At 38.9% G+C, this 1,100,607-nt stretch overlaps 2 protein-coding genes and 1 non-coding gene across 3 annotated transcripts; all 3 read left to right on the forward strand.

Annotated features, from left to right (window-relative positions):
- Positions 1-93,548: 93,548 nt before the first annotated feature.
- Positions 93,549-93,652, forward strand: LOC129074770 (U6 spliceosomal RNA). The gene has a single exon (XR_008529575.1). It is a non-coding gene; the product is annotated as a U6 spliceosomal RNA (small nuclear RNA).
- A 50,111-nt stretch (positions 93,653-143,763) lies between these two features.
- CTNND2 (catenin delta 2) lies at positions 143,764-964,887 on the forward strand. The gene is made up of 23 exons (XM_054578328.1): positions 143,764-143,978; positions 269,004-269,140; positions 422,210-422,322; positions 553,767-553,801; positions 556,131-556,247; positions 570,076-570,248; positions 584,704-585,268; positions 610,633-610,827; positions 625,062-625,317; positions 723,258-723,390; positions 756,023-756,236; positions 798,889-799,072; positions 836,339-836,456; positions 841,562-841,747; positions 858,372-858,545; positions 868,963-869,037; positions 870,057-870,207; positions 918,682-918,892; positions 924,214-924,298; positions 947,852-947,978; positions 951,702-951,833; positions 957,162-957,235; positions 963,107-964,887. Exons 1-23 carry the CDS (start codon positions 143,942-143,944, stop codon positions 963,365-963,367), a joined length of 3,753 nt encoding a protein of 1,250 aa, XP_054434303.1. The 5' UTR covers positions 143,764-143,941; the 3' UTR covers positions 963,368-964,887.
- Positions 483,234-483,551, forward strand: LOC129074530 (60S ribosomal protein L36-like). The gene has a single exon (XM_054578327.1). The coding sequence runs from the start codon at positions 483,234-483,236 to the stop codon at positions 483,549-483,551; it is 318 nt and encodes a 105-aa protein (XP_054434302.1).
- Positions 964,888-1,100,607: the final 135,720 nt, after the last annotated feature.

Here is a 1,100,607-nt window from a genome sequence, read left to right on the forward strand (position 1 = left end):
GAAGTGGAAAAAAGTAGATGAGCTCACAAAGGTATGGCTTTCTATAAAATTTCTTTCCATGGTATTAAGGTAAGTAATTCATTTTAATGCATCAATACATTTCTTTGATCTTAAGATTCATCTTTTTTCTCCTTTTTGATGTCTTCAAAATTTTCATAAGATTTGTACACATACAAATAAATGCGTGTGTATATATACATATAGTTCATAGTATGTTTATCATTGTAAAATCAAGGAAATACAGCTGTACATTTTATATTTCACATTTATATAACTTGTAATCATCATTAAAACACATAGCTTCCCAAACTAAATATTAGGAGATAAATGTTTAACCTGGTAAAGGGCTTCCCACTATCTATATATTGTGACATGTAGAATTCAAATATTTCAAACAAAGGATGGGAGCTTTGCCAAAGGAGTGAAAAGACTGAGGCCCATAGCCTTGTTCTTTAGAGACTCAAAGCTATGGAGATGTGTCCTTAATTGAAATAGTTCCAGGCAAGATCAATAGGCTGGGAATTCATTACAAGTGGTTTTGTGAGAGTGATAATGCTGGAAGAAAAAAGAAAACTTTTTTTGCACTTAAGTTTCTAGTTTTGGTAACTGGGTGAATGACGCCATTAAATGATATAGAGAAAGACAAATAAGCCCAGTGAAAAATTGGAAGGAGAGGGTAAATCAGCCTGACATTTTAAAATTCAAATAGAAGATTAAAGTTGATATTTAAGTATTTATGAAGAAAGTATGCATTAAGAGTTCACAAATGCTTTTTGAACACATTTTAGAAATAGTTCTCTATATATCCTTCAGTTATAGAGCTATGAATAAATTTTTGTCAATGCAATCGTGTCTTAAAGTCTAGATCTGTGCTGTTCAATACTGTCACCTTTCTTATTCTTTGCATTCTAGATGTGTGCCTTCAATCTGATAAGTTACCCTGTAATTAGAGCATCTGGCCCATTTGTATTTAACTAATTTATTTTTTATTTTTTATTGTTGTTCAAGTACAATTGGCTCCATTTTACCCCCACCTCTTCCCCCTGCTCCACTCATCCCCACCTCCCACCCTTGAACCTATCACCTTTGGCTTTGTTCATGTGTTCATACATGTTCCTTGATGGTTATTTCCCTATTTTCCCCTGTTTTCACCCATTATCCCTCTCCTCCTTCTCTTCTGGTTACTGTCAGTGTGTTCTTTATTTTAATGTCTCTCGTTATATTTTGCTCATTTGTTTGCTTTGTTGATTAGGTTCTACTTATAGGTGAAATCATATGGTATTTGTCTTTCACCCCCTGGCTTATTTCACTTAGCATAATGCCCTCCAGTTCCATCCATGTTGTAGCAAAGGGTAGGAGCTCCTTCTTTCATCTGCTGCATAGTATTCCATTGTGTAAATGTGCCACAGTTTTTGATCTGTTCCTTTACTGATGGGCAGTTAGGCTGTTTCTAGCATTTGGCTATTATAAATTTTGCACTGCTATGAACAATGGGGTGCATAGGTTCTTTTGAATTGGTGTTTCAGGAATCTTAGGGTATACTCCCAGCAGTGGAATTTCCAGGTCAAAAGGCAGTTCCATTAACAATTTCTTATTTGAATGTGAATTCACCTCCTATTCTTAGTGTTGTCTTTCTCTCTTTTTCTCTGTTCTTTTTTAAAAATTCTTCTTGGTTTATTTTTTATTATTCTATTTAACTCTCCTATTAGCTTTGTATATTTACAAACTATGTATGGTTACAGAGTCTTTTACTGTGTTTTTTAGTGACTACCCAGAAATTATAATATGCATCCCTGACTTAGCCAAGGTTAGTATGTTAATACTTCCTGTAGCAGGCAATAATCTTCCACCATTTTAATTTCATTTGTTGTCCTACTGGCTTATATGCTACATTTGTTACATGTTTTAATTGTCTTTACCCCCACAAGTCATTACTAATATAGTTCTTAACAGACAATATTCATTCACAGTAACTGATGTATTTTACCATTTCCAATGTTCCTCTTTCAAACTTGCATCTTCAGCATTTCATCCAGGATCATTGCCCCTCCCCCTTTAAAAATGCAGTTCTTTAATATACTTCTGCCAGGGACAAACCCTCTGTGGTTATATTTTTCAAAAGTGTCATTTTTTTTCAATACTCACTTGTTGAACATTTCGTTGGGCTTGGAATTCTAAGCTGCAGATAACCACTTTTCTGCCCTGTGAAGGTGCCGCTCTGTTGTTTTCTTGCCTCCTCTGCGACTGCAGAGACCTTGGCTGCAGCTTCCTATTGTTCCTTCGAAGGCATTGTGTCTTTTGTCTGGCTTTAAAAAAAAATTTCTTAAAAAGCAAATGTGACTTACAAGTCTTGAGTGTATGCTTTCTAGTTAATAGTTAATTTGGAGAGAGTAATACAAAGCTTTTTAGTTAATTCTTGACAAGAATCTATCTTGTTTTCAATAAATTAGAGATTAACCCCAAAATTATGATACCCTGACAAATTTAAAAGACACTCTTGACCCACCAGGCTGATTCCTAACAACACCTTAATTCATTGTTGTTCTCTGGCCACCAGGTTATATATGTTTTCTATTCTCTTTATTGTATTTATGAAATGAGTTTAAGCAGAGCCTTGTATTATTCATACTGACAATTATTAGCCCTAGTCAATTCTTCTCACAAATGAAATGTATTAAAGATTTCCTCAAATAAAATCAACCAGATAAATGAAAATGAATGCTTTTCATTTCCATGTGTTTATTACATTCTGGTCATTTTTGATAATTAATTTATTTTAATTAAATATGAATTATTCTCATATGTCTTCTAGGTAACTATAGCAAAGTCTCTGATTACAAAACAATTAACATATGAAATATGCAAATTACTGAAGGGTACTTGTCACCAACCATTTGACGAGGAAGGAATGGGATGTGGAGTGTGTTGAGGCTGTGGGGTCCTCTGTGTCCTCAGCACACCTGAGTTGTGTCAGGGAGCACTTTGTGCATGTGGTTATGAGTTAGTTAGTTCCTCCTGAACATTTAAAAGTTTTTCTGAGAATTCTGCCATAAACTTTAGCTTCTCTGATACAAAAGACATGTGAGAGTCAGGTTATATTGTCACTGTATAGTGTAATTAACATATATTGCACTTAAATTCAGAGAGAAGATATTTATTAAAGGTAATTTATTAACACATTTATATAATTTACATATGTTGGTCAAATATAAAAAAATAATTATAGAGCACAAGACTATAGAATTTGCTCTAATGTAAGTTTTAAGGATACACCATTTACTACAGCTATACTCAACACTAGGCTTTCCTCCATAATAAATAATAGATCCAACAATTGAATATTAAACCAATGTATAATAATAATATCATCATATACTTAATAGCTACATAACCTATATCTAAAGTAGTTTTTTTTTCATTCTTAGCTTCTCTGAGCCTTTCGATGTCTCCCATTGTCAGCTTCATGACAGCTTCCAGAATTTCCCTAAGAGTGATTATTTTCTAAACCATTTATTTCACTGTTATAACTAGAATTATCATATTTGGCACATCAATCTCCAGCTGAGAGCTATCCACACTGATTTTCTTTAGTTTTCCTGTTCTACATGACTGTCTTTCTTATGATTTCTGTCATTTTAGGGTCATATTCTAAAATGATATAATTTAAATTGTTTTTCCAATCTATTCATCCTACTTTACCATTCATACTGTAGCTTTTCACAGATAATCAAGTTACCATTGGGTTTAAATAAAGTTCTACCAAATGTAGAGACACATGCTTAGTAGAGTGAAGATTTAGGGAAGACTCTTTGTTAAGGGCTTTTCTGTATAATAATTACAAAGTCAGAAAGGTTACTAGTAAACTCTGGGATCTAAAGAACAATTCCACTTAAAGAAAGAAAGATTTCACAGAATTCATAGATACCTCTAAAAGGGATTTCATCGAATTAAGGAAACAGTATCACCTTTAACCTCCACCCAGTAGATGCCAGTAACATCACTTCTGCAGTTGTGACAAACAAAATGTCTCCAGTCATTTGCAAATGCCTCCCAGGGAGCAACATTTTGGGGAAACAGTATTTCTAGATAAAAGTCAAGGAAAATTTCCTGAATTCCTAGCATGTGCTCCAGTTCCATTTGTTAACTTACCTAATAGTAAGATATTTGACATTGTATATTTTTAACCTGTGTCTACATCTGCATTTTAAAAAACGAAATTTATCTAGTATATTGAGTGTATAACAGTAAAATTCACCCAATCTTTTCTGCTTGTACCAATTCCTGCTCCAACAACTATCGCCTACCAGGAACATCAATCAATCTTTCTCCCTTGGCCCTCTGCTTGCCACCGTATCCGGGTTTTACTTATTCTGCACATTTCAGAAGCGCTATCCATTTAATACTATAACTCATCTCCTTGAACACTTTGTACCCCCTATGCCACCCTCAGGTATGTCTGTTATACTCAGAGTGCTTTCTCCCCACCGTACACTCCCCAAGCCCTCAATTTATAACCCCCAGAGAAGATCCATTCTAAACTGGGAACAAACGTACTGTTATCTTAGCTGCACCGTAATTTATTTGAGAACAGCTGCCATTCAGTATTCAATAATATGTCCTTTGATGCATATCACATATATTTGAAAATTATTTCTTTAATAAAGAAATGAAAGAAAAGCATTTTACAGAGTGTAATAAAACCCTTTAATGATTTTGTGCTTTCCATTACTTCATAAATTACAGTCCTAACCTCACGTCTCCTGCTCTAATACAAAAATGCTCACCCTCAATGCCACTCCTGCAATTTCACAAGGGAGTCCCTTCTTCCTGGCTGAGGCCCCCAGGGCTGGATCTCCTGGCTTGGTCTGCACATTGTGTGGCAGATTTCAGTTCCCACTGACCACATGGGCTTGCCAGGACCTTTGTGGAGGGTAGAAATAGAAGAGCCACAAACAGTCTTTTACATCCTTATATAATAGCAAAGGAGAATCATATCTTGCCATATTTATCTCCATTATCATCACTTCATGGAAATTCTGCTGTTTGAATGAGGTCATATACCATTTAAGTCCTTCTAAATATTGCACTTAAGGGAGATAAAGTCCCCAGTTATAAACATTACATAGCCTTAATGACTTAAAGGAGATTTTAATGTTGCATTAGTTATTGAGTGAAGTGTTTTCATTATCCTAAGAAGTATATGTGATAGTATATCAAAATATAGTTCATAATTAGGTTACGGAAGCATGTTAGGTCAAGATCAGGTCTGTAAGTAGATTCAAAACAATCTCAAACTTACTTCTTACCTTCACTTTATTTATTTCAGGATAAGCCAAAAGATACCAGAATCTTCTGAAAATTCTATTAGATTAGAAGAATAAATGCCTTTTCAGAGAACTTCCACACTGGGGAACCACCAGACTGCTTGCACATGCCACTGTTCCAGGACCCAAGCTCCATAAGGTCAGAAGCTTCTTGGTTCAGGACCTTGTCTTATGTATCTCTTCATCTGGCTGTTGATTAATATCTTTTAATATCCTTGTAATAATTCATTATTCTAGTGAAAAAAGAACAAATGTATAATATGCATAATGTATTATGCTCATATAGACTTAAAATCTATGTTTTAAGACAGAATTGAAAATCAAAATGACAGAAACTTTGAATAAATGACATCACTTCTATTTTTAGAAGTTGCAGTTAGCAAGTCAACTGACCTGACTATAACTGAATTTTATGATACTCAACACACAACACTCTCCTTGGTGTTAATATGTTCCTGTTGTGATACACCTCAGATGATCAGAATTATCAGCTCTAAAAATATCACTAGCTCAATTGTGAAAAGCAGTGCTCCAAATGAACACACATTGTGACCATGTTGTCTCTTTTAGTGTAGGTTTATATTTGCTTCAAATATAAAACATCTGCTGAAATCTGGTTCTTTCAAGTGGCCCTTCTGAACATTCACCAGTACCTGCTGACGCCCGCCCTGTGTGGCTACAGTAACAGCCCTTTAATGTGCAAGGGTTCCTCTGAGCAGAAAAAATGTTTGGGTGAGTTGATAATTTGAGAATTTATAATTTCCTACACTTGAACAATATAATACTTTAAAATGTTCACATCTAATTACCATGACTCGTCAAGTAACTGGCACTTCCCTTGAATTGGTGGCTATGATGAAGAATTCTTAGTTATACTCAGATACATCAGGGTATCAATAAAAAAGCAACACTACCAGCAGAGCCCTTATGTGGTCAGAGCTTCCAATTATAGGATGCAAGGGACACAGCATAGAAGTAGAGAAGAGGGTCACCAGAGGCCTTCAATGCCCTCCTCCAGGTGCATCTACATAAACCCTACATACCTCTCAAGAAAAGGTCTACTGTCTACTGCAATAATCACATCAGATTCTTAAGAATTTTATTTTGTCCATGAACTTCATCTAAATTCTTGATTTGTTCAGGGTAAAGTGAATGAAGAGAATTTCTTAAATTTCTTGGACAGCAAAAGAAAAGGACTCTTTAAAATGTATATACCACAATGCACTGGAATGTGCATGCATCAACAAGGATGGCTTAACTGTACTAGTCAGTGAGGGCAGTAGACACCATTGAGTGAGCATGTGTACTGTGTGGCTGTCACATTCAAAGTGACTAAATAAGTACAGCAATAAACCTGCATCAAATTCGTCATTAAGTTTGAATATTCCTCCAAGGAAACTATTTGGATGCTTCAGGAGGCTGCAGCTATGGGCAACTGGTGACTGGCAGCTTCATTACAATAATGTGTCTGCTCATGCATCTCACTGCATGCTGAGTTTTTGGCAAAACATCAAATCACCCAGGTGACTCAGACCCCTTATAGCCCAGATTTGGTGCCCTGTGACTTCTGGCTTTTCCCAAAACTAAAACCACCTTTGAAAGGGAAGAGATTTCAGACCATCTGTGAGATTCAGGAAAATACAATGGGTCAGCTGATGGTGACTGGGAGAACTGTGTGAGGTCCCCAGGTGCCTACTTTGAAGGGAACTGAGGTGTCATTGTCCTACATACAATGTTTTTTATATCTTGTATCTTCTCCAATAAATGTCACTATTTTTCATATAAAATGGCTGGAATCCTTCTGGACAGTCTATATATATAAAACTTTTCTACAGTTGGGCCAGTATTTTTTAATAGCTCAGCAATAATTTGTTATATGCGCTATATATCAAAGTTATGTATTCTTATTGTCTGTGAAGTAGTATTATCAGTTGCCATACATTAACTTGGACATGCTAAATGGTATTCCAGCCTGTTTAAAGAGGTTAAGAAAACACTCTAAATATACACATAAAACATTAAATTGCCTAAAATATAACTCTTTGAGAAAAAACAACTGCCCAAATACTCTGACCAAAATTAACTGTAATGTGCTAATCTAGCCTTGCATGTCTATGAAAATGCACTTAATGGGTTCATGATCAGAGATTTATATGTAGGAAAACACTATGTGACCAAATATTATATGTACTGTATTCACTTAAAAAGATGAACTGTACATTGTCATTTTAGATAGTAATGATTTGAAAAAATAATACTAAAACAAATAGAATTTTTAAATGATCATTATAACATGTATAACATTAAATTGTAGAGATATGCTAGATGTTTTGATTCCTAGTTAGATATTAAACTTTAATTTATTGAAAATCAAATTGCCGGTAGATAATAAGTAAGGACTAGAAGTAAGATCTTTAGAATTTTAAGTGATTGTATTTAATTTTATAGATGAGAACCTCATTTCTGGTAAAAATATTATAACAAAAGCACCAAACACTCTGTTAATAATTTATTGATGGTTACTAATACTCTTAGATTTTGAACAAGAGGATTAATTAAACTGGGGTTTAGAAAACCACATTATTTCTTCATGTCTGTTGGTCATGTGTGCATGAGTGAAAGACAGAATTACATATTCCCTGCTCATTTTAACTAATCAGCTAAAAAATTAATGGGGTGGTTATAGTTTTCTCTAAAAGCGATTATCCCACATAATGCATGTATGGATAACACACTGTAGGGAGGCAATATTGAGTGCTGGGACACCAATTAGGCATCTGCTATAGTTGTATGTAGACACACAGGTATGGCTTGGAAAGAATGCTGGAGGAGATACCAGTAAGTGAGTAGAAGTGGAACAGGTCTGAGAGAAAGAATCAAAAGAGACTGAAGATCAATGAGGGAGATAAAAGGGCCAAGAATGACCTCTACGATAGTTTTCTGGCTGGTACACCAGATGGACAATTGGATGGTGATATCATTCACTGAAATGAACACTGAAAGCCTGAATTACCAACTATTACATAAACAGTTCTTGATCTTCACTTGCAATAAGATAAACATAGATTAATAGTAAAAAGAGCTCCTCTTTCTCTACTAACATCCAACACCTAACTACTTGTTGGTGAGGGTGAAAATTTGGAGCCCTAATATTAATTGATGAAACCTCCTCCAGGAATGAGTAATCTGACAACACTTAGTAAAGCTGAAAATCTAAACATCATGAGACTAAGCAATTCAGTGGTGTTACTAGAGAAACGCTTGCACATTTGCCTAAGGAGACACATCCACACATTTCCACTGTAGCACTGTTTTTTATAGCAAAGCAGGGAACCTGCATAGTTTCTTCTCATGTTCTAAAGTGGCTATAATTTTTTGAACAATGAAATATTCTATAGCTGCAAAAATAAATAAATTGGACTTACATATACTAACATGGATAAAAAAACGAAAATGTGAAGTTCAAATGTTGCAAAAGGGTATGTCCATTATCACACTGCTTATGTAAGTTTTAAAAGCACAGAACAATACTACAAATTTTTAATAGTAACAGAAATTACAAAATAATGTCTAAGAATTACTAGCACCATTGTCTAGTAGTAATCACCACTAAGGAATAAAGGGAGGCATGAGCGCACTTTATGTATGCAATACAAAACATGCCAAAGAATTCACAGTAACAATTTCTTGTAGGGAAAACTATGAGTGAATTTTACTTCCTTCATTATGATTTCTGGAGTTTTCTTGGCATTTTAATGATAAATAATTTTAACAGTTAATAAATATTTACTAAAAGTCATTTAAATTATTTTATTAGATCATAAGTATAGCCATACCTTACTATACTCAAGTTATTTTATTATGGTGTTTTAAAAATGGAACATATATACATAGAAATATATATATGGGCACCAATATATGAAATGCCATGAATGTTTGCATTTGTCACTAAGTGTTCAGAAGCTATGTATTGGTGAGTTATTGTTATCACATACTCACATATTGTTTCTGGTCACCTCCACCAACTCTTCAGAAATAACCATGAAGAGTAGTTATCTCAGCATTAGGCAAATCTGAGCATCAAATCTGCAATATATCATTATAGTATAGTTTAGAAAATCAAAACAAGAATTTGAGATGTGCCCAAGGTCAGGTCAAGTTTTAATATCTTATGTGTTTAGAAAAGGGGGGCCAGGGTAGACACACCTGGCTACCTAGCATGGCCCTGACCCTCAGCCCCTGTGTGACTTTGCAAAGGCGGGTAGTCTTGTCAAGGTGCAGTTCCCTCCACTAAGGTTCAGGCTGCATCTCTGCACTGTCTACAGGTTTCACATAATTTTTTTCTCACTTAATTCCTTAGCAGCTCTGAGAGGCGATATTATTACCACCATTTGATACTCAAGGAAACATATGTTCACCAGGCGAAGGTCCCCAAGTTGCTAAGTGTCCCAGATAATACTTCCAAACATGTTTTCTGGCCTCCTGCTTTTCCATTTTTATAATCAAGACATTTAGTCTGTTGAATGCATTGGCATACATGGGTTTTGTGTAAAGACAATAAAAGGAGTTTTCAAAAATGAAAACTTTAAAGCATACGATAATTATAGCCTATCGATAGTAACAAGCTATTAATGCTAGTATAATCTAATAAGAGCCAGAGAAAATCAGCCAAATCCCAGGCAAAGCAGACAGCCTGAAGTTAGAGTGGAGTCTTCTTCACTCATCTCCCATAGGAGTCCTTAAAATGAAAGCGATGTCTTCATGCCTTAATCATTTATTTAGTACCACCTAATTTGTCTTTCCCACTTCCTCATCATTTTCCCTCTCTTTAGGTCCCCCCTCCCATAAATGTTTCTTTGGAGATGTGACTGGCAGAGGAATTATTCTTAGAGAATAAAAATGCTCCAAATAACTATAAATTGTTTTGTCCTATAATAAACCTGTTTCATAAAACTGGCTCTGGGTTATGCAAATAGAAGATTCAAAGTGTATACATGCACAAATACTGAGGCATGAGCATTGAGGTTGTATCAAGGACATGACCTATAACTACGCTGAATAGCAAATACTAGGGGAAAGCCCAAATGACTAAGTGTGTTATTTTTTTTAATGAATGAATGTAATTTTAAGGTTTTCTTTGTAGAAATATATGCCTTCGACAGTTGTAAAATTATACACCTACCGAAATCACCATAGTTCATTTCATGTCTGTATTTTAAGAAATTTTTACCTTGTCTTTTGTCTCCCAGAATCTTTTAATTTTTAAAAATGAAATCATATGTCTCTGTGGAATAGATCTTCATAACTTTATGTATTTTTTACCATTTCTGAGCAAACAAATTTCATTGTAGGGAAGACATAGTGAGGAATTTCATGTTCTGGAGAATATTGCTAATTTAAGCTCTCTGCACACTGCAGTTATTTATTGACTTTATTTAACCCTTAAGATCCAATTTAAAATGAAATCTTCAATCCCAATGTGGAAAGGGATTTGGAATAAAGGAAACGTGGTAGAACATATCCAAATATTATTTCATTTTCCATTTCTCATTTCTTTCTTAATTCTCTCATCTAGTACTTATTTTGTTTTGGGCAGGAATGGGGCCCACGTGCCATTTTAAGGATCTTGGAAAAATTAGAGTTAACTATTCCTGAATTTCAATCCTGATTTCTTTGAGACTGAAGTTATTTTAAGCACAGAAGGCAAGTCCTTATTGATTCCTGTTTATAATGAAATTTATTATTTGAATGTGGAATCAAAAATTGTTTCCACAATTCATTTTATTTATGCTGATTTTACAAGGACGGTATGGGCACAGTTCTAAGTGCTTTATGTATAAGAACAAGCTTGCTTGTCACTTTTTTGAGGTGGGAACTACTATATCCACATTTTACAGATTAAAAACAGGAAGAAAAGCAAGTTTGGTCTTTAGCTACCAGGTTATGTAGCTAGTGAGAACAAAATCCAGGCATTTCACACTTAGGACATGTGCCCATGACTACCTGTGGTGCTAAGACAGACACAGAATCTTACCTGAGATTTTGATGCACAATGTTGTCTACTATATTGAAATGATTGTTGGAATTTAAAAAGTAAAGGACTCTCTATGTTTTAACATTTTTAAAATTTTACTTAAACATTTTTAATTTTGTCCCATTTGTAGAAGGGATATCTTTTCATCTACTAAGTATATATGGTCATCTTTCCTCTTATAGTCTTTTTGAACTATAGCATTGTCAATTCTCCCATCCTTTGTCATGATCAGGGCTTGGGAAAAAATGATGTTTGCTCTTCTACAACATGCTCAAAATTATGGCTCACTTTGCATTTATTTCTGTTATCCAGTATTAGATGTATTCATTTTCTTTCTCTCTCTCTCTCTTTCTTCCTTTCTTTCTTTCTCTCTTTCTTTTTTCCTTTCTCTCTCTCTCGCTCCCTCCCTTCCTTCCTTCCTTCCTTCTCTCTCTCTTTCTTTCTTTTCCTTCCTTCCTTCCTTCTTTCCTTCCTTCCTTCTTTTCTTTCTTTCTTTCTTTCTTTCTTTCTTTCTTTCTTTCTTTCTTTCTTTCTTTCTTTCTCTTTCTTTCTTTCTTTCTTTCTTTCTTTCTTTCTTTCTTTCTTTCTTTCTTTCTTTCTTTCTTTCAACTTTCTCTCTCTCCAAGTCTCCCTCCATCTACCATGGCTCTCTCTTGCTTAAATACAACTTGAAATACCAATTCTTAGTTCTTTCTCACTTCAAAAATGATTGAGTTTTCCTTACAAAATCCTATAACCCATCTAGTCTCACCTTTTATTGCTATTCTTAGTGCCAATCCTGGTGGAGACAATAAACTGTACAATGAAGACTTATCTTTGAGACCCTTGAGCCTTACTTAAATCCCAGTTCCCCAGGAAACACAATACACTAAACATGGCCTTCTTTTGCTTGATCATCCCATCTTATCTGACCTTGTCCATACCACTCTTTTTTAAGCATGATCTCAAACTCATCCAAGAAACTAATTTCATGAGTGTATAAACAGTGGTAAAACTTAACACCCCTTTCAATCCAAGTAGAGCCTTCCTTCTTATCTCAGAATAATATCATAAATATCCAAAATTAGAGAATTCTGGCCCACTTCGAGGCACTAGCCCTATCTTTCGATGTATATTTAGTTATTAATCCATAAAAATGTACATTTAAAATCTCTTATTTCCAGATTTCATTATGTCTCTCCTACAATATTATAATGGTTTTTAATTGACTTGTCTCAATCCAGGCATTTAATAATTTAATGAATATTTTCAATACCTACTCATGCAAGTATCCAAACAAAGTTTGGAAAAAATAAAGTCAAATTACACATTGTTTCTTTCCTTTACAAAGCTCAATGGCCTATTACGTGAGTGTGCGCACGCGCGCTCATTCTTCAACACGGCAACCACATTAACCTTCCTGAAGCATAGGTTTGATTATTATATCCCCCGACTTAAAACGTTAACCCACACATATGCCATCAACTAATATTGGACAGCACTGCCAAGAATACACAGTAGGGAAAAGGATAGCCCATTCAATAAACAGTGTAGGAGAAACTGAACAGCCACATACAGAAGAATGAAATCAGAATGGTGGCTTACAGCTAACACAGCAACCAACTCAAAATGGATTAAAGACTTAAATGTAAGACCTGAAAATATAAAACTTCTTTAAGAAAACATAAGAGCAAAAAACTCTATGACACTGGACTTCGTAACGATTTTTTGGAGTTTGACACCAAAAGCACAGGTCACAATAAATAAATAAATAAATAAATAAATAAGGAGCACTACATTAAACTAAAATGTTTCTGCATAGTAAAGGAAATAATCAACAGAGAGAAAAGGCAATCTCCAAAATTGGAGACAACACTCACAAACTGTAGCCCTGATTATAGACTTATATCCAAAATATATAAGAAACTCATACAACTCAGTAGCAAAAATATCTGATTTAAATGATATGAATAGATATTTTTACAAAAAAAAATACAAGTAACCAATAGGTATATGAAAAAGTGCTCATAAGTGTTGTTGAGGTTGTAGAGAAAGGGAAATGCTTGTACGCCGTTCTGCAACACTTCACTTTTCAGGAGACCTGATTGCTCTAGGGACAGTGAAAATGCAGGGACAGCATTACTAACTGGCATAATGAAGGGCCCACTTTCAATTGCCCTTTGTTTAATGTTTTCATGTGATACTCTGTGGGAAAATTGTCAGTGGCCTACCTGTTCAGGTTTCCTTAGTTACTGAAACTGAATTCCCTACAAAGTATTTTCTCTCTTTCTTTTCATATTCCCTGGCCCTCTGCCAAACCCATCTTTTAAAATTCTGTGCAAAGGTTAATTTGCATTATGTGTATAAAATCCCAAGAAAAAAACTACTTTGACTTGAAATACTCATGTAATCAGAATTTAAATTTTAAAAAAAGAAAGAAAGAAAGAAAGAAAGAAGGAAGGAAAGAAAATCCAATATATCGCTCCATGAGAAAATGTAGGACAAAGTTCCTGTCATATATATGTGGATATGAGCCCAGTTTTCCACGCATCCTTTCATAGACAACCAGACCACCTGTACTTCCTATGCCTTGCATGCACTCACATCTGTGCACGCACACATAAATAAACATATGCACATATGTACACACAGGAAATTTACTTGAATTTTACTTAGGAGCTGAAAGCACTGACAACAACTTAGCACATGCTAGGTAACTTACCATGTGTCTTCCACTTTTGGATTGTCCATAGGTAAATCACAAGGATCTCTGTAACCGTACAAAGACACTCATGGGTCATTAAGAGTATGTGTGTTTTTCTTAACTATTATAATTGCAAGTCATTTATACAGACAATGCCATTTAGTAAGATATGCTTTTAATTTTTTGTAACTTTTAAAAATAATTAACTATCTTTTAGAATAACCAGGTATATTATAATTATAAATAAAAACATTATAATCCCATATTTCTGAGAAAAACAGATCAGCTATATTTTTTGGTTATGGAACCAAATGTTCCTTGTGGATTCAAACCAGCCTTAAATGGCTGCCTAGTTTGTCTCTAAACTAGGGTTTAGAGATAATCACAAAGAGAGATTTTTCTCTTTAGTTTGACAGAATCTTTGTAGCCAAGAGAGATAATACAGCCCAATCTTCCTACTTTATTGAGAAAAACAGGCTCAGAGACTGAGGTAACTCAATTCAACTGGAACTAAATCTAGGACACCTGATGTTCTTTCCCATGACTAGCCAGTAATGTTTCTAAAACAAGGTTAACTATACATTTAGACTGATTTATACATATTTCTAAGCTCTGCATAATTATTAAATAATTTTGTGAACATTTCTGATGTACATACACTGAGTTTTCTATAATGTGACCGGAGATTTACTATGATCTGCCACCAAAATGGTATATGATTTGTACTTTTTCCAACTTTGTAAAATTTATCCAATCAAAAATGGGTAGTGAAATGTCAATCAGATTCTAAAACAGATATATCTCCTCTCTGAATTTTTAAATATTATCTCTGCAAAGCAGGTGTTTTATTTTTAATATGTCTTAGTAATAAATACATTATTATGTCTTAGTAATAAATACATTACTAAAATAATTTTAACTTTACATACTTACTTTAAAAACAAATTGCTCTTAAAAGCCAATTGAGTCATTTGTCTTGAAGGTAGATAAAGTAATGTTGGTGATTGTTTTGTGAAAATTACAAAGGAAGTAAACACAAGTTTAAAAAATCTAAGTGTACTAAACAAAGAAGCACAAAACCAAAAATTAATTATCAAAATAAATGAAGTGTAGATATATGATTAGAGACAAGTGTTTCATACATGTGTGATCCAGTAGCATTTTTTTAGAGTGATTTATGTAAAATTTTAAAGAAGAAGAAGTTTAAAATGATATTATACTAGTTTCCTGTAGGTGCTTTAAGAGATTTCCACAAGCTTGGTGGTTTTAAACACACAAATTTATTTTGTTACACTTTCTGAGGCCTGAAGTCTGAAATCAGTTTCACTGAGTTAAAGTCAAGGTGTTACAAAGGCTTGTTCTGCCTAGAGGCTCAACACAAGAATCTGGAGCTTGTTTATTCCATTTCTAGAGGCTGCCCAGATTCCTTGGCTTACAGCTACATCCCAATAATCTCTACGTCTATGGGCCCATACATTGTCTTCTATTCTGATGTTTTCAAATCTTCCCCTGGTTCTCTCTTTAAAGCACACTTGTGATTGCATTTAAAGTTTACTTGGGCAGAATAATCTTCTCATCTCAAGATACTTCATCACATCTGTAAAGTTCCTTTTGTGGTATAGGGTAACAGGTTTCAGAAATTAGGATGTGAATATCTTTGGGGCTATTATTTAGTCTATCACAGAAATTTTGGGATTATTCTTGATAAACAAGTTAGGAAATGCAGTTAGAATTTCCTTAAACCTTTAGACTAGTAAAACATTAAACCTCTCTGTTACAGTCAGTCCTCAATAGAATTGGTAATATTGGAAAATCTTACCTTAGATTATGTTAGTAATTTATTGAACTGTAACATCACTAGAAACAAGTTTTACTCAGAAAATAGATTATTCATCTGTGAATCTTTTTCTAGACAAGCCCTTGAGAGGGAATTTAAACTACATTGATCCTTGAAGGTCCTCATTAGTGAATTCATTATTGGCATGTACCCATCCCCTTATTGAGAAAATAAGCCCTAAATTCTGGGCAAAGACTAACCAAATGATAACAAAGACTGAGAGATAAACTAGGCTTTGGATAAATAGATCAATGGCAGATGCCTGATTACTTTGCTTTGTTTTAATTAAAGCATCACCTAATTATGTTTCTTGCATATACTTATATGTATACTATAAAGTGAAGCAAGTAATTGAGTAGTTGGAAAGTTATGTATCAAATTAAGCTTTTTGATAAATATAAATGATTGTTTCAAGAGCAAAATAGTTGTTTTTTAATAATAGTGTTTTACTAAATTTGCTACCCTCATTTTCTCACGTAGGCACAGCTTTAGCAAGCCACATTAAACGTTCCCCAATTAGATAAGAGGTCCACACTTATAGATAAAAACACAGTATAAAGTACTTTTTGAAGCCATTTATGTAGTAGGGACCCTGTCGAAGCACCTGCAAAACAACTGTATGTGGTGGAACTGGGTGCTGATCAGCTAAACACTCATAGATGTTTGAAAGAAGAGGAAAAGCAGAAAGAAGAAGGAGGAGAAGAGGAAGAAGAAAAGAGTGGAGGAGGGAAGGGAAGGAAAAGGGAAAGGAAGAAAAAGAAGAGGAAGGGAAGGAAGGGGAAGGAATGCTCATGATTATGAAAATAATTAAATTGGAATCCTCCAAAAACACAATCATCTGACTCATTCAAAAAAAGAATGATGGCACCTTTAATGACTTTATGCAGCCAAATCCCCAGAGAAGAATGGCTTTTTCCTTTTTCTATGAGGAAGTAGAAAGGCATGATTCACATTTATCCATATGCCATGTTAATTTGGGGCATGAATCCATCCAAAATGTTCAGGTGAATCATTCCTGTTCATTTCCTATATGAAACATGTGGCTCTATCAACACTTATATAATAGACATAGCTCTCAATTATATAACCAAAGGTAAAAATAGAACACTTTCAATCTCTTAAAAGTAAAAAAGTTTTTAAAGAATAATAAACGCAATTTTTTGCAATTAACATTTTTGCCAAGTACATCACTTTATCAAAATTTGTAGGCATCACATTAATTTAGAGACAAACAAGGGTGAGTCATTTTCTTGCCTATATCTGTATTCTTAATGTTTGGTTTTAATTATTTGTAAATACACAAAGTGTTCCAAAATACAAGAGAAAAGTGTGAAATTTATATTATAGCAAAGATACCACATGGTCACAATGCTCAAAACAATCATTACCAAAAACTGTTAATGACGTAACAGGTTGTTCTTCAAAAGATTTCATTTTTCTCCAGTTTAGCAAGTGAAATATGGAAAAATCTTTAAATATGGAAAAATAAGACATAATTAAGAACTCCTCTAGTATTATAAGCAGATGTATACCCTGCTTCTGGCTTTCCTTCAGTGAATCACTACAAACAACTTAACTCTGCACTTTTTAAGTTTAATTTATTGTACCTTAAGTGAGGGAAAAAATAGGACATTTTTCCCTAGAAATCAACAACTGCACAATAAATATGAACTAAATTATATTTTCCCATTTTATTTCTCCCATTTATGTTGAATATTGCAAATGTTTATGAAGACATACTATGATCGAATTTCCTTCCCAAAGAACCTAGTACAACCTTTGTTTTATCCTACAGAAATAAGGGTCCCCATGGCTCTTGAGAGCATCAAACTAATTGCTGTTAAAGTACTCAGAAGATAAAAAGCACATAAGTGCTAACTACTAATTAGTATTTCTATTATAATTATGACCTTGAAAGATGAAAACCATAGTTCACTCAATTAAATGTGGCTATAGTTAGCAGCTAGAAATAGATCTAATGAAGAATCAGATTTTTGATTGAACAAAAATAAAATATGTTACCTAAACACATTTCATTCTTTTCTTGAGAGGAACAAACTATTCTATATGTATAATATATGTATGATATATATATACACACATACATATACACACATATATATATACACACACATATTTCAGCCATGATATTAATATTCTATAATATAATAATTGTCTAGGGACTGAAGCAAATTAGCCAAGATCTATCTAAACCAAATTGCAATAAAAATGGGGTAAAAGTCATAAACTGTAACAACTACAAATATTGGTTCACAAAATCACCTCTACAAAAGTACTACTTTATGACTTTCTGAAAAATGGGACTTAAGTTCTGCTATGATCTTTATCTCAGAGGGAAGAAGAGACATGATTTTAGTCAATTTATAGTCTTCCCATCCTATCAAAGTTCTGGAAGACCTAACTGAGAAGCAGCATGCTATGTGTGTAGTGGTGCATTTTTCCGTTTGTAGTCCTGCAGCATTGGCACAGTTTTTTATTCCCTGATCTATGAAGGTTACTTTTGGGCATGGCAGTTACTGCTGAATAGTTCTTATTCTGGAGAAGAGGACACAGAGAACTTCCTGTCCTGGAAATGTTAACACCCCTTTTGTCATTTATTATTTATAACACTCATATAAGATTTTCTTTTGAAAAAAATTAGGAAACATACTACAAGGCACAAAAAAAGAGAAGATCTTAAGTACTAACAATCCCAAATTTATATTTGTACACATTTTGTTACATCATAATTTTTTAATCCTCACTTGGATTAAAAATAAAAATATTGACTTGATAGAGAAAGGGGTAGAGAGAGAGAAAGGGGGAGAAAGGGGGGAGAGAGAGAAAGAGAGAGAGAGAAACGATGTGAAAGGAAAACATCAATCAGTTGCCTCCCATATGTGCCCCCACCGGGGATCAAACCGTCAACCTAGCTGTACACTCTGACTAGAAATTGAATCCAAAACCTTTTGGTGTCCAGGGCGATGCTCTAACTAACTAAGCCATTCAGCCAGGGCTGTCACATTATAATTTTTAAAGAAAAACACCTTTTTACAGTTTTTTATTGAAAACATTATAAAGTTGAAGTCATTTTCGCCTCGTTACCAGTTTCATTTTGCTTCCCACTTTGCAGATGCAAATTCCAGTCCAAGTTTATATGCTTACACTCAGAAATATAAATTTCTTTTTTACACTGTTCGTGGGAATACATACTGGTGCAGCTACTGTGGAAAACAGTTTGGAATTTCCTCACAAAGCTAAAAATGGAACTGCCTTTTGACCCAGTAATTCCACTGCTGGAATTATACCCTAAGAATCCCAAAACATCAATTCAAAAGAATCTATGCACCCTATGTCCATAGCAGCACAACTTACAATAGCCAAGTGCCAGAAGCAACCTAAGTGCCCATCAGTAAATAAGTGGATCAAAAACTATGGTACATTTACACCATGGAATACTATGCAGCAGAAAGAAAGAGCTATTACCCTTCACAACAGCATGGATGGAACTGGATAGCATTATGCTAAGTGAAATAAGCCAGGGGGCAAAAGACAAATACCATATGATCTCACCTATAAGTGGAACCTAACCAACAAAACAAACAAGCAAGGAAAATATAACCAGCAACATTGAAACAAAAAAGAAACCAACAGAATCAAGAGGGAAGGAGGGGGATGGAAAAGAGAAGGGAAGGGTAAAGTCAAGGAACATGTATAAAGGACCCATTGACAAAGCCAAAGTGGGGAAGGATTGGGGAGGGGGCAGGATAAAGTGGTGGCGGGAAAATGGAGATAAATGTATTTGAACAATAAAAAAATAAAATAAAATAAAATGTTAATACTTTGAAAAAATAAAAAATAAATCACATTGTTTCTGTTTCTACATTATATAAATGCTATCCTACTATTTGTGTCATGCAACTTACCTATTTTTTTACTAAATATATTTCTGCATTATGCCTTGGAATATATATATATTCATTTATGTTATTTATTGCACATCTTCCCACATATTAATATAGCACCGTTTACATATGTAAATGGTATCCATGTCCTTTTCCATAAAAATGGTCATTTAGTCTATTTCTACATTTTGTTGTTAATACAAAAAAATTTTTTGATTCATGCCGCACACAGAAGTTATGTTTGGTTTAGTTCAAAGATATCTAAATTTTTCTTTGAACTTTATGTTTTACATGCTGTGTTTAAGTTGTCTTTTTCAGCCTTGAGATTAAAATAGTATATTCTCTTGTGTTTTGTTTGAGATATTTCAAATGTTAGATATTGTTTCTATTCGAACTTTTGTTGTATACATGGGAAAGGCAGAAATCTGGTTTAATATATCTAATATTTTAATAACGTGTACAGAAAATTATTTCAATACCAGCTGTTGAACAACTGATCTTTCCCCACTGATTTGCAAAACTACCTCTGTCATATTTAAAGTTCATGTAAACACATGGATATGTGTATGGTTGATACCTTTGTCTATTTTTTTTAAAGAACTCAATTTCACCACTTACAGCGTTAAAATATGCCTTGAAATTTGAAATGACAACCTCCACTACCCCTAAACACCTATGTTCTTGACAATTTCCAAAGAATTTTAGAATCAGTTTTTGAAGTCCCACAAAAAGCCCTATTGTGATTTGGCTAAAAATGGCATTTAACTAATATAATCATCTATAAAGGATTTACATCTTTATAATGATGCATCTTCCCAGCTTGTTCAAAACCTTCAATAACATTATATATTTTAAGCACAAAGCACATTTCCAAATGTTCTACACATATTGGAAGAGACCACTCAGGTTTTTTTGGTCTTAAGAGGCTTAAAGAGCAATACATCATTGCACTTTATAATAGTTATTTCTGGAATAAAAATATTAATAATTTTGTTATCCTGTTTCCATATATTTATTGAAGTCACTTATTGATAGTATTTTGATTTTCTTGATTTTTATATCACTTATAATTCCATTTTAATACTTTACCTCTTATTTTTCTAACTTTATTATATTGCTAATATTTTAATAATGTTAAATAATAGCTTAATATTTAAAAATGTAAAAGTAAAATATTATTAAATATTAGATAAGCATAACCTCCTGTTTCTGACCTTAATGAAAATGTTTGTATTTTTCAGCACATTTATTAACAACTGTTTTTATGAAAATAAAGTAATTTATGATGCACAATTTTGTCCTATAGGACACAGTCATCTTGAGAATATAATGGCAATATTTTTTTAAAGTTATCAGAAACTTTACATTTTTATCCTTATTTTGAATATATATATGCTGTAATACAAAGTTTGTATCATACACTCCAAGTAACAAACTGCTTAATCAAAAATTCTAAGTATTTTACATTTTTCTATTTATTTTATAGATGTGATCTAAAATAAATGTTGATGCTACTTAGAAATGCATGTTTATATTCATTTAGTACATTTCATTGATTTAGTTCAATTGTACCTTTTCCTGTGTTATGCCTTAGATTTTGTTTCAAGTCATGTAAGTTTAATGTGCAAACAAATATAGTGCCTGTCTAATATTTTGTGCTAAAACGACATGCTTTTCCAGGTGGACTAATTATAGAACAACAGTGATAACCTAATAGATAAAAAGAGCCTTTTGGGTCATAAAAACTCTTGCTACCAAGCTTCTCATTTCAATGCTGCAAGAATGAAAATACGACACTCTTTGAATTCTGATTATTCTTTCCGTAAGTATAATATATAAGCAATTTATTTAAATATGCTAACATAAAATTGCAGTTTTAAAGCACAGTGTTTAAGAAGTTCATAACAGTGACACACATTTCAATGTTAACCAATGAATAACTAACCAAGATGTATTTTATTTTGTATTATAAAACATCAGTGTCTTAAATAAGCTAAATTGCTTTTGGGAGGCTTCAGTGGTCTTGGGGAAATCATCTACTGTGGTGAACCAATCGATCTCTAGGGCATAAAACTCTATTCACAGTTCTCCTCTGAATATATATATGATGCTATTGGCCAAAACAAAATTTCTATGGAAGTAAATTTAGATTTTAATTCAGTTCCAAGATTTTTAAATAGTGGTATTAAAATGGAAATGAATAGCATGCTAAAAAGGTTTTTCTGCTCCTACATGTGAAGCAATGTAAATTAATTGTGAGAACAAATTACATAATTATTTCCATTTATATTCAGCAAAAAATATTTATTCCTTAATTTATGTTGAAATAACAAAGTTTAAATTCCATTGGTTTGTCCAAATCTGTTTGGCCGTCTTTATCTCTTTTCCTTTTATGTATGCTAGCAAACCTACAATCAACTGAAATATTAATCAGTCTGGAACAATTCCCAGTAAATTTCTGTCTGCATTTATTTGTTCCCATTTTTCCCTCCACCAAAAATACTTTTCTCTTTCTCAATGTTTGCCAGACAGGCTTCACCCAAAATGTCATATCATCCTCTGTGAATGCATTGCATTTATGAATATTTACCCATCAATTTTACCACAGTTACTTACTTATAAACTACTGGAGGTCAACTTTTAGTAAATAGTATATATATTTTTATTTTATTTTAGAGAGTATTAATATGAATTAAGAGCTTTCCCCCCAAGATACTCATGCTTCTTTCACTTACATCTTTAGACCCTTTCTTCTCACTCTCTGTAGCCCCCCAGGATTTTCACTGACTCCAAACTGGTCCCCCACTAGTCATCCCTGACATTTGCCAGGAACCCCATATCCTTCTGTTTGCCTGGTTATTGCAGAATTTCACCCTAACATTCCACCGGCAACACTTATGTAATTAGCCTAAATCTGTGTTCACTACTCCTCTGCCGTATAATATCTGCTGTTGGTGGTACCACTATACTTCTGGTAACCAAAGCCAGAAACTTGGAACTCATTCTAAAGTCTTCACTTTCCTAACCTCCTTTGTTCACTGAACCACCAGAGCCTCTGCACTTTGCTTCTTGTCTAGTTTGCTCATATCTATTTTTAATTCATTAGCGTTATTGCCATCACTTAACTCCCAACAACAGAACGTGTTTTTTTTATGGGACCACAGTGGTATTTTATCTACATTTTAACTTCACTTTACACCAATTCATAAACAAACTGCTTTTAGTTCAGCTTATTTCTAAGCTGCCAATCTGTCAGTTGAGAAACCAGCTTCAAATTATTATTAACTTTCCATTGTCTTCAGAAAAGAGTTAACCTCTAACTATTAAGTATGGCTATTTATGCATGACTTCTCACTTTTGCTAAATGCTTTCACATATACTCACATATAACCAGTAATTTTTTTCAACATTTTAAAATACAAATTGATAATAGTTACAGTATATGGTGAAAATCATGTTCCCATTCAGGGGTATGAAGAAAAGACCATCAGTGTTGCTCATTAAAGACAATTCCTCATCCGTTAAATGTCACAAAGAAGCATAGCAATAAGGCTGGAGTTACTTCAACAACAATTAACAACTGTAACCATGTTTTTTGGATAAATAGATGATCCTTCACACTTCTTAAATAGTGGTATAGAGGGGTAACCTTCTACGAACTAAACAAATGGCTGAAATCCCAGTGGTTTCACACCTGCCACCATTACTCAGAGTATTTGAGCCTGGAAAACTTCCTAGCACGTGAACCCTGTCAAGAGACCTGGTACTAGAACAATCTCATTAATGATCCCATTTAAGTTCTGCTTTTGTTCAGGGTTCCTGGAAGAGTAAGTCACCAGTGTCATTTACTTGACAACTATAAAAATGTACTTAGACTGGATATGAAGTAAGAAATGTGGGGCAATTATTACAATGCTGTTCCTTTGGGGTTAATTAATTTTAATACACTCTTGCTGAAAACATTTAGATAAAGTAACTTATTGAGGTCAATTCTCTTTTATCAGTATACACAGTAGGATTTATATTTCTAATCTCTGTAATACTGAGATGTACAACCATGTAACTCCCAATCTACATGCCAAAAAGAATATAGAAAAGAGAAAAGGGTGTTGTTGCAACCTTAAGATAATAAAGAAAATGTATTTACACTCCTCCTGTCTAAAAACAATGAAAACTATGAGGAAATGAAAAAGAGGGAAACTTATATTCAAAATTACAATATCTATGCAGAGGAACTGCTAAGGATATTGAACATATGGGCAAGGGGTAGAGGACAAAAGAGGGGATCTTTGGCCTATAGAATCCAGTGAAACCTCGGAGAAGAAAGCTCCCCAGTAGGTGGTCTCATCCTCATCTTAATGACAAAAGCAAAGACCTATTGTTTGAAATAAGATCTGGGTAGAGAGAATGCTGTGTGAACTCCCCTGAACCATGTTGGATAGTGTGGCATATTTAGGGAGGTGCATGTGAGCCTAGAAATCGCTGGGCAAGCCAGTTTTGCAAAACACAAGACAAGGAAGCCCCCAGGTGGTGGTGCACAGCACTGCACCACTAATCTCGGTCAGCTAAAATTGATCAAAGCGCACTTCTTTGTTTACTCAATTCACACTTATTTGAATGTGCATTATGTGCCAAGCATTCGTCTTTCAGGTGACATGAATGGACACAGCAGAAAAATATCTCTGTGTCTATGATTCCTCCATCCCTGACTCTCCTACCTCCCCCCTCCTCCACACACAAGCACACACATGCACACCCACCCACATTATATTGGGTTTTAATTAAAGGCTAGCGATCTCTATCGCTATAGTAATGTGCAGGCATTCCTGTACATTATTATTTTTTAGAATAGAAAATATAAAAATCAAATCACTTTTTAAGGAAAAAGCATACTTTGTCATTGAGCCAAACAAACTCATTAATCAAATCCTCACAGAGTCAAAAAATAATAAAAATGGCCTCTGCAAATAGAGCTCAAAATAAAGACAAGTAGGAAATTAGAAAACCGCATAAAGAGATTTTAAAAATAAGTAGGCAGAGCTCATGAAAGAAGCCTAATTAAAATGTAAAAATCATCAGAAAGCTTCTAGCAGCATTGGAAGCACTGACAAGGAGAATGGGTACTTGATCTGAAAAAAGATGTAAAGGAGAAGAATAAGAAAGTATATGAAATGCACAGAAAGACACAAATAAAATAGATTCAATATATGCTTAACTGGTATCCTTAATGAGTAAAAAGAAATGAGATAAAAAGATATAACTCAAAGAAATTTGTTTAAAATAAGAGAAATCTCAACTCTACAAATTGAAAGATGCTCCAATCTCTCACACATCTGATGCACAGTTATCTACATTGAGTCATGTTTTATGATATTTACCAGATGTCAGAAGTAAAATAAAAATCATTATGAATCTCAAAGCAATAATATGGAAACAAAAAGTTAAATATTCTGCAAAGGGATAAAAATGAGACTGAATCTAAGCTCCTATGCACCATCATGCATCAGTTCAAAACAGTAGAATATTACTTACAAGACTTTAGTGAATATATGTTTCATGAATTTTCTCTAATTTTAAATTAGAGGTAGAAAACTATTTACTATTAAAGTATTTAAGAAAAGGCAAATATTTCCAGGTTTCAATGAACTCAGAAATTATGGCTACCATGAGCAATTTTATAAAAAAAAAACGATTAAGGACAGTATTTCCCCAAGCAAGGAATAAGTAGAAATGTGTTTTCATTAACTGATAGCAAATAAGATCTACCGAAGTGTAACACTGAAGTTATACTAAGAGACTTATGAATGTAAGATGGAAAACAGATGTTATAAACCACAACAATTTGAATATAATAACATAAGTCAAACAGTTTTAGAAGAAAAATGAATAAAGGAAAATGTGAGAAAGTGAGCAATCAAGATTGTGACTTTTTAGCATCAGAACAAAAGCAAAACCAAACAAACCAATTAAAAGGAACCTATGATGAGCTTGTGCAGCTAATTTAATGAAATCATTCTCCACCTTGAATCTTTATTCTACAAATGTTCAGAGATTTTGTTATTAATAAGAAAGCATGCAAAAACATACAATGGGCTAGAGATAGTTTCTTCAGTAAATGGTGTTGGGAAAATTGAACAGATGTGTGCAAAAAAATGAAACTAGACCACATTCTTATGTCACACACATGAAAATTTCAAACTACATTAAAGATTTAAATGTCAAACTCAAAACTAAAAAATCCTAGAAAAAAATAGACAGTAAAATCTGAAACATCGCTCGTAGCAATAGTTTTTCTGATGTACCTCTTCAGCCAAGAGAAATAAAAGAAAAAAAAATGGCACTACTTCTAACTAAAAAGTTTTGCATGGCAAAGGAATCCATCAACAAAATGAAAAGACAACTCACTGAATGGGAGAACATATTTACTGATATATCTGATAAAGGGTTAATATCCAAAATTTCAAAAAGAACTTATAAAACTCAACACCAAAAACAAAAGAAAACACCAAACAACCCAATTTTACAAAATGGGCAGAGGACCTGAATAGGCACTTCTCCAAAGAGGATATACAGATGACTCACAGACATGTGAAAAGATGCTCAACTTCACCAGTCATCAGAGAAATGCATCATAGATTAGTTTTGCCAGTTCTAGAACTGCAACCTGATCAAATATATCCTTTTGTGTAAGATTTCTGATTTCCAAAGAAATACTTCATAGATCCAGCTACATTGTAGTGTGTGTTAGAAATTCATTCTTTAGTATGGCAAAATAGTGTTCTGTTGTATGAACATACCACAGCTTATTTATCCGTTCTTCTGGAATGTTTCTAGTTTATAAAACAGTTTTTTATTTTTGTATAATAGCCTTGTATCCTGCAACTGAATAAATAAACTCACTAGTTCTAACAATTATTTTACAGGCCCCTTAGAAATTTCTACATAAATGATTGTCATATGCAAATAAACAATTTTACTTTTTCCTTTTCACACATTAACTTTTTTTACATATTGTAATGGCTAAAACACCAGTACGATATTGATGGTAAGAAGGAGGATTTACCTTGTTCCTGATCCTAAGAGCAAGTAGTAAATATTCCACTATTGTAAATCATGTTAGATATTAAGATTTTCTTAAAGATGCACTTTATCATATTGAGAAAGTATGCCTTTTTCCCTAGTTTACTGATAATTTTATTATTATTAATAGGTATGAGGCTTTTTTCAAAAGCTTTTATACATCTATGGAAATGATTTAATGGTTTCTCTCCTTTATTCTCTTAAGATAAATTGCATTGATTTCAAATGATCAATCAAATTTGTATTCCTGTGATAAACAATACTTATTTGATCATGCTATTAACTTGTTTTACATATGGCTGTGTTCAATTTGCTAATATTATGTTCAGTAATTTTGATCTATCATTTAGTTTCTCCTTTAACCCTTTCAATTTTGCTATACATTTCTGAAAGCTTTGTTATTAGATGTTCCCACATTTATGATTGCCAGTGACCATTGACCCTTGATCACCATCCATCCTTCTGTTTTGCTCATTTACATAAGCAGCCACCTTCTATGAGTCAGGCACTGTGTTTGTTGTAGAAATCTAAAACAAACAAAAAATATTAAGAGTCCGGCTTTCTCTTAAATAATTCACAGTGTAATTGTGGAGCAAAACAGCCAAAGCAATATCAAAACTTGGTGTAATAAGTCCTGTATCTTAAATTATACATTACGTAATATGTGAGCACAATGAAAAATGCACTTTTACAGAGGAGTTGGCACTTGAACAATCCCTAAGTTTCATCCAGGTGCAAGTGTGCACAGTAATGCTTTTGAGGATATATCAGTGTCGCTATTCCTGATGAGAATACCTACATAGATTTTGCGTAAAGATAGTATAATCCATTTCACTGATGTTAAAAGATTTCTGCATCATTTTAAATTCTTCTTTGGACACAATGCACTTACGTAACTACATCCTTCTTTAAAAAGATTTTTATGTGCCTCTAGCCCCATTATGTAGTTAATTAACACTATATGAAGTAATTCCAACCAGTTTCCCTTCTTTAGGCTAGGATCTTTCACTGAATTAATACTCATAGGTATTTGGCAGAAGAGAATTCTGATTTAGTTATTGGGCTGCAGGAATCTTGTGACTTTGCCAATGCAATGACTGCCTCCAGGACTTACACTTTGATTGGGTAGTAGAGATGTTTTCGCCAAGCAGCAGCAAGACCATCCTAGGCCCACAGATATCACTGTAACTTATAAAATAAATGAAATGTTGGATGAAAGAGTCTTTCTCACAATCAGTAAAAAAGAATGCAAGCTTATTTCCATACTGAAAATCAAAGAGAGATTGTGTTTACCTTCTCACGTGGGTTTCAGTTAATGCGTAACCAACTGTAGAGGTATATTGCAAGTTTCATTGCTTGCAAAAGAAGCTGATAAGTATCATGTTGAAAATTTGTGCCTGTCTACAGGCAGTGATAAACGACATAGTAATATAATGAGTCTGTCACCCAAAATTATCTATCACTTGTCTCATCATTAAGATAGCTTAATTTCCATAATTGTTAAATTGCATAATCACTACTCAATGCATAATTATTAAATTGAGGTAAGCATTGCATGGGTGGTGTCTGGATCATCAGTTTTGGGCATTTCAATGCCTTAAAGATGAAGCCAATGGCCATGTCACACAGGCAACTGCATGTTTCTGCAAAGAATCAGGAAACTGAACAGAGAGCTTGATGCCTATGCATCATTGAGTGCACAGTTTTCTGTGAGCGCCAACTTGGTACCTGTTGGTAATTTTATACATCACTTTCTCCCTCCATGACTATAAGGTCCACGGAAATAACCATTCTACAAATCCCTGGAAAACCACAGTTGTTGTCTGCATGAAAATTTACGTAAACTTATCTTTTGAAAGTTAAAAAGTAGAAATAAAATATGAAACCTGTATATCTTTGAAATTTTAGGAATTATATGAATATGATTATTTATATATGTTATAATACTATGCTCAAAATATATACTGTTATCATAAAATAAGTGATTTACTTAAAAGTTATGTGGCCCATTTCCTTTTATCATGAGATCACAGAAGGCCCAAGACTTTAAAAATATGTTAAGGCATGACAGTTTATAGACATTACTTTGCAGGACATCTCTAAGTTCTTACATTTCCAGCCTAGACTGTCATTTTTACTCACTTTTGATGTTTTCTTAGGAAGAAAAACTATTATTCTCTTGATTTATTCTGCCTAATATACAACGCTAACTGAATTTTTATGAGGCTTCTTTTGAACATCCATTGGTACACTGGATGATGAGCTGGTTTTTTGACTAATAAATTTTCTATTGGTTTATACAAAATGATTGGGTTCTAAAATTTTCCCATTGGTAAAATACTGAAACACAACATTCTATATAATAATTTGGTGGGGTTCAGAAGAGGTGGTTTAAATTAAAAGCATCAATTAAAGAATGCTGTAAAAATCATGTTCTTCTCCAAGATTGTGTGAAACTTCCTACATACCAGTATGTAACATCTGGATATACCAACCCTAATTAAGCAAACACAGCAGGAAAAGATCGAAAAGATCTCTTTATTGCTACCCATCTGACACCTGCATATTCTTCATTAAACTATACAAACCAATGAGAAGCATGTTATAGCACTACTAAAACCTACCTCTACCCTTTACTGCTAAACCTAAGACAAGTCAGTGAAATTAAAAATCAAACATGCACTTAAATGTAGACTCTTAATTATTTTGTTTTACTTTTAAAAGCTAGCACTGTTTTCTAGCTAATGCACAAAAAATACACCACATTTTGCATATTATTTTTATTATATAACTGTCAAATTCAGTATATAACTTCTCAACCTAAATGTACAGTATATATTTTAGGCTTTGAGTTTTAATAAAACCAGAAATAAGTCAAATTATTTTTCCCTTTACAGATGTGTTATCCTCTCCTCAAGAAAAATATCCAAACAGGGCCCACATAACTCTGTACTTGAGAAATATTTCTGGAAAAGTAAAAGATGTTATACTGCAAATAAGGTTTGGTAAACACTAAAATTCTTTTCTCTGTCTCTATGGTCACGTTTCATACAAATATAATACTGTCTCTGAGAATCGCTGCAGTAAAGACTCCTGTTTTCTTTGACAATAGAATTTGTTTCCCCACTGAAATACCTATTAGAATAAACTTTTGTGCAACTTGTCCTTGGATATACACTAATGTCAGTTTAATTTGGCATTTGCAAAGAAGAATCTCATGTCAGAAAGCTAAACAGCCCCTACTGGGATACCGGCACCTTGTCCACTTGACGGGTCGGCATGGCATGCCCAGCACAAGATGCCCCCATCAGGCAGCTGAAACTGGTATGAAAGGTCTGGATGAAATCAGGTCATGATTTCAACCCCTAACCCCTTTCCTCTCTCACCTAAAAAACAAAAATTAAAAGTTTGAAAGTGTCCATTATTTAAATGTGATGCTAAGTGTTCTTCTAAATAATCACAGGGCCAAGTAGAATGGCAAGTCTCGCAGAGCTACTAGAATTCATTATCATTCCATGGGTTGGTTGTGTCGGAAAACAGCAGACACCCCTCCCAGAGCCATGCACTTCATCCTACAGGAGAAGGATGAGTGTCCGTGTCACTCTTAACAGCTGCACTGTCCTTTGCGTGCTGTCCTCATAGCACTTCCTTTGATGGAGCATGCAATAAAAATTAACATCCAACATGACTTTGTTTCTTATTGATCACTTTCTCCACATGATAATCTTATTGAGTATAATACACAGATCTAAAGCGTGCCATTTAATCAGTTTTGACAAAATAATACACTCATATAAACCATGCTCCTATTATGGTAAGAAATGATTTGGACCCATTTCAGGGGTCCCCAAGACCAACCCTCCAGGTTAGTGATTTGCGTGAAGGTATCCCAGGACCCAGCATATAGTCACACTCACAGTTTTGACTTATTACAGCAAAAGGATATAAAGCGAAATCAGCAAAGGGAAAAGGCGCACAGAGCAATGTCTAGTGGAAACCAGGCACAAGCTTCCAAGAGTCCCCAGTGAGTGGAGTCTCTCACAGGGTGAGCATCCCCCGTGCCAAGCTGTGAGGGCACATGCAGAATGCTGCCTGCCAAGGAGGCTCCTGGGAGGCTCTGTACCCCAGGTTTATATATATTAGAGTTGTTCCCAGAAACACAATCTGCCCAGCAGGTATGAAATGCTTAGATTTTGAGAAAGAAAGTGGGTGTGCAGCATAAATCCATTATTCCCAAGAACATTTTGTGAACCATTCTTGTTAGAGAGTGGTAGGAACCCTTTGGAAACACAAATTTTCACCTGTCGTCGGTCAAGGACCAACACTGTGAGCAGTACTTCCTAAAGATCAGAAAATATCTAAAGAAATGAATAACTTCTCAATATTTCAATAACGAAAAAGTACTCAATTTAAATAAAATGTTTGGCAGGTTGTGAAAAGTATATGTGTTAAAAGGCAACATTTCCTACATGTGGCATATGTGGCCTGTATTTACCACCCCTGCAAAATTTCAATGTATATTTCAGGTTGTGTAGGCTTTCTTGGCTTCTGCTTTTTAAGAAGAATCATACATTTTGTGCTTTATGTTTGATCTTTATGTTTCACAGAAGACCACATTGAATCACAGGAAGTTTTGCCAAGATTGATAGTAATGGAGCTCAGATGTGGAATCAGGAGGTCTGCATCTAGAGTTCTCTTTCTACAAAGGATACCATTGAGGAAAACTCACTGTGAATTTTCATGAAGGTATATTTACACATCAATCTGTGAAGGCAGTTTGATACTTGACTCTCTGAGACTAGATCTGAAGGCAAATAAATATGAAATCACACCCATTAGGATACTTCAGAGGTGGTTAATTAGAAAGCATTCCAAGGAAGATCAGTTTATCAAGTTGTTGGAGTAGTTGGAGGAACAGCTGAAGGGTCAGCAGACAACATCTCCAAGAGCCCCCGCACAAGGGGAAACAATCAGCAGCAAAGCAGTCCAGTTGTGTGGGACCAGTCAGACTTGGCCCGGTACCCTTGAGCTCTCCTACTTCTACTTAGTTGTAGGATATATCTTAAAATGACATACAGATGAACCAGAAGGATCATTTGCATCGTATCTATTATTATAAAATATGTGGTATTGAGCAACAATAATGCAGATATTCTTACCTCCAATTGATGATGAAGAAACTGAGGTTCACTCACTTGCCAAGTTGATAAATTCCAAACACAGAGCTCAAACTCAGTTCTTTGAACTTCAGATGAAGTGTCTTTTTTTTCCCCTTTACCAAATTGCTCTTGTTTGATAAATTCTGGAAACACAGACAGCTAATCCTTAATGTAGAATTAATTCATTATTGAGATGTCTGTGCTGCCACATTTAATTAACTTCATGTGAGAGCAGGAAGGAATGGTAAAATCTTAGAGTGCTGATACTTTTAATTTTTAACATAGCTGATGCTTTTTAGGGCCTTAAATTGATTGCCCACAAAATGCACTATCTTGAAATCAAGGGTTAACATTGAGATTGTGATGAAATTAAAACAGTTTAGGCAACCCAAAATCTGAAATCTGGATTTTTTATGATGTTTTTGTTTTTCATTTTCTAGGAAATTCAACATAATCCCAGTAGTTTCTCTGTCAATTACACATATATACCTATTTGTTGTTAATCAAATGTACTCAACTGAATATGTATATTTTATATATGCGCTTATGCACACTGTGGCACCTACGGTGTCCCCAGCCGGGCTCACCAAGCCTGTTCAACCCCAGCCTTCAGCACCTCATCAAATGGAATTAGTCATGTTATTTCCCTAAAGTTAGTGGTGGCTGATAACAGCTGCCTTCTCTGAGGAGTTTTCTCTTTCTCACCTGAGTCACCTACACACTCATCGCATGCAGAACTTGGTCAATGATGACTGACACAGACTGCAAATACCTGTCCACCTTGCACCAACCAAGGCGGGATAAAGAACGCTTCAATCCAGTTGGTGCTTCAGAGCTCCGTGGGATCAGAGAGAAGCCAGTCCCCAGTTGAGACCACACTCTTGCCAAGCTCCCTCTCTGCCAAGTTCTTGTACTGACCTCCTCTCCCCTCTGAGAGTACTCACTCAACACAGCACTTAGAATAGAATCAGCATCTCAAGTTCTGTTTCCAGGGAAGCTGGAGTAGAACAGCATTTAATAAAGATCTTTTTGGTGGGGGGAAAAAGGTTCTTCCACAGGATCACAAAGAGAGCATTGTTCAGATCCACACGTGGGAGACTGTGGCATGGCAAGGTTTATTTGGGTAGAAATAGAAGCTGTCCCCTGGGTTTCTAATTTCCCATCTCCCTCCATCCCCTCTTGGAAAAAGTCCAACCATGTCCTCTGCAAGGCCAAAACAAAAGCCAGTGTCCAGTGTTTCAGCATTATCTTAAAGCTCAGTCTTTTGGAGCCCAACCATCTGATGCAGGCCCCAGTAGCTGCTAGGCCCACATGTCCACGTGCTCCTGGGAGAGAGAACCAAAAGGACACATGAGGCGAGTGTGATATCGGTGGGGGGGGGGGGGGGGGGGGGGGGGGAGAGAAAGGGGGAGAGAGAGAGGGAGGAAGAGGGAGAGGGAAAGAGGGAGAGGGAGGGAGGGAGGGAGGGAGGGAAAGAAACTTCTTCTTTCCTCTGGAATTATATTAGCTTGGGTTTGGGATAGACCAGGTGCTTTTTCAAAAGAACCAATCACCTTTCCCAGCTTTCACAGGCTTTGAATAGGCCCATCCCCTAGTTAGACTGACAGGCTTCTTTGGTTAAGCACCTCCCCTGCACCATTTTGACTTCTGTTGTGCATGTGCCTGCCTCTCCCTGATCCCCACCTCGGCAGCCTGGTACCAAATTGGGGATGGGAGGACCACTAACCCACTTAGTGGAGCAATGTTATAATCCCCAGGACGTGAAGCTGTAACTCTCTGGTGAAGCAAACAGTCTTATATGTCCCAGTTTATTAAACTCCATGTCTAATTCCCTTTGCTTCCTTTTTCTTATGAATAATTAGCTAACTACTGACAATAAAGCTGTGAGTGAACGACTATGGTGGTATTGCCAAGTGAGCCCTGTTAATGAAGGCAGAAGACTTGGAGCCTCAATGTGGTTCCTACAAAGCAGAGGAAAGTATGGAGCATGGAATAAATTTGTTTAATTCAACTTTTTTGAAAGTCTCAAAAAAGCAACATTTATTTTTTAAAAAGTAGAAAAGTTAAAAAAAAGGAGAGGAAGAAAAGAAACAGCTATCTTTGTTAAATATTCTTGGTAAACATTATACAATAAAATCCTCCCACAAAAATGCATAAGGATTATTACAGTGTATTAAAAGAGCAAAAATTTTAATGGCTACTATAGAAAAACATCCACACACTAATTCCTGGAGTTTGTGATGAGATTATATTAGACAGCAAAGGGAAATTGAAGTTGAAGATGGAATTAGATTTGCTAATCAGCTGATCACGAAATACAAAGGCTATGCTGGATTACCCAGTTGGGCTGAAAGTAATCACCAAGGTCCTTTAAAGTTGAAGAGAAAAACAGAAGAGGAGTTCAAAGTCAAAAAAAGATTCTCTCCCTGGCTTTGAAGTGGGAGGAAGGGACCACATGCCCTGGAATACAGGTGGGCTGCAAGGAAGCTGGAGATCACCGTGAGTTCTCCCCGGGAGCCTCAGGAAGGCATGCAGCCCTGCTGACACCTTGACTTTAGCCCCATGAGACCCGTGCCGGACCTATGACCTCCAGAAATGTAAGATAACAAACTCATACTGTTTTAAAACACTTTTGCAGTAATTTGTTCAGCAGTAATATATATGAAATTAATACATGCAGTAAATAATCCGGTTCACTTTTATTGAATTTGATATTCACCAAATATATGGCAAGAATCATATTTTCCTTAAATACCTATTAAAATCATTTGTTAGATGCATATTTAACAATTCTAAACATCATTATTGTTATACCAAAACTAAACCTGAATTCCTAAAATTCTGAAAAGTCACTTTTTACAAGATAATCTTTCCATTTATGTAAACTGTCCATAAATTATATCATGAGGGAGAGATAACATTATAATTAAATATTTAAAGGTCTGTGGAGCAAATCTTCATTTGATGTAAATAACGAAAATATGCTTTTGGATAATTTACGTAGCATGTGGATCTGAAATCACTCCTTTAGAATGAATACTTTTCAAAAAATGATAGAAAACAGTCTTGCCCTCCATGTAAAATACCCAGAGGACCTTGAAAAAAGCAGTGTCATTGTTATTTCCTTTTAAAGCTTATGATGTGAAGGAAAGTCTACATAGCCATCTTCCAAAACTTTCACTAGGTTGCCGCAAAAATTTCAAATTGGGTTAAATAAACTCGATTATATTCGCTGTGTTCTACAGTGTTTACCATTCCAGAAATTGTTTACAGCTATTCTCCAGCCTTGGAAATAAACATGAAAATAATTTTTTTGATCTCCAAACCACACCCTTTCTCTATCACCACTGACATTCTTGAAAAAGTGTTTTATATTCATTAACTAGCTTCCCTGCACCTTCCATCTATTGTAATCTGATTCTTATTCACCTTCCCCTTTTGACACTCCTGCCATTATTACCAGTGATTCAGGTTTCACATAATAGACACCCACGTAGCATTTGGCATTATCAACATAGCTTCAGGTGGATTTGGCAGATGTACTGTAGGTTGTGAAAAATAACCTAGGTGGAGCTATTTTAAAGTGGAGGGCAAGCAGCCATTCCTGAGGAAATGCCTTGCATGTCCCGTTCGTAAATCTATGAACTGGGTCAAAGCACCAACATTCCAAGGCATCAGCAAGAACAAAGATTTTCTATTGAAGGGACTGAAAAAAACTTAACTTTTATCTAGTGACCACTTCCTCTGATTAATTGTTGAAGAACAAATCTAGTTCTGCTTGTTGGCACCAATGAACTTGACAACCTACCTCATCTATCTCCTTTTCTCCCCATAAAAACTTTGATTTCCTCTCCTGTAATTGAGGCATTACTTGGGCTTCTAACTAAATACATACCCAGTATTGCAATTCTTTGATCCCAAATAAACACTTTTGCCTCTTGAACTGATTCTTGTTTTGTTTGATTTGTTTGTTCGTTTGTTTGTTTGTTTTTGAGGTTCACAAGGTGTAGCCCGTTGTGTGTGCAGAGGTTTTGAGTGGCATGAAGTATTGTGAAGACTAACATGTTCAAGAGGGTGGTTCCACGTGGTGGTGTTTCACTAGAACTAGAAAAAACCTAGATGGACTCTGTATCTAGAGGCTCAGAGAATGGTTGTGAACAGATGGCTAAACTTGGTGTTTTTTTCATGCAAACAATTTACATTAGATATCACATCTCATATGTTATTAAATGTTTGGAAAATTACTTTCATTTTTAAAAATTATGGGATTCTATAGTAATTATTTTGAATCTGTGCTTAAGTATATTTGGGTTTCAGTTTGTATTGAAAAATTATATAGTAAAATGCATAATTTCCAAATTCTTTACATAACTCAATACCACATATTATTGTGTCAGTTATTCCTTAAGACTATATCAAGTACTTAGGTACTAACTGAAATTATTCAGTCTGTGAAATAATACATTAAATAGAAAGGGGAGTTAATTCAAAAATGGAAATGCTATGGTTTGGTAAAATCCACTGATCCCTGGGTTTTACAATTGTATGTCCTCTAAATAAATAAGAAGTTGCAGAGTAGCCAATTAGAGCACATTATTACTTGCCCAATTTTTTAAAAATTTAAAATGAAGCTGTTTGTTTATTCCACCTATTATTCTTTTAATCATTTTTTCTTGGTTAAGTAGTCAAATAATGACTTGCATGAAATTTATACTTTAGAAAACTTTAAATATACTTCCAGTTTCATGAGTAAAGCCAAATGCTCAAAGGTATCAAAATTACTGATGTTATATTATGGATGCTCCTCCAAAAGACTAAGACACAGATGGCCTTGTAATTTGTCACTTTCTTGCCCAAAATTAAAAGCCACATCTTTGGCATATTATACCTTTTCCCACTGACATTTTCAAAAACAAGCTAGAAGTTAGAATGTCCAAGCAGTCACTCTCTATAGCTAACTGCTTTATTATTTTTTAAACCTGAGCTCTTATTTTTCAGGTAAGAAAGTCAGTTTAGTGTAAAATAACATTATTGATAAAAAGCATTATTGAATACATGTATTTATTCCCAGAAAAAAATAAATCAGCTTTCATTTTAGCATATAAAAGTTTTGAATTTTATAGACATTTTCATTTCATAAATGGACACATGAAATTAGATGTGTTTCAAACATATTGAAACATTTCCTTTTTGTCAAAATTTAATAAATTAAAACAGTAATTCCATCTTCTATGATTTGAATGATAAAACACCTAGTAGGGAAAGCTGAATGAAAATGTGAGATGCCTAAATCAATAAAAAGTTATTTAATAATAGTAAAGTTGTAAATATTAGTATATTTCTAAGTTACAGTTATGTTTTCTGATTACTTTTGTAAGTAGTGACTATTTGATTAAACATACTTCAACCTTGTAATGCTACTTATAAAAATTTACTTGACTTTTGTTTCCAAAACACAGTTTAAAGAAGAAATTGTAAAGCAGAAGCAATATTCAAGTCATACCAAAAGAAAATGAGATTCCAAACATAAGTTGGAAAGTATAAAAGTTTATAACTGAAGGATTCCTTTAAAAAAAATGTGAAAGTGTGCTTTTCTGCAAGTTACTGAACTTTGCAATTGTATTCTAGCTGAGCAGAAGGTAAATTGACCTAAATTTTATAGGCTCTCCAATTCTGTGTAGTAGAGGAAGACTTGGAAAAATAAAGTTAGAGAATTAGCATTCAGTTGCTTGGGGGAACATGCCTTCGATTTCTGTATTTGATTTATTAATATTGATTTTTATAACAACTTCACAAAACCACATATTTATTTTCAAAGTCAAAATAAATGATCCTTTTTTTGGGGGGGAGGGTGATTTTATTTTAACTTTTACAGATGAATCAGTATCAAGAAAATATTGAGCTAACAGTTTATGAAATCCACAAGGTTAGGCCCTAGAGAAAATAAAAGGATAATTTCCTATCAAGAAGCATATAAGTTAAAACTGTGAAGAGAGTGTGAAATAGCATAGAAAACAGTGTCCAGAGACAGAACCTGCTGGACTTTTCCAAGTATACGTGGATGCGTGGATCAGTATTGGGAAACCACACACGCCCGCACTTATTTCTACATCTCCTCCAGCTTTCTGCAGGTTTCTGGCTCTCCTTCTGTCAGGCTCCACATACTTTCCTCCAAAAACCTCATATGCAGAGTCTACAGTTCAAATGCACTTGTAATATCTACACCCCAGGACGATGTGTAAATTTAAAACGTGAGGAAAAAATGAAGAAAATAAAGAGCTTACCCCTTTCCATCTTCCTCCCAACAGCAAAGGAATCTTCCTTCCAGGTGACCAGATTTCTGGCTTTAAGTTGCAAACAGGTTGAAAATGCCTCAAGGTGACTTGTTATGTTACTGTGCATAAACATCGTCTCACCATCCTTTCAGCCGTAAGTGCAGATCCTGGCCTTCACTGCCTGAGGAGAGGTCACCTTGCGGACTTGCATAATCGACCAGCGCTACAGCCAAAGTTTCAATATATTGGGACTAGGACGACTACTGTAATTTATCAAGAAATACAATAAGAAGCAAAGAGAAGGAATGCAAAAGAAAAGGAAGTGTAGGAACGTGAAGGGAAGAGATGACGGGTGCGTGTTCTTGGTGCAGACTCTCGCAGCAGAAAGCTGGGGATCCAGGTTCTGCAATCCAGACTCGGAGCCGAGCAGGCCCTGTGCTGTGAGCCTCAGCGGCAAAACTTTTTCGTTCACCATGGCAGCAAACATCTGCTGCCTGTCAGAACACAGATGCCTGCGTGCTTGCCTGGGACAGAGTCGCCTCTCTTAGATGCCTCTAAGTATATATAATGACGTGGCAGGTTCTTGGTTCCCAGAAATCTTTTATTCTTTTAGAATTGATAAAATTTGCATTTGATATAAATCAGTTTAATAATTTTTTAAAGGAACTCAAAATGACAACCATTACTATTTGAATAATTGCAATTTAATATGATTCCATATGAGCTTATTAAACAGTGACGGCCTTAAAACGTCCTTTAGTATCTGCTGCACATTACTTCAACTTAATTGTACTTTATAATTTTATAGGCACGTTTTTGTTTAAGTATTGATAGTGAGCAACAAGTAGTTGGTGCTTTCAGATTTTCCTTTTCGCCGTCTGCAGTTTTGCCATCTGCAATAATGGCAGTCAGTGAAACTCCCATACTGAGGGTTTCGAAATCCTAGGATGCACTGAACAGAACATTGACATAGCAATAAAAACTCAGATGCTTATAGAAACGACTATACAACTCGCACTAACAAGAAGCTTAAATGATATAATTAAAATATTGGGATACATTCTTCATAATTTATATCTAGTAAATGTCGCCATGAACTGTGCAATTCATACCAGGTAGAGATATCTGCCACAAACAAGTGCCTACTAAGCTAATTAATGTTGAATTCTCACTATTGGTAAGGCAGTATGCTGTACCAGTAGTGATAATTATACTATTACACATAAGGTAATATATATCATTTGCTAATTGCTAGTCTAAATACTTGACATATGAATTCACAGTAATACTATGAAATAGGCAATATGAATGTACCCCCTCTTTTCAGATGATAACTAAAGTTTGGAAAGTTTAATTTGCTTGTCTGAAGTCCCATGGTTTTTATGGTATGTGGATTAGATTCCACAGCGTCGCTTCTGAGTCCAAGCTAGGAGATGAGGAGATGATGCTCTGGTCGGTAGTACCCTAACATACCACGTCTCATTGTGTCTTCACTGTTTATTTTTGTATTAAAAAATTAAATTAATTCTGCTATCCTTTATTCATATAAAAAATTAAAATACTAATTATAATTTTGGAAGAGATTGTTTTGATGGTATCTATTAATAATGATATTTCCCTTCTCAGAAGGATTGATGTAATTAATTGTAAGAGTTGTGGATGATAATTATTCACATAAATATAATTTAAAATTAGGGAACTAAATCTCATAGATTATAGGTTTATTCATGAGATCTTTTTGTTAATTCTGAATCAGTATTACTTTTTTTTTATAAATCAGCATATTATAAATCAGTTGTAGGTATTCACTTATTCAAGGATATTTCTGAATATTTCTTATATAATAAGATAATTTCTAGTAATATCCAGCTGGATGGGACAATGAATGTTTAAATATACAGATGGAGAGTCAAGGACTTTCTGAGAATTTAGGGAAAAAAGATAAATACATCAGTGCAGTACAATTCACTTACTGCTTGCCATAAAAATTAAACAAAATCTGAGCTTGTTTTCATGTTCATTTTTCAATGACAATAGAAAACCCTGTAATGAGAACTAAAAATGCAGGGGTTGAAAGCAGCATCTCCTTGACCTCTAATGGGTGATACTTTCCTATCTTCTGGCAACACAACAGTAGTTGTCTCAAATGCTGCTCCTCTTTCTGGTTATTTATAATGATCCTTGTAAGATTCCAGAATTCTGTCAAAAAGTAAAAAATGAATATTTTTATCAAATATTAACTGCAAAGTATATGAATCTCTAACATAAAATAACTACAATTCTATGATTTTCCTCGCGCCATTTTGTTCCTGTTTGTTGGTTGGTGGGTTGTTTTCTTCCTACTACTACGATGAGTTTGAACTAAAAGAGTAGACAAAAAAAAAAATCCAATGTGCAACTAAAGTATTTGTTGCAGCTAACTCTGCTGTTTAAAAATAAATAAGCTTTTAAAAACAAGCTTTTGTGCCTGTGAATTCTCATCATATGCCCTTACTACCCTCCCCCCTAAAAAACAGGTAGCATAGAGTGCAAGAACTGCTCTTGAACTGGACCAAATGACTTCCGAGTTACTTTTACTTGAATAATTTACTTTTCTTGTAAATTAAGTATAGCAAAATCAATGTTTCTTCATCTTCCCTTTGGAATATACAAGTTCCTAGAGCTCTCAAAAATATTTTTAAAAACAGAAATCAGGAAAAAAAAACAACACTGGAGAAAACTTATGTAAAACTATACTGCATATCTTCAATTTGATGGTGTTAACACAAGGTAAATCTCTCAGGGAGGCATTTCACACTCACAGATTTATGTTATAGGGAGTCAAAAAATATAGTAGAACAATTACCCAAGTGAATTAAAAATCACATGTTGTAACTACTAGGAAGGAAATGTGTCCAGGGTAGTAAATGTTCATAAAAATACCCTATTCTTGGGTATTTGGGAAGGATGCTCCTCTGAAAGGGATTTTAGATGGGAAAGTGGAAGGATCAGGTTATTTACTTATTTTTCTACCTTCTCACCAATAGTAACACTATAAACATGTTGTACACCTTTCCCTGGATATGGCAAACGATGTTTCAGGTAGTGTGCCAGTGGGTGTAATTTCAAGTTTTAAGGCAATGCATATTTTCACATTTACTAGGTTTTGTCAAATTATTTTTCCAGAGTGTATATTCACATTTACATTAACAATTCCACAATGCAATTTACATTTCCACAATGATTCCCATTGTTCCACATTCTCATAAATTATTGATATCTAATTTTGATTTGTTGCCAATATGATAAACATGCAATGATATTTCCTTATGGTTGCATCTCCCTGATTGCCTGTGCATTTAAGAATCTTTCATATATTTCTTGTCCATCTTATATTCTTTCCTTTAAATTACTTGTTCATTTTTGTCTCCTCTTTTCCTATTGAGTTATCTGCATATTTTTATTTACCACGTATTTAAATCTTTCTATGAATATTGTTTATTCCGTTGATGTTTTGCAGTGACAGCTCTCGCTCCCAAATGTTTATACAGTTACACAGTTAATTAATTCTACTCTAGATGTATTATTGTTTCAGAATTTCTATTTCCATGTCATTAAAAACAAAAATTTGACCAAGAAAATTCCAAAGTTTTCTGTTTTTTTTCTGTCTTTAGAGTATTTTACTCTGACAGTGTATATGACTGAAGCTATAGACTCCTCAAAAGTTAGATTCGTTCTGTATTTCTTTTTAAAACAGCTTTATTGAGAAACAATTTACATACCACAAATTTCTCCATTTTATATTTCCAACTCAGTAATTTTTGTTAAATTGCATTCTATCAGCACAATCCAATTCTGGAATATTTTCATCATTCTAAAAATAAACTTCATGAGTGTTTGCATCCATCTCCATTTCCGAGCCCAACTCTAACCCCAGAAAACCACAAATTTACTTTATCTTATATTCTTACTCTGAACTAGAACAGAGGTCAACTCTATAAAGACACATTTTAATCAATAATAGTATTTTAAATGCATGACATAAAAGTATGACATCAAAGAAAATTTATTATAAACACAATTATTAAATCATTAAGACATCATGACACAGTGAAGTACATATTTTATTATAATGTATTAAATAACAAAATTTAATATTAGCTATAATAACTGCTATAATTTTAAAGTAAAGATGAACATTAATGATGATTTAAGTATTACAACATGTATGATTTAAAAGAAAGATTATTTCTACTGGTAATAAAAATCTCATAATTCTTATGATGATTTTCTACTTGCAATAATAAATGAAGGAAATTTTAAATTTCAGAAAAAGACGTATGTATTTTCTACCAATATTTTATGTAGATCCCCCAAGTTATCTTCATGGCAACCGTGTGGACCTGAAACAAAGATTTCCTGTTTTAGAGAAATTGAAGACAGTCTGATATTGTTCAATCTTTGAATGTGACTCTGTGTGTGCCCACGTATCTGTGCACATGACATGCTATACACAATTGACACCAAAACTGAGGACACATGGAGACAAAACCCTGAAGGGTCAGATGCCTATAAGGGGAATTCAAGACTTCAAACAAAAGGTCATAGAAAACCATTATCAACTATTGGGTATGGGAATTTCATAATAGTTTCTTCATGTTTAGAAAGTTCTCTACTGGTAAGATAAGTGTTCAAAACTGTAGGAAGGATCAGTAGATAGTATTTTTTCCAAGTAAAAATTTGAAGCATTTTCATCACACCCCTACCAGTCACATGACTTTTAAAGAAACTCATCGATACATGTTCTGTCAAGATGGCAGCATAGGCAGATATGGCTCGCCTTTTCACATAACCACATAAAAATTACAACTAAATATAGAACAACCATCATTCAGAAATGTCAGAAGAGATGAACAGAAATCTGACAACTAGGAAATTGAGTTAAGTTGAAGTCTGACAATGACAGAATTAAAAAAAACTACATCTATCCAGACTGGTAGGAGGGGTGCAGATAAAGAATGGGCTGGCCCCTCACCCACATGTGATAGTCAGAATTCAGGAGGGATATATCAGGAGTGAGGAGTCCCAGCTCCATACCAGGTGCCCCAACCTGGGGTTCCAGTGCCAGAAAGATAAGTCCCCACAACTTCAAGCTACAAAATCCAGTGGTGATTGAGTCAGTGGAAGAAACTGCTGAAGCCCCAAGTAGTTTCTCTTAAAAAACCTACACATAAACTCACCTACTGGGGCTCACTCCCTTTGAGCTCCAGCAACAGGGTAACTGCTTGAAAGGCACCAGTGTTACACAGAGAGAGACTGATGTGTCTGGCATCATGGTGAACAGAGGCCATTGTCCCTTTTCTAAACCTTCCCCCTCACAGAGCCAGCAAGTTAGTACTATATGTGAGACCCTATCAACCTAACTAATACTGTTTGACCCACCTTAGAGATCCCTAGAGACTCTATCCCACCCAATTTATGGTCCCACCCAAACTGCTTTTCCATATGAATGGTTGGTCTTGGCTCCTGTTCACAACTTCTTAAATCCTGTCAAACAAGCAACAGCTGGCCTCAATGAGCCCCAGGGCTGCCCGGCATAAGCAGTAGCCATCTTTGATTCACAGCTTGGCTTTGCCTGGGAATCTCCAAACCCAGCACAAGTGGCAGCCAGGTCAGATTGCTTTATGGCTCAGGCAGGGTGGCCCTGAGCAAAACACAGGAGGGGTTTGACCTCGACCTACACCACCCAGGAAACTCCAGGGCCAGCACACCCAGTGGGCTATTACAGACCACATCAAAGCACCACCAACCTGCCCCTGCACAGCTTATCCTCCATGGAGGGTGGAGGTTTGTGGTCAGAAGTCACAGCCAGTCCTTGCGACTGATTGACCTAGGCAAATCCCTCCCATTGATCTGCAAATAGCAACCAAGGCTCAACTACAAGAGGAGGATGTACTCAGACTACACTAAGGGTACACCTCAAGTACTCAGCTTGAGTGATGGGGGGGTTGAGCCACTGGACCCAATAGGACATCTACTACAGTAAGCCACACTACCAAGACACATAGTCAAAGCAGCTCTACCTAATACATAGAAACAAACACAGGAAAGCTGCCAAAATGAGGAGACAAAGAAACACAGCCCAAATGAAACAATAGATCAAAACTCCAGAAAAGGAGCTAAACGAAACAGAGATAAGCAATCTGTCAGATGCAAAGTTCAAAACACTGGTTATAAGAGTGCTCAGGGAACTTAGTGAAGACCTCAACAGCATAAAAAAGACCCAGTCAAAAGTACAGGATACACAATTGAAACAAAGAACAATTTACAGGGAAACTGTGGAGTGAATGAAATTGAAAATCAAATGATGATTTGAAACTTAAGAAAGCAAAAAAACAGCCAATCAGGACAAAAAGAAAAAAGAATCCAAAAAAAATAATAATAACAAGGATAGTATAAGCAACCTCTGGGACAACTTCAAAAAATCCAACATTCACATCATAGGGGTGTCAGAAGGAGAAAAGAAGGAATGAAAAAATTGCAAATCTATTTGAAAAAATAATGAAAGGAAACTTCCCTAATTTTGTGAAGGAAATAGACATGCAAGTCCAGGAAGCACACAGTCTCAAGTAAGATGGATGAAAAGAGACCCACTCCAAGACACATAGTAATTAAAATTCCAAAAGTTAAAAATAAAGAGAGAATCTTAAAAGCAGCAAGAGAAAAGAAGTGAGTTACCTATGGGGGAGTTCCCATAAAATTGTCAGCTGATTTCTCAAAAGAAACTTTTAGACTAGAAGGGATTGGCAAGACGCATTCCAAGTCATAGAAAGCAGGGACCTACAGTCAAGGTTGCTCTACCCAGTAAAGCTATCACTTAGAATCGAAGGGCAGTTAAAGTGCTTCCCAGACAAGAAAAAACTGAAGGAGTTCATCATCACCAAACCAGTATTACATGAAATGTTAAAGGGACTTGTTTAAGAAAAAAAGGATCAAAACTGTGAACAATAAAATAACAAAAAAAATACATACCTATCAGCAATTGAATCTAAAAAATAAACTAAGCAAACAAGAACAGAGGGCAAATCATGGATATATAGAAAGTTTTAGTGGTTGTCAGATGGGAAGGTGAGGGAGAATGGGTGAAGAGGTAAAGGGATTAAGTACAAATAGGTAGTTACAAATAGCCATGGGGGTGTATAGAACAGTACATGAAATGGAATAACCAAAGCATTTATATGCATGACCCATGGACATGAACAATGGTGGGGGAATTGCCTGAGGGAGTTGGGTATGTTGGGTGGAGGAGGAACAAAGGGGGAAAGTCAGGACAACTGTAATAGCATTGTCAATAAAATATAATTAAAAAAGTAAAAAATAGAAACTGATATAATTATTAGTCCGATCTTTTTATAAGTATAATAAATATAGCTCTACTTATGATAGAACTTCATTGTATCGACCCATTTCAAAAAAAAAATTCTAGTAAAGTGTTGTTGGAGGGAAAAAATACACACTGAAAACCACCTATGAGCTTCCACTTTCAGGTTAGAGAATTTATTAATCAAAAAGAAAGTTAACAAAAACTATTTTCAGTGAAGAATCTTGACCGCGCTCTCAGGCACTGCTTTGCTCTTAGTTGCAGGACATCTATGTTGTATCCTCAGTTTTCACAAGAGGGTATTGATTCCATTTTAGTTCAACTAATTTGTAAAAACTTGTTCAGTATCTATCAAGTACCATAAAATATCATTACAGGTGCCTATAAGGATATATGTTATAGAACTGACTGACATTTGTATCTTCTAAAACTGTGACCAAAACAAACATATAAGAGGAGGGAACCAATAAGAAAAAAATGGAATTTATTTATAAAAAAGTGCATATTTATTCTTACATGTTTAAACTTCAGTCACCTTCAAAGCACTCTCCACCCTGTGGAGACATTTTTTTTACTGCTCAAAATAGTTTTTGAACTCATCGATTTTCATGGCTTTTAGTGCTTCTTCTGTTTTATACTTTACCTCTCCCACATTGGCAAAACGTTTCCCTTTGAGGTATTTTTTTCATCTGTGTAAACAAAAAACAAGTGACTGGGAGCAAGATTGGGTGAATAGGAAGGGTAAGGCATTAGAGTCATGATATTTTTGGTCAAAAACTGCTCAGTGAAGTTTTTCACTCAGTGAAAACTCAGTGAAGTGTGGGCAGGTGTACTCGTAAATCACCCATCATGTAATGGACAAACACATTGAATCAATCATCAAAAAAATTTACTAAAATCGAACACAGCCTCTCCCAACAACGCCAGTTGGTACACTGACACAGATGGGTTACTAGAGCAGTCACCTAGTGGGGGAAGCCTGTACTAGAAGGGGTCCACTCTCCAGAAGATAATTCCAGTTTTTTGGGTCCCCCTCATATTAATATGATAAGCAAGATGAATAAAGGCATGAACTTCATTAGATTTTTGGTCATGCAAGCTACACAGAAAAAATAATTTGAGTGTTATATGCCAATTTCCAATGTTTTGACATAAAATGCTGACCACATCTTCTCCCAGTTTGTTCCAAATCATTTTTTTAAATTTACTGATGAAACTAGTTATATATTTCAATAGTCAATATTACTTAAGAGTTTATATTTATGTGTACACTTATATTGATATTGAACATTTGTCTTTTAGATTAAAAGGTAATTAACCTAATCAGGTATGGTATTAATTTCTAAAACTTCTGCTCTACATTGAAACAGAATAAGCAGAAAAAGAGAAGAAATATACTTCACAGGCCCTCACTGATATATTACAGAAAGTATACTTGAAAGCAACCAATATTCTATCATTATCCACACATAAGTTGATCATAAATAGAACTAAAGTTATGAACAAAATAAAGTTATAAATAAATGACATTATTATTCACTCACTGCCTCCTGAGCACCAGCTCCAATAAAATTTCTTGAAATGAATGCCAAACTAGCTTTAATTTAATCATTGCTTCTGTAATTTATAATACAAGTTGCTAGTTATCTTTCTTGTGTATAAGCCCCAGAGGGATCTAAGGATCTCACATTCAAACCAACGAACATATTCCTTCAGAATGAGAATATAAAGAAGTAAAAATGTGTATACAAAGATGTCAATGATTCTCATATTTTCTCATATTATTATCATAATATTCCCCGGCTCCTTTTACTTAAAAAATGTTGAATTATTTTTTAATATATTTTCTACCAAGCTACTCTTTTAAGTAATTAGAAATCCATTAACATCAGATTTTTCTTTTCCCAGTAGAGGGCAGTGCTACATATGGAAAACAGTGTATTACTAAAGTTCTTCCAGAGTTTGTGAACGAATGGCCCCATTAACTCTTGTACCTGGAATAACTTCTTGAAACATAGAATTAAATACAAAGGAATTAAGTGGCAATAGTGAATGAAGAATTAAAATGTGCTTATAACTAAGCAATAACTACAGAACTGGGCAGCATTGATCTAATTGTTTAATATGAGTTATAGAGGTGTTTTCAAATAATGGGTCAAATTGATATGAACATGAGAGTCATAAATGGGACAATTTTTCAAACTTAATATTCAAGAGTACTATAAAATATGTAAATTACCTTTGTTTCCCTACTGCTTACTAAAATTAAGATGGACAAAGTCTTTGAAGGCTAATGTTCTGAATGACATCATAATTTGGTATGATATAAATTCTAACTATTGAAGTTTTTATTGCATTTGGATCTCTACAATGAGTGATTCATTTTTTCAAATCAAAAATCCCACATTTGTGATTCAGTTTTACTTCATTATATAGCTTATGATGACATCAGATCCTAACACCAAAAACTGAAGTAATATTTCCTAACAAGCTTCCTGCTCAAAGATATGGAAATGAAAAGAAAAACATCTTCTGGCACTTTAAAAATCCAGAAGTTGCAGTATGTGAGTCTGATCCTTAAGGGGAAAAGCTATTCTAGTTTCATTTGTGTTTGCTCAATATAAATTTAAAACCAACTCCTAAAAATTGCTATGCTGATTTGTCAATTATATAACTTTGATACATCTTGAGTATAATGTTTACCTTCTAACATTTTGACATTATTTCTTTATTTGAATCATTCTTTTAAATTTTATTTTATTGAATTTGTAAGCATTATTCTGGATGTTTAGTCCTTAGACTGACCTCTTTTCAGACCTCAAGAAGGAGGAATTTTATCTTCTTTATTTTTTAAAATGCTTAGAAATATGTTATGATTACAATGATGACCATGAAGTTTCCCTGGGATTTCTTCACTAGTCCATCATTTAAATCACAACTAAGAGGAATCCTTAAAAAATTATTTAAATAAACTTGTGTGTGAGTTAGACATTTCCAGCTAATTTATGTTGCAGCACCTAAGTCAACACTGCCATATGCTGATTCTTCTATTCAAATGCTCTGCAGTGAGAAGAAATTGGTAATTCTTAAAAAGATTATATTTATTTGTTTTTAGAGAGAGGGGGATGAGGGAGAAAGAGACAGAGAGAAACATTGATCGGTTGCCTCTCTCGCTCCTCCAACTGGGGACCTGGGCTGCAACCCAGGCATGTGTCCTGACTGGGAATCGAACCAGTTGCCTCTTGGTTTGTGGAAAGATGCCCAACCCATTGAACAACACCATGCTGGGAAAGAAATTAGTAATTTGACAGAAAATTCTTATTCAAAATAGCTACTTTAAAAAAAAGATACTATCTATGAAATTCTCCAGGAACCAACTATAAATTATTTTATATTTAACCATTTGACCTGAAAAATAAGAATGCAAATTCTTCTGCTATCATAAAAATTCACTGATATAACTATTAAATGAGGAGAAAAGAAGCTAATGTGACTGAGGGAAAACTATCTTATGACACAGTGAAATGCTCTTAGTTTAGTTCTAAGCTCTGCTACTTAGCTGAGTTAACTTTGGTTTTTATATCAGTTAATTGGTAGCAGTATTATTTGCCTTGGAAGACTGATGCTAGCATTGCAAGCAAAGGTATATAAAGCACTGTCTTACTAGCCACACTGTGTTTTTGCTTAGTAAATGCTTATAACTCTTATTAGCTCTGAAAATCAGTTTTTGTTTGATGTTGGCAAATTACTGATTTCCTTAAATCTCTTCTGCATCTCACAAATTGGAATTACAATATCTACCTATCTTACCAAAGAATGTTGTTGATTTGAAAATAGATAATAAATAAGTGTGAAAACACTTTGCAAGTGATAAAGTGCTGTGTAAATATTAGGATATATAATTAATTGGGAATATACACAGGAAGTAAACTGGCATAAGAAAAATCTCTTTTGCATACTCCATCATCTGGGGAAATTGTTTAGAAAGATTATTTTCAATGAAAAGCTTACACTGGCTTGTAGAAAGCAGGTCAGTATTTACAGCACCGTTATTATAATTTCTGTTTGTTTTGTGGCAATCATGTTTACATCTTTCAGACTTTTGCCTGAATACTGATGGATTGATTGAATGGATTGGAACTGTGTTGATGATATGCTTAAAATGCAAGACTTCCATGTTTCAGATTTTCCTAAATCCTCTCAAACAAGCAGCATACCTCTTTCTCAGTTGCCCCAGGTCTAGCACTGGCAGTGGTCTACCTTGGTTAATTGTTTGGCTTTTCCTGGGTTCCTCCAAGCCCAGCACAAGTAGCAGACCTTCTGCAGATGACTTTGTAGCTTATGCTGTGTGACCCCAGACAGAATCAGGCAGTGGCTGACCTTGGACACGCCAACAGCAATCAAGGCTCAACTACAACAGGAGGGTGTACACAGCCCACTGGGTGGGCACACCTTGAGTTCCCCCTTGGGTAATAGAGGAGTCTGTGCCACTGGGCCCAACAAGACACTTACTATATTAGGTGACTCTACCAAGCCAGGGAGTTGCAGCAGCTCTACCTAATACATAGAAACAAACACAGGGAGACGGCCAACATGAGGAGACAAAGAAACATGGCCCAAATGAAAGAATAGATCAAAACTTCAGAAAAAGAACTAAACAAAATGAACACAAATGATCTACTAGATGCATAGGTCAAAACACTGGTTATAAGGATGCTCAAGGAACTTAGTAAGGACCTCAACAGCATAAAAAAGATCCAGTCAGAAGGGAAGAATACACTAATTAAAATAAAGAACAATTTTCAGTGAAAAAGTTAAAGGGACTCACCGCCAAACCAGTATTATATGAAAGGTTAAAAGATCTTGAAGAAAGAAGAAAGAAGGAGGAGAAGGAAGAGGAGAGGAGAAGGAGAAGGAGAAAGGAGGAGGAGAATAAGAATAAGAATGAAGAAGAAGAGGAGGAGGAGAAGAAGGAGGTCAAAAATATGAACAATAAAATGTCAAGAAAATGTAGAGTGGATAAAGCTGAGAATCAAGTCAGTGACTTGGAACATAAGGAAAGAAAAACAACCATTGAAAACAGCAAGAAGAAAAAAATTAAAAAAATAAGAGAATAGGGTAAGGAGCCTCCGGACAACTTCAAACATTCCAACATTCACATCATGGTGGTACCAAAAAAAGAAGAGAAAAGCAAGAAACTGGAAATCTATTTGAGGAAATGACGACAGAAAACTTCCCTAACTTGGTGAAAGAAATAGATATACAAGTCCAGGAAGCACAGAAAGTCCCAAACAAGATGAACCCAAAGAGGCCCAAACCAACACACATCATAGTTAAAATGATGTTAAAAGGTTAAAGACAAAGGGAAAATCTTAAAAGCAACAAGAGAAAAGCAGTTAGTTACCTACAAGGGAGCTCCCATAAAACTGTCAGCCAATTTCTCAAAAGAAACTTTGCAGGGTAGAAGGGATTGGTAAGACGAATTCAAAGTCATGAAAAGCAGGGATCTGCAGCCAAGGTTGCTCTACCCAGCAAAGCTATCATTTAAAATCGAAGGACAGATAAAGAGCTTCCCAGACAAGAAAAATCTACAGTTCATCACCACCAAATAAGTATTATATGAAATGTTAAAGAGCCTTGACAGAGAAGGAGAAGGAGAAGGAGAAGGAGAAGAAGAAGAAGAACAACAACAACAACAACAACATGAACAATAAAATGTCTATAAATACATATAAACAATTGAATATAAAAAACAAAATAAACAGGAAAAACAGAAGCATAATCATAGATGCAGAAGACATTTTGATGGTTGCCTGGTGGGAGGGGGGTCAGAGGGATGAGTGAAAAAAGTTAAGGGATTAAGAAGTACATATTGGCAGTTACAGAATAGTCATGGGGATGTAAAGTACAGCATAAAGTATAGAGTAGCCAGAAAACATATAGCATGACCCATGGACATGTACAACAGTGTGGGGATTGCTTGAGGGAGTAGGGGGTATGCTGGGTGGAAGGGGACCAAGGGGAAAACTTGGGATCACTGTAATAACATAAATAATAAAATATATATTTTTTTAAAGATGCATTTACAAATACCCTTTTAAAATAAATTTTAGCAAGCACATACAAATGGGCAAGTTCCACATTTTAATCAAGAAAAGTTTTGTTACTGACATTTTACTGATAAGAGAACCCTGGTAAATATTACAAAGATTTGATATTCAGGATAACTATACATGTTATTTTTTAGTTCCTTATGAAACTAAAGGCACAGATCCCTTAGTATCTGCAGAAAGCCATGCAAATGGGAAAAAGTCTAATCTTAGTCACCTGTAGAGGGTCATTATATGACCATCGTCATCAAGAGCTAAGACCTTCTGAGGACCACCATAGAAAGAAGGCATTGAAGAGCCTTTAAGATGCTTTCACTACTTTAAGCTGCTTGATCAACCAGGTCAGGCTCCTTCCAGACGGGTTTTCATAAAACTGAGACTCTTCCCACAGGAGTACTCATCTGTAAATGGATATTGTCTGACTGCTATGTCTATCAATATGCCTTTTCCACTAGAATGGAAAAGACTAGAACTGTTTTGTACCACATGAAAAGCAGGACTGGTGTCTTTTCTCATTATTTTTCCTAGAGACCCTTGCACAGGGCCATACTCAGAGTAGATGCCTAGTAAATATTGCCAGATAAGTGAAGTTGAGAGCTGTAAGCAACTGAAGCAAAGAAGAAGGCATTCACTTTTACCAGTCTTGGATTATTGCATCTTACTTTAAATAGCAAAAGATATTATGGGACTGCTTTACAGTTAGAAGGTAGGAAAGAGAGAGATAAATTGCAAAATAATGAGGTACTTGAAAGCATTTCTTGGATGCTGTGTGTTGCATCATCAAATGCCACAAAGAAGTGGAAGAGTGTGGCAGCTGAGAAGGGCTAAGATGTAGTGAAAATAAAGTGCATTCTATGGAGAATTTTTAAAACAATATCTGGAACAGAAAGCACATGGACAGCTGCTCCTTGAAAAGTGAGAGGTAATTTTAGAGTATCAATGAGTTCATACATATTAGTGAAGATGGTAGCAGAGAGTGATTATTTTAAAAAGATGAGAATATGCCCTAGCCAGTGTGCCTTTGTTGGTTGGAGTGTCGTTTTGTAACCAAAAGTTTGGAGGTTTGATCCCCAGTCTGACACATATGATCCTCTGTCCTGGTGAACAGGAGAGGCAACAATCCATGTTTCTTCTCACATTGATGTTTCTCTCTCTCTTTAAAAGCAATGAAAAAAAAAAAGTCCTTGGGTGAAGATTAAAAAAAAAAAAAGATGATACTATAATGCATGTTAGAGGATCCTTGCGACTGTGAAATCATGGATATTTTCTTATACAGCTTATTCGGTGCTTGTTTAATGTTTGCTTAATCAATTGAAAATAATATCGTGATTATGCCTGAATAAGATAGAACAAAAAAATCATAGAATGGAAATCGTGGAAAGTCAGTTAGTTCAATGTTTACTTGTTATGATAAGGAAATGGTGAGGCAGAGAACTCAGTGTTTTCTTCCAGGTAATTAACTTGAAGGACAGAAATGGGACTAGACAAAAGTCAACTTTTCTTCACCAAATTTTACAACAGCTTATTAGCATTTGTGATATATTTTTCAGCATATGTTAAAGGAATGAAAAGTAAACCGCCCTTGTTCTACCAAAACTGCTTCTACTCATTAAATCCTAATTAGTTAAAACCATGCAATTCTATATCAATTGGATGATATGATATGCCTTTATTCTTCAGAAGCAGATAGAGTGTTTCTATAGTTATGCTTACATTTTTCATTTGGTAGGTATCCAAGTACAGCTCTTTGCAAGTTATGTATCCTATAAACTAAAAATAATGTCTGGGTATTTGTTCCAGAATAGAAGTGATTCTAGACTAATGTGACAAATGGCACTCCCCCAGCTGTACCCATGACAGTTCCATTTTGGTTATAGAGTCAGCTCCAAGACTAGATGCAGTCCAAAGTGTCTATATTAATGCACTTTACATTTGTGACATTCAGAATTTCAGGAATGGAAATACACTTGCTTCTGTGTGTTTTAATTCATAGGCATAATAGTAAAAGCTAATGCATTTCTTTTATTTTGTTTGAACAACCACTGAATGGTCAACAGCCAGGTGCAAAATACTAAGATAAGAGCTATGGGGAAAAGAGAAAAATTATAGATATAGATGATATAGATATAAATATACATGTACATATATAGATATATAGCTATAGATAGATAGATAGATAGATAGATAGATAGATAGATAGATAGATAGATGGCCCTGATGTCCAAATTGTCTTATAGTCCAGTAAGAGAGGATGTCATGGTATACATTTTTTCTCATTTAAAAAATTTATTTATACCCTCTTGAAACCCACATAGATATTGTTATTATGCCCCCATAAGAGTAGAAAATTATTATTACTCAGCTAAGAATTCAATAACAGTACAATTACATTATTAATGGTCATAATTAAATTATTTCTTTTCAATACTTCTACTATAATCATGTCTTCAATTAGAACCACAGAAATAATTTTTAAGTGATGAAAATTATATTCTAAAGAACATCAAAAAGGGCAATAAAAATGTTTCAAAATTCCATTCTCTGACATCCTTTTAAACATTGTTTTTTATCAAACATATATTTTCCACAATTTCAAATAAATCTTTCCGGCCAGCTCAGAACTATTTCATTATCTGCAAGAGGAATAAGGATTATTAAAGCACCCTGAACTGTACCATAGTACATGGCAAAGCTATAACCAAAATATTGTTACTTATATCTACCAAATCCATGGGGTAATAGTGAGAAATGGTGTTGATTAATTACTAGGAATGACAAAGAGCTCTACTGTCATTTGCTGATTGTGACAGATGCTTGTCCAAAAAAGAAGGATACTTTACTTTTGGTTAGAGATGAGTTGGCAAGAAACTAGCAGCCCCATGGGTATTCATTAATTTTAATTGAATGAATTAAATGTCCAGTCCAGACACAATTTTTCAAACCCAATTAATAAGGTACTTAAGGTGTTGGCAAAATTCACTGTAAGGCTTCTAGCTATAATTTTAAGAATTTGAAAGATGGGAAAGATGCCTAGGAATTATACTGGTGTCAATACAATAATAAAGTTGAGGGGTGGGGAGGTGATGTTGTATGTACTAGAAAGCTTAATGTATTTATAGACTTGTGCACAAGAAATTTAAATTAATATGTCAGTTTTAAGACACCTAGATGAGAGCAGGTACTAGGGAACAAACAACAGTACCTAAGAAAGAAGAACATGTCAGATTTATTTTATTTCTCACTATGAATAGGAACTAAAATTAACATCTTTTGCTGGGAACAACTCTTATCTTTTCAAATATTATCTGACTTGTTAGGAATATTCATTTTTTATTTGGGAAAATTTTAATATTTTATCACCTAAATTGACATTACTTATGTTTAATAATCACTTTACAGGCTACATTTGTCTGAAAGATAGATTTTATACATTGTGGCATGCATATTTATAACTTGTACCATCATACATGCCAACGTTACATGTTAATGCTATCCAAAATAAATACATTTGCATTGATCTTCACAATGTTCTTGAATGCAGAGCAGTGTTAGTTTTGCTAAACCCATTTTAAGGAAGAAAAGATTCTCTGAGTTGTAATGGTGCAACTAAGATGAAGCCTTAGGCTTCAGGGATTAGCTGAAGGCTGGGCAGAGGTAGTGGGGAAGAAAGAGCGGCAGGCAGCCACAGTTCCAGAAGAGTCAGAGCTAAGTGCTACAGGTGAGGTATTGATCCAGAGCAAGCAATGGGGGGTTGAGCAGAGAGAAGCTGGAAAGACAGAGAGAGCCAATGCATAATGAAGAGGTTCATGCACATGCACTGTGGCAAGTGCAATAGGCAACAAGAAACAACAAAGGGCAGGGCAAGTCCAGTTGCTGAGACTGGCAGCAGGTCCAGGCACTATGTGTATAATTAGTCAGAGTGGACATGCAGAACCCAAGTGGAGAGTGGTACGGGACAAAGGCTGAGACTCATGTGAGGGTACAAAATAGTTGTTTTGTGTTGTCCTAGCTCTAGGCATTAGGGATCTATGCCTCAGAGGACAGATAAAAATTGAGGCCAGCCAAAGTGGAAATGGCAATTATTAACTTATGAATTTATGTATATTACATTAATATATATTACTGTATGTTGGAATAATATATTTCATGTATTCCACATATGGATATATACAGATATAGAGACAGAGACGAAATCAGCTATGTACATAGTCATTCTGATTGCCTAAAATTAAAGCCTACATTTCAAATGTGTATATTTGAGAGTGAATCTAATTATGATCCCTTTAAAAATCAAAGTGAGGCAGTGTATAATGAGCTCAGTCCTCACACTTAACTAGCCTAACCAGAACCGGGGAGCATATTAGGAGGACATCAGTTGTCACCCAGACTCAGCAGGAAGGAGGAAGCCCAGCCTCTGAAAGGGAATGAACAAAGGGTCTGGAATCCTTTCTGACTTTCCTCCTTTCAACTCAGCTTGTCTTAGCTTCATTTATTTAATCTTGTTCATCAGGACTTGCTTCCCCAACCCCCTGCTCCCCCGCCACCCGGAGCGCGCCACCGGCTATATGGAATAGAGGACAAGCGCTTTCTCCATTGCCCAACTTGAAGATGCAGACAAAGTAAATGCCCAAGGAAAACCTTTTACTCAGCTGAGCTCAGTCCAGTCAGCTCCTCACAGAGCTGGGTTCAGCGCGTAGAACTCCTGCCTGTAGTCTCTGCTATGTTGGAGGAGGAGAGAACTTAATAAAGAACAAAAGGGTCAAGTTTTAAAAATTATGTTTTTATATAGATATCACATGTTATGAACTTAGCTCAGAAGCCTGATATATCTGGATTATGAAGTAACATATATAAATCAAGGGGCCAGATGCTGCTCAGAGGTTTGCGGGAACTGGGGTGGCAGGGACTTTGTCCACTGCCACGCTCACAGGGACACAGCTGCAAAGTTGCAGGATCACTGCAGCTATGAATGTCTCTCTCTGGAGGTACTTTTTTCCCTCTTTTTCCTGAGTATGGACATCTAATTTTTGGTGTTTGTGAAATGACTGTGAGCTAAACTTCTTTACTCCAATTTCTCCTCCAGGTACTCCTGTTATAACTGCCTCTTGTGTCTGGCAGGGGCCGGCCTTGAGCGTTTCGCGGTGCGAAGCGGGCCGCGCTGGTGTTAGCTCCAGCCCCACTCCGCGGCCGGCGTTGTCCGCCGCGCCTGGAAGTGACCGCTCACAGGCGCACCTTCCTCCTGCCCAAAGACGGGTCGCCTTGCTCTTCCGCGAATATTCCATCCCCTTGCCCTTTCTCATCATTGCGAGATGACACCTAATTTACACCTTGACTGTCATTTTAACAGCAGTTCAGGTGGAGCTGAGGGTTCCAGACACCAAACTCCACGGGGAGACTCGTTAGAGACACTCATAGGATTGCTGTGGCTGTGGTTTATTACTACAGGAATACATGACGTCATCAGTGAAGGGAAAAAAAATAAAACAAAAACCTGTTGAAAGAGGTCATCAAGAAGACAGCAGACCAGCGAGCCTGACCCCGGGCATCATAGGCTCCCCTCTCCCACCCCTGTTGTCGCGATGTGTGTAGGAGAGGTTTTCAAGGACACCGCCTCAAGAGAGCAATGTGTTTGGACACCATTTGGACAATATACGTGACTGAACCCAGCTAAAGCTTCTATATAAACTGTTAGGATTCTGGTTGTTGGATGCAGAGATCCACACGTCTCGCGGTTGCCCAAGATAAGCCTCATGAATAAGGCTTGTGCTGCTGCTCCTTAGGGACCTCGGGGCGAGGGTCGGGTCGTTTCTGGACGGCGTTGTGCTCTGGCCTTGGCCTCCGAAAGCAGTGCGGCAGGCAGCGAAGGGGACGGCATAGGTGCGGGTGGCACCCGGATCCTACCGGCATCCCCGCCTGCCGCAGAAGCCTAGTAAAGGAGCTTGATTAAACCTGCCCCTACCAATCCGGAGAGGTCTGCCTCTTTCTTCAGTCTCCTCTTGCCCTCCACATACAAAGGCAGTTTTAGATTTCACCCAGGAAGTTCCCCTGAGGTTTGCTCACCAACAGAAACGTCAGACAGAGGCTGCAAAAATGCAGGCGCAGCATCCCTATGGTCTCTCCCCTCCAGTGTGAAAAGTGCCACACCAAGTGTGTTTTCTCCAGCAGCGAAAATGCAGCAACGTATTTGCCTTGTTTCCGCCCAGAGAAGTCAGTTCAAGAATCGGAGTTCAGGGATTTTTAGAGGGAGCTGGTCACATAGGCACCCTCTGCCCAAGCGTCTACCATAAATCACATTGTTTGGACAAACAGACCAGGCAGAGCAAAGCAAACTTATCAGTTAGAAACGGTGAGACAGTTCTGAGAAACAAGTTCCCAGAGGCCAACCACAGGGCGGCCCTGCAAACAGGACCATTTAAAGTTCAATCCTGCTATGTTAACTCTTTCCCGCACAGGTGAAACAAGGAGATAAATCTATGTGCGAACACAACATTAGTAACGAGCTAAAAACCCTTTTGATCTAGGCAGCCACTCAAAAGAGAGGTTTACAGTACAATAAATTTATGCTAAGACCCATGATTCGGGTAATAAGTAATACTGGAAGTCAGAGAAGTCAGTAATTATTTTTACCTTGGCCAGCTGAGTTAAATCTCAGGGTTTTATTTGGATTTTGAAGCATGAGTGGAGGGTAAATGAATTTAGAAAAGCATAAAACAGCATGAACTGGCATGTGATTTTCAGCATAAATGTACAGTAGACGGCAAAAAGTAAAGTCATCCATTACTCTAGAAATGGAATCACATTAGGAACCATACGTAGGTAAGAATTTATAGGTACAATAGTGGACAATGTTGAGTAATAAATGTTGGCATTCTGCAATAAACCAAGAGAGGTATGAAGGCTTTTTATTCAGGAGAGGGGCATAATGCAACTGATACTATTACTAGAGAAACATCTGTGGCTGGACCCTCTGACAGTTCTCTTTGGTGGTTCTGGAGCCTTACATTGTGAACACGTGCAGCCACCGAGCTAAGACTGTTAAGAATTAAAAGTAAAACATTATTCTAACTTCAATGCTAGAATTAAATATGTTGGGGAGAGGGAAGAAAGTGGTTAAGGGCAAATAAGACAGTTTGAAGGGATGAATATCAGAGAAAGGTCCTGATTTTTGGTCTGCGCTTCCTGGCTGCACAGTGCGGATGGTTATTTAATTCTCACAGTCATTGAAGACAAAATATCTTCAAGCACCAAAACTCTTCCCATACTTACCTGTGAAATAATATTCTGACAGTGGGTTACATGGGAGGGTGATGATGTGCCAACACTCAGAACGTTCAATACATCCTCACACGCTGCTGTTTGCTACAGCAGCCCTTCATGAGAGTCCATGGAAAACTGCCCCAAAGCAGCTGCAATTCTGCAAGGATCCAGGACCAAGTGTTTCCCAGATACAATGTGCAGGTGATATGACTTAATTAATGAGGAAATATCAAGGGATGGGGAGTCCCTTCCCTTGGTCTTCTTCCATGATTACAACTTCTTCCAAATCATCCTATGATAATGCCTGAGAAAGACAGTCCCGGGTTGTGTTCTTTGGTGAAGAAGTAGACTGTGAGTCCCATCTACCAACTAATAGTTAAATTTATTTTATATAATTTTAAATGATTTTTATATTATGATATTTTTAAAAAATGTGTCCAAGATAGTGTGATTACTTCCCTTGAAAGTGGATCTATATTCTTTCTACCAAGGTTACCTATTATCCCTAACCCAATCTCTTCTAGGTGCACCTCCATCCTTGCTATGGGGCTCTAACCAAAGAGTAATCTCTGGCCAAGTCTCTAGATCTAACCACTAATCTCAGAGCAGAAAATACAGGGTACAGGAGAATTAGCTGCACAAAATCACAAGAAAACCCAGACTGTGGTAAAATTTAAAGCTCAAACAATCCGATTTATTCTAACCCAATAAACTTCAGGGTAAATAAAATTGAAAAGGTGAAGATTGGAATAGGTAAAATAAAACTGTTTTATTTGCAGATAAAATGACTTCCTGCATAGAAAATCCAAGAGAATCTATCTACCAAGTATTATGAATAATGGAAGCTAGATAGAATATCAATAGATGAATGGTATTTATCTACAACATAATAAACAGAGAACCTAATTTAAAAAATGCCCTCTTATCATAACAACAAAAAAATACAGTCTTCTTAGGAAGAAATCAAATGGAAGTTGGCCAGGGGTTCTTTATATTCTTTATGATAACTTTAAAAAGTCCAAAGAAAGAGAAGTTCTTTAGATCAGAGGTGAGATTCAAATTTTTAAAACAAAACTCAAAATGTATTAACCATTAGCTGTTCAGACCTGTAGACTGAAAATAACTTTGACTCAAGTCTGAAGTCAAATTGGACGAGAGCGTTCTAAAGTGAGTATGAATATTCAAAAGCTCACAAATGGCCTAGACACTTCTAAAGGATGAAGAATAGGTGGATTTGCCTCTCAGGTACTATAATACATTACAAATCTGTGGTCCAAGGATAAACAAATTGTAACATAAAAAACAGAAAGAAAACATGCAAAATGTAAACTAAGATCAAGCATTGCAAATACGTGTGGGTGTGAGAGGCTATACAAGGAACAGTGCTGAGATGATTTCTGCATGGAACCCTTTCCCATTCCACACATAAAAATTAAGATCTGTTGGATTAGACTTAAATTTTAGAAGCTAAAATGGAGGTTTTATAGGAGAGAATGTTGGAAGGTATTTTATATTCATGGGTTAGGTTAAGATATTTTTAAATGATACTGGAAAGCATTAACTACAAAGTAAAATAAGAATGTATTTTGACTTCATTAATCTTTAAAAAGTGTGTTTTCAACTGAGAACACTGTGAAAAATAAAAGTAAATAGTCAAGCTACACTGTAGGAAATGACATTTTCAACACAACTGATTAAGATTTGTGTCCAGAATGTATAAAAATCTTGCAAATCATCAAGAAAAACACAGACAAACATGGAAAAAATGGTAAAATGCATACACACACTACTCCCAGAAGCAAAAAATAGTTTACCCCCAATAAATATATTTTAAAAAAATAGAAATACTTTGCACACTGACCTACCGACTCAAAACAACTTTTATCAAAATCTTGGCTGGCTTTTTTCCCTAAACTGAGAAGTTGATCATAAAATTCACTGGAAATGACAGGGACTCAGAACAGCCAACACAATTTTGAAAAAGAACAGAGTTGAAGATCTCCCTACTCCTAATTTGAAGATTTACTAAATGCTACAGTAAATGAATAAGGTATAATATCAGCATAAGTGTAGGTATACAGATAAATAGAATAGAATTGAAAATCCAGAATTAAATTTTTACATATTTGATCAAGTGGTTTTTGACAGGGCAAGAATAGTTTTTTCAACAGATGGTTCTGGGGCAATTGCATATTCACCTGAAAAGGATGAAGCTGGACCCCTTCTAAAATAATCAAATGAACACAAAATGGATCATCCATCTATATATAAGAGCTAAAATGATAAAACTATTTTTAAATGATAAAACTTTTAAAAGAAACCATAACAGGCAATCCTTGTGACTATGGCTGAGTTAAGGTTTCTTAGGTACACAACCAACATATAAATTAGACTTCATCAAAATTAAAAACATTTTGTGTTCTAAACACATCATCAAGAAATTGAAAAGATAGCAATGCAATGGCAGAATATGTATAGAAGTGCTTTTCGACTTACAATGGCATAGTGTTCCAATGAACCCACTGTAATTTGAAAATACAAGTTGAATATCCTAGCTTAGCATTGCCTGCCTTAAACATGTTCAGAACACTTACATTAGCCTACATTTGGGCAAAGGCATCTCTTGGCCACTGCCCAGCATCATGAGAGAGTAACATCTGTCTTGAAAAAGAGAAAAATTTGAATATAATTAAAGGACAGACAATGATATGTGTTGACAGAATGAGAAGAAATTATATATTGACAATTTTACAAGGTATTTCTTTCCTTAAGGTCAGAGACTATCTATTTCTATAAATTATTTTTTTCAAGTACAAATTTTTTATTGTTTACTCTATTACAGTTATACCAATGTTTCCCCTTTTGCCCTTCTCCACCCAGCCTATGTCTCTTGCCCACAGTCAATCCCCTCTCCATTGTCCATGTCCATGAGGTCATTCATACGTGTTCTTTGACTAGTCCCTTCTCCTTCCTTCTACTACTCTACCCCACCCTGCTCCCTTCCTACAGTTATCAGCCTGTTCCATGTTTCCATGTCTCTGGTTCTATTTTTCTCATTAATTTATTTTGTTCACTATAGTCATTTATAAGTGAGGTCATATAGTTATTGTCTTTTGCTGACTGGCTTGTTTCACTAGCGTAATAGTCACCAATTCCGTCCATGCTGCTCTCAAAGGTAGGAATTCCTTCTTTCTTTCTGCCACAGAACATTGTCCCATACCATACACAAAAAGGATAAGGAAAAATTAAAATAATCATACATTGTTGATGGGAAGTAAAATGGTGAAGTTGTTTTGGGAAATATTTTGGTAGTTTCTCAAAATGTTAAAGATAGTGACATGACCCAACAATCTCATTCCCAGGTATACACTTATTATATATGTTGATGCAAAAACGTGCATACAATTGTTCATAGAAGCATTGTATAACACACAAAAACTAGAAAAACCCAAATGTCCATCAACTGATAAGTCAGTGAACAAAATATGGTATATCTACACATTGGAGTATTACTTGGCAATAACAAAATGTTGTACTTATATATATTATAACATAGATGAACATTAAACACATTGTGCTCTGTGAAAGAAGCCAGTCACGAAAGACCACATCTTGTATGATTCCTTTGATATGGCATGTTCACAGATGGCAAATTTTCAGGGACAGAATATACATTAGTGGTTCTGAGGGACTAGGGGTAGTGCAGAGGGAGAGTAGCTGCTACTAAGTATCAAATTGATTGGGGGTGTTGAAAATGTTCTGAAATCAGAGAGTAGTGATGATTGCACAAGTCTGTGCATATACAGCCCCCCACCCCACATAATTGTACATTTTAAAAAGCTGATTTTATGGTATGTGTGGTATATCCAAAAAAAAGCTATAATTTTATTTTAAATCAGTAAAATCTGCCGGTGGCATCAGGTTTATTTTTCATTTAAAATATTTTTTAAGAATAAATAAAAATGTTTAACGTTATATAAATGTTTCAAAGGCAATTTGAAGTTATATTAATTTCTCAGAAACTAGAATAAAAAGCATGTTAGCACTGCTGAATTTTTAGACCCAGAGTGGGGCTTCTGTATCTTTTCATTTATTGAATTGTCCATTTTAGAATTAGCACTGTTTGAACTGAGATAAATTGTCTATTTTTAACATGAATGAATCAAGGTTAAGTGAAAGAAACTGGAACTTTTAAAAAGATGTCCAAACTTTAAATTATAAAATGATGATATTACTCATTTTAAAGAAATGTCATTTTATTTTCCTTTCATGTTATTCCACTTTTAGATTACTGATAAGTCTAACAAATCAAGGACAAAATACTGACACTATATATCTCAACAGGAAGAAAAAGGAGACAGTATTCTGTGCCAATAATAAAATGCTAATTATAACACAGTCATCTTTTATAATCATGCAAATTCTAGTTTTTGTTTATTAAAATAGGACAGATTCTGCTCAGTTTGATTCATTACAATTTTTTACACATGGATGATTTGCTCACTGCACTTTTTTCTTTAGCTAGCATAAGGTAGAAGTTTAAAATAGAATTCCACTTCATCTTTTTAAGTTGTAAATAAAATTCAACACAATATAACTATACTGCTGGAACTAAACAAATGAAACACTAAATAGATTGGGATTGTCTTTGGGATTGGGATGATTTATCAATAAATTTAGAGATAACTGGGATGTATTCAACATGAGCACATTATATAAAAATCATGGAATATGTAGCTTTATAAAATGAAATCACTGTAAAGGTTTTCCAACTACAAATGCCCTTCTGAAACCATAATTTTCATAGTTGTTTAATTTTTTGTATTGAGCTAAATAAATTTAACAATGCTCCTTCCTATTTTTTACTAAATTTTTAAAAAAATAACTTTGAATTAGTGGACGTTACAATCACCAATTTTTTTTTTGTTATTGTGGTTAATGTTGCTTTCTACTTTTCTATATTTATTTGCTTCTCTTTGTTGTGCCATGGAAGGTCTATTGATAGTCTAAGTTCCATTATGTTTTAAAGCATTTACTTAATGCATACATTTGACTAGTATTTTGGCTTGGATAATAGAAAATATCCCCATCTTTATTTTGTCTTAGCTGAATAAAAAATTGAGGGATTATAATTTTTCCCCTGAGAATTTTTAAATATTACTCTATTATTTTCTTTCTTCACTCAAAACTGCATAAAATGAGTGGAAATCATTTTATGATGAAAAACAAAATATACCAAAAATAAAGATATTTTCTACAAACAAAGAAAATTTCTTACTAATGAAAAATATTACAGCAAATATTATACTTAATAATAGCAAAGAACACTAGGAGACTAACGACAAATTTAATAAAAGATGTGCTAGAACTCTACGAAGAAAATTATAAAACTTTATTAAATGAAATTAAAGAAACCTAAATAAACAGGCAGCTAATTCTTCAAAATCATTCCATTCTTTGGGTAAAACAAGGAGTGATTTGGAATCCCAAATTCTCAGGCTGATTGTTATTCTGGGACATTTTGCTCAGCTGGTGCTGAAAAGATGTTTATTCCAAGATGAAGGAGATTAACATAAGGAGTTTGAAAGAAGGTACAGACTCAGTCAAGTCTGCACAGTATGATTTTTAAAAATTAACTATAAAATTAATTGGCAAAACACAAACCTTACCCTACTCTAGATGACTTAAAGAACATCTAATTAGATTTGCATCTAATACCTCCATCTCCTTTATGCAGACTTGGCCAGCTTATAAACGTGTCAATTTCTGCAACAGCGACCAAGTCCTGTTATGCTCCACCAGGACAGGGTCCACTGAGAGGGCAAGAATGCTTTTGTATTTACTTAGCAAAAAATAGGTGCTAAAAAGATGAAAAAAAAGTCCAGGCTTTGATCCCTGTCTTAACAACTACATATTTGAGTTAATTACCAAATATTGCAAATTTAAATTTTCTCATTTATAACACAGGATCACTGATTTGGCTGTTCCTACACAGTAGTGTGGGTTAAACAGTGAACTGTAGACAGCAAGTCATTCCACACAGGCAGTGGTTGGGCATGATCAATTGTAATCTTTGTACTTTTTTGGTGTTGTTTTATAGTTATGAATAACAGATATTCCAGTGATTAAAGCTTACATAAGCATTTCACTAGTTTGCTTTACAAATGAATCTTTAAATGCAAATTACCTCTAAGCTTTTTTCTAGTATCATGTATGTTTGTTACCAAACGCAGGCGCCTGCCATAACAAAAGCCTGAGTCGTGAGACTGGCGCTGGTGAGAAGGAAAGAGGTTTATTCAAGTGCTGATCACCTGAGAAGATGGGGGACTCATATCCCAAAGACCATCTCCCCATCTCTGTGCAGGCAAAGGTTTTTATAAGGAGGAAGAGGGAAAGCAGAAGGAAAGAGGTTTATTCAAGTGCTGATCACCTGAGAAAATGGGGGACTCATATCCCAAAGACCATCTCCCCATCTCTGTGCAGGCAAAGGTTTTTATAAGGAGGAAGAGGGAAAGCAGAACTAAGAGATCATGGGAGGTTGTTGAGAGTTTGATGAGGGGACTATGTACAAGCCAACACAGTGTGTTTGGATAACAGGTTGAAAGTCATCAAATATCCTGGAGCTGGAATGTCTAAATGCTGGAGTCTGTATCTTCTGAAGTTAGTTCTTAGGATTCTTATGCCTACATTCTATTTATCTACAAGGTACATAGTAGTCATACCAACATCCTGTTTATCAACAAGCTACATATTATTCAGAATCAGCATTTACACAAACAATGTCAAAAGAATTATGGGGTGGGTTACAATTCCCCACTGTTATTTGTTCTGATTCCTTTATATTGTGATTTCTCAAGTGTGACACTTACATTTAAAAAGTTATGCAGTCAGTGACATGCCAGAAAATATCCTGAGATGCAGCTCTGGGGACAGACAATATTGAGACATGCTGGACAATATCATAACATGCCAGATACTTCAGTGACAGGCAGCTGCAGGCCAGACAATATCACCATATCCCCAACAATAGATAGAGGGCAAAGCACAACAGAGTACATAAGGAGAAGGAAATGTGGAATTCCAGTGCATGACACTAATACAACACAATTAGGGAACCAGGGAGAAGCAACCATTTCTCAAAGGATGGAATTAGGCATTTACACTCAATCAGGACTTTTTAAGTTTTAAAAGTCCAGCATAAGGAAGGGAATTGGGGAAAAAGAATGGGAAGAGAGGCTAAGCTTGTCTACATTCACTGTAAAAACACTAGAGGTTAAACCTGTCTACCTAGCCCAGCAAATATTAAGAACAAATACAAAGACAGTCTTGTATTTGTTCTTAGGTGTTGATGTTACAACAAGCTAAACAGTTTTTAAAAGGACCTTAATTCTACCAGGACCAGTTTCTCAAAGCCTGGGCTCATGACAGGCGGCTACAGAGCCAGACAATATCATGATATCTAACCACACAGCCATGCCTGTGAGAGATAATAATCATAAGGGGCAAAATACTTGAATATAGTATTGAATGAAATGAGTTTAGTTGGTTTTAAATTCAATATTTATTTACTTATGTTACATTTATTATACCAATGCATAGGAAAAAATGTTTGAAAGAAAACACTCAAAAACATTATGTAGTCATAAATTTAATAAAAATAAAAATAATTCAGAAAAGACAGAACAGCAGGAGTGTTAGATAATCTGAGTTTTGCCTTCTCTATTTAGTAATTCATAAATTATTATATAAAGAATCAGATTTTTTTGTGTTGGTTCCAAGTCTTGATATTTCACTGCTATAAAGGAACTTGGAGCACAGACTAGAAGAAAGTAACATCTTTATTTTCATTAATCAGTGAACTAAAATATGCCATTCCCTTCAATTACAAACATGGTCAACAAACTACTGTGGTATCAGTAGTACTTATGATTGTAACAAATAAAAATAGAAATCACAGTTATTTTTATGTCCTACTATGGACTGCAGACATCTCAAAAATATCATTATTTTGAAATTACAAAAGTTATTAAGCACAATTGCTAGGCCTTGATATTTCATATGTTAATAATGAAGCACACATATTACTAAACAGCAAACTGTTAAATAATAGTTTGATATTACTGGTATTTATAATGTTCATTTTGTAACCTCATTCATGTATTTTATGAATTTTATTACATTATTTTGACAAAACTCCAGAGGCGTCATGAACTTCTCAATGGAACTTATGAGACATATTTTTTTAAATGATTAAGAACCCCTGCCTTAGAGAACATCTAATTCTGTGCCTTATCCGCTATGGCCTTCCCACTCCAAGGGGTTGCCAGCAGCATCCATATCGTCTGGGAACTTGGAAATGCAGAACTTCAAGCCTCACACCAAAACTAATGAATCAGAATCTGTATTTCAAAAACATCCTTTGGTGATTTTTCAGTGTATTCTATATTGTCAACATATTTACTATAGTAGGATCCCTTTAGTACCTGCACACTTTGTGGTACTACCTAGACACTAGTCCATCTACCAGCATCAACATAAAACAAAGAAAGGAAGATGAAAGGAAGGGAGGGAGGGAAGGAACGGGGGAGGGAGGGAGGTAGGAAGGAAGAGAAAAGAAAGAATAAAGAAGGAATGAAGGAAGAGAGAACTCATTGTGTTGCCAATAAAATGAATTTTCTGAGTTTAATTAGAAATAGACACTATCTAAAATAATTATTATTTTGTGTGTGTGTGTATGTGTGTTTGTGTGTTCCTCTGTTACCTGTGTTCCTTCCAATCTTATGATAAAGTCTCTCAAATCATTTTGGTTGATTGTAGTTCAGTCTCCTGGGGATTTCTAGGGAGCCTCATGGGAAAATATTACTACATTAAGTGTATGGAGGAAATAATAGTTCCATATTTCAAAAGACATGACTCTAGAATTGTCAAAAAATGCACACATCTTTCTTCATTCTGGTTCCATTTTGGAATTTAATAATCTATGAAAAAGCGGCAAGGTATGTCTGGAAAAAGTCCAGCCATTGCTAACATAAGAACAGTTTGTGCAACATTAATGTAACCTGGCAGCTGAGGAGAGTGGACTGGAATGCACATGTGTGAACAATGATGACTTCACTGCACTAGTCAGTGGGGGCAGTAGATGCCACAGAGTGAGTGTGTGTACTGTGTGGGCATTGCATTCCAAATGACAGAATAGAGCAACAGGTCTGCATCAAATTTTGCATTAATCTTGAACATTCCTCCGCAAAAACTACTCGGATGACTCAAAAGCCTGCAGCTATGGGCCAACTGGTGATTGGCAGCTTCCACACAACATCACACCCACTCATGCATCACATCTTTTGCAGAGTTTTTTTTGGTAAAACATCAAATCACCCAGGTGACTCAGGTCCCTACAGCCCAGATTTGGCACCCTGTGACTTCTGGCTTTTCCCAAAACTAAAAATCACCTTTTAAAGAGAAGAAATTTCAGGCCATTGATGAGATTCAGGAAACTAGAACCGGGCAGCTGATGACAATTGGGAAGACGGTGTGAAGTCCCAAGGTGACTACTTTGAAGGGGACTGAGGCATCATTGTCCTATGTAGAATGTCTCGTGTATCTTTTATCTTCTTCAATAAATGTCTCTATTTTTTTTCCATAGTACCTACTGGATACCTTCTGGACAGACCTTGTGTATATTTATCTTGGAGACAAGGAAGAAGGAAAAAGAAGCAAGTCGCTAGGGAACACTGAGTGCATTTGATTAGAAATAGCATCTATAATGAGGAACAAGAAAGGAAAGCGATGATTAAGGAAAACACACACTGGCATATTACTGCACTTATTTACCATCCAGTTTTGACACTTACACAAATATTTTAATATATGTATTAACTTAAATTACCCTTAGATGCAGTGATAATACCAAATTGACTTTTCAAAGAACTCTAAAATGATGGTGGACTTTCAGAATTCCAAGTTTATAAAGTAAATGATGCAATATCTTTCTTTGAAATTTTTGACTCGGTAATATCCTGCCAAAACCTTCTTAGTAGTACTACCTTTCAAGTGTAAATAAAATGATTAAGCAGAGAATACCTTCAAAATATGAGATAAGGCAACAACATGCTTAAGTAATGACACTTTCTGCAATAAAATTAAATGTTCATTTTTATTATTCCCTTTCAGCAATATTTATTGACTACAATGTCAAAATTCTGAGCAGCTCATTAAGAAATGAGTGGGCGAGCAAACACTAATGCAACAACTTCCACTTTTTTAATCCCATTGGTTAAAGTTTATAAAGCTGTATTTAGCCAGCTATTTTTTAATAAAGCACACCCATACCCCCCTACAGTAGACTTAAGTGAAGATTTTTTTCTAACTGCAAATGTAGTGTAGGAAAGCATATACTTTAAAAAGAGCATTTTTCCTATGAGAGCCATAATTTATCATATCACAAACTAACACAAACATTTTCTTCATAAGAAAAAACTGAAAAAATACAGGTGAAAAGGATGAAAGATACTCATTTGCAAACAGAATGGAATGTTTATCTCCAACTTTACTATCAGAAGAACACCTGTATAAATAAACATAAACAATGAGTGAATTCAATTACAGTTTTTCCAGGGGACAGAATTCAAGATTCAGTGACTTGGGACATGCACTTGCATCAAACATGGGCCAGCTGGAAAATGGACATTGATACAAAAACCACTGATCTTGGAGAAGCACTAGTTACCCAGTTGTAAAGAGTGTCTACAGTCGTGTCTTCCCATCGCACAGCAGTACTGTATGCCATCGGGCCCAGAAAGGTTCTAATGGAATCTGTCCTCTTGAGCTTCTTTCTCAACCCCTGCTCCTATCTTCTAAGCATGCAGCTTTTTTTTAATGTATTCCCTTTAATAATCAACCATTTTTGCTATAATTTGCTGAATGTTTACTGTTTTCAAGATTTTGAACCTCGTAGGGACACAGGAGTAACATTTATGCTCTGGTGGGGCATGTTGATGTGTCATCCAGACTTCTTGTCAAGGAAGGACTTTGTCTTTTTTCTTACACATGTGTTTGACAAAGATGTGCTAAGAGCCGCTTCAAAGATTGCCTCAGCTACCTATTCCAAGATCCTGGCCTTGGCATATTGGTCTTTATTCAAAGACTTACGTGGCTGGGCTTAAAAGGCTTTACCATTACAGCCAACCTGGAAAATCTCTTCAGGCAATTTTAGCTCCAAAGCACCTGTGGGAGTGGCCAAGATTTTGTCAGTCTCCACTGCACCTTTACCTCTCCCTCTACCCAGCCCCACTTCCTTCCCCTGCCATGGGTGGTTTTGAGCTGATGGGAACTCCCTCATAAGCACCTTGCTGCTTTACCAACTACTTTGTCTCAGAACTTGCTTTCTGGGGAAACCCACCTGAGACCATGCTGCTTTAGAAAACCTATGAGGCAAGAATGGCCTTTGTTCTTTCTTTTTTTCATTTTCTCCAATTAAATTCTCTCTGTCTAGCAGTCTATTATTTTAGATATATTCCAGATAGCTGTCAATTTAGTTGATGATTAAGCACCTCCAAAAACTGCATTTTAATGAGGAGCTTTTTGAAGATGATATTGCCTTGACAACCCAAAGGAATGGAGCAAAATGTGATAGAAAGAGAGGTAGGAGTTAATATTTTAATCCTGTCAACTTCTTAGCATCAAGTCAATTATATGATTAAGGAACAATTGGCTTACATTCTAGAAAAATCCAATGCTCAGATCTCTGACCTCAAAATTAACTCCTACAGAACCATACAAAAGCACTGTAATGGAGCACAAAGCAATGCATCAAATGAATCATTGAGGATCATTTGGGAAACTACTTGTCTTACTCTTTAAGTGTTTCAGGGGAATTACACCCAAAACCAGTTATTCTAAAACATCTCGTATCACCCTTGCCTCTTCCTAAAACACACTTATCAAGATGTTCTATTGCCTGTTTGGAAATGTTAACAAATCACAGATGCTAGAATGCTCTCTGGCTTTCCACATTTGTCATGAGGAATGACCAGAAACCCAGACCAAGGAACAAATTACATAGTGCCTATACCAAATTCCATTTGGATACCTTATGTAAATCACATAAAAATTATTTACAGAAATGATTTTGGATTTGCTTAAAGGCTTTCCAATATTTCTCATATGTCTAAAATTTTCTTGAATTCATGAACACACTAACAGATCAGTTTAAAACCCAAGTCTGGGTATCAACTATAAAAAAAAACTGACCCTAAACGACAGTTTTGATTTGCTTTTTAATTTACAACCTCAAGGCAGTAGTAGTGGAGGGTAATCTGATTTACTTCCAACAAATCTATGAACTAGAACAACTTTCTCTTGAACGTGCTTCTTTTCTTTCATCCTTTTACTTTTCCTTTTATTTTATTTTCACTTTGTCCTGCACTTCCTATTAGGCAGAGGTGCCAGGGAATGTGAGTGAAAAAAGAGTAGTTCAGGCCTTTTTTTCATAACCCAATTTTATTTACTCATGTGTGAACAAAAGACATGCCTGTCTTTCTTTCATGCCCCCATTAACTACACATATGGTAAGTTCTTAATTCAATTAAGCAGTTCACAGGTGGATCCTAAGTACAATAACAATCCCCAAAGATATTCCCCTCTGAAATGAGCTACACAATCAAGGTCTCTTGCACATTACTTTAAAAAGACTATTGGAATACATAGAGAACTGTACCCAGTAAATATATTTGCAGTTATTTGTAAGCAATGTTATCACAATAGTGGAAAAGAAGAAATCAGTCTCCATTAAGAATAACTTACAGTGCACTGGGTTGTGTTTTTAGCCTATCTATAACCTGTTAGAAAATTCAAATACAGCAAATTCACAGAAACTTCTTGTGATACGATCTGTTACCAAAGTTATGCATATTATTTTTAAGGAACATAAGTAGTTTCATTTCTTGCTAATATAAAGAGAAAATAACAAAATTGTATTGTTATTTCTTGACAATTCATTAATAATATTTAGTAATGAATTTAAATAATTGTTGGCTATTTAATACTCTATGTAAAAGCAACAGTAGAATATTTTATACACTTATGCATGTACAGTTTATGTATCCATCTTAAGTAATAAAGTTTAAATACTATAGATGTTTAGAACTTGGTCTGTAACTTCAAACTGTTATCTATCTAGTTATTTTTACTAATAGTAAATCATTTACTTTAGTGTAGAGTCAGTCCCAGTGTGTTATAAAGTATTATTGGAATATGCCTCCTTTTCAATAAAAAATGTACTCTTGGGAATAATTAGTATGTCAGGCATTACTGAATATTATAATATAAAAAAGAGCTAGAAGGCCAAGTATTTTATACATAAACTCCTGATAGGACCTTAAAAGTGTCTCTTCTACTTCATCATTTTTTTCTTGCAGAATCAGATATTCTCATCAGTTCTAATGATCACTGAATCAGTACTGAATGAGTTCTAAGTTCCCTTGGTTGCTTCTAAAAATGTCATTATTCCAGTGAATTCATTTTAATCTTTTGGATTTTAAATATATATATTGTTTCTCAGACCTATAAATATGTAAAATTGAGCAGTTTGTATTCAGTATGTTACATGATAAATGCATATATTTAAACTCTTCAGTGAAAAGCACCCTAGTTAAAAGGAATAAAATGTGTTTCACATTGTAAAAACTAGTTATGTTTCTTTTATTTGTATATTGTAAAGAATGTATGATAAAACAATGCAAATTCATTCTATTTAACCATTTAACTTTTCCTTTGATGTTTGTTAAAGCTCTGAGTTTTTTATACTAACAAGTGAGTCAATAGATTTCTAATAGATGTCTAAGTCTTCTCCATAACTTTGGAAAAAATAACTTAACTTCCAAAAATATATCTGACCATTTCTAACCTACTGTATCAGTCATCGATTAGCATAATAAAGCTGTACAAACCACCAAAAACTCTAGACTTTAACAGCATCATGTTCTCCTTCATGGGTGCAAGCTGGACGCGGTTGTGGTGATTTGGGCCAAGCAGGTCCCATGTGTCTTTCATCGCCTCAGGGCCAGGGGAGAAGCTGGAGCATGATCTTGGTACGACATGGCAAAAGTGAAGGGCAGCAGCCCCGTGCACAAAGCACATTTCAAGTTTTTGCTGTTGTAATGTTTTTTAACATCCAATTGGCCAAAGAAAGTATTAAGTGGGGAATTACAGTCTAGCCACCTCTGATCAGAGGAACAGCAAAGGCATGCGGAAAAAGACAAAGGGAAGAATGAAGTATTGTGGACAGCAGTTCAACCTAGTAGTAGTCTCCGAGAGTTGTGATAAAGTCAGGAGACTCCAGTCAGCATTCAGGGTCCTTACAGTAATACTAATGGCTGCTGTCTTCAGAAAAGAAGATAAACGGGAGAGGGTGAGGTTTTCTATTACTGCCTTTATAGTTTGCCATGATACCATCATGAATGAAAATGAAAACAATTCCACTCTAGAAATTCCTCTGATATATTTTCATTTCAAATTCTATTTCTTCCCTGTCTCTTAAATTTTACTCTCTACAGGATATACTTAAGCTAGCATGTCCCTTAGATCTTGTGTTCAAATTTATAACAACTTCCTTTGTTAGTGTTTTATCTTGGAATGTAAGAACATAGTATCTATCAAATTGAAAATGTAATTAAAATATTGTTGCCTGTATGTAATTATTTTTGTCCTCTAACTACTCATTATATTTATTCAGGATACTATTTTTTTCCTAAATATCCTTTGTCTTTTCCTTCTATCTTTTACATATAACTTAATTAGGTACTATTTAAATCTTGGACTCATCATAATGTTATCACATTGCATAGTTTGGATTATTAATTTTTTCCATATCTCATTGCCTCTTCACATGCAAGTTATAAGTAAGAATTACAGATGTATATAGTGTGGAAAAACTATGCACTTGACACTCATTGAATAGGTATTTTTTTAAATATGTTTAGTTTTACTAACTTTTAACTTGAAGTAAATTTAGATGTACAAAAATTGCACAGATAGTATGGAAATTTTCCCACATACTCTTTACTCTTAGATTCCACTCATGTAACAACTTACATTCATGATTTTGTACAATTATTAAAATTAATAAATAAACATTGACACATTATTAACTAAACCATTGACCTTATTCAGATTCCCCTAGTATTTTCACAAATGTCCTTCTTCTGTTCCAGAATTCAAGGCTGGGTATCACATTTCATTGAGTTGTCTTTTTTTCTTGGTCTTCTCCAATGTGTGGCAGTTCCTGAGACAGTCCTTGATTTTATTAATTGCTTCTCATTGACTAGAACCTCAAACTAAACTCTATTATGTGATTTAGAAGTTGGTTATTGGATAAAAATTCCATATAGTCACTCAACAATTTCTTCTAACCTGTGAGAGTTACTTTTCATAGCTGACCTTTAATTTGGGTTGCATTGTTTACTCACTGGCTTGAGGATATGCAAAACTGGTCCCTTAGAATATCATTCTTGTTTTTTAACAGCCATCCTATTTCCATGTCCCAAGTCAATCCAGCAACTAAAAAATAAAAGAAAGAAAGAAAGAAATAGAAAAAGGAAAAAAACAGTATGTGTTCCCTATAGAACCTAGAATATATAGTCTTTTGATAAATCCCAGAACTTTTTTTTATTTCTTTTATCCCAGAAAGTTTTGTTTAATTGTTCGTCTTATGTTTTCTCCCTGTGTTCTGAGTTGGCAATGTCTTTACCTTCTTCTCCAAAGGACTCCTACTGCTTAAAACAACACATGAAATATGTAGCTAATGATCATTTTCTTTCAACAGTCCATTGGCCATTGTCCTTGTCTTATTAACAGTGGGAAAGATTTTCTCCATGAAAATATTTTCTTGGACATATATTATGAGTAAAAGTATTGTGATGATTAGATTTAGATAAAAATAAACTAGTAGAAATTGTGTTTGTAACTTATGAACCATTATGGAATTTTTATTACAGAGCATTATTCAGTTTCTAATTTGATTAAACTGGGAACCACATTCATCTTCAGTTTATTTAAAAACAATACCATTTATTATACCTTTACCTTAGAGTTTTCTTTTTAAGTTTTACTTTGGGTATTATTTTTCCATAAAGATAACTATGTTAAAAACTGGCATACACATCACTTTGATTTTACTTTTCCATACAAATAACAGAAGGTCTGAACCATGATGTACATATAATCATTCTCTCTGCTTGTCGCCTCTCTGCTATTTGCTAATTTCTAAGGCTAGGAGGAGCTGCCCTGTTATAGCTGCACTGTGCTTGCCATGTGCCATTTTCAGTTGCCTTTCACAATGTAGCACCATTTTCTGTATTAGCACTTAACTGTTAAGACATTATGCAATATAGACAGTTTCTTCCAACATAAAATTCTTGCTTCCACATCCAGTTTGAATCAGCAGTGTCAGGTGTCGGGGGACAGTGCTCGGTCTAGATAAGAAGAAAGAGGGAAATAAATGTAAAAATCAAACATTCTGTATTAAGCCATAGCTCAAAAGAGTCATAAGAATTATATTTTCATCCCAAAGGATCATCCTTTTCAGAGTCACTTTCTAGTAGAGCTCTGATTTATTTGCAAAATAGAAGATTTGGACCTATGATGTGACAGTAATTAAAAGATGTTATTTTGCTTCTTAGGGCTCTCAAAGCCTATATAATTTGTGCATGTAATTAAATAAGTCTATGATCATCATTAAGTTTTTTTCTTTTCAAAGTTTAAACATTTATATATTATCATGCTTGGGGGGGGATGGAAAGCCATTTGGAAAAGTATTTTAAGAAAGATAAAATAAATCAGTTTGCCTCTGTAACACCAGCATGTTGTCCTGGAAATTTCTACCCAAAATTCTTGTCATTTTCTATCATTTAATGATTCACTATAAGCATCACCATCTTCCCTGACATGTGGCACCAAATATTTTGGGTCATACCCATATCTAAAATCATCAGTCCTGATTAGTATCAATGTTTCATTGATCTTCTATGAAACCATGGGGAGAGTACAAGTACTGTGGTAAAATAAGAATATAGGGAAGAAGCCATCATACAGACATTAGATAAGGAAATATAAAATGATGTCCATCTCTAATGGTTTAAAATCCTAGGAATATGATAATTCTAAACATCTGAGACTAAGAAGGAACTCTCAGAACAATGTCACAGTATAATAAAACCATGTAATACTGACTGTTCTCAGAAACAGCATCAATCAGCAATCTCACTGTCCGGGAGACAATGATACAGAAGTGACCAATGATGGATGGTTTCCAGAGATTAGTAGAGTCCATTGGCAACATTTTAGCATGTATATCAAAATTTCATCTTACTCCTGATTGAAAAAAAGACAGAGCAGTACCATATACAAGAAAGAGAAGAAAAGTATAAAAATATAAAAAGGGACTTCTGGTCAAGATGTAGGCATAGGTAGACACGCATCACCTCTCTACATAACCACAAGAAGAATTACAAGTAACCTCAAAATAAATAACACCCAGAACTCCTGGAGAAAATAAAACTGTTTGGAAGTCTGACAACCAAGGATTTAAAGAAGCCACATTCAGCCAGGTGGGTAAGAAGGGTAGAGACATGGAGTCAGGGTGGAGAGGAGAGGAGATGCAGGATGGCACAGAGAGACAGTGGCAGCAGTGGAACAGGCAATCCCACATTCACGTCTGGTGGAAAAAAAGTTAGGAGGGATACTTTAGGAAGAGTGATCCTAGGCCAGACCTCACAGCCCAGAGTTCCAGTGCCAGGAGGATAAAACCCCACAACTTCTGGCTGTAACAACCAGTGAGGGTTGGAGCAGTGCAAGAAACTGCCTGTTTTTCAAAAGAGTCCCTTTAAAGGGCCTGCATTGACTTAGAATAAACGCAAGCCCACCCCATCTGGCATTTTCCACCAGGATAACAGCTGGAAGGGTGCCACTGGCATACTAGAAGTGGATGAAGTGGCTGGAAATGGAAGGAGTGCTGGGAAAACCTCCAGTAACCAAGCAGCTTCCCTGTCTCCTCTCCAAGCCTTCCCTACCCCACAGAGCCACATAGAGGTAAAGCGGGTTGCCCTACCCTGGCAAATACCACACACAATTTACAGGTGCCTTTTCTAAGACAGGGATTCAAAGTATCTCTACCTACTACACAGAAACAAACACAGGGAGGCTGCCAAATTGAGGAGACAAAGAAATATGGCCCAAATGGAAGAACAGAACAAAATCCCAGAAAAAGAACTAAACAAAATGGAGGTAACCAACCTATCAGATGCAGAGTTCAAAACACTTGTGATCATGATGCTCAAAGAACTCACTAAGTACAGCAACAAAATAAAAGAGACCCAGGAAGAAATTAAGGTTACACTAAGAGAAATAAAGGAAAATCTACAGGGAACCAACAGTGGAGGGGATGAAGCCAGGATTCAAATCGATGATTTGGAATATAAGGAAGAAATAAGCATTCAACAAGAACAGCAAGAAGAAAATAGAATTCAAAAAATGAGACTAGTATAAGGTGTCTCTGGGACATCTCCAAATGTACCAACATCTGAATCATAGGGATGCCAAAAGGAGAAGAGGAAGTGCAAAAAATTGAAAACTTATTTAAAAAAAAAAAACTTCTTATTTGAAAGAAAACTTCCTTCATTTGGCAAAGGAAATAGACATGCAAGTCCAGGAAGCACAGAGAATCCCAAACAAGTTGGACCTGAAGAGGGCCACACCAAGACACATCATAATTAAAATGCCAAATGTTCTCCAGTTCCATCCATGCTGTTGCGAAGTTTAGTACTTCTTTTTTTCTTTCTGCTACGTAGTATTCCATTGTGTATATGTACCATAATTTTTTTTGATCCAATCATCTACTGATGGGCATTTAGGTTGCTTCCAACACTTGGCTATTGTAAATTGTGCTGCTATGAACACTGGAGAGCATCATGCTAAGCGAAATAAGCCAGGGGGCGAAAGACAAATACCATATGATCTCACCTATAAGCGGAACCTAACCAACAATGCAAAGAAGCAAGGCAAATATGGCCAGCAACACTGAAAGGAAAAGAAATCAACAGAGACAAGAGGGAAGGGGGGGGCAGGGAAAGGGAAGGGAAGGGGAAAGTCAAGGAACATATAGCAAGGACTCATGGACAAAACCAAAGGGGAAGAGCTGAGGGAGGGAAGGTGGGAGGGGGCAAGGGAAAGGGGGGGGGGGAAGGCAGAGACAAATGTATTTAAAAAGTAAATAAATTAATTAAAAAAAAAATAAATAAAAAGTAAATTAAATGAGAAAAAAAAAATAAAATAAAATAAAATGCCAAATGTTAAAGATAAAGAAAGAATCTTAAAAGCAACAAGAGAAAAGCAGAGAGTTACTTACAAAGGAGTACCCATGAGACTATCAGCTGATTTTGCAAAAGAAACTTTGCAGACAAGAAGGAACTGGCAAGAAGTATTCAAAGTGATGAAAAGCAGGGACCTATAACCTAGATTACTCTATCCAGCAAGCTATCATTTAGAATGGGAGGGTAGGTAAGTGCTTCTCAGATAACGTAAAGCTAAAGAAGCTCATCATCACTAAGCCATTATTACATGAAATGTTATAGGGACTTATTTAAGAAAAAGAAGATCAAAACTGTGAAAATTAAGATGACAATAATCTCACAACTATCAACAACTGAATCTGAAAAACAAACAAACAAACAAAAACTAAGCAAAGAATAAGAACAGGAACAGAATCATAGATATGGAAATCATTCGGAGGGTTTATCTGCTGGGAAGGGGGAGGGAGAGAAAGGGAGAAAAGTGCAGGGATTAAGAAATATAATTGGTAGGTACAAAATAGACAGGGGGATGATAAGAATAGTATAAGAAATGGAGAAGCCAAAGAACTTATATGCGCCACCCATGGACATGAACTAAGGAGGAGATTGCTGGAGGGAAGGGGGTAAGAGGCAGAGAGGTGCAAAGGGGGAAATGTGGGAAAATTCTTAATAGTATAATCAATAAAATATACTTAAAAATAATAAAAAGTCAATTCAAAAACATAAAAAGGGAAGGGGGTGTTGTGGGGAGCTTGTAAAAAAATGAATACAGCAGTGAAGCTAAGCAATACCACAGAAAGATAGTAAATTTTGATATATCATATTTTGTCCAGCAAGAGAAGTTGGCTAACTGAAGAAGAGATGAAGATGGCCTTGGGGAGTGATAGAAGCAAAGAAGCAGGTAAAGAAAATATGCTGTGTATAGTATTGTAGTTTGGAATCTGAGTTTAATTTTTAAAAAGTCAGGTTTCATAGGACATAGATGGACAGAAGTAAATAAAGTTTTCTAACATATAATTGAGTATATCTGAAACTCTGCTACTCTGGTATTTTATTAAGTCTAATCTCAAGTTAGATGTTTAATTCTAGAGTTCATTACACAATACAAAGTTTTAAAGCAAAGCAAATTTAGGAAATGCATGTAAAGACACTGTGTAGTTATTCTTATTAATTTAATGCTGGTGAACCTGAAGAGAAATTCATGACTGAATCATCCACTCACTTTAGTTGAATATTGATAGGAAATAAAATTTCTAGGCTCTCTAAATAGAGAATCCATCTTTTATGTTCATATTGCCAATTGTCGTTCCCTAAAGTACAGTAGGTATATGTATCTCTGCTTTATGATTCCTACATCCCTACTACTTTCCTTGTCTCCAAGTTCCACATCCACACTAAATATAATAAAATATATTTCTTTAGCTTTTCTTCTGTTCTGACAACTACATTTCCACTCCAGTGACATTTCCTATTTCAGGCTTGGAGCATCAAGTTCTTTCTTGATGCTCTGCATTGACAATAATGGCCAGACGCTGTCTAAGTGACTACATAATAAAGATTTATTTCAGTTCAGATAGTGAAACAGGACCAGTATCCTTATACCATCTGTTACCATGTAAAGAAAATCTCCTGAAGAATAATTTTTAATGTTCATTGTTCATGTGAATTTTGAGTCATTATACAAATTCTTATTCACTGTTCCATAATAAGTTAAACATCACAAGCCACATTCATAAGATTCATAAGATACCTCATGAATCTTATTTCCTTTTGTAGTAATTTTGTTTTATCACCTATGTAACTTAACTATTGCTGCACAACAAATTACCATAAACTTTAGCAGCTGAAAGCAACAAGTATTTCCTATATCATGTGTTCTGTGAGTTAGGAATCTTGGCACAGATTATCTGAGCATCCCTGGCTCAGGTTCTTTCACAGGCTGCAATCAAGGTGTCAGCCAGGATTGCAGTCTCACCTGAAGGCTCAACTGGGGGAGGATCCACTTCTAAACTCAGGTACATAGTTGGGGGTAAGAGTCCATTTTGGGGGGGTTTTGGACTAACTGTCCTAGTTTGTCACTGGCTATTGATTGGAGGCCTTCTCCCTTGTCTGCGGTACACTGCATAGCAAAATTCACAACATGCCAACTGCCTACCATCACAGTGAGTAATTAAATGAACAAGGGAGTGTATGCAGGATATGTCTCTATAATCTAATCCCAGAAGAAACACTCTATCCATTTTTCCCATATTCTAATTGTTGGAAGTAAATCACCAGGTCCAGTTCACACTTGATGTAAGAAGATGAAAAGAGGGCATGAGAATTAGATGATGGAGACCTTGGAAGCCACCTCAGGGGCTACCTTCCACGTCATATTAAACCACCCATTTCCCAAAGCCGTGTGGCAGTGAAAAACTGAAATGACCCAATTACTCTGGCCTGCAGAACTTCCTCCCTTTTGAGTGTGGGTAGAACCTGTGAATGTGGTGAAATACCAATCCAGTGATTATGTTATTTTATATGAAAGAGTTGACCATAAGAAAGGGAGATTATCTCTATTACACAAGCCCTTTCACAGCAAAGCGTTTTCTGCGTTTGGTGGCTGAAGAGGAAGTCCAGGAGAGTAGATGTTTGACAGGGGTTCAAAGCAGAAGGGATTATTTATTATTGACTTTGAAGATGAAGGGGGCCACATGAAAAGAGACAGAGAGGAGCCCCTAAGACCTGGGAGGAACCCCAGGCTCACAGCCAGCAAGAGAGCAGGGATCACTGTCTTATAGCCACGAGGAAATGAATTCTTTCAACAGCAAGGAAGAGCTTTGAAGCAGATACTTCCCCAGAGGCTCCAGATGAAAACTTAACTCAGCCAACACTTTGATTTCAACCTTGAGATACCCGCAGCAGAGAACCAGCTCACATTGTGCCAGACTTCTGACTTACAGAATGGGAGATGATAAATGGGTGTTGCTTTAAGCCACTTAGTTTGTGGTAATTTACCACGCAGCAACAAAAAAGAATATATCCAGGTAACCAATGTTAAATTTCTGAGGCAAATTCAGCCTAGAGATTCTTTAGTGTTGAGACCATTTTATACAAACATAAGTATTTGTGTAGTAGTTTTGTCTTTTTGGATTTTTAAAGTTATATATTATAGACATGCATATATGAATATGTATGCATACAAGAATCAATGCATATGTATGCACATATACAATATATTAAATACTTTATATGAATAAATATATATTTAATTTTTAAATTAATCTCTGAGGATTTCTCCCTTATTTATTGTAGCCTGGCCATTCCCTCAAGTTTGTAGCTAATAATTTAAATCAGTACTTCTTTAGTTTCATGGGTGGTTGTCAGTAAGCTCAAACATATGTTTATATTAATACTAATACTTTAGTTACTTGCTTCACTCTCTTTCTGTCACAAGGACATAGTAGAGTTTTCCAGGAGCTATATAAGACCTGATATCATGACAGATTGGCTGTAGAAGCAACTATGACAATCCAGGTATCTTTTACAAATGAAGACATTAAAGAAGTTTTCAAAATGAAAACAAAGCCACTATTCTAGCTGTTATTTGTAATTCTGGAAATGGTATTTTTTTTAGTAAAGATATCATTTATCTTAATAGATAGTGGATTTACTATTATTGTAAAATGAATTAATACATAGTGATTTCATATTTTCTCAATATTAATTGCCTACATGGTAAATACTGACAGGTTTTATTTAAAACCTTTTTAAGTAAAAGCTCTTATGATTCTCAGTAATTTTTAAAAGTGTAAAGTAACCTGAGACAAAATACTTGAGAACTCCTCATCTAAACTTTTCCTTTTTGTAGTTGCTTTAATAGTTTACCGAGTGGATGAATATCACTTTATACTGGCATGTTTGTTGATTTAGTGGCTGTGAAGTCCTACCTTTTGTTTCAAAGAATTCTAGCAAAATGTAGAACCCAAAATATACATACCTTTGATGCACTGAATCAAAGTCTAAAAAAAACAAGCTGTGATAGAGAGGGGAAAATAATTAGTTACTGTTTAATCAGAGAAGGCTAGGCTGATCCTCTTATAACAAAATAAAACAAAACAAAAACAAAAACATCAGTACATTAACATATGAAAGGTGTAGGACTCATTCATACTGCATGTCCACAGTTGGGGGGAGGGAGGGTCTTTGTGTTCGTGGGGACAAAGGAAAAATTTTAAAATATTCAGAATATTAGACAATTTATTTAGAAATGTATGAGGTAAAGTGAGAAAAAAAGGCACTAACATTCGTATTTTAAGAATTTTTAAGAATTTAAGAATTCATATTTTAAAAATTGAGTATTTTAAGACAATACTCAAATATACCATATTAGTGTTGTGATAAAAACTAGATCACTTGATATGGAGAGAATCTGAAAGAATCATACAAAAGAATTTAGGGTGTTTTTTTAAGACAATTTAAGGTGGTAGTTTATATTATTATCAATTTCTTTCTCTTTGTATTTCTCCACATTTGTCTCTAATATCAGTTAAATTTTAAGAGACATGTATTTTAGACAGATTTTGGATGTTGTTCAAAAATAACATTTTTATAGAATTGCTTTGACAAATAATTAGATTTAAAATGTGCATTTAAGTTCCAAACTAGCAGTTGTTGCCTAGCAGACTTTTTAAGCCAATAAAGCACAAGAAAATTTTACAGATGACAAATCTAAAAGTTCTTAACTTTTTCATCTAACAGTCTACTACAGATGAAAGGGAAAGTGGATGACATATATGTGAACAGTGGCGAGCTTTTTAGAACGTGGGATTTTCAATTATTTTTAATCTCCAATTCTACTTCTAAGATGAAGAAAAATATCAACACAGTTTTTCCTGAGAATTTGAATATATGATGTATATGTTCAAATGTGAAAGTAGTACACTAGTAACATTTATATAAATCAAAAAAGATAATCCCCAAATAATTCTGGACTCCCAAAACTAAAGTAACAGATTAGTTAGAAGCATTGCATCACTGTTAATTTCCTGGTTTTATTAATTTTACTATGGTTAGGTAAGATTTTAACATTTGGGAAAGTTAGGTGAAAACTATAATGGGAAGACTTTGTATTACTTTTTAAACTTTTTTTATAATTCTGAAATTATTTCAAATGAATAGGTTACAATGTAATTTTATTGGGAACTAGGTAAGAAAAAGCAGAGAAAAAAATAAAATGAAAACAAACACGAATACAAATGAAATTTTAAAATATAATGAAATAGACTATTTAGATCAGTGGGAGAAATTAGTTCATGGGGTTTAAAAAATGTACTTGCTGTTTAGAAAGTGAAAAAGGATTAATTACTGCATGATTTAAACTTACAAAAATAACTTAATTACACGAAGTATTTAAAGTGAGAGGTAGACAAGATCTTTCTAAGCAAGAAATTTAAAATGAAAACAGAGACTATAGAAAACAAGTAAGAATTCCATTGAAAGACTATTAGGAAAAAAACAAAGTAGGACAATAGAAGATCAAAATAGGGCCAACGGTTATGAATAGGCATATCTAAAAGAATAAATATGGCAAGTAAATTTATGAAATGGTATCCAAATTCACTCCTAGTTAATAAATACAAAGTAAAATAACATTGACAGGCTAGTTTTAGGATTCAAATTGTCCATGATTTAAAAAGATGTATAATGAGACCATTCCTTATATGACTGATGGATTTGTCAACAAGAATGACCGTTTTGGGGGGCAATTTAGGAGACTCTAGCAGAATTTTAATGCACATAATCTATTTTATTTGCCTTTCAGGAAGTGTACAATATTTTCTATTCTTGCCAAGGCCCTAGGTATGTTTATTTCCTGATAGCAAAAACTCCATGAGCAAAAGATTATCTATGTATTCCCTGCCGAAGTCCTAGAACAAGTGTTCAATGTTTTTATGGAATCAATGAATCAATGAACAAATCAGTCAATCCACTGTAGCATGTTTCTTTAGCAAAAGCTCAAAACAAATGCCAATTAAATTACCTAGAGTACCTTATATAGTATGGTGTGTTGATTTGGGTGCTTTTTTAAGGAGAAAGATCTGCGCATCTTCAAGTTAAATGCAGAGCAATCTGTTAACTATTAAAAAGCTTCATTCAGCAGTGTGCCATCAATAACATGTTTTGTTTTCTTTGTCTTGTCCCTTCAACTAAAGAAGTTGGACTATTTCTTCCCCAATTTTTGAGTGAAAATTTGAGTAGATCTTTGCAACTTTCCAGTCACTCGCAAATAATAAGAAGGCTGCAGGTCATTTTCAGACAAGTGACACTGTTATTTCTGAATTAAAATCCCCAGTCTGAAGTCATACGGAGCTCACTCGACAGGCTTCCTGTTTGTAACTCCTCTGGCGCCCAGCCTCAGGAGTGTGTTGTGGGATGGGAGGCGAGAAGGAGAGGGAGCAAATGTGGTCATTCCTTTCCTCTCAAATCTTTTCTCTCCTCTTTACTTTCCTACCGTGCTTGGGACTGCCATGAGGAGGGCGTGCAAGGAGGGAGGGAGGAGAGGTGAAGGTCAGACGCAGACACAAACCGGGCTGTGCCCTCTGAACATGGCAGATGTTCCTGCTGAGTTCCTTCTCTCTTGTCTTCTTCCAGCTTCTCTTGTAGTCCAGATGGACATGGCCCGGGACCACCGTCCCCGCAGAAGACTGCCCCACTCCCACGCAGTTGGTCACCCCTGAGAAAGTACTTCTCCTATTCCTAACCCCATCTGAGTGTCCAAAAGGGTCAATACTCGTCCCTGTTCAGCAAAGAAAATGCTTCATAGAATTAAACTTTCATATCCAAAGTAAAGGGCAAGAATGAAGTTTATTTGGGGCATTTTAAAAATAACTGACATTAAAAGTGACATAAGACTTGATGTGTGCTACTGGAATATACGGAGTCCCATTTGGATAAATTCTTTTAAAGCTACTTTTCTTCTTTCAGGTTCAGTCCAGTTCAAACTCTCGTTAAATGTAATGTGTGTAGCAAGTGTTGCTAGTTGTAAAGGCATTTGGACAATAATCCATTTAATAATTTAAAAACCAAAGAAATGCTAGTAAAAATACTTGTAACTGTCAATTTATTATTAATTCTAAAAGACAGGCTTTTATTTTTCAAGTAATAATATGCATCATGCTCTGTATAACTTTACATTTTATGTATGGTATTTTGATAAGGGTTTATAAAAATAAACAGCACTTTTTATAATATTAAACAGTGAAATCTGGCAGTGTGCCCAGTGGATATTGCTACAGAAGGAAGTATAGGATGGTATATGTCTTAGAAAATCTATTTTTAGCATCACTGTAATAATAAACAAAAAAAAGGTGTCTGAAACTCTTCCTTCTTGTGGACAATCCCAGACTAGACATCACCTCTGCATTCAACAAGCTACAAGGGCATAGACTAAGTACTATTTTCATTTATAGACTATCCTAACAATGTAGGGGCACAGGTTCAATTAATTAATATAAATAAATGATTGATTTACCAGCATAAGCATGCATATACCTTGGTAAAATATTTAGTAAAAGGGTCAAGATATAAACAACATAAATTTAAATAATAAACAGATACTCTAGATTAATTTATAATTTTTCTGAAATTTTCAAAGTTTATGCAATGATTACCACAAAACTTTGTTCTATGAATAACACTTTCAAAGATTATCCCTTATATAAGGGATAATGAGGTGACCATAAAATATTACTAGATGAAAACAGTAAAGTCATTGCAAAATAGTTTTTGCATATCATGTCGCTATTGATTTAATAGAGTCTAGTGTCTTAATAGAACCTTAACAGATTCTAGTATCTTAAGGACAAAAATGCTTCTTACATGAACGTAATATAGAACTCCTATTTCTAGCAGTGTGGCTGGTGACATACTCAAAAAATCCTTTCCTAAAATGCTGGATGATATATTCAAACATGATGTTGACTGCAGAGGTAAAGAAGTAGAGTAACTATCATGTACTCAAAATTCATAAGAAACTGGAAACAAGATGTAGAAACCTGAGAGCAGTGTCACTGCCATCTCTCTACGACTTTAAAATCGAAGGGCTGACATTTGAATCTCCTGAGAAGGTAGGTGACGTGCAAAATGAGGGCTTGGAACTGCAACACCACACAAAGTTAATTTTCTTAGGGAATTCTATCTTCCCTGAAAGGATGGGTTTTAGGGAGAAAACAAAGTTACCTTTTCAGAAAGGGCGACAAGACATTTTTCTAGCTCTGGGTAGAAAAACAAACTAGTCTTCTCTGAGATCTCCTCCGCATATGGCACTCTCCCACGTCAACATGCGTACCCGACGCAGGTCGGCAATGCCCCCGAGTGCTGTGAACGCCAAGCAAGCCCTTCTTGGAGGGGCACCGTCAAGTCTGGTCACTCAGGACCCCCATAGCCAAGCCCCACTGAATTTAAGATCACAAAAAAATAAATTATAAACCAACTAAAATAAACCATTAAGAAGAACCCATGGAAATAATAAATAGGATTAGACATCCTCCTCCACCCAAACTTCAGATGATGAAATTTTCAGATGACAAACTGTAAATACGGAAATGTTTTCCAAAAATCAGAAAGAATGTGAAAAGAATAATATATTAGCGGAGTGGTGAAAATGGAGCAAATGTACGCTGTGGTAACTGAACCATTCCAGCCTGAAACCTGAAGTTCGATTTCATCCGAATATCATCTGAATCAGGTATAAGTGAGACTCAAGGTATGATTCATCCTTAAGCAAAATGTCTCGCCAGCTGTGAACCTGTAAAACCAGAACAAATTATGTGCTTCCGAAGATACAATGGTGTAACAGGCATAGGATAGATAGCCCCTCCCCCAAAGGGAGAAATATGAAAGAAGGAAAGTGCGATGGGCTGGAAGCAAGTCCAAAACCTAGCCAAGCGAATTCCATTCGATCTGAAAGGCTTCAAGACTAAACCTCTTCGGTTCAATGCTCTTCCCTCCAGGCCCACTGGGTGGCAGCATCCCTGCTCCCCGGCCCCCCCCCCCCCCGCCCCCCCGCCCCTCACCCCCCCGCCCCGGCCGCCCCGACCCCGCAGCTCTGGAGGGCTGCCCTGTCCCAAACAGTTTAAGGTGCCACCCCTGCGTCTCAGTGAGGGCCTTGCCCCTGAACACTGGGAGAGGACACACTGCCCCATCAAAACCGCATACCAGCGAGGCAGCCCCACACTTCGAAACTGAGAAGGAACCAGCCCCACCTCAGGGCCTCAGCTGGGGAAGGTCTGCTGATCTCTGGATCCACTTCGGCGTCACTTTTTAGTTTCCTTGAGGCAGTTGACAACCAAGAAGATCTATGGTTGTGTCTCCCAGAATCTGAGAAGTTCAACATCCCTATCCTCATTTTATCCCACATTTTCTGTTCACTTTCGTTCACACTGACAGTGTCTCTGTTGATATAAGCACATCTCTAATTCTTTAGCTGACAACATGAATATAAAAAAGGAATAATAAAAGAGTAGAAGAAATATTTTTAACATTTTAAAGTATCCATTACCACCATTCTTATTCATCACTGTTCTTAATATTTTAAAAAGTGATTTAAGAGGAAAAAAATGAAAGTGGAAAATAAATCTGAAGTAACAATTTACCATTATTTGCATATGCTGCACAGAAAATACAAGAATTTCTAATAACAATTTAAATTAATAAGATAATTAAACAAGGCTGTTGATTAAAACATAAATATATTAAAAGTAATAGAAGATTTATAACCTGGAAGAAAAATTAGAAAAGTATCAAAAAATATAATTTTAGAATGTGCTTAAAATAGCAATGGAACATAAAATACCCAGGGACAAACATACCAAAGGTTTGCATAAACTTTATAAAAATTAGTTACATTTTATTTTTGTATTTTTTGTATATTTTATTGATTATGTCATTTTAGTTGTCCCAATTTTTCTGTTTTTGGCCCCCTCCTCGTGGTACCCCCTTTCCTTCCAGCAATCCCTGTCCTTAGTGTCTGTCCATGGGTCGTGTGCTAAGTTCTTTGGCTTCTCCATTTCTTGTGCTATTCTTAACATCCCTCTATTTCATTCCTACCAATTATGCTTCTTAATTCCTGTATCTTTTCCCCTATTCTCCCCCTTCCTTTTCCCAGCTGATAACCCTCCAAATGATCTCCATACCTATAATCTGTTCCTGTTCTGGTTGTTGCTTAGTCTGTTTTGTTTTGTTTATTCTTTTTAGATTCAGTTGTTGATAGCTGTGAGTTTGTTGTCTTGTTAATGTTCATGGTTTTTTAAAAGAACTGAATGAATTGCAATATTGCCATATGCAAAGATTGGGTATTAACATTTGTTAAGATGTCAGTAAAGCACAAACTGATTTGTAACTATAGACAAACTTCTAAATAAATTAGAAAAACATGAAGAATATTTTTATGGCCTTGGGAAATAATTGTTTTAAAGAACACACAAGCAAAGCATGAACAGTAACAGTAAAATTAAAAACATTTTGTCTCAAAGACAGTTCTAAAAATGAGAAATGAAACCTTCAGACTAAAATATTCATAATATTTACTTCAACAAATAATTTACTTTTCAAAATAATAAAGAATTCATGAAAAAACAACTGACCAATCTAAAAGAAAAGCCAAAAGACAAAATATTCAGGCATGTCCTAGGAGAGGATATCCAAATAGCCAGCAAACATTTGAAAAGTTGTTCCACCCCTTAGTAACCAAAGGCCACCAAAATAAACTTAGAGAACAATTAATTTAATGTTAATTACAATTTAATGCTAAACAAATTAGTAAAAATTTAGTCTGAAAATACCATGTGGTAGTGAGGATATAGGCAATCAGGTTATTTGTACTGTTGGAAGTATTAATTGGTATATGATGTTTGAGAACCATTTTGGCAATATTTAGATATCTGAAAAAACCAAAACTCAGAAATTCCAGACATGGGTATATCTGATAGAATCGTTTAATCATGTGAACAAAGGATGTATACAAATGCTGAGAGTAATATTGGTTTCCTTTAAAAAAATATCAGAAACAATATTAGTGCTCTTCAGCAGGCAATTAGGTAATAAATTGTGATATATTCTTGCAAAATAATAATATACAGTGAAAATTACTATATTTCAGTCACATACACTCACAACACTGAATATAATTTGAGAATAATAAAAGATAGAATACAGAAACAAATCGTAAAGCTTTAAAATATGCAAAAATAAACATACTGTTTATATGAAAGAGTAACACCAAATATAAGAACTGGTTATCTGTGGCAAGAGAGAAGGGCTTCAACTGCACTTTAATGTTCAGTTCTCAAGTCGAGGCTAAATTATTTCAAACAGTAATGCAATATAAGTAAATATATTACAACTTACATAAAATTTAAATTTATTTCCCCCTTCCCTCAAAATATTTAAAATATATGCAAGAATTTAAAATTATTTTAAATAGGTAACCTTGAGTTGCTACTTTATCTTCGGATACAAAAAATGTTTTAGAAGTCACCATAATTTTCATTTCACTCATAATTTTCATTTTCATTAAATGAGTTTTCATTATTTTTTCTAAAAAAAAAATAACCTGTCCTTTTTCCATGGATACTTGGTCATTGAAAACAAATTATTTCACTGCAAACAGCATTAGACATTACAAAATCAAGCTCTACTCCATCTACCAGGAAAGCAAATAAAATAAACCATGATTTTGACAATTGTAAAAATAAGAGTTAATAATTATAGTGTTATTTTGTATTAAAGTAACATAGGAGAGAATAAAGCGAAAGCTATCAATTAAATGATATAATATTTGGTTGAACATTCACTCATGGTTTTTTAGCCAAACATGGTAATTTAAGCCTATTTTTCTAAAAATCAATAAAATAATGCACTATATTCTCAATTATTAGTAATTCAGCAATATAATTAAATGCAAATTGGTAAATTATTGACTTTTTTCTTAAATATGTATGTGAGATTTCCTTAGATTAGTATAGAAATAAGAATCAACTTACAGTGTAGGTTATTATAACTCTTATGGATTTACTGTTACATTCTATTTTATTATATTTATTCTCAATTTCAAATATTTTTAAAATACCTAAACAATTTTGATTCTATAAGTTCACTTTTATCTTCTGCCATAAAATATGTATCATTCCAAATTTATTCATGTAACATTTACCATATCCCATCTTAAAACAGTTTATTAATTGTTTTTTCAAATTATCTTTAAAACTTGGGGTAAAAAATATCCAAAAGGATATTTCCTCCCTCATCACTTAATATTTAATAAGCATGTTATATAATTTTTAATATGTAAAATATTTGTTTTGTAAACTACTCTTAGACTGTTAATTTTTTAAACCTACTTATCTCCAGCATAAAACTGTGACATCTTCAACAAATGTTAAGAACTTCCAATTAATTTTGTAAGTAAAGAAATGTTCACTCTTCTCTCTGAAACAAAGGAAAGCAGTAAAGAGCCTGCAGAAGAGACAAGGAAGAGGAAAGCCTGTAGTCAATGCAACTAGGAAACACTATTAATTTTTAATTTTGAAGAAGTCCTCCCAGCGCCCAGTGGGAATAGGGTAAGCGAGCACCTCAGAAGAACACAGTGCCCTCCTCACCTCTCAATTACTATGTCACTTCAAACTGACACAAAGCCTATGGACAGGTGGTCTCTGTAGTAGCTTACTGACTCTGCGCAGAAGTTGGAGAATGAGAGATTGAATGAGAAACAAACCAATATTGCTCTTTCCCCCATCCGGAAAAAAAGAAAGGCTATTGATGTAGTCATGTAAAAAGGGAAGCTGGGTTTCTGTGACTCCATCAACATACACACACACACACACACACACACACACACACACACACAGAAAGAGACTTAACATATTGCACAGTGAGTCAAAAATACCTCTTTTTATTCTGGACTACATTCATATCTGCTAATGCAATTCATCATACTAACATATTAAATAGGAAAAAAACTCATGAAAATAATAATAAAACCTTTAAAAGAAGTGGGAAAATGACTTGGAAATGTTCACACATTTATGATAAGTTGCATGTGAAGACACTAGAAAAGTTCCTGACAGTCAGTGTATTCATTAAAAATCTACAGTCAATGCCATACTAAATGGAAAATAGTAGAAGCATTTATGTTAAAATCAGGAACCAAAGGTGACCACTCTGGCCAATAGTAACAACTTAAAAACATGACAAAGAGTGTCCTGTACAACAAAAATAATGAAATATTTGAGATTGGAAGGAAAAATGAAACTATTATTGTTACAAAAATAAGTTTATTTAGAAGAGTATTAAATACAATCTGTATTAGGAGATTATTAGAGAAAAATTCACATGTTTCAACAATGTTGTTGGTAGCAAGATGAATATGTAAAAAAAGTAGCTTTTGATGAAACGACTGTAACAATTAGAACATATGTTCGCTAAAATGAAAATCTCATTTCGGTAGCAAAATACCGTACAACACACCTAAGTGTAAATCTTAACAAATGATATATAAAGACATCTATAACATCAAAATTTAGACTATTCTGGATACTGTCTACTGATGATAATATCTAAATAGTTTAAGATTGGAAATAATAGCCTCCTAAGGTAATAAATTAAATAATTTATATATTTATTTTAATGTATTACCTAATATATATTTAATACATGGATTTATATAAAATATATTATTTAATTTACAATTGGCATTGAAAAAGACCTTAAGACTCTACAAAATATTTTTTAACATTCAATCCCATTTTTGTTCCAGAGTCTCATTCCTGAATATTCCCAGATCAGACTGACAGCTCCTGTGATATTGGCTTTATTTCCAACATACAAGTGGAGCATCCACCATTCTGTGGTCCTCCTTCATTTTTACATTTTTTCTTTGCTATCAACTTCCCTCTTACTACCTCTTTTACTGCCTTCCCCAAATTTTGGTACATTGTATTTTCATTTGTTTCTATGCATCTTTTGATTTTTCTTTTTATTTTTTATTTGATCCAATAGTTGTTCAGTAGCCTATTTTTTAATTAATTATTTCATTCATTTATTTTTATTAAATTTATTGGGACGATACTGATTATTAAAATTATACAAATTTCAGGTGCACAATTCTACAACACATCATCCGTACACTGTATTTTGTGTTCACCACCCCACATCAAGTCTCTCCACCACCATTTATCCCCACAACACCCTCCACCAATTCTCTCTGCCTCCTTCCCCCCAGCAATCACCACACTGTTGTCCATTTCCATGAGTTCTTTCTTTTTTCCCCCAATACCTCCACCGCCTACCCAGCCCCTCTGGTCCCTGACAGCTGTCAGTCTCCTTTCTATGAGTCTGTCACTATTTTGCTTGTTAGCCCATTTTGTTCATTAGATTCCATATGAGTAAAATCATATGGTAGTTGTCTTTCTCTGACTGGCATATTTCACCAGGGTAAATTTCTTTCTTTTTTATAGCAAAGTAGTATTCCATTGTGTGAATGTACCACAACTCTTTTATCTACTCATCTACTGATGGATACTTGAGCTGCTTCCAAATCTTAGATATCGTAAATAATGCTGCAATGAACATAAGGATGCATGTATTCTTTCCAATTACTGTTTCAGGTTTCTTCAGATAAATTCCCAGAAGTGGAATCACTGGGTCATAACACAGTTCCCTTTCTAATTTTTTGAAGTACTCCACACTGCTTTCCACAGTGGCTGCACCAGTCTGCATTCCCACCAACAGCAGTGCATGATAGTTCCCCTTTCTCCATGTTTTCACCAACACTTGTTATATATGTATGTGCACGTGTTTTTGCAAAGATCCAAAGCCATTGATTACCCTCAGGGTATGTCATTTGGCAGGTTGGCTACTGCTCACAACCTCCTCTCTGAACTACTGTCTCCAAATTGAATTCTATCCCTAATCAACAAAACTTCCCAAGTCTGCTTCAAAGACCATTTGCAGGGAAAAGAGATAAAGGGAGATTTAACCATTGAATTAAAAGCACAGAGTTTTTAAATGGACAATTCTTTATGTGAGTAATGTGACTGTAAGTCAATAAACACTTTTGCAGTGTTTCCTATTGAAAGGATGGAAGAAATTCTACACCTCTGCCCAGCATAATCTTTGTAAATACATTGAAGGTCACCACTGAGTGCTCGCTTGGGCAGCACATGTACTAGAATTGGAACGATACAAAGGTTAACATGGCCACTCCACAAGGCTGACACACAAATTCATGACACGTTCCATTTTTTTTTTTTATTAAAAAAAGCTATGGTACATCTACACAATTGAATACTACACAGCAGAAAGAAAAGGAATTTCTACCTTTTGAGACAGCATGGATGGAACTGGAGACTATTAGGCTAAGTGAAATAGGCAAGTTGGTAAAAGACAAATACAAGAAGAATCTAATGAACAAAATAAACTAATGAGAAAAATAGAACCAAAGGCATAGAATCATGGAACAGACTGACAGGAGGTGTCGGGAAAGGTGGGGACAGATGGAAAGAAGGTGAAGGGATTAGTCAAATAACATATATGAAGAACCCATGGACATGGACAACAATGAAGGGACTGATTATTGGAAACAGGTGGCAGACTGCATAGAGGGGAGAAAAGGGGAAAAAAGTGCGACAACTGTAATAGAATAAACAAAAATATTTTTTTAAAAAGTCACCATTGATTTTTAAATTTAACTTCTTGTGTAAATATTAGTTTACATTTCATTAAATCAAGTGGTGCTTATTTGTAAAATAATATTTTACTGCAATAAAAACTCAAGCACCTGGATACAGAACTGTGATATTCTTAGGTCCAAATCAACTGGAACTAAAAAACATTATTATAAGATTAAAATATCTAAACTAAAGTCAATCTCAAGATTGCCATCCCTATTTATCTTGCCATCCAATCCATCGCCTCTTGATGACTGGGATATTTAAAGCACCGAGTTCAGCTAACAGAAGGCTTTGGAGGTGATGAAGGAAAGGAAAAATCCCATAAGGCTCCTTCACCAACAGAACTTGTTGAGATCTACTAACCATTCACCTAGGGTCTCTCTCTTTAAGAAAATTGTTCCTCAGCTGCTCTTTCTACAATGCTCTTTCTACAATCCCCCGTGAAATTTCTTATACAAATTAGCTAAAGAGAAATGGATACTCTAGTTAACTGGCTAATAACAAAGAATAAGGAACAATAAAAATGTAAATAAATGAACTATAAGGAAAAAAGTAATATGTATGTACTTTTAGACCAGTGGTGCCTCCAGTTTTTAATAATCCATTAAATGTTTTAATGAAAATCCAGGAACTTATTGGAAGTGGGTTTATACAGGTTTACATACTTGTAATTCTGTCAAAAACAAAATTAATGAGTTTAGACTAACATATAATGTAAACTAGAGTACACATATGAAGATGTACATGTGCATACATGTATTTACACACTTGAATACTAACACAGTTTTTTATATTAAGGGAGCATAGAAATTTAACATATGTCAGGGCAGAATATTTTCAAATTATCTCAAACAATCTTGAAAGCCTTGGAAAAGAATATTCATTTATACTTAAATTGTTTCTTGTTTCTGGAAGAGAATAAATTCATGCTGCACCATCACATTAATTTTTCTGAACAAATAGTTCTGTCAAGGAATAAGAGGGCTCTAAAAAAAACTCTTTCAAAAAGTGTTTTCAATGGTGAATATTCAGAAAAGAGATTCAATGATTGACTTTTACATTTACATGAATTACATTTCAAGACTCCTTTGTCATCTTCCATTGGTGGTGCCTTAATGTGTTTCCAGCTTAAGGGATACAATGGCAGAGTGTAAAGTTCATTAGTCTCCAATGTTCTTGCTCAAAATTTACAAATGATATAATGGCATTACTAATTTCATGTGTTTAACTTAATTACTCATGTGAATATTATTTTTGAAGCCCATGGAAATTAAAACTTCATTAATAATTTACTTCCTCTCTTTACAAATAACCTGAAATAATAGTGAGAGCTAAATGTGCATAAAATATTTATACTTTAGAAAATAATTCTGGTCCATTTACATTTACTCAGTTGGTTTATAGTCCTCTAATTTTTTTCTATTTATTTATTTATTTTTAAATTTATAAATCATGTTTATCCTATTACAGTTGTCTCAATTTTTTCCCCTTTACCCCCTCCACCCATCCCACCCTCACCCCCAGCTCCCACAGTCAATTCCCACTCTGTTGTCCACATCCATGGGTCATTCACACATGTTCTTTGTCTAGTCCCTTCCCCTTCTTTCCACCATTGTTCTCTCTCCCTATACCCTCTGGTCACTTTCAGTCTGCTCTATGTTTCCATGCCTGTGGCTTATTTTGTTCATTAGTTTATTTTGTTGAATACAGTCCACTTATAAGTGAGATCATATGGTAATTGTCTTTCATCAACTGGCTTATTTCATTTAGCTTAATATTCTCCAGTTCCATCCAGGTTGTCACAAAAGGTAGGAGTTCCATCTCTCTCTCTCTCTCTCTTTCTTTCTTAAGTGCAGATTGATTTTATTTATTTTTTTAAATGTCAAAGTTAATTATAAACTATTAAAAAAATTTAAAACAATTATAAAGTCTCAGCAATTAAACCAACATGACACCAGCACAGAAATGATCAAGCAGATCAATGAAATATAACGAGTATTCTAGAGACAAACGTATATATCTGTCTAACAATATATGATTAAGTTGCTATTTCAAATCAATAGGTAAAATAAGGCTTATTCAACAAATAAGGTGCATGGACCACTATCACTTGAAATAAAACAAATATAGAACCCTATTTCACACATTATACAAGAAATATTCAGGTGAGTTAAAAATCAATATGTAGAATCTAAGGAGTTTTAGAAGAAAATAGAACTAATATTTTTCATGACCTGAAGTAAAATATCCAAACCCAGAAGCTATAAAGTTAATATTAAAAATATGACTATATTAAACATTTAACTATATAGTAATATATATATAAAAAAGTCAAAGGACAAGGAACAGAATAGAAAAGTATTTGCAGCACATTTAAAACATGGTTAATAAGGTTTTTTTGTTTCATTTTGTTTTGTTTTGGATAAAAGTTCTATAAACCTTTAATCAATAAATGGATAAGACTACCAAAAAGTCATTTAAAGGTCTTTTTTTAATAATATAAATAGGCAAGAAATATACTAAAACAGGTTTTGTTTCAACAAATAGTAAAGGAGCAATTAAAATAACATCATTGTCACAGATTAATGAGTATTAAAAATATTGGTAATATCATGTATTGACAACTCAGAAAGGAACTGGGTATTCATAGAAACTTTTATTCATCTTAAAGCAGTCCCTTTAGCATATTTTGCAGTGCTGGTTTGGTAGAGGTGTATTCTTTCAGCCTTCTTTTGTCTGGGAAACTCCTTATTTTACCTTCCATTTTAATTGAGAGCCTTGCTGAGTAGAGCAGTCTTGGTTGCAGATCTTTGCTTTTCAATACTTGGAATATTTCTTGCCATTCCCTTCTGGCTTGCAGTGTTTCTGTTGAGAAGTCAGCTGCTAGCCATATTGGGGCTCCCTTATATGTTGCTACCTCCTTCTCCTTTGCTGCCTTTAGGATTCTCTGTCTTTGATATTTGCCATTTTAATGATGATGTATCTTGGATGATGGGCCTCATTGGGTTCCTCTTGAATGGAACCCTCTATGCTGCATGGACTTGTGTGTCTTTTTCTCTTCTCCAATTAGGGAAGTTTTCCATCATTACTTTTTTAAACAGGTTCTGTATCCCTTCCTCATCCTCTTCTCCTTCTGGTATCCCTATTATAGGGATATTATTACGTTTCAGGTTGTCCTGCATTTCCCTAAATGCCTCTTCGTTCTTTTTGAGTCTTTTTTCATTGCCTTGCTCTTTCTGGGAACTTTTTGCTACCTTGTCTTCCAGCTCGTTGATTCAGCCCTCAGCTTCATCTTGCCTGCTTTTGATTCCTTCTACTGTGTTCTTCAATTCAGAAATTGTATTCTTCATTTCCTCTTGTTGCTTATTGGTAGTTTCTATGTCCTTTTTCATGCTGATATAGTTTGCAGGAAGCTCCTCATAGCTTCCCTGTAGTTTTTTTGCAATTCTCTCTGAGCTCACTGAGCTCATTGAGCTTCCATAGAACTGTTGTTTGGAACTCAATACCTGATAGTTTACTTGCCTCTATTTCATTTAATTGTCTTTGTTGGGATTCCTCCTTTCCCTTCGAGTGGGGCGTATTTCTTTGTCTTTCCATTATTTGTGAGACTCTTCTCTTTTGCTTCTGCTTCTTAAGTTGATCTGTCTTGATTTCCTGACTTTGTGGTGTGAACTTCTATGGTTGGAGACCACTGTTTCTTTCTTTACTTTCTGGATCTGCCTCTGATGATGTCAGCCGTTGACCCAGTCTGACCTTAGGCAGTCTGTTCGAGACTTCTGGTAATCAACTGGTCTCCTCTGTAAGAGGACTGGGTCCTCTTACACTGGTGCATATGGGTGAGGAGTCAGCACTGGGATCCCGCTGGCTACTGTGTCCATTCTCACCACAAAGCCTCCATCCCCAGTCTCTCCTCTAGTGTCTCCAGACCTCTCTGCGCCCCCTTTAGCCAGGGATCTACTGTCTGTGGCTGCCTCTCTGCACTTAGCAGGCAGCTTAGACAGCACAGGGCGGGGTGAAATCCCACCTGGGGATGGGGCTATTGGGTCCTTTGATGCTGGTACCACTCAGGGGGAGTGGTCTCTTCCTGAGTAAGATGGCTGCTGCCACGTGGGGGACGAGTCAGCACCGAGATCTCGCCAACTACTCTCCCAGTTCTCTCCCCAAAGACTCCTTCCCTAGTCTCTCCTCAGGCATCTCTAGCCCACCTGCCCCTGATTTTGCCGGAGACCAAGGCAAGTGGCTGCAAATAAAAATTTATGCATTGGCCCTTTGAACAGTTCTTTGCGTCTCCAGCTGCCTGTCTCTGGCAGAGAGCACCCCGGCCACTTTTCGCAGCTGGCTGTTTTCCATGCACTTTTTGGGCTCTGGTGCTGTGGGCTAGAGATCCCCGCTTTTGGTTTAGACCCCACTCTTCTCAGGGGGATCCAACTGGCCATTTCAATATCCTTCTGGTGCTGCTGCCCGTGGGCACCCCACCCGCCTTCTCTGCTCTCTACCGCACTCCTTACCAATTAGATTGCTCTAAAGCCGATTCTTCTGTCTCCAAGGTTACAAGGCTCCTCTCTTGCTCTTGTTCAGTTGTTTATTCCAGGTTATTTCTCCACAATTTAGTTGTAATTCTATGCTGGTCCTGGGAGGAGGTCAGCGTGACTTCCACTCACTCTTCCGCCATCTTGATTCCCCCCTGAATTTTAATTTAGAGAAAATTTTAGGTTTCAAGAATAAGAAGAAATAAACAGGATTCTCTTGCGGTGAGGTGATACCCATGGTATATTCTAGTCTATTTGTTACATGTGACTTTTAAATGACAACAGAAGGAAAATATTTTAATGAATTATAAATGTTAAAATTTAAAACATTCATATCCCAGAATCTAATAATGGTAACCCTCAAATATAGTGCAACCAATCTCAAGGAGCTGGCCATGGTGTGCTAGCATCAAAATGATGTGAAATACATTCAAAGGAAAGTCTATGGGTTTCTGGAATATTAATTAGAAACAATTACAATCAGGCAGAAAATACATTAAGAAGTGATGGAAACTTACACCTATATGTGATTCTGAAGAAAATAAATCTTGAGGAGATGCTTTAATATCCAGTCTTAAAGAATATTTTGAAGATTCTTCAATGATTTTTCATTTGAAAAATGTGAAGGGAAACTTTGAGTCACACTGTCTTAAAAATGGGTTGGTTTGTCTTAATCACCTAATATATTATTTCATGGGTCATTTATTAATCCTTTCACTTGCAGAATGATATTAAAATAAGCCTAGAATTTAAAAAAATACTAAAGCTGTCACATTATTCCCAAAGACCTTAAAAATTCTAATTATTAAACATGGTATTCTGTTTTTGGCCAAATTAAAATGGTATCATAAACCTAAAGACATGTATTATTATTTTGCATAACAACAACTTAGAGACCAGTGCAGAAGTAAACAAATACATGACTCTGATGGATGAGCAGAGATGAAAATTGAGATTATAATGAGAAATTAAATTCCACAGAGAGAAGGTTATTCATATATTTTAAAATTTAGAGTAATGATATATTGTGTTTTGATGATGTTACAGAGAAAGATACTTTTAATAAGTTGACATCTTTACAGTATTAATGTTAAAAAATATGTTTGCTAAAGGAGAAGGGCCGGGGGATGGGAAATTAAAAAAGAAAAACTACATCAAAATACCACTTCTCATCTACCAGCAAATTTCCAAAAGTCTGACAAGTTCTATGGGCAATGCTCTAGGGAAGCAGCTATGTTCATATAGTGCTGGTGCAAGTAAAATATGTTACACATAAAAAACAATAATAAAATAAATTTTAAAACTCCACCTATAAAAATTATTAAGCAGAAGACCTATAAAACATGCCAAATGGATAACTAAAATTTTACTGTATCTAGCTACCTGGGACAAAGCGGAATGCTGCCCCAAGCCTAATTAGCACTGCTGGTGTTAAGGTTCCTGTGAGAACTCACCCTTGCCTGTGCTGCCTGATTGCTTTTAAGTAGGCAGTCTCTATGTGACAGGCTAGCATCTATGAAAATTTAGAGTTCCTTTTACAACTCAAAACCAGGAATCAATTTCTTGAAACACAGAAAGGAGTGCCTACTTTAGCCTCCCAAAACATGCTGCTTCAGTGATTACAAGTTAATTGATCTTTTCTTGTCTATGAAAAACCAGCCTAAATCCATGGTTTTTTCTTAGGAAGCTGTAAGGAAAAGTGGTCTTCTCTTTTCAGAAGTACATATTTTAAGACAGTCTTCTGAAAAATATTGTAAGTGTAAAAGTTCCCATCATTTCAAGTGTACAGTTAATTATCTCAGTAATTTTATTTAATTCAAAATCTTGGAAACATTCTTCTCACAAGGTACGTTTAAAGTGAATCTTCTAAGAAACATTTTTTGGGGGGGAGGTAGCTACTCACGAGAGTATACAACTTAAATTTTTAGCATTTTCTTTCATGTTCCTTTTGTGGAAAAAAATGAAATCGTGGGGGTAGAGAGTTGTTCTATTGAGAGTCTGGGTGTGAGATTTATGTATTTGTTTTTCTTGCTTTGAGCAGTGGAAATAGAGGAAAAGCTATCAAAAACTTCCTGTGCGTGGTTTCATGTGAGAGAATTTAATCTGAGTACCAGTAGCCTCAGGCTTGCAAGTGTCTCACACTTGTGCCCCAGGGCTGTTTTTAAGCAGTTTCCCCCTTTTCTTGTCAAATAAATTTGGCATATAGCTCTACATGCCCCCATAATAAAAAAGGGAGAGGGATGAATGGAAAACCATTCTCCCACCTAACTAAATGTCACAGGTGAAATCAACAAGACAAATCAAATTCTGACTTCTATGTAGGAAAAAAAATGCCATATTTCACACATAAATTTTGTGTTATTTGGATTCCTGTACTTCATCAAAGGTATATACATGACAAAACTCATGGATTAAGTTGTTTGAATTATCTAAATCTTGATATTTCCCATTATAAAAACATGTGAATATTATCAGTATTGGAACTTTTCCTGTAATAATATTGTGGGGAAAACAATTTTAATTCCATGATCTCTGTTAAGAGGAAATAACACAATGGAACTGCACCCAGAGACATGTGAAATCCATAAATAACTTTTCAGAAATGACATCAACTGAAATGTTTCTTGTAATTTAAATATGGTCCTTAAAAAGAAAATGTTCTGTATATCCGAAGACAAAAACTCTGATATTTGTTTAAAAATGTTTTTACTCTTTTATACCAATAGCAGACTGAGGGTTTCTAAGAAATGTCCTTTTAGCTAATGGTGTAACTTAGTTAAATTATTTGCTATTGGCTTTGCTTTTTTATTAAAGTACATGCATACCCAAACACCATACTTGAAGATTTGTGGGTGGAAATGCTGCCCTAAAACTATTATCTTATTGTTAGGAAAAGTGAAGCATACATACCTCAAATGGCCTGAATTTGTACTAACAGACTGAAATAATAATAAATTTCTAGTATAATGTGCACTTTATTGTTCGATGATAATGGCTATTACCACTGAAATACTTGCTATTTTGGTATGAGTTGATATGTATTAATGAGAATAATCATAATCATTTGTTTTATGCTATTTACTTTTTGTGTTTGTTTTGCTTCAAAGTACTTCACAAACATTCTCAAAATGAAAATGTAGATTGTCTAATGTCAGAGAGAGAAAAATATAACAGGAAGAAATTTCATGAAAGAGTCAACAATAAAGATTCAAGTAAGAATTACAACTTAGATCTCTTGAAAAGAAATTTAATTCCAAATTACTTATAAGGAAGTGTCATTGCCTATAAAGGTATTATTTTTTTGTTTAATATCTTCACTGTGCAAGAACTTCATTTACAGATTTGCTTTCAATGGATTGTGCCATTGTTTGTTAAGGTTGTATACAATAATAGATGCAAAGTCGATTAAGATAAACATTGTCTGTCTCATTAATTTATGTGATAATTCCTGTTATGCAAGCCAGACTATGTAACCTTTCTTTGAATTAAAATTTTAAGTTCACCAAACACACTAACCCCTTTCATTAATATTAGTATAACAGTAATAGAATTAATGGAATTTTTTCATGATATTATCAGAGCATTCATAGAGTAGCACATATAACAGGAGGTTACAAGAATTAAAAAATAATAATTGGCAATCAGTTCAAAACCATACTTAGCTCCCCAGATGTAATGCTGCAATATCCCTGTCTCCAGTTCCTGAAGGGATTAAGATACATTTACAGCAATTAAAAACACTCCCTGTTAGCTCATAAAAGGGTGAAAATCTATTTTCACAATCAGCTGCAATTATTGGTCCATTATCCATTTTCCCTCTGAGGATTGTATGTGACCTTGGACCTCCTTAAACACAGGCACTCCCAACACTTCAGCCTTAAGGGAATAGCCATCAAAATGTAAAGACTACTTCTTAATGGCCAATCATGACATAAAGATAGAGCATTCAAGACAGGTTGTCTCAGAATGTTCGAGTAAATATGTAAAACTGGTAAAAACAACTCTGAAAATACACACCATAAAATACATGAACAAACATTGTTAATATAACAAGAACAGTTTGCATGACACCCATGTAACCTGACAGCCAGAGAGAGTAGACTGGCATGTGCATGCATGAACAATGACAACTTCACTGTACTAGTCACTGGGGGCAGTAGATGCCCTCGAGTGAGCATGTGTACTGTGTGGCCATCACATTCAAAATAAGTAAATAGAGCAGTGAATCTACATCAAATTTTGCATTAAGCTTGAACATTCCTCCATGGAAACTCCAGAAGATTCAGAAGGCCAATTGGTGATTGGCAGCTTCCTCGCAAAATCACACCCACTCACGCATCACATCTCATGCAGAGTTTTTGGTGAAACTTCAAATCATCCCAGTGACTCAGCCCCCGCACAGCCCATTTTTGGCACCCTGTGACTTCTGGCTTTTCCCAAAACTAAAATCACCTTTGAAGGGGAAGAGATTTCAGCCTGTCGATGGTATTTAGGAAATTATAATGCAGCAGCTGATGGTGACTGGGAGAACTGTGTGAGGTCCCAAGGTGCCTACTGTGAAAGGGACCAAGGTGTCATTGTCCTTGTAGAATGTTTCTTGTATCTTGTGTCTTCTTCAAAAAATGTCTCTATTTTTCATAGTACACAGCTAGATACCTTCTGGCCAGAACTCATATACTTATTATACCGATAGTATTTGGAAAGTTTTGAGAAAAATCACAAGAATTAAGGTTTGGCATTTTAAGCGTGGGAAACATACAGAGTGCTTATCATGTGCAAAGCACTATTGGCTGATGGTGCTGTGGTGTTCTCAAAGTTAAAAACAGAATTCTACCTGCCAAGAGATTTAGTGAAGAGGTCCAACAGGTAATCACTTCAAGGTGAGATGTGTTTAATGTCCTATAAGTGGGGCAAACCATGCTGGAGAGTTATAGCCACTTATATCACTCTTGGCTGGAGTAGCCAGTGAACATTTAATAAAAAAAGGAACATTTCATCTGATTTTTATCCTTTCAGGGGAATCTCAAAGTTATCTGGATAAGTTAAATTTATACCAATACATTTTCTGATTGAGGGCAGGGTGGAAAGGCATCCCTAAGACCTGTACACCTCTCTGTTTCAGGCTGGTATGAAAAGTATGGAGACATTAATCTTAGGAAGCACGCATAGCTGCAATTCTCAATCCAACAGGTGGTAAACACATGGAATTTTTTAGTTTTGGCAAAGCCAAATGTTGTTCTGCACCCCCGATATGCTATACTATTTGACCTTCCCTGGGACAAAATGAGAATAATTTGAAGTACAATGGTTCCCCTCTAGGAAAAGGGACTACATCCTCATAAAAGAAATGGAGCCACCTGAGTAAATGCTTCCTGATTTCATGTGAGTCATAGCCATTTCCACATTTCCTGGAATGTGATTCCACTGGTTAAAAATTCCCAAGACGTGAAAACAATCTGAGATATCACAGCTATGCATTTTGTTTTTACCCAAGAACTTCCTCTCCAGATATTGATCCACTGGCTTCTCATCTCTCCCCTGAGCCAACTTAGTTAAAAATCATTACAAGGCACAGTAACAGTGGTTTCCAGCACACAAGAGAAAGCAAGTGTTTTTAGGAAGGCTAAAAATTCTTATTTTTGTGATAATATTAAGCTTACTCATTCATTTTATGAAGAAATATTCTGGTTAATCAAGGTTTAGTTAAAGAACCCTTTGGAATATTTCCTTCTTACTAAATTAAAGAAGAAACAAGACAGGGACAATCTTGCATATGTATTTTGTTTAAGCCAAAGTAAAACACAGATCTCATCAGAAAGACTCTAAAATGATCACTTAAAAGCTCTTCCTTACCAAACTTTCCACGGCAAACAAGTTTTTACTCTGTTCTGAACTCGGGTCAGGAAGAAACACATGTTTTACATCTGCTTTATTCTGTCTTCATCACTGCCAAGTTAAAGGTTTTTTTTACAACTTTAATTACTAATGTTTCTCACATTTAATGCAAAATATTTAAGTTTGAATCACATGTTCAAATTATTGCACCACTTAATTTATAACTTATTCAAACTATAAATACTCAAGATTCTCCATTATCTGACTAGATTAAGATGCTCAATGTAACTGATGTCAAATTTTTTTCTGAATGCTGTTTTTTTTATTCCTGTGTAGAAAATCCTGTCCATTCAAAATTTATCTAAAATCTAAATTCTGTTCAACACTTTTATTATAGAAATTAACCACTATGATATCAGAGCATGTAATTTTGCTGCAACTATAACATTTATCAGAGTTTGCATTTTGCTACTACCATTGCATTTTTTATGATTTCTACATAAATATTCATTTAGTGACTCAAGTATTCAAAGTCTATTGTTTAATAAATGCCATCAAGTATTCTAAATTTTGCAAAGAAGAAAAGATGAGTCCATTGAATATGCTACCCATAAATCTTTCTGTTCAGTATGAAAGATAGGACAGTTACATAGATATCTTTGATGTGGAACTGAGAATATAAGGCAACATGAGAGGCCCAGATTTCGAGTAATAGGAGCTCATAAATAGGAAAAGGGGAGCGTCAGAAGAGGATGATGAAGAGTGCAGTGTGCCACGTGGCTGAGAAGTTTGGGCTTTACACTGTAAAATAAAAAGAATAAGCCAAGTTTTTCAACAGGAGAGTTAAATGGTCAAGTATAGCTTTAAGGAAAATTAACCTGACAACAACGGTTATGTTGAATCAGTCTGAGAATGGCTGGGATGTAGAAGAGAACTAATGTGAAACTTAATGAGAACCTAAGTTAGAGACATGTCCCTGGAAGTAAAGAGGAAGAAACAGATTTGAGATGTATTTTAAAGGCAGATGTAGCCACACCCTGGTGCTGTCCGTTGAAGAGGTATTGAAAGTAGGGATAGGCATCCTGGGTGTCCCCAAGTTTTTGGAACTGAATGACTGAAATGTTTGTGGGAAAAAGAAATCAGGCAGACAAAAAAAAAGACACCTGTTTGAAAAAGATGACAATTTCAGATAGTTCACTCAAAGAATGAAGGTAAGTCATACCTATAAATTTTAGTAGAAATGCATACATTTACACCACAAAATATGAGAAGGAATTTAAAATCCATTTAGAGATATGTGAAATCACAATATAAAAGAACTTTCAGGGAAATGCACAGAAAGAAAGACAAAATGAGCTCAAAACACCTATCTTGTTTAGGGAGATTCTCAAAACAGAATTTATAGAAAGTTATGGTTACCCTGGGTTGAACTCCTGGATGGCAGGGACACACAGTATTGACTTATGAGAGACTTTTATAGGGAGACTCTCCAAACATATTTATGATATTCAGTCACTTCAAAATCTGTGCCAAGGATTTTAATTACAGGCTAATTAAGAGAAGTGGATTATGTGATCCAGAAGTTTCTACATCAATATTTTCTTGTTTCTTTGCAACAAAGCTTTTTTTTTGTCACAACATAATATCTTGTTAGTAACATTGTTCATAATAATTAAGAGACTATATATGCACAGTCTGTCCAGAAAATATCCAGCCATGTACCATGAAAAATAGAGACACTTATTGAAAAAGATACAAGTATAAGAAACATTTTACACAGGACAATGACACTGCAGTCCCCTTCAAAGTAGGCACCTTGGAACCTCACACAGTTCTTCCAATTGCCATCAGCTGCCCCATCATATATTCCTGAATGTCATCGGTGATCTGAAATCTCCTCTCTTTCAAAGGTGATTTTAGTTTTGGGAAAAGTCAGAAGTCATAGGGTGCCAAATATGGACTGTAGGGGGTCTGAGTCCCCTGAGTAATTTGATGTCTTGCCAAAAAAATCTGACGAAGACACGATGCATGAGCAGGTGCATTGTCGTGATGACGCTGCCAGTCACCAGCTGCACATAGCTGCGGCCCTCTGAATCATATGAATAGTGTCTTCAGAGAAATGTTCAAGTTAACACAAAATTCATTGCTCTACTTGCTCAGTAATTTTGAATGTGATTGCCACACAGTACACATGCTCACTCAACAGCATCTACCACCCCCACTGACTAGTACAGTAAAGTCATTATTGTTCACACACATGCATTCTAGTTCACTCTCTTTGGCTGCTAGTTTACATGGATGTCATGCAAACTGTTATTGTTATATTAACAATGGTTAGACTCCTGGACAGACCTCGTATACAAACAGACAATGGCCAGACCACATATGACAATAGAACTCTGAGTCACAATGTCTTCAGCAATGCTCTTAGTAAACCATTTACCAGCGTCAGCAGCAGAGATCCAGAAAGATGGGAACTTGGTCAATGCCTGCCAGCTTCCCTGATTTTTGCCCCTGATTCCTATTCAGGACCAATGAGACAAAGCCAAATACGTCCCCCACACCAATCATATGAAACGCCCCACTTCTAGTCAACCGGCCTCCCGCTCCCCCAGTCTAAGACCTTCCCTTTTTCACTGAAAACCTTTTCCACTCTCCTGCCTGCCTTTAAGTCACTGCCAAGTGCAAGTGATGGGAGCTGACTCCATTTACTTCAGCAAACTCTGAATAAATAGCTCTTGTTCTTCTCCCTTGGGTAGGCTTCATTTGTTTCCAGAGCTGTCCTCAAGAAAAAAATCTCCTCATCTTTGGATCCTCGTGTCTGAGCAGGTCAGGAACATGGAATCCTCCCATGCCTTGCCATTCATGGCTGTCGAGCCTTCTACCTGCTATGTCGGTACCAGGTTGGAAATCTCTCTTTGCATTGGGCAGCTCAACTAATCTCAGGGTACCTATAAATGCTGTAACAGGAGGGATACTGAAATAAAGATTTTTTCTGCCAGGAAAAACAACAAGACTGAAGATATTGATTTGTTCAATCAAGGCCATCAACTAACTTGTTATCCCTCAATTTCCAGTAGCGCCTAACTCAAATATCATCGTGCCATAAGTTCCTCCAGAGCCACTCACTTCCTTGTAGTAGAGTGTGTCTTCTCACTGCACCTATAGATCAGACAATCAAGACCTTTTTGCCTTCACTGCAGTGAGAACAACAATATACGTAGAAATTATGTCCCAGGGGTTCACTGAAGACCCTTCCTATTGTTTCTAGGTCCTCAGTTAAGACTTAAAAGATCTACATTTCCTTTGTAAGTCTGCTCTGATACAGTATGTGGCTGATCTCCTATTGTATTGAGAGAACAAGGAAGAATTCCATTTACTTGCTCTCAGCTTTAGAAGAAAAGAGACATAAGTTATAAACACTAAATTAGAATTTACCAAAACACAGTCCATTATTTACGCCACGACTTACATATGAAGAAAAATAATTCTCTCTTGACAGACTAACTCAGACGGACTCTTATAAAACAACTAAAAAAAATTTCTATATTTAACTAGGTTTGCAGACAGAGACTGCACTATCCCTTTATGAAGTAACAAAGTCCTCAGTAAGAGACCCTGTGCTTTGGGAATGCCATGACCAAGTCTTCTGGAATCTGAAGAAGTTTCTACAAAAGTTCTATTAACTACAAAATGCTTTTTTGTCTATTTGTGTATGAATGATTTGGACAAACCCTTTTCCCCTTTTGATGGTTTATGAGAACCATCAAAAACTCATCACTTTTGTATAATTCTAAAATACATCCAATGTCACCCCAATAAATTCAATATTTTTTTAAAAAATCTCTTCTATAGCCTCATGTTTGACGTACTTGCAAAGGTTTATCCCTCTTGTATTAGAGAATTAGCTACCATTGGAAAATATGCCAATACCTCTGCTGAACTAGTCCTAGGCTCCACACTTGATCTTCTGGTTTCCAGTCAGAACACACAACACTTCTCAGCAAATTACCTCTATGAGATTCTGTTACTTCACTCCTCTCACATTGCTATTCACAGCTACAACACCCTAGATCCTGCTACCCTCAAGCTCCTGTCTGAAGAAGGAAAACCTCAGGATTATCTTATGACTGTTAGAGAAATTTTAGTACTTTACTCAGATGTATTAAAGACCCCTCATTGAGAACTCTGACCTACTATTCTTGTTGATGAATCATACCTCAAAACAGAAACTGAAAGTTATTGAGGAGGTTATGTTGTCACTAATTTAGCTATTTAGAATACAGGCCTCGATCTTAAGTAAAATCAGTCCAGATGACTAAACTTACTGCACTTGCTAGAGGTTTTCAAGTGGCCAAAGTCCATCGAGTGCACACACATGCTGATAGCCTGTAGGCTTTTGGAGTAACACATGACTTTGGGATGCTTTGGAAACCAAGTAGTTTCTCAATAGCTAAAACCCCCATCAAAAATAAAAATGGATTGCAAGTTAAGGAACTTTTAGATGTACTTTTACTTCTAAACAGAAGAATTACTTCTAAACATAAAGGTTTAGGCCTCTGTAAAGAGATAATATAGCAACTAAAAGAAATTCTCTAGCAGATCATTATGCCAAACAAATAGTCTTACCCAAAGTTATGATCCTGTTTAAACATGTGAAGAATAAATCTCTGGAGGGATTGAAAGAAGCCACTGGAAAATACAGTCTTCATCCTCGATTTTAAAAAGGAAGAATTGGTACATTCTCGTTATACTTTTCACTTAGAAAATCTTTAGCGCTCCCAACATTGACTCTTGCTGGTACAAGGTGACTTCAAATGTATATTCGCTACCTCTGTCATCATGATACAGACAAATTGTTTACCATCTTAAATCAAAATCAGTGGAGAAACTTTAAAAAGACAGCCGAGGTTATTTTCATGGCCTGTGTCAACTGTCAATAACACAACTGTTGCCAAAAGTTTACACACAGCCAGGAACCAAATATTCAAGTTTTCTTTGATGCCTTCAGATCGGTTTTTACTCAGGTTTCATCCTCCCTGGGATTTGAAAATATTTTAGTAATTATGTATTTATTTTTAGGATAGATTGAAGTATTTCATTTCTGAGGATCTACCGCAATTACAGTTGCTATAAAGTTACTTGATTGGTTTCCAACCAGGGGACTACCAACTTTAATATCAAATTATTGAACCACAGTTTATGGGACTCACTATAAATGAACTTTGCAAGACAAAAGCTATGCTGTCCTTATGACCTACAATCTTCTGGAAAGGTTGAAAGCACCAGTGACATCCTTACATTAGAATTAGCAAAACATTCAGAAACCCCTAAGTTCCATTGTCCAAAGGAACTCCCAATTGTCTTTTTGGCCATGTGGTCCACTCCCTTGGAGCCATGCCAGTTATCTCTCTTTGAATTGGTAACTGAAAGACTTGTGACCTTAGGGATTTCACCCCCTTACTAGACACTTTCCTGCTGTATGAAGACATGACACAGTGTTGCAAGGGATTCGGAACTATACGCAGTCCTGTCACTAACAGGTGAAGGTCACCTTTCTATAACATTTCCTAAACAGTCTCTTTACAACCCTCAACCAGGAGATTTCATGTATTAAAAAAGACATCAGAGAAAAAAACTGCTATTGAACGTCATTGAAAGGGATCTTTGAACACCTTCAGGTGGATTTTATCACCATCCAGTCTCCTGGAGATTTGAATGTGTTTCAGTAATTGTCTCTTCTCCGATATAAACTGTTAACAGCAAATTCAACACTGAAGTTCCAGAGAGTCAGTCCCTAGGTTTGCATTTCACAAATAAAGAATCAATTGTGTAGTCTACACAATTTGTGGACTATTCCAGTTGGTGACCCCCACAAGATTCTCAGAGATCCACTGCCTTCAATCTTACTGACTGCTGATGACCAGCCCCAAAGATAAATTACCTCTGGGACATTCTGATCTCGTCAAATGAGACCACAGGTAATTATAGCTGATGGCAAATGTACTTGCACCTCCATGGGGGAAAAAGAAAAGACCTTAAACAAATTCATCTATAACCAGAAAAGGAGCTAATTTACAATCTATTTACTAGACCTTAGGTAATCCTAAATTTAAATTCAACAACCTTCATAGGAAAATGAGCTAATTACTTGCCATCTAGAAGACACTAATAGAGACCCAAATACGTAACCTAGCTAATGCAAGATGTTGGTTCTGACCGTGTGCCATAAACACCTTTTTCTTGGATCTTCATGTGCCCCTACCACATACTACTTCTGTTGGTTTCTGGATACCTAGACCAGTTTGTCTCAAACTAAAAGATCCTGCACTTGAGAATAATATTTTAAGATTTGCCTATACACAGAGACACTAATCCCGAAAATAACCAGAGTTTGGGATTCCAACTCAGACATGAGCTCCAAAACAAGGCTATTCTTGATTATTTAGGCACTCTTCCCAGGAAACACGTTGAGTCAGTAGTTACATGAACAATCAGAAGAGTGTTCCTGACGGGTGTATGTGGGAGGAGAAATGATACAAAAAAAAAAAAAAAAAACACTACAAGAAACTTATTACCACCTCTGGCAAAGGTTATTAATGAGAACACTTTTGCCTTGGATGGAATATAAATCAGTCTCAACTTGTTGACAAAAGTCATGATGGGCAATGATCTTTCTCCAGATTTCTTATTGGCTAGTCATAGTGGTGCCTGTGCCATTGTTAGTACTCATGTTGCATTTGGATCAATGAAACAGACAAGGTATAACAGGCTATACACTGCCTTAAGGAAAAAGCTCTTTGGCTCCCTGAGGTTGATCCCCATGCTTTTATGGGATTTGTTCTCTTGGTCTGGGTTGGGCAATTGTGGCTACTGGTTCCCAAGCTTCTTAAAGTGAATGTTATTTGTTCTTGCTTTTGTCAAAGTGATTATGATGTTGGTCTGTTGCATCTTTTCCTTAGAATCTTAAATTCTTCTGTGTAATTGCTTTCTCACCATATGATTACCAAGATACTACAACAACAAAAAAGCCAAAGAGATTTCAAAATAAAAGTTGACCAAGGAGACAAATGGAAAACCTCCAAGGAGTAAGGATCTCAATCCTTAGCCTCCCCTGAAGTGGTCAACTTCTCGCAAACAAGAGAGTAACAAAAGGGGGAGATTGAGACTTGAATGTACAAATGGATATTCAAATATACAAACGGACAATGTCTAGACCATATATAACAATAGAACACTGACCCGCAACCTCTGCAGCTACCAGCCCAGGAAACTAAACCACAGACTCCGAAGCAATCAGCTCAGGACAGTCAGGACTTGTTCAATAACCGCCAGCTTGCCTATATTCTGACTCCATTTCTAACTCAAGGCCAATTACTTCTAGTTAGCTCACCTCAAGCTTCACCAATTAGAGCACATCTGAAGGCTTCCCCTTTTTTTATTATAGCTTCCCCACTCCCCTTTCTGGCTTTAAATCTCTGCCAAATGCAGAGTATACACTGTGGGCCAGCCATTATTTTATGCTCTGAGTCAGTCCAGGCCCTCTGAGAAGCAGGTGCTAAAATGAGATTAGACATGAAAGGGATTTACTGGGGGAAACACCTATTCAGAAAAATGGGAAGAGAAATGGAGAGTGCTAGGAGGGCTCTCAAATAGTAATAATGGTCTGGTGCCTGGGAAGGAAGGAAGGGAGCAAGGGAGGGTGGGAGGGAAGGAAAGGGGAAAAGGAGGGAGGAAGGGAGGAAGAGAGGATTTGGACTGAGCAATGAGCATTCTAAGAAAACTTCCGTAAAGCCAAGGTGCGTCCTCAAGTCTTGAAGCAACGACCTCATCCCTCTCACACTCAGCCATTGGCCAGAAGGACCCTCACCTGTGGGAAGTGTGGCCTCAGAGTGAATGCATTGTGGATTTCAGAGTAGGCAGCTTGGGCCTTTAGCCAGTAACGCGCCACAAAGCAGAAAATCCAAGAGCTCTGTTGTCGGATGAATTGTGTCTCCCCACAATTCATGTTGCAACCCCAATCCCAGTACCTTAGAATATAACCTTCAGAGATAGGGCCTTTGAAGAGGCGATTAAATGAGGCCATTAGGAAGAGGCCCTAACCTTGTACACCTACATTCTAATAAAGGGAGACACTAAGGATGCACGTGCACAGAGAAATAGCCATGTCAGGACAGAGGGAGGAAGTAGACATTTGCAAGCTGAGGAGAGAAGCCTTAGAAGAAATGAAATTTCCTAGCACTGGGATCTTAGCATTCAATCTTCAAAACTGTGAGAAATAAATTTCTGATGTTTACCTCACAACCCCCAATCAGGAGAATATTGTTATGGCAGCTCTAGCAAACAAATTAATACAAGAAACATGTTCAGGATGGCCATAAACACTATAAAATGTGTGTGCTTGTGTGTGTGCCTTGATTCATTTCATCACTATGACACCCTATGAGATAGTTACTTAAGCTCCGTTTGCATTAGAACTCTATATCATAGCATGCTCCTTCCTTTTATTTTATGTTTCTATATAATTAACCAGGTATTTCTCCTTTAGCTGCAATTTTTTGAAAGGACTTAGGATATAGATAACGAATGATTTTTTTAAAAATATTTTCTAATTCTTTAGCAATGTGAAATACTTGTAGTTTTAAAACAAAATTATTTAGTTTAGCAATCCAGCTTAGTTTAATTCCATGCTAATCTGTAGGTATGGAATTAGAATATCAGAAAGATATCAATGTACACTGGTTCAATGCATCACTGTGCTTGCTACTGAAGTCTTTACTCAGCTTAGAATCCTAACATTTTTTAATAAAAAATATAAAAGTTATCATTTTATATACTATAGTAATAAATGTTTATTTTCATATTTCATTTAATTTATTAGATTAAATTTATGTGGTTTACATATAATGTCATATAATAAAAAATTAATCTCATATTAATTTCTTTTGCTTCAATGATGTTTTTTCTGTTAAGAAATGAAAAGAGCTAGTAGCTTAACCTCTATGTACTTCTCCAAAATTTACTCTAATCATAGACCTTGACTTTCATAAAATAATATGATATGTACAAAGAGCCATGCACTAGAGTTCAGGACACCAGTTATCTCTCACTAACCACCTTCTTGTCTTTGCACAAATTCCCTCTTTCCCTAAGCCTCCTTTTTTAAATTCCCAATCTGTAAAATGAAGGTCTTGTGGTAAATAGTTCTTAAGGCAGCACAAGTCATGGGCCTAAAACAAAAACCCCATTCCCATCCTATGCTACCAGCACATTTTCTTACACCCTTGCTGTCACGTGGTGACTTGTATTCCCACTGCTCATCTGTTACTTAGACTTCTGCAACTCACATAACCTTCTTGGTTTAAGCAGGAAAAGATGAAAGTCTACACCTAGGATTTCAAAAGATCCCCAGTCAGCACAGGGAGCTCATAAAAAATAAAAAAATAAAAAAATGACTCTCAGGAGAATAATTGCTAATTAGATATGAAAGGTACACTAGAATCAGACACATTTCTGCCCAATAAACCTAGCATAACAATATTTGAAAACTGTTGTATTTATACTAACAAATTAACTTTAAATATGGATTTACAACATAATTGGCATGTTAACATTGAAATTTTACTTATTAAAGTAAGCTTGAGTCTTGATAGTTATCTATCATGCATTATATTAATGTAAATTTTTTCCATTTATTCATTTATTGCTCACTGGCATTAAAGATTTGAAAAATCTCTTATGAAAGATACTGTGTCATTCAGTACAAATTTTCATTATTGTGAGTACTTTTACCAATTTATATTGGAAGAAAATTTCATGTGAAAAAATCAATTTAATAAGTATCATAGTTTTTTAAGTCCTGGTTTAGTGTTCATGTTAATAAGAAAAGTTTGTGTAAAGTATTTCCTTCGCTTTCAGTAATCACATTAGCTGTAGAATTGAGAGCAGAAGTATGACACTGACTCATTTATAATTTGTTCCAAGTGTTCCTTTTGATTATGTTGCTTTTTGTGGCAATTTATACTAATAAATCAACACTGAAACCCAACAGCTGTTTTGGGGTGTTTTTTTTTACTGGATGGAATTTTTTAATCTAGCCCAAAAGCACATTTCAGTCTATTTTAAAAGTATTCCCGCACTTCCCTCACTTAATTTTTAAATTACTAAATGTGATCTAACTCCATTTTCATTTAATGTCAAGTTCAAATATATGAATTTATCGACTTTAAAGAGGATCTTTCAGATTCCCACAAAGCTCTGAACACTTTGAAATCCTTACTCCCAAGACAATTGATATGGAAAAGCAATAGAAGCCAATAAGCACATTAGGACCTGATAAATAATTCCTTGTTAATGATGGTAATAACATGATTGATACTTTTTAAAACCACTTAAAGGGGACTTAACATAAAGCACAGTTCAAAACATCCCACTGTCACTAAATCCTCAGAGCATCATGCAATCGGGTCAGTCCCATTGTTACCCTTAGTGGGAAAAGGAGGAAACAGGTCCAGCAAGACTTTTGTTTACTAAGTTTTCTATGGTCATGCAGCTGGTCCACATATCTGAGCTGATTCCAGCCTGGAAATTAGAATTAAGGATAATACCTATATCTATTGTGAAGCCCAGTTATCTGTCTAATTCAATTTGAGACACATACACGCACACAAATTAGATAAGGCATTATAAACATTAGAAAGGTTGGAGTCGGTTTCAATAAATTTGTCGGCTATGGGTATTGAGAAGTTCATGCAAAATTAAACTGTCATCTTTTTGTAGACTAGTTCATTTTGGGTTTAAAAGACAATATCCTGATGAAATGGGATTGGGAAAATTGGTATTTGTACACTTTTTACCACTCACTTAGTTCAAATAGCCCTGGGGCTTTCACCTTTTTCTGGAATTCACTCAATTTTCTCATTATTAAAAAGAAACACTGAAATAAGTAATTTCTCTTTCTATTTGTGTTAAAAATCTGTAAAATATTTTTATGAACAGTAGTAAACTCACAAGATAATTTCTGATTATGCTACACCCAACGAGGACAATAATTTTATTCTTTAACTGTAGAGTATTAATGCATCTAATTTGTTTTACACAGAGTCTGCTGCATATAAAACACAAACTATAATTTAATTGTAATATTAACTTCCTATAAGTGCATTACAATGCTTTAGATTTCAACATAAAATCTCCCGATGTAGGAATGAAGTTTTGTTTTTGATTATAAATTGCCCGTTCGACCTCCCAATATCCAAGAGAACCATTAACCATAATGAAGAATATCTTATGGAAATAATTTTGAAATAGTAGTTGTGTATAAAGCCACAATCATTCCCAAGTTCATTACTCAACTTGTTTAGGGACCACCTCTCATATATCTCAGGGCCCTATGTTGAATATTCCCAGCTGCTTTGTACTCAGAATATGGCAAGCAAAGATCAAGGCTGCACTTGGTAGAATCTGGATCCCTATTTGTCAGTGTTCCCTGGGAAGAAGGTGCTCATTGGGGGAGGGAAAGGAAGGGGTAATTTATGAGAATCATTATTATCTGGGCCATAGAACCCATTTCTCTTTTAATACAGACCTGTTGAAATACTGTTGCAGCCCCGGTGTTAGAATTTTTTTTTAAGCAAACAGGTTTTGATGGGCAATTATGTTGCTTCCATATCTTGGCTATTGTAGACAATGCTGCAATAAATTTAGGGGTGACGTATTCTTTCAAATTAGTGTTTTGGGTTCCTTCAGATCTATACCCAGAAGTGAAATCACTAGGCCATAAAACAGTGGTGGTACATATATACAATGGAATACTACTTGGCCATAAAAAATGAAATCTTACCTTTTGTGACAGCATGGATAGACCCAGAGGGCATTATGCTAAGTGAAATAAGTGAGCGAGAGAAAGACAAATGTCATATGATTTTACTCATACGTGGAATCTAAAGGACAAAATAAACAAGCACAATTCAAACAGACTCACAGACACAGAGAACAGACTGATGGCTGCCACAAGGGAGAAGGTTTGGGGACCTGGGTGAAAAAGGTGAAGGGATTAAGAAGTACAGATTCGTAGTTACAAAACAGGTATGGAGGACAGCATAGGAAATAGAGTCAACACTATTGTAACAACTATGTATGGTGCCAGGTGGGTCCTGGAAATATTGGAGGGAACACTTTTTAAAGTACGTGATTGTCTAACCACTGGGCTGTACACCTGAAACTAATACAAAATAATATTGAATGTAAACTGTAAGTGAAAATAAAATTTTAAAAAAGAACAAAAAAGTTAAAATAAGAATATATCAAAGAGATTTATTGATATATAATTGACAAACCATAAAATATAATCATTGAACGTATATGCCTCAGAGGTTTTCAGTATATTCAGAGAATTTCATCACCTCAAAAAGAATCCCTTTACCATCACATCCTCTCACCCTTTCCTGCACCCAAGCTCCCAGCCTTAGGCAATCACTAATCTACTTACTGGCTCAATAGACTTGCCTGTTTGCCCCATTTCAAATAAGTGGAACTGTATATCATGTGGACTTTTGTGTCTGGCTTGTTAGCTTACTAGGTTTTCATAGTTCACCTTTGGTATAACACGTCAGTACCTTATTTCTTTTTATTGCTGGATAATATTCTATGGTGTATATATCTAGCACTTTGTCAGCTGATGGACTTTGGGTTGTTTCCACTTGGTAGCTATTATGAGTAATGCCACTATAAACATTTGTATACAGTTTTGGTTTTGGAGAGTCAAGATTTGGTCCTCTTATCTAGAGCGCTAGGCCTATGGGTTGAATTGCTAGATCATACGGTAACTCTGTTGCCACATATTGCACACAAGAAATGTTGAGTATGTGTGTGCATGTGGGTGTTCTGTTGGTTAGGGTGGTACCTGTGGATGTGATAGGTTGTTTTATGAGATAAAATGAAACGAAGAGAAATTACTCAATGGAAATTAAATATAATCTTATACTTTAACAACAATTGTGTTTATTTTGTGTTTCTTCGCCCACAAAATAGGCCTATAGACATGGCATTTATAGATTGTGGTATTTTTAAAAATATTGGTTAAAGCACAGTTCATAAGTTTACTCTTTTATCTAAAGAATATCCCAACCCCAAATTCTACTTATTACTTATTCTAATGAAAATAACAACTTTGTGACATTGAAATCTTCCTCATTCTCTTATAGTATATGAGCTTTGATACTAAACAACAATTATGCCATTGTTTTCTTCAGCCAGTTGGCAACCCATTCCTGCTTAAACCCTTCATTGGATGAGAAAGACCAGCCTGCCAACTGACTGCAGAATGAGCTGGAGTAACATCAGACTCCATTGGCTCCAGAGACGGCATGACGGAGCAGAGCCTGAGGGAAGGAGAACAGGTCTTAGTGTCAGTTTATCCATCACTGCTTGCCAAGCTGAGGAGGAGATAGGAGATGGAGCTGGAGAATGGAAAGCGGTTCGAAGGCCTGCAAAGAGTTAATAAGGTGGGTTAATATGTTAATAAATTCACCATATTAGATAGCAGGTCAATAAACAAATTGTATAACTCTGCCATTCAGTGTGAATTTCTAGCAGCAATAAGCAGACTTTCAAAAGATAAGCTTCTCTGTTAAATCCCTTCACCGACCTGTTACTTGAAAATGCAGATCCAAGTCACTGATGGGTTTAATTTTGCTTTCTCTCTCCTATGGTATGCTGCAAAATCCTGTTTCTGTTCACCATTCACTTGAAATCTATTTTTCTGTTTCAACCTCCGGTTCATATTTTTATAGCTGTTGTTGCATATATGTGAATGGAATTGGTGAATTCTAAGTATAAGAATATAATGCTTGGAAGAAAAACTGAATAGTCTGAAGACACCTGTATCAGTCACTTTGGGATGCCATAAGAATACCACAGTCTGGATGGCTTAAGCAAATATTCTTCTTTTTTTCACAGTTCTAGAGACTGGAAGTCTCGGATTAGGGTCCAGAAGAGTCTGTTTCTCATGAGAGTTCTATTCCTGACTTAAACTTCTTTCAGTGTGTTTGTATGGCCTTTTGTTCTGTTCCTATGCAGGTGTGTGTGCACACAGAAGGGAAAGAGGGAGAGAAAAAGAAAGAGAGAGGGAAGGAGAGAGAAAGGTCTCTAGTTTCTTTTTTTCATCTCATTTGGTCACCAATCCCATCAGATTAGAGCTATTCTTATGACTTTATTTAATTTTAACTCCATCAAGTCGCATGTACAAACAGCATCACATGGAGATACAGGCTTCAACATATGAATTAAGAGGGAATATAATTCCTTCCTAACAAAACCCAAGTTGAGGGTGATTATACATAATGAATTTTCAACTTTATTAATCACACAATATCAGGTCTATATACACTAGCCTCCACACATTCTAACAATGTGCTGGTTATCTAATTAATGAGATTTTCATGCATGCTGATATATTATTATTCATTAAGCAGCTTTAGTATTCCAGGATAATCGATTCCAATTTATAAAACCAAGATTTTGTTCATAGTCTAATCAAAATAAAATAAACTGACTTCTACCAGATCATAATATAGAATTGAAAAATAAATATTTTGTATATTTTACATCAGATATGCTTGAGTATGTTTAAGACGGAGAATATTGGGACTATATCAAACTGAAAAGCTTCTAAACCACAAAGAAACCTAGCCACAAAATGAAAAGGCAACCTAAAGAATGAGAGAAAATCTTTGTAAACCATACATCTGGTAAAAGGTTACTATCCAAAATATATAAATAATTAAAACAACTTAATAGAAAAAAATAACAATTCAATTGAAAGCCAAGCAAAGGAACTGAGTAGACATTTTTGAAAAGAAGACTTATAAATGGACAACAGGTATATGCAAAGATGCTCAACATCACTCATCATTAGGAAAAGGGAAAAGCAAAATCATCACAAGTTATTACCTCACATATGTTAAAACGGATATTTCCCAAAAGGCAAGCGATAACAAGTCTAGGCAGGGTAAGGAGAAAGGGGAACCCTTGTACATTTTAGGTGGGAGTACAGAAAAATGCATGGAGTTTCCCCCCAAAATTAAAAATAGACCTACAATGCAATCCAGCAATTCCATTTCTGGGTATGTATCCAAAGGAAATGAAATCAGGATGGGGAAGAGATACCTGAACCCCCATATTCATTGCAACATTATCCCAGTAATCAAGATATGGAAACAACCAGGTGTCTCCTGACAGATTTATGGATAAAGAAAACGAGAGATGTCTATAATAAGAAGATCTTGCCATTTGTGACAACACAGATGAACCTAGAGGACATTATGCTAAGTGAAATAAGCCAGGCACAGAAATGTAAACACAGAATTATCTCACTTACATGTGGAACCTTAAAAAGTTGAACTCCTGTAAAAGCAGAAACTAAAACAGTGTTCAGTAGCGGCTGAGGGGTAAGGCAAATAAGAAAGTTTTGGTCAAAGGGTATACATTTTCAGTGGTAAGATAAATAAGTTCTGGGGATATGTGTAGCACAGCGAGGGGAGTTAATATTACTGTATTGTATACTTGAAATTTGCTAAGAGAGTCTCTCTCAAGTATTCTCACTACACCCACAAAAAGGTGAATATATGAAGTGATGGATATGTTCTTTAAATTGATTGTGTTAATCATTTCACAATATAAGGGGGCTCCCCCAAAACTGGAATTATCTTTGGGAAAGTGGGCCCCTTGTAGTACAGACCTCCCCAACTAGGTGAGTGGTCTAGTAACACATCTGTACCAGTGTAACAGCTGGCATTGTTATGAGAGGCTGCGTTCAGCTTCAGTGAATTTTTTTTTAATTCTTTCAATGAGTTTGCCCATTTCATGATGAGTGATTTTCTAGTGCAGTGGCCCACATGACTCTGAGTGTTCAGTTTTAACCAACAACAGCATGACCCTCACCCCCACCCTCTGTATTCACCCAATCTTATGCAATCGTGCCTCAAGAGACTAGTTTTTTGTTTCCCCAATGAAGAAAGCCCTCAAAGGGAAATATTTGGCCATTGTGGAAGAGGTGAAACGTAAAATGGCAGAAGCACCAAAAGACATCAAAATTGACAAGTTCAAAAGCCATTCTGAGCGGTGGGAAAAAAGCTTCAATAGGTGTATTGCATCAAAAGGAGAGTGCTTTGAAGGTGACTGAAGTTTAAACATGTAGGAATAAATACACAATATTTTATGAGTAAATTCCAGGGTTTTTGGGTCCCACCTTGTATATGCATATATTAAATTATCATATTGTGTATCTTAAACACTCATATATGCCATTTTTATTAGTTATGCCTCAATAAAGATGTAATAAAAAGTAAAAGTATTTCCATAATTAATATTCATTTTGAATTTTAAAATAGCGAATAATATTTTAGCCTAGCAAGAATGCTAACTCATGAAGTTTTCAATAATGTCTTCCAGAGTCCAAAAAAATTTTCTTTGTGTGAAGTATATACATACTTGTTTGTTTTGTGTACTTCTTATTGTTCGAAACTGTAATCAATGTGTTCTTATTTTACTTTTTTGGTTTACCATGGGCAATAAAAATGACCACTATAAGTTGTATGTCTTGTAGAAAACATTACATTTGTAAAGGTAAGTCATGTCTGATACGGAGAAAACATCTACTCAATTGCTGCTTGATAAGCAAGAAAAACCGGCTCTGACGAAACTGTCGACAACATTCAGAAACAGCTGTGTAGTCATGTGACTACACAGCAAATTATCAGCAAATTTAGACCACTTACTATGAACAGAACATTAGTGGTATTCCGGTTTTTAAATATGATGTTGATGTATCAAATTTCAGGCTGCAATTTACCATATTATCAATAAATCATTAATATTTTATAGCGATCTGCTGTTACCACATGAGAAAATTTTGCATGTGCTTTTTGACTGGTGGCAGATAATATTATTCAACAAGTGCCCTCTATTATTCAGTGGTGGTTGTAGCAAATAATAGGCTGTATATCAGATCAGTACTGTATTTCTAAAGTATACTTGAATTCACCTAAATTTTTTTTACTTGGATATAAATTATAATTAAAACAAAAACTTGTGTCTGAGGGTTCATCCTAAATCACAGGAACTTGGACAAATAATTTATCCTCTTTAAGTTTCAGAGAGGAAGAAGAAAGTAAGTTCACTCAGTTGATTTATAATATCCTTTTTAAATAAAACATTCCATGACAATCAAGTGAATTTGAAAAAATATTTCTTTAGGCCACAAACACTTTAATTAGGCTCACTTTTTAAAAAAATCTCCTGTTAAATGGCATTGATGAAAAATATATTATTTTTAATTCAACCCTCTTCCCTTTCCAAAAAGAATGATAAGAACAATAACTCACCACATAATGCATATTTTGAATTTAATGAAAATAACAGGCTAACATAGAAAAGTAACGATCAATCAGAAACACACTTGCCATGTCTGCATCTTGCCTCCTTATGGTGTAAATGGGAACTGAATGGGGTGAGGCTCAGATGGCTCCCCAGTCATCAGCCTCGAGTGAGAAGCTTAGAGTGCAAAATATTTGGCAATTTCTGATATTTTTATGTATCTTTACACAGAATTTTGCCCAAATTCAGGGGCAGAAAAGGATGACTCGGTGTTTGTGTCCTGGAGGCGCTGTCAGGATTCATGAGAAATGAGGTTAAAACAGTCAGGCGCACAGCAAAGGCACACTGGTACGGGTTCCTTCATTCCTGTGGCACAGTGTGTTTTCCAAGATGGCCACACCAATACTTTATTCCATCCCTTACCTCTTCTTACTGTGGGACAGGCATTCCTCCCACAGACAGGTTGCATCCATTTCCTTCCACTGAAACTGAAGGGGCTTCTGACTCCCCAGACCAATGGGATACCGCCGAAGTGATGTCATTTACCTTTTGAGGCAAGGTCATTCATGGAGCCCAGGTTCCTGGCCCTGGCTGCTCAGCTGGTTAAAACGTCATCCCAATATGCCAAGGTTGCAGGATCGTTCCAGGTCAGGGCACACACAAGAAGCAACCAATGAATGCATAAACAAGTGAAATAACAAATTTGTGTTTGCCTTTCTCTTCTTTCTCTTTCCCCACTCTCTCTAAGAACCAATAAATAAAATTTTTTAATAAAATAAAATCAATAAATAATAAAAATGTTTAAAAGAGTACAGGTTCCAGCTCTCTCATGTGTGCGCACTTTCGCTGCCATTCCCTTGTGTTCTCACCCTCACTCTATCAGAGAAACAGCCACCTTCGTGTGAGGAAGCCCCATCTACACAGACAATTGGATGTACTCTAGCTGATAGTGCCAGCTAAGGTTTCAGCCAACAGCCAGCATCAAACCCGATGCATGGGTGAATGAACCTCCAATTGGCCAGCCCCAACCTCATGCCTGGAGCAGCGACAAGGTGTCCTCACTGAGTCCCCCTCAATTCCTCACCTGCTGACACTGTGACAGGTTATTAAAGGATTAGTGTTGTTTTAATCCAGGGAATATTGTGACAATTTGCCATATAGAAAAGGGTAGATAATCCAACTTATTTTATCTTCACTGCGAATTTTTTTTCATTTTTTTATTGTTGTTCAAGTGCATTTGTCTCCATTCCTCCCTCTCTTCCCCCGCCCCACTTATCCCCACCTCCCACCTTCGATCCTACCCCCTTTTAGCTTTGTCCATGTGTCCTTTATACATGTTCTTTGATGACCCTTCCCCTTTTTCCCCTCATTATCATCTCCCCCCTCCCTTCTGGTTACTGTCAGGTTTGTTCTTTATTTCAATGTCTGTGGTTATATTTTGCTTGCTTGTTTGTTTTATTGATTAGGTTCCACTTACAGGTGAAATCATATGGTATTTGTCTTTCATTGCCTGGCTTATTTCACTTAGCATAATACTCTCCAGACCCATCCATGCTGTCACAAATTTTAGGAGCTCCTTCACTGATAGAATTTTTTAGATGGACAATTCCCGGTCCTAAACACCACTGCTACCTGTGTTGGCTGCCTTGGATTAAAACCAGTTTCATTTCTCGGGCACATACTAGGGTATACCCCATACACTATGATCAGATCAAACTCTCAGGTGATGATTAATATAATAAGTATCATGATACTTCTAACAGTGGGCAAAAATAATCATGGGCACAACACAATAAGACAACTGTAGTCATAATACATGTCTCTTTTTTTTTAATTTAATTTAATTTTATTTTTTAATTTATTTACTTTTTAAATACATTTGTCTCTGCCTCCCCCCACCTCTTTCCCTTGCCCCCTCCCACCTTCCCTCCCACATGTCTCTTATTTGTTGTCAAATGCCAATGAAAATATACATTTTCTTCTAAAAGTCATAAGATTTAAGTGATATTGATACAAAATAATAAATCTAATTTAGTTATAAATGTAAATAAATTTAATGTTAATGCTTCACAGCTTGCGTTTTGTTGTCATTCTCACTGACCCTCTTCAGTCAATACCGTGGTAGCAGCCTGTGATCACACGTCACATAGTTTCCCACCAGGGGATCCACTTTACAGAAAAGGAGGTGCATAAATGGGCCCATTTTCATGGGATCAAGTAGTCTTATCACATTCCTCACCTTTCAGGGGTGGCAGGTCAGAGAGAGTGATGGAATGTCTTGGTTGAGGCACAGCTGGAGTGCCAGCTCAGAGGTGACATGCTCCCAAGACATGAGAATCTACACTTGGAGTCAAAGGCCTTTGTATATCCCTGTGACCCTGATAATAATACATGGGTCAGGAATCAACGGGGGAAAATGGAATAGTCTCATTTTACAAATTGTGCTCTCTGTCCCTGTAATGCTGGGCTCGGCAGGTTTAGAAGCCCTGATCCCCAAAAGAGGAATGCTTGTACCTGAGTACACCGCCAGTTGTCACTGTCTCCAGGCTTTTTGGGCAAGGAGAGAAGTGCATCTGTTTCCTAGGTTTGCTATAACAAATTACCACATAGGTGAGAGGGATGAAAAAGAGCAGAAGTAAATGTATCCTCTCACAGTCCTGGAATCTGGAAGTCTGAAATCAGAGTCCTGTCCACCAGTAGAGCTTTGCTCCTCGTGAGGTGCTAAGGAAGAACCTCTCCTGGCCTCTTCATAGCTTCTGGTGGCTCCATGCAAGATTTTGCTTGGAGCTGCCTTGCTCCAATCTCTGCCTCCACCTCCTCATGGCCATTTTCCTTGTCCTTGTCTGTGTATCATTTCCTCTTCTTTATAAGGGTGTCGATCATTGAATTTAGGGTCTACCCTAGCCCAGTATAACCTCATCTTATTTCCTGTTTCCATCTGCAAAGACTCTATTTCCAAATAAGATCACATTCTGAGGATCCAGGAGGGCATAAATATTATATTTGGGGACACTATTCAACCTACTATGGGCAGTCACTACCCTGGCAGGGGGTACTAACTTTGATCATTAGGAGATTAGTGAATATGTTACACAATGGGAATGGGGAGGAACATAAGAAATATTAAGAAATCTATAAATATATAAATTATGGTTTTATTAATACATTGTTTATATTTTCTCAGATATATTTAGCTCTTTTTTTCTATTGACATATAATTTACATTCAGTAAAATTAATTTGGGGCAGACAGGTATATGAGCTTTGACAAAATCATTGGGAAAATTTGTCAGCTCAAAGGAAAATTTAACTTCCATTATATAAAATTATGTAAGAGAAACACAACTTTGTCCTTCAAAATAATCTTTGCCAACCATATAGTGTTTACTCTAGCTACACATAGTATTTCAAGGCAGGAGACTCATATTTCATATTGGCAAAGCCTGCGAAAGCAATTCTCCAAATTACAGAGAATTGGTGCTAGAAACTGCATCCACAAATGGAGTCAAGATCATAGTTCCACAAGTGTTACTAGTTTATCCTCTTACTTTAGCACAGCTATGTGTTTTGTTGCCATAAATACATTCCCTTTGCTCTCAAATGGAAGCTTTATCAACAAGTTGTCTGACCCCAATATCTTCAAAATAATGTGAACATCCTCTCGCACTGGTCATATTAGTGATACGCTCATAGTCATCAATGTAACCTTAAAACCAACCCCTTCCAGTGCAAAGCCCAGGAACCAGTATACCTACAAGTTAGTGTTATAAGCTGTCAAAGTACTCTATAGCAGCATTATTGATCATTCATAGTATGATAAGTATTTTTAGGTTCAGGATATGAATAAGGTTTGAAGAACGATGTTTCTTTAAAAGAATTCTGTAGGGGAAAAAAAGTTTGAATAGAGTTAGTGGTTACTAGAGAATGTCTAAGGGTTTTTCCTGTTTTCTTGTGGTTGTGTTTTTCAACTCTGAAAACCCAGAGTTTAATTTTTCAAGTCCAAAAGAGAAATGAAAGCAGTAACAACAGACCATGTTTCAAAGTACCTCTCACCATGAAGCTGAAAGGCACATACCACCTATATGCCTGATTATCCTGAGTAGTGAACCCCTCACTCCCAGTGCGCGGTGCTGTACACACATTCCTTATGTTCGTTTCCTTCACTCAGCAAGTAAGGAAACACTTTTTAAGATTCTAGGAACACAAACTGAAATACGTGGAACTTAATATAAAAACCTTAAAAAATATATATATATAATACATGTAATTAGTTGAAATTTCTAATTTGTTAAAAATGCAGGATTTTACTGAAAGCAACAAGAAATGTTTTGCTAAAGGGAAAAAAATAGAACTTTAGTCTAGATCTGAAAGAAGTATAGGTGTTGGTTTAGGCAACCAAACTGGATGGAAGAGACTCTTAAGATGAGGAAATAAATTCTACACAAAGAGGAATGGTGAAAAAAGGACACAGAAAATTGTGACCCCATAATGCACAATCTGATAGGAAAATTTTATGCAGAACATCACATGTCATGGTAAAATTTTCAAAGTGTTAACATTCGTGCAATGAGATTTTTTAAAAGTATATAAGATTTCAAGAAAGAAGACACCAAACACCAATTATTTGTTCACAACATAATTGCCCACTTGGAGAATCAAAGAAAAACTCCACAAGCTGTTAGAAATACTGAGAGAGTTTAGCCAGCTTGCTGCCTTGTGCTGTTACTGTGTGATACTTGGTGTTGGGTAACATTCCCTCTCCTAAGTCTAATACTTCCTCTGTTCACTACTTCCTCTTCTCACTACATTATCTGGTTGCTGAAGCTTAATTTTCCCATATAGATTTTTATTTGCATATCACTATTACTCTAACTTTGTGTATATCAGGTAACCATTTGTAAGATTTATGGCTCCATTTTTCTCTCACATAGAAGTGAAATCATCATGCCCTAACCTACCTTATAAAGATATGTCTGTCATTTACTTGACTTTCCTAACAATTTCTACCTTGTCTCTTATGTCAGATACCTTTATTAGAGGTCCCCGTAGGGACTACAGCTCTGCAAATTCTACATTTCACTGCAGTTGGGGAAGGAAATAACCTAGTTAGATTCAGCTTGACAGAACTATAACAAGTATCCACTCCTCAGTGGGCAGTCCTGTACCACTTCCAACAGGATCTGCTCTAACCTCATGGGTTTATCAGAATGTCCCAACCAGGTGAATGGCAGCCTAGAACTTTTCAGTATTTAAGAATAATCAATAATCTTATATAGAACTCCATACTCAGTCCCCATCATCCAGTGATGCTTTGTCTTGTTTTAGGAGTCCCAAACTGCTTCCTGTGCATGAAGTTCAGAATCCTTGTCTGTTTCCTGAGGGTTTAGTGACCAACATCAGAGAAAACAATTATATTCATGTACAACATATTTTCACATGCACTGTCTTTGTTTACTGGGGCTGTCATAATGAAGTATGGGGGCCTAAACAACAGAAACTTATTTTCTCACAGTTCTGGAGGCTGGAAATCTGAGATCAAGGTGCCAGCAGCGTTGTATTCTTCTGAGACTTCTCTTCTTGGCTTGAGACAGCCATCTTCTCCCTCTGTCTTCTCATGGTCTTTCCCCTCTGTGTGTCTGTGTCTTAATCTCCGTATCTTGTGAGGACACTAGGCCTGTTGGATTGAGGCTCACCCAATTGACCTCAGTTTAATTTTAATTACCTCTCCAAAGATCCTATCTCCAAATACACTCACTGGGGGTTTGAACTTCAACATATGAATGATAACATACACCAAGTAAGCATCCCCCAGAAATATTGTATTATTTATGAACATATCATAGATTGCTTTCATTTTGACTGATTCCTAAACACTCTGCAGATTTCAAATTCTGGCCTAATGGATATTTCCCAGTATGTTTTGCTCTTAATCTCTGGAAAAGAACCAACCGTGATTATAGATTTTACTATGCCCAAGGTACAACTTATGCATGATAAGTATTTTACATTGAGGATGGTTCTCAATGACCCTTCAGCGCTCCCATCCACTTTGGTAAATTGAATTTGGCTTCAAGTTTCAAAGTTTGATGCTTTGGGGATGTTTTAATTCAGACGGATCACCATATGAATGCATTATGCATTTATATCTGTATGTATTTATCATGGCAAGAAACACAAGGTATGGGTGGTAAAACAGAGCAATCTTAGTGCTGGTTCCCCATGCCGCGGTTCTCCCCAGGGCAATGCAGTATTGGCTGATGTCTCCTGCACATGCAGGAGAGTAACCTCAAAGTTCTGCAACTCAGAACATTTTTGGGTAGCTATTCTATCATATCTCCTCTCCAGAAATTAAATTGAGAGAGAGAGAGAGAGAGAGAGAGGAGACACCTTGTCTCTAGGCTGAGAACAAATTGTCTCTACGGAGAGGAGCAGAAGGTCTATAATTTAGAATGCAAGCAGAGATCCAGGACAATACAGAATTTTTACCTCCTCAGAAATGTTTTTTATTCAACTGTCCTTTAACCCAGGTTGCCAGTAACTTTTGCTCAGAAAGCTGTTATTATGCTTAAACATGTAAGGCTTCATGGAGAATTCTTTCCCAGCAGAAATGCCTTTCCATCTTCCTGCCGACCACTGATCATGATTGAAAACATTTTCAGGTATTGAAGTAGCATGACCTTACTGAACCCAAGGATAATTCCAGCATCTTTGTCACCACTTTTTACTTTTGCCCACATTTAGTCAGTTTAGGTTATGTTGTTTCCTGACAAAAGGAAAAATTTGGGGCTCTAACTTAGTGCTACAATATAAGAAGCGGAACTAACATAGCTCCTGCCTCAGTCGGTTCAGGCTACTATCACAAATTACTATAGACTTGGTGGCTTAAGAAACAAACACTTATTTCTTACAGTTCTGAAGGCTGGAAGTTCAAGATCAGGGTGTCATCTTGGTTGTGTTCTTGGTGAATATCTTCTTTCTGCTTTATTCATGGCGGTCTTCCCACTGTATCCTCACAATGCAGAAAGAGGGATCAAGCTGTATGGCTTATTCTTATAAAGCTCTAATCCCACTCAGGAGGACTCCACCCTCATGACTTGATAACCTTGCAAAGGCCCCATTTCCTGGTACCATCCCCATTAAGATTAGGGTTTCAACATGATTTTTTTCTCCAGCCTCCCCTAGCTGTAGGCAAATACGTTCTAAGACCCCCCAGTGGATGCCTAAAACCACAGATAGTATTAAACTCTATATATAAATATATACTTTGTTTTCTCTTATACATATACTTTACAGCTTTTCTTTAACATATTCAAATCACCAGCATTGCTACTCTTTCCTTTGGGACTGTTATATAAAATAAGGGTTACTTGAACACAAACACAGTTGATCTGAAAACCAAGATAGCTTCTAAGTGACTAATGGGCAGAGAACATATAGAACATGGGGACAGGCTGGACAAAGGAATGATTCACATCCCAGGTCAGACAGCTTGAGATTTTATCGCACTACTCAGAACAACACACAATTCAAAAATGATGAATTGTTTATCTCCAGAATTTTCCATTTACTATTTTTCACCTCAGTTGACTGTGAGTACCTAAACCCACAGAAATTAAAACTGTAGATAAGGGTAGACTTCTGTACTTGACATATAACATTGTGAAAGTTTAAGTTTCAACATATGAATTTAGGGGAGACAAATATTTAGCCCATGGCAGCTGGTGTGCTGCCATTAATTCCTAGCACACTTTGAAGACTCCATCAAGCACAGTTCGTTTTTACTGGGGATGTCTGAATCTGACACTTCCAACGACCATTTCCTCCATCTGTAGCATTCTCATCCATATTGCCATCATCTCTGCCTTGGTCTGAAACAAGAGCACCCTGCTGCCATTCATGCCTCCCTAATACCAATTCTCCACAAAACAACCAGAATTCTGCATTTAACTTTTAAGTCAGGTCATGTCTTCTCCTGGTCCAGACTCTCCAATGGCTTCCCACCACACTTAAAACGCAAAGGGCTTCCATGACCTAAATGCTCTTCATGGCCTCACCTCTGGCCACCACAATGGCTTTCTTGCCATTCTCTACATTTGCTAAGAACTCTATTCCTTAAGGTTTTTACCAGTGCTGTATGCTTTGCCTCTAGGAAGACACACAGCTCCTAGATACTCATAAAGCTTTTTTTCTTGCTGCATGCAAATCTGCATTCAAATGTCACCTACTGAAATAGTGTCACCTGAATACTCAAAAGTGACACTCTATAATTATAGTACCAGTTCCTTTCCCTCAGAGACCTTATAATTTATAAAATGATGGCATAACTATAGAAGAATGAGATTTGGGGTTTACTGTCTTTGTTTCCCTCAAAAATATCAGTTCTATGAGGAAAGTAAAACTCCTTTCTTCTTAGTACCTAGAACATGGCCTGCCACTGACTTGGCTTTTAGTAAACATTTGATGAGCAGATGAGTGAATGAAGGAATGAATAAATTAGCAGGCCAAGAGACTGAAATTAAAGGGTGACTGGTTAAATGAACTAAACCCTATATTACCATTAAAAGTAAGTAGCTAATTTGGATAAGCTAAGAATTAATAGTAGCTAAACTTATTTGGAAATACAGAGTTAAATACAGTAGAAAGAAAAGTGAAGGAACTGGTGTTTGGTATATTAAGGAAATTCACTCAAATTTTAAAATCCAGACTGAGAGACATTTTAATAAATTGGAGAAATCAAATTTATGACAATATTTTATCTGTAAATACATGGTACATATGTTTCTAAGTAGAAGGTATTTAAATTCTCTCTCTCTCTCTCTCTTTTTTTTTTTTTTTTTTGCTGAGAATGAGAACAGATTTTAGCTTTAAATAAAGCCAATTGAGTTAATAACAATTTGGTTGCATATTCCTGAATTAGAGCAACAGCTACGGTAAATTTATTTACTGAAGTTGAAATTAAATTTTTGTAAGCCTTTAGTATATTGATATTTAGGCAGTGTAGACAAATGAGATTAATTTATGCTTAATGAGGAACAATGATAAATCATATGGAAAGAGAAATACGAAACTTGGATTTAAGGATACGTATCAACCTGAAAATAGGTCTCTTAAAAAACTGGGCATACAAATTCATGACGTTTGAAAATAAAATTAAAACTAATGAGAAATAATTTAGAACAGTTCAACTGTGTGAAGTCAAAAATACCAGGGAAGAGCACAGAGTTGTGAGAGGGTGACAATTAATGGGAAGGAGAGACCAGAGGGCTTGAATTTTAGGTGGCCAGTGAGGGTGGCAGTGCTGAGAGTCACCACTCAGGTGACTCTGAATAGGGCTCTGGTGGCAGAGGTCTGAGAGGCATAGCCGACTCTAACTGGCACTTGATTTCCATGTCCAGTGATAGAAGGATGAAGACAGCTGTCCAGACAGGTAGAGAATTAGATTAGCTGGTGTCACCAAAGCTTGCCTCCAAGTAGAATTAGCAGCAACTTGGAATAGTTAGGAAATCCAATCTTCCCTTAAAGGCATTAGAAGGAAATTTCCCTAAATAGATCCAATGAAGTGAGAAGCAGTCAGTTCCATGAACACTAAACTCCTCAAGAACTGGGAACAGCCAGCGAGTAGATCACTGTCCAGAATCTCTGGCTCCCCAGCTAAACTTGATCACACCATTGTGTTCACCTAAGGGAAGGACTTGATGTTTTTCTCCACTAAATTTTATTGTGTTAATGTTAGACCACTGTGCTGATCTCCTGAAATATGTTTTGAAGCTTTAAGTTGTTTTTCAATTCTTCGACTTTATTTTATTGCATATCCAACACGATATCAGGCTTCCTGTGCCTTTGTTGCGATTATCAGCTGACAGTATGACACATGAGAAGGCCACTTACAAACTACTGAGAGGCCTCTTCATGTTTGTGTCTATCCCTTAAATAACCCTGGAAATCCATTCTTACAAAATTATCCTGCTGAGTATTTTTCATTCATTTTCTTGTCTGAAAGTTTTTTACAAAATATTTTTTTATACTTTCTGGAAAAGTAAAGATAGACCAGCCCTAAGGAAGTCTCCTGAATTCTACCCGTGCAGGAACTGTGTTACAAAAGGAGACAGGAATCTTGATAGTGTGCGTGGCTTGAGAGACACTTAAGTAACCCATATAGATAAGATAAACTCTTGCCTGGTAATGGCTAAATGTTCAGAGACCAGGGTCATTTAGCATGGAGCAAAAGGGACTGTAATGACACCTATCATGATATCGAAGTGCATTAACATTTATATTATTGCTCTGCATTATCAAAGAAAGGTTTAAATGTATTTTCCATGCTTTTTTAATAAACAGAAAACGAGTCCTTTGCAAATATTTTACATGGAGGAAAGTTCAAATGCTTTTCTAAATCTTGTCATATATTGCAAAATAACCACTAAAATTGTTATGGTGATGTGTATTTCATTAGCATTTCTCCATTCCAACCAACTGAATATTGTAAGTAAAAAAGACAGCAAATTTGTTAGGGGAATATTGACATAGCAAATCTGTTTAAATTCTTATGTTTATTATTACTAAATTTCTATATGATTAAATTATTCATATATTATATGTTTTTATATATTTATATTTAGGTATTATAAATGTTCCATAACCACATGCACAATCAGTAATTTTAATATTAAATCAACATATAGCTTATTTGTGAGTTAAAATAGCACACTCCATTTATCCACCGCTCAGCTTAGGAAAGGACACCTTAGAAGGGCCATGGATGCTCCCTGGGTAAACCACCTGGGACACTAACTCCTGCTGGTACATTGCAACTTTTCTAGGGCACCATTCAACTTAAGAAAGTCACTTACCACATGATCAACTTCCATATATGCTTTTCCCCTAAAATTGATATCCCCCATGACTTACATGCCTGTGATAGCAGAGGCATCTCTGCTCCCCTTACTCCTCTTTCAAAATTTCTTTCTTTAACAACCTTATTAAAGAAAGATACATCACTCATACAATCGTAATTTTTTTATCATGAAGAAATGTCCCTCTTATCTCAGTAAATTCTCTTTGTTGTGAGGTTGATTTTATCTGCCATTAATATAGACACTCTAGCATTCTTTTGCTTATTTTTGCATGGTTGATTTTTCTATTCTTTACTTTCAATGTATTTGTGCCTCTGTATTTAGCCCCTAGTAGGCATCAAACCATGTGATCTTCCTTGTTATTTACACTGTCAATATCTGACTTTTAAATGTTTAAGTTATTAACATTTAATGCTTTTATTAATAAGCCTGGATTTATATCTACCAATTTATTCAATGTTCTCATATCTTCCTTCTTTTTAGTTCCTCTGTTTTTCCTTGCCTACCTTGCTTTGCATTAAAGTACTCAAATATTTTTAATATTCTAATTTAATCAGTCTACTGTTTTTCTAGCAATATCTCATTGTATTATTTTTATTATATGTTGCTAGAGGAAATAATGCACTACTTCAATGAAGTTGTAGCAGATTTGCAACTATATGTCCCTTTATCTTACCTTCAACTCAAAGATACAACACAATGTGTTGTATTACGTGTATGAGAAACCACACCAGAGAATGTTAAAATTTATGTTATTAACAGTCATAAATACTGTGACCACTCTTAAGAGAAGAATATACCATTTTATATTTATCTAGATATTCACTGTTTCTGTTGCCCTTCCTTATTTCCAAAGGTTCCAAGTTTTCCTCTGGTATCATTCCCAAACACCTGAAGAACTTCTTTTAGACTTTCTATTACAGCAAGACTGCTAGCAATGAATTCTACTTATTTTCTTAATTTAAGGATATCCTTATTTTGTCATCATACTTCAAGGATATTTTCAATGGATTCCAAATTTTGGATTAATGTTTGTTTCTTTCTACATTTTAAAGATTTTGTTCCATTGTTTTATGCTTTCATAAACTTTTCTGAGAAATCTATAATTTGCCCAATTGCTCTTTTCTTCTGTGTAATGTGTTCTTCTCTATCTCCTTTCAAGATTTTTTTCAATCTTTAGTTTTCAACGAATTTATTGAGTCTTTTTCTTCTTTTATTGCATGGCTATTTTTGCTTTTTCTTTCCATACCAATGTGTTTTTTAATGTATTCTGAAAATTATAAATAATATTTTGAAGAGGCATTGGGTTATATTATTTTTCCTCAGAAATATTGAGTTTTATGTTGGCAGGCAGAAAAGTATCAATGGAGTACATTGATCTTCCAGGCCCTGGTTTTAGACTTTCTTCAAAGAAGTCTAATATAGTTGTTTCCCTCCTCGCCAATACTTCTACATTGCAGTCCTCAAACCTAAAGTGTAGCTAGCCTTATGCTTCATATTAGTTTGCTAGGGCTGCCATAACAAAATCACACAGACCAGGTGGTTTAAACAAAAGAAATTTATTTTCTTACAGTTCTGGAGGCTAGAATTCCAAGATCAAGGTGTCAGCAGGGTGGGTTTCTCTGATGCCTCTATCCTTGGCTTGCAAACTGCTGCTTACTTGCTATGTCCTTACATGGCCTTTTTTCTGTGTGTGCACATTCATGGTATCTCTTCCCCTTTTCATAAAGACACATGTCCTATTTTATTAGAGCCCAACTTCTATGACCATTTAACCTTAACTGCCTCTGTAAAGGCCCTATATTTAAATACAATCATACTGGGAGTTGAGATTTCACACATTAATTAACTAAGTCCACATACTCTTATTAGATGGCCTTTCTGATATGTCAGCTCAGTTTTTGACTTGTTTATAAAGGTTCTCCTTTCTGGTTGGGACTGATCGGAAGTCTCCATAGCACGGAGTGAGTTCCAGAATCTCAGCTAAGTTCATGGCTTCCAAGCAATTGCTCTCTCCCTAACTCCTTGGAGTCTTAGTCCACTCTCATGAAACCAGGATCTGGTCAAAAGGCCCAAGGGGGATCTCTATGGAAACTTCTGGATTTTCTTCTCCATGACTTCTCCTTCTCCAGTTCTCTTTCTCCTAAATCACAGCCACCTTAGTATTCCCACATTCTAATCTCTGCCTTCTCTGCTCAGTGAAACAACTTCTCTTGCTTACATTCCACAGAAATGCATCATATCCCAGAAGATCTTCCTGGGAAGAGAGCCGGTATAAAAGTAGGGCATCCTTTGCATGCCTCTTCTCTCTCAAGGATAGCAGCTTCACATTGGTGGCTGTTCAATGTCTGCAACTTGTTGCAGTTATGTATTTAGTACTTGCACATAATAGATTTCATAGATACTATTTTAGTTGCATCTCACAGGTTTTGATACATATATGTTGTTTACCTTTTATGTGAAAATAGTTTAACTTTCTTAAGTATATTTATAATAGAAGTAGTATAGGTCAATTTCATAACAGGAAGATTTTTTGTTATTTTCTTTATTTTCTTGGTAACTAATTTTTGACTTAATTCCACTATTGTCTGAGAATATAATCTGAATGCTTCTATTCATTTTAGACTTGTAATAATCCAACATATGGCTGATTTTGTCAAATGTTACATGTGCACTTGATAATAATTTATAAATAATGGGTTAAATAAAATTTATTATTGAGATTAATTTCAGTTATTATATTTCTAAGTTCCCAAACTCCCAATGGATTCTTTCTCATAGATTCCAGTTCTATGGTGCATTTCTTCATTGTTTTTTCCTCTCTCATGTCCTACTTTTTTTTTCTATTTTCTTTTGAACACATTAATCATTGCTATTTTAAATCTTGTCTGCTAATTCCAATATCTGTATCACATATGGTTGTAATTCTTTTATATATTTGTTGATTGGCTATAAGTTGTTTGCTCCTTTTCTTGTCTAATAAATGTTACTGAATGCCGGAGACTGTATTTTAAATAATAGTGGAAGTTTGCCTGAAAGGGTTCATTCTTTCCTCTATTAGGCAGATAGATGGCCTTGATCACCTCTAATCCAGTCAGGGAGCTAGCTGAGTTGAGCTGGGGCCATGTATTGATAAATCTACATCCACCTCTGTTCCCCCCAGCTCCCAGAGAGCAACTTCCCAGGGATTTCAAATGAGACTCTGGTGTGTTACCCAAGGTCACAACCTCAGAAAAGTCCTGAATGTATAGGCTTTTCTCTTTCGCACAGCAAGACTGTTAAAATTATATTATGCTTTTTGCTTTTTAGACCTGTACAGCTTCAGAAATTAGCAAATTTTTGAAGGAAAAACCAGTCATTTTTCAGCCTCAGCCTGTTTCTCTCTCCTTACTGGGATCTTGATCCGGTTTTAATTTAAAGCCCTATAAGACCAGCAAAACTTCTCCTGGTATCAGTCTCCAACAGTGGCCCTCTGCTCAGGAAAGTTTTAAAACTCATCCTCTTTCATTGCCTCTAGAATTGACAAAGGTTTCCAGGGAAAAAGCATATATACTGCATCAGTCAACCTCCTCATCCTCCTCTTGTGGAATATTGGCTCATCTGGTTCTTCTGTGCTTCAGCAGATGCTGACACTTTAGAGAAATATCTTTGTTTTTTATTCAAGAGTCCGAATTAATTTAGAAATACTGAGCTGCCACAAGTGATCCTATTTTACTCAGAAATAGAAGTTTTCAATTGGGGTGTTTATTGTTTTCAACAACTTGAGAAAACAATCTTAATTGAAACTTTATTTTCATGGGAGAAATCATGTCATCATATCCAAATATATAAATAGAAATTGGCTACATAGAGAGTAATTTAAGCTTAGAATAGAAAAATGTAGTTATAAAAAACAAAATGGGAATATTATAGAAATATAATTTAACTTAATGAGAGGATGCACGTTTGTAGACTACAATTAATCCATACTGTTTTAATTCTGGGTCATGAGATTATAATTTTCCCCACAGTTTTCTGAATTTTCAAATTTATTTATGATTGAGAATTTCTTACTTTTATAAACAATAGTAAATGTTCCACAAAATACTTACACAAAGTTAATGTTCTATCATGTGGAAACTTCTTTTAAAAAGTCTTATCCCTCACAATTTTGCAAGAAATATAAAATCTAATTAGCCATGTGCATATTCCATGTACATATGAACACAAAATCTTAGAGGATATGGAAGCTATTTGATAACATGATTATCAATAGATAAAATAAAGTGGTACATTGCATGGAACAGCCAATTAAAGGATCTAAAGATATATACCATTCTGAAGTATAGTCAATAGAGAAGCCAGTTGAATCTGGTATGGATGTTATACATTTTTACATTCCTAAAATTTAAGTGAAAGCAAAAAACACAACCCATTTACAAAATGAAGATTGGTGTGAACTCTTCTCATTAGTCTGAAAGATATAATTATCTGCATGTGGAAGAAATTCATCTAGTGCTTATTAGTAAATAATGAATATGAAAAGTATTCCTTGACAAGGTGGTATCACCTCTGTGTTGTGATGACTAAGATTCTTGTAATTAGATAATAAGTGTGCTTTGGTATCATGGCTAAACCAGCAGAATAAAAAGGGTATTTTAATGTCATCACTAATATTATCCATAATTTTTCAGTTGCTCACTATGTACCAGACATAGTTCCATATGTTGCCCATAGTGTGATTCATTCACTTAATTCGCACAACAATCTAAGATGCAAGATTTTGCTTATTGTATAGGTAATAAAATGGAAAGTTAATGAGAAAACTGATTTCAGAATGTGCACTGTTTACTGGAAAACGTTGAGGAGAGCAGTGACTGAAAATGAGTTTTTCATTTTGGGAGATAGTATAAAAATCGTAAGCAATGTAGGGTGGGCTCATTATGCAAAACTTTGAACATGACTTAATTTACTGGTCAATGACGAAAATCTCCTGTCACTTTGTTAATTTCTAATACATGTGATTTTAGGCTGTATTTATTTAATTGAAAGACATCTTTAAAAATTTGCATAGAAAATATCACAAAAGAAAGTGATACAGCTGTAGTAAGCAGAGGAGAGAGATTACAGTATGCACATGTCCGAGATTACATTTTGCTGCACATAACAGTAAACAACTACCATGGCTTAAACAAATAAAGGTTAATTTTTCTCGAATAATAGAAAGCTCCAGGAGCAGAGGTCCCAAGCTGGTATAGTGGCTCCATGAAAATCTCAGAATCTCGGGTTCCTCCTATCTTAGGCTCAGCCACTTTTTGGTCAGTGGATCTCATTTGCACAGACAATTTACAGTTACAATGTGGCAGGTCCAAGTCCAGCCTTCACTCTGCATTTCAGACTGTCGGAAGAATGAAGGAACAAGCAATCCTTTCACACAAACAAACAGCTCTGTGAACATTCATGAGACACTCACGTTTGTGTCGCTGATTGATTACACATAGCAACAAGACAGGCTGGGAAGTGTTGTTTTATAATTTGTCACAGGCCTTTCTGAACAAAATTTGGATCCTGTACAAAGGAAGATAGGGAGGATAGGCATTGGGAAGGCGACCAGCAATGACTTGGGATTAATCACAGTGTTTTGCCTTAATCAAAAGAGTGAATTGAAAAAGTGGAGGATAAATGAATCTAAAGGCCAAATCAAAACTCCAAAGCAAAGTACACAATAAGACGGTGATATGAACAAAGATTAGGATTAAGAGAGAAAGTCAAACTGGAGGCTGTAAGACTGAAGAAAAATCAACAGTAATTTATAGATTTGTCCTATGTATGCAGGCCAATTTTGAGGCAGGCACCCGTGATTAATCAATTATTATTTTGTACAAACTACCTGATCAGTGGTGAGGTCAAGACTCGTTAATGAACCTATCTTTTGTTCCTGGAGCTAGAGTATATATGGTCACACTAGATGATATTAATTTTCTTAAATGAACTGTTTAGGTATTTCATTCTCAAACATATTGAAACTCAAGCCTCCTTTTCATAACAAATACTGTATGATGCTCGCTTTGTTATCCTGAAAAGAAATTTACAGAGATTAACTAATTTTTAAGGACTTACACAATAGCCCAACATAAAGATAGAAAAGAAATAAGAGGAGACACACATAAAATATTGTTTTCCTTTGTGTAAATGCTTGGTCACAACTAGGCTAGAAGAGCTAATCAATATTTATATACTTGTCCTTATACATATCATCACCCCAACAGTAATGGCTATAAAAGCAGATTGATATAGAAGTGTTCTTTGGGCAAGTTGTATACTACTACCAATGTTGCTTGTAATATTATGAACAAGGCCAGCTCAATTCTGAACTAACCAATGTTAAGTTTTTCTGTAATTTATCTTAGTGGCATTCCTGCACAATTCAATATATGTTAAAACCATACAAAAAATGTCTCTTTCTTACATGTAAAATGGAGTAATGTAACCTTAGATACTTGTGAACAGATTCTTTAAAACCATGGATGATGGGTGGGAAACTTCAAAAGCCTTGAAGGGTACAAACAGCTTTTTTTCCTGTGGAACTGTCCCATACACAGGAGAACGTGTGGCTTGTGACCATAAAATCCTAGGGACAATAAAGAAATACCCTCTCACACATTTCCAAAATGCCTCCTCAGTAGGCAGTAACCCTTCCACTAGTAACCATTGACCCAGCTGTTTGGTAAAAAGCCCAAAATTTTGTTGGTGAAATTTTATACTAAAGCAACTCTGTCTTAAACTTTAACTAGAAAGTCTAAATGAGCCTTCATAAAAACTCCCTGTTATATACTCTTTGAATTTAACTTTATGCAGTTTCTCCTTCCTATTCTTTTCTGTAGACATCCAGCCAGTCAATTTAGGGAGCCAATTCCTTCCTCCTCTAGAAACCCACTAAATCTATAAGCATTGCTGATAAATCATAGCACAGTTTATTTCTCCTTCTGCCAATGCCTGTTATCAAGACTCTGTGCCAAGCTTCACACTCCATTATTTGATATCTTCTTTATATGTGTATGTAATTCGTCAATGCCTGTTGACCTAGACTTCTGACCCATTATCCGATTCTGATCAATAATGCTGAACCTTCTCTATGCCTGACCAGCCTATATTGAATTTAGACATTTTAATACCAGATTGTGACTTCTGATTCACAGATAGGGTCGCTCACTTAGGCCACTGCTCTCTGATTCCTCCGTTGAGTCCCCTCTGGTTCCATTGCATCTCCAAGAACCCCAGCCACTACCAAACACAGTCTATATATCATCCCTCTTCCTTGCTTTGCTTCAGTACTTTAGGGCCTATTTTCTCACCATGCTGCCCCTGTCCTGGCATAAAAAACAAAAGCCCTTGAAGAAGAAAAAATCATTGAGAAATCATGGAAGAAAAGAAATTGAATAAAAGAATTGTCAACATCCTACAACACAAAGACAATTAGGAGGAAACGAGGGTATCTGAGTGTGATTAACTCCTCAGTAGCTTTCCTTTTCTTCCATCACCCAAGAACCTCAACTTACAATTAAACTCCACAAGGATAGGGATTTTGTCTTGACTATTGTTTGCTCTTGGTTCTCCAAATTTTGTCTGATGCCTGAACCACAGTAGAAGCTCAATAAACATTTGCCAGTGAGTAACAGAATGAATAAATAAATGATACCATCATTCAAGTAGTAGCTGTACTGAAAGTTAGTTTGTGTGAAAGTGTGAAGTTTTTAATCAAATAGTAAAATGACCCACATATTGATTTTTAACAAACATGGTTAATTCAAATTAGTTAACTACCTGGGAAGTCTTTAAAGAGAGTTTAAACATTCCCTAGTGATGAATTCATATCTTTTATGACAAATAACAGTGTTATTAGCCCCTCACTATACATGTATGTACATATATATTTAATACAACACTACTGGGTTGCTCTTCTAAAGATTTTTATTGAAAATTTAAATTGTATATTCTTAGGGACTGTCATTACTATCCTCATGATCACTAATGTAGTTTAATTTCCCAACATGAGAAATTTGCATTTATAAATGGGTAATTCACATTAAACTTTACAGAATTATTACCTTCTATTTCAACCTCAACAGTAAGGTACATTACTATATTTAAATTGCTTTGAATCATATAAGGGTCCACTCTCCTAAAAATGGCTTATTTTAAACTATAAAACATGATAAATTTATAAAAATATTTTAATTATTGGGTTTTATTCCTAAAATTCAGTAAAACTGCCATATAAAAATATATTTGCTTCAAATTTTGAAAAGTGATTTGAAAAATCAAGAGATATAGGAATTAGTATTTAGATGTGATTTCTGTATCATGTAACTATGATGATACATAGACAGAAGAAACAATAAACATTTCCCAATTAGCACCAAGTTCTATAATTTGAAGATAATACACTAAATAATTTTCAGGCCTCCCAGTGAACTGGGGAATTCAGAACATTTCTTTTTACAAGAACTGTCAGAAGCAGGAGGCAAAAGATGGCAGCAGTGAGTCATTCCAAAATCTAACACTACACATGATCTTTTCACTTTAATTCTTCAGTATTATCCAATTGTGCATTTAATAATATCTTAAGTTACAAATCATTTTAGAAGACTAGAAATCACAAATGTCCCAATGAAATCAGGCAGAGCGCAAATTCAATCAAAGTAGTCCAGGGCATCGCGGATTTCCTTAAATACGCACCTCGCCCACCCTCTAAGGAGGGCCATAGAGAGTGCCTATGGGTCATTTCCAATGATTGCGATTAGAAAATAAGATGTCTTGTTGCTCATCTCAAAAAGAACTCTTATTTTAGAAAACAATTTTCTTAACTTCGGTCTATATAGTCATAAAAGACATTTTCTGTGAATAGCCTCTATTCACCTCTTTCAAATTTAATCCAACGTGTAAGTGATGTGTGGAGTCCTCCCTCGCAGGTACATGACTTCCTGAGTTTAAAAATGCAAAGAGGAGTACGGACTTTTAAAAATCTGACCAAAGCTATGGTGGGAACAGAGAGCACCCTTTACAATGTAATGGGGCCTAATGGGTGCCATGCTGCTAATTCCTCTTGTACCAAGTACTCCACGGTAATCGGACCGCCTTTCTGACAACTAAAATAGCAAATATAATTCCAACATGTGCTGAAAAATGGCCCTTCCTTCACAGGAATCAGAGTTATTTCAATATGGAGCTGGCTTTCAGACTTGGAGCTAGGCTGGAGAACTACTTTTGGAGGTGAGACCAAGCCCGTATGTACACATCCAGCCTCGGAGTAGGACGATTAAAGATAAACATTTGCACTGCTGTCAGAAGTCCTTGCTTTACCTATTTAACCTGTCTAAAATTTTCCTCCTTTGCTATTACTTCAAACTATATTTTAACTTACTCCAAAGTACCACAAGAATAGCCCTGAATACACATTCAAGTCATATGACTGTTGAATACTGTCTTCTGATGCATAAGAGAAGCACTTCGTTGCTGAGACCTATCCGCCCCCACACCCCTCTGAATACGATTTCCTGTATTCTGTCATGCTCATCTGGGTCTCAGAAACCAGCTCTGGAGACGGAGGGAGTGGAAAGATCACAACCTCAGATCGTCTGGGATGGATCTACAGGATCAGGGATAGTGAGTGGCAGGAGAGCCACCGGCCTTGGCCCCTGGGAATGCTGCGCTCTGCCTGGGTAAAGGGATGCCGTGAAGGCCGAGAGGACTTCCTTGGCACATTGCACGGGTCTTCTTTTCTAACAGACTTCCACTGTTCACGATGGAGATTCTCCGTGCTCTACGTGAGCAAGAGAGGTATAGGGAAGTCCCGACGGAGTCAATGACCTCGGAAAACATGAGGTGATAGGGAAAACCAATCTGAAAATGAAGAAAAGAGTGCACGGTGTCTAGAAAGGCTATGGAAAAGGAACAGGTGAGGGTTTCCATTTTAGTCCAGAGAGGGGAAAGAAGAGGAAGAAGAGAAGGTGGCAGAGGTGCTGAAGCAACAAGAACGAAGAGCGGGAGCAGGAGCAGGAGGAGAACCGTATCATTACAATATATTCCAGTTCCAGACTAGACAAGGGTCTTTCTTGCAGAAAGTTTACAACCATCCCAGATTCAAAGCCAAAGGGATTTTGTCTAGGAAGTCTTTCCACCTGCAAAACATATTTAGTCTAAGCAGGGAGCTGTGGGGAAGATTGCGGACGGATGTCCTGCCTTCTTTGCTCTAGAACCATAGGATTTGAGAGCATCCACCTCCACCCAGAAGCATGCACACTCAGCTTGCCCCTCCTCCCGCCTCCAGTGTACACACAAGCTATTCTAGAACCCCCTCCGCCCTCGCCCCTTTGTTTGCAGCTGACAGTTACACCACCATAGTAAACTGTCAGCTTCTGGCCCGTGAATGAAGGAACCGGCCCTTTGAGAATCGGTTCAAACTGGGGTTGCAGGCCTTCCCCGGGTCCCTTCCAGCTCTCTCCCGGTTCCCGAGCATCCTCCCATCTCAGGGCCAGGGTGTGCGTTCCCGAGGATGCTCGGCCCTCTCCCAACCCGCGTCCTCCTCCCCTCTCTCCCGCTGCTGCTGCTGCCGCGAAAACCAGGAGAAGTGGAACGCGCACGGCGAAGCGCGGCGCTCTCGCGGCGGCACTGGGCATGCTCGGCGCCCAGGGCAGGTTTGGGCGGCGGGGCGGACGCTTCCTCACTCGCTGGGCGCCCGAGCCGGCCGCCGAGGCATAGGTGGAGGTTGAGGCTGCCGCGCCGCGGGAGGAGCCTCGCCCTCGGCGGCGGCGGCGGCGGCGGCGGCGGCACAGGTGGCGCGGGCCGCGGGCTGGGCGCAGCAAGGAAGCGCTCGGCGCCGGGCGCCGAGGCCGCCCCAGGCTCGCGCCCGCGGCGGCAGCCGGCCGACCGGAGCGGCGGGCGCGGCGGTGGCGGCGGCTTTCCCTGCCCGGTCCGCGGCGGCGGTGCCCGGAGCCTAGAGGAGCCCGCAGGAGCCTCGAGCCCGCGGAGCCCGCGGAGCCGGGCAGGGGGCGCTGCGGTCGCCGCGATCTAAGGGGCTGCCGGGCCGGGCGCTGCGCACTCGCGTGGGGAGCCGCCTCTCCCCCGCGGCGCTCGCCCCTGCTCCCCGCCAGCATCACTTGTCCCGCGGCAGCGCTCAGACAACAAAAGCGGAAGATGCTGCAGTTGGGCAAGGTCAGGACCTTGCCCTGAAGCCGGGCGGCGGCGCGCACGCCTTTCCCCGGACTGAGGAGCTGTCGCTGGTGGCGGGTGCATGTTCGCGAGGAAGCAGTCGGGCGCCGCGCCGTTCGGTGAGTTGCCTGCGCTGGGCTGCTGGGGCCAGGCGCATCCTTCCCCTCCGCCTCGTCGTCCTCCTCGCCGCCGGTGGGGGTTGGTTCTCGACTCCCGGCCGGCTGGCGGCGGCGGCGGCGGCAGCTGCGTGGTCCTGCCAGCCGGAGGAGGACCGCGATTGCTCTGGGTCCCCTTTCGGAAGACAGCTCTGCCTGGAACGGGGGCCAGGGTTAGTGCCTTCTTGGAGCGGTTAGCAAGTGGCTTCTTTGCGTGCTCCCCCTCCCTGCCACTCATTTCCCCCGGAGGAGGCGTATATAGGGCAACACTAACCATACTGCTCCCCGCCACCCTCTAGAACATACCCGTTGCATATATGACGTCCCTAATATAGAGGATAAGACGGGGTGGGGGTGGGGAAGACTTCCCTCCAGTCTTTTGCCCTTATGTTCAATGTCATTACGATGTTTGGCTAGAACAAAATGGAAATACTTAGTCATATGCGCCCGTGGCCATTCCTTCGGTCTCTTGCTGCTGGCCAGACCTACAGCCCCTTGGTCTATATTTAGCAGTTTCAGGGCAAGCATTTTCAGCTCGATTCACAGGTTTCGGGGGCTTCTGCGTCCTGACAATAGCTAGCGAGGCTCTGGAAAGCGCCGCCTGAAACCCAGGTTTGGAAAGGTGTGAATGTATATGGGAGGGTGCGATGCGATATTTGGGTGACTGGTAATTAACGCTATAAGAAAGCTGCTTTTCTTTTTTGCCGACCTTCCTCTTTTTCTGGTGTGTAATGTGTTTCCATCGATTGCTACTCAGCTGCTTGGAGCCACTACGTTCTGAATTAAGTCATTAGAGGTGGTGCAGCCTTCCTGGTCTGTATGGTAGGAAAATAGTCTCAGGGATTGTTGGGGGGTGTGTGTGTGGTTCCCACAAAGAACAGCTACTTCGAAAATGCCGAAAGTTGTGTCTCACTGTAAATGTGGGAGTAGTGAAGGGTGTGGAGAAAGAGAAAAAGAGGAGCCGGTTGTGGTTCCAAGGTTTTTGTGTTTGTTTTTTTTTTTTTTTCTTTTTTTCCCTTGCAAGCCTCAGTTGAACTGATCTGATTTGCTTTGGCCCTGAAAGGTGTGATTAACATGCATGCCTAATATTATCAAGTAAATATGCTGGTTTAAGAAGAGGGATATGTTATACACATAGTAGTGGGCCTGACACCCATGGACTTTCACTTTTAGGGACTATGTGACCAATATTCCAAACACTGGGAATTCTCTGCAGCGACTTCCGTGGAAATAGGGAGGTGCCGAAAACTACCCGAAGAGTTACCTCATTGTGCATCCTTACATCAGTACCTTAGGCTCCTCCTGATAGTTCAGTTCGTCTCTTTGGTGTTCGTTATTCTCCTACAGGATTAGAAGGCTTTAGAGCTGTACCACTAATAAAATCCCATGAAGTGTTTGATACGACTGGTATCGAATTACAGGGATGAAACTGTGCATGATTCTGGGGGGCTACTCTCTCGGGAAGTATGACAGGTGGGGGCAGGCATCCTCAAATACGGACAGGCTGCTCTCAAGAATTGTAAAATCTCTTTGCCACCTGCAGAATCCATTTTCACTCTTTTGGGGGAGAATGTCATCCTTACTGGTCTGTGGGTTATGAGATCTCAGTGCTTGAATGAAGACAATTACATTTAGGAGTTGGATGTTGAAATTTGGGAGGCCTGTAATTGTACAGCTAAGAAGTCTCAGCATTACAGAAAGACTAGGAAGGTCTATACAGCTTGAGTTAAGTGAACAGTGTGATTAGGTTTATCAATATCGCTTCAGTTTCACCTTCACATTCAGAGAACTTTCAAGAGCCCTTTGAACATGCTATTTTGCTCATTGCACTGTTTTAACATAAAATTTCTTTTAAAAACAAGCCATATGTGAAGTAGACATTTCTTTTTCTCTTTTCTTCTTTTAGTCTACTGTTACAGATTTAAACATGAGTCTTAAAGGACTAGGAGATATTGTTCTGTGCCTGTGTGTGCAGGCAGAGAGCAGCTGAGAGGCATGGGGAAAACTGCATGTATATGTGAGTTTTATTTTATGTTGTAGATTGAAAATGATAGTACCTGATTGAATGACAATTGCAGTAACTACACGAGGTTGCTGCTTTAATAAAATTGTCGTAGTCTTGGGGAAAGGAGTTATTTAATTTGGTGTATGTTTGTATAGTTGTATAACCTAATCATTATGGATGTCACTAATGTTTTCATTGTTTGTAATAAAAGTCATGTACTGTCAAATTACAGTATTTCCATCAACTTCATATCTTTCACAGTCAAGCCAATTCCTTCTCCCAGTGAAATGATTCATCAGAGAGAAAAATGAAATTCAAATGATACTAGGTAGAAAATGCAATTTATAGTTTTGTTAAATAATTTCTAAGAATAATATCACTTCCTTAATGACCTTTAAAATTAAAAATGAAGTTATAGTATTCTCAAATATAACATTACTTTTAACATATAATTGAATACGTAGTGCTCTTCCTGAAAATGTTAGAGAACTTGCTAGTTAGTGTTGTGCTTTATCAAAGCTGTCTTTTGTATAGTATGCCTTGATGTGGAAATGGTGACAAGTTCTCCAGAGTAATTTCATCAGGTTGTCCTTGAGTAAGAAACATTAAAGTTAGGTTTAAAATAATGTATTGTATTTATGTATCGATAAAGTCAAGTATGCTTTGTATGAACTACATATCTGATTGCCACAAGCCAATTGAACTATATTAGGAACTATTGCAAAGTGTTCTTTTTCTTTTCTTCTGATGATTAACCATAAGGAGATAAGGAACACCCATTTATGCTTGTTTCTCTGTGAACTTTATTCTCACTTTTCCAGTGGGGAATTGGTGCTGCTAGTGTCACCCTGCCTAAAAGTTTCAATTTTTAAAAATAAAAATCTTTATTTTTAAAATAAAGTGGTTGATAGTCCTCAGACTTGAACACTGTATGTCAGAGGATGAACAGATACCAAGAGAAGACAGGCAGAGACCTTTATGGAAGATACCTTTTGTGGAAGGTTTGGTGTGATGGGTCTTTGCTGGCCAATTTGCAATTCAGAAATACACTTTCAGCCAAATTCTTCAGTTGGTTTCCCTGACGGTTTTCATCATCCGTATTGTGAAGGGGTCCTCAGGGCCACAGTTCTTTGATGGCTTTGTGATAAGTGTTATGTAGATGTGGGTGAAAAGTGAATTTGAGTGGGAATAGTTCATGATACTTGTTGCTGGCTTCAAGTTTATCTGATTATGTGCCAAAGCAACAGCTTTTTATATTAATGTAAAATATTAAACATGTCATAGATAAATAGTTTCTATCACATTGTCTGCCAATCTAGCTTACTGATTAAATAAACTGCCTGGTTGAGTTTAATGAATCCAATTATATTCACACACAGTACCTTCAACACAGGAAACTCACAGAAGTATTTTATCATACTGTGCTTTTAGTCCATTAATAATGTTAAGACTCATAACAAAAATGTGCAGTTATGACACCTCAAGTTGTTTATCTTTTGATCACATAGCAGTTAAATGTAATTTCAAGCTCTGTATCATGGTTAATTGATTTGTAGGAAATGTCTTAGCTATGTTAGGATATTGAAGTGATACTGTGTATCAATTAGTTTTTGACAAATTGGAAAGAATGGCTAAACGAGTGAAACAATGCTTCCTACATGCTTCCCATTTTAGACAAATACCTGTATCCCATGGCAGGATATTTGAAAAGTTATCTGTAAAAGGAATTACACATATTACTTACTATTCCATTATTGTCATTTCAAATCACAAATATATTTCTAGGGAAAAAGTTGACATGTGCCCTAAAATGAATATATATTACATAATATTGTGATATATATAAAATATTGGAATGTATATTAGTGTAATGCTGTTTTGGATTCTGCTTTTGGTAGGTGTCAGGATGTAGAGAGAGTACTGGCTTTGGATGGATCCTAACTCAACCTCTTCTTAGCTCAGTCCTTGGCCATTTGTGTCATCCTCAGATTTTAGTTTAGTATTTGAGCTATAAAATGGGTACAATAAGACAAAATATCTCAAAAGATAGGTTTCCGGTAAAGTAAGTGAACACATAAGAGGCTTGTAAATTGTAAACATTTGTAGACGCAAAATAGATATATCTACATATTAAGATGGATACTATGCTTCATTTATGTATTATAAAAATGTTATACAGGCCACCACCCTCTAACAAAGACTATTAAATTGATATACTCTCACCCATATTTTAATATTACCCATATTGTCATATTATGCAGATTGACATATAAAATATATCAAATTTTCTGCTCTGCTACATAACAGTCCTTTGTACATATAGTAGTTAAGCTAAAAGAGAAGTAAAATTTATCTCCCAGCACTATTATTTAAAAAGATAATAATCTAACAGTCAGAAGTGGCAGAACTTTGATACTCTTAAAAGTGTTATATTATTACCTGATTAAAATTAAATATTCTACAACAGTTAATATTGCACGAAGAATATTACAGACAATTTAATAATCATAACTCTTGGTGGAGTCTAGTGTTAAACGTCTGCTGTGTTTAGAACTACAGAGCATGAGTTCCATCATAATATCATTGTGACAAAAAAAAGAAACCTTAAACAGCTAAATTTATTACACAAATTAGAGGCCAACAGCATCCTACCCTACTCCGCCCAAGCTCCTATTAAAATCAAGTTCTTGAAAAACAGTAAAAGTGTGTGCATGGGTACCTTTTGAAAATAAATGGTCATTTTCACATGTTATTTCATCCTTAGTATTTTCAGTGAAGTACCCAGCTTGTCAGGGTTTGATTACACCCAACTCCTGCACCATACAGCTTTGAACTTCAGCCACATGATTTAATTAGAATAACACTTGAATGTATCTTAAAGTTTGTTACAGAATGTGACCTGTATAACAGAAGACTAATTTATCTTCAGTCAGAAAAACATTTTGACAATAGAGATGGTTATTTATATTCAAATTTATGTGTTATTGTGCGAGCAGCTGCCAATTATAAGTTACCAGAGTAAAATACATATTATAATAAAAGACCTTCTGGTTTTTGGATGAAATAGGCAAGTGAGCCAGTATGTTTGGTTAAATAAATGTGTCAAAATTTCTACAACTTTTGAATGATACAGAACAGGTAAATGGGTTGTTTAGTTTATAGCATTAGATTATGGAAATAGTTAACTGTATCATTTAAATTAGTAAATGCATTTGTCCTGCATAGGTAAGTGTTGAAATTTTCTCATCATTAACAGTTTTGCTTAATGTGGTTATCAAAACTCTCCTTAGAAATTTAATCTGATAGGTATATATTGAGAAAAATCATTTGCTATACAGGTTTTATATCATTTATTCTTTTGGCTTAGGAGCCTCTTCATAATCTTTCATACTTACTGTAATCTTTTCTCATTTAAATATGCAACATAAACAACAGAAAGGTACATATTTATCTTAAATTATAAAATGTGCAGAAATGTGGAGTGCTTGGTATCTTTAAGGATCTTACTAAATATCACCTCCACCAAGACTTCTAGGTTTTGAGCAAGTTGGAATATTGGAAGGAAAAAAAAAAAAACAATATAAAGGAGTATCCACCAGAGGTGAAATGTTAGTTTTGATTAGATGTAGTTTGGTATGATGCCAAATGACAACCCAGGAGCTTGGCCTTCCTCCCTCCTCACAGGGACAGAGCTGCTTCTGAGCCCAAGAGCTCAAGCTTTGCTCTCTCTGGGCAGGGAGATCTCCGAAGGAAGAAGCAGGAGCAAGCCAACCTGCTTCCTTTATTCTTCAGAGGCGGGGAAGGTGAAAGGCTGGAGAAAGGCCAGATGTGTTCAATTAATTAAGTTCCCTTCACCTGGAAGGAAGCATCACAAGTAGGGAAGAAGTGCTCCTCAGTGACATGGTTTATACAGAATTCAAGCTGAAGAATTCAGGATATAATAGCTTTCACAGTATTTTGCTTAGTACTTGAGCTTTTTAAATGTTTCATGGCATTTTGACACTACATCAGGAATTATCAGGGGAGTGTCTAATGTCCTGGCTGATTAATAGAGAGTATGGTCCCTGAAATTCAGCTGATTTATGTATTGCTAACTTTCAAATAACTCACTCTCAGTATTTCTTCCTTACTCCCCGTGTTAGATTTTGACTGCCAGTAATTGGATGGCTTTAAAAGTGATGAGAATTAGGCATAAAAAGGACAGAGTCAAAATCTGACTTCCCAAACCATACATAAATGATGATCCAGGATAGCTTTTATCCATTGCACTTTCTGTCTCGGTGTTGATAATTAGAGTTTGGCTGTTCTTTAATGTTTTAACTTTGAATAGGAGCAATAATGGACACTGTCAATAAAGAAGAAAAAAGTAAGAATTTCCAAATAGACACAATGTTTTATTTGACTCTGAGCATGACTACTCAACCTAAAAAAAGCTTACTTCTTAAAATAAATTTTATTCTTCTCTCTCAAATATTTTATTTGGGCTTTCAAACATTAGAGTAACATAGCAGTTATTACCTTCAGTAACACAGAATAATTTAATTTCCAGGAAGGGGAACATCTTTGGCAGCAAACCAAGTCTCACAGATATTAAAGAGCCAAAATTCAGTCTCTCATCTCTAACACAGCCCTCACTGGTGCTGAGCATGGCTTTTTTGGAGTCCCTGGAGGAGGAAGTAGAGAGGTTGTCCAGAAAGACACACAGGTGTAATGGGCAGTCTCAGAGACAGGAGAAATCATGCCATATTTACCCAGGACTCAGAAGGTGGTACAGGAAGCCAGGGGCATGTAGAGTGTAATGAGATGTTCTGACTTGAGTAGCGTTTGAAAGAATAATGTGAAATCCATAGTAGGTGTGTAAATCTATCACGGCACCTCTATCCAAAGAAGTGCTATATCCAGCTATGAATTATCTTTTCAAAGAAAAATTAATTATATGAGAAATAGTCATAGTACTGAAGGTTAAGAAATTTAGGCAAAAAGCTATTGAAGGTGATACTCAGAATACATACCCACATAAACACAAGAGCATAGCAGTTAGGGCCAGGTTTCAAGTGTTTCATTCTTTTTATTTTATCTTTTCATAAAATACATCGTTTGATAAATATTACACAGGAAAAGCATGTCTTTACATTTTTGACAATATTACATATTTGCTTTGGGATAAGTTTTATAAATTAGCTGGATGTCTGACTGAAAATTAACAAGGTTCATTTTTCATGAAGTGCATTTTCTGCATACTCTAATTAGTGCTGTACCTAGATTTTCTTTTTAAATTTAAGATGTATTGCGTAGCTTTAGCAAATTGGTATCTTCTTGCGAACTCCACAGCACATTAATGAAATACTCTTTTTCAAAAATATTTTTTTTCTGTTTTCAGAAGTAATGCATGGTCATTAAAATTTTGAAAATGTAGAAGTGATAAAAAAGTTAAAGTTCATGCATGAACTCAAGCCCCAGAAATGACTGAATTTTTATCAGCAGTGCTAACTCATACACATTTTTTTAATTTAAAGGATATCTCATATTCTGTTTTGTTACTTGTTAACATGTAGGGAGGCTTTTAATTGGTATTCATTCTTAGCATCTGGTTTTCATACCTTTTTAATATCATTTACTTAAATAACTTGCTATTTTTGGATATTGATGGCATTTTCTTTTTATTTTTGGCAGTATATATGATGCTGTGATTAAAGCTAAATAGTTTTCATTAGGTTATTTCTCTAGATTAATTCCAAGAACTTGATGTTTTCAAGGCTGTTGATAAATGTTGTCAAATTGTCCTTTACAGATATAAATATAATGTACCTTTTTTACAAAGCAGGAGTATGCCAGTTTCCCCATGATTTTGGCAAGTCTGGGTAGTATAACTAAAAAACAAACCAACAAACAATGAATTCTAATTAGATGGAGGTGATCATATTCTCCTATGATTTAATTTGTGTCTCTTTGAATATGAATGAAGTTAAACATTATATAAGTTCATGACACATTCCCAATTCTTTTGTGAATTGTTGCTTGCACATTCCTCAAGTGGTTTATTTGCCTAATATCAATTTGTATTATTTATCTGTAGTAATTACATTAGCCTTTGCCTTACCTTTTATCAGTTTATTTCTCATTTTATTAATTCTTATTTTAAAGCATAATTCTAAAGCTTATAGTATATCCTCTCCATAGGGGTGTTCTTCTTCAAGGGAGCATTTCTAGAGCTCCCTGAGTTTGTGTGTCTCAGCCACAAATACAGCAATGGAGCCAAGGGTGGAGGGAATAGCTTAATAGTTGTATCACAACTTGATTGACTTCATATTGCAACTTTTCCATATTTTTTTAGCAAGTGGTTAAATTTCTACTGAGTGTCATTGTTGATAGAGAGGAAGTAATAATTCCTGTGTCTTCAGGTTGTTGAGAAGGCCAATTAAGGAGCTATGGACCTAAAACACAGCAGAGAACTTAGTATATTAGTGAACCTGAAACACCTTAGCTGTTTGTATGGTTAAATAAACAAGACGACATACCTTTTCCTGTAATTCTGGCTTTTGCTTTCTCCACATAAAGGGTAATTACACACCTGTACAGGTTCGGGGACCTCTGTGTGAAGGGAAGGTATTTGCAACAGTCTGGGGCTCACAGGTGGAAGCTCTGTGTGCATTATAGTCACTTCACTGCGCGTCCTCTGGTAGCGCCTTACCTTCTCTGCATGTTTCAGATTCTTTGGGAAAAGTAAGTCAGATTTCTGTTCTTAAGCAAATATATAATTTCCAATATCATATGCATAGGCCCATATGGACATATATATCATATATCCAGTGTACATCGTCACGTAAGACCATGCTGCCCCCTACTCTCCCCCACCCCATATCGGTAATCTTTTTTTTTTTTCCATTGGACCTAAATTCCTAGGACAATAATTAGCACGTGATAAACACTCAGCTAATCATTGTGAGCTATATATACACTTTTGTTTTCATTGTCAAAACGGTTCATGGACTAAGATTTCCGTGTTTACTTTTGGCTTGTTTTGAATTCTATGTGGTATGTTGGGGGAACACTGGATTTGGATTCTGAGTTCAGGGATTTACCATCATGCTACGTACTAGCTTTCTCTTGTGACCTTGCCTCTGTGCCTACGTTACCTTTTGTTCATTGGGATCAAACCTCCTATTTTTGTCTGTGTGAATGTGATATGATAATTCATATGAAAATACTTTGGGAGACATAATCATCATGAGTACTTAAATATGAAATACATTCCTTGGAACTTATGATGTGTTCCAAAAATAGGATATTTTTTTTTGTATGAGTTGGAGTCAAAATTTTTTTTTTGCCTGTAGAATTAAATCTCTGACCTCCATTAGTAAATGGTTATAAAATATCCCATAGTTGTAAAGATATGTTATTGGGTATTGCCTAGAGGAAGAATTCTCCTTTATCCATCAGTGGAAGTCATTCCAGTCATTTCTTTTTACCACTTCAAAAATTGTCATACCAAATAGGCCAAAAAAGTTATCTCTATTTTTGTTTTTCTTTTTTGCACAGATATTTCCTGCTTAAAAGGGGAATAGAATGTAGCCCTATTGTTACTCAATGATTGAAGTCTGTACAAATGTCCCCAGAATATTATTTTCTCTCCTGGTGGGCTGCCGAGTCTGGCGCCTGGAAGGCTTTATCAGAACAGTTTTAGAAGTGTGAACTGTAGCTGGCTTCCATTTTTTGAGCATATTTCCTTAAATACTTTGAACAGAATTTCAGAGGATTCTGATCACTCTAACTATAGCCTGCCAATGGAAAGAAATCTTGTGTAAGTTATGAAAGAAATAAAACTTTAATTTCGTTCATACTCTCAAAACTTTTGAAGGAAGTACAGAAGGGAGGTTAATATACCTCACTGACCATGTTTCTTAATGAGGAGCAAAGTTTCAGGTACTCAAGAGGAGATGCTAATCATGATTTTGCTCTCTGCTTATAGCAGTTTCAGATATGGTTCTTTTTTCTTAAAAATCTAAATAAAGTCTTCTTTCTGTAGCAGAGGGTAGGTTGTGTGACAAATTGTATAGCGATTCCATATTTCTTTTCAGAAGTTGGGTGGATGCATGGGGTACACTTCGCTTGTACGTGTGAACCCTAGAAAGAAGAAGAATGGGAGCGGAGAGGAACAAGGGAGTGTCTGGGAGAGACTGACACCAGCCTGAGTGACAGGTCACGCATCCCCTTCCTCTGCGAATGCAGGCTCTGGGCACAGGAGACTGTGTTCCACTGCATCTGATAGAGGGGGTGGGAGTTTGGGTAACACCGAGAGAAAAGTATGGAAATTTTAAGTGAGAAGAAGCAGGTAGCTTGAATTAGTTTTGGTTAAAAAACCCCCAAAAACCCTTTATTTTTTTTAAGGGCTGGTTTATTGTTCATTGATTAATCCATTCACTCAATAAACTAGGAGGAAGATATGTTTTGAAGAAGCAGTAAGTTGTAAATAGTAGCAAACAACATGCCACTCCAGAGTTAGAAAATCTGTCCCCATCTGAGTGGTTTATACATTTCTCCTTGATGAAGGGTAACTAGCTACTTCCGTCCTGTTCAAACTAGGATTTCAGACTCAGGTGGCCATTTCTCCTCAGGGGCTGAAATTCTTTCCTTTCTTCTGTGTGTCAGTTCTAGTAGAATGAATTAATTGCTACTAGGACTCAAATTCTTTTAGTACTAAATACAACTCCTTTTCATTTACACAGTGTAATAATATGAGTGTGTATGGCTTGTGTGTGGCTTCTACATGGTGGCCTGACAGATTATGCGTTTTACAATGGTGCGGTTATACCTACAGGAAGGCAGGTGAGATAGAGCCACACGTGGGAGAGCAAGGTGACAGCCTGACAAGGTGCTCTCAGGAGTTGAACAGGGTATGAGAGGAAATATAAACAAAGTTATTCCTTTGAGTTTTATGGTATGTTAGTCACTGCACGTGCTTTTTCCCATTTATCTTTTGAAAGTGAGGGTCAGAATTTTGAAAGCAACACAATGGATTTCTGAACCCATAGTAGCATTTTTCACATTTGGTTATTCTGAGAAGCTCGTTAGGTGATAGCCATCTGAGTTGAAAGGAAAATGGGGACAGACCTACAGATGGAGAGCGGGATGGCAGCTGGGGTGTGTGAGGGGGTGGAAGGATTGAGCAAAAAGGCAAAAGGACTCACGGACACGGACCCCAGCCTGGTGATTGCGGGGGCGGGGCGTGACAGGGGTCTAAGGGGACTAAATGGTAATGGGAAAATACAATGAAGATTAAAGAAAGAAAAAAAATGCATTCTGTCTCTCACAGTTATTAATCATTCCAGTTGATTGAGGTGGGGCGGGTCCAGGATTTGGCAGCTAGATGAGTTTTCCAGTTCTGACCAAAGAAGAGGCTCTTTGAACACAGCTATTCTTACAGTTTCCGTCAACATCCTGTGTGATAACACCGCTGTATTTGGTGCCCATTGACTTCTCTTCTTCATTTTACTCTGTGGAGTGAAGTGGCTGTGGATATATAAGGGGAAATTCTGTTTCTTATTGGTACCTTAATAGTTTTCAATTAGTATGCTGATGACTTATGTTAAGTAGCTGCCCATATACTATAGGAGTAATTTCAAAATTTTCTGCTGAGTAGTTTTCATATAAGTAAAGCATTGATACTTATCAGTTCCCTGCTAATGTATCTGCAAAACTAGGTATTGCTGGTCATTTGGCAAAAGGTAGGGCTGCTCTTAAATGCTCTACAAGACCCTGAGAAGGCAGATGAGTTATCCCTGTACATGTTTATGGTTCTCAACACTTTGCAGTGATTCTCTTGAAACTTGGAAAAGTTTGCCACCATCACATCAAGCAGCTAAGCTGCCTGTGCATGTCAAGCTAAACATATAGATGCAGTGTGAGATTTAGATGTGACGTGCAGGTGTGTGATGTTATATGGACTATCATTAAGTCAGAAGACTTTATGAAACTGTATTTGAATCACCAGGAAAAAATGATAGAGCATTTTGACAGCAGGTCTAGAGACTGCTCTGTAGCACTGAGTGCATAATTGACTACCATGATGAGTGCCATAAATATTACCTAAATCCAAATCTAAGAGCAAGCCATGTTCCCCTCAGTCACAGCAGTGAGGGGGGAAGTGTCCAATGGCTTGTCCTTTGTGATGCTGACTTCGCAAGGGCTTCAGTGAATGAAAACACTGTAAGAGACTGTCTTAGCTCAGGTTGCCATAACTAAACACTGCCGACTGGGTGGCTCAGACAATAGACATTTATTTCTCACAGTCCTGGAGACTGGAAAGTTCAAGATCAAGGTATCAAGGTGCCTGCTTATAAATTTGGTTCCTGGTGAGAGCCCTCTTGCGGCTTGCAGACTGCTGCCCTCTTTATATGTCCTCATCTGGCCTTTCCTTGGTGCATGCATCTCTCTCTCTCTCTCTCTCTCTCTCTCTCTCTCTCTCTCTCTGTATGTATGTATGTATATAGAGATAGATAGATAGAGAGAGAGATAGATAATCTCCTTTTCTCCCTCTTATAAAACCACCAATCCCCTCATGAAGACCTAATCTCCTGACATAATCTAACTCTAATTACCTCCACAGACCCTATCTCTTCTTTGAAGGTTGGTCATTAAAATGGATTTAAAATTCATCCTATACTGATACAGGACAAGTAGGAACCCACTAGCATTGATGTATGCCTGGCTTCTAAATGGATGCCCATGTAGGATAAATTTTTAATATATAATAATCATATCACGGAGTATGTTGAAATGGCAAGATGGAAGACAGATAATCTATCATTGATTGAGTGTCAGAGATCAGTATGATTAGTTAATAAGCTGGTAGGTTATCATGTGCAGATCTAGTAGAATGCCTTTGCCTTTCAAGTGAGCTGTTGCATGATTTCCTGGCATCCTCAAGTACAGCAGGTTTTTCAAAGGCAGGTTGTCTCATAGTAAATGAAATACAAATATGCCGGGAATTTTCCTGGAGGAGGATATTAAACTTACCTTTAGAATAAAAAAATGGAACTATACGAAGTTTATATTTCCACAGAACAATAATTGTCATTTTAAAGAAAAGTAGTGGACCATAAGTCACAGGGAAATGCTGATTTAAATGAGAACTTTTTGTATTTTTTTTTAAATCAGGACATTATCTTAAGAGAAAGCATTGTTAAGTATAGGGAAAACTGTGAAAAATATTGTATGTAATTCTCAGAAGTAGATTTATTTTCTCAAAGTGAATTTATATTACATTTTCCATTTTAGTCATAAGGATGTAAAGTATAGCATAGGGAATATAGTCATTGGTATCTAATAACTGTGTACGAGGGGGGAACCTAAAAAAACAGTTATTTTCTAGAGGGTGGGCCCCTTGTAGTACAGGCTTCTCCCACTAGCTGAGTATTCTAGGAGCCCATCTGTATCAGCGCAGCAGCTGGCGTTGTTGTGAGAGGCTGAGTTCAGCTTCAGTGAATTTTTTGAGGACTCTTTCCACACATTTGCCCCTTTCATGGTGGGTGATTTACAAGTGCACTTGCCCACCTGCACTGAGTGTTAAGCAGTTTTTGACCAAAAATGACATGACTATCTTGCCTTTCCCTCCTTATTTGCCCAGTCTTGCCCCCGGCACCTTTTATTTGTTTCCCTGGATGAAAAAAAAGTCCTCAAAAGGAAACATTTTGCTAATATGAAAGAGGTGAAACAAAAAATGGCAGAAGCACTTAAAAGGCATCAAAATCGATGAGCTCAAAAACTGTTTTGAGCAGTGGAAAAAATGTCTCAATAGATACATTGCATCAAATGGAGAGTACTTTGAAGCTGACTGAAGTTTAAACTGTAATAATAAAAACACAATTTTTAAAATAAATACTGGTTTTTGGGGTCCACCCTCATATGGTGTCAGACAAGTACAGGATTTATCAGGATGATCACTTAGTAAGTTATATAATGTCTAATCACTGCAATATATATCTGAAACTAATATATTGTATATCAACTAAAACTGAAAATAGAAATGATTTAAACAAAATAAAGCAATATATAAATAAATTGAACACGCCATCTATGATTTGGAATTTTACCAACTGAAAGAGACGTTAATTATTTGAAATTACTACAAAATTATCCAAATGTCACACTTGGCAAAAGGCCTTAAATGAAATATGCTGGGAATTTTATTATCTGTTTTACAAAGAGTAAATAAATATTAATATGTTAGGGATATGGAATTTTTTAATGGCAACATAATAAAATATCAGAAGCCAATTTATGTGACTTAAGTATGGTATTTTAGTAATTGCATGTTTACTTTTATTTCATTTCATAGGAAATTTCAGTTAATATTGTCAGAAAAAGAAGTTTTATAAACCTCCATATCTCATGTTTGGATGCTGCTATCACAAAAATCCCTCCTCCGTTTTTATAATCCCTTTTTGATTTAAATTAACTGTGCCTTTAGTCAAATTATGTCTTTGAAATATAAAGCCTCCACTCAGAAAATTCTTGAAGTTATTGAACTAGTGTCAATAGATTGGGGAGGTTCCCCTTCCCTAACAAGAGTGTGTTAAGTGGCTCCTTTGATGTTTAGTTTGTTGCTATTTCCTCAAGCAACAATTTGGATTAAATTGTTTCTTTCTTGGAGCACTGCATTGGCTACATATTTCTGCATCTTTAACTTTGAATGTGTCAGTAAATTATGTCTTAAAATCACACACAGTTTAGTCTTGGAGAGCAGTTTGGGGGTTTATAACTGAATATGTGTCCACTCCACACACGCCCAGGTGCTGGTCACCTCATGAGCTCTGTGGAAGGTGGCGTTCTGGCCCCTCCTCACAATACTCAATTGCACTGTTGGCATTCAGCACAGTGTCTAATAACTTGAGCTTTCGGCTCTGAGTCTTACACAAAGAAGGAACTAGGACCCACACCTGGTTATGGACTAAGGGTAGCACATGCCTTGAAAAGTCTTTTATTTACGGGTCATTCTGGGAAATTGAAAAACACAGATCTGGGCCTACAGAGCTATGTTGCTGAGAGTGTTGGTTAGGACCACTTGAATTGCTAACATGCAACTGCCTTTGACCTACAAAAATGGCAATTTAAACCTAATCATTACTCTCATTAATTGAGGAGCTAATTAATAACTGCAAAATTACATTTATACTTTACCCCAAATTCACCACTTAGTGGGTTAATAACAAATCAGAGATTCAAATTCTCTTGTGTTTTAAGTGCTATGGGAGATGTGCCAACTCTTGGGTCATGGGGGAAATCATTGATTGGATTAAGGTTGGCAAGGCTGGAAAGAATTAACGCAAGTCCCTGAGAAACTTCAAGAACTATCAGCTGGGATGTTGGCCCTGGGCAGCGGGAAGCAGGCTGTTACTCTGTGCCTCTAATGTAAGATGTTTGTAATAAGGGAAATTGGGTGTGGGGTATATGGGAATAATCTGTGCCATTTTTGCAATTTTTCTGTAAATGTAAAACTATCCTAAAAAATAAAGGTCATTTTTCAAATTTAATTTTAACACTAGAAGTTTTTTAAATGTTTGCTCAAAGTTTTCAAAGATCTCAGTAAAGAAGAGGACATTTCAGTTTGATTTTACTAGGCTTCAACTGTTATTAAATTGATTTGTTAATTAATAAACAGCACATTGGAATTAACTTTCTTTTTTATCACTCATGTCCTAGATTTATGGTTAAAGTAAGGGAAGGGGGAATAACTTCTCAAAGTTACAAAAAAAAGCGGTAGAAAACAAAATCCACTTTTGTTTTTATCTGATGATGGCTAACTATTATTATATGATATGGATAATTTAAAATTTGCAAAATTTCTTACTAGATGCATTTGTTTAGTATGTTGCTTTAGAGAAGAAAAAGACATTGTAATCATATGTTTTGAAAGTTTTTTAACAAATAAGTGGGAGTCGTTACCTTCTTCCATTGACAAAACCAAAAAAAAAAAAAGTAATTAGTTTTTATTTTATGAATCATCTTACTTATCACTTTAACACCCAGCCACTAGCCAGCCTATGCAACCTGTACTATCTCCAGGATATACCCAGGGTTCCTAGATTTAGCAAGTGACTATATATGCCACCTAGTTAAGTGTGAATTGTAGGTAAACAATAGTTGCTGGGTTTCTTTTTTTTTTCCCCCCCAGTGTCTGTCCAAACACTACATGGGACAGTCTTATACTAAAATATTATTAGTTCTTTTTCTCCAATTCAGATTCTATTGGACGTACTCAGGCAGAGTCTCATGGACACTATGGGCTCTGCAGTTTTCTCACTTTAAAAATAATAACAATGATAATAGTTGTTGACCCTTTATGGTGTGTTATAGACTGTCACGCTTTTTCTTGTGGTAGGTAGAAGACCTTCTTCCTGATGTATTAATTCTTCAACATCACTGTTTTAAATGCCATGTTCTTGCACTTGGCCTTCCAGTCCTAACCTCGGCCCAAAGTGAACCCTTACAGCATATTATTTTCTATTCACTCTGACGAATTTCATATATTTTCTTTTACATGAAATACCTGCTAATTTGCCAGACTGTGACCTTGATGAGAGAATGTCATAATTCTCTAGGTACCTCATACAAATGAGCATAATATCTTAAACAAGGAGGTTGTGTATTCATTGGGATAAGCGAGGTTATACTGCTTTAACAAACAGCCCCCAAATTTCAGCGGTTGTTACATTCCTGTTGCTGTGATCTTGTCTCTTCTATCTTAAGCCCTTCCTTTGTTTTACTGTTCCTAGCTTTAATAAATGTACTCTCAAAGTTAAACAAACAAGGAAAAAAGGGGGGTAGAAGTTGGTACATCTTCAGCATGGGTTGGCAGAAAGTAGGAATCGAAGCTCGGATGATCCTACTCACGCTGGGACCCAGGCTGGTGTTGCCTACATCTGAGTGTATTCTTCCATGATCGCTGAGATGGAGAAAGGGAAGTGGAGAGTTGGTCATCGGTCAGTCAGTCCTCTTCAGTGAGGCAAAGAGTATTAATGTGTTGGTGCTCAACTTCAAAGGGAGTGGGAAACCCAGTCCTACTATATGCCTAGAGGATGGGGAGAATGGCATACGGGTGAACAGCCCTTATACATCATCGAAAAAAAATATTTGTGGAATCTGTGAATGAGTTAGACAGCTTACAGATAATACTTTATCTTCAGGAGTTAGTTTTTGTAACCTTATAGTTTTTATTAGGAAAACAAAACTTGCTTCAGGATTCTTGTCCATAAAATAAAAACTGAGGATTTTGTTTAAATGTAGGAAGAAATAAATGTCAAAGTCTCATTAATGGCACAGAATAAAATGTGAATCATGATTGGGAATAAATATTATGATAACATGCTCAAATAAAATGGTCACACACTCTAAAGGCATCTTGCTGTTTTTTGATATTTCCAAGAAAATTAACTTTACCAGAAATTCTGTTTCTAGAGGTTAAGAGATCACATTTTTTTCTATATAGACCCACACACATATGCATATGCATGTACATATATTATTTTTAAATAAACTTGAAGACCTGATTTTATTTCATTTTTATGGAAGCAGTGCATCATATCCAGACACTTGCCAATTTTAAATGTCTCTCTTTCACATCTCAGTCATTTCCTTGTTCTTCCTGATGTGTCTGTCCTGAGGACCTCAGATCTGGGGTGTTGTGGTCAGATTGGGCTGCTCCACTTGGCATCTGCCTCTCCATCCCCCTTCATGCGGGCACTGTCTCCATGGAAACCGCAGGCTGCTCTGCAGGCAGCTCTGCTGCGCCAGGCGGCTGGAGCTGGCACAGGCAATCAAAGAGCGAGGAAGCCTTGAAGAGCCCTGGAAAAAGCTTCCAGTGTAATTGCTGAGACAGAAATGAAAAATGTTATTAATTTGAGACATCCAGGCTAGCGGCGGAACTCCCTGGAGGCTGCATCTCCCCTTGCACCTTGCAGATGTGGTCCTCCCACGTCCATGTGCTGCCTGCTCCTGTGGGTCCCTGTTTTCTCCTGGGGTCTAAGGAAGGTAGGGGAGGGCAGCGTGGAGGCTGGGCAGGAGAGCCTCAGTGCTGGGCAGCTGCTTGCATGCGGGTACCTGCCGTGGCTCTTAGGAAATAATATCTGAAAAAAACATAGACACTGAATATTGTAGTTAGTGAATCTTAAGCTACAAACTTCAGCTCAGAGTCTGGAAATAACTTCCAGTCACTTTTGCAGGTGCACAAGCTTTAGAGGAGTTTTCTGATATAATTGTATGTAGTTTGAGATCTGGGTGATAGAACACTGCCAAACATTTGCATCTCCTGTGTTTCTAAGCATTGACCTGCTCTGAAGATGGGAATAAACACAAGTACAAAGGCTGTTTGTTTCTTGGGGTCCTCTGAACCCTGCCTAACTTGGACCTGACCTTCTCCCTGGGGAGCTCATCCCAGGGACAAGTGAGTGAACTTTTACAAGAAATGACACATATTGGTGAGGAGAGAGAGCAAAGAAAGCAGAGAAGAAATTCTTTAGGGAACACAGCTAAGGAAAATGTACAATATGTATAACAGAGTTTTTTATATCTCTGTTATACCATGTTGGTTAAGACAAGCTAATGTAGTTTTTCAAGTATAAAATGAAAAACAATTTGGAGAAGATATCATCACAACTCTGAGTACGTTTCTTATTGCTTCCAAAATTTCTGTTCCTTTTGTGTCCCTCTCTCTCCGTGTATATAAAACTAAGCTCTTCTGTAAAGCAATTTTTAAAAGAAGAGAGCTTGAATAGAAATATTCTGCATTTCTTTTCTATATACAATAATTATTTGATTCTGCCGTATAGAAAGTCTCAAAATTTTGCACACTGCTCTTTGACGCTTACATGTTTTAGTTGTTAGGTGGATTTATACATAGTTTTTTTTTTAGAATTTGATGTTTATAATTTGAAACTGTATTTCTTTCTTTCTCTTTATAAGCACTTCTACACAAATTAAATAAGCATTAGTCCTTCACATTTTGATCCTCTTATGTCTTTGAATTAAAGATCAGTGATAATTTTCAGTATAATGTGATTATGATAATTATTTTTATTGAGAGTGAGGAATTTCTTTTTTCAACCTTATTTTCCATCTGTGATTTGGGCAGTAATATGAAATACAAACTTCTCAATAATAGATACCTTGAATATGAGGGAATGTTTTCAAATATAAATCAATTATTAGAGTTAAAAATTACTTCCTTACCTTTTGAAAAATACTTCTTTTGCAAATTAAATGTAGATAATATCTTATATGCTTTAAAGATAATTCAAAATTGCTTTCAAAACTTTGTGACATCATAAAGAATTTTATAAAATGTTTATAACTGAATACCAATTAAAACAGCAAACAACAAATCTCAAAGAATGTAGCTAGTGTAGCACATGGAGACTGATATTTAGCATTTGATTCATATATTGCAAAAGAAGAATAATTGATAATTAATAAGCTACGTGTTCATCTCAAGAAATTAGGGGAAAAAAGAGCAATGGAGTAAAAGGGAAGGAAGAAAATAAAAGCCAGCTATTACAAATATGCATCTAAAGTCATTTCTAAGGGTCCAAACATGATTTAGTAATAATATATTTTTTCTTAGTCACAGATGACCTCAACATTTACAGCAGGCGGTATTTAATGCAGGAGATTGGTTACATAGTTGAGAGAAAAGCTGAGGATTCAAACAGAGCAGAGAAGTAACTCAGGAACAACAAAGAATTATGTGGCCCCAAAATGTAAATAGTGTGAGACTGAGAAATGATGGCCTTGAGAGGTAAGAGAAGGCAGTGTCACCAGAACCCCAGCTCTGGATTTTCTAGGGAGAGGCCCATCCAGCAAGATATAGAGCCATGGAGGGGGTGCAGCAGCTGTCAGAGAGGCTATGGGAGGTGAGAGAAAGGGAGAGCAATGCTCTGCAGTCTCCTCCTATCCAGCCTGCTGTCTACTGCCAGGGCCTCCCATTGGCTAAACTCAGCTGGAAGCTTACTGCTACAGATGCACAGAAGACTGCCTGCAAGGCATCCCTGTGATACAGGGCAGAGCTGGGAAGGTAGAGGGAGAATCTGGGGACACAAAGAGGGGAGCTGCCAACAGTTACTGAAATTTCCCTGTGGTAATGGATCAGGGAGAGAAACCAGAGGTCATTCCAATCAGCATTTTAAACATTTCAGTAAATTTTAATACCAGTTCCTAGTTAATAATTGTGGTAAACTAGGAATTAAAGGGAATATTCTTAACCTAGGTAATACTATCTAGGTTTACAGTGCCATTTTAATCATGAAAACAAAGGAATGTGTGTTTTCATTGATTCTTTGTTCTAAGCCATCACAATAAGACAAGAAAAGAGAGAAAAAGCAAATTGAGAACAAAGAAAAATGTTTTAAAAATACCTGCAGATAACATGAATGTTTACATATGAATCCTAAAAGAATTTTAGAATTAACTATCAACACCATAAAGTGAATTCAGCATGTTTTATGGATCAAATATCAGAATGTCCAATGTAGTTTATTTCTTTCATGCTTCATGTATAGTGACAATTCAAATTACTTTTAAAGTTAACTTAGAGACATCATAGCTTAACAAAATGTTTATAATTCAAAGCCAACTAAAATGGTTAAAATACAAAGCAAAACAGTACAAGCTTTGGATACTTATTTCAATTCATAGTACTATTAAATGCTTACGGTTATGTGGCAGGTTTTTAAGATAATGTTTTATGCAAGTCACTCTCTTGGACTTTTTTTCTCAGCTTCACTTTCTATGTAAAGTTTTCTTATTTTGTTTAAATATTTATATCCTTTTAAATTATATGTATGTGTGTGTTGAGAGTCAGTTTGTTGAAGGAATGTGAGTATATTAATTTTAGTTCTGTGATTGTATTAAACTTGTAGTCTTATAGAAATAGAATCCTTCTCTGTGAAATGCATTTGTTACTCAAGTTACCTTGTTGAAAGATTATATATGCAATCTCTAACATATATTTTATGTATATAATATATATACACACAATCATATATATGACATAGTTTTTTTTTTTTTCATTTTTTCAAGAGAATAGAGTTGACCATTCAGCTCTTCCAGGAATTAAGGAGAGTATTTTAAATTCCATCCAATCTCTCCTAATTATTTCAGAATGGAGAGGTGACTTGTATGCAATATGTTTATTTTGATCTTAGACTTATGATTAGGTGGTAAACTCCTAGAGAGTCAAAATTTCCTTATGACCTAATTCACCTTGAACAATAAAAAATATAGCAATTAGTGGGAAGAAACTTTCGTCCTCCCAACATAAGTCTCTCTCTGTGCTCTGGTTGTGGGAGCAGGTGTACCATAGCTCACTGTGTGCTGGCTGTCTTGTTTGGTTTGGAAAAGATGGCCATGGTTTAGAGTAACTGTTTCCATTTTAAAGTTTTGATTCAGGTCATTTCAGGTACCACCATGATATTCATTAACTTTAAAATACTTGTGCATGTATGCTCTGCCCTATACATTATAAACATTTTGGAAGTACCTTTTGCTTTGTTTGTTTGTTATTGCATAGGACTTTTGAACAGATAGGCAAGAAACCATTGAATAACTATTGAGGAATGAATAGGTTTTCTGCAGGAAATATTTAGAAATTATCAAATAAAAATATACTACTTCTTTACCCAGTCCCTCTCAAAAATGTTTAATTGTTTCTCCTTCCCAATGATAGAACAGGAAAATTTCCAGAAAAAAACTCTTACTACCACAGTTGATTTTATTCTCATATGATCCCAAGTCTCAGAAGTTTTGAAGACTTGCATCATTTTAAATGATTAAGACATTAACAGCATCACAAGGAAGAACCAAATATTCCATGGGGATCTTTCTGAAACACAATTTGAGCCTCTAGAAGATGCCAGAAAGTCTGTCTTGGGCTACCGGTCTATGAGAACTTGGTAAATTGTCAGTTCAGTTTCTGTAGACGTCACAATCTTTCTTTTTAGAACACAGATTGTTATAAATCAGGTAGTCCTGAAAGAAGTTAAATGGTAAACAGAAAGGAGGGAATCTGTGAAATAAGCCTTTACTGAATGCCTTCTGTAGATTTGCTTCAAAGAAATACAGAGAATGAAGTATTTCATATTTTGAATGTAGGTCACCAGTCATGAACCAGAGCCACAATCCAAGGACTAACTTAGTCTAGTCCTATTACTTTATAGTGTCACATTCACTCTAATTGTGGCTGCTCTGAGAATAAAGTCTATTATTTCATCATAAACTTTAGAAATAATCACTTTGACATTGATAAGCCTAGTTATTTCAAATTATAGTGGGCTTACTATTGCTTATATGTTACATGCAATATTAATATTTTTGATACAAAGTGAATAACACTTTTAATATTGAAATAGTTCTTCCTTCCCCAAGACCATACACACACACAAACACACACACACATATATATTTTTTTGACAAGAACACTTGGAATGTGATGTTGAGTGTTCAAATTCTAACTACTCAACATCTCCATTTTAATATTGACCTTAGATGATCTACAGAAACGTGGGCATCACATTTAACTTTGCAGCCTCAGACTTCATCTGTCAAATGGTAGAGTTGCCTGCCTCTAAGATTAATTACCACCTGCAGTCTGATGAGAGCCAATTTCCTGGTTCCTAGAGGCCCATCTTGCTGTGTTCTCACCTGACAAACGGGGTGAGGCAGCTCCCTGGAGCCCAGTTCATGAGGGCTCCACACTCATCACATAATCGCCTCCCAAAGGCCCAACCTCAAAACATCATGGCATTGGGGGTTAAGATTTCAACATATGCATTTTGTGGAGGGTGGGGAGCACACAAGCAATCAGCTCAGTGTTGGCGGCTTAGAGGGAAGCCTCATTCCTGAGTCTACACCAAGGGTTAACCTTGTAGAAATCTTGGTAACAAACTTAGTTCTTGATGAGTCGGTAGTAAATTTAACCTCTGTATCTGACTTGGAATTTGGGAGTTTCCCTCCTGGCACTGACCCCAGCAGGTCCTGGCACCCATTCCCCGTGACGGGGTGCCACAGAGGGGTGGATAGCAACAGGCAGGGCGAGACGTTCTGTCCCTTCAGAGAGACGTAGAGGTGACAGGTTTTCCTGTTCTGCCTTGTCAAAGCCATTTGAACACTTGATGCATTTTTAACATGTCCTTTTTATAGGAAATTGAGCTAAGGGAACTTTTAGTTTCTCATCAGATTTATTTAATTCAGGGAACTTTGCAAAAGCATGTTCATGATGAGCAGATCTGGGCCTCCAATATTTCTGCCTGCATAGCTGCGGCATGGGTATCACTACCTTTCCATTTGAATGGCTAGACCCACTACCAAGCAGGGCCAGCTTCCACGTGGAGCAGGGCTCCTCCACCTCAGCACCATTGGCCTTATGGGACGGATGACTCTGGCTTGTGGGGAGCCATCCTTCTGGCCTCTCCAGGACTCAAGCATGACAGTTGCTCTGTGTTTCGGCACAGGGGTTATCATGCCCCAGCAAAGTCTCCCAGGCATTCTAAATGCATGCATCTTTTCATCCTAATGTCAATTAGCGATGACATTGTGAATATCAGACCCAGTCTCCATCTTGAGGCTCTGTGCATGCCACTTCAGTGCTGCACAGTTGTTGTTACTTGGTTCATTAAAGGCGGCCCTGAGACCCTGCCCGCGGTCCCAGCTCCATGCTGGTTGGAGTTAAGTGGGGAAACGAGGAAAACTCTGAGATAGCCAACATCACTTAGAGTCTACTTCGGTTTTTAATATATTCTTATGATTTGTAAATATATTTTTTTCTTAAGTCACAATATAAGTTGGCATTACTCCAATCCTGTGAAAGTTCTTGGCTTAGCATCGCAGCTTTGCAATTGATTTGCTGTGTGATTCAGGGATCTATGTCTATTTGATATTTGCACAGGTCTTATTCAGCATAGATACTACTGTTGAATGAATGAGTAATTAAAAAGTCTCCCTGTCTGTCACTAAGGGACAAGGTGATTGGTCTTTCAAGTTACTCTGAGTTCTAACACACAGTGATTTTAAAAGTGAGGATTGTTTATCTCTCAAATAGGAACCTGCGTGTTTTCTGGGTTTCTGCCAGGGTGGCAGAGCATCCTGTTAATGGAAGAGAACGGCCATCTTCAGGGAGGAGAGAAAACCTTAAACAGCTCATTAAAGTTCTGATTAGCTGATTATAATAATCTGAGATGTTCTTCGTCTGTAATGTTTTTCGGTGATTTCGTATTTTCTTCTCACAAATAAAAACAAAAACAGCAATTATTTCTTGCCTCAAGTAATTATTAAATGTGTTTTCTGAAATCAGTCCAAAGTCTGAGCAAAGGGCAATTTTCCTGTCTAGAATTAACATGACATAAAATTAGCACTGCATCTTTTAGCAAGTTCATGTTTCTCTGGAATAACAACTTGTTGAAACTCTCCCCAGCTTCACCATATATTTTGTATTAGCCAGCCAGCCAAATGTCCTAGGCAAGGTCATTATGCCTTGGCCATCCAGAAAGCACTGAATTACAAGCTTGAATCAGTATCATATGGTATTACATACAGACTTGTGATATTCAAAGGAGGCTGGGTAGAGAAAATTTAACGCTGTATCATGCATTTGTCACAATGATAGATGTGCTTACAGATATTTAGAAAAATTGTTTCAGCTTATCTGCTGCTCCTGATAAGGTGTCAGGGAGGCAGTGACTTGGAGTGAGTTCATGATGACTGGAATCTTGTATCGATTGGGACCATGAAGAATAGCACGCAGTTATTGATCCTTCTCGGGATTCTAAGAGAGACCTAATGGCACGTGATTTCTCTCTCTCCCTGTGCATTTTGCATGAGCAGTAGTGTAGCTTGTTATCAGGCCAACACAGGAAAGATTATTTCATTATGGCAAGAGCTCTTCTATTTGTTCACAGGGAAAACGCAGTGTAATATTTATTTAGCACTTACGTGTGCCAGGCACTGTCCTCCATGCTTCATATACAAAACGTCCTTAACTTCTCCCAGGAGGCCCCTGAGGTGGATTTATTTTTTACTTTCCCGTATCACAGATGTCATCCAGGGCCTCCCGATATTCATAGATTGTTACCCTGGGCCTGTATGTCCATGTATATGGCCGTTGAGCTATGGGCGTCTTCTACTGTCTAGTTCCTAAGAGTTTACTTGCTTAGCTTCCCTGTAGCCAGGCCCTGTGCCCTCATGTGCTTTCCGTTATAATTGATTGTATTAGTTTTTTATTAATGCTGTAGCATATTACTATATCTTTAGTGGCTTAAGCAACACAAATCTATTCTCTTGTTGTTTAGGTCAGAACTCCAACATGGCTCTCACTTGGCTGAAATCAAGGTGCTAACAGGGGCCGCGTTCCTTTCTGGAGGTTCTAAGGGAGGACCCATTTCTTGCCTCTTCCAGCGTCTAAGGGCTCCACATTCTTTGGCTCGTGGCTCCTTCCTCCATCTTCAAAACCAGTGACATCCAATTGACTCCTCATATCACATCCCTTTGACCTCCTCATTGCCCTTCTTTGTTCACTTTTTAGGAACTTGTGAGTTTCTTGAGATGATCCAGGATGATCTCCCTATTTCAACATCAGCTGATTAGCAACGTTAATTCTCTCTGCAACCTTAACTCCCTTTTGCATATAACATGAAATATTCACAGCTTCCCAGGATTAGAACATAGATGTCCCTGAGGGGTGTCTTCTGCCTTCCACAGTGATTCAACCTTTGCTGGTCCCTGTTAATAAGCTATTAACTCCTTTGCTGGTCTGTATGAATAAGCTACTTATTTCAGTTGTATCAGGAGTTTAATCAGTTTATGAAGGCTAAAGGAGTTGGTAATTATACCGCCTCTCTGTACCTATCTCTCATTTCCCTTTTTCTGTGGAGTTGTTGGTAGATTTTACTCCTTCCTCTTCCCATCTCAGACCCGTTGAAATCTCTCCCTGTCAGTAACAGATGGGCAGCAAAAAAACCAAACCAAATTGAAACAAAACAAAAAGGAACTTCAGAATAATAGAGCATTTATCCTGAAAGGAATCGTAGTGAATGTGCCTTTCTCCCTCTCATTTAGCCATGTTTACAGATTCCCAACAACAATTACAATAACTGGGACCACACAGGTTAGTGACTCACTGTAGACCCGTGGTTTTCATCCAGGGATAATTTTGCCTCCAGGGAACACTTGGCACTGACTGAATACAGTTGTTCCTTACAACTAAGGGAGGGTGGGTGGTGGTGCTGCTGGTGTCTAGCTCGTAGGGTTGAGGGATGCTTCTAACATCTTTCAGTGCACAGGAAAGCCCCACAACAGACGTGATCTGCCCCATAATGTTATCTGCCTTGTGTGCTGAAGACAACATGGCTTGCTCCATAGTAGAGTGAGGAAAATCTGTGTGAAGGCCAGTCCCAGGTCTGCAGATAGGCAGGCAGGGGCTGAGACCAGTAAATTGGGCCATGATTCCAGAAAAGAAAGATGACACTTTTATATAAACTTTTCACTTTCTTGGTTGTAAGATTATCATATCTCTCTTACATGAATCATATTCAGAGAACTTGTAAATATCCAAACACAATCTTTTCCCTGTGTTTGGCTTCCATATTTCTTGGTGGTACAATAATGATTTCTACTAAATAACTGCAAAAAGCATTTCTAAGAAGATAGGCATCATTTGTCTTCCTTTAACATTAAATGACTATTTGCCTCTCTGAACTAAGCCTTTTTGTCTTGAGTTGAATGTCAGTGAAGACCATTGCTGGCGGCATCCCTGAGTCAGCACTTAAGAGCCCCACCTCTCATTTTGAAGGAATGTCTTCCTGTGTTTCATGGAGACAAATCAAATCAGCGAATAATGAGGACATGCAGATGCTGACTTGAGCAATAAAATAATAAATATCATCCAGTTAGGGTGAACCAATAAAGAAGTCTCAGACCATTGAAGAACTGAGTTCTGTTTTAGATGGACCACAAATTAGACCTTAGGTAAAATGTTAGCCTGGGGTGTACATCCACTGATCTCAAATACCTACCATGCCTATTACATAAAGAATGGTTGAGAGGATTCTAGAGTTTGGAGGTATAAAGCCATCCCTTTGTCTCAGACAGCTGTAAATCAGACTGTTCTTCATTGTGCATTAACTTCTGTAGAATGCTACCTTAAAAAAGTGATTACAATATTCTCAAATTTAAACAGTAGAGGTGTTTTGGTAAAAGAAGCTAAGTATGGTTGGTAATTACAAGTTTATGCTGCTTATGTACTTGAAGCAAATTGACGCTCAGCTAGCAATTGTTGAGATTCCAATGCTCAGATTTTATTATTTTCAAGAAAATCAGCACTAAAAAGAAAGAGCTTCCCTCCCCTTCTGCTTTGCCCTTTGTAACACATGTGCAAGCACCTATTGTCCTAATAATTAAATTTACTGCTAGAAATTATTAATGATTTAATTTTCCTTGTAACATTTTTCCATGTAGTGTTTTTACCAATCAAAAATAATTGGTTTGGAAGCTGGGGCAGCAATTGTGTATGGGATCACTTTGTGATATATCTGGGCCCCATAATTTGATTTATTCCCTTGGAGTAAAATCCTTTGAGATACACAGCCCTCAAGTTCTGAAAGATAATAGTTTTCAGGATATATTATTTATTTAAGAAACAGCCATTGTGTGGCAATCAACAATTTTATTGAATATCTATTTACATAACAATGTGTTGGATACCGCAAAGAATGTATATGAACCTTAATATATGATTTATTCTCTTTAAGAGAAAGCTTTCAACTTGATTAGGAAGATATTATTGAAAGATATGAATATTTTTATATTAGTTTAAGGGTTAAATGAGATGTGATAAAATAGATGTGACCAGGTTGCATTGCTTAAACAGATAGTGATCATCAGTGCAGAGCTTCTAGACTGTCTTTGAGCTGCTTAACTGAGTCTTGAAGTCTAATTATTCTTTATATTTTATTTTAGCCTTAATTTTTCTGTTGTATGGGATACAGAAGACTATTTTTATCTTGTGTCCCAATGATATTCACTCTATTTCATTCATATACAATTTGATATTCAATTTAATTTCTTTCTTATTTATATCATCTTATTCAAAAATGGATTGATAATAAATATGAAGGAGTTTAAGAAATGTCAGGAGGCTAAGCATGGGAGACTTGGCCATGTGCCAAAAGAAATATATTGAAGAATAACCAAGAAACAGTACGCTAATAATTGTGATAAAATCAAGACTTTTTTTTTGAGGAAAGGGTAGTAACTCTTCACAATGTCCTTTATTGCCCTTATTGGCTGGCTCAGTTCTTTAGATTGTTATCCTGATATGCCAAAGTTGTGGGTTCATGTCTTACATGAATCATATTCAGAGAACTTGTCAGGGCACATAGAAGAAACAACTAATGAGTGCATAAATAAGTGGGACAAAAACAGCAATGTCTCTCTCTCTCTCCTGTCCCCACCTTCCTCCCTCTCCCCCCATCAATTAAAATTTTTTACAAATAACACCTATTTGGGATTATAAGGTTACACACTGAAACGTCTATTTTAGTACTAATGCTAAGAAGTGCATCATTTTTTTTCAGTTTCCTAATGCCATACCATATAAATGCACTTTAGAGTTGTTCCGAATAGGTGAAATTGTATACAGGTGAGGGTGGAAGCTGAAGCTCAGATGGGAGGCTCTTATAGGGCTCCAAACAAGAGGTGTTGGATTGGACAGTGGTATGGAAATGGTGACCATATTTTGGGTGTGCTCTGAAGGTCAAAGGATTTGCCGACAAATTGGACAGTAGTGTTAGAAACAGAGGGGCAAAAGATAACTCCAAGTTGTTGACACAGCAACTGGAAGGATAGAGTTACCATCCATTGAGAGAGCGGGGGAGAGTGAAGTTTAGTTGGGGGGAGTTTAACAGATCACTTTTGTTTTGTTATTATGTTGCAGTTATGTTGTGTTATGCTGTGTTATGTGTCAGCAGTTTATTAGACACCGAAGAGGAGGTGTCTGGTAGGTTGTAGATTATATAAGTCTGGAGCTGAGTAGAGAGTGCTGAATGGGACTCTAAAATGTGAGGCAATCATATTATATATACATAAAAGTGGACTATGTATGTGCAATTGTGTTGTAGTTTGTTTTCTGTGCAAGTCGTTTTCTATGGTTTACAGTGTAGAAGGCAATAACAGAAAGAACATTGCAGTACCTTTTAGGAAACTGTCCTTTAACAATGATATTTAGATTGTGATTTGCAATAGAAATATTTCTGAAGACATGATCTTTACTTTATAACAACAAAAAGAAGCCATGTGTTTTATAGAGAGAAAACTTTTACTGGAGTAATAAGATGTAGATAAGATTGAGGCAGACACCGTGTCATGCTCTGTACTTACGGTAAATACAGAGATGTACTATTTAACATGAAATCTTGGAGTAATTGGAATTTGTTCATCTCCTTCAAACACTATGATATTTAAATGCCACATTACAATAGCTGAGGTCACTACTTGAACTAAAGTCAATGAAAAGTTCTAATTTGTATCTAAATCACCTGGTTTAACTTCTAGTTAAATTATAGCACCTGTTTAAGAAACAACCACCACCACCACCAATCCATCTCTGGCTTCCATAGGATATAATTGCTTCAGTTAGTAACATTCTGTGCATGTTTTTAATGTTCCCTATTTTTAACTTGAATACAGCTTATGCATATTATAGAATTTTAGATAGAATTACCAGAAACCCCATTAAGATGCTACAAGGTGAACTTTATAGATGAGCTTAAAAGTACTTAGCTCTGTAGAAAATTGGTTATAAACCTCTGCATTAAATAGTACTGATTATGTATCTTTTGAAATGTTACCAGACATGATATTATTAAAAAATAACATTCACAACTATGTGTTAAGATTTACTAGGAAGAGGGTCTTCCAGCAAAGTGACTACAGCATTGGCCAGCAGTAGCCACATTAGGAAGTCATCGCATAGAGGGACGTGTGAGTGCTGTTTTGCTTGGAATATGTAATGTTTCTCAGCAGAGAAATTGAACATGAAATTGAAATATATTTATAGCCATTGAGGCTTGGTTATAAAACATCCCTATTTTAAAAATAACTTTTAAAAATAATACAAAAACACCATCTATACATTCATATTCTCCAAGGGTTTCCTCTATAATAAGTAATGAAATTATTTGCTCATTAATTTCAGTGTCTGTAAGCAAGTATAATAGAGTAAGAACACTGCTTAAGAAAAATAAGCTTTAGAACCAGAACTGGTGGCATGAAGTAGCAATTTTTTTCATTCTCAGTACTTCTCCGATTTCTATTTTCATGGGAAATTGAAGTGGAGTGGCTGAAATACTGATAGAATCACTGTTCCTCTGGCATTTCCTGGCAGATTACAAACCCTGGACATATAAAGTAGAGTTCAGTCTTTGAATGAATCTGTACTTCAAACTTACTATTCAATGAAGTTGTTGAGTTTTTACATCTTGTGTTGTATCATGACTTGATTTAACCATCAGTATTTTGGAGTTTTTATCTGGTTGATTGGGATTCATGTGATGAACCAACATGTGACTGATGTTTGTATAAAAATAAAGGAACAATTCAAAATAGATCGTTTTCTTTCCTTATTGTGACAGTTCTTTGAGTATATGGCAAATTTATGACTGGAGGGAAATATACTTGTCTGTTCCTGGTAGTATCTAGACTGCACTTTGCTGTGGTGAGAGCAGGTATTGAGGAGAGAGAGCTTAATACAAAGCAGATAAGCTACCTGCTGTCATGGTGCTTGGTGTTATGGGGAGAAGATGTGCTGCTGAGGAAAAGAAGTGGGGAAAAAGTCAGGATGCTGGAGAGAAAATATCGGGACGGAGACTAATATATGAGGTGCACATGAGTAACAGACACATATGTGGGTCTACAAGATGAACGCTAGTTATCAAGGGATAGAGAGTTTTGGAGAGGACACAGGTAAAGACCCTGGGGCAAGACAAAGTTGGGCCCTTCCCTAAATAGAAAGAAGGCCAGTGAGAAGCAGGATGGTGACCGGTAGAGGCCCTCAAGGGCCCATGAGAGATTCAAGGTCCAGATCATCAAGACCTTAGAGTCCCCTGTTTTCTAAGAACTGGGAATTTACTCCTCCTGTAACAAATTCATGATCACTGGGTCTGAGGACTGATGGAAAGGTGTTTTAATTATTATTGTCATTGCTCTCATTGTTTAGTATATCTTGCTTTGTTTTTCCAAACTTCTTGCACCATGCAATTGTGCATATGGAACTTAACTTGGGTGGAGATAGAGCAAATGGCAGTCGCAGGCACCGTGTGTTAAGTACAGTACATTTGGCACAGAAATGGACTGCTCCAGTCATTCATAGGAAGGAGATGTCAGTGTTAGGAGAAAGCAAAGATGCCATGCAGGATGGAGCTTGTGCTGTGTCTTAGCTGACAGTGCTGAAGGGGATGCCATTGTAGCAACTCAGAGTGTGCTGTAGGGTTAGGCCAGACTCCGACATACGGGCTGTGCAAACCTGGACGTCCTCCGAACGTCTTAGTTGTGAAACACAGACTCACCAAGCCTACATCACCAATTTACCAATGAATGCTGTTTTTACTCAGTGTTTTCTGAAGACATTTTCTTGAAACCAAACACTCTAAACTAATCACTCAAATAAAGCAGTCAAGAGTCAAGTTTAATTCTCCATCAGTATCTTTTCTCTTGGGCAGTGATGGCTTTGAGCAGTGGTTCTCAGACTTTGGTTCGTGTCCCCACCATTGGGAGGCTTGTGGTACTCCAGACTGCTGAGTTCCAGACCGGCAGTGTCTGATGCATTAGTCTGGCTGATGTTCAAGAAGACACATGTCTAACAGGTTTGCAGGTGATACGGATGCTACAGTGCTGGAACCCCACAGAGAGAACTCAGGTTTAGTGTGACCAGGGATTGCTTAGCACTCTGCCCTAAAGTTACTGAGTCAGGAGGTGCTCACTCCATGGATAATCTTAGCATCTGAGTTGAACATAGCATCAGGTCATGTATATTTTACATACCTCTTTGGTTTTAGATTTTCTTTGTTTTTTCACCTAATGAGAAGGTACTTTCCCTCCTCTGCTTTTCTGGCCTTTACATAATTGGCAGGGAAAATGCTTTAACCTGCTGGATGCCTACATGGAACATTGCTTTTGTGTGCTTCCCCACGCTTGGCTACCTAAAAGAATTTTTGTTGAGCACAGATCTTCTAAGGGCTTCCCAGGGGGTAGCTCATTTAAGCCTCGTGATAATTCCTGGGGTTGACTCCATTTTTCTAAGGAGAGAAGATTTGGTCTGAGGCCAGATACAAGGTAAAGGCAGGTGGTCCAGGGGTCAAAGCTGGGAACCTCACCACCTCATTTAGCCTCTTTCTAGGTAAAAAGAGCTGCTGTTGTCCTTATTTCAAAGTGTGGCTTGACGCCTTCTCCACAAATCCTTTTGGCATCGCCTGTTAATCCCTGGTTGAAGGCTGCCCTCTGGGCATCACAGGATTTTTACACTTGAGTGCAAAAACCCAAGTAACCATCACTCTTTAAGGAACTGTGTCTTAACCAGATTTATTTTGGTCTGTGAGTGCAGCTGCACAATTACAATTACAGTATATTTTTACCACTTGCTTTATAAAAAATGACAGTGCACAGCAAATGGCTCAGTTCAGAAGAGAAGAGTGGCTTCTCTGATCATATGATCTCGCACTTTTGAATTTATAGTTTTACATGCGTCATCATATTTGGTCTTAAGCATAAAAGCAATAACAAAAAAACTGTGAAACATTGTCCTGGTTTTACAGAGAAGAAGCTGAGTCTTAGGGAAGTTGAAGAAATTATTCAAAGCCAAATCATAAAACCAGAATCCAGGCTTAGCTTCAGGTTTCGAATTCTCAGTTCAGTGTGGACTTCCCTACATATTAAGGATTTACATTAAGTTGAAGTATATGTTTATAAATTTAGGGGAAGTTTTGCAAATATTGAGTACAATTTTTAGTTGGATTTTTTAGTATTCTCCTGTTCACCAAAGTTTACTGAACCCCTTCTTTGAACCACGCACTCTTCTGGGTGCTTAGAATCTAGTAGTGAACAAAACACAGAGACGCCTGTTACTGTGGAGTTTCTACTGTAACGGTAGGAGGCTGATGGTAAGCAGTCAACATAAATGGGTAAACTACATTATACGTTAGAAACCAACACACTTTATAGAAGACAGAAGGATTGTAGAGCAAGGCAAAGGGGAAAAGAGAGAAGGCAAGGGGATGTCATTGAAATTTTACTTTGGGTAGAAAGGCAGCAGTGGCACTTAAGCAAGAAGCAAAGGGAATGGACCATTATCCTGCCTGGGAGAAGACTGGCCCGGGCACAGAGAGCAACAGGGATAAAGGACCACATATAGGAGTGGGATTTAAGAATAGCAGGAAGGGAGATGTGGCTACGGGGTGAAAAATAGGGGAATACATTACAGTACTGATGCTCAGCCAGATTTTGTAGGGCCTTGCATACCATTGAAAGTGCTGAGCTAAGGAGTGACATGATCCAATGAAGACTTAGATATGCCTGGCAGTTCTGTTAAGACTTGGCTGTAGGGAAGCAATGGGGGAAGTAGAGAGAGAAGTTAGAAGACTGCGTCATAAGCCACGTGGGTGAAGATGGGGTTCAGGCTAGGGAGAGAGAACATGGAGGTGGCAAGAGGTGATTAAATGCTGGACATATCTGTGCAATAGAGGCAATTGAATGGCTTGATGGATTGTGTACAGGGAGTAAGAGAACAAGCTGGGTCAAGAACGATTCCCAAGATTTTGGCCTGAGCAGCTATGAGTCCGGGCATCAAATGAGAAGAATGTGGAGGAGCAGCTTTGAGAGCTGGATAAGTTTACGAGGTCACTTTTGAGTTCAGAAGACCTCTTGGGCATCCAGATGTCAGTGAAGAATAGGCAGGGGGACACAGGAGTCTGCGTTCTGATTAGATGCAGTGCTTCCATATTTATCAGCATGTGCATGATATTTAAATCCACCAGACTGGATGAGATCCCCAAGAAAGTGAGTGTAAATGGACAAGAAAGCATAGGGCCACTGAGCTCTGGTGCGAATGTTATGGGAAGGTTAGGGAAAGGAAGAAACAGCAGAAGACTGAGAGGAGTGGCCAGTGAAGTGGGAGGAAAACCAGCTGAGTTTGATGTCCATGAAGCCACAAAGAACTAGGGAAGACCTTGGTTGTAATGAAGACTGCATGCTGTGGGAGCTGAAGGAATCAGGCCTGAGAACTAGCCATGATGCACAGGGATGGTCACTGGGGGCCCTGAGAAAAGCCGTTGTCATGGGGTTGCAGGAGTAAAAACTGAATGGAGTATTTTTCATAGAATGGGAGGCATGGGGGTGGAGGACAGGTTGGGGAATATGGATTCTTCCCAGAAGTTTACATAGCAAGTACACCAGTTTGGAGTGGCTTTGATTAGGTTTCCCTGATTTGATTCTTTTCCAAAAGAGAGACAAAAGAAAGAAAGGGAGGGAGGAAGGGAGGAAGAAAAGAAGAAGGAAAAGAAAGAAAGAGAAAGAAAGAAAGAAAGAAAGAAAGAAAGAAAGAAAGAAAGAAAGAGAAAAGAAAAGGAAGGAAGGAAGGAGGGAAGAAGGAAGGAAGGAAGAAAACATTGAAAGAGAGACAGAGAAACAGCTAAGACAAAGACAGGAGAAAGAAAGGAGAGACAAAACACAGTATCAGCTCAGATCCCTGGAACTTTCAGCAGCAAAAATGAGCATGTGAAAGGCAGACACATTATCAAATCTGTTTCCTATTGTTCATTTCCATCTTTCTCTTTTCTTTCTGATGAATAATTAATTGGGTCTTCTGTGAATAAGTGACTCAAATACACATTTTTAACCCTCCATTACATATCTTATCTTAGAATTCAGATGTATACCATGAGCTATTTCCAAAGGGTCAATGTAATTTAAAAGTCTAAAAGAGACTGTTTCAAACACAATTTAAGTAAAAATCTTGAGGTTTTAACACTTAAATGCACAGTATTTTTTCACTGGATGTGTGTTAGTGAACTCAGTACTAGGAAATGGCCTGGAGGGTGGTTTCTGTGACCAATGATATCGTCAGCCTCCTTTCAGGAAAGGGGGCTGTCAGTGGTTTACTTTGCCTGATGCTGTGCAGATGGGAAGTACCCCATGTTGACTCAGATAAGTCTTCTTACAATATCTTCCTCAGTTGTCTACCAGTCCTTTTTTAAAAGATTTGTATTGATTGACTGATTTTAGAGAGAGAGAGAGGAAGGAGGGGGAGAGGGAGAGACATTTATTTGTTGTTCCAATTATTTATGCATTCTTTGGTTGATTCTTACACATGCCCTGACCTGGGATCGAACCTAAAAACTTGGTATATCAGGCTGATGGTCTAATCAACTGAGTTACCTGACCAAGGCCTACCAATTCTTGCTATTGCTCTTTACTGCTATTCAACCATGACTTAGTGTCAACATAGGAAAATAATGGTTCAGAATAATATTGATCATGCTTTGTCTATCATCAATGAACAAAGATTCCATTACTATTTTTTTCTAATTTGACGAATGTACTTTTTAACCTCTTCTGGATTTTAAAAAAATCACCCTTTAATGTGATGAATAGGATTTCTGTGGGTGTTTTGAGGTCAGTTAGTGGGTGACATTCTGGGACTGAGCACAGGGCCAATGACCATGGTGGGCACTGAGAAACAGGAAGTTAATAATGGAAAGATAATGAATTTTAAAAGGGGACAGAGGGAACAAACAGTGAACGACATTGGGTAGGGTTAAGGAGAGTGCAAGGTTAAGGTATATAAGCTAACTTTTAAGGGAGAACAGAGGGCACTGGAGAGAGAGGAAAAGCATCTGGCTGACTTGAGCCGGAATGAGAAAATATACCATGACTTTGACCAAAATTCGACTCACTGGAAACCTTTTATTTGTCCTTTCTGGGAAGCATGGAATGCATTCAACTGCCCTCTGTCCTAACCAGTTTGTCTAGAGCTGATTAAAATGTAAATAGCTTATTCTGGCTAAGTTCTTGGATCTCAAGACTTAGATTTTTGAGATCACTTTTACCATTAGCACATTATGAAGCATATGTGTTTACCAAAATTACAAATGGAATTGCCTGATGCCAAAGTGGAGACTTGGCAGAAACACATAGGCCAAGCAAACTCCCAGAACTGTAAACACTATTTCTCGTTGACTCATTACCACAAGCAGGATACAGCACTTCTGTGAGAAGGCTGTGGACACACTCTGTTGAATGACTTGAAAATAGGATAAAAAAATAGGCCTTGTGTTTATTAACAAGGCAGCAGAAAACCAACTGCTCCTGTTGACTGCAGGTGGGGGCAACCAACTACCATCGGGCCCCAGAGTGGAGTCAGGAAATATTTTTAAGAAATAACCAGAACTAAGAAAACAGTACCATTTCTTTCAATCATATAAAGACTTTTCTGCTGAAAGCTAAATTTTAAGCCAGGATCTTTTTGGTGGTGTTTGAATATCATTCAAATAAATGAAAGCCACTCCATGATAAACCATCTGTACAGAAATTCTGGTGGAGGTTAATCTTAAAGATTTACGTTGTCATTGGTAAATATATTAGGGTTCTCCAGAGTAACAGATCTGGTAAGGCAGAGTAAAAGGGTGAGGGAGAGAGAGAATACGAGACTGCATTTTAAAATGTTCGGACCATAGCTATTGCAGTCTTAAGTCCAAAATCTGTATGGAAAGTTAGTAGGCTGGGTTCTCAGGATGGATTCTTATGTTGTAGCCCTGAGGCAGAATTCCTTCTTCTTTGGGATACCTTAAGAGGAAAGAAGGCCTCTTAAGGCCTTCGACTGATTGGATGAGGCCCATCCACTTTATGGAGAATAATCTGCTTTACTTAAAGTCAGCTGGCTGTAAATGTCAGTCACATCCATAATACCTTCACAGCAACATAGATGCTAATGCTGGACCAGAGAACTGGCCGAGCCTGGCCTAGTTGACACTTAAAATTAACCACAGTAAATGGGGAAGCATAAGGTATTTATTTTCTTTATAAAAAAATATGTTAAGAGAAGTTTATCTTATATAGTCTTAAGGATTATCACATCTATTTCAGATAGAAACTTTTGCTGTTTATTAATGAGATGCAAATGTGCATGAGTGAAATACTGTGATCTTGGATGTGTACGCCAGGCACTGTTATCATTATCAGGGCTCTGTAGTAAAATGTATGTGAAAATAAAGGAACAAAATTATTACCATTATTTTTAGAAAAGATGTGTTTTATATTAATAATATTGGCCTTCTTTTTTATTCCCCAGTCTTGTTTCATCTGTCAACTTAATCATGCATTAAAAATGAATAGTAGGGATAATTATATTAATAAAGTACACAAAGTTGTATATTTGGTATATATAATGTGAGTGAGTCCATGCTTTCTGTATAATTGAGTTGATTGTAAGTAACTGTTTTATTGCCAATTTGTTACCTTACAATTTCATATCTGTGGAATATATTTGTCTTTACAAAACAAACTATGTTCATCATTTTTAATTTGACACAAAATTTAAGCCTGCTTTTTCCACTTATGTTTCACATTTCCTTAGAGATTTTGGCAAAGTGGAGTGAAACACCTTTTATGATGATATTCTCTTGTCTTCAGATGTAGAGTTTCAATGAGGATTCTGTATTAGCACGCTAGCTCATCTTTGCTCTCATCCCCTTTCCCCAAGCTGTTCCATGTATTTTAAAGCGTATATCTTACAGTCAAGACTTCTGCAGAAAAAGAGATGTGATAATTGGCCTTTGCAGCCTGCAAGGCTCATGGTTTTCTGACTTGGTCATCTTGGGTTCCTGGGCATGGACAAAACTTGGCCCTGTTGACCTAAGTTTATTTTCTTCTCCTGTTTCCCTCTGTACTAGTCTAAACATAAGATATCCTTGGGGGACTTTACCAAAGGCTCTGAGGAGCATCTGGTACACACCATCAAACCGTCTGAACCTCCAGCCCCAGGGCTGAAGCTGCCTCGCTAACATAGACAGGAGTTTGATAGCTGCCTTGCTAGCAGAGAGTGAATACCTTCCTTTCCAGTCACAGATAAAACATCCTAAATACATAAGCCCTCCACCCAGATCAACCAGGTCTGCATTTCTGGGCATGGCGGTAATTGTTGGGGCTTGATTTCTGATTAGCTGGGACTCCTTTTGCAAATCACAGAAAACCAGCTTAATGTGGTATACGGGGAAACAAATGGGATTTACTGACTTTGAAGTGGAAGTTCTAAAGGCTTATCTAGGTTCAGGCACTCTCCTCATGACACTTCTCTCTCTCTTTCCACCTCTTAGTTCTGCTTTCTTCTTTATTATAGTTAGCAGGCCCTTTTCACATAGTATCAATGTGCCAGCGGGAGCTCTAACTTTATATTCCAGGAGTTGAGCAATGCTAGGAAAGAGTGTGCTTTTTTTCAAATGGTTCCAGAAGACTGAAGATTGACTCTAGAAGCAGTTGGTAATAGAAGTTTGGGGTATGGAAGACAAGGCCTGAGCAAAGACTGTAAAGTCCTTCGTGTAGGACTGAGACAGTTCAGCACTCGAAGATCAGGTAGGGAAGAAAGACCTGGCAAAGAAAAACAATGTGGAAACAGCGAGAAAGGATGAGGGAAACCAGTAGGATGGGGTGTGTCCTTGAAGCCAAGGGGAGAGTATTGGGTTGTCCAAAAAGCTTTTTTTTTTTCTGCATAAGATGGCTCTAGTAGCGCTGAGTTGTCTTTAGCTTTATTTGAAACAATTGTGTTAGATTGTATTGTAATAGCTGTTATGTCAGCATGCATTTATATAAAAACTTATCAAAATGGGTGAATTCTTGTGTAGTCATTTTAATATTGAAGATGGAAGAAAATAAGCACCATTTTTGGTATATTACGCTTTATTATTTCAAGAAAGTAAAAATGTAATTCAAATGCAAAAAAAGATTTGTGCAGTGTATGGAGAAGGTGCTGTGACTGATCAGGTGTGTCAGCTGGTTTGCAAAGTTTTGTGCTGAAGATTTCTTGCTGGGCAATGTCCAGGGTCGGGTAGACCAGTTGAAGTTGATAGCAGTCAAATTGAGACATTAATTGAGAACAATCAATGCTATACCATGTGTGAGAGAGCCAACATACTCAAAACATCCAAATCAATAGTTATTGGTGAAAATGAAAACGGCGTTTTATTTTATGGGGAAAAATAACACACGGACTTCTTGGCCAACCCAGTATTTCAAGGGTAACATTTTGGGGGACATCTAAAGTTGCCAGGGGGAGGCAGAGAAAGGATTAAAATGTGTGTGTTAGATTTAGCGGCATGGGGCTGAACAATGGCACCAGCAGGAGGCAGCCTGGGGAAGTGGTGTCAGGAATTCGCACCCTGTGTTTGTATCAGTGTTTGTAAATGCCTATGGAATTACGTTTGTTGTTGGCAAGAACGAGGATGGGCTTTTGTACATTCATAAGGATTTATGCAAAGGGAAGGCTGTCTGTCTGTCAAAAGTTGAGTTTGACATTGTGTGAATAAAGTAGAAGGATAAATGAGTCATCTTATGATACAACAAATTCAGAAAGATTTACACCCTCCTGGTCAGTTCTAAATTCATGGTGTGAGTGGTAACTTATTTTCCTAAGCTACATCACCAAACACACGGTATGGATGCTGTTAATTTCAATTTTAATTATTTTTAAATTATTTATATTTATTTTATAACTTTAAAATTTATATATGTATAAGTGTTGTAAATGTAAGGATTTTTCGCTCAGTTGTATATCTGTGTTAAAGTATCTTCACAATAAATATAGTTTAAAACTGGATGTCCTTTTTATTTTTCTTGAAAGATATACCTTTTAAGAGCAGGTTTTATTTTTTTCTCTCTCATAGAATCTAGCAGTGTTTGAACACAAGGGAGCAATTTGCTAAATAGTGCACCTTTCATTTTTGACCAAAATAAATTAAAGAAAGTCAGAGCAAGAATTTACCTTGCACAGGATGAAATCTATGAAAATTATGTGTAGAAAGAAGTATAGAAAAATCCTTACTACTCTTAAGATTCTTACTGGTATTTTAAAATATATTAAAGATAAGCTTAAAAATTTTTTTTACAGAATTCAAAACAATGACCAGTATTTAACATAATTATTATTGTTATTAAGAGATTTTAATAAACTACTTAACAATATAACCCACAAGTAATCCATTAAGGAAGGTACATATGTGGATATGTTGGCATAATTGTGCTTTTCATTAAAAAATTTCAGTATCTATTTCCTCATTGTTTATTTCCAATCACCCCTTGAAGACATAGCAACTTTGCCATCTGCACAAGCATGAGGCAAAGATTTGACAAATAGTTCTTTGAAATGTTGAAATGTCATTGTACTGGTATTTTTCTCAAGCTGATGACATATGGCATATTTCTAATTTTTCTACTAAGATATTCTTTTTAATAACTGACATATATTTGACTTTCTAAAAATTGCAAAATCCCTCAAGTAGAACTTGTAAAAAACAATTGCTTTCTTTTTTAAAAACAATTGTTCTTTATATAAACCTATTGCTGGTTTGAATTTTTAGTTTTTGACATTGTATTAAGCATGTTCACCAATTTGCTCCTATTTTGAAATATACAGGGTGGGGCAAAAGTAGATTTACAGTTATTTATATGGAAAATAATACAATAATTTATAAATAATACAAGAATAAATTCTGATTTTGCCTACTCACAACTATAAGCGTACTTTTGCCCCACCCTGTACATCTCTGTTTAGTTATTTATTTATTCATTCATTCATTCATTCATTTAAAAATCATGATGGTTTATGGCCCGAATGAACTAGGCTGAATTTTAGTTACTGGGGATGTTTCTGTTAATGGAAAAATGAAAGTTTTTTTCCCCCAAAGGGCTTGTGTTTTAGATTTATGATTTAACTTAGTTGATTTGTTTATGTTTTTCTAAAGGCAGACAAGGTACAAGTTTTAGGGATCCAAACATTAAATGCAGTCATAAGGACCCCTTGAAAAATATTTTCTTAGTTTTGATATTTTATTGATTTTATTTGGATTTAAACTTTTCATTTTTGTTTATAAACATCAAGCCATAGGTTGTCTTGATTATTCTTTTGGTTTGCTAGGGTTGTTGTGACAAAATACCATCAACGGAGTGGCTTATAAAATGGAAATTTATCATCTCACACTTCTAGGGGCTAGAAGTCCAAGTTCAAGGTGTCCTCTGAAGGCTGTGAAGAGAGAAACTGTTTTGCATGTCGCCAACACCTGTGGCTGCTGGCAATCTTTGGCAGTCCTTGGCTTCTATTGCATGTCCCCAGAACCCTGTTTCCACATGGTATGTTACCTGTGTGCCGTCTCTTTGACTGGCATTCCTCTGTGAAGGCACCAGTCAAGGCACCAGTCACATTGGATTAGAGGCTCGCTGTACCCCGACAGAACCTCACCTTAACTAATTGTATCCTCAAAGGCCCTACTTTCAAATAAAGTCACATTCTGAGGCTCTGAGGGTTAGGATTTCAACACATGAGTTTTGGAGGAGATGAAGTTTCGCCTGTAATAGTCACCATGGAGTGGATGAAACTTTATTCATTTAACAAATATTTCTTAAGTATCTATTAAATGGTAATACAATGTTAGGGATAAGTGATAAAGTTATTGGGATAAGTGATAAAGAAGTTATTTTTTAAAAAGACATAGCACAGAAGCCCCAAACCAGGGAGCCGCTTAAGTGTTCATGATATTCCAAAAAAGACACCGGATGAACTAGCAGATGTGGACATGCCGTTTACTCCTCACATTACAGGGGAGTTCACCGACAGTGGCGGGTCGGTGCAAGAGAGACCGCCCCTTCTCCAGTCTGAGGCTCGTTATCACGGCTCCCAGGCAACAGCAGCACAGGTCTAGGTGGCACAAACCTATATGTGGCCTGGCGCTACATTACCCTCTGCACCTATGCTCTGGTGTAGGGAAAAGGTCTAGAAGCAGTCACAGGATAAGAAGTCAGTCCCAAAAGGAGATAAGGAGAGAGTTGTAATCCATTCCCCAAACAATACAGGCCCTCCTCATGAGTGGTGGGAGAGTTATATATTGACCCCACACATGGTAAGGCCCTGACTTTGTAAATCTAATCGGCAGGTCAAACTCATAATGGTGGTAAGACCGGTGCTTTGTTTGTGTTCTAAAAGTTGATGGCAGAGAGAAAGTTGCCTTCTACTTTGGAACTGCTGCTCTTAACATAGTGATGGCTCCCTGGTCAGTCCTCAGCTATGGAGCCACTGGAGAATCCAGCCCTTTGCCATGGGACCTTAGGTGACACAGTTCAGGGCATATTCTGGCTCCTGCTCAGTAAGGCCATGGCCTCCCGGACACCCAGGCAGCTAGAGGGTCACTCCTGACCCTCGCCTTCCTGCTGGTCCTTAGAGAAGCCTTGTGCTATGCAAATATGACTCTGACACTGCCCAGAATTCTTGACTAAAGGCACTAACAAGACTTACCATATACAGGCTTACTCTTATAAAAGTAGCTTCCCAGGTGAATATAGTGGTTAACAAGAAAAAGGACCTAGCTGTTGACATTTTTTTAAAGCCATTAGTGCATCAAAAACCCAGCAACAGGATAAGCATGGCATCTCTAAGAGCTGAGATTCAAGTAAACAACAGGTGCTCCATGAATCCATCAGTTCTACAATTAGAAATATAGTGATATAGATGTTCTGGGCTATGCTGCTTTATGCCATAACATAGTTCCCAATTTGCAGAATGAGTAAAATAATTATAGGTGGGAGATTGCTTTCATTTTAAGGGGAATGTGCAAATGCAAGCCCTACCCTGTGTCTGGAATTGCATTATTAGACTTCAGAATCGAGCAAGGAATGGTGTGTACGTGTGCGTGGGCACGTGCACGCTCACGTATTTCAGCCTATTCATCCCTTATTTAAAAGTACTCAATTTGCATTCAAGATAGATGGCTTTATAAATTTTAAAAAGTCTTTGGGGAGCTGTTACATATCCTTCTTAGAAATATGTATTAAAATATTTCTGTAAGGATGTTCATTCTTAAATATCACCTAGGTATTCATTGGAAAAATATGGATTTTCTGTGGTTAAATAGAAAATTCCCTTTTTTCCCTTCCGTTTACATAGCACTATGAAATGTGGAAAGTTAGAACTGGGAGGCATGGTAGTACAGCTGCCAATGCCCTCATTAAGCACTGAGCAAACTAAACTGTCAATAATTTGACCATGATGAGAACAAAGACTCAGTCTGAATTCTTTTGACTCTCAATCAGACAGCACCATTAGAACCTCTGTAGGCCACTGGTATTTTGTAATTTGAAGATAGGCCAAACTATTTTTAAGATTCTCTATGCCAGATCAAATAATATAATCTTTTATTTTCTCTTTAAAAGCCCGGGTCTATTAAAACCAAACAAACAATCCTTGAAAACATTTACTTTTTGAGATTTCATTAATCCAAATAGGGACAGAGTCTATTTCTTAGGACCAGACATGAATTTTTAGCATTTTTAAGGGACATTTAGAAGATGAACTACTTAGAACTAGTGAAGTATGAGCCATCATTGTGTACTTTTATCTTGGAATCAAGATATGATAGTTATTTTCTTTGGTATTATCTTCAGTATCATAATGGTGAGATAGATACTGCTTGCTAAACTGTTGTCAGTCTTGATTATATTTTGTTGAGATAAGGTTAATAGAACAGGGAGGCTTTGCTTGTTTGCTTATTTTTTCCTCCTGCAATACTGAAGCAGGCCGGCTGGGAAGCTTGACAGTCTTGGCAATATTTGTTCTAATAGATGATGTGTAATTTATCCATGAGGACGTTTAGCAACGGTAAGTGGTATCTTCATGAAAATATAAATCTGCACGCATGAATGTCAGTTCCTCTTATCATGTTATTGTGTGCCTGGACTTCCACCATTCATTCTCTAAAGAGACAATGAAATGTCATTCTTTTCCGGAGGAAAAGAGAGAGTGCGCTGGAAACTGCTCAGGAGGCAATGTTTTTTAAAGTTTTTATAGGTAGTTAGGTTTTCTCGTTTCTCTTTCATTGCCATATTTTCAGATTATTTTGTAAAACACGAAGTGCAACCTTTTCATGACTCTCAGACTCGGTGATGAATCTGTGGAAGTGATGGCATTCCCTGCTGGGCAGTTTTGGCAAACAAGTGAAGATTTTCGACCTGCCTTCAGTCATCTAACATTAAAGCCTGGTTCCAGTCGTTGGTTCCGGACTGAGCCAGGTTGATATTGTTTCCATACAGTGGTGCTCCGTGTGTTTGAGAAGACCTCCCATGCCTGCTCCTGGTTGCCTGTAAAGCAGCGCTGCCCAGTAGAAATAAAATGAGAGCTACACGGGTAATTAAAATTTTTACAGTAACCATTTAAAAAATGCAAATAGAATCAGGTGGAATTAATTTTAGTAATATATTTGAGTTAAACCAACACATCTGACATATTATTTCACCATAGTCAATATTAAAATTATTTAAAGTATGCTTCACATTCATTTTCTTTCCTACTAAATTTTTGCAGTCCGGGTGTATTTTACACATACAGAACAGCTCAATTTGGACCAGCCTCATTTTAAGTGCCAAATAGTCTCATGTCACTGACTACTGGCTACCTTGAAATGGATAATACATTCTGAACTAAATATCCCCAGTGCCTTTGGATAATCTTGGAAGTCGTGGATGTTTGAGTTTGTCCCCTGTTGTGGTCTAACTGATCTTGTCTCATTAATGTGTGATTACAGGTGCTTCTGTATGCAGGTGTGGTCTCTCTAGTCAAGACTTGAGCTTCACTTGGTCTGACCTAGTTAAGAGCCTGGGGTGGTGTTTCCCCAATTTTGATGTGCATGAAAAATCACCTGTGAACCTTTTTAATCCTCAGAGTGTGATTGTGTATGTGTGGAGTGGATGCTGATATTCTGCATCGCTAGCCAGCTCCCAGGTAATAGTGACATTGCAGGACCAGAGACCGCGCTTCAGGTAGCAAAAGCCTAGGACACTGGGGAAGCCTCTTATTATCAGTTACTGCGAACTATACATATCACTGCCAAAATGCCTAATGAGGTTTTCTTCATATGCATTGCTTCCAAGCCTCTCAATGCTATTCTTGTTCATTTGTCTATCTAATCCCTAATATAAAACTTTGCACTTGTTTCTGGTACATCTTCCTAAATTTAGCCCATGCACCTGGGCATAAGAGGTCACTGGGTCCTAGTTCTTCAGTGATGTGTTCAGAATCTCCTCCTCTCTCTGTGCAATCCCTACTCCTGATAACATGTATTCAGTGTAATCCTTCAATCATAAAAAAAGGTCTGGGTTTTTGCATTAAAATTGATTTCAATTATGGTATCTTTTTATGTTATGAGAATTGGAGCAGTATATACTTTACCAAATTAGTTATCTCTATCTGGTGAACAAGATAAGCCAATGTGTAATCTTGAAAATTCCTTGCTGATGTTCAGAAACACTGTGTCTATTATCTCTCTTCAATAAATGGTGTTGGGAAAACCAGGCAGCCACACGCGAAAGAATGAAACTGGATCCCTATCTTGCATTGCACACAAGAATTAACTCAATATACATTAAAGATTTGAATGTAAGACCTGAAATCATAAAACCTGAAAACAAAGGTGATAAACACTTTGACATCAGCCGTGGCAATGAATTTCAAATCTCAAAAAACAAAAATAAGCAAATGAGACTACATCAAACTAAAATATTTCTGCACAGCAAAGAAAATTATCAACAAAATGAAAAGGCAGCCTATAGAATGGGAGAAAATATTTGCAAATCATGTATCTGATGTGGGTTTCATATCCAAAGTATATAAAGAAATTCAACTCAATGACAAAAAATGAAAACAAAATGAATTTGATTAAAAATGGGTAGAAGAGTCAACAGGTAAGGGTGAAAACAGTAAAGGGATTATGAAGTGCAAATTTATAATTACACAATAGTCATGGGGCTGTAAAGTACAGCATAGGGAATATAGTCAATAATATTGTAATGACTATGTACAATGCCAGGTGGGTACTGGAGATATCAAGGGAAACACTTGGTGAAGTGTATGATTGTCTAACCACTATGCTGTACATCTGAACCTAATGCAAAGTAATATTAAATATAAACCATAATGAAAATAAAATAAAATAAAAAATGGAAAGAAGATCTGAATATTTTTCTAAAGAGAATATGCAGACGGTCAAGAAGTGCATGAAAGGATGCTCGGTATCACTAATCATCAGGGGAATGCAAATCGAAACCACTGTGAGATATCACTTTACACCTTTTAGAATAGCTATTTTCAAAGAGACAAGAAATAACAAAGTTGATGAGAATGTAGAGAAAAGGGAACCCTTGTGCACTGTTGGTAGGAATGTAAATTGGTGCAGGCACTAAGGGAAACAGTATGGAGTTTTCTCAAAAACTAAAAATAGAACTATCATATGATCCAGCAATACCACTTCTTGTTATTTATCTGAAGAATTTGAAAACACTAACTCAAAAAGATACATGCATCCCCTTGTTCATTGCAGCATTATTTATAATAGCCAAGATATGGAAGCATCCTAAATGTTAATCAATAGAAATACTGATAAAGAAAATGTGATATATAAATAGAATATAATATTATTCAGCCATAAAAAAGAATGAAATCTGCTGTGGCTGGTGTGGCTCAGTGGACTGAGTGCTGGCCTGCAAACCAAAGGGTCGCTGGTTTGATTCCCAGTCAGGGCACATGCCTGGTTATGGGCCAGGTCCCTAGCATGGGGCACTCAAGAGGCAACCACACATTGATGTCTCCCTCCCTCTCTTTCTCCCTGCCTTCCCCTCTCTCTAAAAATAAATAAATACATTTTTTTAAAAAAGATTCTCTTATCTTTAAAAAAAAAAGGAATGAAATCTTTCCATTTGTGACAACAAAGATCGACCCTGAGGCTATGATGCTAAGTGAAGTGAGAAGGAGAAAGTCACATACCTTAAGATTTACCATATAGGTGGAATGTAAAAAACAAACCACTGCCACCACCACCACCACCACCAAAAACCAAGCTCATAGATACAGAGAACACACTGGTGGTTGCCAAAGGTGGTGGTTGGCAGGTCAGCAAAATGGATAAATGGGGTCAAAAGGTACAAAGTTCTGTTATAAAATAAATAGGTCATAGAGATGTTAAAAAAATAAAAAAGAAATATTGTATCAACAACTTTTACTAAACAACCTACTTAGATTCAAAAGAGAGCAAACCTTGCTTGTAGTGGGGCAAATGTTCATAAGGAAATGCAGCATAGTGATAAATTGATACTCTTGGTTCCAGGATCAGAGGATCTTTAGAGAAGCTAATAGAGCAAACTTCACTTTAAGGCTTTTCTTTTGAGTGAAAGATCTCAGAGTCATAGGACTTCAGAGCATGAAATTCTATTAAATGCCGCTCTAGTCCAATTCTTAATTTTACAGAGCAGGAAACTTGGACATAAAGAGGTTACATGATTTTTCCAGGGGAGGCAGGATAGTTTCGAGACAAGCTGTAATGTGTAATGTCGCCTCTGCTGAAATGTTACCGCCCCAGAGAGCCATTCCCTGCCAGGGCGACTCTGTGCACTCCTTGCCCTGCCTCATTTTTCTTTCTTACTACTGCTACTTTGCTATTTGTTTCCTAACAGAGCCTCTAGAAATGGAAGCTCCAAGAGAACAGCCATTTCTTGTTTTAACTTTTATTCTAGGTGCCTGGCACAAAGTGTGTGGTAAGTATTTTTACTGACTTAATCAATTTAAGGCCTAAATACAGCGATCCATATTTCAAGTTTAATTAATTCTTTAACTACAGTGATTAATGGGGCAGCAGGAGGTTTGTGATGTCTCTAGTTTTTTGTGTGTGTGGTTGTTGTTTTGCCTGGGATTAGTTAATTGCTGATCTGGGAGTTAGATGTCCTGAAAGGCCGGTGGTAATGCTACGGAGACTGGAGTGAGAAAAATGGGTTTCTAAAACGGGCTAGTGAGAAACGAGAGGGAGAAAATTGCATTTGGGAAGGTTATTTTTTCTTTCGTTGTTGTTTGTTGTGAGGAAATGACTCTTTGAGCATTTGTGAAAATTGGGTGATTTGTACAGTAGATTTTTCAGATCTCAGATTGAGTGGATATCATCAGGCTTGCAGGTGTGTGGTGAGAATTAAAAGAAATAATATATTTCAGGCCCTCAAGATGGTGTTAAAAATAAAGTTTATTATATTAATACTATAAACATGAAAACATCATCATTTAAATACATATTTTGTGTAATCAATTTCCTTATTACATTGGAAATGTATTTTTAAAGCTTGTCAGTGGCTCCCTGCTAGGTATGGACAGTTAAAAAGTAGTTTTTAAATCACTGTAATTTATAATGCACGGGCAAAAAGAGAGATCTGGGGTGTTTTTTGTTTTAAAGTTGAGTACACCCTTAACCAGCATTACCACCTATTAAACCTATAATGTCCCTGTGTCCCCACTTCCCATTGAAAATGAATCTCAGAATGCTAGCTCTGGAGACTCGTTACCCAAAGAGCATGGGTACAGGCACTCATGATACTACAGTAACATGAAGTACCACAATCATTTTGTTGGTTTCCGTTTGCAGAACTCAGTCCAAATATGCAAGTCTTTAAAGTTGAGTCCAATCACAGAGAAGAGGCATCTGCCCATTTTGTGCCCACTTCATTGAAAAATATACAGTAGAGAGCACATGTGCATTATTTTGACTATTCAGGTCACTAGGCTTCACATTTTTCTGGATGCAGTTCATAGATAAGAAATAAAATCATCTACTAACCTGAGATAATAATTTTGAGGGGCACAGATCCTTTCACAATGCATTTTTAAAATGATCTTTAACACATTGTAATAAACAGTCAATATTTCATAAAGAAACATCATTTATGGTATTTTAAGCAACTTTGTTGAGAAATTTTGTATTGATCCATTTTGTGTTTAGGGAAGACATGCATTGTATATCTTTGGGGTTTTTTGTTTTGTTTTTTGGTTGTTTAGAGTTCTCTTTGCCTCAGCAGAATGCTTACATGTAGTTATAATCTTTTCCTACTAATCAAAAATATTGTGGTAATTTTAATAAATATTTTAATTAAAACATCAGATTTTTTAGTGATTTACTTTCCCAGTAGGGATTATTTAAAATGGAAGACTTAACTTTAATATTCAAAGAATGATCACTTATGTTTAAAATGCCTCTTTGTGGCAGTTTTAAAACATATTCATAAATTTAATTATTTTTCTCTTGAATAGAGACTGGCTTCAGTGACTCAGTTCTAAGAAATATGGTGTAGCAGACCTGCAACTGCCTAAGCTAGGTCACAAAGAGCTGAGCCATTTCCATTGTCTCTCTCTCTGTCTGTCTGTCTGTCTGTCTGTCTCTTTATTTCTCTGGGGACACTCACTACCATTGGAACCCTGAGCCTGCCCTAAAAATAATCTGCCTCCCATAAAGACAGCTTCTTGGACAGACCTGATGAACAGGCCACATCAAGATTAAGGGAGGTGCCCGAGGATCCCACATGTTTCAGCCCCCCATTGTTTGTGTCTTCTTATCTAGGCCTTACATGTGGGAGTTGCCTCTAGCCCTAGCCACTCATGGTCTGATTGTAACCACATGTAAGACCCCCGGTGAACCTCACTGAGCTGAGCCCAGGTAACCTTCAGAGCCATGATAGAAAGCAATTATTTTTTTAAAAATTGTCTTGTTTTATACCACTAAGTGTGGGGTGGTTTGTTACACAGACATAGACAGCTTGGAATGCTCTATATTTTCTAAAAGGGTCTCATGATGAACCTGGATTGTGTGACTAGAAGTCAAGAAGCCCAAAGCTGAAATGCGGTTCCTGCCTCACCCTTTCATGGCTCCTGGACAGAAAGACTTCCGTTCTTAGGTGATGAGATACTGGGTCACCACAGTACCAATTCCTGTTTTGTACTTTCATATGTCAATATTCTAAAATTAATTAAATTATTTTAATATTGTCATTCTACTACTTTATTTCCATGTTAATTGAATGTTTCCTTATAGCTTCTCTTTTAACTTCAAGTTAGATAGGATTTCTTATCTTTAAATTTTAGTTATAAGATGTCCCATTATATTAGATGCCAATGTGAAAGAAAAGATGCTGACAAATATTTTTAAGATGCAGATTTTAAGACATAATTCAATATCAAAGATGTTAAAATATGAAAAAGTGTGCATCACATATGGATACAATATAATATATAATATTGATATTCTCATATCCTAGCATAGAAAATTAATAATAAAAAAACTAAGACAGGCTTCATGGAATGGCACATGAGCTGGGTGAGTTTGTTCTAGGGCCTTTCATTCTAATATATGGGCAGCTGAATCCCATCACCCCAGTTCCACAGCGGTACCTTTCAAATGTCCGTGCCTATCAGAATCTAAAACAGGCGTTGAAAGGAGAGGAATTCCAAGAAGCATAAGTAAATTCCAGGAATTGTAATGTTTAGTGCAAGCAAAAGGGCTGAGATGTGGAGAATTAGGAAATTCCCCTATGGGGCTATGAGGCTCCATCTGTGATGGTGGGAAGGGCAGGTTCTCTAAGAAGGGAACACGAGTGTACAAAGGAGAGAAAGCACAGATAATGTAAGTGGTGTTTTCAAAACAAAGCTGTGTGTGAAATCAGTTGTCCCAGCATGGTGAGAGACTGGGCTCAGGAAAACCAGTTATACATGCCTGTTGATATTGTACTTCTTGCTCAAGGTAATGACAATTTGTCATAGGGTAGTGGCTATTCCAATGGGGAAGAGTAAAGGCCTGGAAATATTAATAGAGCATAAGTATATCATTTGACTGTTTTTAGAATGGGTTGTTTCTCACAATACAACACAAAAATCCAATAATCAACTACTTTGTGGATGTTTGTGATCAAATATGTGTACATTTTGTTACTCTAGATTATATCTTTGAAATGAAAGAACAGATTGAAGAAAAGATAAAACAGTCTTCGAGCTGAGAAAATAAAAAACAAAAGCTTCAAAACTCTTGTCCAATGTAGCTGATTGGTCCCCATAGATATGCATAGTAAAAAAAAAAAAAACACCCAAGAAATATACAATCCAGTTACTAAAACCCAACAGCTAGGACAGTGGTATAACTGTCAGGCTATGAACTGAGATCCTGGATTGCAGCTTCTTACAGTGACAGTCTTCCCTGTCCTTGACTAGCATTCTCTGCTTTATCGATGCTGATTAAAACAAAAATTTTAAAAAAATGCTAAATATTTTATAACACAAAAAGTAAAGAATTGCTAAAAATTTCATAAAAGCACTGAAGTCATGAGTGTTTATCTATTCCGTTCCTCATATTTTGACCACTGGTAATAAAGTGTATTTGTATACATTTATTGTATATTTACACTTTATAAAGCATTTTAGAAGGAAGCCAGTTTCAGAAGGTTGCATATCAGATGGTTTCATTTATGTGGTATCTATGAAAGGGTAAAACTGTAAGTGACAGAGAATAGGCCAGTGGTTGCAAGTGCCTAGGTGTGAGGGGAGAGCTGACTACAGGGGCCTGGGGAGTTTGCTGGATATGTTCTGTGTCTTTATGGTGGTGGTGGTTGCACAAATTTATGCATGTGTTAAAATTTATAGATCTGCATAGTTGATTTTACTGTGTTAATTTGAAAATAAAATTTAAAAAATGTGAAACCTAACAGTAAGGGAGAAGATAGACTCATGGTAAAAGCTAAACAAAAACTTATTTTATAGATAGGATAAAGGGCTTGGTTGGGTAGTAATCCACAACATTGCATTTGCAAAATTCTTTGGACTTACAAAATAGTATATGATAGAGAGAGAGAGAGAGAGAGAGAGAGAGAGAAAGATATAGGGTGGGGCAAAAATAGGTTTACAGTTTTGTATGGAAAATAATGAAATAATTAACAAATAATAACATGAATAAACTGTTACATGTACTCACAACTGTAAACCTACATTTGCTCCACCCTGTATGTGTGTCCATATATGATACATATGTGTATGAACATGCACACATATGCATATATGTATATATATTTATAGTTGAATTACAATTGATGAAAATGGTATATTAGTTCTAAACTAGAAAATTTTACAATCAGTATCATCTAAAAAAACATCATAACACTTCTGAGATGATCCCGTGGTTTGTATGTTGTTCCCTAGGCATGCATCTGGGGCATGAACTGCCTGTATTACCTGAGAAGTAATCAGATAAAAATTCTACACAAACCAGTTATGGCAACAGAAAGAGGAAGTGCCACCGCAGTTCTAGCCACTGCTTTTGATTTTACTTCTACATAAGTACACAAGCTTTCTTCACTGATATCTATCTTAAATATTAGATTAATTTAATTTAAACAAGCCGCTATTAGATATCCTGTCAGAACAATTGGTTGGAAATTAATTGTTTTAAACAGATAAATTAATTTATCTTCCAGTGGTGGAGGTATCTTTTTTTATTATTATCAATTACCATTATTAAAGTGTCCTTTGTTATGTTAAGTGCATAGTATGTATTGAATAGATTCTGTGAATACTAGTGCCTCATTTGAGAGTGAGGATGCTCGGGAGGGTGCTAAGAAGGGGCAGGCACTGTACACAGGGCAGGACATTCGAGAGCCTACCACAGAGGAGGCACTCAGCACAGTTGTGTTCTTTTCCTTTCCTCATCCATGTACTTTAAAATGTTCTTTAGTCCTATGTATCCTATGAGGGATCGCACCCCGAAAGGGTCAACTTGAAGACCCATGAAATTAGAAGACTGGAAAGGTCCTGTATTTGTAGTTCTGATTCCTCCAATGTGGGAGGCAGGATTTATCACTCTATAGTGTAATAAAAGATCATTCATAATTGTATCCAATGCAAGGCCCTGTGGGATACAAGGGTTCATGTATTCCATTTAACTGAGTGCTTTCAGATCAACTTTGATCTTAAACTCAGGAAACAACATGGTGCAATTACTTGTTTTGACATCTCATGTTATCTACAAAAGATTAATTAAAATGCATAGGAAAACATATGTATATATCTGTGGTTACCAGAGGTTGTGGATGAAAGTAAACTTGGATGGAGTGAGGAAGGAGCAGATGGTAAGATAAAGTATTTTGTAGCACGTAAGTTTGATAAAGGGACTATCTTATTATTATTGCAAGCATTTGATGGTAAGAGTAATAAATTAGACCTTTGTCATTGGCGTGTGCTTTCATATTATTCCTTTAATTTCTCTTTTTCTTAGATTCCATCTACTCTCTGGCTGCTCCAAGACACAGTACTCCCACCCCTCCTCCTGGGCTCACCTGTCTCTCCCACAAATGTTTAATTTGTCATGGCATTAGTCCTTTGATTCTGTTATATGATTTACATTTTTTTTCAAAATTCGAGTTTGTTTCAGGATGCTTTGACGATTTGGTTTATAATATACGTACAATTTAACAAACATGTGTTTTGGAAATACCTTCTCCCAATCCATGGCATTTCTTCCTTTTCATGATAGTATATTTCAAAGAACAGAACTGTTATATTTCAGTGACATTCTGATTTTTAATTTTTCTCTTTGATGACTCATACCTTTAATGAGTGTGAAGTCTTTGCATAACTCAGGGTTACAGAGTTTCACATGTTTTCTTCTAGAATTTTTACACATTCTTTTACATTAGTTCTGGGACCCCTATATGGTGTGAGGTTCTTTTTATGCATATTTCCACAAATATGTCCAGTTCTAATATCAGTGGTTAGGAAGATATGAGTGGGAATATTTCTGAACTCTTCTCTTATTCTGTGTGTATATTCTTATGTCAAAAGGCACTGCCTTGCTGAACCTAGCTTCTTATTAGGTCTTTAATGAGGTCCTATAAGTCCTTCAACTTTATTTTTCTTTTCCAAAAAAATTTTTAAAATTATTTTTGGTCCTTCCTTTACCATGCAAAATTTAGTCAACTGGTCAGTTTCTACAGAAACTAGTACTGTGATTTTGATTAGTATTGCAGTGAATTTAAAAATTAATTTGGATACACCTTAATAATATTAAATCTTCCAAGCCATAAAAATATGTTTTTTCTTTATTTTTTCACATCATTGCCTTATAATTTTCACCACATAAATCTTGAAGTTATTTTATGACATCCCTACATATTTCATATGCTTTAATACTACAAATAGAATTGTTTTGTATCAATTTCCAATTGTTCAGGGCAAGTATATCTAGATCCAGATATAGTGGAAAGTACTTAAGATGACAAAAATTTTCTTTAGTATACTTATTGTTTAACTTTATGCTCACGTGTATATTTATACTAATAAGGAGATTGTGCTAAGGATGCTACAGTCCGGTGGCAGAATGTAGCTGTATAATCTTTGGAGTTTAGTGATTAGAAGTGGCCCACTTTGTATATTATACTTTTCATGTAAGTATTTCCTTGGATGCCATTGATAATTTCTACCAAAGACTTAATTTTTGAATACCACAGTGTAATATGTCACTATCTGGTATGTACTATTCTATAAAACTTTTACATATTATCATGAATAATACCTTCCCCTAAATTTATCATTAACATGAGAATATTGTTCTTATTTATGAAATTTTTATCATGTAAATTTATATAACATCAATTTGTTTAATGAAAATGAGCTGTATAACAGCTAAAAATTTAGTGATTTTGTAATGACTAACATTAACACTTCAGATATGAAAATATTACCAGCAATTAGTAATTTGGATAAGTCACTAGTGTATTTCTGTAACTGTGGCTATAAGCTTTTAGAATCAAGCTAAAAAACAAATTATATTTTCTTTGAAAATATTTGAGAACAAAATTGAATCAATAAAACTCCTGATTGACTGTAATAATCCTTCTAATGTAACTCGGCCCAAACTTGAAAACACAGTAATCAGGAAAAACTGCATACATCATTACTGGTTTTTTTAACTTGATCTTTTTATCTTTTTTTTGTAGGGCACTAAATGTCAACATTTGAAATCTTCAACATGTGTAGCTCTTTAATCTTTCTCATTTAATTAATGTTTTACTTCTGAACATATTTTACATTGATTTAGTTTAATATATATTTGAATGTTTATTACAAGTATTAAAATTATGCTCAGAATATGAATTCAAGAAAATTAGAATTAAATAGAAATTATCAATGGTTAGAATAATCAAATCATTTAACATAGAAATATGAATATATCATTATTGTTTTGTAAAACAAAAAACTATAAAATTTAGCAGCTTAAAGCAATATATGCTTAAAAATTGTATTTTTGTTGAGGATTGTATTTTATTATTAATTTATATTTTCTAAATTTATTTTTCAATTACAGTTGACATACAATATTTGTTTCAGGTGTTCAACATAGTGATTAGACATTTATGTACCTTATGATGTAAAAAGTCTAGTACACATCTGACACCATACATAACTATTACAGTATTATTGACCACATTCCATAAGCTGTATTTCACATTCCTGTGACAATATTTATATTTGTACTTTGTAATCCCTTTCACCTTTTTTACCCAGTCCTCCAGCACCTCTCCCATCTGGCAACCATTAATTTGTTCTTTGTATCTATGAATTTGTTTCTGCTTAAGGAAATATTCATTTACTATCTATGGTTCCTGCGGGCAGATCAGGTCCTGTGTTTCATAGTCCCCCACAAAGCCTGACACAAGTTTTGCATCTCATCTGAAGGTTTGACTGGGGAAAGATCCACTCCTGTGCTCTCTAGGTTGCTGTTGGTAGCATTGAGCACAGTTTTCAGACTGTGGTCCTCACATCCTCGCTGGCTTTTGGCGAGGGGCTCTCCTCAGTCTCTTGCCATGTTGGCCTCTTCAGTGAGGCAGCCTTCTTCATCACAGTGTGCAAGCAGAGAAACAATAGGAAGAGCCTACTAGTGATACAAACTCACAAATATTAATTGAAATACGGAAATGACATCCCATCAGTGTCACTTGTCATTGGTCATAGGGAAGTGATTCCTAGGGAAGGAATTACACAATGCCATGGATACCAGCGTGTGGAGGATCAGTCACTGGGGTCTTAGAGATGGCCTACCACATTGAAATAAGCATTTGTTACACAATCCAGGTATTGTCTGAGTCTTTTGTTAGACTGTCTTAAATTCTTTATCGTAGTATCGTTTCTTTGAAAAATTTGAAAGTCATACTCTGCTTTTTTCTTTTTACCATGTCACCAAAATTTCTTTTCAAGCAAATTTTTTTTTATTCAAATTGTAGTATAATTTATGACAAACCTCCAAAACATCGTGTTACAAATGCAGACTATGTTATAAAAGACAGCCATTAGGAACTTAATAGAAGGAGGTATAACATAGATGTCAAGATATGATTTTATTCAAATTGTTTTTCTGCCATTTACTTAATAGCTTTAAGACTCATTTCTTCTTTTTCAAAAGAAGATAGCAGTGCCATCCTATTTGATACGTTTTACAGTTTACATAAGATAATAATAATAAAGCACTTACATTAATATACAAGGTTACATAAATGGGTTTTATCAGTATCATGCATAGCATTACTTAAAGACTGAACAATCCTGTTCTGTTGATAAAAAATATTAACTCAGTCTTTAGTAAACTGAAGTTGTTTGCTTATTTTGGGATACTTTTACTGGTAAGATGATTTATTTAAAGTGATACTTAAGAGAAAATAAAATTGAAATGATCAATTATTAATCAGTTACTAAATTGTGAACTACAAAGAAGCTGAGCTTTATTGAGAAGCTTCCATAGACCATTTTATTTATTTATTTATTTATTTATTTATTTATTTATTTATTTATTTTTTCATGATAGTGATTTATTTTGGCTGGGATATATGTGTGTTTTAAGGCAGCAGGAGAGGAGGGAGGGGTGAAGCTTGTACATAATTTCAACTGTTCATGTTCTAGTTCTTGAACTGGGTATTAGGTACAATGGTGCTTGTCATGCAACATATCTGAAATATTTTATAATTTTCAAAAAGATGCCTAAAAGGAAAGAGGGCAGAAAGGTCATTTTGTCTATGTCCCCACTTCTATCTGGTAAAAGACAAGAGCTCTTCTTTTTTTTTTTTCATTTGAAACAAATGTTTATATAGCTGAAAATAAAATCATGTGACAATATAGTCCTGTGTTTAACAGTTCTCAATCTTTTCACACACATGTAACATGTGGACTAATAATTTGTGTCTTTTCCATAATTTAGTCCCTTTATAGACTTCTTTTTATTTTTTTAAATTTATTTACTTTTTAAATACATTTGTCTCTGCCTCCCCCCCACCTCTTTCCCTTGCCCCCTCTCTCCTTCCCTCCCTCAGCTCTTCCCCTTTGGTTTTGTCCATGAGTCCTTGCTATATGTTCCTTGACTTTCCCCTTCCCTTCCCTTTCCCTGCCCCCCGCTTCCCTCTTGTCTCTGTTGATTTCTTTTCCTTTCAGTGTTGCTGGTCATATTTTCCTTGCATCTTTGCATTGTTGGTTAGGTTCCGCTAATAGGTGAGATCATATGGTATTTATCTTTCGCCCCCTGGCTTATTTCGCTTAGCATGATGCTCTCCAGTTCCATCCATGCTGTCGCGAAGTTTAGTAGTTCTTTTTTTCTTTCTGCTACGTAGTATTCCATTGTGTATATGTACCATAATTTTTTGATCCAATCATCTGCTGATGGGCATTTAGGTTGCTTCCAACACTTGGCTTTTATAAATTGTGCTGCTATGAACATTGGGGTGCGTAGGTTCTTTTGTATTGGCATTTTGGTGTTCTCAGAGTATAGTCCCAGCAGGGGAATCCCTGGATCAAAAGGCAGTTCCATTTTCAGCTTTCTGAGGAAATTCCACACTGCTTTCCATAGTGGCTGCACCAGTCTGCATTCTCACCAACAGTAGACTAGGGTTCCCTTTTCTCCACGGCCTCGCCAGCACCTGTTGTTTGTGGATCTGTTTATGATGGCCATTCTGACCGGTGTGAGGTGGTACCTCATGGTGGTTTTGATCTGCATTTCTCTGATCATAGACCATTTTTATATCCAAATTTAATACTGTTAAAATGTCCATACTATTCAAAGTGATCTACAGATTTAATGCAACTTCTATTAAAATTCTAGTTTCATTTTTCACAGACACAGAAAAAAAAATCCTTAAATTCTCATGAAACCACAAAAGACCCCAAATAGCCAAAACAATATTTAGAAAGAAGAACATAGATGGAGGCATCATAGCACCTAACTTCAACCTATATTACAAAGCTATAGTAATGAAAACAGTATTGTAAAGGCATAGAAACAGACAGATAAATGGAACAGAATAGAAAGCTCAGAAATAAACTTATATGTCTAAAGTCAACTAATATTTGACAAAGGCTCCAAGAATTAAGAAATGGGGGAAAGATAGTCTTTTTAATAAAAAGTGCTAGGATAACTGGATATCCACATGGAAAAGAATGAAATTGGACCCTTATCTTTTGCTATCCACAAAGATCGATAACTTAAAACATGTTAAAGACTTAAATCTAAAACATGCAACCATAAATCTCCTAGAATAAGTCATAGAGAGAGCCCTGGTCAGTGTGGCTCACTCAGATGGTTGGAGCATTGTCCTGCAGACCAAATGATTGTGGGTTCAGTTCCCAGTCAGAACACATACCTAGATTCCTCTCTCTCTCTCTTTCTTTATCTCTCTCTTTCTTTCCTTCCTTCCTTCCTTCCTTCTTTCCTTCCTTCCTTCCTTCCTTTCTTTCTTTATTTCTCTCCCTCTCCCCCCCATAAAAAAGAAATCATAGAGCAAAAGCTCCTTGATAATGGTTTTAGTAATAACGTTTTGTATATGATATCAAAAGCACTGACAGTGAAAACAAAAATAAACAAATGGAACTATATCAAACTAAAAAGTTTATATACAGCAAAGGACAACCAACAAAATGAAAGGCAATCTACTGAATAGGAGAAAATATTTGCAAACCATGTATCTGATAGGGTCTAATAGCCACAATATATAAGGGACTCATATGACCCAATAGCAAAATAACAAATAACCTGGTTAAAAGTGGGCAAAAGACCTGAATAGACATTTTTGCATAGAATACATGCAAATGGCCAACAGGTGCATGGAAAGATGTTCAGTATCACCAATCATCAGGAGAATGCAAATCAAAACCACAAGGAGATTACACTTAACATCTCTCAAATTGGCTATTATCAAAAAGTTAAAAAAAAATGCTGGTGAGGATGTGATGGAAAGGGAACCCTGTACACTCTTGGTGGGATTGTAAATTGGTACAGCTTCTAGGGACAACAGTATGGAGATTCCTCAAAAACCTAAAAGTGGAACAGCTATATTATCCAGCAATGCCACTTCTGGGTATATAGGCAAAGATAATGAAATCAGTATCTGGATGAGGTATCTTCACTCTTATGTTCATTGCAACATTCTTCATGATAACCAAGATAAGAAAATAAGAGAAGTTTTCCTTTCTTTTAAGTTTCACATACTTCTTTTCTCTCATATTCACAGAGCCTGTATTGATTATATAACTATGCAGACATTGCTTGAAGTAGGGCTTTGCCCACCAGTAACCAACTGTCCAATTAAGCCCCTTTTTAAGCCTCTCAATATGTTTTAGAAAGAAATCAAATAGGTCTCTGAGACACATTGTATCTCCTTCCTCTGATCATCTCCAGCACAGCCAGTTTCCTGCTGAGGAGAGAAACAGCTATAACCAATACCTGACATTTGTAAATTGACTCTGTGTTACCCTTGCAGCTTAATTTTAGTTGGCATGTGAGCTTTCCCTTTGGACATGCATAAGAGGTCTATCTGCCTGTCTGTCATTTTAGCACACTTATTTTGTTAATCTCTTCCCCCCTCCTTTTGATAAACTCACTTTTTTCCCAATAGTTCCTTGCCACTTCACCACAGCAGCAGGGCCTAGAGGGTAAGAATGCAGGTGATAGAGCCAGCTGGCCTGCTTCAAATGAGATCCTCCCACTTTATAGCTGTGCAGACTAAATACTGTGACATGGACTCCTAGCATGGTTAAGTAAATCAAGACATTCAGTTAATGAATTAATGAATTCATGGGAATGATTATATTCAGGTTAAAACCATTATAATATTGCCCAGACACTTTGTAATCAATGTATTTCCTTTTCTCTACCTCTCTGTTCATCCTTCCCTTCCTCCTACTTATTTCTTATTATGTTTGATTAATTGCGATGTTGTTTAATTAGTAAGCATCTATTTAAGAACCATACTCACCTACCAAATTAATGACTCTTCTGGGCTCTGAAAGGAAAGATAATGGAGGGGCTTGGTATTGGACAGAGGAGAAATGGCGGGGGGGCGGGGGGACACCATAATAGGTCTCTTCCCTTAATCAAATTTGAAACTCTCGAGAGACTTTTGAATGCACTATAATTTAGTCTGTATTCTCTGTTTCCCTATTCAGAGAACATACTTCTTCCCAAGCGTTATTTATTTTTTTTATTTTGTAAGTGTTTAAGTGTAAAGAATATGTTTCCATTGCTGTTCTACATAAAGTCCTAGCCCTGCGTGAAGCATATCCAAACTGCAGAAAGGATGCAAATCCCCCAGGAAGTAAAGGCCGTGCCCCAGGGAGCCGCCTTGCAGCGGGCCCCGTGGATTCCCCCTTTCCTCTGCAGTGGAAGCATACCACAGCCCTCCAGGCACCTGTGGTGCTTTTCAAGTAGAGGAGTGGCTTGATTTTAATGATCACATACAATTTTCATGTATTAAGTCCAGTTTGATTCAGAATTCGCACCACAGCTATGAGCCACAGCTCGGCCCCTCCCCTTCCTTCAGGCCGACCTAAGGGATGGAGCTGTGTGGGTGAATTACCAGCCTGGCTGCTGTCTGCTTGCCTTCTCTTTGCTGTTCTTGGTTTCTTTAGTGCTGGGCCCAGGGGAGAGGGCCTTAGAGGAGCAGCAGTTGTGCTCACACCGGCGGCCTTCATTGGGACTGGCATCCCACATGCTGGTCCCGCACAGACCCCTGATTTGTGCAGTTCTATGACATACGATGCACTTTTGGGATTTCCTCTCCAATTTCCTTCTATACACAAAAGACCCAATGACATGTTACATCTGTAATCTCCTCACCGCAGCAGGTGACCCCTTGGGGCTAGATCCCACCAAAAAGGCTCAGGCTCAGTTAACTTTTGTGTTGTCCCGTAGCCTGTGGGAACTTTGCACTTGCTTATCTCACTGAAGACAGGACAAGCAGACTTAACCCGTCTCACCCTCTTTCCTCACCCTGCCTGTGATGGCTGATCCATGCTGCGTCTGTTTTCAGATTTTTCCAAATACATGAGACGAGTGCCAGCCCCTGGTGCATGTGTGGCCTTCGGCGCAAGGACACCTGCCAGGCCTCCTCCGAGTAGTCTGACTGTTCTCCGTGGTGGATGCCAGGGTGGGCTCCTGGGTGCAGCTCAGCTGGTAAGCAGGGCTTCATATACCCCAGTGGGGACCTTGGATGTGCCATTAATGACATGGAGGATGGAAGTAAAGTCTTCCTCCCTGCTCTCCCAAAGTTAGGACCAGAACCCTCCCCTTCCAGCACGTCTGGGAGGAGGACCCTCACAGCGAGAACCTGCTTTGGGCTTTTGCTGAAGTGCCAGACAGCAGGATCTGCGCCACTCCTTGCCCTGTTTCACTAAGCGATGATTGGCACAAGCTTCTCACCTGAATGGCATCCTTCATTTGACCAGGCGTGGCGCTAACTGCCACTGCTTTTATGGGAGAGATATACTTACCATTTGACAGAATTAGATTTTAAAAATTGGGATTGTAATCCAGTAATGTTTACTATGCAGCATAAAGAACAACGGATCTGTAATCAGAGGGAACTCAGTTTGTCTCATAAAGATTTTATAAGATAAAATTCATTAGTAACTGTCAATTGCCTAAAGCAGAATTTGTTCAATGACATTTTTCACTTAAGTGTTTCCTATTATTATCATAATTATGTAAGTAAGTATTTTCTACAAGTTTAATATGTAGAGTAAGTAAAACAGGTGGAAGTTCTACATTAATGTTGATATTAAGTAACATTAAATTTCAATTTATTGGTACAGAAACTTCATATTTCTCTGTAGTTTTGAATTAATTTAAATGTATTTATTTTACTTTTCGTTTTATTCTTGGCAATGTCCGTGTTGTTTCTGCAGCTGGCTGTATATCACTTCTTAGTGAAATCTTTCCTCTTTTAATGAACCTGCATTTTGTAGGGAGTTTGGTTTTTAGAAATAATTTGCAGACACAAGTCCTTTAGCAAGTAGGATTCTGTCATCCACAAAATTCTCATTAATGAGAATCCTATGAAATCAGAGGAGAGCTTAAAAATAAGTCCTCCAAATAATATTTACCTTTAATAATATAAATCTATTAAATCAGCCCTGATCAATTATAATTTAGCTCCAGTTTTTTGTAATGATGAAAATACCAACTCATTCATCTTGCTTAGAAATATATTGTTGCCTCAAAACCAGCATTATATTGTTATTTCTGCATCACTTTTGATATTTTATTTCATTTTGATCAAGTGGAAAAAGCTCTCTATTTGGGCAAAATTGCAGAGCCCTTCACAGGGTGAGAATGGGCATTTCTAGCAAGAGCCTTGACATCTTCCCATTAAAACTACAGTTTAGATATTATTCTAAGTCGCTTAGTCTTAACCATCTCTGGCTCCTCCTTTGCTGCGTAACGCTCCATTTTCATGGCTGAGTGCCGTTCACTTGGCTTTACCAACATACCATGCAGCGAACCATCCCATCAGCCAAAGTACTGTCACTGTTGCTTGCAAACTTTAGGGTACGCTGTGGAGAGACCTGCCTTACTGTCACAGAGCTATTTAAATTAGCAGTCTATTACAGCATTAATACATCCATCAGTGAATTCCCACACACACGGACATGAACCGCCATTGCCTGCCACCTCCTGTAATTAAATGCATGTCCACTGGAAACTCAGTGTTCTACAGTGTTGAGAGGTCTTCACCACTGATATGTGAGATTCCTGACTGAGCTCTGTCGGCGCACAAAATTGCATTCTGTTTCAAAGTATACACATATTTAATACTCATTTTAAAATCTGCATTGGTATAATTAAAAATGTTTTATGTACCACCTAACTGAACTTTAAAATATTTGACTTTCATCATTGTTAAAAAGACATATAATGGAAAATAATAGATAGCTAAAATATAATACAAAGATAATGAAAGTAAGTGTCAAATATAATTAAGTAAGCATAAATTTAAACAATCTGAAAATTAACATAATTGTTAATCCTATTAGGTATTTTACAGTAGCTGTCATAGATTTTTACTTCTCAAATAATTATGGAATTTCTTACACAATTTACTTGGAGCCAGTAACAGTAACCTTCAATGATTTGTGGCAAAAAATGAAAATTATAGCTTCATATTATAGCCTTGTTAAAATTTGAATTAAAATATTTACGAAAAATGTTTGTTCTAGAGCAGATGTGGACTATTTTAGAAAGTAGATGGTGACTTAAAAGGAAATATAGGTTATCACTAAAAATATTAGTTGCTAGGGAACTCTTTGGATATGTATGTGAGTTCATTCAAAACCCAAGTAAGGACAGGACTATTTGAGTACACTTCTGTGCTAAGTAGAGGGGAAATGAGAATAATTCAAGCTGTTAAAATGATAAATTAACAGGGAGCACTTCAGAGTGTAAAGCCATTCCAGGTTTGGGTGGCTGAGGCGGAGCAATGCTATTTCATTCTATAGTGGGAGACTGTAGTACTAATGACATTCTAAAAAAGGCCAATTATATGGCTTCGTGAAGGTGTATGTCTGAGTATATGTGTACACATGTATATGTGGGGAGGTGATAATTCAGATTGCTTTGGTCCCCGAAAGCAGGAAAAAGACAGAATTAAATAATCATGGGAATTTACGTATCTGAGAAGTCTACTGGTATAATGGCTCCAGGCTTGGTTTGATCAGGGATCCATAACATGTCTGTGTGTTTGCCTTCACTTTGTCCTTCTCTAAGAGGAAACTTGATCCCTGGCTGTCTTTCACCATCAGAAATCAAAGGCTGCAATAGGTGTGGGTCTCACATTTCCAAATATGTCCTCGAGGGAAAGGCATCTATCTTCATGTCGTCTCCAAATCAAAGTGCTCAACTTTGCTCTTGTTTTCTTGTCTTAGGTTTTGCTCACGTCTGAGGTCAGCAGAGTGGCCTGCTCGGATTATTTTAGATTTGGGATACCATCTCATCCCTATCCCAAGTTTTGTCTCATGTGGTGATCAAGTCAGTTCAATGAAAAACCCAGGGCTGCTGCAAAACGGGCTAGGAAAGGAATAAATTCTGGGGTGAACCCCTCAGTGTCTGCTGGTGGGGAGAATGTGAAACAGGAAGCTGGGAGGAGCTACAAGGGCCATGTCATGTCAGCCTTAGGGTTAGTCTCTCGGCTTCCAGTTATAAAAAGAAAGAAGGGATTTGGACCTATTTCCAAATGGACCGCTCAACTAAAGAATATGCTTTTCACAGAATTAAAAATATTCTCCTGTAACCTAACAACAAAAACAGGACTAGAATATCAAGGATGGCAAACAGAGTAATGATGATATGCAATTATAATTAACATAATTAATTTGATTCCTGCCCTTATGGTGCCTTCCTATCTTTATTCATGTCAGTGTTCTCATCATGATTCACTCCATATAAAAGAGAAGTGTCTCACCCCACAATTCCAATTCACTTTCTCTGTTTGATTTTCCCTACATGACTGGACATTTGTGTTTAGTATTTATTTCTCTTCTCTAGAAGAGAGTTCCATGAGGGCAAAGATTTTAGACTGTTTTAAACATTGATTTTGAATCACTATCCCATTCAGTGTGTGTTTAACAAGTACTTGATGGGTACATTACCATATATCCTTATGTTACAGTAACACTTGAAGTTTATGAGGATGGCATTATACTAAACATTTATGAAGAACATATTGACTAGAAAAGCACTCACATATCTTTCTCAAGAGGCTGTGTCTGATGCTGTTCCTAACCTAACTTTAGTCTGTCCAGGCAAGGGCAGTGTATTAGTCAGCTCACGCTGCAGTAATAAAATACCACAGACACGGTAGCTTAAACAGCAGAGGTATATTCTGTCACAGTTCTGGAGTCTATAACTCCAAGACCAAAGTTCTGGTCCATTCAGTTTCTGGTGAAGGCTCTCCTCCTTACTTGCAGATGGCCACCTTCTTGCTGTGTTCTCACAAGGTCCCATTCCAATAACCTCATTTAACCTTTATTACTTCTTTCCTCAAAATACAACCACACTAGGGGTTAGGGCTTCGACATATGACTTCGGTACAGGGGGTAGAGATGGACACAAATATTCAGTCCATAAAGACAGTTTACCTGCAGGTCCATTGTCTAGAAGAAAGTTGGGCTCCTAAACCTTAAATTATAGAATGACAGTGAAACTTAACATCATGAGATTTTACTGAACAGATAACTCCCATTATTGAAATTAGAGAACTCATGAGTAGCTGTTCCTTTTACCTATAAATGTCAAATGAAAATAAATCAGTAGCTTATATCCATTTTAGCACTTAGGCAATGCATAGTATAATATGAGGGCATCGGTGGAACTCTGTCTCCTACCAATTGAAACTGGGTGCATCTGGCTTTTAAACGCACAAAAATAGAAATTTTGGCCACTTATATCTTGACTTATGAACAAAGAACTTCTGATGGCATATTAGGTTTATTTGTGTTAATACATCATCTTCTTTCATGGCAGTCTTTTATAAATCGAACCTGGGATCAGGCAGTTGTATCACATGTGCACTCAATCAGTATAAATCAAGATGAGTTGCAGTAGCCCAGTCCTGTCAGTGTGGTATTGACTCATTAAACAGCCCTGGAGTTGGTGTATCAAGTTTCCAAGGCAGTATCTAACCACTTTTTCAGTATTTAATACTGTCCACCCAATTCTTAATAAAGCAGCAGTGTAGGGCTGTGGAGGAAGTATGGCATTTGGGGTTGGAAGGTCAAGGTCAGATCTGAGCTCAGCTGCTCATTGTATGAGGAGGTTTGTACACATGATGATCAGGTCAATACCATCAGGCCCCATTTCCCCAGGATCTCTTACACGCCCCAGGAACACCTGCTTCCTAGGAAACCCACTAAATATTTGTTGGCTGAAAAATCATTATATATTTTTAGTAATGTTTCTTCAATGAAAATTTCATTTTTAAGATAATTTCTTATGGCTCAAAGTAAAATGAGCATATCTAACTTATAAGCTACAGTAAAGTTCATATGATTTGTACAAAATATATTATGGCTATGGATATAGAAATCATTTTCATCATTGCATATCACGAAGTATATCTTTCTTTAAAAATAGACCCATAAGTACTGACTCCAGGTGTTGACTAACTTACCCTAGGATTTGAAACATACATTTAATGTGGTATGACAATACTTAATTTGATTTAATACTTAATACTTGATTTAAGAATTTCATTGCTTTTCATTTTAATCAGTAGCATACCTGTATACACAAACACACACATAAAAACACCAGTAATTCTGTTGCTCTCCAAATTATAATCATGCCTTCTACTAAACACTAGAAACAAAGTTGTTTTTCATGTTAATGAATTTTCTGACACAACACAATTGATATAATTGCAAATTATATTTTATAGTAAGTAGAAAATATGCTCATTTTTTAATTTAGAAATCAACATTTGTTAAAAGTGGTAATCTACATTTATAAATTTAATGCAATGCACATTTACTTTTCAAAACATTGCTTGAGGCAGTTCTTTGACATTTCTTATAATTTATCAGATTGCTTTTCAAGATTAAGCTGAAAAATTAATGTTATAGTAAATCCCTGAAAAAAATTATGAATATCTTCCCAAGCGCCACAACCGTTTTTAATGAAGGCCTTTCTTTGTTTTCATTGTCAGAGTCACAGTTATCGTTAATTGCTTTTTAAGCTAATGTCATAATCTTAGCAATTTAGCTCCAATTAACATGATAGCTCAGATGCCATCTTTTGCAAATGCTTAGGAAATGTACATCACACCATTTAAAACTACTATGCTTGATACGGGATACAGATTTTCTTTATAAAACATAGTGTATTATATGCAGATATCTCACTTATTCAAGAATATGAAGTTGAGCTTGGGTGCATCTGGTCTTACTTTCAGTTCTTATATTTAGGACTCCAATTTCTCTGAGCACATGGTTTTCTCAGTGTTTAAAAAGTAGGATATTATCCAGTTCCACACTTTTGTTTAAGAGACTGACACTTTCTGATACATTACAGGATCATTAAGGGCAGCATTTATACCTGATGAGTGTCTCCAGCTCTACTCTTCCATTGAGAACTGGTGCGAATCCGCTCTCTTGATGAGCTGACTTTCTATTGCAGGCGTTCAGCGACCTCCCTCCTACCCCGCACTCTTTTAACTGTTATTGATTGGACTTTGCATATGACGATAATCGATTGTTTCCAGTTTTGTTGTTTTGTTTTGTTCTATCCAACTAAGTTGTGAGCCTTCTATGGGCCACGTTCCATTCCTGTGTCTTTATATAGAATGGGATGTTACCTTGCCACTGTATACCAGTGATAAATCAATATTTGATGAGGAGGAGAAAGCATCTCTTGATGCTAGAGACCTGTGTGCCCATCCCACTTCAGTTGGTCCTTTCCCTAGCACAGCGTAGGGACTTCTACCACGGCTCTCCCTGTCTTTATTATAGGCTAGATTCATACTTTAAGGGTGTCTGATGGAGGCGGGTACGTTCAGAGTTAGATCATGAAATTATGAGCATGTTTCTTGATTTATGATATAACCTTCTTAGTATATAGTCTAAGAAAAGAGGATTAAGTTAGAATCCTGCCAATTTATTGTGAAACACATTTACCTTTTTTTTGGAACTTACATTCAAGAAGATACTAAGGGTCCCTCACAATTTATCACTTTGAAAGTGAAGTAATTATATGGAGTGCTAGAATAAATAGCGCATTTAGAACTCAGTTGTCCAAAGAGGCTTAAAATAAGGAGGTCATCGTTGAAAACCTGGTTATGAAAAACATCTAGATTCCCCATCCCTATCACAGAGAAGTTTGTGTTTTCACATTTTACGTAAACATTTAGAATTCAGCTCAACGCTCCACCTGCACCCTTCCCAGGGAGGTCCATTCCGGGAATCCCCGGCCCCTGATACTGCAGACTGAAGTCTCCCCAAGTGGTCTCAGTGGTGACACAGTGTGACAGCTTTCCCTGCCTATTGGACTTGCACCGTTAGCGAGTGGGTCAAGTTCGTTTCCTTGGTATCTTCTTGAATGGTTTCTCAGCAACTGTCAATACTCTCATTTCCACTTTCAACATCTTTTGCAATAATACATAGAGTTGAATTTAATTACAACCACTGGTCACATGAATATGGTGATGAAAATATGCTGTGTATTTCAGTACAAATTAGTTCTGCTGAAAGGTTTTTAAACCATGCTGATGGATCCATGTTCTGATGGATTGGAATGAATAACTATGGAAGGATACAATTATTTTAAAGGAGAAATCTTGGTATCAGAGTGAGCATGCTAGATGAGTGTTCAGAGGCCAGATAATGTGAGCTTTGCGCATCCTCAAGGTCTAACCTGTAATTTCAGTATGTAAAAAGGCTCTAACAACCAAAAGCTCTTTCGTGTTCATAGAAAAGTCACTGTCAGCAAAATCTGATCTGGACTGATGCACAGTGTGTACAGCCATGGTTTGTCCCAGTCAATGGGAATATTCATAATTTTATCTCAGAAATGTCCACATGTTTGCTTACAAGTACCAGCCTAGATGCTGCTGGTAGGTGAATCTTTCTAAACCCAAAAGAATTTTAAAATAGAAACACGTACAATTCCAGGGATTCAGATAACCAAATGGGCAGCTTGAAAAAGAAAAAGGTTAATTGCTTTTACTAAGAAAAGGATGAGGTCTTGATCAGGCATAGAGAGATGTTGCTGGGGTTAGGAACATGTTAGTTCATGTTGCTAACCTGCAGTGAATGGCTGTGATTTACATTTTCATTGGTGTTGGTGCCTATAATAGAGATGCAGGTGAGTCCAAGGTGGCAGACAGACCAGCTAGAACTGGGAACCTATTAAAATAGGAGCTATCTGGTTGTACCAGAGATGAACTTCTGGCAGCTATGAAAAGCATCACAGAACAGTTGGCATGAAACTGCTTGAAAGCCCAGAGCTACAGAAAAACCCTGGGAGGATCCAATTCTAAATTAAAGAAATCCCAGTGAAAGCTAGGGTTGGTTTAAGTGATGATGGATCTTAGCACTCACTGAGCTGCATTGTTATTGCCTGTTAATGTCTCTGTACGCCCTTTAGACCGAAGCTCTGTGAGTATAGCAGTTTCCATCTGTATTGCTGAGGGGGGAGTTCTCAGCTCCAGGCACATGGCCTGCCAGGTGGTGAGTGTTCATTTAATATTTGGCAATAAGTGAATGAAGTGTGTGTGGACATGCTTCAGTGGCTATGTGTCTGCACATTATGTTTCAAGTCTGTGATGTTTAATGCATGGTAGAGGAGAAGAGAGGAAAAAAGGGGCCGCATGCTTCCAGAATAACTTTGCATAGAGAAGTGGGGCTCATGCCTTCCCATCCAAATTCTAATACATTATGGTCCCCTCCATCTGATGAGGATTTTCCTATTTTTATTTGTACTGAAGAGAAAAATGAGAGTGCAACCCACCTTAGCAAACAGCACATGACTTACTGAAACCCAATCAGGAATAACACAAGTTAATTTATAGAGTTATCAGTTCTAATAATAATGACTGTTTTAATATATGTTTCATAGAACACAATGTCATGCATTTCCACTGGGTTAAGTAAACCCAAGGGAATATGTAGAAGTGTATTTGGTGTATGCCAATAAACAGGACCCTGTAGATTGCAGCTGTGAACTACGGATTATACACCCCCATTCCTTTGGATTTAGTGACCTTGGAACCATATTTGCCGAGTTGATACTGGGAAATGCTAAGAGCAAGAGAAATAGAGACATATAGGTATTATTTAAATTTAAAAGCCCAACAAATGCAGGGACTTAAAGTTATAATGTAAGTACCAAATACTAGGAAGCAGATGATAGTAGAGATGGTTTAGATGAGCTATAGTTTCATTTATTAAAATAGGGAGTAAAAAGACAATGTTCCATTTGGTACAACAAGCATCGTTGATGCATTAGAGAAGTGGGAAAAACGCCTAGGAGAAGCACAAATAGAGTAATGATGTTGCCAGCGTGAATGAGGAGATGAATGTGGAAGGAAGTGAAGAAGAGTTGATTTTCAATGCCCATCCTACTGACCATTAAACATTGACTGTACATGTATTATTTTAATAATATAAAATTTAAAGAGAGGTGATATAAGCTTTGGCTTAATATATCAAATTGATTCACAATTTTAAATACTTTTATAAGTTAATATATGTTCCTCAGTTATTTGAGAAATACAGAAAAGCATAAAAAAATAAAATCACCTCTGATCCATCCATTCAGAGGTAATAGTTACCAGCAATGTAGTGTTTACCCTGGCAAATACACCATCCCACACACATAAACCCCCACACGTGGTTTACTTAGTACAAATGAAATTAGGAGGGCAATTACTAATCATCTTTTTAAAGGATAGTTTCTTCAAGATGATGAACATAACGATATCTAATGTTATGGTAGGTATCATTGTGTGGTACTACACACACACACATACACACACACACACACACACACACACACACCCCCCATAATGAATATACATATATTTTTTATTCTCTCTTTTAGTTCCCAGTGACCCATGAGGTAAGTCCTTTTACACTCTCATTTTAGAGACTATGTAACCAAAAGCCAGAGTGTTAAGGACTTAACCAAAACATATTGCTAATAAATGGCAGACTGGGGAAATTAACCCTGGAAGTGAATAAGCAGAAGTAACAAAAACTTAACTACAAACTTTTGAATGAATATGTTCTACCTTATGAAATGTAAATTAGATATTAAGATACTTTTGATTTTAAAATTCCTTTAGGTATTCATTCTGTCCTCAGAGTATAATGTAGACTTTGGTTATTAGTTTCTATTGCTTTTATTCACTTTAAATTGTTAGAGGTACAATATAATGCATTTTTAAAAAATAACATTATAAATTTTTAAAACAATTTATAACTAAAGAAAAGTTGAGAAGATGGTACAGAAAGTTTCCATATTTTCCACAAACAGTTCCCTATTACTCACATCTTGTATTAATATGGCATATTTACTACAATTAAAGGAACAGTATTGATTCATTATTATTAACCGAAGTCTGCACTATATTCAGATTTGTTAGGTTTTACCTACTGCCCTTTTCTGTTCCAGGATCCCATCCAAGACACCACGTTACATTTAGGCTCCTCTGCTTTGTGGGAATTTGTCCGACTTCTTTTGTTTCTGTGAACTGTTCTGTTTTGAGGAATACTGGTCAGGTATCTTGTAGGATGCCCTTCTCCTGGAATCGGTCTGATGTTTTCCTCCTGCCTAGACTAGCTCTAGTGTGCAAGTTCGTGTGATTTCTCACTGGTGACGTGGACCTGCTCACCTGGCTGAGGTGGGGTCGGTGAGGCTCCTGCCCTGGAAAGTGGCTCTTCCCCTCCGTCCCCTGCCTCTCGTCGTTGTGCTCAGCCCACCCTCAGGGAGAGGGGGTTACGCTTTGCTCTTTGGGAGGCTGGTGTATCCGTACAAATTATTTGGAATTCTTCTGAATGGGAGATTTGCCTTTTATCCCCTGTTTACTTATTCATTCAGTCCTTTGTTTATATTATGATAAACACTTGGGTATTTTATACTTTGGGTTACAAACCAACATGACTTTGTTTATTTTGTTGCTCAAACCGTTCCAGTTTTGGTCAGAGGGGCCCCCTGACCGCCCTGTTATTTTTTAGTACTTTCGCACCCTACATTTTTTAGTACTTTCGTATTTCTGGCACTACAAGGCACTCCAGATTCAGTTGTATTTTCCCTGCCACAGCCCCAATATCAATCATTTGTTTGAAAAGCTCTGATTCCTTTTTATTGGACAACAGTGTTAGAAACCAAAGGCATTAGGTGTGCTCATTGCTACCGGGTGGCCCTTGTTTTTAGGGCCTCTGAGCTGACAGAGCAAGGAAATACAGGTGTGAATACCAGCCAGAGGAATAAATATAATTCTCTATAAGTGTTTCTACAAATACCAACAGTGCATGTTAGCCTATGTATATACATCTATCTGAATGTTTCTGTATGTAACCATCTGTATCTATATTAAGCTATACATGAGTTCATTTGATGTCTCCAACTCTAGTCCCACACTGCATGGATCGTTCTAGCTTCCTCCTCTTGTTTATGTAATTTCCCACTCAAATATGAGAAATCTAGTTCAAACCATCTGCATCCACTTACTTAGCTGTTCAATTATAGTTTACATGTATAGCAGGAGAATAACTGTTAACCTGTACCCTATGGAAAATAACGACTATATTACAATGCATAAGAGGAGTTTATTTTCCTTTTAGTCTTGCAGACTCCACTCATTTCCACAGTTACTTAGGTCACCAGCTCTTTATCCCACCTGCTTCAGTGAGATTATTTCCTATGTGTGTAACATGGTTAGATTGCTTTGTCATAGTCTTTGTTCTATCCCCAGATTCCTTATTTCCTAAATTACTCTTTACATTTGTATATATTAAGCTTCATTGTCTGTGCTATGACATTCTGTGGGTTTTGAAAAATGCATAATGTAATATCTGCCATTACAGTGTATATGGAATAGTTTTCCACCCTGAAAATATCCCCTGTGCTTTACTATTCATCTTTTTTTTTTCTTGCTCCAAAACTCTGGCAAACCTCTGATCTTTTAATGATCCCTGTAGTTTCCCATTTTCCAGAATATCATATATTTGGAATCAAACAGTATGTAGCCTTTACAGAGAGGATTCTTTCATTTAACAATAGGCTTTTAATAATTACCCATGTCTTTTCATGGCATGATAGCTCTTTTCTCTCTTTTTTTAGTGCTGAATAATATTCCATTGTGTGAATCTACCATAGTTTATTCATTTGCCTACTGAGGCAAATATTAAAGCTATTATAAACATCCACATTCAAGTTTTTTCCCAGCTTTATTCAGATAAAATTGACATACAACATTATATAGGTTTAATGTATACAACCTGATGATCTGGGCACACTGTTTTCCAAAGCGGCTGTCTCTTTTTACATTCCCATTCACTGAATGAGAGCTACTGTTGTTCTTTATCTTTGACAGCAATTAGTATTGTTTTTTTTAAAACCGTTCTAATAGATATATAGTGATTATCTCATTTCAATGTATAATGTATATTTCAAAAGAAACTCTGATTTCTACTTGAAATAGCATCTACTAAGAAGTCCTTGAGTCAATCTTTGCAAATCTTAACTTCAGAAAGTATGGAGACTTGAAAAAGTGGAGAACTGATATGAATCCTCAGAGTAAAGACCAAGAGTTAGAATTTAGTAACATTTCTTTGTGCTTATATTAAGAGCAGAAAAATGAGTAAAAAAAATAAATAAAAACATAGCAATACGTTATGAACAGGTATGGGGATGAGTGAACACTGGCAATACAATGTTGATAGCTAGGGGAAGTGGCATAAAATTGTATTTCCTTTGAAACAGAAAGAGAAAGAGGCTGTGGAATAAGAAGTCACCTTATCTCACATTTGATAGTGACAGCCTGAGAAACAGAAACCCTATAAATTAATTATGTAAGTCACATGGCAGGGAAAGGGTTAATTTCTCTACTATTTCCTAACCTTAAATTTGATGGCTCTTGTCTTTCCCTCACACTGTTCAATGAAATCACTAAGAGGTCCTATTTAGTCTACCTCTAAAATATCACTCCACACCCTAATTTATGTCACCCAATCATAACTAGATAATGGTAGAACAACAGCCTGCTCCATTCAATCTTATATACGAGGTCTGTCTGGAAAAAGTCCAATGATTGTTAATATAACGAGAATGGTTTGTGGATATCGATGTTACCTGGCAGCCAAGGAGAGTGGATTGGAATGCCCATGTGTGAACAATGATATACTAGTCAGTGGGGGGCAGTAGACACTGTTGAGTGATCATGTGTACTATGTGGCCTTTGCACTCAAAATGACTGAGGGAGTAGAGTAACAAACCCCCATCAAATTTTGCATTAAGCTTGAAAATTCCTCTTCAAAAACGTTTTGGATGATTCAGAAGGCGGCAGATATGGGAAACTGGTGATTGGCAGCTTCATCACAACAACGTACCTGCTCATGCATCACATCTCCTGCAGAGTTTTTCGGTGAAATATCAGATCACCCAGATGACTCAGCCCCTCTACAACCCTGGCACCCGGGTGCCCTGCAACTTCTGGCTTTTCCCAAAACTAAAATCACCTTTGAAAGGGAAGAGATTTCAGACCATCAATAACATTAAGGAAAGTATGACAGGGCAGCTGATGACAATTGGTAGAACTCTGTGAGGTCCCAAGGTGCTACTTTGAAGGGGACTGAGGTGTCATTGTCCTATGTACAATGTTTCTTCCATCTTGTACTTTTAATAAATGTCTCTATTTTTCATATGACATGGCTGGATATCTTCTGGATAGACATCATGCTTCAGATCCATTTTACCCATTGCAACCAAAATAATTATTAAAAACACAAAGTTAAATATCTCAATGGCTTCTCCTCCTCTGAATGTTGTTGTTTAATTTTGCATGGGCTTATTCCTCTTAATAAACCTTTTCAATGTTAAGATTTCCCCTTTCTTCTCTATGTGCTCTGGGTATTTTAAAATTCAAGATTCTTGATGTTGGGTGTTTCAGAGCAAATCTAGGACACTCTAAGTTTTTGCGAGCAAATATTACATTTATTACCTAATTGTTCAAACATAGCGTTCAAAGATTCTTAGTTCAATGGACACATGTTTGATAAAATGTTCATTATTATGCAATTAATAATTAAAATTAAATAGTCCAAGTAGGTAATAGTAGGAAATTGTGAAATAAATTAGGATGGAAGCATGTAGTGGACTACTCTGTACGATTAAAACTCCGTTTGGGTTGTTTCCAAACTGGTAAAGTACTTATACTATAAAAAAACAATAAATAAAGCTGTATTTATAGTATGACATATATCAGGCACATATGGGCATAGCGATGAGTTTGGGTAAAAAGTATATCAAAACATTAACATCTCATAAGTGTCAAGATTATTTTCGCCTTTTTCATGCTTTTTCTGTATTTTCCCAATATCCTATATTAGTCATGAAATTGCTTATTTTTTCAAAATTCATTGTAAAATATGTTATTGAGATCATTATATTCAACTCAAAACAACTGATTATTGTTTAATGATTTGCTACTGTAGTGTCGCTTTTCACTTTGACAATAGATAAGTGTGCTAGTTTGATACTTACACGCTTAGAATAAAAGTTCCAATTCTAAATCATACAATATAGGGAAGGGTATATAAGCAGATGCAAAACAAAGCAAAAAAAATTGCTGCCCAAGGAGAACCCCCAATTATACACCTGGAATGTACCAGCCATTCTCATTTCAAATGCTGTGAGGCACAATGCCCCCTGCCAAAAGCATTGCAAAAATGGAAACTATATTTACTGAATTACTGTATATAAGAGAAAGCCAGCACTGACTTTAAGTATCTCTGTGCCTAGTACCTACTCAAATTAGGTTGTTTACAACTGAACAAAAGCCCAGGTTTTGTTATTAAACACGGAACCCAGAACAGATGTGAGAATTAAAAAAGATCCCAAAGAAACTGTATTATCAGTTCAGTACTTTGCATTTAGAGATTGCAGCTATCATTGTTCCTCACCCTGGTTGGTAAGAATTTGCTCATTATTACATTTGTTGTGTATTGGCTCAGAAAATAAAACCACTGTGCAAACCTGTATGAAAGCTCCATGCTAACTGGTACCTATCAGCTACCATGACATTTTGCCAGTGTTCTATTTAACTCAGGGAATGACAGGGACAAAAGAATCTATTCATTTTGGAAAATGATTTGCAAACAATCATGGAAGAATACCCCAAAATGTATCTGAACCATGTTTATTTCTGTAGCAAATTAGCTGCTTCTTTAAGCACTGAGTAAAGTCACCCCCATAAGAAACAGTCACAAAACACTGAGTACCAGCACCTCATTCAGTAATTAGTATGTTACTACTGGCCAGCAACAGCATTTACTGAAAGTCAGCAAATATGAGAAGGGAATTCCAAGATGTATTTTTATGATTTCTAAATACTATAAATACTGTAAAGTGTTGACTACTTTTCCTTTGGGCTTTAGATGAAATACTCAATTTTAAGTAAGAATGATCATATTTCTAATCAGCTGAAATTACTCCGAAAAAATGCTATTATTCTGCTAAAAGGAACAGTTTCTGCCTGATTATCTCAATTGATTCCATTTTTATCAATCATTATCTCATATATTGTAGAGGAGTCAAGTGAAAATACTGTTACAAAAGCTTCTTTAGTGGACTGAAGCTTATGGCATTTTCTCCATTGTCACCTGGATAGCCAGCAGAGTGGCATACAGTAGGACCACAACAAATGTCTTTTACCTGGATGACAAAATTAAGAAATTTATGCTGGTCATTTTCTCCTTATTCAGTCTGCTATTTAGATCTTCAGGTTCAATAAGGTTCTTAGTACATACTGTGTGATTCCATGACGATACTGAGTATATCACACCTACATTGAATTTTGAAGTATATGCCTCCAGGCATCTTATGCCAATAAGCATTTTGATTCACACAGGCAGTATCCAGTGTTAGGAGCCCAGATATCTTTGTGCAATACCACATCGAGTCATCTTTGTCTTCAGCTCCTCTCCTGAGTTCTGTATCTGCTAACAAGTGGCTACAGAGGGAAAGCCGAAACTGATACTCCGTGACATCAGTAATTATCTGAAGATTTAAATTCCATTCAGTACTCAACATCTATTTGTAGCAGGCTTTTTCAGAAACTATATTGTATGTAGTTGTTTCAATGTGTTGTTGTTATGGACTGAGAACTTATTTTCAAATGTTTAACAATATATTGCTTTTAAAAATTTTTTCGTGAGAAATATTTTTCTGCGGCAATTGATTTCTAAAATATAAGCCAATTTGACAATATGTTGTCCAGAGTATTAGGAATAACTATCATACATTTAAGGACACTTCTGGTGGATTTTACTGAAGCAAGTTCTTTTCAAAAGATTGGTCTCTTCCTCTGAAGTATACTCTAAAATCCTATACTATAAAATAAATTACTTATCCAGATTCTTCTGGGTAAAAATCATGTATATTCTAACCTACTCATTTGCTATTTGAATCTGCATACAAAGTTTTGTTGACCATATTTCATAGTGATATTACTGTACATGTTAAGGATATATCGTTTTATGAAAGTATTGAATTATAAACATAACTTTGTATTTAATTGAATACATTAGGATAATATATTCCATAATCCATATTACCTAGAAATTCTCCCCTGAAATGGTTTTACATTCTTATACAAATTAAGAAAAATGCTACATTGAAAATTTTACAAAGGAGTAAATTGAGGTCTATAGAGGTTAACTTACTCAAAATGCACTCAGCAAGGAAAAAATTTCAAAACATAAGATTTTGTCTCAGGTATTTCAGATTTCTGAAACAACATCTTTATCTATGAAAAAACTCTATTACCTGCATTAAATTCTGCAGATGAAAATTATGATCATTTTCTAACCATGATTTATACTATATTTCATATTCCAAATTGAATGTATCCAATAAGTTTTAAGGCAAAACCTGTTAAAGCAAAACATTTTGTAGAAAACAGCATTAAAGTATATGGTATTACTTTACACACATGCACATGCATGCACCCACATCCGTTAGAACAAGAATTTTCTAATATACAATAGTTCCCAGTGAAAAAACTACTATTTCACATACTTAAAGAAGTAAGTTAGTATCTCAGTTTAAAGAAATGTAAACTATTAAAATACTTTCTCTTTTTACTTTTGCTCTGAGATACATTTTTAAAAAGATGTTGTATTGTATTTTTCCCATTACCATTTAGTCCCCTTAGACCGCTCTCACGCCCCGCCCCCGCAATCACCACGCTGGGGTCCGTGTCCATGAGTCCTTTTGCCTTTTTGCTCAATCCCCCCTACCATCCCCACTAGCTGTCATCCTGCTCTCTTTCTAGGAGTCTGTGCTCTGAGGTACATAACTACATTCAAAGTCTTTAATAAAATTTACTGATAAACATACAGGAAAAAATATTGCATTATTGCATTGTTACTAAGGGAGAAAGACAACTCTTGGCACTGTGTTTTCATAAGTAAAATCTGGCAACTATGCTGTGCATTTAAACTATTAACCCATTTCCCATTTGCCCTGAGAATACTCACCAGTGGTGTTTGTGGCTGCAGCACGTACATAGGGTTAAAGGCAAATTCTGCCTAGAAATAACTCCAGGAACAGTTTTTATATTCTATTTTCACATTGAAAAACAGTCACATTTGCTTTGGCCTCAAAGACCGTGCTTATGTAAAATTAAATGAATACTGGAAGCAAGCTGCCCTCCGTTATTCTAAACAGGAAATGAGTTGAAATGCGTAGTTATTGGAAAATTAAATTTAAACCTGAAAATCACATAATCTTACAGTTTTAAGGTACAGTTAGAAGAAAAATACTTGCAAGTAATTTTATAGATATAAAGAGCCAATAGGATTGGGTGATGAATTAATATAAATTGTTAGGGCCACTGTAACACAAAACCACAAAGCAGGTGGCTTCACACAATAGAAATTTATTTCCTCACTGCTCTGGAGGCCAAGCCCGAAATCCCGGTGTCAGCAGGGCCGTGCTCCCTCTGCAGCATGAAGGAAGGACGTGTTCCAGCCCCTCTTGTAGCTTCTGGAAGCTCCTTGCCTGGTGGCAGCGTGACTGTAACCTTCACATGGCATTCTCATGTGTGTGTGTCTGTGCCCAGTTTCCCCTTGCCATAGCTAGCACAGCCATGTTGGATTAGTGGCTCACCCCACTCTGATATGACCTCTACAAATTGCATCTACAGTAATGCTATTTCCAAATAAGGCCACATTATGAGACATTGGTTTGAACTTCAACATATGAATTTGGGGGACACAATTTAATCCATAACCAATGCTATATGTGACAATAAGAAAAGAGTTGAGATTGAGTCCAGATTTTTTGGACTGGGCCATGAGGAAAATGGAATTGCCACTCACTAATAAAGGGAAGACCGTGAGAGAAGCAGGTGGGTGGGAAAATCAGATGTGAGACTCCAGAAAAAAAATAACATCAATGCGTCCATGTGACAAATGTAGATTTAGAGTTAGGATTGGGGGTCGCATAATCCAATAAAACAAATAAAATATTCATCTAATATTCTATCTATGGAAATTTATATCAGTAACTCATTGTGTGAAAAATTGATACTCATTGCATAAAATAATTTTTAATTATCCAAAGCATTTTTATTTTTTAAATGCATCATAGTTAACCATAGTATGTAACAAAGAGCTATGTAAATGTGGACTCTAAACAAATGTAGCTTATGCATGTTATCTGAGTTAGTTTATCATTTCAAGTCTTTTTTGGCAAGAGGTTATTGGCCGTGAATGGGATCTGGCAATGAAGCTTTCCTTGGGGGATGAGGAAATGGGAACAGAATAGAAGCATTGTGCGCTGCTAGAATATTTTTCTTTTAAGAGGACATTGCTGTTTTATTGGTGGAAGTAACCATGGAATTTGATAATTAAATGAAAGAATAAGCAAAATTCTGGGTGACAAGAAGTGAAGATTTTATAACAAGCCATGTCAAGCATGAGTAATATCTTGAACACTCTATTCATTGGCCTTGATGTGCTTCCTCTTAAGCCCCTGCCGTAAACATATTTAAGTTTCTGAACACTTCCACACTTGCACAAAGACACAGGGAAGAAGTATCTAAGGATGTCTTATTTCCTCTCATTGTACCATACCATTTGATAAGAAAATATTCACTTATTCTCTGGATTAAGTAATATTGTTAATTATTTGAAAATGGAAAGCAAAACATAAGGTTCACAACTAATTTGATAGAAACAGGTTTGTGCTAAGAATCATTAGTGACAGATTTTTCAAATTATACACATATTTAGACAACTTAAAATATATGGGCATATATGTCCTAAAGAAAATTGAACCTTGGCATGTAAGTCAATCAGCATTGCCTTATAATTTTTGAGGGAAGAACATTGCAATAATTATTATCATTCCTTCCCTACTATGTAATTAGAGCATTCAGTTTGGCAGGAGTCCTCCTATTTAAACTGATGATCATCAGAGAATAAAAATTTTGAGACCGCCTGGTCTGGAGAAGAGAAAAGAGAATTGATGGTGAGAAATGCTGGTTTCATTCCCAGATTGAAAATAGCTCCATCATATGACCTGGAGAGCAAGTCAATCAATTCTATTTGTAGAATGTTAAACGCAGTCACCCCCTTTCTTGGCATGATATCCACCTCTTTGATCTGCTTTGACCAGAGTGAAACCAGAATGCCTGCGTTTTACTTGCCTAGAGTATCTGATCAGGTAATAATACTGATTAACTTGGTTTGGTCATCAGTGAGAAAACAGGGAGTGATGAGGGAGATGAAATTCCAAAGATTGAGGATGATGCTACCTAAGAAAGAAAGAAAGGTTGTGGATTTGAAAGTTGGGTGGTAATGAATTGAGAGCATAAATGTGAGTAGGGAGTCAAGAAAGACTCTCAGTGATAAATGTTACCTTGAAGAATGTAACCTGTCAAGTGTCACTATGCCCCCACCCAAATTGTGTTTCTGTGCCAGTGTTTGCTAAACATATTACCAGATATATTCTAGCGGTTGAAATTGTATCCATTACCCAATGAAGAGCACCCTGCACAATGTTAGTAACTACCACAGTTAGTCATCATGTTGTAAATGGCCTTTTTCTCTGTTCGTTTCTGCCATTTCCCCTATTTGCTCTGGTTGGTGCACAGTTCAGAACATGTTCCTGCTTTCGCCCCAGCTCAGAGCACAGTTGACTTAACATCAACAGTCCCTTGTTGTTGGCGCCGCACCATCTTCCTCTTGGTGTACTTCATTGACAACTTGAACCTCCAAGCCATTTCCTGGATCTGATCCATAATATCCTCCTGGGGCTGCCATAACAAAGTGACTGCAACTGGGTGGTTTGAAGCAACTGAAAGACAGAGTCTGGCAGGAGTAATGCCTGCCTGAGTGTGGTTGGTAGGGTGTAATAATAAGTTTTAACTTGAATATTTCATCTAAAATGTCATATGGTGTGCTTGAGTGTGATACTGTTATGTTACAGAACTACATGCTTATGATTTTGTAATAAAATATTTTGTAATAAAAAAGGGGATGTTATTTTTGCTGGAGCCTAGAAGCCTGGAATCAGTCAAGGTGTTGGCTGAGCCATGTTCCCTCCAAGAGGACCCCTTCTTGCCCCTTCCAGCTTGTAGATGCATCTGCATTGCTCCAACCTGTGCCTCCCTCATCACCCAGCCATCTCCTTGTGTGCCAGTGTCTTCACATTGCTTTCCTTCTTTTTTAGAAGGACACCAGTCATACAGGAATAAGAGCCCACCTTATTCCAGTGTGACCTTGCCTCAACTAATTATATCTGCTGAGATCCTATTTCCAAGTGATGTCACATTCATAGGTACCTGGGATGGGAGAGAGCGGAGGGGCTACAATTCAACTCAGAACAACTGCCTACCTGGGCTGCTATTCCTACATATACATAGTTCTCATTTTCTCCACTGTCAGATTGCCCCAGGACCTGGCACCAATTTAAGCAATTTAGGCTTATACCAGTAAGCCTTTCTTTTATGAGTGATATTTATGCATTTCCTGTGTCAGTGCTATGCATCACTTGACATGCAGAGACCAAGGATGATATATTTACAGAAACAGATGTTTATGTCCATTTCCCTCATGAAAAATCATCACTGTCATTACTGATGAAAAACCTTGTATCCTGGCTACTTTATGAGCACCAACTTCAGTTCTTATAGCAGTTTGCAGTGTGCATGTCATATCAAATTTGCAGATAAGGAAGACATAGGTCTCAATTTACACAGTAATGGGTCAAAATGGGCCACCAGATGACCCCAAAGCTGGTGCTCACTCTGTAACCATCTGACTTTGCCACTGGAACCAGAGGTTGCAGGACTGCACACGAAAGTGTTCTTTGAACAGCCATGAGGGCATATGGTGGGCACTCAGTGGGTGAAACATAATCTGGGGGTGGGGGGTGAAGACTACAAAGGCTGACCGGCCAGTGGTGTCTTGTAATTCGAGTTGGTTAACCAAGGGAAGATATTTTAGAGGAATTGAATTTTATATACAGACCCCAATGCCCAAAGTAGAGGTGGAAAGCAGGATATGAAATTATAGGCCAGTCTTACATTTAAACATTCAAGCAAAAGTCCTAAGTAAAATGTAATCATATATGTAAAATGATCATAGCAAAATCAGTTTTATTTCAGATATACAGGGATGGCTCAACATTAGAAAATGAATTAATGAAGTGAAATATTTTAATATTAGGTAAAAGCCCATGGTCATTTCCACAGATGCCAAAAATATATTTGATGAAGTGTCATACAATTTTTAATCATGATTTTAAAAGTTTTAGCAGAATAACATGGAAAGGATGTTCTTTAACTTAGTAAAAAGTCAGCAATAAGAAATGTCATATTTATCACAGGAGTGCCATATTAGAAGGACTTCCATTAACATTTGGAGCATTATGCTTCATGTCACCTGTGATATTCAACTTTATACTGGAGATACTGGGCAGCCCTGTACACAGTGGGTGAGAGGGCAGGGAAGCAGAAAACATGCCGTAATGTGTAGACTTTACAGTCATATACCCAGAAGACACAATGAAACAACTGACAAGTTTTTATACCTAATAAAGTGAGTCCATTAAGATATTTGATACAACCTCAAAATACAAAAACCAATACCATTCCTGTACACCAGCCATAAATAACTAGAAAATGTAAAATGAAATGCAATCTCACTTAGAGTTTCTTATAAAGAGAAACTTATAATCTCATGCAAGAACAATAAGATGATAAGATACATAGGTTAAAATATGCAAAACTTTTTGGGAGAAGTTGTAAAATTTTATAGAAGTCTGCAAAGACAACCAGAGAAAAATGAGACATACACGAATTAATGAATGGGAAGGCACACTAGAAAAGCCTTGCATGTGAAGAAAGAACTTCTTCTATAATACAAATTTAATGCTCTTCCACTCACAAACTCCAACAAGATTTTTAAGAAGTTGCAAAAAAATTATTTGAAAAATCACATATATATAGAAATGAACAAAACAAGACAATTAAGAAAATAATTATTGTCATAATAATAAGACAAAGTATGCACAGGCACTATACTTTTTTTTTAACATGGCTTACCTTATTAAGGCCTTCAAAGGATTAGCCCTGGCTGGTGTGGTTCAGCGGATTGCATGCCAGCCTGCAAACCAAAAGGTCACCAGTTCGATTCACAATCTAGGGCACATGTCTGGGTTGCAGGCCAGATACCCAGTAGGGAGTGTGCGAGAGGCAACCACACACTGATATTTTTCTCCTTCTCTTTCTCCCTTCCTCCCCCCTCCCTAAAAATAAATAAAATCTTTTTTTAAAAAACAAATTACATAATGACTAGGAATATATATATATACACATATATATACATATATATATATACACATATATATACATATATATATATATGAGCATTTCACATATGGCAATGGGAGTAAGAAGAGATTGTTTTAATCAGTATTATTGCCACAATGTTTTATCATTGGCTGTCTGTATGTAAAAATGAAGTAAAATTAGATTTCTATCTCTGCATTATAAATAAATTGAGTTGATTAAAAGCCTAAGTGTTTTAAGAATATATTGTGTTAGGTAAAGGTATGCTAATATTTATTAACATTGCATATTTCATGTCCTTATGGACATGAAATATGAAATAGATGACAAAATAATGAGAAATTTGACTGTATCAATTCCCATGTCTTCAAAACTAAGCTTAAAAGTCAAAGGACATGCAAACTAAAGCAACAGTGAGATATCACTATACACCTATTAAAAAGGCCATATTTCAGAATACTAATAACACCACGTGCTGGTGAAAATGTGGAGCCAAGGCAGCTTTCTTTTGTTGCTGAAGGGAATGCAAAATGGGATATCCACGTTGGAAGATGGTTTGGTAGTTTCTAACAAAACTAAACATACTCTTATGATACGATCTAGCAACTGTGCTCTTGGTGTTTGCCACAAGGCATTGGAAACTTATGCGCACATAAAAACCTGCATGCAGACATTTATAGCAGCTTTATTTATAATTGCCAAAACTTGGCAGCAACCAAGCTGTCTTTAGTAGGTAAATGGATAAGCTGTGGTATGTGCACATACAATGGGATATTATTCAGCACTCAAAAGAAATCAAGTGATAAAAAGACATGGAGGAAACTTAAATGCTTACTGCTAACTGAAAGAAGCCAATCTGAAAAGACAATATACTATATGATTTCAGCTACATGACATTGTGGAAAAGACAAAACTATGGAGACAGTAAAAGGATCCCTGGTTGCCGGAGGGTTTGGGGGGATGTTAAATAGGTAAAGCTCAGAGGATTCTTAGGGCAGTGAAACTGCTCTGTATGATACCGTAATGATGGATGTATATCATTATATTGGGTTGGCCAAAAAGTCTGTATAGTTTTGTCCATGAAATAAAAGACATTTTTCATTTTCACCGATAACTTTATTGATTTGGGTATTTTGAGTATGTCAGCTATCTCCTGAGTGGTATAGTGGTGAGATTGTTCTCAATTAATGTCTTGATTTGATTGCTATCAACTTCACCTGGTCTACCCAGCCTGTGCAACATTGTCCAGTGAGAAATCTGCAGTGCAAAACTGCGCAAACCACTTTTGACACATACGATCAGTCACAGCACCTTCTCCAGACGTCACTGCACAAATCTTTTTTGCATTTGAACTGCATTTTTACCTTTCTTGAAATAATAAAACATGATATGCTGAATATGTTGCATATTTTCTTCCATCTTCAATATTAAAATGGTTACACAAAAATACACCAATTTTGATAAGGTTTTTTTTTTTAATGCACACTGATAAGACAGCTGTCACAATACAGTCTAGCAACTGTTTGGCCAATTCTTTTGTCCGAGCCCATAGAATGTACAGCACCAAGAGTGAACCAAAATGTAATCTATGAATTTTGACTGTATGTGTCAATGTGGATGTTGGTAACCAATGTGTTACCCTGGTGGGGGATGTTGATAATTGGGGAGGCCGTGCATATGGAAGGCAGGGGACATAATGGCAATCTCTTTCTTCTTGTCACTTTTACTGTGAACCTTAAACTCCTCAAAAAAAAAATTATGGACTGGACTGAAACATGGTCCTTTGCTTATTCCGTACCTCAGATATTATTATGATATTTATTATCAAATATTATTATGATAAGCAGAGAGAAGATTTGGAATTCTGTAATATAGTAATGTGCCATAGTGATTGTTTATTGTATTCAGTTTATTCAGTTTAAATGATTTTATGGAACATGTTTTTTTAATATTGCGGAAATTCGATGATACTTTGCAATAGCTACCAAGGTTAAAAATTGTATTAGATAGATATTTACAGGTCAAACATTTACTTATGTAAAAAATTGCAAATTTCAGATTTGCTGAAAAACAACCTGTTCCAATTTTTCTCAATTTTTCTGTGATGACAGGTGGCTTTCAGCAAAATGCTTCATATTTGAAAGTATATTTGAAAAGCAAACACATTTTAAAAAGTAGATATTTCCAGGTGGCTTTTAAGAGGGAAGAGTAAGTTAACTGCTTTTATAAATGCATTATGCTTGGGCAAGAGCATTTTGAATATTTGAACAAGTTTGGAATTGTTTGAAGGATTGTTATGTGATCTTGTAGCTGAAATCGCATCAGCCATCATTTATTTTTTTCATATTTTCTCACTTAACAAAACCAAAGAAAATAAATATTCTAAACATATTTGATTATCCAAACAATTTTTCGGTATGTGGACCCATTTGTTCAAAAATACATACATAAAACAACTGGACAATTGGTGGAAATTAAAAAAAATGACTACATCAAGTTCAACAAAATATACGTTAATCAACTTTAGTCAATTACAAATGTAACTGATCAACTGTCTGTGAAAAGAAGGGCCCCGCTTCTGATTGCAGCAAGGGTTCAGTTCTCACTCTGCTTTCCTCTTCAAGGCTAATTCCTAATACTTCCGCGCTTTCAACAGCTTCCTTTTTCTTCTCTTGCCTCTCATGCTCGTGTTTCTCTCACTCGAGCTGACCTCATGGAAGTCTTTGGAAGGGCATTGCTGTCCTGTGCATGAGTGCAATTCAAGGACTTGTTTGACAGCAACCGCAGTCTCCTGTCAGGGCTTCAGAATGTCTTGTTTCATGTGCACATGATATAGAATGCAATAATCATTTTTCATGAAGTTTATTTCATTCATTCAAAATTTTTAGACATAAACACCTATTGGGGACTGGCAAAATTAAAATCAACAAACTATAGTTTCTTCCCTCAGAGAACCAGCAATCTAGGGAGGGAACAGTTAACTAGAACACAGTAAGCAGAGATAAGGGGAGAGACTGGGGATCAGCCAGGAGGAGAAAGAAATGAAGGAAAGCTTCCAGGAGGAGGATTAGCCAGGAGGAAATAGAGGACATTATTACAACCAGCAAAGGCAGGGAAGGAAAAAACAGTTTAGTTTGGAGGTGAAATTATTGCGGTTTGCTTTGTTCTGATAGAAAGCTAGTCAGCAGCAAATGAGATCTCTTGGTTTTAGGAAGTTTCTATCACTAAATTATAAACTTTTGGCTCTTAGCCCTGGGTGTGCATCGTAATTGTCTGGGACCCAACCCTGAGACTACTGAATCACAGACTTCATGTGGGGGACCCAGGCACTGGGTGGTTTATGAGATGAGTTAAGTCTGAAGAGCTGAGAAGTTTGTCTGTAGGGTGTGAGTATATAATGCTGCTTTGATATTGCAAGGCCATCCTACATTGACACTCATCTATTTCCGCAGGTATTCATTGCACCCTAAGTTAGCTCCTCCCAGACCTTGGTCTTTCGTTGGGTTGACGGCAGTCCTCTTATAGATGAGAACAGAGTACTAAGGACACTTGGCACTGTCTTGAGCATAATGTAATTGATGTGATTTAATGTGCAGAAGTAACATTAACAGCTGGACTGTGAATGCCATGCTAAGTTGTTTAAAATAGAAATTATTTGGAAAGGTGGATCATCAAACTGAGCAAAACTGGCAAGAACCGATCTTGTGCTTATAGGAAGGTGTTCAGGGCCACGTGCATGGTCACCGTCAGCTTGGTCTCTAAAGAGCTGACCCTGAAGCCTGAGCTCTGTCTCCGCCATCCATGCGTATGCTGATGAAATGCTGTCCCCCGCCCCCCTCGCTCTTGTGCCTGTTGAGGCACCTCAGCGGTGCCTGGCACTCAGCCTGGTGTTGGACATGGAGGTGCGCTCTCACTGCCTCCTGGGCAGCCGCTTGGCCAGCCGGCTGCCTGCGAGCTGAGGGAGCCAAACCGAAACCGCTGGCTTCAGGGACACAGGTGTGGCATTTGAAATCAGATCACTTGTGTAGACAGAAAAGCAAGTGTTAACCCAGACCTGAAGCAGCATGGTGGTGGGGTGACCGAGAAAGCTTTGGATTTTTAAAATTCAATGTGGCCATTCATATGACGACTTCAGCTTTCAAATGTTCTATACATTTTGAAAATAGGGTCTGAACAAGAGGAATGTCATTTTTTTTAGCATATCTTCTCTTGTATTTGTTGGAAAATTCGGCCATTAATTTATTAATTTATCAGTCACTACATATTAATTTCTGTACGCTTCCATATAAAATACATTAAAGATTGAACATATTCTCAGCAGTAAGTAGAATTGTGCCCCCAACTAAATGCAACTGTATTTTAGAATTACTTTCATCTTTCTTATCTACATTCCAAAAGTAGCTGTATAAAATAATTATCCTAGAAATAATCCTTTCTAACCCATCTTTAATTTAGAATCTGCATTGTTGAAACACACACGCGCTCACACACACACACGCATACACACACCAAGAGCCCTTTACTAATTGGTGGGCATTTATACGAAGTCCAACTATTTGTAACGTAAAGCACAGAAATTTCAGATGGAGTTTTAATAATTCTTTGTGCTAATTAAAATCTTGAAATGATCCAAATCCAGCCTATTAAAAATATAAAGTAAAATTTACAGATGTTTTACACAATTAGGTCAATGGCAGATAAGATTAGAATAGTCCTAACTGGAGGGCCACTTTCATGGTATGGCCATGGTGGCTATGTGGTGACCTAGAAACAAGCCCCTAGAAACCTGGCTGAAATACAGGATTTAATAAATCGACAATTACAGTTATTAGCATTGTTGCTTGTATTTTCACTATGATTTATATTCACTCTCAAATCTTTTTCTGAGTTGGTAATGTAGTTGGAAACCTTGAGTATATCTTGATTATGAACAGATGTTTCAATCTAGGTGTACCTATGCACAATAATTTTGCTTAGGCCTATTTAACCAGAAAATTGTTTAAAGATATTTATTCATATTAATGAAGACTTGCATTAAAAGAAATCTCGGCATCTTTAATAACTTGCTCACTGTTGCATAGTCCAGAAGTCCCACATCAGGGGTATGGGATCATTCCAACCAAAGCATATCCCAGACACAGAGCTGATTTTATCTCTGAGGACATCTAAGTTGTTGCTATGCTGTAACTATTGCTTAAGGAATTGTGCATATTTGTGGAGGCCAAGCATTAGGAAGGTGAAGATTCCCTTCTTCCAGCATTTTCATGATCTGACTTCTGGCCCCAACAATTCAATTCCAATACTTAGAAAAAAATCAAACTTTTGTACAATAATAAAATAAAATGTGGGTGAACCCTAAAATACCATTGGGTATCATAAACTCAGTGTGTTAGCACAGTGTGAGAACTTTGGAAATTGAAGTGATTAAATAAAAAAATGCCAAACATAGGAGAGAGATCTTGAGGAAAACTTCATTCTTTTATTTTAGTTCATTTTCTTTAGTTCAAAATAAACTTATTTATATCAGTAGCTCTTGGATAGTTTTGCACACTGTCTTTGTCATTTCGTTTTTATTCTGTCTGGCATCTGAAAAATATCTCATCTGTCCTCTTGCTTCAGCCTTTCCTAACTATAGGAAAGAAGTGAATTTTCAACATCACCTATTTTTTTAACATCTCTCTGGAAGATCAGCATTACTTTTGTGGGCTAGGTACTGAGGGACTTACAGCATAGTACTTTATTTATAAACACCTCAATGATTTATCAGACAGAGAGCATCCTGGGAAGCTGCATCTCTTTAAAAAGTGTTAATAAATTAATAGGGTAACAGAAAAAAAGTCTCCAGGAAATATGCAAATTGAAGAATTCCCTTCTGAGAGGCTGTCTTATGCTCTACTTTTCCAAAATACAATTATGACAGCTATAGCAGTGGCTTGTGATTAGTGAGAAGGAAAAAACAGCCACTGTGGCTTCGGAACTGGCCTGGCACCCAGGGCCCCACCTTGGTGCTCGTCTGGTGCTCATCAACACTTCCAGAATGGGTGCTTTGGTTAGGAGGGCAAGGTGGGCGAGACGCACAGCAGTGACCTGGGCGCACTGGAGATGCTCCAGGGAGCATGGTTGCTAAGGGAGACCATTGCAGGTCTTCCAGTCATGACTGCCGAGCCTGAGAGGGTGTTCACACTCCAGGGGCAGTTTCCCACGCTGTCTGGTAGCTGAGAACCAGGGAGGGGCTGAAGTTCAAACATCCTGACCCTTCTGACCAGCATGTCTTCCTTCCTGTATGGGGGTCGAGGGCAGGGGTCAGAATTCTCTTAGCCTCTTGAGAAAGTTGGGAGAGATGCTAATAATTAGCCCATCCCCAAAATTCAGCCAAGGCACTTCCTTCCGTGAGTAAATTTTATCCTGGCGGTTACGGATGTTTTCAATATATAACCAGCGAGTTTGTATTACTATTATGCATTCTGTTTGAAGTTTCCTTTTAATTCCATTAACAATATATTATTAGCATATTTTCATTTCACTCTTTCTTTCAAATGTGTTAAATAATTTAGATTATTTTAGTAGAACACACATTAAGCAACCAATTCATATTTTATTCACTTCAAAGTAAAACTGAACTAAAAACATAGCTTTTAATATTTGATATTCAAGCGACTAAAAAGTATTTTAAAATGCCTATCTTGTTAAAAACCACAATGATTAGCCTTTTCTACTTCATCCATCATTATTTATGGTATTTCCTTTAAAGATCTCTATCTGTCCTACTTCCAAAGAGTCAGCTTGTGAAATAATTAGTGACTCTTTTTAACCAATACTATCCTCTTCTAGGTATATGTGAATACTATTACATTGGGACACATTAATTATGATTCAGTGTACTATAATTCTCAACATACATTGTAACTCCTTTATGTTTTGTGAGAAAAAACTAGACATAAAATGTTGCAATTAGAGAAACTACTGTAATCAAAAGGAATTTTTCATTTTTACTGTATGTATACATATGAACATGTTAAACATACATAGAGTCACTTAAATTGAATTCACATTAGAAGAAAAGTGTGGTACAAATTAGCCCTGTATTAGTTATATGAAGCTGCATAACAAATACCACAAAGTTAGTGGCTTTAAAACAACGCTCATCCATTATCTCATAATTCCTCTTGGCCAGTTGTCCAGGAATGGCTTAGCTTGTCCTTCTCTCAGCATGTCTCCAGCTCAAATGAGAGCATTGACCAGGCTGCAGTCTCAGCTGCAAGTTCAACTGTGAAATAATCCCCTTTCACAATCTTTTAGACTGTTGGCTGAACTCATTTCTATTTGGCTGTAGAATTTATGAGTCTCGTTTCTTCAAAGCCAGCAACAGAGATAATCTGCTGCTTCAAGACTCTCATCTCCAGACCTGTTTTGTTTTAAAAATATTGACTTAAAAGTTGTTCACAGTATCCTTATATTATGTACTTAAATTACCTGTAAAGATCTGCTGGCTCACCTGATTTGGCCAGGCCCACCAGCATAGTAGCCTTTTGGACGAACTGTAAGTTAGTTGATTAGAGATCTTACTTTGCCTTTGCCATTTAATGAAAAAAAAAATGCCTGAAAAAAAATCCCTTTGCTTTTGCCATGTAATGTAGCCTAGTCAGTGGAGTGTCATCCATTATATTTACAAGCCTTGCTCACACCGCACTGAGGAGGAGGGCATAACACAAGATCATGGATAATTGGAGGTCATTTTAGAGTTTTGCCCACCATATCCCCCAGAAAAATTTCCCAAATTCAGTTATCACTGGGCATTCTTTGAATCACCAGTATATGATAGAACCTATATTATTTTTATTTATTAAGCACTTAAAACCAACTTATTTTTCACAAAATTTTAAATGTTATATATTTTTCACTTCTTTTTTTTTTTCATTTTCCATTTGATGTCCTCAAGCATTTGTTTAATTTCCTGTACGCTTTTGTGTATGGCAGCTATTATCATTTTGCAATAGCTCATGTCATTTTCAACGTGGCAACAATGACCTTTACACTAGTAAGGGTGTGTTTGTCCACGGATTCCCAATAGAAAGTCCATTTATTCCCTAGTGATTTTTGTAAGCTGTCATTTTGGTTCTGCTTCATTTTGCAGCAGAAGCTTGGGGGAAGTAGTAGGTAGTCCATCTACTGAGCATGGCTATGACTTCCTGCTGAGGCAGTAGGTTTACAAGTCTCCTCCTCGACTCTTCTAGCTCTCTGCTGACTGCCCAAGGTGCCGTGGAGATCCAGCCCTGGGATGTCCCGGGAAGGGGACCACTGCTCTGGAGATCAGGGCCTTAACTCCCCCTGGTGGACCTGGAAGAAACTAGGAATTCCCTGAGAAGTAGGGCAGGATAGTGGTTTTCAGAAATAGAGTAGATGTTTTGCGTTTCTTTGGATATATTCCCAGAAGTGGAATTGCTGAGTCATAAGGCAGTTCCATTTTTAATTTTTTGAGGTGAGTTCATACTGTTGTCCATAGTGGCTGCACCAGCCTGCATTCCCACCAACAATGCACTAGGGTTCCCTTTTCTCCACAGTCTCACCAGCACTTGTTGCTTGTTGTTTGGTTTATGATGGCCATTCTGATGGGTGTGAGGTAATGTCTCTTTGTAATTTTAATTTGTATTTCTCTGATGATTAATGGTGTTGAGAAACATTAATTTGACAGAATATATGCACCCCTGTGTTCATTGCAGTGTTATTTACAATAGCCAAGATTTGGAAGTGGCCCAAGTCCCCATCAGTAGATGAGTGGATAAAAAAGTTGTGGTACACTTACCCAGTGGAATACTACTCAGCTGCAAAAATGAAGGAAATGTTACCTTTTGCAATAGCACAGATGGACCTGGAGAGCATTATGCTAAGTGAAATAAGCCAGTCAGAGAAAGACAAATACCATATGATTTCACTTATATGTGGAATCTAATGAATGAAATAAATTTTAAAAAACTAGAAACAGACTCATAGATGGAGAAAACAGACTTACAACTGTCAGGGGGACAAGTGTTGGGGGGCTGCGTGAAACAGGTAAAGGGATTAAGCAGGAAAAAACCCTCATAGACACAGAGAACAGTATGGTGATTACCAGAGGGTAAGGAGGGTTGAGGGAAGTAGAAGAGGGTAAAGGGGGAGGGGCAAATGGTGATGGAAGAAGACTTGACTTGGGGTGAACACACGACCTAATATACAGATGATGTATTATAGAGTTGTACTCCTGAAACCTCTAGCATTTCATTAGCCAATGTCACCCCAATAAATTCAATAAAAATTAGAAAGAATAGCCCTGACTGGTATGGCTCAGTGGGATAGACGTCTTCCTGCAAAGCATAAGTCACCGGTTCGTTTCTCGGTCGGCACAGGCCTGTACTAGAGGCAACCAATTGATGTTTCTCTGGCACATCAGTGTTTCTCTGCCTCTTTCTCCCTCCCTTCCCATTTCCTAAAAATAAATAAAATCTTTTTTTAAAAAAGAAGAGAAATAGAGCAGATGACATAATTGCAGGTGGCAAATGGGAAGAGTTCCCACGATAAAATAACAGTGCACTTGGCAGTTCCTAGTGAGGATCATGCCAGGTCTGCAGTATACTTAGTATGTACAGCGGGGAGAAGCTTCTCTTGCCTGGCTCACTCTTGCTACCTGGAGGCTAGAGAACTTGTCCTCCTGTAAGGCCCCTCAGTCATCTCCCCTAGGTTATTGGGAGCCTGACTTCTCTTTGGGATCTGCTTCTCCATTTCTCTATTTCATAATTCGTTAAGTTGGCTAAAGGCAGCCTCAATCTGTTGGTCTAGTTATGTGTGTGTTTCAGTCATATGTCATAAGCCACATTCTCCAAAGTCCACGAGACTAGCATTAAAAGTGAATATTTTTATGTCCGCTTGCCTAAATCTTGCATCGGCCTCTTACTGGGTTTTAAACTTGGCCACTAAACATGAGATTACAGGAATATTTTAGGGGACTGAACAATGTAGTAAGTCTCCTAAAATATTAACATTGTAAATGTTGGAGAGTTGGTTATAGTCATGAGAGAGATCCACATGTAGCAGAGAAATAAAATCCTAAAATCATAATGCAATATGATAATGAAACATGTTCTTTTTGCCCTTGTGACTGGATGATCTACATCTTATTAGTCTTCCATCCCATTTCTTTAAAAGGAAATTCTAAATATGGTCAGTTTATGAAAGACAACTTTTTAAAATTTAGTGTTTAGTAGAACAATGATTTTAAACATGGCTGCACATAAAAATTATCTCTGAAAATCCAGTCCACACCCCATCCCAGTTCCATCAGAATCTCTTTTTGACAGGGACCAAGGTATTAAGACATATATTTATTAAACCCAGATAATCGCAAAGCGTAGACAAATTTATGAATCATTTAAGATGTAAAAGTAGTACATTTAAATCAGTGTTTTGAAATAGAGAGAGATGGTAGGTACGAAATACATAATAATGTGCTCAAATGTAGTAGCTGTGATGCTTTGTGAATGTCATTCAGTGTGGAGAAATCCAAAGGAAAAAAAAAGATTATAACTACATTTTTTAAGCACAGATGATGAATCAATTCTAAATGTGTATAAATTATTTATTCTGTAAATGATCTGTTAAGTCTAGGAGAAACTGAGATAAGAGCTGACCTCCATCTAAATGACTTACATAGGCTACCAGCTCATAACCAAGAGTGTAACTGATGTCATATCATTTGTTTACTTAAAACTGACATCAGTAGCTTGCTGGGGGCTCCCTCTCTATGAAACAGCCTATGATTCTCCCTTCACCAGAGCAATTGAAGCCAAGAGGGCTTGTTTCCACACCTGTTTGTGTCTGTTATGTTATCACAAATAGGTGATTAAGCTAAACACATCTAAACCGGTGGAAAGCAAGTGAAATGCAGGACAGTTATTGTTTCAATGAAAGCTCTGATAAATGCTGGAAGGTCAGAATAAAAAGATAGCTGTTGGATTAGACTGTGTGAGAAAACAGTGGAAAGTATGGTAAAAAAAACTGTAAACATATTAAATTGACTTGTTCTCCTATTTCAGTTTTGTTTTTTAATTCATCATTCCTCTTTCAATTAACTGAGACAGGAGGTCACAGAGGATGTGTGATGTGTCATGTATATTGTGTGAGGATGATGTGGCCTTTGGATCCGAGACCCAGACCAAGAAAGGGAGAATGGGAGATTGAGTGTATATTATATTCTATGTTTGAAAAAAATTAAGGGATATATCAATTTTTGTCAGCTGTTTTTTTTTTTTGCTTTAACTATTTTCTTTTTCATTTTAAAAGCAAACTTTCTTATTTTAGATAGTTTTAGACTTACAGGATTATTATGAAAACAGTACAGAGAGATTCCATGTGGTTCCAGGACACCATCCAGAATTCCACTTTACATTTAGTAGTCATGTCTCCATCGGTTCTGCTGGGCTGTGCAGCTTTTCTGACTGATCTTAATTTTGATGGCATTGTGACTTTTGAGGAATACTGGTGAGGTATTTTTTAGGATAGCCTTCTAGTGGGGTCGACTGATGTTTTCCTCATGATTAGACTGGGATTTATGAGCTTTGGCCAGAAGACCTCAGAGATACCTGCCATTCTCATCCCATCATTTTAAGGTTGTGTATTATCAACATGACTTATCTCTGTTGATGTTGCCCTTGATCCCCTGGCTGAGGTTGGTGCTTAGAATCACCTAGATAACTCACTGACCATTCCCATCTTTGGGTCTGGAGATTTTGATTCTAAAATTAAAAGATATAGCTGATAGGTGGTTGGCCAGATAGTGCATGGGCTAGCATGCAGTAAACTTCAATAATGTCTTTGGGCTCTGAAACTCTTTTATTCTGGGACCATTTTAGAACCAAATACCAGGTGCTGAGACTTATATTTTTATGTCATAGACCAGTGGTTATCAAATGCTTAGGTATATCAGAGTCACATAGAGCTATCAGAGAGCTAATAAAGAACACATGGGGGTTTTAGCATCATTGAAAAAGCGAGGGCCTGAATGTTTGTATTTTTTTACCAAGTTATTCAGATAAATTCTGATATGACTGGTATTTAAGAAGTAAAAATAAAAATGTTGGATGCAAGATAACTTTTCCGTGGATAATGCCTGTTTTTTTTTCCCAAAAAGCATCCAGTTTCTGCTTCAGGCACAATCCCTAACACTTGTTCGACATGCTTGCCCTTCCCAACTTTATGATGGCCTTTGTCAGGAACGAAGCTTTGACCCATACATGGCCAGTCAACCACCTCCATTTTCCTGGTCTCAGAGCCTGATCCAGGGCTGGGAACATGAGTCAAGTCAACTTCATTAACTGCAGTGAAACATATGAATGGGAAATAGTAATATAAACATTTCATGTAGCAAACTCAATGTATTGAATGTTGACATATGAGATGCCAAGGTAAACTTGACTCAAGAAGTGTTGTGTAATCAATAGTCAATGAACTAATTATCTAGTCATGGGCAATATGCCGTCCTTGGTTGAATGATTGATTAATATTGTTAAAGTAATTGTGTACAAAGGCCCTCTGTATTGAAGAGAAAGTTGATTCATTTGTAGCTGAAAGGCAAATTCACATATCAAGAGATATTTTTTGACATTTTGCTTGTGAAGGTCAATTATAGTAATTTATTTAAACAATTCATTGAGTGTATTAAAACAAAGTAATTGAAAGTGAGTATGTGCTTATATAACTCATTTTGTGAAATGACAAAATTAGGTATTTTATTATATATAGGTGTGGTAATACCACACAAGTATTACATATTTGTTGAGACTTTCTTAATGAAGGCGACTACTGTTTGACAAGTAACCATCCCCTTGATTATTCTTTTTGAAAAGCTAGGTTTTATATACTGCTTTTATAGAAAGTCCTGATAACCAGTAGTATAACTTAGCTAATTATTTATTATGGGATGTTTCCTGGGTCTCAATTATTTTGATCATTATTATTAAGGACTTGTAACTACAGAATGTTTTAAAATACCTCTGGTGTGCAAGATTATGCCTTTTTTAAAAAGTAACATGCTGTTTTTGTTTGCTGCATGATTAATTTGGGAGTAAGTCCCTGGGATAAAGCGCCGTGTAAGAGCTATAATCAGATATATTTTATGTGAAATCCCAGATCAGTCACTCATCGGCTGTTGGTGATGCTGAGTATCTTAATTAATTTTCTTAGGCTCAGTTTGCCTATCTATAAAATAATTGGCATTTTCAATATTACATTTCTGACTGTGGATAAAAATAACATATCCAAAAGTCTAGCATGCAGTGTGTATTCAAATAATAGTTTAGATACTCATAGATTACATCTGTTACTTTTCTCTACCTCTCTCTCCACAGAAACACTAGCATTCTCAGCAGAGGTTTACAACTAGGAATTTAATTAACAGAAAATATTCTTTCAAGTGCATTTTTGGTAGATATCATATAGAAGTTGACAATGTCAGGTTCCAGTGTTTTCAGCTTTCTTTGTCTTTCTTACTGGCTGATGAGGTGGAAATCTCTGCCCTGTGCTCCGCAATCACTCTGCTTTGTACCCTCATGACCAGAGCAAGTCCAAGACTCGGGCGCCCTCTTGCTCCCCAGATGTATTGATTCCAAACGCTAACTGTAGCAAGTCACCACAAACTGAGAGGCTTTGAGAAATAGAAATTTATTCTTCTAAATCAGTGTGTCAGAAGGCCCAGCCATACTTCCACCACAAGCTCCACAGAGAGTCCTTCCTTGCCTCTTTTAGCTCTAGTTGGCTGCTGGCAATCCCTGGCGTACCTCGGGGTGGCAGCATGTACCAATCTCTGCCTCCATCACCGCATGGCCAAATTCCTCACCTGTGTGTCCGTGTCCAAACACTTTTCTTATAAGAAAACCAATCATTGGGTTAGCTGAATCCTAGGCCGATACGATCTCTTCTTAATTTGATTACATCTGCAATGACCCTATTTACAAATAAGCTCTCATTCACAGGTTCCAGTGAGCATATATTTTAGTGGACACAATTCGAGCCAGTACACCAAGGCTACATACAGACATAGGTTTCATCTCTAATCCCTCCTGGAACACAGGACTCTTCACATGCTTTGCCCCTTGACTCTTCTGCCATCGGCAGCTCCCCTGAGAACAACCCGTGGCCCTCCGTGAAATTCTGTAGGGAGGTAAGGGGCCACGCTCTCCTTGTGATATCATCCATGTCAACTCATTAGGTAAAATGTCACAGCTGTAAATCCTCCACAGGGAGACATTCTCCAAGAGAAAGTGATAAGTCAAATAGCAAGAGAGTTGGGGACAATGCCGTGGAGGGACAGGTGAATTATTGTATGGTCATTATTGTGATGATCTAAACCCTCCTGTGCTTGTCACCTCAGGATGCACAGTGGGGGAAAAAAGTTTTACAGTTATTTGTGTGGAAAAATACAATAGTTAATAAATAATAATATAATAATAAACTGTGTGTTTTGTGCACTCACAGCTGTAAACCTACTTTTGTTCTATCCTGTAATATGAAGTATTATCTCAATTTTACAGATAGGGAAATGGATATTTAAGTTATATGACTTCTCCAAGGTCCTACCACTAAAACATGACCGAGGAGATATTTATGTCTGATTTTTTCCAACTCCACATCCAAGTTCTTTTTTATTCTCCAAGAACTTAGGATATTTCTTTTTCTCTTTTATTTCACTGCCCAATGAATTTTTATCATCTTTTCTTACATGACATCAGAATGGTGGAATGTCCTGAGAAGACAGTGTTATAGAAATTGCACTTTTCCCCACCTTTTGAAAGAGGTAGGTAGCACCCACACAGTGGCCTAAGACACATGCCCTCCTCACCCTCTTTATTTACCTCTTCGATGTGAACCTTTTCTGGCTATTTCTTAAAAGTGAGATGAGATGCGCAATCCAAGGGACAGCAGGAAAACGAGGGTGGATTTAAGAAGTGAGGAGCCGGTGACTGCTTTCCCAGCTGAGCCGTGTGGCAGGTGGAAACTGACTAACATGTGAAGTCCATTGTTAAGTCCTGTCTTTTGCACATGCAGGAAAGCCCGGGCAGCTGGGCTGCACGTTGGACTGGTGTTTGGAGTAAGGGCCACACCATTTTCTATTTCCATCCTTAAAAAAAAAAATTGTACTAATTAAAGAGTATCGATTAGGTAACACAAAATTGAGTAGTATTCCACAGTTGAAAAAATACATTCCTTAGGTCAATGTTGAAATATGTTTTTTCCATTTTGCAAGTGAAAATTTAAGTGACTCTAATAATCAGCAGTGGTAGCATAAAAACCAGTGTTTCAGACAAAAGCCAGTATTGTTTTCTTTTCTGTCAACAAATAAGCAAATCAATTTTAGCTTGAAATATATTCCAGTGAAATATTCTGTATTTTTTTTGTATAATAAATGACACAGTAATTTTAGGGTTTAAGTAGTTGTTTTTTTTTAAAACAGCTACTTGAATTTCCTTCAGCTCAACATTATTTGATAACAAGTTTCCATCCTACAGATTAATGTACTATCTCTTCTTGTTTGACAACATGTTCAGTATTTTATCTCCTCTAACAAATTGTTCAGAACAGCAAGTGCAAAATGTAAAAGATAATGTCTGTGGATCAACTCTATTGTTCATTCTCTTTGTTAAAAAAAAAAAAGAATTTCATGGTTTCTACATGATGATTTCCTTTTAAAATTAATTGGATATAAGTTTGCGTTTTTTATGTGCTTTTTTTATTAGGTCCTGATATATGGAAACTAGTTGTAAATCAAAAACAAAATTATTAATGTTCTTTTCTTAAACAGCTTAAACAGCTTCTGGGGCTAAGGCTAAGCTTGGCATAATTAAATCCACATCACAATAGTTTCCAGATTAATTAGCTGTGTTATTCATTAAATAAAAATTCACCATTTTCAACAATATTATTGATATTGCACAAAATATGAAAGCTAGAAGTAACCTAATTTTACTGCCTGAAAAAAAAATCATTGCGTTTGTGTGGGCTTTTAGACATGTTTAAGTTTACACGTGGATGCATTTGTTCCTGTTACTTTTTAAAATGCCCAAGAGAACCCTGGAACATTATTGAGGGGAAGCTGGGATGTTCAGTGGCTGCCACTGGTATTTGCAATTGATTTCATGGTGGGCAGTCACTATTCAGCACAAAAAGCTCTGTCTGTGATACTGTCAATCTAACTGTGCACCATGCCAGACAGTTTGATACAGGATGATGACTTAGGTCATCTTATATTCAGCTCTTGGAGGCAAGAGTGCATCTCCCTTCACTAGTTGACTACGTAATTTTTTTTCATATCCTATAATCATCACAGATCTGATTTATAATGAATCATTATGAGATTTCCTATTTTAAAAGGTAGAAGATGAATTTATATGACACATATTTGACCCCCCCTTGAACCATATTCTAATACAGTATTTTCAAATTCTGCTCCAGATTTTCAGGCTCCCTGGCTCCTGTTTTAACAGAAGAACTTTGCTTTTATCTGTTGGGCTTTGTGTGAAATTTCATTGGAACAAAGGAATTCAGTTGCCAGATCAGATGACTATGTCTGCTCTTCTGAAATTGAAAGGGATTTACCCCTTTAAAAAAAAAAAGAAGAAGACCACTGTGTGCTTAATCTGTATTTTACTCTTTAGAGCAAGGTTCTTCACCATTTAGGGTTCATACACCTCCTTGAGAATTTTATATAAGTGTTGAAACTTCTTAACAGAAGTCACAAATGCATAGGCATCCAACTATTCAGAAGTAATTTAAAATATTCCAAGCCTACTGTAAGCCCTTAGACCCCAGGTTAAGAGCCCTTACCTAAATTTTATATTATTATTATAAATACCACCAGAAAACCTGAGACACAAAAGCCCCACCAGTTGACTTGATAGTCTTTATCAAAATGAATTCAATAGAGGTATAATTTTAAGTCTAAAAATAAAACTTTACAAATAGTTAAGAGAAAATATAAGTATTTATATAAAATATTGGAAAATCAAAGGCAGAAATAATAAGGAAGAAATTCAGATTGCATCAAGATTAAAACTTGAAATTTGTAAACAGCAAAACCATTGGGAAATATACTATATACGTATAGTATATTCAAGTAAAAAATTACTTTGATACATTCATGTGCTAGTTAGAGAGTTCATCTTTCACCTATACAAGGAAGAATCTAATAAGGAAATCGCTGTCCCACAGTATAAAAGCAGGCATTGACCATGAATGTGCAAACTGTAAAGTAAGGTATAAAAATGGCCAAGAAGAGGGAAATACTCATTTCTCCTCCTAATCAAAACTATGATGTCACTCTTTGTCCTTCGGATCAACAAACTTGACTAAAAAATCCTGGTATCCAACATGGCATTCTGATGTGCCTACTGAGCCCATAAATTGACCAACCTGCCTGAAGTGAAATTCTTCAATATGTTTTGAAAGCCCTATAATGGTACAGGGCTTGAGGCAATCATCCCACCCCAAAGAATGTATTCAAGAAAATGAACAAGCAAGCAAAGGTGTCTGTTGCAACCTATTTTAATAGTGGAATATTGGAAACAAGTTAAATATTCAAAACAACAGATGGAGTGGATAAATTACAATGCATCAGCTAATTAGATATGATGAAGTCATTAAAATGACACTGCATAAATTATTGCTGATGTAGAAGGTGGTCAGGAGAAGATACTAATTGAAGATTCCATGTTACAGAGTAACATAGAATTTTGTTTGTAAGTATGTGTCTGTTGCAAACATTGTATAGAGAGTCTGGCACAATGATGCCTTTTTTTATTACATAAAAATCTTTTATTACAAAATCATAAGCATGTAATTCTGTGACATAACAATATCACACTCCAGCACACCATATGACATTTTAGGTGAAATGTTCAAATTGCTGTCCATCTTGTGCGAGACATTCACGTACCCTCTCACCATACTCAGTGACGTTACTTCTGCTGGACCTTGTACATATATAGAAATTTTCATATTGGTTTTCCTCTAAAGGGTGGTGTTTGAAATATTTTATCTCTATTTTTTAAAATACATTGCTTATCTGTATTTTCTGTTCTACACTGTAGCCCTGCATTATGGGATAAATTTAAAATTTAAGAGAGTTCATATCAAATTCTAAAAATAATGCTGAAACATGACTCTATGGAAATTGTACATATTTCCAAGACGGGAAAAATTCTGTACCCCTTTCCTTTTTTACTGAAAAGGCTTCTAATTTCACATATAGTTGTGTATATGTGACTTAATATGTATATTCATATATAGTGATTTTATGCACATATAATAGGAATACTTAACTCTGACCAGATCCAACTGTCATACAAGTTTAAGAAATGACGGGGTTTCTATTTTGTTTATAAGCATACAGTTGTCTTTCCCAAGAGAAACATGGCTGAGTCTCAGGAAATAAGTGACACTAATCATCTTCATCGTCCTTTTCGGGCACTTGGTGTGTTCTCTCTCTCCCTTCCCCCGCCCACCCCACTTTTCTCTGCTTTTCAGGTCCACATGGAAGGAAACACAGGAACTCATTACTCTCAAACTTTACACCTTTCAGCTGTGACCGTTAGAAAAAGATAGGGTAACCCCTTGCACCCCAAATCCAACAACCCCAGGGCAGGCTCTCTCTGTCAGCTGCCCAGTATCTCAGATTTAGCATTGTATGAAAACATGTCAGCTCCCTCCTGCTCCCCGTGGATCCCAGGGCATGCATGGGTGGTTCCCCAAATATATTATGAGAAATTCAGCCTAATTAAAATTGCATCCACAGTAGTGAAGTCTTTTTATTTCCTTGTATAACCCTTGACACACTAAATCTGTATTTTCATAGTATTTCAATATTTTTATAGATCCTCATTATGTTTACTTCTTGTAATATTAGTTCAGCATGAGGATTTCCATTAAGAATATGACGTTGCTATCAAATTCCATGAGTACCAGTTCTGTGATTTGAAAAACATGGAGACCTGGTTTCAGTGCTGTTTCTATGTCTCCCTGATCTATGATGCTGGCAAGGTCTCCTAAGCTCCATGGTCTCTGTTCCTTTCTCTCTCTATTGTGACGGGGGCTCCTGCTTTCTGAAGACTCTTGTTAGCCTAAAAACATAGGCTATGCTCAAAAATTGAACCTGTGATGGTAGTTGACTTGAATAGTTCTCACAGGTTGATTACAATCCTTTATATTTATTAGCTATTTGGAATTTCATATTTTTTTCCAGAATTCCAGCACAATAGAGTCCGAAATAAGAGAAAGTTATTAAACCTGGAATTAGACTGCCAACATATTTTCAAATCGAATGTTTAATTTCATATTTGGAAAATTATACATCTGCCTGGAGAGAAATCAGTGGGGTTGGAAAACAAATTATGTGTCAGCAGTGTTGGTATAGAAAAATTATACATATTTATGAATGGCCAAATTATCTTATTCCTGGGATTTGAAAACATAATTACCAATCATTTATAAGGTAGTGATTTTGTTGAATTCCTTATGCTGGGGCATGTACTTCATGTGTGTATGAATTTACACATATATGATGTCCACCGTACCGTGTCTCTAGGCACCATGTACTTTGGTGTTTAAATCTTTATCAATATAAAGATATCAGATGCTAGGCAATCAAATATCTACTTCAGTGCTATAGGTAAATGGATACTATATAAATGATTAGTGAAATAAATTGCCATTTTAAGCTCTAGAAGAATGCTATGTTTTACTGTATTTTAATATTGATGCATAATGTACACTTTAAGTGCCTTGTGTGAATTATTCAAAGGCTATATTAAACTAAGTTCCTTTAAGGATTTAGTTGTGCAGCCATAAATGTGAAAGGATTGTCTTCCATTAATATGTTGTTATTACAGTTCCTTTTAAATATTAGTGTCTTTGCCTGCATCATTTTCTGTCCATACTGCTGGAACCAGGTGGCATCAGTCTTCCGAGGGCAAACCAGTGCCAGAAATAAGTCACTGAGATGCTCCCCAGAGAAACAGACTATCCCTAAGGACACTGAGTCTCATGCCTTCAGGATCCTGGATCCTTTCTCTGCCTATCAGGCACTTGGAGAACTCAGTGACGGAATGTTGCATGGAATTGTTCTGCTTAGATTTGTTTCTGCAGGAAAGAGCTCACTCAGCTAACGTAATAAAATGTCTCTTATAGGGGAGAGAAGAGTGTTTTCTTATTGTTTGGTTTCTATATAATATATAATTAATATATAATGTATAATATACAATAAATATGTAATATATAATGGATGTCTTCCCCCTCTGAATCAAATCAGTGGGTCTCAAACTTTAATATGCTGCAGAATCTCCTGGGAACCTTGGTACAAATGTAGAATTCTAGGCACCACACCAGAAAATCTGGTTTACAAATTCTGGATTTCTTTCAAGCATCCATTGCTTGGTCACTTCAGGGACCAACTTCCCTGCACCTCTCTGAAAACTCAGACACAGAAACTACAGGGAGGCTGTTTCCATGGTCACTTTTTGGGGTCCGGGGCGGGGCCTCCAGAGTGTCTCTCTGCAGGCAGTGTTTGTCACGCAGCTTGAGATGGTATGTGTTTGTGAGTATGTGAGAGATGGGTGGTACGCTGCTGAGCTCGCTAAATGCTCCTGGGCTCAGGTTCTCCTTAGTCACTCACTGGTTATGTGAACTTCAGAGATTCCTGGGGTCCCTGATGCCTTGGCTCTTTACGAACATCTGGATTGAGGGGGAGTCTCTTTGGGTTCCAGGTGGCCCTCTCTGCCCCTGATTTGCTCTATGTCTATGCTTTAGTACTGCGGTGGTCAGAAAGGCCAGAGACTAACTCAGAGACCACAGAAAATATGGGTCATTCTGTTTTGTGAAGCTTCATGCAGGAGCTTTTTCATACTTATTACTGTAATTAAAACAAATGGTATGACTAGGCATGTCAACCCCTTTTCTGGATTACTCATAAAAATGAAGGAGACTGTGATTTCAACCTAGAATTTTTATATTTTAGTTAGGAATTTAGTGAAGCATTATTGAAATAGTCTCTTAATTAACCAATAAAACTATGAGTTATTATTATACATAATATTTGCATGTCATATATTTTTCTTTTTACTTAATTTGACAAATATTATCCAAAGAATATTCAGGGAGGTAGCTAGGGGTACAACAGAGACTCTGTCAACAGGATACACAGTGCTGTTTATCAGATGATTGCTAGGTAACAAGCTTGCTTCATAGTGCCTTCACACCTTCAAAAGTGGTCATCCAGCCCTGGCTGGTGGGGCTCAGTGGATTGACCACTGGCCTGCAATCCAAAGGGTTGCTGGTTCACTCCACAGTCAGGGCACATGCCTGGGTGGTGGGCCAGGTCCCCAGTAGGGGGCATGTGAGAGGCAACCACACATTGATGTTTCTTTTCCTCTCTTTATTCCTCTCTTCCCCTCTGTCTAAAAATAGCTAAATAAAAAACATTTTTTTAAAAAAGTGGTCATCCATACTTGGTCAGTGGGAAACTAATGCAGAGTCACGAAGAATTGTGTCATATAGCGGCCTACCTTGATTTGCATCCTCTACAAGTCCATTTACAATATGCTTACAGAGAGACTGAAAACATTAAGCTGGAAATTTACCAAAAGACAGCAAAGTAAAAACGGGCATTCATCTGACTCATCCTGCAGAGGGGATGTAATTCTTGTGTGCAGCTCACTTTTAATTCATCTCTTGAGTACAACATAAGCTTGGTGGTTTTTTATCTTAGAGACAGAGGTGCTCGGGCATGATCCCTTAACCGCTGGGAGAAGAACTGGAGAAAGTCAGTGGGTGTCTGCGAATAGTAATAAAGGCAGAGTACACACATTCTTCCACCTGCAATCATATGGCACCTTAGTAATTAATAGATATTGTCTAGGCAATGGTTTTCCTGCCATCAAAGTAGTATTGGAGCGGTGTTGGTAGTGAGGCTGCTGTATACAATGGTACAGGTTGTATACTACACAACTCTGAATGTTATTCATCTATATCTGTGCTCCCCAAATGTGCTTGTGATCTTGTTACAGTGCTAATTCCATTCAGCTTCTGGATCATGGCTAATGCTGCTTATGTGCCGATTACGTTGACTAGTGCGTACCCCAATAAACAATGTGGATGCTACCCTGTAGAGTTGTGTAGTGGGCAGCCCTGGGGCTCAGTGAAACACCACACTCCTGGTCACAGCTTTGTGTTACACTGATTGGCCCATTTCTTGGGTCTCCTCGCCTCTAGTACATATAACTGTGAATACTTGTAACTCACAAACATTGTCCTAGAATACAGGGTGTGTTTGAGATTTATGTTACCATACTTTAAAAGCAAGGAAAGGAGAGAAGAAACAGAACTTATAACGCATCAGCCCATGGGTAACAGGACTGAAAAACTTTTCTTCATGACTTGTATGGAGCTTACAACAATACCCTGGGCTGAACCAAGAGTCAATTAAGTGTCCTGTAGGTTACCATTCTGGACATCAATGGCTCCAAGCCACCAACACTCATATTATTGCAACTGCATTTTCTCTATGCAATACTCTTTACTGATTCTTCCTATGAGATATGCATTCACTCAATCAACCGATAACATGTTGAATACACAAATTACGTAAATAATTTATTACTGGGATGTGATTTAATTATTCAATTTAAATTTAATGGAAAAACAATGATCATGTGTAACTCAAGTTCTCATAGGATTAAAACAGTTAAAATGCCTAGTATATATGCCATGGGATTTCCCAATAATAAATTTTATAGTGCTGGCTTTATGGTACATATTTTAGGAAATTCAAATCTTTGTTTTCTCTCTCTGTGGTGACAATAGTTATTAAGATATCATGCAAAATCCACAATGTATAATGGATCTCCTCTGATGCAATCAACAGATAACACTTTACTAATTCAATAATAGTTTTAGTTGAAACATTGTAATAAATATTGTAATAACTCATTACTAATAAATTATTTAAGTTATGACCTGCTGGTCAGTCGTTCTGAGTCACTTTGACAGTCCTGTGTCCATCAGATTAGCTCCGTGATGCTAATCCCCCGCATCTCTCATCTGTGCCCTGCTGCCCCCTCCTTATCTAAGCCATCTGCATGCAGGTGACCAGAGGAACGTTTTACCTGGGCTCTGCCACAAGTCCTACATCTTTTAAAAATGATTTTTACACTGCATTTAGAATAAAATTTTCACAATGTTAAAATCTGATTTTGAAGGTCATTGCCACATGTATGAAATCTTCTAATTCACCACTAGTTTCTTCAGGATATGTAAAGAGAGCAAATTAAAAAATGTGGATCCAAGACCCACCCCCTCCGACCTGGACCTTCCTTTCTTTCCAGTCACTTCTTCTAGGATTCTTTTCCTCAGGCCTTTGCTCCCCTATTCTGGTCCACTTGGCAGCCTCGCTGTTTGTTTTTCCTGCCTCAGACCAGCGCGTGTGCTCCCATAACTGGAACTCCCCTCCCCCGCCCCTTCTGCGGTCGACTTCCACCTGTCCTGCAGGACTCCGTGCAGCCTCCTGTTTCCCCGGTATGCTCCTGACCGCACTGTCTCCGCCTGGTCCTGTCAGAACATGTCTCTCACTGGAGCCGCTCTCTATGCACCTGCGTCACTGGTCCCCCTCGCTCTCCGGCTCCTGCGACTTTGCTCCTATGCCTGGTGTTCCCATGCTCAGTGCATAAAAGAGGGGCTTGATGAAGAACACCTGTTGTGTGAGTAAATTGAAGTAAGAAAGAGAGGGAGGGGAGGGCCCTTCCTGAAGAGAGATTCAGTGATTCACTTTTTGAGACTAGATCTTACAGTATTCACAATGCCACGTGGCCAACAGAATCATAACATATTTGCAGTCTGAGTTGGTGCCAGTGAGATGATGTTCCTTGCTTTATGTCTAGACATGTTTTTCTTGGTATAACTTCTATTCCAGCGAATCGGATCTGCAATTATGGCTACTATGTTATATGCACTTTGCAGTAGACACTGCCTTTCTTGTTCACTTCTTGACTATCAGTACCTAGCACAGTGTCTGGAAAATAAATTTTTTAATAGCACAATGAACTAAAGGCATTACTACAATCAGTTTAAGTAGCTGGCTGACTGAACAATATCAGTTAGGGTCATTGGTTACAACTCTGAGAACCACAGATTCATTTAAGGGGAAAAAGGTATTTGTTGGAACAATATAAGAGGTTCATGAAAGAAAAGGAAATGTCCGAAAGCTAGGGTGTAAGAAGGGTAAGACCCATAAGAACTCTAAGAATAGAAGTCACAGGGACTAGTAATCCGTGACTAGGAGGTGTCCCCTTCGGGAGAATCAAATTCAATTGTTTTCTATCCTTATATTACTTTCCTTAAAGTTCAGATGCCAGGAGGAGCCCATTTGATAAGAGACATGCGCACAATTGGCCAGGAAAGCATGATATGTTAGTTTTATGTTGCCACTGTAACAGATTACCACGTATTTAGTGGCTGAAAACAGCATAAATTTATTGTTTTATAATTCTAGAGGTTCGGAGTTTAAGCTAGAATCAAGATGTTGATAGCTACATTGCTTCTGGAAGCCCTAGAGATGAATCCATTTCTTTACCTTTTTCAGTTTCAAGAGATCACCCACATTCCTTGGCTCATGACCCCCTTCCATCTTCAAAGCCAATGACTGCATCATGCATCTTATTCTGATGTCACATCTCCACCTCTGACTCTGACCATCTTGCCTCCCTCGTCTAAAAATAAGAATCCTTATAATTACATTGGGCCCACACAGATAACCCAGGATAACCTTCCAAGTTAAGGACAGCTAATTAGTGGCCTTACTTCCATCTGTACTAATTCTGCTTTGTCATATAACAAATTCCATTTTGTCATACTCATAAGTTCCAGAGATTGGAGCATGGACATCTTTGGGGGACATTATTTTGCCTGCCACTGGTGGAAACCCCAGATTGGGAGTCAAAGAAACTTTATGCATTACTAAGATGTATGACTCCTTCCAGCAAAGTCAAGGTTCAACAAACCAAAGCAGGGGGAGGGGCTGCTGATCAGACAAAAACAATAGATTTCCACCGCGCATGTTGAAGGTCACATTGTCTATTGTTAGCACTAAAAGTTACATTCTAAAGATGTTTCACCTTGCAGTGAGGATGTCTTAAGTTAGATGAGTGAATTTGACAGTATGAAATGTCTAATGTCGTATTTGGGTAAGCCATTCCCTGCTTCTTCGTTACTTACTTTGAAAACTCTTTGCCATTTGGCCAAGTTTGGCAGACAACTAAAGCCAAGTTAGTGTTTCTTCTACAAAAGAGTTGCCCTTGTCAGTTGAACCATAGGCAGGCGGGATACTTGTAAGTATAAAACTACTACAGAACAGGTCACCATACTACCATGAAATGCTCTAAAAATTTTTTAGTCAGTTACCTTGTTTTCATAGGATTGGGTTGGCTTGAGTACATGGGGAGAATGTAATAGCTCTGGATAAAAGTGTGTTTTCTCCCATTTCTGTTGCCTTTCACTAGCCTTTACTAACAGCAAGTGGAAAGGGGTTCTGTGCCTTAGGTTAAGAACAATTTCCAGGCAATATTCAATTGATGAATCTACTTTCTTTAGCAAAGTCAAATGTATGATTTCAGGTTCAAACCAACAGAGAAGCAGGATAAAAGAGGGCACAGGTCAATGTTTGGGGTTTACTGGCCCGTGCAGAAGATGTGCATCTGTATGAAGTTGCTGCTGGCCATTCCAAGGCAGCTAATTCAGGAGGTCGTTGCAAAGTACATGAAAAAAACAAGCAATGTATAAATATGTTTGAACACTGTCTTTTATCTTAAAAGCAAGCTCTCATTTGGAAATTATAACACACCTTTTATTTCATCTTTCATTTATTTTTTGAAATAATTCTTTTTGGATCATTTTATGTCTTGGATAAGCAAGTGTTTCATATTACACATGAGAGGGCTGTCCAGTGCCAGCGTCTTCCTTTTGGTTCATTGTACAAGATTGGAAGCTTGTTCTAGACATTACAGTATGTATCTAATAGCCAGACTTATGGTTTTATTCTCTGCTCTATTAAAGATGCAGGGTATGACCTTGAAAGTGTTACTTAATTCCTTTATGCCTCATTACCCTCCCATTTGTAAAATGTATCTGCAAAGAGTCCTTGCTCTGTGCTGAGAAGAAACGAACGGTTGTCATTGCAGAGGACTCCAGACCTGATGAAGTGAAATTGAGATTTTACCTAGTTATAGCAACAGATATCTTCTTCATATTTAAAAGTTCAATTTATCTTCCACATAACTGAAAACTCAGTGTAGTAAACATCACACATATATCTGGATAACAGTTTTCCTTCTTACTAATTCAACCAATACTACTAAACTCTTCATGATTCAGTCCTTCAATTTTTTAGTTCCCACATTTTTCTAATCATGATAGAGTCCAGTTTTCCAAAATTTCCTAATGTGTAAACTAATGGGGTTGATTTAAATTTTAGTTCAGAAGTTTACTTGGTGACCAGCATAAGCTACCATGTTTTAGTGGAGGTGGAAGGGCATACTATCGTGTACATAGGGGACTTAGGTTTTGGGGCCTGCGCGTGCCTGAGTGACAACTAGATGAGGCCCTCTGCAGCCAGAGCAGAGTAACTTGAATTTAATGATGGATCTGTGTGGTGTGATATAAATGTAAATATACACAATTAAAATTCAATACCTTATTACTCAGTTTTCCTAGGTACCTGTACAATGAGTAAAATATGTTTAGGTATATATAATCGGGAAAATAAAACCTACAAGTTAATGTAGGATTAGTTTTCTTCACCCTATTAATTGTTCAATTTGTTCAGTATATCAAAACTTTACACAAAACTTTAATCCTATGTTCAAAGTTCAGAGAGATGAAAAAAAAAGTTAACTGAGAGACATTGTTTCTCAATTGTATAAATTATATGTGTGGCACACAGAAGTTTGATAATGATTTTTCAATAAGATGACGTGTAGATTTGTTATTCTAAATTGAAATTCAGTCAGTTGAACAATTTAAATTTAGTATCATTCTCAGAGTAATTACTGTTTCATAGAAGCAGTCTATCAGACAGCAGCCCTTACACTGATGCCACGCGCAGACACAAAGTCACAGGGGGACAGAGGCAGAATCTGCATGAAACAAAAGCTTCTTTCAAAACCCACCATTGTTTTTTCCTTTTGATGGAATTGCTGACATCAATAAGTACCAGTAGTCACTTGTTTCTTAATTAAATTAATAAATGACTGATCTAGTCTGTAAATGATTCTAGGCCAAAAATATGTTCATACAATGAAAAGACCAACTAAATAATCACTTAACAGGCTAGGTTGGACATTACAATTCACTAACATTCATTCATTCGTTATATAAATATTGGGAAACTGGTTTAAAAAGACAACCGAAAACAAAAGCAAAACAAAACCAAAAAACTCTTTAAACTAAGAGATTGGAACCAGTCAGTAAAGAGCAGTCATTTAAAATTAGGGAGTCATTTAAAAATACGTAAATGATATATTCATTTGATTTTAACTTAATTGCACCTGTGTTCACTCACTTTATAGAACCTAGGTCATTTATTTAAATACAGTTCTGCCTATAAGAGGACCAGATAAACATATTTGCAGATCTCTCCCTCAACTTAGCTTCCCCCTTATTGCATCCTTTATGACTCCAATTTCCATTTCTTTAAAGTGAGTAAGGAATCTAAGACAGTTGTGAAGCATTTTGAAGGAAGAGTCCTTCTAGATGTCTGTAATTTTCCCTAGCCTCTTACAATTATCTGTAATTAATTCCACAGCAATTTTAAATGGGTTATCCTAAAGGAGTTTCCCCAAAGCATGATAAGGAAACAAAAACTCTTATTCTTGATGCAATTATGTCTAATTGGTTTACATATGTTTAATTAAATAATATAATTATAGGTTACAGTGGAATGAATGGATTCGGAGGCAACAGGCCTAGCTCCTAGGAAGCTGCTCTGTCACCAGTGAGGGCAGGCGCGCCCCATGCAGCTGGGGAGTGGACAGCTGACCGCAGGCGTAGTAGGGCTGGCCACTGCAAGATGGGGCCAGTTAAAAGAGCTTCTAGAATATATGCTGGTCATTGTGCTAGGCATTCGGACACCAAAATAATAAGTCCCCTGAAGGCATTCCGACTTGTAAACTTTCCCTCATTTCAACAAAGATCCACACTTTCAATCCAATGTCCATACTTCTGTTCCACTAAAGGTCCTCCTGAGTGAGAGGAGATCACATCCTATCTACTTTTTGTATCCAGTATTCAATGCCTAGTTCTGGACTCGCACACCCTGGGGTCAGTGAATTATTTTTAGTTAATGAACTCTTCAAAATTGGTATCAGCATTGAGGAATAATATACATTAACACAGTGTAGAGATCGAGAACCATAGGCTATGTGGCTTTAAACAGTAGCTCTTCCCTTGGCATCTTAGGGAGGTTAACTTCTCCGGACCCCAATGTTATCATCTGGAAAATGGGGATGATAATAACAGAAGTGCAACATAAAGTTTTTTGTATTAATTGAGTCAGTACTGGTGAAGAGTTTAGAAGAATGCCTATTACAGACTAAGTACACACTAATATTATTGCTTTGTAAAAATATTTGTTCAAAATATTTGTAACTTAAAATTTAAAATATAGTTTCATAGCTATTTCTTCATTTGCACAAGAATATTTATAGCTAATGTTGTTTTGTGTACCTGCTAGGGCTGGTATGACAATGATATTTTTTTATTGCTTTTTCATCTATAAAATATAGAAATTAATTCATAAAGTATCTGATTGTAGGAAAGATAAATATAAGAGAAAAATTTTTTGTTGACTATTTGTGGTTTTTCTAACCAAAACATGTGTGCCTACAGTGTTTACATAATTGAGATTTTGAATAAATATTACATTGATTTATCTTTGGGTAGTATTTTCTTCATACTCTTGGACATTTGTATTTAAAAAAATTCAATCGCAAATGTTTGCTACTATGCTTTTAATGACCCTGCAAGTTAATAGAGTTTTCACATTAACTAGAACTTAAAAACACTATTCCCCCTTTAAAAAAAAATGTCCTTCTTGATTGAAATTTCATCTATCAATCATCTTTTGGAGTAGTGAAAGATTGTCAATAAAAGAAAGACATAAAAAGATAGATTATAATCAAGTTTACTCTTGGACCGGTCCCTTCAGAAATACCAACAATAACACCATAATATTGCCGCATAAAGAGTATGAGGTTTCTACCTAACTAGCAGAAATATTATTTTTCTCTCTGGATATAAACCCACAATTTCTTTTATAAGGGTTAGGCTTATTTTATTTACTTGAAATCTTATAATTGACTAATTTTATATCAAATAAATATTAAAATATTTGATATTTTATTCTGGAATAATTTGTGTGTTAGAGATTGGGAATTGCTGATTATGAGAGGTATTATAAATATTTATTTAGAAAAAGGAGAAAGAGGAAAGGGAAAAGTGAGAAACCTAATGCTGGAAGGAGACTTTTCCCCTTACGTAGAATAATTTAATTGGGAAAGAAGTTATTTTTAAAAATACAGTAGAAAAATGGTACAGGTGAATTTTAAAATGTTAACAATTATAATTTTATACCAGAAATATAATGTATCATAACCAAACAATTATTTATATCTGAGACTTAAAATATATGTTTGCATACAATAACTGGAAACAGAAACTTTTTTTCAAACAGCTTTGCTGAAATTTGACTTTGGGAATTTGAACAAGCTTGGTCTCATAGAAGATAATGAAACTCATAACACATTTAAAAATGTTGGCATCGTGATGACATTCTATCTTCTAGATTTAGATTATCTAAAATTACAAAAGAAAGGGTTTCCCCAAACTTATGAATATCATTTTGTAATTAGATTTGTAATGTAAAAATATACTATTGTATTCAAACCTTGAGAATCTTGAGGTCTTATCAAAATGATACATGAGAAGATGTCAGACATTTGGGTTAAAATCTTTGACCACTGTTGACTTCTGATTTTTGAGACTAAACATGCTATGAATTTTTTTTAGTGTCATTGTTATACTTTTATGAAATGAAGTTTCTAGAATTACTTTATATATTTGATGTGAGGGTTAGAAAATATTTTTCTATTATCTCAAAAAAGTAGATAAAGTGCTTTAAGAAACATAGCACTCACTTGAAAAGTCAAAATAAAAGATGGCATATTTCTCTTTGGCTGGAATTAGTTTTTTATCTGATATATTCTACAGTTTAAAATGATATTGTATGGTCAGAGGCACTGATAGACATTTTCCCAGAGACGACATGTAAGTAGCTGACCACATTAAAAAATGCCCAGGACACCAATCAGCAGGGAAATGCAAATCAAAACCATAGTGACATATCACCTCATACTATGACCAAAAAGATAGGAGATTAATGTTGGTGAGGATGTGGTAAAAAGGGACTGTACTCTGTTTTGGGGAAGGTAATTTGGTGAAGCCACTATGTAAACTTAAAAATAGAACTACCATGTGATTCAGCAGTTTGACTTCTGGGCATGAAGAAAATGAAACATCATTTGAGGAGACAGCTGCACCCCCTTGTTCATTGCAGCATTAGCCACTGTAGCCGAGAGAGGGATGAAACCTAAGTGTCCATCAATGGATGAATGATTACAGAAGATATGGTAAAAATATTCAGTGGAATATTATTCAGCCATGAGAAAGAAATCAGTCCTGCCACTTGTAACCGATTGAATGCACCTTGAAGGAATTACGCTAAGTAAAGTAAGTCACACAGAGAAAGCCAGTACTATATGAACACATACACATGTGGAATCTAAAAGAGCCAAATTCAGAGAAACAAAGACTAGAAACCCAAAAACAAACTGGCAAAAAATGAATTAGTGATTGGTAATCTCTTTTCATAATATCCAGTCATTCATCCACTTAAAAGTATTTATTGGTCAAATATCAGGATATTTGAACTCCCAATGTGTAATATTTAATGAATATATTAACAAAAAATAAGAGGTACTTAGCTGCTTAGCCTTCACAAGTACAATAAAACCTCCTTTACAGATATAATTTAGATTTAACTTGCTAAGCAAAGAAATTGTGGGTTGTAACAAGCTAATTATATCACTTAAAATTTCAAAAGTTCTTGTCTGTGGGTAAAAAAATGTCAACATATCTTGGCAACTGTCAAAAATTATTCTGGCTTTATTCAGTTTTGCTTATATTTTTTTGTCCTTTTAAGGCCAATAGAGATATTTATGTTAAAAAGTTTCAAGTCAGTGGTAACAACTAGCAACTAATGTTGTTTGAGTAGTTGAAACTGTATGTTCTATAATTAAATTTAAAGCACTGGTAATTTCCCTATTGTAATGGGTTAGGCATATTATATTGACTAAGGAGTACAGATATTTATTTACAGTGTTGGAATTTGTTCTTGACTGTCCACTGATAGTAACTCTGGGGTGGGGGTGTGGTTGAGCTCCAGTATCTTGAGAAATTGTGAAGTGGCAGGCAGATACATCTTTAGAATCAATACAAGGGGCAAATTGCCATAATTTGAGTGGACACTTTCAAGTACTATGAAGTGAGAACGTGGTGCAAACCAGTATGTGGCTGGCATTGGGGACTTTTTGCCTAGTAGAATCTGACAGTCAGAGTTGGCACTTCATGATAGTTAAACTGTGGACTGGCTTTAGAGCGTGATTTTTTTCTCTTCTTCGCCTCCGGCTCCGCCGCCTCCGCCGCCGCCGCCTCCTCCGCCTCCTCTGCCTCCTCCGCCTCCTCCTCCTCCTCTTCTTTTTTTTTTTGTACCACAGTTTATTATGTCAGTCTGTGATTAAGTAGAGGAAAATAAAATGGAAAACTGCAAATTTATTTAAATTATTATTAGAAAGAATAGTAGTGGTGGGAAGGTGGAGACAAATGTATTGGAACAATAAAAAATAAAAAAAAATAAAAAAAGAATATTTGGGAAGACAGGTTACTTTTCATTTATAAGCTTACAAGCTGTTTTTTCAGTGTCTTAGATACAATATAGAGGATGGATGGCAAGTCTTTAGAAGCTGTGTAGAGGGAGGCTCCGGTGCCTGGGACATTTGGCGATGGCAGTGTGTTCTGGTCAGTCGCTCTGTGTGAAAGCTCTGTGTTAGAAGCTGTACTAAGTACACTTCTTTGCTGTTCTAGCCAGAAGAATAGTCAATCTACCACTGGGTCTCTTTATTATAGAACATATTAGAACTTTCCTTCCAATTCATAGAGAGTGAAAATTTATGGTACTATGCCTATGTCAATTTCTGTTCAACTCACTATCATTGTAATGGACCTTTAATTGCCGCACTTAGGACTTTATTACTCTGGTATAAGGAGAAATGCTCCTGGAGCTTACTAAACCCATGAAATCAGCTGTCAAAACATATTTGTGGGATCTGGGGGAGCTGGGATGGTTACCGATTCCAGAAGTGGGTCACTGTCTTTTTTAGTCTTAGTAACAATGAGCTCTGAAGTTGTATATTGTTATCATAATCATTAATTTCACCCATATACATCCCCATTATAAATGTAGACACATGTGTGATTTGTTGAATTATACATGGTTTGACTACTTTAATATATATTACCTAAACTCATTAATGTGAATATTTTTATTTTATAAACTTGGGAAGATATATAGGACATTTATGTACCAATTACTGTTGTAAGTGTTAAATTCCTTGATAATTTTAAATAGAGCTGATGATGAATTATAAACATTCTTTCATTTTGATTTATTCAATAAGCATTTAATGATGCCAACTCTTTGCCAGGTACTACCCTAGGCATTGCAGTTATAGATTTGTTATAGATATGAATAAGACCATTTCTGTGCTCAAAAGAATTCATAACTAATTAGAGGACATAAATGTAAAATATATGGTGTTCCCATAAACCTAAGATGGTGGGTGGCATACCATTAATTTAATAATACTTTTAGTTGCAAGTGACAGAAAAATACATCCCAAATGGCTTAAAGGAAAAGGGTACAGCAGTCACATTAAGAAACATCCTAATTTCAGGAACATTAAAAGATTTTTTTAAATCCCAAAAGAGGTTAGAAGACTACAGTTTAAAATGCTTGAGGAAGTTTCATGTTACAAAGGTAACAGTGAAGGGAGGGGATTGTCATTCAAAAAGGCTGCAGAGAAGAATCAGTGTGTGTGGGACCACGAGGGCAGAGGAGCTTGGTGGCCACACAGGCCTAGGAGAAGGTCAAAGCGCGCAGGGAGGGGAATTCTATTTAACAGGACATGTGCAGAACTACAGGAAGGTTGGTGGATGTGTAGTGTAAGGTGAGAGGGGAGGAACAACAAGACTTGAGAGTGGAGTTTATGTCACCAGAAATAACAATTCAGGAGGCCGTAGGTCTGTGGTGATATTTAGGTTGGTCCCGTTTGCTTCAACAATCAATAGTGCATGCGATGACACACGATGGATTTCCTGGTCTTCCATGGTAGTAGGTTCAACCTCCTAATGTTCCCACTTCTTTGAACACACAGAACAATAATCCCCTTGTGTTTGATACCTGAACTCTGCACTCAGATCCCCTAGCGCCGCACCGTGCCATCACATCTTGTAGCACAGCAGCGAGGGGCTTGTGTCTCTGACTCCATGAGTAATATCTCATGCCTCACGCTCAACTTCTCAGATAGAATTGGGATTTCTCCACCCCCTAGTTTTGCTTGCTGGTGCCTTAGTAGTTGCACATTCCAAATATGGCTCAGTGCTGCTTCTTCCCATCCATGCATGGTGTGCTTCATCAATCTTCCCAGATTCTGTGTGCAAGTTACAAGTTTCAAGTCCCAGATGCCCCAGAGTCTGTTTGACTGATGGTGTTACCTTAGAAGCCAACAACCCTGGGTGTATATACTTGGGCAGTGGACTGAGGCAAAAGCCTTATGCTAGTCCTACAATTTCAAAAAGCAGCTTTTTTGAGTCTAAATAAAAAAGTGTCATTTCAAATAACATTTAGAGAAATGTTCCTCATGTAAAGCCCGTTTTACTTATGCTACATACTCTACAAAGCAACCGTTATTGATTATACACTAATAGTCTATGCATTAACTCAACAAATATTTATTAACCAGCTGCTATATATTAGATAGTGAGCTAGGTGTAGGAAATTGAACATAGCCCAAGACAGATTGAGTTTCTGCCCAAATTGTTTTTAGTTTTGATAACCATTATTACATTGTTTATATTATTACGACAAGTTGTAATTTGTAATTTTTAATTTCTCTTTGAAAGGAAGAAGCAAGGATGGATATATTTTTCTGTGTACAGAGAATGATGCTGTGCCATTTCTCTTGGTAGTGACATACTAATTACAATAGAAATTGCAATTTTGGTGACCAGAGCGATTACACAAATGAAGTCTTCAATATTGTTGTACATATCACTAATTTATACTAATCTACACATTCTCTGCACCCTAATATTAATAAGGTGTTTATGCTTAATCTTCATTTTTACATAACCATGGTCTTTTAAAAGTTGCCCATGGAGTGGTAGGTTATAAAAATCCAATATGTTATATTCAATTTTAATACATTACATGCACATACACATAGATACGTAAATGACAGTATTTGCAGTATTCTAATTGCCAATCATTTTTCTCCTGGGTGTGAGATCACAGTGAATTATGAAAGTGATGCTTAACAGTTTGAGTAAAACTACAAGTCAGTCTATTGTGCTAATATATTTGTTAGAAAAAAGGTTCAAGAACTGGGAGGTGATTGTTTTGAAGAGGATGGGACATGTGAGAGAGAAGGAGATAAGGCTTGGTGTGACAGCACATGAGGTTTGCTTGTTGGTTTGGTGTGAGGTACAGGAAACCAAAGAAGCTAAGGCCAGAGATTCTCCAGTTGATGCTATCAGCTAAAGGTGAGGGAAGAAGAGAAGAGCTCTAGAAGTGTCTAGCAACTGTAAAGTAAGAGATAAAAGAAGGACCTGCTTGAAGAAGAGAGAAAAAATAACATTTGACAAGCGGTATATAGAAATTCTCAATCTTTACAACCCCCCATTCAAATCAGAGTGTAGCTTCTGTCTAGAGTTGCTACCAGCTGCCCAGATGTTAGCAGCATAGATGAGTTATAGGTAGATATATTTTGGGTTGTAGCTTTACAGGTCAGGTCACCTTCCTCTGCCCCAAACCTGTCCCACCCACAGTATTGACATCTTGGCTGATGGCCAGTCACTCAGACCAAACCCTGAAATCATCTGGACTCCTCTCTCTTCGTCTCAGAGGCCACATGCAATCCTGACAGTTCTCTAAATTATAGTCATAATCTAACCACTCCTCACAATTTCTCTTGCCCAAGATTAAAGTTACAGATGAAAAATTACATCAAAGTGTTGACTATTATAGCTCAAGGCCATCAATAGACTTTCTTGCACTAATAGAAAAATTTACATTTTCATTGGTCAGTACAGTAGCCACAGACCACATATGGCTATTAGGCACTTGAAATGTGCAGAATGCAACTAATGAACTGCCTTTTTAATGTTATTAAAATTTAAACAGCCACATGTTACTAAAGGGTATCATATTGGACAATGCAGGTCTAGCTAAAGAAATAGCTGTTCAATACCACAACATGAGAGGAATTTTGAGATTTTGGAATTTGGAGCAAGTAGGACCTGCTAATCTGGGAGAAAAAAAAAACAGGTCTTTGTTATAACCGAGCATGAGGGCCCCAGGAGTAGAAGAGTTGAGAAAATAGGGGGCCATGGGGTTCAGGAGTGGCCAGCTAGAGAGGAGCAAAAACAATACAATGGCCAAAGGAGCCTGTTCTTGGAGAGAAAGAGTTCAAGTAATAGCAGCATAAGACTGCTGGGTGGGTCACCGGATTGGGTAATTGCGTGACACAAGAATCCATCAGTTATTGAAGGTGGCTATATCTTGATGCTAAAGTCATCAGTTGTTGGACATGAAGTGGCTAAAGAATGAAAAAAATTGAATTATGTAACATAAAACAAGACTTTCATTTTCTTTTTGTGTGATGGAGTTCAGTAAAATGTAACATTCAATGTACTCCTTGAATTGAGAGCAAGAGAGTTTGGCCTTCCAAAACACAGATAAGATTTAAACATGTTACCAAGTATAATATAAATTTATAGTACTCATGTTTTGGAAATAAAAGTTTAGAATATTTATTTTAACCTTGTAAAAATCTTATTACCTGTGAATACAGGAGTTCAAATAGAAAAGGAAGTTGAGTTTATGGGGGCTACCTGCTTTTGCTACTGTTGTTATCCCTGGCAGTTTTTCTGAATTTCTTCTTGTATCACCTATGAATGCAGTAGAAATATGGATGTGTTTTGTCCTCCAGGTTTCTTTCACACCAGAGGGCACTCCTTTGTAAGCTTTGATTTTTCCAGGTGTGCTGATTTGCAGTAGCACATGCCTTTTCCTGATGCCTACAGTTCATCTCCAATGAACATGTCAACAGAGAGCTGTTTTAAAAAGTACCACCCTGCTACTATCCTCAGTTACCCGTTCTCCTATGCCACCATCTGGGGGAATTAAGGGAAAGAAACTGAGAAAACTCTAACCCTGTTTTTACTAGTCTGCTTGGGCTGCCGTAGCAAGATACCGCAGAGTGGGTGGCTTCAACAATAGCAGCGTATCTTCTCACAGTTCTGGAGGCCAGAAGTGTGAGATCAGTATGCCAGCAGAGCACATTTATTATGAGAGCCTTTTTCCTGGCAGTCACCTGCTCTCTCTGCCCTTGCATGGTAGAGAGAGAGAGTCTGACCTCTCCTTGTAAGGACAAAAGTCCTATGAGATTAGGATCTCACCCTTATGACCCCATATAACCTTCATTACTTCCTTAAAGGCCCTATCTACAAATACATTCTCATTGGGAATTAGTGCTTCAACATACCTGTTTGGGATGCGGTGGAGGTAAAGGCGGCAGGCAATGGAGGATGGAGCAAGGAAGTCAGCCTGTAACACTGCTCATGCATGTGAGGACATAGAACAGCATGACTGGGGCCCCAGGCATTGTTGTGTTGTGTTTTGTTTTGTTTCGTTTTTGCTTTTTGTTCTCTATTTTCTAGACATAGAATTAGTACCAAATTCTGCTAGAGAATTAATCTCCCAGAATTTGACACTATTCTCCCCTTATGGTTGTCTTTTTTCCTTATATTGAAGATGGGTCTTTCTAAAATGCACTTTGGGTATTTGTAGGTTACCATTCAACTACAGTGAGAAAGACTTCTTACTCAGTAATTATTGGTATGCAAAGAATATGAAGAGGTGTTGTATGTAGGATGGGAAACATAGAGGTGTTGTATGTGGGGAAATGTCCACTGTACTCATCGTCAAATAAAATCAAAATCAAAGGTATGAATTTTTCTGTATCAAGTTGGTGAAAGCAGGACAGGATAATAAAGGACAGCGTTATAACTGATGTGAGAAGGGGACATTCTCAGGGCACTGCCAGTGGGCAGTAGGACAGTTCTTTTTGGCTCCTGAGAGTCTGAAATATGCAGACCTTCCTCATTCCATTAATACTAGATCTAAGAATTTATCTATTAAAAATGTCATAAACAAAAGATAGATAAATTATAATATCTATGGTTGTTGAACACAAAGTGTTACAATACTAAACTGCAGAATAATTTTTGACATAAAAATAGCTCATGATATGCTGCTGAGCAATTTTTTTTTAAATCGAAAGCATTGCCTTGAGATCCCATTATGTAAAACTTATTATGCAGAATGAGTCAAATCAGAAAAAAAGAAGTCAGAAAAACCTATACCTCACTATCAAAGTACATATACTATGTGGGATGGCAGATTTGCATATGATTGCTCTTCCTTTGCATTTTTCTTTTTGTACCCCTACATTTTTTGGATTTAGCATAGATTAACTCCTAATTTTTAGTGGATTAGCTCCAATTAAGACTGAAGTACTTCACCATAGACTGTAAAGTTGGAAGTCTTAAAATTAAGGCTCCTTGTACTTACCATTAGACAGGCTTGGTTCTGGCAGCCCTACACAGCCCTCCCTCTCTTCCCTGTGCCCTGAGACAAGGAGATTGGGAGTGGAGGCTGACAGTCTTTACTGCTCATACATAGTGATGACCAGTGGTTCAATTAAATCTGGATGTTAAAAATTATGAACCATGAAAATTATTCTAAACCATTTTTATTCAGGTGCACTGGTTGCCTTGGGTCACAGTAGCTCTGTATGGAGGGATAAGCCTTGTGAATTTCACTTCTCTTTCTGTTATTACTGTAAGGAGAAAGGGGGCAGATAAACAGACTAAATTATTCTTTCTATTCTGTGGGTCAGAGTTGTCCAGTGCCTAAAGATATACCTTGATTCATTGCCTATTAAATCACATTTTATTATGAGAGGTTACTGTCATACTTTTAAGAGTTACGTTTTATATAAAGTGGTGTGTAGACAGCCATTTAGGCGGCAGTACAGGCTATGAGAAATAGGTTGCTACATCAAAGGACACCAAAACTGGAATAAAGGGAGAAAAGCGGGGCTCTGGACCCACTTATGTTACTTAATAATTTGGGATCTTACACATTTTTTGTTGGTCAAAAAATATATTGGTAATAATACTGGCCCAGAGCCTGAATGCACATAGACCCAGTAAAATTTAGAAAGCACAAAAGTTAGAATAATAATTTAAAATACATAAGACTCCTTTCTCAACTTTAGACTGTCCTTAGAGCCCCCTTGGAAGTCACTGACATGGCTCTACATGCAGATGCAAGGTCAAGGGTGGACCTTGCACACACAAGAGCTGGCATTTCCTTTCTTCTTACTTTCTTCCCCCGCCCTCTTCCCTCATCTCCCAAACCTCTCCAAATAGAAGGGCACAGCTCTCCCGTGATTTTACCTAGGCACAGTGTTTGTTCATCTGTTTATCTACATCTTTATAATTATGAGGCTTGATAAAATTTTAAAAAGCACATATAAAAGCAAGTGGAATGCACAAATGTACTTTATTATTGTCTTCCTGACCCCACCACCATAAACTCTCCCATGTATTCTGTTTGTAACTGACCTATTTTTCCAGTGCTATTCTAATCCCTATTGGCAATAGTATAAGGAACTTACTTAACAAAATACAAACAAGTTAAAATTAAGTGGGACTTTCCAGTGAGCAAATAGATGACCTTTTTTTTTTAATTATGTATTTGTTGACATAAGAGAAGGCAAACCTATAGAGAATTTTTATAAAAGTTTATTTGAGCCAAACTGACCACATATGCTGTGGTATAAGATCTCAAATGCTCTGAAGAATAAGTTTTGGAGCTGCTTTTAGGCATTTGAAATTAAGAAGGGGACATAAGGAAAATTGGAGAAAGCAAGGCTAGGATTAACAAGATTATGAGCTCTCTTGAGGGTTAATACTCTCTTCAAGAGGTATTTCAAAGGCAAGTTAACTTAGATACACAAGGACAATGAACAGGGCTGGTTTAAAACCTTTCACTAAAGTTATAGGCCTGGGGCGTGACTAACCACCCCGACCTGCCCAGTTAGGAATGTATGATAAAATTTATGATAAGCTCACCCTGTAAATTCACTTCCTATAGAATTCCTTTTTCCCCCATGCACAAATTTTAAGAAAAATTTGTAATGGAGCTCTTTGAGTTTGCTTATACCTAAATGTAGCTGAGAATGCAGACTAGTGTTAGAATTGCTATGAAAAAATCATATCACTTAGCGTAAAACCCAGAATGCACAGGTACAGTATAATAGGAAATACCTTTCAACACTCACAAAGCACTGGTTCCTGAAGGGACATGTAATATGATAGTTTTAGATAAGAAAATAACCTTTCTTTACTCCCAGCATTTTATATGAATAGTGATTTTGTAATGCCTTGGTAAAAAATGTCAGTTAATTATTTCCTCTGCTGATGAGCATTGCTAGATTACATATATATAAAAACAAATACTTTGGTCTTATTTATTTGTTCAAGTAAGTCAAATACAGTGGAACAAAATAATGTTTGGGAATCCTGTTTTTAACCAGTACATGTGTGCCCATTTATGAACGGGCTAATGTTATAAGTTTCTCCCTTTTTTCATAAGTGAACTCAGACAAAACAAACTGTGGCAAATGAGCTTTGCCAGATTTAAGGAGATTTTGTTTGCTGTCGGTCACAGAGTAAGAACTCAGTAAATATTTGTGGAGTGGCTAGTTATTTACTATAATTTATAAAACCAACTGAGCTTATGTTAATTGTGATATTTCTTAATAACTTATAAATTATTGACCATTTATTTTCTGTGATTTCTTTATAAAGGAGGATCTAGCAGGTTTTCTTTTCAGGTGAAAATATATCAGTGCACAAGTAATAAATTTACCTAACACAGATATACAAAGGCGGTTTGACTAGCTTGTTTTTAAACTCAATCCTTCTTTATATCTTTACCCTTTCTTGTAATTATTAAAAAGATTTTATTTATTGACTTTTAGAGAGAGGGAAAGAAACATCAATCTGTGAGAGATAAATCGATAAGTTGCCTCTCACACACCCCCAACCAGGGACCTGGCCCTCCACTCAGGCATGTGCCCTGACTGGGAATTGAACTGGAATCCTTTTGGTTTGCAGGCCAGCACTCAACTCACTTAGCCACACCAGCCAGGGCTCTTTCTTGTAATCTTACTTATCTCAAAGGCGAAACACAATGTTATGCATGTATTGTGGAATTTGGCTGGGGTTGCTATAGGAGAAATCATTCCATTCACTTGTTTCCCTTATGTTATGGGCTTTCACTGCATTTTATAATTTTCATTTTGCCAAAGTGAATGGATGAGAGTTGCCTGATAGCTGTGTCTGTTGCCAGTGACATCAGATCGCATTGAGCATGTCCTCTTGCATTGCAGGAGCTATGCCTGTCCCAGACCAGCCTTCGTCAGCCTCAGAGAAAACCAGTTCTCTGAGCCCTGGCCTAACCACCTCCAATGGGGATGGCTCAGAAACGGAAACCACCTCTGCCATCCTTGCCTCAGTCAAGGAACAGGTAGGAACAATTCACTTTTGTGATATACTTATGGGGTCATTTTTAAAAGACATGTTCATGATGAACAATGATGACTGGAAAAAAATTTTGATTTACTAATGGACTGTTGACATTCATTATGAAGTTAATACTCAGATATTATTATAATTGCTTTTGAATCCATGTTTTTATTCATAATTTTGGTAGATATTCTTGAAACAATATCCCATAGGGCAAAAACACTTTACAGTCAAAATTACATATAGATAAAGTTTTGACAGATTCGGTGATGGACCTAAATTTTAATATGAAGTCAAATAACTGGTTTTTAGAAAATATAAGGTCTAATAAACTGTCAAAGTGTACCCACTAGGCCACTAGGCTACATTAGTACGTGTGACAGAAGATGAATATGATGTTGGATCAGGGCAAATTAGCCTACTGAGTGGTTCTAAGATGATGGATCTGGAAGAACACTTTGCAGAATTTTCCCTTTAAAACTAATCAACATTTTAAATATTTGCTACTCCAGCATTTTTTTTTTGCCATAAAGATAGATAAATTAAATCTGAAGTCCTAGATCTAAACACATTGTTTCTTAAAAGTCATGTTTCTTATAAATAAAAAGATAGTAAATAAAGAAAGCTAGAAAGTCAATATTTTTAATTTACTTCTTTTTTAACATGTGCTGAAATACAAACCACTATTTTTATTGAAAAAGGCATCCTTTGTGTCTGTGCTACATGATTCGTGGATGTTGAATTAACAATGATTGGTGAGAGTAATATAACTGTTGTAATTTCAGGACCATCTCAACCAAACAATAATCTAAATGGGGCAATGAGGGGCAGTTGCTCTACTCAAAAAAAGGACTCCCCATTTTGGGTTTAATTTTTTCAAGTAGGAACTAATTTAGGTAAAAGTAGGAGACCACCTTGAGGGTCACTCTATCTGTCGAGTAGCTAAAGGAAGATCCATTGACAGCAGGGATCAACGATGCCATCACTCAGAAATGTGCCACCAGGTCAGGCAGTGAGCCGCTAAGTAGGTACACAAAAGACAGTTGAATAGCTTGATTGGATCATCTAGTTTGTGTACATGGTCAGTAAGCAGAAGATTGGGTTGAGGCAGAGGCTGTATTGCTAGATTAGTTTTCTTCCAGGTACCAACCTGAGAGAGTTTTCTGATTATTTTTAAGAAGCAGTGGAAAAGAAGAGCAAGGGTCACGCCACTTGTATCCATACACAGGATACTGCTTTGTTAGAGTTGGATTATGTCATGGTTTCTTACTTTGGTATGATTTGGAAGCCCTGCTAGACCACTACATTTAGAGTGGTGACAAAATATAAAACACACAACATAAATTGAAGAAAAAATCTTTGACACCTGTCTGATGAAAACTAACACTTTGTCAAAAGACATAAAATGATTCAGAATAAATGAAAAGGCATGCCACAGTTCTGTTTAGAAAAGCTTGATGTCATAAAAATATTACTCTCTCAAATTAATATATAACATATAAGCAGTTGTAATTAGGAATCTGTGGCTGATGGTTTGTTTCTTTGGCAGACTGAACCAAACTATTTTAAAGATCACATGGAAACATAAATATATATGAGTCCAAGGAAAATTTTGATAGAGAGATTTTTACTTTGCCAATCATATTAATCACAGTAGAGTTCAGTTATCTCATAGAAAGAATGATATCTTTGTAGGATATAACTGAGGATTCAGAACAAATTCAAATAATATAGAGGTTATATGTACTTAAAGTATTTCCATTTAGCACAAAGCAGTGGTTTAGATGGTATAACATAATCAACCAGCCATCTAGAAGAAAATTAAAGCCTTTAACTCACAATATATACAGAAATAAATCTCAAAGGTAAAGCAATATAACTGTATAAATTAAATTATAAACGTATTGGAATAAACATTGAGAAATATTTATATTAATTTAAAGTGGGGAAGGTTCTAAAGCATGAAAGGAAACTTAGAAACCATATGTGAATGGTTGATGCAAGTTGAGAATGTAAAGACCAGAAATAATAAGAAAAAAATTCAACATAAAAAGTAGAAAAATAGGCCAAGAGAAAATATGTGCCACAAACATGACAAAGTGTTGATAATATTAATATAGTAAGATTTTCCAATGTTGAGAAAAAGAGAAATAAAAGAATAGAGAACTAGGCAAAAAATATGAACAAGCAATTCACAGAAGAAAAAAATGCAAATAACTAATGAATATTTTTCATTTAAAGTACTAATCAGGGATATAAAATTAAAAATGAATTGTAAAATTATTTAGAATAGAAAAAAACATAAAACAATATTGAATGATGAAGAGTTGGATAATGATATATATCTTTTATGTAAAATCCTTCATATAAAAAATGTATCTTTTCTATACTGTTATTAATAAAAGTGAATTGGAGACATACCTGTAAACTTTGAAGAAATTCATGAGGATTTTAGAAAGGAAATGACATAGTTGTATTGTCTTGTTTTTAAAACAGTAAATATGTTTTATTTGTACATTTATGAGCTTCTACAAAAGTATAGGAAGAAATTAGTGAAACTATTAGCATTGGTTACCATATGTGTTTTCAGTTAGATGGAGGGCGGGAGTGGGCAGAGGACAGGGAGAATTAGGAAGAGAAACAGAAATGGGGAAAGGAATTGGGAGACTGGAATAAATATTCATTGGATAATAGGAAATATTCCTTTAGCTGAAATAGTGACGTCTGCAGTTGAAAGAGTGGATAAGCTGCTTAAAGCAAAAAGTATATTCCTGGAAATAAAATGGCTTCTCTAAATCCTTTATGAGAATTTAATAAAAATGTATTGTGAAGACTTGTTTTTTTAAAATAAGAAACATAAATTCATAGTTCATGTTTGGACAGCAAAGGTGTGAGATTCTTTGTGACAGATAAGTAATGGGAGGAGAGACGGAAATTTGTCCTGGGAATCTAAGAGCAACTTGAAACACCCGAATCAGAGGCCTGGGTACCAGGCTCTATATGTGGTGTCTGCCCTTCCGAAGGCAGAAGTCAACATTCAGCCAAGTCCATACATAGACTTTCTTGGTGTGACCTGATACAACCAACCACTCTCTCCCTTTATATTGGTTTTTTTTTACCCCCAAGTTATTCTTAAGGCTTTCTTCTTCTCTTTTTCTCAGATAGTGACTGTCATCTTTGGAGTTAAATATATTTTTAAAAAAGATTAGCCAGATTAAGGAAAAGTGACTTTACAGATTAATACATTTTATGATTCCTTTTTTTTACATGCTTTATTGTATTTTTCCATTACTTTTTATCCCCCCATACCCTCTCCTACCTCCACCCACCCCCTCTCCCCCACAATCACCACATTGTCTGTGCCCATGAGTTCTTTCTCTTTTTTTCATAATTATTCTTAATGTTACATGCAAAATATATGTATAAGTCTGTTGACTTAAAGAATATTGTTTGCCTGGTACTCTTTATATGCTAATAAGAACTAGCTTTCTTTAGTAAAAATCCTTTTTTTTTTTAATTTAGGGAATTTCAAGTAAAAAATTTTTTTTGGCATCACACTTTTGTTCTACTGTGGTCCTGTCTCCTAAGAGGCCAGTTCTGCAGGGTGAAGTCATCTTCTGTCATTGCAAACATATATTCTGAACTGTAATAGGTTACATACTTGATTGCCTCATTCATTAAACACACAAAGCATTTTATATAGGTAAAGCACAAAAAAAGGGTAATAAAAAATGTGTATATAAAAAAACTCTGATAGAGGTCATTGGAATAGATTGTTAATGAGATGAAGAACACAAGTTGTTAGGCAAGTAGTTAACATTGCATAGAAATATATTCAAATTCACAACCATACAATGAAATTTACGTCATGCAAACCCTAAGTCACAAAATACATCCCACACAGCATTGTATGGCATGACTAAGATATTTGTAAGTTGAGCCTTAATGTAAATTGAGGCATGGATTGCTCAATGAAAAGCTATTTATTGATTTCTTGTTATAATTCCCATTTTGACTGCTTTTTAACTGGTGAACTTTACACTTTTATAGCAACATTAATAGAACCATGAATTCTGCTACACTCAGTGGGAAATTTGCTGTATTTCAGACCATCTCATTTCTAGCAGTTCTCAAGTTCTTAAGTTCTTAAGTTCTCCTATGGAGCTTTAAGAGAGAGACACCAGTCCCCGTTTCCTCTCCTGTGAGTGTCCTTCCCCAGGAGAGGAGGGAGGAGGGAGGTTGGGTAGGTGAGATCCCAGTCATATTATTTGGATAAGTAACTGAGGAAGGTGATTGTTAATTGTAAATTAAATGGTTAATTTATCACAGACGTGGTTGAGGGATTTATTTTTAAGGATAGGAGATATTCCTCTGATGATGGCAGTGACCGAGAAGAGAAGAAATCATTGATACTTGGGTACAGGAAGACAATTTTGGGGGAAAAGTCACTGAGTAGGTAAGAGTGAACAGCATCCAGTACACTAGTGAAGGGCATGATTTTTTGGAACAAATATAATTCATTCATGAGAATAGAAGAGAGACCAACTGCATGGTCACAGGTATACCAATGGCTTGATACTAGAAATGCGCAACATTTCTCCTGTAATCAGATAGGCACAGGAGCCTGTTTGAAGTCTGTGGAGAGCTGAACAACTAAGCCAAGGTGAAAAAGAGGAGGCAATGAAGATAAGGGACAGAAGACAGTGATTATAATGGTGGACCTTGGAATAGACACTGATTGAAAGTGGATAAAGACAGAAAAATTGATAGAGACAGTGGGTTCGGAGTGAATATGTACAGATAGTGATAGCTTGAGAACCTTGGGCCTGAAATCAAGAATTTAAAAATAATTATTGTTAATGTCTAAATGGTAATGGAAAAAAAAAGATTCAATCAATCAATCAATCAATAATTAGAGTTAATGTGAAGACTTGGGTTAGGACTCTGAGAAATGAAATCAAAACGAGAAATGAGAGAGGAAGCTCCCTGCGACAGCCCATGTGAGAATGGTGACAGAGCCGTGGGAATGGGAGAGAGTGAGCGGTTGCTCCAGTCACGCACCCATGCAGAGACCGAGGTGGCCTCGTGACTGTGGGAGGTGTCAATGCAAACGTGTTTGCTTGTGGTTTGCCTGAGAGTAGTCTTCTGATCTTCACTTGTGTGTTTACATTCTTTAAAGATTGTTATAATGTTGGACTCTATTATTAGAGAAGAATTTACTTTCATTCATGCTCAGTAACATTGGTCTGTCGTTTATCTTAAATATGTACTACTTTACTCTTATGAAAATCATGACTTCCCTAAAAATACACTTGTTTCAAAATAATATTTCATTTCCTTCAGTTGACCAGTGTTTCATTTGATCCCTGATGCTTCTAAAGTTAGCATCTAATGGGTCTTCTTATATAAGCCAGAAAAATTACTGGGCCATTTTTAAAACCTTTAGAGTTCATCTAAGTCATTGATCTCTTAAATTATTATGGCTCAAGTAAATGGTTTTATGTAATAAGTCTAACAGCCAAGTTTATTTAATATTAAATAGATTAAGCAGCAAATTTCTAGGTCTGTAACAGTATATGCAAATATGCCTATTCATTGCATTCATTCCACTGTGTTTATCAAGTGTCTACTGCCTAAAACTCTGCTTCCTCTGGCTGATACACAGATTTAGAGTTTGCCTTAGAGCAGTTAGCAGTGGAGTTAAAAACAAACATAACAAACATTTAAGAAGAGCCAAAAACTATTTAAAACCTTTACATAAAAACTTAAGAAAACTCCTTAGTCCTTAAATGATCAAACTTGAAATAATTTATATTGATAAAAACATTCCTTAAAATTGAAAGCATTTATAACTGCAGATGCACTATTGTTACAGTAATTTCTCTTGTTCTTTAAATTCCACAAATACTGTAAATCATATTCCAGATTTTAGAGAAACTTTAAGTACCATTGTTTAGAATATTGTTGATTTCTAGGTAGTAAGACAGAAGTTCTCTCGCTTTTAATCATTTTTGGTATTACACTTATTATAGCAAAGCAAGAATAAAGGCATTTCTGAGCTTTCACTATTGGCAAAACTGTTGTACAGAGTAGTTTACATATGTGGTGTCATTTGAAGGCACTAAGCATTTAAAAGATGCAACTTGCATAAACTCTAGTGAAATCTTGATTTTTTTACACTGACTCATGTAAGGCTAGCATGTCTTTGTTTTTATTTAGCTTCTGTATTTATAATTTTTAACATAATAGCTCGGTATAACAAGACTACTATTGAAAAGAAAAGTGTTATAAAATGCTTCCTTAATTAGTATTCTTCCAGTGCCACATATCAGTGCAAAATCTTCCAGCATTATTAGTATTACCATAATGTGCAGCAATAGTTTCTGATAACAAAGTGTGGAAAATGACATACAACTATTAATTTCCAGACTATATTTTGGAAAGCATTTTATGAAAGTAATGATACAATTATTATCCCTGAAAAAAAGGAAATTAAAACACCTTTGAGAAAGGTCAAGAAAATAGAGAAAGATTATCTGCAAAGGCTAGTGAACTTTATTTTCATTTAGTCAGAGAAGAATAGAATTTTCCATTTCATAATGTCACAAGTTGAACTTTCTTCATATATCAAAATTGAAATGAGAATTGCTTCATTGATAATTTTTGAATTTATTGTTTCAAGCCAGATATACATGGAAAATATTTTAAGAAAAACATAATTCCCCCCTAATTTTTATTACTAGAGCATAGACTATATTTGGAGCATTGTTGGTTTCAGGATGGCTTGAGACATGAAGGCACAATGTCGAACACAACCAGAAGCTGTAGAACTGGGTCCTGATAAATGGTATTGTTTATAACAAGGAAGGAGCAGAGCCCAGAGTCACCAAAGGTCAGAAAGCCTTGTGAATATTATATACACAGGACGGTGGGCAGGTGCAGACAGACTGATCAAATTTGCTCTTTAGACTTCCAAAAGGGCAAAGAAAGTAAACAGGTGTTTTTTGTTTTTGTTTTTTTAATTGAGTTTATTGGGGTGACATTGGTTAGCAAAACCATACAGGATTCAAGTGTACAACTCAACAAAACATCATCAGCACACTGCATTATGCATCCATCACCCAAAGTAGTCTCTTTCCTTCCCCATTTATGCCCCCTTTGCCCCCTTCCACCTCCCTCCAGCTATCACCATACTGTTGTCTCTGTCTATGGAAAACAGGTGGTTTATGTCAAGTTCTGGAGTTCCAAGTAGGAAGGAAAGGCTGATGGGACGTCCTGGGTTTGAAGTGGGTCTGCTTCTTTGCGGATCTTTTGCATCACGAAAAAAAATGGTTGAAAGTAGAGATGAAGGGAAAACAAGGGTCATGAACCACTGGTATACGATTTTTGGAATTAATTCAGAGGTTTAGTTACGAGTGAATAATTTTGAAAGTGTAATAGATCATCTTCTTTCTCCCCACCCTCTGGTGCTCCCTGATGTGTATTCTATTCGTGCCGGTAAGCTACTTTGACTTTCTCCTAAAACTTAATTTTTCCCTTAAATTTTAGTTTGTAACTTTTCTTAAGATATATATGTACGTCTCTTTCAAATCAGCTCAAGCTGTCTTCTAAGAATTAAGTCATTTGCTATCTGTTCTTTCCCTTTTGAAGGATTTTCTTGCTGAGTTTTTAGGGGGCTAGAGGCTATGATAGGAAAAATAAAAATGAACTAAGCTTTGATATGCTAACTTAGAAGATAAGCTCTTAATATGAGCAGTTTTGTAATATGGCATTACAGTGCATTTCTAATGCCTCTTTCATATTTATCATTAAAATTGTTAATATTTATATGTGAAATCACATTAAATATTTTAATAATTTTAAATGTGATATTTTAATAATTTTTATGAATTTTCCATTATAAAATAATTCATGAACATTGTAGAAAAGTTTAAAAATTAAGGAATGAAGGTAAAAATTTTATTTAGAATAATACTGCTACTACAGATTGTTGCCAAGGTTCAGGAAGATTTACCTCTAAGAGTTTTATATGACTGTAAAGTTTGTACAATGATTTATTTTCCTTCATAAATACTTATCCTTGAGAAATTTAGCATTATATCAGGAATATTTTTTCATATCATTAAATATGTTTAACATTTTTCTAATTGCTATGAACTATGATTCACTGTGAATTAATTAATATTACAATGTTATTTAACTTTTCCATCTTTGTTGATCTCTTAGGTTAATTCAATTTTCTCAAAATAAAAAAAATGACATGTCATACTTCCTGGTACATAAATCATTGGGTCTACTTTGACAGAAGCTGCCTGGAGCCAAGTTTTAAGAAAGGGTTTGAAGACCCTTCCAGATTCACTGGGAAGATATGTACTGCTTAATTACTGAGAAGAGCCACAGGCAGGTCTTACAAAGCAGGAGCCCCTGGGTAGAGCAATCAGTGCCCTACACAGGGTTTGCGTAGAGTGGGAAGTTAACAAACAGAATATTCTACAGGGAGTACATGGGGAAAACGTGTTCCGTATTCAGAGAAACTAAACCAAATATGGTAGGAATTATCATAGAATAAGAAACAATGCTAAACAGTGTCTCAAAATCATAAAAACCTTTTTTAAAAGGGCACATTAAATTTCTTTACAATTTATGTTTTTTACAAAACAGACTTACGTATTTCTGTAAAATCTGTCTAAAAATTTTTATGATATATAATTAATGACTTTTAAGTACTTTGTATAATATTTTCTATTTATGATTAAAGAAACTGATGCTTTAAAAAATTCAGTTTACCTCACCAAAGCCATATAGGAAATTGCTGTATAATTGAAATAAAAAGCTAAATGATTTTATTCTGGATCCAGTGTTCCTTTCCTTATATTACATTGTCTCATAATTTAGGTATAAAATGGATTTCTGATATATTTATTATATTATCTATTTCTAAAGAGAAAAGTTTCTCTATGACCAAAGTTTTGCTGATTTCAAGTTAGACAGTGCCCCTGCCTGGCTGGCTCTTATTTAAACTAAGAAAAGGAGTGTATGTAACTTTAAATTAATTTGATCTGCCATATTTGGAGTCTAAAGGAATTGTTAATGGGAGTCCAAACAAAAAGAATCCAAAGAACTTATATACCTCATTGTTCATGTTTGCAGAGAAGATGTGTTAGGAAGAAAATACTGTGGGGTAAATACTACGTTGCTCTTGCCAAGCGTTCTGTTTCTGAGAGTCAGTGGCTTGGATGGAAATTATCTTAGCCCGCATCGGGAACACAGGTAAACATGCCCGAGGCAGCCCATCAATCATGTTCAAGTTGCTGTCACTCAGCTGCAGTCGTTAAAGGAATGTGCAAATTCATGCTGTGGGCTCCAAAGGAGCCAGCTATACGGCCTGCTTACATGGAAACGTGAAGATCAGCACCCTCCTTTTTGACTAATGACAAGTTCTGACTTTCACATTCTGTTCGTGGCCTCTGGAAGCAGCTGGACCCCTTGCCTAGTTACGAGGAGAAGAGACTCAGTAAGAATAAGACCAAAAACAATCACTTTTGATAGGTATCCTTCAGCATTTAAAGTATCCAATACTAAAAAGCTCCATTCACCAAGTTCATGTATTTAGTTATCTGCAGATGCCTTTTTTCAGTTGACACATCCTGGAAGATCTGCTGGATGAGAAGTTATGTACACAATTAAAACTTAGAATTACATAAAAGGTCATCCACCATGAAGATTCCATAGTTGTTTTAGGCAAGTACAGGCAAGTCCATGCACATTTGGAGGCTGACTCTCTTCTGCCCTGGGAAGCAGAACTCTGAGATGTCAACCCGGGTGTTCAAATCTGAGTTGCTTTGTGGTTTTTGAAGCACAGCTGTAGCCCTGTTGATGTGTATCCACACCTACTGCCTGAGCCCAGCCGAAGCCCCCCATGCAAACAAAATATCACCTTGTACCCAACCCACCTATTAGCTAACACAGACACCTTTGGTAAATAATGCCATGCACTCCACTACTTGGCAGAGACCTGAATTTGCCTGCTGTAGATCTCTTGTCAAAAGCCAGACAACTTATTATTAAAATTAACAAGGTAGAGTATAAATTTTCTTTGTTTTGGGAATTCTGTTTATATCAAGAAGAGCATCTCAGCACTTCACTGGAACACCTTCCAACAGCTCAGCTGTAGTAGTGATGTAGCTATATGATGACTGCACCTTTATGGGGACTCGAGATAGGAAATGACCGTAGGGAGGGCTTTTGTGGCTTGTGTGGAAACCTTATGCCGAAAACCTTTCCTACACTGTTGTGACTTAATTTAATAGAAATGAAATCTTTTAGTCCCAGGTATATAATACTGCTATTACTACTACTAATAATTAACAACTATAATATGTTTTTTTTCCTGAAAAACAAATAACTTTAGTGGATTATTTATGGGCTAGAGTTGTGGCCAGGCCTCCCCTCCTAATACTCAGTTGCTGGCTCCCAGAGCAATGCTGGACACAAATGTCATGTTCAATATGTTTGTGTCGGGCGTATGAGTTCATGAATTAATTTGCTGTGTTATCCTATTCTGTTTTACCTCAAAAGTAAATGCTTTGTGTAATTGTGATGAAAATCCTTAGTTTAGTTGTGTTACAAGGGTCTCATGTCCATTCTTATATTGATCATATTCCTTTACCCTTAGTTTAATGGTTATGTTGGATTGCTTCCTAACTCTGTGAGCTACCTTCGCTTGGTTTCAGAATTAGCCTATTTACATTGATAAATCCCAGGTCTCCAAAATGAAATTTCCTCTATAAACAACCTGAATCGAAACTCATTTAATTGGTTGCAGTGAGATATTTTCAGCTTAAAGTGAGGTGCATTAGCTTAAGCCTATCCTTCATTAATAAATGATATGGGCAAGTGTATTTTTTTCTCAAACTAGACTTGTGTGCCTTATTTCAGCAAAAGGGAAAAAAATAAACAATGACCATGTTTGCACATGAATCATCAGCTTCACATAAAAACACACAAATACCCAATTCTTTTTGTTTATATGCAGTTATGCCAAATAATTGTAGAGTATCTGTTTCAATAATTTTAACTACCCTTTGAAAATATACTTTTCCCCAGAGTGTTGAACAATTCAACTATTTGCTTATTATTTGCCTATCTTGTGTTTCCTTTGTATTTGGGAGATTTTGTACACATTTTTACTTTACATTTGTGAGTGCCTAGCGCCATCTGAACTCCCAGCTGACACCAGCACCAACTTGCCAGCATTTCCAATGAGCCATCATCAGTCGAGCCCCAGGTCAAGTGGCCCCAGCTGATGTCACATGGAGGAAAGACAATCTGTCCTCACTGTTACTTGCACATCAATGGCCAAAATAAACAATTTTTGTAGATTTAAGCCAGTAAGTTTTGAGGTAATTTGTTGTATAGAAGTTGATAACCGACTAACTCATTTTTCCATGTTTATATATATCGGTTGTATTAGAGCATCCCTATAGTTTTCTCTACTTCAAAATCTTATGATTCTGTACATCCTGAGGCAATTTTTTAAAAGCCAGCTTATTGAAATATAATTCACATACTATACAGGTCACCCAAAACAGCTGTTTCTAGTGTATTATAGAGTTGTGCAACCATCACCACGATCTGATTTGGAAAACTTTGTCCCTCCGAAAGAAACTCTGTGCCTGCTAACAGGCACTCCCCATGCTCCCCAAACCCCACAGTCTAGGAAGAAGCTCATAGACGCTCTGTCTCTATAGAGTTTCCTAGGCTGGCCATTTCCCAAAAATGGAACTGTAACTATATGATCATCTGGGGATGGCTTCTTTCATGTGTCATAATGTTTCAGGGTTCATCCATGTGGTAGTATGCATCATTAGTTCTTTCCTTTTTATTTCCAAATAATATCCCATTGTGTTGCTATATCTCATTTCATTTTCCCTTTCATCTGTTGGTGGCCTTTTGGGTGGTTTCCACTTTGGGGCTATTGGGAATGTTATTATAAACAGTTGTGTACAAGTTTTTGTGTGGACATATGTTTTTATTTCCCTTGGGTAAATAGCTAGGAAGAGAAATGCTGGGCCATGTGGTCATTCTGGGCCTCGCATTTTGAGGAACTGCCAAGCTGTTTTACAAAGATGCTGCACCAATGAGGGTTCCAGTTTCTTCACATCTTTGCCAGTAATCGTTATTGTCTGTCTTTTTTATCATAGCCATCACAGTGCGCTGAGGTAATTTTTTGAAATGGACCACTAAACCAGAGCCAAAGGAGATGTACCAAAAAATTCTACAGCAAATTGATGACATTTAAAAAATATTAAACATTATACTAAAAAACACTTCTCAGTACATTTACATTGTAGACAAAAGAAGCTCCCTAATGTGATGAACCCCAGAATTCCTGGTTCAGCCGACCCATGCTTATAAAGAGTCTACAAGCTAAATTATACAGTGTCCATGTCAGATGGAATAACTGATGATGTCTGGATTGCAGATTATGATGGTGAAGTGGGATGGGTGGGTAGGGTGGGAAGGAGAGATCTAGGAGCTGTCTTCAAATATTTTTTTATGGAAAAGAAGGAGTAAAGTTTATTGGTCAGCTGTTTTACAACTAAGTAGGGAATTAGGTAAGATAAAGGATCAAACTTTGAGGGAGGCAGGTTTCAGATTTGTGTTAGACATGATTCTTAGTTGCAAATTTAGGCAGCTTTAAGAAGAAATGGAATAGCTCACCCTGGCCAGCTGGTTCATTTGGATAGAGAGTTGCCCCTTACACCAAAAGATTGTGCATTCTATCCCCAGTCAGGGCACATACCTAGGTTATGGGTTCAATCCCTGGTCACAGTGCATATAGAAGGCAACTGATCCATGTTTCCCTCTCACATCTCTCTCCCTTCCTCTTTCTGAAAGTCAATAAACTCTTTCCTGAGTCAAATCCTCAGGAAAGAATTTAAAAAATAGAAGAAGAAATGGAATAACTCAAAGACTAAGATAGTTCACAATATGTTTAGAAGGGCCAAAACAGGCTTGGAGTTCATATTGCTAAACAAGGGCCAGTTTCATTGGGAGTGCACTTTGGGGATGGTTTCAAAAGGTGGCAATTTTCAAAAGTGGAAGAAGTGTTCCCAAAGATTCTAGCAAATTACAAATTTAGGAAAGTACCAAAAAGTATAGCTGGTTTCTGCTGTCTCTTCAGAAAATTGACTGACTAGCAATGATCAGTGGCAGACCTTTGGACCAGTGGACGGTAGCCCAAGAAATGTACAGTGGCCACCTATAACTAATGATTTATGATCCCTGTGGTCCAGAGTAGTGCTGGGCGGGGCCTTTTCTGCCAGCTTCATTAATTGCCTAGGAGATGAGAAAAGTTAGGAAGGAGATGTGCTTAGTATTACCTAACTTGTCCCCCCCAACCCCACTCCCCAAAAATCAGAGCTGTCCATAAACTTATAGGAAGAAATAGGGGATTTGTAGCCATTAGAATTAAGGAAGGAGACTCTGAATGAATGCCTGTAGGGATTCCCATTGGACAGAAGGTTTAACTAAATGAACTCAGGTCTCCTGCAAATGTAAAATATTTTTGAAGTCTGGCATTCAACTTGTTAGTAGGTTAACTCTGCTTATTAGCGTATCATCACTAATATAAGTATTACAAATTAATTTTAACATTGGCAAAAGTCAAATATATGCAGATTTTTATATCTACTAAGAATAACTTCTCAGTGGTCTGAGGTATTCATAATTTCTAAATGTTTGGTATTTATTAACAGACCAGTGTTATTTTTTAATTTAATGGGATATACTTGTTTATTAGTACAGCTCATATGACAGGTGCTTTTTAAATAACTTTTTACTGTTACCCTATTACAGTTGTCCCGATTTTCCCCCCATTGCCCCCAAGTAGCATTAGAAACTATTGCCTCCAAATGAGTCCAGTTAAAGACCTGAGCTAAGACACTTGACAAACCTGTGGCAATTAGGGAAGAATTCAGTGGGCATTACTGGGCTGAAAACATTTCTTCCAGTTTCAAGGACAAACCAAATTTTCAAAGCTTCTTTCATGACACAGAGTAAGCCAAGAGTGGCTTTTGAAGAAAAAGTGTGTCATCATGTTTTACAGATTTATTCCTAAGTAGATGTGGAGTTTGGGCCAATATTCAGCATAGTGGAATACATGATATATTTTAGATTAGATTTCATTCCAATTATTTTCTTACTGAATAGCCTTGGTTAAGGTAACATATCCCAGAAATTGAGTTTGATTATCTAATAAAATGAAGGCAGTCAAATCCCAAAGTTATCATGGAATGTGTGCAAATGAAAACACATTGTACAAACACATTAATTAATAAGTGTATTGCAATTTGATGGAAATCTGTGCTCCTTAATTAGTTTACAGTAGCTTAATAATTTGTTCTTCACCAGCCTTTCTTAGAAAATCAAACATATATGCAACCTTAAATTCAGGATGAGTTCATGAAACCTAAAGGTAAATCTAGGTCTTTTAAAAAAAAATTAGTTAATTAAGAAATTGGGAGAGAGAGGATATTTGTCTAAGATAAAACAATAATAGATTTGCTTGTATAATTTTATTTATTGTCAGATTCTTACACGAGATGTTGAAGAGAGAGTATGGGAGATATTTTGGAGCTCTTTGATTACACTTAACTGTGTTAAATTTCAACTTTCTGGGTAAATATGTAGATCATTTTTTCCTCAATTTTCCTAATTAAACTATTCATAAATAAATAAATATGTGTCTCAGAAACCAGGGCATTTGTGTCGTTGTGACTTAAAATCCTCTGAGATTGCAAGTGTGTGGGCCAGTCTCAGAACATGCCCATGTCTGACATCAGAAACCTGGGAAGAAACCAAAGAAAGCAAGTTGTGTTTTTGTCTTGGTCTGCACATGGGACATTTGTTGTGTTTGAGAGAAGGGGGAGGTAGTTCCTAGAGAAGAATGAGCTCAGAGTCGGAGCTCATGGAAGAACATGAAGGCTTAGGGTTCGCAGAAATCTTAGGCTAATTGGGATTCTCACAGAATGTTAGACAGGTAACTCAAGAAGTCCCAATTAAATTCTAAGGCATTGCTGCCATTTGAATTATGTATGAAAAGTGCTCCGAAGCCCCTCTCATCCATCTTCCTTCTTTTTTATATTACAGGGAAGGAAGGGATTGCAATAGGGATCGCAATAACCCTTTCATAGGGCCTATAATATGGAAGCCACTCTTTGCATAGTGCTTACAATTAAGAAAAGACATTAGTTTGTTAATTAATAGTATAAGTGACAATAATAATACATTTTATTCTTTACCACCAAGGTTGAATTGTATGAAATTCATTCCAGGAATTCTGATGTACTACTGTTCTATATAAGTAAACAAAACCACCCATTTTCTTCAAATTATTGGAATGCTTAAAGTGTTAATAGTGAGTACAGTAAAACTCATTTTATACCTTTTCCAAAAATCTCTATTTGATAACCCAATTCCTAGTATCAAGACTTCAGTAGTTTTCAAAATCCTAACTTATGTTTATTCAATTTAAGTTTGAATGAATGAATGATTAGATAAATAACTTAGGAATTATATATAGAAAAAATATAAGTAAGTAAAATTTAATATATTTAGAGTAAAGAGTTGTGAGAGATAAGAATATTTCAATAGCAATAATACCTTACATTTAATTTTAAACGAATTTAATCCATTAAATCATATCACTATTTATAGTAATGCTATGTTCCTGGATATTTGCTTGAATTTTCCCTTTTAGATACAATGTACATAAAGGAATGAATGACAAATGGGGTAAGCTTCCCTCATTTATGTTTTCATTATTTAAACTACTTAATTTGCTGTGTGCATAACTAAATTACTACCTTCTCTGTCTTTTTTTTTGGGGGGGGGAGTTAGGATTCACATTTTTTTAAGCCTTATGACTTTATAGTGATGCAGTGTCACTTCAGGCATCATACAAAGTACAGTCACAGATACCCAGTGTCTGTGCTGGTCCCAGGGAATTGATAGCCTCAAGAGTGGTGGACACATCAGCATATTCTCACCTGAGTCTTTCAGGCTCAGCAGTGTTCACTGAGTGAAGCCCAATATATGAAGTTGGGATAATTGGAGACCTTATTTTTTGTCCATTGGATCCTCTAGAGTCATTGGTTGTTCAACTTTTTGAGAGATCCAGTGAGATATTCTAGTATCCTCCCAATAAATTTTTTTGTTTGTTTTTTATCATTGTTGTTTTTTTGCTGAACTAGTTTAATTGGAATATCTGTCACTTACAACCAAATGTATCTTAGCTATATCATGTATGTGAGACCTGATGGGTAAGTTTTTTAAAAGTAAACCTGTGACTTTTCCTTTTCTACTTCAAGACACGTACCAGATGCATTTAAAAAGCGATTAATTAGTTGAAGCATTCTCGGATATTGGCTCCTGACAAAACCACTAAGAACTGAATTTCTAAAGAGCAGATAGAGAAATCTGCTTTCCATGTGTTGTGGTTTGGACAACATTTTGTAGCTGGTTATAGGATATTTTCCTTAGGTGAAAAGACTTGATTGACTAAAAAGAGAGTTCTGGAATTACCTGTTAAGTCAAATATTTGTGAATACTTATTAAAAAGTTATCACAAGGAGGCAGAGTTCACTAAGAAGGAGCTATTACAACTTGCCACCCCCTCCCCCTGTTTTCACTTACTTTCAGATAAGAGCTGTGTGATTGAGAAAATGTCTTTGGTGTCCTTGGTGATAATATTCTTTTGTAAAATGAATAAATATAGAGTTTATGCCTGATAGTACAGTTCACATCTGTAGTTGCCACGGGAAAATAAACTCTTGTCCCGATAATACTGAATATTAAAATGGGGCATGGTTTTTTTCTTTTTTAAATCAGCTTGTCTTCACATAGGCAGTGGCAGGAAGTGCAATCAACAGAGAAATCCTGCCTCCCCAGAAGTTATTTTCTTTTTACATAGCTACTACTTTTGCCCTTAATAATGATAATCCTAGTAATAATAGCTAAGAATTATATACCGCAATACAAATGGGTTTTCATTCTTTATCTTCCTGAATTCTTACAACTTACATATAAAGAAAATTTTATCATTCTTGTTAAAATGAAGATGAGACCAAGAGACATTTTACTAATTGCTTAGGGTCTATCAAATTTCAGAGTGGGATACAAACCTAAATTTTCTTGCCTTTAAAGTGAATTTGTTTCCACACTACTCAATAAATGTATACAAATGAAGTACACAATCAAAGCAACAAATGGTATGCTCTGTAACTTGTTGAATAAGGTAGGTAGAAATAAAAGAAACATTCAAGCAATGATCTTTATGAAAAAAAGAGTTTTTCCTAGAAATAAATCATTATCCCTAAGAAGATAAAAAGCATCTAAAGATTTGTTGAGGCATGTTCTTTCTGTCTTTGGAAGATCAACCCCAGTCAATTTTTTGCTTGGGCCTTCCTTTTTTATTTTCTACCAATTTTAGCTCCACGGGAGCACTCCATCGTCAGATTCATTCGTGCTGTTTTTAGATACAATCACAGGAAAAATCTTTCAAGCTCTCTTTAAAAATAAATTAAGCCACTCCTCATGCAACAAAATTAAATATAAGGGGTAATTTATAGTTGATCTAATCTCTAACTTGCTGTTACAACTACAGACTTGTTATAGACCCACCAGGGACGGGTGTCACACGGAATGCTCAGGGTACCCTGGCCGCCTCTGCCATCCCTCTAGGGGAACAGTAGGTCAAGATGGCAAGTTTAGGTTTTACGAAGTTTCTGAAACTCCTAATTTCAGTATTCAAATGCATCACAAGTTTTCTTATATTTTGTACCCTAAGAAAGACTCAGAGTTGTAGCTCAATGTTAAATTTTATTTCTTGCTATGAAAATAGAGCTGATACTGAGATTCTTGGTCCGGAGTCTTATCTTTTTGAGGAAAGTACTAGGAAAAGAACCGTTCTGTGTTTGTGAATATTTACATTTCTTCTGGGGCTGGGTGCTAAATACCTTTACATAGAATAAATAAGATTATAAGCCTTTATAATAATAGTAATAATAACACCACCAACAAATGATGCTGGTGAAATATTCTGCATGTGTTTATGTTTCTCATCTTAAAATAATAAAATAAAATGCTGATTAGTTGCTGTTTCTGTCTGGTCACAGTCAACATTACTTTTTTAGGAAAAATAAATATATTCTCATTTCTTCCTTTTTTTACTCTGTTTGGAACACTATGTTGTTATCATTTTGCAGCAAATGAGATTATAACTTTTTTTAACAATTTATCTTAAGCATGACTCCTAGGCTCAAATAGAAGAATTTATTATCAAGAAATAACCCTTCTGTTATATGCTGATGTTCAGTATCATTTTTCCATTTTCAGTACAGCATATAATGAATCAAACAATTACCATTATGCAAACTTTCATTCTCAAACTAGTGTACTTTTAAAAACTATTTTAAGCCATCAAGTATAGTGATTGTGGGATGTTTCTGAACTTCAGTTTCAGGAATTAATGACTTTTTAATGTTATTTTACTCTCTGCCATATGGAAAAGAGTAAAATTATATCCCAAATTTATAAAAAATATTATTTAAATTAGACCCATTTACTCAGTGTCATTATTAAATGAGTTTCAAATAGATAAGACAATTTGCATTTAATTAGAGTTTGACCTTTATAAGTACTATGCTATTCTTATTTAAATTATCATTGTAAAATCATCTTTATCTTAACGTAGCTCTATGTATTTTAGTAAAATAAAAACAAACACTGAAAATGTCTTAACATTTTCTTTATGCCTTTTTGTTGTTAGTGGGAATACTGAATGTATTGTTTCATCCATAATTATGAAAGCAAGGTCTCTGAAACTTCAAATTGAGCCTATATCCCAGAAAATTTCAGAGTGTTGCTTTGTTTAATTTATTCCCAAAAGTGTTTTTTTTTTAAGTCATCTACCACTTTGTCATTAGAAAATATCGTGGAAACATTTAGCTGTATGAGCTCAGGGACTCTGAAACTTTGTCAAGTGATAATTATAGAATAAAAAAAGATCAAAGCACTTTTCTCTCAGTTGATTTTTAAAAAGTAATAGTTTGTGTATAGTTCTTTACAGTTTACCAGCTACTTCTACAAACATTTTTTGGTTTAATCTTGTACTACATATATGGTTGGCATAGGACATTTAGTTAATTTCACTCAGGTAAAGAAACTGGGGAAGCATAGTGCTTAAGTGTCTTCTCCAAAATTATACAAATTATAAACTCTAGATCCAAGATTAAAAGTCATGTTCAAATTTCTAATAATAATAACTGAAAATCATTGAGGACTTACTCTGAGTCAGGCACCTGCACTACACACATTATCTTAGTGATGCTTCTCGCACAGAAGCATATGCCATTGCAATGTCCATCTGATACATGAGTAAAATGAGGTTTAAGGAGATAAGTTGCTTAGTGCAATGTAGGTATGTGGCAAAGAATGAATGCTTAAGATGTGAAGATTATTCATAACTGAAAGTGTTCTAAAATATATTTTATTACATTATTTAACTTTCCTGTGTTTCCATTTCCTCATCTGTTAACATATGGTTAATAATATTATCTGCCTCAAAGGGTAGTGAGAATTTTAAAGTTAATATATGTAAAGAGCTTAAAATAGTGCATGATATGTAATAAACACATAATAAATATTAGCTTAAGAATACCTGCTTATTTTTTTTATGTAAAAGACAATAATGAAACCTGAACATTTATGTAAAGTAGCTTGGTATTAAGACAATTGAAACTGACAAATACATATCCACATATAAGTGGCAAGTAACAAGATTGTCTTACAAGTTAAAAATAGGACTATGCCAATTAAATTAAAAACAATATCATCAAATAGGATGAGTCCTTGGGAGAAGAATGTGAATCTCAGTGATACCCTTCAAGAATCAAGTCAGTAGGAAGGACATTTGAAGGTAAAGAGTGATATCTGTATGGATAATGTAGAGTTACAGGTGATGAAAAATTGTTTTCCTTTATTCAGTTGTTTAATCAGCAAGGAATGAGCTTGCATTGTATTCTGTTTGGCTATGATGAAGAGTGAAAGAGTAATTTAACAAGAACTTTAATGGTAATGGTAACTTTCACAACTATTTAACCACCAACTACATTTTTTTTTAGTTCCAAGAAGTATTTAGTTTCATATACACACAGCTTTAGATTCATGTCTCAAAGCTGGAGAATAAATTTCTTAGAACTAGTGAAGACTCCACCCAGTCAGAATAAAACACAACCCCTATATCTCTTCAGAGTTATTGAGCTGGGAATTTGTGAGCATCTATTGTGAAGCATTCAAGAGACATGCTAAATGAGGTCATTGGCATCATATGGGCACAGGGGAAGCAAATTAGGTATACAATACAGTCTTGAGAAAAATTCATTTGTTCATTCAGCTATATATGGGTTTAGCCAATCAACAACATTTCTTTAGCTATTTTATACTATAACTGGAAAGATTAATGAAGAAGTGTGCTCTGTCAAGACCTTTAAAAAGTAGAGCAGGAAAATGTGTAATGACTGACAAAACTGTGGGATAAAATCATAGCAAGTGTGCTGTGTGACAACATAGGGAAATGGTTAATCCCAGCCAGGTGGTTGAGGAGAGGAGAGTACCATCACAAAATCTAGGTCTTGATGACTTAGTAGAAGGAAAAAGCAAAAGAGTACTAAGCAAAAGAGGACTAAGTAGCCCAGGTGTCTTCCTAATTAGTTCCCTCTGTTGTCACCATCCAGGCCATAGAGACTAAGTTCTCTTCTCTGCGGGTTTGCTGAAATCAAGAAGTAATCTTAGCAATACTATTGGAGAGAAGGTTTATTACTCTTACATATAAGTGGACCTGTTACAACAGTAAATCCATATGTGTCACTGATGGATAATGTCCCCCTTGAGGTTTTCGGACATGACCGTCTTTCTTTGTCACTTCTCCGTGATTAAGACTGAAGCTTTTAACCTCCAGAACAGAGCTGTTGAGGTGAACTCACAGACTGGTGATCTAAGGATGAAGTTCCCACATAGCAAGCAATTCCTCTGAAGTTGCCAGCAGACACAGGAGACGGAGGAGATGCTGTCCACAGCAGGGGAACTTGGGGACCAGGTGATGCTACTACAGTGTTGAACAGTGTCACTGCTGGCATGGGGACTAGAGAGGAGATTTCCCAGGACTAGAGGGTTGAGGACCACCATTCACTCATTTTGTATCTTAGTTTTCTGGGTCATCCTCTCTATCACTTCAAATTGAGAACTGAACCATTTTCCTAGTGATAAAAAAAGGCACGTGTTCAAGCAAAAGGAGTTTTGATTTTGCTTTGTAGAGAGTGGAAAATCACATTAGGAAGTGGTGGTAGTTGTGTCTTAGAGCAGGGAGATGCAATAATCAGATAATCCTTTGCAGGAAAATGACCCCAGCAGTCTTGTTGAGAAACAAGTAGAGAAGTTAGGAGCTTTTGCAAAGCTCCAAGGGAGAGAAAACAGTAGCCTAACCTAAGGAGGAAGCCAGGGGAATGGACAGGGATACAGGAGAGCTGGGGTGATGGGATTTGTCACTGGTTGGATGTTGACAATCACAGGCAGAAGTTAGTGCATCCAGCTAGAGGACACCTTCATGTGATCCAGGAAATGGAGCCAAAGTGAAGCAGATCAAGATTCAGATTAATTGTTCTTGGTTATACCCTACCTAAAGCCTCTCTAAGGAATAGTCACCTCTCCTTTGCTTGCACCTCTCCTGGGACCCTTAGTACCCTCTAACTGGTGTTAGAGTTATCTGTGCATGTCTTTTCTCCCTAACTAAATTGAAAGATCCCTATGGGTTTAGGTTAATCTCTAAAGTAAAAATGTGTTTATATCTCATGTATCACAGGATACATTGCATTCATGGATTTTAAGTGAAGCACTATAGACATTTGCCTAAATAAGTATCTCGTGGTAGTAATCCACCAATATTACTTTTATAGTATCTCTATTTAATTTTCTTTAAATGGGCATGTTTTCTATTTTAAAATATTCTTAGAAGATAGTTTCACTATAGTATGTTTTAGCTAACAAAGCATGAGTTTAATATTAAAATGTAGTTCTTTACAAAGTATCTCTATATGAAAAAGAGCCCAATTTTATACTTACCAACATCATTTGCATTCTTTTTACATAATCTGAATATTTTGTCTACCATTTCAAAAATGATGGAAGCAATTCTCTCTGTGCTGTGCTTTTTGCTTTCTACATAACTTTGAACTTGGTATATTGTTTCTACAGTTCACTGTATGTTCTTATTAAGCAGGAAAAAAAATAAAATAACTTGGAAAGTGCTTGACATTATTGTGCACCAATTTAGAATACAGTATTAGTTCATCGACTTATCAGACATTTAGACAAGTATCTTAATAGATCAGAGAAAAGAGAAGCTTTTATATTATTAAATTATACCAATAAACACACACATACACATCATGTCACAGTATAGTTGAAATTTTTCCCAAATCAGTGATCACTGAACAAGTGTTCATTCACACCACTATATAACCAGGCCTGGGAGTTATTTAACTCTAGCTGCTAATGTCCTTAAAGAATAGTGGCTACAGAAGCACTTTGAACTTACAAGTCTCTGCTGGACACTGCAGATTGACCAAGTTCAAGCAGCTTCTCCCTTTCCAATTTTTTTCTTCCTTGTTCTTTTCTTTTTTATTGTTCAAATACCTCTGTCTCCCTTTTCCCACCACCACTTTCCTCTGCTCCACCCACCCCCACCTACCATCCTCAATCCTTCCCCACTTTGGCTTTGTCCACGGGTCCTTTATATATGTTCCTTGATTTGACCCTTCCCCTTCTTTCCCCCATGATTCCCTTCTCTCCTTCCCTTTCATCACTGTTGGTTTGTTTTTTTTTTTTTTCTTTCAATGATGCTGGTTATATTTTTCTTGCTTGTTTTGTTGATTGGGTTCCACTTATACATGAGATCATATGGTATTTGTCTTTCATCCCCTGGCTTATTTTGCTTAGCATAATGTTCCCAGTTCCATCCATGCTGTGGTGAAGTAGCTCTTTCCTTCACTTCCCCTTCCTTCCTTCCTTCCTTCCTTCCTTCCTTCCTTCCTTCCTTCCTTCCTTTCTTTCTTTCTTTTCTTTCTTTCTTTTTCTTTCTTTCTCCCTTCCTTCCTTCCCTTCCCTTCCCTTTCCTTCCTTCCTTCCTTCCTTCCTTCCTTCCTTCCTTCCTTCCTTCCTTCCTTCCTTCCTTCCTTCCTTCTTCTTTCTTTCTTATAATATTCCATTGTGTGAATGTACCATTGTTTTTGTTGATCCACTCTTTTTTTTAATTTATTTACTTTTTAAATACATTTGTCTCTGCCTCTCCCCCACCACTTTCCCTTGCCCCCTCCCTCATTCCCTCCCTCAGCTCTTCCCCTTTGGTTTTGTCCATGAGTCCTTGCTATATGTTCCTTGACTTTCCCCTTCCCTTCCCTTTCCCTGCCCCCGCTTCCCTCTTGTCTCTGTTGATTTCTTTTCCTTTCAGTGTTTTTGCTCTAAATGGAAGAGATGATATTATCTTTCAGCATCTTCTGTAGTCAAGTATGCCCTGAGTTACAGATCTGACAAATAAAAGCAGGAACCACCTGAGTGTTTTTGCTTTCCTGGAAATGGTCAGTGCAGTGCACTTCCCCATGGTCCCTGCCTCAAAACTGGACCAATGCCTGGCAATACGACCAGCAACATGCCCAGGAGCAGAAGACATGGAGAAGGATGGAGCCTGGGTCTTAGCATCCTTGAATTACACCACAGAAGTCCTGGGCTAGAGAAACCTCCAGACTCATCATGCAAGAAAAATAAACCTCTAGTTTTTAGGTGGTTGTTATTCAGGTTGTGCAGGTGGACATCCTAGCAGATACAATAATATATAAATAGTCATTGTTAGTATTATCATATTTATTAGAAGTACTCTAATCTCCCTAATGTCTAGAGAGAACCCCAATTAAACCGTTGCAGAAGGATATAATTTTTTCTTATTTCAAGCTTTCCACTATAGGAGTATTTTTCAGCCTCCTTAGTAATGTGTAATGGCTCTCTTTTGTAAAATGAGTCACATTTTATATTATTCTAGAAACAAAATACAGCTGATTACTCACCACTGGATATTTTCATAATTTACCACTGATAAGTCTACTCAGATATTTGTTAAAGAAATATAGGTTAAAGAAAATCACCTTTTAAAGCATTTTAAATCATGTTAGTATATCTGCTCTACATATATATGAGCTACCACTTAAAGATAACAGATACCTCTGAAGATTTCTATGAGGATGAACCCATAATTCTAGAAATGCAGTGGAAACTGCCTTGAAAGTATTGGGAAGAAATAAATCACCAAGGGTAGATGAGATGCCAATAGAATTATTTTAAGCCATAGAGACTGCAGCTGTCAAAATCCTGACAAGAATATGTTAACAAATGTGGGGATGAAAAACAAACAAGCAAACAGAAAACAATGGCCTACAGATTGGAAGCATTTCATATACATCCCAGTCCTCATGAACGGAGTGCAGTGACTACAGAACCATTGCTCTAATTTCCCACACAAGCAAAGTGATGTTCAGGGTGATGCAGCTAAGGTGTCGACCTCATATGGAGCAAGAAATACTGGATAGTCAAGCTGGATTCAGAAAATAGGCACTTGAGATCTAATTGTGCAAATTCACTGGATTGTAGAATGCTCCAAAGAATTTCAGAAGATTACTCTGTTTTATAGGCTACAGTGAAGCCTTTGACTGCGTCAATCATGAGAAGCTATGAGTTGCTCTGGAACAGGCGTGCCTCAGCACTCCACTGTCCTGACACATGGCCTGGACTGTGAGCAGGAGGCTGCTGTCAGGACAGAATACGGAGAGAGAGAACGGTTTCCTATCAGCAAAGGTGTCAGTCAGGGTGCATTTTATCTCCCTGTTTAATCTGTATTCAGAACATATGAGGAAAAACTGGGCTAGACTCAGAGAGGAAGTTGGAGTGAAAATTGGTAGAAGAAATATTAATAACTTAAGATATGTAGATGACACTAGCCTACTGGCAGAAAGTAGCAATGATCTGAAATGACTTTTTAAAAAATTTATTTATTTATTTGTTTGTTTAATTATTTACTTTTTAGGCAGAGGAAGGGAGGGAGAAAGAAAGGGAGAGAGAGACATCAATGTGTGGCTGCCTCTTGAGCACCCCTACTAGAGACCTTGGCCCGCAGCCCAGGCATGTGCCCTGCCTGGGAATCAAACCAACGATGCTTTGGTTCACAGGCCAGCACCGAATCCACTGAGTCACACCAGCCAGGGATGAAATGACTTCTGGTGAAATTGAAAGAAGAAAGTGCCAAAGCAGGGCTGCATATGAACATCAAGAAAACAGAAGTAATAATTATAGACAAAACATACAACTTTAATGTAGATAACAAAGACATTGAAATTGTTAAAGATTTTACCTACTTTTGTTCAGTTATCAGTTCAAATGTAGACCCAGCCAAGAAATCAAGTGAAGCCTGAGACTCAGAAGGGCAGCAATGGAAGAATTAGGAAAGATCCCCAAGAGCAAAGATGTGTCATTAGAGACCAAGCCTAAGATCATCCACAGCCTTGTGTTCCCAGTTGCTACGTACAGATGCGAAAGCTGGGTAGTGAAGAAGGCTGATAGGGAAAAAATGATTTGAAATGTGACATTGGAGGAGAGCTCTGCAAACACCCTAGACCACTAGAAAGATGAACAAGTGGGTCCTTGAGCAAATTAAGCCCAAAACATCACTCAAGACCAGAATGGCAAAGCTGCGGCTCTCCAACTTCACACACAACATGAGAAGGCAGAGTTCTTTGGAAAAGACATAATGGTGGGGAAAATAAAGCAGCAGGAAAAGAGGAAGACTAAATATGGGATGGACTGGAAATGTAAAAGAAGCTATAGATATGAGTCACAGGAGCTGAGCAGGGCTGGTGAGGACAGGACAGTGTAGACGTCACTCATACATAGGTTCACCAGGAATGGGAGCTGATGCAGTGTCACAGAACACACAGGTCAAAAATCCCACCTTTTAAAACATATTTTAAAGCATGGTTGATGTGTTTTCTCATAAAATATATGAGTTGCCATTTCGTGTCATAATTAATGTCCCAGAATTAGCAAAATACGGAAATTTAGAGTTGAAAAGTTCTTAGACACCTTTAACTCTCTTTTAAGATGCCGAAGTGCAGGCTCCACAAGGTTAATGAAAGCCAGACAGTGAGGGTTATCTGCAGTGCGCAGCCGTGACGTCCGAAGACCTTCGAGACTTTTTGGAAGCTTTTCCTCTTTGGGGGAAGCAGGGGAAATTTTAATTTATGGATTTTATAATCATAAGTTGTTGCTATTCTAAAATGATACTTATAGAATGTTAATTCCATTAAAGAGAGAGCGGAAAGAAAATATTAAAACTTTCTATTTATGTTTAGGTTTTATCTAAAACAATAATGGAACTTTTAACATTTACTATGCCCTGTGGCAGTCACATGCCCTTTGTTCCTGGTTTGGGGCATGGTGGCTTGTCACTCATCATCCGTTGTAGCCCTTTTTTGAAATATCTTTCTTGACTACAAAGGCTGGACAGGGGAGAAAAAAAACACAGTTTCCAGACTCCTTTTCACTTTGACTTTTGTATGTGTTTAAGGTTTTCACTGCTTAGGCCACTTGCATGAGGTTCAGTAGGCAGAATGAGATGGGGGTCATCCTTCTGCCTCTGAATGGAGATTGGGGGGGATTTTCTGCGCGAACATCATTCGGCTTGTGCTTATCAAGAGAAGGATGGTTCTGGTAGGTCCACTCTGTTTCCAAAGTCACAAATTGTTAAAGTGCATGATGCTGAAATGCTTGGTTTTCACCTTTTTTACTGTTGTAGCTACCCTGGTGAGTAAGTTCAGAAATAAAAAGGAACTAGTTAGTAATACGTGGAATGCCTGGATGAATCTCAAAAGCATTATATGTTACATGAAAGAAGACAGACATGAGAGGAAACACAGTGTATGATTGCATTGATGAGGCATTCACAGAAAGACCAGGCTACAGACAGATGTCCTGTCAGTGGGTGCCTGGGGGTCAGGGGCTGGGCCTGACGGCAGTGGGGCAGGAGGGTGCTCTTTGGGGTCATAGAACTTTTTTGTTGTTGTGGTGGTGCTTACACACTTGTAGACATTTGTCAGAACGTGTTAAACTTTTATACCTAAGAAGGTAAACCTCACTGAATGTAAATTTTACCTCTGTAACCTTGACTTTAAAAAAAATGTTTGGGGAACACTGGTCTTGATAAATCCTCCTCTCAACTGCCCGTGTTTTACCGCCATGGTTCAGATCACACCAAAGGAAATGGTTTTATTCTTGGCCTAAAACAACACACACTTATGATTTCACAGTTCCTGTGGGCCTGAAGTCCAGGACTGTTTATCTGGGTTCTTTGCTCAGCATCCATGTGGCTGCCATCCAGACGTGTGCTGGGCTGAGTTTTCCTCCGAAAGCTACTTGAGGAGGAATCCACTTCCAAGTTCACTCAGGGTATGGGAAGAATTTCTTTCCTTGCACCTTTAGGTCTGAAGGCCCAGGCTGCTTGTTGGTTAGAGGCTGGGAGCCACCCTCAGCTCTTCGAGGCAGTCTTGGTTCCAAGAGGTGGCCCCCAGGTCCTAGGCATCTGGGCTCTCCCAGCACTGCTGCTTACCTGCTCAAGCCAGCCAGCAGAGCCTCTCCAGTGAGTGTGTTACCAAGATAGAGCCTTACGTGACACAGTGTAATCACAGGGACGACATCCCTTCACTCTGCCATATGCTGTTCATTAGAAGCAAGTCTCAGCTCCTGCCTACACTCAAGAGGAGAGGATTATACAAAGTTGGGAATGCCAGGCGACAGACGTATGTGTGTGTGTGGGGTGGGTGGGGAGGCAACCTAAAGTCTGTGCAGAAGAGTTGGGCAGGGGAGAAAGTGAGGGAGCAGTTCCTGGCATGGTGGAAGCAGGTGGGAAAAGCGGGGAAGGTGGGAGGAGTGGGAGCTGGGTCAGGAGCAGGGAGTTGCTGAAAGGTGTGAGGATGAGGGTTTTGGAGGGGGCTGGATAGAATGAAGGTTCGAATTTGACACTGTTGCATTAACACTTCCCTGGAGGGATGGTTATTCTCTCCAGAGACCAGCTCAACCCAGGTTTTTCTTTTAAATGATATTTCAAGAAAATCAAAGTGTATCTATATGAATAAAGTAGAGAATAAAAGTTTCACATTTCTTCCTCTTCCTCACACCTCAGCTATCTGCTGGTTACGTTTTCAGATGGCTCATCCCCAATATCTATTTCTATGCCTTTATATCCATATATTTTCGCATAAATGGGATCTGGCTCTATATATGCTTTTTGCAGCTTATTGAGTTGTTTTCTTCATCTGCCTTTTGCCTTTTCCATTTTATATTTATCATTTCTTTTTCTACTAATTATCCTTTTTATTCTTGTTTGAATAAAGGACTGGCTCAGGATGGGCTCGAGCATGTAACTGGGTGGGGGAGGGTGTTTTGGCTGCAGTACGGCTCCCACGCGGTCTGCTCCCAGGTGCCCGATCTGAAGCATCCCTGGGCTCAGGCAAAGGAGCTGATCACCCTGGCAGAGGTCAGGGTGGTGTGTGCCCTCATAGGGGTTTGACTGACTATTTGGAGATGATTTATTCCTGTACTATTGACAAATGTCAGTTCTTCAAATGCCTGTAGCTGTTCCCTTTCTTTATCCTCTGGCTTTGTCTTCAGCTTCTCTAGTTTAATTGTCAGAAAATAGATCATTGGTTGAGACACCGAGGATTCTCTCTCTTAATTCCAGAGAAATCTGCCTTCTGCTCGATCTCTGGAGAGAAACACATTGGCTTTGTTTATCCTCTGTGGAATTTCACTGGTTTTGTGTTTGAGTTGTAGGCAGTCCATTTTTCTTATTGCGATTACATCAATTATTTTCTTTAATTCCAGCAAATTTCAGTGAAGCAGGCCAAGTAAATATACTTTTCTTAGGCAGCTTTTTTTTTGCCTTTTAACTAACTACGAGCCACAGCTAAACTGCAGCAGCTGTGTCATAATTAGGCCTGACAGGGAGTCTCGAAAGAACATGCTGAATGTATATTCATTTATATTGTATGCGAAGTGTATTTGTCTTATTATGGGTTAAAGGTTGGAATGCCTCTGTTAGAGATGACATAAATGGACTCTCTAGGACCAGCACATTCAGTTCTAAACCTGAGTGACCTCTACTAATGTTTGCTGTCATTTGGGAACCAGAACTTGAGCTGCATCCCTGGTGCTCAGGGCTTGGGTCCAGTGTCCTTCCTTGTGACTAAGTGCCGTCAGCACTTGACCACATGAGAACTGAGAGGCACTCACTCATATTTTCATCAGGCTTATGTTAAGGTTAACCATCTGCTACTCTCTGTCATCTACTTCTTGACCTAAGTGACAAATGGTATGTGTCACTTCAGTTCTCATTAGGTAGGCATCTGTATTCTGAGAAGGCTCCTTAATTAATCTTCATGTAGTGAATGTCAGCCAAGGCCATGTGTGGAATTGCTCGGAAATGTGAGCTGTCTTCACACCTTTGTAGGTGGTCTTTTGAGGTCAAGCCTGAACAAGATTGATAGGATGAGCACAACTGGGGAGTCATAGATAATTAAATTCAAAAGAGTTTGACTACATCTAGTCTTCTATTCATTGTGATTGAAATAGCATATTCAAATACTTGGTTCAAGTCATGTTTTTCTTCTTTTATATCCTCTTCATGAAAGATACAAAAATTGTAGGATTGCGGACTAAGATTCTTGGAGATAAAGATTCTAGTACACCTACCAAGATGCTTTATAAAGATTCCACAAGAACCCCTCAGACAAGAGGTGGTTCTTTTAATTTCTCCCTCCAGGATAATACTTCCTTGCTCCTTCTTCCTATTTCAGTTACTAATTGATGGTGATCAAAGACATTTGGTTCTTATCAAACTATATCTTGTATCTTTATTCCAAATTTTATTTAGCAAATATAAAAGATATCTAGGTAAATAATTTAAACCTAGTCTTTTAAAAAACTATCTTTTTCAGACACAAGAGACTGAAAGTCATATGTGTATTTATATACTAAATATCCCTGTGCATCTATCTGCTCCCTGAGGGTAAAAATAATGTTTTTTTCCACATTCTAAATCCTTGGGACAACTGAAGCAGTACTTTGAACATAGCATGTGCCAAATAAACATTAGAATAAAAGCTAAGATGTCATTTCAAGGTAAAATTAATGTTGGCAGGGCATGTAACTCTATAGTAACAATGCTGATTGACCTGTGTAGCCTGTAAGTGCTTCTGTGTTATACTCTGATGCTACAAAACCCAGTTAAAAGCAAAATGGGAGCCTGAAGCTTTCAATATGTAGCATGGTCCAGGTGCCACACAGGTTTTCTGAGCATAAAAACACTGTTTTCCTGCTGGGAAAATACAGCAAATAGACTAAATCTTTATGGTTAGTTGCCATTCTCTGAGTCAAAGGTAGCAAAACTATAGCCTAGATGTGCATCTTGTTTGAACCATGTTAAGATTTTTTTTACAAAATAATTAGTTGCTAACTATATATTTTTATTTCTTTTGAAAATTTGGTAGATTAAACTACACTCTTGTTGAAAAGGATTGATTAGAGCAGAGTGGCTCTTACCCTGTTGAATGTAGCTTGCAGATTGTAACTCTAGCCCCAGCCAGCCCTTTGCATTCATCTATCACCTGTCTGATTCGGTAGGAATTTGCTCTTAGGGCCTCTGAATGCTTCAACCTAGAAATTCTCTGTGTCAGGTTTCCTCTGTTGCTATGTTTTGGGGTAACATTGAAGCATTTGAGCAACAGGAAGGTTGATTAATAATTCGCCGTGATCAGACACCCAGCCTCTCCTCCAATTTAAGGAGAGGGCTTGGTTCCCTGGCACAGGGGAGGGTCCAGAAGTCAGGATTGGTTTGCATCTACAGATATTAGAGCAAGGAGAATGGGAAGAACGTATCCCATGAAAAGATGGACTCAGGATTCAGTACCTCAATTAGAGAGAGAGAAATCAAGCTAGTGACCTTTTTGTATTTGAAGAGTGCTCAAGGGAAGCCCTCCCTATATGAAGGGGTTGCATTTACATCTAGGCAGAAAAGCCGAACAAAATCTTGTCCTGATTTCCAACTGCAGGATCCAATGTAGCAGTCCCTGTCCTTGCAAACCTGTGACCAGCAGTTGTCTTGGTGATTTTGTGTGGAAGGAGGAAGAGAAGATGGATGATATTCATAGGTGGATAGAAGAATTCAATGATATGGAAGAAGGACAATGACTGGTCTGAACATGAGGCATCTTGTTGGCAGGAAATATAGTCAAACAAGTCCTCTCTGGGTACCTCCTTCACATATTCCATGTAAGTCTTGGGCTGTGGATTGGAAAACTGACATGTGTATATGAGTCTGAAATTGATTTTAAACAGTGTCCATCAAAATAGGGGAATAAGATACTGAAGCTACCATCAGATACTGAAGGATTGATAGCTGTATTCGTTATCCCTTACCATGATAATGCTGTATAACAAACAACTACAAACCTCAGTGATAGAGAACAAGAAACCTTCGTCACTCACAGCTCAGTTCTGCTAATTTGGGCTGCACTCCCTCATGTGTCTGGCGTCAGATGGATGTCAGCTGAGACAAAAGGATATTCAAGTTCTGTTTACCAAGTTTCATCCACTCGAGGCTTGTCCTTGCATGTTTTCATGGCAATGGTTGACGCGTGAGAGAGGGGATACACCCAACTGTATGGGGGCCTCTTACGCCTTCCCTCGTGTCACTTTTTTTGCCATTACCAGTTACATGGTCAAGCCCAGAGACAGAGTGAGAGGGTGCTGCAAAGTTAATTCACATTAAACTCTTATTGAGTTAAGCCACTAAGATTTTTAGGGTGTTTTCACTGCCGCAGAACCAAGTCTACCTTGACTAATAAAACCGTGGAATATTTTTTCAGCATTATTTTTGTGTCACAGATGAAAAATTATACAGATGACACCTACTCATGGCCATATGTTTTTCCGAGGCTTTATAATGGAAATCTATACTTAGACTACAGGGGGCTTATATACTATATAAAGGGTCATAATACTTCTTTTTTCCTTTTATGTTCTCATAGTTTTATTCTTATATGCATGTATAGGAATATATTTTTTGAATTTTAATATACAGGTCGTTACAGTAAATGAAGTAGATAAAACTGCATCTTCATACATTGTCATTGCATATACATTCACATATGAAACTCATCAATGGTAATTCTGTATCTCAATATAATTTCAGCAGAGGAGCTTAAAGTAAAATGAATATAAATAATGAATATATAAAAATTCATTGAGGTATGTATTACCATTTTGTCAAAGATAGCTATTGACTGAATTTGACATTATCATTATTAGGTTGTCCGTTAAGTTCCATTTGCATTCACTTATACTTCACACACTTTTCTCTTGGGCACTCAGTTACCAGTACCCCATGCCTGTCCAGGTGACTGGTTAAAATACAGCCATTGTCTCTGATATCCAGTGGTAGAATTCTTTACATGGGAGATTACTAGCTGATGCTATAGTGCTGGGGGCTCCTCCTCGGAAATTTCCACATGGGGATATAGGTCGCATTAAAGAGGAATGGACACTCAGAAAGACTATTGTACCTTCAAATAGAGAGGAGAAATCTTCACCTGTGGCCCATGCTTATCTTAAAAGTCCCCTTTAGGAATTTTGACAATTCAATTGGATACCAGAGATGATTATTTTATGTAGAGTGGTCTTAGGTAATCATAGAATATTTAATCAAAATGAACAGCCTTTTAATAAAGCAACTGCCATTTGATTATGTATGATATCAATGAAACAAAGATAATTTTTGAAAGTAATCCTGAATTCACACAGACTTCCTAAGTATTTTCTCAGCAGAATACATTTACATTTTAGTCCCAATCTTATAATTTCAAGTAGATTAATTGTTTTAAAATGGCTTTCCTCTGTCTAGATCAGTTTTCAATAGGACTCTCATTTCAGGATCTCTCCTTTCTTTCAGCACTCTTGTGTATTTTAGACATTCCTGAGAACCGAGAATAATCTTCTGAACTGGTATCTCTGTTGACCTTTGGCCCTAGTGAGTCGCAGGTAACAGAAAGAGGATGCCAACCCAAGAGGATGACACATAATGCAACTCTACAGTGCAGACTGGAAGCTCACAAATGTGCATCACCGTGTGGCAAATTGTTACTATCGGTTATTTGCCAATCACACTTAATAAAACCAAATAGGGGTTTGACCCTTAAGTATTTCATCCCATAGTAAACGTTAAGTTCCTTAAGGTTATGGGTTATAACTTTCAATAATTAAGTCTTTAAATCAAAAATTAATTAATTTTCAGTATATATTAATATGATATTATACAAACAAACATGTGAAAACCCAATAGATGAGGGCAGACTTCAAACACCTGGAATTTATATATAAAAAAATGTGTACTTATTCTTACATGTTAAAACTTCATTCAACTTCAAAGTACTCTCCATTTGATGCAATACACCTATTGAGACTCCTTTTCTGCCGCTCAAAGCAGTTTTGAAGTTGTCAATTTTGACGCCTTTTAGTGCTTCTGCCACTTTTTGTTTCACCTCTTCTACATCAGCAAAACATTTCCCTTTGAAGACTTTTTTTCATCTGGAGAAACAAAAAGGAAATCACTCAGAGTGAGACCAGGTGAATAAGAAAGGTGGGCCACAAGGATCATGCCATTTTTGGTCAAAAACTTCTGGGCACATAGTGTGGTGTGGGCAGGTGCACTCATAAATCACCCATCATGACATGGGCAAAAGCATTGAGTCTTAAAAAAATATTCACTGACGCTGAATGCAGCTTTTCACAACATCAGCTGGTGCACTGATACAGATGGGTTCCTAGAACACTCACCCAGTGGGGGGAAGCCTGTCCTACAGGGGTCCTGCCCTCAGAAGATAATTCTGTTTTGGGGAGGATCCCCCCTCATATAAGTGATCTGACAAAACCTTTAAGATTAGTGAAATGGAGTTTCTATGAAGCACCCAGTCTCCTCTGCTTTAAAAGAATGAGGCTGAACCGAAGAGGAAAACCACTCTTTAGGAATTTGATTAAATTTATAGCCTGGTCCATTGTATTCATTTCATGCTCATCCTTAGAATTTCTAACTCACAAGAAATAATTAAACTTTTGCTAAAGCAAATATTTTTGTTTTGAAAAGAAGCTCATGAATTATTCATAGATTCCTGTGGCAAGAATTTGAAGAAATATCAATAAAAGGAAGGAAAAGTGGTCCAAAGTATTTTTTGGAGGTTCCTCCTTCTCTTTTAGTTTTTAAAATACTCTTTATGCCTTTGTCCTTTTCTGCCCCCTCATTGTATATTTGAGAAATGTTGTCCTTCCCCTTGTTTTCACTTGCATTGCTGAAAATCTACAACACTTTTACCCGATACTCTCTTCATTGATTTAGACTTTTCCACTCAACTGCTTGTGCCCCTCTGAGAATTTAAACTTATAATAGCCTACCCATAACGAATGTCATGTTTTCTTTTTCTCCAGTCTTCTCTTCTTGTCATCATTCCTCTGAGTTGTCAGATGACTCAGTCGTCCTGCCGCTTCCCAAGGAAAAACCCTAGGGATGTGCCATGCTCCTTCCTTCACTGCACACAGCTGATTAATTACCAAGTCGTGATTCTCCTCTTACCTCTTTAACATCTGCTCCCCTCCATTTCTACTGCCACTCAGCTTATGCTTTATGGCTCCCTACTCTCTACTTTATCTCCCTGTGGGCTCTTGGCCTTGACTCTGACTTGTTCCAGCCAATCCATACAATGGCAGACCAATGTTTCTGAAATGTAATCCTGAACATATTGTCCCAATGCTTTATATGAAGATTGAGTGTAACAAACCTATTTCATGGATATTCACTTGATAAATGTTGACATAATCTGTGGCAATTTTTAAAAGGTTGCTCTTTCTAAAAGAATAATTTCATTCTTCTAAATAATGAATAAGTCAAGAAGACATCTCAAAAGAAATTTTAAAATAAGTTTAAATAAAATGAAAACAATGTATCAAAATTTGTGGAATATAGCAAAAGCAGTGACTAGAGGAAAATTTGTGGCATTGAATGCATATATTAAAAAAGAAGGATTATCCAAAATCAATAATCTATGTTTCCATCTAAGGAAACTATAAAAAGAGAGGGAACTAACTCAAAGTAAGCAGAGGAGAATATTAAGAATTAGAACAAAATCAATGAAATTAAAAAGAGGAAATCAGTGAAACTAAAACCTGTTTTTTTAAAGTTCAATAAAATTAATAAACTTTAACCAGAATAACTAAGAAAATAAGAGATAGGGCACAAATTACTAATATCAGAAATGAAAGAGGGGGCATCACTATAAATTCCATGGAAATTTAAAAAAACTAAAGAGATACTATAAACAACTCTACGAACACAAACTTGACAACCTAGATGATATGAACCAAGTTCTTGAAAGACACACTGTGCCAAAACTCAAGAGGAAGAGATGATCTGAATAGGCATATATCTATAAAAGAATGACATCAATAATTAATAACATTCAAAACGGAAGCCCCTGGCCCATTTTAGCAGCAGATTCACTGCTCAATTCTACCAAACATTTAAGAAAGAAATTTTACCAATTATCTACAGTCTTTTTCAGAGGATAGACTTGGGGAATATTTTCTCAATCATCCTGTGAGACCAGCATTACCCAAAAACTGACACCAAAGATGTTGCAAGAAAAGAAAATGACAGACCAATATCTCTCATGAACATAGCTGCAAAAATTCTAAAAAAATATATATATTACCAAATTGAATTTAAAGGAAATATGTAATGAATTAAACACCATGACCCAGTGTGATTCATCTCAGCCATGCAAGGCTAGTTCAATATTCAATAATTAATGTAACCCCTCATATCAGCAGACTACAAAAGAAAAATCACATGATCATATCAAGAGATGCAGAAACGGATTTGACAAATCTAACACCCATTTCTGGTCAGAATTAAGTGTAAACTAGGAATAGGAGGGAACTTTCTCAAGGAGCAGAGACTATCTGCAAAAACCTATAGCTCCCATAGTACTTAATGGTGAGAAACTTGAAGCTTCCTCACTAAGATCAGGAACAAGAGCGGGATGGTCCCCTCTCACCACTTGTTTTGAACATCTTGCTGAAGCCCTTGCATGTTAGACGTGCTTTGTTGGAATGCTGGTCTTTTTTTCACGGATGATGCCTTGCCATCCTTCAGGTTTCAATTTTAGTTATCCCTGCTAAGATAGGCCTTCCCTGACAGCCCATCCGAGTGTACCCCACCTGCACCCAGAATCACGCCACCACACCTGGGAGTCCAGAGGTTAAGAGCACCGACTGGACTCAGGCTGCCCAGGTTGAAATCCAAAAGCACCACTTTAAGATTATATGACATTAAGAGATTCCTTATCCCTCTATCTCTGAGTTTCCTCATCTGAAAGGCAGAGGTGACATAATCAGGGATAACTTTCCTGATAAGCTTGTGTGTGATGTAGGGCTCTGAATGGGTTGATGTATATCATATACGTCATGTACTCAGGACATAAAATGTCAAATATAAAATATCAGTATTATAACATAGAAAAGAATATTTAATACATTTTAATTGCTGCTTTTTTTTTAATTTTTTATTTTGCAATAACGCTGTCAGAGCAAGAACCGTATCTGCCTTTTTTAACCACTGTGTCCCCGGCTATTCTTGGCAGATAAGGTAATCTCAGATATTTTCTCAAAGAACTGTAAATTCAGATTAGATTTTTCAACACTAAATTATACTGCTGAGACGGGAGGCTTTTGCGGGGGGAGGGAGAGACAGTGAGATGACAGTTGCTAATGGTTAGAATTGAGTGAGACTTAGCCACTTCCAAACTCTACCTAACAGCTACAGTGCAAGCAGTTCTCAGAGCAAACCCTGCTGTGATGGGAGGCATTTTTAAGGCAAAAATGATTGATGCTCAAGCAGGGCCAAGGCAGTTCATCCAGTTGTCTGTGAGATCAGAGAGGATCCTTTAGGCATAGGTGATCTTCAGCTGTTTCGCACAACCAGATAGGTTGTTAAATACTAGTCCTTCATGCTGGTTGGTATACAATTCCTGTCTGGGCACCCAGAGCTCCTCTGATCCCCCTTAGGATCTGCAGAAGGTCAACTCTAATGCCCAAAAGGCATTAAAAGCTGGCACTTGAATGCCATTAATTTCAACAATGGCAGCATATTTCTAACATCTGTTATGTTAATAAGCCAATAATTTTACCCAGGAAAACTTACTATGATGCAAGTTATTTAACAAATCTGCTGTTGACAGATAAAGATAGTTGAAACTCTGCAGCAGCCTCCCTCTGGAGGAAGGGGCCTCTGATTGGAAAAGGGGGGTCGACGACTCCTGGAGCAGGAAAGCTAACGGATCAGCCTTGCAGTGTGGCTTAGACTGGTGCTGCAGAGCACAGCCCGAGGGCCAGGTCCAGCCTGACACCGGGTTTTTCTGGGGCCTATGAGCTAAGAATTATTTTCACCTTTTTAAATAATTGGAAAATACTTGTATTCACAAGAAGAATAATATCCTGACATGAAAATTATATAAAGTTCAAATTTTAGGATCAGTAGAGTCCTGTTGGAGCACAGCATGCTCGTGTGTTTATGCACCGTGCCTCACGGCTGCGGCATTGCCAGGGCAGGGGGAGTCCTGGGGACAGGCACCTTAGGACCTTCGGATCTGAAACTAGTTACTATTTGTCCCTTCACGGAAAGAGCGCGTTGATCCTGGCTTAAACTGGACTGGGGACCATGTCACCCTACCCATGCTCAGTATTTTAAAGTAAATTCTAGATAGCCATAAAAAGTATAAAAATATTTATAATAAATATGGTAAATGCTTAAATAATTCAATCTCTACAGGTGATGTGAACTGTCCTGTAAGATTGCTTAGTGACACTGGACAAAACTTACTACGCATTAAATATTTTAAACAATGTAAGACTAAATATAAAATATAACCAGTGTTAATATTTAATATATGTATATGTAATATCACATATGTTTATAACAGGAAAGAGATGGAGTAGATTAAGGCATTATGAATAATAATATTGACTTTTCTATATTGCCTCAGCAAACCTATATTCATTCTATAAAAAGCTTGTATCAGGAAATAACAATATGTAATAATACAGAACATCAAACTTATGCCAAATCTAAGTAAAAGGAAGTTTTTATAGTATTCTTCATTAGTGAATTAAACATGAATGTGCTATTGTTATGGAATAAAAATATTTCATTATTCTCAAGAGATAAGAGAGCATTGTTATAATATACAAATAGGAAAACATCACTTAATTGCTTGTTACTTATCCATTCCATTATAAAAGAAAAAAGAAAAATGGTGGGTGCTTTGTCCCTAGTTCTTAATGATTCTATAGGGGATAAATCTACTCTTGAACTTTGATGGAATGAGAAGTTCTAATCCAATACACAGGACACTGACTTGTCAAGACAAAAAGCCTTTTCCCTTCACAGCTTGCCGCTGAGCAATAGCTTGGATAGATTATGATGAGTATTAATTTCCTCTGAGGCCACTTGCTAGACACTCGTCTTGAACAATAAGCAGTGTGACAGGATATGGCAGAATTGGCATTTTTAATAACATACTATATAAACCAGTTTCCTTCTTTGTGCGATCCCTCTTCTCCAGGCTGCCTCTTATTGCTCTGACCTTTTCGTGATTATAACTTGCCCTCAGTCCTGCAGTTTCACAACCCAATGATATTTATTGAAAGCCATACCTCTTTAGGTAAACAACTTTCAGAATGACCCGCAGTATACAACATTTTTGGAGCCTGCTCTACCATGTAAATTTAATGGGACAAGAAAAGTTGTAAGGTTCTAAGTCCTCTTGTGTATTTAGCTTCCATTGGATTGAAAATCTCCTAAAACACTTGCTGATTTTCCTATTCAGCCAGCACTGATTGGGTGTTTACCGCGTGAGCAGCAGTATTCGAGATACTGCTGAGCAGAGGGAGAGGGAGCAGGGGGAGATGTACAGAATTAGGAAGTCTGATCCTCATATGAATATTTTATATTCTCTGTTTAGATAAACAGTCGATCCTCATTATTTCCAGATTCCATATTTGGGAATTTGCCTGCTTGTTCTATTTTACTGGGAACCCCAAAATCAATATTTATGTTTCCTTGGCAGTCACTCACAAGACGTGCACAGTGGTGATAAATTTTAGCCACCCGACATGCACATTTCCAGCTGAGGTCACATGAGGTGACGCTGCACTGTCTGGGTCCAGCTCTCACCGTATAAAGGAAGGTTTTTGTTTTGTTTTGTTTTGCAGTCTACTTTGACTTTTTTTTCACTTTTGTGTTTTCTTTTTATTTTTGTGTTTTCTTTTTGGTGAGTTTGCTGTTTAAAAGCGTAGTGCTGATGTAGTGTCTAGTGTGCCCAAGTGAAGGGAGGCTGTGATGTGCCTTAAAAAGAGTACAAGTGTGTTAGGTAAGCTTCATTCAGGCTTCAGTTAGAGTGCTGTTGGCTGCGAGTACGATGTTAATGAGCCAAAAATATGTACTAAATAAGTGTCTTTAAAGAGAAACACACATAAAACAAGGTTCCATATTGATAGGTTGGTGAGAATATTGTGCCCAGAGCCTCACAGAAACCTAACCAGCCCTCTTCTTCCCCAAGGAGCAGATTCATTTTTCACTAATTCAGGGCACGCGTTGACTTTGTAGACTATATCCACGGTCAATAATGAGAGCCTACGTATCATGTTTAGTCTGGTACTTTATGGAGAATTCTTAGAATGAGTATTGATAATAGTTATTCACTCAACAAATATGTATTGAACATTTCTGTGTGCTGGATGTTGAGAAGTGATCAAAAGACACAAATATTCCTGCCCTCATTGAACTTCTGTTATAGTTAAGATTTACAGATTTCTAGGGACCTGTGCCAAGCACTTCATGTCATATAATCCTTCCAAGAATGCTACAGTTCAGGTGTTTTTAGCCCTACCTTAAATAAAGTAAATGCTAATTCCAATAATTTAAATACATTATAAGATAAAACACAGTTATCTTGTAAAACTGGGTTTCAAACCCAAGTTTATTTAATCTACATTTCCTAAGTACTATGTTCCTAAATATTATGCAGTTGTAACCATCTATTTTTAAGTTATTTAAATCCATATGCTGAGAATATCGTCATAGAAAATCCACATGACTCCTGAATATTTAAGATTCAGGCATTAAATGCTACAGGATAGCAATGCTTTTGATTCAATAATCTAGGTGAATTTTACATCATGGCACTCATTTTGTTTTGCCTTTGATAGATTCTTGATCATCTTGCTCTTCTTTGGAAATTGCAGTTAACTTTTGGAAATATTCTTTGTTTCTGGACTCTGCATTTACATGTAGCAATATATGAAAAAAGACAACCCAGGCATTTCTAGGATTAAACTTTGAAATAGGATGGAGATTTTTATTAAAGTTTTGAGGGAAATAAGACGAGATTTTATCAAACATCTCACAGGTAAACTTTCAAAAAGCCTTCTTTCAACACCTGTCTTGTTATCTAAATCTTACCTAGTGGTTCTTACCAGCTCAGCTTCGTTGTCTTTCCCCCACATGCTGCCGAAATCCTCAGGACCCTCCTCGCTTCCCTTGTCCTCTTGCCAACCAGTGTTTGGTCTGTTGCCTGCCTTGTAAGACAGGGTCTGGTCAGTGAGATTTGGCAGCAGCCAGTCTCACTGTGCTTCTGGCTAGTTTCATTTTAACCCACTGTCCCTTACCGTTGTTTTTCTAGTTTGAGTTATATATATTTCAAGATGACTAAAGAATCATATGCTATTATGTTTAAAATGGTTAATGTTTTGTGCAAATTTTAGGAGAAGAAAAGGAAAGTAAAAGAGAGAAAATTAACATCTCTGGTAATTTCATGCTCAGCATTAGCCAAAATTAAAACTTAAAAAATATTGTAGCTATATTTGGAAATGATTAAATATTCATCTTCTAAAACAGGTGTTTCGATTGCATTGTCATTCAGAAGAATATATTTATAATGTTCTTGAGATATTAGAGTAGACTTATTTAAACCAAAGTTTTGACCATGGTCTTTTTGATTATTGGCTAAATAAACTTTAGATTATAAAGAACCACTTAAATGAAAATGCTAACGGGCAATGTGGGAAATGGCACTGGGAACATTGTAAAAATATAGTTGCATAATTGGGAATCAAACCATTTCTTACTTTAATTTATTATGTATTTAAAGTTTCCTTTAAGAACAGTAAGATTTGTATCTGAACAGTGTATCTTTAAGATGAAAGTCATTTTTAAAGCATTGTTGCTTTTGCTGAGTATTTGGCTGTTTGGGGAAACTATTATTTTCAAAACTCACACTAAATACCACATTGTGTGATCTATTAGCAAAACATATTTCTTTTAAGATATTACTTTATTTATATTTCTTATCTGTTAGAGATTCACTGTCTGATGGATTTAAAAAAAAATCAAAAACAATTTAACTGTTGTGTTGGTCAAAATCATTATATTTTTGTTAACAAAAGTTTCACTTTTTCTTTTCAACATGTTTTTAGGTTAGCACTATGTTGTGATTCATCTGCCTGAAGTTATTAATTTTATATGAACCCATAGTGCATATAACAGTGTTTTCTATCAATTACATGATCAAGCTTATTGTTTTGTAAAGGGAGTGTACTGCTGAAAACACAGATTTCTTACATTGAGGGCTCCCACTTGCTTGAGTGCAAAGAGCTGAGGAGTCTGTTGTTCCTTTGAACTTTATTTCACTTCTCAGTGTTCCTCTAAAAATGAAGAAAGAAGCATTTGTGAACCATGCAATTTTCACTACCTATGCTTTTTTATTCATTTGTAACATTGTTTGACAGATTTTTTTTTTTTGCTGTTATTTTCTTGTTTAGTAGTGCATTTAATCTTCTGGGTAAATATTTGTCAATGGTCCCACGGTTCTGAAGCCCTGAGCCAGCGGCTGGTACATTGGATGCCATTCCCTTCCAACTCACATTTGGCATGGATTTTATTTCCTGCTCAAAATGCAATATTTTTTTTCCTTTGTCACTTTACAACTGTGATAATTTTCAAATTGCCCATCTTGGAATGATAACCTATTAAAACCTATAGTCAGGTCATCCAGTTTAACAAGACAGATTCCTGGTATTTGTCCGGTGCTAAATATTCCCATTTTTGTGTAGGGAGGAAGAAGCCAGGTGACTCATTCACATTGTCCCTTTGCTATCTCAGACTCAAGGCCAGGGATCATAACGCTGCTATGACAAAGTAACTTTCACTCTATTACAATTACTCTATTGAAAAGAGATGATAGGGTCAGTCGGCATCATATTAAGTTAAAGGAAATAAATTCCCTTACTTTAACTTTCCAGGTAATTTCATGTAACTGATCCCTTATTACTTTATGATCACAGGCTCTTAACAGCTTCTTTTGTCAAATGTCACTATATGATCATAAGAAAATATAGAAGGGGTATTGCTGAATAAAATATCTCTTAGACTATTTCTGCAATGCAAGATTATTAGCTATATGAAATTGTGGCATGGTATGTATGGGAAAAAAGTAAGTCTCAATCTTCTCTACAATAGCATTTGTAAATAGATTCATTTACTCAAAAGTGACATTAAGATATGAATGGGTGTGGAGTGTAATTCTGTGTTTATGTTCTGTTATTTACATGATAGAAAAATTATTTGTTATACAGGGTCTGGCAGGAGTAATGCCTGCTTGAGTGTGGTTGGTAGGGTAATAATATAGGTGTAATAATTTATAGTTTTAATTTGAACATTTCACCTAAAATGTCATATGGTATGCTTGAGTACGATATTGTTATGTTACAGAATTACATGCTTATGGTTTTTAATAAAATATTTTGTAATAAACAGGGGGCATTATTTGTGTCAGACCCTGTATATTTTGTAATTATAATACAATCTTAATAAAATATCATGTGATATTTTATTAACACAGTTATTTGCAAATATACATGGAGACTTTTATTTTCTGTGACCCTCACAGAGCACCTCATCATTTTTAATATTCTACCATCTTATTTGTAACAAACCTTTAAACTACACATTGTCATCTCCCTTTTAAAAAGTGAGTCCCAGGATTAAAATAAACAAGCATGTACAAAACGTCATAGACAGTAAATGCAGAGTCTCTCCTAGGTCCCAGGATAGTGTTCATTCGTCTTTGCTGTTCTGTTTTATATACAGATGTTAATACTATGTTAGCATTGGAATTTGATGAAATTACAGAATAATAAAACAGTGATATGGAGCATAGACGCTGTAGGTAGTGATATGGGTGTAAATACTGTTCATTCAAGTCACCTTGACAGTATCCCTTATTGTGTGCCCCTCACTCTCTCATCCATCCAAAGGGTGACTCCATCTGTGAGTAGAGAGTGAGGATGGAATTATTTCCTGCTTATGTTCTCCCTTGTCACTAAGTCTTACTTCATCGCCTCAGTCTGGGTAAGTTTTATCTGCGCACCTCAGCTCACGCTGCTGCAGCCGAGCAGACACAGATGCTCCACGGTGCTCTCTGTGCTGGGAGAAGAGCTCCCTGCCCGCACAAGCAGCAGGGCCCTCCTCGAAGGCCTGGCTTCCTGAGTTCTAAGACCAAGTCTGCCACTAGCTCCTTGTGATTTTGGATCTCAATGTTCTGAGTTGGAAAATGGGGATACTTAAATCTGAAAAGCAAAGCATTATTTTAAAGACAGATTTAGATAATGCAGGCAAGAATTTTGAAAATAAAATATAATTATTTTAGCAAAGTAGTTTAGTGTCTCTGAACCTTATTGCCAGAATTACTGAAAATTCAAAGATGATATCAATGGAAAGCTTGTTTTCCATCACTATTCTCAGAATCTAATGTAGTATACTGAACTTGCTCTGGCATAGGCACTTTTTGTTAATCTTCTGGGAGTGCATTGCTTATTTTTTCATTTCTTTAAAATTTATTTATTCATTTTTATAAAACTATTTCTGCATGCTGAGCACCCTGCAATTATTGGGGGTACTCCGGTGAATACCTGGGCTTTATCCAGCTGGGGTGTTGGGAGGACTTTTGTAATAAGTGCCACGATGTAATAAAAAGTGCCATGATGTAAGGAAGTGCCTAAATAAGGTGCCCTATGGGCGCAGAGACAAAGTGCTTCTGACCCAGCTTGAAAGATTTGGTTAAAATTTCACAGAAAGATTAATAAGTGATAATAGCCTGAGTAAAAACCAACATCCTTAAAATGAAGCCCAGTCCACAGCACAATCTTTCTCAAAGCTACTGGGCTCTCTGGTTTCATTCTGACACTCATCCAGGCAGACCTGGCTTTAGTCTCACTGGTCTCCCTGCTAGTCCCCAAACTTGCCAGCACATCCCTGCCTCGCTGCTCTTTTCTCTGCCTAAATTCCTTCCCAAGATGTCTATGTGACACTTCTACCTCTTTTGCTCCTTTGGTCACATACTACTTTCCCAATAAGATCTTCTCTACCTACCCTACTTAGCATGACACTCCTGGGCAGCCTCACTTTAGTTTTCTTTGTCTCTTTCTCTCTTCCTTCCTTCTTTTTAGAGAGGGAGAAAGAGAGAGAGAGAAACATTAATGTGTGGTTGCCTCTCACACATCCTCTACTGGATACCTGGCCTGCAACCCAGGCATGTGCCCTGACTGCGAATTGAACCAGTGACCCTTTGCTTCACAGTCTGGTGCTCAGTCCACTGAGCCACACTAGCCAGGGCCCTACTTCAGTTTTCTTCATAGGAGTTTTTACTTCCAGCATACTGTATAATATATTTATCAAAATTGTCTACCTCCACTGGAATGTGTGCTCTGTGAGCGTTTCCTTTCTTATTCTGTTTAGCATTATTAGCTTTCAGCATTGAAATTTGAAATCCGTACCTGTTCCTGAGCCAAGCACTGTATGGGAAGATTCATGTGCATCATCTCATCTGATCCTCACACCTAGGCTTTGAGTCGGGTCCAATCAGCTCCTCCATGTTGCAGCAGAAACTGCGATCTCAAGAGGTGTAGCTGGCCCAGGCCTCAGTTGCTGAATGGTAGACAGAGGTTTTCAATCTAGACTGCTGCTAGATTGCTTAATCTTTACCCTTGAATATAGACAGGAAAGAGAACACAATGTATAGGGGGCATGGGAATAGCTTTCCGTGATAGTGGGATGGCTGTGGGAAGGGAGTACCTGAAATCAAGGTTGTGTAGTGGGCAGGAGGCCGCCAACAAAGGCCCAGTGTTGGTTGTGATGCTGTTTGGTTTTCACCCATTTACAGTTATTGAAGAAAGGTAAACAGAGGGTGACATGGTGAGACCTGTGTTTTGGAATGATCACTCTGCCTATGGTATGAAAAACACTCCAGAAGGAATCAGTGTTGTGTTTGGGAAGCTAGTCTGGAGGTTATCAGAGTAGCCCAGGCAACAGATTGGCAAAGAACCTAACTAGGTGAATGGCAGTAGAAATGGAGAAAAGAGTGGATTTAAAAGACTTTTTAAAGAAAAAAATGAACTGAAGTAAAAGTACATAGAAGGCATGTGAAAGTCTTAGGTGATCCATTGAAGGGAGAAGTTCTATTTTCTTCTTGACCAACTTTTCTACATATTAAAAAATTACTGTATTTTATATAATGTATATAATTATATAATGTTAAGTATGATATATTGCTTCTAATAATAAACCATATTATTAAATATTTAATGTGCTAGCATTTAGGCCTATATTACCCTCACACAATTCATTAGCAAGAGCTGTCCCTTGAGGAGAAGCCAGAGCTCCTGGCTCTGGAGATGCCTATCTGGAGCTCACAAATGCTCGTGGAAGAGTCTTTGAATGTGGCAAAAATTACACACACACACATACATACACACACACGGTTTACTCGTTAGTAATAGGATAATTATCATTATATGATTAAAAACTACACACTCCCCTTCTCCCCTGCCCACCCGCATTAACTAACAGCTCAACCCTCCAAAAAATTGCTTTCCTAACTCTGCCTGGGTAAGAAAGATTACTGAGTGTGAAGGTAAGCTGCTGATTATAGCAAGTGTGGTGTGGTCTGCCGTTGACAGGTTGTTCTCTTGGTGTCTGGCAAAGTTGTCCATGGTCTTTTACATACTACTTTTGTAACACAGGAGAATTTTCAAAATGCAATGCTTCCTATGAGGTTTCTTCTTTTAATTCATTAAGCTTGTTTACATAATAGATGCAAATGTTCAGGGGACTTCTTATGAGGAAATACAGAATTTAAGGCTAATCACCTCTGATCTTCATTGACTTAACTTTAAACTATAGAAAATAACTCCCATGCATGTTTGATGTGTGGGAACGACATGAGATAATGTTTGTAGAAGAGTTTTTGGGAATAGAGGTCAGTAATATTACAGTGTTCATCAAATTGCGTTTAGTTGTAATAAGATTTATATTATCATTCAAATGTTTATTGTATTATTTACTGATATAGTTTAACCTAGAAAAACCTTCAGTGTCTACATGCAAAGTTTGCTGTCCTAAGAGTTTATGTATTAAAAAATAAAAAGTTGAGTTTAAAAATATTGCTAACGTAAGCCATAATTAGAATAAATTGCTTTATTTGAATTAATTCTCACATCAAAAGCCCCAGGTCTATGCTGCAGCAACTAGTATTCTGTTATGACCCTAGTTTAATTGTTTACATGCAATCAAGTATCACCTAGCACTTCAGTATTCGCAGTGTTCAAGTACTTATAAATTTGTTGTAAGAAAGTCATAAGAGATGAGATTGTGAACTTCCCAGGGCTTATTATGATAGCTGGCATTTTTCTTTCATCTTTTAAATAAAATGAACCAGTTTTGGCTGAACATGTGTTCTTTAGGTCACTTTGGTTCCCATGACTCCCTTAGTTCTTATGCTTTTCAGTGTCACACACACTTAATGTGTTGCTCCTTACTTGAATGTGTGACTCCAAGTATATATGAAGAAAAAGGTCTTATGGGTTACTGTAGTATTGCTATTCCTGTATATTAACCTCTGGTTTTTGTAATAATCTAGTCTATTAAAAATAACAACCCACTTATGCTGGACCATGTGGAATTGCTGATATTAGACTGTTTTAGACCCACAAAATGGCACTTTTATTAGGTTCCATCACTATTAAGATGAAGGTAATAAGATAGGAAAAAATAGTCTAATGATAGTGTCATGAGAATAATGAGGTCATCATTTATCAGGAAGAGGGAAGGATCAGCGGCCATTCTTTGTTTCTACTTGTTTGACTGTAGAAGTAGGAAGTATTCTAAAGATGGAAGTTCAGGGAGTTTCAGAAATGGGGAAAACCTTTCTGCCCTTAAAGCAGTTAAACAGGAGATAATTCACATAAAACCCTTGAGAAGTATGGGTGAGGTGCCTTACCAAGGTGATTGTCCAAGAACACAGTAATTGTAGAAATAATCATCAGATCACCTAAGAACACTTATAATAAAAAAGTTCTACAGTACCTTTGTACTGTGTAACATCACTCAAGCCTTTTGCAGCCCCCATTTGATGTTTTAACTTGTTATTTATAATAAGCCTAACACATTCCTTCTTTTTGTCTTTATATAGTCTGGTTCTTATCTGGGGTTTTTCAGTCTATGCTCTGTCCTATTCAGATGATCCATTTAACAGAATCAAAACTGTGCATGTACAAAAGAGTTGTTAGTTACTTCTCCCATATCCTTGGTTAGTCTAGCAAACATAACTGCAGTTTTGAAAGCCATCCTGATGTTCATAATTAAAAAAAACCTTTCTGGGGGATACTCCAATCCATCTAAGAATACAAGTTCTGCTGGTATCAAGCACAGACTCTAAGATCACAACTTCTCTCTGAAAGCAAAATTGCCAAAAAAAAAGCCTGTTGTTCCTGGGACGTAGGAGCATGGATCAATGTGAAACAATCAAACAAAATCAGACAAACAAAAGCGATAGTCAGCTTCTTTCTTTTCCCCCCGAGAGGTGGCATAGTTACAGAAACCTTTTAGCAGTGCCTGTTTCTTCCCTGAAATCATCCAGTCCTAGCATTTTTACTGTGGTAACACCTTAGAACCATTGAGAGCTCAGAATTTATTTCCTCCAAACCCATCGTGTTATACATGATGGCGTGGAGACAAAGGTGGAACGTGGTGACTTGGAGCTTTGACCTCAAGTCTGTGTGGCTCAATCATCCTATTGGAAATACACTACCATGTCGCCTGGACCTCTGTGTGCTGTTTCTTAATGGGGTTTCAACAGAGATTTCTAATTTGCCCTCTGTGATTTCAAGTGGCTTTTTGAAGGAGAGAGATTGGAAACTCATTGCTGTTGATTAGGGTCATCTTTCCGTTAGACCATTTTAACCAAAGCATTTCCACTTCTTCGTGTATATTTACCTTCAATTAAAAGTTTAAGAACATATGCATTCATTCTCTCGCTGAGCACTTTATAAAGAGCAGTTTGTAAAAATGAAACAGAGAATAATTGTTGGCAAAGTACCATGTAAGTGCAAAAGCAGTCTTCAGTAATTATGGGACCATTAACTTAGGTTGTGCCATGAACCATTAAAAAAAAAAAGATAAATATGAGTTTGGGAGAAAAATTACCTTTATACTGGATTATGAGTATTTTATTGATGATTTTACCCTGAATTATAAATCAAAGTTCCTATCTGTGATTTAGGAGAAAATAAATATTAAGTACAAATTAAATCTGTTCATTTTCTGCTGCTCTTTGATAAAAACGTTTGTGCAATGATGAGAATACTTAAAATTGTTTTGGTGAAAATTTTAACACCTCATTGGAGTTTACATTCCAGCATGGTATCTTAATATTCTGGTTAATGCACACTGAATTTAAAAGAATATTTAAGTGTCTCGAGGCTCCACTGTGTGTCTGTGGATTTCTAAGAGTTATATAGAAACTAGTTAGAGAGATAACCCATAACCATATGATAACCTAGCAGTACAGATAGGCCCATAAAAACACAAGCGACATTGTAAATCAATGTTGTGAATGACTGGCAAATAAACACTGTTCTAAGAAATTTAATAACCTTCCTTATTTGATTGCCATGTTTTCCGCACATTTAGTTTGTAGATTCTAATTCCCCTTCTCTTTCTTTTCCTCCTGATTCATAGGTTTATTTCTGTGATATTTCAAGTGGTAGAGTTGTTTATGTTGTTTTTAATCCCATTCTGAACAACAGATGACATTTAATGTTTTGGTTTCATTATTTGTTGCATTTCTAAAAACAAGGGCTCTTTGTTTCACCTGCATTTAACACAGTCTTTTTAGTTTTTCATTTTAGTTGTTTAATAATTTCAGTAGCACCATTGAGTACAATAGCTTCCTCCCTCTACTGTTCATCTTCTGTTTATCATGAAATAAATATGTTAGGATTTATATAATGCCAAGTCTGTTGACCTTTTTGAATATACCAAAAGCGTTATTAAGAAAGAAACTAAGGAGAACTCTTATTTTTTTTCTTTGAATATACACATAGAAATGTTCTTCCAGGGTACATTCCATGGCATATTTTTATTTGAACACATTCTCCACTCGAGTAGACATACTCACATTATTGTGAGTGTATCCAGATGTCATTGGCAGACTGTGCAAATAGTCCTGAGTATATTGCGTTTGGATCGCCTATGGAATATTGCATGTTAGGGTACAAGGGCAGTCCTCAGCCCCTGGGTCTGTCTCTGTCATCTTACGTCCCTCTGTTGCATTCTGATAAATATTGTCTGTAATTCAGTACAAGTGCCCAAGGCTCAGGTATAGAGGAAAACTTTAATATAAAGATCTACATGTCTAGGAAGATAATATGAAACTGCCATATATTAAACCAGAGTGCAGCCTCGCATGTCTTCTTTAGAAACCAGAGAGAATTCAGGTGCTACATGACTCTGTGCTGTGACTCAGTGGCAGGAAATTACAGATACGCCGTGTGCTGCTCCCAGGTCCCTGGGGGTGAACAAGCAGTGCACTTACCTGTACAGAAGGACAGCCAGCTGTTCCAGTCATTTCATATGTCGAAAGCTTGTGTGTTTCGTATTCTATTGTGATAATGAGTTCAAAGTGTGGACAAAATGAAGGCTACTGAGAAAAAGTAACCCTTTCCTGATAGGTCAGTGGGGTTTTATAGCAATTAGTAATTAGTAAATTTGCAGGTAGCTGGCAAAATCAGACTTTTTGATGGATGCAAGCTGATTTGTTTTCAGGAATTAAGCATAAAATTGTAACATGAACCTATGTGGAATGGTCAGTGTAATTGCTTTGTGATAAATGTCTCTGTAATTAAGATTACTAAGTAGTCATAAAAAATGGTGGCTTGTACAAATAAATCAGTCTTCCTACTTTCTGTTGCATTTATTCTCCTGTCATAAACTTTCCCTCCTGGAGATGGAAAGAGGATGTTTTGTTTCCTCAAGAGCCAGGAGAGCCCCTTAGCAGACGCCGGGTAGAAACTCTGCAGAGTAGGTAGCAGGGTCACATTTGTTTAAAAAGCTAAACCAATACAGCATGGTACCATTTATATGTAGAATCTAAAAAAAGATTAACTCATAGAAACAGAGAAATGGTGATTACAAGAGGCTGGGTGGTGAGAGAAAATGGGAGACGTTGGTTGAGGAATACAAACTTCCACTTGTATGATGAAGGAGTTCTGTGGGCCTTATGTACAGCATAGTGCTCATACTTAATGATATTGTAGTATGTACTTGAAAAATGCTAAAAGAATATATGCTGAATGTTCTCGTCACAAAAAAGAAATGAGAATTATGTGATGAGATGCAGATGTTAGTTGACACTCAGTTGGTAATCATTTTGCAATATTTAAGTGTATCAAATCAACACATAATACACCTTAAGCTTACTTAGCGTTGTAAGTCAGTTATATTTCAGTAAATATGGGGGAGGGGGGTGTGGAATAAGCCAAGTGAAAGAAGAAGGTAAACTGAAAAGGTGGTATTTATATGTTAGTGTGGACGCGAGCTTTTGACTTTAAAAAAGTAAAGTTTGTATTAAGTTCCTAAGACTTTGCAATCATTTAGATTCATTCATTTGAGTCTCAACTGTGGGCCTGGTTTTGCTCTCATTTTACTTCATCTCCAGACTCTGTTAATATAATAACAGTATTCCATACAGTTGAACAATCCATCCTTGTTGAAACACATTCTTGTTCAATGCAAATATCCTTCTCTGTGTTTACTCTTCTTACTCTTCTTACTCTTACTCTTACTCTTCTGGCTACTCCTTCTATTTTTTTACCAGCTTATTCTTCCCTACCGAACTTTACTCATTAAAAACTCACTAATCATGGTGACTAATAGAGTTAGGGTCATGGTGGAATAGAATAGGGCTCAGCTGGCATCTCATCCTGAATCTTGAATCTTATCCTGCCCCCCTAGATAAGCTTATCCTTGTCCATCACTGATATCTCTAAATGACATCAACAGCCCAGCCTTCCCTTCTTCCTCTGAATCTCCACTTTACTCATAGGCTCCACAGACTCAATGTGCCCACAATTGAATATGTGGTTTTCTTTTCCTGGCTCAGTTGGTCGGAGTGTCATTCCAGAACCAATAAGTTGCAGTTCGATTCTGATCAGAGCACATACCTAGCTGTGGGTTCCATTGCCAATCTGGGTACTGGCGTGGGTGACCCTGGTCTAGATGTTTACAAACCGTGGTCTGGTTGCCAGTCCCTGGGCATGTGTGGGGGGCAAGCAATTAATGCTTCTCTCTTGCATTGATGTTTCTCTCTCTTCCCTTCCTCTCTGTCTAACAAAATGCCCCTGACAATTTTTAAAAGAAAACAACTTTAAAAAAAGTACACACACACTGTAGACACTGGTCTTCCTTGACCATTCATTCCGCTTGTTGATGAATGGTATCTCTGCTTACCCTGCTGCAAAGCTAAAACCATGGAGTCATTCTTAGAATTGTCTCTTTCCTCACTCCTATGACCACTTATGAACATGCCCGTTGGTTTCTGCTCCATGATATTTCTTGAATATGCCCATGCCACTCACCTCTATAGCCACTTCACTCACCTGTGCCATCACTTCTGTCCTGTCTTCCCAGACTGGTTCCCTATTTGACATCTCTCCATCTATTATTACTCTCCTATTCATTTTCCTAGTAGGAGCTTCAGTATTTTTGGCTCATTGAAGTATATATTGTGCATATTTTAACATGGTACTTCTCTGCTTAAAATATTTTTAGGTCTTCCCATTTTTTTAAGGCACGGTTTCTTCCCCACAGCATCATTGACATGCAAACCAGACAGATATTTGTTGTGATAAGACATTTAGCATCATTCTTGGTCTCTAACCACTAGATGTCAGTAGCACACCCATCCCTACAGTCCTGACAATCAAAAATGTCTCCATTCCTTACCAAATGCCCAGAGGTGGAGAGGTAGGGTGTGGGAGTTCGAAGGGGTTGTGCAAATTGCTCTGGTTATTAAATCCATTGCTGTAGGGATAAAACACAAACCCCTCATATGACTCTAGGTCCTTGCACTATCTAATCCCTGCCTTGACTCATTAAATGTATTGGATGCCACCTGCCTGCTTTTCCCACTCTGGCCTCTTTATTGTTTCTCACCATACCAGTTTTCACATCCTAGAATGCGCTTTTAAACTGTTTCCTTCATCTGGGACACTCTCCCACCTTCACTCCCTGTGTCCTTGTTAATTCATGCATGTCTTTCACATTACCCTTCCAACATCACTTTCTCAAAAACAAAAACAACAGAACTTTTTCTTACCTCCCCGAAAAAGTCAAGTGCTCGAATCATACTCTTTTATTAACCTGGAAATTGTATTTAAAAACATTCATCACAATTAAATTAAATAATTAATACGTAGCTGTGTTGTTGCTCTTTTACACACACGCACGCACACACACATAGAAAATGCAAGGAAAATTTGCAGAAATGGTCCACTTGCCTGTGTGCATCAAAGCCCAATAAGACATGAATGGGAGTTTGCAGCAAAGAAAGTAAAGGTTTGTGTTCAGGAAGTGGCAACCTGGAGACAGGTTAGCTAATTCTTAAAGACCTGGCTCCCTCATGGCTTACAGGGGATGGGTTCTAAAGAGGAAAACTCATTAATCATGGTGACTAATAGAGTTAGGGTCATGGTCAGGGTCGTGGTCTCTACCGATTGGTCGGTGCTAAGGTAGAGGTAGTTGATCAGTGCACCTGGTCCCGATGTCAGACTTGGTGTCTTTTGGTTTGGTTTCCCTGCTTTTCTGGGCCTGGAGCTGAAACATAGCTGAGGCCTAGATGTTATCTCTAGTTTGACTGAAACTGTGTCTCTGTGGTCAACAGACCCCAGGCTTTGTTCCTAAGATTATTTCCTGCTGATAAGAACCTCATTGCCCTGAGGGCTTAATCATTAAGCAAGTAGACTTGCAAGGAGGGAGGCAGATGAGTCAGGGTGCTAGGTGAGGCCAGTTTGAATCAAAGGAAAGAAAGGAGATCCTTGGCTGATGTGGCTCAGTTAGTTGGGCAACATCCCACCCGCTAAAAGGTCACTGGTTTGATTCTCGGTCTGGGCACATGCCTAGATTGTATCCCTGCAAGACAATCAATTGATATTTCTCTCTCACCTTAATGTTTCCCTCTCTTTCTCCCTCCCTTCCCCTCTCTCTAAATAAAAATAAATATATCTTTTAAAAAAAGAAAGGAGAAAAGCTTATATTAAAGAAATGAAGTTTCTATACCATTACACCATGAGGCATGCCTTGCTCTTTTCATCTAGTGCCCAGAGCAGGTCATGTTACAAGTATTATTAGGCTTAATTCAACAAATTGTTATCAAGTGTGGTAGACTGAATAGTGAACCCCCAACCCCTTAGATATCCATACCCTAATCCTTAGAACCATGAGTGTTACCTTACATGGCCAAAGGAACTTTGAAACGTAAGGATCTTGAGATGAGAGATTATCTTGGATTATCTAGATTATGATGTAGTGTCCTCATAAGAGGGAGGCAGGGGAAGACTTGACTACAGAGGAAGGCAATGTAACATTGGAAGAAAGATGTTACACTGTGAACTGTAAAGATGGAGGAGGTTGCCCACAAGCCAAGAAAAGCAGGCAACCTTTGGAAACAAGAAAAGGCAAGGGGAATCTGCTGTAGAGCCTCTAGAAGGAACCATTCCTGGTCATACTTTGACATTAGCTCAGTGAGACTGATTTTGGATTTATGACCTACAGAACTTGTAATGTGCTAAGCCACTAAGTCTGTGGTCATTATAGCAGCTAAAGCAACTAATACATCAAACAAGCAAAATTCTAATGGTGACAGAATCTAGAGTTAAGATAGTTTTTGACATTAAAGACTTTATAGCTAATAAATAAAAAAAGGGGGGGTACATAATTATAGAACAAGATAAATGTGTCATAACTGAGGTACAAACAATGTGCCATTCCAGTGGTGCAAAGGAAGGAATCGCAGTACCCCGAAAGAAAGGTCAAAAAAGGCTAGACTTGTTAGGACATTTGCAGTTTAACAGGATGCAGAAGGACACATCATGTTTTGATGTTCAGAGATGATGTGAGGGAAGTTTAGGCGAAAGAAACAGCTTGCATGAGAAAAGAAGGGCAGGAAGTAGGAAGTGCATTTAGAAAAAGTCCAGTTTACCTTGAGTGTTGAATGAATTGCAATTAAGCAATAGTGTATTAGTTTGGTAAGGTAGACTAGGACAGATGACAAAGGATCTTGGCTGACAGCTCTCCAGTTATTCTCATTGTTCCTCTCTCCACCTGTGAGAAATCACTGAAGTTTTTGGTCTGTGGATGAGATGATGAAGCTCTGCTTTAGTAAGGAAGCCTCAATGTGTCGTACAGTGCACACTTGGTTAGAGAGGGGCTGGAGACAGGAAAACAAGATAGTGTCTTATCGGTCTAGGTTAGAGATGATCAGAGGGAATGAAACCAAAGGGGCATCTTAAGAGAACATTAGGAGAACGTCTTGAAGTGGGAGCGACACCATGTAATGAAAAATCAGAGGAACAAATAAATCGATGTCATCAGATAAGGATTTCCATGTGAGAAATGAGAATGCTAGAGGGAAGTTTGGGGTTATGATGGTGAGTGTTGAATGCATTTGGCTTATGCATGGGACATGCGGGTTCAGTTACTCAGTTGTAAGTAAGAAGGGGTGGCTTCTGTTCCGAGAGCCACAACCTGGGAATCCTGCATCCAGAGGGTTAACATGTGAAACCCTGGACATCAAGGTGAGATTACCAAGGGGGCAGGACTGAGGAAAGAAGCAGCGCATAACAGCCAGGAGGATTGAGGGCAAGTTACAGGATGCTGTAGGTGACAAGAAAAAGAAAATGTCACCTCAAAGTGGCTTAAACAACAAGATCAGGAATTATTCCCTAAAGAAAGAAATACAGGGATAGGTTGGATTATAAGCCTTGCTTCTCCACTATTCTTTTAGTGCTGCTCTCCTTCCCTCCTACACTCAGTATTTAGCTGGATAGAAAGTAGGCTGCCTTTGCATCTACAAGTGACAATTTCTAGACAGGTACGGGGCTGGATCTTCAGAAGCCCTTTTCTTAGCACCAAGACAACATCACAGAAGCACCACACACCCCTCACATATCTGCCCTCTAGCTTGAAACTGGTATATCCCTGAACCAGGCACTGTCAAAGTGACCAGAATGACCATGATCTTCTTGGAAGACCCTCCTCCACCTTCCTGACTATCCCTTTCAACACTCACTAACCATATGGAGGAGAGGTGGACTCCTGGCCAAAATCCTGGTCCTGGGAGGAATGGGTGTCTAGTAGGCTGCCAACAGTGTCTGCTCGGAGCATGGTGATATTTAGGAAATGGATGGAGGAAGAGGAATAAATAAAGGGAGTATGTAAAGAAAAGTCAGCTAAGAATAATGCAAAGACATCCGTTCACCAAAAGATGAGAAAGTAAAGTTTTAAAAAGCTGTTCAACAGTTCCAAATGCCACAGAAATCATGCAAGAAGGTAGTAGGAAGGCTATTAGAGGAGGAAATTTGAATGAATAGGTAGGTAAAAGAAATCAGGTTAGAGAGAGGCAAGATCTTGAAAACAATGAATATTCACTATTGGTTCAAGATATTTGACGATAAAGATGAGATTGAAAGAAATACGGCACTAGCTTAAGGAATACTTTACGGCATTGGTTTCCCTGTCTATTTGTTGGCATGTTTAAGGAGGTGGGGTGTCTTGAGGAGAGTCTTGCACATACCTGGGCGCAGAAAGTACAGATGCTGATGAGTGTGGGGATGGACAAGGACCACAGAATTAGTCTACTTGGTCGCAGCCGATGAAGCAATTATTTCAGCCTAGCCCTAAAGCTTTGGGGTGTGGTTAAATTTATTAGCACCTGAGAGAGTGATATCCAGCCTGGATGAAAATCCCTTGACTTTGTTACAGACTTGGTTTCAACAATACCTGCTACCAATTTGATCCAACATAATGAACCTAAAGATGGTATGAAAATGAGACTTCAATTAATTGTAGTGTTTTATGATAGGAATGGAGAGAAACATCAGTTTTAATCCCCCTTTTTCTGGCTTTGTGAGGCTTAACACAAGGCCTGGCTCATAGTAGGTACTCAGTAAACACTACTTGAATTGAAAGAAAAACATAATGTGTTTGTAGTAGACATACAATGTGTGTGTAGCCTTTTACTTTTAATAACTACTCATCCCATAAGGTTTTATCAGGGTGGTTGATTTTAGTGCTAAAGGATAAGGATGTAACTTATGACTGGCCAGTCCAGGACCTGATTCCCCAGATCAGTGATTGGATCTTGAATGGGCATCATTTCAGAAAAGACCAATCAGAATACCTCCATGGAATATGGATATAAGGATGCTTGGAAACCACAGTCCCTCTGCCACATGCTGAATGTTTATGTCCTCCCCAAAATTTATATGTTGAAACCTAATCCGCAGTGAGATTGCATATAGAGATGGGGACTTTGAGAGGTGTTTGGGCCATGAAGGTTCAGCCCTCATGAAAGGGGTTAGTGTCCTTATAAAGAAACAACAGAGCGATCCCTCACTCCTTCAGCCCTGTGAGGACACAGTGTGAAGACTGCTATCTATGAACTACGAAGCAGTCCTTATCAGACACTGAATCTGCCAGCACCTTGACCTTGGACATCCCAGCCTCCCGTAATGGGAGAAATATATTTGTCTTTTTTTTTGAAAGCCACCCAACCTGTGGTATTTTAGTAAAGCAGTGTGACCAGGTGAAGATATCCTCTGTCTCTCTGGGATCTCAAACTTTTTGGGTGATGTCATCCCCAAACCATTTGGTGACCGTCTTGCTATTATGTGGAATATGTGTATCTGTCAATGGGACCAAGCACAGGGCATTCAAGAAAAGAATGGCAGTGAGGGGCTGGGCGAAAGGAGACTCACACACACCTGTCTCCTTGGTTCCTGGAGGCGGCTGTGCCAGAAACTCACAGACTCTGGACTTGCCACTTGATGAGCCAGCAAATGTTACCTTTTTTCTTAAATTAAGTTATAATGTGCCATAATCTTAACACAGTACATTAAAATCATGTTTGTTACTTTTTACTAAAGGAAGCAGAGCCTTACATTGTTCATGATCTGCATTATTTTAGGCTGATTAATTTGTGTGGTGATGCAAAAGATGCAGAACCTCATATTAAACGTAATCCCCTGCTCCTCTCAGTGGTGAGTGCTGCTAAAAGGTTTCGTCTTAATAACATTTGATTTCCAAACCAAGGCTGTTGGTTGTCACAGTATTAACTGATCCTTCTAATTTCATTTGAAATCTTTCAAAGCCTCTGCCGTCTGCATGGTGGCTGCCTAAGCTGTCCAGATGAAGGATCGCTGGGTGGGGAGTTATACTTTAACTCTTGACTCAGCAGGTGTATAGCTCTAGTCACTCTGTTAATGTGAAATCCTGAAGTTCTGAAGTTGCCGCTTAGGAATCTCAGTCTCTTCTTGTTAAGCTGCAGCTTAACAAGAAGATTGGTAAATGAAACCATGTTTCTATCATAGTAGGAGGTAACTCCAGGTTGGCAACCAGAGGACTGATCTGACATGTTAGTTCTCTAAAATGCCTATCCAGATTATCTGAAAAGAATTCTGACATCGTATACTCGTGTATGCTTATTGTTGGTGCCAAGTAACATTGAACTGCCTATTATCAAAATTCTGGTTTGATATTTGTTATTCTCCAAAGGTCTATGGTAGAGTGGGTGTTTTTCCAGCTATGATGAAGGAATCTTTCCCTACTTTTTTTGTTCACCACCTATTTATGGGCTATTGGACCAGAATAATATTTTGAAGGGGAAGAAAATGACAAAAATACATTTCCAACATTAATAAGACCACTGCAGTGTTCTGCTCAAAAGCTCCTGGATCAGATTAACTTGACCTTTGCCACAAATCTGGACTTCTTGTTAGAAATGTCATTGGATAAACAGGAATGAAATTTAAGAGTTTTGTGAGGAAACTACACATACCTATGGTCAAAAGAGAATTTATAAGTTCTCTTTCACATTGTTAAACAACAGCAACTGGAAAAGTACAAACTTGAACACAAGGGTTTGTATTAGATCATATGTACAATTTTGAATTGCACACATTTCTGAAAGACACTATTATATGCCAGAGATTTGAATATTTCTACTCAAAGTCATTTCCTTTCCTGCTTCTTTATATGTCATCATATTAACATGTTTCTAGGGATTGGTAATCACTATACTAGTCTGTTTAGTGTCACTTTACTGGAAAACCACTTAGAACTGAAAAGTAAGCCTAGAGACAATTAGGCAAGCCAATAGAGAAATGAAGTTTGGTTTAAAATAGGAGCAATTCATTGAGAAATAAGTTTTGTATTATCTTTTGGAGAGAATGAGATAATTTTGAGACAGTGAAGTATTTCATATACTTAATATCATTTACTGGTAATATATTAACTTAAACAAAGGGAAACAGAATCAGTATTAATTGAAGCAGTGTATTACATAAGAACCATTCTGGGATTAAGAATCAGAAGCCAGGAAGAATAGCAGAAAATCTCCATAGAACATACAATATAATTTATCTGCACCAGAGAAGAATGGCCCAATAGCCTTCTAACCTTGAGATGAAAACTCTATGACGATGTGATAAATATGACACAAGATCATTGGGGATTAAAAGTTTCTTTCAGGTATGGAAAAAAAAATACATAGCACTGAGAGATTTGGAAGATGTCCACCTTGTTTTCTTTCACTTTTGTGAGCATCCAAAGACTATATAGACAGTTTAGTATTCTAATTGCTGTTGTAAAACTTGGGAGATTTACATCACTCATAAATGCTCACCCATTTTCCATTTGAGGGTCCTCCCCGCTGTATGTAATCACTGAATTTCACTCCCTATTCTCCTCCTTAACCCCTCTCCCCATAAATTGGGCTCTAAACACCCAAGATCGACAATGTTGAATATGCATGCAACGTTTATTTCACTGCCCTATTTTATGATTCTCTAAGAATTTCTCACTGCTTTTCTTAGTAGTTGTGACCCAGTTGAGAATAACAAAACAATGGTGACAATATTAAGCTGTGATGTAGAATTTTTTACCACATCTAATAAGGCCCATCTCTTTAGAAAGCAAGGTGCCAAATAAGGTTGTCTTTATACCTGAAAGGCAGTAGAGGGGAAAAAGGAGAAATTATATGTAAACAATTGAAAAATGTTATATATACATAGGACTTCCATTCTTTTAAAATTTATATTTAGTGAATATATGAGTGTTTCATTCACAAGGACAAGTTTTGATTGTCGCTACATTAAAAGTCTTCTCCAGATCACCTATAAATTGAAGAACTGACAAAAACATGTAGGGAGAAAGGAAGAAAAATATGCAAAGAGATAAACATTGAAGAGGGATATGGTTACACAGAGGCAGTGAGGAGGCGGGGATCTGAGAAAAGCGCGCGCTGGCCCCCTCCAGCTTCTCTGTGATCGCGTGTGTCTCCTGCCGTTTCCCGGGGCCCTTCCTGTTCCTAACCAGCAGCACTCACCTCCCCCTGGGCTCAAAACACCTGTACTCACCTGGTGAACACAGACTGTATTTAGATAAATCTGTGTTGGCCATGTCAGTGGATGTTTCAAAAATGGGCTAATAAAGGCTACACTTTATTTCACCCTGATTGCTTTATTTCCCATTTCAAGTAAGTGTATGGCTGATCAAGGGCTCTCCTCTTCTGCCCACTCCTTCTTCTCCCTCTTCTCCCCTCCCGCCTACCTCCTCACTCTTCTTTTTTTTTTTAGCAAATGCTATACTTTCTTCAGTACTCTTACAAAATAGTTCTATCTGCAATAGTACTCTGAATATTTGAATCAACTCAGAAATTCTGCCTTCCCTAAGTAACTTATGAAGCCTTAATGAAACTTGGTACATGTTATATCAAATAGGCTGTTTTAGACTCACTACCATTTTGAAAACCAGTGAATAATTTCATTAAGAAAACCTCTAGATAGTATTTCACTTTCACATCTACGGGTGTACCTTTTATTTGACATTCAGAAGACACTCAAGAGTCAACATCTAAACTCATCTAGTGGTATAGTTGTTTGGGGCCCCAAAATTTACTTATTTTAATTTTCAGATAACTTTTTCTGATAATTATGTACTTATGTCTATTTCCTAACCTCTGTGAATAAATATGGCTTCTTTTTTTAAATTGGGGGTGAATGTGCCTAGGTCTGGTCAATATGGTTTAAATTGAACTGATCTTCCCTACATCTTGAACTTTTCCAGTCGTAACTGTGGTCTCGGGGAGACGCACAAATCAGAAGCCTCACCCCAAGCCAACACCTAGGCTACTTCACTGCCCCTTTTTGTGGTTCTGATTTAGAGCTTGTGGTGATCAATGGCAGAGCCTTCAGCTAACATCAAATTACATACTTTTTTTGCAGTTTTATATTCCTTTTTCTCTCTTACCTGAAATTATGAATAAAGTCCTGCGTAAAAGTGTCACTTCACTTTTAATGTAAACATCAGCTGAATTCCTAATATTAAATAAGTAAATCAGCATGCTAATACCATCTTCAGAATAAGATTTTTAAATCTGAGAAAATGATTAGACTGAATTATCAAACATAAAGCAACAACATATCAAGTTAATTTTAACTCATAAAAACCAAAACATCTGCATAATTATTTACTATAATTTGAAATAAGTCTTTGCTCAATATTTAAAGCAGCTTTTTATGTATAAAAAAATTACAGAATCCACAAACATGCATTTGTAATACAGTGGAATTTATATCTATATAGCTATAGATATAAATAGTAATATCTATAAATATAGATCTATATAGATATATAGATATATATAGCAAGAGCTTTATCTATAAATATATGGAGAGAGAGATAGAGAGAGAGAACTACAGGCATTAAAACTCAACAGCAAATAGCTTCTTTCTTCCTGCTGCTCCCTGCTTGGGTGGGAAAATTATATTGATCCTACCTAAGTGCCAGGCTTTCTGGAAAATTTGGAAGGAGTGGTGTGTTCCCAAAATGGAGGGCCTGGAGTTTGCGATTGTACAACCTGTCAGTATTGAAGTGATCAACTAAAACTTTAGGGGAGATTCAGCATCATCTGCGCCCCAAGTCTGTGCAATTCACATCAGCTTCATGCAAATCAGATTTCCCCTCTGCGAAGTGAGGAAGGAACCATTCACTTTACATTACAAAGCACAGTGCAGAGTCTGCAGAGCCCTGTGCTTTGGCGCAGCCGGAAGCGGGCCCTGGGACAAGCTCTGCATCCATCCCTCTCACCAAAAGAGAACAATTCCAGTGATGAGGCACGATTAGTTCCATTTTATGTTCACGGCACAGTGTATTTTTATCCGAACATATTCCTCCAACTTAATCTTGGAAAAACTTTTTTTTTTAATTTTGTAATTTCTGACTATTGAAACAATCCCATCTATGAAAATTCTTTGTAAAACGTCTTCTCTAAAGAGCGTGTTGATCTTTCTAGGCAAAAGCAATTCTTTCAATAGTCTTTGTCCTCTTCACAAACTACTTGTTTCATCCTGGGTTTGTAAAGTTTGGTTTCCCCTCTGAGCTTATGCAAACCTACTGACTGCAGAGGTTTCTTCTAGGAAGACATAGACCAGGGTGCATAGCTTAGCCAGTGTGGCAAGGGGAAGATTTCAACCTCTGAGGACCCCTCCCACCGTTTGCTGTCCTGGCAGTGCACAAACTGTGCAACTGGACCTGGAAGCTATGATTTTATTTCAGGTTACAAATTGTCTATACACTTTTATCCCCCTAAAGCTGATGTTTGGGACTTCAGTCTCATCTTTCTTATCCATCCTTTTACAGTACAAATTCAGTTTGTTTGAAGTAAGTTTAATAATCATATGGTCACATGCTCAGATATTTGGAAATTTTTTGTATTTCCTTGCTCATAATACATATGATTCCCAAGTGATAATTATCTAAAAATATGCTGCACTTGACTTTCCTCTGACATGTTTTAGCTGTCACATCTTAAGCATGTCACTGGGCTTGTGATCCCTTTGGAAGGGTGAAAGCGAAGAGTTTCATGCAAGGTGAGGTGGGGAAAGCTGAGGGCAGTCACTGTCAAGAGTCCTCACTTGTCATTCAGCTGATGTCTGAACGCACATCTTAGTCCTCAATTCTACACCAACATTAACATAGAAAAAAAAGAGGAAGTCAATATTTTTCTTTAATATATGTGTAATTATGTAAATCTACCATTATGGAATGTTAAAACTAACCAGGAAATAGCCACGCTGGATACAATATCCAGAAAGCATTAAAATATAAAACCAAATGATACTCCCTGAAAAGAGAGAAAGCCCTTTTGTCACTTAGTCTGTTTTGCTCTCAAGTGAAATCCCTAAAGGCAGCAACATTGTGTTTGAGGAAATGTAGCAAGAATTACACACAGGTCTCAGGAGTTCTGTTTCATTAAGTAACTGGCTTTATGCTAGGACTAGATGCCATGCAGAGCAATTTATACCAGCCTGTACAACAGTTCTTTAATACAGGTGTCATTTCCTCCATTGTAGCAATGAAAGAGCTAGTTGGAATACCTTGCTCACTACCTCATAGCTACTAAGTAGCAGAGTGGAGATTCTCAGGCAGAGGTCCCAGCTGGCCTGTGTGCTCAACATCGTACCTGTGAGCTACACGTTTCACTATGGAGCTCTAGACCGACATACCCTATGCACCAGTCAGAAACATATACCCAGTTACCTATAAACTCACACAGGACTTTAGTTTTTCAGAGGAAATCTCTTTGGGGGAAATCAACTTCCAATTTTTCCTCATACTTTTCACCTGAAGAGGACCGGCACCTTCAATACTAGGAAACCAAATAACATCAACTGTAACCACTTCAGTGATTTCTCATTCAAAGGAGTCATTCCTTTAACTGGGGTTATCCCTTCAAAACGATGATTTCACAGTGCAATTAATTAGCTTTCATTCTGTAATTACATACTTCATACTTCATTCCCTGAACAAGATCTATTGGAGCAGTTCATTCAGTGGAGAATGAAAAACTAAGTCGTCAATTCCAGCTTTCCCCAACTGGTGTTCATGGGGGAGGTAGAAAGTCAAATGAATTAGAGCTCAGAATTTGGGGTGGGGGGAATCTCAGCTGTCTGAGACTCAGGAAATGAGCAAGTATTTTCCTGTGATAAGTTATGTTAATACATTCATGAGTTTATGTTACAAAATTTTAAAGTAAGGTATCTATTTTGATTTTTAAAGTCTCCTTAATACACTCAGGCCTGATTTTTTTTTTAATGTTTCCCAAAGTATAACGCAGAAACAATTTTCTTTGCAAATGCTGTTTTGATAATAATATGGTATGTGCACAAGTATTTGATAGACATATGACATTTTGAATAAAGATATCAATGTTGGCAACCAATTTCTATTATGGAACAGCATTTTCATTAGCAGCTTCAACTGAGGCATTCAGATCTGAATGAATTGCAAGAATAAACCTTTTTAATTAACTCCTCTGTAGCTCTGAAATATGTTGGCAGCTAATGAAATTTGAAGATGGAGTAGCATCTGGTTTTGAGATGGTTTCTACTGCCTTGGCTCACTGAGAAATGCACCTTTGGAGTGTTGCCAGTCAATCCCTTCTACCATCATTAATATTAATTTCACAAACTAATATAATTCAAGGACATAATAACTTAAGTTACTTAATGCTATTAGCCATGAATGCAATGGTAAAAATAAGGAATATCTTTAAATAGTGTTATTATGCATATCTAACATTGTATAATTATTATCTAATTCTTCCTAGGTCAGATTTTGACTCCCTTCTAGATTATTTTATTAGAAATAATCTTACATTTACATGGAGTCTTTGAATTGAATAGACATGTTTTAAGACTGTGCAAGTTTAAAATTTTTATTAGTCTTCCATTTCTATGACTGCACTAAAATGTAGTATTTTTATATAGCATTTTAAATGATAATTGATCAAGAAAGATTGTTCTTCTGTGTTAACTTAAAATTCATATATTTTATATACACATGTAAAATTAATTTATGGTTAAGGATAGTCATAGTTCATGGTTTTTCTGGTTGTTATCATAAAGAAAAAGACGATTTGATTTGCCAGCAATACATGCCTTTTCTTCCAGGAACATCTCTATACTACTCATTAATCACCTTAATAATTTGACTCTTCTCCATTGCATATAATGACAAGTTGTGTATATACAATATTAAAATATTGATTGCAGATAGGATTGGAAACTCATGTTCATGCTTGACTATTTCCTCTTTAATGGGAAATATGATTCTCTTCTCACTATAGATCAATGTATAGACAAGTAGAGAACATTAGGATAATCTAATTTTTATTAGAAGTTTATATTTCAAATCATCTATGCAGATACATTTTCAACAACACCATGGTCATTTTATCTCCACAAACTTCAACTACATAGAAGGCCCTCTGAGTGACTTGGGTGCTGTATTTGAATCTTGTCTTTATTAAGACCCCGATTCAAGACATTTATTTCTTTGAAGTGAAAATTTTAAAAATAGCTAGGAACAATTTGCTGTCCTCCTCACTTCCATAACTTCCTTTAACTCATTACTTAACACAATTCTAGATTTTACATAATTCTCCAGTGTTTTTTTTTTTTTCCTCTCAAGTGAGTGCAGCCTCGAAACATTTTATCTACTTTATTTATTTGCTGGTGGCTTTTGTCTATGCAGTTGTCTAGTAATCATGTTTAAGTTTGCAGAATGACTTAAAAGAAAAGCCTTATTTTGCTTTTCCCATTATCTACATCAATTAGGACTCACTTTTTACTCTGCACTTATTTCTGTCTCCAAAAAGTAATAAGGAAAAAGAAAGTATTTCCATCTAAATCTAAACATTTTTCTTATTTGGTGTTTCCAGTCAGAAGACGTAATTGCTTTCTAAAGAGGAGGAAAATAGCTCTCTTTCCATTTTTAGTATCCGCGGTGGCTCTCTCAATGGTCTAGCAAAGATAAAATTTGCCAGAAGCTTTAGATATGTACTTTTATGAAACTCTACATATTTTTAACATCACATAAGAATAATTTCAAGGTGATTTAGTCAGGATTTGGAAAAGCAAAATTTGAGAAATATAAACTTCTGAAGAGATAACATTAAAGAAATTCACGAGATTAAAAAAGGTTGACATTTCAAGTACCTTCATTTAACAAATCAGGAACTAAGTTTCTAAAGGATTCAAGGGGCAGTTGGTAGAAAGTGAGAACTGTAGCTCCAGTTCTGCTACGTTTTACTTTTTTCAGTGCAAACTTTTGCAATTTTTTTTTACTTTTCTGAACCTCAAATTTTCATCTCTAGCATGAGCAATCTCTAAAATGTCTTCCAAGTAATATTTTAGGCTTTATGTAGCAAAACAGAAAGCTTCTTGCCTTTGTCTAGTACTCTTTGCAAATCTAGAGGTTCCTGTTCATGTCTAACTCCTTACTATAATAATAATGTATCTTTAAAAAAAAATCATTATTTTCTAGTAACTTTTGTAACAATTGCTTTCTTTGGGTTTGGTAAAAAAAAACCAACCAACCGAAAAACAATCACCCATACATTTGTATTTCAGTCCCTAAGAGATAATTTTTCAGATAATCTTGACTGACATTTTTAATGTTTTCTTTTTATTTTATATATTTCATGGGAAAAAGTTGTCATTGTTAGTAAATAAATATTATTTCAATTATTCTCTAATCCTGAAGTTGGCTATACTTGTTTCAGATAATTAGCCAGATTTTTCAACTGCCACTAACATTCTTTAAATTTTCCATTTGTTTATATTTTGAAGATTTTTAAATTAAATTTTACTTTTAATGATATTAAAAGTAAATTTTGCTTTTAATGATATTAAAAGTAAATTTTGCTGCATAATTTGTGTGATTTAATTTTATTTTACTTTATTGTCACCTGGATAATTTTATGTAGTTAACAACCAAAGCGGTTTTAAGATTTAATACATCAACTTGGGACATACACACATGCACAAACATGCAAACTAGATTAACACTTTAAATATGCAAACATTTAATATCCCAGACAATGTATGAATAATAGAAACAATGTAAATATCACCGTCTTCTATTTTCCCATTTGGGTTTTTTCCCCAAATTCTATCTTGCACTAACAACCCATCTTCCCTCCTTGAACAATTCACTCATCTGCTACACATATACAAATATTCTCAAACTTCTGGGAAGAACCCAGCCGTGTCTAGAGGCTCAGAGCATATTTTTAGCTGTCTACCAGTCATGTCCATCTGGGTGTCTCCTCTTTCAACATATCTTACCTCACACTTAAAAGGATAGAGTGATATAATTTGTCCTGATATTAGTTACTCTTATCTAAATCCCTCATTTCTAGTAATCATACTTCCCCTTACTCCCAAATCAGGGAGGCTCCAAATCTTTGATTGTTCTTTGACTTAGGCTTCCCTTGCACCACACTAATCCAGCAGTAGACCTTCCTAACATAACTTACCCCATCCTTGCATTGAATTCCTCACTGCCCTCATTGTTCTTCATGATCTCACCACCTCAGGTGGCAGATCTTGTCTGGTCTCTCTACGTAGGCGTCATTCCATTCGCAGTTACTTGCCCAATTAAACTTCCTCAAGTACAAACTGCGGATCCCATCTCACGAGCTCAAAATCCTTCAGAGCTTCCCTTTAGCCTGCCTCCTAAGGACTCCTTATGGGCAGCTAAGGAAGTCCAAAGTCTGATTCCATCTCTCTTTTCTCTACTTCAGTACAAGATCTCGATATTCTAACCTGTTTAGTGTTTACCATTCACTCGAAAGTGTACATTAACATTAATTAAATACTATTACTGCAATAATAACCGTTATTCTCAACTTGTATTTACCGCAGTTCTGTTTCTGGCTGTAAAGTAACTGGTAGAAAAGGTACATTTATTACATAAGCAACTATAACACTGAATCAGCCTATGAGGCATGTGTTTTCAGACTTTGGAAAACAGCTCGTGTGGGCCTTGATTCTTGGGAGAGAAGAAGCACAGAAGGAGTCTCGCTTTCTGCAAACCCTGCCACATGGAGGGGAAGTGGAGGTCTCTGTAAATTAAGGGAGAGGTAGAGTTTGGTGCGGCTGAAGAGATGAGAATTTGAACAGCGGGGTATCAGAGAAGAGGAAAATATAAAATGTGCGTGGGGCGGTCCCTTGAGTCCTTGGCTGAAGGTAGGGTGCACATGCACAGAACGAGTCACCAAGAGTCTCAGGTGGGACAACTCACCTGAGCTGGAAATCAGGAAAACACTTGACTTACTGTTACTGGTTCACTGAATTGGATATAACTCAGGAACAGCCAAATGGAAGAGATGCGTAGGGCAAGGTATGGGGGGAAAAGGCACACACGGGGCTTCCGTGCCTTCTCGGGGTGCACCACCTTCCCAGAACCTCAGTGGGCTCACCAGCTGGGAAGCTCTCAGAGCCCCATTGTGGGAGGGTATGTGTATGGAGGTTACAATGTGTAAGAGTCATTGATTAAATCGATGGCTGCTGGCGATTAATTCAACCTTCAGCACCTCTTCCTCCCCGCCAGCCTCAGCTGGAGCTAAAATTCTAAACCTCTAATAAAGTCTTGGTATTTCTAACAACCAGCCCCCATCCTTGTTTCAAGAACAAGCAAAACTACTCTGTGGTTACAGAAAGCAGATAATCGTTGAACACTGACTACAAAGGGGTGTGAGGAAACTTTTAGAGGTGATGGAAATGTTCTGTACCTTGACCCAAGTGTGAATTACCTGATTGTATATATAGAGAGAGATTTATCAAATTATGTACTTATGTGTATTTTACTTCAGGCACATTTTAAATTTTCAAAAAAAATTAACTACTTCAATAAATTCATTTTGAACTGGAAAAAAAAGAATGAGAAAAAGTATCTCTGAACTTCATCTCTTCTCCCTCTGTTCACTTTATTCTTTTAATTTATTTTCTCCTACCTAAATCTTACCAGTCTCCCAACCCTATTCCAGATGGCTTCTCGAGGAATTGCCCTAAAGATGCATTTATGTAGCAGCTACCAGGAAATATTGTGCCTTATAGCTATTTGTGTAAATGATATACCTGCAGATATAAATGTGGACTGCCTAAGGCAAATATAATAATATACCTGTTCGTTCAAGACAAAAATCATTGAACCAGACATTGGGCTGTAAAACCTAAGAAGAAAGGATACTGTCTTGGACTTCAAGGCTATTTTTGTTTTGAATTATTTTGTTCACTGAATGAATTTATTATTAGAATTTAATCTCCAACTTTCATTTCATAGATATGGAAGTATTACCTACAACACTCACTAAAATGTTGCCGAACATTAAAAATAACAATGATGTCCAGTCAATTGTAGTTCATGACTTAAAGCATCTCACCGTTAATGTTCAAATCAAACAACTGAATAAGTAACTTATAAACATTCAGAGAAGTACCAAATACTACATAAGGCTAAAAGAAGCAGCCTAAGCAAATGCCCTGGAGGGAGGGACATTTAACTAGAGACTTGAAGAGAGAATATTAGGTTCAACCTTACAACCTTACAATATTGCTGAGATTGCACCATTTTTGACCTGCAGAAATGGCAGTTACGTATCACTCAAGCTAGCATCTACAAGAGCAATGTTTCTGGCAAGAGGAGGACATGGGGAAAAGCCCCAAAGGAAAATCCAGTGTGATGTAGTCCAAGAGTTGAACAATTTAGTTTGGGGCCAGGAGGGCTAGACCCTAGGGTGAGATTTGAAACTGAAGCAACATACAGGATAAAAATTATAGAATCAGACATCCATTATTTCACCTTGGGGGTGGGGCAGAAAGAGGGACAGAGAGACAGAGACAGTGCTAACACAAGGAATGATGGTTATGATCAAAGCTGCATTTGGTCTTCACATTCCTCAGCTTGGCATTCTGGAGCGGCCACTACACCTGCCTGGGGACGGTCCACTTCACAGGCGTCGCATGCCTTTGTTCCCATTTTCATTGTTTAAGTCCTGGCTGTAGAGCTATTTATCAGCTGGTACTCTTGCATTAATATACCTACTAACTCTGGAAAGCTGTAATGCCCTGGAAAATATGAGAATTATGCTTGGATACATATAGTCCATACCTAAGCTTTTTCTTCTATAGGGATTAAGGATTTATTCTAAATAGTATATATTCTAAATAGCGTATATTCTAAATAGCAAACATTAAGAATATTTGTGAGACACAGCCTATAATTTGTCTATAATCAACAGAAATGAATTTTTAAAGCTTTTTATTAAAACGTTAAATGATTCCTAAATGCTATCTGATTGTACACACCATTTTATTATAGTTCTCTAGATTTTTTTCACTTGTTCATTGTACACTAAATAAAAATGTGATGTTTTTATTACACAGATCCTCAATATATAAATTTTCAAGTTCTGTAACTCTTTTCGAAACACATTTTAGTAGCCAATAATGCTAACTGTCAGGAAATGCATTCATATAGCACGGTGTAAATTTTTAATTCCCTCATTTGTCACTTCCTCCATGAGCACTTCCCCGTCATTTATGGAGAGCCTGCATGCTGAGTGCACAGAGCCGGAAGGCTTAAGGGACTTCAAGACATCGACTGCGCTGCGTTTAGGGCCTTGACAAAGATGAGGGATGTCAGGTTTTCGGTTTAGCGAGTTACCCACTGAACACAGCAATACAGAATAGCATGGGGAGACAGGAAATAAAGGCTTTTCAGTAATGGATCCTGTTTATTTGTTGGTTGTCAGTAATTTAACTTGACTCTTTCTGATCCGCTCTCGGCTGGCAGATGAACTCAGGATGCACCACTACCATCAAACAGCTGTGATCTTCCTGATGTTCAGACCGACTTTCCTTAATGCATATTTATTCATTTCTTCTCTTTGCTTTTGGTCTTGACCTGAGTCTGCAGTGATTATATTCTCTGTCATCTATGCAAGGTTAGTTGGACCCAGCTCATGTAGTGGAGACATGTGTCAATGTGCACACATATCCATTATACATACAAGATATTTTCAGTAAATGTGTGTTTTTCTCATGTGGTGAAAAAAATACAATAACCCAAGTCTTACAATCTTTATAAAACCCGAAGAAGAAGTTAACTATAGACATTCAGAAAATATTTGCTCTGAAGCTAATAAATAAACATGGATGAATGTAGTGGCTCTTGAAAAAAAATTTAGTGAACAAATAAACAACATTCTAGATGATGATTTTGAGGACATGATTTTTAGTTCCATTAAAGACAATTATACAAATTTATATGACAAAAGTCATGGAGTTAAGAAACAACCCAGGTTTTCGTCATTTAAAGTATAAGGTATTAAATTTATGAGTATTTGAAAATTACGTGAAATAAGCTTATCAAAATTATTTAAAATATTTTGATTAGTGTGGCAATGAAATAAAAGCATTTAAAATGTAAAAATATATTTGAAATCTGGAAAATTGCTTTTGTACTGTCAGTCTTTAGACTAATTGTCACTAATTTGGTGACTAAATGTCAGAATCACTATCACTATTTAAACTATTGCCACATTTCATAAAATCTAAGACACATTTACGTTAATGCACACCATTATTTAATTAACACTAAGAGAGAAAGGACAGAAGGAAGAAAAGAAGGAACGAAGGAGGGTAGAGAGGAAGGAAGGGGAAGAAGAAGGAAGGGAAGATGTAAAGGAGACAGGAATGAAGAGGAGAGAGAGAAGGGAGGGAGGGAGGGAAGGTGGAGGGAGGAAGGGAATACTGCGGGGGTACAAAGCTTTTTGGTTACTTAAAATTTTCACTTTATACCTATTGGAAAACATTCTTTTAAATTCATCTAGATAAATATTTTTAATTGCATATTATCATTGTACCTTCTTAAAAATGAAGATACAAGTTCCTTAAATTGGTTAAGTAGTCCCAAAACTTTTCCACAGTTGTTTTCCTTCTGATTCACTCTTGATCCGTCAGCATCTCAGTGTTTCACACACTCTCATCCTTGGTGACATCAGAGGGGGGAGGGCACAGCACAATTTTAAAAACTGTTTCACAGTTTCCTCTGTGATTGTCTTTTGAGCTATTATGACACATTCTACAAGTTTTGTTTTCTCGATTTCACCAGAATATGTCCCTGGAAGGGTTTCAAACAAATCCTAGAACTGACGCCCCTTCCTCAAATTCCTTCAAAAGTGTTTTGTGCCCATCACTCAAAGTCAAATCTTCTCCCACCCCCATGTATGTAGCCCCCTTTACCCTTTCCTGTCCCTCCTCTGGGTGGTGGGCACGCAATGCAATATACAGAATATGTATCACAGAAATGTGCACTTGAAACTTACATGATTTTATGAACCAATGGGTTGGTCTGGATGATGATTGCCATGTCCAAATTTCCCACTGCGGCGGCCGTGTAGACAGATAAGAAAACCGGATGAGGAGAACCTGGAGTTCTAGATGTTCTGAAAAACCCAGGAGTATAAAAGTTGGTGTGAAACTTTGATTTCCTTCAGATGGTATCATGATCTCTGTTAAATAAGGAGCCAAGTGTTATTCCTGAAAAGTAGAACAGAATAGAAAGAAGCAAAGAGAAGAAAGGCTTTAGGTGTCCCTGTGACGTTCATATGGAACAGGGATTTTCAATGTATGGTCCTCAAACCAGCAGCAGCAGGAGCACCTGAGAATTTGTTAGGGATGCAGATTCTCTAGCCCCATCGCCGGCTTTCTGCGATGAGGTCCACAATTTGGGAGGTAACGGGCCCTCTAGGTGATTTGACGTATGCGGAATGGTGAGAAACACTGATATAGAAAATATACAATAATCATTCGATAGGTTAAAATTCAGCCCTTGTTGATGTTATTAATATGGAACTGAAATATAAATTCAGGGCACAAAAGAAATTGTAAAACATAGAAGCAGGAAAAGTGGAACAGAAGCACAGAGTACAGTGGTACAGCTCTAAGAATTACATAAAGGATCATGGACACTGCTTGGCATTTCACATGGTGCCACATAAATCCTAGTATTAATTTTTTTTTACACCTTCAGCCTTTTCTAGGTATCATACATAAGTAAATAACCATTGAATCGACGAGTTTAAATAAGTCTTAAAATGTGTCTATGAGACTAATGGTGATGTATTATAAAATTATACACTCAAAACCCATAAAATTTTATTAACCAATGTTACCCCAATACCTTTGATTAAGTTTTTGAAAGGGGAAAAAAAGAGTGGTTTGAATGAAGCACAGAGCGGGCAGTTTTCCTACATATGTGGGGGTTTGAGAACTGTGACGTAACCACTGTTGACCTGAAGGGGATTATAAGAAGCTGATTTCAGAAGTGGCAAAATGTGAAAAAGTGTGCATCTCAGAATAATTAAATGCACTATTTTACCATTCATTTCTTTCGCCATTATTGAACTTGTGTAGTTAATTCAAAGATAGCTGTTGTTTATCTTATACGGGTTCTCTTCAGGTAGTTTAGAGCTTGAGGGCTTTGCTTTATGTGGATTTTACACTTTTCACAGGGTCGGTCAGTAGGAGCAAAAGGTATCTCTTGAATTAGTGTTTTGTGTTTCTTTGGATATTTTCTCAGAAGTGGGAACACTTGGTCAAAAGGCAGATCCATTTTTAATTTTTTGAGATATCTACAATACTGCTCTCCACAGTAGCTACAGCAATCTGTATTCCCACCAGCAGTAGTGCATAAGGGTTCCCTTTTCTCCACATCTTCGTGCCCACTTGTTTGTTGACTTATTGATGATAGCCATTCTGACAGATATGAGGTGATATCTCATTGTGGTTTTAATCGATGAAAATCGATTTATTTCTCTGATGATTAGCGATGTTGAGCATCTGTTTACATATGTCCTCTTTAGAGAAGTATCTGTTTAGGTCCTTTGCCCATTTTTTAATTGGAATTTTTTTGGTGTTGTGTTTTGTAAGTTCATTATGTTATCGATATTGACCCCTTATTGGATATATTGGTGAATATTTTCTCCTATTCTGTGGGTTGTCTTTCTATTTTTTTGATGGTCTCTTTTGCTGTGCAATCACTTTTTAGTTTAATGTAGTCCATTTGTTTATTTTTTTCTTTTGTTCCCTTGCCTGGGGAAATATGTCAGACAATATATTGCTATGAACTATGTCCAAAATTTTACTGTCTATGTTTTCTTCTAGAATACAAACACCCCTAATTCATTGCAGTATTATTTGCAATTGCCAAGATACGGAAGCAGCCCAAGTGTTCATCAGTAGATGAATGGATAAAAAAGTTACGGTACATTTACACAATGGAATACTACTTGGCTATGAAAACTAAGAAACTTTTTCCCTTTGCAACAGTATGAATGGACCTGGAGGACATTATGCAAAGTTAAATAAGCCAGTCAGAGAAAGATGAATACTGTATGACTTCACTTATATGTGGAATCTAATGAACAAACTGAACTAACAAGCAAAATAGAAACAGACTCATAGCGAACAGTATGACAGCTATTGGCGGTTGCGGGGAAGGTTAGGGGGCAGAGGGACAGAGCAAAAAGGAAAAAGGACTCAGGGACGTGAACAACAGTGTGGTGACTGGTAGGGGTAAGGGGGTATAAGGGGACTAAATGATAATGGAAAAATACAATAAAATTAAAAAAATAAAAAATAAAAATTGTAAAATACACATAACATAAAACTTTTTAAAAAGAAGTTATCTCTTAAGACAGAGAGCCAATGTCTTTGTTGGTAACAGCATGATGTAGGTTGGAATAACCTCTATGGTGGTGACCAGAACAGAGAATGTGGACAACAAAGAACCTTCAACAAATACTCTGAAGACCAAAGATGTGGTTGTATAATCTCTCCAGTCCACATTAATATGGAATATTTCTCTGGCCACACTCAGCAGAGAGTGTAGAAACAGAGATCAAAGTTAGGAAAGTTTGACAGAGAAAGCTTTGAAGGGAAGTCTCTAAAGGGCCACCGTGCTCTCTCTTTCCTGAGTGCTGTATAGGGTCACTGCAAAGGGTGGCACTGCAAACAGAATTATGCAGAGCAGAGACATAAAACCACTTATCAATTTTATATCTGTGTAATGTGTATGTGAATTAAAACTGAAAAAAAAAAAACCCATATAAATGCGTACATAGAGGTTAAGATGATCCAGATTCACCTTGCTTAATATATAGGTCTTTTCTGACTGCAGTTTATATTCATGTGCCAATTTATGGGTATTCATCTTTCATGTAATAACATCTAAGTTCTAAAATCCTTACAGTACCTTAGAGTGGAATTATTTAGAGCTATTTTTAAACATAAATGATTTATTTTTAACTAAGTCAAAGAGTAACCTGCTACAAGTACAAACTTTACAATTCTGTTATGGAAATAAGTCAAAGATCGTTGACTCTACCTTCCATAGTAAAAATCAAATGATTGTATGTCATTATCATTAAAAAAAAAAAAGTGGGAACCTTGGAGTCACATTAGTGGCCATTTCAATTACTAAAACCGGAAGTGTGTGTAATGTGTACTTCCTGGGAATGAAAGCTACTTAGAACTGCTTCTAGGACATTTGGGTAGATCTCATTTGATCCCTAAGCCCTGAATGAAAATAACCAGTGCGTATTGCAAAGCTTTCTGCCATTTTCATTGTGACTTATTTCAGTAAAAACCACATGACTTTGAGCTAAACAATGCATGTCTTCCTTAAAAATAACCTATTAATATAAAACTATCTATTAAGTGAACTTGCAAGGACTAATCATGACAAGTATAAAAGGAATAAATCCTTTCTCATGCTTCTCCTTTTTATTTACGAATACTAATGGTATGTCCATATTGTGGAAAGCTGAGTTCTACTGAGTAAGAAACATTCTCAACTGAATGTGTGTAGCCTGTTTTGCAGGATGTCGAAAAGCTCTGATACACTTTAATAATAAAATTTCCAGGAAATTATAATCACTAACTGATTGAGTGTTAGCATATCAAAGTCCCGTGTTTCCTTAAGATGTTGGACAGTACCTACCAGGCAAAAACAAATAACAGAATCTCTCTTCCTGGTGAAAAACTACGGGCATTCCCACTAAAAGGTAATATGGGACAAGTGTATCTAATGCAAAATATATTTATTTAAAATTGCTTAGATAGTGCTAACCAAAACATTTTTAAAAAGAATATAAAATGATAAATTTTGGATATCGAGAAACAAAATCTAGATTTAGTTTCATGACTGCCCTAAATAACCTAAGATAATTGACAAATAAACAATTGGAATTTATAACAGGGTAGCAAGATAATATACAAAAATGCTTTCCTGCATACTAGCAATAACAAGGCAGAGAAAGAATGAAAACTTCCCTTACACAGTATGTGTAGTGTGTGAATAGGTGGACACATACTTTGTCTGTGATTTGAGAGGTAGTATGAGAGCTTAGTGACCAAATGCTATGGGTTCTAAAGCCAAGACAGTGGATAAAAATACTAGCTTTGTCACTCATTGGCTATGTGATATGAAGTCATTTCAAATTTAAAGAGATATCTCTTTGCCCTCGTTCTTTGTGAAATGAGTATAATAATGTCAATGTCATAGGGTCATGGTGAGAAGTAGTTTATATTGGTAAAGCTTTAAACAATGCCTACAATGTAGTAATATATAAATATTAGTGGTATTAACAATATAATATTTTAATGAAGAATGTAAGTAAATAATTGGATAAAGAATAATCATAATACCCAGGAAGGCTTAGTATTCAACATTCTTAATTCTCCCCAAATAAACCTGTAGATTTATTTCAAGTCTGAGCCCGATCTCAACAAGAGGTTTTTGTTTTTGTTTTCCTGATGGAGATGAAGTATTTTAATCATATTAATCATACTGGGTACAAGTGTCAGAATCAGACGACCTGGGTCCCTTACTTGATGGTTCCAGTCTTTATTCTCCTAACCTCATATGATTAAATTAGATTATTTGTGTCTGTAAAGCTTTTAACATCACTCCTCACCAATAGACAGCAATCCTTAAATAATAGTTGGCTTTTATTATTATTATTTTAGGGGAAACAGATTTTACTAAAGAAATAATGGCACAAAAATAGCAAAATGATTCTTAAAAAGAAGGGGAAGCGGAGTGAGGGAGTGCGGTCGGGGGTAATGACCCCGGGGTTATTCTCCTAGAAGTGAAAATGCATCATCCTCCACAGCACTTAGCCCAGTGTGGCACAGCTTCCACAGTGAAAGGTGAAGAGAGCTGAAGGTAAAGAATAGAATCAGATGACAGCGAAAGTACTCAGGAGCACAGAAGGGTCTGTTTTAGATCTGTACCCCTTTAAGCATTTTGCACAGAAATTAATCACAGCCCTGGGAGACAGTGACTGTGGTTACCCTTCATTATAGAGGCACAGTTACTTAGATGAACATCAAGAACAAGAAATTTTTATTTTTCTTTGTTTAAAAAGGAAACAACTACAAGAGCAGAGTAATACAGAAAATGTGTCTGTAAATACTCTTTCCTAACTGTTGCATCAAAGGGGAGTCCCGCTTTGTTGGAAGACGGTAATAATTATTAGCATTTTCAAAGATCTCAGAAAAGAATTGCTAACTTATTATTTCATTTGATACTGGTGACTACTACAGAAAATTATTTTAATGTCTCTTTTTTAAAAAAATGCTATAAAGATTAACAAAATTTCTGGGATATGGTTTTGGTATACATACACGTGTTTCATATTCTTTTGGCTCATATATAATACCATGAATATGTGGAAGGAATCATTATAGCTCGACATTAATATATCAGAAAAAATTAATAGTTTGCTTCTTGATGGTTTTAGAACACAACTACTAGGTTTTTACTATAAAACTAAATTACTTCTCTCAAGATATTTTCCAATGATGCATCCAATAAATGGTTAATATTCAAAATTTATAAAGAACTACAACCCAAACCAAAAAACTCTAACAATCCAATAAAAATGGGCAGAGGACCTGAATAGACATTCTCCAAAGAGTAGACATAAAAAGATGCTCAGCATCACTTATCATCAGAGAAATGCAAATTAAAACCACAGTGAGATATCACATCACACCCTTCGGAATGACTGTCATCAGTAAATCAAGAAAAAGTAAGTGTTGGCAAGGATGTGGAGAAAAGGAAACCCTTATGCATTATTGGTGAGAATGCGGATTGGTGCAGCCACTATGGAAAACAGTAAGAACGTCCTCAAAAAATTAAAAATGGAACTGCCTTATAACCCAGCCATTCCACTTCTGGGTGTATCTCTGAAGAAACTCAAAACACTAATTTGAAAGAATTATTTGCATCTCTGTAATCACTGTAGCATTATTTACTATAGCCAAGATAATGGAAGCAACCCAAGCGCCCATCAGTAGATAAGTGGATGAAAAAGCTGTGGTACATTTACACAATGGAATATTACTTGGCCATAAAAAATAATGACATCCTACCATTTGTGACAGCGTGGGTGGACCTCAGAGTATTATGCTAAATGAAATAACTCCAACAAAAACAAACACCATATGATTTCACTTATATGTGGATCTAATGAACAAAATAAGTGAAAAAAAACCAATAGAAACAGACTCATAGATACAGAAGACAGACGGATAGTTAACAGAAGTTGGGGGACTGTGTGAAGAAAGTAAAGGGATTAGGAAGTACAAATTGGTAGTTACAAAACAGTCATGGGGATGTAAAATAAAGCTTTTGGAATATAGTCAATAATAGTGTAGTAACTGTGTATGTGCAGTTGAGTACTGGAAATATTGTGGGGAATACTTTGTGATGCATGTGATTGTCTAACCACTATGCTGCACAATTGAAGCTAATGTAAAACAGTATTATAAATAAATAAATAGCTTCTACCACATCTCTACTTGATAAAATGTATCCATTAAAACAAATTTGTTTGTTTTTTATTTATCCTCACTTTGGTTTATAGATGACAGGCATCAGTTGTCTAGTTGTATGCATGAAGGTGCTAATGCAATAATCATATGATACACAGTAATGACCAATCTTTCTGGTTGTTTTAATAAAACCAGCAGAATTTTTAAAAATATACTTCTGGGTATTATCTCACAATTTAAGTGTTACTGTTGTTAGAACCGACAATTACAGTTGTTTGCCTAATACATGTTCTAGGAGTTTGAAACAAGAAAATAAATTTATTGCCATACAAATTACATAAAATGACACTTCCATATCTGTGCTGTATCTGGCATGACATGTTTCTGTCAGCCTTTAAAATCCTATTATCTAGGTTGTTTTCACTTTTTCTTATCGATCCATTTATTGATTCCGTTATTAATGAAACTTTCCCACTGTGGAGAAGAATAACCAAAGTAATAAAGTCAGCCTCTGGACTAAGTGATTTGATTGCGCTCCATGCACTGAATATTTAAGAAACAAAATCAAGAGGCATCGCGACCATTGGCCTACCTCATGTATTTGACAGCTGATATGGGTCATTTTGTGACATTCCATCTTCTATGCAAAAAATTATCTTCAATAATAATTAAGAAATAGAGTAATAATGACCTCAAGAGAAGGTGACAATGAAATTTTATCATACTTTGTATGTATGTTCAAACTGAATAAAGACAAACACAGATATTACAGTACAGAAAAAGGAAATAAGTAATAGCTTAATAGTTCTTAGTACATTTATGCATTTTGGAGTACTACTTAGAAAAAAAAAGTTGCTTTCTAGTATTTCACCTTAATGAGTAATAATATAACACTTTAATAAGTTATAATTAAGAAGATGGATAACAATGAAAAAAATTATTCTGAAGTTGTATTTGAAAACAAGTGAAGTATTACATGTATGGGCTAAAATTTACATGTGTATATACAGCATTACAGCTTATGGTTTGCAATGTCTTTTGCTGTTTCAAATTTGAAATACAAATACAAAGTCATATGCTTACATAGAATGTAACTCAAGATCTGTTTCTGAAAGTTGTAATCATGAACTAGCTTACTTTGAAATTGAAGGCAGGGCTGTAGTTACCCAAGGGTTTGGAGACACAAACTGCACACTCAGACAAGATAGACCATTTCACACTTCCTCTTGAAATGAATGCAGGTAGCTCAGTCTGCAGGTTTTGTGGGTTGACTGTATAGCAGTAAGTTAGATATATTATATACAATTCAAATTTCACAGGAACCACAGCAATTAATTAGACCAACATAAATTTTAGGAGTTGAGGAGTATTTTATTTGTGCCATGATTTAGAGTTGCTGAACAATGTGTGAAAGAAAAGCAGCAGGATTTCCGCTTGATTTATTATTAAAATTAAATTCTCCAAGGACCTTTGTAGCTGGCACCCAGATGCTCTGACCCCTTGCCCTGCCTGTGGGCGCCATACTTCCTCTTCCTTTAAGACCTGGCAGTGGCAGCTGGTCTCCTTTTGCACCCAGTCCTCCATCACTTTCCTCAGCTCCACCATCTGGCTTGTGCACACTGTATAGTGTGCACCATGTATGCCAGTTCTGTTCCACCTCAGAGCCTTTGCATTGCTCCTTCTTTGGCCTCAAAAGCTCATCCCTCAGAAGTCCACACGGCTGGCTCCCTCACCTCCTTTAACTCCTGGCTCAGTGTCCCCTTCTCAAGGACACATACTTTGACGATGTTGCGTCCATTTGCAGCCTTCCTATCTCCCACATTTTACTATTCTTTTTTTAAATTCATGATTGCCAGCTTCCAACAGAATATATACTTTGTAGAATTATTATAATAATCATTATCTTCTGCCTCCTGCTACTAGAATCTAAGTTCTGTGAGGACAGAGGTCTCTGTATGTCTTCATGACTGATACAGACCAGACACCTAGGCAGTACCTGACATGTAATGGGTGCTCAATCAACATTTGTTGAATAGCTACACCTAGATTTTTACCATGTGTCATTGGGATACAAAGTTTTCAAACCTTTGTGTCTTTTTTCACTTTCAGAAAACAATTTCCCTGATTTTCTGTGTCAAGCTTGTGTAATTTAATATTTATGGAGAACAACAAACAATTATGCTAAGCCTTGTGGGAGAAGTATGATTATGTTATGCACCATAAAGAAAAGGCTATTGGGAATATAATGGAACCAATGAATAGCTTTATCTTTTTTAAACACATAAATTGTTTTATATTACCTAAATTAATTTTTTCAATAACCTTGTGAGGCAAAAAAAAAAAATTTTACTCTTGTTCTGAGAAGGAAATAGATGCGAAAATAGATTTTGACTTTTCTAGTGGGACATAGGTAAGCCTCGCAGAATGGAGGTTGGACTGCTTCTGGACCAGTGATGTTTCTAGGGCACACGTTTTACTCTTGCACTGCACACATTAGAATGGAATGTCTGAGTAAATTAAAATGCACCTAATTGATGTTTTTATACTTGCAAAGAAGCAAAACTCCTCAACAGTTTTTACATGAAATTCACAAAAGAGGAGGATGGCCCACACTTTCTGAAATCCTGCACTTAGAGAGGGGCCTTGAATATGCATGGCAACCTGTAAAAAAACTTCTTTCCAACACCTTGAACTCACCCCTTGTCTTATAGTAAACTCCTGATTTTTTTTTTTCTGAATGAATGCTACACCCAATAAAAGTGGAGTACTTTTAAGGTATGCTCTTAATGCATGTGGCTCTGGCATTTATCATTCCATTGATCAGTAGAATGGGTTGGGCCCATTTTTTCTTTATCACTTCATCAATTGGCAGAGGTTGTTGGGCTCTTTATTCCCTCAGAAGCTCTGTCCAGAGAATAGCTTAAATAAACTGAAATGACTGTTTTCACCCAATGATGTCTGAATTAGCTCAGCAGCCTTAGAAACGTAAATATTAAATATAACAATAGCAATTGCTGACAGAGTGATGCCTTCCTCTGTACTGGACGCTCTGCTCTGCTTTTCCCATATCACTTCGCTCATACCATATTCTGCACAAGTGTTTGAAGAGGACGGTACAGCCCTTTCCTTTATGCTGCCAGGGGACGCTGGGCTCGGAGAATTTGCAGGCCTTAAGAAGGGGAGCTGTTTGAGGTTTGAACCCAGATGCGTGTGACTCCAAATCCTGCCTCTTAATTAATAATCACAGTTATAAAGTACACATTTTCCCCTTGATAGAGTAACACTATATAGATATCTGCATATCAAAATTAAATGCCAGGAATTTGAACTCAGTCTGTGGCAACCCTAAGGAATTGCTAATTGCTGGGGAAATGTTCCAGGTTTGCAAAGCTGTCCACATCATGGCGATTCTATTCATTAAGTGAATCTTAAATAACCCTTAATATAATTAGCAATGAAAAGAGACAGTCTGTGACTCCAAATAATTTATGTGCATAATAAAGTCACTGTTGGCATTGAATTAATTATTTTCCTTCTGTTTTGCAATTTGCTCTCAAGAATTGCTTATTAAATTGTTTTTCTTTTACATATGGAAGAAACTGTTATATCACTAAAGCACTAAGAGAATGCGAGGAAAGCATATGTCTTTATGATTTCTCAGTGAGGAGTTCTGAGAATTCATCCCCAGGCCTGCGCTTTGTTTATCCTTTCAACATGCTATAGCACCCAAGAGAATTTTCTGTATTTTTGTATGCAGGAAATTCCATCTGGAAGGTTCTCCTTGGGCATGGACTTGATAAAGGTTTTCTCTTCTTGAGGTTCTACAGGGTTTTCTTTGAACTTTCATTGTCAAGATAAGCCTTGGGTTTTGTATTTTGTTGAAGCAACGTGTATCTTAGATAATAACTCATTCAAGACTATTGAGAGAGATTTGAACTTTAATCAGTTCTTTAGTTTCCTTGCTGAGAAAGGGAAAATGTGTTCCATGAAACCTTGGCTCTATTACATACTCTGAGGAAAAATAGATCCTATAGTTAAAAAATTTGTGAAAAGGGTCCAATAGCCCTTTCTGGGAGATTCTTAAGGTGCATTAGACTTTTAGAGGTCCCAAGATATTTAAGTTTGCCCAACCTGGAATTTTCCATATTATTGAGCAATGAATTTTTTCAATGTACCAATTACTAATACACAGTGGAATTCATGGTGATAATGGTAATATTGTATTAGAGACAGGATGCTGTTACATGGAACCTGCTCTTTAAGTTAAGAGTGTTCTTTTGGGCTATAAAGTGGCTGATCCTTTAGAACACTTAGTTAAGGATTGCCTAAGTGTTGTATAAACTTGACTGTCCACATGAATCACCTGGCCATTTTGCTAATATAAATTGATCCCTTAGGTCTGTGGCAGGGCTGAAGTTTCTAACAAGCTCTTAGAGAACGCCAGAGCTGCCAAGAAGAAGACAACACTCTGAGTAACAAGAACTTAGGTCAGGTTCTCACCCTTGGCACTGCTGACATTTGGTGCCGGATGATCCTTTGGTTTGTGTGATGCCCTATGCATTGAAGGATATTCAGGTGCATTGCTGGCCTCCACCCACTACATGACTGTGTGGCTTTAGGCAGCACCCTCTCACCCCAGGTTTGACTACCAAAAATGTATCCAGACTTTGCCGAATGTCCCTGGGAGGCAGAATCACTCTTTCTGGAAAACCACCCATTAAAATGGCTTGTATTGAGATGGCCTGTCTCTTTGGTTTCTGAAGTATTCCTTCTTATTCCTTCTCAGTTCCAATGGAAATGATTGGCCAAAACCAGAAGGATATTTAAATTGTCACAAATCACAGAATTTTTTTTCTTAAAAAGCATTAAGAAAATAGCTTTTCTCAAAATTGGGCTTACTGGAAAGAAAGTAGTGAGTGCCCCCATGGTTCTATTTAATTTATAGAGATGTTGTGCACTTATTGACTTTTTTCCAGGGAACATATTTATAATTCAAAGGGACTTTCTAGAACCAGAGAATAAAATGGGCCTCAGAGAACTTAAGGGCTCTTGCAGAACTAAGAAGGAAAATTAAGAAATGCAGTCTATTACTAGAGTACCAGTTATTTCTTAGATTAATGCCAATGCTTGCGAATTTTTTTAAGTAAACATAGAATTGAGTCATAAAAAAGATTAGGAAACATGGAATAAAATAACAGAAGTGAATGTTGCTAGCTTTCTGAGGAGCTGAGTTCTCCAGTGAGAGAGCCGGGGCAGGGTGTCTGGGAATGGAGCTCTTAGTCTGGAGGCACGTGCATTATGGCTCCAACAATGAGAGCCGTGCTCCAGGCTGGTCTGGACGCATTGCCCTGCCAAAGGGGCAGCTGGGGACAGGAAAGCGCCACCCCCCCCAAATCTGGCTCAACTCCTCTCAAGTTCTAGGAGTGTATTAACAAAACTTTAATACATCTGAGATGAATTCATTTGACTTTTAAAAATAGGCTATTATCTTTTCTCATTAAAAACGAAGACTTTGGAGATGAGTTCTATACATTAAATTTTACATTTGACTTGTTATAAGGTATTACTTTTCTTAAGCAGATTAAATGCATATCCAATTCATATTACTTCCCTGGTCCCCAGTGACTTTATCTGGAAAGTGAAGGCTTTGAACCAGATGATCACTATGGTCTCCTTCAGGTTCAAGATAACATGTTTCAGGAATCCTAGAGTAAGTTTTGAATGGAGGGAGGAGAAACCAAAGTGGGTTTGAAAAAGAATTGTAAATAATAATTAAAAAAACATAAATGTGTATATTTTACAAACTTATTTTTTGGTGAATAGGTTGATGAGCTGCCTTTTAAGGTGTAACTTTTTAATTTTTGATTAAATCAGATTGTAATGATTTATTTATTTTTTTATTGTTGTTCAGTTATAGTTGTCCCCACTTTTCCCCTATTACTCTCCTCTCCCCTACCGATCCCTCACCTCCCACTTTCAGTCCCCCCCCCCCCCCGCATCCTGCCTCCGCCTCCCCTGTTGTCCTTGTCCACGGGTCCTTTACACGTGTTCCTTGACCCTTCCTCTTCTTTCTTCATTATTCCCCTCCCCTCTGGCCACCGTCAGTTTGTTCTTTATTTCCATGTCTCTGGTTCTATTTTGCTCTCTTGTTTGTTTTGTTGATTAGGTTCCATTTAAGGTATACATTTTTTTATGTTGGTAACAAAAATCCGAAGGTCATTCAAAATGAGGACTGAGACATTTATGTGAGTTAGAAATTGATACTATAGAATGTTATGTGTCAGTCTAATTTTTAGTAGCATTGTTCTGAGGCTAAAGAAGTAGAATTTTGTACTAGAAGATTTTGATAAATAAAAAACAATTCAAAAAAGAATAACTTGTCATGTAAATTTTTTTTTTAAGTAAAGGAATTGGGATAAAATTAAGCACAAGGTGTATTGATTTGCAAATTCTCAAGATGAAAATATTTCTAAAGTACATTATGTTTGAGCAAAAGCCAACTTCTTAGCTGGTTTGGGGCATTTGTACTCACTTCTTTTTTTCAAGGGAGCCATTAGCAAGAGAGTCTTTTAATACATCTCTGTACCCCCCAGTTGTGTGTTCTATTAAAATGGTTCATTGGCAAGAACTCAAACTACTTGGGAACATACACTTCCCCTCTATTATTTAAACAAAACTCAGTGAGCATTTAGAAATAGAAAACATTAAGTAAATATCTTCCAGGATCACAGTTATACTCTGAAGGTGGTGATTTTCTTTTAAAATTTTACAGTTACTAAAAGAAATGATTGTTTTGTCACTCAGAAATCAGCATCTATTTGTGGTAGTAACTCCTTTTCCTTTGGGTAACCTTTTTTTCTCCCATGCTTTTCTGGATCATGATATTTATTCCTGCTACAATCCACCTGCACCTTGGAACCCATGGAAATAAATTCTAAGTCATAAAAGCCCATGTGAGGAATTGCCTTCAACTTCCAAAGGAAGGTCATTGCTTAATATTTATGTGGTCTCCACTGCTCTTTTTTCATGCTCCGTTCAACCCCAATGTGCAGGTCTTAAGCTTGCTCTCTGCGTATGTTGATAAATAGATCTGCTCCAAACGGTTGCACTCCAGCTGGTTGTCAGGATGACACACTTTATAGTGTTTTAGAAGCGTCTCCCAGACTTGAGCTGATTTCCTTTGATTAACAATGTTCCACTTTTTCAGGGCATCAATGTAGGTAACTAGCTTGCCAAGTTGTACCAGAGGTTGGGAAATATTCAAGAGGGAATGCAGATACTCACTGAAGTTGGTCTGCACTGTTGTAACTGCCTGTTAGTGTATGTTAATCATTTGTGGAACTTCCCCCACCCAAGTCTGTATTTCGTTTGTAGTAAAAGTTTTATTCCATAATTACTAAGGACACGAAGTCTCTGCTATTGCTAGGATTTAGATGGATATAACAAAGCAATATATATGCTGCTTCACAAAATTACTTCCTAATTTAATAGGTATTTTATTCCAGGAAGGGAGAAAGGGAAAGAAAAGCTGGTATTTCCTGTAGAATGATCATGGGATAAGAAGATTGGCTATAGTTACAGCTGTAAAATATTCTACAGCAAATTTATAAAGTTTGATTGTGTGTGTGTGTGTGTTTAATTGCCATTGGAAGTATGATATATACATTAAATGGGATATGTTGCAAAGCATCATTTGTGCTGCTAATTTAAAGGGCAGGTTTTTCTCATTTTTCTTTTGTCTCCTGTGAAATTCCACTAAAGGGATGGTAGAATTATGAAAGAATGGGGATTAAATGATTGATACTGGGAGGGCCTGAGAACATGAAGAATATGAACTCGTTTCTAGAAGACTACAAATTAATGGTAGAGCTTTGATTGACAATGCAAAGTAGAGGAAAGAGACACTCAAAATACATACGCAGAAAGGAGCTGGCGCGGAGGAGGCTGGAGTGGTGGGAGCTGATCTGCCGGCAGAGCCGCAGAGGCTACAGGTCGGGGCCAGTATGTCTGCGAGGCAAACCTGGAAAAGTGACTGGAAAAAAAAAAAGCAGTGAAAATAATAGCCTATCTACATTATGAGACAAAGAGGGTACTCTTTCCTGTGAGAAATGCAAGGTACTGATTTAGTAAAGTACAATTATAAAAATAGAAAAAATGAATGTTAGAAGTAGGATGTGCAGAATATTGAGATATGGTTGAGATGTTGTGGCAACTCTGCAAAACAACCCACAGCAATTTGGAGAGCTCTACAAGTTAGTGAGAGAATGGTATTATCCCTAACATCCCTCAGAAATAATGAGTTTCTATCCTTTCCAATCTCAACTGATTTTTTAAGCTCCTACGACATTCCTGGGGAGCTCTGTTTCTGTCCCTTTATATCCCAATTATTTTTGTTTTTCTCATGCTTAGGAGCTGACCTTCCGACTCCACTTTCTCACCTTTCTGCCCAATCATTACCTCTGTCTCAGGGAGGATGCCTTTTTATTTTCTAAAGATAACATTTAACCACGCTCCCCCATACTCTTCTGTTTGATATTCTTCTGACTCTTACTTCATAACCTATTCTTTTTTTCAAGTTTTTAAAACTCTTCCCACTGTTCCATATTCCTTGTCTAAAAACATGTTCAGATCATTCACTTCATCTTAAATTTACAAAGAGACAAATCTTGGCTTTCCTTTTTTCCTTTTTCAAGCTACCCTTCCCTTGCCATACCACCAAATGTCTTCAAAGGGTGCTGTATACTCTTTGTGTCCAATTCCTCATTTTCTATTTATCTTCAACCTGCTGTCTATAGCTTCTGCCCCCAATACGACATTAAAATTGCTCTAAAGACTTGTGATCTCCACGCTGCCGAAATAATAGCCTCTTTTTTTTCCCTTAACCTGCTTGGCATATTCACACTATCTAACAGTGTGGGTTGTTCCTACCAGAAACTGGTGTTCACCCTGAACTGTCCAACATGACTATGCTTGTTCTCTCTCTTTTCTAAGATTCTTCTCATTTCTATCACTCATTTTCCTCCATCTTTCCCTTAATTATAGTACCAAAATGCCCTGGTATTCTACCCTGAATCTTGTTATCACTCTTCATGTAACTTTCTGGGCCATTTTACCTTATCTTGTGTTCAACTACCATATATTTAAAACAGTAAAATATTCAGCTTTCCCGATCTGTCTTCCAAATTCAAGGAGAGATTGCAGAGAAGCAGCCACCTATTGAGAACCCAGATTCTCTCATGACAGACCCTGGTTTGTCATCTCTCCACCCTCCAGAGTAAGAGCTAGAAGAAAAAGTACACAGATAGTGCAAAAATAAAAATGGTAGTGTCAAGAAAAACATGAGAATATCCATGCCCTCCGCATCCCCATGGAACTGAATGGAAAGGTCTTATCTGTGTTCTGCTCCCAAAGTTTCAAAATGTGAATTCTCAAGAAAATCGATTTTGAAGTTCATGGTGCCTTTAAGAAGGGGAGACAGCCACCCTGCTCCGTGGCTGTGTGTACAGGAGGCCGAGGACCTGCTCCAGTTACACTGGGGCTAAGAAAGAATATTAGAAATATATGATGCTATATGCTACCAAATAAATAAAGGGTGAAATTCTCCCCATCTAGTGACTGATATTACTGTGGCCAAGGGCTCCAGAGTCCGGAAAAGGAAGATAGATGAGCTTGTGGACTCCAAAGCACAGGACCAAGTCTTGTGTAGCAGAAGCATGAGCCTGATTCTGTCAGGTGGGTACTGGACTAAGAACGTAACCAGACTTCACAAGGCAGTCCCAGTGGGTGCTGCCGGGCACCATGCCCTTTATGAGTGCTCAGTCTCTACCAATTGGCACCGCCGTCTCTCAAGTTGCTGGATGCGCTGCGGTGACCAGCATAAGGGATATATCCATGTCTATCCATCTTTCCACTAACACAGTGAAACTGTTCATGTGTTTACAAGTACATACCTGCTTTCAGCGATAACCTCATTAGGGAACATCTTTTCCTCATCGTGGTCAATACCCAAGAGCAAAGATTAGGCTTAAAGAGATAGACTACACCTCTGTCTACACAGAATGACTGGACCCTCAAATCTAGCCTTTATTAGAGGAAGGGAGTTATTTGATTTCAAATGAAAGTTTTTTAAAAAATTAGTAGAATGGAGTCTTAAGCTAAAAGACACAGTTTTTAATACCTAACATAACTAGAAAGTTATGGAATCAGAGATTCTTTAAGAATGTTTGTACCTCACAAAAAATAGAATTAAAAAGAATTCCAAGGACTCACTATACATGTACAGGTTTATTTGCAGATTTTTAAAGTCTATTTCCCCAATCTATATTTCTGTCAAGTTGTTCCATTCATTACTGTGAATGGGATATTGAAGTTTCCAACTAATGTTGTTGAATTATCTGTCCCTCTTCAGTTCATTTTTGCTTTGTGCATTTTGGGGCATAGTTACTTGTGCATATATTCAGAAATTTTGTATCTTCCAGATGGATTAATCCTTCTATCATTAAAAATGTCACTTTTTATATCTAGTAACATTTGTTGTATAACGTTTATTATGTCTGACATTAGAATAGTCACTGAAGACTTTTTTTTTTTTTTTTTGCTGTTCACACATTATATCTTTTCCCCATCCATTTGCTTTCAATCTGTCTCTGTTTTGAATCCAAAAAGTGTCTCCTCTAGGTAGCATATGGTTTGATCTTTGGTTTTTGTTTTTGTTTTGTTTTATATCTTGTATGTCAATTTCTTCCTTTTGACTAGATTATTTAATTCATATACATTTACTCTTTATTACAGTTTAATTAATCCCTACTAATTTTTCCTTTAGTTGTCTATGTTTCTTGTCCTTTTTTTGATCTTCTAATCATCTTCTCTGTATTTTCTTGCAGTAAGTGAATATTTTCTAGTATAATATTTTACTTATTTTAATTACTACATTTTTAAAAAAATATAGGCACATTGTACTTCCGTACACGGGAATATTTCTGTTCAAATCAACCCTATAATTGGGAATAACTACTCACACGTTTGAAATTCATGATTTCACCCCCAAGGAAAAAAGTCCTCTTACACTGTTTAACTCACATGACTAGCTTCATCGTCGTCCTTATCCATAGAAGTTTCTCTTCATAACGCAAGTTTTTCATCTTCTACTACATTTTTAAAGAAATTATTTTCTTAGTTGTTACTTTAGGGCCTAAAGGTAAATATTAACTTAACAGATTTATACTAAATTCTAGTGAGCTGAAGAAAAGGTACTCTGATCCAGCTCACTTCTCTCTTCCCATTTTTATGCTGTCATTATATGTATTACATTCATCTATATTATATCATAAAACAAATGATATATTGTTAGGAGTATACTTTATATAATTTTATCTTTAAAAGAAACTTAGAAAAGAAAGAGCAAGAATATATTTACATAATTTGTTATATTAACTTTTTTTTTAACTACTTCTGATTCTCTTCATTTTTTTGTAAGTATTCGATTTGCTATCTTGTGTTGTGGCTTATCTAATAATGCTTTCCTTCCATCTATTTTCTTGATTCTGTTTTTATAAAGAATGTTATATTTATATACGCTATAGGAGCGACATTACAATGATATACATATTGTTTTATGCAATCATTTTTCAAATTAATAAAGAGAAGGTAGGGGAAGAATTACACATTCACACTGTCTTTTATAAGTACCTAATTACCGTCACTGGTATTCTTTTTTCTCATGGTGATTTGAATTAATATCTGCTGTAACATACTTTCATCCTGAAGAACTTCCCTTGGTAGTTCTTGTAAAATGGATGTACTAGCAATAAACTGCTCAGTTTTTGTTTATTTGAGAGTATATTTATTTCACCTTCATATTTGAAAGATGGGTTTGATGAATATAAGGTTCTTGGTTGAAAGTTTATTTTTCTTTTAGTACTTTGAATATTTCATCCCACTCTTCTTCTTGTTTGCATTGTTTCTGGTGAGAAGTCAACTGTTAGTTATTGGTGTTCCCTTGAAAATAAAGAGTGATTTTTCTCCTGCTGCTTCCAAGATTTCTTGTTGTCTTTTCTTTTAACATGTTAATTATGATGTACCTGGGTGTGAATCTCTTTGTGTTTATCCTACTTGAAGTTTATTGAACTTCTGGGATGTGTAGATTAATGTTTTCCATTAAGTTTGGGATGTTTACAACCATTATATATTTGACAGCTTTTCTGTTTCTTGCTTCTTCTCCTATGCCTCTGGCGCCCTCTCTACATGTATAATGGGATGGATAATGGTGTTCCACATTTCTCTGAGGCTCCATTAGATTTTCTTCATTCTTTTTTCTCTCTGATCTTCAAGTTATGTAATCACTATTGGTCTTTCTGTAAGTTCATTGCATCTTTCTTCTGCCAGATCAGGCCTAGTAGGGATCCCCTCTAGTAAATCTTTAATTTCAGTTATTGTACTTTTCAACTCCAGGATTGTCATTTGGTTATTTTGGATAATTTCTATCTATTGATATTCTCTTTTTGATTAGTGATTGTTCATATATTCCTTTTATTCCTTAAGCATGGTTTTTGTTTTAGTCCTTTGAACATATTTATTATAGCTTCTGTGAAATCTAAATCTACCCTCTGAGTCCCATAATGGCAGTTTCCAATGTTGGCTTTTTTTCTTTTTGTCCTTTGTCTGGGTTATACTTGCTTTTCCATCTTTTTTTGTCTAATAAATTTTACATTAAAAACTTGACATTTTAGGTAATACATTGCAGTAAATCTGGACACTGATCTCTCCTTCCACGCACATACTTGAACATGTGGTTTCTTTTGTTTGTGTATTTATTTCTCTAGCAACTTGGCTGGACTATTTTAGTGAAGTTTGTTTTCCCTGTATAACATCCAGAGGGCGCATCCTTTGGCCATGTGTATGGTCTCCCTAAATGCCCTTCCTCACTCCATGGTTGGCTTTTCTGGGCTCTCTTTCATTGATCCCTCTAGTCTTTGATTTGCTTCAACTTGCAGAGCTCTCTTCATAGCCGTTTCTTTTCTGGATTCTCTCTGGTAATCTTCTAGCTGGTCTGCCACTTCATTTATTCCTACCTTGGAGCTGCTAGCCTTCCCTTAATTACTCCACAAAGCTATTTATTGTTTTCAGTAAACCCTTGGCCTTGAACTTCCTCATACTCTGTTTTAAATATAGTCAATCCCATTAGAGAGAGCATTGGAGCTGTGCCCTTGGGTAGACCACCTGCATGACTGCTCTGGAGATGAAGGGCAATGACCCGCCTCTTTGGAGGGACACTCCTGGTCTATGAGCAAGGCATTGGGCTGGAATAAAACTCCTGGTCTTACCAGCTTGCATCTCTCAGCGTGACACCTCCCCCTTTTAAGCAAGCTCGGGCAAGGCCAATCAGAGTCAAACATTGTACGTTTGCTGCAGCTGGGGTGGGGCTTCCAACCTACAAATAGGGCTGAGTGAAAGGAGAGTGCCTTAGTCCTCTCAGCCACTTTTACCTGAAGTCAAGCTCCTTCCACGTGGAGTGGCAAGGGAAAGTAATGCTGCTAGTTCGTCCCTCTTGAAAAGCAATCATAGCCCTAGACTTGTAGGGGGCAAGAAAGGGAACCCTATCTTCATGTCCAAGTCAGTCTGAGTAGAGCTGCTAGCACATTTATTGGCAAGGAGGGAAGTGTGCTATGGTTAAACACCACTGACTCTCATCGTACTGAGACTTAGTCAGTTATCTTGAGTAAATGTTTCTTCATGTGCTATATGCACTTAAGACCATGTCCAGAGACTTTAAAGGGTTGTTGCTTAATAATTCTTAACAGTTATATTTATTTCATTGAGGTAGTGCTTCCCTACCACAATCCAATGTTAGTATCTGCACTACCCTCAAAAGTTCTCTCATGGCCTTTTTCATTTAATACCTGTTACCAACTTCAGCTTTAGGCAGCCATTAATCTGCTTTCTAACTCTGTTACTTTGCCTTTCCTAAATGTTTCATAAAAATGACCTCATACAGTATGTAACCTTTTGCCTCTGACTTCTTCCATTTATGATAATGCTTTTGAGAGTCATCATGTTTTAGCATGTACAGTAGTTCATTCCTTTTCATTCCTGAATAGTTTTCTGCTGTTTAGACAGACATTTTTTTTTAACCGTTCACCCATAGATGAACATTTGTATTATTTTTAATTTGGGGCTACTATGAGTAATGCTTCTTTGAACATTCTCATGCACATCTTTGTGTACACATAAATTTTCAGGACATGTATCATTTTACATTTCCACCAGCAATGTCTAAATGCTGGTTTTCTCATGTCCTAGACAACATTTGTTATTATTTGTTTCTATTACAGACATTTTGAGGAGTGTATAATGTTGTCTCATTTTAAAATTGTAACAATGAAACAGTTATTTTAATATCCCTAAGTAAAATATTTTACATTTTTCAAAATTATAGATTTTCTCTAAAATATTTGAAGAAACTCTATTTTGTCCAAAAGGAAACTGATATAAGTTACTAGTATTAAGTATTATTATATATAATATTATTGAAATATAATGATATGTACCAAAAATGAACCATTCTCTCCCTGAAATGTCACAAGGAAAATTTTAATAACATGTTCAATAATGTTTAGACTTTGGAGGATGTCTTTTTGTACCTACATAAAATTGATTCTTAAGGACATATTTGGAAAATACCATTTTAGAGATGTTGATTTTATTTCATGAGGTACTTCTAATTCATTGAGCTTATATATATTAAATTGCTCATCTTCAGTACTGAAGCATGTTACATTACTAAGTATTAATTTAACATAAAATTTCATCGTTCCAAGTTGCTTTTGCTATTTAATTTTCAAGTAACCTACCTTGAAACAAAGAATGCTTCCACATCTTCAGTTGGTGTACATACAATCTTATGTTTAATACATGGCATGAAGGTGAATGCACAATTAAAGTCCACCTGCTAAGATACTTGGCCAGAAATGGAGACATGGAAATTGCCTTTTTATTCACTGAAATTTCTATTTGGGTGGTTTTTATGGCCTCATAAAAAGTTTTAGGGCTTAAACAGACCTTCGACATTATCTCTTCCATTCATTTTATTTTAGAAATCAGAAAACAATGACTTGGCTTGAGATTTTAGTTGTAGAAAACATTGAGCATTATACAACCTTTCCTTATATTAAAAATAAATGTTTATTCTTAATAGTAAATATGGTGAAGAGAGTCTTTATTCATGGCAATATATGGATATTTTCATGGTAATTTAACAATGTGCCCCTTAATCTTTAGTCTGAATATTATTAGTAACTTAATGTGTTTATTCTATGTCATAAAATACAGAATGGAATGTTTTTTAAATTAAGTTTCTTATCTTCAACATATATTTAAAATAGCAAGGCCTGTCTTTGCCAAACAATAATAACAATTTCATAGAAATAAAATCTGTGTGTTCTTGTTCAGGAAAAGGGGAACAGACCCGACTGCAGGAGTACAGAAAGATTTCCCAAGAAAGTAGTGTAACTTGCAAGGAATCTTAGTTTACTATGGGAAAAACAAATAAAACTTCTGATATTTTAAAGACTTAAGTGCAAAGATAATCCTATAAAATATATAGAATAAAATATTGGAGAATATATTAATGACATAAGGATAGGAAAAGCTTACATGAACAAGTCCTTTTTTTCCCCCCAAAAAGCTAGAATCATAAGGAAAAACCATTGACATTATAGTCTGTATCAGAATGAATATTTCTATTCAGGGGAGGCCAACATGGAGAAAGGAAAGAGATGAATGAAACAGGTGCCTGGGAGAAGATGTGTTGACTTACCAGCAGAGAATTAATACTGAAACATATAAGGAAGCAATATAAATAAAATTTAAAAGGAAGAACTTTATCAGAAAAGTGGGCAAAGCACATAATTAGAGAAATTGTGGAAGTGGAAATCAGAAATGCTTCTTAGTAACTTGTGTATGCAATTGAAGAAAATTTCGTAAAGATTACCTCTTTATACCAGTAAACTGACAAAAGCATTAAATACATTCTATCGAGTGCTGTTCAGAATAGAATGGGGGGAAACAGCATCCTGCAGTGTTGCTGGTTGGTGTGAGCACTTCCAGGCCACCTGGAGGCACGGGGTACTAACTGCATGAAATTCTGTCTGCATGTGGCCCAGTGTCCTGCACTCTACCCTGGCATGAATTACTAAAGACACTCTCCTAGCTCCCAAATAGATGTGTGTGGCAAGCACACATCACAGCAATGTTTGGTGATATAGTAGCAAAGCTCTCTGGAGGAACAGATAAGCAAAGTGTGGCACAGTGGGAAATCTGCATCAGCCCAAAATAATAAATTAAATTTCTAAACAGGCACAGCGACTCAGAAGCATAATGTTGGGTGAAGGAAGGCTCAATATATATTTTTCAAAGATAAACAAGTAAGTAGATAACCATATGGAGATGGGATTAGAAGAATATATTAAATACGGTGAGTTACCGTGGGGACTGAGTTGAGAATAGGAGATGAAGAGGAGGATGAGCAAAACAAACAAAAACAAACATTAAACGGGCGACCTTCCATAGACCACCAGTAAGGATGTAAATGGGAAGAACAGACACAGATTTGTTTCTCCTATTAAAAAAATGAGGTACCTTAACTTAAAATTAATTATTATTAGTTTTTGTCTTCACAATTAAGCATGGCGTATTTTATCCTGTTTGATTTGAGGGAACAATTCTAATTTAAAATAGAAACTGAACAAGCGTTCAGATTTAAAAAAATGTGTGCCTACGAACAGAACATACCCTGGGTCACCCTATCAATGCACAAAAACGGGCAGTGGTGTCACCTCAGTGCTTGTTTGCTGTGTCGTGATCTCTCCTAACTGCTTCTACTTGTTATTTGACACATTCACACTGCCCTGTTTCAGAAGTGGAAATACTTACATTTTCTAAACATATACCATTTATTAGTGATCTGAGAATTTTGATGAGGTGCCAGGGATTCCTGAGCCACCTGGAGAGCAGCTGTTGTGTTGTTCACCAAACAGATCTGGCCCATCTCCTTCTGTCTCCATTGGCTTCAGGCTTATTGACTATCGCATGAGGGTTTCTTTGTTTTTGTTTTTAGCTTTCCCAGATTAGGCAATAGGAGTATAGCTAATGTTCAGTAATTGAAAAAGACACTTACTATTTTTCAAAAACATTGACATGGAACTTAGTTTTTGAACCCTAATTTTAACGTTTTCATGCTAACTAGGCCATGATAAATATAGAATTATAGCTACTTAGAGTGGGAAGGTAACTTTGTGGTCACCTGGTCAAATTTGCTGTCTTGGACCAACTCCCCGAACTTGCATCATCTGCCTCCCCCCACCAAAAAATGTTCTCTTGCATAGAGGAATTTCCCATCTTAGAAATTAGCCTGTTCTATTTTTGGTCACTTGCAGTTCTTAAATTGTTTTTCCCATCAGCTTCGCCCCACTTTCTGGAGTCGTGCCAAAAAGTAAAATTCAATTTGCAAATGACAGTTTTCCAGACATTTCAAAATGGCAGTTGTGTCCTTCCAAGTCTTTTCAAGAGTCGTAATCACTCTTCTTTTTTGATCCTTTACCACCCTAAAGTTGCTGTAACTTAAACAACCATAAACTTATAAAAAGTAGAAAAAGTGGTGAAGAACAATCAATCCCCTTAGTCTGGACAACACACATAACTCATGAAGCATAAAGTCTTACTGGTATTTTGAGGAACCAAGTCATACCTATACTTCCTTGAGAATCAGTGTACTATGTTGGTCAGGAGCATGGCTTTAGACCCAGAGAGCCCAGGAACTGACAACTACATATAATTTGTATGACCTTAGGTGGGCTACTTAAGCCTTCCCAGTTATCAATGGCATCATCTTTTTCTTGGAGATTTGGCTATCACTCCTTTTAGTGTTATGAGGATTGAACTAAACGATACTTGTAAAATGCTTTGCATTTTAACTAATGCAGAACAAATGCTCAATAAATATTTCCTATTAATATTTGATCTTCTATCCATGTATGTTTTTAAGCTTCAGTGTGTTCATCCCATACTATAAAGCATTTGTACCTGAAATTAGGACTTTTTATTTTTCCTGTTTAAATTTCATTTTTTTAGGATTTAATTCATCATTTCAGCATGGTGAAAACTCATTGAATTCCTGTCATCCAAATAATAGCTATCTGTATCTGAATCACAGATTTAATAAGAAAGTCAGCTGGGTGCTGTAAGATAACACCTTTCAGTTGAAATAGTAAATACTATTTTCGTGTTGTCATTAAGTAACTACCTATATTTACTGTTACCCATAGTGAATTTTTCTCATTTTGTCTGCAGGATTTCATCTACAGCTTTCCTCAGATATTTGTTGATATTTTAATGCAGGCAAACATTATGTTACGTTAAGGATCACATTCAAGTAGAGGTGAGTGGTATTAAAACAAATCGTTAGAAGCACTATGATGCAGACCTACTAAAATGGCGCAATAGAGAAAATCTGTTCTGTGGAACTACTGAGCAGCTGCTGGTGCCTCTACCTGGATTAACTAGGGTCTCCTTTTCAGAATTGGTGACATCTGGATAGGCCTTGAAGGATGAACAGATGTGATGAAACTTAGAAGGGCCTTCCAGGATACAACAGTCCCCCCTTATCCTCGATTTTACTTTTTGCACTTTTTGCACTTTCAGTTTCCCTTCATTAACTGTTGTCTAAAATAGTAAATGGAAAATCCCAGAAATAAACAATCTAAGTTCTAAATTGTGCACCATTCTGAGTAGCATGATGAAATCTCAAACCGTCCCACGCCTTTCTTCTTGGGACATGAATCATCCTGTTGTTGAGAGTGTTCACATGTGTATTCTACCCACCCATTAGTCACCTACTGGCCATCTTAGTTATCAGACTGACTGTCTCAGTATACCTGCGCTCGTGTTCAAGTCGCCCTTATATTACTTAATAATGGCCCCAAAGTGTAAGAGTAGTGATGCTGGCAATTTGGATATGGCCAAAGAGAAGCCATAAAATATATGTATGTATAGGAAAACATGACATGTAATTATATAGTTAGGTAGTATCTGCGATTTCAGGTATCCACTGGGAATCTTGAAATGTATCCCCAGTGGGTCAGGGGGGATGACTGTACTAGGAACAGGCTTCTTAGATGCTTGACTCAAAATCAGAAGCATTGTTTTCACAGAATTTCCTAGTTCTTCCAGTGCTAATAAATCTATCAAAAAGAAAAAAGATCTGTCTTACAGGACTTGCTCTTGATGACCCAATTTTGGAACCTAGTGATCATTAGTAATTTTTCAAATGCTTTCCAAACATCTCTGCAGGTTAACTCAAATTGTATTCAGCACCTATCCTCTACATGACAGCTAAAATGGATGGAACCAGTGTAGCAGAAATAGTGAAAGAGCTCCCAGCACACAAAATAAGGAGAAAGAAACACACTTTTGCAAAATTTTTGAAACTTAGATTAAAATACCAATGGATTGGTTCTTCCGTGTTGTGTGTGTGTGTGTGTGTGTTGCTGCTTGTGTGTGTAAAACTGTTCCCATACTTTTACTCTCCTATTTGCATGTAAAGCTGAATGTATAGTTGGAAGTAGATATTTCATTTTGTAGAAAGCATGAACCAGTGTATTTTGGAGGGTGGGAAATGGGGTGTCATAGCTTCCTATATCTGAGGTAGTGGTAAACTTGCTCTTAGCTCTGCTAAAGAGAGAACATTAATTAGATAGTGGCATTCACTGGGGACAAAGATAGTTTAGCAAAATGGAAAACGCATTCCAAGACCCAACCATTTAATGACTTAAGTGACTTAAACACCCCGACTCTTCAATTTGTGACGGTTGAATATAATTTTGTAATTAGCAGTGTGTGTGTTTCTAATATGATAGTTTCAATGAATCATGTAAATGTCTTACCTGTAAGCTTATATTTTACTTTTTACCTCATTATTAAAAAAGCACACATGCTATAGCGTTCACTTGTAAGACAACGCAATTAAAAACTTTAAATGGGAGGTAATTAGGAGGCCGCAACAAGCAATCAGTCTGAAATATGCAATCAAATGAAATAAGATGTAAACATGGCTGAGTGTTTGGAGGGATGTGGACAAGATGGTATCACCATGTAACAAAACACTTGGGTGAAAGAAACACGTCCTTTTGCTGTGCTTGCAAAGAAAAGCTCCATAACCACTGCATTCTTAGATTTTAGTTGGATTGTGTTTCCACAATGGCTCAAGGTTTGTTTCGCATCAGGTGTCTGATATATAGTAGTTCCCCATTACCTGCTTGAGATATGTTACCGGACCCCTGCCCCCAGTGGATGGCCTGAAACCACAGATAGTACCAAACCCTCTATTCCATCTATCTATCTATCTATCTATCTATCTATCTATCTACCTACCTACCTACCTACTTATCTACCTATCTATCAATCATCTATCTAATTTCTTTTCCCCTCTGCGTACATATACTTTACAGCTTCATTTTGGCACATCCAAATTACCAGCATCACTAGTCCTATACTTCGGGGTCATTATTAAATAATATAGGATAATTTGAACATAAGAACTGCCACACCAGGAGAGTTGATCTGATAACTAAGATGACTACTGAGTGACCAGTGGGTGGGTAGCACCTAGATGGAGTTGCTGGGCACCGATCGCAGGCGGGATGTGGGAGAGCAAGAGATTTCATCACACTACTCAGAATGATACATAATTGAAAATGTATAAATTGTTTATTACTGAAATTTTTATTTAATACTTTTGGACCAAGGTAGACCTCAGGAACTGCAGAAAGGGAAACCACAGCTAAGGCGACTATTGTATCTAGTAATTTGTACTCAGTTTTTGAAAGAAGGAAATAATACCAACAAGATAATACCGTTCTATGCTGTTCAGCAGAATTTTTTTTAATTTAGAGTTTTTAATTATCAGTTGTCTTCATGTTTCTGTATTACTGGGTTTTGGCTTTACATTTATATATCTTTATGACTTCTTGATATTGCCCATTACTTTATGCTGTAAGTGCGACTCGAAGCATCATTTGTAGGGCTGGTCTGAAATAACTGATATTCTTGGAACTGTGTCTCTAACGAAGGTTGTATATGGTGGTAGGGCTGTGTCAGGGACTGATTTCAGGGTTACATGCCATTTGTGGTTGGATTTTTGTGAGATCCATTTTGACCACTTGGCAGTTTATGTCATATCTAGGATATTCAGTGTCATTCAAAGCAGTGGACTGGTAGCAGAAATCCTCAGATGGAATTAGCTTATCTTATTTCAAAAGTTACCTGGGTCAGCTAGTTGATCCCCGTAGTGGATGTTTGCTCAAATGAAGAGGCCTGGAGAAAGACTGACTCTTCCTAGCTTACATGAAAACTGTTTTTCCTGTCATGGTGTCATAAACAAGACGTTCAACTCCAAAGACTGAAACCTAGACATGCCAGTTCTTCCAGCAGACCTACCAAGAGATGGAGAGGCCGGTAAGATCCTATTGTGAAGTTTTAAAACATCTAATTCCTGAGCCTATCTCACCAGACTCCTCACCGTACTCCTTGTTTGATCCCATGCTTCCACGTAATCACAGACTCCTAAACCGCCTTTCATGTCCTTACTGGTGACCCTCTGTAACTCTGCGTGGGGGTGAGTCTAATTGATTCCCTGGTGGCCAGCATACTCATCTTCATCTCATTCTCTGCTTTGGCTGAACTGTAAACCTGAGGCTCAGTTCTTCGAGAGGACTAATTCTTAGTCCTCCTAAAACTTGTCTTTCTTTCCCTGGTATTTTATGTTGCTGAAAGAAGTTGCATTAACTTTTCATATTGCTCTCCCTCATTTGCAGTAGCTGACTGACTAGAAGATACATGCACCAAGAATTTAGATGATTGTGTCTATGTTCACACAAATGACAATATTTCACTCAGAATGTATTAAACTAAACTCTTTGTGCTCCTCTGGAATATATATTTGGACTGAAAAGAATATGCTTGTAATGTTAAAGTTTCATTTATAGTTTGCATCCAAACTCTGTAGCAGACACCAGTGCTGTTAAAATTTTTTATGGTTTTATTTAGGTGCAATTTACAAATATATAACTGACCGCTTTTAAGGGTATAATTCAGCGAGTTTCACAGATGCAGCCAATCAAGTAACCACCGCCACAGTCACCTGGGAGAACCTCCCTGTCACCTGGGAAAGTTCCCTTGTGCCCTGTGGAAATCAATGCCTTCTTCCCCACACTCCCTAACCTCTGGCAGCCACTGATCTAGTTTTAGTCACTGTAGCTGTGTTTTCTTTTTCTAGAATTTCATAAAAACAGAGTATTTAGTCTTTTGTGTCTAATTTCTTTCATTTAGCATAATGCTTTTGAGATTCATCCATGTTATTTAGGATATCAGTGTATTGTTTTTTATTTTTTTGACTTTGTTTATCCAGTCGCCGGTTATTTCTGCTTTTGTAATTATGAATAAAGCTATTATGAACATTCAAGTACAAGTCTTAGTATGGGCATATTTTCACCTTCTTGGGTAGATGCCTAGAGGTAGAATTGCTAGGTCATATGCTAAGTGTATGTTTTTCGAAGGAAACCACCCAGCTTTTCTCCAAAGTGCCTCTCCCCTTTGCTTTTGCCCCTGCAAGGGGAGCTTCACTTGCTCCACATCCTCACCAACAGTTGGTATTATGAATTTTTTTCCATTTTAGCATTTCTAGGAGTTGTGGTATCTCACTGTGGTTTTAATTTGTATTTCTCTGGTGACAAAACAGTCTGTGAATCTTTTTATATGCATATTTTACCATCTATATATCTAACTTTTTGTACTGCTCCTTAAAATCATTTGCCCATCTTTTTGAGTTACCACCACCACCACCACCTACTACTACTACTACTACTACTACTACTTCTTCTTCTCCTTCCCCTCCTCATCCCCCCCCCTCCTCCTCTTCTTCATTATTAGTTCTTTCTAAGAGTTTCATATATTCTGGAAACAGGCATCAGATGTGGATTTTTGCAAATATATTTTTCCAGTTTATGGCCTCTTCTCATTTTTTAATAGTGTCTTTTGAATAGCAAATGTTTTTAATTTTGATGCATTTCAACACATGCCTATTTTTATCGGGTAGTTCATGCGTATATGCCATTTTAAAGAAACCTTTGTTTAACTCATAGTCACAAAGATTTTCTCCTATTATCTTGTAGAAGTTTTACAGGTTTTATATTTAAGTCTATGATAGATTCAAGGTTAATTTTTTGAAATGGTGTGAAATAAAGTGTCAGGTAGAAATGTATTTTCTTTTATTTCTTATTTTTGTGTATAGTTCCCTAATTGTTTCAGCACCATTTGTTGAAAACTTTATTCTTTTCCCTTTGAACTGGGGTGACCAACCCTTTGTTGAAAATCAATTGACCATGTACATGTGACATTCTATTACTAGTTTTAGACAAAATGTTCTCCCCTAATTATTCCAACAAGGAGGTTGGTGGAATGAACTTTTGAGGACCAAGTGCTGTCCCAAGGAAGACTAAAAAACAAGAAACAAAGGACCTACTGATCCATAGCTATTTTGTGAAATGTTGTTGATTAAATAGTCCTATCTACCTTTTTGCTCTAACACTTTCAGCCATGTGGTCATTCTTCTGTATGCCATTCACAATGCATTTTGTTGACATTTACTGTCATTTTATGTGTATGTGGTTGCTGTTATCACTGGACTTTTGTATATTTTTATTGTACAGAATGCTGCTTCTAAAATATAAACCAAAGCTTGCAGTAGATTTCATGCAGCTTTAAGTAGAGCCCCTGACATACAGTGGACTATAATAATTATCTGTTAAGTGAATGCACATTTGATATATAGAGTTTTAACAATGGTATTTATATCATTGAATTTTATTTTGAAATTGTCTTTTTATAAAAATTTTAAACACCTCCAATTATGGGGAGGGAAACAAGCTACCGTTATGGAAGTACCTGAAGTTAAATTTCTTTAAGTGGAGAAGAATTTTGTTATTAACCCAAATTACAAAAACCACTTTTTAAAATAAACTACTCTTAATAAAAAGTTTTTTTAATATTATTGCTCTGTTTCTTTCAAGTATTCTTTTAATTTAGTACTTGATATTATATCTGTTTAACAAATTTACATCTGAAATTAAATCTGTTTAATAAAATACAACCTACAGAGTATATCTAGGCTGATTATTGTCACTTAATAAAATGACACCATTGTCACCAAGTCTTAAAAGGAATTCCCAGTTATCTTGTGCAAGTAAAACAATAAGGTTATTTGATATTTTTACTCATCTGTAGAGCTACATTTCACATTTGTGCCCTTTTTTGCCTATTGATGTGAGCTATTTCTTTAGAATAAAGGAAATAGCCTGAGAATTTTCATATTTCTGAGTGTTCAGTCTTAGGCAAGAAATAATCATTTTTCTTATTTTAAGTGTTGCTTATAGTATTCCTTTGTATCATTCCTACCTAATTTATCAGATGATTATATTCCAAATATACTCATATGCAATTTATGTTGCTTATTATGTTTTCTTTCACTCTCCTGGACACCAAAGGTTTTGTTTGTTTGTTTGAGTTCATTACTGAACCAAATTCCTATTAAAATCTCTCCATATTATTCACACAAGCACACATACTTATGAGTAAACACAATTTCATAGCAAGAAAAGTCATCCATTTCTAAACTGATGGGGATTAACCAGCATATTTACCCTTTGTCAGCTTAAGCACTAACTCTTCAAAAGACTTTGTTAGACTATATCTTTCTATTCTAGATCACAGTGACTTACAGACTCTGTCCATGCAGTTATTCAAATGTGTAATTTTTAAACTGTATTTAATTGTTTTCTCTCTCTTCTAATAAAATGTAAGCTTCAATAAGGCAGGGACCATTTCTTTCTTGTTTTATATGCCCTTCACATAGAATTGTGCCAAGCACGTAGTAGAGACTTTAAAAAGTATTAATTAATTAAAGAGTTAATAACAAAGACCAAACTCTCTGGCCTCTAGAATCTTTGTCTGGAAAACAGAGTGAACAATAGAGTTGCTCTGAGCATCCAATCAGACCTCATCGAAAGCCTTAGGCATGGCATAACAGGTTGTATCCCTTAATTTTCCATTTCTGCCTGGAGGTTACAAGTCTCATACATTGTGTGGTAGAAGGAGTATTTTCATGGAAAACTTTTAAAGACCAGCAGGGCAATTTTAAGTATCTTATCCTTTCCAGTGGGAGCAGTTTGCCGGTGAACATTCTTGTGCCAAAAAGAAGCCTGTCATTTCTTTAATGTTACTTTGAGGGACATAATCATAGACTAAGAATATCAACAATGAACAAAAAGGTTTAAAGAAGTGGAAATCTTCCATGTTTTGGAGTATAATGATTTTTAATCATTCTGAAGGTAACATGAAAGATATTAATGTCATTTGTTAGTTTGCTTTTTATCCCTTTAGGTATTTTTCCTCCCTTGATATAAATGTCTCACTCCAGTTTGAAGTAGACAGGATGTAAATAAATGCTTAAGAAGACATTGTTGTATGAGGTTGGGAAAGTTTTTGATCTCTGCCTCTGTGGGTACAATTTTGCCTCTGTCAAGAACATGTTTTTCTAAAAACACTGGACAGAACTGTAGTCAATATGTTCCCTTCAGCCATTTTAACTGCTTGGTCAGTCTAATCAATTGTGTTTTTAGGATAGCTGAAATAAAACCAAAACAACAAAAACTGTTCAATTCGTGAGCCAACATGAATACAAACAACTATGTTCTCTATTTTTGACAGGAGCTCTTTACAAGAAAATAGTCAAAACTGTCTTGTATATTATCACTGTTGTGTTTACTGCAAAATTCTTTAGATGTATTTGCCTTCTATTGATGTTTTATATTAAGCTAGCTAGTGTTTTATCTCCAATCGATAGTATATTCATCATGTTTTATGTTGGTAAGAAAATAAGTTCATTTAATATTTGGTCTTCATTTGAAGTAAATCTTTGCTTGGGAAATAGAATCTATTCAATATAAATTCCTATAAATATCATAATTTTAAAGTATATTGAGAGCTTGTGGTACAAGTTACATGATTCCTTACCAAAATTTTATGTTAGGTAATTATCAGCAAATCTGCAAGAAGGCACAGGTGGTGTTCTGTTCTCTAGGTAAGCATGATGTTTTAAACTCTATATTTGGGGCCCATTTAGTCATATTTAGAGACTATTGGATTTTAAAAGATCCACTGAACAAATTTAAATTTAGTTTTATATTGAAATGAGGATGAATATTTTTTTTAAAAATAGCATGTATTTTTTTCTGTAGATATATGTGCGAGTTACACAGGCTTTAGGATAAGGACACGGAAGGTGCTTGCAGGCAGTTTAAGGAATATGTCAACTATGACAGGCACACTTTCATATATTTAACAAAGCAATTCTTTTAGGAAATAGCCTAGGTCCTTGGGGGATGGGAAACATCACAGAACAATTATGGTAGAATTTTTTTGTACATCAGGGCTAAGGGGTGGTGATCAAGCTGCTTTCAGCACTGAGTCAGACTTTCTATTATGGACTTTTTGGTTAAGTGAAGTAGACTAAATGGGTGTTGGTACATCACCGCTACACATCTAAATTGAATAAGCTGGATCGTATTATGTTTGAAAGATATGTATCATGTTCCTACATTATTTAAGCATATTTATATAAACGACAAAGGTGTGCTATTTACAGGTTTTTTTCCTCAACAAAAAGATACAAATTCCAAATTCAATGAAATTTATTAACAAAAATCTCTAAAAATTCTTGAACATATTCCGCTTTAATTCTCAATAGTAAGATCAGGAAGCAGGCTCCTGGAAAAGTAAAATATTTACATTTGTCATATAATTCGAACCCCCTTTAAGAAAAATATGATTAATATAATCAACATGAAATTTGTATTTAAAAGATTATTCCATGTGTATGTATTATTTTGTTCTATATATGTATATACACACTCACATGTATATATAAAACAAAATTATTTGTAAGTATAAATAGGGTAGTTCAAAATCTGATACTTATTTTACACAGCTTGTGCCATACTGATTTTATATGTTTACATAGAGTAGAATTATTTTTGACAGATATATGTGAGTGTACGTGTGTATATGAATGTGTGTCTGTATGTATACAGGCAGGGACTCAGCCATGGAACTTGAGACTAAATAAAGAGCCAAGGCGTAGAGCTGGACATGATCTCTAGCACGAGACAGGCAATGTCAGGCCGTCCAAGTGTTGTCTTAAGGGTCATTTCCTGTAGCCATAAGCAGCTGCATCTGGGCCTTGTTGGGGTTAGTTTCCCTTGAGAACCAAACAGACCACTCAGTCATTTGGTATCAGGAAATGCTGGGAGCAGATATCAGAGGCACTGGGCTGAGAGGCAGCACTTAGCACTTGTGCCTGGGGCTAGGAAGAACCCCAGGCTCCAGGTGTAGAGAGGCCAGAGAAGTCACAGGTTACAAATACAGGGCCTTAAAAATAGATATTAAGGCCTGGGCCTAGTAACCTAATTGTTTTAAAACGTTGGTTTTATAATTATTGAGTCATGTGAGGCCAACAGATCAGGAGATGGTTGTCTTGGCAAGATAGTACTCACCGTTCCCCAGAGGCACGCTGTGCCACAACACGCAGGGCCTTACTGGGAAAGGCCATGGTCACTTAGGAGGCAGAGGGAGCACGGGAGTAAATGTGGGCAAGAACCTTTCTTGTGGCTCCCTGGCAAGAACGGGTGAGGCAGAGTAAGCAGTTCAGGATTGGCTGGCTTCTAGAATAATATCAGTGGGCACTGGGGAATAGGGACCACTGGCCCTGAATGTGGGAGCCTGAGAGAGGAAGTGGTGGGGGATGTGAGGTGTGGGGTCCTCTCCATTGGTTAGTTTGCATATTAAAGGATAGTAATGAGAGAGTCATTTACTGTCTGTGGGAGGGGCGGTTTCTCCAGGGTCAGCAAGACCCCAAGGTGTCAAAGCATCAGAATTATGGAAAATATGACTAATACACCCATGAAATAAAATACTTTTGACAAGAATAACAACTCTAGTGATAGAAACTACCATTTACAAAGTATTTATCTAAGATTTGTGAAATTTTTAAAATACAGAAAATGCAAAATATCATTGATTAACATAGTTCTGTTGATATAGAAATGCACTTGATATATTAAACATATTTTGAAAACATATTCAAAAACAAATATAAAGCCCAATGTTTGGCTTCAAATCCCACTTAATATAAACTGCAAATGAGCTTTGCCTGCATATACAGTGCACCAACAAGAAATAAGCCGTGTTTTATAAGACAATCGATATGTTTGAAAATGGGTAAGTACTGCGTAGTATGACAACAACTTCAAGATTCAAATAATAACATGAGTTGTCATTTTTCATCTGTGAAATCTCCAAATACCCTCCAATTTGCATGCCCCTTCCTTGTGTACCAACAGATGGCACCAGTAGTTAATGGAGAAGGGTTACGACTCCAGCTGAGATAAGTGAAGGAATTAGAGATTCCTGGCTACTTGTGCATTAAGAAACTGAAGTATTTTGTAGATGTCATTTTTATGTACTGGCCTAAGCCAAAATGCTTACACTTTCACTTTGGAATATTTAAACTCTGATGTCATGGAAGCTAGCTAGTTCAGAACATTATAATATCTTAATGATGTCCCATGTCCAGGGCGCAGCTAAGTTCTGATCAGCAGAAACTCTTGCACGTGTTGTTTAAAAAGGCTAAGGAATGAATAACCCACCAGGACCACAAATCAACTGTACTTTCAGACCCCACCTAGGGCAAGGCAGAGAAAGGAACTGTGCTGAGAGTATATTTTGAGTTGGTTTTATAAGTAAAATTTTTAAGTTAGTAGTGCTTATAAATAAAAGTCATATACTAGAAAATCCCAGAAATAAGATATTGGCTTTTTTGTATGATTGTCTATTCATTTTTCAAAATTCTTATTTAGATTCACACATCTCCTAATGTTATATAAGTTACTAAAAAATTGGAGGGAAACTTACTTTTCAGTTAATCAATATTATGTTTACTAAAATTTATTGTCAGCAAAAAAAAGAACTTTTGAGAGATGAAATAATGTGCTGATCAAATGAGGATGTAAATGATGTCATATATATGTCAAGGCTCATCTAATTCCTGGAAGATTGCTTGGGTGGTAGTCATAATGGTTTGTTGTTTGTTTGTTTTTTTTAACTAGAATAGGCTAAACAGATTTGATTATAAGAAATCTATTTACTGTTAATTGTGCAACTGAATGAGAGTTAGTGTGATACACACACACGCACACACACATATATATAGTTATATTTTAAAATTCTGCATTTAGAAACAGATCTCTGTCCAAGTGTTCTGTATAAGGGATTGTGGACCTGTAACTGGAGGAGCATGCATTGACATTTTTAAAATGATGTGAAATGAACATCAAAACTCAAGCAGCTGGTATGGTCAGATATGATAGGGTTTAAGCAAGGAGTAGCAGGAAGGAAGGTCAGCGTATAGAGCAGGTTGTCAAAGTGCTAAATATGTGCAGAATAAAAGAGAAAAAAGGTTTAGCAACTTAGAAGGAACTATAATAGCCATAATTTTATAGTCTATTATAATAATTATTTAATTTCCACTAACATCAGTTTCCCCATCCGTAAAATGGGGGCAGGGATACTGCTTAACCACTCTGAGTTGTTGCCATGTGTTGAGGGTCAGAAACCTTTGTCTGGTATCATAAGTTAATGGTTGTATATCCCTCCTTTCTTTCTGGAAGTTTAAAATGTCTATCAGTATATCAATGGGTCTGAGAATCATTAATAAAGACCCTGGTTTAACTTTGACCCATGGTGTGGCTGAATTATTTTTCCATAACACTTGTGGAGATATTGTCTCCCTAGAAGATTTTTTCAAAAATGGCTCAAATTTTTCAGCATACCAATATTACACAGGAATGAAGGTCATGAGCCACATTTTATTCATATTCATATTAATGTGTTCCAGACTTAACAAAAAACCTAGAATAACGCTGCTCAGTAAATGTTTGTTGAGTGATTACTTGAAAAAAAATCTCATCAAAGTACAGTACAGTATACATACTCCATAAATGATGAATGAATAGAGGATGAACTAAAAAATGGCAACGTAGAAGGCATGAATCAAGTTAAAGGACTATGATGTCAAGTGCCTGTGGGTGTTAGAGGGGATGAGAATAAAATGGTACCAGGAACACAGCTAGTGAGAAATGCCCAGGAATTTCTCTCCAGAGTAGAGAAATAATGAATGGAAGATGGTGTCACCAGGGGTAAATAAGGATCATATTTGACAGACACTCTTGAACTTGGAAAAAAGTGTAGGAAGCAAATAGAGAAGAGGAGTTGGAGCTAACATAATGGTTTTGAGCCTGGATGACAGGAAGGATGTAACATTATAAACCAAGATGGGCAATCTAAAAATAGGATTTCTAGATTGTGTGTAATAGCATGTGTGTAAGGGAGAAAAATATTGTTATAAACACGATTTTAGTAACCCCTTGCCCATCCTTGGAAATACATTCTTGGGGATTTTTAGAATATTTGGGACAACAGAGGTCCAGAAGGCTAATCCATCATATTTATACGTGTTTGTGTACATGATCCCGTCATTGTAGAGGCACACTGGGTACTCAGTCCTGAGGTGGTCAAGGTGTCCACCTCATCTTTGTTGGGGTTCAAGAAGACCTTTAGCACTGCATCCTCATAAATGCTGTAAATGCTGCAACACAAAGACTCCATGATTAAGGACATATAAACACTGATGGTCCTAAGTCTTGCTTCAGATGAAATACTTGTAAATTCTACTTATAGAATTGACAGGTTTTGATGTTGTAGAGAATTTTTCTGCCAACTTAGGCCTTAGGTTTATATCCAAACTTTTGGTTCCAAATTACAGTTTACTTCTAATCTATTTACCTTAGGTGGAGTATATTCTCATTTCAGCAGACAAGAGCTTCCTTTAGTAGCTTCCAATAGTGTTTTTTTTGTTTTGTTTTTTTGTTTGTTGTTTTTTTTTTCTGAACATGTATGCAGCTAAAGGTCAACAGTGTGGCCAAATATGTAATAAATCATCCATATTAGAAATATGAAATTATCACACTTTTTGAGATAAATAGAACTCTGAATGATATTTTTGGATCAACATATTTTTGCTATGATTGATTTGGTCAACATTCATGATAATGTTCTATTGATTAAAGGTTATGGACCATCAGCTAGAACCCAAAGGGTTTGCTTTTATAAGCAGAGGAAGAAAAGTGGCTTATTGGAAGGTGGGTACCCTGGGCTGAGGGTAAAATTCAAGGCAGCCCTCTGGCATTAAAATTTAGTGGTTTATAAACCTGGGAAACCCCAGTCCCTTCTCTGGTCCTCGGTTTCTCATCTCTGAAATGGGAATATCATTGTTCTCATACATGCCTTTAGGGATTGTGGTGAATATCACGTCAGAGTATCACAGGCTTATCTTTTAAAGTATCTTGAAATGTTCAGGTACTTTTGTAAATAAAGTGTTTAACAACTTTCAACTAAACAATTTGAAATCTTTAGTATTTTAAAATACAATGCACAAGGCAAAATGAAGGTTTTGAATGTCACTTCCTTGATGGTACAAACCAAATGCTTGTCCTTCCCAATGTAACAAGGTTGCCTTGTTTTTCCTTGGATCCATCCATGAAAGGCATTACTTTCCTCTGGACTGGCTGGGCATTACGCTGCTTCATTCCAGTGCACTGGCCCAGTCGCTGTCCTCTGTGTATTTAAAAGCAACTGAGTGTATGGAGAGCTAAAGTCAAACTTTGTGTCTGGATGTAGTCATAAAACTCTTTGTCATGGACACTTATATTGTTATCATAAATCATCATAGCAAATACTAGGACTCAAACCAAATTGCCGTCAAATAAATCAGGTCTAAATTTCTTCTCATGTTTAAAGGAGGTCATTGTGTAGGTTAAAAGATTCTCAATGTGATTTTGTTAGGAAGAAACTATAATTCAAAGAAAGTTCATCATGACTGAGTTGTGAGGTCATAACCCCAACCTTGGGTGTGAATTTTGGGTGCTGTCATGCTCAAGCCTTCTCATGAACTTGACTTCAAACCTAAGGACACCTGGGTTCGGGCCAGGCTTTGTCTAGATACATCTTCCCAGGAATTGAACACAGTCAGATTGACAGACAAAGCATTCATTTCTTCCTCTTATATCTCTGTCAGTGTTGGGCAATATCAGTCACTACTAGGCTAAAAAATAAGTTTTGAAATTTTGTCCATTGTTTATATTATAAAAGATATTATTGTTTTCTTAAAAAGTCAAAAATGGCATTCTTCTGTTAATGGCAAACAGCACCAGATGTTAGACCTCGGTCCTTGAGTTCTGGCCAAGAAAGAATGCAGAGTCAAGACTCAAATACAAGCAAAAGTTTATTTAGAAAGCCAAAAAGGTAGAACAAGTGAGCTGTAGACGAGGGGGACCAGCTGGGCTGAGTGAACAAAGGAAGCAAGTTACAGAGGCAAAAGGAGGACCCTTGCAGCTTAGGAGAAGGAAAGGCAAACAAAACTGGCCTGGGGAAAGGAGAGGGGGAAACATGGTAAGGAAGAGGGAGAAAGAGGGAGAGGCAGAGAGAGGAAGAGAGAGAGACAGAGAGAGAGAGAGAAAGAGAGCGCTGCACTGGGTCCTTCAGTGCTTTTATCTGGAGGTCTCAGGGGAGGATCTTAATAAAATATTCATCAGCTTTAAAGGTATGTCTCCTCAGGGTCATGGTCTCCATTGATTGGTTGGTGCCAGGTCAGGGGGTCATTAGTCATCGCAGCTGGCCCTGATGTCAGCCATGGTGTCACCCGGATGGCCTTGCTGCTTTTCTGGGCCTGGGTCTGAAACACAACTCAGGCCTAGATGTTATCTCTGGTTTGACCAAAACTCTGTCTCTGTGGTCAGCAGACCCGAGGCTTTGTTCCTGAGGTTATCTGATGTGGTGCGAACTTCATTGTCTTGAGGGTTGAATGCTTAAGGGAGTGGTCATGCAAGGCTTTGTATGGTAGTCATGAGACTTCACCTGCCCCCTTGTTCCCCCTCTAAGGGGGTCTACCACATGACTAGTGACACACCAGGGAGGAAAGGTCAGAGGAAGGTCCAAACCACATGACCAGCAATATGGAAGGTCAGGGGGTCTAACATCTCATGACCAGCTGTATGCTAGGGGAGGAAAGGTCACTCTAGGGGTGAGGTTCCACATTATAGTCACCTGCTGGTAGGCACCCCCAGCCTTCCTCCCTGGTGATCTTCTGTGCCTGCCTATTGTTCCTACTGTGCTCCTGTCTTTCTAACTGCCTACCACACCTCCATTAAGGTATCAGCGAGTGATTAATTTTCTGCCTCATTTATGAGTGTTGTAGTGTCAAGAGGTCAGCTTAAATCCACTGATTTGGAAAGAAATCCATACTCTTAACAAGCACACATTTTCTATGTTCAGTAGAAAATACTAGTTATATCAGTAGGTAATCTATTCATAATTCATCAAGAAGAAAAAATACCTTCATGTTTTGTGAAACATAAACAAAAACAGACCATACTGACTTATTGGGGGAGACAAACAATAAATAATGTAAAAGAAAGCAGTAACCAAAGATAAAGAAATAAGAAATACCCATAGTTTCAGGTAGTGGTCGGTGGAATGAAGAAAATAAAATGACTGGGTTAATGAAACTGAGAGTGAGTGGGGCAGCGTTTGGCAAGATAAGGTGAGGGAAGGCTTCTCTGGATGAGCAACAAATGTGCTAAGCCTCAGGGAGGCAACAGGAGGCAGCAGGAGAGGAGCTGTGGAAAGAACGGTCCATGCTAAAGGAATTGCTACAGGGGTGTGAGGGGGAAAACGCCATAAATTTGGAGCTCAGCCAGACGGGATAATGGTAGAAGCAAAATCAGAGAAGCAGACAGGAATCAAACCCAAGTGCTCTGTGGGCGAGATGACGGTGGTGGCGGTGGTGATGATGGTGGTGGTTCCTTGGGAAGTTTATGAATATGTCAACAAAGAAGTGAAATGATGTGATTAAAATTAGAAAAACTCTCTGGCTGCTCTGTAGAAAATAAAGACTCTGGAAGCAATGGGGGTGGGGCAAGAAGGGAAACTGGGAAATCAAGTGGGTTTCTGTTGCAGTTATTCAGAGTGGACATGATGGACTAGTTGGCATCACTAAGGATGCTGTGAAAGGAGAGAGCTCAGAGCATAATTTGCAGGAGAGCAGAGCCAACAGAAACTTGCTGATATCTTTTTTGTGGGATAGAGAAAAAGACTGGCCCAGAATCCCTTCTCTGTTTTTGTCTCCAAGGACTAGACGATGGTGGTTCCATTTATAGAGATGAGCAAAGATCGGAATAATGGGATGGGAATAATGAGAGAAATGACAAATTCTCTCCTGAATATGTGAACTGAGAGAAGCCTGGTAAATAAATACACAGTGGAAAAAGGAAGTAGGTAGTTGCCTAACTGTGTCTGGAGCTCAGTGGGGACGGCAGAGCTGGGATGAAAGCACTGGGAATCATCAGCATATAGATGATGTTTAATGCCTTGGGCCCAGGCCAGATAACACCGTATTCATTTTCTCCTTCAGTTGTGTACTTTCTGGGTTTCTATGAATCATTGTTTTTCAGAATTTAACAGGACTCTTTAGAGCTTCCTTTGCTCTGGTTGGGTTCATATTTCATTTATTCAGCGTAATACGGTAAGTTGGCAGCTTCTATTTTTAGGTTTGTTGCAAATTGTTGATAAAATTTACAAGTGCTATATTTTATGAATATTTTTTTCCTGAATCTTTTTTACAGTTATTAATTAACTTGAGAGTCTCTTATAATGCACAGTGTTAACCTTAATAGCACATTTCTTGCATGGAGACTAATTACGTACAGTGTTTTTCCCTTATTGAGGGAGGAATATGTTCCAAGACCCCTCATGGGTCCGTGAAACTGATGATAGCATCAAACCCTATATATACTCTTCTTTCTTGTACCTACATACCTATGATAAAATTTAAAATTTAATTCAGATAAATTAGGTATAGTAAGAAATTAACACAATAACTAATAATAGAATAATTATAACAGCATACTGTAATAGAAGTTACATGATTGTGGTCTCTCTCTCAAAATATCTTACTGTACTATATGTACAGTTTGTCTACCCTGGACATATGGATGATTCACATCCCAGGCAGGATGGACTGGGACAGTGTGAGATTTCATCAGAATGGCATGCAATTTAAAACTGATGAATTGTTTATTTCTGGAATTTTCCATTTAATATTTTCAGGGTGTGGTTTACCATAGATAATTGAAACAGGGAAGTAGAACCATGGATGAGGGCAAGATTACTTTTTAAAATTTCCTTTAGAGTAGAAGGCATGTGCCTTTTAAAGTTGGAGGGTGTTAGCAAACCTGCCTTGTTCATAGATGTTCAACTCAAGTTCTGAGTTTCTTCCACTTATAATGTTGATAATTTGACACTATTAGGAAGTCTAAGTTAAATAAAAAAGTATTTGAATAAACTCAAGGAATGACATGGAGAAGTAGTTTCATAACCAAGACTATTGGGCAACTTTCCATAATTTTTTATGAAGGATTTATATTCAAGTAATAGTAATTTGCATCCTTTGAATGTATTATTATTTGTCATCTAATAAAATAAACTGTAAATTCTAAGTGACTTTTTGCTTGATAATTAATGTATTTGCTGTTTCTTAAAAAACTGAATAATTAAAATTATATGATTACTATAGAAATTATTTTAATAGATCAGGTTTTTCTATAGATTCATCTATTTTATTTATTTTAAGTGGCTGATAATATTATATCTATCTGTGTTGGCCATGGAGACTGTATTGCTCAAAATATTTCTGTGCGCCTGCCTCAGCGGTCCATGTCACAGTATTATGCGTGTAAATTATGTGTGCGAATTAGTTACCGTCACTGTAACAAAGTGCAAACTAGGTGGCTTAAACAACAGAACTTTATTGTTTCTCAGTTCTGGAGGTTAGATGTGAAAGATCAAGGTGTGGTTCCATATGAGGCTGTGACAGAGAGTATGCTTGCTCTCCTTGAGCTTCCAGTGGTTTGCTGGCCATCTTTGGTGTTCCCTGGCTAACAGACACACCGCCCTCATCGCTGCCTTTCTCTTCAGCGATTTTTCTCTGTGCTTGTCTCTGTCCAGATTTCTCATTTTTATAGGACACCAGTCATTTGGGATTAGGAACCATCCCAATGACCCTATTTAACCTGATTACATCTCTAAAGACCCCGTCTCCCATTATAGACACATTGCCATGTTCTGGGAATTGGGAAGCCAGTGTATCAAGAAGGGAGAATAGTGTCACCCATAAAAGTGTGTAATCTCCTGTCCTTCCTAACATTTCTAACTTTCCTTTTACATTATCAATGAACAAATCCTGAGGATGTTCTCTCTTTATCTATGTCTATTCGTAATAGCACTCATGCAGCCTGAGTTACATGTTTATGACACATTTTTGAAGCTGATTTACATTTCTAGCCCTGACCACCTTTCTGAGCTTCAAATTTATATTTCCACCTGCCTCTTAGTCACCTCCAAGTGGAATAATGATAGATACCTCAAGCTTAACGTGTTCAAAACAGGTTTTTGCTTTCTATTTCCTTCTTCAAACGTTCATCCATCATTCTTTTCCATCTCAGTAAATGTTCCCTTTCTTCCCCTAAATGCTCAAAAGAGCTAAGTCATGCTGACATGTCTCTTTCACTTATTCCCTTCTAATGTCTTTCCCATTGCTGTGTTAGTTTTGTATTGCTGCTGGAACACATCACCACAACTCAGCGGCTTAAAATAACCCAATCTATCTCACTATCTCCGAAGTTTGACCTAGGTCTCATTGGGCTAAAATCAAGGTGTCATGAGGGCTACATTGCTCTCTGGAGGCTCTGGGGGAGAACCTGCTTCCAAGTATGTTCAGGTTGTCAGCCAAATTCAGCTCCATGCAGTCCTTGGGTTGAAATCGCCTTTCCTTTGCCAGCTGATGTCCGTGAGTCATCCTCAGCTTCTGGAATTCACCTGTATTCCTTGGCACATGGTTCCCTTTCTTCATTTTCAAAGCCAGCAATGGTGGCTTCAAATCACTCTGAACTCCTTTCCTGTCTATCTTTCTGGCTTGAGCCAGAGAAAATTCTGGGCTTTTAAGAACTCATGTAACGAAAATGGGCCAATCTGGATAATCCAGGGTAGCCTCCATGTTTTTAGGTCAACTCATATGTAACCTTGAGTCCATCTTTAAAGCCCCTTCACAGTAGGACTTATTTGAATATCTGATCAAATAAAGCGGCACATCTTCAGAGTTCTCGTCACAACTTTCCTGTCACCATGCATGTCCCATTCACTCTGTTTTGGGGCAGTTTTGCTTGTCTTCCTCCACCACTACCACCATATGTCGCCAGAGAACATCACCACTTCTGGGTCATTGCCTTATCCTCCTCACTGAGCACTTGCATCATTTCTGTGAATGATGGCTTTTCAGATGCAAACAGAACTGTTTCTTCATAGCTTTTATTGTTCCAGAAAGCTTCATGTTAAATTTAGCATTATATATTAAGTTGATCTTTCTAAAAACAATCTCTGTCGGGTTGTGTCACTTAGATCCCTCAATGGCATCCTTTAAAAGGGAAAATCCAAACCTTGGAATTATCTACAAAACTCTGCTGACTCTACAAGACTATTGTATTTTCTTCATAACATGCTTCACCATGAGAAACCATCTTTTTCATCTAGTGTCAATATTAATTGTCTGTGATACTCCATTGGAATGTAAGGCCCTTATCTGTTTTCTTAGCATCAAATCTTCAGCTCCTAAAACACATCGACATTGTCGGCATTTTACATGTTTATGTTCCTATAGAATTTAAACTGCTTTCTCACGTAGACATTTATTTCATAGCATGAGCCTATCTGCTGTCAGGGCGTCACTGTGCTGGGTGCCCTCCGAGACTGGTGAAAGGAACAGTTCCTGATGAGGAGTTCCCCTAGACGCAGTGGGGAGTGTAAATATGTATTAGATGAGCCCACAACCCCCAAAACTTGTAACTTTAATCTCACTGTATTTCTTTCACCTTTTACTGAACTAGGATGGCTATATAAATGTTACTCAAATTTTATAAAGGAAAAAACTTCATTTACGACAAGTTGAATGACTTCCTCCAAGGAAACCTGTTGCTGTAACTAGAACTCAGGGCTGTTGTTCCTCCTCCAGATTCCTTTCTGGATCACACCAGCACTGTAATTTATCCCACTGTTCTTGAAGTACAGGCAACTGAATTAATTTGTACTTTTTTTCCCAAAAGTGAATATATATCATCATCATGTTACTGTTTAATGTCTTTTCTACCAAACATTCAGTTATAGAGAAGATACCTGAAAACCAGTGACAATGTAATGCTCCACAAACGGGAACCTTTCCAAACCAAGAAGGAAGGTTAGAAAGGTGAGACGATCTGCCAAGGGGGCGGGGGCACACTTGAGGCTGGTCATTCTTTCTCCAGTGCACCCGGGAACCCAAGAGCAAGCAGATACTCATTCCTTACTACTTGGAACCAAGCCTGACTGTGGCTCTGAATTCCACATTGCCTCTTTCGGAGTCCCCGGAGGAACAAAGGTAAAAGTAGGTCTCCAAACACTAAAATGAAAGCTCCCAAAATGCTCATGGAAATCTCCTTCTCATTTCTCCACGGATGTTCTTGGGGTTTTAGATGCTTCATTAGTTTCCCACTCGATGCAGTCATACTGAAGCAACTGTTTTTAAGAGATACTTTCTGAGATCTTGGGACCCCAGTGTTTAATTAGGGTCCAGATAATATTAGAGCATTGGACAGATCTGAAGAAGGTGAACCCCAGGCTTTTGCGGGGAGAGGAGAAGAACCAAGATTTGGAAAGCCAGAGAACATGAAAGCAGGGGGCAGGAGAATAAAGAATGTATGCAGAAGAGGGGAAGGCCCTTGCAAAAAGCGGGGTTAACATGCTACAAGGGAAGACTCAAGGTTTGAGGACACACTTTTGCTCAGACCCACTCTCCGTGAGAAACCAGCTTGGTACCTGACACAGTGGCTCCCATTCTTGAATCTCTCTCCTCTTTACCAAAGGAAAATAACACCTTATTTGCACTGGTGAGATTTGTCGTTGACATAGATAAAGAACTTTTCACAATGTCTGGATCATAGTTACTGTGCAATTCACAGTAACAAGTTCAGCATTTGTAAATTTCCCAGGCTAACTAGATGACAATAAAGACATGGGGGTGCAAGTAGCCTTAGTGGAATGTTGCTGAAATGAAATACTGCCTTTATTCCCACATCTGACCCCCTATAGGCCACATCCCAGCAACGGAGACTTCAAAGGTAAAAGAAGAAGCAGCCTATGAATATGCATGCTTGCCTAACATGCAATAGTAAGTTTCCGTAGTCTTATTTCCACTGCTGTGTGAGAGTAAAGCAATAACTACCTTTGAAGTTTCAGAATATGCCCTAATACTGTACATTTTTCAATTGCAAATGAAAATATCTAATCCATCTGTCAGGGCATGACTAAATGCTTACTAAGTGCAAGTCACTGTAAGAATAAATAAACTGATGTGTTTAAAAGAGATAAAATTGAGTTTCTAGAAAAATCTGGAACAGATGTCACATATTGAGTATTTCCAAAATAAAGATGTACCGTAAACTTTGTGAAGGTGGGGCCACTTTTGCCTTTCTTACTGCCCTTCAGGATAGTACCTGGAGCAAAATAGGCATTTCATAACTATTTGTTGAATGGAGGAAGGAAGGAAGGAAGGGAAGAGGGGGAAGAAGGGAGGGAGTAAGGAAGGAAGGAAGGAAGGGAGGAAAGGATGGAGGGAGGGAGGAAATCAGGCAAATGAAAACAAGAGACTTCTCCAACTATTTAGTTATTTGTTGTGCTATGTAATTAACATCTGTGTAGTATATATTATCTGCCATAAACTCAGCTGCTTACCATCTACATTGGTGGTTATTTTTAGAGAAAATAAGCTTTCTGTGTGTTACATTTTACATTAAAATAATATTATTATAAAGCTGAATACGGCAGGTCAGTAATTAACCATGTACTATGGATTCCTTTAGGGCCTCTAGTCCACTTCACTTTCAAAGCATACACGTATATGGGAGGGTAACCTTCGTTCCTTCAAACAGGTAGGGTTTTTCGGAAGTCCTCATGAAAACACCAAGAAGGGATTCTAAAGTTGGAAACCATCAGCTGCTGCAACTATGACATGTAAAATGATAATGAACGTAAATTGTTGTATGGTATGGTTCAGGTTAAATGCATATACTTAGAATCTGTTTTGGAAGCGAAAATCAGCAACTTCCATATTTATTGCAGAAGTAGGTGGTCGCCTTTTTAATATACTAAATGCAGATGAAAGTGTGTTCAGTAGGTTTATGAAGGTTTATTGATTTTTACTTATAGGCTGATGGTGAGCACATATTGCTTTGTGAAGGTAGAGACATAAGGCTCAATAGTTTGGTTGTTAAGATGTGTACTGTGAAAAAGCCTCATTGAAACGCCTCTTTTCTCTGTAAAAGTAGAGAGAAAAGACCAAGGGGCATTTTTAATTTTAAATCACCAAGTGATTAATATATGTTATGTATATTTTTTGTTGTTCAATTACAGTTGTCCCCATTTCCCCCCCATTACTCTCCCCTGCCCTACCCACCCCCACCTCCCACATTCAGTCCTCCCCCCACCCCATTGTCTTTGTTCATGGGTCCTTTATACACGTTCCTTCCTGATGCTTCCCCTCTTTCCACCATTATTCCCCTCCCCCCTCTGCTCTGGTTACTGTCAGTTAGTTCTTTATTTCCCTGTCTCTGGTTCTATTTTACTCGCTTATTTGTTTTGTTGATTAGGTTCCACTTACAGGGAGATCATATGGTATTTGTCCTTTACCATCTGGATTATTTCACTTAGCATAATGCTCTCTAGTTCCATCCCTGCTGTTGTGAAGGGTAGGAGCTCCTTCTTTCTTTCTGTTGCATAGTATTCCATTGTGTAAATGTACCAGTTTTTGATTCACTCATTTACTGATGGGGACTTAAGCTGTTTCTCGCACTTGACTATTGTACATTGTGCTGCTATGAACATTGGGGTGCATAGATTCTTTTGAACTGGCATTTCAGGAGTCTTAGGGTATAATCCCAGCAATTTAGAATTGCGGGATCTTAAGGCAGTTCCATTTTTAGTTTTTTAAGGAAATGCCATAGTTTTCCACAGAGGCTGCACCTATCTGCATTCCCACCAATAATGTGCTAGGGTTCCCTTTTCTCCACAGCCTCGCCAGCAATTGTTGTGTGTTGATTTGTTTATGATGGCCATTCTGATTGGTGTGAAGTGGTATCTCATTGTGGTTTTAATTTGCATCTCTCTGATGGCTAGTGATGCTGAGCATCCTTTCATTGGTCTCTTGGCCCTCTGTATGTACTCCTTGGAGATGTGTCTATTCAGGTCCTTTGCCCATTTTTTAACTGGATTGTTTGTTGTTTGAGTTCTTTATATATTGTGGAGTCAAGCCCATTGTATTTATCAAAATAGTTTAATAAATCATTTCACAGTGTTGCAATGTTCAGGATTTATCCTGTTATTGATTTTAGGCTACTACTGGCATGGAAGAATTCTAGAACTAGGATTGCTTCAATCTACCATGATGCATCAGTATTTTTAGCTTGAAAAATGAAATGCAGTATACAAGATTGTTGATTTTTTGGTTAATATTTAAAGAAAAAGTGAAACTGTCTCTTGGTTTCTGCCTGTCTCAAACCTGAATGCCGTAAGGTTATTCCATTAGTGCCCACCGCCCCCTGCCCCCACTCAGTGAGTCACTCTTCCATCTGGACAGACACTGGATGAGACATCCATGGCCAAAGGGCAGTGCCATTGTTTCTTGCTGTGACTGCCAAGAAAGTGTTTGAATAGTGCTATGTAATGTCATCATGCTTATTATGCACACTGACACATGTCCATGGGGAACTTGCCTGAAAAGTAATACTGGTTTGTGTTGCTTTGGATTTTCGTATCTTCCCAGATGACAAAACCCATGGAGCTATTGTTTCTACCAATAGTGAAAAAAGTTGCTTCTAATTTTTCTCTAACTATAATTTTCTAATTATGATAGTATTAATATTGAAGTGGTGACACCAATGTATTGTTCTGAGCCATTTGCAGTGTTACAAATAAAATTATTACAGTGGCATATGTTACAATAGTGAAATAGATAAAAAAGAAATTCTATCCATTTCCATAACAAGAGAAATGGAATCTCATAGTGCCTCACATCCCTTTATTATTCAAGGGCCTTAATTACTACACCTTGGAGGAGTGTTCCTGCCTGCCTTTGTTTGGGAACAAAGGATAATAGGAAGGGGTCACCTCTTCCCATTTGGCAAAACTTCCTAGAGAGTTGGGTGGGGCAAGGGGGGTTAAAGGAGTTCAGGTGAATGTTTTGAAATATAGCACTAAGTGCTTTCTTTAATGAGCATTACTTCTGTATATTTTAATATTTGCCTGAGTATTTTTTGTAATTAGCTGGGTAATTTAACTTCCCAAATAAAAAATTTGATATAAATTAGCTCTCTGTTATTAAATTCATAATATATTCCTGGTTTTAGGTAATTAATATCTAATTAAACAATTATTAAGATCAAAAGTGATAATTTATGTAAAATCATTTTGTAAACTATAAGACAACAGATATATTTATGTGGTTATTATTATGATATATTCTCATTTAGAGAAGCATGAGTTATTAAAATCTTAATGACTTGTGAGTAGTGAACAATTAAGTATTAACAATTAAATCTAATGGAGTAATTTCCATAAACTCACAATGACCAAGGATGTTCAGAGAGACTGCATTAGAACTTAGAAATCTAAGTTTTATTTTTAATGACTTGAATTAAATCTGTTCCAGTCGTTTATGGCTTATTATGATGCCACTTCCATTCAGGGAATTTTCTGCACAAGGAAATAAATTTCACATATAGCAATATTTCATCTTCTGTAGCATTGTAAGAAGGAGTCTAAAAAGTGGAGGGTGGGTAGTGGAATAAGACCATTTCAACTAGGTCCTAAAGAAAAAATAGGTACAAATTATGCTGTGAAAAAAGGAAGCAACATATTTGTGAGACTAGCTTTCCTTTAGTTGTCATATGCATTCCTCAACATTATGTACATGTGAAATGTACATATGTATGTTCTGTTCATACGAGTATTAATACAAATACATATTTACATAATTCACATTCTTTTCTCTTGGCAGCAATACAGTCTAAACTATTTCTACATCTACATGTAGTATTACTGAAAGAGTATCACTCATAAAGAAATGTCCTTGTTGCTTTACACAAGTTGAATTACTTACTGTATTTGTTAGATTTAGAATTCTTTACATACTTTTTCTTTAGTTCAGCTGTTTGTCTGTGAACTTGCAATCTCCCCAGGAGACAGGCCCCCACGGGCGCCTTCACAGTATTGTGCCTGTTGCATGTTTGTCACCAGTACTCCTATTACTGCCGACTTCTGTGCTACTGCTGCTGGGCTAATTGCTGACATTTGTTTGCAGATCAAACCTTTCATTACCAACATTGTCTAGAAGTGTTCTGCCCAATAATTTTGAAATACAATTTCCTGCCGTAGTCTTTATTTTAAAAGATATGCGTACACAGAAGCATTCAGACATTAACTTATTTTTTTCAATTTGGAAAAATAAAATCTACAATAGACTCAAAATATTTGTAGAATATATTTGGTACCTGTTATACACAGATATTTTTAATAGTTTTGGGGGTGATCCAAATATCACTTAGAATGTAAATATCAGCAAATGCTTTTCACACACTAATACAAAAAAATTGCTCACATGTTGATATAGTAATATAATATGTAATCCTCTAGTACCTCACTATTGTCTTAGACATCTAACATCAGATGAAGAAAACACTGATGATTGATGGACAAGTGGAAGTTTCAGTCATGTGCTTTAATTGTGAGTCATTTTTGCTTAGTTTTGTATTTATATCCGTGCTTCAGAACTAGATAACAAACATTTATGCATTTATGGCCCCAGTCTTTGGGATTTTCTGAAAGTAGGTAACCTGATGCATTTTTGAGCCACTTCTTAGTTTTGACACTCCTCGGCATGTTAACTCAAGTATCAATTTGATGGCAATAGAATACCATCAGAATATAGCCACTTCCTCTTTCCCCTTTACCTGTAAAGCTTTCCGTAGGAGGCTTTGTGAAGGGGAAAATGATTTGTGTTTCCTTTGATTCAGGGAAGTGCAACTAAATCATCCAGATGTAAGCAGATAAAGGATTTTTAAATTTCTATATACAATATGGACATTACATGACCTTTAAAATGATGAGCAAAACCATAGTTGCTGAAGGATTACTTAGTAGGTAGATTGGAGGGAGACAGCTTTGAGGTGCTGGCTGATTCTGAGGGCTGGGACTACTCCCCATTAGAACTTTCATTCTTGGTGGGGTACAGGTGTGGACAATCTGAATTTTCATAGTTGTGCAAACCCTGTAGAATGTGATGTTGTGATTTTTAAGCGTGACTCCTGGAAGACAAACTTAAAACCTCATACTTGATTATAGGTATCTCCACTGGTTCAGAACACCACTTCTGAAGTCAAACCTCTTACGTTCAAATACAGGTTTTACTACTTATAATCTGTGCTATTTGGGGCAAGTTATATAATCCCTCTGAATCTCTTTCCCCATCTATAAATGATATTAAAAACTTGCTCCATATAGATATGTGCAGGAACAATAGTAAAATTCCACTCCACAGTTAAGCTGCTTTTTTAGTACCACAGAAAAGACATTTATTCCTTATCACATAAAAGGCAATTCAAGAATGTGGTAAGCAAGTTCTTATCCAATGGTGAGTTCGCTTTCCCAACATAATGCCATCTGTTTTCATTGTCATTATTTTTTATATATTCTGAGTCCAGAGCATTCAATTGTAAATTAAGGAAAATCACATTGTTGGTGGAGGCCGAATTGTGAACTTAGAACAACAAGTAGTTAACATAGCATAAACCTACAGAGATAAGTGTTAAATTTTCATCCAGTCCATCGGATGCCATGAAAAGTTGTGAAGATGCCAAGGAAATATTTCCAGGTGGGCTGCAGTTATGAAGAGAGCAACCTCTTTACATGGGAGATTTTAGAAGGTATAAACACAGCTGCTAGGTATCCAAACAAACACTAGTTTCAAATATGCAGCCTCAGTTCTAGACTCTACTTAAGTAGTATCATAGAGACAAGGTCTCCATCTTCTGGACACTGTATATGGAAAATGTTCAGAAATAAAAGTGTATTCCAAACATGTTGCAGAAAATTTTTCAAAATTCTCAAAAAAATAATATTTTGACAAGTGATAAGGCGCTGAACCTGTTTTGATTCACATCTGTTTATTGTACAATGTTACAGAATCTGCAAGCAAAGTCCTTTTATTAAAGATCAATTTGGACTTGTTTAGGTTAGATCCTTACACATCCAGCCCCGGCACAGGACAAAGAACAAACTTAGAGATTATCTTCAGGCACTCAAGAAGAAATAGAAAAAATATGTTATGGGTCATAGAAGATTGATGACCAAATATTTAAATACTGCTATCAGTTTTTTAAAATGTTGACAAACAAAAAGCATAAAGAGAGCAGTAGAGTCTAGAGTTATAGGAATGCCGACTATATAGAACGTGTCCATCTGTCTGTAATTCCCCTCTTCCATGACAGAGTGCCAGAAGCCACAGTCCTTTATAGCTTACCAAGTTACTAGTTACATCTTGAAAGTTAGAGGATAGAATACTGCAGACGCAATGTCAGAACTTGTGATACTACCCAAGGATTTCATATCCTGCAGGGAATCATTATACCAAAATATTTATGTAGTTCCAATTGGTCCTGTTGAAATGTGTCATGTTTTTAAGAATTTCCTCATGTTTGTTTTAATCACACCCTTGTGATTTCATTGAACCTTAGGTTTTTGTGTGTGTGGTGTTTTTTTGTTTGTTTTTTTTTTTTTAGCAAAGAAATACTTTTAAAGTATTCTCCTTGGCTTGTGGTTTAGCCAAACACATTGTGGGAAGAACTTAAAATGCTTAGTCATGTGCGTTTTCTTATTGATATTCCTTCGGTGTCTCAGCCTAGGGCAATGACATAATACCTAAGTCCGGCCAAAGAAACAGGGCCCACTCTGTTTTGACAGAGTATTATTCATGATCGCCACTTTGCATAAATGTAAAAGAATATCAAATAAAGACATGAGCTAATTATGCAAAAAAATGGAAACAAATGCTTCTCTTAATACTGTGAGATTAAGATGGAATATTCTTAGCAGTCAGATAAAATGAGTTATTTCTTGGAAGATAGTGTCTTCAGTATGGGATTGAGATATAGAAAAGGGTAAAATATGATAGACGCTTTCCATCCGAGTTCTGCCATAAGTAAACTCTTCTTTGTAATTTAAAATTCCACATTCTGCCAAGGCTTATGAGTGTGTGTGTGTGTGTGTGTGTGTGTGTGTGTGTGTGTGTGAGAGAGAGAGAGAGAGTTAGTTTTAAAAATGCATATCTGCATTTGTTATTGTGACTATTATTTGGGAAGTGCATATATTCCTAGGCAAACTGGTGCGTTGTGGCATTTTAGGGGTATTGCATAGGGCAGATGCATTTCAACCTTTGGTTAACTAATGCGTTTTATGAATCATGTCCTAAATTCATTCTCTTGCAGTCATTGCAATCACATATTTGGTAACTGGGGATTCCTGCCTTCAAGTTTTGTTTATGCCAAAAATACAAATTCATATGAATTTCATGGATAGATAATTTACAACATCAGGAAAGCCAAGAGGTTTGCTGAACTGTTACTGCATGGTCAACTACACAGCCTGTTTAAGAAACCAAGGGTGCTTTGAATACAGTGAAATTAATTTCATGCCAAGGTAGAGCACTCCCTCTGAAATCCTTTGCTCTTCTTCATCTGTCATTGCATGAGCTTTAATTTAAGGCACAGAGTGAATGAAAGTGTGTGATTTGCCCAGTGTAAAAAGCCCCGAATAAGAATTTTATAGCCTGATTGGGCACATGATAACCAAGATATATTTTATTAATGGGATTTTGTATAACCTACAGTCCTCCTGACAGGATTCAAATTTACCCTGATTCAGGAATAAATGCTAATGTGTGATGTCATGCATTTCCAGCCTCTAAGTATCAAGTGTCCTATTTCTGAGTGTATCCAACACTACGTTGCTGCGTTTAGCAGCAACAGCAGGCAGCACAGGGCTTTCAGTTTTATCTGTGTACCTGTCACTACCAGGGCCAGAGGCAAAAGTCCAGCATTGTTTCTTTGACTTCCTTCCTCTCGCCTTTCTCCCCTTCTTGTCTCTCCCACATCCTACAATCCATTCTCACCACGGACAGCAGAGATAACTGCAGACTGCAAATGCAAAGCTGAGCTGGCCCTAAAAATGTTACTCCTTGCAGCTATTTAATTGCAAAAGAATCTTTGCGCTGAAGCTTCACTATGCCCCCTTTAGAAGGCAGGTTTAGTAATTTATCTGTCAGTCATTCCTAATTTCATACCTTAGAGTCTGGAGGGACAATAAAAGAGAATTACAGAGTTTTACACTGGAATGCTGATTCTTAGAAAACAAAAAGCCAAAATTTTCAGAGAGTCAAGTACTTAAAAAATAGTTTCTAAGATCAAGTTTTATTTTTGAAATAACAAAAGTAAACTTTTCACGTTGAACTTATTTGGAAATCACTCCAAAGTTGGTCACTTATTTATTGTATAACGTTAAAGCTTTTCTATATTAGTGCTACTTATTCTTCTACCTTGCTGTCACTAAGGTAGGTAAAAATGGCCAGTACATTAAAATGCATTTTTCTTTCTTTTTTAAAAATTTTTTGTCCTGATCAATTGGATTACTTGTCCAAAGGACCACAAGATAGAGAACTATTTTAGAATTGATGATGCCATACCAGACAGTGATTTCTTAATCCTTTAGTTCTACTTTTATTTTATACCATTTAAAAATCCTTCATTTTCTTTTAAAATAAAATTGGTAAAGATATTGTGAAAACCTCTGAAGTTAAAATGGTACGTATTTATTTTTAAATCAGGAACATTAATAGATAAATAATATTCCTGTTTTCATGCATGTCTGTTATGACTTCCAAAAAATCTAGGATTGCAAATAATTTAGGACTTTATAAGTATAACAGATACAGAAAAGTACATATGTCATCACATATATAGCTTACTGAAGATTAAGTTGTATAAAGACTCAGCCATAAGTGTCCACTTACAGCTGATATGAATATCGCTGGTATGGGCATGACAGTAGATTTCTTTTGGTCTACTTATGTGCACATTTTTTTGTTGAATGTTTGTCTAGGAGCAGAATTGCTGAGAAAGGGTATGCATATAGAGAACCTTAAAAGAGATTGACAAAAACCAAATTTCTTTTACTGTTGTACATTCCCATTCACAATTCATAATCATCCTGATAACACCCAATACTTGCTAATATTTGACGTTTTTTGCTTCTATCTCACTCTTTCTTTTAAACCATTTAATAGGTATATATTGATATCCCATGGAGATTTGCATGTTATCATATGAGTAATGAAGTTGATCATCTTTGCATTTGTTTATTGGCTGAGTAGATATCCTGTTTTGTGAAGTGATTGTTGAAATATTTTTATCTTTTTTTTTCTGTTGGACTGTTTATCATTTTTGCACATGCTTTTGCTGGTAAAAATATAGAGATAGGTCATACAGACACACAGCGTCTGCACATGCACAGAGAATGAGAATGTTCTCTTCCACTAGTGCCCCCTCACTTTCTCAACCACGTCTTGATAAAAAGAATTTCCCAATTTTTAATATGGCCAAATGTAAATTTTTGAAAGTTCCTTTATGGTTAGCACTTCTTGTGTCTTCCTTAAGAAAGCATTTACTGCTTTAGGGTCATGCATGTGTTCTATATTTTACTTTAATGCTTGATTGTTTAATCTTTCACATTTAGACTCCATATGGAATTGATTTTCATGTGTTTTTTTAGATGGGAATCAAGGTGCTTTTTTTTTTTTTTACCATCTAGATATCCATGTGAAAGAGCATCTATCCCACCATGAGGCAGTGACATGATGCTCATATATTAGGCATATTGTGCGGCGTGGTGTGCGCATTCTCTCCTGTTCCACTGTTCTATTTGTCTCTGCTCACATGGACACCACAAGTCTGAATTATGCCTTCTTTGTAGCTTTGTAATTTGCCTTCTTATCTGGTCAATTCATTCTTCCAGATTTGTTGCTTCCATTTAAGACGTCCTCTTTCTGGGCCTTCACATTTTCACATATATTCATTGCATAGGAATTGTGTTAAATCTATCTGTTAATCCAAGGAGATTGAAATCCTTATACTATTCCACATGCCAATCCATAAGCATAGTATTTCTCTTCACGAATTTAGGTCTTCATTATTTTTAGTTGTGTTGCATAGTGTTTGGTTAAGAGGTCTTACACCACTCCACCCTCATAGATTTATTTCTAGCTACTGGATGTTTTTCTATGATATTTATAAATATTATTGTTTTAATTTCCTTATTGCTGATAAACAAAAGAAAATTGAGTTTTGTACATTGGCTTTTTGTTTTTACTTTATCAGTACATGTTACATAAAAGTAATAATAGCAGTGAATAGCATATTCATATCTGAAGAGTTTTCAATATTTAATTTTGAGTGTAATTTTAGGTAGTTTTTTTCCCATTATTAAATTAAAGGGATCCCTCTAGATGTCTCATTTGGAGAGAATGTTCTTTAAATAACTAATGACTGTTGAAATTTATGAAAAATGAGTATTTATGACTTTCACGAGTTTAATATCAACTATTATTATGGATGTCACACAATGTTCAGTTTTGCTTCTTTGCTACAAACACTAAAACAAATATAAGAGATTAGAAATACAATTTCATTTACAATAATATGAGGAGTGGAATCAGCCACAAACTCATAAAAAGGAGGTATATAGAGTTTGAACATCACTTTTCAGATACCATATAGTGTGCAGATTTCATTAAAACAAAAAGAAGGAAGGAGGGGAAAATGGAAGAGAAGGAGGGAAAGCAAGAAGGAGGGAGGGAAAGAGGAAGGGAGGGAGGCAAGGCCATGGGCCCCAGTGCTTCACTGGATCACTGAGCTCTGAAGATCGAGAAGAGTCGGGGAGACAGGAGACCTGTGGAGCACAAGCTCCAACATGAGAAGATAATGTCAAGGGGCGGGGGGGTGTTACAAGAACTGCATTTTTAGTTTCCACTTCACACTTAGCACCCCTCTCCTCCTCAGTCTGTCATTAAGCAACAATGAGGCCAAAATAAAGTTGTCCTAATTCAAAAGTAAATAAGTAACTGAAGGGTTTAAGTGTAAGACAGGGAGTCGACATATCCAAAAAAGGTAAGAAACAAATCAGAAAAAGGAGAAAGTAACACAACAATAATATGCAAAAGGTAGAGACAGTATAACTCCAGAAAAATAAAATTACTCCCAAATAAGAGGAAGTTAACCATATACTTTTTTATAGCCTAAAGACATTCAGAATAATGAAAAAAAAAGAATCAAAGAGAGACAAAGGAGGCATCAAAGGAATAACAATGAGCTGGCAATACTCATGGGAAAATAGGAACAGATAAAGCAATTGCTGAAATAAAATCAGAAACATGAAGAAGAATAGATAATACAGAAATAAAGAGGACTATTATAAGGAAATATAACAGAAGAGGGAAAAGGGCAAAAACAACTAAAAAGGAGGCAGTAGATACAGATGAAAGAGAACAGATCTAACATATGGGCGGCTGTGGTTCTCACCTGGAAAGTAACATTTTTAAAGGAGCAATATTATACCGCCTTTTTAATGCTCCAGTTTTCATTGTCAGAAGGCATCTGAATGACTTATTCACAAATACTGTACAATGAATCGTCTAAGTAGGGCCATGAGTGGTCCAACCCCAGGGTTGTCCACACAGAAAATGAGGGTGTGTTGTGTTTCTGGAGGCACCGCGATCACCCCATTCTAGGTAAATAAAGTGTCCTGGGATTATGGGACAGGAGTATTTTCCTATCTTGCAGGCAAGAGAAAATCTTATCAAATATGCATTGATAGGAAATATAGGCAACCTTGAGTTTTTCTTGCATAATTGTCTTTAAAAAGACACAGACTCAATTAGGACCTAGCTCAAGGTCCGTGACCGAAATCTAGACATGCAACTGCATTAAAGGAGAGTGGGACGGGTGGTGTTGGGAGTGTGTGCAATAAGAGCTACCCTTTACTTTTTAAAGATATGCACTGTTTGAATTTTTAATAAAAGTTTGTATTGTTTTAAACATAATCAAAACCTAATTTAAAAAATTCCATGTTCTTATTTGAACTAATACTAAATAGGACACTTTCAAATGAGAACTAGGAGTGTTTCTTTTCAACATCATCAAATATTATGAAGAAAATATTTCTTCAATAAGATATCATATTGTTGATACTTACAATAACCTAATTACTTTAGGGGGTTATCTCTGTTTTAATAACTTGTTCCAGGTCATCTAACTATGAAACGTGAATCTGGGGAGCATTTGGTACACAGTTCAATGAAAAGTGTTTAAAACACTTTGCTCGATTTATGTTTTTAGAAGTCACAGTTAAAAGAGAGAATCAGGTAAAAGACTCAGATAAGTTGTTTGAGGTTGATATAAGCATGTAACATTTAGCTTCAAAGTTAATATCTAGATAATTTCTCTTTTTTGTGAGCCTTTTGGGTTGCTTAGATTTTACCACATTTTATGCCTTTTTTGAATTACAATGTCATTTCAAGAAATTGAAATGATTTTCATAAACTGGTGTTTGTCACACTGTCCATTTCTGAGATAAAAACTAGACTGGCTTTGAATATGAACTTCAAACAATTTTGAATCTATCTCTTGCCTTTGAGTTCAAGGAAACGAAATCTAGATTCAGTTTGAGACAAATTTTATAATTCTGTGGGGTTTCTATCTTTTTTCTTTTTTCTTTTTTTTTAATGTTGAGATTCAGACAGTTAAGGATCTAGATACAAATTCAGGGCAAAGGAATGGAAGATTAGAAAACTAGAATTTGCTAGGCAGGCTACTGGGAGGGTCCTTTTGTGATGAAATGTTGCATAAATAATGCCAATGGGGGTCTAAATTCACTGTTGCCATGGAGACCTTTGTGCCTGGTTGCACTCAAATCTTTTCTAAGAAGGCAACCACTAGGCTTGTGGTATCTCTGATGCGTCTTTCTTTGCTTTCTCTTAAACTGTTTGCAAGTGAAAGCAGAAATTAAACTATGATAATTTGGCATCCTGACTTTTTCAAGGCTGTTCTTCCAGTCCATTCGTGATTTTTTAGCTCTTCCGGGGTCCTGCGAAGCCCTGGCGTGGGGAGGGAGGAGCAGGTGGAGAAGCCTGGACCGCCGGCACCCCTCTGCCTGGGCTGCAGGGGAAAAGTCACCCCTCATCTTTGTGACTAGTCGACTTGTTTGCCTAGACTACAGTTTTGAAGTATTTGAGGACCATTTGTATCCAAAGGTAAAAGAGAAAAAGTGAAAGCTAAATGTATCTCTTTTTTTTCAATTCTTTCGTTATTAATATTGTTTCTGTGATGTTTTTAGCTAAAGTTTTAAAACTGCAGGTTGAGCGTTATGTGTAGAAAACATGGGTAGGATTTATTACGGACTTCACGGTTGTCAGTTTATTCAGTGCATTAATGTTAAAATTGTAAATGTCAAATAGCCGAATTAAACAGAAAGCAATTGTAAGGATCAATGTGCCATTTCCTATCAACTAACTGTTATAACTGGTTAATAATTATTTGTAGTAAAACTTAGTTTTGTGGATATATCCTGTAGATTTTATGAAGTTATGAGTTCACGTAAATAGCCGAAGTGGGTATTGAGTAATTAAAAGATGATTTGGAAACTGTGGGCCTTTTTACTCATTTGGTACACAATTAAATGAATAACCTCATCCAGAAAGAAATTATTCATTGAGAGTAAAGGCATAAAAATTCCCTGACCACTATCAGTATGTAAAGTCACTGTAAAAATTCAATATTGGACAACTAACTTGTTGCATTAACTTAGTTGTCTTACAGAGATTAGTTGGCTCTCAATGATGAGATTTGTATTAGAAATAGAATACAATAATTATATGTTTTGATCAATCTAAATGGTGCTGGTATAAATGGGATGTACACATCCCATAATTATAGAAAACCTTTACCATATAAGTTTTTCTAGATTGCTTTTATTCAAATAACTCATTGAGAGAATCATTGATCAAAATTTACAACTTCATAATATCAACTGTGTCACTACTAGAATTAACAATATTTGTCAAAATTTTCAAATAGTTTGAAAATTTAAACTATTTTCAGTTTTTTTAAATCTTGATATATATATCATGTGGATACATCCAAAGGTTCTTCAGGTTGTATTCCAAAAAATAAGCAGAGAGCCAAGCAAAATTTGACTTAGCAGAAATATGCAGCCTAAGGATTTCTAAATGCCTCATTGCAAATATTTGTTAATATTTGCTCAACAAATTAAAAAATTGTTTTCAGAAAGTTGGTGATTTGAAGATGACAATCTATGAGAATTGTATACTTATTGTTATGTATTTGTAAGTAAGGCATTCATTGGAGGATTGTAGGTAATATGGAATGTCTGAAAAGGCTCTAGGTTTTCATCTTTTGAGTGTTTCCAAGTGGAAGACAAATGACAGAGAGTAATTTTCAACTTAATTATGATAAACACAAGATTAATTTCCTACTTGATTAATATTATTAGAAATTTGAATGACTTTGTAACTCATATACTAAGTATAATGACCATGATTTAGTATGTTAATTGCCTACTGTGGATATGATTTATTTTAAAGATACTAACAAAGTATCACTCATTTTCTGGGGGTACTTTTTAGTAAATATTTCATTTCAATTAATTAGAAATTACAAGTTTATGATAATCCTATTAAGGCTGAGAGACCTTTTCATTTTTAATGAATGAAAGTAAACCTCAGTGGTATAGATTGAATAGTGAAGTAAGAAAACTTTGACCTTTGAAAATGTTCTTCATGCACTGACTTGTTTAATAATACTGCCAAAATATACAGGTGATTGACTGTGGAGCTTCACTAGGAATACAGCGTCTCGCACTCACAGTTTGTATAACATCAATGTTCAAGAGACTTTAAATCTTCAAACTATAAGGTACATTATAATGCATGTGATCCACACACTTGTTTTTTTGAAAAATAAAAAGTTAACTAATTAGATGTCCCAATACCTCCACATTGCCAGATATAAATACTATATTTTATATGGGAAGAAAATTTAAACTATTTTCAGTTTTTTTAAATCTTGATATGTATAGCATGTGGATACATCCAAAGGTTCTTCAGGTTGTATTCCAAAAAATAAGCAGAGAGCCAAGCAAAATTTGACTTAGAAGAAATATGTAGTCTATGGATTTCTAAATGCCTCATTGCAAAATCCTTTCTGAGTTATTTTACTCAAAAGTTTTATGAACACAATTAAGAAAAATAGTTTCAATTGTTTAAAAGATATATTTACCCAGGCAATCTCAGATTGGGTTCATCTAGGTTGATCATATTCTCAAGTTGCAGAATTGTAGCGAAAATGTATAACCAAAAGTTCTAGTTGCCATGGTTTAAGTACAAAGATTTGTGTTTGTGAACTTGGAAATTCTGGTTTAGAGTTCTGTTTTATAGTTTTATAATTCTTGTAGTTTGTAATACCTTATATTCAGCAATTTTTTTAGTCCCTCCTATGTGCTGAACATTGTATGAGTTGCTGTGTACAAAAATGGAAAGAGGTCTTCCCTCGGGTCCAAGAGCTGAATAGTCTGGTGAGACTGCAGATGTGAGAACTAGGAACTGTAATGTAGTAAAATAATTGCTGTAATGGAGGCATGGCCAAGAGGAGTGTGCTCCCGTTTATACAGTACATTAAAAATACGTTTATATGCTCCTCCCAACCTAACCAGGATGAAGAAATGTTAAGTGACTTGCATGAAATAACTGTTAATGTTATTTCTATAAAGATTATCTCCAAGCGGTAGCCAGGGAAGTCCTATGAAAATGTAAATCCTGTCATGTTTTTACTTTATTCAGAGTGAAAGTCAAAGCACATACAAGCCCCTTTGTGATCTGCAGCCCTGTCTATCCCAGATCTCCACAAGTCTTCCCTCTTGCTCCCTTTGGTCCCGTATACAGAACTCCTTCCTTCTGGAATATGGTCCCAGCATATGACCTTTGCATTTGTCATTTGCCTGTGCTTAAAACACTACTTCACCTTCCCCAAACCCAACCCAGATATGCACATGGCTCACTCCCTTCTTTCCTTCTGCTCTTGGCTCACATGTCACCTTGTCAGTGAATTTATTCTTGGCAATCCTGCTTGAATTGCCTCCCCCATCTTTTCCTGCATTATTTCCCTCCATTGCCTTTACCTCTGATGGTGCTCTCATTAATCTTTGGTCCACTTTGTTTAACATCTCTTTCCTCCAGTAAAATCTAAACTCCACGAGGGCAGGGATTATTGCCTGATTTTTTTTTTGGTGAAATTCAAGTAGCAGATTTATACTTGCTTATATACCAACACTCTTAGCTCAGTCACATGTATCATCACAGTATAGGAGGTGAAAATTTCCCTTCTATGGTATGGTCTGTGACAACAGATGGACTCTTGGGGAGAAGACCAAGCATCTTCTCCCCTCTTATCGCCCTCTAGCTGTAGAAATGTGACTGATGCTTCCGTTCCTGTAGCTGCCTGTTGACTCCAGCACAAAAGAAGTGCCTGTTACTATGATACTCTAGCTTTCCCTAAGTCTCTATGAGTTATCTGCATATTCGTCGAAGTATTGTTTATAAAAAATACACAAAGTAGTATATCTAATCTCTATAATTTCTATAGTAGAAATTTCTATTTCTATAATTTGTTAATGTCCAATATCATGATAGAAGTTATTCAATGGCTTGGATTATTTATGTGTTAATGTCCAATATCATGATTATATACATATATATATATGTATTTCTATAATTTGTTAATGTCCAATATCATGATAGAAGTTATTCAATGGCTTGGATTATTTATGTGATCATACTCAGTAAGAAGTTCTGTTAAATTTCTTCCAAAAAACCAAAATACATTCTTAGGATCCTAGAATTGCTGATAAATATTAATCATGTCCTTGGTGGTAGCTCCTATACTTTGGTTATATCTAATGCCTGCTTATCTGGAAATTTGTAGATTAGACCACTGGCCTCTATCCCACTAAATTCCTCCTATATTTGACAAGTTTAATTAAACTCAGCACAATTTTAAAAAGAAGGTAGAGGAGAGTATAGGGGGAGATATGGTGATGGAAGGAGACTTGATTCGGGGTGGTAAGCACACAATACAGATGATGTATTGTGTCAGTGTGCACCTGTAGCCTGTGTAATTTTGTTAACCAGTACCACCCCATTAAATTCAGTAAAAAAAGAAAAGAAAAATAAAATAATCAAATAAATTTTAAAAATGTCTTCCAGCAAGACGAAAAAAATAAAAATGAACTCTGCAGCTCTGGGAATTTAATAAACACTATTATGTAGATAATTATATAGTGACATTCTCCAGTGTGTAAATATTTTTCAAAGCTGTAAGGGTCACTCCTTCTAGGAACAAAAGTATAGAGTTAGTCGGCAGCTTCCAATGGCACTAGATTGTTTTTAAAGAAGAGAAACTTAATTTTCACTGTTGGTGAGGTGTCTGTTTCAGTACCACGCCCAAAGATATGAGAGCCTTTCTGCATCTGCTAAACTCTACCAGCATTTTACTTACAGTGTAACATTTGAACACTTGCTTCTCCAATGAGAGGAGCTCCGAGCACAATTATGTATTGCATATCCTCCACATTGTTCACATGTCCATCCTTCATGAATTTCAGCTGCTTGGGCTCATTTCAAGCCCTCATGCCCTTCTGACCCAACTTCTGGTCATTTGCATCAGCATTAGTAGAGTCTGTGAGAGAGACTACATTCAGCATTGACATGTTAAAGGTAATTAAATGTAGGTGCCAAGGTCGGGGATTAACTGAACCCACATTGTCATGGAGCACCTCTGCCAAAAATTAGAAACCATAGACACAGAGGTGAAGATGAAAAAGCCTTAAAGGGGGAAACTTTAACCCAGCTGTGGGGCTCTGTCTGCCTAATCACAGGTGATGGTTGGTTGGGCTTTTTTGCCCTGCTGTTGTTTGCTGGTTTGTTTTCAGCGCAGGGAGCTGACCTGACATTAGTTTGCAGGCCCTGGCACATTCCAGCATATATTTGGCAATTTTAGTGCAAACATATTGGCCAAATGTTACACATTTTCTGTGTAGGGCATGTGGAATTAAATAGAAACTTTGCATTTATCATTGAAAAATTTACAAATCTGACCTTTTTTTTTTTATTGTTCTGAAATAATAATTGATATGCTTATTGGGAGATCCCTATCACCCAGGTTATTTTCTTAAAACATCTTATTCAGTCTTAACAAAGTCCCTTTGTGTTAGATATTATCTTTGTACAATAGCTGAGAAACACTAAGCTGAGTAATTATTTTGTTAGAAGGTGGTATGTCTAAGGTTACAAAAATAAATTAGCAGATTTAGAACCTGTGTCTGCTTAACTCTGCAGCTTACTCACTTTCAGCCTTCTAACCACATGCATTGCCCAATTTAACCATTTCACTTATATTTTAGAAAACTTACATAGATTTTTGTCTTGTTCATAGATACTCTTACCCTCTTCCCCATCACCTTCCTCCCTTCCCCCTGACCCCACATATCTCTCCTTTTTTTTCTTACTCTTCACTTCTAGCCAGGTGCTTCAGACTCTTCTCCCTTTTGCTATAAACTCTTTGACCCACTAATCACTGTTACGGTTTGGAATCCTGCAGGGACTGGAGCTCAGGGATTGGTAATGGGGTGCATGGAATATCACTATCAGACTTAGCTTGAGCAACTGTTAGAAATGCAACTTCCTTCATAATGTCTCAAAAGCTGGAGTTGGACATCTGCATTTTTTAATGGGTTCCTTAGAGGATAGCTAGACCCATGAATATTTGAAAACCCAACTGTGCGATTTTACAGATGCAGAAACTGGCTGTGAAGGTGGAGGAGAGGGACAAGTTCAAGGGTCATCTGAGAGTTCGCTGCAGAGAATTGGTGGCTGGATAGAGATTGGAGCATTCGTGTCTGCAACACTGGAGACTCATACAGGTGTCAGGTTCAAGGTGATAAGAAATTAAAGAGGTCAATGACATGCAGTTAATCTCTGTCTTGCATTATTCCAGGCCTACTCTCTGCCATGCTCTATTTGTGCATGTGCTCATAAGGTAAAAAGAGAGGGAGATAGATACATGGAAGCAAAGTCCTGTTGGCCTGGATACAAGGGTGGGTGATTTGGTGCTAAGGAGGTGAATTCTAGACAATTGGGTCAAGACCCAATTTTGCGATGTCTTCTCCATTCCTCATTCTCTCCATTCTCTCCATACTGCTTTCATTTGCAGCCATTGTGTTGCTTGTTTTATTGTACCACCTGTGCATCATTTCAACCTTTCCTGTAAATCTATGGATGCTCATATTTCCAAAGCATCCCATAAGGATGTTTTAAATTAAATGGTATAACATAGTTATTACTGCATCACAATTTACTGAGCTCCTACCAAGTCCCTGTTCTAAAAGCCAGGAATAAAGAGATATAATGACAGCATTCATGGAGCTGCTGTTACAGTAAGGACCAGAAGATAAATCAGTGACTATTACTGCCATTCCTCCTCCAAAACAACAACAGTCTAGGGGTAGAGTGTGTTATGGCAACGTAGAGGCTACATGCATTCTAATGACACCCAACGAATTTATCACTATCAATGTTCTAGAAGCTAGACAACTTTCTTATTGCCTTTGTTTGCAGATAACTTTGGGGCTTTTGGGAAACTTTGAGAATCTGTGAGTTCTTATTGTAGACAAAATTCTTAGTGTATTTAACCAGGCGTGAAACAGGCCCCTTAGCTGTGATGTAGTGGGAAAAAAGAGACCCTTAGGTCAGAGGCTTAGTTTTGTATATTCCTAGTGCAGTCCAATTATAGGACATAAAGAAAACATGGGCATGTTTTGTACATTACTTTCTCTCCATAAGATCAGTGACATTTCTAACATTGTGGTTCAGGTACAATGTGGTATCACTTACAAAATGTATGGTAACTTCCTCTGTTACATAGAGAACATTTTACTAGATCAAGATTATGAGTAGATGTTCCTATGTCATAGACCTTTATTTTTTGGTACTGTGTTCTTCATATCAGAACAGTGTGGATGTTGAGTACTTTTGAAGGCAGAATTATAATGGGGCTTGAAGTTAGAAGAGGACCACGCTGTGCTGAGGAACGCAGCAGACGTTAGAAAGTTCACTGCTGGTATTCCTTCCCCGTGCTTAATTCTGTCACCAGGAATTTAGTCAATGTAAGGGCAGTTTCAAAAGATGTAGTTATGTGACTCTTGTCTCTTGCCTTCTAATTCCTTCTTTTTCTTTTCTTTCATTGTTGTTGTCTTTGGCTTTTGGGTTTTTTGTTTGCTTGTTTCCTTGTTGGGGTAATATATTTTGACAAAGAGCAATGGAGTGCAGTCAGGTCTAGCTGTGGTATTAACTTTACTTCATTTCATTTTCTTTTTTCTCAGATGTCCCCAAAGGGCTTTGAAGCAGTTCAGTCAAGTCATTTAATCCCTCTGCACCTCAGTTTCCATACCTGCAAAATTAAAGGCTTCAACTCTGTGATCCCTTCCAAATGAAATGAATAGGATTTTAATTATTTCTTCTGTAGTGGCTTCCCAGTGCGAGTTAGGGGTACACCATTTAGCTTTGGAGCAGAGAGGACTGGCTAAGGTGGGATCTTACCTGTGTCCCCGGCCTCGCCTGCGTGGGTCTCCCACCCAGTGATCTCCAGCCTTTGTGAATTGCACTCCTTAATCAATAAAAATCTTTTGAGCAAGAACATCCATTATATGCTCATTTATTTGTACCTGATATAAATATACCACTGTACCAAAATTTATCTTTTAGAAAATATAATAAAAATCTTATTTTTAATAGTGAGAACAATAAGTGTAAACATAAATCAAATGTTACTTCCCCTGCCCCAGTGGGTCATCTTGTATTCCCAACAAAGGTAACTGCCACCCTGACCAAACTGCACAGCTCAGCATGTAATAGATGTTCTTGCTCAAAAGATTTTTAATGATTGAGGAGTGCAATTCACAAAGGCCGGAGATCCCTGGATGGTGTTGGGAAGGTAACAAATTCAAATTGAAATTCAAACCTGAGGTAAGAGAAATAGGTACATGTGTTAAGCTTGATCATGTGTTCTTGTGAGACTCTCTGTGTTGATTGTGACCAGATTTAGGGGTCACTGATAAAGACAATCACATAATAATGAATAATTTTTCATCTTTTCTAAAATGAGTACATAATAAGCACCAGCCATTCTTATTGGCCCAGAAACGGGGCCAGTAAGACAATGCTCACATCATGGTGCACGCCATCTAGTTAACAGAAACAAACCAAGGCTTATGCTGATCTTTGTATGCTGATGACATGTATTTGGCCTGTGTTTATATATCTCTTTGGATCCACTGTTTAAGATTGTTAGAAACATGAGAAAGAGCCTGTGGTAGAAAAGCATTGAGCTAGGTAGTTTCTATTTAAAACGTGACTCAGATTGGTGAACCCACAATATAATTTACAGATGATGTATTATAGAACTGTATACTGGAAACCTATATAATTTTATTAACCAATATCACCTGACAAAATTTAATAAAAAATAAATGAAACCGTAATCAAAGAATTGATCTAATGTCTTCAAAGCAGGCTTCCAGAATTTACAGATTAGCCAAAGCTAAGAAAGTAACACATGTGTGATAAAGATTTAGGTTCCAAGGAAAACCTAAAATTCTGAAAAATTATGAGATTAAAAACAAAAAGTTAAAAATTTGAGAACAGAAAGTTAAAAACTTGAGAACTCGTCCATATGTTCAAAGGTATCAACTGCAAAGGTATATCATATGGAAACGTATGGTTTGGCAGCAATTTGGAGAAAAGGTGGCAGAGGTTTATTTGAATTTCAGTTAACTATTGGACAAGGTTAAGAAAGCAAATCCAATCATAGATTAATGGAAGTTCAGTTTCAATGCTACAAATCATGCTTAAGTCTTTGACACTTTTCACACTGTGTTTGGAGTAGTGTGTGAAATGTTGGGTATTTTGAATTAAGATTTGGGTGGGGGACATCAACAAATGAGAGACGATGCAGAGGTGTGGCCAGAATGAGAAGACCCCCTGAAAACAATGCTGAGGCCTCTAACTGACCCCATTGGAATCACAGAAAAAGATGTGGTTTCAAATATTGGGTGGTATATTTTATTATTGAAAACATCATTGTAATGCTTTGGTTAATCAGAAGGCAAAACTGTAATGGAAGTCAGAGTCAGAATCAATTATAAGATTTTTACAAGAAGGCCTACTCTGTATGACCAGAGTGATCCTTCTATGAAATGGTGTGCATCTGAGTTTGAGTGGCTGTCACCAGTAGCTTTTGGACTGTCAAGAGCGGCGGAACCTTCAAGAAGGATGGGCAGTGAACTAAATGACCTTCCAGATCCCATCTATATATGAAATTGTGTGATTTGGGGGCATTATAACTAAAATGATTAGAACTAGATGTAGTTTGGGTATGTGAAAATATAGAAATTTAATCATGATATTGACAGCACCAATTTTTCTGCAGGCTGAGGTTTCTGGAGAGAAGAGGAGGGGTTTTAATTTTGAAAACACTGCCCAAGTTATTCATGTGTACCTGTCATTTAAGGTATAGAACAAGAATAGAAAATTTAAATTATTCACACAAATATCTATTCATCCTATACCTAAAACTCCATGGAAACAATCTTAAATTACATATTGAATGTCTGTTCCTTTAACTTAGCAACCAGTTAACCATGGGTAATCTATTCCTTTGTTTCCTCATGTGTAAAACAGAAATAATTACAATAATGATATTATTAATTCTTTTCTGAATCCCTATGGTATTCACTGAACCATTGGAAGAGAAGGAGGACATTGTTTTATAGGGGGAAAATGGCCTAAGTTTATTAAAATAGAAAGGTCCTCCTATGTATACAGTTTAAGTCATTTAGCTTAACTAAGTACAAGTTCTACAATATTTATTAGATATGCATGTTTTGTTGACTGTTTAATATCTGATTAGATCATTGCTTTTCCCACTTGAATAACAAAGGGAAATTGTGTGGGAGAAAATTAGCCTAATGTGTACAAAACAGCTGCTGGAATCCTGAGCAGCTTGCTGCCCAGCTTCGCAGCCAGGGGGAGCTGATATCGATCAGCTCTGCCCCCTCTATCAGGTAAAACTGCAGCTGATGGAAATTACAGTCCCTCGTTTCATGGGACACAAGGATAATTTGGTTGCTCCTAAGATGGCATAAACAAAATATTGGCTAAGCATAGACAGATGTTAAGGTTATACTCTGCACATGAATTCATGTACTAGAATTCACTTTAATGGAGTTGAGCTTATGGTGTAAGATCTTGGAGCTCATTATAACTAAGTTGTTATGGGCTGCTAATTTGCTAGAAGCTGCTGTATCATGAGCTAGCCCAACTGCCTTGATGGGTCTCCTGGTAGTTAATATGGATTAAATGTGAATCTTTTATTTTTTCCCCTGTGGTCTCACATAATGATATTAGCTTGTCTACAGTGTGACAAATTCAGTATACCAGGAACATCTGGTACACTATTCTTTATGAGTGAAAATAAGCTGCAAACTTGATAATGCACATCCATTAAGACACTTCTATGTATTGGGGAGATGTAGAAGGATGACGACAATAGAAGCAATTTGTTGGTCACAGTTCATTTTGCTTCAACATACGGAAACTCTGTCAACAGTGGTATATTCATCAGTGCTACATTCCAACAAGTTCTTGTGTGATTATCAGGATGCAAATATGGATATATGCCTTGTTAGGCTGTATGTAATTCATTTTGAGCAAAGAGATTTCAAAAGGAAAAAAAAATGAAAGGAAACTAAAACCTTCGCAGCTTGAAGATTGGTTTAAATTCAGTCTTTTGAAGTCGATCTGAGAATGGATCACACTGAAATATTCAAATCATGAAGCTACTTTTCTGAAGACTATATTTTTTAATTAAATATGTAATGTTATGAGAAATGAAAAGTGGAATCAAATCCTGTTGTCCCATTTGGATTTACAAAAGTTGATGTAATAATGTTTATGTTTTTAATGTGTTACTACCCAAGTCATGGGGAAATATATTTCACAGATGACACAAAGGAGTTGACGTGAATATACATATTCATATACCTTATCAAGAATAGGAAAGGTCACTGGGACGACCCTCACTGTTATTGTCTCTGCTGTACCACAAGCTGAGTAATCTTGAATTATTCACATAACCTCTCTGATTGCCAGTTTCCCCTTCTTTATACAAATAGATTATATTTTATATCTTATATCTTCCATTGGGTCATTTGAAGATAAAATAGAGTAACAATACAGCTGTTGTACAAGAAGCAAAACGATTATACTCTTATATACCATTATATTTTTATATAACATTGTATACTATGATGGCAACCCTATAGTAATCTCAGGTTCCTCAACAATAGATGTGACAGTAACAATTAAAAACTTTTCTGGAGGCAATAGGAAAAGGGGATCTCTGAAAGATGAACACACACACACACATACACCACTACCACCACCACTATCAGAAAGAAATGTCAACAATATAAAAGAAGCAGAAGAGAAATGAGACTGTTTCTTTGGTTGCAGGAGCCTATAGCTGTGTGTGTCCGCAGTGCCAGAGGACTTGACTCTGTTCACCAAATTATGAAAAGCTCTGCAGTTGACAATGAGGAGAGGCAAACAAATATCCTTGCAGTGCAATATCCTTATAATGTAGTACAAGATCCATGTTAAAACTGTTGACCTTCAGATATCAAAAAGCTGTTAAGTTTTATTAACTGTTTTCTTGACAGTGAAACAAATGACAAAATTTCAAAAGGTTTCTTATTTGGAGGATAGAATTAAATGAGATGGTGCATCATATTCAATAACTGAGGAAAATCAGATCATTGTTGAATAGCAACCTTTTACTTAAGTCAAAACTTCCAATCTAATTTGCCTGATATTCAATCTGTCTCTACACTCCAATCAAATTGAACTCTAATTACTATGTAAAACAACACATGCACACATTCTGTATTTGCCTAATTCAGTGCCTTGACTCATGCTGTTTCTGCCGTCTGTAGTGCTTTTCTCTACCCTTTCACATGGTCAAATAATAAACTCTCATTGTATGTCTCAGATGTTCCCTTCTACATGCGCCATTGTCTCTGCTTTCTTCCTTCTTCCCACCCCATTCTGTCACCCCTAACTTGTCTCTCTCATCAAAATTTTGCATGTTTCTTTGTATTCCATTTAATGATCCACAGATTTTCACTCATTTACTGCCCTTAAATGCTGCCAACAGGATCTGCATTAGTCAGGGTTCTCCAGAGAAAAAGAAATGATAGGATATATAGAGATCTATAGGAAGAGATTTATTATGGGGGATTGAGTCAAGCAATGATGGAGGGTGGGATATCCTACAATCTGCCATCTGTAAACAAGAGGCCCAGAAAGGCTGCTGGTGTAGTTCCAGGCCAAACACAAACACCTGAGAACTAGGAGAGCCAATAGTGTAATAGTCTCCATTCAAATTCGAAGGCACAGAGAGCAATGAATGTTGATGCCTAGTGGCAGGAGAAGATGGATGTCTCAGCTCAAGCAGGGAGACCAATTTGCCTTCCCGCTCCTTTTTCCTCTACTCAGGCCCTTAAGGAATTAGATGCTGCCCACCTGTATTGCTGAGAGTGATCTTCTTTACTCAGGCTACTGATTCAAATGCTAAACTCTTCCTGAGACAGTCTCATGGACACAGTGATAAATAATGTTTTACCAATAACATCTTGCCAGCTCTCTGAGTGTCCCTTAGCCCAGTCAAATAGACAAATAAAATTAGCCATCACACGATTCATTCCTAACCTAATTTTGTACCATGTCTTTTCTATCTGTCATTCAGAATCTTGCAGAATGCTTTGTGCTTAATATCTGTTGTCCTACTGTTTATTCAGTCATTCTCAAAAATGTTTATTTGGCACCTACTGTGTGGTGAGCACCACAGGTTTGGATGAAAAAGGTAGTATTGTTCTTGCCTTAGAATCAAACATAGTCCAAAAGTAATTGTGACTTGTGGTTTGCTGTCAGGCAAGTAAGCATGGATGGCTCAATCTCCACCTATGGTTTCTGTTAGTGAGAAGGTGGTATTCCTTTTTTGTTTCATTTATGTACCAGAGAAATTTGATATTGTTGTATTGAAGAGCAGCAATATCAGAAGAGCATCACTTAAGCAGAAATGTCGCCATTGTGTTGGGGAATAATTTTATTTCCAAGAATCTAGTGAGAGAACAATCTGGGAATTTAGGGGACCCTGAAGAGATTTGAAACTTCTAGTCCTGAAATACTGATAGATGCTCAGCTCCCAAAGAGGTACCAGTAAAATGCATTAGCAAATTTTGTTGGGAAGGTGGTAAATGGGAAAATTGATCATTCTGCCATACAAATGATAAACATAAAAGTATAGGAAAATGTCATCGTCACAACTGAGTTTTTTAATGTATTTTTAGTGGATTTTATGACCTTTGAGTTTTAGTACTTCCTCTTTCCAAATGCCTTATTATATATATATTTACCATACTAAACATAGGTATGGACATTGGAGCATAACTCGCCAGCCTCCTCATTGCCTTCATTGGTTATACCTGAGTTTGGCAGTGGTCCTTAAAGTTAAGGATCATTTATTACAAAGGGATTTCAGCTGTAGTGTGAACTTGAACGGTACGATGTGTATAATTATTCCTATGGTTGTATGTAATAATTCTAGTGTTATATTTATAGGAAGGCAAAGAAAACTAAAATAAGAGTGTGTGAAGTGAATGGTAAGCTGTAGTCATTCCTCACTTAGGAAATTTATATTATTATTTAGCTGTAATTTTCCTGGTTCTGTAGCCTCTCTTAAAACAGTGAGAGTAAATAGTCCTAGAGTTTTGAAGCAATGGAGTCCTGAAGAGTTAGTTTGAGTTAGACTTCCTGGTTTTAGTCCCAGCTAATCTTTTGGGGAAGCTACTTAAACTCTTTAAATCTGAGGTATCTCAGACAATAAAATGCCTACCTTATCGGGTCAGTGAGAGGAATGAATAAATTAATGGATGTAAAGCACATACAAGAGTATAATACATGCTAAGTAAATCTTTAAAATGTTAATTGATATCACTATGTGCTATTATCATAAAGTCATTCCCAAGCAAGTATGAGCATTAATGTCACAAGTAGAACTTTTTCATAAGGTACTTATCAGGGCCCCTTACTTATAAAATTTCATTCTGTAGTTCTGGGTTATATACCAGGAAGTAAAATAAGTTTGAGAGATTATCATAATGTAGTTAAGAATCATTAATAGTATCATTAAATTTTTTATCGAACTTAATAGGCTTTTGCATCATCTTAAGCCACCAGGAAATGTTGCCCACTTCATTTCATAGATGAATTAAATAAACTGTGGTAAACCTGTTTTGTTTGGCTAACAAGGCATTTGGCAAGATAAAATGGCAGGACAAAGCAGATGGAATCCTATAGCTTGAAGAATTGGGTCAGAAAGAGGTATTTTGTTATATTTTTATTTTATTGAAACTGTTCTGGAAAGGAGCCTATGATTCTGCTTCAGGGTGCTAATTCCTGTCATCTTCTGTCTGCTATGTGACCCAGGATGACACTGTGGTTGTTTAAAACACTTGTCTGTCAGTTTTGTGAACTTTCGCAGACAGTTCTTTGCCATTGTTTTTGACTCTGCATGGAGGTCTACATAGTTATACGGTTGACACTGATTTGTTCCATTCCATCTTGACATCATGGCTCCTGCTTTCCAGATTTGTTGGACACTTTGCTGAAGGCTTCCTATTATTACCCTGTCATATGTGCCACCTTCCCTTCACATTTGTCTTCACAATGTGTCTCCATGGTATGAAATTAACACTGCCGGGAGTTTGTGGTTATGAAGTCAACTCATTCATGTTAAATGAGGATAAAAAGTGTTGTGAGAAAAAAGGTCAGCGAGGATTAAACCCTTGATGAATGCAGACACAAGGGACACCAGGGAGCAAATCCCATCTACACAGTGGAAAATGGACCTTTCATCTTTTCTGCAGAGCCACAAGTCAGAGGACTCTGATCTTCTCGCAGGCAGAAGAACACCTGAGGACAGCGTTTACACAGTGATGCCAACCATAGTTCATTTTCTAATAAAGTATATGAAAACATTTGAACAGTCATTTTGCTCCAGTATTACAAGCACAGTCACTATGTCAGATTCCCTAAAGATACTGAATCTTAGAGCCTGAGGAGTAATAGCAGAAATGATCTTCCATTCCCTCATTATACAGAGAACTGGCATGATTGTGTTGCTATCGGTGCTTCTAAGAACAAGATCTTAGAGCCTGATGTGGGATAGAGTTTTGTTTGAAGAGACAGCAGGAGGACCAGCCTGTATAACCTAGAGTATTCTAGCTCAGGGCATTCGTCAGGGGGTCCAATGGCTAGGGGCATTTTAGGTTCACTCTTGCTCAGGTATGCACTCCTTTCCCTGAGGTTTCCACATTCTTTTGAAAACGACCTGCCCTCCAAATAAAAAAAGCAAATTGGACCCTTACATTAATGCCTGCTCCCTCACCAAAACAGCAATGAGACTTTTTGAAGAGCAAACCCCATAAACCTAGAGAATGAGCTAATAAGGAACTATATTTCACCAAGTTTGAAAGGCATAAACTATTAGCATTACTTTGTATACTATGAAGAAAGCAACAGTGCTTTTTAAACTATCATGTTATCAAATATAAGTCATCCAAATTCAAGAGATAGAAAACCCAGACATGTTTAAATATTGAAAAATAACCTTAGAACTGATTAAATATCAAGTTCTAAGTTCCCAAGTTCCTTATGCTGAGAGTCTGGCAGCTCTCTACCGCTCTCCCCAAATAAAAGCAGACTGCCGGGGCACTTAAACATTTCGAAATGCCTACAACATGAATGATCAATTCTAAAATCAACTAAATCATTATAAAATAGGAACTGAGCTGAAGAAGGATGCATAACAACAATAACACCACTGAGAGAGAAAAGAGATTATTTTACATCTATAAAATAAATACTGGATGATAATTAAAAGAAATAGTCGGAGGAGAAAAAACATGTCTTAGAAATTAAAAGTATAACAATAACAATGAACCAGTTGTTAGAGACCTATATGATTTCAGTTCTTTTTGATATACAGCCAAAAGTGGGATTACTAAGTCATATGGTAGTTTTATTTTTAAGTTTTTACATATATACAGTTTTATTGGTAACTGCATCATTTTACATTTCCACCAACATTGCACAAGGGTTCCAGTGTCTTCACATCCTTGCCAAACTTCGTATCTTTTGTGCCTTTATGAATGCCATCCTAGCAGGTGAGAGGTGATATTTCACTGTGGTTTTGATTTGCATTTCCCTGATGATTAGTGATATTGAGTAATTTTTAATATACCTGTTGTCCATTTGTATGTCTTTTTTGAAAAAATGTGTGTACAACTACTTTGCCCATTTTTGTTATTGTTTACTATTGAGTTGTATGAGTTTTTTACATATTTTAAAAATTAAGCACTTTAAATATTTTCTCTCATTTCATAGGTTGCTTTTTCAATCTGTTGGCCCTTCCTTTGCTGCAAGGAAATGAAGCTTTTCAGTTTTGGGTAGCCCTAATTGTCTATTTTTGCATTTGTTTCCTGTGTTTTAGGTATCAATCACTTTTTATAGTCTGATTTACATCATTACTTCCCCACCGCCAAGGAGGAAGTCAAACTGGGGTCTTTTGCCACATAATTATTCCTTTATTTATACTACCGATTCTCTTTTCCCTTCTACCTTCCAAATCCAGGTGACACTCAAAGCTCTTTCTTCACTCTTCTCCTCAACACTTTTTTAAAGTCTCAGCTTCACCAAGTTAATTTAGTACCACATATTCACTTAAAAATTTTACTCAATATTTCCACATACTTTTATTTTTCTGATAGATTTGCTAAGTACCCTCCAGTCTTTTTAGGAACACCCCTCTCTTGAATGCCCTTCCACCTGAAAGTCTCTAGGAAACCCAGGGAATTATTCAGTCCTGGGAGGTCTCCTTTCCTCCAAACATCCCACTGAGGTAGAACTGGACAACTGTCATTTCTCCGCCCGCCCCTCGGTTAAAGTATCCCCCGTGGCACACGGCCTCACTTCCTGCTGTGATGATGCCCCAGATGATGCGATGGGTGCCCTTAGGCCACAGGAGTGTCCCAAGTGTGAGAACACAGTTCCAGCTCTTTGGTTCCCAAGCCTAAGGTCAGTGTTCAGTCCCAGGCATAATATCCTACCAGGGTGCCAGCAATACGATGCGGCAAAAGCAGCCCTCCCCATGAGCCTTAGGCCCCTGGGTCGGGGTGAGGCAGTTCATTTCAGAACCTGGACTCTAGAGTTTATCTTTAAAAATAAGTATTTTAATATGAATGTTAATTAACTTTGTAGTATATATTGGCATCATATGTCCTCTACATTAATGGACTGCTATTGCTTCTAAAAGTAATTTTTAAAAATAGGGATGTTTGGTACATCCAAAATTAATTAGTTCCTTCGACGCCTTCCTTCTGCATGTCCAGATCTCCTAAAACATCATTTTTGATCTATTCTCTTTTCTGCTTTTGAAGACAGAATTTCCCTCCTGGCCAAGGCTAAACCTTTCACCTTAACCACCCTAACATTTTTTGTAAAGCGAGAAAAGAATGGAACCTAGAAAATAGTGGTTTTAAGATATTTACAAGGTAACACACATAAAGCACATAGTTCAGTGCACATGCATTTATTTAACAGATATTGATTAAGCACCTACTATGCGCCAGTGCCACTCGAGAGACTAGATATAGTAGCCACCCAGCAGGAAAAGTTTCTGCCTTGTATACTGTCCCAGTAATAAAGCACTCAACAGTCAGCACTCAATAAACATTTTAGCCTCTAATTTTATTATATCTTGTGTTATTATATTAATAAAATATAGGATTTCACATGAAGAAGAGAAGATTTCTTGCTCCATAAGGACCTTGACATTTACGTGTACACCTTAGTGAAGCACAGAGGGATAATTCACTTAATTACTCGCTTGTTTCATATACACAATGACAAAGTAAGCACTTATTGAATGGACATTTTTAAAAGGCAACACATTGATTCAGTTTCCTTAATAAAGAAAATGTCAATTCAATTAAAATGTCATCAGGCAAATAAAAGTAACAACCCAAAGGTAGCCTCTATTTTTAATACTGTAATAGTCAACGACAATTTTTTTAAGTGTGAAAATGTAAGTACTTAGCTGGTTACTCATTTGTTTGGTGTCAATTTCTAAATATGGTGGAAAATATGCATTTAAAAATCAAGCACAAGGGAAAAGTTATTTAAAAAAACCCAACTTCCAGCTTTCATTAAAGATATAGTAACAGGACTTGGAAACACCTTCTACCTGAAACAACACCAACAGAAAATGTACAGATAAAAAATATGAATAAAACACCGATTTTCAAGACTCTGAATTGTAGACAGTGAAAGATGGTGATTCCCCAGAGACATGAAGCACACAAGATGAGCCCTGTGGCTGTCCCAGCTTACAACTGGCAGCTTCCTCGCAACAGTGCAGATGGGGGACCCAGACTGAGCCCAGACCACTCCCTGAGCTGGGGAGACAGCACCAAGACTCCAGGAAGTTAAAAGGTGGCTCAAATTTGCAGGACAAATAGGAGAGAGGATATTGCTACTCAAACAGAGAACCCTTGAGATCTGCAAAGGATCAACTTCTCCTAGTCACTAGAGAACTAGTAACCCATATGTGTAAGGAAGTCACCGAGGGGCAGGGAAAGAATCACCTGAAAAAAGGGGAGGAACTAGCACCTGGTGCTCACACCAGGGCCAAGGGCGGTGCCTCACCCACGACCCCAGCCAGGAAAGCCCATAACTTACAGGTCATGGAGTGGAGCCCTCTTAAGGATCTGCCTGTGTGGTGTAATTAGCCCTACGCGAAATGCTGTTCTGTTGCCCCTAACAAATAAATACAAGACTCAAATATATCAAATTGTTTCCACATAACTGTGCCCCAGAACAGAGCCGAAGATATCTGTCGGACTATGAAGATAACCAGAACATGAGATAATATTCAAAATGTTTTATGTTCACAGATCACAACACATGAAGAGGAGCAGAAATAGGGTCCATCCTGAGCAGAAAAATCAATCAGTTGAAACAGACACAGATGCTAAAATCAGGACATTTAAACAGTTTTTACATGTGTATTCCATATGTTCAAAAAGTTAAATAGAGACATGGAAGATATAAAAAATCCTCAGATGAAACTTCTGGAGATGTTTGATTCATCTGAAAAAAAATACACTCAATAAGATTAATGTTAGATTCAACGTTGGCAAAGAAAGGATTGGTTAATTCAAAAACACCCATATAAATTATCCAAAATGAAACACAAAGGGAGAGAAAAATAATTTTTAAAATGGGGAAAGAACTCATGAGCTGTGGGGGAACCAAGTAGTCTAATATGCACTTAATTGTCCTTGCTGAAGAAGAGCAGATAGTGGGTAAGAGAAATAATTTTTTGAAGAAATAATGGCTGAACATTTTCAAGATTTGAGGGGAACCTTAAATCCAAACACTGAAGGAACCCAGTGAATCACAAGCAGAAGAATTGAGGAAACCACTCCAAGGAACATGAAAATCAAGTTGTCCGGCACCGGTATAAAGAAGAAATCATAAAAGGAGTCAGAGAGAAAAGGCAACATATAAAGAAGCAAACAAAGATAAGTAATACTATAGATTTTGTTTTTGTCACAAATAATGCAAATGAGAGAAAAGTGGAGCAAAAGTGGTCTTCAAAAAATAAGGGCAAATAAGGGCTCTTGTGGGCCATGTAAAGCTGGAAGCACGCATCACCTAAAGAACCACATACGGAAATATTAAGGGAAGTCTTTCAGGCAGGAGGAAAATGAAGCCAGATGAAAAGGCAGATCTTTACAAAGTGAGGAGGAGCACTGGAAATTGTGACTGTATTTGAAAGGCAGCTCGCAAAAAAAAGTGTCTCCTATCACCTCCCACTCATCAGACTGAAATGAAGGGAATGCGCGGTGAAGCCACAGCTCCGAGCAGGCACACGCAGGCACAGGGCCTGTCCCAGCAGTGTCCGAGGGAGGCTTATGAGTCCGGACTCAGAATGCGGCACTGCCTCACTGTATTGAACTATTGGTAACATATACAAACATGCAGCAAATTAAAGTCCTTGAAATAACACAAATAATGAATATCCATCTACCTGGGAGGCGTTCTCTCTTGTCCTCAGGTATTATGTTTTTAAGGTGTTACCATTCAAAGAAATGAGCTGGTTTCCTGCTATACAGAGAAATTTAAAATAATATATTGTAAAGACTAGTGATGGAAAGCTCCTAAAACTTGCATATTTTTTGAGGAAAGAAGGTTACAGAAAAAAGCAGAACTTGACAGCGGAAGAAGAGAAGCTTAGCTGCACAAAATAATGTGGAGCAGAGGTCTTGGTTCTCATTCTCTACAAATAATCTTTGCTGTCCTCCAAGTATATAAGAATAAACGTTTGATCTCAAACAAAAGCATGCTTCCTAGATTTTAGCATCTGTAAAGGGAAAAGCTGAACTGTCCTATGTACAGTGGGTCTTACCTAGATCCCCTAAATAATGTCAACATTAAAAAATTATGCTCTTATGGAAAAAAGGGAGGATATTCTTAATTCACATAGAAGACAAAATAGATCCTACCTTCTAAAGGTCGCACCCAAGGGTGTCCCAGGGTAATAAGTAACAATAACTCATCTATTCTGGAAAGTCAAATCCCTGCAATGTTGGGAGTTTTAGTTTTCCAAAATTGACCACAACTCTATATTTCATTATTTTTCAGCATTCCTTTTTCTATCACCAAAACATAACTGTGCAGACAGTTTATTTTTTAAAAGAAGTTAAATATGACATAGTAAAAACATTTCTTGAAATGTTTAGTTAAAGCACATGATTTGCTATAATTTATTTGAAAACTTAAGTGTATGGGAAAGTAAAATACAAAGACTAAAATGTGGTACAAAGTCCAGTAGTTGGAACAGCTAAGATTCTTGATATACTGCCTGAATTGTTTTTCATTGAAGTTACTCCTTTAACAGTGGATTTTGGGAGGCTCTGTAGAACTCTTCTTCATTGGTTTAACTGGTTATTTTTAAAAATGATACAGCAAAATTTCAAAGGTCATTCCCTTAGTAACTAGCCTGTATAGAATTCATCATTGCTATTCTGCTGAAATTTAAAGCATAAGGAAATATAGGTTTGAGCATTACTTTTCTTCAATCTACAATATGTAAGTCGTATGAGGATCAAATTAGTATACTGAGGCAGCTGGAAGGCCAGGAGGGAATAAACACGATACTCCAAATGATAGAAAAATTAAATGTTTCACTTGTGGTATCTGTAGGATTGTTGGACATCTGCCAAACATAGCATAGGCTGATTTTTCATGGACAGTGTCTCATTTAGTTCTCACTTCAACTGTATGAAATACGTATTGTAAACCCATTTTATAGATGATAGAAGTGATATTTAGATGAAATAACTTATTCAAGGCCCTGCAGCTCATGGGTCCCAGGTCTGTGATAGAAACTTGCGTCTGTCTGAACTGCAAACTATTCTTTGGTTCCACATCAACACTCTCAATTTCTTCAATTTGACATCTTGGTAAGTCAGATTGTCCCCCATCGACCGTCCTGTCATTTGGGCCTGGATGGCTCTTTCTACATAAATGATGGAATTAATCTTTCTGGTGGTTCTCTTTCAGGAATTACAGTTTGAAAGACTGACTCGAGAGCTGGAGGCAGAGCGCCAGATCGTGGCCAGCCAGCTGGAGCGATGCAAGCTGGGGTCGGACACGGGCAGCATGAGCAGTATCAGGTACTGGGCAGCCCGCTTACCGCCGCCTGTGCTTTGCATTGCCAGTGAAAGTGAATTGTGGTGTTTATCTTCTCCTTACAAACCTGGCAGTGGAATTGGGACATTCAGTCAGATGTTGGAAAGGAATTGTAACCAACCTGATTTAAGATGTTCAAAAGCTGTCGGAAAGGCCCGGATTTGTCCTAGAAACTCTGTCAACAAAATTAGTCCCTGCCCTGACCGCAAAGTATGCCTAATTTTACACTAAGGAAGGCTTTACAAAAATTCAGTCCACTTGCTTGAAGTCAGGAGATGCCATATCACAGTCTCCCAGTTTGTTGTTCTTTTCTGAATGATCCAGGGTGGCAGGTTCTGGAAATGAGAGAACACTTTGATGGAACCGATACTGTTTGCTAATATAGGATGCTAAATTATAAAATTGCTCCTCCCGTGTCAACCACACATTCAATTGCCATGTGTAAAAAAAATATTTCAAATTCATAGATAGAGTGATTATTCCATTAGGGGCTAGTTTGAGGCTATGAAATATGGGAAAACAAAACAAAATATAGTCATTTGGCCACAGAATAAATGATCCACCTTAGGACCTTGTTTTTACATTTAAAAACAAAAGTGTGGCTGTGTGTGAAATAAAACCCACATAAAGCTCTATATGTCAACTTTCATTTCTAAGAAATGCATTGTACTTTTCTGTCACCTTGTTCTATGTTGTTTTTGAGACTGTTTTTAGGGAAGAGTCTTGGTTAAGGAAACAAAAGTTTCTGTTGCAAATAAACTCCAACATGGTAGTAACTCAACACAAGAGCATGTTGCTTCTTATTCATGCAACAGATCGAGGTAGGAGATGCTGGTCAGGGAACTGCTTCCTTGCTTCCCCTCTATATCATAAACAAGGACCCAACTTTTCTCTTGAGAACCCCTATGGCCTCGTTGTCAAACACATCATTAAACCCACAGTCCATTGGTGAGAACCAGTCACATGGCCTCTTACAGATGGTAGTGGGGCAGTGATACCTAGCCCTGGGGTCTATACCCCCTCTGCTTAGGAAGCAGGAGCTTGAGTTTGGTGAGCTCTTAGCTACCTGCTGCCACAGAAGAATTAAAACATCATTGTATCCATTGCTCTACTGCATTTATCATTGCAAGAGTAAATTTGCACTTGCAACAATAAATTTGCATTTTGGAGTCACCTGCCATTAGCCTTGTATATTATTCTTATCTACATGGAACAGTGGTAAACCTTTAAAGAGAAAATCATCACAAGTCACATTGTTAGACTAGGTGACTTGAATGGATATAATTGTCAATTGCAAAGCCATATTTGGAGTGTATGGAAGCATATCCACTTCTGTAGTGTCTTGGCAGCAGGAAGCAGCCAGTAGGTAAATTGTGATCTTTTAAACTAATCACAGATTTGTCTGAGCACCCAAGTGCATGGAAATAGGATGGACAAGAAAAAGGAAAAGTGAACTGTGTCCATTTGAAGTTGTGTTTAGAAGGTTGACTGGTAGAGGTGGTGAGTCTAAGGGAGTGAGAAACATAACATTTATAAGAGTGCATTTGGATTCCTACATGTACTTAAGAGCTGTTTTTATTGTTGAACACTTCTCAGAAGCTAAGCTTGTTGGGTTTTGGGGTTCATAAACACAACTAAACTAACATCTAGTTAGCTGTGAACCCAATTGTTTCCTTATTGATCTGATTACCTGTGGAATTCACATTTCTAATCTTTCTGTGTGATATTTTGCATACTGTACATCTTTTATTTTGTTCACCAACTCCTAGCCCCTGGTAAGGAGCAGGTCTAGGGGACCATATTGTATTCTATGCCTCAATCCCCAGCTTCTGATTGGATCAGAAATGCGTATCTAACCCAAGGCAGTCCATCCAGTGACAGGCCTGTAAGAAATTGGGCTCTTGCTCTTTAGAATGTGAAATGAATGACCCCAAATCTGCGACATCCTGCGGTAGGTGCTAGGGGATGGTAGCCACGTCCTTTGTGTATTAGTGGAAAAGTCCGTGGTGACAGAGAGCAGTGCAACAGAGAGAGGCTGTGTTGTTCCTGAAAGTTAAAAAGACCGGTGTAATTATCACTAGGACTGGCTTCATTACAGGTGTTGCATCTGCATTTCCTTTTAAATTCTTAAAAACTCTTCTCCCCTCACATTTGATTAGATTGAGTTAATTTCTTTACTTGGGTCCCAAGTGTCTTGGATAGAACCCATCAGTGAACTAACAAAGTAGACAGAAACATTATCCATGACATTGTTTGGTTCTTCACACTCTCTCTCGTATCCTTAGCTCACAGCGCATAATGCATTATCAGTAATTCTGTGTTAAATGTGTATTAAGTAACAGCGACACTGCCTAGTTATTTCCCCACCATATACCCCTATAATACTCAGTCTTCATCAAGCTTAATTATTTTGTATTTTGGAAATCTCTAAGATATGAATCTGCATTTAAATAGTACAGACAATTTACTGATATTTCACTGGAGAAAACACAATATGTATTTTCCACTGTTCATTTTTTGTCATAACCTAGTTGTTTGCTCAGCTTCAGAAATGCACCTTTGGAAATTCAAGCCTTCATTAAGGGTGACAGACTAACCTAGTTAGCACATCAAAAGGGATATTTAAAAATTAAAAAATAGAATATAAAAAATTTTTGAGAAAGGAGGGCAGTAATTTAGATGTTTAATACTTCTTAGGGATAGAGGGAGCAGTAAGAGAGTTTCACAGAAAAAATAAAACAAAATAAAGTATTTTTCAGACTTTTTATATAAATGGTAAAAATGACTGATAATTATAGTTTGGTTTTTGTCTGCCTTTACCGATGATAGGAAATTGCTTCATCTGATTCCTAAGACCTCTTTTTGTTAGTCACACTGACAGTTTAAACTTATTGAAAAAAAATGTTACTGGTCTGCATTTGTAACAGTCAGCTTTATACTAGTCAATCAAATCAAAAAGGAGAACACTGTAAGTGTGAAGAAGGAAGAATCTGGGATATCCATTGCTGTAGCCTATCAGCTTCTGCATTCAAGTATCTAGGATAAAAGTAACTACAAATAGGACAATTGTCATCTCTTAAACTCTTCACAGACTTTTCTAAACACCAAATGCATATTATAACTTCCAGAATTCAGGTCATTTAGTGTTTGGTTAAGTGTTATCATTCTTCTACAAAGAAATAATTGATGCTTCTCACTGCAGCTGTAATTCTACCATTTCTTCTCTTTTGACTTTCTTCACTCTATTACCAGGCCAAACTTTTCCAAGCTATGGGACCGTTCTCCCTCCCTACAACTAGTTCAGTTCCATACCTTCTCCCTGATTCTTCAGAACCATCCAGATCTGAGGCTGGAACATTATTTATACCGATGATGCCCTTTATTTAGGGTCATGATCAAATCCCCCTTGGTGGTAACCCACTCCCACCCTCTGGCCAGTAATGATTACTTGGCTCACAACTGTCTCTCAGGCAAAGAACTGTTCATGAGGTCTTGGTCTCGTAGCTCTGAGCCATGTCTTCCCTCCCAGGCTGGGGACCTTGCATTGCTTCTATAAATCCAGTGGCCTGAGGACCTGCCTATGACCATGCCCTTGTCATATTCTCCACAGACCCCTGTAACATCACTGGAACTCATCCCTCTGATGGTAGTCTACACAGATCTATCTTCCATGTGGTGTGACTTTGATCTGTATAATGCATAAACCAGAACCATGTCTATAAAGGACCTTTATTTCCCACTTCTGCAATTTCACAACTATACCACTCTTTCCCATCTCAGTGCCTATGACTGAATGACCCCTTGCATCTAGACTATCCTCCCCCTTTTGTCTGGCCCCCTCCTCCTATGGACTAGATACTCAGCTGAGACCCTCCACCCTTCTGAATGCCTTCTTGACCAGCCCAAACAGGGCCAGGTGTCCCTTCCTTGGAAGTCATTAAAATTTAACAAAGTATTGAGGATGAGACCCTGTTGAGCCTTCTAGAAGTTCCATGCCAAAGAATATTTTAACTTTGAGTCAAAGGATGTGTAGGGATTTCTCAAGTGCTAATGAAAATTTAAGCACAACGAAATTGATTTCTATTCATACCCCTTGATTCAAATGGGCACTAGGGAGGTAATGGGAGAGAAATACATCAAATCGCAATTGGACCTATCTCATAAACTCCTGAAGAAGACCTCACTCTTGGAAGACTGAAGATGATTCTGATGAGGAGGATGAGAGTGGTCTAGAGCTCAGAGACAAAGGAAGTCAGAAATTCAATGCTAGAGAGATTTGACACATGATAAATTCTTCTTTGCTGGTGTGGGTAGCAGTGCATATGGCTCCTAGAGACTTAGAACAACCCCCGACTTACTGTCAACAAAGAAAAGAGGACCTCAGTCTTATAATCAAAGGGAATTGAATTCATTTCACACCCTGAATGAATCTGGAAGTAGATTATTCCCCAGAACTTCCAGAAAGGAAGGTAGCCCAGCAGAAACTCTGGTGATAACCTTTCAAGACCCTGAACAGAGAACCCAATTATTCCATAACTCAACTTTACAAAACTGTAAGCTAAAAAAAAAGTGGACATTGTTTTAAGTTCCTCATTTGATAGTAATTGGTTATGCAGTAATAGAGTGAGTACAATGCTCTTCAATAGTTTGTATTAGATATACAGGGTGAGGCAAAAGTAGGTTTACAGTATGGAAAATGATACAATAATTAATAAATAATTACATAAGAATAAACTGTTTATTATACTCACAACTGTAAACCTGCTTTTGCCCCACCCTGTATTAGAGCAACTTGAATTAAAAAAGATTTTTAGAGAAAATAAATTTTACTCTGTGACTATCTGTATTACATTCAGAAGTTTAATTTGTATATCCAGTTTTACTTTTCGTGCATGTACACATGCATCTGAATTTACTTATCAAAACAATGTGTTGTTTTGATTCTAAGAACTGAAGATATTTGTGGAATAGAGTTGTTATTTCATGTAGAATAAGGACTAAATAAAGCAATCATTTAAGTCTCATTATTTTTATAATGTAAGATACTCAAAAGTGATTGGAGTTATATATATGAGATCTGTCCAGAAAGTATCCAGCCATGTGCTATGAAAAGGAGACATTAAAGAAAATACCAGACACAAGAAACATTGTATGTAGGAAAATGACCGCTCAGTCTCTTTCAAAGTCAGCACCTTGGGACTTCACACAGTTCTCCCAGTCGCCATCAGCTTCCTTGTCATATTTTCCTGAACCTCATCAACGGCCTGAAATCTCTTCCCTTTCAAAGGTGATTTTAGTTTTGGGAAAAGCCATTAAGTCACAGAGTGCCAAATCTGAGCTGTAGGGGGAGATGAGTCACCTGGGTGATTTGATGTTTTGCCAAAAAACTCTGCATGAGATGTGATCCATGAGCGGACACATTGTCATGATAAAGCTGCCAATCACCAGTTGCCCATAGCTGCAGCCTTCTGAATCATACAAATAGTTTCTGCAGAGGAATGTTCAAGTTTCACACAAAATTTGATGCAGACTTGTTGCTCTATTCTTTCAGTCATTTTGAATGCAATTGCCACATAGTGCTCACTCAATGGCATCTATTGCCCCCATTGACTTAAGTACAGTGAAGTCATCATAGTTCACACATGCACATTCCAGCCCACTTTCCTTGGGTGCCAGGTGACATCGATGTTAGGCAAACCATTCTTGTTATATTAACAATGGCTGGATTTTCCTGACAGACCTCATATATTCAAAATGACAAAATGAAATATATACATGAAAATATCTTGTTCCACCTAAGTACATGCTCTTTCTTTCCCACAGATGAACTGTTGAATTTCTTGCCAACACGTTTTCACAAAAACCTGCCATATTTTGGAGAGTGGAATACAAAAAGAATTCATGTTACAACTATTGTGAAAGGTCTTTCTCTTTATTAACTAACTTCTGTGAGCCCAAATGCTAACAGTTCTATAAATAGTGTACAGATCTTGTTCATGCCTACAAAGGAGCCAGGCTTATTTAAGAGAAAATGCTGATTTCTGGTTAAATTAGTTAGTGTGAAGAAACACAAGTCAAGTAATCTAGTACATTTATGTCAGAATGAAATGTATATATTTAAAAGAATGGTCATTGAGCTTTCTTAAGAAAATAAATCATATACAAATATAATTGTTTTTCAAAGTCATACATTTTGTTCATTTTTAATTTTTCTATAGGATATGATTCTTAAACAAGTAGATGCTGACATTTATCCTTTTTAAATAAAGTAATAAATCTGCCAAAATATTTTACTTTAAAAACCAGGCATCTTAGATAATTAAATACTTTAAAAAACTTTTTTAAATTTTTATGTTGTGATTTATACCTATACACGTATTTGCAAACACAGTCATCTAGCCAAAGGTTAAAAAATCACTCTTCATCAGAATTCTAGATTCTTACCACTAATAAATAGATGTTTGCCACTTTTTAAAAAATCACTTTGAATTGAATTATTTTTTAGCTTTATTTTTCATTAAATACCTTTTTAATTTTAAGTCTAGAGAATAGCTCTTGGTTCCCATGATCATTTCTCATGTGGTTAAAATACTACTCTCCCAACAAAGTCATACTGATTTATTTAAACCAGACATTTCATTTATTGAATTGGTAATCAGAATTAACATTGCAGTGGTATTTATGAAGTCATTTAGAATGTCTGCTTCATTATAAAAACAGAAAAAAACAACAAAATATAAAAACTATAGACATATATCTGCATTGTTGTCTACATTGCCAATTTTGTTATTTTAAAACAAGTGTTCTGCTTCATTCCTTCTAATCTTAATTCCAGAGCAGAAACCGTCCACAAGAATATTCATGATTTTCTTAAGTCTTATGAAAAGGGACTTAACTTCTTGTCTTAACTTTTGTACAACCATCTTTCTTATATATATTTTAGTTTCCTTGCCTCTTATAACTTGCTTTTAATACTGAGATTATTCTTTTAGGATTTCCTGTTATAGTTTTTTTTTCTTTTCCCTACATGAATTAGGATGGATGTCCTAGACTACTTGAATAACTTTTAGGTCCTCAGAACTCACATTCATGCTTCTCAGCACCATTACATTTCTGCCCATGTCTCCACTTAGATCTCTTTTTTGTTCAGAAGTAGCCAGAACATTTATAGGTATTGCTTGTTTAGCTGGGATGTACTGTTTCTCTAGTCTTCTTTTTCTCTCCCAGTTGTCACGCCTCTGAGCCTTTCCCAACCTGCCGAGAGTCCAGGGTCACCATGCTGAGCCATCTCTGTAGTACCTTAGAGTACTTTGAACTCCTAAACCTGTAGCAAAATTTACAACCTGGATTAAACCTGCTGCCTTCTCCTCACCTTCAGTGAAAGGTTGTTGAGCCTTGTCAACAACTACAAGCAGGTGCTGTCCCTTTTCTGTTTTCTTCACTGCTCTCCAACTCCTCAAGTACAGGGTGGCGTACATGCCCAAGAATGGCTAACACATAACTGTTGAGGCAGAAATGAATAAATGAATAAGTATACAGTAATTTTATTACTGTTCTTATTCTCATTGCTACTGTTTCAGAAAACTTACCAGTATTATTAATCTGTAAATATTCCATCTCTCTCTATTCTAGAATGTATCTTTTTTATATGATACACATATAATAAATTATAATTCCTATAAAATATTATATACTATTCTGACCAAGCCAGATCAGAATTACATTCCACTATTCATTCTAGTTAGTTTTCTTGTTAAAATGGTACACTGGATTCCAGAGCCTGTTGGTTTGATGTACTCTATGTGTGCAACTGTGGTTGACCTAGTCTTGTACTTTCACTCTGATCTTAAGATGATGATGATAGTGATAACAATAGCAATATTAGTGATAATTTTAGCATTACAATGGTAGTATTTATTGACCAGTTTCCACAGGCCAGGCACAACCTTAACTGGCTTATGTAGATCATGCTATTTACTACTAGTGAACCCTGTGAATTAAGTCATATTATTTAACACTGTAGATAAGAACACTAAGATTCGGAGAGGAAAATTCACTTTCCCAACCTCTAACGCCTAGTGACGAGACACTGACTTTTGACCCCAGGTATCTTTATTCCCCAAGTACAAATGTTAAAATGCCTCACCACACAATGCTGTTGTTCCGTCTTAAATAGTTGGTTGAATTATGTTTAAAAAAAATTTAAATAACTCCAGTCCATTTTCACACTGGACATACAAACATTTTGGACTTATTTTGTGCTTCGTTTTCCTCCTCCACTCTCCATCCCAATGATTACAGCTATTTTGAAGTTCTTCATCTGAATAGTTTCTGAGATTTATCCTTACATAAATGAGGTAAGGGGTGTTAATAGTGTATATTATCATTGATTTTAAATACACCCAGAGTAATTATTCAGTATTCTCTTACAAATTGCCACTGGACAAATTATACTAATACTTATGTCTATAAAATGCTAATTATCTCATTGTCTTGGTCCCTTCAGACTGCTATAAAAAAGAGTACTATAGATTGGGTGACTCATAAATAACATAAATTTATTTCTCACATTTCTACCAGCAGAGAAGTCCAAGATCAAGGCACAGGCAAATTTAGTGTCTGCTGAGAGTCTGCTTCCTAGTTCATAGATTTTGTGATGTGTCCTTACATAGTCAACTGTCCTGAGAATCTGGTGTGGGTCCTGGAAAAAGTTGAACGCTTAAAGATGAATCACTTGATATGTGTGTCATATCAGCTACCCTATCAACACTTTTGCATCAATTTTGAAGCCTGACTCTTTTCTGAAATATCTTATATAAAAACTAATTAACTTTACATATAACAACCATGTACCAAATTTTACTTAGAGGTTTTGCATTATAGAACAGATGTTTTAGGAAAACTAACTCTAATATATTTTGAAATTTAATATTCTGGTTCATAGAGAACTGAATACTTATACATTTAATTAGTCTAGAAAATTCTTCATATTTTCTCTCATCCTGAGAGCATTTTTAACTTATAGTCTGAAAGGTGAAGTTTGCAGTTTTATAACACAGAGCTAAATATCGTTATTGTGTTTTTATGGTATTGCCTAGCTTTGCTAACTTTTGTGAATTTCATTTTTCTCATCTACCCAAATGGGAATAACCCTCCTTTGTAATTTAGTAAAGATTAAATGAGAAGTAAGTAAAGAATCTCACACACCAACTTGCACACTGTTATAGCGAATCCTATCCATTTTTTAAAGAATATACAGATAATCTTTTCATTGAAATCTCCTTCCTAATTTTTCTACAAAAGACTATAAAATGGTTCTTCTAACTATGGACTAAAATGACACATAGGATAACACCGATTAGCCTTCTTCATAATATAGACTAAAAACCACACGGAAACTGTCAGTGAAAAGGAAGAATGTTCAAATCAATTTTCAGTTCACATGGCACAGCGTAACTTGTGTCTGTACCTACCGCTGGAGCTGCAGGTGATACTCAGGATATTGCATGACTGTAAAAGAAAGAGCAATAGTGCAGAGGTAACATATATATGACAGGTAACACTTAGTAAATTAAGATACAGAAGTTAGTGACTCTTTGAATAGATATTTTTCAGAGAACAGCAAAAGATGAATGCATTGCCAAAAGATGCATGCTCATTGCTCTCCCTTATGGTTTATGTGAATAGATATGGTAAAAAGTTGAAGTGCCTGTTGATGACGGCATTTGTGTGTCTGTCATGTTTATTCTGCCTCTGCTCACATGCTGTGGGTGCAAAAGCTTCTACCAAATTGCTTTATACAGAGCCCAGCAGAAGTAAGGCCTGTTTGAGTGTGGTTGGTAGGGTAATAATATGGTAATAACTCATAGTTTTAATTTGAACATTGCACCTAAAATGTCATATGGTGTGCTTCAGTGTGATATTGTTATGTTACAGGATCACATGCTTATGATTTTGTAATAAAAAAGGGTGCTATTTGTGCCAGCACCCCTGAATTTGTTTGTTCATTTATACTTATTTTAGAGGATTGCTAACCAGTGATATTTCAACGGACCAAATAACAATGAACATTTGATTTACTAGGAAGAAAGAACTTGAGTCATCAACACTGGGATGATGACTGCTTGCTGAACACTGTGAACCTTGTGTGTCCCATCTGCTAACATGGAAAGGGAAGCAGGGCAGGTAGCAGGAAGAATGTTCTCGAAAGGGCGCAGGGATCATGGTATCGGCACCAGTGCACTCAAGGTGTGACTTGGGACAAGTCATATGGGGTTTCTGGGCCTCCGTTTTCTCATCTTAAAATAGGAAAAGATGGGTGTTCTAGATTTTTTCCAGCTCTACTCACGCTCTTCATCTCCTTCAAACATTGCTTTCTAGGCATTGAGTCACATCTGAATGTTTTAATACGGGGACATTATTTGAACTTAAGTAACAAGTCAAAGTGAATAAGTAGTGAAGATAGTAAGATGTTACCAAATAGATTTCATGCTTCATTCGAAGGCACATAGATGTCTATCTACATGTGTAAATAGCTTTTTTTTTTCAATGTGGGAATTTCCAGTTAAGTTAAGACATGGACCTTATATTTGGGAAAATGCAGTCTAAAAGAAGTTTGTAAGTATGTTGTAAACTGCTTTATATGGTCTAGATGTGTTTCTAGTTTACCTAAATCCTGGGGTAAACATAGAGAACTGCAAGAGAGGGTTTCACACTGAGCAATCATATGGGGTGGGCCTTTTAAAAAATAATCATTGGAGCCATTAAAAAATGTTATGAAGTACTTTTATGGGTCCACCATGTTAGTAAGCACTCCCTGCGCTTCAAACATGAATTTGATGGAGCTCCTGGCCTCCAGGGGGTTGCTGTCAAATACAGAGTGACATCCAAGCAGGGAAAACATGATGAAATGCTTTGGTGCTCTGAAGACCACAGGGAGTCATGCCAGGGATGGTTTCACAGAGGGATATTTGTGTGTCAACCATGTGAAACATTGGCAGGGAATGAAATGGAATGCAGGTGCTGCTCGCAGGGAAAGTGGGAAGCCTGAAAGACAAGGGCCAATTTGGAAGCAGTGTGGGTGGAATAGCAAGCCCAAGGGGTAGAGTTCTGCCGGATAAAGGTACAGACAGGCATAACCATTCTGCAGGCAGCCATATAGGTCAGGCCAGAGACCTAGAGACTTCAGGTTTGTGGACTGGATGATAGAACGTGGAAGGTGGTTTTACCCAAGGAAGTGATGACATCAGCTCTGGATCCGCCAGCTGGGTGGAGGATGGACTGAAGCTCTTGGAGGCTGGGGACTGCTCATTAGAGAGGGCAGCTCTCAACAGGAGGTAGGTCTAAATACTGCAACCAAGGTCCTAAGCATTTCCATTGGTTTCTAAGTCAGAGTTGGGAGGGTCTGGGGACACGTTTGTATCAAAAGAGACAGCATAGGAGTGCAAAATTATTTCACAAAAAAATTTTAAATATTTGGTAAGCTAGACCAACACTGGGAGCTTAGCTTCTACCATAATCATCGCCCATTTTCAACAAGGAACCTTTGATTTTTTTATTTCTTATATGTGAATGTATTCTAATTCCCTTTTATCCAGGAGAAACTATCACTGAATTTTAAATTTAAGAGATTGCTGCGTTAGCAGCAGGCAGCAAAGATGTTGCCTAATTTGTTGACAGTAAAGCTGTATTCATAAGCCCCAGCCTTGTCAAACATCTGTTTGTTTAGTACCTCAAGAGCTGAGGAAGTTTAAAAATCGTCACACGTTGTTACTTAGTCTTATGCAGTTATTTGAGAATGTAACTCTCAGCAAGATTTTATTGGAAAGCTCTATCCAAAGGACTGGCTGCCAGCTTGACTCAAAACTTAGCAATTAACCTTCTCTCTCTAATGTGTCTAATGTGTAAGTGATGGCCTCCAGCTGTGGAGAACTCACTGTCATTTTGACATTTCTCATTTAAGGTAAAGAGTTTCATTCTACTTGGGGGGACACACATATTGCCTGCCACGTGATAAATGCCCAACGAATACTCAAGCTCTAATTTCAGGAGGTGGCACAGGGTGCTACTTAAGGCAATGGGGTTTGGAACCTATAAGTTTTGGATTCGAATCTCAGCTCTGCTTATTGCTATCCAGGTGACAGTGGGATATATGCTGGTCCTCCAGAAACTCCCCTTATCTGTCTGTAAATGGGGGAGAATAATGCTTACCTTACAAGGTTGTTGTAAGAATTAAATGTGAAAATGTGTTTGACACAAATAACATAGTGTTTGTCACTGAGAAAATATTCAACATATGTGGGTTGGTCCTCTTCTGAATTAATTAATTAATTAGTTAATTGCCATGACTATTACAAGTTCTGACTCGTCACGCGTGCACAGGTAGATAGGATATGCCCTCATCTTTCCAGAGAGATACAGTTTATTTATATCTTCTCTTCTTTTTCCTTTTATTTCATGGGCGGTTATGATGATAATCAGGTTCACTGAAGACTGAGTAGTCTAGCTAATGTTATTCTCTGCCAGGGAACACCACAGTAAAGAAGTGTTCTTAAGTTAATGGGTGAACCATATGTATGTGATAATATAGTCATGATTTACTGAAGCATCACACTGTTTAGTACTCAGTTTCATCACTGCAAAAATTATATTTTTCTTCAAGTGGATAGTTTCTCAAGGTCATTGTAAATTTGAGTGTCTGTGCCCTACTATTTATAAGTTTCATTTAATGCCTTTGTGACATGGTACTAGAAAAGAATATTACCAAAGAGATGAAGGAGGGGATAGAGAAAGTCCTCAACATTACCTGAACATTGGAACTGTTAGCATTTTTTAAAGACTTGAGGTCTTTGATGGATTGTGGAAGTTAAGGGCTTCCCTGTGGGACTTGTACCTGAAAGCCGAAGTCTGCCTCTCTGGCCCCTAATTTAGAGGAGCTTTGCCCGCAGCCATGAAGACAGGTTACTGGGATCAACAAAACAAGGAAAAATCTATAGAAACAGGGATTTGTGAAATTCCTCCTTTGTAACAGGAAAGAGTGCAAGATCTCATTAGTCCATTCATTAACTCATTCATTCATTCAACACATACAAGTGTGTATATATCATAGATCTACTATGTGTGTGTAATAGACACTAGGAGTAGAGCTCTGAATGAGGAAAGCAAATTTCCTGCCTTTATGTAGCCTACAGTCTTAATACTGTCTTTAGGATATGACTTGACTTGGTAGGAATGTGAACAAGATCTTTGCCTTGTTAAAACTTCTCTCCTTAGTGTCTCCAAAATGTTATAATCAAGTTAACTTTCATGTGCATGATAGACCACTTAATGCTTAGAGGACACAGCAAATGCAGGATCAAAATTCAAGAGAGAGAATTAAATTAGCTCAATTCTATTTAATCTGTCCTTTGGGGTAGGCACACAAAAGTATATTTTAAGCTTAAATCTGACCATTTCATACACTTATTATATTTGGCTAATGAACTAACATTCCAGAGGGACAAAAGTCAATCAGAACTTAGTTTTGTGAGCAACTCATGGAGTCAGAACAAAGGAATTATAAACTAATGAGGAAAGGAAGTCCCATAGAATTTTTGACAGTTTTTAAAGATATATTAAAAACTTCAAAATAAAGGAATTTTAGGAAATAAATTATAAAGGAGATGGCAGTGTGTCCGCCAGGGGATTGACGTCACCATTTTTCACAGAAAAGTTAACTTGCATTATTATTCCCAAGGAAAATTCTTTCATTTTCAGTAAGAAACATACAAAACCAAATAAAATTCTGAGGTGCTAATTTAACACAATGATAAAATAAGATACTTTCAAATAAAAGTATTCCATTAAAATGGACTGATGTTCTCTTTTTTAAATGCTGTCACTTATTAGTAGGGCTTTAGTAATGGAGTAAAAAAATTAAGATTATGCCATACTAAAATTTTTAGAAACAAATCTTTTAATATAGTGGCATATAGAGTATTACAAAGTCTACGGTCTATACAGTGGAGAATAAGTGATATTTTCATATCTATAGCCCTGCTGAGGAATAGAATTAGATCAGTAGTTGGAGACTCTTCTCTGCCCTTCTCTAACTCAGAGGTAAACACTTAACCGGATTTTGTGTTTATTCTTTTCCTTGGATTTCTTTATGTTTCTCCACATGCGCACATCCAAATATACAAGATATTATTTGGTTTGCCTGTTTTTGAATCTTACATGCTTATGTTGCATTTTTTTTACAGCATGCTTTTTTAAACTCAGCTGTAATGTTTTTCAGATTTTTTTTCCTGTAGATTATGCTTCTTTTTTAACTGATGCCTCCTAGTTTAGCTTGTGAATATGACAAATGCATGTACTGTTTCTCCTGAGAAGAACGTTTGCAGAGTTTGCAGGTTTTGCTTTTAGAAACATATGGCTTGGGATGTAATTATGCAGGACTCCTCACGAGTGTGTGCGCATGTCTCTCTTGGGTGTGCACAGAAAAACGCTGGCCATCCTGTAGGACTTGAACATCTTCAATTTCTCTATGATGCTGGAGAACTTTCAAATGTCGCTCTACAAACTTCATTCCATCAGCAAGGAATACTCTGTTGCTCCATATACTCACCAAAACTTGCTCTTTTCAAAGTGTTTGTTGGTGGTGCTGTTACAGATCTGGTGGCCTTGAAGTTTGCATCTCCCTGACTTCTGCACTAATAGCACTTTTTATAAGTTTATTAAATATTCACTTATTCTTTCATTAAATGCCTATTTGTGTCTTTTGTACTTTTCTCTATTGGTGTTTTTTTCTTTTTCTTAGTTATTTTAATTTTTGATATATTTAGATACTAATGTTTTGTTAGTTGAATATTACAACCATCTTCTCACAGTTTGTTTTTTCATTTTATTATCACATCCTCTGATGAACAGAAGTGTTTACTTTAGTATTGTTAGGTTGATTAGTCTGTTTTCTTTGGGATTTATGGTTTTGGAATCTTGTTTAAGAAATCTTACCTACTAAAACAACATTAAAACAATTTCTGATTTTTAAATAATTACAGTTATACCATTTTACATTAAATTCTTTAGTTCATTTGTAATTGACTGTGTTTTTAAACCTAGCAAAAGGTAGAGTTTCAGTTTTCTTCTTTTCCACATAAATAAGTGATTGTCCCAATACCAGCTGTTGAGTAGATTACATTTGCCACCTAAGCTATTGTGCCATCTCTATCGATCATGTATCAAATTTTCACATGTGTATGTTCTACTTCTGGGAACCTGGGGGCGAATTACAGCTTTATTATTTTGAGGCTTCCTATTTATGAACTCAATGTCAGTCCATTTTTTAAAATGTCGTTTGATGAAGTGTATGCATTTCTTCTTAAAGGCTCCGCGCTCTTTTTACTTCCATCCCTTCCTGTGCTCCTTGGAGGTTTTTGTTGCTCTTGGAAATGTTATCTTTTTTATAAGGTGCATTTCCTAAGGGATTCTTTTTTATATAAAAATGCAATTGATTTTTATATATTGATTCAATAACAAGAAAAACTTGCTAAACTCTCTCATTACTTCTATATTTTATCCATAGAATTTGGTAGGTTTTTTATTTAAGTAATCTGTGAAGACTATAGTATTATGTCACTTTAATAAGTCTTTTAACTTTCATTTTGTTTTGTTTCTTTTTGCACTGGTAAGAAGTGGGGTAGAGTTGGCAACCTTTTTTATTTAATGGAACTTCTTTAATCTTTAGCACTATAAGAACTGCTGCAGGGTTGTTTTAGATACCTTTATTGGGTAATAATTCATATAGCATTCAATTCACTTATTTAAAGTGTAAAATTTACTGGTTTTTAGTATATTTATACAGTCTTGCAGTCATTGCCATGATCAAATTTAGATCATTTTTATCACCCCGAAAAGAAGTCTCATACCCTTCCCAACCTTTTCTGGGCATTTCACATGAGTGAAATCATGCAATGTGAGGTCTTTTATGATTGGCTCCTTGTACTTATCATAATGTTTTCACAGTTCATCCATTTTAAACCACATATCAATGTTTCATTTATTTTTATTTCCTAATAATATTTTTTGTATGGATATACCACCGCCTATCCATTAATCAGTTGTCAGACACTAGATTGTTTTCTATTTTGTATTGTCAGGAATGATGCTGCTTTGAAAACTCATGTGCAGGTTTTACATGCATATATGATACTTCTGTTGGGTATATAGCTAGCTACAAGTGGGATTGCTGGATCACTCTGCTTAATGTAGTTTTTTATAGATTCATTGTATCTAATTAAGGTCATTTCTTTTAATTGCTACTTTGCTAAGTGTTTCATCACAAAGAACTATTTAATTTTTGTTGTTACATGTTTCAATAGCTCATTGCTTTTTGTGGCGAAGTAGTATTCCATTGTGTGGACATAGCACCATTTGTGTATTCAATTCAATGTTTAGTAAAACACGGCAAAATAAAACAAAACCAGCCAACAAAAAACCTTTAAACTATCTAGTTGTTACAAACATGTATTATACAAGTAATACAAACATGTATTATTTTGCCATAAACCCCTTTGTCTTGCTACAACTTCCTTAGATCATGGAATGCCTACATATAAGGAGAACAATTACCTTGAATAGAGAGCACAGCTCATCACTTTTCTGATCAATTCCTGTTATATTTCAACATTTGGAAACATTGTTTGCAGACTTAATCTACATAGAAGATGATAAGAGGACCTGACTGTTTTGGCTGTCTCTGAAAAGACCAAAGAAGAATTCAGTGATTTTAACTGCAGTTGATTGAGCAGACTCATAGGCAAACTTTCATTCTACTTACTTCCTGTACCTGCTCGTGACCCCAGGCAGTCAGAGGAAGAATACGTGTACTTTTTGAGTTCCACAGATTCCCAACAATCGCATACCTTGCTTATGCTAAGATTTTTATGTGAAGACCCACTGCTCTTAAATGAGAGTACTGCAATTCAGTAATGAAATTCAGGGAGACCCTGTGGCCCCACCCCAAATGTTTAGCCTCTCCTTCCCATTGCTGTAGGTTTGGCAGGACCCACATAAATCCTAAGTAGGGTGATGCTTTATTAAGACTTTGTAATATTCCAGAGAAGGAGTGGGGTTTACATTCACACGCAATTACAGAGTAAAAATGGAAGCCACTCTTGTATGTTTACTGAGAAACTGCTTGAGTTGTATAGCAAATTTTTGTTTCTTTCAAAAGTTTAATTTAAATAACTTGACCAGATTATATGCCTTCTTAAGTTTATTATTAAATACACAATCCTTTCACCACCTTATCATTATTTAAATAGGAATTTTTAAATGGTAATGTATGATATAAATGAAAGTTGTGGATATTAAAATATATTTGCATTACTAGCTGCTATATGTTACCAACTTATGTTGGTAAATGTAGCCTTCGGATTGTTCATTTTAACACTAAACAAAGTTAATACTCAGAATTATCATCCTGAGGGTTTACTCAGAAAAATCAGGAATATTAAACGGATATTTGAAATAATGAAAAATGGAGTCATTCTTGTATTGTACATTTTCTATCTATTTTTCTTTCTCTCAAATGAAGATTGTTTTTACCAGTCAGTAGGTCTCTGCAGCATTATCCAGGGCAAGGGCTTAGAATTTGATGCAGTTTGTTATTTTTTTAAAATATAGAGAGAGAGAGAGACATCGATTTGTTGTTCCACTTATTTAATGTGTTCATTGGTTGATTCCTGTATGTGCCCTGACCGTAGATCAAACCCACAGCCTTGACATACTGGGACAATGTTCTAACCATCTTGGCTACCCAGCCAGGGCAATACAATTCATTATTGATTGTGAGTCTTCACAGATTCTAAGATTTCAGAGCATCCTCTGGAGTTTCCTCTGCGGCAACCCTGCCCACACAGCTCAGGCTCTTGGCTGGTAGAGCCATTGAAGGTGTAACAAGCATTCGCAACAGGAGAAGTGAGGTCCCCAAGGGGGCAAAGTTTGTGTTTTGTTGGGAAGGGCAAAAAACCACCCTAAGACACTAGAGTAGTCTGCGCTCCTCCAACGACCACTGCATATACACAGATATGCGGTATTATCTATGGTGTTAAAATTGTATGGCGGATGGAGTTTGGGGGAGTCTAAAAAGACCCCTTTGGGGGCCCATTGGAGGGGGGAAAAGGTAGAAAAACATGACTCAGAGGATATGGAGATTTGTAAAACTCAGCTGCTGGGGCCTGATATGCATTCAGATTCCTGTGCCCTGAGAAAAGTGTATGGTAGTCACATAATAGAATCATTTTAACATAGGTATAATAGTCAAATGTTCCCTTATCAAAGGTAAAACTGTTTCCTGTCCCTTATCTATAGCTCTTTATAGGAAAATGCAAGCATGTTTGTAATTCTCTAAGGCTAAAAGCTTACTTATGCTTTTTCCCTGATCCCTAAACCCTTGTCACTAAATTTAATTTGGAAAGTGTGTTCGATTTTTTTTGATGTCCTTTTATAGGGGCAGCCACATTTTGAGAAAATCAAAGTAACAGAGATGGCGATTCTTTGCCAACTGGGGTGTGGCACCTCTGGAACAGAACTTTTAGTTATGGTTACTTACCATTATCCTAGAAACTAGCACCAAACTAAGCAATGGTTCAGTGTGGCCCATAGTGTTCTGCACTGGAGGTTCTCAAGCCTGGCTGTACTGTTAGGATCACCTGGGACACAGAAAAGGACCGACGCCTGGGCCCCGACCCTGGGAAGTCTGATTTCACTAGTCGGAGGAGCCTAGGGACCCACAGCCTTTAAGGTACCCCGGATAACTCCCCCACCCCACCAGGGGCCTTGGCCCCTGCTCTGAGTTCTCGAACAGCCTTCTCTCCTTCGTCAAAGATGGCCCGTGCCGTACATGCTGGCCTTGGATCAGTCTCATCCTCGATATCTCTACGGGAGGGCTAGACGGTGAGTTTACAAGAGGCTAGTTTGTACCATTTGTCATTTTGAAATAGCAATAATAACAGCTGATAGCCATTGAACCCTTGGCTGGGAAAGTAACTTCTTAAATTCTCATACCAAACTATGAGGTAAGTATAAACTATTATTCTTTCCATTTTCAGGTAGGGGTAAATGAGTGAGAAAGAATTACCTTGGGATTTGAACATGGGCATTATGGTCACAGTTTTGGGTAATAACCATTTTCTCTACCTCCTCCAGCATTCTCAATGACTCTTGCAAATGACTGTAAAGCACATACAAGGAGCAAGGGGATCTGTGAGATACAATGGTGAAGGGGAATGGGCACAGCCCTCAAGAGGACCTGTCCTCAACATCCTAATGGCAAGGGACCTGTCATAAGGAGACATGCTGGCAACTTGAAAGTGCTCTCAAGAGGGACTTCGGAGGAGGCAGAGATTTCTTGCAGCTAAAGTGAGCGGCGAGATCATAGGTGTAGGTGCCGTTCATTTTAAATGGGAGCCGTGGGATATAGTGTGTAGATTTGCAGAAATATTAGGTTAAGTATATGAAATTTAGAATAACTGACCATTCAGTCTTAACTCTAGCAATTTCGTATGGTTCAGCCCATGAGAGGGGAGTTCCAACGGAGAGGTGAGCATGTGACAGTGCCATGAATGTCCCTGTAGATGCTGATGACATAGCATTGGCTGAAGAAGGGCTGTGAATCCCACTGGCAGTTGGAGCCACCCATGACCTGCTAATTGCACCAGTATTACATGCAGCCAATTCTTGCAACTGAATGACTTGCTCATCCAGACCGTGGGCCTGTGCTAACGATTCCTCAAACAGCAGCAGCACAAAGTGACTCCAGTATCACTAAGCCACTTGTGAATGAGAAGTTAAAATAGGTGATTGGAAGACAGGTTCAGGTGTGCTTCATTTGGGCTGAGCTCACGTGGCTTCAGGAGTGTGGGAAAAACTTGCTGAGCTGACCAGTATGGTAGACTATGGGCTGGGCCCTCGGCCTCGGGGGCAGGTGAGGTCTCCCAAGGCACCCATCACCAGGAAGGGGCATGAACGCAAATGTGGATGCACTCTGGAGTCAGCCAGAGGGCCTTCTAAACTGAAGAACAATCTCCGCATGTGCGCAGTGTTTGAGGAACCCCATGTCTCACATCTGCTATGGGATGCCCCTGGAGAGCAGCCCCCTGACATGTCCATCTTCCAAACCCCCCACGATCTGAACAGAGGAAACCAATGCACATTTTACACTTACAAGCTGAACTGACCTGACATCTACGCCACACATGTAGGAAGCAACAAATTAATTTTAATAGCAATATTTTTAATTAGCCTTAATAACAATAACTTAGGGATTTAGAAATTGAGCATACCTGCTCCACATCATTTTTATAAGAATTATTTATGGCTTTTGTGGGTGTCATTTAACTTATTATAGACAGCCAGGTGAAAACTCTTACTAGCCTACTGGAAAACTACATAGGATTGTTTATAAGAACTTTGTCATTAAAAACAACATCCTTTGAGTTGCTGGAGAGCCCTGCCAGACAGAAAGCATCAACGTAAGTGTTCCCAGCCAGTCTGATTAGAAAAGAGCTCTTCACAATAACTAACAAGGCACCAAGACTTTGACAGATTACTTTCATTCCTCTTTACTAAAAATCTGTATCTCAAGTAGAATGTCAATGAGTAATGACAGAACTTACAGGATCAAGTTGTTCAACTGCCATGTTATAGGTTTCTTAGCACCCAGAAAGTGTTGTGAAATTAGCATAAGCAGCAGCATTAGTGGCAGGGATTAATCTTTGAAATTAAGATCTGGAAGAAAATTGATATAATAAATAAAGCTTTTTGCCCTGATTATACAGCATCCCTTACTTTGATGTTGTAAGAATATTCTTAAGGATAGTGGCCCTTGGTTCAATGAGAAAACTCTTAGATTGGTAGCAGTGTTGAAATGAATGCAAGGTACAGCTGTGCTTCCTTCTGATGAGCAGAGTTTGTTGGCAGAAGATTATTACGCAATTGCAATAGATTTGTGTGCTTCACTGAGTGTCTGCAAAAATCCACGACTTTTTCTTACTTTCTCCCATCTTCTGTTAGATGAAAATCCTGACTTCTAAACTATTCCAAAAGACTTGGAAACTGACACTCTATCTAATTCTTATGGGATTCAAGTCTATGCTAATCTGCTAGTTCCAGGGAAGGAAGTGGTTTATGGGTACACTGCTCCTTTGCTATGTGGAATACACCAGTACAAGCATGGATGTAATCTGCAAAATGGTGTTCTTGGGGAAAGAGTTTCTTCAAATTTAGTCCATGGTGAATGCACCAAATGACAGATGAGTTCTGGAGTTCTTTCAGGATATTGGAATATTGCGGGTGACCGTAGAGCATCTGAAGTTGGTGATTAACAAGCTCAAAAGTAGCACTTACTGTTCAACCCTATATAATATTTTACCAGAGAATATAATTATAAAAGTATATGAATATGTATTTTAAAGTTTCCTTTTCATTTTTATAAAGGATGTTAAAATATGCTTTTCATAATCCTAGTTACAAAAGCTAATACTGCGCTTTAAAGTTATATTCCACCCTTCTTCTTGCTCATAGGAAGAGTATGCCCTGCTAACCCCCACCTTCAAAAGTGCCCATTCCCCCAACCTAAGTGTATCGTCATCATTTAGACATTGCTCTCTTTGTATACCTCAAAACAGGATAAAAAGGAAGTAACATTTTTAAAGTAACTATTTACTCTCTGTTTGTAGGATACTAATGCCCAATTAAAAAGAACCTTACGATACCTGAGAATGAGTGGATTTTCAAAAGTCTGAGTTGTTCAATGTATATAAATTCTATTGAATCTCATAATTTATGATTAAAGTCTTTAATGATATTTGCACTTAATTTGAATCAAGGTACATCATAACAAAACAGGTGATTTCTACATTATTTTTCAGATACTATTAACCTGAGGCCAAATTTTGCTTCAGAATGCTGGAGTATCATAAAGATCATGAACTCCTGTTAAGGAAACCTGAGTCATCTCTAAATAGTGCTTTACAGCTCTTAACCACCTTTCCTGTACTGCCTCAAATTAATTGATACAAAAGACAAAAGCAGAAACCACTGGGAATGTTTATCTATAAAAAGGGTCAGTGGTGTATTCTTTTTATCCCAGTGGTTTGCAGACGTGAGGGTTCCTCACAGTGACCTGGAAAGCTTATGACAGACTAATGGCTGTCCCTTGTCTGCCCACTGCTCCCGTCTCTCATTCAGTTGGTCTCAGAGCAGGGCCAGGGGTTTGCATTTCTAAGTTCCCAGGTGATGCTGACCCTGCAGGCCCAGGGACCTCACTTCGAGAACCACTGCTCCAAACTATTGAATGTGTTTGAAAGTAATAAAAGCTTGTGTTTATTGGGTGGCTCAAGGGTAAGCATTTTAGCATTTTACTATAGAGTTACGTTTAATTCTTACAACAAGCCCATGACACAGGTTCTGTTTCACGGTTGGGGAAATAGAGGGTCACAGAGTTCAGGATACTTTTCTAAGTCACCCAACCAGGAAGGGGTGGATCTGGGATCTGAACCCAGAAGTGAAGGTCTAGAGCTCATGTTTATCCCATCAGGAAAAAAAGAAAGCCTTTGGAAGTCCACTCTTTCATAGATTTTACCAGTTGTATAAATTTTCCACTGCATACTGTTTGTATTTCACAGATTCCATATTTCTAAGGTATGTCAAACCTGGAAATACCATATATTTATAACATTTTGTGATATTAAAGATGTGGCGATGCTTTTAGTTTCCTTCAATCCATAAGTAATCAAGGAATAAACACAGGAAAAGCTGCCTCTTACAAAATTACACTTGTAAAAATACTTAAGTTAGAATGGAGAGGAAAGAAAGCAGGACAAGAAATTTCACACTCGGAATGATACTACCTATGGGAAAATTGTATATATGAAACAAAAAAGTTTGAGAACAAAATCTGGCGTAATGCCGACGTACACTCAAGACAATGTTCTACGTGGGTATTTTTAAACACATTTTATACCATATTGCAGGCTGTTTCTTTGACAGTGTAGTTGAGTAAAATAAGAAAGTGAATCACTTTATTAGAATTACTTTTGCATTTTAAATTAGAGCAGATTAATTAATATTCCATAAGAAATAGATGTGGTTGTTTTTATATTTTCGGTGTTTTAAAAACAAAGAGCAGAATGAGTGGATTGTCAGCAAAGTCTTTGCAGGAAAAGTGAGCTTATATGTTTCTCAGAATCTTTCGCTCACTAACAGGTCCCCACGCTTCAGTGCACTTTATGCTGCTAACAACTCTGTAAAGAGGGAGGCTTCACTCCCAGTTTCAGACAAAGAACCTGACACTCAGATTTTAAATGTCTGTGGGCAGCCCTCAGGGCAGAGTCTCAGCCCCTGGACCACTGCCTCCTTTCTCTAGGAGCCACGCTGTCCCCAGGTTCCCTTCCAGGAGATGGGACTCCAGGGCCTGAGACGTGCAGGGAGACTGTGGGAGTCCACAGTTAAACCCAACACCCTTGGGGTTTTCTGTCTTACCTGAAGATGTACCTACTCATCGAATTAATTAAGGAAGGTGAAATGGTTTTCAGAAAAGAAACAATGAGCAAAAAAAGAAAAAGAGCTCATGGACAGGGAGAGCACTGTGGTGACTGAGGTGGGGGGGAGGGTGGGTGGAGGTAGAACAGGGTATAAGGGGGATAAACGGTAATGGGAAAAATTCAATAAAAAATAAACTCTTAAAAAAAACACCCAATTACAAACATGGAGTGGGAAAGACTGTTTTTGTAGTCCTGCCATTCGAAAAGGAAAGGATGCGTGTGGATTTTTGAGGTGGGTGGGCACCGAGGGATAGAACTGTCTGCCTAAGATGATCTGTAAGTCACCGCTGTCCGGAAGCCGCGTGCTGTGAATGCATTTATTCTGGTGAACGGGGAATGCAGGAGCTCTCTAAGGATGTCAAGCTTCTCCTCCAGTCCAGATCCCTAGGCTCTGGCTTCCCTAAGAGAGGCGCCACGCCCAGGACGTCATCACCCGGCAGCTTGTTTGACAAGCAGCTTCTCAAGACCCTGGAGCAGTTTGAATACCTATCAGAGTTTGAGAGAAGCTTCCCTGAGTAGCCCTTTAATTGTAATACTTGTGTCTCTAGTAAGCAAAGAGATGGAGCTGCCTTAGGTGAGGGTGTCAATGTGCACAGGGAAGCCTTTGCCCAGAAAGTAAGTTCATGACCCACAAGGGAGAAAAGAGTTGTGCTGGACACCAGGGCTTAGCTGGAGCCAGACTACCTGGCCCACTCTGGTGTGGTCAAGGCCAAAGGGTGCCCACTGTCAAGTCTTGGGCGGCTTTTGCTCGTGATTCCCACTGGAGTCTGCTGGAAAAGCATTTTCTCCCTGGAGCAGCTCTGGGCTACCAAGCTTCACCCCAAGGGGAAGGGGTAAAGAAGTCCCCACAGGACTTCAACAACCATCTTGAGGATGATTTATTTAATAAAGCCGTTCAGGGTCATTAACTAATGACTCAGAAATACAAGCATAGCCTATCATGTCATTTCCTATTGAAATGCTCACCTGTGTAGGCATTCAAAGTCCCATATTTATTGCAACAATTAATGTACGTTCAATGGTTTTAGATAAGATGGCTGCCCTCTTCTGCATGTGGATGCCAGCTCTTCTTGACTCCTCTTAGCTCTGAGCGTCTCTGTGAACTCACATTTCCACCTTTCCCCTTCTCAGCCCCCTGGGGCTGCCACTTCACGTGATGCTAGTGCTTTATCATTTTATAAAGAGGCATTAATTGCTCACACAATTTCCTCTTTTCCTGTGAATCTCAGACGCTTTTTATGCAAAGTGACTACTTGAAGTGCTTTCCCACCCCCTGCCTCTTTTTTCCTGTCAGTAGCAGACCGACAAGCACACCTTGGAGTAGGAAATCTTGCTTCAGCATCTAATATAAAAATGTATTCTAGCAAAGACTGCTTAAAGTTTATTTCCTGAGCTAGGAGATGACCATTTTCTCCAAGCCCCGTTTTGATCCTTTTTTTTTTTTTTTTTGAGCCTATAGAAATAATTGAAAATGGTAAAACAAAATACTTTTAGACACAGTGTTTTTCTTGCTTTCCATTGATTTCACTGATTTCCTACCATATTTTACATAGTTCTATTCTCTGTAGACTTCTGACCCCAACTCACATATGTACATACAACACATCATATGCCCAGCAGTGCACACACACATGTACACACCTGCATCAGTACTCCCCAGAGAATTTACAGATCAAGAACTATGCGTCAAGGACTATGCCTCTTTTATTTATTTATTTTTATTTTTTGCTATTGACTTTCAAAACAAATTTTTTTTATTGTTCAAAGACATTTGTCTCCATTTTCCTGCCACCACTTTAATCATGTACTTTCAGCCCCTGTCAAGGTCGATGCCCTCCAGTAGATGCTCAATAGCTTAATAAAAATTTGCTTTATAGTTTAAGGATCTTTACATCCTTTTTGACTAAAAGAGTACTTTAAAATTTTAAAATTGAACTTGTAAAATGCTGTCTCAAAAACAGTTGGAGGTTAAATATCTATTTTTTCCTAATATATGCGGGTTTTTAGGTCAGCTGACCCAGAAAGCCAACTCTGATATGAAGATGTTTTGGGGGTGCTTTCGGAGCAGGCACTATGCAAGCAAGTAAAGGAGAAGTTAGGCCATGGAGCCCTCGCAACGAATTCCCTAGTCGACCCACAGGGCAGCTGTAGGGCTTGCTTGCGGCAAGGGGACTAAGCCTATAGATTTCCGAATTCAACTGGTCGTGGGAAGTAGGCTGTTCCAGGATGGGGGAGTAAGTCTTCAGCTGAGTCACTCCACAAGGGGGCTGCCAGGTGAGGGTTGTCTGGTGGCTGTTCTTCTAGTAGCTTGGTAATAGGTGCTTCCCTCCTGAGGGGGATTTGGGCAGAGCATCACAGCACCTGCCGCAGTTAGCATGTCTTGGAATCATGTTACTGCACTTTATTTAGCAGACAAGCTGAATCAGTGATCAAAATAATTGTTAAATGGCACTTACTGTAAAATTGGGTGAAAACAGCAGAATGTAAATATCTAAATGCACTATATCAACTGTGTAAAATATTCATAGAAGCCTAGAAAATTATATACCAAAATGGTGAGTGTTATATTTGGGTAGTTTTTATTTTGTTCTTTACTCTTTTTTGAGTTGTCCTATTTTAATAATTAATATTGACTACCTTGTGGTAATAATCCCCATAGCATCGGCTCACCCTCACTCCTTGAATTTACTCCAGAAGCCATGATCCCCTGCTGTCCCCACTTCCTTATCTGTCCTCTGCATGGTTTTGATTAATTTATTTAGTCCCTTCTTGTTTGCTTTGTTCCAATGCTTGACATGTTGCCATGGCCCTATTCCCATTTTCCTGGGCCAGCCTTGCATTTATGGAGACAGTTACGCCACCCACACTAGCCTGACCACACTGCATGAAACCGTTTTGGAAGTTCAGAATTCGCCGTTCTAATAAGGCATCGACATGTCCTATCACTCCTCTCCCACCAATGGAGTAAGCACTAATGATGGTTATATCTGCAGGATACCGTTCTTATTATCATTCTTCACATTTGCAGGAGAGAAAGCCTTGTGTTATACTGCTCATGAGTAGTTTATCACAAAGATACTTCAGTGTTAACAGGGTGCTTATATGTGTGTGTTTGCAAGTTAATATTATTTTTTACCTTAAGGATGGATAATAAGCAGTTGAGAACCTGAATTAGGAGTCTATAATCTAGCAAGGATCACCGGGTCCTGCAAACATAGGTACCGAGACCCATCCCAGGGGGTTTGGTCAATAAGAAGTAAGGCTGGAGACCTGGAGTCATGGATGAGATGAGCAATGCCAGGACATCACTGTCACTGGAAAGGCCCTAGCTAATGTGATGCCAGATTCTGGAAAATCCCGTGCTCTAGGACTTTGAGAGCATTGCTTGGGGCTTGAGGTCTGAAGGCCCAAGGGCCCCGCGTCTCCGCAGCGCCAAAGGACTCCGTCTGGGAGATGGGCCATTTCTGCCCAGGAGATGCTGCTGTATCCATTCTGGAGTGAACCTTTCTCTCTCCTGAAAAGGTCTGGCCCCAGGGCCTGAAAGCAGAGGGGGCATCCCCTAAGCCACAGGCATAGGCTGTGTGACTTTTGTGTCTCCTTGGCCAAATTATGTCTAAAACTGTATTATTTTAATCCACATGATGGTTGGAGAGACAGGAATATTCATCTGTCTCCCATTTCTAACCATCTGAGTTGATATTTACCAAAAGAAGCGTTTAGTTGGCATATGCATTATTTTTTTAGCGATTATGAGCCATTCTGGAATCCTTATCTCACACCGGCTTTCCAGATGGAATTTACTGTCTGCTTTGATAATGAAAGCTTTGAGGTGAACACCTGGAGAGTTAAAACCAAAGGAGCTATTGTACTCAAGGAAAACCTAGGATGCCCATTTGATAGGAACATTTTGGTATCCAAAACTAAGCTGATTACACGGTACAGTATAGCTTAAAGCTCAGGAGAAAGTACAGCTTAAAAAAGTAATCTTATGGCATACAGTATGTAATTTTCAAGATAAATTGCTATTTCTAAGTAATATAAGAATGATGGAGTTATCAGTACAAAGGGATTTTGATAATTCTCTTCTAGATACCTAAGTGCATATTGTTCTGAACAATTTCAAAGATGATAAACCAAAGAAAGGTCTTTTAAATCCATGATTTTAGATTGTTTGAAAATACCATTAATCTCTTTCTAGCCACTTTTTATGAAAACATTCCTAAATCTATTTAAAATTTTGCTCCAAAGAAAGCTTAAACTAGCTGCATAATCTTGGGTTAGTGCTGAAGCCCTCATTCATATTCATGACTTTGCTAAAGATATAGTGAATCTATTTCATGCTTTGTATTTAGGAGAGTGCACAAACAGTTTCCAAACAAAGCTTTATTCGATTATGCTCCAGCGAGGATATTGCTTTTTATTTTATTTATTTTTTGTTTTTGTTTTGTTTGTTTTTTTTTTACTTTTTGATATTGCTTTTTCTTGAAACCTTTTTTCCCTATGAGTTTCTCCTGAGCACCAAGCAGAGTTAAAAATAGATCAGAGCTGGCTTGAGTTATGTAAAACCATAGTATGTATTTCTTATTTATGAATTATAGAAGAATTTTCTTTCTCTTTTGTCTCCTTTTCTGAATATCTACAAATAACATTTCATGGAAAGAAGGCTCTGGCTTTTTGAACATTTGATTTTTTAACAGAAATAAAATAAATCAGTTTACTAGCATTCTGAAACATAATAATATTTCCATTTAAAAAAAATCTATGCTTTTTACAAACAGATAGAACATTTGAGCTAATAAGCATTGTTCCTTCATTGTTAATGTGTTCATAGTTAACACTCCCACTTTCCCTTGGGAAGGGCACTTATTAGAATGGACACACTATTGCCTTTAGGTCAGGCCTTGATTTCCATTCCTTTTGGTCAGGGGTTAGTTACACAGACATCCCCACATCTCCCAGCCAGTGAACACCAAGCTTCCTTGTCTTCAGCTTTGCCATTTATCGCAAGCATCCATCTGCCCAGGTGAGCACAATATGATCCTGGGGACTCTCTTTGCAAATATTTTCATCCCACTATGGATGCCAACACTGCCTTCTGATGTCCCTCAGAGGACTGGAAACTTGGGTGTGTCCCCTGAAGGCAAAGACATATAAAGGCAACCCCAGAAAAGCTCTGCTCAGTCCCAACAGCAGCTGAGGCCACCTCACTTCTGATGATGGCAGACAACCTATGTCCCCCAGTGAAATCAAGGCAGATAGAGATTAAGTCAAAGAAATCCCAGCCATACCTGTCTGCATTCAGTTCTGCAAGTATGTCAGCGGCTATTTCTTGTGTGGGCCTGGCCCAGGTGTCCAGCTGAAAATGGACAGCATGTTCAGCTGTCCTTGGCCATCTTCCCTGATGCAGTCTCAGGCTGAACTGGGCAGGGTTTGGCATTAGCGTGTAGTGGACATTAGGGACAGAGCTCCATGAAGACTTGGAAATGCCTGTCACCAGCTCTAGATCCTGCTCCTCCCTTTTGGTGGTTTCATAAAACTTTGTTTCCAATTCCAGTCAGCTGTCCAGATCCTTCTGATATATTTCAGTTACTTTGACTTTCTAAAATCTCCAGTAAGATGGAGGTCTAACTCCCAAATATATATAATAAGAAATTTCATTTTTAAGTGATCCCTTGGGAACAAAAAATATTTCCTAGGTTTCTGTGTTTTACATGATGAACCCAAAGTAAGTATGCAAATGAAAAGCTAGCTAGTCATCCTTTAAGAGTCTGGTTTTGAGGTTCTGAGAATAGAGTATTCTCTAAAACCTCTCTGCTTACAGTTTAAGTCAGGCTTGGCTTGAATTTACCATGCTGCCTCCTTGATGGATGATGTTGTCATTTGACACCAAGTACAATGGCAGTAGTAACAATATGTTCATTCTTTCTGAACCTTGTATAAGATGTCTGGGCTTAGAGACTGATTGTGAAAGTGACATTGATTGATAAGTCCTCTGGGAGCTTTTAAATATGCCTCTCTTTATATGTATGCTTAGACTGTATGAGGTTGGATTTTTTTTTCTTTTTTAAATTGAATCTGTTAATATTGTTGTTATATTATTCTAGTTTATTTACTCTTCTAGAGAAATCTGTTTATATCCATTTCGAAAAACACTCTGAAACCATCATGCATCTCGGTGTCCAAGTCATAAACTTTTGCCATTATGTAGATGACACCTTAGGGTACCAATTAGGATGGCATTCATCATGCAAATGTTTATTGTGTGTCTGTGCATCTGTTGTAGTCTGTTAAGTGCTGAGGGAAAAATAAAGCATAAGATCACCCTCTGTCCTTTAAGAGTATACAGTAAAATGTAGAAGACAGGTTTATATGAAATGTTAAGTATAGTGACATAGTAGCTCAGAAGAGTGCCATCCGGTGACAACATTCTTGGTGAGAAACTCTCATTAGAAGAGCAAATAATAAAAAGTCCCAGAGATGCATCTGAGAATGCCTTTGGAGGACATGTCGGTGGAACAACCATTGACTCCATCTGTGCTTCTGTTGACCCAGAGTGAAACATGCAGGAAATAGGACGGGTGATCTGCAGAACCTGGAGATAAAAGGGAGGGGGCACCGGGGAAGAGCTGAGGTAGGGCGAGTGCGGGGACATGCAGATTCTGACCCACACCTGGAGGTACGTTGGAAGGAAGGTGAGAGCCGGGGCAGGCTTGTGGATGGCCTTGCCGGGGTCTGGTGGAGGCTTGCAGGGTGTGTCATTGCGCACTGTAGTCAGCCACGCTGTGGCTTGTGCATGCGTGTCTCGATCCATTCACCCACTAGCGCGGTTGCAGACCGGGGTGCAGGCATGTGAGTCCTGCTGGCCCATAGCTGAGAGTGTGGCCCCTGGCACCAGGCAGCCTGAGCTCCAGGCCAGACTCTACCATTTACCTGCCCAGTGATTTGGACCCTGACATTCCACTTCTTTGCCTCTCAGTTTCCTCCTATATGTATATTTTTTATTATGATAAAATATAGATAACAAAATGTATTATTTTTGTATACAATTCAGTGCCATTAAGTACAGTCGCAGTGTTTTGCAACCATCACATCTTTTCACTTCTAGAACTTTTTCTTCTCTTGAAACTGAAAATCCTGGCCATTAAACAGTAACTCCCCATCCCCCCTCCTCTATTCATTCCATGTCTATGAATTAGACTCTTCTACATACTGCATGTAAATACAATTACATAATAATCTTCCTTCTGTGTCTGACTGATTTTACTTAGCATACTGTCTTCAAGGTCCATCCATGTTGTAGCATGCATCATAATTTTATTCCTTTTTAATATTCCCCTGTATGGATATACCTCATTTTGTTTATCCACTCACTCATCAATGGATACTTTGGTTGATTCCACTTTTTGGCTACTGTGAATAATGCTGCTGTGAACATGGGTGTGCAAGTATCAGTTTCAGTCCCTACTTTCTATTCTTTTGGAAATGTACCTGGAAGAGGAAATTGCTGGTTCAAATGGTATTTCGTGTTTAACACCTTAGTTTTCTTATATATGAACAGGGGATAATGATAATTCCTACGGAACAGGGCTGTTGTGAGGATTAAATGTTAGTGTATATGAAGCGTTTAGACATGTTCAGAGGAGAGCTGGCATATGGCGGGCTGGTGAATTTCACTTAAAGGCGCAGCCTTGTGGAGCCTGCGTGGAGAGTGCCTGGAGGCGGGGTCCAAGCACCAGCACTTTCACCAGTGAGGCAGCGTGGCGCTGCTGGCAGCGCTGGCGTGTCCTGTTCGGACACGTGCAGTTCATGTCAGTGCTGCTCTTCCTCCAGCTTCTGATATGTCTGGTGTCCAACAGGTAGGTAGTGAGTGTTGAGATCTTAAATGAAAGTGTTTAAATTGAACCGCTTCCTAAATTCTTCAGAAAATCAAATATGATTTATGTTTTTAATGTGAAAATTTTACTCATAGTATAAAAAGACAGTGCATCCATCCGTTTGTGCAATTTATAAGGTTAACTTGGAAACACCCTGTTTGCTGGCTAAGGCCTCCTGGTGAAGGGGGTTATTCAGAGATGCGTTTCCTGTGATAATTCAACAATTATTGATAACTGATGATTCAGTAACCAGTTCTTGTTGCTAATTGTTCTCTGAGTGCAATGAGTTGGGCTGCAAATGAAAACTCTCCTGAGACATACATGTGCCCTCAATGTGGACATTGAGCCCCACTAAAGAGCACGAAAGCTCCGGACAAGCTCTTTCTCATGTGAATGTTAGAACCATGGATGTGTGCGCTCACTTTCACTGGGGAAAGGTCATAATAAAACACAAAAATCGCTTTCAATTTCTTAAGCCAACCTGCTTTTCTAAATCAGTTAAAATTAAATATTCTGTTTAAAGCCCTGTGTCAAATAATATCATGCAAAGCATCTTGAACCATGACCAGTGTGGCTACGTGGGTCATGCATCACGCAAAGTGAAAGGTCACTGGTTCGATTCCTGGTCAGGGCACATGCCTGGGTTGTGGGTACAGTCCCCAGTCAGCACATGTGTGAGAGGCAACTGATCAATGTTTCTTTTGCACATCAATGTTTCTTTTCCTCTCTTTCTCCCTCTCTCCCCCTCTCTCTAAAAATAAAGTGTTGGAGGGAAAATGGAGACAACTGTACCTGAAAAATAAAAAAAATAAATTAAAAAAATAGCATCTTGAGAATGTGAGTAAGCTATGGATCAATGAACAGTGCATCTGAAGGATTCAGGTTAAAGGACAGCATTATAGTCTTTTTTGAAAATCTCTGCTTCCTTTACATGATGGGAAACAAAGGACATTTGGCAAAATGAATTGATTATACAAATAAGTTGATTGTGATACAAGTTCTCGTGTATATTGCCACTGGAGAACATTCATACTTCATTTATTTTGTTACGGGCAATGATTTTATTGACGTGTGTAAGTGCTTTGTTGAATAAAGAAAAGATAGATATTTTTAGAGAGAGAAACTTGTGAAGGAACAGACAGAAACTATTCACCCCCAATTGTCCTCTAGCACCAATCTTCAAATTGCCTAAAACCTTTTAGAGAGGGCTGTGTTGGGGAAAGAAAACGTGTGAACACAAGGTTCTCTGTGCGTGACATGTCACTGTCTGTGCCCTCTCTGGGCACACCATTAAAGCAACAAGATCTTGAGCGCCCCTTCACTGGTCCTTCTAGACCCAAAACAATAAAAATCTCCTGTTCACTGCTACTTTAAATTATGTTAGCCAAAGAACAAAAGCTTTTCATTCTGCAACTTACAGCAAGAATGCTTTCAGTTGAATGTTTTAATGTGTTTGTGTTGAAGTCAGGGTGTAATAGGTCAAGGAAACCATTAAAATGGCTCTGTTTTGTTAGGAGGTGAGAGGGCAGGCGTTGGGACTGAGCGCCGAACTGAAGGGGGTGTCAGGCAGAGGGGGCATGGGAACGTGGAGGCCAGGGGTGGGTACCAAAGGCGTGGGATGCCAGGGCAGCGAAGGGATTGGGAAGCCAGCGCAGGGCTTTACAGCTTCTACTGTCTGTAGTCTTACCTTCAACAGAGACAGTTCCAAAAGGAGCTGTCCCTTAAGGGATTTTTTTCCTGAACCAGCATTTCTGCCCATCATGATTTATGAGGATCACTTGTTAAACATGGTTGAACTTGTATAACCAGGGGATTAATTAGCTAAAGAATCACTGTGACAATAATATAGATAAGGCACCAGGACCCAGGGCTGTGGATAGAGGCCTGGCTCCTACAGTGCATGGTGCCTGGTGAGAGGGGAACATTAGATGCAGGCAACGTGTGTTCCCCGTTACAGCAAGGAGAGGTCAGCAGTGCAAGCCATGTTCACAAAGGGCTGATATGACTGGGAGTGAGTGGGTCTGGCTGAGAAGGGTGGGCAGAGTTTGGATATGTTTAGGAAAGGCATTTCAGCCAGGGAGCGGGGAGAGAGACAGGCAGGCAGACAGGATGGATCTTTTCAGACACTGGCGAAAGGACTAGTCCATTCTTCTCAGCATGTTCCACTTGATGATGCCCTGGGATTGTCACTACTGTAGCAGAGTTATAAAATATAAATATAGGATTAAATGTTTTTGTTCTTGATATTGATGTCAGTATGATGATTGCTTGTGAAGGGACTTAATGGTTATAAAAATCTGTTCATTTATGTCTGCTGGAAAATTATTTTTTAAAGGCATGGAAACAACTCCAAATCAGAAACCCCAAGAATTTTAAAAGAAAATTTTATGTGATTTGAAAATATCGGTATTACACATTCACGTGCTACTGCAGATATTATTGAATGATTTGCTTTAGAGCTGGAACATGTCGTGGAAAAAACCTAATTATTATGCTTCATGATTGTATTGTATATTTACTATATTTACTGTTTAGTATATTGAACAGGGCCAGTATTTGTGGATTAAATATGAAATTAGGACCAGTTATAGACTTTTAAAAAATCTGCATATTCACTAACAAACAACACGGGGAAGCCAGGCCATGGCATGTAATCATGCCAAACAGCTCCATTGTAACTTTTTCATATCATTAACATTGGATAATATTTGTTGAAAATGTCCTAGGTTTTAGCAGAAACTTAATTTAAAAGTAATTAAAATGTATGTGCGCATCTATATAAAAGTATATGTGTATGTGTAATTTCTAGAGACAGTATTTAACACATTAAATTTTCCTCCTGTTCAGAAATTTCTTCTTTTTTTTAATTAGGTAGCTTATTTATTTTTTATTGTATTTTTTCCATTACCATTTAGTCCCCTTATATCACCCTCCCGCGCACTCCACAGTCACCACACTGTTGTCCGTGTCCGTGAATCCTTTTTCCTTTTTGCTCAATCCCCCCACCCTCTAACCTCTCCGCGAACTAGCCATCATTCTGCTCTTTATCAGTCTGTCTCTGTTTTGCTTGTTACTTCAGTAGGTTGTTCATTAGATTCCACAAATGAGTGAAATCATACGGTGTTTGTCTTTCTCTGACTGGCTTACTTCACCTATCGTAACGCTTTCCAGGTCCATCTATACGGTCATAAAGGGTAAATCTGTCTTCTTTTTTTTACGGCTGAGTAGTATTCCATTGTGTAAATGTCCCCTAGTCATTTTATCCATTCATCTACTGATTGACACTTGGTCTGCTTCCATATCTTGGTGATTGCAAATAATGCTTCAGTCAACATAGGGGTGTTTATGTTCTTTTGAATGAATGTTTTGGGTTCCTTTGGATATATTCCCAGAAGTGGAATGGTTGGGTCAAAAGACAGATCCATTCTTAACTTTTTGAGGTATCTCCATACTGTCTTCCACAGTGGCTGTACCAGTCTGCATTCCCGCCAACAGTGCAAAGGGGTTCCCCTTTCTCCACATCCTTTCTTTGTTATTTATTGGCTGAAGCCATTCGGACAGGTGTGAGGGGATATCTCATTGTGGTTTCAATGTGCATTTCTCAAATCCACACCTTTATAGTCAATTAATATTTGACAGAGGAAGCAAGCATCTACAATGGGCTAAAGATAGTTTATTCAATAAATGGTGCTGGGAAAATTGGACAGATATGTGCAGAAAAATGAAACTAGACCAACCTTCTTATGCCACACACAGGAATTAATGCAAAATGGGTTAAAGACTTAATTGTTAGATACAAAAGTATAAAAATCCTAGAAGAAAACGTAGGCAGCAAAATCTCAGACATTGCTCCCAGCAGTATTTTATATCTCTGAAGGCAAGGGAAACAAAAGAAAAACTAAACATAGGACTATATCAAACTAAAAACTTTTTGCACAGCAAAGGAAAATATCAACAAAATAAAAAGACAGCCCACCAATACATCTGATAAGGGGTTAATATCCAAAATTTATAAGAACTTACAAAACTCAACACCAAAAAACCAAACAACCCAATTAAAAATGAGCAAAGGACCTGAACAGACACTTCTCCAAAGAGGACATACAGATGGCCAATAGAGATATGAAAAGATGCTTAATGTCTTCTTTTTCAGTCATCCAAGAATGGTGCCTGTGTCTGTTTGGAATGACAGGATTTAATTAGTTTTGGGTAATGTGGTCCGATACCTGTTAAGGCCCTGTCTGCCATCTCATCATGAAAAGGCTGGGATTAAAATGAATGGGACATACTAATTTATGATATCTTTGGATTGCATGAGATTCTAATCACGTGGAGAAGTAACTGGCTGGCTGCAGTAAGTCTGCATTGTGAGTGCTGATTGGATATTATCTCTGTGAGATAGAGCTGGGACAGAATATTCAATTCTAACATGTAGCATAGTGTTGATTGTAGTCTGTGGCACTGCTTCCAGAAGACGATACTAACAAAATGCCAGATTGCGAGGATGAGGTTATGTTATTGGAAACTTAGTGTTATACAACTAGAAGAGAACTGACATGTTTCAGAGAAAAACTAAGTCCTGGAAATAAGGTGATTTATCCAAAAATCACAAAGTCGGAACTACAGAGTGAGAATTTTGGGGCTTCCAGTCCGGAGCTCTTTCCATTCAACCACACAGTATAGATATTGAATAATAAATTGTTCCTCCATCACATTGAGCATGCAAAATTTATGATCTTCCTTCCAACATGTATAGACTTAAAGAACTTTATAAGTGACAATATTAAGTAGATTATGCTGTGGTTAACCCTTTACCTGTTTGCTATTTAATTTTTAAAATTCTTACATTGTTCAATGTCAGCCTTACTATCTAATAGGCAGTGTGCCTGCTGGATTTGAGATGGATCTCTTTCTTCACTGTACTGTATCAATGCCATGGGAAGTTGGTCTCATCCAGCTGGTAGACTGTGTAGGTTACAGCAGCATTATACATATGTGTAATTAGTTATCAATAAAGAGTAAGAAAAAAGAGTTTATAAATTATTCTTATTGGGAGTAGATTTAGTGTCACTTGTCACTCTAATGAACATGTAGCTATCTGCATCATCTAACGGATTGTTTATGATCAGCTATGCACCATTCAGTCAGGGAACATCTGTTGTGTTTGTTGTCCCTAACACTATGTCCAGCCTAGGAAGGATGCAACATGATCTTTGCCTGAGTGGAATTAGAAAAAACTATAATATATGGCCAATACTCAATATACATTTGCTAAATGCTTAATTTCTGCCCCATACTGTGTAGGGACCAGAATACTAATAATGTGTGTCAGATTATTTTCAAGAATGTTAAGAAAATTCAAAGTGTTGCCCTGGCTGGTGTAGCTCAATGGATTGAGCGCCGGCCTGCGAACCAAGGGTTGCTGGTTTGATTCCCAGTCAGGGCACATGCCTGGGGTGTGGGCCAGGTCCCCAATAGGGGGTACATGAGAGGCAACCACACATTGATGCTTCTCTCCCTGTCTTTCTCCCACCCTTCCCCTCTATCTAAAAATAAATAAATAAAATCTTTAAAAAAAGAAAAGAAAATTCCAAGTGTTGATTATACATTTGTTTCATGGTGATGGTAGTGAGTATGATGATTGATGCACGTGCATTGAGCACATACTATGGGATCGGCATAGTGTCAAATATTTTAGCTGGATTATTTCACTGAGTCTTCAGAACAACTCTTTAAGAAAGGCTTATTATTATTCCTTTGTGAGAACAATAAGGAAATAGAGGCTTAGACAGATTAAATGAATTACTCAAGAATAATCAAAGAATGCTCAGTTAGAGAGAAGAATTCTCTAATATATGCCTTGATGGTAAGATATGATTCATTTGACATTGCAATTGCTAAGGGAGGGGACAAAATTAATAGAGCTATTGAAAGGTAAATATTTAAACATGCATGGCCATTTTAATTATGAAAGAAAACTTTGAGTATGTCATTTATCTGGGATGCCCAATGCTCAATATTCCATTGATATTAATGTGAATTCCTAAGTAGTAGTAAATACATCATTTGCCTGAACATTCAAATTACTCCTATTTCTCCATGAAATAAATAGGAAATATAGAAAATAGGAAAACAATGAAAATTGCATTAAACAAACTCTAAAGGAAAGAGCACAAAGTAATAATTTATTGCCATTTGTTTCTTTAGGTTCATATGATCACACTTTTCGATTGTGAAATATTGTTATCATCATTAGCATTTCTTCTGAACAGGAATCCTGGCTACATCACGTCTGTTTATTGCAGACTGCTAGGTGCTGAGCTCTGGCATGTGGTAGATGAAACAACACAGCTTCCCTACAAAAGCAGCTGAGGATCAGCTGGAGATTGAGATTGGGGGCTGCCCATCTGACTGGGGAAAGCAGGAGGCCCGGTGGCTGATGAGTTGCCACGGGGCGAGGGTGGTATAAACGAGGACGGCCACATGGTAAGGTCAATCTAGACAGCATTAGATGGAACTCAAAGGAAATTAAATATGGCCTTGGGGAATCCTACAGGTGACAGCTTGCTGTGACTGAATTCAGGCCTAATGCTGTAGGTTCTCAGAAACACCTGTAAAAGGAATCCTACTACGACAAGCTTAATCACTGTAGACCTATTACACATCCCTGCATGCCGGAAGGAAGTGGCTCTGTGGCTGTAAACATGATGTTTTTAATAACAGCTTTGTTGAGATTAAGTTCACATGCAATAAAATGCACACTTTAAAGTGTACACTTCTGTGAGTTTTAGTATATTCACACAGTTGTTCAGTTATCGCCACCATCTCAGATTAAAATATTTCCATTAACCAGGCCCCCGCTCAAAAAATCCTATACCTATTATCTATAGTTCCCTAGTCTCCTCTCCTCTTATCCTCACCAGCCTTAATCTACTTTTTGTCTCTATGTATTTGCCTATTCTGGACCTTTCACATAAATGAAGTCATACAACATGTGACCTGTTGTAATTGGCTTCTTTAACTTGGCATAATGTTTTCAAGTTTCATTTTGAAACATATTTGTATTTCATTCCTGAATAATTATTGTATTTTACGCCCAAATAATATTCCATTGCATGAATATACCATATAATATTTATCCTATCAGTTGATAGGCAGTTGATTTGTTTCCACTTTTTGGCTATAATGAATAATGCTACAAGAACCTTTACATACAAGTTGTATGTGGAGTTATGCTTTCATTTTCATGAGTGCATACCTAGAAGTGGAGTTGCTGGGTCCCTTGGTAACTCTAAGGAACTGCAAGATTGTATTCTAGAATGATAGCACCATTATACATTCCCAACAGCAATGAATGAGAGTTCAGATTTATCAACATTCATGTCAACACTTATTAATGTCTGTTTCTCATTTTATTTTAGCCATCCTGGTAGGTCTGCAGCAGTATCTCACTATGATTTGGATTTGCATTTCCCACATGACTAATGACATTGGGGAGTTTTTCATTTGCTTATTGGCCATTTGTATATCTCTTTTGTAGAGCTATCTATTCAGATCCTGTGCCCATTTTTAAATTGGGCTGTCATTATAGTGTTGAGTTGCAAATGTTTCCTTTCATTCAGTGGTTGTCATTTCACATTCTTAGTGGTTTTCTTTGAAACACAAATGTTTTTAATTTTGATAAAGTCTAATATATTTAATTTTATCTTTTTTGCTTATATGTTTTATGTCATATCTAAGAAACCATCACCTTACCCAAGGTCATTAAGATTTATTCCTGTTTTCTTCTAAGAGTTTTATAGTTTTAGCTCTTTTATGTAGGCCTATGATATATTTTGAGTTAACATTTGTATACACTTTAAGGTTAGATGTTCAGTTTTATTCTTCTGTATGTAGATATCCAGTTGTTGAAAAGACTATTATTTATCCCACTAAATTGTCTTGTTACCATTATATAAATCAGTTGTCTTTAATCAAAGGATTTATTTCTGGATTCTCAGTTCTCTTCAATTAATCTATATGTGTACATCTACCCATGTGTCAGTATGGCATTGTCATGAATATTGCAGCCTTTTAGTAAATTTTTACATTGGAAAGTATGAATTTTCCACATTTGTCCTTTCTTTTTAATATTATTTGACTATTTCATGTCCTTGCATGTTCATATGAAATTTAGGATTAGCTTGTCAATTTCTACAAAAAAAGAAAAAACAGCTCAGATTCTGATTGAGATTATGGTGCATCTATAAACTAATTTGAGTATTGCCATTTTAACAATATTAAAATTTCAAATTCATGGTGATGGAGTGTCTTTACATTTATTTAGTTCTTTTATGTTTCAACAATTTTTTTTTCATTTTCACAATGTAAGTTTTGCACTTATTTTTTGTTGAATTTATTCCTAAGTAACTTATTTTTGATGCTCTTCTAAGTAGAATTTTGTTCTCAATTTCATTTTCAGATTGTCTATTGCCAGTGTGTAGAAATGTAAATGATTTTGTATAATGATCCTGCATCCTGTAACTCTGCTTAACTTTATTACTGGTTTTAAAAATTGTTTTATGAATTCTTAAGATTTTCTTTTTGCAAGATCAAACCATCTGTGAACAGAGAGAGTTTTATTTCTTCCTTTCCAATCTGAATGCCTTTCATTCCTTTTTTTTTTTTTTTTTTGCCTAATTGCCCTGGTCAGGATCTTTTCAATGTTGAGTAGCAATGGTGATAATGGACATTTTTATCCTGTTCCTAATTTTAGGAATTAAAATTTAAGATATGATTACTTATAATTAGATATATTGGCAATGACTCTGAAAATTCAGCTATTCTTATTCACTTTCTTGTTTAATAATAATGAAATTATTATATTTAATAGGTTAATATTTTACCTGAATTGAACTATTAACAAGTTTTCTATTAACTATATTAAATGATTTTATTATAGATTCTATAACTATTTTAGAGCTTTTAAACAGAAAACTCCATCTTTGAATATTTATGTTTTTCTTGTAATTAATTAAAATATGCACTTACGCTAAAATTGAAACATAAATTTGTTATTTTAAAGCCCAATGTAGTGCTGTGTTTATAGTGTTTACAACACTACAAAGACTTACTTTGTAGTGTTGTAAAAATTATATAATTACATGTTTGTGGTTTGCTTTTATGTCTAGGATTACCAGTTACAAGGAAGTTCAAGGGTACGCTATGGTATAGAATATATTCTACCTCAACTTAGTTCACCCCTTGACTATACCATGGTGAAGCATCTTAGCCATAAATTAAATAACTGGATGCATTTTATGTGTTACCTAGTTAAATGGAGCCCCTGCTGGCTAAGCTACACAGTAAACTGGATCTCATCTGAGACTATATTTCTCTTTTAAAATTTTTCACATTGCATTGCTGTGGGCTTGTCAGCGGAAAGAGGCAAACAGCTTCATTTTGTCTGTAGGGTTTCACATCATTAACCTTCCAGTGTCACTTTTATTATACGAGGAAAACAAATGGACTAATATTTGGTGAAAATCGCTGCGGTATTCCCCTCGCTGAGAAAACGCACTTTCAGAGTGTGATGACCCTGATGCCTCAGCAAAGAAAAGCATGCCCTTTCGTTAGGGAATTGGTTTTGCTGGTGTGAATTAACGGGGCGCACGTTTTTTCTTTGCTTGTTTGTTTTCCCTGCTGTTAACGAAGTTTGAGTGATTTCACATGTCCATTATGGGACACAGATGTTAGAGCACATTCTTTTCATTACAGCAATGCAGAAAGTATGTGAACATATAGAAATATTACTGCATGGGATTCCTTGATGGAGCTGTGTGTGTGCATAAGTGTTTGCATCTTAGGCAGAAGTAAGGTCGGAGTCTAAGCAAACGGGCACTTCAGAGGTTTATTTTAGTACTTTCCGTGCGCATGCCATGAATACCAACTCCTGTGTGTAACTGTCACTGCACATTCACGCAGCGTTGCTGCTGGAGGTCAGACTGTGACATTTAAAGATGAGAAAATTTTAATACTGTAGACAGTTTAAAGGACAGTAAATTAAGCTTGTCAGCTGAGCATCCTTGAAATGTATTGTGCGGTTATATAGAGGAAAATCATTTTTACATATTTGTATTATATTCATACTCTTATACATATTAGTAACTCAAATCCATCACGTGAATATAGCCAGCTGTCAGGGGAAGAACATGACTAACCTCTTTCTAGAACCAGAATTATTTATACAACATCAATTTAAAATGCTGGATTATCTTGCCTATATAGCCAGGTAGTAGGTTTTATCTCAAATCTTTTAATATGTGGTAGACAAAAGTAGGTTTACAGTTCATACGGAAAAAGATGTTAGGTTAAATAAATAATGCAAGAATAAACTCTGTTTTGCATACTCACAAGTGTTAACCTACTTTTGCTTACCCTGGTATATACAATCAAAACATATAGTAAATACTGGTTCATATCTTAAATGATTTATTATAAATGAATGGAAATAGAATTGCTACATTAAAGGCACATTTTTTCTTAAGTGCACTTGATACTGATACGTACTCTCTATTGTCTTACAATATAGTTGTTACTACATCCCTCTCCTTTTACATTATTGGATTATGTCTCTCCTGGTCAAGCATAATATAGTATGGACTTAATTAATGTCTGTTAAATGAGTGGTTCAACTTATAGCTAGGCACAAGTGGAAATTAAGAAATACTTGAAGAGATTCTTAAAACTATAGAACTGAATTGCCAGAAAATCAAGTTGAAAAAGATAGTTAAATTACATATTTGGTGATCTTCAATTGTACATTTTCACCCATCTTCTATCTTTTCTTTAATAGAGATGATTTTTTTTGAAGGAAGAACGTTTATTACTTTCACTGTGGCAGAGGTTTAGCCCTCAGAACCACCTTTCTTTGTTCTCTGTTCATGATATTGATGAATTCATGCTAATTAAGCATGCTAGCAGGAAGTGGCCTTACTAAGACACATGAATGCCAGAAAGTGGGAGATGAGTTCCAAAAAGTTCAGAGACCTACTGCATCCTGTATGTTTTTAGAGGTCCAGTGGTTTGGAGCGCACCGAAAGGTGAATCCCCTTTAAGGTAGATGAGTTGTTGCTCCTGAGCCTCCTACCACTACCGCAACTCACTCTGGGTTCCTCATGCCAATGGACTGGCAGACAAAGAAAAGAGTTACTATTTCGGTGGGGATAATAGACCCTGATTCATATGAGGAGTTATATGGCTTCTATACAACAATAGACAGGGAAGAACATATACATAGCATTCATGGGATTAATTTGGCATCTCTTCATGTTTTCTTCCTCAGTGATATTAGGGAATGAGCAATTTTGCCATTTATAGCCAAACATGGGCAAGGCAACAAAAGATCGACCCTCCTTCTGAGGGGCCTTTGATACCCCACAAAGAAAGTAAGCTGAGCCCAATCAAAATGCTGAGTGAGAGAGAGGGAAACGAAAGGGTGGTGGACATGATCAGTATTAATTATGGCCTAGGAAACTGTCCCAGTAGAGACTGTAGCTGGTTTCATTAACCTTCTTCCATTGGATCGTGGTTGGCCACCCATCTGAAGGAGACTCTGTAACTGATTAGACTTAAGAGAGGAAGAATATGAGCAGATCCGAGCGGTGAAAGGGTGGCCTGTATCAGTCACTTCCTGAGCATCGCTGTATGTTCTCTTGGGCGCACTTCTTCCAGCCACTGCTGCAGTGACCACTCCCACGGAGACCTTGACTCATTTCAGAAAATTGCAACTTTTCAGTGACTACCTCATGTCCCTAAACTGTATCTCTGGCTAATTGGGTTTTCTGATGGCACAATATGGAGTACACATGTAAACTACTAGGTATTCCCATACATGCAACCTCGAAGTGCAGAGCAATTAACACCCCTGGGTGATTTTTAATTTAATAGTGAAAACCATAATTTTTAAAGTGAAATGCTGAGCTACAGAAAAGTTGCATGAAGTGAGGATAGAAACATGAGAAACTGAGTAAATGGTAGTCTTTTCTCTATCATTTTAACCAAACATATTGCAGCCTATCTAATGAAATAGAATTGAAAAGACTCATAAATAGCAGACATGGAGCCTGCTGTCCAGGCTTTCATTGTTATTAGTTGGGACCAGTTTGTAGAACGAGTGTGGTGTTAGGTTTTGCCTTCAGGGGCATATGTTCAGGCCTCCCATTTCTTACAGAGAACAGGAAAAAGAGAGGGGATTTTGGTGGCTGAGCCCCACAGCCCAGTGAAGGGATGGGGTGAGCCCTGAGTCATGCACGCAGCCAGAGGGTAGCCTCGCGCAGCTAGACTCCCCTGGATACAAGCCTGCATGTGTCCCTTATACCCACTCCTAGGTGCTTGGCAATGGGAGTTCCAGTGCAGTCTGATGGCTTTGTGAAGAAAAACAGCCATGGAAATGCAGTAGGCTGTGATTAGAGGTTGGTAAGTTATTGCCGCCTTCAGGAAGGTCTGGAGCAAAATACGGGAGAGGTCTGTGCTGCTGAGAAGGAACAAAGCCAAGAAAAGAATGATTTGGGATTTGCATGAAAATGCTAGCATGAACCTGTGCACTTGAGAGAACGTGTGGTTTGGGGGCATGCTTTTTCTCCTGCTGATTCTGGTCAATGCCAGTGTAATTAATTACACGCTCAAGTTGCCTCACCCATTCTTGTCACCAGCCTCGCTTTCAGAAGGAATCGTGGACTGGAAGAGTATTCCTCGTTTCCTTGGAGCCCTGTGTCAGTCAGCTGGTAATCACTTCCTGTGCCTACCAGAGGAGGGTGATGAAGGTGAACACCACATTAGTAAAACGGAATCTCTGAGGATCAATAGAGTGTGACAAATAGAGAACGGAGGAAGTGACTTCAGGTTCATGTGATTGTGACCCAAATGCATGAAATCTAGGGTGGGATGCACCGTGTAGGACGGGGTAAATATACATGGGAATTTATGCCGGTGAATTAATTGCGGTCAAGGCCCAGACACTTGTTTTAATTTTATTCTTCGGGAAACGGATAGCAGAGTTCTTGCCTTAAAAAATAATTTAATGGAGGCACTGACTGCCTAAATTTGATTTAGGAAAGTAATTCCAGCTGCAGGGACAGATTACAAAGAGGGGGCGGGGCACTAAAGACAGAATTTACTGGGTTTGGGGACCAGACCAGTCATATAAGTCACAGGGCTCAATTCAGAATAAAAATGTGGGGGCTTTTGTTAAAAAATGTAAAGAATTTTAAGATAGCAACAGCGGAGCATTAAGCCAATCACAGGCTTCTTCCAAGTGCAGGGCTCTATGCCACTGCGCAGGTCCTGTGCCCATGAAGCCGGCCCTGACTGGGGAATAAGTGGGAAGTAAGAAAAGTCCGGGTTATTTGTGGGCTTATATTTGAATGGATAAAAGTGCCACTGTCCCATTAAATGAGAATCGAATTCAGAAAGGAAATCTGCTTCAGGAGAATGCAAAGTAGATTTGTCCTAATGATTTTGGACTGACTTCAAAAAAAATATTGGTAATGTCCAGAGGAAAGCAGAAAGGTGAATCTGGAGCTCAAGAAGAGAGGTGAAACCTTGACTAAAGGGCTGAGTGTTAACAGTTTGGAGGTGCTTTATGATACCCTCAGGAAAACTATGTAGAATGAGAGTGCACGGGAACTAGGACAGAAGCCCATGAGGACACCGGAATTCAAAATGGGGGAGGATTTCTTAAAATGTCTTTTCTTCTCAGTATTCCAGCCTCAAGCTCAGCGTTTGGAACATAAAAGGAAAATTAATGGGCAGGAGAATAATGAAAGATGAAATGGTTATTTGAGATAACATGCAAGTTTTTACTACATTTCTAGAAATTAGATGCTCCATCTACCAGATGCCCCCAAATGGGCTTGTTCATCACCCTCTAAATGTGAGGAAAACTGAGCAGAACGGGGAGTCCTGGAAGTCAGGGCTCCTGGGTTTCTATCTTGGCTCTGTGCTCACTAACCTTTGCCGGCCCCTCTTCCTTCTTGAAACTAGCTTGTGCTAGCGTAGGATTTCTGCCATCTCTCGTCTTCCCTGCGGCCATGGCTCTGGATCAATTATTCTAATTTCCTGACACATCCTGGGTTAAAACTTTGGTTTTGATCTTTGACTACTACAGACAGGAACCAAATAGAATGATATGTCTGTGACTCATTAAATGTTAGATACTTTTTCTTAGAAGAGTGAAATGACCTTTAACATTTTTTGAGAAAACACGATGGAAATGCAGAGAATAATGATTCCTTTAAAGAATAGCTCCAATCACCTCTCAGCAGGACAACGTGAAATGCCACAGGACTTTTACTGTGCAAGGCCTTATTATCATAAAGTTCAAATTCTTGGACATGGTAACACATTATCAAAGTTTCCTGCTTTATCATGGAGAAACTCTGCTATGTGCTCCTTTGTCAGGATACGCTGAGGAAAGCGGATGACAGCATTTCTATTCAAATGCATTTTAATGAGTATATTTACTTTAGTATTACTTTAGCTTCTTATATAATTCTAATGCCAGTCACAAATATGTGCAATTAGAGAGAGTCCTAGTAATAATTAATAAAAGAAAAGTACAAATTTAGGTTATTCAATTGCACACATGTAAAGTCATAAATGATACCTAAACAAACTTAATTTATTTTCTCTAACAATTATTTATATCATTGCTTCTTAAACTAATAACCATAGTTTTGGAGGAGCTTGCTTAATGTAGATTTAGCCTGAGTAGTTCAAAGATGGGGTGTGAGATTCAGCAATTTTAACAAGCTCTTAGGTGATTCCCATATTGCTGGGATCAAAGACCACACTTAAGTAGCAAAGATTTTCTTCCTAGGGGAAAGTGCAGCACTTTTTATTTTTTTAATTCTCCTTTTCCTACCTTGTGAAGCTTTGATTCTGTTTCCAAGGTACACCAAGGATTTCTGCCCAGAGAGGGAAACCCGTACTAGAGGAGGCGAGAAATTGAAACACACTCCCCAGTAACATCTGTTTGGAACAGCTGAGTCTGTGCTAAACTTTAAATGCATTTTTGCCTAAAGAGAGGTAAAGGGACCACTAGGTCTACTTTCGAGAGTTTGCCTGGCTCAGAGCTTCTACACAAGTTGTACATTTTTTAAAAATAAAGGAAACACTCATTTCTTGTATATTTACCTTTTATTTCACTTTGGAACTCTTTGGGGCCTCTTTTCCCTGCGGGCTCAGTTTCTCCCTCCTGTGATTAAAAATAGTCTCCTGCTTTTTCCCTATATGACCAATTCTTTAACCCACATCTTTCCCTTACCTCTTTTTTTTTTTTTTTTTTTTTTTTTTTTTTTTTGTTATTCACCTTCTTTTCTATCCCCTACGCCAAAACTGTCTATGGGATGGCTTTTTAAGTAGGTTTTTTTTTGCTTTTTTATTTTTTGTTTTTTGTTTTTTTATTGTTCCATGTGTGTAATTTCTGGCATCCTCTATCTTTTTTATAAGCACCTTTTATAAGCATAGATGCCTATATTCACAGAGAATTGTTCCCTTTAGCCAGTAAAACTCAAATCTGTTCACCGATGCAATGCCTTAGGGAAACCAACAGAATGCCAGACTGGAATTACTGTGAATATGGTCTTTTTTATTAATGCTTAGTTATTTGATCTTTACAGTACTCTCGTTTTTTAAAGCACTTGATGGGTTTTTGTCTTAAAAACATCAAAAGGTATCAGTAAGTTACCTAAGTCAAAGGCAAGTCATATAAACATCATATTAAAGTCACCCCAACTTTGTGTTATTTCTAAGAATTCTCTTCAACTCTATCATTAACATTACCTATTCTGTAGTTTTATGACAACTTGGAAACTGTGCTGTGTCCTGGGGAATATTTTTATGTTACATTAATTTTTTTCTAACTCTAAGCATTTTTTATTTCCACATGAATATTAAAACTTTTTCAGAGTGCATCGTAAAAGAGATTATTTCACTTGATAATGTGTTGATATATGGTGTTTGGGGCTCCATAAAGAAAACCAATTTTCTCTTTTGCATTATCATATCGGAAGCAGAGGGAAAGGCCTTCCGCCCTATCACTACATCTGTTGTTTCAACCTGAAGTCTCAGGAACAAGGTAATTGTTTGCTTAGCAGACCATCAACATCAATGGAAGGAAAAAAGTCAAGTTCCACTTCAGCCTAAAGCTTTGAATTTAAATGCATGTGAAAGAGACAAGTTTGGCTACAAAACAGACTCCTAGTTTTATCCCTAGGAAAAGCAAATGAGCAAAATTCTCCTGACCTGCGGAGAGACCACCTATTGCCAGTAGCTGAATTACTGTCTTAGGATAACTCCTCAGAGATAGTAGAATATTATTTTATATACTTAAAGTAATTCTAAATCCTAACAGCCATATCATAAAGGATCTGAAGACAAAAAGATATAGTAAATAATGTCACCTTCCTTAGTAGCTAATGCCAACAAAATAAAATTCCACTGCTTTATATATCCAGTGCCTCCTGGTTAAGACTTACCCATCCTCATCTGCAGGAGGTCAGCCCACTCAGAGTTACCCGAAGTGCTTCTGAGCATTGCATGCGGGGCTCTAGGCAAGGGCTGTGGGATGTGTGTTCCACTATGTGTGACGGAGAAGAAATGTTCTTACACCCTTCTAGGTTCTTCAGGCAGGTCTAGTAATTCACATAAAATAGATTAACAGGAGAAAATCAAGTATAATTATGGATGAATGGGGCCCCACCCAGACAATGATGCCAAGGACAAACCAAGCAATTGAGACTTATATGCCATTTTGAATTCAGGAATGGGATGGAACCTGAGCTTCAAAAGAGACAAGGGTTATTCACAGGACAATAAAAATAGGTGTATAGCAATGACATGCTTGTCCTGCCATACATATAGGTCATTTATATAAAAGCTATCTCTTTGTTGTAGCTCTCTTTATGGGCCATGTCCCTATCTAAACTTTTTAAGGGAATTAAGAGAGAGGTGAAAGTTTTTCTTCAATCTGATGGGTCTTGATTTTTTGATCATCATGCTCAATCAAAATAGTATGGCAATCTAATCTATGTTACATGGGACCAAAGTTGGTCCAATTTCTAGTGATAGATTTTTCCTTTAACGGGAGTTCAGCAGAGGAGCAGACTGCCCCAGTTACCCTCCCCCTCCCCACATGAGAACTGTTTGGAGTAATTGTGGACATCTTTCAAATGCAGACATGGAGTGTTTTCATGCTTCTGGATAGGCATAACCTGGCTAAAAATACACCCAACGCAAACTCCCAAGCAACACTTAAAGCCCTGGGCTGAAGCACCTGCTGGGTTTGTATGTACCATCTGTATGATCAACAGGGGCTCCCACAAAGTAATATCATCACCCAAAGAGGGACGTCTACTGTAAAGTCAGGTTCTATTTGTCAGTATGAAACACAGGACCTGCAATACTTAAAATAGCACCATTCTGGCTTTAAAAATTCCAAGATCCTTTTTCCAACAGACCCCCATGTAGTTGGAGCCAGAACCCCATAATTAATTCAGGATATTAGTCAACCATGGGAGGAAAATGTCTGCATTTTCCAAAGATACCTAATTTGTCCCCCAGATATGAATTATCCAAGGGATTGTTCTGGAACACTTTTGGGGGATAAAGAATAAGCAGTTATTTTCCAAATTCAAGGATAGTTATTTAGATGGAATCACACCCTCATCTTTTCAAGCAGTGGTTCCACAAACATTTAAACACTGATGACTGTGTGCTGGAGATTTTAATGGCCGCAGAAGATAGACATAGTTAACATAAAAATAGTTTCTGTCCTCTAAGCACTTAGATGCCCTAGTGGTGGAGTCAAAAGTTTAATGCAAAATGAGGTGATAAATACTTTTAAAAGGTGTGAAATGAAGCTCCATGGAAAGAGCATCAGGGTAGGTCAGAGATGGCCTTCGAAAGACTTCTGTCTCAAGTGAGTGCGGAACGGTCAACGTTCTGCAATCAGCACCATGCTGACGTCATGGTACATCGGTCTGCATAAAGGGAGTGGGTAGAAATAGAGAATCTAGACATCACACCTGTCCCTGTGGTCTAATGAGGCACTGAATGCTCACTGAAACCTGGACGCAAATGAAAGTTAGACCATTCTTCTGCAGGGATCTCTTTTTAATGAGACTTTTGATGCGTCTTGTCTTCATCACTTTTGGTAAACAAATAATCTAAACATTGCTTATTTTTTTCCTCTAAGACTGGCTTCCAAATCTGATTGGCCCTTGTTATACATGAAAGAGATTATCCCTAACATTAGGCCATTGAGTCTCTCACCAGAGACTGCTGTCAGGTTAACAGGTGGCAAGGAAATGATATCAAGTTCCAGGAGAGAATTTGATCTCTGGGAATGAGGGTTGGTACAATGTGCTTGTCCTAGGAGCGCCGTGTGTGGAAGCAAGGGGATACAGCTAAAGGAAAAGCGAAATAACAGTGCAGGTGGGCCATCACCAGAATGTGCACCTGAGGGCCTACAGAGAGAGGTAGAAACTCTCAGGAACCCAATAGGACTGAAAGTCCTAAAACAGAGAGTGTTCAAGGTGGAGAGGTAGAGGGAAGCAGAATAATTCTCTAGTAGGCGCCAGGGCACAGTTCACTTGATTTCTGCCTGCTAATGGGAATATATGAATGATCTAGCGCAGGGTGAGCCTAAGTCATACTCATATAAAGTCGAGTCTTGATTTTTCAACCAAAAAGTTTATTTAGATTTTAACAAATTTATAACAGGTAATAAATAAGCCAGTGTTGGCTAACAACTTTTGGAACTGATTTTATTTGTCTTGGAAAAATATGTGTTTCCTGCCATATATTTCACAACACATTTCAAAGTACCAGTACTCATAATTAGATTTATATATAGTAGAAGACATTCATTCATTTATTCGTTTTTTTTTCCGACCCATCCATCACTGAATTAAGGAAATTCGAGATAAGTAAAACCCTCAATAAACATACCATCTATTTGAAGAGACAGATGCTAAGTGAATATAGATATCAACAGATACATATCTATATATACAAATTATTACTAGATGAGGTAAAATATGTTTTATGACAGTTTTGAAGAAATAGCATGAAAAGATGCAGGAAGCTGCTCTTAATCCCCCCCAAAAAAAGTTATTAAGGAGAACATTGGGTAGTGATGGGTCTTCAAATAGAGGTAGGACTTTTATGATCAGAAACGAGCACAGAATGCAATGACTGGGCACTGGAAACGTGCAAAAGTGCTGCGAACAAGGAATCGCAGGTGCCTGCCTGCCTGCCCGCACCTGGGAGAGGAAATTGGAAAGGTGGGTTGAGGTCAGATCATTCAGGGCTCAGAAGCCTGGATTGATTCTTCAGGTAGTAAAGAGCCATTGTAAGTTTCTGAGCCATTCAAAGACATTATTATTAGGAAGGTAATTGGTAACCATGTAAGGGTGTTTTAGAAGCGAAGGGGAACTATTCAGCGCTAGCACTCTGGGAGGCAATCCATGTACCATATCCCGGTGAGGGGCCTGCTGTAGGGATCCACATGAATGAGGATGAGGGCCTGAGGTAGGTGGGCGACTGTGTAAAAAGCGAGTGCACAGCTCAGCTTTAAGAATTAATTTGTAGATTTGGGGGTGTGAGGGAGGCAGGATTTGGCAACAGATTAAATGGGAGGGTTAAGAAGGAAGTGAAAAGGACTCAAATTGATTACTAGTCTGGGTGTCTAAAGCTGTGGTAATTTTGTTACTGATTGGACACAGAGCAGGAGAAACACGTTCTGAATTTAAGGTAATGGATTAAGTTTTGGGCAAATTTGAGGTGACAGCAGTGCATCTGTGTCTAGCAAGCAGTGAAAGCTACCATTTGCGGAGGGCTTGCTGTGTTTTGGATGCTTTGCTAAGCCCTTGATGTGCATGCATCCTATTGTTTACAATATAATGTTTATTGTTTTATTATCATCGCTGATATTTTATTATCCCTTCTGTATCTTAAATAAAGGAAAATAGTCTTAATTAAGTTAACTTCACCAGAGCCACACAACTTGCTAGCATCGGAGACAAAAGCTGACTCTGTGTTCCTCCCTTTTGGTCGCTGCCAGTGGTATAGCCCTAGAGTCTAGAAGAAGTCAAGGGTAACAATGTAGCTTTGGAAGTTAGTCTTTTACTCATAGCTTTTGCCCAAAGCCTGCCAGTGGCCAAGTACAGGGCTCTGAGCTATGGGGGCCCAGACATGACAGGGCCCTAGAGCTGTGAGTTGAAATAATGGGCTAGAATTAAGGAGTTGTGAGCAAGAGAAAGAGAATTCGCTACAGCACAGGATCATGGGTTGGGCCAATGAACGTATCATAGAAGAACAGGAAAAATAAGTAGTCTGAGAAATAGGAAGAAAACCAAACCCAGTTAGCACAGAAACCAAGTAAAAACGGTGCGTGCCAGTACTAGAGAAAATAACTTGATGAGAGAAGATTGTTAGGAACTGTTGACTTCTGTAATTCAGGCAGAATTTTCTCTCTGGCAGTGAATTCATGTCATGCTGCTCTCTGAATGGCTACTACTCCCAAGATCCGAAATTGGAAAAGGAGGTCAGAAGGAGAACATACTTAGGTTTAGATACTTTTTCTACCTCCTATTCAGTGTACGTTCTCACTTGTTCCATAAAGAATCACCACATCACCTAACTTCTGTAACTGGTGCTGCAGCTCCTGGTGTTAGAATTGCCAAGAATCACCACATGGCATGTATGGGCATTGCAGAGGGTATAGGCATGGATGAGCCAGTTTACAGAAAGGAAAATAATGCTCTATCTAATTGTAAATTGCATAAAGATCTTTAACTCTTTCTGGCTTGCCCAGAGTTGGGGTGAAGATTTGTACCCTAGTGACTAAACCTGTCTTTGTATGAAGTTAATAAGCCAACACAGACCAGTTGCTTTTGAAAGCAAATAATGTCTTCATCTTCCTCCTCACACCATGTGAATCCTTGGCAAAGATGCATTTATTTATTTATTTGTTTGTTTGTTTATTTGCTTACTTTTTGAAAACTTACCGTCACAGTTTATAAAATGTGTCCGAAATAAAAGCTAAAAGCTAAAGGTAAAAGTCTTATATGATGAAAACCTCAAAGAAGTCACCTTGGACATTTTGGGGGCCACCTTAGCTACTAATCTTTCAATGGAGGTCAATATTCCCAAGCTCCATATAATAGCCCAGAAGAAGCAAAGGCCTTATAGTCATAGTTTGTTTTTATCAGAGTAGTGTATGCCAAGAAACTAAGACTTGCATCCCCTGTTGCTCATGAAACTATATCTTCACCTTGTTCAGACACTGCTGGTACAGGAGCGGGGGTGAGCTGTGTGGCGTGTGCATTTGCAGGCTGTCTTTGATTGTTGCCGGGGCAAGTGCCTGCTGACCCCCATGAGGTCACAAATACTATACTCCCTCACTGCAATTTTTAGGCCTGTTTGAGTGGTTATATACAGTTCCATTCATTGATTAAGACTGTTTCTAATGTAAATGTAATAATCTAGGTGGCATTTAAATTTCATACACTATAGGTATCATTAAAGCTTTCATTAGAGCTCATATTTGCTGTTAAAATGCAGATCATACACTTATACATATAGGTGCACTTCCAGTTCTCTAGTCATTGAATTTCCTTGATGTGAAATACACTTTACTTCAATTTCTGACCATAAGATTTCTACTGATATTTCAAGGTCCTATCTTTCATGATGATTTCTTTAGTGCCCTGCTTTGGGTTTGAGAGCCTCTTTCGCCATCTTTTCATGAAGACACGGTGGAAGAGAACAGTATAGAAAGGTTTCAGGAGTTGGAGAGGGTGGGAGATGAACATAGACAAGAGGCTGTATGAACACCTGTGGGGATGATGGACTAGGAGCTGATGGGGCCCAAGGTTTCTGGGGTTTTTGGGATGACTGATATGAACAGGAATGAAAAGCACGCAGAGGTTACCCCTAAGGGTTCTTGAGATACAATAGATCGGGGTGTTGAGGAAGGGAGGCCTAGAGAGGATGAGGGTGTGGAAGGCAAGGGTAGAAGTTCTTTTCTTTTTCAGAGTCCCACGGTATACGCATATGATATATAAATAGATATATGAGTAACTTAGTCATGAATGGTCTTCACCACTTGCCACAGTAGCTAAGTAACTAGCCTAGCCATTGCTTAGATCCCACAACCAGCACAGCTGAGATTAAATCCCTTGACCAGTCTCTAAGCTCCCAATTCAAAGCCAACCCCAGCCAGCACTGACCATGCATTTGGGTTATTCAAGATTCTGTTCCCCCACTAGGTTGACTTCAAGTTTTTAGTTTCTTTGGAGAAAGGTATCAGTCTGTTTAGCGCTACGTGGCCAGTTACTAGACAAAAAGGCCTGGCACATCATAGTTGCATAATGAATATTTGTTGATTTGGATTGAACCTATGAGTGTAACAGTGAATTTCAAATTGTGTTGGAGGGGCTCTCAGTGCTTAGGGACAGGGCTTCAGTGGCTTCTGACTTTGGCATGCTTGGGTGGTCGTCGGCCAGGAGAGACGCAGCCGTCACTTTCCACTGGCAGTGGGTGGGGGCTTTAGCCAGGAGCACAGAGTTCTACAATGTTGTTCTCATTCTGGGTGCGGAGGGGCCTTATCTGGTAAAAGTCCATCTTGGACTCTTGTTCTCGGAACACATGAAGTTTTGGGGCTTCCTCTCAGCTCTCAGGAATGGGTTCAAGGGGGGTCTTGAGAAGCAAGTCTGTTGAGGACAAGAGCCATGCCTCTTTCATCCCTTTCTTTTGTGTTAGCTAAATTTGGAACCACAGTGCTTTAACAAGTTGTTTAATGATAGAATGAATGATCAGAGAGCCCCTATCTTCCTTAAGTGACCCTGCTAGCATCCATTGTGTTTTCTAGGAGTTTCAGAATATGCTTGAGAAGCACAAAAAGTTAAACAAGAAAATTCAATGACAGAGATATTATCAAGCAGTTGTTGATTAATTGCAAATTAAGAGGTGGTGACAGCTGACATGCTTATGTTCTGCCATGTGCGATCCTTATTTTAGGGTTCATTGGGTTTTGTCTATGTAAGTAATAATAACAATCCTTAGTTTTCTCTGAGTAGCAGATTTTGACTTTACCTGAAAATATAAAAAAATTTCATTCTACCGATGTTGTTCTGATAGATCATATCTCCTCTGAGACGCATTTAACATGCGCACTTCGCAACCTGGTGTTTGATATATTTCTTAGAATATGGAAGTAGTGGAATAATGAGCTGGTTAATATGTGCAGGGACAGACTGGTGATACTTACATGTAGTATCCATTTTTCTTGCAGTGATAAGATGGGAACTGAGTAAGATGTTTATTTCGCCTTCCCAGATTGTATTCTGAGTCTTCAGCCTTTCGACTGGGTATTTTTGTTATTGTCATTTGTTTTTAATGATCAGGTTTTGAGTACCAGATACGCACAAAGTTCTCCAGAAGCTCAGATTGTCTGTGACAATGAATAGGCAGTAGTATTCTTATTCCATTTTCAGTTAAGAGAATCTCTTGTTTTTGGTTTTTGGTTTTTGTTTTTTTGTTTTTGATTAGTTGTAGAGGCTTTTGTTTACCTCAATCCAGAAACTGATTATTTATTTTAATAGCTTATGTACAGTTACTTTAATTGGCAAATGAAGTTTATTTTGATTCAGCTTCAACTAACATTTGAGACCTTGCCATTTGTCAGAGATTGTGCCAGATGCTTCCATGCATATTGTCTCAGTGTAAGATTTGGAATGTGTTTTATTAAACTTACCTGCTCTTCTAAATAGGAACAAATGCAAGAAAAGGAGAGTCTCTTTATATCAGGAAAGACCTGTTCCTTAGAAGAGAAGTAAGTCCGTGAAATAATGAAATAGCACATCTTAGAGAAGAGATGGGGGAAGTTTGGACTGAAAGATAATAATGTATTTTCCATTGATCCGACTCTCCATGAAGTGAGGGGATGCTCATAGACCCCTGCTCCCTTTTCACACTAGACACAGGAGAGCAAAAGGTAGCGACCACCCACCTCTAATTTCTGGGTATTAGGGCATCACAGGACAAAAGGGCAACTTCAATGACAAGTAAAAGGAAGGCACCGACCAGATTCAGAATGTAGGAGATTCCTCAAAAAAAACACTTTTTTAAAAACAAATCAATAAAAAGATAATTCAGAAAGGGACTATTATATAGAAGAGCTTAGGGGATAAAACAAGCAAGTTAAATATGGAAATTATTTTTGCAATCTGATTTGAACAAATGTTCAAGACAAGAGAAATTTTAATGTGAATTTGGTGGAAGATATGGGGGATTTTTATTAATGGGCCTGGGAATTTCTAATTGATATAGTGGCATGTCTTTGTCATTTAAGGATGTGCATTGCTGTTTTCATGGATGAAACAATAGGATGCCTTGGATTTGTTTTAAAATACTTCCGCCAAATAAGTGATCAGGCAGAACAGATGAAACAGGATGATCAAAATATTGACAGTTATTAAAGTTCAGTAACAGATACACAGCATGGGGCTAAAGTTCTTTGTATGGAAAGTAATGCAATGATTAATAAATAATAATGCAAGAATAAACTTTGTTTTGCATACTCACAACTGTATACCTACTTTTGCCCCATGCTGTATTGAAGCTTAATAAACATCTCCCAAAATGGTTATGAATATTTGAAATAAGCCAGAAGCAACTTGATAAACAGTAATCTGGCAATAGCCCAGCTTCTCGATGTGCTTTCTCCTGCCACGGGGCCTGTCGGGCAGTAATAGGAAAGGATGGGACAGGAATAATGATTCTCACCTAGAACACAAACAAGATCAGAGCTCTTATCTGGACACCATGAATTCATAAGGTATTCATAGATGGGTTTCCAAATGGTCTGAACTCTCTGTATGTGTATACCAAACTTTTATTTGACTTTTTGCGGGGGAGGTATTACAAAGGTTTCTCCAGATCCTCAAAGGCATTCATGACACACAAAATTTGAGTGAGACTAGATTATAGGAGTTCTGAAGTCTATTTCAGCTCTAAAATTCTATATACCCATATGTCTAAGAACAAGAAATTTAATTGCCCTATTTTAAGAACTCCCTGCACAGTGGGAAAGTCTCTAGATTTCATGAACTCTGCATTCTAATGTATTTAAATTCTTAGGATATGAGAATGTTTAAGAGCCATCAGACACATGTTTTAAAAAGTCACATTTAGATCTTAGACTGGTATAGCCATTAACACAATGGCCAAATACATCAAGGCAATTTTCTGTCTTTTAGATGCCTTTCAATGTCATCCTGGAGTCTCTGCAGTGAAATCTCACTATCAAAAGGCCTTCTTCAGAATAGAAAGAGACTCACAGATAGAGAACATTGTGATGGTTGCCGGATGGGAGGAGGGTTGAAGGTTGGGTGAAAAGGGTGAAGGGATTAGGAAGTACTACACAATTTCGTTACAGAATTTTCATGAGAATGTAAAGGACAGCACAGGGAATATAGTCAATAATATTATAATAACTATGTGTGGTGTCAGATGGGTACGAGATTTATCAGGATGATCACTTAGTAAGTTTTATAATGTCTAATCACTCGGGTATACATCTGAAACTAATATAATATTGTATGTCAACTGTAATTGAAAAATTAAAAACGATTTTAAAAAACTTAAAAAAAAAAAGTACTGCTTCAAAAGGAAAAGAACCCTTAAGAAGTAGGAAGTATTACAGCAATGTAAAAAATCCCCAGCTATATACAAGGGAGCAAGGTAATAGCTTTAAGTGCCAGCATCTGATTGTCTGTAAAGAAAGAAACATGCTAGCAAGAACCCACCATTTCCCTAAGCTGGAAACATAGATCGTGTATTTGCCAGCATCTCAATGCAGTTCTGTTGCGCCATTACAATTTACTGCTATCCTACCTTTGTTATGAGTAAAATAATTTTGCAGACAATCTGAAATATTCTTTGTCATGCCTTTATAATTAAGCCCAGAGCAATGCAATCAGTAGCACAAGCCTGGTTTAATTCAATCACATGGCCTAACTCTCCATCACCCAGTGTTGTTAAGAGTTGAGGACCTTGGTTCACAGAACGCTTAGTATCCTAGCCATTATTTCCTAGTTTCTTCTTCCGTTGGTCAAGTCTGGTGATGAGCCACAGCATGGCAAATGTGTGGGAGTCAGTGTGTGTTTGTTGTGTGTGTGTGTGTGTGTGTGTGTGTTTGTAAGTGTGTGTGCATATGGGAAGTGAGTAATTAGGGCTATCTTTAATGTTAAAACTTTGTGTTAGCTCTTGCTGCAACACGGTTGCATAAGTCACCCTAAAACTCAGTGGCCTATTATGCCAAGCACTTATTTGAACTCTCAGTGTTGTACCCATCTCTAACAAACTAGCGTTTGTCCGTCCTTGGCTACAAGGCCCTGATTCACAAATTTTTCTGGATGGGGCGGGTCTTGCCTCTAGGCACCAGGCAAGGTTTAGATCAGTTCGATGTGCCATGATTCTGGGCCCAGGGTGAAGGCACATGCACTTCTCCCAGTGGATGGCCAGAGCCTCTGATGCTCACATCGCATACTCTCGCATCACATTGCCTGAACCAAGTCACCTGGCCAAGCCTATTCCACCACAGCGGGGAGGGGAAGAGTACAGATTTGCTGGAAGATAATCTAATTTATCCAAGACCTTTTCCTTACAGTATTATACAAGAGTGTTGTTAATTTTTCTTACCTAATTTATCAGTAATTTCTGATTTAAAGTTAGATTTATAAGTGACTCACATGTACAAAACCAACATCCAATAACTAAAGCTCCCAGATCTAGTGTGGGTCACCTGTATTCGATTTCCTAATATAAATTTCTTCAGCCCGTTCAAAATATCCCTCATCTCACCCCTGTCTGTTTTTACAAAGATTCCCTTAGCCACACTTCTTTCATTCTTTACTTCCAGCAGGTTTTAGTTGGCTCTTTAAAATGCACCAAGTGCTTTTGTGCCTCAGGGACTTCGCACAGACTGCCCCTTCTGCTCTACCCATCATCCTTTTCATCGCAGATGTCTACTTCTCCCCCATCTCAACTTAACTGTTACTCCCACAATGACCTTCACTGACCACCTAGTTTAATATAGCTCCCATTACGCTCAGAGCACTCTACCCCTTTTTTCATATCCCATCATAATTCCTATTTATATAATTCTGTATATAATCCCATCCACCATTCACATTAGACCAAAAGTGTCCTTGATATAGAAATGACATCTTTGTTCTCCTTTGCGCTGGGAGCACCCAGCCTGGTATTCAAAGAGATGGTGGGATGCATGAGTGAAAATAATTAGAACGCTGGAGGGGGAATTTTCTCTTTTTAAATGTACTGAGTTTGTAAATTTGGAGATACACAGACAGATAAGCATGACTTTGAGCCCCAGCTCTAGTGGCTAACTAGGCCCCGCCCTTCCCCAAGTGGCCTCACTTTCCTGTGGTCCCCGCCGCTGCACTCCCTCTCTCTGACCGCCAGTTTGAGGAGTAGTGAGATAGCAGATGCAAAGTTCCTGGCCCAGTGCCGTCACTTTCAGGAACCAGGATGGATGCTCTCTTTCTCCCCCCCCAGAGTATAGGGCCAGTTGCACTTACATACTGAATCATCAACATTGTAGATCCCTTGTCACACTCTTTGACTCTTAGGCCAAAGAGTGCACTTCGTTGCTATAGTAAAGTAATTTGATGAGTGGAATGTGGAACTAATGATCATGTGAAACACCATTTCTATGGGAAAATGAATTTGGAATTCAAAACAACTGGCTGATTAAGGACTTCTGGAATATACTACATAAATGAAGGCTTCTATTCCTGGGGTTCCCTTTATTGACAATAATGAGGGAATTCCATGCCCCCGCCCCAGATACATAGCACTCTCCCAAGTTCATCATGTAGATGGGTAGTATTTTTATCCAAGTTCCTAACTGGAGCAGGGGGGCAGGAAGTCGGGAGCTCTGAAAACCCCGAATGCGTTTTCTAAAGGAATGACAAATAACCAGCTCCACTTTCCCAGAAGAGCCCTATTTTGTACAGCCTGGGCCTAAAGAACAACTCTACTTGTACTAGCCCCACGAAAGAATCTTACCACCTAACTGATGATCTGAATCACTCATAAGATGAGAACCATCGTATCCTCAACATGACAGATCTGATGTGAGCTGCTTGATAATTGGGGGTGTCTACTATTACCCAACAGAGAAATAAGAAAACTGACCCTTGCCTAATTGTTCTGAAACCTCTTTGTTCCCTATGGCCCTGAAGTTAACACACACATTTTCATGACCTCTACTACTATTTTTTTCATGCCTACAAAAACAACAATAGGTAACTAAACTTGAAAAATAGCCTTGGCGGGGTATCCCTGGTGCTATTTTATCCAACTAAGGGGAGACAAATGAGGGGACATTCTGGGGATTGTTTAATGTAACACTCTCACTTCTGAATCACCATGATAAAGGATGCTGGGAATGGGAGTCAATCAGTAGGGGCCATGAGGCAGGCTATGGAATGCGGGTAGCAGAGGGATTGCAATAATATTATAGGAAATAGCTTGAGGCACCGGTGAGCACATGGCTCCTCTTGGAAAAGGAGCATCTTTGGGCCATTAGATTGAGAGAAGGCACCATAGGGGTGTATCGGTGGGGAGAGTCAGAGCAGGCAAAGATGGAGCTGGTCAGAGGCTCTGTGTGTCCCCACCTTCTTCAGTGCTCTGCACGGGAGGCCGGCGTCTGAACCTGGGTGAGTTTCTGTTGCAAGTGTCACCTGAGGGCTGAGCTTTATGACTTGGTCTGCAAGGGATGGGCGAGAGGCAGCAGCAGGAAGACAGAAATTTAAGAGCCAGGGATGTAAGTTCTACCCTGTCTCCTGGGCAGGGCAATATCCAGTGGGGGTCTGGGGCGCTCACCCACCCATGTGCAATGAAAGGCTCCAAGACAATATGTCATAGACCTCAGGGGACAGTGATGGTTTCAGCTTACATCTGGATTTTACACTGAAAGGTGGTTCAGGTTTAATGCTAGGATTAAAACTTGGATTAAATATCAGTGTTCTCGAGTCCTTTGGATTTAGCCCATAGCTCACTTAGTGGGTCACTTATTCCTTAGGCTGCAGGTGCATTTCAGAAATCCTTTAAATCTTTGGCACACAAAGTCACTGATTTGAATAAAAAATTATTTTAAAGGAATGAAAGAAATACTGTAAATATCAGCAATGCCACACTGAAGTCCTTAAGACAAATGTCTAGTTTTTAAAGTGAAATGATTGTCATTTAGTGTACCCTGATTAACATTTCACTTTGTTAAAATATCTCGATGAGTAATAAAGATAACTGTTTGACTCAAAAAATGTTTCTGTCCACCGCGGTAGCCATTGAGGGACAGCAGTCATGGCCCTCCGCTGCCCCATGGCCGTGGGCCTCAACAAAGGTCACCAAACGACAAAGACCATGAGCAAGCCGAGGCACAGCCGTGGCCGCGGGCGCTCCACCAAGCGCACCACGTTCAGGCGGGACGTGATCCAAGAGGTGTGTGGCTTTGCCCACTATGAATGGAGCACCATGGAGCTGCTCAAAGTCTCTAAGGGCAAGAGTGCCCTGAAATTCATCAAGAAAAGGGTGGGGACACACCTCTGTGCCAAGAGGCAGAGAAAGGAGCTGAGCAATGTCCTTGCAGCCATGAGAAAGGCAGCATCCAAGAAGGACTGAGCCCTATCCCCTCTGTAATAAAACCTGTTTAGAAAAAAAAAAGTTTCTAATTTTAAGTTAATTAAATAAAATTATTAAATATTATACAGTCTATTCTTATGTAATTATTGATCAGATAGCAACTACAGGAACTACAGCAGGTAAATTATTTTCTTAGGGGCATCTGTTCCTTCAACTGTAATGCCAATTATACTCTTAGGGATGAAAGAAATTTCAAAGAACTTATAAGAAAAGCAGAAAAGAGAAAATTGATTCCTACTATATTTAGAGAATGGGATTAGTAAAAAATATTCACAAACATGAGAAATGGTCAGTGATAAAATGAGACATAGAGTCTTGCTAAAATGATGAGCACAGAATGTGTAAGTGATCTTTTTTGCCTTTTGTTCAATACAATAAACATTACACTTTATTGCCTCGATTGGTATCATAGGCATAGCATTCAATACATCTGACCTCAATAAAATATGGAACATTTCTCCATTTCTGAAATGGATCTTTTCTATTGCTATATTAACATTTGGAAAAATCACTCCATATCACTGAGTCTTTCTGAAACCTATCAAAAATAGTGGGAACCATCTAAATAAAGATACTGTACTAACATAATGGAATTGCCTGCAATTCTGGTATGTTCACGGTCATTTCACTGAGCATTTCTCATGACTTTGCAGGTTTTCAGGAATGAGTGTGTGTTTCACAGGAGAGCAACCGAAAGGTGGCAGCATCTCTTTGAAAATTTATTTATATTTATTTCATGTGAATTGTTTTTTCAAATACCACTCACACATAGTTGAACCATGTTATAATAGGCATTTAAAGGTCAGAAAGCTCCCTTTCTTTGCAAATAAGAGGAATGGAGTGATAGGTTTGAGCTTTTTGCTTCCATGAAGAATGGAACTTGTCCTTCTCTTTAGCCAAATGGTCCATCATGTTTGATGATATAGAAGCAAACCTACTCATCCTTTAGAGTCAGAAAATACTCATAGAGTCACCTAATCATTAGCAATGATTAATTATCCCTGAAAATTTAGAATCTTGTTGTGAGGATATTATGAGAACTAATATATTCTTAAGAGCCACAAAGAGATCTTTTATTCCAGAGGGATGTGAATTGAATTAACAATCTTTTAAACTTAAATATTTTTAAGCATAAATTCCACCAAATTTTTATAAAAAACTCTTTAATCACTGTGATATTGGACACATCTTTAATATTACATGTTAAAATTGTTTTTAAAATATTTCAGACATTCATAAATGTAAATTATTTCAACTACCAATCTACATTTATCTGGGATTAACATGTTTGAGATTCTTAAACTTTTTCATAAACTATTTATAAACAAAATTAGCAAAGCCAAATTCAGATTTTTTCTTAAAATAATTGTTTCCTCTTCTGACAAAAAAAGAGCGTTACATAAAACCTCATTGACTCAGATAAAATAAAGTCTGAAGACTGGCATTCTCTTAAATGAAATTTCATTTCTGTTGAGCACTTGTAGTTAACCTAAATTGAGCTCAAAAGGGCAATACCTTGTGTCAATCTTGCTTTGATAAATAAATATGTAGGGGGGTGTGTGTGTGTGTGTATTCATATACAATTAGACAATTAGACAATTAGAATGTCAGCTCCATTAAAGTACCCATATGATACTTTTCTGTATTTGCATAGATGTATAGCTAGTGGAGATGCCATAAAAGATCACAATAAATTTTAATCTTAATGTGTCTCTTTGAGGAATTAAATGACAAGAATATATAGCTATAAGCAGCCTTAAAGATCAGAAGTTTCACATTTGTTTAAAGATCAGAGATTTTCACATGTTTTGATCTCAAATTTTTAGTGAAATCTTCCTCAGAAGTGCAGTCTATAACTCAGCCCAGATGGGTGGAGTTTTAAGTTGTTCGGTGGGTGCGCACCCTAGAATCTCACCCCTTCCTCTGAACCCCAGTCGCCCTGGAGACATGAAACCTTGGGATGCTGCCAACCCCATGCTAAAAGGCACTGATGTAGTTCAATACCTTAACCCTGTGTTTTTCAAATGGATAATCTAAATGAAGGATTCAAAGCCACGGAGGGCATTAAATCAAACCCAATAATTATATGAATAAGTGTATCAATAAAAATATGTACTTTCTTTTACTATGTGTTAGTTCATTTTTCCACAAAAACAAAACAAAACAAAAAAGACCATTGGTAGAAGAAAGAGAAAGTCTAGACATAGGGGTAAGTATTGATATATACACATACATACAGGTATCTGAAAATCAATTTGCAGAAATCATATATAGATAGACATATGTGCATATAGACATTTTCTGATATTTACACATACTTATAAATATCTGTGAGACACCCCCACGCTATTGAACAAGACTGTCCAGGCCCCAAGATACCAAGAAATGAAGAATGGACAGTCTCCTCTAAACAGAAGAATCCTAGACTACAAGCTAATGCATCACATGTTACAAACACTAGATTAGGGTTTAAACCTCTTGGAGTCTTGAAGACCTTTTCTGAGAAAAAGCAAGTAAAATACCTACCTTACATGGTGGCTGTGGGGAGCGTGTGAAATAACACTTGCAAGTGTGTTTTGCTAACATAGAGCGAAAGATACATGGATGTGTGCAAGATGATATTATGTGTTACAGAATTTGAGGTAAGTATCCAAGTGTTATACCCAGTTTCCATTTCACACATAAAGATATCTAACAGCTTATTTCATGATTCAAAGGTCATGATCATTTTTTGACAGCTGTCCTTGTTCTTTTGAAAATACTGTTGCTAAGCAAGTTCTCAGGCATGAACTAGCAGTGTTTTGGTGACAGCAGAGTGTCTAGAGAGAACCAAATGTTCAATGGTAATTAGAAAGAATTTGCCATGAGTGGTTGCTGAGTCACTGGATTCTGTGTAAATACATGACTTAAGACGACTTGGTATCTGCTTGGAAATCAGACTTGTCACTTTAGCATCTTTCCATTTTGGCATCAGCGACACCTTCACAGGTCCTCCATTCTCATGGGGAACCAAAATGAATGCAAAGAGGGGTTGTTACGTTATTGTTAAATGGTACTTTCAGTCTTTCCAAAGCATTCATACAGAAGTGGCACCGATTCTTCTTAGGATGCTCTGCAACTCTGTCCTAGGAGGCAGGGTGGGGTTAAGATTATGGACTCTGGAGCCAGACTGCCTGGGTTGGAATCTCAGCTCTGCTTCTTCCTACTTCTGGGAACCTGGATAAACTGTTCAACTCCTCTATGCTTTGGTTTGCTCATCCCTAAATAGGGGATGGTATTAATAATGTGCCTACCCACTGGTGTGGTTAAGAGCATTGATGGAGATTGTGTTTGGAAAACAGAGTAGTGCCTGGTGCCCTGTAAATACTATTTAACTGTTTACACTTACTGTGTAACAAGTGGTCCATCCCATCACCCACTCCAAAGTGGAGGCCTCACCCAAGAATCTAGACATGGCCATGCATCCCTGGAGAGGCAACACAGCGACAAGACAAGTGGGCCCCAGGGGGTGATCATGGTCATAATTGTACTGTAGAATTTAAAAAGCCTCAGGTCTTCTAAAAATTCACTCTCTACCTTTAAAAAAAACCCTGGAAATTAATAGTCACATTCATCTTTTTTTCTGATTTCTTCATAATGGCTACAGCCTCCATCATAAGCAGTCTTTCATGTGTTTACTTTAATGTGTCTTCTTTCACATATTTTATTTCAAGGAGGGAATTGACTAGAAATTATTCAACACTGGCGATTACCTTTAGTCATGCATCCCAATGTATTTATTAACATTTACGAAAGTAAGGTTGCAGATTACCTAAGCAATGAAAAAACAAAATGAAAACACAGTTGGTGTGTGTTCATATACACATACGTTTTATTTTGTTTCTTAAAGCCAACATTTGTTGTCAGGCATAAAAATTGGAATATAAAATTCAAAATGAAAAGACTTGAGATATATAAGTAATCTTCATTAAATGTTTCTGACACATTGGGGCTCTTTCAAATATTTTAGTTAGTGCCTAGGTCCTGTTTGCCCAAGAGAAGATATGTAATAAAGGTGCTTTTAATTTCCAAAGCGGTGGATGAATTGAAAATTATGGAGGCTAAATCTGTGTTTTTTAATGTTTATGTTTTATAAATAACACATAAAAGATAAAATTTACTGTATTTCTCAAAAGGTATTATCATTCTAATAGGTAAAAAATACAACTGTGAGCCATTTTTCCATTCTTTGTTAAAATCTGGCTTCAAAACTGCGTGTATCATTTTTTCATATGGAAATTTTTTAAATCTCATAGACTGGAGTTTTAAAAATTGTTGCAAGGTCTCTAGCAAAATAGCTAATGTTAACACTAAAGATGCAAAGGGAGACTGAGCAGAGGTTTGGGTTTTTCTTTTTTTCTTTCTTTTGAAGATTATTTCGTGTCAGGGGTGTTACGCACCTTCAGTGTGGGCTGCGGCTGACACTGGGCTGGCTGGGAAACATTTTTAGAATATGAATCTGATCCCTTACTAGAGTAGGCAGAGCCAGGAGGCATTGGAATAAACACTAAATCTGTAACAAAATTCGCAGAAACTGCTTTGTATGTAGTCACTAAATTGTTTCACACACAGCTGTGCCTGCAGATAATAAAAAGTGCTTTCCTAATAACAAACCTAGTTTTTACGAAAACTATAAATAAAATGAAAAACAAGTCAATGTGTATCAGGACACCTCAAAGAGAAGCGCAGAGAGTAAAATGTGACGTAGAAGTCAGGTGGACAGCTGCATGCCAATCGCTGACTGCATTATTGCTCGTTCACTTTGTTCTCCTCTATGTATTGTCCAGAATGCATCTCCCAACTCATTCTGTTCTCATTTCACTTGTAGGAAGTAGAACTGTGTGTTGGAAAGCTCCTTTTTTCACATGTTTATTTCTATTCAGTGATTTCCAAAGCACATTTATTGAGTTTACAAATGGAAAATGAGTTGTCAGTGTAAAAAATTCAAATGGATTGCCTAATCTGGCCATATTTTTCTAGCCTATACATTTTATCTAGAAAAATGACAAAGAAGAAGTATCACTGTAGTTTAAAATGAAAGGATATATGGAGGATGTGAACAGAAATTTCACAGAAGAGGAGGAGGGTGGGAAATAAACACTTAGAAAGATGTCCAACGTCATTAACCATCGGGGGAGTGCAAGTGAACAGCATCATGAGATACCTCTGCATACTTATCAAAATGGCTAAAATGTAATAACAAACACATTTTTAATAGCCCTGATCATACCAGGTTCTGGCGAGAGTGCAATGGGACTAGAGCTCGTATGCATTGCTGAAAGGAGTACAAAATGCTAAGACTCCAAAAACAGTTTGGGAGTTCCTTAAAAGTTTTATGTTAAAATAACCAATATAATATATAGAATTAGGATGACCTGGAACATGGAATTTCCTCAGTAAGACAGAAGGTAGTGATTAAACGCACACAGTCTAGAGTCAGACCTGGGTTTAAGTTCCAGGTACCCAACGGCTGCCCTTGGCTGACCTTGTGCAGTTCCCCTAGTCTCTGTAAGTCACTGTTTTGTGGTCCCTGGAATGCAGATAACAACAATATCTAATTTCTGACTTGCTCTCACATATCTTTTTGTTAATACAACCTCAAACTTACAACCTCCAAAGGAGGCATGCAATATATTGTCTGCTTAATTGAATTTTAGAACTTTCTTACTGTGTTTCTTCACTTCCTTTTCAGGTGCTGGGTTCTTAGTTTTTCTGGGATAGTTAATTTTATTCATTTGTTAAACTTCGGTAGACTCTGGTAAACTCTACTACTGTCCAAAACCAAAAAACTAATTTTAAGCCATAGGAAAAAAAAATTTCTTGGTTGCCTTTTAGAAATAGAGAGTATATTAGTCACCAAATAATTATTTTCAAAAGTGATCATTTTACAATGTCCACGATGAGAAGTTAAATTAACATTCAAAAGATTGCTTTGTGAATATAAAATTTAGAAACAAAACCAAACCAAATATGAGGGCAAGAAATAGTTGGCCTTATGTGACATAGCATCTCAGCATGTGAAGGACCCACAGATTGTGGTCTGCAGGGTATAGATGCTGCCTTTCTTAGTGAGTGAATGTCGCTTCTCTTTGGGTATAGCCCATGCCCTTTCTTCTCTGTCAGCTCTCTGCTTTTAGACCCTGTGCTACATCAAATGCAACACACATTCACTTGCTCTTACGTAAGCACTGTGCCTGTACCCAGTATTCTGTGTGCACTTTGGTATATATGAGCCAAATGACCAATTCAGACCTGTGGTGAACTCTGCTCAACAACCTGTGACAGATTCTAAAGTTTGTATGCAGTCGTGACAAGAAATATCATGGAAGCAAAATTCTTGGCGAGAGCTTTGGATAGTGAAGGAGCCCATAGGCTGCGCAGTAAAGAGCATGGAGAAGAGCACAATCAAAGCCCAGGAGGAGTGAAAGAACCTGGTGTCTTTGTGGGATGTGCAGTGGCCCTCGGCTTGGCTATGAGAAGATGGCTGGGGAGAAAGCCTGGCTGGGGAGAGCCAGCTGGTGATGCCAGCAAACCTGTGCTGCTGTGTGGACCCAGGCTGATTCTGATTCCCAGTTCTACACCTGTCTCTAATTGCCATTCTCAATTTCTCCCTCTGAGTCACTGTATTAATGTCTAGTTTTTCTTTCCAGAACTGCTCAGGATATGAAAGTTTCATTCAGACATTTCATCTTCCAAGTCTGTGTCCTGCCTCACTTTGTAATCTTCCAATAGACTCCTAGGAGTTGACTTCCCTTGAATTTTTGTTGAGCCCTTTCTTTCTATACCAGAACTCACTTGTTTGTTTGCCAGATATTTGCTGAGAGTTGACACAATGCCAACAACATGCATTACTCAGCCATTAAGAACAAGATCCCTTCTCTTGAGGGGAACCACAGACTCTATCCATGAATGAAGTAGGACAGCTATAAGGCAGGGACAGAGGGAGATGGCCAGTGTAGAAAATCAGGATTTACATGTTCCATCTAACAGTACACAAATTCCCTCTTCCATCCACGCCCTCACCTCCTTCGAGTCTTTATTCAAATGGTACCTTCTCAGGGATTTTTTTGTAACCAAACTAAAATGACATCCACTCCTTGCAGGCAGTCTCTGTCCCCACCCCTGCTTCAATTTTCCCTCCAGGACACTTCCCGACTCACTACCTATTTTACTTACGTGTCTGTTTATTGGTACCTTCTCCCATGGAATGTTAGCACCTTGAGGGCAGGGATTTTTGATCCTTTTACCCACTGCTTCATTCTCAGCACCTAGAACAATGGTTGGCACATAAAAGGCACTCAATAATTTCTTGCTTAATGACCGAATAAATGAATACATTCAGGAAGGTTTCTATTCACTGAGTCTTGAATATGCCTAGGGTCAGTGCTAAGAATATTTATCATTCACATGCTGAGTAGGAGAAAAGGAAACACTTCACAAAGGGGCCTTGCTCTCCGGGCCCCTATCCATAGAGACCTAATGTACTTGGGATACAAACCCCAAACTGAGGAGCTGCCAGGAAGATGTAATGTACAGCAGTAGGCAGAGGAAAGGTCCTGGGAAACCGCAAGACACCAGCTCCTCCTGTGTTGAGGTCAGTGCCACAGAGGCCCGACCATAACTATGTTCCTGTATGAAAGGGGGCTTCAGTGATGGGAGAGGGTTAGACTTCACAATACCTTTTGAGCTGGTACAAAGGCCTATTCCTCAGACCCAGGCAAGCAATGGCAGAGGGTTGGGCACTTCCCTCACCCCCTGAGGCTATGTACTACTTGTTCCCTACCCCTTCTAGTGAAAGACTGCACAGGAATTCAGAAAGAAACAACATCATTTAAAACATTCCAAACAGTGCATTCTGGGGCTTGCATGGCTGCTGATGTCAGTGGTTCCTGTTTCTGGTTTTGGTCTCTCTCAGCCAGTGACTTCCCAGCTTGTCTGTCTGTGACTGCATGAAGGAACGCGCTTCATAACCCCACTCTGTTCATACAAATGTGACTGTTAAAAACAAATGAGACTTACGCTCCTTATGCTTGAGGCACCCCAAAAATTCCCATTTTGTTCCTTTTTATTTTATGATTACTATTTTCTTAACGCTGGCTGACAGAGTAAGCCAGGTGAGGAGCTCCCCAAAGCCCTGAAAGTTAAGGGGGAGCCAAATTCACCCTTAATCTTGACAAATGCTATATTTAGGCAGTATTTTTAAAAATTCAAATTAAGGTAAACAACACATGATGAATAAGATATGATGATTTTTTAATTGATTTGTTTTTAGAGAGGAAGGGAGAGATAGAAGGAGGAAAGGAGGGGGAGAGAGACATCGATTTGTTGTTCTAATTATTTATGCATTCACTGGTTGACTCATATTTGCCCGGACCAGGGATTAAACCCAAAACCTTGGCACACCAAGACAATGCCTCAACCAACTGAGCTTCCCAGCCAGGGCCTGGAGATCTTAAATAAAGACAGGCAGTTGTGTGTTTTAAGACTCTGCATTAACATGTGCCTGTAGGTTACTGTGTTCTTTACTGTTGGCCACACTGGTTGCCTGGTGGGTTCCTGAGGGTTGACAATGACATGCAAATGACTGAGCAGCATAGGGCTTTACTGTCATGCAGCTTGACTGTAGAACCTTGATTAACTTTTTCCATTGGTTCAAATATGAGAGCATATCTTGCCTCGGTTCTAAAATGAATCAACACCATTATGCTGGTTGACTGTCCACTACCTTTATTCCCCACACTAGTGGTTGGGAGAAAACAAAAAGCCCTAGTTCCTTACCTGCCTTCCTAGGGCCCCTGGCTTCTGCCACCGTGGGGAGTTCCCACGACAGCAGCACCTTCCCCTCCACCTACCTCCTCCACAGCCCACCCTGTGCAGTATTAAACTCACTGATTGCGTGGGGCTCTGTATGACTCTTTTTCCCCCCAGTTTTTTGAAATGTAATTTACCTTTCTAACGATATGTACACATCAACACACAGACATGCACACATATTTTTGAAGCATAGAGAAGGCACATCATTATATTTTGGGTTTAGTTAACAGAAATATGTCTAAGTTGGTTAGCCACAATGAAGAGCTATTACCAAGCCAGAATTAGGCATAATACTGGGGGTCTGAAGGGAGTTTTCAATGTTCTTCATCTAAGTCCATAACTTATATCATTGCAGTAGCTTGTGAGAGAAGAAAGTTCAATAATCAGTTGCTTAAAATTTAGCACAGGAGATACAAACTTAATGCTTTCTGTGCTTTGCTGGTGGAAATCTTAAATCAGGCAGAGGTGGTTACCCTGCCCAAGGTTGCTCAGAGTGTCACTGGTGAGTTCAGATTCCAAGTTTGTTTCCCCCTCTGGTGTTTGATGTCTTAGGAGATCCTCCAGGGTTTTTTAAGTGCTGTTATTATTAAACTTGGAATGACCATGGTGAGATTTTAAGTGAGGTGAACATGGAGCATAGAGTCACCATCTAACATCTCCTAACCTTAGATCTAATGCATTTTTTTAAGTTCAAATTTAAGCTTAGCAGAGTGACTGTGTCAAGCAGTTACAAGCTTACAATTAATTGCAGTGTGATGACTAGCATTGCTCTCAGGGAGCAGAAGTACTTAAAGACCAGTGCAAATTTCAAAGGGCTGTGGGATAAAATGCATAATTAGCATAGTCCAATGGTTAGTTCAGCTCCTCAAGGGGAACAATGGCATATACCTCTGGGAAGTTATCAAGCAGCAGCAATATGCTTGATTTAAGAATATCTTAAAAGAAAAAGTGTTTTCTCTGGTTCAAATAAATGAACAGATGTGGCTGGTATGATGTGTTTTGACAAAGTGCTCCAAAGACATGGTATTTAAAAGACTGAAAAACCACTGTTCCAGCGATTTCCGTCGTCTAAGAGCCACACCGCCAGATTTCACAGGTCTCACACAGGAAATGAAAGCAGTTTATGAAAGTGCAAGGGACGGGCAATTTCAGAGCCACAGGTAAAAAGCAGGATTTTACATCCAATCAGCTGTGTTACAAAAACTGTTTTTTGTAAACTAGGTATCAAATTCAGAGGTCCCTCGAGCACAGCCAAAGTCATGGGCCCATGACAAAATGGATACAAGTTGATAAAATAGGGTGGGAGGAATTTAAAATAAATTTCAGTCATCTATAAAATAGAAGAAAAAATATGCATGCACACGTTTGTATCTCTCTCCATCCATACATATGAAAGAGAAAATTTAGTTGAGAGTCTAGTAAAAGTCGATAATGAAAAATAATTCTAGTGGACTTGTGAGCGGCAGACAAGTTAATTTTTACCAAGGTCATATTGTCTTTTTGACTGAGTAAATGTGAGATAAAACCAGCACTCCAAACTGATTGATTTAGGGTAACATCTCACAACTTAATCTTAAATCCCTAAACATCAGAGAGACATCACAAGAATACAAGAATTATTTGCGAGTGGTTCACCGTTCATACAATGTTTTCTTCTTTGCCCCCACCCAAATGTTCTAAGAAGTGAAAGCCTTGACCCAATGAGAAGAAGAGATTTCTCCTGGACCATTGTAACCAGAGCGGAGAGAGAATTTGTAAGCCAGGTTTTGTGGTAGGGTCAAGATAGGCAATGTATATTCAGCTCAGCCACGTTTGCCCTTGGGCTGAGTCTACCTTCCTAACAGGTGTATGTCTGCTCTAAGATTACCCTCATGCAGGTAAATTGTTAGAAAAAAAGTAAAAGATAAAAAAACTTGCCTTTCCAAAAATAGGTCCTAAGAATTGAGAGTTAATGGTTTGTGACAGTCAATTACTGTGATGATTGCGATATAAATCACAACCTGCTAATAAAACAATGAGACATAAAAGATTTGCTTATAAAACTACAAGAGCGAGTTCATAAAGCGGCCATTCAACACGGTCTTAGTTATCCTGCCATTCAACTCATCCAGTCAAGGCAGAAAAGAAAACGGACTGAGGGCCAATTATTCCCTTAGACATTCTTAAATGTGAACCTCACAGTATTTCATGTTAAAACGACACCCTTATATAAAAAGGGGAAAGTTTCATCACAGGCTCTTCAGCATTAACCAGGGCCCATCCGATCCCTGTGCGATATTATAACTTGGAAGGACAAGGCAAGCACAGAAATAGCTAATAACACAACTATTACTTCATCGGTACCCCATTGTGTGCTATTATTTTTAACTGTAAAGAGTGTGAAAACCTTACATTTATATAGCACTTTATATTTTAATATGTTTTGGGCTATCCATTACTTTAATTCTAATAATAATCATATGAGTTAAGTAGATATATCTTGCTCTTCCCAGAAATAACACCTTCTTGGTATATCTCCATTACTGCATAGGAAATGAATGTTGTTATTTACAGAAAAAGAAACTTGTGGGAAGCCATTATGGGAAAGATAGCTGGGTGTGGAGTTTTTAATATGTGCGCGAGGTATGGAATCAGCCGTGTTTGTGCTCTGTTTTGCCTCTATCTGACGGTGGGGTCCCTGAGAGGTCTCCTCACCCATTGGAGCCCTCCACTGGCTCACATAAAAACATAAATAATAATGTCTATCTTGCCTTATTATTGTGAAGTTTGAGTGAATTTGCATGTAACTCACATTGCACGTTGCCTGGTACCTAGTAAATTGTCCAAGTAATAAGTCTTATTGGCAATTATAGCTGAGCACAGAATGGTCAAGTGGGAATTTAAAGACATTCAAAAATTCTGAAAAGCCATTAATAATGTAAGACTATTGATAGAGTTACAAGTCCTTGAGTGGATTTTCCAAGTTAATTAGTTTTTCGAATCATCTGGTTTGAGTCTGGTCAGGCTTAACAACATAATCTATTTCTTTTCTTTACATGAACACAGGACATAAGATGCCCAAACCAGACCTGAATGTAAATATGGAAGATAGAGGAATACAAAGGTTTCACTGTGCCAGCCTCTGCTTTTTGATGTCAGTTGACTCTGCACACCATTACAGTGTCCACTATTAGACTTTTTGTGTCTCAGGTTCTCAGTTTGCCTCGCTAACACTGGAAATCTTAACGCACCAAAGTTTGAATTTTCCTTCTGTCTTGAATAGAGTTTACGTTTTATGTATAAGGCTTCCCAAAATTCCTTGAGAGCAAGAGTCTAGCCTGGTGTTTTACACAACCAAATTAGGCACATGATAAATCTTATTGAACACAAACCGATTCAAAATGATGTACTGGAATTTTTTGTAGCATTAGTTGTTCACTTTTAGGTTCTAGGGTGGATAAAATGTAATAAGAGTTAGGCATTCACTGTTCCTTGAGTGTGCAGAATCCTAAATTTAATTCCTGCAATATGGCTGCTTGAGTAAGCTGACAAGTCATTGAACCTCTTGGTCTTACTAGACGAAATATGAAAACAAAAAACTCATCAGTTCTACATTCTTTCACTTCATGCCTTTATTCAGTATAGCTCACTGGCTATACACATGAAATAAAGTTTGTGAGCCAAATTGTTTTGTTTGCTGTTTGAAAAGAGAATGGTGGTAATACCTGAGACTTGCTTAGTTCATAACCTCTACTATAAAGGCTTTCCATAGAAGTTGAGGTTCTACTTTCCATAGAAGTTGGGTTGAGGTTCAGAAAATTCTCCCTGTGGAAACAGCGTGACTTTGCTGATCATACCTCAGCTTTGCTAACAAACACAACAAGATGGCACAGGAGCATGTCTCCAACACACAGAGCCAGTGAGGGACAGGCGTGCACAGTGCCGGCACTGTGGACACTTTCAAGGCACCATGGAAGGTAATTTTTAATAATGAGGACAGGAGCTAAGAAACAGACACAGACTACTTGCTGAACTAGTGGCATTCAATCTAAGGGGTTTGGTTTGAATGATATAATGATTTCAAGGCCAGGAAATTGCAGTTATCATGGCCTTTTAAGATACTTTAAAAGAAAAGAAATCCCATAGAATATTCACAGTGGTGCTTCAAGCCAAACCATGATTTTTGAGCAGACCCATGCCACGGCTGTGTCTCTCTCAAATTGGTGCTATCTCACTAATTTGTCTTCTAAGAAAACTTTTAGTCCCCATTCTGTCTTTCAAAGCTTACCAAGTGTGCAAAGCCAAGATTAAATACTACTTCCTTTAAGGTGCTTTTTTGATTCTCACATCTTCATTGGTTTCTGTCTTAGTCTGTTTGGGCTGCTATAAACAAAAGAAATGCACAGACTGGGTGGCTTATAAGCAACATAAACTTATTTCACACAATTCTGGGAGTTGCAAGTCCAGAATCAGGGTGCCAGCATGATCAGGTTGTGGTGAGGGCTGTCTTCACGGTTGCAGACTGCTCATGCGTCATGGAAAGCAGAGAGGGAAGGAAACTCTCTAAGACTTTTGTAAGAGCACTAATCCCATTCAGAAGGGTTCCACCCTCATAACTTCATATAATCCTAATGACTTCCAAAGGCCCACTATTTTTCTTTTTTCTTTTGTATTATAATATTTGGGTTGGTTTATGTTCCCCTTAAATGGATTGGAAGAACCTTAGTAAGTCTTGCTTATTTGAGGGGAAGGAGGACACAATACCTTCCCCAATACATGGAGTAGCGGTTAATAATTAATGGAATTGTTAACAAATAAGCATCTGAGTTAATAATTAATTGCAGTGTTAACCATACATAGTATGTTGTATTTTTTTTTCTAATTTCACAGAGCCAGAATGCAAACATCTGCAGTTACCTGCAATTACCAGGGTTCAGAGGTTTTTCTCTATGTAAACCAAATGAGCATATACAGATATCTCTCATTTGTGGCCCCTGCTCCAGACAGCATATATTCCTAAGGCTCTAGTTTTCTGTTTATCAAGGAAGAAAGGGTCCTTTAATTCCAGCCAAACAGGAGTTTAAAAATGTAAGACATGTCAGGGGTATGTTCAGACGTGTCACCAGTTTTGCTGGGACTGGTGTGACTCCTTTGCACTCTGAGGGTTATGCCCAGCATGACTATGGGAAGAGTAGTGGGTCCTACAGAGACTCTCATTAAATACTCTGACCTCACACCTGTCCTATTACCTCCAGTCCTGCTTTGCTTTCTTCTCAGTTCCTCCCTTCATCCTTGGCTTTCTCACAGTACCGTGATTGTGCAGCTATCTGCTATGCCTGTTCCTAATGGCGCTAGGAAAGATTTTTAACTGTCCCCTTATGGGAACATCTTCCTGGCTTGGTGACAGAGCCACTTCTCCTTGTTGTTGAACACACCAGTGAACTCTTCTCCTCAGCAGTGAGATGAAACCTTCTTGGGTTCCCTCCCTCCTGTTCTAGAAGCCGCTGGCAATGCTCTCCCATCCAGACTCCATATTCCCTTGTCAACTGAGTCGACGCCCTTGGGATGCCAGGTGTTACTTATGTCTTTATTACTTGGTAGAGAGAAAGCTTATTACTTTCAATAAACCACATGGATAGTGAACGCCAGGATTGGGCTAAGAGATGCTACGGTCACAGTTGCTTCTTATTGATTTTGCATTTGCAGTCCTTCCCCTTCTCCACCATTTGGCTTGCCTCTGTTGGGTGCCATGCAATCTTTGAAAATATAATTGTCATTCATTTTCCTTAAGTCTGGTACTTAAAGCTCTGGGTACAAAATGAATCCCATTACTTTAGCTCTTGAGGTCTGACCATTCCTTTTCTATTTTCTGCTGAATATTTTGACCTGCCACTAAATTTTGATTACAGGTGACACAGTGCTAAAATTTAATCAGTAAAGGTATCTCATCTTAGATGAGACTAGGACACAGTTTGTTTTATCCATTTCACTCTCTGGACCGAACTTGATGTCATTTAATTGCTGGTTAGTCTAACACTTTTCATACTGTACATCTTTCCAAATTAGAAAAGATACTATAATAAAAAAATGAGTAGCAGTTCTATCTGTAAGAATCTGTTAGAAAATGTAACAGTACTAGGCCTCAGATTTGTAGCAGTGAAACTAACATTCTGGGAAGGTATTTCAAACAAGAATGCTTGTAATCTAATGCAGAAACACAGAAATGATCAAAATATAATCAATTGAGATACTTTATATAAACGCTGAATATTGAAAGATGGAAGTCCTTCCAAAATACACTTACAGATTGAATAAAATTTCTTTAAATAATTCACTAGGGATGGGGCAAGAATATAGGAAAGAAAAATTAATTTAAAATTTTTCTGGAAAAATCAATGGGTGAAGCTAAAAAAATTAAGGAAAATAAATAATGAGAGGTAAATCTTTCCTCCAATTATAAAAGCAAAAACTAAAGATAATTAGACCCACACAGTACTGGTGCTAAGCATGTGAGTCAAAGCAATGGCAAAGCATGAGAGAATTTACTGAAAGATATTACTGGTTATCCCATCAGTTGTAAAGTAAGAATTAACATGTTAGTAACAGTTCTATTAAGTTCCACATTTTTCAACAATCATAAGAATTAAATGAGACTCTGCCCTAAAAAATCAGGATGACTAAACACTCATATAAAATAAGAGCTGAACATAGTGACATATTTTGCTTCTTCAGCAAAATGACTTCAAAGCAAGAAATTAAGCAAGTTTGGGGAATATCCTTGGATATTATAATATTATCTCCTGGAAATAAATTAAAGGCTGAATTGTTTTACATATGGTAACAGGAAGGACAAGAGGCCTTGTCAGCCTGTATCATGAACAAATGGAATCAGACATAGGTTTATTCACCTTAACATTTTTAATATTGAAATAATACCAAATTCCAGTGCCTTGTGGCTTCACTTTGGGGACTATGTTAAATTCCACCTACTTTCTATTCTTCTTGACAGTGATATTTTTTCCTTTGGCTTTGCTAACTCCTACTTTGAAATTAAGTCTTTATAATGACAGGAAGCTCCCATGTCAATTTTTCTCAGAATGATTTTGGCACAATATTTAATGGACCAGCTTCTGGCCTTTATAGAATGATCTGTCTGAGCTTTTAAAAGTCACAGTCAATATATGTCTGTCAGATAGAGAGGGACACACTAATCGGCAGTATGTCTTCCTAACTAGTTTAGCATTTACTGTTGGTAAATACCTTTACCTAAAGCAATATTTTCTTCCTGGAATTTGATATTTACAGACATTGATAACATCACTAACTGTGCTTCAAAGACAGCAGGAAACAATGCATTCTGACGATAATCAGTCCTTGTTTCTCCAAGTTAAAGGAAAAAAACATGGAAGAAACTTTTCTTTTTAGTAGAAAACATTCAAACGTGTTAAATTTTGTTTCTTAGACTGGAAAATATGTATTAAAATGGTATAAAGGGAAAATAAAAATCTAAACTAAATGCTAGAAAATACATTAAAATTACAGACTTTGTCCCAACTAGTAGTTAGAATAAAAGGATTCAGAGACTGAGAAATTCGTTGAAGCCTGGCTCTGCCCATACTAGTCGTGTGAGCTGGGGAGGTGTTTTGGGCCAGGCAAATTGCAGCTATTGGGAATCTAAGTATCTACCGCATCAGCATGTTGTAAATATTAAATGAGTTAAAGAATCCAAGTGCTTAGCATAGGGCCTTGCAAAAAATGTCAGCCCATAGTACCAGGGAACTATTATTTTTTTAATGCTTTTGTTCAGATAAAGACAATGACTTTTCTATTCCTTATGTAGAATGTCCCATCTACACTGTCACAAAGCCGCTGGACAAGCTGAGGCTATGAGATACATTGTTCTTATCTCATAGTTCAGGAGTTGGACAAATAAGAATTACTGATCAATGAAGTAGTCACCTCATAGATTTCATCTCCTTCCTCCCTATTGTCCCAATAAAGGATTATGGCATGAGAGTAGGAATGCAGGTTTTATCTCAAGGCATTCTGGGTTCAAATCACTGCCCTCCAACTTATTTAGTAGCTTTCCTTCAATATTTTGTTTATAAAATGAAGGTAATGATCTTGGCTACTTCCCAGGGCTACATTGAGGATGTGCAATAAATATTAGTTAATCCTGTTGTTTTATTTTGCCTTAGAAAGTAGAAGAGACCAGGGCTCTGTAACGTGCCAGTGGTCACGCAATGGTAAAAATTTTACCCAGATGTCTCAGATCAAAGTTCTTGCCCTTTTGTTTCTGCTTTGCTACCTCTCTTGGGTTCAGCGGTACAGAGGGTACAGGGTACTTGAACATGCAGTGAATTAAACAAATTAAAGTGGGTAATTGGAAAGAATCCACAGAGAGGATGAATTTTGAAAGACAAATAAAGTATGGATAAAGGGAAAGGGGAAAACATAAGCCCATTTAACAATGACTTATTAATTATGGTTTTTATGAGGACCTGCATTGAGTATAATGAATATTCATGAGTGATTAGACAAATAATCCAGCAAACAGACTAGAGTCTGATCTCAGACCGGGGTTCTTAAGCAAATTTAGTGGTCTCGGCGTTATAAATCACAGGTTAGAGGGAGAGTAATTTAGTGTATGATGTTGAAAATTGGCTCACTACATAGTTTTATCTCAATCTAAAATTGTAAAATTTCATAATCTAGAATAGTATGTTGGAGACTATGAGAAAAAGAAATATTTTTTAAACAAAATACCTAAAGACCAAAGCATAAGTAGAGAAGTTAATGTATTTCACTTCGTCACAACCCAAGATTGCTAGTTTGAGCAAGGGCATCATAAAGGTGACAGCTGGGACAGGGTAATCGCAACATGAAAAACTGACCAAAGATTCATATTCAGGGCACACAAAGCAGTTTGGCACATCCACTAGGATGGCAAAAAACCAAAACACAAGATTTTTAAAAATGGACACAGGATACGATTAGGCAGTTCACAGTGAAGCAACCACCAAAACCAGTAAAAGTAAGTTAGACCTTGCTAATTATGATGGTTAAGTTTTTGTGTCACCTTGACTGGCCATCAGGTATGAGAACCCTAATAAACTCATAATCAAAAATGCAAGTTAAAACAATAAGGACATAATAGTTTATACCCATCAAGGTAGAGATGATCTGAAAGTGAAATATTAAATCCTGGCGAGGGTACAGGCAAAGAGGCCCTCATGTCCCGTGCAACCAGGGTCAGCCTCTCTGGAGCCAGGCTGCAGTGAGCCCAGCGCCCAGCGCTTTCCCCCATGGGTATATATTGGGTTGGCCAAAAAGTCCATTTACCTTTTTCCATAAAACAAGAGACACATTCTTCATTTTCACCAATGACTTCATTGACTTGGATATTTTAAGTATGCCAGCTATCTCGCACCTGGTATGATGTTGATTGTCCTCAATTAATGTCTTGAGCTGATTGCTATCAACTTCAACTGGTCTACCCAACTGTGGAGCATCGTCCAGCACAAAACTTCGCACTTTTGACATGTTTGATCAGTCACAGCACTTTGTCCGTACACTGCACAAATATTTTTTTTGCCTTTGTATTTTTACCTTTCTTAAATAATAAAGCATAATATACTAAAAATGTTGTGATTTTCCTCCATTTCAATATTTAAATAGCTGCACAAAAATTCACCAAATTCGATAAGTTTTTTAAATGCACACTGATATGACAGCTGTCACAATGCAATCTAACAAAATTGTTTCAAATGGAGTTAAAGACAACTAAGCACTGCTAGAGCCAACTTACTAAAAAAAAATCTTTTTGGCCAACCCAATACAGGAGAGAAATTATACAACAGTAACATAAACTCATCTCAGGTATCCACTGCAGCATTTGGTGTGGACACAGGAGCTAGAAGCATTTCAGTATTATTTGAGTTATGGGATAAAGAAAAGGTGGTTGATGTACCCAAAGGACTATTAGGCAGCAGGCAGCAGTAATGAACTGGCTGGTTCTCCAATACGTAATGTTATTTTTTAAAAGTTTTTTTTTAAAGTATTAGAGCATGAATATGTTTTTACAATTATACATGCTAAAATACCACATTTTATCTAATAAACATAGGATAAATAGGACAGTTATATATTTAACAGAGAGGTTGTGTTGGGGCAGTTGTGGTAGGGAGGGTATAGGGTAGGTTTGCAGATAGAGGATGAAGGAACAAAATAATAAAGTTGCACAAAAGCAGAACCTTGCAGGAAGCTTTCTTAAGCATGCTCCATGAACAAATGTTGACCAATAGAAGTCGGTGCACAAGAAGTCCTGACAAGGAGAGAGACATGACAAACACCACCTCAGCCAGGTGATCAAGGTCATCATCAATGGGGAAGTCATATTGATAGTAGTCACAATGTTACAATGTAATGAAATTGTCACTTTAATTCTGTGATCTTCTTTCCCAAATTAATAATCACAATCTTATCATAAGAAAAAAATAGGACAAATTCCAATAATGAGACATTCCACAAAACACCTAACAAGTGCTCATCAAAACTGCCAAGGCCATTCAAAACAAGAAAAGTCAGAAAAACTGTCACAGCCAAGAGGAGCCTGAGGAGACATGGCAATTAAATGTAATGTGGAGTCCTGGTGGATGGGTTCCTGGGACCAAAAAAAGGCGTTATATTAAAAACTAAGATAATATGGATAAACTAGGGGCTTTAGTTATTGACACTCTATTAATATTGATTTAATACTTGTGATAAATATGACTTACTAATATAAAATGTTAATAATAATGAAAAAGTGGATGTGGGGTATATGGGAACTCTCTATACTACTTTCTCAAATTTTCTGTAAAGTTAAAACTATTCTAAATTATATAGTCTAATAAATAAGTAGGGGCAGGGGTGGAGTGAGATAGCAGAGTTATTATATGCTGTATGGATTATACTTTGATAGTCTTTGGGAGCCTCTGAAGCATCAGGTTGTACAGCATTAATTCTGGGAGCCCTGAGAAGGCCCATGTGCACAAGGGGTAGCAGATAGCAAACTTTAAGAAGCCAGAGAGGACAAGTCTGGACATCCCGGGCCAAGGCAATACTAGTAAAAATGCCTGGGAGGCAGGAGGCAAGTGGATATATAAAGCATTGGAATTAATAGCACCTAATCTCTGATTAAATAGGGTGAGGTTGTGAGAAGGGGGAAAGCCTACCATGGTAGTTTTCAAGTTGAAAATGGAGTGTTGGTACAAGTTTACAAAAGAAAGGAAAATGGTTTAATTAAGTATTTAAAACACTAACAAAAAATCCGCGAGAAAGTCATGAGTGGAAATATATGAAGGTAGGGATTTTTCCAAGGAACTGGCCTTAAATGTGTGGCTGTGGGTTTCCTGGTCTCGCCAGACAGCACTTTGAGACTGTCATTTGTCAACCACCATGATGTGATAATTTATGTCTGTAACGAGCAGTGTCAACTGACTGACTGACTTCTCTGAACATGAATCCAGGTTTCGGTGCTCTGTTGCTCCAACGAATGCAGCAGCTTTACACCTCTGTGGCTGGGAGTGAATTAAGAGGATCCTGGGTTTAATGTACTTCCTTCAATATGGATTGATTTGACTTCCAAGAACAAGGCTGGCTGAGCCGACGCTGGCTGGTGTTCCCTCTGCATGTGACACGCTGTTAGAAGTCATCAATAAAATATAACCCCTGAATATCTAATACATAGCTTATCTTCGTGGGAAAAAGGTGAAACCTCCAGGCATCAGAAATGGAGAAGTCAAAGGAAGCAACTTAAACTCAAGCTTTTAAGATCCATATATAATCCAAGGGGAGAGAGGACCACATGCCAAAAGCCTACTGCTATAGACTCAATGCTTGTATTCCCCTTCAAATTCATATATTTAAAAAAAAAAAAAAAAGTTTGCTGTGTCCCATAGGTTTTGGACTGTTGTCTGTTCATTTTCATTTGTTTCCAGAAATTTTTTGATTTCTTCTCTTATCTCATTATTGACCCATTTGTTGTTTAATAGTCTACTGTTCAGTCTCCATGAGTTTGCAAGTTTTTGAAGTTTCTCTTTGAGGTTGATTTCCAGTTTCAATCCCTTGTGGTCTGAGAAAAAGTTTGGTATTATTTCAATTTTCCTGAATTTGCTGAGGTTTGCTTTGTATCCTGTCATGTGGTCTATCTTTGAAAAACTGCCATGAGCATTTGAAAAGAATGTGTATTTTTCTTCTTTGGGATGTAAGGTTCTATATATGTCAGTTAAGTCTCTTTGATTCAGTGTGTCATTCAGCGCCACAATATGTTTATTAATGTTTTGTTTGGAAGATCTGTCCATTTTTAACAGTGGGGTGTTGAAATCCCCTACTATCAGTGTGTTGCTGTTTATATCTTTTTTAAAGTCGTCCAACAATTTCCTTATATACTTGGGGGCTCCTCTATTGAGAGCACATAAGTTTACAATGTTGATGTCTTCTAGATTCTTCCTTTAAGTATTATAAAGTGCCCCTCTGGGTCTCTTTTTTTGGCCTTTGTTTTGAAATCTACTTTGTCTGATACGAGTATGGCAACCCCAGCCTTTTTCTCTTGCCCATTTGCTTGGAATATTTTTTTTCCATCCCTTTACTTTCAATCTGTGTAGGTCTTTTGCTCTGAGATGGGTCTCTTGTAGGCAGCATATGTGTGGGTCATGTTTTCTTATCCATTCAGCTACCCTGTGTCTCTTGATTGGGGCATTTAGTCCATTTACATTGAGAGTTATTACTGATAGAAACTTATTCATTTTTTCTCTTTGTACCTGTGTTTTTCTCTTTCTCACTCTTCCTTCATCTTCTTAAAGCAGTCCCTTTAGCATATCTTGGAGTGCTAGTTTGGTAGAGATGTACTCTTTTAGCCTTCTTTTGCCTGGGAAATTCCTTATTTCCCCTTCTATTTTAATTGAGAGCCTTACTGAGTACAGTAGCCTTTGTTGTAGGCCCTTGCTTTTCATGACTTGGAATATTTGTTGCCATTCCCTTCTGGCTTGTAGTGTTTCTGTTGAGAAGTCAGCTCCTAGGCATATCGGGGCCCTCTTGTATGTTACTTTCTCCTTCTCCCTTGCTGCCTTGAGGATTCTCTCTTTGTCTTTGATAGGCCATATATGAAAAACCTACAGCCAACATCATACTCAACGGGCAAAAACTAAAAGCTTCCCCACTAAGATCGGGAACACGACAAGGATGTCCGCTTTCACCACTTCTTTTCAACATTGTATTGGAAGTCCTAGCCATAGCAGTCAGACAAGAAAAAGAAATAAAAGGCATCCAAATAGGAACGGAGGAAGTAAAGCTATCATTGTTTGCAGATTACAGGATAGTGTACATAGAAAACCCTGTAGACTCTACCAAAAAACTCCTCCACCTAATAAGTGAATTTGGCAAAACAGCAGGATACAAAGTCAATATTCAGAAATCAAAGGCATTTTTGTACACCAGCAATGAAATAGAAGAAGAAGAAATCAGAAAAAAAAATACCAGTTGATATAGCAAGAAGAAAAATAAAGTACCTAGGTATAAATTTAACCAAAGAGGTAAAAGGCCTGTATGTAGAAAACTATACAACTTTGAAGAAAGAAATTAAGGAAGACACAAATAAATGGAAGCATATACCGTGCTCATGGATTGGAAGAATTAATATCCTCAAAATGTCCATACTACCCAAAGCAATTTATAGATTCAACGCAATCCCTATTAAGATACCAATGACATATTTCACAGAAATAGAACAGACATTTCAAAAATTTATATGGAACCATAAATGACCCCAATTAGCTGCAACAATTTTGAGAAAGAAAAACAAAATAGGAGGGATCACTATACCGGACATCAAACTGTACTACAAAGCCACTATACTCAAAACAATCTGGTACTGGCACAAAAACAGACTCATAGACCAGTGGAACAGAATAGAAAGCCCAGAAATAAGCCCAGGTATCTATGGGCATCTAATATTTGACAAGGGAGGAAGAAGCATAAAATGGAGCAATAATAGCCTCTTCAACAAATGGTGTTGGGAGAGCTGGACGGCTACATGCAAAAAATTGAAATTGGATCATCAGCTGACACCATACACAAAAATAAACTCAAGACGGATAAAAGACTTAAATATAAGTCGCAACACCATAAAAGTCCTAGAGGAGAACATTGGCAGGAAACTCTCAGATATCCCACGCAGCAATTTTTCCACTGATATGTCTCCTAAAGCAAGGGACATAAAGGAAAGAATAAACAAGTGGGACCTCATCAAAATAAGAAGCTTCTGCACTGATGAAGAAAACATCAGCAAAATGAAAAAGGAGGCAACTCTATGGGAAAATATATTTGCTAATGATACATCAGATAGAGGTTTGATCTCCAAGATATATAAAGAACTCACTCGACTCCACTCCAAGACAACAAACGACCCAATCAAAAAAATGGGCAAAGGACCTGGGCAGATGCTTTTCCAAAGAGGAGATACAGAGGGCCCAGAGACATTTGAAAGGATGCTCAGCATCACTAGCCATCAGAGAAATGCAGATCAAAACCACCATGAGGTGCCACCTCACACCAGTCAGAATGGCCATCATAAACATCAACAAACAACAGGTGCTGGCGAGGCTGTGGAGAAAAGGGAACACTAGTACACTGCTGGTGGGAATGCAGACTGGTGCAGCCACTGTGGAAAGCAGTGTGGAATTTCCTCCAAAAGCTGAAAATGGAACTGCCTTTTGATCCAGGGATTCCCCTGCTGGGACTATACCCTAAGAATCCCAAAACACCAATTCAAAAGAACTTACGCACCCCAATGTTCATAGCAGCACAATTTACAATAGCCAAGTGTTGGAAGCAACCTAAATGCCCATCAGTAGATGATTGGATCAAAAAACTATGGTACATTTACACAATGGAATACTACACAGCAGAAAGAAAAAAAGAACTACTAAACTTCGCGACAGCATGGATGGAACTCGAGAGCATTATGCTAAGCGAAATAAGCCAGGGGGCAAAAGACAAATACCATATGATCTCGCCTATAAGTGGAACCTAACCAACAATACAAAGATGCAAGGAAAATAAGACCAGCAACACTGAAAGGAAAAGAAACCAATAGAGACAAGAGGGAAGGGCGGGGGGGAAAGGAAGGGAAGGGGTAAGTCAAGGAACATTTAGCAAGGACTCATGGGCAAAACCAAAGGGGAAGAGTTGAGGGAGGGCGGGAGGAAGGGGCAAGGGAAAGTGGTGGGGGGTAGGCAGAGACAAATGTATTTGAAAAAATAATTAATTTAAATAAATAAATAAATAAGACCTAACTGCTAATAGAGTGGCATTTGGAGGTGGGGCCTTTGGGCAGTAGGTCATGAGGGTGGAGTCCTTATGAGGAGGATTATTACCCTTATCGTTAAGGCCCAGAGAGCTCCCTGACCTCTCTGCCACGTGAGGAAACAGCAGGAAGCCAGCCCTTTACAAGCCAGGAGGAGGCCCTCACCAGGTCCTGACTGCACTCGGCCCCGGATCCAGCCCCCAGGCCTGTGAGAAATAAATTGCTGTTGTTTGTAAGTTACTTGACATATGGTACATCGCTGTAGCAGCTGAACAGACTGAGATACTACCGAGAAAGGAGCCGGCAGAGAGTGCTTGAACAACGCCTGGAGACTGAAAGGGCAGCCCTGACCGTGGAAGCAGCTGGGAACTCCTGACCAGCGGTGTTGATCAACTGGGCAGTTTGCACCTGCGGGGCCTTAGGCGAAGACAACGTTCTGCCTTAGGAAATCCAGGCATCTTTGAAGGTGGGGTCTGAATTTATACCATGTGTGCTGTGCAGAAACTTGAGCAGAAAAGATCAAACTGAAGACTTGCCTAAACTGAGAACCCCAGCCTAGGCAAAGGTCACGCTTCTCTAGGGGGTTCTTCCACACAGCAGAGCATACAAGAATTCCACAAAAATGGAGAGAGAAAACTCCACAGGATATGAGCTCAGAGTTAAAAATATCAAGTGAGGAGAGGAATGAGCCACCATGAAGGAGTCGCCATATTCGACAAACAGAATAATTAGAGATCTAAGGATTTTGAGTTACTAGAGCAAGCTGAGAGAAACAATAAATTAAGAGACTATGAAATTTGAACAAGGACCAAATAGAATTTCCAGAAATGAACGAGTATAATCACTAAAATTAAGGCCTCATGAGAATGTTTGAGTAACCCTTGGACATTTCAAGATAGTGGTCAAGAGCCTGGCAAACTCCTTGGATACTGTTCCTCAAGGATGATCAGAAAATTTGCTGTTCTTTTGCTGGGTCATCGCTTCCTGTCATTTACACCACAGAACCATTTTCTTGTGTTTTTATCCTGAGTGAGTTTGTTTTGTTTGAAAAGTATTTCATAATCCCCTTTATTTTCCATCAAAAGTATCATAGTGAATTTATTATTTATCTCAGTGGTTTTCTATTTTATTGATCACACAATTAAAAAAATCATTTTTCTCCTCTCCCCTTCATCTCTGACGGCCAGAAGACCTGACTGATACTTAGGTTCTCTGATTCCAAAGGATCATGGTACCTATCAGGATGCTTGATTCCCTCCTCATTTGTCTGGGAGCCCCTTGGACCCCAGGATATCTGCTACCCTGGAAATACCACAACAGAATAGTCTTCTGTTAATGTGCCTCAAGTCTCATTCTTTCTGCCGGCTTTGTCATTTCTTGGTTTAGATTGGAGTAATGATTCCAGCTTGGCATTTTACAATGACTCACTTTTAACTCCATAATTTGAGTTAATAAAAGAAGAAAAAAGGAAGAAGAAACTTACAAATACTTTTTTTAAAAGAGGAAGAGTAGCACAGTATCACTAAAAGTTAACACATTATTCTTTCCTATTCTTTTTATAAACTAAAATTAAAGACAGGGAATTTTTCTTATTTATTTCTTTGCACCTTAAAAGTAGTGTGTATGTATTAGCTGTTAACGACACTTATTAAGAGTTTTAAGTACTTCTGCATATCTAAAAATATGGAATGTTAGTGGCACAATGCAACTAATTGGTCAGAATTCACTGGGACTAAATCCCCAATAATGGCCGTTTATATAACATCGGAATTTTTGAAAGTACAAAAAAAGCTTCAGGAGCCCTGACAATTTTTTTCAAAAGTCTAGCCAAAATGTATTTGTTTGTTTTCCTACCTATTTATTTTTATACATGCATACATATATGGAGATAACAAACCAAAGTACATTTCAAAGCCAGAACATGTTATAGATTATTTACCATCATGAATATTCTGATACTGTCAGCCCTGTCCCACCATAGAGAACAGGAACTGACAAAGTTGTCACTCAGCCCAGAGGCCCTCAGAGATGTCAGGATGCCCCTCAGCCATGGCCATGCACTAAGACATGACTCCAACACCGCCGAAGGCAAGAGGGGCACCTCAGGGCCAGACTATTGCAAATAAAGTCAGGACAAGAGGAAACGATGCAGGAGGAAGAAGGTGGGGAGGGAAGCAGGAAGTGATCACAAGCCCTAGCCAGCCTGTGGTGCCCAGGACAGGGACAGACAAGTCTGGAAAGCCTCGCTCTCCTCAGCCTCTTGATAGAAACTGCAGCCTACGCTGGCTCCATGGGGACTTTCTGCACGTTTGGGCCATGCTGAGGACGGGGCTTCTGCCTGTGCCCTTTGTGTGGCTTCAGGGAGTAACCCGCCATCAATATCTGTCTTGGGCCTGGGCCTCCAGGCCTCTGGGCTGTGTCTTGGGCTCTGTGTCTTTTCTGTGTCCAGCCCCTTCTCCCTTCTCGACCACACTCAGCATACCTTGTACCCTGGAAAGACTGGCGTAGCACAGTTTTCTCTCACTGTTAATTCTGTCTGTATAACACCTCTGCTAGAGTGGGTGTGTGTGTGTGTGTGTGTGTGTGTGTGTGTGTGTGTGTAACATTATTTCCCTCAAAAATGAGTTTGTCCAAAGGAACTGATAGGTGATCGGGGGAGGGCACATAGATGGGAAGCCACCCGTCACTGGTACACCAATTCCTACAGGATCCACACCAACGGGGCCTTGGAAATGCTGTCACCTCGTCAGTTTCTCAGGCGTCTGGGGATAGGTATGCTCTTCAACAAGTAATTTATTGATAGTCATTTTTTAGAGCCATGATTTTTTTTTAAGTGCTTCAAATCAGACTGGAAGAGGATAGCTGACAATATTTAACACTTTGGAAAAGGAAGAGAAAGAAGAATCATTTACTTAGATATAATTTTCTTCTTGTTCTTAGTATTTTTTTAATTAAAATATAGACTTTTCTCTAAATGCGATGCATCATAATCTAGTGTTGATTTGATTGTAGAATTTGGAGGATACTAGCTAGTCTGTTTTGTCGTATTCCCTTCAACTATTTTCTGAAGACAATAGAATTGAAGAAACTCATTAGTAAGCTGACTGTTGAGGGTCAGGATACTGATAAAAGGTCTAGAACTCAAGAGTAATTAGTAGCCCTTCCAAATGAGATATATAGCTGTATCTTGAACAGGCTCTTTTTTAAAATTTTTATCTTTGTAAATTAGAAAAGAAAAAAATTCCTTAATCAATCTTTAGTGGTACACCTAGTCTGTTTCCATGAAGTCTGGGAACAGTTATCACAAAGTGGCCATCTGCACTTTGGGACTGAAGTTGACCACTGACTTCAGCCTCATTCTGCCGTGAGTAAACCACCCTAAGCTGTGGCAGCACTCACATTTTCATAATGAAATTCCAAGAAATAGCAACAAACTCCAGATGGATTTGGTCATCTTCTTGCCAGTATTTTTGGAGAGGCTAAACCAGCCCAGCCTGCTAAATTTATTTAATGGCCTTAATTGGCTTTAATATTTTCAGGGTCTGAACAATTTTGGAAGGAGAAGCAGATGCTGCATAATCACTATGAGCTTTTCAGGAGCTGCTGCTGAAATCACTGCAAATCAGGAACTGCACAGTCAAAGGTGAACTTCACTAAAGTGAGTTCAGCAAAAATAAAGGTGACTGGAAAGCTGTCTCACTTTTGTTTGTCTGCTTAATCCTCATATTTCAAAATTGGGACACAGATCATGTGAGGATGCTCAGGTGCACAGTTGCTGCATTTGTTAAACATTTCAGATTTTTACCATTTGCTAAAACACACATATCCATCCACAGCAGTGGAGAGCACCCCATTAACGGTACCCGCTTTGCTAAAGTAACCATACAGACTGGAAGAGAATGCAAACGAAGAACAGTCTAGCTGTGGATACTTTGTACTATTCCAAGAAAAACTCTGAATGAGTACGTGTAATGAAAGACTGAGTTTTTTTCAGAAAATCTGTAATATAGCTTGATGGGAAAAGTGATGCAGAATAATAACACTGTGAACAGGAACTGTGAAATTATAAAGTGGTTTTAGTGATTTTAACATAATTATTTAAGGAAAATGTTCTCAGGAAGAAGACAAATAGTTAAAATGATTATGAAGTCTAAAATAGGCATTTTGGGGGTAAGAAGAGAGAAATATCTTTTCAACTAGGGATAACAAAGTATGCAAGGAGAGATCATTTGGGGATCTCTACCTGTACTCAAGTGAACTAGAGAAGGTATATCCTTTTTCATGTTGTTAGGAATCGTTAGTAAATACTGTCAAAATGACTGAACATCTACATCAAACTCATGATTCAACGTTCCTAGAATTTTAGTTACTAAACTGTCGGCATCAATCTTGGCTATTTTTATCTGTTAAACCCCATCTTCTCCCCAGTGGCCAGTCCTGTCAGCTTCCTTTCATAATCTAGCCAGAATCAGTGCCTTGCACCACCTCATGGTGTGCCTGGTCCACTGGCCTGTTGAACCGGAAAGTTGCCTTGGCCCCCTCACTCACCTTTCCAGGTTGACTTCCCCAACAATCTGTTCTCAACAAGAGTCAGTGTGATCTTTAGAAGCATCAGTCAGCATTTCAGGATACACAGGGTAAATTTCAAAGTCCCTACAGCAACTGAGCTCATCCTATGATGCTCCGCCCCTCTCTGGGCTGCAGGTGCACTGCTCTCTGGGTGTTCTCTCCCCTTCCCTCCAGGACATTGGAGATGCTCTTCCAGCTGCCTGGGATTCTCCGCTCACATTTCATCACCTGCCTGCTCTCATCACCTGCTCAGTGAAGACCTTCCAATACTGTATTTAGAACTGGATCTTTAACACTATGTATTCTGTTTTCTTTTTTGTCACTTTCTCAAGTATAACTGAAGGAATTTTTTTATTGTTTGGTTAATTGCTGAGTTGAATTTCCCAATGCCTATAGGGGCCTAGGCATGTTACAAGGAATCAATACATATCTAATGAATGAATGAGTGAATGAAAAATCCAGCATGTTTACAATTTAGTTTCTTAATCATTTACTTAGATATAATATCAAAAGTGAATTTTAGTTGTCATTACTAGTTAAGAAAAGTTAACTGAAAATAATTCGTTAAAATGGCTTCTAAACTAACATTAATTTTGGCAATCTCTCTAGAGCTTGCCTAACCAATCAGTTGAGAATGGAAAAGAAAACTGAAAATCTGTCTCTCGTTTACATATAAAAATCATATCTATAAGGAACACTTTCTTGGTAGCCAAAGCCCAGCTGGACCTGTAATTCAGGCCTGTAAAAACACCTGCCTCCTTTGCCCAGTGCTTTCCAGGTCATATAAAAATGTAAAAACCAACCACAACAACCACAAAAAGGAAATTGAGTCAGTGTCTGCTCTTTGCAGGACAAGGGGAAAAAAGTATTTCTAAAAATTCACGTATGCTTTCCTGAGCAACAACTACGGCAAGAGGTTTGTGCTCTGAATTAATCCTGGTTGAGAGTGAGTCAGAGGTCGGTAGAGTGGAGAATGATGCCGGGGCGCGCTTTCCTCTCTAACTTACTGGGGTTGGAGAACCTCAAGTGATTCCTCAAAACACATACCTGGGAACCATGCACCTGTTGATAAGTTTGAGCAAGCCAATGACAGAGGTCCTTGTGTAAATTTATTACTAAAAACACAAGTACAAGGTAGAAAAATGGTTGTACAAAAACCCAAAACAGCCAAAGCATAAATGATTAGTCCCTTTATGGATTTATGGATATTTATATAACTGTACAATTTAAGGAATAGATAGAGTCCCTTACACGTATATTTTATTTTTAAGTTTCGTGCATAATTAACATGAGGAATAGCCATATTAGTGCACCATATACCAAAAATAAGATTATTATTTGAATGTGTTTTCTAACTTGGCCAGAAGCAATACAATATAATTACAGTACACTTGAAATGAAACGTTAAAGCAGGAGCATTTAAATTGGCAAAGCTATTATGTTGGACTTATGTGATTAATCTTGGAGAGGAACGGCAAACAGATTTTTAATGAGGTTTAAATGTAGGACTGAGATTGATGGATATTCCACACTTGGTATCAAGACTGAGGAGGCTGCCAATGCCGGGATGGAGGGCACCCACGCTGGGTCCACATGGCACAGAGGCAGTATCTCCGGATAGTTAACTTCATTGTCCTTTGGCTTGTTTTCTTACACTCTGACCATTTATTTGCTGCAGACCAGAGCTAAGAAACACATAGATTGCAATTGTAGCAGCTCATTTCTTTGTTGACATCTGTAATTATTTAAACAAAACACTGCCTAACATAAAAGTTAGTTGCTTTCCAAGATCCCATTAATGGAGTTCATTTCCCATTTATATTTCTTACTTTGTATTTTAATTTTTTTGCTTCAGTTTTTGTGTTGACATTTTTCTAATCATAGCCTATTTCAATAGCCTTATCCTGAAAAAAATTAAATTTTTTTTTCATAAAGGCACTTGTAATATTCTAAGACTAGAGCCTGGTCACAAATAGTGAACATTGTCCACTGTCACATGGGGAAATAGGCAGTGAAGACTAGGGGAAGTCAGGAGGCAGCAAGGCCAGGAATCAAGTTGAGAGGAGATGTCTGGCAGATGTCAGAGTTTTGCTTTAGACCAAATCCAAAGTGAGTGCTGAGAAGCCAGGCCGCACCTGAAGGAAAGGAGGTGGATCACCTGAGGCCTCTGCCTGAGTGGGGGAAAAAACCAAAAAGCAAAAAACAAACAAACAAAAACGCCCTAGACTTTAAAATTAGAACTGTGATCTCTCTAGTCCTCAGCTCTTTGTTCTTGAGTGGAACTTACACCCTCTGTCTGGTACAAGTGGGCACAACTTAGAGAAGTGTGTTTAGATATCAGTGGATTATAGTGAGGAGAGAGGCCATTATTCTTCAGTAAGGACACATCTCAGTGACCCTCTGTGGAGGCCTTGAAACTACCTGCTGTGGTTGAAATGTTTGTGTCTGCCTCCCCAAAATTCCTATGTTTAAACTCTAACCCCCAATGTGACAGTACCTATTGGTAAGAGGGGTCTTTGGGAGATGCTGGGGTCATGAGAGCGAAGCTTTCATGAGTGGGATGAGTGCCCTTATAAGAGACCCCAGAGCTCCCTCGCCCTTATCACCCCAGGAGAATACAATGCAAAGTCTGCTGAGGGGAAAAGGTTCCTCCCATGACCATGCCAGCAGGCTGATCTCAGACTTCTAGCCCCCAGAATTGTGAGAAATAAATTTATGTTGTTTTAAAATATATTGTCTATGTTTTGTTTTTGTTTTTTTATAGCAGCCAGAATGAACTAAGACATCACCATGCCCTGGTCACCACCTGGGGTGTCAGTCACCTCCTACCCTTGTTTTCATCTGCCACCTTTTGTTAATTTAATTCAGACCACAGGACTCAACATAGCCTGGGTATCAAATGACAATGATACATCCATATTAATATCACTTTATTCTTGTGTAAAATTTTAAGCTTTACCCAGAATTTATGTAGATATTACACGGTGTCTCTCAGAAGCAATGACTCAATTCTTATTACTTTCTAATCTACAATTATTTCTTGGAAAATAATTTCCCCAAAACTTGAGTGCAAACATTTGAATTTTACAAATGTCACTCAGTTTTTTCCTCATTTATAAGGAATATTGTCTCAACTATGCAAAAATTCATTTTAGCTTTGAAATTCGGTGATTTTATAATACTTGCTCATTGCAGCTAGAACATGCTCAGGATGAATTAGGTCAACCACACTGAGGGGACAGTGGTGACAGATTCCACAGTGACCTGGATAGGTTGTCTCTGGGCTAGTCCCCCCTTAGAAAAAGTCAATCACAGAGCTCTTGAAGCTAAACTACCTAGAGACACACCCCGTTCTAAGCTTAGAGGCTCACGAGCAATCTCTGACTCTAAATCTCCGCAGACCTACTGTCCCGCCCTGCAGCCTGTTTCTCACTCCTTGAGTTTATTTTTACATTTAGTCTCAGGTGTTTGTATAAGGGTTGGGTCTGGACCCAGTTGGGGACTGTTGTGCCTTCTGCGCTCTGTATGCATATCCAAGTTCACATGCAGATGTGATTTCACTTATTTATTTTTGTATATTCACCCAACACATGCGTATTTAGTGATGCTTTTATTCCATAAACTTCTAGGAGCTTGAGATTCAGCAGTAAACAAAGTTAATAAAGGCTCTGCCTTTAAGAAGTTCACACCTAGTAGGAGGAGAAAAAAAATGAGGAAGCATAAAGAACAATGAAGAAGAACAAGGCGGGGGAGAGAGAAGGGCGGGGTGCTATTGTATAGCGAAGAGTCATCTAAGGTAACTGGATATTTGAGCAGAACCCCATGGGAAGAAAACAGGGAGTGAGTGAGCTTTGACTGAAGGAAAAGTACCAGGCATAGCGAATGGAAAGGCGGTGAGGAACATGCCTAGAACGGCCTGAGTGAGGGCAGACCCAGGAACAGGTAAAAAATCCCTAAGGGGCCATTTTGGGAGGTAATCACTTAATGGACACAGCATAGTAGATAACAGTAAAAAGTATATGTTTTGGATTCTCATATACAAACATGTTTCTCAGTATTAAAATACAAGTGAAATCTAGCATCTCAACGTTTAGGTTATTCCAGTGTAAATCAAATTCAGAAACTGGCTGTACAATTGAACAAACAGACGATGAAGCTTTATCCTGTGCATTTCTTCCACTGCATTGCTTTCTTAGGTCATCTATTCTTCATTCCTTCTTAGATGATTGTTTCCTGAGAAAGCACATACTCTGAGTGAGGTGGGAAGTTCTCCGTGGGCTGTGGGTGAGAAGTGCCATGGTCTCACCTGCCTGAAGAGGCCTTCTGACTGTACTTGTAGAACAGACTGGGGGAAGAATGTACTAGAAGCAAGACCATTAAATCTGTTTTCAAAAAGGCTTAGAGTTCTGTCCATTTCAGTTGGGTGATCTTGTCAAAACGGTGGTAACTATTGTTTGAGAAAATTTCACCCTCATCAAAATTCTAAGGGTGAACGTTACAATATAGAATGTCATTTTATCAGATTGCTTGAGGCATTAACCCTCAGGCCCTTTACCTGTATGCAGACCACAATGTTTGTGAGAAGTAAAGCAAAGAGTGATATAGAATCTGAATACATTTGTAAGTAATTGCAACATGATATTGACCTAAATGTGTGAGGTCATAAAATATTGAACACGAATACAAGATTGACTCAATGCATTCTGGCAAGTGTATTCATGACTCCTTCCATGTAGGTTTCAGAGATATTAGAAAGCATTTATTTTGCATTTTTAAATGAAGTGTCTTTTAATATCTTTCTATTAAGTTCTAGTATTTGTGATATGTGGAGAAGAGGTGCCTTTCTTGTCTTGTAGAGTAATAAAAGAACCATCTGGAAACATTTTCCATCTGGACAGCAGGGGCATTGAGCAGTGTATCTCAGGAAGCACATGGAAGTTGGGCCACTTTAAGTCTAACACCTTCTTGTTTCTCCTCTGGGTCTTTTAAAATGTACCAAAAAAAAAAATGAATATCTTTATCTTTCAAAATATCATTAATAAGACAAAACATTGACTATCCAAGAGGAACATTTTATGATGTGTCATCTCTACTATACAGATGAATAAAGTGAGTTGGAGCAATGAAGGGGGCTCATGCCCTAGTCACTTGGGCGAAGGGCTAGTTCTTGGGATCTAGGAACCCAGTGTTTTTCGATTATGCACATGAATCACTAAATCCAAATGATCTTTGCAAAATTGAAGTTCCTGGAATCATGCACCCTACTAATATTTTAATGTGGTCTTATATCACATTCTTTATTCTCTCCACAATGAAAATCTTAGATCTGATCTCCTGGATTTACATGTAGGTAAAATAAAAATAAGATAAATAAAAGTTAGGAACAGGAGAACAAGCACTCAACAAAGTTAAACCCAATGGTTTGCAGCAAGAATTCTAAGAAGCCTCTTCTGTATGTTAATGTGCCTGTGATTCTCCAGGAAGAAAGTGGAGCCTGTACAGCATTCCCTGAATGCACATGGCCCTGTGAGGGAGCAACTGCTAATGTCACGCCGAATATTGTTTCCCTGGTCCCAGTCAGAGACAGAATGAACTAAGCAGCAGGATTTGCTCTCTCTGGTTCCCGTCCCAGGCTTTCACCTGCATCTGCTCAGATACTGAAGTTTTTATTAAGGGAATTTCCACACCCACGGATCTGTCCAGAAGCCTCCCATCCATGATGCTTCTGTGGAAGTGCACTTTAGGACAACTCACCCTGGTTCTATTTTCTGGGTCACAGTGTTCCCAGTTTTCTCATGTCACTCAGAATCCAACATCTACACGGGGCTTCTCTCCTACCATAGGATGTATAAACTCTACCATCCATGCTTCCATCCATACATCTGTGTTTGTTATAGAATAGCTCTCATAGAACTTACCCTGTAGGATTTCACAAAGATACTCTCTCTTTCTCTTACAGATCCACAGTCACATTTTTGAGTTTTGAAGTCAGTAAATTCTCAGGGATTTCCCTGAGTAAACACATTGGTAAAGACTGGAGGGAATGATAGGTCAAAGGTTGAAGGGCTTAATAAAATGCTATTTATTAACCACTAACTTGATAATGCCAGAGTTTTCAGCACTTCACATGTATTTACTCATTTAATCCTAACAGTTCTTTTAAGCACATATCCTCATCATGACATAAAAACTTGCTCAGCTAGTAAATTACAGAACTGGAATGGGGTTGAAGTCCAGGCATTAGATTCCAGAGACCACGCAAGTAACACAGGAACATGGGGCTGTTTTGCCTCTCATCAATCACATGATTGTTAAGTTTCTAAGGGAGATAGAAACAATGAGCTCCAGGAGGCTGCTGAAACGGGATAGAAGAAGACATCCCAGCTAGGAATGGATAAGGAATGAAAGGGCCATGTTTTGGGGCCTTGGAGTCATCCACAACAAGAGCAAGAATTTGTTCTGAGGGATGTTATTAAGTGTAACAAGTGCATGAATGGAGAGGTGGCCCAAAATGTCTGTATTTGGGAATAATAACATAAGACACTTAGGAGCTATAAATACATTACCTCTTCTTTACCAATGAAGAATCAATGATTGTTTTGATTTCTTAAGATAAAGTGGAAAGAATCCCAACTGGGGAGGCTACAGTCCTAACACCACCACTAACTAGCTCTGTGACCTGGGACAAAGGATGTTAACCAATTTTGATCTTAAAAATGTGGATAATGCTATGTAGGATGTCATATGAATTAATGTGATGACATTTCAATTGTCATGCAAATATACTGTGGTGAATTAATATTGTTACTCCATTGTAGGCTGATATATATAGCAATTCTGCTTCCAGAAGATTTTAAGTTTTGAGGTTATCTGTACAAATTAGTTTCTAGACTTTTTACTTTAGATAATAGCTTTGGAAAACATAATTTATGATAAAAATTTTAATTAATAGATCATATTTGAGACTACCCCTTCCAGGTGTGGTGTTGAAATGTAGAAGTATGCATGTAGTTAAGGGCACAAGAAGAATTTTCTCTACTCACATATTTTGTATCTTTCTGCTGAACCCTCGTACCTGTGTCTAGATTATTGGTGTCATATTATAAATCTGTGTAACTTCTAGTTTCTGTGAATCAGCTACCAAGTAAAACTGGAAGGTTTCCCTAAAGGGAGTGCCTATTACATACTCACCACACTGTTTTACACAGCAAGCACGCAGGGCCAGCATACTTTTGTATGGCTAAAACTGCCCAGCACTGCCTCCTTGATGCAGGGGGAAAAACCAAACACAATCGTTCTTCCCTTGGGGCACATCAAGAAGTAGCAGAACCCATTAAAATCTATTGCCCAGATGATTGAATTAGATTCTGAGTGAGTGATGGTAATAAGTGTGCCTCTGCCCAAGTAGATACAGACTAAAATATTGTTTGCTGTCTTGTGGATGCTGTACTGTGCAAAGACTACTTCATAATAATGGATAAAAAGTCTCATTGTCTTTAATTGTATTAATTTAGTAGCATTCATTTTCCTGGCATAGGAGAGGTTTTGTTTTTCCAAAATAAATAAATAACTAGATAAATAAATAAAAAGTCCCCATTGCCAATGGGAAAGATTTATGCTGACAGATCTAATAGCATAAGTAATCTTGTGCTGTTTCTCAAAGGCGCCTGAGCAAGCAGTCTTGGTTTGGATGGAAAGCAAAATGCTAAACTCCTATTATATATGATCACTTTAATTCTGAGCAGAACAAACCTTCCTTGATAAGCATTAGTTACCATTATTTAAAGTAAAAAGTCATCTTTTCTCATGCCCTTATTTTCTATCCTGTTGGAAATGTATGATCACTTCTTGAATGACAAAATGATTGATTTTTCAACCAGCACATCAAAAACTGAAAGGCAAAAAGGAGGAAGGAAGGAGGGAGGTAATGATTCCCACAGAACTTTCTAAGCGGTCTCCGGAAAGAGACTTTAAAGGTCACCTCTTGCTATTTAATTTGAAATTCCCAGTGGATTCTTGGAAATCTAAATTAAGATCAGTCTCATCGTGACGGTAGGGCAGGCCACCTCTGCGACAGGCACTGAGCTTCACAAAAATATGCATGGTGTGCGTAAGTTATTTCCACTCCCGATGGGAGGGTCGTGGTCAGTATGTGTGTGCCCTGTGATAGGGTGAGCAAAAAACAGTACTGTTATCACTGTACTTGGTGAAATAAACAGGATTCTTTGCACCAGGCTTCACCTTGGGAACGAGCAGAGAACATAATACTAATCTTCCTTCTCTTCTGCATCTGAATAAAGCAGCTTTTAATTCACTAAAGTTAATTTTTCAGTGTTCCAACTGGTGTTTCTTACTACCAGTGTTTGAATTGTTTAAAGGACCTGCCACCAAGTGTTCTTACTAAGTCTCCCCCCCCCAAAAAAAAAGCAGAAATTGATACCTATCCTGTCAATCTTAGGCCTTCTATGCGTTAAGTTGTTCCATCTTCAATGTCATGATGAAAAAAGAAGGAGTTAAATCATTTACCAACATTCAGTTTCCAAATACTCATAAAATTTTTTCTATGTGTAAGAATCTAAAAGATTACTCTCCCCCGCCAAAAAACACCAAAACTGTCTATTATAGGTATTCTATTACATTATATCTGCACAGTGTAGAGTATGGAGCTATCAGAAAGTTTCTTTAAGCAAAGAATACATTTGATTTGAATATATATGAATTGATTTAGAGTATATAAAAAGAAAATAAATATTATGTTAATCATATTTTATTTATTATATTTTTCTAAGTAGAATCTGAATGTCATCTAAGAAGTGTTTTAGAGAATATGGAGAGGAACCAATTAAATAATTCAGTTCTAAACAGTTCATTCTATAGCTCCATTTAAATATATTAAAGTCTATTACTTGTGAATGCTGATAAGGTAAATTTTTATTTATAACAGTAGTTCATAGGAGAATGGGACTCAATTCCCCATAAAACTATTGTACTTCAATTTAGTAAAAAGTTACATTTCATCATATATTAAATGACTTTCAAGCAAAGTACTATAAATCTGGCAGAAACAATGATCTTCAAAAGGGCGAGGGCAAGTATGTGTGTGGAAGAAAAAAAAGGAGCTACCTTTTTACCTAATGTGAAATGAGATGTTTCAAATGACATACGATTTACAGAAAGCCATGCCATTCCCAGAGCATTGCAGGGCATTTAGCAAGAAACTGTGATTAGGTCTCAATGAATCTAGAAATGATGTAGTTTCACATTCTTAGAGTGTCCTTTCTCCAAAAGGAGTTAAAATGTTTTGCAAGATATTGGGGTCGCTTGTAGTGCTGTGGCTGCTGATGGCATGGAAGTCTAGTGTTGGGAATCAGCTGTGATATTAGCTCTCACCGGTATTGGCACATTAACTCATGATGATGTTGAAGATTTAATAGTAGCATAGTTGTGTCTAAGTAAGAAGTCATATTTTAGGAGGAGGCATAGTAGAGAGGCCACCAGATTTCAGGTCACTGAGATCGGAGTTTAAACTTCAACTTTTTTATTTTTCAATTTTTTTAATTGTTTAAATACATTTGTCTCTATTTTCCCTCCACCACTTTCCCCTGCCCCACTCACCCCCACCTCCTACCCTCAATCCTTCTCCACTTTGGCTTTGTCCATGGGTCCTTTATACATGTTCCTTGACTTGATCTTTCTCCTTCTTTTCTCCATTACCCCTGCTCCCTCCTTCCCTCACATTATTGTTTCTTTTTTTTTTTCCAGTGTTGCCATTTCTATTTTGCTTGCTTGTTTGTTTTGTTGATTAGGTTCCACTTATAAGTGAGATCATATGGTATTTGTCTTTCACTCCCTGGTTTATTTCATTTAGCATAAAGCTCTCCAGTTCCATAAACTTAAACTTTCTTTGGAACTGTCCAGCTCTCTGGTGAATCACTTCAGCTCCCTACCGTGTGAAATGAAGGTGATGACACTTGCCTCTCAGGGTAGCCGACGGAGTCCCTGTTCTTTATGTAAAGCACCTGAAACACTGAGGGACTCATCGTCACTGATAGCTGCCGATGAGTAGGATGTAAGATTTTTCTCTAGAAATTTCTTCAACCTAAACTTAATCAGTGTAGCATACATATATTATGATGGATTTTAAACAGATGCACTCCAAACAAATATATACACATATTCTGTGTGTTTCAAACTGTAACATTCTTCAAATTTGCATTTATATAAACCATTTCAAAAGTTTAGGTGTTGTGTCTGAGCTGTTTTCCTTCCCGAAATTAGTCAATATTTTATAAATTACTGGATACAGATCAAAATGTTTGTTGGCATAACAAGCTATGGAGAATAAATAGGTAAAACAGAACTCCAAATAATCTCATGTCAGTCAGGATATACCTATATTTTGCTTTTTTTGAAAAATACGCATTAAATAGATATTGTTATCTTATTAGACATTCATTACTGAAAGACAAAACTAAGCTCTTTAGGTGTTAGCTGATTTGTACTGTAGAAAGTGAATTTCCTGTGGAAAGGAACAACTTTACAACAATTTCTCAGCTACTCCCTCTCCATCAGTGTCTCCATTCGCAGAATTTTTTTTGAGTTCAGTAGTAAAATTGTTTAAATTACATGACCTAAAATATTTGCATTTCTGAAAAACTTGAGAATTTCTGGCCTTTCAAAAGGTCTAAATCATATTAGTTTAGGGAGGGGGAATTTATTTTAGAAAACCTATGAAAGTTTTATTTTTATTTTCGGGTATATTTTTCCATAGCAGCTCAATTTCCCTTGGTGCCATATGAAATGCTTTTCTATTTACCAGCATATTCTCTTCATTAATTCAAAGGCTTGCAGTAAACTGTATCAGCCATAATAGTTGGAAGGCTAGGATACAAAAAGCAAATATTGAATTCCATTTGCTCTTTTTATTGATGTTCTATAGCCTGGCTTTTCATCCTGTTGATGCCAGCATAGGCTACTTAGCCCTGGGGGATATAACATGTAAAATCATTAAAATAAGCTAACCCATTATTTTTCAAGTTTCTTCCTGAAGCACGTTTAGCCTTAAAATGTACAATTATGTTTGGGATTATCCTTGTAATCACCATGGAAAGCATCACTCCTGGAGCAGACAGCAGAGGAAAGCACCTGTGGAATGCGGAGGTGGCCAGTTATTTGTTTATTTATTTATTTGGGTGTGAATAACTAAAGGATAATGCTAAGTAGAAGGATAGGCCATTATGTTTGTTTTTTAAATGAAAGAATGTGTTACTCACATGTGTTGTTCAGTCTGAGTAAGACTTAATCAGTTTTGAATTTAAAATAGACGTATTATAGAATTTATGCAAACATTAGACCTTTAATGTGTGAAGTTTATAAATAAAAATAATGTTGAAAATTACTTTTATAATAAATAGTGTACCTTTAAGATTTGGTGTTCTAGTCAAATGTTATTATAATATTATGGATCCTAAGATAATTATGGTAGAAAATTTTCAAAGAATACAAGGCCTGTATGTGTCTTTGGTACACACAGTTTGGGGAGAAGAACACTGCGCTTTGTCTGTGTCTAAAGCCCCTTGTTCCAGCCATGACTCTGCACCTAAGTGATGGTGCTGTGGGGGGTAAAGTGCCTCTGGCCTTCAGCTTTTATGGTAAATATGGCTTTTGCATTAGATGAGCTGTAAAACCCTTTTTCTTTCTTTTTGAGCAGTAGGGGAGGAGAGAAAATTTTTTAACTAGGTTTATTGGGACAACAGTGGTTAATAACATTAAATAGGTTTGAAGCGTCCAATTCTTTGACATATCATATGCATATTGCATTGTGTGCCCACCTCCAAAGTCGAATCCTGTTCTTTATTGACCAGAAGAAGAGCTTACATACTTCGAGATTGTGATTATTTCTATTTCAGAAATGCATAAGTACCATATTTATAACCCTAACCTATATTATTTGGGAAACTCTGGTCTAAAGTTAATATTGTTAAGTCCTGTTTTTAAAGTTTCTGTAAACCACAGAAATTTTACAACAATAAAGCACTCTTTCATATTGAAGACACTCCTATATTGCTTTCTTATGTCTACCCTATATGATGTCATGGCTATGAGAATAATGTATTAATAGAAAAGCTAGACATTTGAAATGAGGCTCTTGGGTTGTTAATATGATTAATAAGGAAAGAATACTTACAAATAAGAACAGAAAAATACAAAAATCCTAATGGAGCTGTGTGCAAAGAACATGACATATCATTAACCAAGAAAAGAGTAAATATTTACAAGATATATGAAAGTAGATTGAAATTGACAAAAATCATAGAAACCCAAATTATAAGTATTATAGACTGAATGTCTGTGTACCCACCCCGAAATTCATAGATTAAAACCCTAGCTGCCAATGTGATGGTATGGGGAGGGGAGCCTGTGGGAGGTCACAAGAGTGGATCCCTCCTGAATGGGATCATTGCCCTCTTCCAAGGGCCTGCAGAGAGCCCCTCTGCTCTCTGTCTGCCCTGTGGGGACAGAAGAAATGGTCCTCTGCAACCAGAAAGACGAATCCCCTCAGCACCAGACTACGCTGGCAACCTGATCTCGGACTCACAGCTTCCAGAACTGTGAGAAATAAAGTTCTGTAGTTCGTAATCCAACAAGTCTGGGAGATTCTGTTTTAGCAGCCCAAGCAGATTAAGATGAAAAGATATACCACTTTTTAAAATTATTTTTAGAGAGAGAGGAAGGGAGTGAGAAAGAGAAAGAGAACATCAGTGTGAGAGAGAAACATTGATTGGTTGCCTATTGTGTGTGCCATGACAGGGGACAGAACCTGCAACTCAGGCATGTGCCCTGACTGGGAATTGAGCCAGCAACCTTCTTCGCAGAACGATCTCCAGCCAACAGAGCCACACCAATCAGGGCAAAGATATACCACTTTTATCTACAAAATGGAGGCATACATGTGTTATAGTATTCAGAGCAGGCTTGGGTGCAGTGACCTCCCTCCCCCTTCAACAATCGTAAACTGCAGGCAGAGAGGAAACTGTCTCAGTGTTTCTTTTAAAAAGTGACAATATGTGTGGCACCCTTAAAAATGGTTACAGCCATTGACTATTTAATTCAATTTGTGCAGAAATCAATCCTAAGAAATTTGAAGAAAGACTATACACAAAAGTTTAGATATAATTTAATAAAAAATATACAAAGTTAACTCTCCAATAAAAGGAGAATAGTTAAGAAATCATGATGCATACATTGGTTAGAGTATCATGCAGCCCTTAATTTTTAATGTGATGATACAAAAATGTTAAGAGACAGTACCACATATGCCAATTATGAGGGGTATCCCCAAAAATCAGAATTTATTTATAAAAAAAAGTGTACTTATTCTTACATGCTTAAACTTCAGTCACCTTCAAAGTACTCACCATTTGATGCAATATACCTGTCAAGACATTTTTTCCACTGCTCAAAACAGTTTTTGAACTCGTCAATTTTGATGCCTTTTAGCGCTCCTGCCATTTTTTGTTTCACCTCTTCCGCATAGGCAAAGTGTTTCCCTTTGAGGACCTTTTTCATCCAGGGAAACAACAACAAAAAAGTCCCTCATGAAGAGATAGAGTGAATAGGGAGGGTGGGGCACAGGGGTCATGCTGTTTTTGGTCAAAAACTGCTGAACACTCAGTGCAGGTGCGCTTGTAAATCACCCTTTGTGAAATGAGCATATGTGTTGAGTCTTCAAAAAAAACTCACTGAAGCAGAATGCAGCTTCTCACAGCAATGCCAGCTGGTATGTGAAACAGATGGGTTCCTAGAACACTCACCTAAAGGGAGAAGCCTGTACTACAAGAGGCCTGCCCTCCAGAATATAATTCCAGTTTTTTGGGGAGTCCCCTTCATATAATACACATACAAAATACACAATAGTTCCGATTACGTTATATAATAATGTTACATTTATATCTCTTGTTATAGATTGTTCTTAATTTTCATAGTAAATATAAGCTTATTGTTCCTAAACTTTGAACAATGCCTATATGGATTTGATAATCTGAAAAAAGAAGGCAATCTGGACAAAATTCACTCTCTGATATTGATAAATGAATCAACACATGATTTTTGTCCAAAATCATAAATAAGCCTGTCCATAAAATGGCTACATGGAAACATTTTTAATTTTGAAATCAGTCTTTTCCAGAAACGTGTGTGTCCCTTGAAGCTTTGATAACACAGGGCCCTGTGGAGAAGCCCGCCGTGGGCTGGACATGAGACGAGCAGACCTGGGGGCCTGCCGGCTTCACGTCCCTTCACTAACATATCGGAAGAATGGATGTAATAATTGACGATGCACCTCCCTCCAATGGCAATAGTCATTTTTAAGGGCTTCGGGTTTACCCATGGACACCACCTTTGGAGCCATGACCGTCCCATTGTGGAGCACAACACTCTAGCCTTAGAAATTTTTAGACTGACACATGGAATAATGTCTTCTATGGATCTTATGACAGAACGTGCCGACAGCACCTATGACTTACGCAGTTTGGACATGTAGAGGAAAGAGTCTTGCTAGTGGGATAATACATGTCACAGTAATGGAAAAAGCAACCCATTTTATGAAAATGATACCTAGTTTGGGAGAGCTGTTGAAGCCATGATCTGTGGAAAGCAAGGCATGTGGGGGCGTGAGGTGTGCAATTCATTATAGACAAACCAGCACTCTGCTGAGTCTGAGAAGGGCTCTTTTTTTAATCAATTAGCTTATGCTAATTTTATAAAAGGAAAACCTCTTTCCAAATTTGTTCACATGAAACTGTAGCAGATCATACTATCTGGCAACTGTAAAGATGATGAATTCCTTGGAAAGGCACTGTAGTCCGCGGATCCAATGGACACTGTCTTACATTCAGTCCACATTTACGGAGTGTCTGTGTATCGAAAAGATGCAAGCGAACACAATAGAAACTACCTTCCCATCAAGCAGAGTATATTCAGGTGAAAGAGACAGACAATAGGTAAATAGCAATAAATAACATAATTTCATATAGAACTAAGGGATATCTAAAACAGAATGATGATACTGTATCAGTTAGGAAGCTTTCAAATGTAACCAACGCAATGAATTAATTTATCTCATTTCTCTTGTAGTGACCGTAAGGGCTGATTGTCACTCAGCAGAGTCATTAGGGACCAGGTGCTTTCATAGTTGGCTTTGCTGTGTTTTGTGTTGTCTTTGTCCTGTGAATGCACAGCCCCTGCCTTCACTATGTGGTCCTCAGATGGCTCAGGCCTCTAGAAGTCCACCTGCTATTTGTCCATGTTAAATGAGAAACACTAGCTTCTTGATGAAGGGCCAATACAAATCTTGTTGGCATCACAATAGCCAGGAACAATATGGTGTTTGGCTGGGATAATGAAGTCTCATGTTTATTGACAAAGCCTAAAGATGCTGAATTCTTCTGGGAATTCACTATTCATTTGAAACAGTTGATCAATTATTTTACTTTCGAATACAGGCACAATGAAATGTTAGTGAGACAAAGTATAGGTTTCTCTTACAAACAATCAGTTAGCTTTTTCTAGTTGCTATTTCTAAACTGAATTAAACAAAGCCAATATTCACACTGCTGATGGAGAGTAATTAATCATTTTATTTATCCGTATGTGTAAATGAAATGGTGCCATTGTCTAGCAGCCAATAGACAGTTGGTGTCGGTGTGGAATAAATGGATTAAGTGGAAGAAAACTGATGTTTATCCAGTGCATATTTTTCTTATGCCCACCCAGTAAGGTTGATCTTTTTATTATAATGCTCTGTTGGAAAAGAAACCTGAAACTCAAAGGGTATTTAAAAATCTCAAGTTTAGGCTATTGAGAAAAAACAGATTGAATTTGAACCTGATTTTATGTAGTTTCCAAATGAAAGATATTCCCTCTATTAGTACAGTTTTCTTATTGTTTAGAGTACTGGTAAATATCATGTTTGGTTCAGTTTGTTTTTTTTTCAGGAGTAACAGTTAAGGGAATGTAAATACAAGTAAGAAAATAGAACATCAAAATAGAGCGGAAAATAAAGATACATATTTGAAAGAGAAATTTTTAACCAGAGCATTTTAATTAATCTAGAGCTATCTGCACATGCTTATATAAAGGTGTGTGTGTGTGTGTGTGTGTGTGTGTGTGTGTGTGTGTGTGTGTTTGGAAAGTAAAGAGTCAAAGTCTGGATTTGTTGGCATAAAAGTGTCCTGCATCATATGTCAATGCCATAGTACCAGTGTGTTTTCACTGGGTCACGTTAATGGTTTTTCTTCAGGTGTACTTGTGGTAAAATGCAGATATCACTAATAGACTGTTTGATCATTTACTTCATAGCATATACCATGACTATGCTCGATAAGATGGAATGTATTTTCCCCTCACTATCACGCTGATTCAAGGTCCTTTATATCCCTAAACTGTAGAAATGATTGAGGTTCAAAGCCAGAACACAATGCATCTGGATTTACTCTGTGTTCCCACCTTGAGCACTGAGAAAGCCTTTAGCAAATCAAAACACATTTCTCAAAACCATTCAATAGTCACAATAAGGAAACCTAGAAGTTGTGTCTAACAAACTCTTCTTTCTTCTGTTAAGGGTGTATGAATAATTGTTGTAGTTATTGTGTCAAATATTTCCAATGAGCATTAACACAGTTGATTTTCTGAGCTTACTTGTTCAGCATCAATGATAGCTGTGTTTTCATTATTTGAGACACTAAGCCACATCCATAACAAACTAATTAGACACTCCGTGTAGGCACAAGGGATTCTAATTTGTCAGTCTATTCATTATATTTCTGTATATATTTCTACAGTTTTTTATACAAAAAAAATGAGTTAGTGAAAAAATATCAATACACAGTCTGTTTTCATAATATACAAATGTTCTAGTTCTACATTCTTTTAAAACAGGAGTACTAATGCCTATAAAGAGTGTACCCATTTGGTAGATACATAGTACCTTTTTCGTGGTTTTTCTTAGAAGATATAGTGGAGTGTTGCATAAATATTTCTTCATTAAAATAAGGAAAATTTGAATTATTATTAAGTGAAAGATGAGACTGATGAGGTTTTTACACTCTCAAAATCTAGATGAAAATTTAAGATACTAAAATTATAAAAACATAAAGGACTTAACAATTAATGTCACTATATCAAGTGTTCACCTGTAAGCATTATTACAAATAAGGACAATAACCCACTGAATAATCTGGTTGCTCTCTCATGGTAAATTATGTTGAAATTGATCAGAACCAAATAAATGAACTCTTATACATTAATGTAGAGAGTTTTAATAATTAGGAGAATTGCTTTTATAGTTCTGTTGAGGAAATAAAGATAACAAGAAGTAGATTGATTATGTGTTTTATAAAGGGCAGAATGTTTTTTCAATATTCTAATCTGTTTAGAATCAATCTGTGTATAGTTTATGGATCTTAAATATGCATATGTTCTACGCAATTAGGAAATTGATTTATTGAGAATGTCCAGTTTGCCTTTGACGGTGTAATTAAATACTTTTTAATTTTATTTATTTATTTTTATTGTTGTTCAATTACAACCATCCCCATTTTCCCCCCAGAACTCTCCCCTGCCATATACACCCCCCACCTCACACATTAAATCCTACCTCCCCCCACCGATGTCTTTGTCCATGGGTCCTTTATACATATTCCTTGACCCTTCCCCTTCTTTCCCCCATTATCCCCCTGATTCCCCACCTCTGGTTACTGTCAGTTTGTTTTCTATTTCCATGTCTCTGGTTCTATTTTGCTCACTTATTTGTTTTGTTGATTAGCTTCCCCTTATAGGTGAGATCATATGGTATTGGTCTCTCACCAACTGGCTTATTTGACTTAGCATAGTGCTCTCCAGTTCCATCCATGCTCTCTTGAAGGGTAGGAGCTCTTCTTTCTTTCTGCTGTGTAGTACCCCATTGTGTGAATGTACTGGTTTTTGATCCACTCATTTACTGATGGGCACTTAGGCTGTTTCTAGCACTTGACTACTGTACATTGTGCTGCTATGAACATTGGGGTGCATGGGTTCTTTTGAATTGGTATTTCAGGATCCTTAGGGTATAACCCCAGCAGTGGACTTGCTGGGTCAAAAGGCAGTTCCATTTTTAGTTTTTTGAGAAAACTCCATATTATTTTCCACAGTGGCTGCACCAGTCTGCATTCCCACCAACAGTGTAGTAGGGTTCCCTTTTCTCACATCCTTGTGAGCACTTGTTTGTTGATCTGTTTATGTTGGCCATTCTGACCAGTGTGAAGTGGTATCTCATTGTGGTTTTAATGTGCATCTCGCTGATGACTAGTGATGCTAAGCATCCTTTCATATGTCTCTGGGCCCTCTGTATGTCCTCCTTGGAGAAGTGTCCTTTGCTCATTTTTAATTGGATTATTTGTCTTCCTGGTGTAGAGCCATGTGAATTAAATCTTAATAATAAATTCAAATGTTTTTCAAAGCCTTGTATTATACATTAGCTTTTGTCAGACTAACTGTAAACAGCATTTTCAGAAAAGAATTTGTAAAATCAACCAGGAACACTAAAATAGTTTCATTGTTTGTCTGCACAATGCCACCTCTAGAAATCTGTTCAAAGAAAACAACCATTTTTATTAAGATATGTATTATAGCAATATATACAGTTATATACATTTTTTAATATAAATAGAATTTATTTAAATAATATGTAACCAAAAGAAATTGAAAATAAACTAAATGATCAAAATTAAAGTAACTGATAAAATATTGTAGAGTGTCCATAGTGCCCTGGCATGTAGCTATTATGAATTATTTTTTCAAGGGATAAAAGACTGGGAGAAATGCTTACAAAACAGTGGCAAGTGAAAAATTAGTATAACTTTAATTTTCTAAAGTAATAAAACTTAAAAATAAATATGTTAATGAATAAGTTTACAATGCTTATTTCTTATTTGGGGGATTACAAGTAATTTTAATTTTTAAACTTTACTGAATTTTTAATTTTCACCATAAATATGAATTACTTTTATATTTTAAAAAATCTTAAGAAGTAGTCAAGAGAAAAATAGATTAAAAGGCACATAAAAGAATGTTATCCTGGACAAGTTTGGGAAAAAAACTAGATTAGAAAGCCACACAGGCCTATTTGCTACTGCAATTTTTATGTCAGATATTTAAAGATGAAAAAAGCATAAGGCAATTAGGGCCTAGAATTATGCTAATGGAAGCACATATTGGAGAAAATATCTGGTTAATAGTCACATTAACTGATGATTAAGGGAGAAGACAGTTTGACTGATGTCCCGTCCCCCAGACACGTAATCGAGCTGAGATATTGCTCAGCAGCGACCCCAAGCGCAGTTACAGATGGCTCCTATACCTGCTAGAGACTTGAACGTTTTTTTTTAATTGTGAATATAATGATCTCAATAAAATGGCTAGATAAGCAGTTTTTACATTTATGTCCACTCAGCTCTATGCACATGAAATTACATGTTGCAAGATTATACACAGTTGTAAAAAAAATTCTAAAATATCACTAGTTTATTTGTTACTAATGCTATGACACATTTCAGTAACAAACAAAATTAATTACCAAACATGATCCTGATGTAGTATTTTTTAACTTTGCCTCATGGCAACATTATCATCTTTTAAAAAAAGTCAATATAATTGAAATATGTTATCTTTCAGTTCTTTAGATCAACAATATACTCTTTAAGTCCAGAACTCTGGCAACTCTGGATATTTTTCTACATAGTTTATATTTTTTTCCAGAAAGACAATCATACATTGAAAAACATATACTCTCCCTCTACATGATTATATTCACATTATATTTGAGTTTGTATATGAATGTGTTCAGCATATAAGGGCTAAAATATAGTTTGGCAAGTTCATAGATAATAGAGCATCATGAGTAACTTTATCCTTGCTTTCTGGGCGTTAACTTTTAATTTTTGGAGGGTGTATGTGTTTGTGAATTGCATTTTTCCAAAATATACTTACTTTATCATAAATACGTAAAATATATATATTGACACCATAATGTATTCTAGCATTGAATATCTGTGCTTATATTTTACAATGCTGGTATTGTGAACATTCGTGAATAGTAGTTTCAAGTCAAAATATACTTTAGGCTTCTCAATTTCTGAATATAAAGCTAGATTATTTCCTAGTATTTCTCATTCAGGGATTCTCTGAAGTCAACATGTTCTCATCCAATAATAGTACATAAGAATTTGGAAATACGTTTTATTTGCTCAGATCTTTTCATGGGAATTCCAATATATTCAAAGTAAATTGCCTGTCTTATTAAATAGTTTTTCAAAACCCACACACTAGGATCATAACATATCATAGGTAAAGCCCTATACTACCAGTTGACAGTAGGAAAGTAGAAATTAAGTTATAGGAAAATAAAAACCTACGTAATTATTTTAAAGTGTGAAATCAAATGAAGCATTGATCACAGAGAATTTTGATGCAGTGAACCAAGTTCCTCCATGGAAGAGAAGAGTTGGAAAGACACTATTTAGCATACATTACAATGAATGAGAAAATATGTAGGGATGAGGGGAAATAGGTTAAATTGAATAAAGAATCATCTAAATAATGCTTTTGCTGGAATATTAACAATGGTGTCTTTGAATCTGGGGCCAATTACAGGGAGGAGACTCCATTCCTGGACTGCCCAGAGCAGCCTGGCTTATGTCAGGCGTTTGGGTATTAATAGACCCCCCGCTCTTAATCATCTCTTTCAAAAATTGTCCCAGCAAGGACAATAAATCAGACTCTTCAGTGGGTACTGTTCATATGCATTTATCCCATCTTCTTCCATAGTCAGCCCATTATTAAGAAATTTAAAAAGTCAAAGGGAAATAATGTTTGACTTTCACGTTTTGCTAACAAGGGTGCCACAGAGCTTCTGGATAACTTACGGACAGAGGACCACTCTGCAATCATGGGGACCCTCTCTACCACTCCCACCATCCACAAGTAATCTTCTGTGCAGTCTAGGCCTTTCCTGAAGAAGAATGACTGGATACCAATTCAAGCATCCTGAATGGTGACTGTGAGAAGCATTGCGTGGTTGACCTTCTAGTTCAGCAATGTGAATGTGGGGCAGGTGGCAGAGAGGCCTGAGAAACCCACACTTTGGGCCCCAGCCTTGGCTAGCACAGGAACTGGGGCCTCATTATGGAGCTAGCTGCCCTGACAGGCAAATAAATTCCTTATGTGGAAGAAGGCATGTCTGCTGCGAATTGTGGGTTCACGCCAATCGTGGTGTACACGTGGTGGTATGATTTACATCTCAAAATCAACACTAGACAATCTATTCAAAGCTATATTAAGTCATTGAACACGTATGACTTTTAGATGTGACCTCTCTTTAGCAGCTCTGCTCACTTGCTCCAAGGAAAGGAATAAAGGATAAAGAGAAGAATTACATGTATGCTAGGCTTTTCATGAAAGAAGCAAGTCCCTTAAGCAGGACTATGAACTGTATCTCTTACAAAGATAAAAGTGCAGCATGTCTTTTCGAAAGAACTAAATCATGTTTTTCTTTTTTCTCTAAATACTGATTAAAGCATCTGATCTCAACTGGACTATGTAATAAGGACATCAGTGATAATGAAAAGAAATAGTTTATCTTGTGTGTGAGACCATCCAAATATTCTGCCTTGATAAATCATAGATCACTAAGATTAATTATTATATTCATTCTTAGTAACTTGCTGCTTCTTACACTGTTTAAATTTTATAACATAGAACCTTTTATCAAGGGTAATTGTGAAATTAGTTGTACATTTTTAATATAGTACCATAAGCTTTTATCAGCACCATGTGTAATTCATATACTAGATCTCGGGAACTCACTGACTCCTCCTGGAACCTTTCCCAGACAGCTCACCCTGTACCTCCACGTGGATTCTGCATTCACAGTGGCACCGCCTTGTACGTTCACCATTGAATCCTCAGCCTCTGAAAGAGTTCTTGGTACAGTGTAGACACTCATACACTTTTGATGAGTGAATGGAATAAAATGAAATAAAACATAATTAAATGTACTTTTTTGTAGTTGTACATTCTCTGTGAGATTGCCTTTACCATACAGAAAGTACTTTGAAGATGAAGATCTAATTTATATATCCGGTCCAACAATAAGCAGACAGCTAATGTTGTGTACCTGTGAGATCCTCGTAATGTTCCTCCCGGACAAAAACTCTTACCAGCATCAGTTATGGTCAGGCTATGGGCTCTTCTTCCATGTTGTCATACACACTGTGCACACACTCCAAGGTTGCTGAGTTGAGGTACCACATGACAGCCTATACTGAGCTTGTGGGGAACCACAGGTGACCTCAGAAGAGGCCCCGCCACCCCAAGCTTATAATGCTTTGTGAAGGTGCTTGTGGGAAATCCTTCCCACCACATTCTTTGATTAGGCCATTCTATTAATCAGAAAATCCCAGTGGCCCCCAAGTCCCTTCAGAATAAATGGCAAGTATTGGCATTTGGGGTCTCTCATAGACTGGCCCCAGTTTATCAGCTGAGACCATCTCCTCCCATATCCCTTCGCTTCCTTCTTGAAGGCGCCTCCTTTGTTTCAGACATACCAGGATATTGTCATTGCCCCAGACATACGATTCGGGCTCACACACGTGTGTTTATTCAGACCGCCAAGCTCTTTCACCCACTGCATCCAGTCCCAGCTGTGATTATATTCCCACTTTTTGTTTATAAAAAATTCCCCCAACCTGTAGAGCCCTGCTCCCACACCATCTCTCCTTTAGCATTTCTGCCATTTCCTTTGTCACATGCATCCCTTCCCAACACTGTGCTTCTGCTGCTGTCATACCTTAGCCTGGGTTCCCCGCCAGCCTGTCCTCGCTGCTGAATCCCACACACCCGGCAGGCAGAAGTGCTCTGTGTTACCTTCTCCCTCTGATCCCTGGCCCAGTGGTGGGAACGGGCTGGGCAATTAAGACGATGCTGGATGATCTGAACTCTTATTTGTCCCCTCTTTGAAATATACCCTTTCAAGGGAAAGGTGTAAATCTTAAATCCAGCTTGATTTCTTATACAAGAAATTGAGAATTGCTGTCATAGATTCACAGGAAGCACTTAAAAGGGCGATAATACATAATACTAATTTAGTCCATTTTGCCCTTGTATTTATTGACAAGTGCATTATTGGGTTTTTTCAGTGCTTCAGTATTTCCAGTTGGTACACCACACCATTTCTTACAAAGTGATGAATTTCTATCAAAATATGAGGAAAATGTATGGCTTCGAATTTGCATAGCTTTAGTGAACCAGGCTAGCATATATTTTAAATATCCATCAATTCCATTTATAAGTTAACATTTTCAGACATGACTGATACTAGTAAATAAAATACAATGTTAACTAAAGGAGGTGCTCTAGTTATTTAATACCCATTACTTTTATCTTTCAACTCATAAGGGACTCAATATTCAGGAACCAAAAGAGATTCAAAGCAGTCAAAAGCAAATTTGTAAATGTAACCAAAAAACAATAATTGAAATTTTGTTGTTTTACTTTCCAAATAAAATTGCTATGTATTAACCCCTACTTTGAGAACAGAGATTGGATAGTTTACAAGTGTTTTATTTTTTATTTGACATCTTTGGAAAGGCACTGACCATTGTTTCCTGCGGAATTATAAAGAAAAAGTAAGAATTGGTAAAAATACTTTGAAATACTGTGCTCAGTGAGCAATGAGGCCCTGTTACTAGGCATCATCTATATCATCTGATATTTTCTCTCTTCCCATATCAAATCAAGTTTGTAAATAGTGACTAGGTCCTTCATGAGAACTTGGATTTCATCCTTCTAATTGAGGCATTGCTATAAAAAATGTACCTGACTAGAAATGATTCACTTCTCTTTGAGTGCTTCCAAGGACAATGAGCTTCCTCTGCCTCCAGGTATACAATTCAACCCAGGTAATTCTAATTGTAGAGAGGTTTTATAATTGGTGATTTTTTCTCCCATTCATCTGTCGCCTACTGGGCTTGTCCCACAAGTTCACCAACAGTGTGTGCTCCTGGAGGGTAGAAACTATGTCTCGGTTAATGGTGGGTTCTTCCACCTCACCTACACCTACTTGGAGCTCAATAAAGACAGATTCTCTCATCTTCATGAACAAGCTCTTCACGCACTGGAATGTACTTAAATTATTGCATGCTAGCTCTTCTTTCTCCTACTCCAGTTCTCTCCACACACCTCTTACTTGTATTCCTAACTTATTTTGTCCTCATTGCTATATGTGAATACTAAATTTCCCATTTGTAACAACTCAGGGAATGGTGAAACATGACCATTTAACACCCAATGAATTTGAAAGCAAGACTTTGGCTCCAAAGCAAATCCCAACCAGAAAAACATCCTGTAAAAACGTCTTCAGATAATTAGACCTATATCCCTAAAGTTACTTTAATTGTAAGGCTTGAAAAAATAAAGTTGACATGCTAGTTGAATATACTATCTGCAACCAATATGCACATTATGAAAACTGTAAGATCTGTGATGTGAAGTTGCAGAATAATTCAATTATGAATAGTTTTCAAATACACAGAAGAGAAGTTGGCAAACTACAGCCCAATGCATTTCCCTGATGGCCAATGATATTGAGCATTTTTTATTTTATTGTAGACTATTTAACATAGGTGTGTGTTAAAACTGCTAGCATGGCAGTGTTAGAATAAAACTCCTAGGAAAAACTTGATGTGGGGAAAATACATACTTTCTGTTTGTTTCACAGCAGTTTTGCCTATAAAATTTCATTACATAGCTAATTTCAACCTTTTTCCAGAGACACCTAAGATATTTACTGTTGCAAAATATGCACTCATAAACACACACACATATAGTATATACCATATTTGCTGTGTGTAATGCTCACTTTTTTGCTCAAATTTTTGAGGGAAAAATATGGATGTACAATATACATGAGTAGTACTAATTTTGTGTCTATATAAATGTTTTTAATTCTTTTATTTATGCTTATGCATTAAAAGTGTAACTCTAGAAAGCAGTAATGATAGCCATATGCAAAATGATATCCTGGAATACAATAATTGGTTTTTTTCTAAATAAAAATAACTAAAAAATTGAAATAAAAAATTAAAACAACATATTTATTCCTTAAAGTTTGGGCCAAAAATGTGGGTGGGCATTATACATGGCAAAGTACAGTAAGTCCAAAGCAAGGTGTCTCTGCAGTAGGTCCCCATTACTTTGTGGGCTTTTTAATTTTTTTTTTTTTTTTGCTGTTATGTTGGTTGGTTGGTTTTGCTTTTGTTTGGGTTTTGCTTATCATTTTATTCAGTTTATTCTCTCACAGTGTCCTTTTGATCTAACACAAACATCACTGCTCAATTGAAATTGCCACTCACCACTCATACTTTTTTCCCTTTTACCCACCACAATAGCATTGGGAGAAATATTTCTCAAGCTGAATTACACTCTGCAGACCTTTGCTAGGGTGTTGTCTAGACATGTTAAACTGATTTAAATAAGTCATTGATTTTTCTTTTTTTTATTTTTAGCTTTTATTAGAAATCTGCCAGGTCAATATTCATGTGGAATTCCCTTCCATTCTACTATCCAATTTTACCCCATCTTTTCTTTCAAGATCTGGTTCAAATCACATTTCTACCCAGATATTTTCCTGGTGAAGTTCACTTTTTTTTTTTTTTTTTAGTTCATATTATTATATGCCCAGTTTATACAAACTTGTAATATTTTCTATGCAACCCAATATTAATTTATAGTTTTGCACATCATTTCCATTTCAAACTATTTTTTCCAAGGTAATAGGCTATAAGTGCTTTACTTTTTAAAAATGATTTCAACCCCAGAAACTTATAATATGGAGTATATCTAATGTGTTCATTTTAATTCATTGAAGAATTCAACAAAATAAAAGATAAATGTATTCAGGATACTATGAAGAAGATAATTAAATGTTTACCCCTGTGTTTTTGCAAGTATCTTTCTTTTCAAAATAAAATGCAAAAATACATTATCCCTTGTAAATTGAAAGTCAGTCATTAGGGTCAGTTTCTTCTACAGTTGTTGGCTGCCAAGGAGTGTCCCGTGCTACACACATTGTTGTGGTTACCTGTTACCTTCAGTGAGCTAGGCCAGACCCTAGAGGCTTAACAACCCCTTTTTACTTGCTCAGGTTCCAGGGGCTTGAGAATTGAGGCAGGATTCCTCTGGTAAGTCTGTTGCCTGTAGCATTCATTGAGGTCATCCGCCCTATTGGCTGGGCTTAGAAGGAAGGTCTAAGGAGACTTCACTCCTGTGTCTGGCACCCCAGAGTCCCTTTATGTGGCCCTTCACTGGCCACATGATTAGTTTGGGCTTCCTCACAGCATGGAGTTACCCAGTATTCAGACTTCTTATATAAAGTCTGGCTTCCCGGAAGGAGCATTCTGTCATGAAAGCATATGACAGCTGTAGATCTCTCGAGGCCCAATCTTAAGAAGTTCCAAAGTTCCAAATCATCACTTCTGCTGCATTTTATGAGCTAATAGGTCATGGCCAACCCAGACTCAGTGACAGGGAGGGAAACAGACATCATTTCTCAATGGCCAAAGTGGCAAGAATTTGTGGATAGCTTGAATTCATCACACCCATTTCTGACATGTGTGCCTAGTTTAACTGGCTTGACCAGGCAGGATTAGCTACTGCATTGGAGCTGGACGGTATTAGTCCAAAAGCTACCTGTTGATTTCTGGTATCTCTGTGGATTTATTGTGATTTCAGTTGAGTTTTCCTCCAAGAGCTCTTTGTCACCTTTCATTTCAATTTACAAAACACAAGCTCAGAGCAGGCAAGCAATGCAATGGCTTTCATCAAAAGAGGACTCAGGAAAAAGTAGAAGAAATTTCATAGAAATTTTCTACTAAATGACATAACCTCAGTAAAGAATGGCTGCTTAATACTATTTTATTTTATATAAAGATATTTCTACTGGCCTATTCTCAATAGGTAGTATATGTTTATTTTTTTAAATTGTGATGATAATTTTTAAGGACCAGGCACATTAAGCTGCTTATCCCTTTGAAATACAGAGCTCAAATTTACAGCATTACAGCCTTAGAACTCTTCATTGAATCTCTGAAAGGAGAAGAAAGGGGAGATATTAAGTATGACCCTTACGCTTAATATGCACAAAAGTTACATTTTCCTTATATGAACCCTAAGGCTAAATACTGGACATTTCTGTTCTCTATTCCCTTACACAAAATGCTGTCCCAAGTTTCAAATTAGGACAAAAAGAATGTTTTTACTATTGGTGGTGGTGGTGTAGGGAGTGTGTGTGTACTGTGTGTGTGTATGTGCACATGCAAGGTGGTCTAAATACATAATGGCAAAATAATGAAACACATATTTTCATTAATTTAGCAAATTGACACTCTGTGTCTACTTTGTCTGGTCAATATGGGGGGAAAATCTAGTCATTTACCAGGATGGTGCATTAACTATTCTTGTTTTGACTTTATGCTTTTTTAAAAATTTTAAATTGTCCTTACCTACAGTATTATGTTTAAATCATTAACCATTTATACAATAAATGTTCTTCCCTGACTATTTATTTTATGTTAAGTCCCATTTCAACATTTTACTCCTTTTTGAGAGACGGTGTATATGTCTGTGTGTGGTTTAATATTAACTCATAGTAGTAAAAACAACTCACTTTTTTTCCTTTAGAGAAAATGCAGATCAACCCCACCACTTATGAGTAAAACAAAGCCAAAATTACCTTTGTTTTCCTGGTTTTCTCTTTCTGAATCAGAAAAGACATTGAAGGAGAAATCTCGCCTCCATTTGAGGTATCATTTTCTCCTTGGCGGAAAATGACCTGTGTTTTGAGGGGTGTGATAACCCACTATCTAGAGACTCTTTAATCATTTCACTTTTTTGATGCTTTTGGAAAATCTATACAAATGGCCAAGTCTAGTTTCCATGGCGAATTTTCTGTGAGAAGGGCTCATTAGAGTAATTTATCGGAGGCTTGTATGACTTAGAAATGGGTCCAATAGGAACTAAACCAACACCAGCAACTCATTTCATTTAGACCATTAAGCACATTAGGTGATGAGGATTTTGTCAGTTCCTCTCTAGCCAGATTAAACCAACAAATTAAAAATGAAGGATGTCCTGGCTGCCTGGGAAATTTCTGAGCTCCTTCATCAGAGCTCCCTCTGGGGTCTGCTTTGCCCTATTGCCTTAAACCAACATGTAGTCATCAGAAGCAGATCAGGGACATGCTAATAACAACTGCCACTGATGAGTCCTGATTTATCTTCATGTAATTGTCTTCAATTAGAAACCACTAGGAACACATCATGGAACATTTATAAGTGAAAATAATGTTTCATTTAACAGGAAGCTTGAGTGAATGGGCCTAATTAAGGGGAGGAAAATTAGTTTGTTCACGTCTATAAGATGAGCAGAATTTAACATGTGAAGAAAAGAGTTTACTGTATATCGGCATAACATGCAGTGTTACTTGAAAAGGATGAATTTGCTTTATGTGTATGGAACTGCATGATTGTCTTACCACTATACTATATACATGAAATTAATACAAATATTGAATGTAAAACAATAGATCTGTTTCTGTGCCAAATTGAAAAAAAAAGTATATTATTCCTTTTTGTCATAGTGCAAATTCAAAGGAAGACAAAATTCAGCAAAACAAATAAAAATTGCACTTAGAATATGAACTGGAAGTCCTGCCTTGTGCTAACTGGATTGATTTTCATTTGTGAGCAAATGTTATGAGTACTAGGCACAGAGCTTCATACTATGTAAGATAAACCTTACTTGGTCTCTGTCCCTAAGGAGCTCACAGTCTGGCAAAGGCAAATATTTAAAAAACAAGCCATCACAGCACGTTTTGATGAAAGATAAAGCTGCTGTGGGGTCTAAGAGGATGCAGAGCCTCAGTCAGCCTAAACCTTCATGGCAGGCAGCTAGGACTGGGCCTTCAAGGTAGGTCAAGGAGGTCCTCTCAGACCGAGCATACTCTGCAGAGGAGCTTGGGTTTGATCTCACAGGCAATGGGAAACCACTAAAGGCTTTTACTAGGGATTTCCATGATCAGATTTCTGCTTTAGGATATTGATTTCAGTGATGTGGGGGATCATTGATTGGAGCGAGAAAAGACTACAGGCAAGAACAGTAAGAGAGAGGCTGCTGGGTGGACTGAATCAGGGAGAAGTAGAGGAAGACTGGTCGATCCTCTGCGCCTGAGACTTTCATCTGTCATATCGTTTAATCCCCACAGTGGCGATCTGAGGTAGCTCATCTGTAGAGCTAGCAACGAAATCTCTAATACCCAGTGCTGAGTGAAAATATGAACTTGTTTGTAGAATGGGGATGGGGAAAAAATGCCATTAAATGTACGAAAAAAATACAAATGCTTTTTTCTTTCTTCCATGGTCTCGCTCTCTCTGGACTTGTCATAATATATTTTATTTACTATAAAATGCCATTCTAAGTAAGTAAAATATTAAAAGTTTAAATTATTGACATGAATATTACCACTTATCTTTATATTGTGCAATGCCAGATTTAAATGTAAATACAAGAGCATTTGCTTATACACAGAATCATTGAAATTAAGTTATTTATATTCCATAGCCCATACATATATATGTATTTCTTTCTTGGCAGAAAGCAGTGAAAATGTTGCATAATTCTACATCAACTATCTTTATTTCACTTCCCAATGTGTACGTATTCTACTGACATCCCCCTACTGAGGATGAGAAAAAGAAATAGAACTGTGGATTCTCATATCTTTCCTTTTCCTTCAAGGTCATCATTTCCAGCATAAGTAGTGGGCCAACATCGGGGAGTAACATGAGTAAGGAAGGATGTGCTAGAGTATCGTTCATGTTTTTTTAGACCATCATTGATTTCTCCACTTAAAGCAAATTCTGGTTTGAAGGGAAAGCGTAGTTTGTGTGGGCTGTCATGTACACAGACATAACATGCCTACCTTGTACTCGCCTTGAGTCTTGCTCATCTCCCACAATACACCATAGGTCCTGCAGAACATAGCAAATACTATATGGGAATGGGCAATGAGGAAGAGAGACGTGCATATTGTGCATATCTTCTCCACTCATGTATATGTTCCATTGCTCCATTGCAGTTCACTTGCAAAAGTAGTTAAAATTAGAATCATTGAGTTCCAAGATAGCAACAGTAGAGCATTTAAACTAAGCTTGGGGCCCTCAGAGTATAGGTCAATTTTAATTTTGGGGAACCACAGATCTCAACCCCATGAAGCCCACCCTGATCATGTTATTTCAGTGCATATGAGGGCACTGAGGATAGAGAGGTCATGTGACTTTGTCCACATTCCTCTCAGGTAGTGAGTGGGGAAGCTGTTGAGGGGCTTAAGAAATTATTCAGTGATCCTTGTTGAAGAATGGTAAGGCAGGCTTTATTGAAGAGGGGCTACTACAATGTGGTTTTGTAGTAGGGGAGAGAGATTGAGCTCAACTACAAATATGACAAGGAAATGTGGGAATTTATAGCCAAGAAGCAGGGTGGGGGTCAGTGGATGGAAAATTACTAAGAGGAAGCACCAGGAAAAAGGGAGGATTCTGGCAAAACCAACCCAACAGGATTCTTGCTGAAGAGAAGCCAGGGTAATTAGACATCTCCTGGGAAATGACAGAGAATGAAGGACCTGATCAGATATTGAGGGTTATCAGATACGGAGTGTGGGAGATTCTGGTTACACTGACTTAGAAAGATTCTTGCTAAAACTGAACTCTACAGGGAACCGCATAGGAGCCCACAATTGGCCCTAGTCAAAAAGAGAGCTCAGGAGACCGTATTGAAAATTTACCAAGGAGAGAATCTTTGGCATAGAGCTTTTTCTATCACCAGGCAAGAGAAAACAAAAAGTTCCAACTATGTCATTTAAGGGGTGTAGGTTTCAAAGAATATTTACGAGGGAGAATGGATAGGAAATGCTTAGGATCTCAAAAGTGATTTGGGAGAAGCTATGCTTTTACATATCTTAAGAGCATTAGTAGATATTTCAATTCATGGGTTTTTAAGTGATTTTATATATTTGGCTGGCAGTATAATTGTTTAGTGAGACCTCGCATTCAAATCCTCATTCTTTCATAAAAGGACTTCAGGACAAACAGTCGCCATGTGGTGGTAAGCTGGGGAGAACATGAGGCTGAGCCAGCTTTTCAGATTCAAATATCAGATATTAAATGTTGGAAAGAAAGTGGTATTTTTAATGTAATATTTTTTCCACCATAATAAATATGAAAAGAAACAGGCATAACCAAGTAGACCAGGAATCAGGATAGTGGGGAAGGAATCACGGACCCAGAGTGGCAGGGCTGTAGCTCCCCTGTAGTTAGCGGCAGGGGCAGGAGCATATCTGCCTGACAAAAAGCACAATTTTAACAAACACGCTCCCAGAGAGCCAATGTGTATTATAAGAAGTCTCCTGGATGCACGTAGACTGCATTGAGACTTATACTTTGTTCTGGTACTGTAAGCCAAACTACCATTTTTAAGGTTCCTTTTAAACATCTGGCAATGTAAGTACATTCAGGGGTCTGATGAGCTTAGATATAATGGATGAGTTCTCATTCAGAAGCGGTGTAGTTTCTTACATCTGATTGGCATTATGTTCCTGGGCTAATGCCTTCATTCACAGAACAAAGCAGCCACGGGCCCAGGTGGCGTCACCTGAGCTCTGGCTGCTAAGGCTGGAGAACAAAAAGGATAATCAGAAGAGAGTGCTGGTTTCTTTTTTTTCCCCTGCTTTCTCCTTTCATCCCTCCCTTTCTTTTTATTCCCCTATTCCTGCATCTGTTTTTAAACTGTAGTTTAATTATTACTGGGAAATAATTGAATATATTGCATATAGAAAAACCATTTCAGGGAAAAGAAAGCAAAGCATATGAAACCATGCCTTCTAATTTTTTTAACATTTTATTTGGAAATGATTATAGATTCTTAGGAAGTTGCCAAATGAAGTACTTGGAGAAGCCTCCTATAACCTCCTATAACTTCCCTCAACCCTCGCAATGGAAATATCAGGCATTAGCTATATAGTACAGTATCAAAAGCAGGAAATTGACACTGGTACAATCCACAAACTTCATGCACTCATTTGTGTTCATTTGTGTGTGTTTCTATGCAGTTTTATCACAGAAGTAGCTTTGTGCAACCACCACCACCAGAATCAATATGAAAGACTGATCCATCACCTCAAGGACCCTTGTGTTACCCTTTCAGAGCCACGCCCACACTTGCAAAGCTCTGGCAACCACTAACCTATTCTCCATGTCTATAAGTCTGTTAGTTCAAGAATGTTATTTATCTCTTGCCATCAGCATAATTCCTTGGAGATCCCTCCAAGTTGTTGCACATATAGCAATAATCCATTTCCTTTTATTGCTGTATACATCTCCCTTATATGGATATATAAGCCTGTTTAACCATTCACCTGTTGCAAGTTATTTGTGTTTCTAGTTTTTGGCAATTAGGAACACACTGCTATGAACATTTGGGCACCCATTAAACATTTAAACGGAACCTTCAAATTGTTTAAAAACCACTGCTGCTCATAAGGAAGTGGAGATTTCTAACACCATGAGAGTTGTTTATGAATATTACATGGTTTCTGCTCTATTTGGGCACTACAATTGAAATTTATTTTTAAAATCATCTGTTGGTATTCAAAGTCACAAAACAAAAGATCAGTTTTCTCTTTCCTGTGAAACAAGCGATGGTTATTTGCATAAATTTCCATTAAATGTCTAAGGGTATTAGCTTCACTTATATTAATACAATCATATCAATTTCAGTCAAATTCAATGCCATAATAGACAAGACACTTATGAAATAACAGCAAGTAAAGGGAAAGCTCTGAGCAAATCAGTGTGTTTCAGAGGAGCAGAACAGTGAAGTACGCACACACATGCATATTTACACACACATGCATACACATAAACATGCTTCTTATGTACTCATATACACATAATCACAAGGTGCTAGGAAAACAGAAATTTGACATCTCTTTTTGCTCAGAGATGGCTCCAAGGTTAAGGAGCTCTCTTCACTGATAGAACCATAAAAACAGGGACAATGCTGGGATATTAAATACAGGAAACTGGCACTTGGAACATCTGAAAACCTTAATATAGGTGCCACTACTGTCAGCAAGCACACTGACCACTCTCTTCCTGCTTGAGAAATCAGTTATAGGTGACAGACTGCAAATACAGTGAGCTCTCTTTCCACCTCAGGTTCAGTGAATGAAACGATCAGGTTAATCAAAGGTCTAACGATGAAGGACAATGAAGATCAGTGGAAATCATTAATGTAACAATATACAAGCGTCTGGCATATACACCGCATGAACTATTCTATTTTTTTAAAGTTTGAAAGTATTTCAGAATATTATAAGAGCTCAGAGTCAGTTGATGAATAGTATCCCTGGTCATATGCGGTTATAATTGACCACATTCCAACTTGTGGAATGCTCACAGACAAAGATACCATGACATTCATTGTCTAATGTGACTGGCACTCAGAAACATTGCTTCAACTACTGTAAAATTCTGGGGTACTGTATAAGCAGTTAAAAAAAATACCTGCCCCATGCATGAGAAATCTCCCAGAAAACTACAGAGGGAGATAAAACATGAGAATTTTCTCATTTACTATTCACTATTTGTTCCTTCTTCTGATATTAAATTCTATATACAACATGTCTCTTGTTATATAAGTACAATCAACTCCAAAATGATCAAAACCTTTGAAGAAGAGACACTTGAATGCCTGTCTTCCCCATGGTAAGAGCTTAGCTTTTGTGTAGACAGCACATTTTGGGTGAGTGAGCCGAGGGCTGGTTCTTTGTGCTTGCTGGAAACTGGAGTGCAGATTTCCAAAGGAATGAAAACAAAATGAAACTCATGTTAATTCTCCCTTGTTTAGCTCTGGCTGGCCAGCGCACAAGCCTAACAGTGCGGTGTGTTCTGTGATACACGCTGGAACCATGAGTGTTTAGGCTACAGCATGGGAGCCAATACCTCTTTGCGGTATCAGTTACCTAGAAAATTTGTCCAACTCCAACAAAATTAGTTTAGAATTTGAATTTCCTCTGCCTCAAACTAAAAAGAAAATTCATAATAGCAATTCCAGATTTATTTTCTTTCACGGTTTTAAAAATAGCAAGTGGTCTTTCAGGTTCTACTAAGGCAAGACCAGTAGCAGTTGCCAGAAGGGGCATCCTGGGTAGGACTGACTGGAAAACTTATGGTTTAAAAGAAAATCATCTTTCTTTGAAAATCATTGGAATCCTCCCCCCACCCCAATTTTTCATCCCCAATTTAGTGTGGAAAAGTAGACAATTTCAATTCTGCAAAGCTTGTAACATATTTTCATGATAATATTTATTGGCCCTCGGATGCAGATGAGTTGAATTCTACATTTTTGACCTATTGGACTTTCAGTCTATGATCTGGCTGTACTCTCCCAGGCCTCTGTTCCTCTGCATGCAGCATGATAGCTTACTTTTTTCTTTTAAGCCTCATATGTTCCCAGCATTGTTGTTTAGGCTTTACATACATCACACGCTTAATTTTCACATGATCCATAGGGGGAAATTCTAGTAATATCCTCATCTTACAAATTGGAACTTGATGCTTAGAGAGAGCAAGTGATGTCCTCAAGGTCCCAGGACCCAGTGTGCACTGATGCCTCGAACACACCTGTTCCTGCCATGATCCTCCAGTTCTGCACGCTGGCTTACCCGTGCCCCGACTGGACTGCCACGTCACCAGCAGCTGGCTCTGTGTCTCTGTTATATGTACGAAAAGCCACAGGGAGCCACCACCAAGAGTTTCTGGTGACTTTGTTTTACCATTTTCTATAAGATCGGTTATGACCAACAGCCTAGTCATAGATCCCACTGTGCCTGGGTATTTTCTCAATGTCCACTGTTCCCCTTGTCTGTCCCCTTGCTGACCCTCCCACAATGGCCTGCATTGTACTCCAAGGGATGAAATAGATTAGAATAAGACATATAAACCATTTTAACAATATATTACAAAAGAGGAAGCAATTCCATACTTGGTCAGGATGTGCCAAGTCACCTGATAAGGCACTTGATATAAATTAATGTATTTAATCCTCCAAATATCTTCATTTAGGACAAGAGAGTGTAAGTAACTTTCCCAGAGGGTCACAGGTTAAAATAAGGAGAGCTGGCCTCCAACCTTGGGGTCTGGCTTTCGAACCCACACACTCCCCCACTGTGCACATGATCTCCTAGTTTTGGTGCTTTATACTGTCACTATTAATTGTCCCCTTGTAAACATTTGTATAATAGCTGTAAAAGTATATTTTTGATGGAAATAGTTAAAGCAGAAAGACGTGTGATCTGAGAAAGCAATAGTCTAATTCTGTGGCAGAAATAGTATAATATGCATTGGAAAATGTCTCACAGATACACATAGAGGCCGCAGGCAGCAGAGGGCAGGTCTGGAGGAAGCAGGTTGTCTGCGATCCATGGTGGTAAGAGCTGGCTACCGTGTGCTCACACTCAAGGGCAACAGCAGCTAAAGCAAAGCTCCACGGCGCACCACTTCTCACCATTTTTGTTGAAAATATTACATTTCCACGGTGTTCAGGACTTGACCAAGGTCATTTTCTTCTGTAACCAAAGCCTGTTCTTGTGGTGTGGCTGTGTGCACAACCATATACTAAAAAAATACTTCATGTCAGAATACAATTTGAGGTCATGTGAAAATCATAAATGTTAAGCTCTTTGTTCCTGTGGGCTAGAATCAAATGTCATTTCAGAAGCACATTACTTCACAATAATGTCTCTGGTTTATGCTGTAGGTACACTGCTTAACTTAAAAGCAAATGAACAAAAAACACAAGATCTCCCTATCTTTATTTCACTTTGAAAGATTTTTGTGAGCAGTAGTACACCACATGACACCGTGTGGGGATTGATGCTTTGGGCACCAAAAAGTTGGAAAAGGAAATAAAACATATTTGGGCAGGTTCATAATAAATAGCTATAATAATTGTGTACTTTGTATCTTTTTAACCTTAAGAAACTCTCTGAACTCTCCTCTATATATTTTTATTAGAAATGGCCTGGAGGTAAGTAAGGAGACTCTAATGCTGGAAATGATGAGGGCGAAAATCCCATCTCAAGGAGTTCAAAGGTCATCCTTTGGCCTGAAGTAGCCCCCCGCCACCTGCTCCTCTTCATGCTCTTAGAACTTGAAAGGTATTGGTGGCTTACTTAAAAAATTCACAGTATTTTAAACTTGAAACAAAGTAAAAGTGATATTGTCATCTTCCTTACATACAGAATAGAGGGAAGCTAATTATATCTCTAAATTTTATATATATTTAAGTTATAGATTTCAAAATTATTTTGCATCATTTTAATTTCAACTATGAATGATTCTAACAATGATGAGAATGTTATGTAAGACTGAATCACAAGGATTTATCTAATCATGTAAGTCGACATGTTTTAAAAAGCATGCTTTTTTATTCCAAGCATGAAAGATATTCTTAAATTAAGGTTAGTAGCTTGTTCTTTTTTATTAAATTTATTGGGTGACATTGGCTAATAAAATTATGTAGGTTTCAAGTATATAATCCTATACCTTATCCTCATTTTTCATAGTAGATAATGCAGTGAATGAGCCTTTTTACCTCTCACACTCATTTCTCCTTTTGTCCTTTAGAGGCCACCACCATCATGAATTTAGTGCATCTATTTAAGCCATATGTTTATATCCCCTCTCTATAGCATTCTCCTTCTCTTCATATATACTTGCATATAATATTTAGTCAGTGTTTTGAAATTCCCATTATCAAGTACAGGCAGTACAGTTCTTATGTGCATTTTCTACTCTATTTTGTTCTTGAGAACTACCCATGTTGATACACATGTAGTATCTGGCTCATTTTCACTAACTGATGAATAGTATTTAATCTATATGTTATCTGATGTGTTTTATTACTGTATTTTTCTAGTCCCCTATTGCTGATCACTTGGGTTGTTTGCATTGTGAACATGAAGGTGTGAACAGTCCTGTACAGTCTGCTGGGCACAGGTGCATGGTTTACCTGGAGGCTCTGCCCAGAAGCAGAACTGCTGGTCGTTGGGTATTTGCATGTAAAACAGTACCAGGTATTGCCCCGTAGCTTACGCAAGTGTTCCACTAATTTACTCCCCTACATACAATGTATGACAATTCTTATTTCCCTATCTCCTCCCCAATATTGAATATTGTCAGACTTTCTAATTTGACAGCCTGTGGAGTATAAAGAGGAATCTTGCATCTAACTTTTATTCCTTCAATCCCTAATAGGGTTGAGTATCTTTTAATGTGTTCAGCAGCTATACATTCTTGATTTTTCTACTATGCTGCAGTTATATGTATATTTGTTGAACTTTCTTGTATTTGCTCTTTTAATCTCTATCATTGATTTGTAAGAGTTATTTGTGTGTTCTGGCAACTAACCCTTTGTAAGTTACATGCATTGCAAATATCGTCTAGGATGTGGCTTGTTTTACTACTTAGTTTCTGGTGTTTATGTTTTAGCTTTTATTACTAGGAGCTTAACTTCGATGCAGTAGGTTTGTGTGGGTAGAATGGCAGTTCAGCCCATGGCCTCTAGCACCAGAGGGCCGGGGTCATGATCTCGGCTCTCTGCTTGCTGTCTGTGTAGCCTCCAGCAAGGTTCTTAATTCAGTTCTTTTTATTCAATTCAATTCTTCTTTTTACCTCAGTTTCATTATCTGTAAAATGGGAAAATATTGCTTCTCTTAAAAATTTTGACATGAAGATCATCTATAAATCAGAGTATATCCTGGTGTAAAGTGAGAGCTACCTAAGTGTTAGCTATTAAAATTGGTCCCTTTTTATATACTGTTTTAAAAACTCTTTCCTAGCATCACTAATTTATATCCATATTCAGGTATATGTTTAAAGATTAAATGTTACTTATTATGGTCTTTCTTATACAGTTTTCTCACAACATTTGGATTTTGGAACTTATATATTGTTACGGTTAAATACATTTGGAATGATCTAAACTACACTTATATTTTCCTTACCATAATTTCTATTTTAAAAAACAGCATTTTGGTAATGAAAGCCAACTTTAACTCCTGAAATTGAATATGCATGTAGTTACAGCATCTTAAAAAATGACTTTTATGTTATGTTAAATTGAATTATATCATTGGGAGAAAGCTCACCAAGAGTAATTCCTAAATACCTGAAATAAGAGTGCCAGAAACATAAGCATAATCCATGTTCATTGAATGAATAAATAGTCTGTTGGCTTTTTAAAAAATCATCCACCTTACAGCAATTTTTAAGAGGAGGAATTAATGCTTAGTCTTTGTAATTGTAATGAATCCCCTAATAGACAGAGTAAATGTACGTTCAGAGGAAATAAAACCCAAACTAGGTTTTCTTGGAATTTTCATTTTCTGTGATCATTCATACTTTTAATGCATTTTTAACTGTGCTAAAGGAATCAGGAAACCATTTAAGTGATTAATGTTCTTTGTCTGCCCCAAAGGAAGGCAGTTTTGCTTTGAGAGGATAGTTTCATAGTCACTTGCCAATGGTAATTTTCTATTGTAGTAAAAAATGATTCTTCTTGCTTCTGTTGCATCATAAAATAGAAACACTTAAAAAAGAAATGAGAAGTAAACATTATGTAATTGTGGGAAGTGTCGTTCTACACATGAAATCGTCCATTATTGTAGAGTAGGCTAAATCTCGAAGGATGAGGACAGCCATGGTGTCACCTGATTTGTGCTGGAGTGACCAAGATATCATCTTCCAGCTCTGTGTGTGGAAATGAAGATAAAGAAGGAGGAAATGCCTTATGGACTCAAATAGTGGCACATTTCTGTGTTACTCAGTGTGATATTTATTCTACAGAAACAACCCTCTGACATCAAAGTTGTAAGTCAGCAGTGTCCCCTTACTCACACTTTGTCTAGTCTGCGTTGACAGAAATCTTATTTCACGCGGTTATTCAGGGACCCATCTAACAGAGGGCTTAGCAAGGAACGAGAGGCTAAAGGTCTCATCCACCTTTCTCTGGCTGGGGCAGGAAGTGGTGCTTGTCCTTTTTTCTCACAGACTTTCACGGGACCCTGTCTCTGTGCAAGGGGTGCAGAAGTGTGGTCTTCATCGTGCCTGTGAGGAGAGGGGTGTGGGACTTTGGAGAGCCCTAGCGCGTTCTTCCAGTGACTTGCTCACTCTTGGTGTTTTGGGTAGGAAGTAACCTTAGTGTGCTTCTCTCTATAGCTTTAGATGAGTGTTAGGACTGAACTTGGGAGCTGAACAGATTAGTTTAAACCCCTGCTGAGTCCCTTATGACCTGTGTGGTCAAGTTATTTATCATCAATAAGCCTATTACTCTCCATCTACCAAAATAAATTTGTGACTGTTGTGAATTAGCAGAGGCCTAGTGTACACTAGGTACTTAGTAAAGGGCTGTACTGGTAAAAGGAACGTAGTAGTAAATCCTGGAGGCTATAACAGAACATTTTTATTGTATCAGAAAAATAGTGTGTCAGTTTCCTGGGGCTGCTGTAACAAATCACCACAACTGAGTGGCCTAAGACAAAAGAAATTTATTCTCTCCTAGTTTGGAGGGCCAGAAGTTTAAAATCCAGGTGTGTCAGCAGGACTGTGAACCCTAGGAATGCTCCAGGGATGGATATTTTCTTACCTCTGCAAGGTGCCTACGGCTCCAGGCATTCCTTGGTTTGCGGCAGACTAACCCCAATCCGCTTCCATCTTCCCATGGCCTTCACCTCTATCCCTCTCCTCTTCTGTCTCTCCTATGGAACGTATCATTGGATTTAGGACTATCTCATCTGAAGATCTTTAATTAACACCCGCAAAACCCTTTGTTCAGTAATGATTCTCAATATCTAGACAATTGAGTAGACATATACTTTCCGGGAGAGGGACACCATTCCACCTGCTACAAATAGGAAAGCATTTTCTATTTCTATAGTAACACCACTTACCAGATGAACATGCTCTGCAACTTTTTAAATATTGATTACAGGATTATATTTCTGTATTAAGTGCTAAATGTTGTAGTTAGATGTTACTGCTACATAATGCTACATTTTTTTCATGCAAGAAAAAGTTGCATTGGACTGAGTTTGTAATGTTATCATTTCATGTGTCTACTGTCTGTAGCTCTCATCACTGTAAAACCATTTTCAAGATTGCTCAAATGTATTGGCTGCAGAACACGATACCCTATAGAAGTCACATGTCTCTTAAGGGACTACTCTCGTATTCATTTATATCAATCAGGGCTTTTCTGAACACTGATTTATGCCAGAATCCCCTTTTCCCCCTGTAAATGTATTCAGAAGTTATTTCCAAGGTACAGATTAGAATTCTAAAACCCACTTGCTGTTGTGAAACTGATGAGCTATTCATAGAAGCTACTTGATTAGAGTAAAAGACTCAGTGAGATCATTGTAGAAAATCATTCTGAAAGTGACGCCTGTCAGTAATTGACATCTAGATTTCTCAATTGTTGACATATTAAAAGGGGCATGTCAGAAGTATTTGCATATATGATGAAAATTGTTTATATTTAGAAATTTTAAATTTATTTATATTTTTGATAAATCATTCAAAGTGAATCTCTGTTGCCTACACAGACATACTCTGCACAGTATCTTTTGCATATCATGTATATGAACTAGCCTTTCTACTGGAGTTATTTTATAGGATGAATGTATAAAGTGAGAATTTGGGAACTGTATAATCAATTGGTGGTAAAGCGTTATAATTTTTAAATTCCCTAATTTAAGTTATAAGAGTCAGCTGAAAGGAATGGCTCCTCTGTTATGTCTAGAAGAAAGTATACGTTTATTTTATCTTCTTTATAATGGAAAGGGAAAAGTGATTTCTTTCTTAGACTACCTCATAAAGTCTACATGAAACTATTCAGATGTATTTCAAAAGAACTAAAATTGGGTAGAATTGCATGTATGTAAAAACCATTGTAAGGAACAAGCAAAATAGGCTAGGTTTTATAAAAACCAAGTGGGTCTTTTGAGAATAACTGGATAATATCCATTTATAACATGCTAATACTTGAAAATCAAAAGATGTATGCATGAAATGGGTTAAAGTTAGGATTGTATCAAAGTGGGATCTCTTTCCTCAGTAAGAAATAAAAGGAAGTGCCATGGAGCCACCACTACCACCATAATGTGCCTTTCTGTCTTGTGGTCTCTGGTCCTTTCATTTCTAACTGATGCATTACACCTATGTGTTCTTTTTTTTTTACAGTTCAGCAGAAGAGCAGTTTCACTGGCAATCACAAGGTAAAGTACAGCTTCTTGATGAACACTTGTTTCATGTATCTTTATGGATTACTTTCCTTGTGAACTTTAGAGATTTATAAAAATGAATATGATGACACTGAAATTAAATAAAGTTGTTGTGATAGCTCTCAATTTCGTGGGAGTTAAGTTCTCACTATTCCCTAGGCACTTTATGTTCTTTGTGGATATAGGGAATTGTCTGGCCTTAGCTTTTAATACTGGTTGACTGGAGATTACAATGTCATATTTAAAAAGAACTTCGTATTTCCTTGCCTGTGGTTCTATTTTGTTCGTTAGTTTGTTTTGTTCATTAGATTCCTCTTATAGGTGAGATTGTATGGTATTTGTCTGTCACCAACTGGCTTATTTCACTTAGCATAATATTCTCCAGTTCCATCCATGCTGTAACAAAAGGTAAGGAGTTCCTACTTTGTTCCTGCTGTGTAGTATTCCATTGTGTAAATATACCACTTTTTTTAATCCACTCATTTACTGATGGACATTTAGGCTGTTTCTAGCACTTGGCTATTGTAAATAGCCAAAATGCTATGAACATAGGGGTGCATAAATTCTTTTGAATTGGTAGTTTGGGATTCTTAGGGTATATTCCCAGCAGTGGAATTGTTGGGTCAAAAGGCAGTTCCATTTTTAGTTTTTTAAGGAAATTCCATGCTGTTTTCCACAGTGGCTGCACAAGTCTGCATTCCTACCAATAGTGCACTAGAGTTCCTATTTCTTCACATCCTTGCCAACACTTGCTGTTTATTGATTTATTAATGATGGCCATTCTGACAGATGAGAGGTGGTATCTCATTGAGGTTTTAACTTGTACCCCTCTGATGGCTAATGATGTTGAGCATCTTTTCATATGTCTGTGAGCCATCTGTATATCCTCCTTGGAGAAATGTCTGTTCAGATCCATTGCCCACTTTTTACTGGGATTGTCTTCCTGGTGTTGAGTCATATGAGTTCTTTATATATTTTGGAGATCAAACCTTTGTCCAATGTATCATGGGCAAATATGTTCTCTGATATAGTGAGTTCCCTTTTCACTTTTTATAATGGTTTCCTTAGCTGTACAGAAGCTTTTTGGTTTGATGTAGTCCCATTTGTGTATTTATTTCCTTTATTTCACTTGCCCTAGAAGATATATCAGCAAAAATATTGCTATGTGAGATATCTGACATTTTCCTGCCTATGTTTTCCTCTAGGACTTTAATGGTGCCACGACTTATATTTAAGGTTTTTTTTCCATTTTGAATTTATTCTGATGCATGGTGTAAGTTGGTGGTCAAGTTTCATTTTTTTGCATAAACCAGTCCAGTTCTCCCGACACCATTTATTGAAGAGGCTATCTTTACACTCCATTGTATGCTTATGCCCCCTTTGTCAAATATTAATTGATCATAGAGACATGGGTTTATTTCTGAGTTCTCTATTCTGTTCCATTGATCTTTATGTTAGTTCTTATGGCAGTACCAGACTGTTTTGATTATAGTGGGCTTGTAGTATAGTTTGATATTGGTATTGTGATCCCTCCTACTTTGTTCCCCTTTCTCAAGATTGCTGAGGCTATTTGGGGCCTTTTTTGGTTCCATATAAATTTTTGAAATATTTGTTATAGATCTATGAAATATGCCATTGACATTTTAATAAGAATTGTGTTGAATCTATAGAGTACATTGGATAATATGGACATTTTAATATTAATTCTCCCAATCCATGAACATGGTATATGCTTCCATTTATTTGTATCTTCCTTAATTTCTTTCTTTAGTGTTCTGTAGTTTTCTGAGTACAGATCTTTTACCTCCTTGGTTATATATATATTCCTAAGCACTTTATTTTTCTTGTTGCTATAGTAAATGAGGTTTTTTTCCTAATTTCTCTTTATGATATTTCACTACTGAAAGTGACCAGAGGAGAGGGAGAAGGGGGATAATGGTGGGAAGAAGGAGAAGGGACTAGACAAAGAACATGTATGAATGTCTTATGGACATGGACAACAGTGTGGGAATCGGGGGGAGGCGAGTAAGATGGGTGGAGGTGGGCAAAGGGGGGAAATTGGGACAACTGCAATAGAATACCAATAAAATAAATGATTTAATAAAGTTAAGAAAAAGGATTTAATAAAATTGTTAATATCTACTGCATTATTAAAGTCATCCTGAAGTGCAACAAAGAAATAAAGAGAACTTCATAGACGTCATGTCTTAGCTTTGGATACTTTTGATTTTTAAATGATCAATTTAAGCTTTAATAGTGACATTATCACATGTTTGTGTATCATTTTAACAAACACTTTAACTTTAAAATATTTTAATTTCAGATGGTCAAAAAGATATCGAAGATGAACTTACAACAGGTCTTGAGCTGGTGGACTCCTGTATTAGATCACTTCAGGAATCAGGAATACTTGACCCACAGGATTATTCAACAAGTGAAAGTAAGTCAAATGACAATTCTATCTGAAAACAATTAAAAGAGTATCATGCCATTATTTTTCTAATATAATTAATATCATGAGACAGAGCTAATAGGACTTCTAGAAATGTTTATACTTCTGTTATCCATTTCAATCCACTCTCATCTACTTCCTTCCCACGTTACCCCCCGCCCCACTCACATTAGATTGTAAACATTCTTAAATCAGTAATTGGCGTCTAAATTTTTCATCAATTACTGATGTAGTGGTGATTCTCACCAATTCTCTGATATCCTTTTTGGCAAACAGACCAGCACATTGTATGAACACATCATGTATGTATTTAATCAACACAGCATTTGCTTTAAAATTAATTGACAGTGCTTTATTCATACAGATTATCATTGGGAAAGATTTTAAACAGTACAGCAATTAAATAACAAAACAAAAAAAATCAATGTAATATATGCAGTACTATTTAGCGCTCTGCAATAACTTTATACATTTCTATATTTAGCAATTGCATATTGCTATATTAATCTCAGCAGAGTAGTAAAAGATTTCTTTACCTCCACTTAATTACATATTTTTCAGCCAAAGTGGCTGAGACTTAGAATAAAAGGGCTGAGTTGAAATGAGCCTCGTTTTAATAAATCATAAAATTCTCTTGACTTATTTCAATAAAATCCCATAAAAAGCTAAAAATTAAGTCATTAAAACATACATTATCTTGATAATTTCTACATTAGAGATCAGTGGAATATTTTATTCTTTAACTTATAAAAATAGAATTTCCTTAAATACTCATCAAGGTTTGGTGTAAAAAAGAACAATACAAGAATTAAATGGAATATTGATCTTGAAATCATTCAACTTACATATTAGCTTATTTTCTTTATAATCTTTATAATACCACTACTCTTATGGCAATATCATCATTAATATCCAGATTTATTTAAATCTATATACATTCCCTCAATAAAACTCCTAAAGTAAGCTGTGTGATTTGTAGTATCCTTATTCTATCTATTTTATGTTAAAATGTAGGATTGTTACCTTTTCTCTCTTGAGTCAATAAATATACGTCTCTTGTAGGGGTAGTTGTATTCAGAACTATACTTAACTAATATTTGATGTACATGTACTCAACTCTCCGTTTATTAGAGAGTAAGGAAGGCAGAGATAAAATAATGTGTCTTGGGAAGGGAGATAATATTGGATATCTGATTTTCTGACATAATAATAAGTATTTGATTATCAGTTTAAGTGAGGGAAGAACTTTTAATACTTGAAAAATATAGAAATAAGAAGGGAGAGTAAAATAAGAGGCAAACAAATTTAAAAGTAGAGATAAATCAACTATATCAATTCAATTCTACATGTAAGCACAATGGATTTTTTGAAAAGAATAAAAATTCATGTTTGTAGTGAACAAAGATAAAATAATGATGTGATATTTAATGAAACAGTAATGAACAAAATAAATGTTGAAATTAAAGTAATAGACACACTCATAACAGCAACTACAATGAACACAAGAGTGTGATTGAGAAGAAAATGGGAGATGAGTGGAATTTTATGCAGAAACACTAAGCAGGGTGAAAGAGGAATTATATAGTGAAAATAACTAATAAAGATGTGATAAGCTCATACTAAAATCTAGTGAATGTGTGTGCATTAAACAACATAGCATCTGAATATTAAAACAAAAAAATATTTAAAATGTTACAAAAGTTAATGAAAAATATTGTGAATATTTGAATGCATGTTCATTAAGAGCAGGCTACTACTCCTACTAGAAGAAAATACTAGAAGAAAAAGCCTCAGAAATTTGGAATTCATAATTACAAACTAATGTATTAAATAAATTTAAAAACTTATATTTGTTGAACGATAATATATACTTGTTATGTATGTCCAAAAAATACTTACAAAAATTTATCTGCTACCACATGGTAAAGACAATCCTAAAAGTTAAAAAGTATAGAAAAGCAACATTTGTTAATAATAATCTAATAAAATTAAAAATAAACAATAAAAAACAAGCAAAAACATAGTCATAGTACAATTAGGAAACAGGCTTTTGGATCTACGGAATCAAAATTAGTAAATGCTGAAATTTTGTTTTTCAAAAAGATTAGTTTTGTTATTATGTACTGGACCATCTGTCTGAAGACCTCTAGGATTTTAGTTGATTGTTCTTCTTATAAGCCGATGCCTCCGTGTTTGAAGAGAGGAAAGGAAAAGCAAAGCCAACAATAACAGTGAAGAAAAAACAGGTGATGGAAGTGCCACCTAAAAGTTTTATGCCAAAGGATCTGAACCACAATGAAATATGAAATATTGCTGTTCTTAAGAAATATTTGTTCTTAACATTTCCAGAGTCAATTTGAGAAGAATTAACTGAATAAAATTTAGGTAATTAATTTTAAGTTTCTGAGTAGGTAACTAACATTTCAGGATTAACTATTGCTCGTTTTAAATATAATTAACTATCGCTAATAAAATAAAAGTCCCAGTTGTAATCTATATCTGTGTCAGGGTTCTGAATGGAAGCAGAGTCTATTCAAAAGAGTGAACTGTAGAGAATGTAATTAAGGTACTACTTACAAAGGAGTGCACAAGATTGAGGGGACAAACAATGCCTGCTGAGGTGCTCAGGGGACAGCAACAGACAGAAGCCCTACCCACCCTTAGTCCTAAAGGAAAAGTGTAGGGACTGGTAGCAGCAGAGTCAAGAAACATGAAAGGAGCAGAGGAATAAATATCCGAACTCCTCTCTCCTGCCTTCTGAAGTCCTTCTTGTGCCTCCCAGTGGCCAAATCCAATCATAAAAAAAATACCGGAGACCCTTGTAATACAGTCTACATGAGGAAAGGGGCAGAGAATGAATATGGGGAGCAAACAGAATAATCAGCACAACGTTCTACAAAATGCTGGAACAAGATACCATGTTTATGTTCTTGATATATAAATTTAACACAGAGACACGTAGTGGCTCCTTGACACATTTCTTCTGATTACTACACGCCCATCAGATTCTGCTAGCCCCTTGATTTTGTGATTATTCAATCAATGGATTCATTAGCTAGAAGAGACATGAAATAGCTCATGCAAAATTGAGCCTGGCACACTGCCCTTGAGAGCCAGCCTCCTAGTCCTAACTCAAAAGAGACAACGCTGAAGACAGTCTAAAACCAGCCCGAAAAGTTCTAAATAACAACAGATCTCAACCCCTAAGTATATAGTACTTACTTTGTCATGTTAAAAAGCATTTATTTTCCTTTACAAGGTCTGATTAAAATAAAATCTGAGCCTTAGTAAACCTATCTTCTTGACCCTCAGACTAGCAATAAGATCTCTACTCTATTGACTATAGTGTCATACAGTTACCAGTGTTTTCCAACACATATTTTTTTAAAGTGCTATCCTAAACAGTATGTAAATCATGTATACATTCTCTACCACCAGACATTATTTTGTGACTGCCACCTGTGTAATTTCAATTCTCTAGCAAATATGTTTCACAGAGTCATTAGGGGAATTGCTGTCACTTTACTTGGAAAAAAAAGTTACTGACTGAAGCTTAGGGCCATTCTCATCTCACATGATATATAATTTGACCCAAACTGCTGTGGACAAAGTACCCTACTAACCCACGCAATCTTGGAGAAATAAACTCAGAGACAGGGGGCTTATTTCTTAGCCAAAAATTAACAGATCTATGTAAGTCAAAATCAGAAATGCAATGGACAACTTGGAAGAAAAGGATTTATATGTTTATTGAGATTGCTAACTTGTTTAAATGTTATATTTTAAATAGTAATTGTTTCTCTCTATAGCATATTGACAAATTGAAGTTTCCCCATATTCTGGAAAATATCAGCATTCAGAAGCAAGGAAATTTTAAGAGCTTAATATATTCTAAATGTGATGTCAAAGAAAAGAATGTTATTCTGAGTTTTCAAATCAGAAAACTGGTTGATATTCAAAAAACCAAGAATCAACCACATACGGTACCATTCTGAGCAGGTGAAATCGAGATATAACAATCATGTAGTTTGACAAAGGTGAATATATTATTTACTCTTGATTTACAGTCAGTCATTTTCATTTAGTTACTATGAATATACGTAATTCTGTGTGGCAAGAGAACTGTTGAGAGAGCAGGTTATTAAAATGTTTTAAAATATAATTGAGTATATTCTTATGCAATAATAACAAAGGTGAGAGATATCCTTGTAAAGTGACTATTTTCATAATTCCTAGGAAACATTGCACCAAAGGATGCAGAAATGGTTTAGGAATGCAAGGTATAATAATTTTTATAATAATTAAGCAAATCAAAATGAGAAATATATTAATTGTGTGACCCACAATATTGATGTCATGCTCAGGGAAAGAGGACTGCTGTGTTTGGTCTTCTACTGTGATGGCAACTAGGCCCTTAGACCTCACAAGGTGGAGAGCCACGGGGCGGGAGTACTAGGTAACCTAGCCTTCCCTGGGAGCCAAGAAGACTTGGATTCAAGTCCTACCGCTCCCTTTACTTCACCAGTGGTTGAGAACTCTCACCTGGACTCTGGAGACCCTACACCATTCCCTGGAAGCACTTATTCAAGTCAGTTCAGTTCATCCGCAGATTGTTCATCCCTGTAAAATCACTTCATCGTATGCCTTTTTGTTCAAGTTTTGAAATACAAATGAGACAGTCTCCTTTCCAGAAGCACATTACTGCTGGAAGTCTAATATTGCCTTTAGATACCAAATGAACCCAAATGTCTTTATATACCAAGTTCTCTCACACGCACCTCTGCCACCGCCTTTGGTGTTCTGGAGCCAATGGGAAGTTTAGTTACAGCGGCAGAAAGGGCAGGTGTGAGCAAAAGTCAGGGAACAATGCCCAGCTGCCACACTGCGTGTCTTCTATCCTCCGGGGAGTCATATTTATCTTTCCTTCCAGATACTGACTGTCCCTACCTATTCTTTAGCGAATGTTCAATTTCTTTTACTTTGATTTCTTCTTACGCACAGACATTTAAGAAGCATGTTATACCTTCTCCAAAGAGGTTACCAGCTCAGAGGCAAACCTAGGAATTGAAGGGCTAGGCAAAGACATACACTACCAATGCTTCTTATGTATTCCCTAAGCAAGAGAGAAAAATGTATAGTGCTTATTAAAAACATCTCTCTCACCTGACCTATCAGGGTCTTCTGGGATCAAGCACAAAGTTGGAGCCTGGTGGAAATATCTAATGAAAGTGTAATTAGGTTTTGAATTGTCAAAGCACCATAGGTGCCCAAAACTTTAATACGAAGATCAAGTGCAGGCTAGTGAAAGAAAAGGACAGCATCAGAGCTTGCATGAGCATGAGAAAGAGTAGAGGCCGGAAGCTCCCATGAGAAAATCAGAATAAGAAGACTTTTCCCTGGGGACAGAGGAAGGCGAGGTCTCCTGGTAATACCTATGGAGCTGTGCTGTGGGATTCCCCTGGAATCAAAGCATTAGAACTGACCCTGATCAAATAGTAAATCACTTCCACAGCAACTGATATAATCAAATCTTACTATACGTTCTGGGGTTTTATTATATCATTACAGGCACAGGTAGGTGTTACAGTTATTCATTTTTTAAAATAATAGGTGTTAAGCACTTATTAACAGTCACACAGAGAGTCTCTCTGCCTTGTGGCATTTACATTCTAGTCAGGAAAGTCTGAAATCAAGCAATCTAAATACTCATAAGTTCAGGTAGATAATTGCTACAAGCAATGACAAAAGCCACTAAGGGGGCTTCTCCAAGAATCCAGGAGGTCCCCGCCAAGACCCTTCCAGGGGCTCTGAGTAGGCACTGGTCTTCCCAGTAATCCTGCAGTGTTATTTGCTTCCCCACGCTCATCTTCACACAGTGAGAGTGGGGGTGGAAGGAGGGTCTCACAGGGTGAGGAGTTCCATGGAACTTTCCAAAGGCACCGTGGAGGGTGATAATGTCATCGCCATCCTCTGATGGCTCATGGAAGGGGCTCGATGTATCCTTTTGTTTTCAATATCTCCCAATTTTAATGCAGTAAATAGCATCCTGTATCACCGATAGGAATAAGCTCTTTGGGGTCTTCAGTGATTTTTAAGAGTCTGAAAGTTTATGAGACCAGAAAAGTTTGAGAAGCTCTCCGGTTTTGAGAGGATGATGGAAGGGACAGTAAGTCTCCCACTGTGAGAGGGTATTTGGTCAGAGACCTGAGTGAAGTGCACAAGCAAGCCGTGCAGGTATCTAAGGAGAAGTCTGTGGTTTCTGGCAAGTCAAAAGCTGGCTGTTTATACTGGTATAATTCCGTAAGTAAATTATAGTGTTTTCAGGATATAGCTTTTAGGTTTAGTTTTCTAAATTTATTTGTGTTAATTTTCATTTTTTGTCACAATTATTGATAATGAGAAATATAAATCAATTATCTTTTGACTATTAACTTACAAAGAAATATATAAAATACCTTTTCTCTCTTTGTGCTACATTTATTTTTTTAAATGGTAAATAATCTGAATATAAACCTTTATAAGGAAGTACTTTAGAGATTGGAGTGAACTATAAAATATACCATTCTATGATTATATATGTCATGTCAAATCCCATGCACAAAAACATTTTTGAACTACACATTTTAATTAAAGTTGTACATTTAAATTTTAGTTTTTGCTCATATCATTCCATTGTGCACAGATGCAAAGAACTAAATTATTGCATAGTGTGAACACTTTACCAAAGCCCAATTTTCCATATACAGTCAAACTTGGAGAAGCAAACTAATTAAGCCAGTAACTTTGGTTGAATATAAATCAGTTTTAAAAACTAAATGAGTACTTCTATACGCCTGGGACCATTGAGTTTTAATTTTCACATAAAGCCTTATGTGGTGAAAGCAGCTGACCAGATGAAATCAATATTCTGGAGATAGAAATGAAGTTTAAAAACATACCTGCCCAAAGAACAACCACGTCACTCTGCGTGTCTTTGCATAATGAGCTGTTTCCCTCAGTTAATTTTAGGAATGGTAGATGGTTCAACCACTATTTTTAGGGAACTCTTCAGCAAAATTCATACATAGGAGTTTTTTAAGTTACTAATGAAGATTAAAAGTAAGGAACCAGTTTATCACCACTAGCTAATCTTTCTAAAAATTTATTTATTTGTATTGTATTTTTCCATGATCATTTATTCTCCTTATAACCTCTTCTACCTCCATACACACCCCTTCACCACCCCCACCCCCACAATCGGCACATGGTTGTCCATGTCCATCCGTTCTTTTTATTTTTTATTCAATCTCTCCATCCCCTAACCACCCCCCAGAGCTGTCAGCCTGCTCTCTGTCTATGAGTCTGTCTCGGTTTTGCTTGTTTGTTCAGTTTGTTCATTAGATTCCACATATGAGTGAAATCATATGGTATTTGTCTTTCTATGATGGGCTTATTTCACTTAGCATAATGTTCGCCAGGTCCACTCATGCTGTCCCAAAGGGTAAAATTTTCTTCCTTTCTTTTTTTATGGCTGAGTAGAATTCCATTGCAACATATGTACCATATTTCAAATATACCGTAGTGGTTTTATCCACGCAACTACTGATGAACACTTGGGCTGCTTCCAAACCTTGGCTACTGTATATAATGCTGCAATGAACATAGGGGTACTTATATCTTCTTTTGAATTAGTGTTTCAGGTTTCTTCAGATAAATTTCCAGAAGTGGAATCACTAGGTCATAAGGCAGTTCCATTTTTAATTTTTTGAAGAAACTTCATACTGCTTTCCATGGTGGCTGTACCATTCTGCATTCCCACCAACAATGCAGAAGGGTTCCCCTTTCTCTACATCTTCACCAACACTTGTTGTTTGTTGACTTATTGATAGCCATTCTGACTGGTATGACATGATATCTCATTGTGGACCACTAGCTATTCTTATTCCAAGTAAGCTCGTAAATTGACAAATTCATCCAGAATCCATAAAGAAGAGACTGCTGCTATAAATGTAACTTACTAGTAGGACAATTTAAACAAAAGTGAATATTTTTACTCTATAGAATTAACTTGTAGTTAGATATGACTAAAGTGCTTTTAGCTTGATTTAAATCACTTTGATTTAAACCTTACAAAGAATTGGCAGTTTTTCTCATTGATTTTGTAATTTATAACAGCTTGTGTGTGTATATATGTAATTTTCACCTCCCTTTTCCTTTATTCTCACTTATTACTTTCTATAAAAAGATTTCCCCTTTTTCTTTATTTGATCTTGCGCTAACAATTTACTCTCATTTAAAATAAAGTAACAGCCTCCAAATCATTCTTGATCTTCCACAAAAATTGAATAGCAAGAGGGTAAAATGCATACAAATTCCCTGTCAGTTACAGGTATGTGTGAATCTTGTTGGCATTATTTTTCAAGGGCTACATAAAGATTTTATATCATTTTGAAAGATTCAGTTTTACCGAAGAGTAATTAAAGAAGGTTAGTAAACTTTTTGACAAAGATAAATCTAAACAAAACTGCCACTGCCAGGTGTCCACTTTTCAGCATGTCTGTCTCAATCCGTAGGTTTATTATTATTCCTCTGAGTGTCCTGATTTAAAAGACTCACAAAACATTCATGAGCACCAATTCCAGAAACTGCCTAGTTCTCTAACTGTTTACTTCAGTGCATTCTTGTTAATAACACTTTTCTTTTAATGGTAAAATAATCCCTTGAAATTAAATTGATAACCACCCTTCAGAGACCTTGTTTTATTCCTGTGGCTTCAGCTTCCAATACTGATGACTTTGAGAGTTACATTTCTGTCCTAAAATTTCATTTTACATGTAACCAAACTTTGATCTTGAAAATCAGATCTCAGGACAGGCTGCATGGAGGAGGTGATATTTAAATAGCACTTTAATAATGAGTTTTAAAGTTGACAGAGAATGGATTTTCAGGCCAAGAGAACAGAGAGATTTTGGTCCTTCTTATCTCTTGGCCCTGACACTAGGTTTTGTCAGGTTTGCTTTTAGTTTCAAGCAGGCCATTGTAACGATCTCTCCTTGACTTTCTCAGCTGTAAAATGAAAGTGCACAGGGTGCTGGAAGAAAGCAGGAAGTGATATACGGGAAGGTACTGTCATAAGGGTTTCAGGACAAGCAAATTCCAATCAAGGCTTTATAATGATCAGACCATGTGGCTATGTAATTAGATAATTAAACAATACTACTGATAGCTGACATTTGTACAGCAGTTTATATTTTTCTAAGCACTTGCACATCCATTATCTCATTAGGTGCTCAAATTTGCAGAAATTAAACTTGTAGAGACAGGGACATGAAATGTGGTTAAGAACAGGCGCTCTGAAGCCAGACTGCCTCGCTAGCACCAAGACCCACCACCAACTCTATGGTCTCAGTTAGTGGCGCTTCCCAGTCTGTTGACATAAGCGGGATGGTGGTACCTTCCTCAATGAGCCTTCCTCGCTGAGCCTTGTTCGGATGCAGCAGGCTAACAGACGCGAAGTGCCCAGGCCAGTCCCTGGGGCTTGGGAAGTGCCCGGTAAAGCTTGTTTGGTATGTTACTGGCCTCACCATCGTCATCGCTGTCTGCGCTTTCACAGACCCCCTGGTGGACTAGAGCCCAGGACTGATGAATTCTCGCCCTGGGTTCTCGTCCAGCACACACACACCCACCGACTCCGTCGGCAGGACTGTGGCCTGAAAAACAGCTTGGAAATGCCACATTTTAGGCCTCTGGCCTTTTCTGTATTGTTATAAAGAATATAGTTTAGTTAAGGTTTCCTGTATTCTGGGACTGGTGTTCAGCTAAGAGGCAAGAATGGGTGATTCTAGAAGAAGTCTTTAAACCTGCGCTAACAAAATGAGTGCATGTGATCATAAAAACCCTAAAATACCTACCTCATTTAAGAAGAAACTGTCTATATGTTAATGTATGTGTTAATACAGCCTATAAGTTTGTCTGAACTTTTACACAGAAAATTAACACGGCAGGCTTTCCATGCACTGAGGTTCATCTCTGTCCCACCGACGGGGGACAGCATGTGCCCCCTAGTCACCACCTGGAATCTCTAAGGAGAGGTTTCTTGGGAAGTCACACAACCTGAGGTGTGAAGATTTCTCCTGCAAACAAACTGGCTTCAATGTAGGAATGAACTTTCAACCTTAAAATGTTGATATGTGTCTATGACCTAAATAGTGCTTTTGAAGGTAAAGGATAACAAATCCTGGACTTGGAGACAGAAGACAAGGATCTACATCTCTTTATTTTACTAAGAGTGTGATGCTGGCTGACCTCTGAACCTCCCCACACCTCTAATTATACTTCTGAGAGTAAGGAAAAAGATACAAGGACAATTTTTTCACAGGTTGCCTTGTGGTTCATATATTTGAAAACACAATGACATGCTGGTGCTACACTGAAGGTGTTTTGCTCCAGGTGTCTTTCTAGGATCAGTGGCAGATTCCATGTCCCCCATCTCTATAGTTCCCCTAGAATTTCTCCCCTCTGTCCAGTAGAGACTACTGTGTCTTGATCAGAATAAAGACACACTCTCTTCAGTCTTATCAGTTTATCAAAAAAGGGATTCACTTCCTCTTCCTGGCCCCCAAGGCAGAGTCATTGTGAGTAAAATACCTGAGCTTATTATTAGCCTTGTCCCACAATGGAGAAGGTTCAGGGTGGTCAAAGAATTCACTGTGACCCTTCAGTGTCCTGGAAGCATGCATACCAGAGTGTGTCTCCTGCTTTCTGTGACCTCAGAGGACACTGTGATCCACTGACCCTCATAGCTGAAGTTTCTTCTGGAGCAGTTGACTGCATTGAAGGCAAGATTCCATTTCCCTCATTGGAATTTCAAGTCTTGGTCTCCTCTCCTTCCCACATTGCCTGCATCACCTAGTGCATACATATAATATCCTCAAGACTGAAGGCTGATTGACCACCAGCCCAAGAGAGACTTGATGGAAAGTCGTAAGTTTTAGAGGAAAAAAATAATAATTTAAAGCCCAAAAGAATAAATGCTTTTGAAATCTCTGGAAAATTGGTATTTCCTACCTCAATGCACGTAATGTTAGTAAAGCCAATCAAGTGTTAGTTAATATAAAATTTACTTCTATTTTAAAGTAATTAATAACTGTTCTATAATATTAACTTTTTCTATATTCTCATAAATTTATACTTTCTAAAATTGAAATGAATAAAATGCTGTTGATTTGAAACCTACTGAGTGATTAAAAAATCATTCCAAAATGCATGAAATGTTTCGTTTATTGTCCTAGTTCATCCCTGCCAGGTGATATGTCATTGTTGTAATATCATGATATATTGCTCATTGTTGCAGTTACCTTTGTCAGAGTGCATCTAGGTTTTATCCTTGACATGTGTGAACAAAGTAATGAGATGGAGAATTTTGGTTTGTTTTTATTGAGTGTTGATCAAATATCAACTGATTCTATAAAAGATGAGCAGATCTGATTATTTCAGATGTACTTTTCAGGACCACATAACTTATATTTTTAATTGAAACCCCTTCTTAAAAAGATGTTCAATTGTCACCATAAGATCCTGCATGGAGAGCTTTTGCAGGCTTCTGGAGCTAATTTTATGAATCTCTTCAGAATTTACAAAATTGTTTAACTTGCTAACAGTATCTACAGAGTTCATCAAGGTCACAGTTTTTTTAAAAAGGCAAATAACCAGGACATGCAACTCTTTTGCTTTATAGATTATGTTAAACTATTTATATGAAATTAAAGATTTGATTTCATTCCAAAGGTCTGTGCACTGTTGCGTCTGTTTCAACTGTCATTGTCCTGGAGGTGCTTCCTCATGGGGGGGGTGGGGCGTGGCAGGGCTTGGCAGAGTGCCCTGAAAGAGCCAAAGCAAGTCTCAGTGGGAAGCCCCCGATTGTCAGGAAGAATGGTGACCATTAGCCTTAATTGGCCTTAGCTCTGCCGCCATAGCTAACTCTCTCCCACTGAGCTGGCCTTCAGGAGGGCAGGGGCCAAGGAGAAAACCCTTGGCCACAATTTGTCACTGTCCTCCTCCTTGTAGTTAGTCCCCATCCATCCCTGCCCCCATCAGTGGTCCCCCTATCCCTCCCACAGGCTCTCCCATATCCCAGCCTGCCCGTCTCCTGGGCCTCAGAGACCACCATTGGCTCTGTCTCCCTGCCTGACAGTTTCCACGTCAACAGTGGGGACAGCATGTTCCTGGCATCCAGAACAAAACTCTCAGAATACGCACTCCCCGTAGAGGCATCCTATAGCTGGTGATGAGACCTCTAATACTATCAGTATGGATTAAATGACTTTTTGCAGGCTATTGTAAACTTCACCATCTGGTAGATAGTGTTTTCTTGGGACTCTATTTTCTAAATTAAAAGAAAAAGGATTACAATTGTACTTTTGTTATGCCTTTCATGATGAAATTGGGGCTGGATAGAAATGGTTTTATTTTTTTTCCCTGACATTTTTCCAGAAACTGTAGAGATTCCAAAATACCAAACCTTTACCCATGTTAGTTAACTGGCTTATTATACAATATTGAATGATGAAAAAGTATTTTGCATCATTTAGAACTTCCATCAGGACATCAGAGGGAAGGGGAAGAAGGTCTTAAGTGGCAAAAGTTACATGAACTAATATTTTCAAAGGGCAGACACATTTTACACAAAATAAGGTTTATGTCACATCAGATCTGCAGTCAGTTGAAATATAAAACCATGTTCTAGCCTTAAAAAGAAAGAAATAAGGATCTTGAAATTTGCTTACACTTAATAGGAATGATACTATGATTTAAAACAGCCAAAGGGAGATAAAGGAGGGGGGAGTGATGATGCCTTAGTCTGCATGTATATAATCACCTTCCATTCTGAAAGAAGTAACTCTGTCCTGTGGCTAAGGTAACATGGGAAAGCTCGTGTTGCCAAGTCCTCCTCCCCCCGCCTGCACCCTGCTTACCCAGTCCTCTGTCAAACATACACGATAGAAAACAGCAAGTATACTTCCACTCCTCCCTCTTTTAATTCCCAATGTGAATGTGAAATGTGATTGAAGAAAAGACAATGAGCAAACTCTTAAAAGAATCCCACCTATATAAAATGCCAGAAAATAAAGCACAGTTTCTTTTGCGAAGTATAATTACATGACAAAGCCAGGCACTTATTCCCACTTCTCCATCACTTGCACTGTCAGCCACGTTAACACCACCAATTGTAACACTGTGTCCTGTCTTTGTTCTCTTGCTGTGCACAGCTGTGAGGGCAAAGATTACTAGCCATCAGAGATCCTGTGAGATCAGGGTGAATTCTACATTGTAGGAAGAGCTATTAATATTTTAAACACTGTCAACCCTTCAGGGGTTGAGGTATTACATCACTATTTATACAATAGAATTTGTTACTGATTGGAAGGTTTTGGGGGTTTTAGCAGCCTCATAATTAAGTAGGAGATACAATTATATTAACACAATTAACATGTACTAAAAGGTGGACTTTCAAATGTTTCTGATATTGTCTGATCCAAAAATAACTACTTGATTAACTAATTTGCCTCATAAGAAATGTCTCTATGTAGGTCAGGATGAGATCATTTGCAAAAAAAAAAAAAAACTACTCTTTTGAGAACTTCTAAACCTCAAAAAAAAAAAATCTCATTTAAGAGCCAGAGTCAAATTATATGGTCATTTTAGTTCTCAGAATTCAAAGCATAGATGGCTGGAATCATGCGCGTGTGATAATTCTAGGCTACTCTCAATAAATAATACATGTCATTTCTGCTTCACTGAGGCTGTCACTTACTGCTCTAAATGACTTTCAACACAGGGCCCAGCCTGCTCTCCCAGAGTGCACTTCAGCTCAATTCCAAACCTGAAGGGTCCTTCCAGTATCCAGCCAGCTACCATAGCAACCAGACCCTGGCCCTGGGAGAGACAGCCCCATCGCAGCTCCCTGCCCGCAGCACCCAAGCCCGAGGTGCTGGCCAGAGCTTCAGCCAGGTATGTGTGGGAAGGGGGCCCCCTGCTGTGTTGGTCTGGGGGCTCCAAGGGAACAGGCCACAGTGGTCCCTCCTGTCTTTCTGGAGCATGTCCCACAACTCACTAAAGATGCCTTTGGTGCTGTGAGAAAAATGAAGAATAATATACCATTATAGAGCAACACTGAATTGTAAACATATTTTCATATTTAGGAATATCTGAGAGTTGCTCATGCTATGTTTATACTGTATATATCTGTGTGAATCTGTGTGAATATGTGAATGGGTGTTGTTACTATTTCTGTGTTTATATGAGATATAAGTACAGCATACATTCTGATTTTGTGCATGCACCTGGAACAGTGTTTATTTTCCTATTGAAAAAGCATGAAATTATTCTTTTACGGGGTTGTTCACTTAAAGAAACAATATAAATCAAGTATGTAGAACTAACTTTGATTAATTCAGGAATAGTTATACTTTGTCAAGTTTGATTTTGAAATGTGCCCTTAGCTGTTTCTTTAAGGTGTATACTTGATCTTATAGTTTCACCGCACAAACGTATTAGCTGCCACTCAAACCAACTCCAGATTAGTAACCATTGAAAGTGGCTGAATTTTTTTCCACAAAAAATGTAAATGTTATGATAGATTGACAGATGGGTGGATGGTTGGATGGATTGATAACTTTTGTTTCAATAACTTTAGAGTTTAAGCTATATTCGACCAACTTAGCAGAATTAATATATTAGAGGTCTATCTTATTTTAAGGTATTTTAAACTTATTTTCAGGGACATAGGCCCTTTTAATCTCTTGCTCCTGGAACAAAGAACCCGCAGCTTCAAAAGCAACCTCTTCAGATGATGAGATTAATTTCATCCTTTCCGCATTTATTGGGCAGTACATCTGCCACGTTACCCACTACTGGCTCCTGTAACAACCAAACCCACCTTTGTCACAGGTTTATTGTCATTATCCATCCATGTGTTTTTCCAACTAAACTGAAAGCTACTTGAGGGCAGATTCATTTTCAGCTTCATCAGCCGCTCCTCACTGTCCGCATGGCCCCCCAAGAAATGTCTGCAGCCAGACAGGAGGCAAGGTGAGTTAGAATGGCAAACTAGCGTCACTGTGAGATGCCACTTTAGGTGACATGGACATAAATGAAGCAAAAACTGAGAAGTATCAGTGCATTTCAATTATTAAGTTATTGCCCAGGAATATATTAAAGATAAAGATTGCATTCTTTAAGCAACACCTTTGTCCATCATTGGCTTTGTAACTTTTACTTTGTGATGCTGAACTATGGGATTTGTTGATAAAATGGAGTGGGAAATAAAAGATTCTCTGAGAAAAAAGGCCTGTCCCTCGTCAGGGCGCAGCGCGTGGCCACAGTTCAGGAGCCTCCTCCGTTTGGTGCAGAGGAGGAGGCGCGCAGTGCTTGAGAGAGGCAGGCGCTCCGAGGCCAGGTTTCAGGGGAGGACACAGAGGCCCTCGCAGAACAGAGCCTGTCCCAGCTCCAGGGTCTCTGCCCTTTAAAGCCCTCGTCTGTTCTCTTACAGAAACGTGAAAGAATACACAAGGGAATGTTTAAAAAAGGGCTCTAATTTATTATAAAAATGACTTTATACATACAGATAGATATACATTTATGCATCATACACAAAAATAGTCCTTATTATTTTATTATGTATGAACTTTAGATAGCATTTAAAATATCAGATGATGTTATTAACAAAGAAAATATTATTAGAATTTTTTAATATATTTTTTATTCAAAAATGCAATGGAAGCCATATGATTTATTTTTCTAGATACAGATTTTATGTATATATTTTAATTCTTTGGAAGAAAACAAATGGGTTATAGCCCTTTTTGAACACTTATATCCATCCAGCCATACTCTTAGGTGTAAGATATGACATTCAGAAATTAGCACATTTTTATACTCAAATTAACCTATGAATTTACCTTTTACCAGTTTCCTAGAACTTCTAAGATATGCAACTAGTAAAACAATAAATTTCTACCTTATTTTATTTGTATCTTGAACTCATTCATTATCTGTGCTGGGTTTTTTCTCAGAAATACCTAAGATCCCTGTAACTTAAGTAGAAAACATTGAGTCAGCTAAAAAATAATCACTATTTCCATAGAGTTGAGCATCATGGAAAAGGGAAACATCAATATAAAATGAAAAATCAGTTAACTCATCTACTTACTGTGAACATCTTGTAAGCCCATTTACATAGAACTATGCAATAACTAGTTGTTGAATCAAAGCTGTCTAATAAAATTAATAGTTACTACTCATTGAGCGCCTAGAAACAATCTGTTTTACATGCATCCTCCTATTTAATCCCCCCAAAAGGCTGTATTACTACCTACATCTTTAAGTTTTTTAAATTTTTATTCAATTTCAGTTGACCGGCCCGTTCCCGCGTTGCTCTCCCCCGCTCCCCCTGCTCCCACAGTCAACCCCCACGCCATTGTCTGTGCCCTTGAGTCCTCTATTCCTGTCCCTTGACTTTCCTCTTCCCCTTCTTTCCTGTATTATCCCTCTCTCCCCTCCCCTCTGCTCATTGTCAGTTCTTTATTTCCCTGTCTCTGGTTCTGTGTTGCTTGTTTGTTTGTTTTGCTGATTAGGTTCCTTTATAGGTGAGATCATATGGTATTTGTCTTTCACTACCTGGCTTACTTCACTTAGCATAATGCTCTCCAGCTCCACCTATGCTGTCTCAAAGGGTAGGAGGTCTTTCTTTCTGCTGTGTAGTAGTCCATTGTGTAAATGAACCATAGTTTTTTGATCCATTCATTCATTACTGATGGGCATTTAACCTGTTTCCAGCACTAGGCTATCATAAATTGCGCTGCTATGAACATTGGGGTGTATAAGTCATTTTGAATTGGTGATTCAGGATTCCTAGGGTATAATCCCAGCAGCAGAATCACTGGATCAAAAGGCAGTTCCATCTTTAGTTTTTTTGTGGAAACTCCACACTGTTTTGCACAGTGGCTGCACGCGTCTGCTTTCCCACCAACAGTGTACTAAGGTTTCCTTTTCCCTACAACCATGTCAGCACTTGTTGTTTGTTGATTGGTTAATGATGACCATTCTGACTGGTGTGCAGTGGTATCTCATGTGGTTTTAATTTGCATCTCTCTGATAGTTAGGGTGTGGACCATTTTCTCATGTGTCTGTGGGCCCTCTGTATGTACTCCTTGGACTACATGGTACAGATACTTGGAAAGTGCCTGTTCAGGTCCTTTGCCCATTTTTTAATTGGATTGTTTGTTTTCCAGGAGTGGAGTCACGTGAGTTCTTTATATATTTTGGAGATCAAACCCTTGTCTGAGGTATCATTGGCAAATTTGTTTTCTCATATGGTTGGTTCCCTTTTCATTTTGCTGATGTTTTCTTTAGTTGTGCAGAAGATTTTTAATTTGATGTGGTCCCATTTGTTTATTCTGTCCTTTATAACCCTTGCCCTAGGGGATGTATCAGTGAAAATACTGCTGTGTGAGATTTCTGAAATTTTCCTGCTTATGTTCTCCTCTAGGACTTTTATGGTGTCACATCTTATATTTAAGTCTTTTATACATCTTGAGTTTATATTTGTGTATGGTGTAAGTTGATGGTCAAGTTTCATTTTTTTTACATGTGCTTGTCCAGATCTCCATTTTCAAGGTGTGGAAATTCAAGCTCACTGCATTTAGAGTTGTCACGCACCATTTTCAGGCAGCATCAGTAAGAATAGGAACAGAATCTGGACTGAATTGAAATCTTATCCTCTTAGAAGAGAGTGTTTCCTAGGTTTAATTTTACATATTGACCATTCAGTTAACTAAATCGACAGTCTGAACCTCTCAGAGGTGTGTAAATGTGGACGGGCAATGCGGCGATGTACCTGCTTCCAAGCTGCAAGGGTTTCCCATGTTGGAGTCACTTCTGTCATCTGCTAACTGCTATGAGAGTAAAACAGTAGAAACTTTAAAATGACAAGATAGGGCCTCCCATTAAAAGTCTGCTTTAAAGTTTAATCAGAAAGTGTAGCTAAGCTGTAAAGATATCAGAGTACTATATTTGAAGTCACCGGGGTCATAGTTTGAAGGCATCGATAAATATGCATGTTCGAGGTGATACGACAGAGGCAGAGATGACCGGCAGTGCTCACTTACCTGGCAGGTGGGCAGAATAGCATCTGAATCCTCAGACCAGGGGGTTGTTCCTATTCACTGGGTTAATAGGAGTGAAGCTGTTGGTGACCCTCTGAATCCTGTTTATTTCAGTGTAGTGGTGGATATTGGTCCCATGACTTACTTTCAGCTGTAGTGTGCTACAGTATGAAGGGCGTGGTTTATCAAGCACCCCTTAGGACCTGTGACTTCGAAATTGTCAGAGAAATGCTGAACAAGTAAGCCAATATTTTCACTCAGCATTCACCATTTTACCTCGAAAGCAGGGAGGCTATATCCCATTTCAACAGCATGTCCTTTGTCACATTTTCTTGAGAATCCCCCTATTCTAGTAGTTCTGACTGGCATTAAAACCCATTTTTTCAAGGCTAGATTCGTTTTTAGAATATCCTGTAATCAAAAGAGTTCCAAAAGGGGCTGCTAAAGTTCAAATTAAGGCTGTAGATGCTATACCAAGTTAAAAAGGTCAGTAATCAACAGAAAAACATTTCATTTTTTGGTCTTAAAGAGAACATGTAATTGTAAAACAAAGCAAGTGATTTTCTATCTCAGTGATTTTCTATCTCCTTCATAAATCACACTGGAATGCAATTTCAAAGCAGTATCACAAATGTTCAAAGAGTCTAATTTCAATTTTTAAAAGCCTGGATTACTTAACATGATCAATGTTTGAGTGATCAACATCAGGCTCTATGCCAAAGCTCTGGTGATACATACACAGCCTGCATTGTCCATGGTACCAGTCTGAGTAAAACTGTGGGTCACAAATTTTGTCTTAAAATACTAGTTCTCTTGCATTTCCCTAACTAAAATCCTTGCAAGTCATTGTCCTGGGACTCTAGGATCAGTGTGTGGGGCTGGTCTGGAGGTGAGAGAGTGTAAGTTTCTTCCCAAGAACCCAAAGGTCTTTCTGGGAAGTGACATGAGTTCATGTCTAATTACTCCCTTTTCTGCCTGCAGCACTCTGCTCAGTTACCCTGCAGGCTCTCTGTCGCAGCCTCTAACACTCTGTAGGTTACTCCTCCATTCTTCCCTTCCTCCTCCAAGTCAACCTTGGCTTTTGTATGGCTGTTTCGAGGTTGCCCCAATCAAAATAGAGCTGCTCATTCACTTACATTTGTATATCTGCGTTATTCTTTAAAGCATTCAGGATGTTTATTGTGTGCCTGCTGTATGCCATGAGCTGATGCATCTGCCTGGGATTGAATAGTACAGAAAATAGGTCCCTGTCCTCAAAGAACGATTCTAGAATCAATCATAGAGACTCAGAAAATCAACACAGTAAGTCCCTTGCATAGTTTGTTAGAAGGTGGTGATTTCTAGGAGGACAAAACAAATGCAGAATAGTATGAGTGGACTCCAAGTGCGGGGGGGTGTGGCGTATTAGGTCTTTGGAGCAAAAACATGACGGAGAAGAGGGAGGCAGCTGTATGGCTGCTGGGGGACTGCAAATGCGTGGCTCCTGTTGAGGTGGCCTGGCATGTTGATGGAAAAACAAGGAGGTCAAGGCTGTTAAAATGGGGTACAGGAATGGTAAGGGGATGGAAGACCCAGTCATTCTTTGTAGGGATCTTGGCTTTTACTCAGATTGAGAGGAGCCAGTAGAGAATATTAAGCAGAAGTACAACATGGCCTGACGTGTATGTTGACATATCCATCGTTCTGCCACATCACATATAATAATACCCTACAGTGGCTTGCACGTAAGTCTGTTTCTTGCCATCAGATGGCCTACCTGCAAGAGTGGAAACCTACAAAATTAATCTCCATTTCCCAAGTAACTGGTCCAGGGTTCACCAAATGCTCATTAGGTTCCTCCAACCCCAGTTTGGTTCTTCATAATCATACTGCAAAAGCCTCTGGGTAGTGAGATGGTAAAGGAGTTGGCCGTCCTCCAGGCTCTGTCTGCTCTGCTTCCACTCACACGACATTCCCTAAGGATCATGTGAAGTGCGGAATGTAAAACTTCTGGCCCAGAGCATTCCCTCTAAAAAGGCCGGTTTTTCCCCACATCCAAACATGAAGTAGTCTCACCAAGCGTTTCGTCCTCTAAAGAAACAAAATTTGCAAGGTAGAAGAAAGTAGCACAGAAATCTAAAGATTTTAAAACCACTTTCATTTCTCCAGCAGAACCGAAGGAAGCGTGTGTGCACTCCTAATCCTCGGGAAATGGCTGTGTGCTGCAGGAAATTAAGAATTGCGTGGTACTTCTGTAAAATAAAACTGAACCAGAGTGGAGCCTCTAGTTTTAGCATTAAGTTTTTCAAGAAGCAAAATTGACATTTCTTTTTGATCCAGCCTATCTAAATACTTAATGTTGTCCTGACTTCTATGTCTTAGAAGTTCTCTTTTATGTTATAGCATAAGTATATGTGTGCTGTCTGCTCGCTTCTGCCAGAGGCCGAGGTGTTCATTGCGTTTGGAATACTGCTGATTGGAGCATTCTCACGTCAGGCAGATGTGGAGGTCAAGGGAATGAAGAGCTCTGTGGATGATGGCCTGGCGGACAGAGACCTGCACAGTGCAAAGGGGGAGCAAGTCCCCAGTAAACACCTACTGATTGATCATCGAATGATAGGGGCCATATAGACAACTAGTGTGACATCAGTCCAGTTTGCTTATTTATGATACAAGTTGTTGACTTGTAAAGAGAAGTCGCTAATGAGCTTGGAAAACACAAAATTGAAGAGATATATCTACTGTACAATTTGTACATTTTGCAGCATTTAGAGGAGAAATCATGTCACTGTATACTTTCCTTGGCATATTTGTGGGAAATCAGCAGTTTATTTGTTTTTAACAGAGTGTTAGATGACTACCTATTGGAAATCTTTCCTTACTGTTCTACTTTAAAATCTTCTTTCTCCATTTTTCTCTTTCCAGTATAAACATATTTAATCTGGCTTTAATAATTGAAACCTTTCTCATGGCAGGGAGGGTTGTGTGTATATTTTACTATAACATTTCCTATTCTGAGCAAATATTTGAGTTACTGAAGTCATACTGAACGAGCATCTTGTGGAAATAAAAGTTTTATGTAGTGTAGTTTTGCCAAAGCTCATGTTTTTGAGAAAGAGTTGCCATCAAGAAATCCCTCCTCATATATTCTTAGAGATAAATTTATTTAAGACACTTATGTCATCATTTTATTTTTTCTTCTAAATGTTCTTTCCACTGGCAGACTCTGTTAATGCCCATGCAAAATGCTTTTCAGAATATCTATTCATAAGGATCCTAATTATATTTTTATTAAAAGAAGGTCAGAGGGAAGGAAAAACCAGTACCCAGAGTGACTTGTGGGCCCTGGGAAAATGGATCTGCTACTACTTCCCTTTAGTGCAGTGACAGGGACACTCTGGTCTGCAAGATCTCTCTCACACACTCTCCCCTCTTTCATGATTTTGGGACCATGATGCAAAGAGAGAACATTGAATGTATCTCCATTACTATCTCTGAGATTATAGCTCTCATGGTCCTTTGAATTGAGATGTTCTCATCAGAGGCAGGAATTCCCTCCAAGTGCCTTGGTTTTTCAGTCACTTAAGTTTACTTTGTCCTGGGCACTTTCCATGTCAATACAATGTCACCATCAGGTAACCCCACACCTTTCCTCATTCCAGCAGCAATGACTCAAGGGACAGTGTGTGACCTATGCACGGAAGCTTCCTCTTTACTCTGTTTCATATTAGTTTTTTTACCAAAGCTGGCATCCCTCAAGGGAATTGCTAGACAGGGCCCTTGATGATTTTACTTGGCTATTTCCAAAATCAAACGTTTCTCACAGTACCAGGAATTATTTTAAAGAGTGGCATTCCTCCTGAAGACAATTTCAAAAAAGAAGTAAAACTTGGGGAGCCATGATAGTGATGTTCAAGCACATTTATTTCATCCCAGGGAGTAAGTTCAAGGGCACAAAACTTACGTGGGGGGTGTAGATTTGTTTTAATTGCACTATATTAACAGGGCATTTTATATAATACATAAGTGAGACTGTTTACATTGTGGAGTTGGTGATTCCTTGTTTCTGAGTTTTCAGAGGAAATGTCTTTGCCCACTTTCATGGGCAAGCCTTATGCTTATGCAATCTTAGCCTAGAAAAGTTCAACAAATTCTCAGATGTTTTAATCATCATACGTAGCTGATATTACTTAGTCATGCTACCAGTTTGTTCTGGTTTAGAAGTGGATTTCTTCAAAGACATTATCTTAAAGCCATGACCTGTTTTTTAGTATTTAGAAGTTTTTCAGACCTTTTAACTCATGGCAAGAGTGGTCTTCAGGCCTTGTTTTGATTTTCCCATCATCCTATTACCTCTTAGTCCTCTCTGCCTTTGCATTCCCTCAAGTGCCCAGCCCCATTCCTTCCTCACCAAATCCAATGCCATGGTCTCATGTTGTGGCTTGTCGGTGGCCCTGGCTCTGTGGTTCTGCCGGTGTTTGAAATGTGCTCACCAGCTCTGCTGCGTAGGATGCTCTTTTCCCAGGACCACTACTTCCAGCAGTGACTTCAGTCACCATGACCAGAACTGTCTACAAAGGGCAGACACTGGGAACTACTAGGTTGGCCAATCTCTTGGTAATTCCAAAAAATGACAAGTGATGAATGTGGCTGATGGGGAACAAACTGTTTACCCCAAGTCATTAAGCTCCCTCGGGGAAGCCATAGGGACTCCGGGTCCCCGTTCCTGACATTGTGGGCCTGGCTGCCCAGCATCCTGGGCAAATATCCTTCTGACCCAGAGTTAGGGACCTGGCTAACAACTCCAGGAAAGTTGGCAGGTCTAAATGCACCTTTGCAAGGATTGCTGGTAAATCATGGGCCTGCTTTCTAAAATGCGGTTTTGCTCAGTGACATTACATACACATGATTTGAAGTCAAGATTCCTTGGAGTCCACCCTGTCAAGGCTCTTGTTAGGTGGCTGCAAACAGTGGGGTTTTTTTTGTTTCTTTGTTTGTTTGTTTTCTGCACTGCCAAATCCCCACAGAATGAGGATTATGCAAGATTTCAACCTCAGAGAATATTTTCCATCACTCCACAGTATATCTACCTCCCTTACAGAAGATACAATGTGAAGAGATCTGGAAACAGCTTCAGCTCTGTATGGAGGCTGATGCCACATTCTGGTCCCAGAGTCTCAACATTTCAGGGCCCCAAGCTTTCAGAAAAGAACACTGTCATAATTGTGAGCCAGATAGTATCCTGTACAAACAAAAATACAACAATGACAGATCTCCAAAGTCATGTCAAGGTGAAATACTCCATGTAAAAGGATTGCAGGGAGACATTCGCAAACATCTCCTTATTAGAACATGGAATACAGTAGGCTCTTATTAACGGTTTATTGACTTAATGAGCGAATTAATGCATGGAACTTGAGTACCATTAGTTAATGGGAGTAATGTAAATATTGCTGAAGTTCTATTTCAATGTTTTTTCCACTACACTTTGAAAATACATCTGCCCGTAAACGCTTTTATAAAATAGGTATAAATCCATTTCACAGCTACACAGGAGAGAACTCAGTGTACCTGGTATGCACATGCAAAACATATATAAAAACTACAGTTGTAGCATATCCTAAACATGATCCATCTGAAACTTACATGTAAACTATAAGGTAGATAAAATATTTAATTTATCAGGGTTTTGTGGAGTTATGTGTGTTGCTTTTTGTCTCATTAAAACACAATTCCTACATTTTAAAAAAAATTGAGGTATAATCTACATAAAGCATCCATAGAAATTGGAAATAATGTTTTTCATTTTTGTCTTGAGGAATTTCCCACAATGGGAAACAAGAAAGGAATGGCATTTAATGTGCACAAAACTCTTTCTGTCAGGGCTCATCAGTCAGAGAATCGACCTGACAAGGTTCTGCTTGTCAGTTTTACATAGATGGGCGCCCCACTTTGAGAGCTCAGCACGACAAATAGAGTAGCCCTTCTGAGAGCTGAAAATAAAAACACCAACAGGAAGTGCTCTTGTCAATAGCCCACGCTGAGGTTATGAGGGCCCAGTCTTCTCCAGATAGACTGAAAATTTCTCATGTTATTGTTTTTCTTTTAATGGTCTCAGCATCAATGAAAATAGTATTTCAATTGTCATTGCTTGTACACACACATTCCCAAATATCCTTAGGGAGGAAGGGTGTGGTAGTCTTTTTTTTTTAAGTTTTGCAATTCTAACTTTAAAATTAGATTTACAGTTTTATAGTGTTAACATACTTTTAAAGTAGAATTGAGCTTCCATGGCAGTAAAGTGGATGAAATTCTATGTGTGTTGAAATGTGTTTATATTAGTTTTAGTCCATTGGCTAGGTAGTAATAAACCATCCTATGAATTGAGCGGTAGGCTTGAAGTGCAGCCTTTTGTATCCTTAACTAGCAAAGAATCACTAAATGAAATTACACAATGGAACAAAACATAAACACAAGAATGAAACGAGCTCTCAAAAGATTACTGGCCTTGTCCGGTTGATGTTTAAAACACATTTCTCAGTTTAGCCAAAGATCCATTTTTAGACACTTATTACCCCAAAGGCCATCAGATGGAGTATAAATCCCTGGATTATTTATTGTAAATTGCATATGGCCTTACATGACTATTCAGTCCAGTAAGGTATCCATTAGCCACATTTGCCTATTTAAATTCAACTTAATTCAAATTGGTTAAGACTAACTGTTTTTTAAAATCCAGTGCACATTTCAAGTGCCCAACAGGCCATTGTGTCTGCTGGCTACTGTATAAGTGAAGACTTTAAACACTTCCACCATAGACAATGTCAATCTGAAAGATTACATAAAATGTTATTAGTTATGTGTTTCTTTTTTCATGTAAAAAATTATTGGTAAAATTTCACCAAGTTGTTACGATATTTAGAAGTATATTTGATTGGCTGCTGTTGCCTGTCAAAATATCTGGAGCTAGGGTGGCAGTTCTCAAAACTTCTGCAGATTTGAGGCCATTTAACAAACTATATTAAACAGTAGCATTCAGCAGAGTTAGCATTCCTGTGACTTGAAGTTCCAATAAATTAAAAGAAAAGTGTTTGCAAAATTTATTCAAGGTTTCCCTAGGATCCATGTCATTCTAACATTTAAGTATTTAAATATTCGAGCATTATAAAATATTGGTATACTTTCATACTTATTTTAAATACTTTAGCATTTCTTTTTTAGAAATTACACTACTTGGTAATAGGATCATTAATATCTTCTGGGATCATTATTAATATCATATATGCAAACCATAAGAAAAAGTGTTTATTATCTTGTACGGCCGGAGTGCGGGGCAGAGGGGGCTGGCCTTGTAACCCCTGGAACTCTTTCTCCTTGTGCTCTTGTGAGAAGACGTTACAGAAATTCCCGTCTGAGGCTTTTCTGTCTCTTGCCAGCTGGGTTCTGTGCTGGCTGAGGCTGCTTAGGTCCCAGGAGAGCTTCAAAGGAAAAGTGAAGGAAGGAGGGGGCTGTTGCACCTTAGCAAGCAGTTCTCAAACCAGCAGCACCTGCCTCCCCGCAGAGAGTGCTAGAAATGCAGACACTCAGGCCCACCCCAGGCCCCAAGCGCAATCTCTTTTAGATCAGTGGCTTGCAGACTTGAGGGGGCACCATAATCCCCTGAAAATTTGTTAAAGCACAGCTGCTGGGCCCCTCCCTCAGAGTTTCTGACTCAGGAAAGGTGGGGAGAAGCTGGTACTGATCTGAATGACACCTGCTGGAACAGCGGACCACATGTGGAAAACCTCTGCTCTAGGGATAACTTGTTCTCACATTCGGTTGCACGCTGGAATCACCTGGTGAGCCTCCGCAAGCCTGGAGAGTTGAGCCCCACCTCCAGAGGTTCGGAGTTAAATGGCTAATGCACAGCATGGGTACTGAGACTTTTTCCAAAGCTCCCCTGCTGATTATAACAGGCAGCCAGGTTTGAGAAGCCCAGTTTGTACATTTCATCCTCAGAACTTCTATTGGGAGGAAAGCAAAATTGGATCTAAGCACTCCCGTGACTCTTGATGCTGCTGGAATATATCTCTGGGGTTCAGGGTAAGCTTAGCAGTTCTGCACATTTTCTCCATTCTCCATGAGCGTGCGCGCACACACACAACCCCCATTGCCAAAGCCTTGGGACCAGCTTTATTAACACACTTTTTCATTCATTCTATAAACATTCGTGGCATCCCTGCTACGAATCAGGCTTTGCTATAGTTTCTGGAAACACATCATTGAACAAATCATGGAGCTTACATTTACTTTCCTCCTACTATTAAACTTGAAATAATTGTTCTTTGGTGTTAGAGGAGAACCAAAACTGAACAGTGAACTGGTAAATACAGAGTTCATTCAGAAATAAACTATTGCAATAGGGGGAAAAAGAGACTTCGGTATAGACTGGGCTCAATTCCAAATACAACAAGGAAAAGTGGGAATTTATAGCTGAGGACCAGGGTGGGGTCAGTGGGCAAACCTTTACTAAGAGGACACATCAAGGGGAAGGGGCTCTGGCTACAGCGGCCTAACAAGATTCTTGCCAGAGACAGGCCTGGGTAATGAGATCTTGGGGTTGAGGGGAGGGGGCATGGTGGCAGATAAGGAGCTCCAGCAGATGCGCAGGACGATTAGACAAGGAAAGCTGGAGTCTGGCTGAGTGGACTTAGCAGCAGGAGTCTGGCTAAAACTGGACAATGCAGAGATAAGCATAGAAGTCCAAAAATCAGGGCCTAGTTGAAAACAGTTCAGAGTGGCCTGATTAGAGTTTGGTCAAGGAGAGAATCTTTGGTGGGAGGGGTGGCGGAGAGAGAGAAAGGGGGAGAGGGAGGGAGAGATACTTACACACATATATGCAAATATATAAAACATGTACATTATATATAAATAAACACACACACACCCCCCTCTCCTGGAGAATGTCTTTCAACAGTTTGAGTCCTTGTCTTTCCAGGCTGCTCTTAACAGAGGATTGTGATGTTGCTCAATTAACTCCCTCAGATTTTCACGTGAACCTGACGTCCCAGATAGAATTTGGAATGCTGTGGGTGTGCGAATGGAAGTGCCCAGTCTGTTATTTGCCAATTGCCATTCTGCAACGGGTGGAGAGGCATAATTGAAACTTTTAATGGATAGCATCTGTTCCGTCTCACTCCCCCTTCCCTTCATCTCCTCAGCCTCCTCCTCCTCCCCACCCAATTCCCATCTCTAATTTCCAAACCTTCCTTCCCTCCTTCTCTCTTTCTGTGTCTAATCCTGCCCGTTTTTCACACCAGCCTGCTCTCAAAAACCTTTCTGCTCCTCCGGGAAAGCAAGGAAGATCCCAGATCTCCTGCCCAGAAGTGGATGACAATGTAGTGTTTTCATTCGAATGCAAATTTGTCTCTGGATAAGATTCAAGGAAAGTGCTTCCCCTCCAACTGTCTCCACCCCAGCCCTTGTTGTCTTTTGTGTTCTTGTAAATAAATGAGAAGCAACTGGCTTTCTATTTGAAGGCACAGCTGCAGGGGGCTCTTAAAAGCCAACTAAAGAGAGAGAGGGGGATGCTGAAAGATTTGGAGCCTAGCATTAAAATCTAGAAAAGGGAGGCTTTTTCAGTCTTTTCATTTACAATTGCTCTGATTCCTCTAGAAATGCTTAAAAAACAACAACAACAACAAAAAAAACACTGAAAGACCAAGCGTATTTATTCCAAAGCAATATTTTCCCCTTCTTCTCACTTTTCTTGTCCAAAAAAAGAAAGAAAGAAAAAAAATCAACGCGACAATAGCACAGAATAAACTCTAGGAAGTATGTTAATTCTTGATCGTTTCCAGATAAGTATGCAGCTTGGCCAATTTTGGAGGTAGAAACTGTATCCAGTGAAATGACTGCGGGGGTGGAGGGGAAAGATTTAATATCTGGATTTCTCATTAAAACGAACACATCGTGATTGCCATCAAGAAGATCATGGTGGCCCTGTCGGGTGGCCTTTTAAAATCTTTGTGACTAATGCGATGCCTCTGCTATTCCAGAAACATCTTAGCTATGTAAGCAGAATACTGTCCCATTTGCCAGACGTGATGCCCATCCCACTGTCAGCCGAGCCGGCCTTTGCTAGTTGTTTTTTTCTTTTTATTGGAGAAACACCTGCCTGAGAAGCTGGAGGGGCATCTTCGTCTGGATCCCACGCGCAATTGCGCTCTCAGGCGGCGGAGCGCCCAGTTTCCCTCCCTCGCCGGGCGGGGGCCGGACCGGGCGGGCGGGGCGCCGTGCTTTCCCCGGCTAAACGCGCGTGTTCTCTGCTCTCCCGCACACAGGGCACTACGAGCCGCGCGGGGCACCTGCCAGGTCCCGAGCCCGCGCCTCCGCCGCCGCCGCCGCCGCGGGAGCCGTTCGCGCCCAGCCTGGGCAGCGCCTTCCACCTGCCGGACGCGCCGCCCGCCGCCGCCGCCGCCGCGCTCTACTACTCAAGCTCCACGCTGCCCGCGCCGCCGCGCGGGGGCTCCCCGCTGGCTGCCTCGCAGGGCGGCTCACCCACCAAGCTGCAGCGCGGAGGCTCGGCCCCCGAGGGCGCCGCCTACGCCGCGCCGCGCGGCTCCTCGCCCAAGCAGTCGCCCAGCCGCCTGGCTAAGTCCTACAGCACCAGCTCGCCCATCAACATCGTCGTGTCCTCGGCCGGCCTGTCCCCGATCCGCGTGACCTCGCCCCCCACCGTGCAGTCCACCATCTCCTCCTCGCCCATCCACCAGCTGAGCTCCACCATCGGCACCTACGCCACCCTGTCGCCCACCAAGCGCCTGGTCCACGCGTCCGAGCAGTACAGCAAGCACTCGCAGGAGTTGTATGCCACCGCCACCCTCCAGAGGCCGGGCAGCCTGGCAGGTAAACGGCTCGCTGCCCACTTTCCCTGGCTCCGCCACGGGGGCACCTGGGTGCATCGTGGGGGGCTGGCTGCAGGATGGAGGTAACAGCTGGGCTTGAGCAAAACTCAAGCTGGGCATGACTGTGGGCCAGGGTCCAGCATCCGCAGGACATAGAGAGCGCCAGGGCGTCCCTAGGGCTATGTTAGTGTCCAAACTAAAATATGCCACTTTTTCTTAAAAGAAATGCAATCTCTCAAACTCTAATTCCTCCCCCCATCAGAAGATTAACACTTTCGTAAAATTAAGTCAAATTTAATAAAGAACCACATAGACCTGTTGATTGTATCCAGAAAAAGACCAAAGCAAGTAAAGCTCACAGTATTTATACGATTACCTATAGTTAACCACACTTAGTTGCAGAAGAAAGTAATGGATTTTCCCCAAAGTAGACATTCAATTTACATAGATTTCAATAGTAGTGAAAAAAGTAACCAATGATGAATGGCCTTGAAATTTTACTACTTTGTTATGGCTGGAATTTATTGTATTTTGTCTAAATTTAGTTAAAGAGAAAACTAAAGGTTTTCCTCACACCTGTCATTGAATTTACATAGATTCCAACAATGGGGGAAAAGTAACAATAATGAAGTCCCTTGGATTTTTTACCTGCTTATTATGGAGGGACTGGGCTGAACTGGGGTTGGGAAAAGAAACCTGCTTTTCTCTGTGGATACATCGGAAGTGACATGTCTGTGGTCGGTCATTTTGTCCATCAAAAACCGGGCTGAGCTGGTGATTCTGTTGGTAGTACCCTATGTTCAGCTAAACAAGACCTGATGATTGAAAGAGTAATATGTTGTCTCTTAAAACACTTGACATCTAACCTGGATTTACTGGCCACTTTTTTCTTCTTATGAAAGTGTAAGGTAATTGTGGCACTCTAGTGACAGATGCCATGCTCCTAGGTTTCCTGACATAAATAGATGACTATGAAGATAAGTAGGATAAAAAACGGAACTTGTTGAACCCATGACGCAAGTGTTCAAGGGTGCCTTTCATTCAGTCCTGGTAATTGCAGGAGAGAACCGGCCTGACGTAACAGGGTGCAGGCTGCAACTCCACTGCCCCAAGTTATGCTGGGCATGTTTACTGAAGTGAAAACAGTATTCACTCTCATTCACTCCTTCTCTCTAAGAAAATTGTGGCAATAGATCATTATTAATGCCGGAACCAGTACCAAAATATCTGTAAGGTAGGGACTGAGAAGCACTCTGGTTGAAAGAGAGGGCCAGGAGACATGTAAGGAAACTTTGTCTTATGAGTTTATAAATTACTAGAGTTGTCAAATAATGGGGAACTCGTGGAGTTTGTGGGAGACTAAAACACCCGGACACTCTTCCCAGCCACCAAAGAGAGGAGGAAACTGAATCCAAAGAGTCCAGGTGACTTGCTAAAGGTCATTTCATTACCTGCACAGTCCTGGGGAAAGAGCCAGGAGTCTCAGCTTCTAGCTCTTTGTCCCACTGACTATACAGGCTAAACTTGTGCATGTTCCACGATATCATTTTCATAAAAATAGGGAGTATGAGTCTGATGAAGAGGTTGGGGGTGTACCAATGGAGCAGAGACAGAACGCCATAGCTCCTTATATCACTGAATTTAGGAAGAGGTTATAAAAGTAAATATGTTGTGGAAACTGCTTGCACTCCAGTATCTGAAATGAATGTTTCTGAGGGTTTGATGTGATGTGGGGAGTGTGTGTGCATGTTGGGAAAGGGGGGATGTAGAAGGCTTTGGCCAGGAAGAGAACCACAGTTGGTCAGCATAGTCCCTTCTGCTTTCACTTTGATCCCTGTTTTCTACCTGCTCCTCAAATTCTCTGACTATATTTCTTTCTTTCTTTTTTTTTTTTTTTGCCACCTGGTGGAAAAAAAATCAACTTGCCATTGAACATTTTTAATTTTAGAATGACAATGAACACTTTTAATGTTTGAATTACTTTGTTTAAAATGCATGCTTTTAAATATTCATTTAAAGATTCTTTTCATGCAGATTGCTGCTGGCAGTTTTTGAGTTTAAAATTACAGGGTGAGGCAAAAGTAGGTTTACAGTTGTGAGTGTGTGAAATAGAGTTCATTCTTGTATTATTATTAATTATTATTTCCTGTATGAAAAACTGTAAACCTACTTTTGCTCCACCGTTTATTTTATAACTCCACAGAAATACTCCGTATGCCCCATTTAGAAATTAGAAAACTATGGCCCAGGAAAGGTGTGGGGACAGATTCTAGTGTTTGTGAGAGATCAGGAATATTGGTGCTTCTGGCTCTATACCTAAATCTGGGCACCTGGTACCAATCAAGGCATCATATACTTTGGAGCAACCAGGTTTACTAATTGAAAGTACCATCAAAGTCAAGACTGAAAAATAGCTTTTGGATTTTCAAGGTTGTGATTTTTGAGATTTGTCACTGATAGCTAGAACGTGTGAATGTGGGGTAGTCAGTGACTTGCATGTTTAAATGAATTAATTCATTTAATAATTGTTGATTAAGCACCTCTGATTCACTGGCACTGATTTAGAGCTTAGGGATTCAGTAGCAATCAATATCAACCAATATTGCTGGCCTCACTTCAAATGAAGAAGACAGAAAATCATCAGGGTAAATACTTTTGATAGAGTGACCAGGGAAAGCTCTAACTGGGAGGTAACTTTGGAGTCAGTCATCAGGGAAGTCGGGGAGCTGGCCATGTGAGCACCTACGGGAAGGGCATTCTGAACAGAAGGAACAACAAACGCAAGACTGGTAAAAAGGGATGCATCTGATGTGTTCGCAGAACTGCAAGGAGACCCTTGGGGGTGAATCAGAGAGAAGGAGGGAAAAGAAATGAAATGAGGTCAGTGAAGTGACCAGTGAGGGAAGGTCTTGTAAGTCTTGATGAGGACTTGGGGACACTGGCTGTGCTAACTCTATGGGAGCCATTGAAGATTTCGGCACAGGAGTGACACAATCTGGCTTAGCTTATAACAGCCTCACCCTGGGTGCTGTGTGGAGAATACACAGTAGGGGGCCAAAGGCAAAAACATGAATAACTTCAGTTGGGAGGTTATTGCAGCGGCCTAAGCAAGAGACGATTTATGGCATGGGCCAGGATGGTGGCATTGTAGGTTATGAAAAGTAGGCTAATTGTGAATGTATATATATGGTTGAGCTGAGTGGATTTTATCCTGGACTAGGTGATGATGGTAAGACAGAATAGACTCCAGGATGTCACTGACCCAGCAACCAGGAGAACAGAGTCATCACGGACTGAGATGGGGTGTGCTGGAAAGGGATCTGGTTGGGTTTGGGGACAGTGATGGTAAATATTAAGGTCTTGGTTTTGTACATGTGATATCTGTCTATCAAATCAAAATGCACATGTGAAATACACAGCGGGATGTGCAAGTCATAGTTCAGGGAGAAGCTCAGGCTGGAGATAAAAATCAAGAAGTCGTCGTCAGGTAGAAGGTATTTAAGGGCATTCTTCTGGAAGAAATTCCCTAGGAAGTAGGTGTTGAGAGAAAAACTCTACAGACTGAGCCGTGGTGACTCCCACAAATGCAGATGTCTGGGAGTTGGGAAGGCACCAGCCCAAGAAAGAGATAAGCCAGAAGCATAAGTCAGTGTCATTTCTTAGAAGCCAAGAGAACAGCATGTGTCAACGGAGATCGATAAACAATGTCCAGTACAATTAAAAAGTCAAGACAAAGGAAAACTGTTTGATGACATTGGCTTAGCAGAGTACGCTCACTGGCGACATTGAAAGAGCAGTCTCAGTGGAGGGTAGTGGTAAAATCTCACTACAAGGGAGGACCCACGAGAGAATGGGAGAAAAACGGGAGACCAAAACCATGCATCATGTTTTCAAGAAGTGGTTGTTCTTTAACTACAAATATTTCCAAACACTTAGAAGTTCTGTATGAGGATTTTAGGTCGTCAGTTGTGCGAGCTCCTGGTGAGGAACACATGTACACATGTTCTGCTGGATTTTCCCGATGGCTGAGCCGACTACAGTCAGGCCAGAGCTCTCACGGCTCCACCTCTGGGAAAACCTTGCTGCTCAGATGAAACCCAGACCAGTGTAATTTCTTAGATGATAAGTCATCAGAGTCCAAGGATTTATTACAATGTTTTCTTTTCTTTTTTTTTAATTGTATCTCTTTTCCCTGGAGAGTGGTGCTTGAGTGGAACCCCCGCTCTGCCTGGTTGGAGGTCCCTAGCTTGCCTGCTTGAAATTGTTTCCTCATCTAGGTTTTCACAGTAATATTTATCTACTCTCATAATTTCAGATGTAAATAAGCAAATGTCTATAAAATACTAGTACATTGGCTGGCTCAGTAAGAGTTAACTCATATTTTTTAATAATACCTACCACACTAACTTGGATGTGCAAGGAAGAAGTCATTTGTTTTGGCTCCAGACACAAAGCCTGTCTTTGGAGTCCCAAACCATGCCAGTTTCTGTGTTGGGTGTACAAAGAGGAGTGAGGGATAATGCTTGCCCTCAAGAGACCTAGTTGGTGATGGATATGAGAATGGACAACGTGAACCCCAGGGCTCGGATGAGACAGGCTGGCTACTGTGGGAGCACGTTGGAGCGGCCTGTGACAGGAGGGATCGGATGTGCGCTGTGAATGCTTCCTAGTGCAGCGGCTCCAGAGCTCAGCAGTAAAGCCAGAACTAGTAAGAAATGGCAGCTGGAACAAAGTCGAAGAGCCGAGCAGGGGTGTGGTGAGGATGGGAGGTGGAAAAGGGTAGAGACCACCAGCATATCATGTTTTCTTGGGGTGGAAATGAGTGATAGGGTGGGGGGGTGGAGCTGAGGGAGGAGAGGAATGGCAAAGAGCTTGTAGTTTCACCCTTGCAGCAGAAGGCTCGCCTGATCACGCTGGCATGCTGGAAACTTCATTCTGCGGGGCTGTGTGGAGGAGGGAGTTCCAACGGAAAAATAGGCTGGGAATCACCTAGGAGGCCACTGGAAATGTCCTTGCCTGCTCCCAGACCTAGTTATTAAAACTTTCATCCACTTATTTTGAAATGAGACAATTCAAAACTGATCACTCGTAAGTAGTACAGGAAGAAGGAGGTAAAATAAATGACATAAGTAGTTTTTCCATTTCTCTCCTAACAGATAGGTTGCTTAATTTTATTTTTTATAATTTAAAAGTTAAATGTATTCATTTTATTCATGATGAATAAGATTAGGTTTGAAAATAACATATTGTGATATAAAGCATTTGCAAATGCCTGGCATTGTGCCTGACACTTTGCAAACTGTATCTCTTAGTCTCCAGCAACTTAATGTGTTAACAGTTTTCACTCCCATTCTACTGATTCAGAAACTGAGGCTTATCAATGATAAGTTTCTTGCCCAAAGTCACATGGCCAGAAATGACAGAGATGTGATTTGGATCTACATTACTTTGAGTCTGGTTTCTCTAGACTCTTAAATATATACAATATGTGGGTAGAGGTAGTATATTTTTATGTCATTGAAGAAAAACACCAGGAACATAAAAATGAAATATAAGTTTTCAACTTTTGTAAATGACTAGTGATTTTAAAGAAAGCGAGAAATGTTTCAAAAACTTGTCAACATTCTATTGAATGATTTTACAGTACCAATTTTTGTTCATTTTGTCAGGAAAATAACATGATCCTTTCCTTTTCTGGTTTAGAGCAACATTAATCCCATTAAAAATAGAAATCTAAGTTGTAAATATGCATAAAGTTTAGGCAAACATCACAAGCATATTTTGAGGCAAAAGTGAAATGGATTAAATATAGATTCTTAACCAACAATTGCAACAAAACAAAATTGACTAATAAGGAGAGGAATTTAGTCAAGGCATACCCACCTTATCCCCCTGCAAGATGGACATAAAAGTCAGTATTTTGAGTGGATCACATACTATAAACCCCAAATTTCACATATTTGGAGATTTCCAGTCCATTCCCTGACCTGCTAATGCTTCCAGGTGCACCTGTTATAAGAAAGAAAAAGAAAAAAAGCCTAATCCTAGATAAAAGCTTTGTGATCTCTGCTGACAGTGTCTCAAAGGAAACATGAAGCCTCCTCAGATAATGAGCCAGTTTAATACCCCCAGCACTTGAGATACGGTCAGAATGCAACATGATGCCTGACTGCCTGCTGCTTTAAACTGCATTTCCTGAAGGTGAGCTTTGCCTTCAGGAGACAAACACTTGATCAGTTCTTATGAGCCTCCTGCTCACCCATAAGTTAAAAAAAAAAAAATCCTAGTTTAGATTTACTAATTAGAATGTGGTAAGTCTGTAAAATCAGTCAACACTTTGATTTCAAGGGTGGTTAAAGTTGCCTCTCCACTTGAATTCATGGGTTTTTTGAAGCTAGACCCCTCCCCCAACCACGAGAGCTCTGTGGCATTCCACACGGGCTGGGCTCCTCAGCCTGTGTCCTCCTCAGACACGCTCGCTCTGGGATCCCTGTCCAGGCCCTTTTCTCGACTAACAAGCTTGCGGGTTGATTCCCACACATGGACCCTGGCCTGCTTTCACCCTCAAAGTCACTCTCCTGCCCTGGCCGGGTGGCACATTGGTTGGAGCACTGTCCCATGCACCAAAAGGCTGCAGGTTTGATCCCTGGTCAGATTCATACCAGGTTTTGGGTTCAGTCCTCTGGTCGGGGTGCGTATGGGAGGCAACAGGTTGATGTTTCTCTCTCTCCCCCTTCTTCCTCCCTCCCTCTCTAAAATCATTAAAACATATCCTCAGGGGAGGATTTTTTTAAGTGACTATTCTTTCAGCCTTTTACCCTCTAGAATTCTGGGGCCCCATTTTATGGCAGAGGACCCTCATCCGAGAGGCCCTGTGGACGTCCCCCAGTCTCCAGGCTTTGCCTCTGAGAGGGTGGATGCCAACATCTCTTCAGCCCGCCTCCTCTGCACTTGCTGACCCCTGCCTAACAGCCTCCATTTGCTTAGGGACCAGAATTCCCAGAAATGGCCATCAGGCATTCCTTTGTAATGTCACTTTACGCAGCATCTCATCACACTTTTATTGATATCTGATTTCTGTCCAGTTGTGTCTGGGTCAGACTGTAGCAGTGAGAGGCTGTTTTAACATCCCAGTACTGTAAGCTGGTGGCTGGTTCTGAAACTCAATATCTGGGATGCTAGGTGGCCCCAAAAGCCTTCCCCCATGTCTTTCTTTTCTTGGTGATTCACAAAAATTAATCCCTTCCCTGCCTACCACATGGCAACCTTGCTCATTAAAATGGAACAAGCAGGTTTTTGTTTTGTTTGTTTTGTTTTAGCAGGAAAGGGACATCTCTATGTAGAATTCTGTCAAAGCTTTTCTAATATCATTGATACTTATATGATTTTGATCATGCTTAACTAGGAAATGTAAATTTAAGAAATGAAGCTGTATCTTGGAGGAGAGTTTAAGATGGCATACTCTGACCAGTCACTTGCCTCCCCTATGTCTCAGACCCCTTGAAAAATCACATACAGAACTACAACAGTGAATGATGTCACAAAAGAGACAAGAACACAGAGGCCAGAGGCCAGTGGGTGGGTGTCACCAACAAGCAAGCCTTTTTAGGAATTTTCTAGAAAGCAAAGTAGATAGGAGCGATAGGCAATTAAAATGTAGAAGTTCCTCCCAAGAATCTGCTCTGTCAGCACAGCGGAGGTGGACTGGCTGTCTTCAGTGAATTCTTGGACAGGCTCAAGGGTCACAGTTGAGCTGAGGAGCTGGGGTGAGGGAGAGGCCTCATGATGAAGGGACCCATTGAAAGTGAGGGCCTGAGGCATTTACAAGTTCGCTGCCTCCTCCCACTCACACCCCCTCTCCTACCAAGGTGTCACCATGTAGCCAGTTCCTCCTCCAATATGAAGAACGGGAGTTGAAGAAACTGAACAAACTGAGAAATTAGGCTTGGATTATAGCTGCCTGTGGTCAGTGGCTTCATACAGGCCTGTATGGCAGGGAGCTGGCAGGGGCTCAGGGCTGCCCCCTGACCTTGTCTCCCTAAAGGAAAGTACCAGCCTGGATGCCTGGCCCTCCCCCCACAAAGTCTTACTCAGGGACACATAGTGGCAAAGAGTTCTATTTAGATGGTGGCAGAAGAAGCTGCTGCTGGGCTTTTCTTTCTCAAAGATGATAAATTAACAAGGATTACTGAGGAACTGGGGAGAATTAGAAGCATAAAAAAATAGAAAGTGAACTGACTCTCAGCAGAAACAGAGATAATTTACAGAAGAAAAGAGATTAAAAGAAATAAGCAGTGACTTCAGGTTAAGAAGGATTTAAGAAGATCTTGTGTTTATTAAGTGAGAACTATATGGTATGTGAAAGGGTCAAAGAATAAGAAAATGTTTCTAGGCCATAAAAATATAACTACTCAAATTAAAGCATTTTTAGAATGACTGAATGATAGTCAAGGAAATCACTGGGAAGGGAGGACATATGAGGGAAAGACAGAAAACATCAGGCTAATGCAGTAAGAGCCTTAGAGAACAAATCCAGGGCATCTAACTATTACTAGGGTCCGGGAAAGAGATTGGGAAGAAGCACATTATCAATGAAGCAATACAGAAAAAATTCCTCAGAGCTAAGGGATCTGTGCCTTCATAGGAAATGCCCTATGCTTGGAATCAACAATAATTCGTATTGTGCATCATGAAATTTTAAATCACCAACATAGAAAGAACCTAAAGCCCCTCGGGAGAAGTAAAGAAGATGCCACCTGACTTGCAGTAGTGATATTGGATGATAAAGAAAAATCCAGTGATGCTCTCAGAGTTCTGGGGTAAAATGATGTTCAACCTAAAATCTATACATAGCCAAATTATCCATCATCATAAAAGGAGGATCAAATATTTTCAAAGTTCCAAATACTCATGAAAATCTCTCATGCACTTTCCCATGGTAAGTCACAGCACTTGAGGATGTATTCCGCTAAACAGGGCCATAAAACAAGAGAAACATAATACCCAGAAAACAATGGACACAGCTAGAATGAAGTCTCAGGGCAATGAAGAGCAGTCCTGGGTGTGTGTGGGGTGGTGGGAGGGAGAGTGGAAGGGAGAGAGCTGGGCAGCGGGCTAGCAAGCAAGGAAAGGGGGGACTCAACACAAGAAGTCCACAGTCATGAATGTAGGAGTAAGTGACAAAGAATCTAGGTAATTTTAATATCTAAGGATGGAACAATTAAAAGAATGAGTAAGAATAAGTAAGGAGGGAGGGAGCCATGTGCATGTCTGGAGAAGAGTGTCCCAGGAAGAGGGAACAGCCACTGCAAGGTCCTGAGCTGAAGTCATTCTTGGCCTGTTTGGGGAACAAAATGGGGCTTCTCTGAGACTGTTTATATATGTTCTAGTGGAGATCACAACTATACAGTCATTACAGAGATCGTATGAAACTGAGACTGTGCCTACCAATTTTTTATTATTGTGCCCACAATTCAAAGGGCCCAATAAATTATAACTGTTGTCGCTAGGGAGGCTCATATCAGCCAAGCTCTACTGGGAGTGCAGGTAAGATGGTAGACGTGACTCCAGGGGTCTTGTTTGATTGGAAGGAGGGCGGGAGCGACAGCAGTTCAGAAGTAGCTCTGATGCCGGGCAGTTAGGGTATGAGCTATGAGAGAGGACCAAGGGCCAGGGAGGTACATCCAGGGAGGAGAACCAGAGGAGGGTTCGTGACGGAGGCAGCACTTGAGGTTGGTTTGAACAAAGTGCAAATGTGACAGGTGCAAATAGGAGAAGGAAGGTATAGCTCAGGAGGAATGGATTCCATAGTAGCTATGAATAAGTGTCCAATGATGCCATGAGTCCTGGGGATGTGGGAATGTACACAAGAGGCATGTGGTCTGAGGGATGCTTTCCTGAACTGACTCTGAGGAGGTGTGAGCACACTCAGAACACACGGCAGGGACCGTGATTGTTTTCCTGAGTAGAGATTTGAATCCATTATTTTAAAAATAGGGGGCATTGAGATTTTTCTTTGAAAGAATAACTTCTCTAGAAGGCCTATATGCTTTTCAATTGGGATTAGAATCCCAGGTATATGTAAAAGAATATTTGAGACATTAGAGATTGGAGGCAAATGAAGGTGTGTGACAAGTTTGGAGAAAAACAAATTAACACGGAACCAGTTCAGGGTCCGCGTAAATGAATCGACTCTCAGGCTATTCCCTTTTACTTTGATGAGAAACAGGTCAGGTAATGTGCAGCCCATTGATTTGCTGGTGGCGAACCCTGAGAATCTGTCATCTTTCTTCAGTGCTGCAGGCCAGATAGATGACTGGTAGAAATAGGAGTCTATGGGAAATTGCTTTTAGGTATAATATCGAATCAGAGAAGGAAATGACAGAATGGGAAGAGAGAGACACAGAGACACGTGCAGCCCTGTTTCTTGGCCGCCTGGACTGTAGCTTCCTAGCTGGGTCTTCAGCACCTAACAGCGGAGAAAACCTGGCTAATGTCTGACCCCATGCTGTGTGATTCTCCCATCTTCAGGTTCTGTGCCTCTGAACCTCAAGTCACTGGGGTGTTGGGTAAAGTGTCCCTGGGTTTCTTGTCAGCACTTATGCATTTTAAGTCTAGATCATAGGTGTTAGGTTAGTTAACTTGGGCAAACAGGCCTGTATACTAGCTACCCACTGTAAGTGTTAACATCAGTTCCATGATTATAGTAACTACTATTTCTCTCTTAAATGTTGTTTAAATTATTTTTTCAATTACATTTTACATTCAGTATTATTTTGTATTAGTTTCAGATGTACAGCATAGTAGTTAGACAATTGTGTACTTTACACAGTGTCTACTCAATAAATATTTCAAGTACTACCTGGCCCCACACATAGTTATTACAATATTCTTAGCTATATTCCCTATGCTGTAATTTACATCTCTGTGACTATTCTGTAATTTACCAATTCATATTTCTTAATCCCCTACATCTTTTTTACCCAGCTGCCCAATGCCCCTTCCCTCAGTCGACCATCAGTCCGTGGTCTGTATCTATGACTCTGTTTTTATTTGGTTTGTTCATTTTGTTCTTTAGATTCCACACATAAGTGAAATCATATGATATTTGTCTTTAACTGCCTGACTTATTTCACTTAGCATAATACCTTGTATATCCAGCCATGATGTAGCAAAAGTTAAGGTTTCATTCTTTTTATGGCTGCGTGGTATTCCCTTGTATATATATACCACTACTTTTTTATCCATTCGTCTACTGGTGGGCTGCCAAAGCTCGGCTATTGTAAAAAAAGCTGCAATGAATATGGGGGTGAATATAATCTTTCGAAGTAGTGTTTTGGGATTTTCTTAATATCTTTTTAGAAGTGGAATCACTGGGCATAAGGCAGTTCCATTTTTAATTTTGGGGGGAACCTCCCCCTGTCTTCCACAGTGGTTGTACCAGCCTGTTTTCCCACCAACAGTGCACTAGGGTTCCCTTTTCTCCACATCCTGACCCATACTTGTTGTTTGTTGATTTATTGGTGATAGCCACGCTTGCAGGTTTGAGGTAGTTTCTTATTCCGATTTGCATCTCTCTGATGCTTAGTAATGTTGAGCAACTTTTCATATGTCTATTGGCCAGCTGTACGTCCTCTTTGGAGAAGTGTCAATTCAGGTCTTCTGCCCACTTTTTAATTGGGTTGTATGTTTTTCTGGGGTTGCATTGTCTGAGTTTTTTTTTTAAAATTTGCTTTTTAACCCCTTAACAGATATACTAGTATCATTGGCAAACATCTCCCATTCAGGAGGTTGACTTTTCTTTTCTTTCTTTTTTTTGTTTCCCTTGCTGTGCAGAAAAATTTTAGTTTGATGTACTCCCATTTGTTTATTTTTGTTTGTCTCTTATACTCCAGAAAATATGTCAGAAAAAAATATTGCTAAGAGAGATGTCTGAGATTTTACTGCCTATCTTTTCTTCTAGGAGTTTTGTGTCTTATATTTAATTCTTTATCCATTTTGAGTTTACTCTTGTGTATGGCATAAAAAGAGTGGTCTACTTTCATTTTATACATGTATCTGTTCTATTTTCCCAGAAGCATTTATTGAATAGACTGCATTGGTCTCATTGTATGTTCTTACTTCCTTTGTCACAGATTAATTGACCCCATAGGCATTGGTTTATTTCTGGGCTCTCTATTTAGTTCCAATGACCTATTTGTCTGTTTTTATGCCAATACCCTGCTGTTTTTATTACTATGGGCTTGTAGTGTAGTTTGATATCAGGTAGTTTGATACCTCCCACTTTGTGCTTATTTTTTAAGATTTCTGTTGCTATTCAGGGTCTTTTGTGTTTCAGTACCCATATTTGGATTATTTGTTCTAATTCTGTGAAATATGCTATTAGTATTTTGATAGGAATTGCACTGAATCTATAGATTCCTTTGGGTAGTATGGATATTTTAATGATGTTAATTCTTCCTATCCATGAGCACAGTATATGTTTTTTTTATTTGTATCTTCTTCATTTTCTTTCTTCAGTATCTCATAATTTTCTGAGTACAGATCTTTCATCTCCTTTGTTAAATTTATTCTTAGTATTATTTTTGATTCAGTTGTAAATGGGATTTTTCCCCTTTGTTTTCCTTCCTGATAGTTAATTATTGGTGTAGAAAAATGCAACTGATTTCTGGATATCAATTTTGTATACTGAGGCTTTTAAACATTTTTTAAAATTTTCATCAAGGTACCTGGGATTGTGTAGATACCAACTGTTTTAACAAATGTACAAATAATCTTAAATAATTAATAACTTAAAATTTATCAAAATGGAGTTAATTTTCAACCAAGCCTGTGTTAGAATTCCTCCTACCACTATATTTAACCAAAGTACATCTTGTAACTTTTATTAGAAAATTATTTGTCATATTTAGTCCACATTACACAGAATGTATATATTTTATATTTATAATATATAATTTTATATTCTAAACATATGACAAAAATCATACATCTGTGTGTGTGTGTATGTGTGTGTATATACATACACATACAGGGTGGGGCAAAAGTAGGTTTATAGTTCTTAATATGGAAAATAATGCAATAAATAGTAAAAATACTGGAATAAATTCTGTTTCACATACAACTGTAAACCTACTTTTGTCCCATCCTGTATGTGTGTGTGTGTGTGTGTGTATGTATAAATTTGCTGTAGAATGACTAAAGTGAAAAGTCTAGTTATTGTGCTATGTATTATCACCAAAGCACTGACTCTGATACAGAGAAAAAGGTATCCTGAATTTTTCTACAAAGGAAGTGGGGCATTTGAGTAAGTGCGCAAATGGGCTCCCCAAGGGCAGCTGAGACCCCTGCATATTTCAGAATTCCTCATCCCTCCTTCTCTAGCAGATAGTCAATAAATATTTTTGACTGACCATTGTAAAGTAGCTAGTGGGTGAACGCGTCACATCTCATTGATAACTGGAGGTCGTCTGTAGTACAGGGAGAAGCGTGGACACAGAGGTACCAGGTTCTCCCAAAGTGACTGAAACATTAAAAAATTACCAACAGCTACCAGAAAGATTTGGCTCAATGGGTACTGAACTTCTGCTCCCTCACATCTGAGTTTCCCAATTCCTGGGAAAGTGGCTTACTGCGTGTATCAGGTCTTGGTTATAGTAGTAACAGAGGCCGACACAGCAGTCCACGGGATGGAATAGGCTCACCTGTGGAAACAGCAGCTCTCCCAGTATAGCTCTGGAGAGTATAAGAAGTAAGTAACATACAGAACATAAAAACAGATGATGCCTATTCTGTGGTGTCTGTATCCTGAGGATCTGCCCAGGTACACGCAGATAGAGACTTGGCAGCTAAGAGAACCCGACGAAAACCATTTATGATTTTGACCCAGTGGATATGAGTGGCTCCTCAAATTTCTGCTTGCTCTGTAAATATCTTTAAAATAGACTTGAGAATGTTGATTTTTCCTGTTTGGCTTCCTAGAGAGGACCTCGGCCTGCAGGTGCTATGTCATTGCAGAGAGGGAGCCCACACTCAACCTCAAATGGTCTCTGCATTTCCTGTTGTCTATGGCTTCATTCTGTCCTCTCCCTGGATGGATTGGCAACATGTTAAAGAAGTCAAAACTTCTCTCAGAAGATAAGCCTCTTTTTAGTAGTTGATGTAGAAAAGGGAAGTCAGTGTGCATTTCTCTTTAGAATGAAAAACATACACACTCTCCCATACTTACATACACACACAGGTATTCGTTCGGGTGTGATTCCCAGCTGGTCAGAAGCAGGTCATGCCACAGTTCCCTCCATGACTGAGTCAGTTAGCTGGTGGTCGTTGGCATGGCCACAAACAGCCCTCTTCACCTGGACAGCCTTCTGGCAAATATGTAGTGGGTTTTTTTTTTTACATTGGAAGAGTCAACAGAAATTGTTCTCTGCACTAGAAAAGCATCACTAACATCATCACTGTACCATACCAATTGGTGGTTTAGTAGTAACTTCTTTGCATAAAGACAACAGATGAAAAACAGGGAGGGTGAATTATAACTATATATAGTCTCATCAGTGGTGCATTGCATGAAAAATTTTGTTTTAATAAATATAACTGGTATTCAAATAATTATATACAATTCAGTTTCTGCATGGATTCTAAAATATACACATAAATATTTAATCTTTTATCAGGAAAGGATTAAGTAAAAATTTTAGTCCTCCGGAACTGTTTATTATACAACATAATTCCTCTCTTCTCAAACTCTTTTTTCATATGCCAAATATTATTTTGAGTAAAATAAAATTTTAATAAAGTGTTGATATAAAAAATTTATAAATTATAAAGAGAGAGAATGACTAATCTATGAAACAGTTTATTTGCCATTTTCCCCTATAAATTATGTTGAGGGTTAATGGTGTCTTTTTCTTCTGAGATTATCACCAAGGACACTGGTGGGTGTTGGTGAAACATATAAAGCAATAAAACAAAAATGATACAGGAGGAATACATTTTAAGTTTGCATTTTAGAAGCTAAATACCTCGTACTTAAAAAGAAATCTGTGCAGCCTATGATCCATCTAATCCAATCTGAGTAAGAAGGCCTGTATTTAGGGTACTGAGGTGTAAGACATCTTAGTTCAAAATACATAGATTCAAAATATTTTTCAAAATATTTGAACCTATAGATGGAGAAATGGCCTACTTCAGCCTAGTTTTATCCGATAAAACCCTTCTCCTTGTCCAAACATTGAGAATATCATCTGTGCCCTTCGAAGGGCAAAAATCACGTACACAGAAGCGAACACTTAGCCTGAGCCCCCACAGCAGTCAGCCAGCACTCCTGGGTGCGGAACGGGGGCTTCTGGTCCCTTGGAGCTGAAGCTTCTCTGTCTGCTCTGCTTTGCATCTCAGTACAAAAAAGAAAAGATGGGTCAGGAGCACCTCGTTCTGGATTCATACCATAGGAATATCCATAATTATCCAGAGCAGTCAGCTCTAGAAGCCCGACTCCAGATGCCCTGTCCCTGCAGTGCATTGGAGGAACATTGAGAAGCAGCTGTTGAAAAACAAAGTGACACTCATTGAATTTTATCCACCCTGTTGATAAAGAAGAGTATCTGTGTGAATACGAGACGAGCCGTTAAAGACTCTAAGTGACTGCTTAATAAAGCACCAAATCATGGATTGCTCTGCATCAGTAGTTAATTATGACAATAAGAAAATTACAGTGAGCCAAGCTCCTGGTTCATTCTACCCAAGATGCTGCTGCCAAAGCTGCTCCCAGGGAGGCAACAGGTTTGAGAGCAAATTCTAAATAGGAGGCCCCCTCCCGTGTAAAAATTAACACTCACAGATTAAACTTTTTTACAAGTTCATGTCAGAAGTTTTCAATTACCAGTCTAAAATCAAATTAGGTTGCTCTTCTGTACAAAAAGATACTACAATTCAAAATGTACCCCCTTCCAATTTCTCATTCTGCCAAGTGTGAACTCAGGCTTTGGAGTACTTGGGTTGTCTTTCTGGGGCTCTCTTAGCAGCTTCATCATGGCTGTCTCTCACTTGAATGGTTGTGGTTTCATCAAAATTGTTTTTAGAATGATTTCTAAGAGTTCACAGAACACACGGTTGTCACTGCAACAACCCCACCTTCAGCTGTGCAGAAAACCAGATATTGCTGGAAAACTTGTTAAAAACGCAAAACCTCAGGCCCTTCCTGAAACCTACTGAGTCGGAACCTGAGGTTCACTGAGGGAACTCACACACACATGCCATTCTGAGAAACACTGGAATACATGGCTGGAACATTCAGAGCTACTCTACCTCCCCTGAGATAGGAAGCCAAAAGCAGATATCGGGGACAGGTGCCAAACCACCACGGTTTACCCAGTGCCTTTCATTCATACCAATACCATCTTAACCAGTAGGTTTCCACAGGCTCTTCTTTTAACTTGAAGTTGTCCATAGTCCATAAATGCAAAGCCACGTGACGTTTGACTGAAAATAAAAACGGAAATGGCCCACCTTAAGAATGCAAAGATACCAGACTCCACAGAGCTCATTATACTTCATTACCGTGGTCTCATTCCTTTCCACATGCTTGCCTGTCACTAAAAAAGCACTGAACAAAGGAAGCCTGTTTTTCTAACAGCTTGGGGAGAAACGCTTGTGGTTAGGGAGAAAATATAAGAACAAGGGTTGTATGCTTTTATAAAGGAGAAGGTCACATGGACGCGCTTACTGCAGCATCCTGACCAGGGATTTTTGGCTTTTCAATTCTTACTGGAAAGTTTTGGCTCCCAATAGATTACAGTATTCACTTTGGAAAAGGTGTGGTGAAGCTTCATAATTACAATAAATTGTATTGGAACTGTTGTCAGGAAAGTTACAGGAACAAGTCATTCTGTGCCTTGTAACTTGTTAGAGATGGTGAGCATTCAAGTTACTTGTGATGCCAGCCAAGAAGTATCACCAGCTCTGTTACCTTAGTGTAGTGTGTGAAAGTCTCGGGTTTATGGAATAGATGAAACGAGAGGGCGTCTTCTGCCTTCCTAAACAAACTCATCATAGATTATTTTATATCATCAAATGGCCTGTTACATTGAAATTATCAGGCTTCAATGCAGTTTTATCATTAAATACATATGAATCAGTACTCTCTCTTATAAACATCAGTCTGAAATATGGCTCATAGCCTATATAGAAAATGTGTCTATATATTTTAACATTTATACCAACGTGAGATAAGATGTCAAACTAATTCAATGAATCAATGATCACTTGCAGATGAAATTTACTTTATGGACTTAGGATACACAGGAAATATTTTGGATAGTTTAAAGACTGAAATTAATTTCTGAATTAGCTTTGGAGTAGAAAGTAGGTTTTGGAATTTTGATTTGAGTCAAAAGCAAAAGTCAAGAATAAAACAAGTAAATCTTTATTGTGGCGAGATAGTCCTCAGATCTAAGATGTAATAGTTGCATGTCTCAGCAATTAACACACATTTATGATATAATAATGTTAACCAAAATTGTTACTTTTCGTATTTCTAAAAGTGCTTATTTGTTGATGTCATATTTCCCTCTGAAGTTTAATGATAGCGTGTATCAAACCAGACTTTTTGAGAGGGTCAGAATCCACAAAATAACTTTCAAAGCCATAAACATCACAGAGTAAAGGCCGCCTAGCTGCACAGGTCATAATGGTCAGGGAGCTTACCCCTGAAATCAGGAAGGGTGTTCAGTAAGGGGAAATGGCGGGGGAGGAGCGGGGTGGAATTTGTGAGGGGAAAATATGCTTCATTTCCAGGCCCCACACTTTTCTATAAAAGTTCTATTTCACCCTTCAAAGATGTTGTTTTGCTAATAAATATCAATGTATAAACTTTGCACAGTTTTTTAAAAATCTTAATTCCTAGATTTTACTTTGGACTTTCCTTCCTAGCACAAGAAATGTATAGCTCTTCTTCTGAAGACAGCTCTTTATCTCAAAAACAAGAGTGCTTATCGCTGGCACCTGTTCACAGGTGTGTTGAGTCTGCTTGCTCTGGCCAACCGACCCTGACCTCTTTGTCATTTAGGCCCTTTTTCTCCTTCCATTTCTTTGCAAATAAGCTTCTGAAACTGGCTCCAAATTTGAAGTGAACAGATCAAAGGTAGTTTGTCCTTAAGAACCTAATATTGATATTACTAAACGAAAGCATGCAAACATTTTTTTTTGCATGCAAAGCAAATGAATTTGCATTATATTAGAGAGTATAAATTATACAGTATAGTAATAAAGAATACGAGTGGATCATAATGAAAAATGAATTTGTTTCTTTCTATTTAGTAATTTGGCATGCATGGTAGTAAATGTTATTATTTGATGAAAAGAAGAAATGATAAATTGAGGGTTGTAACACATTAGATCTTTCTTTCTGTTAAACATGCCTGTCCCCTCTCTCTCTGCTTTACTGGGGACAGGGTTATTTTCATTCTGATCCCTGCTGTAATGATGAAGTGTGGGGATCCTCATTAAATGCACGGTGCCGCTCCTCAGTCAGATGGACTGAGCCCAATTCATTGGAAGTCGTATGCAGGAACCAGCATTTCCAAGAGTCCCCCAGAGGATTCTTTGCGGGATAAACAAAGATTTGAGAATTAATCGTGTTTTAAGAAATGAAAATTCTAATGCAAATATGTATGTATATTTGAGCTGAAGCTTTAGTTTTGAAATTCTCATGAGTTTGTGTGATCTGTTGAATATTTCAAATCCTTTTGATAAAAATATAGTTACTGTGTGAAATTTTCAGTTAAGAAATTATCTGTTCACTTCTTACAATAAACTTAGTATGAACTAATTTCTTTTGAAACATGGTATCAGAGGGAATGGGAGTAGGGGAGGTAGAAGAAGGTAAAGGGGGATATGAGGTGGCAGAGGAGACTTGACGTGGAGTCATGATCACACAGTAAACTGTGCACAGATGATGTGTTGTAGAACTGTACATCTGAAACCTGCGTAATTTTATTAACCAGTGTCACCCCAGTAAATCCAATTAAAAGACACAATGTGGATTAAATAGGTGAGAATAAAATCACTTCTATAAATATTAGGAAATAAACCTCTACTAACAGACGGCCTTTACTCTGGCTGCCAGTTCCCTGGGGCTGGGAATTAGGGATCTTCCTACTGTGGCTTCTTCTCGACCTTATAAAAGTTTTCTGCTCAATGTCAGATGCTCGGAGAGAATCTCTTGGCGCACGCCCCCCCTCCATCAAAACAATGTACCCTGAACACTTTGTCTACTCTCTCCTAGTCTGTTTAATTTTTCTTCAGACTTTATCTCTCTCTATACCTGCCTGAATGTGATCACCTACCTATTTTCAAGGCCAAAGGCCCAGTCTGTCTTAAGCACCATGGTGTCCTGAACTCCTCGAAGTTACCCGGACACTCAGTAAATATGTGTTGAAGGAATGAATATATTGATCAATGTGGATTAACTGGTACATAAAAATGATACCCATACTATCTACCACATAGACATTTATTTGCAGATCAGTCTAAAAATGATAAATGTTGCATATTGATGATGAATACAGAGCCTTCTGGATTCTCTGACCCAGTGAAAATGTGGGGTTGGGGATGAGGCAAGCAAGGCAGTGAGGGATACTTCCGCCCTTTCAGCTTCATAATTATTTTCCATGTCAACAACTCACTGCAAGTCTGTTGCGGGCTTCCTGCTAGATTAGCAAATGTTTGTTATCTTCCATTTGCAGGTTTAATTTATGCCATTTCTATTTCTAAAAAGGATTCTACCTTTTCTTGCTCATTTTAATATTTCTTTCCCTTTTAGACTTAATTCATTTCTGCAGTCTTTGTAATTATCCATTACAAAGCAACTCCATTTTTTGAGAGAATAAAAATAGACTATAAGATTTACATTTTACAATATTTTACTAGATTATCAAAATTTTATCATTTATAATATTTCAAAATTAAATCTGTGTTGTTTTTTTTATTTTGATGGGTTTTGTTAAGACATATTTGTTTTTCTCCCAATCAAAGGAGTATTTTCATGAATTTACATAATTTGATTCTGAAATTGAATGACATGAGAATACCTATCATAGGCATATCCGTGTTCAGACGCGATCGCTCTCATTTTGATCCTCCCACAATTTCATGCCATACAAATGCATGTGTCACTGTCTGTATTTTTATATTTGAGGAAACCAGGGTTTGGAGAGACACGATGACTTCTCTTGGTTCATCCAGCTGGTTAGACACAGATCTGGGGTCCAAATCATGTCCTTTTATTTTATGTTATTTGGGCAAAATTGGCTCAAGAAACAGCAGTAGAATTGCTGCTTTAGATGCTACTTTTTTTTCTTAACTTCAAACTGTTGAACATTATACAGCTGCACTTGTAAAGTCACCTTTTTTGGGCAGAAGTTCATGGTGAGCCTTGATCTCCAGCTTCTACATGGGACTTGCTCATGTAAATCAGGGGTGGTGCTGGTGGGAAGCTGCCTACACAGAAGCAGGGGATACCAGAGGTCTAGTGCCCGCTCCAGTGGTCCGGTCTTCCCACCCCTCCGTGCCACAGCTGAGTGGCTAGCAGCAGCTTGGGTTCCGAGCCATCCAACCATGCATTCAGGTCAGCTCTAGCAGCAGTGAGCAGGTGACTGGCGTTTTATGACAAATAGTAGCTCTCCTACAGCAGCTGTCTCAGGCCTAGTCCTGGCCTCCGGGACTCTTGGACCTGCAGGGGGCATGGCCTGGACAGAGCACCCCTGGGGCTATTCTCATACCCTTGACACTCCTGAGTCACATCCCCTCTTAGGTTGTAAGGTGACCATTCATGTTTTAGAGATGAATCTTCCAACCCCTTGATTTCAGAATCACATTAGATAAAAATTGCCAGTGGCTGCACTCTCTAAACCCAATCTTTGTTTTGTGAAGAGGGGAAGTAGGAAAAGTAAAGTGATATGACAGCATTGAAAGGTTGGCATTGGAGGACGGAAGTGTTTTTGAGGAAACTGGCCTTACAGCAGTATATAGACAGGTATTTTCCTTGCTTGGCCACTGCCTGCCACAGTGAGGGAACCTTGTCTGATGTTGCTCTGGTCTCTGGGGTCCGCTTGCCCTTTCCTCTCTGGCGCACTCGTGTTTCCATGGCACTTCATCATGCTGCAGTTCTGAACCTTCATCTTGGTCAAGGTGAGGCTCTCAGAACTGTTTGTTCTGGACATCTGTGACATTTTGGACAGTCAGTTTCTGCAGCATTTTTTGTTATGATTGACAATATCGTTCCAATTCCAATGAAAGAAGTAAATGCTTACTAATGGTATTCTGAGTCCAGCGTAATGCTGAGGACTCATTGTCCAATAGACCACAATGGTGAAAGAAAATTACTACTAAAGGAAAGTGTATTTTCTTTGAATCAGCAAATACATACTCCTACTCATGAACTTTTGGAGCATATTCCCAGAAGAGGTTGTGTGAGAATTTTTTTATCTTGAAATTGCCCAAAATAAAATAGGTCTTATTAGTATGGGTTTTTCTTGAGCATGAGTGGTAGAAAGCATGAATTCCAGAATTTCCACTTTTAACCTTTAACTCCTTGTTTTTCTTCTTCTAGTTCTCTGTATCTCTTGCCAATAACTGTGCCCACCCATGAGCAACTGAAACCTGATAAGGATGGATAAAATGGGGTATAAACAATGCTCCTTTTAGAAAGCTGTATCTCATTCAGTGCCACGCATAATGCTAAAATATGCAAATGTATTTTTCATAAATTTTTCCACAGGGGGGAAATAGGAACGTATAATTTTATCAGGAACAGGCTAATTAAAAAGTATGGTATACTGTTCAAATATGTAATAATTCTACTATTATATATTCTCTTAATATCAATGCATAGTAAGTGTGACATTCACAGAAGTAGGCCTTATCTTAAGATTCCTGTTCCCTGCCTAGGACAATTGGTTATTCATTTCTGATTCATGGTATACTAATAAAATTTTGCTAATGCCCAGTAAGTGCTTATAGTAATAAGATTATTCCACACACCCTCAGATCATATCACCACCTAAAAGGTCAGCAGGTCACAGGTACAGAAAACATTTTGATGGTTGCTAGAGGGGAGGGGGTTCTAGGGGGTCAGATCAGCCAAAAAGGTGAAGGGAATAAGAAGTACAAAGTGGTAGCTACAGGGTAGTCATGGGATGTAAAGCACAACATAGGGAATGGAGTAGCCAAAGAACATATATGTGCATGACCCATGAACCTGAGCAATGGTGTGGGATGGCCTGAGGGAGTGGGAGGTGCTGAGTGGAGGGGGGCAAAGGGGGAAAAATTGGGACAACTGTACGAGCATAAACAATAAAATGTAATCTGTAAAAAAAAAAAAAAGTCAGCAGGTCCTTTCATTTTTCATCATTAGATGTTTTTAGAGGCTTAGAATCAGGAAATGATGATAAAATAACATCACTAACTCTACCAGTGACAGATGACATTTATTTAACTGAAAAACATTTGGATATACCATTAACCCTTGCACAACACAGGTTTGAAATGTGCAAATTTATTTATACACAGACTTTTTTCATCTTGTAAGCATTCAACATAAAGTTATGATGTTGATAAATATAGTACTGTAAATGTATTTTCTCTTACGATTTTCTTAATGACATTTTTTTCTCTAGCTTACTTCATTGTAAGAATACAGTATATGAGGCCAGTCCAGATGGTATCTAGCCATGTAATATGAAAAATAGAAACATTTTCTGAAGAAGATACAAGAACCATTGTACATAGGACAATGATGGCTCAGTCCCCTTCAAAGTAGGCACCTTGGGACCTCACACAGTTCTCCCAGTTACCATCAGTTCCCCTGTCATAGTTTCCTGAATCTCATTGATGGTATGAAATCTCTTCCCTTTCAAAGGTGATACTAGTTTTGGGAAAAGCCAGAAGTCACAGGGCACCAAATCTGGGCTGTAGGGGGGCCGAGTCACCTGGGTGATTTGATGTTTCACCAAAAAGCTTTGCATGAGACGTGATGCATGAGCAGACAGGTTGTCATGATGAAGCTGTCAGTCACCAGTTGCCCATAGCTGTGGCCTTCTGAATCATACCAATGGTTTCTGTGGAGGAATGTTCAAGCTTAAAGCAAAATTTGATGCAGATTCATTGTTCTGCTTGCTCAGTCATTCTGAATCCAATGGTCACAAAGTATACATGCTCACCCAGTGACATCTACTGCCCCCAGTGACTAGTACAGTGAAGTCATCATTGTTCACATATGCATATTCCAGTCCACTCTCCTTAGGTGCCAGGTTACATCGATGTCACACAAACCATTCTTGTTATATTAACAATAGCTGGATTTATTCTGGGCCGGCTACATAGACTACATGAAACATACAAAATATGTACCAATTGACTGTTTAGGTTATCAGTAAGGCTTCCAGTCAACAGGAGGCTATCAGTAGTTAAGTTTTGGGAAGTCAAAAGTTACACAGGGATTTTTGATTGTGTGGGGAGTTAATGCCCCTAAACCATGCATTGTTCAGTGGTCAATTGTAGTGATTTCTTGCTTTTAGACTTGTACATTTTTGGCAATATTATTAAAACCTCCAGAAGTAGGAAGAATTGACAGCAGGAACTCAAGGAATATTATACTTAAAATATATTCTTGGAAAATACGAATATGAGATAATATTCAGTGTGATATTGGCATGTGATCAATTGGATGCAATGAACATAATTATGCAGAGCAGTTATTTTAGACCTATCATTCATCTGAACGCCATCTAAGTCAGGACTGAATTAATTGCTAGCAAAGGGAAAGGTAAGGAACGTGCCTGCCCTATTCATTCCCTTTCCTCAAAACAGTCAGTGATTTTTATTAACATTGAATTCATAGAATGCTTGGCACTGCTCCCATCATTCAGAAATCCTCCGTTTTCTGCTTATTTAAATTAAAGCAGCCTGGGTAAAGTATATCTGTAAAACATTTATCTATTGGCAATTTCAAAGCTTTTGAATGGCTTTTTTCTCACATATACTAGACAAGAATATTAAAATCCTTGTGGTTCCATGATCCTGAAGAAGCAGCCTAATCGTTGAGCATTGAAGCTGTTGACTTTAAAGTGTCCCCCAGTGAGGATTTGAACCAGCAGTACAGAGGCTGAGCTGTCCACAAAGACGACCAAAATCAAGGAACCCCAATACCCTATCGCTGTAGGCCAGAGTGAAGAGCTCAGGTTCGGGGCAGTTGACACCTGAGTCCTGGCGTGCCCTGTGGCTGTTCGCTTTGGAGATTTAGCCAAAGGGTCTTTCCTAAAATCAACTGCATCCTCATTTGGCTCTTGTGTGTTCTCTAATCACCATCACGAGATAACCATTTCTCCTTGATGCCCCACATCCTTCATTGTCCCCAGGTGTCTTCTCCCCCATCTGCCACAATGGAGGTAGTTCTCCTGGCACTTCAGTTCCTGTGATCCTGGCTGTACCTCCAATGGAATACTGGCTGTCAATTAACATGTTTCTTTTCCTTGTGTCAACTCAACCTCTTAGCCCCCATGAAAGTTTATTTGCCCATGTGCAGAGGTCCTCTGGTTCACAGCATTGCTTCAAAGCCACAACTCTTCCCAAACAATGCAACAAAATGAAAAATAATGATTTATAACTACTACAAGGCGAGTGATGTGTAGTCTCAGTTTATAAATTAAACCAGTTATTGACAACCGTGTGTACCTTCTTCAGAGAAAGGTACACTAACGGAAGGTGCTTTGATTTGGAGGGCAAGATTAAAGTAAAATATAACTCAAATCAATTTGAAAATATCAGCTTCTCTCAGGGATTTAGGCTGTTGTAAGCCTGAATATTTTGGTTCATTCGTTGTCCAGGGGAAAGCTGCTGATGGGAACAAATTCTGGTTCACTTTTCAGAAACAGCATGAAGATGGCTTACCACCATGGCTTATTCATTGGCTCATGACTTTAATAGTTCCTGTCGTAAAATTTAAGGTGCAAGGACTATGGGATGATAAGAGGTTTTTAGGTTTGACTGTCTGCCTGATTCGGTTAGCAAGGATGCCAAGTGGCATCCATTTGACTGAGAAGAAAGGTGTTTCAGTGCCGCTGTTGCATGTGGATTTATCTCAGCATTGTTATCATCCTCATAGGGTGATCAGGTTTGGGAGCAAAGCAAAGCAGCTGGGTGGTACCGATAAGCTAAATAGCTTGAGATATTTCTACCATTTCATCTTACTCGTTTGATTTTCTGCAAATTTCAATATTTTTTATCAAAAAAACAAAATACATCTTTGATAAGAACAAATTCTGTTTGCACATTGGTCAAGACTTCATGTCTCTGGTTCTTTTATTTCAGCTGGGTCCCGGGCCTCGTACAGCAGCCAGCACGGCCACCTGGGCCCAGAGCTGCGGGCCCTGCAGTCCCCAGAGCACCACATAGACCCCATCTATGAGGACCGCGTCTATCAGAAGCCCCCTATGAGGAGTCTCAGCCAGAGCCAGGGGGACCCTCTGCCGCCAGCACACACTGGCACCTACCGCACGAGCACAGGTGTGTATTCAGGACCCCCCGTCAGTGGCCCGTCCACGGTGGGTGGGCGTGCTTGGGAAGTCACATAACACTCCCTCGTGAAAGGGGCGTGTGCATGGGTGTGTGTGTTCATTTGTCCTCTTTCCTTACAAGCATTATGAACTGCTTCTGCCATTAATCTTTGTGCTGATGACAATGGAAACCAAACCTGGGTCCAGTTTCCCTCCCTGAGTATGCTATAAATTAAAGTGCCCTGGGGCTTGTAAGGTTGTTTTGTCAAACTGGCAGATTGAAGGAAGCCGGACTGATTTTTTTTATTCACCGTTATTAACATATGTAATGAATACCAGTGCTCCAGGAAAGCACAGTCATTATATGAGATGTAAAAGGCATATGCCTAATGCTGGTAAGTATTTCTCTAATCATATAGTCTGCCTATTTGGCAAGCTTGGGAGAAAAATATATTTACTAAAGAGCAGCATACATACTCTGTAAGGCAAACAGAATTTATCATTCACACTATTAGGTTGAATCATATTAAATTATTACTAAAGGTTGGATGTTGACCGTTGCGTATGGTTCAATCAACTGTATAACTCTCCTGGATTAAATGTATACTTTGAATTGAATACCGCCAGAGGCCACATGAAGAAAGACACGTGTTTTCCCAGAGCATGCAACCATTTGCAAAATAACTGGTCAGATGTCATGATTAAATGTACCAGAGAACACTTATGTTAACTATAAAATAGACATAATTAAGATGTTGAGACCTGCACTTATTATAAAGCCTCACATTGCTAAGCAATCTTAGGAAATATCCTGTAGCTGATTGGCGTAGAGAAGCATAGTCTCCTTCCTCCCTAATGATACACATTACCCTGGCCAGGGGCTGAGGCGTGGGAAAGTGGAAGCTCTGGTTGGGAACTTGGCCCATGGGCTTCTGCATCTTCAGGCTGTTCTAACTTCTGGTTACCACCAAGTAGAGTGTAGCAATTTAGTTAAACTGCATTATGATGCTAAATTACACGTTTTGAAATCCAGTCAAGCTAAGTTGCTTTTACAGTTGATTATTGATATTTACATTTCAGTGTTTCCCTGCATCATAGGAAAAAAAGGCACAACATACTCTTCATTTTATTTTTGACATTGTAAATGTCATCCAATGTTAATAATACATATCTTGGTTTACATGAAAAAATACCCATTTATTCTTTTGACAGAACCTATATCACCTTCAACCTGCTAAATCCATACCTACCTACCTGAGGTTAGACTTTTTAAACATTTAGTTTGTTGCATATTATTAACTTAGGTAATTTTTATTTTGATGGATCCTTTGTAAAAGACAGAGATAACAACCTCAGTTATGTTCAATGTCTAATTTGAATAAAAACTGACAACAAAAGAAATTATGTTCATTCTCTGTTCCATATTCATATGCTCTTAGAATTATCTCATTAATAAACTTCTCAGGGGTGGGATAAATGAAAAAGTAGCTACAATAAGAAATAAATACTTCATTCATCTATGTCAGATTAAAGACATGGGAAGACCCCCTCACTTTAAAAAATAGAGAAAACTGTATTCTCAGGCAAGGGTCGGCAGACTGGCTCCTGGGCCAGATCCAGCTGGCCACCTGCCTCAATAGCACTTGTGAGCTAAGTATGATTAATACATTTTTAAGTGGTTTACAGTCAAAAGATAGAATCTATTTTGTGATATGTAAAATTTATATGAAATCCAAAATTGAACATTCACCCATCAAGCTATTGCAGTACGGCTGTGCCCATTCATCTAGCTAGAGTCAGCCATCGCTGCTGTCCTGCCGCAGCGGCCGCATCGAGGACCTATGACAGCTGCCAGCCAGTCAAGCTGAGAATCTTTACTTCCTGGCCCTCTACTGAAAATGCTGCTGCCCCCTGCTCTCAGCCATGGATGGAGAACCGCGTGGAATGAATGAACGAGTGCTCTCCATTGGTCCCTCCCATGAGGGAAGGCAGCGTCCTCTGAGTGCTCCCAATGGGAAAATCTGTTTGCCTGGGCTTTTCCCAGCGACAGCCATTTCTGCCCTGGCAGAGTTCTGCTGAGGTGGTGACATCCACATGTCAAAATTCCTATCCCAGCCTGCACCTTGGAACTTGAGATGCTTTTGAGGAAATATGCTGACTTAATGCAACACTAGAATCGCATGGGTGGTCTCTCAGGATGACAGGTAGGGAGGATCACTGCACTCCAGGTCCGAAGAAGCCACAGACTCCCAAAAAGAAAAGAAAAGCTACAAGCTCTCACCCACCCCTTACACTTTCTCAGTTAACCCTGCAATTCCATTAACTGCCAGAACCCACATATTTGAGAAAATGCCTGTAATTTGGTATGCATCTTTTACACATAAATGATATACATATGATGCAATATTATTAAGTTATAACTAGTTAAAAGTCAAGATTAATGTAGAAGCTTTGTGGGATTGCTTTCCCTTGTCCAGGAGGCAGCTTTCACATCCCTGTGTTATATACACCCCACATGAGAGAAGCTGGCACAGACCTTTAAGAGGGCCAGAGAAAATACCCTAAATCTTTGGGAAAAGAGGACATGTTCTACAGAGCCAGTAAGACTTGACATGTTTAGAAGCCACTGGCATTTGGCTCAGATTTGTGGCCGAATGACTTGCACAACCAGTCTTATCTCTCTGCCCTTAAGTGTCAGCCCACTGGCTGGAGCTCCTCCAGTTTAATTCCTGACACATTTCCAGATGACACTTCAGGGAGAGCAGGGCAGGGGATTTGGAGATCAGCTGCCCCGCTCCAAGGAGTCAGCACTTGGGAATGAAGACACATGGGCTTGCCTAAACAGTTAAGGAATTGATATATGGTACTGTAGTATCAAGCAGGTGAGGCAGGATGGCAAAAGTATATAGGACGTCACTGTTTTCAGGTACTGTTCTAAATGCTTTGAATATATTTAGGAATCCCTGGAACCACCCTGGGAGGGAGGTGCTGTTATGGTGCTCACTTTATGGATCAGAACACTGAGGCACAGAGAGGCTGAGTTGTGTGCCCCAGGTCATACAGGTTGTACAGAGCAAGTTTTTAAACCTCCACCCCCAGGCAGTCTTGCCTTAGAACCTGGGCTCTTAATAGTTATCTTGGTTTGACCCTGCATTTGCAAAAATTGTCATTTCAAAACAAACTAAATATAGATTCATTTTCATCTAGAGCTTCAGGATTTTCTTTATCCTGTTATTTAAATATCTGTGAAAGACGTGCCATGTGCTAGATGCAATAGCAGATTCAAAGCTTAAATCTACTCCTTGTCCTTGGGCATGTTCACTTTCGTATCATAGAAAGTCATAAAAATAGGAAAATTTAACTGGTAATGGAAGATAGTATCTTAAGGACCAAAGAAATATTCCAGACAAAACTGAAGACAAGGTATTAATAAAAACACTAAGCAGCGCATAGCACCTTTCTTTCCTAGATAACATGTAACTGCAGATTGTGCAAGACACCATCCCCTGCCCTCGCTTACCCCAAAGATGCCTTCCTGTATTTCCTGGGCAAGAAGTGGGGGCATGGGAAGGTGTGGGTTTTCATCCATGGCCGCCCTCGATCATTCAGGGTTGCAGCTGTGCTGTCTACCAGCTCGGCTTCCAGGCATAACTCTTGGCTCCGTGGCTGCTCTCCTCTCCCTGCCTGGCCCAGCCCTGGGTTGACCCCATCTCTGGATTCCTTTGCCCCAAATGCCACAAAGGCTTTCCTGAGTAGTAGACTATTCTAGAGCGCTGAGGTACACAAGGAGATGGCTGCACAGAGAATACCAGGAAACAACTGTAGATACTGAAGAGATGTTAAGGCTTCTTAAACTTTCCACCAAAAGGGAATTCCTCAGGATTGCCTCTTAGGCCTACCCTCCCAGCATCTTTTCCCATCCATCCTCTAGGTCTTCCTTCTCCATCTCTCCTTTACAGCCGTCATGCTAAGCGACTCACCCCTGCGCCGCTATTATAAAGGCTAATGCAAATCTCAGACCCTAACTCAGACGAGGAGCACAGTCTACCTTTGGGTATTCCAAAAAGGGTCTCTAGGCTTTCCTAAATGAAATCTCCCTAACCATTACAACGGAGTCCTTGCGTACATGTGTTTATATACATCTAAATACTACATGTTAAAGGATCAGATGCGCAAATCCTACTTCTCACCTCTCTCTTGCTCCAGGCTTGTAGATGGTGAAACACACAAAGAAGTTCAGGATTCACACGCAAGGTAAATGTACTGTAAACTGCGCTTGGATAATTCAAAGCGTAGCTTAAACCTAAAGCGTCTAGCTTACACCTAGGAGATTTCATGCAAAATAACCGCTTTGAGCTGTACTTAGCCTGAAACAAATTAAATACAACTATCAATCTTAAGTAAAATAAAACATTCATTGTACAGACAAAAGTATAGGATAGAGAAATTTTAATTGGTGCTATAGAAAAAGTACCACAAGGGAATAATGAAAACAGACTAAAGCAATAAATAGCAAAGCTTACCCCTTCTACCTTCGGCATAATGATTTAACTTGAATAACTTAACAAAGAGAACCTAAATTAATCCCCCCGAAGCCAGACAAGCTATTCATGAACAGTTTTACAGAGCAAACTCATCTATGTAGCAAAACAGTGAGAAGATTTATGGATAGAGGTGATAAGCCTACCGAGCCTAGTAATAGCTGGTTATCCAGAAAAGAATCTTAGTTCAAATTTAAACTTACCTAAAAAATTCTCAATTTAATTGTAAGCTTAAATAGTAATTGAAAAGGGTACAGCCCTTTAGATGTAGAATACAGCCATTATTAGAGAGTAAGCATAAAAAGAAACCATAGTTGGCCTAAAAGCAGCCAAGAAATTAAATAGGATTTTATTCAGCTGAGTGGGCCCCGCCATCCCGGACCTACCTCCAACCGCTCAGGCTCAGACGCCCCAGCCACATCACCACAAGAGCCACAGACGTCTCCCCCTCCCAGGCCCAGCAGATGGGAGCGCGCCCTCAGGGCAGCCCGCCTCCCTGGGCCCAGAGGTGCTCTCAGTGGGGCAGCAAAGGGAGCGCCGAGCAGCTGCCCACATGCCCCAGAACAGAAGCAAGCATCACAGCCCCGGAGATCTGCAACCTAAAAGAAGGTAAAACCCTTCTGACTCAGATAAAATCCACTGAATCAGCAGTGGTCTGTGGTTAGCAGGGCTTCCCCAGAGAGTGCCATCTCACCAGACACGACAGCCTCCCCTTTCTTGTGGGGTCAGTGTGTGAAGGGACAGTGACAGAGAGAGGAGAGACAGGCCGGCTGCCGTGCATGCTCTCTCCCCGGGCAGGGAGGCGGAACTGTGTGGTTGCTGCCGGCAGCAGGAAAAGCAGGCCGGTGAGTAGGGCTGTGGTGTGAACACACCCACCTGCTTTCATGGGACAACCAGCCTAACGATGTTGCACAATGAAAATTTAAAGAGGCACACTTTTAACTAGGGTGTCTGTTTAAATAAAACATACCTTTCATCTGGGAAAAGCCTTCTCAAACCAGAGTTTATTACGAGTACAGGCAGACAAGGCATATGTGAGCCTCATGGATTTGCTTATACTGAAGTCTATTAAGCAGAAACTAAATAACACAAATTTTTATATCAAACTCCAGCACATCGATGACTGTCAACTCGGGAGTCATTTGATTAACACAAATGCTTTACTCTGACAACCCCCCAAACACATCTTTCTCAACTAGTGAAAATGACCAACGTCTACTGTGATGATAGACATGTGAATTTCCTTTTAGATAAATGTGATTCTAAGTGAGTGGAGAAAACAAGCTTTCTGTGATGGAAATGTCAGCTTGTAATAAAGAATGAATTATCATAGACACATTGCAAGGAGAAAGCATACTGAATATCTTTACGAGGTTGACAAGTATTGCAAACATAAAAAGAAAGAATGTGGTGAAAATATTTGCACATGTGGGCAAAGTATTTTTAAAAATCTTAATCTTCTGCAGTAATAGCCATTGCTTAACAAAGTTATAGAAGGATGACAGAGAACCTTCATATTCATAAAATTCTATTACTGTTCTTCAATAATATATAAAGAACATTTTCAATTAAAACCATCACTTGAGTCCACAAGAATGTGGATGATTAGCAGTTTATTACTTAGGCAGTGCTGTTACTTCAAACTGTAAAAACAATCGCTTCCCATTAGAGCAAGTCAACTTAGTTTCTTTGTAACTTCTTAGTTAAAATTTTTACCTTTTTTTTTTATCTAGAAAGACATGGACATGTTATCACCCAATTAGAGATGTATAATAAGCCCAATGACGAATAGCATCTTAAACTCAGGAAGAACTCCCAGTTGCTTACCTCTGTCAACTCACCTAATAGTATAAATAAAAAATATAATTACAGCTGAAGAAAGCCAGAGTGTTTGCTAGTAGAACAGTTTATGGTAAAATTCAAAAACATCAATATCAACTCCAATAATAATGATGTCATTACTACTAAAAATTACGCATTAAATACCACTCCCCACAAACAAAATATCTGATGTTAAAAGATTATCTTAAATTCACCCTTGAGTATTTTTCCGTTGAGTTTAGCATAGGTCAACCTGTGTAGAGTGCAGAAAATTGGAAGACCTTTACAACTGGGTTCTAAATGGTACCACTGTTGGAAATCCAGTGGATTGGGTGCTAAAGATTCCTCATTCCTAAAGTAATAGTATTGAACTCCCTTGAAGAGTATGTAGATCATATTCTTGGACCCACTGTCCCCTAAGCCATTTTTATTTTCTGGGCTTGCAGAGGGAATGCATATTATTTGGCTTATCTTATGCTTAATTTGTATTTATATAACATGTAAATGTTTGTTTATGTTTTCATATTTCTATATATACAAATATACCTAAAAACAAAGATAAATAATACAAAAACAAAAATGTTTTTCTTCCTTTTTTTGAACTCTACTTTATATTCTCCCTAATTTTCTTCATGTGCCAGATTCTTGTATTTTTTTTCTTGTTCTTTTTCCCACTGTCAGTAAATAATGCATGTAACCATCTATCATCATTAAAGTACCTGGAGAATGTTTGATTTTATTAAAAAGGATTCCTCTTCCCTCTTTCAAATATAACCCATAAAACATCTCTCTCTCTCCTTTTTCTTTACATGCCAGACCTTTATTTGTGTAGCTCTATAGATAACAGGTTATTTCATGAACAACATAGATGTGGGGTGAAGTATCCTCAGTATCACCTGCTGAAGAGGCTACTTCTAAAATCTACTCAAAGGGACCCGTATTATGGTTCATTGAGTTCTAAGAGCTTATTGAGGGAGAAAGGGCTGTTTGCAGGGCAGATGAAGAGTGTTTACAGAGCTGATGAAGCACCTTCCACTTCAAATGTTTGCCACAAGTTTCAATTCAATAGTGTAATCCTGCAAGGCAGGCAATTTGGTCAGCTGAGCTCTAAAACTCAACTAAGAGAAAAAATGTATAGCAGAACAGGAACTAAGGGAAATGCGATATTAAAAGGTCTTCTAATAGCATGACCAGCATTCACTTACCCATAATAATACGGAGCCATGATTTGCATAAGCGACATCAGGGTCTGCACAGGCAGGGCAGAAAGGGGGAATTCAATCTTCCTGTGTTAAAGTCATTTTTGTACACCATGCTTAAAACTATAAGGTGTTTTAACATTGTAACATTACTGATTGTTAGTTTGAGGTGTTAGATTCTCACACATTTTCTACGCAATCATGTAATCTGTTCTTAATGTAGTGATTTTTTCCTCCCCATTTGTATGGGTACATTACATTATTTTCATTGCATTGATCAGTCTCTAATTTATTTCATTTTGGAATTACCAACTTGAATTCTGATTTTATATTTTAAATTTGCACCAGCTATTGTATTTATTGTGACCTAATAAACATTTAACCTATGGATTCAGGAACGGTGCTTCTACATGGCCGTTTCTAAAGTGCCACAGGTGTGATTGTGATCTTTTTTAATCTGATCTTTCTCAAAATTGTTTACTGATCATAGGTTTAATAGCCCACCCTCTTTTTTAAAATCTGGTGATATCAATCTTTAAACTAAGACTCAAACACCTTAAAATAAAATGAAGATAACTATATATATTTTCATCTGTTGATTTTCATAGAAATGAAGAGTTACATTTTTCTGCATAAAGATTTTTGTATATTTTCCGCATATTTTAATAAATTCAATTTCATGTGAAGAGTATAAGTTAGTTAATACATGGATTTGTAACAAATTTTTTTTTCTGTATAATAGGTTGCTAATTTGTATTGTAAATCCATCTCTTCTCCATTCTTTTAGTGGCAACTTCACTTAATTTTAGGCCTCTGATCATTTTCTCACTTTTTCACCATGTTAGGTAATTCAGTAATATGTATTGCTGAGGTTTTAAACTCAATCCAGGGTGCAGTAGTGGTTATAAGCATAAACTCTGGAAGCAACATGCAAGGGCTTGAATTCCTTCTCGGCTAGATATCAGGCAAATTTAGGAACGCTACATAATTGCTCTATGCCTTGGTTTCCCATCTGCAAAGTGAGAATGAGGTGTTTGTTCTTTTAAAGGGTTTTTGGAGCAAATCTGAATCCACGCAAATGAAGCACTTCCAAGAGCTATAGAGTCTGCTACCCGGTGGGAGGGGCCTTTCACCCCAATGTGTTATCACCCCTCTTCCTTGCTTTAGCCTTTAAAAATTTTTTTAATTTTTCAATTAGAGTTGACATACAATATTGTACTCATTTCAGGTGTATAACTCAGTGATTAGACACTATATAACTTACTAAATGATTACCCCAATAAATTAGTATCCATATGGCACTATACATAGTTACTACATTATTGACTATATTCCCTAATGTTGTACTTTACATTGTCATGACTATTCTGTCACTACTGTTTTCTACTTCTTAATCCCGTCACCTTCTCACCCATCGCTCTAAACCCGTTTCCATCTTGTAACTGTCAAAATATTCTCTGTTTCTATGAGTCTGCTTCTGTCCTGCTTGTATATTTCTTTTGTTTTCTTTTTTAGATTCCACATATAAATGAAATCATATGGCATTTGTCTTCCTGTCTAACTTATTTCACTCAGCACAATACCCTCTAGGTCCATCCATGTTGTTGCTGATGGCAAGATTTCATTCTTTTTTATGACCGAGTCATATTCTGTTGTACATATGCACCACTTCTTCATCCATCCATCTATTGGTGGACACTTAGGTTGCTTCTATATCTTGGCTATTGTAAATAATGCTTCATTGAATATATATATATAGGATATATATATATATATATATATACCCTATATATATATATATTTTTTTAATTTAGTGGTTTTGGCTTCTTTAGATAAATACCCAGAAGTGGAATTGCTGGGTCCTTCTTTGTATATTGTTATATAGCCTTTGTCTTAAAGTCTATTTTGTCTGGTATAAGTACTGCCACCCCAGCTTTAGTTTGTTTGTTTGCATTTTCATGACGTATCTTTTACTATCCCTTTACTTTCAGTCTGTGTGTGTCTTTTTATCTGAAATGAGCCTCTTGTAGACAGCATGTGTAAGGGTCTTGTTTTGTTGTCCATTCAGCCTCTGTATGTCTTCTTTTTTTTTTTTTTTTTTTTAGCAGCCACTTGTAATCTTTTATTCAAACAAGGGTGATTGATGGATAATTGGTTAAGACAATTAGATGAATGGTTAGTAAGGAACCAAATACTCACCCGGACTCAAAACACCGAACAGATTCCTTATGAAATACACCAAACTTAGTTTCTCCAATGATGAGACAAATTGGTGTTGTGTGATTCCTGATGTAACAGAGAAGTATACAGCATCATCTGTATAGTTATCTTGCCTAATTGTTTTAACTTTACGCATGAGAAAACAATCAGACAAAGGAGCATTTAATCCATTTTTATTTAAAATAGTTGTTGATATCCCTTGCCAGGTGACTCAGTTGGTTAGAGCATTGTCCCATACACCGAAAGGTTGTGGGTTCAATTCCTGAACAGAACACATAACAAGGTTGCAGGTTTGATCCCTGGTCAGTGCATGTACAGGAGGCAACCAATCAATGTTTCTTTCTCACATTGATGTTTCTCTCTCTCTCTAAAATCAATAAACACATCCTTGAGGTGGGGGGGAGGATTAAAAAAATAATAAAGTAATTGTTGATAGGTATCTATTTTCATTTTATTATTCATATTTTTTACCTTATTTTTTCTTTTTGTTAAAGAAAACCCTTTAACATGTCTTGTAATACTGGTTTGGTGGTGATGGAATCCTCTAGCTTTACCTCGTCTGTGAAGCACTTTATCTGCCCCTTGATTCTAAATGATAGCTTTGCTGAGTAGAGTAATCTTGGTTGTGGGACCTTGTTTTTCATTACTTTAAAGACTTAATGCCAGTTCCTTCTGGACTGCACAGTTTCTGTTGAGAAATCAGCTGACACTAGGGAGCTCACATGTATGTGGCTAACTGCCTTTCAGATCTTCTCTTTGTCTTTAAACTTTGTCATTTTAATTATGATGTGTCTTGGTGTGGGCCTCTTTTGGTTCATCTTTTTTGGGACTCTCTGTGCTTCCTGGACTTGAATGTCTGTTTCCTTCACCAGATTAGGGAAGTTTTCCATCATTACTTTTTCACATAGGTTTCCAGTTTCTTGCTCTCTCTCTTCTCCTCCTGGCACCTCTGCAATGTAAATGTTGGTGCACTTGAAGTTGTCCCAGAGGCTCCTCTTACTATCCTAATTATTTTATTCTTCTTTCTTTTTGCTATTCTGATTGGGTGTTTTCTGCCTCCTTATCTTCCAAATCTCTGATTTGTTCAACTGCTTCATCTACTGCAATGTTGATTCCCAATCATGTATTCTTCATTTCAGTTAATGTAGTCTTCATTTTTGACTGGTTCTTTTTTTTTAATCTCCATTTTTATGTTTTTTCCCCACTTTGTTGAAGTTCTCACTAAGTTCATATACTCTTCCCCTAAATTCATTGAACACCCTATAACCAGTGTTTTGAACTCTGCATCTAGTAGTTTGCTTGTCTCTACTAGCAATTTGCTTGTCTCTACTAGAACTTTGTTCAGGTTTTTTATTTTTTCCTGGAGTTTTGTTCTTCTCATCATTTGGGACACATTTCTTTGTCTCCTCATTTTGGCTGTCTCCCTGTGTTTGTTTTTATGTGTTAGGTAGAGCTGCTACATTTCCTGGTCTTGGTAGAGCAGCCTCATGTAGTCGTTATCCTGTAAGGTCCAGTGGCACAGCCTCCTTGACCACTCCAGGTGTGCCCCCATGTGGGCTCTACATTCTTCTGTTGTAGTTGAGCCTTGATTGCTGTTGGCCCCTCAGTGGGAAGGATTTACTTGTAGGCTGTTTGGCTGCGAGGACTGGCTGCAACCACCATGGAGAATCAGCTGTGCAGGGTTCAACCTAATGGAGCAGGACTCAACTTCAGCAAGGCTCTGGTTCCTGCTGAGTCCACACCTTGAGTGGATCCCTTGTAGAGGAGGTTGGGTGGTGCTTCGACATGGTATGAAGCTGTCCACCATCACCTCTATTCTAACATCAGTTGATATTAAATGGTAATAATTATAACAGCTCACTTATTTGTTGAACATTTTCTGCATATTAGGTGTTTAATACTTTTCATGCATTTAAAGCAAACAACTGTTTCATGATGCCATTTTGTTTCCTTCACTTTACAATTGGGAAACTAGGGCTTAGAGAGCTCTGTTAACTTGTATAATACCAAGAATTGGCCAAAAGGCTTCATGTGAACCCAATTCTCTAACTTCAGCAGCCAAGCTCTGAATAAGTTCCATGATATTTTCCCCACAAAAAGGCTACAGTAAAATACAAATATGAGCCTAATGATATTCACAAATTTTCTTTCATTTTTCCTTCCTACTGAAACTCTGAGATGTTGCCTTCCTCCTTCTGCTTCATTAACTGCATTTCACACTCTGTCTTCACATTTTGACCCAATCTGCCTTCTAGTCTTCACCATTTTTTATGTGCTGCTGAGAGTGTTTTTCTTAAACTGCTCTCATTATATTCTTTTTTAATTTACTGTACTTTGAGAGTTTTTGGCATGGCTAGTCAGGTTTTTCACCTTACATATCCTGCCTTTTTTTTTTTTTTTTACAATTATGTTTCTTTAGATTTCAATATTATTTTCTGATCTCTACTATTTTGTCTTTCTCCCTATTAATCATTGTAAATATTGCATTAGTAATGAATAATTTGTCATAGATTTCTTTTCTGATGTCAGTAACCATTTGAAGCAGGTTTACATGTAGACACTAAGTTTCCTGAATGGAAAAAAAAATGCATTTATCTGAAAAATACCAGGTGTACTTGGGGTTCCCCTTTTTTCCTTGATTTCTGGCTAGATTATCACAACTTTTAGAAAATAAAATGTTATTTATCTCTGTTCTTCTAAGAGCAGGGTATGCCTGGCTTAAATTTTAAACCCCTTTCACCATAATATAAAGCACATTGTTCATAAATTTATAAAATATGGTTTTAAGTGATGTGTGTAGTATTTTGGAGAAAACATAAACCCTCTAAAAATTGCATGAAGACATAAAACAGATTTTCTGGTTATAAACTTAATATTAGTTAGTCTAATCTAATCACTATGAAGCTTAACCCATCAGGGCAACCACGCCATTTCAAAAGACTGCTCCTCTGGGAATGTACACATTTTTGTGTTTAGAAAGTTTTTCTTAAATATTTTCTAGTTTTCATCATGTCATGGTGCCTCTTCCCATAATTTTGGTTATTATATAATTGAAAGCTCGTTGGAAATGAGAAGTGCTAAACTGTTAATTAAAAACCAGTTCTCAGTATTAGAATGTGTTCCTCCAGCTCCCTTTGAGACTCTTTTTGTCTTTTTGACACAATTTCCTTAACTTTTTTTAACAGTTATTTTCTCAATGTGATATAATTTGTGTTTGATTTGGCATATATCATTTAATGTAAGAAAGGATAAAAATAAGCTTTATTGTCACCCACTAATAAGCTCAGGAAGTCTAGGTTGTAGGGGTGATTTATACAGGGAACCTAACGCCATGTGGAGCACCCATGGCAGAAATGGGGGCACAGGACACTAGCTGCATTTTGGGCATTTTCTGATCTATAAGGGCCAGGAAGTAAATATCCTGTCTAATATTGATAATGGCTAATAATTGTTGCAGCAGTTAATACCTGGTCACATTCTATTAGTATGAAGATGCTGCTTGCATTGTATAGGTCATCTGAAACCATGTGTCGAATTTTTTTGAGATCCAGAAAATCGCAAAAGTTATGACATGAAATGAACGGAAAAGAATCTAGGAAGGAAACAAAAAAATTGAAATTCAGTTTGGAAATAGTCATACTGATTTAAATAGCTGGTGTAAAATCTTCTCAAAATAACTTAGACACATAGAAAAGAGGCAAATATTCTGGCAAAGCCAAGTAAACTCATCATGTTGTCTGGTTGCCAGTTGGGCTGGTCTTCACCTTCCCCTGCTTGCCTGCCTCTCTCCAAATACATTTGTTACTGTGACAGCTTTAGTTGAAAAGAGGTCTATGAAAATCCCCTGCAAGTTCCTTTTCAGGAATGAGAGCAGCCCTGCGTTTACTGCTGGAGGACTAATTAGGGAAACACAAGCCCCACCTTCCTCCACCTCCACCCCACGTGCGTGTTCCCTTCTCCTGTCTCCTTATTTTTTTAATTTAGGAAAATTAATTACATTACTGAGTTTGTTTAACACCCTTAAGAAACATCCCATGAATGAACACTTTCAGAATTTTCTCAACATGAATAAAAACTAACTGTCCATGATTCCCTATAAAATATTCCCTATTTGTCTTCTGGGTTTTGGTTTTGCACAGAGTTCACATCAGATTAACAAACCTTCCCTTGGATTTTGGCAAGCAATAAGCAGACAACAGATGCATTTTCCCCCAGAGCTGAAAGTCTTATTTCTGAAATCGTGTGCTAATTATCATTTTACTGGACAACATTGAATATATTGGTTCAAATGTGACCAGTTATTTTTTTTTATTCTTTCAAACCCTTATTTATTTATTTATTTATTTATTTATTTATTTATTTATTGGTTAATGCGTGTAATTTTTCCCCCTGCCTAGACCTGGTTAACCATTTCTGTGAGCAGGTCCTCAATTTTTTACTTTGTCCCTACTTTCCTGTCCTAGCCCCATCTTCCCCTGGTGTCGACTCCGTCCCCTTGCAGCGCACAGGCAGCCAGCATGGCCCACCGACTGCCGCCACAGCCACCTTCCAGCGGGCCAGCTACGCCGCCGGCCCAGCCTCCAATTACGCGGACCCCTACCGACAGCTGCAGTATTGTCCCTCTGTTGAGTCTCCATACAGCAAATCCGGCCCTACCTTCCCGCCCGAAGGCACCTTGGCCAGATCCCCGTCCATTGATAGCATTCAGAAAGATCCCAGGTGGGTACAAATGTTTTCCTTTTCCCTACTTAATGTCCAAAGAGGTTTTCTAACCAGGCATTGTATGGCACTCTCTTCTCCTACATCACATTGTTGCATTCATGTCATGGGCTGAGTATTAAAGAGTTGACTTTTGTAGGGTTTTATAATCTTTTGTCTGTTTTGGAATGTGGATATTGGCCATGGATCCCTAGTATCTTCTGCGGTTTAACAGCAAATAATACAGGTGATCTTTTGATCAGAACAGAAGCAGGTGCTTGAGGTTCCAGCTATTGGATGATAACATCTATAACAGCTCTCTTTAATGCAAAGGAAACTGAGGATTGGGGATGATCTCATTTGACATCAAATGCCACAGATTAGGTATTTTACTGTTTCAATGGAGATATGCTTTGTCACTATGTATTGTTTCTATTTTTCAGCATATAAAGCGGTTCATAGACCAGGCTACACTAAAAATTGAAAACTTGGAAAACCCATACTACCTTTATTTTTCTGTGTCTGAAAGAACATGAGGTTGACATTGTTTGGGCATTGATAAAAACTTGAACATAATGTATTAAGGAAATTGTCACCTTGAGATGTGTCTCTTTTGGCTTTCTTTTTTCAACAGTGGCAAGAGATCTAGTGATGCTCCACTTCTGAAGTTGGAATTGCATTCCTGTAGAATTAAATGATGTTTTATTCATAGCCATTTGATTTATGCTGATAGAGTCTCATAAATATATATCTGCATCTGTGAATACCATGGATATGTCACATTTCTGGTATTTCTTTATAGCGGGGCATGCAGCTTGACTCTGGGGGCGTACTTGAAATTCATCTCCAAGAATTTTCTCTGATAGAGTGTGCAAGTGCATATGTAGTATGTTGAGGGGTTTGAATAGATTATTTTGTAAAAAGATATCACTTCTACAAACGTAAAGGCAGAATGGGATTATTTTATGGTATCCGTTGAGATAGCTACTTCAGCACCATCCTCTGCCCGCCCCTACCAAGGATTCATGACAAATATATTTGGTAGAACCTCCATTGTGAAAGAATTGCAACAAATGTTCACTATTAACTACGAGTAATAAGAAATATACTTCCATTTACATTGTGCAGCATCCTGCTTATTAAGGTTTTCAGTCTCAACAACAGTCTCTACAGTCTTGGTCCTTAGGTGTTCTGGTCATGTGTGGATGGAATGTTCTTCAGCCAACGGTTCAACATCCTATTTTTAAATAAATTTTCTTGATATGCAACTGAAAACATATAGAAATAGAATAATAGTTAGCCCTTAAGAAATGCTAAGTAGAATACTGAATTAGCATTGCTTTATTTAACATTGTATATTTAAATTAGGATAAATATTTTATCTCCAATGGGAAGTTTTTAAATTTTTATACTAGGGGAATTTGGCTTAATAAGAAACCAAATTTATGTTCCTCTAGCTATAGATAAGCTTCTTTATTTTCTACTGTGTGTTAAATGCATTTTATTTTACTAAGTGTCATATCCTTTCCATTTTATATTACTGTCAGTTTTATAGCCTGTTTTCTTCTTTCAGTATATTGTCAAGGCTCTTATCAAGTTATGGATTATGCCACTTATATTTATTGAGTGCACACTATCAACCAAAAAAGAGAAACACCAATAAGAAATGTTAGAATGAATAAGAAAATATTCGCCACTAATCCTTTGTTTATGTAAAATTTATATGCAGATTAGCATTATATGAATTACAGACTCACTATGTTTTTCTCAAGAATGCTAGGGATTGGCCTTAACTATGTGTTCATTCAGAAAAAAAAAAATCATGCCAGTGTTTTAAGCCCAGCTACACAAAAACAGAACCAGATCTAGAACCACAACTGGATTGTTTTGACTTAACACAAAAGGCACTAATAACCTGGCTTCATGCAAAATGGATGGAGTATATAATACGATAAGACCTTGCTTGTAGAGTTTTTTTAAAATAAAAGACTACATTAAAGTGTTCAGATTTAATTGAGAGACATCCCAAATCTAAACTTCCAAGTCCAAAATCTAATAATTTTATGACAAGATTTTTGCATCATCCTTCAAATAATGAATTTTTATTTCCCCAAAGTGACAGTTACTAGAACTAATATGTTCAACCTCTAGGTTTCAAAGTTTTTTATTGTGGCATTATGGCTTATGATTTAAACTTTTTCAGTCTTTAGACTTCTTTTAGCTCTTATGCACATGTTTTTAAAGAGAGTTTTTAGTGATTATTTACCATTAAATAGCAGACCATCGAAGCCTCTTTCCTATTACGAACTTATCTTCACAACACAATTCTCAAATCACTTTTATTACATCTTTGATATAATTTTCCTTTGTTGGGACGGTGGAGGGGAGGGACTAATATCTCCAAATGCCATGCCTTAAATAAAAGAAGAGTTGGGGTATGAATGATTCAATGAAGATCATAGTGCTGACACGTGGGTATGCAGCCAAAAGCCACAGTTTTAGAGCACTCTGGCACATATTGGCATGAACATTTTTATTTTCTAATAAAAAGAAAAAGGAAAGCATATACTCACATCTCTTATGACTTTTTCAGAGGGTAGTAGTGCCAGGTACCTATTGTAGGAGCAGGGAGGAACGAAGGAAATGCAAACCATCTAAGTACATCTCTTCTCTCTGATAATTGTTTATTGGATGTGCAGTCTTCCTTTTCTTTTCTATTCTTTTTTTCTCTTCTCTTCTTTTTTCTTTTTTCTTTTTTAATATCTGCCTTATTTTTCTTATCACAATCCAGTGTCTTTTCTCTGTTTGAGTTTATTATAATTCAGTGAGAAGTTTTCAAAATGTACATTTGAAAATAAGAAATTGAAATCAAGATAGTCCCAATTCAGTTATTAGACCTGAGACCAGAGGACCGCGCCCCCCCCCCCCCCGCCCTTAGCTCTTAATCACTCCAAGCCCGAGCATGCACAGGGGATCCTTCTGAAGGGTCAGAGTTCCCTGGCTGGCCTGGCTCCGTCATAGATTGTTGTTGCAAAACTTTGGTCCTTTGACTTTTCACTGACCCCCCTCTGTATTCCAACAAAGAATGCACAAAAATCTTTTATATAAGAGACCATAAAATCTAATTTCCTTTTTAAAGTCAGGAATCACTTTGAAAATGTTCGTATATATATTTTATATTTTACTTTACAACCAGTATTGCAGAGGAGGTTTTATTTGTTAATTGCCTGTTATCTTTCATAAAATGTGAATCTCTTAAGGATTGTTGTCATGGCTAATATATTTTTGATGCTATACCAAATGCTGTTTTATTTACTACTGTTCTTAAGTATATAGGTCAAACATAAATCTTTAAATTATATTCAGTGATGTTGGGAGTGATTTTATAGCACTCTTATTTTGAAAATATGATTAGTGGAATAACTAGAGAAAAACTAAGCAAAACTGACACACCTGACTATACTAAAGCTACTATAAACGTTCTCGATAAAAGAAGAAAAGTTTGGCTAGGATATTGACTGACATAACAATGTGTAGGTTATAGAAAGAATACCATCTTTTAATCGTGTTTGATTAATTCCTTCTCAAATATTGTAATCCTTGATGTATACTTTCTCAAAAATAATTTTCCAAAGATGCTTAATGAATCTAAATTATCATAAACATGATTTACAATAAAACTATCTTCTTGTTATTCAACATAATAGAGAAATAAATAAAATGGCACATCTTTACTGCTGAATTTAGGCCCAGATTAACAACTGCATTTTTAGCTGGCTCTCAAACTTGTGTAGCATGTTTCTGTTTCAAGCCATGATATTTGACCAATAGTATAAAAATGCACATTTTAAGGAATTATCTAGTGCATTTGTACTATATTTTATCTGCTACTTTTAAGATATTAATAAAATTATTTTATTATCAAGTATTATTAAATATTAAGTAATATTGCTTATAAATATCTTATCATTAAGTAAACCTATGTTAAGAATGTTTCCAAATGTTCTTTCTTTATTGTTTCCATGCCCAATTAAAAAAATAGCATAGATAGGGTATAGTGAAATGAGTGTTCAGGAAACAAAATATACTATAAAAATCTTCACCTTTTAGAAAGGTGAAGATTCAAAAAATATTTTTTAAACATTTCTTAAAGTTTGCAGTACTATTATGTAATTTTAGTAACATGGCTGAAGTGTTTACAATGAAACAATTACATGATGGTCTTCCCAGTTTAGTTCCTTTGGGTTGGAAATCTCTGGGGAATAAATTTGCTTTTCACTGAAACACCCAGCAATCACTTATTTAACTGGAGAGTTGTCAGAGGGGAAAATAAAGCTGCACATGGTAAAAACCTTCAGAGTATGAAGAACACTTAGAAGTCATTTATTCAGTTAGGCTAAAAGCAAGTCACGCAAGTGGCCGTTCATTCTCTGCTTGAATGCCTCTAACAATGGGCCACTCACCATCTGTAGAAGAATTTTATTAATCCTTTGACTAACTCGAACCTTGAAAAATAATTTATATTGATACAGAATCTGCGTGTCTTGTACATTCATTCCCTGGCCTTATTTCTGACCTTAGACATCACATGAAGAACACCCATCTTTCTTCGAAGGACAGCCTTTAAGCATGGATATTAACCCTCCCAACGTTTCCCAGGCCTCCTGCTCCCCTGCGAGCTGTAGTCCCCTCTGTGAGCTGTCATTTCTAGGGCTCTTCTCAGGGAGTCCTGCAGTGGCCAGTCTCCTTCCTTGTTCCATCTCCAGACATGCAGAAAGAGAACAAGTGGTACCTTTGGGCAACCTGGGCTCCTAGTAGATTTTCTAGATAGGTAAGATGAGGAAAATGTTTATAATGATGATGACAACAATGATAATTAAAATTATTCAAGTAATGTTTCATGCTCAGCATTAAACCGTTTGTACTCATTATTTTATTTAATCCTCCCTAAAGCCCTCTGACTGCCTGACATGACTTTTTATGGTGCTCATTTTACAAAAGGGGAACTGAGGCAGAGACAGCTAGAAATTGATCCCAAGTCTTTCTGACTTCTAATTCTAAGCTTCTAACTACAGGAAGGCTGGCACAAGTATTAATGCTATAGTCCAATGAAATGCCAGGTCTTTTCACTTGTGACTTCTACAAAGCACTGAGTCAATTATCTTTAGCCTGAATTTTTAATTTTGTTTTTAACTTAATGAAGGATTTGACATTTACTCCTTGTTAGGTGATTCCATTTTTGATCCCACAGAAATCTTTGCTTGGTCCCTGTTTTATCATCCAGTGCAAGGGTCCCCAACCCCTGGGCCATAGCCAGTCCAGACCTGTTAGAAACTGGGCCGCACAGCAGAAGGCGAGCTTGAATTGAATGCACTTGAATCATCGTGAAACCATCCCTCCCCCATCCCGGTCTGTGGGAAAATTGTCTCCAAAGAAAGCGGTTGGTTCCTGGTGTCAAAAGGGTTGGGGACTGGTGATCCATTATCACTTGGATCCATGTCTTTGGAAATTTGAAAGGCTTACACATCTTCAGCCAGGTTTTATCGATACATAACCAGAGCTCGTGGCCCAAAGACAGAGCCTTGTAGTTCTCATTCCTCTGGACTGCTCCCCACGGGTCCGTCTGAAGGCACCACATACGTTCTAGGTGACATCTCTTAGCCGTATTCTAGGGTGGGTTTTGTAGGTGCAATGACAGCATGAAAGCAGCTTCATTCTTTGAAGGGCTTTAGAGTTATGCCAGAGAGAAAAACGTCTTCACAGATGACTGTGATTGAGAAATAAGACTGATATACAAAGAAAGTACTGAAGAGGAATCGAGTGTTTGGCACAAACTTTGAGGAGTGAATGATACTTAAACACTTGAAAAAATATGGGAGTGCTTTCTAAGCAGAGGGAGCAGTTCAAAAGAAAAGATGGCTGGAAATGGAGGGAGCAGGGCCTGCTTAGGTCAACCGCTCATGCCTGGTTCTGCTAGGACTTGGGGTGCACAGAGGGCAGCTGCCTCTGAACCTCCCTGTCCGCCCACCCAATCCAAAGAAAATTTTGCTTGCAGCTCCATATATGGACATATTTTACTTATAAATTATAAACATAGTATACTAATTTTTTAGGACTGCCACCACAAATTACCACAAACTGGGTGACTTAACCAATAAAAATTTATTTTCTCATCCTTCTGGAAGTGTAGAAGTTCAAAATGGTGCGGGGCCGTATTGCTTCCAAGGGCTCTAGACGAGACTTCTTCCTGGCCTCTTCTGGCCCCTGGCTGCCCTGGCTGCAAGACCTCAGTCCCTGCCTTTATCTTCATGCGCTCTTCTTCCTTTGTGTCTGTGTCTCTTCTTCTTAAAGGAACACCATTGTGTTTAGAATCCTTTCTACTCAAGTGTGACCTTGTCTTGTCTTAATTATATTGGCAAAGACCCTATTTCTAATCAACAAGGCCACTTTCCGAGCTTCTGAGGAGACCTGAATGCTGGGGAGACACTCTTCAGCTAAAAGCACGTGCTAGGTATTCTAAGATACAATTTTTACTGTATGATAAATGAACGCTAAAGATAGAACTGAAAATAGAGCATGTTAAAGGTGAAACAACATAATTAAAAATTTCTATCTCAGTTTACATTTTTAATCATAAAAACTTTTCTCTCAAAAGGACAATATAGTTAAACACATTAGACCTGAGCAGATTATCATTGTTTCTACCGGCTGAGATGACTGGTGGTCATCACTTCAGGTAAAGGCAGATGGGTGACCTTGGCTACTTCTTGGCTTTGGGGCCTGGGGCACTGTTAGCGCTGTCTTGTTCACATTGTGAGGGTTAGATTACAGAGAGACAGTATAATCCAAAATTTTGCATGGACCAACACACATCAATCAGCAGCGGTAAGGAGCCCTAGGTGAGGTGTCCACACAAGCAAAGGTGTCCCTGTCAACCCACTGTGTTGAAGCTTCCAGTAAAAGACACGCCATCCTCTGAAATGCAGGCCCAGTGAGAGGGCCGGGGCCAGTCCATGCAATGACTATGACAGTTCTTCCTTTCTCTATTTTGTTTAGATAAATAAATGAGTGGAAATTCAAAAGTTCTTCTCTACACCCCCCCCCCCACCATGTGGGTGATTTTGTGCAGCCCCGTGGTGCATGTTCTCATCCCCACCCCCTGGGAATAGAGAAGGCCTGGGCCGTGGAGGGCATCCAGTCCAAGGGGAAAGGGTTCTTAGCAAATGACGATTCCAGCCATGATGCTCCTCTGCTCTGCCCGCAGTGTGCGCGTGTGTAAATGGGACAAATGGAAGTGTCTCCCTCAGAGAGCTGTTGTGAAGATGTGATAGGCTAAATCTTCGGACTGTTACCTTGCGTAGGGGAGGGCCCATTGTTAGTGGAGGTTGGTACCACTGCCTTCCCGCTGCATCCACCACTTGGGCTGTCAGGAGCACCCATGGATGGAGTCGGGCTGAGAATGGCACTTGGGAGGCAGAGACATGGAAGACATGGCAGAAGGCAGAGAGGCCGGGAGCTGTCTGGTTGGAAGGACAGACGAAGGCCCAGCAACAGACCCTGGGGCATGCCCTGCTGGGAGGCTGGGAGGCCGGTGGTGGGAGGGCATCTAGTAGGGGCAGAACACAAGTCAGCAGGAAGCAGCTCAGGCCTCACGCCCAAGAAACAGAACTACAGGATGGAAGGGAAGACTTCACTGCAAAAGGATTTTTATTTTGTTTTACAAAAGCTTCCTTTTCAGGACTCCTTTTATCAGTTTAAAGCAATGTTCACACACAATACTTGTCTCTGCTAATATTGATTTTGTGGTAGCCTGGAACACTCACTTTGCTTCCTGTCTTCAGATTCACTTGTAGGAGTAAACACTTGCATTTCTAGCATAGTGACTCATTCTAACACCACCCCGCACCTCGTTGATACTGAAGCATGTTCTGGCATAGGGGCCACCATGACATTCCTCACTTAAGAGTGATGGAACATAGGCGGTCATGATTGTTGTGTAACTGTACTCAGAGTTCTACTTAGTTAATGAATCATTAGCAAATAATCCATCAGATAAGGTGATGGGAATCTTTGTTTTGTGCTTTTCTTGTATACAGATGTTCCTATTCAGAACCAAGCCCCCTTTTCCCCTCAATCCACGTGCTTTCAGGAAAACAGACCTTTCCCCCAACTTTAGGAGCTCATACATAGTAGCCCAAGAGCTGATCACCCATAGGTGGCCCCCCACCCACTAGCCAGTCCTCCAGGTGTGCAGAGGAATCTGAGAAACCCAAGCCTCACCTCTCAAAAGTGGGCTGCATGCCTTCTGAACTTTCCTACATCATTTGGGGCAAAAAACCAAATCCAGGTTAGCTAGAGCCAACATATAGGAGCAAAAGCTATTGTCCACCCTGTCCTTCTCAAAAGAGTCCCTTCCCTAACACCTACAGTTGTTCATGTCCCGCTGGTCCTCCAGAGGTGGTGACAGTGGTCTTGGGGTTGGTCTCCATTATGAAGCCAGAAATACAGTGGCCGGGGGGTGGGGGTGGGGGGTAGCTTTACAGTTGTTTATATGAAAATAATACAATAATTAATAAGTAATACAATAATAAACTCTGTTTTCCATCCTTGTAACTCTGAACCTACTTTTTCCCCACTCTAATTTTGTCCTTTGTCACTTAACTTGAGTCTCTAATGATTTATCAATGCATCTATCATATGTCCTTATACAACCTGTCAAGCATAACCCTTCTACCTAAATCCAGTTATACTCAGTCTCAGGAACAGAGATGTTGTCTTTCCCTCAATTCAAAGCAACTGAGGAGTTCCATACTATAATTAAATTATCATGATATCCATACCAGATAGTCTTATAGGAGAGACTGAATCTGTTGACACTATTCAACATCAGGGTATTTCGGCTCCCTAGAGGTTGGAACTCTGTGGTATGTCAAGCATCTTTCATCTCAAGGTCCCCAATAATGATAAGTACAATGATAACACATTAAAATAAAAGTGATTGATGGTTTAAAGGAATAGTGTCTTGAATTGCAAATTAAAACAATTATTTTGGAGTGTAATTTTTATGCTCTAAGTACATTCTTTCACTAGTAACTCATATTACTTCCTGCTTCATGGTTGCTCTCTATTTTCTCACTGGTAGCTAGGTTTATGTGGGTGATGTGTGTTTATCGTACTTAGACATCCTCATACAGAAAAGAGAGTGAGACCTTGCAGGTGAAGTCACTCCTTGTACCAGTCATTTAGGATGACACAGAGCTCTGTCACAGGAAGCTACAAATGAGAAAGGAAGTAAATCTTTCTCTCCATCTTCCTTGTGAAATGAACAATCACCATATTTAAGAGCACAAAAGAAAAAGTAACTATTAAAAGTGGTGTCCCTTGGAAACAAGCAGAGAAGCAAAAGGAGGGAACCTCTTTCCCTGGAATCTCATGGAAAATAAGAGAGGCTTGCAGGCTCATACAGGAGGCTCCCAAGTTCAGCTGCTCCACGTTGGTGCTTGGTTTTGAAGGAATGAACACTAGGTTTTGTGCTTCAAAGGGCAGTTTTGTAAGTCCAGGTGCTAATAAAAATAAGATTAACAAAAATGGACAAGAGCATTCCTCCTCCTCAAGGTTGGTTCCCGTGAGTGGAAGCCCTCATCAGAAGAAGAGAAACCAAGAAAAATCAGGGTGATGGAACATATACTTACAGCATGTGTTTATATATATATATATATATATATATATATATATACACACACACACACACACACACACACACACACACACACACACATACACAAACATATATATTCTACCTACTTGTTTATTGTCTTTGCACACATTTATCTAGAGATAAGACCTATAAAACTTGCATAAGCACATTGTTATTAAGTTGACAAAAGATACAATATAACAAGATATTGATTTTCCTTCTTGCCTATTTATCAGTCTGCTTTCTCAGCTCCTGTGCTTTGCTTTTGTTTTACCACTTAAAAAAAAAAGTCATTCTAAACAGTTTCCATTCTTTAAATCAATATTGATAGAGTGTTAAAAACTAATAATATACATTCCCGAAATTAGAGAAATGCAAGATTTGTTTCCCTTTCAGAAATATGGATCTATTGTAGGAACTGTGAGAACACTGAAAAGCGTATTCTGGTTGCTTGTTTGTGAATTTAATAGGCATCCACATAGATATGCTCAGCATTTCAGAATTATGTGCTGTTGAAAGTACTCTGTGCTTCTCAGAAAGCTTTACCAGTTCTTAATTAAAAGGACTTCATTCTCTTTATGCTCCATAACTATGGAAGGCCTATTTCATTTTTAACATATCTCAATTCTTCCTCAGAGCCTCCCTTGTTTATTCCACCACAAGCACAAATCTGAAATACCCTTTGGTTATTTTGTGTACAATCCAGTTGTAATATTTGTTTGATGTCATCTGGCTTTGCATTTTTAATGGAGGACAAAAATGGAACTTTCAAAACTTTTATTGTCTCACATGGCAGGTGGTAGTTGACTATCCATTTATAACTAATGGAAATTTATTTCCATTGCATCTTGATATGTTTTGCAGCTAATAATGCTCATTAATTTGAAGGCATTGATAACTATAGAGAGAAAATTAGCATTTTATGCTAAGAAAAAATACATTTTAAACTAAAATTCCCATTGCTTATGATACATTACAGCTCAAGAAGTCTAGTAACTTAAATTCTTTCATCTACTGAAGATCATGGTCAGCTACCTTAACGGGGTTGCTGAACCAAGTGTGTTCTAGAGTCCAGGTAATTCTATTAAAAAGAGTAAGAGTTTGAGGATGAGAAAGAAAAGGAAGAAAAGGAGGAAAGAAAGAGAAGAAGAGATCAAGTGGGAAGTTCAGTGAGAGAGGTTTCCACAGTACAGAATGTTTTTTGTACTTAAATGTATCTTGAGTGACATGAAGCATGTGTCCTCACTTACAATTTTATATTAGAATGTGCTCCACGAACCACCAGTTTTGGGGGCTTATTTGGGGATGAAGTCACCACACCAAGAAATCTCTGTCTGTGTTTGATAACTGGGCCATTTGCAGAGAAGCCACTACGATGACAGCCTCGGTCTACCTTCTGCTGCTCTAGACTAAAGGATGCTGCAGGGCAACTCTGGGGTGGTTCCTGCCGACTGCGAAGTTTAGCACAGTGATTGCCAACGCTTTCGGAATTCAAACACTAGTTGCATTTCAAAAGACATAGGGGGTGCCACCATAGAGTGGCCGGGCTTTTACTTTGTAAATGATCTCTTCCAACCACTTCTTAATACACAAGGAAGGCAGCCAGGAAATAACCTTGGGATATAGGACAGCCTTTTCAATTGCATCAAAGGGGCCTTATGAAAAAAGAAAAGTAGGTTTCAGACAGATGATTGGAAACCCCTGGCTTAGGAGCCACAGTGTGGCAGTAATCACTTCTCTGAACAAGTGAGTAATGCAGAATTGGCTTAAGATACTCGCATTTGTCCCGTAAGTGTGAAAAAAGAAATCCTGGCTTTTTATCTTACTTATTTTGCCTCTATATGCTGTTTGAATGTATTAGCTGAATGAATGACTTGAATTATAAGTTTTCTTTTGAATATCTCCATGTATTTCCAAGACAGTAATAATATTCTGAAATCTTAATCATTTCTAAAAATAATCTCCATATAACCAGCTTACTCTGTGGATTAACAGTAATAAGGTTTGTGGTGGCCAGCATCCTATAACCTGTTTCTGGGTATTCACACCTTTGCATGTCCCCTTTCACAATGAATAAGATCTGGCCTTGCAGAACCGACAGCGTGTGACTTCAGTAGGTGGGGAAGCCAGTCCCAAGCCCTAAGGCGCTCCAGCAGCCCTGTGGAGAGGCCCGCATGGAGAGGGACCAACTTGCCCGCCATGTGTGTGAACTACCTTCAAAGCAAGTCCCCTGGTGCCAGTCACGGCTTTGGGTCTTGCAGCTTTGATACCAGACACTGGGGAGCAGAGACAAATTGCCTCTGCTGTTCCCTGTCTTAAATTCCTGCACAAAGAAACCGCGAGATCATAAATGATGATGGTGGTCTTCAGCTACTGAATTGTGAGATGGTGTGCCCTACCTAATCGGACCGGCCATCTCACCAGGTAATCCACGTTCCTTCCTGTATCTCCTGTGCAATTCCCTTTTCACTTTTCTTATTTAGATAAAAGCTACAAATGCCAAACAACCCAAACATTCATCGATGGACAAATGGACAAACAAAACGTGGTCTGCACACACAATGGTGTTTTTATTAATACCTTGTGTTCAGTTATTCAGCTCGTAAAAAGGACATTCTGACACTTGCTACAACGTGGGTGAACCTTGAAAATATTATGTCAAGTGAAATGAGGCAGGCACAAGCAAGGGCAAATCCTATAGGATTCCATGTATGGGAGGTACTGAGCTGCTGTCAAAAGCACAGAGAGGCAGAAATTAGAACACTGGTCACCCGGGGATAGGAGGAGGGGGCATGGGGACTTAGTGTTTAATGGGCGCAGAGTTTCAGTTTGGGAAGATGAAAAAATTGCGCACAGAGATGGTGGTGATGGTTGCACAGCGATGCTAATGAACCTAATGCCAGTGAACTACACCCTGAAAAATGGTTAGAATGATAAATTTTGTGTTATCCTTATATGTGGTGCCACCGTGAAAAGAAAAGCAAGGAAAAAAAGAAAAGAGCCCACTAAAGGCTGCTCAGGCACTACTCTTACAGACAGAAGCCAAGGTCAGGTAGAGGGGCAGCAGTGAGGGTCGCGTGACAAAGAATGAATGGAAGTGGCTCCGCAGATCCTGAGCGTGACCCTTGGCAAAGCAGTGCCTTCCACTGCTTTGTGGGTGCCTCCAGAGCCCATTTTTTAAGGACAACATGCACAGTGTCCTAGCCCATATATTATGTGTCAAATGTATTACCTAAGTAAGTTCCGTAATTGCTTGCCCACATGTTCTTATGATTAAATAAAAATATTACAATAATATATTACCTAATATATTAGACTCGGTTAAAATAATGTGCAGTTGCTTTTTAAAGTTGATGACACAATATTAGTCTATAGATAATAAATATTTATTAACATTATTTGAGAAATAGCACCTTGTGGTGATCGGTTTTAAGTATATTCATTCTTTTAGTCAGCAAATACTTATTGAGTACTCAGAGCCACCAGACACTGTTCTGGACACTAGAAACTTTTGGATAAGAGAGATGAAATAGGAATATTAACTAGGAAATAAGCTCATTTAAAATCATATAAACTTTAAAATAAATCAAATTTAAATTGAAACTATCTGCGACAGTTTTATTTAAAATTGCCCTTAGTAACTGATTATACCAGCTACCACATAATTCTGTTTTAATAACCTCAGAGGCTCCTGCTGTGCTTTTTGCTTTTGGAGCCACAGTTCCATTTAGTGACTTCTACAGGGTTATTTCCCCCTCATACTGAGGATAAAGACAGCGACTCATCCCTCCGAGGCCCTCTGTCAGAAAGCCTTCAACCAACACGCAGAAAGCAGACAGGAAAAAACACATCCCATTTCTCCCAGGAGCCAACAAAACTCCTATTCCTATCTCTTCATGACAAAGAAGTCCGCTATATTTCAAGCTTGGCTATTTTATATTAGAAAAGAACTCATTAAGATAAGTGGCAATTAACATCTATACTGCAGTAAAAGTGCTCCTGACATTAACAAAGAAAATATAAAAACATGGGCTCTTTTAGATAAACTGAAATGTTTCTGCAGGGGGCCTTCCAAGATACTTGCTGTGCTTTGTTTTGTAGATTACTGACACATTAGCAGATTTAAATTTAGCATAAATCAGCCTGAAAGTAACAGGCAATATTGCCAATATTGTAGAAGTGGCCATTAGAAGCACGGATACTGGACTTGTCTCTAAGCAGTGTGCATGCACGGGCATACGCGCACCTCACACACAGGTTAGACCTGCCCTGTTTAAGTAATGTGGACCCCTCGATGGATGCAAATTTTCCTTTGTATCCATCAGAGAAGAAAAGAATTTTTTTTGGGGGGGGGGGAGAATTTGATTTCCCTGCACTGCTGCTGTGATGAAAATGAAGGCAAAGTACACAACGTGTAACAGGACCCTTAAGTTCATCTGCATGGAAGGTGCATATCATGGAAGCCCGTATCATCTACTGAAGCGCCTGTATGTAACGTGTCCCATTAGTCCATTCCCTGCAATAAGCACTCACAAATTGCAAGGAATGAAAACGCACTCTGGTCATCTCAGTCAATAGGAGCTTGTTGTAAGTGTCCAGAGGCGTGTGAAAGAGACAGGAAGCTGCTACAGGAGCCTCGCCAGGCAGGGCTCATTGAAAACCAGATCAGGTCCCGGATACAAAAGGCGCTTTGGGGCTATGGCAGGAACTCCAGGCACGGCACTGAGAAGAGAGCGCTTGTGGTGTGGGGCATCTCAGCCCCTGCCCCCTGCTTCCCTCTGACCTTCTCCTTGCTGCCTTCTTCTCTCTTGGCACTGACTATCAGGGCCACTGTGGCCCCTGCTTCTGCCCTGACCCCTCTCTGTGCATCTCTCCAACCATGTGTCACTCTACAGTGCCCTGAAATCACACTTGCTCAAGAAGCTGCGAGGGCTGAACTGTGTCTTCCCACATTGATGTGTTCAAGGCGCAGGCTCCAGTACCTTCCAACGTAACTGTATTTGGAGAGAAGGTCAATTAAAGAGGTAATTAAGTTAAAATGAGCCATTGGTTGAAGGCCCTAATCCAGTGTGACTGGTGTCCTTCTAAGAGAAGAGGCCATATGAAGACATAGGAAGAAAGCTATCTGTGAGGCAAGGGAAGTGTCCTCAAGGGAAACCAGACCTGTGGCACCTTGATCTTGGACTTCTAGCCTCCAGAACTGTAAGGAAATAAATTTCCAACCTCTGGTATTTTCTTCTGGTGGTCTTAGCAGACAATACAAGAGGCTGTGTTTGCAGCCATGAGCAGGTACTCGGGATAAACACGCTGGACAGAGCTCACGGGGCAGGCTGCCTCCTCCCCAGCCCTCTACACGGAGTTGCCTTTTTATCAATGGGAACCCCAACGGCACTCAGCTTCGGAGGGGCTCGATGGTAAACTCTGCATGTGTATCTTCAAAGGGCGGCCCTTGAGGTGTGTTAACCCCCTCAGAAGGCCCAGAATGAGGCAGTTTAGTCGGCCAGTCATTTTGCTCATGTAGATACACCTTTGCTGAAGATGAATTTTGTACAGTGTTTAAAATACAACATGCACGTCAACATATATATATTTATCCTCTCTAAATTTGAAAAGATTTGTGATGAATGAGAAAGCAGGGTTCTTTGGAGAAGACAGTAGTGTTGGGAAAAACAGAAGGCTGCAGGAAAAGATGAAGACCCAATGTGAAATGACTGACAACATAGAAGAAGCCACTGGTATGAGTCTGCAGGAGCTGAGCAAGGCAGGTGAGGACAGGATGTTGTGGACATCACTCCTTAGTAGGGTTGCCAGGAATCAGGGCTGACTCAACGGCACATCACAACAGGTTATAGGAATGAGATTACAAAAAAAAAAAAAAAAGAGCAGTTTTTATTAGTTTCACATGTCAATCATTACAATATATAAACAAATCAACCTAATATAATCATTAGTGCTTTGATAAATTGGATATACACACTTATGAAAATGGAATGATTTCTACAAAACAAGAATCACTATCTTTCATTTTATTCCTGTGGCTTTAAAATCATAAAAATAATGTACTCAGTCTACCCCATTCTGAATTTTACATCAATCTCTATCTCTGTACTTAAAAAATTACAAATACTAGAATGACCAAAACTTAAACTTTCTCGCACCTTCCCTAGAGCCTTGCTATACAAAGGGTGACATGGGATGTGGGTGCTGGTTAGAAATGTACCTGCTGCCTGAGAATCTGCCCTTTATATGACCCCAAGAGGACTGTATGCACATGAAAGTCTTAATCACTACTCTGTAGTCGGAAACTTCTCTCAAGTCCTTCATTTGGTTTATTGAAGAAGCTAGAAGTCAACATTATGATATTAAGTTGCTAATCATATTTGACCTTAAAAATATGCTTTTTATTGTAATATTAGCAGCATAATAAAACCCTAAGGTTATTTGACTTTTGCAGTCTTAGAGTTTTCTTTCGTTTTCTCTAAAATCTGAATTTAGGAAGCCATGTGTTCAATATAATTGTTAATGCAATCAACAAAATTTAAACTTTTTAAAATGTTCCAATATGAACTTTTTAAGACATAATTTACTTTTTAAAAATTTCTCACAGTATATATTATCTTTACTTTTGCAATCGTTATAACATACCTTTATTGTTCTGCAACTTTATTTTATTCACATCATATGATATGGCAATCTTTTCTGTCAAAATATGTGCATCGACTTTATTCATTTGACCACTGCATCCATAGTGTAGTTGTAACACCATTTACTTAATTATTCCCTCATAGATTGTTTTATGTGCTCTTTTCTGGGAACTCTTTTCTTTGGTTATTTATTATGCAGGTATTGCAGTTTATGTAATGGTGCTATTTTCTTTAATACTGTCAAAATTTTCAACTTGCCTTCTAGAGATTTCCAGCAATTCCTTCGCCTTTCCTGCCCCCAGCCAAACCCTCCTAGTCTGTTTAATCTTATTGATCCTTTCTCAGCTAGCCAAGGTCATCTGAACTAATCATGCCAGAGTTAGATTTGCTCAGAACCTATTCTTCCCCCTCTCTTTGCCCTTACCTGCCTGCCTTTGACCTCCATCAGACCCAGTGTAATCCTCAGCCACCTCCAGTCATTCCTGATTAGCTTCAGCCCATAGCATCCCCCTCTAGCTTGAGACCCCTCAGTGTGGATGTAGGCACTTTATGCTCTGCTGTCATTTGTTACTGACTTTGTGCGTAGCTTGCGCATGCTGCTTACAGATTAGGTGGGGGCTCCTCATCACCTCACCAGTGTGGAGGCAGATATAAGACCATTCTCTACAGCCAAAAGGTATCACAAAGGACGCCTCAGACTCACCTTACAGCTTGGAGCCTTTTGAAATGCAGTCACAGGCCCCAGCGAAGACATACTGCCCAGAACTGGTATTTTAACAAGATCTCCCCTTGATTCATTTCACATTAAAGTTTAACAAGCCCCAATCTGCAAGTCCGTGTTACCCCACCATTTCCTTCAGCATCACTAATGAAAGGCCTTCACACTTCTTACACAGTGTTGTCATTTGCACCCCCCGTGCTCTCAGGAAGCACGGGGATCTGGAGAAAGTAAATTCTGGGCCAGTGGCTTTCAGGCTGAGGTGGTGTGTCCCCAGTGGGAGGGTCACTGAGCATTCCAAGGCAATTGATTTCAGGATGCTCATTTTTGCCAATATCTATCTGCTTTCCACTCATTCTTTCCACTTCCCTTTCGTAGTTCCTTTTCCTCCTCTTTACAAATAAAGGCCAACCTTGTATTCATCCCAAACCATACTGCGTATTTATGTGAACAAAGTTTTTTTAACAGTTGCATCTATAAAAGCTAAATACAGAAATTTTTTACTGACCTGTCTATTCTAGCAAACATTTGTGTATGGATACATAAACTAATTTTTAAAACATCTGTCTCATCAAGTGATACATTTTCAATGAAATTATATTTTATGTTTCATAATTGCATATCAAACTATATGGTTTAGTTATCATACCTATGATGATAACTTAATCCAAGAGAAAAAAATCAAGTTGTATCTATGAAGGACATAAAGATATCTGCCTATGTGTGGATGAGTTTATATGTTGTTTCAATGAAATCCCAAGGCACTGTCTTTGATCTTCTATATATGATTATTTTAAAGGGAAAAATCCATGAAGGTTCCTTCAACAACTGAGATTGCTTCAGTCTAAATTTTATTGGGTCAAGCACTGAGCCTTTTATTAAGACTGCAAAGGAAAAGAAAACTTCTGAAGAGTTCCATTAGGCTTGACCTTTGAACCAGTTTCTCAGAAGTAAGAAAAGAAATGCAGAGTATAGTTTCTGTTCAACACCAGTTCAGGCAAAAGGGGTTAGTTTTTGCGCTTCAGACTTTGATTTCCATTTAAGGCTTTCACTCTAGAAAAAGGGGATAATGTGTTAGGTTGAAAGCTGGAAAAATTTAACTTGGCCTTGAGTTTTCTGAGAAATCAGCACCCATTTTTTAGCAAATTTCAGAAGCAAACTATTTTAGCCACCAAACAAATGGTTTCTTTCAATTAATACACGGCAAATGGGAATGTCTAGCGTCCCATTTAAACAATGGGCCAACTCTGTTTTTTCCCATCCTATAACCCTGTCCTCAGTCAATGGCACACTGTCCGGCACTGGCAGGCTGCCCTCAGGCTGAGGAGCCTTGGGCCGTTTGCCTTTTCAAGAAAGCCAGGGTTCTTTCCTGCCAGTAACCTGACGTGCCCCCGACCCTGTTAGGAGAGACACCATGTAGTTTTTTTCATCTTTATAAGAAAAAGAGAAGGGAAATATTCTCAAATACTTCCTAGTTGTTAATGTGAGTGGAGAGCATGCTTTCTTTCAACAATCATTGCAGTTGATGGGAATGTCTCTTTGGTTGACTTTCAATGAGGGAAGAAAAGGGGGAGTATTGATTCCTTTCTAATATATGCCCTTTGAGGAAGGCTCCCCCTGCTTGGTTTCAACTGGCAACACTCGGAGAAGGTGTAGGCTGTGACTTAGAGAATGTTATATGGCATGAAGGAAAAAAATGTTGCATTTTGGTATTATACAGCAGAATTTTAGTCTGATGGGACTATCACCTGTAAAATGACATGGGCATTGTTCTTTATTGGTTGTTTTATGTTTTGGGGTTTTTTTTAAAATCATTTTGGCATTTGGCATATAAACGTAAGAAAAGGATTCAGTGGGCTTGTCCAGAATCCCTTCTGCACATACCGGCAGATTTAGCCTCTTTCAGGCCATGAATTTAACCCAGATGATAGCCAGAAAACTTAAAGAAAGTGTCAGTCATGTTCTGAGAACCCAACATCAAGTTCAGGCCGGCCTGCCTGTCACCTAGGGCCTGGCCTTTTCTGGATTGCCATCTTATCCCCTACTTCCAATGGCCCGGTGAGGGCAAGCTTCTCTGGGCCCCACCTTCAAAACAAGCACCTCAGCTCAACTCCCCTAAGGCAAGGCACTTCCTCTGCTCGAGTAGTTCCTGTTCTTTCCTAGTGCCCGGAATCCTGTCCGTGGCTAGGACCTTGCTCCTTGCTGGTCCGAATTCCTTGCTGCCATCCGCTTTCCTGCTCCTGCTCATCTGCCCAGCTCGTACCGCCAATGCCAGGCTCCTCTCATGAGTGCCGTGAGTGCATCTATTGGATAATTGTTCTGATACCGCCAAAGCATTACACCTTCTCTCAAGACCCTGAATCTGTTTTGCTTCCTTGAGTCTGTGCCCTGTGCAGCCTTCTACTTCCTAAACCAAAAATCTTAACTGAGTCTTTTAGTCCTTCTCCCCTTCACAAATCATGAAATTGTTTCTGACTTCATCTCTGAAATATGTCACTCTAGACTTCCTCCCCACCCCCTGCTTTTCCCTTAATGCAAACCCTTGTCATCACCGACCTGGAAAGATGCAAAGCCTGGTCCCACAGACGCTGACTCTCAGTTCTAGGCGTCCTCATCGCAGCCACCAAACACTGCGTCTTCAAAACCAACGGTCATGGAATTTCCCTTCTTAGTAGCTTCTACTTGTGCTCTGCTGCCTAAAGAATAAAATACAAATCTACACTCTGAAATGAGAGACTTCACTATTTTGGACCCCCTTGAGTGCTCGACCCCACCCAGACCACTCCCCTCCCCGGGATCCAGCAGCTGCGGCACGAGCTGCGGCACCTTGCGGTTGTCGGTGCTCCTCCCGAGCTCTTCTCCTCCCCCGCCAGCCCCCCGCCCCGAAAGGCCCCTTTCCCTTATCCACTTCTGAAAAGTTCAAATCCTCCTTCCAATTTCAAGTACCATCTCTTTTGTGCCTCTCGGTGCTCCCCCTGGAGGGCCCACAGAAACCTGCAGGCCTGTAAAACAGGGAAGGGAAGGGAGAACGGGAAAGGAGAGGGGAATGAAACAGAGCCCACATCACCTGAGAAATCTTGAAGTGAAAAAGATGATTCAGAGGAGTGGAATTTTGGCAAATGCCCAATCTTCAAACACGTGCATAGATGCGCGTGTGCGCACCCATGTGCAGACACATATATGCGCACAGTTTGACCCTGGATACTGGAGGAGATCATGCTTGAGATGTATCTTTGAGGAAATAATTTTGAGAAAATATTAATAAAATTGTTAGCACATTGCAAAGAGGGTAAGAACCATTAAATACCATCATATTTTTACTGAAATTAAGTAATGACATGCTAATGTCATTTAGGTTTTTAATGAAGTTACTAAATTTAGAAATTAGGAGCTATTTGTAGATATGACATGTATTTATTTCAGAAAAGCCCTTCAAAAAGTTTCTTATGTAAAGAAAATCGTACACTGGCTGATTAACGATCAGATAATTCAAGAGTTTATATTATATTCTTGAAATGACCACAGCCTCCTATGGGAATTTATTTCTTGCCACTGTCTGAGTCCATTTCCTCATGGTACAAGCGCTTTTATAGCCTCTTTATAATTCCCTTTTTTTAACCTTTCATTTGAAAACATTCATACTTTTTAATAAGAGGATAAGATAGAGAAAGGCTGAATCTCTTTTCTGAATTAACCATACTTTCCTAGGAGTGGGAAATTTGAAAAGTTACTGAGGAAGGCCATCATCTATCACAGGTGACAAAATAAACTTTTATGACACCACTATTTCTAGTAGAAAAGAAAAACTGAGTGATGATTTTAAAGCCTTTGAACCTAAAGAGAATTTTCTTTATCTAATGTCTTTTAAAGCTGTCCTAAAGATAAGGGGAAAGTAAACATAAAGTGTGACATATTTGGATGAAACATGAAATGCAGGTGTCAACTGCAAGCCTTGTCAGTTGCTCTCAGTGAGTTGTCAGGATGTGATGTTTCCTTCTCTGGGGAGACAGTTCAAAAATGGGGGACAGATTCATTCCACTTGTGCTCAGAATGGTGCCCTGGGAGGGAAGGGCTGGGCAAAGTGACTCACCTAGTTGCCAGGAATGGCAGAGTGATTAGTGACTGGTCTCCACCAGTTTGTCTTCCCCGGTCATGTGACTCACTGACTTTCCAGATGCCTTGAATTCAAGAATTAGACTGTGGAGGGAAACATCAGAAATATATCACATGTGCTAAAGTGGTGTCTCATCTCAGCGACATAAACTAACTGTCCTGGACATAGCCACTGACAAATGATCACATCTCTTCACAGAACTAAAGACTGTGTTACTTTTTGCTCTCCAAACTCTAAATTTACATTAATTTCTTTCAAGAAAATGCCCTGTATCCTTCCCCAGAGTGCATGTTTCTCCATACACAGAATAGGAACACACGAGCTTTTTAAAACTTAATTTATTAAAGAAAAATTATGCATGAGCTTTGTTACCTTCCAAGGCAGAGCGCTCATACTTTGATAGAAATTTATTTTGACTGAATATAAATTTTCTTCTATACTGTACACATTTTAAGTCTCTTGTTTGTAATAAAATATACTTTTATCCTATAGCTGTCAAAATAAAAAAGAGCTTACATTGTATATTCATCCAAAAGGCCACTGAAAATACCTATTATTGCAAAATTTCATAAAATATTGAAAACATGAATTGTTTCAATATAACTTTGCTGCTATACACACATACACACATATATGTATAAATGACACTTCAATGAAACTCTCACATGGAGTAGTGCATTTATGTCACTAATCATTAATCTTTTTGGAGGCAGTTCATAAATGCTTATTATATAATATTATGCAACTGTGTTTTTATTATGTCAACAGAGATTCTTGTCAGCATTAAAATGGCAGTAATAACATTAAAATTCCAGAGACAAGTAAGATGTATCCACGTCTTCAAGAAACTTTGGGAAGTCTTTGGGAAAAGGACAGTTTCAGTCCTGTGAAAATGTGAAGCTATTGAAGTCTGAGTAGAACACTTAATGAGAATGGGAGGTGGGGGAGGCTTTCCAGCGCCAACTGCTTGGAGAAGAGGCAGCTCCCAAGTCAAGTTCACGATGATGTGAAAGGAAAAGAATGAGGCGTGCAGGCAGCAAAAGTCATCCAGGATGGGAGATGCTGAGGTGTGGAAGGTTGGCGGGGGCGGGGGCGGGCGGGGCGGGGGGGGGGGGTGCCGCCAGGACAGGACACCACCAGGGGGCAGTGTGCAGGCCCCTGCAAGGTTCTGAAGGGCTTGGAGCTGGGAGATGGCCTGATTAGATTTCTTTATTGTGTCTTAAATCTGGGCCACAGAGGGCGGAGAAAATAGGGACTGGATTTAGGAGCTGCCCCTTGCTTTAGAATCAGACCTGCAAGGACGGTGTTGTGAGCCAATCTTCCACGTTCAAAAAATCTCTTGACAAACGACCACATCTTGACAGGTTGCTTGTTCAGTGTGTATGGTCTATATTTCTCTAATGTTTTTGAAACAAGACAATCTGTTCCCTTACATGTTTCCCATCTTTCTTTTTCAACTGTGTTCCTTGCCATTTTTAACGAACTTCTCAGAATTCTAACTTTACATTTTTATTACATCCTTATCAAAATGTCTTATGTTGATAAGGCCATAATGTAGGACGGCTTTACAGAGAAGACAGGACTTTCTGAAATGGCAGCCGGGGCAGGCATGATGGAGATGGGTGTAGTGTTAGCAGTAAATCAGAGCTATTTGTTCCTGGCTTGATCGTTGTGGTTTCAGCCTTTAAACCTGTGTCCATTTACCACTGTCACCTGGCAAAGCGTGGATAGGAAACCGGAGTGGTGGGTCAGTCTCCACAGTGCAGAGTGCAAGTGGGTGTCCTATGGAGTGTAGTATTCACTTAATATTGTAATCTTTATTATCATACACAACACCTAAAAGTGACAAAAATGGAAAAGAAATATCCTTACAGTGTTTCAGTGCTAGAAAATCACTGTTTTGTAAAATATTATCCATTATTATGTCAATTCTTCTGATAGCTCAAAGTGTTTCAATTCTTTTTTGCTGGTGGTGGATCCATTTCCATATTATTTTTATGTTGCATGTATTAAAAGGATGATAAAACTGATTTTAGAAGGATTGTTAAATTCTGCATTTATTTGAGAAAAAAAGGGATAATGGACAAGGCCAAGGAAACCCTAATAATCTAGACCAGTGAGTACATCGTTGAGCTACAACACTGATGACTGGGGTTTTTAATAACAGAATGCCAGTGTATTCTGCTAAATTAATTAGCTGTCAGAATTCTTGAGAAGAAAAGTCGAAAAACTGTCTATTTCCATTACCCCATTATAAAAAACAATTGATCCCTGAATTCCCTCATGTATTTACACATGAAAAATATTTTAAACAAAATACCACTTATGATTTCTCACTTATTTTTACAAGATTGTGCTAACAATGAGAACTCTAAAATAGAAATTGCCTTTCTATCAGTTTTTATTATAAAAGTTACTGAAAGGCAAAAATGAAGTCAACAATACAGGATGATTTATAATTGCTTTAGTATTTTAGAAACATGGGGTATAAAATACTTTATGGTGTCCACTAATCTCTAAATTGTATCATCTTTACAATTTTAAAAAATGATAGCAAAATGTGACACTTCTCTGTTAAATAAATTGAAATATGGAATTAACTCTTTATCTGCTCTACTTTATATAGGTCAGCATGTATAAAAACAACCATAATTTTGAAAACTTTAATTTGACATATTTAATTTCTGGTGAACCCTCAGCTACTAGTGTTGCCTGCTTCCATTGAGAATTCTTGTGACTACGATCTAATGGAAAAATTGGGAAATTCAAATTAATAATTATTTTGTTAGTAAATTACAATACAGAACAACCAATTAAGTTTAAATTTCAGGTAAGCAATCGATTATATTTATTATAATGTGACCCAGGCAACATATTGGATATACTTACACTAAAAATTTACCAATTTTTTATCTGAAATTCAAATTTAACTGGATGCCCTATATTTTATCTGGCAACTCTTCCAGCTGCATCTGGCTCCCTCCTTTCACATGTTTCTTCAGCTGGAAGGGTACCCGACACCCAGAAAATCTTGGCTCAGCTTCATGTTCAAACAGACACGTTAAAATGTGGTTACTCAAATGTTGGTATGCCAGCAAGATTCTTTGATTTTCAAGAGCCAGGCTCCGATGTAGATGGGGGAAGAAGACATGGGGCCCTTAAACTACAGCTGAAAAGCTGCCTAGAGAACAGGTGAAAATCCAGAGAGAACACAAGAGCAGATACCCTGATGTTTGGAAAGCAGTGAAAAGATCAGGCAGGAAACAGAGAGCCAAGAAATTCAGAGGAATTGAGTCCTGGGTTATGGTTATGCTGCTGCGTGGGAGACCCCCATAAAGGCCCCCCACAGACCCTACCCCCTGAGATTCAGCCAGGGTGGGTAGGAGTGGAGATATCAGGACCCCACAGAGGGGTAGGTGGCTGCCTCCCTGTGGAATTCTAAGAGGACATGCCGTTCTGGGAACCAGCACCACGCGGTTGAGTAGGGAGCAACATGGCGTGGTGGGGTCTTCATTTCTGCTCAGCCTGAGGATTCCAAATGCTCCCACAGGATCCCTGCGGAAGGGTTCATAGTATCAGTGACTTGGAAGAGGGTCGCAGCACCAGGAAGGCTGAGAAGGGTGTGGATCCTGTCGCTGGAGCCTTGGATGGCCCTTGACCTGAGCACTATGGAGCTCAGGGGCCCTGCTTCCGGCCAATGACCCAGGTCTGTCTTGCTCAGGCAGAAGACAAGGGAAGACACTGACCAATATGAAGATTCCTGCCTTGGTGACATAATGGAAAAGCAGACATGTCTGTAAGAGTTGACTCTAAGTGGAAAGGCACTATCTTCTGAACAGGATGGAAGAAAGTGTCAGGCTCGCAAACAGAAGCTCTGGAACAAATGAGGGTTTGTTTAGAGAGAAGAGAAGGCAGTCACATTCCAACACCAAAGATTAGTCATGTTTAGATTGTAACCTGCTCTAGCAGGATGTGATAAGGACGCACAGAGCTGGAAACCACAGGCACTATCAGGGCCTATAATTCTCCACAGACAAAGTGGAGTCAAAATTAATTTTAACAGTGTCTTGAAATGGAGATAAAGGAATTCGGGAAGAGTAAAACACCAAGCAAAGATTCATTTAGAAAGTACACAAAGTATGTGATAAAAGCAAGCTATCTAGGAGAGTGTGGGAGACTGAGTGTGTGTAAGTGTGTACATGCGCATGTGCATTTGCATGTATGTGTGTGTGCTTGCATCTTGGGGGAGAAGAGGGCTGAGAGGAGAGCCTGCTGTGACAGACAAGTCACAGGGGAGAGTCAGAGAGAGAGCACAAGTAACTCTGGACCCTGTGGATGACTTCTGCGTGAAGAGCAGACCGGCCTTTGTTTTCAAAAGTAAAGCATGACTTCCCAGGTGTTATGAACGAGGAGTGACAGAATCAGAGCTGAGTTGTAGGAAAATTAAAGTGATTATAACGTGTAGGATGGAGTGAAGGGATGGATCCATGAGCTGTCACTAAAAATGACTTTGGGGCTTTAAACCTTAGAAAACAATATTATAAATGGAAGCCATGAAGGCAGAAAGAGAAATTAAGTTTGAGGGGAAGATAAGGATTCACTTTAGATGTGTCAAATGTGATACAGCATTTCAGTCAGTCAGCAAAGATGTGGTGAACCCCTACCAGGTTCCAGGCCTGGCCAGCACCTGCGTTGTAATGAACAAGGCACAGAAAGAATTCAGACTCCAGCAGGAATCCTATCAGGGGTTAGCTGAGTTTATTTGGCCTCGCACAGGACCTTGCCCACTGGAAGGGCGCAAATATTTGTTAATGAATGACAACAGATACAAACAGACTGTGGCACATCCAAATGGAAAGATCGGAGCAATTAGAAATGTTGCCTGGGTTTGCACCAATATTAATTGCTTCAATTACTCTTGCTTTGAATGAAGCTAAATTTACTTTACAAAATGAAAACAAAACCAAAACCTATTTTAAAAATTAACATAGACTCCATATTGCATGTAGTCTATCACTAATTTGAAGTTTGTGATTAATGGAGCCAGGGGAGACTTGAAGGTACATTTTCTAAATCAGGATTGGTAAACTACAGCCCACAGCCAATTTTTTAAATAAAGTTTTGTTGTTACACAGCCATTTTTATTTATTTATGTGTTTCCATGATGCTTTTGCACGACAACGGAGGAGCTGAGTAGTTGTGAGGCTGTCTCACAAAGCCTAAAATAGCTACTGTCTGGCACTTTACACACAAAGTTTGCTGACTCCTGCTTCTAAACCAATATGTGAAAAGTTAAGAGTAGATTTATAAATGCAATAGATTGACAGCTTGCTTCAAAGAATATAATTGTAACCTAAGCAGAGGGTAATGTGGCTTAGGGATGCAATTTAAAAAACTAATTATACAACATTTCTACCTCTAGGAATAAAAGCAAGGCTTTTAATAGGCAGAACTATGACTCCAATGTAATGAATGTACTTAAAGTAATAAATCTCCCATATTCTGAAAAAAAAAGTTTTATAATTCATGGTTTTTATGTAGTTAAACCAAACTAGTGATGGTTTCTAATGGAACCACACTTTTTTTTTCATGGAAAATACTTAGTGAGTACCAGTTAAAATGAGCATAAACTGATCTCATTAGATAATGTGTTAATGTAATACAAATTATTACAAGTGAGAACATATTAAAAAAAAATAGGCCATGCTCAACCGTTGGCACTTCCCTCAGCCTCTTGGCCCATGGATTTTTTTTTTTTACACCATGTCCACACAAAAGCTGTCTCACATGGTCTGCCTCCTGCTAGAAGAAGGAGGCTCCCCACCCACCAGGTTGCCTCCAGCAATCGGACCCCTTGCTTTGTGCTCCATGTCCCTGAACACCTGAGATCACACATTCATGTACACACACAGCCACATGTGCACACACATACCTTTGTGGTTTGGGTGTTTTCTGAGGGGCATGGACCTCTGATCTGCCCTTACTTCCTACTCCCTCAAAAGCAGAGAAAGAAGGAAAAAAACACTTGTAAGTGTGAATAGAATTACAATCGCCATAAAAACTAATTTGACCTTAGGGGCTAATAAATGACTCTGAAGGCAATTCAGAGAAAAAGCTTTGAGATCACACTCTGAGCAAAGCAGCTCATTTAACTAGCACGTGGCCTCCTGAAGGAGCAACTCTAAAGAACAGCGGTGACATCAGTGTGCGCAGCTCTGAAAGTTGGTTCGCGATCCGCCTGAAGGCTGCAGATTGGGGCCCTGCCCTAGGGCCTCCAGCATTCTCCCCGAGCGGGAGTGGCTTGCAGAAGGGAGCAGAGTCAGGTGACGGTAGCAGTCTTCAGGTTTGAGGCTAAACGTGGGAGCCAAACTAGGCATAGAAAATTGGACTTCATGAATTTAAGATCAAACCTGGTTCTCTGTGTCTTTTCAGCTTGGCACAATGCAAGTCAAAACTTTGAGACATTTTGGCATTTTGATTCAGCAACATGGTAAAAAATCAAAGCATCCAATGGTCCTGTGCATACATTAATATGAGAGCAACCGTACATTTCAAACATAGCTGTGCCTTGCATAACAGGGCCCAAGGTGAACCTGTGCATTCCGAAAAGATAGCAAATCAAGAAAGCTAATTTTTTTCTGTTTCCAAGGCAACAAAATGACAAAGAGCTGGAGTCTTAATCCAATGGATGGTATGAGGATCCTGGCACATTTCAATTAGAAAATGGCTATAGGAAAACAAGCATCCCTGGGTCCATCCCATGCTGGCCCAAGGAGCCTATTTTCCTCATAGTCTTTCTGAAAGCTGCCCTAACAACATCGATGGAAGCAGCATGTAGCTTCGAATCTATTGAGGAGTGCAAAGGCAGAGAAATATAGAAATAATGGGATGACTATGTATAATACATTATCATACCAGTGGTACGGGATTGTTTCCAATGCCTTCCTTAACCTGTTTATTTGTTGTTGAGAAGATATAAGGGAGGAAAGAGGTGAAAAAGTGATGTATTCACGCTAGGGAATCAGAAAGGCTGTAGACCAATGTCTCCACCAGGCCTGGAAGGATCAGTAGAATCGGAGGCAAAGAGGTAAGGATAGAGTCCCACAGACCTGGAGTAGGGAGGGGCAGTGGCGGCGGCAGAGGGTCCAGCTGAGGGTGCTGCACGGCTCGGGTGGCTTGGGGCTGTGATGGGAAAGAGGACATGGAGGTGGGAGAAGACAGTTGAGGTTTGATGATTATCATCCTAGGAGACTCGGATGTTACCTGAAGGCAGGGTGATATTGGATTTAATTATAGAAAGAAATCTAAGAGCAGAATGGATAAAAGAAGGAGGAGGTGAGGCACAGAGATAATTTTTCACTTCACATAGAAATATTTATTGAGAACAACCATTTGCTCAAATCTGTTCTCCAACTATATCTTGAATCCATTCATCTTCAACTGCCCCTCCCTGTTACGTCTCTAAGCTAACACGACCCCCACCTGTACTGCTGTCACACCCTCCTAATGTAATAGACTAGAAAGAGTCCGTTCACCAGGTGCGAGCAGAACGCTGAGAATTGTGGGGGAGAAATACTGGCGATTTTATTATAATGGCACCACCCAGGAGAATGAGAAGATATATTCAAAAGCCTGAACTCTCTAATGGCTGTAAGATAAGATTATATAGGGCAAAATCACTAGACTCTATCAATGGGTTAGGGGTTCGGGGTCATGCGGGGTGCTGATGGGTCAGAGGGGAGGTAAAGGTAATTAGTCATTTCTTTAGGCCTCGAGGTTGGTTTCAGTGACCCTCTGGTTTCATGGGAAAGTAGTCATGGGATCATTCCACCTTAGGGCTCAGGAACTGAATCGTAACCGAGGCCCAGATGTTGTCTTTAGTCTGCCAGAGGTTCGGACAGTGTGACTGTTAGTCAGGTCCAGGCTATGGTCTTCTGCTGCCTCAGGGGTTGCTGACTCTCTGGGGGAAAAGCTAGGCCTCTTAGGAGTAGATAGATTAGATAGACAGGTAGGTAGGAAGATAGATAGATAGATAGATAGATAGATAGATAGATAGATAGATAGATAGATAGATAGATAGATAGATAGATATGATTTCTAGAGCTAGGATTTAAAGCTAAATTTAATGAAAGTCGTAAGGACCCTCAGTCTCACTAGCTTCTCCATACTTCAGGTCTTACTCCCTCCTCATCCATTCTCACAGCAAACAGAATATTCACTTTTCAGGTACGGAAATCAGCATGCCACTCTCCTGCTCTAACCCTTCATTGTCTTCCTATTACATTTAAGGTCAAATACGAAGTCTTTTAAAAATATCTTAGTAAATGTAGCCTACCTGACTCGCATCTCATCCTCAAGTCATATCCCCTTCGTCCTGCACAGTGTGAACAGAGGCCTTCTTTTAATGTCTTGAAAGGATCAGCCTGGCCCCCACCTCAGGGCCTCCCCACGGGCTGACCCCTCTGCCTTGGACACACTCTACCTTTCTCACTTGGCCAACCCTATTCATCTCAGGTGTGCACGAGAGAAAGGGATTCCAGGCCCTCACCACCACCTGCCCATGTAAATTGGGATCTTTCCTGAAAGCCCTCCTGCTGTTCTTAACCTTTCCTTCTTGACATTTAGCAAAGTTTTAACTGCATCAGGTGTGCGTGCTCTTGTGGATGCAGAATCTCTTATCATGATTGTCCTTACCTGGCTCATGGGGGATACTGACAGTATTTGTGGGAGACAGGCTGCTGAGCGTGGGAAAGGTGCATAAATAATGCAGGAGTTCAGTGGATGTGATAAATGAGCCAGCATGGTAAATAACAAACAGAGCACATGGAACCCTGCCTGAGGAAGTGGCTGCAGGGAAGGGGCCAGGGACTACAGGGAATACAGACTAATAGTGTATTCACTGGAGAGGTCTGAAAGCACCTAGGGCTCTGGAAGTGGGGAGGGAGCCAGGGAGGGCAAAGGGGCAGAGCACAGGTATTAAATGGCAGGCCTGGGAACTAGGTGCAGTGTTTGCATTCTGGCTCTGCTCCTTCCTGAGTGATTCTGAGAAATCCATTCAAATGCTTTGTGCCCTGGGTTCCTGTCTGTCAACTGGAGGTGATGATGATAGTACCTGCCCCACTGGGTGGTTATGAAGATGGAAGGTGTTAGTGTTTGAAAAGAGCTCAGATAAATGAAGCAAGTCTATATCACCAGCTATGAAAGGGAGCAAGGAGGAAAGGAAGAGAGTGGCCCGGGGAAGCGACCACAGGACCAGGGATGCTTCTAAGAATGCTGACTGGTGGCTCTGTGGGCAGGTTGCCGAAACTCATTCAGACATTCATTCAGTTATTCATTCGCGGGGCGAACACCAGCCCCGGCACACTGCAAGGAACAGGGGATACAGGATTCTAAACTCAGTTCTCATCCCCAATGAGTTTGGACCAATGGGAAAGCATGGAGACGTCCAGCAGGTGGACAGAATGGCTGATGCGTGGAACATGTTGAAAAAGAGGAAAGGATGTTGACTGATCTCTGACCTCCGTGGACAGGAAGAGACAGACTCGCCTACCAAGAGCAGAGTTGAGAAAGGACAGGAAGGATTTGGAAGAAACGCAGTGACATAACCACGTGGTGAATGGGCTGCCTGAGGGCGAGGAATCAGCAGGGGTCCAGTTAGAGAGGGAACGACCTCTCTCTTACAAGGAACTCTCCCTCCCACCACTGCTCTGTGTCACTGTTCTCATTTTAAATAAATACTAAATAAACTAATTTTATGTCGTAGTGTTATAGTTTTCATAGAGGGACTGAAATTATTCTGTAAGTTTCAGGTCCACCCAAACCTGCGTTTACGCGGGGATGAGGCGCACCGCTGAGCGGCACCGAGGGACCGTGCCTGCTGTGGAGAGGAGGTGGTGGCGGGCATAATGCAGCGAGTGTGTCCGTGCACACACACGCACCCAGGAGAAAAGCCAACTAAAAATCTAATCAAGTTGCTCAACATTTCACAAACTATTTTAATAAAGTGCTAATCCTCAACAACCAGTAGGACCAGTACAATTATCCTCATTTTCGAAACACTGATACTCAAGATACCCTGGCTGACTAACCTGGGATTACTGTAAAAAGTGGAAACAGAACATGAAGTCAGGTTGATTTCCCTCTGCTACAAATTTCCTCCTGATGGAAATCAAGAAGCTCCGAAGACAAGGCTGTCCTGGAGTATATTCCTGAATGAAGAAGGAGTGGCGGCCACTGCAGTGTGGCCAGCAGATAAACACTGGTGACGGCTTACTGTGTGCCAGGCATCTCTCTCAGCAGTTTGCATCTGTTATACCAGGATGTCCTCCCAACACAAAGAGTGATTTTATCATTTCTGTTTTACAGAAGAAGGCTCCAGCTGATGGGTGACTTGCCCAGAGCCACACGGTCAGTGGGAAGAATGCTGCAATTCAACCAGGCCATTGGCTTCCTGAGCCTGTTCTCTTAACTACCATGCTCCACTGCCCCTGCTAGGTGCCAGGGACAAATTGTACAAATAAACTGTACCAATTATTTTTTAATAGTTAGGAATTAATTTTATCCTGAGGTCAAGAATAGCAGTCTTCCTGCCTACCTAGGTCTTAATTTAGAGCTGCAGGTTTTTGGTTTTTTTTTTCTTTTTCTTTTTTTCCCTAGCTGTTGTGGCTCAGTGGATTGAGTGCTGGCCTGAGAACCAGAGGGTCACCAGTTCGATTCCCAGTCAGGGCACATGCCTGGGTTGTGGGCCAAGTCCCTTGTAGGGGGTGCATGAGAGGCAACCACACATTGATGTTTCTCTCCTTAGTCTACAGCCATACCACCCTGAATGTGCCCAATCTTGTCAGTTTATGTCTTCAATACCAAACTAAAGTTCCATTCAGCTGGGTTTTGTTTGTTTGTTTGTTTGTTTTTGAGTACCTGCTCAATGCCAGATACTAGACTAAGCATTGAACTGAAAAGAATGGGAGTTGCTGGTGCAGAAACTTCTCTATGGCTCAGAAGTGTTCACAGTCTGGAAGAAAAAAGACACATGAAACATAGAACATGATAACATGGGGTCACACGTGCTGAAGACTGAATGAATGAGACAGCAGGTTCAACTGGGGCTCAAAGTCTAGCTGTCCTTGCAGGTGTGTAAACTCTTAAGATATCTCCTTGGGGCACGGGGGCAGAGAGGTAAAGAGATGGGTGGTTTGGGGGCATCTGAAATGTTCTCTCTACCGCCTCTCTTCCTTTGTGAAACCGGCCAGGCCATGCCTCATGAGCCAGGTGGCCTGTGCTGGGCAATTTTACACCCGCCAGCAGATCATTTCCCACTCTTTTGCTATGAAGCATTAGAGGTAGTGGCGCAGCACTGGGAAGCTGAGGTACCGTTTTTAATTGCCCAGTGACATCAGCATGGTTTCTTCTCCATTAGCTGTCAGTCGAGAGCAGGTACAGTGTCATTACAGAACCTGAAGGGCCTTGTTTTCCTTTGCTGCCCTTCCCTGAGTCATCCCGGAGCTGCTGAGTTCACTTCCTGATCCTACATTCAGTGTGTGGGACTTGTTGTAGGTCTCCAGCATCAGCATTATTTAGGGTGTATGCTATTCTGTTCCTGCCCCCATGGCCCTGGATAAATACGAAGCACAAGGAGAGGACTGTGGGGTTAAGAAAATGACTTCTTTGGGTAATACAAACGTGCATACCTCCAAGATTTCAGCTAAGGGGATCCCAGGGTAAGAACCGAATGCAGGTTGGGGAAGGTGCCGGAGGAGCAGCACCCTCTCGGTCTCCCTTGATCTTGGGCTGTGCCTATGTCAACTTCCCTGGGATTAGGGGTGACCAGTAGCCAGGTGCAAGGAGAGCAATGCTTGCGCTGAGAAATTCAGCCCCTCTTCCCTGTGTTCCTCTCAGAGCAAATGAGATAGGCCAACGTTTGGGCAAACAATTTTATCCAAGATCACAAAGAGCAGATACCAATTAATTACAAAGCCAAAGCCAGAGCACCAGCCTAGGAAAGTAAATTCAGCGCAGGTGTCTGATTTGGGGATGATCTAACTCCATAGAGTCCCAGGTACAAGTGCTTCAGGGATCTGTCTCCCAGCACTCCTGTTCCTACTCAGGGTGTCCCCTGCCCTTCTCTGATTTGCCCAGTTTTCCTGAGGACACAGTCATTCAAGTTGAAATTAACCCAGAAAGAGAACATGCATGATCAGCCAGCCTAGTCCAGGGAACTGTCATTTCCAAGGAGAGATGGTAAGAAAACCTAGGGCAATCGAATTCCCAAAGGATGGAATGTTTGCATTTTTCCCCGGGGTAAGAAGTTAGCAAAAATGAGTAAAGCTTCCAATGTTTGTGATGAACGTGTATTGTGCAATATTAATATAAAAGTTTACACTTTATAATTAAAGCAAAAGTGTTTTAACTCACTCCCTGTCAGCTTGCAAACTTTATTGTAGTGCTGAGCAAAGAATGATGATTTGGAAATACTGCGATTTCTGTTCCTCAGTCATGAGTCTTTGGGAAAAAAGTACTGTTTTATATTTTGGGAGGAGGGTGATAGGAATAAAAAGGGAGAAATGTAATGTTTGAGGAAGTAACACTACACACAAGAATAAATTTAAAAATGAATCAAAGACTTAAATGTTAGACCTGAAACCATAAAAATCATAGAAGAAAACACAAGCAGCAATATCGCAGACATTGCTCATAATAATATGTTATTAGATATATCTCCCCAGGCTAGGGAAACAAAAGAAAAAAATAAACAAATGGGATTACAACAAACTAAAAAGTTTTTGCACAGCAAAGGAAATCATCAACAAAAAAAGACAACCCACATAATGGGAGAACACATTCACCAATACATCTGATAAGGGGTTAATATCCAAAATTTATAGAGAACTTACAATACTCAACATGCACACAAAAACAACCCAATTAAAAAAATGGGCAAAGGACCTCAGTAGACATTTATCCCAAGAGAATATACAGATGGCCAGTAGACATAAAAAGATGTTCAGTGTCACTAGTCATCAGAGAAGTGCAAATTAAAATCACAACAAAATATCATCTCACACCTGTCAGAATGGCTATCATCAATAAATAACAAACAGCAAGTGCTGGCAAAGATGTGGAGAAAGGAACTCTTTTGCACTTTGGTGAAAATACAGACTGGAACAGCCACTGTGGAAAGCAGTATGGAGGTCCCTCAAAAAATTACAAATGAGTCTACCTTTGACCCAGCAATCCCACATCTGGGAATATATGCAGAGGAACCCAAAACACTAATTTGAAAGAATATAATCACCCTTATGTTCATTGCAGCATTATTTTCAATCGCCAAGATAGGGAAGCAGCCCCAGTGCCCATCAGTAGATGAATGGATAAAACAACGAACTGTGGGACATTTACACAATGGAATACTACTCAGCCATAAAAAGAAGATTTTACCCTTTGCGACAGCATGGATGGAGCTGGAGAACATTATGCTAAGGGAAAAAAGCCTGTCAGAGAAAGACAATACCATATGATTTCACTCATGTGGAATCTAATGAACAAGTTGAACTAACAAGGAGAATGGGAACACTGGTAGGCGGACAGCAAGATGACAGCTTGGGCAGGGAGAGGGGTGGGTGTCGGGAGTGAAGAAAAAAGAAGTCCTTAAAAAACAAGCCATTCATGGTTGTCCATATTCAATTTTAAAAATGATGGAAACCCTTTGTGGTCCACACCACACCACCACACAGAGTCTTAGAATACACATGCCACAGCCTTTGGAATCTACTCTGTGAATCTATTTTATCTCCTAGTCCATTTTGGAGATACACTGATGGTACTTATTCTGCTGAATCTCCCTCACCAGGGATTACTTAAGGATCCAAGCTATCTGCAAATGCCAGTGTCTCTTCCTAGCTGGCCTAGGCTCCCAAGCATTCTGACACTGATGGCTTTACAATTGTCTTTCATGGTGGCCTTACTCTGGAAGGATCCTCAGCCAGGAATCAGGCACATCTCTGCAGAGCAAGGTTCACAGAGGGAATAAAGGGGGAAATGTGGCCATTAAACATGCTTCTAAGATGGACAACCCACAGATCCTGCTAGTAGGTTCTGATGGCTTCTCTAGAAGATTCTCTCGTGATGATGAGCACATAGAATAGAAATATCTGTGGGGGGGTCCATGAAAGGTGACAACAGGAATGATTGTTGCTATTTAGAAGTACTATCACAAATGCGCTTCCTAGGCATATGTAGACTTGGGAGTCAAAAAACAGGACTTCTGTCTCAACTCTGCTCTTTTAAGCTTTGTGACTTCATCTTCCTAAGCCTTATTTTCTTCAACTGTAAACTGGGGTTGACAGTGTTGTGGTCTTGGCTTGTGGCAGTAAATAAATGAAAAGAGCTTGACATATGTTTGCATATGATAAATACACAAATGGTAACCAAACCTTCACAAGTGGAACAACGAAATGGTAAATTTAGACAAAACAATTCAGAAAAGTCAGATCAAACCATAGGAATTGGTAGGTATACCCAATAGGTACTCACTGAAATTAGGAAAGAGACACATAGGAAGACAACCTAAAGAGCTGACTGATACGCATCACTATCATTTTATCCTCTAATAAAATATCTTCAACTCATGTTGAGAGTGAGCCTTTATACATTTGTACCAAAGAGTTTCTGGACTGTGATAGTAGATGATCCAAGTAAATATGTTTATCAACTATGTTATCCTAAGTCACTTCCACATACAGACACTGTTCTAAATGTTCACCAAATATAATTCATTTGATTCTCACAAAACCCCGTGAGGTATTGTCAATAGCCCCATTTCATAACTGAAGAAGTGAGGCATAGACAAATATGTAACCCGCTCACCATCACCCAGGTTGTATAATAGGCAAAAACTATTACAGCTCAGCTGGGGAGCTCTGATTCTTCCATTGTATTCACCAGACAGTGCACCTTTGGATTTACATTTATTTTGGTCTTACAAAAATTCTCTTAATAGAAAAAATTTTACTTCCCTGGAAGATGGCAAAAGGTATCTAGAACAGTTCTTTGCTCAAAGAGATAAAATGTTTTGGGAAGATGGAATTACAAAGTTGCCTGAAAGACTGCAGAAGATAGTGGAGCAAAATGGTGAATACATTGTTTAATAAAGTTATTGATGAAAATGAAAAATGTGTCTTTTATTTTTTACTTAATAACTGAACGAACTTGTTGGCCAACCCAATATACATGGCATTTAGGTTCATGATTATACCCAGGCCCTGAGGCGCATTTAGGCAATGCATAAGCAATTTAAAAATTCCCCTTAAGGAACATGTCCGTAGCTACCAATCACCAGAAACCAAGATCGTAGAATTAATAGAACTAGCTTGATGATGGACATAACTAAATGAGAGAAAATCCAATTATTTAGACATTTTAAAAGCAAAGTATAAAGAGTTTAGGAGAAAAGATATTTTACTCTTCAGACTTACACATTGATTGCCAAGCTTCAGCATCTAATTGTGAAACAAAAGATAGACATTCATTTCCTGAGGACTTTCTTATCATTTAAAGAATGTCATACTGCTGTAAAGGCATGAAGTTTTGGCGACTGGATGCAGTGACTGTGGCAGGGTTCCATATATGAAATTTACCAATATTTGGAGAAAGTCAAGAAAGGGGACGTTGTAAGGCTATGCTCACCACCATTGCACTTTAGCAACTAATTTGTCCTGCGTGTAAGGTGCTGTTTGGTATTTTAACATACAGATGATGGTGTTTTCATTTTGTCTGGATCATCACTATGAATTTTGAGATGAAAAATAACTAAAAATGTGTTTCCTTGGAAATCTGTCAGATGGCAGTAGGTTGCATAAATTCCTGCATCCTGGGGTAAAATCTAAACGCATGCGTTCTTTGGCATTTTGTTACATAGTCCCCCCTCTTTCCTCTTAAGTCCTCTGGGACAATCGTTCTCAAACTTTTTGATAGCCCACCCTTTCCTCACATGCTTAAAACTTACAGAAAAACTCAAAGAGCTTTTACCTGTGTAAAGTACATTTATTAATATTTACTGTATCAGATATTGAAATCGATATTTAATATATTCATTAAATATGCATTAGCAATAAATTTATTAGATTAACAATTTATTGAATTTATTTTAAGATCATAATAATATATCAATTATGTATTGATATAAGTATTTTTTAATAGCTACGTTTTTCCAAGTATGGCTTTTCTTTATAATTTTGAACTTCTCTTGTATATGGCTTGCTAAAAGACAGATGTATTCTCAGATCTGCTTCTTTGTTCATACTGTTCAGTCTGCAATATATTTTGTTTGAAGCTGAAGAAAATATGACCTCACCCAAATACATAGTTGGAAAGGGATATTTTCATAGCTTTTTAGATAACTGGAAATATTATTTGATACTATACCAAAACTCTGCAAGTTGTAGTTTCTCCAAGTTTAGTTGAAATAAGGAATTTTAAAGTATAGCAATGACCTTTTTGTAGGGTGTTATTTAAAATCCATCACTCTGCCTTGTGTGGATAATGAACGCTTTGAATGGACATATCACTTATGTGCAGTGTTGGCATATATTTGTCTGAGTTATGCAGATATTCTAAATGTTGATAGATTTCATCATATGATTTACTTTTATAGTGACTTTTCAATGTCACATGTGTTAGTGTTTCCAACACTTGCCACACAAAGCCTTTAAGTATTGAGAAAATTTTAAATTCAAGGTGACAAACTGAAGTTTTCCTGTGTTCTGATGTTTTTATGGAAGTTTGAATTTTACCATTGGCAGCAGGACTGCCGGTTACTTCACTTGAGGCGAGAAGATCGCTCCATCCATTGTTGTCCGTGAGAAAATGCCCGCAAATGCCCAAGACTAAGTATCTGTAGTTGGTCTATCAGTCATTCCTTCAAGTAAAATTAGTGTCCCATGGCAAAAGCAGCTTGTTCATGTCACAGCTCAACGCAGAGTAAGTGCTTTTCCAGGAGTAGACCATGATAAAGCAATCAAGGGTCAAGATTTAGCAAAAATTAATCATCTTCACTGCTACATCAAGGGCATTCTTGATGGGAACTGGATAATTTTTTTTTCCTACAAGCATGAGACAGTGAGGAATGTAAGTTTGATGTCACTGTCTTGATTCCTGATATGGCACCTGCACTGTCAGCCACCATTGCTTCTGCAGCCTCAATGCAAATGTCAACAAAGTCGAAAATACCATTATGAAAATAGTATTAACCTTGTAATGCCTGAAAGGAGTCCAGGGGTTCCTGGTCCAAACTTTAAGAATTGCTGCTCTAAATTAGCCCTGGTCTGTGAAGTTTCAATGACTGCTTCCAATACAAGGACAATTTTATAGAGCAACTCAGGCCTCTGCCCTAGGGTATACCATTTTTTAATAAACAGCATACATTTCTAAGTAGTGTTTATCTGTGGTTAATGCTTAAAGAAAGGCGGTTATGTTCTGTGTTCTATGGCTTACAAAATACTTTGAAATAGCGAGTAATGTTTGGGTGGTTGATTGCTTTTACGTTTGGTTGCACACTACTTATTAAGAGTAAATATAAACTCTGAAATGTTTTCAGAATTTAGTTTTCATTATTTATGCACAGTGTGATGCTATGATTTTAATTTCTTTTAACAGTAGTAATATTATGTTTGCATTATAAAAGAAATGGTAAAAAATATGCAGCCAAGCGTGTGAGATTTGTTGGAGTCATTTTATTCTAAATAATACATTTGATAACTTAGATAAAAATGTCCACTTTGTGACCTTTTTGTGCATATGGTCTGGTGTAAAATAAAATGAACTATTTTATTGACATTTATTTCTCCATGAAGAACTTAAGGACCATCTTAAGTAGAAACTTTATAGTGTGGTGCACTGGAATTGTGTGAGGGCCACCTGTGTGACCTTGTCCCAGCCTGGAAGGGTGTCTGGAGGTCCTCCAGAGGCTTGGAGTAGAGTGATCATGACCTTGGGTTTTGGAATCACAGACATTTTGGTGAGCTCTTCTCTTTATTATTTGGGTGACCATGACCTTTGTTTTACAGCTATAAAATGGGTAATGATTGTATGAACCCCTAATACTAGATGACTGTGTGCTTTCTATAATCACTCAATGACTGTAAGTCTGAAAAGAGTTTTAGCCCATTGGCCAGTACTTAGTGCATTACTTTGCTAGGATTGCCAAAGCAAAGTACCACAAACTGAGTGTCATAAACACTAGAAAACTATCGTATCACAATTTTGGAGGCTGCAAATCTGAGACGAAGATGTTGGCAAAGTCACACTCCTTCTTATGGTGCTAAGGGAAGACCTGTTCCACCAGACTTCTCCTGTAGTTTCTGGTAGCTCTTTGCCTGGTGGTAGCATGACTGTAATCTTCACATGGCATTCTCCAAAACTTGTCTGCGTCCAAATTTCCCCTTCTCGTAAGGACTCCAGCCGCTCACATTGGTTAAGGGACTTACTGTACTCTACTCCAGGATGACCTGCTATATTTGTCTGTAATTATTTTATTTCCAAATAAGGACACATTCTGAAGCACTGGGGGTTAGGACTTCACATATCAATTTGGTAAGCCCTCAATAAACATAAGGTTTTATTTTTGTTGTTTTGTTGCTACATTGCAGTAGAGATAGCAAACAATGAGTAGAGAAGTAGGAACTATGGACAATTCCCAGGTGTCTAGTGTTGACAACTGGGTAAATACATAGGCTGCTTTGAACTAAGATAGAAATTTAAAAGGAGGAGCAGGGTTTCAAGGGAGGGGAGGATAAGTCAGGATGTGGGTTGTTTTCTTTTAATTTCAGGAAATTTTGTTTATCTGGTTAGTATATCAAGTAAAAATTGTAAATGCAAATCTGAAGAGAAATATGGGATGAAGATACAGTTTTGCCAGTCACCAGAAAATTTTGTCTATATATTACATACATGAACTTTCTTTCATTCCTCAAACATTTCTCAACTGCCTGTTTCATACCAGACCTCGGGGTAATTTTTGTTCCAAGTTATCAGGTATTTGGGAGATTTGGGAGCTGACAAGTCATTAAACCAGAGGCATGTTTGGAGAAAAATAGACTAGTTTTACAACAGGCACAGGAGAATTCAAGAAATTCCTCTATTGGTGCATGGTAGAGGAAGACCAGGCTTCTTTGCTTTAAGTTATTTTTTTTTTCCTAAAGGCAGTGGGAAACAACCGAGGGCTTTAAGCAGGAAATAGACATGTGCAAGGCTGTATCGGAGGAGACTAATCTGGAAATAATTGTGTAATGGATCGGAAGTGGTGGGCACCGGCATGGCAAGCTCAGACAATATTAGATTGGTCCACAGGAAATGGATCCAATTTGGGACCAATGATTAGGAGAAAACCCACAGAGGAAATTTTGATGGTAGTTGGAGACTGAATGTAAACAGAGAGAGGGCAATCAAAATTTACCCCAAAATTTCTAGCCTTAGATAATGGGAAAAAGTGGTACTACTAAAAAAAAAATAAAGGGGAGTTCAGAGGGGGAACAGCTTTGTGGGGAGCCTTGCTGCTCAGGTGTGGATGGCGTGCTTCAGTGGGTAGCACATGCTGGGCAGAGGAGCCCCACAGGGAAGGAGACCCGCATCAGGAGCAGAGACATTGTGATGTCAGTAAACTCGCCATTCCCTGAAAGTGATCAACACCTGACCACGTTCTCCAAGCTTCTCTGCATGTGTCCAACTTCCCCTTCCTTTGTAGCTTTACTACATCTCTCAAGACTAATGCAGGCAAAATGTTCATTTTCTAGGATTCTCCTTAAGTCAACAGTTTAATTAAACTTATAAAACCTTACAGCTGCCTTCACCTGTCTCTTATTAGAGTCCCCATGTATCCTGCTTTACTATGTATATTAAAGTAAAAAAGCAACTAAGGTCAACCCCATAGGGTCTTTTGAAACACTCAGATTTTCATGCATCTCTTTTAGTGTAAAGGAGGAATCAGAGCATGAGACTCAGGCCAGAGCACCAGGGTCAACTTCAGAGATCGTGGAGAAGGACCACTGGTGGGTGACACAGAAGCCCTCCATGAAACATATCCTTCCATGTGGCCCTTTTGTAGTCTCCTGAAAGCCCTCCTTGAAGGTCAATGACAGTTGTATTCAAAATCATTTGTTCCTCTGACACCATGAAATTAGGGATGTTAATTCACGTGAGGTCATTCATAGATGGATAAAATATAACTCTCAATATAGAAGTGACAGCTATTTAGAGAATCAAGATGTGGTGGAAGTAGAAATGGTAAAAGACAATCAGTCATTTTTATTGTTGAAAGTGAAGGTGAGTGCAGAATTCACTATCATCAACTTTGTGAGCAGCATGTCCGAAGTACTGAGAAGGCACAATCACATGTGCTTAGGATAGCTTTTCTTGCGCAAAGAGCTTCCCATTAGATACCTCATAGGTAGTTCTACACAAAATTAAAAGCCCACTTTGTTCTCACAAAGCTTAAAATCTCCTTTAAGGGGAGACAGGATGAAATTTTAAATTACTTAAAAAGACTTACATAGTAAGAGTGTAGATCCTTGCTCATGAGCGGGCAAGAAATTGCTACAAGTTCATATCGTAAAACCGTGTAAAAATGGTGATACTCTCCAGGAGTGTGCGGTAGGTATCTTTTCATTTATGTGCCCAAAATAGTAGTTCCTTTTTTCTTCAGGAAAGTGTTTCTTCATACTTTAGCCATGTGGTTTCCAGAGGTGATCATCATAGCATCCCACCTGCCCGGGACCGTGCATGTCCTCTCCCAGGAAGAGGCCATGAGAGCCCTTCTCAAACTTTTGGACTTGGGACCAAAACGGGTGATCTGCGTTTAGCTCTGGTGGTGAAGAGTGAGGGGCCAGCACCAAGAGTGCCCACTGAGGTGATGAGGTGCAGTGCGTGCAGTGAAGCAGTAATGGGGACTCAGAGAGAGGACCCTGGGGTCCTTCTGAGCCTGCTCTTCCAGGGGTTATGGAAGCCCGACGATAAGCTCCGCTGGCCGAGAGAGCCACTCTGGTTGCTCGCTGGTTCTTTTTTCCTGTTGCGGTGGTGTTGTCACATGCATCCAAAGGATTCTGACTGATACAGAGGGTGACTCAGGAACTGAGTCTGCAGAAGAACAAATCTGTACTCAGGCTGTGGAGCCCCAGTTTGAGAGTGAGGGGTTGCTCTCTTGTGAGTAGACTATGTATAACTTTCCCTGCACGTTACTGTTCTTCTTTTGGCCAAATTCAGTTTGATGAGAGAAGATGCCATATGCGGTCTAATTAGACATTGCAGAATGTCTTCATTTGCACTATCAAGTAGTTGTTCTTTCACTGGGAACCAATATCAGAGCCTGACATTAGGATATGGGCACCTATGAGCATCTCAGTGAATGCTGAAAAGACACAATATATATTGTTCTTATAATGGACATTCAGTGATTCCCTGCATCATGTGGGGTACTGTGTTAGGTGCTCTAACTACTAAGAAGAATAACACAGATTCCTTGCTTGAGGTGCTCAGAGCCACGTAAATGAGTGACAGCACCATGATCTGATGAGACTTGGCTAGAGATGTGCAGAGTAGCATGGGGACATGGCCCGGAAGGAGAGCAGGTTCAGGAGGCTTGTGGGTGGCTTAGGGGGACTTCAGAGCTGAGACTGGCAGGCTGTCTACAGCTAGATGAGGGGACCCTTGAGTACAAAGTTGTGGGGTTACTTTCTGGGCAATTGAGTAAAAAAATAATGGGTTGTAAGAAGCAGAACTGATGATTTTGGAGGTGGAAAGAAGCCTAGAGTATATAAAAGAAAGAGATTAAATGAAAGCTATATCCTTGTGACTGTTTTATGACTTTATTTATGCTCTAATTCTGAATGTAAAAGTATATTACTAAAAGGATATGCAACATCTTAGTAAACATGTTTTCTGCAGAAAATGTGGCGTGCCATAATTTTTTAGTTACACTGTATCTTCTTTTCACTACTAAAATTAATGGAAAATCAAGTATCTGATCTGACATTTCATTATGAATCTGACATAGAATCGTAAAATTCTTTGTAAGGTAGAAAGAACTTCCATCATCATTTCATCTCCTCTTCGTTATTTTACCACATAAGACAGTGGGGCACATAGATAGGGATGGTTTCTTCAAGTTCTTGGGAAGACTAGTGATTTCTAAACTGCAGTTTGTAACCTATTGGTAAGGGCTGTGAAATCAATTTTGTAAAACACATTGAGTGTTAAGAGACAGACAGAGGGCGGGGAGAGAGAGAGAGAGAATGAATATGACAGACTGGAAGATTTCATGTTGTATAACATATAGTAAGAATACAGTTTGATGACCTTTTTGTTCATAACTGCTAAGCAAAATGTATTCCTAACCATAGGTTGCAAGAAATAAGTGGGGAAACAGCGGTGGTCTGAGCACTGTGACCAGCGCCCCAGGGGAGGGGAGGTCAGCTGTCCACCCAGCTGACTGGGAAATGCCAGGATTCCCAGGAGTCCCGGCTGCTGCTCAGGCCGCTCCTTACCACACAGCCCATTGCTGACTCCCCCACCTCCCAGCCCGCTTTGTGCTGCTTTCTTGTCTGGGCTTGTTCTTCCTTCTCCTCTCTGACCAACCCCCTTTTACCCTGCAACTATGAGAACTGGATTTGGTGATCTCTCTATTTTGTAGTTCTGTCCTAAGTTTGGACCCTAAAAGCAGAACCTGAGAGCAGAAATTGTGTGCAGGTTGTGTATTTAGGAGGCCATCCCAGCAAGCAGGGAGGACGGGAAGGCGGGAAGGAGGGAAAATCACCTAAGCGTCCATCGCCAAGGTCATTGCCATAGGCACTGAGTGAAGAGTTAATCTGCCAGTCCTTCTAGGAAGATGCAGAATGCCTTCCCTAGTGGTCCTGGGAGGGGCACTGTTTACCTGTCAGCTGCCAGTGGTTGAGGGTTCCCCGGGGGCATTCACTTTCCTGTACTTTGTGGCGCTGTGTCCTTGTAGCTAAGTGGGCTGGCACGGTTCTGGGGAAGGGCCTCGGCCAGAAACTACAAGACCATGACAGGTACTCGGGTGTCTGTTGACCTCGCAGGGAAATGTTCCCTGTGGTGGTGGCTGAAATTAGAGATAGTCATGAGGCACCGAAGAGCTTCTCCTGTGACACCGTGGCACTCATAATGTCTGTCACACAGTTTGGGCTTGGGTACTTTCCATCTAGTGATGGAACCAAGGCAGGAGTGGAATCAGATCCAGAATCCTCACAGCCTGCTAATTCTGCTGTCCCCCACTGCCACCACCACACATTTTAATTCCAAAACTTTCTGGCATGTTCTTCTGCCAGAGCAATTTATCTGATATTCCCTCGAGTGTCCACATTTTGTCATGGAGAAAACTGTATTTACAAGTGAAAATTATTTGTTTTCTGCACAGAAAAGCCATTCTTTCATTCTCATTTGAATTATTTATTTTTCTTTGAAGAACATTGAATATAAAAGTTCATTTACATTCCTGGCTTCTCATAACTGATCCCTTCAGGAATGCAGGAGCAGAGGCAGCCTGGAAATTGTGTGTGCCGATAAGAGGGAGGATGAATTACCAAGTGCTCCAGTCCCTCATACAGAAGAGACCCGTGTTCGCATATATCAGGCTTGTCTGCCTGAAAATCAGGATTCAAACACAAGTGTTTTCATAAGTGTAGAGAAGATTTAGTGCCTTAGAATCTGCCTCTGCTTTTGATTAGGTTTCAGTGTTTTTTCCTCCCTGGGTGGAATTTAGAAGTAGCAAAATCCTAATTATAGACTTTGCAGAATTATAAGCAAGTATGTGCCATGTGTAGTTTTTCAGAGCTCACATTTTTAGACAGAGTGGTTCACTAATTGCACACATATATGGAGAAGCAGGGGAGTTTTCGTCATCCTAATTAACCTGCCTGTCTCCTGGGACTCGGGCAAGCGAGTGTTTTGCACTGATTTCTGCAGCAGATACAAAAATAAGCACTTTTGCCATCTGATTGGGTATCTGATCATCAAAATACAGGCTTGCTTTTGGAGGTGCCACACCCTCTTCCCATTCTGTCCTCTTCTGCACCACTGAGGGGGACCACTTTGGAGCCTGAAACCAGATGTTACTTTTCTATAACCTAAGAGCCTTTCCTGCCTTGCAGATTCACTTGCAAATAAGAGGAAACTTTCAACATAAAATTTTCACTCTCTATGATGGCTTCATGCCAAGTCAGGATCTTGTTCCTACTTCTTGTTCCAGCTTCCTTTTTTATGAAGTTCCCTCTCCCACAAGGTTAAACTCCAACTATAGAGAATGGATAAACCTCTTCCCCCAGTTCACCTCTATCTCGCATTTAGGAGCTTATAGGTATGTTGCTTCTTTATGTGAAATGCCTCCTCGCCCCCTAATTATTAGTCCTCAAGACACTTAGGGCTGTGCTCAAACACTACCTCTTCCAGAAAGCCATCCTTGGTTCTTAGCCTGGATAAGATTCCCCACCATATCATGCGCAATCTGTACCACACTTTTTGGTTTACAGCTTCTGCCCATGCCAGGTGGCATCCTGCTTTAAGGCAGGGTCTGTGTCTTGTTTAGTAGTGTCCCCAGAACCTAGCCCAGGGCTAGGCAGATAGTACAGACTGAAATGGAACTGTACATACTTGTTTTGCCTGGGTTTCCACATTTAGCAGCAATTGAAGTTAGAATATCTTGCACACCCCCAAAGAACCATTATATCCTACAGAAGAGAAGTTGCTGTAATTTTCATATTTTTCCTTGTACCAATCACATGTAATCAAGTGGAAATATCCAAAGTGCCCTATCCACTGTACCTTAAATACTAAGCTGTTTTCATTCATTTGCCCACTGCTTACAGTAGGCCAAACTAGATATGTCAAAAGCTCTGTGTACAGCCCAGCCCACTATGTAGGCTCATGGTAAAGTTAATAAGTATCTGATGTCTAACCACCTATATAACAATTAACAACACAGGTCCACTCACACAGCACACAAAGAAAGTCTGATTTACATCACAAGGATTTTAATTAGAATTTTTATTAACATAATTGACATGGTGTTAAAATTAATTAGCAATTGTTTTTTCCCAAGTTGTCTTTAAAGATATTCCTTGAAGGCATATTGGAAAACATTTTATGAGCCATTTCTGTACAAAAAGAAGAACATGAGTGTCTGTAGATGATTTTCGATATGTCGGTGTCATTTAGTGTTTGTGTTTCTTTAGAAATCATGATCTCGCAGGGCTTTACCTATATGGCAGGTGGCTCCCATGCCACATCACCTTAAAATATTGGCATAATAATTCATGCAAAAAGAAAACTAACCTGCAGCCGTGGCTCTGCCTGCAGTGCGTAATAGCTTAGAATGCACTGAATTAGTTCAATGTCGTACCTGAATGATGTCAAACATGGTCCAGAAGCTAGGACAGCATATTTTTCTCTAATTCATAATAAAAAACACATTATAAATTAGACTACACACCAAAATATAAATTATTTTCTGTTACAAAATAAAAACAAGGCATGACAGCATGGGAGAATGGGTAATAGGTATTTATTGTGTCCACTGAGTGATGTGGAGTTTTTATTCTGATATAACACCTCTGTATAGTTTTCAGATATGGTCCAGTAATTCAAATTAGAATTGAGGAAAATCAACTCTTCTTCTTATACTAGAAAATGAGGTATATTCACTTTCTTGAACAATAAAACTCACTTTAAATGCAACTCTCAGAATTGTCTGTCTCTCAGCATTTTCTGTGTGTTAACATGATTGTTTAAACCATCCTTTAGAGCTGTGCAGGTGGCATGAAGACTGCTGTTTAGGAATACTGAGAATTAAGCAGGTCACCACCTTGCTCTGCTCTGGGGGTGTCATTCACATACATGTGTGTTCATAAACTGCTGTGCGCATTGTAAGCATTTACATCATCAGCATCTCTGTTAGTCAGACTTTTCCAAAGAAACAGAACTAACAGCATGTATAGATAAAAAAGGAGAGACTTCTTCCAGATATTTGTTCATGCAATTGTGAAGGGTTGACAAGTCCAAAATCTGCAGGGTCAGCCAGCAGACTAGAGGCTCAAGAAAAAGTTGTAGTGTGATTCTGAAGGCTGTCTCCTCATGGTATTCCCTCTTCTCAGAATGTCAGTCTTTTCCTATTCAGGCCTTTATTTGATTCTACGAGACCTACCCACATTATGGAGGGCAATCTGCTTTATTTAAAATCTACTAATTTAAATGTTAATCTCATCTAAAAAATACTGTCATAGAAATATCTACAATGTTATTCAACCAAATATCTGAGTACTGAGGCCTAGCCACGTTGACACATAATATTAACCACAACAGCTTCACAGTACATGGATATGGACTTGGATTTGGATATGGATATAGAATAGATGTAGCTGAAACTTGTTTTTTTGGATTAATATTATTGTTGCAATTTATCCACATGGATGTATGTATGAGTATTTCATGCATTTTTCCTGCTCTGAAGTGTTTTCATTGCATCCATAGACCACAATGCACTTACGTGTTCTTTGACTGATAGATATTTAGATGGTCTCTTCTTGGTGGACATTTAGCACATAATGACTATCCTTATGCACGTATCCTTGGACTGATGGGGAGCATTAAAATTGCTGAGCCAGAGGAGTAAGCATCTTCACGTTTCAGAGTTACCTTTCTTTTATTGTCTAAAATGGTTGTGCAGAGTTACACTCCCGCCACGAGTTTACAAGAAGTCCTCTTACACCCCATATGTGCCAACTCTTAGTATTGTCAGCCTTTTACATCTTTGCCAATGCAATGGCTCTGTTGCTTCAATGAGCATTTCCTTAGTTGTCCCTGAAGTTTACCATGTGTTCAAATTCGTTAGTTGTCTGTGAATTGCCTGTTCATGTCCTTTCCCATTTTATTATTGAATTACAAGTGAGGGTGCTGGAGCCAGCTGTCTGGTGGCAGAGCCTCCATGTACTGATCATGCGGTCTTCTACACATTTAATCTTTAAAGTCTGTGGTTTCATTTACTCTTAAAAATAAGACTAACATAATTAGCTACCTTGTTAGAGTTATTGCAAGTTCTTAAGAAGTTAATAGGTGTACACTATCTAAATAGGGTTGGTTCAGTAAATGAATGCCATTATTAATATGCATAGGAGATATTTATACAATCTTGATGTTATATAGATTCTAATATTCTCCTGATCTGTGACCAGTAGCTTAACATAATGTTTTACTTTTAAATTTTAATGTATTTAAATTTTGTTCTTTATATGTCCTGTTCAAGAAACCATTCACTAGGCTAAGTTCATAGTATCATTTTCCTTTATTTTCTCATTAAAATATTTAAGATTTAATTCTTCAGATTTGGTCTTTAATGTACCTTGAACTTATCATTGTGTGTAGTGAGGTAGAGATATAATTTTATATTTTTATGTATATATTGGTTGCTGGAAAAGCCCTTATACAAGGTCTGTCTGGCAAAAGTCCAGCCATTGTTAAAATAAAATGAATGATTTGTGCAACATCGGTATAACCTGGCAGCAAAGGAGAGTGGACTGGAATGTGCATGCGTGAACAATGATGACTTCACTGTGCTAGTCAGTAGGGACAGTAGACGCCACAGAATGTGCATGTGTATTGTGTGTCCATCACATTCAAAATGACTGAGTGAATAGAGCAATGAATCTGCATCGTATTTTGTGTTAAACTTGACCATTCCTCCACGGAAACTATTCCGATGATTCAGAAGGCCGCAGCTGTGGGCAGCTGGCGATTGGCAGCTTTGTCACCCTCCTGTGCTCCCTCATCCACCACATCTTGAACAGGGTTGTTTGGTAAACATCAGATCACCCAGGTGACTCAGCCCCTCTACAGCCCAGGTTTGGCGCCCTGCAACTTCTGGCTTTTCCCAAAACTAAAATCACCTTTGAAGGGAAGAGATTTCAGACCAACTGGTGAGATTCAGGAAAATAGGACGGAGCAGCTGATAGCAATTGGGAGAACTGTGTGAGGTCCCAAGGTGCCTACTTTGAAGAGGACTGAGGCGTCCTTGTCCTACGTACAACGTTTCTTGTATCTTGTATCTTCTTCAAGAAATGTGTCTATTTTCCATATTACGTGGGGATACCTTGTGGACAGACCTCGTATTTCCAGCACTGTTGTCCCTCTGACTTGTAAAACTGGCTCTGCCTTTATAATGTAGCATCAGTATTAATCTACATGCACCTGTGCTATATAAAGCACACATGATAGTGTGTATTCTTAATGATTTTCAAAATCAAATTGTTTTTAACATACATGGTGGGGCATAAGTAGATTTACAGTGTATATGGGAAATAATACAATAATTCATAAATGCTAGTACAGGAATGAATTCTGTTTTGCCTACTCACAACTGTAAATCTGCTTTTGCCCCACCCTGTATATGTACAAGCTCCCCACTCCCAACCCCTCCTAGAAACATAACCCCTCCAACTCTTAATTCTCAGCTTCCATCCACACTCCTGTCAGTAGCAGGAAAGACCCAGGGCTTATAGGAGCTCAGAGAGCCCAAGTGGGAAAGTTGATGAGTGGAGCGTTTGGAACAAGAGGAGGGAACCTTATCTCAGACCACTCTTCCCAAAGGCACCTTCTGTCATTTAGTTCTACTGCTGCCATGCCAGGTTGGTGCAGAGCGGCCACCTCCCTCCTCTCTGGAGGGAAAAGGGGAAAATCTCCTTGCGGGGGTCCCTAAACTTAAAGGGGCAGAAAATATGGATCCAAACCTTATGCCACCATCTTATACTCTTGGTATTCTCCTCTGGGCTTTTCCAGAACTCTCCCCTCAGTCTAGAGAGACTTTGGGGCTCCTCCCAGCATAGTGGCAACATGCACCCTCTCCCAGTTCTGTGGCTCTTGGTAGCTCCTCTAAACCAGGTTTGTGTTGTGTTTGATTTGCAAAACCAAGTTTTTCCTCAGAGTTACAAAGCCCTTTTTTCTTTCTCTCAGAACTCTGCTTCCCAAGAAAAGACTTGGCTGTCTCACCATCTCCACTTCAAATATTCTCTTTTGAAACCCAAAGCAGATTGTCAGGTTATATTGCACAAAGGGTATAAGGTGTATTCTTCATTAATGCTCTTAAGCATCTAATTTCCAATATTTCTTAAAGTTCTTAAATGCCCTAATATTTCCATGATATTTCTAGTATTTCCTAAAACTCAGGGATGATCAATGCAAATCATCCCAAAATTAAATAATAATGACATCATAAGAATACACTGCAAAGGGAAAAAAAATAGGGAGGTTTAAATGAGCATTAGAAACAAAGTACATTTTTGTTTAATTAAAAGTCAGACAAAAAAATCATGACACATTATGTTGCCTGTCCATTGTAATCATTACATGCCAGTTCTAAAGTAGCATCTTCTGATTTAATCAATAGGAACCAACAGCCACTCTTTATACCTTAGCAGTTACTTTTAGGTCCAATGTAATTCTTGTCTTCTGCCACATGCATTAAAAACCAGGGAGAAGAGTAATTCCTTTTTCAAAGAACTATGGCGAAGCTCACAGGAAGCAGCTATGTGTCTGTAGCTAGACCGCTGCTCACTGAGGAGAAAGCGTTCCTCCCTAATTCGGAGGGTGGGTGTGGTGGGGACGGCCACGTGGCGGGGAGGGGGGGTTAAAAGCGTATGGCGAGAATGTAGTAAGAGTCAGATGCGCCGTGAGGTTTGGTCGTCCAGTGTTCTCGTTCAGGGAAACCTTTACACTCAGGCCTTCAGAGAGAACCAGAGCTGGACTGTCATTAAAGAGGTAAAAACAGATTTTATTCAGAAAATCTGAAAGGAGAAAGAAGACCTCAATGTAGAAGAGGGATCAGTTCTGAGTACAGCAACGGCAAGCAGGGATTTAGAGCCCAGGAAGACAGCTGAGGGGAGCAGTAGAGAGAAAATTACCAGAGGAGACAGGTAGGGTAGGGGGGCTTCTTACTAAGCCCACTGATAGGACTCTTGCCGCAGGCAGGCAGGGTGATCAGATGTCAGCTGGGGGGCAGTGGAGGGTGGGAAATTTGATCAGATAGCTAAGGTTGGAAGGTCTCCCCAAGCTGACTCTGCAGTCTTGCCAAAACTGTGTGTGTCAAGGGCAGGGGCAAGGCCTAGCTGAGAAGAGTGCTCGGAGAAGCCCCCTTGACTAACGTTCAGTCATGGGGAGTCTTTGTCAGGTTCAACTCTTGCGACGCAGAAGACATGCGTTTCTAGTTTCTGCTGTCACCTTGTCTCAATTCTCAGTCGAGTCAGTGGAGAAGCGGGTTCCAGCCGAGAGCACACCCAGCCTGTTATAGCAAGATCTCTGCCCTGTGTAACCTTCACGGCCACGTGCCCACCACCCCACAGCCCGCACCCCAGGACAAACAGCCTGTGCTGGCCCCGCATTCCATCACAGTGTACGCAGGACAAAACCGCCACGTGCACACCGTGGGGCTAACGGTTCGCACACAACCAGGATGCTGGACGCGTCCCAGACTGACGCTACCCACAGGGGAGGAGTGGGGCCCGGCCCGGCCTGGCCGCCCTGTGGCAGCAGGCACCTTACTGGTGTCTTACGGTAAAGTGACCGCCTCCCTGTTGGAGGAACAGTTTTATGGAGAAGGCTCCTAATACTCTACATTCTGAAAGCATTATTACAAGCGTGTTGGAAGGGGAAGACATTTCCATACTGAGCAGAGAAGGTGAACAGATCTATGAGGCCAGTGTTTAAATGACTGCCATGGTTTAAGCTGAGGCATCCATTTTCCTTAATTTTATAGGAAGAACTCAATACTTAATTTTTATGTGTGATTAAATTATTTTGTATTTTCTAAAAATTTCTCAGTAATCTAAGGTGTATTTCTTTAAATTGGCCTCTTTATGTTGAATTCCAAACTTATTGATCCCCTTCTCTCTTTTTGTGTTTGCAGCGGCAGGGAAACTGATACAGCTCTTAGATTTAATAACACTCCTTATAATGTAGGCAACACTCAGAATTTCCCGATTTGTACATTTGGCATGGGCAAGCTATTTCAATTCCAATACAGGAAGGAAACAAAATCCATATTTTATCTTACTAAAATCACAGGATTTTTCTAAAAGTTAATCAATGAATTAAGCAGCCTGGTTAAAAATCACTCAGGATTTCTCACGTAAATATGGCAATGAACAGGGGCTATAAAGGGAACAGCATTTTTTGGAGGATTTTAAGAATATTTTTTTGAGAATTCAATCAGGTGAGCTTGTTGTATTAACCTCAGGGCCTTAATGTATCATTCTTTCATCTTAAAAAGATCTGAGCCAGAGAGAGGGCTGGTTGGGGCAAGTTTCAACAAGAGTTCCCTGAGTTACGAGTAAAAGTTCTCTGCCCAAGATATATCATTAAGTGGACAGTCCAACAGCAGGGATGTTAATTGTTCCCAGTTAAGGTTGTAGTTAAACCTATATGACAATTCAAGATAGCAAAATAATAATTTGTATGTATTAAATTTACTCATGGTTCACTGTAATGTAAATATTAAATGTAGGGCTTAAATTTACATATGAAAGCCTAATTTTTATTACTATTAGTCAGTTCAGAAAAGAGATAAAAATGATACCCACCGGGGCGGCCTAAGTAAATGTTAATTGCTAGTACTACGGAAAGACCAGGGTCCTCCGAGGACAGGGTGCGTCTGAGTGCTGCTCTCCAGTGGCTGCTGCTGGCCCTGGGTGAGCCAAGGCCACAGCCTTCGTCTGGGTGGGGGATGGGACTGTGTAAGAGCCACTTTTCAAAAGGTGCTTTTAAAAGATGCTTTTTGAAAGGATACATGATACCCTGTATCATACTACCCCTAAAATCAAATATTTCTTCTAGGAGGGAGAGTATATCAGTGCTCAACTCTCTTGAGTCTTCCTAGTAAGTACCTTCGTTGGGCATTGAAAATCCAGTATTTTAGTGCAGTGAAGATGCCTCGTATGACGCCATGATAATGGATACCTGCCACTGTACATTTATGCAAACGCACAGGAGGTACAACACCAAGAGTGAACCCTGCTGTCACCTGTGACTTTGGGTGATAGTGATGTGTCAGCGTAGATTCGTCCGTTGTAACAAGTGTCCCACTCTGATGGGGGAAGCTATGCATGTGCAGGGCAGGGGGTATAGCGGGATCTCCGTACCTCCCTCTCAATTTTGCTATGAACCTATAACTGCTCTAGAAAAAAGAGTTTGTTAATATAAAAAAAAAAAAAATCATTGTATATTTAGCACCTACTTTATGCCCATCACTCTCCCGGGTATTGGGGTAGAAAGGTGAGAAACATGCACAGGAGGCTCGAATCACCTCCTTTTAAGCACCAAGAACATTGGCTGAGGACACTGGTAGGCCTTGAGCTCCCGATCCCGTAACCCTTCCACCCACGCTGAGTGCTCAGTTGACAGCCAGTCGCACCAACTTGCCAGCCATGGTTATGAACCACCTAGACAGAGGATCCTCCAGCCCCAGCCCCGTCTTCCAGGCTTGGGGCAGAGACGAGTGGTCTCTGCTGAGCCCTGCCCAGGTTACAGCAATTTGTGAGCAAAATCAGTGATTGCAATTTGAAGCTACTGAATTTAGGAGAACTATATTAGGAACTGTATTATGGGCTGAAATGTATCACCCCAACGTTCATGTTTTGAAGCCTTAACCCCCAGTACCTCAGAATGTGTAATGTATTTAGACACAGGAGCTTTAAAGGGGTGATTAAGTTTAAATAAAGTCACAAGGGTAGGCCCGAATCCAATATGACCAGTGTCCTTATAAGAGGAACTACAAGCATAAAAGACACACCGGGGATTCTCTCGTGCACAGAAGAAAGCCCATGTGAGGACACAGTGGGTAGGTGACTGACCACCTGCAAGCCAAGGAGACAGGCCTCAAAGAACCCAAACCTGCCAACGCCTTGATCTTGGGCTTCCAGCCTCCAAAACTGTGAGAAAACAAATAGCTATTGTTTAAACCACTCAGTCTGTGGTACTTTGGCAGCCCATGCAAACTAATACACATAATAGGAAGACAGATTTAGTCTCTAAGTGTTGACATCATTCAGTGCAATCCCTTAAATTTTTGCTCTTGTCATTCATTTCCTTTTGCTTCATGAAATACTGTTTCCTGTGGTTTGTTGTCTGATTTCAGTAGTGCTAATACCTCTCATAGGATAACAATATTAGTCAGTTAAATGTACCTTTTATAAAAGCTGATAGATTTGATGAACTTCTAAAACATAGCTTACCCCAACCTGTTTTAGTCAGCAGTGTAAACATACGTAACCTTTCCTTTCACTCACTGAACTTATCTCCTGTGGAATTTACTGGGCTTGTGTAATTATTTCTGAAAGGTGAAGAAAACATTTCCTCCAGGAGCAAAGAGCTGCTATTAAAAGCCAAAAAGATGAAATATTTGAAACAATAATATTTTTTGCCATCAACTAGCTACATAGCCATTAATTCTGATTTATTTGGAGGATTTCTCATGTTTGAACATGTTACATGCTGTTTCAAAGAAGATAATACTCATTTGTTTTACTTTTTCTCTTTTTGTTTTTTTGCCGCCGCTCATGGGGCAATGCCAAGCTGTTGCACCTGCTCCCGCCTTGGTCATGAGAGAGCCCTTCCCCACCCACCACCATCGCGCCTCTTCCCTCTTTGCTTGTTATTGTGTCCAGAAAGTTTGGACACAGTTGATGGGGGTCGGTGGGAGGAGGGGACTGAGCAGGTTGATGGAGTCTTCAGGGCTGAAGCAGGATAAAACGGGGGCGGGGGTGGGATTGAGTACTGGAGAAAGGAAGAGACCCAAGGGGCACAACCGAAAGCATTCCGTGATTGCAACAGAGTGTGTAAGAAAGCAGCGGGCAAGTTAACAATTTAATCTCTCACTACGGACTGAATTCAGTGTCCGCCAAAATCCGTATGTTGAAGTGCTAGCCCCCACGTGACTGTATCTGGAGGTGGAGCATTGAAAGGAGCGATTAGGTTAAATGAGAACATAAGGCCAGAGCCTCAATCTGCTGGAACAGGTGTCCTTACTAAAGAGGAAGAGACAGCAGAGCTCTGTCCTCTCACCCTGTGAGGACACAGCAAGAAGGTGGCTGTCTGTAAGCCAGGACCAGAGCTCTCACCAGAACCGAGTCATGCTGGCTCCCTGATTTCAGACTTACCTGCCAGCCTACGGAACTGTAACAGATTATAGCTGTTGTTTAAGTCAGCGAATCCATGGTACTTTGTTGTGGCTGCCTAAGTGGACTAAGGCATCTGTTATTTTACTACACTGATACCTGGTCTGCTTTTAGTAGATCATTATTAATACCTGCTGGCCTAGGTCCCATGCTGTTTGTGGAGATGAGGGGGGGAAAGCAGAAATAAATGACATAATTGGAGACATCAGGCCGATGGACTCTTCCTCTGAGGGAGATGAGGAGGCTTTGAAGGGGTTAAGCATGGGAATACTTGGCTCTGAGGTGAATTGCTCTGGCTGCTTTTTTGACAGTAAACTCAAGTGGCCTGATTCAAAGCAGGGAGACTAGGGAGGAGGCTGTCATAGTAATCTGGGAGAGAGATGCCGGTGGCTTGGGCCATTGTGGTACAGGGCTGGAAGTAAGGCATGCTCAGAATGCAGACATATTTTGAAAGGGGAGGAGACGGACTGTTGACTCCCAGTGTCAGCTCTAGACTCAGTCCCCTGCACAGTTGGAGTTGTCACTTATCGAGATGCTAGAGATGGAGAGAGGAACAGTTCTGGTGGTGATGTCACAGTCACAGCTTGAGCATGTTAAGTCTGAAAGGTCACCTGAGTGGAGAATCTCAGAGGCACACATAGCCAAACCTGGAAGACATGGGTGAGTTCTGGACTGGCAGCATAAAACCAGAAGGTCTTACTTCTCGCTCACCTCCCTCATAGAATGTAAGCTGCATGGAGGAGGACTTTTCCTTTATTTGTTCTCATGCCTGCCAAATTACAGGTGCTTCATGCATAACTGTTGAATAAATGAGTCAAAGGAAAAGAAACAGGGCTTGTGAGGAAAGCCCACTGGGCAGTCAGAGATGGGAGGGAGACAAATGTAGTTCAAGGGCAGATACTTGAGAGAGGGAAAGCCCATCAGAGTGGCAAGGAGCCTGAGTAGAATGAGGATGAGGAAGAGACACCGGATTCCCACATGCCCTGTGACCAGCGGTGCAGCTTTCCAGTGGATGTAGGACAAAGAGCACGGAGCCTGTGAGAGGCAGGAGCACATCATGGCTGAAAGGACCATGGGGGACGCGGGCCCTTTTTGAGGAGGTGCTGGAGCAGCGCAGGAGGCGTTGGAGTGGAAGTGACGTTGGTAAGAAAAGAGGTGAACAGGGTGTTATACAGAGAAGTGGAGACAGAAGGCTTTGCAGCTGCTGATGTGGGAGTCTGCTGAGAGGGGCGGAGTCTGGTAAGGTTGCGTGTCTGGGAGAAGGGTGTGCTCGAAGCTGCCTGCTCCCAGGTAGACAGCACCGACTCAGGTGGGACCAGACCGCCCCATCGTGGCTAAAGCACCTCCTGGGAAGTGGCCCTTGCTCTTTCTGGGACTAAAGCTGTTCTACTGTTCTGTCATTTTTATTTTAAGTTAACAAATGAGTTCAAAATGGTTTCTTTTCTAAGTCTATCATTTACTTTTTCTTAACCAAGAAAATTATAAAATGAGAAAAAATCCATTGTTTCTGGTGTTCTTAATAAAAATGATCATTTTAAACTCTCACATTTTCCTGATGTCGCAGAACCGAAATTCCTATGGAGTTGTGTGCTTAGATCATGCTCCTAGAATTGTTTTTAAAATGCTTTTTCTTGGTGCTCCAGAAAGGGCACAGAGGCAGGAGGGCACTTTCAAGGTGCTCTGTACATCAAAGAGCATTGTATTCTGTGTTTTGATTATCCTCTTCAAAACCATAGTGTATTAGTTTCCTAGGGCCACCATGACAAATTACCACAGAATCCCTGGCTTAAGGCAACATAATTTTATTCTCTCACATTCTTCTGGAGGCCATAAATATGCAATCAAGGTATGCACAGGGCCATACTCCCTCCGAAGATTCTCGGGGAGGAGGCTTCCTCCGTCTTTTAGCTTCTGGTGGGTCCAGGTGTTCCTTGGCTTGTGGCTGCATCAATTTAATCTCTGCCTACATCTTCATATGGTCTCTTTATGTCTTAAATCTTCTTCTCATTTCTCTTATAAGAACACCAGTCACTGGATTGAGGGTTCAGGATCATCCAGGATGATTTTGTCCTGTGATTCTTAATTTAATTGAGTGTCCAAAGACACTATTTCAAATAAGTCATATTCACAGGTACTACAGGTTAAGATTTGGACATATATTTTAGGGCCATTTTACAGCCAATTATATATAATTTTATAATTTGAGATTTATTTTTTGTATGTGGTTTTTGTATTCACCATTATTTTGTGTTCTGAAAAGTCACATCACTTAGAATAATTTAATTAAATACAGTAGTTTTGTGTTTCAAAGAAATAACTAAGACCATTCTTAATTGTAGTTTTGAGAGCATATGCAAGTAATGGATGATTAGGGAATTAAAATTGGATATCCAGCAATCTACAGATTGTGCGGTTCTCTTGCTGACATTAAATGGATTAGAAAACACAATTAGTAAAATGTCGTCAAAAGAAATATATCAAGTTGAATGCATTCCCCACAGTTTGGCATGAAGTAGAATCCCAATTAACTTGAAATCTTGTCAGTTATAATTGTTTGAAATGATTGTTTCTCTTGAATATAGAGCTGTAGGAGTTTATGAATAAGCAGGGAACAGAAGAAAATTGAAGATATGTGGTATAAGGAAGGGAAATGATGTTTATTGAGCATCTACTTAGTTAAAAATATGGAAAATCATTGGAATCAATGGAATCTCATTTATTACCAGAGTAACCCAGAGAAGTGGATCAGATCTTACCTGCCTTATAGCTGATGCTACTAAGAAGCAGGAGGCATTCATAAAAGGGCCCACTGTAGAGCTAGGAATCAAAAGAGGGAGGATTTGAACTTGGTGCATCAGCTTTGTCCTATCTCAGTGCCCTCTTAGTGTAAAGATGGTTGGAGCAAGGCTCAGAGAGCCTGGTTCCTGTTTTGACTTCACCACTAACTGGTGGTGGATCAAGAAATGGTGCTGGTGGGGTCAAGAGCGCCACCCCTGGCACAAGATGCCAGAGTGTGAATAGCTGCTAGCTATGAGACCTTGAGTCACTTACCCCTGTCTTTGTGCCCTAATTTCCCTTCTGTAACGTGGGAATGATGTTAGCACCTACCTCACAGGGTTGTTTGAGGATTAAACTGAGTGATTGATGCCTAAAGCAGTTGTAATGCTACCTGGCACTTGGGAGGCCCCGTTGAAGACACCTGTTCTCACCCTGTGTATCTTTTATTGTTTTATCTCCACCAACCCTATTCCATAATGAGATCACAAAAGTGGTGAAATACCCTAAAGGACAAAATGTCCATTAAGCCCAAAATGTACTGTTTTTTTTTTTTTCAGTTGAAAGATTTTTAAAGTGTGCATTAGCTGATGACAAAGAAATATTTAATGTTTTTTAGAACTTTCTTGTATCTGTAGTTTTAAACCTGCCTCATTCTTTGTCCTTGAAAAACAACTGTTTGTTCAACAAAAAACCTTTGCTTAATGGAAACCATCATTTTCTTCAGAAGCTTAACAGCAAAAATAAGCTATAACATATTATACAAAGAGAAGATAATCATTAACTTATTTGACTTGACTATTTGAGTTTATGATTTATGTCCAGATAGATTATATTTAATTTAATTGATGTGGCAAACCACGCTAAATAAACCTTGACTAAATATCATTCCTGGAAACTTTTTAACATGTTTTGCTGTTGTCACTTTTGTCAGCTAGATTTTTGTGAAAGTTGCTTTATTTTTTTTCTGCATGTTTGTTTTCTAATTATTCGCCAAACTGTGTTTTTAATTTGATATTGAACATTCGTTTATCTACCTGGACTTGTCTAACATTTATACTGATGAGTCTCACTGTGAAATGAGAACTTAATTAAGATATTAGTTTCATAAGAAAATGCTACTGGCTATTGGTAAAACAGACATATAATCAACAGAAATTTAATAAGGGCCCAAACTGCCATGTGTACATAAACCCAAAGGTCTTCAGAACAAGGCTTTGATTAATATATATCATGTGAAAATTAAGATTTTCATCAAGTTGTAAAATGTTGTCTATAGAATAAGGAGCACCATCCATGATTATACCAGTAAAATATACCTTGACTCATACCCCTAGTTAATATGAGGATGAGTAGTGAGCATTGATGGAAGTTGTTGTTTAAGGTTTTTCATTAAGTGCCTTCAAAAGGAAGTATTTTTATGGTGGTAGAAGAGAGGGAGAGAATGAAGCAGGAGCAGTCAAGATGTAAAACCTGGTAAAAATTAAAAGCAGAAACCATAATCACTCCCCAGAAAAATCTATGTATTTATTCAAATTGTATTTTTCCAGGGCTAAATTTTAAAATCTTAATACCCAGTAGAACAAAACATCTTTTTAAGGGAAACTTACTATGTATGAGAATAGAGTAAAAATTTTTTTGAAAATTTTTTTCTGTTGGAAAATATACACAGAGGGGAATATACCATGCTGCTTCATGTCAACCCCAAAACAAATTAGGGTGTCTTAGATGTAATGAGCATGAGGTTGCTCAGTAATTCCATTTATCTGGGCCTATAAGTGGCAGTTATTCAGAATTCAATTACTATTGAAAGGAGACAGGAACTACTCATTTTACTGAGATGCTTGTTAAGTAGAATGTCTCCCACTGCAGCTCTGTGCACCTTTCCATGACACCGTGGGAATTAACTGAAAAGTAATTTCATAGAACCAAAAGCCCAATTTTCGTTTGAGCTTATGGCTCTTAATAAAACAAAAGCAAAGCTATTTTTAACAAAGGCATCTGATTTTCTTTGGCTAAAGAGCGCCTCAGAGAAATAGCATTCCCTAGAACTAAGGGGACAATTTTGCCCCTGGAACACAGAGCTCCTGAATGTAATCTGCCATATACCTGGTGCATGTTTCACCTGTATGCCCTCCTGGGCACCAGAGGTTGGTTAAAGTTGGTTGAAGATCATTGTCTGGGTTCACATGTGCCTACATTAATATTATAACAATTTAAAAATGATACTCTAATTAATGCTTGGGTCAGCAAACTTTCTGTAAAGGGTCAGATTTTAGGCTTGGTGGACCAAGAGGCAAATCAAAACTACATCAATACTTATGTAACAGGAGAGGGAACAAATTTAAACAAAATTATTATTAATGAGATCCAAAATATAAAATGTTAATAGTGTTTTGTAATATAGATCTATCAATAAGAATGGAGTTATGTTGGGGAAATAACATTTTTCGCAATTGGGGTTCAATGTTAGTGCTTCCTAGCATTAAATCTATTGTAAATATTCATCAGTAAAAACTGACTTTAGCTCATGGGACATTCGAAAACAGAAGGTGGCCCAGATTTGGCCCAGGGACTGACCCTGCTCTAACATAGTATGGACTTCATGTGTTTATACGTATAATGTTAGTAGTATTCTCTGAAATATAAAAGTAGATACTTTGCCCAAATATGTTTCAGTAAGGTAACCCTTTGAGTCTAAGTGATTAAAATTAATTTCTGTACTGCTTTTATAAGATTGATGCACTCTATCTCCCAGAGAGAATTCAGGAGTCCATGGCCTGGTTGGATTAGTACAATTTTTCTTTTTCAGTTGGAGACCACCCATGAATGAGTAGTAAAATAAGCTTAGAGGGTTTTGACCAGCATTTAAAAAACTGAGTAGAATAGAACAGAATAGATTATATTTCCCATAGTATGGAAAGTTTGATTTTAGTGATTTAAAAAAGGGATGTCAGACTTGTATGTACATATGTGCATGTATAAATCTAGGATCTATTTTTATTATGGATCTTGATGTAAAAAACACTAAGAACAGTATTTACCTTTTCCAAAGTAACAAATTTAAAAACCTCCTAGATGTTGACAGAAGCACAATATTATCAAACATCTCCAACTATTTGATGCTAATAAATCATGTCGTAAATGATGAGTATAAAATAATTTGAGTGGGTAGAGTGGTGTTTTCCACAGTAGATGGTGAGGGATCAGATAAATGACATAATTTCATCAGGAAAATGTTCTCACATTGCTATAATTGTTTTCTAAATTAATTCTCAAATTTGAGTGCAAAATAATCTAAACTCATTCTCTGTTTATTTGTCAGGAATTGGTATTTTAAAAATCATAACTGTGTATCTTTATTAGAAAATGGAAATTATAGTTGCAGAGAAAAATATTTTTATAATATTTTAGTTTGAGTGCTGCAAACAACTTGGTATTTTACACAATTTGTTTCCTTTCTAGTAAGAGTTTTCTCTTTATGTTTAGTGAGATGGTTTGTATCTCAGAGTGAAGTCTTTTCTCTGCCTTTTTATTTTAACCTCCCACTTATTTCCCATTCAGCCAGCCCTTGGTAGGGGTGCACCTGGTCATGGGAGCCAAATTTGCAGATGACGTGAGATACTCAAAAGGACAACATGATCTGTCCCCATGGACCTTCTAAGCCCAGTGTTCCCTCTTCATTTGAATATAAACTATGTCATAAGGCCATGGCGGCCCATCAGAAAATTGAGATTAGTGTCTAAATGGAAGTGGGCAATATTATCAATATCACTGTTATTCTTATCATCTTCATGTGTCTCTGAAAAATCTTTCCATTTATGTGTGGAGGAATAGGAGGGGGAAAAGGCTGAGTAAACCAGGAACTTAAATAAAATTAAAATCACAAAGGAAAGCTTTTTGCCTCAGTCTAATTTTAGCTTTTAAAGCTAAGTATTACTCAAATTGTCAAACAATTAATATTTTATATGTGCTACTGTATATGTGACAAATGGGTATGCATGATTATCTAGCTCTCACATGTTAATATATACATATACATATATACATATACATACACACATATACACGTATACACATACACTACTGCTTGTGACCCCTTAGTAGGTAGTAAAATACTTTTATTGGTCATGAACAGTGTTTTGAAAATAATTTCATGAAATAGAGCAGAGTAGACTATAATACAACGGAAAAGAACCTATCAAAAATACACCTACTTTAGTAAGGATACCTTTTTTTCTCTACTCCATTATGCATACATTTATGTGTGTGTGTTGGTGTGTATGAATTGAGTTGCAGTGTAAATATTTCAGATTGTAACTCATTGCTAAAAATTTTTTAAAAATAGTGCTAAAGTCATAGTGACAGGAATGATAAGCATGTTCCTTTTATTCTCTCACATATTTTGTATTTTACTGCCATGCCAATACATAACAGTTAGTAGATTATTTCCTGGAAATGCGTAATGCAATTGACTTTAAATAACTATTTTAATGTTTAGCTCCACATGGCATTTATACAAACTATTATTTGGTTAGCTTTTCTATCTGCTGGTTATTGTAGCTGTCTTATCTGCTATGTTAAGCTTTTTTTGTACTAAGGCTAAGGATTGAGTTACAATAACCCAATAATGCCAATGAAAGAATTAAGAGACATAGTGTAGAAATACAACGTTAAACACTGGGCCCTGGAACAACGATCCTTGGTGGCTGATTGTGCTGTGCCAGTGCGAAGGGGGATGAGGGAGAAGCCTGTTTTGGGGGAAGGAGGGAGCATGGCAGATGGCATTCTGATTCTGAGGCCAAAGAGCTTGGTTCCCTAAGTAAAATGGGAGAAAAGAGCTTGATCCTCTCTGATATGGCTTCTAATGGCACCATGTGTTGAAGCAGAGATCCTGTATTTTTTATGAACATTACATAATCTGTTGTCTCCCTGGTGAATAAAAACCAATCCATCTAGAAATCTGACACTGCAGAAGCATGAGAATTCTCACAGTCCAAAAATGACAGTGGCTGGATTTTTTTTCTTACCATATTGTTTTGCTTTGAGTGTATACAAAGAATAGGCTTATAGAAATACAATGTACCTGGCAGGTTGCATAGTCACTAGGCATGGTATTTCACCAATCATTACTAGCCAATGCATAGGAACAACATATAAATGCATTACTTAAGGTGTGGGGTCTCTGGGTATATAAATTAGGAGTTGCTTGTTAGAACTTTAGAAATAATGTAGAGAAAATCATGCCATGCTTGCGCTTCTTGTTTGTGGGCAAAATAAAAATAAAAACAGCCCCTCATTGGGGAAGTTCTTCTAGCAGGAACAATTTTAGTTAATTCCAACAATAGTGTAAAGTGAACTTGAAATTTAGGGTTTAAATAGAAATTTCATATAAGTTCATCATGAAGATTTTGTTTACATCTTGGAATTCATAGGTGGTGAAATATAATGTATGTGAATGTCAATGGTTTATAAATATAAAAGTTTTTGAAAAATAATTGTTATGTGATTAATAGTCCCAAGGTTAACATATCATGCAATTCAAAGTTCCATGTTTTACTGTTTTTAATCACCAGTATTGTATAATTTTTGTATTCTGTGGTTTGTAAATAGACATTTAACTTTCTAACGTTTCTGCCTTTTAGTTTACATAATGTAAATGTGAATATTGATGATGTCCTGCTTTTCTGAGGGGGAGGGCTTACTCCTGTAAAAATCATTCTGCAGGGTTCCAAAGTGCAAGTCTAGAGAGGAACTCTGGCAGCATTTGCAAAAAGAGGCACCTTTTTTGTAAGTATTTACATTTATGCCAAACGTATATTATGAACTTCGTGTACTTGTAGCCTTTGTTGAGATGAGAGCTTTGGCTTCTTTATTGGAAACATATCAGTTCATTCAGCTCTATTACAGAACTATGCATTAAATATATACTGTGGTCCAGTTGAATATGAGGTATGGGCACAACATACTTTTTCCTCACTGTTAGGGAAATCCTATTTCAAAAGAAAAGAAATGTAGCAATAAATACAAATTTAAGTAACTGTTCACAGACACATGAGCTCTAAATGGTTGAAAAGTGACTATGAAAAAATACAGGTTATGATGACATAAATGAGCCTTCAGTACATAACTTTGATTCCATTTAATGTAAACAGTGTGATGATGCTTTATGTGCATTTGTTCTACTGTTTTTCAGTTGGACTTTTGGTGATTGAGAAAGTGAATAGGTACCTTTCTGAAATGACTCTTTAAGCTCACTCAGGATGGTTTTTAAAAAAGACACACTGAGTTTCGATGTACTTCTGGAAAAGAAATGTGGAAATATTTGAGATAGAACAAGCACATATTCTGTGTCTCCTTAAACTACCAGGATTTTCCAGAAATGACGCAGCTGTCAGACATGTCTAATGTAAAGTCCCTCAATCACACCCCCTGCCATGGGTACTTTTCATTAGAAGCAGTGCTTTCTCGGGCTTCACCAGTGCAGTTTGATCCACCTGCGTCCTCGATAGTTTTCTTATTTAAGTTTTTTCTGCACAAGGCACCATTGGCTCCTTCCCCTCAAGCCTCATCTTCTTGTCCCTTGTATGAAAGTGCCACCACTCTTTCAATGTTGTGAACTCAGAGGAAGCAGAAGGTGCTTGGTTAAAATGTCAGCACCCAAAACACTGGCAAGTGCCTTTTGGTGAAGTCATTTTAATAGATAAATTGTTCATGTAAAATAGAATAAGCTACTAGAACTGAAGGTTTTTCTTTAAATCATACAATTGTGTTATTATTAGGACAACTTTACAGTAATTACAGAGTGTGTGCAGTCCCATTAAATCACCGTGTAGGTTTTTGCCATTTCAGTGCCGGGCAAGTAAGGTGGCTCCCTCTTCTTGTTAATTGGTCTTCTGAGGAGGAGCTTTGGAGCAGGGACCAAGATACTTGAGCTCTTTGAAGTTAATAAAAATCTCTTAAAGGTCTCATTTATCTGGGTCCCAGTTAATAACTGATGACATCTACTTGAGACACTCAAATAGCCATTCCCTGGGGATACAGATCCAAAATAAACTGTAGAGACCTTTACACACCTCAGACTAGACAGTTACAGGCTAATGAAGTTGAAGCCCAGCCCACATAGCACAATTGACAAATCACTCATCACCCAGCCCTGGGCAGTTGTAGAGGGTGAGCCCTGTGCTGCTCATGCCCTCAGCAGACACGCTGGCTTGGGAGAGTCCGTCAGGGTCTGTCCTTGAGAGACATGCCCTCCCAACCATCATTGTTTGTCGCAAGTAGGCTTCCGATCATTGCTGTGCTGTTTGTGGCAATTCAGGAGTAGGAGGCATTTGTCTCTACTTATGATGCTCCCTGGAAGAGTTCCACGTTGGAAATCAATCCATAATGGCAGCTTCTTTATTAAAATATGTGCAGTAGAAATTATGCTAATTAAGCTGCAGTGTAATTATAGACTAGAAAGATTCTTTGCACTCTGAATTAAATTGTTGTAGATAAATGTGCATTAAGTTAATAGTGTGCAGCTAATTATGAAAGGTAAAGGAGAGGGAGAGAGGTAATCAGTTACATGATGTTTTAGAGATGCTGCTGTCCCAGGCAAACACTCCCATGGCAACCCAGATAACCCTGTGATGAGAATTCTTCTAGCATTTTTCTGATTTTCAATACTACAATTAAAATAGCCGCTGGTGACCAATTAACCCATTTTACTCTATTTGTCTGTGGCATTCACTACAGCAGAGAGTTAAATGTGGTGACACTGTGCAGCTTTATGTCCTCTCCCAACTACATTTGGGGAGTTCATTATTTATTCTTTACGCTTTTGTGTGCATTTATGATAATTATGAAAATTAGGTGAGGCTCCATCATCCCAAAGTGATTTTGCCATGCTCAATAAAGCTGCATCCTGGGAAATAAATTCTTTTCACTTAGAATTTTAAAAAGCTTAAATGGTAGTCATATGCCTTTTGTTCCAAAGCTGTCAATTCTGAGGATCTGAGAAATACCATTATAATGCTATGGTTACATGAAGAAAAAAAAGACAAAACAAAGAACCCTGTTAGTTATTTAATTCCTTCAGCTAAAAAGTTCTAAAACCTCTCAGTAGGTGGGTTTCCTATGTTCATTGATCAGCATCACCTGAACCAACTATATAAGAGGAACCTTTTTAAAAAAACAAAGAGAGTACATGCAGTAATGTTGAGTGATTTATCAACTAATTTCAGAAAATTTAACGTTCACTTGTCATCTGAGCAGAATGGCTCAACACCCAATTGAACGGTTCTAGAGAGTTCAGAAAAACACAGGCCCAGCAAAGCACTAGGTGTTAAAAGGACTGGTGCAGAGAGGACCTTTATGGAGGGTGTGACAGTTAGGGAAACGGAGGGGACTTGTTTGTGGGACATCACAACTCACTCTTTCTTTGGTGTTTTTGGGGAATTTTTATTGCTTTTTTTTCAGCTGGAAAACTAACAAAAATGTTTTGTTTTTACCAATTCCTTTAAATTTCTATCACTTCTCTTTATTTACATTATTGCTGCAGTTTTACATATAGATTATTTCAGACAATAACAATCAATAGCTCTGAATTTTAATTAGAATTTCCTAAGTCTTTTCTGGTATATCTGTATATTCTTTACAACACAACACTTACAGAAATTTCTCTTTGGACTTAATAAAATTTAGCCTGTTTTTGTTTTGCTTCTAACATGTCATTATATTTCTTTGGCCAAGGCATTTTCCAAGATTTTTAACTTTCAGCTTCATTTCCCTCACCTGTCAATCAGTAAAAACATTATGTTTTTTCTCAAAGGATTATAGCGAGGGTTAGCAAACTATAGCCCATGGGCCAAATTCAGCCTACCACCTATTTTTGTAAATAAAATTTTGTTAGAATACAGCCATGCCCATTTTTACTTTTCATCTGTGTTGCTTTTGAGCTATAGCTGCAGAGTTGAGTAGTTACAACAGAGCCTGTGTGGCCTGCAAAGTCTAAAATGTTTATTTTCTGTCCCTTAACAGAAAAGATTTGCTCTTCCCTAGATCAGAATATTAAAGTTGTACGTTTGTGTATAAAACATATCTAAGCACGCGTATGGAATATAAGACTATATGTGTGTGTACATATACATAGGTAGCATGTATATCAAGGTTTTAGCATAATGCTTGGCACATTGAAAACACTCAACATATATTGACAACTTTAAATGTTATTTTGTTAAATCCAGCTTTACTTTGTTGTTGGAAAATTAGTTGTGAAGTAGACATTGATGAGATACCATTAATTACGATTAAAATATTTTTTAAAGTATTTTCTAAAGTAAAGGCTTTGTTAATAATTTAAGCAGATGTTGATTATGAGAAAATATATCATGACACTTTTCCTAATGTATTAGTTTTCTAGAGCTGCCATTAAAAATTACCACCACCTTGGGTGGCTTAAAACAAAGGATATTAATTGTCTCAGAGTTCTGGAGGGTGGAAGTCTGAGATCAAGGTATCAACAGAGCCATGCTTTCTTCGAGGGCTCTAGGGAGGATCCCTCCTTGCCTCTTTCTAGCTTCTGATGGTCACAATCCATGGCGCTCTGACTTGTAGAGGAACCACTCCAGTCCCTGCCTCTGAGTCACATAGGGTGCCCCTGCGTATCTCTTCACATGGTCTTTTCTCTGTCTCTCTGTGTCTAAAGTTCATTCTTATTATATGGGTATCAATCAGTGTGACCTTATGACTGTATCACATCTGCAAGGACCTGATTTTCAAATAAAGTCATGCTCCAAAAAAGGTTCTGAGGTTAAGACTTCCACAAATCTTATCAACTTACTTATATATTTTGGGGAGAAACAATTCAGCCCATAATATCAAGTAACTATCCTTTGGAAAATTAATAATTCTCCTTTTGTTTTATAATATGCAGGGTCCAGCACAAGTAACACCCCTATTTCATTACAAAATCTTCTATTACAAAATCATAAGCATGTAATTCTGCAACATAACAATATCACACTTAAGCACACCATATGAAGTTTTCCATGCAATGTTCAAATTAAAATTATAAACTATTACTCCCCATATTATTACCCTACCAACCATAGTTAAGCAAGCCTTACTTCTTCCAGACCCTGTATGTTAGATCAAAACATATGATATAAACAAATATTCCAGTCAGCCTTTTTGATGCCTGGCACTGAGAACAAAGACTGACCAAAATGCTGTTAACTGTTTTTTAAAATGTTGATTCAAAGATAAACATGAGATTTCAGATGACATGCCACCAGAGGGAACATGATTTTAGACACATGGGTAGAAAGACCCCATCCGGGTCAGGGGAGACCTTATCTTCTCCACCTGAGCCGGCTGCATCCCCACACCTGGGACACTGTGTCCAGCTGTTGGCGGCCCCTGGAAGAGGCATGTGCACGAACTGATGTGTGTTCAGGGGAGAGGGAGACATACACCACATCAGACTGGGAATGCCTGGTGTTTGATGAAGGTATGTATGAAAATGGTGGAGGGGGTAAGATAACAGAGAGGCACGCAATAATTACAAAGGCCTGAATTCAAGGTTCATATTGGAAAATACAAAGAAGTATTTTCAAAGTGACTCACAACGGCTCCATCGACGGCACTCTTCACGTGGTCACTTACTCTCCCAGCCTTACCGTCCCCTTAGTTCTCTTGTGTGTGCTTTCTCCCCTCCTTCTCTCTGATCACCCCCACTCCCCCCCCACACACACACACAGAGATGATACACACACTTGTGACTCTATTTCCTGCTTAGATGTGACCTTGTTTTGTTTTGTTTGTTTTTTTTTTTACAATGAATATCCTTTTATGGACATTTTCCTGTTATTACATGTATTGTTTAAACATAATTTTAATGACTTTAAATATTCTATGGATATAGCATTCTTTAACCAATCTTCTCAATTGCTGTATTTTAAATACAAAATAGGTCATCATAGAAGAGATTTTAGGTATCTTGAAAGGTTTCAGAAGTTAGGGATAGAGTCAGGTGGGCTGAGGCATAGATGTGGGTCAACATAAAAAGAAAGTCTAGAGTTTATCCTCAACCGGAAACGAGCCAGGTGGAAGAGGGGTTCTCTTGTCTTCCCCATGTACTCAAAATTACTCTACAATCTGAGTTTACACATCGGGGAAGATTGGACTCCATGGACATCAAGGTTCCTTTCCCCTCTGAAATGCTGTGTTTTTGTAAGAGCTGTCAGAAATTCCTCCTGGGGCATGGCAGGTCAGGTGTAAGTAAATTAAATGACCGACAGGAAAGTGTCTTTTTCTAAGAAGAGTTTTTGAAAACGCTTTGTTATTGAAAGGAGTTGGTGGGATCGAGATTATCAGTCTATGAATGTAAAATGTGCCTATGAAACTCGTGACATCCTTCATAGATGAAATGTGATTTAAATAACTAATACACCTTGATTTTTTTTGGTTAACTTAGACCTTTGACATAACATTTTCTATTTTACGTAGTTACACAGTAAAAATTATAAACCATAGTCACTGAGCTCTTTTATGGTATATAATTTTAGTATTTCCACTTCAGGTAGTTTTTCAGGAAAGAAAAGTATGAGCCCATTCACATGCAGATATAACTGCTACAAAATTGATTAGATTCCATGCTTTCACTTTCTCCCCCACTTATTAATACTAGTTGTAGGTTGGGAAGACCACAACCTGCACACCTGAGGGTGGGCGGAGCCCAGGAGGGTCTGCAGTTGGAGTGTCCCACTCTCCAGAGCCGGAGAAACAAATGGCCCATGGTTCGTTCAGCAGGATCCTGTGAGGCTGCTCTAATGTCTGAGACAGAGGCCAAGGAAAAATGCTAAGTGATTCTGTCCTTGAGACAGTTAGCTGCCTTGTCTGCTGGTGGATTTTATAACTGGGTATTTGTTAGTGTTCATCGCAAGCCTCCAGGGAGGACACTGGGTAGCTCGCCAGATCCTAAGCACAGTGTCAGCATGGAACAAATAACAAAGTATTCTGTCAGCAGGATGTGGGGAAAGGAGCTCCCCAAATATAAAGAGGCTATAGGCTGCCCCTTCTCTTACTTTGGGGCAACACCAAAAGACATGGCCTGGATCCAAAAAAAAAGGCTAAGAGGGACCACACACACCTGTGACCCTATTTCTAATACTTAGTGGTCATTTTGCCTTCATATGTAGACTTTTAATTTTAATATTTTATTAGAACGAAGGAAATCACCCTAAATCCCCCTGGGCCAACATGAAGTACTTAAGTACATACATGCCACATGTATGGCTGTGGCATGTATCATGCTGATAATGTCAACACCTGCGTGCATCAACCTGCATATGGAACCAGATCCATCCCTCCAAGATGTGTGAACTGATGTCACTTAAAATCTTTACAGTCTTGCTCTTGGGCTAGCTATAATTAGGGTTATGTCAGGATCAATCTAATAACCTTTATATGGATTAATTCTTTAGCCACTGACTCATCTATTATATGCAGTGTGTCCAGAAAAATATCCAGCCGTATAATATGAAAAATAGAGACATTTATTGAAGAAGATATCAGACACAAGAAACATTGTACATAGGACAATGATGCCTCAGTTCCCTTTAAAGTAGGCACCTTGGGACCTCGCATAGTTCTCCCAGTTGCCATCAGCTGCCCCATCGTTTTTTCCCTGAATGTCATAGAAGATCTGAAATCTCTTCTTTTTCAAAAGTGATTTTAGTTTTGGGAAAAGCCAGAAGTCACAGGGCACCAAATCTAGGCTGGGTGGGCGGGGGGGTGGGGCGGGGGGGTGGGGCGGGAGGTGCTAAGTCACCTGGGTGATTTGATGTTTCACCAAAAAACTCTGCATGAGATATGATGAGTGAACAGGCACATTGTCATGATGAAGCTGCCAATCACCGGTTGCCCATAGCTTCAGCCTTCTGAATCACCCAAATAGTTTCTACAGAGGAATGTTCAAGCTTAATGCAAAATTTGATGCAGATTTGTTGCTCTACTTGCTCAGTCATTTTAAATGACAGGCCACATAGTACACGTGCTCCCTCAATAGTGTCAACCGCCCCCATTGACTAGTACAGTGTAGTCATCACTGTTCATGCACGCGCATTCCAGGCCACTCTCCTTGGTTGCCACGTTATATCGATGTCACACAAACTATTCTCATTATATTAACTATGTCTGGATTTTTTTCTGGACAGACCTCACCAAGAACACTAAATTTAATGTTATTTTCTTATTAATCATTGTCAATAACATTGTTAACTTTATTTCTCACCTTTTTTTAGATTATTAACTGTTCTCTTTTTACACATTAAAATTCCAAATTACATGACACCTAAAATTATTTTTGTTACAATTGTTTTATATTCTCATTTGGTTTTTGCTTGAGACCTTGTGTTTTTTAAATATCCCTTTTAGTAACAAGTTAAATTTATTATAAGATGGAACAGCTTAAAAGTATATGTCATTATCTTATCCATTACAATGATAATTTGTTATTTAATAACATTTTATAAGCCAGACTTGCCCAAGAGGTCTAACCACCAGAAGTATCATTTTGTACTTTTAACCTCTCTGCATGGGTGAGGGTTTATCTACTTAAAATACATTTGTATACCTGCTCTGTTTCTTTCTCCTCATCCTCCTCTTCATTTTCTACTCCTTACTCCTCACTGTAGCACGTGGAGCAGTAAACGTTAGAATGCATCACTCAAGGAAGGGCCCTCTCAGCTTTTAATGGAACAGCTTAACACAGCAAAGTACCACCGAGAGAGACTCAGATGAGTTGGAGCAGTTACATAGTATTTAAAATGTCTCCATTTTAGGACAATTTCCAGGTAGCTTAAAATAATGTGTCTTGTATGTTTTTATGAAATGGGCAGTCAGGTGTGGCCACAAGAGGAGACAGGAGAGGCTCAGGAAAATGAAGTTTATTATACTCCCAAGTCCTAGGATTAAGAGGCCTGGAACACCACCTGGCCACATGGCAGACACCAGAGTGGTCAGAAGATAGGAAGAGCAAGTTAGCAATTAGGCCAAGGCCTTTATTGGGGTCCCTGTGGGAAAGGCAAGGCAGGACAAGATGTACAGTTTAGGACTGGCTAGTTTAAATAATTTCACTGGGCTCTAAACTGTACGAACAGTCCCTAGTTGCCTGGCCCCCAGCCCTGGGATGATTAAGGCAGATGATTAAGAAAAATGTCTTCATATCCTCATTCTGTGGTGTAGGGGCGGATGGAGGAGGTGAGGCCCTGGATGGGCTACTCGGTGTATCAAAGGCATGCTCCAAACCAGGCCATTTCTTATCTTTCAGATTTGCCTTGCCTCTTAGATTGGGGCAGTCTCTCCCCAGCCACAAAGGTTTTTTAAGGCGTCAAAGAATCAAAACATACAGAAAATTAAACACATGATATGGTGTATTTGCCCCTTTTCAAATATTAGTGGAAAAGCATAGGCGAGGAGCAGCCTGCCCTCTGGGCCCACAGTCTTGATGCATATGAGTTTATTCATTCAACTCTGTCTTTGAGGTTCTCAACAATAGATTTATGTTCTTTCTAGACCTTTTATTTCTCTCTGGTGGGAAAGAATTTAACAAAATCAAGGCACCATTTGTACATATTACATTCTCTTCTAAATAGTTTCCAGCCTACTGGCCTGTCCTACAGATTTCGGACTTAGTAACCCCACAATCACATGAGACAATTTATTCAATTCTACCCCCTCCCCCTCAATGTGTGTTAACATTAGTAGTATAAAAAGTATCCTTGGTTGAAGCTGTTGGCATAAGAAATGTCCAAACCTGTAGAAAGTTTGAGTTTATTTGAGCCAAATATGCCAAGAAGCAAGATCTTAAATGCTCTGGCAAATGACAGTTTTGTAGTTCTTTTTATACATTTGTAATTAAGAAGGAAAGATAAGGAAGGTTACCTGGGAGAAAGCAAGGTGGGGGGATTCTCTATGATTGGATAACAGGGTAGTTAACAAGATTAAGATTATGAATGCCTTTGGGGTAGCTACACTTCCCAGGGGTCTGAAAAAGAGGATTACTCTTGTCATTTCCAAGGTGTGTTCATCTAGATATGTTCACAAGAACAATGGACAGGGGTTGCTTAAGACAGAAATAAACCTTCTCTAGGCTTGGGGCTTGTCTACCCACTATGACCTGCCCAGTTAGGAATTTCTGATCAGTTCACCCTGTGAGGTTACTTTCAGTCAGATATTTTTTTTTTTTTACAGAGCCCCTTTTTCCAAAACAAACAAATACAAAATGCTTTAAATACAATGTAACAAATGCTATTTCTACATGCTGGAGTTATCTATTTTCCTATATAACAAACCACCTCAAAACTTAGTTGCTTAAAACAACGATATATCATAACATCCTGGTTCTCTGGGTCCATTGGGATTAGCTGGGAGATCCTCACTTGTGGGAGAGAAAATTTTTTTCTCTACCCTTTAGGTGCTTTTGGCTGCTCTAATAATTAAATCTACATGAGACAGATTAACAAGAGAAAATAACCAAATTTAATTACATATGTTTGTATGAGAACCCCACGTATATGAGACATAAAATGAGATATACTTGACATCCTGACCTAAGGAATATGGTAAGAGGTCTAAGAGGTCGAAGCTTCAGAGGGGAGGAGAGTTAATTCACAGATCAGTAAGAAGAGCACATGTGCAATAATGAGATGTTTGCCCTGTCCTATAAATAGGTCATCATAAAAGTTATCTCTCGTGATTACTCTTGTTAGAAGAAGGCCCCTATTTAAATTCTTCCGGGTAGTTAAGGGAAGGTCAGAAGTTCTCCTGAGCCCTCAGGGTCTCTGCTGCCTTTAGCTCAGAATAATCTAAATGCCCAAGAAGCACACACTGGGGAGACTTGTTTGAGAGGTTGGAGGACTGTAGTCAAGTAACAGCCTCTCAGGGCTGGATGTTGTGGGAGAGTAAAAGTAGCTTCCCCTGTCCTTTCTTAGTTATTGGCTAAGACACTCCCCTGCCATACTAAAAGACAGGTAAGCAAGAAAAAAGCAAGTTTATTAACATGTATAATTCATGTATACATGGAAAACACCCCAAAAACAAGTAACTTCCTGGGACTGCCCCAAGACACTACTTAAATACTGTCTTCAGCTAAAGACAAAAATAATGGTAGGGGGAGTGGTGAGGGGAGAGGGTGGTCAATTATGGGAAGGTGGCAGGAAAAACAGAGTGCACGAGGAAGGCTTGTTATGCAGATTTAAGTCCAGGCCTTCTCCACTGCTGAGATTCTACTGATTAGGGTCATCCTACCCTTCCTAATACAGCAGGGAGATTTCCTTAATAAGTGTAAATTTCCCTTACAAAAGGGTAATTTCTACTCCATTTTCAGAGCTAGTCCTATCTGTATTTTCTCAAAAATAATCAGCCCAAAATAATCCTTATGCCAAAGAGGCATATTATGGGGTGGCACATTGTGGTACCCTTCAAAGTCCAAGGTGGCACACTCTCCCTTGGGCAATTGATGCCACTGGTCCACGGGGAGCTCAGTTGGGGCATTTGACCAGCACCCCTAACCCATGTGGCTGGGATCCAAGAGGGAGTAGCTAGGAGTGAACACCCCAAAGGCTGATGTGGAAGCTAGAAGGCTCCTCATGACCTGGCCTCCAAGCCACATTCTGTGCAGGCAAATCACTTAGCCCAGCTCAGAGTCCTGGGGAGGGACTCCACCTCCGGATGGGAAGTCAGGGCAAGGAAGGAGCTGCAGCTCCTTTGACTTCCTGCTGCAGTAAACATAGCTGCCATTCAGAACCTAAAAGAGAGAACTCTTACTTTCTTTTAATTAAAAAAAAAATTTGTGTGTGTGTGTATACATACTGGGTTGACCAAAAAGTTTGTAGGGATTTTTTTCCATAAAATAAAAAACACATTTTCCTTTTTTCTAATAACTTTATTGATTTGGATATTTTGAGTATTTGGCTATCTCTCACATGGTATAACCTTGATTGTTCTCAATGTCTCGATTTGATCTCTATCAATTTCAACTGGTGTACCCAACCGTGGAGTCTATCATCCAGTGAGGAATCTCCAGCCTGAAACTTCGCAAACCACTTCTGACGTGTTTAATCAGTCACAGCACCTTCTCCATACATTGCACAAATCTTTTGTATTTCAGTTGTGTTTTTACCTTTCTTGAAATAAAAAAGCATACTATAACAAAAATGCTGCTTATTTTCTTCCATCTTCAGTATTAAAATGACTACACAAAAATTCACCAATTTTGTTAAGTTTTTTTAAATGTATGCTCTTATGACAGTTGTCACAATACAATCTAACAAAATTGTTTAGAATGAAGTTAAAGACATCTAAGCACTACTAGAACTGTCCAACAGAAAAACCAAGTGAACTTTTGGCCAACCCAATACATATATACATTATACCATATACACATTGAGGGAGTGAGGAGGGTAGAATTGAATAAATTGTCTCATGTGATTGTGGGGTTACTAAGTCTGAAATCTGTAGGACAGGCCAGTAGGCTGGAAACTCAGGCAGGGGTTGATATTGCGGTTCTCAGTTGAAATTTCTTTTGGAAACCTCAGTTTTTACTTTATGGACTATGATGTGATTAGATGAGGACCACACATTATTGCGGATGATCTCCTTTACTTAAAGTCAATTGATTGTAGGTGTTAACCACATCTATAAAATACCTGTGAGACAACAACTAGATTAGTGTTTGGTTAAGTCAATGTGTAGTGTAGCCTAGCCAAGGTGACATAGAAAACTAAACATCGCAACGTCTGTAAAAAGGACACACTTGTTCGTGATACTGGAGATGACGAGCAGGAAGGGGAAAGACAAGAATCTTCTCAGTGGCCAGTCTTCTCTCAGAGGGAAATCAGGAGTCAAAAAGAAAAATAAAGGAAAGAATGAAAAGGTTGGAGAGAATGCACAGAACTTTTCTGTCTAAATGAAACTTAGGCAAAACTTGACAAAGTCTAAAAATAGATAAGCTATTTTAAATGACCTGAAATTCTTGGGGTGGTTTTAAATTATATTTTTTATAATTACCCTAACTTAAGAAGCACGACTGCTTTTTCTCTTCACCATGGAGAAGATTACCTTCCTTCTTTCTGTATTCTTTATTTCAGATGCAAAGACCCTATTACACTCCAAAAATGAAAAAAACCACTTAGTGTTTTCTGTAACCTTTACAATTAAAACAAACAAACAACAACAATACCAACCTTTTTGGTGCAAAAGTGAAAAGAGTAGACAAAAGGGAAACTTGCTGAGTTCGGGTTAAGGAATTGCAAGATGAAGTCTTTTTCAGCTTTTGTAAGATTTTTCTTTGTGACCTTGAATAATCCTCCTGCCTAATTGATACCTGAGCATACACTTGTTTTGCAAGGTTGACAAGTTAATAATGCATAAGGGTTTTGGGGTGAACAGATGGAAGCCACTATGTTTCAAGGGAGAGAAAGGTAAGGAAAGCTGGGTCTGAGCCAGCCCCTCCAAATGCCTTCAATTTGCCAACTTTCCAGTCTCTCTGGACTGTGTGTCTACCACTGTCCTCGCCTGCGGACCTTGTTACAATGCAGAATTTGCCTTGCCCGGTTCCCTGATGGGAAGGGTTTTGCATTGCTGCGACGTCTGGGGTTTATTAGAGGAAATCCATTAAGCCTAAGGTAGAGGCTGGCTTCCTGCAGTCACCGAGGTCATGGAAGCCGCTCTGAGAGCATCTGACTCTCAGCAAAATCTAAGTTAGGCTGAGTCACCAGGTCAGCTGAAGAGCGTTATTCACCCCAGGTCTGTCACAACTGAAATGTAAACCCAGCTCCATTCCTTGATGGAAGAAGCAGGTCTGGCCGGGTCTGATGATGATGTAAAAATGCATGAGAAGAGTTACTAAGTATAGCGACCCCCTGACACCCTTCCTTGCAAATATGTACACAAACTGCCGAGCTACTCGTAAGGAACCTGCGGAAAACAGCCATTCATTCCCCAACATATTTTTTTGTTGGTTTTGGGTTTTTTCCTGTGTTTGTTTTTTTTGCACAAAGAAGGCACGGTGCGCCATAGAATGCCTTCAAGCCATCAATCAGGCTGCCACTAGAGTAGCTAAAGAACTGGCATGTAGCCACTCCACCTTCCACCTGGTCACAGGTGGTTCCCTCTGCCTCATGCCAGACTGATGGCTTCATTCACTTAGGTGACTGAACCAAAGGGAACAAGAGGTGATGACTTGCACCTTCTCCAACTCTTTCCTTCATATCCACAATTCTAGACCAGAACCAACTGACATGCAATGAAGGAAACCTACTCTATCTTTTGGCCACATTATCAGTAGGAAAAGAGTAGGTAATATGACCAGAGTCAAAGAGTTTCCTATGACCTCTCTCTGGTGACATTAGAGGTCTTCCTTTTACAGTGGCTCTCAGCAGGGAGTCATTTTGCCCCCTTCACTCTGAGAGGGATATCTGGCAATATCTGGAGACAGTTTTGGTTGTTACAATTGGAGGGGGATGCTGTTGGCATCTTGTTGGTAGAGGCCAGGGATGTTGCTAAATATCTTACAGTGTGGCGAAGCCCCTCCCTCCCCCCAACCAAGAGTTATCCCACTCAAAACATCTGCAGTGCCAAGGCGAACAGCGCGTGACTGACCCTTGTGCCTTCTCCCACCTGAGTCCACCCTCAGCCCCCAGGGGAAACGCCCAGAGCCAGTGATCGCACATTGTCCACTGTGCCTCTTTAATGTGCAGTGAATACTCAGCAAATGAATGAGTGCGTCATGGAGGCGTGATAAGCAAGGGAGCAAGTAACTATTAAGGTACCACTTATATGATATTTGCATGTATACGCTTTCTGTCATGGGTGTTTTTATGTTTGAGGTGTTTTAATCTTGGAATATTTCATTTGTTCATTAAGTGCCTGCTGCACATAAGCTAGTGTGCTAGGTAGGCCCTGGGAGCATTAGAATGAATTAAAAATAGCCCATCCCTGCTTGCTGGAGTTTATTTCTCTGGTCGGGAAAACCATCATTAACCAATTACGCAGTTAAGTGTAAAACTTCAGGGTGACAAGTGCTGCAAATTGTGTGTGTTTGCCACAAGAGAAGCCAGGGAAGTTTCCATGGTGTCAAGAACTAGATAGTGTTTTCTCCAGATTGCTGTGACCCTCTAGGTCACAAATATTAAGACAGTATTCTAAGTGTCTGTGTTAACATACCAATGTCACCTGTGGATAGTTTCAACTTCTCTGTCATTAGGGAAGAACTTTTACAGGCACTGAATGCTGGCGCAGACCAGCATTGACCAACAGGTGGGACAGGGGCCAAGTTGGCAGTGGAGAACATGAAATGTTAGATCCTGTAGGGAGCTACAGAAGTACAGCCGGGGAAGAAGCAGGGCCAGCTGCGGGGACCCTTCTGGAGCCAAGTGGCAGAGCACAGTGGAGAGTTTCTAGAAGGTCAGTGAGATGTTCTGGTTTGCCAGTAGCAGCATGCAGAGGCGGTGGTGTGCTGGATTAATGGGAGGCTTGAGCCTGGAGTGAGGGAGCCTCTCAGAAAACATGACAGTTTGCAAAACACGAGATGAAGAGGCCATGGGCCGTGGCTCCAGCAATGGGACCGATGGAGACGGAATTCGCAGTTCCTGTGTCTGACTGCATGCTGCGTGTTTGGAGGGAGAGAGGGGCTTAAAAACCACTCTTTTATCTGCAGTATTATTTTTTTCCCAATAGTTACTGAAGAAATGGTCCCTTTGAAATATTTGTGTTTTCCCAGGATAACAATGACTAACCCCGACCCCCCCATCAGCATCCTGCTGGGTGGGGTAACCTTCCTGTTCTTGGCAACTCTATGGGTTTTGCATTTCAGAGAGAATGAAGCAAGACTGAATTTTTACTTAAGTTATAATGCTCTGATGATTTCAGTTCTAAGAGTCCTTTTCCCAAAAATATTCGATAATTCCCCAGCTGCTAAATGAAGATGAAAAATGCTAGGATGCAAAGATGCCTTTTTTCTTTTTTTCTTTTTTGGTCACACACTTGTCTGCCTAAAGCTCTGGCTGGGTTGTGTGGAAAACCAGCAAGAATTTCTAGACAAAGTCTGCCTCCTGGGAATAGGGTTTGGAATGAGCTGGGGGCCCCACTGTGGCAGAGAGGAGCCCAGGCACTGGGGTCCCTGCTGCAGCTGGGACGGCCCATGTCTTCCATAAAGTAAGTTTAGTTCTGTTCCCCACACCCCCTGTGCTCAAGTCTCCTTCCCCTTTTCTATTTAGCGACCAAAAAGTATTAAAACACCCAATAGGCAGTGCATTTCAAGCCTCACATAATGCTGAGACTTAGAACATAAATAGGTCAAGGCATATTTAGAAAATATGACACATACATAATAAGGGATGAAAGGAAGTTGTTTAAAATTTATCCTTAAACTTTTGGCTCTGGCATCATCCAGAATACAAATTTAAATAACAGCAACCCAAACTACTTGGTGCTACTCTGATAAGGAAAAGACTCCGCTGAATTCTCAGTGTTTCTCACCCTAGGTTGTGCCTGCAGCGCTTTATGTCTGGGCCATCAAAATGGGCTTAATAGTTTAATCAATCATAAATATTTTTAGATCTCCAAAGGAGAATGCTACCTGCTTCTTCTAACTCAGAGAAATATTTCATAGATCTTATGCACTTCTGTTTGAAGTTATAAAAACAAACATTCTTGACCAAGTCTTCTGCTTTCTTAGTTTCACATCCACTGATGTAGAACAAATCTGAATGCTCTCATAACCTGAGGAAACATGCATTTTCTGTAACCTAGTGGAAAGAAGTTGCCTTTGAGATTTTTGCCTCTGAGCACAGTCTGCACCTCTAATACTAACTGAAATATTGGCTTGGCACAAAAGTTCATTTCCTTTTTTCCCCATAAAATAAAAGACACAGTTTTCAGTTTCACCAATAACTTTATTGATTTGGATATTTTGTGTATATCGGCTGTCTTCCACTATGGGTTTCTAGTGGGTAGAGGCCAGGGGTGCTGCTAAACATCTTCCAATGTATCAGACAGCCCCACAGCAAAGAATTATTTGGCCAAAATGTCAATAGTACCCAAGAAGCTTCACAAACCACTTTTGACATATTCGATCAGTCACAGCGCCTTCTCCATACACTGCACAAATCTTTTCTTGCATTTCAGTTGCATTTTTATCTTTCTTGAAATCATAAAGCATAATATGCTGAAAATATTGCATTTCTTCCACCTTCGATATTAAAATGGCTGCACAAAATTCACCAATTTTCATAAGTTTTTTAAAATGCATGCTGATATGACAGTTGTCACAATGCGATCTAATAAAATTGTTTTGAATGAAGTTAAAGACAACTAAGCACTACTAGAGCCATCAAATGGAGTAAGACTAAATATACTTTTTGGCCAAACCAATAAATCTCAAACACTCCCTGAAAATCACCGGAAAATTTGAGTGTGCTCAATTCTATCATGCAAAATAGGAACAGTTCTTTGTGCTACCTATGATTAAGTTCTTCCTTTGTGTCCACACAAATTCCAGCTTTCTGTACCATCTCTGAGAACCACAGCCATGGAAGGGGTGGGCACTGCTCCATGTTGCCAGCACAGGTTATGGACTCATAGGAACCCAAAGTGACTCTTGGGGCTTCTTCCCTCCAACGCTGGGCAAGTCACTTAAACTCTCTGAACCTCAGTCTCTTCATCTATAAAATAAAGATAATGATAGAGCCTACCGTAAACAGTCATTGGAAAGAAAACAACAGTTCCTGATCAGTCTGGTGCAGTCAAATCTAGGAAGAGGTGCTTGTCACCTTTACTTGAGAAAAGGGTTTTCATGTCACTGATCTCATTTGCTTACTATGGCTCTCACGGCCCTCACACCATTTCCTGTTCTGCACTTTAAGTCCATAAAGCCCAACAAAGACCTTGGAGAAAGGCAGGAAATGGGCATGAGGAGATCCCTCAAAATCAAGTGCAAGAATGAAAACGTTAACAGCAATCTGACAGTGAAGAGCACGCTGAATGTAAGAAGTGCTTACAGTAATTCCACTGCTGCTAACATGGTATTTTTGTTGTGAGCATTGTGTGATTCCATTGTACTACATATATGTTCTTGCTAAGTTTAAAAAAAAGAAGGCAGTTTCACAGGTTGGTATCTTCTCCAGAGTCTGTCATAAGCATCTTCTAAATACCTAAGAACCATTAAGGAATGTTGGGATTTAGTTTTTTTTAAATCATAAATAATATATTTCAAATAGTCACCAAAGGAAAAATTGTTACACAGGAGGAAGAATATTTTCCCCAAAACAAGTATTTATGTTTCATTGCACTGTGTCACTTCATTGAAATTCAAAATTTAAATCTTACAAGACAAATTCCTTTTTCTATGTACATGAACTCCCTTTTCCCAATATTTGTTCATGATGCTAAATTCTTTATTTAGGTTTAGATCACAGCCATTGGACCTTCTTTTACTGTTGTTCCCAAACTGTCCTCCAAAATGCCCCTAGGTGACATGGCAAACTCCAAGGGGCTCCTCATGGTAGTTTAAGTCGTCAAGGGAAACACAGCTTCTGTCGGGTACCACGAGAAGTGCGAGCTCAAATTAGTGCAGCTTCCAAGTTCAATTGTGTCTCATTCCTCTCAATGATGCCATAACTTTGCAAGAGCTTTCTGTCATGCAAAGCAAAGGCCATGTGAAAATCATTAGGAGAGGAACTGAAGAGCGCAAAGTCCACTTCCAAGGTTTAAGGAGCTGTGCAGCACCCTCAAAGGCGCCAACTTGTTAGGATGTAGCTAATTCCCACGTTGTTTGGACCCGACTACTTGACAAATGGAACTGTCAGGCATTGGTTTTGGCCCAGGGGCACCATGGAAATCTTACAAATGGCCCTGAGCCAGTACAGTCTGGGAACTCTGTAGTTATATAAAGTCAAGCTCTTCCCATTTATTGTGTTCAATCACTTCTCACAAAGAAAAAAACACCCTGTATAATAATTAGTTATTGAATTACCCCTCTTAAAATCCTAATAATTCCTTTCCTTGGGGCTTCAGTTTGTTGCTGTGAAGATAGAACCTAAAACAGTTTTCTAAGGAATAAAAAATGTTTAATGAAGAAACCATAATACTTAATTAATGCAAAAGATAAAGGACATAATGTACACTTTTATTAATTGCAAAAACAAAACTACATTTATCCACTACTTGCTCTTTTTCCTATAATCAGACCTATTATTTACTCTGTCTGCGCACATATCCCATTTAAACTATAAAGATCCATGGCAGCAATAACAGAAAATAACTTTAAACTCATTGCAAACTTTTCAATTAATTTTCAAATTAATCACAGGTACTCTACTGAGAGTTAGGTGGCACCAAGGTAATAAAAGCCTAGTCTAAGACTTTATCAATGGGTAGAAATTAAAGGTAATTGGATGCTATTATCTTGAAATGATTCCCTTCTTTTTTGTTGCTGCACTTTAAAAGGAAGCTTGCTAATGTACTATCCAGTTGCACAGGTAGGGAATCTTCCAGTACAATGGTCAGTGGGCCTGTCTGTACCCCTTTCACCCATGGTCTGCGAGGACTGCTGATAATGCTCACTGTTGGTTATTTTATTAAAAACAAAAGGTGAATATACCCTCTACGTTTTGTATTTAGAAACATTCAGACACCAGAAATGGGGGTAAATTAATTGTTTTATAGCAAAAGTACTGTCAAATATGGTAAAAAATGCCCAGTACTGAGAAGTGATTGTGAATGGCCACATGGACACTGTAGTTCTTTGAATCTAATATTAAGTGGTGTGCCCGAAATATCCACAGCTTCTTGACACCTCCTTAAGGGGCAAATCGAAACAATAGACCTAGACAGATAGGTTTTTGACACGGACACTAGTAACTATAGACCTAACTAAATGTCTCTAGTTTTGTTTTGTCTTTTTTTTTCCCTTTTCTAGAAGCTAAGCCATAAAATCAAAAGCTTTCCTGCCATCCCTAATGCATGTCAGCTAAAGACAACAACAACAAACTGCTCTAAGAACATGATCAATGAAGCCACTAATCGGTAGTTACATTCAAGTGTCAGACTTGCTGTCCGTAAGATTTTCAAATGACCAGTCAATGATGCAGGAAAAGTTAGACTGTAACTTCATGGAGACAGTAGTGATTTTTCCCTTTTTCTTCCCTTTCCTGTCCTTTTATTTTTACTTGTAGTTTTGCTATCATATTGACAAAGTTTAACACTATTTTAACCCTCAGAGCGACACTTGGGCAGAGGCAGCCAGTCGTAAAGGAATGCTTATCCTGGTCACCTGCCCTCTTTCTGTGACCCCTGGATCTCCTCACTGGCAGCTTTGTGCCTTGTGCCCAAAGAAGAGGGGAGTAGCCCTGGCAGCCAGGAGCCAGCCAGCCACCCACAGCAAGGTCTTGATGTTCTTCTTTTAAACATAAACAATTTCATAAACTGTTAACATCACACAAGCCATCACACTCTGATCATGATGGGTCAAGACAAAAATCAAGACCCCTCCACAATTATGTGTGAACACAGGCAAAACATGAATGTCTGAATCACAGAAGTGTGAAAATAACCGCCTGTAAACCTTGCTCTGTTCTTCCCTCCTTGTAGCTAAGAATCTTCAGATACTCAGTCATAGCCTGTCCTCCACATCCTGGTAGAGGCCAATCCAAAATGAAGCCTCGCTCTCTAGAATCTGCCCCAAAGCGCCTAACACCAGCGCCAATTCTAGTCTTTTAACATCATCTTATTGAAATACCTCACAGTCCCATGGTAAGATATAAAATGCATTTTATATTAGATAATTGTTCTCTTCCTAGGTTCTCTCCCTTCCTAGATAAATACATTTTATATTAGATAATTGTGCTCCCACATCATTGCCTATGACAAACCAAAGGTAAGAACCAATGCTTGAAACTAGAAGGTGGATGCATACAAAGCAGATCGATGATGAGATATTTTGGCTGAAGGTAATTTCAAATAAGCTTCGAACCTAGTCAGTTGACCACCAGGTTACATGCACTAACTTACTTGTGACCTTGGTCAAGTCACTAAATTGTCTGACCTGACTCACCATTCTACACAATAAGCATGGGGGCTGGGGCGGCTGGGTAAGGTGCTTTCCCATTCTGCGGTGTAAGGAAAATCAAATAAAATGCATATGTTAAAAATATCTTTTAAACACCTTTCTCACATGGTACCTTTCCAGGCCTCATTATGTTAGATTTTACTAAGACTTCCTTAAAAAAAGTATCTCTGTTCAATGTTATCTGAAATTAATTGAGTTGTGATTCTTTGGAGAACTAAGATGACAAAGATGAAATCATGTATCTGAAACATACCTATGTAGGACATGGATGTCACTAAGTGATTGCTATCGCCAAGACTGCACTCTGGTTACCAATCAGTCCTCCAACTTACATTGTAAAGACACCATGGCAAGTACGCACTAGGCTCCAGAAACATGGAGCCTAGTGCGGAATCTTAAGAGATAGTGTTCTTGTATTTAGAATGCATCTATTCTATAATTGTGGCTTCTCTCAGAACTTCAGAATGTTTCCAGAAGCAGAATCATTAAAAGCACTATTTTTATTTTTTCACAGAGAACTGTCAAGTGATACGATTCCCTAATTTATAAGAAAGTGTGCTGTAGTCTGTGACTTATAGACAGTATCATTCCAGTTTGTAATTTAACATTAAATTCCCTTTTATGTATATAATGTCTGTGTATATGCACACACACATACTCTAAAATTTGAGGATAACCAGGGCCTTTGTGCCTTTTTCTTAAATTCTTAATCTAATCTTGAGCCAAAATTCTGATCTTCTGACATCAACAAGTTAACATTGTTGCTTAAACAGACTTAAATGTACACTCGTAACCCGGAACTTCGCCACCAAATCCTTTTCCTCTTGTTCTCACTCAAGGTTCACAGGTCCAGGTGATTTTCTAAGAAGTGTTATGGGTAGTTAAATTTGAAGTAGGTGCACAGTCATAGAGTATAAGCATTTCCCATAAAGTCATTATGGCTTACAGGGTAAAGTTTATGGGTAATAATTTGTCGTTCAGAAAACAGGACCTGTTAGAATTTCTGGGGCAACTAAATTCTTATATGTATGAAAATTTTTTATTGTGGAGCATATTTTTGTTGAAATAAAATATGCATTAATTAATAACTAAATAGTATTTTAAAGCTGATAACAAGCAGGTATTACAATACAATTGATAATATTCTCTGTAATCTAATAGCTTTTGAGAATATTTAGGTCTTCAATAGAAGCAGAAATTCACTGGTACTTAAGCTGCATGTGATTAGAAATGATAAATAATAGCATACATTTTAGTTAATCATTTTACATTATTTTCCCTCTCAACTCCTAATAAATTGAAGTCAGAGAAGTCCATTACTTGGCTGAGATTAATTTAAAGTACCCAGTACCTATAATTGTTCAGAAATAACCAATTTCTCATTATTTTACTGTTTCTCTCCACTTCAGCAGGAAACTTGCTATTTGGAATCGTTCCTTCTTATTCTGAATAAATGCTAGTCCCCAAAACAGGGTCCCAGTCTAACCAACCCACCCACTGGCCCCAGGATGGACCTGAGAAATGAGGTGGAGCATTGGGTAGGGAGACAAGTAGAGGGTGCTTGTCAGAGGGATTCACTGAGCATCTCTTTCTGGTACATTCATAGGCAACCCATCTGGGAATCCTAGGCTCTGCCCTCAGGATGCATTCAGACTCCCTTGCCTCTCAGCGCCCTCTCCTGGGCCACCACCATTCTTCACCCACAGGCCTCTTCACCTTGCCTGACGTGCCAAGCACACCCCTGCTTTGCTTGAGATCTAGTTGCTGCTCTCCCTTTCCGAAACACGCCCTCTACCCGGCACTACCTTTAGGTCTGTCCCAAGGTCATCTTCTCAGTGAGGTCTTTCATCGTCACTGTGTTTACAGTAACAACCCCCATGCTACACACACCCTCACATATTCTCTCTCTCTCCCCCTTTCTCCCCTCCCCCTCCCTTGCTCTTCAGTCTTGCCTGTGTCTACTCTGCTTTATTTTTTTCATCATACACGTAATAGTTTCCTGTGACTGCTGTAACAAATTACCACAAAGTACAATAAGTTTCTGTCATATAAAGTCACAGAAATTTAATTCAGAGGACCAGAAGATCAAATCGAGGTGTCAGCTGAATTGATTTCTTCCAGAGGCTCTGAAGAAGAGACCGTCCCCCACCTGTCTCCTTGTTTCTGCTGGTGTCCAGCAATGCTTGGCACCCCTTGGCTTGTAGCCATGTCATTGCAATGTCTGCCTCTTCTCTTTGTGTCCTTTTATGTCTTTATGGGGACACTCTCATTGGATTTCAGGGCCATCCTCATCCCATAAGAGCTCATCCTGATCCTTAATTACATCTGCAGAGAACTTATTTCAAATCAGGTTAACAGTTTGAGGTTTCAAATCAATGTGAATTTGGTGTGTGTGGGGGGTTTGGGGGGAACACAATTCAACCCCAATACAGACTCTCACTCTTTAACAAATAATATATTTTGCTCTCTTAATAGTAAATTGACAGTTGCCATTAGAAACTACATTCCCTGAGGACAGGAATCTTTGCTCTGTTCAGTACTATATCCCTAGGGGCCCCTCAGTGAACACCGGCTGGAGGAGTGTGCTTCATGGCTGGATCTGGAGATGAAGCAAGCAGCCAGGCAGCCTGTGGGACTGAGGCCGGAAGGAAGGACTCCTGGGTCTTCCCGAAATAACTTGAAGATCAGGGAAGTTGAAGTTCTAGGTGAACAGCAGGAAGTCAGAGTAAATTAATAGCAGAATCTAACGGATACTCACAGAGAGGACTCCTTGAGGCATGAATTGCAGGCGGTGCCTCCAAGACTGTCTTATGCAGCCCCCTCCACCTCCTTGCCCTGGTGGGATGGTCTTTTCCAGGCGTAAAAGGGCCATATCCTGTGGCGAGGTGGGCCTGAGCCTTTGTTTCCTTATAGTAAATCAACACACAGTTGATGATGTAAAATAACACACACTTACTCTCTTACGATCTGAAGTCAGGCTCACTGGGCCATGGTCATGGTGGCAGTAGGGCCGTGCTGCCTCAGAGGTTCTAGGGGGAAAGTCCTTTTTCTTGACTTTTCCAGAGGCTAGAGCTGTATTGCTTGCATTCCTGGGCTCTTGGGCCCTTCCTTCACCTGCAGTGTTATGTTGCCTTCTTATTCTGTGCAAAATTGGTATTGCCACATAAGGTCACCTTCACAAGGGGACCTGGATACCTTTGGGGGCCTTTATTCAGTTTACCAGAGCATCCTAATCAGAGGCTGGCCACAGATACTGAGACATGGGGAGAGCCCTAGATGCTTCCCTCCTGATTTCCTAGCACATGAAGTGGTAGCCATTCTGTCTCTTCTCTCCTATGTTAATTTATCTCCTGGAGCAGGGCTACTAGTAATGAAAGAGACAAATTTGAAACAAATAATGCAAATGTGCTAAGCTTATGCTCATCATATTTGAATTTTCCTTTTGTGTATTTGATTTCTCATTTCCCTTTTGCCCTATCGTCATAGATGATCTGTGAGAGTTGCCTTGATCTTTTATGAAAATGGAGGATAGAATTTATAATTGAGATTTCAGGTGAGAAGAGGAAGGAACTGCTGGCTGGAGGTCCCAGAACACTTCCTGTGCCCTGTCCCCTTGGGCTGAGCCGTCTCCAGGGAGCACGGTGGCTGCTCTATCAGGAGATGGGTCTAGAAGTCATGGCTGAAGAAACTAATGCTTACATTGCAGTTTTGGGAATTACGTCTTCTGAAGATGTTCAGCTTGGAGAAAGCTGTTTCTTTCTGAAAACTGTAACAATTGAGCTTGCTTTCTAGACAGTCATGATTCTAGTTTGACTGTTTATATAAAAACAAAGGATGTTGTTCAATAGGATTAACCATATAGGGCAGCTTTTTGTTTTGGTTGCAAACTCTCTGCAAATGAGTATTACAACATTAATGCTTGCACATGTTTATCGTTGGATGTTGGTTAACAAGAATTAAAATATCTCTATTTTGTCATTGCAAAAAAATCCTCTAAATTTTTTTATGACCACCACCTCTGTGCTCCCCAGCCCGACCAACCAAACCAAATCAAAAGCAAAGCATGCCACCTCATGGCTCTGAGTGTAAAAATTAAAATGGTTTGTTAGAGTTCAAAAGTTCAAAAGCATAACATGCCACCTCGTGGCTCTGAGTGTAAAAATTAAAACGATTTGTTAGAGTTCAAAAATTTAGAAATGATTGAGGTTTTCATGTTTAAATAATGTCCTTACAGCCTTTCCCCCGATGGAAGTGACTGAGGTGGCAAAGTGAGCACTGTCCCTCTGACTTAAAGCTTTGCGGAAAATCCTACTTTGAATTCCTGAAGGCTCCGGGGGTCCTCGGGCTCTTTTCGGTGCAGAAGAAAATGTGATACAATGTTGTGACAGCACATCAACTCTTTTGTGTCAGTGCCAGCATAACATAGTAAGGAATTTCAAACTGTTTGCTATTTAGCTCTGTGCTGAGCACATTGTAGTTTTAACAACCCAGATAGTCCCTATGAGAGTGAGGATTTAGTCACAATATTGTTGGTCTGTATGACAAGTTTTAATGGAGAAAAGGTTACATTTGCATATTCTCCAGTTCCATTAACATTTCTCAAGTGAAGCCCAGTAAGGAATGAGAGTTATGAGTTTGGCATCTTTAGGAAATCTTAGATGGTTTTTATTTCTTACTCTTCTCTTCTTCAGCTAGTTACATTTAATACTTCACATTTCTTGACAGCCCACAGTATGTTCCAGGTAGTTCAAATATATTATTTCTAATCATCCCAACAATACTCCAAGGTAGGAATTATTATCTCAATATGACAGATGGACTCAATGAATATACATTTTGAGAAAATCTCTGATGCCAACCCCTGGAGATTCTGCAGCAAAGTACACAGACAGGAGGCACCCAAGGCTGCAAGAAGGTTGATGGTAGAGTGGGATTTGAACTAGCTCCAACTGCATCCAGAAAAAGTTGCCCACCATGGCACTAGGCCTTTGAAGAAGGATGGGGAAAGAAAATCATTATGTAATGGCACATTTTATTGTTTTATTTTGTTTTTTAATTACAGTTGACATTCAATATTATTTTATATTAATTTCAGGTGTATAACATTGTGGTTAGACACCTATAAATAATTTATAAAGTGATTCCCCTAGTAAGTCTAGTACCCACCTGGCACCATACATAGTTATTACAATATTATTAACTATATTCCCTGTGCTGTACTTCACATGCCATGATTATTTTGCAACTGCGAGTTTGTACTTCTTCATCCCTTCACCTTTTTTAGCTAGTCCCCCAGCTCCTCACCCCCCTGGCAACTGTCAGTCTGTTCTCTGTATCTATGGGTCTGTTTCCATTTTGTTTGTTCTTTGGATTCAACATATAAGTAAAAACACATGGTATTTATCTTTCTCTGACTGGCATATGCCACTTCGCATAATACCCGCTAGGTCCTTCCATACTGCTGCAAATGGTAAGATTTCCTTTTCTTTTTTTATGGCTGAATAATACTTCGTTGTATATACATACCAAATCTTCTTTATCCATTCATCTATTGGTGGGCACTCCAGTTGCTTCCACATCTTGTCTATTGTAAATACTGCTGCAATGAACAAAAGGGTGCATATGCCTTTTCAAATTAGTGTTTTGGATTTCTACAGAGGTGGCTAGGTAAAGAGGCATTTTTAAAATTTTGAGGAACTCTCATAATGTTTTCCATAGTGATTGCACCAATGTGCAATACCACCAACAGAGCATAAGGGCTCTCCTTTCTGCACATTCTCACCAACATTCATTGTTTGTTGACTTATTGTTGACAATCATTCTGACAAGTGTGAGGTGATAACCTCATTGTGGTTTTAATTTGCATTTCTCTTATGATTAGTGATGCTAAACATCTTTTCATATGTCTGTCAGCCATCTGTATGTCTTCTTTGGAGAATTATCTATTCAGATCCCCTGCCCATTTTTTAATTGTTTTTTTTTGTTTGTTTTGCTTTGTGTTTTTGTTTTGTTTTGGGGTTTGTTTGGGGTTTTTTTTGTAATGTGGAGGGGGTAATTTTTGGTGTCGGGTTCATGAAATTTTTAAATAAAAATTGGAATTTAACCCCTTATCAGATGTATCTTTGATAAATGTCTTCTCCCATTCAGTAGGTTGTCTTTTCATTTTGTGGATGGTTTCCTTTGCTATACAACTCTTTAGTTCAATGTCATCCCGTTTGTTTATTATTTTTGTTTGTTTTCTCACCAGAGAAGATATATTAGAAAAAAATATTAGTGAGAGGAATATCAGAGAGTTTGCTGCCTCTGTTTTCTTCCAGGACTTTTATGGTTTTAAGTCTTATTTTTAAGTCTTTAATCCATTTTGAATTTATTATTATATATGGTATAAGAAGGTGGTCTAGTTTTATTTTTTACTTTTTTGCATATATCTGCCTGATATTTTCAACACCATTTATTAAAGAGAAGACTGTCTTTACCTGATTTTATGTTCTTGTCTCCTTTGTCATATAATTAATTGACATTTATAGGCATGAGTTTATTTCTGGGCTCTCTATTCTGTTCCATTGAACTATGTGTCTGTTTTTATGCTAGTTCCATGCTGTTTTGATTACTAGAACCTTGTAATATAGTCTTATATCAGTTAACATGATACCTCCAACTTTGTTCTTCTTTGTCAAGATTGCTGTGGCTATTTGGGGTCGTTTGTGGTCCCTATAAATTTTTGGGTTATTTGTTCTATTTCTGTGAAAAATACCATTCATATTTTGATAGGGGTTTCATTGAATCTATAGACTGCTTTGGGTAGTATAGACATTTTAACAATTTTAATTATTCCTATACATGAGCATGATATATGCTTCCATTTATTTGTGTCATCTTTGATTTCTTTCTTCAACATCTTACAGTTTTCTGAATACAGGTCTTTAACCTCCTTGGTTAAGTTTATTTTTAGTATTTTATTTTTTGATACAATTGTAAATGAGATTATTGTATTAATTTCTCTTCCTAATAGTTCATAATTGGTGTGTAAAAATGCAAATTATTTCTAAATATTAATTATATATCCTGCTTCTCCACTGAATTCATTTATCAATTCTAGTAGTTTTTGGCAGACTCTTTAGAGTTTTTTATATGCAGTATCATGTCAACTGTAAATAATCAAATAATGACAATTTAGGTGTCATTTTTTTTTTTTTTTTGGTCTGATTGCTGTGGCTAGGACATCCAACGTTATGTTGATTAAAAATGATGAAAGTGGACAACCTTGTGTTGTTCCTGATCTTAAGGAAAATGCTTTTAACTTTTCTCTGTTGAGTATGATGTTAGCTGTGGGTTTGTCATTTATAGCCTTTATTATGTTGAAGTATGTTCCCTCTATTCCCACTTTGATGAGAGTTTTTTTCATAAATTGATCCTGGATTTTCTCAAATTCTTTTTCTGTATTTATTGATATGATTATATGATATTTTATCTGTTATTTTTGTTAGCATGGTACATCATGTTATTTTATCTGTGGATATTGAATCAAACATGCATCCCTGGAATAAATACTACTTGAACATGGTAGATGATCTTTTTAATGTATTGCATAATTCAGTTTGTTAATATATTGTTGAAGATTTTTGTGTCTATTTTCATCAAGGATATTGACCTGTAATTTTCTTTTTTTGTAATATCTTTTACAGGTTTTGGAATTAAGATAATGCTGGCCTTGTAAAATGAGCTTGGGGACCTTCCCTCCTCTTGAACTTTTAGAAATAGTTTGAGAAGGATAGGTGTTCATTCTCCTTTGAATGTTTGGTAAAATTCACCTGGAAAACTACCCAGTCTAGGAATTTTGTTTGTTGAGAGTTTTTTGATTATGGAATTGATTTCAATGGTTATACTTGGTCTGTTCAAATTTTCTGTTTTATTTTTTAAATTCAGTCTTGGAAAATTGTATGTTTCTAGAAATGTATCCACTTCTTCCAGATTATCCACCTTGTTGGCATATAATTGTACATGGTATTTTTTAATAATGCTTTGCATTTCTATGGTGTCAGTTACTTCTCTTTCATTTCTGATTTTATTTACTTGGGTCCTCTCTTTTTTCCTTAATGAGTCTGAATAAAGGTTTATTAATCTTGTTTATCTTTTCAAAGAACCAGCTCTTTGTTTCATTGAATGATTGTAGTCTTTTATAGACTCCATTTATTTTCACTTATTCATTTATTTTCACTTTGATCTTTATTATTTTGTCCCTTCTACTCACTTTGCACATTGAGCTTTGTTTGTTGTTCTTTTTTTAGCTCCTTTGTGTGTTAGATTATTTGAGATTTTTATTGTTTCTATAGGTAGACCTGTTTTGCTATAAATTTCCTCCTAGGACTGCTTTTGCTATGTCCCATAATTTTGGTTAGTTGTGTCTCATTTTTATTTGTCTCAAAATATCTTTTGATTTTTTCCTTGATCTCATTGTTAATCCATTCATTATTTGGTAACATGTTATTTATCCTCCATTTGTTTGTTTTGCAGGTTTTTTCTTGTGATTGATTTATAGTTTCATAGCATTGTGGTCAGAGAAAATGCTTGACATGATTTCAATCTTCTTAAGTTTATATAGACTTGTTTTGTATCCTAATGTGTGGTCTATCCCAGAAAATTTTCCATGTGCACTTGAAAAGAATGTGTATTCTGCTACTTTGGGTAGAAATGCTCTGAAGATATTGATTAAATCCATTTGAGTATGTCATTTAAGGCTGCTGTTACCTTGTTGATTTTCTGTCTGGAAGATCTATCCATTGGTGTCAATAGGGTATTAAAATCCCCTCCTACGGCTGTATTACTGTCAGTCTCTCCCTTTATGTCCATCAAGATTTGCTTTGTATACTTAGGTGCTCCTATGTTGTGTATAAATGTTTACAAGGGTTATATCCTCTTGTTGGATTGCTCCCTTTATTATTATGTAGTATACTTATTTGTCTTTTACTGTAGCCTTTGTTTTAAAGTCTATTTTGTCAGATATAAGTATTGCTTCCCAAGCATCCACATGTGGCAGCTGAGAATCCAGAGTATCATATCTCAACTGCACAGGTTCCCCACTGAGGAACAAGAGATCTGGCCCCACTCGGGGCTGCCCAGCTTTAAACATGAGTACTGGGAGGAGAATTCCACATGACATGTGGCTGTGAAAATCAGTGCGGATTCTGTTTGGGTGAGACAGAAGACTGCTAGAAACCCAGGCATCTTCCTAACAGGCCAGCACACAAATGCTTGCTCACTAGCTGTCACCTTGGCTCCAGTGGAAAGATAGTGGCTTGGAGATCTTCAGAGACATACTGGGACAAGCTGATTTGTATGATTTTGGGGCAAGCACTGGATGGTTGGCTGCCATTTTTCCTGTGTTGAGTTCTCTCACATGGCCAAAGAATACTATCTTTCCTATGTTGGGCCTTCTCCCCACACAGCCAAATTTAAATCTGCATTGGCCTGCAGAACTCCACTAGCTTTACCCTGTGACTCCTTAAGACTTGCCCTCCTCCCTGTAGCCTCCCCAGAATGTCATTAGGACCAGGGCGCTGAAACCCTGGGCTAAACATGTGCTGTATTTGATCTCTTTGTTGAGCAAGCAAGTTATAAATCTTTCTCTCCTTGACTACCATAGTGGATTGGGCACAGGATTTGACATCAGTGTAATTGGGGAAAAGTTCAGAACTTGACCAGCTGGCTTTCTCCCTTCTATCTCTTCTAGCCTATAAACCTGGAATAGTCCCTTAGTGTTTGCTGGTTTTGCCTTCCATGGATTTAAAAAAAAAAAGAAGAAGAATACCACCTAGTCCATGTGATTTCTTTTTAAATGATATCATAAAGTCTTATATGTAAAAATGCATAGTAAACTATTAAGAACTAGCTTTATACTAGTAATTATTATTCTAAGGCTGCTATAATACAATTTTTAAAATAACCTTTTACTGACATGTATTCAATTGGACATTATATTTATTTGAAGGAATATAAATGTAAGGAGAGACACTGCTTTAGCTTGTAGCAAAAACTGTGCGTTAAAAGGCGCCATTATCAAAGTTCCAGCCAAGATGGTGGAGCAGGAGAGCACTGCACTCACATCCTCCCGTGACCACATCAAAATTACAGCTAAATTATAGAACAGTTGACCTAGATAACCATGTAAAGACTGGCTTAACAGAAGCCCTATAACTAAAAAATATAAAGAAGAAGCCACCTTGAGATTTGTAGGCGGGGCAGAGACGCCATACAGGCTGGCCTCCTGTTTCACAGACTTACCCCAGCCATGCCAAACACCTCACCTTCCTCAAAATCAACCCCTCTTACAGCCTCATACCTTCACCTGTGCTGCTCCTTGGCTGGTATTTGTCTTTTCCAGGGCATTTTGTCTTAAAAGCCACTCCTTGTCCTTAAGGATTAAGACCTTCTTTGAAGAAACTATATCACAGAACTGAATTCTGGCCCAAACATCTTATTTCTTCCTTAAGGGCTTAAGCTTAAGGTCTTCCAGCCCTTTCTGTGAAGCCCATTTCCATGGGCAGCAAAAACTCTGTATAGAATCTCATCTCAGGGTGATAAAAATGGTCTAGTAAAAGAGACTAGGGTATAGCCATTCCCCCAAACTTTATGCTGTGGTGCACTCCTTTAGCATTTCCCTGTGAAATCGAGGAGAGCATTTGAAAACCTGGGTATACTCTTAGTGGGTGACAGTTGCCATGACTGGGTCCAAGGGGAATGGCAATTAGAATAAGCCAGAAGTAAACTGCCTAGGGACACAATTTGCTTCAAGCCCATCCTGGAAAGCTGGGCTAGGCTAAGAGACAACTGAGTCATGTTAAACACTAACTTTGTTGAATTTGGTCTTATCTAACTCCCTGGTCTCCCTCACCCCTTTCACTCTCTCCCAGTCCCCACCCTCACGGGTGTTCACTGCACCAAATGAGGATTGGGACACTGTGGCTCCAGACATCATTCTTTCATACTATGGAGAATGTCCTTGTCCGCATTGTAAGGGAGGGGGACAGATAACAATAAATAATAAAAAATAGAAAATAATTTCAGATGTCATAACTATCACGGATAAAATGGAACTCTAGGGTAGAAATGACTTGAGGGGTGGGGTTTATTTGGCTAAGTGGTACAAGGAGATCCCAAGGAGACATTTGAACTGAGACCTAATAAAGACAAGACAGCACCATTCAAGGCCTGAGGGATGGGCTCTGCAGAAGTACCAAGACTTGAGGTGGGAACAGGAAGGTAACAGGTCAGGAAAGTGGGGCAAGTGGTTTGGCAGTAGATGCTGTTAGAAATACGTAAGAGTCATATCTGTGGGGCCACATAAGCAGATGTAAGGAGTTGGGTATTTTTCTAGGTGCAGTGGGACACCCGTGGAGGGTGTGGGTCATAGAGCTATCCCTTTGATGCACGGATAAGACTGCTCAGGTTGGCAGCATGGAGTGTGACTGTGTGTATGTGTATCTTTATCCCAAGGACAGCGAGAACCATGGAATAGTTTTTAGAAGAAAGTGGCACAATTTAGTTTGCTTTTTTTCATATTTTGATGACTTAGGGAGGAAGAATGGTCAGGTGGGAGGTGACTGGCATGATGGGCAGAATGAAAGGGGAGAAGCTGTGTCTGGGAGGACAGTAGTGGGATGGAGGAGAACCCATTTGGGATTCCAGAGGTTTTAGGCAGATGCTTGACAATAGCCTTTCTTTTGTCCTATGACTGAGGAGCTTGGGCCCCTTCTTTGATTCTCTAGAGTATCCATCTGGTCTATCTGAGTTTGGGCTGTGTGTGTGTGTGTGTGTGTGTGTGTGTGTGTGTGTGTACATGCACGGAAGCACATTCTCATGCACGTCAACAGGGAGTCCCTAAGACTGTTCTCCAGAGGTCCTTACCAAAGATGTTCTTGATGTGTACTTACATGCCTAACAGAATAATTATCACCTGATTAATAAAACAGGCTGAAATGAATTCTTTACTAATCACTTTCCAATAGCACAAGCTTATTTGAATTCATCCTAGCCATCCAGTGGCTTAAATGGCACTTCTAATTTTAATGTACAGGTATTCTATAGCTTTTTTTCCTTTTTTTGTTCCCCCCCACCACTTCTCCCCACCCCACCCACCTCCACCTCCCACTCTCAATCCTACCCCTCTTAGGCTTTGTCCCTGGGTCCTTTATACATGTTCCTTATTTAATTTGTATGAAGATTATAATTTTAAGATGCTGCTATTAAAAGAAAAGGGACCATGCTATCTCTGTTATAGAGGTGGTTTAGAATCATGCAACAAAAAGAAATTAAATTAAAAAGAAGAATAGGCTTCCTGTGTTTTAATCCATAATTGTTTCCTACTGTGATCACATAGCCAAGAAAAAGTCAATAGTTTGTCCATTATCAGCAATCACTTAATTATATTTTGTAGAAAATGCATTACTTACTATATATATATCCTTTCGAAAATGTGTGTGCCTACAATTTTAGATAAATCTATTAAATACTTAATGCATATTAAATGGAATGCTTTATCTTTCCAATAAAAACTAAGCCAGTTCAAAAGTTCTATTTTGTAGTGTCTTCAATAGCTGTAAGGGAAACACCAGCATGTTCCAAGGTTTGCTTGACAACCACTACCAGTTGTGATAAAGGAAAGGTAAAGAGAACAGGTTAGAATCTATGAGGAAACTTTTAACCTTTGTCTGTTCCTTTCTCTCTCTCATTTTTCATGACTCTTATTCTCAGTTGACAGCTCTGACCTGCCACCAACAGGATGTATGCTTTTGAGTTGTTTCTCCAGGAGTAGAGTGGTTGTTGCAAAGCCTTCTCATTTCTCTCGCTCCCCACCCTTCAGATAAATAGTATGCTTTTGTGGCTCACAGGGTCAAGTTTTTATCTGTGGTCTCACAGGTCACTTTTTTATTTCTCTGTTAAAAATTGACTTCCTGTTACATGAATGGAATCCAAACACTTGGCCCTTTTAGCTAGATATTGTAACTGGTTGAACTGATTGACTTCGTAAAAAATATTTATTTGTGTAGTGGTACATCAATCTTATGTTTTAGAATGGATTTAAGTATCTTAGAACATATTTCTTAGAATTAAATAAACAACCAGCTTCTTAGAGTCACTAAAATATAAAAAGGGTACAGGAAAAGAATATATGTTGCATTAAATTTATTAACATTGTATGAATAATCTTAACTCTTTAAATAAATAATTTTATTGTATAAAGTCTTACTGATACATTTTTATCCCTAGATTGGTAATAACAATGATGTAAACCATAAAAATAATGATGACATTAACTGCTATTATGACATTTGGGATTGGACCCATTCAGTTATATTTTCTCTTGTCTGATTATTTAGGTAGCTACTATACCTGAATCAGAGTGTTGAAATGATATATTAGAAAATAAATATGACCTTATAAATTATCTTTAAGCCTAAATGAAAAATGTATATATTAATAAAATCAGGTACCATTTTAAGTTATTTTGTCATGTTTATACACATGCACACACTTACAAACCATTTACTCATGGAAATATTTTTAAATGGATTAATGTATAAGAAAACCAGAACAATCATTTGTGAAATATCCCCATGTAAAGTTAACTGTAGGTTCACAGTGCGGCAGGATTTATCTCTCATGTTCTCCCTCCTTCTTTTTGTTCAGAGAATTTGGATGGAGAGATCCAGAACTGCCTGAAGTGATTCAGATGTTGCAACATCAGTTTCCTTCGGTCCAGTCCAATGCTGCAGCCTATTTACAGCACCTCTGCTTTGGAGACAATAAAATTAAAGCCGAGGTAAGCACTACTGGATTCTCCAATGACCAGTGTCAGATTCAGCATCACTGAAATTTATAGAGTAATGTTGAAAGGGGAAAGAAGTAGGAAAATTAAATTTTGAAAACTTTGATCCATATGTAAGACGGAAACATAGCACTTTCCACCTAATTAATTGACATGCCTATCATAACTTCTTCTTTTTTAATACTTGAACACCACAAAGTGGAGGACAGAGGATACATGCGCTGATAGTGTTAAGAGAGACAAGGTTTTCAGCTGCTGTACTTTGGGTATGACTTTCCTTTTCTTCCCTATTCCATCTCTGGAGTTGTTTCTGCCTCTAACTTCTAAAGAAATACAAAGCATCATCTGCTGGCTCCTCAGTTTACAACAAGGTTACTGCATTCAGTCTATGTTACGATCTGTCCTCCCTGGAAGACTCATTGATAGGATGGGAATTTTAGGCAATAAACCAGCTTTGTATTATAACCGAGAATGTTGAGTCATTCACAGAAGTACCAGTGGATATAATGCAGATGTGTTCCATTACATAGACTATTATCTGTGTTCATCATGTAAACAATTGTTAACATCCTTTGTGTTTTGGAAATATGTTAAGGTGCATAAATTATGGTGTGTGGTGATTCTGGAAAATCACAGTGGTCAGCACAGCTAACTCTGACTTTTTAGATAAGGGGCAAGAATTTGCATATCAGAAGCTGAGTAATCTTTAAAAAAAGATTGTATAAGTTATACTTTCTAAATTATGGATTTTATAAGTTATGGATGTGATTGCTTAGATCCATAGCATATAAGCAATTTTGAGGAAGAGTCTAAATTCATTTCAGAATGGAAACAGATTTGAAGATATAATTACAATCCATTATAAATTTTGATTGCTGGCATCAGGATGTATATAGCCTAGTAGCTTTTCATAGTTTTTCTGTCCCTCCCACTGGGACTCAAAGGATTTTATCCATGCTCATTCTTATCAAGAAGGCCATATTCTTTGTGGATGAAATGTAGATCAGTGATTCTCAATCAGGTATGCTTTGACCCAAGGGACTTTTGACAACATCTGGAGACATTTTTTGGTTGTCACAATTGGAGAAGGTTGTGTGGTGCCATTAGCATCCAGTGGATAAGGGTCAGAGATGCTGCAAGACACCCTATAGTGTACTGGACAGCCCCGGCCAGAGAGAATTATCCAGCCCCAAATGCCAGTGGTACCTACGTTGAAATAAAGAAAAATATTCTCCACCTAAGCTAAATTTAAAATATCAAAATATGCCACCTATTAAAATGACCTAAAAATAAATTAAACTTATGTGGCTCCTGTACCAAATGGAAACTATCTTAATCATTCTCTGTTTTTAATAGAAAACAAAATGGCCATTCAAAATGAAGGACAGATTTCTGCTTAAGGGACCACATACCTTCACTTTTTGAAGATTACAACTTTGATGTTTCCTCTAAATGTCACAAAAGCATTTTATTTCATTATTGGTGTCAAGTTGGTTCAGGATTGTTGTTACCTCCATGAAAGTGGGATGCCCTCCATCTTGAAATATGGTTCTGTTGGCAAGTCTAATAACAGCACACACCCCAAGAGAGTACGGAACGGTGGTGGGTTACTCTCATAATAAGGCTTAACAGGGTGAGCAGGGTGACTCCCAAGCAGGAACAAACATGGCTTGAGAGAGCACTGAAGGAGGCTGGCTGGGTATTTCATGGTAGTTATGGGGATGGGGATAGGCAGGGTGAGGTTCCCCCATGAAGATCCGGACTTAAGGGGTTCAAAGTCCCTGCTGATGCTGGATGGGGAAACACCCGAGCTTCCTAATCAGGGTGCTCAGATGTGGGCCGAGGGGAAGAGGGAGAGTGGGGCTTAAAAGCTGTCAGAAGCCAAACATCAAAAAATAGAGTCAGACTCTTTACTACAAGGAGTCATGCCAGCAGGCAACACAGGCGTCATGGCCTGGGGAAGTTCAAAGTTACTGGTCTGACTCTGCTACATGATCCGTGGACTGGCCTTGAAGCCTCTCAGTAGCAGTGAAGCCTGACAGCTGACTGCAGACTTGTGTGTGGCCACATCAGAAGGCCCGCCCCACCCCCTGTGCCCTATGGTAGACAGAGGTGGCGCAGTGAAGCGGTGACCAGCATGCACTTCAGTGTCAGACAGATGCATCTTCCGATGACACATCCATGCTTTCCAGCTATGTCTCCTTGAACAAGCCGTCTCAAATCCAAGTTCACTAGACCAGTAAGAAAACTCAGGGACAGAGCTTTGGTCTGCTTATTTGTCGAAGTGAATCCTCAGCTTCGTTTCTATAAGATCAGGCATCATTTTGAAAAAAAACTGAATTTTTAGGCATCCTTTTATGAAAACTGTACAAAGCACCGTAATAAAAAATGAGAAAGGCATCGTTTATGACCTCAAAGTCTTCTTTTTTATCTTTGAAAGGGGATCCTGATACCTCCACTATAAAGTCTTTGCAGGGACTATAACTCAACATATGCACACTGCTTAGCAGTTACACATTCATTCATTCACATTCTTTTTTGGCCAGGAACACAGATAAAACACTTACATTACTATTGCATCTGGTGTATGCCTGTGTACGTCCATGTGAGCATGCGCTTCATTTCTCATTTTGCTCTGGAAGCCCTCCAGGTTGCCTGTGTCACTTCTCACTGCACGGAAATTCTTCCAACGGCTGCACTTAAACACTGGTTCAAATTCTGGGTGTCATTCCTCAGCTCCACCCCCTGCAGGCTCCACACATAGCCAGGACCTCATCATGTTGTTCTCTGGGTACCTGGGAGTCTGGGATGAGGAGAAAGGAAAGGGTGATATAGGGCACAGCCTGATCCATGTTGTTAAAATGAGACTGAAATTCATAAAATCCAAAGGAACGGGGAAAATTCCTAAATAAAATACAAAATAAGCCACCTGGAGTTTCCCTTTTTTCTTCAGTTGCATAGGGAGTGCACATGTGTTCACATATGCATGCATGTAAGCACGCACACACACAGATATGTAAGGGATTTTGCATAAACCTGTTCTGTTCTCATCCTAACTCAGGACCCAAATCGTTAGTAATAGTCCTCTCTTTGTGACAGATGACTGCCTGTCATGTTTTCATATACATGTATTGATCTCTGTAATTACCTGTTGTCCAAATACTAATCTTGTAGGCACTAGCCTTTCCAAATTTACTCAGTCTTCTAGTCTTTCTATTGCATTTTATTCAATTGATTTAGCTCTTCAGTCTACATTTCATTATTGGTATTGACTTTGCTCACACAATGGATAGGCCATTGAGCAAAAGACAGAATTAAATCTCCTATATGTGGAGGGTCATAAATCACACCTTTCTCATTCTTTATTATAGTACTTTGTACGGTTTTCACATAATGAAGCCTAGAAATTCAGTTTTGTTCAAAATTATGCCGTAGCTTATAGGAACAAAGCCGAGAATTCACTTCCATAAGTCAGCAGACCAAACAAAGCTTCGTCCTTAAATTTTCCGATTGGTCTGGTGAACTTGGATTTGAGGCAGTCAGCAGAGAGGGGGAACAGAGGGGAGAGGACCCAGTGTGGTCATTTCAGAACCACCAGTGACTAAGATAGAATGTGCCGTCCACTTGATACCCTGACCCAGGGTAAAACATGCAGTTATAAATAGTTTGAATATCAGTGAGTGTCCAAAAATTGGAATAGGAGAGTATCATACAAACAGGAGTTCACAGCCAGACTGAGTAAGATCAGAAGAAAAGTAGCTGAGGAAAAATTAAAACAAGTGCGGAAGGAGAAAGCAGAAGGAATGGGTCTGGGTCGTTGCCACAAACACACCAAGTTTGTGCAGCTCATTTTCATGAGCCAGTGAATGACATGCTAGTGGGTCTTCCTACTTTCAGAAGCAGAGCCATGATTGGTACAGATGGATATCAGTAATATTTGAACTGTGCCTGCCATTTACGCTGTCTCCTGAACTCTTGGGACTGTCACAATAAAATGAGCTTAGATAATGTAGAGAGTTATTAGATATGAAAACTTGTTCATGTGTATGTACTACAGGCATTTTCAAGAGGTGCCTAAATGTTAATAAATTATTAGTATTTCCACAAGTCTTTTCTTCATTCTATCTGGGAACTCTTCCCAGATAGACCATCCCAATGATTAGGGGATAATACTAAGTGTCTTCTTGGGCTGCAGTGATTTGAGTTTAAGCTCCTCCCTCCTCTACCTCCCCCCTGCTGCCCCCCCCCCCCATTTTTTTCTCATACACACATCAGAGCAGGCCTGCTGCTAGGCGCCCATAGTCATACCTGGACAGTCATACACAAACAGGACATATATGTGCATGTATATGCTATAGGGTGACATTCAATATGTCACCTAGAGATTTAAAAAAGTATTTACCCATTTTCAAATGACAAGAATGGATTATTTTTAAAATTAAAATATTTTAAATATTTTAATTTATTTTATTATAAATTTATAAATTAATTGTAATTAAAACTTTGTATTAATATAATGCAAGTTTGAAATTTAAAAAATTTAAACTGTTAAAATTTATTTTTTAAACAAAAGGCCAAACACTTAAATAACATGCCTTTATAAAAAAAACTAAAACTCTGTTATATAATGTTACATGGAGAAGGACTGGCTTATATTTGATGCTGTTGATGGAAATGACCAGAAATGGTAATGATTTAATTTACTTTTTGGCCTGATTTTCTCTTTTTATATGAAAAATTAGCTTCATCTAATCAAATATGCAACCACAGTGTTCCAAGTGTTCGAAGGTCTTATACAGTAAACTTATGCAATTCTAAAATAAGAACAATTTATCTAGGAAATCAATGCTGACTTTATTTTGCCAACTCCTAACAAACCTCTCCTCAATGGCTTTACCATCCTAATTTGAATAAAGCACTTTTTTTGTTTTTAAAGAAATCGAATTTTTAGTTGTAGCAGATAAAAGAGTTTATCAACAGCTCGTTTGTGTTAGTAGGGGAATCAAATATTAATAATGTATAGGGCCCACCTTTAAGAAGTCCACAGCCTCCTGAACAGACAGTACGTAACCAGGGTGATTTTGCACCCTGTGTTCAGCACGGTGACAGGGCGGATCCCCAGCCTGCGGCAGTGCTGACAGATGCTTGAAACCCAGTCTTGTGGACTCAGAGAGAGCTTCCTGTTTCCTGTAGTGGTTATGACACAGAATTTTAAATTAGAAGTTTCCAGAAAAATATAGCTTAAGCTATACTCACTTAGAATTGATGGAAAAGGGCTCAGATTTAAGGGTATCTGTCCTTTGGAGTATGGGGGGGGGCGGGGATACAGAGAGAGAGAGAGACAGAGAGAGAGAGAGAGAGACAGTCCGTGTGCATTTCCACATACTTTCAATATATTTGTACCATTTACACTAATTTTTTTCAAAATTGGCATTATCTTTCTTTGGTGATGTTAACTAAAACATAGAAATTAACTTCTGTGCATAAAAATATGCATCCTTTCCACTCCCCACACGTTTTACTTTATTGACTGATTTAGAACATTTCATATCTTTTTAAAAAAAATCTAGACTTGTTCCTTTCTACTACACTTCAGGTGCTCCATAATTTTTATTTTATTCTAGGTCCTTTCCACCTCATATAGTTCAAAAGAAGGTGTTATCCATCTTTTCAGCTGATTATCTTTGAACCATTTCTTCTCTTGCCTTCATATAAATTGTTCAGAATGTTTTGCAGAAGAACCTCCGTTAGTTACTAGATGTCAGTAGACAGTGTACTACCAGCTTACAGCACAGGCTCTGGGGCCAGGCCGCCTGCCTTTGAAACTTGGCTGCTCTACTGCTTTTTAACTTCATGATCTTGGGCAAGTTTCTTCACCTCTTTGAGCCTCAGTTTCCCAGAGTGTAAAATGTCAGGAGAATCCACATGACTTCAGAGAGGACACATGTAGACTGCCAGCCAGAGTGAGCGGTTAAGAAATGTGAATTATTATAAGTATATATTACAAATATAAATTAAGGAAACCTCTTCCTAACAGGCAAATGTAAAGCCAATGTCATAGTGTCATAGACAGAATGTCTGTATGTACTCTGCTTTGCTTGTACTGTTCATCATTCAGTTTAAAATCTATTATCAGCTGTAGGACACAATGAAAGCATGTGTTGTGTGTGGCTCTGTGCTGAGCCACTATTGAAACAAGTAGATTCAGCCACTGCCTTTAGCAAGTTGGAATGAACCATTCACACATTCAACATGAAAAGATGCATAGACATGCCCAAATGCTTAATACACGGATATTTTGGGAAGGTGGAATTAATGAATATATTCATTCAATAGATATCCACTGAACAGCCATGAAGTTCTAGGCTTTTTCTTGGTGCTGATGATATGTCAGTGAACAGACTATACCCAGATAACTAGGGGGAGGCAGCTAAACAAATTGAGACCTAAATCTGTCATATGTCAGGTGGTGTTAGTGGCCCTAAAGAAAACACAGCACAGCACAGTAACGGGGGTAGAGAGGAATGGGTGTGGGGGTGTGGGTGGGGATCCACTGCTATTTTACAAAATGTTGGTCAGAAGAGCCATTTCTGAGAAATGGTCTCTGTGCAGAGCTGGGAAGCAGTACATGAGACCCATAGAGCAAGTTCTCTGACCAGGAGTGTTCCCATACACAAAGCAGACAAACAAGCGGGAAGCGGGGTGAGCTGGGCTGTGCTCCCAGAGGCCGCTAGTTTCCTAGGACTGCAGTAACAAGTACCACACAGGCTGGCTCCAAACAGCAGTTACTCATCCAGAATTCTGGGGGCCAGAAGTCCAAGACCAAGGTATCATCAGGACCAGGCTCCCACTGAAACTCTGGTAGAATGCTTCCTTGCTGCTTCCTAGCATCTGGTGTGGCCTTCAGTCCTTGACTTGGGGACATATCACTACAGTCTCTGACGTCACATGACCTGCTCTTCTCTACATATCCCTCTATGTCTCTCCTCTTCTTAAAAGGACACCAGTCATTTTAGATTAGGGTCCACCCTAGTCACCTGACCTTAATTTGATTATAACTGTTTTCAAAGAAGTTCATGTTAGTAGGTACCTGGGGGTGGGATTTCAACAAATCTTCCAGGAGGGCACAATTCAGTTTATAACAAGGAGTAACCAGAATGTGGCTGCAGTCTGGCAAGGAAGGGGAGAGTTGTAGAAGGTGATCAGAGAGGTAAGTGTCCAGGGCTGGGTTGTGCAGGCTTTGCAGGGCAAAGGCCTTATCTTCTGAGAAGTCTGGGGCCTGCTTTGTGGCCAGGTGGTTTGGAAAGTAGCACATTTCAAGAAAGAATGCTCAGAGAGATATTGAAATCCCTTAAATGGCCAAAGGAGAGGGTAACTGGTGATCAGAAGGAAGATAGGAGAAGCTAGGAAGGAGAAGGTGAATGAGTAAATGAAGCGGAAAGGAAGCTAACTTCGGGGAGCCTCTGGTGGTGATCACAGAGTGACTGAGAACGTGTGGTAAAAACAAAGTGGCTTGGCTCTGAGGGAATGTGGTAGAAGAGTCAAGTCTCCCTGGTGGCTATAAAGACCTCCGTGGTTTGATGGCCTCTTCTATTGAGAAGTTTAACAGGAGAACTGGGAGAGAGAAGGAAATCGTTTTGGGCACAAGGGTCATAAGGAGAGGAACAGTCCAAAGTTGGTAGGTGACAGCAGAAAAGAAAGACTGACATCTCCTTTCCAAGCTGGTGCCCTGGCTTCTGCTACTGGAGCACTGTCAAACCTAATGAGCAAGAACGGTATATTCCCTCAAGTTCGAGGTCTCTTCAAGGAAGGTGGACCGTGGCAGGAAGGAAGAGACAGGTGATATAGGGAATTGAGACCCATTCCTGCAGAATTGCAGTAGCACAGGGTGAAGCAAGGCAGGGTGGGGGGCGGGGAGGAGGGAAGGGACGGGGCCGGGCGGAGCGGGGGCGCTGTCAGGAGCTGCAGAGTGAGGCTGCCCACTGAGGGCAGCAGAGAGCCATAGGCACCTGGCTGTACCACCTCTGTAGCCATGGGCCATTCTGGCAGAGAAAACCACCAGAGACTGCCTGGGGGCCTGACTCTGTGTGAGGCATCATCTCTCCTCCCTCCCACCCTCAATATCGAAGGAGGAAGGAGGAGGGGGAGAAGAGCACACGAGGGGGCTGGACTCAAGGCCAGCCTGGAGGGGAGGGTGGGATGTGGTGGATGGAGTGGGAGCAGGAGCCAGGACTGAGGTGGTAAAATAGACAGGCTTCATTTTTTGTAACTGGAATGAAATCATTTTAATAACCAAAAGTGGATGAAAGTTAGGCAATTAGATACTGTGTTGAAATGTAGGACTCAGTCAAGAAGAGTCCTAAGGAAAATCACCAGGTCCAGAAGGTTCTCTCTGCGTGACAGTGGTGGGTCAGAGAGCAGTCCCGCAAACCAGGTTCCTGACCGTTTGAGATTAGGGTAGGCCCTAATCTAATCATGACCTGGGGACAATGATGTACCAGGCGTTTTCTAAACCCTGTGACATTTCCTTGCTGGCTTTACTCAAATTCATGTTGGGCTATTTTAACTTTATTTCTTCTTTGGGCTATGCTCTCCTATTTCAGTAGGTTATCTTTTTATCTGCCAATCCCTAGAAGTAATTTGCATTCTTTCCAACAATTAACAGAAGAAGCCAATGAGCTATTTAAATGTTAGTCCATTCTCAGTTGTCTCACAGGTAGAAGACCGGGTCTCACCTAGCAATTTCTCTCTCTGCTTTTTCTTGACACATTGCTGATTGAGATTGTCCATGGCATATTTTTAAAAAGACCTTTACTTGAGGAACTGATCTACCCCTCAGGTGTGTGTAGTCCCAGTCTATATCCAACCTAAACTTCTTCAGCTAATGTTTCCAGTCACCTGCTTTTCTCCAGTGTCCAGGAGAGATGGCAGACAACCCCTCACCTCCAGCCTGCTGCTTCTTATTGCTGCCAATTCACCACCATTAGACCTTGTTTCCTAGTGAGAAATCTTCAAATTGTTGAACCAATGAAGAAGCATCTTGTTTATTTGTCATCCTTTCTGCTTTTCCCCTTCCAGACAGTCTTCAGGATTTCCTGGCCCACAGACTAGAGAGAGTATTTTGTCAAAATACTGATAGAAATAACACAAAGAGCCTCCCTATCATGTTCTGTCCATATATAGATTTTATTGCAGGCTTTCCCTTTTTATGGGTTCACTGCAGTTATTTGCCTTATTTCTACAGTCCCTTTCATTAAGACACTCAATAAATGATCTTGCACTCATGCCTCTCAATCCTCTGACCATTCTAGACTGAATTTCAGACCTCCTCAACCTGAGGAGGCTTGCAAATGTGTTTATGACCATGCTCTCTGCACATGCATGCACCATCTTGGAAATGTTTAGCATGGCTGGAGCCAGATACCATGGAGGACTGAGCCCCCCTGACTTGAACTAGAGCCTCAGTTGACTTATTTAAGTGTATATAGATTTCTAGCTCAGCTACACTTCTGTCATTCAAAACCAGGTTCTTGTTGGAAAAAAATGTGTCTCTGTTCCAAAACTCTCCTATAGATGTTTTGACACATCTCTTCCCTATTAGGTGCACTTCATCATTGCAAATGGTTTTTAAATGTTTCACATGAAGCTGTAGGTAATCATTATAGGATGACTATTCTTGTTTGGTGGCTCCACTGCACTTTTGAACCGAACCTCTAATGTAAGAGAAAGAAAAAAACCTATTTTGTTAAGAGCTCTTCAAAATTCAAATTGCTCTTCTGCATTCACAATCCTTCTTAATTAATTCACTTCTTGAATAAAAAGTAAAACATTGAGTAGGCATTAACTTTTATTTGTATTAATTTTACTTACGGAACAATTTCTGCATTTCCTTTGGATCTACACAGGCTGTCTTCAATTTTCAAAGATTTTTTGAAAGAAAGAATCTTAAGACTGAGAAAGTATATTTCCCCTGAAAACAGTGGTATATAAAGAGACCAGGTTCCCCAGGACAGCTCACAAAAGCCTCATTAAACCAAAACATCCCTGAAGTATAGCAGTAATAAAACTATAGCAGTGGGTGAATAATATCATACTAGTCAGTCTCATTGTATCCATGGGGAGCTGCAAAGAGTGCTCCAGTTGGAATGTTGAGAACTCATCTCAAGTGTTCTGCTGCTTGGAAGACAGTGTTCCTCACGCCATCCCTGTGGGCTGTGGGGTGGGAGGGAAGGACATCCTTGCTACAGATCCTAGTGATGGAATCTGCTGTCTGGGCAGGGGTGGGAAAGCTTTAAGACTCCAGTGTGTGGACTGAATGCAAGGAGACTGGACATGAAGGTTGGAAACAGATGGTAGAAGGTTGGAAAAGAAAAAGATGTGAGGAATGGAAGCTCCTGTTTGCATACCCTTAACTCCCAAGGAAAATCCTCAGACCTCATCAACTCCCTGACACTCCCTTCCTTTAGTTCTACTTTAACTACTATCCTTTCTATTGCCACCACCTATTGCTTTAAGCCAGTTTCTTTATTTCCTGGTCCACTAGGAAAAAAGACAGTTATCTTCCCAGCTGGCCCCTATTCTTTTACATGTAACACAAATACACAGGGTTTTGATGTTTTATGTAGATTTTTACAGCCTGCACAGGTCATGGGGAAGCATACCAGGAATAAAATGTTTCTCTCACAAATATCACCCTTCTGGTTTTCTCTTACATCTTAAAGACATGAATAATATCACATCTGACACTCTCCATCACTGTGTTTCACCAAACTCTGCCATCCTTGCCAGGCACTATTGCCCCTTCTAATGGGTATCAGTATCTTACATCAACTATCACTCTTACCACTCATGCAATAGATCTTTCAGAGCCTAAAAATGTGAAAAGTGGTGAGAGTTCTCCTGAATCAGTCCTAATTTAGTGTTTCTGTTCTTCATATGGACTTAAAAAATCAAGAAAATAAAGCAGATACCACCTATTTTACTTACAGCCTCCACATTTTGTATGGCCCATTTAAGACTTCGAGGGAAACCAATTGATTCAAGGGTTAAAAATCATGTTCTACCCAGAATTATCCCTCTTCCTAACTGCCAAGGCTTGGCTACTAAATCTAAATGCCAGTCTCTCCCTTCTCTCAGGTCTTCCTACAAGTAAATTTTTGGGGTCTAGTCCCCAAATCTTGCTTGGTGTTCCCAAATATGCCTGAGCGACAGCAGTCACATCACTGAAGCTCAGACCCCTTGCCATCTACTTTAATTTAGAGAACCTGACTATACAGAAGCAAAGAACATGTCTTATCTCTAGTATGTGGTGGTTTTCCTTAGTTTCCAGCCTCTTAGTCTCATGGGGATGCACAGCACTGTTACTATCAACCATGCAAGTGTCCAAAGCTGGTACATGGACTCCAGACTGTGTTGGCAAAGATGGTTTGGGGGTAAACATATGGAAACTTAAAGGAATGGAGATGAATCTTTTAATGCCTCTTTGGTGGCCATGTAATTGTTGGTATGAGACTATGTAACTTCACATCTATAAAAGAAATGAACTATTTCAGTGGAAAATGTTCATTTATACCCTTGGTTCTGGGAGATTTACAATATTATATTGCATAGAAACTATAATCCAAAGAGAAATGGTTGCTTTCATTGGCTCTTACCAAGCAAGCAGTGATATCTGAAGTTTTAACAAAGAAACAAAATCTGGCATATAAAAAATATGGAAACTGAGCTTGGCTTGACAGTATCTGCGTTGTGGGCAGGTGGAGCAGAGATGTGATGGGTGAGCTTTTGGTAGAATGTTCTCTTCAGAGAGTAATCTGTTGTCTTTTAGTTCATCTTTCATTATTAGTTATGTCAAGAGGACCGTGGACGTGACTCAAGAGATGTGAGGGCAAAAGAACTGGACAGTTTTTCCAATGAATATAAGTAAAGATTCTGGTAAAAAATATTACCAGGGATATTAAGACAGAATGGCCCAAACACTGGTAATTTACAATGAATAATAGTGATATCAGGGTTTATATAGAGTAAGAATCAGTCATAAGTAGTTAACTATGCAGCCTAATGCTTTTGCCTCTAAACCGTGGCTATGCCCCTCTGGCCTGAGTAAAAACCTTGGCATTTGAGACTTACCCCAAAGAACAGAATTATATATACCACTTCCAACCCCATCCTTGCCTCTGAAGAATGGCAATATCAAGAGTAGAAGCCAACATGGACTGACCTGTGACCATGTCCCAAATCAAATTGGACCAGATATATTTTGACTCTGAGATGACCCCCCATATCACTTACTGTATAATTAGTTGAAGATGTCCAAGAGGAAGTGAGGGCATGCTTTCCCGGCTTTTCATAAAAGGGGTTTGTGGGCTCTTTGGTTAAGCTGGTAGAAACAGGCATGAGAAAATGAGGAATCACAAGCCATGGGAAGGCTGGGTAGAAATGGGGCAGGGTGGTCCAGGACAGATTAGACTACAGAGGCGTTTGTATGATCATTAAAGGAAGAAATGGAAAACAGTCAAAAGGCATTGAATATAGATTATATTAGTTCCCTCTTGCTGCTGTAAGGAATTACTACCGACTTAGGGGCTTAATACAACACAACTTTATTATCTTATACTTTTGGAGATCAGAAATCTGAAATCAGTTTCATGTGGCTAAAGTCCAGGTGTCAGCAGGGCTGTGCTCTAGAGGAGAATTTGTTTCTTGGCCTTTTCTAGCTTCTAGAATATGCTCGCATTCCTTGGCTAGTGGGTCCTTTCTCCATCTTCCAAGTTCATCATTCCAACCCCTGCTTTATCACATCTCCTGTCTCTGACTCTGATCCTCCAGTTTCCCTGTAATTCTTGGAATTACATTAGGCCCACAGAAATAGTCCAAAATAATCTTGCACCTCAAATTCCTTAATCTAATCGAAAAGCTAAATCCTTTTTGCTGTGGCATAAAGTATATTTACAGGTCTCAGGGATTTGGATGTGGTCATCCCTGGGAAAGGAGAACTACTCAGGCTACCATGTAAATCTTTGTCCATTGAAAAGACACAGTTAAATACCTTGGAATTTTAAAAAATCAGAATTGATGTTTTTCCTTTCCTTATAAGGTTCTAGAAAATTTACAGTATTTATGCTTAACTTCACTGATTTGAAAAAAAACCTTGATTGATGTTCAGAAAGAGATGATGCACAGTGATCTTGGAAAGAGATTTTGATTGAGCTTATATAATGATGGAAGGAGCAGATAGAGGTGGGAGGAATCATAGTGTGACACACATCAGGAAGAACAGCCAGGTAACAACACTGCATGTGGGGAGTGCTGGTTACTCTTAAAATCCTCCCAACAGGAGGGTTGAGGCCTGCTGAAGCTTGTTTGATGGGCAAGAGTCTGGGAAATCATAGTTCTGAGCTTAATCAATGTAATTTTACCTGGCCATTGTTCTAGAGAACTGAAGGTTATCTGGAGAGAGAATGGAAAGGTAACTGTTCAAAAACAAAAGGTGATTTTTCATACCCATTAGCCCAGACATAACAAATATACAGACCACAGTGAATGCATGCTCCCTTAAACCATGAGGAGAACAGGCCTGGTGAAAATAGTGTTGTAAGCCCCTTATGATCACACAAACTGAGAGCCCCTCAGCTAGCCAAAATCCAAAATTCTAAGAACTACAACACAGATTTCCTGGAGAGGTATTGGCAATATCTGAATTGACAATGGTCCCTTGGCTTACAACACCCTCTTACTCAAAAGTAGTCAGCTTTCCTAGGCTACTTTATAGATTATCAGGGTCTGAATAGAGTGGTTTGCCCTGTGGCTTTGACAGTATCCAATATAGTTCAAGCTAATAAAGAAGCTCAGTAGGCACCAGGGATTCCAGTGCTGTCATCATTGATTGGGAAAATTCCTTTTATTTCAATCCCGATTTCTGAGAAAAATCAATCTATGTTTGTCTTTACCTGAGAGACCATACAATCTATTTTAACAATTTGTATACAAGGGTATGTTAATTCCCTTACCTGTGGCCAAAATTCCTATGAAGGGACTAAAATTTACTGATGACAAAAGATACTCTGATATCCAACTTTGATGATTAACGATTATTGAACTTGCAAAAGAACAAGATGACAGAATTGGAACTAGCATGACCCATGACAGCTTTGAGGTTGGCTTGTAACTTCTACAGGTAAGTAGTGATCCAATAAGGAAAATTTGAAGAATCAGGAATATTACCCAACTGATGAGAAATATTTCCCTGATGACACCCTGAGATGAATAAGAAACATCATACTTGGTAGAACTCCTTGGAAATCTTATGAAAAAAAATATTTCCTATGGAATCATATATCATGTTTGGGGATATTAAGTTCCATTAGAAAAAAGGGAAAATAATAGAAAAAGAAGGAAAGTCACTTTTGAAGGTTGTCCCAAACAACAAAAAGCCATCAAGGTCTTCAGTGGGTAGGAGTAAGAGTATCGAGTAAGATACTCTTGTGTGCCTAAGATCCACAAGCTGTTCTACCCAATGACAAATACCCAAAGAGTTCACAGAAAAAGCCAGCTGGGGCAGCAGAGAGACAACCTTATTTGAAGGGCCACCAGCGGCTTGCTGCTGGGTACTAGTAGTGATTACTTCTATCCCTTAAGGAAATTTGAGGCTGAAAATTCCTGTGTTAGACCCTGGAGAATGTCAGAAAACAATGACATAAAAAGGAACTACCTAAAAACTCTTAAGTACAGGGATTTTCCCAAGAACTTTCTGAGTTTGGCTATACCAGAGGTATCCATTAGATGCATGAAAAGCATGTCTCCAAAATCCAGCTTCCCCTGCTTTATTTCTTCTGATGCTTCATTCTATTCTATAGAGAAATCATAGGCCACACCTACGGCTCCTTATCAGAATGAGGCCAGCAACAACAGGACTTACAGATAAGAGCACTAAAACAATGGAGAAGGGACACTTTTGGAAGACAGCCTTCCACCAATCTAGTTTATAGAAATGTTAAAATCCATGCAGGTAAAATCTAAAATTCCAGAGCATGTCTTCACAGTTGACCAGGTTGAATTCTTTTGAATGATCATTTGAAAAGATACTCATAATGAGTCATTTGTTGCTTATATAGACAGGTGCAACGTGGACATTAGGAAGACTTCTGTCTTTCCTCATTGAAGCTATCTGAAAAGAGAATCATGTACCACTGACTGGTGGGCAGCATCCAGTGGGCTAGATACTGATTCAAGAAAATGGGTAAAGAACTATGCCCTGCCCTTGGCACTTCTTCGTGTAGAGCAGATACTGAAATGAGATTGCCTTGGCCCTACCAGCCTTCAGTGTGGTCAGGTATGTAGGTGCACCTCAGCCACAGCCAAAGAATAAGCTGATGGTTAAAGCAGGAGGTGATCTGCTGCCTGACTGCTAGATCTAACTGCCAGCAACAACTCAGGATCAACTCTTCATTTTTAGGTATTCTGACTGGCAGACTTAATTCCATCTACAACCCTAATTCTCCTGTGCCATGTAACATACCTATTTACTGGCTTCTGGATTAGGACACACAACCTTGGGGTGGGATGGTGGCATTAATCTGTCTACACAACCTATTAGAGGAAGGCAAATTCTCATTTAGCCCTTCAGAACCCTGGGAAGTGTACCTCTGACTGGATACCACATGCCTGTTGTCCTGTGGAGCTATTCTGGAATTGTCCCACTAACAGAGCATTTTTTCCTTGACTAGGTTGGCTTTATCGCATCACTTTTTTCCATCCTGAGGACCACATGGTCTCAAAAGCAAGTTCATTGATCATATGTTGGCAAATGCCAACTATAGTTATGAAAATCCCCTTTTGAAAATTTCAAAGCAAATTGTAATTTCCTTAATTTTGTCACTCAGCTTTCCCATTTCCTTATTTCTGTAAGCATGATATCTATATTAATAAATACTTCACGATTTTTTGCATGTCTCAAGAGTTTCCAAAGCTAACATTTTCCCCCCTTTTGCAAGTCTTCCAGGATCTAGATTTAATTTTTCTATATTAAACACCCTAACAAATGAACCCCAATAGATTTTATAATTTATTTTGCAATTAGATTTTTATTTTAATTTCTTAAACTCTGAAGAGCAACAGCAGAATATGAAGATTTTGAATTATGAATAATCTTCCTTATTGTTCTGATTTTTATTTGCCTCTTCACCGTTTAGCCCAGTTCACCTAATGGAAGTTGGGTATTCAACCATGAGCCTAGGTACTACACTAGTTCCCATGCTTTTATATATATACACATATAAATCTTTTTTGCATTGGGGAAAACAAGACATCTGCATATCTATAAATAGCTAATATATTCAGCATTGGCTCCTATAAACAAGTTGCAGGTGTGCATACTACAGAAGCACTTGTTCATAGTGTTGACTTTTCCTTGTGGCAAAAAGTAGTCTCCCTTCATGAAATGAAGAGATAAAGCTATAAGAAAAATATTTATAATATGTGCATAGTGTTTGCTGGGCCAGTGTCATTGTGTTCACAGTTTTATAATACTCTACAGTTCCTAAGATCTCTTCTTAGGCATCAGAATTCTTTGTTCTTAAGTACTAATTTGCCTGGCATATACCATTTCTCTTGAATGTGTACTGTAAAAATTGGTTTGATTTTAAAATTTCAAAGTTCATAGTCAAAACTGTATTCTGTCAAAAAAATAATATGGAACACCTGTTGTGTGCCAGGTACTCCTCTCGGCTCGGGGGACTCAGCATTGAGTAAATCAGGCAAGATCCCTGCCCTCATAGCACTTACCTTCCTCTGGGTGGGAGTGGGCAGAAATCAACATGACTATTAAATATACCAGGTGGCAAATTGTAGCAAAGGGGAAATATAGAGAAAGGGAGGCGGATCAAGAGTGGAAGGGAAGCAGGCAGGGTGGACGTGCTATTTTTGATGGTTGATCAGGTTCGGTGGACACCTGAGAGATGGAAAGGAAGCCACTCTGAGGAGTCCAGGACAGCACATTGGGCTACTCAGGGCCTTGCAGAAGCCCAGAGAAACTGGAGCCAAAAGTGAGTAAAGGAAAGAATGATGAGCAAATGATGATGAGTAAAGGAAAGAATGGAGATAGACAGGCGCAGGTCACACAAGGTTAATGATCCTCTGAAGGTGATGGGGATCATTTGAAAATGTCAGGTGGAAGCCACATGATCTGATTATGTATACTTGAAAAAAAATAATTCTGACCATAGTATATGCAGGATTTAAAAACAAAACAAAATTCTCCCCTTCATTAGTAGTCCTCTGCATTTACCAGCCTACTAAAAACTGAGAGTACAGCCATTGTTTTTCTTCTAATTTGGAAAAAATACTATGCAATAACACAGTAACTTACTTGAAAATTTGTAAAGAAAAATGCAAACAAGGACATTTATGTATCAAATATTTTTTAAAGGCATAGTTAGAAAATCAATAAATAAGAGAAAATAAGAAAACTTGATTTTTTTAAGCTCAGATTTTATATGTTGAAGATATTTTAAAAGAGTTTATTAATAAACTATGTTATGAATGTACATCTGACAGTAGAGTAAAATCAGAGCATTTCATGATTTATAATGTGTTCCAGCCATTCAATCTGTTGCACTCCAGGACTGAAGACCTTTGAACAGAGTTATTAAAGAAATAATCTCCTCAGTCTCTGTGGTTGTTTTATATAGTGGAAGGCAGAATACCTATAGGGTAGGTTCTTTGAACCAACAAGTGATTGGTTATAAGAAAAAAAATTCTACAAAATTTAAATTGGAATAAAATAATTGAAGGGATGGACATAATGAATCCCATTTTGGTGGAGGGAGGGGGAAGAGACATTTCTGAATTACTTTCTATTTTAAATATATTTATTAATTAATATTTAGTATATATAATATAGTGTGACACTAATATGTATGTATATATAATATATATATATATAACATTGTAGACATGTGTGATCTCATACCAGCAACTTACTAAAATTACTAGGAGAGTTGTTATGCCATCAGAATTTCTGAGTGAAGTGATAAAGTCCAGAATAAAGTCCCCTTCTCCATTGAGATGACATGTGATTTAGGATGCACTGCATTGCACTTGATGGGATTTCTTAGAACATAATTTTTAATATCTCATAGGTCACAGATGCACCCAACAAGTTTGTGTTCTTATTATACCAAGTTCCGAGTGTCATATAAATGTTCTACACTTGTGCTGATGGACAAAATGAAGAACGAATAAGATTAATCAGTTGAGCGGTATCATAGAATAACTCATATTGCAAGATGCTGTGTTACAGACAGATCCCTGGTAACAGCTTCCTTTGTGTTCAAGATAAACATGTGATGGAACAAGGCTGACATGTCCCAGTGTGTGGGTTCTTAAAGGATCTGGTCACAGTGGTTGAGTCTGCCAGATGTCTGGCATGCTCCAGGGAACCTAAATGAAAGAACTCATGGCTTCCCCTTTTGCTCAGTCTCTGGGATGCCCTGCACCCTGCTCTCTGATTCTGGGGACACTGCTCTCTGATTCTGGGGACACACCTAATGAGGAATCCCAAGCTGGGCTGCTCTGGTCACTTTGATGGTACTCAGAGCATAGAGCTATCAGAATAAGAAAATCAGGAGTTAATTTAAACAACTGATCGAGAGATGTGGGAAACTCCATGTGCATATTGTACTATCCATAAATTCCCAGATGGCAAGTGAATGGTTGAGAATGTTTCATAACTAAAGCATACTTCTGCAAGACCCATAATGCCTTCTTGGTAGTCTCTCAAGTTAATTTTCTTGCCTCATTGCCACAACTCCCCATGCCACTCCTCTGCTCAGAAAGCATAGGTCTCCATGTCCTAACACCTCAAGTAGTTCCTTATTTGCATAGTTTTCAGAGCCAACACCATTTTGACCTTTTCCTGGCCTCCTACTGTACTCCCTGTTTCCTGCTTCTGCGCAGCCGCTCTGCAAGCCTCCCATAGTATCTGACTTCCGGTTGCTGAGCTCTCTGCAAGGCTGTCATCCATGTGAACAGCAGGAACTGGGGGCTGTTGACCAAAGAAGTCTTCTACAAGGGTACCCTTTCCTTACATTCTGTGCTTTTACTTTCAAATGTCAAAATTTTATATGGTACTCCATATATTGTCCAAGTTTGATGATAATGATGCTGCCTCCACCCACAATCTTTGGGTAAATTTAAGGGCCAAGATGACATGGCACAGTCTAATGCACTGATATCTACTTCCGCCCCTCAACCCTACCACACATGTACCTCAATTAAAAAAGCGTGGACCTACTGTGCCCAAACATTTTGGAATTTAATCATGTTTTATAATGTGTGATTCACCAGTTTTCAAACTTCTTAAAGTCAGTTTATCTGTTATTTTTTCCCTGAAATAATTACCCATTTTACTTCCCAGGAGGCTGGTTTCAGGACTTTCCTCTGGGCTTCACAGCAACTTATTTGTTTGTGTTTCTCCTTTGTTAATCCATGAGATCCTCAAGGAACACAGAACAATGCCTAATAAATATCAGTTGAACTGAACAAAACTGACATTTTTTTTCAACCCCTGTTTAGTCAAGTAAATATTGGCTTTTACTACAGCAAAAGAATGTATGAGCACTATGTATCTTTAGAACATTTCAGTGACTTCATAACCTAAAATAGAAAAAAAAAAAGAGAAAAAGACATGTATAATAAGAAAACACTTAAGCCTATTTTATATTCTGCACAATTTTATAGGTATAATAGCAATTTTACTTGCTATAGTTTGAATTTTTTTAATGAGATATTTAAATTGAAAAGAGGATAATGCATAGGAACATTTCTATACATATCTATTATAACTCCTTTTGGTGGCACTATTACATTTACTTTAATACTCATGAGTTTTTATAATCATGGGCTATGTAAGCTACAAAACAACTTCCCTATTTTTCTATGTATTTGGCATAATTTTATGTTTTAAAAACATGTTATTCTCCCTTTTTCAATAACAAAAGTAATTTTTTAATGTGTGCTTTCTTAATTCCACTGAAATACATATTTAAGTAAGAGGCGGTCTTTCATAAACAGGTTGCTATCTGTCAGTCAACCAAAACCTGCTATTGCAATGATTATCAACCCACTTGCTCATTACAAATGAAAGGCCAAAAATCTTACTCACTCATGATTTCTTTCTTTTGGTTAACAGATCTAGAATTGGGCAATTCCTAGAATGCTTGGACTCCATCAATTAGATCTGAAGCTACCAGGTTTCTGGTGCCTGGAAAATCCCATTGGCTCATGCCTGGTGTCCCTGCTTCAGCCTTTTGGTCCTGATGGTCTGTTGTCCACATGGCATATACAGCAGTCTTTAAACAAGTGTGTCAGGTTACCTCTTGTTTCCATATTCCTCAGAGTAAACCCGATGCTCTGACGGTGACCAGAAGCCCCCAGATCCAGTCGGCACTGTCTCCCATTTGCTCTCATCTCATCTTTCCTTCCCTCTGCTCCAGCCACACCTGCCTCCTGTCTCTTCCTTGGGGCCTCTATCACCTTTTTACATCATTTGTTCTCTATTCAAATGTCCTCTGACTGTGGTGAGCTGACCAACCCCCTGCAACACCTGCCTGCACCCTTCCCTTCTTTCCTCTTGTGTCGTCCTTATGGTTCTTATCACGGGGGGGGGGGGGGGCTTCAGCTTGTGCAATTATCAAATCTTCTTTAAGGAGCAAGATACCAAATTATAACCAGGAAATTGATAGGTCCTCCTCCAGATGAAGCTGCCTCTGTTTTTCACTATTAAAATGACCTCAATAGGCCATTTCTTTCTTGGTTTCTTTACTTAGTTTCTGACTTCTCCACAAGTACAGGGGCTTGATCCCTTTCACTCACCTCTGACCCCAGCACCTGAGCAGAGCAGGCCCTCCATAAACACTGGGAAAATAAGGGACTGTCCAACCCATACAAAAATGAAAGCTTTGGGATATTTGTAGGCTTCTTATATTCATTATGAGATGCCTCAATAATTTTCAAATACTTATCTGTGTACCTTATAGGGCTTGTGTTTCCAAAATACATGTGTGCTCATCTAAAATTCTCAGGAAATGTTGACCAATATATGAATTTAGCTTTGCTAAGCACAAATGTGTTAGATTATATATTTTCCCAGTGAAGAGGTACAAGATTAGATTAGTAATTGTTAATCTTAAAGTAAGCATTAATACTTAAAAGGAGAGGGCTGATTCATTATTTAAAAAAATAAGACCAGAATTTGTTTTCAGTCAATCTTATATCCTGATTTATTAAATTTTCTATATAAAACTATTCAGTTTTATGCTGGCCTCATTGTGCATGTGGGATGGAAGGAGTAAAAGAGAGATAGAAAAGGAAGTAAAAATCTGAACCCTGTGTTAGATGAAGATGTATCCTAACTTCAGCATGTTAGTGTGATACCCATGCAGATGTAAATATCAAACTTATATTTAAACTTCTAAAATCAGTATAACTAGGATATTAAAAGCTGAAACAATAGCTTTTATCTTTATACAATTATTATTTTTAGAATTAAGTTGTTTTCATTCCTGTTTGTGTACAGGACTCCTTGTTCATCCTTGAAATCATGTAGATATTCACTTCAATTATTTTTGTCTTTAGTTGGCATATTTAGTTCTTAAATTCTTGGAGTGTACATGATGTATAGTCAACTTCCTTAGGAGTTTTTCCTGTAATTCAGTCCTTGAACATTAGTTTGTAATTCTTCTTTTCATCACATTAAGTTCTAAATGTACTAGGCTCTGTTGTTATTATCCATTTTTTTCTACTGAGCCATTTGACTTTTGCATCACTATGACAATGTCTTAATTACTAGGGATTTATGTAATACTTACATATGAAATGCAATAATTCCTTCCTTGTATTTCTCTTTGTCAAAGTAGTCTTCATTTTTATTGCTTGCTTAAGATTCCAGATGAAAATTAGAATCATTTTGTCTTGTTTGAAATAAATCTCTTTTGAATTTTGATTAAAATTGGTTGAAACTGTGTATAAATTTTGGAGAGTCCCTAACCTTTTCAGTATCCACTTTTTTCTTTCATAAACAAGGAGGTGTTTCATTATATTTGTGAATAATTTTGTTTATTCCTGAGTAAAAGACTTTAATATTATTCAAGGAGATTTTGCACCTCTTGGGTGCAGAGTTTACCCAAAGACTCAATATCACTAGTAACAAGGAAAATGCAAGTTAAAACTAAAGAGCTATCATCTTGCATTCAATATAAAAGAAGTCAACAATGCCAAGTATGGTCAAGGAAACTCTTACTCTCTCCCAGTGTTGGTAAATTAATACAAGCTTTTGGTCCACACCATGTAGCTGAATAATATACAAAATCTAAACCCCATCAGTTCTGTCTATTCTACAAAAGTCTTTGTGGACACAAATGTACTGGCACCATTGCTTGTATAAGCCAATCTTTGAAAAAAACCAAATATCTATCAACATAAGACTGGAAGAGGAAATTGTGGTATGCTCCTACAAAGGGATACATTCCAGTAATAAAAGTGAATTCCCAAGTGCTGCGTCTGTTGACTTAGATAAATATCACAAATGTAATGCTGTGTGATAAAAGCAAGTGAGAAAAAAACTATGTGCAGCATGATATCACTCACGTGTCTAAAAACACAAATCATGCTGTGGATGGTTAGTAATAAATACCGGCAACATGAGACACTGCAGTGTAGGAGTTCAAGGCCCAGACTCTGAGCATGGGCTTGAGTCTTGACTCTGCCTCCTGCTGCTGTGTGACAGTGCCAGTCACGTCATCTCTCTGTGTCTCAGTTTCATCTAAAGTAAGGATATAAGCTTTTTGTCTATCACATTCACTGCCAATAATTATCCCAGTTTGTCATGCCCTACTTACATTTGTTTCTAATGTATGTGTGTATCACTCTTTTTCATTATGACTTCTGGTTTTGTTATCAACCTTAGATCTTTCTATCCCAATAATATGTGCTAAATATTCACTTATTCATCTTCCTAGAACTTTCTTGTTTTGGTTCACATTTTAATGTCTGATCCATGTGGAATTTATTCTGTGTAAATGTGAAGCTATCAAATGTGTTTTCCCCTCAAGTAGTGAACCTGTTTTCACCAATTCTACATAGTGAATCCTCACAGCTTTATGACTATATCCCGAAGTCTTGTAAAGATCTGGATCTTTTCTGGGTTTTTTCTCCTCTTCCATTGTTGTGTGTTGATTCTTGGGGCCATTGTCATATTCTGTTTATTGTTGCTTTAGGGTATATTCAGCCTTCCATAAACTTCTTAAATTTTTTCTGTGATTTTCCCCATGTTTATTCTTCTTTATGAATTTTAGAGTCATTATATTCAAAAACAACTTTAAAGTATGTTGGGTTTTTAATTGAAACTGCTTCAGTTTTTAAATTAATCAGGGAACAACAGAAATCTTTACAATACTGCATTTACTCAAACAGGAATGTGATATACCTCCACATTTTATGTAGCTTAGTAAGTTTATGTAACCTTCTTCATACAGAAACTACTCGATTCTTGGAACTTCAGTGGCACAGTTGGTTAGCGTGCAGTGCTTATATGACAGAAACTACCCAATCCTTATTATGTTTATTTCCTTACTATTTTGTGTACCATGTTGCTATTTTAAATGAGATATTTTTCTATTAAAAGTCTTATTATTTTTATTATTTAACTATGGATTCATGCATATTCATAAGGTTTTCATTTTTTAAATTTTTATTTTGTGTTTTATTGAATTCTTTTATTATCAATTCTGAAAGATTTTCATTATATTTTAATAAATATGTGTGTTTTTCCCAGTAGATTTACCTCCTCATTTTGGTTTTGTCTTACTCTATTAACACATTCTTGACAAAGTTTAACAATTAAAAAAATAACTGTGTCTTCATTTATTCTAGATTTAAGTCAGGATCATTTTAATGTTAAATCGTTTTGGTGCTATAGTAGTTATAGATTTCCTATGAGCCAGGTTTAAGTACAAGTTCAAATTGTCCACTCAGTTAGCTGTGAAATAAGTACTTACAACAAGAAACAAAGGCAGTGGAGGACAAAGTCCAGGCAAGCAATGTAACCAAGGCCCCGATGGACAGACCACCTCCTCTTGATCAGCTGCCCCACCCACTGGAAAGAAGCTAAAAGGATCAGACTCTGGAGAAGTGGGAGACAGAAAATGTATCAGCACTGACATTCAGAGAAGTCTTTGAATATTTTATACACTGTCCACCTTTATTGATAGAGGATATTAATTTTAGGCTATAGTACTAACTATATGTTATATTGATATAAATAACTCAGAATAATGAGTCCTTGCACATATTTTCATGAAATGTCAAACCAAGTAAATTTTCTACTGTCAAATAGCGTGTGTGTCTGCCTGAGCAGACTGTGTGTGCAGACCCTGAGGAGACAGTATAGCACTAGAGAGGAAGAGATAGGGAAGGTAGCCCTCGAGCCTGAGAGCATGGTCTTCCATGCAGGAGACACCCACCCCACTCGCACATGATACTTGCTTCTAGATAATTCAAGGAAAGCAACTGGGAGCTCTTTCAGCTGAGTGTGAGCTGAGAATGACTTAGGTACTTACTAATCTGATTTCATCAGCACTTTGTAACATAGAGGAAACCATGGGATGTTATATGGAAATAGAGTCCAGTTTGGAGTGCAGTAGGGGGGACTTGCATTGGAGGCATTCTTTCTAACTATCCGTACTTCACGAGTATGTATTCCCTATATACAAGGACTGCTCAAAACTCACTCCGGGTAACCGACCCTGCTAGACTTATTTGGACATGTATGTGTCAGAGGGATTCCTTTAGAAAAGGAATTTGTGGAATCCCTTGAAATTCTTGTTAGAAAAAAAGGAAAGAGGGGTTCTTTCCTGAGTACTCTTAAAGGCAATGGACATCGTTTTCGGTGTGCAGCAGTTCTGAGCACCGGAGAGTGTCTGCACAGTGTCAGCTCCCAGCCCCCCGACGGACACTCTGAGGCCTCCTTGACCTCTGAGCTGACTTCATTGCTGGGCAGCAAGATTTTCAATAGAGAACCCGACTGCCTGCTGTTCATCCACTTAGACATAATTATACTTCATTCTGAGATGGCGGGACCGTCTGGAAAACTTCACTGCTTGTGGCCCCAGTTAGCAAGAGTGGAATGGAAAGAGCTGAGGACTCTAGTGTCTGGAATTTGTGTGCTGCATTTCAGGTGCTGTGTTCCCCTTAAAGCGTCTTGTAAAGTGCATCGCTGGGTGGAATACTGATTCACATTCTGACCAACTTGAAGGGCTTTTCTCAGCTCTTGTCCCTAGCTCTTTAAGAGATGGAATTGTGAGGGTGATGAGACCTTGAAGGTTTGAAATGCTATGAAACAGGTCATTTCAGAGACTTTCATGGGAAGTGGTTGTCCTTGACCAGCATTATGGACAGGAATTATTATTTATACATGACTAGTACAACATCAGCTACTTCACTTAAACTGCAGATAATAAAAGAAGAGAGAAAAAATGTTTAGATTCTCTCTTCCAGCTGTTCATTTTGTTCTAAGTTAATGCATTTCCCTTTGCAGTGGTCTTCAGTGGCAGCTGAAGACATACTCAGTAGGCAGGGAACTGGATCGGAAGTCTGCACAGGGTGACAAAGATTCTAGGAAAGTGGGGAACTACGGATTGGAAAAATAAGGGAAATCAAATAACAATACTAATGTACTGGTAGACTTTTTTATCTTTCCATATGAGTTTCAAACACCAAATAGCTTTCTGCTAAACACAGATAGAGATGAAACCAAAACACCTACACATCCTACATGGCATATGAGTAGCATCTGGAAACATCTACATGACACTAGAACCTCCTGAGCCATTTAACTTGTTACTGGTTTTATTTTTTGCTACTAGTTGCATTTCTTGTCTGTTTATTAGAAGCTAATTTGTTAATAAAATCAAAACGTGGTACTTGTCTCTTTTTGCCTAATGATTCCCTCTATATTTCAGAAAAATATTTCTTTTTTTCAAGATCTAGCATTATAATTTCATTAGTTATATACCAGCTTGAATGAATAATCTATTAGATAATATATAGCTTACATACTAAATAAAATTTATGAAGTTATAAGTCTGAATTATATGGCTTTCACTGATTTTATCAAGCATCAGCATATTATTAAGTTAATTTACATATTGACCAGCTAATAAGCCAATTAAGAATACCCTTTAACAAATTGATACAGTGGGTAGTTCCTTAACAAATAATATTTATTGAGTTCTTTGTTAAACAATTCACATGTAAAATTTCATTGATTCCTGAAAACAACCCTATGAAGCAGGTTAACATTTTGTTCATGTTTTATAGACATCTAAGTAACTCGCCACAGAGAGCATTTTAAGAGAAAGAAGAATGATTTGAACCTAGTTGCTTCAACCTCAAAGCTAGCACCCCCAAACACTGTATTATGGCCCCCTCTAAAACATAATTTAAAAAGAAACATAATCTATGTTGGTTTATCTATTGAATGGAGAAAGTAGATCATTTTCCACAGCTATATATAGAGAGAGGTTTTCTCTCAAAATTCTCAAAAATAATTTCTACCATAAAAATAAAAAAGATTTTGGCCTTTATGTATTATACTTCTCTCTTATTTAGAGACAATTATGTGTCTATACATCAACCCAAATTATATGGAAACACTGATTATTTAACTGGATTATTAGCTAAGGGAAAGAGATGGCATTCAGTGAGGTAAAATATATATTTTAGAAATTTATAACTTTACAATTTCTACATTAGTGTTGAAAAGCGAGGTTCAATTACCTCTGGTTAATACCCTGGTTTTTGAGCCAGAAACTGTATCTTCCAGTACCTTTTTAAGCAGAGAAAATTATTTAATTTTAAACATTAAGAAGGAATATAAAATAAATATATCTATTTCTTTAAAAAAAATTAAACTAACACCAATGAAGAATAACAGTTAATTGGAAACATTAAAATCACTGAGTCCAAAGTACTTCTTTTTAGTCAGCTTTTTATAAGCTGTTTCTCAGACATTGTGACTTGATTGTTCATGAATATCTAGAGCAAGAAGTACTGTACATTATTAGTCTTGTAGACTATTATTTAAATTTATTTTGAGTTCCAGATCCAGACAAGTTTCTTTTAGCACCACGCCAGAAGCCCAAAGATAAATATCCACTTTGCTTAAGACCAAATGGATCCTTGAGAAGTATGTAGCTGTCTACGCGGACTTCAACTCTTTGAAGTCCTTATTTCACCAACCATCAGGTTAGCAAACGGCTACTCCAGCCTCTTCCGTCTTCTGCTCTCAGCTCCATCAACCTCCCCCTTCAGATGCTGAGTACAGTGAGCGATCTCTTATGGCAACGACCACCTGCAGCCAGGCCTTCAGGATCTCACCGTCCTTGAAGAAACTCTTCATACTATTTTTATAATTGAAGAGAGGTACCCCCCTAGAAGAATTCCATTTCTTAACATAATTTTTAACACACGGTCCCTCGTTATCATCATTATAATTTTATGAAGACTGTTGTGAACTTACAAACACTGCTGTAATTGGGTATGTTCTGGATGTTTCACATATGTTGATATCAATTTAATGATAATATCTAATTCATTGGTAAATATATGTTATCCGCAATACATGCAGACAATATTGAGAGTAACAAATTCTGTAAGTGGTAAGGCCCCCTTTTCTGCAATAGGTGATATTATATAACTTTCATTTTTCTTGTGTTTAATTTAATTGTCCCTCTATTTGTTTTCTGGAAGAATAAGAAAGAAAACCATTACGTCCTACTCTTCAATGATTTTTAGATATATTTAGTTCTAGAGTTTAAACTATAAAAACACTTTAAAACAATGGTTTGTATGGCAGAGGTATGAGAGCCGATTTCCTTCTCCTTCATTCAAAGCTCCCTCATTCAAAGCTCGAGTGAGCTTTGGTGACCCTGCGCACGCATTCTTTCCCCCAAGAGACTGTCTGCTCAGGTTTGGGATGCCCTCTCTGTTAGCAGCCAGAAAGGACAGGCAGTAGGGCCTCGTTTTTCTTTGTCTGATTGGTTAATCCATTTTTTCCATTTTTCCTGGGTATGGGATCCATCAGGTCCTATCTTCTTTTATCTTTCTGTCCTGATCCCTGAAATTCACAGCTAAGCAGAAAAAGAAATGAGAGCTCTCGATATGGGAACAATGGACTAAAGTGGACCTTCTATCAGAGAATCACATAGTAAATGAATTAGTAAGTGAATTTAAGACTGCGTACTCAGGTTAGGTTTGAAGAGCCCTTTCCAGTCATTCCCCAAGCCTATCAAGTTCAGGAAAGTAGCAGGTATAAAATTTGTTCATTTCAAATCCAGTTCAAGCTATGCTTCCTTATGTGTACCTCATCATCCATGGTTTTTATTTAATCATTTGTGTTAATGTAAATAAATCTGAACCAGTCATTATTAAAAGACAAGGAAACACAGTGAGATACCACTGCAGCCTTTCGGAATGACCAAAATCCTGAACACTGACAAAAACCAAATGTCTGCAAGGATATGGAGCAACATAAATTCTCCTCCTTTGCTGCTGGGAATGCAAAATGGTACAGCCACTTAGGAAGACAGTTCGGTCGTTTCTTATAAAACTAAACATAACTTTACTATATAATTTAGCAATATTGCTACTAGCCGTTTGCCCAAAGAAGTTGAAAACTTTGGCGTATATAAATACATGCAAACAATGTTTATAGCAGCTTTATTCATAATTGCCCCGAACTTGGAAGCAACAAAGATGTTTTTTAGTAGGTGAATGGGTAAATAAACTGTGCTATATCCAAACAATGAATATAATTCAGCATTAAAAAGAAATGATCTATCCATTAAGACATTAAATGCATATCACTAGATGAAATAAGCCAATCTGTAAAGGCTGCATACTTTGATTCCAACTATATGACCTGGACAAGGCAAAACCTGAAGAAAATAAAAAGATCAGTGGTTTCCAACAGTTAAGGAGGAGTTAGGGAGGGATGAATAGGCAGAGCACAGAGCATTTAGGATCATGAAAGTATCCTGGATGATACTCTAATAATGGATACAGGTCATTATACATTTGTCAAGACCCCTAGAATGTAAAAGTCAAAAAGTGAACCCTAATTTAAATTATGGACTTTGGATGATAAAGATGTATCAGTGTAAGTTCATCCGTTGTAACAGAGGTATCGCTCTGATGGGGATGTTGACGAGGGGACAGTGTGCATGCATGAGGGCGGGGTCTGCGGGAATTCTCTGTACTTTTTCCTCAGTTTTGCTGTCAACATAAAACTGCTCTAAAAAATGATGTCTCTTTAAAATAATTTTAAAAAGTCAGAGAGAAGGAAACTAACAGGTGAAAAACAACAGCACCGTTCTTCCATTCATCTGATAAGTACTTATTAACTTACTGCCACATGACCAACCCTCTTTTAGTGTAAGTAATTTTGTTATATTTTGCATATGTTAGATGTGTGGCATTTTAATGATTTGTTTTAGCAGTACTAAACCTAGAATCATTTAAGCCTGGACATTTGGAGAATTCCACATGATAATAATTAGGTGAGTAAGGGAAGAGGGTAAACTGTCCTGAAATGATAGTGTGTGAGCGAAAACAAGGGCCTGCCTGTTCGATGTGGAATGATCAATTGGAAGGAGAAATGGAAGAGAGATTGCTTGCCATTTAGCGGGAGAGGAAGTACAGGTGCCATTTCAAAGAATGGAATTTCCCCTGATAGTTTTTCGAAGAGAAATGGTACCTTATTGATGTTTAAAATAGGTTTGGAGCCTTATAAGGGTTTAAGATTGGATACAAGAACTAGAAGAATGAGTGTGAGGAAAAGTTGAAGGGAGGGAGGATCCTGGAGATAAGCAGAGTGAAAGTGCAGAGGGCGGCGTTCGGACCCCTCCGCCACCCAGAGACCCTGGCACGTCAGAAGCTCTGCAAGGGAGTTGGAAGCCCGCCTCCCGGTTGGGAGAGGGGACCTGGCAGGAGGGGGAAGAACCAAGGACCTGACCATCACACTGCACATCTGTGGATGTTTAAATGGCAGCTCTGTCTACTGTTTGACCTCAGAAAACTGAAGTTGGATTATCACCTTCTTAGATAAAATTCAACCCCAAGAAAATAAAAGGTTTTAATAGTGATGATCTGGTGACCTCCCCCGCAAAAAACAGCGGAAAGGAAAGTTTATTGTCTTATTTGTGCTTCTCTAAATAGATTAAAATAGGACTTAAGATTTTGTTATAAATTTGGATATATGGCATTAATTAGGGTCACACTGAATGCACTGTGTTCACATAACATTAAGAACTGATTTTGCTTTTGGTTTGAATTCATTTTCCCTTTTAATGCTTTGGAATAATATTATAATTACTTGATTTATCAAGTTGTATGAATGAGAACTATATTATCATAAGTTAAGAATATTAACTATAATAAATAGTACAGCTAATATATAGATATAAATATATAGATAAAATAGGTTTACTATGCCATCTGCTTTAATATATAACCAATTGGTTAATTGTAAGAAAGGCTTTATTACCCCTTTTTAATGATTTCATCATTATTAAAATAACTAAACCCAGAGAATTTTTAAGTAAAGCACACACATGCAAATACACAGAGAAAATGACATTCATAGTTTAACCTTAGTACAAGTGCAATATCCCTCCTGAAGTATTGTAATAAAGTTGATGTAGTTATTACCTAGATGTATGTCCGAGATACATGTACACAATGGTACAAATGCTCATCTCTCTTGGATGGGTGCCAAGCAGACCCTGGGTAAACTGTAAATTAGGAAAAGTTGTTTTCCAATCCTTTCTCTCTGTTTAAAATTGACCCAGTAATCCATTCAGCCACAATCCCTGGGTGTTGTCCCCACCACAGGCTGTGCAGGCACTTTGGGGAAGTTAACTCCCTTCACAACCCACGTTCTCCCTCATCCTTTCTGGTCCTCTTCTCACAAGAGGTAAAGCCTGTGAAACACCTCATTCACGTTTTCTGCAGACTTAGAGTCTCTGAGTTCCAAGGATTGAAACTTCTTCTGTTTTCTTTTTTGTAGATGGTTGAAAATAATTCCTTATTTTCAGGTGTATTTTGGTATGAAATGGTCCATCTTCTGAGAGGCACATGCCCTCATTTTATTCGTAAGCTGGTGTGGGAAGGTCTGCTGTAACCTCCAGAGATAGTCCTAGCTGGGCCAAAAGGGATATGACTCAGTTTTGAAAAGCTGGGCGTTAGCTAATCTGAGAAACACTACTGTACCAAGTAATATATGCTCCCTCCTAATTCACTCAACAAATATTTATTGAACATCTACTCTGTGCCTGGCCTTACACTTGGGAGAGGGATGGAATTTATCAGTGAATAAAACAGAGACTTGCCCTCCAGGAACATACTTCTAGCAGAAGACATACAATAACAATAACCATAACAAGAAGTTAGAACATGTCAAGTGCTATGAAGAATTCTGTAACAGATTAAGGTAAAACAAGAATGCTAGGTTGGGGAAGAGTATGGTTCAGATTGCAGTTTTAAATAGTGTGGTTGGAGCAGCCTCATAGAGAAAGTGGAATCTGAGCATGTTTGAAAGAGTTGGGAGATTGAGCCATGTGCCCCGGTACATCTGTGGGATGAGTAAGTTTTCTATCATAAGAAAACTAAGTAGGAAAGGCACAAAATTTCATGCCAAAATGTAATTCTTAAATCCCTCAGGGATGTTGAAGGTAAAGATAGCAAATGATATTACTGGATGAATTGTGTTATTTTTTTCATATAAATGTTGAAACATTCAAATACAGCTTTGCTAATGAAAATTCCACAAAATAGTCTATATGTTAATGAGGCAATTGGTTTACTTTAAATTTTAAAATTGGTCTAGAAATTAAAGGATAGCAAGGATAACAAACTCTACAAACATACTGCAATGGTTTTTTTCATCCACTTAAAAAAATAAAGTGGGTTTAAAAACCCATTTGTTGTTATTATTATTTTGTTATTATTAATCAAATTCCTAAGTTAAGTAAAACACACCTTGGACTTAGTATTTGGATGAACTCTCATAGTAAGTGACTTTATTTTCCAGGTCTTCTCAGATGAAAATCCTTGTACTAATTCTGTGGGTTTCTCATTTAGCTTCTGCTTCCTTTGAAATTTCCTATTAAGCATAATTTTAACATTTTGTACATCAGTTCTGCAGCCCTTTAAGACAGTGGTTAAATGCGGTAAGTCTTAGGAGCGAGAAGCATTCTCTTGGTCCTCCATCTGTTTCATGCCATGAGTATGTGGCATGCAATGTGTCTGTGACACCCATTAGAAAGTTAAAATCACCTTTCCAAAATTCCGTAGCTTGAAAGGAAATGCATTTGAATTTTTATCAGTAGGATATTAAAGCAAGTTAATGCAATGAAATCTAACTGGAGTGCATATTTGTTTTCTTATTTGTTTCTGTGCTTTAATTCAGTTCAGTGCAATTAACTGTAGGAACTACTTCACATTAAAGAACTATTTTGAGACAAGTGCTGAAAGCTTCCTCTCTAAGGCACAAGGGTGTCCTTTGCTCTTTCAGATAAGGAGACAAGGAGGCATCCAGCTCCTGGTGGACCTGTTGGATCATCGGATGACGGAAGTCCACCGTAGTGCCTGTGGAGCCTTGAGAAACTTGGTGTATGGGAAGGCCAACGATGACAACAAAATTGCTCTGAAAAACTGCGGTGGCATCCCAGCGCTGGTGAGGTTACTCCGCAAGACCACCGACCTGGAGATCCGGGAGCTGGTCACAGGTTAGAACCCTTACTAACAGCACAGCTGACTCTCCAGATCAATTTTTCCATCCTCCGGCATGGTAGCGAATGCGCCAGCAAGTAATATGGTCCAGGCTTCTCTGAGGGCTATCAACATAGGCAGTTCCAGTATGTGTTTACAAATGATGAAGCAAGTGACTAAGAGCATGTTAAATGTGACATACATAGATTGATCAAGTTAAATCATTAGAATCCAATGAACATATCGCTCACTAAAATTCTGTCCCCATATTTCAGTCTTTGTCATTTGATTTAGAAATAGTTCAGCATCTTTATAATACCCACAGACCATCATTAAAATGTCATTAGTAATGATAAAAGGGTGAAGTATCTGTATTGCCAATAAGGTATATATTCTGGTTTATACTGTGGTTAACAACAGTGACCTTATTGTACTTAATTTCTCAAATAAAATATTTATGCCTACAAAGTCCAAAGGTTACATACTATTACATGTTAAGGAACTTTTCAAAACTGAACGTGAGAGAAAACCTTTCCACAATCACAGAACTTTTGAGTTTTGTTAAACAGAGATAATTGTAGTAACCACCTCTTAGAGCCATCAGGATATATGGATAAGAACATGTAACACATTTAACACATATCTTTTTTGGAATATGTTTGGACACAGTAAACATTAGCCACTCACTATCATCTCTCACCTTTTACTTGTTGAAGTGCTAACATTGGTATGTCCTCAACACAGGATTTCAGATGACTCTTCTTGATTATACACATTGCTGTTCTAGATGGTATTTGGTTCTGAGTTCATCCAAGTACCCCATTCAAGCATTTAGCCAGTAAATTGCAAGATTAGTTCTCAAAAATGGATCTTTTAATTATCCAGGATTCCACTGGCCTTCTGACTTGGCCCTAAAATTTCCTTGTAGCTTTGCTGATGAAGTATATGTGAATGTGTTTATTTAAGGAGGACATTACTCGAGCTAGAGTTACTAATATTTGTTCAATCTTGGTTCCAGACTGCCAGCATCAACATATTTTCTTAACTTTACTCCCATTAAGATCATTGTCATGTCCCTTTCACATGTTTAGTTAAATTAGAACTAGACTGCAATCATTTTTCTTTCTCTAAGTGAAGAATTGTCTTTGTGGGAAAAAAATAGTTGTCAAAGGTTAATGTTATTAAAGTTGTGTCTTACAGTAAACATTGGATAGCATGGCTCAGAGAAGGTAAAATACTTATTGTGCGCATATTAAAATTCAGGATGAGTTAAATCACTGAAAATATACTCTGTTGTTATGGTTATGAACCCCTGTCCTTATTTTCCTGGACTGCGTTTAAATTGAAAATGCCACAAGAGAAAGGAGTCAATGCGAGTAATGAAAAACACCGTGGTCCTTCTGTGCATTAAGACCCTGCCAATGGACATGTGAGGCCAGCAGAACTGAAAGGGGACCTTCTGCTGTTTACCTAGGTATCCATTTTATGATTTGAGGAGAATTGGATTTTACTAAAATTTCTATTTGCTCCAACACAGACCTGTGTTGTGGCTCATCTCATTGCCAAGGAAACTCAGCCACATGCAAAAGGTTGAGGTGATTGATAGCTGAACCCCAAATGCAATGGCAGCGCTGCCACTGTCCCACAACATCGTCCATGGCGGCAGGCTTGGTGTCTTCTGATGTTTGAAGCCACCATGAAGGAACCAGTGGTTGTCTACTCCATTGCCTCAGCTGCTTCTGACAGATAACTGGGTTTCACCTATTAGAATGCACTTGAGCCACATCAAAAATCTTTACATGAACCTCATTGGGAAACATCAAAGGCAGATAACCTCCTGCGAAGTCAAGAAGTTTCCTTTCCTGGAAGTTTTGGCTATAGAAAAGATGCTAATACTTGATACGCAGAGGGAGTATAAACGCCTCTTATTCCGCTCCTTTTGAGGAGAACAGACGTCATTTCTCAACTGTCTTTGAATTTCTGTGGGGTCAGGTGCGTGCTAAGCCTTGAACCTCTACATGGGGAGGACTGGTGTTAGGTGACTGCACACGGGCCCAGCCGTGCTGATGCTGACACCAGTGCCCGCTGTGACAGGCAGGGCCCTGTTCTGAATTGTCGTGCCCGTGCGTTCCTGGCAACTGAACATTAAAAGGGAGGTCCGGACAGACATGTGCACCGGCAGGGTCTTAACTAGATGAGCAGCAAGGGCGTCGGTGGGTCTGGAGGGTGGAGTGGAACGTAAGAGTAAAGGCCCCCTTCACTTCTGCTGTCACGAGGCCCTCCTCAAATCCTTTTGGGAATTAGGTTAGATATCCATGCGTACATTTTAAAAAGCAATGATTTAAAAATAAGAAATACTACTTCCTTTGCAACTTTTTGTGGAACTAAAAGAGATCATCAAGGAATAACGACTCAGGACATTACAGGAGCCTCATGGGGACCCAGGAGTTTTTCTGCCACATTCTCCTTCCTGGTTATTAGCAAGTGCATGAAAACAAATGTGCTGAAAAAAATTGCAGGGGATAATAGGCTTTACATTCCTCTCTAGATATTTACAAACTAGGATATTTTGTAAACAAATATTCAAAAGAAGTATTTTACTGATTTTTAAAAAATTAAGCATGTTTATAAACCAGATTTCCAGTTAGATCCAGGTTATATACCCAGAAGAATCTAGAGTGCCAAATTATAAGCAATAAAAAACTAAAAGAAAGAAATGATCTTGCAGAGTTTTAAATTATTTACTGAGTATTCCTTGACAAACTATTTGAACAATAATAAAATGTTAAAATCGAAGTATTTATATACATTTACATTCAATGCAAACATACACACTTAAAAAGCCAGCTGCCTGTTTGCACTGCAGTATCTATTCACAGCAGAATAGATACCAGCCGTTAGGCCTTGTAATAAATAATTTTCTTCCTATGCAATAATTACTGTGAGATGATGATCAGAATTTTATTAAAATCCACTTGAAGCCATTATATGCTAGCCATTATTTGAAATGCTCCAAAGCAAATAAACTTTGATTAGAAATGCTGCATGTCCTTTGGGCTCAACTAATATAATTTTTCTCTCTGTAAATATGGAAATAATCAACCTAAATTTTGAAATGCCCAACTAAAGATTTCAGAGTGCTTTACAAATCATAATAAAGCAGGTTTTATGGAATCATAAAACTTAATAAATAAGTTTTATTTCATTGAAAGCAAGCATCCTTAAGAGTTCTACTTCTCTAAGAGCAGAGTGTATGCTTTGATCTTATGCTTCACAGACCCAAATAGTCTTTCCATTTATTTAAGGGGACAGACCTCAGTTTAACTATTTTACTTAGTAACATTCGGTGGGTTGACTTAATGCCTAATCTCCAAAGTTATAAGTTAAATTATATTCTCCCAAAATTCATAGTTGAAGTACTAAGCCATAGTCCCTCAAAATGTGACCCAGATGTAATTAGTCAATTTAGGACACTAGTGTAGGGTGAATCCTCAATCAGACAAGGCTGGTGTCCTTATGAAAAAGGAAAATTTGAACACAGATGCAGACAGATGAAGGCAGAGATCAAGGGGGTGTTTCTACAAGGCAAGGGACACCAAAGATTGCCTGCAAACCATCGGAAGCTCAGAGAGATGCATGGAACAGATTCTTCTCACAGCCCCCAAAAGAGCCAACCCTGGTGACACCTTGATCTTAGACTTTGTAGCCTGCAGAATTGTGATACAATACAGTTTCTGTGGTTTAAGTCACTCAGTCTGTGGTACTTTGTTATGGCAGCTCCAGGAAACTAATACAGACTTAAATCCAGACTGTCATTTTCTTTTTCCCAAAGGTGAGCAAACACATTTGCTCGTCAGAGAAATAAAACAGTGCAAATAAATACAGAACCATGACGGTTTAATGGTGTTGCTATGTTTAAAATAAATAGGTCCCTATAGGCCTGATTTATTAATGCACTTTCTTAAAGCAATTTTTGTGAAGGATTGGAAACAGCAAGAGTGATAATTAAATGCATTGTCTTCTTTCAGTTTTTTCAATCAAAGTAATAGATATGTATGGTCAAAAAAAACAAAATAGTATAAAATGCTTATAATGAAAACACCAGTCCCCTGTCTTATCTGTGCTCCCAGATCCCTCAGAAGCACTCAGCCTTAACTTTTGCTTTGTTTTCCTTTGGTTTTGAGTTTTCTCATGGTTATTCCCTGTCTTTAACTAATACGCTTATTTTACTGGGTCTAAATCAATTATTTTATGGTTTTCATACTGACTTTCTATCATGATAGAGAAGAATTTTTTAAATGTTCATTATTCATGTCTTCTACTTCTTACCATGGTAGTGGGATCATTATCGTTGGTCCCTTTGTAAAGTTAATTAGTAACTTTAAAGTTGTCTCCTTCTCCAAGGAGGACATACACAGGGCCCAGAGACATATGAAAGGATGCTTAGCATCACTAGCCATCAGAGAAATACAGATTAAAACCAGAATGAGATATTACTTCACATCAGTCAGAATCGCCATCGTAAACAAATCAACAAACAACAAGTCCTGGTGAGCTTATGGAGAAAAGGAAACCCTAGTACACTGTTGGTGGGAATGCAGACTGGTGCAGCCACTGTGGAAAACAGTTTAGAATTTCCTCAACAAGGTAAAAATGGAACTTCCTTTCAACCCAGCAATTCCACTGATGGGATTATACCCTAAGAATCCTGAAACACCAAATCAAAAGAACCTATGCACCCCAATATACATTTTACACAATTTATGTTTTACAATAGCCAAGTGCTGGAAACAACCTAAGTGCCCATCAATAAATGAGTGGACCAAAAACTATTGTACATTTACACAGTGGAATAGGATGCAGAAGGAAGGAAGGAAGGAAGGAAGGAAGGAAGGAAGGAAGGAAGGAAGGAAGGAAGGAAGGAAGGAAGGAAGGAAGGAAGGGAGGGAGGGAGGGAGGGAGGGAGGGAGGGAGGAAAGAAGAGCTCCTACACTTCATGACAGCATGGATGGAACTGGAGAGCATTATGCTAAGCGAAATCAGCCAGGGGGCGAAAGAAAAATCCCATATGATCTCACCTATAAGCAGAACCTAATCAACAAAACAAACAAGCAAGAAAAATATAACCAGCAACATTGAAAGAAAAAACAAACCAACAGTAACGAGAGTGGAAGAGGGAGTGGGATAACAGGGAAAAGAAAGAGAAGGGTCAAGGAACATGTATGAAGGACCCATGGACAAAGCCAAAGTGGGGGAGGATTTAGGGTGGGAGGTGAAGGAGGGTGGGGCAGGGGAGAGTGGTGGTGGTAAAATGTAGACAAATGTATTTGAACAATAAAAAAATAAAATAAAATTCTGGATTTGTCAAAAAAAGTAAAGTCTCTATTTTTTTCATCTAGCACAGACGTTATCTCTTATCACTCATATTTTAAGATGAGGATATTAGTGCTCCTATGTTTTTACCCTTCATATTCACAACCTCTGTCATCATACTTGACTTTTACATTGTCAGAGTTGACTGTATTTGCCATTTCATCTGTAACCATAGTGAATCTTCCATGGTTTTCTATTGCTTGATTCAAGAACTTGAAAGCCAGAGATCAGCCTTTGCATCATGGTGCAAGAGCAGATCCATGCATGTCCCTATAATTGCATTTTTCCCCATGGGTCCAGTGTGATCCTTGTCAAAGGAGCATATTTCTACATTATATTTGAATGGATCCTCCATCAACTATGGTGCCCATTAATTCAACTTTGTCCATGATTTCAATCATCATCAATTCCAAGGATTCTCACTATGAGAATCCTCTATGTTTGGGGCAGATTTGGATGACTACTCTATAGACCTGCTGCCTGACTCTCCTGGGTTGTCATCAGAGTCATACAAATTAAATCTTCTGTCTCCTAGATTCAATGCCCTCCTCTTTTATGGTTTACTTTCTTATATTTCTAAAAAAACAGTGCTCAGAAGATGAAATTTTGAAAATATCATATTAAATCTTTATACAGGTCTATTTTTCTAATGAATATTTTCTAATTTAACTTTAATCTTGATACTATAAAAGTCTGTGATGATATATCTAGGTCTGTGCTTTTTTAAAAAAAATAATTGGTATCAGACACTTCTAACTTAAAGAGTCATGACCTTCAGTCATCAGAACATTGTCTTGTTATTTTGTTAAAAATCTGTCAATTTTTGCTGTCCTCTCTTTCTGGAATTATTTGTCAGGTTTTGACATCTTGGATGTTTTCTTTCTCTCTTACATTTTCTTATATATTTTGGAGCCCTTTGCCTTTTTATATACATTCTTAGAGATTTTTCCAGTATCCAGCATTTCTCTGAACTTGTCTATAAGGGGTTTTGGGGGGACAGGAATCTAGGAAGATATCATCATCATCATTATCATCATTATCATTACTTTAAATCTAAGAACTCTGTGCTAGTGTTAATAACCAACCTGTTCTTATTTTATGACAGAAATTGTTCCTGAATTTCTCTAAGGACGTTATTTAAAACTAAGGTTTATTTTTCTCTTTATCATGAATCATCTCACTTTTCTCTGGCATCATTTTTTTTTTCTATTTGTCTTTATAGGAGACTTTCTTGTTGTTTCTGCAGGCTTACTTTACAAGTGTAGAGACCCTCAGTTCTCTCCTCATTTTTAAGACCAGAGAAATTGAGAGTTTGACCTCTGTGTATATTGGTAAAGCTTGTTAACTGTGAGCTTGACTCCAGTTGAGCAGGCAGGAGTGAGCTGTGTGATGGGGAGTCCGTGAAGTACCCAGATAAAGGAGACTTGTTTCTTATGCTCAGATCTCCACAGCGGCTTTTTGCTTCTCCCCTAATGCAGTGGACTTCTTTGGAAAATATCCTTCTGAGTTGTTTGTTTTGTTTACTTGTATAGCCTGGAAGGAGGAGTCAGTAATTTTCTGGCAGCTGAGTGTTCTCTGTGTCGAGGTAGGAGTAGAGAATGAGAGGAGGGCGTTGTTCTCTTCGATCAGTCACCCTCTGGTTGCCGCCCTTCTCGCTTCCACACACAACATGCCTGCCTTCTCTGAGCAAGAGCCTTTGTTAGGATTCCACCAGGACAGTCATCCTCCTCATTTGGCCATCAGGACAGAGTCCCCTCTCTGCATTTCCTGGGCTGTGCTGGCTTCCCCTCAGATTTTACCTGCCAACTCACCTTCATTTGTTTTGCATCTTGCAGAAATGTGATGAAATTTCTTACTGCTGAATTACTCCTTCTGTTCTCTATTTCCTTCTATTATATCCCTAAAAAAGAATTTATTTCCTGAATTAGTTCTGACCAGTTTGATAAGACACTGAAAATGTTGCTAATTATCTCTGTTGCTGATAGAAGCCACGTTGGAAGCATTACCTAAGATTTCTTAGCCAAGTATAGGCCTACTATTTCAAACAGTGTTGGGTGTAACATTAATTAAACACCCTTCATGGGAGGAGACATTGGAATAGAGAAGCATTTTCCCCACTCACACCTTCCAACCTGTTTTTTTCTCTTATCCTATTTTCTGTGAGCACTCCCCAGAGGCCTGGTTCACCTCTCCAAAGCAGGAGCTAAGCATTTTGTCGAGATAGACTTTCCTCCATCTTCATGGGGCTTTATAACCTGGGAGTCCTTGGGTGCAATAAGATTAAACAGCATCATGAAGATACAAATGAATAAAGACACACCAGTAATGAAATGCCAGCAATGTAGAGATGCTTCGAATTTTAATGTAAACCCCACCAAATATCAAATTTCCAAGGAGGAATTAAAAATCAAAGTCTAAATCCACTTTCATGTTGAAGTCCAAAGACATTAAAGTTCAAAGGAATTAAAGTTGAAAAATCAATATCTCTTGCCATTGTGTGTTTAAGTTCAAAGTCCACAATTCTTAAGTTAACTAAAGTGTAAAAACCATTTTTTTCCAACTTTTTTATTCTACACAGTCTTCACCAGAAGGATTCTCCATGCCTCCTCAAGGTCTGGTTTCTTCAGAAAGTGGAGCTGCCTCATGCTGGAGTTGGTGCCCTACTTTCAGGGCCTCAACAGATGCATTACTTCAGTGTCAACCCCCACTCACGTCACTGTTCAGGGGCGTTCACGAACCCTGGCCCATGCCCATCACCTTTAGAAAAGAAGCCATCCCAGACCCTAAGAGCACTTACCTACACACAGTTATGCCCGGAGACCAGTTCCAGCTGAGGCCGTGGCAGCCACTCAGTGAAGTCTGCTTTGGTTACCAATTGCTGCAACAACAAATGTCCACAAATTTAACTGTTTAAAATTGCAAATTAATTTTCTCCCATTTCTGGAGGTTAGAAGTCCAAGACAAGTCTCACTGAACTAAAATCAACACTTTAGCAGAGCTGTGTTCTTTCCTGGAGACTTTAGGGGACAGTCCTTGCCTTGTTGCAGCTTCCAGGGGGTGTCTGCATTGCTTGACTAGTGACCCACTTCCTATCTTCAAAGCCAGCAATGTTGCATCTCTGATAAATCTGATAAATCCATAGTCACATTTCCCTCTGACTGCTACCAGGAATGGTTCTCTGCTTTTAAGGATGCATGGGGTTAAATTGCACCCGCTGGACGATCCAGAATAATCTCCAGGATAATCTTCCTATCTCAAGATCCTTAAATTACATCTCCAAGTACCTTTTTCCCTATAAGGTAACATAGTCACAGATTCTGGAGATTAGGGTGGGGACATTTTTAGGGGATGGTTATTCTGCCAACCAGAATCGGAGGAAAGATGAGTAAATGAAGATCTCTTTGGATTTAGTCAGTCAGGTGAGGCCAGTCTGTTGGTGCCTGGCTTCCAGAGTCCACAATCTGTGACCTTAAATTGAATCAGAAGAAAGAATCCCAGCAAACGGTTAATGCTGGTGTTACGCATCCACCAGTTGAAGGGTAGATGAATCCATCCATGCATATTGTCTTCTCGTTGGGAAAATGGAATTGCAAACATCGCTGTCATCTTGCAACATGTAGTCGCTGGCACCCTCTTGACTGCATGGAGGGTGTGTACTGATGACATGCCTTCCACTATCACTTGTTAAACAGGCACCTCTCCAACTTGTGTTACAACAGCTATTTCTCTGCTTTGTACTGTGAGAGCTTGAGATCACCTGTCACTACCAAGGCTGCAGAATCACCTCAACAAATTCCCAAACTGAAGCTGCTCCTGGTATTGCTGAGGCCTGTGCACCCAGGAGCACTGTGCTCCATGCTTGCTCATGCCCAGGCCCTGCGATACTCATTGTCCTGTCCCCTCCTCACTGCTGTGATGGATGTGTTTCTCTGGCTCATTTCCCTCTACCAGTCCCCTGTAACTTTCACGAAGGCTCAGCTGACTTTCTGCCTGTTGAACCCACTCCTTCAGGTGGACACACTTCTTTTTAACGTGTGCGTGGATAGCAATGTTTGCTGGAATGGAGTTCTGCCAGCGTTTTACTTTCCCCTAGTTCTCCAATCTGAAAGCATTGCTCTAGTGGTAACGTGCATTTCTAACATTCCTTTGGATTCCAGAACAGGAGTTTGCAGATGTTTCTATAATGGTAATTGTTTTAGCTTGAAAGCCACAGCGTCTCTGGTACAACTCAGTTCTACCTATACTGGATGAAAACAGCAGCAGACAATACATAAAGAAATGGGTATGACTATGTGTCAGTAAAACTTTATGCACAAAGCAGGTGGCTGGCCCCAAAGCCTTAGTTTATATAACCCTCCACTGCACCTCTCTTCCACTGTCAAATTGTAAACAAAATAAAGGCAGAAGCCACATTTTCAACTCATTACTGTTACAGGTCAGCAAGTGCTGCTGGAGGCCCATTTGTAGGCATCTTTGCCCAGAGTGAGGCAGACGTAGCCACCCATGCACAGGGTGCAGCTGGGTCAGGGCAGCCTTCATTCTCCTCTGCCAGGACACACCCCACAGAGACCAGGGGGACTCATGCTCCCAGGGCCATGCATTCCCAAGAGGAGCAAAGACAGTTGATCCAAGCCATGCATGCCCACAAATTACTTGGTAAGTCCCCTCACCTCCCAGGGGAAGAATGAGAGAAGGGCAGGAGAGGCCTGTGTGGCATTAATTATGCTCCATTCACAGGAAGGAAACAGCAGGCCCGGGGGAGAATCATTCCCCAGCAGCCCATTGCCGTTCATTCTAATGGATCCCCAAAGGGCAAAAGAGAGAAGTGTTTGGGTTTGGTCTGCCTCTTGACCCCATCTCATCTCCTCACCATCTATGCGTTTCACAACTCTTTATAGAAATGCAGACTCTGCTCTTATGTCCTGTCATTTTAAACATGTTAGGGGTCTCTCTCTATAGCAGATAGCCCAGTTATATGCAAATGCAAAGGGCAAAAACTTAACAATCCTCAGCACGAGCTCTGATCCCTCATTTTCTCCCCAAACAGGCCAAGTCTAATCAAATTAAGAAATTCACCTCATTAACTTCCTGTCCACCCCAACTCTTAGTCCTAAAGATTGAAGTAGCTCTGTAGGCTGTGTGTCTCATTCACTAAACAAATGTCAGTTGAATGTCTGCTCTGTGGCAGTTAAGTTTAGGTGCTTAAGATACAGGGAGAATACCCAGATACCCTATGGCTGTAGACTGTCCATCTCTAGAGTACTCTTCCTAATGGCCCAGGTGGTGATGTCTGTGTTCCAGGGATCCAGACGGAGAAAGCAAGAAAAAAGGGTACAGTTGGCAGGGGTCTTAGATTTCAGTTAATTTATATAAAAATAAGGGAACTATGTGAAGGCGTTAAGTGTAATTTCAATATCCATTAGCAGAGCTGTTGTAGAATGTTTCAAGCCTAAGACTCAGAGACCTGCCCTTGTGGAGGCTGTATTGTGGGCAAGGCTGACAGTCAACTTATAATTTGTGGGAGTGGCAGGTGCTATCATGACAAATGAAGTGGGCTAAGGAGATTAGAAAGTGATGGGAATGAAGCTCAGTTTAAAGAAATGAAAAGACCCAAATAACGGAGTGTTAACTTAGACAAGAGTTTCTTGCTCTCTCCCACAAATGAAGTATGGAGTTTAAGTGTTCCTGGATGATAGTTTCTCTCTTCTCCTATAGTCTTAAGAAACCCAGACTCCTCCCCGTCACAGACCATCCTTACCTAGGGTGTGACTCTCTTATTAATGACCAAGATGGTAGCACCTATTTCCAGGGAGCAAGACATTTTGATATAAAATGTTTTTAAAGGAGCTGTAATTGACTCCAGTTTATATTCTGGTAAGATACCGACTTATTGACTGTCTGTGTCAGTCTTGGAAGCCTTCCTTACAACAAGTGCCAGAGAGCAGGACACCAGTGGCTGTTTCTAGGGCTGATATGTCACATCATTCCATCTTTCATATTCTTCCTAGTCCCTGAAGTACCTACCCTGAGAATCAAGGTATTCTCTGCATCCTTGTATTCCAAAAAGGGACAAATAAACGTTCCTGAACACCCACCACTTACCCAATCATTATGCTGGGTGCCCTGAATACAGCCAGCAGTACCCTGAGGCCAGACTTAAAGGAGGGTGCTCAGGGTCACAGCTGTTGGGTGGCACATTCCCTAGACTTGTTTCCACAGCCTGTGCACTTTACACAATGATTTTCCATCTCCCACTAATCAAATCCAGAGTTCTGGGCCCCGAATCTCCATGGTAATAGCCTGGCAATCTACATTTTTCCCAAGGCTCTCTGGCAATTCTCACAATCGTGCATTTTTGGAGAACATCACTTTCTACCTACCCTCTCCAGGACAACGATAACCACAGTGGGCAGCTGCTGAGTGGTGGGGGGTTAGGAGGCATGGACGTGCTTTGAGAGATACCAGTTTGTCACTGATAGTGTTCAATAACTAATTATCAAAAAAATGTGGCTCATTTATTACTTTTTGCCTATTACAATGAATTTAAGGTTACCTCTTATTTAAATGTGCTTGTTTATGTGAGACAGAAAAAAGTAGAGTGACCTCTAACAAATGTAGCAGAAAATTGTAACAGTCCCCTAACTTACAGTCAGCAGTAAGTAACTGTTACTGATGGTACTGTTTATCAGGGTGGAGCTTACAACTATCACGGTCCTCTGCTTCGCTACAGATCCTCTTGGGTTCCACCAGCACCTCTGTATGCCTACCTGAGTGACTGCCCATCATCCATTTTAAATGCAGCATCATCAGACTGAGCTTGCCTTCATTTTCAATCCCCATGATCTCTGGTGCTGGTAATGTGAAGCATACCTGAGCTTACCTTAAGTTCAAGGTATGCCAAATGTTCTAAAGGTTCAGATGAGAGTGCTGCCAAGAGCACTCTGTTCTGTTTATTTGCCCTTTGGAAATGCACAGTGCATTTTACTTGTTAGGTCTGACAATGCATAACTGATTTGTGGCTCTATGTTGTGACTCACTGGTTACAAGTTAATTAAAAACACTTTTCCCTAATTATGTTTGAGAGTTTGCTCTATTTGCTCTACAATTATCACAAAAATTACATTAACTAGTGTTAACGAACACAACATGGAAGTCCCCATTTGATCCTGGAGGAGAGGGGAGAATTAAAGAATGTCTGCCTCTCCTGCCCAGCACCTGGTTGCCTTTCCAACAGATGTTTTTATTTGTTACTGCTGATGAAATGTTCAAAATAAATGTCCTTCTTGGTTGTCACTTAGAGGATGAAACTCAGCTTGGTGGGAAAAAGCGTCAGCTTTGTTTGTTTCACCTAATGACTTGCTCTTCCCGTGGGCTGCCCATCATGGCCGGTGGGACATTTGCCATCACAGCAGCTGTGTGCCAATAGCTAGGTGTCCTCCCTAGGGAGCTCGCAGGAAAAGAGTCTCTGTGGAATGATTTCTTAACACAGGGACCTGTATCATGATGGAGACCTCTAGTCCCAGAAAAATAAGGACATTGTCCTTAGCAGCTGACTTTTCTGTCCACCTTCTTTCTTTTCTATGTTCTTCACTCTGTGTCTGAGCAACACAATGTGTAAGGTGGAGTGAATGATATAAAGTATAAAAATGATGTAGACATGAGCTCTGTCCTCAGAGTGTTGTCAGTCAAGTGTGAGAGAGGGTACACACATGGATATTTGTTCTACAAAGGAAGCACTGAGAGAGGGCCAGGAGAACTTAGAAAAGAAAATTCTAAACTGAGATCAAGAAAGACTTAATGGAGAAAGGCATGTGCATAATGGCTTTTAAAGATGGATATGAGTCTTTCAGACAATAGTAACAGGAGAATAAAACATGAGTCAAGCAAATCGTGGGGGTAAAGTCCCCATAGATCCTCATAGAATCTTTGATACCTTAATAGGAATAAATTTGATCGTGTCATTCTTATCCATGTGTGACTGAGCATGTGCAAGTGCATACAGAAGAGACAAAGTAGGTCTTTCCTGTATGTCTGCTGTTTCAGCCTTCCTTGCATTGAGGCCTAATGCTGCCTGCTTCAAATGGTTCTATTCTCTCTCCATCCATATGTGCCTTTTAATACCTATCTAGAAGCCAAGTGCTTTTGGAGGGAAGGGAATCATCAGGATGGTGCTTTGTAACTCTACATAACTTGACTTGCCTCGCATACATGTTTTCTCATGGAAGGGTCAGCATTGTTCTCTTCCATGAGAAAAAACTGACACAAACTAAATATTAATTCACAGTAGAGAGAAAACAATTTATTCTGTAAATGACAGTTGTCCAACTTAAAAGTTTGGGAACTTTTTAAATAACTATTTTAAAAACATAGAAATTTGAGCATAAAACTATGCAGTACTTCACATACAGCTGTCCCATAACAAACACAAGTAGTGTTTAAATTAATGATACATACCAGCCAAAAGAGCAGCTGACCCTACATATCATTTGGCTTTCATGCATGTTGGATTATTTTTTTTTTTTTTGAGAAAATGGACTGTAATTCATAAACTCAGTTCCATTTTCAAGGGGCAGACCTATCTGTTCACAAATATAGTTTCCAGAGCTCACTTTTGCAGTTACTTAATTGAAAGCAAACATGAGCATGCCCTCTGACGTGGTGTCCCGATACGAGCGGCCCCCACTTTACGATAGTTTGACTTAGGATGTTCCAACTCTGTGATAGGGTGAAAGCCATATGCATTCACGAGAAGCCAGGCTTCAGATTTTCAATTGTGACCTTTCCCAGGCTACTGATATGGGGTAGATTCTCTCACATGATGCCAGGCAGCAGGAATTATCCACAGTTCTAGTCAGGCACATGGTCATGAGGATAAACAGCAGATATGCTACAGTGTACTGTGTTATGAGTAGTTTTGGGTGTTGTGTTCTGCGCACATTCAGGGTAGGCTAGGCTAAGTCCTGATGTTTGGTAAAAGTAAGTTAGGTGTATTAGGTGCATTTTTCACTTAGGATGGGTTTGTCAGGACATAACCCCATATTAAGTCAAGGAGCATCTGTATATTTATATTAAACCATATTTTACATTCATAAGTATCAACAGCAAAACAAAGCTGCTTCTGTTCCTGACATTTTATGTGAAGAGGTTTTGGGGATTTTTTTGGATAAAAACATTTTCCTCCATCTTTTATTCTTCATTCAAAATTCTTTCTTTGTAAATTGAGTGAAAAATAGTAATAGGCTTGGGAATCTAAGGCTGAGAAATGGGGATTCCAAGCAGTCTAAAAATGTTTATTAATACAAAGAGTTCTTGGATATTAACTGCAGCAGTTTTTGTTTTGCTTTCATTCTTTGTTTTTAAGTGCTTTCATAGTCTGGATGGCTTAGATGTTTAATTTTATATTGGTTCCAAGCATGTTCAGGGCAATGAATGAAAAGAAGAGTTAAGAAGAGAGAGAGAGAAGAAAATGAAATACAAGAGCTTTGGCAGTGGGGTCTCAGCTTCGGGGTGCCTCTCACAGAGAGAGGGTGAGTGATGATGTAGATGCCTTCCTCTTTGCTTTTGGCCCTGGAGGCATCTGCTGATGTGTGTGGTCACTTATACACACTGTGTCACATGCATCCTGCCTTAAGGACAGTTAGAGGCAGGGTAGTATTAATTGACTTTACCTCCCATGCCACTTTCAGGAGACTTCCTAATGACTTGTTAAATTAACAGGAAGTAGACATTAGTGCTTAAGACACAATTGTGGTTATGTGATGAACATGGATCCTTTAGGATTTTTAATCATTTTGTCAATTTAAAAATTTTCTGCAAAACTGCCCTTTCTATTAACTTGGTTATTAGAGTGTGTAAACACAGATGTGAAGTTGTATTGTCCTGTATAAACTGCACATTGAACATGGTTAGGTTTATTTAACTTGAACCTGATGAAAATGTGATTGAAAAGAAAGAAATGATTATGTGACCCCAGGATGAGACCTCTCCCAGAAGTAAGCCCCAAGTCTGATTAAATAAGCTATACAACACTTGAAAGGCAAGGAACACCTCCTTGCCTTTTGCTGATGGACCTCCAAACACCAGCATTTTAGTAAAAGTCCTTTTACCTCCAGGGAGTCCCCTCGCCATGTCTAGGTAACTTTGCTAAAGCTTCCATTAGGGCTGTGATAGTATATAACACTATTTGAGTTGCTATGGAAACATCTATATCTACGCAAATTACTTTTTAAAATATTAGGCCACCAAAAGTCTGTCTGATGTGAAATTTGCAAGGCCTCTAGCCCACAGCTACTCTTGGCATCGTATCTCCCCCCATCTGTTCTCAATTTCTTTTATTTTTTGCTTTATTACAGATTTCTTTTTTAAAAATTAAATATATTAAGGTAACATTAGTTAATAACATTATGTAAGTTTCAAGTGTACATTTCTATAACCCATCACCTGCACGTGGCATTGTGTTTACCACCCAAAGTCTAGGCTTCTTCCATCACCAGCTCTTTGACCCCATTTGCCCTCTTCTGCATCCCCCGCTTCCTTCCCCTGTTGTAACCACCATACCGTTGTATGTGTCTATGAGTTTGTTTGTTTGTTAGTTCTTTTGCTTTCTATTTTATATTCCACATATGAGGGAAATGCGATGGTTCTTGTCCTTTTTGGTCTGAATTATATCACTTAGCAAAAGACTCTTAAGATCCCTGCAGATTGTTGCAAATGGCATTCTTTGATACACCCGAGTAGTATTCCATTGTGTATGTACAACATCTTTATGCAGTCATCCATCAAAGAACAGTAAGTTGTATCCATCTATTGGATATATGAATAATGTTACAGTGAACATAGGTATACGTGTATCTTTATGAATAAATGTTTTCAATGTTGGAGGTAGAGACGCAGAACAGGAATTGCTGGTTCATATATGATCCAATTTCTTTTGCAAATACTATTGAATCCCTGGGGGAGATCACCAGCACTACAAGTTAAAGGAAGTAAGTTGAGGGCAGTCACCTGCATTCAGACTTTTGGGAGCATCTGTGGATTGTGGAAGAGTAAATTTACCTAAACATGGATAGGGGAAGAAAGAAGCTGAAGTTAAAGAAAATCTACTTAAAATGTTAACTATCTCCCATTCATCTCTCTTCTCCAAAAAATGAAATGCAGTAGCATGTATACTCAAGCATGCACACTCACAAACAAGTGTGCACATGCATATATAAGCATGCACAAACAGGCATGTATGCGCACACACATAAGCAATGCCTGTGCCATATAGGCATGACCTCCACACACACACACACATCAGCAAGCGCACGCAGAGGCATACTTACACAGTCACATCATTCAAGAATCCCCTCTGTTTGTCAGACATTTATGTCCTACATACAGCCCTGTCTGCCACTTCTTATAGAACCGCTGTTCCTGGCTTCCTTTGTGTGTCTGTTTTATATATCAGGCTTGGCAGGAACTGCCATAGTGCTCCCACAAGGCTTTACCGTTTCCCCTGTTGGTTGCTACTGGTCCCCTGGGCATGGTGTGCACTGCTCTGCTGGTTGTCATGGTCTCACCTACAGCCCCCTGGGCAATGTGCCCCCACAGGTGTCTGCCCTGAGGCCCCAGGAGGCTGTGCTAAGAAGCAGTTTGTAGCCCAGAGAGCAAGCATCGCTCGCTGCCCTTTGCATTACAATTTGTTCTGGAGTCCCTTAACAGTGCTTCCTATGGCCCAGGCAGTACAAAAATTGTTTTTTTCCATCTTTACCTGGTATCTTTCTGGTTGCTGGGCTGAGGACATAGTCAGGTCATGGTTCCCAGTATGGTCCTTGAAGCCATGCTCCCCATTGCTGCATCCTGCTCATGATACCTGGTGACTGGCTTTCACTCACATCAGTTCTCTCCTTGGAGGACTTCCCACCCCATTTGTCAGGCACTGCCTAGCTCTCCTCACCTCCTCAGACACTCCCAGTTCCCCACAGCGCACAGGGCAGGAGTTCTTCCCCGGAACCACCTCCGGGGCCTGCAGACTAGCAGACTCACCAGCCCCTGTCTGCCGGCTGCCAGACTGCACATCCTGTCTGAACTCAGCAGTGGACAGCAGTGTCAGCTCAGATGCAGCCTGGCATCCCCGCTGCACAGAAGCCCCGTATGTCCTTACAAGTGGGCGCGTTTCACTTCGGTTCTCTGAGGAGCCAGCTCACATTTCCATGTTCGCTATGGAGCAGCAGGACCAAGCAAGTCCCTCCCAGCTGAGCTCTTGGGCACAAATGGAGAAGGGACTGGTGTCACCTGCCTGGGGGATCAGGGACATTGATAGATCAGCCCGCCTCCTTGCGGGCACCATGGTGCAAAGGTTCTCCACTGTGTCAGGCACAAGGGGAACATTTATGCTTCAAGGTACAACATTTAAAAGTGAGTCCTCAACCAGTCACAGTTACCTTTTTTTTTTTTCTTTTAATGCTTCAGATGTTAATCTAGAGTTCTACCTTCACAGTGAATGTTGTACATTTTAAGCCCATATTATCCTACTTTCTTTGCTAGTTAGGGAATTAGTGCCCCGTGCTCAGCCTTCTTTCCATGGTCAGTGCTCTAGTTCCCCAAAGAGCAGAGTCTGTAACTCATTATTCTCAGCACGTGAGGGCGGGCACTGCCACTGCCCCTGCACGGGGGTGAAAACGGGGCGTTGGGAGTCTAACATCACGTAGCCCAAGCGAAGAGTTCTTTCTTGTCTAAACAGAATCGATTTGGAATATAAATACATGCTTTCTCCATGCCAACTAGATAGATAGGTGGGTGGGTAGATAGATAGGTAGATATTATCCAGGCTTACCTCTTCTGGGAATAATTCAAGCCTTATTGGGAAATGTAAATTAGATAAAATACCCTCAGGCATCAGACTGACTGACTTTTAGGAGTGGAGGTCAGAATACGATTTTTAAAACCACATCTCCTATAACAAAAAACACCTCTTTGTGAAAAGTATTGGTGGTGTTATAGAATGCCAGTATTTTGTATATATAAATACATATATTTACAGGTATAGTTCATATTTTAAATGGTAGCCTTGTTTTAGGGAATATAGCACAGTGTTCTGCTTTGATCTTTAAAAAGAAATGTCCTGTGATTTACGTTAAAATATTTCTGCCCAGGAAAATATGGCCATCTAAAATAGAGAAAAATTAATCAAGCTATGAACAATATACCAACTCCATAATTAGGAAATAATTGTAAAACATTAATTATCTCTGGGCTAATTTTAAGTAAGAATCTTGAATCTGTAAACTATTATAGTTATATAGTCTCAAAAAGACCAGAAAGACATAGTTGTTTATTTCCCTCCTTTTTTAAGAATAGGTCTTTCTAAGGGCTAACTTTAAATAAGATCCACAATATATTATATTTGTCTTCTTTGTATACTAAATTAATAATAATTGTTATACTTTTTTCAGGTTGAAATGATTAAATGTGGTTCCTCTCATTCTAATTAATTTTAACAACAAAAATCTATATACTATAAATTTGTAATTTTATAGACACTTTTACAAAATTTTACTATTTACTATTTCTACTCAGCTTTACTGACTTTTCTCATCTCACATAGCCCAGGCTTCCTCATTTGCCCTTCCCTTCGTTTTGTTGGTACTGTCTTCCACCGTGAAGGGTTAGTAATCATACTCTTCTTCACAGTTGATATGGCAGATCTTCCATTCACATTATAAAGCAGAGATTTGATATTATCTCCTTGAGGGCAGAGACAGTGTCATATTCACTTTTGTATCCATGATGCTTGACCTAGCACATAGTTGGAGCTCAATACATTCCCCCTGGATTAGTACGTTGGAAACTACTCTAGTCTCCCCCATATTGAGCTGCATATCTATGTCGCCGCCTCATACTTCTCATTAATAACCACTGTCCTGTCCTGCTTTCAGTTTCCTGAGAAGAAGGTTAGAACAGTGGCACATTTGCTCCTATTCACTGACTGTTCATTTGTCTCTGGTTTCATAGTGAGAGCTTGCTTTGTGAGTTGTCCAGGGTGACGGTATTTTAACGTCTCTGTAGAGAGTGACAGAACACTGTTGCAAGGATTGGAGTGCGCAATGGGAAACCTCACTCCCATCTCAAACAATATAAACCCAGCTTGAATTCTAGGCCAATGTTTTCTGTTTTTCAACTCTTGCTTTTTTACTTTATTACCTTCACCACCACCTCTACCGGCATCACCATCACCATCATCACTAACTCCACCACCTCCACTACCATCATCGTCACCATAAGCACCCCTATACTGGTAGCTACTAGGGATTAATGTATACTTATATATAATAAACACATTATATTATAATATAATTTATAGATATTATATATAATATAAATATATATTTATCTTGTATATTTATTTGATATAAACAATGTGGCATAGTTTTCAAAGTAATTGATGCATGAGTTCTTATAATGAAATTGAGGATACTTCCATCTAATGATAAGGAGGGTTTTTTTAATTATTTATTTATTTATTTATTTATTTTTTTCAAATACATTTGTCTCCGCCTACCCCCTGATAAGGGGTTTTTTGTAATTTTTTAATTGTTGTTCAATTACGGTTGTCCCCATTTTCCCCCCATTGCTCTACCCTGCCTTGCACATCTCCCCTACATTCAATCCTCCCCGACATTGTCCTTGTCCATGCGTCCTTTATATACAGGTTCCTTGACGTGACTCTTCCCCTCTCCTTTCTGGTCACTGTCAGTTTTTCTTTTATTTCCATGCCTCTGGTTCTATTTTGCTCACTTGTTTGTTTTATTAAGTTCCACTTACAGGTGAAATCATATGGTATTTGTCTTTCGCCTCCTGGCTTATTTCACTTAGCATAGTAACTCTCTAGTTCCATCCATGCTGTCACAAAGGGTAGCAGTTCTTTCTTTCCCTCTGCTACGTAGTATTCCATTATGTAAATATACCGTAGTTTTTTGATCCACTCATTGACTGATGGGCATTTAAGCTGTTTCCAGCACATGGATATTGTAAATAATGCTGCTATGAACATTGGGGTGCATAGGTTCTTTTGAATTGGTGTTTCAGGATTCTTAGGGTAAAATCCCAACAGTAGAATCACCAAGTAAAAAGGCAGTTCCATTTTTAGTTTTTTAAGGAAATTCCATACTGTTTTCGACAGTGGCTGCATCAGTCTGCATTCCCACCAACAGTGTACTGGGGTTTCATTTTCTCCACAACCTCACCAGCACTTGTTGTTTGTTGATTTGTTAATGATGGCCATTCTGACCAGTGTGAAGTAGTATCTCATTGTGGTTTTAATTTGCACCTTTCTGATGGCTAGTATGTTGAGCACCCTTTCATATGTGTATGGGCCCTCTGTATGTCCTCCTTGGAGAAGTATCCAGGTCCTTTGCCCATATTTTAATTGGATTGTTTGTCTTCCTGGTACAGAGTCATGAGTTCTTAATATATTTTAGAGACCAAACCCTTGTCCAAGGTATCATTGGCAAATATATTTTCCCATATGGTTGGTTCCCTTTCCATTTTGCTGATGATTTCTTCAGCTGTGCAGAAGCTTTTTAACTTGATGTAGTCCCATTTATATATTCTTTCTGTTTTAGCCCTTGCTCTAGGGGACATATCAGTGAAAATGCTGCTGCATGGGACATCTGAAATTTTCTTGCCTATGTTCTCCTCTAAGACTTCTATGGTGTCACAACTTATATTTAAGTCTTTTATCCATCTTGAGGTTGTTTTGTGTGTGTATGGTGTAAATTGGTGGTTAAGTTTCATTTTTTTGCATGTACTTGTCCATATCTCCCAACACCATTTATTTAAAAGGCTATTTTTACTCCATCTTATGCTCCTCCCCCATTTGCTAAATATTAATTAACCATAGAGACATGGGTTTATTTCTGGGCTCTATATTCTGTTCCATTGGTCTATGTGTTTGTTCTTATGCCATACCAGACAGCTTTGATTACAGTGGACTTGTTATAGTGCTTGATATCAGATACTGTGATCTCTTCTACTTTGTTCTTTCTCAAAATTGCTGAGGCTATTCTAGGTTGTTTATGGTCCCATATAAGTTTTTGAAGTGTTTTTTCTATATCTGTGAAATATGTCATTGGTATTTTTAATAGAGATTGCATTGAATCTATAAATTGCTTCAGGTAGTGTGGACATTTTCATGTTGTTAATTCTTCCAATCCATGAAGATAGTATATGCTTCCATTTATTTGTGTCTTCCTTAATTTCTTTCTTCAGTGTTCTGTAGTTTTCTGAGTACAGGTCTTTTACCTCCTTGATTAGATTTATTCCTCGGTACTTTATTTTTCTTGTTGCGATAGTAAATGGGATTTTTCCCCCTAATTTCTGTTTCTGATATTTCATTTTTGGTGTACAAAAATGCCTTCAGCTTCTGAATATTGACTTTGTATCTGGCCATTTTGCCAAATTCACGTATTAGGTCAAGTAGTTTATTGATGGAGTCTGTAGAGTTTTCTATGTACACCATCATGACATCTGTAAACAGTGATACTTTTACTTCCTCCTTTCCAATTTGGATGCCTTTTATTTCTTTTTTCTGATCGCGGTGGCTAGATGTGGTGAAGTAGACACCCTTGTCTTGTTCCTAATCTTAGATGGAAAGCTTTTGGTTTTGCTCATTGAGTGTGATGTTGGCTATAGGTGTCTCATATATGGCCTTTATTATGTTGAAGTATGCTCCCTCTACCCCCACTTTGCTGAGTGTTTTTATCATAAATAGCTGCTGTACTTTATCAAGTGCTTCACAAACCATAATTCATCCAAAGAAAGAATTGACAGTGCTGTCTAATTATTGCTGTAAAGAATAACTCAATATCAAAGACTACAAAGGGTCTTTTTGTAAGATATTTATCAGAATTTAAATGGATTATATAAACATTTCCATCTAATAGTAAATTTCATGTAGTTTAATGAGGGCATATTATATATCTAATAGCTTTGAGCAAAATCAAAAGAAATGATACCCCTCAAAATCTCACTTCTCCTAAATATTTATTTTTAGTTTCTAGGAGATGATAGGTAAAAGTTGTTCTTAATCATCTGCATTGCATATATTTTGTACATATATTTGTGTGTATATTTTGATTAATTTTTCAGTTATAAAACTCGTGTCAAATAAGTAATAACTTAGATCCTTGAATAGACCCAGAATTTTTAGCAGTTTGGGATAAATAGAGGTGATATAAACAATCAGGTCATTGTGGTATTTCAATGGAAATGAAGTGGCATTATAAGCTAGAAATTATGAATCAGAGTCATAATAATTAGGATGAGTAGAGTCCAATTAGAATGATCCTGATCCTGAGTTCCCATTGTTGAAGTTGGGCTTCACAAAGTGTGGAGAAGGGTAGAAAATACTAGATAGATAAATCGGAGCTCATTCCATGAGTGAATTCACCCTGATTTTCAATCAAATCAGTGCTATTGCTCTCAACCTACAAACACAATAAAATGGATATACTTAGTCAAATGGATGTATATTGCTCTATGCCCTTAGATTCTGGCAACAGAGAAAACTGTCTGCCATTGAAACAATGGGTAAATGTTAACATGCATTTTCAGCAATGGATGTGAAGTCTTTCCAGAAGGTATCCAGCCATGTAATATGAAAAATAGAGACATTTATTGAAGAAGATACAAGATACAAGAAACATTAAACACAGGACAATGACATGTCAGTCCCCTTCAAAGTAGATACCTTGGGACCTCACACAGTTCTCCCAATTGCCATCAGCTGTCCCATCAAATACTTTCCTGAATCTCACTGATGATCTGACATCTCTTCCCTTTCAAATGTGATTTTAGTTTTAGGAAAATCCAGAAGTTGCAGGGTGCCAAATCTGGGCTGTAGGGTGGTTGAGTGACCTGGGTGATTTGATGTTTCACTGGAAAACTCTGCATGAGATGTGGTGCATGAGTGGGTGATTGGTTGTGATGAAGCTGCCAATCACCAGTTGCCCATAGCTGCAGCATTCTGAATCATCCAAATAGTTTCCATGGAGGGATGTTCAAGTTTAACATAAAATATGATGCAGATTCATTGCTTTGTTCACTCAGTCATTTTTAATGCGACATCCACATGGAACACATGCTCATTCAACAGCATCTATCACCCCTCATGCCTAGTACAGTGAAGTCATCATTGTTCAAGCATGTGCATTCCAGTCCACTCTCTTTGGCTGCCAGGTTACATCAATGTTGCTCAAACCATCCTCATTTTATTAATAATGGCTGAACTTTTTCTGGACAGACCTTGTATGTCTGTTGGCTACAGGTTCCCAAAGCTTTTTTACACATTCTTTTTAATTGTTTAAACTTGCTCCTACAAGGATGCAAGATATAAAAATCATGTCAGCGGGAAACTATAACAAAGAGAAATGTCATCTGGAATTTAAAAAGAAGGATTAGTAATAGAAAACAAATGAATTAAAAGATGCCATTAAAAATGAAAGGGATTGGGAGACTGCATGAAAAAAAGTGAAGGGAATAAGTAAATATATATACACATAGACACAGACAGCAGTATGGTGATAGCTAGTGGAAAAGAGGGGTGAAGGAGTTGGAATAGGGCAAGGGAAGGGATAAACGAGGATGGAATGAGGTCTGTCTTTGGGCAACGGTCACACATTACAGTATGCATTGCAGATAATGTTTTGTAGAGTTGTGCACTTGAAACCTGTATGGTTTTGTTAACCAGTATCACCCCAGTAAACGCAATTTTTAAAAAGTATGCTCTGACTGTTGTGGCTCATAGAAAGGTCGTCGGTTCAATTCCCAGTCAGGGTATATGCCTGGGTTACGAGTTCAGTCCCTGAGTGGGGCATATATGATTGAAGTTTCTCTCTCACATTGATGTTTCTCTCCCTCTCTTTCCCTCTCCCTTCCCCTCTCTCTAAAAATAAATAAATAAAATCTTTTTTTAAAAAGTGAAATATTGGGGTCATCAGACTAAGGGTTACAAAAAATAAAGATTAGAAATAAGAAAAATAAATAATGATTTTAGGCATCAATACTATATCTGATACTTTCTAAATTCTTCAGCATCTTCACAACTTTGCAACTTTCAATAATTTTATTTATGTGTTTAGTCCCATGCATGGACCAATTGGGAAATAAAATACAAAAAATATGAACTGGCATTTCGGAAAACACCATGAAAGCAGCTAATATGCTCATAAGAAGTTTAATTAAGAAGAATGCCAACAGGAAGGAGACAGGGTGTTTGGGATTAGGTCTCTAAAGATGAAAATAATTGCTGGAATGCAGAGCTGGGCAGGGGCCGCAAAGCAGGCACTGCTGCTGACAGGGTCGGGAGTCCAGCCTCACTGGAGGGCATCTGGCAGTGTGCCTGACTCTTTAAAATGTGAGAACTCTTGGCCCTGGCCAGGTAGTTCAGTTGGTTAGAGAGTCATCCTGATATGCCCAGGCGGCACTTTCAGTCCCAGGTCAGGGCACATACAGAAATCAACCAATGAATGCATAAATAAGTGGAACAAAAAATTGATGTGTGTCTCTCTCCCTCTCTCTCTCCCCCCTCCTCCTCCCTCCTTCCTTCTTCTCTCTCTCTCTCTGAAATCAATAAATAAACAAATTTAAATATGCAAACTCTTTACCCAACAATTCAGGTTTTAGGAATGTGTATTGAGAAGCTGTTAAAAGAATCTTCAGAGCAAACGAGTTAATATATATGGAAAGCATTTAAACCATCACATTGTTAGAAAAGTTAGAAACAACCTAAATGTCCATCAATATACAATTAGATGAAGATGGCCCATCAAATAGAACACAACCAGGCATTCAAAATTTAGGTGCAGCTAGATATTTGCTGATACTAAAATATAGTCACGACATATGTTGAATGCAAAAAGCAAGTTAACCAGCATGTGTGCTATGCTTCTATTTCTGTAAAGTTACACATGTGAGGGTATGATATGCATAGAAACATACATAACTGTTTCCCCCAAAATCTGATTATCTCTGGGTGGATTTTTTTTAACTTTATCTTTTGTCCCTTTTTAAGGTTACTGATATGTTAATACTATAACACATCAGCATTAATGGTGCTGATGATTTTAAGGTTACCATGTGTTAATACTATAATCAGAAAATATAACACTATTATTATCTTAGAAAATTTTAAAATATATATCAAAACATGCATTTGGGGGGAGCTTAACATTTCATAAAATTTAACTATCATGTAAAAGGGAATTTATTTTATAGGCAATGTATTCATATGGAGAAATTGCTAATGTCAAAAATACACACATTTTGAAATTTGGTTTGAAATAGACAAAGCATAAAATTTCCAGGGTTGGCAGAATGACTCAGTGAAATTACCTTCAGTTCTCAGAAAACAATGTATTTTTTATACTAACCTGAGGGTTAGTCAACAGATAAATGCATTACATGTGTTCAGAACATTCAACAATATTTCTAAGAGTCATTTTATCAATTCTGTAATTTTACCAGAATAAGTAATGCCAAATGTCACATACCATTTAAATAAGCAAGATTGTCACTTTTCCTAAATTGTTTTCTGAAAACCCTATTATGCTTTACATTCCAGTCATAATAGCAGTGCTGTCATTATGCATGCTTCACCATGCTCTGGTTATGTTGCAACTGCTTTGATTCAGGAAATACCTAAAATAAGTAATTTTATTCCTTCATGTCATTGGTTCTGCTTATAGTCACTGAATACATGCCGTAATGATCAACTGAATAACTCGTTTTCATTTGTCCTCAATCAACCCAATGATGGGCCTAAAACAGATGCTTTTAAGTGAGAGCTGTGGCTCAGGTTTTTATTAATGCCCATAATAAAAGGAGAACTTGAACATTCAGATTACTTGTGATATTTTTAAAAAACACCTCAGCATGTAACAGAAGAGGCTTCATTTCAGACTCAAAAGGAGTCATGTCTCCCAAGGTTAATAGTTTGTGCAGCTAAAATTTTCATAGTGCTTTTCTTCTTTATGTCAAACTGCCTTCCCCACCAGACTCTAGATGTAGGCGTGGTTAGGACCAGCCCTGGATATTCGGATCTTTACTTAGTAAACCCTATTTCTGTGATTTTCATCCAGTCCTGCAGCTTTAAATACCATGCAGGGGGCTCTAAATGCATGTCTCTAGTCTGCGCCCCTGACGCTCACACCCAGCTGCCTCCTGACATCCCCGCGGGCTGCGCAGACACTGCGAAGCTCACACAACCCGAACTGCAGCACGCCGTTCCCTCTAGGCCGCCTCACCTCTGTTGTTCAAGGCCAGAGCGTCTCCATGTCCCCCCACTCCGCACCTGGCCCATCTGCCAGGCCTGAAACTGTGCGTCAGGCCTGACCACTTCCGTCCCTGCTCACTGGATTATTTCTCCCCTGGAATTCGGAAGTAGACTTCTCGCTGGTCTGCTCACTTCCTACCTCATTTCAGCCCATTTTCTGCTGAAAGCTTTCAGACCGCTGTTTTTAAAAGTCAGCTGTCCTTTTAGGGTAAAGAGGAACATTTTGGAACTAGATATGATGGTTGCACATCATTGTGAATGTACTAAATGCCACTGATTGGTACACGTTAAAATGGTTAATTTCACGTTATGCAAATTTCATCATAATTTTTTTTAAAGATATTAGAAAGTTACCCTTGTACTTAAGTGGCCAATCAGGAATTTATCTTGTACTTTATTTTTTCACCGTGGATGTCCCAGGAAGGAATGAAACATTATAAAACTTATTATGACATTATGGCTTAATGATGTCGCACTTATGGATAAAACAGAAACTTTTTTGCATATGTTCTGTGCTTACACACCCTATTCGTGGTTTCAGAGGGACACATAAAGCACACTCAGCTAAGATTTGGGAGAGCATTTAATGAAAGGCCTCTTTCTCAAGGTGTAGGCAGAACTAAGGGACTTAGCCTGCATGGTCAGACGGCTGGTGAATATCATCAGTGGAAGGAAATGGTATTTCCAGAGCCCAAGAGATCGTGAGCCATGAGGAGAGGGTGCTCTAACCACAGAGGGTATCAGCCCGACATGTGTAACTAATGTGGATCATGGGGAGCAGAAACATCCCCGCTCTCTCTCCTCCTGCTCTCAACTCCGGCAGATTCCTCCACTGGCTGAACCCAACTGCAAGCAGGAGGGCTTGGATACCTGGAAGATTCAGCACAGGGCATAGATTTTTTTTTCAAGCACAATGGGAGTCCTCACTACAGATGGCATTAGACATCATGGTGCAGTAGATATGGAATTGATAGGAAACTGAAAATCAGATGCCTTGAATTTATAATGAAACATCAGTTTTCCCATCTGGACACCTAGAAACAAAAGCACAGAGGTTTCTCTTGAGTCTGAAGCTAGAGGAATATCTACAACCCATCCTCTTCTTGAAGTCCTAACTTTGTATAGTCCTGGCTGAACACAGCTAAGCATGGAGGGAGAGCGTGCTGTGCCTGGTACACCACCCCAAACACTGTCCAGCCATACATTTTAGAAAAAATGTCCTTGCATTTTTCTAAATAGGGATGTTCTCTCTGCCTAACCCGACTTTTACAAGAGCTTTTGACATCCTGGTCTCAGTAGCCCCACTAACACTCTTTGGGGCTGGAGACCACTGCTGTCCTTTCTACACCACTGTCCCCAGCTGTGCAGAGGAACTGTGCCAAAAGTGCCCCAGGTCTGTGGAATTGAATTCTTAGGTGGCTTGCTCAAACGAGGCTGGAAACAGTTCTGCTAGACAATGAATATTGTGTCTACTGAGTGGATGAATAATCAAATAAATGAACACCTAAAGAACTGAATGAAGTTGTTAGGTCATGACGGCATTTAAATACAAAGATCTCAATTATGAAGCTCACTAGTCACTTCCCTTTAGTCCTAACAGATCATTTTTCTGTGCTCATCAGAAAAAAGTCACAGTAGAGAAGCTGATGTTGATGAACTCACCTAAATTCACCTTGGCTAAGACGTAGTAACTGTCACTGGTTCTTCACTCTGGCTACCTTTTAAAAAAAGTATCAGTGGCAGGGCCCACTGCAGACCACTTACATCAGAATGTATAGAAATGGAGCCTGTGCATAGGGATTTTTCTTAATTTCCCCATGGCTGATAGGATAACTACCATTCTAGTGTAAGACAATGATTGTCCAAATGATAACTATCCTTTCGATTGTTGAGAAAGGCATTTTTATTGAGTTAAAATTTTAGGGGGCATCTACTCTACAACTGGACCCATGGATATCAACACTCTCAGCCATTACCTACTCATATCTGCAAGCCTTTGCTCTCTCTGAGTGTCTCAGTGCCTCAGTCCCATTCCCTGGCTAATTCTTCTCACCCCTCAAGGGCCAACCAAAGACCCATTTCTCCCAGGCAGGCTTCCGCGATCCCCTCCCTGGGTGGGCTTCTGTTACCTGAATGTCATGGCACACCATCTCTGACAGTTAATGAATTCCATTGTATACAACCCTATAGTGTAAATTTTATTTTTCATTATACATATACACGTTTTATTTCCCTGAGCAGATGCTGCTTAATTTACTATGTATTACCCAGAATCCCTAGCAATACTTTGTTTTCATAGGCACTCAAAAAACGTCTACTGAAAAACTGAAACCACAGAAATGGCACAAGGAAAGGGAAGTTTCCCCAAATCTCTTATTTGGGTATCAGATTAGCTTGAAGAGTGTGAGGGGGAAGAAAATACGTTTGGAGGAAAACATGCAATAACATGTTCAAATTTGGAGTTATGGAAATGAAATTCAGAAATATAAATCTGAGAGTGATCAGCAGAGATTATAGTTGAGTCTTCATGTTCTTATCTACTGTCATCATATTTTCCGTGAAAAATAACCTCTCTTACAGTGTCTCTAAGATAAAAGATATTTGGAGTGAGAGAGCCTGTATTTATATCCCAGCTGTGTCTCTTTTGTTCGTTATCTGTCCTTGAGAGATTTTTGTAACCTTCTAAATCTTAACTCTGAATCTGTAAAATGAAATCAATAGCAGTACCTCTCTCCCAGGGATGGGGTAAGGATTTAATAAAACAGTGCATGTGACATGGTAATGACTCAATAAATGAGGGTTATGATTATCATTGCTATTATTATGGTGGAGCAACAGGATCAGACAATTTCGATTTAACTGAAAATAAGACCTAGTTTTAAAAGTAGTGTGGTGGAGAGAGGAAGAAAGTTAGTTTTAAAATAACCCTGCACCTCAGCCTGGTTTTTGTTCAGTGTTTCCCATGGCTGTATTTTTTTTTTCATAGAGGTAAGCAGAATTAAATGTTTGCAAGAAAAAATTATGTGTAAAAGTTGTTTCCAAACTGAATGTTCTTCATTCTATGAACCCAAATGACTTCTTGAAATTTCTCAAGCTACCTGACCTGAGGCTGAAAAGAAACGGGCAAAAGATGAAAAGCAGAACATTCTCTTGTGTTCGTCTAGGCTGCTTCAAAGCACTGCCGGCTGCTTCACCTCTCTCCAATTTCAAGTAGCAAATTCATGTGCCTGACATTTGCCTGATTGTTCATATGTGTCACGGTCAGACTCTTGCCTGACCTTCATCTTCACCTACAAGTGTGATGCCATTGCATGAATGGCTCAACTTCTCTATCTCAGTTTTCTCACCTGTAGAATGGAATTGGTGGAAGGTTTATATGAGTTAATACATGCAAGGTAATCAGAAGAGATCCTAACATACAGGAACTCAAAAGTTACATATTTTGGGCTATTATTTTAGTTTTTGCTTCTTCCATTGTGATCTTATTTTGGGTGCCCAGTGAAAATTTGAGCCCCTGGACCCAACAACTTCATTTATTTGTTCATTCATTCAGTTAGTCATCCATTCAGTAAGCACTTATTTTAATCCTGGTTAAGTAAGAGCTGACATAGAACCTTGGTCTGTGATAACCAGTAGTCACTCTTCTTACTCTGCGACCATGTCTTCATTAAAGCTGCTTTTCTTTGAGAACTAGAGGAGCCAAAAGTGGACTTTAAAATGGCCCCAGTATAGAAGATTGTCACCAACCATCTTCTTTCCAGGAATTCTTAGTTAAGGGTATTCTCACAAATTCGGTTTGAGTCGTGCTGTTGACTCCTGCAAGAGGAATGCGGAGGATGTGCTGCCTGCAGTATAAGAGACCCCCAAGGTGATAGCCTTCACCATCCTCATGCAAGTTTGCACAACGGGCCTCCCCATCCCGGGCCCACTCAGAGGGTTTTCAGCGGCAGCCTGGGCCCTGCAAGAAGTGTGTGAGCTGTGTTACTCCCGGGTTGTAGTTACTAACTAGAGCTGCAAACATCTTAACGCCCATTATTGCTCACACAAAGCCACGATCATGGTTAATGGATGCCTTGCAGATTTAGGTATTTGCCAGGCTCTGTGTTTACCAAAGGTGAAGTTCGTTATCAACTCATTTTTCAGTAATTCACATGGTTCGTCACCTGTCAGCTCCCACAAAGACCACCAGAAAAAATAGTAGATCTAGCTAAGTTTATTAAACCTGCTGAAGTAAGGGAGAGTGCTACCATGAAAGAGTCAATAGTGTTAGCGGGGAAATTTGGCAGGGCATTTATAAGGCCATGGGACCTCGGCTGCGTGATTTTAAGGTGGGTATTACAATGCAAGAAACAATTGGGGTGGGGGAGAGTTTGTAACGTACTAGTTTTGGATCCATGGCACAGTAAGGCAGGCATTTTGAAATGCCTTTTGATGAGCAAAGTTACTTTTGGTAAGCTGGCCGATTAATTCAATCTGAACTTGAGAGGCAGGTGTTTCCTGGAGCAAACAGATTAGTCTGTCCCAGGATCATTTAATTCAGGGTGAGAAATTATTGAGGTTTCACTTCCCATGCTTTTTTTGTTTAAATCACCAGATAATGGGAATGTTTACCTTTGAATCAATCTCTCTCTCCCTCCCTCTTTCTTCCTCCCTCCCTATTCCCACCATCATTTATGAAAGGGGCAAACTAAAGTTGCCTTAATTAATACATATAATTTGGGAGGTACAAAACTATGGAGAAACACAACTAAAATATAAGCAATCATTTTTATTAGCACATAGGAGAACATGACAATTGTCAGATAAAAGGATATCATCTTAACTGTAGTCACTTTTAGAAAGAGTTTCCAGGTATTGTAAAACTCAACCTGAGTGCTATGGTGACATTTTTTTCATGGTTCTGGAATGTTCAAGGTCATTGAGGCAGACTACACTTCCAAGCAAACCCAATTTTATATTCCTGTTGATCTCTTGGGAATTGAGAAATACAAAATTCTATGGTTCATTTATAAAATGCTGTGATCAAACATGAACCCATGACTTTCATGGATGGTTCCTATCAGAAATTGACATCTCAGTAGGTTCTCCAGCTGGGGTTCTGTAATTTAGACAGGCAAAAGACAAATTAACATGGGAAAAAAAACAGAAGTATATTCACATGTGCATTGCTCATATACCAGGGAGCACCCAGTGACGAGTAACCCAAAGAGGTAGCTGATTTAGCCTTATATACCATCTGAGGCAAGTTATGGGAAAGTGACTAGGAGGAATATGGTAAACAAAGGTTGTTTAGTAAGGTTTGTTATGCAGATTTACATCAAGAGAGAGAAATGCACTACAAATATAAGCTTCCTTTATAAAAAGGACAACTTGTGCCCCACTGGTGCTCATGCCCTTTAGCACAAAATTATCTATAAACCAAAGAGGCATATTTTGAGGTGGCAGATTCCAGCACATGCAAATTGACTTTTTAAATTTTCTCATGATGTTATTTTTTTTTCCTTTTTATTGAATTTATTGGGGTGACACTGCTTAATGAAATTATACCAGTTTCAGTGCACAGTTCAACAGCACATCCTTTGTACACTGTATTATGTGTTCAACACCCGAAATCAAGTCTTCGTCCATCACCATTTATCCCACTTATACCTTCCTCTACCTCCCTTGACTCCCCTCCCCCCCAGCAATCACCAACTACGCTGTTGTCCCTATTCATGAGTGTTTTGATTTTTTTAAGAGATTTTATTTATTTATTTTTTAGAGAGAAGGGAAAGGGGGGAGAGGGAGAGGGACAGAAACATCCATGTGTGGTTGCCTCTCGCACGCCCAGGATGAGGACCTGGCCCACAACCCAGGCATGTGATTTAGACTAGGAATTGAACCCACGACCCTTTGGTTCACAGGCCAGCACTCAGTCCACTGAGCCACACCAGCCAGAGCTGATTTTTAATACAATTTTTTTTTAATTACCATGGGACAAGTTTCCCCTCTTAGATAAGAGCTGCATTGCCTTGTCACAATTGGAGACAAGACTTTTCCTCATAAGCAGAATCTGGCTTGATAGCCTTTATTGTAAAAATTTAATAGAAGAATCCTAATGAAACTAGAATCTGCAGACTCCAACTTAGAATAGAAGGAGGGATCAGGGACACACCTGAGTTTCATTCTTTCTTCAAAAAAAGTTAGTCATCGCCTTTTGACTATATAATTACCTAGTTTTAAATTAAATTCACTCGGGCCCTGGAAACAACAGTGAAGATCATTTTTTAAAGTAGTAATCAAAAATGTAAGCAAATATGGCCTCTTGCTTATACTAATCTCTACCAGTGTGGTCTAAACTTCCAATGTATCTGAGTAACAGAGTGTGGCAGGATTAGTTTCAGCTTTGGAACAAGGCAGCATCTCAACATTGCTGGCTGTATGTTGTAACAAAGTTGTGTAAGAACGTCAAGAGTTAAAATGTCTTCTGGGGGCCGAGGTAGACTTAATCAGCGTAAACCAGTAAACCAGGATTTGCCTGGTGTGTATTAACACAGATCTGATTTGCTTTCTAATGTAAAGAACAGCCACTCTTCATCTATTCTGGAGTTAACCAACGTCTGTCCGCATTTCGAAAATGAGCAACAATAATTCTGCCTAATCCCTAGCCTTTATGTGTGTGTGATTATTTTAAAAGGAATCTGTATTTGGACTGGAAGCTCTAAGTGGCAATAGCAGGGTGACAGTTTACAGTTATTGGCTATGACAATCCAATTCTTCTCCAGCTCGCCCTGCACATTTATCAGCCTAAAGCACTTGCATCTCATAAACATCTCAGTGAGACTCTCAATGTACAAGGATTCAGTGAGTCAGATGCTAAAGGGATTGACCTTCGCCCGAGTCCCAGAGCCACTGCAGTTTTCGCTTCTGGAATATTAAAGCTGGGAACTCAGAGGTCATTTGCTCTGGTCAGCCCATTTTTTTTTAATTTTTTAAAATTATTATTTTATAGTAGCCATCATTTAGATTGATTTTAAATTGGGTAATGATGGGATCACTTATGCTCAAAGAATGAAGTGCTCTTGAGGAAAAGTTTATAAAAGTAAGATAAACCTTCAAATATTAACATAGAATTTCCTTTCCCCACATCCATCCTAGAAATACTGATACGCTATTGATAAAATTCATTAAGGTGCTGTCACAACATTCATCATCCAATCTGAGTTTTTTGAAACAATAATATGTACAAGTATTTTTTAATTTCCTATGATGCAAGCCACTAAGAATTAAAATAAAATTCATTTTTCAGCACTCATAACTTTGTGTGTGTTTTTAAGCACCTCTCTACATGCACTGAGAACAGCTATCACATTGTTCCCTGAGATAACACTCTTCTCAAAGAAACAGGCACATAGCACTCTTTTTTAAAAGAACTTTTATTTTCAGTTTTGATGTAATTGACCTATAACATTGTATAAGGCATATCATGTTTACATTTATATATTGCAATTTGATTATCACCATAGCATTAATTAACATCCTTATCACATCATGCCGATTATCACTTCTTTTCTGTGGTGAGGACAATTAAGATCTAGTCTCTTCGTAGATTATAATGCAGTGTTGTTCACTATAATCACTGTGCTGTGCTGTGCAGTAGCTCTTCAGAATCTCCTTATCTACTGATTGCAAGCTTTTATACTAAAACAGCATTTCCCCACTACTTCTAGCCCCTACACACCAGCCCCTGGTAACCACCACTCTACTCTCTCTTCTTAAGAGTTTGCCATTTTTAGATTCCACATGTAAGTAATATCATATACAGTGTTCATCTTTCTCTATCTTATCTCAGCATAATGTTCTGTGACCATTCATGTTGTTGCAAATGGTTAACATCTCCTTCTACCACATGACTGGATAGTACTCCATTTTATATGTACACGAGGACTGTCTGGAAAAAGTCCAACCATTTGTAATGTAACGAGAATGGTTTGCCCACATCAGTGTAACCTGGCAGCCAAGGAGAGTGGACTGGAATGTGCATGTGTGAACAATGATGACTTCACTGTACTAGTCAGTGGGGACAGTAGATACTGTTGAGTGAGCATGTGTACTGTGTGGCTGTCACATTCAAAATGACTGAGCGAGTACAGCAAGGAATCTGCATCAAATTTTGCATTAAGCTTGAACATTCCTCCACAGAAACTATTTGGATTCATAAAGTCCAGCTATGGGAAACTGGTGATTGGCAGCTTCATCACAACAACCCACCTGCTCATGCATCACGTCCAGTATCAAGTTTTTTGGTAAAACATCAAATCACCCAGTTGACTCAGGCCTGTTACACCCCAGATTTAGCATCTTGTGACTTCTGGCTTTCCCCAAAACTAAAATCCCCTTTGAAATGGAAGAGGTTTCAGACCATTGATGAGATACAGGCAAATACAATGATGGCATTTGGGAGAATTGTGTGAGGTCCAAAGATGCCTAATTTGAAGGGGACTGAGGCATTGTTGTCCTATGTATAATGTTTCTTGTATCTTCTTCAATAAATATTTCTATTTTTCATAGTATGCAGCTGGATACTTTCTGAAAAGACCACACACACACACACACACACACACACACACACACACACACATACCACATCTTCATTATCAGTTCATTCATTGATGAACACTTAGGTTATTTCTATATTTGACTATTGTGAATAATGTCTCAATGAACATTGGAGTGCAGATATCTTTTCAATATGTTGTTTTCATTTCCGTTGGTTAAATACCCAGAAATGGAATTGCTAGAGCATGCTGTAGCTCTATGTTTAATTTTTTGAGGACACTCCATACTGCTTTCCACAGTCTCTAAACCAAATTTACATTCCCCCCAACAGTGCACAACGATTCCCTTTTCTCCACATGAGGAGAAACACTTGTTATCTCTGTCTTTTTGATAATGGCCATTCTAACAGGTATGAGGTGACATCTCATTTTGATGTGCATTTCCCTGATGATTAGTGATGTGGAGCATCTTTTCATATAGCTGTTGGCCATTTGTGTGTCTTCTTTAGAAAAAAGTCTGTTCAGTTCTTCTGCCCATTTTTAATCAGATTGTTGTTGTGGTTTTTTTAACTGAGTTTTATCAGTTTCTTATACATTTTTGATGATAATCCTTTATCCCATCTCTGGTATGCAAATCTTTTCTCCCATTCCATAGGTTGCCTTTTCATTTTGTTGGTTGTTTCTTTTGCAGAGCAGAACCTTTGAATTTTATGTAGTTCTATTTGTTGGTTTTGTTTTGAACTACTCATTATTATATGAACATTTTGGTAAACTTTAGCATCAAATCAAGATCGACACTTTTATTCTTAAGAATATTAAATCAATGTGGTGTGTGAATCTTTTTGAAGTTATCACATATACTATCTAGAAGGACGGGCAAAACAATCATAACTTACAATCATACTTTGAGGGTTATGATTTCTCAGGGACAACTTGGGAGTGCTTATATCATGCACTCAAATATGCATATGCATGCACATACAGATGCACACATGAGTGTGCACACAGGTACACATTTACATGTGTATATACATATACTTATGAATACACTTGTATATATGCATGCGTGCACATTCAAGCTTACATGCGTATGCTCACATCCACACTCATAAACACAGGTACATGTGTGCATATTGCACTTGTGCACTCATACATGTGTGCACATGCACTTTGCATGGATTCAGGGTGTCATGGGCCTCCAGATTTTGATCAGCCACCCTCTACCCACCTATGACCCAAGGTGTGAATGGGTGAGGATGGATAACGTGGTGATGGACATCCCACTGGTCCCATCCCATTCCAACCCCCAACCAGGGCTGACCTGGATTTTTAAAAAATAAACTTGTTTGCCCTCATTCTTCTTCTTCTTCTCTCCCTTCCCCAGGTGCACAAATTTCCACTATCAGAATAAGATCAATAATAGACTTGTTTAAAATAAACACATTTATTAAGTTAATTTTTAATTAATTTAAACATTTTAAAGTCATTCACTTAAAATGAATTCAGCCCAACTTTTCTTTGATTTGAGCTTTACCATGTTCAGGGATTTAGTTTTAGGTCTACAGGTTAATAGCAACTGAAAGGGTCACAGGAAAGTCTTGCATAGCCACAGGCAATGTTTGATTTTATCGTGATGTAAGACTTGCAATTATTGAAATACTTTCTTTTGTCAATCTGAGTTTCTTCTTTTCATGATAGTCTACATCTCTTTTAAGAAAAGAAAAAAACACAATCATCCTCTATTAAAACAAAGTAAAGGAGCCAATGAATATAATTAAGATTTTATTAAAAAAATTTTAATAAACCTATTATTGCTCATGAATATGGATGATCTCAAGGAAAAGAGCCAACCTGTGCCTGAAATAAAAATAAATTATATTTGAAATATATTTAGAATACATAATTAGTTATTTAAATATCTTCTCAACTAAACCTACTGTCAAAATTATATTTGGAAACAGTAATAACTTTATACTGATAAAGGAAAACTATGGGATAGATATAATTTAAGAAAGGTACTAAAAAAATTTTATTAGAGATTGTAATCCAGAAGAAATTAGTATATTTTCATCAGGTACATTAAAATTTGCCAGTGATCATCAACCAAAATGCTAAAACATTTTAATGTTATTTTCCAATAGGAATAAATGGGGTAGCTTGTTATGGCTGCTGAATACCACTGTGAATTCACTTTACTCCATGAATTGGATTTTTGTATTGACTTGGCTAATTTGAATTATTAGGAAGTTAATATAAGAAAATTATCCAAATGAAGCACTCAAGATATGCCTTCTAATGCTAAACTGATTAATGTTTTTTAGTGATATTAACTTTACTAGCTAAGTATAGAATTTCTGTAGAGTCAAGGGTTATTACCATCCTACTGAAATGACATTTTTGTATTCTCATTTGGATTTATTATTTGTAACATTACATCTTGCATCTGTTATTTTATTCTTCCAGATCATTGCTTCACTTTGCTAGCAGCATAATACTTAAAGAACCTTTGATGCTAGGAACACAAGACACCCTCTAAGGGCCATGTTATCCATTAATTAATTCTTCTATTTATTCAGCATCTATTTGGCGAGCACCAAGTGTGTGTCAGAGCATATTGTATGTGCTGTACATGTTCGGTATACTGTGAGCACTTGGACAAGGTCCTTGCCTTCACTTCGTGGCTGGACCTTGTGAGGAAGAACAGTGAGCAAATGACAAGAAATCAACTAATGAAAAGGCAGAGGAAACATATGACAGTGATGAGGTCTCTGCTGAAAATTAAAATAAGAAGTCTGATAGAAAGTGTCTGGGAAGATAGTTTAGACTGATCCAGAAAAACTTCTCTGGATTTGGCACACTTAAGGTGCCCAGTGAGAAGAAAGTAGGATCAGTGTTGGAGAGTCCTGCAGAAGGATATTCCAGACAGAGAGCAGTAAGTCCAAGAGACCTGAGTTACACACGAGCTGTATGTTTATGGAGAAGAATTAAGGCCATGTTGGCCGGAGCATAATGGCCAGAGTTATGTAGTAGGAGGGCTACGGGGGCATTCACTAATGTGTCCACTGTATCAAACAGAACCTGGCACACAGCAGGTCCTTAAGATGCATGGAGTGAACAAATGGATGACTGAAAGGATCTGCTTGAAGATGAATATATAGGCTTAAGGGAATGCCTTATCATGAAGCTACAATTAGTGGTTTAATTTTATTTTAAGCATAATAGAATATTTTAAGGGGGTATGTAGAGGACTGAATAATGGGCCCCCGAGGATGTCCTAATTCTCAGATTCTGTGAATGTTATCTTACAAAGTCAAAAAGACTTTGCCCGTGGGATTAAGTGAAGGGTTTTGGGAGGGGGAGAGTGTCCTGGGTTATCCAGGTGGGCTCAGTGGAATCACAAATGTCCTTAAAACAGGACAGAGAAGGAGATTCAATAATAGATGCTGAGGTCAGAGTGATGTCAGCATCAAGCCAAGGGACCCAGGCAGCCGTTAAAGCCCAGGAAAGCAAGGGAATTCTCCCCTAATTAGTGCCTTTAGAAGGAGCACAGTCCTGCTGGTCCATTTAGATTCAGACCTCCAGGACTGTAAGAAACCTTAAGTAAGTCTGTGTTGTTTCTATCCACTACATTTGTGGTAACTTATTATGGCAGCAATAGGAAACTAATAAAACTAATAAAGGGTTATTCCAAATTAAAGAAAGTGTTCACCCATTTATAAGTTTCAAACATGAAGGATACATTTTTAAAAGTTAAATATCACTTGCAATCTAAATTAATATTCATTTTAAATTTAGTTACAAAGTTGAGCTGGATCCTCTTCCTGTATTTTCCAGACTCTCAGAAGACTTTGGTAAAAGCATAGGGGGTCTGTAGGGAATGAGAGACCAAGTGGATCTAAGTTAGAATGAGAGGAGAAATTGGGGGCAGAGAGTGTTGTAGGGGGAAGGAGAGCCCAGGAGACAAGGGGGACAGCGAGGGGAGAGAGGAAAGGAAAAAGGAAAAAGAGAGAAGGAGGCATAGCAGCAAGGGAAAGGGCATTAACTACTGTTGCTGCGTAAAAAATTACCCCAAATTTTAGCAGCTTAAAACTACAAACATTCACACAATACAGTCTGAGTTTCAGGAACCCAGGAGCAGCATGTTTGGGTGCTTCTGGCTCCAGACCCCTCATGAGACTGCCATCATCTGAAGGCTGGACAGGGGCTGGGGGGTCTACTTCCTCGTGCAGCCGTTGGCTGGAGGCCTTGGTGCTTCTCCACATGGGCCCACCCATAGGGCTGCATGTGAGTACTCACACTGTGACAACAGGCTTCCCCTCCAACAAGCCATGTGGGACAGCGTGGAGGATACCACAATCACTTTTATATGCCCTAATCTCAGAAGTCACTCATAGTTACCTCTGCCACACCCTGTTGGTCAGAAGTGAATCAATCACTCATGGGGAAAAGGATTGGGTCCCACCATTTGAAAGGAATGTTTGGGCATGCCTTTACACCGTAGAAGAAAGAGAAAGGAGTGAAGAGAAATTTGAGCAAAACACCCATTTCTCATTTGTTGACCAAGAATGTCTAAACATTTTTGTTTTTTTCCACTATTCTCTCGGTTTGGCCAAGACATGGGTGTGTGCGCGCGCGTGCACACAGTAAGGCAGAGGTGGGGTTCTCAGCTGTTTCTCACTTTGGACACCTGCCAGACATGCTGACCTTTATCTCTAATGTCTTCAAAGGCTACTGATTCTACACTCAAGCTTATCTCTAGTGTCCACATAATCTGACCGAAAATCAAAGCTTCGAGGGCCTGCTTCTACTAATTTGCTGAATCCCCCCTGCCTCCAAAAAACAATCCTGCCACATTATATCCAATTTGCCAAGTCCTCATCCAAATGAAGGAAAAGCTGTTCGTGATCAGAGACCCACTGTAGTCCTCACAAATTCATGAAGCACTGTGGGCTGCAGATAGAAAGTAAGATAGAAAGTTCAGAGATGCGGGTCAGGCATTCTGATAAGTTCATTGGAGTGTGAAGCACAGATGGAGCCAGCCTGGAAAGGTGGAATGAATGTGAACTAGGAAACATCTGTCTGTGCGTGATTCTGAATTAGGTTACCCTAATTAATGAATTAATGAGAAAGGAAAGGCAAGAAAAGCCCAATAAAGAGTTATCTTGGATCCAATCTTCTTTTCCAATCCTTCACTTGTGAGATAGTAAATTAGGCCTTCATGTTTTTTAAAAGTTTTTCTCTCTTCTGGTCTCTTTTCTGTTTGTTAGGAAACAGTAAAAATTGCTTTACTGTCATTAAATGCTGTTATTTACATTCTTTTACATTTGTTGCATGTAAAAATACAAAAGTTCACTATTTAGTTTTTAGAGAAAGTGTGTTTACAGCACAACATATCAACCATATTTTAAAACATTTACTAACCTCAACTTTCATGTATTGGTACAATATTTTCAAACCAGGATTTGGGTATGGAAAAACTCATTTTGTTTCTGTATGTTTGCATTGTACACTTAGAACAGACACAAACTCTTTAATGTGACATTTTACAAAGTTATCCTCAAACTCTAGGTAGATAGCAATTTCATTTTAATGTGCTTTTTTAAAATTGAAAAAGTAATTTTTTTACTTTAAAAATAATACTTTTGTGAGGTTGAAAATAAAGATAACTATTTTGATTATTTAATTATACAAAATTTTATAAAACATTTCTCAAGGGGGTGAATAAAGAAACAGGTTCATATATTATTTAAAATGAAATAAATGTATATGATAATGTTCTAGTATTTCAAATCAGTCCAAATCCGAATATATTTTTGAGCACCTTTGCTGTACCATTGAGCATTTTTGTATACTCAATTTAGGATGCTAATGGCAATGCAAGGATGCAACCCACAAGTTAAAGAAAAGGTTGATGCTAAAACAGAGGTGGGAAAAATCTTCCTATAAAGGGAAAAATCTTTCTATAACAGTAAATTATTTAGGCTTTGTGGGCCAAGCAGTCTCTGTCACAGATACTCAACTCCTCCCTCATAGGACAAAAGCAGCCATAGACAGGAATGGCTGTGTTCCAATAAAACTTTATTTACAAAAAGCAGACAGGCAAGAATTGCCCTCAAGCCAGTCCCTGGTACTGAAGGATTGAGTTGAACATACAGGGCACCGCTTTATTTTCTTTCCATTTACTTAAATAGAACTCCCAGCACATGTTACTTTGAAAAAGAATTGGAAGAGTTTGTCTCTACAGTCAAACTTTTGTAGAACTGATTTAAAACTGTGAGCTTTAGTTATTAACAATCTAACATTATTGACTTTCAGATTAGCATTATCAATGTGCTTTGATAGTTGAATATGCTCAATGCAAGAAACTAGTGACACAAATTTTAGAAAAAAGTGTGGTCTGTTTGTTATGAATAGAAAAATTACAGTCTCATTTCTATTATTGAAAACTTATTAAACAAGTTTGAAGTTGTGTTTTTAAAGAAAACTGTGATTCCCAGTATCTACAATGATGATGTCTATTTAGGTGAGTCTTCAGGGAGAATGTAATCTTTCTTTCATAGTAAAATGGAATATAACTTTTTGTTTCTTTTATCTCTATGTATACTGTTTTGAACAACAAAAAAGAATAATTATTTTGAAAGCATTTTTCAAATGCTATTATAACATATTTGTAGTACTTAATGACCTTTCCTAAAATTAATCCCATTTTAAAGACTCTTTAAAAAATATTCAGAAGCCTGAAACATTTCATCTGTTGTGAAAAAGTTTTCTTCTGCTCTGCCTGCGTGATTACTGTTATCCTCTGTCCTGGCAGGTGCGCCCTCAACTTTCTACTGCTCTCTTTGTTGTTATGTAAGAAAGAACAATCTGTAGGTCCTCCTGAGCCTTGCTTTCATAGAAAAGCTGACAAAACTGTCACGAGTGACAGGAAAATTAAATTTCTTGTTGAGCCTGTTGTCATCAGACCTGATGCTGGATTCTCGTAAGGTCCTGCATGATGGCAACTGGCTCTCTATGGAGACTAAGTGAATCAGATAGACTACGTGTGCACATGGAAGTCTTGGATAAGACTAACATGCCCTCATAGTCCATTTCAGACAACTGTCACTGCTCTTTGATTTTGGTTAGAATTTGGGTACTTGGTCCCTTGTATTAACAGTGAAATGGAAGTGTGATCATTATCCTCAATTCAATCAGGTCTCTCCCTGGTTAGTCACTTAGATGGAACAAAGATAATCATGTCACAATTCCTCTGCCCCTTTGTCAGGTATTCACACACTCTTTTAGTGGGCTCACACAGTGTTCTAGAATGAAAGGTGTGCTCAGGGACATGTGCTCACACTCTCTTAATGCCTCTGCCCATGCTGTTAACCTGATGAGGGAAAACAGTGTTGAGATGAGAAAAACAGTGGCCATACAAAAGCTCTGTTTGTGTCTCTCCTGCAGGAGTCCTTTGGAACCTCTCATCTTGTGATGCTCTCAAAATGCCAATCATCCAGGACACCCTGGCGGTGTTGACAAATGCCGTGATTATCCCCCACTCAGGCTGGGAAAATTCACCCCTTCAGGATGACCGAAAAATACAGCTGCATTCGTCACAGGTGCTGCGAAATGCCACTGGATGCCTAAGGTGAGTCCTGTCATTGTCTCCTCCTCCTGTCTCATCCATGTTCTCTGTTTCTGCAGCTTTAATTGCCATTTTACCAAAGATCAGAGTGTTCTGGAAGGATGACTGTTGATAAGGCAAAGGAGTATGTATGAGAAGTTAGCAAATACATTTCTAATGAGGTGTAGGCATCTCCCACTATCTTGTACCTACACCAGTGTTCAACTTATTTAATGTGTTTTCCTCAATCTTGAGCAAAAAAATAAAAATAAACATTTTCATTTCAACCAAACATAATTCATTTTCTGTGGTGGAAAACAATATTTTGTAGTAATTTCCCATGTTATGACATATCATGCACATAGAATAACCAGGGAAGCCAGTTGCTTGCGAGAGAGTCCATGACAGATACACACAGATCTAGTTACCTGTTGCCAGTAGCTATTTTTTTTACTTTTTTCTGTGATTGCAAGAAACTATAATCCTTAGAACAGTTCTTTAATAAGGCCTGTCATATGAAATTTTTCAATAATAAAAGCAAATATGTTGTAACTTTCGCCCAACGCATTTTTACAAAAATCATATTCCATTTAAATTTTGCCCTTAGAAAAGAATGTAATAATCAAGTTCTTCCAAACTCCAGAAATTGTGGTCCCAAAGATGTTGTATTATGTACCAGAGTTGGAAACCTCTGCTGGAATAAACTTAATGAATGATGAGGCAGGGGTAAAAAGCGATTTCAAATACCTAGTCAAATAATCTATATTTCAAAAGTAAAACGTACAGGATTGCTTTTGCTGGGCTGCTTCAAAGCTGCCTTTTCTCCTACAGTTGATTGGTTTCGAGATGCAAAAACTCGTCTCTACTGAGAAGGAACAAAATCACCTAGGCGACATTAATAATAATTACCTCATGAATATTTATAACAGTGCTCTCAGCCTCCAGTCTAGAGAGGGGTGTGTGTGTTTGTGTGAGATGTGCATGCACAGAAGAAGGTAGAGAGAGGCTGCCTCCATAAACGTCAACGTGCTTTCGTGGGCAGGAATAGGAAATCTGCTGACAATGTTGCTTCTCCTCAAGGTCACAAAATAATGATCTTTTGACACAGTTTCTTTGGATAGTCTCCATCAAAAGCCAAATGAACAGTTCTCCAAAAACTCCATTGAACCATTTATTTTATAACCTCTTAAAGTCTATTTTCTTCCAGAAACCTCCTATCCTACCATAAGAAATAAAACTCTCCCAAAGCGAAAACTGTAGGTGCTTCTGACCCTTTATATCTGATTTTTTTTTCCTACTTCAGTTATTTGCAAGTATTACAAGTAATCTTACCCTTACAAGCATCACTGACTTGTAGACTTATCATTGCTAATGAAGAGCCTGGAAAGTGTCTCAGAATCGATTATAGAAGTACAGTTAGCAAAGATGATGCGGTTAGCTCAGTCAAAGTTTTCCCTGAATAGTAGAGTAACATAATTACATACTTATGATGCCTGAGTTAAGGATGTAGGCCACTGCCACCAAGAGCATACATTCAACACCATTTGATGAAAAGTCAGATGACGATCTAGACCAGGGTGGGCGTATGGGTCCCTCTTAAAGGTCACCTGGCTAAGCTTAGCATCTGGGATGTGACCTAGAGCAAAGGTAGGTCAAAGCGAGCAGCTCTCCATTCCTCTCTATTCATATACACAGAGCTTTGACCTGTGCTATCTCTTTCACTGGCCAGGAGTGACCGCATCAGAGGAAGCAAAAAATGGGGACATCGGATTTAGAAAAGAGTTTCATGTAACCAAATTGTCTTTCCTTTAGTCCCGACGCAACCAGGTTTAGGGTTTTCCCACTTTTCTGAGTTTATCATGTGAACAAGAAACCAAACTTATCAATGTGTGGTGAATATTTCACTGTCCTCTTCATTAAATGATTGCCCTCCTACAGAAAGAAATGTAATTTCTCCTCTCTTGTTTGAACATATTTATGAACCATTCCACATTGATAAGCATGGTGGACAAAGAGAAGAAAACAGCCCTGGGAAGGGGCTAAAATTACAATTGTTTATCAAATAAAACCTCAGTGGATGAAAGGTTTCGATAAATTTCTACTTTTACTTGCCATCTACTTAGATTTTAATATGTAAGGTATTTACATTTTTCATTTTTCTAACAAATCCCAGAACTTATTTACATTGAAGAAATTGTTTTCCCTGCTGCTCCTGTCTTGCAGCAGCTTTATCTGGAAGCATTTGCTGAGTCCCTGCTGTGTGACCAGGAGGGACCAGGGAGGCAGAAATAAACATGGCAGCCCCAGCACTTCGGAAACATATAACCTATTGCCAGAAGATGGCACCCACACAACTAACCCTCATGTAACATTTCAGGATGCCAAGATTAGGGTAGTTCAGAAGGAAAACCTGGGGAGAAGGTGACAAACAGCCAGTGTGGTCAAAAAAGTCTTCAAGAATCAGGGGAGACTGGGTCCAAAGAGAGAAAGGACTTCATCAGTCATCTCAGTGGGAGAGCACTGTGGCCAGAAAGAGTGGCAGGTGCACTCTGGCACAGATGTGGGGGATTCCAGGATCTGTAAGTGGTCTGCAACCCTAGGAGACTTCAGGAAATGCATCTGGCATAGTTGTTCCATTCCAGGTGATGAGGGGCCTTCAAAGCAAAGCTAAGGAAAATAGACCCAAGTGTGTAAGGAGTCAAGAGCAATGGCGAATATTGATCAAGAGCCCAATGATCAGCTATGTGAGGGAGCAGTTGTGCAGGACAGATGAGGGACAGGTGCGGAGAAGTGACAATCGGAGTGGAGCTGTGAATTTACTGGGGACACTCTGCATGCCTGCTTTTTAAGGTGCCTTCTGTGAACCACAGTGAGTGTCAGTATTTTGTTCCATTCTATTAAATTTAACTGTCACTGATTTGTAGCTTTGCAAACTATTTCTGTGGATCTTTACATTTCATACACCTAACCTACCAAACATCATAGCTTAGCCGAGCTTCCCTCAGATATGCTCAGGACATTCCCATTAGCCTACCAGTGGGCAATTATTCTTGAGTTTCATCTCAAGAATAATTGCCTTTCTCTTCTTTCTGACCGGAAGCAAGAGACACCGATGGCAATTTTGTGGATAGGATGGGACGCAAAAAACACAATGTCCAAAAAACGTTGGCAACCGTAGAGTATTGGCCTGTCGTTTACCCTGGTTGTTGCGCGGCTGGAACTGCAGCTCACTTCCACTGCCCAGCATCACGGAGAGCCTCTGTGCCACATGTCACTAGCCTGAGAAAAGATCAAAATTCAAAATTTGAAGTACGGTGTTCAATTGAATCCATATAGCTTTTGCACGAATATGAAGTCAGAAAACAAGTCAAGCCACCACAAGTTGGGACCATCTGTGCATTGTTTATTCTTGAATTTATTATAAGTTCAGTACCTCATATCTAGCAAATTATGAAGCCAGTCTTTACACCCATGTCTTGACTTCTGATCTAGACTATTCTGACTATACCTCCCGAAGGGGGAAAAATGTTATATGAGATGGGATGAACAGCTCTGTGCTTAATACAACCACCAATAAATGAGCAGTACTCTCTGCATGCCAGTTTCTTTAATTTGCTTCTTGACATTTACTGAGTGGCATCCACTTGCTCAGCATCCCTTTTTCCTTTGATTGCTGCTCTTGGCTCCCTCTTCCTCCTTGCTTACTTTCCCTTCTCCTCTCTTAGAATCTCAAGGATGGGGTGGGCAGGTGGCCAGGCCTCTCACGTAGCCTCACGCAAGTCCCTCTCTCCACCAGCCTCTTAATTCTCAAGTTAGATAATCAGTCAGAGCAATGGGTGCCTTTTTAAAAAAAAGATTAAGTCTATAGTTTAAGGCATACCCTAGGTAATAAAGTTGACATTAGTTGTCCAGTACTCAGATTCCTTCATTCTTTTACTGATGACTTAAAATGACTTGATAGTTTTGGCTTGTTTCTCTAACTATAGTTTTCAAGAATATGTAAATATAATATATAAAAGAATATATGTAATATATGAGTATTTAAAATAATATGTAAAAGAAAATTAAATTCTTTTCTTAGGATAGTATTCCCTAACCCAGTGTGGCTCACAACACCAATAGAAAGAGCCTATTTTAGGTAAAAGTAGATTTGTCAGAGCATTATTAGAAATCATTACTCTCATTTTTGGTTCCTAGCAGGAGTCAAACTTTTTTAAGGTTATTTTAGGGTGGGAAGCTTAGGTTAAAAATTTAAGCAATTACTATTTTGAAGTAGATCACCTTTTGAATTTTCAGAAAGAAAAATGTTATGATTGTAGAGTGGACATCCTTTTTAACCACTTTTAAACCTCCAAAAACTTATCAGAGTTAAAATTTACATTAAGTTAGAAGAAAGGCAGAGCCTTACTTAGTAAGCTTAAAGTCTGGAATGCTAACACAGTGCAATCTTTAGACAATTTGGTGCTGTCTTAATAGACTTTGTCCAGTTTCTCAAGCCTTTTATTTAACAGTAGATGTTGTACCAATATCAGTGGGGACACCACCCCTTGCCCAAGCCTGGAGCACAGGGCACACTCTTGGGGACATTGTAAAGAGAAGGGCACCTTGCCTTTGCCTTTTCTGAAAAGGCATAATCAGTTTTCACGGGGAGATGTCATATGCTGACATAACAAAAATTTCAGCATGGGTGAAATATACAATGAAAAGTTAATGCCCCAGCCCCTTTCCTTTTCAAATTCATTTTGGGGTAGAAAACGGAATTTTTCCAAAGCAGATCTATCTATCTGTTTGTTCCTGAAGTCCCTGTCTGTCATTGAGGAAACAAGATAAAAATGTAAGAAAAAAAGTCTCTTAAATTTTGAATTTTTTTGGAGGACCATATTGATAAACTAGATTGTGGTGTCCCGGAAGCAGTGCCGGATGAGGACAGCTGGGGGTGACGAGCAGGGGGAGGGGCTCGTGTCCACAGGCTTCCTTCCACTCACACCCCCCCACCCCTCACCCCCCACCCAGTCATGCACCAATACTCACCATCTTCCTCATTTCTTTCCCTTCTCTAAATTTGGCTTCTTGCTCCAATTCTGCCCACTTAAAGCTTTAGTTGTTAATAAAAATCATTTTAAAACATGCCCTAAAATAAATGTGCTAAATGTTAGAAAGACATAAGATGGAGAAGCATGAAGTTGTTGTAATAGTCTTTTCTTCCCCATCACTTTGTGACTGAGGGGCCCTCCTGAGAAACTGCTTTCCTGTGGCCCAAGCCAGGCGACTCACACCTGGAAGTAGGTTCAGATTTGTGCTCATGACTGTTTCACTGCACAGGGTGTAATCAAATACTTTTCTTAACCTTTAGCCAGAATAATCATCACCTTCAACCAAAACAGGTATTGACCATCCATGGCCTGACCACTGCCTAGTGAAGATTAGTCTGGCTCAGCTTGTGGACAAGCTTATCATGGCTGAGGTCACCACAGTGGGTTGAATAAGTGTCCCCTCAAATTTGTGTCCACCTGGAAGCTCAGAATGTGACCTTATTTGGAAGTAAAGCCTTTGCCAGTATAATAACTTAAGTAAAGATGAGGTCATACTGGATGAGGGTGTCCCTAAATCCACTGAAAGATGTCCTTATAAGAAGAGGATATGCACACAGGGACACATGAGGAGAAGGCCATGTGAAGACAGAGGCAGAGAAAGGATGATGCAGTCATAAGCCAAGGAACCCCAAGGATTGCTGAAAGCTCCTAGCAGCTAGGAAAAGGCAAAGACAGGTTCTTCCCTAGGGCCTTCGGAGGGAGCCTGGCCCTGCTGACACCATGACTCGAGACTTCTAACCTCCAGAACCATAAGAGAATAAACTTCTGTTCTCAGCCACCCAGTTGGTGTTTTTTTGTTCCAGCAGCCCTAGGAACCCAATGTCATCCCCCTGGTAAGTAAGCTGGAGGGGACCTGCAAAGCTGGGGAGCCATTGGAATACATAGCGCTGGGAGGAAAGGCATAAAGAACTCAAGGAAGCTGTCTGTCCCCAGACAGTGCCCACACACTGGAAAGGACCTAGATTGAGAGCTGTTTTTCTCTGTGCACAAGTCCTTTCCCCTCAGGCGCAAAGCAAAACATCACCTACAGCAGGATAGGGCTCTGCAACCCAGGCGTGGCTGCCCCACATGTGGATCTGATCTGTGTTTGCTGCTCCTGTGTATGAACCTCCCCTTTCCCTACTGACTTTGAACTAGCTTCTGAAAGTTGCATGGATTTGTTTGATGCTGCAGAGGGCTAGAAGTCATTGTAGGTTCTCATGCAGGGCACGTGGCATGATCTCAGTATCGTTTAAGGAAGCTGGCTCCAGCAGCGGGGTACAGAATGGATGCTTTCTCAATTAAATGTGACACACGACCGTGTTTCCCAATTACAGTATCACAAATCAATATTGGAAAGAACCCTGTCACAGCCATTATCATCACTCCAGAGTGAACTGCAGGTGAAGCCTTTGCCGGGTACCCTTTCTCACTTTTTGATCTATCAGCTCAGTAGTAACGCTGCTCTCTGTTACTGTGTGGCTGGGTTGCATTTAGTCGTGTAGACTTGGGACTTTATCTCCAGCTGAAGTATTTGCACAAGGCTGGCTTTGCTAACTTCCACAGCTCATTTCCTGTTTCTGTCGAGTCATTTATTTATTTTTATGATTCTATTCCCACTTCAGCATCTTGTCCTGAAGGACAACAATATACAACCCTAATTTTTTCCATCTATCTTTGTGCACATGCGAATATTATTAAGCCTGTCAAAGGAACTGCGCTGCGCCTTTGCTTATGAATATAATTAAACTCGCACCCTCAATTAGTCATTTTAACCCATATAATGGATGAGTGCTTGGTCCCATGGAGCCACTAATTCTGGAGTGACCTTGAGAAAACACTGTCACAAAGTAATACCAGTGATAATCACACTCTTGCTGGAAAGCCCCAAGGACACGTATTTTATGTGGCTTACTCATGCATTAACCTCAGGTAAGAAGAATTATTATTATTTTCATGTTATGTTCAGTTGGTTGCCGCTATTATTCATCTAAGAAGAATCTTTTTTAAAAAGTATTTTTTAAGCCTTGTCTAATGAGCTCTGGATTTATCCCAGTCTTCTGTGGCAGCTGAATTGAACACTCTTATCCAGCTGCTTCAAAAGGAGACAGCCTTGTGTACGTGGGTGCTAAGAACAGGCAAGAGGCCCCCTCGCCCCACTCTCCCCCCATTTTCCCACACCTGGTCCTAAAGTAGAAGATGTTCCTCACCCGAGCAGTTCTCCACTTCTGATCAGTGTGTCCATTATGAATGCAAAGTAAATATTTTTGAGGGGTCACGACTCAGCAGTGACGGTCCTCTCCAAAGAAAGAGAACAGCGTTTGAGAGGGCAGAAGGACTGCAGGGTCTTAGGACTCCATCAGAGAGGATGGACAGGCTGCCCCTCACCTCCCATGGTGCACGGCTCTAGCTCACTTCCTCCTACCCAATCCTAAGGAGGTAGTGGTTTATACTGAATTCATTTGTTAAGGCTCTCACAACAAAGTACCACAGACAGGGTGGCTTAGACAGCAGAAGTGTATTGTCTCACAGTTCTGGTGGTTAGATATGAGATCAAGGTGTCGGCACGGCTGGTTGTCAGAGACCTCTCACTGGCTTGCGGACGGCCACCTTCTCATGTCCTCACGTGGTCTTCCATCTCTGTCCTAATCTCATCTTCTTATAAGGATACCAGTCATGTTGGAATATGGCTCATGCTAAAGATCTTGTTTATCTTAATTACCTCTTTAAAGACACTATCTCCTAATACAGTCACATTCTAAAGTACTAGCACTGAGGACCCCAACATATGAATTTGGGGTGGTGAGGACACAATTTAGACCATAACAATTCTGTAATAGATAGCTTTCACTGTTTATTTTCACTTTGAGAAATAATTTTCAGTAAGTTAAAACATTCTTGCAAGGTCATGTTGACCAATATGAAACATATTTTGATTAATTGTATAGTAGAAACCAGTATTATACGCACTCCCTAATTTTAGCTCTTGTTAAGTTTTAGTCTCTATTTCTCTGAGTAAAAGTGAAACTTTCCTTTTCTTACCTCCAAGAAAAGATGATCACCAATGGAACTTCAAGAAATTCTCTATACAGCAACATAAGAATTATAAAGGCCAACTAATAAATTTGTTGTTGAATTGGGGTTTACATAGTTATATATGCTAAAGGTCTTGTGCTTTGATGAAATCAATACTGATTTAACAATAAAGGAGGGGAATTAGAGAATCTCTCTCTATATATTCCTCTTAAAATCTAAATATTGAATGTATTTGAAATGACCTTTCATCTGGAATCAGGTATCTACTCTTGAGCCCCAAATTTGATGCATCTTGAGGGAAACTAGGCTACATTATTTTGGCCTTAAGATCCAGGACTGTAAAAGAGAGGTTTGACCTAGACATCCCTGATTAGATGTAAAATAAAATGTAAAACATGGCCAGGATATTCGCTAGCTAACCCCAAGTGTTTTCTAAATCGGGGTTCCCAACTGAGGACGCCCAAAGTGTGGCATCACCCTTGAGGACCAAAGGCTGTAGGGCTTGGCCTTTGGCCTTACCTGGTCACAAACTAGATCTTAAAGCTGCAATTCTGTCAGAAGGAAATTAACTTTTGGTTTAGAATTACTATAATGCTATGCTTCTTTAATATTCATGCTGTTTAATGCAGTTGTCTCAATAATCCAGTAAGGTAGAAGTTTCTATTCCATTTTACAGATCAAGATGATGATCATAAGAGTAAATTGCTCCAAGTCATATCATGAGTAAAAGAAAAGGTGATGTAAATGTGCGGTTGTATGATGCCACAACTGGGCCCCTCCCTCTCCATCACGTTCCATTAGAGGCAAGACGCAGCCCAAGATTTTGTGTTTTTATTTACACCTAAGGAAGGATGCTGGCTCAGACCAGAACCTATGAGAAGCAGACACCAAGACATTAGCAATCCATGCAAGATATTTGATCAGTGTAACACTGGAGAGGAGAAATGGATGGGAGCCAGAGGACCTAGGAGAGCCATCAAACCATGATGCAGGTCTGACCTCAAGTGCAGGAAGGAAGGAGGGAACGAAGGAAGGGAGGGAGGGAGGGAGGTGGGAGGGAGGGAGGAGAGGGGACAGGAGGGGAGGGGAGAAGAAGATTGGGTGATGATGCATTAGACTCCAAGGGTGTGCAGCAAGGCCACTAGAGTTCTTGAGCTCAAGCACTCCTTCCAAGGAGTCCCATATCTCCCAGGGACAGGTTTCCTTATCACTGCTGCCAAGCTCAGAGTTGCTGGCTGACTGTCTCTGTGGGAAATGAGGCCTCGGCGTGAAGGCAGACACAGTGATGGATTTGAGGGCTCAGCAGCAGTGCCATGAATCCGTGATGCTCCTAACTCAGAGATTTGAGTGAGAGCATTTTATGGGCAGTCCGTAAGCCTAATCATCACCAGCACTTTCATTTTCCATAGCCTGTCACTGAAAAGTCATGTTATAATCAGAAAGTTGCTTGCTGGTATCCAAATAAGAGGAGTTAGTTATATTGACTGAAAGTTTCATTCTCAACATCTATTCTTTTGAGTCCTAACTACGTGCTTGGCTCTGTGGTAGGCATGAGGGTTATGAGGAAGAGCAAATATACAGAGTCTGTGGAGTTTGCTGTCGAAAGTCACACATAATGTCCTTAAGACAACCTGATGTATCCAGGTCCCATTAGGCTGCCCCCGGACTGGACAAGGTGGAGCGTATTTTTCCTAAGTAATGCCTCAATAGGAGATATGTTTTGTTTTCCAGTATTTTCATGGCTGACCAACCTCCCTCTTACTGATACATTTTTTTCTTTACACATAAAAAGCTTTTTTACCTTTACTTGGTTTGCTGTTCTATCTGGTAGCCCTGAAGCTTTCTATCTCTTTAGGATTTTTCATTTCTCTTATCTTTTCTATTAGGAATAGTCTCAATTTTTTTTTAATTTTATTTTTCAGTTCCTTCAGAAGACCTTTCTATCCCCCAAGATTTTTGCCAAGTTCTTCCCAGCATTTATGTTCAATCAACTGGTAATTGGGATCATTTTTCCCCAAGCATTATTTTGTTTCCCTAAGCAAGAAAAAGTGAGATTATAATGATTCACCTAAAATATAAATGATTAATATAAAATCACATTATTCTGTTCCTTCTTAAGTTTCCAGCATTTATTTCTGCAAAATTTGATCTACTTAATTATGAACATTTGCAGGATCTAACTAAAACTTATTTTAAATTATTTACACTATAATTTGGTGGCAAATATGGGCTTCTCTTAAAAGGACAAGCAACTATTAAATTTTATCTTTTCAATATGAGCAGTCATTCTTCCTATTAGGATATGAATATTCAAATATTTCAATTAGTATGAGCAAATTACTTCCTGTGAAAAAAGATTAAATGAAAAAACTTAATTTCCAATTGGCAGACAATGGTGTTTAATACTGATCCTTATAAAACATTGGATTGTAGGGTGTTAACTCCCTGATAAATAAAAAGAAAATTGTAAGAGATGGTTTATTCTTAAAATCCTTCATAACTTCTTGATATTAAAAATATAATTTTTCCTCCTGCTGCCTCCCAAATTACATTATGTTGCATCAGAAGTAGTGTCCCTAGAGAACAAGTGAAGGAACAAGTCTATTAACCATAAATTAAAGAAGAAAGAGCTTGCCAAGCATTTCACTTCTTGCTTATATACTAAGTCTCTCCAGTATTTTAACACATCTATAATATTTTCATACTATTTCTCACTCCCCTTTCCAAAGCAGCACTTATTTTAAAATAAGTAAAGCCAGCATTTACCAGAGTTGGGACAAACCAACCAAGGAGATGAAAGAACTCATAAAAGAACAAGCAGAGTATGTGTGGAGGCTAGTCCATGTTCATTATCATTAGCTGAAGACCTCCAACTTGCAGGTACTTGCTCTTGGAGAAAAGAGAAATGTAACCAACAAGAGCCACAAATAACATTTTCCAGAGGCACAAAGTCAGAGATCACGCCTCCTGCCCACCATCACGTGAATTCAGAGGCAGGAGCTGGGTGCCAACTCTGCTCTGCACAGCCTGTCTCAATTCTGCCACCTGCCTCATTCTTTTCCCCCTTCAGTCTAGCTGTTTCTTAATCAACCAAGAATATTTTATATAGCTTTCATTTCTTTCTTAGTTGACCAAGAATATTTTAAATAATAGAGTAGAAATGGTCTGATTCGTCACTCCAGTCTCACGGACTGCCTTCCCGGGTTCGCAGCCTCTTCATGTCATGCAGAGACGTCCTTGACTGTTTACTTAAGGGCATTGGGCAGACTGCTGTGGCTGAAGGCTGAGTGGGACATCTGGTTCCCTGGGTTTCTCTCCATCACACTTTGGAGCTGTGATCGGGAGGAGTGAGAAGTGGGGTCTCTGAACATGAAGAGCTCTGGTGCATGAAGGTCCTAGGAGGAAGAGGTGCAGGTGGGGTGAATGGGGAAAAAGCATCTGCACTTGGTGCTCTGCTCTGCGCCGTGGAGCTCCTGGTGGCCTCCCTCCCTGTGAGGGGATCTTCCTCTTCTCATAGAATCGCTCATCTCACTGCTCATTCCGGAAACAGGGAATTGGGGAAGCTACTGAAAGTAAAAATCATTATTCTTTTGTTTTTGTTAGAAAGGTCTTGTTCTGAGGTGGCAGAAGCTTCTGGAAGTACCAAGTAAAATGTTTTCTTATGCAGAGAAGAGCCAAAGAGAGGGCAGCTCTGCCCAGATTTTATGCTTGGTCTACATTTTCTTGCCTCTTGAAAGGTTTAAGCAAAAGAAGCAATAGTAATAACAGGTGCTAACTGGAGTGACAACCTTCAATACTGGATTTTTAGGACACTCAGCTCTTCTGCCTGTGTCAGAAATCCATTTTCAGTTTTTCAGTCTGGTAAGTAAAAGGACAAACATGTCAGGACTTCAGATTAACCCTGTGTCCTTTGTTATTGTCCCGTAGAGGTACAAATACATCATTACTCCCCATTAGCAAGCAGTCAACCAGCAAGGAAGATGCTGTGCCATGGATGTACTAACTGGAGCTAATGAATCCTAACAACTAATTACATTTCTCTTAAGGTAACTTAAGACCAGAGAGTAGCTTTGTTAGCACAAAGATTTTATGTGGGAATGGCAATACCCAGGAAGAGGGCAGCTGATTAATCACCCGCCATAATTCTCCATAATAGTCCTGTCTGGATGTTTGTATCCAGACCATTATTCTTGCCTGACCTTATTTTGGACCGACAATGTAATTGGTAATTGTGGACTAATTTCTATAAACAAACAAGGGTCTGGCTAACTGCAAGCATTGTCACCGTGATTGGTACTTACTACTCAAAGAGCTCTCTGTTATGTACAAGTTTGTGAGTCAGGTAGCTGGAGCCGATGAAGCTTACTGCAGAAAAAAAAAAAATTATTTCAAGTAAGAAAAAGCATTATGCCCTTAAGGCTGCCTGGGAGCACATGGCTGTGGTCTGCCCCATGGAGTGCCCTTGTGTTTTGGAAGAAAATGATTTCAGGTCTTTGCTTAGAATCTTGATAGGCCCGGAAGGGCAGTAATTCTCCTTAGCATGTATGAAAGCAGTGCTGACGAGTTTCTATCTAGAACATAAAGGGACTTTACTTATTTCTCCTCTACAGGCAGCACTATCATCCTGACTAGGAAACATGATTAAATGTCATTCGTCCTTGACCCCTCTCACTCCTAAGCAGCTGAAATAGATTGAGAGGCCAATACTTCTTGAATAAGATGGAGCAGAGTGTCCTCAGTCAGGACCTGCAGGAATAGGCTCACAAAGGAACTTGTACTAGGGGTTTATTATGATTTCTCAGGGCTCATTCCCATTTGAAGGGAGGTAATTGAGACAAATTATTGTTCTGTTTCCTCTTGAGCACCCAGCCAGGATTCCCTGCAAGCTTCAGTAGAGATCTTTGCAGGGGACCACTAACCACTGACTGAGTATCCTCCACAGAGCGCAAAGGGGACAACAGCTCAGAAAGGCAAAACTGTGTGGGGACAGGAGCACTGTTGGAGAAAAAGAGCCTCTCGCCTGTCATGCTGCAGGTCCCGTAAGCTTCCTTCTCTTTCTTTAGAAACTCTTTATACTCCAAGGGCTTTAATTCAAGTGTAGCCAAAGGTCAAGAAATACAATGAACAATGGAAATAAGATTAATCCTGGCCTTGTGCTAATCTGACCAGCAGCACAAAAGTGTCCCTCTACCCAATGGGCACCTTCAATTTGGACTCATGGTGCCTACCCACCTCCTCAGTATTTCCTTCTCTACACATTTCTTTTTTTCATTGAAAAAAAAGTTCCGATGAAATACATATAACAGAAAATTAACCATTTAAAAGTGGACAGTTTTGTGGCATTTAGCACATTCACAACATAGTGCAACCACCTCTTTCTAGTTCCAGAATAGTTTCATCACCCCAAAAGCAAACTTGGCACCCACTAAGCAGTTACCCCCCATTATCCCTCCTGCAGACCCTGGCCATCACCAGTCTGCCTTCTGTCTCCATGGGTTTACCTACTCTGGGTATTTCATTTCTTTGAAATGGAATCAAACAAGATATGACCTTTGGTGACTAGATTCTTCACTTAGCATAATGTTTTCCAGGTTGATGTTGTAGCACATATGGGTGTTACCGAATAATGGACCCATTGCGGGGGTGAGGGGCCGGGGGCCCAGATGCTATTGCCAAAACAACACCTCTCTTCCCCAGGGTCCTTCTGTTCTAGGTTCTTTGCCTGCCACCCTTTAAATTGTGGCTCTCAATGGCAGAGTTTAATGAAAAGGAAAGGAACTATTTTATTCAAAGGTTATACAGGTTTTGAATAATGGCTGTCACCATTAAATCTCAAAATCCCTTTAAAAATACACACCAACACACATAGTCCTGCCTCCTCTCCTTTGCCCAGTCAGGCCAGTCCGGGGCATTGTCCTACAGAAGAAAAAGAACAGAAGTCTGGGACCCAGCTAGGCAGGCCTCTCACGGTTCTCAGCACTACCAGCTGTGTCGCAGCGATAGCCAGTTCTTAATGCAAACCACGTAGCACCTTCTCTTGGCCCATCAATGAGAGTCCTTTCTCCCCTTTCCTTCCCGCATGGAATTTGCATTGTTCCCCTGAGTCTCTGTCCTGATGTCTCTCCTGCAGGCCCCGTAACTCCTTCCCAATAAAGTCCTGGGTCAAAGTTATGCAAACCTTCCTGGGTAGCCTTGTTGAGATGCAAAATAACCATCTTTTCGTAAAAGGTTTGAAGCTATCCAGCTGTTATTGACATGCAAAATGACTCTCAATGGCCCTGTTCCCTGTCAGGCATGAAACTGGCTTGTTATTGATACACAAAGTAACTCTCAATGACCCTGCTTCCTGTCTCCCGTCCCCTGTGGCGTCTCGCCTTGGAAGGGTGGAGTGGGAGAATATCTTATATTTTTCTTGGACACCTCAAGTTCTGGACGACCCTGTTACAAATCCCCGCTTTGCGGAGGACCTGGCGGTGCTGTTACATGAGTACTTCATTCCTTTCTGTAGAGCAATAGTATTCCATTGTGTGGATATGCTACATTTTTTTAATACTTTTATCCATCAATGGCCATTGGGCTATACTCACCTTCTGGATGTTGTGACTAATGCTGCTGTTGACCTGCATACGTATGTATTTTGTTGAGCATCTGTTTTCATTTCCTTTGGGTTTACCTTTAGGGGTACAATTTCTAGATCCTATGGTACCTCTGTGTTTAACTTTTTGAGGAACTGTCAGCCTATTTCCCATGGTCCTCTACCCATTTTATGCCTGTCCATCTCCATTACATTTTCTGGCCCAGACTATTCTCTCTCTCTTTTTTAAAAGATTTTATTTATTTATTTATTTTTAAAGAGAAGGGAAGGGAGGGAAAAAGAAAGGGAGAGAAACAGCGGTGTGAGAGAGAAACAAACATCAATCAAGTTTCCTCTAGTACTTGCCCCACCTGGGGACCCAGGCATGTGTCCCAACCAGGAATTAAACAGGTGACCTTCCGCTTTGTGGGACGACACCCAACCAATTGAGCCACAACAGTCAGGGTGACTATTCTGTTTCTCACATCATTTGCCTTTCTTTTGTCTTTTCATTCTGGAGAAGTTTTCTCTCCAACTTCTGGATTATTAAGGCCATTTGTCTTTATATCACTCTATATGAGTGCTTGGAAGAAAGAGACTACGTGAATGTTACAGCTTTTATTTTAAAACTCCGATGACTGATATCAGCTCATTGTGGCTATGTGGATGAAGCTGGCCAGGCCCTCCGAGTCTCCAGTGCCATGCTGGACCCCTTTGGCCCCACTATATTTGCAGTACTGGCCTCCTTTTTGTTGCTTTATACACTGAGATCTTTTCTACCTGAGGACTTCAGATGTGATTAGCAATGCCAGAAAGACTTTATTCTCTCCTCTTTATCTTTATATCTCAGATAAATGTCTCCTATTTAGAAAGGCCTTCCTTAACACCCTCCCTTCCCTTATAAATTAGTTTCCCTGATGCCTTTTCAACCCATTCTGGGCTTTTGATCAGATCTTCTGACAATTTCGAGTGATGTCTTTGCCTGTGTGCTTGTGTATTTAAGGTCAGTTGCTCCACGAGCTACATTCTCATCTGCACGAGGATCATCATGGATTTCCCAGACCGAGAACAACATCTGGCACCTAGTAGACCCCTGATAAATAGCTCTGCTTCCCAGTTGCAGAGATAATGTTACCTGCATGATAACTAGTCCTTGTATGAGATTAATTTCTCATTTGGAGTCACATACCTACTTGTTTTCCGGTGTCTGGTGTGGGTGTTTGTTATATTTCTGCTAGATAAAACAAACATGTCAGTCAGTTAGTTTTATCAAACCATAGAATATCTTTCCCTTGGACAGTCTTCGCTGGCCTGGTTAGCACACTTTGTCCTTGGAGTTTGCTCATCTGGTCCTTGATTCTTATGATATGGATACTGAATTCCTCATCCACCTCAAGCAAAGGAAGCTGTCGGTCCTTCAGCTTCCCAGCATAGGTAAATAAGCAAAAATAAAATCACCATAGTGCTTTTTAGGCAAGAAACTGTTTAATACCTCTCATCATCACTTGATTCTCATAATAGGCTTTATAAAAAACAGAGTATTAAATTGTTTTCCAATTTTAAGTAAGTTGCAACTCAAACCAGAAAGGTCGAGCCATTTGTTCTTGAGCTCATGGTATAACTAAGATTCGAACCTGTTCTTTCAGAATCCAAACAGAATGCTTTCCTATGATATTATTGCCTTGAGGTTGGCCTATTAGCATTAAAGAGTGCAGCCCATGTGCCCTTCTTGTTAATAATTAGAACAGCCACAACCTTCTCATCACCTCCTCCATGGCCAAGTGCTAGATCAACAGCTTAGATAAAACGGATGACGTCTCTTATTCCACACAAACATATATTTGATTTTCTAGGTTGTGCTCAGAACTCTGCTAGGAACCAGAGAAACAAAAGCAAATGAGAAATGATACTCATAGCCTAAAAGGTAGAAGGGGATCTGAGCCATGGCACATAATGCACAGATGTAGTGCCGTAACAAAGTCCGTGCAGCACTGCCGGAAGGCCCCTGAGTGAGGGAGTCATGAAGTCCCCCAGGAAGACTCCCAAGAAGCAGGCTCAGAAGCTGCACTGGGATGAGGGAGGGTTTGCAGGGGAAGGGCAGAGGAGATGCTTTGCACCCACCAAAAGACCCACGTGTGGGGGATGGGCAGGTGTGGCTGGCCAGGGTGTGACCGGAGAAGGGAAAGAAAGGTTTGCTGGGAGTGGATGGTTAAGAGTGTTGGGGAAGAAGGGTCATGCCAAGGAGGTTTCTTTATCTTTGTAGCCGCTTGGAACCATGGGAGCTTGGTAAGCAGGTGGAGACACAATATTCCTTGTGAGGTAGAAACACAGCCATGCCCACAGGTCATGGGGCAGGCCAAGGGAACCCGTGGACCCCGTGACAGCCCTGAGCCAGACTGGGTCCCACGCATCACACTAGGAGCCTCAGATGCGCTGTCTGTGCGGTGACTATGATGCTGTTATAGGATGTCCCTGTGAGTGCAAAATCCAAACCAACAAGCTGGCATTCAAACTCAGATCTAGCTGGAAGCCCATTAGTGGTGTGATCCTGGCTGACAGCAGTAGCCTCTCCAGCTTCAGGTTCTCCACCTGTAAAGAGGGATGTTAGTGGCGATGCAGGGCTAGGACATGGGTGAGGCAGGTGAGGCTGAGCTGTGCAGGGTTGGATCCTGCCTTTATGTAAAATGTTGGTATTTTGTTCTTAATGGATTTTTCCATTAACTTTGATAAAAATATTGCATTAAAATATTATTTAGCACAATAGTTGAAGGTTCTTAACACTGTTGAACAACTATACACTGAAAATGGTTAAGATGTCCAATTTTATGTCATGTATATTTTACCACAGTTTAAAAATATATCTTATTTACAATAGTGAGTTTTATGTCACTGCCTTGTATTTTGCACTAAGCAAAGGTCTTGCTTGCCTCGCCCTCATGCTGGCCCTGGGGTCGTGCACATCAGCTGATCGACGCAGGCCCTGGCCAACAGGAAACTCCCTTTAACTGACGGCACCTGGCCATGGACCACTGCCTTTCTGCTGAGGTGGCCACCGTGCAATTGCAGTGACAGTCTTGAGGGTTGCTGAGAATGATCACAGGAGGGTAGGGGCTAAGCACTGGCTTCCTTTGTGCACCTGGGACATAGGATCCCACAGACGTCTCTTTCTTTAGAAAACCTGTCCACCACCATGAGCTAGGTATTCCAGTGAAACAACCTGTTTGTCAGCTTGATCATCTTAGCTTGGGGAGAGGCCCTCCTATCAGGGAAAGAGTGGGGAGGTAGTCCACTGAGAGAAGCGTAGCCTTTTCTGGCGTTCCCTGAGATCTCATCCTGTGCTTCCATTTCTTTCGCCCAAAGGGATGAGCCCCAGGGTTGCAACATCTCATATGTCAGTTACCTGCAGAAACCTTTACCCTGACTCACTCAACCCCTCCTGTCCCAGATACAAGAGGGCGCCAGATGGGCCCCAGAGGAAGCCACAGCCAACACATCCCAGGGGGAGTACTGGGCCTCTGTCTGGCAGCCTGGACTTGGACGAGAGACGGTGGAACCTCTGGCCACTTTCTGAATTTTCTTGAACCTTCACAAGCCTCCTTGAGCTTCTGCTGCCTTTTTGAGGGCTCCTATGTTAGCCTATGATGGCCCAACAAACCTAACCCTGTGTTACTCAAGTATAGAACCAAGTGGAAAATCAGGCAAAGTAAAATGATGGATGGATAAAAGCCAAATAGTCTCTTTACCACTGAGAACACCAAGTGGAGATCATGGCTTCTTATCTGCAGCCAAAAGGCAGGCTAAGGATCTGCTCATGGCACTGTCTACCAGTGTAGACCTCAGACCTGCCCCCTGGGAAAGTCAGGATCTGTAGAGCTGTCAACCCAGCCCATATCATGGCCCTCCACTGTCCCAGGGAGGCCTGTTGATGGAAGAGCTCCATCAAAGGAGAAACCTGAGCCAATGGATGGCACAGCTTTGTCACGGACCAGACAGTTCACTTTCCCTGTCGGGGGCTATTACTGTTTAAAAGTGTATGCTCCCCCAAATTCACATATTGAAGTTCAAACCACCAGTATGTTAGAATGTGACCTTATTTGGAAATAGGGTCACTCTTGATATACTTGACTTTTATAAGGTTATCAGGGTGGACTCTAATTCAAGATGACTGGTGTCCCTTTAATAAGGGTTATTTGGACACAGACACACACAGGGAGAATGCCACATGAACGTAAAGACAGGGGTAGGTGATGCTTCTACAAACCAAGTAATGCCAAAGATGGCTGGCAAGCCACCAGAAGCCGATGGGGAGCATAGAACAGGCTGTCCCTCACAGCCTAAGAAGGAACCAACCCTGCTGACACCTTGGTCTTGGACTTCTGCCCTCCTGAACTGATAGCACAGATTTCTGTTGTTCAAGCCACTTAGTGTGTAGGACTGTGCTGTGTTATAGCAACCTGAGCAGACAAATACAGGAAGAAGGCATGTGGGAAGGGGAAAGTTCTGGAGAATTTGGAAAAAAGAAGCCAGGAAAAGAGTTTCACCTCCCCCAGAAGCAACTGGAGCATTAGTTGAATGAATATAATAGTTTTCTGTGTACTGTACTAAGTTCTTTACATGTATTGTTCTCATTTTCTTTTTGTGAAAAAAAGAAAAGTCCTTCTGTCCTTTGCTCAGGCATATGTATATGCCCAAGTGAGCAGATGTCAAGGGGGAAGGAGGGAGTGTGACTATAGATCTGGCTCCTATGTGCTGCACAGACTTTACCTCGTCTCATCCTCCCTAAGCATTAGCCCACTTTACAGATGATAAACCAAGGGTCAGGGAAGTTAAATGGGTTGCTGAAGGCCAGGCAGACGATAACAAAGCTGGAATTTGACACCAAAGCTTTTCTATTCCCCCAGACTATCTTTTGGAGTATAAAATGCTTCCATTCTTTACAAATGAATGTCAGTATTCATAAACTTTATACTACAAAAACCAGGACTTGCCAAGGAAGAGGTGTGGCGGTATTCCTGGTGTGTTTTCATGGATCATATATTTCTTCCAGGTGCTCCATGAATCCCCATGGCCTTCAACTGCATAATCTCTTGCTTGAAATTCCTTTGACACGATTGAAGTAAGAATGTCACCCAATCTGTCTCTGCACTTTCAATGGAATGGGGCTAGAGAAGGAGAAGGCAGTAGGGGGCTGTTCAGTTGCTAACTTTAAATTTTATTTCCTTTCTGTGGCTAGAGTACATTAACATCGGTGTCGCTTAGTTCTTTTGTCTACTTTCCATTCTAGAAAGTTATCATCTTCTTGACAAGCAAAGAAATCAATTACAAGCAGCCATGCATATTTAGTCGCAGTCCAAAATAGGCCCTGAATGGAGATGCGGAACCACTGAGGGCTGCCTGCTGCCAGCCTGGGCTCCTGAGCATAGATGCAGCTGGCCAGGGCACCTGTCTGGTTTCTCCTAACCCTAACTGGAATTGGCCCTCACTTTGTCAGCTTGTATAGCTGCCCATCCTTCCCACAACTTGCCTTCTTGCCGGCCAGCTGCGCATCCTCCAGCCTCTCCCCACATCAGCTCTACGCTCTGTGACTGAGTGCTGGACGCTGGCAGGAAGTAAGCGGGTTATGTAAGTGGGGTGAAAATTATGAAAGGGAACCTTGGATGAGGGTAAGACAAAGAGACTTAATTGGCTCAGTGGAACAGGGAAAGCCTTCCTGTGAAAAAGACATGAAAGATGAGTAAGAGTTCACCAAATGAAATGGAAGAGAGAGTGTCCCAGGCATGTGCCGTGGGCAGGACCTTGAGTTTGACTGAGAGAAATGGAAGGCCTTGGAATGGAGGACTCTTGTTGTGATGTACACTTTAGAAGAATCACAGAGCTTTCCTGGGAGGTGAGGGGAATGCAGGCAGATGCAGAGAGACCCAGGAAGAGACGGGAGATGGTGGTGGTATGGACCTGGTGGTGGCCATAGGGGAGGATTCTGGAGATGCTTGAAGTTGGAGCTGAATGGATGTGTTGACTATTGGATGTAGGTGTTTGGGAGAGACAGGAGTCAAGGATGAAGGACAGCATATTTATAGGGCAAGTTAATCAATATACTTTATGCACAGGAAAATAGCCTTTGGTGCAACACCCAAAGCAGGTTCCAGTTAGCACTGCTTTTCTTTTTCTCCATTTCACTTCTCTCTCTGTCGTCTGTCCATCTCTCTTTCTCTCTCTCTCTCACTTTGGTCTTTAGTTTTTTTAATTTCCTCCTTATTTATTGCTCTTGCTCACCTCATTCTTTCTCTTCTATTCATACCCAATATTCATACCCAATATGAGTTAGGGTCTCTATAGTAGTGGAAATTCAGAATTAAAACCAAACAAAGAAAAGCTAACCAACATTAATTTAGAGGTAAGTGTCTCCACCCACCCCTTCTGATGCAGACCAGACGGGAAGCAGGGGTGAGGCTGTGGCTGGCAGGCTCATAACTGCTTGTAACCCACAGCCCACCTGCCTCACTGCACTATGAGTGGCCAGTGCTGATGGGAGAGTGTCAGTCATCAGCACATTATCCTTGAGCTGTATCCATATGGAGAAAAAGAGAGGACTTGCTCTAAGACTTTTCATTGACATGAACTGACACTACATATTTGACTTTTAGCACATGCTGTAATGATATTTGTGATTAAAATTAAAATAGTATATGATGTTTCTTGGAGAGTTTTAGGGAAATATTGGACTGAGTGAAGTCATTGATCCCTAGATCTATTGGTCTAATAACTGGTGTATTTGTGTCATATATTAGGATCCCCTCCCTGCTTCCCTTTTGTACAAAAATAGAATCATTCCACTGCCTTTTTTGTAATTAATTGTTTTTTCTTTCCTGATTAACAGATCTCCCAAACCTATTAGCACATATAAAAGGAATGACATTAAAAGTAATTGTATTAAGACGAGCATGAGAAAAACCTTTCATTTCTAGGTTATATTTTCTGGATAATTTTTATGCTGCATGGGTGCCTTGACGTCTTTGCCATAAAGTCATTTTCTGTAGTTTGTGCCAGGGTCTCAAGGACCATTATTATTTACGAACAGCAGTGAGGCCAGAATGACATATGTGCCCCTGGGCAGTGGGGGAGGGCACCAGTCTTCGCTTTTGTCTTCTCTTTTGGTTATTCTCAGGGTGGCCACTGAGCTGGTTCAGTGAACAGTTTTTAAATAAAACCTTAACCCTTGTTCAGCCTCAGAACAGTGACCCAACCACCGTAACAGGAAAGAATCCCTTTGAGTGCAGCACTTACTTAGCGTGACAAGGAGAGACAATGAAACGAAGCTCTTCATGGCCAACGTGTGACCTGTTTTTAATGAATCTCTGTGGCTCCTTAAAGTGTCTTTGCTCTGTGACCTTTCTGTAATTCTTGGATTTTTGAAGCATCACTCCCTTCAGCAGTAAAGCAGTAAAAGGGAATTGTGCACCCAGTGGTGCTGTTATCCCATATGCACATTGAGTGTCAGACACCTGGTAGTAGTAAACCAAGAAAAGTCACTCATAGGTTACCTGGCGTTGGTGAGAAACTCATTTAGGTTACCATTCCTGCAATAAGAGGCATCTAAAAATTCTAATGATGGCATCTTATCATTCAGAGCATCTAAAAGGCCTCCATTTGAAGATGCAGAAAGTTTATCAAGAATTTTGAATTGCTTTAGCAGAAATGTTAAAATGAACTTTCATGAAAGATATCATAGTAGACTTTGTTTCTGTCTTACGTGGAGGTGCAAATGTAGTCATTTTCCACCATAACAAATTACCTCAGGCCTAGTGGGGTCAAATAACTCAAAATGTATATCTCAGAAAAATGTATGCCAGAAGTCCTTGGGCTGGTCTGGTTTCTAAGCTTGAAGACTCACATGTCCAAAGTCAAGGTGTCTGCTGGCAGGCTCTTGTCAGCAAGCTCTGGAAAGAATCTGCTTTCTGGCTCATTCAGGCCATTGGCCAGATTCTGGTCCCAGCATTTGTAGACTGAGGGCTTCATTTCCTTAGCCCGCTATTGGCTGGAAGCTGCTATCACCCCTAGAGCCTACCACATGCTCTGGCTCCTGGCCACCTTTCTCAAAGGCAGCAACATCAGGCCATCTTTCGCTTCAGCCACGTCTCTGAGACTCTCTCCTGCCTTCCTCCTCTTCTTTTAGGGGTTCATGTGATAACATGGGGCTAAGCAGGGTAATTCAGAATCACCTCCCTGTTTTAAGGCCAGTTATTGGTAACCTCAATTCCATCTGCAAAGGCCCCTCACAACAGGGCCTGGATTAGTGTCTAACTGAGTTGCCAGGGGGCAGGAATCTTGTGAGGACACCTTTCAAATTCTCTTTCCACATGAAGAAGAGGAAGTCCAGACAGACAGTTACTCCGCATTAGTGCTACAGCAGCCTCCATTCTAAAAGGCAAAGACTTTTAGAACTACCCCAATAGTGGCTTTTCCAACATTGTGCTAAAACCTCAATTAAGACCAGCACATAAACTTGAAGGACCATATTGGTACTCCTCTTATAGAAGCCAACTTCTGCTTTCTTTTAATAAGTCAGACATTTCTTCCAAAAATGTAAAAATATATTTTAGTAATTAAGATTAAATGTATACTTTCTCCCTTTCAAGAAAAAAAAAAAATGAAAAGGCCAAGTGATCTTAGTTTTACTGAGTTTTCTGTATGTGTTTTTTTTTCTTATACAAAGTATATTTGTATTCATATAGTTTCTCCTCCCTCTTCCCACCACTTACCACCCCTACTGTAGATATTTTCATTTCTAAAACAAGATGACAGAAGGGTAGCCTACAGATGTCCTCACAGTTTTAATTAGTCTTTGGCCAACAAAAGATTGACTTTGTCTGTTTCACCTAGCCAGAGCTTCATAATAATTCTGGTCAAATTAACTGAAGCCTGGGTTTTCTTTGGCCCAAGTAAAAAGACACCACGTGAATCATCAAAACTTTTAAATTTATGAAATAGCAACTAGGAGAGATGGGTAATCTAAGAAATCAATGGGAATGTGGTCTTTATTTTTGTCCAGGGACTATTTTTATTAGCATTTTTGCTAAAATTTAAGGAGATATTTTCCAAGGAAGAAATGTAAGGAGACCAAAAAAAAAGGAGGAGGCACAGAAGAATGGATACCAGCAGGTGGCTGGCCTTAAGTGGCAGAGTGACAGGTTTTCTCTTTCTCCTTCTTTATCTGGTGACTAGCTATTCTAATCACTTAACCCCCCCATGCTGGGAAAGGCTCATGAGTGGTCAATGCAGGAAAATGTTGGTGGCATCAGTATGATAATAAATACCCAGAATAAAACCATCTGGGGAGGCCTAGGGAGTTGCACAGAGGATAAAGGCGTGGAAGAAGAGAGGGGATAGGACACAAGAGCTAATGCAGTTCTTTCCCTTCAAGATACTTTCTCGATTGTTCTTATTGGTGCCCAGTAAGGTATGAGTGAGTGATCAGTACAATCATGACCACAGGAAATGCACTTGGAGGACACTAAACAGTCAAACTGATTCCTGGCTTTAATAAGTCTTTGAAGTATGATTTGTTAAAAGTTCTGCAAGTAAATAAATGGAAGGATTATATGACTACATGTGGGTTGAAATCAGAGTTGGAAAGGTTGTTTTAATAATAGCTACTTAATAATCTAGAACATAAGGCCAAATCTTGAAATTCTTCAAACCCACGATCTGACATTTAAAAGACAAGTGGCCAATTACCTATAATCCCTTGATTAGTCAGCTTTGTTCACCTACTTTTTAGAAGACAGAGGATTCAAAACACATGGAATTGGATGACCTCAGTATTGCTCATTTTTATTTAGCCATAATGTTGGTTTTCCTGGAAGCTGTCTGCTTGGTGAAGCAAATACTGCATTTCTGTTTTGTTTTTTGTTTTTTGTTTTTTTTCCAGTTAGCTGTCAGTTACCCCTGTGAAGGTAGTCTGTCCTTTCTCACTAGTGCTTTTCAGACATATTCTTGTTTGTGGTGTTCCCACTGGTTTGTTATACTGTATCAAGGTATGAATTCTTTTAATTATTATATTTTGGATCATGGAGTTCTTTTATCTGTGTCATGATATCATCCATCAATTCTGGAAAATTTCAACTAGTGTGTCTTCAAATATTATCTCTAGCCAGTCTTATTATTTTGTTGTTTTTCAGAGACTCTAAATTAGATATACGTCATACCTAAAAAATAGATGCTCTGACTTTTAATTCTTCTTTCAAATTTTCTATCTTTTTGTCTCTCTGTGCTACATTCTGAATAATTTCTTTAGATCTATTTTTCAGTTCAATAATTCTTTTTTTAAATTAATTAATTTATTTTTCCAAATACATTTGTCTTCGCCTCCCCCCCACCACTTTCCCCTGCCCCCTCCCCGCTATCCCTCCCTCAATCCTTCCCCACTTTGGTTTTGTCCCTGAGTCCTTGCTATATGTTCCTTGACTTGACCCTTCCCTTCCTTTTCCCCTGCCCACCCCTCCCTCCTTCCCTCTTGTCTCTGTTGGTTTCTTTTCCTTTCAGTGTTGCTGGTCTTATTTTCCTTGTGTCTTTGTTTTGTTGGTTAGGTTCCGCTATTAGGTGAGATCATATGGTATTTGTCTTTCACCCCCTGGCTTATTTCGCTTAGCATAATGCTCTCTAGTTCCATCCATACTGTCACGAAGTTTAGTAGTTCTTTTCTTTCTGCTATGTAGTATTCCATTGTGTAGATGTACCATAATTTTTTATCCAATCATCTACTGATGGGCATTTAGGTTGCTTCCAACACTTGGCTATTGTAAATTGTGCTGCTATGAACATTGGGGTGCATAGGTTCTTTTGAATTGGTGTTTTGGGATTCTTAGGGTATAGTCCCAGCAGGGGAATCACTGGATCAAAAGGCAGTTCCATTTTCAGCTTTTTGAGGAAATTCCACACTGCTTTCCACAATGGCTGCACCAGTCTGCATTCCCACCAGCAGTGTACTAGGGTTCCCTTTTCTCCACAGCCTCGCCAGCACCTGTGGTTTGTTGATCTCTTTATGATGGCCATTCTGACTGGTGTGAGGTGGTATCTCATTGTGGTTTTGATCTGCATTTCTCTGATGGCTAGTGATGCTGAGCATCCTTTCAAATGTCTCTGGGCCCTCTGTCTCTTCCTTTGGAAAAGCGTCTGCCCAGGTCCTTTGCCCATTTTTTGATTGGATCATTTGTCTTCTTGGAGTGGAGTCAAGTGAGTTCTTTATATATTTTGGAGATCAAACCTCTATCTGATATATCATTAGCAAATATATTTTCCTATATGGTTGGCTCCCTTTTCATTTTCCTGATGTTTTCATTAGCCGTGCAGAAGCTTCTTATTTTGATGAGGTCCCACTTGCTTATTCTTTCCTTTATGTCCCTTGCTTTAGGAGACATATAGGTGAAAAAAATTGCTGCGTGGGATATCTGAGAGTTTCCTGCCAATGTTCTCTAGGACATTTCTGTTTTGCAGTGTTTCCTAGCCTATTAATTTATTTATATATATATATTTTATACATATATTACCTTGTGCCTGGTTGATAAGACATAATTTGATTTAGCCAAGAAGGAAGAAAACACTGGTTTTTATTCATTTTTTAACTTAAATTGCACTTTGACCCATGGTGGTTTCTTTTTGCTGCTGTTGCGTGTGTGATGGGGCCATGGCCGGCAATGGGATTTTTCCCTAGGGAAACCCTTGCCACAGTGGTGTGGCGGTGCGGAGACAATGGGAAGCGCACTTGCTGAGCGGAGCTCCCAGGTTAGATGAGGCGACTTCCAGTGTGAGATGCACCCTAACTGTGAGTCAGCACAATAGAAAGAGGAGCCCACCACAAATGTATCAGAGTTAAATGTTTTGGAGGTTAGCAGAATACAGGGTAAACAGACAGAAGCCAGGGGAGTGGGCCCCATGGCACTACCCGAAGCCAAGATACAGCCTGATAACTCAAGGCACTGTGAGTACAGCTCAGTCCCTGAGTACAAGTTAGGAAACAACAACTGTGGATGGACACGGAGCACAAAGAGCCACCCGCACAATTAAGCTCACAGTTAATGGTGTTGGCCACACAGCATTCACCCTTTTTTCCCTCTTATATCCTTCTAATTTAACCCAATGGGAAGCTTGCAGCAGACATTTCATAGAGCAGTTAACTCTGTGGCATCCATCAATTTTAATTGGAATCGTGTAGCTAAAACCCTAGGTAGCACTTGACAACGATAAGATGTCTTTTAACACAGGTATTTCTGGTTATTCTCTGCAACAAGGCACCCTGATGCAGAGCTAACTCCAGAAGGCACGGCTCTAGGCTGTCCTAAACGGGGCCAGTGTTGACCAGTCGGCAGAAGAGAAGCTCATTGGTCTGTCTCGGCTGGTTTACATTTATGAGTGTGGGCAGCATGTTGACGTGGGGGCTACTGAGCAGAGGAGATGGAAGGACAGCACGGCAGCAGTGTTCATGGCCAGCCTCACTAGGCAGCTGCTCTTTGGGCCACAGAAGCATTCTGTCCCTGCAGGTCAGCAAAGTGATTACCAAGCCATCACTGTCCCGATTTATAAGGAAATTACCATTCTTGGGAGAAGACAGTAAGGTACACAGCAAGAATCCAAACAGCAAGACTGTGCTAGTCTTGAGAGGAGAGGAGAGGAGAGGAGAGGAGAGGAGAGGAGAGGAGAGGAGAGGAGAGGAGAAGGGAGGAGAGGGGAGAAGAGAAGAGAAGAGAAGAGAAGAGAGAAATTTATTCCTCTGGAAATTGTTCTGATTTGATTGTAATGAAGGACCAGTTTTAAAAACACAAATGTAGAGAGAGAAGTCCAGAGCTTTTCAAGTAAATTCAGCCTTCCATTATTTGTAAGCAATGCAAGTTTCCAGAAGTGTGGCTAATCCTAATACTAGTCACAGCACTGGGTCCTTATGGATGGTGTTTCAGATGGTGTTCCAGGAATTCACTTAAAGTAATGAGGCTGTAATACAGGCTTTGCTCCAACAGAGGTAGGAAGCTGCCTCATTTCTGTCCCTTATGTCCAGTGTCCTCACTTCCCACATTATAGAAAACCAACCGCTGCATTTTCTGCTCACTGGAAGCCGTGAAGACTGAGGTTTTCAGGGCCTCTTCTGCCTGAAAGCAGACTGACTAGCAGACATGCAGCAAGTCACCAGGCAGGAGAGCAATCTGGACCAAGCTGGTGGCCACGGACTTTGGGCACTCATGTGGCTTAATCAGATTAGCAATGGGACAAAATAAAGCAATGGATCTGTGTCCCCAAAAGTACATCACCACTTGACATCAGTATTCCTTATGCAGAGGGAATGCCCTTAGTGACACTGAGCGATGGCCTGGCCTTGCACAGTTGAGGGCAGATGCTTCATAAGCCACCCCCCTCCTCTGCATACACGCCCCCAAGATGAATTTTAATTTTCTTACATATGTGCCAGTTTGGTCTTAACTGAGTTAATACAATTATTTGACCATCTAGAAAAATCTTAAAATATGCATGAGCCCACTGTAGATAAGCAGTTCTCCAGTGAAGAAACATTTAGGGGTGCTGTTGAGAAAAACTCAATCTACCCTTGAGTAAAACAAGCTACTGTTAACAAATTACCACAAATTGATGACCTAGAACAAAACAAATTTATTGTCCTACAGTTTCTGTCAGTTACAAATCAGGCACCAGTCTCACCAGTTTCAAATCAAGGTGTCAGCAGCGGTGTGTTCCTCACTAATGGCTCTGGGAGAGTCTGCTTCCAAGCTCCTTCAGGTTGTGACCAGAAGACAGGTCCTTGTGGCTGCAGGGCTGAGGTCTCTGTTTCCTTGCTGGTGGTCAGCTGCAAGCTAGTCGCCTCTCTCTCATCTCTGCCTGTGGCCCTTTTATGTCAGAACTGGCAGCTGGAAGATCAGTCCTCAAGCTGGGGACCTCTGGCCTCTCCTTCTGTGGTGTCTCGTTGACTGGAGCCAGAGAGTGTTCCCTGCATTTAACTCTCGTATGATTAAATTGGGCCCACCGAGATCACCCAGGAAAACCTTTCTATTTTAGAGCCCATCACCTAAATTCCATCTGCGAAGTCCCTTTCTCATGTAAGGTAACCCATTCCTGGTTTCAGGGCTTAGGGCGCAGCTATCTTTAGGATCGCTGTTTGGCCTACCGCTGTCTGCCCTCACGCTCCCTGAGTTCATGTCCATCTCATCTATTTTATCCCATCCTATGGCCTCCAAAGGTGTCATCTCATTACAGCAGCAACTGAAAGTCCTGAAAAGTACAAAATCGAAATAGTCTAAATCAGGTGTCAATGAGTTCTTCTTGAAGCACAGCTCTGCGGGGCAGTTTCTCTACATGTATGGGGCAAAAGAAACAAGCTCTGTGCTCCCAACATGCAGGGGTAGGACTGGCAGAGGATAACAGTTCCACACATTCCAGTGCATGAAGGGGAGAAATGGGAAATAAAATGGAGTCCAAGCAGTTTGGAAATCCAGCTCTGCAACCCCATTAGCTCTCAAGGCCAGGGTCTTCTCCTCTGTCATCCTTGGTTCTGCCCTCTGGGGAAGATGTCAGGAAAACAGCAATGCTCATGCCTCTTGAATGGCTTGAATTCTCCAGGCAGGTTGGGGAGCTTTGCTTTGGTGCCCTCTCGGGTATTGCCCAAATGTCACAGACATTTAGCCGCCCATTCCCCCAGAACAGCTACAGCAGGCGGGAGGAGAGCCACTGGTGATGCACCTGGCATTCAGGACAGCCACCTGGGGGTGCCGGCAGGTAGACATGGAGGAGACCTTAGCGCAGGCAATGCTGTTCAGTAAAAGAGCAGCAATAAAATTTACCCTGGGGAACCATGAGCCCACCGTGGTTTTTGTAAACACAAGGGCTTGCCTAACATGTCAGGCTTAGTCAGAATAGAGACACGTGTGCGAGAATTGGTACCTGCCACAGAATGCAGCTTCTCCTGCCAGGCTCTATCCTCTGTTAATGCCAAGAGTGGCCCAGAGACCCTGCCTCTGCACGGGTGCGCTTGGTTGGTATTTATACAGGCTGTTCACCTGGAACTGCCCCCAAGCCTGTGCGAGTGGTTGAAGCCTTGCCCTTCAAATGTGATGGTAACTTCCACTGAATTCCCATAAAAATATTTCTTGCTAAGAAACCATTTATTGTACTCTGTGTTCTTATGTCTTAAGTCACAACCCATGACCTGCTGCTACAAATATTAAGAAAAATAATTGAGGTCCAAATTTACAGAATTACATCTTAAGGAAAGATTTTACTGAAACAGGTAGATGGTAAAACTTCCATTCATTTCATCCTGTGTTTGTTTTCTAGTCACATGTAGGCAATCATTTCCAAGGGACATCGGTGCCCAAATTCTTCAGACTGCTTGTTCTGTGCTAATCATCTCAGTTTTAAGCACATCAAATACATGTCTGCCTACCCTGTTGCACTGTGAGCTCCTGAGGTCGAGGCCCAGGGATGTTTATTTTATTCCATGACTTGGCATTGAGTGTGGACACAGTATGTGCCCAGGCAGGACTGGTTGGTTTGTTTGGAACTGATATATCTGTTACCCTTTCTTCCCAGGATGACACGTTAGTGTCCTTTTGGCAAAATCTATAACTGTGCATTAGTTTTGGATTTAAAAAATTAACAAATGACCAAGGTTAAAAAATGAAGTGGTCAATGCTGCTGTAAAACCTTTCACTCTTCCCTGTGTGCACCCCTTTTCTTCTTTGCACTCTGAGTCATACATGTTGCACGTGCTGTGGCAGTTCCCCGCCTGATGGCTCTCTCCCTCTTGGACGGGAGTCTCTGGACACAAAGCAGCTGGGGGAGAGAGCCTTTACTGCCAAGACTCCATGCCAAACCCTGAGCACCTGGCTGCTCGCACACAGTGCGGTGACGTCCCACCATCCACATCGTTAGAAATGAAGAGACCTAGACAAGACACGTGCCCTCACACCCAGGCAGCTCTGGCTGCAAGCACCATGCCAGGTACACAAGAGAGTCCACTTTTGTGGAAGCTATTGAATGATCAGAAGGAAACACGCTGCTCTCTTTCTGCAGAGAACGCACACATCAACAAAATGAGCTGTGCTGGTGTCTGCAGTGAGAGAAAAAAGGGATGACAGACGTAACAGAGCTCGTGTTGCCTCCTGGCCCCTGCGACCGCTGTACCCGGAGTGAGGGGATCCGGCTGGGTGGTTGTTGCTGAGTTGGCACAGCTGGCTGGGTATAAGTCCCCTTCCTCTCGATCATGCCCACCTGGCTGAGGAGGAGATCTTCCCACAGAGAGGAAAAGATCTGGGGTCTTTTGGATAATGATTAGGGAATTGACAGACAAGTTCTCCAAGGTATTTATGGGAGAGCACAAAGCATAGCTATTTCCCAATGAAGACAGAAAAATACATCTGATTCTCGAAGCCCACTGAAGGTGAGCAATGTTCTGCTCAAACCACAGGCAGATTTTGATTTTGAGGGGGAGGTTCTTAGATATTTCTAAGTCCTGGCCTCAGAACATAATGAAAGTTCTTTACTTTTATATCAGAAAAAAAAAACACATTAAAATGTACAAAACTTTAGCAAAATATCAGGGGTTCAGTGGCCCCTCCTGAGTTTCATAACCAGCTTTAAATGAGAATCTAGGTCAGGAGTTGGCAAGCTATGGCCCACAGGCCAAATCCCCCCAGTGACCTGTTTTTGTATGGCTACAGATAACAGTGGGTTTATGATCTTAAAGGTCATTAAAAGGAGGAGGAGGAGAGGTGACAGAAAGTATACGGCCCCAAATACCTAAAATATTTAACTCTCTGGCCCTTTACAGAAAAAGTTCCTGACCTCTGATTTAGACATTCATGGACAGAAAGGCTTTAATATTTATTTTTAACTAAAGCAAAAGCAAGCATACTTCATGGAAGAAAGGCTCATTTATGATTGGTATAATTTCCCATTTCCACACTTAACCCAAATCAGATCATTTGTGATAAGCTACTAATTTCATTGGTCTCTAAGTAGGTAATCACGTGCAAGAAATTAAGACAACCCACATGTGTATCCTACTTAGACACGCCCCCAGCCCCGCAAATTTAGTGTTGTTTACGGACTTTTGTAGGTTGCCTGTTGGGAGCCTCTGGCAATTAGTCTAAATGCATCACTGTTGGCTTTGGGGACCACAATGACCCCACTCTGTGGAAAGAGATGAGAAGAATTGTTAGAAGTCTGTATATTGTTAGCTCACAGTAGACAATTGTGGTCATTCAATAAACATTTTACTTTCTTGCCATGGCTGAGGCAGGGGGGTTCTCAAACTCGGATGTGTTTTGGCTTCCCCTGGAGAGCTGGTGGAGCACAGAGAAGCCCGGGCTCATCAAAGTAAGGGAAGGGCCCAGGCCTTTGTATTTTATCAAGTTCCAGACATCATTTGGATGCAGCAGAGGTTTGAAAACTGCTGCGCTGAGCATGTATTCTGTGTTAGGGAAGCATACACCCCAAATTAGGCCTACAAAGAGCCCCCTACCCAAAGCAAGAGCAGGCATCTCAGCCTCCACACTGCCAGCATTCCTTGTTGGGGGTTGGGGAGCACTCTCACGAGCACTGTAGTACATTTAGCAGCAGCTCTGGCCACCTGAACTGACTAGATGTCCCTAACACCCCCTCCCTCTGCAGTTGTGACAACCACAGTGTCCTCAGATGCCCACACATTGGCAACAGACCCCTGGGAGGAAAATTGCCACAGATAAGATCACTGGTCTAGAAGAAAACAGACCTGAAAACAGTCATGTGCCATTTTATTTAGTAATTATTCATTGAGCTCCTACTAAGAGCTATATTTTAGGGAGCAAGGGACAAACAAAAAAAATAGGATGCTGCTCCCCCTGCCTCCCCTACATTGTGGAGGGACCAGACTTGAACATCAGGTGTTACAGGTGCTCTAAGAGAAGTTTGTGCCTCGAGTTACGGAGGAAATGTTAAGAGTGGAGGGGTGGGCAGAGCTCTGAGTGAGTCTTGCCAGCTATGACTCTCAGAGTCAACGGCCCTATAGGTAGGAGGAAGAGTATTCCCATCAGTCCACCTTTTCTTATAGACGGTTGAGGGCACAGAGGCTTGTGACCCTTGAGGTCCTGGGTCTGGCACCTCCAATCTGCTCTGTGCTTTCCTCTGCGGGGAATCCTACCTCTCCCCATGTCTGACCAGCTGTGAGGGTGTCACGTAGGCCTTGCTGAGCACACAGCCTCTATTTCAGCTTTGCCTTAGGATTATTGGTCTTTCTTGAAACAATCTCAGCTCTGCTTTTTGAAGCCTAGGAGCACCCCAACCCCACTTCTTACACCATAGTATAATCTTTGTAACCCGGCCCAGGTCCTATAGAGACACAGTATCCGGGCTCTGCTGGTTATAAATTGAGAGATGAGACAAAGGAGCCCAGGAAGGCTGGGCCAACAGAAAGGACCTAAAAAGTGTTAGCAGGGAAAAGACCCAGGGCTCAAGGGGCCAGAGTGGGCTTGGTATGAGATGACACCAATGGAGGCCACAGTCTAAAGGCCAAGAAGCAGGTGGAGTGGAACAAAGAGGAAACAACAGGCTGCACAGGAAGACAAGATAGTCCTGACCCAGAAAACTCCTCCTGCAAGCCTGGGGATGAAGACGGGTGTGGCGCCGGGCCGACTGGCTCCAGGCGGCACTGTCGTGCGGTTCTCTCGGCGTATACGATCAACACTACCAACGATCAACACTACCAACGATTATAGGAAACTTTATACTGCAAACGAAACAAGTTTACTTCCCATGTCATATGCCATATACAGTTGCTTTTTCTTTTTTTTGCAAATTAAGACTGCCCTGGAAAATCCAGGGTGGGGTCATAGTGGCAAAGCACAAACCAAAACAAGAGAGGCCTACATTCAAATGGGAAACAGACCTCTGATAGTGACCCGGCAAGCTTCGAGCACAGAGATAAATCAGTCATGAAGCCCAATCCAGTGGAGAGCTGAAAGCCCATGGAAGAGCCACCCTGCACTGAGCACCCAGGATGCATTGGGCACTCAGCTGCATGTGGGGTGTACAGAGACCAATGCCTCTACCCTCCAGACGGTCCCAATGCAGTGATAAGGTCCCAGCTTAAATAACTCCAATATGAAATCAATGGTGATCAATAATGGAGATTCAGAGAGCTGAGGGAAAAGGGACAGGCTAATTTCAAGTGGATTGATTACTAAAACTCTCTTCCCTTGGTTTTCTCTGTGATTTGATCCCCCATATTCCAGCCACGTCTCAAGTACAGACACGTAAAGAGAAGTTTTTCCTGTGAAATGCTCTAGTCATTTCATTGAACCTACAGTGTAAATTCCACTTTGGATCTTACAAGCACTCTGTGTTGAATTTGTTTTAAATAAGCACAGTGAATGATAGAAACCTAGAAAAATGAGATGTGAGACAGCACTCAAGAAAGAAGAAACAAAGCAGTTTAGCTGGTTATATTTGAATGAACAAGGCTGAAAGAGGTATTGTATTGTATAATTGTAAAAGATAAAAATAAGTGATTTTATTGTCATCTATTAGATAAAAAGCTTATAGAATCTACTTTAAGCAGAAATTTCCAAATGATGTTATCAACTGATATTTCAATACAGATTATAAAGAGTATTTCTAAGGAATAGGTGTTATATCATCGTTGCACTTTTTTAAATAAATATACTAAGTATTTGTTTTAATGTTATATTAATGCATAGAATTTTGCTATGCCAGTTTCTAGCCAGACATGGAAATCACCTCCTCAAGATAGGCAGAAGGTGATGTAAGTGCAAGGGAAGGATGGGACTTTGTAGGTTGGACACATAGGACCATAATTATAACTAAGTGTGCAGTGACCAACACACAATATTATTGGCTTTTTTAAAAGTTCTTAAACAGTGAAGCATGCATAGTATAGTAGATCTTGTGTTTGGGGGAAAAGGAAAAAAAAGAAAGCCCTCCTCTTCCACCATGAAAAACCTAAGATACTCGTGGTGTGTTTCACTGGTTCAGGAACAGTTGATTAAGAGTGGAAACCCAGCCCCAAAAGCTTGTAAGATGCAACCCATTGGTAAAGAGACAGGTGCATACCTCAGTCTGTTTAAAACTATATATGTGTCTTCACCCTACCTACAGAAACTGGTACTTCAGTTCCTACCTGTTGTGTCATAGAGTTGTTGGTGGGGGGCGGGTGTGCCCTGGTCATTTCCTTTGCAGGAACCCTGCTGATTAGTCTTTCTTATTTTTCAATATCTGACACCTTTTAATATAGTAGCCAGTTAATAATGCTTTTTTTTTAATTTTGGAGGAGACTAGATGAGAATCAAATAGAAACTAAAATACAGTGCTTTGATTAATATTGACAAGTTATAATGTTGACAGATTTGTTAATTCTCAATCTTTACCATTGGTTCATTGGTTGACCCTGCCCATTCATTGATTACCAATAAAGATAGGCTGATCATTATAAAGTTCATTTGTGAATGAGGAGGCAGCCCACCCCCATGGTGATATGGAAAGGGAAGATTGAGTATCTATCAGTGTGGGAGGAGTCACTGAGGATTCCAGAGCAGTGCAATGCTCTGTCCTCAGCTCTCTCAAGTCTAAATTCCATCATTCTCTCTTTGGAGACAAGACCTAATCAAAGTACAAGGAAGCAAGATTTAAGACACACAGTCACATTTGCCACCCAGCATTCTTCTGGCCAAAGAGGCCTGACCAGAATTTTTGATAAACTTATTATTCTAACTGTCTCAAAGCTTTACCTGGTGAAAATCACCTCAAGGAGCAATGGTCTAAAAGTGTTCTCTTACAAAGCCATCCTTCTGGTGTAGAACAATACCAGTATGCCTCTCCCCATCTTTCCCCAGCAGGAGGTTAGTTCTTCCCTTTCCCTGAGATGCTGTCAGAAAGGAGGGTTAGCTGACCCAAAGCAGAATCTATGACACTTTACAAAAAAAAATGCTGTCAGTATTTTCCCAGTTGTATTATCTAAGGAACTGAGAAATTTCATTTATATTTTAAAATCAGCAAATGCCAAAAATATTAATTTGAATTGAATGACCTTTCCCAGTATTACATTAAAATGCTGATAGGTTCTATTTAAACATGTTCCACAGAACTTTTTAGATATCAAAGAAAACATTTATGTTCAGTAACATTTGGCATTTGGCCTATTTTACTTTATTTTAATTCCTAAAAAAACATAGTCCATCTATATTTTACTTCAAGCCCTTGCTTTCCTCCTCTTCACACACCTGGGTTTCTTTTGCCTCTCTACTTGCCACCTGCGGGGCTTTGGACATGACTCTGAGCCTCAGTTTTCTCATCTGTACAATAGAATGAAGCATGACAGTGAAGGATGTGGCGAAAATGAAGTGAGAATTTATGTGTCAGTTACAGTGCAGGTGTGGAGATTCATCCCATTCAACTGCTCCTGCCATAGGTACTTGGGATCAGCCAGGTGACTGCCTGGGGCTGTCAGCGAAGATCAAACCCTCCCCCTAGACTACTTCTAGAGCAGTAGAAATTCTCAACACCAGCACCCCCAAATATGCAAATTGTCTGACTCCTCCAAAGACCCCAGGATGGAGCCCAGCCATCTACAGGAACATGCCCCCCAGGTGACTCTGATCCCTGCCAACATTTGAGACCCACTGCCCAACCTAGCCCATTCTCTCTCTTCCCCAGCATTCCTAAATTCGCTCCGCCACTTTGTACCTTCCTTCCACAAACCCACCTCCTCCAGCATTCGCCCCACAGACTGTGTTGTCTGTTGGTCAGTCTGTCACTACCGAAATTCTCAACTGGAACCCAGTCCTATCCATGGTCAGATGGTGGAGTACCTGAAAGCATCCCAAAGGCTTCTCTTTGCGTAGGGTTATTTCATGTTTTTATAAATCTAGTGACTAGTATAGTCTCATGTTTTTTATATCTCTCTGCTTCCCAGTTGTGTGTTGCATTTTAATGAGCTCCTTCTGTTGGCTCTAGCCCAGCATGTGCCAGTATGGGAAGGAGCTTGGTTAATTCCTGCCTTTAAAAGGTGCCAGGGGCAGCCCTGTGGCTAAATTTTCACAAAAACCCCTCACTATGTTCTTAGAAAAAAATTCTAGTTTAGTTCTGGCTGGTCCCAAGTAGGTATATTTTTGAGACAGGTGAATTTAGATCTCTAAAGTATTTCAGTAAGCGGGAAGCTCTGTCTTTGAAAAATGTTTCACACTTCTCACAAAAGAAGAATCCTTTGAATCAAAGAGCTTCTGATTTCTTCATCAATGGTAAAGGAAGTAAACTTTGAAGACTTTCTGGAAGTCTCGCATTCTCAGTGGCCCCGGGGTGCTCACAGATCACATGTTTGGTACTGTTCTCCATTTCACTAGTTACATAACAGGTATCTGTGACTTTCTCAGTTCTGCAATGCATTTGATAAACCAGTAGAATTGGTTGAAGCCATCTGTACTCCATAAAACTCTATTTTTGATAAACATTCTGGAAAGCCAAGCAAAACATTTTCTTTAAACCAGGAGAGGAGGCATGTGTGGAAGAGCATTTTTTCGGTGACTACCCTGAAGGTTGTTAACGGGTCCTTTTGCTTTGCAGGAATGTTAGTTCGGCTGGAGAGGAGGCCCGCAGGAGGATGCGGGAATGTGAGGGGCTCACGGATGCCCTGCTCTACGTGATCCAGTCTGCGCTGGGGAGCAGTGAGATCGACAGCAAGGTTTGTTGTGTTCACATAGATTTAGCACCTTAGACCATAAAGATGCCCGAAGGACTAAGCAATGACTGACAACAGTAGAGAGCTGTGTTTAATACTTTCATTCTGAAATACACCTTGATCTCCTTGTATAAATCCAGCATTTCCTAGACAGGGCTTCTAAGCCTAGCCTACAACTAGACACTCAACTCTTGATTAGCAGTGAGTAGAAATTTAGATTGTTTTAAGTTACTCAACCCACAGGTGTTCCAAAAAAAAAAAAAAAAATCCCTGATGAGTGTATAAACTTTTGCATACCACAATACCCACAGGCTTCTACATTAGTTTTATTTTATGAAAAATTGTTAAAACTACCAGAGATTTGAATAATCCTATATTTCTACAAGTTAGCTTTTTAACAACCATTAATTGTATCAAATGTCATTTAAAAATGCCAGATGAAGTCTAAGTAAATGTTGTCAAAATGCTAAATAAATGAGGCTGTTAACACGTTAATCTTCAGTCTATGCAGTGTTAGTTAACAAACCAAGATAGAACTGAGTGGGCTATTACAGTGTTTGAACTATTTATATTTGGTCTTCATTTGTTTTTTGATTAGTTTTGATTCATTCCAAATATAAATTTGTAATCTCATAAAATCCTGATATAAACACAGATTTTACCAACTCTTTTAAAGCAATACGTGTGACAACTGTGATCTGTAATGAGAGTTTTAATAAGACATTTTGGGCCAATTAATTCTTTGTGATGGGGGAGACGGTCCTGTGCACTGTAGGATGTTGAGAAGCATCCCTGGCCTTTACTCACTAGATGCCAGTAACCTCCTTCCCCAATTCCCACTTGCGTTATAGACAAAACAGTGTCTCCATACATTGCCGAATTTGGTCCCACAGGATGCAGAACTGGCTCTGGTGATGAACTACAGTATTGATTCCATAGTTTTCAGCACCAACTCATCAGAATTGCCTTTGGAGCATTTAGTAAATACATATGCCTAGACCCCATCACAGCCCTCTGATTCTAAATGTCTAGCTCTGGTCTCTGATTTTTGCACCTTTAAATATTCGCCAGGTGATTCAGTGTGCATCTAGGATTGAGATCCCCCTTTAGTAGATATACCTTTGAATGGGCTCTAAGTGGGAATAAGTGAGTATAATGTAATTTAGTTGTAAAGTCAGAGAAAGAACAAATAATAGTGATTTTATCCATTTAGTTGCTAACTGGCATGGGAGGGGTATGATTTAACATAACACTTCTCAACATAACTACACATTGGAGAGAAACTGAGAAATTCAGAAAATTACTGGTGCGTGAGCCCTGCTCCCTAAGTTTTGAACCAACAGTATCTTCTGGGGCTCTAGCCCTCTGAGTATTAGTTGACTCCAATTATGAACACTGCTTGTCATCTTGTCACTGACACTCAGTTATGTTTGTATCCATTTGTTTGCATTGTAGGTGTTATCAATGTTCAAGACAGAATATGATGTAATAAAGATTTTATTATGCCCTCTTGTAAATACCTTTAATGACCATTTTAGACCTTTTAAATAACATTGACAGGAATATTGAGTCCCTAAAGAAGAGGCCACTCAAGAGGTCTAGAGTATTTACAGATATCTATTAACGTATAGACACATGATTTTTTTTTAAGAGCTACCAAAGGCTATTGAAGCCACAACCCAGGATCTTAATATTGAGATCAGTAAAAGACTAAGACATTGGGACACTAAGCCTCTTACTATAATAGATACCAAAAGAGCTCTAATACTGTCAGAGCCTTGCAGTTGAAAATGACAAGTCAACAATCCTTTGCCTTGGTCAAGTGCCATGCCACCATAGCTGGTGGGGACAGCAGCCTCCAAGAGCATGGTCCAAAATCAGAGTGCTGTGAGACACATACATCATTTTCCTGGTGTATCAGATGATAGACTCCTCTTTTAAATTCCACATTTTTCCCCAAAGATGAAATTGGAATAATTGGGATGATTAAACTTCCTGAGATTTGAATAATCAGATATTCCTGATTAAGCAAGCATTAAACTTGACATCAGGACACTCTGGTGCTTGTGCCATCCCTACATCCCACTGACTAGAGGGCCATAATCCAGTGACCTCAACTTTGTGACCAAGAGGATCATCATAGCTGCTGAAAAGATCAGATGTGATTGTTGGCTTGGCAGTGCTTTCATGGCCAGAATGTACTATTCAGTTTTGATGTATTATTATTGTCCTATAATTTTCCACTCAGCCCTCTGCTTGACCACCTCTAAGCTTTCACAATGACAAGTTAGAAGGAAAAAAATAAATGAGTACACGTTCTCTTTAAGGCCAGCAAAGTTAATGAATAAAAGAGCCTATATTTCATGCACGCTCTCAGCCTGGCTCCTATAATTGGGAGAGTTTGTTGAATGGGTAACATATGGTAGAGCAGTCTCTGGACAACTTCCCTTTCTAATAGAAACTAAGGAGTCAAAATGACCCTAGTGACTACGAGAAACTGCTAAAAGCATTGTTGACAGCAATGGATGTCAAAAGCAAAACCACCAGCTGCCACATGCCTTCTGCTGGTATCCCTAAGAAAGGCAGTGAGTGGCTTTTCTTTTTTCTCTTCTTTTCTTTTCTTTTGTTTCCCTTTAGAGTAAAGTACTTGAACTGATAGTCCTCTTGAACCAAACGTAAAAAGAGAGAGAGATTGATTGCGACCTCCCTGTCCCCAGTCTTCTCTCCATAGCACCTCCTCTCCCCGGGGGCTCCACTCCCTCTCCATCCCCCAGTTCTCTCCCCCATCCAACCTCCCCCCAGATCATCCCCCAGCCACAGGTCAATTTTAAAGCATTTCCCAAAACCACTGCAAATGTATTTCCTGGTTGTCATTTGTTAAACAGCGGCGTGGAGATGCCCCCCAGGAAGATGAGAAACAGGTTTTTTCTCCCAAATCTTTGATGTAAGGAAAATCAGTTTGAGCTGATTTGAAAATTATTCTGACTTAGGCCATAACATTTTCCTTCAAGGGAGGGACTTTTCTCCCTTTCGTGCATCCTGTGTTTACCTGCTTTCATGCTGGGGCCTTTTTTTGATGCTGAGAGGATGCTTGAAATAGAAAATCAAGTTGACTCAAAGCCTGTGGGATTCACAGCCATGAAACCTTGAAAAGCTGACAAGAAAGGTCTAGAATGGCAAAGCTCCAAAGATAGATCCTGAAAACCAGTTTCCCTGGTTGCTTTTTATGCTCCCATAGTCAAGTCAAAGACACATACTGCCTTTCCCAGATTTCAGGCAGAGGCAGAAGCAGTGCAGAATTTGGACCCTGCTGGGCCATCCCCCACTTCTAGCCCTGACACAGAACCAGAGAGAAGCATTACAGTATGTTGGGAGTCACCAATGGCTTCAGATCTCATTTCCCTCACCTGTGGAGGGAAACTAGGTTCTTTGCATACACTTTGGCTATTACACAGTAGGTGCTTGAATTATGATTAAATAGCACTCACATCAATTCTATGTTTCTGCCATTATTTTGTCCTTTTTTATATTGGGTACTTTTTCCCTCAGATCACAGTTCCTCGAATCTAGAAGGAAGTCAAAGGTTGAATGTGTCCTCTCTAAACACATATATTGAAACCTAATCATCAACGTGATGGTAGTGGGTAGTGGGACCTTTGGGAGGAAATAGAATCACAGAGAGATCTAGCCCTTCACATACAACAAGGCCACAGTTCATTAAACGGCAGAGCCAGGACTCCAATGCTCGCTGACCAGCCCGAGGTCATATGCCCTGGACCTCCCCGCGGTGCTGTCCCCACCATCATTCATGATATGAAGTCTTGCGTAGTCCCTAATGAGTGCCAGGCACTCTTCTCACTATGTATACAACAGGTGTGTTTCCTGTGGCTGCTGTAGCAAATAGCCACAAACATGATGACTTAAAAACTGAAATTTATTAGTTTACCATTTAGGTCAGGAGTCCCAAATGGGTGTTGTTGGGCTAAAGTTAATGTGTTGACAGGGCCATGTTCCTTCTGGGGGCTCTAGGGCAGAAGCTGTTTCTTTGCCTTTTACAGCATCTAGATCCAGCAAGCGTTCCTTGGCTCATGGCCCCCTCCACCACCTCTAGAGTCAGCAATGGCAGGTCATGTCCTTCTTGCATCACTTCACTCTAACTCATCTGCCTCCCTCTTTCACTTATAGGAGCCTCATGATTATATGGGTCCTGGATAACCCAAGGCCATCTCCCTATCTATACAAGGTCCTCTGGTCATCTGATTGGCAACCTCAATTCCATCTGCAACCTCGGTCCCTCCACCACATAACCTAACTTATTCACAGACTCTGGAGATTCAGATGAGGACATCTTGAAGGGACATTATTCTGCCTACCACATTTACATACCCTTGTTCACCCAATCCACATGGCAAAGTAAAACATGGGTATAATTATGACCATCTTACAGAGGAGGCTATGGACCCATGAAGGTGCCTTGTCCAACTCACACAGCCAATATTCAAAGACGTAGGTGTCCAGCTCTACAGCATGTGTCTTCATCCACTGTTGAACCCCTATGCTAAAAAAAAAGGAGCACCAGCCATTGCAAAGAAAATCAGTAGCTTGGTAACTAATGCCCTCAGGTGACCACAGCACCTGGATTACCTGGAAAAACTCTGGTTTGTACCTCCTGCCCCACTTGACTCCTAGAAAGTGTCCTGATGGATAGTAAATATTTGTGTCACCCTCCCAGAGCTGATGGAAACCTGATTAGCCATGCGTTTGTTAGTTCTGAGCCCAGTCCCCAGATGTTCGTAAGTGGACAATATCTGGAACCTCTTGTGGTCGTAGGCTCTTTCCCACGCACACGCAAATTTCAGTCAACAATGACATGTTTCTAGAAGTAAGTAGATTTGATAACTAGTTTCTTTGTGGGGAGCAAAGGTCTTAAGACCTTTCTCAGCTTTTCTAAATTCTTTCCACTGTGGCTGTCAAGAGAGCCATTAGGAGCCCACAGCTAAATGCATCTAAAGAGAAATGTGTATGTGAAGACTTATTGCTTTTCTGGGTGGAGTGCTGGTTAGTTTTTATTCATTCCTCCTCTGTTTCCTTTGTCTTGGATTCTGCAGACCGTTGAGAACTGTGTGTGCATTTTGAGGAACCTCTCGTACCGGCTGGCAGCAGAAACGTCTCAGGGACAGCACATGGGCACAGATGAGCTGGACGGGCTGCTCTGTGGAGAGGCCAGTGGCAAAGACGCGGAGAGCTCTGGGTGCTGGGGAAAGAAGAAGAAGAAAAAGAAGTCCCAGGACCAGGTGATGCAGCCGACTCGCAGCTGCATGCAATTATCCCCTTCCCTTCCCTAATTGCAACATTAATATTTCATCTGCGAATGTAGGTACAGGGTTTTCAACGTGTGGTAACATCACTAATGCATCTGCACAATTTTCCTGTGGGAATTTCCCAGCTGAGACAGTGGAACTTTAAATGACACCCCCATGTCCTGCTGAGAGATAGGGAATTTCAAAAAGAGAAAGAGCCACTCGAGTCCCAAGCAGACTCTAAGGTACCAGCTGATAGAGTCAGGCGCTTGCTTCTTCCATGTGTGGATTCGCACTTTATGGAGGTCCCTGTGGGGTCCAGGTGGGCTGCCTTGCAGGTGGTTTGGATGCACAGAGTAGGCATGGTCTAAGAAAAGAAGCTGAGGAGAGATGTATGAAAGTCCAGCCTGTATTTTATGTAGCATTCCAAAATGTTAGGGTATGCGATCTTGCGCTTACTGTGGGGAATGGGGTGGCAGTCTGAGGCTCAAATTCCTTCCAGCAGAATGATGTTAGAAGCTTGGCTTTGGGGGGCAATTCCCATGAACTCAGAAGGCTGTCCAGCTGGAGAGACATCTTCAAAATGAAACGGCCTTTACCTTGAGCAGTTGTAAGTAGGTTGCCCTGAAGTGAAGTCAAGGCCAATAGCCTTGGGGGAATCAGAACAGCCTCTATTCCTCTCCCCAGGAGCCTCTGGGTGGCTGAACCCCGCACCCACCGGCCCCCAGGTAAGGGAGTAATGTGAAGAAGTGCCCATCCTTCTGCCCACCTGATACCCCTGCCACCAGGAGTTCCCCATGTCCCCTCAGCACAGTGGTCACATGTCCAGCTTTCCTCTGGATTCTCTGGTCATATCCCAGCTGCTAAGGGTTATACAGACCTTACAATCCTCAGGCTTGGATGACTGAGAAAACAGAACAAAACCCACACTACTCTCTGTAGCCAGGTTAATAATCCAAAATAAATATGCAAAGTGTGTTTAAATGATGGCACACCATTTTTAAAACTATTTTAGAAATTTCACTTTGAGGAAGGGTTAAAGGAATAATTGTACTAAGAGCAGGGACCGATGGGAATGCATTCTTCCATAGAATTCCTAAGTTTGACTGGAGTGTGTCCATGGTAGCATTTTTGTGGGTTCCAGTTCTCTAGCTGTTTGTGGGCCCAGAGGGCTGTTCCAGATACTTCTATAGCTAGATCTGTGTGTTCCAATGTAACCACACCTGTAGCTTAGGAGGTATGTGTGCGTTGCCTCTTTGGTAATGACCTTCTGCACTGAGGACTGAATTCCCAGCCCTGCATTTCCTCCTGTTGCGAGTCAGTGCCCTGAGTCTTCTGTCCTCTCCCTACATCAGATGAGCCACTTAAGAGGATCGAGTCATGGTTCTTAATTCACCACTAAAAGCCATCCCACCAGGGGTGTACAATAGTCAGCCAGCAGGCATTTATTGAACATCTACTATGTGACAGGCACTGTACTAAATAAGGTCAGATACCTCCGTTTTCCTACTCTGTACTTAAGAGAGTCAGGCCATTATGAGCTCTGAACACGGTCAATAGCAAATAAACTAAACATGCCCTATCAAAGGTATAACGGTTCTTCTGATGGGGCCCTTTAGCAGTGCTGTGCTCCCGTGGGGTGCAGCCCCTGCCCTGCTTCATTCTGGAGAGTGGGCAGGCGCAATAACTGAAGCAGGCACAATGACTGAAAGGAAGAACAACACATATGGGCGGGAACACGGTCCTCCCCAGATCTACCCAGCAATCATGATCCCTGGGGTCTCGCACACCTGAGGACTCAGAACCTCCGGATGGGCCCAGGGAACTTCACAAGGCAGATTTGGGAAATTGCCTTAATAAAGTTTTTGCCTGAACTAAAGAAAACTGTTCAAACTGAGACTGAAATTCTGATTTCAAGGTTTTCTCTCCGGTCTGTTGCTGGGGTTCTGAAGTGCATCCTTCTGATACCCCTCATGCCTTTCACTGGTGTCTCATTCAGTAAGGGTTTCCCCAGAAGCCTGACCCCTTTCTCCACCTCTGCCAAGGTGCGCTCACCTGGCTTGGAGTCTTTCAGGTGACAGGTGAGATTAAGAGTTGATAGGGTCCAGAGAAGTCAGGGGTCAGAAGAGAATGTTCTTGGACTTTATCCTGAAATAGAGCCCTACCTTCAAGCTGTTAGTTGCCTCATGAAACCTTATAGTGAGCAATTTTCTAGGCTTAGAAAGCTGTCCTTGGAACCATATTTTATCACATCGATTAGCTCTTTCCTAAGTGAAGTGATTTTTGTCAAAGTCTAAATGGTTCATTGGTCTCATTCTTTTCTTTACATCATCCTTTAAGAAAAAAGGTTTCCTTAAGTATTGCTGAAACTACTGCAAGTTAAAATACAGTGGAATATTGTTGTTTATCAGAAAACTTCAAAGTCATGGTTTCAGAAACCAAGTGATAGTTTTTTTTAAAAGGCTTTTTCACTGGCTCCCTATAAGACAAAAATATTTTGAAGTGCCCAAAACTTAAGTTCCAAACTTCATGAGGATGTAAATGGATAAAAATTATGCTTTTTGTAAAGCTATTTGAATATGTATTGTCAATATATTTAAAGACAGTCGAATATAACTCTTTTGTATTTAAAGACCAATGGAAAGGAGTAAGGGCTGAGAGGCCTGGACGTGGGAGGAGTGTGCAGGCGGGTCACAAGGTGAAGTAAAGAAGGAAAGGAATAGGAGGGCACATCAGATCCAGTGGACTTCCGGGCACGGTGGCCCATCCCAGCGAGAGAAGTAAGTAAAGGTGGCGCCACCTGCTGGGAAGGACTGACATTTGAACCCATCCAGGGTCTCAGCAGGAAAGAAAGTGCTTCACCCTGAGGATTTTCCTCCAGTGGTTTGCACTTGGGAAAGGCAGCCTATTCCAACAAAGGGGTCGAGGAGTCTAAAGGAATTAGAGGCTGACTGCCTCAAGTGAGAGAAGGCGCGAAGGCCTGATTCACCACTGTTAACAGGTTGCCGCGAGGTGAGAAATGGATGTGTTCGCAGGCCTCTCTGGGGCATCCACATCTTTACTGACAACCAGATCAGCAGGTTACATTCAGAGCCTGCAAAATGATTGAACTCTTCTAGGAGCTTGTGGAGAGTTCCAGGTTTACAGCTTTAAAGATGGTCAGATACCATCCATCCCCTGGGATCTCTGCTTACAAAGTCAGGCTGTTAAAAAATTTGTAGTGATTAGAGAAAATATATAATTCAAAGTGAAGTGAAGAAAAACAAAAGTAAGTATGCGCACAGGTACAGATATGATATATATTAAACCTGACCAGTTTTGTGAAATATGTAACATAATCAAGTATAAAATATATGCATGTACAAAGAGTATGTGTTTCTAGAAAAAGTGCAGCAACGTTAAAGACAGAAGTTAGTGATTGATTATTCTTGTGCTTAGGTGTTTACAAATTTTCTACATTGTAAACTTTTCAAACACCATTTAAAAGTAATATTTACAAAGGCACTATCTGATTAAGTCAATATTTGCTTACAAGAGTGTATAAGTTATCTCTTAAATTTAAGATGCTTCAGAGAAAGGCACAGGGGCCATGTAAAATGGAAAGTTGTCTAATCCATAACAAAGACTTCCCAAGACATGGGAGCCAGAGATTTTACCAGGAAACAAAAGTTATAAAAATCATAACTGTTTTAATGATCACCTCTGGAGCTTCCTGTATTCCAGAAATATATGTTGATTCTTACCTTTGGCATTGATATTATGTACCGAAGGAAAATACTGTAACACTCTTCAGGTCATCGTAGTTATAATAAAAATCTCAAGGAGCCCTAGCATGTGTGGCTCCGCGGGTTGGAATGTCATCCTGGAGACCGAAAGATCATAGGTTTGATCCCTGGTCAGAGCACATACCCAGATTGCGGGTTCGATTCCGAGTAGGGGTGCATACAAGAACACAACCAATCAATGTTTCTCTCTCAAAGCAAGGGACAACGTATATCCTCCGGTGAGGATTTAAAAAAAAAAAATCTCAAAAACATTTTCTCTATATCCCTAATAGTGATAATTCAAGAAAAATATGTGATACAAAGATATGCCTCATTCATATTCTTATTCCAAGAATGGTTGCTGCTGAAATGTACTAGAATCAAGAGACTATGAGCCTCTGTGTGTGAAGTATTTGATAATTCTATAATATGTGTCATATTCTGGTCCAAAAGAGTTTTGCGTATTCATTAATTCTCGAGTCTGTGTTCAGAGCCCATTGCTGAATTATAAGAAACTGCTAGTTTTTATAACCCTTTTTGGACAGAACCTCCCCTAAAAGCAGTCTGTAGGTCATGTGCCAAAAAGCACATCACAGCTGGCAAGGTGCTCACTGCCTTCCAGCAGGGCTTCGTGCCAGCCGCCGGGGACAGCGAGGCAGGGGTGGCAGTCCAAAGGCTGGGATTCGGATCCAGGGAAATAGAAATAGACAAAACTGACATATTTACTTTTCCACATTTTTTAGAAAATAAGACTTTTTGTTTTTCAATTTGGGATATAGCCAAGGCCCCTGTGATGTGGCCCTGAGATCGCTGGTGATCAAATATGGATTAGAGGCTTCAGGACACCACCGGCTGTTTGGCAGAGCAGACCTGGGCCTTCAAGACCCTCTCAGTGTGAACTTGACAGTGTATAGAGAATCCCACTGAGGGGAAAAACAAAAACAAAAAACAGAACAAGCAAGATCCCCTAGAACTCAAAACTGCTCTTTTCTGCTTGAATATCATTTCTGAATTTTTTAATCCACGTGGATATATAAGGTCTGTCTGGAAAAAGTCCAGCCATTGTTAATATAACAAGAATAGTTTGCACAACATTGATGCAACCTGGCAGCCAAGGAGAGTGGACTGGATGGAATGTGCATGTGTGAACAATGACGACTTCACTGTACTAGTCAGAGGGGGCAGGAGATGCCATTGAGTGACTATGTGTACTGTGTGCCTGTCACATTCAAAATGACTAAGCTAGTAGAAAAATAAATCTGCATCAGATTTTGAATTAGGCATGAACATTCCTCCATGGAAACTATTCGGATGATCCAGAAGGCCACAGCTACAGGCAACTGGTGATTGGCAGCTTCATCACGACAACACACCTGCCCCTGCATCATATCTCACTCAGTTTTTTGGTGAAACACCAAATCATGCAGGTGACTCAGCCCCGCTACTGCCCAGATTTGGCATCCTGCAACTTCTGGCTTTTTTCCAGAACTAAAATCACCTTTGAAAAGGAAGAGATTTGAGACCATCAGTGAGATTCAGGAAAATATGACAGGGCAGCTGATGGCAATTGAGAGATCTGTGTGAGGTCCCAAGGTGCCTACTCTGAAGGGGACTGAGGCGTCAATGTCCTATGTACATTATTCCATGTATCTTTTATCCTCTTCAGTAAATGTCTCTAATTTTTCCATATTACATGGCTGGATACTTTCTGGACAGACCTCGTATGTCCATCTACATGGGTAAGGATATAAACCTGTCAGAATTCAAAGGTGATTCTGATCTAGGCCTTTTATATGGTAATCTCTCTCTCCTGGTTATCTGTTTCACAGTTTACTGAGTTGTAGTCACTTTAAGAGTAGTTCTTTTTTCACCTTGTTCTTTCTTACGTTATAGATGCCAAATGCATTATTAGCAGCATGTTTCACTTATGATATTACCATGATACTTTACATGCAAAAGCAATAGCAATATGCCTCTGTGTAAAACTCTTGTTAACTTAAAAGGGTCTTTCAGAATGAGAGGCCATCAAACATTTATTTGAAATCAATAAGAATAACTGTTTGGGAATCATTGATGCAGGCCGAAGGTCAAATCATGTTCCGATTAGGAAATAAAGACAATGGGTGTTTATGAGAAAGAGAAGGGCAATGATTACATCAAGAAAGGAAGATATTTTTATTGGTGCAGATAACATAACATAGTGATGCTAATTCTAAACAATGTTTTTAGTCTTTGGTCCAGTAGTCATCAGTCCAGTAGTTACAAGAGCTTCCCTTGGCAAAAAATTCTTTGGGACCCAATAGTGTCCTAGGCCAAGTCAAAGGTTATTTTGCCCTGATTTTTAACATTCCAATAGTTTGAGATATGAAACGTGCAGGGCATCCTAATCACCTCTCAAGGATAAATTCTTAAAAGTAAAATGTCCAGACCAAATGCATGTTTTTAAGGCTTTGGATGCATCAGCCAGCATTCACCTTAATCATTCTAGACACGAGTGAGCGTTAAAACACATTTTGATTTGATTTATTTTCACTCAATGAAGCTGTCCTTCGTGACATTCTTGATGCCTTTCCTAATATCACAGGTTGTTTTTCTTTCTTCGAGACAGCTTTCATTTTCTTATTGGTAACCATTTTTTTTCTTTTGCTGCTTAATACCATTTCCTTTCTCACCATCTGTGGATGTCAGCTGCTGCTCATTCCTTATGGCTGGTTCCAGGAGAGTCTCACTCTGCTTTTACCTCACCATATGCCAGGAGCTTGGTGACTCAAGACATGGTATTTCGTGTCCTCAAAGCAACAGATCGCAGGAGCCTGCAAAGATCATGGCTGCACATTTTCCTGCAGTGACTCTCCTTTGTCATGCCCCAGAAATAAATGAGATTCTGCTCCCTCTTTTGCACCATAGAAAACATATCCTGCACCTAAAACTGCTGCTTTTCTAATTTCAATGAGTTTACAGACTTAAAACTTTATTTTAGATGTCTCCTTTAGTTTTCTTATTTACATTTTATCATGTTGTTCTCCACCCATTAATAAATACTTGGTATCTTGGACTACTAGATCATGGCTTCTCAACCTGGCACTGTTGACATTTGGAGATGGGTAATTCTATGTTGCAGGGCCTGTCCTGTGCGTTGCAGGATGTTGAGCAGCATCCCTGGCCTCTGCCCAATAGATGCCAATAGTGCCCCTTTCTCCCAGCTGTGATGACCAAAAATGTCTCCAGACATTGCCAATTGTCCCCTTAGCTGATAAAATCATCCCAGTTGACTGCATTAGATTATCTTTGAGGGACATACCACCAAAGATATAAACAAATAAGACTATGAGATTACCTGAAGGAGGTCAGGAACAGAGGTCCCTGTAAAAGGCAGGTAGTGGGGAGGGTCATGGCCCAAGTGGATGGGAAGTTAGGTGCAGAGAGAGTTCTAGGTGAGCATCACTGGCATTCCGGTTGGTGCCAACATGATGACTTGGGGAAACAGCAGGTGAGCCCAGTGATGTGGACCCGCATGATGACGCTCCTCCATGAGGCGCAGCACAGGGGCCTGATTGTACCAGTGCCTGGAGCAGGCAGCATCACCAGCTGCCCTCCCACCTCTTCCTAAGGAAGTGTGTGCCCAAACGGCCCCTTAGCAAAACTATCTTTGAATTTATTTTTTTCTGAGGCTTTGTTCAGAAACCACCATACCCTGCCTCAGCTTTAGTACAGGTTTCTAATCTTGCAAACCCCCTCATATCTTCTGCAAAGCCTGGAGACAGTGTATCTCCCTCAGTACAGCTCACTGGCCCTCCTCTCTCACCTGCATCTTTTGCTCTTCTTTGCACAGCTCAGCTCCCCTGTAGCTGACATCTCCTGAACAGCTCCCAGGGAAATTCAGACCCCTGAGCTGCCCTTTTCTTTGAACTTCCCAAGAATCAGCACAAGAATCATTTGTATTCTGGCTTTTACAGTCACTTGGAGGTTTTTAAAAATTATCACTCCTATTCCCCCTCTCCTGATCCCCTCCAAAAAAGCTGGAAGTAGTAATGAAACACTGTAAAGGTAAAATCAATTAGCTCTGCTCTTCAAAACAAGTCAAGGAAAAATGGCAGACTGCGGATGGACTTAAGTTTAGGTCATTGCTTTTTAAAGTCCTTTGTACTGACTGCGGCCTCATTAATCCAAACCCTGCATGAGGGAAAAATCAGTTTACCTTCTTAGAACCATCTTGCAGTCATCTTCTCTTCCTTGTGGCATGTGACTTCACCTGGGAGGGAAGAGTAGTGTTTAAAACCAGGATGCTTCCTGTGACTGCAGACTCACCCCTGTACCTTGCAATATCACAGGACTATTGTGCTTTTCACTGAAATTTCTGAAAATAAAAGCCTGCACACATGGACTGACTGCAATGTCCCCTCCTCAGTAGAGAAATCTAGGCACTAGAGATACATTCCGCCAGTGAAGAGGCCTTTTCTGTTTGTGTTTCAAGGATACAGCTCAGCAGTAAAAGTGCTTTTCTTTACATGGACTGGAACAGCAGTGACACATGTGTGAAGAGGAACATGTTTAACCTTTCTCCTGACATCGAAAGCCTTCTCCCTTCTTCTTTGCACCTCCAAGGTGCCCAGCCCAGTGCATTGGAGACGGAGACTGGGGCAGGTACAAGCTCCCTCACAGTGGAGGAGCTGAAGTTCTCTTGTTAATTCTCATTCAACAGGGACTTTGATGCATGTGGTCATTCAAGTGATCTTGGGAGCTGCCATCCTTCAAGAGCCCCAGTTTACAGAAGTCTCATTGTAAAGTCTATGGACATCTTTACTTTCCAGTTTTTGCGCTTTCTTGATTTTTATCTCTAAGCCACATCTTTCTCTTCCTATAAGCAGCACGAGGCTTCCGCTATTCCATTCTCAAGCCAACGAAGATAGAATCTTTTAAATAGAATTTAAGCCCTAGAGGGAAGCAAAAGTATTATAAGCAAGTCCAAAGAAAAGCCTTTTCCTTTTCTGTTTTTTTAACGCACACATTGAACATGTTCCCCTACCTCTGTGATTCTCTTCCTAAGCAGATATTTCTTACAGTGGCCAGCTTGTCCATCTCTCCTCACCTGCCGAGGGTCATGTCAGAAAGCATCATGGCCAAATTTCAACAGCCCCCTAGCTGCTAAATTGGGAGCATGTTATTTTCTTCTTTCCTAAGAAGGTTTGAGCATTACCTTCTTGGAGAAATAATGTATATATTTAAATTTCTACAAGTTTAGAAAGTGAGTGGTATAAATTGTTCACTGATTTGTTTTATTGACCCTATTCATATAGTCATGCATTTAAAGCCAGTAAAGAAAAGTACTGATAATTTTATTGAGTGTGGCACTCTTTGGGAAGACAAATCAGTCTATTGGTTTGCTCTATGGTCTATTGTCAACATGATTCTGCCACACACTTTCCTTGTTTTGCTGCAAGCCTGTCCCCAAGAGAGCTCCATGGCAGAAAAGTTATGGTGTAGCTAGAGACTCTCTTAGCACTGACTTTTCTTAGTCCTTACTATGATTACTGTCTTAGCCTGCTTGGGCTGCACAAACAACACACCATAGACTGGGTGGCTTAAACAGCAGGCATTTATTTATCACAGTTCTGGAGGCTAATAGTCCAAGATCAGGGGACCAGCTGATTTGGTATCTGCTGAGGGCCTTTTCCTGGTTCACAGATAAGGTTGTCTTCTTGGCTGTGTTCTTACAAGGCAGAAAGAGAAAACTCTGGTCCCTTCTTCTTATGATAAGGACACTAGTTCCATCATGGAAGTTTCACCCTCATAATCTCATCCCATGGTACCCAACCTCTTTGGTACCAGGGAGCAGTTTCACAGAAGACAATTTTTCCATGGATGGGTTGGGGGGAGGCGGAGTTCAGGCAGTAATGCTCGCCCACTGTTCCCCTCCTGCTGTGCAGCCAGTTTGTAACAGGCCACAGACCAGTACCATTCCACAGCCTGGGGATTGGGGACCCCTGAAAACCTAATCACTTTCCAAAAGCTCCACCTTAACCATATGATAACATTGGAGATTAATGCCTTGACACATGAATCCTGGGGAGATACAAGCATTCGACCCATAGTATTATTCATAAAACATCTCAAAAACTCTGTATAACAGACTTAGTCTTCAGCTTTATGAACTTTAAATACATATGTAAAATTCTAAATTCCTATAAACAAGACAATGAGTAAAAAGGACTTTAAAGCCAAAAATATATTGTTATTTTTTCCTGTTTAACAACATAGGAATGACTTACACAAAATATAAATTGAACATTTAAATAATACCTTTAAAAAACGAGAGCTGCTGAGGAATCAAGATGGTGGAGGAGTGAGTGGAAGTCACACTGGCCTCCTCCCAGGACTAACCTGGAATTACAACTAAATTGTGTAGAAATCACCTGGAACAAACAACTGAACAAGAGTGAGAGAGGAACCCTGTAACCTTGGAGACAGAAGAATCAGCTTTAGCTCAATCTTACTGATATGGAGTGCGGTAGAGATCTGAGAAGGCGGGCGGGGCACCCATGGGTGGCAGCACCAGAAGGATATTGAAACGGCCAGTTGGAGCCCCCTGCGAAGAGCGGAGTCTAAACTATAAGTGGAGATCTCTAGCCTACAGCACCAGAGCCCAAAAAGTACACAGACAACAGCCAGCTGCAAAAAGCGGCAGGGTTGCTCTCTGCCAGAGACAGGCAGCTGGAGACGCAGAGAACTGTTTAAAGGGCCAATGCATAAATTTTTATTTGCAGCCACTTACCCTGGTCTCCAGCAAAGTTGGGGACAGAGTGGGCTAGGGACACCTCAGGAGAGACTGAGGAAGGAGGCTTTGGGGAGAGAACTGAGAGAGTAACCAGTGAGATCCCAGTGCGGACTCCTCCCCCATACATGCCCGCAGGAGAGGACCCAATAACCCCACCCCCAGGAGGGACTCTGCCCTGCCCTGAGCTGTCTAAGATGGCCTGCTGAATGCAGAGTGAACAGATTAACAGATGAAGGAGACAGCCACAGACAGTAGATTACCAGGAGTCTTGAACAGGCTGTCTAAGGTCAAACAGGGTCAACATCTGACATCATCAGAGGCAGATCCAAAAAGTAAAAAAACAGCAGTCTCCAACCATAGAAGTTCACACCACAAAGTCAGGAAATCAAGACAGATCAACTTAAGAAGCAGAAGCAAAAGAAAAGAGTCTCACAAATAACGGGAAGACAAAGAAATACGCCCCACTCAAAGGGAAAGGAGGAATCCCCACAAAGAGAACTAAATGAAATAGAGGCAAGTAAACTATCAGGTATTGAGTTCAAAACAACAGTTCTAAGGAAACTCAATGAGCTCAGTGAGCTCAGAGAGAATTACAAAAAGCTACAGGGAAACTATGAGAAACTTACTGCAAACTATATCAGCATGAAAAGGGACATAGAAACTATCAATAAGAGGCAAAAGGAAGTGAAGAATACAGTTTCTGAATTGAAGATCACAGTAGAAGGAATCCAAAGCAGGCTAGATGAAGCTGAGGACCAAATCAGTGAGCTGGAAGACAAGGTAGCAAAAAGCTCCCAGAAAGAGCAAGACAATGAAAAAAGAATCAAAAAGAATGAAGAGACATTTAGAGAAATGCAGGACGACTTGAAACGTAATAATATCCCTCTAACAGGGATACCAGAAGGAGAAGAGGATGAGGAAGGAATAGAGAACCTGTTTGAAAAAGTAATTATGGAAAACTTCCCTAATTGGAGAAGAGAAAAAGCCACACAAGTCCAGTCAGCACAGAAGGTCCCACTCAAGAGGAACCCAATGAGGCCCACTCCAAGACATATCATCTTTAAAATGGCAAATATCAAAGACAAACAGAGAATCCTAAAGCAAACAAGGGAGAAAGAGGTAGTAACATATAAGGGAGCCCCAATACGGCCAGCAGCTGACTTCTCAACAGAAACACTGCAAGCCAGAAGGGAATGGCAAGAAATATTCCAAGTATTGAAAAGCAAAGGCCTGCAACCAAGACGGCTCTACTCAGCAAGGCTCTCAGTTAAAATGGAAGGTGAAATGAGTTCCCCAGACAAAAGAAGGTTAAAAGAATACACCTCCACCAAATCAGCATTGCAGAATATGCTAAAGGGACTGCTTTAAGATGAAGGAAAAGTTTCTATGAATACCCAGTTCCTTTCAGAGTTGCCAATACTTGATATTACCAATATTTTTAATACTCATTAATCTGATTGTGATAGTGATGTTATTTTAATTGTTCCTTTACTAGTTGTTGAAACTAAACCTGTTTTAGTATATTTCTTGCCTATTTCTATTATTTAAAAAAAACTTTAAATGACTTTTTGGTAGTCCTTATCCATTTATTGATTAAAGGTTTGTAGAACATTTTTCCCCCCTGCAAAACAAAACAACCTATTAACCATGTTTTTAGATGTGTTTCAAATACTTTTCTATTCTGTTCCTTGTCCTTTAACTTTTTTATATGTATATTACTATATAGTTAAATGTTTAATATAGTCATATTGTTAATATTTTCTTTATAGCTTCTGGGCTTGAATATTTTACTTCAGGTCATGAAATATATTAGTTCTATTTTCTTCTAAAACTCCTTAGATTCTACATATTGATTTTTAACTCACCTGAATATTTCTTGTATAATGTGTGTAATAGGGCTCTATATTTGTTTTATTTCAAGTAATAGTGGTCCATGCACCTTATTTGTTGAATAAGCCTTATTTTACCCATTGATTTTAAATAGCACCTTAATCATATATTGTTAGGCAGATATATACATTTGTCTCTAGAATACTCATTATATTTCATGATCTACCTGATTATTTCTGGGCTGGTGTCATGTTGGTTTAATTGCTGAGACTTTATAATGGTTTTAAATTTTTTTAATAGTTTATAATTAACTTTGACATTTAAAAAAATAAAATCAATCTGCATTTAAGAAAGAAAGAAAGAGAAAGAGATGGAACTCCTACCTTTTGTGACAGCATGGATGGAAATGGAGAATATTAAGCTAAATGAAATAAGCCAGTTGATGAAAGACAAATACCATATGGTCTCACCTATAAGTGGACTCTATTCAACAAAATAAACTAACAAACAAAATAAACTGCAGGCACAGAAACATGGAGCAGACTGAAAGTAAGCAGAAGGGATGGGGAAAGAGGACAATGGTGGAAAGAAGGGGAAGGGACTAGACAAAGAACATGTATAAATGACCCATGGACATGGACAACAGAGTGGGAATTAACTGTGGGAGTGGGGGGCTGGGATGAGTGGAGGGGGTAAAGGGGTAAAAATCGAGACAACTGTGACAGAATAAACATTTATAAATTAAAATAAATAAATAAATAAATAAATAAATAATGAGAGCTGCTAAAACTTTTGCAGATTTTATTTATTGGAATATAACAGATGAAATGAAAATGTGCACAAAGTTGAGGAACACTCACTTAACTATCAAGTGTGAAGAGAAAAACTATGACAAGAAAGGGATAATTTTACTGAAAACTTCTTCCAAGCTGGAATAAAAGTTTTTGAAATCACAAAATGCCTTTCTCCTTTCCTGTTTTGCTTTCCCTTTCACTAATCCAGCTTGATTTTTAAATGTAAAGCAAATGCACAGTTTTATGTTTATGCGTAAGTAGGTATGTGTGTATGTCCCAACCTGGCAGTAACTCAGATACTATAATCAAAAATTACTCTGCTGGCATTGCCCTGTTGGTTTTTTAGGAACACTCTGTCCCCTTGGTTGTGCCCTGTCTTTACTACATAGGAAATTCCCTTTCCTGACTTGATGATATTTTGCTTCTTTACATATTATTTTCATATTTCAAGCTCTTAACAAATGTTGGTAATATGTATGCACTCAAGACAAAGAGTTTGCATAAGGCTCATCAGTTTAGTCCTGTGTTCTTAGGACCAAGTAGCTGGACGATCCATGTTTTGACGGTGTTACAAATTTAACCCACTGCTTGCCTTCAGCCTATGTGCCCATTCTGTAGAAAATTGAGGATAAAGACATCTTTTGTTTAAATTTGTAACTGACATATTTCCTCTTTGGTGAAAGAGTTGCATAGCCCATGATGTCTCGTGGACCCTCGCCCGTGAGGACAGCTAGTGGTGAAAGTTTGCACGCGCAGAGCGGCTCCGCGCTGCCAGTATGACCCTGTTCACACTGGCGCCCTGTAGTCCCGTCGTGCTGACTCTGTAGGCCACGTAACGTCCACCGTGGTAGCCCAGCTCATAAGACTTCTGTTCTTTTCTTGGGTGATAAAAATCAGTTTCTTGATGGATAATTGATACTTTCCCTGTTAACTCAAAAGTTTGAATAAAATTCCCAGATAAAGGCAAGACACATTGCTTCACTTGAAACAGTTCTTTTTCTTCAATATTGACATCCAGGGCACCATCAATGTTATGAAATAGCAGCAAATCCCCTTTGAACTCCATTTGTAGCTCCCATCCAAGATTATCCATATTGTATTGGTTTTCCTTTTATTTCCTTCAGATTCTCTATGTAACCATTAAGAAAGGATTTAATAAAAGGTATTTAAGAGCTACATAGCTCACATGTCAGAGCAGTAGGAAATTGCCTATTGATTTGGCCATTTATCATGTTTTATTGTGCAGAAGTTAGAACAGGAGAACCAGAAGGAACCCAGCAAACAACACAGCTGCCTTTTGCTCTTTGTGTAGTTTGGCTGCCACACTTGGTAATGAGCATGCAAATACTGGACCCTTCTGCCGTCATGTTAGCTCTTATGTGAGGGGGAACTTTCATCCATGTCGAGTTCTAAATGTCATAGTCTGGTTTCTTTCAATATTATTAAATTTTTGTATGAAAATGAAAGCTTAAAAGTTTTAAGAAGATGACAAAAAAATAAATAAATAAACCCAAATGAAATAATTTTCCCTTTCCCATTGCACTAGCAGATAGAGTCAATCACCCAAGCTGGTTTCCTTTGAGAAACCAATATCACTCCTGCTTCATCATCAACATTAGCAACCGACAGATTGACAGTGCCCTTCTCCTTGTGCTGTCTTTCTATCCCACGGAGTGAGCCATTCTCAAGTAATGAACGAGGTTCAATGCAACAAGGCTGGTTCACTTTCACTTTTTTTTTATGTATTTAAAAGAGATGTGCAGTTTTTATTGGTAGACTGTGCACAGATGCAGTCATCTTTGAACGGTTTAGAAGAGGCTTTGGTTAAAAAAAAAAAGATTCTCACATTGAGTGTTCTTGTTAGAAAGTTGAAATTAAATGACACTCTTACTGAAAATGACCTTTAATGGGATGTCCAGCCTCCATCTGTGGGATGTCATTTATCTCTGAGCTTTAGCCTTGACTTAAACTAAGCTGCATCATAACTGAGGAAAAGAAGACCTGAGTTTTTAGGGGTTATTTTGAAAATGATGACATTCCTGAAATTATTTGTGACAGTTAAATAACTTTATATGATCTATTTTAACACTTCTATTTTTAAGTTACTAGAATATGAAGTAAGTCTATATTTTCTTCCAGTAAAATTTTCAAAACTAACAAACTTATACAGGTTCTGAAATATAGTTGCAGTATATACACACACACATACACACACACACACATACACGTACATGAAATATCTGTGAGAAAGCTTAGCATATGACATTTAGACTATATTTATTTTAAGCAATCATTAATAAACACAAAAAAGGAGTTAAATAACTTAGTGTTTTGACCCTAAAATTAAGGGTTATTTTGTTTTACTATGGTTCTTCTCAAAAGTGAATACAGGAATATTTTTTCTATGTGTGTGTGTGTGTGTGTGTGTGTGTGTGTGTTTAGTTCATTTCTACCCTTATTGTACTCATGTTCTTCATATTTCACCAAAGACAAAGGCTGAATATGATCAAAGATCATAATCATTATTACAGTTTTTAAATTTTTTAATTATAAAAGTAATAGAACAGAAAATTTGAAATGTAGAGAAAATGAAATGCATAAACATTTTATTAATAACTTTTTATTATTGTCACATGGTTTCTATGATGCATTTTACATGCTATAAAGCACAAAGCCCACACCACTTTGCATCCTGCTTTATTCACTTAATTTTTATTGTAATCCTTTGCCCAAGTTGCTATGAGGTCTTCAAAACTATGCTTTTTAATGGTCTACTGATATTCCTTTGTGCAATGATCCATAATTTCTAAATTCTTTGTAATTAATTTTCTACTCATTCTTCTGTTACTAGATTCAATTCAAAAGAACTTAACTACATCAGAATTGCTATAAGATCTGATGTACCTATACTATGTCAATGCATCTATTTTCTCCTTAGTTCATTCTGTCATTTGTTTGAAGCCCATAGATACAAGGATAGTACTCAAAATCAAACAAACATGTTTTACAAGTTACATGGGAATTTATCAGAGTTCACATTTATTGCATAAGAAGTGACAGCATTTGATTGTTACTAACTACTGGTACGTCAATAGTATGCTAACTATAAAATATGCCACCTTGATCTTTAGCTTTCTTCCTCCCTGCCCAATCCACCTCTTCTCCTTCTTTCCTATAGCGTGACCTAGACTTGTTCTCAGGTTGCTTATCCATTCTACTACCAGTTACGTCCACTTACGTCCATGCTGCAACTCCCTCCACCATCCATCATAAGCTCCCAATGGGCAAGAACGGCTCTTACTTTTGGACAGTTACTACATTACCCTAGATGCAGGACATGCTTACCAGATATTATGACACTCTGCTTTGTTTCTCATCTGTAATGTTTATAGAAGACAATGTTTGGAAGTATAATGATGTTAAAGATGTGTACTCTCTCATTTTTCTTCCTTCAGTGGGATGGAGTAGGACCTCTTCCAGACTGTGCAGAACCACCAAAAGGGATCCAGATGCTGTGGCACCCATCAATAGTCAAACCCTACCTCACACTGCTCTCTGAGTGCTCAAATGCAGACACGTTGGAAGGGGCTGCAGGCGCCCTGCAGAACTTGGCTGCAGGGAGCTGGAAGGTATGACTAGTTCATTACCATAAAAAAAGAAATCTGGGATTGTGAGCACGACCTTAGAAAGTAATAGAAGTCCAGTTTTGAGAAATGAAATCCTAATGAAGTTTTTGAAGATGTTAGAGAAAGACCAGTTACATTGAACTGTTGGACTTAGAATAAAGTATTCCTTTGAAAAATTCTTCCTTAGGGCTCAAGGGTCCTTGAAGATCACTACAAACACAGATGGATAGATATAAGTATAGTCATTGAAAATACTGTGATATGCTTTCCATTCTATTTATGTAGCTGAGCTACTTCATTTCCAAGGGAGACTGTGACATGCTGATGCTTTGTTGTTGACTGTTAAGGGAGCTAATACCAAAACATCTTGTATAAAAACCTATGCAAAAATTGCTATATTGTTGTCGGTGGTCCTGTGCCCAGAGGAAAATAACCTATTGAATTTTTAAATCATTGGCTTACAAGAAGAGTAGTATTCCTAGTTATCTTTGGCAAAAAAATGTTAAAGTAAAACAAATATATGATTGGGAAGATTAGAGTCTTTATAAATACACACTGTCCCTGATTGGTTTTCACTGAAAGCTTCTGTGACCCTCATTTTGAGTAGAAAGGGATTCGCCATAACAAAGAATTATTGAGTTAGATAACTAATGGTTACATGAGCTAGCTTGCCTTAGTAAATGAAAAAGTATAACATCTTAGAAGAATAAGGACATATGGGAAAATATCAAGAGAAGAAGTTTGGATGTCTGCCATCCATTTTCCATTCATTTAATATCAGAGCTTGGGTCTGGAATATACATAATCACTCTGTTAACATTTTCTTTAAAACAATGTTCATATAGGTATATAACTACAGATAACTCTCAGAAGCTCAGTACCATAGACACCAAACATACTGGCTTCAGCATTATCATACAACCATACCCTCCCTTCTTATTGTACCTTCCAACATCTGCCTTCTTGTTGTCTCCCCACCCCGCCCCCATCCTTTGTTTCCATTGCTGCAGTCTTAGCAGCAGCACTGCCTTCTTTCTCAGATGGGACATTGCAATTTTAGGGCCCAGCCGCTGACAGTATGCCTGGGAAAGCCCACCCATTTTGAGAGCTTTAAGAATGTATATACTGTCCCTTTCCTCCCCTGCCCAAAGGCATCCCCGATGTTGTACTGAAACAATTCAAGTTGGGCAAAAGGATGTGAAGTTGTTGCTTGCTTTCAACCAGAGAAAAGCTTCAAAAGCAGAATCCTGCCAGGCAGCATTCTAGAGAACAGTCCTGCATGACTAGGGAAGAGATAATAATGGGAACTACTTCCTTGTACTAAACCTTAGATATTATCTCCCTCTAAATTTAGGAGGCTTCGACTCAAATCACAATTCAAACCTAGACTCTATCTCTTCTGAGCTTTGTGACCCTAGACAAATTATAGCACCTCATTATGTTCTCAGATGTGTCATCTTTAAACAGAGAAGATTGTGGCTGCTTCACATCACATCATGCAGGTCAATCCTGACACTGAAAGCAAAGATGGGAACAGGATGTCATTGGCCAAGGGCCTGTCACTATATACAGCCAAGAGTACTTAGTTGGCTGCAAGTCCTTACCGAGCTCCTCTGCCTTGGGAACTGACTGGATGGAAATGGGGAGGTGGGCTCTGGCCTGCAGGGATGAGTCTGATTTGAAGCACAAAGCCATCTAAGTGGTGTCAAATCAAGAATGCCACCTTGATCTATGATATTTTAGTGAATCATTATTTTCTTTGAGAAATACTTAGATTCTTATAACAATTTAAAAATGGAGACATCTTTGAGGTCTAAAGGATATTAAATGAAAGACTACAACCTCTACTTTAAAAGTTAAACTTTGTATTCCACACATCCAAAAAGTTATTTAGAACCATGGAAACACATTAAAGATCTAAATAAAACTTCTCAAGTTAATTTACAATGTTTAAAACCAAAAAAAGCACATGGTAATGGGATTAATAGCATGTTAGACAATGCAGAAGAAAAGATTAGTGAACTGGGAAACAGCAGTAGAAACTATGCAAAATGAAACACAGAGAAAAAAGAAAAAATATACTGGTCTGATGTATGTGTAAATGCTGTCCCCAAATGAGAGGAGAGATAAAGGTTGAAAATTAATGGTTGAAATATTTGAAAAATTAATGTTTGAAAATTTTTCAAATTTCATGAAAACCATAAACTCACAGATTCAAGAAGCTTAAAGGATCCCAAGCATGATAAATTTAAGAAATTGTACCAAGGTACATCATAACCAAATTGCTCAAAATCAGTAGTAAAGAAAAAACCTTAAAAGCAGCCAGAGAAAAAAAGACATGTTATATACTAAAAATTGCCCCAAATCTAAACACCAAAATTAAGAATCAGTGTCACCAATTACTCGCTTATATATAGTAGTCCTTCCTGAGCTACTAAGAATGCCCCCTAGAAAGGAATCTGGCCTGTAAACCCTTTAAAGGCAGAAGCCAAGAACCATTTATTTCTTTGTAACCCACTGTTCAGCCTGTAATAGAAAGGAGTTACGGGAAAACGATCTTCTTTTCAGCTCCCACACTCATCAGTGCTTTCCAGGCTGCAGATTTTTATAGCATTCCCCAGTCCTGCTGTGTCTGCGCTGTTGAACTTTCTGCTCAAACGACCAGGCCCTGTATCTCAGAGGCAGCCAGGTCAGCCGGGAGAGCTGCAGAGATGTGTCTCAGTTTAGTAAAGGTTTAGTTGTTTAGGTTTGGAGTAAGAAAATGATAAGATTAAAATGTTATGCTAGTTTGATATTCAAAAATGCTCTCCTACTTTGGATTATAAAATAAGAATTATGAGGTATGATAGAAATTTTCAGTATTTTCTGGCAGTAATATCTTGCTGAGAGTTTTCAGGGCGTAAACCTGCCCATTAGCTCAGCTGTTGGCCCCAGGGTGAAATTTATCCCAGCATATCCAGAAGACATTTATTTCATATTTTTCTATTATTAATAGAGACTACTAATAATGAGATAGCAGGGTCTAGAGCAGATGAAGTCAATGTCACAAAAATCGTTCCGTATTTTAGACAAAGTTTAACTATGACCATCAGCTTTCCCAATCCACATCAGCTTTCAAGCAACATATTAAAAAATGCAAGGAGTGCCTCTTATAAACAGGTATGCAAATCTGCCATAAGAAGGGAGAGTAAATATTCTGATGGCAAAGAAAAAGACAGAAGAATTTTTAAAAGTAACTCTAAGATACAAGAGAGAAACTGTCAGAGGCCATTCAATGTCTTGGCTGTTGCACATATTCCAATAACTACTAGTCACAAGGCTGACCCTCTCTCGTCAAGAAAATGTTAAATTGTTACTAGTAATTTTAAAAGAGAGAAAGCATTCCATTCTAATGGTTAAAGTAGAATTTTGACTCTCAGAATGTCAACCTTTCTTTTAAGAGCACTATCCGTCCTAATACTGTAGCTCTAGTTAAAAGGGAAGTGTCCTCAGGCAGAGCAAGGGGCTGCTAAGGAATATGTATGCATAGTTAAAAAAAATATATATATATATTTACATAAGCACTCTCTTATTAAAATGCAAATATACAAGCATGCATAAAATTCAATCACATTATCAACACCTGTTGTACAATCTATTAATTTATCATATTAGAAGGTAAGGGAATATGTGGCAAGGGAAGATAAACCATCCATAAGGATGATTTGAGAAGATAGTCATTAAGCCAAACACTGATACATTGTTAATTTTTTAAAAGATTAAAAACCTGTAAAAAAAATCCTTTAAAAAATAAGACTTGCTTTAAGAAAAAATCTTAAGTAAAAGCATCAAGTTTCATATAGACAGTGCTACCATCTGAAACGTGGAGTTCCAGGAATGTGATTTTATAGCAACTGTTGAAGTTTAGTGTCCTTAACTTTTTTAGCCACAAACAAAAGCAGAAATGTGAAGGTAAAACACAGGATTTTGCACAGAGGTAGCTTTTTATAGACCTCATCATCTGAAACAATAATTACTCTTTATGGGGAGATCATGCACACACTTTTTAATGTGGCAAATTGACTAGCAAACTAGATCTTCATAATGGCCCTAAATACTTTTAAACTTTAAAACCCTCATTACTGGTTTATAAGCATCAGAAATACATAATAGCATAATGGCAAAAGCAAAGTGATAAATGTTTTTCATAGTCAACATGGAATTCAGTTGGTACCTTTTCCTCATTTACAGTATTATGACTCTTGTCACAGGATATTAAAACAATTGGATATAATAGGTTTAAAGATTTCTGAAAATGTAAACAAATGTTCTTTGGACCCCCATTAATGGGTTACTTCTCTTGTAATAGAACTTCATGAAAACCCAGGGTTTGAACTATAGAAATATATCTACTTGCCATTAAGCTAAACATTTTAGATATCTTTTTTTAGTCAACTTCCCCCCTAAAATGTGGCTATTCTCAAGACTCTATTATTTCCTCATTTACTTTTAAAATAAGATAAACTATATAGGTACTTGGATATTAATCTGTTAATATTTAATGAGCTAACGTGATAGCAGCATAGATATAGTGAAGAAGGAAACAATCTCCTGCCATGTGACCTAAATGAATAAAAAATAAGAGAACTGGGAAATTTGAGACTTGTCCCTAGAGACGGGGCCAACAGCCTTTAGAAGGACAGTGAATTTAGCGTAGCTTAGCGGTTAGTGTATCATGTACAGGTGACCCAGGGCAGATTAGTGAAGTGCAACATCAGGGTTTTCCATCTAAGACAAAGAGAATTGTCTTTTTCCTAGTTAATGGTGTGATGTAATGGTTTGAATATAAAGAAAGAGAATTTTGAAAGATTATAATGAACATAGGGCATAATGCATGATGCCTGATGGTTAGAAATTGGGTCAGAATAAAGAGAAAGGTTATCTGAGGACTCTGCCCAACCGGCCAGCTCCTGGATGCAACACGCTCAGGTGGACATGAGGACCAGCCTGACAAGTTCAAGGATGGGCCCCAACCTAGGGAGAAGGAGACAGGGAGGATCAGGGTCGTAACCAAGTCATTGGCCCTCCTCACACGTGACTTAGTGATTTCTTTTCCATAAGACCGCAGGAAGTAGTACTGATAGCAAGGGCTGCACCTGGACTATAAGGTTCACAATAAAAAAAATCTTTCTATGTTCAGAAAAGTTCATTTTTAAAGCATGATTTTTCATAAAAAACTACTGACCCTTGAGATAGCCTGAGAGTTGGGAGATGGGAGGGAGCAGTGTACTTATTACTGTTGGTTTAGTGCATGCTTCCTGTATGTCACTTTCATTTGAAATTGACCTTCTTTATTTGTTCTCACCACAAAAGAATGTCTAAATATTTTTTCCTCCAGAAAAATCTCTTGCTTGGATATTAATATTTTCAGCATCACATGAAGAGATGCAATAAAATTTAGTCTTTGCATTAACCTGACTTATATTCCAAAAATACAAACAGGAAAACACTCTAAATATGCAATGGCTGTTATCTTGACCAAAATGTTTATTAAATTGATTTTTTGCTTTACATAAGGGAATTCTTTACTAGTCCTCTTGATTAGAGTTACCACTTTTCAAAGGAGATTTCAAAGACAAAAATATATAACCCTCTAATATGGCTCTGAATTTAAAAACCTGACACCTAAAATTTATGTCCATTGCAAAGAACCCCAGCAGTTGAAGGGCCTCATGCCTACACTGCCCAGCTGTTGCTTAAACCCCCTCGCAGCCACCAGCCAGAGTTGTTCTACCGCTGGGTGAACTTGGCAGTTTGGGTATCAATCCACACTGGAGAGAGAATAATGCAAGGTGTGCAGCAAAAAGCCACGGGCTTCTAAATATTTTTAACATTTTTGACACTAAAGCTTCGCTTCAAATAAGACTAAATACATAAACTCTTCTTTTTTGGGCTTTCTGGCCTCTTAACACGAGAATGAAATACCATTGTGAATAACACCTTGTTGTAGATGAGTTCCAAAACAAATTTCAGAATCTCGCTCAATCGCACTAAATTCATTGCAACACATTAACTCATTTTACAGCTGCAAGACATTAGCCCCTGGTGGCTCTGTGCCACTACAAGATGCTGAAGTTCTTCTGAAAGAGGAAATGATGTTTGGAAGAATTTGCCTTGAAAGAAGAACTTTCTTTACGGCATCAGTGGAAAAATTGGGGAAATGGCTAATTTGATAAAGGAAGTCAATGGGAAAACAATCACATAACAAAACCATTTAATGGCACACTACATGTTTAAAGCAAGAGAACTTTTAAAGTGTAGAGATATTAATCAACAAATTCAGAATTTAAACAGTGTAATCGGTTTGACTCCATAGTAGAATATTTAATATTTAAAAGAGAATACTATCTCTAATTATTTAGCAAATTATTAGGATTTCGAAAGGAAAAAGTTAGTTAAGTTACAGTGTTAATCTCTTTTTAGGAACACAAATCAGCCTCAACTGAATCAGGTTATTTTAAGAAAGGAAGAAGGTTTTTTTTTTTGAAAAATCATAGCTATTAATTCTGTTTATGGCTGGCCTGGGGATTTTAAAAGTCAAGTCCCAGGGAACCCACAATGGAGTACGTTAGCCTGGGTTCAAAAGTTACTGACTTCACTTTATTACCAAACCATCACCATAAATACGGATAAGAAACATTACTGGACACCAATTCAGAGACAAGTGACTGTCTCTGTTTTGTGTAATTCAATTTAGTTTCATCTCGGAGCCCTCATTTTAACTAATGCAAAAAAAAAGAAAAGAAAAGAAACAAACATTTAATCTAGAAACTCCTAGATAAACTTAACCAAATTCAGCTCTTTCCCTGTCCTTCAGGCTTAAACCTTGGCCACATTTACGCTTGTCAGCTTTTATCCTCTCCTTCCCCCTGCAGCTGATGCTAAACCTGCGGGAGTGGGGAGCATCTGCAGGCATGTCCCTGCAGGGGGTGGTGACTGGGTGTCTATTTCGCATAGGTCCTGTGTGCTCTCTGGGTCCACATCTGCTGCCCCCCACTGTTGCTGTCCCCTGAGATGCAGCCACATCCTTTTCTTAATGCAGGCAGCCTGTCAGTGCCCGCCATTCTGATGTTTCCCCTGCCTCTTGGCCAACTAATTTCTCTGCAGCCCTGGGTCCTTAGCCTTTCCTCCTTAACTAACTTACACAGCCCACCCAGTCAAGACCACAGAAACACCCAAGGGCTTCCCCATGCCACACTGGGGCTACAGGAACCTTCTCCCACCCAGCAAGTCAAGCTGTCATTCCTACTCTCTGGTCCCCACTCCATGATGGTGCAGGGGAATTCTCTGAGTCTTGCGTAGACACTGCTTAGGTCCAGGAAGGGCAGCAGAGCTTCCGTTGACTCTCCATTCTTCCACCTTCATGGGGGATTTTATCAACAGCCCCTCTCACAGGGGAGGTTTTGTCCAGGACACTTTGGGTGGCAGTCCCCCATGATGTTTTCACACCTCTTACCTCCTCTCCAACCAGGATCCTTTCTCTCTCTTGCTTGCAGGCTCTGTGTTGACTCTGAGGAGAAGGCAGATTGTTTTCTGCCCATCCTTGGCCCCTTTCACATATATCCCATCTTTCACCTGCATCTGCATCCTTGTAAACACTAAATGTTTGCTGCTTTGCCTTCTGTCTCATTCTGACAACACCTCATTGGGCCGGATAATAGCAGAGCCTCTCACCAGGAAGAGCACAGGCCAGGAGGAGAAGCAACAGCACTCACTATTTGGAATTGCTGTCTATGGCATGCAAATAAAAGCAATCTTTTCCTGACTCAAACAAGGCCGTTCTCTTTGTGATTCCAGTTATACACGACTTCTCAACTTCTTGTATGAGGTTTGCTAAATCCAGGCAAGTTGTTAACAAGACTGGATTGAAAAGTCCAGGAGTTCCATTGCCCACTCAAACGGCCTTTAACTCAGGAGTTTATAGGAGAACCAGATGGGTTATTGGAACATTAAAATGATAATGTAACTTATTAGGCCAAGGTTAATTGGTGCATTTGCAAAGGATTATGTGACTATGATTACAAATGTGTATAATTTACACTGTCTTTTTGAGATGCAGAAGAGAATGGTGGTCAAGCACCCTAACTCTAGGGCAATGCTCCCTGGGTTCAAGGCCCGGTCATGCATCTGCAGGATGTGGGACCTCACTGTGCCTCTATTTCCTCATCTGTAAAATGGGAGTAACACTAGCACATACTGCATATGGTTGAGATAAGGATTAAATGAATTCATACACATAAAAAAATAACTGTGACTGGCAAATGGTTAAGTGTTAGGTTTCTTTAGCTGAGGTCATTTTGAGGGGTCATAAGTCTCCCGAGGTTCTCACTGGGAAAGCATGTCTCCAGAGCAATTTGGGTTATATTTCTGTGCTATTTTCCCGAACCAGCTCTTCCTCCTCCATCTCCTCTTTGTCATTCTCTCTCTCCCACTCCTATTCCTCTTCCTTCTTGTCCTCTTGAATCATCAAGCATCCTCTCTTCAGCTCATGGACCATTCTTCTCAAAGGCATCCTGGTCTGTACCTGAATCCTCTCTTCCATGTACACACATGCTCAGTGCACAGTGCTCTCATTGTGCCCAAAGATTTCCACCTCAGCTACAATGGGTTATGGCACACATTTTTCTCTTCTTCATGTTTTAATGTCAGTGTTACTCCTACTTTTGCTTAGATTACAAAACTCTTGGTAACTCACATACCTTTCTAACCACCACAGAGGCTGCTGTGTTCCAAGTTTCCTTATTTCTCTTTTGGAAAAACTCTACAGGAGCCTCATGTCTCTGTGTTGAGTGTACCTGGAAACATTCTTCATTTTCATAACTTTGTCTGTGTGGTACCTTTCTTCTTTCCACCTCTTCCTGGTGTTTTACATCTTCGTGGGTTACACTTTGTTTACAATATGACCTACTCTGAGACTGGTCAATTGGTTGGCTGCTACTTAAAAAGCACCACTATCACATGTCTTGAGTGTCAAGAAAACTTGTAGAAACAACATCTTTTGAGTGTAATGTAATTAATTTATTCTGAGTTGTCTTATACTAAGCTAATATTGGCAATTTTCCATACACATACAAACACAGATACAACTAAAAGTTTCAAAATAAAAGTTAGTTTCTATGTGGCAATAGCAATAATATTGAGTTCGAATCTGTTGTTTGATTATCCCTTTTCACTTAGGGAAAACATACCACTGTTGACCATTTTCTCATACCAAAATATTTGTAGCTCACCCACATTTTAGGCCTTATATAGCCTTTTTTTAAACTCTCCAATCAGTTCCTGACAAAGCTGAAGAACTCTCATTAATTTTCCAAACCCCAAATAATCTTTCTATCCAACATGGGAGGGATATAATAGCTGGACTTCTAAGAAGATAAAGTGAAAGTCATAGTCTTCCCTTTTTGGCTCTTTTCAAATATGGCCAAGTTCTTCTCTGTTGATGTTTGAGAGGATCAAAGGGAGAGCAAGACAGTGTCTAGGAGGCCGAGCACCGAAGATTAGGGGAGAGAGGATGAGATGCTGGCAGAGGAAGGAAGATTGTCAGCATCATAAACGGAAATAGATTTGGAGAAACAGGGATGAAGGTCAGGGGCACAGTCGACCCCGGTGGACAGTTTACTTAACCACTTTGTGTCTGGATATCCTCTTGGGGAATTAGAAAAGGTCACTAATGTACAAACCAGCTTCCTGGGCTGGAATGAAGCTAGTACCAGGAAAGAGGCCATCTTAAGAACCCAATGCATCAGCCTGTCCAAGTTCCCAAGCACATTTCCTATTATCTCTCAAAAGGTCAAGAATATCTCCCCACTATAAAAACTACTGTTGATGTTCATCTCACCATTGGTAAACATTGATCCCATGCTCTGATTTCTGTTTCCTTCCTTTCTCTAGCGTCCCTCCTTAGCTTTAAGGAAGAACCCAACAATGAATGGGCTGCATAAGCTCAGGTTTCCCATCTTTCCTGGGCCCCGGAGACCAGAGGTTTACAAGTAATGGAGGAGATAGATGAAAATTGTGCCTCAGCATGTCAAATTGCAAATGAAATTTCCAATGGACATGAAGGAGGTTTTGTACTACGTTCATGGAGCACCTCCCTCCAAATTCCAAGAAACAGCTTCCAGACCTGGATGTTTTTCCATGTCCAAGGCTCCCTGGTCATCCATTTCTCTGCTACCTGAGGGCAGGGCTGTGAAAATAGTTTACTGCAATCAGGAGATGCTTTAGTGATTGTTTCTGCTTCCTACCCCCTCAGGCTTCCTGGAGTGGGGGCAAAGGAAAAGTTTATGGTATAAATTGATGGTGATAAGAAACTATGTGAATGTGACTTCTAACGTAGGATGGGATGAAGTTGTGTGTTTTTTTAATCTCATATTTCATGCAGGGCTGGGCTGAGGATGTGGCAGGCATGGCGTATGCCCTACGTTCACTGCCAGAGGGGGCTCCCTGCCTGCCACAGGTGAGAGCCAGCTCTGGGGTGCCTGCCCCAATGGGGTGGTGGGGGGTGGAGGGGCCCGGCAGGGGAGGGATGGGGACTTTGCTTCACCTTTGGTGGTCCCCAGGAGGACTCAACCACACATTCCAACACCTCATGTCTTGAATGTCATTTTCTTAGGTCGTAAATGCAATTGCGACAGATTAAACCCTTATATGGGCTGATTTTTATACTGCACTCTCTTCTCTGGAACACCATACAAGAGTGCAAAGTAACATGCAAATATCTGCAGAATCTGGGTCTACCTGCATTCTGTGAAATGAATTGGAATGTTTTATCATTCTGATATTGCAAGTGTATTTCAATAGTAAGATTAGGTATGTTTTGTTAAGGTTGACAACCACCAATCCAAAACAAATCGCATAACTTATATTATAAATTAGACATGCGATTGTGGCCCGAGACACAATGTATTTTGATCTAGTTTTCTAAAGTTTATCATTTTTGCTCTTGATTTTCAATGTCATATTTACCTCTACTCACCTCTACCTTTATCGGACTGTGTTTGGCAACTAGCTCCTCTCTATGCCCCACCTCCATATTAAATCTCTTTTTTTTTTTAAACAATCACCACATTCAATCTTTTATCCTTTTCTACTTTTTCTGGGGTTCATTTTTTAACTCTTCTTAATGTCCATGGCCAACCCTTTCTGTTCCATACCTTCACATCTTAAAGCATCAAGTATATACATCATGCAAATGGCCACAATGGCTTTCCAATTTACGTAAAGAAAATGCTGGTACCAGAGAAGCAAAGTGCGGTTAACTGACTCACCCTGAAAGCTTTATATGTTGAAGGCAAAAAATGAAGTTGAAACATTTAAATACATGTCTAACCTGTTCAACCTATTCTACAACTAGGTCTTGATAATTCAACCTTTTTGGTTCCTGCAAACAGCTGTCTGAAAACCCCGTACATGCTATTTGCTTTTAGAGTTTTCCTAGTCCACTGCTGATGCCTTTGCCTTCCATATTTTTCACAGTGGTCAGTATACATCCGAGCTGCTGTCCGGAAAGAGAAAGGCCTGCCCATCCTCGTGGAGCTGCTCCGAATAGATAACGACCGCGTGGTGTGCGCCGTTGCCACAGCGCTCCGGAACATGGCCCTGGATGTCCGAAATAAGGAGCTTATTGGTACGTTCTCTCTGAATCACAGCGTCTCAGTTTTTACATGCAGATATTTCATGGCAGGATCCATGTGGTTGAATCCACGCACAGAACATATGTCCATGCAGAAATAGTACATTTATTAGGGACTACAATTTTTCCCAGTTCTTCTAGTTTAAGTCTAAGGACCTCGTTTATCTTTTAGAACGTGGAGGAAAGTGCAGTGTTTGTTGACATTTCTAATCCTTGCAAATTAAAAACGACCATGATGCTCAGCGCCGTATACCATCTTCCCCATCCTTTAAATCCCCATCAAGCACTTTGTGTGCTTCCCGTGTGGTGAACAGCAGTCGAAATGGGATCTGCGCCCATTTGCTTCTCCTCTCAATTTTTAAATTTATTTTGGGTGAGATCATACTGGGTCTTTAATCCAGTTGTTTACGGGATGGCTTTTCTTTAATTTGGTGTTCAAGAAATAGGGAAGATCATTTATTAATGAACATTAAAGAGCTCCTACATTTATCTATATATTTGATAAATATGTATCCATCACCTCCCTTATCCCAGGCTTGTTCTAGGCCCAGAGATTATTACATCAATGAGCACAGCAGACAGGAAGCCTTGCCCTGTGGAGTTTATATTTGGGAGAGGAGAGATATACAATAGACAAAATGCACACATGAATCCCATTTGTGGTAGGGACATTCTATGAGTATGATATACAAATGGACCTGGGTAAAGGAGACAGTAATTAGTGAGGATGCTAGATTTTTTAATTGAGGTAAAATTCACATCACATAAAATTAACCACTTTAAAGTGTACCATTTTGGTGGCATTATAACCACCACCAATATCAAATTCCAAAATATTTTCATCATCCTGAGGAAAATCCTATACCCACTGTGTAGTCACCCCTTATTTTCCCCTCTTCCCAGCTGCTGGCACCCACCCATGTGTGGACTGTTTCTAGGGATTTTCCTATTCAGGATGTTGTATGTAAATTGAATCATATAATATGTGAGCTTTTGTGTCTGGCTTCTTTCACTTAGCATAAGAAGTTGTAATTTTTAAATGGGAGGTCAAAGTCAAGACAGGAGTTGTTATGGACTTAAATGAGTGGATATTTGGGGGGAAGCACACCTGAGCTGAAGGAGCTGCCACTGCAGAAGACCCGCTAGAAGGGAAGTGGGGACCTGGGAGCAAGCCAGTTGATTCAAGGCCTTCAAGAGACCTTGTATACCTGAGGCAGAGTGAGTGGTAGGAGCCCAGGACAGAGGGGCCCCCTGGCTCCTCCCTCTCTAGGTAGGAAGATGCCCAGACCAAGGCTGATTGATGCCTGGGAACTAATGAACCACAGAGACCTAGCTGGAAAGAGGCACAAGTCTCCTACAGACTGTTGTCCTAATGTAGGTGTCTGGAATTGAAGAGATCATTCCAAAAGGGTCATTGGTCAGTCAGGGCACCTGGAAGCCTAGCAAGCCTGACTGCAGGTAACAGGTGTCAACAGAGGTCAGGCAGCAGGGAGCTGGACCACCCACCATGCTAAAGTTCAGTGTATATAGCCTCTGGGAATCTAGGGGAAAGCAAGTGAGTGGGCAAAGGGTCAAGATTTCACTTCTGGAGCAGTTTGAATACCAGGTGTCCATCCAAATTTCATACCCACGTTTTACATAGATACATGGCTCCACTCTTGTTATTTAAATTCCTGAGCACAGTGTGCTTTGTGGCCTGGGAGCCAGGCATTGTTTTTTCCTGCCATTTCACAGTATTTATAACACCTTCCAATGAAAACTGAAGTTTTTGCAGGTCTCTAGCCATGTACTTATTCACAAGGAAATCAGACTTCAAATCTGTGTCTAATACATGCAATTATTTTTCATACTTGCATTGCATCATAAGGCATGAAATAAACACAATTTGATGTTTAGATTTAGTTTGACTTTAAATATTGTTTGTAGGATTTTGTCAAGTATTGAAACTAGGCCATTAGCTCAAAAGGTAGAGATACTCTCTCCCTATCTGCTTTCTTTCTTTTCCTTATAGTTGTTTCAGACAGGACAGGGCTAGGGCTTCTGATAAAATCTCATTGCTCCTCTTGAAAATGGAGGAAAAATCAATAGCTAATCAGCCTACTGACTGGATACTCACTACTCGGTATTGTGAGTTTGTGTGTTTTATTTCTTTTGGTGGATTAAAATATAACAAAATAGGGAACTATTGATTGGTTTTCTAGCTTCCAGGTATCCCTTCCTTCTCAGAAGCCAGTTATCTAGTACGCTGTCTGAGGCAGGAACATTTGGAGTTCCATATTGCCCATGTTAAATTAAACCTTTACTAGCAAATGCTACCAGGCAGGAAAGGTAGCCAATCACTTAAAAATAGAAGTGAAAATATCTAAGTCACAGGCTTTATGGAATCAATAACCTTTTTCTTGAATGAAAAAAGAAGAATTTAACAAAGAAACAAAAAGACACCATTATATTCTATCTAGGAAAAAGGAAATGTGGCCTTTGCTAATTCTTTTACTTTAAATATTGTATCAAAGTAGCAATTTTTATAGGAAAATGCTACACAGAACTTTAGATATTGAAAAGAAAGTTACCATGACTTTGAACCAAGAATAAAAACAGTAAACTTCTGTCTTGTCTTTTCTACCAGCTCTCACTCAAAGCTTTGGTGATGTCATACAATTTCATGGTGTTAAAGATAATCTGTATTCTGACAATTCCCAAATAGATATCTCTGGCATGCATCCCACATCTCTGTGTCCACCTGTCTGTCTAATATCTAATATCTGCTGGATATCCAACAGGCTTCTCAGGTATAACACCTCCGGACCTGAGTTCCCTAGCTCCTCCCCCAACCCAATCCTGCCACAGTCTTCCCCACAACAGCGAATGGCAGTGTGCCTTGCAATGGTCCAGGTCAGGCACCTTACAGTCCTGTTTGACTCCTCACCCTTTGTATCCAGTCCCTCAACAGATCTGGTCTTCCTTCTGTATTTTCTTAGAACCTGACCCTCCTCACCTTCCTTGTTCTTTCCTCAAACTCCCATCATCTCGCACCTGGGTTATTACCATGGCCATCAACCTGGCCTCCCTGCTGCTACCCTCGCCCCCCACAGTCTACTCTTAACACAGAAACCAGAGTGGTTCTGTTAAAACCTTACAGCCTGTCATTTCTCCACTCAAAACCCTCCATAGCGCCTCGTCTCTCTCAGTGCAGAATCAAAGCTGTTCAGGCAGACAGACACAACTCTGTGCGATGCCGCGCTCTGTTCTCCCTGTAACCTCACCCTCTCGCCTCTCGCCATCACTAACCTTGTTGAGGACATTGGGTCACGATGGTTCCCTTATCACACGGGCACGATCCTGCCTCAGGACCTTTGAACTTGCTGTCTAGAGTCCTCTTCCTCCGGGTGTCTATGTGCCTCGCTTCTCTCCCCACTCAGATCTTTACTCAGGTGCCAATTCCCAACACAACTGCCCCTGGCCTCCATTTTAAAAATTCTACCCCCAGCTTCTTCCCTGCTGTATTTTTCTCCACAGCTCTGATCAGCTTCTAATGTGCAACATATCATTTACTTATCTTATTACCTGTCCACCTCCCTGCACTGGAATGTGAGCCCATTAAGGGCAGGAAATTCTGTCTTGTTTGTTCACTGACATACCCCCTGTACCTGGAACAGCACTCAACCCACAGTAGGAACTTCATAAATATTTGCTGAATGACTAAACTCGTCTCCTGTCTGGCCATCATTTTAAAATGAATTCCAAATCAGCAAAACATTAAGTAAGCACATAAAACACTTTTCCATTGAAGAAAAGTATTTTATACTAATGAAGAAAATCATCAAAAAGCCAGTTCATTTGCCTACAGAAGTTTACTAGATATGTGCACAAACTTGGGATTTTAGGAGGAATCCAGGCCTTCCCGTCATTGATTCTGGGGGTTCACTTTAAGTTACATCTCTCCTTACATCATTCTTTCGGTTCGCGGTGCGGGGAAGAGCGGCTACCACACTCGGATTAGGGAATGGTTTGTCTTCCTTGGGCTCCATTATCAGAAAACTCCAGATAAGCTATTGAACAACAATCACCCTACCCCATCAGCTCTAATGAGGATCATATAGTAGCACTAAAAGAAATGCCACATTCTCTGCCTCTCCTGAGTCTCCCCGTTCAGGCCGTGTTCAGGATTCTGTGCATGTCCCTGCCATCGGGCAGGTGACAATTATGCTACAGGCAGATCTGCATGTTCTTCTGAGTGACTTGGTGCAATAGTCCAGCTTCATGCACATCCATACATTTTTTTTTTTGCGACCTTCTGAAAATGTTAATTATCCTTCTGAGTAAAGTGTCATTTCTTCATTCAGAAAGGTTTCTTTGTTTTTTAAAACATTTTAATGGTGCTAATTAGCTTCAGTGAAAAGAGCAAATGATATTATATCACTTTAACCAGTTCAGCAAAATGCCATCCATTTCAGAATGTGGGTAGTTCCTGATAAAATGGCAGATATTTATTTTAGCCAAATTGCCACCCTCTCTGCCAACAAAACAAAACAAACAAAACTCCAATAAATCTTTTTTTTTTTCATTTCAAGCACATATAAACACTAGAGAGGGGAGCTGTCTCATACTTGTGAAACCTTGGACTTTAACCCATGGCATCCATGGAAAATAATCCTCAAGACAATAATTTCATCACATGTGCTATTTTGTTTTGCTACATTTGCAGAGCATAGAAAATCAGAAGGATGTATCAAAATAGTTACATTGGCACCACACATAAGTTCCCTGATACATAACATTATCTTCTCCATAAAGGCCTTAACATTAGGGGTGCTGCCCATGCTCACCCCAAACTGCCCTTTGCCTCTAACTACGCTTTTCCCTGAGTTCTTCAGCCACGCCCGTGTCTATGCCCTCAGCCCCACTCACACACCCGCAGCCCAGCCGTCCCCTCCCTGGCACCCTCCCTCACAGCTCTTCACCCTCTGACCCCCACCCATCATTCAGTGCCCAGCTCAGGGTGGCCCCCCTGCTGGAGGCTCCCCTTTGAACTCAGGGAGGAGGTGGGTAGCACTTACTTGATAAGAAATCTTTTTATTCATCTTAGATTTCCACTGTGCAGTTTTATTTTTATATTGTACATGCATCACAACATCTCCCAATGATATAATAAGCCGGGTCCAGTACCCTATTTATTTTCATTTCCTATAGTGCCTAGCACTTGCTATACCTATAACAGTCACTCGGGGCATATGTGCCGTAATAATTCACTGGTGGATGAGTAACAAGCCTTATTTATTCTGAAGAATGGATCTAGAGGAGGTTTGGAGAATCCCAAATAGAAGAAGACTTGGAAGGGTGTCTGTTTCAGCCTCTTCCCACAGCATCCGGGGAGCAGAAGAAAGAGAGACAGCTTCGATATTCACTGAAGTCCAGTACTCTTCTCATACTCTCTCATTCTGCTGCCACACTGGGAGAGATTGGAGACTGGGCAGGAAATAGTAACATTGTTTTTGCCGTGTGCTTCCATGTCTGCCAAAGGTCGGCAGAGCTGCTGCACCCTGCAGGTAGGATTGGCAGAGCTAACTGAGCACCCGCCCTTCGTTTGTCGTCGGGGTGGCTGCCTGCCACATTTTTTGGCAGGTGAGGCAGGGCTGGGATGCTGGAAGCATCCTCCCCACTCCCACACCCCTCCCTGGACTGCAGAGAAGGTCCTTCCCCACTTTATGGGCCTGGCCCTTCCCCAGTTCGCTGGGGTTCTTTCTCTCATCCTCTCTGTTTTGCATGCCCCTTTCCCTGTCTCTGTTCTCATGTGGATGGTCAAGTCACCACAGTTGGAAGGATCTGTAAGACTCCTTCTTGGTGTCCCAACACAGTCATGATCCATTCTTCGCACTTACCTGACCTTTTCATGTTGACAGCTAGCTGAGCCTCAGTCCAGGCAACGCAGTCTCGGTCCATTCCAGCCTCAAAGGGAGCAGTGGACAGAACCCAGCTCTCTTTGGGTCAGGGAGGGGCCGTTTCCTACCAGAGTCTGCTGGCTCCCAATCACAGATGCCCCCAGCAGAAACGGAAGAGAAAGGAGTCCCTAATGTCCGGGTGTACCTAGCAGTGCCCACCTCATGCTTCCCCACGCTGGCGAATCAAATCCAGTGCTGCTCCTCTCCCCCCACGTGGTGATCAGATCATCTCCTCATTCATTCGAGGGAGTACGGTGGCTGGAGGGGGTGGGGGGCAGTCCCAGTTTCCTGCTAAAATCTGTTTTAACTATTCAGATGAAAGAGTTCATCTGGCCATTCTACAGACAATGGTTGCTGGTTGTAATATTTAAAGGGTAATGTTCTTTAATAAATAAAGTAAAATGGTCTTAAATAAATATGAATGATTAGTCTTTAAGAGAAAAGAAAGAAAAAATAGTGTTGTAAAAAGAATGATGGTCTTTAGTGGGAAGTGTCTTTTTCCTTTGGAGAGCTGCAAGGGAGAAGCTTTCATTGTATCCACACTGTCCTGAATGTTACATTGCTTTATGAGCATTCTCTCTCTTTTTTAAAAAAGTATTTTTTAATTTTCCAAATACAGTTGACATACAACATATTAGTTTCAGGTGTGCACCCTGCTGATGAGACATTTATATAACTTGCAAAACAGTCACCCTGATAAATCTAGTACCTGGTACCATACATTGCTTTACAATATTATTTACTATATTCCCTATGCCATATTTTATGTCTCCATAACTATTCTGCAACTTCCAGTTTGTACTTTTTAATCTCTTCACCTTTTTCACCCAGCCCTCACCACCCCCCCAATTCTGGCAACCATCAAAATGTTCTCTGTACCAATGAATCTCTTTCTGTTCTGCTCGTCCACTTATTTTGTTTTTTAGAGCCCACATATAAGTGAAATCATATGGCATTTGTCCTTCTCTGTCTGACTTACATCACTCAGCTCAATACCCTCTAGGTCCATCCACGTTGTTGCAGATGACAAGATTTCATTCTTTTTATGACCGAGTCATATTCCACAGATACATACACCAGGCATTCTCTTTCATAAAGTGATCTCGCAACTGTATTTTTTATGTGCACATCCCTGGAATTCTAAACCTATAGGCATTGATCTTCATCCACACTTTGGGATACACTTGTAGCCAATTCTCTAGTCATAAGAGCGTGTTCTCTGGGGAACAATCAGAGACCTAAAGCTGGGCCGCCCTCTTCACGAAGCAGCTTTCTAAATGCTACTCAAGAGATCATTTCTCAACGTTTGTCTAAATTCCTCAGCCTAGGATTGAAACACATTCCGGTGACTCTCCTCTGGGCACTCGGAATACAACACTGCACCCACTGTGTGTCCTGACAAAACCAGGAAATAGAGAGCTCTCGCCTCGTATGGCGCACCCCTCAGTTAAAATACATATGCGTGTGTGTGTGTGTGTGTGTGTGTGTGTGTGTGTTGTTGCTGTCTCATTTCATGCCGCAGGCTTGCGCCTAGCGGAGCCCCCGGCATGCAGGCACCCCGTTCTGGGGGACAGACCTCTCCTAGGCTGCTCATCACAGGACACCATGGGCTCCTTCTCTCTCTGTTTTCCTGGCCCTGCAAGCAGTCCCACCTGTGCCCAGGGACAGATTGTGGTTCTGGAACCCTGCTCAGTGCAACCCAGGGAGGCGATGTGTTATTTTTATTCTGGAGAATTTGAAAGCTTCACTTTATTAATTTGGTTTAAGGACATTTTAGTGACATGCCGTCTCTGCTTTTCAAAACATGTTTCTTTAGACCCTAGCAGATGTTGTTTTAATTAAAACACATGCAGTTTCAATTAGTATTTTAAAAAGAAGCCTGGTTTCCCAGAGAAGGTGATGTATCAGAGCACTCTTTGCCGGCTCCCTTTAATAACTGGATTTCACAAGCCAAATCCTGGGCAGTTGCAAAGCTGTGTGCATTGGCCCAAACTTGGTATCTTCAGATTAAGTGCCTATGTTCAACCTCTTATCTCCCAAACCCAGGAACCTAATCTCATGAATGCTGCCTCCCTTTCCCACAGAGCCATGGGTTCTGCGTTAATTAATTCAAACACCTGTTGGGGACTTTTGGCAGCTGGGTCTGGCAGATAAAAATTCCATGGAAAAGGGACTCGTAAATAAATCAAACAGCCAATAATTATTTCATTAAAGGAGACAATGATTCGCCCCTTGGAAGTACTCTATGTAGGGAGAAGACAACACTGAGAGATTTCCTGTTTATTCAGATTCAGGACCTCTGTTTAAAGACCTCAGAAAAAAGAGAGAAAGAAAAAACAATCCCACTTTAATTTGACTGTTTAGGTGTTCATTTGATACCTGGCCAACCAGTTTCATAAGTAAAGCTTTAGAGAGGAGAATGCGTGAGAAATGAAACGGCTCTTCTCAAATACCCCAAATCTTGGGAATCTAGAAATAGAAAAGAGGTTTCTAGCAGGATAATGTTTTCAAATTGTATTCCTTCTACATGTTGACTGTCATCTTCTCCCCTTGCCAAACAAAGTGTTAATCATGTGCAAATTGTTCTTTTTACTCTCTCATACTAAAAATAATGGATTTAGAAAATAATTTAAAAATTTACAGATGAATACTCTTTTATCTACTTAGGCTTCTGTTTGGTTATATCTATGATGCTGGATCTTGAGAAATTACAGGGCAGGCAAGGATGGCCATAACTGGGGGTTCTGCTAAAAAAGGGGGGTTGATGCCACAAATTGAACGGGCCAGTGGTTCTGCCCTGGAAAACACCTGAGGCGGAAGCGGAGAAGGCAGCCCTGCCAGGAAGGGCACAGTAAACCCCAGGCAAGAGGACCCAGGAGGGGGGCGGACGCCTGGAGGGGCAGCCCCTCACGTCCAGGCAGCCCAAGGCCAGGCCCAGGGGCCTGGTCTGTGAAACGGCATAGCCAGCAAGAGCAGGTGTTGCTCCTGCTGAAGAGGCAGCCCGTCTGTTCAGCCAGCCAGACTGGAGTCTAGAGATATTGGGTGGGAGGAGAGAGGCACAGAAGCAGGCGGTTCTTGACAGGTCCTCATCAAAATGTCCTCAAAGTTCTCACAAGAAACTTAGCTGAAGCTCAGAGATCTTTTTTCTCTTATAACCAAGACAGTGTATGAAAATTTCCTAGCAGGAAAGCCTGTTTTTCGAATTCAAAATGAAATTTTCCTACTCGATTTTGTGTATTGCAATGTCTTTGAACCATGTCCAGTGAAATAATAAAAGACAAGTGGTTTGTTTCCTAAAGGACATAATACCCTTTGCATCCCAAATTTTATCATCCTTATGATTTAATACAGGCAGCTGAAGCTGAGACGGGACAAACCAGGCTGGTGCAGACATACAGTGATGTGCAATGTGTTGCCTTGAAATTGGACTCACTAATATTCCAACATTGACGTTAGAGGGTATTCAACATGAAAGAGCAGGTCAGAAGATGAAAAATGCCATGGTCCTCACCTTGAGACTTGAACAAACTAATGTACTCATTGGCAAGGGAAGTTATAGCCATAAAATGGAAAATGGTAGTGTTAAACTTTTACATTGACTATTAACTCCACAGACCAATACTGCTTAGTGAGAGCGGTACTATGTGAGAGCCCATTATAAGAGTGACCTTGTTACTCTTAAAATGTTAAGAGTATAGGTGTGTGTGAGACATGACCCACCGCTTCTCTCGCCGGCACGCAGTTATAGAGGGCCACTGTGTGCGGGGACCACTAGGGATACTGTAGTAGACTGGCCTCAATTCGCTCCTTCGGGCCAGAAATCCCCACCCACGTGGTGCACCATGAATGGGTCACAAGTGTGCTGAAATTTTAACACCCCCAGGCCTTAGGAAGATCTGGAGAGCCCCTAAGTCTGCCCAAGCACCAGGATCTGTGGCCTCCAACAGGGCACAGCCCTTATCCTAGGACATTGCCCGGCATTACCATTTTCCATACATGCCACACTAAGGACACAATTTGAAAGTTCTGCCCCAGACAGGCCTCCCATCTATATGCCCCGCTACAAGGCATCTTCACTCTGTCACCATCTGGAACTCAAAATGTGGACTGACTTTCAAGTTATCATCTCCTTTCCTCCTTATATGCCCCAACAAAGGTTTTTTACATGCCCTCGTTTTTCAAGTGATAGAAATTTCTTTATCCTTATATGGCAAATCCATCATGATATCATGCTGATACTTTGTGAGGGAGGTTCTTCACTTCTCTTCACTGTACATGTGCATTTCACCTTCCAGCTTCAGCCTGCGGTATGACAGGCGCAGGGCGCACCGAGAGCTTCCTGCCTGGGTTACTTTGCCCCTCTCACCCTTCCTGGGCTCCCACGCCTCATGGTTGCCACCTTGACCTTAATTGTACCAGACTCCAATTAAAAAATGTTCAATATTTCCATGATGTGAATGAGACAGAATGAACTCTGCTGCCTGATTTGTTTTCAATTAGTTTTGTTAAAGCCCCAAGAGTTTCCATGCTTTCTAGAGCAGGCACATCTCTCTTCGAATCTTGCTCGAACGATGCATCAGTATGTGACATTTTCATTCTCCTTTATCTTGGTTTCTAAGATAAAACTTCCCTCGTTTTCTTCCCCTTTTGTCCTTTCGCCTTTTATTCCTCCACTCTGTCTCAAAGCTTTATCCTGAGTCAATCTTCTGTAAAGACTATCATATAAATTCCTTATTTCTGATATTGTATTTTCCAGTTCTAGAATTCCCATTTGGTTCTTCCTTATAGTTTTCATTTCTCTGCTAAATTTTTTCATTTTTTTTCATGCATGTCACCCATTTATCCAGTAGATAGTTTAACGTATGTATCAGAGATAAAATCCCTGTCTGCCTGTTCTAACATCTGGGTTATTTGTGGATTTGTCTATATTTACTATGTTTTCTCTTCCCTTTTGGTCACATTTCCCTGCTGCTTTGCATGTCTTGTGATTAGTTATTTATGCCAGACATTGTATATTAAAATATTAGAGTTGACTGGAGTAGGTAATACATGCTTCCAAAAATAGAGCACTCCATTTCTTCTATCAGATTGCGAAGGTGGAGAGCTGAGTTCACCTAACTTCTTTCAGCCATATCTGGGCATTAGTTAAATTCAGCTCAGCTGCAGCTTTAGTTAAATTCAGGTGTTTCAAGAACATAACCAGCATTAACCTACAGTTGGGCTTGGAAGCTGAGCACCTATAGATTCTAGAGATTTCTTTATGTATCATAATCCAGACATCAGTTTTCTGAATCCTAGGAGCTCATTCCCTCCCCCTCCCACTCCCTCTCTCTCTCTCTCTACTGGGATGCTAAGCCGCTGGCTGTTTGGATCACTACACGATCCATATTGTTCTGATAATTCGACTCTTAACTTTCTCTGTCCTTCCTCAGTACTTATTAAGTTCACAGCCTTCCTCCCAATGGGCACTCTCCCTACTGTCCCTGCTCTTAATGCTCACTTTTCAACTTGGTCTCTTCAGCTATTCTGAACCCTCCAGTTATTCTTTTACCTCCTTTCCTGTCCACTCCTTAGCCATCTTCCTTATCTATGTACCTCTACATATAGCATGAAAGGAATGTTGTGTACAATGCCCATGTTAGTCAGATGGAGTAATGTCATCTCCTTGGCCAGGCTGATAGCTCTTTAGGAACAAGAACATCTTCCTCTCTTTTTATGTTTCTTTCGAAAGCCCTGACAATGCCTCGCACTGTGTGAACATGGTGGCAGCAGCAGTACATGTTGCATTGTTACTTGCTCTGCTAGAATGTGAGCTTCGAAGAAATAGGAAAAGGATCCTCCTTGTTTGCCACTGGACTCTCATAACATGGATTTTTGGCATCTAGTAGACACTTCTGAGTTTTTTTTTAATGCATAATAGGTTGGAGTCATAATATTGTGGTTTCATAAACCAAATTTCCATTCTTATACATAGATTTTCCTACTTATTCAACATTGGACATAACATGTACCTGCATCCTCCTCCTTCACCTAGAACACAGTACCGCCACGACCCGCTAAAACCAAAACTACATGCCTTATTTTTATTATGCAACCCAAAGCAGTTGCGAAGCACTGTTTAAGAACATGATCCGTGATTTCAGTTGTATATAAGAATCACATGAGCCTATCCCCAGAGACGTTCAGGTGTTTGCCTTTATTTTGAGGCTCCCTGAGGGACTGTAATATATGGTTGATAACTACTGCTTAAGAATTCCATCAGACTCATTGTAAAAAACAGCTTGCTAATGCCCTAGAAAACCATCTTCTCCCAATTTTGAAATATTTTACAAGGACTACAGTTTAAACCTAGGTATTTTTCTCCGAGATACTCCATTCCTTCGATTGGAACAGATGCAAAAATTTTATCCTGAAATTTTAATCCACAGTCCTCCTTATGTTATTTTACGTAATAGGTAATTGCTTTGAAATAGTAGATTTCAGCTAACATTGCCACTAATGATATTGATATCTAGAGTCAAAACAAAGCATATCGTTGAAAATATGTATACAGTAGGAATATCAAGTGGATATGAATTCCTGGTTTTAGAATAATTTTTCATAACACACTAAAATAGAGATACCATGAGCCTCTTTGGTTTGGCAAAGAGTCTAACTTTACCTTTCTACTTAATAAAGTCCTCTACATTTTTTAATTGAATTTATTTAGGTGACATTGGTTCACAAAACCATACAGGTTGCAAGTGTACAACTCCATAAAACATCTGCACACTGCATCATGCACCCATCACGTTTAAAGACTAATCTATTCAACAGGGCACGTGTAATGAGCTTGTTGAAAACATCAAATTCAGTAAGATTGACAGTCAAGTTCAGGGCTGAGATGGCTCCAGGAAATGCCTCAATTCTTCTGATGGGGGCAGAATGTCTCCCTGATGCTGTCCTTTCTACTGAAGGTGGCTGATTTCCCCACCACTCAGGAAGGCTGCATGTGTTGCATGGTTAGACAGGAGGGCTGGAGGTGCAACTCTCTCCTGAGTCCCACCTTCCCTTGGCCTCAGTTTTAGCTAATCTTTGGAACCTGTGTCTTTGCCTTGGGTTAAGGAAGGAAACAAATTCCCTCCGGTACCCGTGAGCAAGCAATGGAGACAAAAAATAAACAGAAAATACACAAATTCATGCTTTGCAGTATAATCCTGCCTCTCAACCATCCTTCAAAAACACTAGGGTATTAACTTTACCTTTCTGAGACCTACTTTTCTTGAGCTAAAGCTACTTACCACTTCTTAAATATATATTTTGCTGCTACCTCATATTTTATGCCTGAGTGATTTTTAAAATGGGTTCTCTTTCATATGCAGAGGGATGCTAGGCAGCAGGTGCTTTAAGTTGCTTTCGAATCTGTTGCAAAAGGATTTCTTAGATGCCCCTCCACCTTGTCCTCTTCCCCACCCACTGACCAACAGAGTATGTTGTATGCAGGTGTCTTTGGGGTTTGGTGTGAAGGCTACAACAGCCACTGGGAGAAGCTAATAGGTCCCCTTGAGGATCAAACCTTTGACCTTGCTTATTTGGCAGGATGCTTATCTACTCTGCCAATGAATGGCAGGCCAAGGGACACCCAAGAAGTAATTCTGTTGGCTACATTGAATATTCTTCAGTTTACCAGATATGGTATATCCTAGTGTGTCATCTTGTTCTGTGACTCCTCACTTACCCAAAAGAGCATCATTGGAATTGTATTTCATTCTCATTATTGGTCCAGGCTGGGGAAAAGAGGTAGTGGATCAAAAGAGGTAGGCTAGTGGTAAGGATATAATAAATATTGACAAGTTTATCAATAGTAGATAAGATAGAAGAAACAGGAGTATTGTTTTTAAGCATCTTTATATGGAAAAATAGAGGAATTGTTCAGTTACCTACTTTCCATTAGGCAAAGAGTTTGAACTAGCTAAAAACATTTGGGTCAGGGGGCCTCCGCCCAATCAATATTTTAAGTGTTAAGCATGTGGCTGTGCTACTCGATTGGATAGTAACCATCTATAAGCAGCAAACAATGAGTAGGGAGCATTTGGTAATTAAGTACAATTTGCAACAAAGCCCATTTAAATGGATGGGTGACTTCATATGTGTAAACATGGTTGCATTTGGGGTAATTGAGTACAAAAGGAAGACTGAGTGGGTCATGCTTTGTCTTCTCCCACTGGGCCTCAAAGAACACTTCCAGCATCCCCGCCTTTCAGTTTCCCAGCCGGCCCAAAGACCAGGCCCACCTGTGCCTGGTGGCTCTAGCCATACGTGGAGTGGAGGGTTTGGGGTGTCTGATGGGAGCGATGGTTGGAGAACTGTGCTCGGAGAGGGGAGGGAAACTGCAGACAGGAAGACAGTATCAGTGACTGGATGGAGTATAAAACGTCAGCAACTGCCTAGAATCCCAGTTAGTTTAAGTGGACTAACAAGTCTGTCTGACAAGGAACAGTGGGATTGAAATTATCCAGCCTTTACCAAAAACTGATTCACTTGTTGTTTTTCTCTAAGTATTCTGATCAACTTTTAGGAACAAAAACCTCATTTCTGTCTTGCTTTGGTAAAAGAAACAGATGAATTTAGCTCCTGGAATTGACAGAGGCAGGGAGACCCAGGGCTGGGTGGGGCAGCGGTCAGCCTCAGGCTCCCTGTAGCCTCGTCCTTGGGGACAGGGGAAGACTAATTCCATGAATCCTCTGTGAAACCGAGCAGGTAGAAGGGTGCGGGAGGGAGCGGAGGGTGTGGAATGGACTTTTCTGTCATGGGGCCATACCTTCTGGTGACTTCCATGCTTCCTGTCAAGTCTGACTCTTTTCATCTTTCTACTCTTCTTACGTTTTCACTTCCCACCCATGGATGGTGGGATCCGGCCTGTTTTCTTTGGAAATTTCCAGGTACAGGGGCTTGGCAGACTGCATTTGTTATGTAGTCTCCTTAGTCAGCTAGTAGCTAGATTTTAGTCTCTGCTATTTCTTTTACAGATGTATGTGCTTTCTTATTTTAAACATAGAAAAGAGGACTCAGATACGTGCAGAAGAACAAGACAGTCTCTTTATTTGGGGGCTAAAAAAAAAAAGAATGAAGTGAGCCTGAACCCGCCCTGCCTTCCTCTCAGGCCGTCCTATAACAGCTGAGGAAGGCCCCCATTTCTCTTTTCCCCAAAGTTCCCTGAAGTTCTGAAGTCATTTTATCCTGTTTTCTGCTGCCACTGGCATTTCCTGGGCCTGGTCTTCACGCCCTGCCTGGCAATGCCCTGCTAGAAGGATTGGCCGGGCAGGGCCAGAGGAGGTCTCTGCTGGTTTATTGGTAGAATCAGGTTGTGAAACATTACAGAATTATTGAGAGCAAGGCTCTGTTATTTAATTTTGCCTGTGAACTCTCTGCATCCAAAGACTTTTGGACAAGTATTTACCCCCAACCCTCACACTTTTAACTTCAAATTGTTGCAAAGGATGTGGTGTCCTGCATGATAGTTTTAAAATAAAACTGACACATCCCTCTTTGAAATATATCTAAGAATTCTGAATACCATAATGGATTCATATCTTTTTAATAATATGTGAGCAGGTTTTTCATTAAAGTTAAAAATTATATATCATTTCTTTCCTTCTTAAAAGTATTACCATTCCACACCTCTCAAAAATTTTACTCTGATTGATGTCTTTTATGGTTGAACATCTCTTATTAATCATCCTTTCTGCAAACAATATATATATTGGGTTGGCCAAAAAGTCCATTTAGTTTTTTCTATAAAATAAAACATACATATTTCATTTTCATCAATAATGTTATTGGTTTGGATATTTTGAGTATGTTGACTATCTCCTGCTCTTGGCTTCTAGTGGGTAGAGGCCTGGGGTGCTGCCAAACATCTTCCAATGCATCAGGCAGCCCCACAGCCAAGAATTATTTGGCCAAAATGTCAGTAGTACCAAGAAACTTCTCAACCACTTTAGACATGTTTGATCCATCACAGCACTTTCTCCATACATAGCACAAATCTTTTTTTTATGTTTCAATTGTGTTTTTACCTATCTTGAAATAATAACGCATACTATGCCAAAAATATTGCATATTTCTTTGATCTTCAATATTAAAATGGCTGCACAAAAATTCGCCAGTTTTGATAGGTTTTTTTTAATATAAGCTGATATGACACACTCTAACAAAATTGTTTCAAATGAAGTTAAAGACAACTAAACAGTACTACAGCCATCACATGGGAAAAACAAAATGGACTTTTTGGCCAACCCAATACAAATAGAAACTTATTTTAAGATATTTCTTATGGTATTAGGCTTTAAATTAAAATTGTCTATGGATTAAGTTATTAGTATAGTTATTAGTAGGATACAGTTGGTCAAAATAGCATGTATCACACATCTTGATTAAAATTTTAAATATAAAAATTAATATTGTATTGGAAATGTAGTCCTTAGATGAATGAGTCTTTTTATCCCAATCAGTTTATATAATCAAAACGAATATTACTTAGTGCTTGAATGAACATGATTCTGTATCATTTATTTCTCAACTTTTTAGTTTTATAGACTAAAATACTGAGAAACACCACTCACTCACAAATATAAGCTGAAGGAAATAAATGATCTTTCCTTATAGCAATAGCACTTGATTCCTTGAACTTAGGCATTTTATTTCCAAATCTCTCTGGGATCCATTATCACAAGTTATTTTTAATTACCTATCAAATGACAGCTTGATTAAGTTCTCCTTCAATGTTGGAGAAGGTAAAAAATTGGAAACCACCTTACTGGGGGGGAAAAAGAAAAAGAACTGCTGAGCATTAGAGTTGCTTTCTTCTCAGCCCAGACGCAAACACTTCACAGAGCCCTTGGGTTGGACTCAGAGAACGATTTCCACTTTCAAGCAGGAAGGAGCTTGACTTGCTTTTGCACAGTCAGGGAAGGAAGGCCCGGAAAGTGCATGTTTTCAAGCATATTGGTTTTGTTTTCAGACTGCATGTGAAAATTGCAGATCTCAAGATGGGTTCCCTTCAAACCCCACGCCCTGCATCCTCTTGACAAGTCTCCGAGTAGCCCCAGGGCACTCAGGGCCCAGCGTGGAGACCACAGCCCCAGGGCAGCCTCACCATAGCAGAACCATGGCTATGACCTTTGGGTTGTTCCCACATTCCAGGGGTTGATGTTAGAAGAACGGGCTTCTCTGAAGGACTAGCTGCATTTCCACAAGCTATTCCCACATGTGCCATTTTCCAACTGCGTTCCCCAGAGGGAGCTTTCCACATGGAGAGAAGCAAGCAGCCAACTGCCTGGTGAGAAACACCAGGCAAGATTTAAGGATTACATTTGAATCTCATTAAGACTACAATACGAATTTTATGCTAGATCATAATTTCTTATCTACATGTAAAGTATCATTATTGGGACAATGAGTAGAGTATTTAAAACTTCCCAGGGACTAATTAAATATAAAGATGTCCAGCTTTCAGACTGGAAGCTCTGCAATTCCATTCTTTTACCATAAAAATCTAATGTGATTGTTTAATGCAGTTGCCAAGATATTGTAATAAAAAATAACTGTATATTTTAAGAGTTTAGCATAGCCTGTGTTTTTCTTTTCTAATATCTTCCAGAGTGTGAAATTCGTTTATTCAATCACTCATTTGAACAATATTTACTGAGTACCTACTATGTGCCAATCTCAGGAGATCACCAAAATTTTCACTTCCTGGAGGTAATGGTCCAGTGGTAGGAAGTTTCAAAAAGAAGCAAGCTCTGTTGACTTTCTGCTTTGGGTATGAATAAAATAGTTTAAAGGATTAGAAAATGACAAGGGGAGAAGAATGTTGAATGTGGTGGTCAGGAAAGGCTTCTCTGAGGCGTTGATGCCGAGCAAATCCTGAGTGATAGACAAGAGGCAGACATCAAGCCATCTGGAAACAGAGCTGTCTAGGCACATGGAATGGTAAGAGCAAAAACTCCAGTGCAGGAGGGAGCTTGGCATGTGGCAAAAACAGTGATAAGGTCATTACTGCAGCCAATAGAGGAGACAGGAAAGGTTGGAGATCATGATGGTGAGTGAGAGATGCCTTTCAGTCTGCAACAGGAATCTGCAGGATTTCTGGCCAGGCAGAGCATGGTAGGGCTTACATGACCTAAAGTGCTCTCTGGCTACTGGTTGGAGACTGGACTACTGGGAAGTAGGAAGGCCAGTTAGGATTTGGTTTCAGGAGTACGGGAAGGAGAGCACCCTGTGCTTAACCAAAGCCATGGCAGAAGAGTTGACTATTTCTAAGCAGGACTTCCTGATGGATCAAATACAAAATGCTGTGACTAGGAAACTGACAGAGGAGATGTACTGAGAGAATCAGGAGCTTGGTTTTCAGCTGAGAGTTTGAAATGTCTGTTAGGCAGGAAAGGGGAGATGCCCAGTAGGAAGCTGGAAATATTGGTTTGAATCTCAGGATTGGTATATTAATTGGTGTATGATCAATGAAATAAAAAAGATATTTAAAGTCATGGTCCAGCTATTTTAATTCTCTAAATACAGAAACAACTACAGGAAGCCTAATCTTAAAATAAAATGTGTAGCCGCAGGTAGACAAGCATTTCTGGGCTCGTTAACCAAAGACAGGTTTCTTACATAATTTTCTTCTTAATTTTTTGCCTTTGAATAAAGCAGACAAGAGACAATGTTGTTTCTTTGTGAATACTACTGGAAAATAGAAGACCACTTATGTTGAAATAATTTTAGAATTATCTGTAGGTCATCTTGTGAAGCACTTTTAAGTTTGTCTTATTTGTTTAGTAGACAGCAGCTTATGCATACACTACAGTTGAGGCATCACGCCTATTGATCCATCCCCGGAAGAAAATTGAGCGTGAGTGTGAGGAGAGGGCCTGTCGGTTTAGACTGATGAGCAGTCTGGATTTTCATCTACTGGTCTACACTCTGTAGTTGATAGTATTTGTTTTACTTTTATTTCCTAAGGTTCATTATTTGGCATGGTCACGTTTTCCTGCTGAAATTTTCATCTGTTAAGTAATTTGTGTGCGTGTGTAGTCATCCCTTCTTACAGTGCTTCTGAGAATAGATGAATCCCTGGGAACAGAACAGCATACCTAGTCATTCTGTCTTGTTCGGTTTTTCATGTGGCAGAAGTTGTTTTAGGGGTCTATGCATGAAGTTCCAGGCTATTTATCCATGGAATGTATTATAATGAAAATGAATGAAAATGCTTCTTTGCTAGTTCATTTATAAACACAGCAGGGGTAGCTACCTCCCCTTGACACCACTCATACAAATGCTCCGGTAGTGAACTTATCTTCCATTTTTCAGCTGTGTGCAGGTCTTGGCAGGAGACTTTGTCAAACATTTAGAAGTGAGAATAGCCTGCAGTGAAGCAAATGCTTCAGGAGATATAAATCTAGTTGATAGAGGACCATTAGAGACACCTTGTAGTCAAGCTTGCCTTATTTTGCAGGAAAAAATAGTTTGCTTCCTTCTCCTTTTTTCAATCCTAAGTAAGACTCAACAAAATTATAATTCTATTTCTGTTTCTATTTATAGATATGGATACAGATATAAATATAGATATAGATATTGGAAGCAGAGAGTTTCTGTGATACTTTTTCTTATAAAGTGAATACTTTTTTATTCATTTGAATTTTAGTTGGCTATGAATGAATGATTTTCTTAATCTTGTATATAACTGGATCTCTGTATGCCACCAGACTTTTTATAAGCCATGTGATTTTTGTCCTGAGACATTTTTAGAGATTTATGTGACTCATATGAAATGGAAAATCATGGTAGTTCTGCCTTCAAATTTCCAACAAATTTTTATGGGTTTTTTTTGCTCATAACTGAGACCAGCTCTGTAGTATTGATGATCCACACAACCTACCCCATTAAACATCAATATACCCACTGTGAGCTTCCTGTTTCTTCTAGTTTCCTAGCTGCTCTATCAATGAAGCCACTTTCTGGTTTTGATGTCAGTCTTGCAACAGCTGTCCTGTACTTAGAAGCATGAATTAGAGGAAGGATGTGGCAAAAGCATTTGAATTTCTATAATGTAAATGAAAGGACCGGCATAATTATATAGATAGACATATGTCAACAGCAATATAGCACAAGGCAGAGATTTTGTACACAGTAATTAAGTGAGACATGCTCAGCATGGAATCAACTTCAAAAATATTTAGAACGATACATGTCCTGACCTGACCCCAAACCTCCTGAGTCTGGGTCTTTGGAATGGGACCTGAGCATCTTTCCAAAGCTTTGCAGGTGCTTCTGATACTCAGTCAAGGCTGAGCATCACATATATTGTGTTGCATGAGTTCTTACTAGGTTGGCCCTTTCCTCTCATGAATGTGTACTGCCCTTTTCACTCTCACTGAGTTTTAAATTATCATTTGCAAAGGGTATTAGCACCTTTGGAAGACTCAAGTCAAGTGCCATTGAGATTATGCCATGAACACATGGATTTAAAATACATAAGCAACTTGGAGGGGAAATGATGTCATTATTTTGAAATGTTACATGAACTATATCAGGCTCTGTTATACTCTAAAAATAGAAATAAAACAATTTTCCCAATTCATTTATTTTTATTTATTCTACATCTCACTTGTCAGTATTTCCTCAGCAATAATTTAAGTTAATTCAGTTAGTGAATGTTAACTGAGTGATTACCATACTCAAGGCATCATGCTAGATACTCTGATTCAATGATGGGTGTTTATTTAGAATCTCAAAAGAAGATTCACAAAAAGAATTGAGATGTGAAGGACTTATTCTCAAAGTGAGCACTGTTACTCAAACACCTAATTTTGATTCAGACATGTACCTAGCACACTCCCAGTGTTCCAGGGTCCCAGCATGGAACTCAGATCTGAGTGGGTATATCTAAGACCCCATACTACGTATATGCTGTGAACACGGAGACTGACTTTTTCCAGCAGTCAGGAAACCAGCTCAAACCCTACTTTGTATTACAGGTTCTAACCACGTGACTTGTGGCACTCCTCACTGTGGTTCCCGTCACACATCACCACACACAACAACCTCAAGTTTAGGCCAATATCTGTTCAACCCACTCTTTGCTCTTCCCTACATGTGTTGTCTCTCCCTAAAGCCACAGACCACTTAGTACAGTACCACCAAGCACAGCTCACCTCTCAAGCAACCCACTGCTGGCTACCTTGAACCACGTACGTCCTGGCACACCTTAGCTCCTGGCTTCATGCAGTTGAGAGGAAAACTTTCCTCTACCAACTTAGGTCCTAGTGATGGGGATGGTGGTGAGAAATGATTGACGATAGACAAGTTAACAGGAAAAAGACAAAGACAAAAAATCACATGCATACAGGATACTCAGTAATCTGAGCAATTCACTGAATAGCTAGGAGTAATGGTTTATATACCAGCTTAATAGGGGGAAGAGTGGGAGAGGGTTTTTAGGGGACACATATGGAGGGTATGGCTGTTTCTGTAAAGTTTACTCATACGATTTCTCATGCCAGTGCCGACGGTCAGTCTCCTTCTTGGCTGGAAGTTCCCCAGAGAGAGGATTTATGACATCTTCCTTCTCCAAAAGCTCTTAGCCTGATAAGGGAAGCTCAGAAAAGGCTTCTTTCTAAGTCTTCTGGATCTCCAGCATCTCCAGTTTAAAGTCATCTTTATGTTATTTTGTTGAGCCCCTTCAAGATCTCAGGAGCTCTTGTTTAGTTTTACTCATGGCTACAGCTCCTATGTCCTTAACCTTATTTTCTCAGGCCCTTTTCCTTTTTTTCATTCCTCAAACCTGAGCTGTAAAAGAAATGATTTTATACCCCGAGCCCATGGTTCATAGGAAATGATTTAGGTCTTGCCAGGCCTCAAGCAAATGTTTCCATGACAGGTGCGCAGCCTGGCCCTTCTCATCACTAAGCTTCAGCCAGGCACATAGCTGCCACGAAGCCCAGGCAATGTTCTCAGAAAGCATGTCAACACTCCCCGTCTGCTGTTTGACATTACAGAGTATATTAAATGAAAGAAACCAGAAATAAACAGGCAATATTAGAGGATGGAAATGTAACTGCTCTTTGTATGCATATAAATAGAACTGTCTGGGACCACTTAGTGTGGGGCAAACAGCTCCTCAGGAGAATATTATTATAATACACAAAATAAATGATACCCTAACAAAGGCCCTGAGTCATCCAGAAAGTATTCAATTATGTTGACTATATAGCAAACTTTTCACTGTTACAGAGAAAATGCTCTAAAACTTCACTGACAATAGAGCCAGGCAAAAGGCAAGTGCCAGGCAAAAGGAAAAGCTGGGAGGTGTGTCATGGAGCAGGAGGCCAGCACTGGGACGAGCTGTGAGCCTGGGGGCTGAGAGGCGGGACAAGTGGGCAGAACTCTAAGTTGGAGTTTGCAGGGAACCACTGACAAGGCAACAAGAAGTGTGTTTTTAAGCCCACCCTCAGTATCTCTGATAATCCTCATAGCATCTTTCCCCCTTGTGTACCCTTGTCTCTGATGGGTGCATAGTATACTTTCTAGCTTGGATTCCTTGGGCAAATTATTTGACTTCTCTGTGCCTTTGTTTCTTCACATGTGAAATAGAGATACTAATAGTGTTGACTTCATAGACTATCCTAAGATATAAACGAAGACATACCGAGTACTTAGAACAACACTTGGGACACAGCAGGCCCTGTGCTAATGTTCACTGCTATCATCCCTCTCATGCTTTGCAGCAATAGTAGCAGCACTAGTTCTAATACTAGTTCCGGTAGAAGTTTCTTACTTGGTTCTGCTCCTTCAAAAGTTGCTCCTGGTTCAGTGGAGGCTGCCAGGCAAAGGTTAGTTGGTGCCCCGGTTCTGTGAGAAAGAGATTGAAACCTTTCAGTGTAGTATTTAAAGTTATTCCCAGCTAATTGTGATGAGACCTTTTTTCCAAAGCACATTTCTCGTTTTATTGCAGGCACAATTCTTTTTTTTTAAATGCAGATGCTTCCCTTTTCCCCAGGAGAAACATACTCCTGTCATCAAGATTCTCTAGTTGGGCATTATATCTGTAGTCTTCCAGGAAGCCCACTGGTAAATACTGGAACAATGAGGGAAAGTGTTGACAGTAAAGAGCTATCTACAAATGGCACGAGTAGCTGGACTCCCAAGTACCTATAATTATATTCTACACACGTGTAGAGTTTGATAAAAAGAGAGAGCCTGTTTTGTTATTCCTTAGTTTTAAGAGGAAAACATTGCCAACAACTCTCGGCTTCAGTTTCCAAAACAAGCTCGCCTGAAACCAATTCAGATCCATGAACACAAGCTAAAAGATCAAATACACTTTATGACCCAGAGCATGTACACTCTCCCCAGGGTTCTGTCTTTCCCGGTGAGCGCGTCTCCCTTTGATATGCCACTAATGCTGCACTAAATGGTGCACCTGAAACAGGGCTATCTTCAGTGTCTCCAGTGAACCATAAAAAAATCTCAGGAAAAAAGTACATTTTTAGTGAAATCCTTTGAGATGAGAATTTTCAGAAAGGATTTGAGTACATTATCCAGTGTAGTCAAATTCCTTCTTTGGTATTGAATATGCTTTGCTTTATACCAAAGAGCTCAGCCTCTTCCTACAGACATTGAAATTCATCTATTTCACTCATGGCACAATTTAAGCTTTTTTTCCTTCTCTTTCCCTCTGGAACTTCTCTGATAAGCTTACCTCCACGTACAAAAACATCAAAGCCTGGAAAAAAATTATTAGAAAAGAAAAAAGAAAAGCACCTTCAGTGTAAGCTGCAAATGAGACCAAATTGATTAGTCATCTGAGATTAAGCTGGTCTGGCAGTAAGTTTACAGCAAGTCATCATCCTTTTCTTATTCTAATTTATCTTTAAAACTTTCAATTAACTGCCTACATTCAGTCATATCTTTCAGAATGACTGATTGAATCTAAAACTAAGCTAGCCATTGCCCTAATTGAGTCTTGTTCATTCTAAATAATAAGAAATAAAATAACTCATAGGAAAAAAAAGCATTATAGGCACAGACCAAAAATAAATACCTTATTTATTAAGTGTTATGCAGTAATTTTATAGCACATCTAATGAAGGGCAAGCACAGAAGCCTTGTTGCCTTGCACACCCTTGAATGGTTCAGAACGAGTCTGTCCAGAAAGTGCTAGTTTGGTATATGGATTATTTTGAGCTAATGACGGTTGAAGCCCCACCAATCAGGAAGAGCTTTTACCTCTTTCTTAACTGCCTAAAGGAATGTAGAAAGAGAGACTGGTAGAAAAAGAGAGCTATTACCAGAGATAACTACAAAGAATATGAGCCAGGTGCTGTGGGCTGGGGGTGGGGAACTCAGCAGGGCCTGTTTGTTCACAGCCCTCTCTGTGTCCCCATGTCTCTGAATGGCACAGTAAACATTTATATTCCAAACGTTTGCTTTTCCCATCTTCCTGTAAACTGTCTTCTACCCCTGTAAAATTATAGATTCCTAAGCACTTCTCCTTAGCTCAGGGTGGCCTATAAGCCTCAATTGCCTGACTGCTTATGGTTTTCATATTCTTACGGAGCCCCTGTACATATGTCATTAAATTTTTTTTCTGTTAATTTTTCTCATGTCAGTTTAATTGTTAGAACAGCCAGAAGACCTAGAAGGGTAGAGGAAAAAATCTGCCTCCCCAACAGCCTTCTCTACTTGAATTTCTAGTAGGAAAACAATGATTCCTTTGGAGCCTAATGCTGGCTCCCCATACAACCTGTTGCTAAAACAGAGCTGCATTTATTGCTGACCATGATGAGGGACACCACCACTCAACAGGGCATTGTCAGTGTCTTGAATGAGCTGACATCAGATTTTGTTGAGAATTCAAAGGCTGGTTTAAGGCACGTTCAGGGTTGATAGGAACAGGAATTCAAAGAGTCCTAGGGTACAAATGGTTTATTGATGCTTTCCACTAAAGACTTGAAGGGTTTTTCCACAAATTTCTGTATTCAATAATCAAGTTATTTGCCTGGGCAAGAATCTCCTGGAATAGGAGGTGCTCTTCATGGGAACAGTGAGATAGTAAAGTGACGTTAATGGAGACAGGAAGCCATGCTTGTGTCCTTGTGATCCTCGCTGTGTGCATGCGGGGAGAGATGGTAGGGAGTTGGGACTGGGCTTAGTGGGTTTTAGTTCTCCATGGCCTGAAAGGAGACAGGTGTCTTGAGAATTGTTCCCTTTCATGGTGGATAGGTAGACAGATGACATTGAGAGGAAACAGAAGCCCAGGTGATACAAAGCCATCATTTATCACAATTTATTGTCATTTAACTTTAACAGCATTTGGCTCTAGTGTCTCCACTTCTGCATCCATACTCATTTGCTGCCTCCAAAGCTGGCATGAAAAGGATGACAGGTGATCTCCCTTCTCAGGGACTGGGGTCCTTCCACTGGAGATGAGAACCAGCCCATTTGACACCACACTTCTGTATCCACAGACATTATTATTACAGGGCTTCCATTAAGTTCTGTGGGAGTTCACAGGAAATAAACATAATGGAGTGACAGTGCTTATTAAATACATAGCTTTAAGTTGTGAAGAAACAATGAGTAAAAATTGAGCATTTCGAAAGGAAAATTTAGTTTGAAGTTATTCTTAGTTGATCTAGGACACAGGTCTGATCATGTCACTCTTGTTTGTCTTTTGAATAAGTCCAAAGCCAACAAAATCTCAGACCAGCAATAAATATTTGTTGAATGAACAAAGAATTGTTTTTCACACTATAAATTCATAGAGGACAGACATTACAAGATCTATAGCTATAAAAAGTCTAATTCTAAAATAGTGGAGGGAAATGTCTCCATTCTCATAAAAAATCTTTTGCAATTCTGCTTTCTCAGTTATTAGAAAATTTCGATATATCCTATAAACTTTTTATTAGTGTCAAATGTATTTTTCTATTTTTTACTTTCTTATTAGAAGTAGGCCTGCCAGGGGAAGTTCTAAATGCACGAGATTGCACCAGTGGCTTGCCATGTGGTGACAGCTCCTGTCAGTCAGGACCAAGGTCCCTGTCAATTCTTCTCCACTTCCCACCAAGATTAGTGACATTAACCAGGTGTTTCCACTCCAACTTTCACATGCTTGCTGCCCTGGCAAAATTTCGGGATGGCTCATTGCTTCTCCTCCATCCAGAATTCTCTTCAATTTCAGTTAGCTCTTGTGTCTGCATGTTCTGCTCTTCACAGGTGCCCACTGGTGCTCTTAACCACTGGGCAGATGCTGAGTTCCAATCTAGAGATGGCAGCATTTTTTTTAATAAAGAGCCTCCTTGAGACCCTTGAGAATGAAAGCCACTAGCTAATCTGGGCAATTTCCTTAAGGATACACATGCTCTCATGCTGGACCATGAGGTGGGAGTTATGGGAGTAAACAAAGACCAACCAAATGAGAAGGGCAAAGGTTATCTATTCAGAGCTTTCTATAGCAAGGAAGTCACTTGTGTTTGGCAGAGACTCACAGGCAGGCAGAGGAGTCGAGAAGCTTCGAGGCAGAGAACAGGGAAGGCTCAGGGCTACCCTGATGGAAGGATGATGGTCTGGGGAAGCTGGAGGAAGGCTAACTAGAAGCAAGCATCCTGTGTAATTGTTTAGGGGAGCACATTTGACTTTCTCTGATTGGTCCTAAATTGTCCTTAAAGTAGGGAAGCTGCTAGTTTTTAATCTAGTCCTAGTCATTTGGGGCCAATTATTGTTGTTTAGCTTCCTAGATTGTCATAAGAGTTAGCAATCTGGCTTCCTGCAAGTCTGATTCATACCAGGCTGGCTTCCTGGGTTTACTGTAGATAGATGGTTGGTTTCTTGGGCAAGGTGTTGCAGGTTGTGGATTAGAGTTCTGTGTTTATACAGGGGCTGGCCATTTGTATATTCAGTCTCCCAGTGGGGTATATGTGAAAGTTATCATGTAAGAGAGCTCTCTGATTCTAAAATCCACCTTAATTTAAATGAGGTTTTAGTTACAGTTGTAATAAAACTAAAACATAAGCAGGTAATGAATTATTGGTGTGAATTATCTACTGTAGATTTTTCTCCCATCAGTGTTAATTATATAGGCCAGTCTGCAGCTGGGGCAGTAATTGTAAAGGAAAGCATTATGGAAATATAAGAACCTGGGAGTTGGCCAATGAGAAAGATGTTATGTGACTTGGTGTCTCATTGGATCTGTTTTCCACTGGAACCTGAGTTGATGGATACCTGGGTGTGTGTGTGTGCATATGGTTTTTTTTTTTTCAAGAAAGTCTTTATGAACTTTATGTCTAAAGGTCCAGGGACAAGCAGATCTGAGAAACAGCATAGCTTGAAAGAAGAAGGAAATATATCAGATTTGTAAGAAGGGAAGAAGAAAGAGCATCCAGTTAATATTCCATGGGCTAAATAATACATGCAGAATTCTATAGTCTAAAGTATTTAAAAAACAAATTGCTAAGACTAGATTATTGAAGGGGCCCTTTACTCAACTCAGTAGACTTTTTCATGGAACATTTATTAGGCCCACTATGAGTTGGAAACATCCCCATTATCATTTGTTAACCATTGTATGCAACCTCATAGGGAAAACAGTACATACCTTGACTTAGACAGTGAATAACTTGTGACTTACAAATTTAGTACTTAAATAAAATGACTAGCAGAAGACAGAAATGGTGAGATATTTCCTCCTTATGGAAAGAGTATTCTTTATGATACTTTGCACAAGTGATATTGAAACCGTTTATTGAACACGTGCCATTCACACGGGACTGGGTTGGTATCTGGAAAATGGAAAGTATTTCTGGACATGGAGGAATTTTCAGGCAACCTTACAGATAATGGATAGACACACATGTCTGCAATGCATCAGTAGATGGTAAACATGCCTCTTGAATGGTATACACTCAAGGACTTGCCAGGATCTCCTTGGGGAGTGTGCTCTTGCCTTGCCTCTGGTGAGCGAGGAAGTTATCACAACACATTTGACAAGTCTTACATTTTCATTTGTCAGGCTGAAAGTTAGTACACTGTCCATGCCGACGCAAGTCTAGACATTTATTTTTCTCTGCGTGCATGTCCTCACCATTGCACTCTGCAGACAAGTGACAGGAGAAATTTGACAGGCAATTTGTATTATGTCACTTACACCAAATCACATCCCTTGTCTTCCCATCTAATCACACAAAAGCTCCCAAAGCCCAGGAGGCATGAAGGTCTAAGGGCTTATGAGGTTTCTGAAGAGAAGTGAGCAGTTCGGAGTAGACATGAGAAGACTTTGGCAAAAGGAATCTTCCCTTCAGCTCCCTGGCATGACTGTCCTATAACTTTCAGAAAGTGGCTTACCTTCACCCACTTCGAGTAGCCACCTGGTATTATAAGGGGAATGTTTGTGCCTTCCCCCAAAATTTGTATGGTGGAGCCCTAACCCTTGGTGTGATGGTATTTCGAGATGGGGCCTTTAGAAGGTGATTGGGTTTACATTGTGTCATGAGGGTAAGACCCTCACAAAAGTTTCTCCTCATAAGAAGAGGGAAAGAGGTCTTTTTCCCCATACACATGCACCAAGGAAGGGCCACGTGAGCATGCACAGAAAGTACTATCTACAAGCCTGGGACACCAGGAACATAATCTACCAGTGCCTTGGTCTTGGACGTCAGCTTCTAGAACTGTGAGAAACAAATATCTGTTGGTTAACCACACAGGCAGTGGTATTTGGTTACAGCAGCCCAAGCTAAGACAGCTGATCTCTCCTTACTGGGAATCTCTAGGGCAGGGGCTCTCAACAAGGGGCATTTTACCCTGCAGGGAATATTGGGCAATTTTGGATACAATGGTTCTCGGTCATACCTGGTGAAGGTGGGGAGTTGGCTACTGGCATGTAGTGTGTAGAGACCAGGGACGCTGCACACCACCTCACGGTGTTCAGAACAAACCCCGACAATGAAGCAGGATCCAAAACCCAAAGCATCAAGAGTGTTGACATTGAGGAAACCTGCTCCAGGTCCTGTGCAGGTGTCTTCCAAGAAGCCCTGGAATCTGACAAATCCCATCTACCCCAACCGCTTTATTCTTTCCTATCTTTTTCTGATAAGTCTGCAAACCATCACTTCTAGGAAACCCATCAGAGCACGTCCCTTGGTGGCCAATGAAATTAGCTGAAAACAGCACATTTGACGCCCCCCACCCCCCGCCAACAAGTGATCACACTATGTCCTCTCATCGTACTTAAGCCACCTTCCTCTCCCTGTCAGCTCCCCAGGGGAGCGCTGCTGGGTGGGTGGGCTGCAGCAGCTCAAGTGTGTCTGATGTGCCTCCATGGAGCGGATGACTACACCATGAGAGAGTGGTCCGGAAACACTTCTGAGGCCAGTTCTCTCAAAGTCATTTCTCTCTCCACACAGACCCTCTGGTTTCCCAGGCAACCAAATTCATCACTGAAAGATATGTGCATGTAAGACTTTATGGTGAAAATAAAATAACATAACATTAAATTTAAGACTGGCTATCATTAGAGATCATTCAAGTATCTGAAAACAATTACCTCCACTGGGGGAATATAGTTTATACCTCATTTTTAAATACTACTCTGGGATGCTGACTGGTGTTTGCAGTAGTTGTGTCTGAGCAGCGTTTTGGTGTGTATGTTCATGGCTACTTTTTAGACATAAAGTTTGGCTGAGGCATCATTTAGTGCAGTTTTTGGAATATCTACCTTGACCTAGGCCATTCCCAGGTACTAGGAGCTCAGGTGACAGCACCTTGCTTCCAGGAGGTTATTGAGGTGAACAGACCCTCTCATACATGTTGTTAGAGAGAGGCCTGGATTTATGGAGGGGGAGGGGCAGCTAAAGCAGCCTCCAGAGGAGGGATTTGGGACCTCCCTCCTAAATGCTGTGAACCCTGAGCTGAGCCTGGAGAAGTCAGAGTTAACCAGACAGAGGGGCAAACAATATAGGAAACAAGAACAATAGGAGATAAACCCCGGTGCCCCAACTCCTGGGCAATATTTACAAAATTACAAAGCAGGGCTTTGGGGTAAGAAGAGAGGGACCCTCAAGACCTGCAGAGCCCCATTTACCAGCCCCAAGAGCCTGTGTGTTTTATCTGATAACTGATGGAAAGCGGTGGGAGGGAGGGCATGGGCGTGGTCAGCAGAAGAGTGGCACATACAGGTACATGATCCCAGTTTAAATGTACAAGGATAACAATATTACTGACTTGCGGTCATGAAGGCATCTTCAGACCTACATTGTTACTGAAGGAGGACCAGGAAAGAGCAGATGCCTCAGCACGGTCTGGAAATAGAATTCTTCTGTAGTGTCACAGGAAAAGAATTTCAGGGACACACGCAGGTGGATATTAAGTGATAGTGGCAAGATATATTAGAGTGAAAGGATTAGTACACCTTCCTTGAAGAGGCAGAGCAGGCAGGCCTAGCAAAAGCTACATGAAAGGAAGTGACAGAGGCTAAAGTAGGGTCCTCTGTTGCTGCTCACTGTTCCCTGGTTGCAAATCTCGAGGGGAGCCGTACAATTTAGGAGAAAAGAAGGTAAAAGGTATGAGCCAAGAGAAGAGCACAGGCAGCTCCAAGAAGGGGACGCCCTGGGGTCTTTGGCTCGTTTTCACGTGTCTCCTTGGGTTCGGAGGAAGAGTGGACTTTCTTTCAAACTATCCATTCTCTTTCCTCACTTTGCCTGGGGCTGTACCTGTGCCCTCCCCCATCCAGTCCCTTTCCTGGATCTTCCAGGGTTTGTGCCCTTCACCTATCCAATCTGTTCCCCAGATTTTCCCAGGCTATTCCCCTCCCTTTTTTTGATCACCATCCTGGATTCTACTGAATATGCACTCAGTGAAAGGAATTTCCCTTCGCAGTTTTCTCCTTCCCTTGTTCATCCACACACCTGGGCTAATCGCTTTCTGGAGTGGCTGAAAAGCATCTTTCCTGCCTACTCAGAGGCCCAGAGTGACTGTGAAACTTCCTTCCCTAGCCAGTCTGGCTTAAGCAGATGGCTGGTCCCCTTTGCTCCTTTCCTTTTTGTTAATATCTAACTGCCTACTGTAACAACACTATAGAATCAGGCAGTGAGCTGCATTATATTCTTGTTTACATTGACTTCCCAGTGAATAAAGCCATAGTATTTATGTATGCTTTCCATCCTCTCCAGATACCTAAATATACAGGTACGTTTTTCCTCCCTCTGTTAGACAAGCCTTTGGTGGGCGACTGCTAACCTTGTTGTAAACCCAGAGCTCAACATGATGCCATTTATATGGAAAAGCAAACAAAAAAAATCACATCTTCTGTTCTTGGTACTGGTAGTAGAGTATGTGCAAGGTCACTCATTTTCTGTTTTGTTCAGAACCGATGTCTTAGCTCCCTGGTTGTGACATAAACCTGCTGGTCAGGTGATTGTGTTCTGACGGTTCCCCCTGCTTCTCTGAAGCAAGCAGAGTGCTGCGGGCAGGTAATCTTTCATTTCCAAGGCAGGAACCCGGTGTGAGCACTCACCATCCCTGAGGGAGTGGCCCTTCTCCACAGGGGGCATTAGCAGTAATTCCTGAGGCAACTCGGTTCACAGAGCACCTTACGACAGAATTTTAGGCTTTCTTTTCTGTCCCCAGTAATGTTGGAGATTGTCCCCATAAAACCTCCCGGGCCTCATGTTGCTGTTTAGGACTTCCTAGAGAGATTGGCCTTGAGCTAGCCTTGCATGCGTCAGTGCTGGGTTTGTGCTCAGTTGACTCTGGGGAAAGCAAAGTGACTTTTCTTTTTAACAGACTAGGACAAAGCAGAATCTAGTGGTGATGTTGCGGTCTGAAAATCATTTTTATTGAAGTAATGTTTGCTTTTGCTTGTTTTGTTTTAAACATTTACCCTAAATTTTAGAGACCTAGAAGATAGGAATGTCATTCAAAGAGACTTCTAAGTGTGCTAAAAATGGGATGACAAATAACATGGAATTACATATGACTGATGATAGGTGAATGTCTGTCAAGTAAAGGAAAATAATAATTCACTGTTATTTGTGGTCTCCTCTTCAAAGTAGCTACACTAAGCAGGTACCTAAACCCAAATGCTGCAGTATGTTTATTTGCTGGGGCTGCAATAGCAAAGTACCACTAACTGGATGGATTAAAAAATAGGTGTTCATTGTCTCATGGTTCTGGCAGCTAGAAGGTGCCAGCAGAATCAGTTCATTCCGAGGCTGTGAGGGAGGATCTGATCCAGGCTATCCCCTGGCTTCTGGGGGTTTGCTGGCCATCTTTGAAATGTCTTGGCTTATAGAAGCACTACCCTGATTTTGCCTTCATCTTCACATAGTGTTCTTCTTGTGTGTGTGTGTGTGTGTGTGTGTGTGTGTGTGTCCATTTCCAAATTTCTCCTCTTGATAAAGATACCAGTCATATTGAATTAGGGATGTACTGTGCTCCAGTATGACCTCACCTTAACTTCATGGCATCTGCAATGACCACATTTCCAGGTGAGACCACATTCTGAGGTCATGGGACCTAAGACTTCAACATATGGACAGGGAGAGAATGGGTTGGAGATACAATTTCACCTGTTAAACAGCAGCATTTCCATTTTTATCCCATTTCACCCCAAGCAGTCCCATGAACTGTAAGCAAGCAGCCACTCTGCCCTTCACCACACAATGGAAATTACCCACTTAACTTTTCTGGTTATAACCAGCAAGGATGACAATCCTGAATCTCTAACTAAAGAAAGGAAAGAAGGTAAAAAAAGGTAAAGGAACACACTTTAAGAAAAATGTTTGGCATGGAGAAGGGAAGAAAGGTGTAATAAGTTGAATGGTGGGTCCCCCAGAAGCTATATCAACAGTAAAGTCTCTGGAATGTTTGAATGTGAACTCATTTGGGAAAAGGGTCTTTGCAGGTGTAATTAAGTTAAGGATCTTGAGGTGAGAACATTCCAGATTACCCAGCTGGGTCCTAAATCCAATGACAAGGGTCCTTCCAGGAGGCAGAAGAGGAGATGACACAGGTACGCAGAGGAGAAAGGCCATGTGCAGATGGAGGCAGAGCTCTGAGGGATGCAGCCGCAAGTCAGTAAATGCCAGAAGCCAACAAAAGCCAGCAGAGGCTCCTTTCTTAGAGCCCTCAGAAAAAGCACGGCCCTGCCAACACCTTAGGTTCAGGCTTCTGGCCTCAAGAACTGTGAGAAAATTAATTTCTAATTCTTAAAGCCACCCAGTTTGTGGAAATTTCTACAACAGTCACAGGAAACTGATGCAAAAGGAAAGAAATAAGCAGCATTTGCAAAGACCCTTGGTGTCACTGAGGGTGGCCAAGGGGGCACCGCCCTGAAGTCCTGAGAAAGAGCAAAGCCGCCAGATAATTCTGTGCCCTTTCCCAAGTCCTGGTTTCTCCTCCTTGAACACAGCTATCCAGGCCCTGCCCACCTCCCAACTTCTGTACTTGACCTTTGCAGTATGTCACCGGAAGGGAAATCGTTGCTGTAGACCTCTGTGTAGCTAATGGAAACCTGTCAGGCCAAGCAAACACCAGTGAGTTTTCATGCTGTCAAACAAGCTAACAGCCCAAGCATTCTTGGATACATATTTGAAGATTTTGTCTACTTTGAAAATAAGGTAGCAGAGATAGCTCATACTGGGTTTTGAGACATAGGTGGAAAGCATTCCTTAACTATGAAGATTCCTAACTGTTTTTGTTTGATACTGAGTTTGGATCAGCATGGCTTGGGCTGTTTTGGTTCAGTGTGATGGTGCTGACCATAATCATCACCTAATAATAACTTAGCTGTTAATAGGCCAGTGTGGAAGCTTTCAGTTAATCCTCTCAAAATGGAGACACCAGGTGTGCACTTCAGGCTCGGTCCTGGCTCTCTGTAGAGGCGAGTTGACTGGAATTTAAGAGGATTTAAGAGGAACTCTCCTCGACAGAGAGCCGGGACAGAGCCTGAAGTGCATACTTGGTGTCTCCATTTTGAAAGGTGATACTGCTGAGAAGTCATCCTTACCAAGGGAATGGATGTCCCATCACCAAACCTCATTGCAGTGAGCGCAGATGGCCAGGACAATCAGGTTCCTGCAGAGCAGAGGCTGCTGTCACTTCTGTACAACCTGTAAGACCACACAAGACTGATGCCACCACATAGGGTTACTGCTCTCAGACCAATGTGGGCGACAGCCTCTCCCTGCCTGGGCTACATAGGGTGTGACGTGAGTAGATGCTTACAGTCTTCAAAAACTGAGACTGTTTAGGTAGATAAGAAAACTCAAACATCAGCTATTTTGTTGGGATTTTAGGGCAACTAATCTACAGAAACTCAGTGTCTATGTTTTCCTGCTTTTTTAAATCATTCATGCAATCTCATACACTTATTGTATTTTGCTCCTCTGCTACAAGTAAAATCTCACTACAATAAAGAAATGGCCGAAGGACTGTCTTCTAGCTTTTTTTCTTTTTCTAGAACTCTGCAGTATTGAATGTTGCTTCTATTAAACATATCAGTTGGGTTCAGAACTAATGTTTCATCATTTTGATTGACTGGGATTAAGCAGAAATAAATTTTAGTCTGTTTTTGGTCTCCTAGAGTCTTTTTTTTTTTTTTTTTTTTTGGTTTTTGTCTTTATGTCTACTTGGTCTTTTATTCTTTATCTCAATCCCTTATCTTATTCTTATCTATCACCTTGTGAATAGTTCATGTACAATCATGAGTTACAGAACAACGTCAGTAGTCCCACAGGACTAAGGGATCTGAAAAAGTCCTATCGCCTAGTGACACACATTTTCCTCCTGTTTGTGGTGATGCTGATATAAACAAACCTATTTCACTGACAGTCCTATAAAGATACTGTAATTATAACAGTTACTGATTTTTTTAGTGTAGCACGAACACACCAAAATTTTTAACTCATCAAAATATACAGTATAAGCCTACAGTATAAATTTAAATTAAAATTAGAAATGCTTAGTGAAGAACAATGCTTGGCTTGGCTGGGAGATACTAGGCAAAATCAACTTGGGAAACAAAACTTCATACAATGAACTTTTTCTATTTGAGAACCTGCATTGGAATCCCTTCATAAGCAGCTCACTGGTTAATGAGGAAGATGGACTTGCAGGCAAGTATCTATACATCCTCTGTGTGATTTGTCTTCATGGTTTATGAAGTCCTCTGTGAGCAAACTATGAGAGTGGGGGGTGAGAAATTGGGATGAACGATGCATTTAGGAATACGATATATTTAGAGCAAGGTGCTCCTGTCAGTCAGTGCTGAAAATATTCTACCATACACTTAAAATCCCAGTTCTCTGAGGTGGGAATGGATGTTGTACACAAAAAGCTTTCTCTATTCAGGTGAATCTGGGAAACTAGGTTAAACTAAGTTCACTGAGTGATTTGATTTTATCTAACTGCAAGACTGCTAACAGACTTTTACTTTGCCAATACACATTGTAAATCTCTGAGTTGGTCAAGCCTAGCATTTCCCACACTCACACTATAATGATACCCTTGTTAGAATACAGCATCCTGTAGAACAAGTATCCCAAGTATCCCCGCTCTGTCGTGAAGGTGGGTAACAATAGCAGCAGGATAGTGCAGATGCAATTCTCATCGAAGGGCTGTTATTACATCTTCTTACATTGTGTAGTCAAGGAGCCCATGTAAATTGCTTATTGATTTATCAGTAAACACAAGGTTATCAGATGTCATCCTGTCCTCAGTTTATATTATTGTTGCAAAAATCAATTATATACAGAAGCTAACTAGACACAACTCCATTGAATGTCTACAGAATGACTGAAAAAAATGACTTACAGGGTAGGTGTCATATAGCTGGTAAAGATTACACCTGCAAAAGGAGCTCAGAGGAGCAAGTGAAGAGGGCTGAGTTGGAGAAAGGAGCTTCTGGCCAGGAAGCTCACAAAAATGTACCAAAGCCAGTAGATCCATTAGCCCTGTGACCTTAACACTCATAATTGAACCTCTTTGGACTGCATTTGTCTTCTATGTAGATCAGAAATTGTATCTGCCTTTTTTATACCCCTAGGGAGATTCAAAGCATCAACTAGAACAAGAGGTGTGACTTTTCTTGACAACATTAAACCACTCTGCAATGTAATCTATGAGCAGTCACATATGAAGGAAACCTATAGCTGGTTCCCTCTCTTTGTGCCCTTTACTGAGACTAATTTTTGTTTTGACAGAAAGGTGGATCAATGTGAGAAAGCAAGAACAAGGGAGTGCAATATCATGTCATCATCAGGCTACTTGCATTACTTGATGTACTACTGTTATCCAAGCGGTCAGAGGACTAACTTCAGGTTCTGTTCCCCAAACAGACTTTTCTTACAGAGATACTGATGTTCTCATGACTCAGAGATACTATTGCCTCCTATAATTTTTGTCCTAGGAGAGTGCCTGGGTCTTTATTAGATAGCAATCTTGACCAAAAAATTAAAAAGCCTTCCTAGGTTTCTCCCCTGAAGCTAGAATTAGTGTTTAATTTTCACCTTTACTTCCTTTCTGCTAAAATTAGGCAATGAATTGGGATAATTTTTTTCAGCTATCATGCTTCATATTTAATCAAATTATTTAAATCACTTTAAAATGTATCATATCAGCTTCTTGCCTCATTTTCAGTATTTCTCAAAAATCAATTTATCTTTATTTCACAAAGGTGCTCCAGCGAACCTGTTAATTAACTGCCATTTTTATCCTAGAGTGATTCTTATACAAATTAAATATGTGCATTTTAGCCACCTTCTTGTCTATATTCATTACCTTAGTTCTTGACATTTCGACAATGTGAGAGTTTCTCAGAATCTAATTCTGTGAAATCCTCTAGATAAAGTCTCAAGTTTCCAAAAAGTACAATTCCTTTCATCTGCCAACCAGGTGGAATAGGTTATTTATTTGGAGGTAATAACTCTAGAAAGAATTGCCTACCCGCATATTGTAAACCTGTAAGATTCTGCTTCATAGGATTCCTGTTCTGAGGACTGAGTTACTATTTGAGTCATTGTCTCAGGCCAACTGCTTACCAGTTCTGGCGTGTGAAATAGGTTCTGCCATGTGTTATAAGACTGTACGTGTTTTTATATTTTTTTAATCATAGTTAATAGGAAAAAGCATGAGGAACTTTAGTGTTACTTCTAGAATTTGTCTTAACCTCTGCAGGCAGCAACCACTGATTCCTGGGCTCCAGCAATCACATCTTACTATGCCCTTTTCTCTCTCTCTCTCTCTCTCCACACACACACACACACACACACACACACACACACACACACCTTCAATCAATTAAAGCCAGTGGAAGACACATAAAGGAAGGTTCATTGTTTTTAAAAAAAATCAATGCATCTCATTAAATATTTATTCTGCTCCAGCAGGAGCCAAGGGATGTGGCGATGAACAGGTCGCCTCCTGGGAACAAGGGACTGGCATGACTATACCAGAGGGTTGGTGTCACCACAACCATTTTCCAGCCTGTGAAAGGAAGACACAAAGACAGAAGCATCCAGAGAAAGGGAGAGCTAACTTACAGACTGTTGCAAGGGATGCATACTTAAGAAATCAGCAAACAGTTTTTTTCCCAAGATAATCATATCGTATGGTATTGCACATGTCAGAGGGAGAGTTGACTGGGGAGTCAGCAACTGCTAGGGAATGACTCAGAGGTTCACTTTGGGACTAAGGCTAGAGGAGTGATCCTGCATTTCTTTTTCTTTTTTCCTTTTTTTGCTTTGTTTTCCTGGGCTGATCTTTTCTTTTGTTCTGTTTACTTGACTCTGTGCCATGACTAGCCCATGATATGCACACAGCTGTGATGAAGGCAGAACACGGTACCAGTTTTTCTCCATGGTCCCTCCCAATGCTGAAGGTCTGCCCCTAACATGCAGATTTAACCACGGGTGTTTGTGTAGCCATTACTTCTGTGTGACTATTAACTTGATGGTTTTACCTTATTTGACCAGTTGTACAGACTCAGGTATAGCAAGCAGTGTGGATTCATTCACAAAGACCTCTTTGCATGGTTATCAAAATTAGAGCTATGTGATAATAAATCTTAAGAGTTAACTTTTGTTTTATTGATATAATGTCTAGGATTGTAACTTTGGTCCCTTTATGTAACAGAAGTATTTTGTTCCCTTTCACCTCATCTACTGGGATCAGTAACCCAAGAAACCCAAATCTGTCAGTCACTTCTATGAGGCTTCACGTCCACTACGTATCATTCAAGGATTATTCCATCCCTCTCGGCTCCCACTTCTGGCCATGCTACCTATAGGGCTGGGATTCCCCGAGCCACACAGCACAATCCAAGTCGGTGTCTGGGCAGGATGTTATAGCAACAATTCCACACAGAGAATGCACTGGGGGGGTTTTAATGGGCTTCTCATGCCACATTAAATTGTATTTCCTTTCAACGTAGCATGTATGGCATGGATAAAGATTTGATATTTTCATTTTTCTATTAGAAAAGAAGACAGATTCTAGTTCAATTTATGAAAACCTATAGTCAAACTAAGCAGTTTAGTCAAGGCATTTTTTTTATATTAACTGCCCTTTTAAGTGTATAGACCAGACCAATTAACATTTGTTATATTTACAGGATTATTATTATTAACTTTTCCTGATAATCTACCATCTTATCTATTTTAAGAACTTTCAAAGGATTTCCTTTTTATGAATTGTGGAAGATTAATTAGAACAAGATTCCATTTAGAGTGTTTTATTCTAATTATTATAAACACAACCTATTAAATCAAACAAGCATTAAATACATAGGAAATAAAAGGAACAATATTTTTATAATATGCCCAATTCAAAATAGAAGGTCAATCACAGTTAAATTTGTTTAACTTAATCTAGGTGATTAATCCTTTTTCTGTTAATATTGGATTAGTTAGCAGTCCAGTTTCTCAAAGTGAATGAGTTCTGGAAATCCAGATTCAACCCCTTGGACACCTGAGATATTCATTTCTGGTAATTCTATCAACTTTACAGGGATGCCTGTAACTAATAACCTATTTCTATTGTATCAAGTGTTGAGTACTTTTTGAAGTTCTTTAAAGAGATGTTTCTTCCAACAGAACCAATTACTGATCTGTGGGTCTTGCAATGAACATGAGGGAAGATTAGAAACCACCTATTGATGAAAAGGTGGAATATCTCTGAGTGCTTACTCACCCCAACCGATAATAGCAAAGCTGAGACAAGTTTAGTTTTATAAGGAGTTAGTCGGTCACTACCATGAAAGGAAGTACGTATTCTAGACAATGAGGGCACTGAAAAACTCAAAGACCTTTCAATTTATTACATAAAGGGTAGTTAGGATTACCACCGAGTAAAAAGGCTCTTTTAAGCCTAGAAATGGAGTCTTTCTTTTAAAAACTTGACCATTATTGTGCCATTCTTTAACATGAAAGGGAGCGTGCTTCTAAGCAAACGGCAAGGTTCATAACTGCCAAAGTAGAATCATACAACTTGTCATAATTAAGTGGAGGCTGAACTTCTCTTTTTTCACGTGCCAGGTCTTTTCATTTCAGAGGCTGGATACACAGGACAGCTCTCACAATGGTGTTAAACCAAATAAAAACCTGCAGAATGCCAAGTGTACCTAATTAGTTCTAACATCCTTATTTCATAAAATGATGAAGAAACTCTTTGATGTTACCTAGCAGCACTCGGGGACTGCTCCCCCTCCCCCAAATGGGTTAAAAGTAAAAAAACCCTTTCAATAAAGTTTTAATAGTGTGACTATGGGGTATAGATTCAGGTAAGGCAATTTCAAAAAGTTATTAGGTGACACAAAATATAAGTCTTTCATGCCTAAAGACAAAATATAAGTGCAGCTGGGATCAGAGCTTTCCTAAGTAAACAAGCATTCCAGCTTTTTCATTAACCAAACAATGCCATCTTGAATGCTTCACCTTTTTGATCTGTAAGCCAGACAAGCCAGCTTTAAAATACAGATATATTTTTCATGTTTTCTCCCCTTTCATGACAAACTGCTTATATGCAATGTCCTAAAGGTACACAATGGCAGATTTTTATGGTACATCAAGCTCTAAACATTTCCCAAACGAGGAAGGGAAAAGGAAAGGCACTAGCCACATCACAGAAGGAGCAATGCCCACCAGTGGAGCATTGTAAAGACTAATGATCTTCCTTTGCCAAAGGCAGAAAAGGTTCTTTTCACACTTACCTGTAGACACACAATCACAGGAAATCAGTGTCTCACTTTCACAGCTTCAACCATAGATCAAAGCAAATTCAGGGTGGGGAGAAGCTGGTGGGTGGGAAACACTAGGAATCTGTCCCCATACATAAACAGCAATCACATGGATAGAAACTGTCTGATGTAACTCTTTTGGAATGCTGGAGTCTAATGAAGGGGGAAACTTGGATCATAAATTATGGTTCATTTGGGTCATTTTCAGTTCTTAGCATAGTAGCAGCTCCACACCCCTCACCCCCAGCCCCTTGATAGGCAGCTATGCATGTGTTCGTGGAGCAGTCTGCATGCAGACTGTGAGAGCCACAGTAGGCAATACGGATTTTGCCCTTCAAATATTGATCTGTATTCTGATTGCTGCTACTGATCATGGAGATGCAGACAGAGGCAGCCATTGTTGCAGGCCCCTCTCCCTGTAGCTGAAGTGACTTTCAGGGGACTTAAAGAGTTGGTGCCCTATTTTTCCCCTTGATTTTTCTCTTTTCATTTTCTGGAGGGCAGGAAGGATGGGGGAGACAGACATTGAAGATTAAGATGTGCCAAAGTAAATGCATTTGGGGAAATTATAAAGTCTCTGCGCATGCCCATGCAAAGACACAGGTTCAGAAAAGACCCAACTAGGCCTAAAGTTTACATCTCAGGCTGACCCTCAGCATGGACACATCATATTATAACAATTAAAAACAAACAACAGCAAAACCCCACAAACCTGGGGAAGGGAAAGAGTATGATTTCCAAGGTTCCTACATTGTTAGATTCCAATATCCAGTTAGCAACAACAACAACAAATCACAAGGCACACACAAAAAAACAGGGAAGTATGACTCATTCAAAGTAAAAACTAAACCAACCAAAAACTGTCTCTGAGAAAGACCAAATGACAGACTACTAGATAGAGACTTTAAAGTAACTGTCTTACAGATGCTCAAAGAATTAAAGAATATGTGGAGAAAACCAAGCAAACAATATATAAATAAAATGAAAATATCCTTAAAGAGATAGAAGACCTAAAGGGAAACAAAAAAAATAAATTATAGAACTAAAAATTACCATAATTGAAATAAAAACATTCAATAACGGTATTCAAAGGAAGATCTGAGCAGGCAGAAGAATCAGTGTCCTTGAAAACAAGACAATTGAAACAGTCAAGTCTAAGGAAGAGAAAGGAAAAAGACTGAGAAAAAGTGAACACAGCCAAAGAGATCTGTGAGTCACCCATTAGGCAAAACAACATACATATAGTGAAAGTACCAGAAAGAGAAGAGAGAAAGAGCCAGAGAGATTATTTGAAAAAATGATGCCTGAGGACATCTCAAATTTGGTGAAATACATGAATATCCAAGAAGCTCAACAAATTCCAAATAGGTAAAACCAGAGAGAGCCACAATGACACAGATAATCACTGAAGACAAAAATAGTGAATCTTGAAAATAGCAAAAGAGAAGTGACTTGTCACATGCAAGGGATCCTCAAGATTATAAGCAGATTTCTCATCAGAAACTCTAGAGGCCAGGAGGCACTGGGCTTTCTTTTCAAAATGCTAAGCTGTAACCAAGAATCTTCTCTTTGGCCAAACTGTCCAGAAGTAAACAAGCGATTACGACATTCCTAAGTAAACAAAAGCTGAGGGAGTTTGTTGTCACTAGACCTGTCCTGCAGGTGGAGGGAATTCTTCAGCTTGAAATAAAGGACAGTAGCTAGAAGGCATATAAAGAAATATATATCTCAGTAAAAGTAAATGCATGGGTAATTGTAAAAGCTACTATTATTGTAAGAACAGCTTGTAACTCCACTTTCTGTTTTCACCGTGATATTAGAGAGTAATGTATTTTTAAAAACTATTAGTCTAAAAGCTAGTATTGTGACTTTGGTTGGTAACTCCACATTTTGTTTTCTGCACAATTTAAGAGACTAATGCATGAAAAAACAATTACGGTGTGTTTTTGTACACACAACAAAGATGTAATTTTGTAACATCCATAACCAAAAGGGGCAGGGATGAAGCTATAATGAGCAGAGTTTTTGTATGTTACTGAAGTTTAATTGGGATAAATTTAAATTGAGTGTTATAACTTTAGGATATTAAATACAATCCCTATGGTAACCACAAAGAAAATAGTTATAAAATATACACCAAAATGGGTAGGGAATTAAAATATTTCCTTAAAAAAAACCCACGAAAGAGACTGTAATGCAGGAAATCAAGGATAAAAAAATACAAAGTATATAGAAAACAAATAGCAAAATAACACAGGTAAGTCCCTCCTTATCAGTAATTATTTTAAGTATAAATAGATTATTCTTTGTTTCAATGAGTTTGTTTCTGTTTCATTTTGTTTTCTGTCATTTTGTTTCTTTTATATTCTACATATAAGTTAAATCATATGGGATACTCTTTCTCTTAGCATGATATCTTTTGAGTCCATCCATGCTGTCACAAATGACAGTATTTCATTCTTTGTTATTGTTAACTGATAGACCACATCTTCTGTATCCATTCGTCTGTCAATGGACACCTAGGTTACTTTCATGTCTTGGCTGTTTTTAAGTAATGCTGCAAAGAAAAAGCAAAAGGGAATAAGAGCTGCAAACTTCCAGTTATAAAATAAATGTCATGGCATATGATGTACCACACAAGGAATGCAGTTAATGGTATTGTAGTGTTATAATTTTTATGGTGGCAGATGAACTTAACATCATGATCACTTCATAAGGTACGTAGATGTTTAATCAATGTAATAATACTGTAAGAAATAAATTTTAAAAATATATGCAAAATGAATAAGATAATACTGTAAGAAATAAATTTTAAAAATATATGCAAAAGGATTAAATTCTCTAATCAAAAGACAGAGATTAACAGAATAGATTTTTGAAAAAACATGACTCAACTTTTTGATGTCCAAAGCAGACTCCTTTTTTATGAAAGGATATTTGTACACCCATGTTAATAGTAGCATTTAAATAGCTAAAATGAGGAAGCAACTCCAGTGCCCACCAATAGATAAACAGATAAACAAAACGTGGTCTATACACATGATGGAAAATTATTTAGGCTTGAAAAGGGAAATTCTGATATGTTACAATATGGATGAAGCTTGAGGATGTGAAGCTAAACGAAGTGATCGCTCACATAAAGATATATACTGTATGATTCCACTTATATGAGGTACTTTGGGTAGTCAAAATCATAGCGATAGAAAGTTGAGTGTTGGCTGCTGGGGGGTAGGGGTGGGGAGCTAATGTTTCAGTGGCCCAGCATTTCAGTTTGGCAAGATGAAGGGGGTCAGGAGCTGGATAGCAGTGACGGTTGCACAAAATGCATTTAATATCACTGAACTGTACACGTAGCATGGATAACGTGTCAACTTTATGTTCCGCATATGTGAACACAATAAAAATTTGAAGAAAAAGAAAGTAAATTCAGAGCATCTTGGCAAAAATTCACAGGTCAGTTTTAGCTCCAGAAACACAAGAGCTAACGAGGTGCTAGGGCCTCAGAGACAGGGGAGCCGTGGAGTTCCTGACCCAGCACTGTGGACGGTCCAGCTGGCATTTTTTAATATCCTTTTCTAAAGTTGGTTTGAGAGACTTGAGTTTATAGCAGTGCACCACAAAGACTAGCTTTACAGAGGACTCTATCAATGATCCAAAGAGATAATAATCAGTGTAGGAAGGGACTCAACTGACTTATGTGTTGCCTGCCACCTTACAGAGTGCAGGTGGTTAGACCATAAAACCACTACTCAATATTGCGGCCACCACTGGGGAAACTACGTGGTTGTGCACAATCGATACTGGAACTAGACATAGAAACAAAGTCATAAGCAAACAACACAGGAGCGGGAACGGTCAGCAAAAGCAAAGCTCTGTTACCTATCATGAAATTCCCACCAGCTCTTGTCCATACAGGAGCTCAGCAAGGAGTGCCCATGTTGGGTGACAGTTTAGGTCTCCTGAGTCTCTCCGGGCACCTCCATGTGCTCACCAACCCTAAACAGAAGTCTCTTAGAAGCATTAAAAAGAGGACATTGTTCTTACTTGAAATGTATACACATGCAGGAGGAAAGGTTGGCAAAGGTGCAAGGTTACTGGTCATCTGTCATTGATAGAAACAGTGGGGTTTTTTTACACAGTTGTAATATCCCCAGTAGTCTTCCCATGTCAGTGTTGCAAATGTCAGAAATGAAGTTTTTTCATTGGAGACTGATAACTTAGGAGAAATGGTCCAAGGATTCATTTCTGTTGGGAACTTGAGCAAAACAGTGTCCGGTTGGTTAGTGATGGCAAGTTGCGTTTTATTTTCATCTCAGAGAGAACGTGCTTTTCTTTCGTAACATGACTTCATGACAATGGGTAATGGGAAGCACATTGATTCCTAATGAAGGCAGGGCAAGGTGGCCACTTTGCTTTCACAAATCTAGGTGTCTTTTCGACCTAATGAGCTGCTTTTTTTCTCTGATGGGGTTTTGCTGGTGGTTCTTCCACAGGATATTTACTAATTGTGCATGTTTTTCTTTGTGTGAAAAAATAAAGCAAATCAAATTTGTACATTATTATGAAACTTTAAAATTCAGTTGCTTTTCACTAGTCATCTCATTGTCCCAGCTAGAAATTTTTCAATCCTCCTTCCCTCCACTACCCCCAATTTTCCCAGGACCCCAAGCCTTGTTAGCTGCATCTTAGGATTCTCAGCCACAGGCGTTTGCTGTCCCTGCCCCCACTGTCGCCAATGCTTTGTAGTTATAAGTCCTTGTTGTTTTTGTCCTGAAATACTACAGTCACCTGCCCAGTGGCATCATCAGCATGAATCCCTCCCTGACTTTGGCCTGTGTCATATCATTTACTTGTTTTTAAACCAAATTAAATCCAGGAGAAAGGGAGGGGTGTCCTGTCTGCCCTGGTTGCTGGCACCACTGCCTCTTTTGTGGGCCTAGGAAATTTGTTCTAAGACAGGAAGCTCCTCGGCCTCATGGCAGCTTCAACCACAAGGTAAGGCCTGTGCTCTTAAGATCTTCTTGTATCCACATAGTGTCCCCATCCATTACAAGGGCAGTGCTGAGCTCTAGGTCCCACGCACAGCATCCAACTCAGTTCTCCTCGAGGCTCCTAAAAAGGTAGCATCCTGATGGTATGGCCACTCCCCTTCGTTGCCCCAGAACAACTTTATCTCCATCCCTTTCTTTGTTTGAAACAAACCAACCAAAAAAACCCCAAAAAAACAATTGGATAATCTTGATGGTGTCAGCCTGTAAAAATTCAAGTTTGGCTCACCTGCCTTGCAACTTTTCCTCATCACCACTGTGGCAAAGAGAGAGAATTGGCTCCATAAGGTAATTAACTACCTTCACATCCAAAGAAGAAATCTCAGACTTCAAATCTCAGACTAAAAGCCTGACTGAATTATGGTGGTGGGAATGGGATAAGATTTTTTTATTAGGTAACGAGATTAGTTGGTTTTTTTTTTTACTCGTTTTATTGTGTAGAAACTTAGAGGATAAAGTAAATATGGGACATAGAACAATTATAGGCACAAGCTACCATGAATTGCTATGCTTGTAATTGCAATGGACATTCAGAGAGAGAGCTTTACTGTCAAGAAAATAACTGTTTCTTCTACCTTTAGTCTCATTATTCTGAAACCTTTGTTGATGCACAAGAATCTTCTTCGTAAAATATTTTGTGGTTCCCCTGATCTACAGCGCAAATCCTAGGTGTCCACTTCTCACTTCAAGCCTTCCATGACAGCCCAGTCTGATCCAGTTTCTCTAAACGCCTGTTGCTAGCATTATGTTCAAGGTTACTCACGGATGTAATATGTTTCTTATTTTCTCCACCCCTCCCCATAAGCCTCAAAGTTTCTAAACATAAGAAAAAGCTATTTTTGCTACCCAAGTTTCACATGAAGATAGGATTCAAGTGTGAAAAGACAGCTTTTCTCAGCAACATAATCAAAAGCCATGACAACTGTATGCCTCTAAAAGAATTAACAGATTCTGCCGAGTGATCTTTTGCCCTTTTGGATAATTTTACTTGATTTGTTTCTCCACCTGGATGGTCAAAATATAGACTCAAATGTATCCTTCCAAGGAGGCTAATAAATAGACTAAGGGAAAAATCTCCAATTGCCTAGTAAGATGTCAGTGAACTATATTAAAAATAGTAGAAATAAACTCATTCCAATGGGTTTCCTCAACAGGCTGTGGAAGGTTACATTTGGCAGTCACTGCTTCCGTTTTCCACGCCACGGAGCACATGGAAAACAACGGTGTTCGTACAGCACACTGGGGACTGTTCTGAGGGGAAGTGACTGTCCCTGCCACCTGAATGTTACAGGGACAGCTAGTATCTCATTAAGGGCTCACCAGTTGAAAGCCATGAAGGATGAAACCATGGCTACAAATTTATCTGCTGTCATTTAAAAAATGATGATAACAACAAAAATTTTTAAATACTGCAGCCAAATCCCCTTCCTCTCTTCACTTTTGCTTTCAACCTTGATGACGCCCAAGGTCACAAAACCAGTCTTCCATGTGCTGTCAGGAGGGTGAATGTATACACCTGTATGCACAATAACTGAAAGAGTTTTCTGATTCCTTCCTCCATCACTTCCCTTATGAAGAAAACGTAAAAAGAACCCATCCATCTTCGAGCTTCTATGGAACTCGTGTTTGTCTTCAGTGGCTTGTGGGGGTTAATGAACTGAGAAAGTCATCAGCATGCTGAGCTCAACAAAGTAAACTGTTAGCCAGAGTTGAGCATGATTTAATGATAAATAAAGCAACTTGCTCAGAGGACTGCCCATGTACAAAGGATCTTCTCCAAACTATTTTAAGTGCTGTCATTAGAAAATAAATATGCTACATTTAGGAGTTTTCAGGCAAGCCATTTTTGTCATACACTTTTCAGCTATCATAAAGTGAATGAAGACACTTGCCTATTTCAGTAATGTAGACATCATCATTTTTTTTTTTGTTCAAGCTAAAATAAGCCACCTATACATAGATAGGATAAGAACAGATACCAAAATTACAAGTGCCTATGTTTTATTTATTCCTGCGTGGAATTAAGATATCATTGCCTCCTCCCAAGGGGTTCCTCTTCCTATCCCCAGGCACCAAGCACAGAGAATTTAACAGCTAAAAGAGCCTATCCTTTGCAGACATATATGGAGGGGAAAATACGTCAAATAGTTTTTAGGTGCTAGCTAAATATGTGTAAGGGGGGGTGGAAGACAAGGAAGAGATTTAACTTTGGACATGTATCAATTTCATCTGATAATTTCAAGAACAGCCAATTTTGCTACAGGCACTCATTTACTCAGTTCCAAAAGCAAATTAATGGAACAGAATTGGAAGCTGCAGGTGGGATGAATTAATTGTCTTGCAGGGTTGTTGGTAATGCCTAAAGTGCTTTATAAACTAGAAGAACTACATAAAGATATCATTATAAGCACCTTTATCATTGGGAATAGCAAGATTAATAATGATAACGTGAATTAAGGAAGGAAAGTTGGATTTTATTTTATTTTCATGCGAAGAAAAACATGTCAAATTAAGAAATGTTATATGGTAGAACCATACAATGAAATCCTATCACTGAGACAAGCAGATCAAAGGACACCTAGTTATATATTACTTGTACAGCTTCTCTCCCTTGCTTTAAATGTTTCTCTCTGCTTCACAGGGGCCAGAACACAGAAGTCATATGTAAGATCATGCTCTCCAAATATTTGTGATTTGACTCTTGTTAAATAATACAGGTCCCAACATAGCTTCCGTCAAAGCATTTTTAAGGTTATGTTACAATTATCATGTTTTCTGGACTTCCGTGAATACCAAGTAGGAAGCTACTGATTATTGATATCGATTGAGTCCTGCATCCTCAGTATTCCTTGTGTGTTACATGCTTTCCACATATTTACTGATTTAATCTTTACAACAGTCTTGTGAGATAATATACCATTATTGTTCTTGCTTTACAAATTTAAAAAACTGAGGTTTAGAGGCAATGAAATAACTTTCCCAGAGGTTCAATCGCACATCCATCTGGAACTCAAGCCCATGCATTCACATGAGGAAATACTGTGTCCTCTGTGTGTGTTCACAGCCACCCAATGGAAAGTATTCAGTGATGGGAAAACAGACAATATCGCACGAATCTTGCATCTTGTGTTTCTTTTTCTCCCCATGCCTACCTCTCGCTCTACCCTCTTTCTCCATTTTGACCTCATTTCAACTCTTCCCTTTTTTTTTTCCAAAGGCAAATATGCCATGCGAGACCTGGTCCACAGGCTTCCAGGCGGGAATAACAGCAACAATGCAGCAAGCAAGGCCATGTCGGATGACACAGTGACTGCCGTCTGCTGCACCCTACACGAAGTGATCACCAAGAACATGGAGAATGCCAAGGCCTTACGGGATGCGGGAGGCATCGAGAAGTTGGTTGGCATCTCCAAAAGCAAAGGAGATAAGTATGTCAGATAGCAACTTCACCATAGAATTCATTGGTAGAATGAGTTCCAAGTGTGCCCCAGGGCTCCTGGTTATGGGTAACACTGTCGAATGTTACTGAAAACATTTGTCTCTAATAATTAAGAGAACAAAAACAACAAAGGTCTCCAGTCTTGCCACCCAAGTGAAAACGGGTCTTACTGCTAATTTCAATGTGATTAGTAACTCATGACTTGGTTGACGAATGTGATCTCGGTAAGGTAGACCTGACAATCCAGTGTGCATACACTAGTGTGTTCCTCCAACACAGGAGAAACAACCAGCTTAACGAGGGTACATGAAGATATTCTGTGGTAGTAGTTCCTCTGTGGTTGCGGGTCCTATTGATGATGTACCTACATCCTTTTATTCTTTGCCTCCTCACTTCTGCATAGCATGTCATCACTCAGGGTGGGTAGGGGGAGAAAACAGAGTATGATGGAGTCAGAGAGAATTCAGTGCTAATCCAGCACTCTCCCTTGCTACGTGTGCATTTGGGGCAAGTTATTTAATTTAACATGTCACTGTGCCTATACTACTGTCCAATCTAAAACTGAGGGAGATGTCATAATACACATCCTGGAAAAAATGATGGTAAAGTCTTAACAGAATGAATAGAAATATCCCAGGTGGAGGGGATGGTGATGAGAAAGGAAGACGTTTATATAGATGGAATACGGAGAGAGAAGGCTCCATGGAAAAGCAACTACACTGTCACAAATGGGGATGCCCCCCCCCATTTGATTTAAGAATTAATGGTCTCTTACTGTATGTGACTAAAAAATATCCAGAGTGTCAGTGTATCAGAGCTGCCAATTTTACAGAAACATTCACTGAACTTAATTAAATTTCTCCTCCTGGAAGTCCCTCAATGGAATCAAATAAGATTAAAAGGGTAAACCTTCTGTTATCAAGGGCCTACTTCTTGACTTTTCATCCCCTGACCCCTCCCCATTCCTTTACATCTAAATGCTAATAATTTATCTTTGGTTATTAAGGGCTGCGAGAAATACACTTTGAGACTTTTTAAAAATTCTCCAGTTATTTCATTTAATTCAGGATATTACTGTTATATTCTAAAAGAAGTTTCAGGGCTTATGTTTAAGCACCCTGAGATCTCCAAATAGTTTCAATCAACAATTCACTATTAGGATTTGAATACTTTTGTACATCAAGCAGAGAAGCCCCTTAGGACTCTAATAATTGGGCAGTATAGATAGTTGACTTGAGTTATGTCTTATGATACTGTACTTACAATAAAAGGCTATTCTGCATAGGCAATAAACCGCATGGTTTTCTTTATATAGCTGCAGCAGACCTTTGGAGTCTCTCATTAAAATGCTTACCTGTTTTGAATATTAAGAACTCAATATGTTAATACTTTTGTAAGTGAACATACAAACACAATAAAACCATAGTCCACAAAAACACTCTGACATATTTGTCTGCAATCATAAGATATTCAAAGATTAAAGCATTTTCTCTGAATTGCAAGAAAATACTTTGGGGGGTTGGTTTGGCATCTATTAATTCCTTCCAACTGAGTGAGCACCCTAGTGCATTAAGCATCGCTAAGTGGGCCTTGAAGAGACAAGATGTTTTTGTCAGTTCTGCAGTTGAAGAAAATTATTTGGTGGAACTAAAAAATCATCTGAGGAAACCATTTATCAAATAGTATATCTCCACATTACCAATCCAGAAAATGGTCATGTTAGGTCAGGTCCACTCTTGATTATTGTTAATGGGAACTTTCTTTCGCTATAGATGATCTCATAAATGTTCTTTAGTGAAATGGAATTTCTCTATGGAATAGTCGCTCGCTGCATCTCATTATTCCTTTGTCTTTTTTTTTTTCAATGTTAACAGTCTGTATTCACGTGTTTAATAAGAAGTGTTGAACTGAATTGAGTCAAGCATCTTCCTGGTTACAGTCAGTTTCATCCATTCTTTCATGTAGTTTCTCTCTTTTTTTATATAATGACCAATTCAGGGGGTCAAAACAGGTTATTATAGCTACAGATAGCCTCACCTCCCACCTACATTTGACTTTTACTTCTCAGTGCTCTTAAAATGAATCCAGAAGAATTGTTCTGAATCTTAGCACTAAACCCAACATTTATCATTCAACTCTGTTATGACAATAGTCAGTGAAACACCCCTAATGGCCTTCTAGACATGTTTTAATAAAATAGAAATTCTTTACTGAAAAAGAGAATTTTTGGAATTGGGGATGATTTTATCATTGGACAAGGGAGGAATATCAATTTACTCTATGCTTGCAAACCTTTCCTCCTTAAATAGTCCTTTAAAAAATATTTATAGAAATACATTTAATTCAAACCCGATTTTTAAATTTAAGATAGCATGGCAAAACACAGATTAAAAAAATGGGCCTAGGTATGGTTCTCCATTTTGCATATCTATAAGTTTTATTTCTTAAACATGCCATGATATTAATGAGCCACACTGTCAAGGTGCCAGTCACAATCTGTTTGAACTGCACAACACAAACACTGTGTCTTGTTAACACGGCCACTGCGAGGGCTGTCCTGGGTGTCTGCTGCTGGCATGGCTGTGTTGAACAACCGCAATCGATTTCACGAACGGAAATCTTCAGCCGCCCTTAATTTGACAACTCTGTTGAAGAGCAGATATTGTATAAATGTTAAGGACTCTCGTAGGAGTTGGATGTTTACCATTTGAAGTCTTGATAACTTATATTATTCTGTTCACATTGTTTGAAACACCCATTATGGGCATTCTGTCGCATCCATCTGTTTCAAAAGTACATTTGTTTTTTTCTAATTTTAACAGTTATATAGGAAATAGTGTTGTATACGCCACAGTATTTTGTCATAAGACAGAAAAGTAATTAACAGTCTCAACTGTTACTTGTCAGTAAGGAACTGTATATTGTGGCTGAGGTTATAATCACTTGTCCCATTAAAAACACTGAATTGTTCAAGTCCTTCAATCAATAGGTATAGTTTTTCAAATAGAAGTTGCTATGGTACCAGCCTAGCAATGGATTAAAATTAAAGGCTAAAAGGAAGCAATGTTTCTTTGACCTTCACATGTTATTATAACACTGAGCTGTATTGGCATTTTAATTGAGAGGTTAAAACCTGCTATCCATTACACATTCATAGTCTCTGTTTTTGTAACTAAGCAAGAAGTAGAAACAAAAAAAATTACACTGTGTCAGAGAGATTTTTGCATATTTAATACAGGGGTTGGTATTTTTACAGTTATCAGAACGTGAAACACAGAGTTTGTTCATGTATTATTATTTATTCTTGTATTATACATTTTTCCATTTGAACAACTGTAAACTTACTTTTGCCCACCCCTGTATGTTCCAACTGCATTATCTCTTCCCGAATATGAGTATATGTTTCTCTAGAGTTGTTTGATTATTGCCCTGGATAAATATCTAGCTAACAATGATAAAATACAGGGAAACGTAGCATTTAATCTTTGTTCAGCATTGGTTGTATAAGATTAAAATGTACCTGCATCTGTATCCGTGAAAAGATCTAAAGTCTCTTGCCTTAAGTCAAAGGAATTTAATATTACATTTAGAGCATGGTACTAAATCACAAAATCATTCCGCAACTATCCATTTTAGTAAAAAGAATATATGCCCGTTACTTAAATATAATGCATCTTTTATTTTTTTTAAAAAATGGAATATATAAGAACTCTAGGGTTTTTTTTTAAGTACGTAATGTAACAAATAGATTTCTAACACAGCCAAAGCTGAATTCCATCTCAGTAATAATAATAGCGAGAATGACAGTTACTGCTACCAGTAAATAAATGGAGGAAGAAACCTTAAACTTTGTTGGTCTAAATTACAAACGTGAAGATCGAGGAAAATAGCGCACATTAAATTGACCATGTATTAGCAGCCCATAATTTCTCTGCAAAATAGTTGTCCTCACAACATCCCTTTACTCTGGCTCTCAGGTCCAACCTCAGCTTGATCCCCTCTAACCATCTGCTCACTCTCTAGTATTTCAAAGGCCCTTTTTATTGGAAAGGCATTTCTGGTCTCGATTCAGATACTCGCGCTCAGAGTATCCATGGGCCGCTGGCCCGAGGGTCAGCTTCCGTGGTGGGCTTCACACTGAGCCTTCAGGAGCCATTCTATCCTGTGCAGCTCTGGGCGTCCCCGTTCAGACAGACCAGGTTTCACAAACAATGGCTCATGGGCCAGATCCTGCCCGCCACCTGCTTTTGTAAATTACACTTGATTGAAACACAGCCACATCATTCCTTTATGTATTATTTATGATTCCTCTCAAGCTACAATTGTGCAGAGTTGATAGCTGCGACCAAGATCACATGGTTCCCAAAGCAAAGAATATTTATTACATGACCCTTTACAGAAAAAGTGTGCTATAGTCCCTGATGTGGGCCTAGGGTCAATGGCAGCCGCTAGACTTGGGCAGCTGCTTGGGGAACCAGCCTGTTAGAACAAAGAATCCACAAGTAGCTAATAATTTTCCCTCCCCACTAGTCTAAGTGACTTCCAAGAATTTGATAGAATTACATTAATACAGATTTATTGATCTAGTGTCGCTTAGAGATACAGATTGGCACTGAGCCAAAAGGCAAAATATTTAGCTATAATTCCACAGGGATTTCAAAACCATGACTCAAAAAAAACAGGTGAGAACCACTAATCCAAAGGTTTATGTCACATTACTTTCTCTCTATGGCCCAAAGGATGGAACTGCAATTGTCTGAAGGGTTTTGCTGACGGATGCTTTTCTCTTCCTTTGCATACACACGTGTGTGTGTGCTCATCTGTCTGCACTGCCAGTCTCTTGTCCTTGGCATCAGCAGCAGAGGAAGAGCAGGTCCTCTCATTCAGGCAGGTGTGCAGGGCGAACACTGGATATGTTCTCATGCTTCAGCTGAGAAAATGAGTATCTTTCTCCATCTTACTGCACATGTGTTACACAACGCTTTTGTTAAACCCCTGAATCTGGCCCTTCCTAATTTCTGTTTTCTCTCCTATTCTATTTTGTAGTCCAATGCTAAATTTGCATTCTGACTCAATGCACCACTCTTCTGTTTGCATTTTGAACATTCTTTTCTAGATGATGATGCATTTCCTGTCTCTCGCCCTCAGGGGCGTGTAGCTGAGAATGAGGTTGGAGGCTGTGGACTATCCCTTGTCCTCCCCAGGCTGAGCGGAACAGAGCTCGAAAGCCAGGAGGATGCTTATCCGTGCCTTTTCCTGACAGGCTCGCGTCCACTCACTACCTCGCATGTCCTGTCTTTTCTTTACCAGACATTCTCCGAAAGTGGTCAAGGCCGCATCTCAGGTCCTAAACAGCATGTGGCAGTACCGAGATCTGAGGAGTCTCTACAAAAAGGTAAGGTTTGCTTTACCATCTCGGCTCATGAGCAACACACAGGCCCTCAGCCAAGAGACACAATATCTGGCCATAATGAGATGCATCCTAGAGGTGGAAGGCACTTGTCCCACAGTCTAAATAATTGAAACAACTGAAACAAGAGAACTAATGACAAAGAAGAGGAGTCACTAAGTGTCCCCTGAATAGACACAAAGGTCCATGAACTTTCTGGATTGGACAGATCCACACTCACAGGGCCTTACCCTAGATCATCTTATAGGGAAAAAATACGCTTGTGTTCCTGAGCTTCCATATTTTATGATAAAACTAAAAATTAATGAACTGAGGGGTTTTGCAAAAAAAAAAAAAAAGTCAACAAGTAATTTTGGAGAGGAGACAGAAAGAAATAGAAAAAGCAACTCAGGAAGTTGAAAAGTGTTGCAGCCCAGGAACACTGAGTGAAAGGTCCAACAGCCTGACTCATGCTCCCAGCCTGACCCTCAGCAGGTCACTGCGGGCAGGTAAGGGGCCGACGTTCCTGCCCTTGGCCAGCGCAGATCATGAGGAGGAGGCTGGGCACTCGGTCAGTGCCCTTGCGCAAGGCAAGCAGGAATTTCTATCATACATTTCAAAGGAATCTTCATCCCCAAAATGGTTTAAAAATAAAGCCTAAAGAGAAAAATGTCACTAGATTCTGCACCTCATTTCCAATTGCTACTAATAAGGTATGCATAACTCCTCTTTTTTTGGTTACCAGGGGAGAATCCTTTAATGTTTCCCAGAAGTTGTTTTGTTGTTACCAGACCAGCAAATGTGGGCAGTTTAAATGATTGGTGATCGCACAGTAGATTTCAGTTAACAAATGGGGGTGGAGAACACTAGTGACTTCTGTAGGGATTCAGAAAGTGTGAGCAGGGCTGGGGAAGAGGCAAGGGCTCCCATCAGCCGCTGCCCCACATGCCTCTGTGCAGCCCCCTGGTTGCCTGCAGGGGGCAGGAAAGGGCCTGCCTCCCTGTCTTCCTCGCGAGCCTGCAGCCCGGGGTGGGGACGATGGGGAGCAGCGAGAGGCTCACATCAGAGAAGGCAGACCCATCTTGCCAGAGGGAAAATTCGTCTTTTTCTAAGCCGATGGGAAAATGTAAATATTTAACAGCTGTTTCTACTAACGTATAATCTATTCCTAGATTTCCCCAAGTTCTTTCTATTTCCCTTAAGCTTTCATACTTTGCACTTCAAGTTTATGAAGTTTAGCCTGGGTATTTCTCTTTCAAAATTTTCCTATTCCCTAAGAGGACGTATGATTAAGTTGAAACAGGGGTTGCAAAATTCCGTGTGGGAGGAGGGCTGTAGATTAATTATATCCTCTCCTAAGTGGTCTGCATGTCAGGGTAAGCCTGTCCTCTCACATGGTGTAGGTTCCATTTTGTTTGGCCTGAGATTCATATCCCAGCAACCCTATTAAGTTCTTTCTTGGACTCCTCCAGCAGGCTAGTGCGTACTCTCCCAGGGCAGAATTCTTCAGCTAAACAGCCAGCAGGACACGGAGAGCTCACTATAAATTAGAAAGGAGCCAGTCGCTCTGAATCAGTGGTTCCAGAAGCTCCATGAAATATTAGTACCTCATAAATTCCACTTTATCTCAGATCCGAAATACACCTTCTCGTATGTGCATTGAAGGGAAACTGCTTTGAGACTCTACAAGTTATTAGTTGTTGAGTACTATGAGTTTTCCATCATACTTTTTTTTCTATGTTGGCAGTAGAGTTCATGTTTCCATGGCGGGGGGGGCGGCGGGGAAGAATGTGTTGACAAGAATTTAATGGAACTAAAAAGTTAAAGATGGTTTAAAATGTGTTTCACATGAGGAGATTCAGGAAGCATCGGCTACAGAAACTGATGGTGATGTTTTTAATTGACCCATGATTCAAAAGCATTAAGAAAGGGCTGATCTTAATAATTTCCAAATTATGTAGTTGTGAAATGAAATGCCTTTATGCTGAATATCATAAGTGCTATTAATAGCAAAGCTCAAAATTCACAAAGTTTATTTTTGAAAAGTCTATTTGTGAGAAAACCAAATTCATTCATCTCGTGAATTGTTTTTAATCAGTGGGGAAATAGATTTCTCTTTCATTTTTCATTGGCAATTTTCATATCGCTGGAAAAAATAATCCATATCTTTTAATGATCTGTGCTTCAGACCTATTTATTAAACACCTAATGTAGGCTTAGAAAAGTCAGAGTTCCAGAGAAAACATAAGTCCTCGGCAGCAGCTACTGTGGGTGAAAATGAAATATGGGACGATTATTGGCAACTTTATTTAGTTTGGAAGAATGTACCACAGATTTTAAGGGATGGATTAAGGGCAGGAAAATCATAAGAGCAAAGTTTTGAAAAACTCATAGAGTTTGCATAACTTAGGAGAAAAGAGGTAAGGGCATTCTACATAAGAGGAAAAACATGAGTAAAGGGATGAAATTGGAAATGAAAATGGCAAATCTATGGGACAGAATGAAAGGCCCATCTGTCACTAACTTGTTTCTTCCTAGAGCCCAGGCAGGGAGGCCCACGTCTCATTTTAATTAGCTCAACTCCTTTATTTTACTTAGAGATACATTTACTGTAACAAAATATTCTTCTGGCTGTGTGTGTTGACCAATACAAAATTATGTTTGCTTCCTTGTCACACTGCGCAGCGGCTATAGAGGGCGCGCCACCGCGGGGGAGCACAGCAGAGAGCAGGGCGCTCCCTGAACCTGAGGGAAACCGGCGGGGGCCAGCTGAGGTGGGAGCAGGGCTCTACATCCCACAGAGCCCTCCCGGGGTTATCACGGATGAGGGGGACAAACACAAAACGTCGCCAACATTTCTCTGTTTGCCGGGAGAGCAGACGGAGCACTTCCCGCTCCCTGGAGAAGACCCTGGCGCATCCCCCTAGTGGGGAAAGCCCCATGGCCCTTTTTTCCAAGGCAATCTTATCAGTGGGGCTGGGTAACAGGAACGCATACGTCATCTCATTACATCAGTATGATGAGTTTCACAGAGAATATATGATGCTTCTAAGAAGATAAGTGACAGGAGCACACTGATTTACATTGGTCCCAGAGGAGACTAGAATCAACAATAGAGACTATAGATAAGAGGAGAGTAGACTTAAAGTCACCTTAAAGATATAGGATAAGGGGCGTAAATAAAGTAAAGGTCCTTCGCAGCATGAGCTGACCAGAGATTTGAGGAAAGAACAGAGCACACTCTAAAGAATTTACTTTTGGGCCTGATTACCCCAGGACCCGCCAGACCTGATTTAGGGCTGTTTTTCCTGCACTGTTTCAAGCCTGAGCCAGTCTGGGGGAGGGAGCCACCAAGGGATAAGGAGACTGCTTCTCGGCTGCAATGAGGACTCGGGCCCGTATCCAAGCCAAGCCTAGAGGTGCGGGGGCCTCTTTGCCCCGTCTCTGTGTCCCCCAGTTTCTTGTCTGCTGCCAATACCAACTGAGACCTGTCTTAGGTCCTTTACCTCAGCTCGAGGTAACTTACCCATCATTGATCACCAGTCCTCCACAGCAAAGCAGAGAGGCAGGGGCTATGCCCCTGCCAGGGGGTCAGGTCAAGTCTCTTCAGGAGCCTGTTTCTCCAAGGCCCCCTGATTATTTCCAGCCTTAGAGGCCCTCAAGCCTGTTGGCAGGGTTACAGCTCCTGAAACCAGGCCAGATGTTTCCCAATACTTCCTAATACATTTTGAGCCAAAATGTATTTGCATTATCGAAATCTTCAACTTCCATGAGGCCTGGGCTTCCAGGCTCCTCCTCAGAGGGAAAACGAGTGCAGGAGAATGCTATCGCATGCAGGCTAAATAATGCATCACTTAAAAAAAGAAAATAAGTAAACCAATCCTTACATTTAGATAATCACAGATAGAACTTTAAATTTTCTTTACTATCTGTATCATTGCAGAAGATGTTTCTAAAGGAAAAGAAGATGAGCCTGAGAAACAGGCTTCATAGGGGAATAAAGGAGAATCAGGAGATCAGAAGGTCTTGACTTTTTTGAACCTTGGTACTTTAAAATAACGAGGTCACTGATACAACAGTGTGCTTATGCTTGACTGTGGTAGGGACTGTTGGGACAGCTGGTTTGGGAAGAAAGCAGATAAATATGGGAGAATGGACATACAATTCTAAAATTATGGAAATTATTGCTTACAAATCCTTATATAATACCTTAGTAATCTGTATATCACCAAGAAACAGTTATATTGGTTTGTACACAACCATTCGAACAGACTCAAAAATGCAGAAGTTGCAGTTGCACTTCAGGGATCTCTTTCCCTCTCATGGTGCCTGGTCAGGCAGGTGGCTTGGAAGCAACAAGCGATCCTGGGATCCATCCTGTTGCTTTGCCTTTCCTCAGGGTGCTATCCTTGCCCTTGTGGGCAAAGCTCCATAGTCCTTCCCCCTCTCGCTAGAGCCCACAGGAAGGGAGAGGGGAAGAGAAGGCAGGTGATACTTTTTTAAGCAAGCGATACAAAAGTTATCAAACTGCTGCTCACATTCCAGGACCAAGAACTCAGTCAAACCATGATCTCCTGCTGCAAGGATGGATGGGCAAAGTGGGCAGCTACACCTTTGTGGCAGGAGGAAGGTAGTTATTTTACCAGAGGAAGAAAGGCAGTATCAGCTCCAGGAGTCATTTCATTTTGTTCAAACACCTTTAATATCAATGCACTTGCTACCTAATGAGGCATATTATTCCATTTTAGGATGGCTGGGGTTATTCAGAATTTCTTACATTGAGCAAAAATCTGTCTGAGACTTCTGCCCTCCAATGCCATTCTGCAAAAGTCAAATTTCTCGTCTCTCTGAGAGCCTTCCCTTTTCGGGCGCTACCATCCTGTCCCCGTGAGGCCACCCCTTCCTGGGCCCGACATGCTGAGTTCTAACACACCGTTTTCATGCCCCTCACCATTGCTATCACATCTTTTTCACCTGCATGCAAGTTCATCAGTATCTCTTTCGTAATGTAGCACCCAAAAATGAATCTATCTGTCCAAGTGTATTTGAAGCAGAAGAACGAGGGTGAGATTATGCATCCTGGGAACCAAGATCCCAACTCTGCATAAAGCTACGGGGCAAATTAGTGCCTGAGAGGCTCATTGTACTAGTTGGTAAAATTCAAAGAGCACAGCACTTAGGATCAAATGGCCAGAGATGGAAGGCGCTGCCTGCCACCTACCAGCATTGTGACCTTGGGCAAGTTTTTTTGAGCCTCCTTGCCCGTCAGTGTAGAGTTGCCTGCAGGCAGCCCCGTGGCCCGCGGCTGCTGCAGGGCCCGGAGGAGACCTCTGACTCACCAGGCCTCTGGGTCCATGCTCAGAGATGCGCTGGGGTTGTTCTCTATCCAGTGGTCCCGACCTGGTGAGCAGCTCCTCCTGATGGTCTCCTGAAGTCTAAATAACCTGTTCAGATGGTCTGTGGCAGTTCCCCCTACCGGGCAGAATGTTCTATCCAGACTGGGGGACATGATCACAGGGCCCTAGAGGTTTGTGTACCAGAGTCCGGAACTTTCCTCAACCCTGGTGCCAGAGAACCTTCACATCCTTTCACGGAGACGCCAGGCGTCTCTCCATCAGCGCAATCCCAGTCCCTTGGGTTTCTCGTCCGTGAAGTGACTAGTGTAACACTGGCTCCCCTGGATTGCTGAGTGTCTCCGATGGGACAGCAGTCACCAAAGAGCTTTGTAAGCTAGAGAGGCATATACCAATGAGATTACTGCTGTTCACTCTCAGATGTGTTTTCCTGCTGTTTGGCTAACAGATGCTCTTTGCTGTCCTGTCCACAGGCAGCTGGACAGGCGGGTCCAAGGATTTCATTTTGTCATCATAACTATCATTATCGTCATTCTCTTCGTCCTGCATCCTCACGGCTCCTTTTGCTAGGGGCTCTCTACCTCGCTACCTCTACCAGCCCCTAGGGGCCTAGCCCAGTGTCCCCCTCAACAGTCATTCTCCTTAGCAGCTGGGCCTGCCCAGGACATTTGCATTGTAAACAGTCCCCGGGGGAAGAATCTTGCAGAGTAGGGCTTACATAAAACAAACTAGGTTTCGTAAGAAGGTCATTAATGGCACTGAGAGCTACCATGGTTTTAGAAATAATTTGAATGATTTTATTCTGTTTTAAAGCTGAATTTGTGGACAATAGGCAGGTTAAGCGTGCTGAAGGCTAATGTTGGCCTGAGGACCATGGAGAAGTTTGAGGTTGGGATATGAAGACAAGAGTTCAAGACCTGGCTCAGTAAATAACATGCCATGTTTTCCCCCAAAATAGGCCATGCCGTGATCCTGTATATTTCTTGTTTGAAAATGTTGTGGTAAAATAACATCACCCACAAAAACCATCTTCTCGTGACCCCCAAGACACCGTCATCCCTGAGTCTCCTCTGTCCTGATGGGCTCCTCTTCCTGTTCATTCCTTAAATGTTGATGTCCCCAGGGTTCTGTGTTTAGATCCTTCTCATCTCACACTCAGCCTCTTCCTGGGTGTCCATTCTGCTTCCCTGGGTTGGTTACCATCCACAGACAGTGGTCTCCCAAAGCCGTTTCTCTTGCCCCACCCTCCCTTCATATGTCTAACCACTGACTACATAGCCTATTCAGACACCGACAGCACCTTTAACAAATCATATTTCAAATAGACCTCCTTCTCCTGGACTCCACCCTTCTTCCTGCCTCCTCTGATCAGTGACTGGCACAGCTCTCCACCCATCACCCACACCACTGTCCCAGAACCACCCTGGCTCTTTCCTCTCCTTCACGCGTCTGCACCCAACTCACCAGAAAAGCCCAGCCTTCGGCCTCCACTCACTCCTTCTGCAGCCGTCACCACGGATGGCTGTCAGCTATCTGCTGGGTTATTGCCGCAGCGTCCTCGTTGGGCTCCCCACCTCCCTGAGCCCTTCTGTCCAGTCCATTCTCCCCCAGCAGACAGTAGGGTGAACTTTCTAAAAAGCAAATTGGATTAAATTAGTCCTGGAAAGCATACCCTTCAGTGGCTCCCATTGCCCTCAGGACAGAGTACAAACATCTTAACACATGGTAGCCTAGGAGACCTTTCAAGAACAGCCTCAGCCTAGCTCCCTAGCTCAGATCTGCTCTCTGCCCACCCTTGGCCACTAAGTATACCTAACTCCTGTGTGCCCAGCTCACTTTCCCTTTCTCTGCCCGCCCCCACCTTTCCACAAGTCTGTACCCCATCCTCGACCCTACTTGCCCATCTTAATCTTCCTCATTTTTCCACCATTTTTTTAAATGCTTTATGACTCATTTCATTTAATTTAAGCTTCAGTGACAACACACTTAAGGTACACATAACTTCCCATATTGTAGACATAACAAAACTGAGGCTGAGAGAGCTTACAGTACACACCTTTCCCATAGATTCCATAAGATTAAAACCAAGATTTAAACTAATCTGCTCTTTATCTTACTACAAAAACCCAGGCATTTAATAGCTATTCTATTCCATCATTTTCTTTTTTTTTCTTAATTTTATTTTAATTTATTTTTTCAAATACATTTGTCTCTGGCTCCCCCCCACCACTTTCCCTTGCCTCCTCCCTCCTTCCCTCTTTGGTTTTGTCCATGAGTCCTTGCTATAGGTTCCTTGACTTTCCCCTTCCCTTCCTTTTCCCCGCCCCCCTCCCTCCTTCCCTCTTGTCTCTGTTGATTTCTTTTCCTTTCAGTGTTGCTGGTCTTATTTTCCTTGCATCTTTGTATTGTTGGTTAGGTTCCGCTTATAGGTGAGATCATATGGTATTTGTCTTTTGCCCCCTGGCTTATTTCGCTTAGCATGATGCTCTCCAGTTCCATCCATGCTGTTGCGAAGTTTAGTAGTTCTTTTTTTCTTTCTGCTGTGTAGTATTCCATTGTGTATATGTACCATAATTTTTTGATCCAATCATCTACTGATGGGCATTTAGGTTGCTTCCAACACTTGGCTATTGTAAATTGTGCTGCTATGAACATTGGGGTGCATAGGTTCTTTTGTATTGGCGTTTTGGTGTTCTTAGGGTATAGTCCCAGCAGGGGAATCCCTGGATCAAAAGGCAGTTCCATTTTCAGCTTTTTGAGGAAATTCCACACTGCTTTCCACAGTGGCTGCACCAGTCTGCATTCCCACCAACAGTGGACTAGGGTTCCCTTTTCTCCACAGCCTCGCCAGCACCTGTTGTTTGTGGATCTGTTTATGATGGCCCTTCTGACCGGTGTGAGGTGGTACCTCATGGTGGTTTTGATCTGCATTTCTCTGATGGCTAGTGATGCTGAGCATCCTTTCAAATGTCTCTGGGCCCTCTGTATCTCCTCCTTGGAAAAGCGTCTGCCCAGGTCCTTTGTCCATTTTTTGATTGGATCATTTGTCTTCTTGGATCTACCATTTTTTATATCACCTTCCCTGAAAAACATCTCTCTGACCTCTTTCCCAAGTCTGAATTAAGGTCATTTTTTACTAATCTGAAATAATTGTAGGGCAGACTAGTTTGAATGAATAAAAAAAGTTTATTTCAAACTTTTACTTTAAACATCAGAAATAGCTTGAACCTACTGCTAAAAGCATTGCAGCATAAAGTGCTGTAATATTTAATATCTAGATAAGATTTATATGTACTTTTATAGAAAACCGCTCTCTTTCTTGGTTCAAATATTAATTGTGGGAGGATTTCCATTAGGAACTTACATTAAAAGTCACTTCATCATAGAAATAAATTGCAGTAAAACTTGCCTCCAACTCGAGTGCCATTACTATCAATTCCTAATGAACAGAATTCTGAATTAAGGGACACCATAAATATATGTCATAAAAATTTACAAATGCTACTTGAAAGAGGCTGCATTACTATGAGTAGAAAATAGGACTGAAGTCAAGAAATAAATGAAATAAATCACCTATGTATCTTTGGCAAAAATAAAGGCAATGGTTTAACTTTTTTTTTTTTTTTTTATTTCAGTTCTCAGTTTACTTGAACTCCTTTGATTTCTCAGTTTCCCAAAGTTCTAAATTCTGCTTTCGGCTACCAGTGACTGTGAAGGCTTGAGATGTATTCCACAGCAAATGACGAGGAAAATTGAAGTTTATCTCATTCCCAGCCAGTACAGATCGCTGTTTTATTGGTCTTCATGACGCATTAGGTCCAAGACCAATTCAGTGGGTTGAACACAAACTCAGGAACAGCCTTTGGTTTTAAAATTTGTGTGGTCCATTTTGCTTTCAAGTGTTATTTACAAAGCAGTCACTTAAAATGTTAGCTTCTTTATCAATTGCATTCAGGATTAAATAAGATTTAACACACAGATTTTAGGATTTGGATCAAAATCTTTCTTCAGTTATAGTTAAAAAGTACTATGTTAATGTTTAATCATTAATAAGGCAAACAAGATCTTCATGTTTACTCTCCTTTTTTAAATTATATTTTCTTGATTATGCTATTACAGTTGTCTTGGTTTTTCCCCCTTTGCTCCCCTCCACCCAGCACCCCCTATTTCATCAGGCACCCCCCCCCATTTGTTCATGTCCATGAGTCATATATATAAGTTCTTTGGCTGCTCCATTTCCTGTACTGTACTTTACATCCCCATGGCTGTTTTGTAACTACCTATTTGTACTTCTTAATCCTCTCACCTCTTCACCCCTCCTTCCCCTCCCCCCCCCATCAGGCTACCATCTGGTAACTACTTTTCTCTTGCTGTTTTTAAGAGTTTCTTTATCTTTAACATTTGGCCTTTTAATTATATGTCTTGGAGTGGGCCTCTTTGCATTCATCATAATTGGGACTGTCTGTGCTTCCTAGACCTGCTTGCCTATTTTCTTCACCAAATTAGGGAAGTTTTCTTTCACTATTTTTTCAGATAGATAGATTTCCAATTTCTTGCTCTTTCTCTTACCCTTCTGGCACTCATATGATGCAAATGTTGGACCTTTTGAAGTTGTCCCAGAGACTGTTTATACTATCCTCATTTTCTTGGATTCTTTTTTCTTCATGCTGTTCTACATGGTTGTTTTTTGCTTCCTCATGTTCCAAATCATTGATTTGATTCTCGGCTTCATCTACTCTACTATTGTTTCCCTGTAAATTGTTCTTTATTTCAATTAGTATATCTTTTGTTTCTGACTGGGTCTTTTTTTATGCTGCTGAGGTCCTCACTAAGTTCCTTGAGCATCCTTATAACCAATGTTTTGATCTCTGCATCTGATAGATTATTTTTCTCCATTTTGTTTAGCTCTTTTTCTGGAGTTTTGATCTGTTCTTTCATTTGGGCCATATTTCTTTGTCTCCTCATTTTGGCAGCCACCCTGTGTTTGTTTCTGACATTCCTGAGTGATGGTTGTTCTGTATTTTAGTTGTAATTTTGATGTGGTTGTGTGAAGAGGTGAGCCATGTCTGCCTATGCTGCCATCTTGACTGGAAGTCTTCATATTTACTCTCATGTTGGGGCAAGATAACTTCATATTAAAGAATTACAAGCAGCATTCCTGAATGTTTCTTGGGCTGGTGAATAATTCCTACCCAGCTGTGGTTGACCCCCCAGGCCAAGTTGCCAGCAAGAGATTCCCCATCAGCTCCCATGACATCTTTCTTGAATGGGACTCCTTCCTAGATTCCTGGAGTGAACAAACCAGCTCAGTACAGCAGCTCCTTGCCATTCCCCAATTTCCACCTGCCTAGCAAAGCCCCTCAAAAATTCCAGGCTATTCTGAGGGTTCCTAGGAAAGCCACAATAGCAACCTGGAGCCATTCCTGGCCATTCCATGTGATGGCATGGATTGTGGCAGTTGATCTACAACAATTCTCAGGGTAATTGATTTATAGGAAATCATGGAACTCCAGGTGCATTGAACCTGCTCTGTCCTCTGAGGTACAGGCATATTGAGGGATGAAATGGAGAAAGTAGCAGGGAGCTTCAGGGCACCATGATGGAAATGTCTCTGAGCACTGGGCACTGAAAGAGGGCCATGGGAACTGAGGGAACACAACCCTGGCCCTTCCATTCCCTTGCCTCTCCATGGGTGGCTTGCCAAGAAAACATGCTAGACCCTCAAAACTGACCCTATGAAGTTACCAAAGAAATGGACAGGGCAGTGCCTATTGTCCAGTAGGAGGAGATGATTTTTCCAAGGTTTAACTTAGGGAACTGCAGCTCATTATTTTGCTCTAAGTATTTTGAAGGGCTTCAGACTAAACATCTACTGAGCCTCTCTATGAGTAATTAAAATCTTTAGTTCATAAGTGCAGGGATCAAATCAAAGACGGATCAAATGTCCGAGTCAAACTCTTGTTGATAGTTAGCAAGGTTAGGAGCCAGACTTAACTGTCCCACGCTACTATCATGGCCTGGTGTTTTCTCAGTTATGTTACTATAGCGCCCCCCGCCCTCCCACCTGTTACAGGAAATACCAGTATCTTGCAACAATGAGCTGGTGTCTTAAAGAATGCCAAGCTGCCTGTGCTTGAAACAGAATAAGGTCGTGTTTCTTTAGACAGAGCTGTCGCATTCATTATTGCTATTTGGATGAAAGAAACAAAACATAAAAGTAATCTCCAAGTGTCCTTCCTTTGTCATTGGAAAATAGACTCTCGTGTTGCATGTACCTTTCTATCAGTGAACAATGAGCTCGGGTAGGGGTGGAGTCATGCCCTTTGTGGCCCGTCTCACACAGGGCTCTCTCTCCTCCTGCTGTTACATTCATTGCATTGGCCCTCGCCACCACGGCACTCACAAAACAAGAAATCAATAAGCAATTATGGATAGGTGAGGGTGCCTGCAGACTTGCTCATTGTCCCGGCCAGAGTGGAGGAGAGAGTGGACACAGTCCTTGCATTGTCCTTCACTGCTTTCAGGGCACTGGCCACTGTCCAGTGATGAGTCCATGGTCCTGCTCTTTGCAAACTGAAGTCCTGAGCTCATGCTTAACAGCCTCTTATCACCCTCGTCTGCTGGACATTTACTAACCAGTACAGGATTCCAATGAGACCTGGAAAGATATTTTGAAATATTGTCAAGAAAAAAGCATAACACGGTCAAGATTTAAAATTTTGATCATTAAGTCTTCTAATAGGAAGGGCAAGAAATACTTTAATACTTTAGCATGTTACCATTTTAAGAATTAATAGATTTTTACTTTGCACTATCTAAGATGATGATAGAAAAGCAGTAAATCCTCTATAGAAATAAATGAAACTACTGAATGTGGAGCTGTCAGTTTATCAAGGAAATTACTTATTGGGAATTTATTAACCTTTGTACTATGCCAGAAAATCCTTCACAAAGAAATGACTGGAAGTACATAAGGACTTTCGGCCAGATTCTAAAACAGTGTACTCAAGACTTACAGTTTCAGCTTCTCAAGTTCTTTCTTTTCTAAATTACTTGATGTCAAATTGGGGGAGAAAAGGAAAAGGCGGAGGGAAGTTAACTCAGCTATGATACTGTCTCCTCCACAAATCTAGGCGTTTGCTTGTGGATGTTTGTATTGACAAACAAGGTCTTCCTTCAGGAGGTTCCCTGGCCTCTCAGAGACAATTCTCAGACACTCATCATATAATATCTGTCTGAAAACAAAGGCAAAGATGGAAACAGAAGCAAAAATCAATTGTGCGAAAGTGAAAATCAATGCACACGGCAGCTGCAAAACAAGAAGTGACTAAGTTACAGCTGTTGGTGGGGTGAATCCCCAAGTCAGGGGAGTCCTGCCAAGCAGCACCCAAGCTAAACGTTTCCTCTGCCCCTTCACTCTTTCACTAGGCTTTACTCATGACATTTTAAATCAAAACCTACAAAAATTCCCCAGAGACGAAAAACAGGAGAAAGGGATTGGACCAGGTATTAGAAAACTTACTCGGTTTAGCATAAGTTTACCACCATTCTTGTCTCTAAACTCAAACTTAGCCCTCCTCTTTCAAGGAATCCCAGTAGATGGGACGATGTATGTCTATGATAGTCTTCATTTGTTTGGGCAGAAAGAGCCTGGTCAGCTTCTTCTCTTCCCATCTCTATCTCTTCCCCCTTCCACAAGCTGTTCTCTCCCATGTCCTAGTGTCCCCCACCCACCAGGCTCAAGCAAGGGAGGGGGATTAGAGGAGAGGAGAGCAGAGCCTAGCTAGTGCGGTTGTAGCCCAAAATTGGTCCACTGTGCCTATGGGTGATTCCCACATCTAGCTCTTTCTTTTGTGGGGACAATGGTGTGTTCGTTCAGCGGTACCAGCCCCTAACTGAGGACGGCTGGCCTGGACCTGGCCTCCTCCAGCTAACTGTTCTGAACTCTCAGGCCCCTGTTACTCCACTGCACATAGACCAGGGTGGATACAGATTTTGAGCCCCTGCATCTTAGGTCATTTTGAAAGTCCTATTTAAAATGAGTACACTTTAGGAATATAAAATTTGGTACAGGCCTCAGAGGGGGCTTATGTTGTGGACAGATCCAAAACTCAAACTTCTTCAGTTCCATGCACCACGTCTACACATCGTCCTGTTAATGCCACTGACAATACCAGTCTCCAGGCAGCCGCAGCTCGATCATCCAGGCACCCTCGAGGAAGAAGAGCCTGAGAGCCAGAGAGCCAGCGCCCACCTGTCCGAGAGCCCTGCTTTCATTTCCAGTCATCTTGCTCATAATTCCTTGTGCTCTCAAGAAATTCAGCTTCTTAGCCAGTCCTGTCCTAGACTGTTTACCACGGCCTTGGCAAACCTCTCCCATGGCCCCTCCCTGCTTCTCCCCTGCAATCTGATGGGATCTCTCTGTATCAACCTTTGTGATTACATCAGACTCACCCAGACAACACACAATAATCTCCCCCTTTCAAGATCTCTACCTTAATCACATCTGCAAAGTCCCTGTGCCATGAAGGCGACACATTCACAGGCTCTGGGGAATTAAGACATGGACATCTTCAAGATGCCGTAATTCAGCCAACCATACCTCTCGCGAGCGAGTCTGAGTAGTGTTCCCAATCTGATATCATGTTTCCCAGACCAGGGTGTTGGCTCCCTCTCACTCAGGGCTGCCACATCGAGAGTGTTGCCCTCGTCCCCATTCTGCACAGTGGCCCTCGGTCTGTCTGCATGCCAGGCACTTGGAAGGGGAAGGGGCAGAGGAGGGCATGCTTTTTCTTTTAGGAGCATGCCTTTGGAAATACTTCCAGATCTTGGTCACATGGCCAAATCTCCCTGCAAGGGAGGCTGAGAAACAGGGCTAACTGAAAAGCAGAGTTTCTCTTTATAAAGTGGAAAAATGAAAGAAAAGGCTTCAGAGATGCTTGGGCCCACCACCATCATGTTATATGCGCACCAGGACCAGCACTCGCTCTCATATCTCTGCCCACGTTTCCTGAGAACCGCTTTCTTGAGAGAGCCCAGAGTACTTCCGTAAGTTGAAAATGCTTCTGCAGTCCTTACCAGTGGGCTTCAATTTTGAAAATTGTCCCAAGTCCCTGACGCCTTAATCCTATGCAGAGAGGCCAGCTCAGCGGGAAAAGAGGAAGGACTCTAAGGTTCCAGACTCATTTTTGTAGCTCCAGAAATATCAAGGGCAGTCAGAGCACCCAAGGGCGGGAGTGCCGCTTTGGGGTGCTCCTTACGCTGTCACAGCACGATGCTCAGGACGGGATGTCAGCAATGCCCGTGAGGAAGCCTGAGGAACTCAGTGCGCATGCGCCGTACTGAGAGCCTGCCATGCTCTGCTCACGGGAAGTGTGACCCATTTAACCAGATGAGAGATTCGTCACTAATAAAATACGTAGATTCAAAAATATAACATAAAACACACATCAATTGGGAATCTACTTTACCATCTTCAATCTCTTTTCCGTTAAGCATTCACAATACACTGTTATAAATCCAGATCTAACCTCGTCAGTCCCCCAGTTAAAGCTCTCCAGTAGCTTCCAGCTCCCTCATGATAAAGCCCTACCCATCCCTCCCACCTCGCCTCCGTGGAGCCTCCCCCTCAATCGCTTTGCTCAGCCGCACTGACCTCCTAGGTCCTCCTTGCCCATCCTCGCAGGCACAAGGCAGTGCCCGCGCCAGAGCCATGGCACCGCATGGGCACAGGTTGACTGCTCAGCCAGGGATGCCTTCCCTCTACTCTCACCAAGCCTGGCGACTTCCATCGCAGCATAGCTGTCACTTCCTCAAGGAAACCTCCCTGACTCTGTCCAACTCTCCAAGGCTAGCGAAGATGCCTGATAATAATCTGTGCTTTTCCTTCATGGCTCTTACTGCAAATGTGGTGTGATGTGGTCATTTTTAAATGTGCATCCCCCGCACAGGAGCCGTGCCTACCTCTTTCCCTGTCCTTGCCTCTGTGTCTAGCACAGTGAGAGCTACTTATGAATGCTTACTGATTAAGTGCAACAGTGTAGCTACCCCAGAGTTGCAGCTTAGCAGAGGGTGAATTCACTGACTCTGCTTCCATTTCTGTGGTCTGAAGCATTTTTAAAATGGGGTGGAATGGGGAGACCTTGAGATTAAGACCGAGGGTGAGATTTGAACTTAGTGACAATTGTTGAGTATATATGTAAAATGCCTGGCTTTTCAAAGGTTAAAATGACTTTTATACTAGAAGCCAGACATTTGGATTAGCAACCCTGAAGACTGGACTTTGTTCAGTTTCACCCTGAATTTAACTTTGCAGCCCTACTTGGAATACAAAGGCCATTGATAAAGACCATTTATGTCAGCTCTTTGTTTTAAGACCTTGAAAGTGATGCCCGGAAAACAAGAGGACTAATCTGGTCATATTTCAGCTTCTCTGAGTGGGTTTTCTGCATTTTGTTCATTCTAATTAACTACTTTCTTTAACCAAATTGTATAAATTTCCAACTTGTCAAATCTTCTTGGTGCTATTGGTTCTTTAGAATTAGACCAATGGTAGTAACTTGAATTTCTGAAGTGGATGTACTTGATATTTGCTTTTAAAATATGGTACTCCTAAAGATTCTTATCCTTTTATATCCTGTATCTTCAAGTATCCAAACTGATTTAATTACATTTTATTAGGAGCACCAAAGCTGAAACAAGCAACTGGCATGTCAGGTGGTATTTATTTCTGCATTAAATTGCAAATACTTCCTTTTGGCCCTTGCAATTTAGCTTAAATATTTAACTCTAATAGCTTTTGGAATTGTGGATGGAATTAGTTTTAATGTCTCCTTAACAATTTGCCTTAAAAATAAATGGAAGCTTGTTTTATTACAGTAAAGAGCTGAGGTTTCACTGACATGTAAAGCCTGGCCTGGTCTTCCATCACACACACTGTGAATGTTCTGTGTCCTTTTCCTATATCGTTGAAGAATATCCAAACCTATAAAAAATGTTATGAGTTTATTTGAGCCAAGCTGAGGACATGCCCAGAAGCAAGATCTCAACAGACTGAGAAAATGCTCCAGAAAATGGCAGTCTTGCCGTTCTTTTCATACATTCAGAATCAAGTAACTGTAGGGACAATAACATGAAATTCATTGGTGGTAGATTAAGGGGACAGAGAGAGCAAGGAGGGGAAATCTCAGTGACTGGATTATAAGAAAGTTAACCTTTACAGTAAATAGGAATCGTATAAGGACAAGACCAGTGCTCCTTTGATGGTGGTGATGCCTTTGAGGATTCTGAAAAAGAGGATTATTCCAGCATTTCAAGGTTGTGTTAACCTAGATATACAAGAACAATGGACAGGGCATGCTTAAGGCAAAGATAGACCTTTTATTAGGGAAGTTGACTACCTACTCTGACCTGCCCAGGTAGGAATTTATGATCAAATCACCCTGTGAGGGTACTTCTGGTCACTGACCTTGTCCTACTTATTGTAGAGTCCCTTTTTCATTCACAATAAAATACATTTTATTGAAATGAGGAGAATGTATGCATAACTATCACTAATTTGCCATCTTTTCTTTCTCTGCTTCATGTAATTACATTAATAGGTTTATTCCACTTTAAAATGACTGGAAAATCAGCACGATTTTGAGCAATGGAATTTCTCATAAGTGAGCAGTATGTCTTAGGGTACCATTTGCAGAGGATGGGAACAGTTCATGTCTTGACTTTCATTTAAAAAAAATAGGTTCCTGATGAAGTAGTCCTGTTAGTGAATTCAAATAACAAGCTATAAGTGTTCTAAGTTGAATGAATGGATGAATTTGGGTTGCTAAAAGCCCAAAGGATTTCCACCACACTTTCTTTATATCTCAAGTCACTCAAAGCAAATTGGAATTGACAAGCTTTGTGGGCTGAGAGCTTTCAAAGACAACTAGGGCAAAAACTTGTATTTGTTACTTCAGAACCAAATAGTCTCTGTATGCCCATTGAGAAATCCTTGTTTAGAGACCAAATAAATCTTATCAGATTCAGAAGGTCCAGAGCTCTTTTAAAGAGGGAGGGGGAAAAAAGGGAGGAAAAACAGCAATGGCTATACAGTAACAGTGAATTAGTATATTTTGGGTTCTAACTGATACGCCCAGTAGAAATAAACATCTAGTCTCCAACTGCACGGTTAATCATTTATTAATGCTTTTGTCTGAGTCAGGAATGCCACTTGTCATTAGAAAAGATTTGTTAAACCTAAATTCAAAGTTTAGAAGATAAAACTTCCAACACGTGCTTTGGAAACATCTGTAACTAGGAGCACCACCGTTTGTCATAGCCATTTGCCAGCTCTGTCCCTCTCTGCCCTGTGGTTGTGATCATTCTTCCAGAAGTTGGAGGTCACAACCGAAGGAATATGAAACTCCACTTCCTGTTAACCTCATCTCCTGAAGCACATGAATGAGGATTTGGTGTTTAACCCTTTTTCTTTCTCCCTACTCACTAGATCCTCCAAATAGCCCTTAATATATTTATTTTCCCTTCTCACCTGCACTCTCCAGATGGAACAGCGTCTCTCCCTCATCCTTTCCTTGCTCCTCCCGATGACAGCGTCCCTCGTTCCTTCTTGGACTCAGCACGGGGGGGGGGGGGGGGGGTGCACCCTCCTGGTCAGCCAGCAGCAGTAACAGGATGTTCTGGGCCGTCAGGGGAGGAGGAAGTCTTTTCCTCCTCAGTTTTTAAGTGTGGCTCAGTTTTCTCCTGTCACACCGAATGCTCTGTGCACCTCCTGGCATGCACAGCGCCCTGCTGTGGCCATCACTCTTCCCTGCCCAGTAGTGTTCCCACAAGGTGACCCTTTCAGAACCAGCCCCTTCAGCCTGGTGGGCACAGTCCAGAAGTAGGCATGTGCTCCAGTACCCAACCCTAAAATATATTGGAGTAGCTCTAATGAGAAATCGATGCACTCGCCCTTCTCCTCCTTTTTTTCCTGGCTCTCCTAAGGATGTGTGTTTGGGGGAACTGCGTGTATTGCCATGGGCTGGTGCATGAGTGTTTTGAACTGCAGGATGCAAGAAACAGCTGAGGAGGGCCTGGGGTGGGGAGCAGAGTCGTGCTCTGGGAGCTGTGAGCAACAGTCCGGGACCAGATGCGCCCACGTATATTGATGCTTCCAAATTATTTACAAGATTGGTTGAAGAGGAGGAATTTTATATACCTCGCACTGAAGCATGGGCAACTGAGAGAAATTATTTAAAATGGAGCAGGCAGCCATTGGCCTTTTTTTGATTTTTTTTTTTATACCATTTTACCTAAACTAACAGTCTTCAGCACAGCTGCAAGTGTGTCATAAAAGACAGATATACCAACAGCAGAAGATGATACTGATGAGGTTGCTCTAAGTTCAAATTAAACAAAAATAATTATAAAGCTCTAATGACCTTCATTTGTTACAGAACAATAAAGCGTACGAACTTAGAGGCTAGCTATAAAGTCGATGACATAGGTCAGCATTTCATTTTACAATAATTAATGCAGCCATCTGAAACCATTGGATCCTACTAGCCTACATTAGGCACCTTTGTGTTGCAGGGTCTGTGTTAGGGACCAGGACTTTAGAATTCAATAAGGCCACAGCCCTGCCTCACAGCTGGGGAGCTGGATAGGACTGCAGCATTCTGTGGTGTGATATCACAGCATTTTGTTCGCAGCAGGGGAAGAAAATAGTGCTAAGTAGCATTGCTCAAAGCTCCTCCAAAGCTCGGGGGCATAATTCATTTAGCAATAGTAATTTAATGAACATGTAGTGTTTGCCTCCTGTTTCCCTAGCACAAAACTGGGCAGTATAAGTCAGATTGGACAGGTATAAAGAGGGAAGGTGCTGTGTCAGGCCGTGGAGCTGGCTGATCTGAGGTGCAGACGTGTGAAATTGAATCACATAGCCAGTGAATAGCAGGTAATCAGGTGTGATCGGGGCTCACTGTGTGTGTGTGGCACCTCTCTGCTCTGTGGCTGAGACCTGTTTTTGTTCCTGTGAAAGCCAAACCTGAGGATGCCTTATCTGACATCCCCAAACAAAGTCAGTGACTTTAGGGCCTCCTAGGATTTAGCAATTAAAAATGTATTCTGTGCCCCTATTTTAGCCACTGCCGCCTGTGCAAGGAAACGCCAAGCCAGTGGTTCCAGTCATGCTGTTCATTAACACCACCTGGGGGCTCTAACCAACAACACCTGTGGCCAGGCCCAACTCAGAACAATTTAAATAGAATCTCAGGGCCTGTGGCCCAGGCACTGCTATATTTAAAACTCCCCAAGCCAATTGAATCATTTTGACCTTTATTTATGGAAAAGCAACTGACACAGAGCTTACCAGTAATTGTGATACTAGCATATACCGGAGAAAAGGGCTGATTCCTTACAGATTTCTAATTTCACCTCTGTAGCGACAGAGACACCCAAGGCAAACAGTTCTGAGTCTCCACAAACAGCACTGGCTCATCCTCTGCACACAAACCTAACTAATGCATGTGCTGATCTTAAGTGAAGAGCCTATAAAATGTCCAGAATAAGAAACAATGGGGCAAGTATGTGTTGTACTAACCTCATACAGACCAGTCCGAGAGCCACTCAGCCCCCGCTCATCTAAACTCTGTTAGTGGAAGTCTCCCCAGCAACAGTTTTCTTGTAATAGCATTACAGGATGGTCAAAAACATAAAATGGAGATTGCTATAAATCCAGGGACTTCAAAATACTTAAGGGGAAGATCTGTAGACATACCGGGAAGACCGGCGGTTACGAGACTGTGAAGAACATTACCTTGATTCCTGTGCACCCTGGACCATTGAAAGTACAATATGGATGATAGTAGCTTTGGGGAATAATACAGTGTCATAAAGAAACACATCAGGAACTTTCACACAGAAGCTGAAACTTGTGAAAGGACAGTAAAAGGGTAAGATAAAGAAAATCAGATTAATCCTTGTGGCAATTTAAAGTTCAATGACTTTGAACTTTTCTTCTCTTTTGGATTTCTATCTCTATATACTTGGAACAATTTAACAAGCTCCAGTTTTACGTTTAATGCATTAAAAATAAAAACCAATCTGAGGTGCAGATATCACATCACATTTTTGACAACTTGGCTGGGCCTTGAACTGAAGGGCACAGCTTCAGTCCTTCTGCTGGGGGTGACCAATAGACATTAAAAGAGTTCCTTATCATTAATATTAAGGATTAATGGCCCTTCCCTTAAACAGGATGGCTGTTCTTCATTCCGTTTTCCTTCCCTGAGCTATCTTATCTAATCCCTGCTGGACAAAGGGTTGCAAAAGGGAACGTCAGTTAAGCACCCAATAAAACAGAATTCAGAAAAAAGTCTCATCTACAGTGAGTTAACACTTTAAGGAAAAAAAAAAAAAAGTAGTAATCAAAGAGACAAATAATGATTTAAAAGCTACAGCTACATGCCCAGGTTGCATGTGTTTATGTAAACCACTTTTAAGCCTTTCTGAATGACAGTAGGAAGTAAATGAATAATAAATTGATTGCAAGCTGTCTAGATAACAAGTATTACATGGCTATTTGGATAAAAGAAGTGCTACCTTAGTAATAACTTTCCTAAAGAAAATACGCCTTCATTTCCCTTCTTCTTTAGAAAGCAAAACATTTTTTTTTCAATCGAATGATGGAAAATTTCATGCCATAAAAGATGTGGAAGGGTAGTACATTTATCCTCAAGGTAATTGATTATTCTGCATAGCTAAATTGGTGTTGATTGATCTGTACCCTGGTCTATAGCATCCAATGTTACACTGTTTTCCATGACATTTGGATGTATGTACCACCATCACAATTAAAATGGTAATGTCCCTTCTAGGCAATGCTGAATGCAGAAATGTTAGAGTTCTTTGTTTTGGTCAGTGCAGAGCACCTTTCATTCTGCACCTGTGAATGAGAGGGAGATGGAGATGGGGAAGTAACCAGAGCTCCTCCTCATGCACCTCCAGGGGCTCCCAAGCTATGACTCAGAAAACTGTTCGAATCAAGAGCCTTGGAAGGGTTTCCATTCTTCCCTGTTCCCTAAGCTGCTCCTAGGATTCCCAGCTCTATTCAAAGATTCTGTGCCCATAGGGACACCGTATGCAGAGGTGTCTGGCTCAGATGGCATTCTCGGGCTGCTCCTCATCATCCTCTGGTATCTGCCAATCCCATCAAGCATAGACAAGTTACTGGCAAGATCACGTTTCTATCAGATATTAGCATTCTCAGAGCTGGGTCTTAGGAAGGATTTGAAAGTTTCTGGGTTGTGTCCTTATAAGAGTTTCTTCCTTCATATATAGTTTAATTATTATATCCATGTTCTTGACATTTCCAGAGATGTAAGTACTTACATGGTCCCATAGTAATCTAAGCATCATGAAATCTGAACTGCTAAGCAAAACATGTCTCCAAAAATCTGCATAAGATAGTGATACTGAGTAGTCCATTTGGTATCTTACCAAAAAAACCAAACCTAGGGTTGTGTCACATTTATATCTAGTTGTCTCCTTTGGTCTTAGAACCCAGCAAATATTAAGTATTAGCTGATATTCTTACATAAAGTACCTTGCTCACATTTAATGACATATGCAATAGTATTATCGGGTTGACCAAAAAGTTCATTTGGTTATTTCCGTAAGATAGCTCTAGCAGCACTTAGTTGTCTTTAACGTCATTCAAAACAATTTTGTTAGATTGTATTGTGACAGTGGTAGTATCAAGTATGAATTTAAAAAAACTTCAAAATTGGTGAATTTTTGTGTAGCCATTTTACTATTCAAGATGGAAGACAATACACAACATTTTTGGCATGCTATACTTTAGTATTTCAAGAAAGGTAAAAACACAACTGAAATGCACAAAAAGATTTGCACATTGTATGGAGAGGGTGCCGTGACTGATGAAACATGTCAAAAGTGATTTGTGAAGTTTCTTGCTGGAGATTTCTCACTAGAAAGTGCTGCATGTCCAGGTAGACCAGTTGAACTTGATAACAATCAAATCAAGGCAATTAAGAATAGTTAATGTTATACCACATGGGAGATCACCAATCCAAATCAATAAAGTTTTTGGTAAAAATGAAAAACATGTCTTTTATTTTATGGAAAAAACCATATGGACTTTTTGGCCAGCCCAGTACTTATTCATGACCAAAGAAGCCAAACTTTTGACTAAAGCAATTTCCTGAGCTACTACCTATAACCCCAAAGTATATCCCATTGAGTCCCTTAAATGTCTAAATATTGTCAGAAAAAGAAAAAGCTAATAGAGTTAAAAATGGTTGCCTATGGGAAGCAGGAATTGGGGCTAGGGCAGTGTCTTCTTTTCTACATATACTGCCAGTGCTATTTGATGTATAACTGATAGAAATAAAGTTGGCATGAAAAAGAAAAAAGACTGGAAGGAAACACCATGACATCCTATCAGGACATCTCAGGGAAGGGGGAGTGGATCATTGGCTATTTTTATTTTCTTCTTTATGCTTTCTAAATTCATAAAATTATCCATAAACTATATGATTTTTATAATAAAAATAGTATATATTCTTTTCATGTATTGGAAGGCTTAATGGAGGGTTACTTTGGTAGGATGCATTTTGGATATGCTCTGAATTGAAAAATATAATTTCTGGGGCAAAGCAGAGAACATAAGAGTGGAAGTGTGGATACGTGCTGAAGGCCTTAAGCAAGTGGGGATTAGGCATTTTGACAAAGAAGGAAGCTCAACGCAATGTAGGGGAGGTACACTGAAAGGGAGACCGCTGCTTGGCACCTGCTTCTGTGAACAAAAGTGTATAAACCCTTCTGGAAGGTAGTTGAAAAGAGCCAGGTAGAGTTGGAACCAGGAGGGCAAAGCAATGACAGTTTCAGGATCATTCAGCATTCTGAGCATGACATTTTCATCTACATAAAAGCTTCTGACCAAAGCAGGTTTGCCAAAAGACCATTTATCCCACGTTTGGGAAGGAAAGCGGGTCCTCCCATGTCAGCCTGCCTGGAGGGAACAGGAGGTGGGTCTCAATTCCCACTCCTCTCTATAAACCCTGATGATGGCCCAGAGCTCCATGGTCACTCCTGACAGTCGACAGAAGTGTTTTGTAAATTCAAGTGCTTGGAACTTGGAAACGTCAGGAAGTGAAGAATCACTCTGCCTTCCCCACTTAATAGAAGCGTGCTGTCTTTGCAGGATGGATGGTCACAATATCACTTTGTAGCCTCATCTTCAACCATCGAGAGGGATCGACAAAGACCCTACTCCTCCTCCCGCACGCCCTCCATCTCCCCTGTGCGGGTGTCTCCCAACAACCGCTCAGGTAAGAGATGCCCAGAGCCAGCCTGGCCTGATTTCCCTCCTTCCTAGCCCCTTAGCTGACCCCCACAGAAAGGAGAGCATTCCCCATTCTGATGTTTGCTGGAAATATGAAATGACTCTGTTTTCCTTTTATTGCCATGGCAACTTTGTGTTATACACAGACCCAGAACAAATCTCTAACAGATTCCTAAAAACCTCGCACAGGTGTCATGGGCATGAACTGCAGGTCGCAGACCTACATTCAGTGAGGAACAAATATAAAGAAAACTGTCAAGTGTTTGCAGATCAAGGCTTTCCATGGATGTTTTTCCAACTGAAAATAATTTGAGTTGCACTTTATTAAATATAATTGGGATGACACAGTAGGTGAGAGAGGGTGTGTTATTTCTTCATTTAGAATGACATACATTTGAACTACATCACTGAGGATTTCATTACTGATTAGCTTTTTATTATTACCTTTAAACCACTGGATAAATCATGGATAAATTCATATTATACCAAGCATAACCTTTAAGTCATTTATGTTCTTCTAATTTTGTCACCTTCTCATTGCTTTTGAACTAACATTTTTTTATTTACTTGGCGAGATATTTTACTTTTATACACTTTTTCAATCATGTGATATGTTGCCGAAGATTAGAGAAAAAAATTTAAAAATATGAGCACATTGTTTGGTAGATATGTGTCATAGGTTTTATTGTAGTTTTACTCAAAGTATACGTTTTTTAAACTTTTCTTTTGATTTCTTCATTGTGGTTCCTGTTGTGAGAAGGATGGATAAATAACAATATGTGCATATCCACACTCATGAACGCACACCCACACACACGTACACATGCCTATATAGGCTTTTATTAAAGAAATTTTCTCCCTGCTCTTCACTGCCCTTTCACTGCTGAGGAAATAATAACTGCAGGAGCTACTTACCCACAGGGTGTGATAGAGAACACACCCCAGTAGAGGCCCCTCTCCGCTGGAGAACATTTGTCATAAAGCTTTGCACCACACTGCACTGTCAGGACGATGAAGAAAATCAGAAATGAAGGGGGAATATGTGAGAGAAATAAATGACCCTCTCCTGGCCCCATGAAAGCTTATGTTTTCTAGTGTGGTCTTCCTGCTCGTCACCTTTAGTCCCACTGTAGACGAGTAAGGACCCTCATCCCACGTGACTGGAGAAACTTCTGCCTGTCTCAGAGGCACAGCAAATTATTTCCATAATTCTTAAAAAAGAGAAAGAGCAATGGGTCTGGCAAGCACAAAGATGGTGTCTTTTTAAAAGTTCTAATTGCTAAGGACCAACGATCATTAGGAAGATGACATGTTCTAATAGACTGGAAGGTGCCAGAAGGAGCAGCAGCACCCTATCAGGATGTTAACATCCCAGCCATTCAGCTAAGGTGCTGCCTGGTGTTTCCTAGGCCAGGCACATCAAAGACACCTAATAAACACTTGTTTGCATAATGTGATTTTTCCCAGAATATCACCTCCATTTACCGAGACTACTGTGTGTGAGGTCTCAGGAGATAATTACACACTTGACATAGTTTAATAAACCCCACCATCTGTACAATATTAGATTCTACTCTTTAAAGCTTTGGTCAACAGACTCCAAAATATTGTCTCTTTGTGATTGCCTGGCAGTGACTAATAAAAGGCTAGCTTTGATGCAGAAAGACCTAGAAGCAAAGGAGCAAGGGCAGGCAAGGGACTCTCCCTGGAAAGAAGGATGGAGAGCAGAAAAGAGGGGCAGCAGGTGGAGGAGGTGAGCAGGACACAGTGGAGGGTGCTCCGGGAATACACGGGCACTGGACAGAGCCCAGCCGGATTACATGGAACAAACGTGGTTTCCTTCCCTAGCTTCCCATTGGGTTTACACCCAGAGATTCTGGTCGAGCTGGTTTGGGGTGGGACTCAAGCATCTGTATTTTTAAAAGCATTCCAGGTAATTAATTCTGATGGGCAGCCCAGGATTGGAAACCTCTGAGAGTTTCAAGAGCTGAGCAGCAAGCCTCAACTTTATTGTGATAGGTTTGAGAAGTGGGCAGTGGCTTTTTCGGAGACAGGAAACTACTGAAAGCCGCCTTTGTTTACCTTCCTAGCTTTTGGCTGTGACAGCTACTGAGCACCAGCCTCTTAATCTGGTTTATTTGCACATGCAGTTCCTCACCTGGCTCAAAAGGTGCGATGCATTTCATGTTTCTGTCTCCCAGTAAGGATTTTTCTCTAGAGTAGGGATTTTCACATAGGAGGTACTGAATTTGATGAAATGAAGCACAGGTTCAGACAGTGAGAAGAGGGGCGCACTCAGGGACCGAGGTTACCCAGTGGCCTGGAGCCAGGGATCCTGCAGAGGGTGTGAAAAATAAGCTGCAGGGAGAACTGCGGCTTGACCGGGAAGGAGCATGTACGCTAGCCAGTGACAGAGGACTTTATCCTAAAAATCAGCGTTCCCTAGAGTTCCCCTAGCCTTAATAATCACCAGGTCTGCTTGTTAAATGTGGATTCCTAGGCCTATTCCCTGAACATTCAGACCCCAAAGATCCAGGCCTGAGCCTTGGAATCCCTAAGATCAGGTGAGTCTCAAGGTTAGACCAGTTTCTGATGCACTGCCCCGAGCACAGGAAGCAGGGGGAGGCTTTGAGGCAGAACTCAACTTTACTGAGCTCATACCGAGTTAGATGCAACTGACTAAGCACCAGATATGAGTGGCATCTTGAAGAGCATGGAGAACAATGGGAGGACAAGCACAGAGTGGGGCGCACGCCCAGGCAGGCACACTCTGCGCCCTCCATCACATCTCTGCAACCACAGGGCGGTTCAGTTCCTCCCTGTTCGACCCATTTTTCAAGAAAACTAAACCTCTTTTTGTTTTCTCCTTTACCTTCAAGTTCAGCCTTTTCTAGGTTCTGGGACCAGTTTGTTAAAGAATCATGGAATCCCCAGGGGACTCCTCTAATCACAGTCCATCATTGTAGAAATGGAGACACAAAGGGATGACAGAGCTCACTCTCCAGGGTCCAACAAGCAGCGAGGGGCCAGCCGAGGTGCAAGGTGTTGGGGGCACTCATCAGAAGAGCTGGAGCAGGATCCCCATCAGAAAGAAGGAGCTGTCCCCACGCCCTGCCTCCAGCCCACCCCAGCAGGCGGATCTTTGCAGGCTGGGTTATTTTGGCCCCAGAGATCACCCTGGGTGGAGAGTTCCTCCCTCTGCCTTCCTTTAGGGGACTTCGTATTTGAGTAAAACTGCATTTATTTTAATCAGAGATTTGTCAATATCAGCAATAGCTCCTTTGAAACACATCTAATTTAAAAAGGTAGGAAGATAGAAGAAAGGAAGAGAAAGAGAAAGGGAGGGAAGGAATGAGAAGAAAAGAGAAAAAAGAAAAATAAACCAAAACCAATCTCATTCTCAAAACTGTCCCAGATGCCTTGGGCAGATCATGATCCCACCAGGATGTCTCTCTGAAAAAGATGTCCCCAGGATATGGTTCTTAATTACTTGCCTTCGACATCATGTATCCCTTTAACTACGAAACACCAAATGACACAGGGTAAGGGAATGGGTAAAGGCAAGAGCCAAAGAACAAGGAAATCAACAGGTCCATGCAAACGTATTGACATATGTTGAGCCAGGTGTATTTAAGACCTTAACTGTTTGTGTGGAATCTATGCTGTGAAATGAGATTCAGAAAGTCACCCTTTTGATTTCTTTATGCAGCAAGTGCCCCAGCTTCACCTCGGGAAATGATCAGCCTCAAAGAAAGGAAAACAGACTATGAGTCCACTGGCAGCAACGCCACTTACCATGGAACGAAAGGAGAACACACTTCTAGGAAAGACACCATGACAGGTAAGCTCAGCTTTGTGTGTTTCCCCCTTGGAGCCGGTGACTTGATCTGGGACAGGGAAGAAGACTGGGACATCAGACATCAAGTTGGGCTTGACAGCTCAGCAGGACTTAGCAGCGAGCAGGTCACTTGAGAGCTTGACAGTGAAGAGCCCCAGGAACTGGAGAGGAAGAGATTAAGCCAGAGGTGTAAAAACTTAGCATCTTATTCCGGAAAATGGCGGAGAGAAAATGTCCTCTACACACGTTATCCTCAGGCTTTCATTACCTACCCCTTTTCCTCTCGCTTGCCCGGCTCGTAATATTTTCTCAGATTAGACGTCATGGTAGAGTTCTTCTTAGTTGGTATATCAAGCTTTGCCCATTAGAAATGGAGGGAAGAGAAAAAGTATAAAAAAAGAAAGGGAAAGGGAGGTGAAAGGGAAGGGAGGGATAAGGAAGCCAGCAAAGGAAGAGAATTTAAGGGAAACCCACTTCTATTGAGACATTTTTCTCCTCTTACCTCAAAACTGAACACCCAAGAAGATTCATTAGAACCAATGACCACCTGTGTTTCCCTGAGGAGGAATCGATCTTTTATGCTCCTCATCCTTCACTACCCCAATCACACCCATTCTCTCTCCTTTCTCATCAGATGGGACAATCCGGGGGCCAGAATTGGAGCCCCTCCCGTGTGCCCTGCCCAGCCTGTGTAATAGCCAGACTTGACCTTAACTCTCCTTTTATTCTGTGCGACTCTCCTAGGGGCAGGGTTTTGCCTTTCACATCCCTCATCCCCGCCCAGCTCTCCTCACTCTACCTTCTGCCCCCATTTGCCCCTACCCCGAGGACCTGGGGTTACGGGTGCAGAGGGGGTTATGCCTTGGAAACAGAGCTGCCAGGGTCATCAGGATCTCTAAGTAAGGATTCACACCCTTCTTTGCTACATGGATATAGAGACGGGTCCCTGCTGAAAACTGGCCATGCGGAACAGGGCTTTAACAGAACAGGGCCAGACTGGGCCACTCATTCAACTGGGGTGCGAAGAGCACAGCTCTAAACATACACCAAGACCATCTCATCAGAAAAATCTTAAAAGCATGGGGTGCATTTCTCTAACATTTAGGTGTAGACTTGCAGGGAAGCAGAATAGATGAAGTGAATGATTTATGAAGATTTCTCCCACACCAGAATAGCTAAGACAATGTCTCTAAGGGTAAATGGATTTACCCAGAGGCAGTGTTTCCTGAAGTAACTCCGCACGGCTACACAGGGAGAGGCATAGTCGTCAACAGATGCTCACGACCCTGCTCCTAGGTGGGCGCTCTGCCTCCAGGTACAGACCCTGCGAGTGACTGTCTCAACCTCGCTCTCGAACCGTCTCCTGAATGGGAGAACTGAGCCGTCGCATAAGACATACCTTATTATTCTCATTCACTGGCTTTTTTCCCATCAATGTCACCCCAGTTGTAGATGAGCATGAACGAAGAGAGTTGAATTTATATGCTGCGTCCCTAAAGTCAACATATTCGGCAGAGAATCTAATTTGCCCTGATTGCTCCAGAGCAGTAGGGACATCAAATTCGCCTGACCCACTCATTTTGTGATTATTATTGCCTGGGGTAGCCACCTCATGGGCAGTCTGCAATGATAAATTGAGATGATATAATTGTAAGAAAAATTGTGAAATTGACTGCATTGTTATCTAACTTTTCTCTTGAACTTTTTTGCCCAGTGGAATCATTCAGGAGGCTTTTAAATGCGGTGTTTGTGTTGAGATAGTTCCACTGGTACATGATCATGCCTGGCACACACAATAAACTAGAAATAAAACCGAGTATGTTTCTGATGTGTCGCCTTCCTAGAAAATGGTAGGGGTCTCGACAACTCCAGTATTGAGATATATGTAAATTTTCCAACTTATATAGAGGCTTAAATAGCTTTGCTCTAATTTATTTTAAAATGCAATTCAATACTACATTATCAGTCATACAGCAAGCCTAGAAGAACACTGATATCTTTATTGAATAACATGTTTATACAGGAAGGTTCCCTTAAAGCCAACAAGCACTATGTAGAAGATGGTTGTTCTTATCACACTGATGACAGTAACGATGGTGGTGATGGTGATGATCATGACGGTGGTGGTGATGGCAGTCGTGGTGGCGGGGATGGTGGCGGTGGGGATGGCGGTGGTCATGGCGGTGGCGGTGCTGCTGCTGCTGCTGCTCTTGATGGAAGAGGTAGCAGTGATGGTGGTGGTGAAGGTGGGGGTATCGGTAATGAGGGTGGTGGAGATGATGGTGTTGTGGTGAGACCGGTGGTGGCATTTGCCACTTTCTGCAGTGGTATGAATAAGTCCCCACCCACGCCTGGTGAGAGCCAGCAAATCAAATAGAAACGGAAAGGACGAGTTACCAGCCTCCGCTCTGCCACACTTCAGCAGGTGCCCATCATTCCAGCATCTACTTGCAGATCAGATTTCTTAGGACCTCCACATCAAAAGCTCTACTTTTTCTCTTTCACCAATAAATCCAGGCGACACATAAAGTTCAGTGTATTAAAAAATCTGAAAAACTGCCACTTCCTTGTTTCTAAGGCATCAGCGGATGAGGATGTCCTACCACTTCCCCCAAGGGAAACATTCTCTCTGCTGTGGGAAAAACAAGGGAAGCTCCACCCTCGAAATGCAATGATGGGGAAGCTTAAAGTGAAAGCAGTTCCTTGACTGGATGATAATCTCATCTATGAGGTCTTTCTTGGAAATACAGATCCATTTAGGTTTTTCATTCCAGGCTTCACTCCACCTACATTTTTTGGATTCATTTTCTAGCTTAGATGGAGTCTCTTAAAATGTCTCTCTCTTTAGCGCATCTTTACCATGGAGGAGCCTTCAGAAAGCCAAAGTCACCTGCCCATCCAGGCGTGCAGGACTGTTATGGCTTTTTCTTGCAGTCATAATCCCCGGGGAACATTACGTGTTCAGAAGCATGCATCACAGGAGGGCTGTGTGATCCCAGCAGCTACACAGCCTGACTTTAAAATTCACTGGGGAATTTTGCCCTCCGCTCTAAGCTTCCCAAATGCCTTTACATCAAGTGGTCTAGTCTGTTTTTGTCAGTGTTTCTCATGCCTTTGAAAGCCATTCTAATCTTTAGTATGCTGATTCAGTTGGAAACAGCTGCCTATAAAAGACGGAAAGGCATTTTTCTATGAGTCTACTCTGAGCTCCACATACAAGGACAGAGCGTTTGTGAAGATGTCTGCTTCATGTGTCTGCAAAAGACACAAGTTCAATCTCAGCTACACAGCCTCCTCTAAATGGGTGGCATGGACAGAGAGCAAGAGGAGAGAACTTCTGGGACAGACAGATTCGCTCAGCTCAGAAGCCACAGACACAACAGGCAGGAAGGCCAGGGCTATGATAGTGCATGGTCCAGCAAATAAAATTGCATTTGATTCTAACAGAAAAAAATGTTTCACCTTATTCTTGAAGTGACATTTTCCATCATCAAACTACTGCTCTGAAGGCAGGCCTTCTTAGGTTGCCTCATATTCATTCATTCAGAAAATAAAGTATACATTCTGTGAGCATCCGTCAAGGCCAGGCACTGTCCCAGATACTAGGGACACCTACAAAGGTGTTAGGGCAGACCGATCTCTGTCCTCGCAGAGCTTCTGCTCTCCTAAGTGAAGGCAGAGACACAAGATAAGCAGTAGGACAAGCTCAGCAACAAGGTACTGACACAGTGTGGAGCAGGAGGGAGAAAATAAACAAGGTAATGAAAGAGAGGGTGTTGGGTGCACAAGGTAATGAAAGAGAGGGTGTTGGGTGCACAGGGTTACTGTAACTGACAAGGTCAAGGAGAAGACATCTGGGCCAGAGCTTAACCACCAGCAAGGAGAAGCAGTCCAGAGTCTGGGGGAAGTGAGTTCCAGGGAGAAGGATCAGCAAGTACAACACCCCTGAAGCAAAATAAACTTGGCAGGCTCAAGCGAGGAAAGCGGCCCAGCACAGCCAAGGCTCCCTGAACAGGGGAAGACAAGCAGGAGATGCTGCAGAAAGTCTGGCAGAGGCCAGATCATTCAGAACCTCATAGGCCACAAGAGGGAGCTTGGCTTTTACCATAATCCAACTTGTCTAACAAGATGCTTGCTTGGCTCTTGGGAACGGGATGGACGGAGGAGCAGGGAGGGGCAGAGTACAAACTGGGCCTTCAAGGAGGAGTCTGTAGCATTGGTCCAGGCAAAGGATGGTGGTTTTCACAGTGATACAGAAACAGGAGTGATGTGTATTCAACCAGAGTCTATCTGAGTGATGTTTAAAATGGAAACTAGCCTCTCAGCCCTCACTTCCCAAGTGAAATTCCCCAAGAGGAGTTTTATTGCACAGCTATTATGTGCTCTTAGTAATAATTGCGGGTGAAATGATAGGTTACACTGACCTTGTGCCTAAAGTGGCCTGTCTCCATGACAAGAGAGATGCTGTGTCATCCTGTTTCATTATCCTGTAGATACTGGAAGCAAAAGATAAACCCCTCTTTATTACTAGAGTGTTTTATACCCCAATGAAACAAAAAAGTCTACAAAAAAGTTTTCAAAATTTTCTCTTTAATCATAACCTTGTAGTTGCTATGAAGGGATTGGTACCCAGGGCATTTCCTCTGGGCTTGTGTCATGAGCCTCCTGATTTCCAGGGGAGAGAGTGGGCAAATGAGCCTTCAGAGGCTGCTGGCAACTGGGAGAGATATCCTTTCCTTTCAACTAGACCTCAGGCTGCTCCCAAGGCCAAGTGGGGGCTCCTGTGTCTGTCTAACAGGACTCCAAAGCCACAGGCACCCAGATGCGCAGAGCGCACGCAGGTGGTGCTTCCCACCTGTCCTTCGGGCCTTAGAGAAATGACCTGTCTGAAAGATGACCAGGCGCTTCCGTGAGCTTGAATTAGACATTTCATTCTTGTCACTCTCCTGCTAAAAACAAAGCTGCTGATATAGAGTCCCACATGCTTCAGTGCAAGTGACAAGCTTTTATTATCCACCAGTTTTCACCAGAAAGGAAGGCCATAAAACTTGCAAAATGACCATCTGTTTGCGGCACCTGCCCTGACCCTGTCTGCAATCTGAACATTATCACAGGAGACTGACAAAATGTGGCGATTTCATAGAAGAACTATGCTTCTTTCTTAATATCCGTATGCAAAGTGAAGTGTTTGGGGCCAAAGAATTTCTTCCACTTGGAATGGTCCACGAAAAACCAAGATGGTTAGGGCAGGAACTTGCTTTGATAACCATTTGTCCTCCATTTGAAATTCTTGCTTTCTTTGCTAATACATCTGTTTCCCTTTGCTTTCAGCCCAAAATACTGGAATTTCAACTTTGTATAGGAATTCATATGGTGCGCCCACTGAAGACATCAAACATAACCAGGTAAAGGAGATATAGAACATTTGTGTTTATTTCCCTTCGATTTGTGCGAACTGTCCTGGAATTATATAAATAAGTTAACTTCTCTCTAGAATGCATAAAGGATAATAATTTAAAAAGTACTGTTCCCTCCTGCTTGTCCTCAGATATCACCCAGCAGCCACATGGGCATTGGCAGCCGTTAGAACACCCTCCAGTTTGAAAAGGTCTTAGATTTCACCACAACCACACTCTTTATTTCATGGCAGAAAACAAGTTTTCTACTATGATGTAAAACTAAAAGAAAGATGGAAAGCCCCAATTACACATGCGTAAGATGCTGGTTACTAGACAAATTGTCTAATTACTAGACAGGAATTAAGCAGTTCCTATCATCCAGCCATGCTCGTTCAGAAGAAAGTATTCATTATGAGCGATAGTTCCTAATAAGACAGACTCATCAACTTCAATATGAACAGCTAAATAGAATGCATTTTAAAGTGCATTGCAACTCAAAATCTAGTGAAAGAAGCAGCAGCACCAATGTCACCAGGAGCTTGTTAGACATGCAAAAGAGATTCTTTTCTGTCCCTAACCCCAACTTGTCCAAGGTCTCCAGCATCAGACTCGCATTTCTCAAGATGTCCAAGTGATTTTTGTCTCTATTCAGGTTTAATGAGCTCTGTGATAGTAGATACCTAAAGAACTGATCTAAGCTTGTGTCTCTGTGTTTTATTTGGCAAACCTTCACTGAGGCCCATTTCTCCCATGGTTTCTATGGGGCCTATAAAAGCCAAAAGGCACAGTCTTAGCTCCTTCATTGATAGAGAGCTTCATACTTTTCTCCCCCTTGGATGGTCATCATAGAAAGAATGACATTCGTTGACCCTGTTGGCTACTAATAATCATTGCCAGAATGGTCTTCTTGCTGATGAGATTCCTCTCATGCATCAGGAAAGGTGGACTGAAAAAATAAACTTGAAACCTGTTTGCTTAATCACAATCCCCAGATGAAAGTCAACATGGAAAGGCAGTGGACTGTTTTTTGAACACTTCTCAACAACCAGCAGGGCAGCATCTCCAAAAAGAAAAGAGACCCCCTTCCAGCAGGTAGAATGTCCTGTACAGAACCGTTTCCAAGGGAAGAAGGAAGACGGCATGAAAAGTATCTCCTAGACCTGAAGTTATTTTTGCTCTAATCAACCATTAACAGGAGAAAGGAGTGGTTAGAAGCATTATCCTTTTGCCCTCAATTTTCCAGTTCATGCACAGCCACCCCTGAAACATCTGGTGCTGTTTGCAACCCCCTGTTGACTTCCTGCTCCCTCCTGACACATCACTAACATCTACTCAGCCTCCTTCAATTCTAGCTGTTGCTAAAAGCAAAGAGACCAATGAATAAATAAGTCAGGAATGAGCCCTAGAACAGAGGTCACCAGGGGTGGCCTCCAGCTATTCACATGTCAACATGCCTACCCAAACATAGGGAAAAATAGAAACAAATGTATTGGAAATGCCAACTCTGTTTATGGAAATCCAACCTTTTTCTTTTAGCAAATATTAGGTACTGTGAGTGAACTGTCCCCAGCTTTTTAAGATACTTGTAGGATGTGATAGGACCCTGATTTGCTCCAAGAGTAGATTAGTCTTTAGTTGAGGTAGCTCAAGAGGAACTTGTCACCAGAATCAGCTTATTCTATACCAGCCATTTTCCCATGGAATTCTGCTCTTGTTGACAATGAAGAAACACCCCAGCATAGCCCAGAGGTCTTTGGCATCTCACAGTGTGGCTGCTGGAGGTTCCAAAGGATGGCTTGCAACCTAGATTTAGAGGACAGTCCGTAATGGTGGTAAGGGCACATTTTTTTTTCACCTAAGCCTCTTTGGAGCATTTAAGCAAATTAGAATTAATGTGTGAAGATGGCATCTCCACAGCAAGAGAGAGAACAACCTACTATAGCCTTTTTCCCAGGAGCCCTAGAATGTATTTGACTCAGCTTCAGTGTGAATATCAAGGCCCCAGGGTCTCAGGCGAATGCTGCTGAAATGGCTGGGATGGATACCAAGCTCTGTACTACTTGTCAGCCCAGGAGGAATGTTATCAGCAGGCCACCAGCAGAGCAGAGTCCTGTGGCCATCGTTCAGTGCCATCATTATTCCCTGAGCAGGTCCAGCAAAGGGGAGTAGGCAATCAGATTGTTAACTCCATTCTAGTATCAAGAAACATTTTTCAATGTCAACCAAAGAAAGTTGTTTTTTCCCTTAAAAAGTTTCCAAGGAAATCATTATACGATGCCAATGAACTTGGGGAGTAGAAAGTATTTTACTTATTTTGGACTCTGTTATTTTGGAATAAACTTTGGGTCTACTTGCAGTTCCCCTCTTGGGAAGTGAATTAAGTTTGGTCATCCTAACCATTTGAAAGGGGAGACAATATGGTCTACTCTTCCAATAGAGTAGATCTAGAGACCACCTTGTAGACATCATCTATGATTCGGATTCTCTGGGCACATGACCATGGCCTTCTGGCCATGGAATGCTTTCATTTGGGTAAATTTACTGTGCCCAAAGTGACCTCACAACCTCTCAGATGGCAAAAGGCCATCTTGAACAATTCAACCAGGAGGCATGTTCAGTTTTGGTGTCAAAACTTGGCCTCTGCTAAGTGCTCTAGTTTCCTGGGTGTCCTAGTTACCAACTAGGCCTCACAGAGTTCACCATAGTTACCAACTAGGCCTCACGGAGTTCACCAAGGCAGCTGGACAGTGACTCATATCAGAGAAGAAGTGATTCCCTGTTGGAAACTAGTTTCAGGTGGAACTCAGAATGAGACAACAGCAACTCATGGCCAAGTGAGGTAGGGGCCTGAGCAAATGCTTGAACCAGGCTTTTTATGAGCCAGTAGAAAATGAGCCGGGCTGCTGCTCAGGTGTGGTGCTCCCAATGCAACTACCTGGGACTCAAGTCTTATGTTTAGTGAATGCCAAGCTTAAGGACTCCCGGACAAAATCACCATTAGTGCGAAATAAGGTGTGTAATCCTTGGTTTCATGTTTGGAGTCAACAGGTTACAGGTTTCATTTTAAGAGTTAACTACTTAAACATTCCAAACATTCTACTGCGCTTGTACCAGTCCACTCCATCCATATAAAGAAAATGGCATATATAACTGTATACATGCAGATAGCAACAGAATTTTTGTTCATAAACTACAAACAAAGGGATGTGGTGTTTTCATTCAGATTGTTAATCATGACAACAAAACAGTATCTTGAGTTTCTAGTTGGTTTTCTCAGTCTAGAAACTAGTCTGTCCTGCTAGGTGGGCAGGACAGAAACAGTTGTTCCCCAGAAATGAGAAAACTGACATTCCAGGTGGGTAAGGTTTGCCTAAGTCACCCAGGTTGGACACAGCAAAGGCTCCAGCATGGTTCTCCTGCCTTCTTATCTCATTTTCCCTCTTCTATACCAATAGTTCTCTAATTTAACCATGAGTCAGCTAGACTGAGATGACAGAAGGAAAGAAGAAAGGAAGGGAGGGAAAATTGAGAGAGAGCTAGAGAGAGAATGAGGGAAGAGGGAAGGAGACATACATGTACATACATATACATTTATGACTATATGAAAATTAAAGAAGAACTTATTAAATATTGAATATAGTGCCTAAAGAAATAGAAACACAGTAAACTCAAGCTCCCTCCCTGTATAATTTTTCCAAACCTCCTAACTCTAACCCTTTGTGTGCTCTATGCTTGGAGAGTGGCACAGTGTTGGAGTGAAGAAGCTCAACATTAGCTCACATCTCTTCCAAGAACAGCAAAGTGCACGTTAGCTTGGTCTTAGCAACGTTTAATTGTACATGTCACAGATTAGTACCAAATGCCTTCCTCAAAGCCAGGCTCTTAGGTTAACAAACATCTACATTCTGTGGACTTTCACAGTGAGACAGAAACTTAATTCATTCAACTACCCCTAACTAGAAATGTGGCGCATACTGGATGTCAGCTGTGATGAAGCTCTCCCTTTCTTTGAAGAACAGGTTGATTACTAGTATAAATCAATTACCTATAAGAGGGAGTTTCATGTACTTGAGAGAAGAATTATGTGCAGGCCATTAGAAGCATTCATTTACACACAACGTGCTAATTACAAATCATTATCTATTAACTAAGACCAATTTCCGGAGGACGTTTCCATGCTGAACCTTAGTTAAATTAATAGGGAATTACTGAATTGGCTTGAAAGTGATCAAACTGTGTTTCTTTAAGAGTGTTTTATCACTCACATCAGACCTCCTTCCTGATTATTGCACATGAGCAGAGCCTTGTGCATGCCTGTAGGCACCAACTGTGGGACTCACCCTCACCCCACACCATGGGAGGGTCTGCTCACTTCAGGGTCATAGTCTTAGGAAGGGACCCCAGAATGGAAGGGGATAGTTAGACTACCCCCATACATGCAAATGCTAATTATCAGCCCATGAACACACTTTGTTGTCTTACTGTCCTTACAGCCATGCAGAGAGAACTAATGCTTGACTTCACATATCTCCTGTGATCCCTTTAACCTTCAAGGCCCCCTAAATCAGACAGTAACCTGCAGAGGACAGAAGTGCGAACAGGGAGCACTGAGGTGGGCTTGGGGACACTAGGCAATTCTGAAGCCTCTCCCCCCAACAAAAGCTTTCATAATGTCACAGAATTCCCAAGTTCCATCGAGTCTTAGTTGAATCAAGTTGGAAACATTTTGGTCCTCCAGAGTATATTATTCTGTACTTGGAATGGATTCTCTCTTTTTCATTACATGCTTCTCTGTGTATCTTTCTAAGGCTGTGGTACCTGTCCACTTAGGCAGGTGTGATGGAATGGCCCTACTACCAGGAAGCCTGTTCCTCAAGAGAGTTACTGATCACAGCCCTCTGCCCTGGCAAGAAGGTGCCAGAGTGATCATAAGACCATGTCCATCTTCACTGTCTCTTTGTCTGGGATTGCAACACCTAGCTATGATAGAGAAAGTGCACGAAAAATGAAAATCAACTACTGTGTTCTATAGTGCCTTGTGTATACCTCTGTAATTTAAAAAGCTTATCTAGTAAAATGGTATAACTGCTGTGGCAGTTTGGAGATTCCTCAGAAAGCTGAAGAGAATCACCACAAGATCCAGTAATGTCATTAATAATCTTTTGAAAGAAAGGACTCAGACAGATACTGGTACACCATGTTCATTGCAGCATTATTCACAATGGTCCAAAGGTGGAAACAAGCCAGGTATCCATCAACAAATGAAGGGATAAACAAATGTGGTATCTTCATATGTGGAATATTACTCAGTCTTAAAAAGGAAATCATTCTCATGCAATAACATAGATGAATTTAAGGATACTGTGCTAAGTGAAAGAACTATACACAAAAGGATAAGTATTATATGACTCCACTTATATGAGGTATCTAGGATATTCAGATTCGTAGAGAGCAGGTAGGATGGAGATTGCCATGGGCTGGAGGAGGGGGAAATGGGACATTATGCTTAATGGGGACAGGGTTTCTGTTTGGGACGATGAAAAAGTTCTAAAAATGGATGGTGGTGATAGTTACACAGCACTGTGTAGGTACTTACTGCCACTAGTTATACAGTTAAAATGGTAACTGTTAGGTATATTTTACCACAATAATAATTTTTCAAACAAGATGATCTAGAATGGGTAGCGTGTGGACCCAGGAACCAATTTTTTAAAAGAAGGGCAATCAGTAGTTGGCAGTATCGGGGACATGCGATTCCGGTGAGTGCCTGGACGACGTTCATAGCCTTGCCTTCGAGGCGGGGTGGAGTGCCGGGCCGACAGAGGAAGTGGGATGGGGGAAACAAACTGACCCAGGTGGCTCTTCTTTCCTGTGCAGGTTTCAGCACAGCCAGTCCCACAGGAGCCCAGCAGAAAAGATTACGAGACCTACCAGCCGTTTCAGAATTCCACGAGAAATTATGACGAGTCCTTCTTTGAGGACCAGGTCCACCATCGCCCTCCAGCCAGCGAGTATACCATGCACCTGGGACTCAAGTCCACCGGCAACTATGTCGACTTCTACTCAGCTGCCCGCCCCTACAGTGAACTGAACTATGAAACGAGCCACTACCCCGCCTCCCCCGACTCCTGGGTGTGAGGGGCGGGCGCACGAGGCGCTCCGGGAACAGTGCATGTGCATGCATACCACAAGACATTGCTTTTTTTTTAAATTTTCTTCCCTGCAAATTTAGTTTGTTCAAGCCTGTTCCGTAGGAAGGCTGTGATAACCAGTAAGGAAATATTAAGAACTATTTTAGAAAGCTAAATGAATCGAAAGTTAACTTGGACGTCAATAGAAAGCTAAAGTGATCCTAAAGATGACATTGTGACACCTTTCTAGATTGAGCTGTAAGGTACAAGAAGTGCTGTGCACTGAAGGTGGCTGGCGGCAGCAACAGGGGCGGTCGGGGCGTGAAGGTTACAAGCACAGAGGCAGGCAGCACAGGTCACACACTTTAGAGGGACGGCTTCTCACGCTTTGTTTACTCTCTTCATCCGTTGTGATTCTAGGCTTCCGGTTGCATTGGGGTTCCTCTGTACAGCAAGATGTTTCTTGCCTTTTGTTAATGCATTGTTGTAAAGTATTTGATGTACATTACAGATTAAAGAAGAGAAGCGCGTTGTGTATATTACACCGATGCCGCAGTGTTTCCTCATCTATGGTTCTAAATATTGCTTCAATCTCAAACTTTTGAAAGATGTATGGATTTCCAGTTTTTTTTTCTTCTTATTCTCAGTATGTTTTAACAAAAAAAAATGGGGAAAAAAAGGAATATTTAGCAGTATTGTTCGTTCTGATATGTGAACTTGTTTGTGGCAACTAAGCAAGGCATCCAGCAGTTTCTGACAATTAACATACATCATTCCACACTCCTTGTCAACAAAGTGCTTTTTCACTGCCTAAAATTTTAGATGTAGATATTTGAAATAGATTTTTTCATTTATACCAGTTTTCTTTATGATGATACAGTGTTAAAAGAAAATAAATTACAATTGATCTGTCATCCATATTTGCTAAGAATGTCTATTTCCAAGGACCTATCTTACAAAATACACATTCTTGCTCGTGTGTCTGTGCGTGTGTGGGTGTGTGTATGTCCATGTATGTATAAAAATGACCTGTGTGAGATTTTATTTTGACAGAAGCGATTTCATCTGCTGTTCATCTTTGTCTTTGGTTTTTAGTATAAATGTACATCAGTCTGTTCCTTCCGTACTCTATCTATGCTTCTGACCATCTAGTGACTCAGGATATAGGCCAGTTGAAGTGAAGTTATAGGATTTTCACACATTCACACGTTCTCCAGCACCAACTCTTTCTACAGGTCCATTTCCTTTCCTGTTTTATGCCCTCAGAACACAATAAACCATGGCCAACTCAATAATTTCACTTTGGGGCCAATTACTTGAACTATCCACAGAAAATGTAAACTGCTCGCCTTATTCCTCCCAAACTTTTTTGTTCGTGTGGCAGAGAGCAGTAGACAATGATGGATTAGATTATTGAAATTGAACTTGAAGCGAATGTTAGAATAGTGGTTAACAGAGCTAAGAAATAAGGCTAACCATTTAAAAGAACACGGGCTGTGGGTAAATTAGCTTTGCTCTTTAGATGCAAGTGACTGAGGCCAATAGGTGCCTAGTAAATGTTAACTGTTCTTGGAAAAAAAATAAAACATTAAATAACAAAAAGAAATTGGCTGCCATGTTCCTTTAAAACTTGCTCCCCTTCACTCCACATAGTTTAATTCAGCTCCAAGTCTAAAATCACTGTTTCCTTCTCCACATTTAAAAACAATCAAAAGATACTTTTGTTCATGCATATTTTTGTGAATGAAAAGCTAATTTCCAGAATACAGCAGTAGACGGAAATTTCCATATGCATTGTCCTACAAATTACCTCCACTGTTGGACCCTGTTGGGCTGTTTACCATAGGGCTCTACATTTCTGGATTTCCTCCCAGCAAAGCTTTAGTCCCTAGAGAGAGAGAAAGATGTAGCATTAAGCACAATGTTTCCACTTCATCCATGTCATGGAATGAAATAGTAAAAGTTAATTGAGGTAGAGATTGTGGTATAGATGAGGCTGTCAATAACTTAATAGCTGGTTTAACTTTTCCAAAAGTACCAACGGGACACATTCCCTGGTTTGAGTTGTACAGGGGGAAATTAATGTACATGTTAAAAAATCCTTCTTCCAGCAGGAACTTCTTATTTCCTTTATGATTTTGAGTCTCTGCACCCCTTACATTTGCAACCCTTGAAGACCTGGTTCTCCCTGTTGCCTATGATTCTTTCTTTGAGAGCATTGTGCCAGGCTGGGATGACCTAATTCAGCCAGGAGCCTCAGAGGTGGAGGTAGAAGAAACAATTACATGATTACTGCCTTCTCTGTTTCTACAGCTCCCAGCTCACACCCCCTGAACACATTGGCATTGGTCCCCGGGTCCTGTTGAAGATAGCATCTAAGAGCATTTGTAACAAATGAAACATTGCTCCAGATGAATAGCTCCAGCTTCCAATTGCCAGGTGTCCAAAGACAGACGCTGTAATAGGTTTGCCAGTAACTGCTTTACTGGTCCAGACCCATTCATGAGCTCCATTAGGGAAACATCCCAACCAGATAGTCTGTTCACTGAACAACTATGATTCTGAAAGGCAGCTAGCTTTACTTTCTTTCCCAAGAATTTTTAAACCAAACAACAACAACAAAAAAGCCTGTTGGCAATAACAGACCTGGTGCCAGAGTGTGCTTATGGCATTGAGTGTGTTGTTAAGACCTGGAGGGGAATGGCTGCTAAACTGTGTTATGAAATGAACACAAACAGAAAAGGAAAACTATACAGGGTCCGGCACAAAGGACGCTCCCTTTTTATTACAAAATCATAAGCATGTAACTCTGCAACACAATATCACACTCAAGCACATCATATGACATTTTAGGTGAAATGTGCAAATTAAAACTATAAATTATAACACCTCTATGATTACCCTACCAACCACACTCAAGCAGGCCTTACTTCTGCCAGACCCTGTAATTTTTAAATGGTTCTGTTTTGTTTTAGATTGTTCTAGAGATGTCTAAAAAGCCAGAAAGAAATCCCTTTTAGGTAGAAGTTCATTGGGAATTCAAAGTCACTAGCCCAGTTACTAGGTTATCGTAAACAATTTTATGGGATTAATTTTGACCTTTGTAAAACTTGAGAGAGCTGACTAGAGTAAGTGGTAAAGTGAACAGCTATTTTAAAAAATAATAAGAATAGAGCAAGAAATCTTCCTATTAACATGTAAACATAGATAGTATTTAAGGTTGCTAGATTCAACAAATTAAAATGCAAAACATCTGGTTAATATTAAATTTAAGTGAAACAGACAATATTGTTTTAAAATACAAGCATGTCCCATGCAATATTTGGAATATTTTCACACTAGAAATTTTTTATTGTTTTCTAAAATTCAAATTTAATTGGGCATCCTGTATTTTACCTGGCAACCCTTAATTTTATTATATATATATTAGATTTTATTTATTTACTTTTATACAGAGGGGAAGGGAGGGAGAAAGAGAGGGAGAGAAACATCAATGTGTGGTTGCCTCTCATGCACCCTCTACTGGGGACCTGGCCCACAACTAAGGCATGTGCCCTGACTATGAGTTGAACTGGAGACCCTTTGGCTTGCAGGCCAGGGCTCAATCCACTGAGCCACACCAGCCAGGAATTTAATCCATATTTCTGCCATTATTTTTCGAAGAAGTAATGCTTTATAGAAAAATAAAAATTCTAAAATTTATTACTTGATTAATATCAATTATTGTACTACACTTGATCTTAGCCAAAAGGCTGAAAAGCAATTCAATTATCATAGATGCAACATATATATACTAAAATTGGGGATAATGATGCCATCTGGAAGTTTTTGTGAAGATCAGATCAGGTTTATGACCAGTATTATATTGGTGAATGTTTAATAACTGATTCAAAGAAAAAATTCTTGTTTTATAGCATTTGCCAATTTCTGTGCTATTAGTGCACACACCATTTTCAAGCTCCCAATATGATGTCATTGATTCAGAGTTAGAAGTGATGCTAAGTAACAGACCAATATTTTATTTCCAGGATATGATAAAATAGACATAAATAACTTCAAGAGCGTAGGTAAAAGTAAAATGTAGTGAAATAATTAGGTTGTGATGGATTCTGAGTATTTATTACTTTTAGTTTCAAGATAATTAATTTCATTGTAAGTTTCTATAATTCAATACTTAATAATTGCTGCATTTGACAAGTTTGCAAGTTCCTCAAAATTTAACAACCAGCTCTTGCAAGCCAATAAAGGCCAGCGGTAGCATATGCTGCTCATGACATTGCAAAATGCTGTACAAATGTGTAATTAACATTCACTCATTCAACCAACATTTATGGAAGTCATCCTGTAAAAGGGACGATACAAAAATTTTTGGAAAACGGATATAACAAACAAAACAGCCCTGTTCATAAGCACCGGGAGCTCTCTAAGGCGGCAGGTCCATGGGAAGGAGGCCCTTTTCCATGGGGTGGAGGGTAGTGCTGGCTGTCATCCACAAGCCTCAGATTCCAGAACCACCCAGAGCAGCGGAAGGCAGCAGTACAAATGACCTATACTGCATATTTTATTTTAGAGAAATAAAGAGATAGAATGCTGTTTGCAACTTTGGCTGTGCTGAGGCAGTTGTTCATGGGTCCCAGCAATAATGTCACACAGTTGCTTCTGGCTGCTTCAGGTACAACTCTGATGTATTAGTTGCCTATGGCTGCTGTAACAAATTACCACCAACTTAGTGGGAAAAAAACAAACAAACAAATTTAGTAGCTCTGAAGGTCAGAAGTCCAAGATGGGTCATCACAGTTGTGTTCCTTTGGGGGCTTTAGGGAAGAATTAGCTTCCCTGGTCTTTCCAGCTTCTACAGGCCACCTGTACTCCTTGATATCATGTGTAAGGCCAGCAAGTCGCATCCTCAATCAAATCCCACCCCCACTCTCCTCTTTCTTTCTCTCCCTCCCCTGCTTCCCCTTTTTCTCTCGTAAGGACCTGTGTGATACATTGATAGTCTCCTCATCTCAGCTCTTTAGTATAATCACATCTGCAAAGTCCATTTTGCCATGTAAGATAAATATTCACAGGTTCTGGGGATTAGGGCATGGACATATTTGGGGGCACTCCATTCTGTCTACCACATCTGGCATTTGCCATAGCATTATCATAGAGTACAGGCAAAAAAACGGTCTTCAAATAGCTTTTTGTTGTATGAATATCTAAATTCCTAGAATAAGGCCCTAAAATAATGTAGCTTATATTAAATTCTTTGGTGGGTAGGAATAAAACTCAATTTTTTCTATTGTAGTACTCTTCTGGAATCTCTGAACAGGTGGCAATTCTCATACATATTTCTGGTTTTTTTAAAAAGAAGATTTTTGCTAAATATGTTTATATTAATAATATTTATGCATCTTGAGGTGGAGGCAGAAAAAGGTTAAATACACCTAAAACAAAAGAAATAGGAAGTGGAAGGAATATGTGTAATGAAAGATCAAGTGTTTGAAAATCTTTTCCAGCTTTATTGAGGTATAATTGACACATATGATTGTAAGATACTTAAAGTGTACGATGTGATAATTTGATACATTGTGAAAGGGTTCCCTCATCAAGTTAATTAGCATAGCATAGATGAAATTCTGCTCAGTAATTAGAATTACAATAATAATTTAGGCCCTTATATTTTTAAGTCTCATTCAAAGAAATCAGCTTATTTACAACTGGGTCTTCCTATGGTAGAGGTAGATGAAAGTTCCCAGTGTGAGTAGAAGTCAAGGTATAAATGACCAGAGGGGACCCCTGAAAACTGGGGTTCCCTAAGGGAAAATGGAGAGAAGCTACTCTCATAGCGCCCCAACTAACCCCACCACTCACGGTTCATGGTGGCCCATACTTTCTGAACTGAGGCACGATTCTGAGGTCTCATTCTGGCTTTGCCTCATGGCCCCACCACCCCATGTTTCAACACTTCCTTGAAAGACAGTCATAACTTTCAGAGACAGAGAAATGTGTCAGCAAAGAAGGGCATATGCTTTGCTCATTGAGCACCAAAGTGTGGAATAGACTGAGGCTGAAACATGACCCCCGGCTTCATATATTGTAGACCTAAATCCCAGTTTTGAAGACAGGATTGTTTAAAAGGTAATTAGGTTAAATAAAGTCATTAGGGAGGACCCTAATACAATAGGACTGCTGCTCTTAAAACAGGAGATTAGGACGCAGCCCTGCACCAAGGGAAGAGGATGTGAAGACAAGGGAGAAGATGAATGTCTGCAAGTCAAGGAGAGAAGCCTCAGGAGAAATCAGCTCTGCTGATACTGTGATCTCAAAATCCCAGACTCCAGAACTCTGAGAAAATAAATTTCTGTTGTTTAAGCCACTGGTCTGTGCTACTTTGTTATGGCAGCCAAAGTAGCCATGGAACGCTGTATTTAAAGCCCTGTTGACCATCCATCTTGAGGCCATTGAGAAGACAACAGAAAGACATCCCAGCTTCCAAACTGCGCTTCATGATGCTTCCCCAAACATCACAGCCTTTCCTGATTCAGCCCATGTCCCTGCTTAGAAAACAAGCCAGTGAGGTCAATGATTTCTCCACCCCCTGCCCCAGGTGAGTGCTGAGTGGCTGGCATCCCTGTCTCTTCCCCTTCCTTGCTGCTCAGCCTCTGTGCAAACCTTTCCAATAGGTCTCAGTCCTCTCTAAGAAAGCATGTTGTTCTTGGTGACCCCATAAGCTTGCGAAGAGAAGTTCTCTCTAGTCTCATTTGGGATACAGAAATTCAGCAATCTGAAAAATGTGATAAAGAATATACTTTTTAAAAATGTGACAACAAAGTGCCTTCACTTTGTATACTGAGTTGAATAGCGTCCCCCAAATTCATGTTCACTTGAAAACTCAGGCTATAACCTTATTTAGAAGTAGAGTCTTTGCAGATGTAATCAAAGTAAAGATCAAAATGCGGTATGAGATCATACAGAATTAGAAATCCATAAGTATGTCTTTTTAAAGGAAACACTGAGAAGAAAGTCACATGAAGATTCAGACAAAGATTGGAGTGATGCATCCACCAGTCAAGGAATGCCTGCAGCCTCCAGAAGCTAAGAAGGAGACCTGAAATAAATTCTTTCTCAAAGCATTCAGAAGGAACCAACACTAATTATACATAGATTTCTGGCTCTAACCTCCAGAACTGTGAGAGAATAAATTTGTGTTGTTTTAAGGCACTCAGTTTTTGGTAAACTAATACCATTTTTTTAGGTATTATTATATCTTATTATAACAAAGAGTTTGACCTCCTTGATCTTTCACTGCTGACTTAAACCTCACTCTCCCTTCCCCTCTGGTCCTCCATATGGATAGATTGAATAAGAAGAACTTGAGCTCACCTCCTTTCTTGGTGACAGCGGGATACTTAAACCTCTAATGTTTGGGAACTTTTCCACAGTTCACCTCCCCCCCCCCACCGCCTTTAGCCACTTAAAAAGCACAACCCACTCCCTCTGCTCTGCCCAAGTCAACCTGGACCTGCTTGTGCCCACCCAGCTCTCCCAGAAAGTCCCCTGAGTGAGTGATAAGCCTTCTCTCAAATTTTCTGGTGCATGGAGAATCATCAGCCTCAATATCTGAACCAGATTTTGGATGCGTATGCTTGCCGCTTTTACAGAGGGATCCTACAACACTACCGCAGGGAGGAGGCTCCTCTGGGGAAGACACCGATGTTGAATGACTGACATCTACACAATCCAATAGAACCCTTAAGCTCTTCCTCCAGCACTTGGACCATAACTTTGTGTTCAAGTCAATGAACAGAACTGCCTCTTTTTTTGGAGTTTCTGTGAAGAATTCCAGAGGAATTCAGAAAGATCCAGCAGTTGCTTTGACAACCTTGGTCAATCATGGCACCACAGATATGGTGTCATCTTATTTCAGCTTAACCCAATATTTTGCAGCTTTGATAAGTTTAACTTAATTATCAAGCAGATGTTACATTAAGAAAGAAAAGGAAGGAAGGAAGGAAGGAAGGAAGGAAGGAAGGAAGGAAGGAAGGAAGGAAGGAAGGAAGGAAAGAAAGAAGGAAAGAAAGAAAGAAAGAAACAAAGAAAGAAAGAAAGAAAGAAAGAAAGAAAGAAAGAAAGAAAGAAAGAAAAAGAAAGAAAGAAAGAAAGAAAGAAAGAAAGAAAGAAAGAAAGAAAGAAAGAAAGAAAGAAAGAAAGAGAAAAAAGAAAGAAGAAAAGAGAGAGAGGGAGGGAGGGAGGGAGGAAGAAAAAACTACTGTGAATCTATTGTACACTGTGACTAAGCATTTCTCAGCATTTCTGTTTTGGTTCCAACTTTTGCTTGCCATGGGACCCAGACTTGGCATTTACCTCCTCAGGCCAGATGCTAAATTAAGTCTGAAGACATTTGAAGACATTATTGATCAGGCTTTTGACACCTGGAGGGAGAATTAAAGAAGCAGCAGCTGGGGTTTTAAAGGTACTGTCTTGAAGCTAGGAGCCGCCAAGAATAACAAGCAAACTTTTTAGGTCAGCATGTCCTTGATGTATCACAGTTGGTCGCCCTGCACTCTAAGCAGAGATGATCAAGGAGAGCGGAGCTCTTAGTGCCTTCATAGCCTCATGCATGGAAGGCAGGAGTAGCTGCCTGGTAGATCTTCACATTAAACAATAATATCTCTGCAAAGATGTGAAGATGTCTCTCTCCAGGACCATCTTGGTTCCAATACTTTGGTTGCACATTACTGAAAACTGACCCAGACTGCAGTTAGAGAAAAGGAATTAATTCACCATTCAAATGAAAAGTCCAGAAGCCAGCAGGCTTTAGACATGGCTGGATTCAGGAGAAGGAAGGCATCGAGGACCTGTTTCTCTCTATCTCTCAACTCTTGGCTATAATATCCATGTTCAGGTCTAATAAAATCTCCAGGAAGTTGGTCATCTCAGCTTAAATCCATTAGGCAAGACTAACTCCAAGAAGCATCAGCAAAAGCCTTGGCATCTCATTAGTCATGGTGGGGTCCCCTGCTCATCCCTGCATGAGGTATTACACACGGAGAAATGGAAAGCTCTGAAGACACAAACTTTTAAAAAATTATCATGTGCCAAGCACCACACAAGGGGCTTTGCTGTTCATTTCTTAAATTTGTTATTTTTCAATCTTAATATTAAAAAATATTTTTAAAAGTTTTTTTAGAGCCAAGGAAAGAGAGGCTCAGGAAGGGTAAATAAGTTGTCTATGGTCACTCAGTAACTGGTGGGACTTGAAGAGTTATGCTGGCCTTTGGACTCAGGCACATGAGTTATAGTGAGGCTTAGGGGCCATTTAGTCCAAAACAGATATTCCAAATCCTTGACAGATATTCACCAAAATGTTCACACCCTTCCAGAAACACACATGAAATTAAAACAACCCAATCTAATACAGTAAGTGACAAGAAAGTTCCCTCTTGTATCGAACTTGCACCTGTTCACCCTACATGTTCCTTTCACTAGGTGTCCTGGGCCCTGGGCCTGATCACTGTATTTTTCTATATATAATGTGTGCACCCAAATTTTTGGCCCAAATTTATAGGAAATAAAAAATCTTTCATTTTAATTTTTAATTCCATTTTTTATGTATTTATATTTAGAAACAAAACCGATTACCATATTCCAGGGTATTATTTTTCATACAGATATTGTTATTGCTTTCTAGAGTTACACTTTTAACAAATAAGCAGAAATAAAAGAATTAAAAACATATATATAGATACAGAATTAGTACCACCCATGCATAATGCACATCCTTATTTTTCCCTCAAAAATTTGGGCAAAAAAAGTGCACATTATGCACAGCAAAATAGAGTAATTCGGCCTAGTTTCCTTTTAGTTTTTTCAATAGTCACATCACACTTTTGTAAACCCGAAGCTCAGTCAGCAAAAATTCTAATCATTTCTGTTTTGTAGGGGCTGTTTGTTTTTGTTGTTGAAGATATGAGTTACCCTTCTCAAGGCCCTCTCTTTTTGCATCTATGCATTTGATCTTTTCAATTGCACTTGGACTTTATGTCGATTGTTTCAACCCTGCCTTTTTGAATGTTGATTCAGCAGAGAGGTGCCCATCAATGCAATCAGCATGACATTACAGGCCTTTATTAAGGTCCCATGTCCAAGAAGAGAGTACCTGTTCAGGACTATGGGAACCCAGGCAACTTTTCAGAGTCAAACAATTTGACCAGAGGAGAATATGGTTTAACTTGCTGTTTGCAGCCTAGAGGAGCCAGGTGCACCTTGGCTTGTAAAATATCTTCCAGATTTTACTCATCACAAGGGACACATCAGAGATGGTAACATCTCATTATTAATTTATGAGGTGGCATTCTAAACTTACACTCTCTCACTAACTAATAAGTAACTTTGAGAAGGTCCTTTCTTGTCAGGGCCTCAGTTTCCCCCATTTGCAGAATAAGAGTGTTGTACTATATGAATATCTAAAGTCTCTGATTCCTACAGTTTTGCTTCTCACACAAGAAAAAGCTCAACAAAGATTTTACTTCTTATAGTCGATTGATTTTGAGTCTAGACACTCTTTTTAAAATGCCCTCAATTTCCTGCCAGGATAAGCAACAGATAGTTCAATGTCTCACCTTTTATGTTCAAAGCCCATTCATTTATTTGCTTGTTGATTTTTTCATTCTCTTATCATCCACTTTCAAAGGTTTACACAACAAAGTAGCTTCTTGCCTGTCCATAAAAACCTCACCAAGTAATTCATGGTGATGATTTACCACTCAAACATTTGCATGTATACCACTACTCTAAGCAATTCCCACCAAAAAGCCCGAAAGACATGTTTTCAATTACAGGACAAGAAAAGGGCGATTTTCTGTTAAAAAGACAAAGAGTTAATGATGCTTTATCACAACAGTATTTCCTATCGTCTGTAACCATTTCTTGTCTAGATGACTCCTGGGAGCTGTTTTATTTTTCTCTAGCATCTTGGCTCAGTAGACGCACATGGGAGTCTATCCAGGTTCCCACTACAATGCGCCACCGCCCATACTGCTTTTAAAGCATGAGCATTTAGCCGTAAAAATCGCCCTCATCTCTGCACCATGCCAAGCGTCCTCGTCTTTCAAAAGAATGAATTATAAGTGTAGTGGGGATGTGTTTAGCTTATTAATGTAGAAGAATGAGAAGTTATAAAATTAATGAAACCAGATGCTGTTTCCAAATCCCCTGTTAGAGTGAGTCATTTGTCAACTGAATACATCCTATACCTTGGTTACAAATGTCCTTCCATGCACATGTTGATGAAGCCTGGCAACCTGTTCAGAAACAGTGTTGACACAGGTCATTAAAATATCCAATAACAATCACTGGACTAAGAGGAGATTCTGTTTTGAACAGAAGAATTAACATAATTGATGAGAGCGGGGGATAAAACCCAGACTAAGGAGCACCTTTGCTTTCTTCTGGTCTTCGGCATCAGTCCATGACAAACACAGAGGGCATATACGTAGGGACTCTGATCTACTTGGAAGAAGCTATTTGAATTTAGCTTTTCTTTACTTGATAAAGTGATGTCCAACTTTTCATGTACTTCTTTGATAATGATCCACTACTTAATCATATTAACACAGCCAAGACAATGAGTTTTCCAAATAAGAGTAGGTGACTCTGGCTGATAAGGGAGAAGAAGGTAGTATTTACAAGGAGGCCTAGTGAAAAAGAACTGAGGTTAAGGCTCGAGGCATGACACCTAAAACCCAGCCATAGAGCTGTCTAAGGAGGAACCCTTGCTGTGCCAGGGAGGGATCTGGGCAACCACCTGCTCTGGTAGATTGAATTCTGTCCAGAATCTCCTTCTTCAAATCATTCATTTCCCAACTGAAATACTCCATGGCAGAGGGTGATAGGTTGGACCTAAGTCCCCTATCTGCATTGGTGTCTCAAAGACAGCTCAGGATCCATATGTTGCAGCCTGTCTTGGGAAAACTGGACTTAGACGTGCCAAAAACCCACTAAGACATCCTCAAGGATTAAAATTACATGTAACCATTTTCATTCATCAAAGAACCAGGATAAACTGTGAGGAAGACATCCAGGAGCCAGGACTCCATAGCCAATGAGATTCTCCTGATTCATCTGCCTAGTCCCACCTGTTCTCCTTACTTCCAACCTCACTCCCAGCCAGATGCAACAGATTCACTGCAAATGTTGAAGGTCTAGAAAGAGGCCAGGTTTATCCTGCCACCTTAAACACCTGGGAGACTGGACAAAATACATGCAATAAGGCTTTGGACAAAGGGCTGCATGGGATTATGGTCCATGAAAAGAAAAAAACAAGATGAGACTGGCAATTACACCGGCACCCTCCAGGGGAAAGGAAGAGGGACAAAGAGCCTGGTGGAGTTGAGAGAGCTAGAAGTTTGGAAAGACCAAGGAGCCCGAATTTGTGGGATAGCTACAGGACAGAAGGAAGCTGCACAGAGTCAAGTTGGACAAGGTCCCTCTTCCAATGATCCTGAAAAGTTCTAGCCCTGTCCTCCCTTCTTACGTTCCCCGCCAGACCAATGTGTGAATACACTTATTTTCACAGTCTCCAAGATGTTAGGGGGCAGCTATTACATTATAGATCTCCTCAATCAGCAGAGTGTGGACCAAAAACATGTGCCTTTTGAATAGACCTGGGTGTTTCACAAGCATCCTAGGACATACATTGGAAAAATATCATCCCTTGAGTTACTTCTGCAAATATGCTAATTAATTCAGTCCAAAATAATCTTCTAACCAGCCCTTCTGCACCAAGCATTATACTAAGTGGTGGCAAGATTGAGATAATGTCCTTAACCCTTAAGGAAATCAGCCTAGTAAGGGACATAGGTCTGATTCACACTTTATGAGGCAAAAATCTGATGGTCAACTTTTCAGGAAGTAACCTTCCTTCTATGGCCTGGGAACAGCTTTTCTTTTTCTGCTGAAGTTTGAGTTGACTTCTTTTTTTTTTTAATCACTTGTTATTGAAAGACCAAGCCCCAACTGAAGCAAATCTACTATTAAGTTTTTAATAAATAAACCTATAATTTTCTTCTTCAGCCCAAGTTTGAGTTGTGTTTTCCAGTACCTGCTATTAAAGTCTAATTGATAAACCAGCTGAGTAACTTCTCTGTTTCACTTCATGATTCTCCCCAAAAGGCTTTACTGCCTGCTCATCATGCAGGAAGACAGCTTATTTTATTTATTTGTTTGTTTGCTTGCTTTTTTACTCATTTACTTATTTATTTATTTATTTATTTTTAAAATCTCCCAAGGATATGTTTATTGATTTTATTGATTTAGAGAAGAAGAGAGAGGAACACTGATGTGAGAAACACTGATCAGTTGCCTCCTATATGCACCCCTACCAGGGATCAAACCTGCAACCTAAGTATGTGTCCTAACCAGGAATCAAACCCACAGCCTTTTGGTATATGGGACAATGCTCCAGCCAACTTAGCCACCTGGCCAGGGTACATAGCTCATTTTTAAAGATTCTTGTTATAGGGGAAGTTCTTTCAGGTCATTCCTGGTTCTGTGAACACTGTTATAGAAAATCCTGAGTGATATTAGATAAGAGATTTGGGATGCTTTGTTTACATACATGCCAATGTGCATTATGAATTTCCAAGATTAATTAACAACTGAACGTATCTTTTATGTGGCAACTATTACATGCTGGGAAACCTGTGTTTTAAAGAATTCTCATTAAAACACTCTGTTTCCAGAGAGAATAGCAAAATAAGGTTCCTTCACAAGAACCCGGTCATCAGATGTGTGATAACTAGAAAGAACTTAAGGACATTACTCTCAAGAAAAGATCTTCAAAGTTTCATGGAAGATGCTGGAAGACAGTAGGAGAGTAAGGAAGGATAGCCCAGGGGAGGCTCTGCTTCGGGAGGCTTTGGGGAGTCTGGAAACTGCATAGCAGCATTGGGCACCTGATGGGAAGAAGGGCACACAAAGAGTCAGAAAGAGCAGGAAATAAGAGGTGAGCAAACCCTTCACATGCTCAGAACAACTTTTGGGAATAACAAACAGATGAATGGAGACTTAATTGTCCTGTGAAAATGTATTGGTAATAGGGCAAGCATCTGTCAATTTGTATTTAAATGACTTTTATTTTAAAAAAAAAACAGGATATTGATTAACAGAGGTCTTTCTCGTTCCAATAGAAACTCTTGTCAAAGGGTTGGTACTTTCAAACAATCACTGTCACAGAGAAATTCCCCCCAGTATCAAGCTTTCGTATTATTTTTAAAGTGGTTGTCCTTAGAGTGGACCAGCACACTTATATTGTTTACTAAAAGATGGGGGAAACAAGAAAGATAACTGAAAAGTGAACTAATTTATAAATAAACTTGTAGCTACACAATTTGCTACAGCTTTTTCAATAGGACTCACTTATGTCTGTTAGAGTTTTAACTTATTTCAGCTTCACTTGTAGCATTAAATATGCTACTTGAACAGATGAGACTTTTAAACATAAAAATCAATAGAATGCATTTGCTCTAGGGCTGCAATGGAGATGTGGAGTTATGCTGCTTATCATGCCTGCTGCCGAGTGCACAATGGGGCATTTTTCAGGCTGCCAGGATCCCTTGTATCCTCACCTATCTTGTCTCATAAGTCATCCAGAATTGAGAGTTCCTGTTATCGTGTACAGGCTGTATATTCCCTTGATATATTAAAGGTATATAATCATTACTCGTGCTTCAGTCCTTTGAAAATGACTAAGGTTAGGAGAGGGTAAAGGAGGGAATAGATGGTGATGGAAGGAGACTTGACTGGGGGTGGTAAACACACAATACAATATACAGATGATGGATTATAGAATTGTACACCTGAAACCTATATAATTTTATTAACCAATGTCACCCCAATAAATTTGATTTTAAAAATAGCTGAGTAAAAATAGAGCATGTGCAAAGAAGAAGGCAAAAGAAAGAGACATGGAGAATATATTTAGTCTCTACAAGCTAGAAAAAGGGAGAAAATACATTTCCTCCTAAAGCCTCCAGAAAGAACACAGTGCTACTGACACATTTCTTCCCTGTAAGACTCACTGCAGGCTTCTGATCGCCAGAACTGTAGGATCATAAATTTGTGTTGTTTTCAGCCACTAAGTTTGTGGTGATTTGTTATAGCAGCAACAAGAAACTAATACGGACTCCATCCCATCTGGACTCACTAGATTTATTCTCATGGCCATCCATTTTAATTAACAATTCATCTAGATGATGTTAAAACACACTAAGTAATAGCAGAAAATATTTTTACATCTCTATTCAAATTTTATTTAATTTACCCTTTTCAGGTTAAAAATGTTTACAGGATAAGTTTTCTGGAAATGATGAAAGTATTTTTAAAATACAATAGGCTCCCAAGTAAGTTCTCTATTCAAAAATAGTAGGTTTCAAAGATAAAGGTCAGCATTACACAGTGTTTTAAAACACCCAATGAGAGAGAAAACTTTATAACAATTAGTAAAATTTGTGTGAGACTCCTTTCTTATTGGAAAGAGACCTTTGGGAGATGTTCATATAGACCAGTTTTATTTTAGCATATAATTTTGTAATTCTACTTCTGCTGCATCTACAAATGAACCAACTAGCAGAGAGAATCTTGGAAAAGCATTCACTTCCCTGATAAAGTGTCAGTCAACTTACCAATGAACTTAACAATATATAGTCACAATTTCCTATGGAAAGGGTTAGATATGTACAAAAATATTCAAAGAATGGGGCCCATTTGCAATGTAATGTAATCAGAGTTCTCCTAATATACCAAAAATTGGGACAAAGAAAAGTTTTCAAGAAAACTAACACTTGGAAGACCTGGCTTAGGATCATTCATAAAAAGGACCATTCAATAAAAGACAAGTGCTGAGGAATAAAGTCAGATCAAAGTGACCGAATTCTTCAAAACTTGTGTGAAAACAAATATCATGTTAAATAGTGATTGAAAAAGTTGTATGTTAAGGAAGGATACCTAACTCTACTCATGTGTTTTATTTGTTCAAATTTTCCCTAAACTGTGCACCATTCTTTTTGTTTTAATTTTTTTGTTGTTCAGATACATTTGTCTCCATTTTCCCACCACCACTTTTCCCTGCCCCTCCCACCTCCACCTCCCGCCTTCAATCCCTCCCCATTTTGGCTTTGTCCATGAGTCCTTCATGCATGTTCTTTGACTTGACAATTGCATCATTCTTTAAAAATACTTATTGGTGAGCATCAGAGGTTTGTATCTATTGGAAGTTTCTTCCTGTAGTAGTTAATTTTAATCCCACGTCTCAGAAGAAGTAACCTTTTTTTAGGGCATAGAAGAACAAAACCTCTCCTTTCCTTCCTCTACGTCCTCCCTTCATGTAAATCAATGATTTCAACCATTGGGTCTTTGCTGAGTACACACAAGTTCAGATCTCCAGTCAAGACCTGTGCTCCAAGGTCCAGGCCCAAATGTAAGACTGCCTTCATAACTTCTCCCATTAACCTCTTACATGTGCACATGGTCTCATTTCCCTCCAACCCTCTGAAAACCTCTTCTCTACATCCCCCAGCTCACAGGATGGCCACGCCTCCCATGCTGTAGTAGGAATAATTCTAAACCTTTCCCCCTCACTCCTCTGCCCATATCAGTAACCAATTCAGTTGTGTTGAGATTTCTCAGTCCTACACTTTCCTTTTCTTTCCACTGTTTCTGCTTTAACACAGCTCTTATTGCTCCTTACTTGGATTACTGAAACAGCATCCTCACTGGCTTCCCTTTCTCTAGAATGTTCCTCCTCCCGCCTATATGTTACACATCAGCCAGATCTATCCCTCTGCAACATAAATCTACTCATATTGCTGCCTTGTTTCAATTCTTTTCTGAGAACTTTCAGCAAAGTTTGAATTTCAAGACTCATTTATAGTCAGAAATTACCTCCACAGTTGTTCCTGAAACTTTCTGCCATACCTGTCTTTCCATCCATCCCAAACAATTGGCCATTATACAGAGTTTCCTGACCTGCTGCTCTCCCTTATATATGAGATGCTCATTGCCAGCATGCATCCATCAAGGCTCAGAACTAACACCATTGCCTTTAGGAAGGTTTCTCAAATGCTATCATCAAATTTGAACCCCTCTCCTCACCTCCCACAGCATCTACTGCTTTGTTATTCCCCAAACAGAAGACCACTTGAGGTCCATATTGGGCATCTTGGTGTCTAGAGTATCTGGCCCAATACCTGGTACATAATGGGTACTCAATAAATGCTGTGACTGAAAAATGTGCATGCAATTTCCAGAGTAAACATGTTATTGAGATAATGCACTGGTCACACAAAAATAATAAAACTATCTCACACTTGGAAAAGACTTAGATATATCAAAGGAACCAACAAGCAAGGAAATTTGTTATTATTAAATTGAAAGTAAAGTTGGAAGGATCTGGGGAATAGATGTAGATTTGACAGAGAAATTGGCCAGGTAACAGACTTGGATTTCTAAAATAAGAGGGATTTTAAGCAAGGTAAAACTCTTTAAAAATGATGATTTAATACTTTGATTCATTTCTTTCAGCTCATTCTCCATTTTACTCAAACCATTGATCAGAAATTATATGGAGAAATAACACCAATAAAAGTTACCTCTAGTCTATGAAATGAGTATTGTATAAGACTCTATCAAGTAATAAATAAATCTTATGTAAAGTCTTCTCAAATCAGTCCCCAAAGCTACTATGTCTCTCTTTGGAGGATACAAACCTCTTTTTAAAGACACAACATCTCTCCTATTGTAAACCATAGAAAATTTCCTCTTTTTTTTTTTTACCATATCCCAACTTACAAGCTATTGTCATCCTTGAGATATTTATTTCCTCTAACATAGACATTTGATCAAGAATATCTCCATGTCCCTAAAATATGAAGAGAAAAAAAAAGGACCCTAAAGCACTGTGGAAACCAATATAGGTTCAGTGGTTTAACTATTTCTCATTTAGTAAAGGAATACTCACAAACCTTCCATCCTTCCGGGGCATTTTCCAAACTCCAATAACCACTGGGATGTCGAGGCCATTTCTTTTATCCAGTTGGTAACCTTACACATCAGAATAGAAAAGTTCAGGCATTAAAACGCCATTAAGATCCCTTTGGTTGTAAGATTCCCACAAGCTCAGCAAATCTGGACCTAATTAATGCCATCTTAAATGTGAAGAGGATATTCTGAAGATGCTTACAGGAAGGTCTTGCACAATTAAAAAAATAAAAAATCAACAGTGAGACACTGGACAGTTTTAACTTAATTAAAAAATAGCTTATGGTAAGAAAAGCAACATGTACTCAGAATTGCTGATAGGGAAACATTGAAAATACCTGAAGTGGCCTGATAGTTAAACAATCAAAGCTCTTTAGCAATCCTGCCTTCTTCCTCAACTACCATCACAGGAGAGTTGGGTGCTCCTGAAAGAAAGAAAAAAAGAGAGAGAAGGAGAGGAGGGAAGGAGGGAGGGAAGAAGAAAGAGAGAGAGAGAGAGAGAGAAAGGAGGGAGGGAGGGAGGGAGAGAGGGAGGAAGAAAAGGAACAAGAAAAAAAGGAAAGAACATGATCCCATGAAAAATGAGTTTTGCATAGGAAAGGTGACCAGGAAAAGGACCTATGATGGAATTCGTGACCCTTTTTGAGGCAGATCAGAAAGATCACGGTTCTGGCAACCTTCTTCTTCAGTCTCCCACAGTTCCAGAAAGACCTTCCCTCTTCTGTTTCATTGCTTTCTGATTGCCACTTTTGTATTCACTTGTCCCTTAATTCACTCTTCATTCCCTTTCCTCTTCCACCACTGCTTGTGATACAAATCGAAAGTTTGGGAGATGAGGAACAGAAGTAAATTATTGTGGATTTTCCCATATTGAGGGTGCCTTGAGAAGAATAGTAACAGTTTGAGTCAATGTTCTCACAGGAGCAATACTATCTTAGCATACTTGAAATAAATTGTGCTTTGAATTGGAGTTAGGTTGGATGTAGAAAAATAGTTCAAAAGACATTTGAATATTGTGTCAAATTTTCTTGGATCCCCATTTAAAAGGTATCTCAGGCAGAGCAAGCTTACAGGTTTGGGTGAATATACAATCCCTGTGTAGTCTGGAGGTTGCTAAGGGAGACTTGGTCTTTCTCTAGCCACCAGGCCTTCTGTAGACCTCCTCTGTCTACCCTGTGTGGGGCTCAGAGCTATTGCAAATAGCCACATGAAAGTCTATGTTGCAACCCATCCGAGGAGCCAATAACCTTCTATCCCACTTCCTCTTCCAGAACCTGGAAGGAGCATGTACCCTAGAGAGCCTGTCCTTCCATGGTCCACATCCCCAAAGCCAGCACAGAGACCAGTAAGTACACAGAGATGGATGACCTAATCCATGAGTGCAGGCGTTCAAGCACTGTGACAGTTTCCTACATCCAACCTAATTCCATCTCAGAAATTAGGGAGCCAATGGGTAGTGGTGGAGGAGGCCTCAGTCTTCAGGCTGCAAAACATCACTTCTCTCCTCTACTCATCTTGGGGAGAGGTAGAATCAGGCTGGAGCTGGGGTCAGGGTGGAGAAGACCCCTCCAGATCTAGTCCCATCTCCCTGGGTTGAGAACTGCCTGCTGGCTCATGCCTTTCCCCAGTGACCAGTGAAATAAGCAGAGCCTGCAAAGGCTAGACTGCAGGTTCTAAAGCACAGCAGTCCAGTTCTGGTTCCACCTTGAAGGATGGTCCAGGGAAACTTTGGCCACAGGTGAACATCGATGCCACTCAGGGGAAGGAGATGGCAGGGGTAGAAGGAGAGCTGAACTCCTGCCTTTTAAACCATGACTGAAGTACCATTTATCACTATGATAAGAGCCAAAAAATAATGAAGAATATGTTCCAGGAGAATAATGGCAAGCCTCCATTCTACCCCCTAATTACTTAATAATTAAAACTGCCTTTAAGTAACTGTAAGAATAACAATTGTTGTAGAACTGTGGCTTCACCTAGAAGTAATATGTTGGTGAGTGTTTTACTCCTGGCTCTTGAAATTAAAAAAAAAAAACAAACCAAACAACTAATTATTCACAAAGCTTCAAGCAATATCATAACATATTAATTTCAGAAACTCATGCTCAAAAACCTTGTTTTATTGGGTGCTGTGTGAGGCTGAATAAAAAGCTCATAAGAAATGGAATGAAAGAGTTGGAAAATATCTAAGAAGTCATGAGGTCCATCCCCTTTTCTTCAAGTGAGACCCATTGTAGTCCCTGTGCAGGCAGGGATGGACTCCATGCGACTTGAAAGGCCAGTGGGGAATGTTCCCCAACTCCCTCCCAGCAGTCTTACAGGTAGGACAGTACGTCTCATATCAGAGTCAAGCCCAACCACCTCTTTATGTGCTGCCCTCTTTGGTTTACGCAGCGTAATTGGTCACAAGAACTCCGAATGCAACCAAACTAAGGACATTCATTATTGTGTATTTGAGATATTCACTGGGACTCTGTAAAATTCCACTACAACATGGTTTAGAATCAGAGAGACTATAGCCCAAGTCTTAGCTTCCGAAATATAAAAGTTCCAGAATAGTCTTAATGTAAAACCATTACACACATACAAATGCCAGCAGTGTCCAACGTCTCCATGGGGATTTGTAAACCTCAGCCTGCCACACTGAAATCATTGATCACAAGAAAGTGAGCTGAAACAGCATGGAGGCTGGCGGCAGATGAACAAATCCCAGAATAGAAGATTAACTGTCACCTCGAAGAATAAAGTCCCCGGAGACAGAAACAGCAAGCAGGTCACTCCTTCCTTTCTCCTAGTTTTACTGTCCTAACCACCTCTGCTGATGTCTATGTAAGACATTTCTCAGTAGCTATAGAGAAGAATTCTCTTCTGATGAACCAACTCCACTCTGTTTATGTGTGTGTGTGTGCGTGTGCATGTGTGTTCTTTAAATTTAGCCTAAACTCTCATAACTTCATGTCAGGATTTCTTGTGGTCTGAAATTAAAGAATCAATAATACATTCAATTGCCCTAACTGGTAGTCACAGATCTTATCTTCAATTCATACAAGCAATCTCCTCTGCAATATGTCAATATTGTAAAGTCAGCATTGATAGATCACTGTGCAATTTGCAAAAGATTTTTTAGCTTACCTCTGTTTTTTGCCTTGGTTGACTCCTTTATCACATCTCTCCTGCATCCTTACAAACTCTCCCATGCTGCTCACTCCATTCACGTGCTGGCCTGTTCTTATACTCGATGTCCTTCCTGTGGTACACAAGACTGAGTGGCCACCCTTTGTCTAGTCCTTCAATAGCTCTGTCCAGACTTTGGGAGGAAGTTGAATTACGCTACCAGGTTCATGATCCAGTTGCTCACACCTTTCCAAACCTTCTATCCTGCTCCCTGCCGTCGCTCTCCAGCTATATCAAACATTGACTGGGGCCCTAAACGTCCCACCAGTCCTGGTCTCCAATCTGTTACCTATGCTGCAGCCTCTGCCTGGAATTCTTTCTTGAACTTGAAACCTTGGATTAACCATCATCTTCCCCAGGGATCCACCCTCCGCCATGATGCCTTCTAACACCATGTCAGACACCCAGAGAAATGATACTACTTGAGGGGCACCTAGTAATGAATGGACTGAGAGGCCCCCAGAGGTTTCTCCGGCCAGAGAGATCGGACCCTGCCCACTGGTCATTCCATGCCCCACTCAGCTGCTCCAAAGGTGGAGACACCAGTGCCACGGCACCCCTCCAACCGGGCATGGGCACACCCACTGAGAAGCCCCATTCCACTAGGTGCTCACCCTATGTGAGTCTGCTCCTCCCTTGTCGTTAAACTCATCACAGCAAATGAAATTGTTTAATTATCTACTATAGGTAAGACAAGTGGTATCGTTCTGTAGATTTCATGAAGGCTGGGGCCTCTGTGGCCACCACAGTGACTCCAGCAAGGTGTCTAGTGTATCACTGGCTCTCAGTGTGTATTGACTGCTTTGCCAATATAAATGAATATTAACAAGAAATTTGGTACTGTCATTTTGCCCTGATGTATAACTGCACATATATATGACAGAAGTGACAACTTAACAAAAGCAACCTTGTGGCTGAATGCCTTTAAGAGTGGCTCAAACCAATTACTCTCCTTGCTGGAGCTGGAAAAATTCTAAAGGTCAACAGAGAATGCATAAATGGCATTTCCTCTACATTGTAAATATGAGAGTGGTCCCCTCTATGGAGGAGTTTATTTTATTCTTCCTTTTTTCACTCAACAGACTCAATTTCTCTGAATTTGAAGGATCTTCTGTAAATCACCAAGAGCTGGTTGTGATGAAGATTTTTCTTGGACTACCAAGCAGCCGAGCAATTCCAGAGCATTTTATGCAGAATTCAAAATTAAAATATGGTATCATCATAATTGCACAAAAAATAACATCATAATATATTGCCATGGCATGTTCTGTCTCATTTGTATTGCCAAAAAAAATTTTTTTGTCTTTTAAATACCACCGACTATATATTTTTACTATACTGGACTCACTTCAACATCAACTTATTTTTCCTGAGAGGTTTAATTAAAGAGTTACTATCAAGAAGCTTTATGGAGTTCCATGGAACCTAAGCACATCTGAACAACCAAACTGGGAAGGAGAATTTGTCAAAGATAGAATGTTTTCAGAAGACACAGGTGCTTAAAATTTTTGTTTTACTTATTTTAAACCAACCACTATTTTGAGAGAAAAATTACAGACTTGTTCTGCTGCAGGCCATGCAGCAAATGCAAGAAAAGCTTTCTGGCAGCCCCACGGCAGACCATGGCCCCACGTACCCCCCACGCCTGTGGGTGCTCATCGCCACTCTCCTCCTCACACTGGAGTAAATTTAGAAAAGGACAAAAATAGGCAAGTAAAGCTGTCAGTCATTCTAATTCTTCATTTTTCTGCATAGCATACTTTTCTGAGTCTATTAAAAAACACATGGCCACTCATTTGGAATCCCTTCATTAATGTGAGGTATGAGGTCTAATCCATTTGCTATTTTAAAGCACTATCTTCTCTTTATTTGAAATCCTGCTTTCGTAGTAAGGTTAATACCTGCATCTCTCAATACTTTCATTTTGCTCAAACTCCTCACTTCACTCAAGTTATTTTTATTATGTCCCCATAATTTATCTGAGAGCAGAGCCCATGCTGTATCCAAAAGATTAATATATGCAACAGTATTTTTAGGCTCTAAGGGAACACAAGCATTAGCTATCTTTATCGTCTCTTCAATTCCTAATGCATAACAAAGCCTCAATAAATGTCTGTAAAATGAACTTAAATATGAACATATAAAAGAAACAAAGGGAAATCTTTCATGAGAATGGTAATCAATCCAACATACAGAGTCTCTCGTGGTGCCAGAATTGCTGATCCTAGAGTGTTGTTCCAAGTGGGCTCCTGAAATTGGATGTGTTCCCATGAACCAATGTAGCTATTGCCTCTCAGGGTCATCTGCTACTGACCTACAGTTGTATTCAGCACTCACATTCCCCAAAAAGAAAATTGGCTACACAAGGCATTAGTGAAAATGAGATTTTACTGAGGATTCCACAGGGAACCTGAGGATATCACATCGCACACTCTTCTCCGTCTACCTGGCCCCACCAGCTGCTGGCCTCCACCCTGGCCACTCCAGTCTTGACAACCTCCTGCTCTTGATTCCACAGTCATCAGAGAGGTAAAAAGCAGTCACACTGAAGATACTTACCAAACAGGGGTTTTTTTCCCCCCATATTTGGGACAGAGAAAAAGAGGTAAGAAGGGAAAAGAGGAACAAAAAAGACATATCCCATTACAGACCAAACAATGAATAGCTCCAGTGACACATTTCCTACCAAAATATAATTTTATTTCCTCTCCCCCCACACCGCCTCAGTTGTGTCAGTATGCAGAAAGTGTGGTTTTCTAAAAATAATTAGTCCAGGTTCATGGAAACAATCTGCTTCTCAAATGCAGGTTTAACTTTAAGTCAGTGGTTCTCAATAGAATCAACATCGTCTGGGTGATTCTGCTGCAAATTCAAATGTGAGAACCATGGTTTAAGTTAGCAGGTTTTAAAAAGGTGGTGTGACATATCTAGACCCACCTATTGAGGTTGGGCAAACAAGGAGATATAACTGCATCAGGCGAAATTTGAGAAATAGAGTTGAAGGAATAGTAGAAAAAGGGGAAAGAAGGAGGAAGAGAAGAAAAACTAGCTTAGTTTATTGGGAAAAATATAAAATTAGGATTAAAACAGAAGACAACAAAATGAAAATGGGACCTAAGGCAGACACCCTTGAGACTCACTGGATGCCTGTGTGTCCTGTAGTGTCTGTATTTGGCCTATGGGCTATGAGCTGAAACCTCACTTCCAGGTGGACATTTATGGGAACCAAGTGGTGACCCTCTAGCTAGCTCCTCCCCTGATGCAGCAATCTAGGAGGCCACCTATTAGGGTGGCAGAGATGCAGGATGAAAGCAGCTGGGTCACCCAGGGTCCAGAAGAAAAAGCTTCCTTGGAAAGTCACTTGAGTCCCAGTGACCTTCATCAGAGCAAGAAAACAGCCTTGCTGTTGATCAGGCACTGAGATTACAGAGGTTAATTTGTTACTGCAGCCTATCCTTGCCTAGCCTAACTAACAGCACTTGGAGAAGTTGAACAAATAAAAAGGATGTTAGCCTAAAGCAAGATGAGAGGCAAAGCCTATCTTTAGCTAAGAAGTGTAAGGATTGATTAAGAACCTTTACCCATTGGCCCAGTGTAACCAGGCACAACATATGAGAACATGTAATGACTAAAATAATACTAAAATCCTTATAATGAATCATTATCTAGAATGGAATGGTAAAATAACACAAAGGGACAATTTTATATCGTTCAGGGTCTTCTCTGTAGAAGAGCCTAAAGATATGCCCACCACAAAGAGAACCAGGCTGGCTTCAGTCAAGGCCTGGGGAGAAGCTCAGTTCTCTCTATATTTTCATTTGTTTTCCCCTCATATTTCAGAAATGAGCATAAAGACAGACACCTGTTAAGAGTAAGCAAGTCCAGAAGGTCTCCACAGGTACCCTTAAGAAAGCAATGTATTAACAGTATGGTAAGAAATCCCATACTGTTAATAAAGCACGTTTAACTTTCCCAGCATCTCTGATCCCAGCAGGCATCTACAAACATGAGTAAGGAGACTCACATTACTTTCAGCAATCTGACATCTTTTCCCATAATCAGATTGTTCCTTATACAGAAGGTGCCTCTAAAACTTTCCATGGAAGTTAAGCATGGTAAAGCTGTATTCTTTTGCACGTAATCTGAAGAAATTGTATGCTCCAGATTTCCTTCTTATGATATTATTTGTGCCACATCTGATGCTCTTTTTAAGTTGGAATTACACACCATCCTGGATCAGCATGAACTGGCAGTTGCTGCAGTGGTGGGGACATGGCATAATGCAGTCAGGGCAAGTGAGTATGCTCAATAATCTCAGATTGGAAAACTCAATGGATGTTAAGCGATCACAGAGGAAGTCCATGCACCCGAAAAGCCTCCATGTGTAAACATTAAGTGGAACAAAAAGAACTCCCAGGGAAAAAAAACAAAGCATAAGATTTCAAAAGAAGAAAAGAAAAAGCTGGAGGATTTCAAAAACAGAGACGACAAAAGCCAGCCATGATTGATTGCCTCCCATAGCATTCTCCCCAAGCAACGAGTCAGCCATGGACTGAATTAAAACTAAAAGACTGAAGTTCTAAGTTCCTTGGGCCTCATTAGATGGGTGGGACAATTTGGCAGGGGTACTTCAAACATCGTCATGATGACTTCTCAGGCCCAGTCATACTCTTTGATGTCTACTCTGGGTGTGTGTTTTTGGGATCCCAGGTAGCTGCCTAGAAGACCAGGTATCTCCCTGGCAAGAAGAATCCCTGCAAATGTGTCCAAAAATTCTGCAGGCTCTGGGTGCCACAGGCAAGACACCTGCAATCTCTAAGACCCAGGGTGCAGGGGGAAGAGAGAGGGTGGGAAGAGCAGGGTGGCTTGTTCGCACATTTGGCCACTGCACCCTGTGTACATGGATCTTTGCTTTAAAAATACGATCTTTAGCATACAGACTGGGGAGGAAATCAGAAATCTAAATGAATGCAAAGGACATTCATTAAAATAACTAGCAGACAAATAGGATAAATAATAAGAAATTGCTGGTTGATACATTTAAATCTACCAATTTATGCTGAAATGCATCCTCTTCAGCCATATTTCACTTCCTCCATAGCCTGAAATCTTTTGGCTCATTTTCAAGTGTTTTATGAATTTCTGAAAGAGCCATTTCATAATAAACCTTTTATGTTTTTGTTACACTATGTCATATTATGGCCACAGTGTTGATTTGCTACTAAATACTGTTAAAAAATATATTTGCTTGTATCTTCTCTTAAAATTTGTGAAGTTGAGATGAGTACATTTGCAGGTACTTAACTGTTAAGAATGCTGGCTTTAGAAAGTAATACTGATAAGAGCAATAAATTGTCAAACTTGTGAGCTTAATTAACGTCAATAGAATAAAAAACAGGATCCTTACATCATCTTGTAATTCAGGGCCTATAAAACATATCAAAATATGATATGTGTTGTGATGAAGGCATTCATTTTGTGAGTATATTTATTGTTCAACCTGTCCCACTTTTCTTTCATCCTCCCTGAAGTTAAAGAAAGAGGAGAAACACACTTAAATTACAGCTTCACAGTTTGGATTGGGTATATGCTTTTCCTGTGCTCTCCTTGTCGACTCTCGAGATATCTCTAGTTAGAGAGAAGAAGGCATGGGGACAGATAATCATTTCATGCCATGTGGACACACAGAAACTCAGTATGAAAATAGACGCCAAAGGCCCGTGGACAAACAACACGTGTCACTCTGGTCATTTCCTATGTGTTGGCTTCAGCTCTTCATTTATATGTATTGACCCTAGGTCTTATCCCATTTTATTCACATTCTTTTTTTTGCAAACACTTCAGTTGTTAAAGGTTTGTGTAGGTGTTTCAAAGATGAGTAGTGGGCCAGCAAGCTAAATTAGTAAGCTTCGGGGAGGATGAATTGACCAAGTTCAGAGGGAAGGGAAACAGCAATCTATTTGAGCATCCTGAAGAGAAACAACAATTGTGGCCATTGTCTCTACAACCAATACTCTTCACCTTCGTCTCACTGAAATATAATCAGAGACTCCAGCACTCAGGTTTCTGACACCCTATTGGAGTAATTCAAGAGCTTCTGATTGCTCATTCTTATAATTTTTTCTTTCTAATTACCAGTCTGTTCTTTGTCTTCAATTTGAATTTGTTCCTTCTCTATACCTGAGCTAAACATGTCATCCATTTAAAATGCTCTTTTGTAAACTCAAGTGTCAATCATGTGTGAGTGAGTGGGGTTCTGAATAAGTTAGGTATTCCTGGAGTTTCTCAATAGTATTCCTTGATGGTTTAATGGCAGGTTGCAGTTTGCAAAGTACTTCCACACCCAGTTTGTTATTTGTTTCTCACCATAACCCTATGAAATAGACAAAGGGGCTGATGGGGAAAGTGAGGGAGGTTTGCAGCTGCCTGATGTTACCTGTTCCTGGTGCACTTTCTGCTGTGCCAGCCTCCCAGCACAATAAGGCAGAGCTGTCTGACCATTTGTCAGCTGTTGTTTATTAATATCCTGCTGAAGGCCCAGGATCAGAGACAGAGTAACCTAAATTACTATATCCCAGGTCTTTGTTTAACTTTCCCTGAAACTAAGAGAGCTTTTCTTCTCCTTTTTTTCTTTTTCTTTCTTTTTTGGGGGGGAGGGGAGGGTGATGGATGAGATTTTTAATGCAAGTAAAACATTAATTTAAACTTGTAATGACTTAAAAACACACAAACATGGTAAGAGTCGGTCATCTGTGAAATAGCCCACTTCACCTGTGTTTCACCTACCTCTAAAAAAGTCACTCTCCTCATGGAAAATCAGTGGGCTCCCTCCAGGCTTTTCCCATCGTCACTGTGGGAAGGCACAGAGTCTGCTCATACTAAATGCACTCTATGTTCACCAAAAAGCAGTTTCTTATAGATAATTAAAACCTAGAAGAAAGGAATACACTCTGCTGTTCTGCTTATCAGCTACCTTTCACTATTGCTACCCAGGGAAAGCCTGCTCATCAAGCCATGGATTTGTATCCAAAACCAGAGCCTAAGGGATCACATCAGGATAAGGCCACTGACAAGATGAGCTGTCAAATGGATAAATATAAGCTCCAACTCTCCAAAAGAACAATTGCTCAAGTATAGAATAAGAACACATGAATCTGCAGGAGTAAGTGGGAAAATAATCCGAAATTTCAAGTCAACAGTGAAATCACAGTAAGAGGCAGCTCCCTGGGAGCCAACAGCATTAATCTATCTGAATGGAAGCCACATGCCCTGATCAAGGAAGGTGGGTGTTCTTTCCTAATATGACCTGTCCAGACTATACTTGAGGACTGGGTTCACTTTTTAAATTTTTTCCAATTACAGTTTACATTCAGTATTATTTTGTATTAGGTTCAGGTGTGCAGCGTAGTGGTTAGACAATCATACACTTCACCGTTTCCCCGATATATCTAGTACCCACCTGTCACCATACATAGTTATTATATTATTGACTGTACTCCCTGTGCTATGCTTTACATCCCCATGACTATTTTATAACTACCAATCTGTACTTCTTAATCCCTTTACCATTTTTATCCAATCCTCCAGCAATCTCCTCTCTGGCAACCATCAGTCTGTTCTCTAAATCTTTGAGTCTGTTTCTGTTTTGTTTGTTCATGTATATTGTTCTTTAGATTTCACATATAAGTGAAATCATACAATATTTGCCTTCCTCCAGCTGATTCATTTCACCTAGCATAATACCCTCCAGGTTCATCCAGGCTGTCACAAATGGTAAGATTAGTTCTTTTTTTAGGGCTGAGTAATATGCCATTATATATATATATATACCATCACTCTTTTATTCACTCACCTATTAATGGACTCTTGAGTTGCTTGCTTCCATAGCTTGGCTATTGTAAATAATGCCACAATGAACATGGTGCATATATCCTTTCAAATTAGTGTTTTGGGTTTCTTTAAATATATACCCAGAAGTGGAATTTTTGAGTCATAAGACAGTTTCATTTTTAACTTTTTGAGGAACCTCCACACTGTTGTCCACAGTGACTGCACCAGTCTGCATTCCCACCAAGAGTGCCCGAGGGTTCCCTTCTCTCCACATCCTCACCCACTCTTGTTTTTTGTTAATTTATTGATGACAGTCATTCTGACAGGTGTAAGGTGATATCTCATTGTGGTTTTAATTTGCACTTCTCTGATGATTAGTGATGTTGAACATCTTTTTTATTAGCCAATCTGTATCTCTTCTTTAGAGAAGTGTCTATTCAGGGAGGACTAGGTTCACTTTTAGATGTATCTTTTAGGAGCAGTGTAGACAAGACAGGAGACATTCAGGGAAAGAACCAATAAGGTCATTCAGACCATGACTGGTATGTTGGGGATTAAATAAATATTAATGACTGATATGTAAGGAATAAACATGAAGAACTGCAGAAGGAATTGGACCTGCTCATTCTTATAGACTTGCAGAACTCAATACGGGAATGGTGCACTCAGGTTCTCTGAGAACCTGATGCCAAGACAGGCATAACAGGCAAGGATTTTATTAGGGGAAGCCTCTTTTGACCCACTCCAATGTGAGTTTTGTCCAATACCACCAAGGAATCAACTCTATTCTGATACCTGAGGATCATATCCCACAGGTTACAGGCTCAGATCTGCAAGACTCTCCCACTTCAAAGGCCAATCGTAAGCCCAAGGTGCCACCCTTGCTTTTGATCAATGGCTTCCTCAGGTTCAAGTCATTTGCTAGAGTGGCTCACAGAACTAAGAGAAACAGTTTACTTACCAGATTACCAATTTATTATGAAATGATATACCCCAGAAACAGCCAGATGGACAGGATACATAGGGCAAGATGTGAGGAAAGAGTGGAGCTTCCATGCCCTCTCAGAGCATGCCGCTCTCCCTAAATCTCCAGGTGCTTGCCGATCTGGAAGCTCTCCAAACCCTATCCTTTTGAGGTTTTGTGGAGGCTTCATTGCATAGGCACAATTGATTAAATCATTGACCATTGGTGACTGAATTCAATCACCAGCCTCTCTTCCCTCCCAGGAGGTCAGGGGTTGAGACTCAAAGTTCTAACTCTCTAACCACATGGTTGGCTCCACTGGCAACCAACCCCCATCCTTAAGTGATCTGCAGGCATTCCAAAAATTACCTCATGATCATAACAAAACACACCTTTACCGCTGTCGTCATTTAGGAAATTTCAAGGGTTTTAGGGACTCTGTGCCAGGATCAGGGATTTAGGCCCAATATATAGTTTTCATACTATAAATCACAACACCATACACACCTTGGGAAAAGACCCTTTACAGGTCTGTTCCTGCCTCCCCTTATTCCCCTGTGTACAAGATATCTCCTCCTGAATGTTTCAGCACCACCTCAAGGTTAGCATAGCACTCCTCAAATACTGCTCCATTATATCCTTACAACAGAACAGAGTAAATTTATAATGCTTGGTAGTCTGAGATTGAACAATTTTTTTTTTAGTCTCATATGTTTATATGAACATTTCACACTCCTAAAGTATTTGTGACTGTGCTAGAATAACAATGTATTTTTTCCCAAACTTTGATCAAAATGAACTCCCCAGGAATATTCTGCAGATTTATCTGTAACTTCATATGTCTCCACACAATGCTAAGGAATGATGGCCATAGTTTGAAAAGCAATGAAACTGGGAAATTTACTTCTCTATCTCCTTCTTTTCTCCACTCCCAATTTCTCCATGACAGTTCCCTCTGTTAAAACTTGAGTCATCAATGCCTCGTCTCTCTTCTTACTAACCCACCTCTGAGGCTCAGCCTCCTGCCTTGAAGGCTGTCCCTCTGACCCGTTCTCCCCATGACTGTCTCTAAACCGTATATATTCTAAATACTTTTGAATACAATAATTCTTCTCATTACTTCACTTTTTCTAGGCAATAGAGTCTTCCTTTTGAATTCACCCACTATTGTAACAGTGGGGAATTGTAACCCACCTTTCTTTTTACATTGTTTCTGTGGATGTTGACTCTGACTGATGTGTGACTACAGATAAGTGGCCTGTTTGCTTGAGAATTCTAGGTCTTGACTTTAGGAAATACAGACCTCAACCTTCAGACATTCAGTTCTGGGTCATTTGCTGACCTTCAACTGGTTATCTGAACAGACCGCGTTGGTGTGCACATAGTTCCCTCAGAAAAGAGCTCTCATCCTCCTCCCTTTGATCTCTTTGTTCTTCTTTCTCTTTCTCCTTATAAAAACCTCTGCCTGTACTGAGATGTTAAAAAGGGCTTTAGGACAAGAGTCCTCCATCTTCTCAGGTCGCCAGCACTTGACTAAACCTCTTTCCTTTTCACCAGCACCGGTCTCATAAATTTGGCTTTTGTTGCGGCAGGCAGCTGAACCTGAGTTCTGTTACACTATCAGAACAATTATGTTACTAACATTTGCATTTACCAATCTCAATAAAAATCAACGATGACTCCCAGTAGCTGAGAGTTTGTATATTTCCAAAGGTTTTTTAACTGACCTCTTCATTTTATGTCCAAGATTTACTCTCAAAACATACTTTTCTGTCCTGGCTGGTATGGCTCAGTGGACTGAGCACTGGCCTGAACACCAAAGGGTCACTTGTTCAATTCCCAGTCAGGGCACATGCCTGGGTTGCAGGCCAGGACCTTGGTTGGGGGCACACTAGAGGCAACTGCACATTGATGTTTCTCTCCCTCTCTTTCTCCCTCCCTTCCCCTCTGTGTAAATATAAGAAAGATTTTAAAATCTAAAAAAATATATACTTTTCTTTACTCTGAAATATTCAGATTTGTCATTGTTGTGACTGTGCAGTCTGAGCTAAGGGCTACGTGCCATGACTGGTACAAAAATGAATAAGACAGAAGCATAAAATAAAGCAACACCATAAAACACACACAGATAACTGGTTTAAAATAAAAATAATCAGTGCTTTAAGAGAGGGACAATGGAGTTCCAAAAGGGACACATATTTGTGGCTGTGATGATGGCAGTGAGCTCTGTGAGGAATATCATATTTTAAATACGCTTTAAAGGGTGACTAAAAGGTGGGCAGACAAAAATTTGGAAAGAGGACCAGTGTGACCAATAACGTAAAAGCATATATGTAGAGTAATAAAGTCTACAGTCTAGCTGGCTGAATAGAGAATCTGAAGCACAGTGGTGAGGAACAACGTTAGGGAAGCAGCTGGGAGCCATGTCCTAAAGAACCCACATTTGTCTTCTAATGGAAGGAGGCCAGTGCACATTAACAGCCCAAAGGACTTGCCCAGGCCCTGCCCAGAACGCCTCCACCACCCGCTGCTGACTTTGGACCTTGCAGTGTTTTCTAACTACCCCAGCAGGTACTGCACTGCACCCACCAGTGGCATGCACTTAACCAGCCTGGGCTGCTGCATCACTTACGTGGGCAATCCCTCAATCTCTGAGCCTCAGTTTTCTTATCTGTGAAATGTAGCTGAACCTTGCATCTGGTATTGTGAGCTTCAAATGAGATAACTGCGTGCAATTAAAATAAATGGAAGCTATTGTTTTCAGGAGGGATATTAAAAGTATTTGACAATCAGATTAGCAGAGGCACTAATCAGTCAGAAGGAACACCAGCCATAAAGAACCTTAATTGGCTGTAGGAGTACATCCCAGACCAAGTCAGCCCAGGCTGCTGAAGTTACATTATCGGGACATACCAATCCCTCACTTCTCTCCATTTCTCTAAACTCCCCGTGAAGTTCTTTGTAATTTAGCAGTTAAATTACTATTAGGTAAGAAAATTATGAGGTGCCTGAGGAGCAATCACATCTTACACAGCTTCGTATTTTCTAAAACATTAGTAGGATGCTTGGAAATATTTATCCATCAACTTGAACCAAGGAAGATTCTCTTCCCACAAACACCCTCAGTTTTTCCATATTTGACTATGTCAAGTCCACAACATTTGTCAAAGAGTCAAAAAAGTTCAAAATGCACATGGAAGTTTTTGTTAAAGTAAAACATGCACATGTCTTTGAGCCAGCATTGTCACTTCTGGACATTAACTGTTAGAAATAAAAGAGTCGATGTACAGAAATGTAGGCAAATAGGTGTTCATTGCAACTTTGTCTGAAATGGCAAACTGGCAACATATTCTTAAGCCCTGGATGACTCAGTGCACTGTGGAACCTCCCTGCCATGGGCTTCCATGCAACTCTTAAGAATGAAGTTGACAACACATATTATATCCAAAGGATGCTCTCTCAGCTAGCTCAGGCTGCTATAGCTGAATACCAGAGATTGGTGGCTTAAACAACAAACATCTATTCCTCATAAGGTCTAGAGGCTGGAGGACTGAAATCGGGGTGCCAGCATGATCAGGTTCTTGGTAAAGGTCCTCTTCCTGGTTCACACAGCCACCTTCTGTGTCCTCACAGGTTGGAAAGAGAATGCTCATGTCCCTCCATTTCCTCAATAAGGGCCCTAAGCTCACCATGGGGGCTCTACCCTCATGCTCTCATCTAAGCCTAATTATCTTCCAAACACCATCACATTGGGTAGTAGGGCTTCAACATACAATTTTTAAAAGGACAACACCATTCAGTCCATAAGAGATGGCTATAATGTGGTCAAGTGTAAAATGCTAATGAATAAATACCATGTTTAGTATGATGTGGTAAACATAAAAAGGATACACCCACATGTTTGTGTAACCAAAAAAAGAATATGGGAAAAAAATGCGTTAAATTTTTTTGACCATACAGGGGTAGAGTTAGAAGATGTGGAAAATTTTTAATTTTACTTTAGGCTCTTCTGCATGTATTACTTTTGAATTTCCCATAACTGTCTTTATTAAAAAAAAAAAAAAAAAAAAAAAAAAACATGAACCTGTAATCCACAACAATTGCACTGCTAATTCTGGACTAATATGCAATCCCAATATACACTTATACCAGCCTAGAGGTTTGGTCTCTTAAGAATGTACTTTTAAAGAGCAGCAGCTAAATAATGTCTATACCCCAAATACAATGATAGGGGGCCAGTAGGCCTCTCATCTTTCACGTCTGAATGAGAAGGTGCACCATGATTGCAGGCTGGAGGTGGCCACCCTGTCCACGATGGAGTTAGTAAGCAGACTGCAGAGCTTGGAGGTAGGCTGCGCATCTAAAGAGAAGTACCCCCTGGAAGATGAAAGAACCAGTGAGGAGGACTGCCAAAGTAATTACGACCTTCCCAATAAGAGGGTCATAGGTAATTGCAGTGGGTGAACCATTCTATTTAGATTCACAACTGAGTCATGATTGGAAATGGTTGGCCACATAATTGCAAAGTTTGGATTCCTGGATGATGAATTAGATGCAGTGGCTTTATTTTATGTATGTCCTACTTAATGCCACATTGCCTGAAATAGAGCACCTTAGAAATGAATTACACTGTGCACTAGAGACTGGAAAAATAGATTAAACTGAATATGAATCCAAAAAAAATCCATTTTTTTCTCTGACTGATCTTGCCAAAATTTTAAAACTTGTATGCATAGTGGGCTCTTGAAGTACTCTTGATCTAACCTCAAAATATAGGTCACAAATCATGGTATAAAATCCTTTTAGGGAACTGAATTCTTTCTGAGAGTGCGGGAAGAGTGCTAACGTTTTGCAGATCCACAGAACTAAAATGACCTCCAGAAGACATCTTCAGGGTCACCTCACCCCAATATCAATGACCTTCAGGCACGGTCACTCCCCAGAAACACAGCTAGCTAATGTCCTTTTCTCTTTCTTTTTTAGATTTTATTATTCATTTACTTAATTACTTATTTATTTATAATCTTTGCTATTGTTTTTTTCCATTACTATTTAGTCCCCTTTTACTCCCTACTCCCAGCAATTCCCACATTGTTTAATGGTGGTAAAACACAGATAATATAAAATTTGCCATCTTAACCATTTTAAATGTATGGATCATAATGTTAAGTATACTCATATTGTCGTGCAATCGATCTCCAGAATTTTTCTCTCTTGCTAAACTGAAATGCCGCACTCATTAAACAACAGCGCCTCATGCCCCGTCCCCCCAGCCTCTGACAGCCACCATGCTACTTCCTGTGTCCATTAGTTTGGCTGCTCTAGGTGCCTCATCTAAGTGGACTCATGCAATATTTTGGACCGGCTTATTTCACTGAGTATGATGTTGTCAAGGTTCATCCATGTTGTAGCATGTGTCAGAATTTCCTTCATTATGAAAGTTGAAAAATACGCCATTGTATATATAGACCACCTTTTATTTATCCATTCATCTACTAATGGACTCCTGGGCTGCTTCGCCCTTTCAGCCATTGTGAATAATGCTATGAATGTGGTGTACTACTGTTTCTTTGAGATGCTGCTTTCAATTCTTTTGGATAAATACCCAGAAGTGAAACTGTTTGATCATATGGTAATTCTATATTTAATTTTTAGAGCAACTTTCATACTGTTTTCCATATCTTCTTCTTTCCTTTTAATTAAATTAGATTTGTTTGCATTTTATTTTGGCAATGAAACTTACATATATGCTCATGGCAAAATCTATCAAAAGTGAAGAGTGAATATGACTGGTAATTTCTCTACCCAGCAAAAACTAATGTTAATGTAGCACATTGCCTTCAGATTTTATATTTTTTCCTAGTTTATTACCTGGTTCCTTGTAATCAAAATAGTTCGAAAGAAAATAAATGCCGTAATTAACAATAACCACAAAAACCTCACCCAGGTGATCATGTGCTGCCAGGCTTGAGAAAAATGAGTGGGCGGACTGTCCCCGCCCCCAGCTAAAGCCAGCCCACACTGGTCCCTGGGTCCAGTCCTCTCATCCATGCTGCTATTTCTCCCATCTCCCACCCCCCACCCAAAATCCTTTCCTTGCTCACTCTTGTCTCTAAGATTTGTCTCACTTCTCTGCTTCTCTTCATCGGAAAACTTATGAGGACTGTCTACTGTTTTCTTGTCTTCCTCGCTCACTGCAGTAAAATTTTCTTCACCTCCTCTCCAGGGGTGTTGCCCTCGTCCAGGGACCCTGAGGCAGCTAATCCAGTGGACTTCCTCAGTCCTTACCTTATTCGACCTTTTAGCACTAAGGCATTTCTCCCTCCTTCCTGAATTGCTTCCTCCACTTGACATCCAGGTGACTGTTCTCTCTCGGTTTTCCTCCCTTCACGGGCCCCTATGTCTCAGTTTATTGTGTGCATTCCTCCACATCTCCCCAACCTGGTCCAGACACATGAGTGCCATTGTTCATCATCATACATGTCAGGTTCAGTCCTGCCCCAGGTCTTTGTACCCACTGTTCCCCCTGCCCGGAACTCTCTCCCCTGGAGCAACAATCCCCCTTTCTACAGGTCTTCTCTTAGCTCCCTAGTGACTGTCCATTGTGCCTCACCTGGATCTGTGTTTCCTCTGGCACTTACCTGCTTTTTCCCATCTGTTTCCCCTCTATAAAGTGAGCTCCAGGAAAGCCTTAGGTTTGCCCACTTTGCTGTACCTTCTGTTCCTACAAATGCCTGTGTAGAGTAAGCACCTAATACTTATTGCCCATACACACTTCGTAGGGAAATTTTATGATTCATTATTTTTAAAAACAGTGCTTAGTTACCATTATATTTTAAATTTGGTTAAGAATAAAATTTCTCAAAACTTTTAAGGTCTTCGGTTTTATGACTTTAAGATGAAGTAATAAAATACCTTCCTTTCTTTTTTTCATTTATGTTTACTTCAAAATCTTTGTGCCTACTTAGGTAGATTTACATTGAATGACTACTGTCTAATATCTCTAATCTTGATATAGTAAGACTATGTATTTTAGAAATGCATTCATGTTACAAACACTATTCATAATTACATTTTCACTTACTACTATATCTTAGAAGCTTCCTGTGTCAATAAGCACAAGTGTGCATCATTGTTTTAATGCTTGAAGGACTGCACAATATGGATAGACCTTAATAGGAATGATAATGACAGTAGTGAAAATTTATAGAGTACTTATAATATGTCAGGTGTTTAGTTAAGCACTTAACATGCATTGTTTCATTTCATTCTCACAGCAACTCGGAGGCATGATTAACCGTATCTGTGGCACTCATGAAGAAGCCATGGTTTAGGAAGTCATCTGCCTGGGACTCCAACCCAGGTGTGCACCCTCACACACCACACTCCACTGCCCACACATTTCCTACTGTCTCCATTTCCCTGGTGATGAGTTTCTAGAAATAGAATTTCTGTGTCAAAGCATGTGCATAATTTAACTTTAGGAACACACAAACTTCCCTCCAAAAATGTGTTGTGAGTTTATGTTAATTATTTCCGACAATTTAACCATCCTTGGGTATCTCATTATTGCTTTAATATGCATTTTTATAATTTCTATTGCAATATTTTTTCTTTTTTAAACTGTGAACTTGGCTTTTTTTTTTTGAGGTGTATCTTCTTCTTATATCCATAGAAACTTTTTATGCTTGGACAACTAATCCCTTATTAATATTACTCCTAGTTCATTTTTCTTTTTATAGTCAATTCCTCTCTTTGGTGGTTTTTATTTTTGAATCCAGGATCACTGACATAATAACCAAAGTTTTTATTCAATCATTATTTTTTTTTATATTAAAATAGTAAACTTTTCTGGAAAGTGTGTGTGAAAAGGTGTAAATAGTGGGGTAGTATCAAAATTTATTTCTTTCTAAATTGATAGCCAAAAACTCCAATTAATATTTATAAAATATATCTTTTTGCTAATGATTTGAGATGCCATTTTTGTCACGTATACTTGAATCTTCAAGAGTCACCATTTCAGTGACCAATCTTTCCTTGCATTAGAATTGTACTGTCTTAAATGAGTAATAAAGTAATTTAATATCTGGTGGGACTGGTTGCACCCCCTTTCATTTTTCTTTTCTTAAAAAAAAATCATGGCTTCTTTTCCACTTATGTTCTTTTTAAACACACAGGGGGAGATGACTTTAGGTTTTGAATTTACAGAACAACTTAAATAAAAATTTTATTTTTCCAATTTAGGTATTTGCATCTAAAGGAAATGTATATATCACTCTTTTCTTATTTGAGCCTTCATTTGTATTCTTCAAAAAGTCTTTTGATTTCCTTCACACAAGTCCTGTCCTACCTTACATGTTAATTTTGTACCTAAGAATTTTATCACTGCTATTTGGAACGGGACCTTGTCTTTCTATTACATTTCCTACATATTGATTGTTGACATAATAAAAACTATTAATTGACAAGATATGCATGTTGATAAGGATGTGAGTCGATGAGAACCTGCCTATTTGCTGGTTGAAACAGGAATCAAGCACAGTTGGGCTTAATTTAGAAAAGGTGGACATATGAGGTTCTCCCCAGTTGCTGGTACATACTCTAGGTCCCTGGGGTCTAAAGACACACTCACCTTTGTGAAAAGGGAGCATGTGCATAAACGTTCATGACAGCAGTGATGAGGTAAGTTGAGCCCTGTTTATGCGCTGGAACGACTAACACACAGCAATGAGATGCATGCAGTAGAGCTCCAGGCATCCACTCAGGTACATCCCACATCCATGATGCTGACCTGAAGTGGCAGGCCAAAAGACAGCCCTTTCGTAGGGTGCCTTTTCAATGAGGCATCAAACAAACAGTAATGGAATTTGAGAATACATACATATTTAATAAAGGTATTCAAAGCACACAAAATGACACACATCAAGTTCCTGATGAAGATCACCTCTGAGGAAGGAAGTGATCGGGAGGGGAGCGCACAAGACTACAACTGCATTAGCAGCTTTTTCTTTCTTTAGCTGGATGGTGGGTACCCAGGTGCTTCTATAGTTTCCTGATATTGTTCTGTGAGTTTAAAATATTTTAACTAATTTATCAGTTAAAATGCTTTTGCTTTTTGCATAATCATTTTGTGGACAGGCAGTTTATCCAGTTTTCTGATTGTTTCTTAGAGCTTTTTCCATGGATTTTCTTGGAGTTTTCAGGTAGATTTTCATATCATCTGAAAATAAGAACCGGTTTTGTCTTATCAGGGTATAGAAATCTGATTTAAATTTTCCCCTAACTTTATTAAATAACACTTCCAGAGCAATGTTGATGATGATAAAAGTGGTCTGTTCTAATGCTGCGCCATCAAACATGATGCTGCCTATTGTTCTGATGCAATAGAAATAGACCTTATGTGAGTTATAGGCATGGAGTATGATGTATATACACATGTGATTGATGTGTATATAATACAATGTACACATACATGTGATGGATGAGTGTATATGGTGTATATGTACCTATGACTGATGTGTGTATAATTAATGTTCACATATATGTGGATAATGTGTGCAGTATGATGTGTACATGTGTGATTGGTATGTGTAGGTAATGTATACATACACGTGATTGGCACATGTGTAAAATGTGTGTCTTGTATTTTATACCTCACATCTTACAACAAGATACCTTGTCATCTATTTTAATAAGAATTTTGGGCCTGATTTATATGTTAAATATTATTTTTTGTATATAACTTTTCTCATTTGATCTATGAAAAGTGTCCACTATGTTAGTAGGTTTTCTCACATTAAAACCTACTTTCATTCCTGGAGGCTGACCTTTGGGCATTATTTTTTGAACGCATCGCCATGCTTTACCTGCCCACACGCTTCTCGGGGATATTTGCCCCTACATTTGAAGTGAGTAGATTGTAAGTTTCCTCGCTCATGCTCTCCCTTGGTAACAAAATTAAACTGACATCACGAGACTAGAGAGAAGCTTTGTTCTTTCTGCTGTAGAACACAACCTGCAAATCATAAGTTCCTTGAAGATAAGAAAGGGTGGGTTTTGAGGTGGGGGTGGTACAGGATCCTTCTTTGACAATTTTCTTAAATCACCCCTTTCTCTGATTTTCTTTTCATCTTTAGGAATGAAATATAAAGGTGGCACTGTGTTACAACCACCAGTTACAGCCGTCCGCAGACAGCTGTCCTGCTGCAGGTAGTTCTTCTGTGAACCGAAGGCATGTTCAGCTATACATACCTATACAATGTGTATTTTATTTGAGAATTCTTTTCAGACTCCCTTTTTCAAATAAAATAAAACTATCTTCTTTGATTTTCCTATTATGATTACCCAAGTTAAAGACAGCAAAGTGGGGAGCAATTGCCAGTCTTTTATATGAATTATGACAACTTCAATATGGTTAATAATACATTTTCAGCTGGTCACAGAGCCTTTGAGTGATTAGCTACCTTCTTGCTAAGAAAGGAAAACTAACAAAGAGATTTTAGGTGGAAAAAAAAGATAAAGTAAAAATAGTCTTCTTTATAGCAGGATTTTAAGAGGGCACCTGTAAGAAATCTCATATTTCTCTCTTAACATTGACAAGTTCCTGCCACGAGGGAGACAGTAGAGGTCAACTGACATTATTGGTTAGAAAAGTTTTAGGCAAAGAAGTAAAATTTCCAATATCTCAGTCATAACAACAGGGTCAAAATCAACCTGTGGGAAATTCTGAATGAAGGCTTTCTATGCCAGAGCAACAAAACATCACTGCAAATAATTCTTAACTTTTTAAAGCAACCTCATATTGTTTTACAACATAGCCTTTATCAATAGTAATTACAGTAGGTGTTGCTATTTTGTAAATGTTCCCAGTCAATATTCACTAAAAATCTTTCTTTTGTTGCTTTAGTATTCCCAAGAAATGATAATAAGACCCAGGCATCTTGTAACAGGAGGTTCATTATCACTTTTTTCAACACGTATTTCTGGAATACTGACTGTGAACCTCTTTAAGCCTGAATTAATATTGATGTGCTCATAACTGCATGAAGATAATCAGCTTCTCTTCTCCCTTTGTTTTAATTAGAATTTGGGAGCTTAGCTTTCCTCTGACCAATGCTGTGGGGTAACTCAGTCACTGACCTGCTAGTGGGCAATGACCAAGAATGGCAGAGGCAGCGGGTCCACTGTGGCCTTCAAAGCCAGGATCATCTCAGTTTTCCCTTGAGGTATTACATCTTTCATTGTCCTTCCTAGAAGCGGCATTAAAATGATGGGTGACAGCAATGGATTTACAGACCAGTAACTGGAGAATCTTGGGACTTCCATTTACTTCAGTGATTTTTAGCAAATTAACCTCTACACCTCAGTTTCCCCATCATAAATATGTCCCTTCCATAGGTAGGTTCTAAGAATTTTAACAATACTATTTATAAAGGGCTTAGCAGGGAGCTAAACATTTTGCCTAGTTCTTAGACAGTATTTCAAAAGCTTCCACTAATTATTCTAAACATCATCTGCTCCTTTCCTGAATTCCTATAGCAAAGTACAAGAATTTTATGTTTTTGATGTGTTTGTTAACTTTTAGAAAGTAAAATTACCAGTATCTGGACAACAATAGTGATATAGGATCACTTGTTCTTATTCCACTTGTTCTCTGTGTGTGTCTGTGCCAGGTGAAGTTCAAACCCCCGGCAGCAGATGGCATGGAGATTTCACAGTGGTGTAAACAGAGAACTGTGAGGGCAGAGCTGAGTTGTCACCAGCACCCAGGAGCGCCAGCCAGCCAAGCTCAACACTGACTGAGCTGTCATAGTGAATCCCATATTCAGGACACAAGCGGGTCAGGTCCACCATCTCGGGACAATTCATGGGCAGTGAGCACAGTGGCAATTATGTAATGATGATTTTTTTCATTAAATGACATTTTTACTTTTCATCATTATATTTCGGGGGCCAGTTTTGCGTTAATTGGCTTATCAAGATAATGCATCATTTATTTCAACTTAGATCATAATTAAACAGGAACATTTAAAATTCATAACTGACATTCATAATGCAAGTGTTTTACATAATGGACTACATTCTTCTAATTGCTTTATATACACCACTTATTTACATACATACTGTATATCTTTTAATTCTTATTAAAACATTAAAATCCTACTACTGTTTCATCCTCATTTTACAGACAAGGACAGGAAGGGACAGAGAAGTTAAGTAACTTGCCCAAGGCCAATAACTTGTGAGTGGCAACCTTGGGCTTTAACATCCATGATTTTAACCACCACGTAATGGACTTTTCACCGTGAATCACTCAAATGATGGTCCATCCTGGGGAAGATCATAACACAAGTTTAAAAAAAAAAGAACCATAAATCTATTCTTAAGACCATTGTAGGCAATTTAACTTCAAGAAAACATTGCCCATCAAAGAAAATTAAATTATATGGGAATGTTATTGGTTTCATAGTTTAGTTCATATATAACTTATAACTATGTTATGCTATAATCCCATAAAATGTATACTTAGTTTTATATTTGTATTTAAATAGCTTTATAATAAAATAGTTTGTCAACACTGAAGGGTCAAAATATATTTATAGGGTTAATCTACCTCGAGTTGAAGAACACAGTGGTATAACATTTCTCATCTAGCTCCCTCCCTTTGGCACTTACAATGTCCCTCCTGCTCTAGGGCCCAGTAGAATTCTTTTTCTCCTCATAAACCTTGGCCCTAAAATAATACAGAAGAACACACCACCCGTGCTCCAGGGCAGAATCCCAGACTTAGGATTCCAGGTGTCCTCACTTTTCCCCTTAGTACTTTCTTTGCCTTTTGATTCACTCCCTTGTACCACGAATATGTTTATTTCCTCAACAAAGTGTTTCCCTTAGTGAGGAGAGGGGCCACACTCTCCCTACCTGTTCACTCCCCACAGGCAGCACAACAGGTCCCTGCACACAGCAGGTGCCCAGTGAATATCTGCTGGTTACAAAGCACTGAAACAAAGGCCAAGACCACTCTTTCTTGTTCATTCACCCATTGTGTTTTTCACAGCATCTTGGGGACTGGGATGAGTTCTGTGACCACACTGTGGCATCTCCACCAAAACCCACCTGCTCTGAACGAGGATGCTCAAAAGAATGCAAGCTGACGGCAGGGTGAGGCAGCACACTTGTGATGGTCACCTTGGATGATACAGTCCCTCCTGAGACTGTACTGGAAAATCTGCCATTTTGCCCCATTTAGTCCAGTTCTGCTCTCTTGTGTGGACTGGTTTGAACATGTTCTACCCAACAATTCAGGGAAACATCCATGACAGGTGTTTTTAATCTCCACTTCACTGAGGTAACTGAGGCCCCGAGACTGTCAACGATTCCCCCAAGGTCACACAGCTAGTGAGAATGGGAGCAGGAATGGTATCAAATATTTCAATGTGACATTGGCCATCTGGATTGGAAGCTACTAGAAGAGGAAAACCATGTCTCCAAATCTATTTCACGTTCCTTACCACTTGGTTAATCCATAGTAGATTTACAATAAGTGCTGGATGAATAAGTACATAAATTAATGACTCTAGGACCATAAATACAGGCTAAACACCCGGACACTATACTCCACACTTATCAGAGAATGCCACAATTAACCTCTGGTGCTTTGTGGACCAAAGCTACATGGTGATTCATGATACTGTTTGGAGATAATGCAGAACACTGGCAAGATTCTCACCAAAAATGAACCACTACAGCATGCTTTGAAAGAGGCAGCAACCGGTATGTTGGCTCATGAGGGACGCAACATGGGAGCAGCCTGAACCACTGCTGGGCTCTGTGCTGGCATGTTTCCTAATTCTCTAAATAAATGTGGCAAGAGCTCCAGAAGGAGAAGGGCAAGATCTGCTCACACAGGCTCAGAGCACAGACGCCTCCACTGCCCTCACCCCAGTTCCTGGGAAGTGAAGTGGGCTAAAAGCAAAATATGGGTAAGATGGCCTTCTGTAACTTGCTCTGGTGGAGGGAAGGAAGAACCCAGAAGAGCAGGGACATTTGGACTAAGGTGGCTACAATGGCTCAGTGGCTGGAGTGAAAGAGGGGCAGGTGCTATCAGCAGGAAAGGCCAAGTGTCCTGCAGGGTGACTGCATGGTCAAGGGTGATGGCAATGGGCAGGCAGCCAATACCTGGCCAAGACGATGAGGACTGTTAGCTTGATGCTCCCTAAAGGAGAACACAAAAGGGCTCAAGGAGAAGGATTTGGCAACATTTGCTGGAGAATTGGTGGTTAATACTCTAAGGAGCAGCATCACTGTTTGGCCCACTTTCCTATAGACCTCTACCCCTGGGCCAGGAACACTCTCAGGGGAGCACCTATACTAAGTCACCCAGATCAGGGCCCATACCAAATATGTAAGTGAAGTGAGCTTACAAGGGAACAGCCAAACAAGCGAACCCACTGGATTCCATGGGGCCATTTGCAAACTCCAAATAAAGCTTCATTGTTGGGACTCTTGAGAGACTGAAATGAGAAGACTGAAGAGTTCTCTGTTTTAAGAGAGAGGCCAACCTGAATCTACTTTTGAGGCAATGCCGTCCTTTGTTCCGCGATAATACCCAAACTTTTCTTGGTTATACAAACACAAAGCATGATCCCCATCACATGGTTGGAGCAGATTGCATGATGGTCCTGAGCTAGGTGGTGGCTGACCTGACAACCAAGAGAGGCTGGGAAACATGTAAGAAATTCTCACATATACTTGGGGACAAGAATGGATTTTCAGATAACTGAGCAAGATATTGGTTCAAGTGACTATAATTTGAAAAATTAATATAGACTAGTGAGACCTGTACATGCAGGAATATCTGAATCTGTAACATCCACCAGATTTCTTGCCAGATAGAAGACATCCAATAAGTGTTTGCAGCGCTAAATGGACCTTCAGTTCCCCAGGCTGGTGACTTGGCAACCATCCATTACATTAGCCCTAGACCTTGAGGCTTCCTGAAAAGGGTACGTGGTTGAGCAAGCTTTGGTGGATTCAAAATCATGCAAGGTGGTACTAATTCAGAATCATGAGAAGGAGAAAATTAATGCCTTACCCATTTGCTTGACCTTATTCGATAAAACCTGCCCATCTCTCAGGAGGGAGGGCACAACCCTGGACTCCTATATGCAATTATAAAATAAAAAGCATCCCAATTTATTCCCATTCTAGTCTTCTAAATTTATCTTTCTCATTTACTAAGCAGCTCACTTCATTTGCAAGTTTCAGAAATGTCTAAAAGTCATCTTGAGTGAATTTATCTCTCTATAAGATAAAGAAAAGGACATTTTCTCCTAAGTATTTTTCCTCTCTTCCCTTGGTTTTCCAGCACAGTGTCACACAGATGGCAGAGATTTGCCAACTCACTAACGTGCATCTAAGGTATGACAAATCATATGGCTCAGGCACAGATGCACAAAAAAAAACCAGTTAACCAATTGCTTGGTGTTTCTTTTGCCTCATTTAATTCAATTGCTCCTCCCACTAATAACCTACAAAGTCCGGTAGGTGGGGCCCTATGCAGTGAGATGGAACAGAGCAAGCAGCTGTCTCAAAGAGAAAAGTCAGCTTTTATTGAAATTAATACCTTTTCTTACCCCGATCTACTTTTAAGGTGGTTTCTTTCTTTTCTTTTCTTTTTTCTTTCTTTCTTTCTTTCTTTCTTTCTTCTCTTTCTTTCTTTTCTTTCTTTCTTTTCTTTCTTCCTATCTTTGTTTAAGAATAAAACATGCTATTGAACTAAAACAGAGCAGTATTAACAGTCACATCTGGGAATCCTAGACTCCAGCTGAAGCCAGGGCTGATCGCATCTGCTTCTCTCCTCTCTTTTATTCAGTGGTAAACCCAACTCCTTAAGTTCCTTTCTGGAAAAACTCCTTTCATCTTGTTTCTTAAAAGAATCTCATTATCACATTTTGTCTTTCTCTAAGAATGTTACTGAGTGTTAGCTGTAGCAAAAGGAACTCTGTAATTAGCCACAATCTCTTAATATTCTCCTGTGGTTCATAGAAGGAATGAGATCACCAAAACAATCCTTGACCCCAGGAAGAAAATGACAAGAAACTGGCAACCAGCTTAAGCAGAGTCAGAGAAGTGAGTCTGGTGGGTAAGTTTCCCTGAGTCATAAACAAATCAATGATCCTCCATTAAAGATGAAAAGATCCGACTGTTCTCCAGATTTCATTAGGAAAAAAAACATTACAGCCTCTTTCCTTGATTTTCAATGGGCCATTTAAACAGTCAGACAGCAGGGAAAAATAATTCACAAAGGCACCGTCTATGTGCAGCTGACATCCTTTTGTCCAAGGCCAAGTGGCATCTCAGTATTGGTCACTATTTGCAAGGCTCCTCCACCTCCTTTACTTCCACTCAATCCATTGCCACAGATTGAAGAATTCTACAATCAGTGGCTCCAGAGAAACCCCTTCATATGTAGAGAACGTCTCAGTCCATTTCTGGGATGAACAGGTTACCCTGAACAAGGCCTCGGCTGTGGGCAAAGACTGTGGAGTGCAGCTGTGTCCGGGTCCTTTCTTCCTTGGTCACCTCCAAGTCACCAGAAATCACCTACTGGCCAATAAAGAAACTAAAACTCTGAAGTGGTGGGAAGAGGAATTGTTGTTCCTCTTTGAGAATTTATACTTATGAGGAGTATTGTGACAGTATCAACTTTTAAATTTTGCGGCAGGTAAGTTTTGTTCAACAAATGAGGAAAAGCCCAATCTTACTGTAATCGAGCATCTAAAAGCACACTATTTATTTTATTATATAAGAAACATGTAATATTTTGTTGCTGCAAAACAAAGTTTTTTAAAATAAAAAATTGTATCACACAAGTAAAATTCTCCCTGCAAGCCTCTCTTCCAAATGTCATTCCCCTAGAGATAACCATTGCTAATTAGTAATGGACTTTCAATGAAAAGAATGAAATTGCATTAAATTGAGACTGTACCCTAACTTTGGATCACTTGTGGGGTAAAAAAGGATGTCACAGTGCAGTTATTAATTCACCACCATTCTTGTCTTGCTCTCGCATTTATGCCTAGCACCACAGGATCAGCTTCGGGTGCGTGGCTCAGCAGTGGTTTTGGACAAACCTTACGTATATTATTGTAGAATTCATTCCCCTTCAGTTCCTGCATGCTACAACTTCCAGCCCAAGGCTTGCCTCCCTCCTGCGTAGACAGGTCTCTCTAGATGTGCCATTGGCATCTCAGATGCACCTTGAGACTGGAGCAATCATCAGCCGCCTCTCGCCTCCCCATTTATGCTTCCTCATGCCTCTGTCTATCCAAGTTACTGAGCCAGAAAACCAGAAATCGCCCTCAGCTCTCCCCTCCTGGACCCCATCCCCACACCATTTATCACAGAGCCCTCTGGATTTTCCTTTCTAAGCTTCTTTTAAATCCCTGCTGCCTCCCACTGAATTGATTCATAGCCTCAACTCCTCTCACCCAGACTCCAGCAGTCGTGCCAACTTTATCTCCAAAATACTTCTCAAACCAGCTGTCTTCCCCACATTTCCAATGCCACCACTTCATTCCTTGCCAGATACAACTGAACCAGCTCCCCAACAGGTTTCCCTGCTTTGCAGAGGAGCCAGGATAAATCCTACTCATCTTTTTGGTCTCAGAATAAATGCCACTCCCTGAAGGAAGATTTCCCTTGTTCACCCATTGAAATGAAGCCACTTCCTCTTCATATTTGCATGTAACATGGTGGAATTCCATTAATCACACTTACTACCATTTGTAAATATACACATACCTTTAATTTGATGTCTATTTAAACCCAACTCTCTCATGACACATATTAGATATCAAAAAAATATTTGTCAAATGAATGAATGCATGCATGCATGAATGAATGAATGAATGAATGAATGAATGAAAGGCACTTTCTAACTTATTTCTCTCTCTTGGCCCATCTAACTGTTAACTTCATTTTTGAGTTAGAGAGTTCTTTCTAAGTTGCATATATGACTTTGTCGTTCTGCTGCTTAAAAGTTTTAGCAAGGGACTTGCAAGAATCATTTCAAGCTCCTTTGTGTTCTCTGACCTCTCCCCAGGCTCAGCTCATGCCACTCTGGGACCCCCACACTAATCCACATTCAACACCTGCCCTTTCCCACTTGGGCCGTGCTCTCACGTGATTCTGTACCTTTCTCCTTCCTCGAGGCCCCACTCACCATGTCCTGTTCTAGAAACCTCCCTCAGGTCTTCAAACACTGGACCCTGGTGCTACTTCTACTGAGGTCAGATTTAGATGTTCTCTTTTTCGTTAAGCAGGCTCTTTTCCCCCCACTCGTTTGTACATTCCTTGAGGACAATAACATTTCATTTGTATATTTCCAGTACTTTCCAGTGTGTTCAACTCGATTAATGAGGCAATACTCACAATATTTAACATCTGGTACAGCAAAGGCAGCAACAGTCAGGCGACCCATCAGTCACCCACGTAGACATACGCTGTCCAAGTATCTGCCGGGGTCTGATGAAAACTAAATGAAAACTAAAAAAACCATCCTTTCTGTGCTTATCCTCAACGCTTCCTCAAGAGCCAAAAGCAACGGCACGAGGATCAGCTTCCTTCTCTATCTCTAGCCAGCAACCTCACAGTGACTGTTGGGGGAAGCTCCTGCAGCCTGGTAGGCAGCACCAGGCTTGACACAACCCGGTCTGCCTGTCTGTTTCGCCGTAATCGCAGCATTTAGCGCCATTTGTCTTGAGTTTACCACAGTTCAGCTGCAGAGTGATTTATTGTTGGGGGAGTAATTATCAGAAATTCTTGTCAACTCCTCTCTATTTTGCTGAGGGGGAAAGAAAGATGTATTTTGAACAAAACAAGTCCAGCACACACAGCACCTGTAGGGAATTAGCTGATTAAGGAGAGCTAGAAGGCACAATGCCGGCCCTAGTGGGGGCTGGAATCCTCACCAGATGAACTGGAACCAACCTGCCTCTAAATAAACATGACTCTCCACGGCTGGCGCTGCGCTTTGGGCTGCATCAGCAGTTTACATCTTTCTTCCCTCAAATGTGTTCAGTGTAAACTGGGGTCAGAGCAGCATTTTACCTTTTTCTCTTTCTTCTTTTTCCTCAGCTCAGCTGATGGTCCTGCTGTAAATATGGTACCCTATCCCCAGCTCCAGGAAAGGATAAGTTCTAATCCCCAGCCTCTCTCCTACACCTGACCCCACAAATCCCTGGAATCAATGCAATTTCCATTTCAGAACAACGAGGAGAGGTGTGTCTGTCATACACCAACAAATGGTAACTATACATTGTGTCAGAGGGTGACAAGTGATATATCTGATGCTTGATGTACGTCATAGCAGAGATGCCACATACAGTTAAAATGGAACTCTGTAATAAAATAATGAGCTCACTAATAATTCAGAAAATGCTGGCCCAGTGAGCCGGATGGTGGTGCAGTCTGATGAGTGAACATTTCACTCTGCCCTTCTGCAATCCAGTTTGATGCCTGAATTGGATTTGATCCACTTGGCAGGAAGGAGGGAAAGTTGAATGAGAGATTGGGAGTAGAAAAATTAGGCCTTGTTAGGTCTGGTTAGACCATGGGCCTTTTGCATCTAATGTTATCTTCCCAGCAATCGAAAGAAATCCACACATAAAGCAGGCATCATTACTCCCAGCTTACAGATTGAACACAAGGGATCCTGAAGGCTGGGGAACATGCTCGCACTCAACCAGAGCATCAGGCTGCAGATCCCCAGTGCCTTGCCCCAAACTTCTTTTCACTGAATCATTTTGCTTCTTTAATAAAATGGGTGCAGGTTTTCTAAAATATTTTTTAAAATAACCACAACTAGCAGTCCTAACATCTCTGTGCTCAGCACTGTTCTCAGACATTATGTGCATTAACTCTCCTAAACCTCCCAAAAATTCTGTACAGTAGATTCTACCTTACTCCCATTCTACAGATGAGCAAAGTGAGGCAGCAGAAGTTATGCAACCTAGGAGTGTCGGTAAGTGGTAGACTGGACTTTGAAACTAGGCCTGGCTACTGTCTATGACATCATGGAACCTTTAACACGAATTGGTGCTAGGCATTCCAACTTCAAGTTCCATCAGTTCTACTCATTCCGGAATTCCCCAGTACCATCTCCCAGGGTGCGCCCTGAGAACTGACCCTCATCATTGACCACTGACAGTGTGTGTCCAAACTGTCGGGGTGATGCAGTTGCCTACCTGGCCCGAGGGTGAGGAACTGAGGCCCTCCAGATCTCGGTTCCGGCCACCTACAAGGGAGGACTTTGGGGAGGATACTGAGATCAGGTAAAAGGGAAGAGGTCATTCTCTGGAGAAAAACCATGAGAAAACTTAGGGATAATATTTTCAATTTATTTTGCTTTGGCCAAGCTGAGGAATCACGGGATGTCTATTCTAAATTTATTTTTAATGTTTATGTGATAAGATATCCCTCCCTCAACCCACATAGCCTGGCATTATTTCTTCTACCTCTTCTAATGCCCAAGGGAGCCCTGGGTGGAGCTGTGTGCTTGTTAGCCAGAGCTTATTAATAACCACCTCTGTTCAACAACATACTGTTGCTCCTACAACGTGCATATGAGGAGAGCAGGGAACATAGTATTCTTTCAGGTTAAAAATAAATAAATAAAAGACAATGAGTGGGAAGTGTGGTGAATTGGTTAAGGAAGGGAGAGTGTTGGGTGTGTTTTTGGCCTCCTGGAAAAGTAAATAAAGCTGCCACCAAGCATGAATGCCACCTTTGCCCTGTCAGAGAGACTGCAACTTCAGAAACTTTTCAGCTGCTCATTTTGTGATAGGAGGTGGAGTCTAGAAATAGCCATTCTGTTCTGTATCATTTTGTGGTAATCATGGATTTCAAAATAGAATCAAGACACAGGGTTGTGGGTTATTTGTAGGTGCCAGGAGCAGTCTGAGAGGCAGAGCTGGCATGGCTGCACACGAGGAGCCCCAAGACATTTCTGTGGTATGTGGGGATGAGCAAACTGGGCTGCAGAGATCAGCAATCAAGGGCTCGCTGCCAGCATACGTGCCCTGCTGCCCTGACTCAGATACGACATTTAAGTAAATAAATAGTATTTAGTAATGGCATCTCTGGTGTGGTATTAGGCTGGATGGAGAGAGATTGTGGAGTTGGGGAAGCTTCCTGGGTCAACAAAATCATATTTCACTGCCTCACTGTTGATTATATTTTCAGTACAGAAATTAAAGTGAAAAACACTAAGTTCTGTATTATTAATGCTAATTTCCCAAATTATTCCTAAAGGAGTTTTTCTGAACTCTTATTTCCATTGAAAATGAATGAATAGCTAAAATGTTACCCATCCTTCGTTCTATGCCAAAATTTTCTGAGTCTCCACTTCCTGCTGCCCAAGGCTATGGGGAGATAGAGAGCAAGGTGGATACAAACACAAACAGAATTGCATCCAGAAATGATCATGATTGACTGTCTGCACCTCACAGATAAACCCCATAAGGGACATGGCTTGAGAAAGAATGAAACTCTTCAGGCCTGCCATGCATGCATTCCTCTATACTGCCCAGAACACCATGGCTGAGATCTCCAGCTTAACCCAGGCCTGAAGGTCCTTAGGCTGGTTAATTGGCACGAGATTTTTGTTTTCTAGGAAGGCTGCTGATGAGTTAGCTAATGCATTCTCTATGATCGGTTTGCCTATAGAGAGCTGATTACCTCCGCAGTCTGCTGGAGTTGTGGTCCTTGAACCTTAGGACAAATCAGAAGGACCAGTGGGCTGGCTCACCTATGGGCTCCAAAGCACCCCCTCCCAGACCAGTGGGAACAGATTCTCTTGGGGTGGGGCTCAGGCACTGGCATTTATATAAGCTCTCCAGCCAATTGCTTGTGTCACCAAGGCTGGGGACCACTGGCAAGAGGTGGAGTGGTGTGCTAAGGGAGTAACTGTGCTACATGTAGGTTAAGTGAAAGAACGGAGAATAAGCGCCACCTACAGGAGCTGGTGGAAAGACCCAATGGAAGCTCCAGTAAGTGGCAGGACAATCATCGAAGAGGTCTGGGGAGCACAAGGAGATTTGGGCTCTTGGACACCAAAATAAGGAATAAAAAAGGTTCAAAATTAGACAACACCTATCATACTGTCCTGTCTATGAGCAGTCTGGCCACTTCAGACAGACTTGCCTCTTTGGCTCACCCAGACAGGAATATTTTTCTCCTAACAACCTTGTCCCTATAGGCCAATCATAAACCAATGCTAGTCCACAAATAAGGCTTCCTGACTCACCCTTCCTGGGCCCCCTCAGAAGGACCCTGTCCCAACCACCCTCCCTTCATTACTTGAGCAGATAAAGTCGGAACAGGAAGCAAAGACACCCACAAAGTCAAAACACATTACCTCAAGCATTACCTCAGGGCACAAGAGTTTGAAGAGTCTATTCTGTGTTAACCTTGCTTTTCGCTTTTAGTTGTGTGTCAGCTAGGTTCTTGGTCTCCAGTTCTCTGACAAACCAAATCATAGCACAACAAATAGCCCTGACCATAGAGGCTCTGCAAGACAAGCCTAGAGATGCCAGAGGTGGCTCCAGCCAGCCTCAGTTTTGATTTTCTGGCTCCATAACAAAGCTCTCAGGGAAGGCTACCCAGGTCTGCAACTCTTCATCCTGGTTCCCATGCATTCTGTGTGTCGTGGAAAACCCCTCCGTCCCATGCTGTGTTAAGATGAACAGCAGTGGCCATCTACCCAATGTCTTCCACGAGCCAGGCTCTTTGCCCAACATTTCACATGCATTACTGTTCCACCTGCTCATAACCCTGAAATATATATGTTGTCTCATAGCTCAGAAAACTGGATTTCAGAGACATTCAGAGTGCCCCGTCTCAAATCACACAGCCAGCAAGTAAGCTTTTGGTGTTCCAGTCTTCTGATAAGCCATGACATTTTCAGTTACTACTGAGATTTGAGTGCACTTGTTTAAAAATTATTTTGATATGTAAAAAATTTGAACTCTCAACCATTTATGGTTTTTTCAAGGTTAATGACTAAATTATTCAATTTTTAAAATGTATACCCAAACTGCAAGTCTAAAGAGGTGTCTGCCTGAAGAAGCCAGAGTTAGCCACCATATGGCAATATTGCAATATTATTGCAATACCCTAATTTTTTAAATGTCCAAACAAGTAACATATGAAAATGATAGCATGAAAATGGATAATTAACTCTGCATTAGGTGTATCATCTATACCTGATGAAAGCTAGGGGGACAAAGATCAAATAATACCCTCTCGTAGAAATAATAGCAAAAAAACCTCCTGTCTTAGCTCAGCTGCCATAACAGCCAGACTGGGTGGATAACCAACAGAAACTTATTCCTTGTAGTGTGGAGGATGGAAGTTCAAGCTCAAAGCTTTGGCGAGTTTGGTTTTCTCTGAGGCCTCTCTCCTTGGCTTGCAGACAACCATCCTCACACTATGTCCTCACGTGGCCTCTTCTCTCTGTGAGCATCCTGAGGTCACTTCCTCCTCTTCTAAGGCTACCAGTCATAGTGGATTAAGGCCCCATCCCTGTGACCTCATTTAACCTGAATTATCTTCTTAAAGTCCCTATATCCAAATATAGTTATATAGTTATATTTGGATATAGGTCAGGGCTTCAACATAGGAATTTTGAAGGGGACACAATTTAGTCAACAGCTCTTTATCAGTTAGAATACAGTTCATGGAAAAAAAAAAAAAAAAGTCCCCACAAAGCTTTCATGGCACTTTCCTATATAACTCAGGACCTGGTCTCCTGGGTGTCAAGCCCTCTCTCCTGACCTTCTGAATATTGGGTGACCACACCACTTGGTGATATCAGCTCCCCCAGACTCCAGGCCCCCGGCACCTCTGCCCTTGTCTTTGAACTTTTTTTCTCTGTTCTTTTCAACTTTTCTGAACCCTGTTCTCCAGCTCCTCCTCCTTGTGTTGAAGATCCATCAGTGTTTGGGGTCTTTTTTTCCAGCTCTAGGGTTCATACTCCTAAGGGCCCTGTGGCTTCAATGGGACATGGTATTTCTAGGGTCACACTTCAGTATCACTTCCGATCTCCTGGAGAGGTGCCAGCCCCAGTCTCTTCCTCTTTCCAGTTAGGCAGGTAACTAAGTTCCTGTTTCTTATCTCAGCTATTTCTAGAGTAAGAATGACCAATAATCAGGGAGCCCCAAAGATGTACACCTCTTACTGGCTCAGGAGACCACCAGCCCATGTTTTCCTTGGATTTCTGGGGTCTCCCAAGGTATTTTGGTGCCTATGTATGCACAGTCCATTATGTGCTCAGAAAAAAGGTTTTCCTTATTTTACATTAAAACAGAGCAGGATGGGAAGGGGCATGAATGCGACTTTTTGGGCCCCTACAACATTCTCTTTCTTCACCTGGGTGCTTCTTGTACAAGGGAGTTCAGTTTATGTAAATTAACTGGACACTTATGACTTACACAGCTTTAATGTGCTATACTTCAATAACAAGTTCCCTCCCCATTTAAAAATACACAACAGTAAAAACAATTTAGAAAATGACCAAAAAATTACCCCTAACACCACTATCTTCACCCTCTGTTCATTCCAGATTCTGTGCAAATGCATTTCTATCTAAATGCTCACCATCCGATTTTCCCACTTAATATTATATAATAAACACTCCCGTCAAGTTAGATGTTAGATTTTAAGTTTCATGTTTTACCCACAGTATGGTACATTACACATGGGGATGATATGACAGTTCTCAGCAAGAGCAGAAAGCTGTTCTGAGGCTGACTTGAAGTGGTCTAGGGAGAAAGCCAGGCCTCTGGGACAGATCCACCTCCCCTAGTTCAGCCCATGGGAACAAACGGAGAACTGAGACTAACTCTGGGGAAGCATGGGTTTCCCCAGGGAAAAATCAATTTTTGTATGAAGCAGTATTTAGCATCTCACACTATAGGATTTTAATCTTCTCATAAGTCACCTACTAGCATGGGTTCCCACTCTGTGCAAGAAGAATGATATCTCACAGAGTTCAGGATTATATGTGATAATACGGAAAGTGTCTAGCACATAGTAAGTGCTCAAAAAACCTTAGATGAATCGTTAAAGAGGTGAGAAGCAGTAGAGGCCCCTTCAGCACACTTAGCACTTGGGTTTTGCATCAGAGAGACCTGAATTCCAATGTCTGGCTTCCATCTCTCCCCATTTGAAAGGGCTCAGCCAAGCTCACTCAATTCCCAGCTACAAGAGCTTAGGAAGGTTCTTTTATCTCTTTACACTTCAATTTGGGATACTAAATGCCTAATAATAAAGTTATTGTGAGAACTAATCTATATGTCTAAAGTCCTGGGACATTGTATCTCTTAGTGTTAGAAGATATTAAATGGTATTTTGTGTACTATTTAATTCTCTCAGGCAGGGTATTACAAGTCAGATGTCAACTTTGTTCTGGCTGTGTGACATTGAGAAAGTTATTTAACAAGTCTGAGCCTCAGTTTTCTCACAAGTGAAGTGACAATAAAAAATATTATAGGATATATCACAGGGTATATAATAATCATCATCTTAGATCATGGGTGCTTAAAAAACTAATTAAGTAGACTATCCCAAATCTTGATACTGTGCCTGGCACATGGTAAGTTTCAATAAATCTTTTTTGAATGAAAGCAGGAAAAAATAGGACTTGAGAAAATAACTGAAAGTTTCATTCCACTGATGAGCAACATGGAAGCACCTGTGTGTAGAAGTACACTAATACGTTATTTTAGCAATGAACAACCCAGAGACCCTTTCACTGAAACAGACCATGTATGCTCTTTTCTGACTGTGTCTTACCAGATCTTTAAAGCACTCAACATGGCGAGGGCTCTTTGAGTCTGACATTGTAAGTCTTTGAGTTGGTTTTCATCATTCGAGTGGAGGTCCTCTCCTCAGGAAAACAGATGAGGAAGAAAAGTGGCTGCTCTACTCTAATCAGAAATCCCTTCCTGTAAACAAAAGAGGGGCCAGCACAGCTAGTAAACCTCCATTCCATTTTCAGTCCCTCCACTCTCTCTAATTCCTCCAACACAAACTGGTGCCAGATTCATCTTCCTAAAGCCCAGCCCCAACCAAGGCTCTTTCCAACAGTGTCCAGAATCTTCCAGAATCTGGCCCTCGCTCCCCTCTCTGGCCTTACCTCCCACAAATCTCCAACGTTACCCCCAGGTGCTGATCCAGCTCCATTGTGTAAGGCTCCTAGAGCACTTCCCTGTGAGTTCTCATCTCTGTGTCTTTGATTACACTGTTTTCTTCACTTCATACTTCTCCCTCTGTTACAGCGCTACCCATTCTTCAAGAACTACCTACTTTTGGGAGACCTCACTTACCTGTTGTGCTTTCTCATTCATTTTAATGCAATTAACTCTCAATCGTTCCTTTCATTTGATGCCTAACTATAATACTTATTTTCATGTTAATTCTATCTCCTTGTCCATCCCCCTACTGGATGATCATCTTCTTTGGGGCTAAGGGGAACATGACTAGCCTGGTAGTTTGCAGTGTACATGAGCAAATATTTGTTGACTTCAGGTTAAATTATACGTACCTGGATCCAGCAGCCAGTCCAAGGCATTTTTTTTTAAATGATTCCCTCCATTTTAAAATCCAATTTAAATATTCATTTAGCAGTTATTGTCTATTCTTTAGATGGCATGAGCTATTTTGTTTTTCCTCTCAACAAGGTTTCAAGACTTCCTGCTTGCTATGGGGGCAAGAACAGCTCATACCACCTGGCGCGGCACCCATGGAAATGATGACCACATCCAAAACAGGGTCAAATAACAGCAGCAGGTCATTGTGTGTGTGAGAGAGAGAGTGTGTTCCCCAATGGATCTGAATCATTGTTCTCTAATATTAGAAATATGAACCGTGATTATATTTTTCTGCCTGAGAGAACTTGTCAACATCCAAGGAATCTCAGAATTCCAGGAATTTTTATGGGAATCTTTAGGAAAGTGAGAATTTAACTGGGTCACTTTCTATTAAGGCCTGTATGTGAAAGCTGGATCCTTCTCCACAAAACCAGATCTACAAAATCCACAAGCCAGAATAAACCTCCCTGTGAAGACTTCCTAAATTAGCTACATAAGTGAGTACACTTGTATCAGAGTAGCCATTTATGATGGGTAATAATTACCAATTACAACTAATTGTGAAAACACTTTATCCTAGAAAAATTAAGGAAGCACTTACCCTCATGAAAAATGGCCTTATAGGGTGGTAGACTTCATCATCACAAAGCAAAATGCATGTGAGGAGTGGGAATATGGGTGTATTTCTGCATTAAATAAATACTTTTTAGAATTCTGTTTTAACATATCTATTGGCTTTTTAACTCTTTAACTTTGCATTTTTAAGTGATTGTTTTAGAGATTAGAACATATATTTTTATCTTTTCATGACCTAATTTTTAATGTTATGCCACTTCATGGAAAACATAAAGAATCTTACAAACTGACAGGCTGATTGACCCCTGTCCTCTATCCTATGCTATAGTTGTCATATGTATTATATTTACATACATTATAAATCTCATAATACCATAATATGTTTTGTGGTTTCAATTAGCCAAGTATATTTTTATTTTGAAGATCTGTGATTTGGAGAATATACATTCTTAATTACTTGACCCTTTATCTTCAATGAAAGGTCCCTCTTTAACCATGCTAATACTATTTGTTGTAATGTCTGTTATCCGATAGCAACATCAATCCCAGTATCCTCATGCTGGTTTATATGGTACATATTTTAACATCCATTTACTTTCAACCTATCTATAGTTTTATATTTAAAATACATCATGCCTTTGAGGGATTGGGTTTTGCTTTTTTCTTCATTCTAACAACCTCTGCTTCTCCATTGGGGTGTTTATTCCATTTACATTTAGTATATTTTTTGATATGATCGGATTCAAGTGTACCATTTTACTCTGCTTTCTGCTTGTCCCATCTGTTTTGGTTCCTCTGGTCCTTCTTTCCTATTGTTGTTGGTGTTAACTGACTACTTATTAGAGCTCTCTGTATTACGGTCATAAATGTCATCCCTGGTTCCATGTCACCCTCATTGTCTCTGGCTCCCTGATTCTTAAAATTCTCTAGCTTGAGCCACAAAGTACATCAGATTCCCAGAATTGAGGGTATTTACACTCTATATAACTTAGTTACCCAAGTTATCTAGTATATTCAGTTTGTCAGCCTGAGAGGTATCTGAGCACTTACTGTGTTCCATGCACATCATCACACATCACACATTTGAAGAAAGGGTACTTTCTTCAAATCAATTAATTGGATCTTGGGACTGAGCTTAGACAGTGGATATTTTGTAAAACTCTCCAGGTTATTTTAACATGCAGCCAGGGTTGGCAACCAGTGAATTCATTAGTCTTGGTTCTCAGCAGAGGCTTTAACACTCCAGAGTCCATCTTATTCCTGATCCCCGCCCCGCATCTCCTTTTCCTCTTATCCCATTCATCCCATCTTTCTTTGAAGACTTCCACTCAAGGAACACAGGGTAGAGTATCTATAGTCATAGTTTTTAACTGGGGACAATTCCCTCATCACTTAGGGGACATTTGGCAATTTCTCAAGGTATTTTTGGTTGTCAATCATGGAGAACAAGTGGATAAAAGCCAGGAATGCTGCTGAACATATTACAATAAACAAGACAGCCCCTTCCCACAACAAACAAACCTTGGTCTACAGAGAAGGGCAATAGGCTGCAGTGATCTGAGGCCAATGGCTTCTCACCTCTAACACAGCTAGGGGACAGAGGGACTGTGCTGAAATCTTGAGCTCCAGTCCAATACACCAGTCACTGACTATGACCACTGGACCCCATCTGCAAAGAGTTTTCTCACTGTCCAGATTGACTAGATGATCTACTCTTATCAAAATAAACCAGATATGAGGAAGGGCTAAAAGCATGAAAAACTAAAATTCCTGAAAGACTAAGGATGGGGAAAAAAGAGAGAGAGAGAGAGTTAAGGTCATTTGCAAAGTTCATAAACTCAGCAGGTACACTGTAGCTATGCAAGACCATTAGCCATGAAAAATTAATTCTAGTTTGCATTCAGTAGTAACTGACAGTTAAAAAAAAAAAAAAAAAAAGACTGAGCAATTTTGAACGGCGTCATCCTGGCCTATGCCAGCTGTTTGACTATCTGGGAGAAGGTACTGTCAATCACTGAGTCTCTGAAGCAGAAAAACAGTAATTTCAGAGAGCTTGCAAATCACCCAAACAGCAGCCTGTTTTCAGTTCTTTTTTTCCATTTAAAGGCACTCAAGAATCAGCTAGATGGAAAGCATTCCTCTGAAAATTTGAAGATAGAAGGTTTATTGGTTTTCTTCAGACCAAAAGAGGGAAAATAAGGTTGTGGCCACAAAGAAAATGAAGTGTGCGTTTCTCTCACTCCACATCTAATGAATGGAATAGTCAGAGAGTCAACCTCCATTGAGAAGGAAAAAATGAGCTGTACATCACTTGATTTACAGGCTGTAAGTCATGGATGCCAGAGTCAGAGAAAAGGATGCTGATTCCTCAGCAAATAAAAATACCCTTCTTTAGGGAAAACGTCTATGTCCACTAATACAGGCTGACATTATTTCTATGAAGGCAAGAACTGTAATTCATGACAACCATGAGCATTCAGTTGCCACGTGGAGCTTGGAAATTAGTGAAGAAACTCTGGTTCTATTTTGAGTCAGGACCTTTCTGGTTTGACAAGTGTTAACAGGAATCAGTGAATGCTTTACAAGGAGCACGGTGGTTAAGGTGTCACCACTTGAGTTAGAGTGTGAACACCTTCCTATAAAGAAAATTTTAAAGAAGAGCCAAAAACTCCTTCATGCTCTTTTTATCTCTACGATGGAATGCACCTAAGGAAAAACTCTGAGTTAGAAACAACTGGGAGATTTTTTTTTTTTCTTTGTCCAAGTGCTTGGTGTCACTTTCTGAAGCTTTTTGTTCTCATTCCATCTTACCAGAGTTCATTTATTCTTGAGACTAAAAAAAGAAAAAAAAAGTAATTGGATAACAGTTTGGGGGTAAAGTACCCATGATTCTCCACATTTTTAACCATCCTAAAGCTAAAATCAGTGGATGTAACTGCATCACATTGATCGTTCTGACCTTGATTCCACCACACTGACTCTGGGTGTTCTCTGTCAGAAGGAACAGGACTCAGAATTGCTGGATTCTTCTTTCTTTCCTTTCTTTAAATCCTCATCTGAGGACATGCTTATTGATTTCAGAGAGAAGGGATGGGAGGGAGAGAACCATCGATCAGTTGCCTCCTGTACACTTCCCGACTGGGACTAAACTCGTAACCTAGGCATGTGCCCTGACCAGGAATGGAACCTGTGACCTTTCCGCTTACAGGATGGCACTCCAACCAACTGAGCCACACGGGCCAGGGTAATTATCTAATTCTGAATCTAAAATTCAAACTGAATATTTTTCTCTCAGCTTCCCTTTGGTTGAGAGGGTAGGTGACCAGAGCTGCTACTGAGGATGGGTTCTCCCAATCCAACATAAAACCTGACATGGAACAAAGAGCCACATTCCAGAGGTGTTTTCTGGAATTGGCTATCTACCCTGTGACCTTGGATCCAAATTAAATCAATCTGATCCATGTGAAAGTCAAATCCAGTTTTATGTACATATAGGGTTTTAGATAAATATTTCTTCCACGGGTAGATGGAAGGAGTGTTTGATGAATGAAAAAATAAACAAATGAGTGGGCCAATGGATACATGAAGGAATGGGGAGATGTCTAAATGAATGGATGGCCATAGGTAGGGACATAAAGATGGTGCAATTGTATGTTTACATTGTTAAGAGGCCACAGGCAGGAGTGCTTAATTCTGTCTGTCAGAGGGCAATTAGTTAAAGCCATTAAATGTTATCAGAAGCAGATCCTTAACAGAGAAGAAGTTTGGAGCTTTTGAAGAAGAGAGACCAATATGAGAAAAAGCAATGCTGCAGGCATTGTCAAAACATGATGTGTGCTCCACGGTGGCAAAGGATAAAATAACGAGAGATGAGGGTTTGTATGGGAAAGACAATGTACCAGCTACTTCCATCACTACTTGAATAAAATCTGTTATTGTTTTACCCCTCCACACAACACAACCACGTTGTCATTGCAATACCATCCCATTGGGTTTTGGATTTCCTTCTGGCAAACACTTCTTCTATTATCAACTTATGATTCAAGTGGTAGGGGGGCCTGTGAATTAATGAACAACAGATTAACAGAAGAGAAGTTTATTTCGCATGAATGCAGGAGCACTCTAGAAGGAGTGGCTCCTGAACATCCAGGGGTGAATATTTATAAGCCGGTTTAAGTTTACAGCTTCAGTGGGAAAGCATGGAAGGTTCTGACAAGGTCTGTAAAGACCAAGAAGACTTGCATGGCCTGGGATCCTTGTGAGGAGAATTTAAGGTTCGGGCTGTTGGGTCCTAAGGTTTTTGTTGTCAGAACTATATTATGCCATATAATTTATTTCCACTCATTTCTTTTTGGGACCTAAGTAGTACCTGGGAAGGATGATATATGAGTTCCTTGGAATGTTCCCACAGCAAACAGCAAACCTACCATCAAAGACCAGTGGCTACAAGCGATTCCATTGCTCCCAAAAACCAGCCCAGGGAGTTATTTTTACACTGCACACACTTGTTAGAAATCACCAAATAAGAGGAGACTAGGGTGGCAATATTTATTTTCTCAACCTTTCAAGTCTCAGATCATTCTTTCCATTCTGCCAGAAACCTCAGGGAAGAACATCTGTCAGGAGCAAGTGACAAAAATCCCCAAACACTCTATGGCCAAACCACGCTGAACGTGCCTGATCTCATCTGAAAAATCCCCAACTGAAATGTCTTTTTATATTTGTGTCACTTAACCTGCAATTCAACAGCTTTTTTGAGTACATCAGCTAGCGCATGCAGTTAATTGTGACATTACACTGAAAGCACATGACACCGAGCCTGTTTAATGACTGTTGAAAAGGACGTCCCATCCAGCAGGTGTGAGGGTTTGTCTGTTCAGATGACTGGGCTGTGCTCAGCCTGGAGACAGGGGTGCCAGCCCGTCCCTCATATTCCCACAGCTTCCCCGGCAGCCGGCTTGTTTCCAGATGAGAGGACAAAGTCTGCATTGCTTCTGTTTTCACCTAAAAAGCAAAAGGAAGTTCTGGCTCAGGCCTGAGGTGTCTTCCTCTCACCCTGATCATGCCCCGCTCGGCCCCACATGAGAACGGGTGTTTTTTCTGATTGAAACGTTTAGAAACATGAAGCAAGTGTTGAGAGCCGTTCTCAATAATCTGACACCAAGGTTAGGGGCCCATGAACCACCAGGCATCCAACCTGAGGCAGGGGCTTCTGACCCCCCGATGGCATCAGGTGTCCTCTACTTCTCTGCTCGGTGTCCCAGAGCAGGTCACTCCCAGATGCCTCCCCTATGCTGCTCCTTTCATTTTAGATGAAATACTTATTGAGCAACTGCTTTGAGTAAGAGCAGGCCTGGACCTCTAGCAGAGCTGTGCCTCCAGCTTAAGAGACAAGACAGGCACCTTTGAAATATTTAGTAATGATACAAAGGCCAAAACAAATGATTCAGAAATAATAGCAGCCGTTGGTGTGGAGAGGAGAAAGATCGATAAGGCAGACAGGGTTAGGAGAGGCTTTCTAGCAGACACCAGACAGGGATATGCTTTCTAGGGACCTAAAGCAGGGGAGAGGCCGTAGAGCGGCAGGCACCTGGAACAGGCCAAGGTGAAAATGTGCAGATGGGGTTTTGAAAACGGCTTGGGGAGCCATCGCGGTTACCTTGAGCCAAGGAGGAATATGCCGGGACATTCTGGAAGGGGGATGCTGTGGAAACAGTCCGACACCCATGGAGGAGCCCCCTTACTTACTGACGGAGGCCCACCCCTCGTTTCTCTCCAGCAGAACCTCTCACACGACATTCTAACTCAAAGCTGTTACTGACTTATTTCCTCCAAAGATCTAGAAAAAGGATCGAGGAATCTAATTGGGATTAACTTAGGCACTTTCTCTTACTGAAGGAAACTAGAACTCAAAATAACACTTTTGGCATAGCCTGAACAAAACAGAATTATTCTAATGGTGCAAATTTGCTCCAAAGCACCCAGATGAAGAAAATTCATGTTCTTTATTTTTCCTAAATCAAATTACATCTTGTTAAAGAGAATAGAGGGACTAGAAACAGACCCACAGAGAAGTGGTCATCTCATTGATAGAGGTAATATTACAGTCATGAGGAAAAGATAGTCCTTTTTGTAAGTGGTACAGTGTCAATTGAATAGTTATATTTTCAGAAATGAATCTTACCTTCTCACATTATACGTAAAAGCCAATTCCAGGTAGTTATATATCTAGAAGATCACTTAAGAGGGTATCAGTCTGACCTTGGAACAGGCCAAGATTTCATAAAATAATGCAACAGGATACTGACAATGGAGAAGAACTTTGATAAACTGGAATTGATGAAAATTAAGAGCTTTTGTTAATGGCCCAGCTGGTGTGGCTCAGTGGATCGTGCGCCAGCCTGAGAACTGAGAGGTTGCTGGTTTGATTCCCTGTCAGAGCACATGCCAGGGTTGCAGGCCAGGTCCCCGGATGGGGGTGTGCGACGGATTGATGTTTCACTCGCACATTAATGTTTCTCTCCCTCTCTTTGTCCCTCCTTTCCTCTCTCTCTGAAAATACATAAAGCCTTTTTAAAAATGAAGAGCTTTTGTTAATTAAAAAGAACCTTTAAGAGAGTGAATATGAACTCATAAAGAGGGAGATCATTTTTAAAGCATACACCAGTAGCTAGTAACAAAGTTTTATCCAGAATATGAAAGGAAATTCAAATCAATAAGAACAAGACAGGCAAACCAACAGCACAATAAGAAAAAGATGTGAATAGGCAACTCATTCATTAAGAAGATAAGCAAATGGCCAATGAACATATGAGAGTCACTCAGATGCATTAGTGGTCAGGGAAATGCTAATTGAAAGTACAAGGAAATACTCTGACACAGCATCAGGATGGCTAATATGGAAAAGACACAGTGCCATGTGTTAGTAAGAACACAGAACACCTGGACTCTCACACAGGCTGGCGGGGAGTAAATTTATACAACCACTCCTGAAAAACATTTGGCACAATCTACTAAAGTTGACCATGCACAAATCCATGACCCAACAATTCCAATTAATCCCATTATTTTCCCAAAAGAAATGAAAATATATTTACACCAAAATTTATATTCAAATTTTTATAGCAGCTTTATTCATAATAGTCAAAACCTAGAAATAATCAAACGTCTGCCAACAGGAAAAAAATAAACAAATTATAGTACATTGACCTAATGGCACATTACTCAGCAATAAACTAACTACTGATGTATACACACACACACACACACACACACACACACACATAGAGAGAGAGAAAGAAATACACATACAATGATGCAGGTTATATTGTGTGGCAAAGAGAATTCTGGAAGTAATAAAAATGTTCATATAGTTTTTTAAAAGAAATGTTAAACAAATTATGGTACATTCATTCAATGGAATATCACAGAACAGTTAAAAGAAATAAGGGAAAATCAGATGTGTTGATAATGAAAGGATGCCAAGATAAATAACTGGACAGTTCAAGTACCTGCATAGCATTTTCCATTCACGTTAAAAATACATATTATACATGTGAAAACTTTCTGGAAGGAACATCCAAAACACAGGTAACTGTGGTGAGCCCTGGGCTGCAGCGAGGTGACCAGCGGCCCACCGAGGCCAACCTAGTCTGCAGTGCAATGCCTGCTCTTTCCTTGGTGCATTGTTTGTGCTGCTTGAATTTTTTTATCATGAGCATGTTAGTTTCTTAGTTTAAAATATTTAATAAAATGTAAAATTCTCTATAATTACTTTTTTTTTTAAAAAAAAAGGACACAGTTCTAATGCTGGCCAAATGTAATCATTTGCATTCTAAGATGTGGTAAACGAAGTAATGGCACCCCAAATATGTAACTCCTAACCCCTGACACCTGTGAATGTCGTCTGCTATGAAAAAAAAAAGAGAGAGACTTTGCAGATGGGTTTAAGTTAAGGATCTTGAGAGGGGGATATTATCTGGATTAGTTGAATGGACTCCAGGGGTAATCACAGTATCTTTATCCAAGGAAGGCAGAGGAGGAGAAGCCAAGATAATTAATAACAGATGCGAGGACTGGCGTGATGCATCGTGAAGATGGATACAGGAGCCATGAGGTCCCAGGCAGAGGGGATAGAGGTGGCCACTAGACATGAGAAAAGACAAAGAAATGAATTTTCCCCTAGAACCTCCAGATTGAGTATGATTCTGCCCAAACTTGATTTCAACTTGCTGAAACATTTCAGACCTCTGGCCTCTAGAACTGTAGGAGAACAAATCTGCATCATTTTAAGCCACCAAGTTTGTGGTGATTTGTTACAATATTCATAAGAAATTAATACATAAAGGATTTTCAAATGCTAGAAAAATCTTCCTAGACTTGGCTATCTTGGGAAAGCATTGCCATACAGAGAATCCAAATACCTCATGTAAAACTAAACTCACAACTGGCTACTGCGGGATCATGCCACCCACTTTTCCATGATGGGGCTTTATTTCTACAGCCCATTTCCTTCACCACCGACATTTGCTGGACTCTAGGTACAAAGTTTTGGAACTCAGAGATTGACTTCTGCCTCTGAATACAATTTCTCTGCTCAGGAAACAACTCAACACAGGTTCATAAATCAATATATACACACAGTGACTCAAGATCAAACTTTGACCAATGTCTGTAGTGGGTTAGATCATTAACAAATGTGGGTTTTAATGAGGTAATTTTTTAATATCAACTAAAACCACGTTTGTGCTCAGACTGAGATCTCCTTGTTTTATTACCATTTTCACTACAAGTTAATGAGAAATAAGTGGCAAAATCTTCAAATATGTGGGAATTAAACCATTATACATTACTAAAATTACTCTTTGATGGTATAGATCAATTTGAGGTATGCTTATCATTGTCCCATTTGTGATTCTAACCCGTTGACCTTTTATCCTAACATAAAGTTGTCCAGAGGTGCAATACCTACATACATTTATTCAAAATGTTTGCTCAGGTGTTATGGTGGAGGGATGCATAAACACACTAGAATTTTCCTACAAAGTTAGATTCAATCAAGTTTTGATTTAAAAACCTGTATATTCTCTTTTTAAAGTACCATGTTTTAACCCCTCTTATTAAAAAGTTGAATCTAAAAATGAGACAAGATTAAAAACACAGATTTTTCTAGTGGTGAATTTTATCATTTTTCGGTGATTAATTTTCAAGTTCTCTCTCTCTCTCCCCACCACCTCTTTCTCTCTCTCTCTTGTTCTCTCTCCCTTCCCTTCCTCCCTGTCTCATGGGTGTTATAGTATTTGCAAACTTATCCCCAAAGGAATGAGAACATGTGAGTTTCCAGGGCATCACCTCTGGAAAGGCTCTGATTTTTATAAAAGGGAAGCAGAGAGGTGTGTGTAAGGTAGGGCTAAAGAGGGAGAAATTTGCCAAAAAATTCTCTGCACCAACACTTATGGCATCCACCATGAGAATCAGGACATGTGTGTTGACAAGTTTTGTGCAAGAGCTTAATGCAGCTTTCACAGATGAAATGAAGTTCTTTCTCCCACAACCTTTCAATTTCTTGAGTCTTTATTGTTCTTACCTCCAGCTCAAGACCTTTAGGTTTAAGTTAAAACCTTGTACAGGGCCATTTGTTTCTATTAAACTTACTGGGGTGACATTGGTTAATAAGATCATACAAGTTTCAAGTGTACAGTTCTATGACACTAGATCTGTATGTTGTCCTGTGTGACCACCACCTAAAATCAAACCATCTTCTGTCGCCATTCATTAGACCCCCTCCACCCTCCATCCTCACCATCCCCTTCCCTCTGCAGCCACCACGTTGCTATCTGTGTCCATGAGTGTCAGTTTATATCTCACATATGAGTGAAATCATATGCTTCTTAGCTTTTTCTGACAGACATTTCACTTAGCATAATATTCTCAAGGTCCATCCATGTTGTCGCAAATGGCAGTACTTCGTATTTTCTTATGGCTGAGCAGAATGCCATTGTGTATAATCTGCATATTCAGATACCAGTCTTCAACTGCAGACAGGATGGAATGAGATCATAAATCAACAACAGCAGCAGCAACTACAACACTTGTACACTGGCCTCAGAAAGACTGTCTGTTTAACATGCTTCAATAGGCACTTGTTGACTTTATTTTTGACGGAGAGCAGTATTTTTAAAATAGTTCCTTAAAATAGAGGGTTGTCCAAAAAGGAAGTAGAAGAGGAGAAGGAACTGAATTGGGAAGAAAGCTATGTTGATATGAAAAGAGTTGTTAATGTCGATTCCTGTTTTCTGACCCAATTCAGCTGGGCATTGCTGGGGGGAAATCCCATGTACACTTGGGGGTATTTCCTCAATACTCCAAACTGGTGACCCTTGGCACCTTCACGGCAGAGACTATCAAAATAATCACAACCCTCTGACCTGGCTCTGTTCGGTCACCCCCTCTTCTCTCTTCCACACATCCCCATCCACCCACATTCTTCCCCAACATCAGACGCAAAGAAAACATTTCAATCCCACTTCCAAAAAGACTACATTTTTTAAACACAAATCCCCCCCGCCAAAGATTTCTTTTTCCTTTCCTATTTCCAGCTCTAACATCTTTATTCATGCAAGCTTGCCTAATGATAATGCCCATCATTTATGAAGCTCTTATTATATATTTACCATACTAGAGCAACATCTCTTTCTACCATTGAGCACAGGAAGCATAATTACCTCCTTTTTGCAACTGAGAAAATGGAAATTCATGAGAGTAAAGTTACCCAAAGTCAGACAGTTTGCAATGGATGGGCCAGCGTTTGTTCTGTCCTGAAAATGTGTCTGGCAGGAAGCCGTGGCCCAGAATGGCTTGTATGGAAGAGTTTATAGACTTGGGCTGCCCATTGACTTTTTAAGTTTTTATAGCATTTTTTGTAAGTTCACTTCTGAATTCACACTGAACTTCTAACAAATTATAAAGCTGTAGTCAACTTCAAGATGGGAAGGAAGGGAGAGGGGTGGGAGAGAGGGAGGAAAAAGCTTAGAGTAATTGTTATTTTAAACCCAGGGAACTTCTACAAAGGGATCAAGTTTCTACCCATCTTCCCCTAAAATGGATCACTAATTCTGATGTCATTCCTCCAAATCCACTGAATAAAAGGAGAATCATCTGTTGTAGGTTTTCCCATTGACTTTACATCTCTGAAGCAGAGTCTGTGAAGTTGGCAGAGGATCTATTTTTTATGGCTTATTGAGCCTGGGGCAAATGGACTACAGCAAAGGAGAGCATTAAATCAAGGCAGTGGCCGACCTCCAACAGCATTCCACAGCAGCCAGGATGTTTCGTAAGTGCTGAAAGACTCCAGGAGGACCAAAGGGGCTCTATCCGATCCTGGCCCCTGATCTCCGAAGGCCAGTGCCAAAAGATAAAATAACTATCTGAGAGGAGAAGTTTCTGATTTACTTTTTTTTTTTTTTTGTATATTCACAGAATAGAAAAGAGCTGCTTTGAAGAAAATTTTTTTATTGGGTTTAGGAGATGGGTTTATAAAACAAAGAAATCTGATAGAAAACAGGAGTAGTAATATATAAGCTCCAAAAACTCTCCATTGGGCCAAATGAAAGCCATGAATCAGAGAAAATAGAGGACTAATTTGTCATGTAGATATTTAAGTAGCTCTTCCCATTGGCACCACCCCCCTCACCAGGGCCACACAGAGTGTCATTAAAGGTGCTGATGAGCAGGAGGAGGATGAAGTGATGCTGAGAAGGTGCTCTCCAGACCCGTTTTGAAAGACAATTATAAATTGAAAATATAATGTAATTGCTAACATAGTAAAACACTTTACAAAGCATTTTCACGTACAGTATAACAGTAAATTCATTGGACCTGGAATGTACAATTTCTGACACATGCAGCTGCCGCAGCCCCTCCTAGGGTCCTGTTCTGTTATATACTATCTGGTGTGGGTTCTCTCCAAGGACATCCTGACCCCAGGATTCAGAGGCAGTGATTGATCAAGGTGGACATGACGCGGGCAGGGCTGATCAGGAAAAAGCAGAGCCAAGTGAAGGGACAAATTCAGGCAAAGTCCCAGGCTCCGTTTGATTCCAAGAGGGGCTCTGGGGTGTGCATTGTAGCTCAGGGTTGATCCCACATTTCAACGAAGGAGAGTAGTTTTTGTATGAGAGGCATCCTTGTGGGAGGCGAGGGCAGCTTAAACATCCATCTTTGTTGATGGACAAGGAAGGCAGGTGCCGGGGGCCATTATTGGAAGGTCACTGATAAGCCTTAGCGTTGAAGTACGAGATTGCTGACAACAGGATCACTGAGCTGGATGAAGGTCCTCCCTCCTGCAGAACTCCTGCTCATCCTTTGATGCCCTGTCCAGCTGTTAGTGACACAGTCTCTGACAACTGGTAACCCAGCTGGGGAGCCTCTTCTTCTATGCTCCTCCTTCTTGTAATAGCCTTTGGAGTAGCACTTGCCATTACAAGTAAAGGACTCTTCGCCCAGGAGCCAACAAGGCTCTTTATTAATAAGTTTGATCCCAGGGAACAGATATTAATGCATCTCCCCAAGACCCTAATTATCCCCAGGGAAGCAATGGGGAAAATCTAGCCCACCAGCTGTGGTTTACTAATGTAGCACTAAATGACTGCCAGCTATAATCAAGTGTGTTTGCCAAGTCCTCCTTCTGAAGATACAGAGGGAACTGTAGAACAATTTCCTAAGAAAATTCAATTGCAAATAACAAAGAGCATTATTCAGAGAATAATTATGCATCAAGAATTTTATAAAGTGTCTCAAAAACTTAGGCTTTTCTTATTTTCATAGGTAATTGTGTCATGATCACATCTATGGTATGGGTACTCTTGGGATACTGCGGTTTTCTAAAGAATATAAAACACCAAAGATGAAAACAATATCACGGGCAAGAAAATTCTCTCACTTTCACTCCACATTTAGGTGCATAGTCTACTGATGTTCAAAGAGAGACACATTTAGCAAATAATTCTGGTCTTTGAAGAGTTTCTTTTCAATTATATCAGGCAAGTTCACAGATGTGTTTTACAAGGCACACAGAGAGAGATCAATTCTACTGCTAAGAGAGAATCTGGGTCAATTTTATAGATTCACACTCACATGAAATCCACATAGGTACACATTTGGGGACAGATTAGTTAAAAGGAAAATTACACCAACTGTCAAAATAAGTTAAATTGATATCCGTTGACAGTTCGATAAATGGAAAATATCCCAGGTCTTTACCCAAATCAATTTCTTTGGCTTCTTACAAAAGCTACCATGGGATTCTAGTAGCACCTTAAAAAAATCTTATACAATAGTGTTCCTCAGGAAAGGAAGTAAAGACTGGCGGCTCTGTTCTCCATTTTTGCTCATCAAGATTTCAATCACTCTTGCTTGAACAAGCTGTTTCATTCCATTCATGCTGATTGACCATAGCCCAATCACTGAAAACTTTGTAGTTCTGGGAAATGGGTTTTCATTGTCTTCATAATGTACCTGTCAGGTCACTGGGGAAACTGAAGAGAAAATGTTTCCTATGCACTGCTGACACTGGAAGGCACCTGGACAACGTGCGCCTCGGAAATTTCAGTCTCAAACAAACCTTTGTGTCTTCTCTTTCCTCTTAGAGTGTGTTTCTCACTGTTTTTCTTTCTGTCAATATTTATGTAGATGTTAGCTATATCCTTACCTCTCTCTAAATATTGCTTTTCTCTAAGGCTTAAATATGAAAACAAAATTGCAAAGCTGTAGTATTTTCCATCCTCCCTCTATTTGTGGCAAAAATGGGACATGCTATAAAACTTATCAAACTGCCAGAAAAATTCAGTAATCAAGATAATGTCTTATGCAATCTTTTTTAAAAATAAAAAATGAGTATTTAAAAAAAAGCTCATGATAAGTAAAATATTAAAATGTTAATGACAGGCTCACATGGCCCGCCCAAGTCCCTACCTTGGGATGGGCTCTACTGTGGTCATAAGTGGTCATCCAGTGCCTCCAGAGACAAGGCAGGACTGTGCTTTCTGGCTCCCTGATGGACATGGGCAAGGTCATGTGACCCGCTCCAGTAATAGGTTCTGAAGACAAGTGCTGAGTGTCACCTCTCAGCAGGTGCATGTGATTGCCAGCTCTCTCACTTAAAACAACCAACTTTCCAGACCAGCAACACCGTGTTGACCGAATCCCTGAATGACTATGTTAAGCAGAATCCATCTAAACCTGCAATGGACATGAAGCATGAGTGAGGAATAAACCTGTGTGATTTCAAGATTTGAGGGGGTATTTATTACAACAGCTAACCAAGACTTTCCCAACTGATACAAACTACAGACAAGGTTCCCACTATAGAAATTGTCAGTTTTTCAGTTGATAGAAACAAAGCTGTCTCCAACATCGGGCATTACAGCTTCTCACCTTGAGAGAGCCAACTACTTCTCTTTTTCCTAATTTTCCTGTAGATTTTATTCTTAAGGGTGAGGGCTTTATAAATGAACAGATACAGATGTGAACATTTGTTTCACCTCTTTCAAGCACCTAGGATTTAACACAGCCAGACCTATAAAGTAAGGTTAAGAATATCCCCCACACAGGGCTGTTATGGGATTAAATATGATAATACATGAAAGTACCTGGAACAGTGTAGATAATAGATGCATTTCAGTCTAACCGTACTCAACTCATACCTGAGATCCTTGTTAAAATGTAAATCGCCCAACTCAAGGGACCCAGTACCCAGGAGCCTGCATTCAAGCAGTGCCCTTGGGTTTTTCAGAAGACCCCACTTAAGAAGCCCTGGGTTCTCCCTTCCCCATGTTTATTACTTCTAGACATACGAGGGGGAACCCAAAAATCAGAATTTATTTTTTAAAAATCGTGCATTTATTCCTACACATTTAAACTTCAGTCACCTTCAAAGTACTCTCCATTTGATGCAATACACCTATTGAGACTTTTTTCCCATTGTTCAAAACAGTTTTTGAACTCATTGATTTTGATGCCTTTTAGTGCTTCTGCTGTTTTTTGTTTCACCTCTTCCACATCAGCAAAACATTTTATCTTTGAGGACTTTTCTCACCCGGGGGGGAAAAAACGTCACTAGGGGCAAGACTGGATGAATAGCGAGGGTAGGGCTTGGGGGTCATGCCATTTTTGGCCAAAAACTGCTGAACATTCAGTGCAGTATGGGCAGGTGTGCTTATAAATCACCCATCACGAAGTGGACAAATGCATTGAAAGAGTCTTCAAAAAAAAAAAATTCACTGAAGCCTAACACAGCCTCTCACAACAATGCCAGCTGGTACACTGATACAGATGGGTTCCTAGAATACTCACCTAGCAGAGGAAACCTGTAATACAAGGGGCCTGCCCTCCAGAAAATAATTTTGGGGGTTTTTGAGGGGGTTCCCCCTAGCCTATATCAAGCTGGGTTGTGTACATTTAGTTACTTCTCTAAGTGTGAGCCTGGGAGGAGAATCACTATAAGTCAGTCTGCAACAACCTAGGAAAGTGGAAGAAAAACCAGCATGGCTTGGGGAAAAAAATGCTACTGGACTATTGTCCCTTACCAAACTTCATGTATTTAAAGTAAAGGTAGGTTAAAAATTACTGAGTTTAGTAAATGAGCTGTATGGTTTATTTAGGTAAAAATTCTCATTCTCATTAGGAAACCCACAAAACATGTCCACACAACTGAATAGGTCATTGCCCAACTACTTGGAGCATCGTGCTGGAACAAAATTACCACCTTTCCACCTTGAGCAAGGAGAGTGAACATCCTGATGAATTTGAGCAGCAAAGGGGCATCCCAGTATCTGTAAACTCTCCCTAGTAAGTATTATTTGAATCTGATTCCCATATGGGTAATCAAACTCCTGACATCATTTAAACAAACCTACCATGAATATATAAAAAGGACAAGAACTGCCATCTACTGGGATCTGGCACAGTAATCATGACAAGACATGGGGCAGCAAACTGGAGAAAGGAGGTGCTAGGACATAAGTTAGTTGGATATTGGAAATGTGGAACCAGAGATGCCAACTTAAGTGATGGAGATATGGTACCAAAGAGCAGCAGAAAGCCTTACTGTTATGCCAAGTGTTGGAGTCATCACATTTCATTGGCCATCTCAGTCAAGAGTAACTATAGGAGGCTCCTCTCCATGATCCCAGATACCCTACTTATAGAAACTTTCCTTACAACTCCTAACTCAAGTGTACACTTTTCAGGGGCACTTGAGGATCTTCTAAGATTTAAGCCTGGAAACAACTACCTGCTCAAAGAAAAAAGAGGTTCAAATATCATGTCCAGTACCCTTAGAATGTACTGTGTGGGCCTCTCAAATTGTCCACGTTGGAAATATGGTCATCCTCTGAATTCTCCTTCCTCAGAGCTTCAACTACCAGTGCACCCACTCATCTTTTGACATCCCACCTGGAGTCTGCAAAGAAACTCAGTGAAGGAAAAAAAACACTTCCTTCTCTGCCCTTGGAACGTAGATCATGCTGTTCAGCACTGCATATCCACCTGGGCTTTTGCTCTAACACTGTTTGCTTACTGTAAGAGCAGCAGTGTATGACTGGGAACCTAGTGAGATGCACAAAAATGAAAAGTTCCTCTCAGGAGGGTCTACCTGGGAATTAAGCTCATGTTGTCGATGTTGTAGTGTGGGACCATCTTGGAATGTTAACATGTGCTTCTGTGCAGCTCAAGCAAATCAAGTCACCTTTCAAGTTCACAGGGAAAGCCCACTGTGCATGAAGGACTAAAAAGCTCCAGAAAAAGAACTCAAGAGTGTGGAAGAGAGAGCTAGGGTATAAAATCTGGATTAATGAGTCAATATGAAAAGTAAGCATGATTGTGTGAAAATGGTCTCTGTAACTCTAAGTGTCCCTTAGCCCAGGTCCCTGTGGACTCATGCCTGAGTCCTGGTAGGAGGACTGCAATAAAGGGTAAGTGAAATATAAATGAGCTATTTCATCAATATCTCCATACAATAGTGAGAGCATAAGGCAGTAGCTCTTAAGTATTTCTGCTCAGTGAAAGATGCCATAAACAAGGAAAAGAGACAGATGGCCCACTCAAAGAAGATAGTTTCACTTTATAAAACAACAAGGGATTAATGTCAGGGATAAACAAAGAAGTTCTTTAATTTTTTCAAAAAAAGACACTAGTTGGTTTGCAAAAGGGAAAGCACCAACAACCAACAAGGACATGCAGAGATGCTGAGTCACTAGCAATGGAGGAGAAAACAAAACGGTGATGGAAAACCAACATCAGAATAGTGAAAAAACAGAAAGGAGGACCTTGCCGGATGTTGGGGAGGGGGTTTGGAGACAGGCATGTTGCTGCTGAGTTTATGCAGCTCCTGGGGAGCAGTGTGTAAGACTCCTTGAAGCTAAGTCTGAACATCCCTGGGGCTCAGGGTCCACTCCCAGCTGTCCATTCAAAGGAACCATCACACAAGTCCTGGGGCCACATACAAGGGTGTCCGTTAAGGTCTTGCCTGTGGCCACACAGAAGAAGTGGCAATCAAAATTCTCACTAGGGAGGTGACTGGTTAAATGTGGTGACACATGCTATGAAATACACTCATGCCAGAAAAAAGCAGCAGTTCACTAAAGAACCTATTTAAAGCAAACTGGGTGAATGATGGGAGAGCTCGAGGGAGAGACTGTGGGTAGACAGGGCTATGAGGCAAGGGACGGAAAGGCTGCGAGTTCATAGTCGTCTACACACAGGTTAACACCCACAAAGCAGCACCACGCATTCTATGTGACACTGTCTTAATTTGAGTCCCTTAGAAGCAGAGCCTGAGACAGGATTCAGATACATGTGATGCTTAGCTGGGGTCAGGGAGGGGGTTAGAGGGTGGAGGGGTTGAACAAAAAGGGAAAAGGACTCATGGACATGGATAACAGTGTGGTGATTCCTGGGGGGAGGGAGGTATAAGGGGACTAAATGGCAATGGGGAAAAAAATACAATAAAGATTAAATGTTTTTAAAAAGAAAGAGGGCTTTCAGGAGAAAAGGTGTAAGGAGGTGGGCTAGGCATGGAAAGGAGTTCACATAGAGTGCAAGCTCGGGAAAAGTCTAGAAGATCCCCAGGGGGGCTCTGGCGCATAAGACACACCCCAGGTTAACCCCACCTTGAGGCAAGAGACTGACCTGTACTTTTTACCTGCCAGTTACTGGCTGGGTCACCCCTACCTCAGGAGGCTGTAAGTCTAGCCAGGAAGCTCCCTGCAGTGAGTGACTGTCACCTTTCAGAGCTGGGGCAGCTGGAGCTGTCGGCAGCCACCAGCAGTAGAGGGTCAGGTACACCCCCAGAAATGGGCCCAGGAAGGGCACCGTTAGCATCCTCCGCAGATACCAACACTGACTGAAATGTATGGAGGACAAGGAGATGGAGAGAGGGTAGGTGAAGAAAGAGCCACATCTCAGACAGAACGACAGCGAGGATGTGCTGGGGTAGGAATATGATTAACTCAGCACTGAGCCTCAAGCCCCGTCTTTTTGACTCCAACAAGAGAGGAAGACACGGAGGGATACGCCCAGGATCTGCTATGAAAAAGAGAAGGATGAACACCCTGCCCCCTGCTGGCAAACGCACAGCACAACGTCGGCAGCAGAGAGGTGGTGTCTCAGGGCCCAGGTTTGCCTGGGAACAAAGAATCAGAAGCTTTCCAATTCCCTCTCTGCAAAGTAGAATATCTGTAGCCACGAAACATGATCAGAGGTGAATAGGACAACAAAAGCAGAGAAGGTTCAAAATTTCCTTCTGTGTAATTGACACGGAAAAGGCAGAGATGAAACGCAGGACTTTGCTGGGCCGGGAGCAAAGCTGGAAACCGTAAACCCCAAAGAGTCTGAAACTGCAAATCAGGAGACATGGGGTGTCATACAAAAATAGATCTCTGCACAACTGAGTGAAAACTTCAAATAAAAACAAGACCGTGTGTGTGTGTGTGTGTGTGTGTGCGCGCGCGCACTCCTGCTGGGAGTGAGGCGATCTTAGACTTTGTATAGGAAACTCCTGTTGCTGGTGGTGGCTGTTTTGCACAGATAAAGCAGAGAGCACTTACTTAACAAGCCCATGACCAAATGAGTGTGCACACAAGTGCATACATACACACATTTAGGTGCACATACAGACCCACAAGCATGCACAAGAATGGCCTACTCCTCTTTCCTTAGTCAAGCTTTGTCTCCTCTGCCCAATAGAATGGCTTAGGGGACCCCTCTGTCTCCTAGAAGCTTCCAGGCAAACAGCTCCTGTGGCTTAGACATGGACCAAGTCCCAGAAACCAACATTTTCGCACACACCAACCTGGCTTCCTCTACCCTCAACCCAGCACACAGGCCTCTCCGTATTTGCTTCCAAATCACACAGGACATTAATTACTGCCAACCTCTCCTGGCATGTTTGCCCTCTGAGGCCATCCATCAGTCTTGCCCAGACGCCACGAGATCCCATCAACCACATAGCTTAGGCCAGGGCGTCTCGCGGTGTGGTCCTTGGATCAGCAGAAGCAACATCAGGGAGCATGTTAGAAAAGCCAATTCTCAGACTCCACTCAGACTCACTGAATCAGAATCTCTGGAGTTAGGCCCAGGAATCTGGGTTTAAGTAAGTTCTTCAGGGGATCACCTTCTGTGCTAAAGGTTGAGGATTCCTGCTTAGGTCACGCCTTACTCAGGACGATGCGTAGAGCCAGGCAAAAAGTGTCCACCCTCTGGGAGTCATAATCTGGTGTCTCAGTTCACTTCCTGGGAAGCCAAGCCTGAGACCAGGCAGAGGAGGACTGGAGTGCTGCACTCAAGAACGGGGATGGGGGAAGAAGGACTGGCCAGAGGACACTGGCGGGGACATCTCTCCCCTCAGTCAGACCCACGGGAAGCTCCAGAAATGAATAGCACCACAGGGCCAGTCCCATCAAAGCGAGGGGAGCAGCTTTGGCTTCCCAGGTCCATTAGACAGCTGTGGGCTCCCCTTCCCGCGCTCCTGGGCGTGGCCGCTTCTATTCCACAGAGAGCAGTTCTCAGAGAGGAGAGGAGATCTGGGCTGTCGGCAGCCCAGACTCACAGAAGCCTGGGAACCAGGACAATCAATAAAGGGACTGAGTTGGGAACACCCCCTAGTTTAGCCTCCCTGGATCCTTGCGATGTCCTGACCCTCAGAGTATGTGACCATAGCCCTGAGGAGAGAGACATGGGGCAGGAGTGAGGTTTCTCAGTGTGTTCCTTTCCCAAGGCTGCTGTAAAGCGGAACAAATGGGGCGGTTTAAACAGCAGGAACTTATTCTCTCACAGTTCTGGAGGCCAGAAGTCCACAATCAAGGCATCTGCAGGGCCACATTCCCTGCAAAGGCTCCAGGGAAGAATCCTTCCTGCCTTTTCCTAGTTTCTGGAAGCTTCCAGCAATTCTTGGCATTGCCTGGATTGTAGACACTTCATTCCAGCCCCTACCAGTGCCGTCACGTGGCCTCTCCTTGTGCGCCTGTGCCCACGAATGTCCTTTCCATTTCCTAGGAGAACTCTGGCCATAGAGTTTAGGGGCCACCCTGATGTGGTATCATCTCATCTGACCCTTAACTGCGTATGTCTGTAAGGACTCTATTTCCAAACAAGGCCACCTTCACAGGTACCAGGGGCTAGGACATCCACAGAGCTTTTAGAGGACATAATTTCACCATTAACACTGAAGATGAGAGTGCCACAGAGGTCACTGCGCCCCAAGCCAACTCTCCGGAGAACTCAGCGTCAGTTCCCTGAGTAGGACATTGCTGATAGAAAATACTAAGGCCAACTCTCGGAAGCTAACAGAACAGTTCCTTTTTGAGTTATGCTTCTCAGAACAATGAGTGCAGTTTGGCCCTTGTGAGGGTATCCAAAGGCCAGCACAGGCAGCAGCCAATGACCACTGACCCATGCCCACGAGGGGAGCCCTAGACCCGGGGCTCTTAGTGGCTGGAAGAACAGCCAGATCTGGTTAACCCCCAGCGCTTTTCCTTCCTTGTAATTGTGCTCTGTAGTTTTGCTTTTTGCCCTGCAGCACTTCCTCCACTGAAACTGCACAGCGAGGCTGTGAGGCTGCGGGGAGGATCTGGCCTCTGACACGCAGCCAAGGCAAGTCACCAGGCTCTCCAGCGGGGAGCTCTAGGGTGGACCTGTGGGGCTCGGGAGCAGAAACATGGTCTTGGAAATCGTGATTTTTCCACTGAAGAGCCAGAAAAGTGAGAGAGGACAGGGTTTTTGTCATTATTTCAAGTAATAGAAAGATCCAGCCTGGGGGCCCTCAGAGCAAAGCACTTGGCCCACAGCACTCTTGAAGACCAAGAGCACTTCCTGGGTGGCAGCTGTGGAACCCACAGACAGGAGGCAAGGCAGGTGAGGGGAGGGCGAGGCTCTGAACCTCTCATGATATCTACTTCCTCCTCCCCATGAGGTCTGCAGCCCCAGAGCAAAGTGGATTGTCTGAGAGTCTGGGGAGGAAGCTGGCTCCCCGAGTATGCGAACCACATGGGGTGGTTCTTGTAGCTCAGCAATGGGAGCAAAGCTGGTTTAGGGCCACCAGATGGTGAGATGTCCCCAGGATGTGGAGGACTCCTGGGTCCCCAAATGTGGTAATGGAATGCCGAGAAGACCAGAGACGTGAGAGCTGGTGCACTTGTCAGGGAAACGACAGTGCTCTGAGTCCAGGGTCTGTGTGTGTTGCACAGGCTGGGGACTAGGTGGAGGGCGTGGCTGAGTTTCCAGAAGCTGCGCCTAGAGCTGGGTGAGGGTCAGGCCAGCAGTAATGACCACTCAGCTCCAGTGAATCAATCAAGGAGGTCCCCAGTATGGTCAGAAGTTGGCTCTCAGACCAGACATGTTGTCTCCTGGTTACACTTGCTAGAACAGAGATCACCCCCAGGGGAAAGGTTAGAGATTAAGAAATTAAGAATCCTAGATTAACTAAGTACTTCCCCAAAAAGACACTGAATTTTACACCAGGACTGGCAGAATTGCCCAGAATCAGCAAGATTAAGTTCTATGCCATTAACAAAAATGAGGACTTGTGAGCTAAATTAAGCTCAATTATAAAACAATAAAGAAAGTTACATTTCTGCACACCGGAGTTTTATGGCTGTGAAATGTGTACCCACCGTACAAGAACTGTAATTGCAATTCAAGGAAATATGTGATACACGCCACATCAATTGTAGAAACAAAGTGTTTTATGATTTCAAAGAAAGGAGAACATGTGCTTACCGGAATTTTAGAACCTGTCTCTGTAACTCAGTCTTTCCATTTTATGGATTACCTGACACCGTTCCCCAAACCCACCCTCCCATAACTGTATTACTTATGATTCTTGCTTTTGCAGGTGACAAAACCCTTAACTCAAACCAGAAAGAAAAGGAAAAGGAATTTATTTGCTTACAAAACTGGAGTATCCAGGAGGAGTGCTTGATCCAGGTTCAAATAATTGTATTGGGATCGAGTTTCTGTGTCTGGATTTCTCAGTTCTGCTTCCTTGGTGCTCAGTGCTTGCTCCAGACCCACGTGCTCACAAGATACCTGCCACACTTCCAGCCCCATTAGCTTTCCACCTGCATACCAACAGGAAGAGGAAGCATGCTTCCCTAACAACAACAATAGCCTGGGAATTGAATCTTCTTAGCTGTGATGGGTGGAATTTATGTCTTGTGACAATCAGGAAGCCAATTACTCTGGTCGGAAGGATGGAAGGTGCGGATTGACCTACACATGGACTCACTGTGTAAACTTGACTCCAAATGCATCCTTGGGGGCAAAGGTTCCATGGGGCAAAGGTTCCACAGGGCAAGAGGAGGATGCTGGGGCAGAAACGACAAGTGTCCAGTATCCTGTCTCCAATTACGGCTCACAGCCTTGTCACTTACTTCTAAGACAGACTGAGCGTTCCTGGGGCCAGGAGACATTCCATTTGTTTTTCTGCCACAGAGTTGTGAGTACAGATGAGCTATTTCAATTAGTTAATCTTATTGGTGCAACTAATATAAATCAGTTTCTGTTAGTCTGTTTAGGCTGTTATAACAAAATCCTTTGTGCCAAGCTCCTTACTCAGAATAGCTCATTTAACCCTCCAAATACTTCATTAAATAGACAATAATTTATAAATGGAAATGATTTTATTCCCCAACCATATTTTAAAAGGTTTTGAGCTTAACTATGTTCTTTTGGGGTGGTAGATTGGGGAGCAATGAGTTGAACCTTGAATATGATAGGCACAGGATGTTTTAAGTAATAAACTAACCAGTGGAAGGAAACTTTCTCTAAGCCCTAGCTGGGTAGCTCAGCTGGTTAGAGTGTCATCCCAATACACCAAGTTTGCAGGTTCAATCCCTAGTCAAGGCACATACAAGAATCCACCAGTGAATGTGTAAGTGCAAAAACAAATTGATGTTTCCCTCTCTCTGCCTTCCTCTTTCTCTAAAATCAATAAATAGGGGTAAAAAGAGAAGAAAGAACTTTCACCATTTTCACTATCTCTTTCCTCTACAACGTTTTATAAAATTTTCAAGTATACAGAGAAGTATGAAAAATAGTACATCCACATACTAAGCTCAAGAATATATATGCACGGTGTGTGTGTGTTTGCTGAATCACTTAAAAATAAGTTGATAATACATTGACATTTCATCCCTAAGATGCAGCGTTCATGTCCTTAAATAAAGGCAATCTCTTACATAACCACAGCACTGTTATCACACCTGAGAAAATGAACCATAAAATTGAATGTGGCTTGCCTTTTCCTTCCATTGCTATTTGACCAATAAAAATGCAATAGAAAAACATTTTATATTTGAGTTCTAACAATCTAGTGTTCCATATCTTTTAGTTATCTGTAAATACTATAATTAGTTTTTCTTCTTTCTTGGAAAGTGTGATGGGGAAAGAGACACTTTTTTAATAAATACTTTGAAGGTTGGAACTTACTCTCTCAATAAGGTAAATGGGAACATGCCCATGGTATAACTGGGGAAACTAAGGCTGAAAGTTTCAAGCAAATAGTTTTAGCCTCTATGGATTAAAACAAACAAACAAACCAAACCAAACTCCTGTTAAATTTAGAGCTGGTCAAAAATGCAGAGATGCAACCTCCAACCAGGGATTTCACAGTCTAATGAACAAGAAACCATACGCAATTTCAAAATGTAACAGTTTATAGATGAGACTTCAACCTCCATTTTCAAGAGTAGGCACCAGCTAAGGATCCAGTTGTATCAGTGAGCTAGAGACAGATTATGGCTCTCTTTACCCAATTACGAAAAAATCACTATTTTTGCTGACCACAGGAAAACTGTAACTTTAAAAATCTTGAAAAAATAGCAAAAGAATATATGCACCCTTATGTTCATTGCAGCATTACTTACAACAGCCAAGATTTGGAAGCAGCCCAAGTGCCCACCAGTAGATGAGTGAATAGAAAAGCTGAGGTACATTTACATGATAGAATACTATTCAGCTGTAAAAAAGAAGGAAATTTCACCTTTTACAACAGCATGGATAGAACTGGAGAATATTATGTTAAGTGAAATGAGCCAGTCAGAAAAGACAAGCACCATATAATTTTACTTATATGTGAAATCTAATGAGTAAAACAAACTAACAAAACAGAAACAGACTCATAGATACAGAGAACAGACTGACAGCTAGGAGGAAAAAAGGTAAAGGAATTAAAAAAACAAACAACAAAAATAAACCCTCATAGACACAGACAACAGTATGGTGATTACCAGAGGGAAAGGAGGGTGGGGGGAAGGTATATAAAGGTAAAAGGGGGATAAATGGTGATGGAAAGAGATTTGACTTGGGGTGGCGAACCTGAAACACAATATACAGGTGATTTATTATAGAATTGTCCACCTGAAACTTACATAATTTTATTAACCAATGTCACCCCAATAACTTCAATTAAAAATAAAAATAACAAAATAAAAGATATAAGAAATAAATAAGAAATAATAAGAAATAAAAAATAATGTGCAAACTCTGCTTCATATTTACTTCCTTCAAGCCAACTAATATTTCAAGAATTCTCATGTTGGTATAGTTTTCTAACACTCTAGATTTTCCTCCAAGTATTTGATTATGCTTTATTAAGTTGCCTAACAATTTTGTTGTGAATGACAGAACTTTTTTTATTGCTTTGACAATACTGACTAATAATACCGTGTCTATGATGGGGTAATGTTTGCTTCTTCAGTTTCAGATTTGGAACTATGCTTGGTCATTCGTAGCTCTTGTGGATAGAGGAAAATGTTATATAACATACAAGAATATTCAAATAACCAAGAAATATTCAATAATCCTATTGTGTTAATATTCCGGGAAGTATTCATTTTTGCTTTCATGGAAAGACTGAACTATTAATGAGAGCAAGAAATGTTCCAGAAGGACATAATGGTCTTTGCTAAAAAGCTAGCACAAGATGTAAATTTTAGGGAATAGCAACTAGATTTTAAATGTGCTTAAAATATTTAATGTGAAACCAAGCTGCTATGGGTTGAATTGTGTCCATCCAAAATGCCATGTTGAAGTCCTAATCCTCAGTGCCTCAAAATGTGATCTTTGGGGGAAACAGGGTTTTACACAGGTAATCAAGTACAAATGAGGTCATGAGGGTGGTGTTCTTATAAAAAGAGGAAATTTGGACACAGAGTCACAGACACAGTGAGAATGCTGTGTGAACATAAAGGCAGAGATCAAAGTGATTCTTCTACAAGCCAAGGCATGTCGAAGACGGCCAGCAAACCACCAGAGGCTTCGAGAGAGTCATGGGACAGATTCTTTCTCCCAGCCTCAGAAGAAACCAGGCTGCTGACATCTTGGTCTCAGACTTCTGGCCTCCAGAAGTGTGGGACAATAAACGCCTGTCATTTAAGCCTCCCCATGTGTGGTATTCTGTTACTGCAGCCCTCTGAGACTAAGGCCCAGGCCCAGTTCTTGAGCTGATGCACAGTTTGCAGGGTGGCAGGGGGCAGAGGGGCGGGCAAGAAGGAGCGATAGAGAGGTGGGAGTAATATTTCCTCACTGACTAGATTACAACTAATGTCAGTGTAAAATTTCCTTCAGGGAACTAAAAGAGTTCCCTATACTTACTTAAGGGACCTTTTCCCTTGAGTTTTTTGGCTATTTTATTTTAAATTAAATCATGTGGATATCCACAGGAAAATTTAATTAGAGAACATAAGTGATTAACTATTGACCACTGAAATATCAGCAATAGTTAACATCTTTCTCCTTTGGGCGGTAAAGTAGAATATTCTTGCTCCTCTCCATATCTCATCTCAGAAACATTCCTGAACCACAGTAAAATCTCTGCTCTGTTCATGTGATGTGCATAAAGCTGACTACGAATTCTAGATAGTCCCAGGGAAAGCCAGTAAGAGTTTTCCATTTTGCTGGTTATTTAATTGGTTTAGCAATGAGCATATCACCCAAGCTAGACCAATCAGAGCATTCCCCAGAATTTGCCAGCATAATCAGAAAAAAAACACCTCTTTTTATCAGATATTAGAAGTCCTAAGGTCAATGCAGACTTCGGTTTTGGGAGGGAAGCCTCACTGAAAATGATGAAGGCCAGCTGGGGCACGAGCTACAGAGTCGGTCCAAATTCTTCTTCCCTGATAAACTCCTGCCTGAAGTCAGGAATAGTCTATGGGATTTTTACTTATGCCGGCCAAAAACTTCTCTTTCATGCCTAAAGCCAGTTTCGGTTGGGTATTTGACGCTTGTAACAAAAAGTGTCTTTAATGCATCTGCAAAATACAATCTTTACCCACATTTGCTCCCTCACAGCCTATGGAAGTCTTGGATCAGTCCTGTGCTAGACTTTTTGGAGCCCAGTGAGCCCTCTGTTTTTACCCTACATTGTCAGAATAAAATCTATGTCTAAATTAAACAAATGACTTGGGGATGGTTTTCTCTATAACGTGGGATGGTCACAGTCATTGTGGCAGGTTGTGTTTCCAACAACGGCTGCATGAATACATATATCCCCCATACCTTTTATTATAACACAGTTGCCTGTCTTTCCATGCAGAGGCAGCATCTGTGTTTCTTCCCAGGGAAACTGGGTGAGGCTGGGACTGCTCGAACCAAGACAAAATGATGGGAATGATTCTAGACGACTTCCAAGGCTGAATCATACAAAGAACGTGGCTTTAACCTGGCGCTGTCTCAGATGTTTGCCTTTGGAATCAGGTTACCATTCTGTGAAGAAAGCCAAACAAGGAGATGCCTGCATGGAGAGGAGCTGGGCCCCCAGCCTCCAGCCGGCGTCATCCCCCAGATGTGTGAGTGAACGAGGCTTCAGATTGTTCCAGCCTCGGGGACTTCAGACTTTGTGGGGCAGAGATGAACTGTGGCTGCTGAACCTCATCTGAATTCCTGACTCACCAGATACAAGAGCATGAAAAATGGTTGCTTTACACCACTAAGTTTTAGGGTAATGTATCACACAGCCATGGTGAGGTCATTCACACTGTGTCAGAATTCCCTTCCCTGTATGTTTCTGGTCAGGGTGGGCCACAAAAGATATTCTCCTGGAAAACTTGGAGGGTGGCAGACATTTGTAGCTGACACACATTGTCACTGACCCACTGGCTTATTGGCCTGAGGCAGCCTTGGGGCAAGCATCTGCTATTTTGGGCTAGCATGTATTTAGCTCCATGATGAAGGGCCAGACTTCTTCAGGGCATCTCTGTCACCATTAAGTTCAGAGGCAACAGGAACTGATGCATGAGGGGATCTAGTCTATGCTGTGGATAACAACTTGACATTGCTTCCTTCCAGGCTACAACCATCCTCTCTTCCTGACTGCTGCCCAGTAGACTTAAAGCTCAAGCATCAGACTCTGGGACAACAGCTTTACAGAACCTGCTTATCCAGCTCCCACAATTGCATGAGCTTAAATTCTCGTCTATATAGTATAAAATATATATAATGCATAATATATGATGTTTACTTTTATAACAATATATAAAGCTTAATGTAAAAAGTATAACATATAGGATTATAGCATGATGTATGACATAAGATAAATGACACATGTAATATTTTACATGTATATCTACTCTCTCACATACCCACATACATGTATGTATACACATCTCCTAGGTTCTGTTTCTTTGATTAAACCTTGACTGATAAACATAGGACTCAAAAGCCAGACTTTCCTCTTCTGTTTTCAGTTCATCCCCCTCCCATTTGTCATTCAATGTTGTATAGCCACTTGCCTTTGGTTATCATCGCTCCCAGCATCCTGCACCTGTTCCCTGTTTACATTAGCTTTGCTGCAGTCCTCACTGATTTGCAAATCTGAATGCATTTTGATGATGTAAATAACCTTTAAATGCAAGCTGTGTCTAAGAAAAACTTTCTCAATTATATAAGAATAGACATATCCAGATTGGACCCTACAAATATTCACATTAAGGAAAAAGCTGGCTTCTTTCTCATCATTCCTTGGATGACCCTATGTCCAACTTTTTAGGCCAGGATGTCTTAGTCTTGTCAAACTGCTATAACAAAATACACTGTAGGTTTTGTGGCTTAAACAAAAGATGTGTATTTCTCACAGTTCTGGAAGCTGGAAAGTCTAAGGTGAGAGAACAGCATGGTCAGTTCCTAGTGAGGACCCTCTTCCTGACCCGCAGACCACCGCCTTCTTGTGTCCTCACATGGCAGAGAGAGAGAAGGCTCTGAACCCTTTCTCTTCATATTAGGACAGTAATCCCATCATGGGGCCCCCACCCTCATGACCTCATCTGCATCCGATTACCTCCCAAAGGCCCCACATTCAACTACCATCACATTTAGGGTTAGATCCGCAAGTGGACACAAACATCTAGTTCATAACACAAGAAACAAATCCAATTGACCTATAAGGACTTCTGCAAAAGGATTTACATGTTTATGCATGGTTGAGCATGTTTGGAGTTTGGCGACTGGAAAGTACACTTTGCACCTGGAAATGTACTGGGAGGGCCAGACTTGAAGGAGACTGCCGACAGTTCCTCTGCAGCCCACAAGCCTCACGGAAGTGGCCCGTCCATCAATCATACTTAGTTGCATATGTTGGAGCTTCCAGTGTGTGCTAACTGAGAAACTTCCTCACCAAGAAGGAGGCTAAGGAAGCCAAAAACGCTGGTAGACAACATACTGATGACTCAGAGTAAAACACGGCACCCCTTCAGAGAACGACAACCATATTCTGCTCCTGGAGGTTCCCTCAAAGAGAAATGTGCTTCCACGACCCAGCATATCGTATTCTTAGACCCAGATGTAGCAAGGTTCATCCATATACACAGGACATAAACTAAGTAGGTCAAATTACTCTTCTAACTCAAGTGCAAGCCACCTAAGCATTGACACGTCGGGATAAACTGCCTATGGTATACATACATCGGCCCCACTTTCAATGCCCCCTTTCTGCAGGACCTGCTCTCATCCATGAGGGTATTTCAAAACCCCCTGGAAACAGTTGGATAGACTACGTTACACATGACCCAAGCTGGGCCAATAAGTTTCTTTTTCTTGGGAGTTTAGATTTTCACTAAGAGACGCTCAGTTCATGTGTGTTACTAGAGTGGTGTTATAGACTGAACTGTGTCCCTTCCAAAATTAACATGCTGAAGCCCGAAACCCCAATGTGACTATATTTAGAGATATGGCCTTTAAAGAAGGTAATTAAGATTAAATGATATTGTAAGGGTGGACCCTTCATCTCAGAGGGCTAGTGTCCTAATAGGAAGAGGAAAAGACACCAAAGATCTTTCTATGTGCCTGCACACCCGGAGGAAAGGCCATGTGAGGACACAGGGGGAAGGTGCCGTCTATAAGGAAGCCGCTCCTCATCAAACACCATGTGTGCTGGCACCTTAGTCTTGGAATTCTCAGCCTCCAGAAAAGTGAAAAATAAATGTTTGCTGTTTAGATACTCCATTAACCCCTCTGAGCCCTCCACTCTTAGGAGGCAGTCGGGGTGTGAGCCCAGGTTGTCTGATCCCACCCCATACTCTTCTGTAGGGAGCTTTGAAGGGAAAGTCAGCGTGTGCATTTCTGGGCTTTCCCACTCTAAACTTCCAATTTAAATATCTAGAGCATGATTATAAACTAGCCATGAGATGAATTGCATCTGTGAGCTCTATTAGCTGAATAACCTTGTGTGAAACTTTTAACATTTCTGAACCTCAATTTTCTCATTCTTATTTATCACCCAGATTACTATGTTGATCGAAGAAGGTATATGAGAGCACTTTATGAATTTTAATGCACTATATAAATGTTATTGGTTTTGTTCTAAATGACCAATTCTCTAAAGAACTTAGAGAAAAACTAGGGAGCCATTAAGAATCTTACTCTCTAACTCAACATGTAAAACAGGCCACCACTTGCTGAGGGCTAACTATGGGCCAGGCACTATGCCCAGCATTTTCATGTATTATCTCAATTTTACCTTCAAAACAATTCTGCAAGGTGGATGTTGTTGTTATTCTCATTTTAGAGATGAAGAAGTACACACATACCCTACCCAGGACCACGGATCTCAGATCTCGGCTGAGGGGAGCCAGGCTTTGCACTCAGGTATGCAGGAGTCCACGGCCAGCCTTCTCTCCTGTTGTACCTCCTCTAAAGTTTGAGACCCCTGGTTGTGCACGTAGATTTGTAAGAATATGATTCACGACATTGGTGCCGTGGCTTAGTTGGTTAAAATGCCTGTCTAGTAGTAGAATATGATTCATTTTACTAAATCTATATCTCCCAGAGTCACCTCTCTAAGCACCTCCGATGTATGACAACAAACATTCACTGCTGTGCACCAGGGCAGTTGCATGGTTATTGGTTACATGCAATTGCCATGGCGAGAGAGAAACGCTGTCCCAGGACCTTCCGACCAGCAGTCAAAGGGGAGAATCTCTGTGTTAGGTTCATCTGGTATCTACACACATCTCTTTACGCCCCAAACATGCAGGCTCAGTCATACCCAACACCACTGCGCACACCCACCCTCTTCAGGTTCTTGGTCTGAAGATTACTTTGTCTGGAAATACCTTCCCTATGTCTTCTCTCCCTCAGTCCGCCACCCCTCCACCTCCCAGAGCAGCTTTAAGGCTTCTTTCCTGTGCTCTCAGGGCATCAGGTGCCTCGCACAATTAACACTTCTCCCAATTCATTGTCTAGCAGATGAAGAAAAGCTTTATTCTCAGGAGGTGGGAGGAGAATCCTTTTGAAGAGAGGCTGGCTTAGTCAAAAAAGAACTTCGCTCAGCCAAGGGGCTGAGTACTAATGCAGCGCAAAAACTGGAAGATGAGTGTTTAGGGAGAAAACACTGGGAATGACCTAACTCCACGCTTGTATCTCTGCAGAAAAAACATTAGGGGAGAAATAGGCGTGGGAGGGGAGAGGACATGAATGGCATCATCACTAGTAACGATCCCTGAGGGAGCACTTCACAGTTTACACTGGGACTTCCACGCACAAATTGTTCAGTGAATATTTAAACATGGTAAGGACTACCTTGTTATCTGTGTCCCTCTTGATTAATTAGGGGAAAGTTCTGCATCCTGGTAAGTAGTCTGTCTTCATATGCAAGCTACATTTATTCATCTAGGCCAGTGCTACATCTAAGTCAGGTAATTTGAAATGACAGAATGTAACATTATTTATAAAAGAAATTGTTTATTATTGTAAAGTATTGCCAATTCAGACCTGCTAACACAGTTTATAATCCTAAATGACCTTTCCTAAGGTACCTGGTTTTTATTTCTAGATAAGATCCACTTGCAATTTACCTTATGAGTTAAACATGTAAACATAACTTCTAAAATGTTTGATGCGTAGGTATTGAATTTGAAATTTACTTCTTATACTGAAATATTAATTGACATTACCTTTGAAGAAATGTTTGCTAAATTAAAGAGACGTCAGTTTAGCTCCAGTCTGAATGGCAAGTGGTAAACTGACGAAGTCTAAATTAATAAGGTGTGTATATTTCCAGTCTGAATCATTCAGTCTGGAACTCAGTTTACGTCTCTGTAATTTAGCAAATATTTTCTTCAAAGTTAATGTCAATTAATATTCAATATGAGGGGTAAATTTCAAATTCAAGAGATTCTGTCTTACCAGAAATTATTATTTAGATGATTAACACAAAATATATAAGTGAAAAGTTATAGTCTTTATATATTTTTATTTCTGCCAGTGGAAGAACGTGAGTATTCAAGAATTGGGTCAGATTTACCTCCCCTCCAAAAAAACGCTGGGTACCTATGTTTATCAAAAGACCTGTTCTAAAATGTTCAAAAAAGAACTATTAATAGTAACCAAAAACTGAAAACCACCCAAATACACACCAACTATAAAATGGGTAAACACAGCTGTTCTAAGGCAGGGGGAAGAGGGTGGAGGTGGGCAAAGGGAAGAAAATGGGGATCTCTGTAATAGTGTCAAGAGGAAGGAAGGAAGGAAGGAAGGAAGGAAGGAAGGAAGGGATGAAGATAGGGAGGGAGGGAGGGAGGGAGTCACTAAGTATGGTAATGCACTTAAAGTCCAGGGAGAAATTCTGCATTTGCAAATTATATGACCCCAGGCAAGTTGTAACTTTTCAATTCCCTTATCTATCAGATGAAGCCAAGAATACCTACTACAGGCTTGTTTTAAGAATCAAATGAAAGGAAGTATGGGAATAGGTTTGTCAACTGCAGGGCACTGAACAAATAGAAGTAACCAGCTTTAAGTGGTGTTTTTTTCCCCCACCAATTTATATGAACCAGCCACAAAAACAATGTCACTCCTGGCCACAGCGGGGCTACAGTCTGAATACAGGCGTGTGTTTCTATGCTTCAGGTGAAAAGTATCCATCCATAGTAACCCAGTGCCAGAAACTGAAATGCTGTTTATTTATTTATTAATTAATTTTTATCTACAGCACAAGATCCAAGAATTCAAAGGAACACCATTTTATTTCAGAATGATCTTTCATACGCCTTCAAATAAGTAAGAGATTGCCTCATTATCTAGTGTTGTAAGACCAATTTTACCACTTTGTGATCAGCTATTGCTTACACCTTTCATTTTTATGTGACATCTAACTCTAACCTGGTCTAATTTTGGATCCACAGATATAAACTTCACATAACACTTCACTTATCTCTGAAATAAAGTTATTACTCTAGTTCTAAATTCCTTTCTCCAGCACATTATTGTTGGTTGAAATATTGATCTTACTTGGAAAATTAGAATACTATCTTTCAAGTCCTTTACATTAAAATGCCATTTGTTAATTTGCACTAAATAGCTGGCATGATGGGCCCACTGAGAATTAAGTTTGCTTCTAGCTGTTACTAATTATTAACATTTTTTATCCTTGGCCTTCAAGTATTTGTTTTGATACCCTACTTTTCTAGCTGTTCCAAGTCGTAAGTCATCAGTGAAGAAGCAATTAAGCCACCAGATTGTCCTAATGGCATTCATCCTGGGAGATCACTCATACTATGAACTAGAGTTTGTGTTTTAACAACTTAGTAAAGATCAATCTGTTTAAATATTGAGAAATAAAATACAGAGACTTCCTGGAGTTGTGTATGAATATCCAGAGTCTTCTGCTTGACTTTGGATTTCTGGCAATGAGGAGAACTGGGTGGACAGGGATGTCTGTTTCTTCCTCAAACACAGAGAATCTTGGGTAAATATCACAGAATGTTTAACGGTACATAACCAAGTTCAAAAGTAAGGGGAATTTTTCCATGCAGCCAGAAACTAAGCAGGAGCTTGTAGGGATATGGTGCTGTGAGGTGGACATCATGGACGTGAGCCCTAACAGAGGAGGACTACGGTTTTAATACCCATGTTGGGGGAGGTGCTAGGTTTGGGGCCCTCCGGAACTAGAGACAGAGACCTTAGGCCCTGTTAGCTCTACAGCAAGTCAACCCCTTTGAAGATCTTCTGTCTCCGTCAAAAGTTAATCTGTTAACAGAAGTAGAGTAGTATTAGTAATCTATTAATGTGTAACAAATTGCCCCCAAACTTCTCAGCTTAAAACAATGTTTATTATCCCACCGTTTCTGTTGGTCAGGCCTCTGAATGTGACTTAGCTGGGTGTCTTTGAATCAGGGTGTCAACTGGGGCTGGATCTGCTTCCAAGGTCACTCATGTGCCTGCTGCAAAGGTTTAGTTCTGGATGGCCTGTTGGCCTGAGAGACTTGGTTTGTTGTTGGGTATTGGCCAGAGGTGTCTCACAGCTTCTCACCACTGGGTATCCCCATCAGCAGCCAACTTCCACCACAGCAAGCAAGCAAGAGAGTGAGAGAAGGCAAGCAAGGTGGAAGCCAGCTTTAACTTTATGTAACCAATTTTAAAAGTGGCCTCCCATCACGTTGGCAGCATTCTATTTGTTTGCTAGGTCCAGCTCATGCTCAGGGGATGGGAATTACACAAGGGCATGAATACCAGGAGACGGAAACAATTGGGAACCAACTTAGAAGCTTCTCAACACATGGTTCTTCATCTAGACCCAAATGTTCTTGCCCAGGAGTGGGATTATTAGAATCTAGAATCTGGGAGGAGGGTGGGCAGGTCTTTGCTGACCAAATACCCAAAGCTCTAAAGATGGAGTGCTGCCCAGCTCGTTATTGGTGCCCCTGGTATTGAGGCTGCCATGACTGGTGTAAGAAAAAGCTAGAAGCTAGAACCTTTGCCATCACTGGGGTGATGAGCCATGGCGAAGGTGATGCTTCAGGAACTGTGAGCGGACAGGAAGTTGTCTCTTACCTTCTGTCTTCCACTCTTACTCTGAGCCCCCTACTACAAATGCTGAAAGCCAGCCAGAAAGGAAAGGAAAAATGTGGTTTGCAGAATCCCAGCCCTGATATCACAAAACAGAGAATAGAAGGAGGGGCTTAAACCTGAGAGTCCATAGCTTAATAACCAACACAAACAGCAATAAGAGGTGTCTTCCTACTGGCCCAAGAAAGTGGCAAAGAAGCTTATAGCTGCCTGGAGATCTGGGTGAAAAAGAGCATTATTCTCCACTGAGGACTCAAAATAGTAATTTTGTATGCAGTATAGGTGTGGAGTCTAAATTGCTATCCAAAAAGCATAGATATCTCAAAAAAAAAAAAAAAAACCAACAAATCCCAGACAAGTAAACTCCTGCAATTACCAGCAGGAGCAAATGCAAAAACCTTCTGTAAGGGCCCTTCTATATCTCAGGATACATGGGCCTCCCACAGAAAGAAAGACTTTTCCACTAAAGATGAGCTCATTATCAAAAATTAAAAACCAGAGAGGAAAATGATTCACCATAATATTGAGTGAGCTATTACAAAACCAGAGAAAAAGAGAGAAAACAGAATCAGCAAAGCCAAGGTTTTGAGACATTAGAAAAACAAAGTATATCTGTTTCAAATCACAGAAAGATGAAAGAAAATAATTATAATGAAAGAACATGGAAACATGGGGAAAAGAGGCATCTTTTTCTAACAGGTAAAATAGAACGTCTAGAAGAGCAAAGTATGTCCATTAAAATTAAAAACACAAAGAGCAGTTTAGGCAAAATTGAAGAAAGAATTAGCCAACTGATGGCTCGAGATCTGAACAAATTATCCAGAATACAACACACAGAAATAAAGAGGTATCTTTAGAAAGAAAAAAAAAAAACAATTTCCAGTTAAACATGGCACCTTTAACATAAACATTTACTACCTCTCTTTCCTGAAAATTTCACCAAAAAAGATAGTGGTTTAAAAAAAGGCAGAAACCCCAAAGGACAAATGGAATGGGAGAAGACATGCAGTAATAAAAGGTTAGTAATAAATGTTATGCCCAGAGAAAGCTCAAACCTAAGCCAACAATGGCAAACCATAAAGCCGGACGATTTACACCAGCATGTCTGAGAGCAGAGGCGTTTGCAGAATTCTAAATAGAACTGGCTGGAAAAAAGTGAGTAAAGGCTGGACCGAGTTCCCCTCTCATCCCTAGCAGGAAATGTTCTGCAGAAGTTGAACCAGATAAAGTCTGGATTCAGCAAAACCCAGCTAAACTTTGGGCAAGGACCATGCAAAATAATGAGGGGGTAAGTCATCACATTGTAAGATGAACCCCTGCCCCTTCCTGCATTTGACTTTGAGAAAACTAACAGCAAACGGGTCCACCTCTCAGACAGGAAAGTGTAGTATTTCTCCATGGGGAAGCTGAGCAACTCAAGAGAAATTTCTACTCTTTTTTATATAAAATACTTTTTCTCCACTGTCTGGTAATTTTTGGCTAGCTTCATTCTGAAGAGTGATGATTAAAAAGGTTATTGGAGACTCTGTGTGTCAAAAAGATAAGAAAACAGAAAAGGAATGTTAAGGAAACCAAATCAATGCATAGAAGCAGAAGAAACAGAAAAAGAAGCCAAAAAAAACCCTATAACTAATACCTTCAGTTATAAGAGAAGACAACACATGCGTTAAACAAGAACAAAAGACAATTAAAAAGGAAACAACTGGGAAACAAAATGATCTTTTGGGAAATAATAATATAGCAGTAGAAAGGGAAACTTGCATGACAAGGTTGACAGGTAACGGAAGGAAGGAGTGCATCAGAGAAGGTATAAAAGAGAACTAACTCTTCATCTTCTCTAATAGGACTCAGTACATGGTAGCAAAACCTGAAAATCCAATAATATCATCAGCGTATTGTAGAAATACAGAGGTAAATATTAGAAAAAACAGATAAAAGAGTTGGAATTGTATGCTTGGGAGTTGGAGTCTAGCGTGAGGCAAGAACTATTTATCTTGATATAAGTCTTATGAAACCATTTGGCTTTTAAACATTGCATATGCATTACTTCACAAAAATAAATTTTAAAACTACATATATACATATATGTGTTTATACATGCATATATGTATGTGTGTGTATACACAGAGATGAAAACATCATAAGCAATCATGTAACATAAGATGAGGAGGACCAACATATGACTAAAAAATAGTTTCAGAAGAAGAAAGAGAAAATGAGGGAGACACAATATTGTTTAAAACATTGGTTAAGAACTTTGTATTTATAAAGAAATACATGTTGTTCAGAATAAAGAAGCTCTCCCAGTCACAAGCAAGATAAAGTTAAGTGCACATATTACAGTAGATCATTTTCCCTGTGCTTCGCATTTTACCTCACTGTGAGCTCATCTCACTGGGTTGTGAAAACATCCCTACCAAGTGGTTTTTAACATTTGCTTTGGCTGAGCATCCCAAAGGCTCACTGCCCTGGGAACTGTTTCAAGCTCATCTCTTAGCTTGGGATTCCTATACCACATCGATAATGTATGTTCAGACTCCATGCCATACTGCTTTATGGGGAAAAAATGTTCTTTCTCTCAGGAGACCTTGACTTTTTTTTCTTTCCCACTCAGACTCTTTTGCTATGTTTCAAAAATGAAGGAGAGACCTACTATTGAAAACATTGTTTAAAGTTGTGGAAAGGTCAAATAAGAAAACAGACCACTGATTTGATCAGATTTAGATTATTGTTGAATTTATCAAGCAAAAGCCTGATGCAGAAAGTGTGATTAATATAAAATAATAAATATAATATAATTAATTAATATACAGAAAGTTTGATAATATAAGGTAATATAATAAAATTCAACATAAGATACAACACAATATATAGAAGGTTTAAAAGCAGAGGGATTAAAAGATGCACCAAGCTAAAAATAAGGAAAAGGAAGTTGGCATGGAAATGGTAATGTAAGAAAAGTTGCCTTAAGCCTTGATACCCCAAGTGCCCCAGGAAATGGGCAGTGTTCACAATTTATCATTCATTCAGCAAGTGTCTGCTGTGGCCTGCAGACCATTGCCACCAGGCCATCTGATGAGCTCGCTCCTCAATCCCAGCCAGGGCTCTCTACTTTCTCCCCTCTGTCTGCAATGCTGCAATCTGTTTCCTCATGCAACACTGCCCTGAAACTCGGCAGAGTGGTTTAGCATTTGCTTCCTCTAAGCATCCCGAAGGTTCACTGGCCTGGGATCTGTTTCAGACTAATCTTTTGGATTGGGAATAAAGGAAAAACACAGGGGAAATGATGTACTATAATATGTGCCCTTGATTTTATCTTGCTTTTGACTTAGAGAGCCTCTTTATTCTGAACAGCATGTATTTTTTAAAAATACAAATTTATGAACCAATATTCTTTAAAATATTGTATGCCCCCCATTGTCTCTATTACTCCTCCAACAGCTTCAATGTCATTGACTAAAACAGCCATTCTTCATTTTTCATCTGGTCTGCCCTCTGAGCAGTATTTGCCTGCTCACCTTCCTCTATTTTCCACGGTCTTGGTGCAACCATTCTCTTCCCACTTCTCACCCTACCTCTCCTCATTCTATCTCCTTGGATCACTGGCCTCTTGAATGTGTTTCTCAGAGCTCCTTGAGCCCTCTGCACTCAATGGAGGAATCCCATGCAAACCCATGGCTCCCTCCAGCACTCAATGTTGACATCTCCCAAATCAATATGCCTGTCTGGGGCTGTCCAATAAATTATATTTTTGGAGGTTTCAGCATGTATAAAACTGACTATTTCATTGTTATTCCCCCATCACCTGTCCACACCCTCCTTCAGAGTCTCCCCATCCACCCAGCTCCCAATTTCTCTCCCTTCTCCTCTGGCACATGAAATGTTCTCTCATCCTCCTGGGGACATCAAAGTGAGTGATCTGAAAGTTACTCCATCTACCTGCTACAGCCAAGCCATTATTAGATCTTTAGAATCTACCTAGTTACATCTCTTACAAATAATATATAATATAATAAATAGTATTGAAATTTAAATGATAGGAGAGCAACAGAATAGGAATTATTAACTAATTTTTAAAAGAGTAGGAAGTGGGACCTCTATCAATAAATATGAAAATATATTTTAAAACTATAATAATTAGAAAGCATGGTATTTGTGCAAGAATTAGATTAATAGAAAAGGAGAGATGGACCTGACACAGATCCTAAAATATATGAAAAGCTATCAATTATTCAATAGATAGAATTAGAAAAATCAGTTGCAGAAATTCTCATATCATACTCCAAAATAGATTTCTGATGTATTCATGAATTAAATATGAAAGGAACACAAAGAAACTAAAGAGAATTTGAGAAAAATTCATCTATAAGAAGACTGACTTCTGATTTCATGAAAGCAATTGAAGAACTTTCAAAAACACGATCAGCAGATTTGATTGCATAAAAATGTAAAGCCAGCATGCCAAAAACTCATAATGTAATTCACATGTAAACAATATACTGGTTTTGAAGAAGTAACAGCCAAGGGCTAAAAGATATCTGGGCTTTGTGTTTAAAAGACGTGACCGGGAGCAGCCTTGCCGAGGTGAGGGTGAACGTTGAAAAGCTCATTTGTAGTACTTCTGCCTTCACTCTGCCTATTCTCTTCTGGCCCCTCAGAGCAACCGCGCTTTAAATGCGTAGGCTACCCTGAGGAGAGTGAGGCTGGAAGAGGCCTTAACTACTATGAGCCAGTTTCTCTTGGGAGTTCTTCCATCCTTTTCTCATTTAAGTGTTGAAGAACTTTTAAACTGGCTTTTAGATAAATGCTTAAAACCTTTTAACTTGAAATAAAACACAATCAAAATAGCAACCTGGCAACTCTTTTATTGAAAGCTGATGGAGTGCCATCTTTCTCAGGCCACAGATGCCATCAATAGTGCCATATCAGCTCTAGACTCCCTCTTCTCCACATTATTCCCACTCTCTGTTTCCACTTTCCCTCATCTGTTTTCCTGACTCTGGGAAGCTTCCTTCCAGTTCTCTCCATCTCCAACAGGAGATCCATTCATGTGCACTCAACACTGCTCCCAAGTTCATAGGTACCATAGTGGTTAAAGGCATGGACTCCAGAGCACAATGTAAGGGTTCAAATCCTGGATCTACCTGGACACCCTTAAGTGGTGTGTTTTTGAGCCACAAATTGCAGCCCCCTTCTCCACTATAACCCATCTCATTGGTAGTCCAGGAAATTGGCCACCCATCTACTCCATAACACTATTAATTTACTAAATACACTGTGGCACCCAGAGGACTGTTTAGCAATAAACAGTATTATAATACTCCAAGAGGGCATAGACTTCTAGAGAATTCTGAAACTGAATCGTTTTTTCTTGATTTGAAACAATGGGATATCTCATTTTTTAAGAACATGGGTTCTTTAAAAAATTAACTTGTTTTCTAAAATAAAATCTGGGTTAAACTTAACCATTTTCAGCCAACCTTTGACATTCTCAAAGAATAAAAATGTAGGATCCAGTCATGCAGTATCTAATACTTGTACAGCACTTTTAAACCTATGACTGTGTTTTGGTTTCTACATGTTATTTTCACAACACTGTGAGTTTAATAGCTATTTGAGCTATTAGCATTCTTAGGTGAAGAGATTTAGGAACAGAGCATAAGCTAATTGCCTTGGGTTACATGACCGAATAGTGCCAAGAAGAACGCCACCTTGGGATGCTCATTAGAGTGGTATCCATCAGACCACCAAGAACATGCATGGACCTGAGAGGCCTTTTCCCCATGGAGTCCATGGCAGTCAGGTCTCCGTTCATTGCATGTCAAGTTTTCAGACTCTGCTACTCAACAGAGATGGGAAAATAAGGAGCTTGGGGAAAGTTTGAAAGAAATGGATTTCACCTCCTTTTCAAAAATGGAATCTAACAAAAAAAACTTTAGGGTTGGACAGGGGAGGAAGCAGCAGCATGGGGAAGATGAGTCAAAACAATTATTCAGACAAAATCAGAATTTTTTAAAAATTCCAACTAGAATAAGTATTCCTAAATGCATCAAATTTAGTCCAGAATTAAAGCACTAAAACCTCGAACATTGGCCCATAGTGTCACATTAAATCCACAAAGGAGTTATAGACACCAGACCCTGAGGAGAACTGGCAGGAAGAGGTAGAATTAAGGGACAGCTGAGGAGGCTGCTCTCCAATCCTTTTTTAAGACTTCCCAACTCATTATCCTCCACCCTCATCCCTGCTGTTACCCTCTGCGCAGAGCCTTGGTAGGAAATATGGCCCATGGTTTTCATTTCATCCTCCTGGACATTGGAAACAGTGTGTTGCAATAAGAAGAACGCAGGATTGCAAATCAAGAGACCTGGTCCTAGACCCATTTCTGCTGCTGACCAGCTGGATTACCCTTGGCAGCGCATTAACCTCTGGGGCACATGATCCTCCTTCGTAAAATGACTGTGCTGAACTTTAAGGTCACTTTTTGCCTTGAAATTCAATAAACCATTCCAAATGAAGAAGAGGTAGATAAATCCCTAAAGCTTAACTGGGACCCGTAGAATCGCTAGCTGTTCTTTTATCCCACCTTCTGTCCAGGCAGTGCCTTTATTTTCCATGCACCCTGCGCCCTCCATTAAAATAAGACACAGTTTGATTCCATCATTTGGACTTTGTCAGAAAGCCTTTTAGACCCAACTCATTATAGTTATATAACAAGCCTTTGAGTCTACAGTTGTCCAAATAAATGGAGTTTCAGCCAAAGCTGAGAGTAGGAATTTGATGTGGAATCAGAATGTCTTGTCAGTTCTTGCTAGGTCTTGTCTTGTGGGTAATCTGGTTGCAGTCATTTCAAAAAGTCTGCAAGATTAGGCCAAAAGAGGAAATACGGAGGGTTGCCTGCTCCCCTACCTTCCCTACTCCTCCATTATCTTAATCCTTTCTTTCCATAAAAGAGGTCTGAAAGGATAGAACATGTGGGCAGCATTCTGGGGACCTGGACATGTGAAGAATTTCTTTGCCACTGGAGCCTGAATCTGAAAAATACATCATTCCTGGGGTCCACCCATTTGGGAGGCCACATGCAGAAGCCAGGCTTGTGTAGAATGGTCTATTGCAAACAAGTAAAACTTATTGCAAGGGAAACCTGACATACTATACCTAAGAGTTATTTGGGCTTCATGGTAACTAGGAATAAACAATAAGAAATCCATGGTTTAGCTGTGTTTGTTTTGGAACTTTTCGCTTTACTAGCTCTCTTGTATCTTCAGTTGATAAACCTTCCCTGCTCTTTTGTACTATAAAATCTCACCCACGCATGCTCCTATACTCCCAAGCACACTCAGGAAATTAACTCTGTGCATCAGCAGTTTCCTTCTCCTGAAAATCTGCTTCCCCTGCACCCTGAGATTTCCCAGGTCCTGTCCTGAACCCCAAGACTCAACCTCCACATGCTCAGAGGCTCTCATCCTTTTCCATTTCTTACCTGGGGAGTCCCTAATTGCCACGGGTGTTCAGGACTCCACCACCAGCACAGCGAGTAGTGGCTTTGACTAGGTGAACGAAGAGGAAATCATGACTCTCAGAAAGGAAAGAGAAAAGAAGACCTCAAAGGTTTAGAGATGCAGAATGTTGATCTTCTCCGAGCCTTCCAATGCTACTACTCCATTTTATCTTACATCTCTCATTCTTCTTCTGAGCACCATGGCTGAAAGTAAACTGGGAAAATATAACATATATAAAATAAAACAAAAACATATGAATAAGTACCAAGAGCATGGAACTGAGACTCCAACTCTAGAATTTGATGATTCTTTTGAAAACTGTTTTTCACAGATGTTCCCTTTAGGCTGAGTGGCTCAGCTACACCATGACATTTAAAACACCTCTCACATAAAACACATCCACACATGTAGGAGAAAAGGGGGATACAAAGTCATGGCCCAGATCAAGGTAGACTGATGTGCAGAAAAATGAGAAAGTCAGAAAGAAGGAAGGGGCTGAACTTCAGGAAGAAGTTTTCTTCCCTAAAGAATCAAGTAATTGGGTCTAGATCTCCCTGTTCTGTATCATCTTGACACCTGCAATGGCAAATATGTCTTCAGATGCTGCAAGTTGTGATCAACAGAAAATTTTAAACAATCAGCAAACAAGACTTCCTCCAAACATGGGTTTCTGCCTCCCACTAGAAATAGAATTTCAGTGTATCCGTTCTTGTAGCAGAAGGGGGGAGGGGAGAGAAAGAGAAAGTGAATACCCAAGAAACACAGCCACACACTGTGATGCTTTAAAATAAAGCAAAAATATCAACTCCATGTATTAATCAAGAGGAGGAGCTGCTGCATGCAATTTCCCAGATAAGAAATAGTTACGGTTACTGTGCTTTGGAAAGCAGGAGTGGAGGGGAAGTGTCACGTTAGATAACTGCAATTTAAGTCAAACAACAGCTTAATAAAGTGTCAGCAGCTCCCTCACAGTTTTAAAACAGATGGGCTTCGCTACTCCGGAAGAAAGAATTTTTAGATGCTCTGTGATTTGGAGAGTCTATCATCGCCCTTGACTGAATCATTAAAACTCCGAAAAGCATAAATAATGATGAAATCTCTCCTTCCCTTTGGGAACTTTGGTGCTGTATGTCTCATGTGGTCAACAGTATAAAACTGTTGTCAAATTATGATACAGGGAATGGCCATTTATATTTGCAAACTTTGAATAAGATTTTAGCCAAAGTATTTTAGAATCTTTTTATTTCTTTGTGAGCAGGTATCCAGGGTATTAACAGAGTGGCTAACATTTTAAGGTTGGACCAAAAAATCATATATTATGTACACATGTATATGCATGTGCATGTATGTGTGCGTGCGTGTGGTTTCTGCTATGCAATGAATAGATTCTTCTCTCTGCCACACATGGGTGAGCAACTTTTTCCAGTGTGTCCAGAACTTCCCCAGTTTTAGCATTGGAAATTTTCAGTTTCCTGGAACATTCTTCAATTCTAGGCAAACCAGGACAGTTAGTTACCCTTTGGGCTCAATGCTTTCAGATGCTAAAATAAATTACAGTAGTCATTTTTTTTTCTTTTTTCCAACTTTATTGAGATATAATTGACACAACATTGTTTAAGCTGTACCAGGTGTTTATTTGACACATTCATATATTGCAGTATGATTACCACCCTGGCTTTAGCTAACTCTTCTGTTATGTCACATAGTTATCATTTTGTTTTTGTAGTGAAAATATTTAAGTTCTACTCTCTCAGTAGCTTATATAGCACAGTATTACTATCTATCATCTCCATGCTCTGCATTAATCCTCAGAACTTATTTATCTTCCAGCTGGAAGTTTGTACTTTTTAACCAACACCACCCCATTCCACACCCGCCTGTAGTCCCTGGTAACCATGATTCTAATCTATTGTTATGAGTTAGGCATTTCTAGATTCTATATATAAGTGATACCATACAAGTACTTGTCTTTCTGTGCCTGACTTACTTCCCTTAGCATAATGTCCATCATGTTACCCTTGAGAAATTAAAAACAGAACTGCTAATGCTCCACAATCCCACTCATAGGTATATATCCAAAGGAAATGAAAAAAGGATATCAAAGAGGTATCTGCACTTCCATGTTTATCACAGTATTATTCACCATAGAGCCTTTTTTTTCTTGATGGAAGACCCTGGTACCTTAAAAAAGTCATTTCTCCCCGATTCTAACATAAGACCTTGGTATCTGCCTTGCTTTCCTTTTGAAACTGGAAATTAAACCATTGCAGATGAAATATGTAGTTCATAAAACCTATCCCACAAACAAACTTAGGAGTGCACAAGACTTCCAAGTGTTCCTTCCTCACAGGCCCTGCAGGATATTTAAGAGGACTGATTAGAACTTTCTCTTAAAAAGGTGGAAGTGACCCTGGCCAGTTTGGGAGACCTAGGTTCTTGTCCTGGTACTGCTCTGACCAGCTAAGCACCACACTTGGGTAAGTTGCTTCACCGACGTGGTTGACCAGCCAACATTTTGGCCACCCAGCTGGCAGGTTGGGCTGCATTTCCCCTCCCAGATGTCTGACTCTCGGTGTTACCTCTTCCTGGGTGCAGGGTGTTAACCCCGCCTCTCTCTAATAAGCTCCACAGGCTTGTGTGTCTCAGATACTGGGCAACATGAGGCAATAATGTTAGGACACTTTCTTTAGGCTAATGATAAGTTTCCATAGAGGTGATAAGGATAGTGAATAGGAGTTTTCTAGAATATTTATTCTGCTAATAATCAAGATTATCATCTCTCCCTAAACTCTGAAACCAATTAGAATTTCTGCCACATGTAAAAAAGTTACTAAATGACACTACACTTTTGTGTTTAATTACTAATGAAAAGAGAACAATAAGGCATCATTTAATCAAACCAATGAACAGTTTGGCTTAGTTATGTGATAGAAGAAACTATGTTAGAGTTATAGCCTGTCTCCTTTAAATAGAGAGATCTCACATATTTGTATTAAAATGTTGTATACTTCTTTCCCATTACAATTTGAGTCTCATTTTGGGGGGGTTTATTGATCCCATCATGGCATTTTATTTAAAAAAATAAGCTCTTATCACACCGACATAGAAATAAGTTAATAAGACAACATTGTATCCATTGAAGCTTACTATCAAAGTTGCGGATTCTAACACAACAAAGCTTTGTCCCAGACTGAAAGACAAAACAAACTCATCTTCATCTTTACTTTTTGGCTCTGGGAGTTCCTGTCAACAAGCCCAATTTTTTCTAGCTCTACACCTTATGTGTTGAAGGAGGAGTAGGTCAGTAATAATTAAAAGAGTTACTTAAGCAGAAAGAGAAATTTACTGAGCAATTTCTCATCTCTTGGTGAACACCTCATCTTGGGCAATAGTGGGTCCTGAACAAGTGGCTTTATTTCTGATTTAACAGTAGAGTATTTCTTAGCTTCCTCATCCGATCTGCACCCATTTTCACAATGACTGAACAAATGCAATTAGCTTGCAGTGAGCCAAGTAATGGTTTTCTTAAAGGACTGGGAACACTTCCTTAGACTCTAATGTGTAAGGATACCTGCTGCAGCCTCTTCCAGCTGGGCTCCCATTGGTAGCGACCACATGTCTTTTTCTAGTATACCAAGACAGCAAACAATACCGGGGGCTGAAGGGCTGGTTGAGAGATTGGGGGGTAGGGAGAAACATGCAGGGCGTCACTCCCATTTCTCAGTTGTGAACTCTACCTAGAAGAAAAGGAACTAACACCTTCATGCACACCTACTGAATGCTGGGTATTGCACTAGGGCTCCTATGTGTATTATGCCAGCATTCTAGAACTTGAGTTCTATCAGAGCAGAGACCTCATCTGTCTTGCTCACCCTTGTGTTCCAGTAACCATGGGAGGCTGTATACTCTAGGGCAGATCTATATTTAATTTCAATTGCTACATATAAAAAAAGAATTCTAATTTTTTCATAGTCAGTACAAAACTATTTGGCAGGCTAAATTCTGCATGCCTTAAGTGTACTTTATTCTTAGTAGAATAAAGTTAGTTAATATAGCAGTGATATCTGCAGTCTTATTTCTGAAACTGACACCACTATTGCTTGTTTTGTAGCCCAGAGGAACTTGCCCAAACAACTTTTTTTTAATTTAAAATAAATTTTCTCAGCCCTGGCCAGTGTGTCTCAGTTGGTTGGAATGTCATCCCATGGACTGAAAGGTCACAGGTCTGAATCTTAGGCAGGGCACATACCCAGGTTGCAGGTTTGATTCCTAATTGGGGAGCATACCCTGGTTGGGGTGTGTACAAGATAGCAGCAAACTGATGTTTCTCTCGCACATTTATGCTCCTCTCTCTCTCTCTTTTTCTCTGTCTTTTGCCCTCTTTCTAAAAGAAATGAAAAAAAAGTCCTTGGATGAAGATTAAAAAAATTTTAAATAACTTCTTAAAATCATTTCTATCTATTTGACTCCTTGGAGGGAAAAAGCTCACTATTATTAAGTAGTTTTTTCCAAACTTCTACTTTTAATATCTAATATTGACTCTCAGAGAATCTGAAGATTACAGAAACTTGACCAGTAAAGAAACTATAGTTCCCCGGAAAGCTTCCTCTCTTATAGACTCATCACAGCAAAAACCCTCAAATAGGAAAGCAAAAGCTGTAACTCTGAACCCCCTGAGCCATCAGCCTCACAAAGAAGAGGGGTGGATGTTTCTTTCATAGCACCTGGCATGTTAATAGGCATTTATTTATTGTATGGATGGATGATTTGCATCACATGTAAGAAGTTAGGGTAAGCAAAGGATATGTAGTTCCAAGACTATAGAACATTAAAGAACAGCTCTCAGAAACCAGTGTGAAGATCCACTGGCTTAACAGAACATATCTGAGAACAAGTTAACCAAAATGGAGGTCATTGTTTATTTCCAAAATGGGTCATGGATTTATTCTAATCTATAGATCCAAAGAGATTGTGCATGTTCACATAAAGCAGGGACGCAAGCTCAAGCAGAATACAGATGGGTTTTCTAAATTGGGGTATTTTAAGAGCTATAGAGCCTAAGTACTACTATATTGGCTTCCCATTATGGACTCTGGAAGGCCCAAATAAAACTTGTATGCATTACCTAGAAAATTAGGTGACTTCATGAATTATTATCTTAGAGATAGCACAGTCCAAGGACAAACTGCAACAGAGATTGACCCGGAAGTCCTTGTAGTCTCAGTTTACATGTATATCCGGAGCTAATTCTCCTAAAACGTGATGCTTTCCTGAGTCTTAGCCAGAAGGCCAAGCATGCAACTAATGGGCTCGAGTCCCAAAAATACCTAAGACAATAGTCAAAGGTGAGTAGAACAGCCATTTGACCCAACACTCTCCATTTAGCTTTGTCACATCTCTTAATTAAAGTGAGAGGGCAGACTGTGTATTGAACATTTCTGTCCACTGCCTTAAGAGCTCCCCACCCCTAATAATGGTTGGGAGGCAGAGGTGGCCCAGGAATCCTCCTGCTTTGACTAACTCTCTGTCACAGCAGCTCAGCTGCAACAAAACTGCTGAGCTGGTTTTTGCTTTGCCTCAGGTGTCACTGGTGACAGTTAGTTGAGCAGAGATTGCTGAATCTTTATTTCTGGCAATGAGGTGAGAAAGAGCAAGTGCACAGCTGGATTTTCTCATCACAGGTTGGGTTTGCAAGGCTTAGGGTTGGAAAGGGAGGCGGTCATCTTTGAATGTGCTAACTGAATAGTCAAGCTGGAAATTGAAATCCATAAAATCAAAAAGGGAATCCCATATTTTGTCAGCTTCCAGTTCTCAGATAGGGCTGTTCTTTAAAAAGAAATAACAATTTTCTTTCAAGTGATTAAATGAAACAAGGAAGAATACCCTCAAAATAAAAATCATTGAATTTAAGTAACTTAAATTCAAACCTATTTTCTCTTTCCAGCTTGTCTATAAACGTCTTGAGAATAAAGACCCTGTTTTTCACTTTTTTTATTCCTCACAGCATACTCTCTCGTGCCATGTACACAGCAGAAAGTGAATAAATGCTTTTGGTCTGAGTGAAATAATGCAGACCTAACACAGATAAACTTCCTAACAAGCAGAATATGTACAGGCCTGAAAGCAATCATAAAAGACACACATAGAGTAAAAATTTACAACTAATATATTTGGACGAAAATACCTCTGGTAGCTAAAACAAGGATTTTAGAGTAGGAGGATCCGGGTTCAACTCCTGTCTCCACCACCTTCTCTCTGCGTGACCATCAGGAAATTTCTCCATTTTCTGAGCCTAAGTTACTGACGATGCAAGATTGTCATGATCCTGTGACACCAGATTATGCCAATCCTCTGTTCTAAGACTTCCCTCCAATGGCTTTCTCTTTCATGCCAAGTAAAAGCCAATGTTCTTACAAGGACATTCTCCCCACTCTGGACCCAACCTCCCCTTTCTAGAGGAGTAGAACTGAGATAGATCCTATGTATCTGATTGATTTATTTCATTTATGTTCTACCTTCCTCCTAGAATGTAAGCTCAACGAGGTTTAGAATTCATGGACTATAATCGCAGCACTTTGAATGGTACCTGGAAGTCAGTAAATATTTGTTGAATAAGTGGATGAATTTCTAGCACACTATCTGACACATAGGAACTTTCCACTAAACAGAGATTTTCATCACTCATCTAGGACCACCAGGATAAGCTAAGCTAGGTATTGTGTGCTTTATATTATACCAAAAGAAAAAAAAAGCCTTTCTAGGGAAAAAATCATAAAAATGTTTAGTGAAGTGTTTTTATATAATATTTTGAGACCTCATTTCCTGGACCGAATTTTTTTGCACTTAGTCCTAATTATACTCCAATGTTTTTACCAATGAAATTATAAAAGGGAAAACAAAGAAAACGAAAGTGTAAGACAAAAGAAATCAATCAAAGGAAAGAGAGACACAGGCCATATAGTAAAAAGCAGCTACAAAAGAAGCCTAGAAAGTAAAAAAGGTGCAGGAATCATTGGGGAAAGAACATTTTCAGATGCTGTGTTAACATACAAGAAAATGGAGCCAAGGAGGGAGGAGCTTTTAGGAGAAAGGAGACAGACAGAGAAAATTGATAGCACATTTTCGCACCGCTGCCCCCTGCTCTACAACTCTGAAACGCCAGTTTGAGCCCCTGAAAAGCTCTATTTTTTTTCCTTGCAGAGAGTTTTTCCCTACTACATTGCAGCAAGTTGTGGCAATTGCATTGATTCCATTCACATGATTCATAAGAGAATATTGAAATTCAGATTTCAAATATTTCTTCAGAGTTGTTGATATAAAAAATAAATTCACAGTTACCTAGTTGGATAACCCAAGAGACTCTAAGGAAAAGATACTATGACATTAAAAAAGACTTTTGTAAGGTAACAAATTTTTTAACTAACAAAGAAAAATAAATATCCATTACATATTATAAACAAAAACTAGTAAGGAGATGTGAAAGAAGACATTTATGCTTGCATAAAAGAGAAGAAAATACTTAGGCATCAATCTGAGAAAGTAGTGACTGAAACCTACATGAAGAAAATCACAAAACACCCCCAAAAGACAAAAAAGAGACAAGCAAATTGGAAGACACCCCGCATAAAAGCTATCAGCTCTCATCAAAGTGATATATAAATTTAATGTGATCTAAATTTGAAAAATTATCAGGTTTTTTTCCTCTTGGCCAGAGAGGTTGATTAGAGAGTTCATTTGGAATAGCAAACAAGCAAATGTAACACCCTGAAGAAGATGAGGAAAGAGGGGGAGAGGACAGCGGGTGGACCAGTCATGTGATAAAACACACTGTGAAGCCTCTATGATTTAAAAGTTTTCATATTGGTACCTGAGTACACGAACATGACACACAATAGAAAATCCAGAAACAGGCTCACATGAACATGAAAGTTTGGTGTACAATAAAGACAACACCTTCAGTCAGTGGGGAGGAAATGGACTTTTTCATCGGTGGTGTTGGCATAACTGCATAGCCACATGGAAAAAGTAAAATTGAATCTTTACTCATCCTGCACATCAGAATAATTGCAAATGGTTTATAATTAAATGATTAAAAAACATTAGATGCAAAAAGAAAATACATGTTAATTCCTCTTAACCTCAGAATGAATAAACCTTTCTGAATCATGACTTGAAATCTAGAAACAATAAGTGAAAAGATTAATTAATTTGATTACAAAGAAACAAAAAACCTTTTTATTCCGAAAGAAAGCACAAGCAAAGTGGAAAGAGAAACAACACACTAAGAAGAAAAATAACATGCATGAGACTGTGAAGAGCCTTCTTGCCTCAAAAGGGACCAACTGCGTGGTGTGATTCACGCTCCAAAGCTTCCCCGTCTCCAGCCGCCAGCAGAGCCCACATCAGAGCCTAGCGCCTCCTCACACACCCCCACCCCATTCTCTCCTGACACTGGGAGAGCTTTCTTAATAAACCCCTGCTTCCGAGGACCTCAGCGTAAGGCAGTCCACAGCGGAGTAAGAAAGTATCTGGATGGGTGAAGACCTTCATGATTCCCACTGTTCCTTCTTCACTCAGAGAGGCAGGTCCTGGCTCCACCCCCATCTCCACGTCTCCCGCTGGACTTTCTTCCCCTCGGAGAGCTCGCGGGTCTGACCGCTGGGACACTGGGGCGCCCCGATAGCCAACACCTCCAACGCCGTCAAGCAGGTTCCAGGGACATGAAGTCTCCTCATCGCCGCTGAGCAGCCAGGCGGAGCCCCAGGGACGCCAGCAATTTTATTCCCCCATGAATTTTTATGCTGCTGCGATGCTTCCCTCCCCTTTTACACAGCTCCTCAATGCATTTTAATGTGCCGGTGTGTTGGGGATGCCTGGGGATCATTATAGGCTCTATTCAAGCCCTTGTCAGAGAGCCTCCCTAATGTGACAGATGAGAGGGAAGAGGAGAAAAAGAAAAGAAAGGGAGAGAAAAATCTTACCATTTTAAGATTCACTAGGGGAAAATCCACCTATTCTCCCACTAGATTTCACGTGGCTAACAGTTTCACCACTCGGTTCTCTCTAGCAGAAATGAGAAGAAAGTGTTCCTTTCCCCAGATTTTTAGGTGTTTGAGGGGAAGGGTAGTATTTTTGTGTTTCGGTGTTTGGTTTTGTTTTATTTTTCCTACCTCTGATTGGGTTCCTCACTCTAACGACAGCCCAGAGGGCAGATGGAAAGGGAACGATCATATAAATCGCTTTGTCTTTGATCATGTTTCAGCAGGCCTGGGTACACTTTATTATCGGTCTCCACATGGTTGCATCGCAGACAGTTTTAAGTGCATATGTTTGTGCTCAGAAGCCTGCGCCCTGACGAATGCTGCTGCTTACCCTGTTCCGGAGCATCTCACATTGTCTCCAAGGATCATGTGTTTTCCCTCCAGAAAATATTCCAGAATATTCCTCCAAAGCTCTATCTTAAGTAGCCTATATTTTAAAAATGTAGATGCAAAAGCAGGGCAAGCTGTTAAGTCTCCCACCCAGGGTTTCTCCCACCCAGGGTTTCACGTCTTCCTCTGGGTCATCCCAGAACTAACTCAATTTTCATCCACCTTTCCAGTTTGTTTTATGTTTCATAACATTGTTCTTGATCCTATTTTTCCGTATGGCCTGTCATTTTAGTTCCACTGTCATCTCTGTGACAATACACCACTCGTCTAACCACCTTTGCTTGAGGCTGGAAAGGTGGGCGAGATGAAGAATTTTGCAGGACATCAGGAATGCAACTATGTAGAAAGGAGAGCAGAATAAATGCCAAGCACGAGGATTTTACAAAGTGATGCAGGGGGAGGGGTAGAGTGATCCAGCTCCACTGTGGATTTAGGAGAGCACGTGACTTTATAAGGGAGGTGCTGGTCTGGGTGGGGTTTGAGGAACGGACATGATTTCTATAGTTAGAAATGGGAAGGGCATGGTATGGGAATGCAACAATATTTTCCATGAAGGAAGCAACATGTGCAAAGGCAGAGGCTGGGAAACACAGGCCATGTTCACTGAATAGAAATCAATCTAGTGTGAGCCAAAGCACAGAGGGTGGACACCTAAGCCTCTAAGACAGTGAGGGTAGGTTAGCCACAGAGCATAAGGTCCCTTAAAGGCCTGGGAGAGAACTTCTGCCATAATCTTAAGAAACCAGAAGCCGCCTTGGCTGGCTTAGTTCAATGGATTGAGTGGCAGCCTGCAAACTAAAAAGGTTTGCAAGTTTGATTCCCAGTCAGGGCACATGCCTGGGTTGCAGGCCAGGTCCCCAGTTGGGGGAATGCAAGAAGGAACTGATAGATGTGTCTTTTATACATCAATGTTTCTCTCCCACTCTTTCTCCCTCCCTTCCCCTCTCTCTAAAAGTAAATAAATAAAGTCTTTGGGAAAAAAAGAAACTAGAAGCCATTATAAAGTTTCTGAACAAATGAGAGATTTGATTATAGGTGATCTGTACTAGTTTACTAGTTTCCATAGCAAAGTACCACAAACTGGGTGGCATAAACAACAGAAATTTATTTCTCAGAGTTTTAGAGGCCAAAAGTTCAAGATCAAGGTGTTCACAAGGTTGGTATCTTCTAAGGGCTCTCTCTTTAGCCTCTCTCTAGCCCCCTATGGCTGTCTTGGTCCTGTGTTTCTTCACATGGTCTTCCCCATATGCACAGCTGTGTCCCAATTTACTCTTTTATAAGGGCACAAGTCATATTGGACTAGGGCTCATTGATTGACCTCATGTTAACTTAATTACCCCTTTAAAGACCCTATGTCCAAATACAGTCACATTCTGAGGTGCTAGGGTTAGAGTTTCAATCCTTAAGGAGGATGGAGACAGAACAGAGAATGGAGGCAATAGAGTCTGGGAGGCCAGTGGCAGCTGGGCCAGTGGATCAAGTGAGAGGTAGTGAATGGTCAGAAAATGAAAACTTGAGGAAATTTTGAAAAGAGGATTCTTAAAATTTGGCATTGCTGGACATTGAAGATATAGAATACGGGCAAAGAACAAACTATAGCCCTGTAACTCTTCCTGGCGTGAACCTTTGCATATAATAGCTCATCAATTAAGGAGGGAAGAAGGAAGGAAAAAATCGAATAGTGAAAGAGATAATTTGGGCAGGGACTATGGTGGAATCAAACTTACTTTTAATAGTTCTTTTGTATTGCTTGATTTTTTAAAAAATTATGTATGCCAAGTTAAAAAGTCAAAAACATAAATAATTATGGAACTTTAAAGAGTTTCCCTTTTGGGCTGGCTTTTTATATTATTGGACTCTCTTTCTGTCCCTTGGGCACGTTGGTTGAGGACACCATCTGAGAAAATGACCCAGGGAAGAAACCACAGTGGCCAAAGGTGAGGTCAACCACAGCAAATAGTTATTTAGAGACAGCCATTTGATGTAAGAAGGACTAACCGTGGACTCTTCCAAGGAGATAAAATTACTAAACATCCCTCCCACTTCACCCCAAATAGCTCATTACAAGGGGGTTTCAGGCTGTTCAGATGGTTGAATGAAATGATACCTAGAAAGTGCTTGACACCCTACCTAGGGCAGAGAGCTCATTATCATCACGGCACTAACAACGTCTTATCTGCTACACGTTGCTTTTTGAGGAGCTTGGGTCCATGGGTCTCTTGCAACAAAGAGATGCTGCTGCTCTTGGTTGATATTCTGACAGCTCTTCCTTTTCTTACTTGTCAACAGAATTCCAACTTTATTCAGAGATTAGAAGGCCCTGTGCTTCTGGGGATCAGACTCTCTCAAGCCCCAGGATGAATTTTGATTGGTCTCAACCAGTCTCTGCCATTTCACTCCCCTGTGGGTGGCTGATTTAAGTTTGGGAAGGGGATGCAATCATGGTCAAGTGCAATGGGAGGGATAATCTACTGGCAAACAACCTGGGAAATTATTCCCTACTCTTCAAAAGAGACAGATATGTTGTCATCTGTGTGGTATGTCTGGAATTGTAGCAGCCATCTTCAAACCAAGAAAGAAGCCAACCTAGAAGAAGAAACCAAGTCACCAAACATAGCAGGGAGGACAGGTGGGATGAATTGAGTCCTAGACAATTTTGTTGAGCTACTGATCTGACAAATCTCGGTATTGGCCTATCTCAGAATTTCTCATTAAGTGCATAATAATGACCTTAATCTTAGTTGCATTTGTGTCTCTTGCAGCCAAAAGCAGCCTAATCAGAATAAACTCTCTGGTTTGTGTGAAAAGGCTTGGCTCCTCCTCACCTGGTGCATCTCTCTGTTTTCTTCACCCAGAGTCAGAGTTTCAAGATCCCTGTGCAAAGCTCTATAACCCAGCACTCTGTAAAGCCAGAGCATATTACATATCCCTGAAGCATCTTCTCCTGGAAAATCCTGGAAAAACAAGTACAATTTCCTGGTAGCCAAAGCCCACACGTTTCCTGCTGACTCCCACCCAAGCTGGGCCTTCGTTTCTGGAGTGACGAGCATCACTTTTCCCTGGATGCCCTCCAATATTTTCAGCACCCTGGTGCTAATGTTTGTAAACCCCAGTGCAGAATTCCAACAGTGGGATCATCAGCTTTCTCCAGGCTATTTTTTCTGTGTTTGCCCTGTTCCTTCTCTGATATGACTCACAATGCTTTTCCTATTTTATCTGCTGGTAAAGAAATGAGTCAGCCTCCCCACCCTGCAGCCCTGGGCTGTCTGCCATTCTTCCCAGATCCAATCTCCCCTTTGGATGTGAAATGGTAGGATCGTAACAAAGCCTTACATTGCACAACAGAGTCTCGATAGTTTACAGAACATCTCCACACATGCCACCTAATTTAGTCTTGCAATGATGTATAAGATAAGCAGAGCAGACAAAATTATTCTTATATTGCAGAAAAAGAAACACATTTAGAGAGGATGACTGGTTGGTTCAAGGTCAAACAGCAGATAGCTGGCAAAAGTAAAAAAACAAAATCAGAGTTAGACCGAGTTTCTCCCCATCTAATTCAGTTCTATTCCACAAGCAAGTACTCAGTCTTGCCTCTGTGCTCAGCATTTTGAGGTTCGCCTTGGAGGCCCCTGAGGATGAGGGCTGATGTAAATGCCCCCGCTTAAAGAAAAAGCAGTTCAAATAGATGCTAACAGCAGTGTCTGGAATAGTGTCGCCTCTCACTTTCTATTTGTTGGGTAAACCAAATGTGGTTCCAGGAATTTGATGCGCCCTGCTCTTTCTTCCACTAGGAAGATTCCCTTTGGTTTGATTTTCCTCGAGCTCTGTAATGGGAAATGGGAGGCAGGAAGTGGAGGGTGTTCAGTGTCCATGAGTCAGACCCATACGTGGGCTTAATACAGAGAGCGGAGGCAAGCGGGGCCTGGGGAGAAAAGACAAATGGAAAAGGAGGCTTGTAATGGGACAGCCAGGACTTATTTGATGTTCTTAATAAAAAACTAAAATTAGCTAGGTTTACCACTTACTGTGCTCAAGCGTATCAATTAGCTATTGATGAGTGATTAAAAAAAATCTCCAAAATCTAGTGTCTTAAAACCATGACCATTTATCATTTCTGAATGGGCTGGATGGTTCTGATGAACCAGGCTGGGCTTGGTGTTCTCGACTCGTCATGCTCATGTGTCTGTGGTTAGCGGGCAGGGTGGCTGGGGATGGAATGTTCTAGGGTGGCCTTGGCTGGGACAGTTCTCTCTATTGCACACAGTCTTTCATCCTCAAACAGGCCAGCCTAGGCATGTTTTCATGGCAAAGCAGAGAAATGTGAGGGGGCAGAAGTGCATGGAGTTTTTGGAGAGCCAAGCTCAGACCTGCCACACAGTCCTATCCAATGCAGTTTGTGGGCCAGTACAAGCCACGAAGACGGCCCCACCCAGGACTGGGGAAATAGATATCACCTCTAGATAAACAGACCTGCAAAGTCACTTAATAAAGGGCTTGGAAAGAGGGGGAGGTGGAGAATGGGGGCCTATTACATGGACTGAAACTTGAGGACTGAAAGAAAATTATGTGTAAGTCTATCTTGTCCTCCCCCGTGGAAAATAATCACAGGTCGGCCTACGACCTGTGAGTGCTCACTGAGCAGGACCACTAGAAAAGCATCATTTGAGAGTTCTTTGATCATTATGAAGTCAAGGGGATGATTTTGCATGAGGGTAGCAGTCCATATGCCTAAAAGATGAAATTGCAGACCAAGAACAAGGGATGGCTTTGGCCAAGATCAGGGCGAGGCGCACCACCTGGGACAGTGCCACTGGGAGGTGGGAAGACTCACCGTATGCAGACGCATCTCACACTTGCCAGCTGACGAGGGTTTCACACCCTGGGTAACGTGCAATCTCCACAACACCTAACAGTGAGGAAAATTCTGAGACTTGTTAGTGAGTTTTATTCAGCGTACTTTTGAGAACTCTGACTGCGAAAGCAGATGTCAGGTTCCTTTGAGGTATGTGTATCGCACGAGAACCTCTCCTTCTGAAGCAAAGAAGAAAGAATCGTCCTTCCATGCTTTGTGGGACACAAAAGAGTTATCGCTATTTCCAAGCAGTCCTCTGAGAGCTGTAGAAGATTCAAAGGTTGAACATTTTTCTCGTCAAAACTAATGTTGTTAGAGAAATACAGTATCTGAAATATATTATCTGCATGTATTTTTACAATCATCTGCATACCAATAGTCAAATTTTTGTGAATGCCAAAGACCTGATTGACCTAATTAATAATAAACAATTGGGACAAATACAGACATTTCTCAATGAATCCAGTCATATGGATTGTTCTACTATGAAGACTAGTTTTATGATTAAGAACTGCTACCTGTAGACCAAATGTCACTAGGAGGGAGATGTGGAATCAGCCTGGGACCCCTGCTAACAATCGAAAATTTATGAAATTCATTAACTTGTAAAACACGAGCATATTCCTTTTTACTGGCAGGCAGCAAAACGAGGCCATGTTCAGACAAACAAGCGATTCCCATTACGGCAGGGAATATAGCCGAGACCTGCTTGATCAGTGCTAAGGTGAGACCCACTGAGGAAGCCTGCTCTGGGGGAGGAAGCTGCCGAAGACAGTCACACACATGAGCCATCGGCAGTGCTCTTGGCTTTGTCCACCTGCTGTTTCACACTGTGAGTGCCTGCCTTGCACAGGGCATCACCTCAGAGACTCAAACCTCCCTCTAGCCCTGCAATAGTTCTGTAATGTCCGGAGTCTGTTGGGAGAACAAGAGGCCACAGCCCCAGCTGTCACTGCCCTGATGCCCACGCTTACATGGGACCCCGCACCCCCATTGTGGACCCAGGACATTTTGCATCTGTCCTTAGACATGCCCTCTGCTTCTTCTGCAGCTCTTCCTGGTGGTCCATGACGATGGTCTCCTGTCGCCTTTCAAGGGGTTCTCATGCACCCACCACCCTCTCCCCACTCCCCTCCCCCTGCAGGGCCCAGCCAGCAGGCACTCTCAGGCGGAGGGAAGAACACAGGACAGGCCTGAGCTTGCCAGGTGAAGCCTGGAATCTACGCTCTACAAGTCTCTATGCTCTCTCCACCTTAGTTTCCCCAGAATAGAACAAGGGGCTGGGTCAGGAGGTGAACACCTTCCTCCAGCTTTGCCTGCTGCGTCTGGCTAGGGGCCGTCTCCCAGAGCCAGCAACGTCAGAGGTGTGGAATGCAGTGAGAAGTAAAGACCCCACAGTGGAGCGGCCCCCTGCAATAATGGATTCCACCACACCAAGACCCTCACCTGGCCTGGTAAGGTAACAATTTTATGGCTACATTTGAGATACAAAATCAGTTGAGCAGAGAGTCACATTTGAGGTCACAGAAACTAGCAAATGAACTGAAAAATTGCTTCTGGCCCTCAGACTTAATAGGGGTGTGGCTGAGAACCTGGAACACACTTGGATTCCAATTCTCTTTCTGCCATTTGCTGGCTATAAGATTTGGGGCAAGTTACTTCAAGTTTTGGGACCTTGGTCTATCCAGCAATAAAGTGGGAATTTGAGGGGCCTACCCCAGTGGATCCTTGTAAGGTCCGAAACAGCTATCATGTATAAGATTGTAAAGCAATGGAGGAAAACCATCAGTACATGTAAGGCCGGAGCAGCCCAACCTCAGCTCACAAAGACGAAGCCTTCGCTTCTGCCCACTTCTCTTAACTCCGTGTAGTGACTCAGACCTCCATCCATAAGAGCCTAAGCAGTAGCTACAGAGACCAGAGAAAAACCAAGAGCCAGACAAAAGCTCAGGTCCCTGAGGTCAGTCTAACTTTTTACTGGTGAGGAAGAAGGAGAATGACAGAAAATCCAAAAGAGGCCCTGAGGCCCTGACTTATGCCCAGTTTGTAAACTCGCCTAACCACCCGGATAGGGAGACAGGCGGCCTCGGCCCCCCTCCTTCCTCGCTCCCTGCCAGCTTTTCCGAACATTAGGTTTAATGGATAGGAAGGAATAGAGGACAAGAGAAGGGGGAGGATGTGATAGGAATTCTGGTCTTTGTATTCTGCTAGGGAGCCATTTTTCCCTCTCCCAAGAACACACACGGCTCCGAGAAGCTATTTGCCCCTTTGCCTGGACTAATGAATGTCCAGAGGAGTGTGATGGGCTCAGGTAGGAGAGAAAGCTGTGAGGAGGCAAGGGAAGCCGTGCAGGAGGGCAGGGGCTGCCGTGGGCGCTTGCTGCAGGGGCTTTAGGGAGTAGGTGCACACACACAGAGACGCGCGCCTGAATGCACCCATACAGGCGCACAGGCACACAAGCATACACAAGTACACAAAGACCCATGCACATACATGTTCTCACACACATGCAGGTACACGTACACAGAGGTACAGCTACAGCTCCCAGCTGAGTGATGGTAGAGGCGGTGCCAGCCAGAATGTCCAGCTTACTCATCTCATCTCTTGGTGAAGTCCCCACCCAGGTTCCAGGACGGTGACTTTCTGCCCAACATTTGCAGCATGTTTTCTAGGTTTTTATTACTGAGATTTGACACCATAAGCACTGGGGAGCTGTAAGTATTTAACAACGGGTTCTCTGGCTTAGGGTCGGTAGGGAGGCCCTGATTTGGAGGGTTTACCAATTTCTGTGGTGTAAACACTCTCTTGGGGTTGATTCAAGCCACCACCATGATGTCACTGAAAGAGAAGTTAGGAAAAGACATTGACGATCAGTTCTCATGACAGCACTGGCCAACTCAGGTCCTAAAATGTCAGAAGTCACGACTCACAGGAATGGCTTTCTTAGTCAAAAGACCAAGACACCAAACCCCAGCAAGAAACAAAACGGAACACCACCCCCGCTCCTGGCCAAAGCTGATTAGCTTAGTTGACAACACTCAAATAAAACCAGGGAAAAATCTTAGGAAGAAGAAGCTTCTTTCTAACTTTTGGCAAAATGTATAGTCAACAACTGTAGATTCTTTTTCTGTTCAGAAACTGACAGAATAAATATTACTGAGTAAACTCTGGAAGACATGACCTCATAAAATTTTTGTTTATTTTGGTTGGATTTGCTTTAAGATAATATCGAACAGCGTATGTCACATGAAGTCAGAAAAGAATTTACTAGAAACGCGCCCTCATCCAAGTGAGGCCAGTGGGGAAGGACCTTGTGCCTCACGTATGTAGGACAGTTTTGCATTGGGGATTAGGGCCCCTGTCCCCTCAGGACTGACATCTGGGGTGAGCAGAAGGGAACTCCGCTTCCGAAGAAATCGCTAAGTCCTCTGCAAGCTACAGCCTTGTACCATCATTCTGCAAAGCCCTCATCAAACAACTTCTTTTCATTCCTCTGCTTTTGCCCAATTGTTTGCAGCTCACATTTTATTAGGTTTTCTGAATGTAAACCTGAGATGACTCCCAATGTAAACAGAGAAAGTGTCCGTTACAGTCCATTTGGAAAAGTGCCCACTGGAATAGCGGAAGAGGAAACACATTTTTGTATCTTTCCAAAGGCAATGGAGCCTCAAACAGTAAGTTAAGATTATAATATTCTTAAGGGAGGCAAAATCTTCAATCACAAGATAAGTTATACAATTGGTTATCTCTATACCATTAAGAGAATGTCCCAGCTGAATGAACTAAATATACTCCGATAGCCAAGATCCTTTACAGAACAGTCAGGGCAATGAGGAAAGAGGGCATAAAAATAGAAAATCTCCTCTTGACACTAATCCCCCAGCAGAAAACTATAAAGCTATTAGGAGTGCGGGTCTAACATCTCATCCTCCAGAAGATTTTTAATACAGCTGTGGGACTACCGGAGCCTGGATGTACATGACAAAGGCTTCAGGACTCACCTAAACACCAGAACTCAGAGAGATGAACCTCCAGCCACATTCCCACCTCAGGAATGTAGAAGGGTCAGGACCAAACCCAGTTCCTCCGGCTCCAAGATCAATTACCTTTCCACCAGGTCAAAAGGTCATAAGGGATCACATTATGAATGCATTCTTTCCATAGCATTCCTTTAAAAAAACACACACACAAAACAAAACTTGCCCCTTGTCAATTTGAAATATACAAGCCTTCCATTCTGTGCCTTTCTAGAAACTCGTACATTTAAGGAATTGAGGTGAATCTGATTTTCCAGGAAACGGGGATAGAACAGGGTTAGAGAAATACACAGCCTTGTCTTCATCAGAAGTCTGAGGTGTAAAGATCCCAGGATCTTTGCGCTGGTTCCTTCCTCCACCATTTTGGAGCTGTGCAACCTTTGGCAAGTTACTTCACATCTCTGAATCTCAGTAGTCCTCATTGGAAAAATGGAATAATAATAAGTATCATTATATGTAATAGGCATCACAACTAAAAGCATTCGATGAGATAAACATGGCATGTGGGGAGGCTCAGTAGTTGTCTGGCTAGTATTTCTGCATTTTGTTGATCCAAAGATGCACATTTCCCCACAATTTAACATTTCTTCAGTGCAGCTGAAGTCTATGACATCTGTAGTCTATGATATCCGTAGTCTATGACATCCTAGCCTTGTGTCAAACTTTATTGGCATGTCTTACAATCAATGGAGTCTTGGTTTTATGAAATATGGTGTTGTAATTATCAGTACAATTATCGCCAAAGAGATCTGACGGTGAAATAATTATAAGACTGCTTCCGCGAGCTGTGGACAATAAGCAGCCTTATTATTTTATAATAGCATGACACAGATTTCCCAACTGTAAGACTCTCTAGGGAGCTTCCCTGCAATGACTGAGATGGATGGACGCTGCCTTCTCTCAGTAATGGACTTCCTATAGATCTGTCTTACTTTAAGCGGTCTCAAGATATAAAACTCTAGTTTTCTATTTTAAAAATTAATAAGAAGGTAATACTTTAAAATAGAAGACCTTCACAAAAGTATGCACTGGGTGGTGTTTCTCAACTTTTTTTTTATCATTGCTCCCACCTCTCCAGCAAGCTTTTTAGACATATCCTAATCACTTCCCAATGATATGTTAATATTAAAGACACACTGTACATCTATTTATGTATTATGTGTATATCTGTGCTTTGGGCATAAAAGCTGTATAAATAATGTATAAAAGAGTATGATTTTTTTCACCCCCCTGAGTGCAATCACCCTCTTTGGGAGTGCACGTTTGGAGACAAACCTTAAAGGGCAGTTGAAATACTATATGACAGACACTTTTTATTTGCACTCAAATAAAAAATTTTTTTTCCATAATGTGTCAACCATGGAAAAGAGGAAACACAAGGAGCTTACTTGATGCCGTGTGCAGAACAGCGTTCCCCCTCCACGTTCATTAACAGCCCTGTCTGCCTAGTGACTTTGCAGACCAGACTGCCGAGCAGCACACCAGGAAGGTGGGACACCTGTGAGCCTGATTTGACTTTGTGATTGAGTAAAACTTGCCTCAAAGTTAAGGAGACCTTTTGTAATGTGCTTAAGTGTTTATCTACCCCATGACAAGTAGGCATGGATGATAAGCATATATTTTTTCTTATCTCACGTTATTTCTCTAGTACTGAAATCAGCATCCTGCTCAACAATTTTCCTGAATCTCCTCTACAATTTCTCCCCGAGAGCAGGATTCTGTCATCCCTACTGTCACTGGACACGGCCAGGCTGGAGTTTCCTGGGCCCCAAGGGAAGGCACCCGAAGCAGCACAAACCACTGCTTCCTGCTTCCTGTTTCCTGTTTCTTCTTTTGGTCGCACATTTGAAGTAGTAGGAATGACGGGCTCCTGGTGCTTCTGCATCAGAGGAGATGGGAGAACCAAGCTGAGGCCTGGTCCAGGAGATGGACAGAAGGTACACAGAGATGCAGTACATTCTGCAGAGTTGAAAATCTTTGCACAGAGGGAGGAAGAATAGAGGATAAAGGGAAAGGGTAATGGGGGGAAGCCCCACCTTCTGTGAAGGCAACAAAGGGAGAGAGCCAATGGGGAAAAATGGGAAGAACTCCAGCACAGAACTCCCAGGGAGTGGTGGACTTCGGTACTGGGGCTGCAGCAGGGTGCCCCCACGCCCACTTGGAGCAACACGGTATATTCAGTAGCCTGGAAGCAGCTGCAATGGCAGCAAGTTAGCCAGATTCCCCAACCGCCGGCTTTGGGGACTGGTCCAACCCAGAGTAAATTTCAGAGTGAACTGGAGGCTGGGCTGAAAGCAACACCTGCACCCCCGCCCCACTGGCCAGGATATGGGCAGTTGAATGTGCTGGTATCTGAAATATTGTTTAAAGAGACCAGGGCCTTTCATGCCACAATATAAGATGGGTTGCTAAGATATTCAGGACAAAATAAACAAAACACTATCTGCAAGAATTCTTACCTTAACTACAGCTCTGTGTAGGGGGTCATGTGATGAGGCTTTGAGCTCTGTGCTGCCCTTCCCAGGGTTGGGAAGCCCCTGCCCCCCTCGGAAGGACAATCCTTATCCTGATGTGCATCCCACCCCTGGCTGCAGGGCACCAGAAAATTGCATCCTCTTTATTCCTGGGCAGAGGCCCCAGCCTAGTAGCCTGGCCCTGATTTTCCATGTAAGTGTAAACAAATGGCAGCCGCCCTTTTCTCACCTGATAGAGAAGACCCAGGTTGAATAGGGCAGGGGCATTACTCAGCTGATGAGAGAGCAGAGGAACAGGAAACCAGAACCCTGCTCACCTCCAAGACTCCAGGGCTCCGCTCTGCCGTCATCCACTCTCACAATACAGAAGGGTTCAGAGGTCACTTAACACCTACGTCCAGAATCATGCTGCTCAGTGAGGACACTGACAGGAACCACTTGTAATCTTAAGTTGGTTCATGGCATATTTACTTATTTTAATTCTACCATTGGATAAATTCAAAATTTACTTTGCAGAACCTCACCTGGCATATGAAAAAGAGTGACTTTAGTAATGATGTCAAATGTGTCCAGAGAGTGTGGCTCTGCTAAAGAAGTGAGAATTAGAAGCTGGGAAGTTCAGAAGTGGAGGAGCCTGGGGGAGGAAGTGCACATACATACACACACCCTGTTTTATTTCCATTACTGTGGTTCTCATAACCTGAACCTACTTCAGTGATTTACTTGTTTGTCACCCGTCAACCCAGCATTAGAATGTCCATGAAAACAGGAACCTTGTCTGTCTTGTTCAACTCTGGGGTCCCTAGGACCTAGGACCTATAACAATACCTGAAACCGGAGCCTCTGACTGTTTGGGAGGGAGGGTGGGAGGGCTGGGCACTTGTCCCTAATAGATGCTGAAGCCAACCAGGCTGTACAGCCACACACATTTCGGTGATGTCAACCTCTTCAGTAGGTCAACAGGCCAAGTGTAAAACCACAAATTTGGGAGAATAATCATCTATTGAATTCTAAAATGACCTACAGAGCAACTACATACACTAAAGTGAAACAATAAAATGGAGAAAAGGGAAGTCCCCTCAGGTTTCACATATACTGGGGCCTTGTAGTCACTAAGGGGAGGGGAATAAACAAATACACACCAATGACAAAAATCCAGCTGCTGGCTTGCTTGCCATGAGAAGCCCACATGAGAGGAGAGTTTGGGGTTGACACAGCCCAGTGAGCTGGGAACCCTGGGCGGGCTCCTCACAGTAGGCCCCTCACTCTCCTGGAACACTAGGGCTTCTAACTTTGCCCTGGTCCTGGTAGTGGGAATATGTTCTTTAGGTTAATCAAATATTCGTAGATTTTTGGCATACCGTGTCTTAACCTATATTCTGACATGGAAGGAGCAGAAACTGTGCTGGGGCTTCATAGGACACCATGAACAGGGAAATGGGAAATTGGCATTTACCAGGAGTGTCATAAGCCTAGTATATTTGGAGCAGGATTGTGTTCAAACCCAGCTCCAATCTGCACTGCAGACATCTTAAGAGGCTCATCAGCCAACTGGAAATCTCTGAGAAGACGGGGCCACTGTGGTCAGAGGACTCGGGGTCTGTCACCCAAGGAGAGAACAGGGGGCGTGTACCCTGGAAGACCTGGAAGGGCCTCCTATAAGCATCTGATGTAAGGAAGGAGCACAGCCACTCTGGCTGAAAAAAGACAAAAAAGTTAGACTAAGAGATAGGGAAGCAAATATTGACTAAATGCAAAAGAGACTTTTATAATAATTAGAATTGAATGTACAATAGGGAAATCATAGCTTCTGGAATCATTCTAAGCTGGACTGAAACCCTACCCTGCCATCTACTACTTGTGAGGTCTTGGGCAATTTACCTAATTTTTTAAGCCTCAGTTTTATCATATCTAAATTGGGAACCATAATACCTTCTTTAAAGGTTGCTGTGATTGTTAAAATTAAACGATGCATCTAAAACACTTAGTACCAATGGTAAGTACTCAATAAACATTAGCTATGATTATTTTATTATTATGGAATACTCATGACATTGTCACCTACTAAGGGAGAAGGTCCTGTTATGGGTTGAACTGTGTCTCAGTTCACCCCCTAACAAATGTTGGAATCTCAACACCCAGTACCTCAGATTGTGACCTTATTGGGGGACAAGGTCTTTACAGAGGTAATCAAGTTTAAAAAAAGAAAAGTTAATTAGACTGTGCCCCAATCCAATATGACTGCTATACTTATAAGAAAGGGAATGTGGACACAGGCTGCCACAAGGGAAGATAATGTGAACAGACAAGGAGAAGACAGCCTTCGCCAAGGCAAACTGAGGCCTGGAACAGGTCCTCCCTCACAGCCCTTGGAAGAAACCAATCCTGCCAACACCTTGTCCTTGGATTTTAGTCCCCAGCACTGAGAGGCAGTACATTTCTGTTGTTTAAGTTCCCAGTCTGTGGCACTTGGTTAGGATGACCCTAGCAGATTAATATGGTGCCCCACCCACCACACACATGGTGGCCTCCTGTGGCGGGTAAGGCTGGTCAGCACCAATCTATCATCTTTTATGAACACTGACTCGCGCTGCACCGCCGAAGTGCGATTCAATTAGGTCAGGACAGGACCACTGCTTTACATTTAAAAACATCCCCAAGTTATAGCCAGTGGATGGCTGGTTTGGAGGCACTGGGTAGATGTGCATCAAAGCACTTTTCAGTGCTTTGCTGTCCACGGGAGAAGAAAAGGTATGTGTGCACCCCTGTGTTTGTGCCTGTGTGTCCACATGTCCATGTCTGTGTTGCTCTAAGCATATGCCCTTAATCAGAAAGTATCTTCATTTCAAGATTCCACAAATGCCAATGAGGAAAGAAAGGTAAAGAATACGAGTTGGATTCATTTGTCCTTACCAAAATTGACCTCCATCTAGACCCAGGAGGCCCAGTAGCACAGTCCTGCCTCCTACTGGCCTCACAGCTTCACCAGAGGGTCGTGGAGCTTCGCGACTCAGTTGGCCGCCCCAGCAGCTACGGGGGCCTGAAGCGCAGCAGGGATGACTGGAATCCAGCCAGGGTGGCCTGGGAGCAACTGCCCCTGTCCAGGCCCCGCTGCTCACAGCCCCTCTGCACGGCTGCCCCCCGCCGCTGGGACCACCAGAGCAAGGGGTCGCTCCACAGCATCAGTGTAGATCAAATCGTGAATTTTTACAATCCCAAACATATTTCTGTTGTGCTGTAGTTTCATTTTCAAAGAAAGAAACAGCAGCTCAATTACCAAAAAGCCCAAATCATAAAACATCACTTTGATTTTATTAAAATTAAAACTTCTGTAAAATGAACGCATCACAAACAAATTTACGAGGCGATAATTTGAGAAAACACATTTACAACACACATAAACGACAAGAAAAACCACTGGTATAAAGAATTCCCACAATGCAATAGGAAAAAGACACTCAAAACTCAACAGAGAAAGAGGCAAAGTAAATTAAAAGATTATTAAAGAAAGGAAAATGAAGTGAAAAAATAGTCATCCTCATTAAATATCAAGAAAGGTAAGTTAAACAATGAAAAACATTTTTTTATTCATCACATCAGCAAAAATGTTGTCTTCCAGCACAGGGCGTGTGGACAACAGACAACCTCAGGTACTGTTGGTTGGAGTGTGAAGTAACACAGCCACCTTGGGGGACATTTTGGCACTATTTCATAATATAAAAGGTACATTGACCATATTACCCTGTACTTTTGCTTCCTCTATTTCCTTTGAGAAATTCTCCAACATGTGCACAAAGAGAATGTACTAGGATGTTCATGGCAGCATTGTCGTAGTGTGAGATTGGATAACGTGTGGATGTCCCTCAATAAGTAAATGGGTAAATAAAACGTGGTGTAGTCCCAAAATCAAATCCTGCATGGCAGCCTCAGGAAGTGAACTGGATCTACATATCATCAACATTTGAGTGAAGAAGCAAGTTGCAAAATAATATGTATTATAAACATATACATGTTATACAATAATATATTATTTATATATGTACCGACTGAAACTATTTCTGTAAAATTTTAAAGTGCACAATGCAATACTGTAAGACTTAAAGAGACATAATGTGCGTAAATAGTATTAAAACACAAATACTAAATGTACAAGATTGTTGACACCTGGGTGGGAAGAGGGGGAAAGGATTGAGGACGGGTAGGCAGAGGGCGCTTCAACTTAATTGCTTAACTGCTTTATCACTTTTTTATGTTACTTTACATTTATAATATTTTAATTGAATTTATTGGGGTTACATTGGTTAATAAAATTATATAGGTTTATAGGATACAATTCTATAGCTTTGTCACTTTTAAAAACACAAATTTGAAGTAGATGTGATAAAATGTTAACAATTGAGAATCATACGGAGTCCATATTGACAATCACCATCCAAGGAGAGAGTCTGTGACCTGTGAATTCTCCTGTTGCCTATAATCATATTATAAATTGTGTGACTATTGAATCAATGGGGTGAGGGTAATAAGACCTGAAATCTTTCCTTTGCCATCCTAACGATGAATTTCTACCTAATCACCTCCAAGAGAGGTGCCATTCGATTCTTTTAATTAATGACACAACCAAAGAACTGGGCTGGCCATGAAAATCCTGGTTGTTTGGGGGACACAGGTGATGTAAATGAAAGAAAAAATTCTCAATAATAACTATTAAACTTGAAATGAAGATAGGGGATGAGGCTTGGTCACGAAGGTCTTTCAAGTCTGAGTACATGGAAACAAAGAGTCAGGCAAGTCACAAGTTCAGAGACGTCTGATGAAATATATACCATGATGACTATAGTCAACACTCCTCTGTGGTGTATTTCAACTGTTAAGAGAGTAGATTACAGAGTTCTCATTACAAGGGAAAAAAGCTTTTCTTTCTTTCCTTTTTTGGGTATCTACAGGAGATTATGGATATTCTAAACATATTATAGTAATCACTTTACAATATATGTAAGTCAACTCATTATGCTGTACACATTAAATTTATACAGCGTTGTTTAGCAATTATATCTCAATGAAATGGCAAAAAAGTAAAAAAAAAAAAATTGATGGACTCTTTTTACTCATAATTCACCCACAGAAGCAGGGTAATGTATTATTCCAAGCGCTCTTAGCACTCGCCTTTCATATCATCATTTACACTGCATCTCAGAAATCCAATCATTTAAGTTCACTGTGCTCCAAATGCAGATTTTCTTACTCTTCTGAGGTGGGTAAGAGAGGGCAGGGGTCAGCACGCCCAGAGGCAGCATCACAGGTGGCCCCAGGGAGGGAGGCACAACCACCTCCATGGCTTTCCAGGACTTGCATGACTTGCATGGGAGTCTGTCATCAGGCCCCTTCCTAGCTTCCTGGGACCACACAGGGAGTTATTTGTAATCATAGCACACAAATACACATCATCTGTCAACATCTTCCCCTCAGCTGTGATCAAAAATTAATTGAAAGAGATTTAACTTTAAAAAGGGACATTGATGTGATGTTCATAAATCAAGAAGCTAAATATTAGCCCTCACAAGTGTTCTAAAATCAGCTAATCTTTTCTGCAGTGAACACAATTCTTATCATTAATGCCATTACATACGGCTTCTCCTAAAAGGCGTCAGCCAATGCATCTCAACACACAGAAATCATTTTCCAATAAGGAGATACCAAGAACTCTAAAACTGCTGTGGGGTTTTGATTTATTGGTAGGCTACAGTTCCCTAACGATGACAGGGGAAAATTGTATGTCGGGTGGTTCTTGAACTTTGGCATGAATCTGAATCCCAGCTTGCTGGGCCCCACCCACAGTCTGATTGAGCAGATATAGGGTAGGGTGAGAACTTGCATTTCTTTACAAGGCTGCAGATGACGCAGATTCTACTGGTCCAGAGACCACACTTTGAGAACCATTGCTCCGGCAAAGGAGTCTGCAATCTTCTGATAAAGGACCACATAATAAATATTTAGGCTCAGCAATCCATACTGTTGCAGCTACTCAGCTCTGCCCCTGTAGCATGTAAGCATCCAGAGATGATAGGTAGATAAATGCTCGTAGCTATGTTTCAGTAAAACTTTATTACACAGCAGGTGGTGGGCTGGACTTAATTGGTGCACACAGTTGGCCCACCCTTGCTCCAGAGGAGGACAGACCCTCACCACCAGCCTTGCCCTAGCTCCTAGGCATGAGCAATACACAAGGGGATTAAGTGCATGCCAGACAATCTCTCCCCACCCCAAGTTTCTTCCTGAAGGATCTTGCCTGCACATGAACATGCAACCAAAAATGCCACGACAACTGAATTGTATCTTTCAAAATGTGTCCCTGTTACCAAACAAAAGGACCCGTGGCGGGGCGAGGCGTGGGGAGGGGTGCCCAGATGCTATTACGGAAACAACGACACCCTCCTCACCCGGGACCCCTTGGTTGTGGGTCCTTTGCCCGCCGCCCTTGGAATTATGGCTCTGAATGGTAGTTTGGTGAGAAGGAAAAAGAACTATTTATTCAAAAGTTATACAGGTTTGATTAATGGCTAAATGTCACCCTTAACTCTCAAAATCCCTTCAAAACAATCACCAGCATACACACCGTCCTGCCTTCCCCCCTTTGCCCAGTCAGGCCAGTCAGGCCAGTCAGGCCAGTCAGGCCAGTCGGGGTACCGTCCTTCAGAAGAGAAAGAACAGAAGTCCGGGGCTCGGCTAGGCAGGCCTCTCGCAGGTCTCAGCACCATCCGCTGTATCGCCGCGATCTCCAGCTCTTAATCCATAACCATGTGGCACCTTCTCCTGGCCCACGAGCAATAGTCCTTTCTCCCCTCTCTTCCCACGTGGTCTTCACACTGTTCCCCAGAGTCTGTGTACCTTTCTCTCTTCTGCAGGCCCCTGTCTCTCCTTTCTCTCTCTCAGCTACATTCTGTATTAAGTCTTTTAAACCTTCCTGATTAGCTTTGGTGATATACAAAATAATCCTCTTTGCAAATGAGTAAGGAAGCTATCCTGTTATTGACATGCAAACTAACTTCTCAACGGCCATGCTCAAGGCTCCCATCCCTCATGGTGCCTGCCCTGGGGTGGGGAGAATATATTTTTCTTGGACACCCCAATCTCTGGACCCCATTACAAAATACCCTTTGGTGGGGCAGGGTGGGGGGGTGCCTAGCTGTGCCCCATTACATCCCAAGGAAATCTACATAGTATTTCTGTAGAAACAACATACAAATTAATATCGCAAAGCTTCAGAAACTGGGGGGTTAGCCAGACTTTCAGTTTCTTTCAGAGGAGAGTATCAGAAGCCTACCTTTGTCACTTGCCACCATGCACAATTTTGGCCTCCAATAGACAGAAAGTAAGCTTTAAGAAAGCTAAGATGTTATCTCCACTTTCTAGGAAAATGCCTGGTATCAGGTAGAACCTCAAGAGTATTTGTTCAATAAAATAAAGTCTATAAAAATCAATAAACCCTTTCCTAGCCTTGAGATTTCTAGATTTACCCTCAGAGCCTGGCAGCCAACCATGACTGTCTCTCTCTTCCATTACAACCATGGATGAAAGGAACGAGGCAGAGAATCCATGAGGAAGGCTCTGGACAAGCCTAAGTCCACCAGAACCACCTCACATGAGTAGATCGTGAGGGCAGGGGTCCTTTCGATCTCTCAGCTACAGTAGCAGCACCAGCATGCTACCTGGAATCTCAAAGACCACTCAGTCCTGCAGCCAGCTCAGTGAAAGCTGGGAAGTAGGGGATGAACACCAGGGAGCCTGGGTAAAAGCAGAGCACCTAGAGCAATTTGTGGAGAAGACCTATAGGGAACATTGGGTCTGATGGGACAGAGCAGGCTGTAGTGTCAGAAAGGCCAGCAAAGTAGAATCAGAAAGGAGGGTGGCCTGGGGAAAAGGGGAGGAGAGCAAAACTTCCTGCTGTGTTTGAATCGAATAGAGGTATTGCTTTTTATTTATGTGCAGTTTGCAAGTGTGCAAGAAGGAAAATTAGACCCACAAGGTCTGAGAAGCTTCTGACAAGCAAGAGAATTACATAAAATATATAATCTATGGTGATGAGTTAAATTAATACAAGGGCAAGACCAGCGAGGCCATTTTGCGGTTTAAGTTATTAACAGTCAGCACTACTTGTGAACTAGCACTGCTCTCTACAAGAGATAGGTTTAATAACTGATGCAGTTCTCTGAATTGTTTTTTACAACTTAGTGTTACCCAAGGAATGGAATTACTAAAGGATTACATTCCCAATGAGGAAACCATAGACAACAGAAGTAGCCTCATCTCTTGACATCAAATTCCGGGAAAAGCTGACAGATCAGTAATGTTTTATGATAACAGAGATAGTCAAATTTAATGTTACTTGAGATATTCTCACACTGATTACTCAGTTACAGAGCTCCTCATTTAGCTTACTGGGTTATAAATCTATCCATTTCAGTTTATCAGCACCCAGAAAGGTCAGTCAGAGCATAGCACCTGAATCAAAGAATGAGACCCAAGGATATTTCATGCTTCTGTATCAGATCTCCAATGGAGATCCAAGTGAATGAAAACAGTTGTAGCCTGGCTGGGTAGTTCAATTGGTTTCAGCACATTCCCTATATGCCAAGGTTGTGGGTTTGATCCCTGGTCAGGGCACATACAAAATCAACCAATCAATGCATAAATAATTGAAATAACAAATTGGTCTCTCTCTCTCTCAAATAAATAAATAAATTTTTAAAATTGTAGCTGAGGACATTAGGGTTCTCCAGAAGCAAAACCAATTATAGATAGATAGGTAAATGGGATGGATGGATGGATAGATGGATGGATGGATGGATGGATGGATGATAGATAGATAGATAGATGATAGGTAGAAAGATAGGTAGATAGGTAGATAGATATATCTACAGAGAGAGACAGACAGCTAGACAGACAGATTTATTTTAAGGAATTGGCTCATGAATTTATGCAAACTGGTAAATTGAAAATCCTCAGGGTAGGCCAGCAGGCTGGAACCCAGGGAAGCCTATCAGTTTGAGTTGGAAGTAATTCTGTCAGAATCCTCTCTAACTCCAGGAAGTCAGTCTTTTCCAATTGAGACCTTCAATGGGCTGGATAAGGCCCATTGTGGAGAGTAATCCAATTTACTCAGTCTTCTCACTTAGATATTAATCTCATCCAAAAGATATCTTCACAGAAACATCTAGAATAATGTTTGACCAAAATCAGGGCACAGTGACCCAGCCAAGTCAACACATTAAAGTAAACCATCACGGGGAGTCATCTTCTGACAGCGAGCTAGAGAAGGTCAGTTATTGGTGTTTCCCTCCTTCCTGAGGCTGCAGGAGCCCTCCCTTGATTCTGTGAGCTCCTCCAGTATTTTGCACATATTCCAGTATATACTAGGAGTTCTTTTCTCTTTCTGAAAAGAAAAGAGAGAAGAGAGGAGGGAAAGGATTGACAGGGGAGGGGAGGGGAGGGGAAAACAACATCCTTAAGTGACAGGGAGCAGTAAATAGGCCAAACCCACCCCTTGCCTGGCCCAGCATGTTACTCTCCCATATCTGTGGGAACAAAGTTATATCACGGGCCCTGCAATGAATTGCTTGAGTGTAATTTCTCTTTACCTAGATGCTCCATGGTTCTTTGTTTAGGAGATGTATAGTGATGTTGTAAGTCTCCCGCGAGCTGCTGAAGCTTGTATATTTTCTTTTATCTTCTCTGTGGCCAAAGGCAATATATTAATTTATGTCTGTGAAAAAGCTCTGAATGGTGCCCCAGGGGCCTCCTCCAAACCTGAAGGATGCATCTGGGATTTCTTCTTATCTGGATTAACAGCAGTCCTGTTTCCCAAGCTTAAACCTTTTCTAAAACTTGAGCAAGAACAGAATGGGCTTTTCTGCAAATGCAGTGAAAACTATGGTGCCGACTGAAGTCATTATTCATGACCTTCTCTGGCCTGCAACTGTCACACAGATACCCTAGCCTGAATGAAATAATTAATCAATTATGTGGAATCACTTGGCCGAGAAGAAAGACAGTCTAAAAATAAACCCAGGTAATTTCAGCAGGGAAATAGGCTTTAAATTTGTTAGGGGAAGTATTTGCCATCTATAACCCCAGAAGAGAGAGATAGAGGTAGAATATAAAACTGAGTTGGAAAATGCCCAAAGGTATCCTCCAGAAATCATGAACAGGTATATGCTTATTAATATAGACTCATCAATTATAAGGCAACTTCAAGGTTATGATACAAAGAATTTAGCCCACATTCACACTGATTCCTAATAAAAAGCTGAACACAGCAATAAATTAACTTAAGTATATAAAATAACCACACTAATATCCTTTCTATCAGCAAGGTAGTCAAGATTAACATCATTAATGATAAGTCATCTTGATAGTACGTACTGTTGACATCATGTGATGAAAATGACACTTCACTTCTGTGATATTCCTCCAGTAAACCCAGAAACATCCCCTCTTTAACAGTAAGAGAAACATCAGACAAACAAATTGAGGGATAATCTACAAAATGAGATAATTAAACAGAATCCTTTTTTTTTTTTTTTTGAAGACTGGAGGCTACATACAAAGAAAGTTGTAAGTGGTAGGTTCTAACACAGGTAAGGTCATTGAGGAGCAGGGACTTGCTTTCCCTATGGACATTGTTACTTAGGTTTCCCAAAATGTATTGCCTTTGTATTTTTTTTAAATGCAATCATAAAAAATGTTTCTTACTTGAAAGTGATCAAGACATCCATTTGGCCTATTGAATGAAAACATAACATGAAACTCCAGAGGGAAAAAAATAAAACCAACAGCCTCCTGTTTAAGATGTTTTGTCAATCATTGCTTAAAAGTCTCTGAATTGTTTGTTTCTATTTTTTGAAAAAAGCCATTAGACTTTTGATAGGAATTGTATCGAATCTATACATGGCTTTGGATAGTGTGGACATTTCAACAACATTAATTCTTCTGATCCATGAACATGAGGTATCTTTCCATGTGTTTGTGTCTTCTGCAATTCCTTTCCTATAGCTTTCATTGTACAGATCTGTTATTGCGTGGTTAAATTTATTCCTAAGTCTTTTACTGTTTTTGATGTAATTTTGAGTGAGATGGACCATGAGGGCGTTGTGTTAAGCAAGGCAAGTTAGAGAAAGACAAATACCATTCATATGTGGAACCCTTTTTTTTTTTTTAAAGAGAGTTGAGAACTCTTAAAACAGTAGAATGGTGGTTGCAGGGGCTGAGGAATGGGCAATTGGGGAGATGCTGTTCAAAGCGGCAAACTGGCAACTAGTAGATAAGTGAGTCCTGGAGACCTACTGCACAGCATAGCCATCGCAGTCAACAATACTGTGTTATAAACTTCAGAGGCACTAAGCTTCAAATTTAATTGTTCTCACCACACACACACACACACACACAAACAACAAAAACAGGATACTTTTGTGATGTCACAGTGGAGTTCACAAAGGCAAAAGTGGCAATCCTATTATAATATATAATGCAAGAAATCGACATGGTGTACACCTTAAACTTACACAATGTTATATGTCAATTGTATCTCCATTTTTTAAAAAAGAACAACAAAACCTGTGAAAACAGTCTTCTGGAAAAATGGTACCATAGTATAAAAACTCTAAGATTGCTCAAGCTGCCTTTCAGAAGGCAAACAGCATAGCAGGAGAGCTGTGTGGGTATGAAACAGCCGTGGGGAGCGGGGAGGCCCGGCCGGTGAGTCAGCCGAGTAGAGGTGACCTGGGCCACTGCTGGTGGCTCACCAGCTGGCATGGCAGTCCCACATGGACTTTTTAATTCTTACTCTTAAATTAGTTAAGTGTCTAAAGAATGATCTAGACTGACAGTTGTCAAAGTGTGCTCCACAGACCCCTGGAGATTCCCTAGACCTATTCAGGGGGACTGTGAGGTCAGTTTTTTCTTGGTAACGATACTAAAATGTTGTTTACTTTTTTCCCAGTCTCATTCTCTTTCAGATATACATGAAAGTTTTCCAGAGACTACATAATGCAAAACTACAAGAAAATGAAGGCAGAAGCCCAGATTAGGATCCAGCTGTCTCTCTTCAGACAAACCTCACTTAAATCAAGACCTCTTTTTCCTCCATGACCTCTCCATGCTCACACCGTCCTCAAGTCAGACTGACAAGTCCCTGCTTTGGGCCCAGGGACCGCAGTCTCCCACCTCTGCACTCCTCCCCTGCTGTTCATCTGTAAGGCACCTTCCTCCTGCCTCCTGTCCACCAGAAAGGCATCCTGTTCAACCTTCAAGGCTCAAGTCCATACTCGCCGCCCTTTGAAACCTGCTAATTTTCACCATTCCTAAAGTGCCTCGTGAACAATTTTTAAGGAAGAGGTAAAAATAATGTCTTAGTACCACTGAATCCTGAATGAATTCTTTTTAAACAAGCTAACAAAAATTTGTTTCTCAATTTTAGATCTCAGCTCCCTTGAGATGATTTTTATCTTGCTGAAAACCACTTTATTCTTGATGTTTTTGTCATGTTTATGTTTTATACTTATAGCAATTCATATACTCTTGTAAGAAATTTTATACAGGGAGATAAATGCTAACACATAATATTGAATAACTATCCAAATTCCCATGTACAACCCGTATGATTGCCTCCACTGTGGAGCTATAATCAGAGAGTGGAAGCAGCCTGCACAAGGTCCAAGAACGACTCAGCCAAAGGGCCAGAAATGAAATGACCCCTACCCCACCTCAATTTCTCTGCTAAAACATATTTTTCATACATAATGTACATAGTGTTTACAATTCTGTAGGAAATCAGTAGTCACTGTCATGATACTCTCATCTATTTTGCAGTTTCTAACTTCCAAATAAAGTAAGAGGAATATTTTGCCACAGTTCAGGTTGGTTATGTTTTCCTTAAAATACCCTTAGCTAAAGGATAAGTAACCTCTGTGACTAAAATTGACTTCCACGTCCTTTATGAGGTGTTGAATTACCTTTTAAAAATGCCTCAAAGTGCTTCTCAGTTATGCTGTGACTGACTGACAAGTCGAAGGCCAGTGAGACCGGAAGGAATCCTCATGTGTGTGCGTGCATGTACATGAGACCTATGATATTCTATGATTTTTATTTGACTTTGGAACATGCATATCCTGTTCAAGTTATTGTATGTGTATGTGTGGCTGTTAAATAAGCCATATTTACTATGACATTATTTAAAATACCCATAACAAAATAACAAATATCCTGGATGTTTCAAAGCAAAGTCAAAAATAACTGCTGCCCTTCCTTTCTGAACAATATCAACAATGGGAGAGAATTCTGTGTAGTTGATAGGAATATAAACATTCTCTTTCATCAGACAACAGCACAAGAGAACAGAATGTATGTGCCAGCTTGGAATAAGAAAATAATGTTCATCAAACTTGCAGATAGGTGGGTTGTTTTAATAAGCCATGGGCCAATGTGTGTATTTCATGAAAGTTGATGAAAACTCCCTTTGCAGTAATGACAGTACATTCTATAGCATATTATGGTTTACAAAATGCTTCCAAATGTGCAACCAAAATGGTGGAGAGAGCTAGTTCTCTCTGGTCTTCCCACACTGGCTACCACGCCCTGTGCTTGCCCTTTTACAGGCTCTGTTCCTTCTTCAGTGAGAACAGAGAAGCTCTCGTGCCACGGGATCTTGTGGGGAGTAATTGGGATTTTGCAGAACTACATGAGCTTGTATTCAGCACTTAGTGAGTCCTGAAGTCTCACACCACCCTGAAGGAGGTTAGATAAGGAAACTGAGGCTTGGAAAGTTTCAATGCTGTTGCCAAGGTTCCCCCAGGGAAAAGACAATCTGCATTTTCTATTTCTACTTTGAATACTTTTTCCAGTGCTTACAGCATTCAGATTATGTAATATCTTAAATTCAGCACCATGTGTTTCCGCACCATTTGGGGCCTAGAGAAGGAGAAATGGCTCCCCAAATTCTACTTAGAAGGCAGCCCACAGTGGGGAAAATGGGACTGGGACTTGGAAATCCATCTTCTGGTCCCAAGGTGCACCCAACAGAGTTGTGTCCCACATAAGTCCAAGAAGCCTTTCTTCTCCCTTTTGTTTTTCTTGATAAAATAAGTTAACCTGCCTTACTTTTAGAGTTATAGTGAGCTTCAAATAAGATTATTCACGCAGCAATTCTGATAATATCTATTGTATGTGCACATCTGCATAGAAAGCTTCCAATAGGTGGTACCTGACATTTACCCTCAGCATCTAAGGCTGGTGGGGCTGGACACACCCACACCCACACCCACACCAACATGCTTATTAGTGAAAGTAAATGTTCAAACTAGTGGTCATAGGTATTAATGCTATGTACACATTATGTACTACATTTTTCCTTCTCTGTCTTTACTTGCTGCTCTCCTATTAGGTAACTGTTGTGAGAACTTAAATGTAGCTCTGCTCCAGAATTACTGGATACTTCTGTGCCCACTCTGGTTTTGGTTGCCAGGAATGCAGTGGGCAAGATGGACAAGGTCTCTCCCCAGCAGGGCTGGCATCCAACCAGTGCTAGTCAGAGAAGAGAGATAGTAACGCCAAGATGGTAGATAAAGAGTTTCAGATGAAGATGAAGTACTGTGATGAGTCTAGTGCCTGAGCTCACTCACGCAAATTCAGCGGTCAGGGCAAACTCTCTGAAAAGCTGATTTCAGAATGAGGAGTTAACCATCCAAGAATCTAGGGAAGCAGTTCCAGATGGAGGGAGTGAATAATGCTAAGGCTCAAGGAAAGAATCAACTTGTCACCCTCAAGGGAATATCAGAAAGGCCATTGTGGCTAGATGAGCCATGGGAGATGAGCTCTGAGAGGCAGGAAAGCCTCCACCTGATAGGACCTGGTAAGGACTGATGTTAGGAACTGCATTTGGCCACACGTAAAGAAACCAACCACAGGGACTTAATCTAATAGGGGTTTGTTTTCCACAACAGAACAGCCTCAAGGTGGGTACTACTGCTCTGCAGAGCCTCCACAGAATCTCAAAGTCCCACCTGCCTCTGATCTTTCTGCTCAGAAGATCACCTTTAGCATAAGGCTTTCATGCCTTTGGTTGCCTCATGGTTGCAATATGATTGCTCTGCCTTCTGCCTGAATTAAAGGTTGTATAAATAATGAGTAAAAAACAGGAGGAAAGACAATCCTCAGACCCAGAATGCAAAATTTCCCCAGATATCCCCTAATAAACTTCCACTTACATTTCAGTAACCAGAACTGTGTCACTTGACCATCTCTAGCTGCAAGGGAAGCTGGGTAATGTCCCCCCGCCCCCCGCAACAAGCTACATTCCTTAAATAAACAACAGAATTTTCTTCAGCAGGACTATTAGACAGGTGCTCCACACTGTAATGAGAAGTTTTAGAAACTATTCTAGATAGGAAGGTATTTGTGGGATGGTGGGTGAACCACTTTTGCTTTGAACTTGTAAAACCAGACATGGCTGTCGCTTAAGTGTCCCCATCACTGTACTCCCAGAACAGGTCTCAGGCAAAGATATAGTCCTCTCAAGCCTCACGGAAGCCCAGTGGTGTCTGGATTCTGGAGCCACTAGGGCCCTTTGGTAGTTGGGCTTCTTCTTCAGTAAACTCCCTCTTTTATCCCAGGATTCCCTTACAATGCCATATCATTAAATAGAAGATACCATCACTCATAACATCCAACTTTATGTACCACTGGGGGAAAACTGCAGCCAAATTAACAATAACACAATGTTTTCTAACATAGAATTTTTATTTTATACTTCTTAGAAATAGTTCTTTTAAGACATGACTTTTTGACCATACAGCACTATTGCACATAGATTTAAAAATATTCACAAAATTAATTGGTTAGGTATTCTTAAAGCTTCTTTGCGTTCAGAATCCAAGTTGGTGTCTGTAAATTTTCTCACTCTCCTCCTCCGAGACTGCTAGTCATGCATAACTCTTAAAAGTGTTCCACTATGAACTTCAGGATTTCCTTTTAAGCTGCTCATACCTGTCTGCAAGTTTTGATGAGTGCAAAACAATGGTGACTATATCATTACTGCCACCTAGCCACCAGCTATCCTGCCACTAATGATATTTAAATGTGAGGGGGGAAAAGTCCAAGATCAATGTATGGTATGTGCATTTCTATGTGCACTGTGACACAGAGTTGGTAACGCTGTGTTAGACATTCAGGTACAGAGGTCAAAGAGGCGGGATGGGTCGAGAGTCTGAAGCTTAGGGAAAGGGCAGGTATAGAGAAATGGGTTTGCAGATTTGGCATCCATAAGTGTTTGGATGATAGTCATACCTATGGGCCTGCATGTGACCACTGAAACAAAATCTAGAGAAAAGGGCTGCTGTTGAGCCTTCAGTTACTCAAAGGTTCAGGAATCTAGAACAGGAGCCAACCAACCTGACCAAGAGTTAGCAGCCAAGGTAGCTCCAACAGTGGGTGTTAAGGTAGTTATGTGGCATCCCTGAAACTAAGGAGGGGGACAGTCAGCTAGGTCAAGTGCTGCTGAGGTAAAGTATGGTGAGAGTATAAGGGTGACCATTGGATCGAACAGTATGGAGGTCATGAGCAACCTTAACAAAAGAACTTTCCATGGTTGGCGCTAGCCTCTGTGCATCTACCTGGATAATAACCAGATGGATTGAACTAGGTTGAGGAGCAGAGGTAAAGTGTTCAATCTCTTTGAGCAGCTGAATTGTCAAAGGTGCAGCCAAGCGAGACAGTGGTGTTTACTTTTCTAAAGGCATTAGGTATGTTTGAACGCTAATTCACCAAGACGATACAGCTGGCTTAGGAGACAATAACTGTAATTTCAGAGTACTCGAGAAGGTGAGACATATGCAATCC

Source organism: Pteronotus mesoamericanus, unplaced genomic scaffold, assembly GCF_021234165.1.
Source record: "Pteronotus mesoamericanus isolate MK-2021 breed Mesoamerican mustached bat unplaced genomic scaffold, CSHL_Meso_final contig_50, whole genome shotgun sequence".
In the NCBI taxonomy this organism is placed as follows: domain Eukaryota; kingdom Metazoa; phylum Chordata; class Mammalia; order Chiroptera; family Mormoopidae; genus Pteronotus; species Pteronotus mesoamericanus.

Coding starts and splice junctions, on each gene's coding strand:
- CTNND2 (XM_054578328.1), top strand. CDS start 143,942: ATGTTCGCGAGGAAGCAGTCGGGCGCCGCGCCGTTCG. Junction 269,141..422,209: donor TTGCCTCAGTCAAGGAACAG/GTAGGAACAATT, acceptor GTTCTCTTTCAG/GAATTACAGTTTGAAAGACT. Junction 951,834..957,161: donor TAGGAAAGACACCATGACAG/GTAAGCTCAGCT, acceptor CTTTGCTTTCAG/CCCAAAATACTGGAATTTCA.
- LOC129074530 (XM_054578327.1), top strand. CDS start 483,234: ATGGCCCTCCGCTGCCCCATGGCCGTGGGCCTCAACAAAGGTCACCAA.